The 846,705-nt window shown below is 47.5% G+C and overlaps 1 protein-coding gene, 1 long non-coding RNA gene and 2 other non-coding genes across 5 annotated transcripts; 2 read left to right on the top strand and 2 right to left on the bottom strand.

Annotated features, from left to right (window-relative positions):
• Window positions 1-51,634: 51,634 nt before the first annotated feature.
• Window positions 51,635-51,706, top strand: TRNAP-CGG (transfer RNA proline (anticodon CGG)). The gene has a single exon. It is a non-coding gene; the product is annotated as a tRNA-Pro (tRNA).
• Window positions 51,707-52,044: 338 nt separating this feature from the next.
• On the bottom strand, window positions 52,045-52,116 carry TRNAP-AGG (transfer RNA proline (anticodon AGG)). Its single transcript has one exon. It is a non-coding gene; the product is annotated as a tRNA-Pro (tRNA).
• Window positions 52,117-283,392: 231,276 nt separating this feature from the next.
• Window positions 283,393-489,367, bottom strand: LOC138525761 (uncharacterized). The gene is made up of 4 exons (XR_011283421.1): window positions 489,257-489,367; window positions 417,225-417,447; window positions 352,062-352,171; window positions 283,393-283,477 (listed from the first exon to the last, which is right to left on the bottom strand). It is a non-coding gene; the product is annotated as an uncharacterized lncRNA (long non-coding RNA).
• Window positions 489,368-489,494: 127 nt separating this feature from the next.
• MPZL1 (myelin protein zero like 1) lies at window positions 489,495-845,900 on the top strand. 2 transcript variants are annotated; one of them, XM_069635931.1, is made up of 6 exons: window positions 489,495-489,668; window positions 571,480-571,640; window positions 624,495-624,708; window positions 721,514-721,646; window positions 782,218-782,317; window positions 843,707-845,900. In XM_069635931.1, the coding sequence occupies exons 1-6, from the start codon at window positions 489,599-489,601 to the stop codon at window positions 843,806-843,808; spliced, it is 780 nt and encodes a 259-aa protein (XP_069492032.1). In that variant the 5' UTR covers window positions 489,495-489,598; the 3' UTR covers window positions 843,809-845,900. The 2 variants fall into 2 exon arrangements, with proteins under 2 accessions (XP_069492032.1, XP_069492033.1); XM_069635932.1 differs by lacking the exon at window positions 782,218-782,317 and having other exon boundaries at window positions 489,513-489,668.
• The last annotated feature ends 805 nt before the right edge of the window (window positions 845,901-846,705 follow it).

The following is an 846,705-nucleotide window of genomic DNA, read 5'->3' as shown; positions in this document are numbered from 1 at the left end:
ACGGCCCAGGGCCTTAATGATTAGGCCTGAGCGTAGCCAGGGCCTTTAATAAGGGTCCCTGGGTCGTTGCCACCTGTGACTGTCCAGGGATTAAGTGATTACTTTCATTAGCACCCCAGATTTCCATCCTGGGGTACTGATAACAATGTGTTTGCTCGAAACATGGCCACCATGGAAATGGAAGAAGGACTCCGAGCAGAGCTTCTTTTCAATTTCCAAGGCAGCCTAGGGACATGTGAGGAGCGGTGCGGCGGCAACGCAATACCAAATAGTAAGTGGGAGCCAGGGAGCAGAGGGGAGGAAGCAAAAGGGATGCAGGAGAAGGAGGGGAAATGGCAGGAGGGTGCAAGCAGTGGTGTGCTTGCCTGAAGCAGAGGCTTGGAGTGTGAGATTCAGCCAGCGTTCTGAGTAGCCTGATTGGCTGCTGCCCCTGCCCTGGATGCTAATATTGCGATAAGTGAAAGGCAGCCCAGTTCACACAGTTTAATGGTAGTTGTAGCTTCTTAATGACCTTGCCAAGGGTTACTAGAAATGGCTAGTTATAACCATCAGAAATGTTTGAATGAGCCATCTAAGGGAGGAGAGGGGACAGTACACATGTGGACAGATGTTTACTTTTTATAAGGTTGCATCTACACACCCACAGCAAAGAGTAAATCAGGGGAATTACGTTTAACGTTTAACATCCAACCACCCTTCTGGTGTAACCTCCAGATAGCTGATTTACTCTTTGCTGTGGGTGAATTGTCACTTGGCAACTGCAGATTTGATGATTGTCGTTTTTTGGCATTTAGTCGACAGAAGGATATGGCTGCGCCTTCTGCTTCTGCTACTGTTTCCGCTATTGCTCCTACAGTGTTTGCTGGATTTGTAATAGTAAAGGTCACATCCTATGTATCAAGCAATACTTTATTCTGCTCATAGGCAGAATGGTTCAATGTTGCATTCTCTATTATGCCTGATTAGCACCAAATACAATGTAAAAGATGGAGATGAGAGTGGCCATTCCTGTTTTGTTGTTGGCAATATTTTAAATATGGAGTCCATTTTGGAGTTTGTGCAAATGCAAACTTATGGAGTCAATAAAGAGCCTTGATCCATCAAATTAATTTATCTAGGGCCTCATTACGAGTTTGGAGGTAGCCATGCCGCAAATAGCGGCATGGCTGCCTCCAAACTCGGGTCCGGGTCAGGGTTCCTTGAATGAGGAATTACTGGGCCATTCCAACCTTGGAGGACCCGGTAATTCCTCATTCAATTTACCCATTCCCATTGAGCCCCCAGAGGGGCCCCCAGAGGGCTCAATGGGAATGGGGAGGGAGCTAACATTGGCCCGTTAATAACGGGCCCGTTGTTAGCTCCCTGGTCCTTTAGCGGCTCCTGCTAAGGGACCTCGTAATGCAGTGGTAATGGGTTAACGGAACTGGCATCCTTACCGGCGCCGTTAACCCCTTACCGCCGACCTTGTAATAAGGCCCGTAGAGTCCCTATGAGTATCCAAGATACCACCAAGAGACTCAGTCAAAAGCTTTTTCAGCATCGAACACGTTGGCATATTAGTTTGTGTAACATCTAATGAAATTATTATTATATTGGTACGCTAATGCATGCTTCTCTTAGGGTCAAACTCACATTGTGGGAGTACGTTAAGGTTATTTTTCTGTTTACCCAAATTTTTAGCTACACTTTGTGCACTCGCTTTTGTTTGTGGTATCTTGTCTTCCCACTGGCAAACAGAAGACATGATGCCACAAATTCCCAATTTCTTAGTGGTTGCTCTAAAGCAGCCATTGTGCTATTTATGTTTTTTTTAAGCACTCCGCCAACCCATTTGTTTGGTTGTGGAAGGAAAGGGGGACATCTAGGTTACCCATCACTGAATCCTCATGGCTTTCATATATGACTACATGAAGTGGAGTCCTGGTCTGAAACAACCTATTTGGGAAAGCAAAACTTGTGAATATCCCTATGAGGGCTCTGGCCATACCAAGAGCAGTGATAGTCCCCATGGGCACAACATCAGGGTATCTTGTGGCTGGTGCAGGGCCACCAAAATGAACTGGTCCCCAGAGGATGTTGACGGGGCACTGGGATCAACAGGGCTTGCAGGAGCAAGCTCTGTCGCCTTGCTGTGAAGGTGATTCATCCCCCGTGAAGGTGGCCGCCGCCTGTGCACCAGAATCTACAAGGACCTCACTTCGTCCCTTCGGCAGCTCCCATTGGTCAGAAGCCCCTCATATGGTTAGCCCACACCAAAGCTGGAAGGCAGAGCCGACTTCTAAAGGCAGCGAAAGGCCAACAGAGCTCCCTGCTGCTTGCCGTTGTGGCCCGTTGCCATGCCCAGCCCAGCTGCCTCTACGAGCCCCCAACCTAAAGGTAAGCCCATCGTACCTCTGTGTACTGTCAGCACCAATATTGCTGTATGTAATGAATTTGCGTGTTTACATTTCCCGCAACACTCTCCTCTCCCCTGCACCCTTCCTCCCATCCGGGGTAACGTTCGGCCTACTCTGCTGGCCTCAGCACACTGAGAGCATCGATGTTACTAGCACTAAAGCTGCAGTAGCCAGCGCTCACCCCAACACGCCCACTGATCTCCCTACCACTTCCAAGTTACAAGCTCACCTCCCCAGCACTGGAACTAGGAGCCGTCCAAGGAAATATTCCCGGCTATCGCCACCGCACTGGGGTGGATTGGCCAGTAAACGCATCCAGTACGAAACAGCCGCTCCACAACGGCATTGCGTCACATCAGGCCCCCATCACATCAACCATACCGCCCACCATGCATCTCACAACACTCAGTAGCCTCAAATCTGTCAGCTCAAAGAGCAAGTACCCGCACCACCTCACTCTCAACCCACAAGAAGCTGGTACCCACTACGTCACAGAAGATCAGCCTCTCTTCGCCAGTGGAGCTCAGTTCTGTCAGACCACCATGCCAGAGTACTAGCGCTCCTACCAACCAGCCTCCCCTTCCCTATTCCCCTAGGACACCTACTGCCTCCACCCAGCCCCTGCCTCTTACCACACTCATTCCAACGCAATTTGATGCCTCCACTTCAGCTACTATCACAGCAAGGAACTACAGGCTTGGCTCAAGCCCTACCAGAATTTACCCTACCCGCCTCCCAGCATCCATCCTTAGGAGGAACAGTCACCTTAGTGGCAGAACTCGCGTTAGGCGCCTCCATACAACCAAAAGTACTATGTGCACCCATAATGTCAGGCAACCGAGCAACAAGCTAACCCAACCTAAGCATTCCACTAATTCTAGCTCCCAGATAAAATCACGCCAGATCCCCACCACCAGCCCTAATTGTCTCTCTGAAAATAGGATCATTAGCGCCCATGACGCGTACACTTCAGATCATAGTACTAAAGTGAGCGCACCCACAACCTCTAAGTTCCTGAGTTCCAAGGTCCTTTTATCACCTATAACCCCAACATCCCTCCAAGGAGTCCAACAAGGCCCTATGCTATGGGCAGCCCTCATCAATGCTAGGTCACTCTCCGCACGTGCTCTAGACATCAATGACCTGATCACCACACTAAAACTAGACTTACTAGCCATTACAGAAACGTGGCTCCACCAAGCCTCAGGCCCAGCTCTGTCTATAGCTCTCTGTGAGGGCTTCACTATACTTAGGTGTGATAGAGCAGACACCAGAGGCGGAGGCATTGCTCAATCAGACCCGTTAGCCACTCTAGGGAAGGTCACTGTGAGCGCCTCTCTATCAGACTCGCAACTGCCCCTTCATATTCCATCACCATGCATATTATCGTCAGCCGGGCCCTACAGCCACTTTTCTAGGAACGTCTCATCCACACTATAGGCGAGAACATCAACCAACCTCAAGAGTTGCACTTTTGGCAGACTTCTATCTTGGCCTTTACGACCCTGTACACTCGATAACCACAGCTTGTGCCAATGCTCTCTAAGACCTCGGTTTCAAGCACTGCGTCTCCTCCCCAACCCAAAGGCAGCACTCTGGATTGGATAGCTCACCTTAATAGTGAGATCTCTAACACCTCCAATGCCTCTTGTCCATGGTCCGACCATTACATCCATGCCTTCACTTTCCCCAAGCTGAAACAACTATCAACCTCCCTGCCCACACTACCAAGCACCCTGGCCTGCAGCTCTTGAAAAATCTCCAAAGAGTTGATCTCCCCCCTCCCTCTCGCCCCTTAAGCCTTGAATTACTGGACTCTGCAGAACCACAGGTACTAGCAGACATTTGTCCAAGCACCCTGACCAAAGCAGTAAACATGGTGGCCCACTCCTTCCCAGAAATGCCAAATCGACATGTCACACCAACCCCTGGTTCACCCCAGACTTCCAAGCGCTGCATGCCAAAAAAGAGACAGGCAGAAGCCATCTGGAAGAAAGACCCCACCGAACACCCAATAATAGGTTTTAACAAGATTTACAAAATAATATAAACAGGCCATTACAGGCAGCCGAAGTTTAGAACTCTAGGAAACTTTCAGATTTCTTAGAGAATTATAGACCCCTGCCACGCCCCTACCACCATTAACAAAGAGGAGACATGGTGCTCCAATATTCAGAATGCCATACGCTCAAAAATGTGTTCATAAAACAAAAAATAGAAAAGAAACAAGCTACTGCTTGCCCCCACAACCTTCCATCCATCACGAAAATACACACCATTCCCCTTCCACTTTAGAGAAGTCTCAGAATTAGAAACAGCCAACATTCTCAGACATCTAAAACCTTTAAGATGCAAAGGGGACATCTGCCCAGCGACCATCATCAAAGATTACTCGGAAGCCTTAGTCCCCTTCATTACGAAATTCATTAACGCCTCTTTCTCTTCAAGCTTGGTCCTGGCCAGCCTAAAAGAATCTTGGGTCCTCCCCCTATTGAAAAAACCCTGCTCGACCCTTCAGCACCAAACAACTACCGCCCTATCACTACTGTGCCATTCCTTTTAAAGATTCTGGATAGAGCAGCCAACAACCAGATCCAACTCTAAATTGAAACAAATCATATTTTAGGGATGCGTCAATCGGGTTTCTGTCCGGGCCACGGCACGGAATCTGCGCTACTAGACCTGAAAATCCAACTTGGCTCCTTCCGGGATGATGGCAATCCAGCACTTCTCCTCCTACTTGGCCTATCGGCCGCCTTCGACCAGGTAGATCACAAAACCTTGAGCCACCACCTCACCATGTCAGCTAATTTCTCACAAGAAGCGACTTTGTGGATAGCCTCCTTCCTAGAAGGCAGATTCATGAGTTTTCTCAGACACTGCGAGTGCCCACCCATCCCCATCCCCATTCCGTGCAGTGTTCCCCAAGGCTCCTGCGTCTCTCCTTCCCTCTACAACATTTTCACCAAACCCCTATTCGACCTCTTGGATGACATTGTCATATTGTATACTAACTATCCCGATGGCACACAAATCCTCCTACCCCTATCAGCTTCCTATGACGAAGACTCACACACTATTAATAAAATCTATTCAACAATCCAGGCCTGGATGACCACCAACCACCTGTACCTGAATGACAAGACTAAGATCCTGTTGGTTCTGTTCACCTGCGATGTTGAGGAAACTTAGCCCCCAATTCACCTCTTTCATGATAGATGGCATCCAGATCCCGGTCTCAGCTTTGGTAAAACATTGGTTATCCACTTGGATGCCTTCCTATCTCTCACCAAACAAGGGAGCGCGGTGGCCTCATTGGCAGCTTACACTGCCAAACTCATCAACGCAAGACAGTTCCTAATGCCAGAGAGTTGCCGGACTGTTGCCAGAGATATTATAGGCGCAAGATTGGATTATTGCAATGCCCTCTTTGCCGGGACTTACAAACAGAACATCAACAAATTACAGATAACCCAAAACAATGCCCTTTGGGCAGCGCTGAACATTCCTGAAATAGACCACATTTGAGCGACCAGGAAAAAGGCTCACTGCCTTCCAATTCGGGAAAGGATTATTTTCAAAACTCGGTCTATCACCCACAAATGCTTGAGCAACACTGCCCCGCAATAGATGTCCTAGGAAATTGAGAGATCGAAGTCAACCAGACCGGTAAGCTCTTTCCATGCTCATCGTTTGGCCCTACCAACAGTGAAAACACCCTAAGGTGGTGGGGTAAACTTCCCTACAATAGCTGTTAACCACTGGTACGTTCTCCCCCCAGAACTAAGAGCAGAGGACTCCTACAGGTCCTTCAGCAAGGCCTTGAAAACATGGCTATTTGCCTAATTGACCGCTGATGTCACTCGCTATGCCCCAAACACATTCTAAAGTTATCTGCTATTCTAACAACCTGCACTGAGGCTCTGTATGTCAGAATGCTTGTGGTGGGGTAATATACCGCCTAAAGAAGATGTTTTATCATGTAACTGGTTTGCAACAGCGACCTGATGCCCCCAGGCTTAGGCGCTTTACAAATGAATAAATAGACTGTGTCAATTGCAATCCTGTCAAAGGGCAGCCCCGCCATGGTAGTGGAACTGTGGGCCCTTTCATCTGTTTGCCCGATAATGGACAAGTTGGACAGGTCTTGCAGTGACCTTGTCTCCAGACCCCATGCGTGCCATTTGTATTTGTATTTCTTTATTTGTATAGCGCGCCTGGACCAAAGGTATCTGGGCGCATATCTTGAGTTACAAGGGACAAATATTACATGGTAGATACTGATGCATAATACAAGGGCAATGTACAGAGAGCAAAACATATATACAGTACAGAATATATAAAACTGGGTGTAGAACATAAATACAGTCATATACAGTCATAGTTACAGAGCAGTTACATACAGGTAATATGTATGTGGATCATTAACGTCTGGTAGTAGGCACGATGAAGGCACCTGGAAGGAGCAAAGCCGCTATATGGAGGGGTTGTCTAAAGCAGATAGCCACAGTTTGGCTTTACTCTTGAAGGAGGGTTCATATCTGAATGGGGCGGGCAAGGTGTTCCACAGTTTGGTAGAAACACTGGGAAACTGCTTCCACCCGCTTTCTGCAGCTTAAACCTTGGAAGAGAGAGGCAATGGGCTTAGGCAGTTCTCTGAGGAATGGGTCGATGTGAGGGGTTAAATTGGCTGGCCCAAAATATGGGAGCCTGATTAGCAAGACACTTATAGGTGAGGGTAAGTGTTTTCAGGGAGATTCTCTGGGCACCCGAGAGCCAGCGTAAATTACGTCTGGTGCCAGAGATGTGCTGATTTCTTGGGATGTTTAAGGCTGCCCTGATTGCATTATTCTGTGTGACCTGGAGTTTATTTAGGTTACGTTGGCTCGTCCCTAGGTAGAGAGCGTTGCAGTATTCGATCTTAGACATAAGTGTTCTGGCTAAAATGGTACAGTTAGCCGTAGAGAGAAAGGGTCAGCATGCTGTAATGAGGGTTTGTCTAGATAGTGATAGGGTGGAATCGAGGTAGATGCCTAGCGTTTTAGTATCATTGGAAACCTTGATAGTATTACCATCGATGGTGAAAGACTTGAACTTGGAACAAGTTTATTGAGACGATAGTGTGAAGCTAGGATGAGAAGCTCTGTCTTATCATCATTGAGGCAAAGCTTATGTTGAGCCATCCAAGCCTGGAAGACCAGATACACATTATTCAGGGATTTAGTGTCCAATGCATGGTCTCCAGTGATAGGGATGAGTATCTGGGTGTCATCGGTGTAGTTAGTGTAGGTGACACCCGAATAGTCAAGAATATTGAATAGAGGTTTTGTGAACATGTTGTAGAGTGTCGGCGAAACACACAAACCCTGGGGGACACCGCAGCGAACAGGTGAGGGCTCGGAGGCAGCTGAAGGGTAGAAGACCTGCATGGATCTGTTACCCAGGAATGATCTGATCCAGGAGGTAGCAGAGTCATTAAACATTTTCCACTCTGTGATTTCCTACATGACATCTTGTGCACTAACTGCAGCAGGAAGGGTCTCCAGCCTAGGTGCACGACCAGCCTCTGGCTCTACGAGCTCAATCTACAAAGGTCTTCCCTTCCAGTAAATCCTGAGTGTCCCAGGGGTTTTCCCTTTAGAATGTCTACGGTCTACTTTTGCAGACCCCTGGGAGTGGGACACTCTCTCTTCCATCAACAAGAGTATTCTCTGTCAGAACCTTTTTCAGCAAGCACCTCTTGCTTCTCAGGCAGACGCCTTAGGTTAGAAATGCCAGCACCTAACATCCCTGTGCTTCATCTCTTGCCAGAGTAAGACAGTCTAAGCTGCATGCGCACCTCGCCCCGTGTTATGGTTGTGGGCAGCCCCTCTGCTTCAGGAGCCCACTCCTGAGCAAGCTGCTCCTGGCACCCTTGCAATTGCAGCCTCTGCCAGGACTGGGCCTCCGTAGACAAGGTCCATGCCAACCACCTCATGCCTTGGCATAACATTTGTAAGGGCATTGGATCTCATTATGAGTTTAGTGGAAATTCAGCAGTAACTCCACCGAATTACCGCCAAAATAATTTACTGTTACCGCCACTCGGTCCCATGGGCTTATTACAGGATTACAAGTGGTGGTAAGGCAGTGTAATTCCCCATTTATGGAGTTACCATAGCTGATTTTGCTGAATGTAAATCCTCAATTTTTCATCCAAACTCAGAATTCTGGGGTGCAGTAAAAATGGTGATAATTCTGTTACTACCAAATAAAGTGGAGGTAACGTAATTACTGCCACTTTTCTACTGCACAGGCCACCTACTGTACACCAACAGGTATAGTGGCCATCTTCTCATCAGTCTGGATGGTCAATATTGCCATATGTAAATGCCCTGGGGGCATGCTAGCTAGCCCAATGGACACAGATAAATCCTTTACTAGGTCTTCTGGGCTTAACAGCGTCCGATCTTATGCCATGTTACTAGCTTGGGTGTCTCTCAAGGCAGAGGTTCTCACGCCATTAATGGTTACACTTCTCAGGTAATGATTATTATTCCATTGAACATAAATGTGCTAATTCCTGAACAAAGAGTGTAGATTGTGATCCAATGCCTTTTGGACAATGTCCATCTTCAGGGAAACAATATGGAATTTTCAAATAAAAAAAAGAGTATACGTATAGTCTGTTTGCTCATGGAAAGGTTCCCTTGGTAATGAAATATTTAAATGTGGCCTTCCTAACTACTTCACATTCTATACAAGTGTATGACATTGAAATATGGGCAATAGCCAAAGTGGTAAAAACAACATCTTCAGTGTGCAATTATGTACAGGTGGTTAATCTCCATATTGTGCTAAAAACATGAACAGTCAAAATGGCGGTGACACACCTTTACCGCATGATTGACATGTTAGATCTGTAAAACCTCTAGATCCTTCCCTTATCAGAAAACAATGGGCTGTGGAGAACAAAATAAAACCAGTTGTAGTATTTCTATAACTGAAAACTTTATTGCCCAAAAGCAATCCATTCCTATCTGTAATTCCACTGACCTGATGAACAGAAGGGATCCTGTCTGTAGGTGGCCATGTAACCTCCAGTGTGGTAAAAGTCGCCCTCAGGAAGCTCCAACAAGCGATGACATGATGCGTTGAGCGTGCCGAGACGGAGAGTGTATACAAAGTTAAAATTGCATTTCAATGATTCATAAATACTCCTACAATGTGAAGGAATGAGAAAACCAGTAACAATATTCAACCTTTCATGACAAAAGGTATGTGATGATTTATCCTAATGTCTTATAGAATTAACACATATGTTAAAGATACTACTCATGTTTTAACATAGATCATTTAAACCAGCATCATCGAATATTGTATACACTATATATGTCAAAAGTCTTTCATAATCTGGTTTCTTTTCCCGTTGGCTAGTGCTTAGGGACAGATATTGCACCTGTTCTGTGTGGGTTTGGATGGTCTCTGATTGGACCATTTGCTTGTTCTCATGTGGGTTGAAAGGTGTTTGGCCTGAGCTTATGTAAGGGTCTGCCACCATCTTGGATTTTAAAACTGCCCTGGATTTGTGTGAGGTCGCCTTTTTCTCCCCTTTGAGGTCTAGTTAACATTTCCTGCTGTGAGGTGGGTCCCTCTGTTGTCCTAGCATGTAAATCCCACAAAACAAAACTTTGGTTAGCAAGAGAAGGTGTTCAGTATAAATGTAAGACTTTCATTGTGAGGACATGGCAACTCTGTAGTCTATGTGAAGCTAGCAGGAGATCGGTGAATTTGCAGGACTCCTTTGGCCAGCACTAGTTTGACTGCAGAAGAAAGAAATCTATTTCCACACTCACCAGTTAATTCAGATTGCTACAACTCCATTCCCTTAAGGTGGAAGGAATTCCTATACTGGGTGTTTCAGTCTAGTTAAGAGTTGGCCACAGCTCTATAGGAGCAATATGTTTATGGTTATCCTCAATGGGTCTGTATCTGAGCCCCTTAACCTGGTGGACATTGGTGTTGGCACATCTGTGGATTCTCCTGCTACTGCCCCCTGCCCTAGTGAGGGTAATCCAGTAGAGTGGTCTGGAAATCCCCTGTGCACTTCCACCAGGTCCAGCAACCACAAGCTTGCTGCAGCCCCAGGTTGGGCAGGGGACTTCAACACATATCTCCCTCGATTCCTTGGAATCCCCTCCAGGATTGTCAAAGGGATAACGGCTTAAGTAGTCCATATTACTTGTTTCCTTGCTGGCCAATGTACCACTGAAAAAGTACAGGGTTGCAAGACAACGAACAACCGCATAATCCTGTGTTGGTGTAATTACCCCAGAATAGCCATATTAGATTGGGGAGTAAGGTCAGATTTCTTCCTGTTAAGTAGTACTTAAGGTTATCAATACTTAAGGCCCAACAAATCACCACACACTGAAATTGAAAAATGGCACAATATTTCTCTTTCGGATGCAACTTCCTACTGACTAATAGGATTGATTGTTCAACTCCATTTCTATTTTGGAAAAGAGCAGCCCATACCTCTTCTGGAAGCATCTATGTACAATATGAAAGATTTGTGTAATCTGGAATTATTACGAGTAGTTGTTGGCACAGTGATCGCGGCTTCTCCAAATGATCGGTCTTCTGGATTTTAGCATGCGTTGACCTGTTCCGTTGGTCCGTGAGGGGTTCGGCGATAGGGAAATCATTAATAGACCCGACTAGGCCCAGAAATGTTTGCAGTTCTTTCTTGGTTTCTTCGGGTACTGCTGACCTTATCCGTTTTGGGCTGTGCTGTCCCTCTTCCCACTTAGAAACCCAAGTAACAGACTCAAGGTGATGCCAGATGACGTGTGGCTGGGTTTTCAGTAGACCTGCTACTCCTGAGGTTTCAAGGTCAGTGTAGAGGAGAGTAATGTGTTCGTCTCATCTCCTGCTGTGAATTACAATGTTGTCCAAATATGCCTCTGCAAAGCTCTGGTGGGGCTTCTAAGTAGTGTACATCAACCTTTGGAATGTGGCTTTTTTAATGCATGCCAAAGGAGGAGTATTCTAAACTGGACCGTGCCTGTCAAGGTCATAAAGGCATCTCTCCTGATCCTCAGGTACCAATGGCATCTACCAATACCCATTAGTTAAGTCGAGATTGGGTATAAAATTGTCCAGACCAATTCTCTCGAAACAGTTTTTCAATGTGTGTGATTGGCTACACATAGAAGCACAAGATTTCATTTACTTGATAAAAGCCAATACAGAACCTCCAGGTCCCATTAGGTTTGGGAATTAGAACGATCAGGGAGGCCCTGTGGCCCATTGAGGGAATGACGACTTCCAAGTACAGCCTCTTCTGTATGTCCACCTCCACAGCTTTCTGTTCCGCTTCTGGCAGGCAATAGGGCTAAAGGCAGATTACCTTCACTGGAAGTGCCTCAATCCGGGGCACAATCCCTTGTGCTCACGCTGGAGTTTTGATAAACACATCAGCAAACTACTGGAGGAAGTTGTCCAAATCCCAGGCTTGCAGGGGAAATAGATTATCTGAATCAGTCCTTCCTGATGGGACTATTGCTTTTGTTGTTTGTCCATCAGTAGGTAGACCATGAGCTTTGGATCATCTGTCTTCCTTCAGGCTGTCTACCAATTCATATGGCAAACGTGAGTAGGCCTCCTCCAATCGCCCTGTAGGATGTAGTGATTGTGGTCTCTGAGGAATGGTATCACCTTGTATGGTCCACGTCACTTGGTGGTTAGTTTATTTATCAAGATGGAGAGCAGGACTAACAGAAGTTCTCCCACAGCACATTTTGCCAATTCTGTTCCCTGGTCATTCAGCCTGTTCTGCTTCTCTTGGCTCACTTTCACGATTTGGTGTTGGAGGGTCCATGACTGGATCCCCATTAACCTCGAATGGGTGGCTTCACCAAACTAGTTGTTCTCTTGCTCCGACTCCTCTTGTCCTTCCCTGCCTTCCTTCAAAATGTCCAACATGTCTTCAAGCTTCGTTACATGCAAGAGCTCAAAGGGTGAATATCTAGTAGGGGCCTTAGGTGATATCCTGGCAGTGAATGAGACCCAGGTTAGCAGCTCGTTTTCATCGATTCGTTTTTCAAAGGAAATTCTTTAGAGATTGATAAAGTGCTCACACATTCTATCAGTTTATCAGGGGTGATAAATGGATTTGCACTGGTTATCAATCCTCAGGGTGTTCTTAAGGTCTGTCATTATCCAGGACATACCCGGAGTTCCCTGATTTGTGAGGATCTCTTTGGAAAAGGCTCCTCGAGAGGTGTGGGAAATGAGGTGGTGTAAAATATTCTTGATATTAACAGATTTCATGGGGAAGGCTTCGGGATATGGTGCTGCATAATCGGAGATGAACAAGATGTATTGATTCCCTTCATTGAAGGGACATATGTGCCCAATGTCCAACACAGAATTTGAGAAGGGTATGTTAGTAAAAGCGAGAGGTAATAGTGGGGACTTTATCAAATCCTTTAAGGATGTCTTCAGACATACGGGGCACTGCAGGTAGTATTGCTAGATCACTTGTGTGATGTTCGATAGCACATACAGACTCCTCACGCATTCACATACACAAGTGCAGATCCTTACAGGAAGCCAACCAAGGGGGAAACCTCACAGGTCGATATAAACTCAAGAGTTCCAGTAAGGACGTGTGGATGTTTGGACTAAAAGCTGGAGGAAGTTGGAGAGTGAGTAAAGAGTTTGGAGGAAGTTGGAGAATTTCAGGATCTTACCCACCTGTCACTCAGCAATGATTCATGTGGGAATCCGTACATTAAAAAAAAAACCTGAATTGGGGATTTGACAGAATTTCGGCACTATGAAAATTCTGTATGGCTGAAATTGTGGACCAAGTCCCCCATTTGGTGGCATTAAAGTGAACAAGGGCTGCGGTGGTGCCCCCCGCACTCATGTTCACTGTAATGTCAGAAGGGGTTAAGGGTGTGTCCCTGCACCCGTTGGAATAACGTATAAAGAAAAAGAAAGAAGACCCGCGGCACCGGTCAAGGCAACCGGTGTCGCAAAGGGATGTAGGACACGGCGGCACACAAGGAGGTGTGCCACCCACAGGTAAGAAAGAGGTTTGGGGGGCAGTGGGGTAGTCCAGAATGTCCGGACAAGAGAAAACCGAAAGTTATTTTTGGTAAAATAACTTGCATTTTGTTCTCCTTCTGCATTTTGGATTCGTTCATTTCTCGGTAATCCCTGCATGTGCACATTCAGAGGCTCTGTTTACAGCATTACTACCATGTTAGAACCTGCAACCTTCCAATTAATTCACTTACCTGCTTTGCTGATACCGTTTAGGACCAAATTAATTTCATATTACATTCTGGTTTTTGGTTTAATACAGCAAGTGCATTTGAGTAGGTGTAGACTATCCAATGGACAACAACCTGGAGGAGAGACATTATTACCTTACACTTGCATCAGGCTGCCAAGAGCTGGAGAGACCTTCATTACACTCTGCTGCTCCAGGATACCAAAGGCTAGAATGGGCTTGATTGTGCAAAGCTGCCTCAGGATGCAATCTTCTCCACCTGGCTGTGGACTGGAAGAGTTATCATAAGCTCACTTTTAGTAGTAGCAGTTGTTCTATCTACTTCCTTCACTGCGAGTTCCTGCTTTGTGCTTCTGTTGCCAGATTTTAAAATATGTCCTTATATCCTGCTATTGCTACTGAATACCTCATGCAGTATCTTTTTTACGGAGCATCTTGTTCAGTCTGCCATTGCAGACTACCAGTTTCTGCTTTTTTCTGTCTGATTGTGAGCTGCCTATCTGAGTTGGTTTACCCCATTTTTCTGTGAGCTTTTCTCCCTCACAGACTTCCCTTGCTTATGCATATGCTGCTCCTCCTCTTTCTCTCTGCAGTCCTATTTTCTTAATTCCTTCACCCTTTCTACTGTACTCCAATTTCATCTATTTGCTAGATTAGCAGCAACCTGGTGCAATAAGCTGTCCAGTTTATTTCTTGCTTTCTTACTAGACTTCAGTTTCCTTCTGGAATCTGCATATTTGCTGAGTTTGCAGTGAACTACTGTCTTGTCTGTGTCTAGTGAAAGTGTTTCTGGATTCACATATGCTCTGAGTTGGCAGCAACCTACTGTCTTGGCTCTGACTTGTACACTGTTTCATGGTCCACTTAACCACTGAGGTGGCGGCAACCTGCTATCCTGTCTGTTTCTTGATAGTTCTAGTGTAGTAGGATTCTGAGTTTTAGTGTGGTAGCTTTCCTTGCCTGCTTCCCTGATACTCTCTAACTTCTGTCCTGATTATTGGAATAGGTTTTCTTTCTATATTTGCAGTTCAGTATGCCTTTAATTAGTGCTTGCATGTCTTCCTTTTACAGCCTCTGTCTAGAGTCTCTGCTTTGTGCTCCCTTTCTCTGGCTATCCTTTACCTGGTTATTTCTATCCACTCTGCTTAAACGCTTTCATTGCAAATTCATCCATTGTTCGGCCTCAGCTCTGTATTCCTATACAGTACAACCCCTTATTTGGTCTTCAATGAGATGAGAGAAGGGAAATACTTCTGTTGCCTCTTTCAACTCCATTGGAGCCTTACCTGTCCCTGTATATGTCCCTTCAGCACACCATGACACTGCTCTTTGACAGTTGTTAAGAGTAATCAGCTGTTATAGATCCCACATCTTTTCCCTAATCTCCCTGGAGATACCTTATCATATTCCAGTACACCCTTTATACTGATCACTCCTTGTTACCCAGTAAATGTGCTTGCCTTTTCTGTATCAGTGTCTCCTTTGCTTATAGCCAGCTCATGCCCCTGCAGTTCCTGCGACTACCTGTCTTCCACAAAGATCAGCCTGGTATGTACCTTGTTTTTGTTATCCGAAAAGTGTTACCTCCCGAATCTCCCCTACAGAGAGCATTCTTACATACATCTTTTGCCCTGTACTCTCCTGATATAGAGGAAAGAAGGAATTTGAGAGAGAACGAGTTTGGCATAAGTTGGAGATGAGAGGGGAGATAAATTGGGCTTAGACAATAGGAGGTTGCTTGGAGTCATCTGCAGGAGGGTGGGATAAGACAGAAGGAGGTTGGTTAGAGTCACCTGGAGGAGGCTTGGTGGAAAAAGAAGGACTAAGTTCAAAGGGAACACCAGGGGAACGTTTATTTCTTTTATTTAATGTATTTATTTTATTCAGGTTCAAGATGTTATCAAGATAGTAGCTAACAAGATCAGTGAGGTATGAGAGTAGACACCTGGCTCAAAGTAGTGGTCAGGGTTGAGAACCTGATCTGAATGGTTCAAGTCCACAGTGGGAGGAGGAACGAGTAAGTGACATGGTCGAGAGTAAGTGAAGGGCCAGAGCAGGGGCAAAGAGGTGCCAAAGTGGGTGGGAGTCAGCGCTCTGTGGCAGGGAGGTGATGGTTGCCATTTTAAAGCTCACCTCTGTAAAAGGAATGCAAAACCTATTTTCTTGATAGCAGGGTTGAAGGTGGGTTCATAGAAAGCAAAGGAGAATTTCCTGAGACTGAGAACCAAGAGAAGAGTACCAAGGAGAAAACCAGAGAAGAAGCGTGAGGGAACCCCTTAAATGCAAGACTGAGAAACAAGGAAAGAGACCCTGAGCAAACAAGAGTAGAAGGGTGTGGAAAATCCGAAACCCAGAACTGAGGGGAAAAGCCTGAGATTGAGAGCTAAGGGAGATATGCAGAGAAGAAGCCAGATGAAGGGTGTGGGAACCCTTTTAAGCATGAACTAGTGCCAGCATGTGGGTTGGCTTGAAGGTATCCCAGGGGTATAGGATGACACCTTTTCGTTCATTTCATTTACAATTACTGTCCCCATTTGGTGTTTTGGCCAACCTGTACTATATTCACAAAATACAAAATAGTTTGCTCTGCATTTCCACCTTCTCTTGGTCATTAATCCCTGCCATCTACATGAGATGTGCTGTATGTTGCTTTATAATTGCTGTGTAGGTTGTTTTGCTCCTGAATGATGTGTTGCTCTATGACTGTATCACACCATGAGCTACTCTGCTTCACTTAGCCATTAGCAGTTGCTCTTTGATTACAAACCTGCAATATGATTGTGCTCAAACACATCTAAAGAGGAGCAAGGGTGCTCACAGAGGTTGGCTTTATCTTTGTGAAGTGTATGAGGGTAGAAATAATTCAATGTGCAGGGAATCTTCACAAGTCACTAGGCCAGTATGCACAGGCCTTTTCTTTAGGCACAATTCAGCAAGTGCCGATAAAAGTTCAACTACAATCCAGACTCAAAGCCACTCACAGTGACTTTTCCACTCCTTAGAGCTCTTACCTGAAGCTTTTCGTAGATGGGTGTGGAATGGCCATTAATTCCTTCCCTGTTAGTTGTGGGTGGATTTCCAGGACAATAGCATTTTTAGCTCCCACTAGAGGCAAACTCTCACTGTACTTGTCTCCTGTAGACCTGCCCCTATGCTCAATCCCAAGGAATGACTTGCCCGGCATGTGTGTTTAGTGTCATTGATGGTCTTGCCAATCGTACAAGGTCAGGCTTGGGTGCTACTGGCAAGCAGCTCTGGCAGTCGGCTTTCTCCTTCACCAATTCAGCAATTGTTGTTATCATTTGTGGTCTAGTAACTTTCACCAAATCTTGTTCTCTGTATAGCTGCCAGATAGCCTCACCCTCAGGGTCTAGTGCCTAGGTTGGAGCCCTACCAGCTCCTGTTGAGATGTCCCATTCTCCTCCTTCCCACTTTACCTTTCAGATATTTCAATCTCCTCATTCCGACTCCTCCAGTATTTAATTGTTCCCTTCACACATCACATTTGCATATGTTCTTCTTGTTTACCCCCTCCTTCTCTTTCAGCACTCCTCTTTAGTGCTCCTATCAATTCCTCTCCCAATTACCACACTTCTCTGTCCAGTTGTTCCCCTCTTATACTCCTCTCTGATTGGTAACTGGGGCTTTTACTGGGTAAACATGTAAACCTGTGAGGGGAAATGGACCAGGCCCTCTGATTTGATGTCATGTTGGAGTCAGGCAGCTCTGTCTGCTTGGTTACCCTCCTCCAGCATGCACCACTAATGGCTGACTCTCTAGGGCTACATTTCCTGTTTTTTTCCATAGGTCTATTGCCTTTACCGTGAGTCTCAGATTGCGGGTATAGGTGAGTCATGCAATCTGCTCCACGTCCCGCGTTCACGCTAATATCAATTCTGTGTTGTGTTCCTCGCTGCTTTCTTTTCAGCTTGCAAGACCACATGATAAAGTGCACATGCCCGTCCACCCCAGAAGTCTGGAGTTGTTGGTGTGAACATGAGTTTGAACTCCAGGAGTTGTCTGGACTCCTGCTGTTGTTTGAACCTTTATGTTTATCAACCTTTGGGGTTTGAGGATGACGGAAGGGATCTCCCACACCGCTTTTCCTCTCTCAGGACTGATTTATCTGTTACACCCCTCAAAATGTAAAACTGCCATTCTCCTCTCTGCATTATTTACTCATTACCTTTCCGACAACCTTGGCTACTTTTACGCATTCTAAATATGCCACGTGTGTAAAGAGCTGCATTGAATACTGCAATCATCTTTGTATGCTTCCCAAATCTAGAAATCCCTTCTGTAGTGTGAACCTGTAACTTGACTCAAAGCAATTCATCCATAATAAATTGTTTTTCCTTAAACCATTTTTATTAATTTTGCTCCGATTAACAGTTGATTGGGTTCTAATTTTCTGCTCTTCTGAAGAGAACACATTAATTTCATTGAAACCCGTGATGCTCGTCCAACAGTACCAACTCTTGTATTCCGGAATTAGGCAAATAGGAAAACCCAAGTAACAGAATAGGCAACATTCGTATATGCTACCAACATGTCCCGCAATCTCTAAAATCTCCAGCAACAAAATACATCTTATGCTGTCTAACTGTCTCAGAAGACCTCACCAAGATGCCGCATCAACTAACTGAAAGCCTAAAACCATCCCGAGGGCCACACTCTTATGGTTATCACTGCTGAAGAGTATTCAGGATGCGAATTGACCTCCGACCAGAAGATCCGAAGAGTTCCCAGGGGAGCAACTCACAAGACTATCTGGCACATTTCAATGACATGTTTGTGGACAGAATGGAAAGAGGCAAAGTGTTTGTCCATCTCATTGAAACATCTCTCTGAACATCCCTACAGACTGCCTGAAGCCCGATGATCAAAACCTAGATTGCAAGAATGCTGGATCTTGGCATCATCTATCCCGCTGAAATGCAATGGTCAATACTGATAGTTGGCGCTAAACCAGATGGCTTCTGGAGGTTCTGCATTGACTTCTCTAAGGTTAGTGAATATCCATGTTTGATGCAGATCCAATGCCATGCATTGATGAGATGCTCCGAAGAATTTCACCTATATCTCTACACTGGACCTACAAAAGGCTACTAGCAGATACCCTTTGCTACTGCATTTTCAACCCCTGCATTGCTGTTCCATTTTACAGTTTTACCGCTCAGACTACAGGGATCCCTGACCATCACTCAACGTATGATAGATCACATCTTGCAGCCTCACCAGGAACAAACAGTGACCTAATTATAGAGTATTGTGGTATACAGCAAGCCACTTACAAAACAAGTGATACACTTGTATCTGATTTTGCAGGGTCATCAGAGAATAGGATTTAGCACCAATCCTGACAAGTGCCAGCTACCTCTACCCTTGGTCAAATACGTAGGATTCAATGAGGGAAAAGGAACCATGCAACCACAGGAGGCCAAGGTTGAAGCCATTCAGAAGGTCCCAAACCTGATGCGAAAAATGGAACACAAATTACTATTGATGGTTCCTCCTGCCCCTCTCAACTTTGGCTGGACTTCTTACAGATATGCTCCAAGGTTATAAAAAAACAGCAAGAACACCTGGACCAGCAAATCAAGGAGAGCTTCAAGAGGAACTCTCTTTGCCATCTGCCCCTCAAAATGTTGATTTCATCCAGAGATTTATTTACCAGACAGGCACCTTCAGGGTTAGAAGTGGGGCTATTCTGTTGCAGGAAAGGAATGGATGTGAAAAACCCATCCTGTACATCAATTGCAAACTCTTTGATTGGGGAAAAAACATGCATCCCTAGAGTTGGAGTGCCTAGAGATACAGTAGAAAGTAGAAGATGAGTTATTTGGGGAACAAAGAGGATTTGGTAAGCAGGAAAAGCAAAAGACTAGAGGAGGAAGGATTCATGGGGAGAAGGTTGCAGTGTATTGAAGGGTTCTATGTCATAATTTCACTTCTTATAGGTCGCCAAAGAAAAAGACCTATTTTTGTCAGCCTACAAAAAGTGAAGCTGGGGCATGGCAGTTTGATATAGAAAGACCGCTCTGTGCCGTGTGGTCAGGGAGCGGTCTTTCGAAATAGTTTTTTTAAATCAATTTATTTTTAAAGGTCTCTTGACCTAATAGCCTATTGAATGGATGGACGAGCCTAAAGAGGTGGTTGGAAGCAACACGAGGGGGGAGATGGAAAGCACTGAGAGTGATGCTGAGAATGAGGCTGAGGGCAAATCAGGTGCAAAGAGGAGAACAAAGACTGGAGACGAGACTTGAAGTTGTGAAGGGAAGGAACAGGCATGGAATCAGCCTGCAGGAATTCAGCTGAGGAGGGGTGTCAGAGCATATGCCAAAGCGCAGAGGAGGTACAAGGGAAGAGAAGAGAAACACAGAAGGGAGAGCAGGAGGTGCAGGGGAGAACCCCGTAGGCAGAAGAACATTGTGGCATGTCCAAGAGGTATAGAAGGATGGGGTTTTGGTGATTAGAGCTAGCAACATTACCCAGGCCCGCTAAAATCCCTAGTGGCAATTCACCTAATCGAAGATTTGGGGATCATCCACTTCCCACGAAGCCCTGACATCTACAGGCAATCCCGGCCTGTCATGCAGCTGCAGGTAGAGCTCTTAGACCCAGGAGCCGAAGATGAGAAGCAGAGGAACCACGTGAAAAGGAGACATTGCCAGAAAATAAGTGTGAGGGCACTTAGAGACTCTCTACTGTGAGTGCCTGAACACTGAAATCTTATACTGGAAAAGGGACTATGGAATGAGAACTGAAACAGAGACTTTTTCTTTTGTTGGAACCTCATGTTGTTACTCAGTTCTATTTATCCTAAGCAGAACCACTTGTGTAAAAATCCTAAATACATTTTGACACTACTGTATAGAATCATTAAGGGCCCCATTAAATCAGTTTACCAAACTATCAGACTTTGGATGGTATAGCGTTATTTTTACATGTTTGATATCATGCACTTCCCAAAACTTACACACAGTAGCCGACATTAGTCCTTCTCCCTTGTCTGTTACTGAAATCTAAGGAAGCTCTTAAATTCTTCATAAACTTAACAATTACCGCTGCGGTGGGCACTTTAATTAATGTAACCTAGGGTCATAAACTTAAATAATCATCAAGAAAAATAATAGCATTAAACCATGTCGTGAAAAATCTGGTCCTGAAATATCCAAAACCAACTTCATCAATGCCCTTTTTGGTACGAGTTCATGAGGCACACCAACCCTACCAAACTCTTATATTTCTCAACACATGATCAATTTTCTCATATAAATCTGTTCACATCCATGTCAATGCAAGGCTACAACAAATGCTCACAAATAAATATTTTGGAGATGAAATACAGTGATGTCTTACATTGGCTATTTTTATGAAAGCCAATCTCACCCAAACAGGAGAAATACATTGTTCATCGCTAACGCGTAAACGTATAATGCATGATTGATTTTCTTTACTCAACCTTACTTTACACATTCCTAGACATCGTTTTTCTTATGCATCCTCCAAATGTTATGCGCCACCACACCACCACAAACTGAACACATATCCTGAACACCTGCTACCATAGCAACACTTCACCAGCCCTCTTGCCATACATTCCATTGGGACTGACATTCTTTGTAAAGGGTTTTGTATGGCATCTCAGAATTAAACTGATCAGAGCAATACCTTTGTAGCCCACGCAGACTGCCTGAAGTACTCACTTGACCACATGCATGCCAATGTGTAATGATTAATACAGGAGTGATTGAATTCCGTGCTTTCGGGGACCGTGAAGCAAACGCCACTGTCTATTCTACTTCTCCCGAGATTTGCACATGACCAGCCTATCATGGCCCAGGATCAACATACACCTCGAAAAATAGTTTAAGTCCTCTAAATTCTTTGAGGTCATTTCAATCTAAATCCTGAATTAGACGTAGGGGACCAGGTATGTTTGCACTTAAGTACAGACGATGCCGCCATGCAGTGTTTAACTTTTCTACCATGTAGACGCCAATTTCAGAAGGATTCCATAGCAATCCATTGTGTTACCTGCTGTGGATAATGCGGCAAACTTGGTCTAGTGGAGTGGGAATGGTAGGTGGACATGTAACCTCTGTCCTTCTCCTCAACTCCGCCTGACAGATTGAAGGAAATCCTAGGTAATGCTAAAAATGGCTGTAAACGTGTACTACCACGTTTGAAGCCATTTTTACCGATCCGCGGGATTCTGACCATGATGCTCTTTATACTTATTCTGAAAAGGCATCAAGGTGATGAAACAAATCAAGGTGAGGAGTGGGGTTTGGACCACAAAACGTCACAGGGCTGTCTTAACATGGCTCTTTGGTGGTGGCTGTACTCAGTCCCCCCTTCTCTTCCTAGATCAGGGCCCCAACCTGTGTGGTTCACACTGTCACCAAGCACTTTTTTTCTTGGTCTGTGTCTTCCTTCTTTGTGTCATCTAAAGGGGGTCAGGCATCAGACTCTTTCAGGAACAGTTCAACCCAGGATACTCCCTGGTTCCCCTCCAGTAGATGGCAGTATACCCAATTTAGGATTATACTTAATTCTCCCTCTGTGAGCAGCTTATCCGGAGCCCCTCTGGTGCTTAATCAATAGGAATAACCTGCTTCACTACTCTTGGGTTATCACTGGTCCATAGCTCTCCAGCGCCCACCTTTTCCACCAATTCTGGAAACACACCTGGCCCACTTAAAAAGACAACCACCATTTCCTTCTTTCTACTTCGTGCTGTTCTATTTCCTCCTTGCTCTCCACTTCCTTTGCCTCCTTGCACTCCAGTTCTGCTGCCCCCTCCTCTACTTGCCCTGTCTCCTTCTTCCTGTCCTCGCTTTTCCTTCCTGTTTTGCTGTTCCATCTCCTTTTATGCTACCTCTCCCCTTGAGTGTTTCTGCTCCACTTCCCAAATCACTATATAGTGACATTGTTCCTCCTCCTCCCCTACGTTCCCTTTCTTCATATATTGTTCCTCCTCCTCCCTTTAAAGTCCCACCAGGTAATTTTTCTCCACCTCGCCTTCCTCACTTCTCAGATGTTTCTTCTCCTCCCATTCCTCACTCCTCAGTTGTTTTGTCTACCTCTCTGCTGCTATCTATCTCTCTCTCTCGCATCATTCGATCCTCTCCAATTTCTGTGTTACTCTCTCACCTCTCCTCGTGTTCATCAACAATCTTCTAACCCTCACACTCACTTCTGGCTTGGGGTTTCTTTTACTATCCCTCTTGGGGCTATATTTGGAATTGTGAGTAGTAAAACCATAGAAGCTATGGGAACCTTGGCAAAGGAGGCTCTGGCTAATGTGTTTCCTCTTGTACTGCACAAAGGGCCATACTCCACATTGTGAGGAGATTCAGTGTTGTCCATGATCTTTGGAGTTAGACAGCGCTTTCCTTCAGAATGGCATGTGCTGTTGCTGGATTGCCTTGTTCCCGATATCCCCAGCCAGTGTGACTCCTTGCACAGAAGCTCTGACTGATATCTTCCCAGAGCCTGTACAAAGCCACCTTGCTGTGCTATCCGTATACAAGCTCATGCCTTGCACCTGACACTCATGAGCACTTCGTAACAGCCTTGCTTTATCGGGCGACGGGACCTTGTGAGCAATGTTAGTGTAGTTCCAGAAGTCTTCTATTTCTAACCACAGGCTGCAGTTCCGGTATCATGAATGGGGTCTTTAGTGGTCTGCAGGTGTACAACACATGAGGCTAGGGATTGGATAGATGTCCTGAAGGTTCCTCCATACACCACCTGCAGAACCAATCCCCAGGATGCCCAGCTTCCCATCCCCAAGCCTCTCTGATGTGACGGCCTTGCCAGCCCCAAACCTTTGTCACTTACATCAAGGCTCGCTATCATTTTCTCCTTTGGTTCAAATTTAAGAACGTATGCACTTTCAAAATACCATGTTTGGCTTCGGTTACGCTCACCTGGAATCCACAGGGATGCCACCCAGCCGGGTTACTTGCTGGTATGCTTCTATGCTTTGCCCTGATGTGGTCTGCGGGGAAGGTTCTGCCTGAAAATACAGGAGGACTGTGTTCAAGACTGACCGACGGGGGTAAGTATCCTCCCTCCACCCCCGTATGATTTCAGTCCCTCTGGCGCCCTCTCCTCACCTTGTGGTAGAATTAGGCATGCTCTCCATCCTGCCTTCTTTGCAGGGGCGCGTTGTCTTTCATGGGCGAGTGCGGTCCAGTTACTTCACTGACGCCGGCCCGTTTGATATTGTTCAGGTAGGTCATATTGCTGTTCTTTAGTTTTGTTGCTATCCTGCATTCCTTTCTTTGTTTAAAATGTCTCTTTTTTCTCCCTTAGGTATGCGGAGCTTCATCGCGGTGATCTGCCTTGGTTGAGCCCCGCTGGTAAATGATGGCGCATTAAGAGCGCTATGATGGGGTAAGTAAGCGCTATGCGCAGCGCTGCAAAGTCTTGCCTTTGCTAACCTGTGTTTTCCTTCCTTGTAGGTTGCGGTGTTCTTCAGCGAGAGTGGAATGTCCGGAGTGGTGCCAGCCGAGAGGCGACCAGCCAGGTAAGCCTTTTGAGCAGTTCGTAATTTGTAAATGTCTCTACTGCTTTCTTTAATGTTGCCTCTATCTTCCTCTTTCAGGTCCTTCTGTCCGGGCGGCGTGCTGATTCGAGGAAGCTGTTCTCAGTAGCTGGGAGTGTTTAAAGATGAAGACTGCAGGTAAGATGCTGCTGCTAATGATGTTCCTTTTGTCACCTTGCAGGTTCTACTTCTCTGAGGTTCGAGGGAATAGCTGGACACGGTGAGCGTCACATTGCAAGCTGCAAAGTAACGCGAAGCGTGTTGTCTTGCTCGGGTGTGGTTTAAATAGCCCCAACAAAATAGTCCAGGTAAAGTAGTCCCTAGGCTACCACACCCAAAACACTAGACCGCATAGCTTGGTTCTTAGGAACCAAGCTATGTGGATGCCTCCATGTTGGCTGACAATACAATAAAGTAGTTCCCAAGCACATTGTTTTTCCTGGTGTATGAGCCTGGCGCCATAGGCGCCAGGACTGGCCCCACAAGGGCTTTTGAAGAGGATGCCAGGCTCTAGAGGCCCGAGTCCTGACTCCACCTGGCAAATGGGTTTGCCAGAGGGGGTTTTGGGCAAGGGTTGTGACAGTACTCGCCCCTAAGGCCCCTCCCATGGTGTTCCTTCTGTCTGGCCCAGGTTTGGTTGGGAAGGTCCGATGGAATTTCCTGATTAGATGTGGTGCGTGGATATTCTCACTGGGCTTCCAGGATCTATCTTGTGGTCCAAATCCTTTCCAATCGACGAGATGATATAGCTTGGTCCTAGAGTATTTAGAGTGCAAGATATCTTTGACTTCGAATTCTGGTTCTTCGTTAACAAGTATGGGCTTAGGTGGTGCCCCAATCCGAGTGCCTGGTTGCATTGGTTTCAGGAGGGACACATGGAATACCGGGTGGATGTGTAGATCAGGTGGTAAATCCAGTTTCACGGCTGCTGGGTTGATAATTGCCTTAATGGTATAGGGTCCTAAGAATCTGGGATGAAAGGTCCGGGTTCCCTTGATGGGTACGAATTTAGCGGCTAACCAAACTTTGTCTCCTACTTGATAATCAGGGGCATTTTTCCAGTGTTGGTCAGCGAATCTCTTTTGTTTTTCTTTGGCATGAATAAGGTGTTCCTTTGCCCTTTTGAAAGCCTGAGTAATGGTTGTGTGTAGAGTCTTTACCGCTGGCATTTCCGAGCTGGCTGGAAGGTCTAGTTCAGAGGTACGTGGATGTCTGACATACAGGGTATAGAAGGGTGTTTGTCCCGTGCTTGAATGCAAAGAATTGTTATATGCATATTCGGCTAGCCATAGTAGGTCTTTCCAATTCCTTTGTTCATGGTGCAGCATGCACCGTAAATATTGCTCAAGTGTCTGATTGGTTCTCTCAGTTTGGCCGTCCGTTTGGGGATGGTGACTGGTAGATAGCCGAACGTCGATCTGCGCCATTGCACAACATTATTTCCAGAAGTTTGAAACAAACTGGCTGCCTCGATCAGAGACCAGAACCGAAGGGAAGCCATGTAGCTTAACCACGCCCTCCAAGAACACTTTTGCTAAAGTGGCTGTGTCTAGGAGGCCTTTGAGGGGAATAAAATGGGCCATTTTCGAGAATAAGTCCACAACTACAAGGATGGTGTTGAACCCTTGGCTTGGAGGTAGATCAGTGATGAAGTCAAGGGAAAGAGTGTGCCATGGAACTGGAGGAATGTCCAATGGTTGTAGGAGACCAGATGGTTTTTGTTTCTGTGATTTATTTTGCGCGCAGACACCACAGGACTGAATATACTGAATGATGTCCTTACGCCAGGTAGACCACCAAAAGTTCTCTTTCACCTTAGCTAGGGTTTTGGCAATCCCAGGATGCCCTTCGATCAGTGAATCATGATAGTTTGAAATTATATGCTGTTGTAATTCCTTCTTGGGTACATATAGGCGATCCCTAAAAAAGGGTAAATGGTCCTTGATGGTATATTGTTCTCCTTGAGTTTGCCATTCGAGGTAGGCATCAGGATTCATTGTCCGTTAGATTTCTTTTCGTAGTTCTGCTTTTGTTAAGGCTGTCGTGATACCCAAGAGTTTGTCTTCAGGTATAATAGGTACTGGGTCTGGAGTTGTATATACTATTTCATCTATGCCCATGCGAGATAAGGCATCAGCATTTCCGTTTCTGACTCCTGGTCGAAATGTGATTACATAATCATATTCGGCGAAGAAAAGGGCCCACCGTAATTGGCGCGAGGACTGGGCTTTGGCTGTTTTGAGATATTGCAGGTTTCGGTGGTCTGTGATGACTGTAATGGTGTGTCTGGCCCCCAGAAGGTAGTGCCTCGCGGCTTTAAAGGCGGATTTGATAGCCAGGAGTTCCTTTTCCGTGATGGCATAATTAATGTCTGGAGGTGAGAACTTTTTCGACCAGAAGGCCACAGGATGTAGCGGTTTCCAGGTCTCTCTGTGAAAGGACAGCCCCCATTGCGAAACTGGACGCATCAGTTTCAACGACATAAGGGAGGTCTGAACGATGATGTCGCAGGATTGGAGGGCAGGTAAACCTTCGTTTAAGTTCCTGAAAGGTTTCTTCTGCTTCTTCGGTCCAAGCAAACTTTTTATTGTTTTTTCGTAATAGTACTGTGATTGGGTGCACAACCTGAGAAAAGTCTGGGATGAACCGGCGGTAGAAGTTTGCAAAGTCCAGCATGCTTTGTACCCCTTTCAGAGACGTCGGTGAAGGCCATTTCAGAATGGCACCTACCTTGTGCACGTCCATTCTGATGCCTCCTGGAGTAAGGATAAAACCAAGAAATTCTACTTCGGTGACGTGAAAAAAGCATTTTTCAAGCTTTGCAAACAAGAGATGTTGACAGAGCTTGGTGAGGACTGAACGAACGTGCCTGACATGATCTTGTTCCGAGGCTGAGTATACTAAGATGTTGTCTATGTACACTAAGGCGCACACATCAATTAACTCCCTTAAGACGTCATTCATGAAATACTGGAATGCCGCAGAAGCGTTGCATAACCCGAAGAGCATGACTTGATATTCAAACAAGCCGTACTTAGTACGGAAGGCGGTTTTCCATTCATCTCCTTTTCTGACTCGGACCAGGTGGTACGCTCCTCGAAGGTGCAATTTGGTATAAATCTGGGCATCTTTAACTTGGTCTAGCATCTTAGGGATAAGTGGCAAGGGGTAGCGGTTCTTCACAGTGAGCTGGTTCAATGCGCAGTAGTCAATACAGGTTCTCAAGTCTCCTTCCTTTTTCGGTACGAAGAACAAAGGACTGGCTGCGGGGGACTTCGAAGGACGGATAAATCCGTTTGCAAGGTACTGGTCTAAATAGGATTTCAAATGAAGGTTTTCTGGTTCTGTGAGAGCGTAGATCCTGCCGCAAGGGATTTGTGCACCAAGAACAAGGTCGATCTGACAGTCATAAGGCCTGTGCGGGCGGCAATGTATTGGCTTGGTCCTTTCGGAAAACATCCTGGGAATCATGGTATTCACTTGGCAAGGTATTAGTTGCTCCCAGGGTTGATACTGTCGCTCTGGGAGTCATGGGGATACAGACGTCGGGTTCTCCTCTTGGTAATAGCAGGCAGGGGAGCAGTCACCGGGGAAGGTTAATTTTCGTGCCCACCAGTCTATCAAAGGGTTGTGAGCACCCAACCATGGCATCCCTAGTATTAGCCTGAACAGAGGTGCCTTGATGAGATTGAATGAAATAGACTCCCAATGTCCGTCCTGGCACAGCAAGGTTACCCTGGCTGTGCACTGGGTTACTGGTCCGGAAGCGATTTCTGTCCCATCCACGGTGGTTACCTTGTCCATAGTTGGCTTAGAACACAAAGGAAGCCCGATCTCTGCTGCCAGTTCTTGATCAATATAATTTCCAACTGCTCCGCTATCGATGTATGCTTCAACGGCATGCATTCTTGACGACTGTTGGTGGTTAATTAAGAGCACTGGTATTGCAAAGTGCAAGGTCAGCAACTCTTTCTTCTCACTCGACAAACTGACCTCTACGTTTGTCGAGCTTGGTAGTTTTCCGATTCCTTAGCTTCATCCTTCTCTGTGGCCCCGACTGTTCTTCTTGGGGGTTTTACTGGACAGTCCTTCCAGAAATGTCCTGGTTTCCCACAATACAAACAAAGCTGTTGTTGTCTTCTTTTGTCCCGCTCTTGTTTTGTTAATGGAGGCCGTATCCCTCCAATCTGCATGGGCTCTACAGCATTTTCAGGTACACGGGTGTGTTTTCGCTTGGTCGAACATACACGGTCCGAGGGTCCGTCTTAGACCGGTCTGCCTTTCGGTCCTGCAACCGGTGGTCTAGCTGCACGACCAGATTTATGAATTCTGCACAGTCTCTGGGTGGATCAATCACCTGGGCTAAGACGTCCTTTAATTCACCTCATAAGCCTCGATGGAATAACGTGGTTCTTTTGTTTTCTGGCCACCTAGCTTCGGCAACCAGTCTGTTGAAGGTAGCAATGTACGTTAACAAGTCCTGATTCCCCTGTCGGAGGGACAAGAGTTCATTGTCTACTGCTTGTTCCTGGGTATGGCGAGCAAAAGGTTTTTCCATTTCTCTCTGGAACCCCCCAAAGTCATGTAATAGGGGATCGTCATGGGTTACCAACGGCACCGACCAATCTGCTGCACTACCACTCGGGTATGATAAGACAAAAGCTATCCGAGCTTGGTCGTTTGGAAATGCTCCAGGCCTACAAAGAAAATGAAGGCGGCACCGATTGATGAATGCTGCATACTTCCATGGGTCACCTGAGAACCTTTCTGGTGGTGCCAGGGGCACTGTTCCAGGTAACGTGATCTGTACCGGAGTGGGTGGTATGGCAGGGTTTTGCATCGTTGGATTGCTTCCAGGTAGAGGCGTCTGTCCTGCCTGTGATTGCAAGCATTGCCTGATAATCTCTTCAGTGCGTTCTTTGGTCACTATTAGGTCTCTCCGGAGGGCATTAGTCTCTTTTCGGGCAGAATGAACCTCAGCACGAAGCTCTCCTACTAATTGGGCCAATTGGTCCATTTCTGATGTCTCCATGGCGCCCAGGTGGATTTGTTATGGTAGGCTTCACTCATGAGCACTTGGTAACAGCCTTGCTTTATCTGTCGCTTGTGGGGCGACGCGACCTTGTGAGCAATGTTAGTGTAGTTCCAGAAGTCTTCTATTTCTAACCACAGGCTAGAGTTCCGGTATCATGAATGGGGTCTTTAGTGGTCTGCAGGTGTACAACACATGAGGCTAGGGATTGGGTAGATGTCCTGAAGGTTCCTCCATACACCACCTGCAGAACCAATCCCCAGGATGCCCAGCTTCCCATCCCCAAGCCTCTCTGATGTGACGGCCTTGCCAGCCCCAAACCTTTGTCACTTACATCAAGGTTCGCTATCATTTGCTCCTTTGGTTCAAATTTAAGAACGTATGCACTTTCAAAATACCATGTTTGGCTTCTCTTACGCTCACCTGGTATCCACAGGGACGCCACCCAGCCGGGTTACTCGCTGGTATGCTTCACAGCTTTGCCCTGATGTGGTCTGCGGGGAAGGTTCTGTCTGAGAATACAGGAGGACTGTGTTCAAGACTGACCGACTGGGGTAAGTATCCTCCCTCCACCCCCGTATGATTTCAGTCCCTCTGGTGCCCTCTTCTCACCTTGTGGTAGAATTAGGCGTGCTCTCCATCCTGCCTTCTTTGCAGGGGCGCGTTGTCTTTCATGGGCGAGTGCGGTCCAGTTACTTCACTGATGCCGGCCCGTTTGATATTGTTCAGGTAGGTCTTATTGCTGTTCTTTAGTTTTGTTGCTATCCTGCATGCCTTTCTTTGTTTAAAATGTCTCTTTTTTCTCCTTTAGGTATGCGGAGCTTCAGCACGGCGAACTGCCTTGGTTGAGCCCCGCTGGTAAATGATAGCGCTATGATGTGGTAAGTAAGCGCTATGCGCAGCGCTGCAAAGTCTTGCCTTTGCTAACCTGTGTTTTCCTTCCTTGTAGGTCGCAGAGTTCTTCAGCGCGAGTGGAATGTCCGGAGTGGTGCCAGCCAAGAGGCGACCAGCCAGGTAAGCCTTTTGAGCAGTTCGTAATTTGTAAATGTTTCTACTGCTTTCTTTAATGTTGCCTCTATCTTCCTCTTTCAGGGCGTTCTGTCCGGGAGGCGTGCAGATTCGAGGAAGCTGTTCTCAGTAGCTGCAAGTGTTTAAAGATGAAGACTGCAGGTAAGATGCTGCGGCTAATGATGTTCCTTTTGTCTCCTTGGAGGTTCTGCTTCTCCGAGGTTCGAGGGAATAGCGGGACACGGTGAGCGTCACGTTGCAAGCTGCAAAGTAACACGAAGCATGTTCTGCAGTCAGGGTGTGGTTATATAGCCCAGGTAAAGTAGTACCAGGGAAAGTAGTTCCAGGCATGCCACACCCAAAACACTAGACCGCCTAGCTTGGTTCTCAGGAACCAAGCTATGTGGATGCCTCCATGTTGGCTGCCAATACAATAAAGTAGTTCCCAAGCACATTGTTTTTCATGGTGTATGAGCCTGGCACCATAGGCCCCAGGACTGGCCCCATGAGGGCTTTTGAAGAGGATGCCAGGCTCTAGAGGCCCGAGTCCTGACTCCACCTGGCCAATGAGTTTGCCAGAGGGGGTTTTGGGCGAGGGTCGTGACAGCTTCACAGAAGTGATCTGATCCCCAGTCAAATGCTACTCCTTTTGTTAATAATCTCCTTAAGGGCTCTACTCTGCTTTAATTAGGTTCATTCTTGGTATATTACCCCAGAACCAGTTGCAGCCAAACCCAAACTGTCCACTTCACACTGAAACTGTATGTACTTTTCAACCTTCATGTTAAGAATATCCATTTTCAGTGAACCTGATTTCCACGAAATGTTGCATTTTTCTTTACACTGTATTAAATTGTAATATTTCATCTTCACAGCACAAAGTCAATCTTTTCTGATATTGAATGGGACACACTGAAGCGATATAACCCGAGGTGGCGTGCCCACCCTGTGGGCAACGGTAATGGCCCGCCGCCCAAGTTAAGGGCCTGAGCGAAGCAAGGGTCCCTTAACAAGGGTGGTGGGCTGTTACCCACAGGTTGGGCCCAGCCATCAAGGGGCATATCGCCATTAGCACCCGTGTAGCATGAAATGCGGGTGCTAATGTTTTTTAAAACAATAAAAAAGGAAAGTATTTTCTTTCTGTGCATGGGACACCTCACGGCGTACCATTCACAAAGAGAAAATTCTGTTCCAACATGGCCACCAAGCAAATGAAGGCGGGCTCCATATGGAACCCCTCTTCCATTTCTACGTTGGCTAGAGCGGGGGCGGGAGCAGCTGCGGTGGCAGGACTCGCTGCCGCAGCCAACAGGTACGTGAAATTTGGGGTTGGGTGGGGGGAAGATGGTGGGCGGGGAGCCGGCCATCAAGCGGCATAGAACAAAGGTTTTCACTGGTAGTGTCAGCCTGCGTTCTGACCCACCTGATTGGCTGGCTCCCCTGCCCAAGGTGCTAATTGCAAAAACATTTGGGCAGATGTATATTAATTCAAGCAATTGTTGCACTAAATACCTTCTATACTAATAAAGCACAGGAAAGTCATGATTCTATTAACGGCTTAGGGGAGTATTTTGCATTCTCTTTGACTTTACTCAAGTACTTGAAGCAAACAAAAAAGACAGAATGCTTTTGCCATAGTGCCATGGGAAAAGGTGCCATTTGAAGCAGAAAATATGTAAGCCCAAGGACCAATAAACTTCCCTTTTTTTCATTTTCTGTCTTCCCATCCTTCTTGTGTCTCCCGAATAACTTTTGATACTTCTTCAAAAATGTAGGACCATCAACATCTTGCCCAACACATTTCAGATATTCACATATTCGTCATCCGGTGAACAGTCGTGAATATTTATCCTGATAAGTCGTGTTTGCATCCCCTCACAGATACAAACACCTTACTTACTACACTTGTAAATTGATGAAATTATAAAGTATCTTGTCCTCACAATTTCTTACGGCTTTGTTGTAGAGGATTCCTTTTGTCAACCTTCATTATGGCTGTTTTTTCACTGCACATGTGCATTTTCTACTGGTCATGGGTGGTGTATCTGTCTTGGTTACAGAATTGATCCCTCTGTAATCCACTCAAAAACGAAACTGTTGTTGGTTCCTGTCTGGCTACACTTCTTGGGGATCAGCACCAAAGAGCTAGTTCACAGACACCAGGACTGCTGAATCATCCTGATGGCTAACATTGTTTAGGCTCCCACCTTGATTCCTTCCCTTCCCCTGGCTGACATGCAGTGAATCCAGTTCTTCGCCTGTTTGCTGTCTCTGTAGCTATGTCATGGACACACCAATCTCTTGGACTGGATGTTAGCAGGAGTGAACATATAAACTTCCAGCACAAGCTCACAGTCCTGCAGGTGGTCTTTTGTCAGATCAGAAGAGATGCATACCCCACACCCCTTCTTAATGTTGTTGGTCTAGCCAGACTGTAGAGTTGTGTAAGTCTGTTGTGATGGAAGAAGCCGTGAGTTGCTTGCCTTGGGGTCTTTGTATAAAAGAGATAATTTGCCTCACTGATCGACTGATTTAAACTGAATCAGTGCAGGGTCTGTTGCCAAGCACTCAGGGGTTAAGGAGTGCTGCCCCCACCGTTGTGGGGGCGGAGCTATGATACGGCGGGAGGACGAAGGGAAAGGGGTTTTATGGGTAAGGCGCGCTGAGCGCCAGTTAGAGTTACGTTGAGGGAAATAAAGAAGCAGCCTGCAAATCTCCGTGTGTGCGCGTCCTCCTTTACGAGGCCTCTGCGAGGCAACACTGGCGACGAGGTTTCATCCCCGTGCGCCCACGGAGTCCTCCTTGGCAATCCGCCGCTCCTCCTTTGGCTTTCCGCCACTCGCCGCGCCGCAAGCGCGGTCAAAGGCATCCGCATTGGCAGTCCGCCAATTTTCTCGCCCTGAATGCCCGGGCCTCCTCCTCCTACATCCTGACGTCCCACACGGGCGGGAGCCCTCTTCCTCCTCCCAGTACTTTCCTCAACACGCCCTGAATGCCCCCAGGCCTCTTTTCTCCTACATCCTGACGTCCTACACGGGCGGGAGCCCTCTTCCTCCTCTCCGTACTTCCTCAACACCTCAAGAGGGTCGTCGGTGGATCCTGGGAGCCTGCGTGACCACCACACACACCCCTGGCGCAGCGCAGCACAGCGCAGGGAAGCATTGGACATCTGCTGCGACACCCCACACGTCGTAGACCGGTGAGTCTGCCCGGCCCCCCCTCCATAACATTCCACCCTTTCAAACGAGCCAAGCTCCACTAGCCTACCCGAATCAGGCCAAATCAGGCACAAAGAACATATTTTTCCGGCATCATGAGCACGCCAGCCTCCGCGTCAGGGTCCAACCCAGGGTCGCCGACGCCGGCTCACGTGGTGCAGCCGATTCAACTGCGTCTACCACCCCCTTTCACCATGACCCCACAAGCCACGAAAGGACCCAGATGGACTGATTGGATGGAAGATTTCCAGCACTATGTCAGAGGATCTGGTGATGGAAATTCCCCCAATATCAGAGACATCTTCCTTAATCTGGTGGGGGGCGAGATAAAGACTGTGGTCAAGACTATTCCTGCAGCTGAACAGAACACTTTCAAGGACTTAATAAAGGCCCTAGACAAACTCCTCATCATAGAAGTCAATCGCGACTATGAACGCTACCTTTTCAACAAGTGCACTCAAATGCCACAGGAGACTGTTGATGAATTCATAACCAGCCTGAGAGTAAAAGGTGCAAATTGCCAATTCGACGCATTTTCTCTGGAAGAAGCCATAAGATTAAGGGTCATTGAAGGTTGCTTATCCCCTGCCCTCAAGAAACAGCTCTTGAAAAAACCCCTCTCCATCCAGGAAGTGAGCGAGCTCGCTCGCATACATGAGAGGGTCGATGCCCAAGCTACATCCATGCCCAGTTCAAGCAACCCCAAACACGACGCAGCGGAACTGGTCGCAACCATACAACCATCTCGTCCAGGTGACAGGGGGCCACAGCCATACAGAACTCAGAACATTAAAACTACAGAGACAATGCTATCGCTATCGCTGTGGGATGTCTTTTCCGCATGCAGGATCTTGCCCAGCTCTGTCTCAACGATGCACAAACTGCGGAAGAGAAGGCCATTTCCACTCGGTGTGCAGGGAAGGCGTACCATTTCCTCCCGTGAGACCCCAAACGCCAGTCAGGACATTTGTCCGCCCGCCACCTCCTAGACACTTTCAACCCCGATACTACCAACAAAGCCAAGGACAGAGACGGTACGTCAGAGCCATTGACGAATACCATACGCCGGGGTACCCGCCACAGCCAGAGCAGACTGATCGGACCAGATACTTCACCGATGAATATGATCATCCCCCAGAGGAATATGGGCCTGAGACTCTCTACCAGGAGGTGCAGGGAGCCGCATATGACATGCCGTATGACTCATACGACCAAGATGAGTTTGTCAACCTCGTACTCGACACTGAAGAGGCCAGAGAAGCCCCGAAAATCCCCATCAAAATGGGGAATAGACAATTCCAATTCATGATTGACTCAGGCGCTACTGTTAACATTATGGGCGAACAGGACTATGCCATGCTACCGAACCCACCTGCACTTCAACAGTCCCGCTCAAGGATATTTCAGTGGGGCGCCACCACCCCCCTACCGACAGTAGGATGTTTCACACAACGCCTTCTCCTGAATGGCCGGAAAGTAGACACAACAATACACATCATCCGGTCACTTGCTAGAAGCCGATGCCTGCTCAGTTATCACACGGCGTCCCGGTTGGGTTTAAAAGAAATACACGTGAGGGCGGGAGACTCCATCACAGCAACCTCCGAGAGCACAAACGCGAGAGATACAGTTGGCGCCATCGCATGCTACCAGCTGCAGAACCTGGTCACACAGGCTGACATCACAAGAGACTTCCCCAACCTCTGCACGGGGCTGGGCAAACTCAAGGCCCCTCCCATCCGACTCCACATTGACACATCGGTGAGGCCGGTACCGCAACACCCCCGGAGAGTGGGTTTCCACCTGCAAGCGGCAGTATCAGACGCACTCCAACAACTGTTGTCTGATGGCATCATTGAACCAGCCACAGGTCCGACACCATGGGTTTCCCCACTCGTGGTTGTACCAAAAGAGGGAGGAAAGATCCGTTTGTGTGTGGACATGAGAGTGGCAAACACTGCCATTCAGCGCGAGAGGCATCCGGGCCCTTGCATCGAGGACATGATCGTGCAACTGAACAACGCCCAGATGTTCTCCAAACTCGACCTCAACCAAGGATACCATCAGCTGGAGCTGCATCCGGAATCCAGACCCATCACGACGTTCGCGACCCATGATGGTCTCTACAGATATCGGCGCCTGAACTTCGGCATCTCATCAGCCGCAGAAATCTTCCAAGAGGCCATCCGGCAGGTGATCAGACCCATCAAGGGCACACTGAATTACAGTGACGACATCCTCGTTTTTGGATCATCGAAAGAGTCTCACGACAAGGCTCTGCTCGCTACATGTGCAGCACTCCAAGAAGCAGGCCTCACCCTCAATATTGCAAAATGTCGTTTCAGCAAGACCAAGCTGAAATTTTTTGGACACATCTTTTCCAGCGAGGGTATGATGCCGGATCCTGATAAAGTTGACACTATCACCAACCTAGAAGAACCGCGACAGGTTGCTGACGTCCGCTCGTTTCTCGGAATGGCTGGCTACTGTGCGAGGTATATACCGCACTACGCGTCCCTCACCGACCCTCTACGAAAACTCCTCCAGAAAGAAACGGTGTTTGAATGGACCCCTGCGTGTCTCCAGGCTTTCTCCGACATCAAGCGGGCCCTGATGGAAGCACACCGACTGGCATACTTCAATCCCGCATGGCACACTGAAATAGTGGTGGACGCGAGCCCGGTGGGCCTTGGTGCCATCCTAGCCCAAACCAGCGGGGCGGATGTCCACCCGAGACACGTTGTCGCGTATGCGAGCAGGGCCCTGTCCACCCCGGAACTGGCCTACTCCCAGGCGGAAAAAGAGAGCTTAGCCGCCGTCTGGGCGTGCGAACATTTCCATGACTTCATCATTGGAAAAAAGTTTACTTTAATAACGGACCACCAAGCCCTGCTATCGCTCTTTGGCAACCCGCACACCAAGATGCCTCCTAGAATCGAGCGGTGGGGAATCCGTTTACAGGAGTATGACTATGACATCGTGCATCGTCCCGGGGGCGACCTTAAGCCCGCTGACTACCTGTCACGTCACCCAGTTGGGGCCCCACTGACCCGTGAGGGAGACATCGCCTATGTACAATACATAGCGTCAAACTCGCTACCACCGGCGCTGTCCCTGGAGAGAGTGGCTGCCGCATCAGCTGCTGACCCCACCATGGCACTCGCCATCAGCCTCACATTGTCCAGCAAATGGAGGGATCACCATAGAGCAACGCTGGCACACCCAGGAGCGTGCAAACAAGAAATTGAAAGGTTGGCCAGGGTACACAGCGAACTGGCCGTCAAGGACAACGACATCCTCCTCAGAGGGTGCAAAATCTTCATCCCCGCCACGCTCAGGAATGAAGTAGTAAGCACGGCCCATGAGGGTCATAGAGGAGCAGAAAACACCAAAAGGCAGCTGAGGCGCCATGTCTGGTTCCCGTTCCTGGACGCTGCAGTAGAAGAATGGGTGAAGAACTGCCATGCCTGTCAGTGAACAGCCCCTGCGGAACATCCACCCCCGCTCCAACACACACGGATACCCGAACGACCATGGGAACATGTAGCCATGGACTTCTATGGACCCACAGAAGAGGGTGACTACCTCTTGCTCCTAATAGTTGAACACTCACGTTTCCCAATCGTCAAAACGGTCACCACCACCGCATTCCCCCAAGTAGCAGCGGCAATAGAAGAAGTGTTCAGCGAGTGGGGGATCCCCAAGATAGTCAAATCCGACAATGGGCCCCCGTTCAGTGGACATGAATTTGGAACACTAGCAGAACACCTAGGATTTGTACATATGAAGATAACTCCTCACCACCCTCAAGCGAATGGGATGGCTGAACGATTCATGGCATCGATCAAAAAAACGAGACAAAGAGCCAGAGTAGAAGCGGTCGACCCACACCAGGCGCTGTGCCGACTCCTATGGGACTACAGAAACACTCCTCACGAAGCCACCAACAAGACACCGGCCGAGCTCATATTTCGCTACAAAGTACGAACCCGCATACCGCACAACCCATCTGATGAGGAGCCGCTTGACATGGACGTGCTCCGAAGGGATGCAGAAGCCAAGGAGAGAGCGAGACGAGAGACAGACGCCCGCCGCCATGCAGTAATACAAGACTTCCACATTGGAGACGAAGTACTCGTCCAGCAACCAACGCTCAGAAAGACAGATCTGCGGTTTGCTCCAAGTCCCATGAGAGTAACCGCAGTGAAAGGCACGATGGTGACAGCCGAGGATCAAAGTAGAGCTGTCACCAGGAACTGTCAACAATTCAGACACTACTCCAGACGAGAAGGAACAGATCTGCTCCAGCGATCGGCCTCTCCAGAGCCGCGAGTGTCTCGGGATGACTTGTGGGTCCCACCAGGAGGAGACCAAGAAGGGACAAGCAGAGAAGTGAGGACCACGGAACTGCAAGAGGCAGGTGACCAAGAGGAGAGGCCACAGAGAACTGTAAGAAAACCTGTGAGACTTGTTGAAGAATGTTGATCTCGATGTTTGAATATATTGTTCGGGGGTGATGTTGCCAAGCACTCAGGGGTTAAGGAGTGCTGCCCCCACCGTTGTGGGGGCGGAGCTATGATACGGCGGGAGGACGAAGGGAAAGGGGTTTTATGGGTAAGGCACGCTGAGCGCCAGTTAGAGTTACGTTGAGGGAAATAAAGAAGCAGCCTGCAAATCTCCGTGTGTGCGCGTCCTCCTTTACGAGGCCTCTACGAGGCAACAGGGTCTATTCAATTTTTCCTAAATGGCAGTGGGTTTGAGACGCTAAACTGTCCAAACCAGTTACCCTGGAGTGTACTCTGTCAATGTGCCTTTCAGGTCCTGGCAGTGTTTAACCAATTTCTGACTGGCTTTCGGGTGTTCTTGGCACTTGTCCAAGTACTGGGCTATTTTCGATTTTAAATGCCAGCACATAGTCCGCCATTCCATGAGTAGCGATCTGAGTGCTACTTTCCCACCCTTCTCTTGCCAGACTGAGGGGAGCTCTTTCAAGATGGCCACACTGAAACCTATTCTATTATGTGGCAACTCTCTGTAGGCAAACAAGAGGCACAGGAAGCCCATTACAAGTGGAAGGTTCTCGTTGAATCTCTCAGATAGCCTGTTCGTCTTTGGATGAAAGTATATAGGGAATACCCATATTATTCCATACTCATCTCAAAATGCCCTCATATATGCATATATGAAACGACTCAGTCAAAGCTTTTATACTCCATTAAAGACAGATTATGGGTACCTTGTAGCATATGTACTACCACCAGAGTATACTGGTGTTCTGATGCTATCTGGGCCATACCTATTGTCTCAAATGCACCTCCTGACTTAGCAGATACCTGGCATGTGCAGCAGGAGTGACAAAACGTTTTCACTTAAGCCCCATCTGGTAGAAATTAGTGGACACCCGGTCAACTGTCTTGATCCCTGTACTGTGACCAGCCAAAGGCATGACATGGGCAAAGTTCAGTGGAAAACTGCAATGAAGCATCTGCTGCATCGTGAAACAATTAGCCTTCTGCTGCTTCCTACCTCTAAATTATGTGGCTCACTGTACAGTAGACCATTCTACCCGTGCAAATGGAACAAGTCAGAGGATTCAGCCTGTGCTTGCTCCTCTGCCTGCTTTTGCACTTCTGCCATGGTGGCACAATATATATGTGCTTGGCAAACGATGTGTGCATCCAGTTGACTGCAGCTCTGTCAGTTTTGGAAGCTCAGGTTCCTCCACATCAGAAGCAGGCAACATTTAGGACACTGACCCACTCCTATCAGATCAAGAAGCACAGTGGGCTCTGGTACTTGCCATCTTGTTACAGGTTGTTCTGCTCTCTTACACCATCGAATTAGATGCTTCACTTGACCCAAAGTCTTAGAGCATCATCTTTTGTTTTCTGCAGACCTTTTGTTATGCTGATCGCAGAATCGCTTCCCGAGAAAGGACATTACTGAGAAGATAGCCTACTATAATTAAATCTTCAATATCAGTGCAACGCTTGGAGGTTCCTGCCCTCAAACTAAATTCTTCCGTAGACATTGGACATGCAGTGGGTCCATACAACCAGTGCACTGCATGCTCTGGTTATTTAAGACACTGCCCGGGATAGGCCCACTATCTCTGGATGGTAATGATGCTACCTCCTGTGTCACAGACAGCAGGAGTTTTGTGCCCATTTATGAAGATGTGCTCCATTACTAGCTGTGTACATTCTGGTACTGGGGATTCCTCTGAAGATCCCATGCTCATCCCTCTCAGAAAAAAGAACACATTCAGCCATTCCGTGGCTTTGCGTCAATCTTCTTCTAAGAAGGCCACGTAGTCTACACCCCATTTTGCTTTAGCATGCTACATCTCTCAAACCAAGAGACACATCCAGACAGGTCCAACACACCCTGACAGGATCCCAGTGCTAGGCCTCCCATGGCAGCTTCCCTGTGTTAGGGGCCTCTTCTCCTTCCCCATCAGTGTAGGGCTGGTACCAAGTGTCTGAATATTCTTGCAAGTTTTTTTGGGACCTTTTTGAACAGACCTTTGTCCTTACTCCCTTTGCTCATTTGAGACATCTGGCCTTCTGAAGTGTGTGTTGCTACAGCCAGGGGCTCGAAAGAAAACTTGAGGTAAAGGTACAGGTTAATGTTTGTTTATTGGATATAACAGGAAGTCAGGGGATTAGGTTTGACTAACCTCATGGGGTAGGGTTCTGGAAGAGGGGTAACAAGGTCCACTCTTTCTTTAAAACAGCAGTCCTCAGTCCTGCATTCTTCCCTCTAAATCAATTTAGCCATTCCAGCAACAAATATTCACTTACAGCCTCTCAGTTTTTTTAGTGTCCCGCTCTTCTTTCCTGGCAGCTGGTCAGGTTTTTCTTTCGTCGGCTGGACTTGTCAGGATGTGAAGTTTGCCCACCATGACATGAGAGTACCTGGTGAGTGTCTGAGTATGCTATCTATTTCCCCTTCACTTCTTTCCTTTATCTTTCCTTCTCTGCTCACTTCTATTTGCCTCTTTCGTTCTTCCTCTGCTTGCTCAATTCATTCCCACTTTCTGGTCTCCTCACCACTCTGCCACGCAGCTACTTCCTGATCCTCAACTATTCACCTCTCCCTCTTTTATAGTTCACCGATCCCGCTTGTATTAATTCTCCCTTCTCCAGTCCTTTCTCTTTCCACACTTTCTCATCCTCACACTTCCTCTTTCGTTCCAGCATTATCTTCCTTTTCCTTTATTCTCCCTGTTCCAGACTCTTCACTCTCCTTCCTGTTTCACTCTCCCTCTCATCTTTCTCTCTTTCCTCTTCCACCTCCTCTGTTCGTGTCCCTCCTTCCCTTGCTTTCTCACTTCTCTCTAACACATCTGCTTCTGTCTCTCCCACCATGGCCTCCACTCTTTCTTCACTCTACTCACTATATTCTCTTTTGCTATCACCTCCAGTGCTGTTTCTCCCATCTTTGCCTCTTCGCTCACTCAACTACTTCCTGTATTGCCCCACTCTTCTTTCCCTCACTGTTGCTCCTCTTTCACTCACCTGCGCTCTTCTATCTACGTCCATTAGGAAGGGATATGAGTATATCAGAAAGCCTTGCCTAGCTCTCCATCTCGCCACAAGGACGCTATAATATTTATGCACGCAGGGAATGGGTGAAAAGGTGGGAAGGAGGAAAAAGACCAGAATCCAAACCCTGATCTGAAAGACAAAACAAAGGGTAGTTCAAACAGAGTAAAAAGGACACAATCCTTGCCTTGCCTACCTCTCCATCTCGCCACAAGGATGCCATGATATGTATGCACGCAGGGAATGTGTGAAAAGGTGGGGAGTGTGGTGGCCTGCCCCCGGTCACCGGGGCAGGCCACTTCCAGTGTCGGATCACCCAACACGACACCCGTGCTGGGGGCACCCAGCCGATCAGGGACAATGAACACCCTACGTTGTCCGGATCACCAGACCAGTTGTCCCACGGTTGGGATCACCCCAACGTTAGCATCCTCGGCGCTGGGAGCACCCGTGCCTGGGCTGCAGAGACAGGGCGCAATTACGCGGCAGAAGGCACACCAAGAAACAGACACGAGTTGCCGCTTCCTGGGGCTCTGCTGCACTAACCCTGACGTGCCAGTAGAGCCCCTTTTACTATAGGAGCGTCATGACAATGTCATGGCGCTTCCTGCACAAAAAACTAGCACACACACACACCCATGAACATTGGGCCACCCATAACATCCCTCCTTTATTATAATAATAAAAAAACACCAAACTGCAAACAGTAACCCAATACAGGACCTAGAACTATGGAGCATTCCAGTCCACACACCCATGCTATCCTACACAAACACTGCAACAAGGGTGCCTTCCAGTCCTGGCACCACCTAATCAACTATTTCAAGACTGCAACCAAACGGGTGTCTCCCAGTTCTCACATCCAGGGGAATGGGGGGGGTGACAGCGGGCCCTCTGACTCAGAAAATGCCTGGATCGAACTGGCCGCCGACGCTGCTGCAGGACAAGAAGAACACATTTTCCTCATCTTCTTCTTCTTCGGCAAAGTCACGCCACCCCGTCATTTGATCTTGAGCAACTTGGACCACTGCCACTCTGGGGGTTCTTCTCCCTGCACTCTCCTTTGATCCACTCCCTCCCCGGTGTCCCCACCGTGCTGGCCGGCGTTGGGGCGAGACACACTCGTGCAAAGTGATCCACCTTTCCGCACCTCCCACAGATATGTCCCTTAGCCGGGCAGTCTTGCAGATGCAAAAGATCCCACCCGCACTGATGGCATATGGTGGCACCAGAATCTTTCCATGGCTAGTCCTCTCTCTCGTCTGCCTACCTCCTTGCCACTTGCCGACGGCTGACACCTCCTCCAACTTGACCCGTTGCATGGGGGCCTCCAGCTTGAGATGTTGTCTGGATGAGTCCATGGCCAAAGCCCACATCTTTGCCAACTCCTGAGCACGGCCAAGTTACAATATACATTTGAGGGTTAGCGCTGGGTCCCTCAGGACTTGTTTGTCCAGCTTCGATGAACAGCAACAGTAGATGATCCGAGGACAGTGCGATGCCACGCAGCTTTCCATGAAATGCATCGAGGCTCTCTCCTTCCTCTTGCCTCGCGCACCTCATCCTGAACCGTTCATAGTCCCTGTTGACCATGGGCCTAAAGTACTCGTTCAGGACTTCGATGGCAGCGTCATAGGACTGGTCTCTGGACCGTAGGGTCTTAAACAGCCTCTGGACGGCCAGTCCGGCGGAGTACAGGAGAGTTGGGCATTTCACCCTTCCCTTGACTTCCACCGCCTCAAAATACAGCTCCAAGTTCTGCACCCAGGCAGTCCACTGGGTTCCTAAACTGGCAGGCGCACCCACCACGTCAAACGGATACAACGGTGCCAGATGCCCCCCTTGTCAACACACGACCTCATTGTCCTCATCCCCCATGATGGTTACAGGGAGTGGCGCATCTGTGCCCACTGCTGAGGGGCCCCTGGGCTGGTTGGACCGAGTGGCAGTTCTAGAGGGTGCACGATCACTCCTCGAGGAGCTGCCACCCTCTCTGAACCTTCGTGGGTGAGAGTGACTGGACCCTGGGGCACACAAGCACTCCTTGGAGCAGCCGCTACCCATTTTTGAGTCTTGGCCTAGGTAGAGAAACACAAAGGGTTAATGCTACGTTCCCTTCCCAGGGCACCTAGGCCCTGCAGCACTCTCCAGGGGAGGACCTGTAACTTCCAGTCCAAGACCTTCCTTCTTTCTTATTGGCACACCATTGTCGTGGAAGAGAAGGAAAAACAAAAGCGTTCGTTATCTTCCTTTTTACTGCTGGCCTGTTGTTAATGCTGGGCTCCTTCTTCCTTACTACTCGCCGGGGTGGCCGCCTCGTGCGGGCTTCTCTAGGCCTTTTGATTCACCGCCACGGCCCGTGATATGGCCCACGCCCCTTTTCTCTGTCTCTTGTGGGCTGGTGTAGTCCATAGGCCTCTGTACCCTGGTGGCCCCACCCCTTTTTGGACGCACCACCGGCCAGACCAAGATTCCGATTCACTGTTCAAATATAACTTTCACCCTTGCGAGCTCGGGTCTTGATGGGGCATGCACCCCGGTGCCCGCTCCAGGCAGGATGTGCGGGTGGCTCACCGCTGCTGTCCGGGCCTCCAGGCCCCGCCCCCTTCCTTTGTTCGGGACAGCGGCACTCCTTCTCTATGCGGCTGATGCCGTTGCAGATCCGGGCAGCCTCCGATGACTGGCCACTCCAGGCACCACGGTCGCACTCCTGGCACCAGGCGACATGCACCACGACAGCAGCATGGGGTCCCTGGGTGCCTGCGGCACGGCGAGCACCTTCTCCTTCCTCCGTGGCCGACGCCGCAAGTCACTGCACAGAATGGGCTCCCAGCAGCCTACACTCCGCCACGGTGTATAGGACCCGGACCGCCCTCGTCACCAATGTGGTGGCCCGCCCCCGGTCACCAGGGTGGGCCACTTCCAGTGTTGGATCACCCGACACGGCACCCGTGCTGGGGGCACCCAGCCGATCAGGGGCAGGGACCACCAGACATTGTCTGGATCACCAGTCCAATTGTCCCACGGTTGGGGATCACCACAACTTTAGCAGCGATCACGCGGCAGAAGGCACACTAAGAAACAGACACAGACAAGAGTTGCTGCTTCCAGGGGCTCTGCTGCACAAACCCTGACGTTCCAGCAGAGCCCCTTTTATTAGAGGGGCATCATGACGATGTCATGAAGCTTCCTGCACAAAACACTAGCACACACACACCCATGAACATTGGGCCACCCATAACAGGGAGGGGGAAAAAGACCTGAATCCAAACCCTAATCTGAAAGACAAAGCAAAGGGTAGTTCAGACAGAGTAAAAAGGACACAATCCTTGCCTTGCCTACCTCGCCATCTCGCCACAAGGATGCCATGACAGTTGTGCATGTAGGGAATGAGTGAAAAGGTGGGGCGGAAGAAAAAGACCAGAATCCAAACCCTAATCTGAAAGACAAAACAAAGGGTAGTTCAAACAGAGTAAAAAGGACACAATCCTGTAATAATTAATAAAAAAGAAGGTAGAAAACACACGCCTTACCTGCAGACAACTTGGAGTGTATGGTTGAACCTCCACTGCTGGAACTTTTTCCTGAAGGTAGTCAGGTAGAGGAGGCGTTATCGACAGATGAAGGGTTCCACAAAGACCTGGTGGCACAGAAATGATGAAGGGTTCCACAAAGACCTGGTGGCATAGAAATTATGGAAGATGCCAGGTGTGACAGATCATGATCATAATAAATCCAAAACCCACTGAAACCCAGAAGGAACCAAATTCCACAAAACGCAGAGCAGCATCGGCACAGCTAGACTCAAAACTAGAGGCACTTGAGTGGAAGAGGGGATACGGCACAGAATGACTACAGAAGACAGGATTAGAGAAAACAAAAGGTGACTGAGGAGAGCAGATCGTGTGGAAGGCACAAGGAGGCAATACTGGGAAAGACGCAGAGTGAGCAAACTCTACAGAGAAATCTGTATCACGATCACCAAGCCATAAAAACATTAAGAAGAAGCCAATCAATCCATTGGCCAATACAAAAGCAGAGGGGCAGCAGAAAAACAAGTCCATGAAGAAAAGACAAGGCCCAGGTATCCAGCACAGAAACAAAACAGTAGCAGAAGTAAGGCGCTGTACAACAGAAAGCCCTTGTTGAGCAGCGTCAGGTTCCCTTCTTCCGGGATTCAAATAAGAAGTCAAATGCATGCCTGAACCACTGTCAGTGTGGAAGCTGTACTGAGAATGCTGGGCATGCATGCGCCCCAAAACTCACCACAAATGTAGTTCACGAAGGAGCACACCCGCAGTGCCACCAATACGACCCTAGGTAGCAAGTTACATGGGGAACGCAGCTGTGGGGCCCCTGTGGCCAGGGCACCATTTCCATTGACACCCACAATACCGACCATGCACACTTACAGTACATGGGTGAGCTGGCAGCCCCCCACCTACACAAAAGCCACTGAGCCATGAGGGCAATGAGCATGCACACAATTTGTTATGAAGACAGGGGCATGCAAGGGTTCATCCGATTGTCACATACAGTCCTCAAACCTTACCCTTACAAATCGATCAAATACTGTAGGTTGACCCTAACTATGTGACAATTTAGGGTGGTGTGGACCTCATTTTCATCATGCCCTTTAGTGTGGGGTTTAAGGTGTAGGCATGTTCAGGGACACAGGGCATAACAATAACATGTGAAATACTAGGTGGAATTTCAATGTTTTATGGAACTGCAGGCAAAGGGCCATGGGATTGGTCACTTGTGTGGCTTAACTGGCACCACATATTGGGGATTTATTTTGGCATCCAACATGGGCAGGTAAAACCAAACCTTGTCATTAATGGCATAAGGGGGCACATCCGCACAATGCAATAAGCAGCATTTTTAAGTCTGCAACCTGCGGCTGCCAGTGATGGTCAAGTACTAATTAGTGTATCTGCAGTAGGTCTTGCACAATGCCTGAGCCTATAGGGCAGAACTTGAATCAGATAAGGTAGACAGGCGAATGCAAGGATGTTGCTTTGTGGCCACAAAAAGTGGGAGGTTCCAGTGGATATATGATAGCCATTGTTCTAAGTGAATTCTGACAGTCGGCGCCAGGGTGTTTCACTTCATGCATGTGCAGTGCATGTCCTGATGTATACATTGGCATTTGCTGCATGCAACCACCAACACCTTCTCCGGAGCAACTGATGTGTCTTGGTTTGTCCGGCATAGCAAATAGCTTAGTAATGTGATTCCATTGCAGAGCTTCAATATGAGACAAGGATCTAGAAGATACAGCATGGACCAACGAAATGGTAAGCTGCTGTGTATGCTGTACGAACTTTGCATTGTAAGAAAACCAACATGGTCGACTTTATGGTGTATGTTGTGCAACAACCCGCTGAGGCGTGGGACTTACACAAATAATTTAATCAAGAGGCAGTATGGGTTGGGGATCCTGTGGAAGCCACCTTTGGGAGCTGGCACCTGAGGGAGGATGTCCACCTTGATGTTAGAGGTACCTGAATGATGAGACACCACTAAGTAATAGGTAGAAAGTCAAGGTCGCCGCCGAAGCAAGGAGAATCCGCCAGTGGGTTTCATACCACCGGAAGTCCACAAAGACACTGACGAAGATCAAAAGCCAGCCGTGGTCGAGTCCCGATCGGCAATGCCAAACGCTGACAATCCGATGACTTTGCTGGGAGTACGTTCTTCACTGTCTCTTTGCGGCAACAAACTATTGTCGTCTAGGTGCACCGCACGCCTCATCTTCGCAGGACGTCCCCAACCGATCGTCGACGAGCACTGCAAATACCGAAGCTGCCGCCTCAACCACATCGTTCACCTTTTCTTTGAGGGATAAAGTCGAACTCTGCCAAACCAGGTACATTGGGGTAGTAGAACATTTGTAGAAGGGAATAAGACTCTGCTAAACAATATATGGACTGGGCTCAGGTGGGGGATCCTCACACAGAACTGTGCCTAGGGGCCCAATATTCTGCCAATTGTTTAACCCACTTGGTTCCCTCTCAAGTCTATGGTTGATACCGTTTGCTATTGATTTGTATGCCATTTGAAACTGTCATTAGTTGCTGCATTTTAATGAAGTCAAAGTGTAATTGTGGTACATGTATCATTATAGTATTGCCTGAGCTCAAAATGTGTTATTGTGTGTATATAAACTCGAACCTTATTTATATAAAGAACTGTGTTATCACTAACATAGTGTGTGGACATTCCTTTGTGGGGGCTTGGGGACTACACTGTACTTATAAACCAGCCTGCATCACCTTCTGAGAGCTTAAGCCTTGATTGCTCTTCCATTGCTACCGCATAGAGAATCTTGGCTGGGATGCTCTGTGCTTCTACTCTGCCATATAGAGGGCAGGAGTACAGAAACCCCCTTCCAGTCTTTACACCGGCCCCGAACATCTCTTGGTTATATGGATACCTGGCAGTTGCCGGCGCCATAATTATGGAGAAAAGGCATTTTTTTCTAACGCCTGAAGCTCTCGCACATGAGCGAGAGCTTCAGAAAAAAAACCTTTGGCCTCTAGCGGCCTCATCAGCTGTGGCTGCCAGGGGACATTAGTGAGCCCCAGGCCACTTAACGCCCTGCTGGCATTCCCTCCCGAAGCAGAAAGAAAACAAGTTGTGCCAGGAGTTTGGTGAAAACTTGGCGGATGATTTCAGGATGAATGGGAGTACCCTGAAGTTAAAGTGTTCCCCTTCCACCATAAATCTCGGGAACCATTGATGTGTCCTGTTAATGGGGACGTGGTAGTTCACATCCTTTAGGTCTACGGACACTAACCAGTTCACTTTCAAGACACCAGTTATGATCTTCTGAACAGTCTCCATTTTGAATATCCTTGATGTCACACATTGATTTGGGGCACTTTTTCACTATTGCTATCTTCTGGAGCAGCTGCCTCACTGTGCTCCTGACATCTATCTTCAATCTGCTCTTTGGGGCTGCTGTGCTGGAGTATGGGAGAGGTGTCACAAACTACATCTGGTGTCCCTGACGCACTGTGTTTTTGGCCCATACTGTTATGTCTGAACCCCCCCCCCCAAGGCTTGTGCCATGTCATATGTGCAGTAACACGTGACACACCATGTGAGAGTGCTAATAAAAGGGGTGCATGTCCTCACATGCGCCAGTTCAAACCAGCCAACTGAGTCTGTAGTATGTGTCTCCGTGAGTGCATGCAACTGGGGGCCAGGCCTTACCCAACCGCGTAACACTGGCAGCGAGGGAAAAGAACCTTGCATGCATACTGGCCACGGTGGCACATGCTACAGGGAGTGCCCGCTGCACGGTGCTCTGCAAACGTGCCAGATCTGCTATGGTGATGTCGGCCTCCCCGACGAGGTCCCACTCGGTGCGTGCTTGCGCATCTGGAGTCCCCAGTGTGTGCGTGCCATCATGCCCTCGTGTCTGCAACGAGAGTGAAGTTTATGCTGAGGAGGGCCGTGTTTCTACACTGCTGCCCAGGAGTGCCAGGGGAGACTGCTGGGCGTCTGAAACTTCCCGCCTGACTCTGCCCTCATTAAGAGGGTGCTCGTACAGTTTGGTCCAGGCCCACCAGGGAGGCTCTGGTTAAAGAGTGGGAAGCGTACTGGTCCAGAGAGGTAGAAGTCATGCAACTGTGTTAACAGGTACGACACCTCCAGGTACTTTTACCAGCAAAGTACGCAGATAGCCCGCCTGCCGCTGCTCTCACCCATAGAGTGCGTGAGCAATGTGGCCCAGGAGCCCCACGGCTACCAGGTTAAAGGGGCACAGCCTAAAAATGGAGAGAGAGAGAGGATTAACAGAGACCCCAGGTTCGGTGGAAACAGAGGAGCTGGCGGCAACGTGCTGTTTACTACGTCCGGCCCAAGTAGCATGCAAGGGCAAAGTCAGGGGGCAAGCTACGCTTTGGCGTCAAGACAGACAGAGAGCGGGTGGACCTGTACAGTCCCAAGGTTCCCTGTTTCACAGTCACCCAGTACCGGAATTCGATATTAAAGGGAGCCACACGCCCCTAGGCGCCAACTGGGCGCATTGGCTGGAGGGATTAGATATGTTTTATGAGGCAGCTAAGATAATCGATGATGCAAAGAAGATCCTATTGCTGTTTTATGCGGGGAATTATGTCGACAGACTCTATAAAACGTTGCCACCAGGAACTGTAACCCACCAAGAGGTGAGAAAGGCACTTACCGAATAATTTGCGCCAATGGTGAACATTGACTTTGATAGGCTCTGCTTGCTGCAAGCCACACAGCGCCCAGATGAGTCCCTTGACTTGTTCTACACTAGGCTTCGCCTGCTAGCTGCCACTTGTGTCTTTGTGGATGAAGAGGGAGAGCTCAGGGGCCAAGTGATTCAGGCATGCCGCTCTAACAAATTACACACTTAGATATTAAAACAGCCCCTATCAAGAATGTTGGAGCTAGGAAGAGCCCACGAGTTGGCCACGACACATTTGGCTATGATGGAGGATGCCATCAAGGGGCTGAAGATGGGTGATGTGTGCATGGTGATGATCTGGGAGCACAATAAGAAGAGTGGAGGGGGAAGTGAGACAGCCCCGAAAGCTGGAGCGGAAGATGTGGGCTCTCAGCCATGTGAGTACTGCGGCGGAGTAATACTTCATGCCAGAGGGTGCCTGGTGATGGGGCAGCAGTGTGGGCGATGCCACAAAGTACGGCACTTTCCCGCTTTCTGTAAGACCCCATGGCCATCCATAAACAACACCAAGACAACAAGCCCTGGGAAAGACTGACGTCCTGAGGTAGCCGCCCAGATGGCAGCCAGCGGTGAAGACCGAGAGTGGCCCAGAAACAGCGATCAATAAGAGGACGTGGCAGCTATGTGGGAGCTAGAAGATGAAGAGGTGTTCTTCCTAGGTGTTGGAGCGCAGGATGGTCCGGTGAGCAGTGCGGGAGCTGTGGCGAAGAGGAGGTTGCACAATAAAGTCGTGGCCCACCCACAGAAGGCCATTGGGCTTGGTTGATTGACGCTGATAACCAGTGGAGCAGCAGTTTATTATGTTGCATTTCCAAAGTTATGCAATGTTTGGTTTTGTTATAGTTGGCATGCATAGCTCTCAACTCACCCGCTTTTGGTGGGTGTCACCCGCCTTCAAAGCAGACGAATCACCCGCCAAGTCCCTCATACGCCCATTCACTTCAATGGGCCTCTCACCCGCCAAAAAGAAAATCGGGTGTTTTGACCCGCCTAGGTGACAAAAAAGGTTGGGAGCTATGGGCATGGAATGTTAGATTCTGAATGCCCCTCCCCCCACACAAGGCTTGTGCCGTTTCACATGTGCAGTAACACGCGACAACCATGTGAGAATCCTAATAAATGCGCCAGTTCCAACCAGCCAACGGAGTCTGTGGTATTTGTCTCCATAGGTGCATGCAACTGTGGGCTGGGCTTTCCCCGACCCCGTAACACATACATCTGTGGCAAATGTTCCTATGCCCTAAAAAAATGTACCAGTCAGCTTTTCAATAGCTAACTTTAATAACCAGGATTTCTGATTCTTCTGTGGTGACTTGTGCTTCCAAGGGGTTTTACTGCAAAGCACGGATTCTCTGGCCTCTTACAGCCCTCGATGAATATTGTATCTTGTCCTGCTTCCTGTGGTTGTGCTTTTGCCTGGCACCTTCTACCTTTAATCTGTCCACAAGATGGTCTCCTTAAACATACCTTGTCCTCTCGGCTGTTTCCAAATAGTTTATTGCATTGTAAGTATAGCTTCATTGGAATTGCGTTCTGGGACCTGCCTGTGAAAACGTCCAGATAAAACTGCTTCCGTGGCCACGTCGCCCTGCGTACTTCTCACCTTTAGGAACCAAAATGCGTGGGGAGGAAGATTCCGTTTGGCGGAAATGCTCTCCACTGACACCTATTGGCCGACTCGGGGATTGGCGGGTGATGGAACGGACCCTATTGCGGGAGATGCCAAACGATATCACGCATTGAGTATCTGCCAACGAGACTGGCTAACATGGCAGAAATGTCCACTGGGGGGCGGAATTAAAGGAAAAGTCTTGGGAAAGGGGATGGCGAGAGCCTCACTTACTGGGACCGCCTGTAATGCATGATTAATAGCCCCATGAAAGATAGAAACAGTAAACCGAACAAAGGTATGTCATCTAATATAGCTTTGTTTTCGCTTTGAAAAGAGTCATTTTCAACCATATAAAACAACACCGGTTTAAAAAAAAATAAACCGTAGTTATGCTTCCGTTGTAAGTTCGGTAGCTCGTTACACCGATTTATTCTCTTTTCCAAAATGGCCGCCGCGTTTCAAAATTGAAGGATGGATTACTTAACACAAGTATTTATTTTCCTAGTTTTGGTTTTTGTAAGGCTTCGTCGCTTTTACAAGCCTGCACGTTAATGCCCGATCAGACTCAATCACAGAGTGGTGTTCTACATTTATTCAGACAACAAAATCCTTCAGAAGCAACCAACATGGGTGGAGACTGCACGAGGACCATACATTTCCGTGCAGTAATTTATGCCCACGTAGTATTTATAAGATGGGAGGGAGGTTGGAGTGGGTTAAAGAGACAGACATGCAAATCATTAATCCAGAGCGGCTCGTTGGTCTAGGGGTATGATTCTCGCTTCGGGTGCGAGAGGTCCCGGGTTCAAATCCCGGACGAGCCCAGTTTTTGGCACCTTTTTTTGTAAACGAAAGTATTACAATTACTCAAAAGTTCATCTGTATTTTCCACGCCGAAGTATATTTTGAAATTAGTTTCCTTTGTACAATGCATTAAAACGAAAGCAAGGATATTGCGAGGACATAAAAAATGAGTTGACGACTAAGATAACAGCACAATAACATTGTGCAAGAATGACGAAGCTACGTATGCATACGTTTTATCTTCGGAAAAGCTATGCACACAAAATTCTGGATCACATTTTCTTGACAAAACAATCTGGAAAATGATTCTTAATTTTCTCAGTAGCATTCAGGATAAAGAAAATGAACAAGAAAAAGTGGGCTCGTCCGGGATTTGAACCCGGGACCTCTCGCACCCTAAGCGAGAATCATACCCCTAGACCAACGAGCCGCCGTGAAAAATATGTTTAAACAACGCTATGTGATGTTTAAACCAATGTTTTTTAGAGTTGGATATGTTTCTTTCATATTGGCATGGTCATGAATGGGCAGATTTAATGTAGGCAAGCATTTGTATTTCCTGGCCAGCCTAAAATCCTAACAGACGTGATGTAACCCGCCATTACTTCATGCTCACAGCCAAACAGATATTTTTTGTGCATGTTTAAAGCGCTCACACGCACAGCCCGCAGGCATCGAGGCGCTGTGCACACATCACGTGTTTTACCAGGTTTGCAATAGTAGATGTTGGTCGGGTGATCCCCAGGTTGCAGACCTGGCACAGAGAAACTGGTTTACCGGGTTTGCAATAGTAGATGTTAGTAAAGGGGGTCGACAGGTTGCACACCTGGCACAGAGTTCCTGGTTTGCTGGAGTTCAATAGTAGATGTTAGTCGGAGGGTCCCCAGGTTACAGATATGGTACATCGGTCGATGGCCGTCACGCATGCATACAGCCACACGCACCCATGCATGCAGAGACCTCACGCCGGAGACGTGTGATAGCTCCGGTCTCCAGCGCGAACTGCCGGGCACCGCCTTTATTCTTCCAACGCGCATGCGCGAGCTCGGTAGAGGCTCGCGCATGCGTATCTCGTGTACGCAGTACACAACATCCCTCCTTTTCCCCGGAAACAGACAATTAACAAGTAACTGCAGAAACAACAATTAACAACTGACTGCAGAAGTACAACCTGGTTCCTTCTTCGGATTTGCACCGACACCTTCCCAGCCTATGGTGCCGGGTCCATGATAAAGTCTCGAAACCTCTGGGGAAGTCGTCGTCCGGTCCTGCTCGGGTATCGTGGTGCAGCGTCATCAGGAGCCTCCGATGTCTCGTGATCTGCCGTTGGGATAGCTTCCTCCATCCCTGTCTCTGCCCCTTGTTCCGGGACCTGTTCTGCTGTTGTCTCGCCACCAGCGGCCTTGATGCGCTTGAAAAACAACATATTTCTGGTGACGGTTCCTCTGGCATTGGCTTCGGTGACCATTGTACCTTTCACGTGTGTTACACCCAGTGGTTGGGTCTCGTAGGTTGTCGACAGCTTTCCCTCTGCTCTTCTGTTTCGTACCAACACAGTATCTCCAACTGCAATCTGTTTTTCCGGCACTCTTCTCCGCGCTGTTTCATTCTCGTTTCTCCATGACCTTTCTAGTAATACTTGGTCATTGTCGATCACTCCTGGTTGTCTCCCCTCTGATTCAGGTCTGAGTCCTCTTGGGATCCTCTTGAACAGTGCCTCTGCAGGGGCTATTCCAGTTGATCGATGAGGTGTTGTGCGATACTCCCGGAGAAAGTCGAATAAGTTCCGTCGAAGATCTTCGCCTCCATTTCCGGATATGCGAAACACCTTGTTTAGTGTGCGCATGAACCGCTCTACTTCTCCATTAGCTCTTGGCCATAGTGGGGTGACTTTTCGGTGTTTTATCCCCCTCTCTTCGCAGTATCGAGCGAACGATTGTCCTTGAAAAGGTGACCCATTGTCAGAACATAGCTCGATGGGAAAACCGTGGGTAGCAAATATCTTGTCCATGGCCAGGGTGGTGTGGTCGGTGGCTTGGGATTCGACCAGTTCCACCTCTGGATATCGGGACCATTGGTCAGTTATTACTAGGAAATGTAGTCCCCTTCCGGTAGAGCCAAAATCAGCATGTACTGTCCCCCAGGGCAACTCACTCCATGCTGTAATGCTCACCTGATTCCCGTAGAGGCGCCGGTCTTGACTGGGCGTATACCGTATCTTCAAAGGTGATGTGTAACACACGGCTGGCTCTTTGGGCTGGACCTCTGTGCACTGTATGTCTGGCTCGAAGGGTAAGATGTCTGCAGATAGAAAATGTGGGATTAATGAACTGGGTTATTGAATGTCTCTCTCTTCTTCCCTTTCTCTTCTCCTGTAGAACCCTAAAGGTTAACGCTCTCACCTTAGGTAAGTGAACGCCGTGCTCTCCATCTGCCTCGAGGCAGGGTGCTGTAACCAGTTTCTTCACTGGATAAGGGGAGCAGGCCTCTTGACTTCAGAGGACTGCTGTCCGTCGTTTACTGCACGAACGGTAAGTTTCGAGTAATTCTAATGTCTTTAAAGTCTTTAGTAATGATGTCTCTTGTTTTGCAGGGTTCCGGCGATGGCGGATGGCGGGCTGAAGTGAGTTGAAGATGGAGCCCGTGTGAAGAATAGAAGCGCCTGGAAGCACGTAAGTAAGCGCTTGTTGCCTGCTTCACGATGCGCTCTAACTGTCTTTTTATTTTGCAGGTACAAGTTCGGGGCGGCTGCAGGGTGCCGGAATACCCACTGGGTTAGATGTGGAAAGGAGTAATGGCACGTGAGTATTAAAGTTCCCCAATGTCTTTAAACGCACCTTGTTTTGTCTTTCAGATGCGGGATGCAGCACCGAAGGCCTCCGGAGCGTGCGAAGAGTTGGTAAGCTTTTGTTTTTCAGATGCCGGAATGCAGTGTGAAGACCTCCGGAGCGCACGAAGAGTAGGTAAGCCTTTGTCTTTCAGATGCCGGAATGCAGCGCGAGGCGTTGGTGACAGCCGATGGAGCAGGTAAGTGAAGAGCTGTCACTGAAGACCGTAATGCTAACCTGTTCTTTCTTGTCTTTCTAGGTGTTGCTGAAGACTGGATTCAGAATGGTAAGCCTTTTTCCTTAGGCCCAGGATCAGATGCAGAAGACACGATGAGCGTTCTGCTGCTGAGGATGCAGAATGACGCAAAGCAAGATTCATCAATCGGGTGTGGTTTAAATAGCCTCCTGTAGTGCTTAGGTGTCTCCTTCCACAGCCACACCTAGGTAAGAAAAGAGTTCCTGCTTTCCAGAAGAGTTCCAGTGTTCTGAATCTAGGGAGTGGCTCCTGCCCCACCCAACAGGAAAAGTAGTTCCAAACAGAAGAGGATCAGAGACTCAACTGGCAGGCAAGTAAGCAGCATGGTCTGCTGCAGGTAAGTCCACCCAAGCATTATGAGCCCGGCGCTTCCAGCGCTGGGACTGGGCATATTTATGAGCCTGGTGCCACTGGCGCCAGGACTGGGTCCAAAAGGTCCCAATTGGGACTGGTTGGCACTCGGAACCTGGGTTATGGATCTGCTTCCAAGGGAGTTGGGAAAACCCTGACCTTTTGGAAGCAGAGATCATGACAGTACCCCCCCTCAAGACCCCTCCCAAACCTGGCTTCTCCGGGGGTTTTGGCTTGTCAGGAAATGTTCGGTGAAATCTTTTGATTAGGCGAGGAGCGTGGACATATTCAGCAGGTTCCCAGGATCTCTCTTGGGGGCAGTAGCCTTTCCAGGCAATTAGGTAGAATAGTTTAGATTTGGAGATCTTGGGAGTCCAGAATGCTTTTGACTTCAAACTCGAGTTCTCCATCAACTAGGATAGGTTTTGGAGATTTGGTTAGTCGGGTTTGAGGTTGCACGGGTTTTAATAGAGAGACGTGGAAGACCGGATGTATCTTCATGTGCGGGGGCAAGTCCAAGCTGACCGCTACTGGGTTTACTATGGTAGTGATGGAATAGGGCCCAAGGTATCTTGGGTTGAATGTGCGTGGCCCTTTTAGAGGTAGATATTTGGTGGATAACCAGACTTGATCCCCTACTTGATATTGAGGGGCTTCCTTCCGATGTTGATCTGCTCCTTTCTTGTATTGTTCTTTAGCCCTTTGAAGGTGAGAAACAGCTTCCTTAAAGGCTTGGGTGATTGTAGAATGCAGGTAGTATACTGCTGGTGTTTCAAGATCTTGGAGGGGATCCAACTCCGAGGTTCGAGGGTGACTGCCGTACAAAAGAAAAAACGGGGTTTTCCCAGTTCCCGAATGGACAGAGTTATTGTAGGCATATTCGGCTATCCAAAGGATGTCTTTCCAAGTTTTTTCAGTTTGTTGCAGCATGCAGCGTAAATACTGTTCCAGAGTTTGATTGGTCCTCTCGGTTTGTCCGTCGGTCTGAGGGTGGTGACTGGTCGATAGTCTCACATCAATTTGAGCCGACCGACAGCAACTTCGCCAAAAATGAGAAATAAATTGACTACCTCGATCCGAAATTAGAACCGAAGGAAAACCGTGCAGTCGGATGATGTTTTCGAGAAATTCTCGGGCCAGAGTTGCTGCTGTTGGCAAGCCTTTGAGCGGAATGAAATGCGCCATCTTGGAGAATAAGTCCACGATTACTAGAATCGTATTGTATCCGGAGCATGGAGGTAGATCGGTGATGAAGTCCATAGAAAGCGTATGCCAAGGGCGAGGTGGGATGTCAATAGGGCGTAAGAGGCCTGCTGGTCTTTCCTTTTGACTCTTGTTTTGGGCGCATACTCCACAGGACATTATAAAGTCTCTGATATCTTTTTTCCAAGACAGCCACCAGAAGTAGCGCTTGATCTTTTCTGAGGTCTTGGCCATACCGGGATGTCATTCCATTAAAGAATCGTGATAACAAGAGATTACTTTTTTCTGTAAATCTGTGCTGGGTAGGTATAATCGTTCTTGGAAATACAATAAGTTGTCCTTTACTGCAAAGTCCTTTCCCTGCAGATGCCAATTCTGTATGTCTGCTGGAGTTACAAGTTGCCTGGCTTTATCCTTAACTTCCTCTATGGATTATGTGGCGATTACACCCAGAATTCTTTGTTCGGGAATGATTGGTACAGGTTTAGGGTTGATCAAGTGTTCTTCCACTCCCATCCGAGAAAGGGCATCAGCTTTACCGTTTTTTGTACCAGGTCGATAGGTAATTATGAAGTCAAACTCGGCAAAGAAAAATGCCCAACGGAGTTGTCTAGAGGATTGGGCTTTTGCGGTTTTCAAATATTGCAGGTTTCGGTGATCCGTAATCACAGTAACGGTGTGTCGGGCCCCCAGCAGATAATGCCGCCAAGCCTTAAAGGCAGACTTGATAGCCAGAAGTTCCTTGTCAGTAATCGTGTAATTGATTTCAGGAGGCGAGAATTTGCAGGACCAAAATGCCACGGGATGCAACTGATTGGTTACCGGGTCCTTTTGTGATAGAACTGCCCCCATGGCAAGGCTTGAAGCATCAGTTTCCACGATGTAGGGGAGTTCGGGGCGAGAGTGTTTTAAGATTGGTGCAGAGATAAATTTAGTCTTCAAATCCTGGAACGCTTGTTCCGCCTCGGTAGACCATTCAAAACGTTTGTTTTTCTTTAACAAGGCAGTGATGGGCTGGACTATTCGAGAGAATTTGGGGATAAACCTGAGGTAAAAGTTAGCGAAGCCTAACATGCTTTGCACACCTTTTACGGAGGATGGTGATGGCCATTTGAGAACTGCATCGACCTTCTTTGAATCCATACACACTCCGCCAGGTGATAATATGAATCCCAAGAATTCAACTTCAGTCACGTTGAAAACACATTTTTCCAACTTAGCGAAAAGTTTGTGTTGACGCAATCTTTCGAGGACCATTTTCACGTGTTTCCGATGTTCAGATTCCGATGAAGAATAAACGAGGATGTCGTCAATGTAAACAAAAACACACACATCTATGAGCTCTCTGAGGACATCGTTCATAAAATATTGAAAGGCGGCCGGGGCATTACAAAGTCCGAAGGGCATGACCTGATATTCAAATAGCCCATACTTGGTGCGGAAGGCCGTCTTCCATTCATCGCCCTCTTTTACTCGTACCAAGTGGTAAGCTCCTCTAAGATCCAGCTTTGTATATATGCATGCTTTTCTGTCTTGGTCCAGGAGTTCAGGGATCAAAGGTAACGGATATCTATTCTTAACGGTGATCTGGTTCAGGGAGCGATAATCTATACAAGTTCTAAGGTCTCCTTCCTTTTTTGGAACGAAGAACAAAGCTGAAGAAGCAGGGGACTTGGAAGGACGAATAAACCCATTTGCCAGGTATTGATCCAGGTATTGTCGAAGGTGAAGGTTCTCAGGCTCGGTGAGGGCATAAATTCTACTACAAGGAGGAGTAGATCCAGGTATCAGGTCTATCTGGCAGTCATAAGACCTATGAGGAGGTAGAGAGTTAGCCTGATCCTTCCGGAAAACATCTTGGTATTCTAGGTATTCGGGAGGTAACTGGGGAGTCTCTGAAGAAATTGCTGCCAGTGCAACACCAGGTGGAGGGTGACAAGTAGAGACACATTCTGGAAACTGGACCGTTCTTGCTCGCCAATCGATCAGAGGATTGTGTTTCTCTAACCAAGGTATTCCTAGAATAATCTGAAACTGAGGGGCCTTGATCACATCGAACACAATCTTCTCATGGTGTCCATCTTGACTTACTAGCGTCACTTCTTGAGTGGTATGCATTACTGGCCCGGAGGCTATCTCCGTACCATCCACCGTAGTAATGACGTCCTTTACAGCCTTGGGACAAAGAGTTAGATTCATCCTCAAAACCATTTCATGATCCACATAATTGCCGATGGCACCGCTGTCGACGTAAGCTTCAATTGCATGTAATCGATCCGGATTATCAGGGCTGATGAGGACCATAGGTATCACGAAATGCGAGGTCACGGAACTGGTTTTCACGCTCGGCAAGAGGACCTCTATTCTTGTCGGGCGAGGTCGTTTCCCTGCTCAGAGTTTGTAACTTTGGTAACTGCAGCTCCTACTGCCTTCTTGGCAGGTTTCACCGGACAGTCTCGAAGAAAGTGCCCTGAGTTTCCGCAATAGAGGCATAATTGCAACTGTTTTCTCCTTTCCCGCTCCTTTTGTGTTAGAGGACCTTTCAGACCCCCTATTTGCATGGGTTCCCCGGAGTCTACTCCTTTGGAAGGAGTTGGCGGTTTGGAAAATACTCGAGCATCAAACTTGGAACGATCGGCCTTCCTGTTCTGCAGTCTGTGATCTATTTGAACGACTAAGTCTATATAGTCCGAACAATCTTGTGGGGGATTCACTACTTGGGCTAACACATCTTTGAGCTCTCCGCGTAGACCTCTATAAAACAGCGTAATCCTTTTGTCCTCAGGCCAGTGAGTTTCCACTATCAGTCTGTTGAAAGACGCAATATAAGCCAAAAGGTCTTGATTACCTTGTCGCAACGAAAGAAGCTCATTGTCCAAGGCCTGCTCCTGTGAATGTCTTGCGAACAGTTTTTCCATACTGAGCTGAAAAGCTTGAAAATCATGGAGGACCGGATCATCTTGATTTACTAGAGGGATCGACCAGTCTGCCGCATTGCCACTAAGGTACGAAAGCACAAAAGCTACTTTAGCTTGATCAGTTGGAAAGGCTGCTGGCCGGCATAAGAAATGCAACTGGCACTGATTGATAAATACTGCAAACCTCTTTGGGTCACCAGAAAATCGTTCGGGTGGAGCCAGAGGTACATTCCCAGGTAGGTTGATCTGCACTGGATTCATAGAGGATGTAGAAGGAAGATTTCCCCCAGATGCGGGTAACGGGGTCTGTCCGGCTTGTGACTGTAGCAATTGTCTAGCGAGATCATCTGTTCGCTCCTTGGAAATAATCAGTTCCCTTCTTAGAGCGTTCGTTTCCTGACGGGCTGCATGCACTTCTGCCCTTAGTTCCCCAAGTAACTGGGCTAGCTGGTCGGTATCCGAGGTTTCCATAGCACCTGGACGGGAGTTTTGTGGTAGGCTTTGCGTTCTGTAACGCTCACCTGATTCCCGTAGAGGCGCCGGTCTTGACTGGGCGTATACCGTATCGTCAAAGGTGATGTGTAACACACGGCTGGCTCTTTGGGCTGGACCTCTGTGCACTGTATGTCTGGCTCGAAGGGTAAGATGTCTGCAGATAGAAAATGTGGGATTAATGAACTGGGTTATTGAATGTCTCTCTCTTCTTCCCTTTCTCTTCTCCTGTAGAACCCCAAAGGTTAACGCTCTCACCTTAGGTAAGTGAACGCCGTGCTCTCCATCTGCCTCGAGGCAGGGTGCTGTAACCAGTTTCTTCACTGGATAAGGGGAGCAGGCCTCTTGACTTCAGAGGACTGCTGTCCGTCGTTTACTGCACGAACGGTAAGTTTCGAGTAATTCTAATGTCTTTAAAGTCTTTAGTAATGATGTCTCTTGTTTTGCAGGGTTCCGGCGATGGCGGATGGCGGGCTGAAGTGAGTTGAAGATGGAGCCCGTGTGATGAATAGAAGCGCCTGGAAGCACGTAAGTAAGCGCTTGTTGCCTGCTTCACGATGCGCTCTAACTGTCTTTTTATTTTGCAGGTACAAGTTCGGGGCGGCTGCAGGGTGCCGGAATACCCACTGGCTTAGATGTGGAAAGGAGTAATGGCACGTGAGTATTAAAGTTCCCCAATGTCTTTAAACGCACCTTGTTTTGTCTTTCAGATGCGGGATGCAGCACCGAAGGCCTCCGGAGCGTGCGAAGAGTTGGTAAGCTTTTGTTTTTCAGATGCCGGAATGCAGTGTGAAGACCTCCGGAGCGCACGAAGAGTAGGTAAGCCTTTGTCTTTCAGATGCCGGAATGCAGCGCGAGGCGTTGGTGACAGCCGATGGACCAGGTAAGTGAAGAGCTGTCACTGAAGACCGTAATGCTAACCTGTTCTTTCTTGTCTTTCTAGGTGTTGCTGAAGACTGGATTCAGAATGGTAAGCCTTTTTCCTTAGGCCCAGGATCAGATGCAGAAGACACGATGAGCGTTCTGCTGCTGAGGATGCAGAATAACGCAAAGCAATATTCATCCATCGGGTGTGGTTTAAATAGCCTCCTGTAGTGCTTAGGTGTCTCCTTCCACAGCCACGCCTAGGTAAGAAAAGAGTTCCTGCTTTCCAGAAGAGTTCCAGTGTTCTGAATCTAGGGAGTGGCTCCTGCCCCACCCAACAGGAAAAGTAGTTCCAAACAGAAGAGGATCAGAGACTCAACTGGCAGGCAAGTAAGCAGCATGGTCTGCTGCAGGTAAGTCCACCCAAGCATTATGAGCCCGGCGCTTCCAGCCCGGCGCTTCCAGCGCTGGGACTGGGCATATTTATGAGCCTGGTGCCACTGGCACCAGGACTGGGTCCAAAAGGTCCCAATTGGGACTGGTTGGCACTCGGAACCTGGGTTATGGATCTGCTTCCAAGGGAGTTGGGAAAACCCTGACCTTTTGGAAGCAGAGATCATGACACTTGCCATGGTCTGAATCGGGGGTCCCTTCTCCGCCGGGCTCGTGGCTTGGCACGGGATGCATGCCCTCACAAACTCTTCCACTCTCTTTTCCAATTCGGGGAACCAGACTTTTAGTCTGAGACGAGCCTTCATTCTGGTCATCCCCTGGTGTCCGTTGTGTGCCAGCTGAAGGACCTTCGGGACGAGTGACCTAGGGATCACAATTCGGTGCCCTCTCAGAAGGAGACCATCGGCAGATACTGACAGTTCATGTCGTGCACCCCAGAGCAATTGCAAGTCTCTTTGTGTTCCCGCATTTCTCCGGGCATTGTTCAAAAGTAGCTCCCGCCATGCTCCCGAGGCTACCGCACCCTTTACTCTCAGAAATGCCTCATCCGAGTTCGATTCGTTGGCAATTTCTTGTCTTGTCAAAGCAATGGGAAGCGCAGACTCGACGACCATGTGAATGATGTCCACACAGTTTGCAACTTCCGTAGTGTCTCTGGCTCGTCCTGCGCCGGGGTGATGAGACAAATAGTCTGCAGGGTTGTGCGTACCCGGGCGGTATACCAGCTTCACCCCGTACTCCATGAGAGAAAGCATCCACCTCTCTATCCGAGGTTGCGGTTTGGAAGAGGCGCCTGTCAGAATGGGAATTAGGGGCTTGTGGTCCGTCACCACCACAATAGGCTTCCCTAGGATGTATAATCTGAAATGCTTGCAGGCCCATAGTATTGCGAGGGCTTCGCGTTCAATTTGAGAATATCTTCTCTCTGTGTCCGTGAGTGCCTTGCTGGCATATGCAACTGGTCGCATGGATCCCTGTTGATCCGCCTGCACGAGAACCGCCCCGAGTCCCACTGGACTGGCATCCACTATGATTTCAGACTCCCGGGCCGGGTTGAAATATGCCATGGTATCTTGTTCAGACAGAGCATCCTTGATGGCCGTGAATGCTCTCTGTTCCTTTCCAGCCCACGTCCATGCTACTTCATTCCTAGGGAGTGCTCTCAGGGGTTCAGAGAGGGACGCTAAATCTCGAATAAAACGCCCACAGTAGTTTACCATCCCTAAAAAACTGCGGACTTCTCTTCTACCGGGGACGTGGGAGGTGACGCCTCTCGAATGTCTCTCACCTTCTCAGGATCTGGGGATATGCTCCCGCATGGAAGACAAATCCAAAAAACTCTATGCTGTCCTTCAGGAATTCGCACTTTTCTTGGTGTAGCGTCAGGCCGAGGCTGTGGAGTCTGTGAAAGGTGTTTTCCAGCCGCTTGATATGCTCTGCTTCGAACTTGGCAAAGACTAGGATATCGTCGGACATGTTTATTACTCCTTTTAGTCCGGACAGAGCCCCCCTGATAGCATTTTGGAAGATTTCTGCCGCCGAGGATATTCCAAAACTGAGTCTTTTATATCGATACAGTCCCTCGTGTGTTGTAAAGGTCGTAATATACCTAGACTCCGGGTGAAGCTCCAACTGGTGGTAACCCGCTCTCAGGTCTAGTTTCGAAAAGAATTTCGCGCCCTGAAGTTCTCCAATAATGTCGTCCAAAGTGGGAGTGAGATGACGTTCTCTTTTTATGGCCATATTAGGAAGTCTCATGTCTACGCAAATGCGTACAGCCCCAGGCTGTTTGGGCTTTGGGGCCACTACAATTGGGGAGACCCACGGGGTGGGCCATTCCACCTTTTCAATGATATCTCGTTCCACTAAGTCTTGCAGCTCCTTTACCACCTGAGCCCTCAGATGAAACGGTATGCGACGATGTTTCTGTGCCGTCGGTCTGACAGACTCATCAATGTGAAGCCTTATTGGCTCAGCCTTCAGTTTCCCTAAGCCCCTGAAGAGTCCTTCAAAACGTGTCAGCAGGCTGTCCAGATCCGTATGATATACAGCAAAAGTGAAATGAACCAGGTCTAGTGCTTCAGATGCTGCGCAGCTTAAAAGAGAGTGCGGACTTACACTGGTTACAAAAAACCTCGCTTTGATGCTGTTCTGGCCATGGGTCACTGGGGCTACGAATACCCCTTGGATGGGTAGGGGAGTATCTTCACCAAAAGCGTATATCTGAGCCTTGGAGGGCGACAGGGTTGGTGGGCCTGCCAGTGCTTTGTAATGTCTGTCCGCCAGTACGCAGACTGAGGCTCCCGTGTCGATGAGGACTGGAGTGGGAATCTCTCCAATGTCTACAGTACATATGGGTCTTCGTCGAGTTCCAGGACCATTTGCGATGCTGGAAATGAAGAAAATTTCTTCTTCCTCTTCTTCGGCAATGTGTAGGTCGTGCACGTCCTGTTCAAGGGACGATATGCCCCTCACAGTGCGAGTGCCACCTCTACCGGCCCTTTCAGGTCCTCTGCTTGCTCCTCCTCCTCATTCTTGGGATGCGTGGCTGCGTCCATTTTCGATCCTCTGGCCTCTGCCAGCTCATACACTCTTCCCATGTCCAGGATCTGCCGGAGGGTCAGCCCTGGTTCCCTCAGGACTTGCCTCATAAGTTTTCCTGAGCAGCATCCTTGCAGCAGTTGGCTGCGGACCATTTCCTCTTCGTTGACCCACCTGCAGGAGCTCGCTAGGTCTCTCAAACGGGCACAAAACTGGTCCAGTGACTCTTCGCTCTGTTGTTTTTCTACCCCCATGACAAACCTGTCGAAGTCAACATTCGCTAAGGGTAGGAAGTGATCCCGAAGTGCTTGTTTGACAGCGTCATACATCGCCACTGGAATGTCGAGGGAGTCATATATTTTCTGGACTTCAGTGCCTGCGGAGTAGATCATGATGGCGATCTTTGCCTCGTCTTCTGTCTCACCCAAGGCTCTGAACATCATTTCCAGTCTTTTGACCCATATGAGCCATTTTGGGCCAAGTTTCGATGGAGGCCCCGTGGTGTCGAATTCAGGCATGGGAGCCAGAGTGGTGCGCACTCTGCGTGGTATTGGGGCAACGGCACCCTCATCATCTGTTTCTTCACCCATCACAATAGGTACTCACAGAATTGTCTTTGCAGGTTGATAGGTGGTCCGACTCCCAACTGTGGAAGGAGTCTTCCTGTTGGCACTTCTGCCACTTCTTGTGTCACAGCCCTGCACCAGCTGGGCTGTGGAGTGTCCAAAAATTGCTGCAACTGCTTGCAACGGGCAGATGGCGCACAAGCACCCGAAGCGGGCCGCAACCACTGCATATGTCGTCGTGAACAAGCACTCAAAATGGCCGCCGGTTGTTAGAGTGGGTCCGCGACTGCGGAGTTATGTTCCGTTTCGCCGATGTCGTCGGAAAACGAGAAGAACAGCTCCGATCCCGCCTCGTCGCCAATTTTGTAGTGTGCAGGGTCGGCCGATGGCCGTCACACATGCATACAGCCACACGCACCCATGCATGCAGAGACCTCACGCTGGAGACGTGTGATGGCTCCGGTCTCCGGCGCGAACTGCCGGGCACCGCCTTTATTCTTCCAACGCGCATGCGCGAGCTCCGTAGAGGCTCGCGCATGCATATCTCGTGTACGCAGTACACAACAGTACCTGCTTTATTGGGTTTGCAATAGTAGAAGTTAGTTGGGGACCCCAAGTTGCAGAAAAGGAAAATGAAATAGCATCTTGAAGGACAGGCTATTTATGAACAGCTGATGTCTTGAGCATGCACATTAAATCAAGGCATGTGTTGTGGCCTTGAAGGACGACAGGATGCTGTGCAAGGGTATAACTGTCTTTATTGTAAGACAAGGGGTGAACCTTTGGTTGTCCTAAAGCAGGGTAAACAATTACTCACAGTTCAGTTCTGTTACTGTTCAGGAACTCCCCAGTTGACTCACTGGGAAGTGGGTGTGCACAACGATAGCACGCTGCAAGCTTCTAGGGCCCCCAGGTAACCTCCTGTGGCTGTGGACTTACGCCCTACAAGCTGGAGTATGAGGCTACTCAGGATCTCGTGTCAATGGCTTCTTATATTGTTTAGTGGCTCCTCATAAGGAGCAGTGCTCGCCGGCACGACTTGCCTGGCTCACTGCCAGCCTCCGACTGGCGCCAAACGCTTCTCGCGGAGCGCGGGCTCGCGAGATCCCGTTGGGCCGAGATCTCGCGAGACCGCGCCCGCGCAGTCACGTGACGTTTCCACACACCTCCTTTGCTGGGAAAAAGGATGGATGGTCACTCCATGACAAAGTCTGCAAACTCGCTGGGTTTCCTTTTCTCTCTCTGTGGTCTGCCTTGATCTGGATGCGGGGCAGGGGTGCGAGAGTATTCTTGGGAAGGTGCGGGTGATTCTGGTTCTCCTTGCTTTGCCCTCCGCTGTGACTCCCTGAGTGGTTTGGGGAGTTGCTCCTGGAGGCTTCGCTGCCGTAGGGTGACTCTAAGGGATCTCTTTCTGTCTGGCGGGTGCTTTCGGATTGCCCTGGCAATTTGGGTGCCTCTTGTTGGTTTTGATCTTCTCCGGTCTCCCAGAGTGGCTGTTCAATGGATTCCTTCCTACGGTACATCGCCACTCTTTCTAGATTCCATTTCCTGCCATCGCTGGTGCAGATGTGGTTCGACCCTTTGGCAACGACCTCTATGGGACTGCTGTACCTGGAACCTGTCACTGTGTCTTTGTGGGGAAGACGAATCTTGACCAGGTCGCCTCTGTTGACTGCTGTGTGTCAAGCAGCCCGCCGCGTGTCTCCTTGAGCCTTCATGGTTTCCTTGTTCCGCTGCATGCGAAACACTACGTCTCCCATGTCCACATCTTCCTATGCCCTCACTTGATGGAGCCACGGTGGTACCAGTGTGGATGCTGCCCTTCTCCCCCTTAGCAGATGGAATGTTGACACGCCGGTGACGGCGTTAGGGGTGATGCGGTGGGCCGCGACGGCCTCCTTGACAGTCTTGTATGTGTTTAGGCCCGAGGCATTCGCCAGTTGCAGTGCAACTTTTATAAAGCAGTTGGCCCGCTCGACCAGGCCGATGGCCTGTGGGTGGTAGACGTATAGAGAAAGGGTGAGTCCCTATTTTTTGTTAAAGGGGGATTGAGCTAACAACAGGACTAGATTCTCAGAGAAAAAAGTAACAGAAGCTCAATTACCCCTCTTTTTGTCCGCCTTGCAAAGATATCAGGGACAAGGGGATTTTTTGATAGATATATTTCTTACCTATCTAGAAGTCGCATAAAGACATATCATTGTCCAGAGAGCAATCAGAATAAAAAACACAAAATTTTAATAGGTTAAGTTATACACTTTTGAGAATGGTCGGTGCTTTCCACAAGACACCTCCAAACTTAGGAACAAATTAGAACACATGAAATTAAAAAGTCCGCAAAAACACACACATATTCTATTTGTGGTGTCTAGGGTTAGTAAAGTGACAGTTCCAATGTAACACTTTTACAAATCAATTATTGGATTTCTTGTTCTGTTTGGGGAGACCAAGACATTAAATGCACAGCTTGAGAGTTTTAACGCTGCAAGAAAAACACATTTGTTTATGTGTCGGGATGTCTACATATGTTTCGGCACACAATTTGCATCAACACCATCCCTGGTGTTCTGCTGTTCTAGTTGTGGCCCTCTTCAGGACAGGATGCTGATTTTAATTGACATAAATTCGAAAAACCCCAGATGTTCACTCTATTTTCCAATGCTGTAAAGAATGGAAATATGGAATTTGTGTTAGTGCTTTGACACAGTTTAAAAAACTCTTCTGGTAAAAGTTCATGCGAGATGGATACTCTATTCTCCACATTCCCACTTGGCACTGACCTTTATATGCTTTTGTGGTCGGACTCAAGTTTTTGATTTTTGTTGCGTAAACACAGTAAAGTCACTTCTTATTTTCTGTGTGTCGTCATGAAGTGAATCTCTTCTATATTATTTAGGCTTCAAGGCATCTATAGTTTTCTTCATTTTGGTCTTTTCGTCGGAGTACTTCAGACTTTGGACCTAAAGTAAATTTCATGTATCGGTTTTGGCAAAACATTATCACCGTATTTGTTTTTTCAAAAAGCAGGATTCGCTGCGTTATTTACTGACCCGATAGTTTTATATCCAAGTCGTGTGGTTCCGTTTTTCGCAAAATCCTGTTGCGGCTGCACGTTTGTCCTACGTGCGTTTTTTTTCTTTTTTCCAAGGGTTTCGTATATTAATTTAATTGAACTGACCTGAAGGGACAGAACCAACATTATTGGGTGCGGGCTCCCCATGTTGACAAAAAGTATACTAGTTTCCGCTCACTCGCGGGGTTCTGCGGTTGTTTTTTATATAGTAGAGGTAGCAGCAGACCTCAGCCATACGATTAATTTACCTTTTAGGAAGTTCACTGGATCAGTCTTCCTTGTTCGTCGTGCAGCTCCTCTTGATTTCAGCGCGAGGAGACCAACTCGTTTGAATTCGATGTCGCGGGGGAGGAGATTGTATTTCTTCTGTATTCGCTTGTCATGTGACTGCCGCGTACGGATGCCAAACGGCTACTGCTGTTTTATTGGCAACGCGGGCGGCCATTTTAGAGTGTCTGTACCAGCGCTCTTTTTTATACTGGTTTTGTTGAAAAACAAATGTGCTTTGTTTGTTTTGATGCATTGAAACAAATATAGGCAGTGTAAATGCTTAATTTGAAAGGTTAAAGCCACCCTCTGATATAGAGCCGTGTGTGGCCAACTCCATATATTATTAGAATCTCATTTTGGGATATCGAGATGCAGACGAACTGCTCTTTTGCCGTGTACACAGTGATGAAAAAACCCCTCTGGATATTGATGAAATTCAGCCTATGGGCTTGTTATAATTGACAGAACACTTATTAGAAAAAACATATTTTAGAAAGAACACTTTTTAGAAAAAGGCCTAGATAGCTTGGCCTGACCAGCAGTAAAAACCTTTCACTCAAAAGAAAATACCCCACTCGACTGATGAATTTAAGCCATTTTTTACAGTGTCCAGATCAAAAATCCATTTTTGTTCACACTTGCGCAAGGCCAGGTCGCGGTCTCCTCCTCTTTTTGAAGTCTGTACTGTTTGGATAATGACCCAGAATATTTCACATGGTTTATGTTTCAGAAGGATGTAGTGGGCAACTAGAGGTTTATTAGGTGTTTGGTTTCTTATGTTAGTCCGATGTTCTCCTTTATGTATTTTGATGTGTCTTTTTGTTTTCCCAATATACAAAAGTTGGCATGGGCATTTGATCGCGTATACTACCCATTGGGAACTGCAATTTGTAAAAGATTTGAAATGCCAAAGTATTTCTTTCAAAATGACACTCTTCATATTTTTCGTGAGTGAACAGACCGAGCACATGCCGCATTTAAAGTGTCCTGTTACCGATGGCATGTCCCAAAGAGTTTTTTGTGTTTCTGCTTTTTTAATTCGAGGATATGTGTGGACCAAATTGTCCTTCAAGTTTTTCTGTCTTTTAAATGCAAATCTCGGGGGTGCCGGATTGAAATCATCAGTTTTTATAATATGCCAGTTCTTTAGGACTAATTTACGTAGTTTGTGGCTGATTGGGGTAAAAGTAGTAATACATGTCATTTTTTCCACAGTTGTTTTATTTGGCGGGTTAAGACATGTTTCTCGATTTTTATTTTTCGCATTTTTGTATGCCACGTTCACATGCTTCTTTGGATATCCTCTTTGTTCGAGGCGTTTTTTTAGTTGTTTGCCATGGATCTTATAGTCATCTATATTTGCACAATTGCGACGTACTCTTAGGAATTGGCCTATCGGTAGATTGGCCTTTAGGCTGGCTGGATGATAACTCTTGTACTCGAGGAGTGTATTTTTGTCCGTTTTTTTCTGTATAAGTTTGTGGTTAAAAAACCATTTGTCTCTATTTTGATTTCGAGATCTAAGAAAGGAATACTTTTTGTGTTATGGCACATGGTGAACTTGATGTTGGTATTGCATTGATTTAGCCATTCTTGAAAATCCAGTAGGAGTGGGATTGGACCTCTCCATATTAGAAAGCAGTCATCAATGTACCTATGTCATGCGATGATGTTTGTTTTGAAAGGATTATCGGTGTGGTAGATGGACTTGGTCTCTACAGAATCCATATATAAATTGGCAATATCTGGGGCAAATGTTGCGCCCATACTGGTCCAGTGTCTTTGGTTGTAGAAACAATCTCCACAGATGAAATAGTTCTCCATTAGTGTCAATCCTGCGCACTCAAGGATAAAGGAGGTAGGAACAGTCTCATTATTCATGTTTCGTTGGTTTAGATATTGTTCCAAAACATTCGAGCTGCGGAATGCTAGTATACAGGGCAACGACATCTAGTGTTGCTAAGATGTCTCCTGGTTTTGTAGTTATACTTTCTACGATCTTTATCATGCTCGTCGTGTCTTTTACATTCGATTTCATGCGTGATGCAAAGGGTCTGAGAAACCAGTCAACATAGACCGACAAAGGTTCAAGGATTGAGTCTATGGCCGAAACAATAGGTCTTCCTGGGGGTGTTGTGCTATTTTTGTGTACTTTTGGGAGTAGGTAGAAGGCTGGAATGGTTGGATTGATGTTAATCAGAAAACGCTTCTCATCATAGTCTATCCACCCTTCGGCTTCTGCATGTGACATCAGACTCGATATTTCTTCTTTTAGGCATGATGTCGGGTCCCCTTGTAGTAGTTTGTAAAATTTTTGATCTTGTAAATGTAGGTTGATTTCCTCATTGTATGCGATTTTGTTCCATAAGACTATTCCTCCTCCTTTATCTGCAGGTTTTATTACAAAGAGATCGTTTGCTTGTAGGTCTTTTAATGCCTGTCGAACGGAATGCGGGTGTATTGAAAACTGCCGAAGAGAGTGATGAACGCCGTAAGGGGGCGCAAAGACTTGTGTAATGGAATTTGGTGATAGGGGTCACGCACGTCTAGCTTCGAGAAGACTGCCGCTTCTTTCATCATTAGGACAATCTCGCTGATGCTGGGGAGCGGAAAGCTGTCAGTGACCACCTCAAGATTCAGACTTCTCAGGTCGATGCATATTCTGAGGTCGTTGCTGGACTTCTTCTTGACTAAAACCACCGGACTCAGCCACTCTGAGGATTCCACTGTCTCGATGTTCCCTTCTTCGACCATCTTCCGGAGATGAGCATCCAACGCAGGTCTTGCCGTGGCGGGCACCGGTCTAACTTTGTGTTTCACGGGTACTGCATTGGGTTTCAAACGAATCTTGTGAACAAAGTTTCTCACTTTCCCCGGTCTCTCGGAAAACAGGTTTGATAACATCTCCTTGTAGTCTTGCGCTGCTCCTGAGGAGACCATAAGCACCTGTTCCGGAGTGCTGGGTCTAGTTTGATGCTGAGTCTGTGTTGATCGTCCCATCCAAGCACAGCTGGACCTTTGGGTGAGAAGTACACCTTGGTGGTCCTCCCTTTGAATTCAATTTGGGCTTTGATGTACCCCAGTAAGTCGACGGTTGCTCCTCCGAAGAACGTCGGTTTCTGCCTGGTGGACATGATCTCCACCTTTGCTTGTCCCATCATCTCCTTGTACGTGTCGATGGGGAGGATTGTGAGGTCCGATCCTGAGTCTGCCATGACACGTGTTTCCATGCGTCCACTCTAATGGTGCAGTGGGGCTTTTCCCTCCTGGCGTGGAGGGCATTGACCATGACGACCATGGGTCTGTCCTGTAGCTCGTCATCGTTGCTTGAAGCTTGGTCGCCATCGACGCGGGAGACAGTTCTTCCCCGCCACTTGTATGCTAGGGCCAGGTGGCCGAAGCGTCCGCACTTGGAGCACTCCTTATTCCTGGCGGGGCAGTCACGATCGCTCGCCATGTGTTTGGTGCTGGAGCATCTGTAGCATTTCGGCACTTCCCTTTGTCTGGGGCCTTTTTCTCTTGGACTGTCACGGGGCTGCTTGTCTCTGCGCCCTCTCCACTGCAGCGCTGTAAGCTCGGGTACGGGTGGATGACTTCCCACCTCTTTGCGCCTGTTGGAGGTTTCTTCTTCCGCCCTGAGAATTTGGATGGCCTTGTCGAGGGTCACTTCCTTTTCTTGTATAAGCTTGTCCTGCACTTTCCTAGAGTTGGCGTGCACGACCAGCATGTCGCAAACGACCTGTTCTGCATTGTCGCCGAAGGCGCATAAGGATGCTAGCTCCCTCATCCTGGTGATGTAGTCGTCCACCGGTTCACTCCCTTCTGGTTTGCGAGTGTAGAACCTTAGCCTGTGCAGCACCACGTTCTCCTTATTGGTGAACCGCTTCACAATGCGACAGATTGCCTCTTTGTAGACGTTGTCGTCGTCATCCTCCACTGGTATGGCTGTCAAACTGGCAAAGATGCGCTGTCCCTCAACCCCCATTGCGTTCAGCAGCATCGCCTTCTTCCTGGCAGGGGCATATCCTGTGCCGCCTACGGCCTCCAGATACGTGGAGAAGAGGGGCTCCCACTGCATCCACGGAATCGCCGGGGTCCCGGGTGAGGGGAGGAACGCAGGGGGCGGCGTGGCGCCTTGCATGATGGGTCCGTGATAGTTGGGATATCCTCGTCGCCAGTTATGTTGTGGCCTTGAAGGACGGCAGGATGCTGTACAAGGGTATAACTGTCTTTATTGTAAGACAAGGGGTGAACCTTTGGTTGTCCTAAAGCAGGGTAAACAATTACTCACAGTTCAGTTCTGTTACTGTTCAGGAACCCCGCAGTTGACTCACTGGGAAGTGGGTGTGCACAACGATAGCACGCTGCAAGCTTCTAGGGCCCCCAGGTAACCTCCTGTGGCTGTGGACGTACGCCCTAGAAGCTGGAGTATGAGGCTACTCAGGATCTCGTATCAATGGCTTCTTATATTGTTTAGTGGCTCCTCATAAGGAGCAGCGCTCGCCGGCACGACTTGCCTGGCTCACTGCCAGCCTCTGTCTGGCGCCAAACGCTTCTCGCGGAGCGTGGGCTCGCGAGATCCCGTTGGGCCGAGATCTCGCGAGACCGCGCACCCGCGGTCACGTGACGTCCCCACAGCATGCTTATACTAATGCTATGGTGCCTCTCCTATGTATGGTATTTTCCTTGGCTTGCATAAATAAGGCAGAATGCATTCAAATGCTTGAGTGTCACACTAGATCGGTAGCAATTGGTACTCCTGGGGTAGTGTGATGGGCACCTTTCCCTCTTGCCGTGTGCCCCTCGATCAGCTCTTGATCAACCAATGCCACTTGATTGTGGCAAAAAGAGGCACACGTTCGACCTGCAAAATGGAAGACAAATGCTGAGAAAGACCACCCAGTAAGGGCCAAACACTGTAAGGTGAACGAGGTTGACTCTCTTTGATTATCCTGCGACTAATCATTGGGCACTGGGCCCGCAGAAATTGGTTCACTGGAGTACTGTAATACCTCATTTAAATCGAAAGCCCTCCCTTGCAAATGTAAATGCTCCCAGGCAGGTAATTGTGAACACTAGGAAGGTTGAGCAGTTGTGTCGGAATTGAAACAATGTTATGCCTCCAATCGCAACAATTGTATGTGTATTGGCCTACGCCAAGTTGTCTAAACATCATATGCGAACAAACTCCGCGGCAAGGTTTTTACCTTAGAGAAAGTAATGTAAGTCGCCATCTTGGATTAAGCCGCCATTTTAGGTTCTCTTGTAATGTGGAAGTCACCCTGAACATCAAAATGGAGGCTGAATGACATTCTGAGTAAGATTCTGGCCATTGTGACCTCCGTACACACGAATAATTAATATGCCTGCAGGCCACTTGTCGGGGTTGCGAACTGAGACCTTGTCCTACTGTTGACCTATGTGTAAATGTATATGTGTAAATGTACTATATCAGCGAAACTAATCAAAATGCATATATTATAGGATTGACCTGGCTAGGCACCCATAGGCCCGATCCCTAGAATGGTTAACCCGCGAGGGGGTTGGCCAAGGGCTGGATAAAGAGTATAAAAAGCCCAAGTATTCCAATGTACGTTCTCTCTAACTAATGCATCGACCCTTCGGTGAAGTTCGTTACGTTACTTTGAGAGCCTAATAGCTATCCGTTTGTCAATTGACTTTGGTAACTGTTGTAGCTTTTAAATAAAGCACTTGTATGTTCTTTGTAACCTGTGTTGGTGTGTTTCTTTTTGGGCTTCCCGGCCTCATATTATTTTTATGTTTTCACAGTTGGGACTAACTGGCAGCAGTGTAAAGGCTTGGAAGAGATGCCAGGTTTCAGCCTGATTTTTTGACAGTACAGTGTGTGCAATTGGCTTATAGTGGCATCGGCATTTCTTTTGTAATGGGATTTTGAGTGACAGGTGAAAAGTCTTGGGATGAATTTGTTGGACAGCAGAGAGCAGCTGTTTTTTCTGGGTCTAGGGGCCGGGGAAGAGAGAAGGGAGATACCGGCTATGAAAGGGTATCCTGCAGAAGGAAAGATTGCTGATGAACAGCAGATAGGTTCAGTAGGAGCTATGAATACAGTTATACAATTGCCTCTGCTCTGGCACTTCTCCTATGTGTGACATTTCCCTTGGCTTGCTGCAATGCTGCAAAAGCATGTGTGAGTGGCACACTAGATGCGTGACACTTGGCAGGTCTGAGACAGATACCTTTATTTGAGTGTTTGATTTAGCATGCTTCCACAACCAGGCTTAAGTTTAAGCTTGTATAGGTAATCTTCATTGCATTTGAAATAACAGATGGAATACAGGAATACGGATACAGATTAGAAACTATCAGGAAGGTGTAAGTATCCAAACATAGACTGAGTTCAGAAGTGGGCTGTTATATTGGGCATTCTCTGTGTTAAGTGGGCATTCTCAGAGCTTGGAATCTAGGTCCTAGAATTCCAGGAGGGAATGTTTATCCTCGAATCTGGTTCAGTTGAGAGTTATAGAACCTGGCTGAAGCAGCGGGGGGTTACCGAGTGATATTGTTGTGTCTTGTGTTACCTGCCTTGGTCCTGCATGTATGCTTGCTTGAGAGAATGCCTGGTGGAATGTATGCCTGTGGAATGTTGTGGGGTGAGTGCCCCTGTAAATTCCATGAATGTCAGTTGGAGTGAAGCAGCCTGTCAGAGTGGAGGCCGGCGGATGGCTCCTGTGTACCTTCCTACTTACCTACCCTTGGACTTACCTGATGTATATACCTTGTCACTGGAACTTAGTAAAGATGTTCACTTCCCTTACCTGCAGCATCAGACCTTTCATTTCACCCTGCTAAAGATATCTTCTAATGAGAAATAAATATGGACTCATCCTACCTGAACTTTACCAGCATCCTCATTTTACTGGTGACGAGATTTCAAACTCGGTGCCAGTGACCCCCAGCAAATTCGGATGTCGCTGCCGTCTCAGGATCCATTCGCCTGACCGCTCCAGGACGTCTCGGAGATTGGCCCCGCATAGCAGCCCAACCGCCGGTAGGCGTGGGTGCTGTGAAGGAAAGGACGTCCAGTGCAGCGTGGGCCTAGCGCTATTGAGGAGACAAGTGCAGCAGCATCTGCAGAGAAGAGGCCTCAGGCGCAGCGTTGCTTAGCGCTGCTGAGGAGACAAGTGCAACGGCATCTGCAGTGAGCAGCATTGACCGACATCGTATGTCGTATCAAAGAGGTACTATTTTGGGTGTTTTCACCTGCACGACCCACATCGCTAATAGAGCGTGAGCCGGCTTGAGCCTGGTTGCCTGGCGACCGCACGCACATTTGCTCCTACGCTAGAAAACAGCACCTTTCAACATGAAATAGCGTGTCGGCCATCTTAGCTACCTTGCTCACCAGGACAACCACCTACAATGCTACGGCCTCCAAACAGCTCTGCGATCGTGATCGAGAGCATTATTGTTGTAAATAAAACAAATAAAAAAAGAGTGACTGATCAACTTCTCATCTCACAAACACAAGTGAGAGGACTGAACAATTATGAGGAGTGGCATTGCTGAACTAAGGGCTCTCCTCAGTAACAGTGGGGAAAGAAGCTCAAGAAGAGCAACAAGAGGAATAATATTGGCACTTACTTTTGGAATTTTAGCACAAGATGGCCATGCCAGGAGTACCAGGCCCTCCCGCATTCACTGCAAGCCCAGGTCCTGTAAAAATTAAATGGGCGCAATGGAAGAATGGATTCCTCCACTATATAAGGGCTGCTTGTTGCAACACAATTTCCAATGACTGCAAAGTTTCCATTTTAATGCATTTTTTAGGATACAAAGGTCAATGCATATATGAGACTTTACCAGAATTGGAACAGTCAGATGTGTCCTCGACGTCAAATGAATTTGATGCTGGCCTTCTGAAGTTGGATATACATTTTAATCCTAAAACAAGCACAATCCTAGAGGGATACAATTTTGGGGTCACAGTACAAGAAGACAGGGAATCAGTAGAGGAGTATCTGACAGCTTTACGCCGTTTATCCGGTGTCCAGTCAACTCGTCGAAAAAAAACTGGTCGACTGCAATTTGGTCGACGCAATTTGGTCGAAAACCAAATGGTCGAATTTTTTTTTTTATTTATATATTTATTTTTCGGGTTTTCGTTTAGTTAAAAAAGGGGTTTTTAGAGAAAAAAAGGGGGTTTGGGGGGGGACCCCCCCCCCCCAAAAAAAAAGGGTTAAAATAAAAAATAAAAAAATTTCGACCATTTGGTTTTCGACCAAATTGGTTCGACCATTTGTCTGGTCGACCAATTTTTTTCGACGAAATGTCTGGCAACCCGTTTATCCCCGTCTTGCAAATTTGGTGACACATTAGATTAATACATAAGGGATCAATTTATGATCCACTGTAGCAATGTGGAAATAAGAGAGGAAATGTGGCTCAAACACGAGCCAAGTGTGGATGAAGTTACAAGTATTGCGAAAAGAGTTGAACATTCAGTGGCGTGTGTAGCTAAATTGGCAAGGAAGGAGAATAAAGTGCCTATCTTAGAAGTGCTGGGGGTGGGTGAAGTTAGTAAAGGAAAGAAAAAGGAGCAGAAGGCAAAGCTCAGCATGTCCGAGAGACTCTTCACTCTTGGGGCCTCATTACACGGTAGGCGGTAAGGGTTTACCGGTACCGGTATTTTACCGGTACCGGTAAATCCTTACCGCCTTACTACAAGATCCCTTTGCTGGTTGGGGAATTTAACGCCTGCTTTTTGCAGGCGTTAAAAATCCAACCCGCAAAGGGACCAGGGAGTTAATTACGGTACCGCAATTTGCAGTACCGTAATTAGCACCTTCCCCATTCCCATTATGCCCTATGGGGCAAAAATGGGAATGGGGAAGGGCAATGGAGGAAGGAGGAATTACCGCCTTCCCAACCTTGGAATAGGGCGGTAATTCCCCTTTCCTCCAAGGCGGTACCGGTAAATTACCGGCATGAACCATGGCGCTAATAGCCCATGGTTTACCGCCTACCGTGTAATGAGGCCCTTGGAGTCAGAAGTTTAAAGGGTGGAAAACATAAGAACTATTGTGTTTTAGGTGTGCCAGTGCCAGTCATTTTGCTGGGTCTCCGGCGTGTCCTGTGTGGAAGGTTACATGTTCTAAATGTAAAAGATGGGGCCATTATGCAAATTGTTGCAAAAATGTCACAATGGGGTCAGGGTGGAGATTGTTGTACGTGACAGAGGAGGGGCGGAGATCGTCTCGGGATGAAGACAAGGATCAAATAGATGTAGTTTTGGTTAATATGGTGAAGTGTGCGGGTAATGAGGTCTGTGAAAGTCCATTTGCGGAAGTTGAAATTGATGGTAAGTGTGTAAGAATGATGGCAGAGTCTGGGGAAAAAATCTCATTTAAGTCACCAGAGGTATTTTGAGGGAGGTGGGAGGATGGATAAAGTATTTACTGCCGCCTGACATCAAACCAGGTGGATACAATTTGGGAAAAATGTATGTAATTGGATAGTATGTTGCTACATTGAGTTTTAAGGGCAGAGAAGTATGTGGCAATATCTTTCATGAGACATTGCTGGGGTGGAGGAAACAGAAAGGGTTGTGGATCAGGGCTGAGCAAGTGTTGCAAGTGTTGCGAGTGGGTGAGTGCACCAGAGTTGTGGAATCATATCCCAGTGTTTTCTCAAAAAGTTTTGGACGGGACGGATGGAAGATATGAGGCATAAGATTGTGCTCAAGGAGGGAAGCATCCAAATTGCTACAAAGTTGCGCTCAGTTCCCTTGGTGTTGCGAGAAGGTGTTAAAAAGAAGCTTCAGAAATTGAGGGTGTCTGGTGTGATAGAAAAGGCGAGGAACGTGGAACGGGTGTCTCTTCTGGTGGTGTTAAAGAAGCCCAATGGTGAACTGAGGCTCAGCGTATCTTTACGAGAGCTCAACAAATGCGTGGTTGTGGAGACATCCTCTACCCAATATGACAGAAATGCTGACAATGATGGGGAAGGCAAAGTATTTTTCGAAGCTAGACATGGTGTCCGCCTACCACCAAATAGAGTTAGATGACCAGTCAAAAAAATGAACGCCCTTTATCTCACATGAAGGTGTATTTCAATTTTGCCGGATGTAATTTGGGCAGGTTTTAGCTTCATCAGTTATCCAAAAGATTTTAAATATATTATTTAAAGATCTATGGGGAGTGCATTGTTTTCAAGACAGCATCTTTGTGTGTGGGGAGACTCTAGACGGGCATGAAAAAACATTGAGGAGAGTATTGGAAATTTTGAAGGAGCGAGGTATTACACTACTGGAGAAGTGCGTCTTTAGGAAGGATGTTGTAGAGTATTTGGGGCACGAAATCTCAGCTGAAGGTTTGAGACCCAAAAGTAACATGATTGGTGCAATAAAGAAAGACCCATATCTGAGATACCAAGGCGGAACGGAGGTCGTTTTTGGGATTGATTGAGATTTATCAAAAATGTGTTTGTAACTTTTCTGACAAGGTGGTCAAGATGGGAAGTGGTCGAGTTTGTGTGGGATGAGGAGCGTGACAAGGAGTTTGTACAAATTAAAAGCAAAATTGATTTAACAAGACCACTCACTCAATTTAGCACAAAGAAGAAATGCATCATCACGGTATATGCCAGTGATAGTGGTATTGGTGCAGTCTTTGCACAGGCTGTGAGGATGGTTTGGAGCATGCGATCACACATACTTCGAGGATGTTGAGAGGGGCAGAGAGAAACTATGCTGTTCTTGAAAAGGAAGTCCTTGCGTGTCATTGGGCAGTAGAACATTTTTCGGAACTTTGTATGGAGGGCTGAGTTTATCAAAGACAGATCACAAGCCCCTTAAGGTAATTTTTGAAGAAAAGCATTTGCATAAGGTGTCGACAAGGGTCGCTGGGTGGGGTGGGTGGCCAGGATGCAGGGTCACAAATTTGCCATGGTGGTAATTCCAGGGAAGAAGAACGTTTTAGCGGATCATTTGTCAAGTTTGGGTGGCATGGTCGATGATGAGGTGTCGGAAGTGCCAGATACTGTGTTCATGGTACAAGATGGAGTTGTGTCTCGGGATGAGGTTGGCCAGAAAAGAGAGTGTGGTCAGAATTATGTACCAAAAGATGGTGTTTTATACAGGTGGGATTGTGCGGTTGTTCCCAAGAGCCTGCTGAGGTAGATGGTGGAGATGGCACATGAAGGGCATATAGGAATCACCAAAACGGTATTGAGGGGTGGGTACTGGTGGCCCGGGTTTTATTGTGATGTAGAAAGAGCTCTAGGAAAGTGTGTTGAGTGTGGTATCCCATTTGCAGCCAATGGTGAAGGTGGATGTTACAGAGAGAGTGTGGTGTGATCTAGCTTTGGATATTCTGGGTCCAGACGAGCTTGGTGGTGGTCGCGGGAAGCTCGTTTTGATCTTAAATGACTTTTTGTCATGATGGACAGAATTTAAGATTGTTAGTGCGTGTCATGATTCCTGCCCCTCATGTCCCCAGCCCTCCAAGATGTTAGGCTGGATCCAGGCCACAATCACCTACATGGCCCTCAAGGGCCTCTCCATCCCTCCAAAGACCCACTTGGAGTCAGACTTGGCGTTTGTGGCACCAGACTCACTCACTCCCATAGGATAACATTGGGGATTGGACTTGTAGTGCATTGATGGGGACAAGATGGATGCCCCCACATATTTCGGTTCCCAGAACTGCATGTGCAGTCTAGTCTTTTGGGTGTGGTTCAGTCCAGAGACACCTTGGATAACCAGAGACTATTTAAGCCACGCCCAGGCTGAGAAACATGCTTTGTGTTTTCTGCACCTGCAGCGTGACACTCACAGTGTTCGGATCGGTCTCCAGTAGGCCTGCATCTTTCTTCTGCGCTCAGCTCCTGCAAGAACAAGAACACCGTTAGGAACAGCCTTACCTTGCGGCGCTTCTACCCATCATTCATCGCTCCTTCTGTTCTGCGGGCATCTTCGGTGGTGTCATTCCCATCCCGGCACGCCGCTTCCTAAGGAAAAGGGAAAAGAACAGAAAAAAAGCATTAGTAAGCATTCAGCAAATCTTCGCTTATTTTTAAATACTGTACGAGCTTACCTGAATCCCAGCCGCTCTGGGGGAGCTCTGTCTCTGGAACTTCTCATCCATCTGCAAGAGGGAAAAGACACTCCAGGTTAGCGTGGAAACATCTAGAAGCGCTGCATACTGCGCTTACTCACCGCATTTCCTCTTTATAACCGGCATCCACGCTGAAAACGTCACGGCCCCTAAAAGACACAGAAAAAGAACTCAGTTCAATACAAAAACGAAAGGGTCGCATCGCGCATCGCGCTCTCACTCACCTTCAGCGCTACTCATCTCAGCAGCACGTCGCCATCCCCGGAAGCCGGCCATCATCTAAGGAAGGAAAGGAACGAAGTAGAGAACTGTTCAAAAGACTCATTATACTTATCTGTCGAACTCTTGCCAGTGAAGTAACTAGGCAGCAACGAGCCCGCATCAATCAACGCGCCCCTGCGCTGAAAGCAGGACGGAGAGCACACTTTTCAAGAAAACAAGGTGAGCTGTGGATCAAAGGGAAGGGTTGGGCCCCGGGGAAAAGCACACAGAGACAATAGGGAGTTACACGCTACCAATCCTGTGTTTCAGGAACGGTCTCCAGCCGAGTAGACTCCAGGGAAGGGTTCGAGGTCGTAAGAGGTCAGAACAGGCTGAGTGACGTCCCCATGGATACCAGGTGAGCGTTACAGTGAGACCACAGGGAGTGCTATTGTTGATTTCTTGCAGTCAGTGTTCGGAGAGAGGGCTTACCAAATTCTGTTTTGACCAATAATGGTAGACAATTTGTTGCAGGGTATTTTGAAGAGTTTTGAAGCAGCGTGGTGTGAAGCATAAAAGGACAGTGGCATATCATCCCGAAGGCAATGGGGCTGTGGAGAGGGTGAATAGATGTGTGATGAAAGCTGTGAAGATTGCAGAAATTTGCAGAAAGGATAAAAGGGTTGCTATGCGAGTGAGACTGTACACTTTGCGCATGGCTCCCCATGCTACCACAGGTATTAGCCCGTTTGAGTTGATGAGGGAGAGGAACGCCAATACCAAAGTATCGCCTCCCTAGCTTGGTAGGGCGAAAGAAAGTGATTGTGTTGTGGAGGAGGTGAGGTGGACTCTGGAGAGAAAGAAACATGTGTGGATAAAGAAGCAGAATGAGAAGAATGGTCGGAAGAGTCTTGAAGTTTGTGTGGGGGATTGGGTGAGGATTAAGAAAGGAGTGGCGAGGAAGAAGGGGAAATTGTATTCTGATATCGTGCAGGTGTTGGAGGTGTTGAAGGGTGCGGTGAGAGTGCATGGTGGGCAAGTTTGCAATATGGTCAGAGTGGCGCTAATTAAACTAAAGTGAAGGTTTAAGGAATAGAAAAGAAAGTAAACTGTATATATGTAATAGAAAATGAAAAGAAATTTGGATTACATAAAATTGAGGAAAGGAGATGTTACATTGGGCATTCTCTATGTTAAGTGGGCATTCTCAAAGCTTGAAACCTAGGTCCTAGGAAAGCCTGGAGGGAATGTTTATCCTCGAATCTGGTTTAGTTGGCAGTTGTAGGAACTGGCTGAAGTAGCTGGTGGTTACTGCGTGATATCTTGCAACGAGTAATACATAAGGAGTCATCCTACCTGAACTTTACCAGAGTCATCATTTCAAGGGCCATGGTTTTCAATTGGCGTTGCCATTACTGAACAAAAAAACAAATGACTTGTGGTGTGCAATACATCACTGTTTACTGTTATTAGTTACAATTAGTTTTCCAAGATTACACACTGGTCAAGAGGTAAAGCTGGGATTTGTTCCCAGTCTGCAATATTTATACTTGACCACATAGTTTCCCAATTCGTGTTGTACCGCTTGGTGCAATTAGTTGGGAATGTTTGAGTTTCATGAATTAAGTAATACCCTGTTCTCTAGAGCTGCTTTGGAAAGTACAGGAATCACATAATAGCCCCCAATGACAACATTTAAAGACCACTTTATAGAAACATCAAATGCAGATCATATGATCTCATTAGTTTGGTTTGGCACATGCGTTTCCTAGGAGCTCGGGAATGCAGCAGTACCTAGCAAGGGACAGGAGACACTGCAAACTCACGATTGCAGTGTTACTGGACTGCCCACACACTCTCCAAACCCCCTCTGTGTCACTGTCAGCATGCATCTTTCTATCTAGCTATCAATCTACCATATGTTTATATTGCGTCAAACACCCATGGGCCTCAAGTCGCTCACAAGACGAAACAACAAAAAACAGAGAGAGTTCATACATTTATCAAGGGGAAGAGAGATCTGTGTCAGAGTCAATGGTAGTGTGGTAAAGAGGGGCCTAAACCAGATCAAAAAGATGTGTTTTAAGTTGTTTCTTGAACTGGGCAGTTGACTCACAGCTCTTGAGAGTGGACTGGAACTGATTCCAAAGAGCCGGGGCCCAGGCACGATAACCTGAGCCACCAATCCTCTTCAGTGAAAATTGTGGTTGCTGAAGAAGCATGTCTTTATTTGAGCGGAGACTTCTCTGAAAAGGGAGTCTAGAAATTCTAGCTGATAGGTAATTCGGGGCTTTACCTGTTCAGCAGTTGTGGACTAACATGATACCCTTGAAACTTAGTCTTTGGTGAACTGGCAACCAATGCAGTTTTCTGCGATCATCACAGACGAGGGGTGCGTCGACTAAAGCTGCAGACCGCACAAGCTGCTCCATTTTGGATCACTTGAAGGCTTTTTTTCATTTGCCTGGGGGGTGCCAATAAGCAGGCTGTTGCAGTAGTGTAATTTAGTATTAATAACGGCTGCTGCAATCATGGCACGATTTGTCCTTGAAAGGTAGGGGCGAATTTGCCACAATAAGTGGAAATAAAAGGAACATGAGGATTTGAGATGGAGAAAATGTTTCTTTAATGAAAGATGGGAATCAAAGTAAACCCCTAGTGTTTTCACGTGATCAGATACCTTGATGGTATTACCTGCAATGCAAAAGTTACCATAAAAAGGATCTAAAAAGTTGGGCTGGTGTACCCAAGATTAGCATCTCGGTTTTCTTGTTATTGAGTGCAAAGGAATTTTTGGCCATTCATAGTTGTAGAGCATAAGAAATAGCGTTGACCTTCTCTAGGTCCTTACTGTAGAGGCCTAATAACTCTATCACGATCTGGGTGTCGTCTGCATAGTTCGCGAAACGAACACCCAATGAAGACAGAAGATTGCACAGAGGTTTAGTATAAATATTAAACAGCAATGGCGACAAGCAGGATCCCTGGGGGACCCCACAGGTAAGCATCTCCTTAAGGGACTGTGCATTGTCCTTGGTAACAAAGGCGGTACGTGGACCGAGGAATGATCTGAGCCAGTTAGCTGCAGAAATGGAGCATCTGCCCACTTCGACCAGCCTATCAGACAAAATGGCATGATCGACCAGATCAAAAGCGGCTGAGAGATCTAAGAGAAGGCGCAACGCCTGACCACCTGTATCAATTAACTAGAGAATGTTAGATTTAAGGTCGAGTAGGGCAGTCTCGGTTCCGTGATTAGAACAGAACCCAGACTGACTAGTGGCAAGGATGTCATTCTGTAGGACAAAATCCTGATATTTGTTGAGTGCGAGTTTGTCCAGGATTTTTAACAAAAAGGGGGCATTGGTGATTGGACGGAAGTTTCAGGGGTCCCCAGCATCACGGTTTTCTTTTTTCAACAAGGGGGTAATCCATGCTTCCTTGATGCTATCAGGTACGGCAGCTTTGGCAAATGACCGGTTAACTAGAGTGGTGATCCAGGGTGTTAAGAGTATTCTCAAATTCTTGGAAGAGAGAGGAGGGGAATCTATCCCCTTTACATAATGTGGGTTTGAGCTTGGATATAACTTCCTGGACTTCACTCTCTGACACCTCATAAAAGGAGAAGCAGGAAGGGGGTACACTGTGAGAGGGACAAGCTGGAGGTGGCACTTGCAAATGGAGTTTAAGGGAGTTACGTTGTCTAAAGATGTTCTGTTGGTGTGATGTGATTTTCTGGGCAAAACAATCATGAATATGTTGGCACCATTCTTTGTCTGCTTCTGGGAGGGGGCGTGTGGGGTTGCCCTTTAGTTCTGATAATACTTTAAATAGTTCCCTTGGCTTAGATTTAGCTAGCTCGATCCTGGCATTACGTATTTCTTCTTTAGCTTTCAATAGGAGACTTTTGAACAATTATACAGAGGCTTTGTATGTACCAACCGAGGCAGCAGAAGGGTCTTTATGCCATTGACACTCGACACTCAAATCTCCCTTTTTCTGCATTAGCAGCAAGAATGTCTGCAGAGAACCACAATTTGGAGAAAAGCAATTTCTTTTGATGCAACTGTTTAAGGGGGGCTAAGAGTTCATAAGATCGGTTGGTGGCTCTCCTGAGAGCCGATGTAAAGTCATCAAGGGAGAGCTCTTCATCCAAAGGCGGAAGTAGGGGAAGGACATTAGCGGCAAAAACCTCTTGGGTGATGCCTTTAGGATTCCTACGAACAGTAGTTCGTGCAATGGGGGGCAGAGGGGGGTTTAGATATCACAGAATGAAGGTGGATTTCAAATATAAGGAGTAGATGGTCTGACCAAGGATAAGTCTGTGCTTTATTATCAAGGACACCCATATTATGGGAGATTATCCAGTCAAGAGTATTGCCACCAACATGTGTGGGTTCAGTGACATGCTGTATGAATCCTGGCTACAGGTTCTGTTTTAAATCGCACTGGGAGGATGGTAATGAGATCAGCACAAGGTTAGACCTATTACAATAAAAGCAGGAAGGTAAGTCACAATTTAAAAGCACGCCTCTACGCATTCGTGCAGCCGCAGCACCCACGACCCACCTCTACGTGGCACTTTGAGGAGTTCAGACTCCACCTTTTACCTTTCATGCTCTGTACCTCACCATGAAGAAGCCCCAGCAGAGTTCAAGCATCATTCTGAAACTCAAGTTCCGGACAGCCACAACATCAGGTGAGGGATTGTAGTTGGGGCAGGAAGAGATCATTTCATTGAAATTTGGCCTCAGGCTGTATGTACTTTGTGAGAGGAGTTTGAGGCTTGTGGGAGACTCCAGGGTAGACTTCTGGAAGAAACAATGAGGGATTTTGGCCTCCACCCAACTGCTTGACAAACGCCTAAAAAATACCATCAAATGACATGAAAGGCTTCACTCTGACAGGCAATAGACTCAGCTGGTCCCTATGCATATCAATCAAGCAAGTTACAAGTGAGGATTGAAATGCTGCTCAGCCTGCAAACTCACATACTAAGGTAGTTGAAACGGGTGACTGGGCTCTCCGTGCCTCAAGCAGGTGTGAATCTGAGCCACAATTTCTGGTCTGCATGAATCAACAGAACAACGATATCTTGCATTTAATGCGATATAATGCATCTTGCATTTCACCCACCCCTTCTCTTTCAGATACACCAGAGCACCTGCAAACCATGCAAATGACAATGGAGCAGAGTAGAAATCCGAATAATAGAGCACATGAAGGCATGCCCCTGTAAGCTCACGCCAGAATAAATCCAACTCACTAGGGAAAAAAGGCCAGGAGATTGCTTGCAAAGATAACAAGTTTTAATCGCACAAAAGGTAAAGGTGCAAGCAAAGGACTCTGCTGCTCAAGAACGTTCTACCAGAGTCTGCATGAACAACACATTATAAGGGTGTCTGGCGTCATCAATTACATCATCACATACAGACGAAAATCGCAAGTCTGGTTGGTTAGGCCCTATGCATGGGCCTGCTCCATAGGGGATGTCAGGCTATGATTGGCTGCGGCCTCGTCAAATCAACTGGGCTCATCTCTCAAAGGACTGAAGGTCAGGCTTTTCACTTGTTGCCATTCCATGGTTACTTTACTACGATAACACTACTACATCATTATGGCATGCACCTGGGAACCTTGGGCCCTGACATGGGTGGAGGGCCACGGTCATGCTGACCACACATTCGCTGCTCGGTTCATATCGCACTTTACGCACCCAAGGCTTCCACCCTCGTTTGAGCTATCATTTATTCCTCCCTGTACCTCGTACTACAAAAGGGTATATTTATGGGATAAGGTGAAATGGTCGTGTTCGTTTAGATCTTTTATGGCCATAGGTTTTGTCGGTGACTGGAGGTTGCCCACTACCGTGGAATGCAGGGGTTCTTGGACTGGGTCAGTGGTGGGTGCCATTATTCCTGGCGGGCTGGGTGGTGGGTGGAGGTCTGCTGTTGGCCTGGCTGTGATGAATGCGCCACAAGGAGCCTGGTGCTGTCCCATGGCCTTGCAGGGCGCATTCCTCTCTGGGATAATAAGTAATTGCAACAAAAGGGACATTTGTATGAGAGTCAGCAGCGCAGGCTCCTCTGCCATGAGCGGTTGGGCCTGTTCAGGTTTCTCCTCATGGGCCTACGTTTGCGGAACCATCTTGCAGGACTGAATGGGTCTACCATGACTATGAAAATGGCGTTGCTTTATATGCCCACACTAAGTCTATGTATCTATAACTACTGAACCTAATCCTGGGCGACATAAGAGCAGGATCGGCATATGGACAGCCATACCACCGCTGTTGAAGCTGGTGTCGGTCTTGCACTTCCTAGCCACAGTCACGTTCCAGCACTATGTGGGCCAGCTGCATGGTATATCGCAGCCTGCCTTCTCCAGAGTGCTAGTGCAGTTACAGGAGGCCCTCCTGTGCTATGTGGGCCAGCACATCGCCCTCCCAATCACCCTGGTACAGGTAAATTCCACTAAGGGCCGCTTCTTCATGCTTGCAGGCATGCCAAATGTGCATGGTGCATTGGACTGCACACATGTTGAGCTGGTGCCCTCACACGCCACAGAGGAGGTGTACAGGAACCATTCCCACACCGTACAGATGACCTGTGACACCAGCCTCACAATCACGCACTGCTGAGCCTGGTTCCCATGACTCTGCAGAACAGCACTCTGCCAGCATACGTGGCGCGGCACAGCAGACAAAGGACCTGGATGTTAGTTGAGTACATGGATAAATACACACCCATTGCTGCATGGGTCACAGGCCAAAGTGGTGGCGGGGGGCATGAGACAAATGCATGTCCCACAACCACCATGCATCAGCAGGAACAACCAGCGCATGCCCAATAATCAGTCCACAAAGCACCTGTGTAGTACCAGACTTTTGTCGCGTCAGTCAGTGTCAAGTACATAAATGAACCCTGAGGATGAAGGTCCTGCAGTGCACCGTCCCACCCAGGCCAATGAGGGCATGTTCTTGCGAGGTGCATGCATACATGCACTGACTGGGTAGAACCCTCAGTCACAGGCAATACCACTACCATGCACCACCTACCATGCATTTACACAGTCAACGCAAACGTCAAAGTGCCCCATGCAGTGCACCATTATCACTTGTGTGAATGCCCGGTGCACAATTGTGACTGCTATCTGGCAAGCACAGGGGTGTGAGTAGGATAGAATGAGAGATGGACAACACATCCATGAAGTGCTGTTGCCAGCTAATGTGATGCCAAAGAAGTAATGTGTATACTGTGCCTACTGTGCATGTAAGCCCTCATGTTGCATTGATGCATGGCAGTGTATGTCCAGACAGTGTGGGCATCATGTAGTCTGTGCAGACACTGTTGGGGCGGCCCATGGTGATTACCACACCACACCAGGTGGATATGCATGCAGGGCCTGCCGGTGGATAGTGTAGTCCCACCCACAGCAATCCACCCCAGGGAGTACAAAAACAACATGGTACAGATGACACACTTTGGCCATCACAGGGTGCATCACAGTGCATGACGCACATACTTACCATGGTCCGAGATGTATGAGGTATCAAGCAAAATAACATGCTATGAGTATGTCAGTCCTGCCACATGCATGCCGTGGCTCACCCTGTGTCTCCCCCCTTACAGGTGATTTTGGACATCCACTACTGCTCTGGCTAATGACCCCGCCGATGGAGCCACAGTCGCCAGAGGGTATGGCATACAATCGTGCCCATGTGCGAACAATGGCAACCATCGAGCAGACGTTGGAGCAGAAAGTCCTGGCCTGTGCAATGTTGCATAATATCTGCATTAGACGAAACATACCCCTGCCCCCAGGCCTGGACATGCCACCACAAGGGGGCGCAGATGATGTTGGCGAGGCAGTACCAGCCAGGCACAGGCACATGCACATGGACGCCAGGGATGGCTGTATTGTCCGACAATAACTCAGACAACTTCTTCTAAGGCCCCCTCACTGTGCATCACCCATGCTACATTACTGCATTCGATGTGCTCACTCAATAAAATTCACACACATGAATAACGAATGTTCACTCATTGTTACAAGTGACGAAATATATGTAGTGAAATGTACTAAAGTCTACAGAACAAACCCTGTATGCCCCACCCTCTCCCCATGCACCCACCATCCCCTCCCCAAACACACACCACTTCCTCCCAACACACCCCAACAACAATGTGTCTCATGTGCAAGTCCACAGTCCCACTCCCTGTGCCTTTTCCTGGCACTACCCTTGCCATGGGCAGGTGTGCCTGTTAGTCTTCATGAACGGCGCCTAGGGCTGCTCTACACAAAGCTCGCAGGGGTATTGGTACTGGAGGGGGGGTTCTGAGCCCCCATGGGAGAGTGCCACAGACTCAGTAAGATCTGACACCTCCTCATTGCCCTCACAGACCCTATGTGCCAGTAGAATGAGGGCTGATGAAGTGTGGCCCAGGGCACGGGCACAGCGCCAGCCAGTTGCCTATATACACTCCAGTATTAGCCGGAATTCTGTCAGGTGCTGGCGTTGTATTTACACCATCTCATTGTGACAGGCCTCCATCAGACGGATCAGTTCGTCCATCTCATGGATGGTGGGCATTGGTGGTCGTGGCGGGTTGAGGGATTGAATGTGGGGGAGGGATAGGTGGAGCGCTCTGGTGAGGCATTTGTGTCTTGCCCTCTGTTTGCTGTCTCTGCGTCATCCGAAGTGGTGCTGTGGTTGGCGGGGGGCTGATGGATGATGAGCCCTTTATATGGGCGTCTTTGGTGTGGCCCTGCTTGGGCCTGTGGTAGAGGCTGGTGGTCCTGGCCTGCGTCAATGAAGCGGGCACAGCCACGGATGTGGTGGGGGTGGGCCATTGGGCAGCCTAACTGGATCTCACACGGTTTGAGGATGGACCAGTGCTGCCACTGTCAGTGGATGTGCCTGTTAGGGTGATATGACAAAGCGGTTAGATGCCTGTGTGTGACATTGATGCACTTACATTACACTAATTCAATATTGCATGTTCCCTGGCCTGGTCAAGATGCCTGGGGGTGAATTGTGCACTGATGCATGCATGCATGTGTGGTGTGAGTCCATTTGGTTGGACTCATGGCACCGTGGCTTGTTGTGTGTGCCTTGGGGATGTGCTATTTGTTCAGTCATGCCATTGTGCACATGGCCAGTGTTTATGTGCACGTATGCTTGTTGTATACGATGCTATTGCATGGCTTACATTGACCCTGACCCCTGTCATCTATGTGTGCACAGTGTCTTTTGATGTGGACGTCACACTTACTACCCCTTTCCTTGGGCACATTTCCCTGATCTGTTGTGTGTGCACAATTTGTGTGGTGCTTGGCATTCTGACGTAGCTTGTTGTACTGACTGCCGTCCCTTTGGGTCCCTGCTCTACCTTCGGCACATCCAACGCCAATCCACTCCAGATGCATTATCGAGCTGCATTGCTCTTCCCATGGCATGAGCTTAATGGGGGAGACCGTCCCACCTCCTGTGACCATGGACTCAGAGTGGTCGGCTGCCAGTAGGTTGTGTACCTGCAGCCGCTGGTCCCACCTCTTGCAGCAGTCGTTCAGGGGACGGGCCCCAGTGCTGTCACTTTACTGGCCACTTCCTCCCATACGGCCGAATTGCGGATTTGGCTGGTGCAGTATTTGTCCCAGCCAAAGTGTCTCAGCATTTGCCACAATGTGGTCAGTGAGCGGAGTCAGTTCTACCTCTGAGAAGCAAAGCTTCCGGAGCCGGACTACAGGCAGCCTAGTTTTTGATCCTCCGGACATCTTGGCGACGTTATCGTGAATGGATGCCAACAGGAAATGCCCGATTTTAGATGGATTGAGTTTTCCAAAATGGACACCAGCCAACTTCCAGTTCCTGCGATGATGCTGTTTAGGGTGCCAGAGTTACCGTTGTATGTTACATCAAGCTGAAGGAAGCTGGTCAGACCTATTATGGATAGCTGAATATGCCTATAATAATTCCCTACACCAGCACTGGGCAGACGCCCTTTTATACCATATATGGCAGACATCCATGCACTTCCGAGTTAAACGTCCCTACGACCTTGGAAATGCCAGCAATTAAAACCTTGCACATGATCATTTCTCAAACTTTTAAAAGGGCAGCCGAAAACTTACTTCAAGCTAAGAATCGCCAGAAGAAATTTGCTGACCAACGCCGGGTAAAAGTCCCCAATTACCAAGTTGGAGACAAAGTCTGGCTGGCATCTAAACATGTGCCCATTAAAGGAACCCAGACTTTCTGTCCAAGATACCTGTGTCCATTCACCATCACCTCTGTGATAAATCCAGTAGCAGTCAAACTAGCCTTGCCATCTAACATGCAGATTCATCCTGTGTTCCATGTATCTCTCCTAAAACCTGTTCAACCTGGGACCCGTGTTGCAATGCCACGAAAAGCCAATAGTAATCGCTGGAGAGACAGAATTTGAGGTCAAGGACATCCTGGATTCAATGTATGTCAGATCAAATCTATACTATCTAGTGGACTGGAAAGGGTATGGTCCGCAGGACAGAACATGGGAACCTTGCGAGTATATCCATGCACCTCGCTTGCTTAGAAGATTTCATCAAAACCCTCCAACCAAACCAGAGCCAGACAGGAGAGCCACCATGAGAGGGGCCTTGGGGGGAATGCTGTCATGATTCCTGCCCCCAGCCCTCTGAGATATCAGGCTGGAGCCAGGCCACAATCACCTATATGGCCCCTAAGGCCTCTCCATCCTCCCAGAGACCCACTTAGAGTCAGACCTGGCGCCTGTGGCGCCAGGCTCACACACAGCCCTAAGATTCACTTGGCATTGGACTTGTAATGTATTGTGGGCAAGATGGATGCCCCCACGTAACCCAGTTCATTGAACTGAGTATGCAGTCTAGCCCTTTGGGTGTGGTTCAACCCAGGGATACCTGGGATACCTGAAGGCTATTTAAACTACGGCTGGGCCGAGAAACACTCTTTGCGTTTCTCTGCACCTGCAGTGTGATACTCACCGTGCTCGGATCGGTCTCCTGAAGGCCTTCGCTGTTTCTCCGCATCCCACGCACCTGCAAGAACAAGAACAGCATTAATATTAGACTTACCTTGAAGAGCATCCAGCTCCCATCCATCACTCCTCCAGTCCTGTGGGCAGCTACGGCGGTGTCATCTCCATCTTGGCACGCCGCATCCTACGGAAGGATAAACAAACAGAAGAAAAGACATTAGTAAGCATTCTGCATATCTTAGCTTACTCGAAAACTGTAAGAAGAGTCAAACGCTTACCTGAACTTAAGCCGCTCGGGGTAACTTCAGCTCCGGAGCATCCCATCGACCTGCAAACAGGAAAGACATTCCAGGTTAGCACGGCAAGCATAAGGAGGTGCTGCACATCGTGCTTACTCACCGCACCTCATCTTCTCAGCTGGCAGCCACGCTGGGATATTGCAGCACCTGAAAGGGACACAGAGACGAACATTGGTTAATGCAAGGAAGAGTGCGCAGCATCGCGCATTGCGCTCTCACTCACCGTTAGTGCTCGGCTCATCTCAGCAGCACGCCGCCATCTCCGATCCCCCTCCAACACCTAAGGGAGGAGAGAAACGTTATAGAAGGGACAAGAGTCAAAAGGACAGTTCATAAGACTCATTCTACTTACCGGTCGGGCTGAAGTTACAAGCCCAGTCTGTCGGGCCCGCGCCAATGAAGCAACTAGGCAGCATCGAGCCCACATCAGTCGACGCACCCCTGCACCGAAGGGCAGGACGGAGAGTGCGCTACACAAGAAAACAAGGCCCAGTCTCCAGTCAAACAGATTCCAGGGAAGGGTTCAAGGTCGTAGGAGGTCCAAACAGGCTGAGTGGTGTCCCCGTGGATACCAGGTGAGCGTTACAGAAAATTCATTCCCAGCAAACGGAGGAGGTCTGGTGAATGTTAAAAATAAAATTGCCCATGAGGAGGAGAAGCTCAGTGATGAGCCTGTTTTGTCTCCCTCATCAAGAAAAGTAAAATAAAAAAATAAAAAAGAAATAACACGTGTTCTATTCCTCAGGGGGGAGGACGCTGCCCCGTAGTCAAAAAAATCTGAAAGCTAAAAAGACCAATAACTCAGAATTATATGAGGAGATTAAAAGCGACGAACCTTAAAGAACCACACTCAGAGACCCTAAACACCGAGACCCCAGCAGTGCCTCAAGATACACCTCATGTGTGGGTCCCTCAGGAAGCAAGGGACTTTTCAACACAGACCGAACCCGGCACCATCTACAGCCCAGGTCATGGGGGTAGTGTATGGCCCTGCTGTTCGACCTATTAAATTGGCTCCAATTTCTAATCAGAGAATGAAGCAGTGTAACACTTCATATGGGGAGACCGAGGCAGTGACTTTGTCTGCTATAGAGGCCGGGGGCTGTGGAGTGGCCAGTGTGGTGGTACCGTGTTGACCGTGTGCTCTGGTTCCCAAGAGGGACATGAGAACCCACATTTGGTCTCGATAAGGGTGGCAGAGAGGTCCTCTGATGTGAAACCCTTTGCATTGCCCAGAGTATATCTACACCAGATGAGGGTTCTGGCTATTACCAGATCCATTCCGAAACTTTATTTATTTTCTTTTTTTTTAAAACTTTATTTATTGTTGGTCATGTCATCTGCATACAGCACAATGAAGCACACTGAAAATAGGCATTTTTCAACGGCAATATATAATCAGGTCATACATAATCCTGGTGATGGCACGGGGGAGATCTCATCATCGGGTATCATGTCACATAGGTACATTCTGAATGGAGCCCAAATGTCATTAGGACGACTTGTCCTGGGCAATGTCATTGCGTATTGTTCCCCACATTCATTAACAAACGTTAGCTCTCTAAGATGTGGTGCATGAGGACTTTTCCAATTTTGTAATATACATTTATTCGCTATCCGACAAGACACATTAAACAGTCTTCTTGTAGTTTCTGCCGCTTTCCTGATGTCCCCAAACAAATATTTCTGGGGGGGGCGAGAGATGCCGGAATCTGCGTTATCTCTTCAATTATCCCAGCCACCTCCCTCCAAAACCCAGCAACCAGTGGGCAGGCCCAATACATATGGAACGAATCCGCCTGTGGATCACCACACTTCTGACAGCCCCCATTGCAGTTTTCAGAGAACTTGGCCATCTTGGCCGGTGTGTAATGTAGTTCATTCAGGATTTTAAATTGAATCAGGCGGAGGCCAGCATTTAATGGTATAGATTTGGTCAGCTGACAGTATTTGAGCCATTGCTTTGCAGTGATTGTTATCCCCATGTCAAGTTCCCAAGTTGCTTGAACTGTGTTTAATGAAGAGGAGTAAGTTTGAATCATAGAGTACAATGTGGATATACCGGGTCCGTTCCCAGAGGTCATGGCCCGCAGACATTTATGAGAGGGTGGTTTGTCAAGTAATAGCAGCCATCTAGCGATGATCGCTGCTCTCATACGATGATATTGGAATATTCTAAGCTGCCCACCACCGACTGTGTTAACAAAGTCATCTAGGGTCACATATTTCCCATTTGGAAACATATCCCGCATTTTAATCTCTCTATTGGGGTCCCATGTCCTCTGCAGAGCCCTGTCGAATGAAGGCAGGATGCCGGAGAAATTCCATAGTGAGGCCTCTGGGTCATAAGGTACCTCTATCTGTAATCTTTTGTATATTGCGCCCCAGGCTTGGGCAGTGGTACTGACCGGGTCGAATTTGCATGGGTCTCCATTCGTGTTCTGAATAAGATGGAACAGAGTTCAGTCGGGGGCGCAACGCTCTATCGGGATGTGTGGTGCCGTGTCCAGTGGATCATGCCAAAGCTTGGCAAATTGAGATTGCGCCACCAGGTAGTACAGCTCAAAATCCGGTTCTGCGGTACCCCCTTGTTGTATGGTTCGACTAGCTTTTCCCACTTCATCTTGGCTGCTCCCCCGTTCCATATGAACGAGGTGGCCATGGACTTGAGTCGGACAAAGAACGCCCTGCCTGGCCTCGGTTTCCGAAGAGGTACAGGAGTTTGGGAAGGACTACCATCTTCAGGATTGCAATCCGACCGTATAGGGAGATGGGAAATCTAGCCCATATCTGCAGTTTAATAGAAAGTGATTGCAGGAGTTGGTCATGGTTGTCTGTGTATAAAGTCAGTCTTTCCCTGAACGCAATTATGCCCAGGTACCGGATCTGTGTAGGCAACCATTTTAGTCCATAGGAGTTGGTTGGACACACAGTGGCCGGTGTAAGTGGAAATATTTCAGATTTGGCGTTATTAATTCTATAGCCCGAGTACTCGGAGAACTTGTGTATGTCAGTCATAACGGGGCCCAGGTTTTCTTCAGGGTTTCGAATGTAAAGTAGTGTGTCGTCGGCGTATAAGGAGATAGTCTGAGTCGGGCCTGTCATTCTGATGCCCCTATGTCCGTGGTTCTGCCGCATAAATGCTGCCATCGGCTCAATTGTTAAAGCAAATAGTATGGGGGGGAAAAGGGACAGCCTTGTCTATTTCAGGCAGGACACCCCAGTCCATTGCTTCCTCCCATACTCTTAACAAAACAGGGGCAAGTTCGGCTTGGTATTCCTTGTACAGCTCCATGCCTAACCCATCTGATCCCGGAGCTTTCCCGGATGTTAGGGAGTTTATAGCTTCTTTTATTTCTTCGCAGGTGATTGGTTGTTCTAGGGTTAGTTTGTCTTCGGGCAAAGTTTAGGAATTTTTAATGAATTTAGGTAGTCACTCGTTTCCATATTGAATCTCGTATCTCGATTTGAGTAAAGTTCTGTATAGAAACGTGTGCATTCCTGGTTAATACCTTCCTCCTCTGTGATTACCGTGCCATCTGTCGCATGTATACTAGCAATATAATTGTGCTGTCTTTCAGCTTTCAGTAAGTTGGCTAGAGAGCGTCCTGCCTTATTACCTTCATCGTATTTACGTGCCCTTATGGGGGCGATCATATATTGTACTTCCCTGGCCGCCAATTTGTGGAACTCTTGCAATAATCTATTAATGTCAGGGCATCCTCCATCGCCTAGCTGGTGGCAGAGTCTCATGTAGTGTTAGGGACACCGGGGAGTGGTCCGATAATGTGCGGGGGTGTATATCGCAGTTTATCAGCATATTTACAAGACATGAGGATAGAAGCCAGTAATCAATGCGGGACTCCGAATTGTGTACTGAGGAATAGTATGAGTACTGCCTGTGGAGTGGGAGGGGCATCTCTAGTAGTATCTGGTGTAAAGTGGTAGCTGCCCTAGTAGGTACCCGGTGAGTGTCAGAAGACCTGTCAAGGGTAATGTCTAGGATCGTATTGAAATTGCCTCCCCATAATATCCAAGTACCATCTGATGGGCTGAACATGTCCAACATGCATATATAGAAATTAGGGTCATCTATATTGGGTCCATAAGTATTCACCAAAACAACCGACTGCCCAGCTATACTGCCTCAGAGCATCCCTGAGGGTCAATCGTGCCATCTGTGCATTGGAATCCCAACGATGGATGTATTAATGTGAGTACTCCCCTAGCCTGGGAGGAGTATTGCGTGTAGTATCTATTTGGGCCCCAGTGTGCAAGAAGGACGGTGTTCACTTTTTTAAGCGCATGAGTTTCCTGCAGCATCACTATGTGTGTACAGTGCCTAGCTATATATGTTCCCACTTTTCTGGATTATATTGTGTTATTGACCCCACGAACATTCCAGGACAGAAGTTTAATGTTAGCCCCTTGCCCACAGGATTTCTTTGCTCCATTTGCATTTGTCTTGAATATCCTCAACTGCGTATGCCATTTCTAGGGAACTGCCGTCTGCAACGGCCTGACCATACTTTTTAACACATTTTACTCAACAGGGCACCACACCTTCATCCACTCTCCCTTTGATGTCTTGGAGAATGACCAAATCTTTTCCCCCCCACCCATGTCCCACATCATCACCCTCAACTCAATGATGCATCCCTTCAAACTTGTGGAGCTTTCCTGAGGTGAGCATGTTGCAGCCACGTGGCCGCCGTCCCCAGGTGCCCCCGATTGAGACATTTAACAAGTAGTGAGCTGGGCCACCCACTATTTTAACCATTCAATCAATGCAAAAGGATATCAACGTATTTAGACTTCAGTCTGCGGGATTCCGCCTCTCCTCGCCTGGTTGGGGTTTCATGTTCTGATCCTCTCTGCATTCCCAGGGGCCAGGGGGGGAAGAGGGATGGAGGCCTCAACATACACCATAGCTGCTGAAGGGTTTTAGAAAAAAATGTGCCCTTCCCCCGAGCTGGATCCTCATTTTGGCCAGGAAAATCAGGGCATAAGGGACTCAGCATAGGCAGAGTTGTTGCTTAACTGGCTCGTATGATCTCTGTTGTGCTTGTATATTTTCTGCGAAGTCCTGGTAGATGTGTATGTTATTCTCCTTATGGTGTAGCGTACCTTTTTCTCTGGACAATATGAGGATTGTGTCTCTGTCCCTGTAGTTGCAGAGACCGACAATTATTGTGCGGGGCAGCACTCGAGGCTTGGGCACTGGAGCTAGGGTGCGGTGGGCTCTCTCGACCAGAAAGTGCTCCGAGAAGGATTCTGTGCCAAATAGGGATTTCAGAAGGGCTTCCACATTTCCCTCCATTTCACCTTTACAGAGGGACTCTGAGAATCCGATGATTCGGCTGTTGTTTCTCCTAGATCTTGATTAGAGATCCTCGCACATGTTCTGAATCTTAGATAGGGCCCTCTTGAGTTGTGCTATGTCGCGGCCATGTTGCGTGATCGCACCTTCACTCGTGCTGATTCAGCCGTCTGCTTCGGTAATGCAGCCGCTTTACTTATCCACCCTCGCCTTGAGTAAGCCGATGGTTGCCACTATATCGTCTAATTTGACGTTCACCACTAGGAATCCATTCTATAGGATGGCCATCAGACAATCTTCTCTGGAGTCATCCGGCATCACTGTCTGGGAGTCAGTAGTAGTGGACGTCGTCGCTACAGGCCCTTGGGACTGGGAGTTTGTGAAGGAGTCCATCGGGCCTCTCTTTCTTGCACTTGCGTTTTTCTTCTCATGCCAGCCCATGTGTTGTAATACACAGTCGGCAATGGACTGTGTTCTCTCACGTCGATCAAGGTGTTTATTATTCCCAGATTGCGTTATGGAATTTTAAAGCCTCTATATAGTAGTATTCCAGGGGGTGGTATTGCCAGTTTTAGGCGGCGTGCCGTCACCACCTTGCAGTATCATAACCTGCAGTGCAAGTGTTTCAGTTCACGAATGGACGTTGGCGGGTTGGCGCCTTGGGTTATGTTTCCATGTGTATGGGCCAGACCCCCACTGGTGTATCATACAGGGTTGTATCACCTCAGGTTAGGGGTGGTATGCCAAGACCCAGGGCATTAGCTCCCACCTCGTCCTCACCTTAGTGTTCAAATCACTGCATTCTGAATTTTCCTCAGTGATTAGCGGGCTGGCGTCGAGTACTGCAGGCAGGGCAAAATCAGCACCATGAGGCAGCGCTTCTTATAGCATGCCACCGCTGCAGTTCCAACACTGTTCAAGCCCGGGCTGTTATAGCGTTGTGTGCCTAGAGTAATTTACGCTGTATCTTGCACGATGTTCTGCACTCACAGATGTCCTGTATCTACCCACAGCGTGGAGCAAGCAACGCTTATGAAGTGCGGTTCAGGTGTTTAGGATTCAGTACGGCAACCATCTGCTATGGAGCGCCATTGAATGTAGGATGTATTTCTTCCCAGCTTCACAGCGGCGCCCGCACCACATGGCGCCCAATTTCAACTCGACGTGGCATTCTTATCGTGTGTTATGACTCACAGATTGCCGGAGGCCTTGTTAGTGTCATCGGCCGCGGAGTTGTGCAAATAAGTGACCGTGATTATAGTTGCTAGACATCCTCTGTTATCTGGAGTCTCCTCCGATCGTTACTAGCAGAGGGGTTAATAGTATGTTGAGTTTGCAATATTTCGTATCAGCGCTTGCATTATGGTCTGTGCCAGAGAATGGACTGTGATCCCACATGTCGTGGAGCCAGCGGATTGGAGTTTTCGGGGGTATGTCCCAGAGTGTTGGGATCAGAATGTGGTGTTTCTTCCTCTTTTTGGTGTTGTAAGTTATGAGGGAGCCTACAGCTCGGTTTCTCAGTGGTCTTAATGTCTCTGGCCTCCCACCACCTCCGCCGCTGAGTTTATCTTTCCCAGCATGGCCGGTTGTGGCGCAGAGGCCACAGGCTGCAGCGTGTATTAATGGATCAGTCCCCTAGTTCCAACTGATGTGGGGCTGTGGTGCTCCAAGCCGCAGGCCGCTCGCCAGCACACAGGATGTGGGCCGCAAATTGTTTTACACACCTCTCACCTTGATCTTTTTTCCTTGTTGACAGCCATCACACGGTAGACCTGCGGTCGTCCCTTGGCCCAGAGGGCCGTGGTATTTATCAAATTTGGTCTGCATAAGGATAAATTGTACCCCCACCGCCCGCAACTAGCGAGGCACCAGCCCTGCGCGGGCCTGTTGACCCGCTGCGGTGCCGCACCTCTTCGGTCACGCTTTGGTTAAGCGACTCCTCCGTTCAACTAAGATAAAGGAGAGGTGTGTGGCCGCCGCTCCACTATGCGCCGCACAAAGCAGGTTGTACGGGTGCAAATATTCTCCCTTCGTGGCTTCTCCCTTTATATGTTTCAGTCAGAGCAGTAGGATCTCGCATGGTCCGTGCCCAATGCAGAGGTCAGGAGTCCAGAATAGGTTGATTCAGAATAACCGCTCCTGCATCTGATATGTGCGGTTTCGGAGCTACTGCTGCAGTGATCTCGGTCTGGCAGGGAGTCCGCAACCACTCGATCAGTCCTCTGACCCCCCAATTTCTGGCTTGCAATACCGGATCACGTACTTCAAACCAGGAGGGTTTCTTGTGGGGCTGGCTGTCCTCTCAGTGTATTGTTGGTACGCGGGACAGTCTGCGTCCACGGCCCTCCCAAACGCTGTTCCGCCACACGCCCTTCCGGTGCGAGGCCCCACAGCGGTCGGATCTGTCCCTCTGGCTGGCAGGCGTATATCTTCAATTGATTGCTGGGTCAAGGGATATTCTGAGAGAACTCTCTCAACTGCGTTAAACCAGCGGTGTTGCCCCTCAATGTGTATAATTGCTCAGAGGAATTCAGATATCTTTACTGCTCAGCTTGTCTGGGGTCTTGCGATAGAGTTTGGTGCCTTCTGCCAGGTCGAAGCAAATCCCCCTCGCGGCCTGTAGCTCGGCTCCTCCCGCGGTCTCTGGTAATCACCACATGGTTCTCGTAGGCGGCCCGCATTGCATTGCATCCAAGACGGATTTTGCATGTGTGATATCTCTGCCGTTGTTCTGCATTTTTTCACTGAACTTTCTGCTGGTATGCCCCAAGCCTTCAGAGAACGGGCCGTACGAGTTTTATGTTTGTGGGTGGCCCCCGAACCAGGATTATTTCAATCAGGATCTGTCTCGGATCGGAGCGCCGTAATTCAAGCAGCCATTTCTTCTGTGTGCAACAGCTCCCCCAACTTTATTTATTTTCTACCCTGGACATAGACTATGTATGTTTCCATTTTGAATCTAGAACAGATGCGGTAGAGATATGCTTAAAATCTCACCTGGGTTTGGATGCAGTGTTGGCTGCAGGAGAAGAGTTTAAGAAAATGAACTTCATGTTAACATCTCTCCCCCCTTAGTGTGGTCCGGGTGGGGGAAGCATCACATCGGGGGTGTAACCCCATGTGGCGAAGCCGGGGAGGAGTCAGGAGCTTGAAATATTCAGGAAGGGGAAAGGTCTTCTACTAGAGCAGGGGGGGCGGCAACAGGATGAACAGTTTAAGGTAATAGCCCTACTTCCCCAGATTATTTCTCAGATCTTTTCACAGCTTGGTCTGACAGACGACTCACTTTAGGCAGGGGGGAATGGTATCGTTGGTATGTTGGAATATGCAGCGTTCCAACAGTTTTATGATCAAAAGACAGGGTGTTAGCATCTTTGGTCCTTATGACATAGTGCTTCTGCAGGAGACATGGCTTCTCCGTCCCTTTGTGAGAGACGGCTTCTCTATTGTTGAGAACTTGGCTGTGCACTCCAATGGGGGTCGTCCCGCAGGAGGCCAGGTCATTGCAACAAGAAATGCCACCTTTGTGGATCTTGTAAAGATTCCAATTGATGAACCGGAAATGTTAGCAGCAGTGGCCTATTTTAGGACGTGGGATAGACAAGAAAAGCTTAAATCCATAGTACTGATAAACTTGTACTGGAACCCCGTAACCTCCAATCTCAGCGATTTCTTGTTCTCCTTATCGTCACTTTTGTCTAGTATAACTCTGTTAGATGAGGATGCTGGACTGATTATTGCAGGGGATTTAAATTCCTATTGTTTAGTTCAGGATCACCCCGGTGGCCTTAAGGGTAGCAAGACCATACCTAATGGGAGGATCTGGTCTGCGTTTCTGCAGGGTTGGAATCTGAAGATGGCTAATGGTTCTATTCTTAGTGACATTCCTCCTGCTCCCACTAGGAGAGTGGGCTTGCAAAGGTCGACTATCGATTATGTTTTCCTTTCTGCTGAGCTATTTGCCCAATGTAGTCACTTTGAAATAAAATGGTCATCTCTCAGTGATCATGAAATTTTAGTTCTTACTCTAAGGGCTGACATATTGTCGGAATTGAAACAATATTATGCCTCCTATCGTAACAATTGTATGTGTATTGGCCTACGCCAAGTTGTCTAAACATCTTATGCGAACAAACTCCACGGCAAGGTCTTGACCTTAGAGAAAGCAATGTAAGTCGCCATCTTGGATTAAGCCGCCATTTTAGGTTCTCTTGTTATATGGAAGTCACCCTGAATATCAAAATGGAGGCCGAATGACATTCTGAGTAAGATTCTGGCCGTTGTGACCTCCGTACACATGAATAATTAATATGCTTGCAGGCCACTTGTCGGGGTCGCGAACTGAGACCGTGTCCTACCGTTGACCTATATGTAAATGTACAACTATATCAGTGAAATCAATCGAAATGCATATATTACAGGATTGACCTGGCAAGGAACCCATAGGCCCGGCTCATAGAATGGTTAACCCGCGAGAGGGTTGGCCAAGGGCTGGACAAACTGTATAAAAGGCCCAGGTATTCCAATGTACGGTCTCTCACTAACACATCGAACCCTCGTTGAAGTTCTTTATGTTACTCTGAGAGCCGAATAGCTATCCGTTTGTCAATTGACTTGGTAACTGTTGTAGCTTTTAAATAAAGCACTTGTATGTTCTTTGTAACCTGTGTTGATATGTTTCTTTCTGGGCTTCCCGGCCTCATATTATTTTTCTGTTTCCACAGTTGGCGCCCAAATAGGGACCCTCAAGATTGATGCTGGATCATTGAAGGTTGACGCAGACTATCGAACCGTGATCGGACGGTGTGATACTGCGGGCCCGACCGAACGAGACGCGATACCTCGGCAGCGCTGCACGATCCGATCCTTGGACGATAGTCGTGTGGTCTGACACGGCATCTTGACGAGGGTCCATTTTTGAGGCGGACAGATTTGTCGAAACCACCAAACACAAGGTAAAATTTGTTAGGTAAGTTCTTTGGTAAACCGTACGGTCCTCCTTAGGTTTGGTCAGGTGCAGTCATGACCCGACTCTTAATTTAACCCTGACAATTTGAATTTGGCGTATTGTATCTGCAGACACAATTATTGACCAGGTAACACCAATTTTTTGTGAAATGCCTGGGAAATTGTCTAGCTGCTTTAGGGCTCTGTTCCGCAGCGATCGACAATCTTTGGAATTTAGCCGCCCGGCACCACAGGAGGGGTCGCCGGCATGTACTATATACTGTAAGTATGGCATTAGAAGTATAGTATTTAATGATATTTGGCACAGACAAACCAGACATGCCTCCAACTTTCAGTGGCCAATCAATGGTAGTTTCGAGATCCCCCGTATTGAATACCTAGAATCGGTCTTGCTAAAAAAGAATGCCAGATCTGCAGCATTTGATGTTTTGCAGAATTGGAAAAAAGAAGTGTTGCAGCAGCTTAAAAGTAGGGATAAACATGCACGCCGTCATAAAACAAATGCCGAAAAGGCGTTGTTATATGATAAGGAAAAACATTCGGAGTCAGTCAAAAATATGGATAGGGCTTTCTCACTCGGTATCCAGAAAATGTATCCCTCTAAAGATTTCCATGCTTCTGAAGAATTTATTGAAAAATTGTTAAACGAACGCAGGCCTGGTGCCTTTGCGCCACCTCTGTATGATCCTCTCCCTGGTGCTCTGCCCATTCCTGTTGTTATTCCTGCTGTTATTCCTGTTCCCCCTGTACAACCTACTGTTCCTATTCCTCCAGTTGTTGTTCCTCCACCTATCCTACCACCCCTTCCTCTTGCGCCGATAGTTGCACCCTCATTGAATTTGCCCACACCTCCACTCCCGAGTGGTTCTGTATTGACTGAAGTTGATCGGGGTGCGGGGTCAAAGATTGTCACTCGAAATACTGTTTCTGCAGACAAGAAACGGGAATTATTTGCATGGGCTAAGCACTGTATGGAGAGAGGTGATCAAGTTAACGTTTTTTCCACATTATCAAATATGGGCAATTTTCCCGAGAAAAAGGTTTTTATCGAAGGTTTGGGGACTCATTTATGTGTAATGTGGGGTAGATTACATAATACGGATCTCCAACAAGGGGTGAGGGATCTAAATTCTTTAGCACTTTCGAGGGACACAGAGGAGAAAGTACATGGTCATGTTGAGAGATTGTTTGAGTATAGGAGGGACTTTGAAAAATTACGGGATGAGGATGGTGAAGACGACAGTATGTATGTACAGAAACGGTTCCTTCCGTGTCGTAGATCGGCATCTGAGGAAGTACGAATTTGTACTAAAGATGCGATTCGATGGATCTCGGATTCATCGATACCGCCGGATGAAGTATATGACACGTATAGTCAGTATACAGTAGAAATGCAGAGGAAGGTGATTCAGGTAATGGTACAGGATGAATGTGTAAGGAAGAAGGTTAGTTGTCCTATAGAGTTATTGGGTATTTGTAAGAGTGCTTTTTCGCCCGATACTTCTTCAGCTGCCTTAGCGCTCGACCTGGCTCTGTTGCTTAGTAAGCGGTCAGAGTTACCTATATCTCAGTTGCCTATGAGAGAGGTTCCTCCGACAATTGTCCCGAAGGTTGAGATTCCCGCTAACGCTGGGACTGGTGCACCCGCTGTGGACATCCCTGCACATTATGTATCGCAATTTGTTCACGTCCCGTTTTCACGACAGGAAGTGAACACTATTAGACAATCAATTCCCGATATTAGGAAAAACCCGACAGGATTCTACAAAGAGATAGAGTCCGTTTTGCAGTCCTCTGTGTTCACCTTAAGTGATATTGACTTGCTATCCCTGTACTCCTGCCCATAGATTTATGGAAGCAGGTTCGAACAATAGACGATGTGCCAGGGTTGGGAGATACGTGGGCTAACATGACTAGGTTTGATGGGGAAAGACCAGCTGGTGAGAAACCACCTCAGGTAATACTTACTTTGCCTGATAGAATTGTCGCAAAATTGAAAACCATAATTCCTGAGAAAAGAATTATTTGGGACAAGCTTACGGCCTGTGTTCAAGGAATAACTGAAGGTGCCACCGAGTTCTTTAATAGATTCGAACAGGTATTCTCTGGCTTCAGTGGACAGGACTTGGGCACAGAGTCTGGGAAAAGGTTGTTTGTGGACAAATTTGTATGTGGATTGTTGCCCGACATCCAGTCACAGATTATGTCCTCTGAGAGCGCTTGGCAGGCGAAATCCCAATCTGAAGTTTTGCACATGGCTCAGTATTATGAGAACCGTGTTAATAATGAAAAAGAGAAAATAGAGAAGACGAAAGGAGATTTGAAGACTAAAGTATTGTTACAACAAATTGTTAGAAATCCCAGAGGAGCTACTTCACAGACCAGAGGTCAGTATGTCCCAAAAGGAAACGCTCCTTTGGGTCCTGTGAATGTTAATCAATGTGCCTATTGCCGCCAGGAAGGTTATTGGCGAGCACAGTGCCCCGTCCTTCCCCAAAGGTCAAACAATGCATTTGGGAGTATGGGTAGACGAGCTAGAGGTCGCCCCGGAGCGGGGGGCCCTGATAGAGGTCAGTTCTCGCAAGATCCTCAGCAACCTTTTTCACAGGAAAATCAGACTTCGAGTGTGGACACGAGAAACTTATTTGATCACCCTCCTGCTGCCTACCTTTCTGAAGAGCTTCCTGCGGACGACATTTTATTTCGTTAGGACTGCCCGAAGCAGGGTTTGGAACCTTCACCTATTCCCGTTAATCAGAAAGGTCCCTACGTTGAATTGTTGGTGGGGAATAGGAAACATCAGTTTTTGATAGACACTGGAGCACAGAAGTGCTCCATTGATCATTCCCGGGTTCCAAACATTCCACTGTCAGGGCAAACAAATGTTTCTGTAGGGTTTTCTGGCATACCAATTGCTTGCCCGGTTTCTTCGCCGGTGTCTGTTTCTTTGGGTCCCTTCACGGACCATTGTTCCTTCCTCCTGACTTCGAACTGTGGAGAGAATTTGCTGGGGTTAAATTTGTTGAAGAAACTGAATGCAGTAATTCATTGTTCCTCTGACGGAGTGCGACTGACGATTTCACCACAGCAAATTCCCAATTCTCAGTTTCTGACTCGACCATTGCCTCCTGAGTTTAGCGTTGTTCCGGAATGTTTGTGGGCAGTTGACGACAATGACGTCGGGGTGCTACAGATCGAACCCGTTAAAATAGTTTTGAAACATGAAGTTAAACTACCACGCATTCCGCAAAATAAAATATCAGTTGAGGGCAAGCGTGCTTTGAAGTGCATTGTCTCCGATTTTGTGCATCGAGGAGTGATTGAAGAGATTGCAGGTAGTTTATGTAACAGCCCGATTTTGCCTGTATACAAGAAAGGCGACAATGCAATCCCATACCGTTTCATAATTGATCTACGTGCTATTAACAAAGTTGTCGCCCCAGAATTTCCAATTGTGTCTGATGTAACAACGATACTAACAATGATCCCTGCTACAGCTACGCACTTTAGTGTGGTGGATCTAAAGAATGCTTTCTTTAGTATTCCTATACACAAGGAGAGTAGATATTTGTTCGCGTTCACCTTGGGGGGACGTTCGTTCACATTTACTCGTGCACCTCAAAGGTATACTGAAAGTCCAAGCATTTATAGTAGGGCTTTGAAAGAGCAGCTTGATACCCTTGAATTGCCACCTACTTGTACATTGCTTCAGTATGTCGATGACTTACTTTTAGCTGCAGATTCTGAAAGTGCTTGTAAAGAAGGCACTGTATTGTTGCTTATTCATCTGGCTGAAAACGGTCATAAAGCTTCGCTCAAAAAATGTCAATATTGTTGTCAGGAGGTCACCTATTTAGGCTACCTCCTGTCAAAGGAGGGGAGAAGATTGACACCTGAAAGAATAAAAACACATTTCTGGCATGTCTGTTCCAAATACACAGAAGGAAGTCAGAGCCTTAATAGGTATGGCTTCTCACTGTAGGTTGTGGATCCCGAACTTCTCACTAGTGATACAACCGATGTTGGCTTTGACAAATAAGGGAATTTCTTTGCCGCTGCCATTAAAATCGGAACATCAACGATCATTTGAGCTTCTCAAAACTGCGTTATGCTCTGCACCGGTTCTGGGTACCAGAAATTATGACAAGGCCTTTGTGTTTTTGCATGAATGTGATGGATGTGCTTTGGCTGTGTTAACACAGGAACACGGAGGGAAGAATAGGCCGTGCGGCTACTACTCTTCCGCCCTTGATCCTGTCGCATGCGCTTTGCCAAGATGTTTGCGAGCTGTCGCTGCTGCTGCCGCGTGTCTAAAACAAAGTGAGGGAATGGTCCTAGGCTATGATTTAATTGTGATGGTACCTCACTCTGTAGATGTCCTATTGAATAAAACCCAAACGCAACACCTCACCTCTGCACGGCTGACAAGGTATGAATTAATTCTGTTTGCCCCTCACATTCAAATTAAAAGGTGTTGTGTTCTTAATCCGGCTGAACTCCTAACTTTCCCGCAAAATACTGTTTGCGGGGACGAAGAATTACATAATTGCCTGTATCCTACTGAACAGGAAACGAAGGGCAGGATAGACCTTATAGATACTCCTTTGGGCAATGTGGAAGGGGAGCTGTTTTGTGATGGCTCCTGCTTCAAACTCCCCGATGGTACATCTACAGCTGCCTACGCAGTTACTACATTGAGTACGGTTGTTGAAACTAAGAATTCTGCATAACTCTGCGCAGGCCGCCGAGATTATAGCGTTGACCCGAGCTTGTGAACTCTCCGAAGGGCATACAGTAAACATATATACTGATAGCCAGTACGCCTTTGGGGTGGCTCACAACTTTGGGAGGCTCTGGTCGGAGAGAGGGTTCCCAACCCCACATGGGACCAAGATTCAGCATGGTCCCCTGATAGTGCAATTGCTCTCGGCACTCTCGCTCCCTAGTCAGTTAGCGATCATGAAATGTGCAGCACATCGTAAGGTCATAGATGATGTAGGAAAGGGGAACGCTTTCGCTAACCAGATAGCCAGGCAAACGGCCACAGACCTTACCGCAGACATGTATGTTCTAAGGGAAACAAATGATGCCTATGTAATGGATGAGGGTATCGGGTCTGTGCGAGATATCCAAACTGATGCCACAATAGAAGAATCTAGAAAGTGGGCCGAAGGGATGGGGAAACTAGATGACGATGGGTGTTGGGTGGATACATCTGAAGGGAAATGGTTGCTCCCTGATTCATATGTACTGGCGATGGTTATGATGGCACACGGTCCTACGCATGTGTGTGCTCAGCAGATCACGAAAATGTTAGAACAAGTCTGGGTGAATGATAAAATTTTGAAGATTGCACAGCGACATGTTCAGAAATGTATGATTTGCTTACAGCACAATGTGGGGAAGGGGACAGTAACTCCAAGGGGTAGCTTTGGGCCCCCTTCTGTTCCATTCGAGGTCATCCACTTTGATTTTATTGAGATGGAACGGTGTAACAATCTAAAATATGTTCTTGTGATTATTTGTGCCTTTAGTAAATGGGTTGAGGCTTTCCCCGTTAAGGATGCTACTGCCATGACCATTGCAAAGACTATGGTAAAGGAATTCTTTCCACGATTTGGGCTACCTAGGGTAATTTGGTCGGACAACGGTCCCCATTTCATTGCAGCAGTAATTTTGCAGATATGCACAGCGTTACACATTGAACAGCGATTTCACTCGGCTAGACATCCTCAAAGTGCTGGGTTGGTAGAGAGACATAACGGTATCCTAAAGAATAAGCTTGCAAAAACATGTGCCGGCACCAAACTGAAATGGCCAGATGCCTTACCTATTGTATTGTTAGCCATGCGTACCACACCTCAAACTAAGACTGGGCTCTCTCCATTTGAGGTAGTGATGGGGAGACCTGCTAACATTTGGGGCCGTCCGAAGCCCAAAACCCTGAGGGAGGTTGAAAATGTATTGCTTGTAGACTACTGTAATCAGTTGACTAAAAATCTGTATCTCATTTATCATCAGGTCCAATCAGCTTTACCTGTACGATTTACGGCCCAGGACACAACATTCAGCCTAGAAGTTGGGTCCTAGTGAAGGCCTACGAAAGGTCTTCCAGTCTCGCGCCTCGCTGGCGGGGACCCTACCAAGTGCTGTTGGTCACCCAGACAGCAGTGCGGGTGGCTGGAAAGAAGCATTGGATCCACGCGACGCATGTCAAGAAACTTCCTCACCCGACGCCACATGTTACAGAAGAAGCAGAAGCCCTCACTGATGCTACAATCTCTGATCCTGGAGTAGCAAACAGCGCTGTGAGTGTGTCGGAGAAATTCTCAGAGCCCGTGGAGTTTGGGGAACAGTCCATTTCGTCTCCACACTCTTTGGAAAGGTCACTTCCGGAAAACACTGTTTCAAGTTCTGCGACTTCCGTCGCCTCCGATACGTTGCTTCCCTCAGGAAGTGACGTTACCCTATTTCCGGATCAAACAGTACTGGGTACCACCAGGAACGACCTTCGACGAAGAAAATAGAACTACGGCACAGGTTTTTCCTGTGCATCTGGAAAGAAAAAGTTATTGAGAGTTTTTCTCTTGCAAAAGGAAGTTTTTGAAAAAAAAAAGGAAAAAGGGTTGGGGAAGGACTAAGAAGTCACGCGACCGTAGTGTCGCCAGCAACGAACATTGGGGTCGTCGATTGAGAAACTACGATGCCTGCCACCTCCACCGCTGCTGCTCGCATTGGACTTGTAAATAAGGGGGTGACCAACTCGGACAACGAACAATGTGCCTGGGCCCCGAAAACGTATTGCTGTGTTGTGTTAATAGTAATTGGAATTTGTATAATTACTTTTGTTCGACTTTGGTACTTCGAAGAAATTTATCCTCTAAAACCTCTACTGCCAATTGAGATTGTACCTACTGCTTTAAATCCCTCTGTACACCTTCATACTTTGTCACCTAGAGACTCCCAACATAGACGAAAGTACCATAATAACACTTTAATCATAATAATGAATTCAACGCATGCCATTTTTAATAATAGTAATTGCTGGATTTGCACCCATTTACCGCAACATGGGAACAAGGGGCTAGGATGGTATATTCACCCTTTACCTTTAACGACTGCTTGCTATGCCTCTCTTAGAGCACTATTCTTTGGCCGTTGGAATGATAGCATCTCAGGGAACTTTGATGTAACTAATTTAAATGATTTTGAGAAACGTGAATTGACTCCCCTGGGATGCTCGCTTTTTGCAAATAGAAGTAAACCTAATGTAGCTTCTATTAGGCCATCTGATAAACTATCTCTTCCTTTTCAAACTCTAATTTCCTTTAAAATGGCTCCGATAGGCAATAAGGACGCTGTGCCTCCTTCCTACTCTATTATTCAGAGCCCCGATTCAGTCCCCTTTTGTGTACAAAGAAATGGCACTCGGGCAATGGGAAACTTTGAAGGTTGCGTGAACATTGTAAATTTGACCGGGGAGAACAGGCCTCTGTATGTAGGGGGGCCTGTCTATTTCGTTTGCGGTAGTTCAGCCTTTCCCTGGTTGCCCAAGGATTGGCAGGGAACCTGTTATTTAGGAATCCTGTTACCTGGGGTATTCATAGGTAGTACATTGGAAGTTTCTAAGGCTCGCCCACGGCGGGACGAGAACGGAGATACCCCTGGGCAAGTATTGGGAGATCTAGAAAAATCAGTTGTGCCATTTTGGGGACAGATAGCAAATTCTGAAAATATTAGGGGGCTAGCAAGGGTACTGGAGAGAACCATCAATCGGACCACAGATATACTCTACAATATGACACTAGAACAGAAAGCAATAAGATTGGTAGCACTCCAAAATCGGATGGCATTAGATGTCATCCTGGCAGAACGTGGAGTATGCAAATTAGTGGGGTCCGCTTGCTGTGTTTTTGTACCAGATTCCTCACCGACAATTTTCAAAGCAATACAGAACTTGCACATCCTTAGTTCAGAAGTGCATGTTCCTGTGGGAGATTGGAGTATTAGTGCTTGGTTCTGGGATTCTATACGATCCTAGGGTTGGAAGGTGCTTTCTGTTATACTGGTTATTTTGGGAATCCTGCTATTCCTTTGTTGCTGTTTCCAATGTCTACCTAGTATATGTGCAATGCTAGGGGGATGTTGTGCTCAGGCAGTGAGCACAATAGGGCACAAAATGTATGCCCCAGATACAGCATCGAAAGGTGCCACTCATACTTCTACACACGACATGTGGGAAACAATGAGGCAATATTATCAAACGCTCTACTCCACAGAGCACCCCGATATAAACACCCAGACTTCATACCTTGAGGCCCTAAAGATCCCGAAAATCTCAGAAGAAGACAAACAGGCACTAGAGACCCCTATCAGTGAAGAAGAAGTCATTAAAGCCATAAAAGGACTCCCAAGTAACAAAGCTCCAGGCCCGGATGGGTTTACGGCCCCATTTTATAAAAAATACGCAGACATACTAACCCCGACCCTAACAAGACTCCTAAACTCATTCAAAGACACCGGTAATGTGACCCCCACAATGAATGAAGCGAAGGTGCTGGTGTTTCATAAACCAGGCAAAGATCCAACTAATCCCACATCATACAGACCAATCTCCCTAATCAACCTAGATGCAAAAATATATACCAAAATCCTGGCAACAAGGCTATCCCCGCTCCTCCCTAAACTGATTAGCGAGGATCAATCAGGTTTCATTCCAGGCAGGCAAACCCACGATAATACTAGGAGGCTAGCCCACCTGATCGAAAAAATAGGAATAACCCGCACCCCAGCGATACTACTGTCAGTAGACGCCGAGAAGGCCTTCGATAGAGTGGAGTGGTCCATACTGTTTAGGGTTCTGGAATCCATGGGGTTTGGGGAAAAATATATCGCGAGTATTAGAGCAAACTACAATTCCCCATCCAGCAGAATAGCCATTAACGGCGAGCTTACTGGCAAGGTAAGGATAACGAGAGGAACGAAACAGGGCTGCCCCCTATCACCACTATTGTACCCTCTCTTCTTAGAACCCCTCCTAATTAAAATACGGGAGTCAATACACATTAAAGGGATAGAAATGGCGGGTCAGCAACACAAAGTAATATGCAGACGATATGCTAATAACCTTAGAGGACCCTGAATCTACTTTATCGGCCACAGTTAGAGAACTAGAAAACTATGGGACCATCTCTGGCCTAAAAATAAATAGGAAAAAATCAGAGATCCTCATCCTGGCAGGGGATAGAACAAACATAGAAAAGCAGGCAAAAACACTGGACCTCAAGATAGTACAGAAAGGCATTAAATATTTGGGAATGAGTGTACCCCCAAAAATAGAACAATTCTACGGGGAAAACTACCCGTCGCTAATTTTAAACATCCGAAGAGAATTAAACAGATGGAACCCACTACAGATATCCTGGTGGGGTAGAATACAATCAATCAAGATGACCATCCTCCCAAAGGTACTATATTATTTTCAGGCTCTCCCAGTGGGGGTCCCAGACACGTTCTTCAAAACCTTAACAAAAATGGTATCGTCCTACATATGGAAAGGGAAAACACTGAGAATTGCCAGGAAGGTCCTCACGGCCCCAACCAAAAGGCATAATGACCACAGCGATAGGACCCTTTACACCCATCTGTAGAAAGCCACTATTTCCACCGGGGATGGAACAAGGGGCATATGACACCTGGGAGAAAGCGGGCATTACTAAAATAGGAGAGATGTTTATGGACAAGGAAATCATCCCCCTGGAGTCGTGCGTGGCAACCACGAGAATCCCTAAAAGCGATAGATACAGATACGAACAGCTAAAACACTGGCTCAACTCTCCAATAATCACCGAGGCAGCAACCAGGGACCTTACAAGGTTCGAAACATACATCATATCCAACACGGGGGAGAGAAAGTGGGTATCAACGTTATACAAATACATATACTTACAAGGGGAAAGCATTAAATGGTCATACAGAATAAAATGGGGCAGAAGATTGGGGGAGGAACCAACGGATAAACAATGGGAGGACCTATGGAAACAGATCCCCAGAATGACCCGCTCGGCACAAACTAGGGAGATGTGGGTCAAAATAATGACACAGTGGCACTACACTCCAGAGAGGCTCCACACAATGTACCCCAACACGTCCAGCCACTGCTGGAGAGGATGTGACGAAGTGGGAACTTGGAGACACATATGACATGACTGTAAAGGCATAAAACCCTTCTGGGAAGAAGTGAAAAACGAGATGGGCAAAATATTCCCGGATGTGGGGCTGATGGGGGAGGAGGTGTGGCTCTGTGGAATCAAAGACGACACAGCAAGGCAATACAGCAAAACGCAATGGAGATCATTCATGGGACTACTCATTGCAGCTTGGACCACCATTGCACAGAACTGGAAAAATAAAAACACCCCACTGACCTACACCTGGCTACAGAAAGTTTGGGCCCATATAACAATGGAGAAAATTACCCACAAACTCCAAGGAACAGGAGACAAATTTGTAAAGGAATGGGAAGGGACCCTACAATACCTCCAGTCAGACTTTATGGAGCAATGGTGCCCCCATAACATAAAAATCTCAGACATATTTAACGCATAACAGGATCCCTGGACAAAATGACTCCATCCGTCCCGTGGGGAGGGCGGGGGGAGGGGTGAAGGGAAAGTTATACGATTCAATGTTAATTTCTTCATGTAATATTTATGTAAAACTAATAAATATAAGTTTTAAAAAAAAAAGAGTTTGTGTTACAAGAGGTTCTGATGAACGACCTAATGGCTATAGATATTACAGATAATGATTCAGGATGTATGGACGACAATGCATGGAGTTATTTACAAAGATATTAGAAATGATATTAGCACTTGGCATAGGCCAAAAGGAGGGTTTGTCGGAATTGAAACAATATTATGCCTCCTATCGTAACAATTGTATGTGTATTGGCCTACTCCAAGTTGTCTAAACATCATATGCGAACAAACTCCACGGCAAGGTCTTGACCTTAGAGAATGCAATGTAAGTCGCCATCTTGGATTAAGCCGCCATTTTAGGTTCTCTTGTTATATGGAAGTCACCCTGAATATCAAAATGGAGGCCGAATGACATTCTGAGTAAGATTCTGGCCGTTGTGACCTCCGTACACATGAATAATTAATATGCCTGCAGGCCCCTTGTCGGGGTCGCGAACTGAGACCTTGTCCTACTGTTGACCTATATGTAAATGTACAACTATATCAGTGAAATCAATCGAAATGCATATATTACAGGATTGACCTGGCAAGGAACCCATAGGCCCGGCTCATAGAATGGTTAACCCGCGAGAGGTTTGGCCAAGGGCTGGACAAACTGTATAAAAGGCCCAGGTATTCCAATGTACGGTCTCTCACTAACACATCGAACCCTCGTTGAAGTTCTTTATGTTACTCTGGGAGCCGAATAGCTATCCGTTTGTCATTTGACTTGGTAACTGTTGTAGCTTTTAAATAAAGCACTTGTATGTTCTTTGTAACCTGTGTTGGTGTGTTTCTTTCTGGGCTTCCCGGCCTCATTATTTTTCTGTTTCCACAATATGTCAGTCAGACATAATGCTATCCCCTATGTTGTTGGTGAATCAGGCTAATTCCTGTATCTCAAAATTCAAAGGAAACTAAAACATTTTGAACAAGAAATTGCATTGTGTTTCGAAAGATGGTGAGGTGTGGGGTTGGAAGCTCTCTATAATCCAAAACTCTTTCAAGAGTTGTTAAGGTCATTGGACATAGCCGTTCAAGTGACAGCTGCTAGGAGGAGTTTTCATAAGCACGATTTTGATGCCACAAATATGCGTAAAAGTGCTATGAGGAAGGAGATTCAATCCCTTAAGAAATCCACATCTTCCACCCCGAGCTACATACAACAGTGTAAAAACATCATGAACGCCTATAAAGGGTGGACTCAATCACATAGATTTGTGTGTCATCCGAGAGATAGTGAGGCGATGCTTAGATGTCTGGGAGACCAATTCTTGTGTAATTTTTGGGAACTGGTAAATCAGGAGGGGAATTCCCAGTCATCGTTGCAGGCCAACACGATTCCTGAAGAAGTTTGGCAGTCTCATTGCCTCAAACTATATAGGAAAGCCGATAGTGACAAGTTTGAATGGGACAATCGGGCTCTGTGGGACATCAATCTATCCAGGGAAGCCATCGAGGACCTGATAAGAAAGACATCCTCCTCTAGAACACCGGGGCCCAATGGGTTGACTAATTCCATCATGAGGGCAAATCCACCACTGTGGTCTGGGATCCTGTGGAACCTGTTTAACAACATTCTAGAGTTCAGAGCTACCAGATTCGTGGAAAACAGCATTAGTTATTCCCATTTATAAAAAGGGAGATCAGACTTACCCCTCAACTATCTTCCTATAGCTCTGCTGTACGCGGACAGCAAAATCTTTGCAGCAGCAGTACTACGGGATCTAGAAGCCTGGGCGGAAGGTGGGGGCATTCTCCACAGACAGAAGATTGGTTTTAGGAGGGGCCTTTCTACTTCTTTGAACCGCTTGATTACGAACGTGGCTATAGGAAGATCATGGCTGAAGGGGAGACCAATTCTTTATTGTGCATGGTTGGATCTTTCTCTCGCCTTAAACACGATAAAGCATGGTCGTCTTTGGAGTAAATCACAGAACTGGGATATTCCATGGGACATACTAACCATCTTGATCCATCTTCATGCTAACTCCAAAATCACGGTTTGCCTAAACGGCGAGGGAGATCTTTCACAGGCCATTACGACAGGTAGGGGAGTAAGGCAGGAGTGCAGACTGACCCCCTGCCTCTTCAACCTGTACCTGTCAGATGTTGGGCAGGCTCTTTCACCAAGCGATCTGGTCAGCCCTAAAATTGGATCTAGGACTATATTGTGGCTGGCATACGCGGACGATGTAGTCTTATTGGACTGCATGCCTGTGGGTCTGCAAAGGCAGCTGGATGCCTTCAGTCAATATGCAGAGGTCAATGAACTAGCAATAAATCCTAATAAATCAAATATAGTTAGATTTCATCAGCGGGAGAAACATGTCCCGATATTTGACTATCAACTGAATGGACTATAGGTTCCAGTGGTGCCAGAGGTAAAATATTTGAGATTTGTGCTCACTTCGAGTTCGGCTATGGCACCTTTTGTGGACAGATAGAATCGGGTGGCGGATGAACTCTGTTCCCAAATGAAGATATTAAGTGCACGACACTGTAGGTTTTCAATGATCCAACTGATTCGATTCTACAGCGGTAAAGTTCTTCCGGAGATTATTTACGTTTTGGAGATAGACCCGCGTTCCTAGTCTGTAGACTGGGTGAAGCTAGAGGGGCGCATTTGGAAGAGAGTATTAACTCTCCCACCTTCACTACCAATGGCTAGTCTGTGATAGGAGTTGGGTTTATCATCTTTGGCAGCCCACTTGGATAGCAGACTAGTTCTATACTATAGGCATATATTACTTCCGGAGAGGGAGACACTGTATCAAGATCTAGCCCTCCATTTACAGATGGGCGCTTCCTCTATACTGACCCAACTGTAGAGAATTGTGGATATGATCTTATGCAATATTTATAGACCTTTGGCCAATCTTAAGATAAATTCATTGGGTGTTAAGAAGGCAATATTGGGCGTGTACTGTAGATAGAATGCACTCCTCACTTATTGCTGCTTCCCATTCAATTATGGATAAGCCCAGGGGAATTTGGCTGGCCTATCCCTCTCGACTTCCTAACTCTAGGCAGAGAACAGAAATCTTAAGACTGCGGATGAATCTGATACCTACTGGGGAAATAACGGGGGTCCGAGCTACATTGAGAAGGGAATCGGACGACCCTAGTGTGTAGCCTCTGCAGCGCAGAAAAAGTACCAACTCTGAAGCATATCCTAATCGAATGTAGTGCGGTCCAATGCATCCACATACAACACTTCTCTCGCTTTGTGCTGAATGAGGAGTGGCTTTTATCCCTCCCTTTCATTGAGAGATTAACATTGGCAAATTAACAAGGGGGGTCCTGGGAGTCTCTCTGCCAGACATTAGTCCTAGTTGCGAGATACTTACCCAGAGTCTTTAGCTCACTATCTTTCACAGAGAAGAAATATCCTAAACATATCAGTCTTTGTCCTGCCCTGGGGCAGTCCAGCACCGAAATGCTAGGCAATTCTTCTCTGAACAAAAGTACCAACAGCATTCCCAGACACGTGTTTTGGTCTGGTTGGACCTCATCAGTAGGGAGGAGATGTGCCTCTCTAAGAATAGTGAGCAAGGGGTCCACGTCTGGATTCCCCTAGTAACTTAGGGTGAGACCCAAAGTTACTTTCATATGCAAATTAACAAGGGGGGTCCTGGGAGTCTCTCTGCCAGACATTAGTCCTGGTTGCGAGAGACTTACCCAGAGTCTTTAGCTCACTATCTTTCACAGAGAAGAAATATCCTAAACATATCAGTCTTTGTCCTGCCCTGGGGCAGTCCAGCACCGAAATGCGAGGCAATTCTCCTCTGAACAAAAGTACCAACAGCATCCCCAGACACGTGTTTCGGTCTGGTTGGACCTCATCAGTAGGGAGGAGCTGTGTCTCTCTAAGAATAGTGAGCAAGGGGTCCACGTCTGGATTCCCCTAGTAACTGTGAAAGATAGTGAGCTAAAGACTCTGGGTAAGTCTCTCGTAACCAGGACTAATGTCTGGCAGAGAGACTCCCAGCACCCCCTTGTCAATTTGCATATTCAAGTAGCTTTGGGTCTCACCCTAAGTTACTAGGGGAATCCAGACGTGGACCCCTTTCTCACTATTCTTAGAGAGGCACAGCTCCTCCCTACTGATGAGGTCCAACGAGACCGGAACACGTGTCTGGGGATGCTGTTGGTACTCTTGTTCAGAGGAGAATTGCCTAGCATTTCGGTGCTGGACTGCCCCAGGGCAGGACAAAGACTGATATGTTTGGGATATTTCTTCTCTGTAAAAGATAGTGAGCTAAAGACTCTGGGTAAGTCTCTCGGAACCAGGACTAATGTCTGGCAGAGAGATTCCCAGGACCCCCCCTTGTCAATTTGTATATTCAAGTAGCTTTGGGTCTCACCCTAAGTTACTAGGGGAATCCAGACGTGGACCCCTTGCTCACTATTCTTAGAGAGGCACAGCTCCTCCCTACTGATGAGGTCCAACCAGACCGAAACACGTGTCTGGGGATGCTTTTGGTACTCTTGTTCAGAGGAGAATTGCCTAGCATTTCGGTGCTGGACTGCCCCAGGGCAGGACAAAGACTGATATGTTTGGGATATTTCTTCTCTGTGAAAGATAGTGAGCTAAAGACTCTGGGTAAGTCTCTCATAACCAGGACTAATGTCTGGCAGAGAGACTGCCAGGACCCCCCTTGTAAATTTGAGATTAACATTGGGGCATGAACCGAGTGTGGTTTTGGAGGTTCTTAGATTTCTAAATGCTCTGGGTTTTATTAAATTGTAAAGTAAGTTTTACACTTTTATGATGAATTTAGTCAAATGTTCAATATAGGGAAGATTGAGTTTTAATGTTGGTACGCTTATTGTCCCTTTTTGTAAAGGAGGTAAAGATACTCCCCAGAACAAACTCACCATTCACCTATAACATTACACATGATATTAAGTGGACAGAGCAAACCGCAAGCTTCCTGGCGTTTTAAGCCCATGGCGCTACAGGATGTGGCATTCAAGGCAACAATTTGGGAACAAATTCATCAGTACTTTGATTTGAACATTGGTTCTGTCCAGCACACGATGGCAGGCGTGTAAAGCCTAGATAATACCCAAGATCATACTTCAGAATATTGCAGCGCAAGAGGCTGAACTGCGTAGATTGGAGGTTGTGCATGATACCAGACCTTTTGCGGAGGACCTCAAACTCATTAAGGCCGCCTTGGATAAATTCCGAGTGGCGGAAGATAGGGAAACTTAATATTTCTTTTAACCGCAAGCAGTCAGAAACTATGGTGAGGGGGATTCGTCTGGAAGGAGTTTGACCGAGCTAATAAAGATGGAAAATGGTCCAGTGATCGTCTCTTCACTACGAAATGAAAAGGGAGAGGTATGCTACATGGACACAGAAATGCAAAAAACATTCTGTGAGCTTTATGTCAGACTTTATACTGAGCCTATGACTCAGAACTTAGAGGCTATTGATACGTTCTTGTACACTATTCCTCTGAAGAAACTGCCGCAACCACCAGGGAGTATCTGGATCAACCTCTCAGCATTACTGAAATTCTTCAGGATATAAGGCACCTGGTCCAGAAGGCCTGGCTCCTGACTTCTACAAAGCGCATGGCAAAATCCTTGCAATGCACCTACTGGCAGTCTGAGACGAGGTATTAAGGGCTGAGGTTCTCCCAGATACCATGCAGGAAGCAACTATTATCTTACTATTAAAACTGGATAAATAAGCCAAAGAGTGTGGCCCCTGTAGACCACGGTCACTCATCAACACAGGCATGAAAATCTTTGCTAAGGTTTTAGGGAACATGGTTGATGTCATACATGGGGGAGCGTGGCCAGCCGTAATGTGAGGGAGACGTGTTCCATGTGAACTCTCAAGTAGATCCTGCTAAAATCGGATATTGTGCCCCAAGTATGCAACAGAACCTCTTAATTGTACAATATCACATCACGCCACAGCAGCAGCACTCCCAGTGTCATTCCAGAAGGAGATAAGCCACCTGAGCGAGGAGAGATCAGTGGGCGAGACCGGTGAAAACACTAATTAAAATGGCGGTCGCTGACTGTGTGAGCCCCCTCCAAAATAAGACCAGACAGCCTGGAAGGATCCCAGGAGCCAGGCGGAGTGGATTGGGTGCCGAAGCAAATGCATCTGTGGTACCGGTGAGGAGAGGGAGGGCTGACATGGCATAGAGAAGACAAGAAAGGAGAGTGGTGCACAGAGATGGCGAGGGACTGCAGACCACAAGCAGCCTCCATTCAGGTACCAGAAGTGAATTAGCAGCCTGTGCGCGGGAGAGCCAGGGACACCCTCTGCCCACACACTGGAAGCACACTGGTGTTTTATGCGTGAAGAGCGGCGCAGAGTGGGACCGGGCTATTGGAGACATCCCCTGCTCAGGTGCCAGCAACACTCCAGCAAACTGCCCCCAAAAGCGGCTAAGACCACCAAGAGACGGCCTCTCGCCAGCGCCCTCCTCGGTGAGGCGAGAGAAAGATAAGAGTCAACAACAGACGGAAATCAGCAGCAGCATAAGTAAAGCTCCTCCAGAGCAAGATACCCCCTACAGTGCCCTGAAATCAGCAGTCCGGTTGCATTGCACCTAAGAAAAGGGAGAAGACCGAAGAGAGACAAAGGAATAGTAGGAGCATGGCGGACCTCTTGCAGACACCAGAGAGTGTACAATAGAGTGCTGCTCCAAATCAGAAGCATTGCAGCTGTTCCTACACTACAACATCGAGCAGGGGCACAGACCTATGAACAAGGACCTCTGAAACCACAGAGGGACAGTTATCACTCACTAGACAGACAGACAGTGTAAGGAACATACACACGGACCAGGCGCAAGTGGTTCAACTGCCCAGGAACTAAGAATAGGATATATCCATTGGTATTGACTGCGGAGGCACCAATAACAACCAAGTGAGTCCAATGCCGGAAGGAGGAAGGATGGCCGCTCAGCTGAAACAATCACAAAGAAAAATGACCATAGAGCAGATTCCATGGCCTTGGAGGAACAATTGCAGGAAAAAGATCAAGAACCCCAGCAGGACAACAATGATAACCGAATCATAGAGGCGATAGCGGCCCTACGAGCATCCATGGAGACCCACATAGGAGAGGTGAAAGTGATGTGAGCCTCCTGCGACAGGATGTGCGCAATCTTGCGGGCAGAGTGGGCGAGATAGAAAAGAAGTTGGACGACGTCTCAGTCTCTGCAAAGGAATTGCAAGAAATGGTCCATGATTTGAAGGAACAAGTCTGGATGCTGTAGGACCGAGCCGAAGACGCAGAAGGATGGGCGAGAAGAAGCAACGTCCGAATCCTGGGGTTAACTGAGGGGGCAGAGGGCAGAGAACCCACCACTTACACAACAAATATGCTCCTCCAGGAAATTGTACCAGGGGCTATATTGCAAGAGTTCACTGTGGAAAGAGCCCACTGGGCGCCAATGAGAAAACCTCCTTCAGGGGCACCACCTCAGCCCATCATTGCAAAAATTCTAAATTACCGGGACAAGGAACAAATCATGGCCTACTCCAGGTCAGGAGGAGAAATCCATTGTGAATCAGTATTGTTGGCAATCTATTCAGACTATACCATTGAGTTCCAGAGGAGAAGAGGCCAATTTTTCCCAACCAAAGAGAGACTTCGACACCAGGGCATAAAATACATGCTCCTGTACCCAGCTAAGCTAAAAATAATCTATTAAAGGAAAGACCCCAGAGGAAGTAAACGCCTGGATGGATGAACATTGCATGGAGCAGATGCTGGAAACAAAGGGGGACACCGGAGGCACCACCAGGTGAACGGAAACAGTAAAGTAGACATCAGATATTAAATGCACGACCCAGATATGAACACGGTGGATGGGAGCCTGGGAACTCGGTTCACAAGATCTTATCCTGAACAACAGAGGGCCTCATTCCAAGTGTGGCAGTAAAAATCAGGTGCTACGGTGATGGCGGTCCTACCGGATACGCCACTGCGTGGTGCCGGAAAAGGCAGGATTACGGCTTGTCGGGCACGCTCATCCATTATCTGCAGAACCAGTGACACCACCATCACAGTAACACCGGTGTAGATGGATGTACGGCCACCAATGTTGCTGATGCATCCGCCTCCGCTGCGTGCATGCCGGACCTAGCAGCACCGCGGACACAGAGCCAGAAACACCAGAACTGGAAATAACGTGATTGCCGGAATCGGAAAGAGCATTGAGGCCATCACAAAAATCACAATCCACTACAATCTCCCTGTTTCTGAAGCCATCCAGCCATACTGACTGCCAGAACACATCCAGGAGCATGCCCTCCAGGATTCCCCAAACCCGCCAGTGGAAGCCATGCTTCAGTGAGGCAGAGCTCACCATGCTGGTGGACCACATAGTGGACAATGCTGGGGAGATATTCTCAGCAGACCAGTGCGACAGCATGCAGCTCCGGCGCAAGGCTATCTGGGCAGAAGCAGCCCGGAAGGTGACTGCTGTGGGGGTGACAGCACGGAGTGTGAAAGACTGCCACAAGCGATGAGATGACCTCCGGCTGAGGGTGCGCAACCTCCTGGCTGCACACCACCGCCAATGCACAGCTACAGGTGGCGGACCACCCCCACCCCTCAAGCTGCTGCCCTGGGAGGATTAGTGCAGCAGTGTGCTGCATTCGGAGGGCATAGTGGGAGTCGGTGCAGCAGAGGCGGGAACTGGGACACCTGTCGAGGCTGGCGAGTAGACAAACTGCACAAATATAAAGCTCACACATGCACATCATGCCCCCCCTACCATTAATGCACATAAAGGGCCATAGCATTGGCCACATCACCCCGACCAGAGCCAGCACTCCCATGCGCCCCTTGTGAATTTTGTGCTAAGGAAGTCACATGCCCTGCCCCATGCAAGCCGCATGCACAACCACATGAGAATGCACCACACATGACTGTGTGTTTACTGAAACAAGGGTGCCTACACCATCAGACATGTGATAGGACCAGCAAACACACGATGATGCCTCATTACAGTGGCTGCCAGACCTGCAGCGCCCAACAGGCCTGTCCATGGCAGGTGCTGCGGTCCTGGCATGCAGAGTAACCATGGAAGCACCGCTCCCGTCAACAACGTCGCCACCGCCCCTGCCTACCCACTCCCATCGGTCTGTATGGAACTCAATGTGAATGTATCAAGAACATCCTGCCGCCTGACTTCCTGGCCCTTGACTTTGATTAGTTCAGTGGCACTGTGAAGTCAGCATATGTACATTGTTAATGGCTCCAGCAGCAAGCCGCTGGTAGCAATGGCATGGTTAACACCGGATCCACAATGAGGCACAGTGTCACCGGCACACTGCAGCAAACACACCCATGCAGGGACACCAATATGCAGCTGCAAGTACAGCATGGATACGGTGTAGGCCACGCACCCAGGACACCCCCAAACCGCACAAACAACTCATAGCCAGACTCAAATGACAATAGAAGAAAACCTAATCCACAAAGGTGACACTGTGCATCCTGGTCATGAGTTCTGCATGTGTGTATGCCGTTCTGCCACTGCCAGCACATCACAACACTGGTAACGCCCTCTCACCTGTAAGTACACATGGGCACCCACCAATTGGGGAGTGCATGTCCCTTACATGTCCCTGCCAGCCCTACAATGAAAACCCCACACACATCCTTGCCATGCAACCAGATCACACATCAACTCCAGGCACGCAAAAACAACCTCCGCAACACATCCCAAATATCTGCACACAGGCAGACACACATTGCACTACCCACAGCCCAACGTGGGTGTGCATGTCAGCATACCCAGCACAGCTGTGTCACATGTGCCATCTGCATAGTGCCTGCAGCTGAGTCTACGCAACACAAGCATGAGTTAGAAATACCATGCAGCAGTGCATGCCCCACAATGTAATATTGCATGTAAACAGTCAGCCAGGCAGTTCCCTAACATCACGCCTTTCATTCACCCACAGGACCATCATCTGACACGGACGGCAGTCAACCACACACATCAAGGGACAACACATGTGCAAGGGGCACAGCACACCATCTATCAAACTCCGGTGCAAGCACATTCACCATCGTGGGAGTGACAGAGCCGTCAGATACCCCAGCTGCCCCATCACACAGTCAGCCCCTCTTTTTGCTCCACCTGCTGCCCCCATCACAGAGGCAGCCCCTCTGCTTGTTCCACCTGCTGCCCCTGTCACAGAGGCAGCCCCTCTGCTTGCTCCACCTGTTGCCTTGTCACACAGGCAGCCCCTCTGCTTGCTCCACCTGCTGCCCCCATCACACAGGCAGCCACAAGTGGAATTCCATGGGGATGTGCACCACCACCACCTCAGCAGCCCAACTCATGTGCCACAAACAGCAGTGAAGGCGATTGAGCTGTCGAGGCCGGCCCTAATATCGGCAAGGGCACCAACCAAACCTCAGATGTTTTGGGCGCATTCAGCCCCATGAGCCCCAGAAGACCTGTGCGCTCGCTCTACTCTATGGGAGATGAATTCATGTCTGCAATGTATGGAGGAGCGACAGGAGACCCTAACCGCCCTTGTGAAGCAGCACTTAGAAGAGTCAAGCCTGATGAGGGAGAGTAATCAGGCAATAGGACGTAGGGCTGCCTGTGCCATTGGGAGTTTGGCTTGTGCCACTGTCCTTTTGTCGAGTAGGGTCCATGAGGGCAATAGTGTGCAGTCAAACATTGCAGAGACAATGGCACTAGCCCTACAGGCTATCATGTCCTGACTACCGCGTGAAAACACGCCAGTGCCCTCAACCAGCTCCACACCTGCCAGCTCCCAGGCAACCAGCCCCAGGAGGAGATCCAAGCCATGCGCCTGTCTGGCTTCTCTCAGAAGGACACACACATGCCACCAAGCGTGGCAAAAAGTAGTGCAGAAACATATGCACTTACTTTATGTGTGAATAGTTAGGGCGTGGGAGGGTACGTTTGGGAGTGTGAGGGGGGGTCCATAGTTGGGATAGATAGTTGGGGCCTTGGGTTTTGCTGTTGCACCTGTTTTCGATGGTCTTAAACACTGGGTTGTGCATATGAATATCGACTGGACATTCTTTTTCTACGTGAATATTAATTATTTAATAGAAGTATTTTAAATTACGTGCCAGAAATTGTGCACCATGTGCTTGTGAAGAATGTTAAAAAGAAATTGTGAATCAGTACATCCTGTGCATGTTGTCCATCCATGGCATCCCACCAGGGTGGCACTGCCATCATGCCATCGTCGTCATCCCCATCCTTCTCATCTGCAGGGTACATGACTGGGGCAGTGCAATGTTGCACCGAATACACATATTGTGCAACATGGCACATGCCAGGACAATCTTGCCAACCTTGATGGGGCTATACATTAGTGCCCTGCCGGATCTGCTGTGGCAGCTGAACCTTGCCTTGAGCAGTCCAAATGTCGGTTCTATGGTGTCCCGTGTATGGATATGTGCCCGGTTTTAGGCCTCCTCATGCATGTTCCCTGGGCGTCTAATGGGTGACATCAGCCATGGTGAGAGGGAGTATCCGGCATCACCTGCATGGCAGTGACAGAATGGTGATTCAATGTTTGTGGTGTCAATCTCAAGTCAGTGATGTGAGCATGTACACATTTCCAATATTTAATTAGCACACAACATAGTAAATGCCACAGATAACCCTATTGATTATTAAAATGTTACATGCAATGCCATTACCATATTCAAATGTTAGGTTAAACATTCGATCTGAGACTGTTTGGCCTGCTCACTGTCTGCAGTCATGATATGCCCTTTGATGCTACTAATCATGTCTTCTTTGTTTGTACGGAATCAAGGATGCGTGTCTGCCTACTAGGAGCCTTCTATCTTATATGGTGCTAAATATCTGCATTCCAGCACCCGCAGTGCCCAAGAGGCCAAACACTGCTGTGCGCAGAGGGCCCCATAGGCACTGTGCACCGGGGTGTACCAGCTTATTGCTCACTGATGACAATACTCCCATGTACATATCACCATTGCGTAGTGTGGCACTCCATGGTTAGGGGAACTTTCAATTTACAGACACCTGGATTTCTGTGACACAATAACCTGTAATGGGCCACAGGCAGCGGTAAGCCAGGTGCATGTAAGGTGTGTGGTGTCCGGCACAACCCCAGCTCTAGCTTCACACAGGCCTAGGGATGTGGGCCATGTGCGCGTTGGCATTGATGTCTCAAACATACTGATGCACTATCCCACTGAATTGTAATTTCATGTTGTGTGTTTTGCCTGCTTAAACATGCTACTCAACATCCTCGGAGTGCTCATAGGTCATATTGAGGTGGGTGTATAGCCTGGAATGAGTACTTGGTGGTTGCTGATCACTTGTGTAGGCATGTGTTCTGGATACCTGTTGTGGGGTTCAATGCTGATGTTATGTAGGTTTGCATGATTTTGAATTGTCTGTAAAGTAGGCGGTGGGGGATGTGCACAGTCTTTGAGCAGGCACATGTGTGGATTGTCTGATGCATTCAGGTACATGTGGCAGTTTTGTGTTATCATTGATAGGTATTGGGTGTGATCCATATGCCCGTTTGGTACTTGCGTTCCATGATTTTGGAATAAGGGATGCAATGTATAGGTGTTAGGTTGCATTAGCCACATGCTCTGCTGACTGTGCTTCTGCCCCCCTCGTCCCCCCAACTACACAGAGGTCATGCATTGGTCATTCTACTCACCCGACAGCCAGGTGCACACTGGGGCGTGCCTTTTTACCCCCCCACCCCAACTACACAGAGGTCATGCATTGGTCATTCTACTCACCCAACATGCAGGGGCACTCTGGGGAGTGCCTATTAATCCCCTCTCACCCCCCCCACCAACTACGCAGAGGTCATGCATTGGTCATTCTACTCACCCAACTGCCAGAACTACTCTGGGGAGTGCCTATTTACCCCCCATCCCCCCACTACACAGAGGTCATGCATTGGTCATTCTACTCAGCCAACAGCCAAGTGCGCTCTCTGATGTGACGTGGCATGTACCCTGGCAACATGGAGTTCCGCAAGATATTGAGTCATGTATGGATCCCAGAAACCGTGCACAGCAAAGGGTGTTGAGGTGTTCTGCATCACAGACCATTTGCACGCTGAGGGAGTGGAATTGTTTACGGTTTCAATACACTGCCTCAATGGCATGTCTGGCCACCAACTCCACATGGGTGTAATCTAACGCACCTATGCAATTGGGCATGCCTGCCAGGGCATGGAAGGCCACTTTGGTGGCATTAACCTGGTCAGGGGTTCGGGGCAGGGCAATGTGGTCTGACACATGGCGCAGCAGTGCATCCAGTACCTGAAACAAGACCCAAGAAAAACAGAGTTGTGACAGCCCGTGCAGCTCACCCGCGGTGTGCTGGTATATGCCAGTTGCAAGGAAATGCAGTACCAACACTACCTTCAGCAAGGGGGATGGGATTGCAGTCTGTATGTTTATCATGCTGCTGATATCATCATTAATGAGGGTGACTATTGATATTATGGTCTCCCTGTCAAGCTGGTACAAGGTGGGATCAGGTACCAGGGCGAGGCCCTGATGCAGGGTATTGCTGGCTGCCTGCAGGGTGCTACCTGCTGGACATTGAGGTTAGGCATGGCCAACTGGTTCCTCATTCGCCTCACTCACCTCCTGCGCCTACGCCACCACCTCTGCCTCTCAGCTGCTGCATCCTCAATAGCTCCTTGCAGGATCCCCAGCCCAATTGCTTCTACAGCGACTGCCAGCATGGTTGTGTTGGGAGGTGGGTTGTATGTGGGTGTGCTCTGTTTGACCATTACCAGTGGTCAATGGTGTGCAGGTGGGCTAATTTGGTACACCTGTGGCCTGTTTGCCAGCATGGTTGTTGTGGGAGGAGGGTTAGGTGTGGATGTGGTCTTTTCTGCATTCACACTGCTCAATGGTGTGCACCTATGCTGGTTTGGTACACCTGGGGTCTGATGCTGCTCCCCTACCACTGTTTAACGCCTGGTCCGCGGTGCTGGTATTACAGGCGTGGTGGTCACGGTGCCACTGCCTGTACAACTGGCGTGCCGGTAATTCAGGGACGTCCGGCGACTCTTGCCACTGTATGCGGTCACGGTGCTACCGGGTGCGGTAGCACCGTGGGTGTCACTTTGCATTGACGGTCTTTCCGCACTTGAGACTCTGAATGTGCCGGTCCGGTAAACTGTGCTGGTACGGTGCTACCAGCACCGCTATTTCCGGGCCGGCATGCTTGTAATGAGCCCCAGAGTCTCTGATTTGACCATATTGGGAGGGAGGGGTATAGAGACTGGAAACTTCCACCTCCACAGTACTTTCTTCACCCCCAGTGGGTCCGGGGCTTCTTTTCTTTTTTTTCTTTCTTTGCTCTACTTCTAGGAAGTGGTGGAGTAATAGTACTCTATCAACAAACCTCAGTTGGCATGGGGAACAAATGGTGGCTGGGCCTCTACGGGTACTTCCCGGTGGGCTGTGTATTAAAGTATATGTTGGGGAAAGTTTGTTCAAGTTACAACACAGCCTTATCAATTACATGGGTGAAAACATGGTAGGAAACCAGGAGTTTGTAACACGTTGGGAAGGATACTGGGAGCTCTTAAATGGGACGCGAGAGCGTCGGGGGAAGAGAGGAAACCAGTTGGCAGAAACACTTAAGATCTCCTCCTGGAATGTACAGGGACTAAATAACTATGTTAAGAGAGTATGAGTCACTACATACTTGCGTTGTAAGAGGATTCAGATAGCTCTGATACAGGAGACGCACCTCACAGCAGCGAAACAATCCCAGGAACACAAAAAATGGGGTGGGAAGAGGTTCAGATTAGTATATTCTAATTATGCAAGGGGAGTACTTATTTGATTTGCACCCATGGTGCCCTTCCAACAGATAGGAGTCCAAACAAATACTGAGGGGAGACTAGTACTGGTGCACGGGTTCCTTGACAAGAAGGAAGTCTGTCTGATCAATACTTATGCACCCAATCACAGCACAGCCACCTTCCTTTGCTCCCTATATGCTAGCCTGACTCCCTTTAGAGGCATGACATGGATTTGGGGTGGATTCTTAAATTGTACACTGGACCCGGGGTTAGACAGGTCAGACAAAAAGGTGCTATCCTCATCCCCCCCAGCTAAGATCCTGAGAACACTGATGGAGGACCTAGAACTGCACGAGGTTTGGAGGCGCGTGTATGGACAGGACAGAGAGTTCTTATTGTGCTTGAAGTTGCATGACATATACACAAGAATAGATGCATTCTCACAGGGATAGATCAGCTGGGAGATTTCATTAGTGCCTAATATGAAGGGAGAACCCTCTCAGACCACTCACCCCTAGTAGTGGAATGGATACTCAGCAATCATCCCGCCCCAAAACAGAGAGCAGAAAACCTACGAGATGGTCCCTTAAGGGAAGAACTGGGCCACCAGATAGAGGATTATTTCAGCCTCAATATGGATAGCGTTCAAGATATGCGGACCGTCTGGGACACTTTCAAAGTGGTGATCAGGGGCGCAGCTATAGCTAAAACAGGAGGGGTCCAGAAGGTCTTGGAACGACAACTGGCAGACACTGAGGCTAAGATTAAGAGGATAGAGGGGTCTAGGACCAAGACAGTGGAATCAGAAGGTAGACTTATCGAACTCGGACAAGAATGTCTTGAGCACTGGGAAAAGTTGGGGAAATACAGCTAAGCAAAGTACTCCAAAAAACTGCACGGACAGGGGGATAAGCCAGGTAGGTTACTGGCCTGGTTATCTAGAAGCACAGGGACCCGGGAAGGGATTGTCGAGATAACAGAGTAATGTGGTGAAAGCTGGAGGTCCTAACAAGAAATTAATGAGACCTTTCGAATCTTCTACCAAACATTGTAGTATGAGGACTCAGGAGTCACCAGAGAGAGCGAAATAGCAGAGACCCTGACAGATATTGGCTTGCCCGCACTGAATGCGGAGCAGAAGGAGATGCTGGATGCGCCAATCACAGTGGAAGAGCTGAGGGATGTGATAGCCATGCTCCCCAGAGTCAAGACTCCCGGTGGAGTTGGCCTCCCAGCAGGGTTTCATAGGGAATTTGCAGATGTAGTAGCCACAAAATTACTCCTGACCTTCGAAGATGTATTAGAGAATGGGACACTACCTAACAGCATGGACAAATCTTTCATACTCCCGATTCTGAAGCCCGGGAAGGAAATTAAATTTTGCAAATCAGATAGGCCAATATCATTAATCAAGACACCAACATCCTCACAGCACTGTTGTCCGAGAGATTAAAAGGGTGATCACATCACTAATACACCCAGATATAACAGGATATGTCCCGGGCAGAGCAACAACAGAAAACCTGAGAAGGTAAAACGTAGTAATAGACAGAACACAGAAATGGCCACAGGGCTGCGCAGTGGTGGCGCTAGATGCCATTAAGGCGCTTGATACGTTCAGGTGGGAGTGGCTGTTTGCATCCCTGAAAGGCTTCGGCATGGGGGACAATTTCATGAGGTGGGTCCAAATGCTTTACTCTAGCCCGACAGCGAGAGTACATACTGGCAGACACATATCGGGACGGTTCCCAATCCACCTGGGCACAAAGCAGGGCTGCCCTTTGTCCCCCTTGTTGTACATTCTGGCATTAGAACCCCTAGCAATATTTATGAGGAAAACAATCAAAGACACGGGGCTCTATGTACATGGGGTACATCATGTGCTATCCCCATATGCGGATGACATGTTGCTATATATAGAAACACCCTGAAGATAACCTGGAGTCGTATCGGGAGGTGCTGGAGAATTTTGCAGCACTGTCAGGGATCTCGATTAGCAAGGCAAAATCCTGCCTATTCCCTCTAGCGGCATGGGTGGGGATAGATGAGGGACAACTCCCATGTCTGGAATTACAATGGAAGGTCCATACCTTCAGATATTTGGGGGTAGATGTATACCATGAAACAAAAAATACACACTGACACAATACATTGCAGGTGAAAGCAGGATTGGAAGCCTCTATCAAATTCTCTCTCAGCGATTGGCAAAATAGCACTCTTAAAGATGGCAGCCCTCCCCCGACTACTATACCACTTTGTAAACATTCCGTACCTCATACCCAGGGCCTTCTTTAGGGAACTAACGTCGATCATAGGACGTTTCATATTGGGAAGCGACAGAAGAAGGATAGCTCTGAACATCTTATACAGGGAGTACGTGGATGGAGAGTTGCCCCACACGCACTTCGAACTCTACAAATTGGCAGGACAACTTTAACATGTGGCAGGGTGGCTTGCGGCCTCAAACAGGTGAACACATCTTGATGTACCCAGGTATAGCCCTGTTCTTTCTAAAAGAGGTGTTGTGGCTCAGCAGGGAGAGGGTTGAGGACCCTCTGAGCCTCTTACAGTTAGGCATAAAGATATGGACCAGAACCAAAGCAATGCTAAAACTCAGAGAACCCTACTCTCCCCAGATCCCCCTGGCATCCATATACGGGGACAACGGAGTAGAATATACTGGGAGGACAAAGGTGTAGTGACGATTGTAGATACTTACTCCTCAGAACAACTCCTCACATTCCCAGAAATAAGGGAAATATTTGGGATACACATAGGCCAGTTCATAACATATTACAGAATAATACAGGGAATTTTAAAACAATTGCCTGACTTCCCAAACCAAGTAGAGAATAAGGTGCTGGGTCTGCTATATGACATCTCAGAGGGTGGACGTGCAGTGTCTAGATTGTATCAGGGATTGCTGGAGGCATTGCCCAAAGATCTAACAAAAGGGAAAAGAGTATGAGAAGCAGACATGGGCAAGGAGCTCACGGAAAGGGAACGGTGAAAGGCACTGTTATAACCAAAGAAGGTCTCACAAAATGCCAGACTAAAACTGACCCACAGAGCATACATGACCCCTCAGCTGATATTGCGCTTTTCTGGCGCAGATGTAAAGAGGTACCCAAGGTGCAGAGCAGAAGGTACAGGGATGGGGCACATGTTCTGGTCCTGCCCAGTAATCCAAAGGTTCTAGCAGGGCATGGAAGCAAGGTCGAAGAAAGGGGGCATAACAGGATATGAATGGTCGCCTGAAACATGCCTCCTTGGGGTATACAAACAGCCCAAGGAGGCTAAGCCCGAGATTAGGATGATAGATCTTGCCTGGGTACAAGCAAAACGAAGAATTGCAATATCATTGAAGGCACAGGAGGGACCACACATAGATAGATGTTAGGAGGATCTAAAGAGACGGTCCATGGCAGAAGCCGGGGTATGGTATGAAGCACTCCAACTGGGTAGAAAGGAGAGCTCAGATGATATAACAACCTGGAACGCCCTGGTAAATTCTCTCTTCACTTCATCCGATGACAAACCCCCCAGATACGTTAAATTTACCAAAATAGATTGTGAAATGGTGAAGGACGGTGACTGGGGGAAAGGGCAAGGGATCAAGAGCTCAGCAGAGGACTTTGTTTACAAATGGGGCATAATGCAAGAGCACTTTTAGAATGTGATGGCCGTGTTTTCAGTTCACGTTTGGGTTGGGGTTAGGGAGGGATTGTGGGAAGAGGGTGGGGTAGAAAGGGAGTTAGTTATGTGCAAAATATGAAGATTTTGAAGATGACATTACAATGTAAAAAACTTGGATCTTGCTATAAAATGAATAAAAAAATATTTTAAACAATTGGTTGATGCCCTACATAGGTCATATAGTCCACCCCACCCAGGGTGCAGTGAACGTGCTAAAGAGCACGATTCACTGCGCCAAATCAGAACGTCCAGGCTCCACCACTATTCTCAAGTGGGCCTGGGCATGCACCTTCAGGATTGCGCCTGTTTTTGTCATAATGGACAACATTCGTTATTTTACAAAAATGCTGCCGAGAACACGGGTGTATATAAACACTTTCATATACACCAAAATAAGCAGCTGCAACGTTGCAGAATACAACGTTGAAGCTGCTTGCTTTGGTGTATGTGAAGGTGTTCATATACACCCCTGTGGTGTAAATGAACACCTTCAAATACACCAAAGCAAGCAGCTTCAACGTTGTATTCTGCAATGCTGAAGCTGCTTACTTGGGTGTGTATGAAAGTGTTCATATGCACCACGGATGTATATGAACACTTTCATACACACCAAAGCAAGCAGCTTCAAAGTTGAAAGTGTTCAAAGTTGAAGCTGCTTGCTTTGGTGTATATGAAAGTTTTCATGTACACCCTGAACTGCCACAAGGCTTCTTGTGGCACTCCTCCAGAATAATGGTACCGTATATGTGCGTGACTTTAGCGCACAGATAAAACTGGAGGAGTGCAACAAGATTACCAGTCTAAAGTGGCAGGTATCGAATGTGGCGGTTGCTAGGTTGGTTTCCACCTCATCCTAGCAACCGCCACATGTATTCCGAAGGTGGCGCATTCCTAACGACTTTGGAAGAATGCGCCACGTTCAGAGTAGGTCTTAAGTACTGAAAAGGTCGTTAACGCTTTTAACAACCTTTTCGGTACTTAACACCATTTGAGAATCTGGACCCCAGACCAGTCGGAACTACTTCCCACGTAGAACTGCAGCATATCATTTACGTAGACGGTTTAATTTTATGGCACACATCAATCCTGAAGTGGGTGCTATTGCACTGTCAATTGATGCCCAAAAGGCATTTGACATGGTTTCATGGAAATGTATGTTTGCAGTGTTGTCTACGTGTGGGTTTGGTCCCCAGTTTGTGGGATACGTAAGACTGCTATTTACGTAATCCTCAGCTAAAGTGAGAGTAAATGGGTCATTGTCTGAATCAGTCATACTATGTAGGGGTACCAGACAGGGGTTCCCCCTAACCCCACTCTTATTTGCAATTGCTATCAAACCTTTAGCAGAAGTAATCAGGAAACAGCATGCAGCAAGAGGGAATGGATTAGGGAGTAGATCCGAGACCATCTACTTATATTCTGATGATATCCTTATATATATTAGGAATCTGGAAAGCAATTTGGACCCGATCATGAGAGATGTACCCAGGTTTGGTCAACTATTTGGGTTCACAGTGAGTTACACTAAGGCTGAGATGTTACCCCTGATCATATCGCAGTGTGAACCACACAACAGCTATAACGTGAAATGGTCCCAAGATGGTAATAGATACCTAGACATTAACATAACTAGATCTAGAGAATGCCTTTTACGCTCGTAACTATGATGTGTGTATTCAACAAATGACATCCAAGGTACAGAGGTGATTGCATATTCCATTGTTATTGGCTGGTCGGCTAGCGCTAATCAAGATGGTCATGTTACCTAAATTATATATATTCAACAATGTCTCGTTATGGACAGACAACGTTTTTTTATAAAGACTTGCAGAGGAGATGCTCTAGATTTTTGTGGGATTCTGGTGAAGTACAAACATTTGGGAGGTCCTGGCTAGGCCATTTAACAAAGGGGGAATGGCGGCACCTGATTTGAACTGTACTGGGTGGCTGCTCAGGCACAGTTAGCATAGCATCTTCCCGGGTTCCCGACTGAGCGGATACTGCTACATGGCAAGATGGCGAGACTAGCCGCAGGATGAAGCGGACCCCAAAGCTATTCTTATATGCCAATAATAAAATACAGAGACAACTGCCCTTATGACCCACTAGGGATGACCCCGCTGCCATGGAGTATACTATTTGCCAAAACTGGCATAAGAGACCCGTAATATAAGAGTTTGGAATAGGTAAACAATGAATTATTGGTTCGGGAAGGTGTCTCGTGCTCTAAACCCCCTAAGGTTGAAAGAGTCCATTGATATAAAGATTATATGGGTCAAAACACGTGTCGGCTGTCTACATTTGAAGAATAAACAAAACAAATCTTCTATTATCTGACTCACTTCAGTGATATAATCTTTATATCAATGGACTCTATCAACATTAGGGGGATTTGAGCGTGAGACACCTTCCTGAACCAATAATTCGTTGTTTACCTATTCCAAACTTTGTGGGAAGTTTGAGGGAAGTAGTTCACTGGCTCCCACCCTGTTTCTTCTTACTTTTGAGCTACTGGATTGAATAAAATAATATGTGAGTGGAAACCAGCGCACACCCAACAGATCGATCCCACAACAGTAATTAACCTGTACTATAAGAGAGCACCGTTGTGGGGATTTCTGGATATACTTCCCTCCATTGATACAAAAGCACTGGGGGCTTTGCGTTTTTGTGTCTTGGTTGACATGTTTCCAGATGTGGTATTTTTCCTACTGCACAAACCAAATGTCAAAACCAGGGGAAATATTAGTGAGCTGATGCAGTATTACAGATTAAAAGCAGATTTTAAGGCTAAATGGCCTACATTTCCTTGGCAACCACTGGAGAACACATGCATCACATACGTTGCAGATTTGCATGGATGCTGTGTACTGGTGGCATCTATACATAGAATGCTCAAAATCCGGAACAAATGGGAGGTGGGTGTGGGCTCGGCAATACCCGAGGGAGAATGGGAGAAGATGTGTGAGCTAACAAAGGAGATACCGTTTAATGCTAAATACAAATGAACCCAGTTCAAGATATTGCATAGAGCATATTATACCCCAGCAAAAATAAAACTGTTTCAACAGGTCTGTGATAGTCAGTGCCCCAGGTGTAGGGGAGAGTATGCAGGCTACTTACATATGTTGTGACAGTGCCTTGTGTTGTGCAGCTTCTGGTCTGAGGTATGTGCAAAACTGTCAGGGATAACGGATGTGCACATTGTGATGAATCTGATGGACTCATTCCTGTTTTCCCGGCAGTGACCTCCTCCCATGTGGCCAAGGGGCGGCAGCCGCTACCTGATCCTGACCCTGGGGGCGGCTGTATAAGGGAGAATCACATGGGGGAAGACAACCTCTGGGGAGATATCCTGACTCCATCGGGTGAGATGCGGTATCTCCCCCTTTACCATGAGGAAGACCCTCTAATACCCAAGACCTTTTTCTATGAGGAATACCCTCTACTACCCAAGACTATAATGGCCTATTGTCAACTGCTTGTTTCCCCTTCTCAAGGATGTAAAGGAACCTCTTCTCCATACTTTATTTTTCTGGCCAAACACCCACATATGACCTAAACCCACAAAGCTCCAACACACCACCTTTTGCTTCTGAGGTACCTTTATGTAAAATCACTGAGAACTATTTCAACACTATGGGCCTCATTACAAGTATGGCAGTAAGTGGTACCACTACAACAAATTATGACCCACAGAAAATTCTGCAGTAATTATGCCGGCGGAATTACCTCTGGTGGAATTACCTCCGGTGGTAACTCCTCCAAGAATTGGTGGAAGTCCAAAATTAGCGGAATACCCTCTAAAAATAGGCGGTAATTCAGCAAAAAAACAAAACAGCAGTTACCTCCACAAAAAAGGTGGAGGTAAATACATACCAGTGTCACAAAACAAGACACGGGTGCACCAGAACCACCCAGGAGGAGTATAAAAAGGGCCATACCTACCCCAAACACACATCCAAGCAACATGCACCCACAAGCAGACGTCGATTATGGGACCACAGCTTGCTACACTATATCCACCTACAGCAGCATGCTGGACCACAGCATGGAAGGAGACAGGCATCACAAAGGCGCAGGAGACGTATGCTGCGGAGGGCACTGTGAGAAACCTGACTGTCTCCCTGGCTTGTCCCCAGGTGGCCAGGACACGGCCATCGCTATTGGATCCAGTTCTTGGGGGTGGACCAGTGAGGGAGGATCACCAAGATGGGGGGTCCTTGGGGAGTGGGACAGGCGAGACGCGGTATTCCCCCTTCTTTCAACACCTTTTCTCCATCCTACCACGTAGGATATTCCAATACACAGCCCCCCTTTTTCCACGCAAACACAATTGTATAACACGAAAGACAACGGACTAAAGCCAGAGCCGTTTACCTGATGTGTCCCAATACCAGGGTCAGGCAAGAAATAGACTAGTATAACGCACGCACACACACACACACACACACACACACACACACACACACACACACACACACACACACACACACACACACACACACACACACACACACACACACACACACACACACACACACACACACACACACACACACACACACACACACACACACACACACACACACACACACACACACACACACACACACACACACACACACACACACACACACACACACACACACACACACACACACACACACACACACACACACACACACACACACACACACACACACACACACACACACACACACACACACACACACACACACACACACACACACACACACACACACCAGCTCTTTCCCTTCCCCACAGGGATAAAAGGTGGAGCACAAGAGCACAATACGAGCAAGGCAGACTGCACAACATAAGAGCTAACTCAGCACGGCAGTTCAAGAGGAGGAGAAAGATGGCGCAGACCGAGAGTGACAAGGAGAGAGTCGACCTTGCCCTTATCGACCAAGGTCTGTGGAACTTCCGCAGAGGGAATGATAAGTCTGCGAACAATAACCAACGTGTGTTGCAGCAGATGTCAACAGTACACAAGACCCTCCTCCACTGATGATCAAGCCGGGGAGAGATCTTTGTCTCAGTGGTCCCAACCTTGACTCCAAGCAGGAAGAAAGCCAAGCGATTCATCACAACCGGTGAGTCGGGGGGAGTGTCGATAAGAAACTGACGGCTGAGATGCAGTATCCCCCTTCTTTCAACACCTTTTCCGCTCCCTACCACATAGGACATTCAAAACCACTCCCCCTCCCCCTTTCCGACACAAACACATTGGCACGACAAACCAGAAAACAGACTAACACCAGAGCTGTTTACCTGACATGTTCCCAATAAAAGGGTCAGGCAAAGTCAGGCAATTGATCAGAATCACACACACCTGACGGCCCTTTCCCTTCCCCACAGGAATAAAAGGTGGAGCAAGAGAGCACAGTACGAGCAAGGTAGACTGCCGGATGAGAAAGCTACCCAGACCCGGCAGATATCGAGAGGCTAACAAGGAGAAACACGACCATACCCTTTTCGGCACAGACACGCGAAACCTCTGCAGAGGGAATTGTAAGACTGAGGACAATAGCCAAAGTGTGCTACAACAGATGCCAATGGTACACAGAGCATATCCAAGCTGATAGGCGGGAGCGAGGTAGACTCCTGCTTCCATGGTACTGGCCTTGACTCCAGCTACGAGGAAAGCCAAGCGGTTCATCATAGCCGGTGAGTCGAGGGGAGAACCAATAAGAGCTGGGCTGTGGTGAATGACTGTCGTAAAGTGGCAAGTTGAACCAAGTTCAAAGAACTGTAAAAGTGTTAAGGGAATACCAGCTGCAGAGGGAACTGGCACCATGTGGGTGCTAACTGGAGAGACTCTGGTCGATCTCTGTTTGAGTGAAACTACAGATACCAGAAGGCCGTAGGAGAGTGGTCATACAGGAGGTCATGCAAAATCCCTGTACAGTCGAAAGCCTTTGACCTAAGAACTGTAAAGAAAGCAAGGGAAGTGAATCCCGCAAACATTGAGAGCGAATGTGAATGTAAAGGTGGCAAGAGTGAACCCGGAAGAGGGATGCTGACAAAGAAGAGGCAAAGTCTTAAGTCCCAAAAAAACAGTATGTTGACAAAAGTGAGCCCGGTCGAGGGATGTCCACTGGAACCGTTTAAAAAGACATTAAGATTTGCGAGTGAAAGAATACACCATAGGGAAACCGGAGAAGGTAGGCTGAAAATAAGGAGGGGGCAGCGCCCGGAAGAGAGGGACACAGGGGAGAAGAATCCTCAACCTAAGAAAATCCAGGAAACAAATTTTCATTTTGTTGAAAGGATTTGTGTTTTGTTATTTGAATACGTCAGGCCCTCAAAGGCAAGAGGCTTTTCAGAGAAAGAAGACTTGGCCATCAAGGCTCCTGATAGTCTGAAACAGAACTGTCGACTTGTGCTGGGAAAGCTCAAGCGTGTGCTGTGCTCCAAGATCCCACCTTACCCTGCACTCATAACGTGGGTAAGGGAGACCCAACCTACCGCATCCTGACATATTTGTTAACACTTTTTTCTTTACTTGAAAACCATCTCAAAACCCTTTTTGTATTAGTTGTAAGGTTTAGCAATAGGTTTCAACACCTCTCGGACTGCCTTATTTTCATTTGATGGTCGACGCTTGCTTCCATCTTAGATTTAGGTTTAGATCAGGTGTTTTTCCAACTTGCATACAGTTTAATAAACACCCTTGAACTGTGATCACTTGTGTCTGTCTTTACTGTTGCCACAATGAATTCCTTACACCAGGCACTCTCGCATATTCCACTGATCTTTTAATCTCCAGTGATGGTTTTAATAGGTAGACGTGAAGAAATCTTATCTTATTCTCTATAGTAAACTACAAATTGGGTTGCAAAGGCTGTCTTGGGTTTCACGTGTTCTGAGTTTTCAAAAATCCCATACAGAGGAGTTTTGGGAGTTATAATATTCCTGCCAGGACCTCTGGGGCATAAAATCTCTAAAGGGGGTGGAGATTCCTGTAGTTGAGCAGAGAAGATGGGGGAAGTCCCGTCCCAGGATGACTTCCTCAGGTAGCCCTGGAATTATGGCTGATGGTATTTCACATGTCTTGCCCCGGATTTCTATGTGTACTGGTATTTTAGGATACATTTCATTATTCCCATGTACACTAGTTACTCGGACTTGAGTTGCGTGGTTTAGGTCTTGTGGTGTAACTAAATCGGCCTGTATAGTGGTCTGTTTACTACCGGAATCGATTAAGGCTTTTACCTGTTTCCCATTTATTCAAGCCGTTTCATAGGTGAACTCAGTAGGGCTTTGACATAAGCAGATGTTAAAGGTTTCTAGCTCTTCCTCGGCTTCTTCCCACTCTTCACCTTTCAAGCAGCCTATTTCCATAGGTTCGTCTTTTATATTCTTTGGACAGTGTCTAGCTAGATGTCCGATCTCTCTACAGGAGAAACAGACGAGAGGAGGTGGTTTTCTTTCCTCCCTTTTGCCTTCATCTTTAGGTCTTAAATCAGGTTTCTTGACCTTGACTCTTTCTCAAGGCATCCCTTCCTTGACTCTATAGGACCCCTATAGGACGCCCCCCTTGTTAAGATATTCCCTGGGATGTAGGGCGATGGATGGGTTTATGATTTCTTCGATCTTCCTCATCTATGGGATTGCTGGAAGTATTTAGCCACATTCACGTGGTTTTGTGAGGTTTCAATGGCCATGGATAGGGTAGGTCGATTTAATTGAAGGAAGGATTTTTGCAAGCAAAAAAGGAGGTAAGGAATTTGTAAATTGTTCTAAAGTAATCATCCCGGTCAGTTCTTCTAGATTCATACTATTTGTCCATAGGTTTACCGTTTTTTTAATCAGTTCGCCCATGTCCCGGGTTCAACCTAATGGCTCATAATTTCTGCCGATAAATAAATTGCAAGTTTGCCCTCCACTTTTCAACAAGCCTTCCTTGATTGATAGGAAGAAGGCTCCCTGTGCAAGGTTGAGTAGTTGATAAGAAGTTTGGAGTTTCCCCTTTTAGCAAGGGTCCCAAATAACATTTCTTAAGGTTCTCTTCCCACTCAATTTGTTCGGCCAGTCGTTCGAAGTTTAGGAAAATATTCCCAAATCCTCGTCTTCGAGATATGGTTGAAGTACTCCTTGTGGTAGTAACAGCCTTGCTTGCAAGTCAATTTGTCTAGTTAGATACTCCTGGAGTCAGTTTTCGGCTTGTATCTGATGGGCTGCCAATTGGGCGATGATATTGGCTAGATCAGCCATTTCCCCCTGTGGTGTCTGAATCAGAAAAAAAACTCTATCCCTTCGGATAAGGTCTAAAAATCTTCTGAGTTGTCTGAGTCTGTTAAAGGAGTAGACTTGGAAAGATTAGGTTTTAACCGGGATGGTCCAGCCGCAAATGCAGACTGAATACCATGGAAAAAAAAGGCTCAGAGGGAGGAGGACTCAGAGCACCGGGTCTGATGAAAGAAAAGACTGGTTGGACCCATAGAATTATTCGGTCCCACGGTTGTATGTTATAATGAGAGAGTGGGAGGATATCTAGTAAGACTTGAATTTTAAAGAACAGATCCTGTTGACTAGATGGAATATGTAACTGAGAGGATATCACCTCTTTTAAGGTGGATACGTGGTCAGCATCTAGGAGATCAACAATTTTATTTTCCCCTTCCGGTGGTACCACAATTATTAGCATGGGTTTCAATTTTTATCAGTTGAATCACATCCCACTTTGACACCATATATAAGGAACTCATGGTGCAACAGTAAAGACAGACACAAGTGATCACAGTTCAAGGGTGTTTATTAAACTGTATGCAGGTTGGAAAAACGCCTAACCAAAACCTAAACCTAAATCTAAGATGGGAGCAAGCGTAGACCATCAAATGAAAATAAGGTAGTCCTAGTGGCGATGAGTGAAAATAAAAAGGGACTATACTAAAAAACCTATTGCCAAACCTTACAACTAATCCAAAAAGGGTTGGGATGGTTTTCAAGAACAGAAAGAAGTGTTTCAGAAAAATATGTCAGGATGCAGTAGCTTGGGTCTCCCTTCCCCATGTTTTGAGCACAGGGAAAGGTGGGATCTTGGAGCACAGCACACACTCGAACTTTCCCAGCATGAGTCGACAGTTCTGTTCCAGTCTATCAGGAGCCTCGATGGTCAAGTCTCGTTTCTCTGGAAAGTCTCTTGCATTCGAGGGCCTGATGTATTCGAATAACAAAAAAAGTTCCTTCAACAAAATGAAACTTTGTTTCCTGGATTTTCTTAGGTTGAGGATTCTTCTCCCCTGAGTCCCCCTCTTCCAGGCACTGACCCCTCTTTATTTTCAGCTTCCCTCCTCCGGGTTCACTATGGCTTATGCTTTCACTCGCAAATCTTCATATTTTTTTAAACAGTTCCAGTGGACATCCCTCGACAGGGTTAACTTTTATCAACACATTTTTTCTTGGGACTTTAGGACTTTGCCTCCTCTTTGTCAGCATCCCTCTTCTGGGTTCACTCTTGCTAACTTCACATTCCCTCTCAATGTTTGCAGGATTCACTTCCCTTGCTTTCTTACAGTTCTTAGGTCAAAGGCTTTCGACTGTACAGGGACTTTTCTTGACATCCTGTATGACAACTTTGACCTAACTCGGCAGCTCTCCTACGGCCTTCTGGTATCTGTAGTTTCACTCAAATGGGGATCAACCAGAGGGTCTCGAGTTAGCACCCACGTGGTCCGGTCCCCTCTGGAGCTGGTCTCCCCTTAATACTTTTACAGTTCTTTGAACTTGGTTCAACTTGCCACTTTGCGACAGTCATTCACCAGAGCTCAACTCTTATCGGTTCGCCCCTCGACTCACCGGCTGTGATGAACTGCTTGGATTTCCTCGTAACTGGAATCAAGGATGGTACCACGGAAGCAGGAGTCTCCCTCGCTTCCGCTTACCTGCGTCGACACGCTCTGTGTACCGTTGACATCTGTTGCAGCACACTTTGGCTATTGTCCTCGGTCATACAATTCCCTCTGCAGAGGTTTCGCGGGTCTGCATCGAAAAGGGTAAGGTTGCGTCTCTCCTTGTTAGCCTCTTGATATCTGCAGCCTTTCTCCTCCTCTTCAACTTGGAGGTCTGGATATCTGTCTTGTTGTGGGGTCTGCCTTGCTCGTACTCTGCTCTCTTGCTCCACCTTTTATCCTTGTGGGGAAGGGAAAGGGCCATCAGGTGTGTGTGATTTCCTGACTCTGCCTGACCCTTGTATTGGGACATGTCAGGTAAACGGCTCTGGTGTTAGTCCGTTCTCTGGTGTGTCGTGCAAAGGTATTCGTGTCGGAAAAGGGGCAGAGGGAGCAATGGTTTTGAATTTCCTATGTGGTAGGATGGGGAAAAGGTATTGAAATAAGGGAGATACCACGACTCACCGGTCTGTGTCCCACTCCCCGACGACCCCCCAATCCAGGTGATCCTCCCTCACTGGTCCACACCAAGGAACTGGATCCAATAGCGATGGCCGTGTCCTGGATGACAGATCGCCGGGGACTAGCTAGGGAGACACCTTTAGGCCTTTTTATCATACAAGGCCTTTTTCTGGCTTTGGGCTTTACCCAGATGGTTGCGTACTAAGGCTTGGACAGCCGTCATGTGTTCTTTTAATCTGACGCCTGTCTGGGAGAGTTTTAGAATTGCTTCTCACCTGCGGCTTGCTTGATGACTTGGTTTTGGTGTCATGTAAGTAGCGCCAGTCCTCCCTGGCGGCCAGGACTCCTCTGGAGGAACACAGAGCAGACTGGCCACCAGGAAGGCCAGACCCCAAGGAAACACCCCTGTAGGGGAGAAAAAACTGTGCAAAGGTCTGTGCAGGTCCTCTTGTGTGGATAGACCAAAGCAGTACCAAAGGTGCAGCATCTCCAAAGCAGTGGATGCAGAGAATATTTCCAGGGAACAGATCCAGGCTGAATTAAGGCATAGCGAGGTCCTGCTGTGAGAGAAGACAGCGCGGCAGTAGGCACAAGGAGGAGGGTGATCCGAGAAGCCAGAGGACAAGAGAAGGAAAGAACAGAAGAGCAAGACTCAGAAACACTAGCATTAAAGCAACAAAATTGCAACGCAAGGAGCCACGCTTACCTTCAGTATTTCTTTGTAGGAGCTGGTGTTCCTCCCACTGTTGCATCTGACATGAGGAATGTAGGACGGCCGTAGGACGGCCTTGTGGTTGGCATTGCATGTCTTCATGGTTAGCAATGGAAGCACCCACTGAATGGTTGGCTGTTAGAGTGCGTCGCCGGAGGAATGACTGGTGAGAAGTTGTCTACCACTTATCCCAAAACTACAAAGGTCAAGAACAGAATGTAGCAGAGAGTGGTATTGGGGCCTCTTCTTTTTCCTCCCACGTCTCTCGAAGCATATCTAAAACATCTCTGGCTTGTCACCTATAGAGTAGTTCAGGAGAAAAGTGCTTCGATGTACTAACCATTACCAGCAAGCAGCCAGGCCAAGCCAGTCTGGGGAGTGGGAGTGTGCCACCCAAAAGAGGCACCATGTTATCAGACCATCGACAGGCACACCGGCTGTCCAAACAGACACAGCCACAGAGCCACCACAGACCCCAATCGTGGAATCAGTGCCACCTGTAACAGGCCAAGACACCACCACAGCTGGTCCAACTGTGGACACACACATGGGGCAGAGTGCGGATGACCGCCTGTAATCTTAGCAGGCTACTACAGACGTGCATCACCTGCATCTAGCCAACTACATTCCTGCATCCACCATTTTTCACCAGAATCCTTTCCCCTGTGCAACCTCTCCCCACTGCACACCGCCATCCCATCGGGGAGCCTGCTGTGCTCTACGCTATGCGGAGGAGTCCTCTGATGAGCAGGCTGGGAATGCTTGTCATTTAGGATGCCATGATGAACATGACAGTGGACAATCCCCACAGGCAGTGCCTGGCTCCACACTCCAGGCCATCTGGGAACGTCTGGGCATTCCTAGGCCATGCGTGATTGGCATCCAGGGGGCCTCTAAACTGTTGTCCAAGCCCATTGACCCTCTTTGCAGGAGCACGCTGTCTTGCAATGCAAGCCTGTGCCTCACAAGCCAGAGGGTGCGTGAGCTGCACAAACAATTGTCCTCGTCCCATGAGTCCATGGCCAGAGCCATACACCTTAGCATGGCCCACCCACGGGGGAGCATGCAAGGGAGCTCACAGTCTGCTACCCCTGCTGAGGGGTCATTGTCGAGCAGCCCGCCCAGGCGCTGACAATAGCACGCTTCAAATGCTGCAATGCATGCGGACAAGGGGGAAAAGTTTGAGTCTGTGGGTGGGGGGTAGGAGTTATGATATGATATGGCATTTATAACGCGCCTATACACAAGTGTTTCAAGTTGTTTTTGGGGCTTGGCCTGGGGGATGGCAGTTGGTGTTGGGGTTAGGGGGTTGTAGTTGGTGTTGGGGCTGGGGTTTCCCTGTTACCAGAATAAACAAAGTTGATAAATGATTGTTTTGATGGTTTTTATTCCATGCAATATAGACGTGTGCATTCACTGCATGTACATGCTGCATGTGTCCTAAGTCAAAAGAAGTTCTCCATGAGGTCCTGGAGAACCATTCGTCCTTCCCTCACATCCCCACGTATGTCCTGTGGTGCCCTGTTCACACCGTCATTGTCTTCTTCATCTCAGTTAGGGGGGTTAAGGACCTAATCTGCAGGAAGATCAATGTTCCTATGCATCCACAAGTTGTGCAGCATTGCGCATACCACTACAATTTTGCCAACCTTCTCGGGCTGTACATGAGTGCCCTTCCTGTGTGGTGAAGGAAACTGACCCTTGATTTCAGCAGTCCAAATTTCTGCTCGATGCATGACCTGACCCTCCTCTGCGCCTCACTGTAGGCTGTCTCCTGTGGTGCATTAGGTTTTCGCACAGGTCATTAGCCATGGCAACTGCAGGTATTCAGCGTCGCCCGCAAAACAGGAATGGACTATGTGAGACATGGTGTGTGTGTGTGGGGGAAAAACTTAATTGTCCTGACGTATCTGCCCCTATGTGCACGACTCTGTGGATGTGCATGGTGCACCTTGTGTGCATCGTGGTTGATTGGATTTGGGCTACATGGTTCACTTGCAGTAATTAACGTTGTGGGAGTGGGCAGTCGTGAGGTATTTGTCAATGCTATGTCATTGGCAATACACTGGTCAACTATGGTGTCACTGAAGGGGCCCCTGAGGGACCCTCGGATGTGGAAACAAGGCACAATCACCACACACGAACTGATACACCAGACACGAGTTTGTATTCCCAAAATCTAGGGTTTATTGCAAAACAAATAGTCCCAGTTGGCCAAATGGTCCCACGCCCCGCGACATGTGTCTAACAGACCTTGGGGGACGCAAGAGAGCGAACATTCTACATCAGTTACATATATAGAAAATGAGCATTTTATAATCAATAATGACACATTCAATGCCGCCCCTAATTCATTCCCTTTGAATTGGAGGCGATGATTGACCATGGTGACGAATATGACACCTCAGACCACCATATTTAGTAACAGTTTGCAATCTCGAATTTACAGACACCATTCTTTATTTGAGAGAACTCAGCGCTTCTGTTTTCATGGGCAAGCTGCGCGTAGGGGACTGGCACATTCCAGGCCTCACTATCCCCTGGTTTCGATTCACGCTCTAGAGGTCAGCTTGCTCTCTGGGGCCTCACAGTGCTCAGAAAGGGGGGCCGTAAGAAGAGCATAATTCAAACCTTTTAATATTAGTTTTGTACATTGATATTCTTTTAAGGAGACTCGCTGGGATCCGTGTGCCGATTAAAATGCCTTTCTCCTTGCCTTCAAGGATATGTGAGGGGGGAACCGGGCATTTCTGTCTGGCTCACCAGTGTAATGTTTCAACATGTCTTGAGTAACCTTGGATCATTGAAGCGAAATAATATCTACAGCAAAGCAGTTTTACATGAGACAAAGTGTCAACGTTAGAGAGAGCAGAGAGAGAAAACAAAATGGCGATTCTGGTCATCTTAAAATGGCCGCACTCTAGTTGAGCTAATAGCTACGTAATGACTAATGAGCATATATTCCTAACACTTTAAATGAGGCGGTTGGTCTTCGGCCAACCAATTATCATGCATTGCCTTCCGTTCGATCAACTAAGATTATATCAAGGGCCATTCTATTCTGTAGTCACATCAATCTAATTCCTTTTTCCTCAAGAGTCATGTTATATAATATGTCGGTTGTTCCATTTATTGTCTCTTCTAATATTCTGGACAGTCGTCTTATATTGTAAGAGTTTATTGCTTGGCCTCAAAATGGTATAAATGATTTTGCTATATCTTCTACAATCAACCCGTCCTTAATATTCCGGCGAGGGCGTGACCTGGTCAATTTGGCTATATCTGCAGTTTTTGAAAGAAATACCCCAGGAAATAGAAAACCTAAATAACAAGTACCTCCCCAATTTCTAGATAACCAAGGATATGCTTTTTCCCCACATATAAAGTACACAGGATCTCCCACATATGTTGGTTCCACTTCTTTATCAAGGAATGCTATATTTTTGCATCTAGTGAATGTCCCCACCTGAAAAGAGCCCTTTTTCTGTAAACAAAAAGGGACAGAACATGGATTATAATTTACTGTATAGGAAGGGGGCGTCGCATCCTTGTTTCCTTCTGGGTTCATATGAAACGTGATCACAGATGAATTATAGGGCACAGACAATCTATCCTGTGGCATTATTGCTGGTGTAATTAATCGTGTTTTATGGAATATGGAGCAACCCACCGGTTTCATAGTCACTTCCTCGAATTCATTCATGTTTGTTTTGTCTAGTTGACCAGTTTCACTTCCGTTCCATTTCCCATAATATAAGGCACTCAGAGAGGCATAGCATGCAGAAGTCAATGACAGGGGCTGTACATACCATCCTATTCCCTTACCACCATGTTGGGGCAAGTGGGCACACACCCAACAGTTGTTTTTTCTTAGTATTGAGTGTGTCATGTTAATTATCAATAGTAATGTGTTGTTCCCATACCCTTCCCTATGTCTCCCTTCCATTGGGGACAAGGTATAGGAAATAACATGAACTGGGCTTTCCGTCGTGGAAATGTTCACAATAGGCAAGAGTACCTCTAGAGGGTGCATTTCCTCCAGGTACCATAATACTGATACAGTCAATATTGGGGCTAGAATACTCATTATACACATTATTATTGTTAGACCCAGCATACAATTCTTTTGACTATGTCCTTTTTTCACCTTTCTATGTACTGTGTTTAACTCATTATCAACATTGGTGCAGGAGGGGACGTTTGTTGGTTCCGGCATCTTCTCTCGTCCTTCTTCTGCCGTGCTCGTCGTGGATATCTCCTGTCGATGCGCTTCTTGGAATGTTAGAGAGTTCGATAAATATCTACAGTCTTTCCATGCCAGTACTTATCAGCCTGGATTGCTTAGTCGCTTGGCAAGATCTCCGTGCATTTGCACATTGCTCTAGAGTTTCAGAGCAGTTGCCTTTGTACCATGGGCGCCCCACTTGTCCGCTCGGGTTCTGGACACATGGATTTAGCACCGAAGAGTTGCGTTTGTTGAGCTGTCTGGCTTGCACAACCCTCACACCACTCTCCTCTAGGCCTCCGGTTCCTACTTCATCCAAGAATAGGAAACAGAGGCGATAAAACCACACAAAGATGAAGATGCGATCACTCCTTTTTTCTGCTCCGCAGATTATACCGATTTGCTCCCGGTATCGTGTGATCGACAAATAGTGCGGGTGCACTTCCGGTCTCAAGCTTGGAGTCAGCCTGGGGCACAATGGCAGATGATGATGGGTGCCCAGGCAACGATGCAGGCTGTGGCGCAACAGAAGATGGTGGGCGCCACAGAGGTATGCGCTTGATGTCGGCCAGCAGTGATGCAGAATCTGCTGGACAACGTTGGGACACTCTTTGCCCTTCCTCCTGTATGGCAATCTCATCAGGCTTTGTTTCAGGATCAGGCAGTTTCTGTGGCAAAGAACTAGCAATTGTATTTTTCGTTTCTGGAAACACTGTCTTTTTCTGGTCGTTCTCCCAATCAGCCAAAGTGTCAAGTGGTGGTGGGACTTTCTTGGTGTGCGTGGCATGTATCCACGCCTTTTGTCCATCCACCCGTATTGCCGTCTGCTTAGTCAGGAGGATCTGGTAGAGTCCATGCCACCTGGGTGCTAGCGATGTTTTCCGTTCAAAATTTTTCGCTAGCACCCAGTTTCCTGGCTCCAATGCATGTCCTTGGCCAGTGTATCTGATAGGCAGCGCCTCCTGCACCTGCTGAAGAATCAAACGCAGTTTTTGCATCAACCGCTCACAATAAATGCTAAGCACAGGATATTCCACTTCCCTCAGCCTTTTCGGCTGAGGTGCACACCAAACATTCGCCGGTCTCTCCATGATAATTTCGTATGGGGAGAGCCCAGTTCTCGCCTGCACAGATGTTCACATACACAGTAAGGCTATTGGCAATGCCTCTACCCAACTTAGCTTGCTTCCTGCACAGATCTTGCTAATCTTGGACTTTAAGATTCCGTTGTGGCGTTCAATAAGACCGGCCGACATCGGATGTCTCGAACAATGGAATTGCTTATCAATCTGTAAACCTGCGCAAATTTGCAGTATTACTGCACCTACAAAATGCGACCACTGTCTGACCATATGACACGGGGCAGACCAAAGCGAGAGAAATACTCTTTCAGCATTACTTTCACCGTGCTCATGGCAGTGCAGTCTTTCAATGGATAGGCTTCCACCCACTTGCTGAACGCACATATGACCACCAGAACATCTCTCCATTTCTATGAAATGGAAATGGATCACCTCAAATGGCATAGATGGAGGGCCAAAACTGCCTGTTGAAGTCACTGTTCCCTTCCCCACATTGTGTTGTAGACACGTGATACAATTCTGTACCAACCTCTCGGCATTCTTTTTTATGAGTGGATTTTCCCAGACTGTGGCTAGATGTTGAATTATTTTCTTTGCACAAATATGGGTGGGACTGTGAGCCATTGTAACCATTGCATTTACATAGGCATTTGGCAACATCCAATTCCCGCTCTTCTTGTCCACCCAACAACCCTCCAGATCCAATTCTGCAGAGCCCTCAGCCCACCCTTGTATTTCATCTGCAGTGGCTTCCGCCTGCATCTCTTTGACAGTGACAATTCCATTCTCTATCATACAGGGTACTTCCTCCGATTGTACTGTTAGCATTTTCCTGTTCAAATCAGTGGCAGTTTGTTTCGCAATTCTGTCTGCAAATGCGTTTCCCTCTCCCACCTTGCATGTCACCATGTCACCTTTTTATGTGCTTCACACTTTACTATCGCCAAGTGCTTTGGACACGTAAGTGCAGACAGCAATCGTACAATCAAAGGACCATGTTGGATTCTAGCCCCATGTGATGTTAGAAAACCTCTCTCGGCCCACAGTCGGCCAAAATTATGAACCACGCCAGAGGCGTATTGGCTGTCAGTGTATATGTTCACACTTTTTCAGAAATCTCAAAGGCTCTCGTTAAGGCAAGTATTTCCACAGCTTGGGCGGAGTTGTAGGGAATTCTTTTACTCTCCACAATGCTTTTTAACGTGGTGATGGCATATGTGGCAGTTGATGTGCCGTCAGGTAATTTAAAGCAGGAACCGTCACAAAACAGTTCTCCATCTGGTTCTTTTAGTGGAGTAGCACTTAATTCTCCCTTTTGTTTCTTCCTCAGTAACCATTAAACAATCAAGGGGGGGGTTGATTCATTTCCACCAATGTCTTCCTCGGGCATTGGCATCAATTCTGCTGGATTCAAAGCGCTACACCTCATAATTTGAATGTGGGGTGCGAACAACACTGTTTCATATCTAGTTAATCTAGCAGAGGTGAGGTGTTGCATCTGCGTTCTATTGAGTAGAACGTGTATGGCATGTGGCACCATCAAAATTAAAGTGTGCCCCAATACCATCCCTTCTGTTTGTTTCACTGACGCAGCAGCCGCTGCAACAGCTTGCAAATATCGTGGTAGTGCGCGCGCTACAGGGTCCAGCGCAGAAGAAAAATAACCGCACGGCCTATTTCTTCCACTTTGATCCTGCGTTAAAACAGATAACGCGCAGCCTTCATTTTCATGCACAAACAACCTAAAAACTTTTTTATAATTTGGTGTGCCCAAAACTGGAGCAGAACACAGCCCAGTTTTAAGCAAATCAAATGCTTTCTGACTTCCTTCATTCCACTGCAACGGCATCAATACATCCTTCTTTGTCAACTCCACCATTGGCTTCACAATTAATGCAAAATTCATAATCCACTGACGACAATAAGAAGCCATGCCAATTATAGCTCTAACTCCTTTCTGTGTCTTTGGAATAGGCATACCAGAAATGCTCTCTATTCTCTCCGGCGTTAGTCTTCTCCCTTCTTTTGAGTGTAGGTAACCCAAATAAGCTATCTCCTTCTGACAATACTGAAAATTCTTTAAGCTTGCTTTATGGCCATGCGCAGCTAGATGAGTCAACAACAAGACAGTACCTTTTTTACAAATCTCTTCCGTGTCAGCAGCAATTAATAGGTCGTCAATGTACTGGAGCAATACACAACCTGTCGGAAGTTCTAACATGTCTAGCTGTTCTTTTAATGCTCTACTGTATATACTCGGACTTTCAGTGTAGCCTTGTGGAATGCGTGTGAATGTGAATGATCTCCCTCCTAACGTGAAGGCGAACAAATATCTGCTTTCCTTGTGTACTGGAATGCTGAAGAAAGCATTCTTCAAATCAATAACACTAAAGTATTCTGCTGATGCAGGAATCATTGTCAAAATTGTGGTAACATCTGGAACTAACGTGAATTGGGGATCTACTACTTTGTTTAATGCACGCAAATCAATTATGAAACGGTACGGTACCTCATTACCCCCTTTCTTATACACTGGAAGAATGGGGCTGTTGCATGTGCTGCCTGTAATCTCTTCAATCACTCCCAATTTCACCAAATCAGAAACAATACTTTTCAATCCTTTCTCTCCTTCTGTTGAAATTTTATACTGCGGGATGCGCGGTAACGTTACTCCTTCTTTTAAAACAATTTTCACTGGCTCTATCTTCAAGCATCCCACATCATTGTCATTCACTGCCCAAATAGAAGTTGGCACCTTACTCAATTCCCCTGTTAAAGGTTTTGTCACAAATTCAGATGTTGGCATATTCTGAGGAGAAATCCTCAAGAATACCCCATCTGGTGTACAGTAGATAACTGTGCTTAGTTTTTTCAATAAATTCAATCCCAGGAGATTCTCCCCACAATTCCCTGTTAAAAGAAATGGACAATGTTCAGTAAAAGGCCCTACTGTCACTGCTACTGATTTGGACTCAGTATTTATTACTGGGGTACCTGCGAACCCTACTGAGATATTTTCCCGCCCTGACAGAGGTATATCTGGAACCAAGTGATGGTCTATCGAGCACTTCTGTGCCCCTGTATCTACGAGGAATCTATGCTCTTCATTCCCGACTTTCACTCTACGTAGGGTCCTTTCTGATTCACGAGAATAGACACTGGTTCCGACCCCCGTCGTGGGCTGTCCTATTGCGGTAACAATACATCATCCGAAGTGTAGTCACTGCTATTATTGTAATATGCACCCGATTGTGTATCAAAAATGTTCCCACCTCTTCCCCTATTTCCATTTTGTATGCCCTGTTGATTTTGACTGTGGGTAAAAGTAGTTTGATTCAGAGCCTGGCCTTGATTCTGTGCACCATTCCCTTGATTATTCTGGTGCTGCTGCATATGGTTTCTGTTGTGGCCATTTATTCCTGGGTGCCCTCTGTGCTGCCTTCTCTGACCATAACCGCCTCTATTTTGCAGATGTGGACATTGCGCTTGCCAGTGTCCTTCCTCTCTGCAATACGCACATTGATTTAATCCCATGTTTAAATTATTCCTGCCCTGTGCATTTCCCCTTCCCCTGTTGTGTCCCGATACTTGCTGGAGTAACACCCTAGTTTTCAAATTTGTTCTGTCCTTCGCTTCGCTTTCTTTTTCAGCATTTACTCGATTCTCGTAATATTGGGCCATGTGTAATACTTCTCCTAGCGTTTTTGCTTGCCATGCACTTTCTGATGTCATTATTAAATTTTGAATCGGGAGTTTAATCCTCTCACATATTTATCAACAAATAACCTTTTTCCCGCTTCCGTGCTTACATCCTGCCCACTGAAATCTGTAAATACTTCTTCGAATCTGTTAAAATAATCTGTAGCCAGCTCGTCCTTACCTTGAACACACACAGTCAATTTGTCCCATTGAATTCTTTTCTCTGGGACAAATTCTTTTAATTTGTGTACTATTCTTGCCGGCAATACTATTATATTCAGCCCTGGCTTTGCACCCACTTCTTTATCTTTATCCTCCTGTATTAAATTTGCCCAAGTGGCGCCATTGGCTGTCTCATCATCTACCTTCCTTATTCGTTTCCATATGTCCGCTGGCAGAATTACAGGGAATATAAGATCTATATCACTCATTGTGAACACTGAGGATTGCAATAAAGACTCTACTTCTTTATAGAAACCCGATAAATTTTTTCATATGTCAGGGATTATTTGTTTTATATTATTCACTTCCTGTCTAGAGAAGGGGACGTGCACATATTGGGCTGTGTAATGTGCTGGAGTTACCTGAGCTGGCGTAGTGCCTACCGCGGGAGTCTCTACCTTTGGTACAAAGGTTGGGGGTACTTCCCTCATGGGGAATGCCACACTCACTGTTCCTCCCCCTTCTCTCATATGTAACAATATCCCCAGATCGAGGGATAAGGCTGTTTCTGCCGTCCCTCGTTCCATTGCCCTTTTATATACTGCCATTGTCCAAGGGTGGCTGGCTTTCTCCTCGCTTATATCTCTGTTTATCAGATATTCGACCATCGTCTGCAGTGCTTTCCTTTTCATCTGTAAAGAATATTCATCAAATATTCCGTGTATTTCCATTGCGGGAATACTAGGATCTGAAATCCACTTTAACGCTTCACGTGTGCATACTTTTAATACACCACTAACCTGACCTGGTGGCGGCGCTTTCTTCCTACCTCTCTCAATATCCTTCCTCCTATACCCTGATGTAGCAAGTACTTCGGGTTATTCCTCATCAAGTTCATTCTTAAGTTCAAACAGTCTGCTCACATGTTCTTTTATTTCTTCATCTTTCCCTCTACAATGGGCTAATGCATTCAAATCCAACAATCGTTGCGGTGGTAACTTCTCAATCAACTTTTTCTATTGTGATGACAAATATTCCCCCATGCATTCTAACAATACCTGTCTTTCATTGTTCCTTCTGAAGTCATACAGTGACGCTAGCGTGGATGCCTCATCATTCTCGTCTATATACATTTCCGCATGTTCTTACAGCTCACGCTTTCTCTCATTGCTGATCGCGCTGCGGGTCACTCTCATACATTCACTTTGTTCAAATTTGCTCATGGGGGGGGGCGGGGCGGCCGGGACAGAGGCACGCTCTTGACCGGGCGATACGGAGGGGGCAGTGAGAGTGAGAGATGTCTGTTGGGGCTGTGATAATTGCGAAACACTCGGGGCTGGCTGACTAGTGGGCAGTATAATTACTGATGCAGCCTGTGGTCGTGCTGGGGTTGGGAGGGGCTGAGCAACAGGAGGGGGTTGAGTGGCAGCTACTGACAGTCATTTTAGTCTCTCCCCTCGGGCCGTGTTTTGTTTCAGTTAATATCTTGTTTCTTAATTTGTCTGATGAGTGTTGGTCTCTTTGTGGATATATTTTTTCAATATTCAATTGGTTGCGTCTATTTGCCTTTCTCAAACTATTACTCCACTCCTCTTCCTCAGATTTCTCCGCTTTTGACTTATGCCTGCGCGCATGTTTCTCTCTACTTCTAAATCGGAGCATTGCTTCCCTCCTCCAGTCCCTAAGGATATCAAGTGCCGCAGGGCGTGCTTTCTTACTTATCAAAACCTTTTCCAGGTTATCTATCCGATCCATCTCAAAACTACCATTACTAGGCCACTGAAGATCTTCCTGCTTTCTGGTTTGCTTATGCCAAATTTCACAAAACATTATTGTTCCCACACCATACTTCACGTACATATCATAAGCCGGTGTTCCCTCCGGAGGCGCGACCTGGCCAGTTTCCAAAGACTGTTCGCCGCAGCGGAAAAACCCTGCTAAGGTGGACAATACCCCAGGCATGTTTTAACTTTACCCTTGGCTAATCAAACTTACTCTGGGTGTTTGAATTTGCAAAATCAACTCTCAACCAATATCAGGATCACTTACGAATCGGGGCACGACTCACCCGATTAGTCAATTTGTCTTTTCAAGACACAATTCGTCCGTATACTGACGCAACCAATGACGTCGTGTCTGCGTATCTTGGCTCGGCCTCATTTCGGGACCCTCGCCTCCTTGATCGCTGGCCGGGTACGTCAATCAGGGATCAGCTTTGTGCAGATCTGCAGCAAGGAATCTCATCACTTACGCAGGGCGCCCCGAACACCTCTTGATCCCGGCTCGATCGCTGCCGTCCTCGCCGTTCTTACCGCCTTCCTTCTTTTGCAACATACACAATGGAACAAGTGGGGTAGGGTCCCTATTCGGGTGCCATCTTGAAGGGGCCCCTGAGGGACCCTCGGATGTGGAAACAAGGCACAATCACCACACACAAACTGATACACCAGACACAAGGTTGTATTCCCAAATTCTAGTGTTTATTGCAAAACAAATAGTCCCAGTTGGCCAAATGATCCCACGCCCCGCGACGTGTGTCTAACAGACCTCGGGGGACGCAAGAGAGCGAAAATTGTACATCAGTTACATATATACAAAATGAGCATCTTATAATCAGTAATGACACATTCGATGCCGCCCCTAATTCATTCCCTTTGAATTGGAGGCGATGATTGACCATAGTGACGAATATGACGCCTCAGACCACCATATTTAGTTTGCAATCTCAAATTTACAGACACCATTCTTTATTTGAGAGAACACAACGCTTCTGTTTTCATGGCAAGCTGCGCGTAGGGGAATGGCCCATTCCAGGCCTCACTATCTCCTGGTTTTGATTCACGCTCTAGAGGTCAGCTTGCTCCCTGGGGCTTCACAGTGCTCAGAAAGGGGGGCCGTAAGAAGAGCATAATTGAAACCTTTTAATATATATATTTTTTTTATATACTTTATATAACCCAAGGGTTTTTAAAAGTGAACTTTCTATTTTCTTTTTTTCTTTTTTTCTTTCTCTTTCTTTCTCTCTTTCTTTCTTTCTTTCTTTCCTTCCATTTCACTTATATGCCTTTTTCGACCGTTGACAGAATTATGTCCAGGATTTTTGCCGTGGCAGTTACCCAGGTGGTTCTACCACCTCCAATCAATCTCGGCCACCAGGTCTCTACCTCATAGGTATAGGCCGCGGCTAAGATTTCTTTCAGGTAAGGTCCTCTTATTGAGTCGACTCCTGGGCATCTTAACAACAAGTGTTCAATTGTTTCCACTGTGCTCGGATCTTTACAGAATCTACACGTATTTGTATTGGCCAGGCCTCTTATCTCTAAGATTTCATTTGTGGGTAGTAAATTGAGGCGGGCTCTTAGAAAAGTATTCCTCAGCTTTCTATTGGGATACTTTTTCACATATGGTTGAAGTTCTTTTAGTTTGTGAGCAGTATGTGGCAGATGTGAAGTTAGTTTGTATGAGGCTGCCTTTTCCAAAGTACATATCCAATCCATCTCGTTGAGTTTTTTTTTTATTTTTGTCGGATTATCCATTAGATCTTTTTTTGAGCATTGGATATGATCGAGTTTTGCTTCCTGGATTCTGTACCATTTGGTCAGACTGGCCACACCGCCTTCTTCAGCTTCTTTGTTTATTGCTCCCACAAGCATTGGACGATTTTCCAACAGTAATTTTCTAAACAGCATCATGCTGTTCCTTTCCACTATAGAGACAAGTGAGAGCTGGCTCATTTCGCGTCTAATCAGGGCTATTGGCGTTGATTTTGGTAATTTCAAGACTCTCCAATATTGACTTTCCATCTTATTCCAGATGTTTTGTGGTATCCCAAGCATCGCTTCAGCTCCGTAAACCAGCGTAGGGACAACCTTTACCCTGTAGAAGTCCACAATTGGGATAAGTGAGAAACGGCCATATTTTCTGTCAATCGCTTTTGCTTGCGATGTTAAGTTCTTTGTTTTCTGAAGCAGATGTTTTTGCATTGCAAGCTCCTTGGATGAATTGTCCACAATAATGCCCAAATATTTAAATTCATTTACTATTTCAATCTGTTCGTCTTCCAGGAACCAAGTGAAAGAGTCACCTTTATTTCTTCTTCTGCCAAGGAGCATGATTTTCGTCTTTGGTTTATTTATTTCAAGACCATTTGCATTTATGTATTCCGCAAGGTTGTTTAGTTGTCTCTGCAACCCTATTGCGGTTTGATCAGCAATTAAGATATCGTCCGCGTACATGATTCTTGAAACTTTCATCTGACCAATTTGCGGGGGGAAAGATCTTATTTTTTCTTCTGTTTCTTTATAATCTCCAATGAAACTCAAGAAGAGTGCAGGAGCCAAAGGGCATCCTTGCTTGACCCCCCTGGTTGGTTGAAATCTCCTCCGAAAGTGTACCTGGATTATCAAGCCTCACTTGTATCTTTGTGGCTGTGTGTAAAGCCATGATTGGGTGTAGGATTTGTTCAGGGAATTTCCATGATCTTAGCTTCTCCCATAGTCTCTGTCTATTGACTTGGTCAAAAGCTTGTTTCAGGTCAATGAAGGCCATATAGGTTCTGGTCCCTCTCGACTGGCTTTTGTTTTTAGGATGTTAATCCTTAGAATATTGATTGTAGTTCCCACGTTCTTTTTAAAGCCAAATTGAAGAGGATCTTCACAGGGTGCCTCCTTTGCCCATCTTAGGAAATGTCGTAAAAGTAGCGAACCATACACCTTCCCAATCACAGTCAGCAAAGCAATGGGCCGGAAGTTTTTTGGGTCGTCCCTCGACCGTCTTTTGTAAATAGGTACAACCACTGCATTTGTCCAGGATTTCGGTAGTACCTTTGCAACTGTCAATATTTGGAATACCTCGCTTATGAAATTGGCCCATGCCTCAGGGTGTTCTTTTAAATGTCTGTTTGTAAGGCCATCTGGCCCAGGTGCCCTGGAATTTTTCAGTTTTTTTAAGACGAATAAAATGTCCTGCGGATCATGGAGCTCAATCCACGGTTCGGTGTCTGTAAAGTTTGTAGGTTCCATGCCCTCTCGGTTAAAGAAGAGGTTTTCAAAATGCGCTGTCCATTTGGCTTCCGGAATGCCATTTATGAAAGCATCCGAGTTTATCCGATCCATTGCATTGATTAAAGCCCAAAAGGTTCTCGAGTCCTTAGTGGTTATACATCGCAGCATATCTTCAGAGTCTTTTTGATACATCGCAAGACAATGGGTCTTCAGCCAGGACTTGTAGATTTTTTGTTCGCTTAACCATAGTTGTTTATTATGGTTTGAGCTGTGTTTTATTAGTCTTCGCTTGACTCTCTTAAGTTGGCGTCTTTTTTCAACTAAAAGATTGTCATAGGTGTGGATTGACTTATTCGTATTAATGCGATTTTGCAATCTTGGTTTTTTGAAGACATTCAATAAGGTACTATAGTCTGGTAAATTGTCAGCTTGCACCTTTTGTTCTAGCTTGATGTAGTTTTTCGTCAAAGAAATGACGTTGTCCAAGCTCAAGGCAAGTCGATTTCCTTTTGTATTTACTTCGAGCTTTGGGGTCGAGGATGTTTGTTCATGAGAGACGTTTGGCCAAGTTAAGGACAAAAGGTTGTGATCGCTCGCCTTTGTTTTAATGATGTCAAAAGATGAGATAATAGACAGTAAGGCTGTCGAGGCGTAGATGTAGTCTATTGTTGCCACCAAGCCTCGACCTTCCCAAGTTGGCAGCAGGTCCGAGTTCTGGAACGTTGAGCTCACGTTTGTCAGATCTTTGGCTTTCATCAGTAGTGACCATGCTTTTCCCCTAGCCTCGGCTTTGGTTTTGATTTGGTTGTTAGTGCATACAGCATTTAGGTCTCCACAGACTAATAGATGTGTTTCAAAGTGGTCGATGTATGCTTTGTCTATTTCTAGTTCAACCATGTCCAGAAAATCCTGATTGGAGATGGCTTCAGGATTCCAGTACAAGTTTATAATGATAGCTGTTGTTGAAACTGGTTTCATTTTTTGTATATCCCAGTATTTCCATTTGACTTGTACTGAGATCATCAAGAGAGACAGAGTCAGAATCTTAATCAATTTCATTCCTTTTCCTTCTCTTACAGCGATTTACAGGCCAGAGGAAGGTCGTCCTTTTTGTCCCTTTTTGGCAGTCGCCAAAGCAATTTCAAATCCATCAAGAATAGGCTTTGTAGTAAGCCATGTCTCTTGTAAACATATTATGTCGAAAGAGGCAAAGTTCACTTTGTTCTGTACAGTGAGGTGCATAAACCCTCGTGTATTCCATGAGCAAAGTTTTGCGTGGTTTGTGTTTTGGCCTCTTTTCAGGTCGTCTCCAAAGTTTTTGCCAGAGATGAGTTGCTATTTGTTGCTTTGAGAGCTCAAAGCTTTCGGGAGCCAGGCCCACAGGTTTTGTAGAGGGTTTAGATTTTCTTTTGCTCCTTTGGTATTGATTGCCACTTTCGTCTCCTGTGTGCACGTTCTTTTGATCTGCAATGCTGGCCCCTTTGGCTTTCTATCATATTTCGTCACTTCGGTGTCTAGATCTTTGTTTGTGCGCCCTAAAGCAGAAGACCCAGAGTCTTGCTCTGTTGTCCTTTCTTGGCCATGTTCTCGTTTAGACAGATGCCTCGTCCTTTTCTGGACTCCAAGTTCTGAGTTATCATTTTTATAGTATATTGGAAGGTCTATTTTTTGACTCCTCTCTTCTCGGGTTCTGTAAACACCTCGTGGGTCTTTTTCTTTCCTCTGGGACTGGTTTTTTTTCGCTCAGATTGTTTAAATCTGTTCCTTTTGCTCCTCTCTCTTCTCCCAGTTCAATGATATCATAACCATTTTTAGGAAGTACTTCACAGAGTCACACAGTCTCCGCTTAACTGATGTAGAGGAAATGAATAAATGGGTCATAGCTTAGCGTCCTTCATGAAAGGGCTCAACTAGTTCCAGATCTCTGGAATTCACTGATCTTAAGATCGGGATACTATGTAGTAATTCCATAACAGTTCTCCTGTTCAAGATCACGTAGTCGTGACAGTTTCCAAGTTGTTCAATTTTAAAGGCTGGAGTGCCTCTAAAGTACTTTTTGGGTGTCGCCCCTCGACCTTGGGCCTTTCTTTCGTATTTTTTTTCATGTCTTTCCTGTTTTGTTTCATGTCTATTCACTTTTCTGTCTTCTTTCCATGTGCGGTACTCAGGTCTGTCTTGTTTTACTACCTCTTTTTCGGGTATAGTGGGAGATTGTTTTTCTCCCCTTTTATCCCAAAATCCTAAATCTTTTGTTGAGTCTGAGTTTTGCGAGCCATTGTTAACAGTATTTGGTCCAACTTTTGCCTGCTTTGTAAGGCCCCAGTTTGCATTACAGGAGATCTTTTTACAACGATCCTCTAGTGATAAAAATATTCTTTCATCCCCTGTTTCTGTTTGGCCTCCATCTGTTTGAGGTTCTAAGTTATAATGGCCCTTCTCTATGGTCGGTGATCCGCAGGGTTGATTTAGGTTGTCAAGCACTTAATCCATCAGGAGATCTTCTTTGCACTTTGATGTTATGGAAGCTTTGGAGGTATCCATTTCATTTACACCTGTTGGTGTGTTGGATGTCTCTATATTTGTTGAGATTAAACAGTTTGCGTCAGTATTTGCTTTTATTTTCGTCGTCTGTGTCTTCTTCCTATCTTTGAAGCTCATTTCCTGGACTGGTAAGCAAAACACAAGTTGTTTTTCGTTGTAGGCGGCTGATATAGCTGATGACTTACATTCTGAAAAAATGGAGAAATCTTTATTGATAACAGATTCCATACTCTTATTTGGGAAGTTTTTTAGAGCAGATATTTTTTTTTTTAGAAGCCGGAGTTTGCATTGTTTTTGGTTTATGTCCGCTAGGCAAGGAGTCCTTCCTTGGTACATTTGGATGAAGATGTGTACTTGTAGACTTAGGTCTCATTGTTAGCGGCTGAGTAAGAGAAGGTTCCCCTATAATGAATACCTCGGCTTCTTCTTGAGTTTTTGTTGACACATTATCCCGTATTTGGGCACCCTTTTCAGTGTATACAATTCCAGTATTTGTTATCTTTTCTCCTATCCCTGTCGGCGATGGTCTTGATGCATCCGCCTTTAACTTTTCGGTTTCCATGGCGGTAACATACCCCTCCAGATAAACAAACTTGGTGTGCATTGTAGCTAGTAGAGTGCAGTTGTCTTTTAATGAGTCATTTATAGCCTCGTACAGTTTGGTGAAGGGGGCCATGGCAACTGCCACCGCGGCCATCAGTGTCACCATGTCCAATTTTTTTTCCGGTGTATTCGCTACCAAGGAATCATGTCTAGGGTTTCTCCCAAAATCCCTGATTGGCGTGCCTGTTTCAGATGCGTCTGGCTCATGTGTGGATATGTTAACGTCCTCAGCTGTTGCAAGCCAGTCTTCTGGATCCTCGCTTTCTATAGAGTTAATCGATGTAGGTTTTTCATTATTATTATTAGTTGTTTTTTTTTTTTATCCCAAAGCTGGCCGATTTAGTGCTGCCCCTTTCGGGCTCCTTTTCCAGTGTCTTTTCTTGATTCTCATCCCCCATGGGTTGGTTTGTAGGGGGAGAACTGGACGCGAGTTTATGTTGCTCGTCTATGGCACAACCGGGTACATTTTTATGGCTTTCTAGATTTGGGTCTCCAATATTCAGTCCCAAAGGAGATGTTTCCGGCTGTAAGTCCTCTGCACAGTGCACCACTTCTAGCATTTCGCTATCAGTTATTTCTCGTGTGTTATCAAGTTTCCTTTTTCTAGGATTCACAAAAAAATCTGCCATGCTCTGAGGCGAGAATATGGAAGTTTCTTGTCGGCTTTTGCTGTTTGTACATTCTAGTACTCGCCTTATTTGTCTTTGTCTTCTCTTTTTTCCAGCGTTGTTGAAGTCAAAGCCTTTGCATTCTGGCAGCTGACCTGGAAGTGATTGTACAATTTCGGGGTATATTTTAGCCACCGAGTTGTTATTTGATTTTTGAGTAATTTTCAATTTTTTACAGCACAGCCCTTTTTCTAATTGCCTTACAGGTGGTTTTGTCAGTTGACAGTCTTTTAGGTGGTTTATATTTTCCACCTGATCGTTTTCTTTTAATAAGGCCAGTTCTTTCAAATCAGGTATTGTCGTCTCCCATGGGGGTTTCAGAGATGTTACTCCTGCCGTACCCACTGAGCTGTCTTTCAGTTGGGTATCAGGTCTGTGGAAATCCTGGAATGGCTCTGCAATCAAGTTTTCGGTCGTGGTCTTTCTCGTGGCGGCCACCAGAGGGCCCTCTGATTCAGCCGGTGCTTGTCGAGCTTCGCCCTCCTCCGTTTCCTCCTCCGTAGGTTTTTGTCCCCGCGGTCCCTCCATAGGGAGCCTCGCCGCGACCCCTGGGTCCATCACCAGAGGCCCCGCGGGCCCTTGAGTTCGATCTCCCAGACCGTTCTCCACCAGCTGCGCCAAGCTCGATGCCGTCAGTCCTCCGACAGACGGCGGAGCACACACAGTTGGGAAGACGCGGCCATTTCCACATGAGTCGTCGGCCAGAGTTTCCTGAAGAGCCTCGGAGCGACCCTGTAAGTTTTTAAATGTTTCATCATTTATTCGGCATACGGTCCAGGAATCCATCTCTCCCAGCTCATTTATGTAGGAGTCTTGAGCAGTAGGGTGAAACCCCTGTGTTGGAGAAGATGACTCTGCCGATGGTTTAACTTTGCCCCACGTTGTTTTCGGGCAAGAGCCCCCACTAGTCTCTAGAGTCAATAGAGTGGGCTCATTTCTTCAGAAAGGACTCAGTAGGCTCTGCGGCTGTTCAGTGGGTGTCAGTTTAGGCAAATTTGACTGTGGCAAAGGGTTTCTTCTGCTTTGTACATATAGTCCCTCCATTTCAGCCCAAGTGCGCGAGCGTGAGCTCCTTTGCTGCAAATCGTTCACGCTTTTCTCTGCAGTATGCGGGGACGGCAGAGTAGAGTCCCCAGCGTCCATAGCTGCCATAGACTGCTTCAGACTGCTACTCTGCCGCTACTCCGCGGCAGCAAGGAGTTTTTAAATGCTGGTCAGGTTATCTTGAAAAGTAACCACGGTAGAAAGACTGGAACGTAGAATAACTGGCAGTCTCTGCTTCAGACTACTACTCTGCCGCTACTCCGCGGGAGCAAGGAGTTTTTAAATGCTGGTCAGGTGATCTTGAAAAGTAACCAAGGTAGAAAGACTGGAACGTAGAATAACTGGCAGTCTCTGCTTCAGACTGCTACTCTGCCGCTACTCCGCGGCCGCTCCGCGGGAGCAAGGAGTTTTTAAATGCTGGTCAGGTGATCTTGAAAAGTAACCACGGTAGAAAGACTGGAACGTAGAATAACTGGCAGTCTCTGCTTCAGACTGCTACTCTGCCGCTACTCCGCGGCCGCTCGGCGGGAGCAAGGAGTTTTTAAATGCTGGTCAGGTGATCTTGAAAAGTAACCACGGTAGAACGACTGGAAAGTAGAATAACTGGCAGTCTCTGCTTCAGACTGCTACTCTGCCGCTACTTTTAATATTAGTTTTGTACATTGCTATTCTTTTAAGGAGACTCGCTGGCATCCGTGTGCTGATTAAAATGCCTTGCTCCTTGCCTTCAAGGATATGTGAGGGAGGGAACCGGGCATTTCTGTCTGTCTCTCCAGCGTAATGTTTCAACATGTCTTTAGTAACCTTGGACCATTGAAGCGAAATAATATCTACAGCAAAGCAGTTTTACATGAGGTAAAGTGGCAACGTTAGAGAGAGCAGAGAGAGAAAACAAAATAGCGATTCTGGTCATCTTAAAATGGCCGCACTCTAGTTGAGCTAATAGCTACGTAATGACTAATGAGCATATATTCTTAACACTTTAAATGAGGAGGTTGGTCTTCAGCCAACCATTGATCATGCATTACCTTCCGTTCAAGGGGTGTCTAGTTTTTCTAGACTGACATCACAGTACGCCATGTTGGGTCCATAGCAATGCTTGCATGGGTCGTATGCTGCACTGATTGTGTTGTGCTGCATTTCATGGAAGGTTGCCCTGTGTCGTCACATGGTACGAGTGTGTCCTGGGGTGGGCCAGTCAGGGTTCAGGTTCTGTACTGTGCATTTCAATTATTGCATCATGGGGCTTGTAGTTGTTTCACTTTGCTAATGCTTACATACCCCAGGTGTGAGTGACATTGGCAGTCAGGTCTGGGTGTTACTTATCCACAAGCCAGGTGTGCTGTCCTCTGTGCCTCTCCATGTACACAGGTAGTGTGCTGGTCCGCAGTATCATCGCGTTATGTGTGGCCCCAGAGAATTGGGCACAGCAGTGGCTGATGTTAACTTCGGCATTGCAGGTCATTTGCACATTCATGGAATGGTACTGTTTCTTGATCCGGTATGCCTGTTTTGTTGCCTGGGTGGGTACCAGTGCCCCATTTGTGCAGTCCAATGCTGCTATTGTATTGGGGAAATGTGCAATGTTGTAGGCATGGATATGTGCAGATTTACATGCCCCATGAGCGCATCCAGGATTTGGTCGAGCACCTTGGAGAAGGTGGGCTGTGACATCCTATGCAATGTCCCTACTGTGTGATGGAATCCACCTGTGCCACAGAGGTGTAGCATTGCCACAAGCTTCAGCGGAGGTGGGGGGGCAGTTCTGATGGCAATGGCACTCTGCAGTTCTGGCTGTATCAGGGTGTGCAGTTCGTAATAGTGGTGGGACTGTCCAATCAGTATAGTGTCACTAATTGGCTGTCCGTCGGTGTCCGTGGGTATGGGCAGACACGTGGTATGGGTGCTATAAGGAACTCCTGGTGACAACAGTAAAGACTGACACAAGTGATCACAGTTCAAGGGTATTTATTAAACTGTAAGTGCAGGGTGGAAAAACACCTAACCTAAAACTAAATCTAGGATGGGAGCAAGCGTCAACCATCAAATGAAAAACAAAGCAGTCCTTGTGGCATCTTTTCAAAGTAAAAAGCCTATACTAAAAAAACCTATTGCCAATTCCTTACAACTAATTACAGAAAGAGTGTGGGATAGGGTATTCAAATAAAGGAAACAGTGTTCAAATAATAAGTCAGGATGTGATTTCCTTGAGGTCTCCCTTCCCCATGTTATTAGCACGGGACAAGGTGAGACTTTGCAGCACAGCACATGCTCAAGCCTTTCCAGCACGAGCTAACAGCTCTGTATCAGCTATCAGGTTCCTCGATGGTTAAGTCTCTTTTCAATAAAAGTCTTCGAGGCCTGAAGCTCTCAACAAACAAACACAAAGGTTTGGTTCTAAGAATACTTTGGGTGATGGCATCACCTCTGGGTCCCCCTCTTCTGGGCACAGACCTCTCAGAAATTGTATTCAACAAATTGACAAGGCAGTTCCCTTCTCAGTGAACATTGGGTGATAGCTTTCCTCCCATGGATCTCCCTCAGACAAGCTCGGATCCCAAATGACAAGGGGGACACTTCCCTAAAGGGGGGGGGGAGTTCTTGGGGAGTGGGAGTGGGACACCAAAGGGTGAGACACAGTATCCCCCTTCTTTTAACACCTTTTCCCCATCCTACCACGTAGGATATTCCAAGACACTGCCCACCCCCTTTTCCCACTCAAACACTTTCGCACAACAAGACAATGGACTAACACCAGAGCCGTTTACCGGACGTGTCCCATTACCAGGGTCAGGCAAAGTCAGGCAATAGACCAGAATCAAACACACCTGATGGCCCTTTCCCTTCCCCACAGGGATAAAAGTTGGAGCATAAGAGCACAATACGAGCAAGGCAGACCACACGATGTAAGAGCTAACTCAGCAAGGCAGTTCAAGTGGAGGAGAAAGATGGAGCAGACCTAGAGGGTAACAAGGGGAGAGTCGACCTTGCCCTTTCCACCCAAGCCCAGTGGAACCTTTGCAGAGGGAATGATAAGTCTGCAAACAATAGCCAACGTGTGTTGCAGCAGATGTCAGTGGTACACAAGACCCTCCTCTGCTGATTACCAAGTCTGGGGAGAGACAGTTGTCTCAGGGTTACCAACCTTGACTCCAAGCAGTTCATCACAGCTGGTGAGTCGAGGGGAGAGTCAATAAGAAACTGAACTGTGTTGAACGAAAAGTAGCAAGCGGCTAATTTGAACTGTGAAAGGCCTAAAAAGCTATTGATGGAAAAGGGGCTAAACCAACAACAGAGGAGTCCGGCACCACGTGGAGGCTCACACAGGAAACCCTGGGCAATTACCCGATGGTAGAAACTACTGTTACCAGAAGGCCTTGGGAAAAGGCGAAAGGGGGTCATAGTGATCATACAGGGGTCTTGTAAAATCCTCTGTACAGTCGAAAGTCTTTGGCCGACAGATGATTGTGAAGTTACGGGAAGTGAGTCCCGCAGGACAAGAGATGAATGAGAAAGATACGAATGACAAGATTGGAAAGAGTGAACCCGAAGGAGGGATGCCGATAAAAGGGGGCGAAGTCTAAAGTCCCGAAATACAGTATATTGACAGGAATGAACTCGACCGAGGGATGTCCACAGTGAACTGTTTAAAAGAAAAAGTATTCTATTGATTTTTTAAACAACAGTGTAACATACAGACATCAATCAATTGTCCATCATATCATACATCAGTAGTATCTGTCTAACTACCTCCCCAACTCCCTCCCCTCCCCCCCCAACACTGGCCTATCCCACCCCCCTATACCACCTCACATTTGACCGTTCGTCTATCATGCCTTGGTATGAACTCTTCATAGCTCAGGTGAGATTCCTCCTTCCTGGAACTCTTTGCGCCTTGACACCCATAAGTCTTGTACCACCTGCTTCCAGGAATCTAGGGCTATGCTTTGTTCGTCTTGGCTGCTACGTGCCGCCTCCTGCCATACTGCGGTTTCTGCCCTTGAACACCTCAGAAGGTCCTTCCACCTGGTCCCTTATGTGCTCTTCATCCCATAGCTATTCTCTGTTTCGCTAATATATATGCTAAGTCCTTCAATTTGCTAACATGCTTTGTCCACTTCACACGTGCAAAAATGCCTAACACGGAAGCTGCTGGGGAACTGACATCTAATGTTTTCCCTGTCACAGACAAGCCTCGAGCTATCTCTTCCCAGAAATACCTAATCTCTGCACACGCCCAAAACATATGTAGTAAATCTGCATCAATCATTCCACATTTCGGACAAACTTGTTTCTCTGCATTGCTAAAATTACAGATCTTCCCCGGTGTCAGGTACGCCCCATGAGTAACATACAGTTGAATCAACTGAAGATTTGCATTTCTCAACACCTTTTTATGATATATCAAAACTCTGCACCAGGACGCATCTGATAGTTGCTCACGCAAGTCCTCCTCCCACCTGCGCCTGGTCTCTGCCATCATAGCTACTGGTTTAGACATTAATAGTTTGTACAGCCGTGACACCACATGGCCCTCTTCTGATATGTCATATAATGTTTCTATAACTTCCTCCTCTTGTAATATTGCATTGGGGGGTGTCCATCTACTTTGCACCATCTGAGTTAATGCTGCGTGTGTGATGTATGGTCCGACATGTATGCCTGTTTCAGAGACGTGTGCTAAACTCCTTCAATTTACCCTCCTGCAAAAGGTCACATACCATTGCCACCCCCATTGGGTCCCACAGTTTTCTTATCTTCAATCTAAGTTGTGAATCATCACATTTTAACACATTTTACACCAGCTTTACCATTGACGGTAACACCATACCCATCGCCAAAAGTGTAAAAACCCTCGGTTTCTATTTAGACACGAATACCAACTTAGCCAAACAAATCAATATGACTGCCTCAGCCACTGCCTACACTGGCAAATTAATTAGGGCCTGCAGACCATTGATCTCTCCCAACAACTGCCTCACTTTAGCCAGAGCACTCATTCAATCCAAACTGGACTACTGTAATAGCCTCTATGTAGGTGCCAATAAAACAGTAATCAATAAATTGCAAGTCTTACAAAATAACGCACTCCGTGCAGCCCTAAATCTTCCCAGAAGAGAACATATCTCTTCTACAAGAATTGCATGCAAATGGCTCTCCATCCAACAAAAAATAGACTTAAAAACCATATGCCTTACATACAAAGCTCTTAACCACCTAGCCCCGCCCTATCTCACTAACAAATTTACATTAAGACAGAACACTAGAACCACTAGATCGTCTAACACACTACAACTGACGGTGCCCAAATACTCCCTCAAAAGAGCTGGTGGATCCAGCTTCCCAGCTCTGGCCTCACAACTTTGGAACACCATTCCACTGGATATCAAATCCACACCTACCTTCCAACCCTTCAGAACTAAGGTCATCACCTGGTTACTCAACAAATAACCAACCATGTATGTATGCATACCCAATGTTCAAATGCTTCTTATTGTGTTTGCCTATTATTATCTATGCACGAACTGCCTTCTTTTCAACCTTTATATGCCACATTACTGTTGTACTATTGTTCCCTACTGTTGCCTGTAACCAGATGCTCAAAGCGCACATATACCCCTGGGTCAAGAGCGCTATACAAATAAATAAACAAACAAACTAATGGCACTTGGGGGAATACAGGGAATCAATATGAAAGAATCGAGTCGCTCTCTGCCATGTTTCTCTGCCCAATATCAAAAGTAACGGGGGGTGTCAAGGATGCATGCCTTAGCGGTCCATTCTATTTCCTTCAAGAAGAATGGGACACACTGTGGTTGCAATATCAAGGTGTCTGAGGAATGTCCATCCGACAACCAATGTGTCACAAATTGCAACTGACACGCCAAGAAGTACGCTTCAAAGTGTGGAGCGCCAATTCCTCCCTGGGCATGTGGTTTTTGCAATTTAGCAAGGGCCATACGACATCTCGAGTTATTCCATAGAAAGTTACCACATATGGTGTCTAACCTCTTGAAGAAGCGTCTAGGTATATTGCATGGCACATTCGTGACGAAATGGAGTAGCCTTGGCAACACCACCATCTTCAACAGCGCCACTCTCCCCATTAATGAAAGTGGCGGGTTCCCCCAAAATAACCTGGATTGCTTTATTTTGTCCACTGCCTTTGCCATGTTTTGCACGTGTTCGATCATGGGGTCGTGATAAATATCTACTCCTAAGTATCTAAATATGGCTATCTCCCATTTGATAGGCAGTATTGGCAACCTGTTTAGGTTTTCTCGTCTGTACCCAGCTACTTCTGAGCATTAATCGTGATACCGGACAGTGCTGCGTAACATTCCAACACATCTAGAATATACTGGAGATTAATTTCGAGGTTAAGTAAGCATAGGAGAACATAGGTAATATATGTAAGCTATGTCTGCATAAAAGGAGAGCAGGTGGTTGCTACCGCGTATAGTTATGCAAGCGTCTCGATTTTCTTTGCGTATATATATTGCCAGTGACTACAAGGCTAGATTAAATTGCATGTGAGACTATGGACATCCCTGCCTGGTACCTTTACTTAGTTGCCAGTGTTCCAAAATGCACCCACCTGTCTTGACCCTGGCCTTCCGTATAAGAGCTGCGCCCACTTTATGTATGTTGGTCCCATACCGAAGCCCTTCAAAGCTGCTAGCAGCCATGGCCACCTGAACAAATCAAATGCTTTAACTGCATCTTGTGAAGCCATCGCGTTTTGGTTTGCGCTATCCCCTGTGTGGTCTATTATATGGTGCAACCTTCTCAGGTTACATGTAATATTCCTATTTGGAACATATCCCGACTGGTCTGAATGGATGCGTTTTGCTATTTCGGGCTTAAGCCTATTGGTCAACAGTCCCGTAAGTATCTTCCCATCCTGATTCAGTAGCGATAGAGGCCTATAGGAGCCGCAGTCATCGCCAGGCTTATTGGGCTTCAGCAATGGGACTATTATAGATTCTCCAAGTGACTCAGGCAACATGCCTGTTTCCAACGCTTCATTGAGCATTTCCAACAGTGGGGGTACTACATCCCTAATTAACTCTTTGTAGAATTAGCTGGGTAGTCCATCTGCTCCTGGAGCTTTCCCCGTAACCCCCTCATAGTACATTCCAGTTCTTCTGCCGTCATAGGTGCTTCCAACCTTCTCACTGCTTCTACGTCTAATTTGGGGAGTTCTATCTCCTGTATCGCCTCGTCTATCTCCACTAGTTGTGTTGTTTATGTCTCTGCATATAGCTTCTGGTAGTAATCACAAAAACATTTATTGATAACCTCCTGCGTCATATAGGTGTTCCCATTGATCCCTTTAACCTCCCGTATCAAGTCTGTTTTCAGCTCGCTCTTGTAAAGCCATGCTAATAAGCAAGCCCGGCTTATCTCCTTCCGCATGTTGTCTTACTATGTATTTGCTGTAATTTAAGTTAACTAGCCTATCCCAGTGGTCCATGCATTCCTACTGCAGTCGGGCTTCTTCCTGGGCTCGTTCTCTGGTTGTGTTTTTCAAATTACTCAAAGCTTCAAGTTTGGCCTCCGCTTTGCTTAACTCTCTCTCTCTCTCTCTATTGTAGCCTGCGTGCCCTTGGCTGTTGCTATCGCTGTCCCTCTAATGACTACTTTGAATGCTTCCCAAGATCTGCCTACTGAACTTACACTCCCTGTATTGTTTCTGGAATAGTCTTTGACCCCTTCTCTTAAGCGTTCCCTGAATATCACGTCTTTAAGAGATTTAAGAGATTCGCTTCTTAGTTTCCACGTTGGGATGCATGCTCCCAGTGGGGGGGGGGGGCAAGTGGGTATACTGCCATGTGACCAACCCATATCAGAACTCGTCTGGCAAATGCTGAGTACGTCGAGCCCCGGTCCACCCCCTCCATTTCTTTGTCAATGTAGTTTGTCTGTCCATGGTCAAATGTGTTTCTTGGAGTAGTGCTATGTCTATTTTTAAGCACTTCAAGAATTGCATGACTCTATTCCATTTGATATAGCTATTGAGCCCTCTGACATTTTTTAAGGTCCCCATCCCAGATTAATGATTTAGCTTGTTTTGACAATCCGGTATACATAAGATACATCATGTGTGTAGTTCTATAGGCCAACTTTCCATTAACAACCCAAACTCCCCCCTTCAGTTCCCCCCAACAGTTGCCCAGCTCAATACCTCGTGCTCAGGCATTCCTGCTTCTAACTCCTGCCTTGATGTACTGTCCGCTAGAAGTGCAGCAGGTGGATACCCCCCAAACGTATCTGTGGTTTGATCCACATGTTATGTTATGTTGCACTTATATAGCGCCTTATATACCATTGGTATGGTCTGAAGGCGCTGGTAGGTTGAACGCCCTTGTGAACCGAAGTTCAGGTCAGTAGAGAGAGTAGGGAGATTCAACGGCGCGTGTGCGCACCGGTTATGTGTGCAGCTGGTGTGGTATTCGTGTAATAGCTGCTTCTTAGCGGTAGGTGTGGTGGTTGAGATCAGGGGTATGTGTTCGTTCTGGCAGGATTTATCCAGACCGACTGTGGCTGCGTTAGTGCCTGAGGAGAATGCCTGGCTGGGGGGGTGTGTAACCAGCAGTGTTTACTTAGAATGATGGGGAGTGAGCAGGAGATGTTGGTATGAGAACAGTTATACCGAATGGTGTCATAGTATCTCTGTGTTCTAGTTGAGTGGTGGTGTAAAGAAGAGAGTAAGCGTGGGGTGTGACATGATGGGTTACATGCTCTTTCAAACGTTCCCTGCATTCCAGACCATACTATTTACGTCACGCAGTTCTATGCGCTCCAGTCCGTTCTATGGACTTTTATTTATTCCATGCATCCCCGTCTGCTACACACTCCGCTCTGCTCGACGCACTCATGCACTCCAGTCCACCCCACGCGCTCACGTCCGACCCGCATGCTCCAATCTGCCCCACGCATGCACTCCTGTCTGCCCCTGTATTTCGCATTCACCCACCTTACGCACTCACCAGTTCCCCCGCATTCATCCGCTCCCCGCACTCATCCGCTCCCCGCACTCATCCGCTCTATGTACTCATCTGCTCTATGCACTCGTGCTTTCCACGCACTCAACTCATCCGCTCCCCGCACTCATTCGCTCGCTTCACTCATTCGCTCGCTTCACTCATCCGCTCCCCGCACTCATCCGCTCCCCGCACTCATCCGCTCTATGCATTCACGCTTTCCCCGCATTCAACATTAATATGCACTCATCAGGCCTTTAGAGTCATTTGCTATGCAGTAATCCGGTTCTATAAATTCATTTGCTCTCTACACTCATCCGCTCTCTACACTCATCCGCTCTATACACTCGTCCACACTTCCATACTCATCCGCTCTACACACTCATCCGCACTTCCATACTCATCCACTCTACATACTCATCTGCTTTACATACTCATCCGCTCTACATACTAATACGTTCTGCGCATTTATCAGTTCTACACGCTCCTGCGTTCTATTCGCTTCTCTGTATTTATGCACTCATCCGCCATACATGCTCGTCCGCTCTACACACTCAGCCACTCTAAGCTCATCCGCATAACATGTTCATCCATTCTATACCCTCATCCGATCTACATACTCATTCGATTTACACACTCATTCGATCTATGTAGTCATCTGTTCTTCCACTCATGCATTCTTTCACTCAGTGCATTCATATGTTCAACATGCTTCATCCATTCTAACTATTTCATCCACGCCATTCACTTCGTTCCCTCCTCATGCATTATGTGCCTTTCAGCAGTTTACATCTCCTTACTGTTTCCCTATGATTTATTTGTATTATCCACTTCACTATTTTGATCTAGTTTACTCGTTTAATCCTATTTATCTTTCCAGTGTATATTTGGGGTTATTGGCTGTCAATTTCTCGCATCAGGTAGTTTGTTGGGTTGGTGTCGTTGAGATGCTGTTTGTCTGTTTGGGTTAGTTTGGTACCGGTTGGTTTTAGGGGAAGAGCCAGGTTTTCAGCAGTTTGCAGAAAGATGTTAAATCCTCAGTTTGGCGGATGTGGGGTGGGAGTGAGTTCCACAGGGTGGAGGCCAAGGCTGAGAATGATGATCCACCTAATCTGACTGAGTTTGTCTTAGGTATGACTAGTAGGCCAGCTGAGCTTGATCTTAGGGTGCGAGGGGGGGTGGTAGGGTTTTAGTTTGTCTTGTAGATATTGAGGTCCTGTTTTATGCAGTGCTCGATGGGAGATGCATATGGTTTTGAAAGTCACCCTTCGGGCTACTGGAAGCCAGTGCAGCGTCTTAAGGGCTGGGGAGATGTGGTCTCTTGGGCCGAGCGCAAGTAGCATTTTGGCTGCTGCGTTTTGTGCCCTTTGAAGTTTATTCAGTTGGCACGCGTGGATTCCGAGGTATAGGGGGTTTGCATAGAGTCTGTTAGGAAAGGAGAGATATGGAAAGATACTCCTATGGGTTTTAAGGTGGTAGTGGCAGGATTTTGAGACATTGTTGACTTGGCGCAAGAGTGTTAGGTCATAGTCAAGGGTGCATTCAAGATTTCTCACTGAGTTGCAGGGGGTTGGTGAGCTGCCCATGGCGGTTGGCCAGGGAAGGGGAAGTGGATACGGAAGAAGCTCAGAGTTGCCACATACCATGATTTTCGTTTTGGAGGGGTTTAGCAAGAGGTGGCTTTGGGTCATCCAGAGTTCTATGTCGAGGAGGCAGGAGGCCAGGTCAGGTCAGGTCGGGAGTTGGGATTTCAGTTCATTAGTTTTAGAATTAGTTGAGTGTCGTCGGCGTAGTTGTAACACAGGATGTTGTGTGAACGAATTATTGGAGGGAGGGTGATCAGGTAGAGATTGAACAGGAGGGCAGATAGGCATGCTCCTTGTGGGACTCCCGTGTCGACTGGTCGGGCTTGGGAGGTATAGGTGGAGAGTATCGTTATTTGGTACCTATCTTTGAGGAATGAAGCTATCCATTTAAGAGCGGTTCCACGAATTCCTAGGGAGTGGAGGCGGTCTAGGAGGATTGAGTGATTGATTGTGTCAAAGGTGGCAGATAGGTCAAGAAGGATTAGTGCAGCGCATCCCGCGGAGTCTGCTGTCATTTTAAGGTCACCCCAGATTGAGATTAGGGTGGCTTTGGTTCTGTGACGGGCTCTGAAACCTGATTGTGCGGGGTCTAGGAGATTGTTGGCTTCGACAGAGGCATTTAGTTGGGAGTAGGCGGTTCGGTCAATGAGTATGTGCATCAATGAGATGTGCATGAATGCCTTTAGGTGTTTTCAGGCCTTGAACCTTGTAGGCCTTCGGAAACACATGAAGCAACCCAGCGGAAGATGGATGCCTTTGAGGCAGGTTTTCCCATTTGGATCACCAAATGTGACGAAAAGTTAAGAGTGTCTGAGTTTGCTAGTCCTATCGAAGTAGAACTTTAGAGCCCGTCTAACATTAAGTTGTGCAGAGTCCTTTCAGCATCAGAGACCGGATTCCGGAAGAAGACCGGCAGAGATATAGACTGGTTTAAATGGAATTCCGAAACCACTTTCGGAAGGAACAAAGGGTGGGTGTGAGGAACCACTGTATCCTTACGGAAAGGTAGGAATGGATGTTCCACAGAGAGCCTGAAGCTCACCAAGCGTCTTGCAGAGGTTACCGCAATCAAAAAAGGCACCTTGCAGGATAGGTACTTAAGTTCAGTAGTAGCCATAGGTTCATGTGGGCGTAGGAAGGCCCTCCGCAGTTTTCCCTAAAATGGGTCTCACTGTAAACTCCCTTGTTATATACAATGATAATGCCTGAATATTGCTATAAAGGCATAGTCATCTGACGTCTTCAACTGATGGCATCTCGTCTGGTCTCACATGTATTTCTCAGTCCTTGTTTTCTCCTATGGCTGACTGGTCTTTCGTTCGGTACATTTGCTGTGTCCATCCATTTGCGCGCTTCATTGCGATTTTCAAAAAAGACACTCCTGCCCTTGTGTATCACCTTGAGATTTGCTGGATATAATAGCATATACTTGAAGTTTCCTTCTCATAGTCTCCTCTTGACCGCCGTGAAGTTCATTGTTTGTCATTGTACCTGCAGCCTGTAATCTGGTTATGTCGTGATATTCGCTGACGCCTTTTGGATCGTGCCCCCCTTACGGAAGTATTCTAGGATTTTTTCCCTGTCTTTATAATTCAGGATGCGGGCTATAATTGGCTGCGGTGGGGCTCCTGGTGGTGGTCTTCTTGCCAGAGATCTGAGTGCTCTCTCAACCGTGAAGCCCCGAGTAAGGTTGCCTGGGCCGATTTCCTGGAGCAGCATGTTTTCGATGAAAGCAGTGAGATTAATGCCCTCCTCACCCTCCAGAAGTCCAATTAAGCATGCATTATTGCATCTGGCCCGCCCTTCTGCATCCTCCACTCTTCCTTCCAGATTTAGCTCTTGCCGTTGAAGATTTTGACATCACTCGAGGTTTCTTTAAGACCGGTTGATTGTAGCGCAACTTCCTTCTCGAGCACTCCTGTGCATTCTGCCAGAGTCCTAACATCTTGTCGTAGGAGGGTCACGTCCAGGCTGATGCCGTCCATTTTAGACTAATGCAATCTTCAATGCCGCTATGGCCTCCAGTACTTGTCCCTCACCCTTCATATGTGTCGGTTCTTCTAGCGGAGGTGGGTTGCCTGAGCTCTCCTTTTTCGCTGGGTTTGCAGACTTTGTGAAGGTGCCAAGTGTAGGCTGCCATATTTTCCCTTTCAGCGCCTTGGAAGACATATCTGCTCCCTATTGTTATCGTCTTGGTCTTGTCAGGCTGTCCTTGCCAAACTTCCCTTAGATGCAGAATGATGGAGATGTCTCTTCCCGCATCCATGGCCCTCCACAGCCTCAGCAGGCCTTGCTGCCGTTCTTCCCTCCCAGGTGGCTCATTGCCACTCTCTGGGGTCATATCCTCCGGGCGGAGTATCACCAACTGTTTCCCTTATTTTGACGTTGTCTCCGTCTTTTGTCTGGTGTGTTTATTCCATGATCAAGGCGGGCCTGCGCTGTCTGGTCTTCCCGTGCTAATGCTCCTTCAGCCCCCGAGCGTTCACTTGGGATTGCGCCTTTACATCGCAACCCTCCTGGGTTGCATCTCTTCCCCGGGAGTGTCCGTCTGGCAATTACTACTGGTCCTTGCCTGGGGTTGTTTATATTTTTTTCCTTTGAGTGCCTAGTCTGCCTCGCCTCCTCTAGTCTCCTCTTAGTAAAGCCCCAATGCAGATCGGCACATCCAGGTGTACTTCCGTTGCCCTCCACATGTTGAGCTATGCTGCACTGGGCTGCACTGAATTGCTCCAGCCCTCACCTTGTGTGATCATCTTCGCTGCCCGCTGCAGGGAGTGATTCTTTTTACTCAGCTGTCTGCCGTACTGCTCCGTCGCCCGCATAGTGGGACAGATGCTAATGTCTCTGCGTGTGTTGCTAATGTTCAATCACCCCCCGCTGTGGTGCGGCTTATGTCCAGGTGTTTCTTATCTGGCTGGGCCACAGTGAGAGTTGGTCACCATGCCACGCAGTCAGGTTATGTTTTGCCAGCACGGCGTACATTCTCAAACTCCATGTACTCCTTGGCTTACTTCTGTGGGCTGGCCACTCTGGAAGCTAAATATTCACTTCTCATTCTGAGCATGCAGTTGGCAGACCTGCACGGGGGACCGCACGCAGCCTAGCCTCTTCTCCACTGCCGAAGGACAGACCGCACTGGGAACTGTGTGTTTGCTTTCTGCTTCAGCCGTGTAGCTGGCGGACTCTAGGGGGAGCTACATACAACACAGCAACTCGGGACGAGGGATCCGTCGTGCTGCAGCAATTCCAATGTGCATCATGCTCTTTTGTGGGCGGACCATGTTGGAGACAGGCTAACTTTATCTTTTTTGTGGGAGTTTACAACTCTGCTTGCTCTTCATGTATAGGCCCGGCTTCTGTGCGCTCCTGCCCCGCATCCGCTTTATGTCTAATTGTGATGCTGGGTTTCGCTGTGGTCAGCCATCAGTTCCCCAAGTCCTGTCCCTCATTTTTAAGGTCACTTTTCTCACTGCTGTTGAATGTATGTCCATCTTCCTCCACACTACTCGTGCTTTCGTACTTATGAACGGGTCATTGTAGGAGCTGGGTGGTTGCAAATATATCCGGGACACCGCAGCATGCGTCCCTCTGCCGTCCCGTCTGCAGTTATGGGTATACCATGGGCCGGCCTCCTGGGGAGCAATGTGTTGTTCCCCATTGCGTTTACAGCGGCTTTGTTAATGTCGCATTCCCAGCACGGGTGGACCACAGTGTACACCGTCAGTTTTAGCCGTTTTGTCCTCAGTCTGGTCTTGTGCATGTCCAGCTGAGGTCCTTGTTACCCGCCTGCCTCTTGTGTACAGTTCTGATGGCCAAGCACAGCGCTAGTCGCGATCCGGCGCCTGTTGCTGTGTCTGCTTATTCTTTCAATGCTGTGTTATTCTTTAGTCACTGCCGTTCCTCGCAGTGGCCGCCATTTTGTGCTTCTGTCTCCGGCGAGTCCTTGAGCATCTTGCTCTTATCTCTGCCGCAGCTTATTTTGCAAGCCGCACATCTGCTCACGATTATGCCTGCTTCTTTCCAACATCAAATGCAATATTTTTTGTGAGTCCCTGAGCCCTGGGATCCCCGTTGCAGGCCAGGATACTCACGGATCACCGGGAGCACTCAGAGTTAATGTCCTACAGCATGGCTGCCCAGCCACTCCCCGTCTACATTGAACTGTTCAGCAAAAGTTGTCAAGAGTGAACCTGGAAGAAGGGTGCTAACAAAAAGGGGCAAGGCCTGAAGTCCCTATGAACAGTGTGTTGACAAGAGTGAACCCGACCGAGGGATGTCCACAGTGAACTGTTTTGCGAAAGTTGGCAAGTGTGAACCTGGCAGAGGGAGACCAACAAAAAGGGGCGAAGACTGAAGAACTGTTTAAAAAGACATTAAGATTTGTGACTGCAAGAAGCATTGTAAGACCAGGGGAAGTGGATTGTCCCCCTTGGCATCGGGATCCGAGCTCGGCAGAGGGAGATCCCGAAAGAAAGGCTGAGCCTGATCGAGTGAAGCATAGGTGTCCGAGCCGAGAGAGGGAAATCCAGGGGGTGGAAAGTCATCACACCAACGTTCATTTGGGAAGAACCTTTTGTTTGTCTGTTTTGTTGAATACATCAGGCCCTCAAAGGGAAGAGACTTTTTTATTGAAAAGAGACTTAACCATCGAAGAACCTGATAGCTGGACCAGAACTGTTGGCTCGTGCTGGGAAGGCTCGAGTGTGCACTGTGCTCAGGAGATCCACCTTGTCCCATGCTCAAAACGTGGGGAAGGAAGTCCCCTGGCAATCACATCCTGACTTATTATTTGTGAACACTTCTTTCTTTATTGAAAACTCTATCCCACACTCTCTGTAATTAGTTGTAAGGATTTGGCAACCATTTTTATTTTAGTATAGGCCCTTTACTTTGACAAGACGCCACAAGGACTGCCTTATTTTTTATTTGATGGTGGAAGCTTGCTCCCGTTGTAGATTTAGGTTTCGGTTAGGTGTTTTTCCACCCTGCATTTACAGGTTAATAAACACCCTTGAACTGTGATCACTTGTGTCTGTCTTAGTGTTGCCACCATGAGTTCCTTACAGTACCTGGTAGGGAGAAAGGGATATATCATCACATCTGCACCCCTGCATGTAAGGTAGTACAATAGAAACCATATTGCCTATCTGAAGCCCAAAAAACCATTGTTGTAAACGAGATAGAACAAATGCTCCAAGCTAATATAATAGAGGCGTCTACCAGTCCCTGGTCCTCTTCTATTGTCCTCGTAGAAAAGCCAGACAAAAGTTTCAGATTTTTCATTGACTTCAGGAAGGTGGATAACATCTCAGCCTTCGATGCATATCCCATGCCTTGTATAGCCAATCTCATTGATAAGCTAGGAAATGCCACATATTTATCGATCCTAGATTTGACCAAGGTTTATTGGCAAGTCCCATTGAATGGGCCAGGCAAAGAAAAGATTGCTTTTGCCACCCAGGTAGGTCTCTACCAATTTAAAGTCCTACCCTTTGGATTGCATGGGGCCCCAGCGACTTTCCAAAGGTTGATGGATAAGATCCTTCAACCTGATTTGGAAGTTTGCGGGGCGTACGTTGATGATATAGTAATCCATAGTAACACCTGGGAGAACCATGTGTACCATCTGTATACGGTAGCAAGCGCCATAAGAAAAGCAGGGTTAGCAGCCAATCCCAAGAAATACAGATTAGCTTGAACAGCTGTTAAGTATTTTGGTTTTTTTTTGTTGGAAATGGCAGCATTCAACCTCAAGAAGAAAAAGTTAGAGCCATTATAGAATCAGCCACACCTAAAACCAAAAGGGATTTAAGATCTTTCCTCAGGATGAATGGCTTTTATAGAAGGTGTATACCTAACTTTTGTAGCAAGACTGCCAGGTTGACCGACAAATGGAAAAATTAGGAACCCCTGAAACTTAAATGGGATGATGAGGATGACAAATGCTATCAAACCCTCAAACATTTCTTATGACAAAGCCCTATCCTGAAAGTAGCAGACTTTTCTAAAGACGTTATAGTGCAACCAGACGCATCCCTGACTGGGCTAGGAGCAGCATTGTCACAAATTCATGATGGGCTGGAACAACCCATTGTATATTCTAGCGGAAAAATGCTTCCCAGAGAAAATAACTATTCAGGGATTGAATTGGAAGCTCTAGTAATAAAATGGGCTGTTTTACACCTCAAATATTATTTACTAGGCCGAAGGTTTAGGTTGATCACCGATCACTCCCCCGTAATATGGATCAGTCAGAGGAAAATGTCTAACCCAAGAGTTATGCGGTGGGGTTTGGAGTTGCAACCCTATTGCTTCTCAGTGGAACACAAAATGGGGCAGGAACAAGGAAACGTAGATTTCCTTTCAAGGTTCCCCTCTGAAGCAATTTCGTCCAAAACGCATAGGAGAAGTGTTTGTGAGAAACCTGACAGTGTTTTCTCACCTACTCCACCTGGATCTTCCATTCGGGTGGCCAGGGAAGGGCCATCACTTTTGGATTCCGACCCTAGGGGTGGACAAGCGAGGATCACCTGAGTGGAGGGTCACAAGGGATTGGGAAGAGAATACCAGAGGGCGAGACATGGTATTCCCCCACTCCCCATTTTCCATCAGAAACCCCTTCCTCAGCTTTCATGCAATATTTGCAATCCCATTCCATATATCCCTCCCCATTTCTGACAAATACTAGGAAGAGGAAGAGGCAACCGAGAGTAGTGAGGATCAGGGACGTCATTTCACCAAAATGCCAGAAGTAGTGGAAGTTACATCACATGACCCTTGATCTCTGATGACATCACAGGAAGTGATGTCATTTGACCCCACCCCGAAGTGACATGTAATGCGATGGCAAAAGTACACTACGAAAAATATGGTTACCATATCACTGTAATGTGATATACATTTTATACAAGAATCGATCACCATATGTATAGTTAATATCAGTGTGTATAGGCCCATATTACCAAATTACTATGAATGCAAGCAGATGTCCAAGGTCAAATGATAAAGATGTGTTATTTTATTGCACTTACGCGTAAGTGCTTTATATATAACAAATGTACATACACTATTAACCACCCTGTGTTGGTCCTCATGTATCGACCTCCGAAGGATGAAAGGCTGAGTTGGCCTTGCTAGGATTCGAACCTGCAACCTGCAGAACACACACATCGCAGCAGTGAGCGCTCATCCCACTCAGCTATCTTACCGGCTATAGTAAAATTAGCAATTACATGCCTGAATGTTCTCAAAGTCAGAAAGCAAATTACACTCTGTAGTGGATACAATTAAACTGATAACTGAACAGTAGGCCAGTTCATCTGCAGGTCTTGTGCAAATTTGGCCACTTGTCAAGCTGGCATGGATCTACTTTTCAGGCTCCAGAGGTTGGCAAAATACATAACATTGGGATGGTTCATAACTGTGTATTAAAGAATTTAGAGTAGCCCAGGGAAAGCAGAGCACTAACACGGCATCTCGTACTCTGGGCACTCATTACCTCATACATGCAAACAAACATCCTGACATGGAGATAGGAAAGATGGGCACATTACAATAAAGCATTTATTGTGGAACAATGAAATCAAGGGACACTTTATGTGCTATGGTCAAACATTTCTACCCTGTACACAAGCTTTTAGGCAAATGGATTTTGTCAAGTGACCGAGGACACTGAGATGGAATGGCTTGTGATGATCGTAACAGAGACAACGGCAGAAAAAAACAGGCTATAGCTGCAACCTGTGAAAAGCAAAATACATAGGGCCTCATTACGACCTCATTACGACTCCGGCGGTAGCGGTGCTAGTAAAACCGGCACGGCTGCCGACTGAGTCGTTTTTTTTATTGGCGCCTGGGAATGAGCAATTACCGGGTCATTACGGCCTTGCCAGACCCAGTATTTGCCCATTCCCGGGCGCCGATAAAAAATGCTATTCCCATTGAGCCCCATAGGGCTCAATGGGAATGGGGAGGCCGGATGCACCGGCACTATTCAGAATGGTGCCGGTGCATCCGGCATGGTCTGCTCGCGGGTACCAGTTCGCCCGGCAGGTCAGTCCTGGCCAGTGGTCGAAGTGTAAGAAAAGAAGTAGTGGAACTATGTTCCCCGTTAGCTTGCCCCGCTCCTCACAAACCCCATTCCTCTCCCCCATACCACACACAATACAAACCCCCAAACACCTGTGCCTGCTGTTTAAGGGAATGTTCAGTGCAGTGCACTGAAAGTGCAAGTTTCAACTTCTTCCTACACTGTTATTTTAAAACGAAACCGTTCCGGAAGGGTTTCGTTTTAAAATAAAAGCATAGGAGCTGTAAAACTTAATTAAAAAAAGTAGAGGAGCACCGCTCCCAACTGCTCCCGCTCACTTCGACCACTGGTCCTGGCAGGCGGGAAGGCACCCATGAGCAGAACTCGTAGTTTGTCGGTACGGTAACAATGGTACCGTCAAGCTTACCGGTACCGTTGTTGTTGTACCAGCAAACTTGTAATGAGGCCAATAGTCCGAAATGGATGCTTATTATACTCTAAATGCTTTTTGGAAGTTTTTGTCTGCATTGTGAATTTGATGCGTTTAAGAACAGACTAAATCAGTGACTCAACCTCTGAAGTGTGCCTAAAATAAACCTTTAATGAGTCTAGCAATTATTGTATAAAATTCCAGAAAGACAAATTATTTATTATTCCAATTCTTTCTTATTTAGGGTCACTGTTACATTTTTGGAACTCCCCGTTTTTTTAAGAGGCCTAACAAGAAAGGCAGCCACTCCAGAAACAAAGAGCCACATGGTGCTAGCCACAGCCCAGGAGCTTCTGTTTGTAAAAAAAAACTTTTTGTTGTTCTTTTTTTTTTTTTTTTTATAGGGGTAGCAAAGGAGGCCAAAGGCATAGCAAGGGAGTCCGCAAGGGAGTTGCGACCTCTGGCCACCCCAAAATGACGTCCATGTTGAGGATTACCTGCACGAAACACCTTGAGAAACAAAAGGAAGACTGCCACCTACTACTATTAGGTTATCCCATTAACAGGATCAGGCATATCTCACTTACTACTCACACCTGACTCCACTTGACTCTTGTTTCAAGTTTAAAAGGTGTGGTCTTGCACAATCAAAGGAGCAAGTTGTGTATCCGGAAAGAAGCCGAAAGCCAAGGAGCAGGGAGCCGATGGGAGAGAAGCCTGGAGGATCTAGAGGAGAACGGCATGCCGAGATGCTGGCCCGGTACTTGTGAGGAGCTGCACCGTGGCTAGGGAGCTGTGTCTCCAGGGAGCCGGATTGAGGCAGTCTGTGTCCTGCTGGCGGCGTGTGGAGAAGTGCTTGTTCCCTTGAGACGTGTGCCGGTCCCAAGGGGGACTATGGGGCAGGTGGCGAGACCCTGGCCTCGATCCCATGTGCCCGGAGAAGAGCACTCGCCAGCGCAACGCTACCCGGTGAGTTTCAAGCCTGAAGCGAGAGAAACTCTGGAGCGTGTGGCTAGTTGGAGCGGGAACGGAGAAAGACAGAGTTTGCAAGCGGCACAAAGCGGAATGCAAGAAAGATAACGGAAAGTGAATGGAAAGCGAGAGAAAAGCACTGAGAGCAAAAAAGGAAGAAAAGTACTTGAAAGTGGATAATAAGGGTGCAAGTGACCCAAATGTAAAGCAAAGGGGCCAGTGGATGCCAAAGCGCTAAAGAGAGTGGAAAAGAAGCAAAAAGGTTTGAAAGTAAATAAGGGTGCGAGTGACCCGAAAGTGAAAGAAAAGTGCAAGTGAGCAATGGAGAGAGAAACAAATGTGCAAGAGGCACAAAAAGGAAAAGGACAGGTGCAAGGGTGCACCGAGGCAAAGGAGTAAATGTACAAGAGGCACAGTGAACCCAAAGGAAAGTGCCAGGGGCACGGCAAGGCAAGCATAGAGAAAGGCAAAGAAGCTGCAAGTGTGCACAGCAAAGTGGAAAATAACAAAAGGGTGCAGGAAGCATCTGGAAGAGGAAAGGGTAGAAGGAATACAAGTACAGGAAATACAGAGGGGGCTAAAGATCAGAGTGGTTGCACTCAGGAGGAGCAAAGAACCTAGCATTTTCGAAAGTCTCTGATATTACCAGCAAGGAAGGCATTCTATCAAAGTAAGACAGACACAAGTGATCACAGTTCAAGGGTGTTTATTGAACTTTATCAAGGGTGTGAAAACACCTATCCAAACCTAAATCTAAGATGGGAACAAGCTACGACCATCAAACAATAGTAATACAGTCCTAGTGGAGTCTCGTCAAATAAAAAGGGTCTATACTAAAAAACCTACCTCCAATCCTTACTGCTAAATTACAAATGGTGTAGGGTAATGTTCACGAAAAAGAAATAAATGCTCACAAAATGATAAATCAGGATCTTCAGGCTGTTGGTCTCCCTTCACCATGTTTTTAGCACGGCACAAGGCTGTTCACCCGAGCATATCACACTCTTGGGCTTCTTTGGCACAACGACACAGTTCCTTTTACTAACATCATGGCCTGCTGTGCCCAAGTCTCTTACATTTAAAGTATCTTGATTCAGAGGGCGTGATGTACCAAAAACAATGAAAAGAAAGTTCCTTTCCAAATATTCAAGTCAGGCCAGCCACTCTTCACCCTAGATCCTTTTTATTTTTTTAACAACTTGATTTATGACCGGTTACAGCGAAACAAAGCCAGTTACATAAGAAGACAGCACAGAATGTTCTGAGTTATTTTATGATTACATCTTAAACCTCCCCACTCCCTCCTCAGTTCTCATTCCCTGTGGGACTCCTTGACAGCGTGAACCCTTTAGTGTGGAGGCGAGCACCTCTAAGTTCTAAGGAAACGTCTAAGGAAACGTCTCGCCAATGGTTTGAAAGTCATTGCAGGGAATTGATTGTTGTATTCCATGATTGGAGCTCAGCAGTCTGTGAAGCAGTGTAGCGCTCCTGCCTTTGCCGCTGAGACTTTTTCAGCCACTAGGATCTCCCAGACGTTGATCCACCACAGAGCTGTGGAGGGGCCTTCCTGTGTTTTCCATTTACGGGCTATGGTTATCTTTGCCGCCTGAAGAAGCTGGGTGAGTAATTTAGCAGTGTTCCCTGCTTTTGGGTAGCACTCCGGCCAAGCCGCTCCCAACAAGATCACCTCCGGATTCAGCGGCAACTGGCATCTGGTTATGGCTGCAATAGTTTGTAGGATATCCTTCCAAGAAGCCTGAGCTTTCTGGCACTCCCACCACATATGGAAGAAGGTTGCGCGGGCGCCACATTGTCTCCAGCAGGACGGTTCAAGGGCCCTCTGGAAGGCGGTGTAGCCTTTCCGGGAGGGGGGAGTACCACGGGTGGAGAAGTTTGAGTGCACATTCTTTGTTGGTTATGCACCTGGAGGCAGAATTGTTTCTCATCCATATGTACACCCACGTTTGCTCATCTATTGGGTGTCCCAAGTCAGCTTCCCAGCGGGCCATATAGGAGGGCTTGAATGTTAACATGTCGACTTGCAATAGTTTATAAAGCTTGGTGATCCACCCCTGGCGTGGGCCCTCCGTCAGCGTGTGTTCTAGGGAGTGGAGCTCCCTTGTGGCCCCTTTTTTAACCAATGGCTGCGAAATCCTGTGTCGGATCTGGGCATAGTTAAATCTTTCGGTCTCTGCTAGCAAGAAGCAGCTCTTGCACTCCTCAAAGGTGAGCAGACTATCATTCTCAAATGGTTGCGAGAGGTTGCGGAGGCCGCCCAGGTCCACCCCCTGAAGTTTGCTGCCTCCATGCCAGGAGAAAAGACTGGGTTTAGGAGGACCGAAGAAAGCAGGCCGAGGCCCCCGGGGAACTTCTTTTTCTGTCACGCCCAGGCCCAAGATTGCAGGGTCGTTTTAGTGGATGTCAACATCATCGGCCAGTGGCGGCCTGGCGTGCCTGGTTGTGTAGCAGGGTGATTAGCGGGGGGTCTTGGCTTGTTCGATGTGTGTCCATTTTGGGGGGTTTGTCTGCTCTGCCCAAGCGGTTGCGTTCGAGAGTTGGGCTGCTAGGTAATAGTTATAGAGGTTTGGTAGCCCCATTCCTCCCCATTTAGCCGCTCCGGTCATTACCTTTTAACAGGATCCTAGCTTTGCCCCTTTTCCAGATGAATTTGGTTATTTGCTTCTGCCGCTGTAGGAGGGGTTGTCTGGGCAGTTGGACCGGTTAGGTCGAGCATAGGTACAGGAATCTGGGCAAGAGGTTCATTTTACATGCTGTGACCCTTCCCAGTAGGGAAATTTCCTCGCCCTCCCATCTCTTCAGGGCGGCCTCCAGTTCCTTGTGCAGGGAGAGAAAGTTTGCTGCATACAGTTGCTTTGGGTTTGCCACAATGTGCACCCTCAAGTAGGATGAAACCGTGGTGCTCCACTTGAGCGGGCATGCCTCTCGGAGGCGTTAATAAGATCATTGGATATCTTTACCCCCAGCGCTTCAGACTTGCTATAGTTGATCGAGAAGTCTGCGCTTGCTCGAATGCTTCCAGTCCGGCCAGTGTGGCCGGGAGGGCGGTCCTGCTGTTAGTAAGGGAGAGCATCACATCGTCCCTGGATCCTTTTTCATACAATTAGCCTCCCCCAGCCGGGCTCAGAACAATTTTAGTTTGCAGGCATCCCTCAGTCGGGTTCACATTTGCCACAGCAATATCTCCTCGGGTGACTCACAGTTCACCCATGACTCCCCTCTTCTGGGCTCAGATCCCCTTTCATAAAACAAGTCTCCCTCTGACCAATTTCAGTTCGTAGGCAATCGAAGACTTTCGAATGTGCACGGGATTGAGCTTGACCCGCTGCAGGACCACTTCGATTTCACAGTTCAATCATTCTCACACGTTCAGTTGGATACCAAACCGAGACATTTTAGTGACAACCAATATGGCGCCGGACCACTCTGTATTTGGTACCCATTACCGGTTTCATAAAGTCAAATCACATACAAGTCATCTTTCCTCCTACAATGTTGCTGCTTGCAACCTTCAGCGTAACACAGTCCGGTCTGCTATCAGTCTCTCCAACTGACCGGCTGTGCTGAATTCACTGGCATAGCTTTGTTGTCGGAGCCAACAACAGTAACAATGCGGCAATCGCTTCTCCCCACCTTGGCTATCAATGCAGGAAGGCCCAGTGTACCTTCGACACAGACTGCACCGTTCTCCAGCTGCAATTCCTGTTATGTTTCTTTTCCTCAAGGTCTCTTGAAAGTCAGAGTTCTTCTCCGAAAAGGTCAGTGGTAGTTCCCTCCTTGCAGCCCTCTCTGGTCTTGCCGCTTTTTTCCTCGGTAAACTCCTATCTCGGAATTGCTGCTTCCTCGTGCGTTTTGCCTTGCTCAGAGTGTGCTTTCATGCTCCGCCTTTCATCTGTGTTCGGAAGTGTAATGGAAGTCAGGTGTGTGTAATTATCAGTAAATCTGCCTGACCCTCTACAGCTCTGGTGTTAGTACGTTGTCACTCGCGGTGAACTGTCCACGACAAAGTGTTTTTCTCAGAAAGGTGTTGGGGTTGAGCTTCTAGGTATCCTACTGGTAGGATGAGGGAAAGGTGTTACAGGGAAGGGGATAACCCTGTCTCACGTTTCGGTGTCCCAGTTCCACTCTCCGAAGACCCCTCATCCAGGTGATCCTCCCGCACTGGTCCACGCTCAGGAAGTGGATCCAATAGCGATGGCTGTGTCATGGCCACCTGGATGACAGATCCCCTGGGACTCGCGGGTGAGACACCGTCAGGTTTCTCACATACCCCATGAGAAGCTTGTGTTGTGGAAGGAACTGTAAATAAGAGAAAGGCACATCTTGGCAAATTTAATTTTGTGTTTGAGACTGAACTTGTGTTTGGAACTTAAGGGGCCTGAGTTTGGGGAAGGGAACCCTAAGATGCCTAACAAAGGTGAACCCTTATTTGGTGAAACAATGAGGCATAAGCTTGAGGAAGGGAACCCTGAGAAGTCTTGAAGAAACTGTTATATTTTTGTTTTGTCTGAAACTTGGAAGGATTGAAGCTTGGGGAAGGGAATCCCCAGGAACGAAAGATATTGGGAGTTGTTTGAACAGAGTAAAAGAACTTTGTGAGGAAGAGCTAACAACCAACCTCTTTTTTTAATTTTGCTGAACTTTGATGATACTGACCAACCTACACCTGGTGAAAAAAAACACCTGAAACCAACCTTGGTATATATTTCTTTTTGAATCACTATTTTCTCTTTAAAGAGACTTCCTACCACATGTTATCAGAGAGTGAGGGCAAGCATAGGTTTAGACAGATGGATTTTGGTTTTGGACTTTCAGACATTGACGGCCATTAGAAACATCAGTTGAGGAAACCATCCCTTTAGAGTTAGGGTCAGTTAGGTATTACACCAACCCCAGCATTATAGTAAATAAAGGATTTGAAACAATAACACTGGAGTCTGTGTCTCTCATGATACCGTGCCTGCCTCACATATGGTGTCAGAAATGGGATGTGACTCAACTGAAGTTGGGGAACCCTAAAGTATGAAAAATTAAGCAGCAGAGCTTCCAACCCCACAGTAGCCACAAAGGGCTCTGTTGGGTTTGACCTTTACAGCAGCCATTCAGAAAACCTTCCTCCAAAACAAAGACATCTTATCCCTACATATCTTGTCCTTATACCACCTCCTGGAAACTACATCCGGTTAGCCCCCAAGACAGGACTTGCCTGGAAATGTGGTATTGATGTCCTGGTGGTAGTGACTGATCCGGATTTTAGAGGGGACGTAAAGGTACTGCTCCACAATCATGGAGAAGAAACCTTTCAGATACAGGCAGGCGATCAAATAGCCCAAGGAATACTTGAGAGGGTAATGTTACCTAACCCCAAAGAGGAGGCTGACAGAGATACCATTGAGAGGGATACTTTAAGCTATGGGGATGCCGATAAACAACTTACTTCTTCCTCTAAAGTGATAAGAATTCTGACATGCTCCCACATCTGGCCTTTGCTCAGCGCAACGATCCCCTGTTAGCAGAAGCCCTTCTCCAAGTTATACCTGAATCTGAGGGTTGGAAGGGAGACAGTCCATTTTTATTCTTAAAAAAGGTACTCCAATATAGAGGGGATGTTATTTCAGAGGGATTACCAAAAGGTACAAGTAGTGATTCCCCAAAGCCACAGACAGGTAGTGCTTGAGATCACACACTCCCATTTTACAGGGGGACATCTAGGCCAAGCTAAAACTCAGGCACATATTGCTAGCAAATTTTATTGGCCTGGGATACATGGGGATACCAAGAACTTTATCCTGACTTCTGAGATCTGTCAACGTACAAGTACTTACTTGCCACCACCAACCGCCTTCAGTCCACGACCCATCATCGAAGTACCTTTCTCGAGGATTGGGATGGACATTATTGGACCACTTGAAAAATCAAAATTGGGCAACAAATATGTGCTGGTAATACTTGATTACGCTGCACTATATCTCGAGGCATTTCCTCTCCGGAATAATAACACTCAACAGCTACTAAAACATCTGCTCCCCTTTTTCTCTCGAGTGGGTTTCCCTAAAGAGATCCTAATGGATCAGGGTACCACCTTTATGAGTAAGCTCATGGGGGAAGTAAAAGAACAACTAGTATATATAACCACCTTGAGGATGTCTATATATTATCCTCAAACAGACGATTGGTTGAGAGATTTAACAAGACCCTAAAAAGACACTCCTAGAAAGTTAGTCGATAATGATGGCACCAACTGGGATCAGATGATTCCATGGGCCTTGTTTGCCATCAGAAATACTCTTCAAGCCTCTACCGGTTTCTCATCCTTTGAACTACTCTATGGGTGAGGAGACAGTGATGTTTAAGATATGCTTCGAGCGACGTGGGAGGAAAGAGAAGAGGCTCCAATACCTCTATCCCAGACAGCCGCCAGATCAAAAAAAACACATGACCGCTGTCCGAGCCTTAGTACACGACTATCTGGGTAAAGCCTAAAGGCAGCAAAAGGCCTTGTGTAATAAAAAAAAGTCTCCCTAGGCTCTTTTTCCATCGGTCAAAAAGTCCTAGTGCTTCTTCTTACCTCAGAAAATAAACGTATCTCAAAATGGCATGGGCCATATAAGGTGTTAGAGAAGACAGGGCCAAGCAATTATAAAATCGCCCAACCAGACCGCCATCAGTAGGTACAGGTATGCCACATCCACTTACTAAAACAGTGGAAGGAGAACATCACTGAATCTAACACCACTATGTTATCATGCTTGATAACAAAGGAGGTGAGCAATAACAACTTAATTGCCTCCGATATGTCTATTTTTTTTATTTTTTTATTTCTTTATTATGCACTGGGGTATAGTTTGTTGAAAAAGAAGAGACCACAATATAAACAAGCACCTGATACAACATGAAGTAAGGCAGAACGGAGACCCATTACAAAGTCACAGTCAAGAATCCCCTGAAGCATAAGGTGTAGGAACCAGGAATGAAGGCTCTTCTAGCAATGAAAGACAGCACAGAGCACCAAACAAACATATTCTGCATCAGTCACGAGTAGCTTTGGCCAAATATAAGCGGAAGTCCTGCCACATATCCTTACGGCAGTGAGTCTCTGGCATGAATTACATATAAAGTTCTTCTGTGTTGTTAGCCCGTATCATCTCAGGAAGCCAATCCTGCCCCATGGGGGGACACCTCCTTGTCCAGCATTGTAAGATTGTTCGTTTAGCCATTAATAAGCCCATATTTAACATTTTACTCTGTACCTTCCCCATTCTCTCAGTATAACCCAGTATGCACTGCATCCGTGTGAGGCGTAATTTCTGCCCCACTATATCATTCAATTTGTCCTTATCCTCCCTCCAGTGTTCAGCTATTTTGGGGCAGTTCCCTAACATGTGTACTATGTCAGCCTCCGGGCTGCAGCATCTGGAACACTTCTTAACTTCAGAGGAACCAAGTTTCGAAAGTGTGTCCGGAGTGTAGTGCAGCCATGTTTACAATTTTAAAATGGATGAGGCGATGTCTAATTAATTGATGCCCCTTTTATCAATTGACATTGACGTTTCCACAATGTTTCCGAGATCTCAAACCCCCAAATTAACTGACCATTTTTCCCTGTTGTCCGGCCGTCGTTACTTAACATTGTTTGCGCTAGCTTGTACAAAGTCGAGATGCTTTTCTTGCCTCCCCCTTGTAACACTATGTAATTCAGACATGCATGTGAGCTAGGTTCAGAAGGAGGTTCAGAAGGAAAATGCAGTCAGCGACCAGCAACAGCTGATCTGATATGCAAGTAGTGTAGTCTCTGGAGTGACTTAACTCCGACAGAGTTCACCTCATCCCATTCAACAAACTTTCCTTCAGTGAACAAGTCCCCCATTACCCGAAGACCCGCTTCTCCTCTCCATACTCGCTCTATGGATTTGTCAGTGGTGGGTTTCACAGCTGTCATGCCACACATTGTTAAATTGCTATCATACTGGTGCAGTGTCTTCGTCTTCTTGTTCAGCCTCACCCAGGCATCCCTTGTCACGCAAATAGGGTCGAACGCATGTGTATTACAGTATGCGTTCCTAGCAGGCAATAGTATTGCAGAGGAGGAGCCTATCAGCAGTCAATCTAATCGAACATGAGGCACATCTAAATCACCCTCTGACCAATATGTAGCATAATGTAGTTGGGCCACTAGGTAGTATAGCTTAAATGCCAGGAGTTACTAAACCACCTTTCTCTTATGGTTGAGTCAAATCTGCCCACCTCATGCGTACTGCACCCCCTGCCCAAACAAATGATGAGTGGGTGATGAGGAGTTTGGAGAAGACTGTTCTACCTGGCAACAGCGGAATGTTATGGAAGTATTACAAACTGTTTGGGAAGAACGAACATCTTTATAAAGGCCAGTTTCCCGGCGAGTGACAGTGGAATATGGCCCCATAGTACCAATGTAGTCTTCAGCTTAGTCAAATAATGTGCACAATTCAACTCGTAGGTCAAAGCTTTAATGCAAGCGACTCTTCCCAGATGCTGAAAATACGATGCGCCCCTGAGAGGCCTGCAGTGTCTAATGTTCTATGCGACACCTCTGTCAGTGGAAATAGTTTGGATTTGGAAGAGTTCAGAGGCAAGCCAGAGTGTCGGCCAAACTCTACCACCGCTGCTAATACCTTAGATAAGTGTATTTCGGGATCTCTAATGTACAAAAGATTATCCTCTGTATACAATGAGATGACTTCAGGCCTCCCACCCAGGGGGCATCCCTGTCTCATACCGCCTTCCAAGACTACAGTTGGGGAGCACCTACCATTAGTACAAACGCAGGCAAATGAGTACAGTAGGGCCCATCGAAGTGGGCTCCAAGCGGCTGTTGGGCTGCCGGGAATTGTTCGTATGTAGTGGATTGCCTGCACGAGCTAAATTGCTGATCCATCTCACGCACTGTGCACAAGAGGAAGCACCTTGTCGGCGAAATGCTGCTATTGGACCTTACATCAATCACTCTCTGACTGGCTCCTCCTCCCTCCCTCCTCGCACTGCCCCCGCCCGACTCTCACTTCCTATATAACTTTATGTGAACGCCCATCACGCACACACATCGAAGTGGGCTCCAAGTGGCTGTTGGGCTTCCCGGAATTTTTCATATGTAGTGGATTGCCTGCACAAACTAAATTGCTGATCCATCTCACGCGCCGTGCACAAGAGGAAGCACCTTGTCAGCGGCGAAACGCCGCTATTGGACCTTACATCAAGTAATTGACTAACAAACTTTAATATTTGGACATATCCTCCTTGTGTTTTGTTTAAAAGTGTGCCGCGGCATTCGCCGCGGCGTTCTAAATAGGTTGCGTATGCTTGCACACCCAATCACTTCCTAAGGGTAACTGTATTTTTTTCCTTTTTCTTTTTAGTCACTCCCTGACTGGCTCCGCCTCCCTCCCTCTTCGCACTGCCCCCGGCCGACTCTCACTTCCTATATAACTTTATGCGCACACACATCGTGCGCGCGCATCGATGTGGGCTCCAAGTGGCTGTTGGACTGTTAGGCTGAGAGGGTGTGGAGGTGGGCCCTTGTCTTACTTAAGGTTGTGATTCATCTTCATATTACCTCACATGTGTAAGGTTGTTGATTCAGTGGGGTTGTGAGGCTGTTTTGCTTAACTGCAGTGTTAAAACCTTAAATGGTCTCAAGTCTGCGCACCTCCTCCTAAGCCAGTGACCACGAACAAAGCCCCTAAAAGAAAATGCATGTCGATGTCAAAGAGCACTGTGAAGAGCGCGACTCCCGTGCCCTGTAAGGGCACTGGTTTACCTGCATTGTGGGGTCCTGTTACAGATCAGGACTTAATACGCCATGAGGTAGCCTTCTCTTATGCACGTGCCCAAGCACTTGCGGCACCCACCAACGGGTCTGTCTCTATTTCTTCCAGTCCGACCCACATTAATGCTTCCCCAAAGCTGCCTCGAAAGAGTTTTCTCAGTATGCGTATGGATGACATAAACCGTGCTCCAGACCGATCAAATGACGAACTTCCCTCCTCTGCCTCTGACAATTCCATACTTGCACCAGTCGTACTTGCTGCCCTCGAAAAACGGGTGCGGCTATCTGTTGGTCCTTCCACTCCAGTCACTTATCCAAGTTGTAAAAGAGCTGATGTGCATATCCATTGTAAAGATGTGGCAAACATGGCTGATTTAACCACTTCTCCAGTACCTGATATACACAAAACAAATCCATGTAACTTTCCTTCCTCTAGTTCTTGTCCTTCTTCGTCAACCACAAATCCAACTGTGTCTCTAGAGCCCGCCTTGGGCCCCTTGTTTTCACCCACTAAAAAAACGACGAATCATCCCTTGGGATTTGATATTCTAGAACCCACAGAGGACATGCAATCCCTTGAAGCATCGTATCCCGTATTAACAAGGATACTTAATTTACTAGATCGCGGCCATGAATACACGCATTATGAGATAAGGGATTGCAAGTCATCGTTGATGGAAATTCTCATAAAAATCAACAAATTGGAGGGTTTCATATTTGCTGATAGTCTCAGACGGGAATCAGGTGCTCAGCAGCCGCTGAAAGTAGATGCGCCTTGTTATACCTCTGTGACTACGCAAACAGATGGTCTAGCTGCCCCTCAGAATGAAACACAAGCCAGGAATGTTCCCTGTGCTACTTACACATTCCCCCAATCATTTGCCCAAACTGTACTTGCTCCACGTGCTGATACCTCTTGCCATATTCTCACGCATGCACAACTATGTTCTGAAGTTGCCTTTCACGCTGAGAAGTTGGAACAGGTCTTATTCTTCTTACAACCTGGACCTGGGGAAAAGAAGGAGGAAGCTCCTCTAGGCAACCCAGAGGAGTGTCAGACCTTCCATCCGGACAGTCCCTCAGCCTTAACCAGATTGTTGGACGCAAATGATCAAACTGATTCGGTTTTCTTCCGAGCCCTGAAAAGGAAAGTTGATTAAAAAAAAGCAGTCCAAATCCCCCATGTAGGCCCAGCTGGACAAAAGCAATTAAGTGAAAAATGTAAAGAAATTGTAAAGAGTAACGAACCCATAGCATCCATGGGTACCGATGGACAGACAGCCAACCAGGAACAAACAGACATTAACTTAGAAGAACTGTCTGCGGACTCCAAAAAAGCACCCCTACACATGAATTCAGATGAACTGAAAATTACTAAAGGTAGTTTGGACCCCTGTGCAACCTATTCCAAAGAAAACTCTAAAAATCTATCAAACCAGCAGATGCACACTTACACAGACGAGAAAGTGCACTCGTCTTCTCAGACCCAACTACCTAACTTCTTTAAACCCCTTTATAACAAAATCACTCAAGTAGGGAAGGCGGTAGACTCAACACCTTCTACCAGTAAGACGGAGCTCGACAATGATCCATCTCTTAGGGCCGTGTCATCCAATGATGTGCCCCACCAGCTCCAGTAATCTGAGAGTCGCTGTGAGTCTGTAAAGAATCGTCCTCTCTCGCAGGGTCACAAGGGAGAGGGCACAAAGAAAAGGCAAAGGTCCACTCTCCTAACCACTCTGGGGGGAGGATGAAGTGATGGGAGAAATGAGTAAACATTCTACAACCATCATAGGATGGGAAATCATTTCTGACAAAAACGTTATAAAGCGCCTAAATCGATCTGCACTGTTGCAAGCTTTCAGTAGAATCCCAGCTCTTCGAACACTGAACACGGCAGACAGAGTGGGTTACCTTGCCCCCAATTCAGAACCACCGAATGGTATATAAGGTGCAATCGCCCATCATTACTAACCTGCTGATACAATACATGGAAGAATTGCGTTTTATTGGCCTGATGCCGCACCTTTTTCATTCTATCGATGACGCCATCTGTTTTAACGAAACTCCTGTGGCGTCTACTTCCACTCAGTTGCCAAAAATAGCCTCTGGCGACGCTCAGAGTGGCTTAAATGCAGAAGTAATTGCTCAATTAGTAGGTTTATCTAACATCAGTAAGGACTGGTTGTGGTTATCTGCTTTACATAATACCCTAAACCCAGCGATGGATAATACTCCCCACTAACCAGCCCCCTACCTTAGCTATTTTGTCCTGGAACTCGTGTGGCTTTAGAAATTTATATACATGAATTAACAACGTACATGCAGGCATCGTATGTGACATTTTGTTCTGCCAAGAAAATATGTGCGAGCGTGAACTTTTGTTGCCTGGATATACTGTTTATAAAATAAAAGCAAAACGAGGCTTAACTGGAAGGCCTTATTGTGGACTAGCCATAAGTATAAACACCAACTTGAATGTACTCATTTTAGACGTCTACAATGCTATGGTAACATTGGCCATATTGATCATACTCAATGACAAACAGCCTAATCTTTTGCTCATTGTATGCATATATCACAACCCTGCAACTTTTAAGTTATCACTCGTTTTTCAAGAGCTGGATAATCTTTTTGATGAAGTTTTATCAGTATATCCTACTTGTGGTATAGTGTTAGGAGGCGATTATAATGCCTATTGTTTGAAACCAAATAATAATAACGTGACTGCTGAGGCTCATCACCAAGCGGGGTATAGAGGTCAGTGATCACAATTGGTGTAAAACTTTAAATGGCATAGCTGAATTTAAATTATACGAAGAAGCTGCTAAATTCAGCACCCCAAGACGTCCGCACAAACCTTATGTAATTCAATTTCCATGTAATAAAGCTAGAGAAATGTATCTCCGATTTAAATTGAATCAGTCACTAACTCTTGAAAGAATTAGATTTTGGGATCCACTTTTAAAATCTGATAGTGGTTTAGGATGTAGGTTTTGTAACGACGCAACTATCACAGAATCTCTGAAACACTTAGTCATACTTGGTCCCCACTTTGAGGCAACTCGCTGACTAACAATTGACACAGATGGTGTAGGCTCAGATGTCATTAAAAGAGAATGGCTTGGCTTTGGATAGCCTGCATGTGGGGTAACAGAACGAGTCTTGTCCTATCCCTTTGCAGATTTCTAATAATCATTAACCGAGAACTTGAGATTATGTACCAAAGTCTTGAAGGTGTGAACTAATAATTTGGAGTACGTTTCTATTATCTACATTGCTTCCTCTATAATAAGTGGTAATTGCCTGTTGACTTACTTGCCATGCGATTTTTTGCTTTTATTCTATTACATTGTTTTTATATCCACGATAAGTTACGCATGATTGCAAATTGTAGATTTGACAACCTGTTGAAATGTTTTTCAAGTGGACTGATTGAAGTACTATCACAGAAGTATTATCTTTTCTTTCTTAAAATATGTATATATGTAGTAAATAACCTTGCTACATGTTTATCATAGCACACGAAAGAGTTTCAATTGTTAAAACATATAGGGCCTCATTACACGGAATGCGGTAAGGGTTTACCGGTACCGGTAAGGGCACCGCTACCGGTAAACCCTTACCGCCTTACTACGAGGTCCCTTTGCGGGACCCGACCTCAACGGCTGGTTTTACCAGCCGTTAAGGAACGGGCCCACAAAGGGACCTTGGTGCTAATTACGGTACCGCAATTTGCGGTACCGTAATTAGTTCCTTCCCCATTCCCATTGAGCCCTATGGGGGCAAAAATGGGAATGGGGAAGTGCCTTGGTGAATGGGGAATTACCACCCCGCTCACCTTGGAGTAGGGCGTTAATTCCGCCATCCACCAAGGCGGATAGGGTAAAATACCGGCGGCAACCATGGCGCTAGTAGTGCCATGGTTACCGCATACCATGTAATGAGGCCCATAATCTTCACTAAATTGTATTAAAAAAAAAATTATTCAATAGAATCGAAAGAAAATGAACTAAAGCATTGTAAATATTTAATTGTAAGAATAAGGAAGCATATGACAAAAAAGTTGTAAAAGTTTGTTGATCAAACTAATAAACAACGGTTTGAATAAAATAAAAAAATAAAAAATAAAAAATGAGTACAATAGACGTATACATTAGACAAAGTAGGGACCAAATCCGTAGATCAATAAAACTTGAAATAAAAAGGGCCAATACACAGTTTTGAAGGCCTTTTGCATGTCCAACTCCACAGAAACGGCTTGACTATCTGCAGGGACCCTCACAAGAATGTTATAAAACCTCCTTATGTTTGCTGCCATCAGCCTGCCTGGTATAAAACCAGACTGGTCCCTGTTAACCATGTGTAGCATCAGTGGCGAAAGCCGTGTGGTAATTGCCTTAGCGAACTTTTTGGCATCAATATTTATGAGTGACAGGGGTCTGTATGACCCACGCTCATCTGTCTCTTTGCCTGGTTTCAAAATTGCTTCACGGATAGTTTCAGGTAGCGTCCCAGTTTTGGGTGCCTCAACCCATACACTCAGAAGATGAGGGGCTAGTACATCCCTCAACTCCTTGTCCTACATTTGACTGTGTAATTTTACTGATGAAAGTGATGTAATTGTTTTGGTTTGTATTGTATTGAAGTATCATGAGGTATAATTACGGCATTTTGATTTGAACTGTGATGTAACTTTGAGAAAATACACCATATTTTATTTTGTGAACACCTTACATCAAAAGTATCTAACTTTTCCTGTTTGGAATTCATATTTAGAAACTTGACAACTGTCCAGTTGCTTAGGTAGTGCCCTTGTTTGTATCCCGAGGTGTTTGAGATACCATTTCTCTGTTCATGTTTTTGATCTGGTAGCACAGATCCAACAAGGAGCACCAAAAAAAGTACATAACAATCTATTTAAATTGTTAGTAATATATATTGACTTCCAATAAGGAAATAACGTGTGCATCTCTACAACCCAACTAGACAATGCTATCTGGTCCCACACATTATTAGTAAACATCGGGTCTTTCAACGCCGCTGGTTTAAAGCGCCTCCATCCCCCTGCATTCAGATGTAGTGGCAATAAAATGGGGGAGTGGTCCGAAAATGTGCAAGGGTGAATCTGGCACCCCGTTATCTCTGTCATTAATGATTCAGATACCAACCATACATCAACCCGAGAATGCATGTTGTGTACAGACAAATAGTATGTATAGCCCCTCTCTTTCATGTGCGCCGTTCTCCACACATCCAACAAATCTAAGTTCAGCATGTGAGTATGAATGACCCCGGCAGCTTTTGTGAGATCCCTAGGTGGATCAGAAGAGCGGTCCATTCCTGCACACAAAATGGTGTTCATATCGCCCCCACATATCACTAAGGCCATGGAATATTGTGAGCATAGGCTAAACACTACCTCGTAAAATTTGGGATCGTCAATATTGAGCCATATATATTAACAAGGAGAACCTCCCTCCGAAATAGTATACCCTGTACCAAAACATATCAGCCCACCTCATCCACTTTGGTGCCTAGTTGTGTAAATTGCAGCAAGCGGTGTATAAGTGTCATCACACCTCTTGCTCTGGTGGAGTACGCGGTGTAGTATTTATGGCTCCCCCAGCCTTGAGCGAACCGCTCTGCTTATTGCCCCATCCAATGTGTTTCTTGTAGGAATAGCACTTTGGCCTCTCTTCTATTGGCAGAAGACATGGGCCTCATTACGAGTCCGGCGGTAACCGAGGGGGTAAAACTGCCTGGTTACCGCCGGACTCATATTACCATTCCGCCTCTGTGATTCCCAGAATTACTGGGGCATTACAACCCCGGTTTTCCGGGAATCACGGAGGCGGAATGGTGTTAATCCCCATTCCCATCGAGTCCTATGGGACTCGATGGGAATGGGGATCATGGAAACACCGGCAGCATCTCGTAATGCTGCCGGTGTTTCCTCGTCCGCCTGCAGGCGGGCGGTGTTAAACCCGCCAGGTCAGACCTGGCGGGAACATCACCTCCCACCTGCAGGAGTTGTGATCGCCCGGCATGGAAACAACGGTGGCGGCGGGTTTACCGCCACCGTTGTTTCCATACCGGGCGATTTGTAATGAGGCCCATAATCTTGCATGCTTTGATGTGGTTCCCCAACCCCCGGACATTCCAGGATAACAAGGTAATATCCAGAGTCAGTCCGGTTGCATTCGCCATGTGTGCAAGTCTATTGTGTCTGCCCTGATACATGTGCTTCCTATTAGCCTCGTACACAACTTCTCCCAGTGTTTAACCCCAATCACAAATCCCCAACTTTCGCACCCCACCCTCAAAGCCCCCCGAACTCCAGCCTTGGCACCCCCGTCAACGAACAGATGACCACCTATTTGCACCTGCATGGGGTGCAGCCGTTACTGTGGTGTCACGTGACCCGCTCGCGCAGGCACGTGACACCAGAAGAATAAAGGAATCACCGGAACTGACGAAGGGAAGTCAGTCCGGGTTTATGCATGAAAGCCGCGAGTCGTGTGCTTTATTGCGCGCAGCTGCTCCCGCGCCGCGCACTGAATCAGCCCGCCCCCGCGCATCGGCAGAGGCCGTAGCAACGCACGGGGGCCCAGCTACACAACATCACACTGGCGACGAAGTGTGCCACAAACCCGACACTGAGCCATATACCGACGCCCACTTCAAAGAAAAAAAAAAAACCTGCAGCCGAGAACAACGCTGCGATTGAGGTGGTTGAAGCCCCACCTTCTGATCAAGACAGGGGCTCCCACACGCAGCTGCAACAAAACCATCTAACACTCCTGGTGGAATCCAGCAGCCTTGTACAGGTACTGCGCAGCGGCATACAAGCTGACCGCGACAACCTCTATGACGTTGTGGTGCCACGCTCCACACCGCCACCCTAGGCCCACGCTCCAACACCAAGAAGAACGCCCGCACAATTAACATGTCGAGTCCAAGCACCAGCCCTGGGAGGGCCGGCACGAGTCCTTCTTCCAGGAGGAGCATATCCTACGAACATCCCGACCCGACACAGACATCATTCATGCCGCCATTTGACCCGTTCACCTCAGGCGCCGCCATCAGATGGGAAATCTGGCTCCAACAATTCGAGATGCACCTCGAAGCCAGAGACATCACCGTGCCAAAGAAAATGCGCACTTTCCTCTTACTTAACATTGGAGCAGCGGCCCTGCGCCTCTTTAATGCAACACCCAACCGCGGCAACGCAGACAACTATGACGCAGCGAGATTTGCACTCACAAACATGTTCAAGCCCGACCTCAACCCAGACTACGAACGCTTCCACTTTTGCATGGCGAGGCAGCGAGAGAAAGAGACGGTTGACAAATTTCACGCCCGCCTTTGTGAAATGGCCGTAGGCTGCGAGTTCCCGGACGAAGAATTCGCCATCCGTCTCCAAATCATTAACGGAATATCCTCTGAAAAACTGAGACGGGCTATACTTTCAGAACGTAACATACGCCTCTCACGGATCCTTGAAATGGTGCGTCTCCGTGAGCAAACGGAAGACCAGGTAGCAGTCATGGAAGCAGCGATCCAGAAACTACCACTAGACAGCCCCGGACCTACGGAAGATGTAGCAGCCATTTCCAGACGCCAGAACACTCACACGAGGCAAGATTGGAAGCCCCACCCACCACAAGGGCAGGACAAAAGCTGCAAATGGTGCGGAGGCCCATGGCACAAAGGCGACTCCTGCCCCGCATGGGGATCCACGTGCAGGAAATGCAATCGCCTTAACCACTTTGCCGCGGTCCGTTTGAACCCACCAGACAAAGACCCTGCCCCACGCCAGACACAAGAACGCCGGAAAAAGTTCGCGCCCAGAGAAACCCCACACCCCCAGACACGAAAAGGGAAAGCCAGAGCCGTCGATGAGTCCCAAAGGTCCCCAAACTCGAGCGACAGCGACATCAGCACGTCCCCCGAAAGAGGAGACAAAAGTAGACGAAAAAAAGGAAGCAGACGGATACACCGAATACATCTTATATCCGCAGTTGAACCACATCGGTCACGGCAGAGGAAGAGACCGTCGTGCACCGTTCTCTCCAATGGAGAACCACTGAAGGTGGTCATCGACACCGGCGCAACAGTGAACGTCATGCCGGTGGCAGCATTTAACAGACTCCTCCCAAAGCCCGATCTCCAACAAAAAAGCGTCAGGCTGTACGCCTATGGTTGCAAGAAACCCCTCCCCGTGCGAGGGTCATTCAAATCAAACTTCACCCACGACAACACCAACTGCCGTGCGCGCATATACGTGGTGGACGCCGGCTGCGAGACGCTACTGAGCTGCAGGACAGCAGAGAAGCTGAAGCTCATACACTTCGCGTTCAGCCTCCAACAAGACGAACTCAGCAGCCTACTAAAACGACACAGTAAACTATTCCAGGGCATCGGGTGTCTCAAGGGGAGGACCATCAAACTCCACATAGACCCCACCATTGAATCGAAAGCAGTTTGACACAGACGGATCCCTTTCCACCTACGAAGCGCGGTAGAAAAAGAACTGACCAAGCTTGTAGAAGAAGGGATCATTGAGAAAACATCTGGACCAACCCCGTGGGTCTCACCCATGGTCGTGGCACAAAAACCAAAACAGCCGAATGCCGTAAGAATATGCATTGATATGAGGCTTCCCAATGTCGCGATCGGGAGAGAACGCCATGTAACCCCCACGATCGACGAACTCATCGTAGACCTCACCGGAGCAACCGTCTTCAGCAAACTCGACCTCAGATCGGGCTATCACCAGCTACGCCTATCCAAAGAATCAAGGTACATCACCACTTTCTCATCTCACCTCGGCCTGATGAGATACAAACGGCTACATTTTGGAATATCCTCTGCGGCAGAAGTGTTCCAACATGAAATCCGCAAAGTCATTGCAGGTTTAGAAGGGACCACCAACATCAGCGATGACATCCTTGTATACACCCCAAATAAAGATGAACACCACCAACGCCTAGCGGCAGTCCTGAAAAGGATCGAAGAGGCAGGCCTGACAACTCAACGCAGAGAAGTGCGAATTCAACAGTAGTGAACTGAGTTTTTTTGGCTACATATTCAGCGCGGAAGGGGTATCCCCCGACCCGTCAAAAGTGCGAGACATCAAGGACTCCAAAGCACCACAATCAGCCTCCGAGGTGAGGAGCTTCATGGGGATGGCCACCTACTGCGCACGTTTTATCCCCGACCTCGCAAGCGTCGCAAGTCCACTCAGAGAGTTAACAAAGAAAGACCAGAAGTGGGAGTGGACCGCAGCTCACCAACAAGCGTTCCAGCAAATCAAGGACACTATCTACCTCCACCACCATGGCATTCTTCGACATAGGGAAACAGACCGAACTCCTCGTGGATGCCAGCCCTTGTGGCCTAGGAGCAGTATTAACCCAAACAGACAATGAAGGCAGAGTGTTCCCCATCGCATTTGCCAGCAGAGCCCTCACTAAACCTGAACAAAACTATGCGCACATAGAAAAGGAAGCTCTGGCCATCTTGTGGGGATGCCGACACTTCAAGGTTTACCTGCTAGGGAAGCAAGCTAAGGTATTTACAGATCACAAACTACTAATCCCGATCTTCCGAGGCTCAGCCCCCCACCCACCTGCACGCATAGAAAAATGGATGCTGCAGCTACAACCGTACAACATTGAGGTGGAGTATCGCCCAGGATCGGACAACCCAGCAGACTACCTGTCCCGTCACCCAAGGCCAGCTACCGACAGTGAACAGCACCACGCGAAGGAGACCGATGAGCATGTTTGTCAGATAGTTGCCTGCGCAAGACCGAGAGCCCTGACTCTACAAGAAGTTGTGCGTGAGACAGAAGAAGATACCGTCCTACAACACACGGCGGCAGCCATCCAGTCGGGAAATTGGAAAAACTATCTCATGTCAATTGCCCACCGCACAGCACCAGCCCAGACCAAACTCAGAGCACTGTTTGGGATCAGGCACGAACTCTCAATAGCTCCAGAAGGAGTGCTGCTGAAGGGGCACTGCATCATATTGCCAGAGTCCCTAGAGGAAAGGGCTCTCAGATTAGCCCACAGCGGACACCAAGGAATTGTAAAGTCAACAGCCTACCTCAAGTCCAGGATGTGGATGCCAAACATGCAGCAAAGAGTAGTAGAGCTAGTTGAATCCTGCGCGGCCTGCCAAGCATCCAGGAGGCCCGAACACCCTGAACCAATCAGCAGTACCACAAGGAGCTGCACACGCTGGGACGCGGTCAGCATGGACCACTGCACCATTGCTGGAGAAGGATACCTGCTTGTGGTCATCGACGAGTTTAACAGATATCCGGAAGTAGAACACGTAACCTCGACCGACGCCGCAACCACCATCCTCGCGCTGGAGAAGATATTCGCCACCCACGGAATCCCGAGGAAAGTAAAGAGCGACAACGGGCCCTCCTACACCAGTCAGGAACTACGCGACTACTTTAAGGAAGTGAACGTCAAGCACCAGCGGATCACCCCGAGATGGCCCCAAGCAAATGGAGACGCAGACAGATTCATGGGATCACTTAACAAGGTCATCAGAATTGCCAAGGAACAAAGGCACCCGTGGCTGACGGCCGTATACCGGTTTCTGAGAACACACAGACAGACCCCGCACTCAGCCACCGGGATCAGCTCCGCCGCCCTCATGTTCGGGGTACCTATACAAGCGGAACTCCCGGTACACCCCCACTGGACAGCCCCAGAACCTGACATCCCAGCGATAGACGCCAGACGGCTAAGGAGAAACTAACAGGAGAGCATCGCCAGGCGAGCCAGCCACCGAGAACTAACCCCAGGGGACACTGTTATTGTCAAGAACCGAGCACCGCCCAAGAAGATGTCCCTAAATTTTGAAGTACGACCATGGACAGTCAGTGCAACCAACCACAGCATGGTCACCGCCACCCGAGGGAGAGAAACCGTGACACGCAATGTGTCACACTTCAGGAAAGTGCCTCCGGAAATGTGGGAAGAACCATCGACACCCCCAAGGGAAGACGAAAGAGGAACACCGCAGACTCCTCGAGAACCGGCACCAACGGAGAGTCTAGCCACACCAGGAGATGCAGACAGATCACACTCGCCCAATGGAGAAACCGAAGCGGAGATCACGGAAAGGGACAGGCCTAGAGAAAGAAACACCCGATACAGTCTGAGAGAAAAGCCCAAACCGTCATGCCGTCTCCAGGGATACATAGTAGACGGAATCTACAGGCGAACGCCCACGCCAAGATGAACCCCAAGAAGGACACGAATGAAAGCAGAGGCATTCAAGTCGCACGTTACTCTGCAAGTCAGAACAGTTTACAAGATCCCATGTTAATTACCATGTCATTAAATGTAATGCATAAATATCTCCAAGTTGGGGAGGAATGTGGTGTCACGTGACCCGCTCGCGCAGGCACGTGACACCGGAAGAATAAAGGAATCACCGGAACTGACGAAGGGAAGTCAGTCCGGGTTTATGCATGAAAGCCGCGAGTCGTGTGCTTTATTGCGCGCAGCTGCTCCCGCGCCGTGCACTGAATCAGCCCGCCCCCGCGCATCGGCAGAGGCCGTAGCAACGCACGGGGGCCCAGCTACACAACATCACAGTTACCATGCAGACGGGCTGCCCTGTGAAACGTAGATTTAACATTGTATGAGCTTACTTTCTGCCCTTAGATAATACCATGTACTCGGATATTCAATAGTTACACAACCACAAAGTGACTTCACCTCAAATTATGCCACATTTTTCAGACTGGAGCCTCCACCCGCCCAGCTGGTTATGAAATCTGGGATTCAATAAACAACACTGCCTCCTTAGGGATTGTGAACAAATAAAGACTATTTATTGAATTGGATCTTGAGGTGTGCTGCAAACAGCATGGCATGTGGGTCTTTCTCGTAAGAACGTTTTTTTCTCCCATAAATGTGCCGAGTTCCTGTTGCACTGCGACTCTATAGTCTGGGTATATATGTACAATGCTCAAGCCCATTTTAAGTTCTTTCTTGTCTCTTGCGGCCCGGGAGATCAGGTGCGTGTCACGGTAGTTCAATATACGCGCTATGATGGGACGAGGGTAGTCACCGGACTTAGGTTTAGTTGTCAACGCTCTTTGTGCCCGTTCAACTATGAAATGTGGTGACCATCCAGGATCGCCAAGCAAGTCACGCAGCAACTCCTCCACTGCTTTCTCCACATTGCCCTTGAGTGCATCTTCAGGGACACTGATCATGCGCACATTATTCCTTTGGATTTTTAACATGTCGCGCCTGAGAGTAGCCACTGCTGTCTGCAGCGACTCTACAGTATCCTCAACAGTGCCAATTCGCTCTTCCGCCTCGGTCATGCGCTGGGTTTCTTTCTCAAGCTTGACCCTTATAGTTGAAACATCAGCTGTGATGCCATCCAGTTTAGTATTAACTGATGCTAAACCCTGTTGCACCGTGTCCAATATATAGACTGGAGATCTGGTGGGTTTGCCAACTGCATTTTCCCGCTCGTGCTGCCAGTGGTCTTCGGCGTTGGTGTGGTGAACCGGTCCATGGCTCTCCCCTTTTTGGTCCCAGCGCCTTTAGTCAGTCTTGTAGTAGATGGGGGTGGCGGATGTGCAGCTTCAGGTGTATCCACTCGGGGGTGAGCACTGGCCGGACCCCTCTTTGCAATCCTGCACAGTGGGCCACAGTACTGGTCTATATGACAGTAGCCCAAAGGAGAACACCCAATCAGCTACTACACAAAACACGCCAGGCAACCCCACAATATATATTTCTCTTGCGAGCTCCAGCTATTTACTATGCAACTGGTTTGTCAGTGCAGCGGCGGTCACAATTGCTCACTAAGCTTCATTACCATGTTTCACAAGAAGGCAGCAAAACCATACATTTCTGCAGAGCGCCCTTGAAAGTAGCTGAAGTTGCTGTCCTTGGTCGCACCATCGCCGGGCCCTTACATGCTCAAGGTGTGTCACAAGCACCTTCAAGTCACAGTCTGGCACAGGGCCTCCTCCACGGGTCCGCGCCCACCGGCCTCGAATTATCAGCAGCGGCAAACTCCAATACTCTCGCCCGCTCCGTTGCACACAATCCACCACCGCCGCTACATCGCTATGTCCCAGTTAGTGGGCGGGGAGGCAGTGGAGGGCGTTCCCAGGCTTCACATGGGATATCGCTGCAGCACCACCCTTCCCACTGCACTGCGGCAGAGCGGGAGCACGGGTGGGGACGGGGAGCCGCCCAGTGTCCGGTCTAGATCCCCTGCCAGCCACAGGCTCTGGCCACGGCACCACAAGCAGACTCGGTCTTCACAGCAGGCTCCTCTGTGCGGGTGCCCCTCCCCCACACTCCGACTCCACGTGGAGAGGAGCCAGGCCGAACGCTGAGGCGTAGCGGAACACGCCAGTACCTGCAGCGAGAAAGCACAGCCCGAGATTCCAGCAGGGCAGCAGATGCACAGCGTCACTGTAGCCATGTTCTTAAGACACCTTGAGTTAGGGATCAAGCGGAGAGATAGGAGTTTCAGGCCCCAGTCTGCACGGAGCTTAGAAGAGGTCCGCCATCTTGGCTCATCGTCCCCTCCGATATTTCTAATAATCGGTAGCAAGACCTTTTTGATTTGTTAAATCAGTTTCACAGTGTTTTTTGTGAGGTACCTGGCAGGGAGAAAGGGATAGATCATCACATCCGCACCCCTGCAGGTAAGGTAGTAAGGTAGTATATCACCTACCTGAAGCCCGAAAAACCATTGTTGTGAACGAGATAGAACAAATGCTCCAAGCTAAGATAATAGAGCTGTCTACCACTCCCTAGTCCTCTCCTATTTTCCTCGTAGAAAAGACAGACAAAAGTTGGAGATTTTGCATGGACTTCCAGAAGGTGAATAACATCTCAGCCTTCGATGCATATCCCATGCCTCGTATAGACGATCTCATTGATAAGCTGGGAAATGCCACATATTTACCTACCGTAGATTTGATCAGGGGTTATTGGCAAGTCCCACTGCATGGATCAGACAAAGAAAAGACAGCTTTTACCACACCGGTAGGACTCTACCAATTTAAAGTACTACCCTTTGGATTGCATGGGGCCCCAGCGACTTTCCAAAGGTTGATGGATAAGATCCTTCAACCTTATTCGGAATTTTGCGGAGCGTACGTTGACGATATAGTAGTCCATAGTAACACTTGGGAGGACCATTTTTACCATCTGTATACAGTAGTAAGAGCTATAAGAAAAGCAGTGCTAACAGTCAATCCCAAGAAATATAAATTAGCTTGATCGGCTATTAAGTATTTGGCTTTTTTTGCTGGAAATGCCAGCATTCAACCTCAAGAAGAAAATGTTAGAGTCATTATAGAATCACCCACAACTGAAACCAAAAGGGATTTAAGATCTTTCCCCGGGTTGATTGGCTATTATAGACCGATTATACCAAACATTTCAACTGCCAGGTTGACCGACAAATTACAAAATGCGGAACCCCAGGAACTTTAATGGGATGATGAGGATGACAAATGCTATCAAACCCTCAAATATACCTTATGACAAAGCCATATCCTGAAAGTAGCAGACTTTTCTAAAGACGTTATAGTACAACCTGACGCATCCCTGACTGGGCTATGACCAGTATTGTCACAAATTCATGATGGGCTGGAACATCCCATTGTATATTCTAGCGGAAAAATGCTTCCCAGAGAAAAGAACTATTCAGGGATTGAATTGGAAGCTCTAGTAATAAAATGGGCTGTTTTACACCTCAAATATTACTTACTAGGCGGAAGGTTTAGGTTGATCACTGACCACTCACACCTAATATGGATCAGTCAGAGGAAAGAGTCTAACTCAAGAGTTATGCAGTGGTTTTTGGACATGCAACCCTAATGCTTCTCAGTGGAACACAGAATGGGGCAGGTTCCCCTGTGAAGCAAATTCGTCCAAACCGCATAGGGGAAAGGTTTGTGAGAAACCCAACTGTGTTCTCTCACCTACTCCCCTGCGATCTTCCTTTCAGGTGGCCAGGGAAGGGCCATCGCATTTGGATCTCAACCTAGGGGGTGGGCAAGCGAGGGAGGATCACCTGATGGTCACAAGGGATTGGAAAGAGAATACCTGAGGGCGAGACATGGTATTTCCCGTCTCCCCATTTTCCATCAGAAACCCCTTCCTCAGCTTGCATGGGATGTTTGCAATCCCATTCCATCTCCCCGTCCCCATTTCTGACAAATAATGGGAGGAAGAGGCAACCGAGAGTAGTGACGATTACCTGCATGAAACATCTTGTGAAAAAGAAAAGGAAGACTGCCACCTACAACCATTAGGTTGTCCCATTAATAGGGTCAGGCAGGGTCAGCCATTTCAAATTGACTACTCACACTTGACTCCACTTGACTCTTGTTTTAAGTATAAAGGGTGTGGTTTTGCACAATCAAAGGAGCAAGCTGTGTATCCGGAACGAAGCCAAGGATCAGTGAACTGAAGGGAGAGACACCTGGAGGATCCGGAGGAGAGGGGCGTTGCCAAGATGCTGGCTGGGTGCTTGTGAGGAGTTACAGCATGGCTAGGGAGCCTTGTCTCCAAGGAGCGAGATTGAGACAGCCTGTGTCCTGCTGGTGGCATGTGGAGAAGTGTTTGTTCCCTTGGGACGTGTGCTGGTCCCAAGGGGGTCTGTGCGGCAGGTGGTGAGGCACAGACCTCGATCCCATATGCCCGGAGAAGACCACTCACCAGCGCAACGCTACCCGGTGGGTTTCAAGCCTGAAAGCAAGTGAAACCCGGGAGCGTGCAGCTAGCTGGAGGGGGAAGGGAGATAGACAGAGTTTGCAAGCGGCACGAAGCAGAAAGCAAGAAAGATAACAAAGTGAATGGAAAGCGAGAGAATGGCACTGAGAGAGTGGAAAGGAAGAAAATGGCTTGTAAGTAGATAAGAAGGATGCAAGTGAGCCAAAAGTAAAGGATATTTGCCAGTGGGCACTGAAGCGCAAAAGAGAGTGGAAAAGAAGCAAAAAGGCTTAAAAGTCAATAAGAAAGGTGCGAGTGACCCGAAAGTGAAGTAAAGGTGCAAGTGAGCACTGTGTAAGGAAACAAGTGTGCAAGAGGCACAAAAAGAAAAAGGATAGGTGCAAAGGTGCACGGATAAAAAGGAGCGAATGTGCAAGAGGCACAGTGAAGAGAAAGTGAACCCAAAGAAAGGTGCCAGGGGCACGTCAAGGTAAAGAGAAGAGAAAGACAAAGAAGGTGCAAGTGGGCACAGCAAATGGAAGTTAACAAAGGGGTGCAGGAAGCACCTGAAAGAGGAAAGGATAGAAGGAAAACAAGTACAGGAAAAACAGAGAGGGGGGGGTTGCGCTTAGGAAGAGTGAAGAACCAAGCGTTTTCGAAAGTCTAATACTACCCCAGGAGAAGCTTGTGTGTGAAAGGAACTATAAATAAGTGAAAGGCACATCTTCATGAATTTAATTTTGTGTTTGAAACTGAACTTCTGTTTGGAACTGAAGGGGCTTGAGTTTGGGGAAGAGAACCCTAGGAGGCCTAACAAAGGTGAGCCTTTATTTGGTGAAACAATGAGGCATAAGCTTGGGGAAGGGAACCCTCAGAGGCCTGGAAGAAACTGTTATATTCTTGACTTGTCTGAAACTTGGAAGGATTGAAGCTTGGGGAAGGGAAGCCCCAGGAACTAAAGACATTGGGAGTTGTTTGAACAGAGTGCAAGACCTTTGTGTAAAAGAGTTAACGACCAACTTTTGATGCGCTGAACTTTGATAACACTGCTCAAGGCACACCTGGTGAAAAGACCACCTGAAACCAGCCTTGGTACATATTTCTTTCTTAATCCATATTTTTTCTTTAAAGAGACTTCCTATCGCATTTTATCAGAGAGTGAGGGCAAGCATATGTTTAAACAAAGACGGATTTTGTATTCAGAATTTGAGACATCGATGACGCTTAGAAACATCAGTTAAGGGAACCATCCCTTTAGAGTTAGGACCAGTCAGGCATTACACCAACCCCAGCATTATAGTAAATAAAGGTTTTAAAACTATAACACTTGAGTCTGTGTCTCTCTTGATATCATCTTGAGATAAAGGAGAAACCCTGGGTGTGCACTCATTAAACAAATATCTGAGTGCTGCCTCTATCTAGTCCCAGATAGGGGTTAATTATGAAGCAAGAGAAGAGATAGAGGAGTGTCTGAATGGTTAGGAAAAAACTAAAAGTGGGACTTGCTTTCAGCGGTTAAAAAACTATTTAATTGTATCATGCAATAAATTCTTCTAAAATCAAATTTAAAAAATCAAAGATTAGATTGATTGTTCATTGGTTAGACACATTTTCCAAAATGCCCCATCTGTGGCCAGGGTATCATAGCAACCATAGATTGTGTGTTCTGTTATCTCCTTGTTTTCAACTACTCTAAGAAAACACAGTTTTTTGCATAAGACTCCGTGAATCATTGCATCAGTTTTCCACTTTATTCTTATTAAACAGCATATTCTCTCAACATGTTTCAGTTCACAAAGGCAATATGTCCGGAACATTCATCAGGAGTTGAACCCTGGTTTTTGTACAAGCGTTTAGACTACGCTAGTGTGCTTGTGGACGGATTTATTTTCTTCCTTTTCCTATCAGACACAACAAAAACAGGCTAGAGTGAGCTACTATCTCTCAAAGGTCTAGTCAAACTCATTAAATGAGCATTACACCTCAATAGGTTTCAAGTTACCTGTGTCAGTGTGTTTAGAGGGCGAGGCCAATCACAAGTGATGGTGGTAGGTGCAAAATGCGTCCTTCCTTGTGCCTGATAGATAGAAAAGCATATATGAAGTATGCCTTTCACTTCGCTACAAACATTGCCAAAGGGATCACATCTCCGTGAGCTATACAGAACGCTCGTCCATCTGCATCAGAATGGACCCAAGTTCATGGACTGGTAGAGAAACTCACCTCTCTTATGGAGGAAAAACGGCCACAACTCAAGTGTATAGAGGCGAGAAGGTCCTTCGGACATACATCACTGATTTTACTGTGCCTTGACTTGGCCGGTGGTTCCCTTGAGCACGGAAAATAATGTGTTGGAAACAGGAGGTATGCTATAAAATCCGTGCCCTTTAGCTGAATTCAGTGTCAGGGTGTGGTAGGGGTATACATACGAGAAAGTGCAAAGACGATACCTTATTCGTCGCTGTTCAATCAGCGCAGTGTGCGCGTGTTGCCACTAGTAACGCTGGAAGCGATGGTCAAGCGTCAGTATAGCTAGAGGGAAATAAAAGCAAGTATGTTTTACGGTCCCTATCCTAATGCTGGAATACTTAATAATCATTCGGGTTGCTCACCTCCCATGCTGCCGGTTGTGGGAGACAGCTCTTCGTCTCTGTGTGTAGCGTGGCTGCAGCGGCCTCGAGCGGTCTGCGTCTCACCGTGGTAGCAACAGTTGCCACGGTAACGAGTACGCTAAAGAGTTGTCTAGACTTCTTCTATTTCGCCGGCGACTCCTGAAATGGGGAGCGCCATCTTAAAGTGGCCTAAATGGTAGTGATCAGGAGGAGAGGCATCGATAAAGGTCTGCAGAGTCTCCCAATATGGATTTTTAATATACTGCGGTACCTGTGTATAGATACGCATACATTTAAAATGGTCGGACGCTGGTTCGCCCCTTAGTGTTCAACCTAACCAAACATTCCCTTTCTCATCTATATAAAAGACATCTAAGGCAAGTAAAGCCTAGTGTATGTCCCCTCCAAGCTAGAGTCCTATTAGTGACAGTATCCAGAACAAATCCCTCATGTGGTTTGTGTATATGCTTGCACAAACAGGTGAAAAAATACATATTTCATACGTATCAAATCCTCATAGCGAGCACACAATTTTTGGTAATACATGTATAATATTGGCCACGCATTTCATAATGTGTCTGATCCCTGTGCAAGGTCTCTGTAGTCGAGTAGAACATAATGCACGCTCATATCATACCTTGTATAGGGGACCCTTGGCATATTCAATGTTCATTCTCCCAATGCGAGTCAGACACCCAGCCATTACTTTTCTTTGTGGGTTAAATTGGGCTTGAATAGTCCATGTGAATGTATATAGGGTGTCTAGGACTGGGATTATATTCAGGTCCTATTATGGCTGTGTAGCTAGATATAGGTCACTTGGTAGAGCTAGTATTGGAAAATGGGCATCCACCCGCTAATGGTGATTGATGCTTTTGGTTGGACGTGGCTTTGAACTTGGCCTAATGCTGCAAGTTGGTTGAGGGTATGGTAGAGTCCTTAGTTGGTGCCTACCGTATTGTCTAAATCTTGTGCCACTCTATGGCCTCATTCAGTCCTTGTGTATCGCTTCTCTCCTGTTCCTTTTGTAAGAGTAGATTTTCTAGCTGAACCATGTTGTCGCCCTTCAGGACTTGCATCACCATCCACGTGAAGTCCTCAAAGTTGTGGCTTTTTTCTTGGAAGTGTTTAACTAGAGGTCCCTTGTCTGTTTCTTTTTTTTTAACCATAACGTCCCCTCCCCCACCCATATCCCTCCCCCAATTGGAGGGACGAGACCCAAACTATCCCATATCAACCAAGAACTTCTAGGCATCAACGCCTGGGGGACCGTTAGCTGCCGGGCAGTGGCGCACCGGACTGGGGAGAGCGTGAGGAGATTATGCAATCTAATAGTATTTACCATAGTGTTCGAGGCATGTACAGGTAATAGAGGGGCCATGGCCAATGGGGAGTAAAGCCAGTGAAGCCGGAGGGAAGCAGCCATGGGTCTTGATGTACTATCTGGGGAGCATAATGTGGAGTCCGAGTGGTAAGGGCGGGGCAGGGGTCCAGGTGCCCGCCCTCGGGGGTCTGGTAGTGGTTATAGAATAGTTACCCGAGATGGGGTCTTGTCAGGGAGTAAAATGCCTCTGGATACAATGAGTCAGCGTGGCACAGAGGGCCACAATTGCATAGGATAAAAGGAGCAAGGTGAACAAACCAGCAACTAATAAACTTCAACAATAAGGTGCCATCATAGGGGGAGACGCCAACAAGGGTCCCCAGCGTGTCCTAGGCACAGCAGTATGCAGAGTAGGTATACATCCCATCTGGACAGTAAGTGGTTCAGCCCGGGATGTGTTTGTCTATAAATTTGGAGGCCTCCTCTGGGATAGTGAAAAAGAACGTTTGGTTGGAGTGTTCGATTCTCAGCTTTGCAGGAAAAAGCATAGAGTATTTAACCCCCAAGTCTCGGAGTCTTCTTTTTACAGCTAAAGGTTTCACGCTCCTTCTGCACAGCCACGGAGAAATCCGGATATAAGTGTATCCTTGCCCCCCCTCCCCCCCCAAGGAGCAGTTCCCCCTTAGCTCTGGCCGCTCGTAAAAGGGCATCTCGATCACGAAAATTTAGGATCCTGGCTATGATGGGACGGGGAGGTGCTCCAGGTCTGGGTTTTGCGGTCAGGGAGCGATGCGCCCTTTCCACCGCAAATTGTGCTGACAGTTTAGGGTGGTCCATAATGTTAAAAGGGTTTGTTCCACATATTCCTCCATGGGTTCCCTAATGTTGTCCTCGGGCACTCCGACAATGCGGAGGTTATTCCGCCTGAAGCGGGATTCAAGATCGTCATTTTTCTTCTCCACTGCCAGGACCCGACTGGTAAGAGTGGTAACCACAGCGCGGAGGGAACCCAGGTCATCCTCAGTAGTGCCAACCCTCGTTTCGATTTCAGCGACCCGGCTATCTGTTCTCTCGATATGAGCCTTTATCGACAAGATGGTACCATTCATATCGTCTAACTTAGTATGCAGCGTGGTGAGCCTTCACGCATGTATTCCAGCATTTTTTGCGAGTCATCTGGAGGTGAGGATATCGAGGCAGTGGGCGATTCCTCTGGAGGCTCAGTCGGTGGTCTGGAGGGTGTCTTAGGAAACATATTTAGTGAGCTTTGCTTTCTTCCGGCTCCCGCTCCCTTGGTCATGATGGCAAGTAGGGATTATTCACCGGCACCCTGAAGGTGCCAGCCGTCAGGTGTGCCAAGTTTCCCTCCGGATGCAGCTCAGGATGATCTCCTCTGGGCAGGCGAGGACCACCGGGTGCCCGGCGCAACCACGGGAGGCCTGTGCTATGATAACGCACCGGACCACAGTTGTTCTATGATAGTGCGGGAGGATATGGCCGGTGCAGCAGTGGCAGGGGCCACGAGAAGCAGACTAATAAGAGACAGGGTATGATCTTCTCAGTCACTGTGGGCCGCTACAAGCAGGGTAATCCTGGTGGCAAGGGATGGCCCAACCCCAGCCAGGAGCGTGTGGATCTGTGGAACAGCCGTGTGCAACCAGCGGGTTGCGAGGTTGGCCCACCAGGATTAGACAAGTGTTATGAGGCAGTGAGGTCCCACGAGTCCCCTCAGCTTTACCGAACCCCTACAAGCGATTCCGTGGGTGGTGAGGTCCAGTAATCAAGCCCAGACTCAGCTGTGAGCTACTGCGTGGTCGATGCAGCCGGCTGTTCACACCATAGGGGGTGGAGACGTGCAGTAGATAAGTTTATATGTGTGCCTCCCGGCCAAAATTTGAAATCCACAGCAGGGCACGGACGATTAGGATGCCAGTACCAGGGAGCGATGATGGCGCGTACTATGGGCAGGGTCTAGTCAAGGATCCCAAAGAACACAGGCAGGCAGCAGCAGTGCTATGGGTTCCCGCCCCAGGCGCTCAAACACACGCTCGTGCAGCACCGGGTCGGCCGAGGGGCCGTAGTCCAACAGGGGAGAAGGGAGGCAAGCCGTGAGGTGCCCACGCGACAGCTGATGAATAGGGCCAAGGCCCGCTGGAGGCAGACACACTGAACCCCCCTCACCCCCTTCCTGGTAGCAGGCCTGAACCGGAGCACCTGCGGGGGGGCAGCAGGGAGGCAGATGCTGTGCGGGTAGGCGCCGAGCCGCAGTCGGCGGGCCAGCCGTGCCGGTAATCCCTCAGTACGGGCGTCGTTGGTGTCAACGGAGGTCGTATCTGCAGTAGTTGTGGCGAGGCAGCCCATCGAGAGGGCAGGAAAAACAGAGTCCAGCTACGCCGGCCCCTCTCCCACAGTAGGCCGCAACACCGCGCCCCCAAGTGGCTGAGAGGGCCGCAGTCCACGGAGCGGCAGGCGGGGAGATCAGGCAGAAGGAGTCCCAGCGGGGACCGGGGTCCACAGTTCAGCGCCGGGGGCGCGTTTCTCCACAAAACCTCCCGTAAAAGTCTAATGAAAGCTTACCAAGTAACATGATCTCACCAAGCTGGAAGCTGCGACCAGCTGGGCCAACTTGCCTGTCTGTTTGACCAACCTATGTGTCTGCGGAGCGCTTTTCATTTTGTTTTCCACTCCTCAACGTGTACAGGAAGGCTTGGTCAAAGCCAGTGTAATGGAAAGCGCTGTGCCTGATGGAGTAGCATATGCGCACTGAGAGCACGCTGCACGTGCAGAAAAAACAGACCATCTGCTAAATGCCAGGCGCCTCCACAGCTCTTCACTGTATACCGCAGAGCAGCAAGCTCCGACTTCTTCCTCTGCTACTTTTAATTGAAATCGAATCCGTTCCGGAGTGGTTTCTTTACTTTTAAAAAGTATAAGACGGTGAAACCAAAAAAAAAAAAGTAAAGGAGCAGCGTTCTCCCACCCGCTCCTGCACACTTCAGCCACTGGTCAGCACTCAGTCTCTCTTCCTTTTGAATGCAAAATTCAAAAAGAAGCGAAACGAAACTGAATACCAAATGGCCTGCTCTGCTCTCTCTCTCCCCGGTAAGCATCGCGCCACGGAGGTGGCCTGCCTGTTGTTACTTTCAGGAAAGTAAACAAACTAACACCATGCCACGGCCGCCCAGGCAGCCCAGGGGCCGCCGGCACCATCAGGCTGAGAGGCAGCTAAGAGTGGAAATTGTCAAATTGACACAATTTATTATGTGCGTGTGTAACAAATCGGCTCCTAAGTGCTAATAAAAACCGGCCCACAGTCCAGCCAGCTCTAATTCTCTTCGTCCATGGGCCGATTGGCCGACTGCTCAATCCTACGCTGCCGGCACCATTGTTACCGGACCGGCATACTCATAATGAGGCCCATTGGGTCTCATTCGGAGGTCAGTGGCAACCCGGCAGTGGTCGACCCGGAAAAACCGAATCCACCAACTGACTTCCCTGTGCCACCAGGACATTACAAGTCCCGGCGGCATGGGAAGTCAGGCGGTGGATTTGGCAACTCCCCATATCCGTGGAGTCCCATTAGACTCCATGGGAGTGGGGAGACGGAAGCACAGGCATCACTGCTAACGGTGCCAGTGCTTCCATGACGACTCTACCTACCAGGGCCGAAGTGCCCATCAGGGTCAGATCTGCCGGGCGCTCTGACCCCTGCAGGCAGAGTCATAGTGTGGCAGTCCGGAAACAAGGGTGCCCGTAAACTTACCAGCACTCTTGTTTTCAGACCGCTACACTTGGAATGAGGCCCATTGGCTCTTTTGCAAAAACTCTGAAATCACGTACCGGTGTGGCAGAGAAGAGAATGGTGCCAAGACAGAAGGAGAAATGCTGAGCGAAAGACAGAAGTGGTGTGGAGATGCTGGGAGCTGCGAGAGAGGTCCTGAGTGCTCGGTAGCTCAAAGAGGCAGCGTTCTCAATTCCGGGACCTGAAGGGAAGCAGGCTTGTGAACGCAGAGCCACGAAGGAAGCCGAAGGACGTCTGCACACTCCTCTGTGGAAAGCAGGTGAAAGCATCATGCTGCAGAAGTGCTAACCGGAGCAGAGACGCTGGTGAAAGCCAGTGAGCCTACCTGAAGCCAGGATGAACACTGGGGCGTTCCGGTGACAGCACTAATGACAATTTGAATGTGATACCATGGTTAAAACTACAAGAAGGTTGTGGTGCTGTGCAACATTGAGCGGATTAAGACGTGAGCCTCTGTTGCTCTGCTGCGGCTACCGACATCCTGCAGCACGAATCCTGATCTCCAGTGCTGACAAGCTCGATTACAACATCTGTGAGCAGCAGAGAAGCCCCGCTACACCTGGGGGGTTTATCGGAGGCAGAGCATTGTGCTTATGGCAGAGTGGCAGGCCAAGCGCCATCTTGGGAGCAGCAGCGTGGCACCCTAGAGCCAGCAGTGAGCCAGAGGGAGTAGTGGACCCTCAGACCGAGGGGTCTGGCGGTGTCCTGCTGTAGAAAGATTGCCCAGGAGCGATAGTGGTATGAGCGGGGCCCACAGGGGGTCCGCTGCACGAAACGCTAACCCCGGTGAAGGCAGCGGGACCCCAACTCATCTGAAGAATAGGCCGTAGCAGAGGGTGCTGCGGGCCTCCGAGAAGACAGACCAATCTCACTGACGTGGCTGGGGGCTGCAGCGGGCGGGAAGTAAACTGCAGCCCACTGCAGAGATATTGTGATGTGCCGGTAACTGCGGGAAAGGGAGCCAGGCCCGCGCGGGTGCCTGCTGGAGGGCATATAGAAGGAGCCTGGAAGCAGAGGTGAGGCCAGGGGGGCTCCAACGCAGAGATATGTAGACTGGGCTGGAGCTGGCCTGTGCTGGATGGCAGGCTGGCCACGGGCAGGAGGAGCAGCCAGGTGGCCAGAAGGGCCTGAACTGCACAATACAGTTAAGAGGAGTGCCCAGCCAGGCCACATAAGATGCCAATTACTGCCACATGCCTCAGGATAGGGAAGACTGTGAATACTGTTTCCGCTGGAGGCAGTGCTGAACAGTGGCAAGAAGGGCCAGAGGAAACAGAAGGGACTGAAGACCAGGGATATTGCTCTGGCAGAAGGCACCCGCACACAGAAGCATATGGGCAGCTTAGAGCCACCAGTGAGCTCCAGCATCGACACACTTGATAGATGAGGGAGTGGTGATCAGGGGGAAGGAGGCTCCCTGGAGTAAGGGGCGAAGTTTGCTAGCCTACAGTCAGTGGGTGTGTAGTCGTCAGCTCAATACCAGCACGATCCAATGGGCATAAAGTCGTATTATATGTGGGGAAGCCTGCCCTGAGCCTGGTCCATAAAGGGGAATGGTGGTGAGAGACAAGCAGCGCTAGCTGACGTAATCTCCCAGGCCCGAAAGATGAAGTGTGCAGTGGGAAGCATACAACTGGAGCATCTGGGGTAGGTGGACGGCGGGAGGGAGTTTGCACTATTGACAGGCCAAATAGGTAACCTTGGTTAAGGATAAACCCAGAATGGGATGACAGAGGAGGTGGAAAAGGTTGCAGGGCGGGCAGAGGAAGAGTTTCTCGCCTCCAGGGCGCAAGTGGCGCGGATGGCCTTGGCCACGGCACAGGAGGTGCTACGTAATCTGGCCCGGGACAATGCCAGAGGGGCGCACTGGGCTAGGCGGAGTCAAATACACTAAGTGGGGGACAAGGCGGGTAAAATGCTTGCACGGCTTGAGAGAGCGTACAGGGGGAATGGGCATGTGCGTGCCACGCTAGATACTCAGAGGAAGGCACTGACCGAAGACGCAGATATAACGGGTGTGTTTTCCCATTTTTATGAGACCCTATATAATCCCTTCCCTGTGGGGTCCTTGGCGGCCAGGATAGGTATCCGTGATTCTGTGGCTCTCGCACAGGTCCCCGTACAGCAGGCCTCAGACATGGAGGCGGACATTTCTGAAGAGGAGATCTAACAGCTCGCATGCAGCTGCATACGGGTAAGAGTCCGGATCCCAATTGCCTCCTGGTAGAAGTGGCTGGGGGAGCGGGTGTAGGCGGGATGGATGCCTACCACCGGATCTCAGAAAGGCCAGCATAGTGGTTCTCCCGAAGCCTGGCAAGCCGCCTGAGCAATGTGCCTCCTATAGGCTGATCTCACTAATTAATGGTGAAACTAAGATCCTCGCCCGAGTCCTGGTCAATCATTTACTGGCGGTAACTGGTTCCCTGATTCACAAGTCAGGCCACAGTGATACCGGATGCGCTAGCCCTCCTCGCAATAGATTTTGAAAAGGCATTTGATTCAGTGAGTTGCGATGCATTGTGGGAGATTATGGGCCGAATGGGGTTTGGAGAGAACTTCTTATCCTTGGTCCGTCTGCTCTACTGTTCTCCTGAAGCGTCAATCAGAGTTAACAGAATCTATTTGAGGATGTTCTCCCTCGGGCAGGGCACGAGACAGGGGTACCTCCTCCGCCCATTGTTATTCACGCTGGCCACAGAGCCATTTGCGATCCAACTCAGAGCAACCCAGGAGTTTGTGGGGTTCAAATGGCCTTGGGGCGGGGGGGGGGGTCCCTCTACGCGGATGGCCTCTTGATTTATATGAGTGACCCAGCGAGTTCATGCTCGGCCGTGACCCGCACACTAACAGAATACCAAGGTTACAGTGGGCTGGGGATAAACTGGCAGAAATCAGTCTTTTTCCCACTACAGGGGGACGAGGATGCTATCCCGCGGGAATACCCGTACGCGGTGGTGATCTTGGGTTTTAAATACCTGGGCGCATTCACCTAAGCCCACACGTATCTCATTTCCTCTGGCTTTATCTTTCTCACGTGGCAGACAGATCCGCCATAGACGTAACATAATGGCAATCTCTCCTGTTGATGTTATTGGGCAATGCAGCTTTAAAATGTTGAATCCTCCCAAGTTTCTATATGTGCTGCAGTTGCGCTCCTATACCAATTCCCAGGCACGTTTTCACACATATTGAGGGATCCCTATGGGGCTACTGTGGGGCAGTAGGCAACCACCGGTGGCCCTGAAGACACTACATAGGTCAGGGTGGGAGGGGAGAATTGGCTACCCAATCTCCAATCGAGAGTAGGAGGGCCCTAGCATGGAGCTGTTTTGGAGCAATGGCTGGCGGACCTATTTGCCCCAAAGAAACTATCGAAGTTCTTTTCCATCGAGAGAGCTCACAGGATCCCAATGGACTATCCGTGCACTATCATTGCAAAGCTCTTAAATTACAGCGACAGAGATGCCTTGTTGCAGATGGCGAGGGCCACCGGCTGGATAACCGACAATGGCAACAGAATTGGATTCTTCCTGGACTAAACCATGGAGGTTCAGAGAGCTTGCCAGTCTTTTGACTCAGTCAAGGAAAATCTGGCATCGCTCGGTGTCAAGTATACACTCTTCTACCCGGAAAAGTTGAAAGTGTATTACGAAAAGACAATGCACCTGTTCAACAACCCGTCAGAAGCTTGGAACTAGCTAGAAACTCGAATTCTATTGGTCATTGAACACAGAACATTAAAAGGGAGGTCCAGGTCGGAGGCGATGGCAGTTGCATCCCCACCTTTGTTTGAAACACAGACCACAGAGCAACTCGAGGACACTCCTGGTGAGACGATGCAGGGGGTGTGGGCTGATCCGACTGCTGGGATGCTCCTGGCTCCATTCAGATGTCTTTTTCTTTGTTCTTCTGTTTAAAAAAGGGGTGACTATTCATCAGTATTATTCATCAGTATTATTGGGCGGGTCAACTCGAGGTAGTAAAAGACTGGCTGCACAGTGATGTGAGACTCCCACACATAGCGATTGATAAGGGTTGGATCACATGGACAAATACTGTATGGGGGAGGGAAGAGGAGGGGTTTCCTTTCCAGAAATGATACGGCACACATGTCGGATTTGGGGGAGGCACATCATAACGTATATCTGCCAGAGTTGCTTAAAATGGAGCACTTTGTGAGCTGGGAAGTAAAAGGGATTCTTGCACTAGCTGATGTGGTAAGTGAGGGCCGACCATGCTTGTTTGAATCACTACAGGAGAAATAAGGGCTGTCGGGCAGGGAAAAGTACAGATACCTATAGCTGACACAAGCTGGAAGCTCAGTTCCCCTCTCCAGAGGAAATCCCAAAATGCGCCCCCCTGGAGGCCAACTTACTTCCTGAGGGAATCCCATCCGAGGTCACAACCACACTGTGTCAAGTGATAATGGCTTTTGGCACAGGGGAACTGACCCGCCTTAAGGAGAAATGGGAAAGAGATGTGGGGACACTGGAACCGGAAGAATGGGTGGAGGCTCTTATTTTCCCTAGGGAGGTGGGGATAGTGGCCATACTATGGCTGATTCAATACATGATACTTCATTGTGTGCGTTACTCTCGTGAGGCACTGGCCCTGTGGGGCGTCGCCAGGAACGATGTATGTCTGAGATGCGATAGAGAGGGGGCACCTTTTATCACTAGTGCCTGGGTTGTTCTTCCCTGTGGCTCTGGTACTAGGGATTCCTCCAAGATGGCGGCGGTAACACACCGCATGAGTTTGGTCCCTCCTACAGTTTCTGTATGCGAGATGTCTCCGCCTCCTGGTGGTCATGTGACATATCAACACCGGACTCCAGCGATCCTATGCGTCACTGCTCTCTCCATTGACGCTTCGTAGGTTCGCTTCCTAGGTGAAACTTTGCTCCAATACTTTCTGCCTATGCGCTAACTTCTCTCCCTTTCTAGGTGTTCTCCGCCCATGACGTCTCCCCCTCGCGGCTCTCTCCCCTGTTCCACATCCAGCACAGTCCACGGGAAATCTTCTCTAACCTCCATGCGAGGCTCGCGTAGCCTTTGTGACTATTCTCTCTCGGGAGACGTCCCGTTATGGTAGGAATATTATTTATCTCCCAATTCCAATCAGTGACTTCCACAACAGAGTACTAACTCTAATCTCTCTTTAGTGCCGATATCAGAACCGGCATGTTCTTCCAAGGAAGCGCCCGCTCCGCTGAGTATTGCTACACTCCTCCAGAATCCAGGCTAGGTGGGTTTCAAGGGGTAGAGGGATCCCAGTCAGGAAGCCAGAGACACTAGTATTTTCCATCATTTCTTACCTTCATAGAAATCACGCATCTGTCTGGGAAACATCCTCCTTGCTTCTCCCGCTACCGCTATTGCTCTTTCTCTGCTGCCTCCACTTCTGTTACTGCTACCGATAGAGATCAGTTGCTTTGGTATCAGGTACTTACTACATTTCTCTTCCCTCTTCAACCTATCCCCCTCCTGATTTATTACTTACCTCTTCCCTTTATCGTATTAGATGAAAGTCTGGTCTTCGCCATGGAGGGACCCAGGAGCAGCAGAAGAAGCTCCCATCTCCATCGCAGACTTCGCTCCCAATTCCAGAGACATGGTTTTCTGACCCAGAGGGTTTCCCTGGGGTGTTGCCTCACTCTGTGCCCCTTTACCTCAGGGGGAAGGGGATAAGGCTCTCAGGGGAGTTTTTCCAGATGCCCAGGGATTGCTTGCTGACCAGGTTAGTGGTTTCTGTGATCCAAGGTCCAATACAACACTGATCAATACAGTTATCTTGTGGAATTGTCATATCAAGCATGGACATACGTATGTTTTGTTTTTGGTATGTTTCTACGAAATTAATTAAAAAAATGAATAAAAGTATAATAAGAAGGTTGTTTGAATGCAGAAAAGGCAAAGTACAATCCCTGAAGAGCCATTAATGCATGAAATGCAAGTGTGGGGCGAAACTTGAACAAACCTTACTGAAAACATACATACCAAGTCAAGAGCAAGACATACAGTATTGGTGATACAGAGAAACTCTGAAATGCATGAGAAGTCCTGGCAAGGGAAAGAAACCAGGCAACAGAATCGCATAAGAAGTCCTGGCAGGGGAGTATACCAGGCAAGTGAAAACCACAAGTGAAGACCTGTCAGGAGAGTATACCAGGCAATTGGCATTATATAAAGAGTCCTGGTAGAAGAGTACACTAGGCAGTTGGAATTGCAAAAAGAGTCTTGGCAGGGGAGTATACCAGGCAATTTGCAAAACTTCCAGAAAAACGAAAGAAAGACATTGGGCATCATTACACGGACGGCGGTAACCATGGCGCTATTAGCACCATGGTTGCCGCTGGTATTTTACCGATTCCGCCTTGGTGAATGGAGGAATTACCGCCCCATTCCAAGGTTGGCGGGGTGGTAATTCCCCATTCACCAAGGCCCTTCCCCATTCCCATTTGAGCCCCCATAGGGCTCAATGGGGAAGGAGAAAATAACGGTACTGCTATTAGCAGTACCGTTATTTGCCCTGAAGTCCCTCAGCGGGTCCCTTCCTTAATGTGTGGTCTGGCCACACGTTAAGGACGGGACCCGCTGAGGGACCTTGTAGTATGGCTCTAAGGGATTACCGGCACCGGTGCCGGTAATCCCTTAGCGCCATCCGTCTAATGAGGCCCATTGTTTTCTAAATCAAGGAATAATTGGTGTCAAAGAAAGACAGCGGGCCTCATTACGAGTGACCCGAAAATTGAAATAAAGGTGCTGGTAACGTTACCAGCACCTTTTCCGGACCGGGCCACTCAGAGTCTGCCGGTGGGGACATGGAACAACCGGCAAGCCTGACCTGATGGTAGTTCAGGCCCATACCAGCAGGTTTCTCACTGAAGCACCAGTACCGTTACTGCCGGTGCCGGTGCTTCAGTGTTCCCGTACCCATGGTGTCCTATGGAACTACATGGGAATGTGAATTTACCGTACCACTGCCACCTGTGATATACCGGTAACAGTGGGATATCAGGCGGCAGAATCGGTAATGCTAGGTTACCGGCAACCTCGTAATGCGGCCCAGTGTTTTCTAAACCAAGGAGAAATTGATGTTAAAGGAAGAAAGACAGTGGGCCTCATTCCAAGTATGTTAGTATTGTGGTGGTAGAGCTGTCAGGATACCGGCATCTGGTAGTTACCTTTACCGGCACCCAGTCCGGTGGCATTGCAGCCAGATTACGAGTGCCGGCAGTACGTTATAAATCCCCATTCCTGGAGTCCTGTAAAAGGGGATATTCCGGCAATGCTGGTGGTGTTAACGAGGGCTTTTTTGGCCAGTAGGGCACCTGGCTTACCTCCAGCATTTAGCTGGAGGTAAGCCAGGTGCCCCACCGGCAAACCCGTAGTCGGGCGGTCCGGTAAAGTGCCCGACTCGGAATGAGGCTCAGTATTTCCTAAACCAAGGAGAAATAGGTGTTAAAAAAGGACAGTGTTTTCTTTTTTTTTTGTTTAATAGTTTTTATTAGAATAGTAACAGCATAAATACAAGTAGACATTACAATTGATTAATGATGAACAATCAAAAGTAGGAGGTGGAATTATTATTAAAACAGAATCATGAGAAAGCTCAAAAACCTTTAACTGTAATCTACTATATAAGAACAAGACATTTTTTCTAGAGTTTAATAAGGGGGAGACAAAGACACAGGAGACAAACGAGAGAAGAATGGGAAGAGGGGGGGGGGACACTATACCAATAAAAGTCTAGTTTACAAAGACAGTGTTTTCTAACCAAAGGAGAAATGTGTGTTAAAGAAAGACTTACAGGACTTGTTGCCTAAACAGGAACCTTGTGAATCAAGGAGAGAGACACAAAGGAACTATTAGTAAAAGAGACAATTGCCATCCTACTTAAGAATCCAGGCAAAGGGGTTCACCGTCAGGATTCAAGCAGTGGCAGAGCCAGCTTTTGATGCCTGGGAGCAAAGTGCTCCTCTGGAATCACCACGCTGGTCGGGTCAGAAAGGGGTTGGAGTCAGTACCATTTCCTTAATTTTGCAGGTATAACTAGGAACTGTTGATAGGGGGGTATACTTTTTCGTGCATTATGTCTGTATGTTGCATTTATTTGGTGTTCAATCATAAATTGAAACAATTACTATAATTTGTATGTTTCGGCATTATTTTTCCTCTGTCCGCAAACTGCTAATTGCAAGATGCTTAATATTCAAGGCAAAACTGGCAGTTTCTTTTTTACCTGATATTTATTTCATTTATAAAACCTTACATTACAAGCCACATCTATTATCAGTTAGACACCACACATGTCTTACAGAGGGAACGTCCAATTAAATGTTTTTATGAATTTACAATGAAATCTAGAGATTTGAATCAGATCCATCGAAGGTCACATCGGGCGTGTCCGTCCCTATAGACTCACTGGCTGGCAGATTTGTGCTCAGTGCACCTCTGCACTAACCCAGAGAGCCTCTGCTATTCAGTAAACCACCCCACTGCCCCCAATCATGGCTACTGCTCTGGCAAATCACACTCACCCCATTCATGTAATGGCAGGCCCCTCATAGCTGCAAATTTAATGGAGCCTGGTCATGGCAATGCCTACTTATAAAGTAGTCCCTGTATTATGTTCATGAAGGTCTTGTCCAAGCCAAGTTATCTGGCACAGTCCAAGGCTTAACACAAGTGACAGGGGTGGCTGAAAGCAGGTTGCAAATGCCAAGTCCACAGGGTCTTTCCGCCCTCCAGTGCACTTGCTCGTGAAGAGATGATTCAGAAACTGCTTCATTGTGCCCAGTCCTTCACAAACCCCCCAATTGGAGAGCCCCCAAATGTTCACCCCCTTACCCATTGACTGTAACATTTGCAAGTGCATACTAATGAGGTGATTTGGTTTACGAATGCAGGCTGAATTGGCGGTATTCCCCTTTTTACGTAGGTCGACACTAATTGCAATTTTGCAGAATACCTGGGGTCACGAGTTGTTGAAAGTACTACATGAAACAGATTGATGAGGAACAGCCGCCGTAAATCAGGACAATGTTGAAGAACCGGCATCGGAATAAAACGCAGAGGTGCTCTCCCCGTTCAGATCTGGCCGCAGTGATCGAGCACCTATGTGTCCGACACCCGCCTGGTACGGCTCCTGCCGGGAACCCTGCAGCGACTGGCAGGACTTGGGGATCAACCGGGAGGTTAGGAGCGGACCAGGCACTGACCGCCCGGCACTGTCCCACTGAGCGGTGTACTCTCGGGGTCCAGGGATAGAGCGCAAGAAATGCTGCAACCAGAAAGGCACCTTCAGGTCTGTACAATGAGCACACATCAGCACAAAAGCAAGCCCAACCCCTAGCGTAAAAGATGTCATTCAGGAAATTCATGTGACACTGCATGTATTGGGAGCTCCTTTGCCAACCATAAACTGAAACAGTCATAATTAAGGTACATCTTGGGCCTACTGGCTACCTAAACTCCACCGCCATGGTATGCCGCCGTACACGAAAGCTGGAGCCCAGGTCCTTTTTTATTGGAAACGACCCCTGCGTCCTGTTGGGAACCCTGAGAGAGCCTGAAATCAGCACGCCGAGCACGAGCCCGGAGCAGCAGCGACCTTGGGATAGGAGAAAGCTTTGTGGGATCTTCCTTGTCTCTGGGACCCCAACTGCTAACCACCTGCGCACCTCCACAGAAACAGAAAATCAGGTTGTAGACCCAGAGGGCAAACAAGGCGACTGTGATGCTATTCAGCGCTGACCTTTTACCGGAATAATGTCTAAAACAGGGGCCAAGACAAAAGAGGGGTAACATTAAGGCACTCTTGGGCTTGTCGGCCAAAGAAAAGGCCGGTAAGGAGGTGTGCGCTGAGGTCCACTCACTCCCCACAACCCTGGCCCAGACAAATCTCTCATTCACCAAAGAGGACACGATAGACATGCTCGCCACGTTAAAACATGACCTCACAATGGAGATCAAGTCCACAAAAAAGGCGCTGGTCAAGACGGTTGCGGACCTCAACTCACACCTGCTGGGCCTTGAATCACAGGTGAACGATGTCGAAAATACAATTTGCGAACAAGCTCATGACCAAGCTCTAGAATGCTGAGGGTCGAGGAACAGAAGGACCTGATCTGGGCCAAGCAGGAGGACCTAGAAAATATGTCAAGGAGAAATAATGTCCGCAACCGGGGGGTGGGGGGTGCCCTGCCAGGTGCAGGACCAAAAGCTACCAGAGTATGGGCCTCATCACGAGTTAGAGCCCTACCGCCAAACACCCCGGCACTATTAGCGCTGGATCACGGGTTTGGCGGAAGGATTATTGCCCATTCCCCATTGGCCCCTTCGGGAATTCCTCATTCCCCATTGGGCCCAATGGGGAACATTTGCGCTATTACCGCCGGCGGATTTCCCACCGGTGGTAATCTCGCCGAAAATCGACAATTTTGCCACGGATTGCCCCCCAGCTCAGAGCTGGGGGGAAATCCACCAAAGCCATGATCTGGCGGACCCTTAAATGCGGTGGTAATAGCGCTACCGCTGCATTTAAGGGTTACCGCCAGACTCGTAATGAGGTCCTATGTCCGGGACCTTGTTTGCTCACTATTGGGCCTCCCAAATACAGCAATGCTCGAACTAGATACGACCCACCAAGTCGATTCTTTTCTGCCCAACAACGGCATATTCTACTGCCCGATGTACCTCAAGAGTCCACTATTTCCTGAAGAAAGAAGAGATCATGCAGGCAGTGCGGAAGCATGAGCCGATTGAATTTCGAGGGGCAAGGATCTCCCTATAACAGGACCTCTCACCCCAGACATTGGTGAACAGGAGGAAATTGCAGGTGGTTCTGGCTTGGCTTCGCTCCCATAGCACCCTCTGCCGTTGGGATTCCCATGCAAACTGCTAGTCGAACACCAAAATCAGCACCTCTCCATTGGTTCTGAAGAAATGGCTGAACTAATGGACACTGTCCCAGAATCCAACCACAAAGATGATGACGAGACTGCTGGCACATTCACAGGACTGGGAAACCTAGACGGATAAAGACTTTGGGGCGACCCACGCTGGGTGAGGATATGGGGCGCCCCGTGGTGCACCAACTTGACGCCTTAGGCCCAAGCGCCTAAACAAAGGATGGAAATATAACAGTTTGTGATACACCTCATGGGAGGCCACTTTTTGTTTGCGGGCCCGGTTCTTTGTTGAGGTCAGTTACCGCAGATGTGTTGGAAATCATTACACGATTGGGAATAAGGTAGTGGGGAGGGATGTCATGAGGGATTTGCGCCCATTTCAGAAACTTTATAAATGTTTACGGGTTGGTTAGAGATGGTGTTTTTGGGCGATTTCTGCCCAGATTGTGGGATTACTATGTTCTTTTTTTATTATACATTTTTTTCCCTTTCCTTTTCGGTCACACCGGGATTCTTTGAACAACAGAAGTCACGCTCATCACATATTGGATATCCTTTGGGAGCAAGGTTGGCCTGTGGAGCCAGACAGTTATGGTGCTGGACAGGAATGCGTCCCCTGACCTCTCGTGCCTAACCCTGAATGTACGGCGTCTAAACTCGCCAATAAAGCATAAGGCACTGCTACATAGACTGTCCTTTTTGGACGTTGCCCTGGTTTTCATGCAAGAGACCCACCTATTAACTAAGGACGAACACCGGCTATGCAACAAACAATACCCAAAAGCTTATTTTGCAGAGACGGCCTTAAAAAACGGGGAGTCGCCATCATGTTCCCCAAGTGGTTGTTGACTAGGGTGGTGCGCGTTCTGAGGGACGCTAGTCTGTGCCCTCTTTCCCCAATACTTCAAAACCCTGAGTTCTCTTCAGGCCAGGAAAAGCAGAGGTTCGTGCAATGGGAAACGTCAGGGGCGTTGCGTTTAAAAGACCTGTATCAGAATGGAACGCCCCTTTATAGAGTGTAAAGAAAAATTCAATTTACCAGAGACAGAGCGCTTTAGATATATGCAACTACGACATTGGGTGTCTAACGCCAGGGTCAAACAAGCTGGGTACAAGACACTGGAAGCGTTAGAACTTCGGATGCTAGAGGGCCTGGAAACACACAGGATCCACCTGCTATCGCCTGCTTGAGAAAGCAGGGGTGGAAGATAGGCTGCCCTACATGGGTCGTTGGGAAGGGAAATCTCGGAAGAATCCTGGCAGAGAATCTGGACGCATGCACATAGGCGCTCACACTGTACTCCCATCAGGGAGGGGGCTATCAAACTGTTATCGGTGGTCTATGTCCCCACAGAGATTGCATGCGATTTGCCAGGACTATTCGGACTGCTGTTGGCACGTCTGTGGGCAGTTGGGTATCAGGTAATAATATCGCCATATATATGGTCGCCGTAAATAATATCGCCAGGAAAATGTCGTGGCGATATTATTTGGGTGACCATATATATGGGGACAGGGGCAAAAAAATGTTTAGGGGTTGCGGGGGTGTCCCCCGCATGTTCCATGCAATAATGTCGCCACAAAAAACGGCCATTTTCCGGTGATATTTTTGCATGGCGAGATTTTTGTGGTGACATTATTACATGGAACCAGCAGTTGGGCGACCTTGCGCACATGTTGTGGCACTGCCCTATCATGCAAACATATTGGCAGGAGATCCGTCCAAGGATCAAAGAAATCACGGGTACCCTTGGCCCATGTGCGCACTGACCTTACTTTTGGGAGATGTCCCAGAAGACAGCACATACCCACTGTCAGGAGTGCGGGTGGAATTTATATCGCACGTACTGATGGCAGCGAGAATAAACCGAGCACACTTCTGGAAGTCGGTGGAGGGCCCCTGTATTTCGTATTGGTGGGTAAAAGTGTGGGAGATTATTGCCATGGAGAAGCTCACGCACACCTATCGGACCGCATGGTGAGGTTCTCTCGCACTTGGGCCTCCTTCCTAGACTTTGCCCGGGAGAGGGGACATATACCGTTTCGCCCACAAATCATGAAGCACCTGTTTTAGAGCCAAAGGCGAGCTTGGGAAGATTGTGTTACGCCTTTGAGTCCACGAAGATTATAGTGCCTCCGTCCCCAAGCACTAATCAGAGATGAGTTATATCACTCGCTGATCGGTTATTGGGGCTGCAGGAGGAGGTAGAAACAGGATGCACTGGGTTCTGGATTGCTGAAAGAAAAGGCAGGGGTTAGATACAAATACAGTAGTATCACTATAAACAAAAGGAAATGTACTGTAAATGACTCCTACTCCTACCCGAGAGATGACCGGTGCTGACGTGGGACCTAATAGTTCCAACTTCGGGGAGAGGGCAGGGGTGCAAATAGGTAATCAGCAGGTATGCCAAGAAGAATTCAAAAGTCACAATACTTGGTAGTCTCAATCCAAGGTAAACAAATCCAAAGGGCAATCCAGGTAGAAGTCCAGCAAAGTTCCAATGGTCAAAACATGTTCCAGAAGGTTATAAGCAAGGGTTGATCCAATTGCAGTCCAGGTACACCAAGCAAAGTCCAAAAATCCGTGAAGTCAAAACAAAGTTCCAAGAAACGCCACTAGCCGCCACAAAAACAGCTGAGAAATGCTGGATGGGCGGATTGATGCTGTTTTTATTCGTATTTCAGGTGGGCAGTCACGTGACCGCCTTTTCATTTTCTTCCGGGTCACGTGACCGCTAATCGGTTCACGTGACCCATGGCTGCTGTGTGCCGGCGTCTTGGAGTGCCCGCGGAGCCTGAGGGTGCCCCCGCACTCCAGCAGGCACCATGGCAGGCCCCAAGACCCGCGAGGACGGAAGCGCCAGGAACACCAGCATGGGCAGGTCTTCATCGCGGGCCGGGCGGAGAGGAGCCGCGAGGACCCAGACCCGGACGGCATAACAGGTAAGGAGGCAAGGGCTTGGAGGGAGGTGGGGCCTGGGGCTTCTTGGGAGTGCGTGACAGATTGGTACTTCAGGCTTCACAAACACATTTGTGTTTGCCTGTGTGACAACATTTAAGTTGATTATTGTATTCATTTCATTTACCTTTCATTTGTTTGACCATGTACTTATGTTGGGCGATAAAATATAAAATGTGCAAATTAAGTTTCAATGTTCATTAACAATTGGCACTATCCTGTACTGTACTCATTGAAATTTCAATAAAACGATACTTGAAAGAATAAAAGAATGAGAAAAATGCTGCAGGTTCACAAAGGGAAATATCATCTCACTATCCCCCTTGCGCTTTCACAACTGTCGAGCCATTAGCATACAACAAAAAAAACCAAGTCAAATCAGATAAAAAGTATTGGGCCAATAATACCGATTCTCAAACCTTCAGAGAAATATTAGTAATTTCCATACTTATTCCGTGATTTCATGGCGTGCATTTTGCTCTCGTGCACGTTCAATATTTAAAGTGGTTGCAAATGATTTGGCAGTAAAAGGGCTGCCTTTGTGAACTGTCGGCTAGGATGTTTAAATGTGAATTCTAAATTGCACGCATACGGTGCTACCAAATGCTCTGCCATCCGATGTAGGACGATGACTCGCAAAGCATTTCCCAGGGGTATGTGAGACTTCCTGATGTGATGCGTTGTAATGTACCCATGCAGACAGTATACTGCTTTATACAAAAACATAAAAAGTAACGTACAAGTGCCAACTGTACATGTGAATGTTTGCATCACTGTCAGGATCCCGTCGATGTTACCTGTTCCATCATTAGTGAAACCGACTAGAAACGGCACAAAGAACAAAACTACATTATATCGGCGTTCGCCTGCTGTTTCTTTAAGTCCTCGCCATAAGCTTTTCCTTAGGAATAGCAGACATCGGTTACCGTGGTGACTATGGCGGCCATTACGCTCTCCATACGTAGCGTAATGCTAATGCAGGGACGTGGGTTCCATGGCAACATATTTAAACTTCCAGGTTCTTCGAATCAACGCTTCTGATTTTGAATGAATCACGGCTCCATGTTATTTTGTCCTGCTTTCTTGGAAACCTGTTTCGATCTCGTACCCTTGTCTTGCCCTTACCTGTTGTCCCGGACTGTCCTCTGTGTATTCTTTGTCTATTGAATTCAACTCGGACTGCTTACCTGTGTGCCGAACTTGCTTGCTTTCTGGACTCCTCTTGCCTACCGATCCAGCTCAGACTGCTTACCCGTGTACCAAACCAGCCTGCTCTTTGGATTCCATTTGTCTACCGTTTCAACTCGGAATGCTTACCTGTGCATCGAACCAACTTGCTCTCCGGACTTCTCTTGCCTGCCGACTCCACGCAGACCCTTGTAACCAACCAGCCTGCTCTTCGGATTCCATTTAATTACCGTTTCAACTCGGATTGCTTACCTGTGCATCGAACCAAATTGCTCTCCGCACTTCTCTTGCCTGCCGATTCCATGTGGACTGCTTACCTGTGTATCGAACCAGCTTGCTTCCCCGGACTCCTCTTGCCTGCCAATTCCACGCGGACTGCTTAACTGTGTACCGAACAAGCTTTCTTTTGGGAACATTTTGCTTTCCTGCTTATTCTTCAGAGATTGGATTTTGAACACCACTGAGATCTTTGTTGGGAAGTTTGCTACACCCAGTGTACTATTCAAGAGCCCTGACCTTGAGACTGTCATCAAACAGCTCTGAGGTCATTAGGCATCCTTGTGCCGGCGGGTTAGTTGTGGACTAGAGACTGCCATCCTCCGTCCAGGCGTCCTCGTGCTGTCGGGTTAGGGTTAGGGTACACTGGGTGTCTGGTGAGCTAGACATTTCTCCAACCCAAGAATTGGTAAGTATTGGCCATGGTTGTTCCATCCTTTCCTGATTCCTCTTTGTTCTTGGCTCATGTGATTTCCTGTGTATTACAGATCACATCTCGGTTCAATCGTCAAGCTAAAGAAGCTCTATCTGGTATAGGAAACATTTCCTGGTTAGTGTTACCTTCTTGTTCCACTATTGTTGTCCTGACTTATTGCCTGGTCTTTTCAAGTGATCATTTCTGTTTTCCCCTTCTGCAGTGCCTGGTCTTCGTGCGGTGTTCCCATCTTTTGACTAATTGATCCCTCTGTAATTTACCTTGTGTGTTCAGAGGGTTACATTGGTAAAAAGAACTCAACTGCTACACTACGGGTACAAGTTGAGTTCTACCTTGGATTCTGACAATCACATACATGTAGCTTACTCAAACATTAGTGGCTAGTTTCCATCCGAGAAACGGACCATATCAACGGCCCGCCTACTCTTCTTCACGTGACTTCCTACGTCATCATTGTGATTTTACCTTACTCTAATGTGTGAACACATTAAGTGCTTCTGGGAGTTCAGGCATGACGCGGGGAGTCTGATCACATGCTTGAAGGTCTGATTGCTGTGCATTAGGTTCTCTGTGTGTTACATGTTACATTTCTGATCCTGCACTCTCTTTTGATTTCCTTAAAGATTCATCAGCTACGAGAGGACTGGCCTAAATACTTGCCTGAGGACTGGCCTAACATCTGAATATCCGTGCCAAGTGATGTCTCTGAGCACAGCAGCTCATCTGTGGAATGCCATAGGCCTCGGAGATGGGCATGAGAACAGCCCTCCCTTCAAGAAGTACACAGTTCTGATGCTGTTGACTCAAGTCCCAAGGCTGCTTCAGGCCGCAATGCAAAGACATTATGCTGTTACAAAATGTGCTTTTGCTCTCCCTGTCGGGAAATGTTATTATACGTACTGTAAATGGGAGGAGAATAATATGTAGCTTCTGCGTTGTACTGTGGGGTGCGTTTAAGGCCCTAAGCAGAAATCTCTTTTCATTTGAAAAACTGCATTTAAACTCTGCACCAAAAATGGCTGAGCTTTGCTTTCCCTGTCACAGGAGTGGCAAGCAGTTGAACCCTGCAATCCAAAAACGGCCCTGCATTGCTTTTGTTTCACTTGAATGACATGAAATCATGCACTGCATCAAAAACAGACTTATTGGACTGTTCATTCACATGAGTGGCAAGCAGTTCAACCCTGCAATCCAAAAATGGCCCTGCATTGCTTTTGTTTTACTTGAATGACACAAAGTCATGCACTGCATAAAGAACGGCCTTATTGTACGTTTCATTCACGAGGGGCAAGAATTGCAATCCTACAACCAGACACGGCTTTTGCTTTTCATTTCACTTGACCATCTGCCCTTTAAAACATTGCAAATGAAAAACGGCTTGGCTTTTTCTTTATTCGGTGTCAAATCAAAGAACCCTGTGGAAGGGGGCCTACCCCTCATTGTCAATGGACCAACAGCAAATGCCAGCTCACTCAAAAAGGATAAATTAAAGAATCCTGTGACATACAAGATAGGAGCTCAAACATCAGACGCAGAAACTGCTTGCACACGTGTAAAGAAAAATAAAAGAATTTACTCTAAAAAGCCATTGTGAAAGGATAGCTTTGCTTGCACAGAAATGTCAGTGAAACATTCTGTGGTGAGGGGGTTGACTAAGAAATGTACATTATGTTTCCACCCACAAGACTTCAATCACCTTGGAAGAGGCTCACAATACTCGGAAAAATGTTGTTTAGGCTCATGAAGGAAACTTCTTAATTGAAAGCCCCGTTCACCACTGAATGTCGCACCGACTAGTGAATCAGCCTGCAATGACATGTGATGTACTGAGGGCGTTATAATTCCCTGCTCTGCCAGACTTGAAGGCAGGGGCTCGGGAGTTCAAGGAAAGCAAGTGTGGCTAAAAACGTGACTGGGAGGTGTGAGTTCCTGTAACGCTCACCTGATTCCCGTAGAGGCGCCGGTCTTGACTGGGCGTATACCGTATCTTCAAAGGTGATGTGTAACACACGGCTGGCTCTTTGGGCTGGACCTCTGTGCACTGTATATCTGGCTCGAAGGGTAAGATGTCTGCAGATAGAAAATGTGGGATTAATGAACTGGGTTATTGAATGTCTCTCTCTTCTTCCCTTTCTCTTCTCCTGTAGAACCCCAAAGGTTAACGCTCTCACCTTAGGTAAGTGAACGCCGTGCTCTCCATCTGCCTCGAGGCAGGGTGCTGTAACCAGTTTCTTCACTGGATAGACTGCTGTCCGTCGTTTACTGCACGAACGGTAAGTTTCGAGTAATTCTAATGTCTTTAAAGTCTTTAGTAATGATGTCTCTTGTTTTGCAGGGTTCCGGCGATGGCGGATGGCGGGCTGAAGTGAGTTGAAGATGGAGCCCGTGTGATGAATAGAAGCGCCTGGAGGCACGTAAGTAAGCGCTTGTTGCCTGCTTCACGATGCGCTCTAACTGTCTTTTTATTTTGCAGGTACAAGTTCGGGGCGGCTGCAGGGTGCCGGAATACCCACTGGGTTAGATGTGGAAAGGAGTAATGGCACGTGAGTATTAAAGTTCCCCAATGTCTTTAAACGCACCTTGTTTTGTCTTTCAGATGCGGGATGCAGCGCCGAAGGCCTCCGGAGCGTGCGAAGAGTTGGTAAGCTTTTGTCTTTCAGATGCCGGAATGCAGAGCGAGGCGTTGGTGACAGCCGATGGACCAGGTAAGTGAAGAGCTGTCACTGAAGACCGTAATGCTAACCTGTTCTTTCTTGTCTTTATAGGTGTTGCTGAAGACTGGATTCAGAATGGTAAGCCTTTTTCCTTAGGCCCAGGATCAGATGCAGAAGACACGATGAGCGTTCTGCTGCTGAGGATGCAGAATAACGCAAAGCAAGATTCATCCATCAAGTGTGGTTTAAATAGCCTCCTGTAGTGCTTAGGTGTCTCCTTCCACAGCCACGCCTAAGAAAAGAGTTCCTGCTTTCCAGAAGAGTTCCAGTGTTCTGAATCTAGGGAGTGGCTCCTGCCCCACCCAACAAGAAAAGTAGTTCCAAACAGAAGAGGATCAGAGACTCAACTGGCAGGCAAGTAAGCAGCATGGTCTGCTGCAGGTAAGTCCACCCAAGCATTATGAGCCCGGCGCTTCCAGCGCTGGGACTGGGCATATTTATGAGCCTGGTGCCACTGGCGCCAGGACTGGGTCCAAAAGGCCCCAATTGGGACTGGTTGGCACTCGGAACCTGGGTTATGGATCTGCTTCCAAGGGAGTTGGGAAAACCCTGACCTTTTGGAAGCAGAGATCATGACAGTACCCCCCCTCAAGGCCCCTCCCAAACCGGGCTTCTCCGGGGATTTTGGCTTGTCAGGAAATGTTCGGTGAAATCTTTTGATTAGGCGAGGAGCGTGGACATATTCAGCAGGTTCCCAGGATCTCTCTTGGGGGCCGTAGCCTTTCCAGTCAATTAGGTAGAATAGTTTAGATTTGGAGATCTTGGAGTCCAGAATGCTTTTGACTTCAAACTCGAGTTCTCCATCAACTAGGATAGGTTTTGGAGATTTGGTTAGTCAGGTTTGAGGTTGCACGGGTTTTAATAGAGAGACGTGGAAGACCGGATGTATCTTCATGTGTGGGGGCAAGTCCAACTTGACCGCTACTGGGTTTACTATGGTAGTGATGGAATAGGGACCAAGGTATCTTGGGTTGAATGTGCGTGGCCCTTTTAGAGGTAGATATTTGGTGGATAACCAGACTTGATCCCCTACTTGATATTGAGGGGCTTCCTTCCGATGTTGATCTGCTCCTTTGTTGTATTGTTCTTTAGCCCTTTGAAGGTGAGAAACAGCTTCCTTAAAGGCTTGGGTGATTGTAGAATGCAGGTAGTCTACTGCTGGTGTTTCAAGATCTTGGAGGGGATCCAACTCCGAGGTTCGAGGGTGACTGCCGTACAAAAGAAAAAACGGGTTTTTCCCAGTTCCCGAATGGACAGAGTTATTGTAGGCATATTCGGCTATCCAAAGGATGTCTTTCCAAGTTTTTTCAGTTTGTTGCAGCATGCAGCGTAAATACTGTTCCAGAGTTTGATTGGTCCTCTCGGTTTGTCCGTCGGTCTGAGGGTGGTGACTGGTCGATAGTCTCACATCAATTTGAGCCGACCGACAGCAACTTCGCCAAAAATGAGAAATAAATTGACTACCTCGATCCGAAATTAGAACTGAAGGAAAACTGTGCAGTCGGACGATGTTTTCGAGAAATTCTCGGGCCAGAGTTGCTGCTGTTGGCAAGCCTTTGAGCGGAATGAAATGCGCCATCTTGGAGAATAAGTCCACGATTACTAGAATCGTATTGTATCCGGAGCATGGAGGTAGATCGGTGATGAAGTCCATAGAAAGCGTATGCCAAGGGCGAGGTGGGATGTCAATAGGGCTTAAGAGGCCTGCTGGTCTTTCATTTTGACTCTTGTTTTGGGCGCATACTCCACAGGACATTATAAAGTCTCTGATATCTTTTTTCCAAGACGGCCACCAGAAGTAGCGCTTGATCTTTTCTGAGGTCTTGGCTATACCGGGATGTCCTTCCATTAAAGAATCGTGATAACAAGAGATTACTTTTTTCTGTAAATCTGTGCTGGGTAGGTATAATCGTTCTTGGAAATACAATAAGTTGTCCTTTACTGCAAAGTCCTTTCCCTGCAGATGCCAATTCTGTATGTCTGCTGGAGTTACAAGTTGCCTGGCTTTATCCTTAACTTCCTCTATGGATTCTGTGGCGATTACACCCAGAATTCTTTGTTCGGGAATGATTGGTACAGGTTTAGGGTTGATCAAGTGTTCTTCCACTCCCATCCGAGAAAGGGCATCAGCTTTACCGTTTTTTGTACCAGGTCGATAGGTAATTATGAAGTCAAACTCGGCAAAGAATAATGCCCAACGGAGTTGTCTAGAGGATTGGGCTTTTGCGGTTTTCAAATATTGCAGGTTTCGGTGATCCGTAATCACAGTAACGGTGTGTCGGGCCCCCAGCAGATAATGCCGCCAAGCCTTAAAGGCAGACTTGATAGCCAGAAGTTCCTTGTCAGTAATCGTGTAATTGATTTCAGGAGGCGAGAATTTGCGGGACCAAAATGCCACGGGATGCAACTGATTGGTTACCGGGTCCTTTTGTGATAGAACTGCCCCCATGGCAAGGCTTGAAGCATCAGTTTCCACGATGTAGGGGAGTTCGGGGCGAGGGTGTTTTAAGATTGGTGCAGAGATAAATTTAGTCTTCAAATCCTGGAAAGCTTGTTCCGCCTCGGTAGACCATTCAAAACGTTTGTTTTTCTTTAACAAGGCAGTGATGGGCTGGACTATTCGAGAGAATTCGGGGATAAACCTGCGGTAAAAGTTAGCGAAGCCTAACATGCTTTGCACACCTTTTACGGAGGATGGTGATGGCCATTTGAGAACTGCATCGACCTTCTTTGAATCCATACGCACTCCGCCAGGTGATAATATGAATCCCAAGAATTCAACTTCAGTCACGTTGAAAACACATTTTTCCAACTTAGCGAAAAGTTTGTGTTGACGCAATCTTTCGAGGACCATTTTCACGTGTTTCCGATGTTCAGATTCCGATGAAGAATAAACGAGGATGTCGTCAATGTAAACAACAACACACACATCTATGAGCTCTCTGAGGACATCGTTCATAAAATATTGAAAGGCGGCCGGGGCATATCAAAGTCCGAAGGGCATGACCTGATATTCAAATAGCCCATACTTGGTGCGGAAGGCCGTCTTCCATTCATCGCCCTCTTTTACTCGTACCAAGTGGTAAGCTCCTCTAAGATCCAGCTTTGTATACATGCATGCTTTTCTGACTTGGTCCAGGAGTTCAGGGATCAAAGGTAACGGATATCTATTCTTAACGGTAATCTGGTTCAGGGAGCGATAATCTATACAAGTTCTAAGGTCTCCTTCCTTTTTTGGAACGAAGAACAAAGCTGAAGAAGCAGGGGACTTGGAAGGACGAATAAACCCATTTGCCAGGTATTGATCCAGGTATTGTCGAAGGTGAAGGTTCTCAGGCTCGGTGAGGGCATAAATTCTACTACAAGGAGGAGTAGATCCAGGTATCAGGTCTATCTGGCAGTCATAAGACCTATGAGGAGGTAGAGAGTTAGCCTGATCCTTCCGGAAAACATCTTGGTATTCTAGGTATTCGGGAGGTAACTGGGGAGTCTCTGAAGAAATTGCTGCCAGTGCAACACCAGGTGGAGGGTGACAAGTAGAGACACATTCTGGAAACTGGACCGTTCTTGTTCGCCAATCGATCAGAGGATTGTGTTTCTCTAACCAAGGTATTCCTAGAATAATCTGAAACTGAGGGGCCTTGATCACATCGAACACGATCTTCTCATGGTGTCCATCTTGACTTACTAGCGTCACTTCTTGAGTGGTATGCGTTACTGGCCCGGAGGCTATCTCCGTACCATCCACTGTAGTAATGACGTCCTTTACAGCCTTGGGACAAAGAGTTAGATTCATCCTCAAAACCATTTCATGATCCACATAATTGCCGATGGCACCGCTGTCGACGTAAGCTTCAATTGCATGTAATCGATCCGGATTATCAGGGCTAATGAGGACCATAGGTATCACGAAATGCAAGGTCACGGAACTGGTTTTCACGCTCGGCAAGAGGACCTCTATTCTTGTCGGGCGAGGTCGTTTCCCTGCTCAGAGTTTGTAACTTTGGTAACTGCAGCTCCTACTGCCTTCTTGGCAGGTTTCACCGGACAGTCTCGAAGAAAGTGCCCTGAGTTTCCGCAATAGAGGCATAATTGCAACTGTTTTCTCCTTTCCCGCTCCTTTTGTGTTAGAGGACCTTTCAGACCCCCTTTTTGCATGGGTTCCCCGGAGTCTACTCCTTTGGAAGGAGTTGGCGGTTTGGAAAATACTCGAGCATCAAACTTGGAACGATCGGCCTTCCTGTTCTGCAGTCTGTGATCTATTTGAACGACTAAGTCTATATAGTCCGAACAATCTTGTGGGGGATTCACTACTTGGGCTAACACATCTTTGAGCTCTCCGCGTAGACCTCTATAAAACAGCGTAATCCTTTTGTCCTCAGGCCAGTGAGTTTCCACTATCCGTCTGTTGAAAGACGCAATATAAGCCAAAAGGTCTTGATTACCTTGTCGCAACGAAAGAAGCTCATTGTCCAAGGCCTGCCCCTGTGAATGTCTTGCGAACAGTTTTTCCATACTGAGCTGAAAAGCTTGAAAATCATGGAGGACCGGATCATCTTGATTTACTAGAGGGATCGACCAGTCTGCCGCATTGCCACTAAGGTACGAAAGCACGAAAGCTACTTTAGCTTGATCAGTTGGAAAGGCTGCTGGCCGGCATAAGAAATGCAACCGGCACTGATTGATAAATACTGCAAACCTCTTTGGGTCACCAGAAAATCGTTTGGGCGGAGCCAGAGGTACATTCCCAGGTAGGTTGATCTGTACTGGATTCATAGAGGATGTAGAAGGAAGATTTCCCCCTGATGCGGGTAACGGAGTTTGTCCGGCTTGTGACTGTAGCAATTGTCTAGCGAGATCATCTGTTCGCTCCTTGGAAATAATCAGTTCCCTTCTTAGAGCGTTCGTTTCCTGACGGGCTGCATGCACTTCTGCCCTTAGTTCCCCAAGTAACTGGGCTAGCTGGTCGGTATCCGAGGTTTCCATAGCGCCTGGACGGGAGTTTTGTGGTAGGCTTTGCGTTCTGTAACGCTCACCTGATTCCCGTAGAGGCGCCGGTCTTGACTGGGCATATACCGTATCTTCAAAGGTGATGTGTAACACACGGCTGGCTCTTTGGGCTGGACCTCTGTGCACTGTATATCTGGCTCGAAGGGTAAGATGTCTGCAGATAGAAAATGTGGGATTAATGAACTGGGTTATTGAATGTCTCTCTCTTCTTCCCTTTCTCTTCTCCTGTAGAACCCCAAAGGTTAACGCTCTCACCTTAGGTAAGTGAACGCCGTGCTCTCCATCTGCCTCGAGGCAGGGTGCTGTAACCAGTTTCTTCACTGGATATGGGGAGCAGGCCTCTTGACTTCAGAGGACTGCTGTCCGTCGTTTACTGCACGAACGGTAAGTTTCGAGTAATTCTAATGTCTTTAAAGTCTTTAGTAATGATGTCTCTTGTTTTGCAGGGTTCCGGCGATGGCGGATGGCGGGCTGAAGTGAGTTGAAGATGGAGCCCGTGTGATGAATAGAAGCGCCTGGAAGCACGTAAGTAAGCGATTGTTGCCTGCTTCACGATGCGCTCTAACTGTCTTTTTATTTTGCAGGTACAAGTTCGGGGCGGCTGCAGGGTGCCGGAATACCCACTGGGTTAGATGTGGAAAGGAGTAATGGCACGTGAGTATTAAAGTTCCCCAATGTCTTTAAACGCACCTTGTTTTGTCTTTCAGATGCGGGATGCAGCGCCGAAGGCCTCCGGAGCGTGCGAAGAGTTGGTAAGCTTTTGACTTTCAGATGCCGGAATGCAGTGTGAAGACCTCCGGAGTGCACGAAGAGTAGGTAAGCCTTTGTCTTTCAGATGCCGGAATGCAGAGCGAGGCGTTGGTGACAGCCGATGGACCAGGTAAGTGAAGAGCTGTCACTGAAGACCGTAATGCTAACCTGTTCTTTCTTGTCTTTATAGGTGTTGCTGAAGACTGGATTCAGAATGGTAAGCCTTTTTCCTTAGGCCCAGGATCAGATGCAGAAGACACGATGAGCGTTCTGCTGCTGAGGATGCAGAATAACGCAAAGCAAGATTCATCCATCGGGTGTGGTTTAAATAGCCTCCTGTAGTGCTTAGGTGTCTCCTTCCACAGCCACGCCTAAGAAAAGAGTTCCTGCTTTCCAGAAGAGTTCCAGTGTTCTGAATCTAGGGAGTGGCTCCTGCCCCACCCAACAGGAAAAGTAGTTCCAAACAGAAGAGGATCAGAGACTCAACTGGCAGGCAAGTAAGCAGCATGGTCTGCTGCAGGTAAGTCCACCCAAGCATTATGAGCCCGGCGCTTCCAGCGCTGGGACTGGGCATATTTATGAGCCTGGTGCCACTGGCGCCAGGACTGGGTCCAAAAGGTCCCAATTGGGACTGGTTGGCACTCGGAACCTGGGTTATGGATCTGCTTCCAAGGGAGTTGGTAAAACCCTGACCTTTTGGAAGCAGAGATCATGACAGTTCCTCCTGCACCCACTACAAAGGACAAACTGGCAACTTCAAAAGGGGGTATTCAAAATCTCTGGTCACTGGCTGTGGTGGATAAAGTGCTCCTCCCACAGAGGAGGACATATCTTCCAAATTGACATTAAAGGCTGAGTCAATTTTTAGGCATTTTTGTAACAATTAGAATGAGAAATAATTTCATTTTGTGCTATATTTTTATGTAATTTCCAGGCGGTTTTTAAGAGGTATAGTGCATTTTCCTAGGACTTTGGGGACTAAAGTGGCCAGTTAATACTAGCTTCTGGCTGCTCGGAAGATGTGACAAGTATGAGATTTGATGGAAAGATGGAAGGTGAAATTAGGAATATGCGTGAACATTTGCAATACTATTATACATTTCATGAAAACAGCAAAAATGTGCCAAAGGGCCATGCTACCTTGTACGGAGTTGGCGATTGACTTACCTATTTTCCTATGACCCCCTCAAACCGCATATCTAATGCATATGTCAGGGGCTAGTAGAAATATAAAGTTATGAGACATAACTGGGTTTTTGTCAAAAAGTGGCCAAGAGAACAAAGAAGGGTAATAAAATGCCAATAGACAGATGGTGATCTGTTCCCTTGGACCAATCATGCCAGGGGACGGAGAGAGGAATGGTAAACTGTCCTATCCGAGGGGTAGGGGTAATTATAGAGTACTCCCCCTAGATTGTAAAGTGAATGATGTCATTTGGGCTATATAAGGGGGGCTGTACTAAGTCAGGGGACACACAAACATTTGGGGAGACAGGAGGAGGACGGGGGAGGCAGCTGATCCATACCAATGAGAGTGCAGTGACCAGACCCCTTGCCTAGCTGTCCAGAGGGTCCTGAGATCCAGCCGACTTTCCAGAATCCAAAACTAAGGCTTACTTTGTAAGTAGCAAATAACACCAGTCCTAAACTGCATAATCCCTTCTTTTTTGTAGCATTGCACCCATTGAAACCCCATAGAAAACCCCATTGAAAAATCCATTGAAACTCCAATTGAAAACCTCACATTAATAGTGTAATTCAGTCACCTTCACATAGAAGAATCTGTGTTTAGCTTGTGTATGTTAGAATATTCCCTTTGGTAAACCTCTCATTGTGTAAATCCTTAGCATACTCCTAAGGATACAAACACATCGCCAACAGCAGATGTCATACCTTCTCGCGTTCCCACAGGTGTCCTGACAAAAAAGGTACCTCACATGTGTGGGTGCACCTAGCGGGGCACAAAAGGAAAAGGTTAACTAACCCACTGGTAACCCCAAGCCTTTCGGCACACCACATTTTGTTCATGTCGGAAACCTACAGATTTGGGCCTAGGATGTCGAAGCCAGCAAGGAAAATAGGGAACCCCATGCATTTCCCAAAAGAGAACACCCGTGGGAATCCGCAGAGGTCTGACTTGTGCAAATCGGCCCACAATTTATTACCCAGACACCCCGGCAAAGTACAAAATGTGGCCAAAAAAACGCATTTTCCGCACATTTAATTCAGTTTACCCACCGAAACACGCCGCCAACAACACATGGCCTACTGTCCCGCATTCCCACAGGTGTCCCGATGAAAACAGTACATCACATGTATGGGTGCACCTACCTGGGCGCCAAGGGGAAAGCCTAAAACATTGGTAACCCCAACTCTTTTCGCACAGCAGGATTGTAGGATTTTGAGTAATGTGCACACCATACACATTTGGGCCTAGGGTGTTCAAGCCACCAAGGAAAACTGTGAACCCCATGCATTTCTGAAAAGAGGACACCCGTGGGAATACACAGAGGTCTGACTTGCACGAAGCGGGCCAGAATTTATTACCCAGAATCCCCGACAAAGTGAAAATTGTGTTTTTTCCACACCAAACATCATATTTTGTCAGGGATTCTGGCTAATAAATTCTGGGCTGCTTCGTGCAAGTCAGACCTCTGCGGATTCCCACGGGTGTCCTCTTTTCGGAAATGCATGAGGTTCCCTGTTTTCCTTGGTGGCTTGGACACCAGAGGCCCATATCTGTATCGTGTGCCCGTCTGGACGAAGTGTGAAATTCAGCTGTCAGAACAGACTTGGGGTTACCTGTGTTTTAGGCTTTCCCCTTGGCGCCCAGGTAGGTGCACCCACACATGTGAGGTACCATTTTCATCGGGAAACCTGTGGGAACGCGGGACGGTAGGCCATGTGTTGTTGGTGGTGTGTTTCGATGGGTGAGCCGAGTGAAATGTGCATTTTTTTCTCCCACATTGTGGACTTTACAGGGGTGTCTGGGTAATACATTCTGGGCCGATTTCCACAAATCATACCTCTGCGGATTCCTACTGGTGTCCTCTTTTCGGAAATGCATAGGGTTCCCTGTTTTCCTTGGTGGCTTGGACACCCGAAGCCCTGATACACAGACTAACAACCGCCTAAACACGACTGTGCCTTTCCTACTCAAAATGTTGGATAGAGCAGCCTATTTATAAATCCAAAAGCACTTAGAATCTAACAACCTCCTTGGGCTGCACCAATCCAGGTTCCGCCCTGGTCACTGAATCAGCTCTCATAGACCTAAAGATCGAAATAGATGAGTTTTAAAGACCATGGTAAACATTCCCTTCTCTTGTCAGTGGCATTTGATTTGGTAGATCATAAAAATCCTCTGCCAACATCTTTCGTCGGCTGGCCACTTCTCCCCAAAGCCACAGCTTGGATCTCATCCTTTTTCTTAAACAGAACAATCAGTGTTCTCCTCCCTCGCTTCGCCTGCCCCCAGCGCCTGTCCCCTGTCTCCCAAGGCTCATGTGTCTCCCCAACATTTATACAATATATTCACTAAACCTCCCTTCGACCTCCTAGACTCACTGGGTATCTCCTACACAAACTATGCAGATGATACCCAAATTCTCCTTCTCATAGCAGGCTCCTACAACACTGACTCCAACACATTGGGTAGGATCTACCAAACTATCCAGGCCTGGATGGCCTTGCATTCATTGTGTTTGAACAATGACAAGACTGAACTGCTCCTGATTCGGATCACAACCACTACTAAATAAACTAGACAAATCATACAATAATAATTTAATGTGCATATATATATATATATATATATGTATATATATATATATATAAATAAAATGTAAATGTTCGGTTGTTCAAAATCTTAAATCTCTGAAAGTTCTTCACTGATTGCTTTGAAATGTTGACCCAAAGTTGCATTCGAATAGGCGCGTTAATTTTATATACCTACTATACATAGATGTCACACCTGTGACAGGTAAAAACATGTTTTTTCTGAAAAACAGCGCCATCTGTTGGACGTAAAAGCAACACACACCGGCTCAAATACGTGCCGAGGAAGCAGCAGAGCGACGTGCAGCCAGACTTTAGGATGCACGGTTGCGAGCACAGCGATCGCGTTCTGCAGCTTCAGATCTGCTTGAGAGTGGCTGAAAGACGTCAACGAGAAACAGCAGATAAGCGTCAAACACAAATCACACGATTACACTCACCTTGCCTTCCGGTACAACCCAGCTGATGGTTATAGTTTGAACCGGCATGTTCTCATCGGCACCATGACTGAAGTATGTCCTTATTGGAAGGCTCTGAAATTTAATGGAGAAACGAAAGGAATGTGTTGCGCCGCCGGGAAAATTAAACTGCCTCAACTTGGAGAACCGCCAGAACCATTAAAAACTACCCACAAGCACTGTAAAATTATACCTATTACAAACGTGCACTTTATCTTTCCTTTCTTTTCCATTTAACCAGACTGATATAATATATTGCTACGAACCCTCAGGTATCTGGCACTGCTTATTATTACCCACGGTGTATGGTGCTCATTTATCAACCTCAGGAGGATGAAAGGCTGTGTGGTGCTCATTTATCAACCTCAGAAGGATGAAAGGCTGAGTTTGGCTCTGCCGGGATTCAAACCTGCGTCAGTAGGCTCTGCACAGATGTCAAAGTGAGCGCTCTACTCGCTGTGCTATCAGACTGACTAAAGAGCTCCCACCTCACCTCAATTTCGATTCTTGTATAAAGAAGCTATTGTTTAGGCCTTCATACAGTTTATTTTGCCTATGGCTCGTTACAAATCTTGCAAAAACAAAATGCAAACTAAAGCCCATGACCCACGCAAATACCTGACAATTTAACCAAAATCCTCTACGCTTCCCACTCTGCAAACTAAACATGCATACAAAGGCAAGCATTCATCCAGTTGGCACCCGCAAAACCCTTCCACTTCATGTCTCCAGTGCACCCTCTGTTGCCACCTTTCGGGAAACATGCCTCAAAACATACCTCTTGCCACGCATCTAATCTAGCCTCTCCTTCCATCACCAATCTATCCTAATCTTCTTAATCCGTACAAAAAAAACCCAGTAAATTCTCATTTCCCACCACTTAAACCTTTAACCTTGTATGGCGCTCCGAGACCCTAGTGCTGAACACAAAATCAAATTAAATAAAATTTCAGTTAACCTTGCCTGCTTTTACAACTAACATTTCATGTGGACAAGGAATTTAGTTAAAACAGCTTTTTCTTTGTAATGTAATTGGCATTTTTATAGTACCTTTCACCATTGGGATGGTCTACACGCGCTGTCAGTTGAATGCCCTTGGGGACCGCAGTCCAAGTATGGGAAATTCAAAAGAGTTATAGAATGTGTGTGTGCATTTTAGCCAATACAAAGGTAGGTAGGGCTGGCCAGGTCCCTGCCAGTCACCGATGTTAAGCAGGCATGTGGGTGGGTGCAGGGACGTAGTCTGGTGAATATGCGAGAGATATTGTGTGCAGCTAGGGTTGTTTACGAATCGTTCGAATACAACTGGCCGCGGCCAAATGTACCTTTTTTTTTGTGTCCAAATTGGCCAAAAATCTGTGCGTGTGGACACCCCCCGCCCAATCCACCTACATTATTTAATACCCCAAACCCACCCCCCACATATATATTCGGTCAATTCGGCCGCAAAACAAACAGTCAATTTGGCCGCGGTCAGTTTGGGTAATACCGCAGCTAAACCTCATTTTTATCCTGGGGGGATAGCTGTATTCTAATGGCAGATGTGTTGCGCAATGCATGTGTAGCAGGGGAGGCTTGTGCAACTTGACCACATTTTATCATGGGGGATAGCTGCATTCTGATGGCAGGGGTGCTGTGCGGAGTGTCGTTGAATAGTGCATGTAGTGAAAGGGTGCAGAGAGATGGTCTCGGGTAGGCTAGTCTTCAATTTCATCGAATTGCGACACATTGCTTAACCCCAAATTCTTCTTTTGCATCAACCACTGGTTTGTGGCATACTCCTATTTAGCTATGGCCATACGGTGGCGCATTAATGCCACCTATATGCCGAAATAAATGCATTGGAGTACAACTAGGGAGAGATGGCATATGTTTGTTTATGTTTATTAGGTTTATATAGCGCTTTAATCAAAAGCGCTTTACAGTATAACAACAAGGTACAATAGTGATATTTAAGTTGGGAGAGAAAGGGAAGCCAGCCAAGGTGAGTGAGGTTGAAATAGAGTTGCGGGGACCGAGGAGACAGAGAGTATGGATAGAGGAGTGATGGATTTTAGGGGGGCCAGATGAGAGGCAGGGAGTCCGAAGAGGAGAGAAGAGCAGTAGAAGAGGCGGGAGAAGATGAGGGAGGAGATTAAGAGTTAAGAAGCATGGAAGGTGAGGGAGGAGCAGATCTTTCGGATGGTGCCGACAGGGACGAGAGGTGAAAGAGATGTGGTTGGAGAAGGAAAGGAAAGAGTCAGCTTGTAGGCATTGGCTAGTGATATTTGACTCTTGGCGAATAAAAGATGATGTGCTGTGTGTGTGTGTGTGTGTGTGTGTGTGTGTGTGTGTGTGTGTATATAATGTGTGTCTAGTATAGTGTAACTTGAATTTTTGCCCTGTGCTTGTAGGTGGTGTTTAGGTATTTACCCACCCTTTCAGTTTCCATGGCCATGCTTAACCCTATGGGCATTCCTGCCCACTTCTTGCCATTCCCATTCGTTGCCCAAAATACACTCACCAGGAATGGGATCTCTTTTGAACTTACTTTATCAAGCCTTAAAATAAAACTTTGCTCTCCAATAGAGATGTTTTAAATCGGTATTCTGAGAGCTAATGGCTTTTTTTTATTTTTTTTTATTTAAAATATATTTGTTGTTTTTAGTTCGTTTTACAAACTTTTACAACAATTTTTACGTTTCTCAAAATTTCACAGTAATTCATATATCTTTTTCATTGCATATAACAAATTCTAAAATCATATTTACATTTCATAATCACAAATTACAATATCGCCGCTACTTTGCTAAGCACCTATTGCATGTATGCTGTCGACACCAACCTTTCATTAGCTGTTTGCCTGTGCCCAGACAGTACAATTCACCAATTGCAGTTATAGTGGGAGATTAGGTAATTTCCATTGGCGTTGTTGAGGATACATTCAATTGCATACATTTATTAAAATTCAACATATGGTCGACTACTGCATTTGCTGGAGCCTTTTAAGTTAAGTCCCCATGAATTACATTTGCCCTTGTGGCATTGCTATCAGGGTTTAACATTAACCGTGTTACTGGTCAGACGCTGTCCTTCCATATTTTGCAGAGCAGCTCAAGCGCGTCATTTGCAGGTCAGGTCTCACCATGCCTTATATTCAACTAATTTCTTTTGAAGTTGCGTATTAATAATGCTTAAGAACCTTGTCAATGAAAGAATCAGCGTTACATTTGTACCCCACATGCAACGAATCCACAGCCATTCTCTCCCTAGTGTCGTGATATCAGTTTTATTTTTGCCAAAGAAAGTGATGCAATGTGTTTCAAAGTGCTTACAATAAACTGTGAGATGCTTTAGAGTTTCCTTTATGGAGGGATTGCCACAGAATCGACATCCACCATGTGCAATTTCTACGGGCGTGGTTCTCCAATATTGGATTTTTTCAATAGTCGGAAACTGATTTAACTTAAATCGTAAGTAAGTGTCCCGTTCTAGTTTTGCCGGGAATTGCATCAAATATCTTGCTCTTGGGGTGTATCTAGTAATAAACTGTGCTATTTCTGTGTACATTGTCAACGTTGGAAGGGTCTCAAGGGTAATTCTCCAATCATATTCATATAGCTTTTTTTTAACATATGCTGGGCGCAACTGCAAGTCGTCAATTGTTGCATTGATATTTGATAATAAATTCAACATTTCCCCATAATATTTTTTTATAGATTTGGGAGATTTCTCTGTAATCATGGTTGACAGATTTTCATACAGAGAATTTTGTGGTGGAGTAAGCATTTTTGAAAGATTGTTAAGACGCCTCCAGTGAAGGCGAGCAGATAGAGATATGAGACCAAGTTCATGTCGTATCACTGCACTCGGGATTGCATTAGATAGCCTTCACGTTTTTTTCCATATTACGGATTGAGCCTGGTTTAGCTCTGGTCCGATGTTTATCAAACACATGTCCAGACTATATAACACTATTGCTTCTACTTTTAACGTGTAAAATTCAAATAGAGGAGACATAGAGTACTCGTAGTATCTATTGAATATAATTTTCATTTGCGCATATAGTGGTTTGATCTTATCTTGAATGCAAGCTTTCCACATGCTTTTCGACTCATTGTTGGATAGATTGTATCCAAGATATTTCACCGAGTGTATGCATTCAACTCGAGTATCATTTAGTGCCCACTTATATTTAACATATTTTTTCGTAGAGTTGCTGAATATAATGATGTTTGATTTCAGTGCATTTGCACTCAGATTATGTGATAATGCAAATTTTGCAAACATCTCTAATTTGGTTTGCAGACCAGATGGCGTAAGGTCGAACAGTAATATATCGTCCGCAAACGCCAACCACTGTATGCGCAAGCCCCCCAGCTTGGCAGGATAGATGGAAGTACCCTGCCAGATGTTATCCATATCACACAAGTAGGCATTAAAAAGGGTGGATGCTAAATTGCATCCCTGTCTGACGCCAATAAACGTAGGGACTGCGTCAGATAAGTTGCCTTGTTGAGTGATACGAATCCGAACTTGAGTGTTTTCATGGAGAAGAGCTAACATGTGTAATAGCATAAGATCGAACCCTGATTTTTTTAACTTGGACCATAATAATGATCGGATGACTGTGTCAAACGCAGATGTTAAATCCAGGGAGGCCATGTAGATAGGACCACATTCACCATGTTTAGATTTTGTAAGTAGGTGCGCTAGGATGGTGGCATTCAGAGGGGTGCCCATTGCCCGTCGAAAGCCCACTTGGAATCTTGAAAGCATGTTTTTGTCCTTGATGTGACGTTCCAGTTCCTTTAGAATCAAAATAGAAAATACTTTTTCTGAGGTGTCTAGAAGTGCGATTGCTATGTAACTGGCTGGATCTTCTCTGTTTCCTTTTTTCCAGATAGGCACTACTATAGCAGTATTCCAAGATGTAGGGATTGATTTAGATTTGAAAATGTTATCGTATTTGATTTTACATATGGAGGCCCATAATCCAGTATCTTGTTTCATGACGCAAGCCGGGATGCCATCAGGCCCTGGTGCCTTTGAGCATTTTAGGTTGTTTATCACCCGTTTGATGTCTAATTCTGACCACGGACAAACAGATACAGTTGTGTAGTTCGTATCACATGGATTCGTTTGCTGGAATGCAAGAGGGAGTTGGTATTTCCTTTTTATGAATGTCGTCCAATTTGACGCAGAGATTGGAGATGTCATTACTTCTGATTGTCTACCGCACTGCGAAGCATCGCCCATATGGACCTCCTGTTGTTTGTGCACAGAAATAGGACCATGTTTTGATTATTTTTAATTTTTGCATTCCATTTGATGTTGCAAACTTTGTTGGTGAAGTTATTACAAATTTTCTTTTTTTGTGTTAGATAATCTTCAATATTGGAGCAACTTTTCTTTAATTTTCGTAGAGTTCTGTTTTTCAAACATTTCAATTCAAGGATTGCATCATTACAAAGTTTGTAAGGCTGTGATTTCAATCTATCAACGTCACTGGTTCTTAATGAGACAGTGGATGCAATCGTCTCCATGAATGACTTCTCTGTGCACTTGATGTCATGTGAATGGCTTCATTTGTGATGTAAACACGCTACTGGTGTAATACTAATCTCTTAACCAGGTCTGCCTTCAGCCACTTGATTTATAAGATGTATGCGTGTCCTTCACAGAAGTCCTGTTACAAACAAGCATTGGCAAAACCAACAGTTTTGGCTTGTGTATAGGTATTTGGCATTTGCCAGGCACTGCTATCGTATGTCCAGGTACGTGCACCTTTTTCCAGCTGCTACCGTTAATGGCCAATCAGTACCATTATGGCAGTGCCTGGCAAATACCTCTGCTATATCTATACAAAGGCCAAAACTATTGGCATTGCCAAAGCTTAGTTGAAATGTAGCAGAGGTATTTAAAGCACAGCTTCTTGGTGAAGATACAGCTATATGTTCTTTTCTACCAAAATAGATCGACCGTTAGCTAGTAAATTCTGGGATCTCCTGAAAAGTATAGACCTGCCTCATTAGGTAAGCCTTTGGATCTCTTGGTTACATATTTATTGAGCATGGGGAACTTTACTAGAACATTGGCATGCCAGTTTGCTAGCATATTAAATCCCCTAATTTGGAACCAAACGCTAGTGCTTTCAGAAATGACTGCTTAAACACAGGCCTGGGCACCGGGAACACTGTAATTTCTGATCTGCATGTCTTCATGCATCTGCAGGAGGCAGCCCATGTTGTTTTTCAAGTGTTCGTCATAGTTGGATAAATTATCCAACTATGACGAACACTTTGGATTCTTGGGGTTGACTTCAAAACTGGCGCCCCATCTCCTATACAGTCCCCATCCCTGTTGTTCTAGGCAGTAATTGGGGAGTTATATTTCAGAAATAGTCCCTGTGAAGCCCTTGGCTTTCTTTTGCTTCTTACCCTTTCTTGTTTGTTTTGCTTCTCTCCAATGTGCTCTTCTCCTCCTCTGCTAAACCTCGAGCCTTTAAAGCTGCAGAAACGTGCCTGAAAGCACTACATGATCAACTAACAAAACAAATCCTGTCCCTGCTATCTGTTTCTCATGCCATCTTCTACTCCGACTTGTTCATTTGGGGTTACTGAAAGTTGGAAAAAAGTGCTATTGACAAGTTACATTGTGTTATGTTAGTTAGTGCGACGGAGCACCCATTCCTCGTAGAATCTCCTTAAGTTCTTGGCTTGCAGAGAAAACAGTGTCTCGGTCGCCCCACTTCTTGAGCTTGCCACCGCCTGAGCAGTAGCATTCCAGAAGTTGTACCTGCCCTTTTTGTCGCCTCTTAGTTTTTGAATTTCTTGTATCACTGCAGAGTTCTGACATTTTTAGTTTATAGTTTTTCGGGCACAACAGTCAGGTTTTTGTCCTACTGACTGGTGGAACCCATTTGCTGACAACCTGTTACCTTCCTCTCCCTCTCTGTACTACTCCAACTCTACCACTATTTAAACCCAACCTCAAATCCTGCCTCCCTTCTGAAGAACCTGTTTCCCAGCACTCTGTTACTTCATCCTGCTTTACCCCCTGCCACCCCCCTACCATCATGGACAACCCAACAGCACTTTCCCGTCATACATCCATCCTTAATTTAACCCTTCCTCCACAATTCAGTTCCTCTGTTATTCTATCCTGCCCTGTCCTCGTCCCCGGTTTGTTTCCACCTTCCCATGCAACATCTGGTCTTCAAGTCACGTTCTCTCACCCCATTGTCAGGGACCCTTGTCCTCCGCTCTGTGATCATGTTACATTTTATATGCGTTTTTGTGCCAAAAATGCATCGCTTTCTGTGATTCCCATAAACAAATGTGGTGTTGGGGTGGCTTATCACTGCTCTTCTGTATTTCATGAACGTCCAGGCTGGTCTCTAGGTTAATTGGTGGTCAGTCATAATTTCGAAAAAATAATGTCGAATGACAAAAATGTCGAAAAAAAAAGTAAAAATTTTTTTTTCGAATTCCGTTTTTTTAAATGATATATTTATTTTGGGGTCCGGGAGTAAAAAAAAATGGGTAAAACAAAAAAAAAATTTTAAAAAGAAGGCTTGGGGGGGAACATTTTTTTTTCGACATTTTTATTTCGGAATAATGACTTACGACAGTATTGTTTTCGAAATGATCACTATAAACCAGGTTAATTATTATGGTCTCGCTAAGTGGTTACCCTGCACCTGGGCAGCGATGGCGCACAAGCGGCTGCTTGTACACCGCACTGAACAGTTTATAATACTCGGATTGTGCAATCTTCATGGGTTTGAAGTCCGAGATTCTTGGCTTGGCTTTCAGATTGGAAACAGCATTTCAGCGCAGCTGTGTCTGCATCTGCAGCCCTCATTGTAATTGGCAGCCGTTTCTAAGTCACATTGCACAAGTTGTTAGTGACTCATCACATAGACTTTGTCCCAAAATAAGGCTAACGTGGAATTCATTAGAAAAAGTTCTTGTTCAGCAATGGTATTGTGCAAGGGGGAAAACTGCTGGCGATACAGGCATGAATTCTGGCTGTTTGGAGTGCATAGAAATACAGTAGCAGTGTTCTGTCGTATCAAGGGCAGTCCGTGCACATTTCAGTCCAATATTATTAAAGTTGGTGCCTACCCTCCAAAAGCCCTTTTATTGCTCTCCAAAAGGAGAAAACCCCATGCCCTCTTTAAAAGGGCTTAAAAAAAAGTAAATTCACAAATGCACGCCATTTTTTGCTTTCCAGATAATCTATATATTTGTTTTCTCCCCTCAGGGATTTCAAAGATACAGGCACGTACGTTTCATGCCTAATGACCAATTCTGTGGCGAGAACGAAATCTAGTTTTTTTACTTCCCCGGCCCAAGAAACCCTCACAGCATATACACTTGGGGAGCAGAGATGCTTTTGGTGTCTGCTCCCTGGGCATAACCTAGTAAGTTGGTGCTACTTTTGGGCAATGCACGGTTAGCAGATGTCCTGCAAATCTAATTGCCGCACAAGATGTAAACTGGAACATGTCCATTTAGTTTTTTTTTAGTCTGGGTTTTAGGCACCACGCGTGTACAACATCTTTGTGACTCGTTAAGCTTTGAATGTTTGTAGATGTGCCCTAATTCTCCATTTTATACGAATTAAATATACACACACACACACAAACACGGGGGAAAATTAAAGTTCCAAGCTTACCAGCCGGCCGTCAAAACGTTACTCTTCACTTCCTATACATATGCACAGGGCACCGTTTTCTGGGTTGCCAAGAATCAAATGTCGCTAGCCAATGGCTGGGGGCGAGTGCACATTTTGGTGCAAAACGTGGCAGAATTTTTTATTTTTATTTTTTGCAGAAAGGAAAATAGATGAAGGATCTGTTATCTTTTTTGAGTTCCTTGGGGTGTCGCTCATTCTTCAACGGGAAGTTCTCTTTTATTCGACACATGTATGCGCTGCTCGAGCTTGCAGTGGCAGGCACCTGCTTTCAGCTTAGTTATGGCCTCAATTTGCTCGCTAATAAGCAGATCTCATCATGGACGGACCCAATGCCCTATTCCAGTTTCGTACTAAAGTTATTATTCCCCCTCACACATACATCACTCCCTTTTCCTCTGTTGTTTCATGAGTCTCAGTTCCTTGAGCCCATAATGTTGTATCTCTCATCCTTTGCTCCCAAAACTCTGACGTATCCAATTCTTTTCCCCAACATCTTGAACATTGTGTAGTAGCCATCACTTATGAAAACAGCTACCAAGGGACCCACATCTCCTCCAGCACTGTCGGGATGATTATATAGAGCTGCCCCTGTGGTGTTTCCACTCCTCATCTAAACCGCAGCGAGGCACCGTCTCCTCCTCCATTGAAATGGTAGGTTCCCTGCACCATGTTTGTTTATAGCAGATTAGGAGTTTTGCGTGTTTGTTAGAGCCTTCATTTTAATACCTAGAGTAATCCTAAAGTGTAGGAATCTCCCAGAATTCCTTTAAATCTAGTGTGCAATTTATTTGTAGGTCATGAAAAATTTTAAAAAAACGTCCCGGAAACCTTGACCTAGATATTTAATCCCTGCTTTGTCTATACTAGTAGTTCTTCCACTCTTGATCTGTACCTGGTCGTGAAGCCAGGTTGGAGCTGTCTGGAGCAGATTCAGGTCCAGTGCTCTCCTGTGAATGAAACAAATAAGGGGTTGTCTGATCTCAAGCTGCACCAATTTAAGGACCTAAAGTATTAATCATATTATTTGTAGCCAGAGCTGCAGTTGTGTGGTGTGTGGTGCACAACCTGGTGCTATAAACGACCGCTATAAAAGAACCACCCTTGTTCCAAGCGCTCTGTATATCTAATTTATCAACAAAATATGTGCTATACTGTCAGTTAATCATGTTCCAATGAAAAGATAAACCACGCAGAACGCTCTGTAATAATTACTCATTTCACGCTAACAGCATTTATACTCCTGGAGTATTGACACTCGGTTGGATGTTTGGCAATATATGCCGGCAGGACTGGAGGGCTCTGAACATTGGATTTGAAATTGGCATTTGTTGACTAGGAGCAAAACGCAGATTCTGGGTATCCGGCGTAACAAGTTCGGCAGAAGCTACCTCCAAGAAACCAAGAGCTAGTACAGAGTAGGCAGTAATTCTTAACTTTGCGCAAAATGCAAACTCTAACTTTTCGTTCATTTAATGTTATCCAATATTCTTAGCAGATTTTCTGGTGGAGTCTTTTCTCTGGAGTCGTTCCTCACACGCTATTACCTGGAGGAGTGGCGTTTGTGCTACCTCTGGTGGAGATACACTCTTAAGCCTCACTCCACACTGAGTGAGCAGAGTCTTCTGTGCCTGAAGCAAGAAAACTCTTTTCCGCTTCGATGCTATGGTTTTGTGGTAAGACTACCTTTCTCTCCATTTCTGAAGGAGGTGAAAGAACAACGAAGCGCAAAGCCACCGGGCTGCTCGCAGTGTGGACTGCGAAGCGTGCTGACAGGTTGGTGGCTGGTATCAGTCCTAAGTTCATGGGGACTCGCAAAGCTACTGCGACTGCGTTAGTCAAATGCCTTCGGCGAACAATCTCTAATATCCAAATTCCCCAGTTACCTGTGCACTACTGAACCAAACTGATCCCATTGACGTAAACCGATTGGGGTCAGATACCATTGACTCTGGTGAGACATCCTGTCTGAGGAAGGATAAGTCACTTATCGAACATCTATCTTCCATCATTGTCGGACACCACAAGAGCAGGTCTATCTCCCATTCATACACCCAAATCTTGCCTGCGTAAGACCTTCCAGTTTGGTTCAGCGAGGGAATCTCCTCATCCCAAATCCCCCAACAAAATAATGGTTTACTATCCAGCCCGCAAGGAGAGCTGCGTCCCTTCTCTATCACTGTAGGTCTTTAAGCTCCACTGCTACGGAACTCGGCAATCAGTGGATGGCTGAGCTGTACAGTTCTGTCCCCTGCCTGGGAACAAAACTCATTGAGACTCTACGGCCCTTGGCGGGCGCTCAGGTCCACCTATATCTGCATGTGACGAGAGTTCTATCTCTGCGAGGCCTGGCGCTGTAAATTGCAAAGATGACTGTAATGATAATGATTAATGATAAGTGCATCCCTCCAAAACTATCCTTTAACTTCAGTGAACCTCTGCCTGTGTTTTCCAACATCGTTGGCTTGCCCTTGGACGGAACGCTTTCTAACTTCCTGGATGTATTCAACTTGTCTGGCCCATACACACAGTACCAGCAGCTGTGATTCTGCTTCCAAGTTTTGTGTTCTGGAGAACTTGCTTTCCACACTCAAGATGTCATCAGTGCGTGAGAGGAGTCATTTAAAACAACAAGACAATGCACAGGCTAAACACGTGAGCTCCTTAAAGATTTTTGAATCTATTCATTTAGGTCACTCCACCAAGCTAGAAGAAATTGGGGTCAACATCAAGCGGCTGATGACTACTGATCAGCAAATGTGTGAGCCCCCAGTATCCCCGGTTATCTCTGCAGTAGTAATGTTGCATAGTAAGGAGCTCCTAGTTGCTAGTCCTCTGGAACTCTCTGAAAAAAAGGAAGGTCATCTGTCAGTCAAAAAGTTATGGCGAAAGATTTTGTGGCAACAGAAAATCCACCCTTGTCAAAATTTTAGAGCCAGTGGTTCTGGCCCTGTGAGGTTTTTTTCTGTATTTAAGGTGGCAGGCCTCCCTGTTAAAGGCCCCTTTACTGATCAACGGGCAACAGGAAATAAGATACACCCCCTCTCCCACCCGTAAAAAAAAACAACCACAAGAGACCTGTGCCGTGGTGGCCATACCTAGACTATTGGAGGCACAAGGTAAGGATGCAATTTTGCATTTTTGGACCTTCGGTGGGCCGATCGAATTAAAGAAAGCTCCTACAAAGGCATACCCAAGTCCAATTGCGCTGTGCAAACATCCTTCACCATCATGAACACTAGTATCCTTCATCCGCCCACAGTCGATGTGGTCACCCATGCAAACGCCTCAGTGTCAAACAAGCCTTTGTTTGACCTAAACTCGCCCCGTCCAGCTCCGCTGGTCATGCCAATGACAACGAACAAAACCAAAGGAAAATGGAGGGGGCACCCCGAAAACCCGGGCGGTGTCCTCGTCCTGTCCTCCCCATTCCCCCACGGGACGAAGGGAAGGCGCCGACAGAAAGCGCGGCAGGAATCAGGAAAGCCAGCGAAGGGCTACAAAGAATGGGGCGGAGCTACCCCCCTTTATAGCGGGCGGGCTCCTTACTGCAGGCAGCCAATAAAGGGGTGGAAGAATTTCTGTGGTTGGAGTATGCCGGAAAAAGTGACCTCTCAGAAGGGGTGAACTCGGAGCCGGTGGTTTGAGTTCAAGGAAGGAAAGGGGGTTGGGGCAGAAGGTGCCCCAGAACAGGCACTACGTGGTAAAAGTAAAGCCCATGGTTGAATTTACAAAAGAGCAAGGGCACTGGCCAACGTAGGGCATGGGAAATTTTGCAAAATATTTTGGGCACAAAGTACACTAAGCTCCTGGAGAGGTGTTTCACAGAACAGCCACGGGCTGAAATGGGGTAGGGGCTGAAGGTTCCCCAGAGCAGGCACAACGTGGCCAAAGTGAAGCCCCTGGTTGAAGTTACAAAAGGGCGAGTGCTCTGGCCAGCAGGGAGCATGGGAAAATTGGGCACAAAGTGCACTAAGCTCTTGGAGAGGTGTTTTCGCAGAGCGGGCAGAGGCTGATTAACTCAAAATCCCCGGAGTATTAACTGGTGGAAGGCAGACACTTGGCAGCTAAGGGGAGGGAGCTCCTTGGTGGGAAATCAGCACAAACCTCTTGGAAAGGTAAAATAAGGAAAAGGGGGAGCCACGGTGGGCGGTAACTCACCTGTGGCGCGGCGGTGTTTGGGGGACCAAACACAAGAGACAGACTCCGGATGAGCCAGGAGAAAGTCAGAAGGGTCTTCGCTCTTCTCGGAACAGCGTCCCTTGGGAGCCTAAGCGGCAGGGGCGTCTGGGGGAACTACACGGGCTCAGCTTCCCCCAAGGAAACGACAGTCTCCCTGCCCAGGAACACCTGCATGGGCAGGCGAGGATCAGGCGGAAAGGGTTGGGAGAGTTGGTCCTTTACTGGACTTTGTGAAAGAAAGGGGGAAGCAGATTGGTGGACACGGAGCAGTCGCCGCATCTTCAGAGTTATTTCCACTAATGTGTGCAGTGTGTTTTATAATATTGTGGAAAATAAATCTGCTGCCTTTTTATGCCAAAAACAAAAACAAGACTCATTCTGCACATTTCTTGGGGGAAGAAAAGGGAATGAGCAGTTTTCTATGTAATGGGTCCAAATGGACGGATGCACGGGTTATGTGTAAAAAGAGAAGAGTGTCATGTTAGGTCAGCCAAGGAAAAGGCTGGATCAGCCAGCAGTAAAGGTCAACGTGATCTGGCTCCTGTTTACAACCTGAAATACCACTTTAACATCCCTGAAGCCATGACCACTGCTACCATCTGAGCGCCTAGTATACCTGGACCCAAGGACATCACTGCCATTTTCACTGAGGCCCGATCCAATGCTTGCTCTACAGTGGCTGGATCCTTGCTGCTCGACTCTCGCCAACCGTCTGTTAACACGGAGAAGGCCCTGCAAATCAGAAGTCTCTTCCGGAAGGACCACTCCGATTATTTAAATCAGGCACAGGTTTTGGAGCTGTTCCATTCTATCGTCCCGCTGCATAACATCCGTGCTGATTATATTAAAGTTGTGCACCAATGTGAAGAAGCTCAATTTGTCACCTTTGTCCCTATGGGTTGGCTGACTATGTCGCTGAATACTCCCAGTTCTTTTTACGAGCTGGATATGAATGCTTTGCAAAGTTCCTAATCTGGACAAACCAAGATGGATGTTGCATGTTTATTACCGATGCTCATGACCCTGACTATTCACCCCCAGCCCCCCATCCCATCATGATAATTTCCATCTTAAATATTTGCTCTTGGAGGCTCCTGCTTAGTCCCTAAGGGCTGAGTGGGGGGGGGGGGTCCGGCCATCCAAATGACGATGACTGTTGCGAGTTGGTACAACAGTGGCACTTACGGGGTCCCTAGTAGCACTCTTCTATCTCTTAGTTGGAATACCAGGAGTTACCTTCATCTTTATGAACAAGACGGTTTGCTAGATCACATTGATTGTTTTGCCTCAATTGCACTACAGGAGACTTGGCTTGTGGATCCCTTTTGATTTGCATTATCCAAAAGTATGCTACTAAGGGGAAAATGGCCAGACTGAAGGGTGGCTTACTCCTGGGTGTAAAAAAATCACTTTTAGTCACTGAGGTCCATTGCAACTCTTCGAACTTTCTAGCAGGTAGAATGACCTCCACTGGAGCCTCTGGGATTGAAGAAATTATTCTTGTTACCATCTATGATTCCCTCATGTGCCCTACCCCATTCAGCAGTCTTCAAGGATTTTGAGGGATGACTTGACTCTGTCACCTCTGCCTCCCCTATTATTTTGACTGGAGATTTCAATTCTCGCATTCCCAGTAATTTCATCCTGGTGGCTGAGGTAAATGAACCATATCGCTCTGGTCTGGCTGCCAAAGGCAGGCTAGATTGCGCCTGTCCACGTGGCATCATTTGGGCGACTCCGGTCTACTCTAGAGGGTTTATGCTGACTGAAGCCCGCCCCTTGGATTGTCCCTCGCAGTTCACAAGGTCTACCGCTGTCAGCTCCAGCATCATTGACCACATTTTTGTGGCCAACAACCTTTCTTTGATTATCGATATGGCCATAATGCCATAATTTCAGTTGCTGGCTCAAGACTGTGGAATAGCCTTCCATTGAATCTAAGAAGGGCAAATTCCCTATCGATCTTTAAAGCAGGCTTAAAGACTCATCTTTTTCTGTAGATATGGTCTCTCTGTGAATTTTAATGGCATCAACATTTATAAGGCTGATTCTCTGTCCCCTCAGCCTATGGTTGCATCTGCGCCAGGATTTGATTAAGTTCATTGTGTGCACTATATAAATAGTTCATAATCCAATTACCTCAGAGCGACCACTTGCCAATTGTCCTGAGCCTTGACGCAGGGAAGCATGATTTTGAAGACCAGACCACAGGGTCTGTTTCGATTAACAATGCTCTGACCAGTGTAGTATTGACCTCCACTAAAATAGAAGCTGCGTCGGCCACCGTACACAGGGTATTTGAAAACTTTAATTCATCTGGACTCAGTTCTACATCGTCTATGGATCAGCACTTGGGCCATTCTATAATGGCAAAATATGAGGAGTGTGTTTTGTCCATAAACAAGAGTATCTTCCCTAACATCATGGGAAACGAGCGGCAGGCCACTGGCTTGAACAAAACCCACAGACATGGTTACGATAAAAAGATCTTGCCAAAAAAAGCTGCGTAGCCTGGCTTCCTGTGTTTCAGACCAAGTTGAATATGCTACATGTAGGAGAATCATCACGGCAAAAAATACTCTATGGCTAAGATTCCATCGACAGTTTAGAGAATGTCCGAAGTGGAGAGAACTGGTTTCTACCACCCTAACCCATGAATGGCAGATTGTAAACAGAAATAACAAGACTTGTTCCAATATTAATGGAGTCTCTGAGCAAGACTGTATCAATTTAATTACTGCTATGTTAGGAGGAATCATCCTTTTGGCTATGCTGGATGTTCCATCGAAGGTCTTTGCCAGGGTTCTTTTGGAATTAACTAGTTGGGCTGAGGCCGCAAACATCATCCCATGGAATCAAACTGCATTTAGAAACGGCTGCTCCACTTCGGTCAATGCGTTAACTCTCATAGCCATCATGGTGGATCCGCAGTAGACCAGTAAATGCAATATTTGTGCAGTATTCAACATGGTAGATCGTGCTAGGCTGACTAACTGGGGGATTCCATAATTTCTCCTAAAAATGATCATGTTACATGACGAGACCCAGGACAAAGTGCGGTTGGAGGGCAACAGTGGAACATCGTGCTGAATCCATACCAACCTGGTCCTCAAGCAAGGCTACATATTGGCTCCCTTGCTGTTCAAATTTATCAGACATGGGGAAAGCTCTGGTGTACCCAAATTGCATTCTGCCCAAACTAGGGGACCAAGTGGACAATGGATGGGCTACACTGATGACATAAAGTGCTGGCATCCACTTCATTCTTTGATAGTCTTATGGATCTCGGCTTGGCTTCCAGCAGCTGGTGAATGTGCCCATGCACACCTTGCCACTACACTTGATCTTGTATTTGCAAAAGACCCCATTCCTCTCAACCTTTTAGTTGAGCCTCTGCTCTGGTCTGATAACTTTTTAGTATCCTTCTGACTTAAACTTACCTGTCCTCGTTTTAGGCCCTGTCTCCCAAAAATTCCTTGCTGGAACAAACAAAGTTTGTGGCGCTGAGCAAACCTTGCCTCTTTTACGGCCAAAGTGGCTGAAGATTGTCTACAGGCTTCCCAGGTTGATCCTGAGTACCTCACTAAATCCTTCTTGACAGCAGCTAACCTTGTTGTTCCTTCCATACCTACCACCCAGCGTAATCGACCGTCAGAACCTTGGTTTTCTGATGACCTTAGGTGTGTCCGTCTTCAGCTTCGGCTCCTATGGGACTGAGGAAAGGCTTGTCTACAAGGACTGTGCAAGAACAGTTCCGTCGCCTCCTTGTGTCCAGTACAGGAATCTGCTACCACGGAACCTAGAAAGGTGTGGTCTTCTTTCCCAGTGTTTACTACTGATGGGGTCGAATGGGATCTCTTTTGAACTTACTTTATCAAGCCTTAAAATAAAACTTTGCACTCCAATAGAGATTTTTTAAATCGGTATTCTGAGAGCTGATGGCTTCATTTGTGATGTAAACATGCTACTGGTGTAATAAAAATCTCTTAACCAGATCTGCCTTCAGCCACTTCATTTATAAGATGTATGCGTGTCCTTCACAGAAGTCCTGTTACAAACAAGCATTGGCAAAACCAACAGTTTTGGCTTGTGTATAGGTATTTGGCATTTGCCAGGCACTGCTATCGTATGTCCAGGTACGTGCACCTTTTTCCAGCTGCTACTGTTAATGGCCAATCAGTACCATTATGGCAGTGCCTGGCAAATACCTCTGCTGTATCTATACAAAGGCCAAAACTATTGGCATTGCCAAAGCTTATTTGAAATGTAGCAGAGGTATTTAAAGCACAGCTCCTTGGTGAAGATACAGCTATATGTTCTTTTCTACCAAAATCGATCGACCGTTAGCTAATTAATTCTGGGATCTCTTGAAAGGTATAAACCTGCCTCATTAGCTAAGCATTTGGATCTCTTGGTTACATATTTATTGAGCATGGGGAATTTTACTAGAACATTGGAATGCCAGTTTGCTAGCATATTAAGGTTGCTGTTTTCTTAAATCCCCTAATTTGGAACCAAACGCTAGTGCTTTCAGAAATGACTGCTTAAACACAGGCCTGGGCACCGGGAACACTGTAATTTGTGATCTGCATGTCTTCATGCATCTGCAGGAGGCAACCCACGTTGTTTTTCAAGTGTTCGTCATAGTTGGATAAATTATCCAACTATGACGAACACTTTGGATTCTTGGGGTTGACTTCAAAACTGGCGCCCCATCTCCTATACAGTCCCCATCCCCGTTGTTCTAGGCAGTAATTGGGGAGTTATATTTCAGAAATGGGCCCTGTGAAGCCCTTGGCTTTCTTTTGCTTCTTACCCTTTCTTGTTTGTTTTGCTTCTCTCCAATGTGCTCTTCTCCTCCTCTGCTAAACCTCGAGCCTTTAAAGCTGCAGAAACGTGCCTGAAAGCACTACATGATCAACTAACAAAACAAATCCTGTCCCTGCTATCTGTTTCTCATGCCATCTTCTACTCCGACTTGTTCATTTGGGGTTACTGAAAGTTGGAAAAAAGTGCTATTGACAAGTTACATTGTGTTATGTTAGTTAGTGCGACGGAGCACCCATTCCTCGTAGAATCTCCTTAAGTTCTTGGCTTGCAGAGAAAACAGTGTCTCGGTCGCCCCACTTCTTGAGTTTGCACCACCTGAGCAGTAGCATTCCAGAAGTTGTACCTGCCCTTCTTGTCGCCTATTAGTATTTGAATTTCTTGTATCACTGCAGAGTTCTGACATTTTTAGTTTATAGTTTTTCGGGCACAACAGTCAGGTTTTTGTCCTACTGTTGGTGGAACCCATTTGCTGGCAACCTGTTACCTTCCTCTCCCTCTCTGTACTACTCCAACTCTACCACTATTTAAACCCAACCTCAAATCCTGCCTCCCTTCTGAAGAACCTGTTTCCCAGCACTCTGTTACTTCATCCTGCTTTACCCCCTGCCACCCCCCTACCATCATGGACAACCCAACAGCACTTTTCTGTCATACATCCATCCTTAATTTAACCCTTCCTCCACAATTCAGTTCCTATGTTATTCTGTCCAGCCCTGACCTCGTCCCTGGTTTGTTTCCACCTTCCCATGCAACATCTGGTCTTCAAGTCACGTTCTCTCACCCCATTGTCAGGGGCTCTTGTCCTCCGCTCTGTGATCATGTTACATTTTATATGCGTTTTTGTGCCAAAAATGCATCGCTTTCTGTGATTCCCATAAACAAATGTGGTGTTGGGGTGGCTTATCACTGCTCTTCAGTATTTCATGAACGTCCATGCTGGTCTCTAGGTTAATTGGTGGTCAGTCATAATTTCGAAAAAATAATGTTGAATGACAAAAATGTCGAAAAAAAATGTCGAATTCCGTTTTTTTAAATTATATATTTATTTTGGGGTCCGGGAGTAAAAAAAAAAATGGCTAAAACAAAAAAAAAAAATTTAAAAAGGGGGTTGGGTGGGAACCCCCCATTTAAAAAAAAAACCTATTGAAAAAAAAATTCTACATTTTTTTTCCGACATTTTATTTCTCGAAATAATGACTTTCAACATTATTGATTTCGAAATTATCACTATAAACCAGGTTAAATATTATGGTCTCGCTGAGTGGTTACCGTGCACCTGGGCAGCGATGGCGCACAAGCGGCTGCTTGTACACCGCACTGAACAGTTTTTAATACTCGGATTGTGCAATCTTCATGGGTTTGAAGTCCAAGACTCTTGGCTTGGCTTTCAGATTGGAAACAGCATTTCAGCGCAGCTGTGTCTGCATCTGCAGCCCTCATTGTAATTGGCAGCCGTTTCTAAGTCACATTGCACAAGTTGTTAGTGACTCATCACATAGACTTTGTCCCAAAATAAGGATAACGTGGAATTCATTAGAAAAGGTTCTTGTTCAGCAATGGTATTGTGCAAGGGGGAAAACTGCTGGCGATACAGGCATGAATTCTGGCTGTTTGGAGTGCATAGAAATACAGTAGCAGTGTTCTGTCCGATCAAGGGCAGTCCATGCACTATTCAGTCCAGTGTTATTAAAGTTGGTACCTACCCTCCAAAAGCCCTTTTATTGCTCTCCAAAAGGAGAAAACCCCATGCGCTCTTTAAAAGGGCTTCAAAAAAGTAAATTCACAAATGCACGCCATTTTTTGCTTTCCAGATAATCTATATATTTGTTTTCTCCCCTCAGGGATTTCAAAGATACAGGCACGTACGTTTCATGCCTAATGACCAATTCTGTGGCGAGAACGAAATGTAGTTTTTTTACTTCCCCGGCCCAAGAAACCCTCACAGCATATACACTTGGGGAGCAGAGATGCTTTTGGTGTCTGCTCCCTGGGCATAACCTAGTAAATTGGTGCTACTTTTGGGCAATGCACGGTTAGCAGATTTCCTGCAAATCTAATTGCCGCACAAGATGTAAACTGGAACATGTCCATTTAGTTTTTTTTAGTCTGGGTTTTAGGCACCACGCGTGTACAACATCTTTGTGACTCGTTAAGCTTTGAATGTTTGTAGATGTGCCCTAATTCTCCATTTTATACGAATTAAATATACACACACACACAAACACGGGGGAAAATTAAAGTTCCAAGCTTACCAGCCGGCCATCAAAAAGTTACTCTTCACTTCCTATACATATGCACAGCGCACCGTTTTCTGGGTTGCCAAGAATCAAATGTCGCTAGCCAATGGCTGGGGGCGAGTGCACATTTTGGTGCAAAACGTGGCAGAATTTTTTATTTTTATTTTTTGCAGAAAGGAAAATAGATGAAGGATCTGTTATCTTTTTTGAGTTCCTTGGGGTGTCGCTCATTCTTCAAAGGGAAGTTCTCTTCTCATTCTTCAAAGGGAAGTTCTCTTTTATTCGACGCATGTATGCGCTGCTCAAGCTTGCAGTGACAGGCACCTGCTTTCAGCTTAGTTATGGCCTCAATTTGCTCGCTAATGAGCAGATCTCATCATGGACGGACCCAATGCCCTATTCCAGTTTCGTACTAAAGTTATTATTCCCCCTCACACATACATCACTCCCTTTTCCTCTGTTGTTTCATGAGTCTCAGTTCCTTGAGCCCATAATGTTGTATCTCTCATCCTTTGCTCCCAAAACTCTGACGTATCCAATTCTTTTCCCCAACATCTTGAACATTGTGTAGTAGCCATCACTTATGAAAACAGCTACTAAGGGACCCACATCTCCTCCAGCACTGTCGGGATGATTATATAGAGCTGCCCCTGTGGTGTTTCCACTCCTCATCTAAACCGCAGCGAGGCACCGTCTCCTCCTCCATTGAAATGGTAGGTTCCCTGCACCATGTTTGCTTATAGCAGATTAGGAGTTTTGCGTGTTTGTTAGAGCCTTCATTTTAATACATAGAGTAATCCTAAAGTGTAGGAATCTCCCAGAATTCCTTTTAATCTAGTGTGCAATTTATTTGTAGGTCATGAAAAATAAAAAAAAAACGTCCCGGAAACCTTGACCTAGATATTTAATCCCTGCTTTGTCTATACTAGTAGTTCTTCCACTCTTGATCTGTACCTGGTCATGAAGCCAGGTTGGAGCTGTCTGGAGCAGATTCAGGTCCAGTGCTCTCCTGTGAATGAAACAAATAAGGGGTTGTCTGATCTCAAGCTGCACCAATTTAAGGACCTAAAGTATTAATCATATTATTTGTAGCCAGAGCTGCAGTTGTGTGGTGTGTGGTGCACAAACTGGTGCTATAAACGACCACTATAAAAGAACCACCCTTGTTCCAAGCGCTCTGTATATCTAATTTATCAACAAAATATGTGCTGTACGGTCAGTTAATCATGTTCCAATGAAAAGATAAACCATGCAGAACGCTCTGTAATAATTACTCATTTCACGCTAACAGCATTTATACTCCTGGAGTATTGACACTCGGTTGGATGTTTGGCAATATATGCCGGCAGGACTGGAGGGCTCTGAACATTGGATTTGAAATTGGCATTTGTTGACTAGGAGCAAAACGCAGATTCTGGGTATCCGGCGTAACAAGTTAGGCAGAAGCTACCTCCAAGAAACCAAGAGCTAGTACAGAGTAGGCAGTAATTCTTAACTTTGCGCAAAATGCAAACTCTAACTTTTCGTTCATTTAATGTTATCCAATATTCTTAGCAGATTTTCTGGTGGAGTCTTTTCTCTGGAGTCGTTCCTCACACGCTATTACCTGGAGGAGTGGCGTTTGTGCTACCTCTGGTGGAGATACACTCTTAAGCCTCACTCCACACTGAGTGAGCAAAGTGTTCTGTGCCTGAAGCAAGAAAACTCTTTTCCGCTTCGATGCTATGGTTTTGTGGTAAGACTATCTTTCTCTCCATTTCTGAAGGAGGTGACAGAACAACGAAGCGCAAAGCCACCGGGCTGCTCGCAGTGTGGACTGCGAAGCGTGCTGACAGGTTGGTGGCTGGTATCAGTCCTAAGTTCATGGGGACTCGCAAAGCTACTGCGACTGCGTTAGTCAAATGCCTTCGGCGAACAATCTCTAATATCCAAATTCCCCAGTTACCTGTGCACTACTGAACCAAACTGATCCCATTGACGTAAACCGATTGGGGTCAGATACCATTGACTCTGGTGAGACATCCTGCCTGAGGAAGGATAAGTCACTTATCGAACATCTATCTTCCATCATTGTCGGACACCACAAGAGCAGGTCTATCTCCCATTCATACACCCAAATCTTGCCTGCCTAAGACCTTCCAGTTTGGTTCAGCGAGGGAATCTCCTCATCCCAAATCCCCCAACAAAATAATGGTTTACTATCCAGCCCGCAAGGAGAGCTGCGTCCCTTCTCTATCACTGTAGGTCTTTAAGCTCCACTGCTACGGAACTCGGCAATCAGTGGATGGCTGAGCTGTACAGTTCTGTCCCCTGCCTGGGAACAAAACTCATTGAGACTCTACGGCCCTTGGCGGGCGCTCTGGTCCACCTAAATCTGCATGTGACGAGAGTTCTATCTCTGTGAGGCCTGGCGCTGTAAATTGCAAAGATGACTGTAATGATAATGATTAATGATAAGTGCATCCCTCCAAAACTATCCTTTAACTTCAGTGAACCTCTGCCTGTGTTTTCCAACATCGTTGGCTTGCCCTTGGACGGAACGCTTTCTAACTTCCCGGATGTATTCAACTTGTCTGGCCCATACACACAGTACCAGCAGCTGTGATTCTGCTTCCAAGTTTTGTGTTCTGGAGAACTTGCATTCCACACTCAAGATGTCGTCAGTGCGTGAGAGGAGTCATTTAAAACAACAAGACAATGCACAGGCTAAACACGTGAGCTCCTTAAAGATTTTGGAATCTATTCAGTTAGGTCACTCCACCAAGCTAGAAGAAATTGGGGTCAACATCAAGCGGCTGATGACTACTGATCAGCAAATGTGTGAGCCCCCAGTATCCCCGGTTATCTCTGCAGTAGTAATGTTGCATAGTAAGGAGCTCCTAGTTGCTAGTCCTCTGGAACTCTCTGAAAAAAGGGAAGGTCATCTGTCAGTCAAAAAGGTATGGCGAAAGATTTTGTGGCAACAGAAAATCCACCCTTGTCAAAATTTTAGAGCCAGTGGTTCTGGCCCTGTGAGGTTTTTTTCTGTATTTAAGGTGGCAGGCCTCCCTGTTAAAGACCCCTTTACTGATCAACGGGCAACAGGAAATAAGATACACCCCCTCTCCCACTCGTAAAAAAAAACAACCACAAGAGACCTGTGCCGTGGTGGCCATACCTAGACTATTGGAGGCACAAGGTAAGGATGCAATTTTGCATTTTTGGACCTTCGGTGGGCCGATCGAATTAAAGAAAGCTCCTACAAAGGCATACCCAAGTCCAATTGCGCTGTGCAAACATCCTTCACCATCATGAACACTAGTATCCGTCATCCGCCCACAGTCGATGTGGTCACCCATGCAAACGCCTCAGTGTCAAACAAGCCTTTGTTTGACCTAAACTCGCCCCGTCCAGCTCCGCTGGTCATGCCAATGACAACGAACAAAACCAAAGGAAAATGGAGGGGGCACCCCGAAAACCCGGGCGGTGTCCTCGTCCTGTCCTCCCCCTTCCCCCTCGGGACGAAGGGAAGGCGCCGACAGAAAGCGCGGCAGGAATCAGGAAAGCCAGCGAAGGGCTACAAAGAAGGGGGCGGAGCTACCCACCTTTATAGCGGGAGGGCTCCTTACTGCAGGCAGCCAATAAAGGGGTGGAAGAATTTCTGTGGTTGGGGTATGCCGGAAAAAGTGACCTCTCAGAAGGGGTGAACTCGGAGCCGGTGGTTTGAGTTCAAGGAAGGAAAGGGGGTTGGGGCAGAAGGTGCCCCAGAACAGGCACTACGTGGTAAAAGTAAAGCCCATGGTTGAATTTACAAAAGAGCAAGGGCACTGGCCAACGTGGGGCATGGCAAATTTTGCAAAATATTTTGGGCACAAAGTACACTAAGCTCCTGGAGAGGTGTTTCACAGAACAGCCACGGGCTGAAATGGGGTAGGGGCTGAAGGTTCCCCAGAGCAGGCACAACGTGGCCAAAGTGAAGCCCCTGGTTGAAGTTACAAAAGGGCGAGTGCTCTGGCCAGCAGGGGGCATGGGAAAATTGGGCACAAAGTGCACTAAGCTCTTGGAGAGGTGTTTTCGCAGAGCGGGCAGAGGCTGATTAACTCAAAATCCCCGGAGTATTAACAGGTGGAAGGCAGACACTTGGCAGCTAAGGGGAGGGAGCTCCTTGGTCGGAAATCAGCACAAACCTCTTGGAAAGGTAAAATAAGGAAAAGGGGGGAGCCACGGTGGGCGGTAACTCACCTGTGGCGTAGCGGTGTTTGGGCGACCAAACACAAGAGACAGACTCCGGATGAGCCAGGAGAAAGTCAGAAGGGTCTTCGCTCTTCTCGGAACAGCGTCCCTTGGGAGCCTAAGCGGCAGGGGCGTCTGGGGGAACTTCAAGGGCTCAGCTTCCCCCAAGGAAACGACAGTCTCCCCGCCCAGGAACACCTGCATGGGCAGGCGAGGATCAGGCGGAAAGGGTTGGGAGAGTTGGGCCTTTACTGGACTTTGCGAAAGAAAGGGGGAAGCAGATTGGTGGACACGGAGCAGTCGCCGCATCTTCAGAGTTATTTCCACTAATGTGTGCAGTGTGTTTTATAATATTGTGGAAAATAAATCTGCTGCCTTTTTATGCCAAAAAACAAAAACAAGACTCATTCTACACATTTCTTGGGGGAAGAAAAGGGAATGAGCAGTTTTCTATGTAATGGGTCCAAATGGACGGATGCACGGGTTATGTGTAAAAAGAGAAGTGTCATGTTAGGTCAGCCAAGGAAAAGGCTGGATCAGCCAGCAGTAAAGGTCAACGTGATCTGGCTCCTGTTTACAACCTGAAATACCACTTTAACATCCCTGAAGCCATGACCACTGCTACCATCTGAGCGCCTAGTATACCTGGACCCAAGGACATCACTGCCATTTTCACTGAGGCCCGATCCAATGCTTGCTCTACAGTGGCTGGATCCTTGCTGCTCGACTCTCGCCAACCGTCTGTTAATACGGAGAAGGCCCTGCAAATCAGAAGTCTCTTCCGGAAGGACCACTCCGATTATTTAAATCAGGCACAGGTTTTGGAGTTGTTCCATTCTATCGTCCCGCTGCATAACATCCGTGCTGATGATATTAAAGTTGTGCACCAATGTGAAGAAGCTCAATTTGTCACCTTTGTCCCTATGGGTTGGCTGACTATGTCGCTGAATACTCCCAGTTCTTTTTACGAGCTGGATATGAATGCTTTGCCTTGCACTGGAACAAAGTTCCTAATCTGGACAAACCAAGATGGATGTTGCATGTTTATTACCGATGCCCATGACCATGACTATTCACCCCCAGCCCATCATGATAATTTCCATCTCAAATATTTGCTCTTGGAGGCTCCTGTTTAGTCCCTAAGGGCTGAGTGGGGGTGGGTCCGGCCATCCAAATGACGATGACCGTTGCGAGTTGGTACAACAGTGGCACTTACGGGGTCCCTAGTAGCACTGTTCTATCTCTTAGTTGGAATACCAGGAGTTACCTTCATCTTTATGAACAAGACGGTTTGCTAGATCACATTGATTGTTTTGCCTCAATTGCACTACAGGAGACTTGGCTTGTGGATCCCTTTTGATTTGCATTATCCAAAAGTATGCTACTAAGGGGAAAATGGCCAGACCGAAGGGTGGCTTACTCCTGGGTGTAAAAAAATCACTTTTAGTCACTGAGGTCCATTGCAACTCTTCGAACTTTCTAGCAGGTAGAATGACCTCCACTGGAGCCTCTGGGATTGAAGAAATTATTCTTGTTTACATCTATGATTCCCCCATGTGCCCTACCCCATTCAGCAGTCTTCAAGGATTTCGAGGGATGACTTGACTCTGTCACCTATGTCTCCCCTATTATTTTGACTGGAGATTTCAATTCTTGCATTTCCAGTAATTTCATCCTGGTGGCTGAGGTAAATGAACCATATCGCTCTGGTCTGGCTGCCGAAGGCAGGCTAGATTGCGCCTGTCCACGTGGCATCATTTGGGCGACTCTGCTCTACTCTAGAGGGTTTATGCTGAATGAAGCCTGCCCCTTGCATTGTCCCTCGCAGTTCACAAGGTCTACCGCTGTCAGCTCCAGCATCATTGACCACATTTTTGTGGCCAACAACCTTTCTTTGATTATCGATATGGCCATAATGCCATAATTTCAGTTGCTGGCTCAAGACTGTGGAATAGCCTTCCATTGAATCTAAGAAGGGCAAATTCCCTATCGATCTTTAAAGCAGGCTTAAAGACTCATCTATTTCTGTAGATATGGTCTCTCTGTGAATTTTAATGGCATCAACATTTATAAGGCTGATTCTCTGTCCCCTCAGCCTATGGTTGCATCTGCACCAGGATTTGATTAAGTTCATTGTGTGCACTATATAAATAGTTCATAATCCAATTACCTCAGAGCGACCACTTGCCAATTGTCCTGAGCCTTGATGCAGGGAAGCATGATTTTGAAGACCAGACCAAAGGGTCTGTTTCGATTAACAATGCTCTGACCAGTGTAGTATTGACCTCCACTAAAATAGAGGCTGTGTCGGCCACCGTACCCAGGGTATTTGAAAACTTTAATTCATCTGGACTCATTTCTACATCCTCTATAGATCAGCACTTGGGCCATTCTATAATGGCAAAATATGAGGAGTGTGTTTTGTCCATAAACAAGAGTATCTTCCCTAACATCATGGGAAACGAGCGGCAGGCCACTGGCTTGAACAAAACCCACAGACATGGTTACGATAAAAAGATCTCGCCAAAAAAAGCTGCGTAGCCTGGCTTCCTGTGTTTCAGACCAAGTTGAATATGCTACATGTAGGAGAATCATCACGGCAAAAAATACTCTATGGCTAAGATTCCATCGACAGTTTAGAGAATGTCCGAAGTGGAGAGAACTGGTTTCTACCACCCTAACCCATGAATGGCAGATTGTAAACAGAAATAACAAGACTTGTTCCAATATTAATGGAGTCTCTGAGCAAGACTGTATCAATTTAATTACTGCTATGTTAGGGGGAATCATCCTTTTGGCTATGCTGGATGTTCCATCGAAGGTCTTTGCCAGGGTTCTTGTGGAATTAACTAGTTGGGCTGAGGCCGCAAACATCATCCCATGGAATCAAACTGGATTTAGAAACGGCTGCTCCACTTCAGTCAATGCGTTAACTCTCATAGCCATCATGGTGGATCCGCAGTAGACCAGTAAATGCAATATTTGTGCAGTATTCAACATGGTAGATCGTGCTAGGCTGACTAACTGGGGGATTCCATCATTTCTCCTAAAAATGATCATGTTACATGACGAGACCCAGGACAAAGTGCGGTTGGAGGGCAACAGTGGAACATCGTGCTGAATCCATATCAACCTGGTCCTCACGCAAGGCTACATATTGGCTCCCTTGCTGTTCAAATTTATCAGACATGGGGAAAGCTCTGGTGTACCCAAATTGCATTCTGCCCAAACTAGGGGACCAAGTGGACAATGGATGGGCTACACTGATGACATAAAGTGCTGGCATCAACTTCATTCTTTGATAGTCTTATGGATCTCGGCTTGGCTTCCAGCAGCTGGTGAATGTGCCCATGCACACCTTGCCACTACACTTGATCTTGTATTTGCAAAAGACCCCATTCCTCTCAACCTTTTAGTTGAGCCTCTGCTCTGGTCTGATAACTTTTTAGTATCCTTCTGACTTAAACTTACCTGTCCTCGTTTTAGGCCCTGTCTCCCAAAAATTCCTTGATGGAACAAACAAAGTTTGTGGCGCTGAACAAACCTTGCCTCTTTTACGGCCAAAGTGGCTGAAGATTGTCTACAGGCTTCCCAGGTTGATCCTGAGTACCTCACTAAATCCTTCTTGACAGCAGCTAACCTTGTTGTTCCTTCCATACCTACCACCCAGCGTAATCGACCGTCAGAACCTTGGTTTTCTGATGACCTTAGGTGTGTCCGTCTTCAGCTTCGGCTCCTATGGGACTGAGGAAAGGCTTGTCTACAAGGACTGTGCAAGAACAGTTCCGTCGCCTCCTTGTGTCCAGTACAGGAATCTGCTACCACGGAACCTAGAAAGGTGTGGTCTTCTTTCCCAGTGTTTACTACTGATGGGGTCGAATGGGATCTCTTTTGAACTTACTTTATCAAGCCTTAAAATAAAACTTTGCACTCCAATAGAGATTTTTTAAATCGGTATTCTGAGAGCTGATGGCTTCATTTGTGATGTAAACACGCTACTGGTGTAATAAAAATCTCTTAACCAGATCTGCCTTCAGCCACTTCATTTATAAGATGTATGCGTGTCCTTCACAGAAGTCCTGTTACAAACAAGCATTGGCAAAACCAACAGTTTTGGCTTGTGTATAGGTATTTGGCATTTGCCAGGCACTGCTATCGTATGTCCAGGTACGTGCACCTTTTTCCAGCTGCTACTGTTAATGGCCAATCAGTACCATTATGGCAGTGCCTGGCAAATACCTCTGCTGTATCTATACAAAGGCCAAAACTATTGGCATTGCCAAAGCTTATTTGAAATGTAGCAGAGGTATTTAAAGCACAGCTCCTTGGTGAAGATACAGCTATATGTTCTTTTCTACCAAAATCGATCGACCGTTAGCTAATTAATTCTGGGATCTCTTGAAAGGTATAGACCTGCCTCATTAGCTAAGCATTTGGATCTCTTGGTTACATATTTATTGAGCATGGGGAACTTTACTAGAACATTGGAATGCCAGTTTGCTAGCATATTAAGGTTGCTGTTTTCTTAAATCCCCTAATTTGGAACCAAACGCTAGTGCTTTCAGAAATGACTGCTTAAACACAGGCCTGGGCACCGGGAACACTGTAATTTCTGGTCTGCATGTCTTCATGCATCTGCAGGAGGCAGCCCACGTTGTTTTTCAAGTGTTCGTCATAGTTGGATAAATTATCCAACTATGACGAACACTTTGGATTCTTGGGGTTGACTTCAAAACTGGCGCCCCATCTCCTATACAGTCCCCATCCCTGTTGTTCTAGGCAGTAATTGGGGAGTTATATTTCAGAAATGGTCCCTGTGAAGCCCTTGGCTTTCTTTTGCTTCTTACCCTTTCTTGTTTGTTTTGCTTCTCTCCAATGTGCTCTTCTCCTCCTCTGCTAAACCTCGAGCCTTAAAGCTGCAGAAACGTGCCTGAAAGCGCTACATGATCAACTAACAAAACAAATCCTGTCCCTGCTATCTGTTTCTCATGCCATCTTCTACTCCGACTTGTTCATTTGGGGTTACTGAAAGTTGGAAAAAAGTGCTATTGACAAGTTACATTGTGTTATGTTAGTGCGACGGAGCACCCGTCCCTCGTAGAATCTCCTTTAAGTTCTTGGCTTGCAGAGAAAACAGTGTCTCGGTCGCCCCACTTCTTGAGTTTGCACCACCTGAGCAGTAGCATTCCAGAAGTTGTACCTGCCCTTCTTGTCGCCTCTTAGTATTTGAATTTCTTGTATCACTGCAGAGTTCTGACATTTTTAGTTTATAGTTTTTCGGGCACAACAGTCAGGTTTTTGTCCTACTGTTGGTGGAACCCATTTGCTGGCAACCTGTTACCTTCCTCTCCCTCTCTGTACTACTCCAACTCTACCACTATTTAAACCCAACCTCAAATCCTGCCTCCCTTCTGAAGAACCTGTTTCCCAGCACTCTGTTACTTCATCCTGCTTTACCCCCTGCCACCCCCCTACCATCATGGACAACCCAACAGCACTTTTCTGTCATACATCCATCCTTAATTTAACCCTTCCTCCACAATTCAGTTCCTATGTTATTCTGTCCAGCCCTGACCTCGTCCCTGGTTTGTTTCCACCTTCCCATGCAACATCTGGTCTTCAAGTCACGTTCTCTCACCCCATTGTCAGGGGCTCTTGTCCTCCGCTCTGTGATCATGTTACATTTTATATGCGTTTTTGTGCCAAAAATGCATCGCTTTCTGTGATTCCCATAAACAAATGTGGTGTTGGGGTGGCTTATCACTGCTCTTCAGTATTTCATGAACGTCCATGCTGGTCTCTAGGTTAATTGGTGGTCAGTCATAATTTCGAAAAAATAATGTTGAATGACAAAAATGTCGAAAAAAATGTCGAATTCCGTTTTTTTAAATTATATATTTATTTTGGGGTCCGGGAGTAAAAAAAAAATGGCTAAAACAAAAAAAAAAATTTAAAAAGGGGGTTGGGTGGGAACCCCCCATTTAAAAAAAAACCTATTGAAAAAAAAATTCTACATTTTTTTTCCGACATTTTATTTCTCGAAATAATGACTTTCAACATTATTGATTTCGAAATTATCACTATAAACCAGGTTAAATATTATGGTCTCGCTGAGTGGTTACCGTGCACCTGGGCAGCGATGGCGCACAAGCGGCTGCTTATACACCGCACTGAACAGTTTTTAATACTCGGATTGTGCAATCTTCATGGGTTTGAAGTCCAAGACTCTTGGCTTGGCTTTCAGATTGGAAACAGCATTTCAGCGCAGCTGTGTCTGCATCTGCAGCCCTCATTGTAATTGGCAGCCGTTTCTAAGTCACATTGCACAAGTTGTTAGTGACTCATCACATAGACTTTGTCCCAAAATAAGGATAACGTGGAATTCATTAGAAAAGGTTCTTGTTCAGCAATGGTATTGTGCAAGGGGGAAAACTGCTGGCGATACAGGCATGAATTCTGGCTGTTTGGAGTGCATAGAAATACAGTAGCAGTGTTCTGTCCGATCAAGGGCAGTCCATGCACTATTCAGTCCAGTGTTATTAAAGTTGGTGCCTACCCTCCAAAAGCCCTTTTATTGCTCTCCAAAAGGAGAAAACCCCATGCGCTCTTTAAAAGGGCTTCAAAAAAGTAAATTCACAAATGCACGCCATTTTTTGCTTTCCAGATAATCTATATATTTGTTTTCTCCCCTCAGGGATTTCAAAGATACAGGCACGTACGTTTCATGCCTAATGACCAATTCTGTGGCGAGAACGAAATCTAGTTTTTTTACTTCCCCGGCCCAAGAAACCCTCACAGCATATACACTTGGGGAGCAGAGATGCTTTTGGTGTCTGCTCCCTGGGCATAACCTAGTAAGTTGGTGCTACTTTTGGGCAATGCACGGTTAGCAGATTTCCTGCAAATCTAATTGCCGCACAAGATGTAAACTGGAACATGTCCATTTAGTTTTTTTTTAGTCTGGGTTTTAGGCACCACGCGTGTACAACATCTTTGTGACTCGTTAAGCTTTGAATGTTTGTAGATGTGCCCTAATTCTCAATTTTATACAAATTAAATATACACACACACACAAACACGGGGGAAAATTAAAGTTCCAAGCTTACCAGCCGGCCGTCAAAACGTTACTCTTCACTTCCTATACATATGCACAGCGCACCGTTTTCTGGGTTGCCAAGAATCAAATGTCGCTAGCCAATGGCTGGGGGCGAGTGCACATTTTGGTGCAAAACGTGGCAGAATTTTTTATTTTTATTTTTTGCAGAAAGGAAAATAGATGAAGGATCTGTTATCTTTTTTGAGTTCCTTGGGGTGTCGCTCATTCTTCAAAGGGAAGTTCCCTTTTATTCGACGCATGTATGCGCTTCTCGAGCTTGCAGTGGCAGGCACCTGCTTTCAGCTTAGTTATGGCCTCAATTTGCTCGCCAATGAGCAGATCTCATCATTGACGGACCCAATGCCCTATTCCAGTTTCGTACTAAAGTTATTCTTCCCCCTCACACATACATCACTCCCTTTTCCTCTGTTGTTTCATGAGTCTCGGTTCCTTGAGCCCATAATGTTGTATCTCTCTTCCTTTGCTCCCAAAACTCTGACGTATCCAATTCTTTTCCCCAACATCTTGAACATTGTGTAGTAGCCATAACTTATGAAAACAGCTACCAAGGGACCCACGTCTCCTCCAGCACTGTCGGGATGATTATATAGAGCTGCCCCTGTGGTGTTTCCACTCCTCATCTAAACCGCAGCGAGGCACCGTCTCCTCCTCCATTGAAATGGTACGTTCCCTGCACCATGTTTTTTTATAGCAGATTAGGAGTTTTGCGTGTTTGTTAGAGCCTTCATTTTAATACCTAGAGTAATCCTAAAGTGTAGGAATCTCCCAGAATTCCTTTTAATCTAGTGTGCAATTTATTTGTAGGTCATGAAAAATTTTTAAAAAACGTCCCGGAAACCTTGACCTAGATATTTAATCCCTGCTTTGTCTATACTAGTAGTTCTTCCACTCTTGATCTGTACCTGGTCATGAAGCCAGGTTGGAGCTGTCTGGAGCAGATTCAGGTCCAGTGCTCTCCTGTGAATGAAACAAATAAGGGGTTGTCTGATCTCAAGCTGCACCAATTTAAGGACCTAAAGTATTAATCATATTATTTGTAGCCAGAGCTGCAGTTGTGTGGTGTGTGGTGCACAACCTGGTGCTATAAACGACCGCTATAAAAGAACCACCCTTGTTCCAAGCGCTCTGTATATCTAATTTATCAACAAAATATGTGCTGTACGGTCAGTTAATCATGTTCCAATGAAAAGATAAACCATGCAGAACGCTGCGTAATAATTACTCATTTCACGCTAACAACATTTATACTCCTGGAGTATTGTCATTCGGTTGGATGTTTGGCAATATATGCCGGCAGGACTGGAGGGCTCTGAACATTGGATTTGAAATTGGAATTTGTTGACTAGGAGAAAAACGCAGATTCTGGGTATCCGGCGTAACAAGTAAGGCAGAAGCTACCTCCGAGAAACCAAGAGCTATTACAGAGTAGGCAGTAATTCTTAACTTTGCGCAAAATGCAAACTCCAACTTTTCGTTCATTTAATGTTATCCAATATTCTTAGCAGATTTTCTGGTGGAGTCTTTTCTCTGGAGTCGTTCCTCACACTCTATTACCTGGAGGAGTGGCATTTGTGCTGCCTCTGGTGGAGATACACTCTTAAGCCTCACTCCACACGGAGTGAGCAGAGTGTTCTGTGCCTGAAGCAAGAGAACTCTTTGCCGCTTCGATGCAATGGTTTTGTGGTAAGACTATCTTTCTCTCCATTTCTGAAGGAGGTGACAGAACAACGAAGCGCAAAGCCACCGGGCTGCTCGCAGTGCGGACTGCGAAGCGTGCTGACAGGTTGGTGGCTGGTATCAGTCCTAAGTTCATGGGGACTCGCAAAGCTACTGCGACTGCGTTAGTCAAATTCCTTCGGCGAACAATCTCTAATATCCAAATTCCCCAGCTACTTGTGCACTACTGAACCAAACTGATCCCATTGACGGAAACCGATTGGGGTCAGATACCATTAACTCTGGTGAGACATCCTGCCTGAGGAAGGATAAGTCACTTATCGAACATCTATCTTCCATCATTGTCGGACACCACAAGAGCAGGTCTATCTCCCATTCATACACCCAAATCTTGCCCTCGTAAGACCTTCCAGTTTGGTTCAGCGAGGGAATCTCCTCATCCCAAATCCCCCAACAAAATAATGGTTTACTATCCAGCCCGCAAGGAGAGCTGTGTCCCTTCTCTAATCACTGAAGGTCTTTAAGCTCCACTGCTACGGCACTCGGCAATCAGTGGATGGCTGAGCTGTCCAGTTCTGTCCCCTGCCTGGGAACAAAACTCATTGAGACTCTACGGCCCTTGGCGGGCGCTCTGGTCCACCTATATCTGCATGTGACGAGAGTTCTATCTCTGTGGGGCCTGGCGCTGTAAATTGCAAAGATGACTGTAATGATAATGATTAATGATAAGTGCATCCCTCCAAAACTATCCTTTAACTTCAGTGAACCTCTGCCTGTGTTTTCCAACATCGTTGGCTTGCCCTTGGATGGAACGCTTTCTAATTTCCCAGATGTATTCAACTTGTCTGGCCCATACACACAGTACCAGCAGCTGTGATTCTGCTTCCAAGTTTTGTGTTCTGGAGAACTTGCTTTCCACACTCAAGATGTCATCAGTGCGGGAGAGGAGTCATTTAAAACAACAAGACAATGCACAGGCTAAACACGTGAGCTCCTTAAAGATTTTGGAATCTATTCAGTTAGGTCACTCCACCAAGCTAGCAGAAATTGGGGTCAACATCAAGCGGCTGATGACTACTGATCAGCAAATGTGTCAGCCCCCATTATCCCCGGTTATCTCTGCAGTAGTAATGTTGCAAGGAGCTCCTAGTTGCTAGTCCACTGGAAATCTCTGAAAAAAAGGAAGGTCATCTGTCAGGCAAAAAGGTACGGCAAATGAATTTGTGGCAACAGAAAAGCCACCCTTGTCACAATTTTAGACCCAGTGGTTCTGGCCCTGTGAGGTTTTTTTCTGTATTTAAGGTGGCAGGCCTCCCTGTTAAAGGCCCCTTTACTGATCAACAGGCAACAGGAAATAAGATACACCCCCTCTCTCACCCGTAAAAAAACAACCACAAGAGACCTGTGCCGTGGTGACCATACCTAGACTATTGGAGGCACCAGGTAAGGATGCAGTTTTGCATTTTTGGACCTTTGGTGGGTCGATCAAATTAAAGAAAGCTCCTACAAAGGCATACCCAAGTCCAATTGCGCTGTGCAAACATCCTTCACCATCATGAACACTAGTATCCTTCATCCGCCCACAGTCGATGTGGTCACCCATGCAAACGCCTCAGTGTCAAACATGCCTTTGTTTGACCTAACCTCGCCCTGTCCAGCTCCGCTGGTCATGCCAATGACGACAAACAAAACCAAAGGAAAATGGAGGGGGCACCCCGATAACCCGGGCGGTGTCCTTCTCCTGTCCTACCCCTTCCCCCTCGGGACGAAGGGAAGGCGCTGACAGAAAGCACGGCAGAAATCAGGAAAGCCAGCGAAGGGCTACAAAGAAGGGGGCGGAGCTACCCCCCTTTATAGCGGGTGGGCTCCTTACTGCAGGCAGCCAATAAAGGGGTGGAAGAATTTCTGTGGTTGGAGTATGCCGGAAAAAGTGACCTCTCAGAAGGGGTGAACTCGGAGCCGGTGGTTTGAGTTCAAGGAAGGAAAGGGGGTCGGTGCAGAAGGTGCCCCAGAACAGGCACTACGTGGTAAAAGTAAAGCCCCTGGTTGAATTTACAAAAGAGCGAGGGCACTGGCAAACGTGGGGCATGGGAAATTTTGCAAAATATTTTGGGCACAAAGTACACTAAGCTTCTGGAGAGGTGTTTCACAGAACAGCCACGGGCTGAAATGGGGTAGGGGCTGAAGGTTCCCGAGAGCAGGCACAACGTGGCCAAAGTGAAGCCCCTGGTTGAAGTTACAAAAGGGCGAGTGCTCTGGCCAGCAGGGGGCATGGGAAAATTGGTCACAAAGTGCACTAATCTCTTGGAGAGGTGTTCTCACAGAGCGGGCAGAGGCTGATTAACTCAAAATCCCCGGAGTATTAACAGGTGGAAGGCAGACACTTGGCAGCTAAGGGGAGGGAGCTCCTTGGTGGGAAATCAGCACAAACCTCTTGGAAAGGTAAAATAAGGAAAAGGGGGGAGCCACGGTGGGCGGTAACTCACCTGTGGCGTGGCAGTGTTTGGGCAACCAAACACAAGAGACAGACTCCGGATGAGCCATGAGAAAGTCGGAAGGGTCTTCGCTCTTCTCGGACCAGCGTCCCCTGGGAGCCTAAGCGGCAGGGGCGTCTGGGGGAACTACAAGGGCTTAGCTTCCCCCAAGGAAACGACAGTCTCCCCGCCCAGGAACACCTGCATGGGCAGGCGAGGATCAGGCGGAAAGGGTTGGGAGAGTTGGTCCTTTACTGGACTTTGCGAAAGAAAGGGGGAAGCAGATTGGTGGACACGGAGCAGTCGCCGCATCTTCAGAGTTATTTCCACTAATGTGTGCAGTGTGTTTTATAATATTGTGGAAAATAAATCTGCTGCCTTTTTATGCCAAAAAACAAAAACAAGACTCATTATACACATTTCTTGGGGGGAGAAAAGGGAATGAGCAGTTTTCTATGTAATGGGTCCAAATGGACGGATGCACGGGTTATGTGTAAAAAGAGAAGGGTGTCAATACAGGTCAGCCAAGGAAAAGGCTGGATCAGCCAGCAGTAAAGGTCAACGTGATCTGGCTCCTGTTTACAACCTGAAATACCACTTTAACATCCCTGAAGCCATGACCACTGCTACCATCTGAGCGCCTAGTATACCTGGACCCAAGGACATCACTGCCATTTTCACTGAGGCCCGATCCAATGCTTGCTCTACAGTGGCTGGATCCTTGCTGCTCGACTCTCGCCAACCGTCTGTTAATACGGAGAAGGCCCTGCAAATCAGAAGTCTCTTCCGGAAGGACCACTCCGATTATTTAAATCAGGCACAGATTTTGGAGCTGTTCCATTCTATCGTCCCGCTGCATAACATACATGCTGATGATATTAAAGTTGTGCACCAATGTGAAGAAGCTCAATTTGTCCCCTTTGTCCCTATGGGTTGGCTGACTATGTCGCTGAATACTCCCAGTTCTTTTTACAAGCTGGATATGAATGCTTTGCAAAGTTCCTAATCTGGACAAACCAAGATGGATGTTGCATGTTGCATGTTTATTACCGGTGCCTGTGACCATGACTATTCAACCCCACGCCCCCCCGTCCCATCATGATCATTTCCATCTCAAAAATTTGCTCTTGGAGGCTCCCAAATGACGATGACCGTTGGGAGTTGGTACAACAGTGGCACTTACGGGGTCCCTAGTAGCACTTTTCTATCTCTTAGTTGGAATACCAGGGGATACCTTCATCTTTATGAACAAGACGGTTTGCTAGATCACATTGATTGTTTTGCCTCAATTGCACTACAGGACACTTGGCTTGTGGATCCCTTTTGTTTTGCATTATCCAAAAGTATGCTACTAAGGGGAAAATGGCCAGACCGAAGGGTGGCTTACTCCTGGGTGTAAAGAAATCACTTTTACTCACTGAGGTCCATTGCAACTCTTCGAACTTTCTAGTAGGTAGAATGACCTCCACTGGAGCCTCTGGGATTGAAGAAATTATTCTTGTTACCATCTATGATTCCCCCATGTGCCCTACCCCATTCAGCAGTCTTCAAGGATTTTGAGGGATGACTTGACTCTGTCACCTCTGCCTCCCCTATTATTTTGACTGGAGATTTCAATTCTCGCATTCCCAGTAATTTCATCCTGGTGGCTGAGGTAAATGAACCATATCGCTCTGGTCTGGCTGCCAAAGGCAGGCTAGATTGCGCCTTTCCACGTGGCATCATTTGGGCGACTCTGGTCTACTCTAGAGGGTTTATGCTGACTGAAGCCCGCCCCTTGGATTGTCCCTCGCAGTTCACAAGGTCTACCGCTGTCAGCTCCAGCATCATTGACTACATTTTTGTGGCCAACAACCTTTCTTTGATTATCGATATGGCCATAATGCCATAATTTCAGTTGCTGGCTCAAGACTGTGGAATAGCCTTCCATTGAATCTAAGAAGGGCAAATTCCCTATCTATCTTTAGAGCAGGCTTAAAGACTCATCTGTTTCTGTAGATATGGTCCCTCTGTGAATTTTAATGGCATCAACTTTTATAAGGCTGATTCTCTGTCTCCTCAGCCTATGGTTGCATCTGCGCCAGGATTCGATTAAGTTCATTGTGTGCACTATATAAATAATTCATAATCCAATGACCTCAGAGCGACCACTTGCCAGTTTTCCTGAGCCTTGATACAGAGAAGCATAATTTTGAAGACCAGACCACGGGGTCTGTTTCGATTAACAATGCTCTGACCAGTGTAGTATTGACCTCCACTAAAATAGAGGCTGCGTCGGCCACCGTACACAGGGTATTTGAAAACTTTAATTCATCTGGACTCAGTTCTACATCTCTATGGATCAGCACTTGGGCCATTCTAAAATGGCAAAATATGAGGAGTGTGTTTTGTCCATAAACAAGAGTATCTTCCCTAACATCATGGGAAACAAGCGGCAGGCCACTGGCTTGTACAAAACCCACAGACATGGTTACGATAAAAAGATCTCGCCAAAAAGAGCTGCGTAGCCTGGCTTCCTGTGTTTCAGACCAAGTTGAATATGCTACACGTAGGAGAATCATCAGGGCAAAAAATACTCTATGGCTAAGATTCCATCGACAGTTTAGAGAATGTCCGGATTGTAAACAGAAATAACAAGACTTGTTCCAATATTAATGGAGTCTCTGAGCAAGACTGTATCAATTTAATGACTGCTATGTTAGGGGGCATCAATCTGGACCCAACTAATATCCACCATCAGCCTGGAGCCTGGCAGTTTGAAAAAAGTAAGGAGGAAGTCGCCAGATTGATTAAAACCAGCAAGTCATCTCGGGCCCCTGGCCCTGATGGTCTCTGTAATTTGCTGATTAAAGCAGACGTTGGCCTATGGGCTGATGTCCTTCACCATCTCTTTTGCTCCATTGCTGCCACCCAAACACTTCCTTGATCCTGGCGCGGTAGCATTTTGGTTCCTGTGCTAAAGAAGGGTTCCCATGCCGATCCTTGCAACTATATCCTTTTGGCTATGCTGGATGTTCCATCGAAGGTCTTTGCCAGGGTTCTTCTTGTGGAATTAACTAGTTGGGCTGAGGCCGCAAACATCATTCCATGGAATCAAACTGGATTTCGAAAGGGCTGCTCCACTTCGGTCAATGCGTTAACTCTCATAGCCATCATGGTGGATCCTCAGTAGACCAGTAAATGCAATATTTGTCGACTACAGTTCAGCATTCAATATGGTAGATCGTGCTAGGCTGACTAACTGGGGGATTCCGTCATTTCTCCTAAAAATGATCATGTTACATGACGAGACCCAGGACAAAGTGCGGTTGGAGGGCAACAGTGGAACATCGTGCTGAATCCATACCAACCTGGGCCTCAAGCAAGGCTGCATATTGGTTCCCTTGCTGTTCAAATTTATCAGAGATGGGAAAAGCTCTGGCGTACCCAAATTGCATTCTGCCTAAACTAGGGGACCAAGTGGACAATGGATGGGCTACACTGATGACATAAAGTGCTGGCATCCACTTCATTCTTTGATAGTCTTACGGATCTCGGCTTGGCTTCCAGCAGCTGGTGAATGTGCCCATGCACACCTTGCCACTACACTTGATCTTGTATTTGCAAAAGACCCCATTCCTCTCAACCTTTCGGTTGAGCCTCTGCTCTGATAACTTTTTAGTATCCTTCTGACTTAAACTTACCTGTCCTCGTTTTAGGCCCTGTCTCCCAAAGATTCCTTGCTGGAACCAACAAAGTTTGTGGCGCTGAACAAACCTTGTCTCTTTTACGGCCAAAGTGGCTGAAGATTGTCTACAGGCTTCCCAAGTTGATCCTGAGTACCTCACTAAATCCTTCTTGACAGCAGCTAACCTTGTTGTTCCTTCCATACCTACCACCCAGCGTAATCGACCGTCACAACCTTGGTTTTCTGATGACCTTAGGTGTGTCCGTCTTCAGCTTCGGCTCCTATGGGACTGAGGAAAGGCTTGTCTACAAGGACTGTGCAAGAACAGTTCCGTCGCCTCCTTGTGTCCAGTACAGGAATCCGCTACCACAGAACCTAGAAAGGTGTGGTCTTCTTTCCCAGTGTTTACTACTGATGGGGTCGGCAAGGCCATTGCCCAGCTAAAATCTGCTGCCCCTCGGACCCTATCCCCCTTTCCATTATTAAGGATATTTCCCCGGGCCTCATCACCTGCATCACGCAAGCTGTTGATTTGTCATGCCAGACTGGCCACTTACCCGCTGAATTGAAACATGCAGGTGTCATCCCCTTGTTGAAATAGCCCTCCCTCGACCCTGCTCTTCAGCTAGCTTTCGCCCTATCTCACTCCTCCCTTTCTTTATGAAATTGTTGGAGGCTCGGATCTCTCCTCCTTTTTGTCTTCCTTTTTGGAGACTGCCAGTGTTCTCGATCTCTTCCAGTCCTACTTTCGTCCTGGGCGGGGGACTAAGAGTGTGATGATCTCGGTTCAAGACGATCTGACCAGGCTGCTTGACAGTGGTGGGATGGAAGCGCTGATTTTATTGGATCTTTCCGCGGCCTCCTGACACTGTCGACCACCCTACTCTAATATCTTGCATGGTTAAGATTGGCCTGGCGGGGTCAGTTCTCACCTGGCTCACTTCCTTTTTGGCAGGGTGTAGCCAGATGCTCTCTCTCCTCACTCCCCTCTCCCTTCCTCTCCGCTTTGTCTCATATTGCCTGTGGTGTCCCCCAAGGCTCCGGGCTATCGCCAATGTTGTTTAACCATTATATCAGGTCCAATAGCACAGGGAGTTGATCGCTTGCTTTGACATCTGTGCAGATCCTGCTGACGCAGGTTCGAATCCTGGCAAGGCCAAAACTCAGCCTTTCATCCTTTCGAGGTCGATAAATGAACACCACACACTGTGGGTAATAATGAGCAATGCTCAGATGCCTAAAGGTTCGTAGCGCTATATAAATGCTAAATTATTATGATATGCAGCGTCTTCTGATCCTCATCCGCTCCTTTGGCATCAGATGGTATGTCTACGCTGACACCAAGATCCTGGTCCGTCTAGATCTTGACCAGGCTGAGGTGTTGTCACGTCTTAGTCTCTGCCTGGCGGCCGTCGGGATTTGGATGAATCAGAATTGGCTAAAGCTCAATGGCGTCTAGATGGAGGTTCTTGTGGTTGGTGTCCCCCCTCCCTTACTGTGGACTTTGGCCTTCTGTCCCCCAGCAATGGGTGCCTTTCTGGTAATGGTGACGACTGTCAGGAACCTGGGTGTCATCTTCTCTGCGGAGAGAAACGAGGATCCAAAGACGGAACACTCCCGTCCCTTGCACACCTTATGTTAACGTCAGTATGACGCCTTGAAATTGACTTTAAAAATAAATTAGATATATATTCCAATGAACTTCAAATGATAATAAAATTTTAGAAAGAATGCAGTAATGACATCCAATGTAAAAGAGGATTCTTTATTCCAAACGCGAGAAACAGGGAGGATTCAATTCATTTGATTGTGGCTGACGCGTTTCAAGAAGTTCATTCTCTTCATCAAGAGCCCAGAATAATGAATTAAACACTGTAAATAAAGAAATATGTATAATCAGCTATTTGTAAACTCTCCATAACCGCTACATGCATTTAATGTTCAGCGTTAAACAAATAACATGTTCCCAAGAACAAATAAACAATCAAGTCGTCGTAATGCATTGTTTAAGGAAGCAAGGGTAAAATAAATGAAATGGGTCAACATGACCAGCACCTGTAAATAGTATCCAGAGCCACAAACTATCGGGACAAAGAATGGCCATTTTTCTAATGATAAATTGGAAATGCATTGTAAATTACATCGGCATGCATAGGTCAACTACCGAGTAATTATAAATGAATAGCTTACCAAGTTTTACTGAAGACCTGTAATTCAGTACATGTGGAAAGCCGCTAAATATGAGCGGGAAAGAAATTCTGAGTTGAATTCCAACATAGTTCATCCAGCGGAGTACAGCGGAATCTTGTGCACTCTAAAAGAAAAATAGTGCGTGCAACTATAAGTGTTAAATGCCAAAAGCGGCAAATATGGTGAGTGAAACAATGAACGGGCAACTACTCACCACTGCGGGATGCCCAATGAGTTCAAGGTAGGACCAACTATTACATCAAAGCGGTGCTTGCATGGCACGCAGTCTACGGATTTCACACGGGGCTCGCTGGGTCTATAGAGAAAAACAGCGGCCCCTCAAAATTAGTGTCAAAGTGACACGTAAGTATGCAAAGCTGAAGAGGCACGGCGAAAAACGCCTCGTGTTTCTAATAACTTACTTAGGACTTGTGATAGTTGTAACATCGGCTGATGAATAGTGGGCTACGGAGTAGACGGAGCTCGTACAAGCCCCTCCAGCTGGGAGGATGTCCCCAGAGATTGTTGCTATGCGTGGGACGCTCGTACAGATACACAAGCCCCTCGCTGCGGCGTTGGTCCGTGAAGCAAGGAAGGCATGCGTGGTAATAGAGAACGGACTAAAGTGATAAATATGAGTAAGATAGCAAGTTGGGCACACGCTAGAAAGCGGCGGACATCTTAGAAGGTGGAAAGATGTCCAAAGTAGAATTGAATCATGTTGAATGTGTGAGCTACTTACAATGGTTTAGATTTTAAGCCTGTATCCAAGCGGAAAAGAAATTGGCCAAGAAATTGGCCATCTAAGTTCCGATATGGTGACTCTGGATTTACATTGTGCGTGAAACAGACAAATATTCTTAAGGTAGCACAGAATTCGCTACTAGTAGTAGTTATAAATTGGAGAAAGGTCCAAAATGGCCCAAGTGTCTATGGAGGGAATGTGATCGTATAATGATACATGAAAAAACATCTTACTTAAGGTGACAATTATGTTTAAAAAGACAATACACAGAGATCTGTTGAGTGCAGGCAGAGCTAGCATTTAAAGAGACACAATCTAGCAACAAGTCAGCTAAAACATTTTAGAGAGAATTCGTCAGTAAGCCCCTTAGGTAGTAATGTGTTCAGTGTGTGTATCCAATATTTTTCTCTACGTGAGAGCATCGATGCAAAGTCCCCTCCCCTGTAGGGTTTTTTTACAACTTCAAGGATTTGAAATTTTAATTGTGCAATTGTGTGGTTATTCTCCATGAAATGTCTGGAGAGGGGGGATTTGATGTTTTTACATCTAATATTGGATTTGTGTTCCGTAAGGCGTTCTTTGAAAGGTCTTGTGGTTTGACCCACATATAGTTTGCCACAGGGACATTTGATCGCATAAATGACCCCGGATGACATGCAGGTGGCGTAGTGGCGTAGTTTAATGTTCTTCCCAGTATATGGGTGAACAATTTTTTCACCTTTTATGACGTTGTTACAATGAGTACAGCATAGACAAGGGAAAGTGCCGATTTCTTTAGTTTGTAGCACCATCTGTTTGTCTTTAGGTGGTATTTCTGCTCTGACCAGAGTGTCCCTCAGGTTCCTACCACATCTGAAGGCCATTATAGGTGCTTTAGGAAAGAGTTCTTTCAGTATCTGGTCGTTGTGGAGAATACTCCAATGTTTCCTGATGGATTTACTTATCTGGAAGCTCTGTCTTGAGTACTTGCTAATATGCAGTAATGGTGTATCCTTTGTTTTGTTTTTGGGTACCAGTAGTTGTTCTTTATTAATGAGTCCAGATCTTTCTTTGGCTTCCTCTAGGATGGTATTAGGATAGCCTCTGGCTGAATATTTTTCCAATAGGGTGTTGCTCTCTGCCACACTTTCCATGAGGACTCAGTTGTCGGCTGTCTGCAATGCTGGACACTACGATCTCGGGATTCTCAAGAAGGCCCTTCCTCTGCTCCCCCCGAAGGTCCGGCCACTGGTGGTCGCCGCCCTGGTATTAAGTCGCATTGACTATTGTAATGGGCTCTATTTGGCCCAGCCTAAGAGCCTGATCCATCGGCTTCAGCTATTGCAGAACTTGGCGGATAGGGTAGCTATGAACATCCCTATGGCAATTATATCACGCCGGTGCTCCATTCCCTGTTCTGGCTGCCGGTGGCGAAGCAAATTGAGATCAAGTCTCTTTGCCTGTTGCATCAGGCCTTTTATGGTCTTGATGCTAGTTATCTCCAGGACAAATTTCTCCACTACCGGCCCACTCGTGCTCTTCGCTCCTGCTCGGCCTGCCTGCTCACTGTTCCTCCCTCCCAACGCTTCCGGATCAGAGATCGTGCTTTCTCAGTGGCAGCAGCGAAATTGTGAAACACGCTGGCTCCTTCTCGGAGATGCACCGTCAACCACTTGGAATTTAGACTCCTCCTGTTCTAATAAGTTTCCTCTGTTTTACCTCCACTTATACCAGCGCCATGATATCCCTTGGGTGACCGTGCACTCTACACATTTTGTTAACATAGCATAACATCATCATTCTTGATGAGGCCTGCAAACAGCAATGGATAAACTCAAAAAATAATTTCGGCGGAAAACTCACTTAAAGTGAACATCTCCAAAGCCAAGATCATGGTGTTCGAACTTCCACGCAAACGAACGACCCGAGCCGCTTGGAATCTTATGGGTGTTCCAATTGAAGTCAACCAATATATCTATTTAGGTATTGCTTTCGATGCAAAACCCTTCAACTGAACGAAGTTAAGGTCTACTGTGCTCAATCATCTGGGGCCATCTGCTCTTTTGCTGCCAAAGGAGAGGGATATTCTGTGGGTTCCTTAGTCAAGCTTTACTCCATGAAAATTGCCCCCTTATCAGTTATGCTGCTGAGGTATGGGCGTTGGGTAGTTCTTTGGAGGCTGTCTGTTAGGGAGAATTCTCCTCTAAGGCTAATTTCCCTTACTTATAGAGTCCCCCAGCAGCTTTGCCTGTTTTGAAGGGTTTATTTTTTTCTCCTGCTAAGAGTGAGACCCTTTTCTCCCACTCTTAGACAGATTGCTAGTGTATGTTTTAGGCTATCTTGTGTGCTTATGGTCTATGGGGTTTTTCTCACCCTCATAGGAATCATCTTTTTAACATGTGTGGTACACAGCACCCTCTGTGCCGTACCACAGGGGTGTCGTAGCGACCCCCAAACATAGACTCCATACCCTGGGACTGACTACTATCTCACAGGGCATGTAAAGTCCCCATTGACTTTACTAGTCAATAATTATGAACTAAATCAAACAACCCATCTTAAAATGGAAGTACTGGAAAGGGTTAATAGTGTTTCCCTAGTGTTAATTTTCGAGGGGGTACCGTATAGTCCCTCTCTCAAAAGTTTCTGGCTGGTGGCAGTAGTTACTATCATAAATATTCGACCGCAAATATTTTCCTATGGGATTTTCCCATTGTTCTAGGCTACCACTTTTACTGACAGCCTCTAACATACAGCCGGTTTGTATTAATATTAACTTTAATCCGGTGGGTTTTTTTTGCCAGAACTTTAATAATATTTATTTTTCGTGTCTTTCTCTGAAATCCTAACGGGGGTCGGGGATCATTTGTTCGTCCTTTTGGCAGGCTTCTGCACAGAAGCCCTCCTCTCGGCGCCACTGAGTCTAGAGTAGACAGGATGTGTGGGAGGGAGAATAGGCTCCCTGGACAGGGTTGCCTACGCAACCCAAGTCGCACTCTGCCCTGATAGGCTGGGGTGTTCTCCCGCCAGGAGAGCGACCCCACTGTGTGAGTGACAGCTAGGCTGTTTGAATGGGGGTCTTGCTGCATAAAAGCAGGGTCCTGAGGACTGGAGGACAAGACGTCGCCACTGGAACTAAGAAACTGAAGAGGAGAGAAGCTGAAGACATCTGCAACGACTTCTTGCCTTGAGCTGGTGGGGCCAACCAGTTCACCAACCGCCTTCCAGGACCTGCCTTGGTCGAATCGCCAGTGCCCTGCACCGGATAGCCAAGCACCCGTCCACCACGAGCGCAATTTAAAGGACAGTACCTTTTATTTGTTTTGGCAGCACCGCGGCTGGTTTCATCCCTGGGCATTGCAGTAACTAGAACCGTCCTCCACGATGAGAGCCTCTCTTCCTCTGCTGGATCTCCCAAACTGCAGGAACTGCCAGGAACTACCGCCACCGCAGGAGCCTTTTCCACTTTTAAGATACATTGTTCCTCCAGGCCTCCCGCTTCGTTGGGTATCGCTAAAGGTGTTTTAAATCCTTTACTTACCTACTGGGTTGGCCACCCCTATCATCTAACATTGTCTTTCACCTTCTGCAGCCGCCTTTTCAAATCGTTAAACAAAGACTTAACTGCAGCTACTAGAACAGTTTGAGACTGGGCACATTGCCTTGTACCACTGACTCTGGCACAGGCCTATTGACTCTGGCTAAATCTGTTACAACTGCCTTCTCTAGATTGCTTCTCACCTAGAAATGTGTTGGTTCACCTAACTCTTATAACCACCTTTTCCTTCCCTCTTTTTAAACTTGTGAAGTGCCATTTTGCTCGGTTTTCACCTCAGTACTGCTTATACTAAAGTACTGCCTTGCCTAACTTGTTCACAATCTACTTGGGAAGTATTGTTGGTGTGTTCTAGAGACTAAACCTGTATAACGTGTCCTTTCCCTCCCTTTTGAGAAATTGATAGAGTGCCATTTCTGCTTGGTTTTCACTGTGCCGTTTTGGTTCAGTTTTCACTCTTGTTCAAACTTGCCTACAATTTAAATAGGGAGTTATGTATGCTCTTCTTGACTGATTTAACTTGCTTTAATAATAGTGATTTGTGTGTGAACATCAGAGTGTGTAAAATAAATATATACATTCTTTTTGATACAAAGCTTTGGTGAGGGTTTCCTGTCTGTCACTGTACTGGAAGCTTGTGCATGCCCCGAGTTATACCCTCATTCGGCTGCTGTTTGAGGCGCTCTCTGGCAACCCTGTTTCTGTGAAACCCTTCACCTTGGGAACCCTCATGCGATTGTCTGATACATGAATTAGGAGAGCCCTAGGCGATCCCTTAGAAATGAATTTCAATCAATTCAAAAGATCTATGAAATCCACAGCTGAATGGTTCTTCGCATATATCTTGGAAAGACAATTGGTTCCCTCTTATATCCAGAACTTCATAGGTAACCATTCTGCCTCAGACTATATGCGCCTCAAATTTAATGCAGTCAAAACTTTTGAGATCACTGGTGGTTGGCACAAAGTCGCTAGAAAATACAGATTTTGCCGGTTCTGCAGTGAACCAGACCTAGAATCTGTTCACCACCTCCTCTTTAAATGCTGTGCAATGATAGCCCTAGGGAGAAAAGTGACTAGAGCTTATTGGACACGACTCGTCTGCTAGCCCGGATGACCTTTGGGATACCTTCATGTTTGACAATCATCAGGGATGCTTAATTTTCTTCACTAAATTATGGAAAGAGATTTGTGAAATAATAGCAGTTTTAGAGGCGTGAACCACTTTATTAAGGATTGATGACCATGTAATGATGTCATTTTGTAATGATGATGTATTAAGTTATTCATTTAACTATGTAATACTAAATACAAATAACAAATATTCTCAAAAAGCCCCTTCAGTGTGTTCTTTATCATACTTTATATACATTCCAAAAACATACATAGTTAAAATCACTTAGCTAGGTTTGTATGGCAGCAGGGTCTAAAGTTGCTTCAAGCTAACCAGGCTACCCTTGGCTACAACCAGGAGATAAATAGCTCCTGGCAATTTCGAACCCTGGATCCTGCTTGTTAAACCTTTAAATTACAATATACACAGTACTAGGATCCAAAGTGTGGCATCATAAACATTGAAATTGAATTTCTGTCCGCGATTTGACCTTCTAATCGAAATGAAAAGCTTTTTGTATGTTCGCAAACGCATTTTTTAACTATCAAGGACTTCAATTGTTTGTCTTGACAAAGCCCTTTGGGCGAAACTAGTGGGCACCCTGTCGGCACTCATTTCCAAGACTGTTTTCGTATGACAATCTAGGCCCATATCTTTTTTGAATTTGAACTAAATGTATGTAAATCATGCACTTACTAACAATTTCATACTACAATTGAATTGGATATATATGTGTAAAGACCTTTTTATCTTTTCATTGTAACATGATTAACTGACTGTATAGCACATATTATGTTAATACATTAGCTATACAGAGCGCTTGCAACAAGGTTGGTACTTTTATAACTCTCTTGTGAATGTTCTGCTTGCTTACCTCCCTACAGTATGCCAAAACCAGGTGAAATAAAGGAAGACTCTTGGACTGCCTGACCTGAACCACGGTGTTGAATGATTTAGTAAAACACTACATATTGAACACACACTGTATGCTCCCTGCCCTTTAGCGGGGATCCGTGTACCTGAAATTCTTGGGCTGCTTAAACCGCAGGTATCTCTGATCGTGCTTGTTAGGAGTGGGATCTTCCGTATCTTTTCCCAGCTATTCTTGTGCTCGTAGATGTCCCCAAACTGTTATTTCAGGGATCATGAGGCTCTCCAAGGCCTTTTCCCACTAAGTAGAGCAGATATGGTCCACGCAGTCTACTGTGAAAGATACGCATTGTAAGTCCTGTGATCGATGGCAAATTCCTAACCTAAACTATTGGGGGTGTTGGTGTTCACAAAAAAGTAAGGGGAGGAGACCTACCTGTCTTGCTCCTCTCCCCAATTAGACACCCTGATATGTCCCTCACCCTGATGTCCACTTTGCCATCACACCATCATGAAGCCGTTTGACAAAGTTAATACTTTCTATAATAGCGAAATCGGGCAAGATCCTCAACAGTTTGCCTCCGATGAGGGCCTTCCCTGCATTAGACCATTGGATGAAGGCATAAGAATCTTCCGGTTGGTTGGTTGCCTTCCTTTACACAATCCACTTTTATCTTAGGAATTGGTGGTGTGAGCTATAGGAATGGCAAATCCCTGCGCTGATCAAGTTCCAAAGCTGTATGCTCCTCCTGCTGCCAGATACAGGGTCTCAGTGGGACAAGCTCACGGGTTCCTCTGTGTGGAGCTAAGAAAGGGAGAGGAGACCCCATTTGTATGGGCGCTGGACGTGTGAGAATTTCTCTTAAGTCCTGTTGATTTCGGTAAGTGATCAGTCAGACACTTAGTTGTGCATGTAATCTTGATTTTATTGGCACAATGTTGCCAGTAATTGTCAAAGCACGTGTAGTGCTTATTCAATTGAGGAAAGCCAATGCGTGTTTCGACCAAAGGTCTTTATCAAGGATGTGTTGTTTGTGGTAAGGTGACAGTGTATGTGGGTGACAGGTGAGTTTCTGCGAGGGTACACGCAACGTGTTTGGATACATTGATAGTTTGTAAAATAACATACATGGTTCATATATACAATGTGATTGGGTGCGGTGGGTGGTGTCGTGACAGTTAAATACATTTACATTTAGAGTACAGAGCACCTAAAATGTATGTTGTATAGGCACCATGGGCCACTACCATTCCCCTGTCACCCCATCGCCCCCCTAACACAACCTGGCACACGCCCACCAACCCCTCCCTCCATTCCTCAGGGGTGCCCATCGGGATAGCCCATCTAAGCACCATCTTGTTGCCACACACTGCACGCACCAATACATATGACCTCAGCACATACTTAGTAATTGCCTGCTGGCTCAGTGTCGTACAAAATCCACTACTGCCAACTACTGACATGCCGCCCATGCACATGCCTAACAGGACATGCTCATCAACACCTGCCATCTAGCATCGCAACAATTACCTGTTGGGCGCACGCCACTCGGCCACATGACTCCCTGATCATGTAGAAAGCTGGCTTACACAGCCACCTGCCGCACCCTCTTCGCCCTCAGGCCCCACAGGTGAACTATCGCCCCCTTGTCACCAACTATGCATTACCATCACTTGATTCCTCCTTGCCCCCAATTATACCCACGGCGTATACATGCCCATCCACACAGTGCCATCAACATCCAGCTTGACACACCTGTTTTCTACCACACACACCTCCCGCTTGCACACCAGCACCAACCATGCTGCTCATTTTGGTCACTACTCTGATCCCATACCTGTCCATCTCTTATTCTTTCCAGTGGCTATCCAGCATCCTTATTCAACTAATGCTATAATTCTTTGGTAAGATTCCCAATCATTAAAACAATTAGATCACCAATAAGGAGATCACCCAAGCTAACCATCTTCTATTCCTTCTCTTCTTCCTTGGTGCAAATTCGATTTTACTATGACATGTACCCCACAGGGCCTATACAACATAAATTGTGCCGGCTCTGTGCTATAAAATGTCAATGTATTTAACTGTCACAACACCACCCACCGCAGACCCCCCCACCGCACCCAATCGCATTGTATATATGAACCGTGTATATTATTTTATGAACTACCAATGTATCCAAACATGATGCGTCGTCTACCTTCATGGAAACTCACCTGTCACCCACATACACTGTCACCTTACCACTAACAGCAAAGGGTCGAGGTGATGTCCCTGGCCTTTGGTACCTGTCTCCATGTTGGGCGACCATTCCCTAGTCCAGCGGCTGTCCCAGGGAGCCCCAGCAGTGTCCCCATCCCTTCCTGAAGGGGAAAGCTGTAACGCAGGCCAGCCAGAGCTCTGCTCTGCCTTACCCTACTCTCCGCCCACTGCAACTAATACAGAACAGGACTGTGAGACTTGTCCTTGGCCTCAAGCCCAGGGAATCGTATCTCTCCAGCCCTGAAATCTCTCCCTCTGCATCATCCACAAGGCCTTGTGGGACAGGGGCCTGCACTACATCCAACTCTCTTCCAAAACACCTTCCTTCTCGAGCCCTTTGCTCAGCCACCTCCAACTCTCTGAGGGTCCGATGCTTCTCCAGGCAGAGAGTTAGTGGGATGATCTCTCTCCTCTTCAGGTGGCTCCCTCTGGAATGGCCTCCCTGCCCTTCTGGAAGCTCAGGTTTCAGAAGTAGCTCAAGACCTTCCTTTTCACTTCTGCTTTCACTATCTCTCCCCTGCTGACCTACCGGTATGCTCCACTGACTGGTGACCTGGCTGCCCGCAGTCTCATTGCGTACCAGGCCCCTCCAGGACCAGTAGCCCCTGCACTGCCTCCGGGCCTACTGTGCGCTTAGGGACTAACTGTAACCCTACAGTCCCCCGCCTCCTTGAACTTAGCCAGAGCTGTGCGGCGCTGCCCTGGCTGCACTTCCCTTTTCCCTCTCCCTGGTACGTACAAAGGAACCAAAATTGACTTTTCCAAGGCAAAGGTGCTTGTTTCCACACGAAAATGCAACCGTTTGCAATTGATTTTACCATACTAGTTATTTAAATGTTGACAGGAGGATTCCAAGATGGCCGCCTAGGGAGTAGGACGTGTCGCCCCGCGCTCCCGACCATCGTTGTGCCTCAGCCCCGTCCTTGGCTCGCGCTGCCCTCCCCCGCACTTCTGCGGTCCGCCGGGGCTCCCTACAACACCTCGGCCCCCTCGAATTTGTGCCGCGTTTGCGAGGGCCCGAGGCGGGCGTGGCCGTTGCAGGCTCTGGAGTGCACGTGCGGGTTGGAGTGAGTTTGTGGGGGAGGGAGCCGCTACCTTCGCGGAGGACTTGTGGGGTCTTGGGGGCCCGGGACGGGGGGCTCCTCCCCAGGCATTTGTTTACTGAGGGTCCCGCTGGCACGCTTGGGGGCGGGCCCCCACATCTTAATCTTAATCCCTGAGCTCCCCCACGCAGAGTTCGCTGGGCCTGGCCTGTGGGGGCACTCTTTGGTCCTTGCCCGGAAGGAGTACAGTGGAGTAGGACCGTGCCAGGGCTGGGGTGCGCTTGCCCCTCCCGCCCTCCACCCGTGGCCCTGCTGACCGATTTTTGCTGATTTACCGGGCATTTCTCGGGAGGCGAGGGGCGTGACTGACTTAAGCAGCCATGTCGAGAGTAAAGAATAAAGATTGCCCGCCCCAGGGAAAGACCCCCAAAAAGACACCAGAGGGCCTGCTCGCAAAGTTTTGGTCCAAGGAGATGGATATAGCTGACGACCCACGGGCGGCCCTGGACCCCCCGGAGAGTGCCCCCGCGGCTTCCCGCGATGGTCCAGACAAACCAGTCACCCAAGCGATGCAGTTTATGGGAGAGTTAGTTGAGAGAATCACGGCGGCGGGGCAGCAGCAGATGGACAAGCTGCTGGAGGACTTAGCTGAGAATCTAAGGGACCTTAAAAGAGACGTTAACAAGGTGGAGGAGAGAGTGGACACCAATGAGCGGGCCATACAGGAACTGACAGAGGACGCCAGAAAAGCGGACAATCTGCTCAAGTCTCTGGCTGTGGCAACACAAAACCTAGAGCTCCTGGCGGAGGACCTGGAGAACAGGTCTCGAAGAGCAAACATTAGAGTGAAATCCTTGCCCGAAGAGGTCCAGGATCAGCAGCTAAACCCAGTCTTAAAAGCCATATTTGTTGACCTGCTAGACGCCAATTCGGACCCTGCAATGCAGTTCGACAGAGTCCACCGGGTGGGCCCGCAACCTCCTGAGCCAGGGTCCAGACCGAGAGATGTGCTGGTGGCCTTCCATAGCTATGCTACGAAGGAAAAGGTTATGGAAAGAGCAAGGAAGGCGTCCTCTATTACCTACAATGGCCAAGAAATATCACTGTACCAGGACCTGGCGAGAAGCACCCTAATCATGCGCGCTGGATGGGGCCGGTTTTGTCTTTCCTAAGAATGCAACAGGTGGACCCACCCGTTTGGTTTGTCTTTCATGTGGCAAGGAGCCCACCACAAGATTACGACATGCGACCAGGGGATGTCTCTGCTGATCCTGGAGGGGCAGACCCTGCCCCTATTTGAAGGCCCAGACGAAGCACCGGCAACTCGAAAGCCATGGGAATGGTCTACGGCCAAGCACAGGAGAAGCCGCAGGAGACCCATGGACTCGGATGGCGCGAAGCCAGCGGCTGCACGCGCTAGCGACAGGTTGACGGGGCAATGTGGCTCTCAGTCAGCCACATGAGACTATCAGTGGTGATGCTTGGTCAACGATAAAAGCCCGGGGAGGGCACTACCGACAGCTGTTCACTGGGGGTTGATGGGTTGTTTACATGTGTTGTGTGGGTTACGGGTTGGGGGGGTGGTCGGGAGTCTTGGAATGGGGAAGGGCTTCCCTGCGTTGGGAGTTTCCGGGTTGGTTAATGGGTTCGGCTCTCGTGGTAATTTCACGAGGGAGGCTAACGGCCAGTCGTTCCCGTCTGGAGGGGGAAGGGAGGGGGAGGGGGACAAGAGAGGGGGGGTGGGAAAATTTCCAGATCCAGGGCTCGGGCGATTCGAATAGGCACGGCGCCCTTGGTAGAAGGCTCATGTTGCAATCAAATAGCCACCTCTCGAGGTGCTCCTCACAGGGCTTTCCATAGTTATTCTGCTCCGCATGACTCAGGCTAATGGCTACCTCCCAGGTGGTCAAATTTCTTTCTCTAAACGTAAATGGTCTTAACTCGCAGGTCAAGCGGAGAAGAGTTGAAAACTTTCTCAGGAGAGAGCAGCCCCTGGTAGTGGCTTTGCAAGAGACCCACGTACACACCAAAGACTCTCACAGAATTAGATTCTGGGGCTACTCCAAATGGGTTCAGGCCACGCAAACCTCCAAAAAAGGGGGGGTCTTAATTGCCCTTCGAGATGGTTCCGGTCTTTCCATTAGAGACACACAGAAGGACACCCAGAGGCGGTATTTGGCAGTGTTAGTGGAGGGCCTGGGCGAGATCCTCACTGTGGCTACCCTATACGCCCCAACCAGGCCCCGGATGTCTTCCTACAAAATTCTCTCACGAAACTGGGGAATTTTGCTGTGGGTAACTTTGCCTTTAGGGGGGACTTTAACTTGGCTTGGGATCCCGCTATAGATAGGAGCTCCACCTCGTGGGGAAGTCAGAACGGCCCATCAGGGGATCTTGTTAAGAAACTGTGGGATTTGGCCATGGTGGACACTTGGCGGGAGCTTTATGGTCAGACGAGAGGGTACACATTCTTCTTTCATGTTCACCGGTCGCACTCCCGGATAGACGACGTCTGGATTTCGAAGCCACTGCTAGGGAGTGTGATAGCACTGGAGATAGGAGCGATCGCGCTGGGAGATCATGCCCCACTCACGCTGATAATGACAGTCCCCAGGGGCCCCCCGTCGGTTTGGAAATGGAGGTACCCGGTCCCCCTTTTTAGGGATCCGGTTTTAGTCGTGGAGTTAGAGAAAGAACTGGTGGATTACACTAACAATAACAAGTGGGAAGACACTACCCCTCAGAATTGGTGGGACTCCCTAAAGGCCATGATTAGGGGCAGGATTATCGCAATCAAAGCTAGGAGGGATTGTGAACTGAGATTAGAGGAGTTACGGTTGGAAGCAAGGTTAAAGGAGGTTATGGCTCGCATGGGCACAGGGATTACGGCGACCACCAAAAAGGAATACAGGGCTGTGCGAGGCCAGTTACACCTCATACAATCAAGAGCGGCTGAGCGTAGCCTCCTCCGCCAGCGGCAACGATACTATGTCAAAGGCAACAAAGCTGATCGTTTGCTGGCCAGAAGGTTGCGCAGGGAAGCAGGCGACATGACAATATTAAAAATTAAGGGGGAGGGAGGAGTTTTGCTTACGTCGAAATCTGACATTGAAGCTCAATTTACCAAATTCTACACTGCCCTCTTTAGTTCAGACTTCCCCGATTACTCTGATCAGGTAGCCTATCTGTGGGATGTTGGCGTCCGACGCTTGTCGCACGAAGATAGGGACGCGCTTGAGGTCGCGATCACGGCAGATGAGGTGAGGAGAGTTATTCTCAACCTTCAATCCGGAAAAGCCCCGGGTCCCGATGGGTTTGTCATCGAATTCTATAAGACCCACAGGGAACGCCTGATTCCAATCCTTACTAAACTGTTTAATTGCATGGGGGCGACGGGCCTTCTCCCCGATTCTATGAATGAGGCTAAGATAATTTTGATTCATAAAAGGGGCAAAGATCCGACCGATTGCGTGTCGCATCGCCCAATTGCGTTAATTAACGTGGATGCCAAGATTCATGCAAAGATTTTAGCCAACCGCCTTGAATCCATCCTTCCCAAGCTAATTCACCGCGATCAAACGGGGTTTATAAAGGGCAGACAAACCTCAGACAATGTGAGACGGTTGGTTCATCTGGTTGAAAAATCTCAAAAAAAGAATATCCCGGCCCTTCTTCTGGCGATAGATGCCGAGAAGGCTTTTGATGGGGTAGAGGGGGGTATTTGTTTGCGGTCCTTGGTCGAATGGGCTTTGGTCTGGGTTTTATTACTCGGGTAAGAGCTAACTACCGGAACCCGGTCATACGTCTGGCAATTAACGGTCAAATCACTGCTCCGATACCAGTGGGAAGAGGCACCAAGCAGGGCTGCCCGATGTCGCCGCTCCTCTATGCCCTCCACCTTGAACAGTTTTTGGAGACGATTAGGGAGGCCGATGATGTCAAGGGAATCCCATTCCGTGGGGAGGACCATAAGATTGCAGCCTTCGCCGACGATTTGATTCTCTCACTGACAAACCCAAACAACTCCTTGCATGCGGTGGGAAGAGAGCTCAACAGTTTCGGGCAGGTAGCGGGCCTAAAAATCAACATTCACAAGTCAGAGGTGCTTCCCCTTACTTTATCTTCGTCCGCCGTTCAGGATCACAAAAAGGTCTACGATTATAGGTGGGTGGATTCCTCTCTAAGGTACCTGGGGATCCAGTTGACCAAAACTGTGGAGTACTTGTATACAGCTAATTATCCCCCGCTTCTTCAGAGGGTGAAATCCAAGCTGGTTGACTAGTGCCCCCTTGAGATCTCTTGGTTGGGTAGAGTTAATACTCTAAAGATGGCTATTCTTCCATTGCTCCTGTATCACTTCGCGGCCCTGCCGATCCGTGTCCCCACCTCGTTTTTCAGAGCCCTGCAGAAAATAACGAACAGGTTCGTTTGGAACCAGAAACGCCCGAGGGTAGCAGCTTCCACAATGAAGGCTTTACCGGAAAAAGGTGGATTAGGGTAACCTGACTTCCGGGTGTACTACATGGCGGCTCAACTGAGGGTCATTAGGGATTGGCAGAGTGACGACAGGGGCAAAGTGTGGAGGTCCATGGATGGGGCGGTGGTGGGGAGGGATTTGGAGGGGGTCCTATGGGGTTCAAAGCATGACAGGCCGACCAGGATATATTGTAGTATAATACCGTCAACAGTAGGCGAGCCCTGGGATCAAGCCGTCGCAAGAGCTCAGATCACCTCCTTCCCATCGCCGTTCTCACCACTGCAGGGCAACCCACAATTCTCCACGGCGGCTTTACATGACCCAAGCTTCGATCCTTGGTATGCGGGTGGGTGTAGGATGCTGCGAGACATGCTAAAGGGGGGTGAGGTGAAGCGGTTCGAGCAATGCAAGACAGATTTTGGGGTTGGGGAAAAGCAGAGATTCTCGTATCTCCAGGTCAGGCATTGGCTTTCCCATCCATCGGTTAAGCAGGCGGGTTCTCGCTCCCTTACCCACTTTGAAAAGTTTCTCGATACTAACTCGGGCATTAAGGGGTTGATATCCTCCATTTACAAACTCATAAAACGCGAGGAACCCATTCACTCCAAGCACTATATGAATAAATGGGTGCAGGATATTGGGTCGGCCATAGAGGAACAGGAATGGCTTAGGCTGTGGTCCCAAATCCCAAAACTTGCAGTCTATTCAAATCGTCGAAATCTGGGTGAAACTCCTCCTGAGATGGCACCACACCCCCCTCGGGCTGCATAAAATGTTCCCCACGATCTCAGAGAAATGCTGGAGAGAGTGTGGTGCCGTGGGATCGTGGCCATATGTCTGGTGGGAGTGCCCGAAACTTGAGCCATTCTGGTCGCGAGTGCAGAGGACTATTGCTCAGGTGCTGGGGCTTCAGCGATCGGGGGACAGAGGTAGAGACTTGTTGGGCCTGAACGCGGTCTTCACTACTCTGCTTTCCAAAGCTGACCGTAAACTTTATGTGATAATGATGCTATCTGCTGCATTGGTCCTAGCAAAAAAATGGAACTCGAGGGTCCCTCCACAGGAGCACGAATGGGTAGCCAAGCTCTGGTCATTGGTCGCTGTGGAATGGCTAACCTACTCGATCCAGGGATCTCACATGCGCTTTTACTCAGACTGGGCCGGACTTCTGGCTTTCCTAAGGGAGGGTGCATGCCGGGCGTGGTGTCCCAAGGCGATGGAACTAATGGGCATAATCCCCCCCCAGGACGAATCAGACCTGTGAATTTACCTTGCCTGCCTTGTACGTCGTTATGTTTGTTGTCGTCATTGAGCTATCTCTGAGCCTTTGTGATCTGGGAGGGGTCAGGGGGGATTAGAGGGGGGGATCGGTGGTGGGGAGTGGGGGGGCATTTTGGGGTTAGGGTGTTGTTTTCTTGTTCTTGTTTCTATGAAAATTTGCTAATAAAAACTTATTGGAAACAAAAATTGTTGACAGGAAATATTTGCATATATTGTAAATGTAGTTTAGAGTAAAAGACATTTGAATATAAGCGGATAGGGCTCCCAAAGCTGGTGCTTGTTACAATCCCTTCAAGGTACCCTAGAGTTATTTAATGTTTGTTTAATTAGCAGCAACTGTAATTGCATGCTTCAATAACTTGTACACATGAATGGAAAGTTGGCAAATATGACTTCAGTAATTCTTTGCTGCCCATGTTTATGTACTTTCGGGATCCTTAACCGTTTTAAGTTTCATGTTTGAATGAACGAATTAAGGGTCTGTTTCCACTCCCTGGAAGGAACTGAGAAATGTCATCTGATTTTGTACCAATTGTTCATCACAATGCTTTATGGCAGGAACTTGGATGTGCTGTGTTTTTGGAGGGATGGTTGATACTGGATGTGTCCAACCGGAAACCCTGTGCCAGTGTTCATCAGAAAAGAAACTTTTTTTGTTAGTGTGGCCTAGCTCATAAAGAGATGTGAATTTGACAGTGGGGCGCGCATACCTGCGTTTTGTTTTGATTTGAATGTTTGTCTGAAGATCTGTTTCCATGTCCATTGAGAAGATTAGTTTGGCCAGGCACTGAGAGTCGAAATAAACACTTTTTATAGGGGCAAGGGTGAGTCCGGTTGTGTTATGTGTTTGCTCTTTTTTATGCCTAGAGCCGCTCTAGTGCTTTATTCTGCAGTAGTTGCAATTTATTAAGGTTTTTATTTGAGGTGCCTATTAATAGTATATTACATTAATCAATCTTGGCAAATATAAGGGCTCTAGTGAGAGTGATGTAGTTTTGTTGTGAGAGGAAAGGTCTACTCAGCACAATGAGTTTGGCAGTGTAAGCCGTGGATGATGAAAGGGCACTGATGTGTTTAGTCATGGAAAGACTAGAGTCCAGGTAAACGCCTAAAGATTTTACTTGGCTGGAGATGGGGATGTTCGTGCCATCAATGACTATGGCTGCATACTGAGGGTGAAACTTAGCTAATTTGGTTGGAGCGCCTACTATCAGAATTTCCGTTTTTTCCCCATTTAAGCAGCGGCTGTTTGCTGCCATACAGTTTTGGATGATGGAGTAGATTTTGTTCACAGTAATAGTATCCTGTTCGAGGTTGCCTGAGACCCGGATTAGTATTTGGGTATCGTCATCGAAGTTGGTGTATAATACTCCCATTGCATTTAGGGCTGCAAAGAGAAGTTTTGTATATGCATTATAAAGTGTTGGGGATAGGCATGATCCTTCTGGGACTCCGAGCGGTACTGGGATAGGGTCGGCTGATAGATCTCCTATATCTACGCTAGAGGTGCGATCTGAGAGGAATGATTTGATCCACGCGGTTGCTTCTTTGGCGAATTGTAAGTTGTTTGCTAGTGTTAGGCACAGTTTGCTGTGATCAACTAAATCGAATGCCGCAGAGAGGTCAAGTAATAAAAGTATGCATAATTTTCCTGAATTCCTAACTGTATCCATTTGGTTTTTTAGATCTAGCAATGCTGTCTCGGTGCTATGTCCCGGGCGGAAACCTGATTGTCTTTCTCCTAATAGATGGTCATTTTCAAGGTGCGATTGTACTTGGGTGTAAGCAATTCTATCTATGATTTTGAGAAGGAAGGGGACTGCGGTGTGGTGATGGGTCTATAGTTGGTGGGGACCATAGGATCTAGTGAGGGTTTCTTGAGAAGAGGGGTGCCCCAAGCTTCTTTGATTATAGATGGGATAGACCTAGTAGCAAAGGATGCATTAACACATTTTGTAATGGTTGGAACTAGTGTGGCTGGGAATGATCTCCTTTGCAATTCGAAGGTTTGAGCGAGGCTATTGTTTTTTGTACTTTGTCAGTAGTCACTGGGGTGTAGTGGAATTCTGATGTGTTAGTTGTCTGCAGCAGGAGTTGTGACGAGGTCTGTTCTATCTCTGGTGTGATTCCTAGTGTTTTTCTTTGTGTCACGATTTTATTTTGTATGTTATTTATTTTTGAGGTAAGTGCATCTTGGATGGTAGTACACCAAACTTGATTTATTATGGCTGTGCTAGGTGGGGTAACGGGTGTTTCCAATTCTTTAATAATGGCGAAGAGCTCTTTGCTATTGGAGGTGGCATTGGTGATGCGCTCATTCAGCGAGTTTGCTTTTTGTGAGTATATTTCTTGCTTGTATGCTTTACCTATTACTTCTTTTTTTAGAGTCATTGGTAGGGTTTTTTCTGAAGAGGTGTTCTTCTTTCTGACTTCAATGAGGTTATCATTGAACCATGTGTTACTACGTTTCTGTTTAGGTCTTTTGGATCTAAGCAGTGCTAGTTCATCAATGGCTAACTGTAGGCAGGAGTGATAATGTAATGAGATTTCATTGGGGTTCTCGGTTTCTGAAGGTTGTTTGTTAATTTCATCCCATTGCTTCATAAATTAATTTTCAGCGGTGAGCATCCTTGTGTTTCTCATCATTGTCATGGGTGCAGGACTGGTCACTGGGGAGGGGTCTCTCTTGGTGATGATATTAAAACGTATCAGGGAGTGATCGTTCCAGGGCAATTCTATAATTTCTTCAAAGGAGGCTGTTGTGTTCAGTGTAAGAATCCAATCAAGGGTACGCACTTTGGAGTGGGTTGGTGCATCAACAATTTGTTTGAATTGCATTTCTAGAAAAGCATTGTGAAATGCTGTGGCTTTGAGATCAGCAGTATCTTTAAACCCTAGGTTGATATCCCCTAGGAGGATGAATCTGGTGTCTGGTTTGAGTAGAGGTGAGATAAGTAGTGGCAGATCTAGCTCAGGGTTATTCGTGGAGCTAGGAGCTCTATAGATTACTAAGAAGTTGATGGTGGTTTTCGGGTCTGAGGCTAACTTGAGTGCTAGGAGTTCATAGCCTGGTAGAGATTCCGTTTTACATTCCCTGAACTGGAGTGAGGTTTTAGAGATGATGGCAACTCCGCCTCCGGTGGCCCCTTGGCGATCCGCTCTGAATATTGTGTAGTTTGGAGGTATGGCTAGTGTAAGCAGTGGTCCTGAGCCTGGGTGCAACCAAGTTTCAGTTATTACTAGTAGGTCCAGCTCATGTTCAAGTATTATGTCATGTATATCGGTGGTATGCGCGCCTAGGGATCTAACATTGAGTAAGGCCCCTTTTAGTGGATCCGAAGCTTATGCAGGGTTACATGATTGGGTTGTCTGTGCCGGTGGGGGTGGCACGGTAGAGCTTTGCGTTCTCCTAATGCTTGTGTGTAACTTTGGAGGAAGTTTGAGGACTTCTCTCATTGCTAATATGGGTGACGTGTCCTTTGAAATTGGTCAATACATTGTTATAGTGTGGGTGGGTGAGGTTATTAGTGGTGCGTGTTGATAGCCTTGATTTTCTTAAGGATCCTTGTGAAGGTCTAGTCTAAGGGATGTTTATGTAAATTCTGGAGGATAATCTGTGAAGGCGGGCTGATCCTAGGATGGGCTTTGGTGTTTGATTGGTAGTGGTAATAGCTGGTGTTGATGTGAACGCTGGTGTGATGGGCAAAAATGATGTGGGATCATGGTAGAGTGTAGTGTCTAGGTCAAGAAGGGGCGCTAGCCCTGTGCCTAGTTGGATGAAAGCCCCATTGGAACAGGGTGGGTGGTTGGTGCTATTTCTTGGCAGTAACAGATGCATCATGTAATTGCAGTAGAATGTGGGTGCTATAGATCTATGTATTTGTATTTTATTGAATTTATATAGCGTTTTAATCCAAAACGCTTATGTCTGTATGTGGTATTTGTCTTGCAGTGCTGAGTGCAGTAGGCCTAACAATATACAGTAAATTATGCCTATCTTTTTGATAGTTTTAGATTGCATATAGCTGAGCCTTCATAATGGCATGATTGCTAGGTCTAAAAGTGATCTGGATAGGCCAATCTAAGGGTAGGTATTAATCGTCATAAAAGAGCAATATATCCCACAAATGTAGTTATAAGTAGTGATTTTCAGCAGTACAGGAGGTGAGTATAGCAGAGTAGGCAACAATAAGAGGGCCCTAAGGAGAAGTGACTAAATGAGGTATGGCGATCAATATTATTGGATACCGGTACATTGTACATTAGGTTTCATATGGGCAGTGCAGATTTAGCATACATACATAATAAGTAGGCAGACAGCAATGGTACCGAGGCGGTACGGAATGCAATCTATGTGCAAATACCAAAGAATGTCAACAAAGGTGCCAAAGGCGGCGCACAGTGGATGGGTGTCAAGGCAACACTAAATAGCCAAGTTAATAAAGGTGCTGAAGCAGCGCTCAATTGAAAAGCATATAAGTACCAATGGAGCAATACAACGTACAGCGTGAAGGTGATTTGAGTTGGTGGTTAGTGCACTAGTGGAGAGTACATATGGATAGTCTTAGAACAAGATGGGTGGAGAATGGTACATCTGAAGAACAGAGGAAAGGTTCCTGTTGTACTAATGACAAAGCACTCCCACTTTGACAAGACATACAGCTAGGGGCAGATCAACGCAGTCCAGCGGTCCTATCGGCTCCAACAGGCTCAGGACAGGAGCCTTTTGTTCTCGTGCCTTTTTCGTGGGCCGACACTCGCCTGCCGGCGAAATGTGATTGGCTTAAGTAATACAATACAGCCAATCCGGTCGCCTCTGGGCACAGATTGACTGAGCATTTCAGGGACAGCCTGGCAACCTACCTGAAACCTTACTTCTTAGGGGGTGGACCTATTCAACATGCAAACTTTATTTGTTTTGCTTCCTACTGCACGATCAAGACGGGTGCTTAACTATCTCTGACACAGACATGAGTTGCAGTTGCAGTTAATGAAGGCTGGGCTTGTGTTAATATGAAGGGACTGGTGCAAGCGTGTGGCAGGAAGAGGGGTACAAGGAAAGCTTTTTCACTCCAACTCCTCTAGAGGAGGAAACTAAAAATAAAAAAGGACAAATGGGGTAGCGAATGAATTTGATGAGGACATGCGAATGAAGACCAAAAAAGGGATGTGAGAGACAATAACAATGGAACAAAAGATCTAAGGGGCGCAGATACTACTCCATAAAGTGATGAAACAAAAAAGGGCAAAGGGTACTTGAAATGGAAGATTGTTTTCCTGTGTGAATTGTTGAGTTCCTTAAACAAGACCATTGCATTACAGCCAAATGAGATATTCAGCGGTGGAAAGTTGACTGGTCTAGTGGGAGTTAAACTAGTAGGACTTTTCAGTGGAACAGTCATCAACAAGAACACACCGGATCAACTGATGGTATATTCATTTGTTCCTTTTTAACAAATGTCCACTTTTGTAAGCTTTTCAACACTTTATTAAAATGTTTAGGGTTGTTGCGAAATAGGGAAATTACTTTTTAGCTAAATAGTTGGCCTAAGTAGTCGGCTGGAGCCGAATAGTTCACTATAGGAGGCTACAGCAGCCAAAAAGCAAGTAGCCCACCCCTCCCCCTGTTGTTCCACTGTCTGTGATTGGCTATCATCGCTCAAACAGAGCCCGTGTTCCAGAAAATATTTGGCCGACTAGATGAACTTTGGCAGAATATTCGCTCAACACGGAAGGTCAGTACACCCCTTGTTTGCGTTACAATTTACTCTCCCTGAACATTTCATTTCCCTTATTGCTTCAGCTCTATCGGCGAGTCTTGTTGTTTGTTGGCCAATATCTCTGGTTATCGGTTATTGTTGCGGATGCCACTGAATTGGGCGTGGTGTAGAGATGTATTTACCCATTGATGCTTCCCACCCAGTAGTGCTATCATTTCTACCATCTTTTGAGATACAGAAGGTTTTCATTGATTTTTTGCTCCTTCAGTCTTTCTTACTTTTGTTCCTTACTAAGTGTTCTTAGTGGGGGGCGCTGTTGCGCAGGGACCCGATGTGGACGTGAGCCTTTAGAGCTCCTCTCAGGCTACCACTATCCTGCAGTAAAAATCCTTCGACCAAAAATCCTGCAGTGAGACGTATACTCCCAGGAACCGAAGTGTATGTGCCACACTTTGCTCCTCTTCGGTGGAGAAACAAAGGCTTTGTTACCCGGAAAACTTAACTGCCGCAACGAGCGCCTGGGCTTGCGTGCTATTTTGGTAGCGAGGAAGAGCGGTAAGCGACCGCAGCTGCAAAAGTGAAGAGGGGGATCTGCTGTGGCTGGCTGGGTGCTGCATGGAGGAGGAGCGGACCGCAATCACAACGACAGCAGTGTGAGACATTGGAAACTGCGGCATTCCAGGGCTTGCTGGTGGCCACAGAGGGGCGCAGATGCCGGCATTCCATATTGGAGCCAGGTCTGCTATACAGGAGGCCCTTCCAGCGTGTGGAGAGAAAGACTGCTGTGTAGGCTCCTGGCCAGTGGCGAGGACTGGTGGGGAGGCAGAGACCCACTGAATCTGCTACAAGGGGTGGACCTGAGGGGGAGCACCGGTCCCAGGGAGCCCCTGAGGTGCAGAACCAACACCCTTCCAAGGTGAGGGTGGACTGTAGGCCAAAGCAGCATACATGTTCAACATTCTACGACATTGACTGGAAGTCCACGACATGGGGGTCCCCCATCCACCACTAGAGGGCATACCATTCCACAGCTCCCTCCTGGCTACTAAGGTCGTATTGGGCTGTGCACCTGCTGGCATCATCCTAGTAGAGCGGAAAGGAGAGGGTGAGTGGCTTCCCTGGTCGTAGACCTACCCTGCTGGCAGGGAGGCTGCAACATAACCCACGACACTGGTTGCAAGGGTAACAAGGGGTCGCTGTAAATTGGCTGACACACAAGAACTGCTGCAAAGGACGCCAAGGTCAAAGACAAGGTGAAGAAAATGGAGCTGCAAAACAAGAGACCAATATACCACCAGCGCCCCCCCTCCCGTAGCGTCTAACACCCCGAGGATTGAGGACATGGGGGTGGGGAGGCGAAACCCCAGACCTCCAACTCTCCCTCACTGACATTATGAGCGTGATCAGCGCATCCAGGGCTTCCGTGGAAGAAATCATTGATGGCCTTGCATAAGGAAGTGTTGTTTTTGTGGCAAAATATGCAGAAACTCTCTACAAGAGTGTGGGAGGCTGAGCAGTGAATTTCAGGCTCCGAGGACGCCATCAGGCGCATGGAAAAACAGTTTAGCAGCAGTCTTGTCGAAGCTTACTCCCATGGAAAGCCGAGCAGAGGACAATGAGAGAAGATCGCGCTGTAACGAACTACGCATTCTCGGGTGCCGGCAAGAGAAGAAGGGCCAAGCATGCAACTCTTTGGAACCTTGGCTTTTAGTTATTTACCCAAAAGAAGCTATCTAAATTCTTCTCTATTGAGCGTGCGCATAGGGCCCCGACAGGCCGACCAGTCCTGGGAGCACCCACCGCGCAATCATTGCAAGACTCCTTAATTATAAGGATCGGGACGCTCTGCTGCAAATGGCACAGGCCACTGGCTCAATTACTTACAGCGGCTGCAGGATAGGGTTTTCCCCAGATTATTTATTTGGATTTATTTTTTTATACCAAGGAGGTCCAGAAAGCTTGCCAATCCTTTGATTAAGTGAAGAAAAAGCTAATCTTGCTGGGAGTTGAGTGCACCCTCTTCTTACCTGCAGCGCTTAAAGTTTATCATGGCGGCATGGTCCATCCCTTTCACAATCCCAAGGAGGCATGAACCTGGATTGAAACACAGATATTATTTGCGCCTGGGCTCGAGCCACCTAGGGAAAAGCTGAGGCCGGTACTGGGACTGGAGGTGTCCCTGGTCCTCTTTGAAACACAACCCGCGAGCGGTCCGCTGACAGACTGTTTTGGAGAGACATGGCAATGGTTTAACGGGCTGCCGGGATGGCGCTGGCCCTCTACTTGCTGTTTTATTCATTGGTGTCTCCGATGGCTGGCTGGCTTGGGAGGAGACCTGGATTCTTAACGGCCCTGGTAATGGTCACCCCACAATTGGTTGAATTTCTCCTGTGTCCAGTTGGTGCCGGGTGAGGGCGACAGGTGCTTCTGATTGGGGAGAGGTACATGGCGGGGGTGTTGGGTTGTTTGGGGGGTCATGCTTGGGGAGGTACGTGGGACATGAGGAAGTCTCACAAGAAAATGGGGTGATGCAGGGTGGGTCGGGCAGGGCGGCAGATGGTACGGCTGAGGCAAGAGGCATGACAAGGTTTCTCTGGGATGATGGCTCAAAGTGGGAAGGCGTGGCTGATGACCTGGAATGTCAACGGGCTATGCTAGAGTGTTAAGTGCAGGCTGGTGCTACAAATTTTTAATAGGCAGTCCCCCAGAAATATACTCCTTATGGAGACTCATCTACTGGGAACGGAGGGCAAGTTTTTCCTCGGGCCCAACTACAGGGTGGCATTCCATGCGGGTTCCTCGAGGAGTTCCGGAGGGACACTTGTTCTCCTGCATAAGAGGATCCCATTTCAGCTTGAGGAGGTGAAGTCTGACCCTAGGGGGTGCTTTGTATTGGTCAAGGGGGAGCTGTGTGGTGCCACCTGGGGCATGGTTGCTGTGTATGCGCCCCACCATTGGTGCCTGACCTTCTTTCAGAACTGCAGGGGCTCACCCTTCAGGGCCATGCCGACATTTGTGTTTTGTGGTGTTAGGTGGGGACTTCAATGAGGTGATGGACTGGAGTTTATACAGAATGCACATGGGTAATACTAATCTGTGCTTCTTCGTCACTGCTTTGGGCTGGTTGGATGCATTGAGACGGCTGCAAGCAACAGAAAGGGGTTCTCCTTTTACTCTGGGGTTCATGCTTCCATGTCCAATTTTATATATATTTTTTTCTTTCTTTTTTAAGCCCATCAGACATAACTCATAGGCTGTTGTTCGCTAGGTTCTTGGCCAGAGGGATATCTGACCACTCCCCATTAGTTATTGAGCTGAAAAACGGGCAGTCCAGGCCCACCGGGCGCTGGCACTTTAATACTAACTACCTGGGGGACCCGGAATTTTTGGAAGATCTGTTCAACAAGAATGAGGAATATTTTGCTATCAATATGGGGACTGTCAACAGCCCCGTTACCCTGTAGGAGGGCTACAATGCAACACAGCGGGGTAGGTGCTCTCACTGGTAGCAGCTAGGCGGGAGACGCTGTCACTGGTAGCAGAGAGGCACAAGAAGCACGGAATGGAGACGGGGGAGGTGGAGAGGGCAGTAGGACAGGTGGAGGAGTTGCTCTCCTCCAACGCGCCAGAGGCAATGTTGACCTTGACCATGGCACAGGAGTCTTTACGCAACGTGGCACTGGATAACGCCAGAGAGGTGCACTGGGCTAGACAAAGCCAGATACATGAAGCAGGGGACAAGCTGGGGAAAATGTTGGCCTGGCTGGGGAGAACGGATAGGGGAAGTGGGCTATACAGGATTCACAAGGGATAGACTTGACAGACGACACAGATATTGTGGAAGCCTTGGTCCAATTTTATGAAACCCTTTATAATCTCTCGACAGGGTGCTTGGAGCAAGGGGGGCTGCTACGTTGGATCGGGTGCCTCATCCAAAATTCGCCACTCAGCAAGCTTTGAGTATGGAGGCAGACTTCTGAGGAGGAGATCTCGGCTGCAATGGCGCAGCTACAGACTGGTAAGGCTCCGGGACCCAATGGTTTCCCGGTGGAAGTATGGAAACGACTCGGGGAACGGGTGGTCGGACCAGTGCATCGCCTTTTTATGCAGTGTAGACAGGATGAATGCCTCCCGCTGGATCTTAGAATGGCGAGCATAGTGGTTCTGCCGAAGCTCGGTAAGCCACCGGAACAGTGCACCTCCTATAGGCTGATCTCTTTGATAAATGGAGAGGCCAAGTTCCTCGCCCGGTTCCTAGCCAATCGTTTACTTGGGGTAATCAGTTCTCTAGTTCACCCAGGCCTGTGCGGATTCATGCCGTTCAGGGCAAAAATAGATTGACCTAATGGCGCATCTCGCCATATACTTGGCTGCTAAAATGCTGCACCCACTGGCCCTCCTTGCAATCGACTTTGAAAAGGTGTTTGACTCCGTGAGATGGGGCTCGTTTTGGGAGAACATGGGTTGCATGAGTTTGTGGGGAACTTCTTGTCCTGGGTTCGCTTGCTTTACACTTCTCAGGTGGAAACATTTCTAGTGAATGGAGTCTCTTCTCTGACCTTCTTCCTCTGACTGGGTACGAGGCAGGGGGGCCTCCTATCCCCACTATTGTTCACTCTGGCAGTTGAGCCGCTTGCGACACAACTCAGAGATCCCAGAATGGGTGGTATTCAGATGGCCCCGGGGGGAGAGGGGAAGAAAGGGTCTTGCTATATGCTGACAATCTCCTAATCTACATGAGCAACCCAGGAGTAGTAACCTGCATATTGACTGTATACCAAGGATTCAGCTGGCTCAAAGTTAATTGGAAAAAGTCTGTTCTGTTTGCGGTACAGGGGGGTGAAGACGCGATTCTGCAGGACTGCCCGTTCGCAATTGCGACTTCAGGTTTCAATTACGTGGGTTTCCACCTTAGCCCGAACATATCCGAGTTCTCTCAGCTTAACCTCTCCCCCGTGGTTAAAAGGTTTGCACTAGATATAACGCACTGGTAAACTCTCCCATTGACCCTGTTGCAGAATGCCCCGCTCCCAATTCCTAGACAAATGTTTACAGAGATCGAGGGATCCCTATGCGGGCTACTCTGGGGATGGAAGCAGCCGCGGGTGGCATTGAAAACGTTTAGTGGTCGGTATGGGAGGGAGGTTATAGGCCTGCCCAACCTCGGTAGGTACTACTGGGCTGCACAATTGGGGGCAGTAATGGCTGGTTGCATGGGGTCCCGGCACTCCCTCACATTGCAATTGAGCATAGGAGGATGAAGGGGCAGACACCTAGTCGGGCATTGTACTGGGGGGCAAGGAACAGAGGGGCTGTCCCCGAGTTGACGCGGCACATGTGCCAAATATGGGTTGAAGCACATCAGGACATTGGTTAGGGGGGTGGGAGAAATGACCGACCTTGATCAGCCCATTTGGCATAATGCACACCTGACTGAACTGCTAAAAGTGGGACACATTTAATGAGCTGGGAGACAAAGGGGATGGCCACCCTAGTAGATGTGGTGCAGGAGGGCCAACTCTGTTCATTTGAGATGCTGCAGTGGAAATATGGTCTGCCAACGGGGTAATGGTTTCGGTATGTGCAAATTGTACACACGCTATGGGTGCTCAGTTTCTTTATGTGGAAGAAATTACGGCATGCTCACCCCTGGAGGCTAATTTGTTTTCTGCAGGTATCCCCTCCAAGGTAACGTCCATGTTACATTGGGTCACTACGGCCTTCGGGCCAAGGAACTGACACGCCTGAAGGAGAGTTGGGAAGGGGATGTGGGGCGGTTGGAACCAGAGGAGTGGGTGGAGGCCTTGATGCTTCCAAGAGAGGTGGGAATTGCGGCCAGACTGCAGCTAATACAATTCAAGATACTACACCAGTTATACTACTCCCTCACGGCATTGGCCAAGTGGGGCGTTGTGGGGAGCGATGCATGTCTTAGATGTGGACAGGAGGGCAGCACCTTTTATCACATAGTGTGGGACTGTGCACAGGTCCAGGTCTTCTGGGGGAAACATTTCTATGTAAATTGTCTACTACGGTGGGTACTCGAGTGCCCCTAGAACCGAAATTGGCTCTGTTGGGGATATGGGAAGATACTGGGTTCATGAAACAGGAAAATGATCCAGCTTGAAATACAACACCGGGCATACTTGTCTCCGGTGGTTCAGGCAAAGTTTGATCATAATGGTGAGGGGGGATGCCCCAGATTCAAGGGGGGAAAATGCAGATTTCATGCATATGGCTTGGAGCTGTCCGCATTTAGTTACCTTTTGGTCACAGGTTGTGGAAATAATGGGGAGCCATGATTAACTATACGGTACCTCTAAGTGTTCTCCATTGTATGTTTGGGCTAGTGCCAGGTATCTCAAAGATGGGGAAGAAACGTCTCTTGATGGGTTTGATAATGGCGAAACGGTGTATACTGATGCTGTGGTCGAGCCCCAGAGCCCCTAACCTGTCCAAATGGTCTGGTGCTGCGATATGGAGCAGGAGTTTTGCAGGACAATACCTCTGGGCTCTCGACCTTTGGACATATGGGGCCCGGTGCAGAAATCGCCACCCACACGGCAGGCGGCTATCTGAGAGTTAAGGTACAAGAGAGGACACTGTGTGTGATGATTTATGTCAAGTAACTAGGGGAAAGACATTGGTCTACTGGGCGGGAGGCAGGAGGGTACTGCTGAACTTAGATTTACTGCTATATTCTGGTTTTAATGTGTAATACAGAGTTGCCATCCTTTCTATTACTATGCCAGTATGTCTGTATACATAGACCCAATTAAAATAAAGTTTTTTTAAAAAAAACTCCCCTCCAGCAGGAGCTGCCCTGTGAAAAGGGCATCCATAGACTAGCCTGACAACTGGGTACTGCATACCAAAAAAAGGGCCTTTGATACTGTTGATGAGGAAAGGGCCAGAGTTTGTGTAGCTGGAGGGAGCTCAGCCTAGTTGGAGGAAGATTCCACAATCTTTTTCCTCTCTAGATCTCATCCTTTTTGTCTCCTCCACTTCCTTTAACACAAAGCACTTTCAGTATGATCTAAGAAGACAAAGACCACTCTTCTCAAGGGCAGGGATTGGGGGCCATTAAAGCAGGCTTGCTTTCTTCAAATCACTTGTGGGCTTCCTCCTAAAAATAAAAGGGTGGAGGGTCCTATCACTCCTTTTATTCACTCATGAACAAAATCTTGAGGTAGAATTAAGTGGATCTCTGTTGGGAGAGTTGACTTTCTAAGGCCCTCCGCTGGAGGCAAAGATGCACTGTTCAAGCTAGAGGCAAGCTGTGTTCACTAACAATCACCAGGGTACATTGGGGAGACTTGCTGCTGGAGCAAAACCTCCCTCTCTGTCAGCCACACTGGCAGGGGCGTTGCTAGGGGGGGCTAAGAGGGATATAGCCCCTGATCTTTTGGTTGTAGCCCCGGATAGAATCTCAGGAGCTACAGCCAAAAGACTAGCCAGCCCCCAGTCCCAACAGTTCCGACATCAGGTTAGCCCCGGGTTTTTTCCAGACCTAGCAACTCCCCTGCACACTGGTACCCATCACCTAACTGAGCTGAAGGAACCCTGCAGGTGCGCGCCAGCCTCCCCCGAGTTCATCAATGGGATCCCGAGCACAAGGACTAATCTTAGCTTTTAGTCCCTGGATTGGCACTCGCAGCAACTTGAGAATCAAGACTGTCAGGATCCCTGTGTTTTCACCGTCCAACTGCTGCAAGTCATGATTCAAGCCAGTGCAAACCCCCTTCCCATGGAATCAACAGCACCATCCAGAGATGCCTTTGGCAGTAGACTGATCTTCGAGCCGCTGTACTGCACTCTCAAACTAGTTTGGCACCGCTCTCCGCCAGCTGAGTGTGTCATTTTATCGGCTGTAACTTTCATCTTATTGTTGCATCTACCACCCTTGACCTGCCTTTTGAACTGTCAGTATCTTCGTTGCCTATCTTTGACGTTGGACCAGACCCTGTGGCTATCACCGAACCATGACATTCGAACGCTCCACTAGACCACTGAGCTTGCAGTGTGCATCCTGTTGTCCGCATCGTTGTCGTCAAACTGACCCTGTTGGCCCTCCAAGCTCTGCACCTCTTCAAACCGCAACAAACGTCAGCACAACACCTGCTCCCGATCTGGAATCACACAACCATTTGAGCCTCATTGAACCGCAGTACAGAGAAGCCTAGTTAGAGGCTGTCCAACTGCCAAGAACAGCAAAGGGTATTTGGGCTAAAACTGTTTAATAAAGCTAAATATCCCTACTGCTCTTCTTGCAGTGATCTAGCTACTTTACAACAGAAACAAAGCTGTAGTGAGGTGGAACTGAAACAGCGAGACAATACGCACCTTTAACATTGAAATGGGGGTTCGCCAAGGGTGCGTCCTTGCTCAAACTATTTTGTATTCTTATCAATGGTGCCATAGACTGTCTTTTAAGATCTCCCTCTGATGCTCCCTTATTGGGAGGCAATAAGTTTACAATTTCTATTATTTGCAGACAATGCTGTTCTCATCTCCCAGACCCCTGTTGGTTTTAGGACTCCGTTTACTGTGTTCAAGGAGTTTTGCCAAGACAATGGGCTTGCTATCAACACCTCCAAAACAAAATCCCTGTTTTTTTCATGAAGGGGAAAGCCATGCAAACTCTCTATAAAACTTCATGAAGATGAGATTGAGCAAGTTCAATCCTGTGATTACCTTGGCCAGAGGGTCTCGGTAAGATGGTGATGGCATAATCAGCTCAAAAAAGCAGGTATAATGCTATCCAGATATAGCGGAGGAATAGCAAAATTCACAAGAGAGCATGGTAATGGAGCAGCAAGGGTCTTGTTGGAGGCTTCTTGGCTACAAGCGCGCCAGGAAGCTTTATATGGCGCAAAAAAGTGGGGCTATTCACTCTGTAATGTTCCAAGTGTCACTGAAAACAGATTAATCAAGAACATATTGGACTTCCACACAACACTCCCAACATTCCACTCCTAATGGAAACCAACATGCAAGCCATAGGGAGCTTGATCAAACCTAAACCATTAATTTACTGGGCAAGAGTCTGGACTACACCCAAGTTAGGTATAGAGGAGGTAGTAAGGATTTTGTAAAGAATTCAACTATCCACACGGTGGGTGTCTTTTTTGGAAATGTTTAATTAAATGGAATGATGCTAGACCAACCTCAGGAAAATGTGTGGGGCTAATCCACACACATTTTCCTATGCTCACGCCACAACAAACTCGTAGACCCAGCCTACAGGCACAGTCCACCCTTTCATATTTATTGGAATGTGACAACTGCAAGTACAATATGTCCTCTCCAGAAAGGGGGCGGACAAAGCTTCCCCCTGCCATGACCAGCCTGATTAACTAATGCCCTGCTCTTTTTGTCGGCCCTGCAACTGGTGGTAGCGATTAAGATACCAATGAGAGTACTTCAAACAGGCCCACATGGGGCCTGGCTGCAGAGGTTAACAAAGGAGACAGGAAACCCCAACAATGTTTCATATGTAACTGTGTCAACCTGAAGCCAGCCCCAGCCCTCGGTATCAATGATAGTGAGCTGTCATGTCTGGGACTGCATGTTTACGGTAGGCCACTCCGGTAGGGGAACCCCAAACATAAGATATGAGAATGTGGTTTGCCAGAGCCAGAGAGTCTCTCGCTGCAGCTTCAAGGGAGACCTGCCGCTTTAATCCAGAACCACAGAGGGATCCATTAACAGGAGAGACTCTTTGATCAACAACAGACAGGAAGATGAGTGGGACTTAGTATCACAAGTTTTCACTCACCCCTTTACCTTTCCTGCTGCAACGCATCCTGGTTATGACCTCATGCATACAGGAGATTGTTTGTAGGGAGCCCAGCAACGCTTCATTAAGGTAGGCTTGGCATACACCAATCACTCTGGCCCACTTGGTTTTAAAAAGAGCTGGGACCCTTTTTGGCATATCATCTAAAGGCTTCACCCGAAGCAGAAATAAGAACACCTCCTTGGACCCTGACTGAAGGTACAGTCTGCCTTACATCCTCCATCAGTGAAGGAAGGCCAGGATTTCCAAAGAGGCAATCAAGTTCCATCCCCTAAACATCTACCATGGAACAGAGGGAAATCCAGAACTGAGAGGACCCTCTAGCCACTCGAGAACCGGTACCCAGCCAGCACACAGCGTGCCCTGCTAGGCTCTGCAGCAAGCTTCCTGGATAGTGCCAGAATGTCTCTGAACCTACAACCAAGGACATGGCAGCTGTCTGCAACACACTCCCTGCCTTTGTGCCCATCCGCCTTAGATGGCACCAGCCCATTGAAGAAGCTGGGAGAAATTCCTCGACTAGCATCTACCGACATCCGCCTTAAAGGACATTTTCGAGCCAGTCGAGTTCCTTGAGCTGCAACCAACTGCAGCGCTGATCGTTGTCAAGCCGCAGTCGCGTAAAGACATCCAAGATTTCTCGACCAATGCTTCAGAAATGAATAAGCACTGAGACATTTCCTGACACAAACCGCTGCGTATGCCAGCTTGCAGCCGTTTGTCCAGCTTCACTTGGTGAACTGTCTTGTTGCGTGATACCCGCAGCTGACTCCCATCGTCAACTCTGTCCCAGAAGCCTGCAAAGCACCCTGAAGCCTGAAGCCGACTCGACCCTGTTGAGCACCAAGAACACCCACAGCACAAGGTACATTGTGGTCCTGTCCCTCATGTCCTTCCCAGAAGGCCCCTTGAGACATTTTTAGACCCATTGCTCCCTTGGTACTGAAGCCAAGTAACCTTAAACTGTAATCATACCGACTACTGTGAGAAACCAGAGCCGTTTCTCCAATGCTATTTCCGGGATCCTTTGTTCAGGTGGCCAGGGGAGGGCCATCTCTCTTGGATCCCAACCTTGGGGGCAGATGAGCGAGGGAGGATCACCTGGGCAGGGGGTCCTTGTGGTCTAGGGGAGACGCACCCTTGGGCGAGACATGGTATTCCTCCCGTTCCGATACAACCCTACCCGTCATCCCCTCAGTTGTCATGGGAGATTGTCAGCAGAGTCCCATCATACTCCAGTACCTTTCTGTAAGGAAAAGGAGTAAATGACCAGGGAAAGTAACACCCAATAGAAAGTCCATTCATCCATCACAATATATTTACCCCCTACAACCTGACGAAAACCTACAAGGTTTTTCCATGATTTCCAGAAAAACCTACAACTCCCACAATCCCTACTTTCATTCTAGAAGTCCAACTACTGGGGCGATGAAGAGGCAATGGAGTTGTGGGGATTACCCATAGGAATCTATGGGTAATGGATTCCTATGGGCAGTCTCTATATTGGCCCGATAATGAGGTCCGGCAGAGTCGGCCCGGGAGGGACAACTACTCACACCTGACAAACTCTTTCAGAGAGTATAAAAGGTCCGACACCCAGGCACACTCTCAGGAGCTGGGGGTACTGAAGGACGCTGAGCAGTCAGGAGGAAGGAGCCAGAGCATAAGCAATCCTGGAAGGCTTGGACTCGGCAGGACTGCCAGGACACTGAGCCTGTAAGCACCAGAGAGTCTGCAGTGGGGCTGGGAACCTATACATCTAGAAGGCTAACCCAGGGGTAACTGAGGTTGACTGACCGTGCCCAACACAGAACTCCTCCCCTGGGTCAGTCTGAACGACCCAGGCTCTTGAGGGGCAGGAGGTGAGACCCTGACCTCAGGAGAAATCCCATTTGAACACTGATGCACTCTGGGAAATGAAGTCCAAAACAAAAAAACCTTTATTTTGAGAAACTGTGAAAGAGGAGTCTGAGCCTGACTGAGGAAGAACCCGGCAGTGTCAAGAACGAGGCGGTGCACAAGCTGTACTTCCAGGGCAGAGGCAAAGAAGACAAAGGAGAGCGAGAGACCAGGGGGCTGAATCCAGGAGGCTGGAGAGTGAAAGCCCCTTTATCGAGAGACCGCTACCACCTAGACGCCAAGGGGGCTATGCAGGCCAGCCCAGCGGAGAAGGCGCAAGACAGCATACAGTGCTACAAGTTTACCAGCGGGCCCTCCTAGGTGAGCGGCAGAGTTGGGGAGGCTCTGAGGCTGAAAGAGTAATAGCCTGTGACTCCGACATCAAACAGACGTGATGAAAGGAGAGTCATAAACCCAGCCAATGAGTTAATTGAAGCAGTGAAAGTCCAGTCTGTGGTTTGGAGTTCTTTTAACATTGAATGTGAACTTTGCTTTATGAAAACTACAAGTACCAACAGGCATTGCATTTAATAAATTGTGAATTGAAGTGGTACTGGGACGGGTCAAGCAAAATCCTGCGTACAGTCGAATGTCCGCGATTTTTGATGAAGAGAAGGTCTCAAACCCGATGGAGGGAAGTCCAATAAAAAGGTAAAGAAAGCTAGGGGAAGGGAACCCTGGAAGTGAATTGAGGAAGGTTTGAGCCCGATCGAGGGGAACCTTTAATTGAAGAACAAACATTTAGTATGGAATTTTTGTGTGTAAACTTTGTAAAACCCAGGAAGGTTAATCTGGACTTGGGGTAAGGAAAACCGAGAGGTCAAGCCTCCTTAACTGATAGCTGAATGCCTAAAAGCCAAGAGAGCTCTGGAAGACGGGCTCTGCAGCTTAGGATGTTTTCGCATAGTTAAAGTGGGTCTGAGCTCGGCGGACGGGACCCCAGGGTGAACCAGTAAATCACCCGAGAAGTTGTACATATGAAATCCTGAGAATAAAGGAACTTTAATGTTTGTTAGTCACATCAGGCCCTCTGAAGTAAGAGACATTGAATGGCAAGGTGACTTTGGCATTGAAGGCCCTGATACTGAGATTTTTAACTGCATCATTGTGCTAGAAAAGCCAGAGTATGTGCTAAGCTCAAGTGTGCCGCCTTGTCCCGTGCTGAAAACGTGGGGAAGGGAAGCCAACGGCTTGAATATCCTGACATATCATTTCTTGAACACTTTTTTTTCTTTTGTATAACATTGTTTTCAACACTACTTGTATTTAGAACTAAGGATTGGCAATAGGTTTATTAGTATAGGCCCTTTTTATTTTGACAAGACTCTTCTAGGACTGCTTTATTATTATTTGATGGTCATAGCTTGCGCTCATCTTTCGATTTAGGATTAGATGGAGGTTTTGTAAACTAAATTGAAGTTCAATAAACACCCTTGAACTGTGATCACTTGTGTCTGTCGTCTTAATGTTGACACCATGGTTTCCTTACACTACCGTCCTGTCAGTATCCAGACGCATCCCTTTTCCTTCTCTGAAACTCTGTCCTCTGCATTCCTTCAGACGGTGGGTTGCATTTTGTATTATTGCTAGACTGTCCATTGTGATACAAATAAAGTACATATTTTTGATGCACCCTTGACTGGACAGTCCTTTTTATCATTGGGAAATAATTGTATTTTTGCTGTGTTGCAACTAATCAACGATCCACGACCTTTCAGAGATGAACCTGCGATTCTGTCCATGTTACCAAAATTGGACAAGGAGGTTTATAATTTGCTTATTATTCCAATCGGTTTGCATCCCCTCTGGAGTACTAGAGTTGTGGGGCTGATTGATGGTTTAGAAACAGATATTCACCCCTGGACCACTGATTCCCCCAGAAGTTGATTTGTCAGAGATGTCTTACCCTAGAGTGGGGGTTCTTCGTCTCCTTGGTGTTTATTCATCAATGATACGCTTTCTATGATTTTGAACACAGCAACTTCTGGTCAGATCCTGATAAAATGAGAAATCTGTCCAAGAATATTGTGAAGCACGATTTTAATGCCATGGACGGAAACTAGCTGTGTCCAATGAAAAAGTACAAACTGAGACAAATGTCAATGATGTAATGGACAGGCAGAGAACATGGTGCACTTATTTCCTAATCTACCACATCCACGTGCACCCAAGAGTAAGATACTTGAAACATAGTTTCTTTGCTCAAGTGTGTGGGGGGAACCCTACAAGCCATTACACTCTGCCACTTAGCAGATGATGAACCTATAGTATTTTTATATAGAGCATGGCTGAGGAGGCAGTCGGACATAACCTTGTCAGAATGATTGAATATGTTCTGCTATGTTATTAGAGCTCAGTTCTCCCAGATAAATTGTGTGATGCCTTGTATTTTTAAGTGTTATTCTCAGTTGATTCACTTTTACAAATGTTATGGACCCGTCCTGAATACTATTTTAATAAGCATTTCTCACTTTAACAAATTATTAAACAGTATTATGTTTATGCCAATTGACATTCCCTGCTGAATAATGTGGGTGATATGGATCTGTAAGTAATTACATTGACAACAGGATCATTATTGCAACTGGTTGTTTTATGATTGACACTGTGTGTTCTTTTGTAGATTGTATTTTTGTGCTCTGCTTTTATGTGTTTATATCCAAAATACATTGATGCATTGATTGCAAAAGGTATTATCGACTGATAACTGCCCTGTTGGGCAATACTTGGGCCTCACTTCCTCCGTATGTCCTCTTCTCAGAGAGTCTGGGAAAGACAAACTACCGGTTCCTGACTCTGGTGAGGGGGAGGGGGTGGTTACATGAGTGAGAACTATCGGGGGAGGGGCAAACTAGGGGAAGGGACTAAGGTACCGAAAGACGAGACATGGTATCCCCTTTCCCTTGTGAGAACCAACCTAACCCTCCCCTGGCCTTTATGGGCTATTGTAAAACAACCCCCCCTCATTTTCCCATATTTTACTTATTACAGTACTGAAACGAGGAAGAGGAGACTAGTAGCGTTACACACTGACATGTAATTTCACCACTCTAGTACTGAGACGAGGAACAGGGCTGTGAAACATCGATATACAGGTCAGGCAAAAGACTTACACCTGGAGCCAATTGCCATGCACAGGTGTATATAAGGAGAACTCCATCTGGGAGCCAGTACTCACGTTGCTGGAGGAGAGAGCCCAGCATGCAGGAGCCGGTGTCCTGTGTGGAGAAAGGAGCAGCAGTCCAACCAAGCTGTGAGGGGCCGGAGTCCTGCATGTTAAAGGAATGCGTGGGCCCCGCTGGAGCTGGTGGACACTGAAGACTCCATTGAGCCGCAGCATACAGCAGCAAGGTTCAGAAGTAGTGAGCCACCAAGTGAGAAGTACAAGAAATACAACACTATTGTAAAGTGTGGAAGTGTGTTGAGTAGGCAAGGAAAGTATCCCCAAAGTGAACGTTGTTAAAGTCACGTGGAGACAGAGCCCAGAAGGCTGCCAAAGAGGAAAGTGCTCCAAACCTCTGAATGGTGCAGGTTGAAAGAGGGAGCCTGTGCCTGCAAGGAACTTTAAAGTGAACCTGTCAAGGGTTTTCGGTTGCGTGACCTGTGATGGGTGGACCATGTGGTCCGACAACTGCGCCTAGACCAGAAAGCCCTAGTTGAACTGCAAAGTTGGTGTGGAAAACTTACTGGAAATCAAGAGAACTGAATATCGTTTTGGAACTGTTAAACTTGGGGAAAGGAACTACGAGGCCGTATTTTGGAACTGTGTTGAACTTGGGAAAGGGAACCTCAAGATCCTTGTTGAGACTGTGCTACCCTTGAGGAAAGGATCTCTGAGGTCTTGTTTATGAAAGTGCTTTGAATTTAAAGAAAGACTATAATACAAGCCAAGATCACTATTTTTGTGGTTACTGGCATCCCTACACGTTATGTATTTTTAGATGTGAGTTCAAGCATAGGTTTTGGACGCAGACAGACTTTTGTTGAACTCAAGGAGACAGGTAGGGAAATCCCAGTATTTTATTTGAACTTTGAATCTGTTTTCTGTGTCTTGCTTCATGATGCCTTCACAGGCCTTAGAGAGTGGTTAGGTCACTTAATCCATTTCGCGCAAGGTTTTTGATTGCCTTTCACCCAGTTTCAAAACCCAGAGTGCTGCATCCTTCTCTTTGCATATTCTGTGTTCTTTCCACAAGGGTGGGTTTTGTGTAGTGTTTTTCTATTTAATTATAATTTCAGATGGTGTGTTTAAGTATATATATTTTTTATAGAAGCTTGATTGGACAGTCCCTTTTATTTAGGACTGTTCTACTTTGCTGTGTGGGTTGCTACTGGTTGACATTCACACCCCTCTTAAGAGTACAACTTTCCCTCAGCCCACATTACCACACAAGGCAAAGAATTTATATCTCTTAGCTGTGCCTGTTTTTACCTTTTTATGATTATGATCAGTGCGAGACTGAATAGGCGGTTTAGCCACTTGCCATCCTTGTGCTCATGGCAGTAGTTGTTTCGTTACAAAGATTATGTGTCCTTACAGCCACACTGACGCCTTCCCCAGAACCTGGCATTACTGGGTGATGTCTTCTCACTGGCTAGCATACTTAAAATACAAAAGTTAGAACAGAAAGTAAACTTTCTGCTTTGGTTCCCTTGTAGATTGTTGTATTTGTATTTTGTATTTGTATTTAGTGATTTATAAAGCGCTTTACACCAAAGCGCTGTACAATTGAACAACTTAATACATAAACATAAACAGTATAACGGTAGAAGCAAATAACAATATGAAGCAATCAACAAAACAGCAAGAAGAGCAATTAACTGAAGGGAATAGGGAGAGTAGTGGAATAGGGCTGGGTGGGGGGAGGGGTGTAGGGGAGTATGAGGAGGGAAGGGGAAGGTGAGAGTGGGGAGGTAAGGGAGGGGAGGGAGATGGTCAAGGGGAAGGTAAAGGAGGGAGGGGAGGCAGGAAAGGGAAGGGATTTCAAGGAGGAGAGTGGAGAAGAAGAGATTTAAGGGAGGTGCGGAATGAGGAAAAGGTGGTGGTAGAGCGGGTTGCAAGAGGAAGGGAGTTCCAGTGCAGGGGGCTAGGAGTTGGAAAGAGCGGAAGCGGGAGGGGGCACAGGGGGAAGGAGGAACAGTTTTTGTACATTGTTGATGCTCAAAATACTAAAAAAATATTCCCACATTGGCTTCCTTAGAGGAAGGTACTTTTCTGTACAGGACGACAAGCAGATCTAATGTGGTCCCCAAAAATACTAGTCCATTTGACCCTGGTAGCACTGAATCGGATACTACGTGCTACGGTGGTTACTCCTCCAATGAGTACAGCAAACCTCTGAGGAGATTGATAAACCATGTCCTTTCATGGTTACTCCTGCTGCCTCCGAGACAAAAGAACAGATCTGTATTCAATATTCCATTAAAGCACACACGTTTTAATCAATAGTCGTTTGAAGAAGTTTCACTTGGCAATAAACATCCTCCTGGCAAAATACGCGAGGGTACATAACTATGTGCTGAAGACGGCTAGCTTTGTTGAGGCAAGTTTAGGATTTCCATTCTGACCGCAAGCACACGTGTGATTTACAATTGAGTCTCCAACTATACCAGGCCGGTGCATTGACTCGAGAACATACTTCTCTGAAATCTGTATATTTTGTCTTTTCAGTTAAAACAATTTGCATATTTCAATCTACATTCTTTTAAAGCTTCAATTCATACAACTGCATTTTCCCTCTTCAATCGTAAAATGTAGTGGTGTACGTTTTTAATTAATCCCATGCACGGGTGTGATGGGATCATATTAACCATTTGGCTGCCTTTTAGGATATAGATAGATAGATAGATATCTATCTGGGGGAAGCAGAAGGTAAGAATTTAAATTTGCAAGTTAATAGCCCAGCGTTCTGCAGCCTTCGGCTCTGCAGATGTTTGACTACAACTCCCATAAGCCCTAGTCCAGTCAATGAGGATCATGTGAGTAGTATTTCAAAACATCTGGAGATCCATAAATTGCTGACCTCCTGTACTAACCAGTCGTGTAATGATCTTCTTTTGAATATACTTGGAATCCAATTTTATCAAGTTATGTATTGTGGTCTCAAACACCAAATTGGTACTGAACAACCATACTAAGTATCTGAAATTGACCCTGATTCGAAGGTGCATAGCAATTCAGTTGTATCCGGAAGAGGTTTTGCCCGAATACGACAGCATAGTATAAAACGCCAAAATAAATATTCAGGACATTCCAAGCTTGATACCTGACACTTGCCTGAATTCCGTTCCTCATCTCCTTTGCATAAGTTGATCGTTGCCGTTATAGTCTGGTTTATTTTAAATGGTTAGTAGCTCAGCTATTGAGAGATTGATCGCAAGCCCTTTCCTGAATTGAATCTAAAGCTAGTTCCCTGATTCCATTTGCTCAAAGTTGCACCTTGCCAGTTGCAGCAACCTTGAACCAGTCTCTCCAAACTTTCTGTAGGTTTACTTTTGTTCATTTGTCCCGTTCATTATCCATGGCACATAGCAAATATGTGCTTCCTAGCTGCATGCTTCAGCACAACAAGGTTTGCATCTTGCCTCTCCTGCGTCTCCCCAAGAACTTCAACATTTCTCTCATAAAAGGCTAAATGCCTAGAGGCCACCAATACGGCAGAAGGTGTGTTAAATTGTATTGTTTCTAGGTTTTCCATATTTTATAAAATGATCAATCATTGGTCAATGTTTCGCCGTAAGAATTGCTAGCAGGTATGTAGCAAAGCAGTGCCAATCATTGGTTTGGTCTTTTGTGAGGTAATACCGCCATATATCCAGGTACTGTAATCGTTAATTAGGTGTGTGAATGATCAGCTTGAAATGTTTATCATATGACCAGTATTGCCAACATCTGCCATGCTTTACCTCCATATTTCCAGCTTCACTCGGCTCCACCATCACCTTTGCACAATTGATCCACTCTTCCACTTCTTAGCCTCCTCCCCGCCCCCTCCCAAAGCTGTTCCTTTCAGGTCAGCTAATGGCCACTCTTCTCCCCACCTCCCTCCTGCTTGATTGCCGTCAGTCTAACCTACGTCCTCCAAGATTATTATTATTATTATAATTATTAGAAGTTTTAGGAAAGTTTTGATTCTTTTAAAGACACTGAGGGAATCATTATGCTGTTTGCTTCATTAAAGAAGCTCAAGCAGCCAGATATAAGCAAAAGATAACTCCCAACAAAACTCTTACTAAAATCTCCAACCACAACTTCAACAAACTCACTAGGAGTCTATTCTGTTTGTAGTCCACAGAGACCTGTGACATTGTTCTGCCTATCAGCTGGAGCCTGTCCCTGTAAGAACTTTGGACTTCCTTCCTGATTCCTCTTTTGCAGCTTTTTCAAGGTTTTACACTCCTCCGGGGCGCTGTGGAGCAGCCAGACAGATGGCTGCTTAGCTGTGGCGCTCCACGTGAAGGCACGACAACCCTGACCAGCATGGTAGCCAACCCAGACATTTGCTGACATAAAAACAATGTGTGGTGTCAGAGGGGCCACAATGACGCAATGCGGAAATTCTACGTTTCTGAAGCTCCTGTAAGGCGAGACCTGGCTGAGGCGGCCGCATGCTGATGGTGGGCCGGGACGCCGGAGGAGGTGCGGCCCACAGACTGTGGGCTGAATACTGGAAGTGGTTCTGTGTGCTGGCAGAGTTCTGTGGAATTGATCGCGGAAAGTAGATCACAGAGTGGCAGCTCTCCGGGATAGTTGTCTGGAGTTGAAGAGCGGACGCATTGACTGCGGTGAGGGCGGAGACCAGGCATGGAAGGCCGGGGTCTAGGATCTTCGGAGTGCGGGTCCTGCGCTTGCCAGGGGGGGGGCAGGGCTTCTTGGAAGCAACTATTGGTAACACAGCAACACAGAGCCCAGTATAATGAGCAGTGCTGTAGAGACCGTGCTGCGCTGATTGAAGGTGGCTTGAAGAAGTGGAGACACTTGGCACGGCCTGTACACAGTTGCTGCTACTGACTTTGGTGACCTTTTTTCCTTCGTATTTAACTATTGGGGCCAGGAGGGGGGAAGCAAAGGAGAGTGGGGGGTTCCTGATACCGGGATGTGTGTACTGTGCACAGTCGAAGAAAACTAGCATACTGCTCCAGTGACTGTAAAACGGATTGAAGGGGACATATTACTGGCACGAAGGAGGCTGCAGTTCCTGAGATGTACCTGGGAGGACGCCAAGGATGAAGAGCTTGTGGTAGGTGCGTGATCCCCTTGGGCAGCAGCCTGATGTGAGCTGAGAGCAGTGCAGGGTCTAAAGAGTACTGATTGGGTGCAACAACAGGACAAGAGTTCTCCTTTCCGGGCCCTTGGGGTAGAGGGGAGGCAAGAAAAAAAGCCCCATGGACAAGTTCACGAAATCTACCGCCTGGAGGTATGGGGACTTAACTCCCCTCAGGGTGCAGCTGCCGCAGAACAGCATGCGAGAGGTGCGCCCACGGAACTGCAGCAGATGCTGGACACTATGAACAAAGGGTTTGCAGCAGTCCACGAAAAGCTCAATGATTTCACATTGAATGCTACCACCATCGGGGGCATAGCTCGCCAAGGAAGTACAACGGATAGATGATGCTGAGGAAAGGATTGGGGTGATGGAGGACATGGTTCACGAGCTAAAGGCTCCTGTGAGTACACTGACTAAAGAAATGAAATTAGTCAAAAATAAGTGCAAAGACCTTGGCTCACGGTCTCGACGCAATAATGTGCAAATTGCTGAGGTTCCGGTGACACCCTTGCTGGCAATATGGAATGAGCAGTAGAAGCGCTCCTCAAGCAGTTGCTGGATGATCCGCCTTTGTCCCCGTTCTTCATGGTGGAGAGAGCGCACCGAGCATTGGCCCAGAAACCAAAACCAGTAGACTTTCCGAAGCCCATTACTGCAAAAATCTTAAGCTATAGAGACTGCGATCTGATGCTGAAGTTGGCTTCAGACGAGAAGGAACTGATACTGGGCTCGCAAATCATTAGGATTTCTCTATGCGGTTGTTAAAATGGTTTTCTGAAATCTGACCTGGTGGGCAGAGGTTCAAAAAGCCAGCCTAGTTTCTTGGAACAGGGTAACCGTCTCGAGAAGCCAGACCAATCAAGGTAGCACTGGCAGCGGTGAAGACTAGGTCTCAGGAGGGGTGAGGGTGATCGAAAGCCCACAATGAGCACACGCAGTAAATGACACTACAAATTACTCTGCCAGGTGTATATAGCAAAAATACATATACATTTTATTAAAGGCCTTTTAAATCAAACACAACGCAAATATCAGCAGTAATAACCAAACCAACACCACTCTAACTATTTAACATATATACAGTCACCAAAGGCCTAAAGGAATAGCACACAGTATGGGTCCACAACCTGCAAAGAAAGGGGGCATACAGTGCCAAAATCGTTTAGGCAGTCCTTCACGTTTCAAACCCTAACTAAGGGGCAGTCCAGTCCCTACAATGAGTGGACCCTTGTGCTCAAAAGTACTTTCAGTGCTGGTGCACGGGATCGTGCGGTTAAGTCAAAACGGGGTCTCTTGCAGGGGCTGTAGCAACTCAGGAAGGTGCTGGAGGCAGTGAAGAATAAGTTCCACTATTCGTGGAGGGTCTTCCCAAGAGGGCAGAACAGGATCCAAGAGTTGGGAACAGCTCAGTAGCACAGGCTACCTTGATAAAGAAGAGTGGCCCTCAGGGGACTCTTGTGCGTAAAAATTGATAGATGTGCCAGGGGCCACCGGTAAGGGTTGCAAGTATTCACCGACCCTTGGCACACTCCAGACCAAACTTCGGTAGTCGAGTCCATTTCGGTCGCAGGTTCAAATCCTGCAGTTGCGCAGCTTTGCGGCTTTCAGAGGCTGCGTTCCAGGGATGATTCTGTGGCAGTGCAGTGGCAATTTCTCCACTCCTGATGAACGGATCGGGCCAATTCCGCTGTAGCGTGTTCGAGGGCACAGGGGGGCACAGCAGCAAGGCACCCATTAAGTTTGTCACCACAGCTGGGTGACACAGTGACCGCGGATGCTTGGGTTCAGGCGTACTCACCTGATTCCAGACCTGCGAATGCTGGGTGTACGAAACTCGGCGGGGAGAGCTTACAGTTTCCAAATGGTGAGTGTCAACTCAAGCCGGCGGCGGTTCCAGGGCAAAGGTCCTGTACGAGCTGGTCAGTTCACTGGGAGGTCCAGGAACACTTCCGAAGAGGCTCGCTTACAGGTGCCGGGAATATTTAGTCCCACCATTCCAATGGATCGAAGCGCCTTTGCAGACCTTATAGGTTCAATCAGAAACAGGGAGTCCAAAGGGATGACAGTGGGCTCAGGTGGCCAAACCTGCCAGCGGGTCACCAGCGGTTTCTCAGCTCTGCTTCTTGGTTTCAAGATACTTGGCTTCTTTACTAAGTTTGGTGTGAACTCAGAAGATCGACTTGGAATGGGTGTAAGATGTCTTCTCTTATCTAGAATCTCCATTGCGCTAAAATGAAAGGACCCAATGAGAGATCTACTCGCTTACAGCCAACCCAGATGTGGACCAATCACAGACCACGGTGGTCCCAGTCATTCCCAGCACACCAGACATCCTGCCACCCAGGATGTGTATTGGAACTAGACAGTCTAGCCCACATCTTGGGCTCCCACACACAAGGCATGCAGAAGCCTGCAAAAGCTTTGGTTTCCGCAGGGGTCTACATGACCAAATAAGGAATTTACAGGGTCTGCTTGATGATCCCCGTCGCACCGGCGTGGCCGAGGCAGATATGGTTCCCGGACCTTCTGGACTTGTCAGCGCCCACCCCCCAGTCAAAATGCCGATGGATGCGGACCTTCTCGCCGGGGAAGGAGGCGCCATTCTACATCAAGACCCGGGATCGCTGAACCTGCAGGCCTGGCTCCTGCAGCACTAGAGTTCGGAGGCTACGATCTCCCAGCGGACTGCAAGGAGGTACTTGCAAAGGCCAGGGCGTCCTCGACTCTTACGTGCTATGGACATAAGTGGAGGAGGTTCTCTGTCTGGTGCCGTGCACAGAAGATCAACCCTCTATGGATTACGGCCCCTCAAGTGCTGCTGTACTTGCTGTCGCTGGCCAAGGCGGGTCTGGCGCATGCCTCCATCAAGATCCACCTAGCGGCTATCTCCCGCTACACCAAAACTCTGGGGCGGTCGTCGCTGTGGTCTCACCGCCTGGTGAAGGAGTTCATGAAAGGACTGTTCCGCTTGTTCCCGCCGGTGAAGGCTCTGACCCCGGCGTGGGAGCTAAACATGTTGCTGACCAGGCTCATGGGTCCCCCATTCGAGCCCTTGCATTCAGCACCGCTGAAGTTCCTATCGTGGAAGACAGCGTTTCTTGTGGCCATCACTTCTGCACGACGAGTTGGAGAGATCCAGGCACTCTCCTGTAAACCTCCATACCTGACATTCCACGAGACGAGGGTAGTGCTTAGGACGCACCCCTCCTTCATGCCCAAGGTGCCGTCAAACTTCCATCTCAACAAGCCCCTGGTGTTACCTGTTTTCTTCCCGTCACCTTTGTCGCCGGCTGAGAGGACTTTGCACTCGCTGGATGTGGCTTGAGCGCTGAAGTTCTACGTGGACTGCACAAAGAGTTTTCAGAAGACGTCACAGCTGTTTGTGAACTTTGGACTTGCGAACCAAGGGAAGGCCCTCTCGAAGGCTTCCATTTCCAGATGGCTCTCCGACTGCATCATGCACAGTCGCCGGTTGGCAAACCGACCTCTGCCCGGCCGTCGGAGAGCCCATTCGACCAGAGCGATCGCTGCTACCACGGCGTTCCTATCTGGTGTGCCCCTGCTGGACATCTGCAGGGCTGCTACGTGGAGGTTGACGCACACTTTCACATGGTTTTACTGCGTCGACCGGGATTCCAGGGAGGAGTCCAGAGTCGGCCAGGCAGTGCTGCGCAACCTGTTCCCTTGAAGGTGAGCCTGGTGAGGAGGTAAGAGATGCTTAATGTTGAGTTGATGTAATGCTTAATGCTGAGCCTTGCCACCTCCCGTGGTTGTGCATGTGGGTACTGCTATGTATTCTTGTAATCATGAGCATGTGAATCCATGCCAGACCCCATGCTGGAGAAGGAACAAGTTACTTACCTGTAACTGTTGTTCTCCAGCATGGGTCTGGCATGGATTCACATGCGAACCCTCCCTCCAGCTCTTCTCTTGGTCCTACTGACACTTGACGTGCTACCAAATCTGAAGATGGCTGCCAGAGGAGGGGCTCAGGTAGAGGGCAGTCATTGGCTGGGGGCAGTATGACCCAGAGACCAGTGATGGTTATTAGTAGAAAGACAGTTCAGAAATGAAACTGAAACTGATTTCTTTCTTTACCGAGGATTCCCAGCCTGATGACGGGGAATATTCATGAGCATGTGAATCCATGCCAGACCCATGCTGGAGAACAACAGTTACAGGCAAGTAACTTGTTCCTTCCATGTGCTCCCGTTTTGGTCTCAGCTCAGTGCCGCGCGTCTTTATGAAGATGTCGGTCATCGCAGCTTTCCTTCGGCTACAGGATGTTCATGTGTATCCGCACTTGGACGATTGACTCCTGCGCAGCCCTTGTCCTCTGACAGCTTTAAGCAATCTCCAGTATCTCCTGCAGCTCCTGTTCCATCTTGGGCTGTCAGTGAATTGGCAGAAATCTTCCATGACGGTCTCCCAAGACCTGATCTTCCTGGGTTTCCATTGGAACACGATCGACTCCAGGGTGTATTTAATGGCGGACAGGATTACGGATCTATTTGCCACGTGTCAACTCTTCATTCAGTCAGACCACATGACGGCTTGGTGGTTCCAGAGACTTCTGGGCCTCATGGCCTCGTGCATGCTTGCTCTTCCTCTTGCGCGTCTCAAAATGAGGCGTATGCAGCTGGTTCTTCGGAGCTCTTGGTGTCAGGCTTCGGAATCGGATTCCAAGATGATTCCAGTTGCATCCTGCATGATTGTGGACCTTCTATGGTGGTCCTCGATCAACAATCTTACAGTGGGGGCCTCCTTTCAGGAGCCCTGCCCACAAGTGACGATTACCACGGACTCCTCCTTTCTTCGGTGGGGAGCAACTCTGGATCATCTCCAGGTATTCGATCTATGGATGCCGCAGGACAGGCAGTTTCATGTAAATTATTTGGAACTCCTAGCTGTTTTTCTGGTGCTGAAAGCTTTCCAACCATCCTTCACGAACCGGGTGGTCCGCGTCCATACGGACAACTCGGTGTCGATGTTTTATATCAACAAGCAGGGTGGTACCAAGTCACCACCTCTTGTGTACCTTGCCATTCAGGTTTGGCAATGGGCCATACAGCACGGCATTTGGCTGCTGGCGGTACACATTCGGGGGCAACTCAATGTGACTGCAGACTCACTCAGCCAGCAGACAGCAGCCAGCTATGAGTGGGAACTGAAAATGGAAGTCCTCTCCGTCTTTCGCCAATGGGGCACTCCAGAAGTGGACCATTTTGCGACTGCCACAAACAAGAAACTTCCTCTTTATCCATTCAGGAATGTTCTCGGGGCCTCCTCTATAGGGAATGCTCTCGAGATTCCGTGGCACAACATGAAGGCATATGCCTTCCCGCCTCTTCCTCTGATTCATCGGTCACTCTGCAAGCTTAGGAATGCATCGAATTGCACTCTCCTGTTTATAGCTCGTTGTTGGCCAGCCAGATTCTGGTTTTCGGAACTTCAGCATCTGTCGATTTGGCCTCCGATCAGACTGCCGTTGATTCCCAACGTGCTTCACCAGTGCGATCAGCAGGTGTGGCACCCCTCCCCACAATCATTCAGCTTGGCGGCCTGGTGCCTGAATTCAAATCCCTAGCGCAGTTTAACCTATCCTAGTACAATATGCGCATTATCCAAGCGGCCAGGAAGACTTCTACGAGGTCTCAGGTATAGGAGCAAGTGGCTCCAGTTTTGTCACTGGTGTTTAGCTTAACAACTAGAGCACAGACATGCTACAATTGACACTGTCCTTTAGTTCATTTCTCATCTGGTTGCTTCAGGCATTCATGTCTTGTCTTGCAGGACTTACTTGTTGGCTATTGCCGCCTACCTGTCCACTGTCACCTGTTCCTTTTCTTTGACGAACCCAGTCATTAAAAGGCATTTCGCAGGTTTATTGCATCTTTTCCACCTGTACGCAATCCTCATCTAAAGTGGGATTTAAATGTGGTCCTGACCGCCTTATGCCACAAAACATTTAAGCCCATGGCTACGACCGATCTAAAGTACCCTTCTATGAAGGTTGCCTTTTTGATTGCAGTGACTTCGGCAAGGCGAGTAAGCAAGCTTCAAGCCTTGTCTGTGGAACACCCGTTCCTTACCTTCCACAAGGATAAGGTTGTACTCCGCACTCATCCTTCTTTCCTTCCTAAAGTAGTGACTGATTTTCATTTGAATCAATCTCATTACCTGTCTTTTTTCCGAACCCGGCCTAAAACGCAGAGAGTATTACACAATTTAGATGTCGGACAAGCTCTGAAGTTCAATCTGGACAGAACAACTGAACTCGGGGGCTCCTCTCAACTCTTTGTTACGTTTGTAGACCCGAAAGTGGACAGAACAACTGAACTCGGGGCTCCTCTCAACTCTTTGTTACGTTTGTAGACCCGAAACCTGCTTCAAAGGCTTCTATCTTCTGATAGTTTGCCTCCTGTATTTCAGAAGCGTATACCATTCAGGGCCTTCAACCTCTGAAGGGCATTCATGCCCATCTTGTACGTGGCAAAGCGGCTTCTGTTGCCTTCCAAAAATATGTTCCCTGGGAAACCATTGCCAAGGCAGCTACGTGGGCTTCCCTATCAGCTTTTTGTAAGCATTACTACTTGGTCCTGAGCTCCAGGGCCGATGCTTGATTCGGCCAGGCTGTTCTTAAAAACCTTTTTCAGTAAAGAAGTTCCATCCACCCATATTACCAGTGAGGAGTGCTAGGGAATCTTCCACAAGTATGGAGGAAAGAGGACGGGACGTAGGAGTATAACAAAGTTACTCACCGTAGTGACTACCTTACTCCTAGTCCATAGTCCCCTTTCCTCCATACGCCCGCCCGCCGTCCCCTCTAATAAGTATCTTCTATTATTGCTTAAATGGTCGATAGAAAAGGACTTAAGGGCGATGCACAGGGCAGAGCTCAGAAGGACGGGGTTACGGCCACGTGCGGTAGCCCGTGTAAAAAGAGGACAACAAATTTACAATTTTGATGCTTTTTATCAAAAGTGCTCCGGTCCCGTCCCGAAGGACGGAATGTCCCACAAGTATGGAGGAAAGGGGACTATGGACTAGGAGTAAGGTAGTCACTACGGGGAGTAACTCTGTTAAGCTTAACCTTTCAGAAACCAAGCTTTAAGGTTGAGAATGTTGACCTCTGGATGGACAACCTGTCCCTCCTCTCGTGAGAGAAGATCCTCTCTCTGTGAAAGACGTATCGGAGGACAGATGGACATGTCTAGATGGTCTGGGTACAACATCCTCCTGGCCCAATCCGGGGCAATTAAGATCATGCGCTTCCTGAACTTAATCAACCTCCTGATCACGTGAGGAATGACGGGGACTGGAGGAAACGTATGTACAGGATTGGAAACTCCCAGTTCACTACGAACGTATCTCCCAGAGCTCCTCTTTGGGGAAATTCCCTTGAGCAATATCTTTCGCACTTCAGGTTGACCTCGGTCACGAACAGATCTACTTGAGGGGTTCCCCAAAGGGTGAAGATCTCTTGAAGGACTTCCTGAGCTAGTTCCCACCCCTAGGAGACTCTTCCTGAGCTAGTTCCCACTTGTAGGAGACTGTGCTCTGCCTGCTCTGAACGTCCACTGCCCTGTTCACCTCTTCGGTCAGGTGAACTGTCGATAGGGAGATTACTTCCTGAATAGCCCAGTACCAGAGCTGCATTGCCTCTCTGCACAGTGGTAGTAACCCAACACCTCCTTTCTTGTTGAGGTAATACATGGCCACTGTGTTGTCCGTCATAATCAGGACATTCCTTCCCCGTACAGAGGCCAGAAAGGCATTCAGCGCTAGTCTGATTGCCCTCAGCTCCAAAAGATTTATGTGTAGTTTGGACTCCGATGGAGAGCAATGACCACTGACTGTCAGATCATTGGCATGGGCTCCCCACCCCTTTAGTGAGTGAAACTAAGCATCCTGTATGTCCAATGACACCAACCAATCCTGAAGTTGGAGGGCCTGAAGGATTTGAGAAAGTGTGATCATCTTGAACTTGTCCTACCTAAGGAACTTGTCCAAGTATCTCAAGTCCAAGATGGGTCTCAGTCGTCTGTCCTTTTTGGGGATCAAAAAATATGGGGAGTACCATCCCTTGTTCCTCTCCGCTACACGTACCGTTTCTATGGCACCTTTCTTCAGCAGGGTTAAAACTTCCTGCACAAGAAGCGGATCCAGAACCATCAAAGAGCGGCTCCCCGGTGGATTGTTCTGAGGTCTTCTTATGAAAGGAAGGCAGTAAACATGGGCTACTGTTTCCAGAGCCCAAGCGTCTGAAGTAATGTCTTGCCATTCTTGCAGATGCTGAGACAGTCTGGCCCCTACTGGTGTACTGTGACTGAAGACCTCAGAGTGGTTTTGTGGCGGCTGCTGCAGAAGCTGATGGTAAGGAGACTGCTGCTTGAGCTGGCTTGGCACCTCTACCACCTTCTTTGGCCCCTTTGACTGGCCATTCCTCTCGCCCTTCCAACTGAGGAGTAGTAGCGAAAAGATCTACCCCTCCAAGGTTGGACCCTAGGACGAAAAGGCTGAGGTTGCCTATACAAAACACTTGGCTGCCGCCTTTGAGATCTGCAACTTCTCAAGGCTCTCGTCAGCCTTGCTGCCAAAAAGATGAGACCCATCAAATGGCATGTTGAGAAGCCTAGACTGCACATCTGGTGCAAAACCTGACTTCCTCAACCACGCATATCTGCGCATCACGGTGCTGGCAGCCATGAATCTGCTTACACTATCTGCAGTATCCAATCCTGACTGAAGGGCTTCACAATTAGCTTCTTTGCCATCCTTAACAATAGCCAAGAAGCCATCCCTTTCTTGTCCCTCAAGAATCTGCTCTGCCGCCATAGATATGCAATCCCACAGAGTATATGAAAATGTTGACAAGGCACAGGTGGAGTTGGCCGATTTCAGTGCCACGCTCCCTGCTGAAAATATCTTTCTTGCCCATCCATCTACACGCTTTTCTTCCCTATCATGAGGGATGGTAGGGTACGATGCCTGTTTTGAAGTTGCTGTAGCCGCCTGCACCACCACCACCATCAGACCGGAGTGGGGTGTTTCCACAGGTAGTCGGGGTCACTACTGGAGGGGCAGTATTTTTTGTCAGATTCTTATTAACTGCCGGATTAGTCTCCGGAGTTTCCCCAATTTGAAGCCACCCTCTTTTGTAATGCCATTTGGAAGGGCAAAACATGGTCTGTCTGAGGACCTCTATCCAAAATATTGGTTAGATTGTCCTGTTCATAAGGGAGTGGTGGTCTCCATCTTAAGACTCTGGACATGAGTTGTCTGTACGGTGCGTCGGCATGTTCGCCAGGTTCAGGCCTACCGAACTCCATTTCGGGTGAAGTATCAACTCCACTCGCAGACTATAAATTGTCATATAGATCTTTAATCCTGGACCCCTTTGATAGCAGACACTCTGGAGCATTGGTTGTCCCGTACTGCAACCCCCAAAGGGAGCATCTTCCTCATCAGTGTTCCTCATCTTCTTAGATTGAAGAGAGTGATTTGAAAAACTCCTTTCTGGGTAAATGAGTATAAACTTTCTCAGATAAAGTTAGTGTAGGCTTCGATAGCGTCAAAGACTTTGTTGGCGCCGATTGAGGAAGGGTGCTTGGTTTCGATGGAGCAGCCAGCGTATGTGGCGTAGCTGTTTTTGAAGTTGTCGATGTCGAGAGCCTGAAAGGTGTCAAAGACACCGTCGTCGTCGAAGGCCTAGTGGGCGTCGAGGACACCGCTGGCGTCAACGGTTTTTATGGCCTCTAAAGTCTCAATGGTGTCGAGGACCTCTATCTCGACTTCTCTTTGTGCTTTTCATCGGAGGAAGGCCTTGGGGGATCCCAGTGTTTGTCAGGCCATTTTTCCCGGGCTCGAGGGTGTGCAGGATTTTGAGCGAGACCTATCCTTACCGGCTTGCTTTGAAGGCTCGGTAGGAGCATGACCTTGTTTTTCAAAGATTTTTAACATTTTCTTTCGGAAAGCTTCCCATTCGGCTGGGTTAGATTTCTTTTTGTGCGTCATGCGACCCTTCTGGGTCGTCAGACGAAGTCGTCGATGAAGGAGACATCCAGTGCCTCCTTTTTCGACTTTTTGCCGAAACACAAAGAGCAGTCGCAGCCACTCCTAGAGCACTTCTCCCCTTCTGCTCCCTCAAGGCCTTTCCGGTCACGGACTGACACTTTGAACAACTGGCCGTGTCGTGGTCCTCCAGTAGGCACCACAAGCAGACACGGTGCAGGTCGGTAAGTGACATCTTGGACCTGCAATCCCGGCATTTTTTTAAACCGGTCTTCGGTGTTGATGGTGTCAAGGATGAAGACATATCGAAAGGATTTTTGAAGAATTTCTCAAACGAGTCAATTAGGCATGCCGATTCTCGTTAGACGAAGCGAATGCTGTCGTGGAAAAACTGAACTGAGGCCAATGGGCACGGCGCGTGTTATATATGTTCTCTGATGACGTTGCCCTCGGAAAAAGTCTTCGAGGGACATCGACTCAACGCCATTGACGCAGGGTGCCCTCTGCCAGGAAAAAAATTTGCAGAAGCAGCTGAAGCTGGGCATTAACATGTCAAAGATGAGGAATACGTTGGAAGACACAATCTATTTGAAACATGTTTACTGTTTGTGATGATGTACGTCAACAGAAGAACTGTGAATGGAGAAAAGGAAACTCCCTATGCAGAGGTGAGTCCTCTGGAGGAGACGTCCTGAAGGTACAGAGCTACGCTGGCAGCGGAGCCCGCTACAGAGCGGAGAGTGAGCCCATGCTCGCCGGAAAGCTAGCGTTTTCTGAGAAGCACCCGATTAATCTGGTGGAGTGACCACAGACAAACCGTAGTTGGCTCGGAGCCCGGTAACCGGCGCGGAGACCAGTTTGCTGGGGAGAGCCCAGATCCCCGAGGTTTATGCCCAAAGAACCTTAGCTGCAGAGACGAGAAGCAACAGGGAGGCGAACGCTCCTACTGAAGGGACTGCCACTGAGAGGTACAAACACTTTGAATCCAGGCTGGGAAAGCCAACAAGGTTACGGGAGCCTGAGGAACCTGAGCAGGCAAGCGGCCCCTGTGAATCGGAACAAGAAAGGTACAAACACTGTAAATCAAGGCTGGGAAAGCTGAGGAGGTTACAGGACTCTGAGAAACCTGAATGCATGAACACCCTATGTGGATCACATTGAGATTGTTACGAATACTTTGCATCCAGACTAGGAAAGCCAGCCAGGGCACGGAACCCTGAGAAACTGGAAAGGACAAGCACCTTATGTGAAGCAGAGTAAAAGCAATACGAACATTTTGTATCAAAATTGGGAATGCAGGCGAGGTTGCGGGAGCCGGAGAAATCCCGAGTGGGCAAGCCAGAGAAATCCCAAGTGGGCATGCACCCTGCGTCAATTGAGGGAAGTCTGTCAGAAGGCTGTAGGACTTTGCAGAGTCCAAGAGTCTTGAGACTGTTCTAAAGAGAACTGTGTAAAAAGGGACACTGAAGAGGTTTTGAGAAAAACCCTTGGTGTACTGAGGAGGGAACCATAAGGAGGAACATTGATTTGGTCTAACAAAGTCTGCAAGAATGCTGTGAACTTGTTTTTTTTAAAAATATTAATGAACTTGAACTATCGAATAGACCATTCAAGGGATTGGGCCAGGCAGAAGCCAAAGATAGAGGTCATTGCTCTGGCCTCTTTTTAGTTCAGTTGTCCTAAGTGGTAGGCCCTGATTAGTTGGATAGGATTTCGGAGTACGGACTGTTATCTTTGACGAGCACCATTTTAGTTTCTAGGTAGGGAACCTCCCTCGTCGAAATAGGGCAAGTTAGGAGTTCTCTTTTACTTTTAATAAAGATCCTTAAAAACATGGCAGTCGTTGGTCCGAGTCCTTCTGGTTCACCACACTAAATAAAGCCTCACATGCACAAGCAGTAGTATTATGTGTCAAGGGCAACCTCAAATGCCCAATTGCAACTTAGTTTGGTCAGGGATTACTCCCCCTTGTACCACCTCCTATTTTCAGGAGCTCTGTTTTGATTGCTTGTAGGCTGTAGCTGTAGAGAGAGAACTATTCTTCCACACATATGCTACCACAGCCAGACAGCCACAGCATGAACGATTTCCATGTCACCTCAACCTGCTTTCCTGCCCAATGATAGACATTAGGTGGTCGTGTCGAGCCGCTTGGTGGACAGTGACATGCAATGGTAAATAGTAGCAGAGCATTGCAGCGCCTTCTACCCTCTTTCTCTTCCTGACTGCACAGTGTCACTGCCTGATGGCACTATGCGGGTAAGACAAAAAGGGTCAAGCCCCTTGTTCTGAAGCATCAAATATTAGGCTGCTGAGATACTGGGTGAAAAACAGACAGGGGTTGGGAATTGGAAGTGACAGTGTACGTCAAACAGTCCTGGCTACTTCCTTTCGCTGTCACTGCTTGTTACCTCAGGGCACAGCGACAGTGCCAAGTGTGACATGGGGAATTCCATGCGTAGCAACTGCCACCCAGACAACTACTATCAGATTTCCAGAACACCACTCCTGCTGAAAGCCTTTGTCACTTATTCTGCTATGAAGCTCGTGCATTTGTTACTCATAGCTTCCCTCCAATGAGTCTTATTTCGTAACCCCCCTCCCACTCATCCCCCGTTCTGCATTCACACTTCCACCAGAATATGAGCATGTGTGATTTTTGATGCAGATCTTGAACTGTCTTTGTAGCTTCTGTTTGGATTGTGGCTAATACTTCCTTATTCCTTTGCAGGTGCAGCCCCCGAAATTTGACGTAATCATCTGGAAGATGCCTCTGCCAAGTTTGACTAATAGAACACACCTTCCTTCTTCTGCAAACTGTACCTTTTCCTGAGAATCATCCCAGCTTTACTATGGTTCATCGCACAGCCTTGTTTTTCATCATCCAGTGGAATCTGTTGTAAATGACAATCGTACTGACAAAGGCATCAATATTAATTGAAATAGAACAGAGCCAGAATAACAGAACAATACATCCAGGTCATAATATAAAACCAGGCAGACAATAGGTCCAAGGAAAGAATACACCAGGAAGTGAGTCTTACAGAGGGAACACCTGCACTGGGCTCTCAAGGTGTTACATGGTCACAGACTCATCAATACTTACTGGCCATGCATAAGAAGGCCCAGGAACAAGTGCCATAATTGTTATTCAAGCCTTTGCATACCTGCAGATCCATATCCCATTGAATAATGCATGTAGATTGAAGGGTGAAAACTATTAAGAGTACTTTCTATTGGAGCTCCCATTTCACCAGTATATGTACTCTAAGCTGCAAGAAGTGGTTATCCTTCTACTGAAGCATGCGGGTGTGCTTTGTACATGATTGCACCGCTTTCTAGACCAATTTAAATGTTCCTGAGCTTTTCGTAGCACAACCATGTTCAGACAACTGCAAGGACATACCATTCTAGGCCAGCACATCAAGGAGTGGATATTATCTATAAAATAAAACTCTAGTTTGGCCAAAGTCACAGCATGCACCTGCACCTACATCTTTAGACTATTGATTTAAGTAGCATTGGCAATCCCCCCCCCACCAAAGCCTGGTCTCCTTCTGACCAGGAACACCTTCCCACACACCTTGTACGTATACAGATGCTCCCCTTGATCTTTCTCCTGTTCCCCACACAGTGAACCTGATGGGGGGAAAGCTTTGTTAGTGTTCTAAAAGGACTCTCCAAGCAGTATGGGAGTGAGGACACCGTGCAGGATCAAGGTTCCATGGGTGCCTCCCGGGCTATGGGCACCACTTGAACCAAGGACTGGGGGCCCCACCAGGGTGTGAGTAGATTACCTCTCTCCATCCATCCAGGCCTTGAACAAGGTGGGGAAAGGAGGGAGTTGGGTTTTGTAGTCCTGGTAAGCCCCAGTTATCTGCTGAGTGAGGTTTCTGGGTTGGGTACAGTTGAGTGGCAGTGCAGGGCGCACATCCCTTCAGGTTTGCTGAGGCAAGATTGATGAGAAACGGTCCCCCTAGCTTTTTTCTTGATTCTTGGAGTCTGTGTCCCACTTCTCTGTCTTCTCACATGGGGGGGGGGGGGTTCTAGAAAAACACTGGGCGTGTACTGATCAACCTCCGCTTGCACCCATCTGCTGTAGCTTTCAACTTGCTCCTGGAATACTTGGGTTCTAGAACAACACGGGGCTTCTACTGATCAACGACCCCTTGGACCCATGTGCTGCAGCATTCTACTTGCTCTAGGAATACTTTGTTTCCAGTTATCATGCAACATAGATTGCAATAAAATCACAACTTCTCAACCTATCAAAAGAGCCAACAAAAGCTTATGAGAGACTTCTCTGAGCCCAATTCCACTTCTCAAGCTAATAATTCCAGGGGACAGTCTAAGAGCAAACATGACTCACATTCAGGTGATAGAATTAAGCCGATTTTCAAAGATACTTTGAAGTGCGTGCATGAACCTTAAAAGAAAACAATCTTTCAAGAAGCATGATTTTCTTTCATAATTTTCCCACGTTTCCAGAATTACCTCTATTGATAATGAGATGTCAGCTGAATGCATTGATACCGAAGCCTTTAACAAAAGGTGTTGTCCTAAGCCAGTGGATATGTGCAAGGTGTATGGTCCAACTTCTGATCCTAAGATCAGGCAATTTTATCAGCCTGCATTCTATGGAGCTGGATTTTATGGAAATGTAGAGAAACAGATGAAATTTCAGCACCTACACAACCGTCTTATCAAGGCCCTGCAGGCACTCGAAAACTGAGGAAGTGGTTGAGTTTTCAGCATTGTTGGAGATGATGGATAAGCAAGTAGAAATATTGTTTGACCTGACTATTTTGATGGTGTATGAGCCACCATACTTGCAGTGGGGGCCTTGTTCTGTGTCTACCACTGAATATGCACAGAGGAATGTTGCCTTGAGCATTCATTTACAAAGGGGGGTAAGTTGTTTGGGGAATAGTTACAGGAAAATAACCAAAAAGTGTTTAAGGTGGATAAGTAAGCCGGAGTTCTCAGAAGGAAAGTTTACAATTGTCTGTTCAAAACCTCCCTGCTTCCAACATCTACTCAGGCCCCAATTCCCAGGCATACATGAAAGGTAGGGGCTCCCACAGCCACTGTTAATTTGCACTCACCACGAAGTATCAATGCTACAGACCCTATTGGAATATGTTCCATGAAGATTGCTGCCTATGTGCGATAACATGGAGCAACAGTAGCCAGTGATATATTTCTTCCCCAAAACTAGAGACAAATAAATAATGCAGGAATTTAATAATAGTGGCACATAATGTCATTCTACTTGCTGTTTAAAAAAGAATATCATGGCCAAGGTATTGGGGGAAGGACTAAGAGGGTTGGGTGGCGGATCATGTGGTTCCCCCTGAAAGGATTAGTAGACCAGCTGCATTCCTTCCTTTCTGTGAGTGTATGTATTCCATTCTGTTTCTTCTACCATGAAATCAATAAATCGTGTTTAAGAATTACTTCACAGTTTAAAGCACGATGCTGGACACTTTATTTCATTGGCCTGAAACACTGCATTTCGTGTAAGCTACCACTTCTTTACTTTGGAAATGTGGCTGTAAAGCAGAGGGTTTCTGTGATCAAAAATCTCTCCTCCTAGAGCAGACTTGCCTCGGGCTGAAGTGGCACGATTCTTATCTCGCTGGTGTAAGCAGTTACACATTCCCACACTTGGTTTACTTAAGGGCTTAGAAAATAACCAATATTTGATTTCCCCTTCTCCAGCACATCGATGATTTCCAACAATGTTTTAAGGGCAATATTCTTAAATGTGCCATTATTGTTATCAGCGCACAATATTTAAGCACTTTCTATTTTTTTCAGTGACATTTCTACACAGTGTTTTCAAGATAATATTGCATACAACCAGAGAAACTGTATCACAGACTCTTGAGTTCTAAACGTTGTACATCATGGTTATGGAATAGGGTTTCACAACGTCCAGGGAGCAGAGCCGAAATTGCAGCAATATTGCAGGATCCTTGCTAGAAAGCAGCTCTCCTGCAGGGAATAATACACTTAGCGAAAAAGGCTATAGTGTAGGTCCCTGTTAAATAAATGTTCTGTCCCAAAAGCTTCAGGGGAGTTTTATCTGGTTTTGGTCCTGAAAACAGTCAGCACTCTAGTCTCCTCTTGTTGATCCAGGATGGAAATCTTGCAAAAAGTTAGCCTTCTAACATCACAACGAGAGTTTGTGGGGGCTCTCAACCGTATGGATGAATATCTCCACATTCTCATATGAAAATGAGACTACAGATTCCTGTGGCTCACAGTTGGGGGTCTTGGCTCCCAATTTTATCATCTGCCTGTTTGGGCTGAGAATGGCACAGATAGTCTTTAACAAGGTTCTGGCTCTTCTAGATGGGATTCTGCATAGATACGTCATTACAGTGTTATCCCACCTAGACGACCAGCTACTTCAGATGTTCTCTTCAAGGGGTGTATAGGCTGAGGTGTTGAGAACCTGCAGATTGTTAACAAACCGGGGCTTCCTCTAGAATCCAAGGAAGTCTCATCTCTCCCTTCTCAGAACTATACATGCATTCATTGGATCACGGATTCAGATGAAGAAGGGTATAGTGAAGCTATCAGAAACCAGAGTATTGAGACTCGCACAATCTCTGGAGGAGTGGATTCGGCAGCAGGAAACCCCTCTTCACCAAGGGCTGCAGAGTCCTATGACATCCTGTGTGTTTATGGTTCCTTGAAGAAGACTTCACCTTACAACAATTGTCTCTCACCTCCACATGCACTGAAAGGTAATCTTACACAATTTCAAAGCCATCATTCCTATCTCTCCAGCAGCCGAGAATCTGTTACAATGGTGGATAGATCCAGCAAATCTAAACACAGGGTTTGTGCTCAACCCTCCTCTTCCAATGAGAATCACAAGTGTTGAAATTTCTCTATCTTTGGGAGATGCAGTTGGACGAACATCCATCAAGGGGCTGTGGTCAGTATGGGAAGCAGTGATTTCACCCAATTGTTGGCAGCCATCTTTCAGGCAATTAGAAGACTTTCTCCTTTGACCTACCAAAGGATGATCCCGATGGACCCAGATCAGACCCTTTGAAAGCTTGTAACCATTTGGTCTCTCTCAGGGCAGCCCAGATCAGAGGGATACACAATGTTCAGATGGCTATCTATGTATAACATTTACAGCCTCACACAAGCAGCCCAATTTTCCATCAGATTAGTCAGTGGTTCAGTTACACATCTCTGAATCGGTTTTCCTTTGGAGAAAAGGCTCACTTTCTTTTATTTTGAATTCCGTGTCCACACCCTCTGCTCTGTGGTTCAGAGCCCTTAAGACTGCCATGACCCTCATCGCTTCTGTATACATTCCTTCCCTTCTGATGAGTGCCGTTTCACCCACAGGGTGTTGATCAGAACCGTGGACAGCATAGAGCAGGTGATAATGGTAGAAATTAGTTATTGATGCCCCATAGGTGCTACTCTTGTTTCCATCTCCAGCTCAGAGATCCCATTCACTGCATCAGGCCACTGTGATGAATCTGGGCAATTTGCCCCTTCTTCCCAGGGGGGAGCCACCCCCTTTGAAGTAGGTAGCTGAGCCTCCCTAGGGGTCTTGGAAAGTAGGATCTCACTGGGAATAGCTCTGCTCTAGGGGACAAAGACTCCATTCCTACCAGGAACATCTTACAAAGAACACCTTGTCTGCCAATATGGAATTGAAAAGACTGATGTTATTGCTGAGGATTGGCATACACAACAGACTAACATTACTCCCAGATATTTGACTTAAGTCAATGCTGGGATCCTTGTCAAGACAACAGCTGATGGAGTTCAAACTGCCCTTGGAAATACGGTGGCGAGAATAAAGAGACCAAGCTAGAATGGAGGAGAAGAATGCTATGAAGAGCAAGCCTCTGACATGAGAACGTCCTAGAGGGGTGGAGACGTCCTACACTGCGGAGCCAACGGTAGCATGGAGAGAGAGCAGAACGAGAGAGGGACGGCAGAAGGCTAGCGTTACTAAGGGTGACGATTCTGAAACTGAGATAGGGACGGTAGATAGACTGTCTTGCCTGGTGGCGCGACCACACAGCAGGCATGGTGGGCCTGGGGCCTGTTAACCAACAGCAAGACCAGACCACAGCAGTGAACCAAATCCCTGATCTTCATATGAGAATTGCAACAACTGCCAAGCCGGGCAGGCAAAGGGACTCGAGCACTCCCAAGAATGTAAAGCGGGGGACAGGGACAGATGGTTACTTTCCTGAGTTAAGCAAATCCGAAATCAAAAGGGACTTAACTAAGGAGAGCAGGAAAAGAAGCTAGGAAAGGCAAAATCGTCATGGGAGCCCAAGAATTTTGATTGCTAGACATGTACAGATGCCCAAGAGGACACCCTGCTGAGTTGAACAAATCTGAGGGCCAGAGGTATTTGGGGAGCCCTCGAAAAACAAGTAACACGTTTTTCAACACTTGGAAACTAGGGAACCTGGTGGGTTCAATTACTAAATCCTAACTTTTGCTGGAGAAGCCAAAAGGGTTACAGGAGTCCAAGAAACCAGATTGTTGGACATGGGCAGACACACAAGAGAGACCCTACTCAGTTGAGTGAATCAGACGGCCAGACGGCTTTGGGGAGTCCTAGAAAAATAAGGCAACACTTGGCAAACAGGAAATCTGTAGGGTTCAATTACCCAATCCTAAATCGAGAACAATTTGAAAGACTGTGTATAAGTTGGTGGATTTGATAATTTCTTCTTTTCAAGGAACCTGGAACCACTGGATTTATGTAAAAACTTAAAACTTGTTATAAGGAACCTGAAGATAGGACTGAAATCTTTAGTTTGATAAACTATTGAAAAAAACAATTGGAAACCCACACTAGGCTGATGAACAGTACTTGGGAGCGAACCTAACCAAGTAGGTTTAGCCAGAAGAAGCCCGAGTGGGAAGACTACTGCTCTGGCTAATATTTGTTACGTTTTTCTAAAAGTGGTAGGACCAGATAAGGGTTAGGTTTCAGACTGAAGACTATTTTGGATTTGGACAATTGACGAGCACCCTTAGTTTAGTTATTAGACAGAGAAGTATTCATCCTGAAATGTATAATAATGAATATTCCGTCATTCCTGTGATAGGTTTAGCTAAATCCTTTCTCAGGCCCCACTGGGGAGCTATTAAAACATTAATTGAGCCTGGTTGAGTGTTTCTGAGAGTGGGTTATTTGTCAACAGACCTCAAGAGTCTTTTGATTTCTCAACCCCCTTCTTTGTCTTTGTTCCCCTGCTGTTGCTAATCGGACCCAAATGTGTTCATGCAACAATACCGATTGCACTTCGGTAGTCTCGAAGAGCAGATTTCAGGCGTGGCATGTTCTCTACTGCATTTGCAGATTTATCTGGACTTGCAGTCTTTTTTCCTTTTACATGGGATGATCCAAGACTTTGGCATACTTCAAGGAATTAAGAACTGAGACCAGGAAGAGAGACGTGGTAGCAATGCTTGGGTTACTTACTGGTAATCTTCATTAGTTTTGTCCTACTCCTTCTCAAAGTACTTTCATCCTCCTTTGCCACCAATAATGGTAAATTGTAGGTTGTCACTCATAAAGTTGGCAGTAATCTTGAGGAATATGTTTAGGAGAGAAATCTTTATACATTTTAAGGTACAGTTGGGAAGGCGGAGGTGGGGGAGAGAGAGGCTCCGGTCAGTAGGTAGCGTGCATTGAAATAAGGAAGCAGTGTGACAAGGACTAGTTTGTATTGTAAGTAATAAAGATCCAAGTATCCCTACAAGGCATAAGATCTAAAAAAGATAAGTTGGGAAAACTAGCATACAGCATGCCCATAGCTACATGAAGTTTTATCAGACGTCGTGTCACAGCAAGACACTGCCATCACCTTTAAGTTAATATGGAAGTGCCCAGCCCCTTGTGATAGTAATAATGTGTGCCCTTTTATAGCGCTTCATGGCTGACTCCGTCAGGTTCTGTGATAGCAGGCATTATTGCTACTCAATGTTATTCAATTCATCGACATCGGTAGGTTGTAGGGCGGAGTTGCTTCTGCTGCAGGAGTCAAACTTGCAAAGTGCAGGCTGGTACAATGCCTGCTTAACTTGTGAGCTAGCAACCTTTAGGGATTCACTTAATGAGTAGTAGAACATATATTCTCTTCTGCCACAGAGTAGTAATCTGCATAGAAAGTAACTGCTGCAAAGGAAAAGCTGAATGACAATACAACTAGTAATGTTGATTATCCAGGGTCCACTTATTTCACCCAACAACCCACCTTGATGTTTCACACTAAATTTAAGAAATATACATAGCCTGCAAGTGATTTATTGGACATCCTGACTTCCTGTAATGTATGTACAGTGTTACTTCCCGTTTATAAATGTGGGGTTACAAGTTTGAGAATGAAAGGTGACGTGAGCATAAGAACTTGAAGATGCTGTAGACTTCTCCTACTAATTTAAAAATGTAAAGTCTTCAAAGTAGCCTACATAGTAGTCCCTGCTTGTGGCAATTATTTGGCACAGTAGTAGAGCTTGCTGTAATGCACAAGATTACTTTTGCATTTCAACAGAGAAAATATGCTTTTTTTCATGTCAAAAAAGCTGTCCTCATTGAAATGGGTCCAGAAGCTTTGAACAGCTCATTAGATATAGCATGTATTTTCCAGGTTTTGGCACTTTGGGAGATTTGACTTCAAGAAGCAGACGTGCAGTATGATGAATCTAGCAACATCGTCACCAATTCTCTGATGGGAAGCTTCTCTTACATGGCCAGGGAAAAGCAGATGCTACCTGACTCTGACCTTGAGCGTGGTTATCTGAAAGAGGACTACGTGGGAGACTGGGACAAGATAATATTCGATGAAAATACCCTAGTAACCATAATTCCTGATGACATCCATGCACCTATACAACATACCTATATGGCCTATTGTGATATAGATGAGGAATATGCAGGTTTTCCCAGTCAGTGACAGGATCTGCCTCCTCCCCACCACTTTTAGTACTGGGACACGGAAGAGCGACGGCGCAATGAAGATGACTAGGACCGGTAAGCTAATACAGCAGTCTAGTCTATGGAAAATGTTCGGCAAGGCTGGGAAGTTTAAATCTTCCACAGCTGACATATCAAAGAGATAGAAAGAGAGAGGCAGACACCGAGTGAGCTTGTGACTGGTGCTGCCGCTGATGAGAATGCCAAACGCGAACAAAAATGAAAGGAGAGTGGTTGTGGCCGACATGACAAGCGTGCAGGAAAAGCAGAGCGAAGGAAGCCCACTGCTAGATTACCAACAGCAGCGGGTGCTGTACACTGCAGTAAGAGGCAGCAGTAGGGTTGTTTGGCTGACAGGGCACACACCGAGTCAGCAGATCAGAGAAATTGGAGAAACAGACGCAAGAGACATGAAAGACATCCAGTAAACACAGAAAAGCCAAATGGGTTACCAGAGCTCCTGCAACTGAATGTAGTGTTACAGAAGGATGATGTAGTCCAAAGAGTGTTACAAACTTTGGTAAAAGGGAGTCAGCGACCCAATACTGGACCAATATAATATTGTGGATACAAGAAAGAATAATTGGAGAGGACAAAAGCCCTGGCAGGTTAGTGAACCAGGCAAACGGTAAGGCTGCACTTGCGCGCATACACAGGAGTAAGAAAGAAAGTGAACTTGCATTTATGAAACGGTGATATCTTGGATGGCAATTAAACCAGGAGTGAGAAAGTAAGTAAACTTGAACTGTGTGAAACAGCAAAATCCTGGTAGGAGAGTACACTAGGAGTGGAAAGCAAAGTAAACTTGGAAGCGTAAAACTGTAAGCAAGTATTGAAGGGAGGAAGCATACCCCTTTTTGGAGGATCAATGAGAACAACCACAAATATCCTGGTAGGAGAGTATACTTAGATTTTCAAGAGCAATAATCAGCAGAGAAGGGAACAACTGTAACCCCTTGAAAGCAATGGAAATACAGAATATGAGAAAGTGAATGTGAACTAGGATTGAGTGACTTTATGATTACCAGAAGAAATCTAGTAGAAGGGAAAACCCGTCCTTTCGCAGTGGAACCTGGTTATTCTTTCCTTTCCGCACGTTAGAATCCTTTGTGTTTTGGAACTTGGAAGGAAAGCTATGAGTGATAGCCTATGTGAATCCCTTGTGCACGTTATGTTAAGTTTAGAGTGTAAGGGTCCGTTTGGGGTTTGCACACAGACACAGGATGGAGGACACTCTTATTTGTTTAATATTCTGACACAGACGTTCCTTAATTTTGAGGCAGGGAAACCCCTCTTAGAATTAGGGATAGATGGGATTTTCCCCAACCCTCTTACTCTTTTTGATAAATAACTCTATAACCAATACCCAACATGCCACTGTGTCTGAGTCTTACTTTTGATCCCTTACAGCAGATAAACAGCCTTAAAGCAAACCGGGCATGGCATGATAAGCAATTTCTACGGTGCTCAGCTCCACAGGCTCACATCTAAATAGTGGTATCCAGTTAAATTTTCGAAAACACATTTTAAACATGCCAAAGTCTTGGAACAAAAATGCCCAAAAAAAAAATGTTGAAGTTTTTATTTTATTTTATATGTTTTGTTTGTTTCGTTAGTAGAAAAAAAGTGTCAATAAAAAAAAAAACAGGGGGTTGGGTGGGGGAATCCCCCCGCCCCCGTTAAATAAAAAAAAAATGTTTGTGTCAAAAAAATGTCATTTCGAAAATGTGACGTTCAAAAATGTCGCTATAAACCCTAAATAGTATTCCATCCCAATCTCTGTTGGCTAGCTTGAAGCCTACTGACTGCCCTCTGAAAAACATAAGGGAACTGTGTCCCCTACCTGTACCCTCGACTGATTTGATGCATTTTCATGCTGCTAGGTCTTCTTATGAATTCATTTTTTTTACATCTTTTTATTGAAAGGTAAATGAAAGCAATACATTGAAACTCACCCGGACTCTGGTCACAAAATCCTTCTTTTGCATTTCCACCCCTTGTAGCCCCCGCTTCCCTGCTACCCTCCTTGGCACACAGGGGCCACCCCCTCCGTGTGGTGTAAAATTCTCGTAGTTAACTTATATCAAATAGGCCGAGTCTTTGCAGGCAGTATTAGGTCCTGTAATCACCCTTCAAAAATGTCAGGAACTCCCTCCAGTCTGCAGATAATTATGCACATTCATTTTGCAATGTTTAGGGCAGCCACTACGACGCCACAAGTATTTCTCATGGTTTTCTTAGCTAGCCTTGGAGCATTGGAAACTCCTCCCCCTTCGACTTTTGTGCAATGAGCAAAGCTGCATCCATCGTTGGCACACTAATCACACTTCTTGGCCCTCTGTCCAGAGGTTCTCTACTACGCCCCCATATTGCCAACAGGGTCTCCAGTGGGGTGTTCCCAAACACACCCCAAAACGAAGTGCTTCCCTAACCTCTGACCAAAACGTTTGCAGTTTAGGGCACTCCCACCAGATATGCCCATATGCCTGCACTTCCTCCAGCATTCAGGGGACGAGCTTGGGAACATGTCTTGAAGTTTGACCAGTGTGTTATGCCTACATTAGTGTGTACCACATTTCTGGCATTTGTAGCGATGTTGTCAATTTAGGGATATCTCTCCACAGTTGTTCCCACTTGTGAATCGGAATCCCTGCTCCTATTCATTTCTCACACTTGACCCTAAACTGCTAGTCCCCTGGGGGGATGGCATCAGTAATTATCCTATAAATGTCTGACGTCAGGCTCTTCTACCCCTCCCGATTGGTCAAGAACTTTCAAACAATATCAGGGACCTAGTGGCTGCCTATTTGTAGTTTGCATTGGACGCCCAGTGCCACAATTGGTAGTAATGCATTCATTCTCGTTACCCCAGTGAGAAGCTCTGTTTACACTCAAACGTCCTGGCCTCAGTTCTTTTGATTTTCTGACCACAAAACTATGAGGTAAACTTGGCCAATTTTCAGTTTAATATTTTGTATTCATATTTTTAAAATAAGCTGACAAAATAAAATATAAAATGTAAGTTGCGCTATCCACCATATATATATATTACTCTAACATGATGCATATACAATAGATAATGAAGAAAGCCAAATAGAACTTTTTTGATTACAAACTCTGGTCAATATCATTATGACTCTGCTACGGATAAATATGTTATGTTATGTTATTCAGATTTATAAGGCGCCAAAGCCCGTGGGCATCCAGGCGCCGAAAGACAGCAGTGGTGGAGAAGCTAAAGGAAAATCCTAGTTATACAGAAAAGTCTTTATCTGTTTGCTGAAAAGAAGATGGTCCTCTGTTTTATGTATCTTGATTGGAAGCGCATTCCAGGCTTGTACACCCCGCATATGAAAGGCCTGTCCCAGTCCCTGAGATCTTTTAGTTCGTGGCAGTACCAACAAGCAGTCCTCCATAGATCTCAGGCATCTATTCGGATGATAAATATTGAACTTCTCCTTCAGATAAGAAGGGGCATTTCCAAAGAGGCATTTGTGGCACGTGATAAGCAATTTAAATTGAATACGAGCTGCCACCGGGAGCCAATGCAGCTTTCTTCTAGCAGCGCTAGTAGGTTCGAAATTTTCCATCTGGAAAATAATTCGGACTGCTGCATTTTGAATTTTCTGCAACTGTTGAACGTTTCCTTTGCTGGATCCTCCCAGCAGAGCATTGCAATAGTCAACACGTGGCAGAATTACTGCTCTTACGAGTTTTATGCGGTTTTCCACTGATATTAGCGGGGCAACTTGTCTCAATACATTAAAATGGTAGCTGGTATTAGAGGAGATGGCTGTGACATGTGCCTCACTGTCGAGGCTATCATCCATATATGTACCCAGAGTCTTGACTTTCTGCGTGGTTTTGATTTGATTGCCTTCAATGGAAAAACAGTTATATTTTTGATTCAGTTTGGATTGAGCGTGTTGTGACCCAAAAAGCATCAGTTCAGTTTTAGCGGCATTCAAACAGTTCAAACAGAGCCAGTTCACTGACATCCATTGTTTGATAACCTGATATATTGCCATCGGAGTTTGTTGATCGACTTCATAGCTCCCGGTTATGTCCAAAACCAGCTGAAAATCATCTGCATAATTGCAGAAGAAGATCCCCATGGTTTCCAACTCAACACATAGGGGTAGTATATAAATATTAAACAACAAAGGTGAGAGGCATGCCCCCTGGGGGACTCCACATGTTATTGTTTGTGGCTCAGAAACACAATCACCCCAGTAAACACAAGACTGGCGGCCCTCCAAGAATGATCTGAGCCAAATGATGGCGTTGCTGGATAAGCCTCCAACAGTCGCCATTCTTTTAAGTAAAATGTTATGATCCAGCAAGTCGAAAGCTGCCGAGAGATCTAATAACATCAGCAGCCCCGACTTGCTGTTCTCCAGTTTGCCAAGCATATGTGTTTGTAAGACTAAGAGCACGGATTCAGTTCCATGAAAGCTCCTGAAGCCTGATTGCTTCACATGTAGCTTACCGGTATTGAGTACGTATGATTGGAGCTGTGTAGTAGCTACCTTATCAATTAGTTTTAGGAAGAACAAAGTATTTGTAATTGGTCTTAAGTTGGCTGCATCCAATGGATCCAGACCAGGTTTTTTCAGTAATAGAGTGACTGCCACACTTTTTATAGATTGAGGGATAGAACTAGTGCGGAAGGATGATCCAACAAACCGGCAAAGGAATGGGGCGAACAATTCTCACTGTTCCAGTATGTATTTAGATGGAAAAATTTCCCCTGGACAATTGGTGGGGTGCATATTTTTTAGTAGCTCCAGAATTTCAACTGGGTTAGGTTCGGTGAAATTGAAGGTGCCTGGAGCAGCAGAAATAGAGGGGGAGATCAAGTGGAGGAGGAGTCAGCATTTCCTGTTCAATTTTCTTTTGGGCTTTCAGCAGCTTATCTGCGAAAGCCTTCTGAACTCTGTTGCAATCATCAATAGTGGGTTTGATATCAGAGTTACAGACCAAGGGTTTCTCCCAAGTTCTGAAGAGACAGAAAAGTTCCTTTGTCTTATCTCCAGCCTGGTTTATCTGATCATCATAATAAGATTTCTTAGTCTCTATGATCAATGTCTTATATTGCTTTTCAATGAGCTTCCGTGTTAACAAGTTCTCATTAGATTTATCTTTATGCCAGGTGTGTTCTGCCTGTCTTTTGTTAGTTTTAAGGTCAGCTAGTATAGGAGTGAACCACTAATGGCGATTAGTCAATTCTTTGATTGTTTTGTCTTTAAGGGGAGCCTGCTTATCCAACATCTCCAACTTGACCTCATTATAGACTTCTGTGAGCCACTCAGGATTATCCTGTTCTTTAGTTTTATCCATGAGCAAGCCCACATAAGTCTCTAAAATGTCAGAGGTAATGTTCTTAAAGTTACTCAATTTAACTGTATGTGCAGTGGTATGCACTCTTACTGGTTTAACAGGGAGCTCCAAGCAGCACGTCAAGAGATAATGATCGGACCAGATGCATGGAGTAGTGGAGATAGGCCCAATTTGGACATTTCCTCCTCCTATTCAGTCCAAAATATGTCCCTTGTTATGGGTCTGCTCGGTATTACAGTTGACAATATGATGGGTTTTCATCATATTCTCCAATTGTAGTGCTTTTTTATCTGTCCTATCATTTTTCCATAGATTACAATCACCTAGTATTACTAGCCCCGAGTTAGTTGTCAGCAAGGGCGTGACCAAGTTAACTAAGTCGTCATTAAAGTTACCTCCATCACCTGGTGGACGGTAAAGTAAGACCATATTCAAGCTATAGTTCGGGTACGAGGTCAATTTGACATGGATAATATCACAGCCCATGCAGTCTATTTTGACCTCATAGAACCCAAACTCTTTTTTACATATTAGGGCTACTCTGCCCCCATACTATTCTCTCTGTTTCCCAAAGAACATGTATCCAGTAGGGGTCACCTGTTCAATAGTTGGTCCATGTGCTTCTGTAAGCCAAGTGTCCGTGAAGCACATAATATCTGGTTTTTGTTCCTGAATGTAATCGTGTATTTCAATACCATGCTTAACAAATGAGCAAGTGTTTAGAAGGGCAATGGTTAGGTTAATGAGGGTGCGAACATTCCTCCTAACACCACCAATGTTGTCTTTATGTTTATGAGGTATGACAAATGGCTTAGCATTTTCAATCCCAACAGCAATGCCAGCATTGGAAGATATACCCTTGTGCAAAACCATGGATTCCCCCATATGGTTAGGTTAATAACAGAGTGGTAAACCTACCCCTTGGACTTCTAGTAGTCTCAGGTTACGAGAGTGGAATGCCGAAAACGCCTGTACGTGCACGGACCTGCACAAACCTGCCCGTCTCGTTCGCGCTGGCGCTTCCGTGCCTGAGGACGAAGAAAATGCGCATGGTGACTAGAATACTTCTGGGTAATGTAGTTTAATCACCCGCTTGACACTTGTGTACCGTGGAGCTCGGTTTTAGCACGCGAATGAGGCAGCAAGATATAATCTGCTACTAAACAACAACAGTGAAAGGCTTCTAAAACAAATTATGTATTTGGAAGGCAACTCTGACTAACTCCAACTTTGTTTCAATAATGCACAGCTAAATATTTCTAACAGTTTAAAACACAGATTAAAACAATTTTAAAAGTTCTCACACGGACTACCTACCTTATGGAAGGAAATACATAAATTAGAGCAAACATACAATACAAATGTAAAAGAATCAATAAAATAATAGATTATGTGAAGAATAAAGAACAAGAAAAATATATACAAGAGGTAAAAGCATATGATAATTATTTAAAGTGTTTTAGGGACTCTATAGCTTCTGTCAAATGTCTTCACACCCATACTGGAGTAATGAGAATTAATAAAAGACAAAAGGAGCCAATCTCATGTTATGTTTGTTAACACCATGTGCAACACATCTCAATCCTATAAGTTCAACATATGAGATTCCACCGCAAATTCAAATGAAGAGGTTTAGCACCTTTCCAATTGTTCGGTATCATCTGAAAGGCAACAGCAATAAACTGATCAAGTAGGATGGGTGATTGAATATGCAACCTGTACAAGTTAGCCAAAGAGTTCAGATTTAAATTGTGGGGAGTTGGACATAGTTTAAAAATAAAGTTCTTAAGAACATCTTGCCACTCCCAAAATCTAGACACCATTTTTTATATTTGATTTGCTTGGTTTCAAACACAATCGGAATCTAGCCTGTCTTTTTTTTTAGATTGTCCTTAGTGGGAGAACAGTACCTGGATCATATTAAACCTTTTATAGCCAAATCCTTGTACCTTAATACTTTGGATTACCTCTTGCGACCTTTGCAAGCAAATGGTTTCCAGATGGATTATCAGATGTACATTGTTTTGTGCTTGGAATTAAGGCATCCAGCACTTTCTTTGTACTTGCCCCTTACATGATAAGGCACGCAGGCATTGTCTTAAGATTGCTTTAGCTATTTTGGTGTGAGGCTCAGGGCTGGTGCAGAAGTCCTCTGCAGATCAACTGATCACGATTATGTGATCTTATCTGTCTCCAGGTGTGTGCATAGGCCCTGGAAGAAGAGGAATACATTCATGAGGTCAAAGTAGAATTCTTCGACATGCACATTTCTATATGGGTCTAACATTTATGATGCATGTTGCAAGGTTTATCCTTAGTTTTTTAAGTGTATATCTCTGATTGTGATTATGAATTAAAATGTTAAGATTTTTTATCTGAGTTGTGATGTTTTAATTCATTGTTTACATGAATGTGGTTTTTATGACTGTTTGAATGTTCTGATATGCATATGATTTAAACTGTGTTTCCTTGTTATACTGCTTTTATGGTCTTTTTTATTTCGGAAATAAAGCTAATTTTGATTTTTGACTTGGATATAAAATCAGATAGGGTATTGTTTAGCCAAATTTCAGATTTGGGCAAGTAGAGAATTTTAACATCGGGTATACATTTGAGTATAAACATGTTCAAGTAAAAAGATTCAAACAAAATTCCAAGGAAAGGCGATCCAAAGCCTTTTCATCATTCTGAGACAGAGAACTAGCAGATCTTTAGATTGTTTAGCTAAGTCAACAACATTACAGAGCATACCAGTAATGGAAGCCACCAGTCTTTTGATTAACAGTTTGATTAGCAGAAACTAGTTGCAATGTTTCCCAATTCAACCCATTGGATAGCATTTTGGTAAAAATGCTGTATTCAGTATTGATCAGAAAAATCAACAATAATTTTTGATATATTGACCATCTTTACCAGATTTAAGGAATAAAACAAAGCATCTGTAAATTTATCTAAGGAATGCAGATTTTTGACAAAGCAAGAAAATAAATCAAATAATAAGGGTGTAAATATGTTAAGAAAGGAAACATACCAGTCGATAAAGAAATGATTAGGTCCAGGGGGCTTGGCCATATTTCGTATCTAAAATGGCTGGTTTAATTTAATGGAAAGACAAATCATTGTTGAGAAATGAAAGATCAATCTCATCTATATAATGATGTTTGGTATTTGAAAGAAATATAATAATCTCAGATAGGTGGAGTGTCATGCGGGCATCCCGCATGAGTCCTCACTGGTCTCTGGCAATGCTGAAGCGTTGTCACAACCAACATGACGGCCACCACCAGAAGCCCTGCCCATCCCAAGATGTCACCTGTTCTCTGGTTTCCACTTCCGTTAGCAAAGATCTGCAGCTACGTTCATAAGGACTCGACACTCTGTGCGTTGCAACCTACACCTATCCTCTCGTTCATTGACACTCCTTTCTTCCCCTGCTACTCTTATTTCGTCTGTTCCTGTTTGTGTTTCCTTCCCTTGTCCTTGTCCATGCTTCCCTGACTCTTGTGTTGATCCTTCCTAATTCTCTGTGGTTATCCTGCCCCTTTCTTGGATCCACTTCCTTCCATGGATCAATATCCATCTTGGTCATCTTCACCTAGGTCTCCCAATTCCTCATTACTACTACGTGAAGAAGGGTTTTCTCTCCACCAGGTTTTCCATTCTGGAAGCTTCCCTGGAGGGCACTGTGATGATTCACCAGGTCTTGCCACTTCTCCCCAGATAGGAGGCCTTTCCTATGAGGCTAGAGAGGTGAGGCTGCTACCCAGTACTCCCCCTAGGGGTGTTAATTTGTGGGAAGACCTCATAGGGAGAGACTCCCCTCATGGGGATAAGGACATCCACCTTGGAAAATGCCTCCATACCACCAGCACAGCACATAAATGCCTACCTTCATGGTCACCCTTTTCATCCACCATTGCTAGCGCTCGCCCCTGATCCGTGTGCAGCCTGCTGTGGCAGGTTCAAATCCCGGCAGGGTCAACTCAGCCTTTCATCCTTCCGAGGTCTATAAATTGAGTACCACTCGCTGGGATAGTAATGTCTTTTGTTATTTGAGCGCTCTGAGACCTATGGGTGTGTAGCGCTATATAAGTAATAAATACAAAAACAATAAATGGAACCATGTGCTACTGTAAACCCATGACTGACTAGTAGAAGACCTACTGATAGGAAGGACAACGTGAGAGGCATATGGATTAACCAGATGAAGAATCAGCCAAGTACTGTGAAAAGGTGGCTCCCTGGAGGCATGATGAGTGCCAAAGAGACTTTTCATAGACGGTTTTGATGTTACGCGAGGGTGGCGTCAACAGTATTAACAGGAAAGCAAGAAAGGACAAAGGGGATCTTATTGCGGAAGCCAGGAGCACACAAATGAAGCCCGGGAAGTTTAAAATCAGATCACTGCAGCCGGTGCAAGCTCGTCTCTCCGGGAGCGAGAGAGGAAAGGCAAGACGTTGCCTGAGCGTCCTGGGAGACGCAGTGTGCCGACTCACTTGGTGGTGGCTTGGCTGCTGGAAGGTGGTCTATCGGTCCAGAAACGAGGCTGAGACCACAAGCCTGTCGCTGAGCCATGCAGGAAGTGAGAAGGAGGAGGAAAGGACCCCGGGAAGAACCAGAGCTGTTTCCCCACGGCACAACAGGTAACGGGAGCAGCAGGAAGACCGTGTGGGGTATAGGAAGAGGCCCTGCTCACTAGGAGTGCATCATGAGTCATCTCTCTCGTCACAGTGACCAAGCCAATACCACTGTTACAGCAGAGTGCAACAGGAGTCATCTCCCTTGTTGAAGTGGCCAAGCCAATACCACTGCTCCACCAGAAGGCATCAGGGGGACGTCTTCCCTCGTCACAGTGGCCCACCCATTACCACGGCTCAGGTCGACTAGAGAAATGTTTACAAGAAGGATACAGAAGAGCCTGAAAAAGATATTTCAAATGGATTGTGTCCTCCCACGTAGTCTTCATCTTAGATAGATATATTCGTCAGATTGCTGCTTCTTTTGGAAAAATGTCCACCAGAGGGCGCTGTGCTCGAGGCCGCGTAGTTTGGTCCCTCTAAGGTCGAGCGTCGACGTCATCCGTCGTATAAATGGCTTGAGCCACGCCCGTTGGTTCAGTTCCGTTTACACAAGCTTCTGCTTCATGTATCGAAAACGGCACGTCAGTTTTTCTCTTCGAGAAATGTCTTCTTCCTCAACCCCGACAACACCCAAGACGGGGGTTTTTTTTTTAAAAGTGTCTCAAATGCGGAAGAAAGATGTCCATTCCGGATCCTCACCGCAACTGTCTTTGGTGCCTTAGTCCTGATCACTGTGTCGACGAGTGCGGGTCGTGTCAGGCGATGTCGAACAAGGCTCTTAAGGAACGCCAATGTAAGCTAGCGGTGGGGGAAGAGTCTTTCAAGTATGCTAAAAGTCTAAAAGACTCAAGAGAATCGAGATCTAAATCGCATCATGAGTCGATTGAGGTCGAAAAGTCGCTCAAGGAAGTTCTCTTCTTCGTCATCGAAAAAATCAAAAAAGCGACGTCAGATCTTCGTCCTCTTCTTCCTCGCCCGACAGAAGGTTAATTTCTTGTCCTTCAAAGCATGATTCCCCAAAGAAATGGGAGGCCTTTAGGGCTTCAATGCTAAAACATTTTGAGAAGGCGGCCTCGACCCCCTCAAAAAAGCTGCGAAGAGCATGCCCCTGTCCACTCTAAAGGTGACAGAGGGAAATCCAAAACATCTCACACTAAATCCGACAAAAAGTAGAGGGCGTCCTCGGACGATGATTCTCCAGCGCCTCATGAGACTGTACAGAAACCTTTGGTGCATAAATCAAGGTTGCCTGAGGATGAAATGGCGTCCCCATAGTCAAAGTCAGCTATCGACTCGACGCGTCCGACGACGCTGTCGAAGCCAAAAATGGCATCAATACCGTCGGCCTCGGCGTCAAAGCCTTACTTGACATCGAAGCCATCCTCGATGAGTATGTCGAAGCCGGTGTCGATGCCGTCGAACGCCTTTGTCTGGGAAATCTTTCATACCGGTTCCCAAGATGACAACTATGTCTAAGACTAGGTCTGTTCCACCTTTAGCAGAAACAATTTTCACCCCTCAGCCCAGGCAAGAATTTTTTAATCTATGTCTGCTATTTTTGAGGAACAAACCTCTGATGAGGAAATTACATCAGCTGGTGTTCGATTTGAGACAAGAGAAGTCCCTGAGGTACTGGTAGATACTAATTCAAAAATGTGAGACCTTTATGATGCCTACCATCAGCCAGTTGCCTAGATACCTCACCTGAGGTAGATTTTGAAAGGCCCCTGCTGAACCGGGGTATAGGAACCTAATGGGAAGAGTGATAGATTTTATGGGGTGGAAGTCAGTGTCCCCAAGATATGACCAGGACGACTTAACAGACATTATTGATGAAGGACCTCAAATACCCAGTCCTTCCCTTCCACAAAGCTCTTCAAAAGAGAATTATGACAAATCGGGTGACACCTGAATCTCTAACACCTGAAGTTGAGGAGCAGCCTTTTTTGACATCAAAGGACGGAGCCTGAAGCGGCTTTGCCGAAGAGGCATGTAAGACTGCCGCAGGCCGACATTCCCCCCAGGAGCAGCTGGGAAGGCACGAAGGCGTAGGTTGCCCTTGACCAGAGGTTGGACAAAATGGACCAGAGACTCCTCTCTGGGGAAGATAAGATCCAGGGGCTGGAGGCCATTCAGACCTCAGTGGACACCCTAAAGCTCCAGATGGGGGTGAGGCTGGGGGATCTGGAGAGGAGGGAGGCAGAACCACACTCAAACTGGACGATATAGAGATCAGGGAGCGCTGTAACAACCTACGCTTCTTTGGCTTCCCATAAAAGGAGTGAGAAACGGAGGGCAACATCTGAAGAGCCATCCGGGAGGTACGCTGCACACATTTTGGAGACAATGCCAAGGATGAACTGACCACTGATCGGGGGGGCGGTTCCAGGTGGCCCCCCTCAGTGTTGGCGCGCTTCCACTACTACGAACTGAGGACAAGGATCTTAAAGTGGGCTAGGAAAGTAGGCCCAACCAACTACGGTGAGGCCCAGGTCACCATTTTTCAGGATCTATCGGCTATCACCCTTACAAGGAGAAGAATGTGTGGTCCTCTTACCAAGTGGTTGACAGAAAGGGGTTGTGCTACCGTTGAGGGATTCCCTTTCTCCCTCAACTTTGAATACGACGGCCAAAACTATTGGCTGGCGATGGAGGGTGACATCAGTCGAGTTTCAGACGAACTCATGGAGGACTCACGGCTCCGGGCATCATGCTCGGGAGAGACCGCTGGATCAATGGATCAGCCGCTGGCTCCAGAAATGGACGCATTATGTCAGGGAGGGGGGGTCTGTAAATATTAAAAGCTTAATAGCTTAATACCCCACCAAGGTGTTCTTCTGGCCTTTATTAGATATCCCAAAGTAGGGGGTCTGAGTGAGCATCTCTGCTGGGTGTAGGGGACAATGAGGGCTTGTTTGAGGTTTTGTTATGAGTGGGGGGGCACTTAGAAAGAGTGAGGAGTTATTGAGGTAAGTCCTGTTGACTCGGGACCTTCTTGGTGATCCTATCCTGGACGGTGGTGGGGAATTGGTTGGGATTGGATGCCTGGGGTAGGAGAGCAAATTCGGGCGAGGCGGTCAGGGAGGCAGATGCCAAGCCATAGGGGCGGGCACGTTTGGTTTATTGTTTGGGCGGAGTACGTCTTCACTAGGCTCAAGTTGTTCAGCGGTATAGTGTGGATCTTCTCATGGAGGAATGGTGTCAATGTGAGGAATGGGAACGAAACAGGACCTCGAGAGATGAACTGGTGATGGACTCCCTTAATGTTAGAGGGCTAAACTCACCTGCTAAGAGTTCAATAACCCTGCAGAAGTTCTGGAGTGTCAAACTGGATCTCCTGATGGTACAAGAGAAGCATTGGCAGAGGGGGGTAGGGAGCTGCGCCTGGGTGGGGGAAGAGTGGTTTGTGGCCTCTGGTGCAGAGAAAAAAGGAGGGGTGACAATTATACTTCTGGCCCTGTTGGGCCTGGTGGTGGACGAGACACAGAGGGACCCGAGTGGTCAGTTCCTATTACGAAGGGATCCCTGAATGGTGAAAGGACCAGTGTGTTCATACGCACCCATTGTGAGCCAGGTAGATTTTTGGGTGGGTTTAAAAAACGAACTGAGGCTTTTTGTGGATGGCCGGCTGGTGGTGGGTGGGGACTTAAACATGGTCCTGGACCCGGTTAGAGACTGCAAGAAAATGTGTGAGGGGGCGGGTGACAACCCAGGCAAGGTGACCTCCAGGAGGTTTAGGAAAATCAACCAGGAAATGGGCCTTATGGACGCCCTAGTGGAGGGAGGAGAGGGTGACAGACCCTTTACCTTTTTCTCGTCGGTCCATAACTCCTACTCTAGGATTGATCTGATACTGGTGGATACAGAGGTGAAAGCCCAAGTCAGACTCTATCCTGGTGCCATGGTAGGATCATGACATGATTAAGATTGTGGTGGGGGTGACCCCAAGCAGAGGCCCTCTGGAGGGTGGCGTTGCAACGGCTTTCTACTGAAGGATAGGGAAATCCCCCAGTCTTTATTGACGGAAATCAGACTACTTTGCCTTTAATGCCAATGGGGACGTGAGAATGCAAACTCTCTGGGAAGGCTTTAAGGCCACGTTGCGGGGGTACTAATTAGAATAGGATCCCAGAAAAAGAAAGAACAGAGGGAACAGGAAGAGGGGCTAAGGGTGAAGATCCAGGAACTATAGCCGGGAGTACCTGGGGAACTTACCTCATGCTGTGCAAGGCAGCTAAATTGCGGCTTTTCAAAGCAAAGCTTAAGGCTATCCTGGTTCAGGACATGGAAAAGCAGCTACTGTGCCTAAAACAAAAATACCATGAGCGCGGGGGAAGAATGGGCAAAATACTGGTTTGGAAGCTACAGGAGGAAAGGAAAAGGAAGGCGATCGCAACCATTAGCGGGGGAAGGGACAGGGAGGTGCATGATACGGTGGGCATAGGGAAGGAATTTGCTAAGTTCTATGAAGTGCTCTACTTGTCTGAATTTGTAGGCAATGATGGGCAGATAGCCGCTTTCCTGTACCCCCTGTCCCTGCCCAGCATACCGCAGGGGAAGTCTGAACGTTTGGGGCAACCTGTCTCCGAAGAGGAGATTGTATCGTGCCTGGGAGCGATGGGTTCTCTGTGATATTTTACTAAAGATTCAGGTCCACATTAGCCCTGTACCTGGCCAGAGTGTTCAATGTGGTGCTGTCAGGGGGCCCCTTGCCACACTTGATGCTGGAGACCACGATTGTCACAATACACTTGGAGGGCAGGGACCCGATGAGATGTGCCTCCTACCGTACAATTTCACTGTTAAACAATGATGTGAAGATCCTAGCCAAAATACTGGTTCCAGATTGGAGACTCTGCTACCGTCCCTGGTCCATGGGGATCAAGTGGGCTTCAGGGAGACAGGGTTCTGACAATATTTGAAAAACCATCAACCTGATGCATCAGGCTCAGACTCAGGGGAGCGATGCATGCCCGATCTCTATGAACTCGGAAAAGGCATATGACAGGGTGGAATGGCCTTTTATGAAGTTGGTGCTAGGAAGGATGGGCCTTGGACAGGGTTTTCTGAAATGGGTAGATGCCTTGTATATTCTGCCCACGACACGAGTATGGGTCAATAATGTCTTATTTGATTTCTTCTGCCTGATGCGAGGCACAAGACGGTTGCCCTCTGTCACCTCTGCTGTATGCTCTTACAATGGAGCCACTAGCTGTCGCGATTATAGCAAACCAGGAGATCCAGGGCATCGAGAGTGGAGAGGTGGAGTTCAAACTGTCCCTGTTCGTGGATGACATTCTTGGATATCTCACATAAGTAGACTCCTCGCTTCCCAAACTCTTGGAACAAGTCGAGCGTTACGGATGCCTCTCAGGCCTTAAAATGAATGTAGCTAAATCTAGTATTATGCCGGTGGGTCCGAGGTGCACCAGACTGGTCACCCACTCTCGATACTGGGGGATGAGGGTTGAACAGACACAAGGGGGCTCATCACGAGTTGGGAGATAACCCCAGTGGTACTACCGCTGGGGCTATTAGCCCTACCGCCAAACTCCCCAGCGCTATAAGTGCTGGATCACGGGTTTGGCAGAACGGTAAGTCCCAATTCCCCATTGGGCCCATTCGGGAATTTTCCATTCCCCATTGGGCCAGTGTGGAATGTTCGGCGCTATTACCGCTGGCGTTTTTACTTGCGGCGGTAATAACGCAGAAAATCGGCAACATCATGGCGGATTTACCCCCAGCTCAGAGCTGGGGGTAAATCTGACAAGACCATGATTTGTCGGACCCTTAAATGCGGCAGTAATAGCATTACCGCTGCATTTAAGGGTTACCGCCAAACTCGTGATGAGGCCCAAAGTACTTCAGGTTTTTTTTACCAAGAGATCTTACAGGGGTTGTCAAAGCTAACTTGGTGCAGATCAAATAGTACCTCAGAAGGTGGAAGCCCCTCACCCTTTCCTGGTAAGGGCACATGATATTGGTGAAAATGAACATCGTCCACTGTTTGCTCTATCTGTTCACCGCCCTCCCATCAAGGCTCCCAGTGGCCTTCTTTACTGACCTGAAGAGGGCGCTTTCAAATTTTGAATGGCAGAATAAGAAACCACGAGTAAAGTAGGCTACCCTCACGCGTGACCAGGGGGGTTTTGGCTTCCCAGACCCGTACTTATACTAAAAAGCTGCTCAGTTAAGAGTATTCTTGAACATTTGAGGGAGGACCTGAGATTGTATTTCACCTACTTGGAAGACCTGGAAATGCACCAGTTGAGTTGAGTGATTACCTGTGGGCCTCCTCCAGGTGAATTCCAGGCGGTTTGAGGGTTCACCCCACTTTGGGTATTACGTGTGACCTTTGGAGGTATAGTGGAGTTAATAGGGCATTCTCGTCCTGGCCTTCACCCAAGGTGGGGGACCCATTCAATCCGTCACTGCGTGGGTTGAGGTGTGCCCAGTAGTGGTTGGATGGGGGTCTTGAGATGGTGGGCCAGTTGTTTGAGGAGGGTCGCTTTATGAGCTTTGAGGAGGTGCAGGAGGGCCTGGGGCAGAACAGGATCACGATCTTTGAGTACTTAAGGTTAAAAGGGATATTCACTGATTCTAAGCTGTGTGGCCAGGTGTCCCGGAATCTAACACTGTTTGAGAGATGGTTGGACGGCTCTTACTCCCGGAAGGGTTCTCTTTCAGGCATATATACATTTTTGGTCTCTACCCCGGAGGTGGGGAGATACAACTTTAAAAGGTACTTGGTGGAGCTTGCAGGGGAGAAGATTACAGAGGAGAATTGGGCCAGCATTTTTCAGATTACTTTCCACAGCAACCTATTCACCTCCACCATAGAAGACAATTACAAGATGCTACAAGGGTGGCATAGGGACCCATTGAAGATCGAGAAGGTTTCCGACGGCCTCTCCCATCTGCCCCAGGAGCTGTGGCCGGGTGGGTTCCCTCTCCCACATACAGTGGCATTGACCCAAGATATGCATCTTTTGGCCGGAACTCCTTAGCTGGATTAAGGAATACTCTGAGGTACAGCTGAGCATGGACTCACTCCATATGTTGGGGGTTCCGGCCAGAGATCGGGAGCTATACAGGTTGCCTAGGATATGTGAGGCCATGCTCAGGGCGGGGAGACTGGCGATAGCACAAAAGTGGCGGGAGTGGAAGTACCCATGAAACGGGAGTGGGAACAGAAACTGTAATATCATGGTAATGGTGAAGTTAGCTGCCATGGTTAACGACTACATGGGGTCCTTCCTGGAAGAATGGGGCTCTCTGCTGGCTAGGATGCAGGGCAACAGACCCTAACCAATGGGGAAAGAGTAGGCAAAAGATTATCACTATGCCCTGCCTGTATTAGGGAGCCAATCCAAATCTGTGTCAAATCAGACAAACTCTTATGGACTCATGCATCATCACCCCTGAAACAGTCTATTATTTTACTGTCTGATGTCCGAACACGCTGACAAGAAGAACGTGGGGAAGAGGGAGGGAGGTAGGATATTCAGCCATGTGGTGTTCAAAGGTCTTTGTTGTTGATACTGTCTGTTTAAATGCCAATATAAAGTTTGAACAAAAAGTACCACAGGGACCTCAAGTAATATATATAATGTATTTTGTACATCTGTGCATTATATCCTCAGTATATTGTTCAGACCGAGCCCTGTAAAAAAAGTTCCATTTTTTTTTATTTCCACATGCAAATTAGCAGCAAACTTGTATCTTTTTCCTTTATTATTGGAGTATTGGATAATATGTCCCCTCAGAGCAGCTTTGAAGGCATACATGTAATAGTAACAGAAGTATGCTCGTATTGATTGAGTTGAATAACTTCAGCACGGAAATATGAAAAATGACTCCATAAAATAATTTTTGTTGAGTAGGAAATTGTTAAAGGAATAGTGGCTCAAAAATATTATTGTCCCGAGGGCTCGGGCATGTGTTCTTAAGCATACGTTGATCGATTGTAAAAACATCTCCTATGCACCTTAGCTTAGTTTTCCTCCCTTTTACACATGTGAAATCAAGCAGCAGGACATGGCCATCTTGTGCTAATCTTATCTGTTTCTGTATTGCCCTAAGGTGAACTGCCCTTGCGGCACTAAATCATATCCCACGCCCCTGAAGCTGACATCACTATTCCTAGCGATATTCTCCACCTATTTTCATGACGTTACTGGGCAGCGTAGCCAAATGTGCCCAGTCATCACCTACGTCTTGACGTTAGTTGACGCAGAACCCGGAATATCAACACACATCTCCTCTCACAGCACAGCGCGTCCCAAATCGGAATATAAAAAAACACTATTTTTAAAGGCAACACCAATACTGTGCAATTTATAATATGCTTTTATTTCACAATAAATGTTCCGAGAACATCCGCCAATTTTCTTTTTCAACCAAATTTTTATTTCTTGGTGTTTGAAAATCCAATCATTATCACGAGGTAGACAGTGTTACTTTCGGTAGAAGAAGCGCAGTGAACGTGCCTTGAATCGAAAGGCTTTGGCATCGGCTTCTTGCTAGACCACCGTAAACGATGTCAGGGGGCCCCTTGTCGCTGATACTGCCAAAGGTCATATAGGTCCCGGGCGATCGTCCCACAAAAGCGTAATTGAGATCCAGCCATTTAGGTTTATCTGCCACTGCCTGTTGAAGAAACCATCACTCGGTATCTGGAAACGATGACATTCGCAGAAAGGATAGATGTGTATGTGTAGGAAACATAACAGAAATATATTTCATTAGCCATTCTTTCTTCAAATGTATCAATTCACCCTTTCATTCTGCACCGGTGAAACCTAATAATAAACCCAAACAAGATGCAATGAAATCACAGAGAAAACATTGTGGAAAGTTGGAGTCTATGATGTGCTTGAGGGGTTAGTGCTGTGGAGTATGTTTAGCTCGCAATGGGATGTGGATGCGGAAGCTGACAGAAGAATTCGAATAACACATAGTTGGCATTATAACGGAATACTAGCAATGAACTTGGCGATGGTGGAACCTGGGGTAACCCAGACGTGGACTCCATGCATTTCTGTGCTGGACTGCCCATGTGCCCGGTACAAAGACAAATACATATATATTGTCTTTGCATGTCGTCACTATATGCACCAACCAATGTGCCCCAAATTGAGTAAAACTTACATAATATTTGGTATTTCCATTCTCTTGGGGTAACACAGAGTTTCTGCTCAGATCAACAGTTTTCATGAAATTAAATTACATATTCCTTTGTCCAGTTTTAAAATGTTGAACCTTATCATTTTTGTGGGAATTGCACACCTCCCGTCCTTCAATCCATAGCGAATCCTCCCTTCCTTCCAAGGACGAACAACAATTGTGCCTTATGCTAAGTTTTCTTTTGGTGAAGGAAAGCCACAAATCAAAACATACTGTACAGGATACCTCGGTGCGATCAGCCCACAAGCAACATCAAACGCAGTGAGTGACCTTCACTCCATGATGGCAATTAGCCCGTCCGTCCAACGTGGCATTCAAACTATGTTCGAAAAATGAACAAATTGTTTGCTGGCATCCACCAATGCCGCCCTATCATGAATACATTTGTTGCTCAACTATATTAATAGAGATTTAGTTATTTTGGGGCAAAAGTTCCCAAGTCCTCCCGTTGTCACATCTGCGTGTGCCCTGTTTTCGCAAAGGAATGTGTGCTGCAGATAAGCCATACATCAGTCCTTCCCGTTGTCACGTCTGCGTGTGCCCTGTTTTCGCAGAGGAATGTGCGCTGCAGATAAGCCATACATCAAAGTGCCCTTCCATCTCCACTGAACTTCCCGTGCACTAACAAATGTTAGAGGAGAGGCAGTATATCACGCCCCCGTGCACCCTTCTCGCGAAATGTTCACTCTCCCCCTCCCAGCACCGCAAGCCCCTGCCACCTCTGTCAGCCCAGCGCATCTCCTGTTTTCACATAAATGCAGCTATTCATTTTAGCGAGTATTGAGCCCTGCCAAAATGTGCTCATCCAAGATTGTGCGACCAAGGCCTGCTCGAACCTTAGTGCCCCATCCATCTCTGCTGACCGACTCATGCCCTCTCCACCCCCTCCCTGCCAGGCCGAGTTCACCTAAACCCATGCTCCCTATTCCCTTTGAACGCATCTGGTCACCAGACCCTACCCCTGCACCACCTCCAATTCACCTACCATATACCTGATCTCGAGTGGTCATATATTCTGGTAACACTAACACCTATCAACACTGTGTTTGAAATCGTATGACTACATAGGCCACAAATCAAAGATCTTCCCTTCTGATGCAGCATCTGAAAGGAACGACCCCTAACACATGCCCCCATAAAAATATAGGTCAGAATGCACCTATTTCACACCAACAGCCCCCTTTAATGCAGTGTTTTGCTTAGTCATTAGTTCTTGCATGCCAAGTTTGTTATTTAGCTTAGGTCTCATTCCCTAGTGGGACACTTATTTATTCTGTCTATTTGGACACGTGCATGCTAAGGCAACTGAAGAACCCACAGTTGCTTTCATGCTGATATCCATCTGACCCTCCCCTGCCCTGATCAGTGAAGGACCCACAAGAGCTTGCCAAAAGCGGGAAGGGGGAAAACACAGAGTTACACCTTATGGCATCCTCCAACAGGCACTTGCAAAAAAAATTCACAAAGAGGATACATTTGAAAAGACAATTTTGACACTTAATACTTCTTAAAACTTATTAGCTTTGAAATTCGAAATAAATAGATTTCCATTGGTCATGTACAATGTACAAACATTGTGGAACATACACACCGCTGCTAATCATTTAAACCATGAAGTCAACTGTTCAACGAGTTCCTCTTTTGGTGGACATGGCTCGTTTGCAATGTTTTGTGACAATGTATGTGTCCTAGGAACAAAATCGGGTTCGATTCCATGAATATGCATGGCCAACACAGTCAAAGTGAGATCTTTCACAAAATCGAATTCCATTTCCTGGTATATCAGCTTGGCAATCATTGTTTTGCTTAGTTTTGAAAAGGCCATCGTGTAATGAAGCATTCCAAAGTTTCCTGCCTAGATTCACGTTATGCGCTAATACGGCTAGTAATGTTCGATATTGCATACCGTCTATGCCAAAATGCAACCTCTTGGGCCTGTATTTTAGGCACATATTGTGGAACACCTCCAAATCTCCTAAGTGAGAGAACTCTGTGAGTCCCTTCAGGTCTCTTCAAAGAGTTTCATCAAACACAATCTTCTCAAGAGCTTTGTGTGTAGGTGAAGATGGAACCAACAACTTCTTCTTGCATTCATGTTCCTCCGATAAAGGTCCATGTGCACATTGGTGAAAATGTTGGTTGTCTATGCATGAGTGGACGTTTGAACAGTGGTGCATCAATGAGCACCATTTTTCGAGTAGAATTTCCACAGACCCATCACAAGTTTTAGAGCACCACCAAGGATGGTTGGTAAAAAAATAGGACCACTTTAAAATATTTTCAGAAGGGGGCGTGGCCAGATGAGGACGCCATCGGATGCCTCCTCGGTGAGCTCTGTGCTTTCTTCCCCTTCCTGAACCCTCCGAACCCCCTAAAATATGCACCGAACCCTTTGAAACCCTCCAGCGGGTGTCGGACGTTCAGGGGAACAGATGACGAGACTTGGGTGAACATCGGAGCCCACAGGATGAAATAATACGAACTTCTTAAATTGGACACCCACAGTCAAATTGGCGGACGGGACTGGATTGCCTTCCCTGTGGGACCTGCGGCTCGGCTACAACCTGGAAATAAGGGCTCTGCTGTAAAGCGTACCGGGCCACATGACTCTGCATAGGCACCAGAGACACTCGCTATTGATCCGCTCGGCCCGGAACATATAACTTTGATGCCGCACTGAAGATGGAGGCTCTGCGCTGTGACTGCTTATGCCGCCCCCCCCCCCACCTCTGTCATCTGTCCAATTGTGGCCCGAGCACCAACGTACCCTGAGTGGAGCTCCCGACCTGGGAAAAGGTAAAGAGGCTCTGGGGGTGCTAATGCCCAGTGGGGTCGTGGTTGTGGCTGCGGTGCCGCCCCCGGGCGGATTAAACAGCAGTTCCTCTCGGGACCAAGAGCGGGGAGAGGCGGAACAAACTCCAGAGGGGCACGCAACGGCCCTAGCGGCTGGGCGCTGCAGGGGATGCCTTGTACGGCGGCGGCCGGCTCCAACTGACGTAACCATAGACACTTGAGACACAAAGGAATGCAGCCTTTGGCGGCCTTTCTATTTGGACTGGATGGGCAGCCCCAGGGGAAAGCTTGGCGTTATGGGGAATAAAACCTAATGCGGAGTGATTGGGGAGAACAACAACCACGCAACATCTGCTTGAGAGCTTCACATGACCCTGATACAAAACTCACCCATCCAGCATAATATAGGATGTTTATCAAAAGGCTGGGCACTGGCAAGAAACAAAACAGCTTGCACCTGGAGGGAGACACAGAACGATAGATAACGCTGCCTGAGAGGCGAAGTAGCGGCCGGATGCCAGCACGACGCCAGATGGTTATATCCTGGTCCCTATGACGCCAATAAAATGAAGAGAAGAATGAATCCCTAACAGCACGCCAGGACGTTCCGGGAGCAGTACCAGGGGATCAGAGACAGCAACAATAGCCAAAGTGCTGGGCTCAGATGTCCACTGAATGGCTCTAGCTCTCCACTTATCAGTAATGGGGCTTATATGTGGCTGATACATAAAACAGCCAGGCATAAACCAAAACCAGTGGCCATACAGAGAAGGAAAGAACACGCACTTCCACGATACAACAAATTGAGGCACACAACCCAAAAAGGGGTGAAAGAAGAAGGGCGGTCCCCTTGAGGCTAAACCCGGAAGTGCAGAACAAACCTCAGCTCATAGCACAAACATATCATAGATAAAGAGCCACAGTTGGCCCTACAAGGGAACCCCCAAAGTGGTGGATGGTGGAATACCTACCTGAGGGGCAACAGTGGTGAGCAACTCCGATCCTAACTCATCAAACCTAATCTAAAGCGACAAACAAGAACATCACACAAAAACCAAGATGTCCAAACAAACAACGAAAACCAAAGTCCAGGGATCTGGCGATAAAGCCCTGCTGCAGACAGCAGATACCCAGAAACGCAACCAGATGCAGGCGCTGGCCCAGGTACATACCCCACCTCCGGAGGGGACAGGGAGCCTCGAAGATCCACCTAACCGAAAGTCAGATCTGTTAGAAATGCTGCAGGAGCTTAAGAAAGACATTAAAGATAGTGCAAATAACCTTGCCAAGTCCATGTCTGATCTCAATAAGGGAGTCTTGGCGGTAGAAAAAAGGATTGATGAGGTTGAAACAGTGGTAACGGAGCAGAGCCACGAACACGACATCCTGGCAAACAGAGTTCATGAGCTAGAACAGCAAATGGAACGAGTGCAAAATAAACAAGGAGATGCCGAAAACAGGTCCAGGTGAAATAACATTCGAATTCGTGGAATCCCGAAATCGGTAATGGACTCTGACTTACAATAATACGTGATGGATCTGTTTCGACAGATCCTGAAGACAGAAGAGAACAAAGAAATCGTGTTAGATCGGATGCACAGAATCTACTCTACGTATCAATTTAACAAGAATCTGACTCCTGATGTCCTAACCCGGTTACACCTGTATCAACTGAAAGAGGACATTATGCTAGCCGCTCATAAGAAGGAACCTATCAGATTCCGCTCCACACCAATTCAGCTATTTCAACACCTAGACCAAGATACACTTGCCAGGAGGAAAAGACTGAGGATAGTCACAGACTGGTTGAGAACCAGGGATATCCGATACCCGTGGGGACACCCGACATGCCTTCGCTTCGAATGGAAGGGCCAGAGGTTCTCCGTCTCCAAAGAGGAAGATATGGCAGAGCTAATGCAGGAGGACGAAGGAGGCAAACTCACCGTCAGGGAAGGATCTCCATCCTGGAACGAGGAGATAGAACGTGGATCCGGAAGAGGCCAATGGAGGCTAGGACGTCCTCGACCACAGGGCCTTAATAAGGAACCTAAACCCACAGATCCCACCTGAACAACTACTAAGCATCTGGAGATCCAGGACAACCCCTTCAAATTAAGAAAATAGGGACGACAACAAGGAAAAGGGTGAAACTTACATCTGGAACGTAATCCTAAGCTAAATTGGTGCACAAGAAGCAACCATACCAGCTGTCATGCGGCAGGAAAAAATGGGGGGGGAAGGAAGACCGGATCCCAAATTTCCCGGGTAAGGAACCCGTGACATACTGTGAATATATTATGTTGAGAATGTTATTAGGAAGTTTTAATTCAAAAGTTGGGGGGAAGAGAGTTACGTTTTTTCTTTTTTGGGTGAAAAAGTACAAAACATACACATAATACCTAAAAATGTTCTTGAGCTGGAACGCAATGAGGGGGACAAATGGTTAAAAGTACAATAATGTCTGAACTAACATTTGTTTCGTTAAATGTCCAGGGGCTTAACTCTCCAGTCAAGCAGAAATCTATGTTAACCAGGTTGAGAGATATGCACGCCTCGGTGGTATGGCTGCAAGAGACACACTTACTCCCAGTGGATGAACAGAGGCTGAGACATAGAGCCTTCCCTATACAGTATCTGGCCTCCAGTGGGACTAAAAAGCGGGGAGTGGGCATCCTATTAGCAAAAGGTATCAGCTTTGAGAAACGTTTCATTAAAAAAGAACGGGAATGCCGCTATTTGATGCTGGGGGGGAAACTGATGGGCCAGCTGGTCACGTTGATTTCACTTTATGCCCCTAATGCGAAACAGGACCACTTCCTATTGAGCCTATTACCCATTATTGGGGAATAGGGAAAATCCTAATTTGGGCGATTTTAACGGGGTGATGGATGCAGCAATGGATAAAACGCCCCCAGCCACCTCCAATGATCACACATTCAGACAAGCCCTGGCCAAATTTCTAAGGAAACTACATCTGCTGGAAACATGCCGATTCTTTCACCCACAAGATAGAACATATACCCACTACTCAGCAGTACACAGGGGTTATTCCCGTATAGATATGGTACTTATTTCAGAAACAATGGTCCCTCAGGTTACAGGCTTGGAAATTGGAGTGCGATGCTGATCAGACCACGCTCCGGTACTTCTAAAAATATAACCAAACTACCCGCAACAACAATCCCACAAACCTTGGTGACTAAATGAGGTAATATTTAAAGACCTAGCGGTTCGGATAGGCATAGAGCAAACCTTAAAGAACTACTTCCGGGAAAATATAACACCAGGGGTTGACTGGTCGACTATTTGGGATGCCAGCAAAGCGGTAGTACGGGGGGAGTTTATTGCACAAACATCGAATTATATTAAGAGTCGGGAGAGGGTGAGACGTAACATGGAGGCCAACATACACAAAGCGGAGGTGGAATACAAAGACAGGGGCTTACAAAAGGCATGGCGGGAATTAAAAAAGGCCAGGGCGATCTTAGAAACCCACCTAGCAGATGATGCAGCACGCCTTCTGGTACAAACAAAACAGTCTTACTACATACATGGGGGTAAAGCTAATCGACTCCTTGCTGCTAAACTGAGACACCAGAAACTCTGGAACCGTATAACCCAACTTTGTAATGGGAACGGAGATGTAGTGAGGGGGGAGAAGGAAATAGAATAGGCGATGTTCTCATAATACACCAACAATCTGAATAAAGAAAAAACTTAGAAGGGGAGGCACAGGTTGCATTTTTAAATCAGATGGAATTACCGCAAATTAATTAATGAGGCAGATAGGCAACAGCTGGAAGCTCCCATAACAGAAGAAGAAGTGGGGGAGGCAATAGGAGCACTAAAAGGACACAAAACCCCGGGCCCAGATGGGTTAAGCAACGCATATATAAAACATTCGGGACCATCTTAACAGGCCCCCTAACGTACCTATTTAACCTTGTTGGGGACATGCGCCCATCAACTAAGATATTACTGTTGAAACCAGATAGGAACCCAACGGATTGTGCAAGTTATCGCCCGATCTTATTAAATGGGGATGCAAAGATTTATTCCACGGTACTGGCCCGGAGATTAGCAATGGTACTCCTGGAGATAATCCATTCAGATCAGGCAGGCTTCGTGAAGGGGCGGCACACATATGATAATATTCGCAGAGCCATAGACACGATAGACTGGGGACGGGTCAGAGATTTTCAGTGGCGGCGCTGGACGCTTCCAGAGCCTTTGATAGCCTACACTGTGGTTTTCTACGGCTAACCCTTGAAAGATTTGGATGTGGACCAGTCTTCACTTGCATGGTAATGGCCAATTTGACATCCCCATCCACAAGGTTAATGGTCAATGGGAAACTTACAGGGAGTATCCCCATTCAGAAAGGCACAAGAAAGGGGTGTCTAATGTCACCTCTGATCTTTGCCATGGCTATGGAGCCATTTGCATGTAGGGTTCGTAACTATCCGGGAATCCAAGGGGTTGAAGTAGGCACTGCAGGACCTCAAAAAGTAGCACTCTACGCGGATGATATTCTCCTGTTTCTAAGAGACACCGCAAACTCCCTACCAGTGGCCATAAAATTATTGGAAGAATTCGCGAAGGTCTCAGGATTCCATATTAATTACCCCAAATCCAAAGCTCTTAATATTACCGAAAAGGCATAACGAATCCCGGAATGGGAGAATCAATACCCCCTGAAGTGGGAACATAAGGCAGTAAAATACCTTGGGGTACAATTGACCCCCAGATTTGACAGACTATACGGGGCTAATATTCCGGCTCTCCTGAAAACACTAGCAAGGTATCTAAAACGATGGGAATTGCAGGAACTGTCCTGGTTGGCACGCATTATAGCGGTTAAAATGACCCTACTTCCTAAATTTCTATACGTAGTGGGCGCCTTCCCAATAAGAATCTAAGGCGCAGCCATCCAAACATTACAGAAAGAAGTTATGACCTTTATCTGGGGAGGGAAGAAACCCGAGAATTCCCAAAAAAAGTACTATTCAGACCACAAGCCTTGGGGAGACTGGGGGTCCCAGAATTTTTTAGGTACCTATGGGCAGCACAAGTAGCCCTGATGCTACAATGGACATCTGGAGAAGACTGAAACCAGTGGCGAACACTAGAAAGAACAGCGACAAAGATACACCTGGGGACCCTGGGCTTCCTCACCACACGACATAGGGAAAAGGGAGGTATGCCACTAGAATCAACTAAAACTACTCTGTGGTATTGGGATAAGGTATTGAGAAATAAGAAGATCAAAGTGAGGGGGAACCACTCACTCCGATTGCTTATAACCCGGATTTCACCCCAGGAATGCAGGCTAATTTCTGGACACACTGGGGGTGGGGGGCAGGGAAAGTAATATGGTTCTAAAAGACCTCTATACAGATGGGTCACCCTTGACGTTTGAAGACTATAAGCCCAGGTTTAACGCACCGGAGCGGGAACAATATCACTATGTTCAGCTTAGGCATTGGCTCTCAAACACAAAGGTGAAGGAAGGGGAAACTAGAAGCCCAATAGGATTGGAGCTAACAATACAATAAGGCCAACCAGACAAGGGAATAACTAGATTATATCGTCTAATGGGGGTGATATGCAAAAGTGGGAGACAGATCTAGGGAGACCAATCTCTGGGGAAACTTGGGGCCGCATCTGGCATAGAACTGCCAAGAGTTCTAAATGTACCTCAATTAAGGAAGCAGCATACAAACTCTGCCTCTGATGGTATATGACGCCCGTACGTATGCACTCCATGAACCCAGAATACCCTGCAGCCTGCTGGAGAAATTGTGGATAGCCCAGGGATCTTATTCACATGTGGTGGTCCTGCCCACTAGCAGAGACCTATTGGAAGGAGATTTTAAGTCATATCAAAGAAATAACTGGTATGGGGCTTCCCTTCGATCTGCTAGTGGTACTTCTGGGGGAGGCTGTCGAGGGATGCTATGCGAACTCAGGGCCTACAGCCACGCTTATCACCCACATGCGGAGTGCGGCCAGAATTACGATAGCACAAGCATGGAAGACTAAGGAAGGACCAATAGTAGCCATGTGGTGGGTAAGGTTGTGGGGAGTGATGGCCATGGAAAAGGTGACCGCAATAGCCCATGGCTCTTACTCAAAGTATCTGAACACTTGGCTACCACTACACGAGTTTACAGATGATAAGGAGCAGATGTGCTTTAAGCCAAGATTGCTCTGTGCAATATCTATCATTCGATAAACACGAACTTTAAGCTGGAAAAGCGATCCAACCTGTTGAACTCTTAAAATAAGAACAGAACACTTCTTCACCCATAAATTGGGGATATGTTTGGGGGGGGATAGTTTGATGGTTATTGCATATGATTTCTATATATGAGCAAAGGAATTGAACCGTGCTGAAACCCCAAGTTGGGGCAAGAAAGAGTTGACATGAACAAAACAATGTAATTTTGGCATTAACTGTTTATTGATATATACACGTCTATGACGCTCTAAAACTTAAATAAAGTTGGTAAAAAAAAAACATTTTCAGAGCCCTTTTTTTACCTGCAGCTGTGATTTTTTTTTTTATTGATCGATTTGGCAACGCGTCATACATCAAATTGATGGTGAATGTTTGGAAACTGCGCTCGCATGGTCTTGGCTATTGAAACATGTTGGTCAGGGCCTATGATGTCGATTTGCATTCCCCTCGATTGAAGATGCTCGAGGGATTTTATGAAACCAAGTTTCTCCATGGCCACTGACGATTTACATTGGGACACCTGCACGACCTCCAAACCCACAATTCTTTTTGTTTCCATGTCCTGAAAGTGGTATGTGCAATACTTTGCTGAAAATCCAGGGCTGTCACACTGTCCATCGCCAGCTAGCCTGAATCGTTTGCCAGAGAATGTCCTTTCAATCGACATTTGTTCAATTTTCCAGGCTGGACTAATAGCAGGGAATAAACATTCTCTTTGATATTTGTAATGCTGCTTCTTAGAAAGGAACTGAAGTCCCACAAATTGACAGAAACTGGACAACTTACTGAAAGTCGAACCAATGAAAAGTAGAGCTGCTGTAGATTTCCCGTTGGCACTTTGCCCAGCATCGGTTGAGCTGACCATGAAAATATATCATGGAGGTGGACACAGGTGACTTGGATTTTCAGGTTAGTGCCTTGTAATACACGACTCACATTCACCAATGGCTCGCCACATATTTTCCCCCCTCCCTGGATGGACACATTTCAGCATCAGTATAATCTCTACCAGGCAGCTGTCGAATACAATGTATTTCTGCTCCTTAATTGGCCAATCGTCTGGCATGAATGTGGTTTGTGACTGTGGTGGTGGATAAATCGGTCAAACTAGACATACTGTAGTTGAGATCTTTGGCAAGTTCCTCGGTCAATTGCGTAGAGGCTTCAATCTGTTATTTTAGCTTGTGTTATTGGCACACGAATTGGAGAAACCATCAATGTCAATTGTTTATTGGGTGGCCCTTTTTTGTGGGTGTAGATTGTGTAACGTGGTCAGCGAGTAATTCAAAAGCATCTTCATTATATTCAGTTTCATTTTCATCTAGTCGAGTTCCCACATTGTAGCAATGGTCCAACAACACTTTGCTGGCTTCGTCGGTCACATTCAATTCATTTTCTGGCCATTGGACATAAGCATCTCGAGTCTGCTTATTGACTGGACCAGGCTGCACCTCAAATAGTTTCTCCATGGCGAAATCTGTTTGGTTTCATTTGTTGCCTGTGTCTTTACACTTCTTTTCCTTCTTGGCCTCTAGGAGATGAGATGTAAAAACATGTTCAATATAAATCACACATACAGTTGAAAGCACTTCAAATAAAAAAACATGAAGAAAACACCAGCCCAAACACTTTTAGTAAACAAACTTTTTAGTTAGTTACCTTTTGTTTTCTTGATTTTCTGTGAAATCGTGGTCTTCTCTGTAACGAACGCACTAGAGAGCTTGTCCACCATCTCTGACCCATGACCCTCCTCTTCCAATTCCCGACCTTGTCTACATTCCTTGAATATAATATTTATTTTAAAAAACAAAAGTCAAACGTATTTGAAATTAAAGTTTTTCATCGCACACATCGCTTACATACACACCCTCGTAAACCGTGTACGTCATTTAGTCAAAATATACATTTCGAATTTCACCTGATTGATGGCAAGTGTACTCGATCAGAGATCACCGTGCAAAACATACTGATTGTAATGTTGCCCTCAAACATTTTGCAATGTATTCTGCATTAGGGTAGAAATTGTAATGTTAGAACTGAAATGATAAAAGTTTGAAACACTGCACGTTTACATGAATGTCACTGTCTAATAGTATCCTATGTAGGATTTACTATCTTTCATTCAAGGGGGCTGTCAGTACACATACCTCATTCTCTGGACCAGCTCCAAAGGATGATGTCATTGTAGTCGAAGTACCAGCATCCCCCTGTAACACAGTACTCGTTTTAGTTAAATTTCAAGCATAATGCATTCTCATAATTAAAAAGTGAAATAAAATGACCTGATAGGTGCTCAAAGTTGTGGTGTCCAGAAAAAATATGGATGCAGAATCTTGCTCCTTCATTTTCAGTGCATTGTCATGAAGTGGTAAAAGGGAAAATTAGATTTGCATTAGATATGTGGGAAGATCCAACTCTTGATAATATGAACTTCTGCAAGTCTGTAGAGCTCACCATGGGTATACTGGACGTGTTGGTGGTGTCCTCACTGGCGAGGGTCTGTGGTCCCGTCAGTATGCTCTCCTAAACAAAATGGACATGTCAAGCAACAGATTACGAACAGATTATGCTTCTTTTGAAGGGCACTGTGGCATTGTTTTCAGTGTTCATAATTATTTTATATGATGCTCCATTAACCAGGGACAGATGTAAAATGTGGTATAGTTAAAAAGTAATACAATCTGGTAAATGTGCAAACTTTAGTGAGACATATTTACACTGGAAACACCAATCCGTTCATGTAGTTGCCTATTCAGTACCCCACCGCCTACAGCTAATTCATCATCTGGGACTCACCTGGGGCAGCATGTGCATCAACAGAGTTGGAATTCCATCTGGAAGCAATTTACGAGACGTTCTGGGTCGATGCTTTTTTGTGTACTGCGATTGGTCATATATATCCGGGGTAAAGTGCAGGCTGCAGATGCGGAATCGATTGGCCCTCAAGTCTCCAAACACAACCTGGGCTCTACTTTCAAGCTTGTGCAGCGTAAATCCACAATATCGAACCCATTCTTTTATTAAATCAATATTCCTCAGGAATGTGTGCATTATTCTGCCCTTAGTTTTGCCATGGCTCTTAGAACGGCAACCGAAAACCATACAAGCAGGCATTCTTGAAAAATCTGTATACAAAAGTACACATAGTTGCACATTTTCTTTTTGAATGCGTGAGAAAGATGGAATTATATAAAAGTTTTCTATGCAATATTTGTTTCAGTCACAGAAGCAAAACCTGTGTAGCATAGTCGAATATACACTGGGATAACTTTTATACAGAATTGATTGATGCGACGACAATCGTAAAGTGTTACAGGTCCGCTGAAAGTACTTTCAAGCATCAAAGGGAAACATGCTTATAGACATGGTCCGAGAAGGATGCAATTCTATCACAATTGACATTGATGTAATTTGCTATATATTGAGATCAGAACACTGTAAACAGTAGACAATGGTAAAGTCAATGATATGATTGAACATTACACTACTGGGTACATTCATTCGAAATAGATAGACATTTTGGGATCAGAAAGAGATGATTGGGTGACCTGCCCTTACCTTGACTAACAAACAATTAGATTCAGCAAGCAGGGTAGTTGGTAGCAGGAGAACAGGTAGCGCGATCAAGAGTTGACTTCCATGGCTCACTGATGTTCACAGGTAGCAGGATCACGAGTTGACTTGCAGTGCTCACAGATGTTCTCAGGATAAATAAAAGGGGGTTTTAAAGAATTAGAGAAGTGAGTGTGTATGTGAATGAGTGACGTGTTTCTGGCATGGTCGGCTTCAGGGGAGCATGCCTGGAGACACAGGGTTTGGGGAGGCCATGTGAACAATGGCTCCTGCGCGTATGATACCTTTGAAGTGTACATGGTGTTTGGCAACTTGGACGTTCCATACTGACAGCACCCTTGGGAGGGCACGGCCATAAGTTTGAACTGCCATTTGAACTGGAGGAGGGATGGAAGGGCAAGAGGCATGCAGAAAAGGGCGCAGAAAACACTGCTGAATGGAGACACACTTATGTGGATTTCCGGGGCGCGGTCCACTTCAGGGGAGCATGCCTGGAGACACAGGGTCTGGGGAGGCCATGTGAACAATGGCCCCTGCGCGTAGGTTACCTTTCAAGTATACATGGTGTTTGGCACCTTGGACGTTCCCATACTGACAGCTCCCTTGGGAGGGCACGGCCATAAGTTTGAGCTGCCATTGGAATTGCAGGGGGACAGAGGGGCAAGAGGCATGCAGAAAAGGGCACGGGAAACACTGCTGAATGGAGACACACTCATGTGAATTGCAGGGGTGTGGTCTGCTTCAGGGGAGCATGCCTGGAGATACAGGGTCTGGGGAGGCCATGTGAACAATGGACCCTTTGCGTAAATTACCTTTGAAGTGTACATGGTGTTTGGTACTTTCGACGTTCCCACCCTGCCAGCCCTGACAAGTGAGCGTGTACTTGATTCACTGAAAAATTGAAACAACTCTTCATGAAAGTAGATTTGTATTTTATTTTGTTGAGGATGTTGATGGCAGAAATGTACTACACATTGTATACTTTGGGTTGCAGCACAGTGTGGGAAAATCCCCTGTACTGACCGCTGTCACTGGGGAATTGGGCTTGAATGGCACCAACGACACAGGCGGGTATTACTCGTCGAACACAGTATCCAAGCCTCCCATTAAGCCACCATGTAAATGCACGATAGGCCACCAGCCTGTACCACCTGTGGAAGAGAAACATACATACTGCATTCAAATGAACATGATAAGTGTACAAACCTTAGTTGAAAATTCAATCTTGTATCCTATGGCATAGTTGCCAGTAGAAATGTAACTCCATGGATAAATGAACTTGGCAATTAAAATGTAGACACATTACTAAAGTGAACACCCATGCAATCCATAACGTTTTGTGCACGGAGAAATATTGTTTCTTGGTTGTATGTAAAAGCCACACAAGATGACCACTAGGATTTCCCCAAATTGCAAGCGATGTATTGAATTGCCACATTACATTTATTTGGCAGTGATAGATCAAAGAGGCGACAATATAGGAGACAAACATGAAATGTTAATGGCCTAAGTGACATCACATCTAGAGTACACTTACTTGTTACTTGGATTGCGAGGGTGAACTGTTGCGCGAAGTTCGTGCATAAGCACCATCATAATCCTCAAGGCAGACTTTGTGAGGCAGGCTGCCCTGAAGTCATGCAGCTGGGTAATGCATAGCGGCCGTGTCTCGTCTTCCTATATGTAGGCCAAGCATCCAGAGTTTTCTCGGCAGAAGCAGTTCTCCTCCTCGGTAGGCATGACCTTGCATGGATTGCCGGTACACCAGGTGGAAATGTCTTCCATGCGACTTGGCTCATGATCCGGTCATTCATCCTACCAACTGTCGTCCGATGCCCCATCGTTTCCGCATCTTTCTCTTTCAACTAATTCTGCATCGGAATACTCCGGCTCATACTTGTACGGCTGTATTGTTGCCATACAAAAAAAATAATTATCGATACTAATGCTAGTAATAGTATCTGTTCGCACGGGCTATGAGCAACGAAGACAGCTGAACAGAGCAGAAACGAGCCACAGGATATACAAAATAAAACAGTGAAACGATTGAAAAAGCAACTCTGATGTTGTCTGATGAGAAGCGGTCTGTTTATAATTATTGAGGAAAGAGGTGTCCTGCCATTTCCATGGAGACACGTCATTAGCTGGCACACAGAGAACGTTGACACGAGACATGCTTTTGCATTGTGAAATGGGCCGTACGTGTCTACTGATGCCAACTTCAGGGACCGGGATATGATTTAGTGCCACAAGGGCAGTTCACCTTAGGGCGATGCAGCAATGGATAAGATTAGCAGAAGATGGCCGCGCTCTGCTGCTTGATTTTGCATGTGTAAAAGTGAGGAAAACTAAGGTAAGGTGCATAGGAAATGTTTTTACAATCGATCAACGTATGCTTAAAAACACATGCCCGAGCACTCGGACAATAATCATTTTTGAGCGCACTATTCCTTTAAATCTCCCAAAAACCTTTCGAGACTCACAAACAACACATTCAAATGTGCTCAGGATATGAACATGGTAAAATATAACCAGGGCTTCATTTTCAGAGGAGATAATACTGAATGAAAGTGATTCTTTTTTTTTGACAGAATATTTTTTATTGCATTTTCTTATACTACAACAAACCACCACAAACTCTCCGGTAGCATGCGTTATCATATAGCGGCATTTGGTTCCATATCTCCCCCCCCCCGCTTCCTCCCCCCAACTTGGCCTGTGCATAGTGTCATTCAGTTATATTGCGTAAGTTGTACTGCGTTTCCTCCATCCTAAGTAGTCTGTGTAGTGGTCTCCTCCCCCTCCCTTGTGAACAGAGTGACAGTTGGTGCAATCCACCGTTGGATATCTGTTCCCATGTCTAACTTTTGTTCCCTCAGCACTTTCTCCTAAACTCCAGTTTCTGTGGTTACCCACTTTTTCAACTCTCCCCACCACCTGATGACACTCGGGCCTTGCTTGTCCTTCCATTTCATGGCTATCCTGCACTTTGCCAGTATATATATCTGATCCTTCATCTTTTTTGGAGGTTTATCTTTCAAAACGTTTTATATTGCCCCAAAATGCAAGCCTCTGGAGTTCGAACATCTAGGTTGATACCTCCTTTCACCAATTTAAGTGCCACCTCCCTCCAGAACACCTATATGATCAGGCATGCCCAGAACATGTGTATAAGACCCGCCTCCACTAGTCTGCATCTAGGGCATTCCTGTTTGCTAGCTTTTTTAAAATTTTGCTATAGCAGCCGGCATGAGATATGCTCTTTGCGTAATGTACAGTTGAGTTATTTGCAATGCAGCATTCCTGGAGACCTTTTTATGATATTATGTCCTTCCATTCCCCATGCTTGAATGGTTTTCCCAATTCCCTCTCCCATCTCTCCCTGCACTTCAATGCCACTCTCGAGCCCTGTTCAATCAATATCTCATAAATCGTGGAGATGGCATGACCCCCTTCCGCCACAGTCGGCAATGCATCAATTTCTTCGCTCCCTATGGTCTCCCCAGCGCTATTAGGCCACCTGCCTTTCAGCACCTTTATTACTGTATTGTGTAGCAAAAACTGTCCCTTGAGTATACCCGAGACCTCTTGCAACTCGGTGAACTGCATCCACCCTTGTTCATTTCTCAGCTCTCCAACGTAGCTATGCCACATATTTCCCATTGTGATCGAAGCTTTGCCCTACTGCCTGGTATACCTTCCATTATCGCCGCTATGGGGGGTCTGTGGGGATAGTGGGTCGTCTAATCCCATGATATGGCAAGCCCTCTTCCAAATCTGTATTCTCAATTCTGCCAGGTAAGGGTTACTATATGTCTCCTGGCGGGAATCCAAATTAGATCTCTGAAGTATCTCTTCTTTATGGCTGGTTGTAATAATGCAGTGTCTGCCGTGGCATCATCTAGCATCCATTGCACTACATACTGCAGCTGGCACGCCAGGAAATACAACTCAGAATTCGGTATTTTCAACCCCCATGCCCATTGGCCTTTGCAGCACACCCAGCGCCACCCTGTGTCTCCCCTCTTGCCAAAGGAAACCTCCACATAACTTGTCTAAATCCTGGAAAAAGCGTTGGGAATGTTGTACAGGACATTTCCAAAAGCGTGCATGAGTTGCGGCAATGCCAACATCTTCAACAGTGTCGCTCTAACCATCACCGATGTTCTCCAGCCCATTTCTAGCCTGCAATGTGTTATATTTGTGTTCTCTTTTGGGGTCATGATAGACGCTAATCCACAGGTTCCGGAAGGAGGTCCTGCTCCATAGCAGAGGGAGGACCGACAAGTCCTTCTCCGCCGCCTCTGCAGTCTTCGCTAGTGGAAATAGACATGACTTGTTCTTGTTTATTCTGATCCCTGTTAATGCGCCAACGTTGTCCAGCACGTATGGCAGGTTTCTCTGTGGATCGCTCAGATATGGTATTACCCAAATTGTTCGTTTACAATTGTTCGAATGAACAATTGACCGAATTTAAAGGGTCACAAATGACCTTTTCACCTATGTCCGCATATATATATATATATATATATATATATATATATATATATATATATATATATATTTGGTCATATATATATATCTGTATATATGTATAGATATATATATATATAAGGGGTTTTGGGCGGGTTTGATTTGGGTGGGGGGTCGCGGGGGGAAGTTGAGGAAGCAACTGCACACTGTGCTGTAAGGTCTATTGTGCTGTAGATCACGTGGTACAGCCTTCTCAGATTCTCTGCAATGCTCCTACCTGGCACATACCCAGTCTGATATGGGTTAACTAGCATTGGTATTACCCTATCCGGAACAATCCTGCTTCGTACGCTTCATTATACACCTTGGCAAGGAGTGGCTCATTCTCGTAAATTCCTACGAACGCTGTATACCACTGAAGCAGCAGCCTCTTCAGCCAAGCTAAATATTACTTGCGCCCAGTTCTTTGACCAATAAAAGCCAGTGGTTACAAATGCAAATTCTAACAACATTTTTCTTCCTACTACAATACCTCAAGTGGATGTAGCATCTATAATGGATGAATGTATAGTGACCAGATGTGATGGCAGTATGCAAACGATGTTATTGAGTGTTGCAAAGTTTAAAGCTAAAAGTACAACATCTACATATTTTGTTCTTAATGTTGATAAGTTAAATGATTATGGAACATCTGTGAAAAAGGCAAATTCACTGAGGGTGAAAGGAGCAACTATATCTGGGGAATGCCCGGCGACTAAATGTACTTGTAAAATTCAGACTGCTCTTAAACGATATTAATCGTTAGTAGTAGTATAAAAGTTTCAACAACAAAAAATAATAATCAGTAGTAGTAGTAGTCACTGATGACGACATTCCTAAAGATACAGTAACCCAATGTAATATAGTAACTCAGTATAGTGATAGTCTTTGAGGAATTGACAGTGACTGTAAAAAGGGCATAGGATGTACAGAGTTTGGGGGGCTCTTTCTAAGCAAGCTAACACAACTCATCACAAGGAATTACAATGTGATTTGGGATCCCAGCGTCTGTTAGTACAGCAAGCTGGTGAAAAGGGCAGGAATGATTTTGACTGATTTTCCAGCGGTGCCTTGTTTAGAACATACCATGGCATGTCGGTTCCGTTGAATTGTTTAACCAGAGTCCGAGTTGGTGCAAGGGTTGACTTGGAGGCGTGCCCTAACAGTATTCCCTGTCCACAACACACTTTAATGTAGCCTATAGTCTCTCATAGCAGGTGCAACTTCACCTGGAGTTTGTTCACTATGTAAGAGATTGAGAAATGACACAACCAACCGGTCTGTCCCAAATGTTTAGGTAGATCAGTGCAGTACGAGGCCCATTGTGGAAAATGTCAGATGTGTAAACAGAGAGCCACATTCAACAAACTTAAGAGGTATCCCGTGTTAAAATCTACAACACATGAAAGGGGTTTGCTTAAGATTGTTGGTATAGAGAATAGGCTTAGTGCTACAACAATGTTGAGGGCCGAAGATAACGTTTCTATTGGAAACACTGTGGAAAGGACAAGGGGAAACTGGGAAATGTGGAGGGTCATGACCCAAGGGTAAGCTCATCATTATTGATATTACAATATATATTTGCTCAGATTTTTGTGTAGGTCTAACTTTAAACTGTATTAATATACTGCTACTTCTGAACGAAATTCACAAACTATGTCTATTGTTTACTAAAGACATAGATCCGGTCAAATTCTTTAATAACTGCAGAATTGATATAGTAATGATAAAAATCCCTTTCCAGATTGTATAATAAATGCTGTTAGAGGAAATGGATGTGTTTAGATTACTGGGTTTTGATCTTAGACCTTGCCCCATGTATCTTGTTGAGGGGAGAGTTCCACATGGAAGAAAATCTACCAACTACGTGCCCATTGAACAAGGAAAATAGAAGGGTACATTTTCAGGAATCCAAAGCCCGAGCCCAACTGATGAGAAAACTGGGATTGGCTTTCTGCTACACTAGCTTGTAAGAGATGCCCTAGCGATCTATCTTCTAGCGATCTATCTCCAAATGCAAATGTAATAGATACCGTACCCAGATTATATAAGTCTTGGAATGTTAAAGGTTTGGTAAATTAAAACAGGATAAGAGGATTGCAAAGTCCTTAAGGGATTACCTCATAGTCTGTCTCCAAGAAACTTGCACTATTGACATTATAGTTTGGGACGGATATCAAATATTTTAACAGCTAGCAACCAGGCTAAACGGAGGTAGATCATCATGGGGCCTATATACAGCAATTAAACACGGCCATGATATGTATAGAAAAAAATGGTTTCCACTGACGTAAGAGGCGCACTCCAGGTGGATATAGTGGTAGTGGATAATTCAAAATTGAAACAGATATTGCTGGCAAATATGTACTGGCATCCTCTGCATCTAGGTTTGATAAAGTACCTGGGGTGGCTGAGTGGCATATTTGAGGTCTACAAAGTGGAATTTCCAGAGACCGAGATTGCCGTAGCAGGCGACCTAAATGCATATAGTTTACCATCTTCAGATTCCTTGCACAGTGGTACATATATTAGTTCTAAGATGGTTGGGGTCTCACAATCGTAAACAGACAGGCAGCAGGTGACATCCCGAGCAACCCTATTTGGCATAGAGATGCACTTGCTTCTTGGATTGCTTATGTGGCACTGTCGAAAGGCTTGTGCAATCATTTTGAGGTTGTTGACGCCAAGTTAAGCGACCATGACATGCTGATCAGGCAGTTTAGTAGTGAGTTTACGGTAACAATGTGTAGAAATCTCACAGTAAACCATCAGAAGAACCGAATCTTCTGGCATCTGAAGTGTGTAGAGCTATTTAATAACACAGTGGTAAGCCTTTTGCACTGAACCACATTAAGTATTAAACTTAAGTTGCTGGCAGCACCCAGTTTTTGCTACCTTTGTAGTGGATAAAGTAAGCGAACTTGCCACCAGCTGGACGCACTTTTATTTATTGTCCTTATTTATCTTACTGTTATCCTATGTACTGCACTGTCCCCTCCCCTTTCCCCTGCACCTTTCCCCTTGCCACCCTCCCCTTGCACAATCTCAATGTTACTTGACCTAGTAGGATCGCTGTCTATGTCCTCCCTCTGTATCCCCACCCTTGCCTCCTCGCGCCTTGAAACACTTGTGTATAAGCACGTTATAAATGCCATATCATATCATAACTGGAAGCAAAGTATCTATTGTTCGCACGTTTGAATCAACCTCATAGGTATGATCACATTCAAACAAGAAAGAAACAGGTGCGTCCGCTTATTGGTGGATTGAAAGTAAGCACTTTAAAATCGGCAGATACAAATTCTCTCATCAAAAAGGAGAAACAAACCTATGCAAATTGGATCAAGACACACAAACATGCAATGATGCAAATGGATGGAGAATTAATGCTTGAGGCAAATCTACTAAATAATTGAAAACATTTTTGGGCACTGTTGAATAATAGGCCATCACGTAAAATGGAAATGATACAAAGAATTATATACGAATACTAATGCAGAAACTTTTAACTTTGTTTTTTTTTTTTTTTTTTTTTATTACAATTTTTAATTTTACATAAATAAACATGAACATGAATAATCCAGTAAACACATAGCCAATCAATTCAATGTAAATAATCAACATATCACAACCAATTTAAAATACACATCAATGTACTAAAAAATAGAACCGGTTGAAGAAGAAGAAAAACAGGAAAGAAGAAGAGAAAAGAGCCAACGCAGGAAATAAGGACTAAGAATACTAATTGCATGAACCATATAACAAATTCAATAATAAAACAACCAATACACATCCTATAGATGTCATACAGCACAACATTGTACAAGGATATGTATATATTGTCCCAGATCAAAGCTCTGCATTACGCATAGGCATCAAGAAAGCAGCCCCAAATGTCCCAAAACTTCTCAATGTCATCAGTGAGTTTGTAAATAGCTCTTTCATATGTTGAAATTGTAAGAAGCTCCTCCACCCAATCATCAATGTTGAAAGAATTACTCGATTTCCAGGACCTCAAAATGAATTTCTTAGCAACCATACATGCACGTAGCAGCCAAACTTTCTTTCCAAAGTCAATATCCTCCAGAAGAGAATCATTGCCTAAAATCAATAATGAGGCATTCATGGGGATTGCAATGTTTAAGACCAAGCTTAATCTCTCACACACCTTTTCCCAGAACTGCATCGTTTTAGGACAGGACCAAATCAAGTGACTCAGAGATCCTCTAGAACATTTACATTTCCAGCAAAGATTGTTGTCTAAAAGTTGTCTCCTGAATAGTTTCTCCGGCGTCCAATAGGCCCTAAACAACAACTTCGTTTGAGATGCTCTGAGGGACCAATCCAAACTCACCAAACGAGTGTTCTCACAGCACCTTCGCCAACATCTGAAGTTCACATCTTCCCCCAATTCCTCCGCCCACAGAGCAGGTAATCTCGGATCACCTTTCCGAGTAGCCTTTATGATACCATACATGGTAGAAGCAGGGTGAGATGCACTGAGGCATACAGTTACAGCTGCCCAGGCTGGACTCTGAACAGTCAATTGTGGCACCTCAATACAAGCTGAAATAATAATCTTCAACTTCCGATATTCGGCAAATGAACATTTCGTCATATCACACCTCTGGCCAAGCTGAGTGAACGTTAACCAGTTCTCCCCATCAAACAAATCTCCAATGTATTTGATACCAGCCACAAACCATTCTGTCCAAAACAGTGTTTTGCCCTGATACTTCAAGGCTGGATTATTCCATATGGAGGCATCTGGATGTAAATATGGATCTGCACCCACACGGATTGAGAGTTCACACCAGCAGTCTTGCAAAAATGAAGTAAGGGTGCTGATTTTTCTAGATTTATTCCTTCGAGTGGTCAGCAGAGATCTCGGGTCTAATTGGGACACAGCACTGCATTCCCAAGATAAGAGGTCAAAATGCTCAGACTGTACATCTCCAGAGTCAATAACTTTGCACAAATGTCGAGTGGAAAAGGATAAATGGTAGTCTGAGAAATTAGGCAAATTCATTCCCCCCAATTTCAATGGGAGTTGAAGTTTCCAGATTGCAAGTCTCGGAGGCTTCCCATTCCAAATAAAGTTCTGCATAATCCTGTTGACCTCCCTAAAGATGTTTCTTGGTATCTTAATGGGTAGCATGCTCAGCAAGTAATTTATCCGAGGAGCCAAGTTCATCTTCAAACAGTTGATTATGCCCCATGTCGATAACTTCAAAAGACTCCACCTCATCAAATCGGATTTTAGAGTCGGAAGAATCTGAGCAAAGTTAATGGCAGGTAACTTCACTATGTCTGCTCCAATCCATATGCCAAGATATTTCAACTTTTCAGCACACCACCTGAATTGAAATTGAACACATGTATGTCGTTGACACAACCCATTGACTGGAAGGATCTCGGATTTACTCCAGTTAATCTTATATCCTGATATCACGGAGAAGGAATGAATGTCTTGCATCAAATAAGAAATACCAATAGCCGGTTCTTGAAGGGCAATCAACAAATCATCCGCATATAACCAAACCAAATTATTACGACCATTTCCAATTACCGGTTGAAGGCGTACATCCGCCCTTAAGCTCACTGCTAGAGGTTCCATAGATATAATAAAAAGGAGAGGTGAAAGAGGGCAACCCTGCCTTGTACCACGATGAAGCTCAAACGGATCGGAAATAAGTCCATTCGTCAGCACACTTGCAGAAGGGTTAGTATATAACAACTTAACCCATCGCCGGAATTCTTGCCCAAATTTCATCTTCCCCAAGCATGCAAATAAAAAGTTCCATTCAACACGATCAAATGCCTTTTCAGCATCCAGGGAAATGACCGCACTGGCAATTGGTTGATTATGCCCTTTCTCAATTGTCAATATTAGGCGCCTCATGTTGTCCGCCACTGCCCTTCCAGAGACAAAACCCACTTGATTCTCATGTATCAGAGTTGAAACCACCCTATTTAACCGAACAGCCAGGATCTTGGCTAATATTTTGCAGTCACAGTTTATCAGACTGATCGGTCGATAATTCTCACATCTGGTAGCAGATCTGTCTTTCTTCCTCATCACTGTAATCAATGCATGTCTCATTGAATCCGGCAGTGAACCAGACTCAAAAGCAGCATTAAAAACATCACACAAAAGCTGTAGTGCGGAATCAGGGAGGGCCTTATAAAATTCATTAGGTAGTCCATCAGTGCCAGGTGATTTACCCATTGTTAGTTTTGAAATTGCGTGCTGAACATCATCTACCTCCACCTTCCCTTCTAAACTCATCGCTTCATCTGTTGACAGGCTAGGGAGAATATGAGAGTCAAGGAAGTTTTCAATTTCATCATTTCCACAGGACAGATCCGAGGTATAGAGTCTTTCATAGAAGCCACGGAATGAATTGTTAATCTGTGTTTGCTGCGTCTCCAATGTGTTAGTAAGACTCCTTATAGCAGGAATGAAACGATCGCTTTCAGCCATCTTCAGCCGATGTGCCAGCAATTTCCCTGCCTTCTCACCATTCTCAAAATAGTTAATTTTTTGTCTAAACAGTGCATAGTCAACTTGGCTAGAGATGAGTTTGTTGAGTTCATACTTAGTTTTTCGTAGTTCATTTTTTGTATTTTCATCTCTGCTAGCTGCAAACAGAACATCCAGGCGCTTAGCTTCAGAAGAGAGTCTCTGAATTTCTTTCATTCTCAATTTCCTTTCTCTGCCAGTTTTTGAAATCAGTAACCCCCTAACAAAGCATTTCAGAGCTTCCCAAACTGTTGAAAGTTGAACATCGGCAGTCCTATTAATTAAGATGAAGGTATCAATTTCCTCTGTCACCTCCTGTCTGATCTGGTCATTTTTCAGAATATAAGAGTTCATTCTCCACCTTGGAGATTTAACCAAAGAGTACTGCAAGGACAATCGCAATGAAATAGGTGCGTGGTCAGATAGGGCAATAAGGCCAATAGCCGAATCATAGCAACTGGAAGTCACTCGGCCAGAGGTCAAAAAGAAGTCAATTCTAGAGTATGTGTCATGACACTGTGAATGAAAACTGTAATCCCTATCCGACGGGTGCTCTAGCCTCCAGATGTCGGCCAGGTTGAACTCCTCAATCAAATTCTCCAAGGATCGTTTGCATCTATTTGGTGACCTAGTATAATCTCCATTTGATCGATCCAAAGCAGCATCCATGACCTGATTGAAATCCCCACCCACTACAATGGAGTCCGTATTAAAACTCTGAAGCAATTGAGCCACTTCATGAAAAAAGGTCGGATCATCCAAATTTGGTGCATACAGATTGCATAATAGAATGTCCACACCTTGAATTCTCACCAGAACGCAAATAATTCTTCCTTCTTTGTCTCCCTTGCTCTTGATGACTGATATAGGCAGATTCTTTCTAATAAGTATCGAAACACCTCTTTTACTAGAGGAATGATTAGAAAAATAAGTATCTCCAACCCAACCTCTCTTCAATTTTTCAGCCTCTGAGTCTTCTAAATGCGTCTCCTGGAGGAATGCGATGTCACAAGAGCATGAACGCAGTTGAGATAAAATCTTAGTCCTTTTCACCACATTGTTGATTCCATTAACATTCCATGAGACAATATTCAGATGATCCACAATTTTGGTACTCATGGTACAGGTAGAATTTCGAGACATATTATAACATATGCAATTACAATCAAAGAACAGGATAGAAAAATAAAAAGAAAATAGAAAAAAGAAAAGAAAGAAAAGAGTAAAGGTAAAGCACATGCCCATAAGGGGCAACAAACACTAGAATATGCTAAAAATAGTAACAAGTAGATGGCACACTGTACAGATACAGCAGCAAGGCAACCAAAAGTAAATGTCACTGAACACTAAACTTTCAGTAAACTCTAAATTCAAGTTCCCGTCCCCACCCTAAATTTACACACATACCTGGAACAGAACTCTATAACATCCACACATAACAAGGACAACCCATTCACAATAGTTAAGCATAGTACAACCCGTCGCCAGTATCTATCTTCAAACTAACAGATCTTGCCCCTTACAGGCAGCATCAGAATATATAGTCAAGTCCAACTACACTTTCACTACATGAAAAGATCTAACTTCACATATATCTGGATCAAGCAGACACATCTAATCATCCTACAAGATTGAGGCACCAAGTCATAGTACCTCAATGAAACAAAAAGGCATGACCCCAAAAGAAAGAGGAATGGCCATAATATTCCGAGGCTGAGGCAATGAAACAATTGAATGTTGTATCACGTGCGTGGGATGATAACAAACCAAAGATCAAAGCATATAGGTCCCGATTGGACTTGATCATAGATGAAAGGCAGAGTTAACATGAAAGGTAAATGATATGTGAGGCAACACCAATCACGTAATAATGCATTTAGAATCCCCTGCCAGGGCGTAGAAAGCGTATACATGAAGAAAGATGAGCAAATATAAGGAAAGCAGCCATTCCACAAAAGAAGTGCACATCCAATTCAAAAACATCTTGTCAATGCACACTTATCGTCAATCTATATCATCCCAGTACTGCGCTGCTCTCCTCACAGCCATCACGGACCCCACACAATGCTGTGAACAATGCCCCTAACCCTCAGCCGGAAAAGGCTCAAAATTATAATATGAATAACGTAAACACCAGCATAACATAACAACCCCCCATATGGCTGGTATTCATAAAGTTAATATTTACCCCCTAGTTATAAAGAGGTGGTTCTCTGCTACTGAGTCCTTTAAGTGTGTAACCCCTGCATTGCCTTGCTCTCCAACAATCAAGTCCAAATGTCTCCTCATTTATCCTCAAGTTCCATATTGGTGTTTCTCCAGCATCCACTGCCTCATGCATAATAACTTGTGGGCTGTTTCACATTATCTGGAGGGCAAACTGACCAATGAATTGCTGGACCCTAATATTTGTGCATTTAGTGGTGGCTCAGCATGACTGACCCAGAAACCATTCCAAACCCCATATTAATCTGTACTCCCAAGAGCCACCAACCTGCATGCTCTAAGAGAAAAACAACAAACAACAAACAAAACAATATGCAGAGGAACCAACTCCCCCGCAAGCATATGCACGTCTATACAACACCCCTGCCCTGAGTATAAAGTATACATGCCAATATGACTCACCCCACTGCGGAGCCACCAGCCCAACCCCGGCCCCAACCCCGCAATACAGATCTCCACAAAGATAACACCAAGACTAGACCAGCATCCCCCATCCGAAACAAGACACCAGGTATATATGATAATGCATATAGCGCCCAGAGCGCATGTGATCACGGGCATTGTGTGAAGGGGTATTGTGCTGATCAGGCTACATTTGATATAATGCAATACAAAAATAAATCCTACTACATATCCGCTATGCTGTGTTCACGACTCCACCTCCTCACTTACGGTAAGACCTATAACTGAGCGCACTTGCCCATGTGAACCAATGATGCCAACGGTCTTCAGTAACTATGTATGTGCCTCACCTCATACAACTAACCATATCTTGGCCACAGCACCAATTAGACATTGCTTAGCCTTTGCCTAGCCTCATCACTGTGTCACACACTGGATACTGCATTTAGCCTATAGAACCTTCTCACTTTATACCTTAGGGTGTTACTGTGCTTCGCCCTTAATGATATATCACTGTGCCTATTGTGGCAAATTATTTACCCCATAATGCCCCATCATTGTGCCTTAAGCTGGTAAAATACACTTAGCCACAGTGCATCATCATACATGTTACCCCTGTCCTTAAACACCTCCTATTTCTACCGCAAGGCTTCCTGGCTTTGGTTGCACCCCACACCAATACATGCCGCACAAATAGCCCCAGGCCAGCCCATTCACACGTGTACCGCTGAGCACAACAAAGTACTGTGTTGCGGCAACCGTGCAGGCCCTGGAGCATTCAGAGGAGGCAAGAAACAAACAAACAAAGCCCGAGGCATAATGTGGAGGAAGTGAAAAAAAACGGGTTACACGCAGGCCAAATAATCCGGATAACTATAACAATATCAGGACTATGTAACCACTCGCAACACTCACCTCATGTCAGATGGGGATCGCCATAGTCCCGAACCACCAGCAAACACACCATTGGGGAGAACGAACGCTGTCTCCAAGAACAAGCGAACCCGGAAGTAAACTGCCACTTCTTCACGTAACGTTACGCCACGTGAGCAGTCACAATAACAAGAGGGTCCTTTTTTCAACACAACACGACAGCATACCTCGAACAATACGAACGCTGACAACAGAGGAGGTAACACGCGCCGTCTATGTAAATAAACTGCCATAATTCAAATTTTAAACACAATTAAATCAATTAAATAAGTAAAGTTTAGGCAACAATTTCAACTAGTATGAATGTAATAAATTAATAAAAGGCAAAAACTTGAACATCCAAAGGCATTTCAAATCAAGCACAAATCAGAAAATTACGACCAATTAAGCCTTAGATTGTGTCTACATGCAGGGGTAATTTTTAAGCCATGCACAGGCTTGTTCAGGAACTTCTGTGAGTTTTATTCCATCTGGTAGAAACAATTTCAATATAGCAGGTTTCAATAGGGAAGTCTTCAATCCTCTTTCTTTGGCCAAACGCTTTGCCTCCCAAAATGCTTTCCTTTTCAGCACCACCTCTTTAGGAAAATCAGGGTAGACATTAAAGGAGACTCCTTCCCAAAACAGAGATGTTTGTTTCCTCGCAATGTTTAGAATATCCTCCTTCATGCTGGCTTTCAAGAACTTCACAATTATCTGTCTTGGCTTTCCAGTTTCCGATTTTCCAGCCCTAAACACCACATCCAAATCCTTGGGCTGCACATTGCTTCCTGGTAAGCTTTTTTGAAAAACATTAGTGACCAAAGTGAGCAAATTGAGTTCAGGTTGTTCTTTGATGCCAATTAAGCGCAAATTGTTATTTCTGGCCTGGATCTCCAAGTTCATATTTTAACTTTGTAATGAGCAATGAGAATTGGGGCTTTCTATAGAACAGCTGTATAACATTATAAAACAGTCCTCCAATTCACAGGCTCATGGCCCTAACAGCCTGTGTAACATGGTGTGGAAAATGGGCCCTAAGGATGGGCATTGATCTTGTATATCCTTTTAAATAATAGTTTAAAGGACAATGGGCCTCATTACAAGTCAGCCAGTCCGGAAAGAACGGTGGCGGTAAATCCGCCATTACCATTGTTTCCAGACCAGGTGATTCTGAGTCCTGCAGGCGCATGGTTTCACTCTCACCAGGTCTGACCTGGCGGAAGTAACACCACCCGCCTGCAGGCAGACATGGAAACACTGACTCTGTCATAGACGGAACCAGTGTTTCCATGGTCCCCATCACCATGGAGTCCTATGGGAATGGGGATTTACAGAATTCCGCCTCCAGAATTACTGGGTCACCAGGGTTCTGTCAATCACAGAGGCAGAATGGTATTACCGGTCTGTCGGCAGCCTGCCATTTTTTTCGGCACGGCTACCGCCAGACTCGTAATGAGGCCCAAAGTGATTACCATTATTTTGGAACACGTCAGTGGTTGTGCCGATTCATTAAGTTCCCCTGGCTATTGATTGGTTTAGCTCAAGTGGACCTTCTCGAAGTCTATGGAGGTCATTACGAGTTAGGAGGGAACCATGCCGCTATTAGGTTCCTTGAATGAGGCCATTCCGACCTTGGAGGGCCCGGTAATTCCTCATTCAAGGATCCCATCCCCATTCGAGCCCCCATGAGGCTCAATGGGAATGGGGAGGGTGCTAATAACGTACCCGTTAGCACCCTGGTCTGTTCGCGGGACCTGCTAAGGGCGCCTGGTAAAACCATGCGTCCTTAGCGGGTTCCCGCGAGCAGACTCGTAATGGGGCAGTAAGGGGTTGACGGCTCCGGCACCTTTACCGGCGCGGTTAACCCCTTACTGCCTCACTCGTAGTGACCCCCTATGTTTACCTGGGAATTGGGAGTGGGCTCTCAAGGCAGCTGTGGCAGCAGAGTAATTATCGTCCTCTCTTGTGTCAAGTAGCAAACTGTTACTCTCCTCCATTTGCCCCAAGCTCCCATATTTATGCTCTACATGTTGCCTGCTTCTGCTCCTCCATACCATGTCCTTTTACGCTCCCTCCTCCCTTTTCTAACATAGGCACCGGTCTCAACAAGATGCATGGAGTGCTTTATGTTAGGGTTCCATTTTTCTAGGCACTCCAGGCACAGCACCTATAAAGGCTCCAGGGATGATGTGTCAAACCAAGACAACAGGGTGAAGTTGGTATCCTGCGGTCTGGTGACAGTTGGAGAGGCTGGGTTTGACATCCTGGGCAGTCTACTACTGGGGCGCAATGTTGTGAACAAATGTTGAAAATGCAGAGCAAATAGGTAGCAGTGCACCCTTGTTGCCTGAGGATGATAATGCGGTCAAGGTGTACAGAAGCTGGCTGGTGCAGATTAAATAGGTAGCACTGCACCCTTGTTACCAGAGGGTGATAATGCGGCCAGGGATTACAGAAGCTGACTGATGCAGAGCAGAGGTAGCAGTGCACCCTTGTTGCCCGAGGAGGATAATGCGGTCAAGGTGTACAGAAGCTGGCTGGTGCAGATTAAATAGGTAGCAGTGCACCCTTGTTGCCAGAGGGTGATAATGCGGCCAGGGATTACAGAAACTGGCTGATGCAGAGCAGAGGTAGCAGTGCACCCTTGTTGCCTGAGGATAATGCGGTCAAGGTGTACAGAAGCTGGCTGGTGCAGATTAAATAGGTAGCAGTGCACCCTTGTTGCCAGAGGGTGATAATGCGGCCAGGGATTACAGAAGCTGGCTGATGCAGAGCAGAGGTAGCAGTGCACCCTTGTTGCCCGAGGAGGATAATGCGGTCAAGGTGTACAGAAGCTGGCTGGTGCAGATTAAATAGGTAGCAGTGCACCCTTGTTGCCAGAGGGTGATAATGCGGCCAGGGATTACAGAAACTGGCTGATGCAGAGCAGAGGTAGCAGTGCACCCTTGTTGCCTGAGGATGATAATGCGGTCAAGGTGTACAGAAGCTGGCTGGTACAGATTAAATAGGTAGCAGTGCACCCTGGTTGCCAGATGGTGATAATGCGGTCAGGGATTACAGAAGCTGGCTGGTGTAGAGCGTTCACACTCCGACAGCATATGATAATTTTGCTTCCTGGCCAAGTTTCCGTCTACTTGCGCGCAGGCGCTTTATTTTCTGGAGAGCGACATCGGAGTGTCACTGGTCATGTTCTGTATGTGTGCATGAGGGTGAGCGCTTCTGCTGCTCTTACGGAGATTGCACAGGGCCAAGTGATGAGTTGATACACACTGTCGGTCGCTTCCATAATCACTGATAGCAGTAACTCGAGTCACATTGTAGTGATTAAGGAGTATGGATCCAAAGAGGTGGAAGAGTCAGCATCCCAGCGTGACACTGGGGATTTAGGGGTGGTGTGGAGGATGACAGCGTAGGAGATAACAGTAACCTCTTCCCCGAGTGAAGTATCTTTGTCTCAAACCCTAAACCCTGCATCCCCAAAGAAGAAAAGGTAACCTTTGCCTTTGAAACCAACAGTAGCCTGTGAAGTTGAGTCTATTCATTCTTTTAAAGAGGACAGTGCAAAGTGAAATCTGTAATGGGCATGGTTATCCTTCACTGAATTTTGGTTACTGTATGTTGTGGACAAATGTGTTTGTATTTATTTTATTTATTTATAAAGCACCTATACAGCAAAAGGTGTTTCAAGGTGCCACAAGACAAACAAGGGGTCTGGGAGGGAAGAGGGATGAAGAATAACAAAAACCGGTCCTAGTAAGCCTTGTGTCATTCGGACCGTGCAAATGCAGTAACAAGGAGTGCAGGGGTGTGGGGAGTGGGGAGGGGGGAGTGCAGGTCAGAGAGGAATGTGTTAATGCCAAGATGGGTAAGGGAGGACTGGAGAGCATGCAAGTCAGGGAGGGTGTAGGGAGGAGGTGAAAAGGGCCCCATGGCTAGGTGAGTGCTACGGGGAGGCCAGGTGGACAAGTGCCAAGGGAAAGCAGGGAGTGCAGGGAATGAGGGTCCACAAGCTAGGTGCGACAATGGGCCTGGACTAGGCTCAGTAGGGGTGTAGGCCCCAACAGGCTAGTATTTGGAGAGGGAGGACAGCGGTAGGGCAAGTGAGGTATCGGGGGATCAGGAGAGAATGAAGTGCTGGGGCAGACTGGACGAGGAGGGCCTGGTGCCCTGTATGACTCAGAAAGAACCAGGCAGCCAGTCAAAATGCGGCAGAAGGGGACATTGGCAAGGGAGGGGAGAATGAAGGAAGAGGAGAAAAAGAGGGTCTTGAGAAGCTTCTGGAACTTAAGGAGATCCGGCTCAAGCCTGAGATGGGCAGGGAGACTATTCCAGAGGGAGGCTCCTGCAGAAGATAGCGATCTACCCCCCAATCTCTGCTTGGAAAAGCGTCTGATCTGCAGAGAGTTGGAGCTAGAAGACCGAAGGGCTCTAGCAGGGAGGTATTTAGAGAGAGGGAGTTGGAGGTAGTAGGGTCCCAGGCTACGGAAAGGCTTGTGGATGATGCATAGGGTCTTGAACTTGATCCTCGCAACAACTGGGAGCCAGTGGAGAGATTTTAGGGCTGGAGAGAGGCAGTCCCTGGGCTTGAGGCCGGCTGGAGAGAGACAGTCCCTGGGCTTGAGGCCAAGGATAAGTCTTGCAGCCCTATTCTGGATTAGTTGAAGGGGCGAAGGGAGGATTTAGGCAGATTGAGGAAGCTGTTGCAGTAGCCCAGCCTAGAGAGGACCAGAGCTCTGGAGACAATCAGTTTATGGGGGAAGGTGAGGAAAGGAAGAATGCCTCTGAGGAGGCGCAGTTGTAAGTGGGCCTTCTTGGCATGGTCTGTGATGTGAGGAGAGAAGGAGAGAGGAGTCGAAGATGACACCAAGGTTTTTTGCCTCACAAGAGGGTGAGGGGAGGGGACTCATAAAGGGTGGCCAGAGGGTAGAAGGGAACGAGGGAGAAGGGGTCCCAATGAGAAGGATCTCTGTTTTACTGGCATTAAGGCAGAGATCGTTAGCAGCACACCATGCCTGAATGGCAGTCCGACAGTCAGGAAAGAGAGAGGAAGAAGAGAAGGAAGTTGAGGGAAGCTTGAAGGAGAGCTCTGTGTCGTCTGCATAACAATGAAAGTAAGGAGAGAAGGCTGAGATCAAATGGGCTAGAGGGACAAGGTAGATGTTGAAGAGCCACGGTAAGAGAAAAGAGCCCTGAGGGATGCCACAGGTGGAGACTGTGATGTGGGAGACGAAAGGGCCCAGTTGAACCTGGAAAGGTCGGTCAGAGAGGAAGGAGGTCAACCATTCCAGTGTCATAGCCGTTTTTATAAGGGTGGCATGATCGACCATATCAAAGGCACAGGAACGGTCAAGAAGGATGAAAACCGAAGGAGAGTTGGAATCGGGATTTGAGAGCAAGTCTTCACCGGTGTTTAGGAGTGCAGTTTCCGTGCCTCTTACTGCTCTGAAGACAGACTGGTGGTCTTCCAGACACCCATCAGTGTGGTGAATCAGCTGGGAGACGACCAGCTTCTCCAAGAGTTTGCCCATGAAGGGGGTAATAGAGATAGGACAGTAGTTAGCCAGAGTTAGGACAGTAGTTAGCCAGACAGGGGCCTCCAGACAGGAGGGGTTGGCAGAAGGCTTTTTGAGCAGAGGGTGCACAAGGGAGTGCTTAAGGGGTAGCCTGGAAGGAGCCACTGGCAAAGGAGTGATAGCAGAAATCAGCCAAGGCTGGAGCAAGGGATGCAATGTTGTCCTTGATAGTTCTGGAGGAGCAAGGCAGCACCTGTTTGGAGGAGACTTTCATAGAGAGGACTTGTCTAGAGATCTCATCTGGTGGTATGGGCGAGAAAGAGGAGAGCAGAAGGGAAGGGAGGCCTGAGAGCGGGTGAGGGAGAAGGGAGGGGTGAAGAGGAGACTGAGGACAGGATGTCCAGAGTTTCTGTTATGAAGTGAGAGGCCTGTGCAGTGCAGAGGATCTGGGATGGCAGAGGAAAGGTGGAAACTGCAGAAGGATTGGCGCGTTCCTTGCAGATTATGAACAGTTCAGCCATGTTGTTAGTGGTGAAAGGTACCCCAATTTACAGGGGTACCCCTTTAATTATACGGGTACCCCTAATCACGCTAACATCAGATTAAAGTTCACCCATCTTGGGATTTCAGGCCAAGAGTCTTATCTTGCAAGGATAACAAATGTAATCTGTACAGAAATGAGGATGTGGGGCAAGATCTCTGCTCCCTGAACGTCATTCTTTCCCTCTTCCGTTCCTGGCTCCTCCAGACTGGTGCCAGGCAGGCAGCTTAAATACTCTTGACTTGTCACTTGATGCTGGCATGGCTCATCCAAACCTGTCCTTCTTCCCTTACAAGGGGCACTGCAGTCTTTCTCACGGCATGGTCAGGTTACCATTTAAGCCAAACTACTTAACATACTGCTGCCTATGCAAGAATTTTATCATTGTTTTTAATTATTTTGCTACTTATGAATATAAGGTTCTCTCTAGGCTGGACTATTGCAACAGTCTTTTTCTAAATCTGCCTGCTTCCACCCTCCGCCCTCTGCAACTCATCCAGAACAGGACTGCAAGACTTGTCCTTGGCCTCAAGCCCAGGGATCGTATCTCTTCAGGACTGAAATCTCTGCACTGGCTTCCAGTGGCTGCAAGGATTAAGTTCAAAACCTTCTGCATTGTCCACAAGGCCTTCTGGGGCATGAGGCCTCAATACCTTCAACTCTCTCTTCCTAAATATCTTCCTTCTCAAGCTCTTCGCTCTTCCGCCACCAACTCCCTCCGGGTCAGTCGCTTCTCCAAGCAACAAGCTGGTGGTAGATCTCTTTCTTCTGCAGGGGCTTCCCTCTGGAACAGCCTTCCTGCCCCCCTGAAACTTGAGGAGAACCATCTCCAGTTCCGGAAGCACCTCAAACCCTTTCTCTTTGCTTCTGCTTTCTCTCCTCCTCTCCCCTGCTGATTTCCTGGCTGAAACTGACTTTGCACTGGCTACCTGGCCACCCTTTGATCTCGGGCCCAGGTCCCCTACCCCGCTGGTTGCACACCTGTACTGCTTTCCTTGCAACCCTGTACTTGGGGACAGTTGTTTCTGTATCCCTACAGTCCCTTACCAGCACTTGACGCCTGCACTTACCCTTTACCCTTGCACTTGCCAGCTGCTGCCCATACTTTACTTATTGTTATGTATTGTATTATCCTTTTACTGCACTTTCCCCTCCCTCTTCCCCTCGCATTCTCCCCTTCACCCTTCCTATGCACTTGCGTGATCTGAATGACACCTGGACTAGTAGGATCATTGTCTGTCTTCCCTCTGTTCCCCTTCCCTTGCCTCGTTGCGCCTTGAAACACGTGTATATAGGCGCGTTATAAATGCCATATCACATATATCATCATATCATACTCTCCACACTTCACTCAATATACTCATATTTTATCTGGTCCAGTAATTCACCTTAAAACCTTATTTTCCAATAATTTTCCATGTCGTGAATGGAGCAGGTACACTCCCCTATTCTTAGTATACATGGGCTTTTGATAGACAGGAAACAGCTGCTCAGCCACTTCATGTGCTCTGCCAGAGCTAGCCTCGGTGACGCAACACTGCATGCTATGTGATCCATTTTTAGCGCAGGCCACATTCCTTTTGGCCCAGAGCCTACTTCTGTTGTGCGTTGAGATTTTAAAACTACATAGAATAACATTTACAAGTGTATTCAACTAATAGTTATTTACACCATATATTTAAATACTAACTAGCTTCATTTAGTGCCTGGCCACGTCTGTGTGTGATTACTTTTGCATGAAAAAAGCTCTCTCAGTGCTCTAGTGCTTAGAGAAGTCTTGCCTATTTGTAGAGCGCTTGGGGAGGGGGGGTGCAGGAAGGCGCTAGCTCCTCCCCAACATTCCCCCCTTTCGTTACTTCTACAGTAACAAACTCATCCCCACCCGACATATCTACAACCACAGAAATATTAGTTTGTGTTTCGCTGTTTATTGTATGGCAAGTTGTTTTAGACCCCCCCCCAATTGATACCATCATCTTTGCACTATTAGGGACTATATGAACACAAACTCAGAGACCCAATTGGCACGTGCAGAAGAGGTCCAAGAATACGGTAATAGGAACCAGTATTTTTACTGCTGCCTCCAGCCATGACAGGACCCAATCAAAGGCAAGCGATAGCCAATCCGTGTTCTGAACTCCACTTCTTTCTTCATTTGAACACCTAGATTGTGACCGCCTCGATGACGTGGGTTAGTGACCCATTCTCAGCATCCTCTGGGGGTATAAAAGTGCAGCAACTGCTTGTACCCCAGGAGCCAAAAAAGATGAAAAGAAAGTTTCTGCTGCTCTAAAAAAACAAAAAAAAAAAAAAGAAAAATCGATACTCGTCAGGTATTCCACGGAGCAGTGTGGAAGAGTCTTTTGAGAAAGTTTGAGCTCTTCTTTCTTCCCCGCCATTGAAATTGTCCTTTTTCTGGCGGCATACCAAATTCTTGTGTGATCTGCAAGCTTCTTTTTGCTTCTTTAGGTGCTTGAGTGGCTGTTGCCACCTTGTCAGGCATTTCTCTCCCTTCAGGTGTTCTTCCAGGATTACTAGTAGCACTGAGTGCAGGATGGACAGTGAACGCTTGCCCCTCCATGAGAGTGGGAGGTGCAAGTAGGCTTGTTGGCCACAAGCCCAGTAGCAATCCATCACTGCTGCCGTACCTTTCGTCATATCAGGGATCACAAGAGTGTGGTTGCACTGTGTGTTTTTGCGCCCACAGGAACTGTTCCTTCATTGAGTCTAGGGCTCTATGTATTCGCACTGGCTTCTTCATTGTTGCAATCCATGTCAGCCTTGTGATGTATTGGGACCATATTTGCGCACACATAGTCTCTATTGCTTCTCTGCTGTACTCGATCAGTCCATCTGCCGGGCACATCACTGTGGTGCCCTGCCATTTGTCATTGCCATTTGAGTAACCTCCCAAGGAAAAATATGGTACTTGTAGACACTGGCGGTATTTCGTGTTGCCATTGCATAATGCTGGGTCTCGATCAATGCTCCTCAACTGCAAGCTGTGTGCCTGGAATGTGCCCTTTATACCTCATAGTGCAAGATGTACCAGGCATTGTGCCTCTGTAATTGGGACTGGATGTGGAACTAAAAACCTTAAGAGCCCCTGATGCATGCGGGATAAGTGCACACACATAACAGTTTTCATTGATTATATTCCTTCCTGCAATGCCCATATCAGACTACCAGCTATTGGAGTATTCTGGATACTCGATATCAGAAATGATGTCAAAGCCCATCCCCCCATCCCCTTATATAAATCATACGTCATTCGTACTTCCTGTTTCATTCATCTAGGCAAAAGTGAGCCATTTTGTATTTCTTTTTTATAGACATATTAATTTTAGCAATTTTTTTTCAACTGTCCTTTATATGGCCACCCCATATAACAGACATACCTTTGTGAAAACAAAATCAAAATATCAAGGCTGAGTACCCCAAAAGGAAATACACCGAACACGGGTTACAAAGGAACATACAAAAGTACTTTATTTTATACTGAATCCAGTTACGAAGAACAGAGCAAAATCAGATAGCTATCGGCCCTCAGTGCAACACAACGAACTCCAGCGTGGTTCAGTGTGTTCAGTGAGAGACGCTGTACATTAGAATGTATTGGTCTTTTATACTCTTCGTGAGCACGATGTCCAGCCCTACTTCGGGTTAATATTCCGCTAATACATCACTGATCTAGGGTTCATGCCAAGTTTCGCACATCCACTTGTAACTGGTTTGCTTTTAATACATATATCAACAAGCCTATACGGCAACTGTGTATTCTGGGATTTCCCATGCAGATCTTCTCAAACATTAATACAATGTAGTTTAAACAAGTGTTCTATGTTTAGTATTTGAATACATTGTTCTTAACATATGCTCACGGATTAGTTTCATTGCAAGAGTAATCCTTTATACACGTCAACGAAGGACAAGTTCATGACCTCAACAAGTGGCCTGGAGGCAAGTTACATATTAGCTACATACAGAGGTCAAGACAGCCATGTTGTATTTCGGAATGACATTGTCCACCATTTTAACTCACAGGGTGACTTTACAAAGCGAACCTAAAATGGTGGATTGACCTAAAATGGCGGTTTACATTGACTCTAAGGTCAGGACCTTGCAACACGGATTTCTTCGCAAGCGACTTATAAGCAGCTTGGTGTAGGCCAATATACATATTTCATTGCAATAGGAGGCACGATATAATTTCTCATTTGACAAACCCTCCTTTTAGCCGATGCCAAGTGCTAAAACTACTTTGGATCTTCTTGCAAATAACTCCATGCATCATCGTCCGTGCACCCTGAATCACTGTCGGAAATATCTATTGCCATTAGGTCATTCGCTAAAATTTCTTTCAACACATATTCTTTGGAAGTTTTATCTGGGGCATACACTTTATGTCCTATCGTACCTATCGCTTGTGCGCAACATCCCCCTAGCATCGAACATATACTAGGTAGACACTGAATACAGCAGCAAAGAAACAACAGAATTCCCAAAATAATCAGCAAGACCGAAAGTACCTTCCAACCCCAAGATCGCAAGAAGTCCCAGAACCAAGCGCTAAGATCCCAGTTTCCCTCTGGAACATGCACTTCTGAACTAAGGATGTGCAGATTCTGTATTGCCTTGAAGATGGTTGGGGAGGAATCTAGTGCGAAAACACAGCAAGCGGACCCCACTCATTCACACACTCCACCACGTTCAGCCAGAATGACATCTAATGCCATCCGGTTTTGAAGTGCTACTAGCCTTATCGCCTTCTGTTCTAATGTCATATCATAGAGTATGTCTGTGATCCGGTTGATGGTTCTCTCCAGTACTCTCGCTAGTCTTCTGATATCTTCGGAATTCGCCATCTGCCCCCAAAATGGCACAACTGATTTTGCTATATCTCCCAAGATTTGTGCCAGACTATCACCATTCTCGTCCCGTCGTGGACGAGCCTTTGAAACTTCTTTTGTACTAGCTATAAACACCCCAGGTAACAGGATCCCTAAATAACAGGTTCCCTGCCAATCCCTGGGCAACCATGAGACTGCTACATTACCGCAGACAAAGTAGACAGGCTCATCTACATACAAAAGTCTGTCTTCCCCAGTCAAATTTGCAACGTTGGCACAACCTAGAAAATCTCCAACTGAGTTCCATTCCTCTGTATGCAAAAGGAAACTTAATCGGGGCTATGATTAACAGTGTAAGAAGGAGGCATGTCATCCTTATTGCCTATCAGAGCCATCTTAAAGGAAATCAAAGATTGGAAAGACACAGTCTATCAGAAGGCCTAATAGAAGCAACGTAGGGTTACTCCTGTTTACGAAAAGCGAGCATCCCAGGGGATGCTAAACACGTTTCTCAAAACTATTCAAATTGGTGCCATCAAAGTTCCCTGAGATGCTATCATTCCAACGGCCAAAGAACAGTGCTCTAGGAGAAGCATAGCAAGGAGTTGTCAAAGGTAAAGGATGCATATACCAACCTAGCCCCTTATCCCCGTGTTGCGGTAGATGTGAGCAGACCCAACAGTTAGATTTATTAAAAATGGCATGCGTAGCATTCATGATAAGTAGCAAAGTGTTATTGTGGTACCTTTGTCTATGCTGAGAGTCCCTAGGGGACAGAGTATGCAAATGCACAAAGGGAGTAGGAACAGCAGGTACATTTTCAGTGGGCAACAAGGATTCTAAAGGATGCATTTCCTCAAGGTACCACAATCCTAAAACAGTGACTATAAAAAAAACAAATATCATTATAAAAACACAGCAATACGTTTTCGGGGCCCAGGCATATTGTCCATTGTCCCAGTTGGTCACCCCCTCATTTACAAGTCCCATACGAGCGGTAGCAGGCATTGTAGTCTTCAAATGGAAACCCCCAATGTTCGTTGTTGGTGACTTCCCGGCCGCATGACTTCTTAGTCCTTCCACAACCCTAGCCAACAGAACCCCCTTTCTCAAATTTGGGCAAAAACAAGCCCTCAATGATCCTTTTCTTCTTCGAATGCACAGCCGAACCGTGCCGTAAGTCTATCAGATGCACAGCAAAACCATGCTGCAAGTCTATTTTCTTGGACGCAGATTGTACCTTGCTTTTCCCGGGACCGATTGATCCGGAAACAATGTGTCGTCACTTCCCGTTGGAAGCAACGTATCAGAGACAAGTGAAGATACCGAATCTGGAATAGCAGTTTCCGGATGCAAAACTTTTGGAGAGTGCAGAGACAAAATGGCCGTTTCCCCAAGCTTCATGGGCTCAGAATGATTCTCCGACAGACTCTTGGCGCTATTTACTGCTTTGGGATCGTTGGTTGCAGCATTAGCGAGAGGTTCTGTTTCTTTTGTAACGTGTGGCACTGGGTGAGGAAGTTTCTTGACATGGGACGCGTGGATCCAGTTCTTTCTTCCAGAGACCCGCACTGCTGTTTGGGTGACCAACAGGGCCTAGAACGGGCCACGCCAGCGAGGCGCAAGGCAGGAAGAGCGCTCAAATGCCTTGATGAGCACCCAACTTCCAGGCCGTATACTGTGGCCCGGGCCCTCGTATCGCACAGGTAAAGCTACTCGCACCTGGTGATAAATCAAATACAAGTTTTTAGTCAACTGGCTGCAATAATCTGAAAGTAATACATTTTCAACATTTCTTAACAAATTGCATTTAGGAAGGTTCCAGATATTGGCAGGTCTCCCCATTACCACCTCAAAGGGAGAGAGCCTAGTCTTAGTTTGAGGGGTTGTACGCATGGATAATAACACGATCGGTAAGGCGTCTGGCCATTTTAACTTAGTGCCGGCACAAGTCTTAGCGAGCTTGTTCTTGATGATACCGTTGTGTCTTTCTACTAGTCCGGCGCTCTGAGCATGTCTGGCCGAATGGAACCGTTTGTCAATCTGTAATGCCGCACATATCTGCAGAATTACAGAGGCGACAAAATGTGGACCATTGTCCGACCAGATGACTCTTGGTAGCCCGAACCGTGGAAAATATTCCCTTAACATGGTTTTCGCAGTAGTCATGGCTGTAGCATCTTTAACGGGGAAAGCCTCAACCCATTTACTAAAAGCACAGATGACCACCAGCACATATTTTTTATTGTCACATCGTTCCATTTCAATAAAGTCAAAGTGGATAACTTCAAAGGGGACAGAGGGTGTCCCAAAACTTCCCCTTGGAGTTGCTGTCCCCTTTCCCACATTGTGTTGTAGGCAAATCATACAATCCTGGACATAGCGCTGGGCAATTTTTGAAATTTTGTCATTTGCCCAAACTTTTTCTAACATCTTTGTCATTTTCTGGGCACATACACGCGTAGGACCATGGGCCATGATGACCATCATCATTATATACGCGTCAGGGAGTAGCTATTTCCCTTCAGCTATGTCCACCCAACACCCGTCTTCATCAAGTTTCCCCAAGCCTTCAGCCCACCTCTTGGATTCTTCTAACGTGGCATTAGCTTCGATATCCCGTACAGACCCAACGCCCTCATCCATTGCATAAGCATTTACAGTCTCCCTTGAAACATACATCTCCGTAAAGGGATCGGAAGCAGTTTGTCTGGCTATCTGATCAGCGAAAGTATTCCTTTTCCATATGTCATCTGTAATCTTTCGATGTGCTGCACATTTCATAACTGCTAACTGAGTGGGGAGCGCAAGCGCTGAGAGTAGTCGTACTATTAGGGAGCCATGTTGGATTTTAGTGCCATGTGAAGTTAAGAACCCTCTCTCTGACCAAAGTCTCCCAAAGTTGTGAACCACCCCAATGGCATACTGACTATCAGTATATATGTTTACTGCAAGCCCTTCGAAAAGTTCACAAGCTCGGGTCAATGCTATAATCTCTGCGGCCTGTGCAGAATTATGCGTGATTCTCTTGGTTTCCATGACCGCTTAATGTGGTGATTGCATAAGCAGCTGTGGATGTACCATCCGGAAGTTTGAAGCAGGAGCCATCACAGAACAGCTCTCCATGCGGATTATCCAAAGGAGTGTCTTTCAAATCAATTCTACCCTTTGTTTCTTGTTCGGTAGTATACAGACAGTCATGTGACTCTTCATCGCCCCAAGTAGTATCTTGCGGGAAAGGTAGGAGTTCAGCCGGATTAAGAACACAACACCTCTTAATTTGAATGTGAGGAGCAAACAAGATCATTTTGTATCTTGTCAACCGTGCAGATATGAGGTGTTGCGTTTGGGTTCGGTTCAGTAGAACATCTACAGAGTGAGGCACCATCAGGGTTAGATCATGGCCTAGAACCATTCCCTCACTCTGTTTTACAGACGCAGCAGCAGCGACAGCTCACAAACATCTTGGCAAAGCGCATGCCACAGGATCAAGGGCGGACGAAAAGTAACCGCACGGCCTATTCTTCCCTCCATGTTCCTGCACTAATACAGCCAAAGCACATCCATCACATTCATGCACAAACAACACAAAGGCCTTTTCATAGTTTGGTGTGCCCAAAACTGGTGCAGAGCATAATGCAGTTTTAAGCAAGTCAAACGATTGCTGGTGTTCTGCGTTCCACGGCAATGGCGAAGAAATGTCAAAGCCAACATCGGTTTGATCACTAGTGAAACATTTGGGATCCACAACCTACAGTAAGAAGCCATACCTATCAAGGCTCTAACTTCCTTCTGTGTATTTGGGACAGACATGCCAGAAATGTGTTTTATTCTTCCAGGTGTCAATCTTCTTCCCCCCTTTGACAGGAGATAGCCTAAATAGGCGACCTCCTGGCAACAATATTGAAACTTTTTAAGCGAAGCTTTGTGACCATGCTTAGCTAGATGGATAAGCAATAACACAGTGCCCTCCTTACAGGCGCTCTCAGAGTCAGCAGCTAAAAGCAAGTCATCAACATATTGAAGCAATGTACAAGTAGAGGGCAATTCAAGGGTATCAAGCTGTTCTTTCAAAGCCCTACTATAGATGCTAGGACTCTGTGTACCCTTGGGGAGCACGAGTAAATGTGAACGAGCATCCCCCTAAGGTGAACGCAAACAAGTATCTACTATCCTTGTGTATAGGAATACTAAAGAAAGCATTCTTTAGATCCACAAAACTAAAGTAAGTAGCTGTAGCTGGAATCATGGTTAAGATTGTCGTCACATCAGGCACATTTGGAAATTGTGGAGCGACGACATTATTAATGGCACGTAAATCAATTATGAAACGGAATGGAAATGCATTATCGCCTTTCTTGTACACAGGTAAATCGGACTATTACACAAACTTCCTGAAATTTCTTCAATCACCCCGCGATGCACAAAATCGGAAACAATGCATTTCAAAACTTGCTCGCCCTCAACTGAATTCTTATACTGGGGAATGCGTGGCAGTTCAATTCCATGTTTCAAAACTATCTTAACAGGTTCAATCTGTAAAACACCGACATCATTGTCGTCAACAGCCCATAAGCTCTCTGGTACATCAATGAATTCTGGCGGCAAAGGTCTAGTCAAGAATTGCGAGACAGAAAATTGCTGTGGTGAAATCGTCAAGCGCACTCCATCAGAAGAACAATAAATCACTGCATTCAATTCTTTTAACAGATTCAACCCCAGCAAGTTCTCTCCACAATTCAAAGTCAACAGAAATGGGCAGTGGTCCGTAAAGAGACTGTCACAACTTTTACGCAATAGGAAAAGGATACAGATTTTTAAAGGATACAAGATCAGCCTCCGCTTAGGGAACCTCTTCACTCTGGGATAACCTGGATTATAACCAAGATGGTTCTGGGATATCTTGAAACGTGATTTTGCACAAGACTTTCCCCCCAAGAGCGCAGCCTGTAGAAGGTAGTAACTAACAGGCCAGGGGCTTAAGTGGAAAGGCAGGAGCAGCGACAACAGAGCTAGAGGAACAAAGAAAAGGATAGTTTAAGATAGCAGCCAAAGGTACAAAATACAATACTTGTTCCCTTCTTGACCCCTCTTACCTGCTTAGATAGGTAGGAAGTCCCGTAACCTGAAAGTGTGTAGTAGGAGGTTGGCTTGATGGTAGAAAATGGAAGTCCCAGTAGAAGAAAGTTTGTGCAAAGATCCACCTAACCCGAACGGCACGAGGGCGCGTCTAATAGTGTCCAAAATAAACCCCAAATATAAACAGCAAAGCGTCCCAAATCCAGGGAGTGACCAGCAGAAACAGGAGAGCGTCCGTTTGGTCACTTCAGTGTGTAGAGCGTTGTCTTCTTGTGAGCAGCGCCGTGTATTTTCCTGTGGTAAAGAGTTCGTATACTTTCTGTGTAGGAAGTAGGCAAAGAACAAATCCAAAATACAAGCCAGGAGTTCGTTAACCAGGGGGAAACAACCGAGGGAGCCAGGAGCCAGAAATCGAGGGAAAAGACGTCAGAATAATCCTTGATACAAAGCCGGGTCAGGAATCAGATAACAGGAAGATAACCGTAGGTAATCGTAGATCGAGTACTCGAACTGAATAGTCAGTTTTAGGAGCACCCGTTACAAGGACACGCCACACTAAGTACTGGGATCTGTTTCAGAACGCAAGTCACGTTGTGGGCGTTTCCCGTGACTGCGAGCCGAAGGAATTCTGGACCTTGTAGTGCGGCGGATTCCGTGGGCTGAAAACAGTCTCCAGGGCAGTTTCCAACTGGAAGTAGATATCTGCAAGTGTCTTGAAATAGGAATGCGGGGCATGACAGTACCCCCCCGCAAAGGACGACCACCCCTGCGGGCACGCAGTCTTTCCAACCAAAAGGCCCGCAAGAGCCGGGGTGCATGCAGATTCGAGGCCGGTTCCCAAGTCCTATCTTCAGGACCGTAACCCTTCCAATCAATCAGGTAGAAACGTACTCCACGACGCAGACGGGAGTCCAATATAGCATGTACTTCATATTCATCATCACCCTGTACCATAACTGGAGCAGGGGCGACAGGAAGTCGAGTGCCAGGTACAAAAGGACGGAGTAGAGATACATGAAAGACTGGGTGAATCCGCCAATGGGATGGGATGTCCAAACGGACAGCAACCGGATTGAGACAAGAAAGGATCTTGTAGGGACCCACATAACGGGGCATGAGTTTCCTTTTACCCCGAATGTTGAGGTGTTTGGTTGCCAACCAGGCACGATCACCGGGGACATAGGAGGGGGCAGGCGACCGATGTTTGTCCGCTTGCGTCTTTGTCCGGAGTTGTGCAGCTTGTAGATGTAATATAACGGAATTCCGTATAGCAATCAGAGTGTCTCTCGTGGATTTTGCTGCAGGGATTTGATCCAAGGAAGGTAAGACAGGTGGAAGTATTCTTGGATGTAATCCATACAAGGCGTAAAATGGGGAACATCCTGTTGAAGTATGTCGAGAGTTGTTATAAGCAAACTCCGCTGTCCCCAGAACGGATAACCAATTTGTCTGATGCTGTAAACACAGGCAACGAAGGTATTGTTCCATGGTGCCATTTGTGCGTTCGGTTTGTCCGTCCGTTTGAGGATGATAAGATGATGAAAGCCGTGCATCAATCCCCAAAGAATGGGTAAGGGCTTTCCAGAACCGTGAAGTAAATTGAGTACCCCGGTCAGAAATCATGATTGTGGGTAGTCCGAAGAATCGTACCACATGATCGAAAAAAAGAGTAGCCAATGAGGAGGCGGTAGGTATACCTGAGCACGGTACAAACCGTGCCATTTTAGTGAATACGTCCACCACCACCAGCACCGTTGACATTCCCTTAACCAAGGGCAGTTCCACCACGAAATCGAGTGACACCGTATGCCATGGGCGTGGAGGAAGCGGCATGTTCATTAATAGACCAAATGGTTTCCCTGGTTGTCTTTTACATTGTATACATATTGCACACGTAGATACGTATGCCGCGGTATCCTTTTTCATACCTGGCCACCAACACCATCTATGTAGCAGGTCATAGGTTTTAAGCTGGCCTGGATGTGCAGCTAACGGGGTATCATGGGCCCATTCCAAAGCCTTCCGTCTGGTGTGGTTGTCAGGTAAGTATAAAAGACCATGAACATAAGGAAGACCTGTGACAACCTGGGCACCCAAGGTGTCGAGATAAGCGGCATGTTCATTGGCCCACTGTCGAACTTGATCCAGAAGTGAGGGGGAGACCGAACAAACACAAATGACAGAACCCGAAGGTAGCATAGGGGTAACCGAGTCCCGGGTGTCGAAATCGGCACCGACTCGGGATAATGCATCTGCCTTTCCGTGGAGAGGTCCAGGGCGATAAGTGACTATAAAGTCAAATAACGTGAAAAACAAATGCCAACGTATTTGTCGAGCATTGGTACATTTTGCGTTGGAAAGGGCCTGTAAATTCCGATGGTCAGTGTACACAGTTACTGGATGTCGAGCACCCAGAAGATGGTGTCTCCACTCCTTAAAGGCTGCTCGAATTGCTAGGAGTTCCCTTTCCATAACAGTGTAATTACGTTCAGCCTGAGACAATTTACGGGAGTAATAAGCCACCGGATGTAGTTGTTGTGTAGTGGGGCAGATCTGCGACAAAATAGCCCCCACCGCGATAGCGGATGCGTCAGCCTCCACTATAAACGGAAGGGAAGGGTTCGGGTGTTGCAGAACGGGAGCAGTAGTAAAGGCCTCCTTTAATGCCTCAAAGGCCGACTGGGCTTTGCAATCCCAAAGGAATGGAATCTTCGGGCTAGTGAGACGGGTCAAGGGCGCTACTATCTCAGAAAATGAGGCAATAAAGCGTCTGTAAAAGTTCGAGAAACCCAAAAAAGATTGAAGTGCCTTTACAGAATCTGGGACTGGCCAGTCCCTTACTGCTTTAACCTTGGAAGTACACATGAGCACCCCATTCGCAGATATCTGAAACCCCAAAAACTCAACTGATGATGCATGGAATACACATTTTTCCAATTTGGCATAGAGAGAGTGTGTACGTAATCGCTGCAGTACAGAGCGAACGTGTTGGATATGTTGGGTGAGGGAATCCGAGAAGATCAAGATGTCATCTAAGTAGATCACGACATAGCAATCTAGTACATCTCCGAAAATATCATTAACAAAATGTTGGAATGTAGCTGGAGCATTGCAAAGTCCAAAGGGCATGACGCAATACTCATATAGTCCAAACTTTGTTTTGAAAGCGGTTTTCCACTCATCCCCGCTTCGTATCCTCACCAAATTATATGCCCCTCTAAGATCCAATTTGGTAAAAATAGTGGATGATGTCATCTTATCAAGCAACTCCGTTATGAGGGGCAATGGGTACTGGTTCTTGACTGTTACCTTGTTTAAGGCTCTGTAATCCACGCAAGGGCGTAGATCCCCTTCTTTTTTCGGTACGAAGAAGATAGGTGAGGCAGCAGGGGACCGGGAAGGTCGAATATGTCCCAGAAGCAATGCCTTCTCCACATACTCTTTCAAGTGTTCTTCTTCGTTTCGGGTCAGAGAGTAAACACGACCATGAGGTACTACTGCCCCAGGTACCAAATCAATGGGACAATCATAACAACGATGCGGAGGGAGTTTTTCTGATAACCCTTTGTCAAACACATCGGAAAAGTCTTGGTATACTGCTGGTAGTTCGGGATTAGAGTCTCCCAGCGTGGCATTAACAGAGGAGATGTTAGATACCAAAGCCAAACAGGGAGACGAAGGTGTCGCACCGGGGCTTCGAGAACAATGTTGGGTACAGAACGCAGAAGCAAAATGAACTGTTTGTTTAACCCAATCAATAATTGGGTTATGAGTCCGGAGCCAAGAAAGACCAAGAATGATCCCGAATTGCGGGGCTGAAATAAGGTCGAAAACTATTTGCTCAATGTGTTCTCCCGAGGTAGACATGCGAAGTGGGACAGTCTGTTCCGTTATCCATCCGGACACCAGATGAGAACCATCCACTGCGTGTACTTCCTCAGGTGTAGTTTTCGGAACCACAGGTATACCATAGTGTTGAGCTAATTGTATGTCCATATAGTTTCCACTAGCCCCCGAATCGATCATAACTGGACTGGTGAAGGCCTCAACACCCGGGAGGACGAAACGCATGGCAAGATAGACGTGTGAGGAGGAAGGGTACTGGTCCGAGCCATCCATATTGCGACTCATCCTTAGGGCTCGATTTAAGGACGAGTCCTGGCGTTTCCCGCTACCTTAACAGGTCTCTTGGGACATGCACGAATGAAATGGCCGGATTGACCGCAATAGAAACACAGGTTGTTAACCATACGTCGTTCTCGTTCTGTTTTGGTTAAGGGACCTCTGATGGCCCCTATTTGCATTGGCTCGGTTTCTCCTGAGGGAGTAGCAGGAGTTGTTTCTGCTTTGACTGAGAAGCGAAGGTCAGGAACACGCCGTTCGCCACGTCTTTGCCGTAGCCGAGCGTCAACTTGTAGGACCAAGTCCAACAGTTCCGGGAAGCCCGTTGGTAAAGCTGGTACCACTGATAAGGAGTCTTTCAACTCATCCGAAAGACCCTTATAGAAGACAGCTGCCTTCTTCTGTTCGGGCCAGGTGGTTTCTGCTGCCAATTGGTTAAAGCGAGTGAGGTAAGACAGAAGATCTGATTTGCCTTGACTGATAGCAAGGAATTCAAGGTCTGAGGTTTGTGCCTTGTAACGCATATCAAATACGCTATTCATAGACTGAATAAGGGCATCAAAGTTATATAGGGCTGGATCATTGGCTTCGAGTAAAGGGTTAGCCCAAGCCGCCGCTGTTCCTCCCAGATGGGAAAGGAGAAACGCTGCTTTGGTAACAGCGTCAGGAAATGCCAATGGTCGACAAAGAAAATGTAAACGGCATTGATTGACAAAGGTCCGATAAGTCTTAGGATCTCCATAGAAGCGTTCTGGAGGGGCCAAAGGGAAAGGTCCAGGAAGCACAATGGGTGCAGACGATTGTGCCTGGGGTACAGGAGGGGCTGCTGCAGCAGCGGCATCACCGAACTCCTCATCGGGGGGTAAGGGCTGCACAAAACTCTGTAGCACATCCATACGTTGATGGAGAGTCGCATTAGCAGATGCCATATCGGTGCGTAAGGTCGCAAAGGCTTGTATCAAAGCCGCCATTGGATCCGCTCCCGTTTCCATAACCGATAGGCAAAAGTAATAGGCTCCTAAATCTGTCACAACTTTTACGCAATAGGAAAAGGATACAGATTTTTAAAGGATACAAGATCAGCCTCCGCTTAGGGAACCTCTTCACTCTGGGATAACCTGGATTATAACCAAGATGGTTCTGGGATATCTTGAAACGTGATTTTGCACAAGACTTTCCCCCCAAGAGCGCAGCCTGTAGAAGGTAGTAACTAACAGGCCAGGGGCTTAAGTGGAAAGGCAGGAGCAGCGACAACAGAGCTAGAGGAACAAAGAAAAGGATAGTTTAAGATAGCAGCCAAAGGTACAAAATACAATACTTGTTCCCTTCTTGACCCCTCTTACCTGCTTAGATAGGTAGGAAGTCCCGTAACCTGAAAGTGTGTAGTAGGAGGTTGGCTTGATGGTAGAAAATGGAAGTCCCAGTAGAAGAAAGTTTGTGCAAAGATCCACCTAACCCGAACGGCACGAGGGCGCGTCTAATAGTGTCCAAAATAAACCCCAAATATAAACAGCAAAGCGTCCCAAATCCAGGGAGTGACCAGCAGAAACAGGAGAGCGTCCGTTTGGTCACTTCAGTGTGTAGAGCGTTGTCTTCTTGTGAGCAGCGCCGTGTATTTTCCTGTGGTAAAGAGTTCGTATACTTTCTGTGTAGGAAGTAGGCAAAGAACAAATCCAAAATACAAGCCAGGAGTTCGTTAACCAGGGGGAAACAACCGAGGGAGCCAGGAGCCAGAAATCGAGGGAAAAGACGTCAGAATAATCCTTGATACAAAGCCGGGTCAGGAATCAGATAACAGGAAGATAACCGTAGGTAATCGTAGATCGAGTACTCGAACTGAATAGTCAGTTTTAGGAGCACCCGTTACAAGGACACGCCACACTAAGTACTGGGATCTGTTTCAGAACGCAAGTCACGTTGTGGGCGTTTCCCGTGACTGCGAGCCGAAGGAATTCTGGACCTTGTAGTGCGGCGGATTCCGTGGGCTGAAAACAGTCTCCAGGGCAGTTTCCAACTGGAAGTAGATATCTGCAAGTGTCTTGAAATAGGAATGCGGGGCATGACAGAGACCCAAAGAAATGGGTACTGGCAAAGAAACCGGACAAATAACTGGTGTGCCAGAAAACCCTACAGAAACATTGGTTTGCCCTGACAGTGGAATGTTTGGAACCCGTGAATGATCAATGGAACACTTCTGTGCTCCGGTGTCTATCAAAAACTGATGTTTCCTATTTCCCACCACCACTTCAACGTAGGGACCTTTCTGATTGACGGGAATAGGTGTAGGTCCCAAACTCTGCTTCGGGCAATCCTAACGAAACAGAATGTCATCAAAAGGAAGCTCTTCAGATAAATATGCAGCGGAAGGATGATCAAATATGTTCCTGGTGTCCACACTCGAAGTCTGATTATCCTGTGAAAAAGGTTGCTGAGGATCCTGTGTAAACTGACCTCTACCAGGGCCCCCTAAACCCAGGCGACCTCTGGATCGTCTACCCATATTCCCAAATGTGTTATTCGACCACTGTCGAAGGACGGGGCATTGGGCACGCCAATGACCCTCTTGACGACAATAGGCACACTGGTTAATGTTCACAGGACCCAAGGGCAAATTCCCTTGCGGGACATACTGACCTCTAATCTGAGAACTACCCCCTCTGGGGCCTCTAACAATTTGCTGTAATAGCACTTTAGTCTTCATATCACCTTTTCGTTTTTCAACTCCATCTTTTTCATTATTGACACGGTTCTCGTAGTACTGAGCCATGTGCAGTACTTCTGATTGTAATTTCGCCTGCCAAGCGCTCTCAGAACATATACTTTGTGACTGGATGTCGGGCAGTAATCCACGCACAAATTTGTCCACAAATAACCTTTTCCCAGACTCTGTGCCTAGGTCTTGTCCACTGAAATCCGAGAATACCTGTTCGAACCTATTAAAGAACTCGGTAGCACCCTCAGACTTTCCTTGGACACAGGTCGTAAGTTTGTCCCAAATAATTCTTTTCTCTGGAATTATGGTTTTTAATTTTGCAATAATTCTATCAGGCAAAGTCAATATCACCTGAGGCGGTCTTTCACCAGCTGGCCTTTCTCCATTGAGTCTGGTTATATTCACCCATGTATCTCCCAACCCTGGCACGTCGTCTATAGTTCTAACTTGTTTCCACAAATCTACGGGCAGGAGTACAGGGAATATCAAATCAATATCACCTAAGGTGAACACTGAGGATTGCAAGACAGACTCTATTTCTTTATAGAATCCTGTTGGATTTTTCCTAATATCAGGAATGGATTGCCTAATAGTATTCACTTCCTGTCTTAAGAACGGGACGTGAACGAACTGTGATACATGATGTGCAGGAATGTTCACAGCGACTACATTTTTTGCAGGATCAGCCGCAATCTCAACCTTTGGTACAAATGTCAGAGGAACCTCTCTCATAGGCAACTGAGAAGTAGGTGGCTCCGAACGCTTACTAAGCAACAGAGCTAAGTCGAGCGCTAAAGCAGTCGAAGGAGTGTCAGGTGAAAAAGCCCTCTTATAAATACTCAATAACTCTATGGGACAACTAATCTTCCTTTTTACACAATCATCCTGTAGGTACTCTATCATTACCTGTATCACTTTCCTCTGCATTTCTGGTGTATACTGACTATATGTGTCATATACTTCAACTGGAGTTATTGACATATCCGTAATCCATCTAAGTGCGTCCTTCGTACAAATTCGTGCTTCCTCAGATATCAATTTATGACAATGAAGGAACCGTTTCTGTACATACATACTTTCCTCCTCGTCATCTTCATTCTGTAACCTTTCCAACTCCTTTCTATACCCAAACAACCTCTCGACATGCTCATTTACTTTCTCCACAGTGTCTCTAGAAAACGCTAAAGTGTTTAGATCCCTTCGGGAGATCTGCATTATTTAATTTACCCCACATTACACATAAAAGAATCCCTAAACCTTCGATACAAAACATTTTTCTCAGGAAAATTATCCATATTATGGAGTGTGGCAAAAACATTAGTTTGATCATCCCTTTCAATACAATGCTTAGCCCATGCAATCAAATCACGTTTCTTCTCTGGTGGTATAGTATTGCGAGTGACAACCTTCGACCCTGCACCTCGATCAACTACAAGCGGCTCAGGACCACTTGGAAGAGAGGGAGCAGGCAAATTCAATGGAGGTAATGTAACTGGTGCGATAAGAAGAGGTGGAGGAGCTGGAGGAAGGGGAACATTAGAAGGAGCAGGAACAATATGAACAACAGCAGGTAGAGCAGGAATAGCAGGAAGAAGAGGCAAAGCAGCAGGAAGAGGAACATACGGAGGTGGCGCTGAGGCACCAGGCCTTCGTTCATTTAACAATTTGTCTATGAATTCATCTGAAGCATGGAGGTCTTTGGAAGGATAGATTTTCTGAATTCCAAGTAAGAAAGCCATATCCATATTCCTAGTTGATTCAGAATGTTTATCTTGGTCATACAATAATGCTTTTCCGGCGTTCGGCTTGTGACGGCGCGCATGTTTTTCTCTACTTTTAAGTTGCTGCAACGCTTCTTTTTTCCAATTCTGCAAAACATCAAATGCTGCAGGCCTAGCCTTTTTCTTTAATATAATTGACTCTAAATACTCAATACGAGGGATTTCAAAACTACCACTGATTGGCCACTGAAGTTCAGAGGCATGTCTGGTTTGTCTGTGCCAAATGTCATTAAATACTATACTTCCAATGCCATGCTTACAGTACATAGTACATGCCGGCGACCCCTCCTGTGGTTCGGGACGGCTAAATTCCAAAGATTGTCTATCGCTGCGGAACAACGCCCTGAAGCAGGTAGACAATTTCCCAGGCATATCAAATTATTGGTGTTACCTGGTCAATAATTGTGTCTGCAGATACAATGCTCCAAATTCAAATTATCAGGATTGAATTAAGAGTTGGGTCACGACTCACCTGAACAAAACTAAGGAGGTCCGATCGGATTTCACAGAATCTTACCTAACTAATCTTACCTCGTGTATGGTGATTTCGGCATATATGCTCGCCTCGATAAGTGGACCCTCGTCAAGATGCCGTCTCAGACAACAAGCTAATCGTCCAGGGATCAGGTCGTGCAGCGCTGCTGAGGTGTCGCGTCTCATTCAGTGGGGCTACTTTTTGTCACACCGTCCGATCCCGGTCCGATAGCCTGCGTCAACCTTCAACAAACCAGCATCAATCTTATTCGGGCGCCAACTGTGAAAACAAAATCAAAATTTTGAGGCTGAGTACCCCAAAAGGAAATACACCGAACACGGGTTACAAAGGAACATACAAAGTTCTTTATTTTATACTGAATCCAGTTATGAAGAACAGAGCAAAATCAGATAGCTATCAGCCCTCAATGGAACACAACGAACTCTAGCGTGGTTCAGTGTGTTCAGTGAGAGACGCTGTACATTAGAATGTATTGGTCTTTTATACTCTTCGTGAGCACGATATCCAGCCCTACTTCGGGTTAATATTCTGCTAATACATCACCGATCTAGGGTTCATGCCAAGTTTCACACATCCACATGTAACTGGTTTGCTTTTAATACATATATCAACAAGCCTATACGTCAACTGTGTATTCTGGGATTTCCCATGCAGGTCTTCTCAAACATTAATACAATGTAGTTTAAACAAGTGTTCTATGTTCAGTATTTGAATACATAGTTCTTAACATATGCTCGTGTATTAGTTTCATTGCACAAGTAATTTTGAAATATTTGTAAGGAACTTGGGGTTGGTCACCCTGAGTTACCTGGGGGCAACCAGACGTGGACTCCCTGCTCACTGTGCTCAGAGAGGCGCAGCTTCACCTCACTGATGAGGCCCAACAAGGCTGAAACACGTGTATGGGGTTGCTGTTGGCACTCTTGTTCAGAGAGGAATTGCCATAGCATTTAGTTGCTGGACTGCCCATGTGGGCGGGACAAAGACTGATATGCAAATGGTTATATATTTCCCATCTGTGAAAGGTACAGTGAGCAAAAAGCGTGTGCTGCAAACTCATCTCAGAACAGGTTATCATGCCATGTTCTTTCCGGAGAGGAGGGCCTGCTACCTTTTTTTGAAATCATTGAACCAGTAATCCTTTATACACAGGTCAACGAAGGACAAGGTCTCAGTTCACGACCTCAACAAGTGGCCTGCAGGCAAGTTACATATTAGCTACATACGGAGGTCAAGACAGCCATGTTGTATTTCGGAATGACATCGTCCACCATTTTTACTCACAGGGTGACTTTACAAAGCAAACCTAAAATGGCGGATTGACCTAAAATGGAGGCTTACATTGACTCTAAGGTTAGGACCTTGCAACACGGATTTCTTCGCAAGCGACTTATAAGCAGCTTGGCGTAGGCCAATATACATATTTCATTGCAATAGGAGGCACGATATAATTTCTCATTTGACACCTTCATCCACTCCAACAACCATGACCAGTGTCACACAAAACAACATAATACCAAAAAGATGGACTACTTAATTTCTAGAACAAATGTTATGCATCTCAACTTTATCCCTACATAAGAGACAGGTTGGAATTCGGTCAGGCATCCTTGCTTACTGCTGGAGAGGAGAAAAAAGGTTATCAAGAAAGAAAGAAAGGGAGAGAACGAGATAAAGAGAGAGAAAGAGAGAAAGAGAGAGAAATGGAGGAAAGAAAGGGAGAAAAGGGAGAGAGAGAGAGAGAGAGAGACCCTTTTTCGACCAGGGCTGACTGGTTTCTGGACTTTTGAAAAATTGAAAAAAGATGAATAAAAACGGGGTCACCACTGCCATCAGGGGGCAATGTACCTTCCTATACTGCACCATGATATCACAGCGGATGCAGATTTCCAAAATAATCTCCCCATTTTGCTTACTGTTCTCAAATAACTCCTCATCAATCATTTTCCTTAATTGTACTGTCTGGTCTACGCATAGGACTGTGCGCCACTCGCACGCCTCCTGGTCTGTTCCAATCAGGACTACTCTTTTGTCTGACACTACTAGTCCACGTGAATCTAATGACAATCTTGTCCCTGCCACCATCTCAGGTGGCACCATGGGTCGGAAAATAAAATCTGTCACTCGCCAACATTTTATCGCAATTGGAGGCACTGCTTTTACTAATACCTTTAATACCATAGAAAAAGATATCTGGGACCACAGGAACCCCACGGACTACTGACCCCCTTGCTATTGCATTGATTATTACCATTGCTTGAGCTACACACATCCCTGGAGTGGAACACACTACCCCCTGATCTGTGGATGATATAGTTATATTTAGTTTACTGGGCAGATCCCTACCCACCAAGTTCACAGGGGAACTCTCTGAATATAACAAGGGGGCTCATACTACCTCCACTCCCACTTTTATATTTAGCTGCTTGGTGTATGGGACCGGAGAAATAGCCCCAGAGAGTCCCTGCGTGTAAAGAGTTTTACCTGATAATGGAAAGTTCCCCTCCATGATGCATGATTTAGTTGTACCTGAATCTACCATAAATATAAATTGCTTGTTTCCCATTTCCTCCTCCACCGAGGGATTCTCTTAAGGGTGTGCGGTTGTCAATAGGATTGGACATGCGAGTGCTCTCTGTGGGCAGTCCTAATCAGAATATGTATTTGTACCTGTCCTCTTTCACCCCATAGTGCCGCAATTGTAGTATCTCCTGTCCTTTCCCCCCGAGCCAGTGCTGTCACTGGTGCTTGGATGACAGCCTTATTTTGTTTTTTTCCCAATAGTTTTGCCTTGTCAGTTTGCCGCTTCTGGGCTGTCTCCCTGTCCCGCTCCTTGATTCTCTTACAATGGTGGACCATTATACTTTGTATCTCTGCCCACCCTTTGGCTTCAATTGCCACAATTTTATCTAGTGCCTCCTGGACTTCTTTTGGTAATCCCCTCTTTACGATAAAAAAGAAAAATGGTACTGTCTCACCTCTCCACATTTCCTATAACTTAAGAATAAACCTAACTGGGTCCTCATCATCACCCATTGTGCACTCCTTTAAGAATGTAAGTCAGGGGTATCTGGGTACATCCTTCGTAGGGCATCCCATACCCTTGGTCTTACCTGATTAAAGGCTGCTCCTTCATGTTCATTATCTGCAAGACTTACCCCAGAGTAACCAGCCCTTGCCCATATGTCCCCAGCCTGTTCCCCAATTATGGCGACCAGTAAACTCTTAAGATCTCCTACTGCTAAGGCTACCCCTGCTGTTTGTTTTTCAAATTCATAGCTCCATGCACTAGCTCCGGCTTTAAGCTGGGGGAGCCCTTTAATCAAATTATTTTTGTCCATTTGAGGCCATGGCACATACTGCATTATCCCTACTCCTTTATGTTTATCTATTTGGTTTTCTACCCCTTTTTTATTCTGATTTTGTACTACCACCATTAAATCTGGTCTATTTCTTGGTCCGTCCCTCCTCACTGCCTTTTGTGGCACAAATGGGTTTCTCACCATCTCCTCTCCTTGATCTCCTTCTTGCCCTGCCTCTTCATTATTTCTATCACCTTGATTTCCCCTCCATTTTCCTTTGCTTGTTCTACTTGTTGTCCCAGGACCGTACATACCCTCTTCCCATCATCTTTTTCAACACAAACATTTCTTATTGCCCCTGGGTTGAATCTAAACAAAAAAAAAATCCTGACTTCCAATCCTCTATTTTCTGCACCAGTACCTTTATTTCTGGTGATACTTCTTCAGGTTCGTGTAACCTGACCAACCTTTCCCACAATGCCCTTAACTCTTTGCTACTTGTCGACCCTCTGGATACACCAATGCTACGGGAATATCAGTGCTTATAGATTGGTTATATGGAGGTGCAAAAGCACTTGAGTTCCCCCCTTAGTTGCTAATCCTGATAATCTTGTTGACACTCTCTCTACCACTGGAGGCTTATAGAATGTGTTTGTATACCCTACTGCAGGTTTAGGCGTTATGGGGTATATACCCTTACCTTGGTTCTCTTTTTCACCTTCCTGATCTTCCATATCCTCAAATACTTGCCATATGCCCTTCACTGGCAAAGAAACAGAAATCCTGACACCAAGCCTGTGCGAGGACACCAACAATGGTTCTGGACTAAAATGAGTTGGCTTTCTGGAGACGCTTGGATAAACAGACTGGTCTGCTGCGGTTACAAGACAGAATTTTCCTCAACACTGTGCCCCTCAGAAATCATCTGTACTCTGGTCCCAGTGGTTATGCCAGGAAGGAAGCAATGCGAAAGGCAATCCAATAGCTACAACTGAAACAAGCTATCAGAAGTGTGCCTCCACAGGCAAGGGGGAAGGGAGTGTATTCTACTTTGTTCCTAGTTCTCAGGCCATGTGGAAGAAGTCCAGTTTATCGACCTGAAGAAACTAGATCGCAGTGTGGTGTCCCAACAATTCAAAATGGAGTGTTGGGACCTTGCTGCAGGAGAAGGACTTCTTGGCTTTGTTGGATCTACAGGATGCCTAGTTCAATGTCCCAATCTGGGACCAACACTTTCTGAGGTTCATGATAGCACACAACATTTTCAGTTCTGAGCTTCCCCTTCATACTAAAGTCAGCCTCTACCAAGTTCATGGGACCAATCGTAGCCTCGCTTAGAGATGCCCTCCAAGGGATGCAGGCGTTTCTATAGCTGGACAACTGGCTCTTTAGGATTCTCTCCCTTGATCTCCTAGTACAGCATGTAGAGATTATCTCCAACACCCTAGAGAGCATGGGGAGCATCCTCAACGGAGCCCGGCTGAAGGGATTTCCGTTGACTCAATCTTTGCAGGCCATTGTTACCACAGATATGAGCAAGATCAACCAAGTCCAAAAGGTATTGTGAATGGAGTAAGAGGCAGGCCACACCTCCAATTGGAGAGAGCTTGCAGCAGGCTCCAAGGGATTTTCTCCACTCCTCAGAGGGAAGTCGGTTCTCCTATAGATGGTCACCACCACTGTTGTCATATCCTATATAAACCAATAAGGAGGGCTGCACTCAGTAATTGAGCATGTTAGCACAAGATTTGGGGAACTTGATAGAATTTAACCTGATATCACTAACTGCAGTGCACATTAGAGGGCTGGACAACCTAGTGGCAAGCAAGCTTAGCAGGGTCTTTCCCTCAGCAGAATGGGAGCTGAGGGAGAAGGATTCTTGAGTATTTGCAGGGTTTTGGGGGTCGCCAAGTATAGACCCATTTGTATCCCTGCAGAATGCGAATGTCCCCAAATTCCCCTCCAGGTTTCCCACCCCAGGTGCCTGGAGAATGAACACAATGTCGATAGTCTGGCCCGTAGGCCTGCTTTATGCATTACCCCAAATCCCAGTGATGGCAAAGGTTCTGCTCAATATCAGAATTATGTGGCGAAGTCATATTACTGGCCCGGTTCTGGCCTTGCAGGGGTCGGTTTCCTCTTCTCCTATATCTAGCAATAGCTCCAATGTTTCCCCTCCCTCTCATCAAGATCCCTTAAATACCGAAAGGGGTTGGCCCGTCCAAAGAAGCTAGCCTAGAGAGCATGCACATTGAAAGGAAAAAGCTGCAGCTCAGAGGTCTGTCTGCTGAAGTAGTCTATAACATCCAAAATCATAAAGGTCCCCTACCCTAAAATCATATGAGAGGCACTGAAACAATTGTGATGCCTTGTGTAGGGTTCATGGCATCTCCTCAACCACTGGTCAGGGGGCAGGCCTCCTACAATTTCTACAATTTTAGCTGGGTGTGGCAGTTTCTACATTAAGGCCACAGTGGGCAGCCATACACTCTTTCAAGAGTATGGAAAGAGAAGATTCAGAACTGAAGGAGTAAGACGGTAGACACTGTGAGAAACCTGAAGTTATTCTCCCAGGTAGAGCCCAGGAATCCCTTATCCATGTGGCCAGGATACAGCCATCGCTGTTTTGATCCAGTTCCTGGGGGTGGCCCTGTGGGGGGAGGATCACCTCGGTGAGGGAGACCGGGTTTATGCTAGGGGGAATATCCACGGTGAGGGGGATGAAGTCCCTGAGTTTTTCCTTGGTTATTCCACTTCTACCTCCCTTCCACCCAAAGAAGCTCCCTTAATAAAATCCAATCACCCTAACACCACTGGTCAACCAGCTAGGAGCCCAAATCCTGATACACCAGGAAACCATCTTTGTCAGAATCCTTGTTTTCTTGTTCCCTATCCGAATACTCCCAATCATTCTTTGTCCCATCCCTCTAATTATTATTTTCTGCACTCCCAACCTGCTCAGATAAAATACTACAGTTCCCACAATGGCCCTTGTTTATTTGATGGTCCCTCTGATTGTCACTTTTCGGACTGCCAGTCGAAAGTGACCAACAATTACCCATCCCAAAAACCCTCTGAAACCCTTTCCCTTTCCAGCACGAACAATGTTTTACCTCATGAAAGACAACAGACTCGTAAGAAAACTGTTTACCTGACATGTTCCGACACAAGGGTCAGGCAAAGTCATGCAACTGACTTAAATACACACACCTGACATCACTTACTTTTCCCCACAGGGATAAAAGGCGGAGCAAGAGAGCACAGTACGAGCTAGGTAGACAGCATGATGAGACGGCTATCGAGACCCTGCAGTTCAAGAGGAGGAGAAAGGCGACAAACATTGAGAGGCTGACAAGGAATGACTCAAACCCACAAAACCTCCACAGAAGGAATAGTAAGACCGAGGACAATAGAACCAGTGTGTTACAGCAGATGCCGGCGGTACCCAAAACATGTCTATGTTGATAAGCAGGAGCGAGGGAAGCTCCCATGGCTGTGGTACCGGACTTGACTCCAGTGAAGAGAAAAGCCAAGCGGTTCATCACAGCCGGTGAGTCGAAGGGGAAACCGATAAGAACCGGGCTGTGTTGAATGAAAGTCGCAAAGTGGCAAATTTGAACCAAGTTTAATGAACTATAAAAAGTGTTAAGGGGAGACCAGCTGCAGAAGGAACCAGCACCACGTGGGTACTCACTCGAGAGACTCTGGTCGATCCCCATCTGAGTAAAACTACAGATACCAGAAGGCCGTAGGAGAGCCGCCAAAGCAGGTCAAAGTGTTCTTATAGCAGGTCTAGCAAAATCCTTGTACAATCGAAAGTCTTTGATCTACAAACAGTTATGAAAGTACAAGGGAAGTGAACCCTGCACGGTGAAAGTACAAGGGAAGTGTATCCTGCATGGTGGAAGTACAAGGGAAGTGAATCCTGCATGATGAAAGTAAAAGGGAAATGAATCCCACCAAAGTCGAAAGTATTGAAGCAACGGCAAGAGTGAACCCAAAGGAGGGATGCCAGTAAAGAGGGGTGAAGTCTAAGGTCCCAAGAAACAGTGTGTTGACAAACGTGAACCCGGCCGAGGGATGTCCACAGTGAACTGTTTGAAAAGACATTAGTGAAAAAGAAGCCATAGTGAAACTGGTGGAGGGAGGTTGAAAGATTCGAGATGGATCAGCGCCCAGAAGAGGGGGACCAACCCATATTGAACCCGGTGGATGAAGGCTGAAAGATTTGAGGGGGGTCAGCGCCCAGATGAGGGGGCCCCATGAGTGAAGCATCATCCCAAATATTGAAAGGAAACAACTTCATTTGTAAAAAGAACTTTTATTTCTGAAAATAAAATTGAGAAGGGTCAGCGCCCAGGAGAGGGAGACACAGGAGTTAATCGTAATCACTCCACTACTGTGCAAACAGAACTTTAAGTTGAAGTAACAAGAGGGGTCAGTGCCCGGAAGAGGGGGAACCCATGGGTGAACCATTATCACCCTAAAGAACTTTAATTTGGTTAAAGGAACTTTTGTTTTGCTATTTGAAATATGCGAGGCCCTCGAAGGCAAGTGACTTTCAAGAGAAACAAGACTTGGCCGTCGGCGACTCAGAGCTGAAAGCGGAACTGTCTCCTCATGCCGGGGAAGCTCGAGAGTGTACTGTTCTCCAAGATCCCATCTTACCCCATGCTCAAAACGTGGGGAAGGTAGACCCACGCTAACGCATCCTGATATATTATTTATGAACACGTCTTTCTTCTGAAAACCAACCCACACCCTTTTTGTATTAGTTGTGGGGTTTGGCAATAGGTTTCTTAGTATAGGCCCTTTTTATTTGACACAACGCCACAAGGACTGCCTTATTTTCATTTGATGGTTGACGCTTGCTCCCAACTTACATTTAGGTCTAGATTAGGTGTTTTTCCAACCTGCACACAGTTTAATAAACACCCTTAAACTGTGATCACTTGTGTCCGTCTTAAATGTTGCCTCCATGAGTTCCTTACACTACTGAAAGGCTTCACCCTATCCAATCCCATGCTTGTCACCTTGGGGCTTCCCTTGGTCCGCCGAGCCTTGCAAATGCCTTCCTTTGAGCTCCTAGAAGATATCCCCTTACATTTTCTGATGTTCAAGACGGTCTTTCCTGTGCCCATCACTTTGGTGCGGTGATTGGGGGGACATCTGTGAAGTTGGGGGACATCTATTTAGTGGTTAGCCCAGAGGCATTATTCCTGAGATGCCACCACTTCTTCCTTCCTAAAGTGAATTTGAAATCCCACAGGTCACAGGAAATTGTCCTTGCATACTATTCCCCCCCAATCCATCCTTTTCTGAAGAATGGCTGTGAAGCAAGCTAGCCATAGAGCCATTGCGGCCTACTTAGAGAAGTGTACACATTTCCATTTCTTTAACAGCTGGTTTTTCACCCTTGGGGGTGTGGTGGACACCCCCATGGAAAAATTCTACAGTGCCCATGATTAGTTGTTGTTTAAGAGATGCCATCTCCCTACCATATAAGTCCATTAGTTCAGAGCCTCCTCTAGGGATACAGGGCCGGCCCACCAGGGCATGTTGGTTTCCTAGGCTGAAGTCAGTGGGGCCTCTATTCAGGACATTTGTAGGAGTTCTACCTGGGAAAACCCAAACAGATTTATGTTATGTTATTAGGCATTTGTATAGTGCCTTTTACCATTGGTATGATTCCAAAGTGCTGTAGGTTGAACGCCCTCTGACCCTACCGACTCTGCCCTGGTGAATGGAGCAATTACCGGTCCATTCCAAGGTTGGCGGGACCGGTAATTCCCCATTCACCAGGGCCCTTCCCCATTCCCATTTGAGCCCCCATAGGCCTCAATGGGAATGGGGAAGGCGCTAATAACGGTACCGCAAATTGTGGTACCGTTATTAGCTCCAGAGTCCCTTTTGCGGGTCCCATCCTCAACGCCTGGAAAAACCAGGCATTAAGGGAGGACCCGCAAAGGGAACTCGTAGTAGGGCGGTAAGGGATTACCGGCACCGGTGCCCTTACCGGTGCCGGTAATCTCTTACCGCCCACCTCGTAATGAGGCCCAACGTTTGCATCTAGGCCAGGGGTGCACAACTGATTTTGACAGAGGGCTGAAAGTACCTCACATGAGGGCTATAGTGGGCCGAAAAGTAAATGTGGGCGGGTTGGTAGGTGGGGCGTGGCAGGAGGCTTTTTAAACCCCCAAGTTGTACTAAACACATGGAAAAAGAATGTTTTTATTTGCATTTCAAACTTACATTTTGTACTACACATTTTCCATTGTTATAATTTATTTCTATTTAGTTATTGTATCTCGCCTGTTTAATTAACTTATATATATTTTATTGACCCTAGATTGGACAAGCGTTATTTTGGACTGCTACAGTTTGCTTTTTGGGTTGCTCAAGAGGAGTATGGACTTCGTTGAGTCAGGTTTCCTCAAAAAGCCAAAGATGAACATCTCCTAACTGTGACTGTTTTAGCTTTATTATTGGGTTCACTCTTGGAGTGCAACACTATACCCCATGACCCCCTCACCCCCAACCAAACACTATGCCCCATGGCCCCCTTACACCTGACCAAACACAATGCCCCATGTCCCTCACCCCTAACCAAACACTATGCCCCATGGCCTCCTCACCCCCAACCAACCCCCCACCCCATGGCCCCCTCACCACCAACCAAACCCCCACCCCCCAAATCAGCACGCACAAACCAGCACCAATACAGACCCGAACCCCCACCCCCAACTCAGCACACACACAAACATGCACCCATACAGACCCGAACCCCCCACCCCCCCAACTCCAAACCCCCCACCCCCCAACTCAGCACACACACTCTCAAGCATGCACCCATACAGACCCGAACCCCCCACCCCCCAACTCAGCACACACACAAACATGCACCCATACAGACCCGAACCCCCCAAATCAGCACACTCTCAAACAAGCACCCATACAGACCCGAACCCCCACCCCCCAACTCAGCACACACACAAACATGCACCCATAAAGACCCGAAACCCCCACCCCCCAACTCCAAACCCCCCACCCCCCAACTCAGCACACACACTCTCAAGCATGCACCCATACAGACCCGAACCCCCCACCCCCCAACTCAGCACACACACAAACATGCACCCATACAGACCCGAACCCCTCCTCCCCCCCCAAATCAGCACACTCTCAAACAAGCACCCATACAGACCCAAACCCTCACCCCCCAACTCAGCACACACACAAACATGCACCCATAAAGACCCGAACCCCCCCAACTCAGCACACACAAACATGCACCCATACAGACCCGAATCCCCCACCCCCCCAACTCCAAACCCCACACCCACAACTCAGCACACACACAAACATGCACCCATACAGACCCGAACCCCCTCCCCCCAAATCAGCACACTCTCAAACAAGCACCCATACAGACCCAAACCCCCACCCCCCAACTCAGCACACACACATGCACCCATACAGACCCGAACCCCCCACCCCCCAACTCAGCACACACACAAACATGCACCCATACAGACCCGAAACCCCACCCCCCAACTCAGCACACAAAAAACATTCAAATCCAAACATTCATACACATCCGACACCCCCCCACCCCCGCATGTCAACATACACACAAAATACATTCAAATACAAACATTCATACACATCTGACACACACCCCCACCCCCGCATCTCAACATACGCACAAAATACATTCAAATACAAACATTCATACACATCCGACACACACCCCCACCCCCGCATCTCAACATACGCACAAAATACATTCAAATACAAACATTCATACACATCCGACACACCCCCCACCCCCGCATCTCAACATACACACAAAATACATTCAAATACAAACATTCATACACATCCGACACACCCCCCACATCTCAACATACACACACAAAATACATTCAAATATAAAAATTCATACACATCCGACACACCCGCATCTCTCAACATACACACACAAACATAAAGCAAAACAAACCCGACACACAAATACAAACAGAGCACTTACCGGAGACGTGCTGGAAGGCTGGAAGGCAGGTAAGCTGGAACGCTGGAATCGTACTACGGCTGGCGTGGTCCAAGGCTGAAATGCCTTCCGGCATCAAGCCTTATGGACTACGCCAGCCGTAGTGCTGGCCCTCCATTGGTGCAGCACACACGCATTACGTAGCTCGTAGGAGCGACGTGGTGCGTGTGTGTGCTGAGCCAATGAGGGCCAGTGTTTTGTCCGGCCCGGAAGACAACAAAGACTTTCCTAATGGAGGGCGGCCACGGGCCGCCCTCCATTAGGAAAGTCTTTGTGCCTCGCGGGCCGGACAAAAGAGCATGGCGGGCCGCAACTGGCCCACGGGCCGTATGTTGTGCAACCATGATCTAGGCCAATTACGAGGGGTATAGCTGCGTTCTTAAGACTGTTGAGGTGATTGTCGAGGTGTTTAAGTATGTGTGCAGCTAAGCCGAATTAATCGAGGGGCATAGCTGCATTCTATTGTTTGTTGGTGCAGAGGAACAAGTAGGCATAGTGGTGTGTTTGAGGGTCTGTGTGCTTTCAAGGGGGACCCTGTTCCCTGTTCCGTTTCAATGCCCTTTGGCAGGGGTGGCATCTCCCTTTTTGGCTCAGGCTGTTAGGCTAAGGTCCTCACTGAGTCTTGTTGGATCACATTGCTTTAGCGAAGACTGATGGGTGGGGACAGGCAGATCAAGGGAGGCATTTCCTGGACTGATAGTGTAGTGCATATTTGCTAGGAAAGGATCAAGTTGACAAGTGCTATTAGAGCTTCAGTTGATAGTACTGCTAGACAGATTTCCGGTAGGTAGGTAGTTCTGCTAAATACATTCGCAGATAGGTGTGAATAGCAAAATAAGTGCTAGAACGTCCCCCAGTATCTAGTTCTGCTCATGGATTTCAAGATGAGTAGGATTATCAAGTATGTGCAATTCTTGGACTGATAGTGTATTGCAAATAGCATGGCATTGATCAAGCTCATAGGTGCCATTAGTGCTCGGGTTATGAGTCTAGCACAATCAGTCCAGAATATTGGAGATAGATATATCTAGGCCTCTGAGTGTATGGTATTCCTGGTGGAGGAAGGCAATGATTCAATTTGTCATGTACATAGGTGTCATGCTTCTGCATCTCTGCCTCTGGGTGGCGCTGTCTTCAGACAAGCAGGGTGTTTTCTAGCATGTTCAGAGAAGCCCCTAAATCATTATTCGACATTTCCTTTCCGAAATCTGTATTTCCGAAAGCATGGACTTCAATTCCTATAACGCACCTTGTGACAGTTCTCATTTCCTGGTTATTCCTATGCACCAGAGTTGCACCCACAATCCCCAGAAGCCCTAGAGATCAGTGCTACTTTCACCTTCCCAGGACAAGAGAGGGAGGAGACAGATTACCTTCAGGGGTGCTGCTCCAGGTGCTGCTAATTAGCCTGCTTCAGCACAGGACAGGGCTATATGTAAGCAGCTGCCTGCAGGAGCACAGGTCTCTTGCATTGAGTTAGCTTACAGCCCTTTTTGCCTTGAGCCACGATATTCTACTGTTTACTGTTGCTGTCAAATCCTGCTCCTGTTCCAGTGCCCATGCTCCTTCCCTGGCAGCCCTGCCAACCTCCTCTGTCTTCTGCCCTGCTCCACTGGGCTCCCTGCCTTGCAACCTGCTACTTTCCTCTGCCTTCTGCCCTGCTCGTCTGAACTTCCCGCATTGCAGCCCTAATCCTCTGTTGCAGTCATTGTTCCCTGTCTGCAGACTCTTGCTTTCTACCTACTATTATCTGGCTCCCTGCCTGCTGTTCCTTCTTCCTTTCCTTCAGCCTGTGTTTCCTGGCTTTAGTTTCAACATTCCAGTCCTATGTTTCCTTGTATCCGTCTTCTGTCCTGTTATCCCACTTCAGAGATAGAGATTCCTTGTAATCTGTCTTCTGTCCAGCCCTCGTTATCCCATTTCAGAGCTACAGATTTGTTGTTATCTGTCTTCAGTCCTGCACTGGTTATTCTAGTCCAGAGTTACAGTTCCCGGGTACCGGTCTGCAGTTCCAGTCTCCTGTATTATTGCAAATTAATTCTTTTCTACTTGTTTTTCCCCTTCTGATCCTTCTTTCTTGGCTGCCTATTTTTCCCTAGGTATTTATGTTACCGTTTCTGTCCTCACTTGCGCTTCTGTTATTCCTTTGTTCAGAGTTTGGCTGCTGGGGTTCCCAGCAAGCAATCGCTGCCCCTTCCCTTGTCTTGTCTTGTTTTAATTGTAGTCTATAGTGAATTAAATGTAACAGTGTGTTGCGTTCTGTTCCCTCAGAGGGCATCCGCTGCAGGTTCCGGTTGGACCCATACTAGCTTGTCTCGTGTACATAGACTCCTTGTTTGTGCCCTAGGGTCCAGACACAGAAGCCACTCCTGCTTCCCCTTTCCATGGACTTGCAAGGAGTGGTGCCTGTAAAAGTAATTCACACAGAGGCACTGAGCTTCCCTTATATCTGTGGGCAGTCTCTAGTCCAACCTGTGTATTCACCCCTAGTGGGATCCCTCATTGTTTGTCCAGTGCATGGTTCCCATCCTTTTTTGTTCACCATTGAGATCCGTCCTTTCTTCCTGTTCCGTAGTTCTGAATTACCTTGCCTATTTTTAATTCTTGTTTAGATTCCTGCTGTAATGCGCTTACCTGCCCCTTAACATCAGCAGAGGCACCCAAAACCGACCTGGGTGCCCTGTGCAACTTCTGACAATAGGTGCTACTACGATTCAGGTTTCAAATCTGAGGCAAACAATCCAGATAGTGAGTAGGTATTGTCTGGCTTGAGAGTTTCAAAAGGGCCCATACTGAAATGAAGAACAGGGATGTAGGTAATTCTGGGATTACTTACCGGTAATCTTCATTACTGCTAGTCATAATCTTCCTCGTTTCAGTACTTACTCCATCCCTCCCACTCAACTAAGAAGAAGAATGGGCCTACAAGCGGAAGTGGAGTCTAAGGTTGGGAATGGGGCAAAGGTCATGCAGGCCTTTCTTGCCGAGCCACGCCCCCTTCCGTAACGTTGTTCCCATTGCCGAAGAGAGGGGAAAGAAAAAAAAAAAAGGAGTCTGCTGAAAATATGTTTGGATCCCTTGAGAGGATTCCAGCCTCCGCTCATGCAGTATGTACTGGGACGTTCAACAAGCAGAGATATCCTGCAGTGGTTGGTTAAAGTGAGGTTTTTTTTTCTTGAAATCAGCAGCCTTCCTATTAGTTAAAAGTGCATAAGTGTGTGCGGGAGGCTTGGGCACATACACTAATTATGTACAGACACTCAGACCTCTGAACCTTTGAGTGCCAAAAACAGCAGCATTCAGAGGATGTCTGCTACTGCAATACACAGGTTAGCATATGTAGAACTTTGTATTGTAATAATTGTAGTCCAATTAAGACGAGTGAGTACCAACAAAAATTACATTTATACTCCTTTTGCTGAACGCATCAATATTAATCTTCACCTGGATGGTGATAAATATACTAATACTAACCTGCAATCACTACAAATGTTAACTTGGGAGTATATAATATATGTGCGCACACTATGTGCTCCTTTTATACCCTGGGGTGGGGTACCGGCAGAGTTTAGAATGCTTAAGGTCAATGTTAGAATATGCTCCACCGATGGCAACACAATCTCAGGTATTTTGGTTTTGAAATGTATGCAAGTTTGTAATTTGGGTGTCACCAGGCAGTAGGATAACAACAGCAGGCATCACATAGTACACTGGGCCAAGGAGGACGATGACAAGTTTGAGAGTGACAAACAACATTCGTTTTCAGGCTTTACTGTCCGATATAACCACTTTTGCTCTCTAAACCTAGTGAGGCGGTTCAGCTGTTCCAGCCAGATCCCTGTTAGGAACACTCCTTCTTTGCATACCTGCCTAACCTCTGGAATTTTTCCGGAGACTCCGGAATTTTAAGCATTTCTCCGGGTCTCCGGAAAAGTCCAGTGAATCTCAGGAATTTTGAGATTCTTTCCGGGTCCCGTCATATTCTCCACCTGATTGGCTGCCGCCGGTAGCCAATCGGGTGGAGAAGTGGGCGGGACCCGGAAACATCACGAAATGTTCGTGCCCACTGCCTTGATGCTTCACTATATGCGGCCGCTGCTGGCGGGCAGCATTCACTGACTTTTTTTTTTCCCTTGCAGCAGGAGTGAGGACCTCGCAGCGCCGGCGGACTCCCCTCGACCCGACAGTGACGTGACCTGGCCGAAAAAGTGGTTCCAGTCAGAGCGACGCAGACGCAGCAGAGCAGAGGGATCTGCCGCGAGCCTGCCCAGCCTGCCTTAGTTCCAGCTTCTGTCTGTGTCGTGTGCCGTGATCCCCATGGCCGTGTGACTGAGAGAGGATCGAATCAGATTCAGAATCCACAAATACAAGTAAGACTAAAAGTGCTTGTATTTCTTTTTAAAAAATGTTTACTTCCTTTCCCTCAAGCGACCCTGACCGCCGTAATAATAGGGCTTTCCATCCATGTCATTGGATGGAAAGCACTATTATTACGGCGGCGGTGCCGCGTTCATTTCGCTTACCGTAACACTGAAGCATTCATTCAGTGCTACAGTAAGCAAAATGAAGGCGGCGCCGCCCCCGGAATAAGGGTGCTTTCAATCCAATTACATGGATTGAAAGCAGCATTATTTCGGCGGCGGTGCCGCCTTAATTTTGAGATTTTATTGTATTGGGCAATGGTCACTGTTTACAAAAAATGTGTGAGCCCCTCCACTCAGCACAAACACGGCCAAAATAACTTATTCTTATTGGCTTTAACAAGATTACTTGGGGGAAAAATACAAGATTAAAGTACTTACATTGGTTTCAATTTCTGCAGCAATACCTGGAAGATCCTATCCACTTTGGGTCTGCCTTCATTTTGAGATGTTATTGTATTGTATTGGGCAATGGCCACATGGCTCAGGGGCAATGTATTGGGCAATGGTAACATGGCTCAGGGCCGGATCTTTAGCCACTGTTTACTTTCTACCCACGAAACCTGCCCACAGTGGCTACTGGGTATGGCTATCTTGCAGGCAGACCCCCTTGGGCACTTTGTCTGGGACATGCTAGATGCACCAGCTAAACTATTTGACAGAATTGTTGCATGAAATTAACCCCTGGCTTGAGCGGGCTCATATCTTGCGTGTTAGTGGCCGAGGTGGTACCATCTTGAGTGTACCTGATTTCTAAATACTGTATTTATTATTTTTTTCGCTGTTATCTGTCCCCTAAGAATACTAACGCATTGTGCTGTTCATAGCAAGAACAAGTACAGAAGGCAGGGTGCAAAGCAATCGGTCCGCGTGATCGACTTGTGTGATCCTTGAAAATTACCCTCATTCCCCTGTGCCTTTGTTCATCATGTTCTATTTCTAAAGCACACAATCCGTGCCATTGGATTGAAAGCTGTATTATTACCATTTTCCTGCTTCATCCATAAATTGGCATGAAGCCCACATAGTTGGCATGCTCTACATTTGCATGCTTTCTTGTTTTCCATGTCTCACAAGAGGTTTACTTTTGCGCCTTTCCTCAACAGACCAAGCATCAGTGCATCAGCTCAGCCCCAGATCATTGTCTCCGCCTACAGAAGCACAGAACATTGCACGGTAGGTGACCAGGGAATGGTTGGCTGGCATGAATGAAAACCACATGTGTTCCTTTGCAATGCTGCTGCAAGCCCTTTCCCTAGTGCAGGGAGGTGGCATGCAGCAGCACTGTAGAGCTGTATATTTTGTTTACTAATCATTCTCCCACACTTACGTGTGTATTGGTTGGTTTGTTTTTATTTGGCTATTATTTGCACCCTGGGAAGGGGCTTAGCAACCTGTGGGTTTCCTGTTCATTTGGTCTGCAACTCTCACACGATCACCATTTCCTGTTGTGGCTAGCCTGGCAGGGGTTGTGTATCCAAAATATATGGAGCCCAAAGGTTGGAAACTCTTATGTACTGAATGTTAAGGGGCGTAATTAGCTGGATTTTGTACAGTAAGCTGGCACACAAGGATCACAAGGTGCTTTGCCAAAATGGGACGCTGCTTCAAATCTTTCTTTGGCTTCCATTAACAGGCATAAAGAGCAGAGGGCACAAGATCTTTACACCAGCAAACGTTTAATCCCAAACTATGGAGGCAGGGCAGGAAGTCGCAGCAATCGACCATATTAAGAAAAAGATGAAATATTTGTGCAAGTGGTCGGAACTCTATGCACAAAAGTATCCAGCCTTTACGGCCTCTCGCAAGGGTCCAGAGTTTGCATACTGCAAAGTTTGTGCCTGCGATGTGTCACTGCGCCATAAAGGCCTTGGTGACTGCGCTACACATGTATACTCTATTAAGCATGTGGCTGCTATGAAGGCAGCAAATAAACTTAGTGCTACAACACATTTGATATTGTCTGTCTTTGGATATTGCCCTTTACGGTGGAATGCAATAAATGTGAAACTGCAAAAATGTTTCTAATGACAACTACAACAACCGAGTTTACCTTTTTGACAGGTGGGCGAGGTGTGGGGGCGGAGCATGTGCAAATGGGTGGAGTCTTGTGTGGCTGTGGGTGGAGCCTAAATCTCAGGAATTTTGATTTTCAAATGTAGGCAGGTATGCTTCCTTGTGGTCTCTATGGCAGCGCTGATGCAGAAGACCATGCTATGGCTCTCACACCTTGCCAAGATGGCGACGACTGGGTCCTCAAAATAATATCAAGACACATCTCTAGTTGTTCCACCAGAGGGCAGTGTGAGCAGGCTGCTCAAGCTCCAGTTTCTTCAGTTAGCTCATATGGAGGGCGAACTCGCCAGTAAAATTGGCATGACGGGCGCCGCCCCTTAGTGGGGGTTGCCCAGCCGACATCCTCCCTATGATTCCAACAGGTCAGGGGGCGTAAAGGGGGGAGGAACACGTTAGCCCGCCCCCGGAAGTGAACGGGAGCGCGCGAAACATAAGGTGCGGGGCAGGGAACCGAGGGAGAAGCCGGCCCCATAAAGGCACGGGCTTTGAAAACACTAGCACATTCTCCCTCGGTTTCCTGCTTCGCCGGATCGTGGTTTTGTTTGTCGTGGAGGACCCTCTTGCATCCTGCTCCCCGGGCTTCGTTGGCGTCGCAGCTCATATCAAGCGCGGTCCAGGAGGTGGAGACGTGTCGATTTCGGGAGTTCCTGCCGCAGGTGATTTCGGGAGTTCCTGCCGCAGCGGGTGTCGGTTCCAGCCGGGAATACCAGAGGTATGTCGAATAGCTGCGTGGATTTGGCAGACAGGGGTCCGTGGTGGGCGGCGGAGCGGGCGCCGAACGGAAGTGTCAATTAGGAGGTAGCATGGTCGTGGAGGGGTAGGGTCAGGGATGGGGGGCCGTAGTAACTAGACAGGCGTGCTATTTATATCCCTTTCGATATGCGATTATACGCGGACGGTGGGCATTCCGTTTTCTTGGTATATGCCTTTTATGCGCGGTAGCGGCGGTAATGCGGGACCTAGTTACAAATGTAGATGGCCGCCGTGCCATGCAGTGGGACGTTGTCAAGTCTTTGGGTGGATTGCGAGAGGCAAGGTTTTCGGTTTCGTCCAGCAAGTTAGTTTATATGCCTGTTACGTGCACATCTCGAACGTTTAGATGCCGTTTAGGGGCAGTTGCGCCAGTAATGGGGGCCTTTTGTACAAATGGGCAAAGGCCGCCGCACCACGCAGGGGATTTGTTTAGGTTTTGCGGGCTGAGGGCGAGAATGAAGGTTTTTCTTTTCGTCCGAAATTCTTCTACTTACATTACATGCCTTTTATGTGCTGGGGGAAAGGTAATGCGGCACTGAGTTGGAAATGTTCGGGGGCCGCCGCGCCATGCAGGGTGATGTATTCAAGTGTTTCGGTGTTAAGTAGTGGTATTCAAATCCATATCGCAGCATAGTAAGTTACAAATGTTCGATGGCTGCCGCGCCACGCAGGGGGATGTATTGAAGTGTTGGGGAAAAAATAGATGGCCGCTGCACCTCGTTCTTGATACCTGCAAGTTAGTTTATATGCCTGTTACGTGCACATCTCTAACGTTTAGATGCCGTTTAGGTGCAGATGCGCCAGTAATGGGGGCCTTTTGTACAAATGGGCGATGGCCGCCGCGCCACGCAGGGGATTTGTTTAAGTTTTGTGGGCTGAGGGCGAGAATGAAGGTTTTCTGTTCGTCCTAAATTCTTCTGCTTACATTACATGCCTCTTTAGGGGCTGGGGGAAAGGTTATGCAGCCCTGAGTGAGAAATGTTCGAGGGCCGCCGCGCCATGCAGGGTGATGTATTCAAGTGTTGGGGTGAAAAGTAGTTGCATTCCAATCCATATCGCAGCATAGTAAGCTACAAATGTTCGATGTCCGCCGCGCCACGCCGGGGGATGTATTGAAGTGTTGGGGAAAAAATAGATGGCCGCTGCACCACGTTCTTGATTTATTCAATTGCGACACGAAAGTGGGTTTGCCCGATGGCCGTAAAGGCAAACAATAAGGTTTCCTATTCCTGTTACAATTGCGTATCTGGTCCACGCATTATGGGATTTTCGTTTGCTGGCCGCCGCGTCACGCAGTCGCGATATATTCATGTTAACAGGAAAAGTTTTGGTCGTTGGACGCAAAGGCGGGAAAGTAGTTTTGTTCACCTTTGGCGTAACATGCTTGTGTTTGGCTGCATTGTATTAGGCGGTGGATGGCCCGCCGCGCCATGCATAGGGGATAGTTTCAATTTGTCAGGAAAGCAATTTTGCGTTATGGGGAGGGCCGCATGGAAAGTTTTAGGTATGGCCGCGGTGCCAAAACCAGTTTTAAGGTTCCGGACGACAATCGGAATTGGCCGCCGCGCCACACGTGGTGTCGGGGGGTTACGCGGGGAATGCAATTTTCCCTCGTTAGGTGGGGAATACAGTTTTACCTTGCGCATTGTGGATGGGAGATTACTACTTCGGGGGAAGGGGCCGCCACACAACCCAAGCCTCCCCACCCCCCCGATCTTTGGGGGAGGGGGCGAGACTTTGGAAAGCAAGCATGAAGTTATGCATAGTTTTGATGGGTGGAATGCAGCGGGTAGCTGTATGGTGATGGCCGCCGCACCACGGGTCTGCTTAAGCAAGGGTAGTTGGGCTTTACGCCAGATGGCCGCCGTGCCAGGGGTTGTCTAGTGGAAGGGAATTGGCTACGGCAGATAACGGAGGGCCGTTTGTGTTTAGCAGTATTGGAGACATGCAGCAGGGGCTTTATAGCGCAAGATACGTGTTGCACACACACGGGTGTGACCCCAATCTGCATGTCCCTACTCCAAAACCTTTTTTCTTGGACAATGAACAGCTAGGGGCTTCATTCGCACCTAAGTGGGATTGTACGGCAGGGGGTCTGGCAAAGGCGGGTCCTCCAAGGAACGGAGATCAGACTAGAGACAGGAAGGCCTAATCTACTCAGAAGCATGCAGACCCCTCCCTCCCCCGCCACGGGGCTACAGCACCAACAAAAGGTGTTTAGCAGCTACTTTGTCAGCAACATAGCCATTGGCCCACATTGGGTCCCCAGGCGCCTTTCGTCTCTCCTAAGATGTGTCGCCCATAGTTCTGCTTTTTAAGTGTTTGGGTAATTTTGCTTCAGTGGGAAACGTTAGGGTTTAGTTTGCCAATTTGTTTTAAGGCAGGGGCAGGCAACCGTGGGTCTTCAAAGAAGGAGAATACAATTATGATCAGCCATAACTAGAATTGTCAAGGGCGAGATATCGTGGGATTCGTAGCTTAAAACACTAAAGAGCGGCAGGTCTCAGATCCCTGTGACCTGTCCATAACATATGCCTTAAGAAATGGCTAGATCAGCTGAATAAAAAGGTCTGATATTGGCCAAATCAGATTTTCGTGGGTACAAATGCCAGTGAGTTCATGGAGGTGGCTGTACACTAACTGCATGTCTGGCCCTAAGTGGGAGGAAAACAGTCAGTCGGGCTGAGAGGGGGAACAAGAGGGATCATGAAGATGGCCGCCGTGCAAGGTGCTGGGGGGGTCTAGCGCCTGAGGCTGCGGCGCTTATTGCGGGTGATGAGGGTTGGGGGGGGTGTCTCGAGGCCATGGGGGGGGCGCAAGGGAGAGGGATGGAATGGAGTAGTTGGGCACTTGGGGATAGTAAAGTCATGCAATACCGTCACCCATGAAATACCACTAAGTAAGCAAGCAGTATGTACTCCACAGTGACTCAAACATTTGTGTGTGATAGGTCCTACATGGTGAGTGAAGATGGGCTTTGTGTGTAACAAACGCTTGGCATGGGTCATTAGGGGTTAAATTATGTTACAGCCGGGTATCAATTTGAAGAACGTGCCCTCAGGTGCTACATAGCTCCCGGCCACAAGGTTAGAAAAATGTGTACATTATTCTAGAGTCTTCGTCTGGTGTTGAAATGCTTAGTACGGAGGCGGTTGAACAGCAATGGGAGGGCGTAAGGGAGATGGGCGGAAGAGAGTGGTTTGGCACCTAGGGATAGCAAAGCCAAGTGCTACCGTCACACATAAATGCCACTAAAAGATGCACGCAGTATGTACTCCATAGTGACTCGAACATTTGTCTCACATAGGTCGACATGTCAGTACACGCAAGCGCAGTTAATTCGGCCCTCGACGACGTAGAGCTCGAAGATGGCCAGGCAATGGAGGAAGTGGCCGGATCATCAACTCCTGTGCGCGGAATGGATGCACAATCTTGGGCTGAATATTTAGCCCTAGCAGAGGTCCTGGGGTGGCAGGCAGCTATGGCAAGGATGGGTGGCCCGGTAATTGCCAACACAATCGCCACACCGGGGGCGAACAACCCGGAAGGGGGGAAAACTGTCCCGGAGAGCAAGGACTCGCCAAGCGGCGAAGGCACGGGTGGCCATGAGAACCCGCCAGCGGGTGTTGGACACGAGGGGGGCCCCCCACGAAAGCGTACGGCAAAGACAAGCGGGGGCCCACACGTAAAGAAAACAAAAAGGGACCTGGAGGAAGAACTCGCAGTATTAAAGGCGCGGATGGGGGCGACACCGGCAGGCCCCACGGGCATCCCAGCCCCACAACCACCCACCCCAACCCCACAGCCACCCACACCCCTGCCTAAGGCACAACCGATATTGATCACTCCTCTGGACCGTCAGGCCGGGCCGGTACCGAGCGGTGCGCCCGTCGGCGGGGATGGTGAGTCGGAATTTATACAAAAAATTGTCAGGGCAGTGTTGGCGGCACAAGGGGCAAAGCCTGCACTGGCCCCCACAACAAGCGGGGCGCCTGGGTCGGTCACCACAGGAGCAAGCAATGTCTGGCGGGGGAGGGAAGAAGCGGCAATAAGCTGCACTCCGGCCACCGGCGCAACGACCAGCACCGGGGAGGACGGGCAGGTGAATAAGGAAATAGGGCTGCAGCCCTGTAAGGGCGCCAGTCCTAAATTACCGGCTGCAACAGGTGGCAATTACTCGGCATGGCTCTTGCCTGAATGGGTAAAACAGGAAATTTGGGAGGGCAAATTCATAGACATATTATCTCTCTTAGAACATGAAACGAAGGGCAACGACACCCTACGTGGAACGGGGGGGAGGGAAATAGCCAAAGCCAGGAAAAGAGTGAGGCCCGCAGAAACCCTTGAAAACTGGCTCGCTGCATTCAAGATATTAGCCCAAACCCTCAATCAAAAGGACCCAAACTTGGGCCCGCACTTAATGGGATACAGGGCATGCGTCATCCATGAATATAACCAACAGGGCGGAAATGAATGGTTCTTGAGGGACCAGCGTTTTCGTTTGCGAATGGAACACGATCCGAAACTTAAATGGAACCATAAGTCAGTCGAGGACTGGCTGGAGTCTTCCAGTGGGACAATTGAGCAAGCTGATGGGACCATAATTCTGGCGGGAGGCCGCACCAATCCCTGGGCAGAGACAGGGGAAGGACTCTCGGCAGTGGGTACAGGGCTAAACAGGGCAGTTACGGCCCCCAAACCAGTGGCACCGAGGGAGGGGAAGATGGAAATGACAGCCTGGGGCAACAGCATAGGGCCACAACCGGTTCGGGGAACCACAGGGCCAGCACAGTCGGCCCCCACGGAAGCTATGACAAGGCCAGTAGGGGGAGGGCGACCAAACACTGCCAACGGGAGGGCACCACTATACTGCAGATTTTTTAATGATGGGGCATGCAACTGGGGCACATCTTGCAAATTTAGACATGCTTGCTCCATGTGCGGGACCCACGGACATCCAGCCCGAATGTGCAGGGGACGGCCGGCGCCAATCGAGCAACCGAAATAGGCATCACCAGGTCGGCTCTAACAGGGGGCATCGGGGGCAAGAAGACTTATTTGGTCAATATATATTGTCATTATGTTCAAAATCAATACTGCACACTAAAATAAACGTTTTTCCTTAAGGTGTCTCGATCTTTGGTACATCAAGGAGTGAAGGGACAAGGGCATTCGCGCCGGCGGGAGCAGGCAGGAGAGGCAGCAATGGTAATGATGGGGGTAGGGGGAAAGGGGGTGGGGAGAGACCGGGGAATGGCCTCAAGGACAAGGGTTTTTCCCCCATCAAGGTCGATAGCCTGCTCACATGGCTGGCACAATATCCGGTGGCTCTGGGAAGGGACGTGCTAGCACAGGGGTTTGTGCAAGGGTTTCGCATTCCCTACAAGGGTCCCGTGGGAGCCAGAGCAGCGAACAACTCCAAGTCAATTAACGAATGGGCCAAGGTAGCCAGGGCAAAGATCAACAAAGAAATCGAATTAGGCAGGATAGCAGGCCCTTACCAGGGTCCCCCTTTGACCAACCTTATCATCTCACCGTTGGGGATGGTACCAAAGAAGGAACCCGGGAAGTTTCGTCTCATACATAACTTATCACACCCCAAAGGAGGGTCGGTGAATGATGGCTTGGACATGGAGGATTGTTCAGTTACATAAGCTTTATTTGACCAAGCCATAAGCCTAGCTAGCAAAACAGAAGGGTGATGGCTGGAAGGTTTTCAATTAATCATAACCACGGGCAAAGCTCTGGGCAACCCTCCAGACCATCGTCAGCCTGCCAAGCCATTACAGAAGGGGAAAAACCATATGCAAATCAGGCTTGGTCCTACCCCAAAAGGGGCAGTCCAGCCCGAACTGCTAGGTTACATCCCTTCTGCACAAGACCACAAGCATCCCCAGACATGTTTCAGCCTGGTTGGGTGGCATCAGTGAGGAGTAGCTTGGGTCTCTAGGCCCGGCAGACTCGGGACCCACGTCTGGGCATACCCGTCCCACTAAGGGTGACTTTAGCAAAACAGAAGGGTGATGGCTGGAAGGTTTTGAATTAATCATAACCACGGGCAAAGCTCTGGGCAACCCTCCAGACCATTGTTTTCCAGCCTGCCAAGCCATTACAGAAGGGGAAAATCCATATGCAAATCAGGCTTGATCCTACCCCAAAAGGGGCAGTCCAGCCCAAACTGCTAGGTCACATCCCTTCTGCACGAGACCACAAGCATCCCCAGACATGTTTCAGCCTTGTTGGGCGTCATCAGTGAGGAGTAGCTTGGGTCTCTAGGCCCGGCAGACTCGGGACCCACGTCTGGGCATACCCGTCCCACTCAGGGTGACTTTATCAAAACAGAAGGGTGATGGCTGGAAGGTTTTGAATTAATCATAACCACGGGCAAAGCTCTGGGCAACCCTCCAGACCATCGTTTTTCAGCCTGCCAAGCCATTACAGAAGGGGAAAAACCATATGCAAATCAGGCTTGGTCCTACCCCGAGCAATGCCAGTGGTTAAGATTCAGTCTAAACCTTCCAGCCATCACCCCTTTGTTTTTGCTTTGTCACCCCGAGTGGGACAGGTATGCCCAGACGTGGGTCCCGTGCCTGCTGGGCCTAGAGACCCAAGCTACTCCTCACTGATGAGCCCTAACAAGGGCGAAACATGTTTGGGGATGCTTGTGGTCTCGTGCAGAAGGGATGTGACCTAGCAGTTCGGGCTGGACTTCCCCTTCTGAATTTGCATATAGTCTTTCCCCTTCTGTAATGGCTTGGCAGGCGAAGACTGATGGTCTGGAGGGTTGCCCCGAGCAATGCCAGTGGTTAAGATTCAGTCTAAACCTTCCAGCCATCACCCCTTTGTTTTTGATAAGCCTAGCTAGAGCAGCGGGAAAAGGGGCGCTATTGGCGAAAGTTGACATAGAGGCGGCATTCAGGCTGCTTCCAGTCCACCCGGACAGTTTCTTCCTCCTAGGTTTCCAGTTTAAGGGACGGGTGTATGTTGATAAATGCATGCCAATGTGCTGCAGCATATTGTGCGCTTATTTCGAAGCATTCAGCTCCTTCCTCGAATGGGCGCTTAATAAACTGGAGGGCAGGGGAGGGAAAACGCATTACCTGGATGATTTCCTGTTCGTGGGTAGGGGGGGCACCAATATTTGCGCAGCACTCCTCAAACATTTCATGCTTTTAACTAAGGATCTGGGAGTACCCCTGGCGGGGGATAAGACACAGGGTCCTTGCACCAAATTAACCTATCTGGGGATAGAAATAGACACGGTGGAAGGGGCATGCAGATTACCGACAGAAAAGATCAAGGAATTCATTGGGGATATCGACAGGGCATTGTCCGGGGACAAGGTAATCATAAAGACCATTCATTCCTTGGTGGGTAAGTTCAGTTTCGCCGCCAGGGTAATACCGGCTGGGCGAGTCTTTGCGAGACGTCTGGCGGCTGCAACAGGAAGACACGTGAAAGGGTGGCACAAGATACGCCTTGGGGCGGGTTTGAGGGAGGACCTGAGAGTATGGCGCTCCTTCTTAAGAGAATTTAATGGGGTATGCCTGTGGCAGTCTCCTTGGACGGCGTGCGCACAGTTACAGTTGTTCACTGACGCGGCAGGTCGGGTGGGATTTGGGGCCATATTAGGAAAGGAATGGTGCAGGGCCGACTGGCCAAAGGATCGGGCCAGGAAGGGGCAGTGCAAAAACATCACCATGCTGGAACTATTCCCAGTGGTGGCAGCAATACAAATTTGGACGCGCAAACTGAGTAATAAACATCTAGTAGTGTGGTCTGACAATATGGCAGTGGTGCAGGCGGTGAACACTCATTCAGCAAGATGCCCTGCTACGTTGTGCCTACTACGCCACATGGTTCGCAAATGCCTCAAGATGAATGCAGCGATTAAAGCGCGTCACGTACCTGGGGCGGATAACACAGCGGCAGACGCACTTTCTCGTTCACAGATGACGCGATTCAGGAAAGCGCACATGCAAGCTCAGCCCACCATGACTCTGTTCGACAAGGAACTATGGCAGCTGGTGAGTTGGGTCAAGGAATGAGGAGGCTCGCTTCCAGAGCTTTGGCTGGGAGCACATGGACTCGATACAAGGCCAACTACGATACTTTCATGGAGAACACTAAACATCTGGGGGGAGGTAGCACGGAAGAGAGGGTGGACTGTTTTGTGCTCTGGGCCAAGGGGGCGGGCAAATCGAGATCATGGCTGGCAGGGCACCTCAGCGCAGTGGCATTTCATAGCCAGCTGGCAGGCCAGCATGACCCAACAAAGGGCTTTCTGGTAAGAGCTGCACTGAAAGGTTGGGACAGGGGCAGGGGGGCCACGGTACCGACCTCAGTGAGGAGACCCATTGATTTTGAGCTATTACAGAAGGTCATGACAGCAACTACAGGGGTGTGCTACTCGCAATACGAAAGCACCATGTTTAAGGCATGTTTCGCATTGGCCTTTTTCGGGGCCCTACGGATTAGTGAGTTAGCGGCTAAAGCAAGGAATGACCAGAGCTACAGAGCCCTACTATGGGGAGTTGTATGGCATAAGGGAGGGGGATATCGGTCACCATCAGAATATCTAAAACAGACCAGCAGGCCAAGGGATGCGAGCTAGTATTGGCCAGACTGGGACAGGAAGCGTTTTGGCAGTCGAAAGTATGACAGCATATTTTGCAATCAGAGGGGGTGAGCCGGGGTATCTGTTCCGACACGAGGACGGAACCCCACTTACCCAGTTCCAATTCAGGCGAGTCTTAGAGGGGGCCCTGGAAAGTTTGGGCATGAATCCGGCGCAATATTCGACCCACTCGTTCTGCATAGGCGCAGCAACGACGGCAAGCAGAGAAGGCTTGGGGGAGGACAGGGTCAAAAAGATAGGGAGATGGGTATCCAACAAATACAAACTATATGTACGGTAACCAGGCCAAGGCGGCCCGGGGTGGGGGAGGGCTTCATATGGTGCCGCGGGCACCAAACAGGCCCCCTATCTAATACAACCACTCATGTCTTCACAGAAACCAACAGGGTATGGGTCGTGGGCCACTCCTTCGTGGCCAGGGCAGCTGCCAGAGCACGGATGGCGTTTTGGGACGGGAACCTGGGCCTCCGGAATACACAGATCAGCTGGATCGCCAAGGGAGGCTTAAAAAGCACGTTCCTATGGGAGACATTGGAACAGGCAGCTCAGCAACACCCTTCGCCCGACATTATCTTGATACATATAGGGGGCAACGATCTTGTGGCAAAAGGGAGGAAGGATTTGACAGAGTTATTAAGAACCTTACTAACCAGAATAGGGAGGACCTTCAGGGAGTGCGAGGTGATGTGGTCCGAGATAATTCCAAGGCAGGAATGGAGGGGTGCGCTACGCCACGGGGCCATAGAGGAGGCGAGGAGGAAAACTAACAGTCGTATGGGGGGTTTCCTAAAAAGTAGGGGGATGGTATGGATTCAGCACCCGCTGATTACCTTAAAGGTACCGGGTTATTTCGAGAAGGACAAAACTCACCTGTCCGAGGTGGGCACAGCAATAATGTCCTTAGAATGGAGGACGGCACTCAAAAACGTGGGATGCACGTGATGGGGTACAGACCGAGATGGTGTGGGCGGGGGGGTGTTCGAGTCAATTTCTCCTCTTGTTGCCTCCCCCCCATGCCCCCCACCCCACATCCCCCCCCAACCCCCCATCGCCCAAACATCCTCACGAATGAACAGAAGTGGTGGCGGGGGGCCGGGGGTACACGCTAAATCAGAACGAATGCTAAACTAAAGAGGGGAGTGCCCTGTGCAGGCTGGGGGGAACTGTCCCCCGCCGGTAGCCAGCAGAGAGTCTTGGAGGTGTCACAGGTCAATCCCTTTAACAAAGCACTGGCAGACCTATAGGGGAATGATCAGCCAACAGATTAGATTCACGGCGCCCCAGGAGTAATAGGCTCGGGGGGAGGCCCTGGGAAAAAAGGGGAGGGATGTAGGGGACATGGGAGCCAATTCCAAGCCCAAAATTGCGGGGGGGGGGTGTAACAAATAACAAACAAGGCCATCAAGGGAAGTCGGTTGGGGGGGACAAGAGGAGACTACGGGGGGGGGTCAGGTAACGGTGAAAAAATAACAGCAAGGGGAAGTCTTCACGGAAGGAGGGGGCATGAGGGGGAGGGAGGTGGGGGATCCAAGAAAGGGCGGCAAGGCGTATAGAGCGAACAGGGGGGAGGAAGACAGTCACAAGGAAAGGGAGGGGGGGCAAGGACCAAAAGCTGGGGGGACAGGAGACGGGGTACGGAAGAACAGGGCTGGGAAGTCTGCATCTGGGGGGAAAGGGAGCCAGGACATGGAGGGGCAGAAGAGACCTGGAGAGGGGGCTTGGCAGGACTCAAATAAACTGGGGACCTGGGGAGTGGAGGAGCAAGCTCGGGAAAGGAAGGAAGAAGAAGGGAGGATAGGGTACCCGGAAGAAACATTACGCTGGCAGGGGGGCACTGGGTCAGACTGCACAGGGAGGCCTTGGGCCTTGGGGGAGAGGGAACTGGGAAGTTCTTAGGGGCTCGGGAAGACGGAAGGGAGACATGGGGGGCAGCATAGCATAGATAGGATTGGGCTTCCAGTACAAGCGGCAATTGGGGGATGAAGGGGGGGACAAAGTAGAGTAGAAAGGACTCAAATTAGCGGGCATCGCAAAGCGATGACCATCTAGGCAGGCAGAAAGGTGTGGGCCGGCACCGGAGGGCGGTGTCGGCCTTAACGACAGATGTGGGATACGTGTAACGTTGAGGCACTTGTGGTGGTGCCGGTATAGGAATCTGAACACTAGCGAGGCACCGCGTGGCTGCCGGTTTTATCTAGACCCAGACCCAGGACACGGGGTAAGTGTCAGGGTAGGAGGGGGGCAGGGCATTCCCAACTAAGACCTAGAGCAAAAGGGGGGCATATGGAAAACACGGTCAGGGGAAATCTACAAACGGCCGGGGGTAGAGAGAGGTTATTAGCAAGGGCCCGGCTCAACCTGAGGCGTCCACCGGACGAGGACGGTAAGTGAGAGGGGGAGGAGGGCAAGGGATACCTAGGTAGCCGCAGACAGAGTAGTATACCTGTGGTGGTGAATTACAGATCGCCTGTAAGATAACTCCAAGACTTTATGCAAATAAAGCTGCTGAGGCATTTTAATCTTCCAACTGTACAAAGTGTCTGAGTTGTTTTTTCCAACATGTGATGCATGACATATGCCGGGTTGCATGAAGGGGGGGAAAGAGGGGAGGAGGAGCGGGGGGCCAGGACATGGAGGAGGGGGGAGGACAAGGCACTGGGATGCCCACGCTAAACCGGTGAGGTTGTGATTTTGAGTGCGTTGCTTTTTGTGCTATTTTCAAAGCAATACGCAAGTTTTCCTTTTGCTGGCATCAGCCTTCATTTCGCCGTTACCTTTCTTGGCTTGGTTACAGGGTTCAACTACTGGGCGCTCTGCTCTGCATTTCTTTTACTGTCCCTTCTGCTGCCCTTTCCTCGTCCTTTTTTCAGCATGGCAGCCCTTTCCAACGTCTGCATCACCGCGCTCCAACTCGCGGCTTTGCCAGCCTTTTTCTTCTTTTCTGATTGTCACGTGATATTACTGCTGCGGCACGCTGTTCATCTTTGTTATTCTATACTTGCTGCATCTCTCTGCGGCTCGGCAGCTCCCTCCTGTAATCTCTATCTGCCAGAGTTTTCTCACTCATTTTCTGCTTTTGCAGTGCGTGCATGACACTCTATTTACAGCTTTGTTGTGATATAGGCAGCTGTGTGTTTTCACGGTCATCTCTTTCTTGCTCCACCGGTTCCTCTCACCCCATCTGCTGTTTGAACATGACTCTGTCATGTCTGCAATCGCCCCCATTTTAGGTACTTACCTTCTCGGTATTTACGGATTCTAATAACTCTAAGCATCTCCTTGGAAATTAATGTACCCCTCGGTCCCCATTGATATTTTTATTTTATTTCTATTGCGCTCGTACTCAAGTGTTTCAGAGCGCAACAAGGCAAGGGAGGGGGACAGGGGAGAACAAAACAATGATCTTACTAGGCCCAGTGTCATTGAGAACGCTCAAGTGCATGGGAATGGGGAGGGGGAAAGTGCGGAGAAAAAGGAGAAACATAAATAATAATAAATAATAAAGGCAATAAACATCTGTCCCTACTGGGACATCTTCCGAAAACAGCAGCGGGAAGGAAAGAAGACAACACTGTTTTTTCCTGAACAGGGGTTTTTCATCAGGAGTTTGGGCTTGGCCACAGGAGCACCGCCATGGTTCCCCTTTGCTACTGGGAACAGGAGAGGCTTCCTGGGTCTGGTTCCACTTACATCAAGGTACCAGATCCTGGCCGTCCATGAAGAATAGGCAAGTTCTTTTAAAATACTTTGCTGCTCTAATTGCACTGCTGTGAAACGAAGACAAGGTCTACACGTAAGCAACACCTCCCCCATCATAATGGATCAGATGCAGCAAGTAATGACCGCCCTTCAGGAACTTACACAAGAAGTCCAACAGCTCAAGAACGAAAACACCAATCTACGGAAAATTGTAACTGCAGGACCTGTCTGATCTGAACTTCCCCCATCAGCCTTTCTTTTGGGGAAATTTGATGGACATCCAAGAAAACAGAGAGTTTGTAGAAGCCTGCGTGGTACAGTTCACACTGAAACCCACCTTCTTTCCTCACGGGCAGAGCATTGGCGTGGGCTACGCCATTGGTTGTCACTAACAACCAAATATTGGATTCCTATCCAGCCTTCCTAAACAGTCTACAAACAATGTTCAGTCGTCAGGAACTCACAACCTGAGCCCAGGAGAAGCTTCTCGTGATCAAACAAGAAAAGATGTATATCTTGGCTTATATCACATAGTTCCAATCTTTGGCAGCCAAGATAGCTTGGCCTGATGACGCTTTGTCAGAAGACCTAAAGGACAAGATATCCAGGGTTCCCAGACCTCCTAAACTGAAGGAAATGATCACACTTGTTTTACAAGTGGACTTCCGTCTTCCGGAAAGGTCAGCAGAAAGACGCAAGAACCGTACCTTTTTCTTCAGAAAACATATGTTTTCCTAATAGCCCGCTAACCAGCGAGGAACCTATGCAGATAGGAACGGCTAGGGCCCCCTTAACCCTGGAAGAAAGGAACAGACGCAGGACATTGGGATTGTGCATGTATTGTGGCTCCGATCAGCATGTTGTAAAGGATTGCCCGATCACTCCACCTCGTCAGTCGGGAAACGCCAAATCCTGTTCTTAGGAGGAACTACAGAGCAGGGAGAAACAACTTGTTCCCAGACACAGATACCAGAAGGAGCCATCATGATGGCTCTCAGAGTGGACTTGCACACTAAGAAGACCTTACTTCTGGGTGTTTTGGCCCTGATAGACTGTGGAACAGCAGGAAACTTCATAGATGTTTCTTGGACAAAGGAACATCTTATCACATGAGATCCAACTGACATTCCCATACAGGTAGAAGGGGTGGACGGTATTCCTCTATCCTCTGTACCCATCGTTGAAATAACAGATCTGACTGTCCAGATTTCTTTGCATGTGGAGAACATAACCTTCGACATAATCAAGGCAGCCCATTATACAATCATTCTGGGGATACCCAGGCTCCGTAAACACAATCCCATCATCAACTGGACAGCAGGAACCATGTTCTTAGGTTCTGAGCACTGTCTTTCTCATTGCCTCCAGGAAGGACCCATTGGATTCTATACTCAGGCTCACAAAGAAACTAAACAGACGGCATCTTTTCTCGCTCTCCTACCCAAAGAATATCAGGAGTATCAGCAGGTATTTTCCGAAGAAGAATACAAGGAACTACCTCCCCACTGGCGGCAGGATTGCTACATAGAAATAATACCCGACAAACAGGAACCTTCTGGTCCGATGTACACCCTTTCTGGTCCCAAAAAGGATGCACTCCGATCTTATTTGCAAGCAAACTTACAAAATGGTTTAATCACAGAATCTAAATACCCAGTCGGGGCATTTTTGTTTTTCATACCAAAGAAGGGACAAGATAATTGAAACCTTGTATTGATTACAGAGGCCTAAGTCCGATCACCATAAAGGACAAGTATCTACTTCCTTTGATCCCGGATATTCTAGAAGCCATCCATGGAGCTTCAGTAGTCTCAAAATTGGATTTAAGGGGTGTTCATCACCTCCTTCGCATTCGCTCCGGTGACTAATGGAAGGCGGCCTTCCGGACCCCATTCGGTCATCATGAATACTGCATCATGGCATTCGGCTTAGCAAACGCCTCTGCAGTTTTTCAAAGATTTATGGACCACCTGTTTGCAGACTTGTTGTTACACTCCGTTGTCGTATACTTAGACGAAATTTTGATTTTCTCAAAGACCATGGGCGAACACAGAAGGCACATCTCAGAAGTCCTTACCCATCTACAGAAAAATAATCTATATGCCAAACTCGAGAAGTGTTCATTTCATCAACAGTGCATTAGTTTATTTGTGCTACATATTATCCCAAGAAGATACTTCTATGGATCCGGTGAAGGTACAAGCTATCCAACATTGGAAAGAGCCTTTGTGCATTAAAGACATTCAAAGGTTTCTCAGTTTCGCATATTTTTACTGGAAATGTATTCCTAACTTTTCTGCATGGATTCTACCTTTAACTGCTCTTCTCAAGAAAGGTTCACAATATCTCTAGAACGACTCCGCCAGAAAATCTTTTCAAATACTCAAGGAACTCTTTATTCAGGCTCCCATTCTATGCCTGCCAGATCAGCAGCAACAACCATTCATTGTGGAGACAAATGCGTCCAATTCTACCACAGCAGTGCTGAAGCAGCTTTTTGAAGACAACTGTGAGCATCCCATAGCCTACATGTCCAAGACTCTGACCTTCTCAGAAGAAAACTATACTGTCCTCGAAAAGGAATTTTAGCTATCAAAAAAGCATGCACTGAGTGGTGGCATTTATTAATTGGAGCAAAACATTGAGTGACCATTAGAACTGATCACAGAAATCTACGGGTGTTACAGCAAAAGGAATGCCAAAATAGCTGTCAAGCCAAGTGGGTTTATTTTTTTTCTCAATATGATCTTGTTGTTCACATATTTGCCAGGTCTCGAAAATCAGATGGCCGATGCCCTCTCATGCTCACATCTACTCACGGAAACTGAACTCACTCCAGAACCTTTACTACCCAATGCCACTTTTCTATTCAAGGTTTCCGTATTTCTTCAGAGAGTATGGGCAGCTACTATGATACAAGATCACGTGATTACTGCAGCCATCAAGAAACACGGATTATGGCACGAGAAGGACATGTTATTTCATGGAAATTGCTTTTTTATCCCCAAATCAGCACTTCAGACACAGGTTATGCTCATGTGTCATGACACCAAGACAGCAGGCCATCGGGGAGTAAAAGTTACACTTGAAAACATCAGCTGTTATTTCTGGTGGCCTACTTTGCGAAAAGATGTACAAGAATACGTGGCTTCCTGTATGATATGTTAACAATGCAATACTCCACGCAGAGTACCACAAGGAAAATTGACACAACCCATACTGCCCTCACGTCCATGGCAGCACATCAGTATGGCCGCCATTATAGTCACAGTGGACTCCTTCACTAAAATGGCACATATTGAAACCTTGCCTCAGGTTCCCTCCGCCCAAAGTATGGCTGAGATCTTTCTCTACTCCATATTTTGTCTCCAAGGGTTACCAGAGACAATCCTATCCGATCTGGGTCCACAATAAGCCTCCAAATATTGGAGATTATTGTGCATGAAATTGGGAATACATTGTGCTCTCACTTCAGGTTATCACCAGCAGTCAAATGGCCAGACAGAGAGGTTAAATCAGTCCCTTGAACAGTACCTGAGATGTTTCGCTTCCGCCTCTTATGACAACTGGGCAACCTTACTTCCTTACGCTGAATTTGCATATAATAATGCCTTACATTCATCAATGGGTCCTTTTGAGTGCACCTACGGGTTCCATCCCGTCTGTTTACCGGATTTGTACATTAGAGCCACAAATTCTCCTTCCATGAACGAACACGCGAGTAACATCAAGAAATGGCAGGCTAACGCTTTGGCAGCATTACAGGAGGCTTGAGCCTACAGCAAGACTTTGGTGTACAAACACTGATTTTCCTCTCTAAATTGGGTAGTGGGTGATTTGGTGTGGCTCTCATCCTGTTTTTTACCAAAGCATTTAGTGCCCTCTAAACTTGCACCACGCTATTTTAGGCTGTTTAAGATCTGCAGGACGGTGGGACCGGTATCTTACAACTAAAGATACCATCTTCATGGTCTCGCACCCATCCAGTTTTCCATGTCTCTCAGCTTAAGACATATCATCCTGATCGGTTCTAGAGGAAATAGACTTGTGTTCACCCTCCAGTGGACACAGAGACAGGTCTGGAGTACGAAGTCAAGGCCATATGTGACTCCAGATACTACAGGGGAAGATTACAGTACTTACTGGACTGGAAGGTTACACTCTGACAGGACGCACCTGGGAACCAGCATCAGAGGTTCATGCCACCTGGTTGTTGCTGAAATTTCATCACCTCCACCCATGGATACTGAGGCCATTGATTCTTCGCGGGCGGGGGGGGGGCATACTGTTAGTAACACTCCTTCCTCATGGTCTCGATGACAGAGCTGGTGCAGAAGACCTCCCTATGGCTCTCACACCTTCCCAAGACCGCGACGACTGGGTCCTCAGAATAATATCAAGACCCATCTCTCTAGTTGTTCCACCAGAGGGCAGTGTGCGCAGCCTGCTCAAGCTCCAGTTCTTCAGTTAGCATATAAGCCAGTGAGGAAGTGAGTTTGGGTGCGTTGCTTCGTGCTATTTTCAAAGTAATACGCGAGTTTTCCTTTTGCTGGGTAAGCATCAGCCTTCATTTCGCCCTTGCCTTTCTTGGCTTAGTTACAGGGCACTTCTACCATGCTCTCCGCTCGGCATTCCTTTTACTGTCCCTTCTGCCGCCCTTTCATCCTCCTTTTTTTGGCACGGCAGTGTAAAGACTGGAGGGGGGTGTCTGTTCTCCTGCTCTCTATATGGTACTGGAGAGGCACAGAAGACCCCAGCCAAGATTCTCTATATTGGTAAAACGTGGCGAGCAATCAAGGCCTAGCTCTCAGGAGGTGATGCGGGCTGGTTCTTAAGTACAGTGTAGTCCCCAAGCACCCACAAAGGAATGTCCACACACTATGTTAGTGATAACACAGTCTTTATATACATAAGGTTCAAGGTTATATACACAATCACAATAACCCGCTTTGTGCTCAGGTTAATCTAGAATGGCAAATATATACAGTTCTAGGTGGTACCACAATTATACTTGGATTCCTTTAAAATGCATTAACTGTACTCAGTTCAAATGTCATACAAATCAGTTAATAATGTGAACCAACAATAGACATAGGAGGAAAGCAGGTTGGTTAAAACAATAGGCAGAATACTGGCACTGATACCTAGACACAGGTCTGTGTGAGGATCCCCCCACTTGGGCAACCTGTAAATAAAGATATGATACAAGCCCAGTCCATATATTGTTCAAAGAGTCTTATTTACCCCTAGAAAGGTTCTACCACCCCAATGTACCTGGAATAGCAGAGTTTGACGACGGATCCTTCTTGAGCGGCTCCCTTTAAGGCAAGAGCTACAGATCATCGAGATCCCACAAGGAAAAAGGGTGAACACTGTCATTGTGGCAGCAGCTTCGGTTCTTGCGGTGCTCTTTGATGATCGGTCGAAAACATCCTGCAAGCTGAGGCGTGCAGTGCACCTCGACGACGAGTGTCCGTTGTCGCAAGGAGTCAATGAAGAACTTTGGCCCAGCAAGGGTGTCGAATCGTCGGCATCTCTGTGGTCTTCGGGTGGCGGGAAACCAACCGGTGGATTCTCCTCGGTCGTCAGAGGCCTTGACTTTCTCCGGCAGAACGAAAGCGGTCAACAAGGATGAGCAAGGGAGTCCTTGTTTCAATGTTCTTAGGCAAAGGAGAACTACTGCTCCGGTCAGCGATGGCGGTGTCGGCAGTGATGAACTTAATGTCCAAGCACTTCTCTTCGTGATTCCGCGGCGGTCCCCGTCTCCGGACGGCAGCTTTTCGAGGGTCTGATGTCAAGGGAGCTTTGGCAAAGATCAGCTGGTGCACAATGGTCCCTCGTAGCTTTTCTAGCAGTGACAGGCCCCCCGATATACTGTTGATCTTCCATTCACTCTGCTGGGTCACACTCAGGCAACCAATCATTCAGAAGGGAATTGAGGTAGTCAGGCAGCCAATCAGACTCACAGTGCATTCAGGCCATTCTTCCCCATCCAGACACTCACAACACAGGATGTGGATTCAGACAAGTAGCGTGAAATTCAACACTCCACACTGCATTCATACCAGTTTCGGGCAGGGCTGTCTCAGTCATTGTGTCAACCACCAGATACTAGACACCCACAACACGGAATGCGTATTTGTCACACACTCCATTCACCCAGGTCCCACCTCACAGGCGTACCCACAACATACAGTCATTGGGAAGGCTCCAGCCAGTGTGGCCTGGACTTCCCCACAACACCATATATGGAACTTCCACCCAACAGCCAGTAAGGGGGAAGGGACAGAGTCAGGGATTCCCGGGACTTCGGGAATACAAGGTAACAGGCAATAGAAAGCAAGAGGCCAAAGGGGCCATCGTGTTTCTTATCAGGAATCAACCGATTCCAATGGCAGGGCCTGGGTATCCCAAAATGGAAGACACTCAGAGCACCTGTCAAATTCAGCATGGAGCTGCAACAAGCCCATTCCCTGCTCTGTGGGCCACACACAGGTGCCCAAGACATACACTAGAGGTACAGGGTTGTACTCCCACCCATGGGTGCCACAAGGGTATCCCAAGGGTCTGTTTACCAAACCAAAAAGAGGATGAACCGCACCGCCAGGAGTCCTACATGAACTCCTGCATGGAAAACAAGTCAGAACATACATGATAAAGCAATAAAGGACGAGCATATGGAGGCCTTGTCCCTCCAATGCATTTCCAGCATCACAGGCAGTCCTTTCCCATGTCTGGCAACCTCACGTTCCAACTCGCGGCTTTGACAGTCTTTTTCTTCTTTTCTGCTTGCTGCGTACTATTTCTGCAGCGGCACGGCCGTCCACCTTCCTTATTCTATACTTGCTGCATCTCTCTGCGGCTCGGCAACTCCTTCCGGCAGCTAACTCTTGTCATCTGTATCTGCCTGAGTTTTCCCGCACATTTTCTGCTTTTGCAGTCCGTGCCTGCCACTCTATTTACAGCTTTGCTGTGATCTAGGTAGCTGTGTGTTTTCACAGCCATCTCCTTCTTGCTTCACTGGTTTCTCTCTCACCCCATCTGCTGTTTGAACTTGACTCTGTCACGTCTAGAGTCACCCTCATTTTGGGTACTTACCTTCTTGGTACTTCCAGATTCTAGTAACTCTAAGCATCTCCTTGGAAATTACTGTACCACTTGGTCACTACTGGGACATCTTCTGAAAACAGCAGCGGGAAGGAAAGAAGACCAACACAGGGCTTTTTCCCCTGCAGTGGTTTTTCCTCAGGAGTTTGGGCTTGGCCCCAGGAGCACCTGCTTGGTTCCCCTTTATTACCAGGAAACAGGAGAGGCTTCCTGGGCCTGGTTCCACTTACATCAAGGTACCAGATACGGGCCATCCAGGAAGAACAGGCAAGTGCTTTTAAAATACTTTGCTGCTCAAATTGCATTACTGAGAAACTGAGACAAGGTCTAACAACGCCTAAACCCAAATTCCAACATTAAAAGAAATGCAACTCAAACACAAATAACATTTTCCCTAAAGTCCATCATTGTCACACTTTTGACTGCTATAATTCTTCTCACCCTATGTTCTGCCTCTGTTAACCATCTATCTGGATTCCCCAGAGTATCCTGCCCATAGGGCCCTTTGCCTTAAATCTGCCACTGCCTACAAGAGCAGTTGTACATAACTGTTAGAAGTCAGGTGAACGGGACTGCTATGCTCTGAAAGCGAAGAGGCCGGACAAGAAAGAATTAATGGATAGTGAAAGAGGTATCCTGAAAAGAGGCAAGGTTACCTCACCACTAAGTACTGGGATGATAAAGAATGGGACCAAGACTACTAAAGATTACCAGAAAGTAATCCCAGCATTACCTCCTCGTCCCGCCTCCACATCAGGAACACCTTTACACTTTTTCTTCTGAGGTATACCAACTCCCACGTACCCAGAAGCCCCAGTTAAAAAAAGCCTTTTCTCCGGCCAGGATCCATTCTTTATGGTGCGCGGCATTGGATCGCACCGTCTGCTGGGCCCCTGGATGTTTCCCTTGGTGGGGCAGCGGTTCCTCTTTTGTGGGGCATTCTCCCGATTTTCCTGCGGGGGAGGGGCTCCAGTTGAGTGCAGACTATTCCTTCCCGGATACCCACTGGGGCAAGGGTGCCGATGGAAGAAGCGGCTTTGTTGGGCCCCAGGTCGACAGGCCTGGGGCTTCCAGGTCAGTGCATGTGCTGCCCTATTTCTCTCCAGTGTGATTCTGTTGCTACCCCCTCCAGGGTATAGTGCCGATGTTGCTTGGTTTCTCTCCCTCATAGAGGGCAGACCTGGTTGGCGCTGGCCGACAGTGGCCTCGGTTACCATGACTCCTTGGCACAGGCTGATGAGGACATAATTGGGACCTTCTTGGTCTTGCATGCTAGTTAGTTCCCTCAGACGGGTTGTCCCTAGTACAGTAGCTGCCATCCCCCACTGATCTCCTCGTCGTATCATTCAAGGGAAAGAATGCAGAGAAACTGAGGTACTTGGCGTCTCCTTCATATGGACGACCGAAGAAAACGACCCTGCGGTTCTCCTTGTACCAGAAGGAGATTAAGAGACTAATGAAGCAGGCTATTCGCAGGGAACATATTGGAAAAATGACAGCACCAGAATGTAAATCTGCTCCAGCAGAACATTGGCAAAAGGAACATACAAATTACAGAAAGGAAGACATCAAGTTCTTAGGAGCAAAACATATCAGACTCGATGCAAGATTGGTTGATCAAGAGAAGGCCCTATGGAAACAAGAAACCAGAATTATATGTAATCCAAGATCAATCACAGAGGGCCTCAACACTGATAACGATATGCATTACTTTCTGTAATAATCAAGATGTGGATGTTCAGTCGACAAGTATACTGGTTTCTGTCCAATATATCTGACAGAAGACATAGGAATATAGATCACTGAACCACTGAACTGCCAACCACACATCATGACTACAAAGACTTCAGGAACTGCACAACCAACATCCCTGGTTTCTGTCCAATATACCGGACAGACGCCATAGGAATGTATTACTGATAGCTTAATTTGGTGAGAAAACCCAAGAACCAATGGACTCTTATCCCCATAATGTGACTAAAATGTTCTTAAGGAACTGAACAACCAAATTCCATCATAATCGACACTGTATACCAGTCCAAATGAATCATGATTGATCAATAAGGATTCTAATTAGAACAACTTAAACTGTCTAAAGAGTTGGGTAGAACGGAACAACAATCCATGTAAATGACCAAGCAACTTTTTGCAACTATGAGAATGCATGTACTCTGACCTAATTTTTTTGTCACTGAAATAATCAGGGACATTATGACTATTATGAAGGAAATCCTCATGACTAATGGATATCCTAATAATACGATCCTACAATGTAGTTATAGTATCTCGAAATGCACCAATGATAACAAAATCAAAGTAACTTCAACTTGGGTATATGTAACGCTCACCTTGTATCCACAGAGACGCCGCTCGACAGGTCTGGACGCTTCTCGGAACACTGCACCTATTCTGGGATTCGTGCTGCCAAGGGCCAGTTCTGGAAGGCAGGAGGTGGGTTTTAGCTACTACCCTTTCCCTCGAGGCCCACCTCCCCGTGCTCCCCTTGCGGTTCCCCTTGGTTTTCGTTAAGGTGCGCTCTCCGTCCTGCCATGCTGGGCAGGGGCGCGTCGTCACTGGGCACAGTAGCGCCAAGTTACTTCACTGGCGTGTGCCTGGAGTCCAGACCGGCTGCGACTCCACTTTGGAGGTAAGTCTTTCGTATTAAGAATGAATGTCTGTAATTGTAGATGCCTCGAATAACCTTCACCTTCTTTATTGCAGATGCCGAACGGATGATGGTGAAGATGAGCTGATGCAGGTGGCTGAGCTCGAGAAGGCAAAAGGCGCGCAAGACGTGGCGCTATGAGCGTCCTTGACAGTTGGCTAACCTGTGCTGTTCCTTGCAGGTTAGCGGGAGGAATCCTGGAAGATGGTGGACGAAGGAACCAGGCGCCGGATGGACGATGTTCGAGTGGCGGTGGACTTCCAGGAAAACTTGGTAAGTAAGCTTACTTTATGTCTTATTCTCGTCCTTCTTCCAAGGTATGTTGCTGGAGAAAGGTAGCGAAGATCCAGGAAGGGTCCGGATGGATGAGGGAGCTAGAAACTGGGCAGGTAAGGATGTTCTTGTTCTTCTCTCGCCCGTGCAGGCCAAGATGCTGAGCAGGACCCGCTGAACGTCACGCTGCAAGAGCAGAATAACGCGAAACGCGTGCCTCGGGCCGGGCATGGTTTAAATACCCAGCAGGTATTCCAGGTGCCTTCGGGGCAGGCCCCGCCCTGGATGCTAGACTGCTTGTTGCAGTTCCCCATTGATCCTAGTGGGGGCAGCCATGTTAGTCCATTGCCCATTGGAATCCACATCTGCCATGTGAGTCTGATGCCAACGGCGCCAGGACTGACTCCGGGGCACCCGAGAGGAGCAGAATGGGCCTTGTTAAAATACTGTGGCGGGGGCCAGGAAGCCCGAGTTCCTTGGCCTGGGGCTAAGGTCGTGACAGCACTCCCCCCTAAGGCCCCTCTGAAGGTGGTTCTCCTGTCCGGACCTGGCTTTGTGGGGTACTCTCGATGGAAACGCTGAAGCAGGCGCAGAGCATGGATACACTTACTGGGCTCTCACGTTCTGTCCTGTGGACCGTATCCCTTCCAGTCTACCAAATAGTAGAGTTTCGTTCTCACATACTTGGAATCCAAGATGTCCTTTACTTCGTATTCGGGTTCCCCATGGACGATTACAGGCCTTGGTGGAATAGTTACTCGAGTTCCCGGCTTCACTGGCTTCAGAAGAGATACGTGAAATACTGGGTGTATCCGCATGTGGGCTGGCAGCGTCAACTTTACTGCAGCTGGGTTAATGATGGCCTCTACGGTGTACGGCCCTAAAAACCGTGGGCGAAATGTCTTTAGTCCCCCTTTAGAGGTATATGTTTGGAGGCTAGCCACACCATATTCCCCATTTGGTAGACAGGGGCTTTGGTGCGATGCTGATCTGTGTACCTCTTCTGGCACGCCTTGGCTTGTTGCAGGTGTTCTTGGGCTCTCGTGAAAGCCTGCGAGATGGTCGTGTGGAGGGCCGTGACGGCCGGCATTTCTAGGTCTGTAGGGACGTCCAGCTCGGAGGTGCGAGGGTGTCTCCCATATACCGCAAAGATTGGCGTTTGCCCAGTGCTGCTGTGCAACGAGTTATTATAGGCGTACTCGGCGATCCATAAGAGATCGTTCCAATCCCCTTCCACCTGGTGAAGCATGCAGCGCAAGTATTGTTCGAGAGTCTGATTCTTCCTCTCCGTTTGACTGTCTGTTTGGGGGTGATGGCTAGTGTACAATCGAATGTCTATTTGGGCCAACGAGCAACACTTCGCCAGAAGTTGGACACAAATTGGGTACCACGATCCGAGATTAAAACTGATGGGAATCCGTGCAATCGCACCACGTGCTCGAGGAAGGTTCTGGGGAGACCGGATGCATTAGGCAGACTCTTGAACGGGAAGAAGTGGGCCATTTTGTAAAACATGTCCACGATCACCACGATGGTGTTATAACCTTGACAGGAGGGTAGATCGGTAATGAAATCTAGTGATAATGTGTGCCACGGGGCCGGTGGGATGTCCAAAGGTTGTAGGAGTCCAGTGGGTCTTTGCTTGGAGGATTTGTTCTGGGCACAGATACCGCAAGAAGAAATTAAGTTAATTACATCCTTAAGCCACATTGGCCATCAGTAACTTCTTTTCACCTTAGCCAAGGTCTTAGCAATCCCCGGGTGGCCTTCCATGAGGGAGTCATGATACTCCGAGATAATCTGTTCTTGAAGTTCTTTCACTGGTACGAACAGCCAATTCCTGTAATAAGGCAATTGGTCCTTAACACAGTAGTGCTCTCCTCTGGAACCCCACTCTCGTAGTTGTTCCTGGGTTAAAACTTGCCGAACTTCGTATAGCAGCTCCTCTTGAGTCATGGTGGTTGTGATCCCCAAGATTCTGTCCCCTGGAAAGATGGCCACAGGGTCCACAGGTATATAAGCCACCTCATTGGTGCCCATGCAAGAGAGAGAGCATCAGCCTTGCCATTTTTAACCCTGGGTCAGTACGTGATCACAGTCATACTCCGCAAAAGAAAGGGCCCAGCGTAGCTGCCGCGAAGATTGAGCCTTTGCATCTTTCAGATATTGGAGATTTCGGTGGTCTGTTATCATGGTGATGGTGTGTCTGGATCCCAACAGGTAATGTCGCCAAGCCTTGAAGGCGGCCTTAATGGACAGTAACTCTTTATCTGTGATGGCATAATTGAGCTCTGGCGGCGATGAACTTTCATGACCAAAAGGCCACTGGATGTAGTTGGCCAGTGTGCAAGTCCCTTTGCGATAATACCGCACCCATTGCCATACTGGACTCATCCGTTTCCACTACATAAGGAAGATCTGGACGTAGATGTCGCAAGATTGGAGCGATGGTAAACTTCGCCTTGAGCTCCTGGAAGGCCTTTTCAGCTTCTTCTGTCCATCAAAACGTCTTGTTGCACTTCCTCAATAATGAAGTAATCGGGTGTACAATTTGAGAGAACCCGGTAATAAAACGGCAGTAAAAGTTCGCAAAGCCCAACATACACTGGACTCCTTTAATTGAATCCGGCGCTGGCCAGTTGAGGACGGTGTCGACCTTGTGAACGTCCATTCAAATGCCTTTAGGTGAAAGGATGAAGCCCAGGAAATCTACTTCCATAACATGGAACGAACACTTCTCCAGCTTGGCGTAGAGATGGTGGTGACGGAGCTTGGCCAGAACTGGCCGTACGTGCCCAACGTGATCTTGTTCGAATGCCAAATACACCAGGATGTCATCGATGTAAACTAAAGCGCAGACATCAATTAGCTCTCTCAGAACATCGTTCATGAAGTATTGGAACGCAGCTGGGGCATTGCACAGGCCGAACGGCATCACTTGATATTCGTATAAGCCGTACTTGGTACGGAACGCCGTTTTCCACTTGTCCCCTTCTTTAATGCGCACTAGATGGTAGGCACCTCTAAGGTGTAAATCTGGGCTTCCTTGACCTCATCTAATAACTATGGGATCAGAGGCAGGGGATACCGGTTCTTGATGGTGATTTGGTTTAATGCACAGTAGTCGATGCACGTTCTCAATTCTCCTTCTTTCTTCGGTACGAAGAATAACAGAGCCGCTGCCGATGACTTAGACGGGCAAATGAAGCAGTTGGCTAGGTATTGTTTCAGGTACGTTTTCAGGTGTTGGTTTTCAGGTTCAGTGAGCGTGTAAATTCGCCCACATGAAATTCGGGCTCCAGGTAACAGATCGATCTGGTAATCGCAGGGCCTGTGGGGTGGCAAGGTGTTTGCTTGCTCCTTTCGGAAAACATCTTGAAAATACTGGTATTGCGTTGGTAGAGTAGTGACCACTCCTAGGACACTTACAGAACCTTCTTGAATGGGTGAACTAGCATACTTCCCTTTCCGTCCTTTTGGATAGCAAGTATGTGTGTGCAGCCATGGGCGAAGTCCAATTCGCGAGCACGCCAGTTGATCTGTGGGTTATGTGCGACTAGCCATGGCATCCCCAAGATTAATTGGAACTGCAGTGCTTTGATAAGATCAAAGGTGACGATTTCACGGTGACCATCTTCACACAGGAGAGTGAGTTCTGTGGTGCATTCAGACACAGGAACCAACACGATCTCAGTGCCATCGACAGTGGTTAGGGTCTCTGTGGTTGGCTTAGGCAGAGTGGTAGCCCCATCTTTGCTGCAAGGTCCTGATCTATATAATTCCCCACTGCTCCGCTATCAATATAAGCTTCCAATGAGTGTATGTGTCATGATCTCTGCTTCCAAAAGATCAGGACTTGCCCGACTCCCTTGGAAGCAGACCCATAACCCCGGTTCCGAGTGCCAGCCAGTCCCAATTGGGACCTTTTGGACCCTGTCCTGGCGCCAGTGGCACCAGGCTCATAAAGATGCCCGGTCCCAGCGCTGGAAGCGCCGGGCTCATAATGCTTGGGTGGACTTACCTGCAGCAGACCATGCTGCTTACTTACCTGCCAGTTGAACCCCTGATCCTCTTCTGTGTGGGACTACTTTTCCTGTTGGGTGGGGCAGGAGCCACTCCCTAGGTTCAGAACACTGGAACTCTTCTGGAAAGCAGGAACTCTTTTCTTACCAAGGCGTGGCTGTGGAAGGAGACACCTAAGCACTACAGGAGGCTATTTAAACCACACCCGATGGATGAATCTTGCTTTGCGTTATTCTGCATTCTCTGCAGCAGAACGCTCATCGTGTCTTCTGCTTCTGATCCTGGGCCTAAGGGAACAAAGGCTTACCATCCTGGAATCCAGTCTTCAGCAGCACCTGTAAAGACAAAGAAAGAACAGGTTAGCACTACGGTCTTCAGTGGCAGCGCATCTCTTGCCTGGTCCATCGGCTGTCACCAACGCCTCGCGCTGCATTCCGGCATCTGAAAGACAAAGGCTTACCTACTCTTCGCATGCTCCGGAGGTCTTCGCACTGCATTCCGGCATCTGAAAGACAAAAGCTTACCAGCTCTTCGCACGCTCCGGAGGCCTTCGGCGCTGCATCCCGCATCTGAAAGACAAAAGAAGGTGCGTTTAAAGACATTGGGCAACTTTATTACTCACGTGCCATTACTCCTTCCCACGCCGAATCCAGTGGGTATTCCAGCACCCTTCAGCTTCTCTAAAGCTCCGAACTTGTACCTGCAAGATAAAAGGGACAGTTAGTGCGCATCGTGAAGCAGGCTACAAGCGCTTACTTACGTGCTTCCAGGCGCTTCTATTCCTCACGCGGGTTCGATCCTCAACTCTCATCAGCCCGCCATCCGCCATCGCCGGAACCCTGCAAAACAAGAGATATCATTACAAAAGACTTTTAAGACATTTGAAGTGCCCAGAACTTACCGTTCGTGCAGTTAACGACGGACAGCAGTCCTCTGAGGTCAAGAGGCCTGCACCCTTATCCAGTGAAGAAACTGGTTACGGCACCCTGCCCCGAGGCAGATGGAGAGCTCGGCGTTCACTTACCTAAGGTGAGGGTGTTAACCTTTGGGGTTCTACAGGAGACGAGAAAGGGAAGAGGAGAGAGGCACCCAATAACCCCAGTTCATTAATCCCATATTTTCTATCTGCAGACATCTTACTCTTCGAGTCAGACATACAGTGCACAGAGGTCCAGCCCAAAGAGCCAACCGTGTGTTACACATCACCTTTGAAGATACGGCATTCACCCAGTCAAGACCGGCGCCTCGGCGGGAATCAGGTGAGCGTTACAGAACGCAAAGCCTATCGCAAAACTCCCACCCAGGCGCTATGGAAACCTCGGATACCGACCAGCTAGCCCAGTTACTTGGGGAACTAAGAGCAGAAGTGCATGCAGCCCGTCAGGAAACGAATGCTCTAAGAAGGGAACTGATTATTTCCAAGGAGCGAACAGACGATCTCGCTAGACAATTGCTACAGTCACAAGCCGGACAAACTCCGTTACCCGCATCACGGGCAAATCTTCCTTCAACATCCTCTACGAACCCAGTGCAGATCAACCTACCTGGGAATGTACCTCTGGCTCCGCCCGAACGATTTTCTGGTGACCCAAAGAGGTTTGCAGTATTTATTAATCAGTGCCGGTTGCACTTCCTATGCCGGCCAGCAGCCTTTCCAACTGATCAAGCTAAGGTAGCTTTCGTGCTTTCGTACCTTAGTGGCAATGCGGCAGACTGGTCGATCCCTCTAGTTAATCAAGAAGATCCGGTTCTCCATGATTTTCAAGCTTTTCAGCTCAGTATGGAAAAACTGTTTGCAAGACATTCACAGGGGCAGGCCTTGGACAATGAGCTCCTTTCATTGTGACAGGGTAATCAAGACCTTTTGGCTTATATTGCGTCTTTCAACAGACTGATAGTGGAAACTCGATGGCCTGAGGACAAAAGGATTACGCTGTTTTATAGAGGTCTACGTGGAGAGCTCAAAGATGTGTTAGCCCAAGTAGTGAATCCCCCGCAAGACTTTTCGGACTATATTGACTTAGTCGTTCAAATTGACCACAGACTGCAGAACAGGAAGGCCGATCGTTCCAAGTTTGATACTCGAGTGTTTTCCAAACCACCAACTCCTACCAAAGGAGTAGACTCCGGGGAACCCATGCAAATAGGGGGCCTGAAAGGACCACTAACACAAAAGGAGCGGGAAAGGAGAAAACAGCTGCAATTATGCCTCTATTGCGGAAACTCGGGGCACTTTCTTCGAGACTGTCCGGTGAAACCAGCCAAGAAGGCAGTAGGAGCTGCAGTTACCAGGGTCACAAACTCTGAGCAGGGAAACGACCTCGCCCGACAAGAATAGAGGTCCTCTTGCCGAGCGTTAAAACCAGTTCCATGACCTCGCATTTCGTGATACCTATGGTCCTCATTAGCCCTGAACATCCGGATCGATTACATGCGATTGAAGCTTACGTCGACAGCGGTGCCATCGGCAATTATGTGGATCATGAAATGGTTTTGAGGATGAATCTGACTCTTTGTCCAAAGGCTGTAAAGGACGTCATTACTACGGTGGATGGTACGGAGATAGCCTCCGGACCAGTAACGCATACCACCCAAGAAGTGACGCTAGTAAGTCAAGATGGACACCATGAGAAGATCGTGTTCGATGTGATCAAGGCTCCCCAGTTCCAGATTATTCTAGGAATTCCTTGGTTAGAGAAGCACAATCCTCAGATCGATTGGCGAGCAAGAACGGTTCAGTTTCCAGAATGTGTCTCTACTTGTCACCCTCGACCTGGTGTTGCACTGGCAGCAATTTCCTCGGAGGCTCCTCAGTTACCTCCTGAATACCTAGAATTCCAAGATGTTTTCCGGAAGGATCAGGCTAACTCTCTACCTCCTCATAGGTCTTATTACTGCCAGATAGACCCGATACCTGGATCTACTCCTCCTTGTAGTAGAATTTATGCCCTCACCGAGCCTGAGAATCTTCACCTCCGACAATACCTGGATCAATACCTAGCGAATGGGTTTATTCGTCCTTCCAAGTCCCCTGCTTCCTCAGCTTTGTTCCAAAAAAAGAAGGGGACCTTAGAACCTGTATAGATTATCGCGCCCTGAACCAGATCACCGTTAAGAATAGATATCAGTTACCTTTGATCCCTGAACTCCTGGACCAAGTCAGAAAAGCATGCATATATACAAAGCTGGATCTTAGAGGAGCCTACCACTTGGTACGAGTAAAAGAGGGCGATGAATGGAAGACGGCCTTCCGCACCAAGTATGGGCTATTTGAATATCAGGTCATGCCCTTCGGACTTTGCAATGCCCCGGCCGCCTTTCAATATTTTATGAACGATGTCCTCAGAGAGCTCATAGATGTGTGTGTTGTTGTTTACATTGACGACATCCTCGTTTATTCTTCATCGGAAACTGAACATCGGAAACATGTGAAAATGGTCCTCGAGAGATTGCGTCAACACAAACTTTTCGCTAAGTTGGAAAAATGTGTTTTCAACGTGACTGAAGTTGAATTCTTGGGATTCATATTATCACCTAGCGGAGTGCGTATGGATTCAAAGAAGGTTGATGCAATTCTCAAATGGCCATCGCCATCCTCCGTAAAAGGTGTTCAAAGCATGTTAGGCTTCGCTAACTTTTACCGCAGGTTTATCCCTGAATTCTCTCGAATAGTCCAGCCCATCACCGCCTTGTTAAAGAAAAACAAACGTTTTGAATGGTCTACCGAGGCGGAACAAGCTTTCCAGAATTTGAAGACTAGATTTATCTCTGCACCGATCTTAAAACATCCTCGCCCAGAACTCCCCTACATTGTTGAAACTGATGCTTCGAGCCTTGCCATGGGGGCAGTTCTATCACAAAAGGACCCAGTAACCAATCAGTTGCATCCCGTGGCATTTTGGTCCCGCAAATTCTCGCCTCCTGAAATCAATTACACTATTACTGATAAGGAACTTCTAGCTATCAAGTCCGCCTTTAAGGCTTGGCGGCATTATCTTCTGGGGGCCCGACACACCGTTACTGTGATTACAGATCACCGAAACCTGCAATATTTGAAAACCGCAAAAGCTCAATCCTCTAGGCAACTCCGTTGGGCACTATTCTTTGCCGAGTTTGACTTCATAATTACCTATCGACCTGGTACAAAAAACGGTAAAGCTGATGCCCTTTCTCGGATGGGAGTGGAAGAACATTTGATCAATCCTAAACCTGTACCTATCATTCCCGAACAAAGAATTCTAGGTGTAATCGCCACACAATCCATAGAGGAAGTTAAGGATAAAGCCAGGCTACTGGTAACTCCAGCAGACATACAGAATTGGCATCTGCAGGGAAAGGACTTTACGGTGAAGGACAACCTATTATATTTCCAAGAACGGTTATACCTGCCCAGCACAGATTTACAGAAAAAGGTAATCTCTTGTTATCACGATTCTTTAATGGAAGGACATCCCGGTATGACCAAGACCTCGGAAAAGATCAAGCGCTACTTCTGGTGGCCGTCTTGGAAAAAAGATATCAGAGACTTTATAATGTTCTGTGGAGTATGCGCCCAAAACAAGAGTCAAAAGGAAAAACCAGCCGGCCTCTTATGCCCTATTGACATCCCGCCTCGCCCTTGGCTTACGCTTTCTATGGACTTCATCACCGTTCTACCTCCATGCTCCGGATACAATACGATCCTAGTAATCGTGGACCTATTCTCCAAGATGGCGCATTTCATTCCACTCAAAGGCTTACCAACAGCAGCAACTCTGGCCCGAGAATTTCTCGAAAACATCGTCCGACTGCACGGTTTTCCTTCAGTTCTAATTTCGGATTGAGGTAGTCAATTTATTTCTCATTTTTGGCGAAGTTGCTGTCGGTCGGCTCAAATTGATGTGAGACTTTCGACTAGCCACCACCCTCAAACCGACGGACAAACCGAGAGGACCAATCAAACTCTGGAACAGTATTTGCGCTGCATGCTACAACAAACTGAAAAAACTTGGAAAGATATCCTTTGGATAGCCGAATATGCCTACAATAACTCTGTCCACTCGGGAACTGGGAAGACCCTGTTTTTTCTTTTATACGGTAGTCACCCTCGAACCTCGGGGTTGGATCCACTCCAAGATCTTGGAACACCAGCAGTAGACCACCTGCATTCTACAATCACCCAAGCCTTTAAGGAAGCCGTTTCTCACCTTCAAAGGGCTAAAGAACAATACAAGAAAGGAGCAGACCAACATCGGAAGGAAGCCCCCCAATATCAAGTAGGAGATCAAGTCTGGTTATCCACCAAATATCTACCTCTAAAAGGACCACGCACATTCAACCCAAGATACCTTGGTCCCTATTCCATCACTACCATAGTAAATCCAGTAGCGGTCAAGTTGGACTTGCCCCCTCACATGAAGATACATCCGGTCTTCCACGTCTTTCTATTAAAACCCGTGCAACCTCAAACCCGACTAACTACATCTCCAAAACCTATTCTAGTTGATGGAGAACTCGAGTTTGAAGTCAAAAGCATCCTGGATTCCAAGATCTCCAAATCTAAACTATTTTACCTGATTGACTGGAAAGGCTACGGTCCCCAAGAAAGATCCTGGGAACCTGCAGAATATGTCCACGCGCCTCGTCTAATCAAAAGATTTCATCGAACATTTCCTAACAAGCCCAAACCCCCGGAGAAGCCCGGTTTGGGAGGGGCCTTGAGGGGGGTGCTGTCATGATCTCTGCTTCCAAAAGATCAGGACTTGCCCGACTCCCTTGGAAGCAGACCCATAACCCCGGTTCCGAGTGCCAGCCAGTCCCAATTGGAACCTTTTGGACCCTGTCCTGGCGCCAGTGGCACCAGGCTCATAAAGATGCCCGGTCCCAGCGCTGGAAGCGCCGGGCTCACAATGCTTGGGTGGACTTACCTGCAGCAGACCATGCTGCTTACTTACCTGCCAGTTGAACCCCTGATCCTCTTCTGTTTGGGACTACTTTTCCTGTTGGGTGGGGCAGGAGCCACTCCCTAGGTTCAGAACACTGGAACTCTTCTGGAAAGCAGGAACTCTTTTCTTACCTAGGCGTGGCTGTGGAAGGAGACACCTAAGCACTACAGGAGGCTATTTAAACCACACCCGATGGATGAATCTTGCTTTGCGTTATTCTGCATTCTCTGCAGCAGAACGCTCATCGTGTCTTCTGCTTCTGATCCTGGGCCTAAGGGAACAAAGGCTTACCATCCTCGAACCCAGTCTTCAGCAGCACCTGTAAAGACAAAGAAAGAACAGGTTAGCACTACGGTCTTCAGTGGCAGCGCATCTCTTGCCTGGTCCATCGGCTGTCACCAACGCCTCGCGCTGCATTCCGGCATCTGAAAGACAAAGGCTTACCTACTCTTCGCATGCTCCGGAGGTCTTCGCACTGCATTCCGGCATCTGAAAGACAAAAGCTTACCAGCTCTTTGCACGCTCCGGAGGCCTTCGGCGCTGCATCCCGCATCTGAAAGACAAAAGAAGGTGCGTTTAAAGACATTGGGCAACTTTATTACTCATGTGCCATTACTCCTTCCCACGCCGAATCCAGTGGGTATTCCAGCACCCTTCAGCTTCTCTAAAGCTCCGAACTTGTACCTGCAAGATAAAAGGGACAGTTAGTGCGCATCGTGAAGCAGGCTACAAGCGCTTACTTACGTGCTTCCAGGCGCTTCTATTCCTCACGCGGGTTCGATCCTCAACTCTCATCAGCCCGCCATCCGCCATCGCCGGAACCCTGCAAAACAAGAGATATCATTACAAAAGACTTTTAAGACATTTGAAGTGCCCAGAACTTACCGTTCGTGCAGTTAACGACGGACAGCAGTCCTCTGAGGTCAAGAGGCCTGCACCCTTATCCAGTGAAGAAACTGGCTACGGCACCCTGCCCCGAGGCAGATGGAGAGCTCGGCGTTCACTTACCTAAGGTGAGGGTGTTAACCTTTGGGGTTCTACAGGAGAAGAGAAAGGGAAGAGGAGAGAGGCACCCATTAACCCCAGTTCATTAATCCCATATTTTCTATCTGCAGACATCTTACTCTTCGAGTCAGACATACAGTGCACAGAGGTCCAGCCCAAAGAGCCAACTGTGTGTTACACATCACCTTTGAAGATACGGCATTCACCCAGTCAAGACCGGCGCCTCTGCGGGAATCAGGTGAGCGTTACAGAATGTTTGATGGCTGCTGGTGAGTGATTAAGATCATGGGTAGAGCAAAATGGGAGGTCTGTAGTTGAATCTCTTCGCTCGACAATTGGACTCCTACAATTGCCGGGCTTGGCAGTTTTCTGACTCCTCACTAGGGGTTTCCTTGTCTGTAGCTCAGACGGTTCTTCTTGGCGGCTTGATAGGACATTCCGTAAGGAAGTGGCCGGCTTTCCCGCAGTACAGGCACAACTGCTGCTCTCTCTTCTTTTCTCGCTCGGCTTTGGTCAAGGGAGGCCTAACCCCTCCTAGTTGCATGGGCTCAGTGGCGCCTTCGGATCCCCGCTCGGCTTGATCTTTGGGCCGCAAGAACATGGGACGAGAGTCCGGTTTGCTACGGTCACTTTTCCTATCTTACAATCGCCGGTAAAGTTGCACCACCAAGCTAATGAACTCGGCACAGTCCCGGGGTCGATCCACCACTTGGGCCAAAACATCTTTCAGCTCCCCTCGCAAACCCCGGTGGAACCAGGTGGTCCGTTTATCCTCCAGCCAATCTGCTTCGACCACCAGTCTGTTGAAAGTGGTGATGTACGCCAACAGGAACTGGCTTCCTTGACAAAGGGACAAAAGTTTGCTATCGAAAGCCTGCCCATAGGAGCGCCCGTCGAAGAGCTTTTCCAACTCCTGCTGAAAACCTCCGAAGTCTTGTAACAGGGGATCATCCCGGCGGATAAACAGTACCGACCAATCTGCTGCACTTCCACTCAGGTAGGATAGAACAAAGGCCACACGTGATTGGTCACTGAGAAACGCCCCAGGTCGTGCCGTGCTGGGCACGGGCGCATCGTCGCTGGGAACAGTACCACCGAGTTACTTCACTGGTGTGTGCCTGGAGAGTCCAGACCGGCTGCGACTCCACTTTGGAGGTAAGTCTTTCGTATTAAGAATGAATGCCTGTAATTGTAGAGGCCCCGAATAACCTTCACCTTCTTTATTGCAGATGCCAAAGGGATCATGGTGAAGATGAGCTGATGCAGGTGGCTGAGCTCGAGAAGGCAAAAGGTGCGCAAGGCGCAGCGCTATGAGCGTCCTTGAAAGTTGGCTAACCTGTGCTGTTGTTCCTTGCAGGTCGCGGGAGGAATCCTGGAAGAAGGGGGACTAAGGAACCAGACGCCGGATGGACAATGTTCGAGTGGCGGTGGACTTCCAGGAAAACTTGGTAAGTAAGCTTACTTAATGTCTTATTCTCGTCCTTCTTCCCAGGGAAGTTGCTGGAGAAAGGTAGCGAAGATCCAGGAAGGGTCCGGATGGATGGCGGAGATAGAAACTGGGCAGGTAAGGATGTTCTTGTTCTTCTCTCGCCCGTGCAGGCCAAGATGCTGAGCAGGACCCGGTGAACGTCACGCTGCAAGAGCAGAATAACACGAACCACGTGCCTCGGGTCGGGCGTGGTTAAAATACCCAGCAGGTATCCCAGGTGCCTTCGGGGCGGGCCGTGCCCTGGATGCTAGACTGCTTGTTGCAGTTCCCCATTGATCCTAGTGGGGGCAGCCATGTTAGTCCATTGCCCATTGGAATCCACACCTGCCATGTGAGTCTGATGCCAACGGCACCAGGACTGACTCTAGGGCACCCGAGAGGGGCAGAATTGGGTCCTTCGGGCCTTGTTAAAATGCTGTGGCGCGAGCCAGGAAGCCCGAGTTCCTTGGCCTGGGGCTAAGATTGTGACAGTATAATGGGTTGAACCATCCATAACACATAAGAACCATCCATAACACATGAAATACAGACCCTAATATTCATGTATGTGCAGCAATAGAAATTAAGAAAATGTTGGCCCTGTGCTTATTTTTCAAGCATCTGGTATGACTACTGATGAAACTTGACCCACAAGGACCTCAACAATGCATTACAATGTGCAATGTATTACCAAACAACACATCCGCAAATGCAGCGATATTGGTAATGGCCGGCAGCGTGGATGACGTCGCCACTCTGGCGCCCGTTATTTGTTAACTGTCAGGATAGCGCGACTGTGACGCACATGAAACTCTGCCATCCTGAAAGAACCCAGCCCTAGCAGTGCAATTGCACATTTAAAAAGGTAAGAATGAACAAAACTGATGATGGGACATTTGAGATATACTATATTGGGGGGGGCGGTGGATAATCTTTGGTAACATCAAGCCTAATCCCTTTCAGGTTTTACGCCTACTCATCTGAATAATTTGGAAGAAGCGGAACCGAACAGGAAGCTACTTACCAATTTAAGGTAAGATAATGACAGGTTGTACAGGATAGTTAAACGCTCTATAATATGATAACAAACCAGGGACAATGTACTAATATGGCTTATGTTTGCTATAAAGCAAACTATAACAAGGAACACTTGAAGCCAGAACTTAACCCCATGACAATTCTCAACCACCAAGCCTAAAAAGGACCAAAAAATAAAGGAAACCATTAAACCACTATGTGCATTGGGCATGTTCATTTATCAATTAGCCTACAATATAATCTCTTACATTTCCATAGGTGCTGGAATGAGGTGAATGAATGCAATGGGATAATCTAAAACTCACAGCTAATTAGCCTACCTAACTGTGACAGGACTCGAGTTATCAAACTCGAAAAGATTGAATAAAAGCCTATTTAAATTTCTGAGGTAAGAACTATCAGGACAGATTTGCATAACTGACATTATGAACAGACACCTTTAAACTAACCCCTTCCATTACTAACAATACCCTGCCTTATGTTCCCCTGTTCCAACTACAGAGCCACTAACCTTGTCTACTTAGCAATCAGTTGCTCTGATTCCCATGCAATTGTATATATAAATGACCTATGCGTGAAAACTGTGTGAATACAATGAACAAAGTTTGAAATGTATCTTGTATGTAAATCATGTACTAAACTATAGCAATAGAATACATCATACTACACACCTACTCACAGCTGTGCCTTGAGAAAGCCCGGGTAAGGGCGAAACAAATGCACGTGCCTCCAAATGGAGTATGTTGACACCCTCTTACCTAGAAGAGGGAATACCTTTGGTATTCAATTAATAATAAAAATTACTTACTAAATGACTGCTTTGGTGTTCTTTTGAGAAATATAAAGTAATAGGCTAGACGCAAGTAACCTTCCAAAAACTTTCCTATTTACTTTCTGACTGACTAGTAAATACCAGTCATTGAAAGGCTCTGCTGCCAGGCCTCTATAGTGAAACAAATTCCTAATGATAACACAAGCAGTAACAGATACAAAGTAACTAAGCTCTTCCAAAATTAAAGGGAAGGTGCACCGAATAGTATTCACAATCCTCATAAGGTTCACAAAGCGTTCTGAACCAACAAAAAATAGACAACCCTCCTGTGCTCCCAGGAAGTCCTCCTCAGGGCAGGTACAGAAACCCTAACAGGTTAGGCAGGCCGGTGGATAGTCGTCCCTGCCTTTTTCCTGTGTAGGTCTGGTGGTCTTCTGATGCCTGGTTTCTCTGCATGGTCTGGGACGGTAATCTGGTGGACTTCCTGTCCCTGCCTTTACAGTCCGTTATGGTCAGGACATACGCTCTGCACACTCTCCCCGCGAGGACAGCCATGTTTGCAGCCCTGTCGGATTTATTGCAGAAGAACGTTTTTTCCCTGGTTCCTCTGGCCTAACAGTATCTGGGGTTTTACTCCAGGGAATTTTTGGTCCCGAAGCCCTCAGGGAAGCGTCAGCTCATCCTAGATTTCAACCGGTAAGGAAGGCATGGTATTAACAGTAAGAGACACAAGTGACCACAGTGCAAGGGTGTTTATTGAACTTCAACAAGGGTGTAATAAATGCCTATCTTATCCTAAATCTACAGATGGGAGCAAGCTACGACCATCAAATAATAATAGGGGAGTCTCGCCAAAATAAAAGAGCCTATAAAAAAAAATATTGCCAATTCTTACCTCTAAATACAAATAGTGTGGTGTAGTGTTTATGAAAAAGAAAGAAGTGTTCACTAAAATGATAGGTCAGGATGTTCAGGCCGTTGGCCTCCCTTCCCCATGTTTTCAGCACGGGACAAGGTGGTTCACTCGAGCATAGCACCCACTCTGGCTTCTTTGGCATGAGGATACAGTTCAATTTACCAGCATCAGGGCCTTCTGTGCCTAAGTCTTTTTAGTTATTAAAGTCTCTTGATTCAGAGGGCCTGATGTACCAAAACAAACAAAAAGTTCCTTTCCTTTTACAAGTATTCAATTTCTTCACCCTGGATCCTCCTCAGCCGGGCTCAGATCCCTTTTATACAACAAACTTTACTTTGGCTCCCCCTCTTCCGGGCTCAGATCCCCTTTACTTTGTATCCCCCTCTTCTGGGCTCAGACCTCCGGTGACTCATGGTTCACCCCAGATCCCCCTCAGCCGGCTCAGATCCTTCCTCTTACACAATTAGTCTCCCTCAGCCGGGCTTGGACCAATTTCAGTTCGTATTAACTATCGAAGACTTTCGAATGTACACAGGTTTAGCTTGACCCTTTGCAGGACCACTTCGATTTCACAATTCCTTTTTACATTTGCCACCTCTCAGTTGGATACCGAACAGAGACCTTCGAATGAGTACCCACGTGGCGCTGGACAACTCTGTATACAGTATCTACCTTGCTTCAAATGTTCAGTCACTCCTTTGCTGTTCAATTATATTTGCATCGCTCATCACATATGCATCACATACGGTTCTCCTTAGATTTTTCCATACAATGTTGCCGCTTGCACAGACCAGTCTACTATCAGTCTCCCCGACTCACCGGCTGTGCTGACTTTACAGGCGCTGCTTTGTTGGAGCCAAGGACAGTAGCACTGCCACAAACGCTCCTCCCCGCCTTGGCTATGGACGCGGGAGTACCTCCGACACACAATGCAGGTTTCTTCAGCTTTAATTCCAGGTCTTACGTTTCTTAGTCTCAAAGGCTCGTGAAAGTAAAGGTTTTTCTCTGAAAAAGCTCAAGGGCACTTCCCTCCTTGCAACCTTCTCTGGTCTTGCTGTCTTTCTCCTCGTATTAAACTGCAATCTTGGAACTGCTGCTTCCTTGTGTGCTTTGCCTTGCTCAGAGTGTGCTTTCATTCTCTGCCTTTTATCTGTGTGGGAAAGTGTGATGAAGTCAGGCGTGTGTAACGATGAGTAATTGCCTGACCATTGTGTTGTGTGAGAAATCTGAAGGTGTCTGCCTAGCCAGGGATCTGTCATCGAGGTGGCCAGGACACAGCCATCACTATTGGATCCAGTTCCTGGGGGTGGACAAGTGAGGGAGGATCACCTGGATAGGGGTCCTCGGGGAGTGGGACACCAACGGGTGAGATTCGGTAACCCCCTTTCTTTGACACCTTTTCCCCATTCTCTCACTTAGGACATTCCAAACCACCCCCCACCCTTTTCCAACATGAAAACTTTTGCACAACACACAAGAGAACAGACTAACACCCGGGCCGTTTACCGGACATGTCCCAATACAAGGGTCAGGCAAAGTCAGGCAGTTGATCAGAATCACACACACCTGATGGCCTTTCCCTTGCCCACAGGGATACAAGGTAGAGTAATAGAGAACAGTACGAGCAAGGCGAGCACGGCAGACAGCACAATGGCACAGCTAAGCAGGCACCGCAGTTCAAGAGAAGGAGAAAGGCGGCAGGAATCGAGAGGGTGCCGAGGAGAGAAGTGACCTTGCCCTTCTCGGCCCAGGCCCGTGTAACCTTCGTGGAAGAGAGCCCAAGACTACAAATAATAGCACAAGTGTCTTGCAGCAGATGTCAGCGGTACACAGGGCAATCCTACGCCGATAAGCAAGAACGAGGGAACCGCCCACGACCGTGGTACTGGCCTTGACTCCAGAAAAGCCAAAAGCCAAGCGGTTCAGCACAGCCAGTGAGTCTAGGGGAGAACCGATAAGAACCAGGCAGTGTTGAATGAGAATCGCAAAGTGGCAAGTTTGAACAAAGTTTAATGAACTGTAAAAGGTATAGAGGGGAGACCAGCTGCAAAGGGAAATCGGCACCGCGTGGGTGCTAACTCAAGAGACTCTGGTCGATCCCCATCAGAGTGAAACTACGGGTACCAAAAGGCCGTAGGAGAGTCGCTGAAAGAGGTCAAAGTGGTTATACAGGAGGTGTAGTAAAATCCCTGTACAATCGAAAGACATTGATCTACAAATTGTGTGAAAGCAAGTGAATGTGAAGTTGGTAAGAGTGAACCCGACCGAGGGATGCTGATGAGAGGGGAAAAGTCTAAAGTCCAGAGAATCAGTGTGTTGACAGAGGTGAACTCGGCCGAGGAATGTCCACTGTGAGCTTGTAATGGATCGGAGATTGGCCGCTCGGTTGTCGGTAAAGACAGAGAACAAGATACACATGGAGGGGAATGGTGGGGTCCTCCCGGTTGCATAGAAACCAGAACAGGTACATGCTCAGCAGAAGCGGTAGTGCCGGTATGGTGCGAAGCCAGATAACCTAAAGGAGCCATCCACCTCGAGGAAACGAAAATGCAGGACGGTCCAGAAAACACAGGCAGTTTCCTACATTGGGAACAAGGAGAACTGCAGCCCTACGTGCCCGTCGTACCAATGGAGACTGGTGGGGTACCAATCAGTGAAACCGGAGCTCTGCGGTCAACCATCTACATGGATAATCCCGTGAGATCGACTTGTAGGACCGGAGTTTCGCAGTCCGTCACAGCTGACGTACATAACTCCACACACGGAACGCCGGAGGCATCTGTGCCCGTGGCAACGGCCAGAGTTAAAAAGAACACCATAGCAGGGGAAAACGTCCCTGCTAACTGTAGGGAGACGGCACCCGCAACATTATCACACTACTTACAGCCACAACTATCGCTTCCCACACAAAGCCCCATAAAGATACAGTCTTACTCAGATGCAATGGAGCGAGGGGGCCCAGGTCTTCGGACGCCACAAGGTGAGGCAATATGGCATACCAGGTCGGGGAAAGAAAGGGGTGGGGCCTGGGGAAGGTTTTATAGCCTTCCGAAAGTACTTGATCCTGATTGATTAATCAGGCACAAGCCCCTATTTAACACTGAAATCAAAGAAGGACTGATGTGTTCTTTTCCTTGCATTCACAGAGAGAAGAGGAATCCGAGAGTAAAGCACCTGAAACTTGCTGGGTTTACGAGGATTAGGAGGAAGCTAAGCCAGAGAATACACCCTTATACTGGAATACCCAAAAGAGACTCTGAACATTTTTTTAAGGACCCTTCAGAGAAACTGAGTTTATTCCATTATTGAGTCTCTGTTTTTTTTTTAAATAAAGGCAAGAATTCTGCAAAACATTTCGTGGTCCTGCCAGCCTTACAGAACTGTTTGAAAAGATATTCAACTGTGAACAAAGGGATTTGAAACCCGCTAAAGAGAAGGGTCAGCGCCCAGAAGAGGGGGACTGAGGGGTGAAGCCATCACCCTAAGTGAAACTGTGATAAACAAGTGAGAAGGGTCTGCGACCAGATGAGGAGGACCCAGGTTTGAAACCATCACCCAGTGAACATTGGAAACAAACTTTCATTTGTTAAAGGAACTTTTGTTTTTGTTAGTTAGGCAAGAGACTTTCAAGGAAACAAGACTTGGCCATTGAAGGTTCTGAGAGCTACCATTAGAGCTGTCGTCTCGTGCTCGAGAAGCCCGAAACTGTACTGTACTCCAAGATCCCACCTTACCCTGTGTCAAAACGTGGGGAAGGGAGACCGAGGCTACCTCATTCCAACATATTATTTGAGAACACTTCTTTCTTTTCTTGAGAACTATCCCACACCCTGTTTTTTGTATTAGTTGTAAGGTTTGGCAATAGGTTTCTTAGTATAGGCCCTTTTATTTGACACAACGCCACTAGGACTGCCTTATTTTTCATTTGGCTTGCTCCCATCTTAGATTCAGGTTTAGAATAGGCGTTTTTTCCAACCTGCATACACAATTCATTGTTCAATAAACACCTATGATCTGTGATCACTTGTGTCTGTTTTACTTGTTGCCACCATGGGTTCCTCACAGTTGGGACATGTCAGGTATACGGCTCAGGTGTTAGTCCGCTTTCTCTCACAGTGAGCTGTCCGTGAGAAAGTGTGTGTGTCAGGAAAGGGGGCTGAGGGTTGAGTTCTTAAGTATATCAGGAAAAGGTGTTACAGGGAAGGGGAAAGCGCATCTCACCATCTGGTGTCCTACTCCCCGAAGACCCCCATCCAGGTGATCCTCCCGCACTGGTCCACCCCCAAGAACTGGATGCAAAAGCGATGGCCGTGCCCCGGTCACCGGGATGACAGATTCCCGGGGACTAGCGGGTGACACCTTCATGTTTTCAAAGTGCTGAACTGTTTCATGAAGTTCAAGATGGACTACGCAGAAAATAATCCCTCTGGTTCAGAAGGGGGATTGGTTGGCATCCCTGGATCTCCAGGACGTTTATCATGTGATGCTTCTCCCTTCTTTGAGCAGCCAGAAGGTATCTTGCCCGCTAGTCCCTGTGGATCTCTCTCTCAGGTGGCCAGGGCACGGCCATCGCCTTTGGTTCCACACTGGGAGGATCACCTGGATGGGGGGTCTTTGGGGAGTGGAACGCCTGATGGTGACACATGGTTCTTCCCTGTAACATCTTTACCCCATACTACCAGGTAGGATATATGGAAACTCTACCCCCCCCCCTTTTCCTGCACGAACACTTTTACACGGTCAGCCCGTTCTGGGAGAAAACAGATTCAGACCAGAGCCGTGTACCTGACATGTCCCACTAGTACAGGTCAGGCAAGGTCAGGCAATTACTAACAATCACCCACACCTGACTGCCATTAAACTTCCCCACACGTATAAAAGGCAGAGCATGAGAGCACACTTTGAGCGAGGCAAAGCACACCACGTGTGATGAAAGACGCGAGTAAAGCTAAAATGCTGATGAATGTTTGAACTTGAGAAGGAAAGACACAATATCGTTGACATAGTGGCCCTTCACCGCGAATGTGCTCAAAAGTCGGACCACACGTCTCTTACGGTTCCCGTGAGGGGACCTCGGAATCGGGCGGTAGGGGATTACCGGCACCGGTCTCCTTACCGGTGCCCGGTATCCCCTACTGCCCGACTCGGAATGACCCCCATAGTGTCTAACACCCTATCTAAATTGAAAGCCTCAAATTGCAAAGGAGGCAGTGTCCCAGCAGAATTAGTGAAAGACTGTGCCCCCTATCTTATTCCCACCATCAACAATTTTGTCCATACCAACATAGTGCCAGCAAATATAAAAGAAGCATGGGTCACCCCTCTCTTAAAAAAGCCGTCACTCGACCCCACAGTTCCCACAAACTATCGCCCAATAACAACAGTTCCCTTTCTCCTGAAACTCAGACAAAATAGCCTATACGCAAATTCAATCCCATCTCGAACAGAACAAACTCCTAGGAACTAGACAATCAGGCTTCAGACCCAATCACAGCACTGAAACAGCTCTTCTGGAATTGAAAAACCATATGGACATTATTAAGAGATTCAGGGAAACTCTGCATTCTACTGCTGTTAGATCTCTCCGCAGCATTCAACCTTGTAGACCATGATAAACTATGCACATCCCTATCTAACGACTTCAATTTCTTGAATGACGCCACCAAGTGGGTTAAATCCTTCCTCTCTGAACGGACATCTAGAGTGGCTATAGGCAAGGAAGCTGGTGACCCTATAACAGTCCCCATAGGAGTCCCCCCAAGGATTGTTTCTTTCTCCCACACTATATAACGCCTACACGAAACTCCTCTTCTCCGCATTAGACAATATGGGTGTCATCTACACCAACTTTGCAGATGACACCCAGATCCTCATTCCCATCACAGGAGACTACAACCAAGACACCCTAACCATCAACAAAATGTACTCTATCATACAAAACTGGATGGCACTCAACAGCCTCTGTCTTAACGACGAAAAGACAAAAGTCCTCATCGTTGGAACTTTAAACAAAATAGCAACCCTCCACTCAGACTACACATCCATCAATATTGATGGCACCATGATCCCGGTACTCAAACAGGTGAAAACACTTATGGTATACATAGATGCCAACCTCACTATGAAAAAACATATCTGTACGATTGCATCATCCACAGCATACACATCAAAGCTCATAGTGTGAAGTCGACAATTCCTGACCCTGACTAATTGCCTCACCCTGGCCAGAGCTCTGGTTCTGTCCAGGTTGGATTATTGTAATGTACTTCTTGCAGGGATCTCCACCACCAACCTTAACAAACTACAGCTTCTACAAAATAAGGCGCTAAGAGCAGCACTAGGGATCAAAGAATACAACCATATACCTGAGGCTAGGAAGGAAGCCCACTGGCTGCCCATCAAAGCCAGTATAATCTTCAAAACACGATACATCACGCACAAATGTATCACCAATAAAGCACCACTCTACCTGAACAATGTACTAAAAAAAAAAAAGGAAAAGTCAGATCCTTAAGATCCAATGACGGACAAAACCTAGTGACACCTAGGTACACTGGAACTCCCTACCCACCTACATCAAAAAAGAGACCTATTTCCCCATGTTCAAAAAACAACTGAAAACTTGCTTGTTCAACATATTTTAGCACAACCTTCTAACCAAACTATGACAACTATATTGTTAAATGACCATGCATATACCAATGCGCTAGTATCCTATCTTTGTATTCTATGCTCAACTAATGCCTGTGTACACCAATATATTTTCAAGATATCTGTAACCACGCCATGATACCCCAGGGTCTGGCCGTGTAACAAATGAATAAATAAATAAATACACAGTTCATTAAACTTGGTTTAAACTTGCCACTTTGCGATTCTCTCATTCAACACAGTCCGGTTCTTATCGATTCTCCCCTCGACTCACCCGCTGTGATGAACCGCTTGGCTTTTGCTTCCTAGAGTCAAGGCCGGTACCACATGCGCGGGAGCTTCCCTTGCTCCTGCTTATCGGCGTAGGCTTTTCCTGTGTACCGTTGACATCTGCTACAAAACACTTTTGCTATTGTTCGCGGTATTGGGCTCTCCTCCACGAACGTTCTGCGGGTCTGGGACGAAAAGGGCAAGGTCACTTCTCTCTTCGTCACCAGCTCTATTCTAAGTCTTTCACCTTTGCTTGAACTGTTGTGCCTGATTAGCTGTCGCGTCATGCTGTCTGCCTGCCATGCTCGTACTGTGTTCTCTGGCTCCACCTTTTATCCCTATAGGAAAGGGAAAGGGCAGTCAGGTGTGTGTGATTCTGATCAATTGCCTGACTTTGCCTGACCCTTGTATTGGGACATGTCAGGTAAACAGCTCTGGTGTTAGTCGATTGTCCTTTGTGTTGTGCAAAAGTGTTTGTGTTGGAAAAGGGGGGGCAGAGGTTTGGAATGTCCTACGTGAAAGGAGGGCGAAAAGGTGTCAAAGGAAGGGGGATAACGCATCTCACCCGTTAGGGTCCCACTCCCCGAGGACCCCCATCCAGGTGATCCTCCCTCACTGGCCCACCCCCGGGAATTGGATCCAATAGCCTGGGCCGTGTCCTGGCCACCTTGATGACAGATCCCCGGGGACTAGCTAGGGAGACACCTTCAGGTTTCTCACATACCCTTCCTCCAGGTGATGTAGCCACATTTGTTTCACAGGGGAACCAGGAAAGAAAATCCATGTTTTCCTGCTCTTTTCCTTTCTGGGGCTCCACCGTGAAACAATAGGGTTGTAGTTCTAGAAACCATTGCATAACCCAAGGGTTGGACTCTTTGCGTTGGCTAATCCAAACATAGGGTGAGTGGTCAGTAACTAGAGTTAACTTTCTTCCTAATAGACAGTACCAGATATGGATAATGGCCCACTTGATGGCTACGGCCTCTAGTTCCACCACAGAGTCGTTTTTCTCACTTGGGAATAACTTGCGACTGGTGTATAGTATGGAGTGTTCTAGTCCTTCGCAAATTTGGGACAGAATGACTTAACACTGTAAGAGAGGCGTCCGTCTGTAACACAAACTCCTTCGAGAAGTCGACTACCTTTAGGATTGGGTTTTGGCATAGTGTTTGCTTTAGGATGTTATAGCATACCTCGAAGACCTCACGTCGCTGAAGTTTCTGGTTTTCAGCATTTTTACGTTTATCTGTCAACCGTGCCGTTTTATCTGAAAAGTTGGGCATAAACCTATGGTAATACCCTATCAACCCAAGGAAAGCTCCAAGGTCTCTTTTGGTTTTGGGAGTTGGAGTATCCTAGACAGCTTTTACTTTTTCATGTTGGGGCTGTACAGTTCCGTTCCCTATGAAGAAGCCAAGATATTTCACGGCGGATTGGGATAATCTGCATTTAGCTGGATTTGCAGTTAGACAAGCATTCCTAAGGACTTTCACGATGGTATAAAGATGGAAGAGATGGTCTTCCCAGGTCTTACTATAAATGTGACGATATCATCAATGTAAGCTCCACAAAAGTCTGAATATGGTTATAGAATGTTATCCATAAGACGTTGGAACGTAGCTGGCGCATTGTGCAGGCTGAAAGGAAGGACTTTAAACTGGAATAACACTAGGGATGTTGAAAACACTGTTTTTCCTCCTTATCTGGGCCATATACGGGAACTTGCCAGGACCCCTTTGTTAAATCTGGGGTAGGTAGAAAGGTGGCTTTTCCTATCAATTAGGTCATTGATGCGTGGGTTGGGATAGGCATTGAAGTCCGATATGGCATTAACTTGACGGAGGTCGATGCAGAATCTCCAGGATCGGTTGGTTTAGTGACCAAATGATAGGAGAGGACCAAATGACTTGAAGAAGGGTCAATGATATTAGTCTTCATCATTTTATTAACTTCCTCGATCACTACCCGTTTACGCCCTCTGGTAGAAAATAAGGTTTTAGGTGAACTTTGCTTTCGGTGTTCGAATATAATGATATGTACCTTTTACCCTTCCTGGTTTTTCTGAGAATACATCAGGGAATGAGACCATTACATCCTTTAGATCTTTTCGTTGTTGCCTAGATAACTCGGGTGGAATTAAGTCAAAGTTATCTATGTCTTTGGGAACAAGGCAGGCTAGAACTTTGGCATGGGCAGCTAATGGATTTTCTTTACACTCTTTTAGGAGGTTAATGTGATATAAGGGGGCTTTTTGTTGTCGGTCTGGCTGGGCGCCTTTATACGTGCACGTTCCCGTTCTTTCAATTATCTCATTAGGTCTGTGCCACTTGGAGACAAGTTTGTTTTCTGAGGTGGGTAAGAGGACTAGTACTTTATGTCCGATAGAAAAAGATCTTAAATTTACTTTTTTGTTTTAACTGTCCTTTTGCTGGTTTTGGGCCTTTCCCATGTGATTACAAACTAAGTGCTAGACTCATTTCATGTGTTTGCGCATTGTAGTGGCGGTTTGGGATTATTGGAATGGGGGCCTCCTCGTGTTCTTCCCAGGTTTCCCAGAGCATGTCCAGGACATCTCTCGGTTCTCTTCCATCAAGTAGTTCAAAGGGAGAGAAACCTGTGGAAACTTGGGGTGGGAGGGGTTCCTCACTGTAAATAGTGCCCATGGGATCATTCAGTCCCAGTCCTTCCTCTCCTTGTCTGCCAATTTTCGCAGAATTAGTTTCAAGGTCTCATTGAATCTTTCTATTAGACCATCGGCTTGGGGATGGTACACAGAAGTTGGCAAGGTGGTAATTTGGCGTAGCTATTTGACTTCAGCCATAAGCTTGCTCATAAAATTTGAACCATGATCTGTTAGTATTTCTTTGGCAAAACCATCCCTAGAAAAATAAAGTAGAAAGTGTTTCAGCATTTGCTGTGTGGTATTATTTCGCATTGTGAATGTTTCGGGGTATCGGGTTGCATAATCCACGATCACCAGGACATATGTGTTGCCCAATTTAGATGTTTCCAGCGGTCCTATTATATCCTTGCCAATCCGCGAAAAGGGGACTTCTATAATTGGCAACGGGTTCAGAGGGGCAAGCAATGGTACATGCGGGTTGGTCTTTTGACATATCTTGCATGTTTGTATGAAGGTTTGCATATCAGAGCAGAAACCTGGCCAGTAAAAATGTCCACTAATATGCGTCTGGGTTTTAGCTTGGCCCATATGTCCTCCCGTGAGATGGGAATGTGTAAATTCTAGCATGACCTTTCGGTGACTTTTAGGTATTACCAGTTGAGTTTTTCTTAACCCTTCCGAGGAGGTTTCTTTTCTGTAAGGTAACCCTAGTTTTAAGAAGGAAAAGGGACATGCCTTCTCTAGGCCTTCTTCCTCAAGAAGCTTGTAAAAAAGCTTCATCGAGGACTGGATCATTTTGCTGGGCAAAGGCTAGGTCGGGATAGATGTCAGGTTCCTCTACTTTCCTTTCCTCAATGGTAGGGGATTTATTAGCTTCTCCAAAGCCCAGAGTTACCTCTGTCTGTTTTATCGGGTTCACTGTCTTGGAATTTAGGAAACAGAGCTCTCTCCAGAATTCCCTGTGCAATTTGGTCTCCCCGACTGACTTTAAAAAGGACTTCACCATGATTCTGTCAGAGAACCTTCACGTCTCCCCGGGAGTCAGGATCAATAACATCCGCTAAGACGTATATCCCGAACTTCCATGCCAGGCCAGATTTTGGGGCTAATCGTATGCAACACCCAGGAGGGGGAATCAAAACTAAATCCATAGGAATTATTCTTCTTTTCCCAGGGGGAATAATAGCTTATTGTTATGATAGCATCAGGGTTACTCATAAAGGATACAGTGGCAGGCTGCAGGTATTCTTCAAGATGCTTTAATCAGGTTACAATATCAATAAGGTCTCATGAGGTACATAAAGGGAATAGGAAGTACTGTCAGAGGGGAGCCCACTCGCTCCCACCGCCCAGGCTCCATCATCACCAACTGCCCTGGGTGGAATTTCATAAACACTCAACATTCCAGTCAGTCACACTCCTGGCATTCCATTCCATTCATAAACTCATACTTTGCATTCACACACCATGCATTCAGAGGGAAGGATTCAACAGGAGGATAAACAGATTATAGGAAAACCATTCATAACACCTCCCTTCCTTCCACATAACCAAACACCCATCATAACACACCTCCCTTTCTTCCAAACAACCAGACACATACCTCAACACATCATCACTGCACCTCAAAAAACAGTGGCTTTGTGTCAAATGAAAGGGCCAATACTAAGAAACCTACTGCCAAACCTTACAAATAATACAAGGATGTGGAATAGTTTTCAAGAAAAGAAAGAAGTGTTCTCAAATAATATGTCCGGGTGTGGTAGCCTGAGTCTCCCTTAACACGTTTTGTACATGGGGTAAGATGGGAGCTTGGAGCACAGTACAGTCTTGGGCTTCTCCGGCACGAAACGACAGTTCTAATGGCAGCTTTCAGGACCCTTGATGGCCAAGTCTCGTCTCACTTGAAAGTCTCTTGCCTTTGAGGGCCTGGCATGGGGAGCAGGTGCAAGTGAATCTTGGTCACCTGGCCTAAGCACTGCCCACCTTTTTAGCCCTGCCTCTTCCTTCCTGCTCTTGACCCTTAGATCAAGGGCTTCTCGTGCCCGGGCGTCTGAAGCGAAGGGCAGTCGAAGAAAATGTCAATTCCTGTTTTGAACTGTTCGGACCGAGGGCCTGAACCCCTGCTTAGAAAGCAGGTAAGCATGCACCAACATGTGTTTACTCTCTCTGTCCCCACAGGCCATCCCCACCCTCTCTTGTCGCCCATGATGTTCCCTTGTGCACCCCCTTCTCGCACACAGGTGTTGCCTGTTTTGCTTGATTCTTCTACCCTGCTCCCCCTGCCCCCCCTCCGCCCTACTTCTGAAGTAGTCTGTCCTGCTACATTCTGGTTTCACCAACACCCTCTTGTGGCCAATGCTGGATTTGACTTGTATGGACTTCATTGATTCACAGTGCATCACCGTTTCTCCTGGTGGCCCTGAATCAAGCTGTTCCCATCTTCATCTTGTATCCAGGCTTGCAACAATATGTGTTACTACCGACTTCTGCAAGTGTATTAGCTCTCCCCTCTTGCTTCTCGACTGCTTACTCTGTGTTCTCTCCTCCTCTTCCTTTCTCCCTTTTCCTATCTCATCCCCTCCTCCCCTTACTTTCTTCTATGCACTTACTCTATCACAATTCTCCCTGGACCTAGTATGATAGCAACCTTGTCTGTCTCCTCCCCCCTCCCCTTACTTGGTTTTTTCCTCCCCCCTCTCCTGCACTATCTGAAATGTCGTCAGACCTAGTACGATAGTCTATTGTTTTGTTCGCCCCCTCCCTTTCCGCACCCCACCATCACCTTTTGCTTTCTCCGGCTCTACCAGAAATGTTGTCAGGCCTAGTACACTAGTCGACTGTTTCCATTTCCTTCCCACTCCCCCCCTCCCTTCCTTATCTATGCCTTAGCTCTTGCACTATCTGAAATGTCGTCAGGCTGAGTATGATAGTTCATTTCACATCCTTGCTGTTCATTGCCTGTAAGAATGTCATTGTATTTTCCCTTGTTCCCTCCCTTACCATGAAGTGCTTTGAGGCACATTGTGTATGGGCGCTATATAAATAAACTATAATAATCATCATATGTTCAGCTAACAAAAACAAAAGTTCCTTTAACAAATGAAAGTTTGTTTACAATATTCGCTTGGTGATGGGTTCACCCCTGGGTCCCCCTCTTCTGGGCGCTGACCCATCTCCTGCGTTTTCAGGAGGATTCACTTCCCTTGTTTTCTCAATTTCTTTTCAAACAGTTTATAGCGGACATCCCTCTGTCCGATTTTACATCTGCCAACACTGTTTCTTGGGACTTTAGACTTTACCCCTCTCGGGATTTGCTTCCCTTGCTTTCACACAGTTTATAGATCAAAGTCTTTTGATCCTCCCTCACTGGTCCACCCCCAGGAACCGGATCCAATAGCGATGGGTGTGTCCTGGCCACCTGGATGATAGATCCCTGGGGACTGGCTACAGAGACACCTTTCTCACACTTCACTGTTTGATACCATGCCTTCCTTACACTTCCCAGAGACAATTCTTCTGATTCACTGTGGGGGCTCTGCTTTTTCAGTTCCAGGTTCTTCCTTTTGGGTTGCGCTCAGCCCAGAGGATTTTCACCAAGTTGGTGGTTTCTCTGGTGGCACACTGTCACTTGAATGGGATTCAACTCTTCCCCTATTTGGATGATTGGCAGGTCAAAGCGGATCTGTGGGGGAAGGTCTTGGCGCATCTTTGCTTGGTCTGCCGGGACCCTCCAGGAATGGAGGTTTCTGATCAACTGGCGGAAGTCCCATTTGGTGTCCTCCCGGGAACTGGTGTTCATTGGGGTCCAGTTTTGCACTCGGGTGGGGAAGGGCTACTTGCCCCGGGAGAGGGTTTAGTGGCTACTGCTGCAAAGGGTCCCAGCATATCTGTCGCTGACTCTACAGGGTCACATGGACTCCTGTGTTTTTCAGGTCCAGTGGGCCTGCCACCATCTGCACCCCCTGGTCTCCTATATCCTGGATCACTGGCTCCTTGCTTCTCAGGCTTATGAGACTCAGGCCCCAGTTTCCTTGGGTCTGAAACAGGGGCTTCTGTGGTAGTCAATTGCCAAAAATCTCTGGAGGGGGGTGGATCTGGTGTGCGCCATGATGAATCCTCTTCCTACAGGTGTGGGGGGGTGGCGGTCTCAGACGGCTCAGTGGTTGTGATCCCCGGCAGCGCGTCCCCGTTCGTCCAACTGGAAGGATCTATGTGCCATTTACCGAGTCCTGTCAGCTTTCGGCGTGTCCGTGGAGGGCCGAGCCGTGGTGTTCAGGACTAACAACACTACTGTTCTGGTTTATTAGAACTGTCAGGGGGCACAGGGTCTCAGTCCCTTGAAGCCCTGGTCTCTCAGATAGCTTCTTTGGGGTGGACAACATCCAGGCAGATAACCTCAGCAGATAGTTTCCCTCCCCTCAAGACCTGGTGCTGTCAGACAGGGTCTTTTCAGAGATCTGTCACAAGTTCAGGTGTCCGAGGGTGGATCACTGTTTCCCCTTTGTCGACGAAGGTCCACCCTCTTCTACCTCTGGTGCCAGGCCTTAGGATTGTGGCGGATGGATGCCCTGAATCTGTACTGGCTACAGGGTCTCTTGTATGCCTTTCCTCCCATTCCCCTCCTCCCCGGGTGGTTCAGAGGATCATTGTGTGCAGGGTGTTGGTCCTCCTAGTGGCCCGGGCAGGCGTGGTTCCATTCTCTCCTGGACCTCCAGTGTCATGACCCTTGATTGATACCGAAGTGGCCTCGCTCTCTGTAAGCCTTGCTGGGGCGCGATGTCCGGAAGATTCAAGGGGCAATCTGGAAATTGTGAGGTCTCAGTTGACTGCTAGGGTTTTCGGGCCCAGTGGTTGCCTCTAACCTGTGTGCTAGGTGGCCTTCTACTTTGTAGACATATGTGAGGCACCAGGGGCATTTCCTGGCTTGGTGTGGGAGGACCAGGGTCCCCCCTTCCATGTGGGCTTCCTTCCGTGCGCCAGTTCCTCCAGGAGGGCTTTGACAAGGGGCTTGCAGTGTCCACTCTTCACTCCCAATGGCTTCCATTAAGATCCTCAAGGGAGATTCTACGAGGAGGATGGAAGGTGATGCCGTGGGTCAGGCTTCTTCTCACCCCTGTTCTTCTAAGGATGCTCCTCTGTGGGAGCTGCCCCTGGTCTTGAAGTTCCCCCAGGGTTCTCCCTGAGCATCTTGCTGACATCGACATCTATCATCTCACGCTCAGCACTGCCTTCTTGATTGCTATCACTTTGGTTCATAGGTTGGGGGCGCTGGGGACTTTGATGTAGGCTGGGTAGGAGGGGACTTTGTTGTGTGCCCCCCCCTTTTTGCAAGTCCTCCCATATGCTTTTGTATTGAGCTGTGACCCCAAGTTTCTTCCTAAAGCAGCGTTGCAGTTCCACAGTCTCAGGAGCTGGTTCCCCCAGAGTTTCTTCAGAATCCTCAGGGTCCAGAGGGGGTGGCGTGGTACTCCATTGATGTCCTGAGGACAGTGTTGCAGTACCTGTCAAGGACTGAGCCTTTCCGACAGTCCTCTTGTTACCTTTGGGCCAGCTGGTGCTGGTCGGAATGCCTCAGTAGTGTCCATCAGTTGTTGAATCAAGACTGTCATTTCCATGACGTACGTGTCTGCCAGGTTGCCTATCCAAGAACATGTACAAATTATTTCCACTAGGGGGATGGCTGCTTCCCTGGGAGTCCCTGCAGGAGTTTTGCGGGGCTGCTTTGTGGGCTGATCAGAGCACGTTATCAGGCACTAAAGGCTTAACGTTCGTAACCCCAGGGATGGGTCCTTTGAGGTTTCTCTGGGCATTGGCTGATTGTTCCTGGGGAATAGTGTGTTGTTGATGGTGCCCATACCTTTACTATGTGATTTGATTTGCATACATCCCTGACTTTCTACAAATGTATTTATCTTGCCCCCGTTCGCTGGGCTACCAGCTGTTGGTTGTAAACAAAACTAAAAACGAGTTTGCGGCTACAAAAAAAACGGCAAATCAGCCAATGGGGGTAAGGACGAAAACATGAATGTTCAGGTTTTCAGTATACACGGCAATCTTTAACGAATATGATGTGTACCAAAAACACAGGTTACATGTGTCCATAGGGGAAAAACAGGGGACCCCGAGAAAATTGCGTGTGACCCAAATACCCTAAAAATGTACTAAAAGCCGCGAAAATCATGAGTAATCCCCGGAATAAAAACTGCAAGTTCCAACTCAAACAGTCCTGGTAGCTAATGGCCTGAAGGCTGTAAAAGAATGGTAGAGCATTCAAAGTGGACCGGAAATTGAAGGCTAAATCATTGGAGGTGTCGTTTAAAACCTATTGATTTCTTTTAAGGAATACGGAATAACCTTATTTTCTCATAGGACACTGGCGGGTTTACCTACCGGTGGCATGGGTGCTACCTGCGTCCATTGCCTCACTCACGCACGTGTGAACCAATAGGATAAATACAGCACTTCCTCCTGCGCGTGAACAAAAGAGTGCCACCGCTAAGGCTGCCAGGCAGCCAGCCTGAGTTTGCACAACCGTCCACCAACCAGGACAGCCGCAATAGACATAGAAAAAATACCGTTTCGGTGATCGTGATTGACAACAAGTTTGTCCAATCCAGATGTAGAGTGTATGTTGTTCTGTTTCCATCAATGGGAGAAGGCGGAGGGCGGGGCCGTTAAGGCTTGGAAGGGGCGTCTGTCTGGCTGCACTAGCGAACGGGCCGATAAAGGATAATGGCAGTTGGGTCTTCGTTCGCAACTCGATGGAGGTTGTTGGCAGTTGTGTGCCTCTCGCTGGGCTTCGGTGAGTGCTCTGATCACCCTGGGTCTGTGTTTCGAGTGGAATAGTGACGTTCTCGCTCTCTTATCAGGGAACTGGGAGTGTGGACTGGAAGTAGGAAACGGTCACGGAGCAGAGGGAGGTAGGGAGAGGACGTAAGGGGGAGAGAGGCGAGTAGCTAAAGGTGGAGAATGGGTTGGATCTTGGTGACAAAAGCGGACCCGAGGGAGCCGTAGGGCAGTTAATGATGGAGCTTAAGGGCTCTAGAGCGAGGTAGCCAAAGGGACCAATGATTGAAGACTGGTCTGCATTTGTATCGTGCTGTATTTATTGTTTTGGAATGTGCTAATTTACGTTAGTACCGTTTCAGAGCACCTAAGCAGGTAACCCATGTAGGGGACACAAGTATATAGGGGGTTGAGAAAGGCAAATATGCACATTTCTACCTATACTAAGAAGTTTGTGGGGTTTAGGGGCACGGTAACACGTCTTTGGTGTATTACTTAATCCCGCCTCTTACCTGAGTTCGTAGGTTACCCTGGGTGTGCCGATCTGGGCTGGGACAGGAAAGGCAATCGGTGTGGGAAAACTCCAAACGCCTTAGGGCAAATGCACAACACCAGGAAAGGCGGACAAATAAATGCTGGTGTATGGTATATTAGTATTCTGATGTTATGTTGGTTGTCTCCGTCCCAGTACACTCGTCGATTTTGTATTTTTTTTAAAAGGTGGTAATGCATGACACACTGTCTTACTGCATTTACAACATTAAAGTAGTCATTTAAAAAAAATGTATGGTGCAGTTTAGAAAATGGAAATAGTTTTCAAGAATCCTCACTTGGAAGGCTAATTAGCCTGCCTTTCCTCTGTGGTTGGATGGCTGTTCTCTGGGTAGCAGCATGGAGGTGGCCCCAATGTCCTTCCTACTCGGGCCAACCGAGGCTGGCTCCCACGGTCAGTAGGAGTCTGGGGCCTGTAAGGGGTGTCCTTGCTGTGCTGCATATGCCTGCAGCGACCCCGCTCCCCCCCACATAATAGTAAAAGCACAATGAGACCAGGGTCTAATGGGCTCATAATAATCCACACAGAAACAGTTGCAAAACTTAGAAACACAAAGATCACAGTTTATTGGAGCACAAAACTCAGGGCGGTCCCAGCAACAGCAGTAATACAAGATTATAAACTAAGGGGTGACCTGTGCCACTCCCTGTTGGCCATTTGCAAAGAGCGACCATCCGCTTCTGGTTTCCATGACTGCCAGTCAGTCTTTCTCTGGACCACTGACTTCAGGTGACAGTGTCAGCTGTCCCTAAGGGGAGTCAGTGCCCATCGACCGGTTTTGGCTCGAGTGCAGCCATTCCGGAACCGCTCGTGGCCGCAACCACAGTGTCCAAGTTCTCCTCTACGGCTTGGACCGCATCCCAACTCTGCCACGCTTTGCCCCGATACCTATGCTCCTTTGCATGCACATCTCATACCTATGCCTGTTTATGCACATTCTGCCCCGTCCAGGGCTGTGAACCCCCCACCCCCACGGGGGAAAAACATTAACTCCCTGCCATGAGAGCCCCTGGCATCTGTCTGCCAGGTCTGTCACTCCCATAACCTTCATATGTATCACATACTCTTCTGCTCCATTGGGAGCAGACTGCCTTTGGTACCTGACTGACAAGTCTATCACTTTCCCATAACTCCTGTGTGGATCACCAGTTTCTGTTCGAGAATGGCCCACCTCTGGTATAACCATGTCACAAACCAAATTGTACATTCTAAAAGCTGAGTTACAGCCCCCATTGTGCAGTCTCCCAGACCTGCAGTGATTTCATAAACTGATAACCGGCAGGTTGCACCCTGGGGCTTTCTCTCTGTGTTACCTCCCCAGTGTGCAGGTAGCAGTTGTTGGTATACCCACATAATGGGGCCCCCACGGGTTTCACTTTTCTGCCAGTGTTGTTCGTAGCACATATTCATAATCACTTGTTCATCCACCCCAATGTAGTTGGCGCTCACTTCGAAAGAAAATGTAATGTTTTATTGTACCCAGCCAGGATATCTACCTGTGGTGTGCCGTTCCCAAACCCATATTGCTGCAGAGCGCTCAACCCATGGACTATCCGTGCTCTTGAAACCATCAGTTAAGCATTATTGAGCCGTGTTTACAACCTTTCCGCTATATAGAGGAGCCCTGTGTCAGTGCACCTTTTCTATTACTTCCACATCCTCTTGTAAGGTAGTACTGCTGATACTGACCTTGTTCAATAACCCTGGGGGCCCTCAAGCGTCATTAATACCGTGAAGTATGCTCCAAACTGGTTGCTATTCCTTCAATTTCTCTGTCCAATAAATACCATGTGAGCCCCCAGTTTGCTGGGCTGTCGCATCTTAATGCTCAGTCACCCATCATGTTAGGTGGTGTTCCACCCCTTTGGCCGTAGCCTGCTTTCTCTTAGTTGGCCTTTTGAACTGTCTGGAAAAGAAAATGCCCTAATATCTTACAAGTGGCCCCGTCCTCCCAGTCTCTTGTACCATTGAAGGCCTGGTGTCCAACAAAAACCATGCACATGTCTTCCATTTTTGGACCCTCGAATTGTACATAAAAAAACTCATTTTTAAATTGTCGATGTACTGAAGCTATCCATCCAGTCTTACCACCCAGCCTGTACCCTGTGAGAGTGTCCCACCTTACCACTGGGCACTTCTGCTGTGCTCATGACCATACCCCTGAGACCAACCTGAGGCGGTCCTCATCCTCCACAGAAATCTCTCTTCCCTATGACAACACATAAACATAAGTCTGTTATTGACACCGTAAGTATGCAGAACAATACCTCCCAGTTGGCCCCATCTGTGATGATGGGCCCTGTGGGTCTGTAATGCCATAATCCTATGGGGTGGGGGTATTTAGATGGTTCTAAATGGCAACCTTGTACTGCCATGCTGAATCTTTGGCGACCGCCACAGACCCACCGTCAACTGGTACATAGGGTCTATTAGTGTGGCGGGGAGGGGAGCCGAGATACATTCTCCTTCCCTTATCTGTTCTTACTCGAGGACCCAACATACCCCCTTCTTAATGCTTTCCTTTGTATGTCCATTTGTCAGACGTACTTTATTTAATGCAACACTGCTATGTAAACTCTGTTGTCCAAAAACCTCCAACTTTATATGGGGGGGCAACTCCTGTCTTTCCCTGCCGTGTTGCCCCCACTCCCTCCAGCATCCCTTGAATATGATCTTCCCATAGGACATATTTTACTTGTATTACTTTTACTGCCAAATCCAACTTGTTTATGAACCCCGGAGTGGGCCTTGTAGGGATCCAAACCTATGATCTGTGGCTCAAGTGCAGACCACTGCGGACCGCTGACCAGTCGGACTGCCTCTATTAATTGCCCAGCCCTTTGCCTGTAGTTGCCGCTGACTTCGCAGAGATTTTCCAAGCAAATGTGCTGAATTTTTGTCATGAGAAAATAATAATCCACCACTTCCCAATACATCTACTGTTCTCAACTATCTGCATCGGTGTCCCTATTAATGTTAGTATTAAGTATAGAACTGCTAAGTTATTAGAGAAGCAGCAATTGTCATCCAATTTGCAAGCCGAAGGCCCCAAAACAAGCGGCACCAAGTGACCGTATGTCACAATTTAGAGAAACCAGTCCTATTCCAAAACAGGTAATCCCCCTTATGAAAACCAGGCATAACATTACAAACCTTTAATTAAATGATCCCTTTACCCGACACGGGCAAACTCTCTTCAAGGAATGCAGCTTCGTACTCCTAAACTTTTCACTGGACATGAAATCTATAGGCTTCCAGGGGCCGGTAGCAGTAACTTTACCCCTTAGCAACGTCCTCAAGGTTGGCCCAGTTGGGTTGCATATAACAAGAAAAAGGTGCAGGTGGTCATAAAATCAGGGCAGTCAGAGGCCAGAGTTAATCAGCAATTTCGAATCGTTAATTTGAACATTAAGCCCATTCCCTGAAACGTGGGCGCTTTAAAATCCTGTCTGTATTTCTAAACCAGTCGCTACTGGGCAACATGTCCTGTGTCTTCCCGCGCCACTCGGGTCAAGAGGGCAAAGGCTGTGACCTTCCTAAATACCTGCCTGTACGTTTCTCCAGACTTGCCTGTCCAGCGTGAAATACACAACGGCGGCCGCATCGCGAATCCAGAACGGGACGATGACACGCACATCACGAAACTCAAGGGGTTATCTTCACTATCTGCGCTCACAACTATGAAGTATGATAGGCCAAATAATAGTTTGACAACAAATTAACTTATAGACATCAAATGTGTGGGTTTTATTGATGTGAAAAACAAACGCACATGGCTCGGAGTAATCCATATTATATCATCTGATGTTAGTGTAGTAAACAAACACACATAGGTCAAGGTTATCCAGATTATATCATCGTCTTCAGTTGATGAGTTCATACATGTGATTCCCTAAGTGTTAGTATTGCAAGTAGAAGTACAAAGTCACCATGTCAGTAAGATACATATCGCAAAAAGATACTTTCAAACACCCATGGGTAATGGTGAGATGTAACCCAATTGATAATTGAGAACGCCACGACATAAGATTCTGACATCTATGGGTAATGGTTAGAGGTAACCTAAATGGTAATTGAGATAAAGTCACGCCAACACGTGTTTTGACCCTCTAGGGTCGTCCTCGGGGCGTATGATGATTGTTACAGCACTGCTAGACACATCACACATGTAATATTTGGACAACAAACAATATATAAATACAATTGAAAAGCAAGTTAGGTCCATCAGGTGGTGTAACGAGGATAGAGGAAACAAAAAAGGGAGAGAAAAAATAATAAGGATTACTTAGTATATACAAAACCCGAGTGTTTAACAAGGACAACTGAATCAAGGTAATCGGTCATATCTTCAGATCATATATGGCTGAGGTAATACACATTTGGTTCATTTTATGGTGATACCCTACAGGTTAGTATTGTGAATTCAAAAAAGTTTATAAATTCGAATATCAAAACATGAGTGTGAATGTTATCTGTTGAAACATATTAGTTTGGAACTGCTTAGGATAATTTTGACAAGTCTTGAGGATTCAATTTCACCCAACATTGGTTATTGGCCTGTACGGCATACTGATATACTATATCTGTTTTGCCTTCTTGTGGAAAAAAGCATGACGAATCAATCCATCGAGATTAGAGGTAGACACCGTGTTTTCACGCAGAGCGTAGTATGGGTTAGAATCCAAAAGTTAGTGGTAGTACTCAGCCCCTCTTTCCTGAAACCTGACCCCATCAGACAGATGGATTGATTATGCTCAACTACTAAACCAGTTGGGTTCCACAAATGTGGTTCTTGTAACTATCTCCCCAAAGGTTTTTAAATGCCATGGGGGGGGGGTTACAAGAAGTATTTCATCAGTTGTCGCTCCAAATATGTAATTTATGGAATCCAATGCGTGTGTAAGAAAATGTATGTAGGCAGTACCATCCGCGAATTGCGAGTCAGGATTCATGAACACTTTTCCAACCTTAACAGTAAGGATCCGAAACTAACCTTTGCCATACACTGGCAAACTCGCCACCAGTTGGACCATCGAAAGGACATCAGATTCATCGGCTTACAATGGATCAAACCACATGTGGGAGGTGGCGATAGACAATTCAGACTGTGACAACGGGAAGCACGTATGATATGTCAATAACACTCTTCTACTCGGACTCAATCGGGAACATGAGCTCAATGTCTTCCTATGAATCTGTTAACAAACAAGTCTATATATTATCAAACATTTGAGGTATTAGACTATATTCTAATGTCAACAGAACGCCTCTGTGCACTTTTTCCAACTATACTGCATTACTGGCCAACATTAGAAGTATCACACGTTCTTGTAGTTTTTGGAAATATTTGGAATTTTTTATACTACCGAATGGACCTGCATTATAGGACTACTTATGTTTGGGGTGTATTTTACATGCACAATTTAAAATGCATAGCTTCATCTTTTCACCCAGATCCAGTATGATATATAGATCTGATTCTTTATGCTAGTAGAAATTACTTTTCCGCCCTTTTAACAACTACCAACTCTAAGTGCAATTTTGATATTTATTTAGACATATATGCCGTGCAGATCACTATCTCACATGTGTTAGTTGCTCTTTTATGTCAAACCGCGTCTTTTAACCTGAGACATGTTTTTCGCTAAATCCCAATATCTCACAGTTTCTTCAGTCAGTAAGCAACACTCGGGGAAAGTTACTCCTAGTAACGGAAATGGTTGCCATACAATGTGATAGTCATGAGTCACCTGACCAGAAGTGAACTACTGTATCACTTGGCAACCAGAAGCAGCAGCCGACGCTCACTGCTTCACTACAGCATCATTCTGCTATTGAGCAGAGAGAGCCACGCGCCATAATGGCAACATACTGGTAAGTTAGCTTAACGCGCCCACACACAACGCAATTTACTAAACGAATAGATGGGCATTTTGTTAAATACATATCATCTGAACCCACGGAGCACATGATCATTCGTAATATCTTTACAGATATAACTGTGACCACCACTACATCGCGAAAATACAAGAATGTGGCATCCACGCCTACGAAGTCCTAACAAGAGGTAAATACATAATGCCTCAGGTTCTACTGGCGATATATTGAATCAAGCTGTTTTCTATTCATAAACCAAATATCAGTGGATTATTTTGAGCATTCACTCATCAACAATTTTAATGTTTATTTTACACTGTGGTAGGAGAACCACAACACGTACAGTACAGTACAAGATCATAAGACACGGAGATGCACCAGCACTATTACACCATTTCCTTCCCGCGCTTCATTCAAATTGCAAGTAATCACCCTAAACTGCCACTAACTTTTGGATTCTAACCCATACTACGCGCTGGGTGAAAACGGTGTCTACCTCTAATCTCGATGGATTGATTCGGCATGCTTTTTTCCAAGAAGGGAAAACAGATATAGTAGATCAGTATGCCGTACAGGCCAATAACCAATGTTGGGTGAAATTGAATCCTCAAGACTTGTCAAAATTATCCTAAGTAGTTCCAAACTAATATGTTTCAACAGATAACATTCACACTCATGTTTTGATATTCGAATTTATTAAAAAAAAACGTTTTTTTGAATTCACAATACTAACCTGTAGGGTATCACCATAAAATGAACCAAATGTGTATTACCTCAGCCATATATGATCTGAAGATATGACTTTGATTACCTTGATTCAGTTGTCCTTGTTAAACACTCGGATTTTGAATATACTAAGTAATCCTTATTATTCTCTTTTTTTTGTTTCCTCTATCCTCGTTACACCACCTGATGGACCTAACTTGCTTTTCAATTGCATTTATATATTGTTTGTTGTCCAAATGTTACATGTGTGATGTGTCTAGCAGTGCTTCTAATTGCAATTTGCAATACAAACTCTTAGGGAATCACCTAAAACTGAATATCACATGTATGAACTCATCAACTGAAGACAAGATGATATAATCTGGATAACCTTGACCTATGTGCGTTTGTTTACTACACTAACGTCAGATGATATAATTTGGATTACTCTGAGCTATTTTTATTTGTTTTTCACATCATTAAAACCCACACCATTTGGTGTCTATAAGTTAACTTGTTGTCAAACTATTCTTTGGCCTATCATACTTCATAGTTGTGAGCGCAGATAGTGAGGATACCCCCTTGAGTTTAATTTTGCGTTTTAGGTGACAGTGAAAAGTCATCCTAACCTTCCCCACCGCCGCAGCACCCAATAAGACATGTACCTTGCATACTAAATCTAGATAGGATAGCGCACCTCCAGCATAGGGCTTATATTCACAAAACCCAAGCATCACGATCAATCACCCTTTGCTTCCCCATGCGATGGAACCATGGCCTGGAACCAGGCCTCGGAACAATGAAACAACGCGGCTTGTCGGCCGCATGGGAGAAACTTTAAAATTTAAATGCGAGACAAAGAAATAACCCTACCCGACTCAGCGGCTCAAGTCGAACCTTGCATTATAAACCCAAGGGCCCGGGCCCAAAGAACAGTAACTAAATAGGCTGCCGGCACTCCATATAGCTGTTGCCCGCTGCACGTTTACCAGGAAACAAATGTAGGACTTGCCTTCATCAGAGGGACCAAGCTACCAACAGCAGGCCAGCCCGCTTGAAAAACATACTACCTCCAAAAATTCTCAGACTTCAAGCGGGGGCAGGGTGTTTTGCGGAAACCAAAGTGGAAGGCAGCCCCCGCCTTCTGAGTGCTCCCCGCCCTGAGACCGGATGTGTCGGACTCAGGGATACCTACTTCCGCCTCCAGGTGGGAGGAGGAGGTGAGGCGTTGCGTGTGCTTGTGAGGGATGGCCAGGGGGGGCAGCCTGCCATGTCCCTGTAGCTGCGCCAGCCTCTTAAACTATCCAGAGCTCCCTTCCTTTTAAGATCCGGCTACATCCGTGATGGGGTGGGGCCTGCTGTTCTTGTGGCGGTGCTGAGCAGCGAGCCTGGGCCGCTGCGGTAGAAATAGTGCAGAAACCCTCCTGACAATGGGACGCTGCTTCAATGAGAAGGGAGGATAAACCAGGTAATAATTTTGTGTCCCGGAGTGCTCGGCTCGACCCTCCAGAGTGATGGTCAGGCTATCTCAACTGAACTAACAGTGCTGCACTCGTGGCGTTCAGGCCTCTTGCTTTGGTTTTTGTTTGGAAGGGACACCCGCGCGGCAAGCGCTACATAATAGCCCGGACGGGAGGATACTTCGGCAACAATAGGTGTAATAAAAATTTTGAAAGAGTCGTATCTAATTAAGTTACATTTGCAATACAGGTGCTTAATGATATGAATGTTGTCTTGTGTTTAAAAATAAAAAAGTTTTTATTGTATTTTATCATGAAATTGTCGATAAAATGGTCTGTGTGTAAGGTTGTGTATTGTCACAATAAATAAAATGGGCCAAACTGAAAAAGGTTACGTTGTTTAAACATACAAGGTAGAAACCATGATGCCAAATGCTGCGCATGGATGGGACAACTAATCTCCCTACATAGAGGAATAAAAAGGCGAGAGCAAATCGATTTTAAAAAGGAGGTTTAGGAGTAGGCTATTTTTACTAATGACAAGTGGAACAACTCCAGAATGAACTTGTACAACTTAATTAAAGGTGGGTCACTCCAGGCCTCAAAATTTGCACTATTCACTAGCTAGTAACAATTTACTCTTGGCAAGTCATAAATGGTTGGTGCTCTGTGTATGTGGAAAACTGATGGAGCAGGAGATTGTCTATGCCTGCCTAATAGCTTGCAACTTGAAATGTGTACCCCGAGTCACGCTATAACGTTGGAGATACCCTGAATGAAAATAGAGTTTTAAAAGTAAACTGGTAAAGGTCAAATTAAGTTTTGGTTTTTGTTCCATTTTGGATTTCAAGAAAATATGTTTGTGTCCAGGTTGTAAAGCCATTTTAACGCATGTATGTGATCTTAGCATTTTGATAAATCTGCCTCGAAGAAGCACGGGAGGGCGAAACATGCCCTTTTCAGGAGTTAGATATTTATCATGTTTGTATTTGTTAAATTATCTGTTTTGAAACATAAACATTTGGCTTATTTGTTGAAAGGCAACATTGCTTTCAAATAGGTGTCTACAACCACAAGTTTGAAAGAATATGTAGGTCTCTAATCTGTAAGAAGTAAGCTGTGATCCCAGCTATGTAAGATGCAGATTTTTGCTTGCTTTTATATTTTGTAAGTCTACAATGTGTTGTATCCTATCTGGATTCAGACCACGCAGCTACAGAGCCAAACCCAGTAAGCCACAATCGCATGTGTTGCTCTACTTGTAGTTGTGTTAGGTAAACCTGTTGTTGAACTGTTTAGGTCTCATGTCCCAATAAGCAAGCCTAGTAATGCCTAGTGTTTTGAAGGTTATTCTGTGCTTGTTTTGAAGGTTATTCTGTGCTTGGTGTGACATCAAATTTAAACCGATCTATTTGCTGCCCTGGGTTTGGAGACGGGCTGCTTGAGAGGTGGTGGTTGAATGGGCAGGGAATATAGCAGCCAGTTGTACAAATGAACGGGGTGAGAAGGGGCAAGATGAGTGGACCAAAGGGGCAGGGAGGAGTTGACAGAGGAAAGATGAGTGAGGTTTAGTGGGAAACTATGTACAAGGCATGCCCTGGATTTGTTTTGTCTAGGTAGGTTTGAGTTGATGGTGCTTACTTTGGGTTACCTTACGTTACTATCCAAGAGCGATATAAACTCGATTTTAAAGGGCATCGGCTCTTTTGCTTGTGTGGAGAAACTGGGTGCAGCATCTTTTCTGCCATAGAAAGGGAAATGTTTGCGGTTCTAGCTGCAGGGTAAGGCTCCCAGTTGACCTGGTGTTTTCTCACCTACCAATGTCCTTGGAATAGGGCCAATCTCATGCACTCCATCACTTCTTTCTAAGAAGATAATTTCTTAATGAGGTAAACTACTTGCCCAGCCCAGTAGGCTCGGCTCTCCTCTCTTAATTTCTACTTGCAATACTAAAGTGGGGGTGGGAGGGGAAATCGTGGGTGCCCCATATCCGTGTTTTTATTATTTTTTTTTTTACATTTTCTCAGACTTTCTCTAAGACATGAGATTTCAATCCACAGCAACAGTTTTTTCTTTTTTAAACGACTTTATATTAGGTTTTGCACAGAAGTGGCTTCACCAAAGACAGCAACAATCAATTCAACATTAAAGCATCGACACTTGTATCACTTGATCCAAAGCTTCCCTCACCTCTTCTCCCCCCTTCACATTTTTCTCTGCCTTCTCCTCTCCTTCACCCCCCCACCTCCACCACTGTCCTTTCCACCACGAATTCTATGTTTCCTCTCATCCCCATCTTCCCCCAAATCTTCTCGTACTTCTGCGGGCAGTTTCTATATTTGTACACTGCTTGGTCCTATATCTTTAACATCCATCCCAGATCTCAACGCTGCGATTGTCAGGGCTTTCAGGCTCATCCACTTCTCTGCTATAGCTCCTTTACACTATGCATGTTATATCCAGGAATCACTTGTCATACCTGTTCATCTCCTCCTCTCCCCAAATCCCGAGGAACACTCCCCTGGGGTCCAAGCGTAATGGTCTCTCCTAGGCCCCTTCTACCTCTTGTCGCCCTTCCCCCGTACCTGTAGCTTTGGGCATTGCCAGGCCATGTGAATATAAGTCCCACTATGGATCCTGCATTTAGGGCAAGTGTCGTCATCTCCTTTACCCATCCTCCTTAGTTTGTCCCTGCAATAGTAGATCCTGTGCTGGTATTTGAATTGTATCTGCCTCAGATGGGCTGCTGCTGCTACTTCCCTGGGGTACTGTAGTGCCGCCCTCTATCCCCCACATCCTTCACCCATTTCTCCCTCAAACCTTCTAGTTGTACCATAGATTTAAGAATGTGAACCTTTGGTTTATATTGGTTTTCTCTTAATCTCCCCGTCAAGTATGTTCAGCGGCGGAGCAATGAAGTCGTAGGTCCCCAGTGCTCCTGGACCACGTTAGATATCCTGAGGAAATCTGCAACAAAGAACCCCATGGTTTTGCATGGAAACAGCGGGACTGGAAGCCGAAGTGCCGGAGATTCGACTGACTCCTCTGGGGGAGTTATTGTGGTGGGGAAACAGAGCAACTTCACTCTAGAGGTTTGACGGTTCGCGCGGGTCTAAGATGGCCACCGGAGCGATCTAAGGAGCTTCGGGGAAGGACTGAGTGTCGCCGAGGAGGTGTGGAGGTTCAGCATGTTGGCGGCGAGCTGGAGGCAAGTGGTGGTCATCCCCGCCTGAGAGGAGGGAGATGGCTGGTGGCTCGGAAACAGCGCCTGTAGCGGGGGGAGGTGTAGGAGACTCACCCACTGGGGGGCGGCGCAGGTCCGCTGAAGGGAAGCCACGTAGAGGAGTGCTGATGGAGTTGAAAGGAAGGCTGACCGGCGCGCTGCAGCGACACCCGTGATGAGAGGAACGGAGAGCCGGGCGGGAGCTGCCGCGGACGCCTCCGATGGGAGTGAGGCTTGGAGACGGAGGAGCGCAGCCACGGAGGTGCAGGTAGCCCGTCTTGCACAGAGCCCTGGCCTGCATTCGCAACGGCTGGGCTGAGATCGAAGGTTTGGTGAGGCTGAGCAGAGGGGTGCGGGCAGAGAAGAGTTTGGTACGCCCTCCCCTTGAGGGCAGGTGGAACACCCGAGGAGCGGGTGGCGAGCTGTGGCATCAGACCCCGGAGGGGACTGGACGTTGGGGAAAGGAGAAGAGTAAGGGGGAAGCCCTATGCAGAGGACATCCTGGTGTGCATGAGAGGCTGTGGTTGAGGAACTGCAAAGGTGGAGGAGACAGGCTGAGGCGGCCTGGGCGGCGTGGGATCGGCAAGGGATAAGACACACGGTGAAGAAGACTAGCATGGGAGAAAAACTTTGATGGCCCATACCTGAGGGGGGGTGGGGAGTGAAATACCCCTGGCAGGACTGAGGAACTCAGTGGCCCTTAACTTCGGGTAAGGACACAAGTCATAGCTAGTCTGTCACGCAATACCTCTTCAAGATTGGACATTGAATGAACACTTGAGGTTTCTGGTGGTGGAGAGTCTGAATTCAGGGATTGGAGTGTCCACCCCCCTGCCCCTCCTGTCCAATATGGGCAAGCCCATATAAGTACACAGAGGCAAACAATAGGGCTCCTAAGCAGGATAGCCCGGAGCGACAGGCGGGGGAGAGGTCCATTGATGGGGAGGAAGGCGCAGTGACTTTGGACTCATTAATGGCGGCAATACAAGCTTCAAGAGTCACCCTTCAGGAAAGTATCAAGGAGGTGGGAGTGGACGTCTCCTTGGTGAGGGCAGACCTCTGTAAAGTATGTGAGAGGGTCACAGAGGTGGAACAGAGGGTTTCCACGGTGGAAGATGACATCCAGAAGCTCAAGAACCAGGTGGGGGCGACCCGGATGTTGGAAGTGAGAGCCGAAGATGTGGAGGGCCGTTCCAGGCGGTGCAATATACGTCTGGTCGGAGTTCCGGAGAAAGAAGGCGGCCCCAGTACAGAACTATTTGTGGAGAACCTGACCCTCCGGGTGTTGGGCATTAAGGCTTTGTCTAAACTCTTCACAGTGGAAAGGGCTCACAGGGTGCTGGGAAGGCCCCCACCGCTGGGCGCGCCGCCAAGGGTGATAGTGGCCAAAATCATGAACTTTCGAGATCAAGATGCCATTTTACAGGATGCGCGTAGAGTGGGCTGTTATGAAATTGGTCAGGCAAAGTTGCAGATATTCCCGGACTTCACATTGGAGGTGCAGCGGCAAAGGAGGTCATATGAAGCTGTGAGAAGTCGACTCCGGGAACTTATCCAAGTATATGATGTTCTTCCCGGCGAGGCTGAAGGTGTTATCGGGAGGAAAGTCATGGTTTTTTACATCCCCAGGGGAGGTATGGGACTGGTTGGACATGAGGTCGCATACGGCGGACTCCCAGCTGGGGGGGACTAAAGAGGGTCTGCATCAGGAGGTGGAGGATTGAGGAAGGAGGGGAGGGGACGGTGGGTAGGTGATGGACTTCCAGGAACTGGCCACTCGGGAGTCGAGGTGGGCAAAGGGGGAAGGGGTTCTGGCACTGGTGGTGCCGGGAGGATGGAGGAATCCCCCCCCCCCCCCTGGGTTTCATGACGCTATTGGCTGCTACCCGCGAGAGAGGAAGGGAGGGTGGGTTAGATGAGTCAAGGGGTCTACAGCAATGGAGAGGGAAGGTGAGTGTTGGGCCCAGGGAAGGGTCTGACCACTCACAGCAGTTATGGGGGTTGGGGCGGGGGGTTTGGGGTAGGGAAATAAGGGGGGGCAGTGAGAGGTTGGGGTAAGGGTCTAGGGCTGGAGCACCAAGTTGGGGGGGGGGGGGGGGTAGGTGCGAGAGGGAGGGGACTGGGGCTCAAGGGGGTGGGGGGGAGGTCTGGCACCGCAGCAATAAGGTGTGAAGGGAGGGTGGTGGCGGAACTGGGCACAGGGATTGGAGGTGTTGGGAGAGATGAGGGGATAACTTGAGTGAGGCTCCAACATCCCAGATGGGCAGGCTAGGAAGTTCGGGATGTGGAATGTCCGGGGACTAGGGAGCTACCAGAAGAGACGAAGAGTGGGAGAGTTTGGCTTTGATAGAGGAGACGCACACAGGCGCAGAGGTGCTGGGGAAGCTGGCGAAAATGTGGGGAGGAGGGCAAGTAATTGGCACTACATATTCTACCCAGGCGAGGGGTGTGCTCATCTTGGTGGCGAGAGGGATGCCATTGAAGGTGGAGGTGGTATGGAAGGATGATATCGGCAGGACAGTGCTTGCGCAGTGCTCATGGGAGGGCAGGGCAATCTGCTTGGTGAACTTGTACGCGTCAAATGTGGATGACCATGAATATTTCCCCTCGATGCTTCGCATAGTGGGGGTGCATAGGGGGGGACATGATCATATGGGGAAGGGATTTTAATTGTCATCTGGATGAGAGATTAGATGGGTCGGGAAGTAGGGGGGGGGGGCGCCTAAGGGGTATATGACGAGTTTCTCCATAGAATAATGAAGGAACTGGATCTGGTGGAGGTGTGGAGGGAGAAACCTGGGAGGAAAGGGGCTATTCGTATTATTCGGGTGTACACGGCTCATACTCGCGCCTGGACTACATTGTAACGGGACGGGAACATTGCCGGCATTTCGGGGACGGTGTGCAGTCAAAATTTCGAAACAAAAATATCGAAAGTCATAATATCGAAAAACAAGGCCGAAGAAAAAGTCGCATTCCGTTTTATTATATATTTTTTATTATAAATTTATTTTGGGGTCCGAGTGGTGGGGGGTGGGGGAGGGTTTAATGGGTAAAAAAAAATAAAAAAATGGGGGATCCCCCCCATTTCGAATTAACAATGTAATTAAAAAAAAATGCGCCTTTTTTTTTCGACATTTTTTTCGATCTTTTGACTTTTGACCTTTTTTGATTTTATCACTATAAACCTTCGGGGACTCAACTGATTTGGGACGCACTCTGTCGGATCATTCCCCCTTAGTGGCCACGTTATTTGGAACTGATGAGAGGCCCCGCGGCGGCTGTGGCATCTCCAAAGGGAGGCGCTATGTGATGGGACGTTTGTGGGCGAACTTGGGGGCGAGATCAGAGTGTATTTTGAGTTGAATGAGCGCTCGGTGGAATCTAGGGGAGTGTTATGGGAAGCCTTTAAGGCGACCATTAGAGGGAAATGCATAGCCATGACAGTAGGGATGCGTAGGCGGCTCCTACAAAGGTTACAACGAACGGTGGCTCAGGTGGCTGAATTTGATAGCGAGGCGGTGGGGGGGTGCAGAGGTGGGGGAAGCATTGGCGCGGAAGCTGGAGTTCCAACCCTGATGGAACTGTCGCATTTTGATAACAGCAGCGTGATGTTAGATTACACGGAGAGGGGGATAAGGTGGGTAAGCTGTTGGCTTGGTTGATTAGTATGGAAAACCCGGTTCGGGTGATAACTCAGCTTAGGTTAAGCACGGGGGAGATGGTGGGGACCCAGAAAGAGATCAATGATACTTTTGTGGCGTTTTACAAGAAGTTGAAGAGTGAGTGTTGGTATGTAGAGGTTGATGTGGGGGAACTCATGGAAATGTTGCGGCTACTGGGGGAGGACCTGCGGGAGGAATTGGAGGCTCCGATTGAGGAGGGGGACATTCGCTGGGCGATCTGCACAATGCGGAGAGGTACATCGCCGGGTAGTGATGGGCTCCCGGTGGAGTTCTACTCAGCGTTTGCTGACCTCCTAGTGCCACAATTCCTGACGGTGTAAGAGGAGGCCTTTCAGAATGGTTGTCCCCCGGAGTCGATGAGGTAAGCAGTGATCACGGTTATTCTAAAGGAGGGGAAGGACCCGAAGGATTGTGCAGCGTATCGACCAATTTCCTTGTTGAATGTCGATGGGAAAATTCTAGGGAAGATCTTAGCTGGTAGGTTGGCGAGGGTGGCGCTGAGTTTGGTCCATCCGGACCAATGTGGGTTTATTGGGGGCATATCTCTTGTCTGCACCACATTATGGACCTAGTGAAATCAGAGGTGTGATATGGCGATAGCGTCGTTCGACGCTATGAAGGTGTTGACTCCCTAGAGTGGAGGTGGCTGTTTCGGGTGTTGTGGGAATTTGGGTTTGGGGAGAATATCTGTAGATGGTTGGCCCTTTTTGTATAAGAAACCTCTGGCGATTGTGAGAACTAACAATTGGGTATCTGGGACACGGGAATTGGGAAGGGGGATGCGGCAAGGGTGTGCGGCTTCCCCAATTTTGTTTGCCTTGGCCCTGGAACCGTTGGCGGCATTTTTGCGACAGGAAATGGAGGAGGCCGACATTGAGGCAGGAGGTCATAAACACATAGTGTCCCTATATGCGGACGACTTGTTGTTGTACGTGGAGGATCCTAAGGTGTATCTCACAGAATTGTTGGAAGTTTTGCGAACTTTCGGTATATGTCGGGTTTCCGAATCAACCATGGGAAATCAGTGCTATTCCCGCTAGGTGGGTTACGGGATTGTCCACTAGAGGAGTTGCCGGAACTGGGGTTAAAATGGGAGACTGAGTCGTTTCAATACTTGGGGATACAGGTATTCCATGAGATGGAGGATACGTTTGTACATAACACGGGAAGCGCATTATCTAAAATAGGTGACTCCGTCCAGTTTTGGAAGGTGTTGCCCCTATCCCTGATGGGCAGGGTGGTGTTATGTAAAATGGTGATCTGCCGCGACTGCTTTATTTTTTAACTAATATACCATATGTGGCCAAAAGTGTTTTTCAAGATGCTGGACATTAAGATTCGAGAACTACTGTGGGGTACGGGGAGAGGAAGGGTGTCTTTAGAGATACTATGAAGAACTAGGGAAGAAGCAGAGGTCTTGGCCTCCCAAACTATGAACAATACTTTGTGGCGGCACTATTGCAGTTGGTGTTGGTGTGGGACCAACCAGGGGGGGGTGGTCCTGAACGGACTGGTAGGGGATTTACCGCCCAATTACAGGGCGGTCGAATTACTCTGGTACCCGCTGGGCGATAAGGGTAGGACGGTAGTGTTTGAGGCGGTGAGAGAGACGTGGAGGAAATAGGTTGGTGGTAGGTGGGGTGGGAGGATGGTATGAGGGAAGACTCCCATGGGGTGTGGATCAGAAGCTGCGTCAGGCGATCGGGAGGGTGGGAATTTCGGAAGCTCAGGGAGAGGGGATGCGAAACGGTGGGGGACTTATTTGAAGGTGGGAAATTACTCACTTGCCAGGAAAGGTGCCAGAAGTTTGACTTATCGCAGGGACTTTTCCTAGCATATGGGGCGGTGGCTCGTGGATTAGCGGAGGTATGGGCAGGAATTCCAGAGGAACCGGAGTCGTGCCCGGTGCTACGAGTATTGCTAGACCAGACGGGTGGGAAGGCGCGACTCTCACGCATCTATAAGGCCCTGCGGGAGGGGAAACCAAAGGGAGAATTGAAGGTGAAGGAGCGGTGGGAGGCGGACGTGGTACAAATATCAGGGAAAGAATGGGCCCAGGTCTGGTAGTTAGTCCGGAAGACATGAAGGGATGCCCGTTTCCAGTTGGTTCAATTTAATATCCTACATAGGACATATGTGACTCCGGTGGTACTTCGGGCAATGAACAGGTAGATGTCGGACGAATGTCCTAGATGTGGTAAGGCGCAGACAGGGTTTTGGCATATGACATGGGAATGTGGGTTAATAACGGAGTACTGGGATGAGGTCCTTAAAGGAGTGAATGGGTTGTTGGGGACTGGATGGGAACGATGTCCGGAAATCTGCTTATAGGGTAAGCTCACCGGGGGAAAAGGCACAAAATACAAAACAGAATGTGCCGGTTTTTGCTTGTGCTGGCAAACCACAGAATGGCGATAGCTTGGAAAAGTCCACAAGGCCCAGCGATTAATCGATGGTGGAAGGATGTGCGGAGGTGGGAGTTGACGGAACTAACGGTTTTACAGGATGCGGACCCTGAGCCGGAAGTGGAGGATGTAACGATCCATTGGACCCAATTGTTAAATGACTTGTCGAAAGATAACTATCTACGACCGCCGTGAAGCAGTATGGGTACGAGTAGGGGTGGAGGGGTAGGAGGGAGAAGATGAACGGGGAAGACATGACTCTGGGAACCGGTAGCGGACCCGTCCAATTCTTAAGGGAACTGTAGACTAGGAAGGATTGCTGGCTGCGACATTGGTAAGGGTGGGGGTAGGGGGGAGTTGGAACTTGGTTGATGTTGTTAAAAGTAAAGTTTTAAATGTGTTGGGGGGGGGTATTAGGGAATGAGGTATTGGGGGGGTTTGGGGGGTGGGGAAGGGGAGGAGGTGGGGGGGAGTTGCGGTCTCTGGGGTGTTATTAAAAAAAGCTAATAAAGAGTGTTTAAAAAGTATGTTCTGCTCCATTGGGGAGGCCTGTAGGATCTCGTCACTCTAGTCATGTGCTTCCAGTGCATGCCTAAATTGCAAATGTCTTTTAGGAAGGACCCAATCCCCTTGCTCTCCCACTGTCCAGTTCTACTAAGGTGTTGGATTTCCTTAATAAGCCTGTCCCCACCCCCCCTAGATCCTAGCCGCCAACGTAAGCCACTCCCCGCCCCCCGCCCCCCCATCCTAGATACCTATGGGTTTGCATTCAGACCAAACTCACCGCTGTCGTGATAGGCAGTCCCGCAGCCTTTTGCGTTTTCCCATATAGGAGCCATGAACCCCAATTCGGTGTCTACCAAGGTGTCTCTTACCACCCGGTGCCCCCCGCTCCCCCCTTCCTTTCGCTATAGACAGTTGTGTTGCCTAGTAATAGAGCCTCCAGTTCGGGAGACCTAGCCCCCGCCCCCCCCCCCCCTTCCCATTGAGAGTTGTATAGCTTTTCCAATTCTACTCTGGCTGTCTTCCATTCTCATAAGATCTCCCTCAAGGTCTTGTTAACCCTATTGAAATCCCCTTTTTGTATTAGACACAGGCCGTACTGGACAACATATAATTATCTGGGGAGGGTCACCATTTCATAAAGCTCAACCCTACCCATCAAAGAGAATGTGAAAGTTCTCCACTGTTTTTTACCTTTTTCCAAACTCCTCAAGGATGGTCCTAATTCTCTGCGCTGAACTCTTCTCAGAGTTCGTCACATAGAGCAGGATGTCTGTGTACAATGATATCCGTTCTTCCCATCCCTGGGGCCATACAAATCCTGACAAATCTGGGTACCCTTGCAAGGCATAGAATAAGCAGTGTCACAAAGCAATTTGCTATGCAATTCTGTAGGTTTGCTCATTAAATTGACACTTGTGTAGCAACGCTAGCTATTTAAGTGACCCTGTTCAGTGAAGGCACAGCTAGCCCTGCATTTCTCTCTTGACCTCAAGGCTCTCTCTACCCTCATTTCTCTGTTCACTGCTTGTTCAAAGGGGCTAATGGAGCAAGAGTGCAGCAGTAATCCTCTTCTCGACTCTAGTCCAATAGGCCTGTGTGGGAGTGCTGAGCAACTTTTTTCTTTTTCAAATAATTGCAAACCAGAAGTAATTGGGATGATACCCGTTAACTGCCGAGGTTTGTCTCTCCCAGTGATGACCGCTTTTTTTTGTACATTTCGGTATGTCGGCCCTCCATAGTTTTTGTTGTTTTGTTATAAGTGATATCCCGGCCAAATTCGCACCCTTTACTTCTCGCGTGTAGGTGGCCATAACACCATCAAGGATTCCTAGTTTGCTGGAGGGAGGGGTGTGAAAAAATTACAAAAAAGAGACTGTTGTGTTTTTTCAGACTATGCCAATAAAATGAGGTACAAAGAAGCCTGTGGTTTCTTTTATGTAAGAGCTAGGAACACATGGTTTGCTGTTCTGAATTTGCCATTTTTCAAGAACATGCCGAGGGGAAACAAACATATTTTTCTTTTTTTATAAGGTATCGATCAGTTTTGTCAGATAGGCGATATATCTTTTTTCTCCCCTTTTTGTTTTCTTCAATACGACATGCTTGGACCGAATGGAAGATGAGGGTAGGATAGCTGAATGGGAAGACAGAAAGGCATATATTAATTCCAAGGAAGGGGTCATTTGTGCAGGTTAGGCATCAACTATGTAGGTAAAATTACCATAGTTTGGGGGAAAAAATGACAGAAAAAAAAGATATTTGCTGGACATGTTTGGACCTGTAAGGTAATGGCTCATGTGAATATTGAGAAAAGCAATGCACCGCTACATTCCCCCGATTCTTCTAGTTAGGAAATCACACATCAAGTAGTACCACAAGTCAAAAACTGAGCCATGGTACACAGGATTTTTTCATGCTGACGGCCTAAACCGACGTATTTTGCATTTGAAAATAAGGAAAACAAATGTGGTGAGGAATGACAAGCATACTTTTTTTTTTTTTTAATATATATATATATAATATATATATATGGGTACCTTCAGCTGTAGGATGACAAGGGTCTTCAGGCATTGATGAGCTTGGATGTGTAAACTGCCGCAGATACTGTGGCGTTCACTTGTCTAGTTAATTTGAGAGTTGAATCAAAATGAACGCCTAGGGTTTTTTTCTACCTTGGAGACGTTGATAGTAATGCCTTCAATGGCAAAGGATTTTAAGTGGTCGCCTAGTTTGTTCAGATGGCTTTGAGAGCCTGAGGAGTAACTCTTGTTTTTTCGAAAGTAATTCCCTTGAATGGAATGATTGGTTAGGTATTTCTCTTATGAGGAGTTGGTAGCATTGGTTCGTGATAAATGCTACTCCACCTCCCTTGGAGACCTCCTCCCCCGGAGACCGGTGTATCTGTCCTGAAGATATTGTAACTTTCGGGGATGGCCAGGGAGAGTGCTGGGCCAGCTCCTGCATGGATCCAGGTTTCGTTGATGGCTAGGAAGTCTCGATTGTGGTGATACGGTAGCAATATCTAGTGCATGTGCTGGGAGCGATCTTGCGTTGATAAGTGTGCCCTGTAGTGTGGATACTTCCAAATTGGCACTGTCTGTAGTGGCAGGGTTGATTTCGGTGCTTAGTGAATGCGCCGAAGCTAGTGGCCTGGAGGTGTTTAAGGTTATAGAGGAGGCTGATGTAGTAGATTTTGGTAGAGACGAAGGCATGGCATTGCGCTATATAAATAAACTATCATATCATTGTAGCAGTAAACAGAGAAGCGGCAAGATACAGAGGGTCAAGGGGCTCTCCTGAGTACTCTATATGAGGGGTGTCTCTGAAATGCAGTTTATCCAGGGAGTGCAGCAACATAGTCCCATTACTCAAATGGCACGTCTAAGTGCAAGTCAACGAGTAAGGGGACACAGCAATTTATGCTGCAGAGTGCAGTTCCACGCAGGCACTTCTAGGTGCAAGTCAAGTAGGGGACAGCAAAATGCAATAAGATATAAGCACTTCTAGGTGCTAGTCAAGTGGGGGACAGCGAGATATGATGCATCAAGGGGACACAGCAGAAAGCGGTTGGTTGATGGCACATGGTAGGTGCAGTGATATTTAGACTTTCAAGGCAAGCCTCTCATCATTGATCTGATGTTTACTTTGGCACTGGGCGGGGAAGATAAAATATAAATAAAAAATGACGATTTTACGTTCCGATGAGCCCTTGGCAGGCTTAAGGATACTGGTAGGGACTGGCTAACCTGGAGAGTTGGTGTTGTTTACGTCGTGTCGGTGTGGAAAAGCCAGAGCACAGTACGTGTTCAGTTGATAGTTGGTAACTATAGTGGCCTATATCTCCTTACCAAAGTAATAGGAGCTTGTTCCTGCTGTCTTTAGATGGGAATAAAACAGTCCCCTCGAGCTCGCAGCTCCTGTAGGCACGGACAGGCCTTGGAAACGGGGCCTTTGAGTGCAGGGGCCGGCTTACGCGTACCAGCATTATTGGTGCTTAGTAGAGACCAGTGGCCAATAGCCAGGGAGCAGCAGCAAAGGAGGAGTCTCAAAGGCTTCGCCCATTTTGGAGTTTTTCGGCATTAACATGTAATAGATAGCATCAGGATACTGCAGATATGGATGCCAAAATGGGACTCGGAACTGTATCTATGAATGGATGGAATAAGGAGGTAAATATTCTTCTTTGTGAGAAAAGTCACAAAAAAGTTAACACGTCCTGACCATTCCTCCTCCCCCCCCCCCCCCCCCCCCCCAACAACCGAATTTAATTTTGTGATGGTGAACAAAAATAAGTGCCAATACTGACCTTGATTCATGTCACTGTGTGCTGGAACATGTTTAGCATAGAAAAGAATGACACCTCGCCTGCATTATTGGTTCCTGTTTAAATGAATTCCATATTCCATTGAATGTTACTATTGCTGCTTTTTAAAGAATGCTTAATTTACTGTGTGTGTGTATAAATATATTTAATATAACTTTAAGGTGTGTAAGTGTTTACTTAGTGCCTTGTGTTTACTCATTTCATTGTGCTACTCTACAGCTCACGTTACCCCTCCTAAGATAAGCCTGGCTGCTCTGTCACCCTACCAACTTGTGTAGTACAGGCCTATATTCGAATTGGGTCTGCCTAATACCAATAGATAAGTCTTGTGAAGTCCCACACCAAGTTGGACTCTAGAAAATCTTACCTGACGGCAACCTTTTATCTTCTCTCCCTGTCTGTACTACTCCAACTCTACCACTATTTAAATCCAACCTCCAAGCGCTCCTCCTTGCTGAAGAACCTGTTTCCTAGCACTCTACGTTACTCCAACATCCTGCTCAACCACCCCCTCTCCCTAGCATCATGGACAACCCTACAACACTCTTCCATTCTTAATGTAACCCTTCATGCGCCATCCAGTTCCTATGCTATTCTGTCCTGTCCTGTCCTTGTCCTTGGTTTGGTTCCACCTTCCATGCAACATCTGGTGGTCTTCAAGTCACGTTCTCTCACCCCATTGTCAAGGACTCCTGTCCTCTGCTCTGTGATCACGTTACATGTTTTCTTTTTAGTTTGTGCAAAAAATGCATCGCTTTCTGTGATTCCCATAAATAAATGTGGTGTTGGGGTGGCTTATCACTGCTCTTCAGTATTTCATGAACGTCCAGGCTGGTCGCTAGGTTAATTATTATGGTCTCACTGAGTGGTTACCCTGCACCTGGGCAGCGATGGCGCACAAGCGGCTGCTTGTACACCGCACTGAACAGTTTTTAATACTCGGATTGTGCAATCTTCATGGGTTTGAAGTCCAAGACTCTTGGCTTGGCTTTCAGATTGGAAACAGCATTTCAGCGCAGCTGTGTCTGCATCTGCAGCCCTCATTGTAATTGGCAGCCGTTTCTAAGTCACGTTGCATAAGTTGTTAGTGACTCATCACATAGACTTTGTCCCAAAATAAGGCTAACATGGAATTCATTAGAAAAAGTTCTTGTTCAGCAATGGTATTGTGCAAGGGGGGGGAAACTGCTGGCGATACAGGCATGAATTCTGGTCTGTTTGGAGTGCATAGAAATACAGTAGCAGTGTTCTGTCTGATCAAGGGCAGTCCATGCACTATTCAGTCCAGTGTTATTAAAGTTGGTGCCTACCCTCCAAAAGCCCGTTCAGAAGGAGAAAACCCCATGCGCTCTTTAAAAGCGACAAAAAAAAGTGAATTCACAAATGCGCACCATTTTTTTGCATTCCTAATAATAATCTATATAGTTTTCCCCCACTCAGGGATTTCCAGAAGACAGGCACGTACGTTTCATGCCTAATGACCAATTCTGTGGCGAGAACGTAATGCTCTAGTTCTTACTTCCCGGCCCAAGAAACCCCCACAGCATATACCAGCATACGCATTTGGTGAGCAGAGCTGCTTTTAGTTTCTGCTCCCTGGACAAAACCTAGATGCTAATTTTGGCCAATGCACGATTATCGGATGTCCTGCCGCACAAGACGTAAACTGGTTCATGTCCTTTTTGTGTTGGTCTCGGTTTTAAGCACCATGTGTGTACAACGTCTTTGTGACCCATTAAGCTTTCAATGTTTGTAGATGTGTCCTAATTATCCATTTTATACAAATGATGCGGCAACAATTAAAGTTTCAAGCTACCAGCTATCCATTAAAAAGTTACTCTCCACATTTCTATACATACACAGAGCCACAGTGCACCATTTTCTTAGTTGCAGAGTCAAATATCGCTAGCCAATGGCTCGGCCGGAGCAGTGCAAATTCTCCATCCTGTTATTGTGCAAACTGTGCACTCCTCCCCAGATATTACCGAAACGCTTTGTTGGCAGATTTTTTTTAAATACATTTTTGAACGACCGGTTTCTTTTTTCTCAAGTGCAGCTTATTATTAGAAAGGAGTTCCCTTTTGTTTAGACACCTGCATGCGCTGTTTGAGCTTACAGTGGCAGGCACCCACATTCATCTTATTTATGGCGTGAAGTTGCTTGCTACTGAGCACGTCTCATCTTGGACAGACAATATAATATAATACACTCTTGCACATATAGAATTGTGTTAGTTATTTTTTTTTATGGCATCAATTGCCCTGGGCCTCTTCTAGGCTACAACTCGGAGATAAATAGCTCCCACCAATTGGTTTCTCTCACTCCAATTTATCCACCCAGTGGGCTCAACTGTGGAGTCTCAAAGGGCTGCGCCTTTGTCCCCGCTGCTTCTCTAAATGCAGGCACTGGCTAAACTTATCGCCAGCTATGGAGTAAATCTTTTTTCTCTTACGCTGAAGACACTTGGATCTTGTTTCGCCTTAACATGCCCTCCTCCGATTCCCCCTAGTAAATTGAAAAACTGCCTTGTGGCATTTGACGATTGGATAGCTAATAATTGGTTGACGCTTAACTGCGATAAAACTGAGGTTCTCCTGGTTGATTTGAATGTGGAGGGTCAATCATGGACTTCTACTATTGGCCATCTTCCCTTGGTCCTTGCCCTGAGCCTTCCTCTGTGGTTAAGAGTCTTGGGATCAAACCTATGACCAATGGCTCGCAGGAAGCCCAGGTTTCTGCAGTTTGTCAGACAGGATTTACAAAACATAAGGTCCTAAAAAAAATAAAATACTCCTGCTCCCATCTGCTCTTAGGCCAAAAACTGTTACAGCCTCAATCGTGAGCTCTCTTGATTATTGTAATGCAATGTAATGTACCTTGGGCATCCGGACAGGTTACTGCAACGCCTCCAAACCCTCCAGAATGGTGCTGCACGTCTTACTCTTGGAGCCCCCACAATGCCTTACTCTCATGAACCTTTACACAAACTGCATTGGCTTCTCATCCGAAGCTGAATTGTTCAAGGTTTTCTGTATGGTGCATCGGGCTATTCATAATGTAGGGGCTGCATTTTTGCGTTCACGGATTCTGCCCTACATTCCTAATCGACCGCTGCGCTCGTCACATTTTTGCTACATGTCCCCAGATTATTTTTCGCGCCGGAGCTGGAGGAAGATCTTTCTCAGTTCTTGCCCCTACGCTCTGCCTCTAGATCTTCCCAAGCTCCATGAATTCCTCTCATTTCGGAAGACTGGTTGGCTCTAACGTTATTACAGTTGGGCGGTGTTACAGCTGGGATACCACCCAACTCGTGACGATGCCCAAATAAACCAATGTAACATTGAATTTGTAGTGTGTTTTGAATAAGGTCAGGGGACAGTAGGGGAAGCAATAGGAGAAAGCAAACAAGCATACATGGGGTGGAGTAGGGCCCTTTTCCTATTGTCCACCAAGCCCCCTCTCCAGCCACAACTTCACCGCCAAACTTCCTCTCTTCCATGCTCGTACTAAGTCACCACGTGTTTTTCAGTTTAAACCTAGTAGGCACTTTTTGTTTCAGGGGCGTTTTTCCGGTGTTTATCGGATTTCATTGAACAGGAAAGCCCAAACATAATTTTAGTCCCACAATAAATCAAAGCGATAATGCCATTAAAAGGTTATGTAGCACGTGCTAAAGTAATAAAAAGTACACCTTAAAACTCATGTGTTTTCACTCAAATGTGTACCCCGAAGCCCTGACCAGCCACTTATTGCCATGGATACTTTGGCCCACTGCATGGGACTTGTGTGGTACATTTGGCCCTCCAGTGAAACAAATTGTGCGCCCATGATAACTATTGGCACCCCTGGCATGATGCGCCAGATGAAGCAGTGGGCTAAGTATGGGCTGAGTTATGGGGGGGCACTTGGTTGATGTGCAGGGGACAGTTTGGGCAAGCGGGGCCAGTCCAGCAAAAAAAACGAATTGCAGCGTGATGGAGGTGTGTCATGGTCCACATAAAATGCAGACTTAACCACATAGAAAAGTCTGGGTTTGCCCACCAGTTTGGTGGATGGCTGGTCTCTTAAGTGTTAGTGGCCACTGTCAATACTTGCTGTGGATGCCAAAGGGGCCACTTTATTGAAACTTGGTATCCCGGAGACTAATGTGGAAACTCCCAATGTCCTCACTGGACATAATACTCCTAAACGTGTCGCAGGGTGTATTATGTAGCGATGCTTCCCTTCCCCTGCGCTCTAGCTTCACCACCCACACCTACCATATACTCCTAGGCCAAACCTACATATTGTTAGGTTTTGCTGCCTATTACTATTACATTTACAAGATGTAAACTCGATTGTTGCAAATATGGACTGCAGTTATGCAAAGGTCATGAGCACCTCACATGTTTACTGTAACCTTTGGGTAAGACGGGCTAGTTGATCTAAACCTATTTTACTTGATAATCCAAGTGTTAGCCAAGTGCATGTGCTCATGTTTTTCGAATGGATTGTGTCCTCGCTCACTCATCATCTTTGATCTTTGATATCCGGTATCCAGCTTCAGCTGCTTTGGAGGGAAAAAAAAAAGAATTTTCGGCAGAGGGCGCTGTGCATCGATGCATTCGCCACAATGTCCTTCAAGGGCCTCCGTCTTGAGGATGATGTCATTGAAGGTGTATATATAGAAACGCGCAGCGCCCGCTGGCTTCAGTTCCGTTCTTCAGTGTACGCTTACGCAACGGCGTGCTTCTTTAGTTCTAATCGCGAAAATGTCTTCTTCCTTGACACCTACTACCCCGAAGACAGGGTTCAAGGAGTGTCGAGACTGACTCCAAAATGTCGATAACTGACCCACATCGAGTTTCTGTGGTGTGTGTGTGGAGCACAGGACCTCTGTCTGCTCCAAATGTCAGTCTATGACTGGAAAGGCTCTGAACGAGCGAAAGGAGAAATTGGCGGTAGGTAAACCCACCCCGAACCCACCTGCCAAAATCCCCATCGACTACCCAGTTGAAAAAAAACCTTCTTCGGACCAGCCGAGAGGCGACTCTCCTCGAATGAATGTTAAAAGATCCAGACCGAGGGGTGCCTCCCACCACACCGTCGAGGAAATCGAAGCGGCACCACGGGTTGCCTTCCGTCATCTGACTCATCCCTTGAAAGGGTATCTTGTCCCACAAAGGCCTCCACACCGGCCGAGTGGGAAACATTTAGGTCAGAAATGCAGAAAATATTTGAGACACAAACCCTCAGCAAGCCATGTTCCTACCACGCCTTCCAAAGAAGCCAGAAAGGAAAGGGCTCGAGCCAAATCCTGCGCGCCCAGGACGAAGGCCAGATCCTCATCGAAATCTGAGGCCTTGACGAAATGAGAAATTCTCTAAGGATCCTTCAGTAAAAATATCGAATGCTCGAGCATAGAGTGCAAAATGTCTGAAACCGGTGATGCCTGTACCGGATAAGACATATTTTCCTTTGCCAAGGAAAATTCACTATCCTCAATTTATGAGGAAAATGAGCCATCAGATTCTTTATTTTTTTTTTTCACTTTAGTATTTATTGGCATTTAAAGAACAAAACCTACTACTGACAAAATTGTGTATGCACTAAAAAGCTTTGTATGGTCGGGATACACAATGGGTTTAGTTGTGGCTATTCATTTGTCGACACTGTGTAAAACCATTTGGAAAAAAATATTTTACAAAAAACAAATTTCACTTATCACTGATGTGGCTGGCAAAGAATTCAGACAGGATAACGTTTTTGCAAATGAAATAATGGCAGCTAAAAGGAATGTGTCAGAAAACATCCGAATAGGAATTCATGTGCCACTTTAATGAAGTAATTCAAGGGACAGGAGAACATGCCTCAAAATGTGTGTAAGGATAATAATTGAATAACTGCACCACAGAATATGATGACCAGAATTCCTTGGCCTCTGCTTGCTGTACACATTACGTGGTCCTGTGAGTTGTGACATTTGCTCAAAACCAGCCTTACAGCTGAGAGGCATATACACGATCCATTGTTGCTCCCTAAAACAGGAAAATGTACCCAACAAAAAAATGAAAAACCATGAACATATAGGAACCTACAACCTGCTTCTACCCACAAGTTCCACTGATATTATTTTGAATCGGTGACTCGCAGAGCAGTGGTTTTGGTAGAAACTCAAATAATGCTACTGCCCAATCTTATGAGGAATCTTAAGGGAAAACATTAAACATGAAATATCCCGACTGGCAAAGCTAATTACTTTCTTATTCCATGAAAAATAATTTCATTCGGAAGGAATATCATATCAGATCTCTCCTTGTAACCCTGACATGGGAAGTGACATGACAGGATACATAATATAGTTTACAGTTTTGCCCACCCTTTCTCACCACAGCATAGACACAATTCCACTAGAGTCTTACTGAAGTTTTTTTCTGGAGCACCGTTGAAGCAAATCACATATGTTTACCTTTTAAGTCAATAGCAGCAATGTTCCTAGGTACAACAGATCGGGTGCTTTCTTCTTTAACTAACGACCCCACTTATGAAATTCACTGTTATTAGTTGGACAAGATACATGGGGATGCCAGAGGCAATAAACGCAAACACATTAACGTATTAAAACCCTCAGCAGCTGAGCAGAGAAAGAAACCAAAGGCACAGTTTCCTAGAGTATCCTATCCTTCAGAAAACAAACTCCTTTCCTTCACTGTACTGCCCTATCAAAACGTCTGATTTGGTTTTTGAAAGTTGCCGATTTTGTTTTTCACCCCAAAGGAATGTTCTCCTGTGCCCTTCCATCTGTACCCCACCCCGGCTCCTGTGCTAGCCTCCAATACCAGTTGACAGGGCTCTGTAAAAAGTGAGGGATTGTAGCAATAAAATGTGCAGTTTAAGAAAATGCCATGAATCTCTAAGTGCCCAATTCCTATGAAGTGTATACAAGATTGTTTGCAACATACCCCACCTTTAAATTGTTGGGCAGGATTATAATAATGCTCAGTGAAACTGTTTTTGTATTGCAGCGAGTTAGTATATAATTTGTTAAAGGATAGTTCCGGGACTTTTTTTTTATTGTCCCTACGGTTCGGCCATGTGTTTTTAAGCATAAATCGGTAGATCGTAGAAAACTTTCCTATGGACCTTACCCGACTTTTCGTCCATTAACGCACTCGAAATCAGCCGCCATTTTCTGATAATCCTATCATTTCCCCCCATCGACCTGGCTCACCTGCTTTTGCGGCACTAAATCAAATCCCCCGCCCCTGAGCCTGACATCAGCAGACGCGTACCGCCCATTTCCCAACGCCAAAGCACGTTTCGTGTCAACAATCGCTGCGCCTCAGCTAATGACGTGTCGCCATGGAAATGGCAGGACTCCTCTTTCCTCAATAAGTATAAACACACCGTTTCACAACACACAGCAGCAGATTTTCGATTCCATTACTCTCTCTCTGTTACTTTGAGTATTCTGTGACTCGTTTCTGTGCTCTGGTCAGCTACCTTCGCCGCTTCTAGGCCTTGTGAACAACTGTACCATCTCTGTAAATTATTTTACTTTACCACACAATGGCTACAATAATGCCATATATGTACGAGCCCGAGTACACCGAGCAAGAACTACTGGAAAGGCAAGCACGCGAAAACGATGGGGATTCGGACGGCAGTTGGGAGGACCAGTCAACGGATGAAGAGCCTGGACCATGTCGCATGGACGGCGTCTCCACCTGGTGCACGTGCAATCGGTGCGAGCTAATGCCAACTGAGGAGGAGAACTGCTGCTGCCGTGAAAATTCCGGGTGCTTGGCCTACATTTCGGAAGGCGAGCCAAGTCCGCAATGTATCACCGAGCTGCCAGAGTTCAGGGAAGCCTGCCTCTCACGGACCGTGTTGAGGATGATGATGGTGCTTATGCACGAACTTCGCGGCACTGTTCGTCCGCGTAATCCGAGTAACGAGTAAGTATACTCTGGTTGTGATGTCAGTGATGCCACTTGGTTCCATATTGTGCATTTTCTAGATAGAATTTTTTTCAAAGCAGAATGACATTTTTTACCTGAATCGACATTGATAAGAAAGTTTTGTCATTTTAATACAGTTTGCATCTTTCTTTTTCACAGGTGGTACAGGCTGGTGGCCTATCGTTGCTTCACTTGGTGGCTTCACGGGAGGCTCGGACACCGCGTTCGGAGAGTAATACCTGCCTGTGCGGTACTTGCCATTAGACAACATTTCCCCAGCGACAGTGGACAATACCGCAGATTTTCCCTGGATGTGCTGCAACCGGAACTTTACAATGTGTAATGTTTATTATTTATGTTCAATTGAAATTAAGATCTAAAATAAAACCCAACATATATTTTAACAATGGTTGTTTTGATTTTTTAAATTAATCTAGTGTGTCTCCATTGAATAGAATAGTCTTCCTGTGCCTTGTCTTGTCACACCACATGTCTCCGGCCAGCATCCTCCCTCACGCTGGCCGCCCACCTTCAATCCACATAACCGTTGAACCCATATGCAGCAGACATACATATGTTATTTTGCGGGTTGGCATCAAGCCTCCCGGCCTTGCCTCCTTCCCCAAAAATACTTACCACACCACTTTGTTCAAGCGTTGGCAATAAAAGGCCGTTGGATTTTATTGATACAAAACATGGTTATAGGTAAATAATCAATATGGTTGATCATAATAAATCATCCTTTTGGGCACCGGGTACAGAGATGACCCCCCTCTGGCCCGTGCCGCCTTGCCACCACAGGCCAGCCTGCTGCTGACTAACTGCCTAGGCATCCAGGGTCTCCAGGGTGAACTGCACCCATATATTCTCCTGGGAGGCTGAGGTATTTATAAACTCACCCCCCCTGCCTTCCATGTACTAGATCCTGCAGCCTGCCTCTTACATGCAGTTAGATGGCCTCTCCTTGGTGAGGCCCTGCGGCAAACGAGTCTTGTCTGCACGACCACCGCCCCAATCCACCCCCCCGCCCTATCAAAGGCAGTTCGCACCGGGGTACTTGCGCTGGCAAGTGGAGCTGTCAGGGAGCGATAAAGGCCAAGAGGTGCCAAATAGCATGTACACTTCAAAGTGGTCTATAGAGCATGGGTTGTTGTTCCCATGTCTACCTCCAGACCCCGTGTCTCCTGCCAAGCATCCCCCCTCACGCTGAACGCCCCCCTGCAATCCACATAAGTGTGTCTCCATTCACGAGTCTTCCTGTGTCTTGTCTGCACGACCACCGCCCCAATCCACCCCCGCCCTATCAAAGGCTCTTCGCACCGGGGTACTTGTGCTGGCAAGTGGAGCTGTCGGGGAGCGATAAAGGCCAAGAGGTGCCAAATAGCATGTACACTTCAAAGTGGTCTATAGAGCATGGGTTGTTGTTCCCATGTCTACCTCCAGACCCCGTGTCTCCTGCCAAGCATCCCCCCTCACGCTGGACGCCCCCCTGCAAACCGCATAATGCCACGACATATACACGTCATTCATTCACAAACACACCCCTGTTTCGAAATCTTTATAACCCACTTCATATTTCTGAGAACTTCTTTGCGCTTTGCTAGTCAACCCGTGAAGGTGCTGGTTATCTGCTCTTCGTCTCTGTGAACTTCCGTGACCACTTCGAGGAAACTCGTCAGTTTGCAACCTGTGAACTGCTCCCTGTTCTACGACAAGAAACTACTCTGATCCCTGCATCTAACTGTTTGTTCGCCAAGGTAAGGCCATGTACCATAATCATTTTGCGTCCAATTTCTTTTCGTTCAAGACCGTACATGCAAGGAACTAGTCACATGTTCTGAGTTTAGTCAAATTATTTTTCTATTTTTTTTAAAGTTATTCAAATACTTATCCGCATGTGAATAACGTGTATAGTTCCAAGAACCAAAACGAACCTTGCATTGGACCTTTTATGTGTCATTTAATTTTTTAACACATTGGTATTCATAGAGAATTGTTGATCTTTACTTTTCAGAACTTTCCACAATGCCTGCCTGTTCCATTGGCGGTTGCCCTTCGAAGACTCCTAGTAAATCTGAAGGTACTATAATGCATTAAATCCCTAAGACAATAGATCAGATAAGAGAATGGGTCCGATATTGCGGATATCCACCGTCTGAGCTTGAAAGTAGAGTCCTAGAAGTCTTTGCGGACAAGAGGGGTGATCGATACCGCATCTGCAGCAGGCACTTTACCTCTGACATGTACTCCACATCATTGCTAATAAAGAAGAACACACCGCGAGTGAAGCGAAAATTGCTCTCAACCGCTATTCCCACTCTATTCGTCCACATCCCTCCACTGGTGAGTCAAGTTTACGTATTTATCTCTCGGCCTTGCGGTAGTGTGTAGCATTAGCTAACAATAATTTCCCCATTTATGTATCCACTCAATATGAAGGCGGAAGATTCTCCATCCGTGTCGTTATTGCAGTCATCAGCCACTTCAAGCGCCTATCGGGTAATCTTACTTAGCTATTCTGCCACTGACTTGTTTTAGGCATGTAAATCAATAGTTTTAATTTATCGTGTGATTATATTACCTAATGGTACACTCTTGTACTCGTCCTCTAGTCTTTGTTTTCAGTTATAATTATTGTTATCCAAAATAATGCAAGTACTGTCTTTCAGGGATATGCTGAGGAGTCCAACGTATTGACGACTACCGTTGATGTCACTCAGATGCTCGAGGTACGTTTCCGGACAGTTCCATCGATGGAGATCATCAGATCTTGCATTCTTGTAGCGTGATTGTTACACACAATGTTTCTTTCGTTTTTAGCCATTGATATGTCCTTCTGTCGTCGCCCTCCTATGTGTCTTCTTTTTTCAATATTGTGTTCATTACTAATGAAAGTCCTATGTTTCAGGGAGTCGATGGAGCATTAGCCCAAGAAGAAGGGGGAGCATGCAGTTACGGGTCGGCGCAACAGCTTGCAGAAGTGTGCACCGCAGTTACATCGTCTCTTGATGTTCTTATGCATTTCGAGGTATGGATACTGACAGTTCGATCAAGCGAAATCATATGACGTGATTACATCCGCTATACTTCCTTCTTTATTAACGCAAGTACTATGTTTCAGGGAGATGACGGAGCTTGTTCTACAAGAACATCACCCCTAGTAGTTGATGCAGATCTCTGGGTGGTGACACTTCCAACGATCAAGCAAATCGAATCATATTTAGATATCCATTATTTATTTTAGACAACTGATCATTTGTGCAGGTCTATTTAGATGAGCCGTTGACGCCTGCACAAAGTGTATGTTCTTTTAACAAAATAGAAAACCATACTAATGCAATTACTGTGTTTCAGGGAGTTACTGAAGCATCATCTTCAATAATATCATCAATGGAAGTCTATGGGTAGCCCGAGGTATGGATCTTGACAGTTCCATCGAACTAGATCAACAATGCGTGAATAATTGTCGTTTGAATGTTCTACAGAAAGCGTTCATTCGTGTTTTGCTATTGAGATGTACGTGGGTATTGGTCCCCAAGTACATTTTGTGTTTTCAATATTATTATACATACTAATGAAAGTTCTATGTTTCAGGGAGTCGCTGGAGCGTCAGTGCGTGATGGATGTGCTTATCATGAAAATAGTCGTTGCAGCGCAAGAGGAAGTGGAGACATGCACACACACGAGTCGGAGCAACAGCGTCCCGATGTTGAAGTTCGAGGCAAGAAAGTTTCAAAGAAAAGAAAGCAAAAGGAGGTTAGTGTCCTGGTCACTATATTATGTTGTTTTTCACTGTTAATAGTTCAATACTGTAAGTTGTGTTTAAACTGAAGATCCCTTTTCCAATCTGTCCTCTAGTTGCGAGTGGGTGTACGAACTAGATCTACACAGACAGTGAAGCGAACGAGAGATGTTGCTTGTCAAACCTTTTGGCAGGGACTTGAGACTGGAGATGCATCGTGCCAATGGGAAGAATATGAAGTGATTGACAACGGAGCTATACCACATCCAGCCATTGATAGTGAATGTCCTCCTGGTAGTTCGGATGCAGTCGGAGATCAATTCACAGAATCCACACCCGCAAAAACTAAGACCGCGAGAAAGTTGAAGAAATTGTGTTATTCACCCATCGCCGGAGAAGGAACAGATGTTGCAATGGAAGAGAATGAAGTGGACGACAATGAAACACCATCAATATCACTGAACATAGCGGAAGACAATAACAGAGATTCTACCTTTCATGTGAGTGACATGTCCTCAACGTTACAGGCCGAACCAGCTGGGATGCAGAGTGACAGTATAAGGAAAGAGGCCAAATTCATTGTATTCGATAGTTGTTTGATTGATATTATTATTCGGATGAAATGTGGGCATTCGGTTGGTGGGGAAGTATGTGGGGAGCCATTGATTAATGTGACTTGTGCAATTCGAGGCACTAACCTTAAAATACATGCCACCTGTACAAAATATCATCCTTTCTCATGGTCTGCACAACCCATGCTGGGGCAACTGCCAGCAGGCAATCTACTTTGTGCAGCGGCTGCACTTTTTAGTGGTTCAAGTTTTAAAAAGTTAGTCTTTCTTTCAGTTTGTGGGAATCCATTTCATTGCGAAAACTCAGTTCTACAAATACCAAACCGATTATCTATTTCCAGCCATTAGCGAAGCTTGGAGAATGGAAAAAATGTCTATTGATAGTACATTCGCAGGCAAACGGTTCAGGCTAGCCGGTGATGGACAGTGCGACAGCCCAGGATTTTCAGCCAAGTACTGCACCTACCACTTTCAGGACATGGAAAGTAAGAAAATTGTGAGTTCGGTGGTCGTGCAGGTGTCACAAAGTACATCCTCAGTGGCCATGGAGAAAGTTGGCTTTGTAGCATCATTGCAAGAACTACAATCGCGGGGAATGGTGATCGGCCTGATAGCCACGGACAGACACGTTTCAATTGCCAAGACAATGAGAGAAGAGTACAAAAATATAAATCACCAATTTGAGGTTTGGCATCTTGCAAAAACAATCAATAAAAAAATGTCGACTGCAGGTAAAAAAAAAGATATGCAAGGTATTTCACAGTGGTCCAAGTCAATCAGCAACCATCTTTGGTGGAGCTCAAAAACATGTGGAGGGTCGTTGGAAATTCTACTGGAAAAATGGCGGTCAGTAATGTTACACTGTAGCAACGTTCACCGCTGGACCACAAACCAACATTTCCACAATTGTGAACATGGCCATTTGTCCACAGAGGAGGCACGGAAGAAGAAGTGGTTGATTCCTTCATCACCCACTCACAAAGCCATTGAAAAGATTGTATTTGATAAAACTATAACAAGAGATTTGAGGGGACTCACGGAATTCTGCCACACAGGAGATTTGGAGGTGTTCCACAATATGTGCCTAAAGTACAGGCCAAAACGATTGCATTTCGGCATGGAGGGCATGATAAATCGGACTCTTCTAGCGGTCTTGGCACATAACCATAATGTTGTCCGTCAACAAAGTAGGACGACCGGAACTTTAGGGACGCTTCGCTACAATAAGGCCTTCACTAAAAGAAGTAAACAATGGGTGATCAAACCAGTGTTTGAGGATATGCAATATGAGTTTATTGAGAGACTTATTGTTGACGTCCTAGATAGGCACATAAATGGAGTTGTGAACGAACCTGTGCAGGGGACAACTGCATTGCCACCCAACATTGCCTCTGTTCCATGTCCACCTAAAGAAGAGCTCATTGAGAAATACACATCACGGTTTAAATGATTGTAATTTGATTGTCTGTTCTCTCGAGCCTCCTCATGTCGCAGGCCCATTGAATATGTGTAGCTATGTATTGTGTAAATAAAAGTGATTGCTCAGTGTACATGCAATGAGTCTCTCCACCCTTGCCCCTCCCTTCACCGTGCAGTAGTGCGAACCACCCGGGTGTCACCTGTGACTTTGCTCTCGAGTCTCCTCATGTTGCAGGCCCATTGAATATGTGTAGCTATGTATTGTGTAAATAAAAGTGATTGCTCAGTGTACATGCAATGTGTCTATCCAACCTTGTTCATTTGCGCATTAAATTAAACCAAACAGTAATATAAATAATTTTTCAAAAAATATAGAATGTCTCCGTATTTATGGTTCTCTGGGGCTGCAAAGCACGCAGACCAAATGCAAAGGAGTGTAAATTTCAAGTCCTGTGAGATGGCCTTACACTGAATGTAGCTAACTAGGAATGTGTGTTCGTTCAAAGTGAAGGTCAGCTGCTTTGATTTTTTTGCTCGGGTGCCCACGACTCAGTATAAGGTTCTATTGTTATTTGACCTTGACAGGCCGGGACCATCCCGAAAGACTTCTTTTTGGGGGTGTGGTGCAATAACGTAAGAAACGATAATGAATAAAATTTCAGAAACGATAGCCATTTAATGTTCGTTCATTAGAAGAAATAACGTCGGCATAGAAGGAGTGGTATTTCGGGGCTGCCCTACGCACAGACACAATGGAAAATGCAAATATAATGTAAGTAACTCTTTAGATGAGTTTATACCGCAATTTAATTACTATACAGTAGCTTTAAAGACGGGTTAAATTGTACTTGTTCGTTCTATGTGGCATATTGTTTTGTACCGCGCACTATCTTGAGGAGAACCATCTCCTTTTACGGAAGCACCTCAAAACCTTCCTCTTTGCTTCTGCTTTCTCTCTCCCTCTCCCCTGCTACAACTGGTCCACTGTCTGCGACCTCGGTCCTGGGCCCTTCCACTCTCCACCTGCACTGCCTCCCTGTCAACCCCTGCACTGGGGGACTGTCTCAGTATCCTACAGCCCCCCCCTTGACGTATAGTACCCAGTTGCACTGTCCTAGCTATGAAATAATTTCCCGACCTAATATATAAAATGAATAATTTTAATAAAGATCTGATGGTGAGACTAATTTCATTTTTTATGATTTTGAAAACGGGTACATCCTTCATTATTGTCCGTGTCACGAGTACCAGACACCGGCGGATGGGTTTTATAACCGCCAGTTGCTTCTCCGCGTGAACAACGTTAGCATCCTGACCATTTTATGGGACGATCGCCAAGTACAAGTATGCCCTTACGCGGTACTAACGGCTAGATGCAACATACAGACCATTGTGGTGGCCTAGTGCCTCGTTGTTGGAACAGCCATGCGATTATCAGTGCGACCGAAGAGCTTATTTTATCGTAAACCAACACCCTGTGTACTGCACACGAACATCGCTTGCCTCAAGACGAACTATTTTGGATCGAGAGCAAAGAAAAATGCAAATCGCAGAATAGTCTCTAAACATTTGATGTCCAATAAATGTACTTTGCCAAATGGACAATCTTGCCTTTTGCTTTTAAACCACAGTTTCATATTCCGAATTGTGGCGCTGTATTGTGAGATGATCTAAGACCCTGTGTACAGCAAAGGAACATCGCGTGCCTCAAAACGAACTTTTTGGAACGTGAGCAAATAAAAATGCAAATCGCTGAATATTCTCAAAACATTTGATGTCAAATAAATGTACTTTACCAAATTTACAATCTTGCGGTTTGATTTAAAAGTACACTTTCATATTCCGAATTGTGGCGCGCTGTGTTGTGAACTGATCTGTGTTGGTTTCCGGGTTCTGTGTGGAGTCGCGTAGAAGACGCCTGGGTGCGTTTGCCTACGCAGCACAGTCACGTCACGGATAGAGGCGGGGAATATGAATGTTTTGATAAAGTCTGTTTCAGGGGCGGGGGATTTGATTTAGTGCCGCAAAAGCAGGTGAGCCAGGTCGATGGGGGGAAATGATAGGATTATCAGAAAATGGCGGCTGATTTCGAGTGCATTAATGGACGAAAAGTCGGGTAAGGTCCATAGGAAAGTTTTCTACGATCTACCGATTTATGCTTAAAAACACATGGCCGAACCGTAGGGACAATAAAAAAAAAAGTCCCGGAACTATCCTTTAAGGTCTATGCCCCATGGAACTTTGAAAACTTGGAAAGGTGGCAGATTGTGTGAAAAGTATTCTAGTATTCCGAATATCCATTGCCCTAATACTATATACGAATAATGGCAGGCATAGCCCATGCCCATTATCCCTTGAAGGCCAGGGAAATGATATTGCAAGCTCTGCGCCTATAAAGTAGACCTGACATTTGCCTACTCAAAATCCTTAGAGGGCAAATTAATTGAGTTTTAGAATGTATTCACTTGCAAGGGTGGCCGCTTCAAAGTGCTTGTGTAATATACACAGAATAGGAATCCTGGTATGAGGTTACACATTTAAGTAGCCTGGTTACTTGCACTCAGTATCTGATATTTGAGCTGACAGCTGGGCTACATAGTCTGGCTGACGCTTTTGCTAAGGCGCCATGAGTAACACGTCATTCATATTAGGAACATAAAACCAGTGGATGTAGGTTTAAGTCTGGTAACATTTTGCAGAGCCAAGGTAGGCAGAGTCTAGGTTGTCTGGTAATCTCTGAATGAGGCCTGGAGCGGAAGTTCGAGTCATAAGGTATACGTGTGGTTGATTCAAGTATAGGAATCATGGGTATGGAGGGGAGATAATTTGGTTAATGTGTCCAGACATCTCTTAATTATATCTTCTGTTCATGCAGTAACTTTTTCATATTAGTTTTTAGCCTATTGTGAATGTATTCTACTTTTAGGGTTTGGGGGGGTTTTAAGGTCAAGCTTGCATAGTAGGGCAATGTAAATGAGCTAGACCAGAATATCAATACTAGTTCAAATAATTTAGCTTCACCACCCCCACCCACCTCCCCTGGCAGGTAGCCCTTACAACCACACAAACAACTTTCAGAGGCAATTGTGTGCTTCGGCAGTCGATAGCCCTCAGGCTATGCACCATATAAACGATAACCATATTTCACCTTTCACCCAGGATTCATTGAGAATATATGTCAAGTATTCCATCTCGTAGACCGTTCTGACCTTCCCTAGCCGCTTCCTTTCCGTGGGGGCTTTTTCTGCTTCCAGAATTGAGCCACACATCTGGCTCCAACCAAGAGGGTACATGCCATGTGGTTTCCCTGTTCCCCTCCCTCGTCCTCCTTCCATACCCCAAACAGGAGCCCCCATGGGGATAGGCTGAGTGTTACCCCGTCAACCCCCTTAATACGAGAGGACCTAAAACCCGTGCTCCTCCCCCTTCCCCCCACACCCCCCCCATTGGTCTGCATATGGGCACCTCCCCACCACATGTAACAATCTGCGCCGGGGGATCGGCACTTCCAGCATTTTGAATCTGCTCCTGGGTACATTTTGGCCAGGCGGGTGGAGGATCTTGCTAGCCTCCATTCTAAACTGGAGGGAAGCAGTGGATTGAGAAGCCCATGGTGGCCCATAGTTCATCCGGTATATCTTTTTGTAGGTCCTCAGCCCATTTCTCCCTGGCTTTTGGTTCCTGCAGGGGCTCAGACTTCAGAAACCTAATTTGACCCTTTGTGTCCCCCCACTCCCCCCCCCCTTCTCCCACTCCCCCCTCCCCCCTCCCACTCCCCCCTCCCCCCCCTTCAGCAGCAGAGATTCAAAGGCTTTAAGGTCCCTTCTTAAGCTGTGCCCACACCGTGGGGCCTTGAGAGCTCCCTACAATTGCAAATAACGGTATGGGGAGAGCTGGCCAATATGGAGGCGTTCCACCAGGGTTCCCATAGACAGAAATTCTCCCCCTCCCACATCTGTCCTGCCCTACTAAGCCCCGCCTTGTACCATTCCTGAAATTGCTGTGGGTCTGCTATGAGATTCCTTAACAGAGGTGTCCAGATACAGCTGAAGTGGAAGGGCCAGGCTGTGATCCATCTCATGTCGCTTCCCTCCTTCAGATTGATCACAACACTTCCAACAGAGGGTGTACCCCTTTTAAGAATATCCAGCTTACGCGGTCGGAAGCCTTTGCGGCGTCTGATAGCACCAAGGCTCCTCTTTGACCATGGGTGAGTGTAGCACATGGAGGGTCTTGCTTACTCCCTGGCGATTCTTAATAAAACCTGTCTGATCCGGGTGGACCATCTAGGGAGAACGCTCTCAAGCATGGTGGCCAGAACCCTTGTGAAAAGCTTAGCTTCCACATTCAGAAGTGAGATGGGCCTGTACGCCTGACAGTACGTAGGGTCCTTCCCTTGGTCTGGGTAGCACCACTATTCTGGCGTCCAAGAAGTTAGAGGAAACTTTGCCTATTTCGCTGGAGGCATTGAAACCCCATGCCAATGGTGCTGCCAACAACCCCTGGAATTGCTTGAATAAGTCTGTAGTGTATCCATCCTCCCCCGGGGGTTTACCAACTGTCAGTCTCCTTATGGCGGCCACTACCTCTCTTGCCGTGACCTCGGCCTCCAGGGCCGCTAATTCCTCGGGGATGAGCTTTGGGATTGCCAATGTCTTGATCGCCTAGTCCCCTCCTATATAGCTGTTCATAGTACTCGGCAAAATACCCGATTATCCTGTCGTTTGGGCCAACCATACCTCCTCCTTTTTCTCGGATCTTCTCCACCTGTCTATCCCTTCTGATCCCCTGACCCTATTCGCCAGCAGTGACCCCACCCGATCTCCCCTCTCCTAATACTGTTTTCTGTATCTCAATTTCTTCAAGACTTCCCCCACCCCGCCCTCCATAAGCGTGGCATGTAGGGCCTGTCTCGTCTCAAATGAGATCTAGCAAATCTGTCTTGTCCCCCAAACCTCCATTCAGCTGAGTCCCTGGATTTCTACCTGTAACTTACTGTGGATGAGCCCCCTCTCCTGTTTTCTCCACCCGCCCACCCCCCACACTATTAAGTGTTTGTATTAGGGCCTTAGCAGCGTCCCACACAATGTTTGGACCTCCCATGTCTCGTTGACCTCCAAAAAAAGGATCGGATTTCGTTCCCCAGATACTCCCTGAAAACTGGGTCCCAAAATAAGACCTTGTTACAGCGCCACCCTGGGATAACCCTTTTCTTCAAATTGCCAGGACGCTGTCACCATTTTGTGATCTGACCGTTTCCACTGTGCGGGAAGTAATGTCCTTCGCTTGTTCCCAGGGGATCAGTAGTAGGTCTATCCTGGTGTAAGTAGAGTGGGGGGGGGGTGGGTGGGGAGAAAGTTATAACCTTCCACCTAGGGATGAGAAACCCTCCATACTTCTGCCCAAAAGTGGTCCTCGATGAGGGCAGCAAATTCCCTGTTCTCCTTTCCCACCTGCTTAGTTGACCCTCTTCTTGCTGACCACCAGTCTAATCCCGGGTCTGCCACCAGGTTTTAGTTGCCACCTACTAGTATGTGTCCCTCTCCCCATTCCTCCAGTGCCACGAAGACCCTAAGAAAGTGAATGTGGCCCACGTTGGGTGCATACATTGTGTCCAAGGTGAACAGGACTCATCCATGTGGCCCTTGAGTGCTAGAAATCTCCCTCCAAAGCCCCTCTTGATTTGAAGACCCTTCATGCAAAAGGACCTTGCAAGGACAATTCTTACCCCTTTCTTTTTCTGATCCCTGTTGGAAGCCCAGAACGTTTGTCCCACTGCCCCTTTTCGTAGGGGATGCTCCATCCCCTGTCAGAAGTGTTTTTTGCAAGAACAAGACAGATAGTTTGAGGGACCGGAACATATTGTAGGTAAGGGACTGTTTATTTGGGGAGTTCAGCCCTTTGAGGTTGAGGGTTGCGACCTTCAGATCAACCAAACCATATCCCTGTCTAGGAGGTTCCCCTGCGCCTGGATTGCCCTTTCGTATGTCACAGATGCCCCATCCATGTGCATGCTGACTCCACGCCACACGGTTCGCCCCCCGCTCCTCCAACATCAATCCCAACTTCAAACCCCCCAGAAACAGGGCATAGAGCCCAACTCTGTAGAGTCACCAGGATGTGTGGAGATTAACGATCGGCCTGGCCGTCCTTTCTCCACTGAGCAAGCCCATGTCTGGCGGGATACTGACTCAATAGCCACCAGTCCTCTGACAGGTTATTGCAACAATGGATCACTTCGGGGGCAGTGAATGCTGGGCCCTTGGCTTCCTGGAATGCCTAGAGCTCCCGTCTCTTAGCTCTTCTGGTTTGGGCAAATGCACTCTTGAAGTGCTCCCTCAGCTGTTGCTGACTCTCTCTCTGGTTGCGCCTCCTCGCTCTAATTCTTTGATCGTCCACGTCCTCACCTTGATGCAAAACATAGTTTTCATCCTTGAGTTCCCACTCAATCGTGCCACACTCCCTGTAGGATTTCCTCTTTATCGGTATAGTAGTGGCACTTGGCAACCACTGAGCGTGGCCCCTCACTGGACCCTGCACCCCTATGTACCCTATCAAATGTAATGGCACTCTCTGTGGAGGCCCCCAACAGGTCACACATTGGGCCATATCGGGATGTTACTAAATATATACAGTAGCTTGGGCAGGACCACCAGTTTTTAGGATTGCGACCTGGCCAATCAGTGAGAGAGTGAGTCTGACCCACAGCTGGAGTTTGGTTGAAATTGCACTTAAAAGTTGTTCATGATTATCCATGTACAGAGAAGTTCTTTCTTTTGACACAAGAATCCCCAGGTATCTTATTCTCGTGGGTGACCATTAAGTTCATAAGTATTTGTTGGGCATCTAGTGGCGGGAGTCAGAGGGAAAGTTTCCGATTTAGAATTGTTAGTTTTATAACATGAATACTCTGCACACTCATGTATGGCTTTCAGTGCAGGGCCTAAATGTACCTTGGGCTCTCGGATGTATAATAGTGTCATCTGCATATAGGGATATCGACTGGGTCAGTCCCGCCATCTTGATTCCTCTCTGTCCCTGGTGTTGCCTAATGGTTGCTGCCACTGGTTCTATTGTAAGAGCAAACAATATGGGGGAGAATGGGCACCCCTGTCTTGTACCCCTGCCCAGACTGAAGATATCCGAGATTGTTCGGTTGGTCAGTCCCCAGGCTAAGAGTACAGTAGCTTGACGCATTTTAGGAAATGGGGACCTATACGAAACTTTTCAAGTGCGGCAAATGGATATTTCCATGACACCAAACGCTTTTTCGGCATCCAGGGAAACGACCACTGCTTGAGCCTCCGGTTTAATCTAGGCCATGACTCTGAACAATCTCCGTAAATTCAATGCAGTTGACCTCGTCGGAATAAAGCCATACTGGTCTGGGTGGACCATCAGGGGCATGTTGGGTAAAAGTCTCGTGGCTAGGAACTTAGCAAAATTTTTGGCGTCACAGTTTATTAACGAAAGAGGTCTGTAGGAAGACATGTCATGAGATGGCTGTCTGGGCTTCAAAAGCACCGCTATAATGGCCTCTCTCATAGATTCTGGCAGAGTCCCCTATTGCCTCCTCCCACACCAACAGTAATATGGGGGCAAGTTCTGTATTGAGCTCCTTGTACAGTTCTGCTCCCAGACCGTCTGACCCGGGCGCCTTCCCGGAAGATAGGATTTCATTGCTTCAGTGATTTCTTCTAATGTTGTTGGGTTATCCAGGACCAGTTTACTCTCTAACGGGAGTTTTGGAAGTGTGATAGTATCTAAATAGTTCACAATTTCACTGGTGGACTTCATATCATGGTCGGAATATAAGTCTGCATAGAAATCAGTGCACTCCCTGTTGATACCCTCCTCACTAGTAATCACGCTGCCAGCTCTATGCTGGAGATCGGTGCATAATACTGCTCGTCCTTCAGTAGATTTGCAAGAGAGGCCTGCTTTATTCCCCTCACCTTAACGGTGCGCCATGAGGGGGGGGTCGCCAAGTAGAGTATAGCTCCCTATTTGTCAGTTTATTGAAATCCTGTAGATGACTGTTAATGTCTGCTAGTGTCTTCTTTTCATGGGTGACGCTATACTGTAATTCCAGGTCCCTCAGGCGTCTCTACCTCTGCCAACTCAGTTCTAACAGACTTCAACAACCCAGTGGATTTAGAAATCCGAATCCCCCTCACCCAAACCTTTAAAGTTTCCCATAGTGTTGCCCTCCTGTCAACTGACCCCTTGTTTATTTCAAAGAAGTTCTCAACTTCACTATGAAGTGCTTCCGCGACAGTTAGATCTTTTAGGATGTCAGGTGGCATTCTCCAACTTCTCGCTGGAGGCTTTACATCATCTAACATTATTTCTAATTATATGGGGGAGTGGTCTGATAGGGTGCGGGGGTGTATCTCGCAATTGTTAATCACATTCGTAAGGTGGGCGGAAACCAGCCAATAATCAATGCGTGACTCTGTGTCATGTACAGAGGAGTAAAATTAGTATTTTTCTAGTGGGTGTAGCGTCCTCCAGGCATCTACCATGGACATTTGTGTTAAGATCTGTTGTATAGTGGCAGCTGTCCTGGTGGGTACTCTTTGTACTAAAGGATCGGTCAAGGGAGACATCCAGAATGGTGTTAAAATCGCCCCCCCCACAGCATACATTCGCCATCTAATGGGCCTACCTCATGTGCTATATTTGTATAAAAGTCTGGGTCATCAATATTAGGTCCGTATGTATTTACAAGCACCACTTCCCTCCCGGCAATGCCACCCTACACCGTAACTTATCATCCCTGTGGGTCAATTTTGCTCTTGGCGAATCGGAAACCCAAGGAGGGATGAACCAACGTGAGAACCCCTCTTGCCTGTGTAGCGTATTCAGTATAGTATCTTTGCTGTCGCCAGTCCCGTAGGATACCCATGTTTACCTTCTGAAGTGCCTGCTTTTCCTGTAACATGACAATTTGGGGGTCATGTCGGGGACACAAACTCCAACCCTCCTAGACTTAGCTTGATTGTTAAACCCGCGGACATTCCATGTAAGGAGTTTAATTCTCAGTCGATTGGATTTTGCCGTGTTGTATGATCAGCCATAGTCCTCTCCATTTTCCCAGTGTGTGTCGTATGCAGCAGTGTGTCCACATATTTTATCCAACTTGACCCTTCCAACTGGGTTCCAAAAGTCAAACTTTGACCCCACCCCCCCCACCCCGTGGCTGCATATTTTTGATCTACTGCGGAAGCCATATTTCATGGCTTCCGCAGGATTCTTGAAAATAATTTGCTCTTCCCCTGTGCTGAATTCTCCTCTTCGCCGGGAAGATGAGCGTATGATACGTGGCGCAGTCTTAGTTGTCTCTTGACCGGTTCATATGACCTTCTCTGTGTTTGAATATTAGCCGAGAAGTCTGGGTATATGTGAATGCAGGGTGCCTTTTTCTCTGGATAGTCTCAGTATCGTGTCTCTATCACTATAGTTGAGGAGGCGGGCTATTATCGTGCGAGGCGGTGCAGGTTTTCAGATTCTCCTCCACGTGTCCCTCCATCGGGCCTTTACAGAAGGACTCTGAGATTCCAACAATCCGAATATTATTTCTCCTGGATCTTGATTCGAGATCCTCGCACTTGTTTGAGTTTTGTGTAGGTCATTTTTAGTTGTGCTATGTCACGGTTGTGTTGAGTTATTATGTCTTAGTGCTAATCCTGTTTTCTGCTTCCGAGGTACATGCACTCTCCTTCTCTACGCTTGCCTTCAGGGAGACGATTGTTGCCACTATGTCAACTAACTTGACATTTACCGCTAAAAAGCAGTTTCGTACAATTGTCATCGGGCGATCTTCTCTTGAGTCGATGGGGGTCTCGGCCTGACTGTCGGATGTGGATGGTGACACCGCAGTTGACGCATGCGGCTGGGAGCTAGCAAAAGAGTCCATTGGCCTGGTTTTCTTGGCTCCTGTACCTTTCTTCTCGTGGCGGCCCATATAGTATAGCTGTCCACCCGAGAATGGACTGTGTTCTCCCACGTATTCATACCAGTATGTGGCTGTTTCGTTCTGGTGTTTTTGGTGCAGGGTAGGTGCTTATTTTCTGTTTTTTGTAATACACGTGGTTGATGCACACTTTGCTCCCAACCGCTCGAGTCTGCCCCAGCTGTGTCCGATGGTTTCCTGCTTCCTGTCACACCTCTGGAGTAGTACAGATTTGATATCACTAAAGTTTTTTCAGACGTGATAACGGTGTATCTCAGCATTGCATGAGAGGAGCTGTTGGGATGTAGATGGCATTTCAATCTGCGCAGCAGCTTGTATTTGTCCCAAGGGCCATTATGTGTTACTCCTTGGGAGGGTGCTCCCCAATCCTGAATGTCGAAATGAGATGGGGTCGTAGTAAGGATCCCTACAGCAGTTGCTGATGATGGTGCCTCCTTCGTATTAGTGCTCTTTTTTTTGGATTGCCCTAGTGGGAGTTCTGTGAAGGTGTGTTAGTAGTCTGGCTCAGCCCACTTGTTCTCAACCTATTGCCTTTGCCAAATCATATTCCACAGCCCTGTGAAGTGTTATACACACCTGGTTGCAGTAAATAGTTGGTAAGGGTGTGAGGCTGCGTTTCCTTGTGTAATTTGCACTGCTGATATGTGGTTTGTATACGGCACCGGTCGTAAACCCCTTATTCAAACGTGTATATGTTCTAGTATGGGCCCAGCGTTGTTACTGCAATAAAGTCAATCAGCGCCAGTTGTCCAGCCTTTAATGCCCAAATCAACTGTCACCGGCTTCCACTGTACTCGTTTAGCTATTTTTGCCCCCTCCTGTTCATCTACGCAATTCACCGGCAGAGTCTAGAAGGTTTCAAGTGGCTCCCCGCAACCACACCGGGTATAGATGTTCACACGTTGCAAGAATCCTCACACGTTATAGAATATCAATACCTGAGACCGTATTCACCCCTTGTGCAGTGGTTTTTGGTCTGGAACTCTTCCTGCTGCTGGGATCAGTTGCGGTTCCCTGTGTGCCGCCCTTGATACAGCCTAGTTCCTCCTCGGTTCGGATGTCTTGGAGGGCCGCTGTGATGTGGCCAACAGCTTTGCCCAGTGTGGGCCCCAACATGACCTTGGGGTCCACGGGAGCAGTCCCCTCAAGCCCTGCTCTGTGTCCGTGGGGTACGGTGGGAGGGGGGAGGTGAAGAGGATTAGCGTGGTCGGGCGGCTGTCTTCCTGCCTGCACATACGGCCACATCAGCCCGGGCTGCGTATGGTCTTTGGGCCCTTCCACAGACTTTCTCGCCCCACCTCTGTACACCGCCTGTTCCCAGTCGTTCGTTGGCGGGCGCAGCCATCTACCACCGGTGCGCACCCCCAGGCTCTTATACCAAGTGTCGGGCTCACCGGACCGCCTTTGGGGTTCCAGCCGTTGTTCCTGGTCTCGGTCCCAGATAAGTTTTTCCTCTCGCTTAGCGTGAGTCTGCTCGACTCTCTCGTGGGGTGGGTATTGATGGATGCTCCGTCTCTGAACTTATTTTGCAAGTATTTCAGCCTTTACTGCCGTATCTTGGGTTTGCTGGTGCTGCGACGTCTATACACTGCCCCTCCCCCCACGCGGCCTTCTACCAGTCTGCGCCCACAGCCCAGTGTAGCTGTTTCGTGGAGCTCCCATGCAGCCACTCACTCTGTGCAGCCACTTAGGATTCCGGGACCGATATCTGCGTAATTAATTGGCAGATTTAAACTGTGTTTTCAGGAGATGTCCTCAACCTTCCAGGTCTTCAAGGAGTCTGATGTCCGGGCGGCCCCTGGAGGGATTAATTTCTATAAGGATATTGTCCTGGTCGGAGCTCTCTACTCAGGCAGCCATTCACTACGTGCGCATCCTAGAATCTCCATCCTGACCGCAAGCATACTTGTGCTTTATAATTGAGTCTCCCAACTATACCAGACCTCTACATTGAATAGAGGGCCTACTTCTCTGAAATATGTACATTTTCTAATTTTCAGTTAAATTAATTAGCATATTTCAATCTACATTCTTTTATTTTATTAGATGTATTTATTGCCCGGCGGTATCGCAGCGCTAAAGGCACTGCAGAGTGTATTACAGGAGGCTAGTAACAGCAGGGTTACATTTCCACCATGACAATTGTATTCATAAATTGGTGACTGAGTGAGGAATTACACATTTGTTGAAGAGTAAGGTTGTTACTTTCTTCCGAAAGAGTGTGTAAGATGTTTTGTTTTGGATATGCTAAGTGTCGGGGCGATGGTGGTGAAGCAGGAACCCCCAGCTCTTTCTGGAAAATCTAGGTATGTGGAGGGTGGACAGAGATTACTTGTGTTATGTTTCTTAGCGATACAGTTCATGAGATAAAGGGGAGCAGTGTTGTGTAGGCAGCGGTATGTGATAGTGAGGAGTTGATGGCGATACGGGCGATGATGGGCAGCCAATGAGCCTCTCGTCTAATTTGAGAGATGTGATCAGATAGTAAGAGCGCTGTTTTGAATCAGTTGGAGTTTCTTGAGGTTTTTTGTAGAGGTTGCTGCTAATATGGCATTGCATTAGTCCAGTTTGCTACCTATGATGGCTCTTGCTAGGGTGATGCAGTTGTCGGGGGTAAAGAATTGTCTTGAGAGGTTTATTAGTTTGGTGGAAAAGGCTGCTGAGGAGGCGGTTGCTTTGACATGTTTTTGCATCTTTCGTTCAGCATCCAGGTAAACGGCTAGCGTTTTGACGTGGCCGGAGACCAGGATGGTGTTGCCGATGAGGAAAGAGAAGGCTGGGCTGAGGTGTTTGAGGTGGTGTAGGGAACCCACCATAAGGAGCTCTGTTTTTTCATAAATCGGAAAAGATGGCGAGTGGCACTGCAGGTCTGTATGATGTTGAAGATTCGGTTGATGTTAGCAGAGTCTTAATTGTGGTTACCAGTGATTTTGAGTAGGATTTGTTTATCTGCGAAATTGGTGTAGGGTATGTTAAGGCTGTCTAGGTGGTCAAAGAGGGGTTTGGTGTACTTCTTATAAGGGTAGGGGAGAGGCAGGAGCCTTGTAGGACAGTGTAGGAGACGGGTATGGGGTCAGCGGATTTCAGCCTGCGAATACCCTGGTGGATCGGCCGGATAGGAAGGATTGGGGTCCAAGGGTTGGCTTATGGGGTGAGGTTGAAAGGTGTGGTAAAGTGTTTGCAGAGGATTTCTTCAGGGCACAGCACACCTACCGGAACGAAGCGACCTGAAAAGGAAAAGGAGAAAGACAACATTAGAAAAGGCATACTCCGGCATTGCTTAAGCCACGAACATTATAGGAAGTTTACCTGGCTTTTCACCTAATGGCTGGCATCGCTAGAGTTCCACACCCGCTGGAGAAGGACCGCGACCTGGAAGGAAGAGAGGAAACACAGATTAGCAAAGGCAAGACAAAGCAGTGCAGAGCATAACTTACCGCATTACAGCACACCTCTCGCGCCATCATTTACCGGCGGTGCTCAAACCAACCAGTACACCACGCTGAATCTCCCACACGCCTAGGGAGAAAGAAAGGACATTATTAACCGCAAATGAAAGGCAGGCAAGAATAATCAGCGCTATACAAAAACTGCTGCAATAAGACCTACCTTAAAGACACTTGAACGGGCACGTGCCTGTGAAGTAACTCGGTCGCCCACGCCCACTGAAGACTACGCACCCCTGTATAGAAGGCAGGTCGGAGAGCACACCTAATACCGCAACAAGGTGAGGAGAGGGCCTAAGGGGCTGAAGCCAAAAGGGTGGTGGGAGGATACTTACCTGAGTCGGCCAATCTTGAACCCAGCCCTCCTGTGTTTTCAGGCTAGACCTCCTCCAAAGACACTATCCGGAAATCGGAGAGAAGGTTCCGGCAACCAACCAGGGCTGAGTGGCATCCCTGTGGATACCAGGTGAGCGTAACAGCTAGATCTTAAGGTCAAAGAGGGCGCATTCCGTACTGTGTTTAGGTCTGAAACCAGGCTGGCGGGTACAACAGATTGTGGTTTTCAAGGTGTGATTTTTGAGTTGTGTAGGCAGTGTGGTCCAGGATTTTAAGGAGGTAGGGAACTGTGGTGATAGGGCGGTAGTTTGTGAGGATGGTGGGATCTAAGGGGGGTTTCTTCAGGAGGGGTGTGACGCAAGCTTCTTTGATGGATGTAGGAATTGAGTTGGATTTAAATAAGGCATTAATGAAGTTGGCAGGAGCCAAGGGTTCAGCACACATTTTGACAATGTGAGCTGGGAAAGTGTCGCCAGCACAGTTGGATACTTTTGGGTGCTGGATAATTGTAAGGACTTCAAGGGGGGGGGAGACGGCCGAGAATTGGAACTCGGGTGGATGGGTGGTGGTCGTAGGAGTGAGAACCGAGGGGGTAGATGGCAAGGGTGGGAGTAGGGATTTCTTTAGCATGGCTTTATCTCTTAATTTGCGTGTTTTGGTGTCCAATGAGGATTGGGTGAGTGTGCACCATGTTTTGTTTTTTGTGAAGTTATCAGATGGGTGGGGGGAGATTGGGGGTTTGGAGGTCTCTGAGAATTTTGAAGAGCTCTTTGGTATTTGAGCTTGTGTCAGATTCTGCTGTTGAAGATATTGGCTTTGGTTGCAATAATAGCTGTTTTAGAAGTGTCGACTGAGCACTGAAAGACTGTTTTGTTGGTAGGGGTGGGGTTCTTCCTCCAGAGATGTGAGTGCACGTTTCTTTTTCCGGAGGGAGGCTAGATCGTCATTATTTTTTTTTTTTCATTTTAGGTGGTTTTAAACCTTCAATTAATACAATTAGTAAAATGTAGTGGTTTACAGTTTTTAGTTAATCCCATGTATGCTGCCCTCTTAGACAAAGGCAATTTCCTGGTGAAAAAGGTTTGCATTTGGGCTAATTAGCATACTCGCACTGCATTGCTGTTGTGCCTGGCTACTAGGGGTGCTGTGGAGTGAGACTTGGCTCCAATGGTGGTGGGGGTATTCGTAGAATTCCTTCAAGTCAGCTCATCACACAACAACGTATGTATTTCTTATATCCAGTTTTATTTAGGCATCGGTAAAAACAGATTCGCCACGGTACTATATATATATAAAATATCTGGAGAAGGTAAGAATAGCCTTGGCACTGCAGATGTTTGACTACAACTCGGATGAGCCCTAGTCCAGTGAATGAGGATCATGTGAGTTGTAGTCCAAAGCATCTGGAGATCGATAGATTGCTGACCCCCCGCCCCCCTGTACTAGCCACTTGCTCATCCTTCTCCCTGCATTCACCACAAGCACACCTTTTCCTATTCTCCCTCTTTTTAATTTCTCATTCGTCAATTGATTATGGTGACTGATAATTTTGGTGCCTCTCCATTCTATACACATTACGTTTTAGTGAGATCTTATTTTGACTTTACTTGGAACCCAATTTCACCAAGTTATGTCTTGTGGTCTCAAACACCAAATTGGCTCTGAACAACTATACCAAGTACCTGATGTTACCCTTGTTCGAATGTGCCTAGTAATTCAGTTGTATCTGGAAGAGGGTTTGCCTGAATGCAACAATGTTGTACAACACGCCAAAACAAATACTCAGGATATTCCGAGATTGATGGCTGACGCATGTCTCAATTTCGTTCCTTATTCCCTTTGACATAAATTGCACATTGCCATTATAGTTTGTTTTATTTAAAATTGCTATTAGATCAGCTAGTGAGACGTTGATGTCTAGCCCTTTCCATAATTGAATGTGAAGTTAGTTTCCCTCCATTTGGTCAAAGTTGCACATTTCCAATTGCTGCAAACTTGCTCCAGTCTCTCCAACCTTTCTGTAGGTTTGCTTTTGTTCATTTGTCCCTTGCATTGTCCATGGCACACAGTAAATGTGTGCTTCCTATCGGCATGCCTCAACACAACGAGGTTTGCATATTGCCTCTCTTGCGTCTCCCTATACAGGAATAAATGGCTAGAGGCCACCTATCTGGCAGGTGTGCTAGACTAGACTGTTACATTACAAACATTGATTGTTTCAAGGTTTTCCCAAATTTATTTTTTTAAAGGTCAGTCGTTGGTCACTTTTTTGCCGTAAAAAGGGATTTTTCTGTTTATAACCAGTACAGAAGTCTCTACCATTGCTGGCAGGTATGTAGCAAAGTGGTGTCAATAAATGGTTTGGTTTTTTGTGAGGTACCATATGTCCAGGTACTATCATAGTTAATTTGGTGTGTGAATGACAGGCTTGAAATGTATATCATATGACCAGTATTGCAAACATCTGCCATGTTTTACCTTCATATTTCCCATTTGCCTCAGCTTCCCCATCCCCTAAGCACAATTGATCCACTCTTCCACTTCTTGGCCTCCTCCATATAAACCCCCCCCCCCCCGACCAAAAGCATCCTCAAAGCTGTTGGAAGTCCTACTTTCCGGATAAGCTAATGGCCAATCTTTTCCGTACCCCCATCCTGCTTGATTTCCGTAAGTCTCGAAAGAAGCTCAAGCAGCCGTATTTAAGCAAAAGAATTACTCTCAACAAAACGGTTGCTAAAATCTCCAACCAAAACTTGAACAAACTCAGTAAGAGTCTGTTCTGTTTGTAATCCACAGAAACACGTGAAATTGCTCACCAATCAGTTCGAGCATGTCCCTGTAAGAACTGAATTCCTCTCTTGCTGTGTCAAGGTAGAGCACTCCTCCAGTTGAAGACAAATGATTATCCAACTCTGAACACTTGAACGCCTCTTCTTTCGAGACAACCGCTAACCTGCATGGTTGGCCGGATATAACTTCGAATCCTGCGTATGAAAGAAGGGCAAGTAAGGAACAAATCGCGTAACTAAAGTGAGAGACGGCATAACATAATATGTCCAACAAGTGTATGAAGTGATTCATTGAGCTAATAAACTGTATACAATAAAATCACTGCAACAAAACTAAAATGATAGCATTTCATTAGTTCTAACTGTACAGGGTGGGCATAATGCTCACCTTCCATAAATTAATCTGGGAAATCTTTCTTCTATGTGAAGACTGAAGGTGAGCATTCCGCTTGTTTAAAGCTTACTAGCCACCAACAACGGACAAGTTAGCTGTCTTTAAAATCTTCTCTGAGCGTATTTCCACCCCCCCACCCCAACTCCCCTGAGACGCTAATTAAAGACAGGAAGTGGCTGAACCACGAGGGCCGGGAAAGACTATCTTCGCACCCTCCTGAATGATTTATTTTTGTTGGACAAATGGAGAGTGAAACACCTGCAGATGAGCTTGTTTACTTTCTATTCCCCTCATAACCAAACATTTGTGTGTATTGATTATGTCTTGCTTGAGGCAGCGCTGGAATATATGATAATGGGCTCCTCCATTGACATAGTCGCATGTTCATACCAATATATGTGCATTTTGTAACTTGACATGGGTCCGGGTGCCCTGGTAGACCGGGGATGGGTCTGTAATGATGCCCTCTATAAAGATGTGGTTTTTAGAGGAACTCTACACAGAAAGAGATTTTTTCACTCAAAACAACACAGGAGATGTTCCCTTGAATATAGTATGAGAAACAGCCAAAGTCACAATTCAAGATGTTCTGATAGCAGAGGGGTCCTTTAAAAAAAAAAAAAAAAGACAAAAACGTAAGAGTGCAACAGAAATTTGCCCTTAAAGAAATTAGAATGAAGGACGCTAACTTGCCAAGGGACCGAAACTTGCAGTAAGAAAGGCATTGACCCAGCTGCGTTTTTAAAACAAATTCTATGAGAAACGCGACAAAGCCCATACGTTGTTAGCAAAACGGTTACGAGGCCAGAGAGCGGACAGAGCAGTACACCGGATTAGGGGTTTGGAGGAGATGGCTCTGGTCAGCCTGGTGGAGACTGTACGCAGGCTTGCTCAATTTTATGGGTCTCTGTACACAATGGTTGATGGGCACACTCGGAGCAGCATCAAAAGCTACTTAGCGAACATTCCTCTGCAATCTTTAGGAGATAACTATGCTGAACAACTCAACACCCCGATATAGGTAAAGGAAGTGTTAGATGCCATATTTGGTTTGAAGGCAGGCTCCGCCACTGGACAAGATGGCTTTACCCCAGCATATTACAAAGCATATAGTGGCGTTCTTGCTCCATTTTTGACATGACACCAAATTTCTGTCGGGCACCAAATTTATATATATTTCTGAGGCTTGTGGAATCTGCTTAGATCACATGCTGTGCATAGGCCGACATCTAGTGGAAGCTGCGGAGTATTAGTTTGTTTTTCGAAAGTCGAAAATGGGCGTCGACACAGGCGTGCCAGCAATACTATCCCTAGTGTGACGTCCACTGTACCCAAGATCCCTCACGCGTGTAGGATCCTCAGATTGTTTTTTTCCGCCATACTGGTCGGAAGCATCTTGCGGAGTTCCCTGGCCTTAGCCATACTTTTGCTGTTATTATAATTATAATTCTTATTCATTCCCTTCCCCACCCCAACGTCGACCCTCAACCTCGACGACGGCTGGAGAAGTCATCGACCGTCGACTGCTGCACGACGGATCTGGGCCTCGGAAGGCCGCTGGCCTCGGCCCGGGCCTAGTAGGCCGCTGGCCTCGGCCCTTACAAGTAGGGAGAGTGGGGGTGGTACATACTCTTCACTCTTGATATATAGTTACATTTTATATATTCCTACACTTAGCAGCCCGCTGCCTTAAGGTGCGTATGGAGGGTACCCCTTTTCAATTCTGCCCCAAGTGCAATCGCAAATACCCTTGGGTCGACAGGCACGCCACGTGCAATCTCTGCTTGCCGAGGGATCACCCCGAAGCGAACTGCAGAGCGTGTAGTAGGTTTAAACCTAAGACACTTAAGGACCGTTCGACAAAGCGTTGGGCCCACCACGCCAGGCAGGAGGCCATGGCAGCGGAGGGCGCCTTCAGCGATGGCAGCGACGCCGTACTTTCGGACGGCGAGGGCATTATGGCGTCGAAAGACAGCCGGCGAGCGCAGGTCCCCGACCTCGGAAGGTCGTCCGGCAGGGCGGCTATGGGGAAGACCCCCGGCGACGCAAGCGCTACACACCTAACACACACTAAACACACTAAGACCAACCGGACCTCGTCGACTTCCCGGAAAGAGGCACAAAAAGAACGGTCCGACTCGGTGTCCTCTGGGCGCTCTCGATCGAGATCACCTCACGACGCAAGGCAATCATCCACTCTTGCCAAGAGTGCCTCGCTACACACATTAACGGAAGTTCGATCGTCGGGAGACGAAGACGACTTCCACCCCCAGGCCGCGCTCCAAGATACCGAGACCGCGGTTAACACCAGTGAGGCCCCACGCCCGAAGCACACAGATACCTCTCCAGACCCTCGGCGCCAGGCGTCGAAAGTCTCTGGGGCCTCCAAGGGACAGGGAAAACATTTTTCCACGCACGGGGAGGGGGGGAAACAGCGGAAAGCACAGCCTTCCACCCCTGTAAAGCCATCCTCTCACCCTAGGCAGACAAGCAAACACAAGTCTACCCTTGAAAAGTCCCATAAATCATCACCTGCTAAAGTAATACCCTGTTCCAGGGAATGGTCCAGTGAAGACATAGACAGGGTTATGTCTAGGATGTCTTCCTTGGCTGATTTTTATGATAAGAACCCAGAACACTTTCTTTCATATAACCCTCAAGGGGCCACACCCTCAGGCTCCTCCGATCCACTCCCCAGTTACCAGGGACAAGTTTTCCCTGAAGAGGACCAGGAGTTTGAAATTATGGAAGAACAAACCGGGACAGATTACTATGCAGAGGATGAGGACCTGGAGGAGGGAGAAGATGAGCAGGAAATTTACAGAGTAGATTCCCCAGTACAAAGCGAAGCCCCAGTTACTGACTCTCCAGTTGATAACCAGCCCCTCCTTAACGAGGTTCTCGCTCGAGCAGCGGAACACTTCCACATCGACACCCACGGTGTACAGGAGGAAAGGGACTTCGCGGAGGAGTTTGTAGGAGAAAGAAGACCGGTCGCTCAGACCATCCCTATCCTCAAATCCATCCAACGAAGAATAGATCCTTCCCTGGTGAATCCGAACCTCACCAGAGCTGTCAACCCCAGAATTGAAAAGATTTTCCGGGCAGCCCAGTCTGACCCTCTGTATATAAGGGGACATCTTAAACCAGATTCCCTAGTGGTTACCAACACTAGAAAAAGGGCTGGCGCGCCCTTATCTTCATCAGAAGCTCCTCCCGACAAGGAGAGCAAAAAACTTTACGGGTTTGGCAGGAAGGTAGCCTCAACGTCCGCCTACCAAGCAAGGATTGCGAATTCCACCACCCTGTTGGCTAGTTACAATTGCCATCAATGGGAAGAAGTCGCGGCGCTCATTGCCTCTGCTCCAGAACCGTTAAAGGGCCAGCTGGCTCGGATCTCGGCAGAGGGGAGAGCCGTGTCTGGTTGCATTTTAAAAGCAACTTTCGACGCCGCTGACAACGCAGGGAGATTGATAGCAGAAGGTACTGTTATCAAGAGACATGCGTGGTTACGGCAGTCGGGATTCAAGACAGAAACCCAGGCTTCTTTAATAGACAAGCCAGTGGAACCCGACCTATTGTTTGGGAAAGCGGTCGAAGACGCACTTAAAAATGCCAAAGATGAATATGAGACTCTCAAATCCCTTGGCCAGCTTACCAACAAACCCCCTAACCAGAGGGGGAACAGTAATTTTCGTCGCCCACGCGGCCAAAATTCACAAAGAGGCAACTATGCCCAGGGACAGGGTACACAATGGAATAACAACCAGCAGTCTACCCAGAGTTACGGCAGGGGTAACAAGAGAGGTCGTGGAAGAGGCAGAGGCAGCCCCAACAAGGGAGGTGGCACGCCTCCACCAAAACAGTGACGCTCAGTTCAGGGTCCCTTGCCACGCAACCCCAGTAGGGGGACGCATTTCCACCTTCACCCAGGCTTGGGAAGGGATCACCTCAGACAGATGGGTGCTGTCAACAGTATCCGCAGGATATTGTATAGAACTACTGCAGCGTCCCCGGAACCATCCTCCACGACAAAGAGTGCACTCCCTAGAGCATCAAAGGATCCTTCTCGAGGAGATCGCCATTCTGCTAGAAAAGGACGCGATAGAACTCGTCCCAGGACACCAGGTAAACAAGGGTATCTATTCAACTTACTTCCTTGTGCCAAAGAAAGATTTGACAATGCGCCCAGTATTGGACTTACGGCCTGCCAACAAGTATGTCAAGCCCCAAAAATTCCGTATGACCACGCTACAAGAGGTAATCCCCCTCCTAAAAAAGGGGGATTACATGGCAACCTTGGATATGAAAGATGCTTATTTTCATATTTCCATGCTCCCAGCGCACAGAAAGTACTTGCGCTTCAAGGTGGACAGTCGCCACTACCAATTCAAGGTACTGCCCTTCGGGATAGCTTCAGCACCAAGGGTATTCACCAAGGTACTGGCGGTGGCGGCTGCACACCTACGCAGGGAAGCAATCCCGGTGTACCCTTATCTGGACGACTGGCTCATAACGGGGGAAACCCCAGGAATTTGCAGGTCAAACATTCAGAGGACTATCGACCTCCTCCACGAATTAGGCTTCTCCATCAACGAGAAAAAGTCAAGTCTGGTGCCAAGCACCTCAAAACAGTTTCTAGGAGCTATCCTAGATACTCAGAAAGGATTGACCTTCCCTTCGGAAGAGAGAATTCGGAATATACTTCTGCAAATTCCGCATTATCAGTCAGGTCAACAGATAACAGTACGCAAAGCTATGCGGTTACTGGGCATGATGGCGTCATGCATTTACCTGGTCCCCCACGCGCGTCTGCGCATGCGTCCCATGCAGGAATGGTTGGCGAAACAGTGGTCTCAGGCAAGTGGTCATTGGGACGATCTAGTGGTCGTTTTGCCAACACTCGTACAGAGCCTACACTGGTGGACAAGAGACAATCTCGCAAAGGGGAAACCCTTTTACGATCCCGAAGTACAAGCCGTGGTGACTACAGATGCATGCCTGACTGGGTGGGGAGCTCACCATCTCCACCACACAGCTCAGGGTCTCTGGTCTCACTCAGTAGCCAAGAACCACATCAATCTGCTAGAGCTTCTGGCAGTATTCCGAGCGCTAAAGGCGTTCGAGCCCCATCTACTGAACTTGTCGGTGCAGATCAGGACGGACAGCACGACAGCCATGTTCTATCTGAACATGCAAGGGGGGACTCGTTCGCCAAATCTGTCCAAGCTTGCCCAGAAAATATGGATATGGGCACTCAGACGGAACATCTTCCTGTCATCGCAACATGTTCCAGGGGAGCTCAATTCCCTAGCGGATGCTCTAAGCAGAGACTCCCTCCCAGAAGAACACGAATGGGTCCTTCACAGAGACGTAGTAGAAGATCTCTTCTCTCAGTGGGGTTTCCCCACTATAGACCTATTCGCCACAAGCGAAAACAAACAATGCCCAGGATTTGCATCCAGGTTCCCCCAGCCGGACTCCCAAGGGAATGCCCTGTGGATGAACTGGTCAGGGATGTTTGCGTACGCTTTTCCACCAACTCCTCTCATCAGGAAGGTGGTGTACAAGATGAACAAGGAATCGATGACGCTCATCCTAGTTGCTCCCATGTGGGCGAGACAACCATGGTTTCCACACCTACGCAGGATGGCGGTGTGCGAACCCATCAGACTCCCAGCCTGGTACAACCTACTGTCCCAGCAACAGGGTCAAACAGTGCATCAGGAACCCAACTCTATGAACCTAGCAGCATGGCTCCTGAAGTCATAGAGTTTGGACATCTCAAATTACCACAGAGGTGTATGGACATTCTAAAGGAGTCCAGGAAACCAAATACAAGGCACTGTTACTTTGATAAGTGGAAAAGATTCGTTATCTGGTGCCAGAATAAACAAATCAACCCGGTTGATTGCACTCCTTCCAACGTTGTGACATACATGCTCCACCTGCTGGATGCAGGGTTGGTTTTTAACTCGCTAAAAGTACACCTGGCAGCCCTCTCGGCTTACACCACATCCCATAACAAGGTCTCGTGGTGGAAAGTACCAGTGGTTAAAGCCTTCATGGAAGGAGTAAAGAGACTTCACCCTCCTATTTCGAACCCACCGCCAGGATGGGACCTCAACGTGGTGCTAGCTAAGCTCATGGGACCCCCATTCGAACCCATGCATAAAAGTAGTCTCAAACACCTGACTTATAAAACGGCCTTCTTAGTAGCCATTACCTCCATAAGAAGGGTCAGTGAAATTCAGGCTCTGTCAGTGCAGGATCCTTTCTTTACTATCCACAAGGACAAACTGGTTTTACGCACACACCCTAGGTTCTCACCTAAATTCATATCCAAGTTCCATGTAAACCAGTCCATCGAGCTTCCGGCTTTCTTCCAAAACCCGCAAAGCTCGGCTGAGGTGAAACTACACACCCTAGATGTGCGTAGGGCGGTCCTATACTATGTAAATAAAACCAGACCGCTAAGGAAAACAGATCAACTGTTTGTCTCCGTAGCTACAGGCAGAGAGGGGGATCGCGTCTCTAAGGGCGCTATCTCGAAGTGGATTATCAACTGTATACAGCTGTGTTACTCTCTTTCTGAAAAGACTCTGCCTTTTACGCCAAGGGCCCACTCTACTAGAGGCATTGGTGCCACTCTGGCTTTCATTGCAAATGTTACCCTCGACACCATTTGCAAAGCGGCTACTTGGAGCTCTATTCACACTTTTACTCAGCATTACTGCATTGACACTCATTCCAAGACAGATACACAAGTGGGACAAGCGGTTCTAAGACACCTGTTTGCTCATGACCCTTCTCACATCCCACCTCCTTCTTCTGGTACTGCTCGCTAATCTATGCACAGCATGTGATCTAAGCAGATTCCACAAGCCTCAGAAGGGATACATTACTCACCGTAATCGTATTTCTGATGCTTGTATCTGCTTAGATTCACATGCGACCCACCCTTCCTCCCCTCCGAGAGAAGGCGCATGATTGCTTGTAGTCTTACCTTTCTGTCTATCTGCTTGGATTATCTGTACTCACGCTACTCCTCATGCTTCCTCATGTCAGAAAAAATACAATCTGAGGATCCTACACGCGTGAGGGATCTTGGGTACAGTGGACGTCACACTAGGGATAGTATTACTGGCACGCCTGTGTCGACGCCCATTTTCGACTTTCGAAAAACAAACTGTAATACTCCGCAGCTTCCACTAGATGTCGGCCTATGCACAGCATGTGAATCTAAGCAGATACAAGCATCAGAAATACGATTACGGTGAGTAATGTATCCCATATATCTCTGAGGCTTGTGGAATCTGCTTAGATCACATGCTGTGCATAGGCCGACATCTAGTGGAAGCTGTGGATTATTACAGTTTGTTTTTCGAAACTCAAATGGGCGTCGACACAGGGCGTGCCAGTAATACTATCCCTAGTGTGACGTCCACTGTACCCAAGATCCCTCACGCGTCTAGGATCCTCAGATTGTTTTTTTCCGCCATACTGGTCGGAAGTATTTTGCGGAGTCCCCTGGCCCTAGCTATACTTTTGCTAAAATATTAAATTATTTACATCCTTCCCCATCCAAATGTCGAACTTCGACACTCGACGCCGGCTGGAGAAGGAATCGACCGTCGGCTGCTGCATGATGGATTTGGGCCTTGGAAGGCCTCTGGCCTCGGCCCTGCAAGTAGGGAGAGTGGGGGGTTGGACATACTCTACACTCTTGGTATATAGATACACCTTATACATTCCTACACTTAACAGCCCGCTGCCTCAAGGTGCGTATGGAGGGTACCCCTTTTCAATTCTGCCCCAAGTGCAATCGCAAATACCCTTGGGTCGACAGGCACGCCACGTGCAATCTCTGCTTGCCGAGGGACCACCCCGAAGCGAACTGCGGAGCGTGTAGTAGGTTTAAACCTAAGACACTTAAGGACCGTTCGACGAAGTGTTGGGCCCACCACGCCAGGAAGGCGGCCATGGCAGCGGAGGGCGCCTTCAGCGACGGCAGCAACGCTGTACTTTCGGACGGCGAGGGCATTACGGCGTTGAAAGACAGCCGAGCGCAGGTCCCCGACTTCGGAAGGTCGTCCGGCTGGGCGGCTATGGGGAAGACCCCCGGCGACACAAGCGCTTCACACACCACACACACTAAACACACGAAGTCCAACCGAGACTCGACGACGTCGAGTTCTCGGAAAGAGGCACAAACAGAGCGGTCCGATTCGGTGTCCTCTGGGCGTTCTTGATCGAGATCGCCGCATGACTCCAGGCAATCATCCACTCTTGCCAAGAGTGCCTCGCTCCCTAGGCTAACAGAAGTTCGATCGTCGGAGGACGAAGACGACTTCCACCCCCAGGCCGCGCTCCAGGAGTCGGAGCCCGCAGACAAGATCAGCGCGGCCCCACGCTCGAAGGACAGGGACTCTACCCCCGATCCTCGACGCCAGGCGTCGAAAACCTCCAGAGCCACAAAAGGACAGGGAAAACACTTTTCCACTCACGGGGAGGGGGGAAAACAGCAGAAGAAGCAGCCTTTGCACTCTTCCACACCTGTAAAACACGCCACTCCCCCTAAACAGACAGACAAGACGCCATCTCGAAGTGGATTATTAACTGTATCCAGCTGTGTTACTCACTCTCTGAAAGAACTCTGCCTTTCACGCCAAGAGCCCACTCTACTAGAGGCATTGGGGCCACTCTGGCTTTCATTGCAAATGTACCCCTTGACACCATTTGCAAAGCAGCTACTTGGAGCTCTATTCACACTTTTACTCAGCATTACTGCATTGACACCCATTCCAAGGCAGATACACAAGTGGGACAAGCGGTTCTAAGACACTTATTTGCTCATGACCCTTCTCACATCCTTCTTCAGGTACTGCTTGCTAATCTATGCTCAGCATGTGATCTAAGCAGATTCCACAAGCCTCAGAAGGGATACATTACTCACTGTAATCGTATTTCTGATGCTTTTATCTGCTTAGATCCACATGCGACCCACCCTTCCTCCCCTCTGAGAGAAGGCGCATGGTTGCTTGTAGTCTTACCTTTCTAGCTATCTGCTTGGATTATCTGTACTCGCGCTACTCCTCATGCTACCTCATGTCAGAAAAAATACAATCTGAGGATCGTAGACGCGTGAGGGATCTTGGGTACAGTGGACGTCACACTAGGGATAGTATTACTGGCACGCCCTGTGTCGACGACCATTTTCGAGTTTCAAAAAACAAACTGTAATACTCTGCATCTTCCACTAGATGTCGGTCTATGCACAGCATGTGAATCTAAGCAGATACAAGCATCAGAAATACGATTACGGTGAGTAATGTGTATATATATGTATATATATATATATATATATATATATATATTTTTTTTAAATTGTTTTTTTACGGAAGCGCAAATAATATTCTTGCCAAAAGAAGGCGGGTATAGACTTGAGTGCAGCTCCTAACGCCGATCTCTTATCATTGTAGATGTTAAGCTCTACGCCAGCATATAAGCTAACAGACTGAACAAAGTATTGCCCCATCTAGTACATAATGATCAAGTAGAGTATGTGAAGGGCCTGCAAGGTACGCACAATATCCGTAAAACCTTAGATTTGATGGCATTCATTGACGACCGTGACGATAATCCCACCCGTATCTCAATTGATGCTGAAAAATCTTTCAACCAGGTGGAATGGCCCTTCATGCAGGCTGTCATGGAGAAGGTGAAATTGGGTTCACTCTGGAAAACCGGAGCACAAGCACTTTACCGCAACACAAGAGCAAAGGTAGTGGTAAATGGGGTAACCTCAGATCCCTTCCCTATAAGTCGAAGACCGCGACACTGCTGCCCTTTGTCTCCAATCCTGTTTGACCTAGCTCTAGAGCTGCTAGCCCAAGCCATATGGTGAATGCAGCAATCATTTGCTTGATGAAATTTGGGTGAGAGTACAAACTAGCACTGTTTTCTGATGATATCCTGGCTTATATACCGCAGCCTTCACTGTCTATTCCGGCCCTGTTCCAGACAATAAGGGAGTACAGGGTTTTCTTGGGCTTTCACATTAACCTTCCAAAAATAGAAACTTGCTTTAGCTGAGGGCTCGACGCTTCCCAAACTAATAGTGACACATGGGGCCTCCAACCACAGGAAAAAGGGATCCGATCCCTAGGAGTAATGGAGCAATTGGGCAATTTGTGTCATTCTAACTACCCTCCACTTTTGGCGAAGATTACTAAAGATTTGCAACTGTGGTCGAGACCTATGGGCAGCGAGATTTGTAGCCATCAAAATGAACATATGACCTCGACTATTGTTCCTGTTCAGTCCCATCCAGTGGTGATCCCAAAAACTTTCCATAAAGAAATGAGATGATCTCTTTTAGAATTTCTGTGGGGAAACCGGAGACCTTGGATAGCCTATACAAAGTTAATATTACCTGAATAGAAGGGAGGCACAGGATATCCAGATACCTATGAATATTATAGAGCACTGCAATTGTGCATACTGTTAAATCTGCAAAATAACACAGAGAAGCAATGGGCACACCTAGAGAATGGGCTTTTTGCTTCAGTCACATTAGGGGAATGGTTGAGTTTGCCACAAGCGTTCCCCCCCCCCTCCCCCCCCCCCCCCCCGAGGGTACAGGACCACCCAATCCTCAATTTTATGGCCCCTGTGGCGGAAGTCAAGCAATATGGAAGGGGTTACTTCTTGGCCGTCTCCGCTCAGCTGTGTTTGGACAGCCCCCCATTAGGGACCTTCTAGTCGACCCCATTTGCTACCGGCCCCAGTATGAGCAAGGATTGATATTCCTAACGGAAAAAAAGCTTGAGCAGGCCCAACAGGGCGCCATGGTACAACCATTGATGTTTTTGCAATTGTAAAAGGGTTTTGCTTGACCCGAGATGGAACAATCGGCTCCAGCGTCCGCTTATCTATTTGAACGCACACTAGACGCCGCGGGTCAAAGGGTCAAATTGCAGTAATTTATTCAGGCCTTATGGATGGAAGGCATTTTACTGAGCCATTTTCACTAGTTCGTTCGGAGAGAGACCTGGGGCTGGAGACCAATTCAGAGGTATGGGTGGTGATCTATGGAGCTGTATGGTCCTCCACTATCTTGGTTCAGTATAAAATGCACAACTCCAGGCTTTTGTTGCACTGGCACGTAACCCCAGAGCGCCTTGCGAAAATGTACCCACAGGTGAGCCCTTATTGATGGAGGGGATGCTCGGTGGTGTGATTATTGGCACCAATGCTGGGGCTGCCCCATAGTTCAGCATAACTGGAAGGGTGTTATGAGCTGGATGCATGCTGTGGATGGGATTCAAAGGGAGCTAACCCCACTGCTGGTGGTGTTTGGAGTGGAGGATGGGAGCCATGCAATACTGTCATATATGCCTAGGAATTTACTATAAGCAGCCAGAGTATGCCTTTTAAAATCAATTTGAAAAGAAGAAATGTGCTTACGAAACTTGAATAGCTGCGCAAAGCGCACAAAATATGAGCTGGATAGCCTTGCAGCAGTATGGTTAGTCGCACTCCCACGTAGACGTAACATGGCTCCCTTTTTAGAGTTTTATAGGACAGATGTTAATGATGGGGCAACCAAAGGTCTGAACTAGATGACCCAATAGTGTTGCTTAACAGCTGCCCAAGCGAAATGACAAGATAAAAAGGCAGTTACTCTAGAAGATCATAAGATTTTAGCCATGAAAAGCATCCTAGTCCATGATCTGTGATTATTTGGCTTTTAATCTACATTGTTCTCCCCTGTTATGTCAGTTTAAATGCGGGAGGTGGGTGGGTAGCAGGTGGGGTGTGAAGTGAAGGCTGGGTTTCATGTTGACGGTTGCTTGGGACATACTCGGTTATTTCCAGAATTTAAGTTTGTTGCTTTGACTATTGATCTCCCCCACCCCCAAAGAATAATCTTATATGACTGCTTCTTTCTTTTCTAGGCATAGGGAAAGTTGTTCTGTGCTGTTTCCAGATGCTGTAATCTACCAGATTTCTGGAGTTCAGTCTGCTATTGTGTTTGCTAGATCGGCAGATATTCTGCTGTAACTGAGATAAGATGTTCCAGGCAGAAGTGCCAAAAGTCTTTAGCTAACTCTGTTAGCAGCCTCTGAGTTGGTTGATGTACCTGACTGCTGGCATGTTGTCTGTCCTTCGCATAATGCAACTGTTCACCCAGCCCTTGGTGATTGAGCGGACTGCCAAACACCCTGCTTGAATATCTTGACCATTTAAGTGACTCTCTAGCTCGTAGGGAGACAAAGGCCCTGGGGCATTACCTGACTTCCAATTCCAAAGCTGGAATTGGTGGGGGGAAACTATTTGCAGAAGTCACATTGGAACTAGTAGTTGAAGGAGAATTGTTGTCCCTGTCTTGTTAGTTGAGCAAGTGGGCGATCAACGGGCGTGCTGGGCCTCCGGGCACAGGCGTTCTATCACTTGATATTCGTGGTGGGCCCTTTCCACGATCAACACAGCTGAGAACCTTTTACCCCCCCCCCCCCTCCGGATCTCTTTCAGGAGGTGTTCACTGTCTTTTCCATATCTTTCTGGTCTGCTGACTCCGGCACTCTGACAATATGTAGGTTGTTTCTCCTTGACCTGGATTCCAGGTCATCTTGATTTTCTGTCCACTCCTTAATTGCCCTCTTGATTGTGATGAGGTCGCCTGCAGCGGTGTCAGTGGCATCTTCCACTGTGGACACGCGGGCCTCCACTTCATCTAGGCGCTCTCCATGTTTGTCCAGGTGGACTTGCATGTGATCCACTTTACACATGATGGTGTCCATTTTCCCGTCTAGTGACTTAATGCTTGCCGGCACCTGCCTCAGCATTCTTTTGATGTCGTTCAACGCTCCCCCTGAGTACGACATCTCAGATTTGGGGGGGAGGTCTCTTCCATGGAGGGCACCCCCGCCAACGTTGTTGTGGGTGAATTAGAGGTCTCAAAGTGGAGTTTTGACTGCCGTTTCCCCATTCTTTTGTGATTTAGACATTGTCCTGAGTGTCTTTGACTCTTCAGTGATCCGTGTGTGGCCGCTCCTGGGTCCGTGCCGCAGTCTGGCGTGGTGCGCAAATTCCCAGTTGCTCTTATTGCCCTTGTGATGAAGGGGCCCGCCAGTCAGTTGTTTTCAGTGCTCTGGTGCTCTGGTTTCTTTGGACTGACCCCTGCTGCTGGGGACAAAGCAGGAGCGATCTCTTTGGGCCGTTGCTGCTGTGTGCTTGTGCTCCCCCTTCTCTGCCTCTGCTTTTGCTAGTGGGACTCTTCACTCCCCCTCCACTTTTCTATGCAGGCTTCGTGTCTCGCGCACAAGCCTTGCCCCCTGCTACTGGATCCCTCTGTTGCCCCATGATGTCGAGGGGGGGGCGAGCTTTTGGGGTCAGATTGTTTCATGGGGACCAGGACACCTCGGGTGGCCCCTGCTGCTGAGGGCATATGCAGGAACGGTCTCCCTGCGCGTTAGTGCTGCGTGTTGCGGCTCCCTGCCCTCCTGCTCCCCTCGCCCCTTCGCGTACCTCTGCAGGGCTTTGTGCCTCTTGCCCATGCCCCATCTGTGGGTCCCACCTGTGCTCTGTGGGGTTGCAGGGGCTTTCGGAGGGTCAAGGTCGCCACCAGTCTTATTTGGGTTTGGAGGGATGTGCCACCACAGTCTCCTGCTGGTTTTGTCTAGATTTCCCCCCCATATATAGCGCATTGGCATGCCTCGCCCGCCTCTCCGCAAGTCGCTGTTTGCCATGCACCCTTGCAGCAAAGCACTCATCAGTGTTTAAGGGCGCCCATTGTGGCTGTCAAGCTGGTCCTCGTCTGTGTTGGCTGGTCCCAGGCTTCCTGCTGCTCCTCATCACTATGGCCCGCCAGATCGGCTCTCCTCGATTCTTCCCTCTGGTCCTGATAGCTCAGTAATGAGGGCTCCTTCTGCCGCCGGATTTTTCCCTACAGCGCAAACGGCGGGTCTTGGCTGCGTGAGGACCGCAGGATTCTATCCGGATATATGTAGGCTGCTCTGGAGCTCACGGATCTGCAGCCATCTTTGACCGGACTCTCTAGCGCCCCACCCCCCCACTCTTTAAGCTCTTCAAGGATTTGGTGTATCAGTTTGTCAATGCTAGTTTGACCCACACCAACCTGTGTCTCCCCTGGCTCACTCTGTTAATTCCTTTTTACCTTTACTGCATTGTTTCCCATACATGTAAACTCGTATCCCATCTTTCTATTGGCATTGGCATATAGCAAGATACATTCACAAACAATAGGGGACACTACATATACTATTGCCCATTTTGGGCCATTATTGGCACTGCTAGCTGTCCTTTCCCGAGTCTCACTGTAGTACTGGTAAGTTACTTTCCTTGTCATCGTTTTATTACCATCCATTTGGCCAATCTCTTCCTCAAATGTATCCTCCTTGTTCATTTGGGCCGAATCAATGAATTGAACGCTGTTCTTCGGCTTTGTTTTAGGATGTTTCCTTACTAGCCATGGTTCCAATCCTCTGTCTGTTAACCAACTGATTCTGATCTTTTGGTGTTTTGCTCACTTTGATAGTTTTATATTTTTTTTAATTTATTTGTAACTGGCTTGGTCAATTACTAGGGGTCTCATTCTCCATTTGCAATGTATCTTTTAGTTCTTGGCATCTCGCTCTAGATCTTATAGTGTCAGCTAAGGATAACGATTACCTCTTTTTAGATATTTTTTTTTAAATTGTTCTTTTTTTACTATGTAGGGCCTCTGTAGATTGGAGGCATTCCTCAAGGAGGTTAGTTTACTAGGCGATGCTAACTGGCTGTTCTCCATCACAGCCTCAGGGAATTTGTGTCATCCTGGACAGGAAGTATGGGATCATAGGTGTTGCAACTGTCCCCACTGAATCTGTCAGTCTCCTGTGGACACGTTTCCTCTCTAATTGCCATATTAGGAGCAGTAGGTAATGGGGGTAAGGTAGGTATAGGAGGTATAGATGGTAAGAGAATGTCCTCTGTAGGTTTGGCTATATTAAGGATAACATCCACCAATCTAGCGAAACCCTCTTTCTTTATTCGTTGCTCTTTATAAATGGACCTACAGATAGTGAACAGAGCTTTGGAGATTTTATTGAAGCTCAGGTTCACAAATAGAATCTTCTCCAGAAGAATCTAATGAGGATATAGATGCGTTCTTCCTTATTGGAGACGAGGCGTAAACCTTCTCCACAATTTCATCGATCTGGTGCTTTCTCAAGGTTGGTGGATATTACTTCCACATCAAAAGGGGGGGAATTTGGGCTGCCTTTGTTAATTCCGCCCCCATACTCTTAGCAATTTGCAGATTTAGCACTGTATTCAACAATGAATTATCCATAGGTTCCAATTCAGCAATATCATCCCTATTACCATCCGCTAGCGAATCGATCACCACCTCCACAGTGGTGATCTTTTCTCTGCCTTTGTTCAGATTTTCAGATAGGTTGTGATTGCATCTTGTACTAATCTTTTTGTTCTCTTCCCCTTGGATATAGCTCAACTTTTTAGAATTCCTGTTTTTCTTGCATGCCAATTTCACAGCACTTCTAAGTTGGTATTTTCTTTTTAGAATTGCTGACATGTCGGCTAACTCTAGTTCCTACTTTAGTTGTTAAATATTCGATTGGTGCACTACAGCCAAAGTACTAGGCACATTAATCTAAATAGGACAATAGCTTTGAGCGCTCCAAGCTTGTCGGATCATAAACTCTGCACCATAAAGTGGAGTACCAGCTTTTTACCCACTCAGAAGAGAAGCGCTGTGTTTCATATTGTGGTTTTAAACTTGCTCCAGCGACCCAGCAGCACTCAATGTGCACTCCTTGGTGCGTGTGCAACCGCTGGTTATGTAGGGCCTTCTGGGTATTGGGGGGTGTGAGCAAGCACATTCGAAAAAAAAAGCTCAATGTCCATATTAGAGTTTCTATAAGGTAAAGGAAGAAGATATATTATCCCATCTCTTCTTGGCGTTAGTAGGTTCAAGGAATGATGATTGTCGCAATAATATTCACTTGCTATTTTTTCTAAGCGTGTCATTAAGAGGTCCAAGCCAACGGAAAATAGTCTCTCAGCACCAACAGCACTCACTGTGCACTCCTTGGTTAGTGCAGTTAAGTGCATTGTGCATGCTCGTCAAGATCTTCTTTAACTGGGCTGTCTCACTGTGACTTTCCCTTGGGATTTCTTAATAGCATCACGGGTACCAAACTCTACCCTCATAAAACCATTTAGTAAATTAAAAATAGTTTCTCACACACAAAGTGCTTCACATTTCAAATGTATCTTCTACGTGTCATAAATGCTTCTCGTTTAAGGTGCATTATGCATCAGTCCAGCAAGTAGCTCCTCTCCCTGATCTATCACACTTTAAAGCGCTACAAGCAGTCTTACTAATGCGTTTGAGAGATGTGTTGGTACTCGTAATTCTCATCCACAAGTCCTTTGCTACGATTGACAATGTGGAGTGTACAAAAAATACCAATGTTGTGAGTCTAAAAGAGACCTTCTCCGGACACTTTAACACAACGTGGTATAACTTTTCATGGCTATCGGATTTACAAAGGCGACACTTACGAAGCTCATATGGTATTCCGAGTCTTGGTCCAATTACCTCCAATGTGGGCAAACGGATCAGATGAAATCTAGGTGCAATCTCCTTTCTGTTGTTGGGACATAAGATTCCTCTTTCTGTATAGTTTCAGTCTCTCCAGATCTTCCATGTTAGTTATTCTGTCCCACTGTTCTTGTTTTTAAGGGTCAGTTCAGAATCCGTGTCCACAATCTCCAGCAAACTCATAAAACGTACACATTGCTCATTAAACGTATTCAAAAAGGGATTTGATTCATCTGCTTGCATATCCCTTAAAAATGACCCAAGAGTAGGTTTATCTGATTTCGTAACCCTCGAATACAAAGATATTGATGTCTTTATGTACTGCACCCACTAGGATTATAAACCAAGTTCTAACCGCACAATGCTGATAGGCACTGACTTGTACAGGCCTAAAACTTATTTCAAAATGTTTACCTCCAGAGAATCTAAATATTCCCATGTTATGGTATTTGGCATTTATATAGCACTGTATATATCATTGGTATGACCACAAAGCGCTGGTAGAAAGCCCTCTGAGACAGTAGTCCAGGTCAGTTGAGAGAGTAAGGTGTCATAGGGTGCTTGGGTGCACCAGTTATGTGTGCAGCTGATGCAATTGCCTGATGGTAGCTGCAACCTAGCATTAGGTGTGGTGGTATTGATATCTTTTGAATTTGTGCTGTCTGGAGGATGGATATCTAGACTGGGTTCTGGCTGTGTTGGGCCTGTGTAGGACGCTTATGTGTGCAGCTAGGCCGGTTGTCATGGGATGTAGCTGCGTTTTATTAGAATGAGGTGTTCATGGAGTAATGTTTGTATGTGAGCAGCTAGGCCGAAATTGATCGAGGGGTGTAGCTGCAATGTAATTGTGTGGTGTTAAAGTAGAGAGGAAGCATATGTGAGGTGAGTGTTTGGGTGGAGTCATGAAATTCCGTATTGCAAGTATGCGTTTGCTTAATAGTGGCTTATTAAGCGTATTCAGTGGCGTCCTTGCTCTTCACTTGATCTCCATTGAGCATTTGTCATCGGGTTGCAAGGACTCGGTTGCCTCAGATGGTCATTGTGGGTATTAAGGAAAGAGCCACAAAGCTTTGCGAAAGGTCAAATAGTCTTGGGTGTGTCGAATATGTGGGGGGGGGGGGGATACGATTTCTATAGAGTTGGGGCCAGGGTTGAGAAACCGGATCCTCCGATCCTGACGGAGTTAGAGGTTGGAATCACTAGAAAGAGGGCAGTGCTTGATCTTAGGGTGCGAGATGAGAGGTAGGGTTTTATCTTTTCTTGTAAGTATGGCGGCCCGGTCTTGTGAACTGCTCGGTGAGTGATGCATAAGGTCTTGAAGGTGGCCCTTCGTCCGACTGGGAGCCAGTGGAGGGTTCGGTGAGCGGGTGAGACGTGGTCTCTTTGACCCAGGGCGAGTAGCAGTTTTGCGGCAGCGCTTTGGGCTCTTTGGAGTTTGAGTTGGTATGCCGGTGCGCCCAGGTATAGGGAGTTGGCATAGTCCAGTCTCGACATTACAATGGACATAACTGCGGCCAGTCTGTTCGGGTAGGAGAGGGAAAAATACGTCTGAGACGTTTGAGGTGGCAGTGACAGCATTTTGACACGTTGTTGATCTGACTGGGGAGGGTTAGGCCTGAGTCCATAGTACAGCCTAGGTTTTTGCCAAGGGACGGGGCCATGGTAGTGGATGTGGGTGAAGGGCAGTATTGCTGCACACCATGATTTCAGTTTTTCAGCGTTCAAAAGGAGGTGGTTTTTTGTCATCCATCGGTCAATATTGTGGAGACAAGCTTCAAGGAAAAAATTCACCAGTTCTGTGCCGTACAGTACCATGTGGGAAACATTCAAACGAAAAAACTCTACTGGGTGGTCTAAAGCGAAGGCACATAATTACTTTTTATCACCTTCATTAAAGTTACACATGATCTGGTTTTTTCCTCTAACCTGTTTTTATGATTTAAATAACACCTTTTGCGAGGAGATCACATTCTAAATATTTTAATGAGACGACTTCTGTAACTTTTTTTTGTTTTTCCCACACATGCCGCTTTCTTTTCCTTTTACCACTCTATACCATTGTGTAGGATTTGGACGGGTTTACAACCAATCTATTCGCACTTAGGTAGGCTTCTAATCCGTTCAGAGTTCTCTGTAAACCTGCCGGAGTGAAATCTAGAAGGAAAAGGTCGTCCGCAATGCAGTTAATTCGTAAATCACTGCATTTTGGTGAATACCCGCCTCAGCCATCCCAAAGATCTGCCATACGTGGGTTTGAAAGGGTTGGGGCAAGTACAGTCTTTTCTGACTCACTGTGCTGCTTGATAGATCTCCTTCTGTGTTTAGCCTGACTCAAGCCGTGTTAGAGTTTAGGAGCTGTAACTTGTGTAACAGGCCGTTGTCAATACTCCATACAGTTTTGTTTTTTTTTTCTCCATAACCTAGACGTGTCTATGTTGTTAAATGCTAAGCATATGTTTTCTTTAATCATGATGCCCAGAAAAAATGCACCACTTCCCCCAGCATTCCTGAATGCGGTTTAGGGGCCCAGGGTGGTGGCGAGGTGCCATGGTGAGGATAGGTGCATTGCATTTTTTTTTTTAAACACACCCATACACTTGAACAGCATTCAGAACGTTCACCCTCACACCCCATTTCACATGTGCACCTGCACAACCTACTCCTTATTTTACGCATGCACCCAGGCATACTTATTCTTGCACATGCAGCCCAGCACACATTCACATACATTAGGTTTCTTGCCTGCCACCCCAGTCCAGATTCTGCTCGACGGCCTTCAAGTGGACTGCCACCCAACATGAACATGAAGCAGTTAGCACTTTCTGGTTCCTGCACGTGCAAGCAGAAGCCAGTGGGTCCCCTGGCCGCCGCTCTGAATGCGTGTGAATGTGCAGAGGCAAACCTACCCAGTTTTAGAGTTGCAGTAACCCCAGCCTGCATCCCCAATGGGCCTGCACGCTGGGGTACAAAACTTTCCAAGGGAAACCATGTTTCCTTTTGACATTTAAAGCCAGCCTAGACTGGTCGCCTCAGCTGCTGCTTGTAGCTGAGTAAGCGCTTCGTGTTAAAACAGGGCTGACTTCGCTGTAATTGTTATTTACCGAAAAGAATGTTTCTTTTCAATGAATGGCAAATTCCTTGCCATGAAGGGCAAGGACAGTGCAAACTGCCCTTGCTCTTAATAAAATCTCGGACTATGCGAGAGGCGAGAAGATTTTGCAAGCCCTGTATCTCTCACTGCACTAGTTTTGTTGTATAGGAAGAGAGCATGCACCTTTAATCCAGGCTGTTTAGGTTTGGCTAAATGGCCTAAACGCTGTTTATAATCCGAACTATTGGCAGCTGAGATGTGAGTGAGGACACAATGCCGGAGTATGGTTGGCTTTTTACCCACTCACTGACTGCCCATGGCCTTTTTCCCGGATATCTTTTCGCAAGCAGTGCTTTATGAGCAGCGTTTTCCAAGGCAGTGACTTTATTTCATCTGTAATCCCACACCCTGTGTAATAAAAAACAGGTCTTGTACTGTCAGCCAATTGATTTATTTGTCCTGAATTCCTATTAAAAAAAGCAAGTATGGGCAAATCCAGCAGTTTTGGCTCTTGTATAAGCAGTAGATGGTAATTTGTCAAGCACTGCCATAATTTGCTTCCGTACTAACACCATTTGCCCCCTGTTGACATTTTATGGCCAGGTGGCACCAACTATGGCGTTGCCTGGAAAATGCCTATCCGGTGCCTGCACATAAGCCAAAACATTTAGCTCTAGCTCTGTCAATGCTTGTTTTGTAATGTTATGAATATTGGTTTGGGGAGCACATGCACACTCCTTTCTAAATCGATAGAGAAGCACAAGCAGATACTTTGGTTAGTCATTAGAATAGATAAAGGCCCTCAGGCAAGTCCTTGGAGCTGCGCCTACTTAATCGTCCGGTCTCTGCCAAGTGTGTGTGTCTGTCTGAAAGGAGTAGATTAGGAAGAGATGAACACCTGAGTAGATAAAAGCGGAAGGAACCCTCCAAAGTTGGAGTCGAGGTTGTGTTCCCAACCCATATGTCCCCTCCCTAAGCACAGGCTGACCTGACCCACACTCGTCACACCCCTTTGCCACCCACACAATCCCCTTAAGGCACTGGCCTCATGTTCCATACTTCACACTAACAGTCCTCTCAGCTTTGCCCAGGATCCCGTCCTACACCTTTTATTTTTTTTTCCTCCCACGCCCAACCCTGTCCCGCATCACTAAAACCCCACCAGCATTCATCATACCCCCCCCCCCTCGGAAACCCCTCTGTGCCTCCTGCTTCCGCCCTTGTCATCACCTCCCCAACCCCCCCCCAATTACCCACCCCACCCCACCCCCTCTTCCAGCACTACAATTGCTCGCCCCTCCGACTTTCCCCATCACCTTCTCAACCACCACCACACCAGTAAACACATCGGCTATCCTGCATACTCCATGCCAGATCGGTCTCCAAAAACAATTGCAACATACTCGACCTTATCTCCAATGAAAACCCTCACATCCTATTAAGCACAGAACCCTGGTTCACTGATTAGTACAAACCAATTGCATACAAGGCCTCCCACCTCCCCCATTACGTGTAGTGATCTGAGGGGTTGATTGAGGGACCACCCCTAATACTGGTGGGATTGTGTTTATAGTGGACTTGTTTATATCTGCTGGCTTGATTTCTGTGCCTTGTTTCTGGTTGTTTCCCCTCTTGCCAGCGATGTAGGGGGTACCCATCTATTGTATTGCAGCTGGAGACACTCGACCATGGTTGGCAGGTCCAATGCACCCTTCAAGCTAGCTTATAGAGCACCCCTCCCTCTGTCCCATGATAGCCAGTACAGCAAGCACTCGCTCCTCTAGAGCAAAGCAAGCTACCTAGCCCAGGCTCATTAACTAGTTCGTACCTTACTCCTTTGTTCCATCAATATTACATGCATACTGTCCCTGCCCCAGTGTCCCCATTCACTGCCTCCCTAGTCTGCAAGAAGGATTGTACCGGGTCCCATATGTCACCAGGCCTAGAGCTTACAGGCTGTATTCTGCAGTATTCCTTCAGTATCACACCACCACAACAGGTAATTTCCTCCTCGCCTTAGATGCTCCTGGCAGCCATCCAAATACACACCCTATGGTATGGTAATGTTTATTTGTGTAGCCCCTACACACAAATCAAGTGTTACGAAGCGCTCAAGGAGGGAGGGAGGGAGCAGGGGGGAAAGACAGTCGTTTAGAGTCCTTGAAATTCTGAGACGATGGCATATAATACATTTAACAGTAGAGGTAACAGCAAATATGTCTGATGAAAATTCTGAAGTTTTTCCAAGTGCCAGGGAGGGGAGACTGGGGCAGGCGACACAAAACAGATTTTTAGGCATGGTACGTTCGGATTCGTGCAAGTGCACGGACAGTTACAGGGGGGAATTGGGTAGGGTGGGGAATAGGGACAGAGTGGTACAAGTGCGCCGAGTAGGTAGTGACTCGGGTAAGTGCGGAGAGATGCCTCTCTTGGGTCATTGACCAAGTGCAGTGATGATGAGGCGGCCTGGAGGCAAGTACGGGAGGACTGGAGGGGGTGCCAGGGACCTGTGAGAGACTGCAGTACACCAGGCGGCCGGTAGCAAGCAGTACAGAGAAGGAGGGAGGGAATAGAGCAGAGGGATAGGTTAGCAGGGTAGAGGGAGAGAGAAGGAAGGAAGAGAAGAGGAATGTTGCAGAGGGAGGTCCCTGCAGAGGATAAAGATCTCCCTCCAAATCTCTGCTTGGCGAACCGGCTCCCTCGCAGAAGGTTGGAGGTAGAGGAACGGAGGGCTCCATAAGAACAGTATCTAGGTAGGGTTAATTGAAGATGGGTAGGTCCCGTGGGACGTTTTGATAAATATGCGCCCCGTTGATTCCGTGCTGCCAAAAAGTCAACAGTGCAGGGCAACTCCACATAGCATGAATAAATCCTGCGCGATCGCATTTACATGTGAGGCACCACCCGTCGCAGGAGCGATCAAATTTCTTCTGGACCGTTTGCGTTAAATAGGCCTGACAAAGGATTTTAAACTAGATGAGCTTAAAGCGGGAGTTAATTGCCACCTTCCTAGAGTATAAACACATGTATTGCCACCTCCTATGCCCTAATTCAGAGCCAGTATCCGCAGCCCATTGCAACCTGCACATTGGCACCTCCCTTAAAGCTGATCCCTGAACCATCGGATAGATTGAGACTACCTTTCTTGCATTTACTGCGCTAACCAAATACTTCAGAAGGGTGAATTCCTGGGCCTCAGAGGGGAAGATGGTGACCAAGCATGGAACGCCTCATGAATTTGAAAATACTGAAACGCCAACCCGAATGCACCTCCAAATTTAGTCTTCACTTGCTCCCAGGAGACTAACTGCCTGTCGGCATTCAAATCGAACCTATTGTTCACCTGAACCCGAGACCACGCCTTTTTAATGCTACCATCGCATGTTGGGGCCAAGCATTGAACATCCCAAGCTCTGCGATATAGGGTAGAGACACCTGCATTCTCTGACACATACTCTGCCGTGCATTAACTGGGCACGCCGCAGGATCCAAAGAACACTTATCGTTAATCTCCCTAGAAATCTGAGTGCTCTGTAATGAGTACAGAAGGGCCAACCACCTATCATTCCCGACATGTTGAAAAAAACGAATTCTAGGCTTGTTAGAATTCCATACCAGCTAAATTAAGAGTGACCTCAGTTCTGCAAAGAACTGGGCGCTGGGCCATACCAGGACGTTGAGAAATAAATGCAACAATTTACGGAGGATAACCATTTTTATTATCACCACTTTCCCCATTAGACTGGGAGTGCCATTCAGTAGTCCATTTTAACCTGGAATGGCTCGAAGTAGGCCAAATGGTTATCCTTAAGAAGCTGAGGGCGGCTTCTACTCTCTACTAATATAGATACTTGTTCCCAACCAAACCTTCCAGAGGCTGTTAAGTGGCCTCGTTCAGCGATACAGGATCGACTTAACCCAATTAACCTGCAATCCCGATATTTCCCCAAAGACTTCAACCTCCTGCGAAATAGGCAACACATTTTTATGTAGGCCCTTGGCATAAAGGATAATCTCATCCGTATAGCGGAAATACATTCCTGGACTCCTCCCAGTGCTAGTCCTCTGTGCTTATGGAGCGTCCTTAGGCGCATTGCAACTGCTCCATAGCAACTGCGAATAGGAGCAGGTACAGCAGACATGCCTGGCGCGTCCCGCGCCCAGCTAAAAAGCTTGAGAATACAAACCTATCTTTGCGGTCACCCCAGAGTATAGCATTCCCATTTCCAAAAGCACATGCCAGGCTGATGGAAATGCACAACAGAAGGGGAAGAAGGTAAGTAGTCTATCAGCTTGAATTTTTTAAAAAATATTTTCGTATTCATATTAATGAGATCGACCTATCCAAGGGATATTTTTTTAAATAGTTTTTATTATTTTCAGTAATAACAGTCAACAAGGAAAGGAAAACCACAGAAAAAGAACATTCCAGCAGTGTGCCTCTTGATTAACGGGCGTTGGGCGTTCTAACATAAGTTGGCCACTGTTTCCCCTTTACCACCCCCCCCCCCCCTTTAACTCGAGCCTGCTCTCCCGCGTCCTATGCTTTGGTATCTTTTAGAGGTTCTTCTTCTGTATCCCCAGAGGAATCTTGGTCATTTGGCCGCCTTGGGTAGACCCATACAGTGTGGCCACTAGGTGTCTCCAGGCCATCAGAGTTTCAGTTTCTTCCTCGTTCCCACGCCCCCCCACCCTCAGCCCCCCCCCCCCCCCCCCTACTAGTCGCTTCGTATCATACTGCTGTTTCTGTCTCTGCCCATGTTTGGAGGTCCTGCCACCACACCTCTATCTTGGCCTTTGGCTTGCCTTCCAGCCCATAGCTATTCTACGCTTGGCTAGTATGTAAGCCAGGTCCAGCCCATAGCTATTCTACGCTTGGCTAGTATGTAAGCCAGGTCCTTAAGTTTACTTGCATGTTTCAGGTTGCAAGGTCTTGTGAAGCTCCCCATCCACATGGATTCCACATCCAACTTTATTCCTTTCTCGGACAATCGATGGGCAATTTCTCGCCAGAATTTTGCTATCTCCGGGCATGCCCAGAACATGTGTACCATCTCGGCATTCTCCTCCCCATATTTCGGACATGTTTGTGTTCCTGCGCTCTTAAATCTGGCGATCCTCTCAGGGGTCACATACGCCCTGTGAGTGACACATAATTGGATCTGCTGCAACCTTGCATTCCTGAATACTTTATGATATCCCTGGGCCCTTTCCCACTGCCCATCTTGCATGGGTGCTCCCACCTCTTCCTCCCATTCTCGTCTCAAATGTGTTGCCTCCTTGCCCACCCTGGACATTAAAAGTTCATAAATTCGGGAGATCTTGTGTCCCCCACACCCTCCCCCCTTCCGAGATGTCATAGATTGTTTCTATGGCCTTGTTGGGTTGCTCTTCAAGCGCTGTTCCAGGCCATAGTTCTCTAACCTTCTGTACCACTCTGGTGTAGGTTATGTGTTGCCCCGGGTGCAGTCCGGTTTCATCCATCAGCGCCCCGAGTTCTATGGCCTTCCCCTCTTGCCACAGGTCTCCCAGTGTAGCGATACCCACCGATTCCCAATGTTTGCGTATTGTCTTTCTTAGTTCATCCACACCCGATAGTGCCACTAGCGGCATCTGCGGGGAACATGGATCAACTGACAGTGCTACGAAGGAGGCTCGGCCCGCCATTACATAATCAATGTGTGAACGCATATGGTGCACTGAGGAATAAAGAATAATCCCTGTCTTCTGGGTGCAGTGTCCGCCATGGATCCAGCAGCTCGAGGTCCACAAGCACACCCAGTATTGCTCTAGCAGGCAAAGACAGCAACTTCATACCCACTGTGGACCTGTGCTGCTCCACATGCAGAATCCTGTTATTATTGAGTGTGCGGGTATGCAAGACACTTGGCTCATAGGGAGTTATCAAGGATTGCCCACATTCGGACCGTATACATTGACCAAGATAACTAGGTTCCGAGCTAGTGTTCCTGACACTAACATACCTCCTTTCTGGGTCTATATCCTGCTGCATTGGCCTAAAACGGAGTGATTTATGGACAATAATAGAGAACCCACACAAATATGTGGAGTAGGAAGAATAAAACCGTGCGGCCCCTTGGGACTAAGCTAGCCCCTCATTCAATTTTCTTGACAAATGCGTCTCCTGTAAAAAGAAAGGGGATCTTCGCCCCATGCCTCTCTCTGTATGCCAGTCTTCCGCGTTTTAGCATGGTTGTTGAGCCCTCTTACATTTCAGCTGAGCATACATTTTCCACTCTTGTCACCTTGGTCATCTCCAATCATCCCACCACCATACTCCTGAGTCCCGTCCCCTTTCCTCCTTACTGTTGGGACATCCCGTCCATCAGGACGGGACCAGAGCACTTTTGAAGCATTCAGAGTAATTTTTTGCCCTTTTATTTTTATGCAAGGCCACCGCACGTGACTGTAGCACTGCCTTCCTGAGCTCCGCCCTGCGCATCGGCCTTCAGTCTTTTTTTCTCTGCGCGGTTGCAGTTGGATGCACTTGCATCCTGGGGAATTTTTTTTTTTCCCCACTGGTCCTTCATTTTACTGCTTCGGTTCCACTGCCGTCTTCTCCTGCTTCTATGCCAGAGCGTCGGGTCCTGTTCTTCGTGCGAATGTCATTTCGCTGGGGTGGGTCTCCATTCTCTGTCTGGAGTGCTTGGGCCCGGAACATCAGTGGGGACTCTTTTCTCTACTGCAACTCTCTCTTCGTCTGGGCACTCCAGCGTAGGCTCGTCAAGTGGAAGGAGGTGTTCCAGCGGCTTTCTCCTTCACATATACAGCAGTTCGACGAAAGGAAACGTCCAGTAAGTGCCTTCCTCTTTTAGGGCACCTCGGCCAAAGGACTACTTTCCGGGGTTTTCTGGTTCCAGGAGGGGTCCAAGTGGCTCTTCTACCAGGGTGACCCTTGAGGTGTCCCAAAAGGGATCTAATCTGGATTCTGGAGTTTTCTCAGAGGCTTCCTGTCAAGGGGCTACTAGGACCGGGTTTCTTCCGAGGTTCCCCATCTGAGGGCCAAGACTAAGCCCAAAGCTTCTGGGGCTGCTGCACCTGGGATTATTCCCGAGGTTTCCCAGTCTGGGACGGAACGTATGAGCCTAGTCTTGAGATTTTCTGTCAAGTGACTAAAAGTACCAGGGTTAAACCTGAGGATCCCCAGTTAGGGGCTATTTCAAAGACCAGCAGGATCGAGGAGATCAATTTAGGCGCTCTGGCTACCGGGCGTGACTCTAAGTTTCACCACACAATCTTGTGGTCGTACCAGTCCTGCTGAGGGGGCAAAGGAGGAGAGCAAAGGCCCCAAGTCTTCAAGCACCTGCCCTGCCGAGGATCCCTCACTAAGGGCTAATTCCCTCGCAGAAACCAAAAGTGCTGAAAAGTGCTCCAGGTCTGCTAGTACCGGCTCTGCCGAGGTTCCCTGTCAGAAGGCTAAAACTAGTCCAAAAGCCCCTGCAATCCCTGCCGTGACAATAGCCTCACTGAAACCTGTGACGCAGATCACTTCAGGCAGGGACAAAATGGCGAACATGGCCATTTTGATGAGCTCTTCCACACCAACGTTCTCGGCAGCTGTTACATAGGGGTCCTTTGGGGCTGAGCAGCATTTTCCATAAAACGTGGACAATGGAACCCCTTTTCACCCTCCAATGGACTGACATGAAAGGTTTCAGCTGCCACACACTGTCTCGCTTCCTCCTGCGTCCGCTCTCTAGTTTATGTGGATCCAGCTGGAGGAGGGCCATCTTGGCAACCAGCCTCATTACAATCTTGGGGGGGGGGGGGGGTAAAGGGAGGGGGGAGAGGTGTATGCTCCTCCAGTATTGTATTACCAACTCTGCCCTTGCTTGTACTCCCGCTTGTGCTCTGTTTCTCATACTGTCCAGTGAGCACATCTCACTGATCGTGGTAGTATGCTAGATGACTTTGCTTCTACTCATTAGGAACTGTGACGTTTGTTGGCCGGTTTTGCCAAATTAGTACACAATCAAGTTATTCAATTTGCATCCATTTTATCTCTATACGTGCAGTGTCGTCAACATTGGTATTTACAACCATCAGCAATGTATTCCGTTCCTTATCGTATTTCCCATTGATTGAATTGTTAAATGATATACTTTTGACTTGCTTAACACTGCATATTGGTACTGGCCCACTGTATGTTTAAGAACATGTTTAGCATCTGCTGCTGTTAAGCACAACTTTGCACCTCCTATATTCTACTGGAAGAGTTTTTGGTAGTCTGAGCAGTGTATCATCAAGTTTATTTAGGCTTATTTTTTTTAAATTTATTTAAATTTATTGTTTTTACATTTAGGATCCAGTACCTCACCACCATATAGCATGGTGGTCTTTTATAGTTTACAGGCATTAATGACCTTTGCAAGATCAACTATACTGTTGGATAAACTTCTGACTGTTGGTACATCGTCTTGTTGGTAATGTAAGTAATGTGGTCATTTTATTTGTGTTCCTCAATGACCACTCCTAGATTGGGGTGTTTAGTCACAATGCCTCCTCTTGCCATCGGTCAGCTATTTGCTTCGAAGAGTTTGGTTCATTCTGGATCATGGCCTTTGTTTCAGAGGTTAATCTGGAGACCACGCATCTTAAAATATTGTGACAGTTTGCCTGTCACCTTTTGAAGTCCAGATGTGGTACTGAAAGTAAATTGTCCGCATATCCCAAATATTGGTGGAGCACTAGTTTCCAGCCAGGGGGAAGTCCAAGTGTCTTCTGTCCTGGGAGCTTTTGAAATATAGGTTGAAGTGCAAAGGTGCCAGTATGCATCCTTGCTTCAGTCCTGTGTTAATGACCTCACTAAGTGGTCCATTTCCTGAAGTGTAGATAGATCCTTTGCAGGATTTTACGAAATTGCCAACTGTGCCCAAAAAGTACCCCAGTTGATAAAGTAGGCGCCCAATCCTCCCCGGGGGAAAAAAAGAAATCCAGAAGTAGGATGTAAAATAACTCTTGGCTCGTACTGTTATCAGGAGCACTTGCAGCAATGGTCCATAGCTTTGTAACATGTACCCAAACATAACATGATTCATGAAAAGAACCTAGGGCATGTAGCATAAAAAACAAAATGAGAAAAGGCTTAAATCTGTGTGTTTTTTTTTTTGTTTTTTTTTTGGGATTATGCAAGCTGAACAAAGTATAAAAAGCAAGCCAATCCACCAGTTACTAGTAGATCATGATGTTACACTAATATCAAACTCATGCAGGTTCTTGTCTTGTGCAGCTCTTCAAGTTGATGCAGTGGATGTGTATACACCATCAGAGCTTTTTGTGGAGAATGGGACAAAAGCAAGGCTTCCTTGTACGTTCAAGTCATCGGAGGTGGTCAGCAGCAAAGCCAGCGTCTCCTGGAACTATATGGGCGACGGAAAGAACCCAAGTGCGGTAAGAAAATTAAAAGAACCTGAAAGTTTAATTACTGCTTCATGCTGCATGTCACTTTAAAGGAGCCATAATGGAAATTAAAGATGGTGAGGTACCATCAGAGCAAACAAGACAACCATACCATAAATCTTACTGTTACTGGACAAGTACAGTTTTGGCCGAGGCGTGAGCGGACAGAGTGAAACAAGGGCAGGTTTGATGAAGCGAAAGAGACCGCATTCTGAATCTGAGATTCCATATGTATGAGACTGGGGGAGAAAAGGGGTTTTGAGCAGCAAGGGGCAGAATACAGTGATCCAGAGAGGGTGCAGTTTCAACGACCATGACTTCTGTTACCAGAGTTGATCTTCAAGGATTTACAGTCCATTCAATTAATACACTGCAGATGCACCTTCCTGGAATTAATTGGCAGAAGATTCCAAGTCCATTTGGTTTGAGATTTCGGCTTCCTCTACATAAGAAAAATGCAATCTGTAAGGTTGAATTAGATCAGAGTCAACATCTTTAATAAGTTCACCTTCCCCAGTAAGGTCACGGGTAACATGGCCCATTGCCTGGTATCCTCCCATAGTCTATCGGGATGTAAGTGATTTCACTGAATTTACTTCACCTAAAGGTGAGATCTTTGAATTTATTTTCTTAGATTTGTATTTTATTATGTGGGGGGAGAACCCCCAGCACCCCTCAAATCCCCCTGCTTTATCCTATCCCCTTACCCCATCTATGTTTTAAAATGTACCCACTTACCCAACCAAATTCGAAGACCTTTTTCCCCGAAGATTTCACATTGGGTGAAAATGGTGTAGGTGAAATGCATGGGTACAAGTCTATCGATCATTGGGTCGAGGTTGCGCTCTAAAAAGGTTCCCATATCAGGTTGTACTTGCATTGCTAGGTATTTAAAGCCTTCCCTTGCCACCTGGAGGGGGCAGCCTCTCGGTATGGCCTCCATCCCTCCTTTGATTGGCTGATCACCGATTATTCCCAATTAATCATTAGCCCTCAGCACTATTGGCACTCTTCCAATAGCTCGATAGTTCTCGGACAGTGTTGCTGGGTCCGCCAGGTGCACTAGGTCATCCGCGTATAGGTCGATTCTGTCCTGCCCATACTCTCCTCCAACCAACCCCCCCACCCACTCTCACAAGCCATATGACATATGAACCCCTGGATAAACTGGTCAGTTGGTAGAAGCTGCCCCAGTGACTCTATTGCCATGAGGGAAAGCCAGGTTGACAGTGGGCACCCCGGTCGGTTGCCTCTATGCAGTGGAAATATTCAGGACCTGTTTTCATGGACTCAGACTCTGGCCGTTGGCTGTGCATAGAGCAGCTGCACCCAACACATGTATTGGGATCCCAGCCCTGAGAAAGACCCACCCGACTGAGTCAAAGGCCTGCCCTTAGTCCAGTGCTATAACCTGTCCAGTTGCTCTGAGAGCGCCATGGCATTGTGGATCCGCCGGAGGTTCATTCGGTTAGCCCTACTGTGTACAAAGCTGCACTCATCCGGGTGTATTTAGACTTTCTATCAACAACTTTTGGTCAGACCTTTTGCTCAGATTTTGGCCTCCACATTGAGTAACAGAATTGGTCAGTATGAGGAACATGCATTCGGGGGCTTGCCCTTTTTATGGATGACAAATATATTATCTAGACTAAGATCTTCAGGGAGTTGGCCCCTTCCTCTGCATTCTGCAACATCTCTAACATGGGATCTCCCACTTTATCCCAGACTTACTTCTTGAATTTGACCGGTAGCGCATTAGGGCCCAGAGATTTCCCTGCTTGCAACCCCTGGATGGCTTTCAGGAGCTCCTCCTTTATGTTTGCTCCCAGCCCCAGGCGTTCCTGTTCTCCCTTGTTAGGACTGCTTTTCTATAGTCTGGGCGTGCAGACACGGCAGCAGGATCTACTCGTAGCTACCATGATCAGTGCAGTGATCTGCTTAATTTAGTGCTCCCTATATAGTGACAGGGACACCTCTGGGGCGCTGTTGCCAAAGCAGTTCAAGGTAGCAAGGCGAGTAGTCTAGGCTAAGTCTCAAAAGGTGATGAGGTTGTAAGGGGTCCACAATGAGCACACACGGCAAAGCAGTCAAGGAACACACTTGGGCAAATGGGTATAAATAACAGTCATAAATCCCTACTAACACGTAATATTATCCCACAATACTAAAAAATAGTTACATATATAAAATTACTGGTGTATATGGCAAAATACGTATCCAACCCCTGAAAAGAAAGGTACAGGTTAGTATTAGCACTACAAAGTCCACAGAGAATAACCCCATCTTCAGAAGTCCAACTCTAAATTGTCTGGGGCCTTGTGTCCAGGGGTTCAGCAAAGTTTCCAACCGTTTGTGAAGCTGGAAAAAATCAAGGTAGGGTGTCTAGGCGCCAGTGAACAGTTCCAAGTGTCGGGGACAAGTTAATCTATCTACCAAACATGTTCCCAACGTTTGGAGTGCTTCTGTGAAACAGCGATGGCAAAGCCTAACGTCAGCAAACCTTTAAAGTGGGCTTTAGGGGGCATTTAAGTATCGCTATTACTCCTTCGTCCCGTCCTGTTTCCTCCATACTTTTGAGACATTCTGTCCATCGGGACAGGAACGGAGCACTTTTGAAGCATCAAAAATTTTATTTTGTCCTTTTTTATTTTTGCCCGGGACCACTGCGTGTGACCGTAGGCCCGCCTTCACCCTTCAGTCCTTTCCGCTGTGCGGTTGGGGTCGGATGCACTTGGATCGTAAGGAGGAATTTATTTTGTTCCCTTGTCCTTCATCTTCCTACTCCCGTTCCACGGTCTTCTTCCTCTGTCTATGCCGGAGCATCTGGGATTCGTGTCCTGTTCTTCGTGTGAACGTCATTTCGCTAGGAGGAATCCCCATTGTCTGTCTGGAGTGCTTGGGCCTGGAACATCGGTGGGACTCTTGCTTCTACTGCGACTCCCTCTCCGTCCGGGCACTCCAGTGTAGGCTCGTCACGTGGGAGGAGGTGTTCCAACAGATTCCTCCTCCACATTTACAGCAATTCATCGACAAAAAAAGGAAACGTTTGGTAAGTAGTTAGGGCACCTCGGCCAGGGGACTCCTTCCCAGGGTCTTCTGTTTCTGGGAGGGGCTCAAGTGGCTCAGGTACCAGGGTTCTCGCTGAGGTGTCTCGAAAGGGATCTAACCTGGATTCCGGAGTTTTCTGAGGCCCCCTGTCAAGGGGCTGTCAGACTGGATACTCGTGAGAGGTTTACCAAACTGGGGGATAAGGCTAAGCTCAACATTTTTGGGGCTGTTTTGACCGGGGTTAGTCCCGAGGTTTCTTAGTCTGGAACTAAACCTACCAAGCCTAGTCTCGAGGTTTCCTGTACAGTGACTAAAGGTACTGTGGTTATTCATGAGGATTCGCTTTTAGGGGCTATAATTTAAAACTGGCAAGATCAAGGGGCCTACTCCAGGGGCTCTGGCTACGAGGTGTGACCCTAAGCCTTCCGACAAACAATCTTGTGGTCGAACAGATCCTGCTGAGTGGGCATAGGAAGTCAAAGGCCCCAAGTCATCAAGTATTAGCTTGGCCGAGGTTCCCTCACTGAGGGCTAATACTTCCACAGAATCCAAGGGGCTCAAAAGCGCTCTAGATCTGCTAGTACTGGCTCTGCCGAGGTTTCCTGTCACAAGGCTAAAATGGATTAAAAAAATCCTGTGGTGAAAATGGCATCACTGAAACCTGTGACGCAGATAACCTGCGGCAGTGACAAAATGGCAGTTATACCCACGCGGTCTGAGGAGGCCATTTTGGCTAGATCTTTTCTCAACGGCTAGTGGAGAGAGGGTTTTTTTTTTAATTTTGTGGGCCGAGCTGGATTTTTCATGGACAAAAGGAATTTTTCTGCCCTCCAATGGATTAGCGTGCTCGGTTTCCGCAGCCACACACGGTCTGGCTTTCTCCTGTGTCCACTACCTTAGTTTGTGGATCTAGTTGGTGGAGTGCCATCCTGGCAACCAGCCTCTTTACAATCCTGGGGGTATGCCCCTCCAGAGCGGCCTCTACTCACTCCTCTGCCTAGACCTTCCTCTGAGGATGCGTTCTTCGGCAAGTTCCAGGCCCTTATTCACTCTGACCCGATGAAGGCATACTTTTAAGGATCTATTCAAAAAAATGTATCCTAAACATCTACAGACACAGCCTGCTCCTACTACCCAAGAGCAGGTTTCGGTAGTGCCACATCCTTCTCCACTACCACCACTGCCTCCACTTTCAACAGTGCGAAGGACACCAGCTGCGCAGACAAGTGTGCCCACAGTGTCTGAGGTACCACATGCTGCAGATCCGTTTTCTGTTCCCGCCACAACTGAGGAGGACCAAGCGGACCAGGATAGCAAAGACGTGCCCCACTCTGTCAGAGCCTTTCATGACCGGGTCGTGGATATTATGGTGTTGCTGGATATTCAAATACCCGAGCCTCCGGCTCCACAAGGTGGTGTGCTTTAAGGAGCCTTAACGCTTATGGCACAGGAGCGCACACGCCTTTTCCTTCAAAAGGATGTGCTTGCTGAAGCCCATAAGGTCTGGGAAAAACCTCAGTCCGTGCAGCACATCAATGGGAAAATTGACACTCGCTACAAACTACTCTCGTCAGAAGACCTATCATTGCATGCAAGTCCACTCCCCTCATCAACGATGATGGCAGCAGCTGCGTTCCAGTCTAAGCCGTCCTCGATGGCTGCCTCTCGTCTTGTCCAAAGAGGATAAACTTCTTGACGCCATTGGGGGGGGAAAGTATTTTCCGATTCCGGTCTTCTGCGCCAGGCGAATACCGAAGTCATCCTTGCAGTGGCAAATCTTAAGCTGTGGAAGGAGTTTTCTGAATTTCAGGAATGTATCCCTCCGGACAGGCTGGGAGATTTTAAAGAGGGCCTATCTGATGCCAGAGTACTGGTTTAAGACCTGCTGGAGGAAGGGCCTTCATGTAGAAATTTCTGCTCGGGGCCTTATGGTGGGAGTAGACCTCTCCCGCCAAGCATAGTTGTCCTGAACCTCCTTCGAGAACTTGGTAGCATGCAAAGTACTTGATCTTACCTTCAAAGGTAAAGAGCTAACCCACTCCTCCACCGATGAGGAGGCAAAATCTTTGTCGGTCCTTGCTAAAGCGGCCTATACGCGGAGGTCGGGGACCCAAACAAGCCCCTTCTCTGGTTTTAGAGGGTTCCAGGAGCGTTGAGCACACCGGGCAGAAAGTTCCTCTGGTGCACCTCGTGGCAAGCACCAAAAGCAAAGTGCTCCTCTTCGGCACAGGTGGTCTTGTCGCTGACCATCCATCCAAATGATGTTTTCCATCGGTCATACAAGACTCGGTGCGAGGATGTATATCTTTTCATCTGGAGGCGTGGCAGACCATCAGACGACCAATGGGTTTTGTCCGTCACCTGGGTGGGCTTCCGCTTGCCCCTCCCTCATACCCCATCCTCTTACCCTCCTCTTCAGCAGACTAGGTCTCCCTCCCGCAGAGCTGAGGTACAGAAACTTCTGGACCTCAGAGCAGTGGAACCTGCTCCCCTGTGGGAGCAAGGGGGGACTATTACACTTGTCTGTTTACAGTACCCAACCAGGCTGGCTATCGCACTCTCCTCGACCTCTCCAATTTCAATCTTTTTCTTCCCCAAGAGAAATTCATTATGATCACGCCCAGTCAGCTAAGGTCCTCTCTCCGTAAGGGCGATTGGCTCAGTGTGGTAGATCTTCTGGACCGCTTACATGTACATCCTGATCTGGGGCCCACATCGGAAATACCTTCGATTTCCCGTGGGAACGGAGCACTTCCAGTATAATGTACTGCCATTTGGTCTCGGCTCGGCACCGCGTGTCATCACAAAGATGATGGCTGTTATTGCAGCACTCCTCAGACTGCAGGGAGTTCATGTCTATCCATATTTGAACGATTGGCTTCTGCTGAGTCCTTGTCCACGGGCCGCAACAGCCAGTCTTCAGTCACTCCTCAAGCTCCTGTTCCAACTGGGACTGTCAGTAAACTGGTGGAAATCGTCTGACGGTTGCACAAGCCCTGATTATTTTTATTTTTTTCTGGGCTTTCGTTGGGATATTGCCATTGCCAGAGTGTTCCTGACGGAGGACAGAATTGTGGATTTATCGGCCACATGCCATTTTCTTTCCTAAATTCCTCCCACATGTCGGCCTGTTGGTTCCAGAGACTCCTGGGCCTGATGGCTTCTTGCGCGTTAGCCCTACCTCTTGCTAGACTACAAATGAGGCGCACACAGCTTGCGCTTTGGGGCTGCTGGTCACAAGCTGTTGCCCCGGACTCTAAAATGATTCTGATGCCATCCTCCATGACGGCGGATCTTTCATGGTGGTCAACCACCAGCAACCTTTTAGTGGGAACTTGCTTCCAGGTGCCCTGCCCACAGATTACGGTTACAAAAGACTCCTCCCTCTTTGGGAGGGGAGCAACACTGGGTCACCTCGAGGTGTACGATCTGTGGACGCCCCTGGACAGAATGTCTGTCTCATATCAACTACCTAGAACTCTTGGCAATCATTCTGACAATTAAGGCTTTCCAGCCTTCTATCATTTACAGAGTGGTGTGAATTTACACAGATACTTCTGTAGCTATGTTCTACATCAACAAGCAAGGGGGCACCAGGCTCCTCCCCTGGTGGAGCTAGCTATTCAGAATTGGGCAGTCCAACACAATGTCTGGCTACAGGCCGTGCACATTCCGGGTCAGATCAATATTGCAGCAGATTCCATGAGTTGGCAGTCTGTGGCAAATTGTGAATGGGAAATGAACAGCCATGTTCTTACCAAACTTTTCCGTCAATGGGGTACTCCAACGTGGACCTCCTTTGCGACCGCAACAAACTGGAAACTGCCACTCTATGCTTCCAGGGACTGTCTTGGAGCATCTGCCTTGGGGGATGCCCTCGAGATTCCTTGGGACAACATGAAGGCTTATGCCTTCCCGCCTTTGCCGTTGATTGATTGGTTGCTCTGTAAACTCGGGAGTGCCTCCAACTGCACTCTCCTCTTCATAGCTCCTTTGTGGCCAGCCAGGTTCTGGTGTTTGGAGAAGCAGCACCTATTGATATGTGATTCGATCAGGTTGCTGCAGATTCCTGACTTTCTTTACCAGAGCAATCAGCAGGTTTGGAGCCCTCCCCACAACCGTTCAGCTTGGCGGCCTGGTACCCTAGTTCAGGTCCTTGGCGCAGTTTAATCTTTCAGAGGATAATATGCGAATAATTCAAGTGGCACGTAAGCCTTCTACGAGGGCTCGGTACAAAAGTAAATGGCTTTGATTTGGTCATTGGTGTCCAGCTAAACAGCTTGATCCTCGACTGGCTTCTCTGGCATTCCCTTGTTATCGTGCAGAGCATATCTATCAGCAATTGCAGCTTATCTGACAGTTGCTCTTTTTTTCACTGGCAAACCCGTAATCAAGAGGCATTTTGCAGGTCTACTCTGCCGGTCAGGCCTCCTCACCCGAAATGGGATCTGAATGTGGTCCTCAACGCTTTGTCACAAGCCATTTGAACCTATGGCCACTACCGAGCTAAAGTTACTTTCTTGGAAAGTGGCCTTCTTGATTGCGGTAACATCTGCGAGAAGAATAAGTGAGCTTCAAGCTCTCTGTTGAACATCTGTTCCTAACTTTCCACAAGGATAAGGTTGTGCGTCTCATTCATCCTGCTTTTCTTTCAAAAATGGTCCGAGTTCCACATCAATCAATATCCTTACCGGTTTTCTTTCTGAATCCGGTCTCTGATGCAGAGGGTTCTACATAACTTAGACGTCAGACGAGATCTGAAGTTTTACCTTGCGAAGAACAAGCAAACGTTCTTTGCAACTGTCTGTTTTGGTGACCCAAAAGAGAAACCTGCTTCAAAAGCATCCATCTCACGCTGGATGACTTCATGCATTTCGGAGGCTTACACAATTCAAGGCCTTCAGCCCCCAAAGGGCGTTCAGCACATTTGGTCCGTGGCAAAGCAGCCGCTGTTGCCTTCCAGAAATAAGTCCGTTGGGAGTCCATAGTCAAAGCTGCTACTTGGGAATCTCCTTTGGATTTTTGCAGACACTGTTGTCTTGTCCTGAGCCCCCGGGCTGATATGCAGTTTGGCTGGGCAGTTCTTGAGAACCTGTTCCAGTAAGGGCAGTTTCATCCTCCCGTTTGTTGCTCCGTGCTTGGGAATCTCCCAAAAGTATCAAGGAAAGGGGACGGGACATAGAAGTATATCAAAGTCACTCGCCGTAGTGACTACCATACTCCTACCTAGCCCATAGTCCCCTTTCCTCCGTACGCCTTCCCGCCGTCCCCTCTAAGTAGCCTCTATTTTGCTATTGGTCTTTCGACTTTGGGGATGGAAAAGGACTGAAGGGTGATGTGCTGGGCGGAGCTCAGGAAGGCGGGTTTATGTTCACGTGCGGTGGACCCACGTGAAAATCAATTTTTCATGCTTCAAAAGTGCTTCGGTCCAGTCCCGATTGACGGAATGTCCCAAAAGTATGGAGGAAATGAGACTATGGACTAGGAGTAAGGTAGTCACTACGGTTAGTAACTTTCATAGACTTCTACATCCCATCCCCGTTCCTTCATACTTTTGGGAGATTCCCAAGCATTGACCAGCGATTCGTCACAAGATTACTTGGCAGGTCAGTTGAAGGTTTGAGGTCGCCTTTCCCGCGGCCAGCCTCCACCCTTGATCCACAGGGTTTGCAGGTTCGAGCAGATCTCCGTTCAGTGTCTGATGCTGGTGCAAGATTACACAAACCTTTTCATATTTGAATACCCACAAAAGCCAAATAAATTCATAGATTTTCTGGTGGTGGGGGGGGTCAAAGGAAGGAAAAATCGGTCTCAACTCAGTGGTTTATTTTTATCAATATTGGTTTATCAAAGTAAAGGAAAAACACTGTTATTTGTCCTACCAACATGTATCTGTGCTCACATGTTTGTTAAATTGTATCATTGTCAAAAAAAGAAAAACCTGTTATTTGTTGCACTATTTATCCAGGCAAAGTGACTGGACTGTATCTATTCATATGTTCAGAATAGTGAATTGATAAGTGTCCATGGGTTTTTCCTTTACTTTGATAAACCAATCTATGAATTTATTTGGGCTTTTGTAGGTATTCAAATATGAAAGTGTGTGTAATCGCTCAACCTGATTAATGTGTTTGTTATAAGTGTAGACCCACCTGGATAAATCGGGGCCTAGCAAGGAGCCCTTTTATTACCTGATGCTGGTTCAAGACTCAGTGGAAGATTGCAGCAACACTCCATGCATGGCCTCTCTCAGGATAGAAATGGTGGCAGGTAAGCAATTTCGGATGTCGAATTCACTTGCTGTGGTCAGACCTTCCCTCCTATCTCAGTCCTTCTTGATGCTAGGACCATGGAAATTCGCAGAGGTAGGTCTTGTTGCTCAAGGCGAGGATCCCCCAAGTTCCATGCATGTTACCTCCACTCAAAGGGGGGCCTTCACAGGACTGCTGGAGATCTTCCACAGGAGAGGGCTCTACTAGGGCAGCAGCAGAAGTTGGTCCCCAAGCCTTGTTCTGACTGGTCTACGGTCTCCTCGCAAGTCTTGTAGCTGGACAGTAGCCTTGGCTCCTTCAGTTTCTTCCAGGATCTCTTCAGAGTGGGTGCAGGGGTCCTCCTATTATCCAAAAAGCCTCAAGTAGCCGCCAAAAGCCTCTGCTTTCCTGATCTCTGGAAGTCCATCTAAGGGTTTTCCTTGCCTCACAGGCCAGGAAGAAGGCTAAGAGACGAGAGGGCCAAAGGACTAGCAAAAAAATCTCGTGGCATGGCCAAGTTTGACCACTAGCCACAGTTGGTAGCCAAGCGCGGTAAGGCTAAAACGAAATGCACCACAAAATGGTAAAATAAAAACACTGCTGCCACCAGCTTGTCCATCAGCCAAGCTAGAGTAACCAAAAACCCTCTGAGTATTATTTTTTTAAAAAAAAGAAAAAACTGTACTGCATTGTAAGATGCATTGTACAATGATAAAAAGTTAAGAGTGATAACGAGTTACTGAAAGTAGTAAAAAAGTTTCTCCAGCATTGGATCTTTCCTGGATTCACATGCTGTGAATATTTCCCATTGTCGGGCTGGGAAACCTCTAACTTTAACCTAGAGTTTTCCTATGGAAAACTACGACACCTTAGTCTCCTATCAACGTCCTTTTTTTGGTGCTTTAGGCTACACCAATAGGACATTGGTATAAATAGCTGCGCCCCTGCGGCTTCCCTTCAGATTTCAACTGTCTCTGAACCTTTGGGAATCACCTTGTGTCTACTCTTCTTGTTCTACGCGTGCTTTTCGTACTAGGCAATAATGTCATCTGTGGCCCAGAAAAAATAGCTGTTTAGGCCTTGTGCAACCTGCGGCCTAAAGGAGGTCTTCGAGGGGGACAGCCATGCAGATTGCTTGTATCGTCTATAGCCCAATCATATGGCGGACGCCTTTCAGATCTGTCGTGGGTTTTCTCAGAAAACACTGAAAGGCCGCACCCGCCGGCTGATTTGTTGGCTCAACGAGGGCACTTACCCGGGTTTTGAGGTTTCGTCCTGGGGAAGCAAGTCCTCGGCTCCGGCGGAGAAGGAGTCTACGCAGCGGAGGGCGGTGTCTGCGGATCCCCCCCCACCAAGAAGCAACGCACAGAGGTGCCAGCATCGGAGGTGGGTAAAGGTGGTTCCTCTGAATCCATGTTGCATCGGCCCAAAGGGGCAAGTAGCTCTTCGCTGTCCAAGTCGGCGAGACTGGACAAGTCCAAAGGGTTGAGTGAAGTCGCAGAAGTCTGCGTCGGTGGAGAGCGAGAAAACGAGGGTCCTCCTCGAAGCACTTGTCTAAGGACCAGCATAGGTCCCCTTCCAGCCGGGACGCGTCCTAACACTGTTCCGGCACTACGACCATGCGGCCTGCGTCTCTGCAGAATGCCAAGCCTGTGGAGGCCTTGGTACCAATGTCTAGGTCGTCAAAGGAGGTTCCGTCGTCGCCGATTGTGGTACAATCCTCACTCCCTTCGTTGACTGGGGGGGTGGTCATCGGCTCAGTCTATGAGCGTGACCGTCAGTGGGCCGCAATTGCTGTTGACGACACAGTTGCAGACGGGAGATCCGTGGCAGTCTGGGGCCGGCTTTGGGCCGCTGCTCCCGGTGGGCATTCTTACCCGGTGGGCATTCCTAAACGGGATTCAGCTCCATATTCGGTGTCCTCTGGTCTGGAGGAGGAGCATGAACCAGGTTGCGGGGGTGTTAACAGTAGGCGAGACATGGGATGGGTGTTAAACAAAACTTACTTTATTCTGATTCTTACAATTGCCTCTGGTCTCCTCAAAGGAACGAAAAACAAAATGGTATTAATGTGCTGCTGGTAACGTGACGGAGCAGATCTGTCTGGCAATATTCTGCTCTGGTTTTCCGCTGTTTTGGCATACGGTTTTCCTCTTTCACAGGATCTCAGCTTCCTAATATGCCCAGTGAAAACCTGTATCTTCTCTCCACTCTCCCGCATCCGTCGCTGCTGGTTCCTTCTGGAAATGGAGAATAAACTCTCATCATTCTCCGCTGCTTTTACCAACCCAGCCGCCCCTCCCCTTCCATTCTCCGGTGTTTTCAATTCCTGCGGCCAGTGCTCCAAATAAGATTTTGCGGTGGGAGTATTCTACTCCCTATTTTTAAACTTTGAGAGTAAATTTGATTTTAAGAGAGTAAAAATGACTTTTCCCCTTTGCAAGAGAGTAAAATGTATGTGACATCCAGCCGACGTGTGCAAAAACTGTATGGAAATCATTACTATGTGGCAGCTTTCTGCATTGTGACAGAATACACCTTTCATTATTTCTCTAAGGTCTGGCCATTTGACCTTCCCTGTGTATATATTTAAATGTTCAAATCACAAAAACCTAGCCAATTATATAGTAAAGCATACAGGAATTTGTATTGTGTGTTGTGAGGTTCGATAGCAGAATTGTCTTTTGATGTTTAATGAAAGTCCTCATTTCCTGGATCTATTACTACCTAATGGTATGCCAATGATATGATACAACAGTGCAGAGAGGCAAGGGCTCCATGCTAAATTCTATATCTAATCTAATGGCCAAGTTGTTATTTATATAGCGCTTTTGGCAAAGGGATTTACATAGAACATATTTATCACCAAACCAAAGTCGGTACTCCTTTATCAACCTCGAAAGGCTGAGTTGGACTTGCCGGGATTTGGACCTGCAACCTACAGATCACGCACAGTTTGGAGCAACAAGTGCTGAACCAGCTGAGCTATCTTATTGACTAACATTCATCAGAGGTCGGTTAACTGAGTACCGACTGAGGTATACTAATCACAGTACCTAGATGTTGGATGAACCATGTATGAAGCTACACAACCTATCTGGATTATCACAGGGACAGGTTTTGCTGAGTTTCTATTTCAATTACCAATGTAACTTTAATTTGTTTTCGTACAGCGCTTCCACTTCCTGGAGAGTCAGGTTTTGGATGTTTTAATTGTAGGCTTGAAGATTTGAGACTAGAACACCTGTGATTGTCATTACACCAATCAGTCATCCTTGAGCATAGACTCTGCTACCACTGACCATTTGTAGTAAAGTGCCCTATTGATGGCAAAGTTGAACGGATGTGAACTCATCATTTTACACACTGTTTTTATAATTAGGGTGTACATTAAATTATACGTGTAAAAGTGATCTCAATTGCAACTTAGTTTACCATCTTATTAATTATACAATCCTAAAATTCTAGGAAAATATGCAGTGCTTCTGAAGCTGAATGGAAAGAAACCTTTCTTTTATCACAGTGTGCAGTTTAATTTTTTGAAAGGCTTCAGAGAAATACATTCTGTATCAGAGGTGGCATGCAATTGCATCCATGTAGATAAAAATCAAAAGAAGCCTTCTGGTTTCTGTCAAGTAACCTGACCTCTGCACTGCCCTCTGCTCTAAACCTGTGTGTAAATGTACACAGGAAAATAATAAAGCTGGCGTATTTACAAGATTTTCATGCATAAAAAGGCCTGGTACGCACTTTATCTGGAGGCATGCCTGCAGATGTTCCTTCTCGAGCCCCACCCTTTCCCGCCCGTTATCCCGAAGTAGGTTTTCCCACTTTCTCCACATAGTCTGCTTACCCCAACCCTCTGTCTGTGCGTCTCTGCCACCCCTGGCATAAGGTAGGTGTCTATTATGAGAAACAAACTTGGTCTTGGACTTGTTAATATGCGTGTTTTGTATCTGTGTAAGTGGCGCTGCCCTATGGGACACGTAGTCCCCAGCTCACGGGAACAAGCAAATACTTGAGGTGTAGTGGAGAACTGTTTAGCCGGTTGTGTGGGTGCTACATTTTCTGCACATATGGGAAAGGGATCTGACTGTCACCTTGTCACTGCGCCCTCCTCTGTGACCCCGCTCTGTTGCTGTATGGTTGACTTTTGGGTACGTCTGTTGAGAGACGGTACCTGGGACTCTAGGTTGATTATGTTACCATCTGTTGCAGTCATTGGCATTTCTGGTTCGGGATACGTTATATTTCCGGGACGCCTCAGCCTTACAGGGAGGCAGGTCCGTCTGCGTCTAGTGGGGTTGGGGCGCCCCGCGCCCTGTACCCGTTGGTAAATCCACTCTCTCTGCTGTCCATGCAGGTGTTAAGTACGCTCCAGTCGCTGTTGGGATAATTGGATGCAAGACTTCAGTGGCTCCAGTGGTGCGTAGTGTGCCTGTTGAGGCCCCTCGCCCGAGTCTCCCCAGGAATTCGCCTCCGGTGCGGCTGCCATTGCCGGTGGGGTTGTGCATTCCACGAAGTAATCCAGAGTAAGGGGAGCTGGTCGATTCGGAGGGTGGGCCTCGTGACCCACTGTCAACAGTGTCCTCGTCGCCCAGGATAGAAGCTACCCGGGATACCGACCAAGAGGTGGAACCGCCTAGTAGCCCAGCTCCGCTGTCTCCATCTGATATTGGGACTTTTCGTGCTATGATGGCAAAGGCGTGCCAAGAATTTGGACTTGCTCCTGAGGAGGAGTGAAAGGACGGTTTTCTCTTCAGTCACATGGGGAAGCGACAGAAGACTTCTCGGTCCCCATTTTGGACCATGTGTGGCAGGAGGGCCTGCACACGATGCGCCATCGTTTTTCGGAACCAGTCGTGAAGGGGCTTCTGGATAAAAAGTTTAAGGCACCCCCAGGTGCCTCAAATTTCAGCACACGCCGGAGTCGGTCGTTTGCGGGGTCTGCTAGTCGGAAGGCGAGGAGCCAGCACAAATTGTTACTTGGCATTTATATAGTGCCTTATGTATCATTGGTATGACCTCAAAGCGCTGGTAGGTTGAACGCCCTCGGGAACCGCAGTTCAAGTCTGAGCGAGTGACGTACGGTGTGTGCAGCTGGTGTTTGTTGTATGATAGCTGCTTCTTAGCGGCAGGTGTGGTGCTGAGGAAATCAGTTGGATGTGTTCAGTCTGGAGGGTGGACACCCAGACCGAGTTCTGGCTGCGGTAGGCCTGAGGAGACGCCTAAACCAGCCGGTATGTGCTCAGCTAGCTGTGTTTTAATTAGGATGATGTGTTCGTGGGTCATGTTAGTATGAAAACAGCTATGCGGAATGTGTCCTAGCATAGCTGTGTGCTAGTTGAATGATGGTGTATAGGAGAAAGTAAGCGTAGTAGTTTGATATGGTGGTTATAAGCAAAGCGCCTGCGACCAAGCATGAGAGCAGGATAGGGGCTGTACCTAGCGGCATATGTATATAAAGCGACGGGATGCTGGATTGCATTCTGGTATTTGTAGTCTCCCAATCAAGAAGAGGAACATAATGCCACAATTGAACTATTTTTGCCCAACCTGTTTCTATAAGGATTTATAATGTTCATGGCCAAACATGGGGGGGGTGGGGGGCACATGGACAAACTATGAGCAGGCAAGCCATTCATTTAGATTTACCCAGATGTTGCAATCCTGGAGATGTTGTTTTCCCCTCATTGTGGCCATGTGTGTTTTTTGGGCATAAGTAGAAGATGCATGTGAGTGGATACACTTCTTTCAGAGGGTGGCTGCTACCCTGCATGGGTATTTTTGTGCCCAGCAAACTTGCTTCGGTGTTCGGCTATAGGGATTTCACCAAGATTCACTATAGACTTTTGGGATTAAAAGGTTACCTTTTACACTTTGCCAGCATATTTACTGGGAAATCTCCACTCTTAGGTAGGTCATGGTGGTGTTTAATGTTTAAGTGCCAGTGCTCTTGCACTTTCTTCTAAGGGGAAAGGTCAATTGAATCAAACCTGTGTATTTCACCTTGAGATATGTACACTTACTGTGCGAATATTCATAGGTACCAGCTTTTGATTTTTGCTATAGGGCCAGAAGTTCCCACACCGAGTGATGCGAGGAAGCCGTATCATCCCATAGTCAAAACACCACATTTTACAGCACATTTTGTAGTAGCATTGGGAAAAAAGCCATATGATTTACAGGAAGATATAAACATAACATATCAGCAACAGTCACCTAACCTGCTCAGTTGCCGTTGCAACATTCTGTTATGGGATTTCCCTGCTTCCCCTTTCAGTTAATGCACCCCACCAGTTGTGGCCTGCTCATCCCCTCCAATGAAGGCTCAGGGGGTACATTGATGAGGCTCGTTTCTCATTGCGTCTGCTGATGTCATGATGTCAAGTGTTACGCCCATGGACAGTGAGGCCAGAAAACAAGATGCTTTCAGGAAGAAAGTCCTCACGGTGGGCGCTACGACAGTGAAGGCGGTAAATTCCTTGGCCATTATGGCCTGTTATGACGGGGAGATGTGGCACCGGTTGGCCCCGGTCTCATCTCCCGCAACAACAACGCAAAGAGGCTATGCTGCTGTTATGAGAGGGGAAAAGGGCCTCCAACCACAGCATCAACATTGCAGTGGACTTGGCGGAGTCGGGCCTCAAGTAAATATATAATGGTGTGCTCCGGAGGCAGACGTGGCTGCGCTGCACTGACTTTCGTCCAGAGGTCCAGCATAAAGTAGCGGATATGCCCTGTGAGGTGGAGCAGCTTTTTGGTGAAAAAATCGATGAGGCGCTAAAGGGAATGAAGTAAGACACTGAGACAGCGTATTCCCTGGGGGCTCTGCAAACGGGCCGTTATTTTCGCCCCTTTCGGGTGTTTCAAAGGGCCTCTGGTAATGCCAGATTTGTGGCTTCCCGCAACCAAGGTTACAGTCGCCCCAGGTATTCTTCCCAAGGCTTGAGGCGCTCGTTCCAGTCGGCGCAGAAAGGCAAGGATTATCGGGCGCAGCATAGGAAGGGTCCTGCCGCCTCAGCTGCTAAGGGGCGGCAGGCTAAGTGTCACCAATGACTGCCATGTGGGCAGTTAACTTGGGGGGGCGGTGGAGGGGGGCCGGAGTGTCACGACACGTTGACTAGTGAAATCTTATTACTACGGACCGCTGGGTACTGGATACGGTACGTCTCGCCCATTCGTTGAGTTTCGGCATCTTCAACTCCCAATTCCCCAGGTGCACATGGTGCAGCCGCACCTGCCTGTCTTGTGGCAGGAGGTAGAACTCATGTTGCCGAAAGGGGCGATGGAACCAGTCCTGGTGTTGGAAAGGGGCCAGTGTGTGTACTCCCAGTATTTTGTCATTTAAAAAGCCCAATGGAAAGTGGAGGCCTATTCTGGATCTTTGGCTGTTGAACAAGAATCTGCAACGCCTCAAGTTCAAGATGCTTACGCTGCAGGATGTGATCCGGGCGGTGCAACTGGGAGAGTTCCTGGCATTGTTCGATTTGGAGGATGCTTACTTCCATATCCCAATGAGGCCAAACCGTCGTAAGTTCCTGCTCTTTCTAGTTGGGGACGATCCTTACCAGTTCCATGTCCTCCCGTTTGGGCTGAAGTCTGCACCCAGAATGTTCACAAAATGCCTAGCTCCAGTCGCTACCTCCCTCCGCAGGGGGGGAACATCATGTGTACCCGTATCTGGACCACTGGTTGGTACAGGGGCTGTCGCCGGAAAGGGCGTTTGAGTCTCTGTAGGCGTCCATGCACCTGTTACAGCGGCTGGGGTTTGCAGTCAACTTTGCAAAATCCTTTCTGACGCCATCCAGGGAGTTGGTTTTTCTCGGTGCTCAGTTTCTCACACAGGACAATCTGGTTAAGCCTTTGGACGAGAGAGTGGTGAAGTTGCAGTCCAGAGCGGCCGAATGGGGCCAAGGAACTGTGGTCTTGGTTCGCAGTTGCATGTTGCTGCTTGCATTCCGCTTATCCCAAATTGTCGCTTGTTCATGCGGCCGGTGCAGGAATTTCTCGCAGACAGGTGGTTGCAGAGTTGCGGGTTATGGTTGGAAAAGGTGGTCATCTCCCGGGGACTGGTGGACAAACAATCTTGTACGGGACATGCCCCTGCTGGAGCTGTACTTTCAGTTCATGATAGTGGTGGACGCCTCCCAGGTGGGTTGGGGGGCGTAACTCAACCAGTCGCAGGTCCAGGGCCTGTGGTCTCGGGAGGAGGCATTAATGTACATCAACGTACAGGAGTTGAGAGCAGTGCACTGGGCCCTGAATTACTTTCTAGTGTTGACAGACAATACCACCACAATGTTCTATTTGAGGAAGCAGGGGGGGGGGGGGGCATGCATTCTAGGCTCCTGTCCAGGGAGGCCCAGGAGGTGTGGCATTGGGCCATTGCTCGGGGAATTCACATTACTGCTTACCGTCTGCCGGGGGTCCAGAATGTGCAGGCAGGGGCTCTCCGCAGAGACAGGGAGAAGTTGCACAAGTGGACGCTGAAGAAAGAGCAGGTGACAAAGATCTTCAGGAAGTTGGGATTACACCCCCCCCCACCCCCCACCTGTCGCAACTTGTTTGCCAAGCCAGAGAACAGGCAGTGCCCATTGTTTGCCAGCAGAGTGGCTCATCCAGAATCAAAAGACGTGTTTGGGTATTAGTTTCCGCTCGTTTGGCGGATAATCCATGGGTGCGCAAATACCTGTGCAAAGTGATCTTAGTCTCCCCATTCTGGCCCAGACAGACGTGGTTCTCAGATCTCCTTCATCTAGCAGTGGGGTCAGAACAGGATCTGCTGTCGCAGGACGAAGGGAGAGTGTGGAATCCCGATCCGGCATCTCACAGCCTGGCTGCATGGGTCCTGATCACTTGGAGTTCGGTCATCTAGGTATCTCGCAGGAGTTTTGTCGGATCCTGGATGCGGCAAGCGCGCCTTCCACTAATATCTCTTACAGTAGAAAATGGGCAAGAATCAGCAGCCGGGCTTGCAGCCATTGGAGGTGTCCCCAGCCCAGGTTCTTCCATACCTGCTGCATCTGGCGCAGGGGGGCCTGGCGTTGTCTTCACTCATTTTAGTGGCCATTTCCAGATTCACCCGACGGCGCAATGCTACTCCTCTCTTTAGTGACAGATTGGTTAAGCATTTTCTGAAAGGTCTTTTTCAGACATTTCCCCCGGAGAAAAGGTTTGCTCTGGTATGGAGTCTGTGTGGTTCTCGCTGCTCTCATGAAACCGCTGTTTGAGCCCATGTCGACGGCGTCCTTGAAATTCCTCTTGTGGAATGTCTCATTTCTATTGGAAATCGCATCTGCCAGAAGGATTTCGGAGCTTCAGGCGCTGGTCATTGACCCGCCGTACCTGCAATTCATGAGAGACCAGGTTCTCCTGTCTACTAATCCCGCACCTCATACCAAAAGTGCCTTCGGCGTTTCACAAACGCGTACAATTGCCTTGCCCTCGTTCTTCGCTAAATCGACCATGCCGGCGGAAAGAGCCCTGCATTCCCTGGACGTCAAGAGGGCGCTGAAGTTTTATCTGGCCCGTACTCAGGACTTCATGCAATTGAAACAGCTGTTTGTGGCGTTTGGTCCTTCCAGCAAGGGAAGATCCATTTCCAAGCAAGGACTTTCCCATTCGGTCTCGTCCACAATTTCGTTTTTTTCACGGAAAGGCTGGCAAGCCCTTGAGAGGCAATCCTAAGGCCCATTCTACAAGGTCCACGGTGTCGTCTGCTCCGCTCTGGGCTGGAATCCCGCTCACTGACATTTGCCAGGCAGCTTCTTGGGCGGTGTCGCGTATCCTCACCAGACCACCTGGGTCAGCAACATGTGGAAGATGTGCAGGTGGGACGGGCAGTCCTTCAACGCCTGTTTCAATAAGGTAAGCCCTGCAATTTTCGGGGTTGGATGTTATTCATTATGTTCGTGGTTATGGCCTGGAGGCATGGTGTTGGTTTGCCTGTCATGCACCTCCAGTGGTTGGCCATACTGCTATGTAATCTATTCACAGCATGTGAATCCATGAAAGATCCAATGCTGGAGAAGGGAGTAGTTTCTTACTTGTAACTCCATTTCTCCAGCATTGGTATCTTTCATGGATTCACATGCGCCCGCTGGCCTCACCCTGCAGGCAAACCGTGATTCGGGTTCCCTCTACTTTGGGGGTTAAAATCTGAAGGGAAGCGGCAGGGGCAGGGCTGTATATACCAGACACCCTATTGGTGTAGCCTAAAGCACCCAAAAAGGACATTGATGGGACACTAAGGTGGCCTCGTTTTCCATAGGAAAATGCTAGGTTAAAGTTACATAGGTTTCCCAGCCTGATGGGAAATATTCACAGCATGTGAATCCATGAGACACCAATGCTGGAGAAATGGAGTTACAGGTAAGAAACTACTCCCAACTTGACTAAGGGAAACTGTTTCCCAGTAATGACAGCCTGAACATGTCAGTTTCCCCATACCAGATGATGAGCAAACGCCAGTGTAGTGAAGCTTAAGACATTCACTGCACTGTAAAAAGAAGAGCTCAGATAGATAAAAAAAAATAAAAGCAAAAGGTTTGGGGGTCCATAGAAATGGAAGGAACGGTGCAGTAAAGGGGAATCTTTTTTAACATCCCAGACATGCCAGGTCTATTGCCGGGGTCGAGGGACCCCGGATTTCCACCGATAGACTTTGATAATGGGCTTCAAAAGCTTGGTCAATGGCTCCCCTTTTGTGTGCTCCGCTCCTTTCCTGTCCTATATAGCTCGGACCCATCTCGCCCCTTCCTCTTTTCTCTAACCACTCAAGCATATGTCCCCTTTTGTCTCCCAAATCGTACACCTGGGCCCGCTTATCCAGGTGTGCCTGCTGGCTTCGTCCGTCGCCACTTCCTTATACTCCCTTTCGGCTCTGGCCAGTGCCTGTCTGGTTTCTTCCAGTGGTGCTAGGGTATCCTGCTTCTCCACCTCCTGCTCCCGCATCTTTTTCCTGCAATTTGGCCCGCCTCTCCGTTTCCTGGGCCTTATTGCACATCTTGCCATCCCCCTTATCACTGCCTTATACACTTCCCATAAAACGCGGGAGATTACTCTGGATGCCTTCTTTATATTCTGTGCTTTTTAACGCAGTGACAGACTAGGGAGATCGCGACATAAAAAGCTTTTCCATCTGCCAGTGCTTTTTGACAAAAACCTGCTAGGAATGCCAAAGCAGTTTGGTGGCATGGTTATGATATATGATAGGTTATTTATAACGCGCTTAATACCCAAAGGATTCTAAGCGCGGACCCGGGGTTCGAACCTGTGGTGCTTCGTGTCGTCTTGCTTCCAAGCCAAGCATGTTGCCCCTGAGCTAGCCTCCCGAGACTTGCATGGTTGGATGAGGATGCCGGGGCCTCTGACTTGACCCCGGTCTGCAGTCCTGCCTCTGCCAGATGCCGCATGCCCTTGGAACGCGCACTCTAAGAGGTAGAGGTCCCACGAGGAACCTTCCCTGGGGAAGAAACTCAATGAAAGACTGGTCTAATAGCCGAGTTGCTCAGTCTACCTAGTCGACGACTCAATCAATGCCTGCTTAGTCATCAACCACCTTGTGTATGCCTACGGCCGCCTCATCTGCAGTTGTGGTGCATGAAAGTCCATCAATTCTTCAGAAAAGCAGTGGTCATCAAAAACGAAGTCTACTGCTACGACTCGGTTGCTGACTCGTCCCCAAAGTCATCGACGACTACCAATAAGCACCAAAGCCTTTGTAGACGACGCATCTCATCAGCGATTCTGTCTACACCATCCGCTTTGTCCACGACTACCGTCTTGGCATGCAAGACCATTCTACTTCGTCAGCCAGTTCTATGGCCAAGATATGCTTGCCAAGGAGACAGTTGTTTGCACCATTGATTGCCCGGGTCCAGGGACCCGTAATATACATATTCTCAAAAGGAGTTTGCATTGACTGGGAGATGCCATCTGCTTTGACTTTTCTGCCAAGAGACACGCAGCATCAGACCTGGTTCACTCTGGCCCCTTATGCTCCGCCTATGACTACCTACCAACCCTCTGCTCCACCTGAACAATTGCTTCAACAGGGTGAATGTTCGGATGCTGAGCCCCTGAATGCTTTATCTCTGCCCATGAGGAAGTGCATGAAACATGTCTGTACCACTCTCTCGTAATCAAACTCTTCAGCCAGTAGCGCCGGCAGCCCCACTAGGTACTCCCCCTGCAGCCAGGTATCTTTCACTGGATATACCGTCCACCTTGCAAACCATGGTGTCAGAACTCCAGGAACGATTTCCTCCTCTTCCTCCAGGTTTAACTTGGGATTTCCCTTCAAGAGAGGGTTTGGCCCCACTTCGGTGTCGGTGAGGATAGTATTGACTGGAGGGAACTGTGGCAAAGGTCTATATGGCTGACTATGATCTAATGCACAAGTCCACAGACACTCATACTGTAGATGAGTTTGATAACCTTGGCAGATCTACTGGCTTACCATAGCCTGGGACAAGAGACTTAACTCTGAATTAAATTTTGCCTTTTTCACGCCCTGGTGACTCGTGCAGCAAACTAATCGAAAGTATTCTTTTCCAGAGGCACGAACCTTCCAGAAAGTCTGTAGTCTCCATCTCCATGTTTGAAGATATCTGGGAGGATGGTCTTCTGATCATGAAGAACCCCTTTTCAGCGCCTCCTAAAAGAGACCGCCTGCAGAAAAAGTAAAATGTAACAGATTCAGCTCCATGAACCCTACCAATACTCTGTAGTCTCTGTAGGTGCACGAAAACGACTGCCAACCCCTCCTCCCTCTGCATGGTGCCCCCTGAAGAGGGTAAGCAGCTCGACTTCTTTAGGAAGATGGTTCTATCCACGGCCGCAAACACATTGCTGATTGTTAAGTAACGTTTGATGCAGTACCCTCTGCGACCACTACAAGCAACTAGAACTACAGGTGTAAGCAAACCAACCTTTGGTATGGGTCTGTCCTACACAGTTTTGGTAGAGGAGCTGAGCAGCCAGGCTTATGTCAAGAGGGGAATGTGAGCAGTAATGATGTTACACAGAGATCTACAATCACAGGTGTTCAAATAAACTCTTACACTCAAGGTTTCTTTGATAAATATTTATCTGTCAGTTATAAAACATTCATAAGAAGGAGGCAATTATATAAAACGCACAAATATACTTCAATACTATTTCAGAATACTTTTCAAGAGGAGTAAAAGGCAACGGTTATTGGAACATAAAAGGTTAGTTATTCTTAGACATTACAAATACTGGAGTCCGAAGAATGAGCAAAGGAGGTAGGGGGCCGCAACGAGTTGCGTTGTGGCATTTAGTGGAGTGCATAAAGCACAAAGTAATCCTTAAGTATGAGTACACACAATGTTATTTCAGGTGCGCATGGGTCAGTCAGTCTGTCTCAGGGCCACCCAAGACGGCAATGGGGAACAAAAAGAAACAGAACCTGTTAATTGCTAACAGGAGACCCACTGGCGCACTCTTATGGGGATACAAATCCCATATTTACTCTCACAGCCGAATTCTGGGACAAAACATCCACAGAACCAATGTTAATATTACCTAAACAAAGTAATCACATTCAATATGCCTGTTAAATAAACATTTGGTTACGAGCAATTATTTGCAATGAGCTGTACTGATGTGAAGGTGTCTACTACCAAATAGCAGACACCACATTAATTATATTTCCTTTTTCATTTTTTAGTGTTAAAAAACAATAGTAAAGAGGAATGTCAATTCTAATACACCATTGACATAACGATTTCCCAGTACTGAATTAATACATAGTCCACTTAAAATGCAGTGGTAGGGTACAAAGTTATGTTATTGTCACACAGATATAAATCACATTCCCATAAATATTGAAAGTCTGAAATCTAATCCTAATAGGCTCCTGAGGGTGTTATGTATATGCAGACGGATATGATCAGTCTTCAGGGCCTGGTGCCTATTGTTCCTTGTGAAATTCAATTCTGTTTTCAGTGCTGTCACTCTTCTAAAACCTAAAAATAAAGGTTGAGGGTGTTTGCCTTAATATGCTGTTAGATGTTTAGCCCAAAGTATCACTAACCTTGGGGGTTTTTGCTAGTGCATGTGTATAAATCCAAGGTCTATTAATCCAAAATTGCTGGTCAGGATTGCAAAAGTAGGCTGGCTGCCCTTGTTGGAGTAGCAGTACATGGCACGTAGCCATGGGGCCAGAGACGGAGCGATCGTGGTCGTTCCGCCAATCACCTAAAAGGAAAGTAGGTTGTTTTAGAACGTGTAGCGTAGTTACTAGTGTGCTCATTGGGGTGCAGCCATGTTACGGGCGCCCCATGCGAGAAAACAAATGCATGATTATTCAGGGCTCGTGATTGGTAATAGACATTAATTGCTAGTATACCATGAGGACCCCACCATATTGTTGGGGCCCAGTGTTAGTATTGGGTGTTTAAGACATCCATGCTCAAAAATCCCACTCACATAGAGGGGAAAACGCTCACCTACTGGAGCTCCACCGCTCGTCTGCAGTAGTGAAACTGACTTGCAGACGCTACTGTGTTTGTATATCCTGCGTTTGTCGAGTGACGCCCGCGCATGTGCGGTGTGTTGCAAGGTAACCAGCTTGGTGTGGGACCATTGTCATGGCAACGTCCCACGCTGCCGTTACGGCATTGCAGATCAGTGTGTCACTCGGGTAGCCAGTAAGTCTTAGCTGTATGTGATGTAAGCGGTAAGTTTGGTTCCATTAATAGTGACAGGGGGTGGGACTCGCAACCGAACAGTGTCGGTCGGGTGCCCCTAACCCTGTCTAATTCAAAAAAGTGTGTGTAGAGCCTGTGACAAGCGCGTCACTGGGTCCCTTTATATTTGGGACCAAATCCTATCTTTGGTGCATGGTTCTATATACGACCTAACTCCGCTTCATGCTTTTACTTAGCCCGCAATTACATGGATTAGCAGATTCACCAAGTACGTACATTGTTATTCGTTCAGATGTTAATGTTAAAGGTCATTTGTACCGCGCACCATCACCACCGGAGTGGTCCCCTGGCGCTCTGGAACAACGTCTACGAGAACTCTTAAGCATATAAAGGTTCAAAAACGTAACTTAGCATTTTTACTACACGTGTTGAGAGATGGTAACTTCACAGTGCAAACATAATGCAAAACCAAAACACAAGTGTGTCTTAAAAACCACAGCCAGTGATGAATAATGATGAAAGGGCATCAAATGTGAAAGTTATGATGGGTTAGGCTGGAGATTCAATTGAACAGAAATGCATCAATCATATTGGCACCTTAAAACACTTCCATAAAATGTAATCATCAGTTGAGAAACAACATAAGACAAACACAAAGTGTCCATTGATTTTGTAGGGCAAGGGGTCTATTGAATATTAAATACTTGGAGTCCACCAGAAGACTCAATTCAATAGGCTAGGCCAGAGTCAATGGACTAAGGTCTTGGATAGGACAAAGCAGTTCTGGTAAGTAGACGGAAAAGTCTCTGCACAAGTTCTTAGGGGTAGTTTGTAGCAAGAAGAATCATCTGTTGGGTCACAAGCTGAATAGGCCTGTGAGTTGCAAAGGTTTCAAGCACTTTCACCGCACGAGGTGAGTACTCTTGTCGTATTTCACAGTACCTTACAATGAAGAAAAAGATGCAGCTGAAGACTTCTGTTCCTGGCAGTTCCTGCATATCTCGCTGTTCCTATGCCTTAGTCGTGGGGACAGGAGGGAGGACGTCAGGGGACTCCTGCACTGGGACTGGTCAAAAAACTTGCAAGTGGCAAACTTGAATTCCGGTGGCTGTAAGTAACGCACACAAGCTGGTGTCCCTCTCTATTATATGGTTTCCTGCAGCACTCTGATGAAAATACAACCTGCTCCAAGATGGATATCCAGGTGGCTTACTGTCGAGTTGATTGGTCCCACCAACTCAAAGGGAGAAGTTGTCCTTGCAGGTCTTCTCTGTCGAGGTCAACCTGGCGTTTTGGACCTGCAGCAGGTCTTCACCGGGTAAACCAACGGTTCAGGAGTTGCAGCAGCCGGCCTCTTCAAGCTCTTCTTCGGTTCTTTCGTTCCAGTGGTCGACACTGCCTTCCAAGCCAAGAGACTAGCCTTTTATTCAGTTCTCTCCCATTCCTTCCAGCCTAGCTGTCACTCACCCAGCAGGGTGGCTGTCCTTGCCGGACAGTCAGCCAGACAATCGCCACAGAGTTTCGGGCCCCTCCCTCACTTCCTGCCCACCCCAGACACTCGACCGCGCCAGATGCGGTCTTCACTCCTGAAGCCCACAAAAGGCAAATGAACAAAGAGATCAAACTAGTTTTGGCGCGCAGAGACAAACTCTAGAAGGACCTTTCCACAGAGAAATGATGAAAAAAGAAGACTGGGACATGTTTTTGTAGAGGGGGCTCGGACGCCATCTTGAAAAACATGGCTCCTGCGATTTAACATTACCAGAGCTACGAGTAGTTAGCGGTCGGTAAAAATCATGGTAGCTCGTTGTAAAACCACTGCCACTAGCCATTCTGAGAGGAAAGGGTAGGATTTGACTGCTACATGAGTATCTAGACACAGGGGATACTAAGTAACCCCTCCAGCACTCTATTGTAACATAGGGTGTGCTGGGTCTAGGAATTTAAAAGACTAGTAAAGTCAATTTCACTTTAGTTACTCTGGGAAACAGTAGTTTTATCCCAGAGAAGGTATTTAAACCTTGGAAAGTCTGAAAGGCTTCCCTGTGCCACTGCACTGAGGGTTCTGTGCGACACAAATGAAAAGATGATGCCTATGGAGTTGTTTAGACTCCATAACCAAAGAAAACGGAGGTAAAACGCATATCAAAATACATGAGGGGGTCGGAAAAAGGCTCGCACTCTCCAGGAAAAAAAAAAAAAAAATCAAGTTCTCAAAATCCAGCAAAGTTGCTGGTGGTCTCTAAGGTGAAGGGAATTACCACATGTTTGAGAATTCTCCCCAACACTGATCCGCTCCGGATATGATCGCTCTTTGGTACAAAATGGGTCCCATCTTAGATTTTCTCCCAGATGATACGTGGAACGAGGCTCTCGATACATGGAACGAGGTATGTCTTGGCAACCCTCACATATTAAGTATCTTGGTCTTCATATTGCCAAAGACATACATACCACTATTACGCTTAACACCAACCTTTTAATAGAAAAAGTTACAGAAATGGTCTCAAAATGCCCCTCCCCCTTTTCTTGGTGGGGGCGATAAAATTCTATTAAAAAGATGATTTGCCCCATTATCTTTTATCGATTATCCCTACTGTAATTCACACTTTTTTTTATACAAAAAACGTGACTCCCTGCTTAAATTCCTATGGAATCAAAGTGCCTCGCATTGCCATCAACAAATGAATACTCCCTAAACTTTCAGGTGGTGTCTGGGAATTTGACTTTCAATTATACCATAAAGCCTTAATTCTAAAACAATGTAACTATCTTTAAACATTTTGTAACCCATCGTGAAATTGCTCCTCTTTGGGTAAGTATTGTAGATGGCTTTATTTCTCCACTTTCCATCTCCCAATTTCTTATCTCTTACCTCTTTTCATACACTATACTTTTTCAAATCCATTTGGAATAAACTACCTACCAATTCTTTCTCTAAAACCACCTCAGATGACATCTCTTTTGGTTTAATAAACGGAATCCCACCAAATCCAATTCTACTACTATCCACAGATGGGATTCATAAGGTATTAAATCAGTTAAACAACTTTTTCATAACTCTACTGAGATCCCATTTTCACAGATTTGTCTACAATGATATCCCTGAATCGGATCTCCCCTTTCACTCATTCCTCATTAAATCTTTAGTTAAATTCCTCCCTACCGTTCTGTCATGCCTACCCCCGGGCATCCGGACCAAGCCCATCAGCCCCGGGAATAGGCATCCAGATATTTATTAAAACCCCAGCAGCCCCGGCTAGGGGCTGTCTGCGTTCAATCCTGGTGCCATAGGCGCCAGGCTCATAGACATTACTTACCTCATGCAGACCATGCTGCAACTGAATCCAAGCCAACGTGAGGCTTGGATGGGACTATTTTGTTACAGGGACTATATTTTTTTACTCAGATGTGGTTCTGGGGAACTTCTTACCTGGAACTACTTTGGAGGCCATTTAAACCACGCCCGATCAGCAACACACGCTTCGCGTTATTCTGCATCCAGCAGCGTAACGCTCACCGTGCCTGCAGTCAGCATCCAGTCTTCAGCCACGCCCGTCTCGAATCCAGAGCTCCTAGCAAAGAGGAAAGAAGAAGGAAAGGTTAGAACACCGACATTATTTCAAGCCTTTCCTGATTCCGGATCCATCACATCTTCGAACTTGAAAAGGACATTATTTCTGCACGGGTCTCATCGCTAGCTGCAGCGCTGCGCCATACTCACCAGTCCTCACAGCATTTTTCGATCAGCGCTGCCTCCATCGTTTTCTTCGCCAAACTCCAGCACCTGGGGGAAAACATAAGAAACAACAAGGTGAGCCAAGAGAGCCGACAAATACAATCTCTAACCACCGGAGGCTTACCTGATTTACCACAGGAGGCTTACCTGATTTACCACCGGAGGCATTACCCTTTAATACGCCTCATCTTCAATGCCACACCTATAAAGGGAGAAAACAAGTTAAACTCATGCAACTTTTACCGGACAGTGTTGGGTAATACAGACTCTTACCTGAACGCCATCAGCTGCCTCCAACAAGGGAATGGAATTGGAACTTGCAACTGTCGTCTGACCTTTAGTCCCAACTGTGGAAGATGTGTCATTCAACGTCTGTCCTGGCCAATCTTACTCAAACATTTTCATTTTTCATTCGCTTTTCTCACACCCTTGCATATCGCCAAAGCCATTGATAATTTACCTAACAACAATTGTTGGTCATGTCACAAACCTAATGCTGATTTTTCTTCATTTCATTTTCAAGTGTAAATATGTGTTCGCATTTTGGACTAAGGTTTGGTCTCGCATACAACAGATCTTTCATTTTACAGAACCTTTATTGCTTTTGCTTTCTAATCTTACGATTGGCTCCGTTGCTAACCCATCAATACGACACATTGAATCTCCTACTTTATTTCATTTGTTTGTCGTTATTGCGTTTCATAATAATACTTGTAACTGGAAAAACTAGTCTAACTTAGCTTTTAGCCTCTTGTGGAATTCTATCTGTTCCAGTAATCGGATTGAAAATTGTCATGCTTCTTCCTCCGACTGTATACATTTAACAAAAAATGGAATGTATTTATGCTTTATCTCAACAATCCTGGCTAAATAAAATTACTTTTTGTAAACTTTGATGTCCCTTCCCTATGCTTTCCCTAAAGTTTTCTGTCCTGTTCTTTCGTTTTCGTCTCCCCCGAGTCTGTCCCAATATCTATTTAGTAGTATAATTTCATTGAATTTATTCCGTTCACCTTGTTTTTATCATCTGTTATAGATATTTTATTCCAAAAGAGTACATTTGTTGAAATCTGTACCTTTTCTTGTACTAGTTTACTCTTCTAAAAAAAAATAAACTTTACAACAAACAATGGTTATCAGGGTAAGCCGTGACAAGCACCACAATGTTAGTCACACTTCTCTCTAATGTTGCTTAAACATTTACACATTCGAGAATGTTCAATGTAGAAGAGAATTTCAATGCATCTCTTTGATCCCAAAATACAAATGGCAGCCCAGCCTGCCACTGATGGGAGTTACAGTAGGATGCGCTCTGCACCTGAGCTGGCACAGACTGCAAAGAAAACAGTGACCATAAAACCTTCTGTCACTTGAGCCTTGTCTCGGCGATACTGCTGAAAAGTCAGTCATCAAAGGGCACACTTCGAATCTTCCTTTCCGACTCCTCTCCAACACCCCCGAGACACCAATATATCTTCACACAGTACCTGGAGTATTAAACGCAAAAGCCAATTTCTGTCGTTAACATACTGCAAAACCGACACTGTGAAAATGCCCTCATTCGCTAGATTATCTGCGGCTCCAGTGAATCGTTGCACTACCGCGTTCCAGGGCCTTCACAAAAAAAGCAATTTACATCATGCCATGGAGGTGTTAAGGTGCTATTTTCCAGTCTCCTTCCTGAGCATAACTCAAAATCTCCAAACAAAACCTCCTTGAAGTGTTCTGATCAATCACCATATCCTCCAGTGTGAAGGGTGACATCACTAGTACCTTGTGTGCTACCAAGCCCGACAGAGCGCCGGCTCCATGACGGCTCCAACTATCGGCCGCACCCCTACACAGGTGGCAGACTGCTTCCTGCAGCTCCCAAAGCCTCCAACTCCTGATGCCTCCAATCACCTCAGATGCCACCTCATCTGGCACTCCCCTCCCCAAGCCCGTCCATGGACTACACGTCCCAAGGGGCTGGAAGGTAAGTGTCATGCGCAGCCGGGCCCATTGGCGGATACTTCCGCATTGGAGGCTCCGGCGCAGACCGTAGTTCCAGCACGTTGCTTTCTTTACGTGCAGCCGCGGTCTAGTTCTCCGGCAAGATGGCGTCGCCGGGAAGTATTTCAGTATCTCACTCCCGGCAATCTCTGCGTTGCAACCCCCATAGTGTTTTTGTTTTCCTGCTTTGGGTGAGAACGCTAGTATTTCCCTTACACGGCTTGGTCCGTGCCTTTACCTTCGCCTCTCCTAGTTTTCGAGCGAGGCTTCTTCCTCCTCTCTCTCTCTCTCTCTCTCTCTCTCTCTCTCTCTCTCTCTCTCTCTCTCTCTCTCTCTCTCTCTCTCTCTCTCTCTCTCTCTCTCTCTCTCTCCCTTCTCCCCTTTTGCTTTACCTTCTTCAGCTTTTGCGGCTTTATCGTGCCGCCGGCTACAGTCTCTCTCACTACTCCTTCTAGCAAGGCGTTTTTCTGCCTTGTTTCTGCCATCATCGTTTGTCATCATCCTCCTCAAATCCGTATTAGCCGGAGACCTACTCTTCTACTACTACAGACTACGTTTCATCATTATCCTTGGAAGACTCCGGTTTGGCTTCATACTTTGCAAGGGTTTTTTCTGCCATCCAGGCTTTTTCCCTTGTCGCCCACTACGGGAAAGGAGTCCCAGGACTGCTTGTTTCAAGCATTCACTGTGGCTTCCTCTCGTTGTAGGCAAGTATCTTCAACCACGAAGAGAGATTTCTGCTCACGTTGGCATCTCAAGACGGAAGAATTGGAGGATTACCAATCAGGTGAGGAGAGTGGGGAGGAGAGGGAGACGAAATTGGACAGTAAGTGCAACAGCGATCTCTAGCTGCTTTCTCTCGCCGCAGTGGGGCACAAACAGCTCTCCTTGACTTCTGACCAAAACTCTGCCCCACTCCCTGGGCGCAAAGCTTCCTGTGACGTGGCTGCTGCCCAGAATTGCTGACCCTTTCCAAAACGCCCATTCACTCTACACAGGGCTAACAGAACTGCAGCAGTGCCCTCTCTAATAATTCAGCTGCACAGCCAGTCGCTCCTTACTCCTCTGCCTCTCCACAAGGACTCTCCTTCAGCGGGCCTTATGTTTTTCAGCTCTCCGGTTGTCCTCTCCTTCCATTACTGTGGATTCCTAAATCCTTGTCGCCAAATTAAGTATCTTAGGAGCCAGTAGGAATGCAGGCAGGACTCTGGTAAGGCTCAGGACACCAGTATGTACAAAAGAAAGGTTCTTTATTGCAGTTTACAGTTAAGAAGATAAAAGCAGGAGAGATAGGTAGGGCTCCCATGCTGCTGGGCAGTAACTGCCATTCCTGGAACCCCAAGGTCCTTGCCAGGGTCCCTGCCAGTACCACATCCCATTCCGTCACTCGCCATTCCCCAAGGTGTTGCGCGCACACACACAGATAAGATACAGATCACTACAGTGATGCCTTCTCGTTCCCATAGGAGGGTCTGTTTCTCTATGCCAGTTAAATGTATCCCTTGGTATACAGGTCCCAACTCTTCTTATAAGTCTGTACTACCCAAAGGTTTGGAAGAATGGCAGAGCAGCCAGGCAAATCCTAGGATGACGATGTGAGCTGTAGGTCAGTACAATTAACTTAGTAAATACATAGACCCAAAGATACACTCACACACTTATAGTTATAGTAAAATCGTCATTTTATATACACAAGGAGAGGTCTATTCAGGTATGTAAGTACTATTTAAACTAACATAATAGAAAACATCAGCAATACTTTAGATGAGTAAACCAGTAGCAATGAAATGTACAGTTCACTGGTCATTAAAATCACTTATTATAGTCACTCAGGAAATTTTCTGTTGTAGAAATACAAATGGTTATTCAGCACCGGCAATAGCATTTTCCAACTTGTAATACTTCTCAATAATCTCAATACTTTAGCATTCCATCTCTAACTAGTTAGTTCTTCAGAGTCTGTTTGAAGGTGGTGCAATGTGAGGTTCAACGGCAAAAAAGGTAGAGCTCCTCAGGATACTTAAATTACTTGCAAGTAGGATTTGTATTTGTTGGATGCTTTTGCTGAGCAAAAATGTATCCGGGACCTTAGAAAGGACTCCCTATAGGCGCACAAGCATTAGGACTCGGTGAATGTTATGGATGATGAACACCCAAACATCGTCTACAGCACTCCAGTAACACAGGAGCAACAATTTAGTTTGAGGGAAGTACTACCCTTAGCCCCACAGTACCTGAGGCGTGGTGAAGAAGATGCAGCTGGATTCTTTCTTAGGCAGCTACGGTGGACCTGGTCGCCTGTTCTTGGTCGTGGTGACGAAAGGAGGGACTCTGGAAGGGGTGTTGCAGCAGCAGTTCGAGAAAGGAATCACAGCAAGGAATTATTCATACTCTTGTTGGTATGCAGTTTTGGTGCCTTTTTTCAAGCTCCAAGGATGAACAATTACCGCCCGGTCAATCCACCTCGATTCTTTGGCCCTGCACTCTGGTGAGGGGACTTGTCTCTGGAGGTCCAACTGGAGCTCTCCAGTTCTAGGAGGATTAGTTCACGGGAAGACGATGCACAGCAATTGGGCCAGAGGTTCCCCTGGTATTGGCAGTTTGCAGCCCTGGAAACTCGCAGCATGTCAGTGAGTGGGGGGAGATGGTGGTGGGGTGGTGTCACGTCGTCCTACGGCTAGTTGGTCCCACCAGCCAAAGGGAAGGAGGAGTCTTCTTCGGAGCTCCTCTTGTCGAAGCAAAAATGGGGTCAGGATAGCAGTGCTTCTGTTGTGGTTACTGGAAGGGTCTGCAGGTGTCTCTGGTCGTCTTCTTGGGATCTTCTGTTTCAGTGGTCAACTTGCCTTCTGCATCGGGAACCTCAACTTTTATCAGGATTTCACACTCGTCTGCAAACTCTCCCTGCAGTTTACTGAAAGGGGCGATGGCTGTCCAATCAAGACAGCCAGCTACCCAGTGGGAACTGTTTCCTTTCAGGCACATCAGATGATAGCAGCGTTTCGGGATCCTCTTATTATTCCTGACCTCGCAGACACACTGGTGCCTTGGCGGGCTACACACATGGTTCCCGCCAAAGACAAAACTCCAATTAGACCCCCCTCCCCACACCCCCTCCCCCCCTCAGGATGCTAGGGATGCCAGAAGGGCCACGAGAGAGCAACTACCCAAGAAATGGCAAAAAGAAAGGAGCCACCATGTAGGAACAAAGGTGACCCTCCTGTGTATAGCTGCAGCTGTGAATACAGCCTGCGGTGAAAAATTGTGCAAAAGTCGGTAGAACACATCCACTGCCACCAGCCATAACTATAGGGTTGTTATTGTAACAGAAAATGTACAGGAGCAGAGAGAAGGTGGATACTAGGTATTCCCCTCAGCACTATATATAAGGTGGTGTTTGCTGATCTCTCAAAAGGAAATGCTAAAAGGATAAAAAGTATCCCTCTATCCTTGAACGGTAGTTCTCAAAGAAAATAAAAGAATATAAAAAGGAGAGCCAAAGGTGCTCCCAGCAACACTGCACATAGAGTGCTGTGAGTTGCAAAAGTGAAACCCAGATGGAGGAAAGCATAACTTCACAAAATAAAGTAAAACATATGGAACACGGTTCCCATGATCAGAAAGAATGAACGAGGGTGAAAAAAAGGCTCCCCACATTCAGGACAACAAGAAAAAGGACCAGAAGTAAAGTGCTGGGTGTCTCACTAGAAGGGGGAATTGAGCATACAACTGATAAATCTCCCTAACAATGCCTTTCCACCAATCCCAATAATTATTTGAGTTCTAAATACACTCACAGAACTGCTGTGAAATTATCCTGGTGGCCCCAGCATTGCCATGCCAAATTTGGTACTTTACCTGCTCCACCTGTCGGTGGCACCATACATCAAACAACCACCTCTTTCTGACCTGCTATCCAATAAAGGCGGGCCAGTGCTACACCACAACCCAGCATCCCTCAATTTGACGGTGTGTGGTTCCTGCAGCCCTAGAATGTGGACACATTCCATTGCCTCACGAATGCAATCAAATTCTGGCCGTGGCTAGAACATCCCCTATGCTGTTATGTTCTAAGCAGAAATAGAAATGTTTTACAATTTGTGTGCATCCCAGGTCCTCAACCTGCTCCAAATGCAAGCGGCTCATGTCTTGCCATACCTCCTGTCTCTAGCTAAGGCAGGTCTGGCACACTTGTCCATCAAAGTGAATTTAGCACCAATTTCCTGCTACACACCCACCACAGACCAGCCTTCTCTGTGGTCAAAAAGGCTGATGAGTTCCTCAAGGGACTGTTCAGAGCATTCCCTCATTTACGAGCCCCAGCTTGGGAACTAAATGTGGTCTTCTACAAATTAATGGGCACGCTGTTTGAGCCTCTACATCATGCTCCATTAAAATGCCTCTTTTGGAAGACAGCATTTCTGGTGCAAACCGCCATGCCTGACTTTTCACCAGTCCAAGCTTGTTCTCAGAACTAACCCTACGTTCATGCCAGAGGTCCCTTCAGCCTTTCACCTGAATGAGTCTCCAATGTTGCCAGTGTTCTTTGGTTGTCCCTCTGCTCTGGCGGAATGAGCCTTGCACTCCGTCTCACGTGCCCTCAGTTTTTATGCAGCTTGCAGAAGCGAAACATCAGTCATCACAACTGTTAGTGGCATTTGAACCTGTGGGCAAAGGCACGGCCGTAGCAAAATCTTCCATTTCCAGATTGCCACCAAGGTGCATTTCACACTGCCATCAACCGGCCCCTACCAGAAAGACCAAGAGCACACTCCACCAGAGCGGTGGCGTCAACTACGGCCTGGTGTTCCCCTGCTCGACATCTGCAGGACAGCCACGTGGAGGTCTGTCCATACCTTCACAAGGTTCTACTGCATTGATGGGGATTCCAGGGAGGAGTCCTGTGTCGGTCAAGCAGTACTCCGCCACTTGTTTTCATGAGTGTTCCAGAGGGGATTTAATTTGCTTCTATAGAACTGTACCGTCTCCCTTTTGGTTGTGTATATGTACTGCTGTGGAATCACATTCTTTAAGCATGTGGATCCATGAAAGATCCAATCCTGGAGAAGGAACAATTACTTGCCTGTAACTCCTGTTCTCCAGCATAGATATCTTTCACGGATTCACATGCGACCCTCGTGCGTACCACTCTCGGGCTCTTCTTGGCTCCTTCTGCCACAATACATGCACTTCTGAATCTGAAGATGGCCACCAGGGGTGGTGCTAAGGATGACCAATGTCATTGACTTGGGCAGTATGACCCAAAATTGACACTGATAGACTACAAAAGTAAAGGGCAGTTTTAAGCTTTAAAGCTAAACTGTCTTAATATTACAGAGGATTCGCAGCCTGAGGGGGAGTATTCAATAAGCATGTTAATCCATGAAAGATAGCAATGCTGTTGAACAGGAGTTACAGCTAAGTAACCTGTTCCTTATCCTTTTTTTATTGTAATGTTCTAATAATGCTATAAGTGGTTTTTGATGACTGGTCGTCAAAATGGTAATGAACTTTACTTTTTTTGTTTAAACCTGCTCTTTGTCATATTTGCCCTTTTTTCACCAAGTCAAATCTCCCATTGTCTTAATGTCCTACCACAGGATTACTCCTTGCAGCCCTCCCATATTTTACAACTCCCATGATCCTTCACCAATGACTATATTGGCTATGGCTGATGGGTGTTAAAGTGTGAAAAAACTAGTAGCCGCATCTATCTGAGATTTTGATTGACAATTATTTAACTGCTGTGATTGGTGCCTCTTAATTATCTGGTGTAACAGCCAAAATCTGTAGGAATCCCATTAACTGCCAAATCGATGAACGGAAGAATTGCTGCGTAAAGTCAGATTTCAACACTTGTGTCCTGCTTGGATATATTAACAAGCAAGTATAGTCCTTGTGAGATCTTACCCTTTGAGTGTAGATGTGTTTATATTGCATAAACTAAGCTGGCTTGCACCAGAGCACTGTAGAATGAGGAATGACTCTATTAAGTTGGTTAGGGGTGGGTAGAGTTGGAGGCAAAATGGGCAAAGACATTGGGAGGGAGATAAAGAGGGACAGTTTGGGAAGGCAGTCGTGACTATTCCTTGAAGAGTAGAGCCCTCTGTTCATTCCAGCAGGGCCCTGCCATGAATGCCCGTGGACACTAGCACATTTACATCTCCAGATTCTTGGGGAGGCAGAAAATCCACAAGGTAACAAAGTAACTCCAGGGTGAGATCCTTCAGCACAGCACGTTTTTTTTCAAATGTTTTTCACTTTTATCTTTTTGGAACTAGCAAATCAAGAGAAAAATAATTTGCTATAGGGGAGGGTATTGCGTAGTGGGCTCACCGCCCTAGCTCACAGGAAAATGCTACCCATAGGGAGAAGTGACGGAATCCTGCAATTCGTCACAGTAACAAAACCCAGTCCTCCCAGGATGCCATATTGAAGGGACCTCTGGTACATTTGCCTCTGAGAAAAGCAAGGATCTAGACTTTTTTGGCAGTTCAAGAAGGTGGTGTGACCTGACCCACATTTGAATACTTGGCATCTGAATTTAAAGTTCTTTCTCCTGAAATAGTGGGCGTGGTGAGTGGGGGACAGTGGGAGCCAGAGTAACGACAATCTCCATACAGTTATGTGCGCCCTCCTTTGTATTACAGCAAAATCCGCATTTGGACCCACGGACCCCTGCCATAATTTTCATAATTTACATTGTGCTTGAAAAAGGCCTCATCCGACCCTGATCTGGCCCCTTATGCACAGGTGTGCAACTAGCACCATTATAGTCCACGAGGCATTTGGCCGTTCCAAAATGGCCGCCCACCATCTTGCACCCGAGTCCTATGTGTAAAAACACACCAGGACGAATATCCGCATCCGATTGGTGGAAAAATGCTGTGAGGAGACCAATCGAGGGCTGGCAGCCTCGAGCTGGCCCACTTTTGAAGGCACACTTTTCAAGGCTGTGTACCCTGTTGTGTGCCTGTCTGGAGCCACAGAGCCCTGAGCCACGATTTCTGCCCCAACCGCTTCCCTGCACTCTGATCATGCTGCAAAGTTCCTTCTGGCCTCCACACAGGGTATGTACCCCGCCGCAACTGCACTGATGCCGGAACTATATCTACACAAAAGTAAGATTGATGTTACACAGTGGCGTAAAAACTGTCCCTCTCTTCGCACACACGGTGCACTTGCATATCGCTGTCCGAGATGCACATTCTTGTCTTGACTGCCGCTCACGTCTAGCCTAATTTACAATATTGTATTATGGTACTCCAGCCTAACGATAGCACTAGCAATATACTGGCTGTCTCACCTGTACACTTAGCACAACCTTGCCGCGAAGCCATTATGTTGCCTAGTTGGGCGTAAACCAGCATTTTCTATTGTTACCTTTGACTAATCATGTCTAGTGACCTACATGCTGCATGCCTGTCACCCTTAACTCAGCTACATGCTTGCATTGATGCCAACATGCTGCTATGATATATAGCCTTAGATGGTGCTATTTTGGATTATCAAATCTTGCTTATGCTCATCTATCCCAATTGCTGATTTACCTAGCCCTAGACGGCCCCATGCGTGATTATTGCATTTAGCCTATGTTGATCTGCCTATGTTTTGATGCACCTAGCCCTAGGCGGCCCCATGCTGGTCTATTGCATTTAGCCTATTCGCACATCTCCTATTACTGATTTACCTGTGTCTTGTTACACCTAGCCCTAGGCGGCCCCATACGTGACTACTGCATTTGGCCTTCTTCCATGTCCCCCTATTGTTGATTTGTATTTATTTTATTTATAAAGCGCAGCCAGGCCCGGGGGCATATGGGCGCGTAAGTTAGATCTGGTTACAGTTACAATTTAAAGCAGTCAACAATGGTTACGTTACAGATAGGTACAAACATAGTATTTCGAGTGCGTACAACTATACATTAAATTGCAGAGTGTGCCGATAATAGTCTAGCGTGCTGGGTTCAGGAGGTTAGGCTGTCGTAGAGTCCAGATTGTGAAGCCAGCACTTCGTGTTGTGTTTGAACAGGTTGAATGAGGATTCTGCTCTCAAAGGCACAGGGATAGTGTTCCATAATTTGGAAGCTTGTACAGGGAAGCTAGCTCCACCCGAGTTATGAAGTTTGAATCTCGGTATGGTCATAGTGTTAGTTTGTGCTGCTCTGAGTGGTCTTGAAGAGGTGTGGGGTGTAAGTTAGTTAGTAAGGTATGCTGGCGCAAGGTTAGCCCTGGCTTTGTGTATGAGGGCCAGTGTTTTCAGGGATATTCTATGCTCGACAGGGAGCCAGCGTAGTTTACGTCTGGTCTCAGATATGTGTGCCTTTTTGGGAATGTTGAGGGCAGCCCTAATGGCATTGGACAACTTGCAATTTGTTGATATTTTTGTGACTAGTGCCCAAGTAAAGAGCATTACAGTAGTCTATTTTGGATAGGACTAATGCTCGGGCAAGAGTAATGCAATTGGGTGCGGAGATGAACGGTCTACATGCAGTGACCAGCTTACAGGTGTATGCGGATGATGATGCTACTGCATTAGTTTGTTCGGAGAAGGATAAGGTGGCATCGATGTAGATACCAAGGGTTTTAGTGTTATTTGACACAGGGATGAGATTGCCATCTATGGTAAAGGCTTTGAATGAAGGATTAAGATTTTTGAGTTTGGCATGAGTGCCCAGGATGATCAACTCAGTGTTTTCGTCATTGAGACACAGTCCATGATGTGCCATCCATGCTTGTATTACAGAGTAAATTTCATTGAGGGTGGTGCTGTCAGTTTCGTAATCACCCGTGATAGGAATGAGTATCTGGGTGTCATCCGCATAATTGGTATACGTGACACCCAGATAGTCCAGGATATCGAAGAGGGGTTTTGTGAATACATTATAAAGTGTCGGGGACACGCAAGAGCCTTGCGGGACTCCGCAGGGTACTGGTGAGAGTTCGGCAGAATCCGTTGGAGAGAAGACCCTCATTGTTCTGTTCGCCAGGAAGGAATTGATCCAAGCCGTGGCTGCGTCTGAAAAGTGTGCTGCAGATTTCAAATGGTGACAGTGTTTGGTGGTTGACCAGGTCGAAAGCTGCTGACAGGTCAAGCAGTAAGAGGAGTGCGAGTTTGCCATTGTCTTTCAGGGTTTAGATCTGGGTAGTGAGGTCTATTATCGCAGTTTCCGTACCGTGTCTCGGTCGGAAGCCTGATTGCCTAAGTCCTAGGAGGTTGTTTGATTCTAAGTAGGCCTGTATTTGTAAATAGGCTGCTCTGTCCAAAATTTTTAATAAGAACGGTACAGTTGTTATCGGCCTATAGTTAGACGGGTTGGCTGGGTCAAGAGTAGGTTTTCTGAGAAGTGGAATGACCCAAGCGTCTTTAAGGTTGTCAGGTACTATTCCAGATTTGAAGGAGGCATTGATGAGGTTGGTAATGAATGGTGCTAGGTCGTGCGCGGCCGCTTTGATGATCGGGACAGGGCAGGCATCACCTTGGCAGTTTGAGGGTTTAAGTTTCCTGATGATGTTTTCTACTTCCCAGGTTGAGAGGGGTGAAAAGCTGAACGGTTTACAGGTTGATATAAAGGTAGATGGTTTGTTCGGTAGTTGTTTATAGTCAGGGTCAGCTAGTAGTAAGGATTTTTTTGCGTTGATTTTGGATTGTAGGCGAGCTATTTTATCTAATAAAGCCTTCTGAATATTGCTACACCATAGTGTGTCAGTAGCACATTTGTCTATGGGGGCAATGGGGGATTCTAGTTCTTTCAGAATCTTAAGAGTTCTTTTGTGTTTGATTCCGCTTGTGTAATCCTTTTATTATAGGTATCTTTTTTTTAGCAAGAAGTATGGCTTCTTTATTCTAGGTATCTTTTTTTAGCAAGAAGTATGGCTTCTTTGTAGCTAGAGGAGGCTAAGGTTAGCTCAGTCTTATTGGATACTGTGGGGTGTTTTTTCCAATGAGCCTCGGCGGTTCTTTTAGTTTTGCGTAGTTCTCTTAACTGCGGCGTGAACCAGGTGTTAAGGTGACGCTGTGGTTTAGGTTTCAGCAATTTTAGAGGGGCAATGGAGTTCAGTGCTTTGAGTATAGCTTGGTTGTAGGTATCCACTAAGACTGTGGGGTCAGCATCTGAATCAATATTATTCAAAACAGGGAGTAGTATAGGTAGGAGTTTGTCAGGAGTAATATCTTTCTTGTTTCTCGTGCAGGTGGCAGGGGCGATGATGGGCACCGGGAGGGGTGTGTTGGCTTTGAGAGCAAAGGTTAATTTATGATGATCCGACCAGATGCAAGCGTCATTGGATAGGAGGTCAATAGGGCAGTTGAGGTGGGAGAGCCAGTCTAGTGTTCTGCCTTTGATATGAGTGGGTTCATGGATAATGTGCGTATGACCCAGTTCAGATAAGGTGTTGGCAAGGTCATGGGCGTTGGTGTCCTTAGGGTCGTTGAAACCAAGATTAAAGTCCCCAAGTAAGATGGTTTGAGAATTTGGTTTGGTATTTATGGTTATAAGTGATGCAATATCCTCTATAAAAGAGGAAATGGGTCCTGGTGGACGGTAAATAAGGTGCAAGGTTGCCGTGTGGTTGGGTGAAAGAGGTAGTTTAATTGATAGGGATTCAGCAGAAGGGATTTGAGCGTCTTGGATGACTTTAATGTCAAAGGTATTTCTGAATATGAGGGCGAGTCCGCCTCCCTTCGTTTGAGTGGTGTTTCTATCGGATCTAGTGATAGCATAGTCATTAGGTATGGCGAGGGCCAGAGATGGGCCGGATGCAGCATTAAGCCAAGTTTCTGTGACTGCGAGGAGATCAAGATTTTCATAAGTTATAAAGTCAGCGATGTCGAGAGCATGGGCAGGAAGAGACCTTGCATTCACCAAGGCTGCTTTGATTAGTTTCTTTTTTTGGAGATTTTTAAGATGGTATCGGTCGACTATGCCGAAGGCTGTGGGCTAGATTGTCTGAGTCAATATGGGAATTGCCAAGGTTATGGTCAATATGCGAGTGTTTCATGCTACGGGCTCTTAGTCTAGAGTTTCTGGATAAGATGCTAGGGTGGTGAGAGTAAGGAGAGGTAGGTGGGCTGGTTCTATAATTCAATCTAGCGTTTCTATTCAATAGGCTAGGGTGGTGAGAGCATGGATAAGTAGGTAGTCTAGTTCTAGAATTCAGTCTAGTGTTTCTGGTAGCGATGGTGCAAGGTTGGTTAGGTGTTGGTCTAGTAGCAAAGTGGCGTATCCAGAGTGCTGGATCATCCAAGTACGGATTTGCAGGTGTCATGGTGCTGGGCCACGAGGAGAGGGTGGTGGTTACCATACATGAGCTGGTGAATGTGTCTTGATTAGAATGTGGGTTGGGTTGACTAGTCCAGTGTCTACTGTATCTATACAGTAGGTGGATGAGAGTTGATAGGCACCAATACATGATGTGGGTGGCGTCGCTAGTACACAGGGTAGCAGGTGTGGTCTGTTAGCGACCAGAGGCACAGCACAGATCGATTCAATGTAGTCAGAGGCTAGTCATAAGGAACAACACAGCAATCAATGTGGTCTGTTGGCTACCATAAGGAGTAACACAGCAATCAATGTGGTCTGTAGGCGACCGTAAGGCACAACACAATCAAAGTGGGCCGTTAGTGACCATAATGCGCAAATGCAATGGGGGACAAATTAAATGCATAAATCAGGGGTACCTAGATTCTAAATTAGCATGAGCCAAAAAGGCACTAACTTAAAATGCAATAGGACACAAAATAAATGCATAAATCAGGGGTACCTAGATTCGAAATTAGCATGAGGAGCCAAAAAGGCACTAACTTAAAATGCAATAGGACACAAGATCAAAATGTATGAACAGAGAACACAACAATGTAATTTTGCCAAAGGATGAGAGGGCAAAGTAAGCATAGTAGGGATGCCCATCAGTGTGTGGAGAATATAGGGCAGACTGGGGTGGCGCACTGTTGTGGAAGTTTAGGCAACCTTAGCAACCTTACTTGACCATGCCCTGCAGCTAGACCTATGCTGCTACCTGTGCTTGCTGTATCAGCCCTAGGTGGCATTACATTGCAGTGCCTTATATAGCACCTGACTTTTTGCCACTAACCTCACACCCTGATTCCGATATGCTGCTGCACCTCTATACCATCTGCCATCTCACTGCACTATGGGCTCTAGTAACTCCCCTGACTAGACAAGTGTTAAATGCCTCATTACTGCCCTATTCCTCACACAAGGCTAACCTGGACCACACGTCTACCATGCCACTAGATCTGATTCTGGCCTCTGCGCCAATAGCCCATCATTCCACTGCACCTATCTCGCCTGCTACACCGATACACTGCTCTACCCAGAAGCCCAACTTCCTGCACGACACTAATCCATACCTGAACTCTCCTGCCTTAAGGCTCCAACATTTTGCTACTAACCCCACGCCTAACCAACCATGCCCGTTACATTTAAGAAATACCACACTAAGAACCAGATTCCTTTAAGTACCCAAACGCCAAACTATTACCCACACTAACCACACTAACGCCAAACACATCCTGCTCAGGTACAACCAGACAACCTTAAGACATCGCTTAAAAATGAGGTGAGGGGTGCTCTTATCAATGCTATATCCCTTGCAGCCCATGCCCTTGACATCGCTGATCTCATTACCACACAAAGCCTCGACTTTATTGCCATCACGGAAACATGGCTTCACGCAGCTTCAGGCCCTTTACTGGCACTTGACATTCCTAATGGATATTTCATTATTAGAAATGACCGCAACTCTAACCTCTCCAAAGGAGGTGGAGTTGCATTCATCCACAAAGATGACATTAACATAAGATTGATCCCTAACACACAATTCAGTTCTGCTGAGTCCATCTCAATCAAACCTTCTCTCTCTCACAACAATACAGCCACTATGCACCTCATTTACAGACCCCCGGGCCCACTTGCTACCTTCTCCAATGATATCTCAACTATTCTGGCAGACAACACCAAACCAAACTCCCACTACTTGGTGACCTCAACCTTGGATTTTCTGATCCCAATGACTCGCATGCTGGCGAGATTGCCAGTAATATCTCTAATCTAGGATTCTCATCGCATTCTTGAACCTACCCATTCAAAAGGGAGGACGCTTGATTGGATTGGCGACTTAAATTGCAACACACATATCATCTCTAATGATCCATGTGCTTGGTCTGACCATCACATCATCATCATCATCATTTTTTTAACATATCAGCCACAGATCCCCACACCAAACCTAATATTGCGCCATCCATTCCTACTAGAAATAAAAGGGATATTACCAAGGCCAAACTTCTCCCCCTGATCTTGCTCATACTTAATAATTATGCTCTCTCACCAGATGACCCAACGGTCCTGGTGGATATCTTCAACCAAACCTTGCTCAAAGCCATCAACACCATAGCACCTCTTAAAACTAGGAAACCCAAACAGCGTGCAACCTCAATTCCTGGTTCATGCCATATCTTTCATCCCTCCGCAAAGCGGAGCGCTGAAGCACTCTGGAAAAGTCTACCCTGCGAGACTAACAAAGACAACCTCATCCTAGCAACCCTCAATTACAAGGAAGCAATTCTACAAGCCAAAAAAGATACCTACAACCAACGTATCTCACAGGCCAAATCCAACACGGAGTTATTCAAAATTCTGAAACCATTAGAAGCCCCTTCCTCCACCCCAGACCACTGCAATAAGGATAGCAACTGGTGTGAGAATATTCAAAAAGCTCTCCTTACTAAAATAACTACACTACAAGCTAAAATTAATATCAAGCAAAATTGCCTGCAAACCTCCTCCCTTAGCAAACTGTTGACCAATAAACCTAAAAACCCAATTTTTAAGCCCACTCCCTTCAGCTTTGCCCCTCTTACCATTAACGAGGTGGAAAGTATCATCAGTAAATTGAAACCATCCAACTGTTGAGGCGACTCCTGTCCTGCTCCCATCATCGAGGAATCTACCCATGAACTTGCTCCTTTCATCACTGCCTTTATTAACTCCTCGTTCCACTCGGGCATTGTCCCCAACAACCCTAAGGATGCTTGGGTCATCCCACTGCCGAAAAAAACATCGCTGGACCCGAGTATCCCCACTAACTATAGGCCGATCACTACAGTCCTTTTTCTTAATGAAAATTCTGGACAGGGCAGCGTATTTACAGATTCAAAATTACCTAGACAACAACTTACTTGGCACAAGACAATCTGGTTTCCGTCCCAGACACGGGACAGAAACAGCCTTACTAGATCTGAAAACCCAAATTGAGGACTTAAAAGATAACGTTAAACTGGCCTTAGTACTACTCCTCGATCTATCGGCAGCTTTTGATCTTGTCAACCATCAAATCCTCTGTCACCACCTGAAATCTGCTGTACACTTCTCTGATAAAGCTACCCAATGGATCAGCTCCTTCTTGGACAACAGGCAGATGAGGGGATTCTCACCTACCGCTTCTGCAGAACCCACTCCGGTACCTTGTGGGGTACCTCAGGGCTCTTGTACCTCACCTACGCTTTACGTTTTCACAAAACCACTGTTTGATGATCTTGATTATCTGGGTGTCACCTACACCAACTACGCTGATGACACCCAGATACTCATCCCAATCACAGACGATTACCTAGTGGACACAAAAGCCTTGAATGATATCTATCAAGTCATCCAAGCATGGATGGCTCAGCATGAGCTATGTCTTAATGATAAGACAGAGCTCCTCATCCTAGGTTCTCAACAACGACTAAACGGACTCGGCCTGGCCTTCAAAACCTTCAACATTGATGGTAACACTATTAAAGTCTCTACCGACACCAAAACATTAGGAATTTACCTAGTTTCTACCCTATTAATTAATAGACAAACTAATGCAGTTGTCTCGGCATCCGCCTACACATGTAAGCTTATTACAGCATGTTGCCCCTTCCTCACCACACAGAACTGTACTATCCTGGCCTGGACATTGGTCATGGCCAAACTAGACTACTGTAATGCCCCATCTCTTGGGACAAGCCAACGTAACCTGAACAAACTACAGGTTATGCAAAATAATGCAATTGGAGCTGCCCTTAACATTTCCAGATCTTCACACATTTCTGAGACAAGAAGCTTACATTGGCTATCAGTGACGCAAAGAATTGCTCTGAAATCTTTTACCCATAAATGTGTGAACAATCAGGCCCCCACCTATCTTTCCTCTCGCTTCTCTCACTACACACCCGCTAGACTACTCAGATCGGCTCAAGCACACTGTCTGACCATCCCCAGATACAAACTGCAGAAGGCTGGGGGAATCAGCTTCCCTGTCCTTGCCTCCAAACTATGGAACTCGATTCCCTTACCTGTTAGATCTGAACACTCTCCCACCCTCTTCAAACATAGAACCAAACTATGGCTAGCTAGCAATGTTGCCCAAATGACCAAACCCATTTCAAGACCCTCGCTCGGCTCTTAACTGCCTTTGCCTACATGTATTCTTGCTAACTGTAGATATTGTGCACAGCACATTGTTAACTATGTATAGCTCTACCGCGACTGTAGATACATCGCACATTACATTGTATATTATGTCATATTGTATGTATATATTGCGTTAACTTTCCACTTTTAATTGTAACCAGTACTGTATTACACTACCTTGTCAAGATATGCGGCCGGTTGCCCTTGGCCCTGGCTGCGCTATATAAATAAAATAAATAAAAATACACCAATATTCAGGTGTATCGGGTGCTACTTGCAACCATTGCAAAAGCTTTGTTGCCCCTGCCAACAAAGCATTACGATCATCTAACCCTGAATTAGTAAGTGCTTCCATCACCAAGGCGCAGGCTTATTAAGGGATAAAAGGTAGAATTTCCCCCTAACCTTAATTGTCAGAAAGCAGGCCACACTAACTGTACCATAGACATGGGTGACCCAGGCTAAATCTTGGCCACACCAGCACCCTAGGTTATTAACCTTTAATTTGATGTGCATCAAGGAGGGAAAGCAGCTAGTTCAGGAGGCTCGCTTCAAGGACCCAGTAAGCACTCTTTGACTATCCATGAACATAACTTTTGTTTTATTCATGTGTTCAGTTGCAACCAATTGATCTTCATCCATATTTTGACTACTTTCAGACAATCCCCCACATTCTGGGGTGGGACTACTCTGTGAGTGAGAGCTGGTTACCCTCTGCTTCAATAGTAGTTTACATCAAGGGAATCTATTAAAGCGAGTTCTAATGTAGATGTTAAGTGCAACTGGGGCGTATCGGTGTCCTGTGGAACCCCACACTCGTGGACAGCCCAGTTAGAATAATAATTCATAAGTGAGGCTGCTGACAAACACTCCTCTAAGGATGAAAGCCATTGGATGGTGCCAACTCCTGCGTTCCGACAATTGAGACAATAAGATGTTGATGTCAACTGTGTGCTGTGATCCAAGAGTATCAGTAGTCACTACTTTATATGGCTGGTGGCAGTGGTTTAATTTTCCTACCATTGTGCTTTTCTACCGCAGGCTGAATCCTCTGCTGCAGTATAGCACCCATGGGTGACAATTTTGTCAAAATGTCCCCGGTCTTTTTTCGTCTTTTTCTGTGAGGTCTTTCTTGGGTTTTACTCTGTGCGTTGAGCCAGGTCTGAGCCCTTTCTTCGTTTTGCCTTTTGGCAGGCTTCAGCCCTGAAGCGCGCCTCTGACCCCAGTGTCTAGAAAGGCATGATGTGAGGGAGGTTCCCTCCCATGTCCTTTGTCTCTAGGAATGGCTAAATGCAACCAGTCCTGATTGGCTGGCTGTCCTTCCAGGACAGCCACCCTGCTGTGTGATTGACCCCCCTATGTTGTGCGTGAATGGGAGTAACCTGCTTAAAAAGCGAGGGTTTTGGGACTAGAAACTGAGTCGACCACTGGGAGAAACGCCCGACAAAGGAACTGTGAATGAAGCTGCTGTGCTGAAACCTTTTTTTTTTTTCTCTCTAATCGACAAGAGAAGCTATGGAAGGGACGACGACTTTCCTTGGGTTAGTGGGACCAACTAACCCTGAGACGAACTCCACTGGACCACCTTCCCTGATTGGCTGTATTACTTCGCTGCTGGAAGAACTGAGTGCCAGGTCGCGAAATCTAGTCGAGTGCAATGTCTGAAATCTGGCCCGAAGCTCCAGGAGTCTCCTAAGGACCCTCCAGAAGCAGGACGACCAGAGCACGAGTCCCCTCACCAGAGTGCAGATCCCAAGGAGTGAAGGAAGACCAACCGTTATCCGAGATCCACGGTGGTGCTGCTTACAGAGCGCTGAAACCGCAATGTGCTGCAGATCCAAAAAGAGCCCGTAGCTCCCTCTTGTCCCCACGACTGAGGCTCAGGCACCCAGGGTCTGCACCGCTGAAACAGGACAGAATCCAGCTGGTCCAATCTTCTTCAAGCCAGAGGTACTGTTAGACTTTGGGTACTTACCTCAGTGTCTTTTGAGCTGTGCTTTTCTCAGTTGAGACTTGCATTGGCTTACTTTGTAGAGTTGGTTCTAAATCTGCTGTTCACAAGCTTAGCAGCGTGTGACCCTACAGGTGATTTCTACAACTCTCTAACTTTGTGCAAGACTTTTATTATTTAACAACTTCCTCCGCTTCAATTGACTTTGGCTGTCCTGGCTCCCTGCAGACTCTTCTGACCCATTGACTTTGATTCTAACTGTCCCTCAGTGGTAACTTGTTTAAAACCTATTGCTGGGAAAGGCTTGTCTAGACTTCATTGGAAGGTTTAAGTGTACTTGCATGCCCTGAGAACCTGTTTAACCTTTTTTCCTTCCTTTCTGCAACTTCAGAATCCGCAAAGTGATATATAAATGCCATTACTGTCCTTGTGAAGGTGTTGGATATGCTTCTTACACAATTCCTAAGAGTATCCACTAACTTGTGCTGATTCTGGAAAGTATTTTAAAGTCTATTTGATGGTTACATATTTTGCCCTTTTTTAAAAAAAATGCTTAGTTAGAAATTGATGTTAAATAACTATTTATAACTGAAATCTGAAATCTTGAGTGTTAGTGTTACTTGGATATGTGTATTTGTGAATATCATTGCTACAGCTCACATTTTACCCCTCTTGAGATAGGCCTGGCTGCTCAGTCACTAGACCTATACCAAAAGGTGGGTTACGTAACACCAAGCAGATAAGTGTTGTGTAGTCTCACACAGTGTTACTACACCAGTTCTTGCGTAACAGGCATTTCTGCTTTTGGGATTTCGGGCAATAGGTGTTTTTAATAGACGGAATCCTGACTGGTTTTCATTACTATTCCTGATCTACATTTTCTTATCTTTAGAATCATTGCATGCACATTTACCCCATTAATATTAATGAGGGATATCCTGAAAATCGGACATGTTTCTGGCCCTCGAGGCCTGGAGTTGGTCAACCCTGGTCCATAGCCAATCATAAAACCTGGCAAGCTTATCCTGGACATTCAGCATCTTTGTATCAGCTGCTGCAGCCGGTTTTGGCTGTGTGTATTTTCCTCTATGCCACTTTCTGTCCTGGGGATTCATACATCCAGCTAATGCTTTCTGTAGTTGCAAGTTTGATGTTAATTGGATAAATCGTATGCACACTGCTGGTACCAAGCAAGGTTTTCATGCATTTTGAAAAACAGGTTAGTTTGAAAAATGTTGTTGTCATGTTGGAGAAAAGTGTCTACTTATTTGATTTTATCGCACCCTTCACAAGATGACCTTTAAGAACCATTACAAATATACTAAGATGGACCTGTGGGGTACATTCCATCTGAATCGGGTGAAAATACAAAGAGTGGAATCTGTGGTCATCGCTTTTTGTTTTTAAATATAGTTTAGTTATGCCCTTTATAAGTAACCTGCGACTTTCCAGTTCATGAACATGGTACTGAGAGAACCTCTTGACATGTATGTTAGTATTCATGGGCATAGAATCATTTTCTTAGCATAACAAACAATATTTACATAGTTGACTGAGAACAGCGTTGATGAGGCTTGTCTCTAGAAGACTGGGTGGTCAAGGCATCATTGTGCTGCAGTGGACCTCTCTTGCTCCCATTAAGGAAATGCAAAGCTTTCTTGGCATTGTCAATATCTGTTAGTATTTTTTATTTATCAGCTGTGATCTATTATTTGTGGTTGTAGCAGATGCATCAAGCTTGACTAAGGATGCAGAGTTATTAGAGAAATTTGAAAATAAATAGTTGCGGCCTACTGTCATAAAGCTCTAGACTGCAGGAAAAAATACTTAACTGAGGAACCTGTGACCATTAGTTCACATTCATGGAATGTCATTTATTAGGAGCCCATCTCACTATCCCTCATATTAAAAAAACAATTCTCCAGCATGGGGTCTGGCATGGATTCACATGCTCATGAAAATTCCCCGTTGTCAGGCCGGGGACCCTCGATCAGAAAAAGAAAGCAGTATTGCCTTAAAAGCTCGATTTCTGCCTTGCACCTGATATCCAATCACTGTAGACTGGGTCATACTGCACCCATCCAATGATGGTTGTCTCCCCGAGTCAACCACTGGGCGGCCATCTTCAGATTTGTTTACTGCAAGTTTTGGTGCAAGGAGTCCTCGAGTTTTGCTCTCTGCTTTTTTCGATAACTGTTCATTTTTTTTACTTTTTTTTTTTTTTACTGCAAATATTAAAGACCGCTGATGGCTACTGGGGTCCGGTAACTGGGCTCTGTTGCTGGTTAAGTTTGTACATCTACACTGCCTGTCAATGTGGAAAGGCCTACTTCGTGCCTTGCCATGTCGGAGGAAGATAGGAGAAGTCTCTTCAGGCTCTGCTCCCAGTATGGCTTGAGGAATATGTGCGTGAAGGACAAGTACATGAGATGTCTTTGTCTGCATCCTGATCATGAAGTGGACCGACGCGACATCTGCCAAAGTTTTCTAGCCAAAACCAAGCTGGACCACTACCTACGGTTGGAGGACGGGGCCCCTGGCATGGCCTCCGGGCACCCTCGGGCAAAGCCCAGATCGGGTCGCACTTCAGCGTGCTTGCCACCTGGTACGATTGGCCAAGGAGGTACCCCCCAGAGGGCACCAGTAAAACCAGTTGGTTAGGCTAGAGACTCCACTGATGCTGCTACTAGTACAGGGCACACACACACTGTGGCTCTACTGGGTTCATACTGGCACCTCACATGCTTCCAATCTGAAGAAGGCCGCCAGGGAGACGACCGTCATTGGATGGGTGCAGTATGACCCGGTCTACAGTGATTGGATATCGGGCAAAAGACAGTATTCGAGCTACTAAAGCAGTACTGCTTTCCTTTTCTTACTGAGGATTCCTGGCCTGACAGGGAATATTCTGGAACATGTAGGTCTATGCCGGACTCATGCTGGAGAACAGTTACAGTTAAGTAACTTGTTCCTTACGGTTGTGTATTACCATTCGAGCATAACCTTCGTTTAGGAGGAAAGGATGGAGGATGTTTTGTAATGTGTATGGTTGATGGTGTTGGGCGCAGCAAGGCTTTCGAGCTTAGCTCACAAGGAAGCAGGACGAGTGAGTCTGGAGGGCGTTGGAACAGTGAATTCTTACAGAAGCTAGGAGATGTGTGCTTGCTCTTGCCTACCCTTCTGTCAGTGGAAGATATTTGCCCAATATAAATGTTACCTCAACCTATTTTTCCGACAGATTTGTATTTTGTATTTTATTTATTTGTATAGCGCACCAGGCCTGTGGGCAACCGGGCGCATATCTTAAGCAGCAGGCACATAAGTGTCAGGTTGCAGTAATAAATTACAATTGTTCATTTGACTTATATAATCAAAAACAGTTACAGCAGGTTCAGTTACAATTAGTCGTTCACTTGACTTACATAAGCAGAAACAATCAAGGACAATGCAGCTGAGGGTATTAAGGATTGAGGGCGATCAGTTGGCCCCGGGTGAGGTAGCTAGCCAAAGCTTGGCATTGTGTTTGAATAGGTTAAGTGAGGGCAGTGTTCTGATGGTGAGAGGCACATTGTTCCAAAGTTTGGCTGCCAGGACGCCTCCAGCTGTCTGCAGTTTGTATCTGGGGACCAAGAGGCATTGTGCTTGGGCAGAACGGAGTGACCGTGTTGGGATGTGCCGAGAGAAGCGTGAAGCTAGGTAAGTGGGGGCTTGGCTATTTATACATTTATAGGTGAGGATGGCCTTAATGTTGTGGAGCAGTGAGAGTGCATGCCAAGGAATCGGAGCACTTTTGTTAATATGCTGCTGGAAGGCAATGTTACTGTCTATGATAAATCGGGGATTTGGAGTAGGGTACGAAAAGGATTGAACCCATCCAAGTGCTTGTCACTCTGCAATCTTTGGATTATTTCCTGTCTGGATGATTGACGGAGGAGAACAAATTCCATTTTGGTTAGGTTGAGCTTTACATTATACGCTTGCTAACATTTGAATTGTGGGGAGGCATTTCTGGAGGAGTTTGTCGGGGAGCAGATCTGAGGTACAACCGGGTATCCTCTACATTTTGGTGTAGAGATGTTTGTATCGAGTAGTGAACCTAGCATGTCCAGGTTGAAAAATCACTTGGCAGAATATTGAGTCCTTTGGTGCTCTGCAAGTAACCTAAACACACATACATTAATAGTTCTCCTTGCTGCTGCTTTCAAGGTATTAGCTACCTAGTGTACCTTCCCAGATGCTAGACCTGAAACGCTTTGCCTTCAGGGGCAATCCTTTACAAAGTGACCCTCCTTGATGCAAAGTAAGGACACAGTTCTGCTGCATTATGCCTCTGGCCTCCTAATGTCCTTGTTTATCAAGTCCACCCTTTGACCTTCTGGCCTGAAGGGACATCCAATCGCCCTGCTTACTCTTCTTCACTTACCCCTGCATTCATTCAAATGAAGATGCATTATCCGATCAATTGGAGACTCCAATTAGTTGGCCTTTCTGCAATCCCATGCTTTCTTGAGCTTATGCTGTACTCCCCTCCGCTCTGATGTCTGCAGGTCTCTGTAGGAATTTGTGGCTGGTGCAATCAATGTTCCTTAAGTGCATTTGGTGTCAGCGTTTTTCTGAGTTACAGATGGATGAAAGTTTAGTTTGTACCATCAATGGTCTGAATCCATGTTGTGCATTGTCAAAAAAGGGAGCGTTGGAGGTAGGACAGTAGCTGGCAGGGTCTTAAAGAAAAATGTTTTTTCCCGTGCATAATGGTACTCTGTTTATTGGAGAAGGGCTGCAAACCCAGTTTATTATGGTTTGGTAGATGTTTGGCGGGCAAGGATCCTCTGATGATCCTGCTGAGTTGCTAGAGTTGACTGCTTACAAATTCCTGCATGGAGAATGGGCAGAAGGACATCGGTTTCCCTGTGTGTGCTTAAGGTTCGGATTCTGTTTTGTAATTTGTTGTTGCAGTTCTGCCATTTCTAGCTAGATTGTCTTGTGTCTGTTTTGACTATGGTTAAGTATGTGGAGATTGATTTGCGGAGTAACTCTCGACTCTGAGTTGATGGCTGATGTTGGCATTCAAGAGCGCCTGTGGGTTGAAAAAAAGCCTTGCCCAAAAGAATGGGCTCATGGCAGACTTTTTCTTAAGTGTTTGTATTATATCACTTAGTTATGAAGTAAGCCCTGTCTGGTACTATTCCAATAGGCATGCGGGTAGATCTGATCTTATGGGTAAGAAACTTAATTATTCTCCTTGGAATAAATCCACCCTCGCACCCCTTCATGTATCACCACAAAAATGATGCCTCGATCTAGGGATTAGGCAGATTAAAATCTTTTGACTAAGTGGTTATGGGCAAGCGATAGATACATGCTTTACTGCAGAGTTTGACATCCCTGAAGACAGATGGCTCCTGTTTCGCCTCCCGTCTGGAAACTGCTATTCTTTCATAATGGAGCAAAGAATACAATGGCGTACGAGTTGTTCACTGTGTGGCATGAACCCTCTTGGAGAGTAGTTGAAGGACTGGAAGTTATTGTTAAATGAACCAAGATGCCTTATTCGGTCACCCAAACCAAATCAATCTCCTGCTCATAAAGTACTATTCATAATTTTTACCACGTAGTTGATATTTTGCACTGCTGCATAGCTACTCATGGTTAAAGGTTGCATTTCATCTTTTCCTTTTGAACATGCCCCATAATTACTAATACATTTTGTTGTCCTTCTCTAGATATTGTACTATTTATCGGGGCAGTCCTACCCTGGAAGTGATCCACTTTTTAAGGACCGAGTCACTTGGGCTGGAGACTTTAACAAAAAAGATGCGTCTATTTACATAGAAAATGTTCAATTCCGTGACAATGGCACCTACACGTGTGATGTCAAGAATCCACCGGACATTGCTGGCTTGCCTGGGACCATCGTACTGCGTGTTGTTGCAAAAGGTGACTCCTTTCTTTATGTTGTATTTTTGTCAAAACCTTGCGTTGATGTTTTCCAGAAAGTGTTCCTTGTCTCTTTCAATAAAAAGGATGTACAGTAGATGGTTAGAGTGAGATGCCACTGATTGGGTACACATCTTTTAATTTTTACAAGAATGTATTAGCAGAGGTTGTTCGAAACCTTCACTGTGAGGTATCTAACCATTTCCTTCACCATCTCTGAGAAATGTTCTTTGTTGAGAGAACGGCGGTGGGGTACTACCTGGAAATCAAGTTGTCCCGGCAAAATCATTTTTAGCGTCTTGGGGAAGATCTTGACGGCTGCTGGAGCATGCTGTATACGCCCCTAGCAGAAATTGCACGGTCTGTGGGGGGCATTTCTTCTATATTGCCTCCATGTCCAGCTTATAACAAAGATCCAGTGGGGCCTTCGTTTGCCCCAACGTGCAGGGCGTTTTGAAAATTCTTGTCTCGGGTAATCTTGGTATTCTATGCAAAAGCATATCAGAACTGCTGCCTGCATAGCAGCTCAGTTTGGAAGCTGCAGTGCACTGCTGCCAGCAGCCTCAGTGGGCTTAGAACTTTGCTGATTCAGTGCTTTCCTGAAGCAATCAATGTCTTTTGGTATCTACAGTGAATTTCCCAAGAGATAATCGGTGATAGGAATTTTGTTAAAGGTGAGTGAAGAGCTCCAGGAAAGTCTGACAGAACACGGTTTGATTATGATGGATTGAAATGCCAGAAACTGAACCAGACCTTGCTTCGAAATGAAGAGGGGCACTTATTTCAGACCTACTTCAAAGATGATCTGCACCCTATTTAAGGGAGTGCAGCAACGAGATAGCTGCAGTAACTCGTGCAATTGTCAATGGCAAGGCAATGATCATGCTAGGAGTGAATTGTGATGCTTCAAGCACAGAATAGGTGTTCGCCTGCCTTCACCCCCCACTCACCACAACTCGGGAGGGAGGACCAACCTGAATTCCAGGCTCTCTTATGGGTGCGGCTGATCTTCTTCTAATTGCACCAATCCCTGCTTTGATGTTAATGCCAGGTTTCAAAAGAGCCTCCCCTGTAATCACCTGAAAGTGGCTTTTGTTGGAGTGAAGTTTGTTTCTCATGACTCGGTATGACTCGTTTCTAAAAAACTTTATTTTCCGAATTGAAATGTAGTCTGTATTGAGAGCCTTTCTATTTAAGTGGGTAGCGTTTGATTTCATTACAACACAAATGTTTGCATCGAGGGCTTCATAAAACTATACATCTGAGACCGTACTTAAGCTCCCTTTTTAGTATACGTCTAACACCTGAGAATGTTGGTAGCATGGACAGAGCAGCCAGGCTTATCTTAGGAGGGAGAGAGGACTGTAGCTTGGTACAAAGAAATTGTAGCAGACATATGGTCCAAAGAAACACAAACCCTATGTATTGTATTTAAATAAATCCTTTATTTTTTTGCAATGCAAGTAGGCCAAGCTAAGTCTTGAGGAAGTAAGTACTATAACATGGTTTATAGTGAATATGTCAAATGAAATTTTTTCAAATGCCATAATGTCAGGAAATAAATGCTGAAAAAATGATTTCGGTGTTTTTTTTTTTTTAAATGTGGGGGAGGGGGGTTTATTTACAAGTTATTTTTACTAGCTAAACCAACACAAAAAATACAAATAAATTCGAACTTTTTTTTTTTTTCCGGCATTCTTTTTTTCGACATTATTGCATTCGATACTTATGGGTTACAACCCACAGTATAACCTTATTTTGATTACAATAAGCAGTCAAGGTGAGTCAAACCTACAACACATTCAGAATGGCAGTCAGCTATTCTTGGGGAGTAAAACCATGTTCTATGTACTTTTAGAATACCAGCAGTAATTCAAGGGTACTACACTCTGTCAGTAATGCAGTGACAATTGGTTAGAGAAATCACTTAATAAACCAACCCAGTTACAAGGATACACCTTGTAGCAGATATTACTTTGTAGAACACAGTTCCGAGCTAGTAAAACAACTTGTATACTTTCTGGAGGGGCCTTAAGCTACTCATTGATGGAAGTATGAACACTCAGACTATTTTAGAATGCCCTAAGCAATTTGGGGGAAAGCAAAACCCAATTACACTTTGAGAGGCACAATATATTTCAAGGTAAGTAATTGACCTATTGGTACAAAACTATCCGCTACCGAATATCTAGTTATACCCAGTATACTTTTAAGTGTGTAATACAGTTTCTAAGGTAAGGAAGAACTATATGCAACTATTTTCAAATAGCACCAAAGCAATTCAGGGAAGCACAACCCAGGGTTACAAGTTTAGAAGAGCAGAAGAGTAAGACCATATACTTTTAAGAGTAGCTTCTAGCCACACAGAAGACTCGTAATAACTTGGACTGTTTTAATCGGGGAAAGCAAAACCCAATGGTACTCTTTAAGAATGACTTTTATTCATGGTAGGGTTAACCCTATTGGTAAGCTTTTACTCTCATTCAGTTAAGGATAATAAAACGGAGGTAGGTGGCCAACCGGCAACGGAGATGGCCACATAGTTGCGGAGCTTCGAGAGCAGAGGAAACTTCTTATCTTTATGAACATGCTGTTCGACGTGCATTTCATTTCTAGTTGCTACTTGTGAGTGGGGTCAGCAGTGGAACTCAATTCCTGAAGCCTTCACGTGACTGCAGCTTCAAACAACATTCTCTCCTAATTGCTGCTGACTTGGTTGCAACTTTGCATGGCCCCTACTTTCCTCTCAAAAGCCTCTCCCATCATCATTTCACGTCACCCGGCTGCATTTCTTTGATGGGCATATGTATGGTGCTTACCCCCAGGAAAATAACTTTGTTATGGCATTCAATGTTCTGTTTGTTGCTCGTTGACTCCGCTGGTGACCTGTAAGCAAATTGCTCGTCTGGGATGGTGGGCAAGGCCTACAGCAGCGGCTTTGCATCGGGAGAATAGCCTACACGTTCTGTCAGCTGATGCGGCATACGCGAGTAAGATGACCTACTCGCTTTAAGGAAATGTGTTTCTTTCACTACAAGGCCGGTGAGGTATTTGTATTTATTGTGTTTATATAACGCTTTAATCCAAAACTCTTCACATTTTAACAGAATACATATAACATAACAGTAGAAGCAATTTACAATCGTGAATCAAACCAACAAAACAGTAAGTAGAGCAATTAAACTGTGAGGGAAGAGTGAGGAAGGGAAGGAGGAGGGAAACGGAAGGGGTATAAGGGCGAGAATGAATGAATGAATGGGAAGGGGAAGGTAGAGGATCATAGGGAAGATTTGAGGGAAGGAGAGGGAATGAGAGAGGGAAGGTTTCATGGCGGGGAATGGAGAAGGAGAGATTTTCAGGGAAGTGCAGAAGGTAGGTAAAGAGCGGATTGAGAGAGGTAAGGAGTTCCAGTGTAGGGGGGCTAGGAGCTGAAACGGGAGCAGGCACACTGGGAAGGAGGAACAGTGAGGAAGTGGTCAGCTGAACAAAGGGAGCGGGAAGGAGTGTAGAAAGAGCGGAGAGATGAGAGGGAGCAAGGTCATAGAGAGATTTTAAGACTAGACGGAGGAAATGAAATTTAAGTTGGGAGTGATAGGTAAAGTTTAGTAGCACGGAAGGTGAGAGGAGCAGACTTTGCGAATATTAAAGAGATGGTAGAGACAGGCGCGAGAGGTAAGAGAAATATGGTGGGAGGAGTCAAAGTGAATGCCTAGATTGCGAGCGTGGGCAGAGATAGGAAGGTTAGAGGGAGGAAAGTGAATGAAAGGTGGAGGAGAGGGAGGGGGAAGAGTGTTGGAGGGAAAAAAAGACTTCAGTCTTATCAGTATTGTGGGAAAGAACGCGGGATGACATCCAGTTTTTAATGGCAGTAAGACAGGAAGAGAGTTTAAGGTGGAGGTCAGAAGAGAAGGAAGAGCAAGAAAGGAAGAGTTAGGTGTCACCAGCATAGAAATGGTGAGAAATACTGAATGAAGAGAGCAGGGGCAAGGAGGGAGGTGTAGAGAGAGAATAGGAAAGGGCCAAGAACCGAACCTTGGGGTACGCTGTACTCTGAAGAGAAGGTAGGCGAGGAGACAGCAAATGAGTGGGAGGAGAGGTAAGAGGAGAGCAAGATAAGAACAGAACCTTTGAAACCAAAGGAAGAAAGAGTGTTGAGAAGTAGGGGGTGATCAACCGTGTTGAAAGCAGCAGTAAGGTCAAGGAGAATAGAAGGGATGTGGCCTAGCAGTTCGGGCTGGACTGCCCCTTTTGGGGTGGGGCCAAGCCTGATTTGCATATGGTATTTCCCTTCTGTAATGGCTTGGCAGGCGAAGAACGGTGGTCTGGAGGGTTGCCCAGAGCATTGCCAGTGGTTAAGATTAAGTCTAAACCTTCCAGCCATCACCTCTTTGTTTTTGCTATGTCACCCCGAGTGGGACGGGTATGCCCAGACGTGGGTCCCGTGCCTGCTGGGCCTAGAGACCCAAGCTACTCCTCACTGATGAGCCCCAACAAGGGCGAAACATGTTTGGGGATGCTTGTGGTCTCGTGCAGAAGGGATGTGGCCTAGCAGTTCGGGCTGGACTGCCCCTTTTGGGGTGGGGCCAAGCCTGATTTGCATATGGTATTTCCCTTCTGTAATGGCTTGGCAGGCGAAGAACGGTGGTCTGGAGGGTTGCCCAGAGCATTGCCAGTGGTTAAGATTAAGTCTAAACCTTCCAGCCATCACCTCTTTGTTTTTGCAAGGAGAATAAGGACATAGGATTGCTTAGAGTATTTATAATTCGAGGGGATTGTCGTCCGACGTATTCCACATCTATGACAGTAATGAACACAGCTGTGCTGCTTCGGAATATTTTTCGGCGTAGGCGTCCTGTGTCAATGACCTCGACACCCGTCCTCGACACGCTGCGAGGACCGACGTCACCGGATGTTATATCTAGGACGCCCGTAGCCTCAGTTCCGTTTTTTTCCGCATACATGTTCGCTTCAGAATCTCAGCGCGCTCGATTCTTCTACTTTACGAAAAGGTCTGTCTTCTTCTACCCCGAAGTCGGGCTTCAAAAAGTGTCGGGACTGCAGTTCCAAAATGTCCATCACGGACTGTCGAGGGAATCTCTCGAGGCCCCGGCTCCAAGGAAGTCGTCGACACCATCGGCGCCGAGGCCGTCGAAGGACACTCGGGGCTCCGGCCTTGAAGCCTATTGAGGAGAATTTACTGGAGGTGCCCCGGAGGGTAGAAACTCTGAGGAAAGCTCTCAATAAGTCAGTGAGGCCTGTCTTTGAGTCCTTTTCTGGACATCCCCCCCCCCCCCCTCCCCAGGCATGATTTATTCCAGCCTTTTTGACTACATTTCAGAGGTGGAAGGGTCAGATGAGGAGGGCCTTGTGCCTCCTGAGGTTCCTGATGACCTGTTGTCTGGTCACAGTCAAATGGAAGACCTACGTCAGTCTTTACATGACGCCAGTAGTCTTGACACCTCTCCGGAGGTTGAGTTTGGCAGGCCTGAGTCTGGTACGCATGCCGAATCCTCGTATCGGCGTCTCATGTCGAGGGTGACTGAGTATTTGGGGTGGTCTGCTCCACCTGTTGATTTTCTGCAGGATGGCCGGACGGATATCCTGGACCAAGCTCCACCCACTGACCCAGTGTTACCATTTCATTCAGCTTTGCAAAGAAGGGTGGCCGTGGCTTGGACTGCTCCGGAGAGTCTCCCGGCAGTGAATAAGTCGCTTCTGAAAAAATACCGTCCAGCTAGTGGTGACCCCTGCTACTTGTCTACACACCCCACTCCGGAGAGTTTGGTGGTGCATGCGGCTACGGCCTCAGCAAAGCAGGCTGCGTACCCTACCATCCCTCCTGATACGGACGACAAGCGCTTTGATGGTTGGGCGAAGAAAGTATTTACATCTGGGGGTATGGCTTTAAAGGCAACCAACTCTGTTTGTGCCTTGGCAAGATTCACTCACACTCTGTGGAGTTGTGCATCTTTGGTGGCTGAGCATACTCCCAGAGGGGAGGAACAGGATGTTTTTCTAGCCCTCGTCCAAGATGGGAAGGATGCCATGTGTGAATCCGTTCAGTCTGGTCTGGACATGGCAGACTGTGCCAGCCGGTCCATGGCGGCAAGCACCGTGATGCACAGGTTTGCGTGGTTGCGGAAGTCGGGGGGAGGGGGGATTTGCTCCTGATGTGCATTCCCAGCTTCTTAACATGCCCTTTGATGGTGTCCATCTTTTTGGCAGCAAGGCTGACGAGAGCCTTGAGAGGTTGCAGACCTCCAAAGCTGTAGCAAAGTCTTTGAGCGCTGCAGTACGCCAACCTCCGCCTTGTCATCCTAGGGGACAGCAATTGAGGGGAGGTTCCTTTCGGTACTACTCTTCCTTTGGTAGATCGAGAGGAGCCACCAGTCAAAGGGGAAGCTCTTTGAAGCGTACAGATCCGCTCCTTGCGCAGGAAATCCTATCCCTGCTGGAGAACTGGTGCCTGTAGCGGAGAGGAACAAGGGATGGTATTCCCCATATTTTTTTATCCCGAAAAAAGACAGAGGATTGAGACCCATCATGGACTTGCGTGGTTTGACCAAGCTCCTCTTTCTCAAGTCCTCCAAGCCCTTCAACTTCAGGATTGGTTGGTGTCTCTCGACCATAAGGATGCTTACTTTCATGTGTTGATTCATCCTAAGCACAGGAAGTACCTGAGGTTTGCGGTTGGCGACTCGCATTTTCAGTTTCTGGTCCTGCCGTTCGGATTGACCTCCGCCCCCAGGGTCTTCACCAAGCTGATGGTGGTGGTGATTGCGTATCTCATGTAAAGGGGATTCACGTCTACCCGTATCTGGACGATTGGTTGATCAGGGCGCGCTCTCCCGAGCAAGCCCTGTATCATCTGTCCGTCACCTGTGTTGGGGAGAATTCTCATTCTATGGCTAATTTCCCTTACCTAGTGAGTCCCTCAGGAGCTTTGCTGGATCTCTGGAGTTATTTCTTTCCACTTGGTAAGAGTGTGAGCTTTTCCCCCATTCTTGCACCTATTTTGCTATGTGTCTTTTACCTGTTTTTTTTAAGATTGTGAGCTCTGGAGTACACCACTTCAGTAGCCCCCTTGTTTGTGAGTGTCACGCAGCACCTTCAGTGCAGTGACCCAGGGTTGTCGTTCAGACTTCCCACTGACTCCATTTCTGAGGTGACTACTGTCCCCCTGAAAAGGTTAAAGTTACCATTAACTTTACTTAGTCAAATTTAACCACAGTTCCAGTACACACCATCTTACATGGAGTGCTGGAAGGGTTAACTCTTAACTCTTTGTATCTGTACCTCCTAGAGCATAGTTTCGCTCTTTTAACATTTAGACATGGCTGGTGGCAGTGGTAGCTACCCTAAATGTCTACTGTGGTTATCTTATAAAACCGTGGTAATATTGTAGGCTATTGTGTTAGCCTCAGACTTAAACCCGCTTGACCAAATCCTTTTTCGTTTGGCTCTGGCGCGGTTTATTCGCCATTTCTTTTTGTTAAACTCCTTCTTGTGTTTTTCTTTGCATGGCAAACCAGGTTTGCCTTCTTTGTTCACTGTCTTTTGGCTGGCTTCTACCTAGAAGCCCTCCTCATGGCGCCTGGGTGTCTATGTGGGCTGAATGTGAGGGAGGGGTGTAGTCACCTCCTGCACAGGGTATCCTAGGAAACCCAAGTCACACTTTGACATGATTGGCCGAGGTGGTTGTCCGGGCTGGATAAATTCCCCCCCGCTGGGTGGTTGACAGCTAGGCTGTGTGAATGGCAGGTCTCTTGGGCTGGAAGTCAGTCGCCACTGGAACTACAAGGAACCAACGAGAAGTGGAGGAGAGGTCAACTGCTGCAACTACCCCGTACCGGGGAAGCCCTGCTGCAGTCCTGAGCTATCTACCCTTCAACGACTAAGAGGAGATCCAGCCCGGCATCTTCTTCCCTTGAGCCTGGTGGGGATAACCAACTCATCTTCAGCCAGAGTTGCCACTGGAACTACAAGGAACCGACGAGAAGTGGAGCAGAGGTCGACTGCTGCAACTATTCCGTACCGGTTGTTAGGCAGAATTCTCATTCAATGTATAATTTCCCTTACCTATAGAGTCCCCCAGCAGCTTTGCTGGATTTGAAGGGTTTCTTTTTACCTGCTAAGAGTGAGACTCTGTTTTTTCTCCCCACTCTTAGGCATTTTTGTCATGTGTGTTCTAGGCTATTTCTGTGTTTTAATGCCTATGGGATCTTTCTCAACCTCATAGGAACCATTTTTATGCACATGTGTTACACAGCACCCTCAGTGCAGTGACACAGGGGTGTCGTAGCTACCCCCAAACATAGACTCAATACCCTGGGACTGACTGTCTCCCAGGACATGTAAAGTCCCCATTGACTTTACTAGTGTAATCCTATGAACTAAACCAGTACATCTTACTATGGAGGTATTGGAAGGGGTTAATAGTTTTCCCCTATGTTAATTTTCGAGAGGGTACCGTACAGTCCCTCTCTCAAAAGTTTCTGGCTGGTGGCAGTGGTTACTACCATAAATATACGACCGCAAATATTTTTCTACAGGATTTTCCCATTGTTCGAGGCTACCACTTTTTCTGACAGCCTCTAACGTACCGCCGGTGCATTTTAATATTAACTTTGCTCTGGTATGGTTTATTTGCCAGAACTTTAATATAACTTCTTTCTACTTTCTTTCTCTACGATCCTAACCCAGGTCGGGGATCCTTTGTTCGTCGGTTTGGCGGGCTTCTGTCCAGAAGCCCTTCTTCCGGCACCACTGAGTCTGGGGTGGGTCCATTGTGTGGGAGGGGGAGTATGACCTCTGGACAGGGTTGCCTCCGCAACCCATGTCGCATTCTATACTGATAGGCTGGAGGGTCTCCCGCCAAGATGACCACTCCACTGTGTGAGTGACAGCTAGGCTGTATGAATGGGGATATTTTTGCATAAAAGCAGGGTCCTGAGGACTGGAAGAGCAAGACGTCGCCACTGGAACTAAGAAGCTGAAGAGGAGAGAAGCCAAAGACATCTGCAACAACTGAACCACCGGTGAAGCCCTGTTGCAGCGTCTCACCACTATCTCCACACGACAAGAGGAGATCTTCATCTGCAAGAGCTTTCTTCCCTTGAGCTGGTGGGGCCAACCAGTTTGCCAATCGCCTTCCCGGACCTGCCTTGATCGAATTACCAGTACCCTGTACTCGGAGGCTGGATAGCCAGGAACCAGTCCACCCGGACCGCGATTTAAAGGAGCGTACCTTTTTATTAGTCAGGCAGCACCGCGGCTGGTTTCATCCCTGGGTAGTGCAGTAACTCGAACCTTCCTCCACGACGAGAGCCTCTCTTCCTCTGCTGGATCACCCGAACTGCACGAACTACCAGGAACAACCGCCACCGCAGGAGCCACGTCTTCATTTAAAGGTACATTGTCCCGCCAGGCCGCCCTTTCTTCACGGTAGCACTAAAGGTGTTTTAAATCCTTTACCTACCTGTTGGGTTGGCCGTCTCCCTCTCTTAACATTGTCTTTCGCCCTCTGCATCCACCTTTTCAAAATCGTTAACCAAAGACTTGACTGCAGCTACAAGAACATTTTGCTCCTGGGCCCTTGCCCTGTACCACTGACTCTGGCACAGGCCTACTGACTCTGGCTACATGTGTTAGAACTGCCTTCTTTAGATTGATTCTCATCGAGAACTGTGTGGTGCACCTATTTCGTACAACTGCCCTTTCCTTTTCTAATCATTGTGAAATGCCATTTTGCTCAGTTTTCATTTTAAGTATTGCCTATACTGATGCACTGCCTTGCTGAATTGGTTCACAAACATTTGGGAAGTGTTGATGGGGTGTGTAAGAAGGCATTTCTGAATAACTTGTGTTTTCCCTCCCTTTGAGAAATTGTTAGTGCAACCCTTGTGTGTAGTTTTCACTGTGCCCTTTTGCTCAGTTTTCACTCTGGTTCACTTGGTCTACAATTTATATAAGGAGTGTGCATATTTTTCCTTGTCTTAATTTAACTTTCTTGATGACTGTGAAAGATGTGTTTAATTAGAAGTGTATAAAATAAATATTTATCTACTTTTTAATACAAAGCTTTGGTCAGTGTTTCTTTGTGCCATAGTACTCTAGGCCTATTGTGTAAACCCTGAATACTGCTCATCTCCCTCTTGAGATAAGGCTGACTGCTCAGCCACAAATACCAACTAAATCTTTGTGGTACGGACTGATACCAAAGGGGATTTATTGCTCTCACCTGTAGTCCTAATCTCGTGTAGTGCTCCCTAAGGGAACTGCACAGGATTCTGCCTAACACTGGTGAAGCGCTGCTGCAGTCCTGAGCTATCTACCCTTCAACGACTAAGAGGAGATCCAGTCTGGAGTCGTCTTCCTTGAGCCTGGTGGGGATAACCAGCTCATCTTCTTAAGCCAGAGGTCGCCTTTGTGGTCGAAATCGCTGCACACTGCTGTATTGGTCCGGATACCCACCTGAAGAACCGCACCTGTTTTTTTAAGGAGCGCACCTTATTCCTTGTTTCTGCTGCCGGCCTCATCCCTATGTGGTGCGGACCCCCTCATCGTCCTTCGTGCTGAAGCTGCAGGAACGCGTGGGTCTGCGGGAAACCAACAGAAACAACTGCTGTGGCACGAGCTTCGTTCTTTGAGAAAGGTACTGTGTCCTGTTTGAGGAATTTTGGGTGAAATTCCTATTTCTCTACTTTAAGGCTTGTCCTTCTCCCTTCTTATAACTTTTGCTTCCGAACATTGACAATATCGAAGTACTCTTGGCAACATTGAATCTTGAACTGTCAGACTGTGTGATCCTCGACAACAGGCACCCGGTGTCACTTGACTTTGTCTCCGGCCCTTTGACTCTTGAATTCCTGTCTGTGTGTTCTTCGATTCTGTCTGTCTAACAAACATATTGCCTGTGATTTCTGCCCCCAACTCGCTCTGGGTATCTCGGGTGCGAAGTGTGTTTTTGCCCCGGTAGCATTTCTTGCTGTGGATACGCGTTTATCTAGTAGACCGAACTGTCAAAAATTGATCGCAATTGTATTCACGGTAACGTGTTCGGTTTCGTAACACCAGTCCATTCAAACACAGGGTACTTACCTTGAGTAATACTGTACAAAGTGAATTGGTTAGTTGTAGTATATTTTAGTGTGGTTTTGGAATTAATAGAAGTGTTGTGTTGATAACAATTAGTTTAAAAATAAATGTAATTATATTTTGTACCTGAAACCTTGAGTCAGTATTTGCTTGAGTCACAGTAATTGTGGTCCCTTTGTGTAATCTCTGTTACTGCTCGTATATTCTTGAGATAAGCCTGGCTGCTCAGCTTCTGTTACCACTTTAACATAGTAGTACAGGCTTGTACCAAAGGTAAAACTTGTATTGCCACCTGTAGTCTTGTGTGTAGTGGTCCCTAAGGGCACTGTGCTGGATTCTGCCTAACAACCTGCCACTCCCTTCACAAGCTGGGCTTCTCCATCAACTTAATGAAGTCTCATTTGACACCTACTCAACTGCTCCAGTACATCGGAGCAGTGCTCGACACATCTCGGGCAGTGTTTGCCTCCCCAGGTGAGGGCTCATCACATTCTGCAGATGGTGGGCAAGTTTCAACGTGCCCAGAGTCTCCCGGCGTTCGAGTTCTTGAGGTTGCTCGGCCTCATGGCATCTCTGCAGTGGGCTCTCAAGATGCAGTGGTCGCAGTTCTCCGGCAGGATGTCGGATCCCGTGCAGGTGCTGCCCTCGGTCGCCCAGGATCTTCTGTGGTGGGCCGTCGAAGGCAATCTGATGAGGGGAGCACCATTTTTGCAACCCTGGCCGGAGGTGACAATTGTGACGGACGCATCCCTCACGGGTTGGGGAGCTCATGCCAACTAGCTGACGGCCAGTGGCCGTTGGTCTCCGTCGGAGTCCAGACTCCACATCAATCTGTTAGAGCTGCGGGCTGTCAGGCTAGCGCTGAAGGCTTTTCTGCTGTCTGTGTGGGGAAGAATGTCCCAATTATGATGGACATTACAGTGGCCATGCACTACCTCAACATAAAAGGGGGGGCAGGGTCACTCCCACTGTGCAGAGAGGCGATGCAGCTCTGGTTATGGGCCATCTAGCAGGAAATTTCGATCTCGACCGTTCATCTGGCCGGAGACAAACGAGGCGGCGGACGCTCTGAGCAGGCAGAGCACGGTCTCTCACGAGTGGGAGCTGGCTCAGGAAGTTCTTTTGGAGATCTTCGCCCTTTGGGGAACCCCACAAGTGGATCTCTTCGCTACCAGTGTCAACCGGAAGTGCAAATGATTTTGCTTGCAGGAATTTCCTCCAAGAGGAGCCTTAGGGGACGCGTTTGTAGTGGAGTGGTCCTTCCCACTGCTGTACGCGTTCCCTCCAGTCCCTGTCATTCCGCAAGTGTTGCAGCGGTTACAGAGGTTCGGTTCCTGGATGATCCTCATTGGTCCGGCATGGGCCAGGAAAGCGTGGTACCTGGACCTTCTAGGCATGTCATCTGCCCTCCACGCCGTCTTCCCTATCAAGACTATCTGCTCTCACGGGAGGGGGGGTCGGGTTCTCCATCCAGAGGTCCAGTCTCTCAGCCTTCATGCTTGGTATCTGAAAGGTTGAGGTATAAGGATTGGGACCTCCCCCGAAGACGTGATGGAGGTGTTGCTTTCGGCCATAAGGCCTGCAACAAAATCCCTGTACCTTTGCCATTCGAGAAAGTTCTGCGACTGGTGCAGGGTACAGAATGTGGATCCTTTCCAATGTTCCATTCCTTTGGTTCTATCTTTTTTTTCTTTTGTTAGCCCACAAGGGCTTATAAGTGGGTACCATTAAGGGTTACCTGGCGGCATTGTCAATATTTAAGCACTCGTCTGAGGGGTGTTCTTATTTTAAGATTCCTTTGATTTCTCAGTTTCTAAAAGGGCTAACTAATGTGTTTCCACCGTCACCTTTCCAGGTGCCGGGATGGGATTTGAACTTAGTTTTAAAGTTCCTAATGGGAGCTCTGTTTGAGCGCTTACATTCTTGTCTGCTGAGACTGTTGTCCTTTAAGACTGTATTTTTAGTAGTTACTTCCACACGCAGAGTGAATGAGTTGCAGGCACTTTCCGCCAAGCCACCTTTCACGGTGTTCCATAAAGACAGGGTTGTCTTTGGGGTTCGTCCTTCTTTTCTTCCGAAGGTTGTGTCGGAATTTCATTTAAGCCAGAAGGTGATTCTTCTGGCATTTTATCCTCCTCTGCATCCTGGTAAGGAAGAGGAGAGGCTCCATAGGTCGGATCCTAGGAGGTCTTTGACTTTCTATCTCTCACGGATGTCCCAGGTCAGAGTGGACGATCAGCTCTTTGTTGGATACGCTGGAAGGCGTTTAGGTCATGCTGTTTCCAAGCAGACCTTGTCCAGATGGATCATTTTGACGATCTCTGAATGTTCACGTTTGGCGGGTAAGGACCCTCCAGTAGGCTTACAGGCTCGCTCTACTAGGGGTGTGGCTGCTTCTACGGCCCTAAAGAGGGGCGTTACAATTCGCAGTATTTGCGAAGCAGCCACATGGGCTTCTGTCCATACCTTTGTGAGACACTATTCCCTGGACTCCATCCATGGGCAGGATTGGCCTTTGGTAAGGCAGTCCTGTATTCAGCAATTTGATTGGGCATTCTAAAATTCAAAATTCTTTTCCCACCTCCATACGTTGGTACTGCTTTGGGAGTCTGTCATAGATGTGGAATACGTCGGAGGACACAATCCCCTCGAAGAACAAGTTCCTTATCTTACCTGGTAACGTTCTTTCGATGGGATGTTCCTCCGACGTATTCCACATCGCACCCTCCCAGCCTGCCCCTCTTCAGAATTTCTTATGCGATTGCAGCTTACGTTTCCGTAAGGCTTTCTGCAGTCATACTGGCAGGAGATTGGTGCCACATGTTCTGAGGGGGGAAAAACTACAACTGAGGCTACAGTCGCCGTGCGTCCTAGATATAACATCTGACGATGTCGACCCTCGACTGAGGCCCTCGGGGGACAGCTTGTCGATGTCATCCACGCAGGACGCCTACGCCGAAAAAATTTCCAAAGCAGCACAGCTGTGGTCATTACTGTCATAGATGTGGAATACATCGGAGGAACATCCCATCGAAAGAACGTTATCAGGTAAGAAAGTAACTTGTTCTTTCAACACACAGGTGCTTGACACTATTTAGTAACTTTCTGTTCTATCCTGATACATTCCTTGTCATGAATGTCTGAAATTTGCCATTTGGAGCAGCTTGGTATTTTGAATCTCATGGCCACTGAAGCTTTATCTGTCAAGGACTGCTTGGTTGCACAAGTGACATCATTTAAATACTTGCGCTCATAATTGCCTGGATTCTACAATGAAATATCACTGTGTCATAGCTAGATATGTTAAGGGATTATAACATGGCTGCCCGAGTATCAACTAACTGCGTTCCTGGGGCAACTTGCTCATTCTTTTACAAGAGCCCGCAAATCTTAGTTTTGCTATAAGTCTTAATTGGGTGCACCATCTTTATTTCCTCGGATCCATCAAATCAATTTATGGCAGAGTCCTTTACTTGTCTCCTTTTGACGTTGAAGCTCTCATTACATTGTCTGGCTTTTCAATCACGTTATCTCCAGACTTCATCAACTCAATGCGACCTACTCACTACTGACCTCCGGTAGCGGAATTGCAAAATTCACATCTTATTCTATTTTGAAGTCCCTTTTGATTTTCACTCATACTTCTACGTCCCGTCCCCTTTCCTCCATACTTGTGGGACATTCCGTCCTTCGTGACGGAACCGGAGCACTTTTTTCAAAAAGCTTCAAAATTGTACATTTTTGTCCTCTTTTTACACGGGGCCGTAACCCTGCCCTCCTGAGCTCTGCATCACCCTTCAGTCCTTTTCTCTGCACGGTCGGGGCTGGACACACTTGCATCACCAGGAAAGATTTTTCATTCCTGTTGTCCTTCTCCCCTGCTCCGGTTCTGCAGTCGCTTAGTCTACCGTCTATGCCGGAGCATCTGGGGTTTGTGTCCTGTTCTTCATGCGAACGTTGCTGTGCTAGGGCGGATCCCCATTCTCTCAGCTTGGAGTGTCTCATCCCGGACTACAGCTGGGATTCGTGCTTCTACTGCGATTCGCTCTCCGTCCAGGCACTCCAACGCAGTCTTCTTCGGTGGGAGGACGTCTTTCAGCGTGTTCCTCATCTTCAGCTTTTCATAGATGAAAAGAAGATGCCCAGTAAGTTCCTTACTTTTTAGGGCGCCCCGACCGGGGGAACTCCTTCCCGGGGTCCAGGTGGGGCTGCTGCAGCTCTACCGCCAGGGTTTCCCATGAGGTGCCTGAGTTTTCTCCGAGGGTTCCCACGACAGACCTGCCAAGACCAGACCATGTTACGAGGTTCACATGTCGGGTGCTAAACTTCAGCCCAGTTCATCTGTGGCTTTGGACACCGGGGTTCGCTCAGAGGTCTCCTCCGTTTCTGGAGCTTTCTGTAACAAGCCACGGCTTGAGGCCACTCATGAGGGCGCTACACATACTGGGACGAAACCCGAGGTTCCTCCTTTTGAGACAAAGGTCTGTACCGACAAAACCGAGAGACCGGCTCTGAAGGTCTTGTCTGTGAGGATGATTCCTCAGCATTCCCACGCTCTGGGACGGGGTGATCCCGGTTCTGTCGAGGGGGCAAAGAGGGTGGTCATAAACTGTAATTCCTGTGTTACCGGCTCTGCCAAGGTTTCTCCTCTCGGGGCTAATTTTGGGGCCACCTCCAGATGTCCAGTAAACATCTGAGACCCCCCCAATGCCGGTTCTGCTGAGGATCCTTGTGTCAAGGCTAAGGTATTACTTAAGTTCCCTGACCAGCCTGAGGAGACGGTTGCCTCATCTACACAGTTGTCTTCAGGCATCGACAAAATGGTGGCTCAACCCTCATGGTCCACAGTGATTTTTCCTTTACATCTGCATTCTCGACGCCAAGTATTCTGTCCAGCTACGAGACCTGCGAAGAAACCTGAGACCTGATTGAAGAAGAGCCCTGTCTTGCTCGTGATCTTTAGCAGTCCTGCGAAGGAGCTGCGACCCTTGGAGTGGAGGGACCATCCATTCCTGACGTCTGCTTGGTGCCCGGCCAAAGGAAGCCTTCGGAAGTGCCCTGGAACCATACTGTGGCTGACCAGCTTAGAGTTTGGGCTACCGTGCTGCCGGCATCACCGTTCCGAGTTTTGACCTGGAACTTAGGGGAATCCTCAGTTGGCCCTACAAGTCTGACCTCTGCAAGATTTTGGCATCCTAGCATCGAGGGGACCCGAGATGGGAGGGAATGTCGCTGTGCTGCGATGACCACCATCCGAAATTGCTTACCTGACCAGCGTTCAGTCCTGAGACTGGTCCTGCATCGTGTTTTACTGCAATCTTTCATCGAGAGTCCTTGCAACAGTGAAAGATACCAACCAGAGATCAGCTCGCACCTAGAACCCCTGGTAATGAAGGACTGCGACTTTCGGCAGAAAAAGCAACGTCGGACCCTCTTCCTTTTTCCTGCCAGTTCTGGGGAGAATCGGAGTACGGGAGGCGGGGGGGGGGGGTTAGTTGGAGATTCTTACCTACCCCTATATTCCCATTGTAAGTCTATGGTCTAATAATAAACTTTTTATTCTAACAATCTTGGCTTTGCCATTGCTTGCTTGTGCAAGATCTCTGAAAGTTGGGGCTTCTTACTTGTATGCTAACCATAAGAACCCTTCACTGGACCCCAGAGACCCTACCTGCATTTCTTTCCTGCATTCAAGCTTCTGTGAAACTTTAAACGGAACTATTGGGCTAACGGCCCCAGACAACTTCGGGCTGGACAATTTTAGTTGGGGATAATTCTCCGTGGACCTTTAGTGCATTATACTGTTTTAACCTTTACTTTGCAGTAGTTTCTGGTGTGTATTATGCCCTATAACAAGTTAATGTATATATATATGTCTGTTTTAGTCTTGCGTGATAACTTTACTTGCTAGTAGTCATTTTTATAGTGTTTTTGGCCAAAATAATACTTGTTTGTATAAATCCTGTCTGTGTAATCTGTGATTCCCATTGTGTGACCTCATTGTGGACCCCTTAAAAGCTCACCACCTCTGAATAACTTAGCCTAGACCGCCTGTCACTGCTACCTGAACTTGTTTGGCTACAGCTCCCCAGAGTTGTCCCTGTCGCAACATGGGTTCGTCTTATATACATCTGTCCACCAGGCCAGAGTATAGAAAATCAGGGAGGTTAGCTGGAGGTTAAGATTCTGGAGTAATGGTGCACCAGGTGTTCCTTCTCATATGTACCGACTTGTTTGAGTACTGCTGCAATGGCATGAAGTGAGGCATCTGTCTCTGCTATGTTGGGAAGTAACTGGTTGGGTTGTATAAGAATTAACGCTGAGCAGTAGGAGGGTTTGAGGTGCTGAAAGGCCACCTTCATTTCAATCAAAATGCACTTATTTCTTGAGCTGGTTTGTGATGGGATGAACTTTGAAATGTCTTATGAATCAACAGTGAAAGTAAGTTAGGCTGAGGAAACGCTGCACTTGTGTTAGAGGAGGGAGCGGCCATTGAAGAACAGCAGTGGTCTTGCACGGATAAGATGAAGCCAAGATGTGATATTACATTTATAACGCACCTATACACAAGTGTGTCAAGGTGCAATGAGGCAAGGAGGGGGGGGAGACGGAGGGAAGACAGAGGCCACGAGCTTACTAGGCCAGGTGACATTTAGATCGTGCAGGGAAGGGGGAAAAGTGCGGGGGCAGTGGGCAGTGCATAGGATAACAGTAAAGACAATAAATGTAAAGTGTGGGCAGCTGGTGGCAAGTGCAGACATCCGGTATCAAGTGCTGGTAGATGGGCTGTAGGGATACAGAAACAGTTGCAAGGGTTGCCAGGGGGCCAGTGCAGGTGTACAGCTGGCGACCTGGGTCTGAGATCAGAGGGTAGCCAGGTAACCAGTGCAGCATATGGCACCAACTGCACCTCGAAGAAGCACTTTTCGGGTTTTAGCAGAGAGATTGTGTGCATGAACACTTTGAGATGTGTTTGATGTAGAGCTTTGACGGAATACACCAGAATGTCTAAATAGATTATTGATTGGAAGAGCAAGTCAGCGAATATCCTCTCCATAAATCTGACTGCAGGAGCATTCACTAGTCCAAAAGGCATCGCTTGCGATTCAAAATGCCCAAACGGTGTTCTGAATGCAGTTTTCGAGTCATTGTTGTCACAGATATGAAGGAGATGGTAAGCTCCACAGAGGTAAAGTTTGGTAAAACAAGTGGCTCCTTGAACCGCCACCAGAATGTCCATCAACGGCATAGGCTATACTGTCTAGCACAAGGTCTAAGGCACAAACATCTGGTCGATAAGGTGGTAGCTCCTTGAGCATCTTGTCTTCAAAGACATCCTGGAATTCAAAATAACTTGAAGGTATGCAATGTATGCCTACAGAGGAGCTGTGCTCGTGAACAACCACGTTATGTTCTTGCAGCATTTCTTTGAAACAGTGTTTTATGCAAATCTAAGAGGTGATTTGAACTATCGTTAGTCTAATCGATGAGCAGATTATGCTTGTAAAGCCATGGGATTACAAATATTATAGGAACATTAGCTGCAGGTATAAGATCAAACACAAGTCTTATGATAATTATTTGTCCATTGAAATCGGGATGGATCTTTGAGTGATAGTGCCATGGTTAAGAGGCCTGCCATTGACCCTGGCACCCTCTTTCAGGTTGTGAATCTTCATTGTCGAAGAGCCAGAACCTCCACAGGTGATTTCCCTTCAATCCTTATTTTGACTGAGAACCATGATTCTGGTGTTACGACTGTGTTAGAGGGACTATAAGAACATCCCTTTATACTTGTCCCTTCGAGAATCGGGGTCTGACGTTTCCCTTGGGGGGTACCTCTGGGCAATACCTGACAAGGTGGCCTATGGATCCACAATACAAACACAGACCCTGGTCCTTCTCTTTTTGTTCTGTTTGGCAGACAGTGGGCCGCAGGCCATAACTGCATTGGTTCCTCAGGCGATGGTATCTCTCCAAATGGAATAGGTGTCAACAGACGTGGAATAGGAGTTGCGTCTTTTTGTTACTTTTTCTTTCGTCACTGTGCTTCATCAACCTAAATTCAGTCTTTAGAACCATTGAGACCAGATCAAAGACTGTTGCAGGACGAGGAACTCTGGCCAATTCGTCCTTTGTCGTAGTTTTTTTACCTCTCCTAAAGAAGGTATACTGGGAGGTATCAGGCCAACCAGCTTCACCAGCAGTCTTCTTGAAATAGGCTAAGACACTAGAAGATCCCTGACTTACATCAAGGAGTGATTCCTATGCAGAGAATGTAACTTCAAGTCTTTCAAACATGTCCTTCAGTGCCTGAACAAAGGCAGAGTAGTCTGATAGCCGCATGCCTGCTGAAGTGACCAATGGTATAGCCCAAGCCAGAGGGTTGCCAGTCATGTTGCAAACCATAAAACTGACCTTGCTCTATCAGAAGGCGAAGTATCCAGTGCATGAGTCCAGAAATTCATGCACTGTTCCGGGTGACCCATCGAATTTTCCGAGGGTAGGCTTAAAGGAGGCAGATCGGTGCCCAGGGAATCTTGGGCAGTTGTATTTTTTTACTTGTATTTCTAAAGCACCCAAGGGCTTCAGGGCGCTGTTTCGACTGGTTACACTCCTCTTATAAGTTTAGCCACAGCTGTTTCCACTGTTTACATGTGTCTTTATAAAAGGTTGGAAACACAGGGATGCAGACACACACATGGCCAGCCACGGCTGGGAAATATACAGACATATCGTACAGATCCATGGACTGCCATAATGGTAGTGGCGCAGCCAGTCCAGTAATGTTCAGCTCTAGTGTCGGAACTCGGGAGCACCTAGGCAAACAGCCAAGGCTTTAGGGCCTTACGAAAGGGCCAGTATGAAGTTTCCATTCTTAGGTCAGGAGGAAGTGCGTGCCACTGGGTTGCAGCTTTTGTGGGGAAACTAGATTCTCCACCCCCTTACTTTATTACTTTTGGGTAGGGCTGCCCTTAAACGCAAGTGTAGGGCAGCTGAGCGGAAATGGAATTAGTCGGGCAGACCCTCTGACAAACTGGCCTGCCGCCGCATCCTTCAAAGGCAAGATCTACACTGCATCCACACCAAGAAAAGTGTTTATTCAAGCCTGCATCTCTGCGGCATAAAACACGGCTGAACTTTTCAAAGTCTGTAAGGAACTGGCCAATCCTGCAGCAGCCTCTTCTGTCACACCCACCCAGGACCTTTGATCGGCTCTGGCTGCACACTTCACCGCAAAAACCCAAGACATCCTTTCCTCTTTCCTCCACACCACATCGTACACCAACACCTCTGGAGCCTCCTTTGGCGCTTCCAACTCTTCTCCCACTCCCATTACACCTAATGAGGTCGCCAGACAAGTCCTTTCCATGAAGGCTTCCTCCAAACAGGTGGACCCCTACCCCTCCAAAACCCTTAAGGACAACATTGACTCACTCGCTCCAGCCTTGGCTGATCTCTGCAATCTCTTTTGCCACTGGAATTTTCTCAACTTCTCTTAAGCACTTCCTTGTGCACCCTCCACTTAAGAAACCCTCTGCCGACCCCTCCATTCTTGCAAACTACTGCCCCATCTCTTATCACCCCTTTCCTGGCAACTCCTGGAGAATCTGGCTATCTCTCCGCTCACCCTCCACACTGATGACCGATGATGACGAGTATCTAGTCGCAGCGGACGGTGAATCTCCACTTTCGGATGCCCCACATAGGCTGTCCCCACCGGATGAGGTGGGATCATTCCACTCCATGATCTCCAGAGCCTCTAAGCTAGTCCAGCTGGTGCTCGAAGAAAGCAAGAAGGGAGGGATTCTTGTACCAGAGGCGCGAGGCCAAGAGGAAGAGTACCATGGTGGTGCTGCTTCTGGATGACATTTGAGATGAGGGCATGGACCTCATGAAGAACCCTTGGACGGCTCCAGCCAAACGGGATAGGCTGGAGTAGAAATGTAGGGTGTCGGACTCTGCACACAAGTGCCTGAGGTCGCAGCCATCACCGGATTCAGTGGTATTGGCGGGCGCAAGGAAACAGTCCATGTATTCGGCCCTTCCGGACAGCGAGGGGGAAAAGGATGATGGATGCCATGGGAAAGACAGTGATTTTATACTGTGGAGTCCAATATCAAGGCGGCTCACACACTGGCGATCGTGGCCAGGTACGATAGGGAGTTGTGGTATAAACTGGGGCCGATTCTGGAGTTCCTCCCCGACAATAAGAAAATTGAGACAATCTCTCTCTTCCAGGACGGGCAAGTGGTGTCTGATCACGCCATCACAGTGGCATTTGACGTCCCCAACACAGGTTTCCGACAAATGGGGAACAGTGCCTGCCTTAGTTGCCAAGGTTTGATGAAAGCCACGAATTTCCGTCAGGAGGTCCAGGCGAAGATGCTAAACATGCCCTTCGATAGAGAGAATCTGTTTGGCAAGTTCGTTGACGCGTCCCTCCAGGCCATCAAAGCGGATACTGAGCTGGCCCATTCCCTGGGCACGCTCCAGCAGCACTGTTATTTTCACTCCTCCAGGGGAAAGTCGAATAGGTCTTCCAAAGGTGTCTCTGCTTCGTACCAACAGATCCACTGCGCAAGAAGACTACAGAGGCAGTTCCCAGGCCTACAGTAGCAGAGGACAGTGTCACACTCGCCCTCCGGGCAGGATGCCGGGACCGAGGCAAACCTGAACCGGCCAGAATGCCGGGCCCCCTAACTAAGTTTGTCAGCGAGTGGAGAAAGATCACCATTGACAGAAGGGTGCTGGATGCTCGCCCAAGGACACACCCTGGAGTTTCAACACAGGTGTCCGCGGATCCCTCTATTTACCCGTCGGGAGAAGCACATCCCTCAGCTCCTGGTAGAGGTACGGGGGTCATGCTGCGAAAAGGGGCGATGGAGCTAGTTCGCCCAACAGCTAGAGGGCTCCACAGTCGCTCCAGATACTTTCTTGTCCAGAAAGAAGACAGGGGGCTGGAGGCCTATCCTAAACATACGAAGTCTGAACAAATACCTAAAGTCCTAAAAGTTCAGGATGGTCCTGTTGCAACACATGCTCGGCTAACTGGAAAGTGCAGACTTCTTGTCATTGGACCTGGAGGACACCTACCTCCAAGTCCCCATTCACAAGAAACACAGGAAATGTCCACATTTTGTGGTGCAGGGAGAGCACTACTAGTTCAAGGCCCTACCTTTTGGCTTTAAGTCCGCCCCCAGAGTGTTCACAAAATGCCTGGCACCAGTGGCAGTACATCTACAGGGCATACACGTGTAGCCATAGCTGGGCGACTCGCTGATTTGCCCCCGTTTGTCGGAGCTGGCCGATGGACAAACTGAGGCAACCGTCCAGCTACTAACGCCATCACAGAAAACGCTGTTCCTAGGAGCCAGACTCAATACGGTGTCTTGCCTGGCTTTGCCTTCGGAGAAGAGGATAGCAGCCATTTAAGGGAAGGTAAGACTGCCACAGTGCATGTTGCTGTGCATGATGTCGTCCTACATCTACCTTGCCCAGCTCTGCAGATTGCAAATGCAACACCTTCAGGAATTCCTGGACGCCCGTTGGATACAGGTGTCCGGAAGCTTCACGAACAAGATCTCTATCGCAGAGTTCTGTCGGTGGAGGCATAGGATGGTGGGCCGTCGGCTCCAACATCGCCCAGGGCACAGGATTTCAAAGCCTGCCATACCAGGAGACGGTCACCACGGATGCCTGCCTAAAGGGATGGGGAGTGCACACCGGACATCTACACGCCAGAAGCTTGTGCCTGCCGGAGAAGGATCTTCATATCAACATCCTGTTGCTACAAGCAGTGTTCTGGGCCCTCATGTCCTTCCTACCATCTCTGAAAGGCAGAGTGGTGAGGATCTTCACAGACACCACCACCATGTTCTACATCGGGAAGCAGGGGGGGACACTGAATCCCCGGCGCCCTCCAAGGAAGTGCAGAACTTGTGGCGCTGGGCCGTCGGACATGGGATGTTCCTCGTCCCTTGTTGGGGAGAATTCTCAGAAATATGCTAATTCTCTCTACCTTAGAGACCCCCAGCCACTTTGCTCGATTTTGAGGACTTGACTTTTTTAACCTGGAGAAAGTGGCCCTTTTTTCCCACTCTCTCATGTATTCTAATGTGATTTGGTACACTGTTTCTTTTTGGTTGTGGAGTCTGACAAACTCAATAGGCATCATCTTTTATATTGTGTCACACAGCACCTTCAGTACAGTGGCACAGTGAAGTCTTCCAGATTTCCTCAAGGTTTAAATACCTTGTCTGGGATAAACTATTGTTTCCCAGTGCAGTAAAGTGAAATTGACTTTACTTACATTTGTAACTTTCTAGACCCAGCACACACTATTTTTCAATAGGGTGCTGGAGGGGTTACTTAGTATCCCCTTTGTCTAGCTTCTCATGTAACATTTTTGTTACCTTTTCCTCACTGAATGGCTGGTGGCAGTGGTTTACTTTTTACTAAAATTATGGGATTTTACCACGGGCTGCGTTCACAGCCACGGTAAAACGCCCATTGGTGCAATTTTTGTCAAAATGGCCTGGTCGTCTCTTTTCGCCATTCATTTGGAAAAGTCCTTCTTGAGATGTACTGTGTGTGCCAAACCAGGTTTGGTCCCTTTGTTCATTTTGCCTTTGGCGGGATTCAAGAGTGAAGGCCGCCTCTGGCTCCCGGGTTTCTGGCAGGGGCAGGAAGCAAGAGAGGTGCCCAAAACTCCCTGTGCTTAGTCTCCTCGGAGACAGGAATGCACTCTTAGGTAATTGGCTGGTTGGCTGTCCGACAGCTAGGCTGGAATGAATGGGAGCAAGCTGCATAAAAGGCGAGGCTTTTTGGCTTGGAAGGCAGTCGACCACTGGATAAAGGAATCCGAAGAAGAATTTGAAGAGGATGCCTGCTGCAACTCGTAGATCGTTGGGTTTGCCCGGTGAAGCCCTGCTGCTGTGCTGAAACTCCAAATTCATATCGACAGAGAAGCCCCTGCAAGGACGACTTCTCCCTTTTGAGTTGGTGCGACCATCAACTCCAAAGTAAGCCACCTGGACATCCTCTCAAAGCTGGTCGAGTATCCACTGCAGTCGCTGCTGTAACCAGATAGCCAGGGAGAGGAACACCAATTCGTGGGCGTTGCTTTTCAGCTGGCCAAGAGCTCCAGGAAGATCCTCCGGACTCCCAGTAAGCAGGACTGACCGAGCCTGAGCCCCCTCATCAGAGTGCGGGACCCCAGATGCAAGGAAAGCCCATCTCGACAGCCAAGAACTAGTGTGTTGGGATTTGCGGTAGACGTGAGGAGCTGAAACACCGAACAGCCACTTGTTTGAAGTTTGCCGGTTGCGAGCGGTGACCGTCCCATTGCAGTGCAGGGACCCCCAGAAGTCCTCCCTCTTGTCCCCACAACTGAGGCCCAGGAACAGTGAGATCTGCAGAGCCGCACAGGAACTGAAGTCATCTGCTGCACTTTTTCTTCAACCTAAAGGTACTGTAAAAGTCTAAGAACTTACCTCTTGTTGTGTAGCCACTTGTCCTTGTTGGAGACCTGCTTGGTTGCATGTGTAGAATTGCTTGTAGCTTCTTTACCTCACAAGCCTAATTAGCTTGTGGCCCTATTTTGATTGCTTCTAGTCTACCAAGACCTTTTAAACATTGGAAAAGACTTTCTACTTACCTGCAAGAAGAGCTACAGTTCACCTTGACATTTGCTAACAAAACATTGGCTGGCCTGGCTCCCTGAATGACTCTTAGCTCTTCTGCTTATGTGTTTTGCCTTCCTTCCAGGAAAGGGTTAACTAACTTTGCATTGGGGGGGTTGTTTTGAATGTACTTACCTACTTCAGAATAAAACAAGTATTCAGTTATTCTTAACTCTTCTCTTTAACACTACTCCCAAGAATATTCTAAATGCAACAGTAATATATTAATGCCAGCAGCACCCTAGCTATTGAACTCACCTGAGGGTGTAGGTAGTGCCTGTGTGTCATCCCAAATGGGTATTTGCTGATTTAGATAACTAAGAGTGTATTTTTGGAGTGTATTTGTGTGGTTTTCTCTTGCTCCCTTCTGAAGAAGGTTTACTATAACTGACTGGAAAAATACATTAATTGTTTATTCAAGAAACCTTGTGTGCAAGAGTTTATTTGAATACTCTTCACTGTGAATCTCTGTAACTCCCCTACAGCTCACAATGAACCCTCTTGAGATTAGCCTGGCTGCTCAACACGCTACCAACCTGTGTAGTACAGACTTATACCACAGGTTGGGTTCCTATTGCCTGGAGGTCAGGGCTGTTGTGTAGTGCACCTAAAGGGTATGGCATACAATCTTGCCTAACATCCCTCTCCACCTGGCGGGAATCAAGAACACCATTGCGGACTAACTCAGCAGGGAACTGCACTCCTGCCACGAGTGAGCTTTGTCAGGATCAGGTGGACCGCCTGTTCGTCAAATGGGGCGAGCCACAGACGATCTATTTGTGCTGGCGGCAAACTCTGGTGCCAGATGTTAGCCAGCAGATTCTACCAGCCACGGAGCCTGGGGGGGGGGCACGTTTTCCTTCCCGTGGGAACGGCTGTTCCTGTACGGGTTCCCTCCGTTCACTCTCCTGCTACGAGTCATCCACCCACTCAGTGTCCATGCAAAATGTTACTCATCGCTGCGGCGTGGCCGAGACAGATTGGTATCCAGACCTTCTCAGCCTGTCGGCGTCTCCTGCGGTCAAGCTGCCGTTGGTTCTGGATCTTCTCACCAGAGAAAAAGGCACAATCCTTCATAGCAACCCAAAGGTCGCTGAACCAGAGAGCTTGGCCCCTGTAGCCCTAGAATTTGGAGGATACGATTTGCTTGCGGACTGCAGGGAGGTCCTCGCCGAGGCAGGGCATCATTAACTTTGGTGCTAGGGTCACAAGTGGAAGCGCTTGGCTACCCTGCTGAGGGTCACAGCCCGCAGATCCTTCCATACGTAGTATTCTTGGCCAAGGCCGGACTGGTGCATGCATCTATCAAGATATATCTGCCGGCGATATCCCGCTTCACCAGGTCTCCAGGAAGATCTTCACTTTGGTCCCACCGACTCGTCAAGGAATTTCTCGAGGGACTTTTTCAATCTTTCCCGCCGGTGAAGGCTCCTGTCCCGGCGTGGGAGCTCAATGTGGTTCTGATGAGGCTCCCCTTCGAGCCTATGCATCAGGCCCCTCATGTTCCTCTTGTGGAAAACTGCTTTGCTTGTGGCCATCACCTCTGCCAGAAGGGTAGGTGAGATCCAGACCCTATCCTGCAAGCAACCATACCTGATTTTCCACAAATCGAGGGTGTTGCTACATACGCACCCGTCTTTCATGCCGAAGGTTCTGTCGGAATTCCACCTCAACGAGAATTTGGAGTTACTTGTTTTCCCCAAAACCTTTGTCACCAGCAGAAGAGGCCTTGCATACGCTGGACGTTGCTCGTGCCCTGAAGTTCTACGTGACACGCAGAAATATTTTTCGGAAGACTTCTCCAACTGTTTGTGAACTTTGATCCTGTAAACCATGGGAAGGCCCTGTCCAAGGCTTCCAGGTGGCTCTCCGGCTGCATCACGCACTCATCGGTTGGGGAACCCACTGCTTCCCGTCCGAGAGCTCACTCGACCAGAGCGATCGCTGCAACGACGGCAATCCTATCTGGTGTGCCCCTGCTGGATATCTGCAGGGCTGCAACGTGGAGGTCCACGCACTCCTTTATGAAGATCTACTGCGTCGACATGGAGGAGTCCAGAGTTGGCCAAGCAGTGCTATACAACCTGTTCGCTTGAGGTGAGGCTGTTCCGGAGGTAAGAATTCATTGCTTCTGTTGATCCTTGCCACCTCCCGTGGTTGTGTAATGTTGTGCTGCTATGTATTCGTTATTCATGAGCATGTGAATCCATGCCAGACCCCATACTGTAGAAGGTAATTTACTTACCTGTAAATATTGTTCTCCAGATTGGGTCTGGCATGGATTCACATGCGAACCCTCCCTCTGTCCCCTGTGCGGCTCTTCTTGGTCATACTGCCACTTAACTTGCTTACCAAATCTGAAGATGGCTGCCAGAGGAGGGGCTTAGGGAGAGGACTGTCATTGGATGGGGGCAGTATGACCCAGAGGACAGTGAATGGTTTAGAGGAGAAATATTGTTTTGAAGTGAAAATGCAACCATTTTTTTTCCTTTACTGAGGATTCCCAGCCTGACGGGGTATATTCATGAGCGTGTAAATCCATGGCAGACCCCATGCTGGTGAAGGTTCAAGTTACTTAACTGTAACTATTGTTTTCCAGCATGGGGTCTGGCATGGATTCACACGCTCGTGAATATTCCCAGTCGTCGGGCTGGGGATACTCTGTAAAAGAAAACAGTTGCACTTTCACTTGAACTGTATTTCACCTCTACTGTATTTCACCAATCGCTGTCCTTTGGGTCATACTGCCCCATTCAATGACCGTTCTCTCCCTAAACTCCACCCCTGGTGGACATCTTCAGTGCTCTCCAAGCATTTCTCGAGTTTTTAGTAAAATGGGAAAGTTTTGATAGATTTCTGGATTTATTTTATCGTTCGTCGGTCGGCTACCGGCAGCGGGGATCCGCTGTCAGTGAAGATCAAACTACATTGAGGATCTTTCATTGGAAGGCCCAGGTTTGGGCGGGGCTACTTCACGCCTTTTCACCATGACCGAGGAGAAGAGAAGACTCTTGAAACTCTGCGTGAAATGTGGACTAAGGAATGTTTTCGTGACGGATCTACACCGCAAATGTCTTTAATAACTGTATCCGGACCATGATGCGAGGTCTGCTGTGGTTTTTCGAAAAAGACCAAGAAGGACCGCTGCAGCAGGTTGGCGGCGTGGTTAAAATCAGGTAAGGCCTCTGAAGCGGCCACTGGGTTTGGTCATGCTCCCCCTCCCACGCCCCCCTTGAACGGCTGGTCCCTCACATAAGAGGTAGAGGTCCTTTGAGGACACCCCACCCACAGGGGTACGAAAGAAGGCAAGGCCGCACACCACGTATCCCACTGCATATGACACTGCTGCGGGTCCCGGCTCGGGAAGAATAAGGTTGCCTTCACCGACCACATCCACGGTGCCGGCAAGGGTCACACACTCAAAGGAAAGTCCTTGACCCCTTTGAAACTTTGCTTGCCATCCCATCCGCGGTCAAGGCGACGAAGGAGAAATCCAGGGTGAGGGCTCTAATCTGCCTCCATTGATATATCAACCAGCCAAGACAACACAAACGGGCAGAACGACTGCTGGTGCCACCCCATCGACAGCCTCGTCGACGACCACTACTTCAAAAGGAGGGCAGGCCACGAAGGTGGTGCCCAGTCACAGCAAGTGCGGGTGTCCTTACTGGCATGGGGTGAGGTAACTGCCACGGCTTTGGCGAAGAGCCCTGGGAAGGGGACAGGAGCTCCCCCACCAGCCCCTCCCCCTCTCAGCCAACCCCCTGCTCCCCACCCCCTCCCACTGAAGTCTCAGGAGAGGGGAGGGAGTAGGGGTCCGACGATCCCTAGGAAGGGTACAGAACAAGGAGCTGAGCCAAGTGTGCCGGGGCACATTTATACTTGCTCCGTTAAGGGTGACACCCAACACAAGGGCTACTATTCAAACCACAAAGGGGGCCAGGGACCCTTGTTGGAGGGTGAACCATATTGCCTACCTCTCCAGAAGATGAGTACAAGCCCAGAGCCTCCCCGTCTCATTCCTTCTACACCTCAACCCAGGGGCGTTTCTTTGGACATTCTGGCCACACTGAACACACTGGTATCAGAAATTCAGCAAAGACTGCTGCCCACAGCAAGCCCTGCTCCGTCTGGAAGTCCTTCAAGACCGCTTTCCAGAAGTCCTTCTCGGTGCAAAGGACTCTGCTGCTCCAAGGCCACTGCCTCCTCCACCTCAGGTTTTGACCCCAAAAGAGGATCCTGCCACGCACATGGATACAGTAACTGACACCGAGGCTGATGACCACCCGCGCAGGTTCTCTCCACTGGATGAGGGCGGCGCCTTCCACTCAAAGATGTACAGGGCCTCTAAACTTTTTCAACTGAGGAATTGAGCGATATCTGGGATGAAGGCCTAGCACTGTTGAAGAATCCGAGCATGACCTGCCCAAGCGAGACAGGCTTAAGGAGAAATACTTGTCCCCCCAAGTGCTTGAGTTCCCAGTCTTCACTAGACTGTGGACTCAGCCGCAGCCAGGAAACATCCTGCGAATCCGGTGTCCTCGTCCACGGTACCCCCGGACCAGGAGGGGAAGAAGCTGGACGCTATGGGGAAGAGGATTATCTATACGGCTGCCAGCACCATTAATGCCTCTAATGCACTGGCCATTTTGTCGTGCTATGACCGGGAGCTCTGGTATAAGCTGGGCCCGATTCTTGACTTCCTACCTGACGAGAAGGCAGAAGCACTTGAACTGATTCAGAAAGGGGATGTGGCCTCAGACCACGCCATGACAGTGGCGGTGGACATCGCAGACACCAGATTCCTTCGGATGGGAAACGGTGTCTCTTTGTCGGCAGGGATGGCTGAAAGCCACCAACTTCAGGCCGGACATTCAGTCTAAGGTATTGGACATGCCATTTGACGGAGAAAACCTGTTTGGCAAGACAGTCGACGAGTCTCTTCAAATCATCAAGACTGACATTGAGACAGCACGTTTGCTGGGCACCCTGCAGTAACATCGGTGGTAGCCCTTTCGTTCCTCAAAGGGAAAACCTGACCGGTCCTCTATGGGCTACATCACCCCTTCTCGGCAGCCTTCCTGCTCCACTAAATGAGGTGTATAGAGGTTGCTCGCAGGCAAACGGCAGAGGACCCCAGCATCTAAAACGGCCAGAGCCCACTGTGGACATGACAAAAACAGCACGTGGCGCAGCTGCTGCAGGAAGGCCAAGCCATGTTAAAAAAGGGGGGGGGTGATGGAACCTGTTCCCCGACACCTCCTGGGTGTACTCCAGATAGTTTCTAGTCCGAAAGGAGACTGGTGGGTAGAGGCCGGTCCTGGACCTTCGACGCCTCAACAAGTGCTAAGTCCCAGAAGTTCAGGATGGTCACTTTGCAGCGCATGCTTGGCCAACTGGAGGATGGTGACTTTCTGGCGTCTCTGGACCTGGAGGACGCCTACTTCCACATCCCCATCCATCAGAAGCACCGCAAGTTCTTGCGGTTCGTGCTCCAGGGGCGGCACTATCAGTTAAGGCACTTCCCTTCAGCCTGAAATCGGGCCAGAGGGTGCATCCACGTCTACCCTTAACTGGACGATTGGCTAGTTCGATCCTGTTCCCATGCTCTAGCGAGCCAGCACATGGCAAGGACTGTGCATTTGCTGATGGATATGAGATTCTTCATAAATTATCCAAAGTCGTCCTATGAGTCCTTCCAGAACACTCTGTTTCTGGGGGCACGACTTAACACAGTGGCTTGCCTGGCGGCTCCCTCGGAAGAGAGGCTGGTAGCCACCCTAGGGAAGGTGTGCAGCACCTGTCGTCAGCACGGTCCGCTACTGTGAGTTGTCACATCGGGCATGATGTCGTCCTGCATCAACCTTGTCCTCCTTTGCAGACTACAGATGAGGCCTCTCCAGGAGTTTCTGGATGCCAGATGGCTGCAAGTCTCAGGATTCTCGACTGACAAAATCCCCCTCAACGAGGTGTTCCAACGAGCAATACATTGTTGCGGCGTGCACGCTCATCTCACGCAAGGGGCCCTATTCCAAGTCTCTTACCAGCAGACAGTCACCACGGATGGTTCTCTGGAAAGTTGCGGAGCTCATAACCGACAGTTGCAAGCCAGTGGCCTCTGGCTGCCAGAAGAAAAGACCCTTCACGTCAACGTTCAACGTCCTGGAGCTTCACGACGGCTTCTGGGCCTTCAAGTCTTTTCTGCAGTCAACGGGCAAGGTGGTGAGGATCTTCACGGACAATACCACCACCATGTTCTACATCTGGAAGCGGGGCGGGACGCGCTAACTAGCTCTCTTCAGGGAGGCCCATGATCTGTGGCACTGTGCCATTCGTCAGGAAATTTCTCGTCTTTCTCCCCCCCCTCCACTTGTCTGGGAACAAGAACACCATTGCTCAGCAGGGAGCTACGTTCTTGCCACGTGGCAGCGTCACCAGGATCAAGTGGGTCTTCTATTCCACAAATGGAGTCCACCCCAGATCAACCTTATGGCAACGAATTCCAAGTGTCAGAAGTCAGAAGTTCGCCAGCAGGTTCCCACAGCCGAGGAGCATGGGGGATGCATTCTCGGTCCTATGGGAGGTACCTTTCTTATACGCTTTTCCTCCGTTCCCACTCCTGCTACGAGTAATCCACACACTCCGTGCCACGGCAGGATGATACTCGTCGCTCCGACTAAGTCTGTCGGAGGTTCCGTCCATCAAGCTGCCACTACTTCCGGACCTTTTGTTTAGAGGAGGAGCGATTCTGCACCATGACACAGCGCTGCTCAACCCCGGGGCCCAGCTCCTGCAGCCCTAGAGTTGGGACATTATGCTTTACCTGCAGAGTTTCATTAATACTCCTACGTCCCGGCCTCTTTCCTCCATACTGTATGGGCGTCACTCGCTAGGGACGGGAGACAGGACCTTTTTCACCAGAAAAATCCTCTTTTCTCTTGGATGCGCGCTGTGATGCGGCCCTGGGAGCATGCGCTCCCGTGACTTGCCCGCCACTCCGAGTCCTCTTTTCCGCATCTAAAGGGAATGGGGTGTTTTTACCCTCGCTCCTGGGTTATGGACTATGGACTAGTAATTCCACATGCTCTTCCCCGGAGACGTATTTTTGTCTTCTTTTTTCTTTTACATTGGTGTCATAGAAATGCTGTTATTCAAACTAAGTTTGGGTTAGTTTGCGTACGGGTTGGTTTTAGGGGGAGAGACAAGTTTTCAGTAGTTTGCGGAAAGATATTAGATCTTCAGTTAGGCGGATGTGGGGTGGGAGTGTGTTCCACATTGTGGAGGCCAAGGCTGAGAATGATGATCCGCCTAACCTGACTGAGTTTGTTTTAGGTATGACTAGGAGGCCGGCTGAGGAGGAGGAGCCCTATTGAGGTCCGGTTTTATGCACTGCTCGATGAGAAATGCATAAGGTTTTGAAAGTCACCCTTCGGGCCACTGGAAGCCAGTGCAGAGTTTTAAGGGCTGGGGAGATATGGTCTCTCGGGCCAAGCGCTAGTAGTAGTTTGGCTGCAGCGTTTTGTGCTCTTTGAAGTTTATTCAGTTGGTAAGCGTGGACTCCGAGGTAGAGCGGGTTAGCGTAGTCCAGTCTTGATATAACAATTGATTGGACCGCGGAGAGTCTGTTGGGGAAGGGAAGATATGGAAAGATGCGCCTAAGAGTTTTAAGGTGGTAGTGGCAGGACTTTGAGACGTTGTTGACTTGACGCGAGAGTGTTAGGTCAGAGTCAAGGGTGCATCGTTTTTACTGAGTTAGAGGGAGTCTGTGAGTTGCCCATGGCAGGTGGCCATGGTAGTGGGTGTGGAAGAAGTTCGGCGTTGCCTCATACCATGATTTCGGTTTTGGAGGGGTTTAACAAGAGGTGGCTTTGGGTCATCATAGCTCTGCCGAGGAGGCGATGTCAGGTCGGCGGTTGGGTTTTGAGTTCAAGAGTTTTAGAATTAGTTGAGTGTCATCAGCATAGTTGTAACACAGGATGTTGTGTGAACAAATTGATGGGAGGGTGATCAAGTAGAGATTGATCAGGAAGGCAGATAGGCATGCTCCTTGTGGAACTCCCGTGTCGACTGGTTGGGCTTGGGAGGAGTAGGTGGAGAGTATCCTTATTTGGTACCTATCTTTCGGGAATGAGGCTATCCATTTGAGAGCGGTTCCACAAATTCCTAGGGAGTGGAGGCGGTCAAGGAGGATTGAGTGATTGATCGTTTTGAAGGCGGCGGGTAGGTCGAGAAGGATTAATGCGGCGCATCCCGCAGAGTCTGCTGTGATTCTTTTTTTATTTTTTTTTTAAGGTCATCCCAGATTGAGGTTAGGGTGGTTTCAGTTCCGTGCCGGTCTCTGAAACCTGATTGTGCGGGGTCAAGGAGATGGTTGGCTTCGACAAAGGCATTTAGTTGGGTGTAGGCGGTTCGGTCAATGAGTTTGGCAAGGAACCTGGTGGTTGAGATTGGGCGGTAGTGTTTGGGCTCGACAGGGTCGAGGGAAGGTTTTTTATTAGAGCTTTGACATGAACTGTTTTGAATGCATCAGGAAAAATACCAGAGGAAAGGGAGTCATTTATAATGGATCTTGCTTGTTCTCCTGCGCAGGTAGAAGCATATATTTCTTTGAGGTTTGTGGCCGGGCAAGGGTCTAGCGGAGAGCCGGATGGTTTGCGGGCAGAGAGAAGTTTGAGTAATTGGTCGGGTGATATTGGACTAAAGGAGTCGAATGTTGGTTGCGCTGTGGTTGCAGGCGGTGGGTTGGCCGGTATGCGGGGAGGTTGCCTGGTGGATGTAAGAGAGCCAGTTTGGTGGTTAGCGCATTTGTTCTTTCGAGAGCCGTGGCATAAAGGTGGAGAGAGAGTGAGTCGCACAGAGATTGCGAGTGGGTCGGGACGGTGGTAGTGCATGCAGATTTGGTGAATTCGTTGATGATTTTGTGAAGTTCTTTGCTGGGGTTTTTGCAGTTTAGGATTCAGGAGTTGTAGTGAGCTTTTTTGCTTTCCGGATTTCAGCCTTGTACTGATGAAGGTGTCGGGCCAAGGTGGCTCTGCTCTCTTGGGTTTTGTCTTTCTGCGATTTGCATTCTAGGTATTTATATAGTTGTTTAGTGGTCTTCAAATCGGGTGTGAACCATCTAGGGAAGAGGCCACGGCGGGCTGCTGGTTTGCAAGAGGGTGTGAGCCACATTAGTGAGGCGTTGAGCCATGAGTCGAAGGCGTCGGGCGGGGGGGGGGTTATTTTTTTATTGAGTTGGCAGATAGGTGGAGGAGACTGGAGGAGTGCATCGGCTAGGTCAGGAACGATTATTAGTTTTTTCCAGCATTTGCGTAGATTCGGAGGTTCAGGTTACAGTACGGGAAGCGGGTCAGTTGAGCGAATGGTGAAAGAAATAATGAAAACCAGATGATAGGGGTTGGGGGGGGGGGGTTTGATGTCTCAGGTTGTGGGAGCTAAAGATGGCATCAAGAGTGTGTCCTTTATAGTGAGTCGGGCCGTTTGTGGGGTTAGAGGTTAATCGTGTCTAGACCGTCAACCAGAGAGTGAGTCATAGGGTTGGTGGGGATGTCGAGCCATATGTTGAAGTCTCCAAGAAGGGTGAGGTTGGAGTGGTTTAGTTGAAGGGTGGCAATGGAGTCGCAGAGGTTGTTTGAGAATTGTCTATCGTAGCCAGGGGGTCTGTAGATTATTAGGAAAATGTGTGTGAACGACGGGGAGAGGGATAGTTTAACCAGGAGTGAATCGCAGGAAGGAATGGAAGGTTGGTTGTCGATGATTGCGGTCTGGAAGTGAGACTTGAAGACGAATGCTATTCCCCCTCCTCCAGAGGATCGGTTCAGTGGGATGAGGGAGTAGTCGGGGGTGGGGGGAGGTTTGGGTTGGGGGGTTTTTGGAGGGGTGGGGTTGGGGGGTTGGGTGGAGGGAGGCTTCATTGGCGATTGGGGCAAAGTAGGCAGAGAGCCAAGTCTTGGTGATGAAAACCAGGTCTATTGGGCACACTTCTAAATTCACCAGGTCACGCTATTAGTCAGACTTCTAAAGTCAGCCAGAGCACAGAGAGGCTATTGGGCACACTTCTAGCTTCAATGGTTAGTTTCATGCTTTATAAATGCAACTATATCACAGACATGTTTGTAAATGCGATCTTCAGAATGTAATGCTAACACAATGTGGAGATTTTACAATGGTTTACTGTGGCAATAAGCTGGCATGGCTAGAGGTGTCGATATGGGCCACAGTAGATTCCATGAGGTCATGCACCACCAGCTTGGCCTCTGCCAGCCCCGCCTTAATACGCGATTGGCTCTGCATAGGGAGTTCCGTGAGGAAGTCTGCAATTTCCCGCCATAACCTCTGGTTGGCGGCCACCAGCATGGCATCAGCATTGGCTTGACGAAGGCGCAAGGACGCGTTGGAATAGAGCTTCTTTCTGTACGCCTCCAAGATCTTCTCCTCCTTGCCTAGCAGAGCCGCAGAAGAGGCGGCTGAGGATGACTGAGGCTTGGCGTATAGTGATGCCGCGGCGATCACCGAAGAGTGTGGCTGAGGATGGACCGAGAGCAAGAGTGTTTCCCCCTCCATCTGCCTGCACTTGGCATCAGGACGTCGATTGACCAGCTGGGCTGAGTGGGGCTTAAGCCAACTCTTCGTGGCAAGGGAGACTACATCGGTCTGCAGAGGAATCCCTGTTTCGGCAGAGGGGTGTTGCGTGATGACTGCAACCAGAACCCCCGCTGCTGGCTGCTCGACCTCGGGCTGGTGAAGCCCAGTTATTCCGCCAGCCCAGCAAGACGTTCTTGGAAGGCCCTGGCTGAGGATGGCGTGTCTGGATCCTCATCATCCATGTCCTGCGGATCAGGAGGATCCTACGGAGGTGGAGTATTTGGGGCCGTAGGCTGGGGCACAAGGACTGCAGCCGGGGGCTGAGGAGGCGGCGGAGGCTGGTACGGAACCGCCCGAGGAGTCGGCTGGGGCGCCGGGACCAGCGGCTGCACCTGGGCTATCGGTGGAGGCACTTGTGGTGCCGCTAGCATAGTCGGGATGACTTCCATGATGGCGTCCTTGAGGATAATCCCCATCCGAGGTAACTTCATGAGGCCGAGGAACCTCTATAAAAGCCCTTCTTCACTGGCCAAAGAGGTGGCAGGGGCTGCTGATTGGGTAGCCGGAAGCTACTGGAGACGCTGTGTACCCTGCCCATATGGACGCCCTGGGAAGGTGCCCTGAGCATACGAGGGATAGGCTGTAGACCAGGTACCAGGTTAAGGCCAGTCCCACCTTGACACTCGTTCTTCACCAAATTCCTGGAATGGCGGACGGGTGCCTCTGTCTGGCGTGGCGGCCATCTTGTTGAGCTGCCTGCCACGTGCCTGCCACGTGCCTGCGACGTGTTGCTCACCTCGCTGGGCCCAGCCTCCTCCAAGACTCTTGCGTGTGGATCACAAGGCCTACCCTGCTCCTCGGGCCTAGGTCCGGTAGGTGTGACGCCCTCGACCCAGAGTTCAGTAGAGCTGCGTTTAGGCACCCCCTTGGACAAATTGCCGGTACTAGGGCGTAGCTCCTCAGGCATCTCGGTACAAGGGCGGAGCCCCTCAGATGATCTGGTACAAGAACCCTCTGGTCCCTCAACTCTATCACCGGGAGGATCCCTCGGCCCGAAGGCCGGTAGCTGCAGCAGCCTCGGTGCAAGTGCTGGTACAAGGACCGGACCCGCCTGCGCGGGAGAGTCCTTGGGACGGCATATCCTTTGCGGGGTGCGGTGAGAATAGCGACCCCTACCTTGTGCTTGGCTCGAAGCTTCACGAAGTTCTTGAGGTCCTCTGGAGGAGACTTCTGGAAGAGCTCCTTTCACCTGGTTTGTTCTTCAGTGCTTTCGAGGACAGCCAGCCACACACTGTACAAGCTTGCCAACCGTGTTCTGGGCCAAGGCAACAAAGGCAGAGGGTGTGGGGGTCTGAAGGAGGAGCCCGTTGCAGGATGGACACCTGCTGAACCCTATGGAAGTCTACATGCGCCGTAGACGAGCGTGACACCTGAGGACCGAGTACCTGAATAATAAAAAGGAAAAAAAAGACAAAGGTAGTATCCACACATGGAATTGCATTGCCGTAGCCAAAACCCAGGAGCGCTGGTGAATTCAGCTCGTTCCTGTAGACGTGGAAAAGGGGACTGAGTGATGCCAGGGGGACGGATCAGGGCAGCGCATGATCCCTGGGCTGCACCCCTGCGTGCCTCTAGATTTAAAGGGAAAGAAGATTTATTCTGGTGAAAAAGGTTCCGTCTCCCATCCCTTGGAAGGGACGCCCATGCAGGATGGAGGAAAGGGGACAGGACGTAAGAGTAGGTCCGGGTGCCATGTCCTCCTGGCCCAGTCTGGGGAAATTAGGATCATGTGTTTCCCAAACCTTGTCAACCTCCTAATTATGTGAGGAGTCACTGGGACTGGAGGAAACGCGTACAGAAGTGGAAACTCCCAGCCCACCACAAACGCGTATCCTAGAGCTCCTCTCAGAGGAAATTCCCTTCATTACAGTTCGCAGTTCTGGTTGGCACCGGTCGCGAACAGATCCACCTGAGGGGTTCCCCAAAGGGTGAAGATCTCTTGAAGGACTTCCTGTGCTAGTTCCCACTCGTGGGAGACTGCTCTGCCTGCTCAGAGCGTCCGCCGCTGTGTTCTGCTCTCCGGCTAGATCAACTGCCAACAGAGATTCATTCTTGTATTGCCCACAACCACAGCTGCATTGCCTCTCGGCACAATGGTAGTGACCCTACGCCTCCTCTTGTTGAGGTAGTACATGGCCACCGTATTGTCCATCATTATCAGGACATTCTTTCCTCTTACAGAGGGCAGGAAGACCTTCAGCACTAGTCTGATTGCCCTCAGCTCCAAAAGGTTGATGTGTAGTTTGGACTCCGATGGAGACCGACCGCCGATTGTCAGATCGTTGGTGTGCGCTCCCCACCTCGTGAGTGAGGCGTCCGTCACTACTGTTATTTCCGGCCATGGTTGCCAAAAAGATTCTCCTTCGAGGAAATTGTTGTTGCAAGCCCACCATAGAAGGTCCTGAGCAACTGTGCTTGGAACTTGCAGAAGATCGGACTTTCCCCAAGAATTGGGACCACTGAGTCCCGAGGGCCCATTGAAGGGATCTCATCCTCCCATGAGACCGAGCAACCTCAGAAAATCGAAGGCCGGCAGATGCTGGGCATTGTGGAACTTTGTTACCATCTGCAGAATGTGATGGGCCCTCCTCAGGAGGCGAGGCTTTCCCCAGAGGAAGTGTCTAGGACTGCTCCGATAAATTGGAGTCTTTGGAATGGTACCATATGGGACTTCTTGTAATTGAGGGAGAAGCCAAGTCTGTGTAGTGAGTGGCAGGTGATTGATAGATGACCCTGAGCTTGTTCGGCGGAAAGAGCCCTGATCAACCAATCATCCAGGTAGGGGTAGATGTGAATTCCCCCCCCCCCTCCTCTCCAGAGACTCGCTGCCACAACCGCCATCAGCTTGGTGAAAACCCTTGGGCGGAGGTCAGCCCGAATGGCAGAACTCAAAACTGAAAGTGAGAACCGCGAACCTCGGGTACTTTGTGTTTGAGATGGATTAGCACATGAAAGTAAACATCCTGAAGGTCCAATGATGCCAACCAGTCTTGGGGCTGGAGAGCCTGAAGGATCTGAGAAAGGGTTACCATCTTGAATCTGTCCTTCCTGAGGAACTTGTTCAAGTTTCTCTCAGTCCTCCGTCCTCCTTTGGAATGAGAAAAGAAGGGGAGTACCAACCCTTGTTGTTCTTTGCTACAGGTACATGTTCTATTGCACCTTTCTCTAGCAGGGTTAACATTTAATGCACAAGGAGCAGATCTGGAATGTTGACAGAGTTGGTTGCCGGTGGATATTCCGGAGGCCTTTTTAGGAAGGGAAGGCAGTAACCTTGAGCTACTGTTTCCAGTGCCCAAGCATCTGAAGTAATGCCCCGCCATTCGTTCAGATGCTGAGAGATTCTGCCTCCCACCAGGGTCTTGTGTGACGAGGTCTCAGAGTGACTTGGAGGGGGGAGCGGCTGTGGGCAAAGATGCTGCTACTGAGGCTGATTTCGCACCTCTTCCACCACGAGGGAACTTTTTTTCGCCTTCCTGCACAGCCTGTCATATTCCTCTACCAAATAAGGAGTAGTATCGAAAAGAACAACCTCTCCAGAAAGATGCGCCCGAATAAGGTTTTTGAGGCTGTCGCATAGAGGCGCTAAGGGACTTAGCCGCCGCTTTGGAGGTCTGCAGTTTCTCAAAGCTCTCATCAGCTTTAGTTCCGAACAGCCTCAAGCCTTCAAAAGGCATGAGAGTAGCCTGGCCTGAACATACGGTGCAAAACCAGACTTAATCAACCACGCCAATCTGCGCAGTACTGTGCTTGCAGCCCTGGATCTGCTGATGCGGTCAGCAGTATCCAGTCCTGATTGGAGACCCTCTCCCATTGCCCCTTTGCCATCTTTAACAATATTCAGCAAGCCTTCCCTTTCTTCGCCTTCTAGAATATGTTCAGCCGCCGCAACACAATCCCACCGGGTATGGGTGAACCTGGCCAGGGTAGAGGTAACATTAGCGGACTTCAGGGTTATACTGCCCGAGGTAAACACCTTGCGAGCCCAAGCGTCCACTTTATCAACTCTATCAGAGGGGATAGATTGCTAGGCTGACTCTTGTGGAAGGTGCAGCTTGTACCACTAGACACTCAGGCGTAGGGGGCTTACTAAAATAGTCAGGGTTACAGCTTGATGGTCTATACTTTTTGGGGAAATTCCCATTGACTGCTGATCCAGATTCAGGAGCCTCCCAGTTTGCTACCACTGTTCTTTGAAGAGCCCCATGAAAAGGAAGAACTGGGTCTGTCGTGTCATCCTGTTCGAAGGTTGGTGAGGATCTACCCCAACCCATATAATCAGCAACCCTGTTCATCAGGTTCCTGTACCCCGAGTCTGCATGTTCTGCAGGATCAAGTTTTGCAAAATCTAACTCTGGTGACATATCAAGGCCACTGCCAGACAAACTACTAGATCTTGAATAACAATAAGACAAATAACAATACAACATCACAATCCATGCGAGAAAGCACCAACTAATAACCGCTAATGTAAACTAAAAGGACAAACAGAATAAAACGAGTGAAGTAGATCAAAGCAGTAAAGTGGATAAAAAGAATAAAACGTACAAAAACAGTAATGAGGTTTAAATTAATTAAATGGATGTAATGAATGCAATGGACAAATAAACAAAATGGGCGAAATGAATAAAGAGAAGAGGATGGAAATATGAATACAAAAGACCGTAATGAGTGCAATGGAAGAGATGAGAGCGGATGAATGCGTTGAGCAGATGAATGTGCTGACCGGATGAGTGTATAGAACGGATGAGCGTGTTGTGCGGATGAGCGTGTAGAGCGGATGAGTGTGCATGTGCAAACGACTTTGTGGAGCAGATGAGCGCATGAAAAGAACGAGTGCATAGAGCGAATGAGTGGCGGGAATGGATGAGTGCATAGAACGTGATGGGTGCGCAGAGCAGGAGAGGGCGCAGACTGGGAGAGGACGTGGAGGAGTGTGTAAAAACAGTGGAATGTGTAGAGTGGATGAATGCGTAGAGCAGACAAGTGTATGGAGCAGAGGAGTGCGTGAGAGCGGAGAGGTGCGGGTGAGTGCATAGAGTGCGAGAGGACATAAAGCGGACGACTGCGTAAGGCTGTTGTCTACGTAGGACCGCTGAGTGCCTTGAGCAGATGGAACAGGTGAAGTTTGTGGATGCAATGGGTGACGTATGTGGATAGATCGAGTGACGTATGTGGATGAAAGGGGGTGAAATATGTGGATGAAAGGGGGTGAAATATGTGGATGAAAGGGGGTGAAATATGAAATATGTGGATGAAAGGGGGTGAAATATGTGGATGGAGTGGATGAAGTATGTGGTACGGGTGAAAAACGTGTATTGAGTGCATAAAACAACTTAGAAATACTCTGGATGGATTGGAGTGCGTGGAACTGATTGGAGTGCTTGGAGCGGACTAGAGTGCATAGAATTGCGCGACTTACACAGAATGGTTTGGAATGCATGGAACGTCTGAAGAGCACGTAACCTACCATATCACATCATCACGCTTACTCTCTTCTTTACACCACCATTCAACTAGAACACAGATACTATGACAACATTCGGTATAACTGTTCTCATACCAACATTTGCCTCATGCTCCCATCATACTCCCATCACTCTAACTAAACACTGCTGGTTACACACCCCCCAGCCAGGCGTTCTCCTCAGCCCTAACGCAGCCACAATTGGTCTGGATAAATCCTGCCAGAACAAACACATACTCTTGATCTCTCAACATCCACAACACCTTGCGGGGTGCGGAGATGAATGGGGCACCTACCTTGGACCTGGTCTTCTGCTTCACAAACGCTTTGAGGTCCTCTGGAGGCGATCTTCCGAAGACCTCCCACCACCTGTCTAGTCGGGAACAACCGGGGGTAGGGTTACTAGCTGAAGTTCTCGCGCTACGCCCTACTTCTAGAATGGGAATCCCACTTCAAAAAGATGACCTAGCCCTTGCCAAAAAATGTTGGCTCAAGCCACTCTACCCAGCCTACCAATAAGCGTTTTGACGCGAAGTACAGGCAAACAGAAGGGGAACCCCTCTTATTGTTGGCGCACCCCCAACCACATTCCTGTGTTAGCGACAGCATCACTATACTCCAAGCCACAATCTTCTTCGGCAACTTCGGCAAGGAGGAAAAGATCTTGGTTGCGTTTTAGAAGAAAATGTATTCTAACGCCACTCTCCGCCTGCGCCAGGCCAACACTGATATCATGTTGGTGGCTGTCAACCAGAAGCTATGGAGGGAGATTGCAGATTTCCTCCCGAGCTCCCTGCCCACAGCCAGGCTCGCTTCGAAGCCAGGCTGGTGGAGGCCAAAATCGTGGTACCAGACGTAATTTAGTCCACGGTGGCCCACATTGAAGGACGTGCCATTTGTATTGCCACGCACATGAGCAGGATGGCTTGGCTCAGGGCAACAAAATTCAACCCAGATATGCAGGAACGCATACTAGACCTGCCTTTCGAGGGGGGTGACCTGTTCCATTCGACAACGGATGAGGAACTTGATAAGCAAAAGAATAGCTCAGACAGCGAAATCTTTATCCTCACCAAGTCCACTCCTAAGACCTACAGCCAAACGCAACAGTGCTCGGACAAGGGTCGGTCCTTCCGAGGCTTCATAGACTTCCAGGAGAGACGGTCTAGGCAACCAGACAGATCCCCTAGCCAGCACAGGCTCAAACAGCACAAGGCGGCTAACAAGGGATTTTTCCAGTCCCGCTTCAGCCCGAGCCTCAGAGGGGAAGAAATTGTGACCGGCCCAGCCAGATCCATGAGTCTCCTTTGGGGGCAGGCTTGCCCTTCACATACACCGCTTGCAGACAAAGTTCACGGACCCTTCTATCCTCTCTGAAGTATCCATGGGCATCCGGCTTCCTGTTCCTCCTTCTCCACCTTCCTCCCCTCAGCTCCCGCAATTTGGGACAGCAACTCTATTTGCGTAAATATGCTCGCTAGTAGCGAGAAAGGCAGTGGAGGAAGTCCCAGCCTCACAGCGAGGCATGGGCTTCTATTCACACATGTTCGCCATACACAGAGTCCGGCTGGCCTGAGTTGATAGACCTTTTCACATTGAACCTTTCCCTTCCCCCTGTAGAAATTGAGATGGTTACCCCAGCCTTCATAGCGGAGACATTGTGTGCAGGAGATTGGATGGCTCCCTGGATCTTAAGGATGCCTGCCTACATGTCCCGATCTGGAAACCCCATCGGTCTTTCCTGAGATTCAGGATGAAGGGTTTTCACTTTCAATACAGGGTTCTACCCCTTGGACTCAATTCGGCCCAAAGGTCTTTACAAGGCTAATGAACACAGTGGCAGCCCTACTCTGGGCACTACATTTATCCATATCTAGACGACTGGCTAGTCAGGGCGAGATCCAACATACGGCCTTTGCCCTCATGGATACACTATACGACCTGGACATTTCTATCAATCTCAAAAAGTCAGTTGGTGCCCACAAGTCTGACCTTCCTCTGCCTTATCTGGGACACGAGCTCCGACAGGATCTTCCCCCTCAGAGGACCAGATCAGTCATCAAGGGGGCCACTGGGCATTTTCTCAGCACAGCGGTGACCTCAGCGTGGTGGTACCAACACCTGCTGTGAGTTATGGCCGCATGTGTTCTTGCAGTGCCACATACGAGGCTCAAAATGAGGCGGCTGCAGCTACCCATCTCGGCCTCCTCGAACCAGGAGAATGGTTCGTAGGCAGAGCAGGTCAGCATACCAAGTCTCCACCTGGATCTAGTATGGTGGGGTGCAGACGACAACCTGCGGATAGGTAGGCCCTTCCCGCAACCATCACCTCGGTTCATCATTACCACAGATTCATCCCTAGAGGGATGGGGAGTGCTACCCTTGACGGCCAGTGTCCATGGAGTATGGTCCGATCAAGAGCAGCCGGTGTACATCAACTGGCTCGAGATGATGGCTATCTGGCTTGCTCTCATAGCCTTCCTAACCATTATCACCGGAAAGGTGATTCTCAAACCGACAACTCCACCTGCATGTATCGCATCAACAAGCAGGGTGGTACCTGGTCCCCTCCCCTATGCAGACTGGCAGTCGACATTTGAGAATGAGCTCTGGAGAACATGCACCTGTCGGCAGTGCACCTCCTGGGGGAGTCCAATTGAGAGGCAGACAGGCTCAGCAGGCTGGCTGCAGACAACTACGAATGGCACCAGCAGGTCCTTCAGGGGATCTTCAGCAGGTGGGGTCATCCGCAGGTGGACCTCTTTGCCACCAGTAGCAACAAGAGGTGTCCCCCCCCCCGTTCGCCTCCTGGCTGGGGTAAAGCATGTGTTTGCTGGGCGATGCAATGCAGATCCCCTGGAACAACATGAACGCATATGCTTCCCCCCCCCCTACTGCTCTGGTGCACAGGGTCATCTGCAGGATCAGGGAGTCTCGGGACCTTCGAATCATCCCGATAGCTCCATGGTGGCCAGCAAGACCCTGGTTCTCAGAACTGCTCAGCCGATCGGACCAGGCCCCGGTACACCTCCCGCTGGGCCCAGCACACCTACTTGCTCAGCAGGGGGGCACAGTAATCCACCCCTACCCGCAGAAGTTAGCCCTAGCAGCTTGGTTCCTGAACAGACCGGTCTCCCCGAAGCATCTGCACCGGTCACAGGCTAACCTGGCCATTCTATAGGGGGCTAGGAGCGATGCTACCAGGAGCCAGTACAAAAGCAAGTGGACCAGGTTCTGTCACTGGGCAGAATCGAAGGAAATTGATCCCTTGACTTGCACGCTGGACGACGTGCTATCCTTCTCTGCACACCTCGCACACTCGGGTGTGCAAGTAGACACATGCCGCACGTATCTGGCAGCCATTGGACCTTACGAGAACTCGGAGGAGGAGATATTCTCATACGCAATCAGGTAGTTAAGAGGCACCTGGCGGCCTGACTAGACTATATCCTCTTATCAAGAAACCACATCCGGTGTGGGACCTCAGTGTGGTCCTGGGTGTCCTGGCACATAAACCTTTTGAGCCTGTGGCGTCTGTGGACATCAGGCTAGTTACCATCAAGACAGCCCTCCTAGTGGACCTTACCTCGGCCCGCCGAATCTGTGAGATCCAGGCGCTTGTGGCTTCAGAGCTACATACATGTCATAAGGACAAGGTGGTGCTCAGAACACACCCTGCATTCTTACCTAAGGTTGTCGCCCCTTTTCACTTAAATGAGGAGATAGTGTCACCCGTAACCAGTTATAATTTCAAAAAAAAGTTTCTAAACCCAAAACTTTCGAATACAAAGTTTTTAAAAAAAAAAAAAAATTCAAATGCATTTTTTTCAATGTTAGTGTTTATTTTAGTTTCGTATAGTAAAATAAGTGTTTTTAGAAAAAAAACAGGGGTTTGGGGGGGGGGAACCTCCCCCCAAAAAAAAGAAATGCATTCAAATTATTTTTTCAATGCTTTGTTGTTGAAGCATTTGTTTTTCGAAACTTTGTCGAAAAAGTCACTATAAACCAGTGTTACCAACTTTCTTTGCCGACCCTAAGGATGACGCTCAGAGGGTACTGCACTGTCTAGATGTCAGAGGTGTGCTAAAATTCTACTTGGACAGAACCAAGAGCTTCCACAAATCAGACGCCCTTTTCATCACCTTTCGCCGGGGGGGGGGTGAGGGGAATGAGGTGAGGGGAGGGGGGTTAGGGGGGGGCTAAAACCAGGCTGTCGGGCCTCCAAGACTTCCATAGCAAGGTCGATGGTTATGGCCATCAAGGAGGCATATGAGAGGCAGCACAAGCCATTACCAGCAAACCTGCATGCCCACGCCATCAGGGCTAAGGCCACTGCGGTAGATTTCCAAAGACCGGTTCTGTGGCAGGTTATCAGCAATGCGGCTATGTGGGCTACTCCCTCGGCCTTCTAGCACTTCTGCTTGGATGCCACCGCCAGGTCAGATGCGGCATTTGGTCATGCAGTGTTAAGGAACTTGTTTTCTTAGGAGGGGCAAAGCTCCACCCTGCGGCTACATTCAGTTGTAATCTCCCATACAGTATGGAGGAAAGGGGACTATGGACTAGTAGTACGTTAGTCACTACGGTGAGTGACTTATAATGTATCTGTTAATTTAAGTCTGTGAAAATTGTGTATTTCGGGGGCTGGGGGTTAATACATTATGGTATAAAGATGTGTTACATTTGAAATGGTCGTTTTGGGAAGTTGAACGTAACTCCTATCTAATGGCCATCTTGGACAAGCCATTAGGTAAGGAAAACACTTTTCCACTGTACCTTGTCTATAACACTGGAAAATACTTACATACTCTGCCATTGCAAAAGATATTTTAACTCCATGACTCGCCTCCTGTTACCCGGTGAAGATACCTGTTACCCGGTGAAGATAACCATAACTTTGTACATAATGACAGTGATATATGTAAATAGTTGTATACCCTGCTTTGTAATAATGCTCAACACTGTTTTCCTGTAACTAAGCTTCGCATTGGCTTGTAATTGCTGTGCCCTGCTACCCTTGGGTCTGGTGCGCATTATAAATAATAAACAAACTTTCCTCCATAGTAAACCCTTAAAGATACCCATTTAGGTCTAGTTATCCATGTTCCATTTTTCCAGACGGTATATTATAGTGGGAATCTCCTTGCCTTTATAGAGTCGGATTAAGGAAAATTGACCGTATAGTTGCTTTATTCATTTCTTTTCTGCACCATATGCCAGCATTGTGGATTTTAATATGAAATACAAGGAGCAAAGGTATTGTCTAAGTTGATAACCCAAATAAATTAGATGAAGTACTCAGTGCTCCAGATAAGATTTGGAAGTGGGAGTATGTTACTCCCTATTTGTTAAAGTTGTGAGTAAACGACTGAAATCGATTCCAGCCTTGCCCTCTTCCTGGCAATAACATCAGCCGGCTCCCCGCCGGTCAGCTGGTCCCCGCGGGAGGCGGACACCTTGGCCTGGCGGCGCTGCCAACTCCAGAGACTCAGGCCGAGGCTCGGGACAGTCCTGCGGTGGCTAGCTGCGGGCCCGGCTGGGTGTGCGGCGCTGGGTGAGCGGATGGCACAGCGGCCGGGCCGCGCTCCGACGGAACCCGGCGGCCCCATAGCTGCTCACCGGGGTCCCGAGCAGCTGCAGCCAGAAGACACCCACGGAGGAGTGGGCGGTGGGCTGGAGCCCAGCAGGTACGGAGCGTACGGGGGGGGCAGCTTGGAGGGGGCGCGCTCGGCGGGAAGAGCTTCAGATTTGCAGCACTTGACCCAAGCCCATACTCACTGGCCCCCCCCGGGGCTGAATGACTGTGCCCCTTTGGGTTGCTCCCACCTAACAACCCACCACCATCCAGCAAAGGACCCCAGCCCCCACAATTCAGTGAGACCATCATGGTCAGCCTGCGCTGGCCATACCACCTGGGACCCCACAAGCGCGGCGCATGACATCCGCGCCAAACAGGCCGCATATACCCTACCGGCCCCAAAGCACGCTGAAAGCCTAGCCCTGAAGAAAGCCTTGAAAAGATAATAACAGGCGAAGTACCCACATAGACAAGAGAATCCTCACGGGCATTACAGACACTCTGTGGTTTTGGCACCCCGCCTGGACTGTCACCCAAACCCCACTATTAGGCGATCAGCGACACCACCCATCCGCACTCCGCACTCGCAATGGGGAAAACCGATGAATGGCAGCATAAACTGAACTTTGACGCAGGCACCTCTGCAAAAACTCTGAGACACAACAGCGAACCAGAATCCCCGCCACACCGAGACAACACTGAACCCCAACCACTCTACATCGGATCGCTCCTTTTAGAACTGAAATCTGGAATCAACAACTTGGACAGCAAGCTGGCTGTCCTTTCATCCAAAGTTGATCAAATCCAGCATCGTCTAGACACCCACAACGAGCACCTGGACGAGGCAGAGCAACGGATCTCTAATCTGGACGACGGAGTATCATCCCTAAATACTAGGGTGTCATCTCTTGAAGCCCAAATTAAGATAACCAACGCAACAGACCTCGAAGTGCGCTCCAGAAGAAATAACATTCGGATAGTAGGGGCACGAAAAAAAGCACTACAAGGCAAGATGGAAGACCACATTGGAGGAATGTATAAAACCCTTTTTGGTCCCGACACTCTCACCCCTATTCATCATCGAAAGAGCCCATAGAATACCGACGTCAAGACCTGCTCCCAGAGCACCATCGCGACCAATAATTGCAAAATTACTCAACTACAAGGACAGAGACGCGATACTCCGGATGGCCAGGGAGAAGGGCGAGCTACAGTACGACGGCGACACTGTCCACTTCTATCCCGATTTTTCTCCAGATGTCCAGGCACAAAGGAAGTCCTTCACAAACGTCAAACAGACTCTGCTCGAACCAAATCCCCTACGCGATGCTGTTCCCGGCCCATCTGAGGATACAACAGCAGGGCAGAGCCCAGTTTTTCCAATCCCCCAAAGAGGCACATGTATACCTCGATCGGGCGGGCTGTCAGCCACCGGGGAACAACCAAGCACGAGCACAAAGAGAAAGGGCCCAGAAGAATCCACCATAGATAGACGCAATAGACTACAGCTCACTGAGATCATCAATGCTGCCGGAACACGAAATGGAGGGTACGATACACTCAAGGCCGCGCGACTTAGGAAGATCCAAGCGCCCCTATCACATCAATGTTCAAGTTTACAAGTTACACGTTAAAGGGAGAGGGAACCACATCGAGCCAGTTGGGGGTTGCTCGCGGAAATTGGGAGGGATACACACACAAGTTGGGAGTTAACAAGTTTTATGGCACCCCGGACACCCTACGTGCTCCACTCGTGAGAGGAACATGTTGCAAACAAACTCATCACGTCAAGATCCAACCCCCCCGCCCTTCAGCGCCCAAACGCCAAGAACCGCATGCACAAAGAATTAAAGACACAGCGCCTTCACCGTAGCCACATGGAATATTAAAGGTGGGAATCAGCCAGCGAAGGTTAGGAAAATGACATTGCCCTCATCCAGGAAACGCACCTACCCCCGAACTCTGAGCATCCCTGGGCAAAGGGATGGGGATGTCACCGCTACTTCGCCTCCTTCTCGTCCTATGCTAGAGGAGTAGCTATAATAATCAATAAAGCGATCAATTTCAGACTTATCGCCCAAAAAAGGACACAGAAGGCAGATCACTCCTGCTACAGGGAACGATAGACGGGGAAGAGGTCACTCTAGTGAACTCATACGGCCCAAACACTGACGGTCCTATCAACTTGGAATGGGTGATGGCACAACTGAGCACGATCAAGCAATCTACGATCATCTGGGGCGGTGACCTCAACACACCGCTGAATCCGGACAAAGAAAAATCTCACAACACAATCACGACTCCATCTAAGGCGTCTCTACAAATTTCTGAAATCTGCAGAGTCTACGACCTGGTCGATATCTGGAGGCACAAGAACCCAAGCACCCGCGACTTTACCTTTCACTCCTGGGTCCACAAAACGAGCTTGAGACTAGACTATAGCCTCGTATCCAGCCACAGCCGCTTACAATGGGGTGAATGCCACATTCTGCCAAGATCCCTGTCAGATCATTCCATGGTGTCCCTAGTTTGCAATAACACACAAGCAACCGAACCACGTCCTCATTGGAGATTCAAACCACGAGCACTCCAGGACACGGTCTTTGCAGAGGAACTCAGAAATGAACTAGAACACTTCCTTGACTCTAACTGCGGCTCAGTATACTCAGCCGGGACTCTGTGGGAAACTTTAAAATGTTTTACCAGAGGGGTCTGCATGACGAAAGAATGTGGAATCTTAAAACTTCTGCGGAGAGAGCTGAACACTAGCGAATCAAGACTCCAAGACCTCGAAGGAGCTCTCCGAACAGACAACACTCCACAAGCGCTAGCAGCTATCAAGAAAGAATTGGAGACGTTCCGAAGCGCAGCCGAAAGGGAAATAAAATTCCTGGACAGACACCATACTATCCGGCAATATGGTGAAGGTCAACAGCCCAGGGCCCTCCTCGCGAGGCTTATAGCTGCCGACAGACGACCCACAGCGATCGACTCAGTGAGAGACCCCACAGGCAATACTGTCCACTCGACAGTAAACATCGTCGAAAGCTTCCTCAGATTCTACCAAGACTTGAGCGACTCGGGCTGCTCCGCCGACCCAGCTGGGCTGACACAATACCTAGATGAAATCGAACTATATTGGGTCGCCCCCGAGCTCAGAGAACCACTGAATGCCCCCATCACCGTTCCTCGAGGCCATCAAGGAACTACCTAACTCCAAAGCACCAGGACCGGATGGCCTATCCGGCGACTTCTATAAACACTTTGCAGACATCCTCGCCCCACTGCTGCTCCAGGTCTACGACGAGGCCCTTACCAGGGACAAGCTACCACCAACATTATATAGAGCCAACATAATCCTCTTGCACAAGAACGGCAAAGATCCAACAGAATGCGGCTCATACAGGCCAATTCCATTAATAAACATGGACAACCAAAATATTCACAAGTCCTAACCAAAAGGCTACTACCTCTCATGCCCGCCATGGTGTTGGCAGATCAAGCAGGTTTCGTCCCTGGGAGGAACACATCATATGGGATAAGAAGGATGTTCGGAGCAATGGAAGCCCTAGAACCGGACTGTCAGGTCGTGGCAGTGCTGCTAGATGCCGCGAAGGCTTTCGACTCGGTTGAATGGCCCTTTATGTTCACAGTCCTGGAGAGGATGGGTCTGGGCAAGCGGTTTTTACACATGATCTCTCTACTCTACAAAAAACCCATCTCCAACATCTTGCTAGGCGGTCACTGCTCTGCCGATTGTCAACTGCGAAGAGGAAGGAACAAGACCAGGCTGCCCACTCTCTGCACTTCTGTTCGCTCTGATAATGGAACCCCTAGCCTCCGACATTTGCATGCACCACCTCCACAGAGGTCTCTCCTTTGGCCCACACAAGATGATCATCTCACTCTATGCATCTCACTCTATGCAGATGACATAGCCTTGTTCCTAAAGAACCCAGATGAGAACCTAAACCCGGTAATAAGGGCAGTAATACAGTTTGGACACTTCTCAGGGCTGAAAATTAATAACAAGTCCGTAATCTTCCCGCTTACCCTCGCCACTACTGAATTTACCAACGCCTTTGGCTTCCAGTGGCAACACACGCATGTGAGGTGCCTCGGCATCTACATGTCCCGCTTGAAAGAAGAAATCATTAACGACAATTACGAAACCACCATGGCCACCATCCAAACCAAGATCGACAGGTGGAAATCGCTACCAATCAACCTCTGGGGCAGGGTCTTGATAGTAAAATGATCGTTTTAGCAAAACTACTGTACCTCTTCTCCAACATTCCCTTGCTTCTTACACTAAAACCTTTCCAACGCATGAAGAGTATGGTGTCCGACCTCATATGGGCTGGTAAAGTGGCAAGGGTCGCATACTCCACACTAACCCTACCAACACGGCAGGGTGGACTAGCCCTCCCAGACCTGGAACACTACTACTGGGCGGCCCAAGTGCAATACCTCAGCCAATGGTACGCAACGCAATACATAAGACCGCACGTCCAGATAGAAAGAGCTCTGGCAACACCACATCTCCTACGATCCGTAATCTTCGGGCGATTCCCAGTCGCTCAATCCGTAATGAACCCAGTTGTCGCCACATATTCAATCTGGAAGAAAATGGCCAAAGATGACGACGTGTCCAGATATTCCCCACTTTTGCCGATCAAACACATTCCCGGAATAGCCATCACATCTGAAAAAGTCTTCCTACTTTGGGCAGAAAAGCTACCATTACACTCCATGGATGACCTCTTTCCAGCAGGGACCTTCCTGACAATACAAGCAAGAGAAAGAGGAGCCAACAATGCCCTAGACACGTTCATATATCACAGACTGCGTTACTCGCTTCAGGAGGTTATTCCAGACTTCCCACAACAACCGGCAATCTGGTCACTGCTCCATTACGCAATCCAAGCCCAAGGAGACGGGCACCTCGTAACAAACATCTACAAGGGTCTATTCCATGAGATGAATCCACCCTGTGCAAACATCAAAAAGAGATTTGGGAGGGGTGGGGGAGGGGAAACACTAGGCAGCACAATCCCAGACGAGGAATGGGCCTACACCCTAAAACTCACACACAGAGTAGCGATCAATGCCAGGTTCAAGCTGATCCATTTCAACTACCTCCAAACATACCACTCACCGGCAAAACGTCACTCTCAAAGGGACTCTTATTTCGGCGGAATGTTGTAGATGTGGAGCACCCACAGCAGACTTTCTTCACCTGGCATGGTCTTGTCCTCCAGTGGCCACCTTCTGGAGAGCAGTGCTCGAAAGAACTTCAGCAATAATAGGAACGGAGCTCACCTTCGAACCAAAGGCAGTATTGCTAAGCCTAACCCAATCCCTACATAGCACAGTTCAAAGACTAACAAATCTATTACTGGTTCTAGCGCGAAGAATAGCCTACACATGGGGCAGAGGCCCCCCTCCAACTCTGCAGCACTGGCTGAAAGACGTAACATTCTGTCAAGATGTAGAAACAGATTTCATCAGGACTATGCCACTACACTCACGTCCTCTGGACATCTGGGGACAGTACGTCGCATATTTGCTTTCAACGACCGACGATGTCGATACACATCAATCGGATCCTTCGCAAGACTCAACCATCAGCCTAACCCACAGCGATGAAACTGTAACAGCGCCGCCACACAGATGAAAACCAACGGCATAATGACTCCTTTCATCAAAACTGGCGGGGGGGAAAGGGTGGGAAAGGGGATGAGAGGGGTGCAGTTCTTACAGTACGACAGATGCCCGGTCTTACGATTTGTTTTGTTGGAAAATGCCAATAAAGAAATTTTAAAAAGTTACATGTTTACTTCTTCCAATCAGATAGTTTGTAGTAGTTTCTTCCTGTGGTACTATGTGCACTACTGATCCAAACGTATCCATGGAGCTGCGCAGGTGAAAGCTGGGGCACAAGATTCTACTTGCCTTTTTCCTATTTTTTTGTTGTGGTATTTTTACTCCCCATTTTTATTTTTTGGGAGTATTTACCAATTATTAGGGCGTAAAAGGATACGCCCCTTATCTGTAGGGCTGGAAGTTCTATTCCCAACAAACCAACTACATTTGTGACTGACCTAAAATTCAGAGCTCAAATCCACTAAACAAAGGTTAAAAAGGCAGAGTGCCAAGATGTAACTCTGCCATAGGCTTCTATGGGTCTTAATCTTTCCCGATAAGGTTCCTTCGGTGTTCAGACAAACACGGATGTAGATCTCAGAAGGAAGATGTATTATTATGCTTACTAGGTCAGGTGAAGTCCCCACATGTCCAGTTTCCTCCATAAATTGCCTCGATTTACATAATGAAAAGCGGCAGTAAGGTCCATACTAGCTATATAAATGAATCTCTTCATCATATTTTGTAGCAATGCCAAAATAAATCCATTTGATTGCGTTCCTGAGTGTCTTCTGAAGCTGGCGTGCCATTTTTTTGAATTATATTCTAAGAAACCCATGTTTGCAGTTTGCACAAGATGACTGAAGCAGAGGTCTTGCTTCTATACAAAGCATTAAGAGCAGTCTTCGGGTTAAAAAGAAACGACCATTACTCCTACGTCCCGTCCACTTTCCTCCATACTTATGGGACATCTCTCCGTCCTGTGGGACGGGACCAGAGCACTTTTGTACAAAAGCATCCAAAATGTTTCCAATAATTTTGTCCTTCCTCACTTTCCTGCGTGGGGCCTGGCACGCTGCCGTAACTCCGCCCACCTTGGCTCCGCCCCGCGCATCGTCCATCAGTCCTTTTCTCCGCTCGTTCGGGACTGGACGCACTTGCATCCTCGGAAGATTTTCTTCCCTTTTTTCCTCTCTGACTCTCGCTAGCCATCGTGTGCTAGTCTGCCTATGTCGTTCAAACTAGACTTTCCAGATTGTTCATCGTGTCACCGTCGTTCCGCGAGGGCGAATCCCCATCCTCTTTGTTTAGAGTGCTTGAGTCCGGATCACCGTTGGGACTCCTGTTTTTACTGCGACTCCCTTTCGGTCCGGGCACTTCAACGTCGGTTGTAGCGGTGGGAGGAAGTGTTCCGACAAACTCCTCCTTCACATTTTCAGGCGTTCATCGACGAGAAGAAGAAATGCCCGGTAAGTTCTTTACTTTTCAGAGAACCCCAGCCGGGGGATACCTTTCCGGTTTCCTCTTGGGCCGGGAGGGGTGTTGATCGCTCTGCCACCGGGGTTCACCCTGAGGTGCCCGTTGGGCCTAATAATTGTGCCGGAGTTTTCTCCACGGGTCTCCGTAAGGGTCCTGTGGATACCAGAGCACGCTACGCGGCCCCTCCTGTGGGGTCTGTTTGTAGACCCAGTTCTATTGAGTCGTGGGGTACCGGAGCTCGCTCTGAGGCCTCTGTTGGCTTCTCTCAAAAATAAGACCGGGATGCGCCCCAAAGCCTTGGGTGGGTTTGCTGTTACCGAACGGATGTTCGAAGCCCGCGCAGATAAGGCTGTTACCGGACCTAGGTCTGAGGTCCCTTGTTCAGAGGCTAAAGCTACCAACAGTTCTGAGAGGACCGACAAGGCCTTGTCGGTGAAAGCTGTTTCGAGGGGATTGGGTCCTCCGATGTATTCCATATCTATAACCGTAATCACCACATCTGTGCTGCTTCCGAAAATCTTCGGAGTCTGCGTCCTTCATCGATGGCGTCGATACGCCGCCCTCGAGGACCTCCTCCGACAACACTGGATGTTAGAAGTAGGACGCACAACGTCCGTAGCCTCAGTTCCGTTTTTTCCGCGAACGTGTTGGCTTCGGAGATCTCAGCGTGCCTCGACTCTTTGGAGTTTCTGTTCTTTCTCGGTTCTTCGAACCTGTTCGTATGGTGAAGTATATTCTTTGTGAAAATGTCTACCTAGTCTTCCACCCCGCGTCCGGGCTTTAAGAAGTGCGGGGACTGTGGGTCCAAGATGTCAGTGATGGCCTCGCACAACGCCTCTCTCTGGTGCCTCGGGGAGGCCCATGACAGGGATGACTGTGTCGACTGGCAGTCGCTCACGTCCAAAGCCTTGCGGGAGCGCAAGAAGTTGTTGTCGGTAGGTAAGGTGTCCAAGCCACAGAAGTCGAGGTCTGCGGGGCTTTCGACGGATGATTCGAGGGGCGACTCTGCAACGTCGTCGAAAGTCCAGTGGGTCTTGGTGCCGGAGTCGGTCCCGCCACTCCTCTGACTCTTCAAGGCACTCCCGGAAGCGCCGTCATCGGTCGCCTTCCCCGTCCTCATCCGAGGACTCTGCCCGTCGGCGGGTCGCTTATCCCACCAAGCATGCGACGTCGGAGCAATGGGCTTCCTTCTGGATGAAAATGTCAGCGATTCTCGAATTGCTGGGCACTGGTCCATCCGCGTCTCCGAGAGGGATCGGTCGGAAAACACCACTCGCACGCCTTCGGCCTCAGGTGGTCGGCACGATTCGCGGGAGAGGTCCCGCTCGGACAAGGGGAATCGTTCTCGTCATGCCCGTTCCAGGTCCTCGACGCGCACGAGACCGTGTGCACCAGTGATGTCTTCGAGGAAGACGCCGAGGTCGTTGAGACTTTTTCGAGGCCCCGCCTCTGAAGAAGTCATGGACGCCATCGGCGCCCAGGCTGTCGAGGGACACGCTCGGGGCTCTGGCCTCGAGGCCTGTGTCGACGACATTGATGCTGTCGGTGCCGCGTTCACTCGACGCCTTTCGAGGCTGTTTCGACAGGGGTACCCCGGGGCTCGGTGGAACCCCCTAGAAAGGCTCTGGCCAAGGTCAACCATGGCTTTGTTCCACATTCTGTGCCTTCTTACCGCCATCTTTAGTTTATTTCCGAGGTGGATGAGGGCTGAGGGCTCTGATGATGGCATGGTTCCTGATACGGTGCCAGATGAGATTCTCTCGGGACATAGCCAAATTGAGGACCTGCGGCAGTCCCTGCACGATGCCGGTGGGCTGGACACCTCTCCGGAGGTGGAGTTTTGGAGGCCTGAGCCTGGCACTCATGCCGACTCCTCGTACCGGCGCCTTATGTCCAGGGTCACCGAGTACTTGGGGTGGTCTGCTCCCCCAGGGGATTTTCTTCAGGATGACCTTACGGATATCCACGACCAAGGTCCACCAACTGACCCGGTACTGCCAATCCATATGGCTCTACAGAGGAGGGTGGCGGCGGCTTGGACTGCTCCGGAGAGTCTGCCGGCAGTGGCCAAGTCTTTGCCGCGAAAATACCGCCCAGCCAGTAGTGATCCCTGCTACTTGACCAATCTGCAGGATGGGGAGCTCATGCCAACGAGTTGACAGTCAGCGGTCGTTGGTCTCCGTCGGAGTCCAGACTCCATATCAATCTGTTGGAGCCGAGGGCCGTCAGGCTAGCCCTGAAGGCCTTTCTGCTGACTGTTTGAGGGAAGAATGTCCTGATCCTGACGGACAACACGGTGGCCATGCACTACCTCAACAAATAGGGGGTGCAGGGTCACTTCCTCTGTGCAGGGAGGCAATGTAGCTCTAGTTCTGGCCAATCCAGCAGGAAGTTTCGATCTCGGCAGTTCATCTGGAGCCTTAGGAGACGCGTTTGTGGTGGAGTGGTTATTCCCACTGCTGTACGCGTTTCCTCCAGTCCCCGTCATCCTGCAAGTACTGCAGAGGTTACGGAGGTTCAGTTCCCGGATGATCCTCATTGCTCCGGCGTGGGCCTGGAGGACGTGGTACCCAGACCTTCTCGACTTGTCCATCTGCCCTCCTCATTTTCCCTACCGAGATCTGCTCTCAAGGGAGTGGGGGAGGGGGGGGGTCAGGTTCTCCATCCAGAGGTAAGATCCCTCAACCTTCACGCTTGGTTTCTGAAAGGTTGAGGTATAAGGATTGGGACCTCCCTGAAGACGTGATGGAGGTGTTGCTCTCGGCCAGACGGCCAGCAACAAAGTCCCTGTACTGTTGCCATTGGCGTAAGTTCTGCGACTGGTGCAGGGTTAAGATTGTGGATCCTTTTGCATGTGACATTCCCATGGTTCTGTCTTTTTTGCTTTCTTTGGCCCACAGGGGCTTGCAAGTGGGTACCGTTAAAGGTTACCTGGCGGTGCTGTCAATATTTAAGCGCTTGTCTGAAGTGTTCCTATTTAAAAAATTCCTTTAATTTCTCAGTTTCTGAAAGGGCTCACTAATGTGTTCCCTCCGTCACCTTTCCTGGTGCCCGGTTGGGATTTGAACCTTGTTATCAAGTTTCTGACGGGTGCTCCGTTTGAGCCTTTGCATTCATGCCCTTTGAGACTGTTGACTCTCTTGGTTGCGGTCACTTCCGCTCGCGGAGTGATTGAGGTACAGGCACTTTCAGTTAAGCCACCATTCACTGTGTTTCATAAGGACAGGGTTGTCCTTAGAGTTCGTCCTTCCTTTTTTCCAAAGGTGGTGTCGGAATTTCATTTAGGCCAGAAGGTTGTTCTTCTGGCGTTTTATCCTCCTCCACATCCTGGTAAGGAAGAGGAGAGGCTCCATTGGCTTGATCCTAGGAGAGCGTTAAGCTTTTATACATCACGCATGTCCCGGGTCAGAGTGGACGATCAACTCTTCATTGGTTACGCTGGAAAGCGTTTGGGACAAGCTGTGACTAAGCAGACTTTGTCTCGCTGGATTATTCTAGCTATTTCTGAGTGTTACCGCATGGCGGGTAAGGACCCACCGGTAGGCTTGCGGGCCCATTCTTCCAGGGGTATGGCTGCCTCTACTGCCCTACAGCGGGGTGTTCCTATTCGTAACATCTGTGATGCAGCCACCTGGGCTTCGGTACATACTTTTATACGTCACTACTCTCTCGATTCCATCCGTGGGAAGGATCTGGCCTTTGGCAAGGCGGTCCTTTACTCTGCAATTTGTTTGGGCATTCTAAATTTGTTTTTCTATTTCTTTTCCCACCTCCTTGCATTGGTACTGCTTTGGGAGTCTGTCATAGATATGGAATAGGTCGGAGGACCCAATCCCCTCGAAGAACAAGTTACTCTCTTACCTGGTAACGTTCTTTCGATGGGATGGTCCGACAACGTATTCCATATCGCTCCCTCCCTGCCTTCCCTGCTACAGAATTTCTTATGCGATTGCAGCTTAAGTTTCCGCAAGGCTTTGTGTGTCAGACTGGCAGAAGACTGGTGCCACATGTTCTGGGAAAAAACTACAACTGAGGCTACGGGCATCGTGCGTCCTACTTATAACATCCAGTGACGTCGGCTGTCGGAGGAGGTCCTCGAGGGCGGTGTATCGACGTCATCGACACAGGACGCAGACGCTGAAGATTTTCCGAAGCAGCACAGCTGTGGTGATTACTGTTATAGATATGGAATACGTCGTCGGACCATCCCATCAAAAGAGCGTTACCAGGTAAGAGAGTAACTTGTTCTTCTCACCTTTCCCGCTCTCGCAGCAACACTTTTTTCGGTAAATTTCAGATGCTTATGCGTACCGACCCATGAGGGAGTATTTCAAAAGGCTTTTTAGGGAGATATGTCCTCCCGCGCCTCCGGCTCTACCTGTTCCTCTGGGGTTCTGCCGGGGCCTCCCTTGCCTACGGTGGCTCCCTAACTCTTCCCCCTTTTCCCCCCATTGTCCCCTGTGGACAAGGCAGCGCCCGACACGGTTCAGCAGGATCCTGATCTGTCGGATGACGCACAAGGTGATCAGGTGTAACGCTCACCTGATTCCCGTAGAGGCGCCGGTCTTGACTGGGCGTATACCGTATCTTCAAAGGTGATGTGTAACACACGGCTGGCTCTTTGGGCTGGACCTCTGTGCACTGTATGTCTGGCTCGAAGGGTAAGATGTCTTGGGTAAGTGAACGCCGTGCTCTCCATCTGCCTCGAGGCAGGGTGCTGTAACCAGTTTCTTCACTGGATAAGAGGAGCAGGCCTCTTGACTTCAGAGAACTGCTGTCCGTCGTTTACTGCACGAACGGTAAGTTTCGAGTAATTCTAATGTCTTTAAAGTCTTTAGTAATGATGTCTCTTGTTTTGCAGGGTTCCGGCGATGGCGGATGGCAGGCTGAAGTGAGTTGAAGATGGAGCCCGTGTGATGAATAGAAGCGCCTGGAAGCACGTAAGTAAGCGCTTGTTGCCTGCTTCACGATGCGCTCTAACTGTCTTTTTATTTTGCAGGTACAAGTTCGGGGCGGCTGCCGGTATACCCACTGGGTTAGATGTGGAAAGGAGTAATGGCACGTGAGTATTAAAGTTCCCCAATGTCTTTAAATGCACCTTGTTTTGTCTTTCAGATGCGGGATGCAGCGCCGAAGGCCTCCGGAGCGTGCGAAGAGTTGGTAAGCTTTTATCTTTCAGATGCCGGAATGCAGTGTGAAGACCTCCGGAGCGCACGAAGAGTAGGTAAGCCTTTGTCTTTCAGATGCCGGACTGGAGCGCGAGGCGTTGGTGACAGCCGATGGACCAGGTAAGTGAAGAGCTGTCACTGAAGACCGTAATGCTAACCTGTTCTTTCTTGTTTTTATAGGTGTTGCTGAAGACTGGATTCAGAATGGTAAGCCTTTTTCCTTAGGCCCACGATCAGATGCAGAAGACACGATGAGCGTTCTGCTGCAGAGGATGCAGAATAACGCAAAGCAAGATTCATCCATCGGGTGTGGTTTAAATAGCCTCCTGTAGTGCTTAGGTGTCTCCTTCCACAGCCACGCCTAGGTAAGAAAAGAGTTCCTGCTTTCCAGAAGAGTTCCAGTGTTCTGAATCTAGGGAGTGGCTCCTGCCCCACCCAACAGGAAAAGTAGTTCCAAACAGAAGAGGATCAGAGACTCAACTGGCAGGCAAGTAAGCAGCATGGTCTGCTGCAGGTAAGTCCACCCAAGCATTATGAGCCCGGCGCTTCCAGCGCTGGGACTGGGCATATTTATGAGCCTGGTGCCACTGGCGCCAGGACTGGGTCCAAAAGGTCCCAATTGGGACTGGTTGGCACTCGGAACCTGGGTTATGGATCTGCTTCCAAGGGAGTTGGGAAAACCCTGACCTTTTGGAAGCAGAGATCATGACATCAGGACAGCAAGGACCTTCCCCGCTCTATCAGAGCTTTTCATGACCGGGTACTGGACATGATGAACTTCTTAGATGTTCCAGTGCCTGAGGCACCCGCTCCGCTCCTGCGGTGTGCTTTCTGTGGCTTTCACCCAGTCTCCCTTGGAGCATACCAGCCTGTTCTTGCAGAAGGACGTTCTGGCCGAGGTCCGCAGAGTCTGGGAAAAGCCACACTCTGGACTTTTTGTCAATAAAAAAATTGACTCAAGATACAGGCTGCATTCTTCGGAAGAGGTGGCCCTGTCGTCTTGTCCGCCCCCTCCTCCACAGTGGTGGCTGCGGCCACTTTGCAGACCAGGCCTTCGCATCCCCTTCCACGACGGCTACTCAGGTTCTGGGAAAGGAGGACAAGCGCCTCGACTCTCTCAGGAGGAAAATCTTTGCTAACTCAGCCTTGCAGCTCAGGCAGGCCAACGCTGAGTTGATATTAGCGGGAGCTATCATGCTGATGTGGAGAGGTGTGTCAGAGTTTGAGGAGTTTATCCTGGTCGAGAAACTGGAAGACTTTAAAGGAGGCCTTTCCGACACCAGGGTCTTGGCCCAGGATCTCCTGGAGGCTGCAGTTCATCACGTAGACACCTCGGCTCTGGGCCTTATGCTGGGGGTTAATGCCTCACGGCAGCCTTGGCTGCATGCAACTAAATTTTCAAAAGAAGTGCAGGACTAGGTGTTGGACCTTCCGTTCGATGGGAAAGAGCTCTTTCATTCTACAACAGATGTAGAGCTCACCAAGACAAAGGATAGCACTCAGACAGCTAAGTCCTTGTCTGTCCTGGTTAAGGCTCCATTCAAAACCCAGAGACCGTTGTCGCAAAGTCGACCTTCCTCTGGCTTTAGGGGCTTCATCGACTGCAAATATCGTAGAAGGGATTCTCTGTGGGGAATAACCGCCGTAGGCAACAACGGATGCGGTTTTTCTCCCGCTCCGCAGCCGCCTCCTCAGGTTCAGGTGACACTGCCACCAATCAGCCTACTAAATGAGGGTTTTCCACGCTTGCACGAGACCCCGGTGGGAGGACGCATTGCGTTTCATTGGGAGGCATGGCAAGCCATCACAGAAGACAGATGGGTCTTGTCAGTCGCCCGAGCGTGCTTCCGCTTTCCTCTACCCCCTACCTCAACCCTCCTTTTCAGCTGTTGTGCTCGCCCTCCCTCAAAGCCGAGGTTCAGAAACTTCTGGACCTCAGAGCTCTGGAACCCGTTCCCCTTGGGGATCGAGGGGAGGGCTTCTACTCCCAGCTGTTTACGGTGCCCAAACCCAACAAGGCTGGCCTGCGCACCATCCTAGACCTTTCCCAGTTCAATATTTTCCTACCCCAAGAGAAATTCAAGATGATCACGCCCAGCCAGATACGGTCCTCCTTGCAGATGGGCGATTGGCTCAGCATTGTGGATCTTCAGGATGCGTAAATGCATATCCTGATTTGGAACCCACACAGGAGATATCTCTGCTTCTCTTTGGGAGAGGAGCACTCTCAGTTTCGAGTTCTTCCTTTTGGCCTCAGCTCGGCGCTGCGTGTCTTCATGAAGATGATGTTGGTGATTGCAGCCTATCTTCGTCTCCAGGGTATCCATGTGTATCCATATTTGGACGACTGGCTCTTATTCAGCGCTTGTCCGCTGCAGCAGTGGGCAATCTCCAGTCTCTCCTTCAGCTCCTGTTCCATCTTGGGCTGTCGGTGAACTGGCGGGAATCTTCCATGACGGCCTCGCAGGACCTGATTTTCCTGGGTTTTCGCTGCAACACGAAGAGGGACCCAGCCCCCACGGTGACGATCATGACAGACTCCTCCCTTCTGGGATGGGGTGCGACGTTACATCTTCAGGTTTCGCACCTCTGGTCGCCTCAAGACAAGCTCCTGCACATAAATCATTTGGAGCTTCTGGCGATCTTCCTAGCGCTCAGGGTGTTCAGACCGCTCATTGCCAACAGGGTGGTCCGCATACACACGGACAATGTGGTGTCAGTGTATTACATTAACAAGCAAGGGGTGGTCGAAGTCTTCCACCCCCCGCCCCCCTCCTCGTGGACCTGCCCATCCAGATATGGGAGTGGACCGTGCTTCATGGTGTCTGGCTGCTTGCAGTCCACATCCCGGGCCAGCTGAATGTCACTGCAGATGCCCTCAGCCGGTGGACAGTGGTCAGCTACGAATGGGAGTTGAAGGTGGAGGTCCTCTCATGGATTTTCTTGCTTTGGGGCACACCGGAAGGTGGACCTCTTCGCTATGGCAGTAAACAAGAAGCTTCCTCAGTATGCCTCCAGAGGGGGGCTGGGAGCCTCCTCTCTGGGGGATGCTCTCGAGACTCCATGGCACAACATGAGCGCTTACGCCTTCCCGCCTCTGCCTCTAGTCCATCGGGCGATTTGGAAACTGAAGAACTCTGTGAACTGTTCCCTTCTACTCTTAGCCCCGTGGTGGCCGGCCAGGTTTTGGTTCTCAGAACTTCAACACTTGTCGGTGTATCCGCCGATCAGGTTACCAGTGACCCCCGATCTTCTTCATCAAGGGGAACAGCAGATGTGGCACCCCTCCCCACAATCGCTCAGCTTGGCGGCTTGGTGCCTGAGTTCAAGTCTTTAGAGCATCTTAACTTGTCTACGGATAACAAGCGGATTATCCAGGCAGCCAGGAAACCCTCGACCAGATCCCAATACAGAAGTAAATGGCTCAGGTTCTGTCATTGGTGTTTGGAAAAGCAGTTGGATCCAAGGGTGGCTACGATTGACACGGTGCTGTCCTTCGTGTCCTCCCTAGCAGAGTCGGGTGTTGACGTTCTGTCATGCAGAACTTACCTTTCAGCGGTTTCCGCTTATCTTTCTACAGACCAATGCTCTTATTCTCTGAGTAATCCAGTGGTTAAGAGGCGTTTTGCTGGCTTGACATGTCTCTACCCTTCGGTTCGTAGTCCGCACCCGCTGTGGGTTCTAAATGTAGTCCTGACGGCGCTGTGCCATAAACCCTTTGAACCAATGGCCACGGTGGACCTCAAGTACCTATCCTGGAAAGTGTCCTTTCTGGTCGCCGTTACGTCAGCGAGGAGAGTTCAGTGAGCTCCTGGCCTTGTCAGTGGAGCATCCTTTCTTGGTTTTTCACAAGGACAAGGTAGTCCTACAGACAAACCCGGCCTTTCTACCGAAGGTGGTAACTGAATTCCATATGAATCAGTCGATCTCCCTACCGGGCTTTTTTCCGAACCCTGCCTCAGAGGCTGAAAGGGTTCTGCACTGTCATGACGTCAGAAGAGCTCTTAAGTTCTACCTTTACCGCACTTCCGAGCTTAGGAGTTCTCACATTTTTGTGACCTTCGGCAACCCTCAGGGTAAGCAGGCGTCTAAGGCAACTATTTCTTCGTGGATCGCCGCTTGCATCAGAGTCTTTCACCGTCCAAGGGCTGAAACCTCCTATGGGTATTCACGCACACCTGGTGCGGGGCAAGGCAGCTGCGGTTGCTTTTCAGAAATATGTCCCCTGGGAGTCCATCGCTAGGGCAGCTACTTGGGCCTCCCTATCTGCTTTTTGTAAGCATTATTGTCTTGACATGAGCTCAAGAGCTGATGCTCATTTTGGTCAGGCTGTGCTGAAGAACCTTTTTCAGTAAGGGGTATTTCCATCCACCCGTAGTTCCTGTTAGGAGTGCTTGGGAATCTTCCATAAGTATGGAGGAAAGGGAACGGGACGTAGGAGTATAACCAGGTTACTCCCCGTAGTGACCACCTTACTCCTAGTCCATAGTCGCCTTTCCTCCATACGCCCGCACGCCGTCCCCTCTAATAAGGTTCCTCTGTTATTGCTAATAGATCTCTGACCTGGCGATAGAAAAGGACTGGTGGGTGATGCGCGGGGCGGAGCCAAGGTGGGCGGGGTTACGGCCGCATGCCGGGCCCCACGCAGGAAAGGGAGGAAGGACAACATTTTTGGAAACATTTTGGATGCTTTTTTACAGAAGTGCTCCGGTCCCATCCCACAGGACGGAGAGATGTCCCATAAGTATGGAGGAAAGGGGACTAGGAGTAAGGTGGTCACTACGGTGAGTAATATGGTTAATCTCGCACATCAGGAGGGAAATACACTGGCTACCCATCCCAGCAAGAATCTTATTAAAGACACTCACTATCACACACAAATGCATCACCAATGATGCTCCATCATAACTCAACAGCTGTCTCCTTAAAGTCACCCACATCCCTCAGATCGGGTTCCAGCGCACATTTATATGTCCCAAGATTTAAGTGCTCTAAAGCAGGGGGCGTCAGCTTCCTTTTAGCGACACCTTATATCTGGAACTCACTCCCCATGCTCATCAGAAATAATTAACCCTCCCACCAGTGCTTTAAGAACCGCATCAAGACCTGGCTTCCACAAATTCTAATCTGGTGTGCCCACTCCATGCCTCAATGAATGAATATTCGGCACCCACTGTTTGTTCTCATGCTATTGCTTATACTGTAACCATCTAGTCTAATCCATTTTACCAGCCTCTGCATTGCAACAAAGGTTTCCTCTTTTTTATCTTACCTGTATTGTATTCACCTGTAACCGGAGAAGCACGTTTATGTAACCTACACTGTGATACCTCTGGGTTTGGGCGTGTAATAAATGCAAAAATAAAATGTTGTCCATGAGAGCAATCTGTGTTCTGTGATGCAATCAATCTTTTTTTGACAAATTGGGTGTCACCTATACCAATTATGCGGACGACACCCAAATACTGCTTCATATCACTGGATATCATGACATAGACACCAAGTCCCTGAACACCATTTACCTAACCATTCAAGCCTGGATGGCACAACACGAACTATGTCTGAACGATGATAAAACTGAGCTCCTCATTGTTGGCAGCTTATCTAGGCTACAGAACCTACCACCAGCCTACAAATCCTTTGACATTGACGTACCTGGACTCGTCACGCTCCCTAACTAGACAAGTGAACGCCATCACAAAGGCATCAGCCTATACTGCCAAACTCATTACTTCTTGCAGACCTTTCTTAACCACGGACAGTTGCATCTCATTTGCCAGAGCTCTAATTCTTTCTAGGATTGATTATTGCAACTCTTTGCCGGATCAACAGCCAAAAACATGAACAAACTCCACATAGTACAGAATAATGCAATAAGAGCGGCACTCGATATCCCCAAAAAATACCATATAGATTCAGTCAGAAGAAACATCTACTAGCTACCAGTGCGGGAACTAATGAAATTTAAAATATTATCCCTAACACACAAATGTCTAGCTAACACTGCTCAGTTATACCTGACGAAGCAAATCACCACGTCCAATCTACAATACCCACCAATGCGTCATACTCTGGTCATTTAGCCACCCAGAGCTGCAAACGACAAAAAGCAGGAGGTTCCAGATTCCCGGTTAACGCAGCCAAATACTGGAACGCCATGCCCAGAGAGTTAAGAGTAGACCCATCTCTCTGGTCCTTCCGTAGAAGCCTAAAAACTAACCTAATGCACTGTCCCACGATTGTGACCACCGTTAACCTACGCATCCAACTATTGTTTTGTTGAACCTATGTATGTAACTCGTCTAACAATGTAATCCAACCGACTTCTTAAATATTAGTGCTCAGTATGAGCCAATGTAACCAATTTCTTAAATACAAGTGCCTAGATGCCTGAGGGTTAGGTGCGCTTTATAAATGTAAAAATAAATAAAAATGGGGACATGTTAACATGTTTTCTGTTGTCGAGGAAGAATAGAGGTTTACGCCCCATACTAGATCTGCAGCTCTTGAAACTGTACCTGCGAAGGACAAATTCAAGATGGTTACTCTGGCGCAGATCCTTCAAGCACTCGACCTGCAGGTCTGTCGAGTCTTGCTGGATCTCCAGGATGCCTACCTCATGTGACCATGAACCGGATTTGCTGGCAGTGTCCATTGCTTGCTGCAGAAGGGAAAGCATTCTTTGTTCGAACTTGCCCAAGACCAGACATTGGAACACTTTTTCCGCACTTGCAGCCTGTTGCACAGCTTGGGCTTCTCCCTGAACTTAAGGAAGTCTCGGGTTTCGCTGCTCCAGCAACTCTGTTTTACAGGGTCCGTCTTGGACTCTTGCCTGAGCAGGAACTTCCCATCTGAGGATCAAGTGGCGAACAGTTCCAACATGGTCCACATCCTCCAATCACAAAAGATGGTTCTGACCGTGACCTTTCTGTACCTGCTCAGTTTTATGGCCTCCTGCATTCTTGTAGTGCCATAAACTTGGCTACATATGAGGTCGCTTTACTGGCTTCTCAGTTGTCAGTGGTCTCCGTTTCAGACACATACTTCGGACCTTTGAGTCTCAGAAGTATCCACATAATTATGGTCTCTGCAAGACAACCTGTTGAAGGGAGCGTTGTTTCAACAAGCATAGCCCCAACTGTCACGGATGCGTCCTTAAAAGGCTGAGGTACTCGCCTACAAGACCTATTGGCGAGGAAACTGCAGTCTCAATCCAAATGCTTAGAACGCACAAATTTGCTGAAATCTAGGGCAATCTTTCTGGTCCTAGTCACCTTCCTTCAGTACGAGACAGGACTGTGCTGGTCCTGACGGACAACACAGTAGTCATGCATTACCTTTACAAGGTGGGTGGTGTGAGATCCTTGCCTATTTGCAGAAAAGCATGTGACTGTGATTCTGGGCGCTGGAGAACATGTCTGACTGCAGCTCAGCTGGCCTGGGACGGAGGCCGGCGTGCAGAATACGGCCTCCCACAAGTGGGCGCTTTATTGGGAAGTTATGGAGATTTTCTTCAAGTGGGGGATCTCCTCAGGTTGACCGCCTTCACTTTCTGTGAGAATAGGAAGTGCAAAGGGTCCTGCTTTAGGGAATTTCCTCAACTAGCAGTTATGGTGGATGCGTGGACGGTCGAGTGGACTTTCCATCTACTCCGCTTTCCCGTCATCATTCTGCTGGTTCTCTGGAGACTGCCTGTTCAGGTCCACAATGATTTGATCACTCCAGACTGGTTCCTGAGAACATGGTACCTGTAGTTGCAGGGTATGTCCATCTGCCCTCCCTGGTGCCTTCCACAGAGAGCGGATGTGTTCTCCCTTTCGATAGGATGACCCCGCTGCCTGAACTTCAGCCTTGAACCTTCATGCCTGCCTGCTGAAAGGTTGAGGTACGAAGAGTGGGATTTGTCAGAGGGCGCCATGGAAGTGTTCCTCTCTGCCAAAAGGCCTGCCACCAAGTCCATTTATGCCTGCAGCTGGCGAAGTTTCAGCTTGGTGCCTGGAGATGGATCCTGGACCCTCTTACTTGCACCACATTCTCCTGTAGCTGCGGTGCCCAGCGGCGAGTACCTGAGAAAATAAAAGATGCCGCTCGATAGAATAGCGGCTGCCTACACAGAGAGCAGCGTTGCGCCTCTGTCTCGGAGCGCAAGGAAAGCTGATAGACCCACACAATACCCAGGGGTCAAGGAAGTGCAGGAGAGGAGGCACTGAGGTGTGTGCGGGCTGCACGGATAGCGCTGCTGGAGCAGCGCAGGGAAGTGGAGGAGTCCCCTGGGCTGTCTTGAGTGGCGGCCGTGCTGCAGACCACCTTGCCAAACCCCTTGAGAAGCACGGGTGGCAGGCGCACTGTGTTGGATGGCACACCTGCAACATTTTTGGGTGCACAACTACGACCTTGCTCCTGCCCGCTATTGAGGCACTCGCAGCGGCATACAGGGGCCCGGGGGAGCAGCACCCTGGGGCTCCTTGCTGCTATCGCCGTTTTCAAGAGAAACCCCCCCCCCCCGCCCCACCACCAGGGCTAGTTTTTCATGATTTCCAAAGTCTGCAGGGATTGTGCGATCTGTTTCCCCCCACGTCAGTTTGTTGGTCTGGCTTGGGATTTAAATATAGTATTTACATTTTGGTTCGGAAATCCTCCTTGAACGGAGCAAATGGATAAGCCGTACTATGTTGATAAGCATGGCGAGAGTGAAAGACTGCCGTTAATGCTGCCTGGAGTGCGGGGATGAACAGGTGATGAGCTCTTGCAGCTGAGGTGCCCGGACCACGGTCCAGCAGCGGTCCCCCGGCAGCCAGCACCCGAGAGAAATTGGTCTCAAAGCTTGCAGTATGGAGCAGGGCTACCCCATAATGCGGGCCACAGCAACTGGGTTGAGGCCTGCAGCCTTAGTGGGGAGGTAATACAGCGAATTGGCTGTGCACAATCCGGCAGCTCTGGAAACATCAGCTGAGGTGCAAACACTTGCATTCTATGGGGCACCATTAGGTACTACCTCTGCTTTGGAGCTTCCCCATTTATTAACACTGCTGGCTTGTAAACGTGTATTACATACGGCAAATACGTACGCTGAGACTGAGGATTAGTGTTTGTCTGCTCCAGAAGCAACTTTTATTTTAATGTAACTTTCTTTTCTTAAAAGGTAAAAGGATATGTTTTCAACTTGGTCGACGCCTTCAATTGTAGGGAATAGCTTCCTGCAGTGGAATTGGACTCAATTAATTAATTCTTTAAGGAAAGTATTTTGCTTTATCTCGCCTTGAAATATACAGTCTGTTTCTCACATTCAGTTCTGGTGCCTTTCTTTCTCCTTCTGAGTTGCTGTCCGTAGTGACTTTGGCACCTTGCTTGTTAATTTCTACAGTCCTTAACTTCTCTTAACAGTTTAAAGTTCTTTTCCTCTTGCTTCTCATGTCACTTTAGTAATGACGTTCTTTCTTGAGTTATTCAAGCATTCAAGCACTGTGGCTCCTGTCTCTCGTTCTCTCTCTGGTTCGTTCTCTGTGCCTGGGCTTGGGAAGCTGTGTTCCCTCTTAAACGTGCTTTCCAGCGTATTTGATGTCAGATTCTCCTCACTTTCATACACCGGTCAATGGTATGAAGCTTGACTGTCTTTATTTCTCTGAGCCTCTCATAACACTGGAACGCCGTTCAAAGCTCTACTCCAGCTGTGCTGACATGGACGAATTTGGCGGCTCTTGTACGTTTTCCTTCAGCGGCACTGCTATATGTAACTCGGCATCTCCGAGTTTACTCTGCCCCTTTCTGCTTTGCTTTCCCCAGCCTTAAGCACCACCTTTTCGCTCTCCCGCTGCCGTTACAACGATCTTCAGATCGAGTGCGTTGGGAGGGGTTTTATTCCCACTATAACTGCAGCCACAAGTGGGTCGCTTCTCGGTCTCTCCCCCTCCTTTATCCCAGGGACGGTTTTCCCTCTCACCTCGTAGGTGGCCGCTTTCTTTGCGGGGCACAGCCCTCGGTCGCCGCTTGCTTCACTCGGCAGGTCGCTTCATAACTTTCACGCAAATAACTTGTTAAAGCGCAACGGCGCAACTCTTTTCCTTATTTAAATAAACTACGGGTTTCTTCGTTCCCTCAGGAGCTTTTAGTAAGCCCAACTGTAACTGTCTTCGTCATTCTCCTCCAACTCCGTATCCTGGCAACCAGCAAAACAAAAGAGAGAAGACACCAGCTTGAGACCTTGACTTGATTGGCTTTAAGCCCTGTCAATTATCCTCTCCCGGCTGACAGGAATAGTTAACCCTTTGTCACCCTAACCTTTCGGTGCCCTGTTTAGCCTGGTATTGCCAGAGACAGCGTTGATGGGAGTTTCTCCTAGGCACTTCAGCGTGGATTCCTCACATGGCTGAATTGTGACTGGTGACTAACCTGGACCCCACTACAGGAGCAATGCTGAGTGAGCATCCAGCATTTTACAAACGTGCCACCATAGTCGTCCTCCTTTCTGATCACATGCAGGACAAACAACACAAGAGGAAATCCAGGCAAACCAAAATGGAGGCCCCAGATGAGGGCTTGGCTACAGACTACACATCCCCCTCCCTCCCTGCGCAATCAGGAAGATGAGAACCAAAGACATTCACGCAGTGTTTTTTTTTTTTTTTGAATTTTTGATCTAAATGAGGCACTATTCTCTGAAATAAGTTTGAATGTTTTGAAGAGAATTTTTTTCTCCATTAGAGTGACCAGGTACATGCCCCATAGGCGCTGTGTGGCACAAATTGCAACCAAATACTGATTGCCATTGTGGCACTGCAGACGTTGATGGAGAGGAAGATGGAGGAAGTGATTGTGGATGTGGGCTGCCTCCATGCAGGACATCCGGACACTTGCTGACCAAATGAAAACTGAAGAAATGCATGGATCCCTCCAATTGTTATCAATAGAAAATAATAAATCTTTCAGCATTAAGACACCAAATATCCGAAGCAAGCTGGAGAAGCTTGCTATCTGATCACCCCAACATCCATATGGGAGGGGCAACAGTTTTCCTGGCCAGTTAGTCAAGACATCCATTTAGTGTCACATATTATAAAATTAAAGAGGAGTGGGGGAGCCCTTCTACTGAGAACGAACAGGAATCCAATTATGGAATTTCTTCCACTTTGGAGAGTCTACAACCATGTTTTAGCTCACTGCACCTGTCGGAGGAGAAATATGCATTTGCATAGCCTGATCCCACCAACTAGGCCAGTCCACTATCGAAATGCTAGGCAAGTCTCCTCTGAACAAAAGTACAATCGGCAACCCCAGAGGCGTGTTTCGGCTTTGTTGGGCCTCCTCAGTGAGGTGAAGCTGAGCCTCTCTAAGGAACGTACAGTGAGCAGTAACTAAATTGCACAGTCCTAAATTTCGAAAATATAATTTCCATTAATGGTCTATACCAGGGTTGTCCAACCCGAGGCCTTGAAGGCTGTAAACATGCTGGATTTTCAAGATACCCCTTATTAAGGTTCATGAGGTGCATGAGTTTTTTGTTTCTTTCGTGAATATTAATGAGGATATCCTGAATGTGTCAGCTTTCCGGCCCTTGAATCATGGAGTTGGACAACCTAGGTCTAGACTAACCTTGATGCTCTTTTTTTTAAATTTGCAAAGATATCACATCGCCAATGAAGATCACTTTATCCCCATGATGGTGGAAATGTCATATTATACTCTGTACATTTACAGTGGAGGTTGTTTCAGCCATGTATTATTTGCCATATCATTTATTTTTAAGTGCTCATATACACAATCACATACAGGTTCAGTTTGCTTATAGCATGTTAGCCAAGGGTAAAATAAAGTGTTAATACAAGGGAAACAACAAGTCCATATTTTAATCGAGGATAACGAAGGCAGTGATTTGCAAGCTTTAGTGGTCGGGAGGAGACGAAATGAAGAATTTGAAAAATGGTACGGCTTAGCGATCCCCATCTGGAATTCCTTATCTGTGACTGTCTGTGTACCTGATTTCTAGTTTGTTCAGATGGCTATACCTTCGAAGGGATTGTGTCCTCCGACGTATTCCTTATCTTAGATAGAAATCCTTCAGCTTTGCTGGCCTCGGAAAATTTTTTCGCCAGAGGGCGCTGCGCGTCGATGATCGCCGAGTCGATGACCCTCGACGGCCTCCGTGCCGACGTCGACGTCATCCTGCCTATAAAGGCCGCGCGCAGCGTCCGTTGCTCAGTTCCGTTTTTCCGCGCTTCGTTGTGCCTCGGAACACCGTTGCTCAGTTCTCGTCAAGATAACGTATATAATAACTACTATTTACCTCGATATCGATGGCATCCTCCTCCGACCCGACGACCCCTCGGTCCGGTTTCAAAAAGTGCCGAGACTGCGGGAAGAAAATGTCGTTGACGGACCCTCACAGGGTCTGTTTGTGGTGTCTGGGAATCACGCACCAGAGTTCGGAGTGTGAGGAATGCCTTTCCATGACGGCGAAAGCCTTGAAGGAGCGTAGGGGGAAGCTCGAGAGAGGTAGGTCAACTTTAACTTCCTCGAAAGCTTCTTCGGTAGAGTCGAGACGTTCGTCTCCTCACCATAAAAAACACTCTCGATCTAGATCACGAAGTGGCTCCCACCACTCGTCGACATCGAGACACTCGAAGAAGAGACGTAGGAGATCCCCTTCGTCATCTTCGTCGAGTTCTCCTGAGAGAGTTCATTGCCCCACAAAACGCAGCTCGCAAGCTGAGTGGGAGGAATTCAGGAAAAAGATGCTAAGCGTCTTCGAGAAAGCGGCCTCGTCCCCCTCGAAGACAGCTGAGGGTGATACCCCGGGTAAAAAACCCAAAAAATCTAAACGCCGCGAGTCGCAGTACCCGGCGGAAAAGTCAACCCGAAAGCGCCTCGAGCCATCGGGAGATAAAGCATCATCGACGCCATCGTCGAAAACTCCTTCGAAACAGAGGTCGGCGCCATCGACGCCGTTGTCGAAGGATTCATCGGCGCATCAGTCGATCGAGTCGACGCCGACGTCGACGCCGATATCGACGCCGGTGAAGGAAAGAACCACGGCTACTCCACAGCCAACGGTTAGACAAAAGACCTCCGACTCGACGCCGAGAACGTCGACGTCGTTCTCGAGCAGGACTCCGATCCTTTCGAGTTCTTCGAGGCCTAGTACACATTTCTCGACGCTTTTCACGGCGCCTTCGAGTACTTTCACGTCGGTGTCGACGACATCGACGTTTTCAAGGCCTGTGATGATGGCTCCTTCTGCATTGGAAATGGGGTTTATACCATTCCAAAAACCAATGTATCCCCCTTTAACCTCGATTTTTGAGGAAAGGGAGGATTCAGACCAAGATATTGATTTACAGAGGACCACATCACCAGAGCCAGAGACTTTCGCCTCTGAGGAAGGAAGATTAAAAAATCTTCAGGATGCACTTCAGGAAGCTAGTGGCTTGGACACTTCTCCTGAAGCAGAATTTATCAAACCAGACCCAGGAGAACATGCGGAGACTCCATATAGAGCTCTGATGTCTAGAATCATAGAATTTATGGGTTGGTCTGCACCTTCTCCTGCCTTTCAGCAGGATGACCTCACTGACATACTGGACAAGGGCCCACAGGAGGATCCTGTGGTTCCATTTCACTCTGCTCTACAGAGAAGGATTTTGACAAACTGGGAAACGCCAGAAATTATCCCGGCAGTAAATAAAAAACTGTCAACAAAATACAGGGTGGCTAGTTCTGACCCTGAATATTTGTCAAAACACCCTACTCCTGAGAGCTTGGTTGTACAGGCTGCAACCTCATCAGGCAGCACATCTGCATACCCCACTGCTCCGCAGGATAGGGATGACAAAAAGTATGATGCCATGGCTAAGAAGGTTTTTTCTGCCTGTAGCATGGCGTTAAAGTCTATTAACGCGACCTGTACGCTCGCTAGGTTCAGCCACACCCTTTGGGAGTGCGCTTCATCAGCGGCTGACTGCCTCCAAGAAGGAGAGGAAAGGGACGCATTTTTAAACATCATCAGGGATGGTAAAGATGCGATGTGCGAGACCCTACAAACTGGCCTAGATTCTGCTGACAGTATCAGCAGGGCCATGGCGGCAAGTACCACAATCCGCAGGCATGCGTGGTTGAGGAAGTCTGGTTTTGCCTCTGACGTGCAGACCAGGCTTTTGAATATGCCCTTTGACGGTTCTACCCTCTTTGGAAAGAAGGCGGATGACAGTTTGGAGAAACTGCAAACGTCCAAGGCAGCAGCCAAGTCATTGGGAGCTGCTATCCGTCAGAATACCTTTCGTCCTTCGGGATCATCGTGGAGAGGACGGTCCTTTCGTTACTATTCCTCATATGGAAGGGGCAGGGGACGACCGGCTCAAAGAGGCCAAGGAAGATTTACCCGTGGTGGACGGGGTAGGGGAAAGAAAGCCGCACCCGCAGGAGCAGGAGCCACTTTACCTTCGGCAACTGCATCAGCCGCTTCAAAACCACTCTGAGGTCTCCCCTCACAGAACACCAGTAGGGGGCAGGTTAACTCACCATCTGACGGAATGGCAGGCTATTACGTCAGATGCTTGGGCTCTGGAGACAGTGGCCCAAGGTTACTGCCTGCCCTTCCTACATATCCCTCAGAGTCATCCACCGGGGAACAACCCTTTGAAGCTTCCAGATCCGCTCCTCTTGCAGGAGGTTTTAGACCTGCTAGAGAAAGGTGCCATAGAACTGGTACCTGTAGCGGAAAGGAACAAGGGTTGGTACTCCCCCTACTTCATAATACCGAAGAAGGACGGAGGACTGAGACCCATCTTAGACTTACGGGAATTGAACAAATTCCTCCGAAAGGACAAGTTCAAGATGGTGACTCTCTCTCAGATCCTTCAGGCCCTCCAGCTTCAGGACTGGTTGGTATCTCTAGACCTCCAGGACGCTTATTTCCATGTGCCGATCCATCCCAGGCACAGGAGATACCTGAGGTTCGCAATTGGCAGCTCTCATTATCAATTTCGAGTTCTGCCATTTGGGCTAACCTCCGCCCCGAGGGTCTTTACCAAGCTAATGTCGGTTGTGGCTGCAAGTCTAAGGAGGGAAGGGATTCATGTCTACCCTTACCTAGACGATTGGTTGATCAGAGCTGTATCTTCGGAACAGGCTCAGAGACAACTAGATTATGTTTGCCACTTCCTTCACAAGCTGGGCTTCTCCCTCAATTTAAAGAAGTCACAGATGATACCATCACAGAGACTCCAATTCATTGGAGCAGTCCTGGACACTTCCCTGGGAAAAGCCTTGCCACCAGAGGTGAGGGCTCGAGATATTCTGCAGATGGTCATCAGATTTCAGAATGCCCAATATCTCCCAGCCTACGACTTTCTGAGGTTGCTAGGCCTCATGGCATCCTGCATATTCCTCGTGCCGGAGGCTCGCCTGAGAATGAGATCCCTCCAGTGGGCACTGAGAACTCAGTGGTCACAGTTCTCAGGAAGGATGACAGATCTCCTTCGGATCCCGGTCAAAGTAGCCCGAGACCTTCAGTGGTGGGCCTGTCGGGAGAACATCCTGAAAGGAGAAATGTTTTGGCAACCATGGCCGGAGATAACAGTAGTCACGGATGCCTCACTCACGGGGTGGGGAGCTCACGCCAACGACTTGACCATCAGCGGTCGTTGGTCTCCATCGGAGTCCAGACTACATATCAACCTGTTGGAGCTGAGAGCCATCAGACTAGCGCTGAAGGCTTTTCTGCCGTCTGTACGGGGAAGAAACGTCCTAATAATGACGGACAATACAGTGGCCATGCACTACCTCAACAAAAGAGGAGGCGTAGGCTCACTACCACTGTGCAGAGAGGCGATGCAGCTCTGGTTTTGGGCAATTCAGGAAGGAATCTCTCTATCGGCAATTCACCTAGCCGGAGAGAAGAACTTGACAGCGGACGCTCTGAGCAGGCAGAGCACAGTCTCTCACGAGTGGGAGATAGCTCAGGAAGTCCTTCAAGAGATCTTCGCCCTTTGGGGAACCCCTCAAGTGGATCTGTTCGCCACCAGTATCAACAGGAAGTGCGACAGATTTTGCTCAAGGGAATTTCCTCCGAGAGGAGCTCTAGGAGATGCGTTCGTAGTGGACTGGGAGTTCCCACTTCTGTACGCGTTCCCTCCGGTCCCTGTCATTCCTCAAATGATCAGGAGGTTGAGAAGGTTTCGGAAGACCATGATCCTAATTGCCCCGGATTGGGCCAGGAGAACGTGGTACCCGGACCTTCTAGACATGTCCATCTGCCCTCCAATTCGACTGCCATACAGAGAGGATCTTCTCTCGCAGAAGGAAGGTCAGGTTCTCCATCCAGCCATCAAGACCCTCAACCTTCACGCTTGGTGTCTGAAAGGTTGAGGTACAAGGATTGGGACCTTCCGGATGATGTTATGGAGGTGTTGCTTTCGGCCAGAAGGCCGGCAACTAAAACTCTATACCGCTGCCGTTGGAACAAATTTTGCAGCTGGTGCAGAGAAAAGAATATTGAACCCTTTTCTTGTGGTACACCTATGGTGTTGTCATTCTTACTTTACCTGGCTAATTCAGGCCTACAGGTTGGCACAATTAAGGGCTATCTCGCAGCGCTATCAATCTTTAAGCGCACTGCAGAGGAGCCTTCATACTTCAAAATTCCATTGGTAATACAATACCTAAAAGGATTAACTAATGTTTATCCCCCGAAACCTTTTCAAGTTCCCTTATGGGATTTAAACCTAATTTTAAACTTCCTAAAGGGTGCCCCTTTTGAACCACTACACTCTTGTTCATTGAAGCTTCTCACCCTCAAAACTGTTTTGCTAATAGCATTGACATCTGCTAGAAGGGTTAGCGAGTTGCAAGCCTTATCATGTAAACCTCCACATACAATCTTTTACAAGGACAAAGTTGTTCTTCAGGTGAAGCCTAACTTCCTCCCGAAGGTAGTCTCGGAGTTTCACATCACTCAGAAGATTATATTACCTTCTTTCTACCCTCCTCCTCATCCGGGGAAGGAGGAAGAGAGACTGCACAGGCTGGACCCTAAGCGAGCCTTGAGCTTCTATATCAGCAGATTGGCTAAGATCAGACAAGCAGACCAACTCTTTGTAGGTTATGCAGGACATAAGTTGGGCCTTCCAATAACAAAACAAACCATCTCCAGATGGATTATTTTAGCCATTCTGGAGTGCTACAAATTGGCAGGAAAGGAGCCTCCTCAAAATCTAAGGGCTCATTCTACCAGGGGTATCGCAACATCCTCAGCCCTTCAAAGAGGGGTGCCAATTCGAGATATATGTGCGGCTGCCACATGGTCGTCCGCACATACATTTACCAAATTCTATAGCCTGGATTCCTCCTCTAGTCAAGAAACTAGATTCGGCAAGGCTGTGTTACACTCTGTCCATTCTGGAAGGGTAACATAACTTTTATTACTCCCGCCTCCAGTCACAATACCACTGCTATGGGAGTCTATCTAAGATAAGGAATACGTCGGAGGACACAATCCCTTCGAAGAACTAGTTACTCTTACCTTGTAACGTTCTTTCGATGGGATGTTCCTCCGACGTATTCCTTATCGACCCTCCCATCCATCCCCGCAGTATGACTTCCTGTGGGTTTGCAGCCTATGCTCCTTCAAGGTGATTAGTCTAATCCAAAAACATTACTGGGGACTACAAAACGGAACTGAGCAACGGACGCTGCGCGCGGCCTTTATAGGCAGGATGACGTCGACGTCGGCACGGAGGCCGTCGAGGGTCATCGACTCGGCGATCATCGACGCGCAGCGCCCTCTGGCGAAAAAATTTTCCGAGGCCAGCAAAGCTGAAGGATTTCTATCTAAGATAAGGAATACGTCGGAGGAACATCCCATCGAAAGAACGTTACAAGGTAAGAGTAACTAGTTCTTCTATATGATAAACTCCCCACCCAAGAACAAGACTGTGTTAAGGGTTTGAATAGTAATTGTTAGGTGGGGAAGGGATCATTGGAACTAAAGAGAAGGGAGAAAAGAAAATGCACAGCCCACCCTCCCAGAAAGGCAGGAGGGGATGAAACGGTATCCGTCATGGCAGGGCAGTCCTGTTGAAGATCTTGTCAGGTCAGGGTAGTCCCTTTGCAAACTCATTTGTGGCACAATCATCCACATATCATGCGTGTGCCTCCTGAAAGGCCTTTAGGGAGGTGGCACACCCACTCATGTTAGGCCTTTGTGTCTAATACCATATCTGGATTGTGTTTCATCAGTCATGAGGCAAGTGTGTGGTCTGAGATGACACAGGTGGCCTCAGGCTTGTAGGAAGCTTGTGGAGTTAGGGCTTTTTGAGGGCAGATAGGGCTGGGCCGAAGTGAGCCTGGCCCTCATCCATTGCCTTAGGCTGGCGGGGCTGAAGCCATCAGACCGATGCCAGTGAGGGGCTTTGGAAAAATTGAGGACATCGGCCTGAAAGTTGTGATCCCGCAATCTCTATTGGTGGTAAGTCTATTAGTTGGGAAAGTGCCTCATAAAACAGTGATGTACATTTAAGCTCTCTATGTGTATTGGAAATGTGCATGAATTTGCATTCATAGATCTTACTGGCCTGCAACAACCCCACAGTACAGCAATTTTAGATCACAGGGCATGAATTGATTCTGAAAAATGCTTACCAACTGTTTTGTCCCTTGTGCTTCGCTTGATACTCGGACAGTGGAGGTTTGTGCGCTTATGTAGCTGTAGACCAGTTTCCCTACAGTGGGCCCACCCAGTTTGAACATTTATATAGTAAAGTATACAATGTTGTTGATTGACATGTAATTATTGTGTAGTCCTGTCACATTGTGTGGCATCTTGATTGTATCCAAAATGTCTATGTGGACAGTTGAGGCATCTTTTGTTTTTTGCATGTCATGCCTCTGTTTTATGTGCTATTGTTTTAGTTTGCTTCTTATCAGTGGATCTTGGTTTCCCTATAACTACAGGGGGCTCCCTTTAGAGTGTGTGTGTGGATATATATATATATATATATATATATATATATATATATATATATATATATATATATATATATATATGAGAGAGGGAGATATCATGTAGCAGGGTTACCTGCAGAAAACCTAGGAGTTGTCTACAGGAGTCAGTTTCATTTTCAGTGCTATACAATATGGAAGAGGTTGTCCTAAAGCACTGCATCACTGTCAGTTTATGTAGCAGAAAAAAACAAGGTTGTACCCCAGTCAAACACTACAAAAAGAACCTACCGGACAAAAATGCCTGCACTGCAAATCTACCGCCAGTACCCCAACTTCATTTAATGTAAGCATGTCCTAATCAATGTGTAACCCACTTACTCGCTTTGAAGCTGTATAATTTTAGGTTTCGAAAACATCCCATACATAAGTAAGGGATGAAAAAATGCTCCTTAACCTAATGCTTTTTCTGGCCAATAAGAGAGGAACATTCAGTTGGAAAGATGCAGAGAAATGAAATGTTGTTGCACAATCTGCTATGGTCTGTGATGCTACAACATCCACACTAGCTCTTCATCCACCTTCCATACCAAGCCGTTGCAGTATGTGGCTGCTATTGGCAATCTTTCTCTAGTGAGAACCTGACAATTGCACATTAACACCAAGCCTTTCCCAAACCTCCACAAAGTTGTGTAACAAGTTATGAGTCTAGACCATTATACAGTGCATGTTGTGGTACACGCTATGTGGTCAGTACTTCATTCTGTTTTCTAGCCCCGATTCATTCATTTACATTTTTCTTGGCTTTTCAGTCCACACTAATTTAGTCTTGTTTTGTGTTTATTTTTTTTTCTTTTCTTTTTTCCAGAGGATGATTGTAACGAAGGATCGTACTCTCTATCTCCAAGCACACTCTTTATTGCACTAGTTGTGCTTATCAATCTTTCTATTTATTATTTTGTGTAAACTGTTACTCTGATCTGTATTTATAAGTATTTGGTTGAAATGTTGCTCATTGTTTTACTAAAAAAAATAAAAAGATTTGAACAAGAGAAACATGTCTGGTCTTTTCAGGTTTGTCACCTCAATACAGAAATGTAGCCATTCCAAGACTAACTGTATCCCATGCTTAGGGCACTATAACACCTGTCCTTAAATCTACAGCCATTTAGGTTTATAAAGTGTATCAGATTAAGAAAGTGGTGTTTTTACTGGGTTTTCGCATAATCTTTTGATAAGGAAGTGAACATGCCGTTTTTGTTGCATTTCTTTTCCACCACCTGCTTACTTTAAATGCCTTATTCCTGCTTTCTAGAAGCATTGAAACACTTTCCCCTTCCTCCTTTGCCTCCCTGCTTAAGCTTTGAATTTGACCAAGTTGATGGTTGTGAAGTTTCGATTCATAAACTTTGACTCTTGCAAGAGGCCCTTGTATTTTTTGACTAGTTACTCCTCGTTTTGCTGATTTCTAATCTGAGGCCTCATTAGAGGTGTATAAAATTGATGTGGCCCTTAGCAAGACTGCCTTCCTCAGGGCTGAAGTTCACAAGGTATGCTATTTTGTCTGGTGTGAACTCACCTAACTGGCTGTGACAGACCTTGCTAGATTACTGAAACGGGCCATACTCTGGGGTAGCTTTACAAAGTGCCCTTTTAAAATAGAATATGGTGTACTACAGTCAAGCACTTCATTTTTCTGTGTGTGGCTGAATTCCTGAAAGCATGCAGAGGGCTTTCCTCACCTGAATTTCAGACAGGCAAGTAAAGCAAACTTGCATGGACGTAATGGTATACACCGATTGTAGTCTTCTGGTCTTTTCCTGACCAAGCCCTGTTGGGTGAGCTCAATCGCCCAGGTCAGAAAAGTATGAAATGTCGTCTGGGGCTTTCACTGTGAATACAAATAAGAAACAAAAACTATGGGACAAACCCAGAGGTTTGAAGATGGTGTTTCACCAATGATGTTTAAAGGTAGGCATCTCTAAGATGGGCTAATGAGTTTCCTTCACGGCTCCAAACCTCCCATGAAGTGAGGACCTGAATTATTACTTTGTTCAGTGCTTAGATGAATTACCAAGGGAACTAAAAAGTCTTAACCAAAGAAGTGTGTAGAAGTTCTCAGATTTGCAGCCCACCCAAGAACAGCCATGATGTGAAGATTTGTATTGTGGGTACAGAAGCATCTGGACCAGGCAAGGACCCTCAACTGTCCTTGTTCCCTTAACTCGGTGGGAACAAATGAGTCCTTCACTCTGCTCACTCTACCAAGAGCTGGCAATGTTTGGCCCTGTGCAGACATCATGACACAGAGGAAAGCACCTTACAAAACAAGCGCATGAGCAACCAAACTGGGCGACCAGTTTCTGGTTACTACACAATTGGATTACAAGCTTGATACTGGCTGTGTTAAAAGATCATTGGTACCTGAAAAGGTAATTCTGTTTACCTGCTGGCAGCGCTGCACCTCCATTGTACCATCCCAAAACCCGACCTTGGGATGGATGGGTTCCAGTCCTCTACAGCAACAAATAATTAACTTCTTCCTGCAGTGTCTGGGAATACTTACCATTGCTGGAGTTGCCACAGCTAAGTGGTTGCCCTGTGATAGATTTGTGGCTTGCTGCAAACTGACAAAACCAGTCAAACTACTGCCGGTTTCTTGCTTAAAGGTTCTGATCTTTAACATTAAGCCTGACACCTCCCTGTAATCCGATAGTCACGAGTGCTTTTCAGAGGAAATGCCAGTTTGTTTAAAACCTATATCCTTTGTCTTCTTGAATCTCAACTACAGCTTTTACATAGTAGGAAGTATCATAATGGTCATCCATCATTATACTATTTGAAAACATATAACTAAAAATGAAGAAACTGTTTAAAAAAAAATCAACATGTATATAAATGCAACACATTTTCCCATGAGAAGAAAAGACAATTTGGAGACTTGCTCTAGAGCAAATTATTCTCCCAACAAAATAAACCAAAAATACATGTTCTATAAATTGTATAAATGTTTGTGTTGGACCCTCACGGTTCACTTCCCTTATTAGTATTGGACCTTCTTTAGGGCTGATGGTAGGAGTTTGTCTGGATGGAGAATTTATGGAAACTATTTCAGTTGGAAAAGTAATATGTTAGGGGGAAATTCTGCTACTGGCAATCATACATTGGAAGGTGCAGCTTAAGTATATTGCTCTTGCATCAGGGCTCGAAATTTGCACTCTACACTATCCATTGGCTAGTGATAAATGACTCTTCAGGAGTAAACCATTTTGTGCTGCGTGTATGTATAGAATTGAAGTGTTCGGTAACTTTTTATGGTTGGCTAGTAGCTTGCAACTGGACATTTGTACCTCTGTTTACCCGATTAGTAGGTAATTAGTCAAAACATGAAATGTTCTTTCTATGGCCTCTACAACTCCCTTAAAGGCGGGGTGGACCGAAGATAAAGGAACAAGTGGGAGGAGTCTGTATCTAAATGGAATACACAGCGAAACCAGTGTAGGAGCCAGTGAAACATGGAAGGCTCCAATGGAGCTGTAGGTCTGATTAACAATGTTGGTATATTGGCTCCGAATAGCAGGGGTGGTGGAGGGTAAAGAGGCTCATGCAAATGGGGAGAATTAAACTTCAAAGCAGATGTGCATTTTGGTAGTAGCACATAGGTGCACCAGCCTCACTGAAAGGAAATTATAATACTTTCAGAAGTATTGCTGCCTTACTTGTATGTTGAAAAGTTTGCCAAAACCAGGAGTGATCCCCCATATCCTGCAAATGTATGGTGTCTTTCTCAGAAGCTATGTACACGATGGCCAGAGTAAATAAAAGGATCCCTGTTTTCGCTGACATCTGTAGTGAAGAGGGCCGCTAAAGTCCTTTCATTTTCATTATCAAGTAAAATCTTGGGTAGGACATATTCGAGTGAACATGCAGCTGTACAATGACACTTGCTAAAATGGCATTTTTATCTTGAAATGAAGTCCTCTGTGCTATATTTAAAGGCACCATTATCTTGTTATTATGTGGAAAAACCGGTTCCTATCAAATACCCAAATCTTTGGTTCATCGGAGGAAAACGATATACAGTAGATCTGGACAACATCATTGCATGAGATGAGATATTGACGTGGGAAAAACGGTCCATAATACTTTGCAAACTATTCATAGATGACGTTTTTAAAAAAAGGGGGGTGGGGAATACAGATTTCTCAGAAGTAGACCGATTTCTGAAGAAACAACGTAAGTACAAATGGTTGGATTTTAGGGATATAAATCGGATGTTCTAAATGCCGTAGTTTCGTTCTGTATGTTCGACAGAATACACTGGCCAAACCGGCCAAAACTGCTAACTTTCATTTTGTTGCATGTCAATGTAGGAACCGATTAAAGGACCAGCAAGGTTTTTATTCTGTATCCAACCAGAGGCTGTTCTGTCAGTTTTATTTTTTTTAATAATGCGCATTGTCGTCCCCACATACTTCTTCTAATTGTACGGACACATCGGAATGTAAACCACTATCCCACTATTCCAATTCATAAAGGCTGTGTCCAAGGTTAAGTAGTCACAAGTAGATTTGATTATTTTGCGTTAATTTACGCAGATAGTGGCCTGTGATTGGAGGGAAACCCCAAGAATCTTTGAGTGTTGCTTGTGGGACCAGTTTAGTTGGGCAAATGTCCATAGACCAGCTTGTGGTGCTCCTTGTAAAAAAAGGGGGGGGCAATTGTCTAATTCCTTTAGAGGGTTCCTCCTTGCATTGGATCCACTTCTTTTCTCTAAGGACTGATGCAAGCTTTGGTTGCCAAAATTGTTGATTGTGGTTTATTCCTTTATCATCCGTTCCATGGAGCAGCTGTACCGTTTATTTTTTTTTAAATCACAATTGTTTAGTCTGTTTGAGCTTCTGAAATCTATCTTCATGTTGCCTTGATTCTGCTTAGTAGATTTTGCATACTTGGAAACTGGAGGTAATGGGGTACTGCATCAATTGTATGTTCTGCTCTAGGTGACTTTCACTCCTACTACTCGAAAATATGCCACTGCAGATAGTGACTCTCAGTGTAAAATGTTGTTAGACATTGAAATGGAAGCTTGTAAAGTCTTTTACAAAAATTATTCCCTGGAGCACAAATTAGAGCAGACCGACGTGGTAAAGGATACCTTGCTACTATGTGTAAGTATGCGAGTGTGGGGAAGGACACCTTGCTGGATGTATTTAGTATCAGAAGATCTCCTCTGTTGGCACAACATCCAGATTGGCATATGGCCAGACAAACTGTCTTGTAATCAAAGGACCTTTAATTACAGCAAATTAGTGTGCTGCACACATGGAGCGAAGATTATAATAAAGAATGAGGCATAATGGTAATCCTTGCAGCCAATCTTCTTCTACAAGTGGGGCATCTCTGAAAATTCCCATCTAGTTTGGCTATTCGATGCTGGAGAAGGATTAGCAGTGCATGTTATGGTTGTGTACACCAGTGTGATGGGGCCATGTGTTTAGTGCTCACCTCTCATTTAAGGTTAGTCTGCACTGCGTAGGTTTGAATCCCATTGCTTGACCGACTCCACTCCATACTCCCAGTTGAATAAATTGAGTACCTTTACATTGTGTAATACCTCTTATTACAGCTATTAGAAGTATGAAAAAGCATGCATGAAGTACTATACAAGAATAAAAGTTAGAGCCCTCAGAATACGGAGAGCATTATTATTGGACAATCTAAAGGCTATAAGAACTGGTATAGACATATTTTCAATGGTACATTCTAAGGCTACCAGCAGGGCAGAGTACTCACAGAAAATTCCCTGCAAGCACCCATGCGGATTTTTGTACTGCCAACCTCTAGATACTTTTATATACACCATATATTTTAAAGAGTGACGCAGGCTATAAAAGCTTTGTATACTTCACCTTTGGGCTGTACCGGGAGTTATGGGCCCATATACCTTGTAGAACTACCTTGCTGCACAGTTGGTTTTTACTCAGTCCTCTGGCCTCCTAACTCCCAGTACAGCCTTTGGCCTGATTCTATAAAAGGCATTCTTATTGCTTAAAGGAATGGTGCGCTCAAAAGCTTTGTCCCAATCGTTCGGGCATGTGGTTTTAAGCAAATTGTGATCAGTCGTAAAAACATCTCCTATGCACCTTACCTTAGTTTAACACACTTTTACACATACGAAATCAACAAGCGGGCACGGCCATCTCCTTTCCCCTCAATCTCTAGCCGGCCTCCCTTGGCCCTCCTCCTACCCCCACCTGCGAGGCTAAGAACCTCGGGGTCATCTTTGACTCCACCCTTTCCTTCTCTGCACACATCTGAGGTCTCTAAAAAGTCAAATATCCTACTGCACCTCCTCAGAGGTACTCTGCCTTTCCTCTCCTTCCCCCAGAAGATCATGGTATCCCAAGCTCTGGTTCTCTCTAGCTTGCACTATTGTAACAGCCTCATTCTAAATCTACATGCCTCTACTCTCCACCCTCTGCAACTAATCCAGAACAGGACTGCAAGACTTGTCCTTGGCCTCAAGCCCTGAGATCGTATCTCTCCAGCTCTGAAATCTCTCCATTGGCTCCCAGTGGATGCAAGGATTAAAATCAAAACCCCCTGCACTGTCCACAAGGCTTTCTGGGGTCTGGATCCAAAATACCTTCAGCTATCCCTCTGTAAATACCTTCCCTCTCGAGCTCTTAGCTCCTCTACCTCCAACTCCCTCAGGGTCAGTTGTTTTTCAAAGAAACGAGCTGGGGGTAGATCTGTCTTCGGCTGGGGCCTCCCTCTGGGACCGCCCCCCGTGCCACTCTAAAACTTAAGAACCATCTCCGGTTCCGGAAGCACCTCAAGACCTTCCTCTTTTCTTCGGCCTTCGCTCCCCCTCTCCCCTGCTGATCTGTTCTCTTGGCACTGTGCACCTGGCCACTCTGTCCTCCGTGCCCAGGTACCTGCTCACCCTGCCACCCTCCCGCACTGCCTCCGGGGCCACCCCTTTCACTGCACTGGGGTCTGTATATGTACCCACACAGCCCCCCCCGCCCTTTTGCTTCCTGCACTTATCAGACCTACCCTGTCTGCTGTCTTAAACCTAGCACTTGCAAATTGCTGGCTGCACTACCACTGTTTGTTGCCTTTATTATTTGTTATTTATGTTTCTCCTCTGCTTCGCACTTTCCACTTCTCCCCCTTCCATGCCCTTTTCCCCTCCCCCTCTCCCATGTACTTGCGCGTTCTCAATGTCACTGGGCCTAGTAAGATCGCTGTTTTGTTCTCCCCTGTTCCCCTCCCTTGCCTTGTCACGCTCTGAAACACTTGTGTATGAGCACGATAGAAATAAAAATCAATATCAATCTTGTGCTAATCTTATCCGTGGATCGATCGCCCTAAGTTCAAGTGCCCCTGTGACACTAAATCATATCACCCGCCCCTGAAGCTGACATCACTAGGCGCGTACAGCCCATTTCACAACGCAAATGCACGTCTCGTGTCAACCTTCTCTGTGCGCCAGCTAATGATGTGTCTCCATGGAAATGACAGGACGACTCTTTCCTCAATAAGTATAAACAGACCGTTTCTCAGACAACATCAGTTACTTTTTCAATAGTTTCACTGTTTATTTTTTGTATAGCCTGTGACTCGTTTCTTCTGTTCAGCTATCTTCGTTGCACGGAGCCCCTGCGAACAGATACTTATGCTAGCATTCCTATTTATTTCAATGTTGTTGTATAATGGAAACCATACAGCCCTACCAGTACGAGCCTTAGTATTCCGAGGCGGAATTACTTTGAGAAGATGCAGAAACGATGGGGCATCGGACGACAGTTGGGAAGAGGAATCAATGAATCCTGAGCCAGAGCCTAGTTGCATGGAATACGTTTTCACCTGGTGTACCTGCAATCGGTGCAAGGTCATGCCAACCGAGGAGAACTACTGCTGCGGAGAATACTCTGGATGCCTGGCTTACATGTCGGAAGAAGACGCACCACCGCTATGCGTTACCGAGCTGAATGACTTCATGGCAGCCTGCCTCACAAGGTCCGTGTTGAGGATTATGATGGTGCTTTTTCTCAAACTTTGCAACAGTTTGCCCTCGCAATCCAAGTAACGAGTAAGTGTACTCTAGATGTGATGTCATTTTGACCACTGAGGCCACTAACATTTCTTGTTTGTCTCCTATATTGTCGTAACTTGGATTTATCTCTGTCAAATGAATGTAGTCTGCCAATTGAATACATTTCTCACGCTTTAGGGGAAATCAGAGTGTTCATCTTATGTCTTTCACGTACAACTAAAACAATATTTCTCTGTGCCCCAAATTGTATGGATTTCATGGGTGTACACTTTTGTAATGTTTTTACACTTCAAAGCCCAAGTTGATTGATCCATGAAGTAACATTTGTACGGGCAACTATGCCATAGGATACAGGGTGCATTTTCAAGTAAGGTTTGTACACTTATCAGGTTCATTTAAATACAGTGTGTTTCTCTTCCACAGGTGGTACGGGCTGGTGGCCTACCCTTCATTTACATTGTGGCTTTATGGGAGGCTTGGATTCCGTGTTCGAGTAATACCTGCCTGTGTCGTTGGAGCCATTTGCACCAAATTTCCGAGTAACAGCGGGCAGTACAGGGGATTTTCCCACACTGTGCTGCAACCCAAAGTATACAATGTGTAGTATATTTGTGCCATCAACATCAGCAACAAAATAAAATACAAAAGAGCTATTATGAATAGTTTCAATTTTTCATTGAATCAAGGACACACTCACTTGTCTGAGGGACATGAAAGAATGGTTGGTGCCCTTTTACGCTCACCTCCTCTGCAACAATCCATTCCCCCCACCATTCTAAACGGGCAAGGTGCCAAACACCATGTGCACTTCAAAGGGATCTTCTGCACAGGGGCCATTGTTCACATGGCCTCCACCGACCCAGTGTCTCTTGGCTCCCCTGAAAAAGACCGCGCCCCTGCAATCCACATAAGTGTGTCTCCCTTGAGCAGTCTTCTGGCCCTTTTCTGCATGCCTCTTGTCCATCCATCCCCCCCTCCACTGTCAATGGCGGTTCACACCTGCGGCCGTGCACTCCCAAGGGTGCTGGCAGGGTGGGAACGGCCAAGGATTCCAAACAATATGTACACTTGAAAGGTATCTTCCGCACATGGGCCATTGCTCACATGGCCTCCCCAGAACCAGTGTCTCCAGGCTCCCCTGAAGCAGACCCCACCAGAAACATGTCACACCTTCACTTACACACCCACTTTTCTAATCCTTTATAAACCCCTTGATATTTATCCGGAGAACATCTGAGCACTGGAAGTCAACTCTTGATCATGCTACCTGTTCTCCTGCTACTAGTACCCCTGCTTGTTGAATCTAGTTTGTCAAGGTAAGGGCAGGTCACCTATTAACTTCACTATATTCATCTCTTTCTGATCTGAAAATGTCTATCTTTTTCAACCTAATGTACCCAGTAGTCTAATGTTCATCCATCGTAAAGACATTACCATTGGCTAATGTTTCAAGTTGTTCTGATCTCGATATATAGCACATTTCATCAGTCCGATGTAATAGAATTGCCTTTTTCTCAGACCATGTCTATAAGCAGGTTTCCTTTTGATGCATGAAAGTGCATTCAATGGACGAGTAGCACGTTATGAGTTGCGTTATATCAATCAATTCTGTATGAAAGTTATCCCAGTGTATATTCGACTACGCTACACAGGTTTTGCTTCTTTGGGCAAAACAAACATTGCATAGAAAACCGTGATAATTCCATCAATCTCATGCATACAGTACACATTTTATGTAATTATTTATACTTTTTATATGCAGATCTTAATAGATTTTTCTAGAATGCCTGCTTGTATGGTTTTGGGTTGCCGTTTTAGGAGCCATGTCAAGTCAGGGCACAATCCTGCATACATTCCCGAAGGATATTGATTGAATAAGAAGATGGGTTCGATTTTGTGGTTTTGCGATGGACGAGAATGAAAGTAGAGCCCAGGCTGTCTGGGGAGACTTAAGGGCCAATCGATTCTGAAGCCTGCACTTTACACAGGATATGTACGACCAATAGGAAGTACACAAAAAAAGCGTTGACCCAGAATATTTCATAAATTGCTTCCAAATGCAATCCCAACTCTATTGATGCACACATTTCCTCAGGTGAGTCCTGGATGATGAATTAGCTGTGGGTTGTGGGGTACTGAACAGGTAACTCCATGAACGGATTAGTGCTTTCGGTGTAAATGTGTATTATTAAAGTTTGCATATTTACCAGATTGTATTACATTTTAACTATGCCACATTTTACTATGCATCCGTCCCTGGTTTATGGAGCCTCAAATGAAGTAATTATGACCATGGAAAACAATGCCATAGTGCCCTTCACAAGAAGCATAGTGTTTCGTGATCGGTTGTTTGATATGTACATTTTTTTAGGAAAGCATATTGAAGGAAGAACAGAGCCTTTCAAGTGACGAAACCACTGACACGTCCAGTATACCAATGGTGAGCCCTATAGACTTGCAGAAGTTCATATTCTCGACAGTTTGATCTTCCCACATCTAATATAAATCTAATTTCCCCTTTTACCACTTCATGGCAATGCACTGAAAATGAAGGAGCAAGATTCTGCATCCATTTATTTTCAAGAGTTAAAAACAACTTCAAGTGCCTATCAGGTAATTTTATTTCATTTTTCAATTACGAGAAGGTATTATGCTTGGAATTTCAAATATGAAACTGTTTATGAATCCTGTCGGTTGTTTACACTAGGTGTCATTTATGGGATTCTCTTTATATGTTCCGTTGTCTGCATCACATTGTCTCTGTTCCGTTTCCCTGTTTTCATCCGAACTAAAACAAGTACTGTGTTAAAGGGTTATGCTGTTACTTCGACTACAATTACATCGTCCTTTGCGGCTTGCTCAGAGTATAAGGTACGCATACTTAAAGTTCCCTTGAATGAGATAGTAAATCCTACATTGGATACTATTAGACAGTGACATTCTTATAAACGTGCTGTGTTTCAAACTTTTCTGAATTAAGTTCTAATGTTACACTTCCTCCCTAATGCAGAATACATTGCAAAATGTTTGAGGGCAACATTACAATCAGTATGTTTTGCACAGTGTTCTCTGATCAAGTACACTTGCCATCAATCGGTTGAAATTTGAAATGTATATTTTGACTAAATGACGTACACTGTTTGCAAGGGTATGTGTGCAAGCACTGTGCGATGAAAGATTTTAATTTCCAATACGATTGAATTAGAAGTGGAGGCACATGGATCAGAGGTGGTGGATCAGGTTGCTGGTGCGGCCGTTACAGAGAAGACCACGGTTTCACAGAAAATCAAGAAAACAAGGGTAACTAACAATTTTGTTCTCTCAAAGTGTTTTGGGCTGGTGTTTTCTTTATAACATGTTTTTATATTTAAAGTGCTATCTGCTGTATGTGTGCTATACATTGGAAAATATTTTTACAACACATCTCCTAGAGGCCCAGAAGGAAAAGAAGTATAAAGACACAGACAACAAATTAAACCAAAGATGTTGCTTGCCAAACAGATTTCATCATGGAGCAACTACTATTTGAGGTACAGTGTGGTCCAGTCAATAAGCAGATTCATGATGCTTATGCCCAATGGCCTGAAACTGAATTGAATGTGACCGGCAAAGCCAGCAAAGTGTTCTTGGACCATTGCAACAATGTGAGAGCTCGACAAGATGAAACTGAATATAATGAAGATGCATTGGAATTCCTCGTAGACCACTTGACACAATCTACACCTGCACTAAAAGGTCCACCCAATACACATTTGAATTTGACGGTTTCTCCAATTCGTGTGCAAAGAACACAAGCTGAACTAACCTACTGAAGCTTCAACTCAATTGACCGATTTAACTTGCCAAAGATTTAGACTTCATTTTGGCTAGTTCGGCCGATTTGTCCACCACAGCTGAGTCACAAACCACATTCGTGCAGGACGATTGGCTAATAAAGGAGCAAAAATACATTGTGTTCGACAGCTGCCTGGTAGACATTATACTGATGCTGAAATGTGTCCATACATTGAGGGGGTAAATATGCGAGCAGCCGTTGGTGCATGTCTCTTGTATTACAAGGCACTAACCTGAGAATCCAAGCCAGCTGTGTCTACCTCCATCGTACATTTTCGTGGTCCGCACAACCGATGCTGGCCAAAGTGCCAGCTGGAAATCTACTATGTTCAGCAGCTTTACTTTTCAGTGGGTTGACTTTCAGTAAAATGTCCAGTTTCTGTCAAATTGTGGGAGTTTGGTTCCTTGCTAAAACACAGTACTACAAATTTCATAGGGAATTCTAATTCCCCGCTATTAGTCATGCATGGAAAATTGAACAGATGTCAATTGAAAGCACATCCTTTGGCAAACGGTTCAGGCTTGCTGGCGACGGACCGTGTGACAGCCCTGGATTTTCAGCAAAGTACTGCACATACCACTTTCAAGGTATGGAAACTAACAAAATTGTGAGTTCGGAGATTGTGCAGGTGTCCCAATGTAAATCCTCAGTGGCCATGGAGAAAACATGGTTTCATCAAATCCCTCAAACATCTTCAATCGAGGGGAATGCAAATAGACCTCATAGCCACTGACAGACTAGCCAATGCCATGCTAGTGCAGTTTCTAAACAGTCGTCATCAATTAGATGTATGGCACGGTGACAAATAAGTGAATAAAAAACCACAGCTGCTGGTTAAAAAATAAAGGGTCCGGAAAATATTTTATTAGTGGTCTGTCTTTCAGCAACCAGCTTTCGCAGAGCTCCAAAACCTGTGATGGGTGTGTGGAAATTCTACTTGAAAAATGGCACTCATTGATACACCACTGTTCCAACGTTCACTCATGGACAGAAAACGAACATTTTCACGAATGTGCACACGGACAGTTATCGGAGGAGCAGCAACGCAAGAAGTGGTTGGTGCCATGTTCACCTCCACACAAAGCTCTTGAGAAGATCGTGTATGACAACACTTTCAAGAACCTAAAGGGACTCTCAATTCTGTCACACCGGAGATTTGGAGGTGTTCCACAATATGTGCCTAGAGTACAGGCCCAAAAGGTTGCATTTCGGCTTAGACGGTATGCAAGCTAGAACATTACTAGCCGTATTCACGCATAACGAGAACCTAGATAGAGAACAATAGAGAGCTGCCGGAAACCTTGAGATGCCTCGTTACACCTTGGCCTTTGCAAAACTAAGCAAAAAATGGGTGGCAAAGCCGATATAACAGGAAATGGAATTCGATTTAGGGAAAGTTTCACTTTGACTGTGTTGGCCATGCATACTCATGGAAAGGATCCTGATTTTGTTCCTAGGACACATACAATGCCACAAAACATTGCAAACGAGCCCTGTCCACCTAAAGCTGAACTTGTTGAACAGTTGACTTCCCGGTATAAATGATTTGCATCAGTGTTCTTAACGTGCTCAATATAACTTTTGAGATATGTTCCCCAATGTTTGTACATTTTACACCTACAATTGAATGCTATTAAACTCGAATTTCAATGCTACAAAAAGTATTAAGTGTTTAATAATACAGATTTAATCCGGTTTATGATTAATTTAGGTTTTGCCTTCCCTTCATTTATATTACTGGTCCTCGAACTATAACGTACATGTCTGTGGTTGCTAGGTGCCTGTAAATCCCTCTGCTACACCCAAACCACATCCACATGTTGGGGAGAATTCTCATGAAAGTGCTCATTTCCTTCCCCTTGGACACCCCCAGCAACTTTGCTGGATTTTGAGGACTTAATTTCTTTACCAGTAAAGAGTGTGAGCTTTTTTCCCCCACTTTCATGTATTTTGATGTGTGTTTTACTTGTGTTCTTTGATTGATACGCATCTTTTCATGTGTTTACACAGCACCTTCAGTGCAGTGACACAGGGATGTCTTTTTAGACTTCCAAAAAGGTTTAAATACCTTCTCTGGGATAAACTACTGTTTCCCAGAGAATGTAAGGTTAAATTGACTTTACTAGACTTTTTTAAATTCAGAGACCCAGCACACACACTCTTCCTATAGAGTGCTGCAGGGGTTACCTAGTACCTCCCATGTCTAGAAACTCGTGTAGCATCAAATGATACTCTTTCCTATGGAAATGGCTGGTGGCAGTGGTTTTACAACGAACTACCATGCTTTTTCCCGACCGCGAACACTGCTAACTAACAATCGCGGGAGCCATGTTTTTCTAGATGCCGCCTTAAGCCCCTTTGTTTAAATGGGTCCTGGTCTTCTTTTTTTGCCATTTCTTTTTGGAAAGATCCTTCTAGAGTTTGTCTCTGCGCGCCAAACCAAGTTTAGTCCCTTTGTTTCTATGCCTTTGGCGGGCTTCAGGACTGAATACCGCCTCTGGCGTCTTGAGTGTCTGCGGTGGGCAGGAAGTGAGGGAGGTGGCCGAAACTCCCTGTGCTTAGTCTCGTAGGAGACCCAAATGCACTCTGGCATGATTGGCTGGCTGACTGTCCGGCAAGGACAGCCACCCTGCTGGTGAGTGGCAGCTAGGCTGGAATGAAAGGGAGAAAACTGTTTAAAAGGCGAGTCTCTTGGACTGGAAGGCAGAGTCGACCACTGGAACGAAATAACCAAAGACGAGCTGGAAGAGGACAGCTACTGCAAATCCTGGACCGTTGGTTTGTCCGGTGAAGCCCTACTGCAGGTCCGAATCGCCAGGTTTAACCTCGACAGAGAAGCCCCTTCAAGGACGACTTCTTCTTTTGAGTTGGTGGGACCAATCAACTCGTAAACCACCTGGATACCATTCTCCGAGCTGGTTAGGATTAACCAGGGGGAAGGACACCAGCTTGTGTGCTTGACTACAGCTACTCGAACGGAAGTAACTCCATTTTGTCCGCGTTTTCTGATGATCCCGTGCAGTGCAGGAGTCCCCCGATGTCCTCCCTCTTATCCCCACGACTGAGGCTCAGGAACAGTGACATCTGCAGGAACTGCCAGGAACCAACGTATTCAACTGCATCTTTTGCTTCATATTAAGGTACTCTGCCAACCCGTTTGAGAGAACGCATCTCTCGCGGTGAAAGTTCGTGGAACTTTCCCAACTTGTAGGCCTAATCAGCTTGTGAACCAACATATGATTCTTTTTTGTACAAACTACTTCTGAGAACTTTGGCAAAGACTTTATCGTTTACTACAAGAACTGCTCTTTTCTATCCAAGACTTTGGCCTAAACCTATTAAACTGAATCGAGTCCTCTAGTGAACTATTTGCACTGCTTAAGAAAGTATTTGTGCTCTATTCTATTAACTTCTGCCTTTTACTCCAATTTAAAGTAACTGAAATGCTATTTTGCTCCTATTTCAGGGGAGCCTAATTTACTCACTTATTGGTTTTGTATTGAAGTTTGTGTATATTAAGTTGCCTCCTAGTGAATGTTTTCTAAATGACTGTGTAATAAATTGTGTTTTACCAAGAAACCTTGAGTGGAAGTGTCTACTTGAACTACTGTGTTTGTAAGGCCTCTGTGTAACATTCTTGCACTGCTCACATTCCCTCTTGAGATGAGCCTGGCTGATCAGCTCGCTACCACAAACTGTGTAGTGCAGACTTATACCAAAGGTTGGTTTTTCTTACACCTGTAGTCCTAATTGTATGTGGTGGTCCCAGAGGGTACTGCATGCAATTCTGCCTAACACCACACATGCAGTGCATGGCTCTGGCGTTGATGGCCTAAATTGTCTTTTCAAATGTACCCTCTTTGTCAACATTTTGCCCTGCTCTTTTCCCCTTTCCCCCTCTACTGGACTTGCACGATCATCTGCCCTCCTTGGGTCCTCAGGATAAAGGTAGACGTGTTGCTTTTTTGGAGAATATATTACTTAATGGGATAAGGGCTGTTATGTGGGTCCTTGACTGATCAGGGCATGGGAGGGTCAGATGGATATCGGCATGAAAGGAACTGCAGGGTCTGAGCTGGTGGGCTCAGGCCTTGTGGGGTGAAAGTTGTTAGTGCACGGAAAGTTCAGTGGAGATGAATGGGCACTTGTATTTATGACTTGTCAGTGTCTCACGATATCCACAGAGCACATTCCTCCATGAGAACAGGGTGCGCGCAGACGTGGCAATTGGGAGGAGAGAGTGTGTGCTGGCTGAGCGAGCTGCTGTGGATGGGAGAGCTGCATTTGTACAGAGATGGATTTTCGGGCCTAGTAGAAAGATGTCATTCGGGCTATTTCAAAATGGTTTCCTAATACTGGGCTTGAAACTATAGTGTGTGTTATTTGAGATGGGGTGTGGTGTAACAGAATGTTGCCGGGGTTGGCTACGCCTCCCCCTTGGTTATTACATATGTTAAGTTTCGAGAGTGATGAACGAGGGAGAGGTGGGGAAAGGATTGGCTACTTCCCAAAACTAGTTAGATCGTTGTCTCTTCCCTCTGGTCCCCCTGCATTGCGTTGTAGCACCTTGAAGTACTTGTGCATTGGTGCGTTATAAATACAATATAATATCGTATGCTATCGCAGTCTGTTTCAGACAGACACAAATGGAATCTTAGGTTACACCAGACTTTCAGTGGCTTGTATTATCTGTTTTACTGACCTTCCATGTAACTGGTGGATGCCAGCAAGCAAATCATTTATTTTTCTAACATGTTTCGAATGCCACATTGTTCGGCCGGGCTCATCCATGCCATGGAGTGAAGGTCACTTCGTTTGTTGCTTGTGGGGAGTTCACACCGGCACATTTTATAAAGTATGTTTTAGATTTATGGCTTTACTTCACAAAAACGAAACCGACCAGGCATACACGCTCAAAAGAATCTTCAATTGTTATTCGACCTTGGACGAAATGGAGGATTCGCTATGGCTTGAAGGGCAGAAGGTGTCGGATACCCGCAAAAAAATTATAAGATTCACTATTTTAAAACTGGACATTGGAACATTTATTTTCCTTCTATTGAAACCATTGTTCTGAGCGGACACTCTGCGTTACGCCAAAAGAGAATGGAAATACCAAATATTATGTAAGTTTAACTATACATTGTTATGGGTTGTTGGAGCATATTGTGACGATTATTCATCGACGACCCGCATACAACCTGTATGCAGGCTAGTGATATCTAAACCACTTAGTCAGATGGCATATTAGTGTGTGCTATGAACATTGAATTATTGTATGAGCCGGGTGCAGAACATTTTCCAAGGGTTCTTGGTTCACTTGTCGAAAATTGATGTTGCTAGTTCCGTTACATTTTTAAAAACTGTAGCGGGCGCCCCTCGCTAGAAAGAACATGGTATGATAACCTGTTATGGTTTTTTTTCACACTGAATGTCCGCAGCTGTGTGTTTCCATTGTTTGTGGTTTGTGTTCGTTATTAGGTTTCACCCGGTGCAGAATCACAGGGTAAATGGATACATTTGAATAAAGAGCGGCTACTAAAATATTTGTATTCTACACAGCTACATTTTGCTGTACTGCAAATGCCATCGCTTCCAGATCCAACACATGGTTTCTTCATCCAGCACAGTGGCAGATATGCATAAACGGATGGATTTCCATTACGCTGATGTGGGATGATCGCCCGGGACCGATATGCCCTTTGACAGTACCAGCGACAAGGAGCAACCTGTCATCGTTTACCGTGGTCTAGCAAGCTGATGCTTAAGCCTTGCGATTGCAGGTGCGTCGAATGCGCATCTTCTCCAGAAAGGAACACCGTGTGCCTCATGATAAAGTTTTGAAACTATAACCCAAGGACTTTCAATAATTGTTAGTAAATTGAAATCGCTGGATGTTCTCAGTTTTTTGTGAAATAAAAGCACATTGTAAATTGCAGAGTATTGATGTTTCCTTTAAAAATGGTGTTTTCTATTCCGATTTGGGACGCGCTGTGCTGAGAGGATGTGTTGATAGTCCGGGTTCTGCGTCAACTGACGTTAAGACTTAGGTGATGACTAGGCGCGTTTGGCTACACTGCCCACTAACGTCCTGAAAATAGGTGGAGAATATCGCTAGGAATAGTGATGTCCGCTTCAGGGCCGGGTGATATGCTTTAGTGCCGCAGGGGCACTTGAACTTGGGGCGATCGATCCACGGATAAGTTTAGCACAAGATGGCCGCCCCCGCTCGTTGATTTCGCATGTGTAAAAGTGCGGAAAACTAAGGTAAGGTGCATAGGAAATGTTTTTAAGATCGATCAGTTTGCTTAAAACCACATGACCGAACGATCGAGACAATAACATTTTTGAGTACAGTATTCCTTTCATTAGAACTCGCAGATTATTCAGAACGCTACATTCCAGAGCTTTCTGCAGTGTGGAGTGTACATACAGCCAATTGCCTGTGACCGCCCAGGCAGATTTATGTACTAACCAATCCTATATCCTTATATATATGTAGATTGCATGTTATCAACTGCTAAGTGGGTTTGAATAGCTTTATAAACCCACCCTCAGGCCGCACTAGGCATTTTGGATATTACATACTCTTGTAACGTTCCAGTCTTTAACGCCATCTTCAAGGCTCAAAATGCCTAGTTCAACCCCCAGACTGGGTTTTAATTATAACATTGGAAGGTTGAAGCTCTCCGTCTGTCCCCAGAGTTTATTATCACGTTATTTATCTCAAAACGCAAATATTTGTTGCACTTGCAGTTCTACCACAATCCCACTATGAAGCAAAAATCCTTTGGCTTTAGCAATGGGAATCCCACAGAGTGGAATCCTAATAGGTATTTTTACACTATCAATAGTCTTCGCCAGAAATAGCACTGAAAGCACAAACTAGACATTTTTAAAAACGTTTCTAAAATTAATTTCATATTATACTTGAAAGCCCTGATCCCAGAAGGTCTGATAAAATCTGGTTTGAGGTGGAATTAACAAAGTTAAGTGCACTAATTGTTAATGTAAATGTATTGGCTTTGATATTTAGCATTCATCTGATATAGGAATTTGTGTTTATTTTTTATTTGGCATGCTTTTAAGTTTTTTTTTCTTTTTTTTTGCCAGAGATTTAAATATTCCGTAGGCAACCACATTTGTTTTTGTTTTCCTTTTTGTACCATGTTCTCTACACATTGTAATCCTTTGAGCTTTTATTTTTCCAACAGAACATTTACCTGTGTTTACGCCTGGCGTGGTGGCAGGAATTGCAATTGGTTCTGTAGCAGCTTTTCTTCTGCTTGTGGCCCTCATTGTATTTGTGGTCTGTATGACTGTCAATTCTGAAAAGGACTATTCAGGGTAAGTTGCATTTTCCCAAATTGCCTTTACTTTCACAGATGTTTATATAGTGCCAGTAGTAGGATGGCTAAATATGTAGTGTGAAGTAGTCTCTAGTAACAGCATGTTTAATCTATCAATCAGGATTGAGCAGGACACCATACAGTGCCCGAGGGAGTATGAGTGTAAGGTTCAATTGCTGCAGTTAAATGTGCGAGTTCAGAAAATTGAATGTTCGTGTCTGAACTAGATGGTTCTCCCATTCTCACTGTAATGACCAAGTTCATAACCTAATGAATTGCTAGTGCTGTTTTTAATTTGGCAAAATGTCTTTCTACCAACTGTGTTTTTGAAGTACTTGATGAGCGGTGGATTTCCCCTTTACAAATTCCTCTTGTTTTTCTGTGTTTAAGCACCTCCATCCTTTTCTCATTTGTCTTTTTTCAATTACTTGTGGTTTTGCTTTCATAGTCTGGTCCTGAATTGAATCCATATCACCCTGTTGCAGTGCGTTCTTCCGTTTACACTGCATTTCTTTCTTTAAACGTGTCTTCTCAAGTGCCCTACTTTTAATGTTGGTCATACTATTCCACTTGGCTTTTACTTGCTCTCCTTGATTCACTGTCTTGGCTTTTTTTTATTGGCCTTGACTCTAAAAATAAAATGAAAAAAAACTATTTTTGTGATTACTTGACTGCTTGGCTGCCTTTGGATTGCTATATGTGTGTCCTAATTGTGTTAGATATTGTCTTAATTGTATGTTAGCATTCAAGGATGCTGTGCAGAGATTGAAATAAAGATTTATTGAGCGGGACCTAGAAGCAACTCCTGGGAATCGGGCATCACCAAGTAAGCAGGGAAAAACTCTGGGGTATGAGGCGTTAGTACGTAGCGTCCTGCAAATTAATTTACTGTCCATGATATGTAACACATTATGTATCAGGTAGCTTCTAAATATAGCCTAATGCTCCTTTCTCCACATTCCTAAAAATAAAAAGTTCATTTCAAATGGGCTGGCTCAGACAGAAAAACGTACCTCCTTGAAGAAGTTTGACAAACTAGCCTACAGGCAGGAGATAAATAGCTCAGATTATTTTCAAACTTTTTCCCCAGTAAAAACAGGGCAATGGCATAGGTTTCGCTTGGTTGAATGGTAAAGCAAGTCATGTTTGCAGACTGATTATTTGGGGCATAGCAAAGTTTCAAAAAACAGCAGTTTGGGTTGCTCCAGCCTTCAGTGTTGCAACGTAATTGGTACACATTTGTTGTTCCTTAGCCGTGAGGCATCCCATTGCTTGTCTCAACATACTTGGTAGCTTTGCCATTATCTACTCGTACGTACCGTCCCCTTTCCTCCAAACTTGTGGGCGTCCCCCAACATGGGGACAGTACGAGAACCTTTGCTATTGAAACATTGAGCTTCGCCATTAAATCTAGTATAGCGTGCTGGGGCGTGGCCACACCCCACTGACGTTCCGGCACCTCCCCTTCGTCCATTTTTCTGCATGGATGGTGTCGGACCTGGCAGCCAGTGCAGAGACTTCTTTTTTTTTTCTTTTTAGCGTTCCGCTTGCTTCCCATTTTTGTTTTTTCAATCTTATTTAACCTCCCTTCGGTGCCTTGCCTCCCCCGGCACATTTCGATGCATGAGAATTCTTGAGATGTGCATAATGCAACCTCTCGTTTCCGGCCTCAGACCCCCCCATGCTCTTTCCTGAGTGTTTGGGGCCCGACCACCACTGGGATGCATGTTCGGCTTGCAGCGCTCTCGGTTGTTGCGGTGGAGGGTGATCTTCCGCACTTCTCCTCCACGCCACCTTAAGGACTTAATCTCCAGACCTCTCGTCAAGACAAGGTAGACCCTCTGTGGCTCCACAGCGCAGCGTCTCCTTCCCCAGGGTTCCTTAGATTCAGGTTCTGGCAGGTCCGAGTCCTCTAAGGGCTTTTCTGGGTGCTCCGGGGACAAACCTGCAGCTGCCATGGCTACCGACCCCCAAGCTGAGGCTCAACAGCCCTACTGGACTGTCCTCGGAAGGGCAATCAAGTTCCTCCTCAACCCCAGGGGGGGGGGTAAGGGATTGGTGCGTGCCACCTCCCAAGAGTCTGTCCTTGGTACGATCCAGCACGGCTAACGAGACAGGTGCCGAGGGTATCCAGCCTACTGTAGCTCACTCTGAGGTCGTGAGTCAGGGCGTTGCGACTTCCGGCCGGAGTGTCACCTGTGTCCCAGGGCACGGACTCCTCAACCCCCCCCCCCCTCCCCGCTCTGTAAGGTTTTTTGGTTGTTTTGGGGGCAGGGGGGGAAGAGTGCAATGACTACCAGCCCATTTTCCTCCCGTGCATATAGCAGAGTCTGTGTTCAGGGGACTGGATGCATTACCTGGACCACAAGGATGTGTTGCCAGCAAGAACCCAGCTACCAACCGCATCAGAAGTTTCTGGACTGGCTGGTGAGGGTGTGGTCACCCGAATGGGTGGTGCACTCCTGCTGGAGATTGGCAAATATCCATCAGCTGGGGTTCCCCCTCAATCCGAGAGAGTCAGTTCTGATTTTCCTTAGGGGTGCATTGGAACACCAACGTTCAGCGGGTGTTCCCTATCCCTGAGAGGCTCCTGTCCCGCCGCATGGTGGTGGGGCACTTTCTGCCCAATTCCACCACCTCGGCATGATGGTTCAATCACATTCTGGGCCTGATGGCCTCCTGCGTGTTCACTGTATAGCACGCTCGCCTCAAGATGAGGCGCCTCCAGCTCCACCTGGCGGCCATTTGGGATCAGGAGACTGGGTCTCAGTCGGACAGGATCCCAATACCACTGCTCCTACTGCCCAATCTTCGCTGGTGGATGGCTATTCTCCAGTGGGAGCCCCTTTCACCCGATCAGAGCCTTCCCTGGTGGTGACCGACTCCTCTTTCGAGCTGGAGGGCTACGCGATTCAAGGCGCATGGTCCAGGATGAAAGTGGTCCTGGCCTTCAAGGTGTGTTTTCCCCTCATCGGGGACAGGTCTGTTCTGGTCAGGTCGGTCAATTCTACTACGATGTTTAACCTGAACAAGCAGGGTGGCACCCATTCCCCCCCCCCAACCCCCCACCACCCCACCCCACCCCTCCTCCTTCCCTCCTATGCATGGAGGCGGTATCAATTTGGGAATGGGGGCCTGCCGGAGGGAGTTTGGATTTCAGCAGTCCACCTACCGGGGGACAGCAATGCAGAAGTAGACCAGCTGAGCAGCTTGAGGTTCAACACCTACGAGTGGGAGTTGCTCACCGACTCCTTGTTGCCCCTGTTCCAGCGTTGGATGTTTGCGGACCTGGATTTGTTTGCATCACCTCTGAATTACAAGTGCCCCCAGCTTGCTTCATGTGCAGGATGGGGTCAGGGGTCTTTGGGAGAGGCCTTCCAGATCTGTTGGCATTGCCACCGGTGTTCTGTGTTCCCGCCCACCCCTCTGCTCCAATCGACACTGCTCAGGTTTTGGGCTTCGGTGGGTTTCAGCCTCATCCTGATTGCCCCCCACTGACCTTTGAGACCCTGGTTTTCGAATCTGCTGCAGTTGTGCTCTCAGGGTCCTGGCCACCTTCCGATCTCCAGCAGGGGGATTCCTGACACAACAGTGTGGGGGTGAAACATCCAGACCTGGCCAAGCTGGCGCTGGCAGCCTGGTTCCTGACCGGCTGAGGCTTCAACAAGCTCAATTTTCCAATGACACCTGGGTCATCATTCAGCAGGCCAGGAGGTCCTCGACTTGGTCTCAGTATAAGAGTAAATGGACTAGGTTCTGGCATTAGGCGTGTGACAAGGGTCTGTATCCGGTCACCTGTCCTCTGGATGACGTACTGCCTTTTTCAGCACACCTGGCTCGTTCTGAGCATGTGTATTCTGCTGCCTACCCGGTGGTTAAGGTAAGGCCCACCTTGAAGAGTTGTCAAGGCTTTTTCTGCTGGTGCACCGGCCGCAACCGGTCTGAGAACACAAAGTGGTTCTTGCCACTTTGCAGCGCTTGCCTTTTGAGCCAATGGCCTCTGTGGACATCCGCTTGGTGACACTAACAACAGTTTTACTTGTGGCTCTCACCTCTACAAGCAGGGTTAGTGAGCAGGCGGTTTGGGTTGATATTTAGAAGAAAATAGCTTGTTTGCACTAAACGTGTTGAAACGGGACTCCCTCAGATGAGCACACACTTAGAATGTGGAGGGATGGGGAGGGTCTGGTCTACAGTTACTCGAGGTCACGTTGGTTGGGACCAAAAGCACCCATAACAAGGGTTTTGGGCTATAAAATGTAATGTCTTCTTGCCTAGGGAATAAAAAATGAACCAGAGGATTCCCAGCCTGACTGGGAATATTCACAGCATGTGAATCTATAAAAGATACCAATGCTGGAGAACAAGAGGTAAAGGTAAGCAACAACTCTCATGGTGTGCTGCAAAAGACCTCTGCCTCAATGCCAGTAAGACTGAGATTGTTCGCATTGGTATTCCTGCTTTCCCACTCACTCTGGCCGGCCTCCCTTTGTCCTGCACCCACCTGCAAGGCAAAAAAACCTTGGTCATCTTTGACTCCACTCTCTCCTTCTCCACTCACATTTCGGACACCTCTTAAAAGTCCAACTACTAAGTCCTCAGAAGTACTCTTCCTTTTCTCACCTTCCCCAGTGGCACACTGTCTCCAGAGCCCTGGTTCTCTCAAGGCTAGACTACTGCAACAGCCTCTTTCTCAACCTCCCTGCCTCTGCTCTGCATCCTCTGCAACTCATCCAGAACAGAACCGCAAGACTTATCCTTGGTCTCAAGTTCAGGGACTGCATCTCTCTGGCGCTGAAATCCCTCTACTGGCTCCCCGTGGCTGCAAGGATCAAGTTCAAGACTCTCTGCATTGTCCACAAGGCTTTCCGGGGCCTGGCACCTACATATCTGCAACAATGCCTAACTAAATACTGTCCTTCCCGAGCCCTCCGCTCATCTACCGCCAACCTTCTGCGAGTGAGCTGGTTATCCAAGCAGAGATTTGAAGGGAGATCTTTATCCTCAGCGCCCTGGCGCCTTGATGCTCATGAGTCCATGGTTGCGCTATATAAATATTTTAAAGTAAAGCAGGGGCCTCCCTATGGAATAGCCTCCCTGCTGCCCTCCGTCTTGAGTCTGATCTCCTTAAGTTACGGAAACTCCATAAGACATCCCTCTTCCTTCTCGCTCCCTCTACCCTTTCTCTCTGCTCTATCCCTCTCCCTCCTTTTCCGCACAGTCTGCTATGTACCTCACAGGTCCCTGGCACCCTTGCCAGTCCTCTCCCACTTGCCTCCCGGCCTTACACTTGCCTCCGGGCCTTACACTTGCCTCATCGTTACAGCACTTGGTCAAAGAGTGGCATCTCTCCGCATTTACCTCAGCTCCGTACTGACTGGGCGCACTTGGACTCCCCCTCCCCCCTTCCTGTACCGTCTTGCACTGCACAATCTGAACGTACCATGCCTTGAAGATTCATCTATCTGTCCTCCCCTGTCTGCCCCTTCCTTGCATGGTGGCGCCTCAATGCACTTGGAAAAAACTGAATCGTCATCGGACCCATTTGCTGTTATCTACACTGTTAATGGTATTATATGCACTTACTCTGCCTGTGCAGATTTGTATCGTTCAGAAATTCAAGGGCTCTGAATGACTGTTGCTTTTTCCCGTGTCCCCTCCCAACTTGAGCGCTTTTAAACACTTGCTGTATGTATAGGTGCTTTACAAATAAACATTACCGTTACTCCTTGAGCGATTTGTTGCGCTCTGTCCAGGACTTTAGTGACAGTCTGGTGCTTTCTGCATCTCTTGAGCCGGATGATCTCCTGCCTTCCCTCTATACCTTTTTGCCAGGCTCCATGAGGAAGCTTCAACTTCATCTGGCCCAGAACTGGAATCTGATTTAATTGATCAGTGTGCCGTCCCTTCCTATGTTTGAGGGAATTTACTCTTGTTGTCGCACAAAGTCAATCTCTTGCGGAAATTTCATTCTTGATTCCCTTCGATTCCCCATTAGGGCAGACTTGTGAGTTTTAGTCGTAGAACTGCAGCCTGAGGCTATTTTTCTTCCCCTAAAGCCAAGCCTTCTCATGTTTCATGTAGGCCTCCCCTCATTCAAAGGACTTGACAGTTCGGTGCATAAATTCCTAACTCTTGGCTCTTTGGGTTTGCAATGTGAATGTATTGACCTCCTTTGGGCAGCAAAGAATCATGTACCAGGGCCCAATACTACAGGAAGTCCTTTGGTCCCTTCAAGTGAATATCAATCAATTGATGTGCTCTCTGGATAGTGTCCTGTCATTGTGGTGTTTTTGGCTTCTTCCTGAGATTGAGTGGATTCTTGCAGTTTTTACTTGGCAGCCATTGGCACCAAATAAAATGGACGTTCCTTTTGTGGTTTTTCACCTACAGTGTTGGGGTGAAGTGCTGCCTGAGATCTTACCTCTCGTAAACACACCTGACCAAGCCTGGCATCAGTCCTTTCTTACAATCCTTTTGAGGTACTGCCCTCTGCAGACAGTAAGCTCATAGCATGGAAACGCCTTTTGTAGTTTTAACCTTGGCTCTTCTGTAGATTTAGTATTTTTCAGCTGAAAAATCCTATACTACAGTTAAACAAGGTGGGGGTTACGTACATCAGGTTACTGAGCCTACTGTAACCATTTTTTCTAAGGACTTATGCAATTAAAGGTCACTTACTCCAGGAGTGCCTTTCAAATGGATTGTGTCCTCCCACGTATATCTTTGATATACGATATCCTGCTTTAGCTGCTTCGGAAAACATTTTTCGCCAGAGGGCGCTGTGCGTCGATGCGGATGTCCCTCGTGGGCCTCCATCTCGAGGATGTCATCGAAGGCATATATAGCACGCGCAGCGCCCGTTGGCTTCAGTTCTGTTATTCCACGTAAGCGAACGCTTCGTGAAACTACGGTGCGCTTCCTTTGTTCTTTGTGATAATGTCTTCCTGGACACCTAGTACCCCCGAAGACTGGGTTCAACCAGTGTCGAGATTGTGATTCTAATATGTCGTTAACTGACCCACTCCGAGTGTCTGTGGTGTTGCAGGGTGGAGCATAAGACCTTGGTCTGCTCCAAGTGCCAGTCCATGACTGGAATGGCTCCGAAGGAGCGAAAGGGGAAATTGTTGGTAGGTAAAAAGCCCCAAAAATCCCAGACTACCCTGTCAAAGAAACCTTTGTCCGAGCCGAGAGGCCACTCTCCTCGAAGCAAGGTTAAAGATCAAAGTCGGGAAGTGGCTCCCACCACTTGTCGTTGAAGTCGAAAAAAGGCACCACAGGTTGCGTTCTTCGATTTCCTCGTCAGACACCTCCTCAGAGGCTATCTTGTCCCACGAAAAGCTCTACACTTGCTGAATGGAAAGCATTTAGATCTGAAATGATAAACCTATTTCAAAAACCCTCTGCAAGCCAGGCTCCCACCATGTCTTCCAAAGAAGCGGGTAAGGAAAGGGCTCAAGCCAAATCCTGAATACCCTCAAGCCCGGTAACGAAGGCCAGATCCTCATCGAGAGCTGTTGAGGCCTTTGAGCCGCAAGTCCTAAAATAAGTAGAGGTCTTAAACACCATCGACGCCGGCTTCGCCCTCGCAAACCGTGCCATCGAAGCCGAAAAAGATTTCGACGACTTCTCGAGCGTCGAGTTCACAGTTTAAGCCTTTGATGCCTATCCCAGACAAGACTTATATTCCTTGGGCAAGAAAAGATTTCAAATCTCTCACCACAATTTTGAGTATAATGAGCCATTGGACAATGATGCGCCTTTTGGTCTTCAATTTGGTACACCAAATGTGCCTGAGAGCTTTATTTTGGAAGAGTCTAGATTGAAAGATCTTTATGATCATTTACAAACGGCCAGTGGGGTAGACGCTTCACCAGAGCTGGATTTTGGTAGACCCAAAGCTGGTGAACACGCAGATGCTTCATATAGACAGCTAATGTCTAAAGTTGTAGACTATATGGGGTGGAGTAGGCCTACACTCCCCTTTGAACAGGATGATCCTACGGACATCCTTGATAGGGGTCCGCAAATGGATCCTGCACTACCGTTTCATATCGCTCTCCAAAAAAGGATGGCAGCAAATTGGGAGACAGCAGTGACTAATCCGGCAGTAAACAAATACCTGACCAAAAAATATCGCCCTTCCAGTAGTGATCCAGACTACCTGTCTAAACACATCACTCCAGAGAGTCTGGTGGTACAGGCAGCTACCGCAACTTCCAAGCAGGCAGCTTATCCAACTATCCCTCCAGATAGGGATGACAAGAGAGTAGATGGATAGGCAAGAAAAGTGTTTTCTGCAGGGAGTACGGCTCTTGGATCAGTCAACTCCACATGTGCCCATACAAAATTCTCATTTACTCTATGGGACTGTATTTCCATGGCGGCAGAGCACCTTGCTGAGGGGGAGGAAAGGGACTGGTTCTTGGCTATTGTTTGAGATGGCAAGGAAGCCATTTGTGAGTTTGTTCAATCTGGTCTGGATTCTGCTAACTGCCTCAGCAGAGCATGGCAGCAAGCACAGTAATACGCAGATTTGCGTGGTTGAGGAAGTCTAGCTTTGCGCCGGATGTGCAATCCAGACTCCTCAACACGCCTTTTTGGCAACAAGGTTGACAACAGCCTTGAGGTTGCAGACCTCAAAGGCGCCAGCCAAATCCTTAGGTGCTGCTATTGGGCAGCCTCCGCCTTTTCACCCCAGTGGGCAGCCTTGGGGGTGGGGGGTGCTGTAGATTTTTTCGCTACTACTCAGTTGGAAAGAGTGAGAGGAATGGTTGGCCAAAGAGACCAAAGAAGATTCACTCGTGGTGGACGAGGGAGAGGTGCAAAGCCAGCTCAAGCAGGGGCATCCTTGCCAACAGCCACTGCAATGTGGGAGGCAGACTGTCTCAGCATCTGATAAAATGGTGAGACATTGCTTTTGATGCTTGGGCATTGGAAACCAAAGCCCATGGTTACTGTCTTACTTTCATTCAGAGACCTCAGAACCGTCCACCGGGGAGCCACTATTTGAGGGTTCCAGATCTGCCCCTTGTGCAGGAATTGTTGACCCTGCTAGAGAAAGGCGCTATAGAGCTGGTGCCCGTAGCGCAGAGGAACATGGGATGGTACTCTCCATATTTCCTAATACTCAAGAAGGACGGAGGACTGAGACCCATCTTGGACTTGAGATACTTGATACTTGAACAAGTTCCTCAGCAAGGACAAGTTAAAGATGGTCACACTTTCTCAGATCCTTCAGGCCATCCAACTCCAGGATTGGATGGTGTCATTGGACCTTCAGGATGCTTATTTTCATGTGGCAATCCATCTCAAGCACAGAAAATACCTGAGGTTTGCCATTGGCGGTTCTCATCAGTTTTCAAGTTCTACCATCCGTGCGAACCTCCGCCTGAGGGTTTTCACCAAACTGATGGTGGTGGTGGCAGTGAGTCTCAGGAGAGGGGGATTCATGTCTTACCCTACCTGGACGATTGGCTGATCAGGGCACATTCTCCTGAACAAGTCCTGAATCTTCTCAACGTCACCTGCCACTGTCTTCACAGACAGCTTTTCCCTCAATTACAAGAAGTCCCATACAATACCTTCTCAAAATCTCCAGTTCACTGGATACATCCTTGGGGAAAGAGCTTGCCACCCGAGGTGAGGGCTCAAGACTTTCTACAGATGGTCTCCAAATTTCAAATTAACCAGCGTCTCCCGGCCTTTGATTTTTTTTTTTGAGGTTGCTCGGCCTCATGGCATCCTGCATTTTTCTGGCAGTCCACCTAGCCGGAGTGCTGAACATGGTCGCGGATGCTCTGAGCAGGCAGAGCAGTCTCCCGCGAGTGGGAACTAGCTCGGTTAATCTTTCAAGAGATCTTTGCCCTTTGGGGAACCCCTCAAGTGGATTTGTTCGCAACCGGAAGTGCGAACTGTACTGCTCAAGGGAATTTCCCCCAAGAGGAGCTCTAGGGGTCGCGTTAGTGGTTGACTGGGTATTTCCACTCCTATACGCGCTTCCTCCAGTCCCCGTGATTCCTCATGTAATCAGGAGGTTGAGAAAGTTCAGGAAAACCATGATCCTAATTGCCCCAGATTGGGCCAGGAGGGCGTGGTACACGGACCTTCTGGACATGTCATCTGCCTTCCAATACGTCTTCCACAAAGAGAGTAACTTCTCTTGCAAGAGGAAGGTCTGGTTCTCCATCCAGAGGTCAAGACACTCAGTCTTCACGCATGGTTTCTGAGAGGCTGTGCTAGAAGGATTGGGACCGGTCGGATGACTTAATGGAGATCTAGCTTTCGGCCAGGCGGCGAACAACAAAATCATTGCATCAGTGTCGTTGGAACAAGTTCTGTAACTGGTGCAGGGATCAGAATGTGGATCCATTTTTATGTAATACTCCTACAGTACTTTCTTTCCTCTTACACTTGGGCTATGTGGGGCTCCAAGTTGGCACTATAAATGGATATTTGGCAGCGCTATCTATCTTTAAGCGTTCCTCAGAAGAGGTGTCCTTTTTTAAAATGCCCTTAGTCATTCAATTCTTGAAAGGGCTGACAAATGTGTACCCTCCGACACCTTTTCAGGTACCCATCTGGGATTTGAATTTAGTCTTGCAATGTCTCATGTGTGCCCCTTTCCAAGCTTTACATTCATGCCCATTAAGACTTCTCACTCCAAAAACAATTTTGTTAGTGGCTATAACATCAGCCCGTAGGGTAAGTGGGCTGCAGACACTTTCTTGTAAGCCTCCTCACACCGTTTTCCATAGGGACAAAGTTATTCTAAAAGTCAAACCATCTTTCTTGCCTAAAATAATCTCTGATTTCCATCTGTCACATAAAATGACCTGACCTTCTTTTTACCCTCCTCCTCACGCTAGTAAGGAAGAGGAAAGATTGCGGAGACTGAACCCAAAAAGGGCACTCAGTTTCTACATTTCCAGATTGGCAAATCTTCGACAATGTGACCAACTATTTGTTGGTATACTGGACATAAATTGGGCATTGGAGTGTCTAAACAAACTCTATCCAGATGGATAATTCAAGCAATCTCGGAGTGCTATGAATTGGCTGGAAAAGATCCTCCTGATCGATTGGATTAAGGGCTCATTCAACCAGGGGCATGGCATGGTGTCCCGATGCAGGATATTTGTGCTGTGGCCACCTGGTCGTCCATGCACACCTTTGTGAAGCATTACTGCTTGGAATCCACTTCATATCAAGGAGGACTCTTTGCAAAAGCTGTCCTTCATTCAGTCCATAATTACATTTTCTGGTACTCCCTCCTCCAAATTCGTACTGCTTTGGGAGCCTATCTAAAATGAGGAATCCGTGGGAGGACACAATCCATTCGAAGAACAAGTTACTTACCAACTGTAATGTTCTTTCGATTGGATGTTCTTCCCACGTATTCCTCATCGGCCCTCCCAACCTACCCCTCTGTACAGTTTGCACCAGTTGCATTCGAACTTCCTTAAGAGCCTGGGGACTTAAAAGCCTGATAAACTGATGCAACTGTGAGCACTGTAAAAACAGAACTGAGGTAACGGGCACAGCTCGAGCCCTTTATACAGCGGGTGACGTTGACACTCGACAGCGGCCCTCGAGGGACTATGACTCCACGGCCTCGAACAAAATAAAATTCCAAAGCAGCAAAGCTGGGAGACAAGGTATCTAAGATGAGGAATACGTGGGAGGAATATCCAATCGAAAGAATGTTACAATTGGTAAGTAACTTCAGCTCTGAATGCATGTTTGAAAACCCACTCTTTCTCCTTTTCAAATCCAGTAGTGAAACACAATTTCAATGTTCTGTCACCTTTATCGTCCATTAAATCCCTTGCGCTAAGTGGTATCTCAACATGGAGCCTCATGCAATATGTCATAAACCTTTCAAACCCATGGATGGGTACTAGTGACATTAAATTGGTTTTATATGATGTTGCTTTTCTCGTGGCTATCTCATCTGCAAGAAGTGTTCACAAATTTGTGTTGACTAACAATTTACAACCTTTAATTGGGATAATGTAGTCCTTCAGACACATCCATCTTTTTTACTGAAGTTGTGACCGAGTTCCATAACAACCAAAAAATGTCTCCTTGAATGGTTTCCTGGACCATCCTATGGAGAAAGGGTCCAGCTTCTTGGGCCTCTAAAACCACAATTTCCAGGTGGACAGTTTCCTGCATCTTGGAGGCCTACTTTTGTTCAAGGTCTGATTCATCGAATGGGCATTCATGCACATCTAGTAAGGGCCAAAGCGGCCACAGTTGCCTTTCAGAAATTTCCACTGGGAACTATATTGCAAAAAGCGGCTACATGGGGATTCTCCATCTGCCTTCTGCAAACAATACAGCCTTGACTTGGGCTGATGCTCATTTTGGGCAGGCAGGTCCAGAAAACCTCTTAATATTGAATTGGGACCATCCACCCAGTAATCCTACTGCAGTACTTTGAAAATCTCCTACAGGTATGGAGGAAAGTGGACGGGACATATTCCAAAGTCCCTTTTTCATCATACACCTGCCTGCCTTGCCCTTTTAGAAATATCCTGGATTGTTAGTAGATCCGATCTTGGCGAGCTAAAAGGGTTTGGCAGCTGAGGCTGGGGTGAGGCAAATGAAGGCAGGTCTAAGGCCATACTTGCCCTGGCTCTCACACAAAAATAAACCAGCATTGGCAATTCCAACAGTTTGGGCTTTTGTGTAGGCATCGAAAAGAAACTGCTGAAGTGGGTATTAAGTGGACATTGATAGGCACAGGTGAAAAGTTGTGCGAGTACCCAGACATCAAATAGCAGTGCCTGGCTAATGCTGAATACTTATACCCAAGCAAAAACTGTTGTCTTTGCTAATGCTAGTTTTTAACAGGACTTAAGTGAAGGACACTCAGAAATCGAAATTCGAGTGGCTGAAGGCAGGCTGGGCTGACATTTAATAAAGTCACTCCTTCTTAGAAGATTGCTTTGGAAATACACTGGCAAACACTCGGAGTGCAAAGTTTGATGGTTCTCCGGCATGGTATCTGGCATGGATTCACTTTCTCATGAATATTCCCCATCGTCAGGCTGGGAAACTTCAGTAAAAGGAAAGTTTGATTTTCAAATACCAACTGTATTTCTCCTCTGAACCAATCACTGTATCCTGTGTCGTACTGCCCAAAGCCAATGACTGCCCACTCTCAACGCCCCTTCTCTGGCAGCCATCTTCAAATTTTTTCCACACGTTCAAGTGTTGGGAGTCCTCGTGCTTTGCTCCGTGAGCTATTCTACGTTATCGCCCTTTTTTTCCATCAGGCCTACTCCGCACTCCAGACCATGCCGGAGAAGCTCTGCTCCAGCTGTGGACTGCAGAATGTGTTTGTGGAGGACAAACACGTTCAGTGCCTCTGTCTCCATCCGGACCACAGGGAAGCGGATTGTAAAATCTGAATCTGGCTCTCCAAGCGACCATGAAGGATGTCACAGTAGACTGGTGGTGTGGCTTAGCGCCAAGGCCTCTATCCCGTGCGGCAAGCAGGGGCATACCTCACCCAGAACAGGCCGGTCTGTCGAGCTTCTAAGTCCTTTGAGGGCGCTCCATCCCAGAAGGTACAGGTGAAGTTGTCCTCAACGATCGAGTTGGTGGTGGCCACCCTCTCGAAGACCAAAGGGGCTGACCCAGTCAAGGTAGTGCCGGCAGTGCCCAGAGTATCACTACCCCTGAGGCGGGTAGCCTCGGCAGGACTGGTGGAGAGGACACCAGAAAAAATGACATCCCTAAGCCAAACCAGACCCCTCAGGATGCAAAAAAGGGTTGTGGGGGGTGAGAGAGGAGACCTCAGGACAGACTGTTCAACAGGGCACGGATAGGTCTTCCTCGGACGAGGAGGACCAGGTGCCCACACACATTCCAGGAGGACGAGGGGGACGACAGCAATGGCAGAAACGCTGACACAGGCCCAATAGGCCCACCGCTCTGACCCCTCTGAGATGTTTCGATGGAACTAATTTCGATTCTGCACACCCTGTTTGAAATTCAGAAAAGGATGTTGATGACTCCATCCCCCAACCAGCCACCGGATCAACCTCTGGCGAAAGAGGAAGCAGCACCATATGCTGCTGCATCAACCTCCACACATGTCGCATTGCCCCCCTCCCTGAGGGACCCGGCGACTACGGACGACTACATCGCCACAGTGGGCGGTTCGCCACAGGTTTCTCCCCGGACAAGGTGGGGTAGTTCCATGCCATGGTCGCCAGAGCGTCCAAACTCTTCCAACTGATGCCGGATGAGACCAAGAAGGAAGGTTTCCTCTACCAACGGTGCAAGGCCAAGAGGAAGACGATCATGGCTGTGCCTCTGCCAGACTATGTTTGGGATGAGGGCCTAGCTTTGATGAAGAATCTGGCCACTGTCCCAGCCAACAGTGATAGGCTGGTCGGGTGGCGAGTCCGCACCCAGGTGCCTGTGATCGCAACCTTCACCGGACTGGTTTCGGCTGCAGCGAGGAAGTAGTCCTCTAAACCTTAGTCTTCATCCTCCGTGCCTCCGTATAGCTAAGGGATGAGGTTCGATGCCATGGGAAAAAAGTTGATCTACTCTGAGGCATCAACAGTCAAGGCGGCCAACGCACTTGTAATCCTCGCCAGGTATGACAGAACTGTGGTATAAGATGGCCCGATTCTGGAGATCATGTCCGACGGCAAGCGGGTCGAGGCGATCGCCACCCTCCAGGAGGGGGAGGTGGCATCGGACCATGCCATCAGTGGCCCTGGATATCGCAGACACAGGATTCCCACAGATGAGGAGTGGTGTCTGCCTGTCGTTGTGGCTGGCTGAAAGCCACCAACTTCTGCCAGGAGGTCCAGACGAGGGTGCTGGTTCGACGACAACTTTGTTGGGAAGGCCGTCGATGAATCGTTGCAAGCCATAAAGACTGACATGGAGACGGCCCGTCCGTGGGCACTCTTCAGCAACACTGCCCTTCCTTTTTCTCCTCCAGAGGTTTTGGCGGAGGGTCCTGTATGTACAGTCAACCCTCCCGGGCCACAGCCCTGGAGGCCACAGGAACCTTTCCAAAGCTTTCAATGGAGTTGTCCAATGTCCCTGTCCCCAAGGCGGCACGCAGGCCCCGAAGCAAGACTGAACCGGCCAATACGCCGGGCTCCCACCCATGCACACCCGTGGGAGGCCGGCTGGTAGGCTTTGTCAGCGAGTGGAAGATATACACCGACCAATGGGTGCTGGGCGCTCTCACCCACACCAGAGTTCCAGCAAAAGTGTCCGGATTCCACCGGTGGCCCGGCAAGAGCAGCACATCCCTCAGCTCCAGTAGGAAGTACGGGCCATGAGAAGAAAGGATCTGGAGGACGCGTACTTCCACGTCACCATTCATGGGCAGCATCAGAAGTTCCTACGTTTTGTGGTACAGGGCAGACGCTACCAATTCAAGGGCCGCCCCTTCGGACTGAAGTCTGTGTTGCGGGTGTTACGAAGTGCTTGACACCAGTTGTGGCCCATCTACGCCTCCAAGGAATACACGTGTACGCCTCCAAGGAATACACGTGTACGCCTCCAAGGAATACACGTGTACTCGCACCTCGACTGGCTCATCCGGGCACAGTCAGTCCTGCTTGAAACAATCGCAGACCGCGCTGTACCTGGGGGGCCAGGCTCAACACGGTCTCCTGCCTGGCGGCTCCCTCAGAAGAGAGAGGAGCAGTCATGCTGGGCAAGGTGCAATGGCTGGCACTGAAGACTGCTGCGGACCATCAAGTCGCTGCTCGGCATGATGGTGTGCATCTACCTGATCTGACTATGCAGGTTGAGAATGCGACCCCTTCAGGATTTCCTGGATGCTTGCTTGATCCAAGTGTCCGGAAACATCGCAGACAAGATTGCTGTCGATGAGTTCCGTCGAGCAATAAAATGGTGGGGCATACGCTCCAACATCGCCAAAGGCACAGGATTTCAGAGCCCCTCTTACCAGGAGCCACGGAGGCTTCCCTGGAAGGCTGGGGAGCCCACACCAGAGACCTGTGTCTGCCGGAGGAGAGGGATCTCCTCATCAATAACCTGGAGCTGCGGGCAGTGTTCTGGGCCTTCAAGTCATTCCTTCCGTCCCTCAAGCGCAAAGTGGTGAGTATTTTCACGGACCTTCTCAGCATGTCAGCATCACCTCCGGTAAAGCTACCAGTGGTCACGGATCTGCCCACCAGAGAAGGAGGCACAATCCTGCATCATGACCCAGGATCGCTGAACCTGAGGGCTTGGCTCCAGCAGCCCTAGAGCTCAGAAGGTATGAGTTGCCAGCGGACTGCAGGGAGGTCCTTGCTAGGGCGAGAGAGTCATTGACTAAGTGCTATGGGCAATAGTGCAAGCATTTCGCTACACGGTGCCAGGCGCAGAAGATCAGCCCTCTGAGGGTCACTTCCCCACAGATTCTGCCATACTTGTTGTCCTTGGCCAAGGCTTGGCTGCCTCACTCCTCCATCGAGCTGCATCTGCCAGCTATCTCTCGCTACACCGGATCTCCTGGACGATCTTCTCTTTGGTACCACCGTCTCGTCAAGGGGTTACTCAAGGGACTGTTTTGATAGTTCCCACCGCTGAATGCGCCTGCCCCGGGAGGGAACTCGATGTGGTGCTGACGAAGCTCATGGGGGGTGTAGGGGGCCTCCTTTGAACCTATGTATCAGGCCCTTCAAGTTCCTCTCATGGAAAACGGCTTTCCTCATGGCCATCGCCTCTGCCAGAAGGGTAGTTGAGATCCAAGCCCTTTGATGACTTTTCACGAGTTGAGTGCGGTACTGCGGACACACGCCTCCTTTATGCCAAAGCTTCCATCGGAATTCCACCTCAATAAGCCTTTGGTGTTGCCTGTGTCCTTTTCGAAACCTTTGTCGCTGGCTGAAAGGACTTTGCACTTGCTGGACGTTGCTCGTGCTCTGAAGTTCTACCTGGCATGCACAAAGTTTTCAGAAGACGCCTCAACTGTTCGTGATCTTTGGTCCTGTGAACCGTGGGAAGGCCTTGTCCAAGGCTTCCATCTGACGGTGGCTCTCTGGCTGCATCCTGCACTGTCATCAGTTGGTGAACCGGCCGCCTGAGAGGCCATTCCACCAGAGCGATCGCTGCGACGACAGCGTTCCGGTCTGTGGTGCCCCTGCTGGACATCTGCAGGGCTGCTACGTGGATGTCTACGCACACCTTCATGAGATTCTACTGCATCGACAGGGATTGCAGGTGGGAGTCCAGTGTCGGCCAAGCAGTGCTATGCAACCTGTTCGCTTGAAGGTGAGCCTGTTCCAGAGGTAAGAGTAATTGCTTCTGTTGAGCCGTTCCACCTCCCGTGGTTGTATAATGTTGTAATGCTATGTATTCTTTATTCATGTGAATCCATGCCAGACCCCATGCTGGAGAAGGAACAAGTTACTTACCAGTAACTATTGTTCTCCAGCATGGGTCTGGCATGGATTCACATGCTATATCAGAAGTGACATGCCTACTCATATCTGTTCCAAACCTCAGTTTCATCTGAGGCAGTTTCGTTGGCACATAGTCTGTTGAGGTACTTGAATCGGACAGCATTCAGGGAGGGACATTCCATTTACAAATGTCTTGATGTTTCTATTGGACAGCCCATACAGCCTGCATTTAGCGTCTCATAATTCAATCATTTTGTACCTCAACCGAGCCTCCCTGGTACACAAAAGATGCCACCGAAATCTACAGAATTCATTCCTTGCTGAACTAGCTGGATAGACTAATACAACTGGTGCCACCACACCAGGTTTCTTATGGTCTGTACTCAATGAGCAATGGATGGCAGGGAGTGTAATAAGACTATCGTTTGAGCCCAATCCCAAAGTTTCAACTGATGTTTGGTATATTGAGGTCTATTAGTTCTTCACGTGAAAAACCTATCGACAAAATAAAATCCTTGCATTCTTTCTGGAACTTCAATGGGCCAAGCATGCATTGACAAGACTGTGACACCCTGACCTCTTTGTAAAGAGTGGAGCTATCTGCAGTGAGGGCATTTTAGTGCACGTTCTGAAAAACTCAAAACCTCCCATCGATCGAAGTGACTGGAGTCCCAAATCGTATCTCAATAACACTCCTGGAAGAGAAACTGTGAGTATGAAACAGTTTCCTCCAGAGGGAAGCCTCCAACCTAAGAACGTTCAGCATTACGATGTCCTGTATTTCAGACCCATACAGAATTTTCAGGACTATTTTTCCAAGATAGAACTTGAGTAATGGGAGTACAGAGTACAGAAAACCTTCCGTACATCCCATCAATTTTATTCTATTGAGATCCCAGGGTCAAAGTCTTGTTACAAGAGTTTCCATGAGCAATACCTTTGAGGGTTTCGAGTCAAACCGAAACTCCAGGTAAATCAAGGAATCGACTACTTCCAGTTTGTGGCCTTCCACCCATCCTTGATGGACACAGGCTTTCCTTTTTTTTGGAAAAAAATGTCAATACCTTGGTCTTCATGCATTTGATTGACAAATCATTGGCGATGCTATAGTTAACAAAAGCGTCAATTTCTGCAGACCGCGGGGAGTACAGTCAAACAAAAGGTCAGCCGCTGGTTATTCAGGCTGGGGGATGCAAAAGCAGCCTGTTCTAGCATGTCCCCCGCATTGGAGCTGTATAAATTAAATGGACATGGTGCAAGCATGCACACTTGTCTAACACCCAAGGTCTGATGATCGGAGAAGAAACACCCCCCCCCGTACCCACCCTGTTAAGCCTGACCCTCACTTTTTTCATGAAGATCGATAATCTATCTCAGCAGGCCCATAGGGATGTTCCAACTTGACATCTTCCATAAGAGATTCCTGTTAACGGAGTCAAATGCAGATCTAAGGTCGAAACAAACGACCTATGAAACCTTGGCAAAGCCTTTCAAAGCCAGACCTTTAACATATTTCAGTAGTAGGCCATTAAGGTTTGTTTTATGCTTTTTACGAAAACCGGTCTACCATTTTTTTTTTTTTTTTTTATTTAAACGCCCTGATTCAACAAGCCAAGCTTCCAGATGTTTAAGTAGCATGGAAGCCAAGATTTTACTGTCTGCATCCAGTTCTGAAATAGCACTGTAGTTACTGGGGTTATTTCGATCTCCATACTTGTAGATTGGGATTAAGTAGGCAGTTTGCCAATTTAGGGCCAATCTTTGGTCCTTTATAATCTGTCTGAAATAAAGCGTCACGTAACAGAATCATTCTTAAAGAGGAGATTGGAAAGTTTGTTGGGTCTAGGAGCTCTAGAATTGCTGCTCCCCTTTGATTTGATCAAATTCAACAGTAATATTCCACTTGTCCGCATTCAACCCCTGGAAGAGGTGGTTAGGGGAATCGAAAGTCTTTTTAGACCAAAGTTTAGATTGATAGTAGGAAACCCAGTGTTAATCGATGGGGGTTTAGCTGCAAATCGCTCCCAGTACGGCCCAAATGATTTATTAACCACCAAAACGAGGCAGATGTTTGACAACGCAGCCATCATGCATTCGGCCTCATTCTGCTAAATGATAAGTTAGCTTCGAAGGGATTGTGTCCGCTGACGTATTCCTTATCTTTGATAATACGTTTCCAGCTTGCTGGCCTCGGAAATTTTTTCTGTAGAGGGCGCTGCGTGTCGACATCCGCCGAGTCTATGTCCCTCGACGGCCACCGTATCGGCGCCGACGTCACCATGCCCATAAATAGCCACGCGCTGCGTCTGTTGCTCAGTTCCGTTTTCCCGCGCTTCGTGGGGCCTCTGAACGTCGTTGCTAGTTCAGTCAGGATAACTCTATATCTACTCGAATAATACCTACTTGTTCTCGATGGCTTCTTCATCGGAACCGACGCCGCCGCGATCCGGCTTCAAGAAATGTCGAGACTGTGGTAAAAAAATGTTGATAACGGATCCACACAGGAGATCCGCTTGTGGTGCTTGGGTTCGGAGTGTGAGGACTGCATGTCCATGACGGCGAAAGCCGTGAAGGAGCGCAAGGGGAAGCTCGAGAGAGGTAAGTCAAAAACCTCCTCAAAGGTTTCTTCGGCTGAGTCGAGGCATTCGTCTCCTCGCCGTCAAACATTCCCATTCTAGATCTCGAAGTAGCTCCCACCATTCGTCGAGATCAAGACACTCAAAAAAGAGGTGTCGAAGATCCCCTTCCTCGTCGTCTTCTGTGTCCCCAGAAAGGGTCTCCTGTCCCACGAAACACATCTCTCAAACTGAGTGGGAGGAATTCAGAAAGAAAATGTTAAGCGTCTTCGAGAACGCGGCCTCGACCCCCTCGAAGACAGCTGAGGGTGATACCCCGGGTGAAAAACCCCAAAAAAATCACGAGCCAACTGGTATGAATGGAAACCATCTTCGACGCCGTCGTCGAGGATTCCTTCGCCGTAGTGGAAGATTCCTTCGACGCATGGATCGGCGCCATCAACGCCATTGTCGAAAGGTTCCTCAACGCCATCGTCGACGCCAATGAAAGAAGACCAAGGCTACTCCACAGCCAACAGTGACTCCAAGGGCCTCCGGCACGACATCGAGACCGTCGTCGATGCCTTCGAGTAGGATCCCGATCCCCTCGAGTTCTTCGAGACCCCTTCCAGTTTTTTCGACACCGTTTTGTCGCCCAGTAATGACGAGTTTGGCTCCTTCTGCCTTAGAGATGGGTTTTACACCATTTCAGAGGTCAGAGTACCCTGGACTATCTTCAATTTATGAAGAGGGGGAAGATTCTGACCAGCAAACATTTGGGTTACAGGGGACCACACTGCTTATTTCAGAGGATTTCACCTCTGAGGAAAGAAGGCTGAAGGACCTACAAGAGTCACTACATGAGGCAAGTGGGCTGGACACTTCCCCAGAAGTGGAATTTGTTAAGCCAGACCCAGGGGAACATGCCGAACACCCTATAGAACCCTTAAGGCAAGAATTATTGAATTTATGGGTTGGTCTGCGCCTTCCCCTGTTTTTCAACAGGATGACCTAACAGACATATTAGACAAAGGAACGCAGGAGGACCCTGTGGTCCCCTTCCATGCAGCCTTACAAAGAAAAATTGCATCAAATTGGGAAACTCCTGAAGTTATCCCTGCGGTCAATAAAAGATGGTCAGCCAAGTATAGGGTAGTGGCTGCTGACCCTGAATACTTATCAAAACACCCGACTCCAGAGAGCCTGGTGGTTCAAGCAGCAACGTCATCTAGCAGTAGGACCGCTTACCTTGCTGTCCCACAGGATAGAGATGACAAGAGGTACGATTCTATGGCGAAGAAAGTCTTCTCTGCTTGTAGTATGGCGTGGAAGTCCATCAACACCACTTGTACGCTCGCCAGGTTCAGTCACACACTATGGGAGTGTGCTTCATCAGCGGCTGACTGCATACCCGAAGGAGAGGAAAAGGAAGCCTTCCTTAACATTATTAAAGATGGCAAAGATGCCATGTGCGAATCATTTCAAACTGGCATCGATTCCGCTGACAGTATCAGCAGGGCCATGGCGGCAAGTACAACAATCCTCAGGCATGCGTGGTTGTGAAAGTCTGGCTTTGCTCCAGATGTACAGGCCAGACTTTTGAATATGCCCTTTGACGGCTCTTCACTATTCGGAAAAAAGGCTGATGACAGTCTAGAAAAGTTACAGACTTCTAAAGCAGCAGCAAAATCTTTAGGAGCTGCTATCCACCAAACTCCTTTTCGCCCCTCAGGAACCTCTGGGAGAGGAAAGTCCTTTCGCTATTATTCCGCATTCGGGAAAGGCAGAGGACAGCTGGCTGAAAGAGGCCAAAGGAGATCCACACGAGGTGGAAGGGTCAAAAGTAATAAGGCTGCAGCAGGTGCCTCTTTACCCTCGGCATCTGCATCAGCCGCCCCCAAACCACTCTGAGGCCTTTCCACACAATACACCTGTAGGGGGCAGGTTAACTCACCATCTGACGGAATGGCAGCCTATAACGTCAGATGCTTGGGCATTGGAGACAGTTGCCCAGGGTTACTGCCTACCCATTCTACACATCCCTCAGTCATCCACCGGGGAACAGCTCTCTAAAAGTTCCAGATTCGCTCCTCTTGCAGGAAATTATAGACCTGCTAGAGAAAGGTGCCATAGAACCGGTACCTGTAGCGGACAGGAACAAGGGCTGGTACTGCTCCCCCCCCCCCCCAATCCTACTTTCTCATGCCAAAGAAGGACAGAGGACTGAGACCCATCCTGGACTTACGAGAATTGAACAAGTTCCTCAGGAAGGACAAGTTCAAGATGGTAACTCTCTCTCAGATCCTTCAGGCCCTCCAGTTCCAGGACTGGCTGGTATCTCTGGACCTTCAGGATGCTTATTTCCATGTGCCAATACATCAGGAAATACCTGAGGTTCGCAATTGGCGACTCTAATTATCAATTTCGATTTCTGCCATTTGGGCTGACCTCCGCCCGAGGGTCTTCACCAAGCTGATGTTGGTAGTGGCGGTGAGTCTAAGGAGGGAAGGGATCCACGTCTACCCCTATCTGGACTATTGGCTGATCAAGGCTGTATCTTCGGAACAGGCCTGGGCCCAACTAGATTATGTCTGCCACTTCCTTCACCTAATACTGGGCTTCTCCCTCAATTTAAAGAAGTCACAGATGGTACCATCAGACTCCAGTTCATTGGAGCGGTCCTGGACACTTACCTGGGAAAAGCCTTGCCACCAGAGGTGAGGGCTCAAGATATTCTACAGATGGTCACCAAGTTTCAAAATGCCCAACGTCTCCCAGCCTTCGACTTTTTGAGGTTGCTAGGCCTCATGGCATCCTGCATCTTCCTTGTGCCAGAGGCTTGCCTGAGAATGAGATCTCTTCAGTGGGCACAGAGAAGTCAGTGGTCGCAATTCTCAGGGAGAATGACAGATCTCCTCCGGATTCCGGACAAGGTAGCCCACGACCTTCAATGGTGGGCCTATCCAGAGAACATCTTGAAAGGAGAACTGTTTTGGCAACCATGGCCGGAGATAACAGTAGTCACAGACGCCTCACTCACGGGGTGGGGAGCCCATGCCAACGACTTGACCATCAGCGGTCATTGGTCTCCATCGGAGTCCAGACTACACATCAACCTATTGGAGCTGAGAGCGATCAGACTAGCGCTGAAAGCTTTCCTGCCATCAGTACAGGGGAGAAATGTCCTGATAATGACGGACAACACGGTGGCCATGCACTACCTCAACAAAAGAGGAGGCGTAGGATCACTGCCACTGTGCAGAGAGGCGATGCAGCTCTTGTGTTGGGCAATCCAAGAAGGAATCTCTCTATCGGCAGTCCACCTAGCCGGAGAGAAGAACTTGACAGCGGACACTCTGAGCAGGCAGAGCACAGTCTCCCACGAGTGGGAGCTAGCTCAGGAAGTCCTTCAAGAGATCTTCGCCCTTTGGGGAACCCCTCGGGTGGATCTGTTCGCCACAAGCACCAACAGGAAGTGCGATCTGTTCTGTTCAAGGGAATTTCCCCCCGAGAGGAGCTCTAGGCGACGCGTTCGTAGTGGACTGGGAGTTTCCACTCCTTTACGCGTTCCCACCAGTCCCTGTTATTCCTCAAATGATCAGGAGGTTGAAGATTCCAGAAAACCATGATCCTAATTACCCCGGAATGGGCCAGGAGAACGTGCTACCCGGACCTTCTAGATATGTCCATCTGCCCTCCAATCCGTCTTCCACTCAAAGAGAATCTTCTCTCGCAGAAGGGAGGTCAGGTTCTCCATCCAGACACCAGCACCCTCAATCGTCACGCTTGGCTTCTGAAAGGGTGAGGTACAAGGATTGGGATCTCCCTGATGACGTCATGGAGGTGTTGCTTTCGGCCAGAAGGCCAGCAACAAAGTCTTTATACCGCTGCCGTTGGAACAAATTTTGCAGCTGGTGTAGGGAAGAGAATATCGACCCTTTTTCATGTGGTACACCAACGGTGTTATCGTTTCTACTCTACTTGGCAAACTCAGGCCTTCAAGTTGGCACTGTAAAAGGCTATCTCGCAGCGCTTTCTATCTTCAAGCGCACTGCGGAGGAACCATCATATTTCAAACTTCCTCTAGTGGTACAATTTCTCAAGGGATTAACTAATGTTTATCCCCCAAAACCATTCCAGGTTCCCTTGTGGGACTTAAATTTAGTCTTAAACTTCCTAATGGGCACTCCATTCGAACCACTTCACTCTTGTTCGCTGAGATGTCTCACGTTTGAAACTGTCCTATTGGTAGCACTAACATCTGCTAGGAGGGTGAGCGAGCTACAAGCTCGCTCCTGTAAACCCCCACATACAGTTTTCCACAAGGACAAAGTTGTCCTACAGGTGAAGCCTAATTTCCTCCCAAAGGTGGTTTCTGAATTTCATATTACTCAGAAAATTACCTTACCTTCGTTCTACCCTCCTCCCCATCAGGGGAAAGAGGAGGAAAGGCTATATAGGCTGGACACAAGGCAAGCTCTCAGCTTTTATATCAGCAGAATGGCTAGGATCAGGCAAGCAGACCAACTGTTTGTAGGATACTCAGGTCACAAGTTGGGACTACCCATAACAAAACAAACCATCTCCAGGTGGATTATTTTGGCCATTCTGGAATGTTACATACTGGCAGGGAAAGAGCCACCCCAAAAGCTCCGGGCTCATTCAACCAGGGGTATCGTAGCCTCTTCGGCTCTCCAAAGAGGGGTACCGGTCCGTGACATATGTGCGGCTGCCACATGGTCGTCCGCGCATACATTCACAAAATTTTACAATCTGGATTCCTCCACTACTCAAGAGACCAGATTTGGCAAGGCCGTATTACATTCGGTCCATCCCTAAAGGGATACATAACATTCTCACTCCCACCTCCAATTACATGCCACTGCTATGGGAGTCTATCAAAGATAAGGAATACGTCGGAGGACACAATCCCTTCGAAGAACAAGTTACTTCTTACCTTGTAACGTTCTTTCGACGGGATGTTCCTCCGACGTATTCCTTATCGCCCCTCCCATCCATCCCCGCAGTGATACTTCCCTTGTGGTTGCAGCTTGCGCTCCTTCAAGGTCAATGACCAATTCAGGCATGACTTTTCTTATGCTACAAAACGGAACCGAGCAATGGACGCAGCTCGTGGCTATTTATGGGCATGGTGACGTTGGCGCCGATACAGTGGCCGTCGAGGGACATCGACTCGGCAGACGTCGACGCGCAGCTCCCTCTACAGAAAAAAATTCCGAGGCCAGCAAGCTGGAAACGTATTATCAAAAATGAGGAATACGTCGGAGGAACATCCCGTCGAAAGAACGTTACAAGGTAAGAAGTAACTTGTTCTTTTCTGCCATTGGTGCAGATAAGTCTTTCCCTTTTAATTAATTGGTAGAGATTATTCTTACTATCCCTTCAGGCTCGGGTCCACGACACGACTTGCATCTGCAGCCTTCAAGGTCCCGTACGGGCAAGGATTCGTAGCGTTGCAAGAGACGTGTCTCTAGGTCTCGGACCTCGTCCTCAGCGAGGCCGCAGTTACATACTGAGGTGTCAGCGCCGTGTCCCCCCATGATGCCAGTGCGTTGGACACTTCTCCAGGAGGTGGAATTCAGTAGGCCTGAGCCTCTGGCTCATGCAGAGTCTTCATACAGGAGGCTCATGGCGAGGGTCTCGGAGTATCTGGGCTGGTCCAGTCCTCCTGAAGACTTTGTGCAGGATGATCTAACCGACATTTTAGATCAAAGTCCGTCCTCTGACCCTGTTTTGCCATTTCATCTTGCCTTGGAGAAAAGGGTGGCAGCTGTTTGGCAGTCCTCGGAATCTCTTCCGGCTGTTAATAAATCTTTGACCAAGAAATACTGCCCTTCCGTTAGCGACCCCAGCTATTTATCTACTTGCCACACTCCCGAGAGTTTGGTGGTTCAGGCGACTACAGCCACCTCGAGGCAGGCGGCGTACCCTACCATTCCTCCGGATAGGGACGACAAGCACTTCAACGGTTGGGCCGGAAGGTATCTTCTGCTGGGAGCATGGCCTTGAAATCGGCCAACTCCAAGTGTGCCTTGGAAAGGTTTTCACGCACTCTGTGGAATTGTTTCCTTGGCGGCTGGGCATATTCCCGAGGGGGAAGAAAGGATGGGTTACTTGCTCTCGTGCAGGACGGCAAGGATGTCATGTGCGAATACCTTCAGTTGGATTTGGATACGACCGACCGCGTTAGCCGATCCATGGCTGCGAGCACTGTTATACGCAGATTTGCGTGGTTGCGGAAGTCTGGGTTTGCTCCGGATGTGCAGGCCCGTGTTCTGAACATGCCCTTTGATGGCGCCCATTTGTTTGGCAGCAAGGCTGATGAGAGCCTTGAGAGGTTGCAGACCTCAAAAGCTGCAGCGAAATCTTAAAGCGCCGCAGTGCGTCAACCCCTGCCTTTCCGTCCTAGGGGACAGCAGTGGAGGGGAGGTTCTTTTCGTTAATACTCTTTTGGTAGAACGAGAGGGGCCCGCCAGTCAAAGGTGACAGCAAAAAGGTACCCGTGGTGGTCGGGGAAATAGTGGTGCCAAAGCCGCTCTGGCAGCTGCCTCTTTGCTTTCAGGCACTGCCGCAGCCGCTTCCAAACAGTCATGAGGCCATGTCCCATGGTTCGCCGGTTGGGGGAATACTGTCTCAGCATCTCGAAGAATGGCATACCATTACTTCAAATGAGTGGGTTCTGGATACCATAGCCCACGGCTACTGCCTTCCCTTCCTTCATGGCCTCGCGTCAATCCACCGGGGAAACTCTTTGAAGCTTCCGGATCTGCTCCTTGCGCAGGAAATCTTGAGCCTGCTGGAGAAAGGCGCTATAGAACTGGTGCCTGTAGCGGAGAGGAACAAGGGATGGTATTCCCCTTATTTTATGACCCCAAAGAAAGACTGGGGATTGAGACCCATCATGGACTTGCGTTGGTTGAACAAACTTCTCAGAAAGGACAAGTCCAAGATGGTCACTCTTTCTCAAGTCCTCCAGGCCCTTCAACTTCAGGATTGGTTGGGGTCTCTGGACCTCAAGAATGCTTACTTTCATGTGCCGATTCATCCCGCGCACAGGAAGTACCTGAGGTTTGCGGCTGGCAACTTGCATTTTCAGTTTCGGGTCCTCCGTTCGAATTGACCTCCGCCCTGAGGGTTTTCACCAAGCTAATGGTGGTGGTGGTGGTAGCGTACCTCAGTCGAGGGGAGGATTCACGTCTACCCCTGCCTGGATGACTGGTTGATCGGGCATGCTCTCCCGAGCTAGCGTTGGATCATCTGTGTCACCTGCCGCACCCTCCACTGGCTGGGTTTCTCCCTGAATTTACAGAAGTCGCATCTGACACCTTCCCAACAGCTCCAGTACATCAGGGCTGTATTAGACACGTCCTTGGGGAAGTGTTCGCCTCCCAAGCTAAGGGCTCATCACATTGTGCAGATGGTGGGCAAGTTTCAACATGCCCGGAGTCTACCGGCTTTCGAATTCTTAAGGTTGCTCGGCCTCATGGCATCCTGCATTTTTCTGGTGCCAGAGGCCCAGCTGCGGATGAGATCCCTGCAGTGGACTCTCAAAATGCAGTGGTCACAGTTCTCTGGCAAGATGTCAGATCCCGTTCAGATTCCACTCTCGGTCTCCCAGGATCTTCTGTGGTGGGCCAACAAAGGGAACCTGATGAAGGGAGAACAGTTTTGGCAACCGTGGCCGGAGGTGACGGATGATTCCCTCACAGGATGGGGCGATCATGGCAACGACTTTACCGCCAGCGGTCGTTGGTCTCCCTCGGAGGCCAGACTCCACATCATTTTGTTACAGCTGAGGGCCATCAGGCTAGCCCTGAAGGCATTACTGCCCTCTGTGCGGGGGAAGTGTGTCCTGATCATGATGGACAACACAGTGGCCATGCATTACCTCAACAAAAAAGGTGGGGGGGGTTAGGGTCACTTCCGTTGTGCAGAGAGGCAATGTAGCTCTAGTTCTGGGTCATCCAGCAAGACATTTCGATCTCTGCATTTTATCTGGTGGGAGACGTAAATGCGGCAGCGAATGCTCTGAGCAGGCAGAGCACGGTCTCCCATGAGTGGGAGTTGGCTCAGGAAGTCTTTCAGGAGATCTTCGCCCTTTGGGGAACCCCGCAAGTGGATCTCTTCGCCACCAGTGTCAAACGGAAGTGCGACAGATTCTGCTCAAGGAAATTTCCTCCAAGAGGAGCCTTGGGAGACGCATTCGTGGTGGATTGGTCCTTCCCACTGCTGTACACGTTTCCTCCAGTCCCCGTCATTCCTCAAGTGTTGCAGAGGTTTGGTTCCCACATGATCCTCATTGCTCCGGATTGGGCCAGGAGAGCATGGGACCCAAACCTTCTAGAAATGTCCATCTGACCTCCACACAGTCTTCCCTACCAGTAGGATCTGCTCTCGCATGCATGGTTACTTCCGCTTGCAGAGTGAGTGAATTGCAGGCACTTTCATCTAAGCCACCCTTTACTGTGTTTCATAAGGACACGGTTGTACTGAGAGTATGTCCCTCTTTTCTACCTAAGGTAGTTTCTGAATATCATTTGAGTCAAAAGGTGGTTCTTCCATCTTTCTACCCTCCTCCTCATCGTGGTAAGGAAGAGGAGCAACTCCATAGGTTGGATCCTAAGAGAGCTCAGAGCTTTTACATTTCTAGGATGTCCACGGTCAGAGTGGACAATCGACTCTTTGTGGGATATGCTGGACACAGATTGGGGCAGGCTGTTACCAAACAAACCTTGTCCAGGTGGATTACCCTCAACATTACGGAGTGTTATCGATTGGCGGGTAAGGACCCTCCTGAAGGGTTGCAAGCTCATTCCACTACGGGCGTGGCTACTTCCACCGCCCTCCAGCGGGGTGTTCCTATTAGGAATATTTGTGATGCTGCTACATGGGCTTCAATGCACACCTTTGTTAAACATTATTCCCTGGATACAATCCACGGTCAGGATAGGGCCTTTGGGAAGGCGGTTCTTTATTCCGCAACCCAATTGTGTACTCCATTCTTTTCCCTCCTCCATTTACTGGTACTGCTTTGGGAGTCTGTCAAAGATGTGTAATACGTTGGAGGACACAATCCATTTGAAGAACAAGTTACTTACCAAACTGGTAACGTTCTTTCGACTATATGTTCCTCCAACGTATTCCACATCGCCCTACCAGTCTGCCCCTCAGAAGAATTTCTATGCGATTGCAGCTTCCGTTTCCGCAAGGCTAAAGTGCAGTCAAGCAGGCATGAAATGGGTGCCACACATTCTCAGGGGAAAAAACGTAAACTGAGGCTATGGGCGCTGTGCGTCCAATGTATAACATCCTGTGACGTCGCCCTCGACGGAGACCTTCGAGGGACATTGACCCGTCGGAGGACGCCCGCTGCCGAAAGTTTCCGAAGGGCACAGCTGTGGACATTGCATGTCAAAGATGTGTAATACGCTGGAGGAACATCCAGTTGAAAGAACGTTACCAGTTTGGTAAGTAACTTTTTCTTCTCTCCTGTACATTCCCCAAATGATTGGACAGAAATGAATCAAACTGGTTTACATTGAAAAAGATTTTCCAATCGAGTGTACTGGTCGACGGTTGATTCTCAGCTCTTCTATTAACCATAGAGGCCTTATGTGGATTCCAAGTAATTCGATTAGACGTTTGATTTACAGAAACTGATGGGAAGTGGAGTCCCGAGCGAATATCATTTTTGATCACGGAGATCTGTACTTTTAACATTAAATGTGCTACACTTAAGAAACAGAAGCTCATCTATCTATATATATATATATATTTCTGAGGCTTGTGGAATCTGCTTAGATCACATGCTGTGCATAGGCCGACATCTAGTGGAAGCTGCGGAGTATTACAGTTTGTTTTTCGAAAGTCGAAAATGGGCGTCGACACAGGCGTGCCAGTAATACTATCCCTAGTGTGACGTCCACTGTACCCAAGATCCCTCACGCGTGTAGGATCCTCAGATTGTTTTTTTCCGCCATACTGGTCGGAAGCATCTTGCGGAGTTCCCTGGCCTTAGCCATACTTTTGCTGTTATTATAATTTTAATTCTTATTCATTTCCTTCCCCACCCCAACGTCGACCCTCAACCTCGACGACGGCTGGAGAAGTCATCGACCGTCGACTGCTGCACGACGGATCTGGGCCTCGGTAGGCCGCTGGCCTCGGCCCGGGCCTAGTAGGCCGCTGGCCTCGGCCCTTACAAGTAGGGAGAGTGGGGGGTGGTACATACTCTTCACTCTTGATATATAGTTACATTTATATATATTCCTACACTTAGCAGCCCGCTGCCTTAAGGTGCGTATGGAGGGTACCCCTTTTCAATTCTGCCCCAAGTGCAATCGCAAATACCCTTGGGTCGACAGGCACGCCACGTGCAATCTCTGCTTGCCGAGGGATCACCCCGAAGCGAACTGCAGAGCGTGTAGTAGGTTTAAACCTAAGACACTTAAGGACCGTTCGACAAAGCGTTGGGCCCACCACGCCAGGCAGGAGGCCATGGCAGCGGAGGGCGCCTTCAGCGATGGCAGCGACGCCGTACTTTCGGACGGCGAGGGCATTACGGCGTCGAAAGACAGCCGACGAGCGCAGGTCCCCGACCTCGGAAGGTCGTCCGGCAAGGCGGCTATGGGGAAGACCCCCGGCGACGCAAGCGCTACACACCTAACACACACTAAACACACTAAGACCAACCGGACCTCGACGACGTCGACTTCCCGGAAAGAGGCACAAAAAGAACGGTCCGACTCGGTGTCCTCTGGGCGCTCTCGATCGAGATCGCCTCACGACGCAAGGCAATCATCCACTCTTGCCAAGAGTGCCTCGCTACACACACTAACGGAAGTTCGATCGTCGGGAGACGAAGACGACTTCCACCCCCAGGCCGCGCTCCAAGATACCGAGACCGCGGTTAACACCAGTGAGGCCCCACGCCCGAAGCACACAGATACCTTTCCAGACCCTCGACGCCAGGCGTCGAAAGTCTCTGGGGCCCCCAAGGGACAGGGAAAACATTTTTCCACGCACGGAGAAGGGGGGAAACAGCGGAAAGCACAGCCTTCCACCCCTGTAAAGCCTAAGCAGACAAGCAAACACAAGTCTACCCTTGAAAATAAATCACCTGCTAAAGTAATACCCTGTTCCAGGGAATGGTCCAGTGAAGACATAGACAGGGTTATGTCTAGGATGTCTTCCTTGGCTAATTTTTATGATAAGAACCCAGAACACTTTCTTTCATATAACCCTCAAGGGGCCACACCCTCAGGCTCCTCCGATCCTATCCCGCTAAGTAAAAAGCCCCGGGTCGAAAGACCTGAACCCTTCGAGGTTCAGCCTTACTCCACTCCATATTCTACCCCACTCCCCAGTTATCAGGGACAAGTTTTCCCTGAAGAGGACCAGGAGTTTGCAATTATGGAAGAACAAACCGGGACAGATTACTATGCAGAGGATGAGGACCTGGAGGAGGGAGAAGATGAGCAGGAAATTTACAGAGTAGATTCCCCAGTACAAAGCGAAGCCCCAGTTACTGACTCTCCAGTTGATAACCAGCCCCTCCTTAACGAGGTTCTCGCTCGAGCAGCGGAACACTTCCACATCGACACCCACGGTGTACAGGAGGAAAGGGACTTCGCGGAGGAGTTTGTAGGAGAGAGAAGACCGGTCGCTCAGACCATCCCTATCCTCAAATCCATCCAACGAAGAATAGATCCTTCCCTGGTGAATCCTAACCTCACCAGAGCTGTCAACCCCAGAATTGAAAAGATTTTCCGGGCAGCCCAGTCTGACCCTCTGTATATAAAGGGACATCTTAAACCAGATTCCCTAGTGGTGACCAACACTAGAAAGAGGGCTGGCACGCCCTTATCTTCATCAGAAGCTCCTCCCGACAAGGAGAGCAAAAAACTTTACGGGTTTGGCAGAAAGGTAGCCTCAACGTCCGCCTACCAAGCAAGGATTGCGAATTCCACCACCCTGTTGGCTAGTTACAATTGCCATCAATGGGAAGAAGTCGCGGCGCTCATTGCCTCTGCTCCAGAACCGTTAAAGGGCCAGCTGGCTCGGATCTCGGCAGAGGGGAGAGCCGTGTCTGGTTGCATTTTAAAAGCAACTTTCGACGCCGCTGACAACGCAGGGAGATTGATAGCAGAAGGTACTGTTATCAAGAGACATGCGTGGTTACGGCAGTCGGGATTCAAGACAGAAACCCAGGCTTCTTTAATAGACAAGCCAGTGGAACCCGACCTATTGTTTGGGAAAGCGGTCGAAGACGCACTTAAAAATGCCAAAGATGAATATGAGACTCTCAAATCCCTTGGCCAGCTTACCAACAAACCCCCTAACCAGAGGGGGAACAATAATTTTCGTCGCCCACGCGGCCAAAATTCACAAAGAGGCAACTATGCCCAGGGACAAGGTACACAATGGAATAACAACCAGCAGTCTACCCAGAGTTACGGCAGGGGTAACAAGAGAGGTCGTGGAAGAGGCAGAGGCAGCCCCAACAAGGGCGGTGGCACGCCTCCACCAAAACAGTGACGCTCAGTTCAGGGTCCCTTGCCACGCAACCCCAGTAGGGGGACGCATTTCCACCTTCACCCAGGCTTGGGAAGGGATCACCTCAGACAGATGGGTGCTGTCAACAGTATCCGCAGGATATTGTATAGAACTACTGCAGCGTCCCCGGAATCATCCTCCACGACAAAGAGTGCACTCCCTAGAGCATCAAAGGATCCTTCTCGAGGAGATCGCCATTCTGCTAGAAAAGGACGCGATAGAACTCGTCCCAGGACACCAGGTAAACAAGGGTATCTATTCAACTTACTTCCTTGTGCCAAAGAAAGATTTGACAATGCGCCCAGTATTGGACTTACGGCCTGCCAACAAATATGTCAAGCCCCAAAAATTCCGTATGACCACGCTACAAGAGGTAATCCCCCTCCTAAAAAAGGGGGATTACATGGCAACCTTGGATATGAAAGATGCTTATTTTCATATTTCCATGCTCCCAGCGCACAAAAAGTACTTGCGCTTCAAGGTGGACAGTCGCCACTACCAATTCAAGGTACTGCCCTTCGGGATAGCTTCAGCACCAAGGGTATTCACCAAGGTACTGGCGGTGGCGGCTGCACACCTACGCAGGGAAGCAATCCCGGTGTACCCTTATCTGGACGACTGGCACCTCAAAACAGTTTCTAGGAGCTATCCTAGATACTCAGAAAGGATTGACCTTCCCTTCGGAAGAGAGAATTCGGAATATACTTCTGCAAATTCCGCATTATCAGTCAGGTCAACAGATAACAGTACGCAAAGCTATGCGGTTACTGGGCATGATGGCGTCATGCATTTACCTGGTCCCCCACGCGCGTCTGCGCATGCGTCCCATGCAGGAATGGTTGGCGAAACAGTGGTCTCAGGCAAGTGGTCATTGGGACGATCTAGTGGTCGTTTCGCCAACACTCGTACAGAGCCTACACTGGTGGACAAGAGAGAATCTCGCAAAGGGGAAACCCTTTTACGATCCCGAAGTACAAGCCGTGGTGACTACAGATGCATGCCTGACTGGGTGGGGAGCTCACCATCTCCACCACACAGCTCAGGGTCTCTGGTCTCACTCAGTAGCCAAGAACCACATCAATCTGCTAGAGCTTCTGGCAGTATTCCGAGCGCTAAGGGCGTTCGAGCCCCATCTACTGAACTTGTCGGTGCAGATCAGGACGGACAGCACGACAGCCATGTTCTATCTGAACAAGCAAGGGGGGACTCGTTCGCCAAATCTGTCCAAGCTTGCCCAGAAAATATGGATATGGGCACTCAGACGGAACATCTTCCTGTCATCGCAACATGTTCCAGGGGAGCTCAATTCCCTAGCGGATGCTCTAAGCAGAAACTCCCTCCCAGAAGAACACGAATGGGTCCTTCACAGAGACGTAGTAGAAGATCTCTTCTCTCAGTGGGGTTTCCCCACTATAGACCTATTCGCCACAAGCGAAAACAAACAATGCCCAGGATTTGCATCCAGGTTCCCCCAGCCGGACTCCCAAGGGAATGCCCTGTGGATGAACTGGTCAGGGATGTTTGCGTACGCTTTTCCACCAACTCCTCTCATCAGGAAGGTGGTGTACAAGATGAACAAGGAATCTATGACGCTCATCCTAGTTGCTCCCATGTGGGCGAGACAACCATGGTTTCCACACCTACGCAGGATGGCGGTGTGCGAACCCATCAGACTCCCAGCCTGGTACAACCTACTGTCCCAGCAACAGGGTCAAACAGTGCATCAGGAACCCAACTCTATGAACCTAGCAGCATGGCTCCTGAAGTCATAGAGTTTGGACATCTCAAATTACCACAGAGGTGTATGGACATTCTAAAGGAGTCCAGGAAACCAAATACAAGGCACTGTTACTTTGATAAGTGGAAAAGATTCGTTATCTGGTGCCAGAATAAACAAATCAACCCGGTTGATTGCACTCCTTCCAACGTTGTGACATACATGCTCCACCTGCTGGATGCAGGGTTGGTTTTTAACTCGCTGAAAGTACACCTGGCAGCCCTCTCGGCTTACACCACATCCCATAACAAGGTCTCGTGGTGGAAAGTACCAGTGGTTAAAGCCTTCATGGAAGGAGTAAAGAGACTTCACCCTCCTATTTCGAACCCACCGCCAGGATGGGACCTCAACGTGGTGCTAGCTAAGCTCATGGGACCCCCATTCGAACCCATGCATAAAAGTAGTCTCAAACACCTGACTTATAAAACGGCCTTCTTAGTAGCCATTACCTCCATAAGAAGGGTCAGTGAAATTCAGGCTCTGTCAGTGCAGGATCCTTTCTTTACTATCCACAAGGACAAACTGGTTTTACGCACACACCCTAGGTTCTCACCTAAATTCATATCCAAGTTCCATGTAAACCAGTCCATCGAGCTTCCGGCTTTCTTCCAGAACCCGCAAAGCTCGGCTGAGGTGAAACTACACACCCTAGATGTGCGTAGGGCGGTCCTATACTATGTAAATAAAACCAGACCGCTAAGGAAAACAGATCAACTGTTTGTCTCCGTAGCTACAGGCAGAGAGGGGGATCGCGTCTCTAAGGGCGCTATCTCGAAGTGGATTATCAACTGTATACAGCTGTGTTACTCTCTTTCTGACAAGACTCTGCCTTTTACGCCAAGGGCCCACTCTACTAGAGGCATTGGTGCCACTCTGGCTTTCATTGCAAATGTTCCCCTCGACACCATTTGCAAAGCGGCTACTTGGAGCTCTATTCACACTTTTACTCAGCATTACTGCATTGACACTCATTCCAAGACAGATACACAAGTGGGACAAGCGGTTCTAAGACACCTGTTTGCTCATGACCCTTCTCACATCCCACCTCCTTCTTCTGGTACTGCTCGCTAATCTATGCACAGCATGTGATCTAAGCAGATTCCACAAGCCTCAGAAGGGATACATTACTCACCGTAATCGTATTTCTGATGCTTGTATCTGCTTAGATTCACATGCGACCCACCCTTCCTCCCCTCCGAGAGAAGGCGCATGATTGCTTGTAGTCTTACCTTTTCTGTCTATCTGCTTGGATTATCTGTACTCACGCTACTCCTCATGCTTCCTCATGTCAGAAAAAATACAATCTGAGGATCCTACACGCGTGAGGGATCTTGGGTACAGTGGACGTCACACTAGGGATAGTATTACTGGCACGCCTGTGTCGACGCCCATTTTCGACTTTCGAAAAACAAACTGTAATACTCCGCAGCTTCCACTAGATGTCGGCCTATGCACAGCATGTGAATCTAAGCAGATACAAGCATCAGAAATACGATTACGGTGAGTAATGTATCCCATATATATATATATATATATATATATATATATATATATATATATATATATATTCTGATGTTTGTTAATCTGCTTAGAATCACATGCTGTGCATAGGTCCGACATCCAGTGGTCACTGCGGAGTATTGCATTTTGTTTTTCGTAGTCGAAAAGGGGACGTCGACCAGGCGTGTCTGAAACACTATCCCTATAGTGACGTGCATTGTACCCACAATCCCTCACGCGTCGAGGTCCCTCAGATTGTTTTTTTCCGCCCAGCTTCTGGTCGCCTTCACGCGGAGCTCCTCGAGAGACATTGCAACCCTCGACCTTTGGTCGTTTCTTCTACGAAGATTAATACAGCACTCCCTCGACGCAGTGTAGCTGTTCTCCGCCGAGCAAAATCGTCGACGGAGGGTCGAGCGGAGGAAATCTTCGGCGCTGCCGAACACGTGGCCTGGCCTCGCTGGCCACATACAGTAGGGAGAGTGGGGTCGTGGGACATCTCTGGGTCTTTCTGAGAATGCCTTTCCCTTTCCCCTTCCTTTCCCTGGGGGTGTTTATCGCGATTTATTGCCTCTGCTATGGAGAGGACACCATTTAGGTTTTGCCCACTTTGTAAAGGCAAATTCACTTGGAAGGACAAGCACTCACGGTGTAACCGCTGCTTGCCCCTCGATCACAAAGAGGAAGGGTGCGCGGCTTGTCGGCGCTGAAGCCTAAAACTCTAAAAGACCGTAGGGTTAAAAGGTGGGCGGCCTACGCGATGTCGAAGGCCGAAGGTTCACCCGCCGCTGCTACCACCGACAGTGACGAGGAACGCGATGACACGACCTCCGCCACGGAAGTCGAAACCCCCTCTAAGGAGCGCTTACGCGCTTCGTCGTCTGTCCCCGGCCCCGACGGGCTCGGCTCACGCCCTGCTTATGGGGATGAACACCCCGGCGACACTGACGCACACAAAGATTCACATAAAGGTAAGCACACAACCCATGGCTCTTCTTCGTCTAAGTCGAAGAGAGCTTCGGCGCCCAAGGAGACGCAGGTTCCACCGGCGGCCTCCTCGGACCGTTCGGGTTCGAAGCCCCTCTCGCAACCGCAGCCGCGACCTGCGACTGGGCTTTCGGCAAACAAGGGCGCCACCACCAAACCATCGGCCGGTGCGCTTCAACAGAAGGCGCAGACCGCCGTACAGCGCTCGATACCCATAGCGTCAAAAACTCAAGCTTCCGCCGACAAGAATGTCGCCGATAGCTTAGCCAGGATCGTTGTAGCCGACGCCCAAAAGCGTACGCCGAAGATTTCGTCGAGCGTTACGCATAGATCAAAGGATACGCCGAAAACACCCGAAGGAAAGCAGGGACTACCCCCTTCAGTCAGGGAGTCTCCCGACACACCTGAGGGTTTTGAGGAGGGCGACGGGACACTTTCCTCGACGCTTTGGGAGAGGTTGAGCCATTTCGAGGTAGACAACTCGAGTTTTCCCCCGCTAGACCGCTCTGGGGTACCCCATGAAACTATGGAGAGACTCCACCTCTGTATGGAGAGGATGGAAAAGTTTATGAGTACCCAAGCCCCTCTAACTCTCAGAAGAACTAGAGAAGGGCCTCAAGACGACCCCAGAGCCAAAAAACCGAGGCTGGTCGATCCCCTGCTGGACACAGCCTCAGACTCCCAAGATGTATATGACCTCACTGGGGAGGAACAATACTTCGAGGAAGAAGATGATTTCATGGACCAGGAGGAATGTCTAGAAGACAGAACAGATATGATAGAAGAAGGCTTCGGGATTAGCCCAGGAGAAGGACCTTCGCACCCCTGGCAATCACCATCAGTGTGTTCCGACACTGATGCCCTAAATCTAACTCCTCCGGATAATTCTCCAGTTAGGAACACGTCTCCAATTGACGATCAGCCTACTTTCAATGCACTGTTGCGCAGAGCAGCAGCGCATTTCGAACTGGACACTGGAGAACTCTCTCCAGAATTAGACTTTGTAGAAAGAGTCATTAAAGAAAAACCCCCGGTCAGCCAGACCATTCCACTCCTCGCCTCAGTGAAAAGGAGGATCACCCCGTCGCTGTCCACTCCCGCATTGATCAGAGGGGTCAATCCACGGATTGAGAAACTTTTCGCTCCTTCACCCTCAGATCCGCTCTACATTAGGGGACATTCCATACCGGACTCCCTAGTTGTATCTAATACTAGAAAGAGGGCAGGGGTACCACTTTCCACCAGTGAGGCACCCCCTGACAAGGAGGGCAAGAGGCTATATGCCCTTGCAAAAAGAGTTACTTCCTCGGCTGCCTTCTCAGCAAGAATTGCCAACAACAATTCCTTGCTTGCGAGCTACGCAGACGCGCAGTGGGCCAAACTGCGCAAAGACGCAGAGGAAGCACCGGAGCCTTTACGTACACGCCTACTGTCGACTATTGGCGAAGGAACACAAGTGAACCAGAGCATTGTAAAAAACTCTCTGGACGCGGCAGAAACAGCAGGACGTTCCCTGGTACAAGGAATACTCCTAAAGCGCCATGTATGGCTGCGCAACTCAGGCTTTAAACCGGAGACACAGGCGTCTTTAATAAATAAACCTGTCGAGGACGCCAACCTCTTCGGAAAGGCGGTAGATGAAGCCCTAGAGATGGCCAAAAAAGAGTTCGACACTATCAAGACTCTTGACCAGATCTCTAAGCCCACTACCAGACGCGGCTATGGCAACAAGCGCTTTTTTCGTGGCCAACGGCAACAACAACAAGGTCAGCATCAGCAATACCCTGCCACCAATTACCAAGCCAATAGTGGGCAGTACAGCCAAAGAGGCCAACGCCGGGGCAAAGGGAGAGGTCGGGGATCCACCCCCAGAGGCTCCCAAGCCCCCAACAACTCCAAGTGACGCGAAGATTCGCGTCCCCTCCCATGCAACACCGGTCGGGGGCCGGATAACATCCTTTCTTCCTGCATGGGAGGAGATAACGTCAGACCGTTGGGTACTTTCCACCGTAGCCCACGGATACTGTATCGAATTCAACAGTTCCCCATCCTACAGACCCCCGAGGGGACGGCGGTTGACGCCGGAACATCTTGCCATCCTTCTTCAAGAAGTACAACAACTGCTGGAAAAAGGAGCCATAGAGGTCGTGCCTCTATCTCAGGTAACGGAAGGTATTTATTCAGTGTACTTCCTTGTACCCAAAAAGGATCTAACCATGCGCCCTGTATTAGATCTGCGCCCAGCGAACAAGTTTATCAAACCCCAAAAGTTTCGTATGGTGACCTTACAGGAGGTGATCCCGCTGCTTTCACAGGGAGATTACATGACAACATTGGACATGAAAGATGCATACTTTCATATTTCAATGTTGCCAGCGCACAGAAAATACCTAAGGTTCATGATAGAGGGCAAACACTACCAGTTCAAGGTGCTACCCTTCGGTATAGCTTCAGCACCAAGGGTATTCACAAAGGTACTGGCAGTGGCTGCGGCCCACCTGCGCAGGTTGTCCATCCCAGTTTACCCTTACCTCGACGACTGGCTCATAACAGGGGACTCCTACGAAACATGTTTCTCCAATACCCAAAAGACGGTAGACCTTTTGTTCCAACTGGGCTTCTCCATCAACGAAAAGAAGTCCAGTCTAGACCCCAGTCAAATCAAACAATTCCTAGGGGCTCTAATTCAAACAAGGGACGGCCTCGTCTTCCCCTCCAAAGAGAGGGTCCAAAACATGCTGTTTCAGATCCCCCAATATGTGACCGGCCGAGAGGTGACGGTACGCAAAGCAATGCGCTTGCTAGGAATGATGGCGTTGTGTATTTATTTGGTACCTCACGCGCGCCTGCGCATGCGCCCAATGCAAGAGTGGCTCAACAGCCAGTGGTGTCAGGCCAGCGGACAATGGGACGATCTAGTGGTGGTCTCGCAGGCCTTGGTTCTCTCGCTACAGTGGTGGACAAAGGGGAACATGGAAAAAGGAAAACCCTTTGCCACACCCGCGGCGGAAGCCACTCTAACCACAGACGCATCCCTCACAGGATGGGGTGCTCACCTATCCCATCAGACTGCTCACGGAGTGTGGACTCCGAACGTAGCATCCAAACACATCAATCTACTGGAGCTACTAGCGGTATTCAAGGCGCTAAAAGCCTTCCAAGAACTCCTACAAGGCAAGACAGTAATGGTCCTTACGGACAGCACTACAGCCATGTACTACATCAACAAGCAGGGGGGCACCCACTCTCCAGGCTTGTCCAAACTGGCCCAGAATATATGGAAGTGGGCTCTCAAACAGGACATGTTCCTACTATCACTACATGTACCCGGGGAACTCAATCTGCTGGCAGACAGACTCAGCAGAGATTTCCCCCTGCCCGAAGAGTAGGAATGGCGTCTGCACGAAGACATCGTCTTCGACGTCTTCACACAATGGGGATTCCCAGAAATAGACCTGTTCGCAACCCTGGAGAACTCTCAATGCCTAAGTTACGCCTCCAGGTACCCCCAGAACCAATCCAAGGGGAACGGTCTATCGATGCAATGGTCAGGGAAATTTGTTTACGCTTTTCCCCCGACTCCCCTTCTCAACAAGGTAGTGCACAAGATGCACCAGGAACAAGTGACCATGATACTGGTGGCCCCAATGTGGGCCCGACAGCCATGGTTCGCTCACTTGATGGAGATGTCTCTATCTCCCCCAGTAAAACTCCCCTGCCCGTACAACATGCTATCTCAGAACAAGGGCAGGACTCTGCACCCATGCCCTCAGAACATGAATTTAGCAGCTTGGCTCCTGAGGTCATAGAGTTCGGGCATCTACAACTCCCGCAAAGATGCATGGACATCCTCAGGGAAGCCAGAAAACCGAACACTCGCCACTGCTATTCTAGCAAGTGGAAGAGATTTGTCATCTGGTGCAGGAGTAGGAGCATCAACCCTATTGACTGCTCTCCCACACATGTGGTACTATACCTGACCCATCTCTTGGATTCAGGCCTAGTGTTTAACTCCATTAAAGTCCACCTAGCGGCACTTTCTGCATACACCACCTCCCAACTCAAAGTGTCGTGGTGGAAGATCCCAGTTATAAAGGCATTCATGGAGGGAGTAAAAAGAATTTCTCCAGCATGGGGTCTGGCATGGATTCACATGCTCATGAATATTCCCCGTCGTCAGGCTGGGAATCCTCGGTAAAGAAAAAACCAGTATCAGTTTCGTTTCTGATCTGTCTTTCGTAGTAATAACCAATCACTGGTCTCTGCGTCATACTGACCACAGCCAATGACTGCCCTCTACCTAAGCACCGCCTCTGGCAGCCATCTTCAGATTTTTACCGCACGTTCATGTGTTGGGATCCTCGTGCTATTGCTCTCGAGCGTTAGTGCTATTTTTTCGCGCTTTTTCACAAAAAACTTCGATTTTCGGTCAAAAGAGCCTCAAGCTCCACCGATCCTACATCCGATCAACGGGGACCCGTGTCGGATTCATCTGTGCCCCTCAAGGGTGAAGATTTCGTCGAGCTACACTTCGGAGGACTCCAGAAGCTTCTCAGGCCCGGTCTCGGAGATGGCCCAGGAGAAGGGAAGCTCGACGCCCGGAAAGCTGTTCAGGGCCTGCCCTGGATGCCAGCTGCAGAACGTCTTCAAGGAGGACGAACACTCTTTCTGCCTTTACTGCCTTCATGGGGACAAGACGCACGTGGAGAAGGACTGTGCGTTTTGCGGCAACATGTCGGAACGGACCATGAAGGACCGCCATCAACGTCTCGCCAGCTGGCTGGAGGGTAAGAGCCCGTCTGGCGAGAAGAAGAAGAAATCTGAGCGGTCTTCTAAGACCTTTGAGGGCGCCCCGGCGACGGGGGCCCAACATAAGGCCAAGCACCGCGAGTCCGCTGGCACCGGGAGCGCCGAATGGTCGGGCTCTACGGGCGCCAGGCAGGGCGCACCCTCCCCGGCACCATCAACCACGAGCCAACGCTCTGGGTCGGGTAAGAGGAAGGCCGAGCACCCGGCGAAGCTCCTGGAGAGACCCCGGTCGAGCTCTAGGGCAGAGGAGGAGCGTGGCAGTGCCCCCTCCCTCAAGGATAAGGCGGTGAGCGCACCTAAGGTGGTGAAGGCCTTGATCCATTCGACCAAGCCCTCTATCGAAACGGTCGCGGCGGCCCTGGCCCAGCCTGTGGAGGCTGCACCAGTGGTGGCGGCCTCGGGGCCCAGAATCTCCCTGCCTCCCCGGAGGGAGTCTTCTTTCGTGCCCATCGATAGGACCCCCGTGAAACCCTCCGTGGGGAAGAAGGGGGGGCAGGGCGTCGTCGTAGATTCGGCCTCAACCTCAGAAGAGGAACTGATCGAGGTCTTAAGCCACGGCCTAGGCGTGGAACAAGACCAGCCCGTCGGAATGGGCCCCGACGCAGGTGACGACGACGACATCGTCGAGGATACCGACGGGGCCCCTGCTCGCCCGTCGGATTCCCCTCTGCCAGCGCCGCAAGACAACTCAGCGGCCATTTTGTTGGCTATACAGTCCTTATGCTCCGAGATAAGGACGAGACTACCGTTACCGACGGAGGAACCTCTCCCGTCGGGGGATCCAGAACCGGGACCTTCTGGTGTTCCCCCTACCAAGAAAAGAAGGATCCATCCACCGCCTCCTTTTCAACCGTCGCGCCCCGTCCAGCCCTCCTCCCCGTCCACCCGAGGGGATGATACGGGGACTGACACGGCAGCGACGGGTACGGACGACGAGGCATACGACGAGGATTTTCCGTCGTCGCCTCCCCCCAGGGCTTCTCCGCCCGACGAGATTGGATCGTTCCACTCAATGATCGCCAGGGCATCCGAGCTTTTCCAACTCTGCCCTGAGGAGAAGAAAAAGGAAGGCTTCCTTTACCAACGGCGCGAGACCAAGAGGAAGACGGTCCTCGCAGTGCCTCTGTTGGACGACATTTGGGATGAGGGCCTTTCCCTCCTCAAGAACCCTTCCACGACGCCAGCGAAAAGAGACCGGTACGAGAAAAAGTACCGGGTCCCGGACTCGGCCCCCCTATGCCTCCGGGCGCAGCCTACCCCGGACTCCGTCGTCTCCGCGGCAGCCAGGAAGAAAGCGGGGGGGGGTGCGGCCTCCACGTCGACTTCCCCGCCGGACGGCGAGGGAAAGAAATTGGATGCCATGGGACGCAGAGTCATCTCGTCGGCGGCGACGACGATTAAAGCGGCCAACGCCTTGGCTATCGTGGCCCGCTACGACAGGGAACTCTGGTACAAGATAGCTCCCCTGCTGGATTTTCTGCCGGACGACAAGAGGGCGGAGGCCCTTGAGATCCTGCAGGAAGGTGAGGTGGCCTCGGACCACGCCATCACCGTGGCGACGGACATCGCCGACACTGGGTTCCGCCAGATGGGCAACGGCGTTTGCCTTCGACGTCGCGGATGGCTCAAGGCTACGGACTTTCGGCAGGACGTCCAGAACAGGGTCCTGGACATGCCCTTCGACGGGAACAACCTGTTTGGGAAGACAGTGGACGATTCCCTTCAGGCCATCAAGGCGGATACTGAGACGGCCCGGGCCCTTGGAGTGCTGCAGCAACGGCGGACGCCCTTTCGGAGCGGCGGAGGCAAGGGCGCCTCCAAAGGTTCCGGCGGCGGTTTCGCTTCCTACCGTCAAGCGGCCCGCTCGTCGTCGCAAGAGGCCTACAGAGGACGAGGCAAGTCTGGCGGCCCCCGCCGTCGTCGCCAAGGAGGCCAAGGCGGCAAGGCCGCGTCCAAGCAGGATTGAACCGGCCGTGGGGTCGGGCCCCCACCGAAGCACCCCGGTGGGAGGCCGGCTGGCGGGCTTCGTCAGCGTGTGGGAGTCCATCTCCACCGACCGTTGGGTGCTGGACGCCCTGGCCCGGGGCCACGCGCTCGAGTTTCAAAGAAGGTGCCCGCGCGTCCCCCCCGTGGCCAGGAAAGAACTTCACGTCCCTCAACTTCTCCTGGAGGTAAAGGCGATGCTCAGAAAGGGCGCCATCGAACTCGTCCCAAAGAGGCTTCGGGGCTCCGGAGTCTACTCGCGTTACTTCCTCGTGAAGAAGAAGACGGGAGGATGGCGCCCCATCCTGGACCTGCGACGCCTGAACAAGTTCATCGAGGCGCAGAAGTTCCGGATGGTCACCCTCCAGCACGTCCTGGGTCAGCTGGAGGAAGGAGACTTCCTATCGTCGTTGGATTTGGAGGATGCCTACTTCCACATTCCCATCCTAAAGGGGCACCGAAAATTCCTCAGATTCGTGGTCCAAGGGCGTCATTACCAGTTCAAAGCCCTTCCCTTCGGACTGCGGTCGGCACCCAGGGTTTTCACCAAGTGCCTCGCACCGGTGGCGGCGCAGCTGCGCCGCGAGGGGATTCACGTCTACCCCTACCTGGACGACTGGCTCATCCGCGCCAAGACGAGGGAGCTCGCCGTGGTCCACACGGCAAGGACCGTCCAACTCCTCACGGACCTGGGATTCTCCGTGAACTACGCCAAATCCCACCTGGTGCCCGCGCAAGTCGCACTGTTTCTGGGAGCGAGGCTCGACACAGTGTCCCTTCTGGCCTCCCCGTCGGAGGAGAGGACCAGGACCATCTTGGGCAAGGTGCAACGGATGTTGGTGGCCGACGCGGCCAAGGTGAGGTCCATCAAGTCCCTCCTCGGGATGATGTCTTCCTGCATCTACCTCATTCCCATGTGCAGGCTCCGGATGCGCCCGTTGCAAGAGTTCCTGGATGCGCGCTGGATCCAGACGACGGGCAGCTTCGAGGAAAGGATCAAGCTCGACGAGAGTTTCCGACGAGCGATACGGTGGTGGGGCACCCGCGCGCATCTGACGGCGGGCATGGACTTCCAGACCCCAGCCCACCAGGTGACTGTGACCACGGATGCCTCCCTAGAAGGGTGGGGAGCGCACACCGAAAATCTGCACGCAAGGGGACTCTGGCTCCCGACGGAGAAGTCCCTGCATATCAACGTCCTGGAGCTCCGTGCAGTGTTTTGGGCCCTCAGGTCCTTCCTTCCGTCCCTCAAGGGCAAGGTGGTGAGGATCTTCACCGACAACACCACCACCATGTTTTACATCAGGAAACAGGGCGGAACCAGGTCCCCAGCGCTGTCCAAGGAGGCGCAGGACCTGTGGCATTGGGCCGTCGCCCAAGGGATTCTTCTGGTGCCGTTTCATCTGGCAGGGATAAAAAACACCATCGCCGACTCACTCAGCAGGGAGCTGCGCTCGTGCCACGAGTGGGAACTACGGCAGGATCTGGTGGATCGCCTCTTCCGACGGTGGGGCACACCCCAGATCGACCTGTTCGCGACGGCGACGAACACCAAGTGCCGGAGGTTCGCCAGCAGGTTTCCCCAGACGAGGAGCATGGGCGATGCTTTCTCGTTCCCCTGGGAGGGCCTGTTCCTCTACGCGTTCCCTCCCTTGCCTCTGCTAATCCGGCTCGTCAACCAGCTCAAGAGGTCACGGTGCAGGATGATCCTCGTCGCACCTGCGTGGCCGAGGCAGATATGGTTCCCGGACCTTCTGGACTTGTCGGCGTCCCCGCCAATCAAGCTGCCGGCGGACGCGGATCTACTCTCCAGGGAAGGAGGCGCCATCCTCCACCACGACCCGAAGTCGCTGAACTTGCAGGCCTGGCTCCTGCAGCGCTAGAGTTTGGAGGATACGACATACCGGCCGATTGCAGAGAGGTTCTTGCAAAGGCCAGGGCGTCCTCGACTCTTAAATGCTACGGACACAAATGGAAGAGGTTCTCTGTCTGGTGCCACGCACAGAAGGTTAACCCTCTACGGATTACGGCTCCCCAAGTGCTGCCGTACCTGCTGACGCTGGCCAAAGCTGGTCTGGCACACGCGTCCATCAAGATTCATCTTGCTGCGATCTCCCGATACACCAGAACCACGGGCCGGACGTCCTTGTGGTCTCATCGTCTGGTGAAAGAGTTCATGAAGGGACTGTTCAGATCGTTCCCGCCGGTGAAGGCTCCGGTCCCGGCGTGGGAGCTCAACGTGGTGCTGACCAAACTCATGGGACCTCCGTTCGAGCCTCTGCACTCGGCCCCGTTGAAGTTTCTATCGTGGAAAACAGCTTTTCTCGTGGCCATCACCTCCGCACGACGAGTGGGAGAGATCCAGGCCCTTTCCTGCAAGGCCCCGTACTTGACTTTCCACGACACGAGGGTAGTGCTCAGGACGCACCCCTCCTTCATGCCCAAGGTACCGTCGGACTTTCATCTCAACGAACCCTTGGTGTTACCTGTGTTCTTCCCGTCGCCTTCGTCGCCGGCTGAGAGGACTTTGCACTCGCTGGATGTAGCTAGAGCGCTGAAGTTCTACGTGGACCGCACGAAAGGTTTTCGGAAGACGTCACAACTCTTTGTGAACTTTGGACCTGTCAATCAGGGGAAGGCTCTCTCGAAGGCTTCCATCTCCAGATGGCTCTCCGGCTGTATCATGTACTGTCACCGGTTGGCAAACCGACCGCTGCCTGGCCGTCCGAGAGCCCATTCCACCAGAGCGATCGCAGCTACCACGGCGTTCCTATCTGGTGTGCCCCTGCTGGACATATGCAGGGCTGCTACGTGGAGGTCGACGCACACCTTCACGAAATTCTACTGCGTCGACCGGGATTCCAGGGAGGAGTCCAGGGTCGGCCAAGCAGTGCTGCGCAACCTGTTCGCCTGAGGTGAGCCTGGTGAGGAGGTAAGATGCTTAATGTTGAGTTGATGTGATGCTTAATGTTGAGCCTTTGCCACCTCCCGTGGTTGTGCATGTGTGTACTGCTATGTATTCTTTATTCATGAGCATGTGAATCCATGCCAGACCCCATGCTGGAGAAGGAACAAGTTACTTACCTGTAACTGTTGTTCTCCAGCATGGGTCTGGCATGGATTCACATGCGAACCCTCCCGCCTACCCCTCTGCGGCTCTTCACTTGGTCATACTGCCACTTCACGTGCTTCCAAATCTGAAGATGGCTGCCAGAGGCGGTGCTTAGGTAGAGGGCAGTCATTGGCTGTGGTCAGTATGACGCAGAGACCAGTGATTGGTTATTACTACGAAAGACAGATCAGAAACGAAACTGATACTGGTTTTTTCTTTACCGAGGATTCCCAGCCTGACGACGGGGAATATTCATGAGCATGTGAATCCATGCCAGACCCATGCTGGAGAACAACAGTTACAGGTAAGTAACTTGTTCCACACCCCCCGATAGCTGACCCTGCTCCCGGATGGGACCTTAATGTGGTACTTACCAGAATCATGGGCTCTCCATTCGAACCCATGCACAAAGCATCCCTTAAACATCTTACTCTTAAGACTGCTTTTTTAATAGCTATCACCTCCATCAGGAGAGTAAGTGAACTTCAGGCTCTTTCTATTCTAGACCCCTTTGTTACAGTTCACAAAGATAAAGTGGTTCTACGCACTCACCCTAGGTTTGCTCCGAAATTTATTTCTAAATTCCACGTAAACCAGTCTATAGAACTACCAACGTTCTTTCAAAATCCTTCCAATTTGGGAGAAAGGACTCTGCACACACTTGATGTACGCAGGGCGGTCATGTTCTACATGGAAAGAACCAGACCATTGAGGAAGACTAATCAGTTCTTCGTCTCGGTGGCAGCAGGAAGAGAAGGAGATGCTGTTTCAAAGTCCACTATTTCTAGATGGATTGTTCAATGCATCACTCTCTGCTATACTCTTGCTAAGAGAGAACTACCCTTTAAGCCAAGAGCACACTCTACTCGAGGCACGGGGGCTTCCATAGCATTCATTGCAAATGTTCCCCTTGAGTCCATCTGCAAAGCGGCTACCTGGAGTTCTGTGCACACCTTTACAAAACACTACTGTCTAGATACACACTCTAGATCTGACTCCCAGGTGGGACAGGCAGTATTACGACACCTTTTCTCTACTGTTCCTTCTCATAACCCACCGCCAACTCCGGGTACTGCTCGCTAGTCTATGCACAGCATGTGATTCTAAGCAGATTAACAAACATCAGAAGAGAATGCATTACTTACCGTAAAAGCATTTCTGATGGTTGTATCTGCTTAGATTCACATGCGCCCACCCTTCCTCCCCGCTCGGATGGAAGGAACATAGACTTCCTTTATATATCTCTCTCTCTTTCTGTACTCACTCACGTCTAGAAGGCTCCCTCAGGGCAGAAAAAATACAAACAGAGGGACCTCGACGCGTGAGGGATTGTGGGTACAATGCACCTCACTATAGGGATTGTGTTTCAGACACGCCTGGTCGACGTCCCCTTTTCGACTACGAAAAACAAAATGCAATACTCCGCAGTGACCACTGGATGTCGGACCTATGCACAGCATGTGAATCTAAGCAGATACAACCATCAGAAATGCTTTTACGGTAAGTAATGCATTCTCATATATATATATATATATCGAGTATTGCCTGTTTGGTCCCCTTTAACCAAGTGCTCTGGCATTGGAGGTCTCCTTGGACTGAACCATTTAAGTGAAAAAGGCCCAACGCTTCCAGGGGGTCGAGCCATTGTGCACCATGTTTATTTCTGGGGGCAGGTTGCCGTACTGGACCGGGGCATGGATTTGACTTGGAGAAAGAAAAGGAATTGAAGTCCACCCCCCCAGGATGATACTGCCCTCCCCAGGAGCATCCATCCAACCTGAGATGGTGTTGACAACCTCCTCCAAAATAGCTTGAACAGTAGTCAAGTTTATGGTGCCAGTAAATATTCAACAGTATCACCTCCTAATGGACCTCTGTTTGCATTTACCACATAAATCAATCCTGCTTTAAAAGGGTGACTAAACCACACAAAGGCCGACCCCTAGGGCCTTTAATAGCTGGGGAAGCAAAGCAAACGTACCCATCCACTACAGCTGTTTCAGTTAACCAATATGCCTGAATAAAAATGGTGTTCCTGCAGGAATAGACCCAAATCTATATTTGTGAATAAATGAGCGTGTCTGCAGCTATTCCAGGAAAGAATGCTAAATGTTTCAATATTCGTAAATGGGCCCTGAGTAGTAGGAGTCATTAAAATGCCAATTACGATCCCTACCATAATGCTCAAACTAATCCCCCACCCCCCAATTCTCTGACTGGATGAAGCTAGACCTGTTTGCCCATTAAACCTGGAAAATGTACGCTGGTCTGCCCCTCTTTTACCGGTTAAATGGGCAAAGTGAAAGGCCTTCTTTTTGATAACATCAGTTTCACATTCAAATACCAGGAAAAGCAGCGAATCCGTTTTACCCAGTACCAAGTCATATACCATTTGTGAGGTAATGGTTAATGCAACAACTTTCCTTTGTGGGGGAATAGAATGGTCTCGGTCTCTTGAGGAAATGGCCTTCAGGCTTGGGACTTGGGACAGTAGCATTAGGATTCCAGTATGGTTCAGGGTAAAGAACCTCTTCTCACTAGCTGCACGCGAGACCCTCAACTTCGGTCGGATGGTTTACTAGGACCCTTTACCATGTATGATGGTTTAAACCCTAAGCAGAATGGGGGGAGGGGAGGATGGTTGAAAATGGTTCCGACTGTGAACTTTTAATCTCAGCCACCCTTGGTTGCCACCACTGATCTGGAGGGGGAGGGTGCTCATTGCGGGCAGCCACTCCTACAGATTCTGCGGAGACTGGTAGCTGTTTGGAGGGCTTAATCAGTGTGAGGCTGATATTTGACCCCCCCCCCCCACCTCCTTGCATAGTCAAGTGAACAGATTCCCCAGCACACCTCATTTTTATATGGTGGGCGAGAATGGGTTCCTAAACAAGGGAAGAGGCCGGAATGAAAGGCTGAGGGGGCTATGGTTTTGTGAAAGTCCCCCTATGCCCATCTGGAGAGCATCTTAAGATGGCAGTGGAAGGTCACACTGTGATTGACTATCTCTTTTGTTGGAAGCACACATTCACTTTGGCTACCGCAAGTGACTCGTGGAGTCCCGCTGGAGAACTTCCATGAGGTCTCCGCTGGTGGTATCGGTCGAGTCAAACACCTTGAATCCGCTTGCGTCGCGATGGTCATGGAATTTGGAGGGTGATTCTTTGTTGAAGGTCTCGCCCTGGGAAGAGACACTGATTTAAAAAAAAAAAAAAGCTTTGGCAGTAGTTGGGAGTTTTCATAGGGTCCATGTATTTCTTTTGAGAAATGTTTCTCTTGCTTTTTGCTTTCAACGTGACCGCACTTTGTGCTTTGCTGACTGTGGCATTGTGAGCCAGATCTGACCTTCGGATCTGCAACCTGGCGATTGATTTGTTTGAATGAAATGGATAAATCTTTACTTGGGACTCCTTGTTTTAACCCGACCTGGGATATGTCTGGGCAGGAGTCAAAATTACCCATTTGCTGAAACCCGGGCATTGGTGGATCTTGAAGATGTTGCACCCCCAAATTAAGTCCACGTCATGGGCCTGTGCATTTGTGTCCCTCTGTAGATTTCAAATGGGGAAAGTAAAGCACTCAAAACATGATTTAGTTTGGTTATCATTGAATCAGAAACCTTAACTAAGAGGAGGGTATAAAGCTTTTATTGCATGTGACAAACTCCTTTGCTGAGCAGGCACAACCGTGGACTCGTAGGAATTAATGGATGAATCTTTATCAGAGTGTTGAGCTAGAGGGGTGTAAGAAAAATCTTTCTTATCCGGCGTTCATGACTTCCGTTTCATCCAAAGATGTCCAGTTAATGCCAGTTGGAGGCACCAATTGTGCATTGGTTATGATGGGGCCCAGAAGTTCTTTTGTCAGCCCCGAGGTAGAAGGGTCATAGGAATTCAGCAAGTTCTTTTTCGTGTGTTTTCGAAAAAAGAGCTTATGAGCTCAGTAGCCTTAGGCTCAGTTGCTTTAAGGTTGATTTTCTTAGAACCGCTCTTCCCAGCCTCTACATGGTTATTAATAGTGACCATGTTGATGTCCGCACCCCAAGAAGAAGCCTGTGGGTCGGGTGAGGGAGGAAGAGGCAGGTTTATTGCAATTTGCATTGCAGCCGAAGCATCCAACTCTTCTGAGTGTGGAGTCGGCAGGGTTTTCACACGGCTCCTTAGATCCATATACACCGGGAGGAAAAAAATAATTAAATGAAATAATTACAAAAAATATGTTGGTTCTCTCCCAGAGGTTCAAAGGCTGGTTTAGCCGGCAGTCACCCCTAGAGGAGAAACAGTGAAAGTGAGACCAACGGAGATGCTCGGATGCACCAGGCATGCAGACTCCCCACTTAGGGTAAGGGGGAAAAGATGTGGCGGGTTGACCGCTTTATGGGTAATCAAAGGAGACAGTCCTCACCCTCTGCCTTACGCCCTTCCTACAGTGGCTCCTATGCCCATGTGTGGAGTGCAGAATGCACTGGCCGCATTGGGCCGTGGGGGTCAGTGGGTGGATATGAGGGAGTGCAAGAGGACAGGGGGAAGGCACATTTCCAAAGAATTCAATGAATGGCAATGTTATGGCTCTACCGGTTTTGGGTTTCCTAGAGGTTACCGGAGGAATAGATGTTGCTGGAAAACACCTGCTGCTGAGGTGCACCTCAGCGCCTTGACTTCGCACAAAATAAACTGGACAAACGCAGGATGGAGCATGGGCTCTCGGCTCCCAACTCGCAGCTTCTCGGCTTCTCGCCTTCCTTCTGGAAGTTTTCCTTCTCTTGCCTTAGTTAGACTTCACCTTAGAAGCTCAGAATGTTAGAGGAAGGGTTTTAACAACGTAACGGGGATCAGCGTGGCAAGCCACACTGCAGGTCTCTCGTCTCACGGATTAGCAGTCGCTTCCGACACTAAATGCATTTAGCAGACATTAAGCATGGTGGTGGGGGGCAGGCAACTGCATTTCTAGTTGATGTCCGGTCAGTTCCTATGATGCACCATTCGTGAAAATGTAGCACCCAGTATTTCTTGTGGCTCACCAAGGTTCATTTCAAAGATGCTTCTGACTTCCACAGGAATCTGTCTTCCTGAACTGTGTGCTTTTGCACGAAAGAAGCACTCTGTTCTGTCTATGCAGTTTTTCTTATTCTTTGGAGCATTTGTCAAAGGTCAATCTCTTTCAAACTAGGGCATCAGAAAACTGTATTTTTGCTTTTCTTCTTAAATGACTGCCACAGCTTGCCTTTCTTTAAACCGCAATCGGGATCCTTGAATCGCAGGCCGAAACTGCTGATCTCAGCCCCTGCTCAATGGAACCAGATGGCTGCTTCAACCGCCCTGTAGCGCCATCTTCTTTCCATCCTCCCGTTCCCTTCATTTGTTTTGGAAACCCCAACCTCCCCTCCCAGACTTACCCGATTGTGGTGCCGCTGCAGCTTCACTCAGGCTCCCTTTGCCAGTCGCCATGGGAATGGCAGAGGGGCTCCTTATGGAACCCTGCCTTCCTGGCGGTCGTGTGCCAGTATTTTCATTCAAGGAACGAGACGCCATGCAGTGTCCCGTTCCTTGAATGAAAGTACATTTTTCATAACACCTTGGATTTCGGGATCTGAAACCCGGAGTGCACTAATAGTGCTATTAGCACCTTGGTCCATGCCGGTAAAATACCGGCACCGCCTTGGTGGAAAGGGGAATTACCACCCTATTCCAAGGTTGGCGGGGCGGTAATTAGCACCTTGGTCCACCGCCTACCATGTAATGAGGCCCTTAGAGTTTTGTTAGAACATGTCCGAACGAACAATGAAGGATCATAGTATTCAACTCACCAACTGGCTGGAGGGGAAGAGCCCAGCAGCGGGTGGAAGAGGAAGAAGTCCGAATGGTCTTCTAAGACCTTTGAGGGCGCTCCTGTGACTGGGGCCCAACAAAAGGCAAAGCACTGCGAGTCCGCGGGCACCGGGAGCACCGATCAGTCAGGCTCCTCGGCTGCCAGGCAGGGCGCGTTATCAACGCCATCAACCACGAGCCAACGCTCTGGCTCGGTGAAGAGGAAGTCGGGAGAACCCGGGTAAGCTTCGGGAGAAGCCCACAGTCGTTCCCGATGGAGACAGCCGAGGGGGAGCGAGGTGGCGACCCTCCCCCCAAGGTCCAGGCCTCGGGCACGCCCAAGGTCGTGAAGGCCCTAATTCACCCTTCTAAGGCCTCGAGGCTTCCCCAGTGGAGACGGCTTCAGGGGATAGAGTTTCCCTGCCACCCCGGAGGGAATCCTCTTTTCTGCCTATCGTGAAACCCCAGCAGGAGAAAGGGGAGGGGCACGGTAGTCATAACGGACACGGATACCACCTCTGAGGATGAGTTGGCTAGCATCCAAAGGATCCTGGACAAGAAGTTCGTAGAATCCAGGGCCCACGGGAAGGAGGCCGACTAGGGGAGCAACGGGGGGCCGACGAGGAAGATGGGGCCACGGAGGACCCCACGCCCCAACCGTTGGTCCCATTGCAGCCGGTGCCTGTACCACAGGACAATTCAGGAGCTATCTTGATGGCTGTACAGACCCTGTGCAAGGAGAGAAGGACAAGGATGCCCTCTCCCCTCCGGATGACCCAGCGGGGCCTGGTCCATCGGGGAGCCCGCCTAACAAGCAGAGACGAGTCCATCCTCCTCCCCACGTCTAGCATTCACCCCCTCCTCCGAGGGATGAGACGGTGATGACGGGGACGGACGACGACAATGACGGGGACGGACGACGACAATGACGGTGGTGACGACAGAATGGACCTCCCATCACCACCCGCTCGGGACTCCTCCATCCCCCCCCTCCCCCCACTGGCCAAATTTGCTCCTTCCACGCCATGATCGCCAGGGCATCTGAGCTTTTCTAGCTCTGCCCCGAAGAACGGAAGAAAGGTTTCCTCTACCAATGGCGGGAGGCCAAGGGGAAGACTGTCCTCTCAGTCCCGTTACTGGACGACATCTGGGACGAGGGGCTGGTGCTCCTGAAGAACTCATCCACGGCTCCTGCTTAGAGACCGGTACGAGAAGTAGTACCGGGCTCCGTCCCTGGATTCAGTGGTCTCTGCGGCGGCCAAGAAGTAATCGGCGTGGGCGACTGCTTCGACTTCAACGTTCCCGCCAGACGGCGAGTGAAAGAAGCTGGATGCCATGGGATGACGGGTCATCTCATTGGCGGCGGCGACTATTAAAGCAGCCAATGCCCTTGCGGCACGCTACGACAGGGAGCTGTGGTTCAAGATCGCTCCCCTGCTGGACTTCATCCCGGACGACAAGATGGCTGAGGCCCTGGAAATCCTACAGGAACGCGAGGTGGCGTTGGACCACGCCATTACGGTGGTGTTAGGCAGAATCCTGTGCAGTGCCCTTAGAGACCACTACACACAAGTAAGACTACAGGTGGTAATACAAGTTTTACCTTTGGTACAAGCCTGTACTACTATGTTAAAGTGATAGCAGTAGCTGAGCAGCCAGGCTTATCTCAGGAATATATGAGCAGTAGCAGAGATTACACAAAGGGACCACAATTACTGTGACTCAAGCAAACACTGACTCAAGGTTTCGGGTAAAAAATATAAGTACATTTATTTTTAAACCATTTGTTATCAACACAACACTCCTATTAATTCAAAAACCACACGTAAAATATACTACAATTAACCAATTCACTTTGTACAGTATTACTCAAGGTAAGTACCCGGTGTTTGAATTGACCGGTGTTACAAAACAGAACACGTTACCGTGGATACAATTGCGATCAGTTTTTGACAGTTCGGTCTACTAGATAGATGCGTATCCACGGCAAGAAATGCTACCGAGGCAAAAACACACTTGGCACCCGAGATACCCAGAGCGAGTTGGGGGCAAAAATCACAGGAAATATGTTTGTTAGGCGGACAGAATCGAAGAACGCACATAGATAGGAATTCAAGAGTCAAAGGGCCGCAGCCAAAGTCAAGTGGCACTGGGTGCCTGTTGTCGAGGATCTCACAGTCGGACAGTACAAGATTCAACGTTGCCAAGAGTACTTCGATATTGTCAATGTTCGGAAACAAAAGTTATAAGGAGGAGGGAAAAGTAAGGACAAGCCTTAAGCTAGAGAAATGGGGATTTCCCCCAAAATTCCTCAAACGGGACACAGTTCCTTTCTCAAAGAACAAAGCTGGTGCCACGGTAGTTGTTCCTGTTGGTTTCCTGCAGACCCACGCTTTCCTGCAGCTTCAGCACGAAGGTCGATGAGGGGGTCCGCACCACACAGGGATGAGGCCGGCAGCAGCGACAATGAATAAAAGGTGCGCGCCTTAAAAACGGGAGAGGTTCTTCAGGTGGCTATCCGGACCACTACAGCAGTGTGCAGCGATTTCAACCACAAAGGCCACCTCTGGCTGAAGAAGATGAGCTGGTTATCCCCACCAGGCTCAAGGGAAGAAGACTCTGGACTGTATCTCCTCTTAGTCGTTGAAGGGTAGATAGCTCAGGACTGCAGCAGGGCTTCACCGGTACGGGGTAGTTGCAGCAGTCGACCTCTCCTCCACTTTTTGTCGGTTCCTTGTAGTTCCAGTGGCGACTCTGACTTCCAGCCCAAGAGACTTTTATGCGAAAACCCCCCATTCACACAGCCTGGCTGTCAATCACCTAGCAGGGGGGTTGTCCAGCCTGGACAACCACCTCTGCCAATCATGCCAAAGTGCGACTTGGGTTTCCTTGGATACCCTGTGCAGGGGGTGACTACACCCCTCTCTCACATTCAGCCCACCTAGACACCCAGGCGCCTTGAGGATGGCTTCTAGGTAGAAGCCTGCCAAAAGACAGTGAACAAAGAAGGCAAACCTAGTTTGCCGCGCAAAGTAAAACACAAAAAGAGTTTAAAAAAAGAAATGGCAAATAAACCGCACTAGAGCCAAACGAAAAAGGATTTGGTCAAGCGCGTTTAAGTTTGAGGCTAACACAATAGCCTACAATATTACCACGGTTATATAAGCTGCTGAGGGACTCACTAGGTAAGGGCGGGTTGAAGGCGCAGTGGTGGTGTGTTGTGTTGTGTAGTGTTGTGGATGAGGCAGAGTGCATGATGCCTGGTGAAGGTGTAGTAAGGCCTGGGTGTGCAAGGGAGCAAGCTGCGGGTGGCCCAGAGAGAGAGAGAGAGAGTAATAAAGAAAATGGAGGAAGGGGAGAGGAGAGGTGTAGGCACTGTAAGGTGGGTGACTGAAGAATGCATTTGTAATAGTGCTTGTGCGGGATTAGTTGGGCAAGTCCACTAGTATGGTATCAGTGGCATACACAATCAAGAGGCCGCTAGGGGCTGGCAAGGGTCAATAACATTTGGAGGCCACATTTAGGGTGTATGGTATCCTAAGTGAGGATCTTGGCGAAGTTTATTTGCTTTTACGGTTATTTAGCACTCACCTAGGACTTAAGGTGGAGAAATGAGTGCGCAGGCAGCATGGCGGCTCCTAGCGCCTGTGGCGCTCTGTCAGCTCGGTTAGTGTAAGGCCGCCTTTCCTGGCCTTACTTCGCTGGCCAGCTAATAGCCTGCCGGCTATTGGATGGCAGTATTAGGCGGCGCTTGCCCAATCCGGGCCAAGGGGAAGCCAGGCAGAGCAAAAGGACAACATCCGGCAGAGGGCTATGATTGGGAGGTGGCCATCTTGGAAAGGGGTAGCCTCGTGTGTGTCCCAGATGATACGGCAGTGGATGGCTCCGAGAATCAGCAAATGGAGCGTTTTTAAAAGAAAGTAAGCAGCCAGATTGTGGGTGCTCCTGAATCCACGGCAGATCGTGTGATTCATGCAGGGAACAGTAAAGCTACAAGGCAGCGTGGATAATGCCTGAGCTTACCTCTGTGCTTAGAAGAATCCAGAGAGGGTGTGCTGCTCGTGCAGCACACAGCGGCGGCCCTAGTGAGATCCTGCTCAACATAGGTGGGGGAACAAGCTTAATGTTGAGCCTTGCCACCTCCTGTGGTTGTACATGTGTGTACTACTATGTATTCATGAGCATGTGAATCCATGCCAGACCCCATTCTGGAGATGGAACAAGTTACTTACCTGTAACTGTTGTTCTCTGGCATGGATTCACATGCGAACCCTCCCTCCTACCCCTCTGCGGCTCATCTCTTGGTCCTACTGCCACTTTACATGCTACCATATCTGAAGATGGCTGCCAGAGGAGGGGCTTAGGTAGAGGGCCGTCATTGGCTGGGGGCAGTATGACCCAGAGACCAGTGATTGGTTACTAGTAGAAAGACAGTTCAGAAACGGAAACTGATTTTTTTCTTTACCGAGGATTCCCAGCCTGACAACTGGGAATATTCATGAGCATGTGAACCCATGCCAAACCCATGCTGGAGAACAACAGTTACAGGTAAGTAACTTGTTCCTTTTTTAAACTAGTTTTTTTAGAAGACTGTCAAAGAGCAGAAAAAGATAGTTTGAAGCAGGCAGAATTCTTCACCTGTCACCACAGTATGGCCATCCAGAGGACATTTCATTGTTCGTGCAGTCATCTCAAAATATTGACTTTACCCCTTGCTGTCTCAGCTGAAATTTCTTATTTTAAAAATGGTATCTTGTATTTGCAGTTCGATTGCAGTAGATGGAATACTTACAACTCGTCAACATTCGTTTTTTCGATAGGGTTTTTTGCCGATTCACACCACACTCCCCTTCCCCTATCAATGTAACTATTCCTTCCCTTGTATTCCCTTCCCCCACACTATCTGTTGCAATGGGTTTTTTCGAGGAAAAATCGGCAAACAACCTATCGAAAAATGACTTTCGATGTATGACCGGTGTACCCAATGTTTATGTTATAATGTGAATCTAACTGGATGAGTTTAGTTAGTCTTGCTCCTCTTCAATAGCCAATGTGACATCACGTGCTTTCGTGTAATTGGAGGTTGTTCTCGTACATTTATGTCAAAGGCCATCTCCAGCTTTGTTCCTGCAGCGGAGATGAAAGAATTGCAGTTAGAATACTGCTGCCCAACTAACCTACTTCTGCCATCCTTCTCCAGCAGAACCGACTTTCTTTACTAAACGCACATTAGGAATCCACCTCTGCCTATTTCATGTCCCCTGAAATGTGGCAAATATTGCACTAGAGGACTAAGGCCAGTGTCTCTGGCTTGGATAGGCATAAAGCAACTAGCTTGTCTAATTCTGATCCATTATCTACTAAGTCTCGGTTACTGGCTTGCTGCAGAAGTCACTGATTGTAGCAAACCTGCTTACTGCAACCGGCGCATCTGATGCCTTCTGTACACCTCTGCCAGACATGTCTTGAGCTATTCAGCCAAACCGATGTGAAACAGCCTGCTGGAGAAGTAATTAGAGGTTACTTAAACAAGTAACGTATCTTACTCTTCATCTGTAACTTGAAAAATAGCATTGTTGGGTGGAAAGAGGAAGCCTTTGCTGGCTACATGTGGGGAGATACCTATTTCTGAACTCTGCAAGGAGAATCGTACAGTGCTGGGTCCGTGACAAGCCCGTGCAGCACATGTCTGGATAACTATCGTAAGTAATCTGTTCTGATTGTTCAATGTGTGCAGTGCGTGAATCCAGAGCGAAGACATTGCACAAGGGTTTTGTTGTGGACAGACTACCAAGTTTCAGTCCAGAACTACCCTGAGTGATTCCTTTTCTGTGTGGTTGACCCATCCTGCATCTCTATAGTGCATGCAGCATAACATTTAATTCTAGATGCTGGTGAAGGAATTTAATGGGCATTGGTCCTGAACTCCTGCATGGCAATGCAAGTGCCTCTTCTTCGGTCTGTGATTCTCATCCTCACTTTGGGATTCGATTGGCCTCTCTTCCTCTCCTTGCAGACACACTGAGTAGCCGGTGGATTGGAAACGGGAAAGGAGAATGGGGCAGCAGTAGGTAGGCCCTTTCAAGCCCAGCTGCTACCACACCATGGTAACCCTGGCTATAACATTCGTGTGTGCAAACTTTTGTTTTTCCTCCTGTGGCTTTGTCCATGTACATTACTAATTAGCTAGCTCTGAACAGTCATGACTATGGCATGGTCCGTGTTGCCTTTTGAATATGTCCCAGTCTGTGCGTTTGTCAAGTGCGCTTGCCTTCATATTGATATTGTGTTTGATCTTCTGGATTGACAATCTTTTCCCCATTATTTAAACCCCCAGGTATGCTTTTTAAAGAAAATATACAGCATTACCACTGTTTGAGTGTGTGTAAGGCAGCGGTGCGATGTAAACAGTTTATTTATTTTGCTTTCACATTTTGAGGTGGTACAACATAAGATAAAGCAATTCACGTATACAGCAGAGAGAAAAGGGAACAAACGAATGCCAAATGGAAGCGAATATGATTTGATGGTCTGTAGAAGCAGTAAAGTAAACTAACAAAATAGTACAACATCGTACACACCGACCCTAGATACGTATTGATAACATAGTTGTTCAAGGGACATTGGTGATGGTTCTATTCCAAGATATATAGACTGCAGGATTGATTTGATCTCCACAGTGAGTGTGACACTTGATTGGTAGTTTTAAGAAGTCTGTACCTCATCCTTTTTGAGGGACCTGCAGTAGAACTAACAATCCACTCGAGTTTGTATTTCAAATGTATAACATTTGTATTTATGTGTATGCTTCGTGCGTTCAGTCTGATAAAAGCTGCTTCTTGTGATTTATGTCCCGGAAGTATTGTCTTGCCCATGTTAAGTGTCCTTCAAGGTAAAATAGGAAGTGGGTAGAATGATAGCAGGGCATGATCTTGGAAAGCAGCCTTGGGTAGTAGGGAGTAAGGGGAATATAAAGGCATTGATTTTGGTTATTGATGTCACCATATTACTAGACACTGGTGATGTCTAGGTATAAAGAACAGATGTTCTTTCAAGCCGATTTTCAGATTTTAATTTCTGTTGCCGTTTTAAACCACTATTTCTTATTTACATGGATTTTAGACTATGCTCCCTGTACTAAATTCCACTCCTTGTGCACTAAATATAAAGTATAAATGATTGGAAATGTTAAGCCAAGGAAATCTCATAATATCACTATAATAATCATACCATCTATTGTATATCCTCTCGCCTATCTGTACAGAGCTCAGTATATGGTGAGTAGGTAGGGCTTGAAATACCTACTGTTGAACTAGTTTACTTATGTGATTCTAAAAATACGCCCCCCTTTAATCGAAGTTGTACACTGGTTTACATTCTGAATAAGGAATGTATTTTTGGATGTGTTCGTTCAGGGCTAGAAATTGCTACGAGCCAGGAGCGATTTGGCTTCTACCTCTATCATAGGAGAGCCTGGTTAGCTTAAAACCAGCAGCTACCAGGAGCTACTTTTGGCTCCCCAGGCCAACTGATGCCTTACAAACCTGCATATGGGACATTAACTGAGTGTTTTGCAGTGCGCTGTGTACTCGTTTCTGGTTCCCCAGAGGTATCTCCTGCCTACTGGGAGATGCCTGACACCTAGGAGCCGATTTCTAGCTCCTGGTCCTTGAATCTGAATTTCAAACCTTGTAGTTGTCTCAATGTAGCATTTATAGCACATGTTCATGGCGAAAGATAGCCCAGTGTAATTTCTTAAATCTTTTTCTTTGCCTCTTACTAAAGTGGATAGAATGGACATCACCCAAAATTAATTTGACAGTACCATTGTAGCTTTTGATTTCATTAGCTAGATCATGAAAGGGGTTTATTTAAGCATGTTGAATTGCATGTGCATTGTTTATTTATGTTGGCATTGCATAGTTTGTTATTACATTGTTCTATTTTTGTTTTTTTTATCATTTTTTATTTTGCCATGCTTCATCCTCATTTGCTTACACGCTATGTTTGCTTCGTTGGGGGAAAAATAAACTAACTGACCCTGGCCACCCATCACGGCATCTGCAGTACTGCTGAGAGTTTGATGCCGCCAGTTAAGCAGATACCAAAGAAGTCTTCCCCTGACACACAAGGTTTGGTCAAAAGCATACCCACCGGATCTCACCAGGTAATCATCTTCTAACAAGATGCTTTACAAATAATGCAATACAAATATACAATTCTGCTTGAGATCATGTACCAGCACACGAAATGAGCACTGCTATTGAACAGTGAGGATATACTAATTAGGAGTAGGAGAGGTAATGTGAAGGTTGAGGTTTAAAGATTTTAAGTTTATACTTGTTCAGTTTTGTTTCTTGTTTTAGATTAGGGTACAACGTTCTTTCATAGTTGTGCAGGAAAAGGGGGTTGGGGGACCCCCCCAAAAGAATTAGATGAACTATCAAACACATTTAAATTGCAGGCTTTGAAATGCCTGACGATGAAATGACATGGAACCTAGATTAGCATACTTGACATGGATGCCTCCCTAGTCCACATCCTGAAACTCTACAGTAGTAGTTCGGTTTACAAAATCCATTGTTATATGTACAATACGTTTAACCTATAAATGTGTGTAATGACGTTCAGAAACGTTCAGATTTACATTTGGGATTTGCACACTGATCCTAGTGTGGTTTTTGATAAATCTGTTTATTGATGTGCATAGATCACCTTCAGAATGATCGTCGTTCCCACGGGTCAACCAACAACAGCTGGTCATATTTCAGGCATAAATGTATTGAGATACGTGCATATATATATGCGCAACGGTACCGGGGGGTGAGGGGCGTACGGGGTTACAGCATCCCATTCCAAGACCTGTGATGGGATATACCCATCTATACCATCCCACTCATACATGTAGAATATGTAATGCAACATAATCAAGGCGGTCTGCCCTCTGAATGGCAAAACGGTGCTTGCAGGAGAGCATTCCAAGCCTCCATATTTATGGGCTCCCAGAGACCTCTCTGCAGGGCTCTATACCACTCTGCAGTTTCAGCCATTGAGCATTTCTTTATATCCTACCACCATAATCCTCCCACCTCCCTTCATATCCTCCCACCTCCTAGACCACATGAACGTCCCCTACACAGGAAAAGACAGTGAGTTTATTGCTGAAACTGAAAGTCAGTGTTGGAATAAACTCACTGTCTTTTCCTGTAACTGTGTTGAATTGTTGCACTGGTTGTACTTCATCTGTTATGACCCCTGTCTTGTCTTATCTTGACAGGATATGTACTGTTAATTTTATGTACTTGACTACAAGCAATGTATTTTGTCGATATACCTGTTGCAATTGACATTGCCCTATGAACGCAGAAATGTTGTTGTGTGGTCTATCTCAGTAGACCTTTATATGTGATTGTTTTGAACTACAATGAAATATTTTGAAACAATTGAGGTGTGAGATCAGAATTGATCTGTGTGATTTATTTCCGCACTTGCTTAAGGGGTCCGTGCTGTCGTTCGACTGACCCGTTCACTTGTGTCTGACAATTTAGCCCTCCTGGGCAGAATAGGGTCAAAACCAGGAGCTCTTTTTCTTGATCACTTGGGTTACACATCCATCCATTGATAATCTTGGTTATTAATTTGCGAACCTGTGTTTCGCACACACCGCTTTTCAAGGCCACCGTTTCACATATTTATAATCCGAAATGTTAAGGTCTTGTATGTTTTCAACTGAGTACTGTAAGGAAGGCATGTTCCAACAGTAAGACTGACACAAGTGACCACAGTTCAAGGGTGTTTATTGAACTTCAAAAGGGGTTTTAAAAGCACCCATCTGATCCTAAATCTACAGATGGGAGCAAGCTACAACCATCGAATAATAACGCAGTCCTATTAATTTATTGCATTTGTTGATAGTGCCCAAGACGCGGAGCTATCATGGTGCTAGAGGTTATAAAGTAATCCGTACATTAAAGACCTATTGTACAGGCATTGTCATACAGTGGCTATCCAGGCATAAGGTAGTACAGAGAGGGAGTACTTGTAGTAAATCCTACTCGTTGAACAGGAATGTTTTGATGTTTTTGCGGAAGGATATGTAGGTGGGGTCGTCTTTGATGTTTGGGGGGGGGAATTTTCCAGAGGGTGGGAGCGATGACTTTGAAGCTAGATCCTCATGCTATTTTTCTGGAGAACTTTTGGGTATTAAGAGAGGTGGAAGAATGCAGGCTATGTGAGATGTTTTTTTTTTTTTTAGATGCAATGGGTGAGGTAGGATGGGGCAGTGTTATGTATGCAGCGATGGGTGATGGATAGGATTTTAAACTCTATGCAAGCCTTCACTGGAAGCCAGTGGGCTTCGTCTCACATTGGCGATGTGGTTGGAGTGTTTCATCCCCCACACTGCTCTAGGGTGTTTTGGATTAGCTGCAGTTTTTTATAGGTTTTTCAAGGAGGTACCTGCAAGGATGGCGTTGCAAGGATGTATACGATTTGACCGTGGCAGAATTCTTTGTAGCCAAATTGTGGTCAAATCGGCTGCGAAGACAATTTTGCTGCAGCCAAATCCAGTAACCTCTAACCCCCCCACAGCCCCTAATACATCCCCATACTTACCTTTTCTCATCCGGTTTTCTTCGGATCCTGCAGCGTAAGTTCCGTTCCTCCTACACGGGTCTGATCCAACGCCACAGGGTCCCCTTTTCTTGTCCACCCCCTTAGGCCCCCTGAAATCCCCTGCCTTCGGAAGCAGGGGACACCCCCGCTATCCCAAAGGCCATCACTACCAAACATGGGGAGTGGGAGACACCCCTGCAACCGATCGCTCCCCATGTTTGGTTGCGACTACCCCATTTGATCGTTTTGAATCGCTTGAATGGTACTGGCTGAATTCGGCTAGATGTACCATACGATCAAATTGGGTACTTCCATTTCAATAAGTTTGCTACCTATGATGGCTCTGGCCAGTGTGAGGGAGTTGTCGCTGGTGAGAATTTCCTAGATAGATTAATGAGTTTCATTGAGTAGGCCGCGCATGAGGCGACAGCCTTGACGTATTTGTGCATTTTAAGTTTGGCGTAAATGTATACCCCTATTTGACGTGGGTGGAAACGGGCGTGATGTTGCTGTCTATGCAGAAGGAGAAGGAGATGGAGGGGTCAAGGTGTTTGAAACGATAAGGAGGGCCGACAATGAGTAGTTCTGTTCTGTTATCGTTGAAGCATAGGTGGTGGTTTGTCATCCACGCCTGGACGATGCTAAAGATCCGTTTGACATTGTCAGAATGACGTTCATAGTTGCCAGTGAGTTTGAGGAGGACCTGCTTGTCATCCGCAAAATTGGGGTACGGGATGTTAATCCAATTGGTCAAAGAGTGGCTTGGTGTACATGTTATAGTGTGTGGGTGAAAGGCAAGATCCTCGGGGGACACCAAAGGAGACAGGGACAGGGATTGGGATCCGCAGATTCGGACCCAGCTAAGACTCTGGAGGTACGTTCGCTAAGGAAGAACTTTATCCAGTCAGCTGCTTCGACAGCGAGGTTGAATAAATCAGTGAGGTGGTGGCAGAGGATGTCGTGATCAACGAGGTCAAAGGCAGCCCAAAGGTCAAGTAAGAGAAGGATGGCAAGGTCTCCAGTGTCACGCATGTAATCCAGTATTTCTCGATCGAGGAGGGAAGATTCTGTGCTGTCTGGGGCCTGAAGCCAGATTGTCTGGTGCTCAGTGGGTTGTTTCTAGGTGAGTTTGGAGTTTGGAGTAGGCGGTACGGTCGAGGATTTTCAGGACATAGGGAATGGTTCTGATGGGGCAATAGTTGCTGGGAAGGGTGGGGTGCAGGGTTGTTTTTTTCAGAAGAGGTGTGACCCATGCTGCTTTGATGGACTTGGGGATTGAGCGGGTGTTGAAGGATGCATTGGTACACTTTGCTTTGGTGGGAGCGAGCGGGTTCTGTCCAGATTTTGATGAGGTTAGCCGGACAGATGTCACCTACGCAGTTGGAGGCGTTGGATGGTGTCGAGTATGTCAGAGGGGTTGGAGGGGAGACTGGGGAGAATTTAAATGGGGGGGGGGAATTTGCGCTGATTGAGGTGCTGGGTTGGGGGCTGTCCTTGGTGGGAAGGAGTATGGATTTTTTGGTGACGGTTTTGTTTTCGGAGATTGTGAGTTTTGTTCATAAGAGCTGATTGGACCAGGGAGCCACCAGGCTTTGTCTTTGAGGATGCTGGTGGATAGGGGGCCTGGGGTTTCGAGCTCCTTGAAAAGTCCTCTGGTGTTGGAGCTAGCTTTGGTGATGCAGGTGTTTATAGATGCTGGCTTTGGTGGAGATGACTGCTTTTTTGTATGGAGAGGCCGAGTTGGAGAAGACTTTCTTTTTGTGGGGATGGGGTTTTTTCTCCAGCGGTGGTGTTGGCTCGTTTCAGTTTGCGGCATTTGACAAGTTCTTCACTGAACTAATTGTGAGGTTTGTTTTACGAGATGAGGTTTTGAGGGGGGCATGCATGTCTAAGGCAGTGAGGAGAGCCGAACTGTAAGCATTGAGGATGATTTCAGGTTCGGTACTATCTGGCAGAGGTATGTCCACGGTACAGGGTGAATGGCGGTAACTAGGGTGGGGATATTGGTCGATAAGATCCAGTCTAAGGTTCTGCCTTTTGGAATGGGTCGAGTGGCGACTGCTTGAGTAAGATTTATCTCAACGAAGGCTGTGGCGAGCGTGGCAGACATTGGTTTGTGGGGGGTCATTGAAGCCTAGGTTGAAGTCGCCCAGGAGCACACATTTTGTTCTGGGTTTCAGTATAGGGGCAATGAGTGCGGGTATGTCCGTATTGGGGGAGCTGAGGTTATTAGGTTGTCGGTAAAGGAGTAGGAGGTTAATGGTGGTTTGGGGGGTGAGGTTCTATTTTGGGTAGGAGGAATTCGTAGCCAGAGATGAGAGGCTCCAATGGGGAGGGCGGTTTTGGATATAATGGCAACGCCGCCACCTGATGAGCCAACTCTGTCATTTTTAAGGCTGGCGTAGCAAGGGGTTAGGGAATGGACAGTGATGGGCCTGCTGCATCGTGCAGCCAGGTTTCCATGACGGTGAGGAGGTCGAGGTTGTGGTCCTGAATGAGGTCGTGGATATCCAGTGCATGTGCGCAGATCGAACGCGCGTTGATCAGGGCACAAGCAACATGTTTGGCTTCAGTGGTGGGGTGGGGGGGATGGTCTTCATTGCATGTGTGGTGGGGGAAGGATGGTGGGTGACTGGTGGGATTTAGAGGGTTTGGAAGATGGGGGTGCTGTGGGCACTAGAGTTCGGGATGGAAGATGAAGTAATCTGGTGGCGGCCTGTGCAGGGGAGAGTGAGGGGATTCTGCAGGAGGGTGGGGCAGAAGTTGGGTGGTGGGGTGTGTAGGGTTGAGGGGTTTGGTAAGTCTGGAGGAGTCTGTAGGCGTGTGGCGCCCAGGCAGGTAATAGAGTGCCATGCAGCAAAGCGAGTGGCGGTGGGGGTTGAGGGAAGTCAGGGTGGCTGGTGGTGGTAGTTAATGTGTGAGTGAGTATTGGTGGGTGGTTTAAGGGGGGGGGGCTAGCAGCGTGTTCAGTCCATTGGTGAAATTGGTGCAGTGCTCAGTCGTGCCAATCCATTTTAGGGTAGGTAAGGGGTGTGAGTGGGGGGTGTAGGTCAGAGCGTGAGATAGTGGGGTTAGAGATGAGGTAGGGTTGCTGGGAGTAATCTCGGGGGGGTGTGGGGTGATGCTAGAGAGGAGGATGTTGGGGGCAGTATTTCTTTTCATGATTTGGAAGGGTGTGGGGGCGCACGACAATAGTGTGTTGGGCATCGTAATGTGGGCATTGTTTTGTGAGACCTCTGCATAGGGGGAGGTAGCCAGCTTGCAGCAAGCATTAGATGCTGTGGGTGTTGTGCACCGGTTAATTATATTGCCATCATTGCCAGCATTCACACTGGGCAACTTGGCAGAGGAAATCTGAGTCACAGAGGGGGGAGAGGTAACCTTTCTTTTACAGTGGAGGTCAGTGTTGGAACAAGGCAATTTGGGCAGCATAGAGGCAACATTTTCTTTTATAATGGAGGTCTGCATTAGCACAGTGCAACTTGGGTAGCATAGAGGCAAAATTTCAAATGGATTGTGTCCTCCCACGTATTCCTCATCTTTGATACTCTATATCCATCTTCGGCTGCTTCTGCATCTCGAGGATGTCGTCATCAAAGGGATGTATAGCATGCTGTGGGATACTTTGACGCACTCGGCAGAATCCCCATCCATAACCAAGCTGCGCTTCTGCAGTCAACAGCTAAATGGCTGCGCTGGCTCCTTGGAGCACCATTGCATCAAAACTGTGTTTTGCAGCCACAAAAGGATGGCTGCCCCATCTTGCCAAACACCATTGGGCGAGTTGGAACAGGGGGCACACAGAGAAATTTGCCAGTGTGTTCTTGGGTGCACCCAAAAGAAGCGCATCAAAGCAGCGCTGCTCTGCTGCTTGCAAAAACTTCCCATTGAAAAGGGAATATTTGACATTGAAAAGGATGCTGCCCTGACTTTATTTTCATCTATTCCACATCACATTGCTTTTATCCATAAGGCCCTGCCATGCCCATCCATATCCACATTGTGCTTCAGCAGAAGAAAGCATGATCCCTGCATGACAGGCTGTCGGCCAAATCTGAAAAAAATATCAAATTAAACTTCACTTTCAGCCGCAGAAAACGCTTGACATTTGAGTCACAAAATGCCCAAAAGATCAAGGCTTCAAAGAAATCCTAGCTCTCTGGGCATGTCAATCTCAGTGCATCTGTGGTTCAAGCAAATTGCTGTGTAAAAGGAACGGACTATGACAGCAGAACAATGTGGGAAGTCAGATGGAAGAACCGAATTTAAAAGGGAAATCCTAGCAGCTTTCACCATGTGTCAAAATGGGCTTTTGCAAACCGAAAAGAAAATGCCTGTTTTAAAAGAACAATGTGGAATAAAAACTTTTCCTTGCATAGCAATGTAAATGGGGTTTTGCTGGGGAACATACATGGGATGTTTTATTCAACAGGCTTGTTGTTGATTCTGAGCAAAATAACAGAAAATAACTTGCTAACTGCCACCTTCAAAACTTTGAATGGACCAAAAGCACTAAAACATCCCCTGCCCAGTAGATGTTTGTCTGTGCTCCAGGCTGAAACAATAGATCTGGGACACCTAAGTGCGACCTGGGAAGTGACGCCAATTATTCACTCAAACCAGGGAGTTTCAAAGAAAAACTCCATGACAACCCTGGGGAAGCGAACATTTGGGGGTAGCCTGGAAAGACATGACCATATTTGGAGGACAAAAGGCAGCCCCATTTGGCTCAAGATACTATTTGATGAATACACTTTTAAGACTGTTAATTCTGTAACCGGACAGCTCAGAAGTGTAAAAGTGGTACAGTTTAAATGTAATTTCGGTGGCTTTCAAATAAGATATCTTGGCTGTCAAGAGCATGTATGGGACACAATGCCAGAAAAATGTGATTCCTGGGGAAAGGACCTATGATGGAATGAAAAAAATTAAGGGATGTCCTATGATAATATGTACACACACCTAAAGTTATAGAATTGTAATATATTTCTCACCAGAAAGTGTGAAAAACTGGTAGAAGGGCGAAGCAAAGTCTGAAACTGTAGAGTTGGACTGCCATGCTCAGCGTGAAATATGTAATCTGCCTAGGTAATTCGTAAAGATGCCAAAATTGTGTAAATGTGTGATTTATGTAAAGAATGATTTTAGCTAAAGTAACTGTGGGAAGATCCTATGCATAGTAAACCCACATCATAAAGCTCATTTCAGGTTTCTAAAAGTCCAATTGATAGGAAGGCAGTAACAATCTCCCTTGACCAATTCAGTTGTTTAGGAGTGTACTCTGCCTAAGCCTGCCCTACCATATAATTCTATGATGTCACCGCGCTTTATATAAAGGGTGGCTGACGGAACTCTAGACCCGCTCTCTCCTGAATTTCCAGCACCTGCATTGCTGATCTTCTACATCCATCTTGCCAGATTCCACTGCAAGGCCAAAGCAAAGCTGACCCTATCCCAGCAAGGCCTAGATTCGGAAAATCCCACAAAAATCTCATTAACCAGGGGAAAAACTGTGGTACCCTTTTAGGGGCAGCATCCTGAACCCGACCAGCTTGTTGCCCGCTAGCTGCATTCCCGCTGTACCTCTGCCATCCAACGGTACTTGGTATCCAGTGACCAGAATTGCCCAGCTGTTTGCTACCTGGTGACCCGTGCTCTGCAGTGACCAGAACGCGGTTGACTGTTCCCAAATTGAAGGGTGGACTGTGAGTATTGCCCATCCCATAGAAACACATTGCCTACCTCATCTTGAACCTTTTTGTCTTTATTCCACTCTTTAAGTAATCCTATCCATGCCTTGGTAACTTGTCCTACTGTCAGAATTCTGTGCATCTCGTCCGTGATTGATATTGAGAATTTATTTCTATTGCGCTCATACACAAGTGTTTCAGAGCACGATAGATTCCTAGTGTTGGTGTCATTCTTTCATTCACCCCAATTTTTAACTCCTTAGCAATATTTTGAATAATTTAATTCATTTCCCCCGCAAAGAGAATCGTGGCGTGGAGGATGTTAATGTGGCCTACTTAACCTGTTTAATGGGTGGCGCTATCTAGCCTTGATAATTTAGCTCAAGTAAAACTTGTCTTTCTTTCCCAGCCGATTTTCTCTTTCACTGCTTCATTTTACCAAAACTGAACCTCTTTATCTTGCAGATCTTTTGCAAATCTTCAGCTACAACCATCCTTTCATTCCTATATTGTCATTGTGATGTGCATCTATTCCCCCAGCCCAAAAACCTCATTCCAAATCTGAGACCCGTTTTTCATAGAAACCATTTGTGTAATTTAAAAAGGCAATTGAGAAAAAAATGCAACTTTCCAATGTGATTTCGGCTGCATTGTGTTCTTAGTTTAAACTTGTTTTTGAACTGAATGCTTTTTGTTGAGAACTTGCCTTGTGATTGCCTGTGTTTATATATTCCTGCTATTGTGAGAAAACATATTTGTCTCATAGATTTAATGGCACATTATTTGTCAATTTCCGAGTCCTTTTATGAGGGAAAGTCGGATTTTGATTGTTTGCTGCACAATATCCCTGACTCCCTTCCTATTCTTTCTGTCCATTCCAAATTCGATTCATAGGGATTTGGGAGAGCATTGCAGGGGAAAATCTTAACTCGGTGCTATCTATCCACAGAGAAAAACAATGCCATATGTGCCTCTTGATTGCTTGCAATCACTGATGCCAATGCCAAATGTGCCCCCTTGATTGCAGTGACTAATGACTATGCCAAATGTGCCCCCTTGATTGCAATGACTAATGACAGTGCCAAATGTGCCCCATTGACTCCTGCTGGGACTCCTAAATGTGTGCCTATGATTAATATCAATGCCAAATGCGCCCCCTCGATTGCTGCTGCCATTCCCATGATTGTTGCGTGTGCCCCCATACCTACAACAGGCCACCTTATGTCTACCCTTAGTGTGACCTGATCAATGCTTGATCACTCCCCACCCACGCGCTTGATGTCCACGACCTGAATTGCAACACCAATCCAGACCTTCTATTCGTTAGTGAAACTTGACTTCACGAGGCATCAGGCCCGGCTCTGGCCTTACCCCAAGACTACATCATCTTTAGGCAAGATAGAGGCTCACAGAAAGGAAGGGGAGTTGCCCTCAACGCTAAGGAGTCCTTCCACATCAGGAGATTGCAAGGAGCCTGGCTCAAAACTGTGACTACATGCTCATCAAGGCTAACCTATTACTTAACTGCACCATCACCCTCCACATTGTATACCACCCTCCTGGCCTAGTCACCGACTTCCAAGACGCACTCCTACATGTCCTAGTGGACAACCTAAAGAAGAATACCATGTCTATCCTCTTGGGAGTCTTGAACCTAGGCCTTAATGACCCTGCAGACAGCCATGCAGCATCACTCAATAACACACTCTCAGCGCTGGGCTTCATACAAGCAGTGTCAGAACCCACCCTCACCAAAAGTCATACCTTGGATTGGATAACCCACCACAACTGTCCACCAACCAGCTCATCCATCATTCAAATTCCTTGGTCAGACCATTCAGCCATCCACTTCGACCTAAGTATTCCTTAAACCAAGCCCACAATCCCGATATCGTTGCCACCTGCCTTCCCTAGAAGCTCAAAACAACTCGCCAAAGAAAGGCTTCAACCTCACCTCCTAGTTCCAGAACTCAGCCCACCGTTCTCCAATAACCCAGACATTCTTGCTGCCACCTATGAATCCATCATCTCGCAGGCCGTGGAAACTATTGCCCCCCTTACCCAAAGAAAGGCTAAGGCTGCCAAACACACCAACTCTTTGTTCCAAGGGATTGTGTCCTCTGACGTATTTCTTATCTTGATCGATCATCTCCAGCTTGCTGGCCTCGGAATTTTTTGTTTTCAGTAGAGGGCGTTGCGCGTCGACGTCCCTCGAGCCGATGTCCCTCGACAGCCCCTGTATCGGCGCCAACGTCATCATGCGTATAAATAGACACGTGCAGCGTCCGTTGCTCAGTTCCGTTTTTCCGCGCTTCGTGGGCCTCAGAATCGCTTTGCTCAGTTTTAGTCGGATAAATTCTGCATCATTCCTCGAATAACGACTCTTAACCGATGGCTTCCTCATCTGACGACTCCACGGTCCGGCTTAAAAAAATGTCGAGACTGTGGAAAGAAAAGTTGTTGACAGATCCTCACAGGATCTGTTTGTGGTGCCTGGGATCGGAGCACCAATGTTCGGAGTGCGAGGACTGCATGTCCATGACGGTGAAAGCCTTGCAGGAGCGCAAGGGGAAGCTTGAGAGAGGTACAGTCGAAAGTTTCCGCGTCGGAGTCGAGACATTCGTCTCCTCGCCGACACAGGAAACATTCTCGTTCTAGGCCTCGAAGCAGTTCCGACCACTCTTTGAGATCCAAGCATTCGAGTAAGCGACGTCGAAGATCCCCTTCCTCGTCTTCTGTTTCCCCAGAAAGTCACCTGCCCCACAAAACATAGTTCTCAGGCTGAGTGGGAGGAATTCTGTAAAAGGATGCTTAGCGTCTTCGAGAAAGCGGCCTCGACCCCTTCGAAGACAGCTGAGGGTGATACCCTGGGTGAAAGACCCGAAAAATCGAAACGCTGCGAGTCGTTGCACCCGGCGAAAGAAACTACTCAAGAGCGTCACGAACCCTCAAGCAAAGGCACCGTGCCATCGTCGAAAGTCCCTTCGCACAAATCTTTGTCATCGACGCCATTATCGAAGAGCTCATCGACACATAGGTCGATCGAATTGATGCCGTCTTTACGCTGAAAAAGAACAAACCCACGGCCATCACTACCTCACAGCCAGTGGTCAGACCCAGGGCCTCTAACACGACTTCGAGAATGTCATCGACAACCTCGAGTAGGATTCCGATCCTCTCGAGTTCTTCGAGGCCTCTTCCGATCTTCTCAACACCTTTTTCAGTGTCTTCGAAGCCTTTAACGTCTGCGTCGACGACGTCTACGTTTTCTCAACCAATTACGAAAAATGTGGCCCCTTCTGCTCTGGAAATGGGATTTAAGCCATTTGCCAGGTCTAATTATTTCAGACCTTTGCCTTCAATTTATGAAGAAGGGGAGGATTCGGATCAAGAAAGACCCTTTGGGTTGCAGAGAACTACAACACCTGAACCAGAGGAATTTACCTCTGAGGAAAATAGGTTAAAGGACCTTCAAGAATCCTTACATGAGGCAAGTGGGTTAGATACTTCCCCAGAAATAGAATTTACCATACCAGACCCAGGAGAACATGCCGAGACCCCTTACAGAATTTTAATGGCAAGGATTATAGAATTCATGGGTTGGTCTATACCTTCACCTGCATTCCAACAGGATGACCTTACTGACATTTTAGTTAAAGGCCCACAGGAGGATCCTGTGGTTCCATTTCACGCTGCATTACAAAGAAAAATATTGGCTAACTGGGAAACTCCTGAGGTTATCCCGGCGGTTAACAAGAAGTTATCAGCCAAATATGGGGTATCTGCTACTGACCCTGAATTTTTGTCTAAACCTCCAGCTCCAGAGAGTCTGGTTGTTCAAGCAGCAACTGCATCAGGCAGTAGATCAGCATATCCTACTGTTCCACAGGACAGGGATGACAAAAGATACGACTCCATGGCTAAGAAAGTATTTTCTGCATGTAGCATGGCGTTGAAATCTATTAACGCTACTTGTACGCTCGCAAGGTTCAGCCATACGCTTTGGGAGTGTACTTAATCAGCGGCTGACTGCCTCCCAGAGGGAGAAGAAAGGGAAGCGTTTCTAAACATCATTAAGGATGGTAAAGACGCAATGTGCGAATCCCTTCAAACTGGCATTGATTCTGCTGACCGTATCAGTAGGGCCATGGCGGCAAGTACTACAACCCGCAGATTTGCGTGGTTGCGAAAGTCTGGGTTTGCTTCAGATGTACAATCCAGACTTTTAAATATGCCCTTTGACGGCTGTTCTTTGTTTGGTAAGAAGGCGGATGACAGCCTAGAAAAGTTAGACATCCAAAGCGGCAGCAAAATCCCTGGGAGCTGCAATCCGTCAAACCCCATATCGCCCCTCAGGAACCTCTTGGAGAGGTAATTTCTTTCGCTTTTATTCCGCATTCGGAAAAGGCAGAGGACATTCGGTTCAAAGAGGTCAAATATTCACCCGAGGTGGACGGAGTAAAAATACAAAAGCCGCAGCAGCTGCAGGTGCCTCTTTACCCTCGGCATCTGCATCAGCCGCCTCTAAATCACTCTGAGGACTCTCCTCACAAGACACCAGTAGGGGGCAGGCTAACTCAACATCTGACGGAATGGCAGGCTATTACGTCAGATGCTTGGCCATTGGAGACAGTTGCCCAAGGTTACTGCCTGCCTTTTCTACGCATTCCTCAGTCATCCACCGGGGAACAGCTCTCTGAAAGTTCCAGATCCACTCCTCTTGCAGGAAATTGTAGACCTGCTGGAGAAAGGTCCCATAGAACCGGTTCTTGTAGCGGAGAGGAACAAGGGCTGGTACCCCCCTCCCCCTTCCTAATACCAAAGAAGGACGGAGGACTGAGACCTATCTTGGACTTACGAGAATTGAACAAGTTCCTCAGGAAGGACAAGTTCGAGATGGTAATTCTCTCTCAGATCCTTCAGGCCAGCTGGTTTCTCTGGACCTTCAGGATGCTTATTTCCATGTGCCAATCCATCTCAAACACAGGAGTTACCCGAGGTTCGCAATTGGCGGCTCTCGTTATCAATTTCGAGTTCTGCCATTTGGGCTGACCTCCGCCCTGAGGGTCTTCACCAAGCTAATGTTGGTAGTGACTGCAAGTCCAAGGAGGGAAGGGATTCACGTCTACCCCAACCAGGACGATTGGTTGATCAGAGCTGTGTCTCCGGAACAAGCTCAGATCCAGCTTGATTATGTCTGCCACTTCCTTCACAAACTGGGCTTCTCCCTCAATTTGAAGAAGTCACTGGGCTGCCTTGGCAGCAGCAGATCCCACCCCCATCTCATGCGGCGTCCCCCAGGGCTCTTGTGTCTCCCCAACTGTATACATTATCTTCACCAACCCTTGTTTGATGATTTGGGCCATCTCGGTATCACCTACACTAACTATGCAGATGATACACAGATCCTCCTCCCGCTTTCTGGGGATCATGCGAAAGACACGGAATTGGTGAACAAGGTATATCTTATCATACAGGCTTGGATGGCCACTCATGGCCTCTGTCTGAACGATAAAACAGAGCTGATTATCCTCGGCACCCAAGCTAATATCAAAAAACTAGGCCCGGAATTCTCCTCATTCAACATAGATGGGAATATCATCCAAGTGTCCAAGGACGTAAAAACCTTGGGAATCTATCTTGTTTCTACCCTATCACTTGATAAACAGCTAAAATCCCTTGCCTCCTCCACGGCTTACACATGCAAACTGATGAGAGCCGGTAAACCATTCCTCGCCAATAAGAGTTGCTTAATCCTGGCTAGAGCCTTAATACTCTCCAGAATTGATTACTGTAACGCACTATATTCTGGAGCTAATAAAACAATAATTCAAAAACTACAAATACTACAAAATGATGCCTTGAGAGCTGCACTAGGCATAAACAAAAGATCCCATATGTCCTCCGCCAGACGCCATCATAATTGGTTGACCACGGACAACAAAATAAAACTTTTTATCCCTGACCCACAAAGCCCTCAATAACTCCGCCCCTAGATACCTGATTGACAAATTCCACAGGAGAACATCTCTCAGACCGACTAGAGCTGTCAATTCTAACTGTTTGACAATACCGAACTTTAGACTCGCCACGATCGGAGGAAATGGCTTCCCTGTAAAGGCTGCAAAAACTTGGAACTCACTGCCACAAGACTTGAGTGGACTTGCCCTACCTTAGTTTCAGAAAAAATGTCATTCAACTCCTCACCTCCACTGACCTTAGCTGACCTGCATCACCTACCTCCTACTGTAATTACTCCCATTAACTCTTTACTCTATACATCTGCAACTCAGACTGACCTTACTTGAACATTGTATATTTTGTAATTATTTGTGTTCTAGAGACCTTATTGTATCGTATACTGCACATCATGCTATGTTGTAACCATGTAAGTTTTGCATTTCCTTGCCACTGCGCCCTGCTACCCCTGGGTCTGGCGCGCATAAAAAGTGAAGAATAAAACAAACAGATGATACCATCACAGAGACTCCAGTTCATTGGATCGGTCCTGGACACTTCCCTGGGAAAAGGCTCGCCACCAGAGGTGAGGGCTCAAGATATTCTGCAGATGGTCACCAAATTTCAAAATGCCCAATGTCTCCCAGCCTTCGACTTTTTGGGGTTGCTAGGCATCATGGCATCCTGCATCTTCCTTGTGCCAGAGGCTCGTCTGAGAATGAGATCTCTTCAGTGGGCACTAAGAACTCAGTGGTTGCAATTCTCAGGGAGAATTACAGATCTCCTTCTAGTTCCGGACAAGGTGGCTCGAGACCTTCAGTGGTGGGCCTGTCGGGAGAATATTTTGAAAGGAGAACTGTTTTGGCAACCATGGCGGAGATAACCCTAGTCACAGATGCCTCACTCACGGGGTGGGGAGCCCATGCCAACGACTTGACCATCAGCGGTCGTTGGTTTCCATCGGAGTCCAGACTACATATCAACCTGTTAGAGCTGAGAGCAATCAGACTAGCGCTGAAGGCTTTTCTGCCATCTGTACAGGGGAAAAATGTCCTGATAATGACGGACAACACTGTGGCCAAGCACTACCTCAACAAAAGAGGAGGCGTAGGATCACTGCCTCTGTGCAGAGAGGCGATGGATGTCACGCTCACCTGATTCCCACGGAGGCGCAGGTCTAGCTTTGAGTGCTGATGCTTCTTCAATGGTGAAGCTCAGGACTCCAAAGATGGACAGGTAGGGCCCCTCTACTCTGGCTCGCAGGAATATTCCCCTGTGCGTGAAAAGGGAGTATTACCTACTGACGGAATAATGCTCAAGCCTCCCACTCCCTTCCTACCCTCCACGATTCCCCGTGAAGTCTCACCTTAGGGTCTGGAAGGATGAGTTCTCCATCCTGCTTCTGATGCAGGGGCGCGTTGAAACCCAGTTACTTCACTGGATTGAGGTTTGATGGAAGTTCAAATAAGCTTGACTATTCAGGTAAGGCGTGGAGTTCAAAAGTTCAAGCTTAATAATAATGTCCATTGTCTTATTGCAGCAAGCGCTAACGCTTATGTCTTTTTCCCCTTAGGGGCCGGGGTTCGGAATGCCGGAGATATGGCGCCGACCCGAAGTGAAACGTGCAGTTCCAATAAATGACTGGTAAGTTCTTGATGAGCGTTCGGGTACTGTCTTTGCATTCGCTCATTCAATGTCTGTCTTTTTTCCCCATAGGGGCCGGGGTCCGGAATGCCAGGAAGCGGCAGGACCCGAAATGAAATGGGAATGACCCAACAGGTAAGTCTTAGAAGGAAACTGAGCTTTTCCTATTCCCTTCCTTCTCTCACCTTGTGTTCTTGTCTTTTTCTCTCTAGGCTCTGGGAAGTGGCTGCGGATCCGGATGATCGCTGCTGAAAATGGAGGTGCCCAGGAAAGGTGAGTGAAATGCAGCGCTGCAGCGATCGAAGCGAAATGCTTTTAAAAATGATGTCTTCCCTTTCAGGATTGTCGCTGTGATGTCTCCGTGATACAGCTTTAGCAGGTAAGGTCTTCTTTCTCTCCAATTCTCTCTTGTCTCCCTTTGCAGGTGACCCAGGATGCTGACGGGCGTGGCTGAAGTCCAGATGCAGGAGCTGACACGGTGAGCGTCCAGCTGCGAGGAGCAGAACAACGCGAAGCGTGAGTTGCTGATCGGGCGTGGTTTAAATAGCTTTGGAAGAAGTTCCAGGTATGTATCCTTCCACCGATCAGGTATGTATTCTTCCCTGACCACACCCGGGTGGAAAGTAGTCCCACAGGTAAAGTAGTCCCATTCAGGCCTCAAGAGGGCCTGGATGTAGCAGCATGGTCTGCATCAGGTAAGTGCACATTAAAACACTTGAACACATGTCTAGCTTTATGAGCCTGGCGCCTAAGGCGCCAGGACAGGGGTCCAATATGAGCCTGGCGCCTAAGGCGCCAGGACTGTGTCCAAAGGGCCCCAGCTTGGGCCCGCTGGCACTTCACTGGGGGGGGGGGGGGGAGAAAAACTTGACGGACGCTCTGAGCAGGCAGAGCACAGTCTCCCACGAGTGGGAACTAGCTCGGGAAGTCCTTCAACAGATCTTCACCCTTTGGGGAACCCCTCAAGTGGATCTGTTCGCCACCAGCATCAACAGGAAGTGCAATCAGTTTTGTTCAAGGGAATTTCCCCCGAGAGGAGCTCTAGGGGACGCGTTCGTAGTGGACTGGGAGTTTCCACGTCTGTACGTGTTTCCTCCAGTCCCTGTCATTCCTCAAATGATCAGGAGGTTGAGAAGGTTCTGGAAAGCCATGATCCTAATTGCCCCGGACTGGGCCAGGAGAACGTGGTACCCGGACCTTCTGGACAAGTCCATCTGCCCTCCAATTCGTCTTCCACTCAAGGAGAATCTTCTCTCGCAGAAGGGAGGTCAGGTTCTCCATCCAGACATCAGAACCCTCAACCTTCACGCTTGGTATCTGAAAGGTTGAGATACAAGGATTGGGACCTCCCAGATGACGTCATGGAGGTGTTGTTTTCGGCCAGAAGGCCAGCAACAAAGACTTTATACCGCTGCCATTGGAACACATTTTGCAGCTGGTGTAGAGAAAAGAATATTGATCCCTTGTCATGTGGTACACCAACGGTGTTATCTTTTCTACTCTATTTGGCAAATTCGGTCCTTCAGGTTGGGCACTATCAAGGGCTATCTCGCAGCGCTATCGATCTTCAAGCGCACTGCAGAGGAACCATCGTATTTCAAGTTACCCTTAGTAATACCATTTCTGAAGGGATTAACCAATGTCTATCCTCCAAGACCATTCCAAGTTCCCTTATGGGACTTAAATTTAGTCTTAAATTTCTTGATGGGTACTCCTTTTGAACCACTCCACTCTTGTTCGCTAAGATTTCTCACCCTTAAAACTGTCTTATTAGTGGGATTGACATCTGCTAGGAGAGTGAGCGAATTACAAGCTCTATTTTATGAACCCCCTCATGCAATTTTTCATAAAGACAAAGTTGTCCTACAAGTGAAGCCTAATTACCTCCCAAAGGTGGTTTCTGAATTCCACATCACTCAGAAGATTACCTTACCGTCATTCTATCCCCCTCCCCATCCGGGGAAAGAGGAAGAAAGGCTACATAGGCTGGACCCAAGGCGGGCTTTGAGCTTTTACATCAGCAGACTTGCTAGGATTAGGCAAGCAGACCAACTGTTCTTAGGTTACTCAGGGCACAAATTGGGGTTACCAATAACAAAACAGACCATTTCCAGATGGATTATTTGGCCAATTCTGGAATGTTACAAACTGGCAGGGAAAGAGCCTCCTCAAAATCTTAGGGCTCATTCAACCAGGGCTATCGCAGCCTCTTGGGCCCTCCAAAGAGGGGTACCGATTCGAGACATATGTGCGGCTGCCACATGGTCGTCTGCACATACCTTCACAACATTTTACAACCTGGATTCTTCCTCTAGCCAAGAGACTAGATTTGGCAAAGCTGTGTTGCACTCTGTTCATTCTTGAAGGGAAATATGACAATTTTACTCCCACCTCCAGTTACACACCACTACTATGGGAGTCTATCAAGATAAGGAATACGTCGGAGGACACAATCCCTTCGAAGAACAAGTTACTTCTTACCTGGTAACGTTCTTTCGATGGGATGTTCCTCCGAAGTATTCCTTATCGACCCTCCCATCCATCCCCTCAGTAAAACTTCCCTTTTGGTTACAGTTTACGCTCCTTCAGGGTCAATAACCAATTCATGTAAAGCAACTGTTAAACGTCAAAACGGAAGTGAGCAACGGACGCTGCGCAAGTCTATTTATACGCATGATGATGCTGGTGCCGATACGGAGGCTGTCGAGGGACATTGGCTCGAGGGACGTCGACGCTCAGCGTCCTCTACTGACATTTTTTTTTTCCGAGGCCAGCAAGCTGGAGATGATCTATCAAGATAAGGAATACGTCGGAGGAACATCCCATCAAAAGAACATTAGCAGGTAAGAAGTAACTTGTTCTTCTCTCTTGAACTCCTTAAACTACGCACTAAGAAAAGGACCGCCCCATCAACATGTTTGGTCAAACCGAATGACGCCACCAAAGCTGCTTTCAAAACAATTGCAAAAGAATATAAAGTTGCCATTATTACAGCAAAAGCTAACTCATTCAACGGCAGAATAGCTAATGCGAAATCTGGGTCGAGATTTTCGCCATATTCAGCGAACTGGAAACCCCCGCTCCAGCACCACCGTCTGTCGCCAAGGACAGTGATTGGTGTAACAAGGTCCAAGAGTCCATGCTGCACAAACTGGACACCCTCCAAGATGAAATCATCTGCCACCAAAAAGCCTTAAAACAACTATCCAATCTACAACAACAAGTATCCAATCTACACAATACTACTTCACATGGAATACCAGAATTCTCCTTCAAAGAAATGAATGAACAAGAAGTTGTAGCAATCCTCGGCTCCATCGAGCCTTCAAATTGCAAGTGTGGTGCATGTCCAGCAAAGCTCATCAAAGACAGTGCACCCACCCTGGCTCCCTTCATCACAGCATTCATAAACGCCTCGTTCAAAACAAACTGTGTCCCCTCCTGCCTTAAAGAAGCATGGGTGCGCCCATTGCTGAGAAAACGTACATTGGACCCAAAAATCCCTGGGAATTACAGGCCTATTACTACGGTCCCCTTCCTACTGAAGATTTAGGACAAGGCAGCCTACCTTCAGGTTCACAAATACTTGGAGACCCATCATTTATTAGGTCTTGGACAATCGGGCATCCGGCCCAACCATGGGATGGAAACTGCCCTACTAGACCTTAAAAATCAGATCGACCTCAGAGATGCTGGTAAACCCGCCCTCCTACTGCTCCTTGATCTATTTTACTGCCTTTGACTTGGTTGACCACCCCACGTTATGCGACCATCTCTCTACTACCGCCAATTTCTCTCCGTATGCCACTGCTTGGTTCTCATCCTTTCTCAAAGAAAGAACAATGAGTCTTCTCGGACCTGGCCTCTGCCAACCCTGTGACAATCAAATCGGGAGTCCCACAAGGATCCTGTATTTCGCCCACTCTCTACAATCTGTTCACAAGGTCACGCTTCAACTTCCTTGACTCCCTAGGTATTGCTTACACGAATTATGCTGATGATACTCCGGTCCTCATACCCCTCACAGGTAATCATGAGGCTGACGAGGAATCACTTGATAAGATCTATGCCACTATCCAAACCTGGATGGCAGAGAACTGGTTGTGCCTAAATAGTGAAAAAACAGAACTTCTACTCATCGGTTCATCGGACAGAATCAAAAAACTAGGTGCAAAATACATCTCCTTCGTAATGGACTACGCCACTATCCCAGTATCACAGGTAGTTAAAACCCTTGGAGATTACCTAGAATCAAACCTCTCAATGGTTAGGCAGGTGAATGCCATCTCATCCGCATTGGCCTATCATGCTGCCGCCAGACCTTTCCTGATGCAACAGAACTGCCTCACCATCTCTAGAGCAATTATTGGGTCCAGGCTCGACTACTGCAACGCACTCCTGCTAGGCACTTCAGCAAAAAACATCAGGAAACTGCAGACGGTCTAGAACAATGCCCTCAGAGCAGCCACAGGCATCTCCAGAAGAGACTACATTTCCGACACCAGGAAAGCCGTTCACTGGCTCTCCGTTAAGGAGCGGATCATCTTCAAGACTCTTGCGCTTACGCACACATGCCTACACATCTCAGCACCACGCTACCTTTCTCAAAGATTTACCCTACAACATTCTGACAGGCCCACAAGAACTGCCTATACCAACTGGGTAGCCATCCCCAAAAGTGTCAGGGTATGAGCAGGAGGCTTAAGTTTTCCAGTCATTGCGGCCACCAACTGAAACTCACCTCCCCCCGCACTTGGAGGCATTGAGTCACACTCTGCGTTCAGGAAAGCAATCAAAACACTGCTGTTTATGTAATGACAACATTGCTAAGCCCAGGGTTTTGCACCTATATATGTATGTTCTTATCTATAAGGTCTATGCTCTATGTAACCTAACATTGCCTTCCTTTTCACGTAACAGACATTTTCTTGAAACAGCGCCTCAATGCCTCTGGGCTGCAGGTGCTTTACAAATGCAAAAATAAAAAATGTATGTCGACACCAACTACCCTGAAGACTGGGTTCAAGAAGTGTCGAGATTGTGACTCGAAAATGTCATTAACTGACCCACACCGTATACATCTATGTATGTATCTATGGTGTCTCGGGGTGGAGCATAAGACCTCTGCCTGCTTCAAGTGTTAGTCTATGACCGGAAAGGCCCTGAAGCAGTGAAAGGGTAAATAAGCGGTAGGTAGAAACCCCAAAATATATCCATCTACCCTGACCAAAAAACCTTCGACCGACCGATTTGAGAGGCGACTATACTCGGAGGAAGAAAGTTAAAAGATCGAGGCGTGGCTCCCACCACTCTTCGTCAGCGAGGAAGTCAAAGAGGCACCATAGGTTGCCTTCTTCAACTTCGTTGTCAGACACTTCCCCTTAGAGGGTATCTTGCCCCACTAAAAACTCCACACCGGCCGAATGGGAAGCATTTAGAGCCGAAATGCTGAAAATATGTGCACAACAAAAACCCACGGCAAGCCATGCTCCTACCTCGCCTTCCAAGCAACTCGGTAAGGAAAGGGTTTGAGCCAAATCCCACACGCCCTCGAGCCTGGGACAAAGGCCTGACTGATCCTCATCGAGAGCCGTCGAGGCCTCGACGCGATGACAAGTGATCGAAGGATCCTTCGAGCCGAAAACATAACATAAGTCGAGGTCATGGATGCCTGTTTTGCACCCTCAACGCAAGCCAAGCCCTCGACATTGGCCTCACCAACTGCTCCACCGACGCCAACTACGCCCTCAACGCCAACCATACCGTTGACTCCAACCACGCCATCTAAACCTATGGCGCTATCTAAGCCAAAAAAGACTGACTGACTCCTCGAGTGTCAAATTCAGTTTTTCAAACCCTTGAAAACTGAAAAAACATGTTCCTTTACCAAGGAATATTTTAAGTGTCTCGGGAGAATGAATCTTCAGATAATGATGCACCTTTTGGTCTCTAATTTGGAACACCAAATGTGCCTGAAAGTTTTATTTCTAAAAAATCAAGGATGCAAGACCTTTATGATAATTTACAGACGGCCAGTGCGGTAGACACCTCACCTGAACTAGATTTTGGAAGACCAGAGGCTGGGGAGCACGCTGATGCTTCATATAGACAGCTGATGTCCAAGGTAGTAGACTATATGGGGTGGAGTAGGTCTCCCCTCCCATTTGAACAGGATGATCTGACGGACATTCTGGATAAGGGTCCACAGATGGATCCTATACTGACTTTGCATATTGCTCTCCAAAAAAGGGTTTTAGCAAATTGGGAGACTCCAGAGACTAATCCAGCAGTGAACAAAAATCTGACCAAAAAATACTGTCCTTCCAGTAGTGACCCACGGTCTAAACACCCCACTCCAGAGAGTCTGGTGGTACAGACAGCTACTGCAACTTCCAAGCAGACAGCAGATCCCTCCAGATAGTGATGACGAAAGAGTAGATGGATGGGCAAGAAAGGTATTTTCAGCAGGGAGTATGGCGCTCAAGACAGCCAACTCAGCATGTGCTCTTGCAAAATTCTCATTCACTCTATAGGACTGCATTTCCATTGTGGCAGAGCACAATCCCTAGGGGGAGGAGGAAAGAGACAGGTTCTTGCCCATTGTTGGAGACGGCAAATAAGCCGTGTGCAAGTCTCTTCAGTCGGGTCTGGATTCTGCTGACTGCATCAGCAGAGCCATGGCTACTAGCACCCTAATACGCAGATTTGCGTGGTTGAGGGAGTCAGGCTTTGTACCGGATGTGCAATCCAGACTCAACACGCCCTTTGACGGGTCTCACCTTTTTGGCAACAAGGCTAACGAAAGCCTTGAAGTTGCAGACCTCAAAGGTGACAGCCAAATCTTTAGGTACCGCTATTAGACAGCCCTTTAGCCCCAGTGGACAGCCTTGGAGGGGTAGATCTTTTTGCTACTACTCAGTTGGAAGAACGGGAGGAATGGCTGGTCAAAGAAGATTCCCTCGTGGTGGGAGACGTGCAAAGCCCGCTCAAGCAGGGGCATCTTTACCATCAGCCACTGCATCTAAACCTCTCTGAGGTCTTGAGTCACAGTTCACCAGTGGGAGGCAAACTGTCTCAGCATCTACAAGAATGGCGAGACATTTCTTTGGATGCATGGGCATTGGAAACCATAGCCCACGGGTAATGGTCTATTGAACACTTATAAAAGGAAAGGAACTTTGTGTTTTGTTTTTGTAAATCGGGCCCTCTAAATCAAGAGACTTTTGAGAAGTAGAGAGACTTTTAGCACAGAAGGCCCTGATGCTAGTAATGGAACGTTATCCTTGTGCCAAAGAACCCAGAGTGTGCTTTACTTGCGTGAAACACCTTGTCCCGTGCTGAAAACGTGAGAAGAGAGGCAAACAGCCTCAACATCCTGACATAATTTTGTGAACACTTGTTTCTTTTTTTATGAACACTACCCCACATAGGTCTATTTAGCGGTAAGGGTTGGCAATCGTTTCTTAGTATAGGCCCTTTTATTTTGACGAGACTGCACTAGGACTGCATTATTTTTTTTTTGATGGTCGCAGTTTGCTCCCTGTGTAGATTTAGGATTAGATGGGTGTTTATCACACCCTTGTTGAAGTTAAATAAGCACCCTTGAACTGTGGTCACTTGTCTGTCTTACTGTTGCTACCATGCCTTCCTTACAGGGCTCCTTTCGAGCTGATGCATCAGTTTCTATAGTGGAAGACTGCTTTCCTTGTGGCGATCACCTCAACCAGACTGATTACTGAGTCCAGGCCTCGTCTTGCAAGCCGCTGTACTTATCTTTCCACACTTCAAGGGTGGCAGCACTGCATGCACACCCCACATTTATGCTGAAGGTAACGTTGGAGTTCCATCTCAATGAGCCTTTGGGGTTGTCAGTCTTCTTCCCAAATCAGTCGTGTCCATCGTAGAGGACCTTTCATTCGCTGGACGTTGCTCATGACTTGAAGCTTTACGTGGCATGCACAATAAGCTTTCCGGAAGACTTCTCAGCTGTTCCTCAATTGTGGTTGTGTGAATCACAAAGGCCTTGTCGAAAGCTTCCATCTCCAGTTGGCTCTCCCGCTGCATGCTGCACTATAATCATCGACTGGCTGGCTGGCAGGCAGCTGCCAGGACAGCCGAGAGCTCACTCCTCCAGAGCCATTGCAGCAATGTCAGCACTTCTCTCTGGTGTGCAACTGCTCGACATCTTCAGGGCTGCTCCGTGGAGGTCCACGTGCACCCTCATGAAATTCTACTGCGGGCAAGTCTGTTCAAGAGTTGAGTGTTTTATTGCTTCTGTTGAGCTTTACCACCTCCTGTGGTTGTGTATCTGTACTACTGTGTAATCGTTATTCATGAGCATGTGAATCCATGCCAGACCCCATGCTGGAGAAGGTTTAAGTTACTTAACTGTAACTGTTGTTCTCCACCATGTGGTCTGGCATGGATTGAAATGCTCATGAATATTCCCAGTCGTCAAACTGGGAATCCTCGGTAAAAGGAACGTTTCACTTTCATTTACAAACGGTCTTTCTCCTATAAACCAATCGCTGAGCTCTGGGTTTTACTGCCCCCAGCCAGTGACTGCCCTCTCCATAAGCCCCTCCTCTGGCAGCCATCTTCAGATTTATACCGCACGTCCAAGCGTTGGGAGTCCTTGTGTTTTGCTCTTAGAGTTTTCAGCGTTTTTCACGCTTTTTTGCTAGGAAAGTCCTATTTTAGTTTGATCTAGCCTGTGTGGTCTATCGGGGATCCGTTTTTCGGCTTCTTTCATTGCCCGTCAAGGGCAGATTCGTTGAGTGTTTCTTCGAAGTTTCCAGAAGGCCATGGGGCCTACGCCGCATGCCGGCCCATGTTGGAGGAGGAGGACAGGGCTTCCCTCTTCAAGCTCTACACCAGCTGTGGTTCGCGGAATGTTTTCATGGAGGACAAGCATTACCAGTGCCTTTGTCTTCACCTGACGCACAAGGAGGATTGCGAGATCTGTCGTGGCTTTACCAAGTGCAATCTGAAGGATCGGCACATCAGATTGGCGGCGTTGCTCAAAGCCAAGGCCTCTACCCCATGTGGTTCACAAGGGCATGCCTCATGCGTACCTGGCCAGTCAGAGCAGGCTTCTAAGTCTATTGAGGGTGCTCCATCTGTGGGGCCCATCCGTGAGGGCCCAAGCCAAGGCCAAGCACTGCGAGTCCGCTTCCGTCAGGGATGCCGCACAATCGTGCCCCGCAACGGTCAGGGCGCCTTCATCAGGCTCAAACTGCGGCCATCGTGCAAGTTCTTCGTCGAAGAGAAAGTCAGCTACCCCATGGTAGCTGCAAGAGAAACTTGGAGTTCAACTAAACCTGCACTTCACAGGCAGTGTCCCACTGCAGCTTTTGCCCTGCTGTCATCACTCCACAGATCTGGATTAGGGTAACTCGCATAAGCTTGCCTAGTGTTCTGATCACATGGAACTCTCTAATTTTGACGTATGTATTGTAGAGCTGTGCCCCAGGCATTTGAGCCCTGTAGTTCGTTCCAGGCAACCCAGGAGGCCTTTGCAATTTTGCAACTTATACACCTTCAATTCGAGCAGTTCCTTCCCCTTCTGTCATCCTCTACGCAACTCCTCTCTCTGCTGAAGGTGATTGGCAACTCCCTTAATGAGCTTGCAAAATTGAGTAGTAACTTGAAACACAAAGGCATGGTGAATATCCACATGGCCAAAGTAGTGGTGGTCAAAAAATCCAGACCTGTATTTCTTCTTTACAGTATTTTGGAGAATGTCCACACTTTTATGCATTACTTAACTCAATGACGGCAAATGGAACCTGTACTCTTATACAGTACCTTTTATTGCAGACTTTTGAAAAGTCTTCATTATACTAGCATGTTGGATAAGATTTTCATAGCAATGATAAAATCTTCCTGCCCTGTGTCAGCCCCAGAACATTTAGCTTTTACTGGTGGATTATTTTGCCTTGTACCTCTGAGTGGCAACCTTTTTCCACACTTGCAGAATCGTTTACTCTTTTTTTTTTTTTTTTTTTATGGGTGTCATTTTTAAGACTCTCCATAGTGTCTTTTAAAAGGTATCCTCTTTGACAACTTTTTGGCAATAAGTGCCTATTGCTGTTGGGTTGCCCTAGTGGCTCCCCTTTTAACGTTCACTGGCTAGCCATGTGAGAACTACAGTTCCCAAGAGTGGAAAGACTCTTTGGATCCCCTTTTTACGTGTTATTAGGTGAGACCAGCACCCCCAACCTTATGTGGAGTGCTGGGGGAGATACTGAGTATCCCCTTCCTCATTTTAAATGTAACATTTTTTACAGGGACTACATTACCACTGGAACCAAAACCGAAGAGGAAGATTACTAATTGCAGCTGAAACCATTTCCAGCGACCGTAGAGCCTGCTGTGTAACTAGAGCCTGCTGTTACCCTTCCTTCCAATCAACCTGGGGACTCCAAAGACAACCATTTATTTTTACAATACATAGTGTTTCAGTGTTTCCTTAAACCATTTGTATTACAATATTTTTGTACTGATTTTACAGCCCGCTCTCCCTCCTAAAATGAGCATGACTCCGCTGTCTACGCTACCCTGAACTATGTACAGCCTTGTACTAAGAGTGGAGTCTTGTACAGCCTCCATTGAATGGTTATCCTAAGCCCTTAGTTTGACTTCAGAAAAACTGTCCTAACGTAGCATATGGCATGTGTGGCATTGGAACATACTCTGGCCACTTCAGTAATGTATCCAGAGTTAATTTAGTGATTAAATAGTAATATAGTTCCATAGTTGTCTTTTCCTAATACTGCACTTTGGTCTTGCACACTACACTCTCCTAGTATGCCCACCCTATGAAATTCACATAAGGGCACTATATCAATGGCCCTGCTCTCATTACCAGTCTGAGCAGGTTTTCTCATCATTACTGTTGTATTGCTCTGATAACGATACCAGTAATGATCTTCAGGACTTCTTTTCTCCCCCACCAAGTGTGTAAAACTGAATAGTGTTAATTCGGAAACCTGAGATGGTTCAGGATATGTTTCTGAGACTTGTGTAGGATTAACGTTAATGGTCTCATTCGCTGATAGGTCTTTGGATGTGGGTGCTGGTTTCAGGGCCTGTTCAGCATTAGGGGCCCATAAGTAGTAGTCTGACAACCAATTTAAGAGTGGTTCAAATGGGAACACCTTGTGGGCGCATAAATCACATTTCTACCCCACGGTCCCATGCCCTATTCACATCACATGTTCCTCCCTACCAGTGGACTACAAACCTACTTGTACCAGGACCAGCTCCTCTTATCTGAGCTAGTGACCATATTAGAGCGCTTCTAAGACTGCATCAGTTCAGAGGAGGTAGAACAAACGTGAAATCCAGGGAGAGCGCAAAATGGAGAAATCGTGCAGAACCAACATTTTTCCTTTTTAGCGCATTTTTGGTGAAACCTGCTTTCAATGGGTCACATAGACCCAGATCGGGTGCCCCTGGGGTTTTACAGCAGAATTGGATACTAGCAAAACCTTGAGTGGTCCTTCCATCTTGAAGCCAAAGGGGACTTCCTCTGCATCTTCACAAGGACCAAAATAACCTGGATGCAGAGAATGTCCGGGTAGCGATTCTTTGGGCAACACAGACATAACCGGTTTGTGAACAGATCTGACAGAAGATATCCTAGTAGTCTGTCATCTGTCTGATGCAGGCAGGGACAAGGGTAAATGCACAGGTCTGCCATTGAGCACCTCATAGAGGGCCGATGCCAATTTTTCTCTTTCGGGTACTTCATATACTGAATAATACAGAGGGAAGGGTGTTGGCCATTTCAACCCAGTTTCTTGGCAGAGCTTGGCCACTTTATTCTTAACCACCACATTATGCCTCGCTGCAAAATCTAAGACTGCTGCTAATTTAGTAGAACAGTCTGCAAAGTCATTGCCCCAAAAAATCTCGTGTAAGGATAAGTGTGCAACACGGCCATTTTGACAGGTAACATTTGATATGGCATTTGTAACGCGCCTATACACAAGGGTTTCAAGGTGCGATGAGTCAAGGAAGGGGGAACAGGGAGGACGGAGACAAAGATCTTACTAGGCTAAGTAACATTGTACGCGCACGTGCAGGGTAGGGCAGAGGGGAATAGTGCCAGGCAAAAAGGTGAGTGGACAGTGCTGTACATGGGATCAAAACAATAACAAGAAGTGCAGCCAGCAGGTTGCAGGTGCAAGGGTAAGTGCAGATGGCATGTGTCTAAAAGTGCAGGTAGGGGGGCTGTAGCGTTACAGATACAGACCCAAGTGCAAGGGTTGCTGGGAGGCAGTGTGGTGTGCAACTGGGCGGGTAGGGACCTGGGCCCGAAATCGGAGGGTAGCCAGGTGACCAGTGCAGTATCAGATAGGAAATCAGCAGGGGAGACCAAGAGTGAAGGCACAAGCAAAGAGGAAGGTCTTGAGGTTCTTCCAGAACCGGCGATGGTTTTCCTAGAGTTTGAGAGGCAGGTAGGCTGTTCCGGATGGAGGCCCCAGTCGAAGAAAGAGAATCTACCACCAACTCGTTGCTTGGAGAAGCAACTGACCCTGAGGGAGTTGGAGGTAGAAGAGGGAAGAGCTCGAGTAGGAAGCTTACGAAGAGAGAGTTGGAGGTATTGAGGACCCAGGCCCCAGAAGGCCTTGTGAACAATGTAGATGGTCTTGAACTTGGTCCTTGCAGCCACTGGGAGCCAATGCAGAGATTTCAGTGCTCTGTATCTAGGAGAGCCTTTACATATCGCCTATTCTTGGTAGAAGATCCTGTGGATGCCAGGAATCCCTTTTGTGACTAGAGTTGTCCAAAGTCGTGGGTTACCCCAAAGGCACTGCAGGAGTTGGTATATACATTGACATAGCTGTGTAGCTGAGCTGAACGCTCTTGTTTGCATTATTAATTCTGCTACTTGAGCAGAGGTGTCATGAGGCAAGTGCACTGCTTTTCACCACCTCCGTAGGCTGACACACGTACCCTACAACCAGTTTCCCATTCTGTTCCCGATAAGACCAACCAACCAACAAAATAAGTCAGATCTGACTCCCGAAAGGGTACATCAGTTAGATCGGTATGAGGGGGGTAAATAAACAATTCATAATACATACACGATTATTCGTGCAGTTCCCTGTCCTTGGGATTAGAGAGTGAAGATGCAAGTTCAGTACTCCGCATCTGGTTAAGGTGACCTTCTAGGAATTCAGGAGGAAGTGCAGACCAAAGAGGAAGGCCTTTCAGAAGCCATGTTTCCTCGTGGTGAGGTGTTTTACTGTTGCTGTATTTAAAACAAAATAATTATCTTTGAGCTCTGTGCTCTGGTAAATTTAATTGTCTTCAGGTAGCTGTAAATTGTACTGTATTTGATGCATCGGCCTCCATCCACTCAAGCCCTCTTCCTGCTATCCCCCTTCCCCACACCCACCTCCCTGTATGCCCCATTCCCCGATTGGGCTTTGGGCCCACTTAAGATATCTGCTCAGGGCAGCCCATCTGCCCGGGCAGCCTCGAAGGGCCCCCGGGGCAAAGGGCAGCTCCTACAGAAGCAGCACCAGATTTTGTTTGCAAGTGTAGCATAGCCTGCAGCCATTACACCATTAAACTGACCAACCAATCCTATTATCTCATTGCTTTTAGTGTGAGGCACCACAATTGAAGGGTAACCATATACCCTCTTCCTGCTATCCCCCTTCCCCACACCCACCTCCCTGTATGCCCCATTCCCCGATTGGGCTTTGGGCCCACTTAAGACTTCTGCTCAGGGCAGCCCATCTGCCCGGGCAGCCTCGAAGGGCCCCCGGGGCAAAGGGCAGCTCCTACAGAAGCAGCACCAGATTTTGTTTGCAAGTGTAGCATAGCCTGCAGCCATTACACCATTAAACTGACCAACCAATCCTATTATCTCATTGCTTTTAGTGTGAGGCACCACAATTGAAGGGTAACCATATACCCTCTTCCTGCTATCCCCCTTCCCCACACCCACCTCCCTGTATGCCCCATTCCCCGATTGGGCTTTGGGCCCACTTAAGATATCTGCTCAGGGCAGCCCATCTGCCCGGGCAGCCTCGAAGGGCCCCCGGGGCAAAGGGCAGCTCCTACAGAAGCAGCACCAGATTTTGTTTGCAAGTGTAGCATAGCCTGCAGCCATTACACCATTAAACTGACCAACCAATCCTATTATCTCATTGCTTTTAGTGTGAGGCACCACAATTGAAGGGTAACCATATCTCGCATCTAGATAGTTTGTGCTAGTCAGCGATATCTGACATCTAGGTAAAGTGGATCAGGTTGCAATATTTTGCTTTTAGGCAGTTCATCTTAGTTGACCATAATCTGCATTTGGACAAAATATCTACTTCCTACTGTTGTGTCCACAGCAAGGCATCTCTCCCTATATCCAGGGGTGCCAAACCTTGTGGTTTCAGTGTGTCCTGTTTTACCCCATTTTTGTTGCAAATCTAGGTACTACTGCTTTCACTGTCTAATACTGTACCCCCATTTGGCGTTTCTCCCTCTATTCAGGTGTCCCAAAAGTAGGTATTACTGCTTTTCACAGGCTACTTTTGTACCCCATTTAGGAGTTTGTCCCCCTATCCAGGTGTCCCAAATCTAGGTGCTGCTGTGCTTACTGCCTACTGTTGTGCCCCATTTTGATGTTTCTTCCTTCACCAAGGTTTCCCAAAACCTGTTGCTTCGGCATTTTCTTTTGTGCCCCATTTGGGCATTTTTCTCTGACCTGGGGTCCCAAGGCCATGCAAGTCTACACTTACTGCTGAAATATGGCATTTGTAGCACAAGTAGGTTAATGCCGATCCCAGGGGGGGGGGGTTCGTAGTGGTCAGAGGGGAATTATGGGGTGCCACCTGTGGCATGGTGGCTGTATATACACCCCTGCCATTGACCGGCTCTCTGAACTGCAGGCGCTCACCCTTCACGGCCATGCCGATGTCTGGGTGATGGGGTAGACTTTAATGAGGTGATGGACTGAGGTCTAAATAGAACGCATGTGGGTACTACGAAACTGGCGACCTGCACCACTGCCTTGGGCTGGATCAATGCTTGTAGACGGCTGCACACAGCAGAGTGGGGGTTCTCCTTTTTCTCTGCGGTTCATGCCTCACGTCCAGGATAGACTATTTCTTCATCCCATCCGATATATCGCATAGGCTGCTGTCTGCTGAATCTTTTGCCAGAGGGATACCGGACCACTCGCCACTAGTCATTTAGCTGAAAGGCGGGCAGCCCAGGCCCACCGGATGCTGGGGCTTGAACACCTACTACTTGGCAGACCCAGAGTTTGTGGACGACCTGTCCACCAAGACCGAAGAATATTTCACCATCAGCATGGGGACTGTCGCCCTGTGGGAGGGCTATAAGGTAACACTGCAGGGGCAGGCGCTCTCATTGATGGCAGCTAGGCGTAAGAAGCATAAGTTGGCGAGGGAGATGGAACGGGAGGTAGTTTCTCTTCTTGGGGATGCCAGAGGTGGGGTCATCCTTGACCATGGCGCAGGAACACCTGCGCAATGTGGCACTGGATAATGCTAGAGAGTAGCATAGGATGAGACAAAGTCAAATACATAACGCGGGGGACAAGGCAGGGAAAATGTTGGCCTGTTGGAAAAAAGGGAGCGGGCACGCACGGGACATACAAGGGAGAGACCTGACAGAAACACAGATTGCAGAAGCCTTTGCCCAATTTTATGTAACTCTTTGACCCCTCGACAGAAAGCTCCGGGTATTGGGGCTCGGGGGGCAGCCATGCTGGACCAGGTGCCTCTCCCAATACTCTCCGCCCAGCAGGCCCAGGGTATGGAGGCTGATATTTCTGAGGAAAAGATCTCTGCCGCAATACAGCAGCTGCAGGTGGGTATGGCACCAGGACCTAATTGTTTCCCGGTGAAGTTATGGAAACGACTGGGGGGGAGGGGGGAGGATTTGTTGGTGGAACCACTGCATCGCTTGTTTGTGCAAAGCAGGTAGGACGAGTGTCTCCCGACAGATCTCTGAATGGCAAGCATTGTAGTTCTCCCGAAGCTAGGTAAGCCACTGGAGCAGTGCGCCTCCTATAGGCCAATCTCCTTGATAAATAATGAGGCAAAGATCCTCGCCGGGTACTGGATAATCGCTTATTGAGGGTGATTGGTTCTCTAGTTTACCCAGACGAGTGTGGAGTCATGCAGTCCAGGTCCCCATGGATGAACCTGCGTAGGGCGCAACTTGCCATAGGTATGCTGGAGGAGGTGCTGCACCCAGTGGCCGTCCTAGTGATTGATTTCAAAAAGGCTTTCGACTCGGTGAGGTGGACTTTGCTTTGGCAAATCATGGTTCATATGGGATTTGGTGAGAACTTCCTGTCCTGGGTTTGTCTGCTCTAAACTTCTCCAGTGGCGACAATTAGGGTGAACAGAGTCTCCTCACAGACCTTCTCCCTGGGACGGGGCACAAGGCAGGGATGTCCCTTGTCCCTGTTACTATTCAGTCTGGCAGTCGGGCCATTGGCGATACAACCCAGGAGGTTTCCAGAAGGGATTCAAAGGGTCCTGGTGGGGGGGTGGAGGGAGGAGGAAAGGGTATCACTGCACGCCGATGATCGCCTGTTATAAGTGAGCAACCCAGGGATCTCATGCCAGGTGGTAACTTGCATATTGACAGCATACCATGGCTTCAGGGGACTCAAAGTGAATTGGCAAAAATCATTTCTGTTTCTGGTACAGGGTGTGGGCGACATGATCCCACCAGACTACCAGTACACAATTGCTGCATTGTTTTTCAATTATCTTGGCATCCATCTCAGTCTGAACCTAACTGACTTCTCCCGACTTAATCTCTCCCCCATGGTGAATGGACTGACACTCTCCCACTTACCCTACTGGGCAAAGCGGCCCTTTTTAAAATGCTAACTCTTGCCAAATTCCTTTATGTCCTGCAGAATGCCCCGCTCCCAGTCCTCCAACACGCTTTTATGGAAATTAAGGGATCCCTGCACAGGCTGCTGTGGGGAGGGAGCAACTGCGAGTGGCATTAAAAACAATTCATAGGTCGAAATGGGGAGGGGATATAGGTCTGCCCAACCGGCATAGGTATTTTTGGGCTGCACAATTGGGGGCACTAAACATCTGGTTACATGGTGACCCAGCGCTCCCTCACATTGCGCTTGAGAGAAGGAGGATGAATGGAAGGACGCCTGGCCAGGTATTATGCGGGGAGGTGAAGGACAAAGGAGCCCGCCCCAGGTTGACGCTGCATACTTGTCAAATATGGGCCGAAGCACACTTGGACATTGGGGGGCGGGGGAAGTAGACCAACCCTCAAACAGTCAATCTGGCATAACGCGCACCTGACCGAACTACTGAAGGTGGGACATCTTGGGAGCAGGGAGGCAAAGGGATAGCCACCCTGGCAGATGTGGTGCGGGAGTGCCGACTAGGCTCCTTTTGAAACGCTGCAGGAGAAATATGGTCTGCCAATTGGGGAACGGTTTCAATATATACAACTTGCACATGCTATGGGGGCTCAATTCACCTTCTCTCGAAGATGTCCCAAGGTTCTCACACCTGGAGGGTAAGCTGTTCCCAGCAGGCTTCTTCTCCAAGGTGTAACGTCCACGTTGTACCAGGTGATCACGGCCTTTGGGACCCAGGAGCTTTCCTGCTTGAAGGAGAAATGGGAAAGGGATATTGGGCGACTAGAATAAGAATGGGTGGAGGTCTTAATGTTTTTAAGGGAGTTGGGAATCGCGGCCAGGCTGCGGCTAATACAATTTAAGATACTCCACCGGGTGTACTACTCCCACACTGCACTGGCCAAATGGGGCATTGGGGGGGAGCGATGCATGTCTTAAGTGTGGACAAGAGGGGGGCACCTTCAATCATATACTATGGGACTGTGTACGGATCCGGCTCTTCTGTGAGAAATTCCTGCATAAACGTTCGAGGGGATTGGGTCCTCCGATGTATTCCATATATATGACGGGTAATGTCCACAGCTGTGCTGCGGACATTACCTGTCATAGATATGGAATACGTCGTTGGACTATCCCATCGAAAGAACGTTACCAGATAAGAAAGTAACTTGTTTGTCTGCTACAATGGGCACTCGGGTGCCACTCTAACCAAAATTGGCCCTGCTGGCGATCCACGGGGGGCTACTGAGTTGAACCATGAGAAACTACTTTTGGGGGTGAGATTGGGGTATATCAAAAGGTTGATTGCTCCATCTTGGGCTTCTGCGGAACGTCTGAGACTGAGCCAATGAATCAGAGGTGGAACGATGCTCATCCTTGGAAAGGAGAGTGTGCAGAGTGAGGGGCTCTCCCCGCGCCCCCCGCTCCCCCGCAGGGTTTGTGGAAATATGGGGTAAATTGGTGGGGGAGGGCTCAGAGTGAATGATAGCTTGTTTTGTCCCAATCCAAGGTCTTCAAAGCAGCGCAGGAGTACCCCTGCCTGCACCCTGTGTTCTGTTTATTATGTCATAACATTTGTCACTCTGTGGAATCTGTGGTGGTATGCTTCCACGTACCTAGGTTGTTTGTTTTTGTGCCTATTTGAAATTCAATAAAACATATTTTACAAAAAAAGCCCCACAAGACCGATTTTGTTGGAAACATTTTTTAGGTGACAAAAAATCAGACAATTTATCCCATTACTACAATCCGTGCAAAGGCTCATTCAACCCTCTTTACTAACTACATCAGTCACTAGAGCTGTAATTCCTAGATTTGAAAATTCATTCGAGGGGATTGGGTCCTCCGACGTATTCCATATCTATGACATATAATCACCACAGCTGTGCTGCTTCGGAAAATCTTCGGCGTCCTGCGTCGATGACGTCGATACGCCGCCCTGTAGGACCTCCTCCGACGGCCGACGTCAGTGGATGTTATAAGTAGGACGCACAACGCCGTAGCCTCAGTTCTGTTTTTTCCACGAACGTGTTCGCTTCGGAGATCTCGGCGCACCTCGACTCTTTGGAGTTTCTGTTCTTTCTCGGTTCTTCGAACCTGTTCGTATTGTGAAGTATATTCTTCGTGAAGATGTCTACCTCGTCTTCCACCCCGCGTCCGGGCTTTAAGAAGTGCAGGGACTGTGGGTCCAAGATGATGGTGACGGACTCGCACGACATCTGCCTCTGGTGTCTCGGGGAGGCCCATGACACGGATGACTGTGTCGACTGCCAGTCGCTCATGTTCAAAGCCTTGCGGGAGCGCAAGAAGTTGTTGTCGGTAGGTAAGGTGTCCAAGCCACGGAAGTTGAGGTCTGCGGGGCTTTCGACGGCCGATTTGAGGGGCTACTCTCTGCATCGTCGTCGGAAGTCCAGTGGGTCTCGGTCCCGCCACTCCTCTGCCTTGCCTGTCCTCATTCGAGGACTCCGCCCGTCGGTGGGTCGCTTATCCCACCAAGCATGTGACGCCGGAGGAATGGGCTTCCTTCGGGAAGAAAATGTTAGCGGTTCTCGAATCGCAGGGCACTGGTCCGTCCGCGCCTCCAAGTGCGGTCGGTCGTGATCGGTTGAGAGACGCCGCTCGCACGTCTTCGGGTTCGGGTGGTTGGCACGATTCGCGGGAGAGGTCCCGCTCGGACAAGGGGAATCGTTCTCGTCATGCCCGTTCCAGGTCCCGGTCCTCGACGCGCTCGAGACCGTGTGCACCTGTGGTGTCTTCGAGGAAGACGGCGACGCCGGTGGCGCCGAGGTCGTCGACTGACTCTTTCGAGGCCCTGCCTCTGAAGAAGTTGACGCCATCGGCGCCCAGGCTGTCGAGGTACACGCTCCGGCCTCGAGGCTTGTGTCCACGCCAATTCACTTGACGCCTTTCGAGGATATTTCGATGGAGGTACCCCGGGGCTCGGTGGAACCCCCTAGAAAGGCTCTGGCCAAGGTCAAGCATGGCTTTGTTCCACATTCTGTGCCTTCTTGCCGTCATCTTGAGTTTATTTCAGAGGTGGATGAGGGCTCTGATGATGGCATGGTTGCCAGACGAGATTCTCTCGGGCCATAGCCAAATTGAGGACCTGAGGCAGTCCCTGCACGATGCCAGTGGGCTGGACACCTCTCCGGAGTTGGAGTTTTGTAGGCCTGATCCTGGCACTCATGCCGACTCCTCGTACCGGCGCCTTATGTCTAGGGTCACCGAGTACTTGGGATGGTCTGCTCCCCCAGGGGTTTTTCTTCAGGATGGCGTTACGGATATCCTCGACCAAGGTCCACCAACTGACCCGGTACTGCCATTCCATATGGCTCTACAAAGGAGGGTGGCGGCGGATTGGACTGCGCCGGAGAGTCTCCCGGCAGTGGACAAGTCTTTGCCGCGAAAATACCGCCCAGCCAGTAGCGACCCCTGCTACTTGACCAAGCACCCCACTCCGGAGAGTTTGGTGGTGCAGGCGGCTACAGCCCAGGCAAAGCAGGCGTTGTATCCTACCATCCCTCCTGATGGGGACGACAAGCGTTTTGACGGCTGGGCGAAGAAAGTGTTTTATTCAGGGGGTATGGCGCTTCAGGGGACCAACTCCGTATGTGCCTTGTCACGTCTCACGCACACTCTGTGGAACTGTTTCCTTAGCGGCTGAACATATTCCCAAAGGGGACAAACGGGATGGTTTCCTTGACATGGTTCAGGATGGCAAGGATGCCATGTGTGAGGCCGTTCAGTCGGGTTTGGACATGACAGATTGCGTCAGCCTGTCCATGGCGGCGAGCACCGTAATATGCAGGTTTGCATGGTTGCAGAAGTCGGGGGTTGCTCCTGATGTGCAGGCCCGGCTCCTCAACATACCCTTTGACGGGGAACATCTTTTTGGCAGCAAGGCTGACGAGAGCCTTGAGAGGTTGCAGACCTCAAAAGCTGCAGCAAAGTCGTTGGGAGCTGCAGTTGGCCAACCTCTGCCTTTTCGTCCTAGGGGACAGCAATGGAGGTGTGGTTCCTTTCGTTATTACTCATCCTTTGGTAAAGTGAGAGGAGCTGCCAGTCAAAGGGGCCACCGTAGGAGTGCCAGAGGTGGAAAACAAGGTACTCGAGGTGCCAAGGCCGCTCGAGCTGTTGCCTCTTTGCCCTCGGGCAACGCCGCTTCAGCTCAGTCATGAGGCCATGTCCCATGGTTCGCCGGTTGGGGGAAGGCAGGCGCAGCATCTTGTAGAGTGGCGCGCCATTACTTCAGATGTGTGGATTCTGGAGATCATAACCCACGGCTACTGTCTTCCTTTCCGGCAGAGGCCTCAAGACAATCCACTGGGGAATCTCTTTGAAGAGTCCGGATCCGCTCCTTGCGCAGGAAATTGAATCCCTACTGGACAAAGGCGCCATAGAACTGGATTTCTAGAAAGACTGGGGATTCCAAGAAAGACTGGGGATTGAGACCCATCATGGACTTGCGCGGTTTGATCAAATTCCTCAGGAAGGACAAGTTCAAGATGGTTACTCTCAAGTCCTCCAGGCCCTTCAACTTCAGGACTGGTTGGTGTCTCTCGACCTCAAGGACGCTTATTTTCATGTGCCGATACATCCTAAGCACAAGAAGTACTTGAGGTTCGCGGTTGGCGAGTCGCACTTTCAGTTTAGGGTCCTGCCGTTCGGATTGACCTCTGCCCCGAGGGTCTTCACCAAGCTCATGGTAGTGGTGGCAGCGCACCACAGGAAAGGGGGGGGATTCAAGTCTACCCCTACCTGGACAATTGGTTGATCAGGGCGTGATCTCCTGAGCATGTCCTGGATCATCTGTCAGTCACCTGCCACTCCCTCCACAAGCTGGACTTCTCACTCAACTTAAAGAAGTCCCATTTGACGCCAACTCAGAAGCTCCAGTATGTCGGAGCAGTGCTCGACACGTCCCTGGGGCAGTGTTTTCCTCCCCAGTTGAGGGCTCCTCACATTAAGCAGATGCTGCACAAGTTTCAGCTTGCCCAGAGTCTCGCAGCGTTCGAGTTCTTGAGATTGCTCGGCCTCATGGCGTCCTGCATTCTTCTGGTGCCAGAGGCCAGGTTGCGGATGAGATCTTTGCAGTGGGCACTCAAGCTCCAGTGGTCTGTCCTCCGGCAGGTTGTCGGACCCTGTTCAGGTGCCGTCCTCGGTCGCCCAGGACCTTCTGTGGTGGGCCGTCGAAGACAATCTGATGAAGGGGGCTCCATTTTGGCTACCCTGGCCGGAGGTGATGATCGTGACGGACGCATCCCTCACAGGATGGGGAGCTCATGCCAACGAGTTGACAGTCAGCGGTCGTTGGTCTCCGTCGGAGTCCAAACTTCATATCAATCTGTTGGAGCTGAGGGCAGTCAGGCTAGCCCTGAAGGCTTTTCTGCCGACTGTGCGAGGGAGGAATGTTCTGATCCTGACGGACAACATGGTGGCCATGCATTTCCTCAACAAAAAAGGGGTGGAGGGGGCAGGGTCACTTCCTATGTGCAGGGAGGCGATGCAGCTCTGGTTCTGGGCAATCCAGCAGGAAGTTTCGATCTCGGAGGTTCATCTGGCTGGAGATGAAAACGAGACGGCGGACGCTCTGAGCAGGCAAAGCGCGATATCTCACGAGTGGGAGTTGGCTCAGGAGATTCTCCTGGAGATCTTCGCCCTTTGGGGGACCCCCTCAAGTGGATCGCTTCGCCTCCAGTGTCAACCGGAAGTGCGAAAGGTTCTGCTCGCAGGAATTTCCTCCAAAAGGAGCCTTAGGAGACGCGTTCGTGGTGGAGTGGTCATTCCCACTGCTGTATGCGTTTCCTCCAGTCCCCGTCATCCCGCAAGTACTACGGAGGTTCGGTTCCCGGATGATCCTCATTGCTCCGGCGTGGGCCCGGAGAACGTGGTACCCAGACCTTCTCGACCTGTCCATCTGCCCTCCACGTCGTCTTCCCTACCAAGACGATCTGCTCTCACGGGACGGGGGGGTGGGGGATCAGGTTCTCCATCCAGAGGTCAGATGCCTCAACCTTCACGCTTGGTTTCTGAAAGGTTGAGGTATAAGGATTGGGACCTCCCTGAAGACGTGATGGAGGTGTTGCTCTCGGCCAGACGGGCAGCAACAAAGTCCCTGTACCGTTGCTGTTGGCATAAGTTCTGCGACTGGTGCAGAGTTAAGAATGTGGATCCTTTTGCATGTGACATTCCCATGGTTCTGTCTTTTTTGCTTTCTTTGGCCCACAGGGGCTTGCAAGTGGGTACCGTTAAAGGTTACCTGGCGGCACTGTCCATATTTAAGCGCTCATCTGAAGAGTGTTCCTATTTTAAAATTCCTTTAATTTCTCAGTTTCTGAAAGGGCTCACTAATGTGTTACCTCCGTCACCTTTTCAGATGCCCAGTTGGGATTTGAACCTTGTTCTCAAGTTTCTGATGGGTGCTCGGTTTGAGCCTTTGCATTCATGCCCTTTTAGACTGTTAACTCTTCTGTATTTTTGGTTGCGGTCACTTCCTCTCGCAGAGTGAGTGAGTTACAGGCACTTTCAGTTAAGCCACCTTTCACTGTGTTTCATAAGGACAGGGTTATCCTTAGAGTTCGTCCTTCCTTCCTTCCTTCCTTCCTTCCTTCCTTTCTTTCGAAGGTGGTGTCGGAATTTCATTTAGGCCAGAAGGTTGTTCTGCCGGCGTTTTATCTTCCTCCACATCCTGGTAAGGAAGAGGAGAGGCTCCATAGGTTTGGTCCTAGGAGAGCGTTAAGCTTTTATATTTCACGCATGTCCCGGGTCAGAGTGGACGATCAACTCTTCATTGGTTACGCTGGAAAGCGTTTGGGACAGGCTGTGACGAAACAGACTGTCTCGCTGGATTATTCTGGCTATATCTGAGTGCTACCGCTTGGCGAGTAAGGACCCACCGGTCGGCTTGCGGGCCCATTCTACCAGGGGTATGGCTGCCTCTACTGCCCTACAGAGGGGTGTTCCTATTCGTAACATCTGTGATGCAGCCACCTGGGCTTCGGTACATACTTTTGTACGTCACTACTCCCTCGATTCCATCCGTGGGCAGGATCTAGCCTTTGGCAAGACTGTCCTTTACTCCGCAATTTGATTGGGCATTCTAAATTTCTGTTTTATAAATTCTTTTCACTCCTCCTTGCATTGGTACTGCTTTGGGAGTCTGTCATAGATATGGAGTATGTCGGAGGACCCAATCCCCTCGAAGAACAATTTACTCTCTTACCTGGTAACGTTCTTTCGATGGGATGGTCCGACGACGTATTCCATATCGCTCCCTCCCTGCCTTCCCCCGCTACAGAATTTCTTATGCGATTGCAGGTTACGTTTCCGCAAGGCTTTGTGTGTCAGACCGGCAGAAGACTGGTGCCACACGTTCTGGGGAACCAACTACAACTGAGGCTACGGGCATCGTGCGTCCTACTTAAAACATCCAGTGATGTCGGCCGTCGGAGGAGGTCCTCGAGGGCGGCGTATCGACGTCATCGACAAGACGCAGACGCCGAAGATTTTCCAAAGCAGTACAGCTGTGGTGATTATATGTCATAGATATGGAATACGTCGTCGGACCATCCCATCGAAAGGACATTGCCAGGTAAGAGAAACTTGTTCTTTTAAGCCTGCACTTACAGATCCCCTCTATGTTCGGGGACAACTTAAACCAGATTCCTTGGTCTTTACAACCACAAGGAAGAGGGCATGTACCCTGCTATCATCTGCAGCGGCACCCCATGAAAAAGAAAGCACAAAATGGTATACCCCAGGCAGGAAAGTGGTTATATCAGCAGTGTTCCAAACCTCCATTTCGGACAATGCCACCTTAGCAAGTTATAACTGCCACCTATGGGACACTGTACAACAACTTGATACAGTGCCTGAGCATTTAAAATCAGATTTTAAAAACAGTGTCTCAGGGCAAACCGGTTGCCAACTGCATTCTCAATAACAATTTAGATGCAGTAGATCACACCAGCTGCATTATTGCAGAAGTTACACTTAAAACGGCACTCTTGGCTGCACCAATCAGGGTTCAAACCATTGAGCCCAGTGTTCTCTTTGGAAAAGTAGTTGGTGATGCACTTAAAGGTGCAATAGAAGAACATGCAACCCTAAACTTTAGGTCCAATATCAAACCCTATATACAACGGGGGGATTTTAAAACGCGCCGTTCCTTTTGCGGGCAGGGATTCCCATGCTCAACTCAGTCAAAATACAATCTGGCCCAGTCCTCCTGTTTGGTTTAACCTGAACCCTCATCCACCCCTTCAAAGGGGCTACAGAAGAGCTTGAGGTAGGGGTAGAGCTGCCACTGCTAAAGGCGCCCCCCTCCTCTAAGCGATGACATTCCGGTCCAAGTACCCTCCCATGACTCTCCAGTAGTAGGCTGCATTTGTCAATTTACCCACGCATGGGACGGATTCACATCGGATCAGTGGGTGTTATCTACAGTGGCAAAGGGTTACTCAATCGAGTTTCTAGAGAAACCCCAACATCACCAAACAAGACAGGGAGATGTCTCTACAGCATCAGAGAATCCTGCAGGAAGAAATACAGTCTCTCCTTCAAAAAGGCGCAATAAAGCTAGTTCCAGCTCACCAGGTAAACCAGGGTATCTGGTAGTGTACTTACTAGTGCCAAAAAAGGATTTAAATATGCACCGTGTTAGACATGCACCCAGCCAACACAGGTGAAACCGCATAATCTTCGATTTACAATACTGCAAGAAGCAATTCCCCTCCAAAAATAGGGGGATTACATGGCAACATTGCACATGAAAAATGCATACTTAATATTTCAATGCTACCAGCACCCAAAATGTACCTGCGCTCCCAACTAGGAAATACCCACTATCAGCTCGATGTTCTTCCCTTCGACATCTCTTCAGCGCCAAGGGTGTTCACCAATGTCCTAGCAGTGTTGGCAGCAAACCTGCGTAGGCAATCCATCTCAGTGTACCCTTATATAGACGACCACAAATGTGTGAAAAGAACACTCAAGCAACAATCAATCTAATGGTGCAATTTAGGTTCTCAATCACTGAGAAGAAATCTAGTCTCATCTCCAATCAAATTAAGCCATTTCTGGGAGCACTAATAACGCAAGTGGGCTTGGATTTTCCCTTAAACGAAAGAGTCCATAACATGCTGTTCCAAGTACCTCATTATGTGGCTGGTTGTCAAATAACCATGCACAAGGCAATGTGCCTGCTCTGTATGATGTCTTCTTGTATATACCTGGTCCCACACGCGTGTGTATGCCTGCATCCGGTACAAGAGTGGCTAGCAAAACAATGATCTTGGTCAAGCTGTCAATGGAACGATTCGCAGCCTTTGGTACAGGCTCTACTCTGGTGGTCCAAAGAAAATGTTAAAAGGAAAACCCTTTCGCAACCCACCACTGCAGGCCACTCTCACAACAGACACCTCAATCTCAGTATGGGAAGCACATTATTTTCATCACACGGCACATGGTGTGTGGACACAATCAACAGCAAAAGATCTCATCAATCTACTGGAGTTGCTAGCGGTCCTCGAAGCGGTACAAGCTTTCAACGTCAAAAGATTTGGAGATGGTCTCAACATTTTCCTTTCATTGTCGCAATAGGTTCCAAAGGAACACAATTCACTAGCAGACACTTTAAGCAGTAATCTACAGCTTCCCACAGAAAATGAGTGGCAAATGCACACAGCCATTTTACACAATCTCTCCACCCAATGGGGGCAAGCACATCAAAATCTGTTCGTAACGCAGCAAAACGCACAATGCCCAGACTTCGCATCCTGCTTTCCCAAACCAAGGGGAACGCACTGTGAATACGCTGGTCAGAGAAACTTGCTTATGCTTTTCCACTAGCACCTCTCCTCAAGAAGATAGTCCGCAAGGTGCAACAGGAACAAGTTCCTCTAATCCGAATACTTGGAACACCGGCTCCACTTTTTCATTGCAGATGCACCATTACAGGCCATTTGTGAAGCGGCAACATGGAACTCTGTGCACACATTCATACAACATTCTAGATGCTCGTGCATGGACAGATTCATGAGTTGATCAAGCAGTTTTAAGGTATTTATTTGCAACTATTTCTATAGCTCCCCCATGACATTCTTCAGGTACTGCTTGTTCATCTATACATAGCATTTGAATCTAACCAGAATTGCAAGCCCCAGAAGAACAATATTACTTATTCCGTAAAAGTATTTCTGTGGCTTGCTTAGGATCATATGTACCCACCTATCCTCATGCTGTGGAGCAAAGGACATAGTTTAAAAGAATAAGTAAAACCTTTTCACGTACTGTGCGGGTGTAGAAGTAAGAGATCGACACAGTGGTGGCATGTTGATTGGTATAAACTTTTATTTATAGCACAACAGGGGTTGGGGAAATGCCCATCTAGCCCAAATTCTAAGAAGGGTTGTCCCTCCATCAAAATAATCCGAGTCTGTCGGGATGTCGACGGTCATGTCAAAAACCTATTTCCAACCTTAACACTAATAACTTAAACTAAGGTGCAAGGGAATCTTCTTCAGATCAATGGCCAAAGTTCTTCTCCAGTTCATAAAGTAAAGTTCTATAAATGGTGCAACAAAACAACTTCCAAAAACATGGACAACCTTGTCCCACAAGGTTTTCGGATTCTCCCACTGCGAACAGGGGACTTCCTTTCTCTTGGCCTTCTACTGTGTCCACTTATAAGACCAAGGGGTTTGATTTCCTTACCCTTGTTTCTTTGAGTCTCTCTGCAGTCAACCTGGCGTCCGCTTCTCCCTGAGAAAAAGATTCTTCGCACTATTCTCACGGGTACCGATTTTTAACAAACTTACTCACCGTAGTGACTACCTTTCTCCTAGTCCATAGTCCCCTTTCCTCCATGGTTGTGAGACATTCTGTCCTTTGAGATGGGACCGGAGCACTTTTGTAAATAAAAAAAGCATCCAAAATATTAGATTGGTCCTTTTATTTTTACACAGGGTACCAACGTGGCTGTAACCCCGTCCTCCTGAGCACCGCATCGCCCTTCAGTCCTTTTCTATCGCCAGGTCTGAGACCATTTAAGCAATAATAGAGGATACTTTTTAGAGGGGACGTCGGGCGGGCCTATGGAGGAAAGAGGACTATGTACTAGGAGTAAGGTAATCACTACAGTGAGTAACTTTGTTATACTCCTACGTCCCATCCCCTTTCCTCCATACTTGTGGGAGATTCCCAAGCATGCACCACAGTTAGTTTGGGTGGATGGAAAAAAAACTTTACTGGAGTACGTTCTTAAGAACAGCCTGGCCAAATTGGGCATCAGCCCTGGAGCTCCGGTCCAAGCAGTAATGCTTAAAAAAAGCTGATGGGGAAGCCCATGTAGCCGCCTTCGCAATGGTTACCCAATGGACATACTTCTGGAAGGCAACAGCAGCCGCTTTGCCACCTACAAGATGAGCATGGATGCCTTTTTCAGAGGTTGAAGGCCTTGAATGCTATAGGCTTCTGAAATAGAGGCGCAATCCATCGGGAGATAGTTGCTTTGGAAGCCAGTTTCCTTTTCGGGTCTCCGAATGTGACAGAGTAGTGAGGCGCGCCTGAGTTCACTCGTTCTATTGAGGTAAAATGTCAGGGTTCACCTGACGTCTAGGTTGTGTAAGACTCTCGGTATCTGATGCCAGATTAGGAAAAAGACAGATAAGGAGATCGATTGGTTCAAATGAAAATCGGTAACCACCTTAGGAAGGAAGGATGGATAAGTGTGAAGCACAGCCTTACCCTTATGGAAAGTGAGGAACTGGTGTTCAACAGAAGGAGCTTGGAGCCCACTTACTCGCCTCGGCGATGTCACTGCGGTCAGAAAAGCGACCTTCCAAGAAAGGTATTTGAGATCGGTAGTAGCCATGGGTTCAAATGGTTTATGGCATGACGCATTGAGGACCTCATTCGAATCCCATTTGGGATGAGGGGTGTGCACCGGCGGGAAAAGATGAAGCAGACCCGCAAAATGCCTATTAATGACCGGATTAGTTGATGAAAAAGAACAGCTGTCCATTGACAGCTAGGCCTCATTGGCAGATCAGTCCTACAAGACATAAATGCCCGAAGCAGCGAGGTGGGACATGGATGATAGAACAGTGTCAACGGTAGCATGCTTGGGGTCAAGCTGTTTAGCTAAGCACCAGTGGAAAAACCAGAGCCATTTGCTCCTATATTGTATACCTATGTCTACACCTCGTAGAAGGTTTTCTGGCCGCTTAGATAATGCACATGGTGTCCTCAGACAAATTAAACTGTGCTAAAGATCTGAATTCAGGCACCAAGCCACCAAGCAGAACAATTGTGGGAAGGGGTGCCACATCTGGTGATCGCTCTGGTGACGGAGGTCGGTAGTCAACGGCAATCTGTTCAGAGGAAGAATTAGCCGATTCTGAAGTTTCCGAAAACCAGACTCTTGTCGGCCACTAAGGAGCTATGAAGAGGAGAGTGCAATTCGATGCATTCCTGAGCGTGCAAAGTGACCGATGAATCGGAGGCAGTGGAGGAAAGGCATAAGCCTTCATGTTGTGCCACGGAATCTCAACAGTGTCTCCTCGGGAGGACACCCCGAGGCAGTCTCTGGATGCATACAGAGGAAGATTCCTGTTTGTATAAGTCGCAAAGAGGACCACTTCTGGACTACCCCATTGCTGAAAAATGTTGGAGAGAACATCGCTGTTCAATTCCCACTCGTAACTGGCTGCTGAGTGAGTCTGCAGTTACATTGATGTGACCCGGGATGTATACAGCCAGGAGCTAAACCTTGTGCTGGACGGCCCATTCCCAAATCTGTATGGCTAGGTCCACAAGGAGAGGACTTGGTGCCACCCTGCTTGTTGATGTAAACATTGCCACAAAATTGTCTGTGCAAACACGGACTACCTTGTTCGTAATGGACTGTTGAAAAGCCTTGAGCGCCAGAAAAATAGCCATGAGTTCCAGATAATTGATATGAAACTGCCTATTCTGAAGTGTCCATAGGTTGAATCCTTTGAGGTGTGACAGCGTCGCACCCCACCCCAGAAGGGAGGAGTCCGTAGTAACCGTCACTTGTGGGCAGGGCTCCTGAATGGAGACCCCCACCGAAAGGTTGCTGATCGAGGACCACCATTGTAGATCCGACGTCATGCAGGATGGAACCGGGATTATCTTGGAATCCGGGTCCGAAGCCTGAGCGCTCCGAAGAGCCAGCTGAGTACGCCTCCTCTTCAGACGTGCAAGAGGAAGGGCTAGCACGCAAGAAGCCATGAGGCCCGAAGTCTCTTTGAACCACCGAGCCGTCATATGCGAAGACTGGAGGAAGAGCTGACGCGTGGCTGATGGGTCTGTAATCCTGTCCGCTGTTAGGAACACCTTGGCACTGACCGCATTCCAACGGCAACCCAGGAAAATCAGGTCTTGAGAGACGGTCATGTAAGATTTCCGCCAGTTCACTGACACCCCAAGGTGGAAAAGGAGCTGGAGGAAAAACTGGAGATTGATTGATGCCATCTGTGTGCAAAGACTGCGTAGGAGCCAATCGTCCAAATATGGATATACATGAGTGCCCTGCAGCCTGAGGAAAGCTGCGTTGATCGACATCTTCGTAAAGACACGCAGCGCTGAGCTGAGACCAAAAGGTAGCACACGGAACGAAGTGTTCCTCTCCCATGGAGAACCGCAGATATTTCCGATGCGGGCTCCATATCAGGATGTGAATGTAAGCGTTCTGAAGGTCCACTACACTGAGCCAGTCGCCCTTCCGAAGCGAAAACTTTATTTGGCAAGGCGTGATCATCTTGAATTTCTCTTGGGGAAGAGAAAGATTGAACTGGGAAAGATCAAGAATAGTACGCAGGATAGTGGGCACTGTGAACAGACAGGAGTAGAAGCCCTCCCCTTGCTCCCCGAGGGAACCAGGCTCCACCGGCCTGGGGTCTAGAAGTTTCTGTACCTCCGCTCTGAGGGAGGGCGACCCGATTTGCTGGAAGGGAGTGTTGAAGGATGGGTGTAGGGGAGAGGGGCAAGCAAAAGCCCGCCCGAGCACTGGACAAAGCCCACCGGTCTCCGGTGATGGTCTGCCACTCCTCCAGATGAGACTAGATTCGTCCTCTCAATGGAGTCTCGTGGGACCGACACAAAATATCATTTAGAGGATTTGTCGGCAGGGAGACTACCTGTCCCTGGAGAGGAGGCCGATGGGTGAGAGAAAAACCGACCACACTACCGTTGCTGCTTTCGGCAGGGTCTGCCAACCGGAGCTTCAGTACGGTGCGCACAGCGATCCTGAAACCCCCTGAATCCAGGGAAGGACAGAGTTTGGGACCTTGACCTCTGTGTATAAGGGGCCTTAGCTGGAGTTTTCACCAGGACCGATAAAGATTTGGCAGTTTGGGTACTGTGAGTTCATCTGTAGAAGAATGTAACAATTCCTTGCCATCAAAAGGAAGGTCCAGTACTTTGTCCTGCTCTTCCTTTGAGGGCTTCGTCGAGTGGAGCCACGCATGGCGGAAGATGTAAACCCCGACCATAAGGCCTCGAGCAGGGGTATCTAGGTGGTGTGCCGCAGCTTCCAGTAAATCCTGTTCCAACACTTTGGCGTCCGACAAACTGGCTTTAGTCCTCTAGCCTATCCGCCGGAATGCACTCCTGGAAATCAGCTAGCTCTTCCCACGGCCTCAGATTGGCTGCTGCCAGGATGAGCTAAGTGTTCGCTTGACTAAGTTGGAGCACCAAATTGGAAAAGACTTACTTGCCAAAGGTGTCCAGGAGCTTATCCTCCTTAGAGAGGATTTGGGCCGCTGCTGTGGAAGAAGCAGAGGCCGGCTTGGACTGGAGGGTGGCTGTCGCCACCAACGTTGACGAAGGGCGCGGACAAGCCGATAAGGCTATCTGCTCTGAGGCGTGAAGCTTGTATCGAGCATCAATTCTCTTGTTGAGATGTAGCCCGGTATGGGGCTTATCCCAGACCTTACGGGCCTCAGCCAAGATGTCCTCCTGGAGGAACAGGCCAGTGCGCTCTGGAAGTGACAGGGTAAAGGCTCCAGAAAGCAACGCTTTCTGTGGAGTGGGGGCCCCAGGTACTGGAATATGAAGCCGGGCCCTCATATCCAGGATCCGGTCATGGCCTGCTCTAACAGAGCAGGCTGTTCATCGCTGTCCTGATTCGCTTGATGCTCATCCAGAGAAGAGGGAACAGAAGACTGGTCCACTGTGCTTAACGCCTCAGGTTTTAAAGTGTTATCCTGCGCTGCCGGTGTCTTCTCTATGCGAGACAGCGGAGGGAGTGGTGGAGGTGGTCTGACGGGAAGCGGTTGGAGGAGTTAGCACCACTGGGACCTGCCTAGGAACAGCCGAGGCAGAAGGTGGGACAGGAGGCTCGGGGAACATTTCCCTGAAAAGACCTTTAAAATACACCCTCATGGGGTCATCGCAACTAGAGGCTATCATCGGGGACTTTTTGTGGGGCCCCCACAGGCACAGACTGTCACTGGCCACGTTAACTCTGCCACATAAAGAGGGAGGAATAAAACTCCCAGACCTACAGCTCTACTACCTGGCCGCCCAGCTCAGCCACATCACGAAATGGTTATCAGATGAACCATCGGCCGAATTAGGGCTACTGAAACAATACCACACCAACCTAATCCCTAAAGAAACTCTGTGGTACCCTCTCCGGCAACCCTTGGACATCCCCCTAATCGTTGAGCTCGGCAGGAAGATATGGGCCAGGACCTGCTACATAAGGAAGGTGAAGCACCCGTACTCTCCTGACAACCCTATAGTGGTGGATGTGTGCAAAACGAGGGCGGACCTCTCCGTAGCTAGGAGATGGGAAGAAGCTGGCATATACACGTGGGGGGACTTGTTCGGAGAAGAGGTATTCAGGGACTTCGAGTCGCTACAGGACATTGAAGGACTCTCCAAGGGCCAATTTCTCTGGTACCACAGGCTCAAACAGGCCGCCAAGAAGCAGTGGAACAGCTGGCCAGAGGAACCCACCCCAGATCCGCTGCTGCAGGAACTGCACGACCTCTCGGATGGATGGAGACCAATCTCCAGGCTTTACAACAAGCTCATCGATAAACCTAATCCCAAAGGAATGGCACTGAAGGCGAGATGGGAAGCAGACCTTGAAACACCACTCACCGACAAGGAATGGGAGAGAGCACTAATACACCCCAAGAAGGTGTCAAACTCCAGATTTGGCCAAATACAGCTGAACGTCCTTCACCGAACTTACGTGACTCCCCAAAGGGTTGCATCATTCAACAAGGTCTCACCGGCGTGCCCATGGTGCGGGAGCGACAAGGCGGATATGATCCACATGTTCTGGACTTGTACGAGGGCGATGTCACTCTGGTCCAAAGCCAAACAGTTTTGCAAGGACGTTGGAATGGAAAGATACGACTGGACACCGAGAGAATGTCTACTAGGGACCTACCCCAGACCAAGTAAACTCAAACATATTGTGAAGTTGATGGACCTTTCTTGCATATTAGTAAAAAGAACCATAGCAATGGCCTGGAAGACGCCTGCCGGTCCCAGGCACGAACGGTGGCTACATGAGCTGGAAAGATGGACGGCTGCCGAAACCAGAGCCTGGCAGGAAGGAACCATAACCAGTGGGGACGCCACAAGCGGCACTTTGGACTCCTGGAAGGCCCTCCTGAGAGACATGCGCTTCAACGCAGACCATAAGCCTCCCTGAGAACCCATAACGCTTTGTAGTATTGTCCTTTTGCACCACCAGAGTCGATGCCCCCTGAAACTGTTTTCCCCTCACTTCCCGAATAATCCGTATTCTGTTATTCACAAGCCATCTAAATATATCATCATACGAAGACTGTTGTTTTTGTTGTTCTTTTTATTTTGTTATCGTTCGTAAAGTTTGTATTCATTAATTCCTGTTTCAAAACCAATAAAATACTTTAAAAAAAAAAACAAAAAAAATGGGTCATCGCATGAGCGTCTGAAACTTCCCAAAAAACGCATCCTCAGTTGAAGGTTTAGGCGCTGGAACAGGTAGAGGCCGCTCGTGACGGGTGTACCCCCATGAGCGCATTGAAGATTGGTGCCAGGAGGGCCCACCACTGGCTGGCTCCACATACATCATTGGTGCGGAACCAGGAGGTAGCAAAACTGTATGAGGCAGCGGTGCCCAAGCACGCCAATCGAATGAAGGGCGGAACAGGTTTTTGTTTTCCACATAGCGTGGAAAAGGCTGCCCAGCCTCAAAAGAAATGCTTCCAGCACCAGACATTGTGAACATTGGTGTAAGAGGGGTATCCAAAATGGCCACCATTGAGGTTGGCCCACCATTTTGTCGACGCCTGAGGAGAACTGCGTCACAGGCGAAGGTGAGGCAATTGTCTCCTCAGGGGACTTAAGTAACACTTTAGCCTTGAAACAAGGATCCTCGGCCAAGCTGGTGCTGGCAGATCTTGGATGTTTACTGGACATTTTAGGAACTGCCCCAGAATTAGCCTCCAGTGGAGGAACCTCGGCAGAGCTGGTACTGGAAGGCATGTGGTGCGTGAGTGCCTTCTTTGCCTCCTCGACAGAACCGGTACCGCCATAACCCTCAGTTCTGTCAGTGCTGGATTTAGCCCCAAGAAGAGGAACCTCAGGTTTTAACCCAGGACGAATAGCTTCCTCAAGAGGGGCCTCGAGCCGTGACTTTTGTGGAAATCTCCAGAGACCTCAAGGCATACCCCTGTATCAGTGTGGAAAGCTCCAGAGATGGAGACCTCAGGGCGAACCCCGGTATCCAGAGCCACAGAAGAACTGGGCTGAACTTTAGCACCCAAACGGTGAACCTCGGAACAGTGTCCGGTTTTGGCAGGTCTGCTGTAGGGACCCTCGGAGACGACTCCAGTGCGCCTATTGGGCCCCCTCTGAGGCACCCCAGGAGGGATCTCTGTTAACAGAGCTACTCAAGCCCCTCCTGGTCTTGGAAGACCCCAGGAAGGAGTCCCCTGGCCAAGGTGCCCTAAAAAGTAAAGAACTTACCGGGCATTTCTTCTTCATCGATTAAGAGCTGAAAATGAGGTGGAGGAACACGCTGAAACACCTCCTCCCACCAAAGAAGCCGACGGAGAGGGAAACTCAATAGAAGCATGAGTCCCAGCGAGACCCTCTAAGCCAAGAGAGTGGAGATCTGCCCTTGCGAAACTATGTTCACATGAAGAACAGGACACAAACCCCAGACGCTCCGGGATAGACGGTGGACTAGATGACTGTGGAACCGGAGCAGGAAGGAAGGACAAAGGGAATAAAAGGAAACATTCCTGGTGATGCTAGTGCGTGCAGCCCTGACAGCGCAGAGACAAGGACTGAAGGGCGATGCGTGGGGCGGATCGCAGGAGGGCGGGGTTACGGCCACGTGCGTTACCTCGCGACACCAGCAGTCTGCTGTGGGGTTCGATCTACCTTTGCTGTTGTCCGGCGGCCTTCCGTGGTTTGACGAAGGTTAGTTATGCTCTGGGGGGAACACAGCTTTGCGTCCTCGTGTCTCCCAGCATCTGTGCCCAGTGGGAGCTTCGGCTTCGTTATTCAGTGGTCCTTGGACTCTGGACCAGCTCCTCTCCGTCTCGCTCTCTTCTCTGCATCCCAGCAAGCCTGTCTTCCGAACGTTGTGGCACGTCAAAGTGGTATTCTCAATGGTCCACGACAACTAGACCGCACTATTGGGATTTGAGTGGCGCTCTGTATTACTCCACGCTTCTTCGCCATCAGTTATTTATATCAGCTTTCAATATTAACATTATCAACGTTTCCCCACTTCCGTCTCACCCCATGTCCTCCCTCCCCTGCCGGACCAGTGTTCCTCCTTGTCGATGGGCAGTTGTAAGTCGCTTAGCTAAATAGGTCCAGGATTCTGATTGTGTGTGGGCACCACTGCACCATATAGTCACTTTGTAGGAAGGCTAGCACTGCCCCCAAATCTTTCCAGAAGTTTTGTTGCCTGCCCTGAATCTTATGTTAACCATTCCATTGTGATATGACCACACTTTCTGCAGCCATTCATAAGTAGTCGGTGGTGCTTGTTTCCATTTTTGTGCAATTGTTAGCCAAGCAGCTATCAGTAGGTCCATGAAAATTCGTTTTTGTGCTTTTGGCACGTTCCTCGCTCGAGGTCCGCAGAGCCATAGCCTTTCTCCCACGTGGGCAATATCTTTAAAAATCCTCAAGCATCTGAGATTTCATTTCAGACCAGAAACCATTAATGCTCGGGCAGTCTCCCCTCTTTACAGCCTCTCCAGCACAGATTTGATGTTTGTGGATACTGTTTGGAAAGATTTCCATTTCATGTGTAATTTTCCCTCCGGTGGTATACCCCCCAGCTCTTTGCTTAACACCATAAGCTGACTTTACCAGAGGAGCAAAGCCTTCTGCTGCACTCCCCTGGGCTTTTCGCTCACTTCTTATGGGGAAACTGACATGCCCATAGACAGTCAGTACTGGGAGACTTGGTTTCCCTAGACCTTGGCAATGTTGCAACTTTTCTGCAACATGTTGCAAGTGCACCACAAACCTTACAGTACAGTGCACTTGGGTCTTCCTGTCATTTCTAAAGGACCTAGATACTCTCGAAGGATTTTTTAGGAGAAGTGCAGCTGTGCCTTGGACAGTGCTGGTGGCAGCTTATCTTTTTGTATATTTTTAACCCTTTCCTGCCAGGTAAACCGTGGTTACCATGTTTGGCACAAATGGCTCCAAATGGCCATGCCACAAGGTTTTGTCCTGTCCTTTGGCCATCTTGCCTCTTCACCTTCCCCAGATTGAGCGGACCCGGGTCAGTCCTTATTTGGGCATGCATTCTCCTGCGAAACACCAGGCTTTCGCGGGCATCTGCATCCCTTCTGTGTGTGCTTCCAATATGTGGGCTAGACTGTCTGGTTCCAATACACATCCTGGGTGCCAGAGAGTCTGGTGTGCTGTGAATGCCTGGGACCACTGTGGTCCTTGATTGGTCCACGTATGGTATGCCTGTATGTGAGCAGATCTCCCATTGGGTCCTCTTCGTTGTGGTGTGAAGGAGATTTTGGATTAGAGAAGGCTCCAAACACCCATACCATGTCGATCTCTGGAGTTCTCACTGAACGAAGAATAGGATCCAAGTATCCTGAGATTAAGAAGCAGGATAAAGGTACAGCTGGTATCCTGCTGGAAGGTTTGGCACCCTGAGCCCGCTGTCGTCCTGCTGGACCCCACTGCATATGATCGTCCTAGAAGGTCTGCGAAGATGCTCCGACCCATTGGAATAGTGGGACCAACTATTCTCGGCACCTGCAAGTAAGCCTTCTCGAGTGTCCCTGGGCCAACCAGTGGGTTGACCAGCTTATTCAGGACCTTTGCTCTGTCACCACCGCCGTTTCGAGGAGGCTCTTGCAACTTGGTACCCCGTAAACTCTGTGTTCACAGCACTCACACCGAATTTCGTACACTTGGCGTTCCCAGGTCTGGAGTAAAGTGAGTGTGCCCGAACCGGAGTACACGCAGTTACCGTGTCGCCCAGTCGTGGTGACAAACTTTGCAAACCCATTACAGCTGCGCTCCTCTGTGCCCTGAAGCCTGCTACAGCGGAACTGGCCTGATCCATCCACCAGGAGTGGAGAAATCGCCAATGTCCCGTTTGGGAATTAACGATGTATCTTTGTTGTTGAAAGCCGCAGAGCAGCAAGATTGCCGCATTTGAACCTGCAACCGGAGTGGATTCGACTGGTGAGTAATTGCAACCCTAAACAGTGGCCCCTAGCGCATCCATCAGTTTTTACACACAAGTCGCCCCTGAGGGCCCCTCTTCTTTCCACTGCTAGTGTCAACTAGCAAACTATTCCCGAACTCTAGAACCTGCTCTACCCTGTTGGGGAGACCCTCCACGAATAGTGGGAACTTATTCTGCATCACCTCACCCACCTTCCTGAGCTGCTGACACAAGGGCTAGTTAGAATTGTCTGTTTTGTCCTCCCTCTGTCTTCTTCCCCCATGTCTTGTCTAGAAACAGTTGTGTACCGTGTGTTATAAATGACATATTTACTGATGAAACTAGATGGAGGGGGATTACTTTATAGTCTCTCCCTCTGGCCAAGATGATCAGATCTGACTAGTCAGTGTTCAGCTTGAGAGCCATCATGGATTTTAGAGTATTCCCAGGATAGTGAACCCAGCAACATATTTGAGGGGAAGGCAATCATTTTATCTTGCAAATCATTCCAACTCAAACCGCTCTCCCTCTTCCATTATGGCTTAGTGCAGCTATTAGCATATGTGGCCAGATGCGTGAATGATTGTCTGTGATTCACGCCTTAATTCACATCCTGGGAAATGTGTAATGCAGTGACAACTCTTGATTGGGTGGCCATCAAATGTTTCGATGATGGTGTGCCTGTTTGTAGGCTGGATGTGCGAATAAGAATAGGGATATCTCCACCAAACTTTTGTCAAAAGCTGGATCTCGTCCTCTATCACCCGGAAGGGGATTTAGCCAAGAAAGATGAAAGCTCTGCCCCTGCACTCTGCAATCAGGTTTAGTACTGCTGGATCCAGTGCTCTAGGACCCTCATTCCAGGCTCCTTTCCCTTGACTCGACTGGCAGCCGATCCGCTCGCCTTCAAGTGTCCTTTCCTCTGATTAGCACTTGTCAGCTACTTTACAGACTTATCTTGTGACTGGAACATAAACTCTCCTGAAAGAGGGCCAGCAGTAGGCAGTGTCCAAGACCCATGATATTTCAAGCACATACTTATCTGCAATTGTACCGTTCAGACACCGTCTACATTGCATTATTTACCCAGGCTGCAATCTTTGCTACAGAAGTAGCTGCTCCAATCCCCAGCATTCGACTCCTCTTTCTTCATCTGGTTATGTTGTCCAGGGTCATGGCCTCCTACTTGACCCATGACCGTAACCCGCCCAGCCTACACCTTCACAGCTGTACTGTAGCTTAAACCGCTCCTGTTGCTTCCAGTGAGAGGCTTGCTGCTTGTTTCTGACTCACCGAATAACATTGAACCTGTAGGGGAACATTGTGCACACAACAGCGACTTGTGCTAACTCTGCCTACTATTTAGCAGGTCCTTTTTGCAATAATTGCAACCTTCCCTTTTAGTTTAACTTGCTGATTAATCTTGGGTTTTTAACAATTTCTAAAACCCCTTCCCAAAGGTGCTGCAAATTAAAGTAATCTTTTCTGAAGATTTGGTGACTTTTTGATGCTATTGCCCTCAAAGACGGTTCGAAGATGTTTCTCACCTGTAACATACTACATAACTTCGAGGGGATTGGGTCCTCCGACGTATTCCATATCTATGACATGTAATCACCACAGCTGTGCTGCTTCGGAAACTTTTTTCGGCATCTGCGTCCTGCGTCGATGACGTCGATGCGCCGCCGTCATCCGATGTGATAAGTAGGACGCACGACGCCAGTAGCCTCAGTTCCGTTTTTTCCGCGAACGTGTTGCTTCGTGTTTCTCGGTTCTAGCCTCGACTCTTTGGAGTTCTGTTCTTTCTGGTTCTTCGAACCTGTTCGTTTGGGAATATTCCTTCGACGATGTCTTCCACTTCGTCTTCAGCCCCGCGTCCGGGCTTCAAGAAGTGCGGGGAGTGTGGGTCCAAGATGTCGGTGACTGACTCGCACGACGCCTGCCTCTGGTGCCTCGGGGAGGCCCACGACACGGATGACTGTGTCGACTGCCTGTCGCTCACGTCCAAGGCCTTACGCGAACGTAAGAAGAAATTATCGGTAGGTCGGGTGTCCAAGCCCCGGAAGTCGAAGTCGGCGGGGCTTTCGACGGATGATTCGAGGGGTGACTCTCCGCGTCATCGTCGGAAGTCTCGTCGGTCTTCTTCTAGGAGTCGGTCTCGCCACTCCTCAGCCTCTTCGAGGCATTCTCGGAAGCGCCGTCACCGGTCGCCTTCCAGGTCCTCTTCCGAGGACTCTGCCCGGCACGTCGGTTATCCCACCAGCCGTGCGACGCCGGAGGAATGGGCTTCCTTCGGGAAGAAAATGTTGGCGATTCTTGAGTCGCAGGGTACTCAACCGTCCGCGCCCCCGAGTGGGGTCGGCCGTGTGAGGTCGAGAGACACCGCTCGCAAGAGTGGTCGGCACGAGTCGCGGGAGAGGTCCCGTTCGGACAAGGAGGCTCGTTCTCGCCGTACCCGTTCCAGGTCCCGGTCCTCGACGCGATCGAGACCGTGTGCACCTGTGATGTCTTCGAGGAAGACATCGACGTCTGAGGCGTTGAGGGCGTCGACAGGCTTTCTCGAGGCTCCGGCTCCGAGGAAGTCGTCGAAGCCGTCGACGGTCAGGTCGTCGAGGGACACGCTCGGGGCTCCGGCTTCGAGGGCTGTGTCGACGCCGCCGATACTGGAGGCGCTGCATCTGACGTCGACGCCGATTTCCTCGACGCCGATCCTCTCGGCGCCGTTGCCGGTTTTCTCGACGGCGGCGCCGATTCGCTCGACGCCATCGACGCCTTTCGTGTCGGAGGTGCCCCGTGTCCCGGGTGTACCCCCTAGGAAGGCACTCTCGGGTGCCTTTCCACCACTTGGATTATATTTCTGAGGCGGATGAGGATTCGGATGGCCTGGTTCCTAGTCTGGTGCCAGATGACATTGTCTTGGGCCATAGTCAATTTGACGATTTGAGGCAGTCGCTGCATGATGCCAGTGGACTGGACACCTCTCCGGAGGTGGAATTTGGTCGGCCTGAGCCTGGCTCCCATGCCGATTCCTCATACCGGCGCCTTATGGCTAGGGTGTCTGAGTTTCTGGGGTGGTCTGCTCCCCCAGGGGAGTTTGTGCAGGATGATCTGACGGACATCCTTGATGTTGGTCCCCCAACTGACCCGGTACTGCCGTTCCATATGGCTTTACAGCGTAGGGTGGCGGCGGCTTGGACTGCTCCGGAGAGTCTCCCGGCAGTGGGCAGATCCTTGTCGCGTAAATACCGTCCAGCCAGTGGCGACCCCTGCTACTTGGCCAGGCACCCCACTCCGGAAAGTTTGGTGGTGCAGGCGGCCACGGCCCCGGCTAAGCAGGCGTCGTACCCTACCATCCCTCCTGATAGGGACGACAAACGTTTTGATGGCTGGGCGAAGAAGGTGTTTTCTTCTGGTGGTATGGCGCTTCAGGCGGCCAACTCCATTTGTGCCTTGTCGCGTTTCACGCACACTCTGTGGAACTGTTGCGTTGGCGGCTGAACATATTCCCGAAGGGGACGAACGGGATGGTTTCCTTGCTATGGTCCAGGATGGTAAGGATGCCATGTGTGAGTCCGTTCAGTCGGGTTTGGACTTAGCTGAATGCGTCAGTAGGTCCATGGCGGCGAGCACCGTGATACGCAGGTTTGCGTGGTTGCGGAAGTCGGGGTTTGCTCCTGATGTGCAGTCCCGGCTCCTCAACATGCCCTTTGATGGTGAACATCTTTTTGGCAGCAAGGCTGACGAGAGCCTTGAGAGGTTGCAGACCTCAAAAGCTGCAGCGAAGTCGTTGGGCGCTGCAGTTCGCCAACCTCCGCCTTTTCGTCCTAGGGGACAGCAGTGGAGGGGTGGCTCCTTTCGCTATTACTCGTCCTTTGGTAAAGCAAGAGGAGCTGGCAGTCAAAGGGGCCAACGCAGGGGTACCAGAGGTGGACGACAAGGTACCCGTGGTGCCAAGGCCGCTCGGGCAGTTGCCTCTTTGCCCTCAGGTAACGCCGCAGCCGCTCCTACTCAGTCATGAGGCCATGTCCCATGGTTCGCCGGTTGGGGGAAGGCTGGCGCAGCATCTTGTAGAGTGGCGTGCCATTACTTCAGATGTGTGGGTTCTGGAGATCATAACCCACGGCTACTGTCTTCCCTTTCGGCACAGGCCTCGCGACAATCCACCGGGGAACCTCTCTTTGAAGTGTCCGGATCCGCTCCTTGCGCAGGAAATTCAAGCCCTGCTGGAGAAAGGCGCCATAGAACTGGTGCCTGTAGCGGAGAGGAACAAGGGATGGTATTCCCCTTATTTTTTGATTTCCAAGAAAGACGGGGGATTGAGACCCATCATGGACTTGCGCGGTTTGAACAAACTCCTCAGGAAGGACAAGTTCAAGATGGTTACTCTCTCTCAAGTCCTCCAGGCCCTTCAGCTTCAGGACTGGTTGGTGTCACTCGACCTCAAGGATGCTTACTTCCATGTGCCGATCCATCCCAAGCACAAGAAGTACCTGAGGTTCGCGGTTGGCGACTCGCACTTTCAGTTTCGGGTCCTGCCGTTCGGTTTGACCTCCGCCCCGAGGGTTTTCACCAAGCTCATGGTGGTGGTGGCAGCGCATCTCAGGCAAGGGGGGATTCACGTCTACCCCTACCTGGACGATTGGTTGATCAGGGGGAGCTCTCCCGAGCAAGTCCTGGATCATCTGTCCGTCGCCTGCCACTCCCTTCACAGGCTGGGCTTCTCCCTCAATTTAAAGAAGTCCCATTTGACGCCAACACAGAAGCTCCAGTACATCGGAGCAGTGCTCGACACTTCCCTGGGGCAGTGTTTTCCTCCCCAGGTGAGGGCTCTTCACATTCAGCAGATGGTGCACAAGTTTCAGCATGCCCAGACGCTCCCGGCGTTCGAGTTCTTGAGGTTGCTCGGCCTCATGGCATCCTGCATTCTTCTGGTGCCAGAGGCTCGCCTGCGGATGAGATCTTTGCAGTGGGCACTCAAGACGCAATGGTCGCAGTCCTCCGGCAGGATGTCGGACCCGGTTCAGGTGCCGCCCTCGGTCACCCGGGACCTTCTGTGGTGGGCCGTCGAAGGCAACTTGATGAAGGGGGCTCCATTTTGGCTACCCTGGCCGGAGGTGACGATCGTGACGGATGCATCCCTCACGGGATGGGGAGCTCATGCCAACGGGCTGACAGTCAGCGATCGTTGGTCTCCGTCGGAGTCCAGACTCCATATCAATCTGTTGGAGCTGAGGGCCGTCAGGCTAGCCCTGAAGGCTTTTCTGCCGACTGTGCGAGGAAAGACTGTCCTGATCATGACGGACAACACTGTGGCCATGCACTACCTCAACAAAAAGGGGGGGGGCAGGGTCACTTCCTCTGTGCAGGGAGGCGATGCAGCTCGAGTTCTGGGCCATCCGGCAGGAAGTTTCGATCTCGGCAGTTCATCTGGCCGGAGACGAAAACGTGACGGCGGACGCTCTGAGCAGGCAGAGCGCGATCTCTCACGAGTGGGAGTTGGCTCAGGAGATTCTCCTGGAGATCTTCGCCCTTTGGGGGACCCCTCAAGTGGATCTCTTCGCCTCCAGTGTCAACCGGAAGTGCGAGAGGTTTTGCTCGCGGGAATTTCCTCCGAAAGGAGCCTTAGGAGACGCGTTTGTGGTGGAGTGGTCATTCCCGCTGCTGTACGCGTTTCCTCCAGTCCCCGTCATCCCGCAAGTGCTGCGGAGGTTACGGAAGTTCGGTTCCCGGATGATCCTCATTGCTCCGGCGTGGGCTCGGAGGACGTGGTACCCGGACCTTCTCGACTTGTCCATCTGCCCTCCACGTCGTCTTCCCTACCGAGACGATCTGCTCTCACGGGAGGGGGGTCAGGTTCTCCATCCAGAGGTCGGATCCCTCAACCTTCACGCTTGGCTTCTGAAAGGTTGAGGTATAAGGATTGGGACCTCCCTGAAGACGTGATGGAGGTGTTGCTTTCGGCCCGAAGGCCCGCAACTAAGTCTCTGTACCGTTGCCGTTGGCGTAAGTTCTGCGACTGGTGCAGAGTTCAGAATGTGGATCCTTTTGCATTGACATCCCCATGGTTCTGTCCTTTTTGCTTTCTTTGGCCCACAGGGGCTTGCAAGGGGGTACCATTAAAGGTTACCTGGCGGCGCTGTCCATCTTTAAGCGCTCATCTGAAGAATGTTCTTACTTTAAAATCCCTTTAATTTCACAGTTTCTGAAAGGGCTCACTAATGTGTTCCCTCCGTCGCCTTTCCTGGTGCCCGGTTGGGATTTAAACCTTGTTCTTAGGTTTCTTATGGGTGCTCCGTTTGAGCCTTTACATTCTTGCCCTTTGAGGCTGTTGACTTTGAAAACTGTGTTTTTAGTTGCGGTTACTTCCGCTCGCAGAGTGAGTGAGTTACAGGCACTTTCTGTTAAGCCACCCTTCACTGTATTTCACAAGGACAGGGTTGTCCTTCGAGTTCGTCCTTCTTTTCTTCCAAAGGTAGTGACGGAATTTCATTTGGCCCAGAAGATTGTTCTTCCGGCATTCTATCCTCCTCCGCATCCTGGTAAGGAAGAGGAGAGGCTCCATAGGCTTGATCCTAGGAGAGCTTTGAGCTTTCCTCCGCATCCTGGTAAGGAAGAGGAGAGGCTCCATAGGCTTGATCCTAGGAGAGCTTTGAGCTTTTATGTTTCTCGCATGTCCCGGGTCAGAGTGGACGATCAACTCTTTATTGGTTACGCTGGTAAGCGCTTGGGGCAAGCTGTGACGAAACAGACTTTGTCCCGCTGGATTATTTTGGCCATCTCGGAGTGTTACCGCTTGGCGGGTAAGGACCCACCGGCTGGCTTGCGGGCCCATTCTACCAGGGGCATGGCTGCATCTACTGCCCTGCAGAGGGGTGTTCCTATTCGCAACATCTGTGATGCTGCCACCTGGGCTTCAGTACATACATTTGTACGGCATTATTCCCTCGATTCCATCAGAGGGCAGGATCTGGCCTTTGGCAAGGCGGTCCTTTGCTCTGCTATTTGATTGGCTATTCTAAATTTTGTTTCTAAATTCTTTCCCTCCTCCTTGATTTGGTACTGCTTTGGGAGTCTGTCATAGATATGGAATACGTCGGAGGACCCAATCCCCTCGAAGAACAAGTTACTTTCTTACCTGGTAACGTTCTTTCGATGGGATGGTCCGACGACGTATTCCATATCGCTCCCGCCCTGCCTTCCCCGCTGCAGAATTTCTGTTGCGATTGCAGCTTACGTTCCGCAAGGCTTTGTGTCGGACTGGCAGTTGACTAATGTCACACGTTCTGGGGGAAAAAACTACAACTGAGGCTACTGGCGTCGTGCGTCCTACTTATCACATCGGATGACGTCGGACGTTGGAGGAGGTCCTCGACGGCGGCGCATCGACGTCATCGACGCAGGACGCAGACGCCGAAAAAAGTTTCCGAAGCAGCACAGCTGTGGTGATTACATGTCATAGATATGGAATACGTCGTCGGACCATCCCATCGAAAGAACGTTACCAGGTAAGAAAGTAACTTGTTCTTCTCCTCCCCTCTTGCGAGTATTGCGCGGACTTCCCTGAAACGCTTGCCCCCTTAAGAGTCGGGGAATGAACATAGAAGCCCTTCCCCAGAGGTGTGCATTGATATTACTGAGCCCTACAAACAGAACCCACGGTAGATAGCAAGTGTTTAAATTTAGAAACCGTGAAATGTCCACACCCAAACACCAGATAACCGGATAGAACATTTCAATTAAGTACATCTTTCTTTTCTTCTACAAAGTGCTGGCTCACAATATTTCCTTTTGATATGATACAAATCGATGATCTGCTTAATGCAAAAAGAAGTTGCTTGTCTTTTTCTTTTACATAGTTGCAGGCATTAAACTATTTTTAAAGTAAATATATGGTCTGCCATGTCTGTTTGGTAAAAGAGGTTTGGGAACAATGTTTCTGTGCATGTACCCGCTCAAAAGCAATAAACCTACCAATCAAATGTCGTATCATTTCGTATCCTTTTGCTAGGTCTGCCAGAGGAATAAAAAAAAAATGAATATATTTCTTATTTTTCCTACTGTCCGCAGGGCCCGATCATATATGCACAACTAGATCATTCTGGCGGTCAAGCAAGCGATCAGATCATCAAATCCGAATCTGTTGTGTATGCTGATATTAGAAAAAACTGAGGCTAGACTCCCACGTGGTGCCAAACAAAGCTGGAAAAGGGATAACCTATAGAACTGGAATCACTTGAAATGGATGTGACCCAGGAACCACATATGGCCTTGCTGCCTTGGACCAATGCATGTGAATACGGAGAGATATATGTGTATTATATATATAAATGTGCCTGTAAATATTCTATTTAATTTGTACCAAAGTGGAGACCAATGGTGCATGCTTGAGATGTGGTTGGAAAACAATCCTTCCTTCATCTTTCTTATGAGCGAAAGATTGGTTGGGTTGGAGTAAAGAAACTATTTTTTTGCAAATTGTTACATGCGATTTTTAATATAAAAAGGAGTGTATTTTAGTAGAAACAGAACTTGCTTAGGACATAAAACTCAACAATCGAGCTACTCCGTACAGCTGTCAAGAAGGTGGTATGGCCACCAGCCTTCCAACACCACTGCCATTTCTGTACCGTGTAGTGATTTCAGGACACAAGCTGCTCCTTTTTCAGTGTGAAACTTGTCTAGAAATCTGATTGTGCGTGTACTGGACACATTGGGACGGTTATACAACACCGAATGTTGATGGTACCTGAAAAGCTGCAGTTTAGATTGTACCTCTTTAGATAATCAAAGTGTGCGTGAACCTGCAGCAACTCGTTCTTTGTCTAGTTTACATAGTCCTTTTCCTCTTGTTCCTGCTTTCTGCACCATTTTATTCTACAAACTAATAATTGTAAAGCTGCTTTCGTCCATTGCTACAAAAGGATCTGCAAAACTAATGGGCCCCACCCAATTCAAAAGCCACAATCTGACACCCCCGTCAGGTGGCAGGAGGAATTGCCCATGTGGCATGCATCTACTCACTTCTGGAAAGCCAGAAGTCGAGTCATGCAGGTCTGGGAAATATGCGAGGCAGGTCAAAAGCATTGAGGGCCCACAACGAAAAGCCTTGAAGGATGTTTTTCAAGTCGTTCGTTCTCAAAGGAAATGTTGGTTGAATTTGTAACTGTAAACTCGGATGCCTTTTTCTGCTGACAAGAAGTTCCGGAGAAACGGGACAGCAGTGATCTATCCCTTATTTGCAGTGGGCAGAGCGTTGACCAGGGTTTGCGGGCACTAGATCTACACTTGGAGGTCAAATACCAAATTTCTGAAACTGGCCTTATAACGATTTGGTTTTTTAGACATCCAGTGTGCAAACCCCTGCTTTTGGGAACACTCCAATGGCGCCACATCTTCTCTGACCTGCAGAAAAGACATTAAAAGGAACAAAACTTCTGAGGTGTTCCATTCTTTGCTCTGTAGGAATCTTAAAGTGTAATCATGTTAAGTGACATTTCCAACCATGACCGCTTACCATCAGACCAATTGGAACACTCCTAAATTTTCAGAGATTGCGTGCCAAGGTGGCCCGCTAGGAGTCCAGTTATTAAAAATGCCTTTTTAGCTACCTGTACTCGAATACACTGCCATATAGCTTTGTTTACTTTTGTCAAACTGGTTATTCTGATTGCTGCTTTTACTGCCTATTTGCTGTAGAGTTGGCATTTGTTGTGAATTCTCCCTGCTTTGGTGCTTATGTCTAGGGAGACTTTAATATGCTGGGCTGTTAGTTTCCCAAAACCCACTACAAAAATGTTATCCATCACAGTGAAAGGAAGAAGGGGCTTGGCCTGCCAAGGTGGTAGTCAAGGAACTGTTCCTCTCTCGCTGCCTGTTCGTCATTATGGCATTCTCAAACCCATCTTCCCCGATTAATGCCACCTGAATCTTTTTTTAGCAGATTGGGAACATTTCCGTGACTAAATGTGTGTGCAAGGTTAACAACCTACTTGCTTATACATTTCTTTTTTTACCGGAGGATTGAGACCTAGGCTTGTACAGTTTCCACTTGCTTGTCTATTTCCCCAGAAAAGGAGACTTGAGCATCCAGTGATGTGATTGATATATTTTGCAAACACTATATTGAGGCAGAGCAATTTAGTTTGATTTGAGTCTTCTTGCTTTGTGTAGTGCTCACAAGGTGCTGACTTTTCTTCTTGGGTATACAAAGCTGCTCATTTAAAAACAATAAAAATAAACAAATGGACATCTTCAGAAAACACTCAAATGTAATCTTTTGTATTTATTTTTGCATTTCATTATCCGATCATTGCTATATTGTTACTCCTGCTGTGAAAACACTATGCCATTAATAATTTAGTGGAATAGATTTAGGGACACTGAATCTCAGGCTTTTGAATCTGGTGTGCTTGTGTTTAGAATCTGTTGGAGCATCTTCAGTCTCTGATTGGGGAGCAGAGGAATATCGGCACATCCGGACCATGAAAGTGTACACTTGGTATATCGCTAGTCTCCACAGGGTCCTACTGACTTCATCTCGGCCATAGAATTATAATGACTGTTTCTGCTATGGGACTGCCATTGAAGCAAACTGAGAAGGATCTCAAAGCCTTTGCTACTTGCCTCTTTTTAAGACACTCCATAATGTACAAGATCGTGCAGCGGCATAAAGATGAGCGAATGAGCGTTGTGTATTTTTGGAACTTCCTCTGCTGCTTTTATTAAGGAAACCCAGTAGCTGCACTTAAACTTTTTTATTCATCAAACTTTAATCAAATTGCTGGTTTGGCCATCACTTTTACTCTACATTGATATTATGTCACCCCGCAATAGTGAAGCTTTTTCACAGAAAAACCATTGTTTTCAAATGCAAAGCCAAACTGCATTTGCAGCAACAGGTGTGCTCTGTGCTGGCTGTGGCATAGTCGGTCTGGACCTGTACCAGTGGGGCTGGATGGTTTTACTGCCTGCATTGTCACGTGTTTTCCCTTTTCCACTTCAGTCTCTGCCATCCTTGCCTTTTCTTAATCTGCATATTAGTATTTTTCGTGTGGATGTCGTGCTCC

Source organism: Ambystoma mexicanum, chromosome 7p, assembly GCF_040938575.1.
Source record: "Ambystoma mexicanum isolate Mex_15411 chromosome 7p, UKY_AmexF1_1, whole genome shotgun sequence".
In the NCBI taxonomy this organism is placed as follows: Eukaryota; Metazoa; Chordata; class Amphibia; order Caudata; family Ambystomatidae; genus Ambystoma; species Ambystoma mexicanum.
Note: the sequence above shows the minus strand (reverse complement) of the source record. Positions and strands in the feature narration are given on the sequence as shown.

What these genes read in the sequence shown, in the direction of transcription:
- MPZL1 (XM_069635931.1), top strand. Translation starts at nt 489,599, where the DNA reads ATGGCAGTTGGGTCTTCGTTCGCAACTCGATGGAGGTTGTTGGCAGTT. An exon ending in ACGGAAAGAACCCAAGTGCG is followed by an intron (nt 571,641 to 624,494) that starts GTAAGAAAATTA and finishes GTCCTTCTCTAG; the next exon opens with ATATTGTACTATTTATCGGG. An exon ending in TACCCACCGGATCTCACCAG is followed by an intron (nt 782,318 to 843,706) that starts GTAATCATCTTC and finishes TACTGTCCGCAG; the next exon opens with GGCCCGATCATATATGCACA.